We start from the raw sequence: 1,153,433 nt of genomic DNA on the forward strand, positions 1-1,153,433 counted from the left end.
AAGGAGAGAGGTGAAGAACGAGGCGGGTGATGCTCTGGGGACTGTATGTCGACGCGGAGCAGAAGGGGAGGGCGGTGGGAGAACTGGGGTGGGAGTTGGCAAGATGATGCTGATGGGAAAGAAAAGCTGCCGGTGAAGTCACTCAACACCTTTTCTAACTAACCCTTGTCTAAGAAGATGACTAATATGTTTGAGGGGAGTGAGTTGATAGCTCCCATCCTCTTACCTCCTTGCAGCGTGACGTTCATGAAATGTTCTTGCCCGTGCCCCAATCCACCGGTCCGTCCCTGCTCCACATGCAGCACGGTTTAATAGCGCTGTCACGTGTCCATTTAGGCCAGCCTTCAGCCTCAAAGGGCATCACTATATGTACAACTGGATGACAAGACCCATCTCGTCTGATTTTAGGTACCTACGAGGCAGCTCGCGCACAGCACAGGTACCGCGGGCACCACCCCTGGGAAGAGGGGAGGAATAAATCCTGCTCCAAATTCCTGCAGACATCTCCTCAACATCACAGGCTCCCAGCCCAGCTCGGTCCCAGCTCCCAGCACGTAACCTGTGTATCTTGTGCTCGGGGAGTTCTCCGCTGTGGGTGGGAAGCGGTTCTGCGTTTTCTACATTTATTGCACATTTACTGTACATTTATTTAGCTAAGGCACAGCGAGCTGGGTCTCAGGGAAGCCAGTGGGAATTTTGCCACCAGTTTGACGGCGAGTGGGACCAGGCCTTGTGCCTGCAGAGCAGTGTAAGTGTCCTAATGTGTTTAAAGTGTTTATAAAATTACTTAAGGCAGACACATTTTTCAGTCCAGCCCATTAGCCTTTCACACGTGTTTGTGTGGAGCGCAGCGCCCAGGCAGACTGGCGGCTTGTAAATGTTAAATCAGCATAAATATCACAGCCTCCACGAAGGCCGTTAGTGTGGCAACTTACAGCATGATTAACATAATGCAGGGAAAGAAAATATTGACATTTTATACCTCCGCATCTCCATAATGCCGCATGAAAAGCAATATCTGCAATGCTAATGGACACCTAATTGATGTTATTACAATGCTTACAGCTCACTGGGAAGCTGGTGAGCGAGCCTGTAAAAGAGATAAGATTAAAAGAGATAACAGTTGCAGTAATTCCAGCCATATTTCTGGCAGCAAACTCTAGCGCAGCACTTGCTGTAACTCCCGCTACAGTCACTGTGGTCACGTTTATTGCTTTGCAGCTTTCGGGGGTTGCTCCTCCGAGGATGCTGAGCGCCGGGCAGTAAAGAGGAGCAGAGGGTGTTGAGCAGGAAAAAGCAGATTTGGGAATGAATCTGAGAGATTTTGTGACGCTGTTTTGTGCAGCGCAAGGTTAGTGGCTGCTGCTCAGAGCTGCCTTGACGGAACAGGCGGAGATGGAGAGGAACTCGATGACAGCACGTGCCTGCGGCAGCGATGCAGGGAGACGCTCAAGAAGGAAAAGGCAGAGCCCCTTCCTGGCATGGTCCATGGCCACTGTGAGGTTCACGAGTTTTTGCAGGGTGTTTTCTAATTATGTTTCATACCTGGCTTCCCAGGCCTTGCCACTAAACTGGCAAATTTGCTTTAATCACAAGTACAACAAATAGTTATTGGCTTACCCTCATGCTGATCAAGGCACGGAAAACCTGAATAACATTTTAGGATGCATCCCTGTAAGTCGGAAGCTGGTGCTGCTCCCTGGCATGCCAAGGGGCTGGGCAGGGGCAGGTCCGCGGGCGAGGAAGTGTCTGGATGGGTGAATCCAGCCTCCCGGCAGGCAGAGGGACCACGGCTCTGCCCACGCTGCCCGGCGACGGGATGCTGGGGATGTACCAGCATCCAGAGCAGTTGCAGTGAACGAGGAACTCTGGAAAACCAGTATTAAGACCCATCCTTGGGCTAAACCTCTGGCAGTGAACAGAAAGTGAAAGCTCGGGGTAAGACTTTTCTTTAACAGGACTTGGGAATTTCTAGTGACATTGATTTGTCTTTGGGACATATAAACTTGCCTTTTTTTCTCTGCTATTCAAAGGACACAAAAGAGCGTGTCCAGAGAAGGGCAACAAAGCTGGTGAGGGGTCTGGAGAACAAGCTGAGGGAGCTGGGGTTGTTCAGCCTGGAGAAGGAGGCTGAGGGGAGACCTTCTCGCTCTCTACAGCTACCTGACAGGAGGCTGTAGGGAGGTGGGGGTCGGTCTCTTCTCCCAGGGAACAGGAGACAGGACAAGAGGAAACGGCCTCAAGTTGCACCAGGGGAGGTTTAGATTGGATATTAGGAAAAAATTTACACTGAAAGGGTTATGAAGCACTGGAACAGGCTGCCCAGGGAAGTGGTTGAGGCACCATCCCTGGAGGTATTTAAAAGACAGGTAGACACAGTGCCTAGAGATATGGTTTAGTGATGGTTTTTGTCAGAGTTAGGTTGATGGTTGGACTCGATGATCTGAAAGTTCCTTTCCAATTCTATGGTTCTGTGATTCTAAATCTCCTGGAATATCTCCTGGAAGCACAGCAGATACATTGATATTGGCTCTGTTCCAATGAGGGTCTCCTTCCTCCAGCCTCTGGCGGGCTGGGGCACTGGCTGAAATCCCAGCCTTGCTGGAAAGCTCAGTCCTCCCTCAGCAAGGCTTTCGCGCTGGGTGCTGGGTGCTTTTCTGCCTGCACATGCCAACCAGAGTGTCACCATCAAAAAGGTCTCTGCCCAGCTATTGCACGTGAATACAAATAATGCACAGGATGACTGGAACTGCATCACGTCGTTAACGGCAAATCCTCAAGCAAAGTTACCTTGAGTGCACCGGGAATTCTCGAGTTAAGATTTCAGGACCTATGTACGACTTGCCAGATACCGAAATGCCTACGGACACCATGGTCTCTCGCTGCCTGATCCTCTGCAGCTCCAGTGGTGTTGATTTTGCTTCTACCACATTTCAGCAATTGGTTTTAGTGGCTGGAACATAATTCGTGTGTTAAATAACCTAAACTCTTTAATCCAAGATTGCTGGCCCCCAGAGGGATTTAGATAACTTTGCTAAAAGATGGCAAAGAGCCAGTACGTTATCTTGAATCACAGTCTAGTTCCAGAACAATCAACTCTAAGTTGTTTAAGAAGACTGTGTACATTAAAGTGGCTGTAAATCAGCATAATGAAAGCAACAGCACATGCAGAAATTCATTACGCATCTGATACGCTGGGGTGTTATTTTATTATTTGGTGCATTTATGCTTTATGATTGTTTTGCAGCATAAAATTCAGCCGATGGATGTGAAATTACAAACTGCTGCCACTTCTCTTGCAGTAAACAGAATGCATTTTAAAAAATAAATAAATAAAATAAACACCTAAATGTTTTATTATAATAAAGTTACTCGAGGCCAAGAGTTCAATAAGGAGAATTTATAAACATATCATTTCAAATCTTGGAAGGATTTCAACATAATTTGCTTGTGGTATGGTAAGTGAGGTGAAATCCATCTACAAGTCTCTCCGGAGTAATAAATATATGGAAGTGTCTATTTATATTTGCTATGAATTTACTGTAGCACAAAAATGCTCTAGACTATCCAAATCAAATAGGCATGACTTTTGGGCAAGAAAGGAACTCTTTGCGCACTTTTTTCTCAAATAAGATCGATTTTATTTCTCTGCGAAACAAAGCCGCTATTCTCTCTTTCCTCACCTGACTCAAATGCTGCCACTCGGAGGGTAAAAACTACTAGTGCCGTTAAGGCTTTGAAGAATCAGGCCCCAGGGCCCCAGCTTTCAGCAATATTTTTGAATATGCTTTCATCTAAGTTGACAGTGTAAATAAATTATAATAATTGAGACTTCATTTTATGTCCATTTGTAAATGAACATAGATTTTTCAATTTATCTAAGTAATTAACCTTTATCAGAACTGCTGGCTGTATCGCAATGACAATTTTATACACAAATAGACGCCGGTGATTATCTGGAGGTATTTTGGGCTTGCTAACCACGTCTGCTCTTCAGCAAATTCTCCGTTGTGCAGGTGGAATATGGCTGAAGAGTCACCTACGGCAAAATTCCCCATCACGTTGTCAGCAGCCACCTCCGTAGGACGGTGGGAGATGGGGCCGCTGACGGGAGCAGCTTTGCAGGACAGCTTCACTTAGTGGCGCTGCTGAGATTTTCACCTTTGCTGCCATTCAGCACTGGAATTAAATGAATCTATTTAACTAAACACAGGACTTTGAAAGCTTGCACACAGAGCAGTAAAAAAGAATGGATTCTAAGCTTCTAGTGAAGTTTCGCTTAGGGGAGGCGTTAGTAGATCTTATAGATCACCTGTCCCACTCCAGTAGAAATACCGCCTCCTTTCTAAACAGGTGGGTTTAGGCTCACTTTCTAGGGCTCCTTTGTTCACTCTGAACACATTTCCTCACTTAGTTGGGGCTGACAGCCCTTCTAGCCAACGCGCCTCCAGTCTCCGCTACGTTACTTCTTTCTATCCCACCCATAAGAAAAAAGGGGTGAAGAAAGGTAGGAACAACTAAGGCCAGCCATTTTCTTAAACCCACAGTCAGAGCTTTGGTAGCTGCCCCCCAGGACGGGGATGTGGCCGCAGGCTCCCAGAACGGGAGCAAAGCAAGCCCCGTTTTCCACTGCAGTTTTGCAGCGACCTCGAGGCTTACCCAGGAGTTCAGAAATCACGTCTTTGAAAACTTTCTTAATTTGTTGCCTGTGCAGACTTTCAGATTGTACAAAACCATCTGTTCTGATAAAAAAAAAAAAAAGAAAAAGTTTAAAAAAAGCTTAAAAGTAGTTCTAGTCTTTATACCCCCAGAACCCTCCAGTACCGAAACAGAACCACAGGGGGAACACAACTACGTAGCATCAAATATACATATTTTTGGGTATTTCACTTTCACTAAAGGAAACAAAGTCTTAAGAATAAAGCTCCTACTCCAGGTATGCAGTAAAGTTGGAATTTAAGACGGTGGTGGATGGATTCAAAATCTGACCATGGACTGGGTTATATCAGGGAGGTCGATCTACCTGCGCAAGCGGCCTGTAAAGCACGAAGGAATATACAGAGAAGCAGGGGGTCTTGAAGTCGAATGCAGCAAAACCATTTTTAGTAGATTAGGCTAGTGAAAGATCAATCACAGATTACGTAAATATTTTTGATCGCACCCTGGGGCTGGATCAAGGGCTTCTCAAGGTCTCTGACGGCCTTATTTTCTGAGATCTGACAGCAGTTCCAGGCTGAACTGCTGAAAAGCTGCTATGTAATATAATTGATTTTAAAAAGTGCTATGAGTTATTCCGGCCAATCCAAGAGAGGGAAAATGTCCCTTCTGTCCTCCTGGCGTACAAATCATAAGATGGATAATAAAATACAGATCGTGACAGAATTGCTTTCCCCTCCGTTTTGGAAATGAATGACTTCAAAGCATTGGCAGTCTCCTCTTGCCTGGGTTTTGAACTCCCAAACCCATGGTTTAGCATGCGAGGTTCTTACCATTGCGAAAGGCAAGGTAAGCATTTAAACTTTTGGGTTTTGGCAAGCAGGGCAAAAAATCATCAAACCCTACAACTATTAAACTCTTGAGAAAACAAGCAAAAAGTCCGCAAAAAGCTGCAGCAAAAAGGAACCTCTCTTAATGAGGAGAAGCCGTGGCAGGAGGAGGAACATTGATGTTACTCTGGGACCACAGGGATGAAGAAGTTGACTGTCTGTCAACCCCTTGAAAAGGCAGAAGCTGAAGAAGGTCTGATGTCCCACTGGAACTTGAAATGGGAAGGGTGAAAAGAAAAAGAAGGAAATAGCTGGCAGTGACTGAAAGTATGCGCAAAAGAAAAAATTGCGAGAGCTTTGAAATCAAATCCCTGGAGAAGGATGTTTGCACACCCCTACTTATCAAGTGTAAAGAATTGAAGTGGAAAAGCTCCAGTTCAATCTGATTAACTGTGGCAGAGGAAGGGGAACCAGAGTCCACCTCTCCGGATCCTTGACCTCAACAACATAAGGAATTTTTAAAATTTTTTTTTCCTGGAAGGAGAATTTTTTTTCCGCATGTTTAGGAAATCCTTCCCAAATACAGACCTTTACATAGCCACCTCCCTAACACATCCCCCTCGACAAGCAAATGACATGCAAACAAACAGAAATCTGCTGGTTTTCTTAATGGAAAGTACTTCTGGAGCAGGGATGTAGTTTAAACAATGGTATGGAAGTCTTAAAAACAGTCAGAATTTAGAAACACATCATCCAGCGGTAGCTTAGGTTTGTTCAATCCCACCCCAGGCGCAGACCAGAGCCTCTCAACAGCCCTACAGTTGACTGTAACGGAACAACAGTTACAAACCCTCCTTCGATCTGCTCAGTGAATAAAGCTGTGGTTTCCTCTTGGACTTCAGGCAGCATTAGGTTATGCTGCTGCCGAAGGAGTGCATCCTCATCCTCATCCTCATCCAGGGGCTCCTGCCTTGTGTCAGCTCTAGCAATCATCCGATTGCAATTCATGTTCTTGGTTTGTCTGCAGACTAACCATTTTTGGGTTTAGGCTGAGTTTTTCAGCTGATAGATGGATTAACCCAACACACTGTGGCTTGCAAATTCACTCATAATCTCCCACTCTGTCCTTCTTTGCGTCTTCCAGCCATGTGGCTCCCATGCAGGCTACCTGCAAGACTCCTGGGGACAGCTTACCTGGGCCTGTCTGAGAGCTCCTCTTGTGAGATGCTAAGTGACCAAGTCTTGGGTATGAAGGATTCCTCATGCCCCCAGTGAGCCCTAACACACCAGTACTTGAAGATCTTCTCTTTACACAGAGAGAATCTGGCCAGGAAGGCTGCCTTTGGGTGGTCTTCAACAGGCAGGGTAGAAACACCCAGTCTTGGATGCGTACAGGCCATCTCACAGGAGCTCACACAGACTGACGAGTCCTATGTGAAACAGAGATGCTCCTTTCACTCCTGTCCCCAGTTAGAAAGCAAAACTAACAGCCATCGCGGAAGCTGTTTGGACACACCAGTGTATGGTAACCATCACGCAGATTCCCAGCAGCTGTTTGATTCAGGTGTGTCCTTGTCTCTTTTCATTTGCTCTTCAGGGCCAGGCCAGTGTATGGTTTGTGTCTGTGGAGCGAGTGTGTTTTCTGCCCTTGCTCTGGGTCACCACATGAATGTCAACCTTTGCCAATGGGAAACCTTATTTTCTTTACTGGGAATGGCCTTTACTGTGAATCATCACATTTCTCATGCTCAAAGTTTTCACCCTGCCCATCAATCAGCAGGAAGATCACCATGTGGCACATGTCAGAGAGAGAAAATACTCCATGAAAAATAACTTCGTAATTTGTAAACACGTGCCGGAACTGTTAACCCAACATCTTCGTGACTGCTTACAGCTCCCAGGGGATTTCTGAGTGATCTTGCGAAAGAATAAAATGGAAGAGTTAAATTTGTCCAGCAAGGAACTGCCTTCAAGTTCTTATTTCCCTTGTGCAGAAATACTCTCTGTCAGCATGGCGGATGTTACCCGTGACCTGTTCTGTAACAGGCAAATCTCACGGCTGCTCTGTGTCTCACTTTCCCTATCTGCGAATCAACAGTAACTTCATGCTTTGAAGTTACTTTGATTAACGAACCGTTCTTACATTTCAATGGGTTTGGATGGGATCCCGTGAACTTAGCATGCCTGATGGTCCTAATGCTACCTCAGGTGACATTGCAATTGCCTTAGCAGTTATTTATGAGCAGCAGTTGCCTCTGATACAAGGCATCAGAGAGCTTAAGTGGGTTCTGGGGTGGGATGAATGGGAAAGAGTGATGTTTGACGCTGCATGCAATGATGGTTTCCCACATCCATAGGTCTGGGTCCCCGGGATGCGGGTTCTTGTCACAAGAGCATGCCCAAAACAAGTTGGGGAAGGGATGTGCCAGGGCTGGGCAATGCTGCAGGCACTGTCAGAAGGTCCTCACATGGGCATGAAGGGAAGGGAGCAGGCTGGACTCTGTCAGTGGAAAGCACTGAGCCTTGCCCACAGACCTTGTTAAAAGTACCAAACCTGGTGGCTGTCTGCACTTGCTTGTGTAAGAGATGTGGTCCCTTTCCCCTGGAGGCAAGCCAGTCCTGAAATAATTTTTTTTATTCCTCTCTCTGGCCAGAAATTCCAACCAGGAGTGAGGAAACATTTTCTCCTAAACCAACGTGTTTCTGCCAAACACTTTGTTAATTGGAAAGGGTTTTGTTGAAAAGTTTCTGGTCGGCTCTGGTGCATGCCGACACCAAAACTCGCAGCAAGCACGGTGGGACGCAGACAGACCCAAACCAGGATGCTACAAACTGGTGCAGCCCCAATCAATATAATCAGGACTTAACATATGTTTCCCTTATATGTTATATCAGTTTACCTAGTTAAATCCAGTTAACTAAGTATAGCAAGAGGCAGGGGTTGTTCTTTCGTTCTGCGCACGCTGCCTGGAGTAAAGCAGCCCTTTAGGTTTCCTTACAGTGTTAGAAATTAATATAAAGTGAAGACATATGGATTCATTCTCCTCCCAACTATTCTCAAGCAACCTGGGAGCAATTTCACTAAAATCAGTTGTTACACTCTAAAGGTCAAAAGCGCAGGATTTTTGTAAAATTTGTTCTGACAAAGAAAATCTGCCTTCGTTTCTGGCTGCTGCTGATTTGCTGAGTTGTCTCTGTGGTGCCGACTCCAGTATCAGCGAACGGGTTTCTCTCCAGGCATTTTCTCCATGAATTTCAGAATATCCTCGTTGGTTTATATTTTTAATGTGAGCTGAACGTTTGGTGGCTGGAAGAGGGACAAGTGCAAGTCTCCACTACAGAAGAATGGCAAACGATTGCAATGGGAACATAAAAATGATACCTCGTGTACCCGCATTGAATGCTGGGAAATGTCATATCTGGCTCTCACTGAGTTTTAATAAAAATCAGTCAAAAGTGGTCACATCTGCATGTGACTGGTGACTTCCGTACCCCTGACGCAGTGCAGTTCATTACCTTTGTCTGTTAAAAGAAGATGGGGGCAACCATTGGACTTAGGAGTGTATTTGTGGATCCTAAAAGTTACAGGAGAAGAGACAGGGGGATTCTCAAGTGGGTGGTAGGACGGTGTGTAATTGTGGTCACTGCTGCTCCTGAAGAGAAGTTATCCGAGCCCTCCCACATTGAGGATTTGATTCAAAGCCCACTGAGGTGGAGTAGGAACATTTCTGTGGACTTCACTGGGCTCGGCCCAGAGCTCAGAGCAGGGAGTGTGTTCCCTTGCTTGGACGACATTTCCGAAATGCCCATACATGGGAATTTCATGGCACAGAACTGAAACAGGCCTTTCCAAATGTTACCTGACCCTCTTGCTTACGGCCTGGAGCCAGGCCCTGCGCTCACTGTGGGTGTTCCTACACAGTGGACTTCTGCCGGCTTAGGTGAGACAGCGGGAGATGTAGAGGAGCGTTCCCGATGAACATACCCTACTGTGGGTACCAGCCTTCGCTCCCTGTTGTTTCACCTGGAGATCCATTTACCTGTTGTTATAGCTGCCTACGCACAAGGACATTGCCTCCGCCCTGCTTCTCCTGTCCTGGTGAAGTGCTCACAGGGCCTTTGGAAAAGCTGTTTGACCTTCAATAGCCAATACTGAGGAGAAATACTTGTACTGGCCCAGCCTCATTCTTGTTTAATATCGAGCCCAAAACTCCCTAGAGGAGAGAGTCTGAGCTTGCTTGGTGCCTCAGCATTGGCCTGGCCATTTGGCTTGGAAGATTAAAAAATATTATAGCTTACTTGGCCAGCATATATTCCAGGCTTGATTCTTTCTGAATTCAGTAAAGATGGTTAAAGCCCAAGCCCTGGTGAACTGACAGCCAGCAAGGTGGAGAGAAATACCTTCAGTGCTCTCAGCCCTGGTCTTTATTCCAGAACACGGGCGTAGCTGTACTCCTGGGGACATGGTTCTGTGGAGTGTGGTTCAACCCTGTCATTAGGATGCCACAAAATTAAACCAATGTGGTATTTTGCCCTCCCCCTTCCAGTGTGATTTAGAGAAGTCAGGTGAACCTTGTTTCAACCTTGTTCTTGGGTTCTAAGTGGTTGTTTCATTTAGGACATTTGACTAAAAGCCCTTTTCATGGAACCAGCTCCTTCAGGAAACATGCCAGCAATTAATGAAAGATGATAAAATAATAAAAGAAGTAATACATTAACTATATTATCCTTGCACATTTGGGCAGTCCTTTTCATTATATCCTCTTTATGGACATCCTCCAGCAACAATTGAAGAGCTGCTTTATTGCTGTTCTGTGACTGTTTTGGTTTCCAGACATTAACAAGTTATTTAAATGCAAAAGCTCTCGTTCGCTCTTCCATTTCCTACTGGTAGATTTGATGCAAATAACAAAAAAATTTCAGTATGTTACATTTATACAGTTTCTCTGTGTGTGGATGAATATTCATATCAAGCAGAATTTGGACCTTTGACTTTGTTCTTTTTCTTTCTCCTTCCTGCATATATACCTTATGGATACTCTTCTGGCTGAGTACCACGGTACTATGCGGCCATAGTAGCCACAGCCTCTTGATGTAAATGATTTATCTAGTGATAAGATAGCATCTTCTGAGTAGAGAAACCAGAGTGAGTCCAGCAGCCCACAGCACAATGATTTCTCAGTGCCTTGGAAGCAATAATGTCCCTCCCTCCTGGGCTAGGTGGGAATCCCACTGGAATTTCGGGACAGATTGCTCTCTTACGCAAATTTCACGGCCGTGTAACTCCTTTGGTGCTAGTTCCTCTGGCACCAGCACAAACACTAGCCTGGAGCCACCATTCAAATCATAGAATCATAGGATGCGTTGGGTTGGAAGGGATGTTTAAAGGTCATCTAGTCCAACCCCCTGCAGTGAGCAGGGACATCTTCAACTAGATCAGGTTGCTCAGAGCCTCATCCAGCCTGGCCTTGAATGTCTCCAGGGATGGGGCCTCCACCACCTCTCTGGGCAACCTGTTCCAGTGTCTCACCACCCTCATTGCAAAGACCTTCATCCTAATGTCTAATCTAAACCTACCCTGCTCTAGTTTAAAACCATCCCCCCTCGTCCTATCGCTACATGCCCTTGCAAACAGCCCCTCCCCAGCTTTCTTGTAGGCCCCCTTCAGGTACTGGAAGGCCGCTATAGGGTCTCCCTGGAGCCTTCTCCTCCCCAGGCTGAACAACCCCAACTCTCTCAGCCTGTCAAAAGCTTGACTCCGTTTTTGCGCAAATCAGGAATAGCTCCCCAGGCAATTCTGACTGCTGGCACCAAAACAGGGCATCAAGTGGGAATGGTTATTTTTGGAGCCTAGATTTAACATGCAGGTTGGATTATTTTGCGGCAAGAAATGTAGGTATGGTCAAGCCCAATGAGAAAGCTAAAGGGGAATTGCCTGTTATGTTATTCATTCATTCCACTCCCCGCAAATGCCTTCAGAGAACTCATTAAGAAAGGCAGCAGCGGACCTAGGGCTGAGAGGAGGCGATTCCTAGGCTGCTTGGAGTATTTTTATGTATTGCGCAAAAATCAAATGCTGTATCTGATTTTTCATTCTGAAATAACCTTGTGGATACAGAGGTTGATGAAAACTGCCAAGGTTCTCACTGTTATTTTTATTTTGCCTTTATTTTCCCAGCTGGTTTTCGTCTGAAATAGCTGTTGTTCTAGCTCCATATATACAGTTGAAAATTCTCAACTATTACATTGTAGTTTGCCAGCCTGGAAGAAGAATGTCAATGAATTGTCAATTCTTTCTACTGGGTAATTGATTAATTGGCACAATGATAATCTCTAAATCAGCAGCAATAAATTCTATCATTTTTAATCTTGACCTAAAAGTACTAAAGCACTTCTAATTGCCACTGTTGCTGCTGTAAAATGACTGATTAAACTGCATTCATATCATAATCTTTGTTGCTCCTAAAATGTCTAATTGACAGTCACATCAGTGACTCGGTGCCAAGAAAGGAAAGGGATATCTTGCTTCTTGCTTTCTCTCAGGAATGCCTGAACGGGAAAACCTGATCATTTTCCCTGGCAGTACCGGACACGGGCCTCTAATTGTAATTATTGTTGCAATGTTCTTTTTTGTCCGTGTTGAGTCCCAATGTGCTGGGTGTTTTACAAACCCAAGACAGAAGAGTTCTGAGAGCTGAAGAATAGGGATAGGTAGGAAAGCACAAAACAATGATGAAAAACCACAGCAGACGCCAGTTCCAGTGTATCAGAACTATTGACAAGTTTTCATCAGGCATCAAAGCAATAATTTTATTTTCTACTTTATGAAATTATTTTCTAGCAATTCAACACTGCAAAGACCCTGGAAGTCAGCTTTACCCTGCCCCTTGTATGCATTCCTAGGGAAAGGGATATAGCCAAAATCCCACCGTTGTGGTGAACCATAAATCCTGGGGGCCACGGGCAGCCGGGATTAATGAAGAACAGCCCAGTGGTCCCAGGATTAGGATGCCTGTGTCCAGGTTTCCTTTGTCCTCGTGGCTTCTCTAGGCTGAACACAGCTCAGCCTGAGCAGAGAACCCAACCCTCTTGTACGATCATCATGTACAAACGGGATTTGTAAAGTGGTACTTTAACCTTGTGAAAAACAGCGTTTTCTGACAAAGAAGCAAAGCAGACCACGAGGATCCAGCCCTGCCTTCTTTGAAGTCGGGGGAATTGGGGATGTTTTCTGGCAGACAAAATACAGCTCACCCTTCCTGTGTGAGTTATCCAAACTGCCGAGAAACTTGACTGGCAGCTTCATGTTGTAAAAACCTAAAAAAAATGAAGTAAAAATAATAAAAGACCCAAATCCTGCTGGATTAAGCTGAGGCCCAACTTCTAAACTTTTGGGAACTAAGTATAAAAACTCAGCTAAGCAAGTCACAATGCTTTCCATCCCGGATCCTTGGATTCCGTTCTGGTTTATTCATTATCAGCCCAAGTTCTGTAGCTGCAACTTTATTATCGTTCTCATTCCACATGCAGTTTGCAGATGAAAAAATGCTGAAACTGTACCAGATGTGATCTGAAAGAAACCGAGAAAGAAATAAATCCAGACCACCATGACACTCTAACTATGATTTTAGATATTGTAAACTTTATCCTGCATTATTGCATTTGACAGTGTTACATTGTAAGTGGCTCTATTGCCTTAAAATAAGAGTCTGCAAAGCTGAAAACCTGCGGTTTAGCACAAAATTGGTTAAAGGAATCCAAAACATCTAGAAAACCATCATCAGAAGGATCAGAAAGCAGCACGAGCAACATCATTCCTTTCGCCTCCCTGCATCTTCCCGTGGCCCCAAGGATAACAGTGGGGGCAGCTGAGTTCTGTAGGATTTTGGAGAGAGGTACTGGCAAGGCAGAAGGAAATAAGGAGAGGAAGGCCATAGCTCTTAGCACAGGTTTCTCTCAGTCAATAAAGGTCAAACACCTGTGGGTGCAGATTTGCCATACGTGTTCTTAAACATACGTGTTGCCATCCTGGGGAGTGATACAAGTGACGGGGACAGACATGTCCCTAGAAGGGCAGGGGGTTTCTCATCTCGTGGACATCTGAGGGGCTGGAAAGGCAGAACGCCTCCTCCCCACGCTGGGAAGAGCCCCACGTTTTGCTGCTCCGTGGTGCACGTGCCGTGGGTGCGGATATCGACTGGAGCGCAAGTGCAGTGGTGCAGCGTAAACCTGCTCCCGCGGGTCAGCGCTAAGGCTGCCCGAGGGCTACGGATTCATACTGGTACCACACTGGCAGGTTTTTTTTACGTTTTTCAATCAGTGAGGAATACATTTAATGCTTTTAAAAAGTATTTTAATAAGTCTGTTTGGTTGGTAGGTTTTTTTGAGGAAAGGGTTTTGTGGGCTTTCTCATATGTCATTCTTGTTTGCTTTTGCGGGGCAGTTCCCAGCTCTAACGTTGGCAAGGGGTGGGCAGTGGCTGAGTGAATGGAGCAATGAGCTTAAGAGGAAATAGGGCTGTGAAGGCAGCCAATTTAATCTTCTCCATGTAAAATCTTGTAGGTGAGGAGGAGGAAACTCCGGCTGATGGCCATCTTTCATCAGACATTCGTGTCATTTCAAGTTTCCTCTATAAGGATTAGGAAGTATAAAAGTACGGAGTATTAATCATAACTGATTTGGTTGTTAAATTTGCCTCTATAATTTCCTTAGGGTTTTCCTTTCTTTCAGAACGCCCAATTGCTCCATCTTGTGCTTTAAAAGCAACATGAAAATGACTCTTAAGAACAGGTTGTGTTTTTCACTATAAGCTTTTATAAAGAACACCTGAAGAGTTTGTCTCATTTCTTAAAGAAAAGGTTTCTTCAACTTCATTATTGCCTTAAAATTAGCAGAGGTTTTGTATCCTGGTCATTTCTGTTTTTCCGAGGTGGGGTTGGGTAACGTGGAAGGCGCGTGCTGCGATTTCTCTGATCACAGGTGTCAGGGCGGGAGTATTCTATCTCCAAAAGAGAGAGCTGATGTCTTATATCCCAAATGTCAGCAATTGAAATGAAACCACCATTAAAACCAAACCCACCCGTAATTCCTGTGGAAGCCACCTGGCTGATCAGCTCCACCACTGTCAGTCTCTTGTCTCCTGTGATGTCTTGACTTACCAGCTGCAAGGCACCACGGATTTCTGGTCCAGCCAGGAGCTGGCTGAAGAAGCTTAAAAAAAGAAATAAAAGCACACCATAAAAGAATTTCTAGTGAAGCCCAGACTGCATAAATGCAACAGATTTTAGGCCTTCCTTGAATGTTATGAATAAGTGAAAATGGATACAAGCCCAGTTTAAACGAAAATTTTTCAGGTTGTCTTTCTTCTGTTACGGGGAAATTCCTGGCTGATATTCAGGCTGTCTCATCCCATTTCCTCTTTTTCTGTCTATGTGTGCATGGTAATACATGTTACCGTATTGCCGCGCAGAGATCGAATACATCCGAAATGGCTTAACTGGAAGAAGCCACCATGTAAGTGATCCTTCATGGGAAGGTGTGGGATCGCTTCCTTGGTTTTAGCTATGTGGGGTCAGAACCATTTCTCGTGGTTCTCTGGCCTTCAAATCTGTGGCTGAGCATCTTCACCACATTCCCAGAGCCGCTGTATCAGGTTGGTGCACTGAAGCAGCAATGATGGGGTTTAAGAGCTGTGGGAGAATCCTGCCCACACGGGAACGGAGGAAGACACCAAACTGGGTCACTCTGAAAGATCTCACGCAAGACCTTGTATGTCTTAAAAATTGTAACAAAATCCATAAATAGTTGAGTGCTTCTGATCGCCAGCTTATGACCACCCTCGGTTGATTTGCATTTCAAGCTTTTCTCTAGAGCCGTGGGAGCTGTAACTTTGAAAGCTGGGACTCCCACAGAGCCACTTGTTCTAGGAGCCCGCAGAGCAGTAGGGAGACAGGAAAAGGGCAAGTTTGGGACTCAGACTGTGGCGATGGGGCTCTAGAGAGGGGCTTCTTTGGCCAAGAGGCTCTCATCCTGCAGGAGATGTGTTTGTAACTCGGCAAAATGCTGACTCACTCAACTGGCACAGCTGAAGTTACTGCTCTGATAAAATATGTTAACTCTGCTGTTCTCTGTGTGACTTGTCCTGGAGAAACACAGTGCATAGCTTATTCTTCATCACAAGTAATTAATACAAAATCAATTGGCTGACGCAATATTTGCCATGAAAAAAACTTTATGACAAACTAATATGGAAAGTAATTTACAACAGATATATTTTGGGAAGAGTGTTATATGGCAAGCTCTGGAATGTGACACTGTGGTGACTCAATTAAAGCCAACATTTACACATTAGTAAACCTTAAAATAGCCCATGTCCTAGATTTTAAAATAATCTACAAATGGGTCATTTTTCAACCTACAGACTTCAGAAAGTATTGTCAGACAGATCCAAAGAAGAATTTTATTTGCCAATAAAATTTTCCAAAAGAACTGCTTTAAAAATGGTTAGAACATAATGTAATGGCTTTATCTAACATTTTCAGCTAATGGTTTTGGTTTCTTATGACTAAGAGTTTGGGACGGATACATCTTATTATTCATATATTAGAAAATAATTTCATTCCTATTTTAAATGCAGATGTCCATGCAAACCAAAGTGCTGGGCTGCCTTTTAAGTATTTGTCATCAAATCCATTAATCTTCCAAATTTTAAGTCCATTTGTGATTAGATCCATTTGTCACATTAGACAATGTTTCTTCTAAAATGATCATCAGTGGAACATTAAGTGACATGATCTGCAGATTGCAGAGGCAAGGCACAAAAAGATATTACTGAACCAACTTTTAATCTTTTCCCATATTTATAAGATTTTTAAACTGCCAAAATTTAAAAATAGTATACTGCTATTGCCATGAACATAATTAAAAAGAAAAAGGAAGAGTAAATCCAAGGGATAAGACATGCTACATTAGCAGATTCACACAACTGGAATGTACCTTCTGTCTTTGTTTTGCTGCAGTCCAGTGGCCCCATTTCAGAGCAGTAAATCTGTGAAATGTACTTTTTTACCTTTAACACTGCTTTTCATATGAAGGCCTCGGTACAGGGTAAACATGACCAAAACCTCATATTACTACTACTAGTAAAGAGAAAACCAGTGAAACCCCCAGAAGAACCATGTTGATTTTCTTACATTGTGTAAGCTGTTCGACATATGCATCTGTAAATTTTCAGAAAACTTACTGTAATCAACTACAACTTTCTATAGTATAAAAACATCTACATTCCTGCTTTAAGGGCATATCTCAATGAAACCTTCAATGGAGAGACATTTTGGTGGTTTCATGTTAAACGGTGCCTCCAAAACTGGATCCGTCATCTTGCCATAGAAATTAAATGCACAAGAGAAATAACATGACAAGACTTGGATTATTTTTCTTTTCTGTGCAAGATGACTGCTGATTGCAAAGGACTGATGCAAAATTTGTACAGCTAAATGACCTCAGCAGTTTTAATGTCAAACATTAAGCACGAATGTTCTATTTGTTGGGGGTGATGGAAAATTGCACCATTTGCCAGCTATGGTCTGATACTTGCAGGGGTCATGTCCATAATTGCTATGAATGAGTCTAGCGTTAGTAGTGTCATCACCACAGAGGTAACACAGTTTATTTTCCCTCAGGTTTCTTTTTCTGAGCTAGCTTCACTTCAGTTGAATGACACTGCAAACTAACTTTTGAATTGTGCCCATATTGTTCTGCATTTATTTGTCTGACAAAGCCAAGTTTTATAATTCCTGGCAGTGGTAGAAGCTGGCCTGCCCAGCAACTTCACTCCTAGTCAACATGGAAGAACATTTCTTTTTGGGCCCACAGAGGAATTGGGAGACGGCGTTGGATGAACAGAGCTGGTCTGGGTTCACACTACCTAGTGGCTGTGTAAGCACCAAGCATGGACCAGGCTGCTTCAGCATCTCTACCCTGGTGGCTTATCCAGCTTGAGTTCAACACTTTTTCTCACTCAGGCTAAAAGCTTCTGTCTGTGGACTGAACTAGAAATTACATTTTAATGATGACATCAGATAACTTTGCTGTAAGGCAGCCACAAGTCTATTTTCTTTTAATTCCAAAATCATTTGTCACTTGGTTGCTTGAACATCGATACCTGTTTTTGAAGGATCATGGATTAACAAAAAGAAGTAAAGTGTTGACAAATAGAAATAATGTGGGATTCAATAACTTTGGCATGATTGAACACAAACAATAGGTAACCTCACTGCAAAGCTACTGATAGCATTTTCTGCTTATAGGTTAAATTCCCATGCTGAAGTAAACCTTGGCAGACCAGCCTGCTTACAGGAAATAGGACAAAAAGTGATCCATGCCGAATTCTGCTGAGCTTTGCTAGTGCCTTCCTACCTGATCTTGGGCAACCCATGCAGTCTCTGCCTTGTCTCTTCAGGGTAACAAATACCTTCAGCCTTCCCTCACTCTCATGTCTATTAGACTCAAACTCTCAAAAGCAATGGCTGCTTTTTACTACTTTTTTAAAAACAATGAAACTCCAATTTCAGGAAGTCTCTAGATGATCTACCATGATCAAAATTACTTGAATTCTTGACATTTCTCCCTCTCACTTTGTTTTTCCTTGTCTGTCACACTGTATGTTTTTACAGCCATATTTCTTGTTTTCACGTTGCAGCATTCAATCACGTGCATCTGGCAGTGCTCGTTGGGGAGCGTTTCCCAATCATCTTTCGCACTCTGCTACAGTGATCTGTTCATCATATTTCATTACCAAATGCAAGGTTAAATACATTATATAGACATTTTAGGCATGTGACTTGCAAGGTTAATGCAAGTACAGCAATAACGGCTCTTTGAATATAATTATACTTTCTCTGTATTCACTCAGCTATTATTTTTTTTTCTAGATACCAGGGTTATGCTATGGAAAATTTTACTTTCCATCAGGCCTTGTTATTGGACTTCTTGAGATGAATGTTCTTAAAACCAAAATACAATCTACAAAAGATGTCATGTCTCAGGAAATTGTTACCAGAGATACTTTATTTAGTAAATTAATGATCGGCAATGACATATTGCTAGCATATTAAGTACAGCATGAGACTGCTCTGCAAAACTGTCATTCTTGCAGCAACAGTCTGAAACTAAGTAAACAGTTAAGTTCAAAAGTTAAACATATCTGTAAAGTTTGGTTCCCTTTTCAGTCTTGTGAACTCAATAGATAGTGGGCAGTATGGCGCCAACAAATACATTTCACAGGCTGTATATTTTTTTTCATCACAGGGTGTTTTGTTTGCTTGTGTGGCTCCTGAGGAGAGGACCTTTAACTAGGAAATACATCAGTTCAGTGCAGAGTCAGGAAGAAAGACCGAACGTTATCACGACAGTTTCTAAAAATAACTTAATTGCAAATAACAAAAAGCTATTATTCAAGATCTTGTTGTTCTGTCTCTATAGCCAGGTAATCTTCAAGTAACAGTAAAGTAATCTTTTATCTGCAGATTATCTGTGGTATGCTACCTGGTGACTCCCAACCACATAAAACATGCCACATCATTGTAATTTAAAAACAATGAAGGTGGAGGGAGGGGATTTAGTTAGCTGCAAAATAAATAACAATAAGCTTCCTAAAATCCTTTAGCATAGTCACTTGAAAATTATTAACACCAGTTGTAAGCAACAAGGAGATCAGATGCACGGATCAGTCTCATGAAACAAATTAATGACCTTCTATTCACTTAAAGGTAACTTTAAACTATACTATTTCCAGGAAGACTTCCAAAGGTAGTCTACCCTAGAAACAAAACCTGTTTAAAAAGCTTCATATGAACAAATGAAAATAAAAAGAGGAACACAGTAATTGATGATATTTAACCTGTACATCTTTTACTCTTTTCTCTTTTTTACATTTCTTCTTGTTTAAGCTTTACAGTACTTTGGACAGTGAGGAAAAAAATCAAGGTCTAATTGTCTGGCATAATCTGGCTGCTTTGCAACATTCCATCTTCCTTCAAATGACTGTAATCCAAATTTGGTGAAGAAAAACCTCAGTCAAGCAGACGTCTAAGCCGAAGGGTCATCAGCGATTTTCTCTAGTGCCTGTCCAGCCTTGGGCCCATCTTGTACAACATTTCTATCAGTGACTGTGACACACACATGAGGAATTTGCCAATAGTAAAGAGCTGAGAGGCACTGTCAATAATAAAGTGAATATGAATATCCATTAGAAAGAAAGTACTGAATAAATGAAAGTACTGGAATCCAAAACTGAGACCAAATTTCATTGTTCAAAAGCATCCTGCCTTAGGGGAACCATCAGAAGAAATTCTGCCATGAACTGAACTCATGAACTGAAAATGTCTGAGGAAAAAGTCTATACATATATAAAAAGTCTGAGGAAAAGGAAGGTCAGGATGTCCCAGTGAATACCAGAAGTATTAAGAGAGAACAACATTATGCAGAGATGAGAAAAGTAAATGGAAACGATGCATTTACAGAACTGCTTCAAAGAGTGAAAGGAAAGCTTCACTATGACAGGGAAGACCTGCTCTGCAACACAGCACCCAGCTCTGGTCAGACGTGTTGACAAGAAGCGTGAAGAAGATCTAAGAGGACAATGAAGGAATGGGGAGCCGATCTTACCAGAAGACACAGTCGGTGCAGTTCCTGGAGGTGGCCTGAACCAGCCTAGCTTTAACCACCAGACAAACTGACCCTGCTCACTAAACCAGCAGAAAACTCTTCATGTCTTCTGTTGCGTTATTTTTCTGCCAGTTTAATGGGCTAAATTGAAAGGTCAGACAAGAGCCAGAACCAGTTGCACAGGAAACATACACATGGCCAGGAGACAGAGGAGGAGGAGAAAATCAGGGATCATCCCTTTCAATGGCAAGAGGCTGATAGATTGACTCAACCTATTTCTGGCAACCTCACCTAGCTCAGCAGAGCACAGCTTACTCAGCCCAGCAAAACTCGACGGGGCAGAAAGAAGATTTTGTCTATCAACACTCAACCAGATAACACAGAGGCCAATGCTGTTGCAAGAACAAATGGATATAAACTGGATATACAGTTTATATCCATTGGACAGAAATGGATATAAACAGAGTTGGGCTAGAAATTGGAAGGGTTTTAGGCTCTGTATCAGTCATATTCTCCAACAGTTTCTAATGGGCTTAGTCAGGAAAATGGGAAAGGCATAAACACTGAGGGACAACCAATAAATACTCAAGCAAAAAACTTAAACAGAAGATGTTACTTTTTCACACACAGAGCATTTATAGGCATGCAGCAACAAGATTCTGCTCTTGGAGGATGTTACAGAGGTCAAAAGGATAAATGTAGTCAAACAGGGATTGGCCAAATTCCCAAAGGGGAAACCCATCAGTTTCTACTTCCAACAGGCCAAGTGTTCCCAGGATGCCGCTCCATACATTTGTGCAAAGGATTGCATGTATGGACCCTGTGGTAGCAGGGGACTGGAGTGCATGACGCAGGATGCATTTTCAAGTCCTACATCCAAAGTGTATGGATCACTGAGAGGCAAATGGATCAAATTGCATGTCCTGTATTCCACAAGAGATCAAACCAGTGTTCTTATCTGGCCAAAATATTTATTTGCTTAAGACTAGGGCACCAGATAGTGTAAAGCAAGCAAAGCTTGTAGGCAAGTTTCCATTTCTCAGTTAAAAGTATTTGTTTTGATTCTCTACTATTAATCACTGTTATTGACTTCAGTTGCTGTAAGGACTAATTGGTAAGCATAGAAAGTGGAACTGATACAAGTTAGTAAATAATTAATGCAAAACATAATTTAGATGCTATTTCTGTTATTTGATTTACATGATTTAATTTTTAAATTACAGGTTTGTGCTCCAGAGATGTATAATACACAAAATTTAGCAAATGGTCATACCAGTGTGTTACACAGTTCCACAAAATATTTTACTGCCAACCCTAAATATTCAAAAATGACGAATCAGACCCCAATAATCATGATACATCCTAAAAAATACACTCTTTTTAAAGGAGTCAAGAAAATCCTGGCTGCTTTAAAGTCAATGACAAACCTTTTGTCATGACGAAAAAAGTCAATGACGAAATCCATATGGGATTAATTTCAATTGCCTTTTGTTTTTTATGAGCCTTTAGGACTCACCTACTTGCCATTTCCAGTCTCTGTAACCAGAAAATTAATTTTCCTCTTTAACTGACTGCTGGAGTTTTCCTACAGACTAATAACTCCAGAAGTGGAGGCAATAAGAGTAGGACACATTATCATAAGGTTTGTGCTGTAATTATGAGGGACAGCTGGAGAACAAACATTTCTTTTAAACTCATCCTGCAAGGAAAGCGTAGAGTGTCTCACGGGGAGATTTGATGAACTGGGCAGGAGTGCCCTCGGGATGAAGGGCTGGGAGTGTGGTCCAGACAGCTCTGAGCAGGTGGAAGGACCAAGCTGGGAGGGAGAGTGGGATGCAGATCCCAGCTGAGCTGACCTTGCCACTGCTCCTCAGGGGATAGATGGGTTGGGCAATGCTGTCTACTTTTGGGACTGTCCACCCTATTCCTTGTTGCTCCCACTTTTTATACCCATTTCCTCCTGCAGAGGCAGGAGTTGCTGGCCTTGCTCTCCAGATGGCACAGTCAAGTGTGCAGTGAGAGCAGAGCTGCTGTCCTGCCCTTGACAGCTGGCTGCCCAAGGCAGCTATCGGCTTTATCTCTGCCTGGTGTCAACCCTGCTTGCTGGGCTGCATGTGGGATGGAGGGAAGAAGATGATGACCCACAGAAAATACTTGATTTTCAGGCCACTTACATTCAGACCAAGCTTGACGCAAACAATGTCAGTGGACTAGATGCCATTTTTACAGAAGATGGACTTATCTTCTGCTGATGTTAGCCGACTTTATTTTTCAGACTTCATTGCTGGTTGAACCTCCTGGGAGCTCCTTCACATAAGAACAGTGATAGTGGAGCAGTGAAGACCTCTCTCGAGGCTGGAAAAAAGCATGGAAAAAATAGCTGGAAATATCCACTTGGAAGATAAGAGCTCAGTCTAAGGACACAAAAAAAGAAATCTGCAAGAAACAGGAATGGCAGGAGGGGTCCAAGAGGGACAGAAGTATTTTAAACTAAAAATAAACCTCAGTTCTCAAACTTAAATATATAAAGCTGTCTATTAAAATAACAGTACCAGATTACATCTCTACAGTGCCAAATAATTAATGACTTTTAATAACCCTAATAAATTTGGATTTCATCAAAACCTTGTTGCATACCATTGACTGTTTCAAGCAAGGACTATGAGCTCTGAAGGGAGACTAGCATTTGTTTTAAAATGTACACTGCTGACATCTTTCCCAGGTACATCAATTATAATTAAAGAGTAATAAGAATGCCAGGATGGACTTCTCAGGCACTTTCATGCAGGAGCCCTAGCATTTAAAATTAAATCCATTAATTGTAACTACTGTACGTTTGTGATCTCTCAGATAACGTACAAACTAATTCATTGCTTTTGCAGTCATGCCAGTCTTTGTTAATTAAGGTTTGTGATTTATTTAATCTGAGCAGGGATGTATCAGAGTGCCCCAAAATGGACTGATAAAAGGTCATTAGTTCATACTGTTCAAGACAATTTGGAATCTGATAATGAAAAATGTTTCTAGGCGCCTGACAAAAATTGATTAGCAAAACGGGCTCTAATTGTTTAAAGGAAAGCTCCATATTTTCTTCAACCCAGACATCTGAAAGTTTGTATGTTAAGAAGCTCTTCTCACTCTGAAGTGGCTCTGAAATACGTTTGAAGATAAAAGGCTGTTTTAAAATTATTGTTGGCATTGCTTAGGAGAGGAGGGAGCCACAGTGCTGTCATCATCTGGAAGACTTTATTTCTTTTTTCTCTTTCCATATATAGCAGCCAACATCACAGTCTCTGAGTGAGGCTCAAATATTAACAAATGTGTTCCTCCAAAAAAATACTGAGGTAGGAGCTTTACAAATGTGAAAGAGAGGCAAAGAGTGTGGGACTGATACGACTAAGTCATTGTGGCTTAGAAGGGACTCCCCTCTGTCTCAGCAATTGAGCAACAATATTGAGCATGGACTGGTATGTCTCATCTTAAAGTCAATGTTGGATGAGTCACAACGCTGGTATGAAAGGGAACCCAGAGCAACCAGCTCAGATGTAAATGACCACACTATAGCTATTAGGTGAAATGAATCACAGAATCAGAGAACAGTTGAGGTTGGAAGGGACCTGTGGACCCCGTCCAAACCCCCTGTGCAAAGCAGGGCAACAGATTGCTCAGCACCTTGTGAAGGATTGGACATTTCACAAGGTATCTATCTGGATCCCATTCCAGTGTTTGACTACCTCCACCATGAAAATTTTCTTCCTAATAAACAGTTGAAAATACCCTAATTTCCTTCATTGTAACTTGAGTCCATTGCCTCTTGTCTTTTCACTGTGCAAGACACTCCAGGAGGAGTCTGGTTCCACCTTCTCTATACCCTCTCATTAGATAGTTATAAACAGCAATAAGGTCTTTCCTTCAGCTTCTTGTCTCAAGGCTGAACAAACCAAATTACTTCAGGGTTTTTTTGTACCATATGGTCCAGCTCCTCATCATTTTGTTAGTCGTCTGATGGATTTGCTCCAGTATTTCAATGGCTTGCTTTCCCTGAGGAATCCAAAATCGGGAAGACTCACTTCCATCAACCCTCTGTCTACGCTCTATTTCATATAACCTACTACGCAGTTGGCTTGCTTTGCTGTAATGGCACACTGCTAACACATGTTCAACTTCTTGCCTAGGTCCTTCTCTGCAAAGATGTCTTCTAGCTCACTTGGTTACACAGAAAGTTAGTGGGAGTGCTGGGCATTTAAACCACATGTCCCAAACCCAGGCTGTGGCATCTTAATTTCTTCCTGACGGTATTTTGAAAATCCAAATTTACTGGCAGAGGTCAAAAGACAAATGTCATTTCTATGTTTTTCCACAGCAGCAGATGTTAACTACAGCCTTCAGAATCAGCACCAAAGTAAAATGGGACTTATTCAACAGTTTCTGGCACTTTTCTCAACATCCTTCTGTGACACTAATAATAATCCTGAACAATTTTATTGCTCATTTGTCATTTAGGTCTTAAAGTCTGTTTAGAAGTGTCTAAGCATCATTGTTCCTTCTTTATGAATGAAGGATAAATTTCTTCTTTATTGTCTGGCTTGTCTTTAGTCACACGGAGGGTGAACCGCCCCCAGCTAACTTCAGCCACGCACATGGCAAGTGCCTAATCTCATCATGAACTTTCAGTCAATAAACACATCCAGTGAGCTGAGCCCATTATAAGAGAGGCGTTTCGAAGAGGAAGTGCCTCTCTGTGCTGAGAGGTCTAGATGGAGAGGCTAGACTAGATGTCTAATATTTAGACAGCTAAAATTAGATGACACTCATCTCACTCATAAAGAAATATAAGAGCAGGTAGGAGTAAAATTCATGAACTTCATTCTAAGGCAGCATAAACTGTCTTCACCCCCATTGAGTCCTGTGTAACCACGCTGATTTTTATCAACCACAAAGCTAAATTAATGGATCTGAGCCATGCAAAATCTATACAGCTCACACTAAGCTAATACACCCATGCAGAAAATTAATCTGGATAACTTGAATGATGCACAGAGGGAAGTCAGAACAATCTTCCAGGATTCCATGGCATTGCTGTAATAAATTCTTCTGAATAGTTTAAAATATCAGAATACTACTGTTTCCTCTCAGTTATCTGAAATGGTTTCTGGGACTTTTTTCTTGCTTTCTCTTAATTATTTTCCACAAGATCATAATTTGTGCCCCTTCAATATTTTTTGGATGAGTCTTCACAATATGAGTTTATCAGCTGCCTTTAATTTCCCGTTTCCAGTAGGTTTTGAAAGTCACTTCGGTCTCATAAGAGCTGGTCAGTGAAAACTTATCTTCTAAAACTTATCTTCTGAGTGGGCATGGTACTAGCATGTGTTTTCATTATTTTTTTTCACTATTACAAGAGCCAAAGCCCTGTACATCAAACAACTCAGATGAGTGTTCATACTTCATGAATGTAGGTTGGGATGTACTGGGATCTTCTTTTTCAGACATCCAAAACCTTTAACATCTTTAATTATGAGTAATTTGTTATGAAGGACCTCTTTAAATTCTTCTGAGAACTTCTGGAAGAAAACACTTCCATATATCCATATATCAACATACATATATCCACAAACACATACAAGTGTGCATGTACGTGTGTTTTTCTGGATCAGAAGGAAGTTCAGGTGACCTAACCCAAAGAAATAATATCTGGTCTGGTTTTCCTCAAACCACATGAAAGATATGACTTTGATAAGGTTCTTGTTTACATGGGCACCAAGGGAAGGTGAAAATACTCCAACCAATTTGAATAGGAAATGAAGTGGAACACGTTTTAACAACAGCTAGCTGTGTACTAGCCCATAGCACATATGTTTCTGTCAGCATAAAATCAGCATGTTGGAATTTGCTTGGAATGGCAATTTTTGTAATGCTTATATACAGGGAAAGCTTCCAGGTATATTAAAAGTGAGCCAAAGTTAACAAAGGTAAATATGAAGTTATATTTGTGCTCACATGAGGGCAATTATTCTTTGCAATTGGGCTTTCAAAGACATCTAAGGATCCTGAATGCTTCATTCCTATTAAAATAAATTGATACTTAAGTTTTTAGGCACACTTGGAAAAGAACATCCTAATCTTTATTATTTAGCTGAACATCTTTGTAGCACTAATGCTGGAATTAAATATATGTATAATTTTTAAACCCAGAAAACAAACTAGGATTTATGGTTAACTAATACTTGCCAAGTAACATAATAACGTCTCTCAATTATAGCTATAAAACTGTAATAAGCCCTTACCCCAACACTCCTCAGAAGACTGGATGTCTAAAATAAATATCTTGTTCAATCAGAAGCTGGGAATGAAATGTAGGGATCTCTGGGGGGATTTTTTTTCTATGTATATCTTATAAAGGAGCTAAGACCATAGGGTAATAACCTTTTCATTTTAGAAACTATGGCTATAAGGTTCCTCAGACTCTTCAGCTTGACATGCCTACAGAGGAACAAGGTATGAATGGTACAATATTATGAAAGGTACCAATTGTGTTTGACTGTTCTAGTGCCTTGGAAGCAAGGACTGCAGACAACCTATATTCACGGATTTCTGACGGAAACCCCCAAAATCTCACTGAACCAAGCCAACAGAACACGGAACAATCACCCCGGACTGGAATTCAAACGCACCACTGTAGTTCATTGATCTGATTAGCTCTGTAGTACAGGATGGATCCCGTCCATTTTTCAAAACTGGGCTGAAGCCTTGAACAGTTGTTTTGGTAATGTAGATGAGGCTTTAGGTCTTAATAGTTCCTACAATTACTGCTGAATCTGGCCTTGGCTCAGGAATAAACTCCTTGTATTGAAAAGATTTACTACTCTAACTATATCTGTATCTCAATTTAATGAAAATGTTAAGGATAATTTGATGGTCTCTTGCCAGTGTAATTTTAAATAAAATGTCTTCATTCCTTGGCAGTGTCTGTTGGCACTCAGGTTTAACTAAAGGAAGTGCTTAAGTGAAGTGCTTTTTACATTACAGTCTTGCCAGTACCTTCTGTAATAGAATAGATTTAATTTTCAGTGTTTTAACCAGAGTAAATAAATTAAAAAAAATAAATTACCTCCCACCATCAGTCCGTATGATAGCAAACCTTACTCAAGCATTACTAGAAATCAGATATTGGCCTATCACAGCCTTTGGACTAATCTCAAGGCTCATCTCCTGCAAATTAAAGTATTTCTAACTTATTTACTGTTCATTTATTATGCACTCTTGTAAAAAATGTTTCTGCATCTTGGGAAGAAATGTAGCACATAATGAGGCGCTGTCAGTGCATCTTAGATTTTCATCTCAGTTCAGCAAGTCAGCATAAAAGTTTAGGACACTTTATTATAATTGCACAGGGAATGGAAAGTAATGGTTAGATGGTGACAATTTGGCCATGATACCCTACAGTACTGAGCAATTGCCAAATATACTTTTGATTGCTTACCCTGTCTAAATAAGGAATATATGCACAGAGTGGGGCCAGAAGGACAATGCATCAGAAGTTAAATCGTCCGGGGATTAGTTTGACAATAGAAAAGATTGTAGATGTAAAATGGTGCTCATTCAAAGGGTAAAAACAGTGCGTACAATATTTATTTTCTTTTTAAATACAATTGATTTTTTTTTAATGTGTAGAGTGTTTACGAAAACTATAAAATCTGTCCCTGACAGAGGCAGTGTCTCAGTCAACTTATAGTAAGGTACCAGTACGTCCATAATTTTAAACATGCGTAAGTCACCTCAGTAATGTTATCCTTAGCACCTAGTACAACATGAACTCAAGATCTTTATCATTGTGGGGAGGGAATTGTTTTCTCTTTCCATTATTGCTCCCCAACAAATTTTCATTCCTGGTTTTCTTCTGCTCAGTACCAAGGTCTCAACAAGCCACATTTAGAAGACAGTTTTGCTCCTAGTCACTCATATTGAAAAGAAAAAAGAAGTTCAGGGAGCACCATCTTACAATAGTCAGATATGAACCACAAAATTTTTCCTGTCCTTTGGTACCATGAGGCATGCTCAGGAGAGAATCTATAAATAAGTTTCTCTGTAATGTGGATTGAATCACACTTTGCCCATATTTTCAACACATGTGACTATCTTTGTGTTGCTGTTCTAATTTCTATGGTGTGTATTTACAAGAAAAAGAAGGTATTTGCACACCCTCGGAAAACTTACCATCACTCTATACCAATGCCAGAGCTTAAGCGCACTTCTGCTCAGGCATAGCCTCCTCTGATGTCTCCATCTCTGTACCACATCTGCAAGCAAAAACCAATATAGACTATAAAACCTAAGGACATCTCAGAGAAGACGTAAAACATGTTGAGATTGGGTCACTTTACATATACATTATGATACAGATTTGACTTGCACAAAGGATGGAAACATAAATTGGATGCTAGGAGAAAATCCACGACTTTCTGTGGTGAGCAGATAGGCACATTGTTGAACTTCCCCGTTTGCAGTGGTTTACCTAAACTATACTCAGTACTGTGTGTAAAAACTGCTTAAGAGCAACATATACTTAGAGATATATGTATTTAGAGATAATTTATATGTACTATTGATTCTTTTCTTAGAGCATGGGGATAGACTAGAGGTTAGTCCTACACCTGTATTTCTAGAATTCTTTGTTTTTAATTCACCAGGACATCCATATCTACAGTCTTCTTAGTTAATTAACAAATACACGGAAAATAAAATAAATTCATTTTGTTGGAAATGGAATACTTGCTGTTGGTGATTCTCAGACATACAGATGAAATGGCCCTGAATACCTGACTTCAAATAAAAAGCAGGAGAGGTCGATATTGATTGCAGGGAGTGAAGAAAATGTTGAGTAATGACATCTTTTTAACGGACTGCAGTCTGATGAACAACTGGACTTCTGCAGTCTAGCTGTACCTGGAAGCAACATGTACATATGCATGCAGAGGGAAAAAGGAACAATCAAAAGGCACAGACTGTGATTAAGAGAAAGCAAAAAATCTCGTGGAATGCACAATAAGGAGATAAGAAAGATGGGAAACTGTGTATGGAGCTAAATTCATTGCAGTGGGTGAGGCAGGTGGGTGATAACACAGCATACATACAAGAGCAATATTCCTAGATCCTCAAGTATGTGTTTGTCAGGGCTCTGAATGCACTGACAGGGCTTAATTGCCCTGAACAGCTTCAGTTGGGACCCCCTCTCACTCACCCCAGTGCTCATTGGTCCATCTAAGCTCAGGCGTACCTGTCTCCAGCCCTGCCTCCTGGATGGACCTTGGACCTACATCGCAGCACTGTCTTCTGCTGCTTGTGACTGGACTCCCCTTGCACTGCCTGGAGCTGTCAGTGGACCCTGTGACCATTGCCAGGCTCTGCTCACTGTGTCTGTGGGATCATGTCCTGACTGGAGAGGGCACAGCCTGTGCTGGAGTCACACTCTGCGCTCATTCATCTTCGTTCATGGAGCAGCCCTGTTCTTGCTGCTCCCCAAGAACATTAAACCAGTCTCCGCTCAGACTTTTTGACTAATTGACACCGAGTTTTCTGACTTCTGTATATTTTCTCCACTGTGATATAGATGTATATTTTGTCCTAAAAAAATAAAAATAAAACACATTTACAGTTTCTTTTATGCTTCCATAAATTCACTATATTCAAGATACAAAGACTCAGTTTATTCTGTTATGTAAATTTTCATTTAATAAAATTACAAGTAGAGTGGCCTCTAGGGGCACATGCAAATCACTAAGACTTCTCAGACATTCATCCATCAGTTGGACCCATGTAATTTATCAACTACTTCTTCAGAAGGTAACAGCCAGGGTTAGCAGAGGAGCTTGTGTCCTTCTGACACTGGAGCGGGAACCTGTCAAACGCGTCTCAGTCCAAAAACTACTTCATAGAAACCCTGCTCTCTGCAGTTTCAAGTTTCTTTGGCTTCTCACATGAGGAGGGATTAAATCCCAAAATTGGCTTTGCTAATGATAAAAAATTTGGCACAAACTCATGACCTAACAGTTCGCTTCCGCCCTAATGAAAATCAATGAATTAACTGCTAGGGTCACCTAGACTAGTCCTTTTCTGTATAAGACTTACAAAGTTTATCAAGCCACTTGAAAAGAATGCTATCATGCTTGGGAAAAAAAAACTTGCTACCACTCCCACATAGAGTGGTGTGATCAGCAATGCAATGCACTGACACTATTAATGAGCATTTGACGTGGTATTTCACAATGCCCTAAACCTCAACTGAATTTGTAAACAGTACTTATAGGAGGCCAGGCTTCCTTATACTGAAACTATGTTATCTCAGGAAATGCAGGGTTAATATTGACTCTTGCCAAGCACCTGTTCCCTTATGAAAAGTCAGAAATTTTAAAATTCAGATTCTTCTGAATCATCCAAACCCAAAGAGATCTCAACAACTATTACATTTGTCACTCAGCTTGGCAACAGTTAAATGGCATTATTCTCTCTGTATGAAATAGCTCTGAAGCGCGTACATCATCTCCTGACATGGATCCTTGCCATTTGTTTGTTGTGATATGCCGATGCGAGAATTCATGAGTTAGGGCTCAATCAAATTTCCACTGAAGGAAATGAAAGCTGGATTTGGCCACATATATTTATTTAGCACCTCATAGCTGCAGACTGAATAACTGCTTTTTGTTATTGCTGTTGGGCATATCACCTCTCTATCTGGAAGGATGCAATCACAGCACTGAAAAATGGAGAACAGGCTGAGAAATATTAAAGGAGTCTCAGGTGCAGTTTCACCATTCAGGTCTGTTGCTTTTATATTACTGCCCTTTTCGCTCACCGCTCTTCACCAAGGCCCTGATCCTGTGCAGACCCCACCTGCGCCAGGGACTTTCTTGATGGATTTTCAGGTGTGTGTGAGCTCAAGAGCCTGTACTTGGGTGTCCAGCGTCCCGCCCTCAGACTGCTCGTGAAGTCTTTGCAAGGGGGTAACGTCTGTCATATGCTTATCCTATGAAAAGGACAAATTATACACATATAAAGATTTGTTACAAGCACAAATATTTAGTATTTTTGCCTCTGCTTGCTGTTCACGACACACAGGTGAGGCCCTTTCGGCGGCAGCAGTGTGGGTGTCCTCACCGAGGCTGAGGAAGGGGCCCCGCACCAGGCCCGAGCAAGACCCTCGGCTCGGCCCCGGCCCGGAGGCGTTCCGACGGCTGGAAGCCCAACTCCAAACACCCCCCTGCACCCACGGGAAAGAAGCTTTAGAAGTTTCGGGGCTGGCGATGAGGGCGGGCGGGGAAAGGCGGCTCCGACCTACCGCCGCCGCGGCCTGAGGCGCGGCCTCACGGAGCCCGGCGCGTCCCCGGCGGTTGCGGGCGGTGCGCGCGCCGCCGCGCCCGGTCGTCGTGAGCGCGCCGGGGAGGCTGCGGGCGGCGGCCATCTTCTCTCCACAGCCGGCTGCTCCCCCAGTGCAAGTGAAGCAGCCCCCTCCTCCGCTCCCTCCCTCCTCCTCCTTCCTTCTCCCTCCCACTACACTCAGCCGTCGCCGCCGGTCAGAGAAGGGGCGACCGGGGAAGCGAAGGCCGCGGGGCGGGGAAGGCGGGGGAGGGGGGGGTGGGAAGCCGGGCCGCCGTGAGGGGAGCAGCCCCGCGGGGGCGGGCGGGAGGGCCGCAGGCTGCCAGCCCGGGGAGGCGGGGGGGAGCGGTTTGTGCCTCCCCGGGGCCGGCGGCGGCCCCTCCGCTCGCCTTTACCGACCGGCCGGCGCCCCTACAGCGGGGTCAGCTCGGGGGCCGGACCCCGCTCTAGATGGGATAAGCTGTAAACATGTTTAGCTTTGAAGGGGATTTCAAAACAAGGCCCAAGGTGTCCCTCGGAGGAGCGAGTAGGAAGGTAAGAAGCGGCGCCTGTCTGTCTCCGCGTTCGTGTCTGTGTTCGGTTCCCTTGTATTATCGGTATTTTCACCATTGGGCCTTCAAAAATGGGAGCAGCTATGACTAAGGTTTAATAGAGGGGGGAAAAAATCCTCCCCTCCTGATGATGTGTTTATCTCAGATCTCTCTGGCTCTGTGCTTTTTTTTTTTTTTTATTATTTTTTAAATCAGACCACACACCCCCTCCCAGGCTGGCAGTGTAGTAAGAATTGTGGGAAGCGAGGAAATGTCTCTAGCTCGCCCCCCCACCTCGCACGGGATCCGGTGTGTTGTGGCTGGGGGCACCTCCCGGGGCTGTGGGTCTCCCGGGGAGGGGGAGTAGGGAAGGATGCGAGGACCCCCTGTCACCTCCCTCCCACGGGAGAGCCTGGGGTGAGCCCCCATGGAGGGTTGGGGACGGCCTGACACGACTGGAGATGAATGTGAATGGCGGGGGTGGGGGCTTCACCCACATGAGAGGGGGCTGCGCGTCACAGATTTCGCTTTTCTCTGTCAAGTTTGCGTTCGGTCAGTTTGTCGTGTGCAGGGTGAGTAGCAGCTAATTGTCTGCTCTACCAGCCTGTTCCATCTCCTTGGATTTATTGACGGAAAAGAAGCGACGTGGTTTATTTAGGTCTTGCTGATTGGACAGAGTAGTCAAATGTTTAGTCAGGCACTAAAGGGCATAGAACTACCGAAGAAGACAAAGTGTTTCTAGAAGTGGCCTCGTTTGTAAGGGTCACTCTAATTCAGTACTAAAATACTGATTCCCCACGTTGTCATTGGGCATGGTTGTGTGGAAATATTAATGACTGCTTTCATTAGTATTTTTGAATTTTAATAGGGGTAAAAGTAAGTCGTAAGCTTTTCTTATTGTGCACTGTAAGCAAGTTAGGCTCTCTGAAACTTTTAAGGTTTGGCGGTACAGTTAGGAAACTTGATCTAAAATACCGCAGCACGATATATTAAAATTACAGTGAGGTTTGCATTTTGGTGTATTGTCTTACATAATTTATTCAAGAGAATGCGTACCAGAACTGTATTTAGATTGTGCAGCTTTTCATCTGAATTGTCTTCTGTTTATCTTAAGACATTTCTGTTCATTGGACTACACAAAATAGCATTACACGAGTCAAAAATACCATAAATATTCCCCAGTTGAAGTAGGAATTGGCAGAACATACCCTGGTCCTTAGCTGTACACTTGAGGTACTTTGCAACTTTTGACACTGACTTGCTAATAGCGTTACTTGCAGAACTTGTTTCCTTCTACAGAAGTAAACAACTGTCATAACATCTTCTTTTACATCTACTGATTTTTTCATGAAAAAATCAGCAGAATTCTGTCTATTTTAATTATATGGGACAAATTTATTAATGTTACACAGGTAGAAGTTTTCAAGGGCAAATATTAAGAGGTGAAGGAAGTGGAGACTGAAATTGGTGCATAACCTTCACTCTGTCCAATGCAGAGGTTGTATTTCATGGTCAGATTGATACTGACCGGTCCACAGATTTCATGATTTTACACTACCACATTGAAGTGCTTGAGCTGCATCAATGCAAATCAGTTAGTCACAGCTTTGGACATAATGGTTATATGGACATAGTAAAATGCCCTTGAAATAGCTGCTTATTTTCAGAAACTATGTGCAGTACTAATGAAAGAATTTATTTAAACAGTACTAAGAATTACTTCTAAAACTTTTATGTAAGCATACTACAGCAAGGATTGGTGTGGCAAGTGCTTATATGGGTTCCATGAGCTTCTCATTATCTCATGTCACAGGCTCCTTGCGATGGTGTTTCCCATGCCTATGGGCTTCAGTTTTACAGAAGGCAGAATTGTAAAATATTTCCTTTCAGCTTTTTGTGCACATGGGAAAAAACCACAATTGTTCTTCTACAAAGAGAACCTTCCCTCCCCAAGATACAGTGTAGTTCCATCCCTGCACCTCTGCGATACTGTTAGCTGGATGCTTAGTACTGCCTGTTTTGATTCCTTTGGTGGAATAAAGCACAACTCAGAAATACTGGTAGAATCTGTATGCAGGCTGCTTAATGCTAAGAATAAGTCTCTACCCAATTTGGGGACGTTTCCCAAATGTTGTTGTACCTGTATAGCTACATTAGCAAGCCCCCCCTGCCCCCATATGAAAGCAGGGACTCCAATCTGAGGAGACAGTCAGTGCCAAAGATGCCAGCAGTCTTCCTGATGTGGATACAACTACACCAAAATAAACCATCAGCAAAACTGACTATTAAAAGAGTTGTTTTGATAATATAACTGCAAACAATAACCATGTTGGTCATGGGTTGGATATGTTGATACCCTGTCTGACATCACCATGTGTGTCTGTTGTGTTTCCTTAGGCCTCATGGATGTGCCACTTCAGGACATTGTTTAGTGGTGGACTTGGCAGTGGTAGGTTTACGGTTGGACTCAATGATCTTAAAGGTCTTTTCCAACCTAAATGGTTCTATGGTTCATTGTGGTGGTTAGAAAAGTACTGAATCTAGTGTGCTTTCTCACCACTAACTTTCATGGCATTTTTGAATAATAAAGCAGAGACCTTCAGGTGTGTTTTTACAGTGTTTGCCTCTTATGTTCACGTGTGTTACGATGGTCTGAATTACGGATGCTGTGGAGGGACACTTCAGTCCAGCCAAACCTTTTGCCAAAAAAGTAATCTTTAAGTATCACTTATTTTTGTTAAAATCCTGGGTCACAAAATTAGTGTTGTTGAAATGACTAGCCTTGTTGACCAGTCCTTTCAGAACATTATTTTAACATTAAGTGTAAAAATACAGGTAGTATTGTCAGTGTTTGGACTTTTCCCTCCGTATCTACTTTCAAAAATCTGCTGATTCATTTGGACTATTTGCATTAGTTGTATATTTGTTTGAGGGTATAGGTATTGTGTTTTATTTACAGTATGATAAGTTATTTTTTGTGGGCTGATTTTTATTTTTTTTTTTTATTTTTGGGGGTGCTTATTGTCACCTTTAAAACATGATTCCCTGCTTTATGAGGTTCTTCAAAAGTTAATTTCAGGTTATGTTTTAATTATAACTGGCAAAACACTTTTTTTTTTTAACTTCTGAAGTAAAATAGTGTCCAAAAATGAATACTGTTATTGGACTCCAGTACAGGAACATCTTGAATTACTCATGGACTTTCTGTACAGGATGGTAATTGTTGCCTGAAAGGCTGTGGCTGCAGAATTTCTGTGGTGTGTCAGGCAGGAAAAAAAGAGGTGCGCCTGAAGAGTTGGTTTGGGGTGAGGTTGAAATTGAGCTAGTCCAACCTAACTGTGCAGTGGACTGAAACAGATGGTCCTTCACCTGGGTGGTTCCCAACTTGTCCTTTGTGTCCCATACAGTGAACATATTTCTGCAGGGTGGAGTGTCACCATGCCTTCTGGTGGCAGCTGTCAGGTTTCACTGATTTTATGGTGAAGTTGGACTCTTGGTGGCATGATGCAGAATCTGTTTAACCACGTCATCTTGATTTGGTGCAGTCAGGCCTAGTGTTTCTTTGTTAATTTTATCAGCGTTAAGAAAAATATGAGGTACCAGTCCTTTAGTACATCCATGCAGGGGGATCCTCGTGCCTGTGCTGAGGTGTATGAGGAGCTCTGTAGCTGTACATTATTCGTTTAGGTTGTGAAATGTCTTGATGACATCCTAAACCTTTAACAGGAAAAATGGTTAAAATAATATTAAGTCAAATTTAGTTGAGATATTGAAACCATTCTATTATAAATCTCCAAACTGTTTAAAATGGAGTATTTTTAAATTATAATGCCAGTATGAGGTGGTTGTTAAAAAATCTTCCTTTCCAGGGATACAGATGACCTAGCACTGTCATGAAAGTGAAACCAACTTCACTGAGTTTCTTTTTCGGTTTGTTATTAATGAACAAATAGGGATGACTCATCTGTATTTTAAAAAGTCTCTTTAATTTCTTTTAACATGGATATTGTTAATAATTAAAAATCTTTAATTTACAAAGTTTGTTTTATTTTAGTAGTTACTGATACGTTTTCTTAAATTAACAGCATAACAGTAAGCATTAGATTCCTGCATATTTTTCCCCCTGCTCTCAGCTAAAGTGCAGAGATAGAACTGCAGAAGTACTTTGCTTTTTGTTTTCTGTATTCTATGCATGAAGTAACTTCTTGTGGAATAAAAATTAATGACTTAAAAACAGTAGGCTGTAAGATTACCAGTGTATGGAGAGGTCTGCAGAGGTTGGGATTGCTTATGGTGATAGATGTCTGTAGGATTTAAACAATGATGGGACAGATTTGAAAAATAGTTTTGTTTCTGTCTTACTGATTGATTGAGGAAAGATGTTAATAATTTCAGGAGGGAAGAATTAATGTTTTATTATATCTTACTTGAACCTACACCAGGTCACGATGGAAATGAAATGGTGCTTGGGATTTATAGTACAGGATTCTAGGTTACAATTACAAATTTACAAATTATTTGTAAATTGGTGGGAAAGAATTGCACTGCTTTGCTCCATAAGACCTTCATCCCATAAGGCACATGGCTTAGATCCTTATGCAAGTGCATACCTCCCTCTGAGTCAGAAGTGTGCTTTGTCCAGAACGTTGAAATGTCAAAGCCTAAGTCTTGAAATACTCTTTGAATTTCAGATCTGTGGTGTAGAAATATGATGAGACCATCAAGTAAAATAATGACTGTCAGCAGGAGACAATATAATAAACACATACTAGATTCTTGTGGATTTTTTCCCTCAGTGACATCTGAAATTCACCTTATTTGAAAGGAAGCTATGAATGATGGACTTGTATTTAGCTGACAGCAGTGATTACACTGTTATTTTCACTTATGTGATAATTTCTCAGATTCAAACAAAAAATTTCTGCTTTTATAGATTATGTTTTTTTCCCCTGCATGTTTCTGAGAAAATGAAAAGTCACTCAACTACAATGATGTGTACAATATACATCTTAAAAATCATAATACAGACAAACTTGAGAGTAAATTTAAGAGCAACTTGATTGCATTTCATTTGACCTCTAGAGCCTCCAGTCAAGTTCTGGTTCCACTGTGCGTGGCTTTGTAGTTACAGAGATACAGGGCTTTCCAGATACTCCCTACATCCTATGTTAAAATTTGAGCAAAAAATGCTGAGGTGTTTTCTAGCAAGTACTGTGACGTTGATTTCAGTGAGGCCAGGCTTTCCCTGGCCAAATGCCTTTTCCCGAGCATATTTTAAGTGCTTTAAAATACGTTCTTCGGGAAGATGGTGTTCTCTGTGTATAATTTTAACCATGATGTAAATAATCAGAGATATGAAGAGTCCCAAACTGTTCTAAAGCAGAATTTTTCAAGCTGCTGAACATGTTTTACTCAGGCTGGCTGAGCTGTCTCTCCAGTGAAATTTAAATTGATGAGGTTCAGTTTCAGACATTGTGAGTCTTTTAAAGTGCTAATTTCTTTTAGTATTCATAAAAGCCAATTGAAGTGGCATTTATTTTGTCTAACATAATGTTGGTAACTAGAAACACTGGTGAAAACCACTTTCGAGGGGGGATGTCTCCAAGTGTCCACATTTGTTCTCTACAAAGAGGTGCTACAAAATCTTCCTTTTATTTGATGGACATACTAAATATGAGCGGTGAAAGGAATTTTATTCTATACATTTCTTAGGTCACTTAATTTGCTTTGGGAGTTGTTACTGATGTTTATGTGGTTCAAGCTAAATTCAGCTGAAAAGTCATGTCCCTCATTTTAAGGAAAGAAAAAAGATGTCCTGGGTTTTGTAGACTAAAACCATACGCGATTTTATAATTGTCCCCAAAAGTTAAAAGATCAAGTGCTTATTTGTTTTTTCATGAAAATGTCCTAAAAGTCATGCCTTGTACTTTACGTGATCTGTTGTAACGTTAAATGGAATTGCATTCTCAACTAAAGAAAGACAATAAATCCTGGTGGTTTACAAATAAATCTCAAACATATACTAATAATATTTAAATTTTTGCATCAATGTATTTTTGTTATTTTTTTAAAATATGCTCACTGTTTAGGCAATACCTGAAAATAATTACTTGGTTTCACCTTTGCATCTAGCATATTTAGGTTTTAAATTTACTTGTGTGGATCTAAGATGGCTTGATTAACATGACAGTCCACGAGTGATCAATTTCAGATTTTAAAGAGTCAACAAATACTAGGAGTATTTGAAAAAAATTATTTATACTTTTTTTTTTCTGAACCTGAATTTTGAGCCAAGAGGGCTGAAAGTTTATTAACGCTCTCAATGCACAGTGTCAAAATGAAGGACAAAAAGAATCATAATTTGTGTATTTGTTTATGTTATTCAGTCTTTGTGTAGGATATGTAAAAGCTAGGAGTTGTGTAAACATACTTTTGCAGCAAAATAGTGTGTTTCATCAAAGTGAGGACAAGAAAGCAGTTTTCATTCAAGTTTTTTTTTTTTTTTTTCATTACGTATTTGAGTGGAGTTTTTGAAGCACCGACATTGACATTTTTACACTGTCGGATGCGGTTCTTCTCGTCAACTGGTCTGTTACAGCAGTGGTGCAACGTTGACCTTTGCTGTGGTGAATAATACGGTACATAACAGTTTTATCCTGATGTATAAAGTAACATTTTAAATATTACTTAACATTTCTTTGATGGTAGTCACAAGCTTTCCTTTCCGTACGCTGTCTTCCATCTGCTTCCTTGTTTTCACCTCTTTCCCCTTTCTGTCTTACTCTTTGAGTCATCATCCACGTCACATTGCGTTTTGCTGTCACATACTCTTTCTTTGCTTTCTTGTTTCTTTGTGTCATGCTTCACATATTTGGTGAAGAAATGTCTCAAACTGGGTTGTTCATGGTCCTGCAGCTGGCATGCTAGAGCCTGAGATTGGTTGTCTTTACCAAGATCTTCTGTTGGAGGAAGGAGCAGACAGGAAAGGGACTGTTAATAACATGAAAAACACAGTGTATTCCCTGCTCTGCACTTTGGAGGTCAAGCTGCTGCAGAAAGAAGACTACATCATAGAAGGTGTTGGGAATTTGGTTCACTAAATGGCTTTTCACTTCTTTTGAGTTAGGGTTGAAGGAATCAAGATAAGCTGGTGCTTAATTCCCCCTAACGTGTCTGACTGCCTACCGTGATAGGTAGCCGTGATACCTGGCATCTGCCTGTCTGGCAGGTGAAGAAACAAGGTAGCGTGATCATCACAGAAACTGGGCCAGGAAGGTGGGGAGTAGGAATGAACCAGGAGTAGGAATGAGCTAGGTGTGATCTTTGGAAGTCACTGTCGGATGGTCTCGTACTGTGAGTAGCTCTGGCTGTCAGTGGGCAGGGAGAGGTGGTGGAGCAGCGGCTGTAGCTGTCAGACTCACGTGACCATATAGGTGGGAGCTGTCAAATGTCCATCACTTATCATAATGCCATTGTCATTCACAACCAGTCGCAGAGCAACAGCTGCAGAGTTTAACTCCTTTTCACTGTTCTGATTATTAAGAGGCAAGGTGGGGAGGATTTCAGAGATGACTGTGCAGTTAGCTGTCTTAAAGAAATTTGTTAGAATGTCCTTTGTGGGCAGTGAAGTTTATTTCATAGTTATTTTCACCTCTTTCTCACAGCAGGTTTATTTTCTATTGCATATTTACTGTTGCTTTTTAATTTCTGAAGAGATGGTGTACTCCAGTTGGGTTGCATAACTCTGAAATAGGTATATTTTTTTTGCATTTAATTTAAATACATTCTTTAGTCATAGTTGTGATTCTGTTCCTTTATATTTCTGATCTATGTGTGTCTTGTGAACAAGAGCAACAGTATCATTTGACCTGCAATAATTTTTTAAAGTTGGGATATACTTACCTGGATATCTCATTCTTTGTTTTAAGACAGTTTCTCTGTTGTATTTAATTTACACTGTAACAAGTTGGTGTTTCTCTTTACAAATACTCAAAGCAAGTATGTGACATTGACTAGAAACTTAAGTTTTGTTATTTTTTTTAAAAGTGGTTTAGTTTAAAGAGTGCTTATTTCAAAGAGATCCGATTCCTGGTCAGTGCAAAGCTGGTGATACACTAAGTGAGGATACACTGCCCTCTTTTATCTCCCCCTCTCTCCAAATACTTAAGATTATTTGGCTCTGATAAGCCCTCTGGCCACTTATTTTCCTTTATTAACTAATCCATTGCATTTACTCTGGTTGTATTTTTTTCATACCATTCTCTTCTCTGCTCACATGTAGCAATTTGTCTTTCATTTGCTTTTTCTTTCAATCCGTTCTGAAGTGTAAGGACAAATTTAGCAACATTGCTTCTAAGCAGAAATTCTCTCTATATGGCACTGCCTCCAGAATGAAACTCCCCAAGCAGATTGAAGAGTTGTCACTGTGATCACTTCACTTTTTACTAACTTCTTTCTTTTTTGTAACTTTTTTCTTTTTTTACTAGCTTCTTTCTTTTCACTAACTTCTGTAATGCATTGGGTATTGGCTGTTGCAAAATAAGTGATCCATTAAAAAAAGTTCTGAAACTTTTAGCCATCTGTTGGTTATTTATAAATTTAGGACATTATTTTGTCTTTTTTGTATGTGTGAGGTCATAATCTCTTGCCTCACATTACCAACAGACCTGGAGCCTTTCCTATTGCTTGAGTGGAGATACATCATCTTATGTATAGATTTTGTTATGATTTGTTTATACTGTATTTAACACATGGAAAAAACCCTGTCTTTAGAGGACAGTAGTGGTAGTTAGTGGTGTCTTTGGACATAAATACTGTCTTTAGAGGAGAAGATGGTTAACCTTCTTGTGGCTTTTTTTTATGCTTGCGCCAGTAAATGATCTGAAATACAAACCCAATTTTAAATTCATTTTTTGCGTCTGTGTCTGTCTTTTTTATTTCTGTCTTGGTGGTCTGTGTTAAAATATTTTCTATACTAATGAAACTAGGAGAATCATGACCTTGCTTACTCTGTATCATCAAAAAAGAAATGCAGAAGAGTTTTGCCCTCAGATTTTGTATCTGCATATAGACATTGAAAATATTACAGCACAGTTGTTTTTGATGTGGTTAAATAGTTCATAAACACTTGTTTGCCAACTTCAAATTTATTTTTATGTATTTTGCTATAATACATTTTTACCTTGAATGTATTTTATTTCTTTACTTCTCTAGACTAATAGGGGCGTAGGGTGAAAATGGAAGTTCTTATATGTGTAGAAGAAGCAAAAAAAGAAAATAGTTTCCTTAAATCCATCGTCTGTTTTAGACTGGATTTGGGAAGGTGTCAGGGTACTTTCAACTCTCATTGTCTGCAGTGGGAGCTAAATACCTTGCATCAAAAAGGAATTATTTTGTATATTTCCTTGGAAACTACACAGAGCCATCCAGTAAGAGATACTTGCAAATAAAGCTTTGTTTATATTTTGTAATCTTTGTGTACTGATTTAAGATTCTGGTTTAAAGAGCTAATACACAGGTTTTCTATTGCAATGGTATTGTTTTTTAGAGACCTCATAAATACTTCAGTGTTCTTTACTTTTTCTCTATTGGAGAGATCACTGTCCCTGAAAGTTTCAGTTTGTAGCCTTAATTTGGGTGAAGGGTTCAAAATTTTAAAAGAAAAAATTCCTTTCATTTATGTTATATAGGTCTGTTTTGACATCTTTTCCAGACAAGTTTTGAGGAAAAGGATAAGTAAATATAAGAACTTAATGCCTTTTTGCAAGTTAGACAAAAGCACGGGGATTTGGAACAGTATGTGATTACTTTGAACGTGCCACAGCTTGTTGCATGCACCTGGGCCAATAACTTACGTATGCTCCAAGCAAGGAAAACACTTGATAAACATTTGGTACTACCTGGTAGGATTGGGACCCTGTTATGTTTCAGCTCCCCCATTTGTAAATCGATGATGTTTGCCTAGATTATTTGGATGCTGAGAACACAAACCTGGACAGGGTTCAGTACAGTTTGCTGCTGTTTGCCTGTCCCTTTTCTTCTTACATAGCTTCCCTCTGTCACTGTGCTTCCGACAGGGCTGCATAACATGTATTTGTAAGAGCAGAAAATGATTAACACTTAACTTTTCTCCAGTGTTTTACATATTACATATCATGAACAATCCCCAAAGTGAAGTCTAGATTAAATATCATTAACACATTTGAATCAAACGTTTGAATGAAAATGCAATTGTATTTTTTTTTTTCTTTATAGGAAGAAAAGGCTTCTCTCCTGCATCGTACTCAGGAAGAAAGGAGAAAACGAGAGGTAAAGTAGACTGTAAGCGTTTGCATGGACTTATCTTTGATGTAGTAACATTTACAGTCCAAAGTACTTCATTCTGCTGCAGTCGTACTTAGTTCAGGAATGTTTTGTTTCAGTTTGCAAGTTCTACATAGTCGTCCAGTATACTAGAATTGACAAACTGTTTGACTGCTTTTAAGGTGCTTCCCGGAAGTGATTTTCGTCTCAAAAGAAGGTAGTTAAGCATGCACGGGGTGCAAAGGGAATTTTTCCTTTTATTTTGTTTCTTATGTGATCTAGGCTTTGTTGAGAAAAGACAGATATTTGGATAGTAAATCGCATTTTTTTGGCCTTTTCCATAGTCTATTACTATGGGTTGGGCTCGGCAAACTGTTTTCTGCTCCTGGTTTTTCTATGGATTCTTGGGTGACCTTCAGCAGTTCACTTTCCCCAGTGCATGCCTCAGTTCTGTGGAGGTAGAATCAAAACAATCATACTTGAGTGCATCCTAAACTGCTTTGAAATCACCTGATAATTGAGGAGCAATGAGAAGCAGTTGTGAGGCTTTAGAAAATCTTAAAAGTGGTTTGAGAATGAAGTTTACTGCCATGGATAATTCAGTCTGGAATAATGCAAAGGAGGAATAGGCATTGAAAGGAAAAATAGCGGTTTTAAAACATTAATATATGTGTCAATATGAAATCAAAACTTAGTAATATGGAATTAAAAGTGAATATCTTCATTTTGTCATTTTTCCCCCTCTGATATGAGTAAAAACAGTTGTTGTCTTTAAAACGAGTTAAAAAGTGTAACTGTAGTTTTCATGCCAATCAAGAATAAAGAGCTGTTTGGCCCTTAAAGATGTGTTTGACCCTTGCTAGATTAAATACAAGTTCTGCCGTGGCTCCTCTGATTGCGAGGACGGTAACTGCTTTTTTTCTTTCCACCCTGGATGTATAATTATGGACCAAGTTAAAGTATGAAGTTACTAGGATTTCACCAGTTAGTTCAGAATGCTGTTTTATGAATTAAATTTATGATCAGTGAGTCCTTATCAACATACGCAAACGGAGTTTTTTGCACTTCATAAACTTTTGGCCGTTAAGTTGCTTAATTCTGTCTGCTGCACAGCTGATGCAGAGTCATATATCTGTATATGTACACACATACACACAACGATTTTCTGTGACATATATCGGATTCTCACAAAATGAATGACTCCTCTGAGAATGGAACCAGTTATGGCTTTTAAAAAAATGCCTGTATCAGAATCTTAGCAGTGACCTCAGACTTAAAACCTTTGCAATTACAGGTCGCTAATTGACAATTATGTATTCTAGGATAAAAACTGTATCTAGAGAAAAGGAGAAATACCTACTTTTCAGTCGAACATTACATTATGATTATGAAGAGACAGTGCCTCTTTGTAATTGAAACTCTCTCCTGCTTGCCCCTGTACTTTGCACTTTTACCGTTTTGATACTTTGGAGAGAAAAATACCCTTTGGTCTATCAAAATTTTGATTTTGATCTGTGCTCTAGAGGTAATTAGAGACTTTCAAGTATATGCTTATTCTGAGAAATTGCTTTGGGGGTTGGGGTTTCCAAGATAGGCATTGAATAGCAAATTCATCTGGTGTTTCTCTGGTCAGTTCAGGTTAAGTTCAAGTTTTCGAGAGTTGAAAGTTTATGTGAACTTTCCCAAATGTATTTTAATGAAATTTATAAAAACATGTTAGTGGTTTGTTTTGCTTGGTGGCCGACAGAATTATGGGCTCATTATAGTGCAAGGATTCATGAGGTTAAATAAAATTTCTCTTCTCAAAGCAGGCTTTTCTCTTTTTTTTTTTTTTTTTTTTTTTTGAACTCTTGATCTTCCTACTTTCCCTTCCTCAACCATTGCTTTGTAGCTCTAGGTTCATGAGAAACAACTTTATTTACTTCCCTCTTTCATCCCCTAAGAAACTATACGGACATTATTAGAAACCTAATTACAGTAGCCACTTCCCTTAGATATTTGTTGTGATGGAATATGCTGGGGCTGTTGTCAGTGGACTCACTGAGTCCTCTTTTCATAGTACCTGAAGCAAGTTGGCTTTCAGTTCCCCAGCAAGTGAGACCTTGTTAAAGGGATGATTTTAAATACTCTTTCTAGCTACTGAGGAAGACATCATAAAATGACTCAATTTACATGTCTGGTTTGAAGGAGAGAGCAAGAATTTTTACTAATTTCCTTATTGTGCTCCCGGGCTTAAAGCATTAAGCCTCTTTTCCTTTTGACAGCAGTATTGTCTCCAAATAACTGGGTTTTTTTGTTGGTTGGTTGGTTGGTTTTTTTGTGGTTTGTGTTTTGTCCCCCGTCCCCCCCCCCCCCCCTTCTAAACTGCACCAGCCTCATAATACTGATCTGTTATTTGAATGGAAACAAATAGGCAGGTCTTCAGTGTTAGCTGATCTATGCAGAAAGAGGAATGGTGTAATTGAATTTTATTAATTCTTTGATGTTTTAGTATTAAGACTTTGTCTAATAAAATACAAATGTGTTTATTTTGATTTCTGTAGTATTACATACTTATGAGTATTAAAAATTCTTTTGCAATATCTTTATGGTAAATTTAGAACTAAAAAAATAAAAACTTTCTCCCTGATTTTTGTGCATTGGATGCAAACCTTCAGTTTATTTTACTAATGATTAGTGCTTAATTTTAATTTAAAAAAATCTTTTTGAATACCACTTTAAATATAGTTGTATGAATTAGAGTCAGCGCCATAATACTGATTTTGATTTTCTCGCTTTGCTTTAAAGGAAGAAAGGCGGAGGCTGAAAAATGCAATAATAATCCAGTCGTTTGTAAGAGGGTACAGAGACAGGAAACATCAAGTAAGTATTTATTTATTTAGAAAGATGTAAAACAGTTTTGTTGAAAAATAGACTTTCTAGTAATAAGTAATTCCATTGGAACATCTTCACCTTTTTGAATATTGTGTGTGCTCACAAAGTGCAAGTTCCTTTTCCCTCTTGACATTTTTGTTTGAACCTCAATATTTTAGTAGATGAACGTTTATTCCACAAAGCATGTATGTGACAGTGGACTTCGGTATGATTACACACTGTTTTTTTGAGCTGACAAAGCATACAAAACCAGTTAGGTATTAGTAGCTTTCACACATCGGTGGAGCTTTTTATCCCCAGTATGTCTAAGGTGGTAGTTTGAGTCAAAAAGTTGTTCTTTCTAAGCTGCTGTTGGGTAGATTATTCTAAGAAAGGGTTGTATCTGTTTAAATTTACTAATATTTATTGAGTAAAATAGATGAAAATGTTTGATGTGATATTCTTTACTTGAAAAGCAACAAATTTGTTGCAATGTGTACTTTTTGAATTACAGAAAGCAGTTATGGCCTTAACTGTGTTATTGTGTATGTGTTTTGATCTTTTAACAAATATGTGCTGCATCCATTTTACTACTTTGCTAGCACTTTGGATGGGAAACTGCAATGAGGTTTTGAAAATTTTGCATCTCTATTTGAAATCATAACCATTATTGATATGTTGATGCATGTCTTATTTTTAAGCACTCTATCCAAAGAAGTGAATTTGATCGCTGTGCTAATTTGGCCCAATCTGGAGGAACCTTTTCCACTGCTAATGGAGCTAATTTGACTCTCTTAGTTCGTCAGTTACTCTTTTTCTATAGACAGAATGAGGATTCTAAGCGTTTGGTGAGTACTGTAACATACTTTGATCCATAGTACTTTTATTTCATGCACTTTTAAAGTACTCTTTCACTTGAAAGATTTTGAAGGGACGCAAAAAGGGCTTTGACCAGTTCAGTAAATTCTTTTAAGAATTCTGGCTTTTGCTGGCCTGCACTCTTGTCGTTTAGACAGAATAGCTTAAAATTAGATTTTATATGTGCACACACACAAAAAAAATCTGTGAAATAAAGCCTTGAAAAATCCTGTGTTTATTATTCACAGTAATTTATTAAAAATATTAAACTTCTATTAGAATTTAATTTATAAACAGTATTTTCCACTTAGCCATCTAGTCGTTCCTAAAGCGTTTAGGTTTTTTGTGGTTTTTTTTTCCCTTGTTGGTCAATAATGCTGGCATAGCAATTGCAAAGTCACTGCAAACTTCCCTAATGTACAAGTAAGTATAATTCATAGCGGATATTAATAATGGACATTTAAAGAATTACGGTTATTTAAAACAAAAAAAATCAGATAAATTTGTTGCAAGAGTAAAGTTATTTGCAAATGTAATTCAGTCTTAACTTTGAAAGTTTAGTTCTAGCAGTTGTGTAGTTTGTTGTGTAACAATTTTTTCTCAGCTGAACATGATTGTCTTAGTGTTTTTAAGTCCTCCAAAGGTATCCAAAACAGGATTGAAATATTACTATCTGTATTGCAATAAATAATATAACTTGTTGTTATAAAGAGTAAACTTTTGCATATCTTTTCCCAGGTATGGATGTGTCAGAATTTAATTAAACAGAGTTCTCAGTTTGTTAAGCAATTGGATGGTCCAGACAGACTTACTTGCTTATTCCAAATAAAAAGACTGTTGGGGCTGTGTTGCAGGTAAATTCTTTTTTCTGTATGCTATTGTCTAAAAAGTGTTCAGAAATTATGTTTGGCACTTCTTTTGTTTCTTTTTGCAGCAGGTGAAGTATTAAATGTAAATTTATCTTAGAGAGAGGACTGTTCATGTAAAATATATATGTAGGCTGTGGTATAGAATGCTTGTTCCTATGTAGGAACAATGGAATTGACTTTCAAGTTCAACATGTGCTTAAGGGATGCCCTGCCTAGGGATAAGCTTAAGTGTGTTCTTAAATGTTTGCTTATCACTATGTCATTAGCAATATTTGTGGAAACCAGAAGGTTTTATTGGGAACTGGTAGTGATTAGAAGGTATATCTGAGTTAGACAAATGTTCCAAGGATATGCTTTGGATATATTTTGTTTTAAAACAGTTAATCTATCAAGGTTACTTGAATAGCTGGCAGCTAAAGCCTAGTTTTAGAAAACAGTATATTTGCTCTTATTAATAATGGATACTAGTTATACTTTAAAGTAGCTTTAAAGTTAAAGCTTTAAAATAGCTTTAAAATAGTTTTTTTTTCCCTTTAATGTTCAGGCTTTTTTAGAAAACCGTTTCATTCAAGTCACTGGACCTTGTGTTCTGACAATGGTGTAGACTGTATGTATAAGAAACAGTGACAGCAGATACTAAAGACGACTTGAGTGGTGGGCTTCATAGTCCACATACAGTGAAATGCAGCTGTGGTCTCACTGGATTGAATTGTACATTTTCACTACAGTTGAAACTGAGGTTTTATAAATGCAGCTCTGTTTGTATTCCCATTCTCCCTTTCTGACTGGGTGATGTGGGAAAACAGGAGTGGAAGAGCTGTTCCTGCCTATACACATAGAGAGGATGGAGGAAGAAGCTCTTCCTGACTTCACCTTGCCAGCACGATGATGGGTGTCTATACTTACTTTCAGAGCTATTTTAATTTTCTGAAAAAGCCCAGACAGCGAGCAGTGGGACAGGTAGCCAAAAAAGTGTTTCCCTGGGATAAGCTCATATTAAATGAGAAGCTGTAGCTTTTGATGCTATGGAAAAAAAAGGTGAAAAAAAGGGTATTGTAGCAAAAAATGGCAGTGTGATTGCAGCTACATCTGCAAAAGAGATCTTGTTGCCAGAGTATCTTTTTTTTGGTTTAGTGAAGTGTCTTAGCTATGGTGTCAAAAGAAATTTTTCTGATAGGTCCTATCTTTCTGAATGGCTGGAAAAGCAGGCACATTGCTAGAGCAACTATGCTCATATACATCTCATACTAACAACTCCTTTTAATTCTAAACAGACTCTTAATCTTCACCATTTCTGTTGTTAATGGTGGTTGTTTCATAAGCAATTTGCTAGAAGGATGGGATGGTTGTATTTTTAGTATTTCAGTCTGTAATGAGGGACATATTGGTTTAGTTATACATAAGACGTTCCTCAGCGTTTGTTCCCAGCCCATGTTGCTCCGGGGCTTTCATGACTTCATTTTTAATATGGGTAGTAATACATGTTGGAAAAACATGTATTATTCTTTCCTTCTCTTCCAGTTCATGCAGTAGACCTTCAAACTGTCAAGTCATTGAAAACAAGAATTTAGTAGGATTTAAAGAGAGTGCTGTATTCATAGAAACTCTGAAATTGGGAATTATTATTATAAAGGTGCTAATAAAAAGATGTGGCTAAGCTACTAAGAACACTTGGAAAACAAATGGAAATAAATTATTTTAAGGTGAATGCGGAAAGGTTTTTTGGTAGTTTTATTTTTAAATCAGTGTGCATATGCCTGTCGTGAAATAAAAAATATCTTGTTAAATAATTTTGTTTACATTTTATTTATAGGCTATTGCAAAATTGCAATGACGACAGTCTGAATGTTGCACTTCCTATGAGAATGCTTGAGGTATTTTCATCTGAGAATACATATTTGCCTGTTTTACAAGATGTCAGCTATGTGACATCATTAATTGAACAAATTTTGCACTACATGATTCAAAAAGGTGAGTAGCTAGGAACTATAAGTTGTGAGAAATACTCAAAAATTAAACAGAACGTGTAATACCTGAAGACCGTGTTGTTTAGTCACATTTTGCCTTTACCACATGTTGAATGATGACTTGATGAATTAAGTGCTGCATACACTAACCTATAGATCTATAGTAGATGGATATTTTGCTTGCAATGAGATCATTGCTTGAGAAATTACTGTTTGACTTTTTTTGGAAATTCTGTTTATAAATTGAATATTCTACCAAGTTACTTATACAGACTTTTACCACAGATTTTGAGTAGGTGGATATTACCTAACAGAAGTTTTATTCCAGGAGCTGTTTATGCACACACACACGTGCACATGCGTGCATGGGCACACGTACACACACTGTGCCAGGTCTAAGCTTTAGTTGTGTAACAGTTGGGTGTTGTTTCGCAGTACGGTTCTCTATAACTGCTAGCGTTCGATATTATCATAAATTGGCATTGCCTTTTCATCCTGCTAACAGTAGAGACACCTTAGCAAAGAGATGGTAAACTAGCTTTTATTTCCCTTGTACCATCATCAGCAAAACTGTTTGTAACTGCAATCAGTTACACCTGTGCAAACATACTTGAAAGTTAATGAGTTGTGTAGTTATCACCAAAATTCTGTTTTGTCTTGATTTTGCAAGACTTGTGGATGGGGAGAAAAGACAAAACCATTATGAAATAAACATCTCGGATCCGTCTTCATTGGTGTGAAATGTAAAAAGAGCACATTCCAATTTGTTAGTTAATTGTTGGAATAATTCTATGTGTGTAGGTTTTAAAGTACGTTCAATGGACCAGGCTATCTTATCCTGTTATTAAGGATTTGGTTTTAACTACTACATGTTGAAGTCGCTATGAGGAAAAAAATGACTGTTATTGTAGCACACTTATTTTGCTTGCCAGGCATAACTAAAACTATAGAAGTATTTGTCTCATTGCTTACTATATAATATCTTCCAGAATACTTTAATACGTTATACTTCGTTCTTTTAGTATAATATTCAGTTCTCGTACCTGATGTGTGAAAGTTTATCAAGATGTTAGATCATAAATTTTAGTAAAAAAAAATAAGCTTTCTGAACGCTTACAGTCAAACCAAAAGAAGTGGTTGTGTGCAACTACAGATGTTCTGTCTCCTGTTCATTTATGATGGTTATTTTGTAAAGAATCTGTAATCAGCTTTTTTTAGTACACATTTTTCTATGTAATTTGTCTTGTCAGCATTGCTAAGGTATTCCTTTATAGTGATTTCCACTTGTTGCATTGTATGTCAAGTTCGGTAGTTGCTGATGAAGGGTCCTAGGGGTTTTAGACTGGGCCTCTCAATAATGCAACGCTATTTATGCATTTATAGTGGTTCCTGTAGTAGTGGAAATTGAGTTTAGGAGTTCCTTGAGCAAGAGGAAGTTGGTTTAAGAAGAATGAAATCATATGATTCCATTTGTACTTTAGTGAGACAAAAACAGATTACACTCTACACATCTCTTCATGGCTTGGGTGGTAGTGCATTTTATTACTGTCTGAGAGGTCCCTAGTTTGGGAACAGTAATTGTATTCTTCAGCCTCCTAAGGCAAGGTGGTTATAGAATTGAGACATTGTGCCAACAGGACTGTTACCTGTATGATGCAGTCATATTTTGGAGGAGAGGGGAAAATTCATCATTTCTGAAAGGGTGGAAGGGCAGCTGTCAAAAACATAACTAGAGTCACTCAGAGGAGAAAAGAAAGTCTTTTTCATAGGTTGTTGTTTAAAAAAAATCAAGTTATTCACTTCATCAGCAAGAGTGGTTGGTCTTTGAAAAATCAAACTGACTCTGAATGCAATTACCTATCTATGATTTTATAAAGTGGAGTTTCCAAAGAGGCTGTTGGTATATCCTGTTAGTTATGTGAATGTTACTTGGACTATTGTAAAATGTATTCCTTAGTAAAGCTTTGTGCAATGAATTGTAAAGTATTTTTCAAGTTAATAAGGTTAAGTATATAAGTTGTTTTGTATGGAAATGAAAAAAAATACTGTATTTTAAAAGTGGTATTTCTTAATTTGCAGGCTACTACAAGTCGCTTTATTTGTTAATTAACAATAAGCTTCCCTCGAGTATTGAGTATTCTGATGTTTCTCGAGTCCCTGTTGCAAAAATACTTCTGGAGAATGTTCTGAAGCCATTGCACTTTACATATAGCTCCTGTCCAGGAGGTGCAAGGTAAATAAAGCTAATATTAGATACTTGTGTACTTACTTGTTACTGTCAAAGGTGCACAGTTTGTTGTTGAGTGTCTGGTTATTCTTTCAGTGCAGTTTGCTGATTCATTTGTAATAGTACTGATTTTTGGTAATGTTTTTCATTGTTGAAACTATGTAGTTTCAGGTGTGTTTAAGAAAAAGGCAATGAAACGCTGAAGACGATAAATGAGAATAGACGAGAATAGTGGGTATCATAATATGTGGGAACACAGGTGTGGAAAAAATAGATGAGAGCAGAGATGCAGCTAAGGGCAGAAGAGAATTTTAGAGTTAAAAAGAACTTTGTGACAGAGGAACTGAGGTTTATGAAGAGAAATAACTAAGTCATAGCTATTTTTTTCAAGAGGGATGTCGGGTTTGTAGCAATCCGGTTGTATCACGTGATAGTGTTTTGTGTTAAAGTAGTATTTTGGGGGATAAATAGTTATTGTGGCTTTTTAATTTATTTTTTATGTCAAGAATGTAAACACCAAATTTAACTTCAGAATAGTTTTTTTTCTGAGTTCCTGAAAAGTTTAAAGGATAAGATGAAATGTAAGATCATCAGGAAAAGCACGTAGTGTGAGAAGTTAATTTTTGAGAAATCTGAGAAATTTGGTTTATTAGCACAGGATTAATGAAGTGCATCTTTGCAGTCTCGTTGATGGACGTGTTCAAACTTGCAAATTGATCTATTATTCCACGGATATAATTGTGGGAAATCTTGTCTATATTTTCTATAAAGACAATTTTTCTTCATTTCAGGCAGCAGATTTTTGCAGCCTTCACAGAGGAGTTTCTGGCAGCACCTTTTACGGATCAGATATTCCATTTCATCATTCCAGCGCTTGCTGATGTGCAGACCATTTTCCCTTATGAACTCTTTCTGAATGCACTATTACTAGCAGAAAGCAGATGTTCAAGAAGAAGTGATCAAGCCCCATGGCTTTTTTATTTCGTGTTAACAGTTGGAGAAACATATTTGGGTGAGAAAGCAGAATGGTCAATTCGTTGTTTTTTCATATTTGAGTTAATGCGTTATGTATTTCTACAACGTGGTTCATTGCCAAGCAAAAAGGACACTTTGTGGATAAAAGTGTTGGAGACATCTGTTTTATTAGCTATTCTTACCCTTTTCAGTAAAAAGTACACTTCATTTGATAAGATCTGGCATAATGTGTTTTGTTTGGGTACTTCTGGTAAAATACATTATAGTACAGTGTGATCTGACTAATGATCTTTTATTTCAATGTATGTGCTATAGGATCCCTTTCAGAGGAAGGACTTCTTGTGTATCTGAGGGTACTCCAGACTTTCCTCTCTCAGCTGCCTGTGTCTGCTGCTGGTACAAATTGTCAAGATGCAAACAGTGATTCTGAAGATGAGGATGAAGAGATCAGTAAAATGACAGCTACACCAGTAAGCAGTACAGAATTGCTTTGAATGAATTTGTATTATAGCAGCAGCAAATACAGGCAAAACCAGGAGCACCACGAAGTCCAGTGTTTTCCTAGCTGCATGTAGAAGGGAGCATGTTTACTTCTTAAAAATAGATGGCTGCTCGCTGCAAGCAAACAGAACTGGATGCTTACGTTAAAAACAAAACAGAACAAAAAATCAACAAACGAGGGAATACCTGCTTTCTGTAGTGTAATGTATAGAGACTGTAGTGTAAATAGAACTTTCGCTATAGTTTAAACTTCCACCAGTAAAATGAATCCACGCTAACTTTAACCTCCTAACACTCAGGTCAAGGCTTTGAACAACCGAAGTTGGAGAGATGTCAACAGGTTCTTACTGGCCTTTATATAATCTCTGAAAAGACACTACCATTCAAAGGACTTGTGCAATGTGCAGTCTTCCATTATGGAATATGTGAAATTTAACCATGTTTAGAGTTCATTAAAAAAAAAAATTGTCTCCTAGATTATTTTAGCTCCCCACACTGAGCTGGAAATTCCAAATTTCTGTGTCTCAGGTATTCTAGGGCTTCCTGGCATTTTCTTAAGTGTTGAAAGCAAAAGCGTACCAGCTCTATAATGCCTACTTACATTTCATGTAAGGTGATCTACATTTCTGAAAGATGCAGCTTTTTTAAGACCTAGATGTTGAGAGTAACCTCCTATAAAGAACCATACTGTTGGGGAATATGGGCAGCCTTTTACTTGTGCATTTTTAGATGCAGTGTGTTACTGTTACCCTGGAATCTTTACCAAGATAGTATGAATAAAATATTTAACTTACCAGCCACACACACACTGTATGTGATGTAAATATTGGCAGATTCTACTTGTGGCTTAGAGATATTGGTGATGTTTAAAAGGCGTTTAGGTAAAAACAAAGAATAAATTTCTATTCACAGGTAACTTACAATAATTTGTAAATTGGAGAAAATCTGCTCTGAGGAGGCTTTAATAGATAATACTATTTGTTGCAATACGTTTTTCTTGTGTTTCTCCTATGAGTTTTTTATGTATTCCAAATTCCCATGCATGCCTGTCTTACAAATTAAAAAAAAAAAAAAAAGGGGTGGATGGGTGGGGAACCCCTCTTTCTTAAAAATTAATAATTAGATAACTTGTATCCTTCAATGATCCAGACTGCTTTGCTCTGTTGGGGGCAAGATAAAGAGAGGAAATAAGGAAAAGAAAATGCTGAGCTCCACTCAGTTTATTCCTCTTCATGCGCTTCTGGTACTACCCAAACATGTGTGTTAGCCACCCTGAAGTGTTTTGTTGTTTGTTAACCCATGGGTTATGAATGAGAAAATACTGTTTGTAAAGGAACTTAGAGTAGACATCCATTTCTGGATTTCATGTCCAATGCTGACTGATGTCAGCGGGGAAGAGATGACTATTCACATGTTTTATGCCAGTAAGTGATGTTGCCTTATTGTATCCAACTGTTTCAGAACATGCCTGCTTTAAAGGCAGTCTTTCCCACTGGACTAAGTGAAAAGGTCGATACCACAACCCAACAGTTGCCTACCCAGGGATTTAAGTTGGCTTTTGGGTCTGATGTTTTTAATAATGCTACTGGGATATACATATGTGCTTGCATTTTACTTATTGTACAAGAAGACTTTATGTTCTAGTAGAATTCTGAGGTGTTATTTTTTTTAAAAAAAGGGGATACTTGATCATTAAAAAGACTTAAAGCGAACTTTTCTTTGATATGTTTGTAGGGCGATGGGAGAATATCAGTTCAGTATATAACTGAGGAGTGTCTAAAGAAATTGGATACAAAGCAGCAGACAAACACTCTGCTGAACATGGTTTGGAGAGATTCAGCTAGTGAAGAGGTCTTTACCTTGATGGCATCAATCTGCCACACGCTAATGGTGCAACACCGAATGATGGTGCCAAAAGTCAGGCAAGTATAAATAATAGTGATGTTGAACTGTAGTACATCTAAAATTGGTTTTATTAGATAGAGTTGTTTCAAAGTCTTGTGGTGTTTTTTTTTCCTGTGCTTTCCTCTGTGATCAGATGAAATAAATAAGAATTTCAGAATTTAAATAATAATTTCAGGCGAACCAAAGAATGGATTCATTCTGTTTCTTATTTTACTTCTTGTTTATTGTGCTCTCTCCGGAGTAATCACTGAATCCAGAAGTGTAAATAAGTTAGCCTTATTTACATCATCTTATTTACAGTCATCTTGCAAATAAGTTAGTCTTCTATCACCACACTGAGGACTGTGGAGCAGGTAGTATTTGTGATCAGAAAATCACACAAATAGGTATTGCAAAGATTCTGGAAAGGAGTTTATCCATCCACTTGCTCAGAGGCAGTATTAAGCATTTTTCTAGCAGAATTTTGTCTAGGTTGTTTTTAAAACTTTCAGTGATACGTATTCCACGGTCTCTCTAGCTGGCTGAGCACCGAAACCAAAGTGTTCTCTACCCCCTTTAATATATAGCCAAAATCTCTCTTGCTACAAATTAAAACGATTCCTAACTGCTGAAACCCACTGTTGTTGTTTGGGAAGAGCTTTGGCACCCGAGACGGAGATAAAAGACTTGTTCATTTGTACAGCATTCTCTTACAAAGGCTGCAAACCACAAATGTCAGTAACAATGGAAGAAGATTTGTGACCGTTTTATCATCAAGCTAAGACCCATGAGTATTAACACTATTCTGGTGCAAGTAGTTTTGAATAAGTATGTAGTTTCTGGTAGTAAAGTAAGTATTTAGGGAATGTTGTAAACATAATCAATTCAAACTGCATTGTAAACAGTGATACAGAAAACTAATTAGGTGCTATCTTAGCCCAATGGTGTTTATAGCTGTTAGAGGAAGTAAGATGTCAGTGAAACTGTGATTGCTCGATTAGGGTAATTAGTTCTTTGTAGACTAATTGCATTAGAGCAGGATGTGAGACCTGAAGATCATAGCAGCAGTTGAATTAGTATGCCGGCTTTATTGTTGCAAGTAGTACATTGCCTTGGATAGTAATTACTGAGTTTAAATGCATCACTGCTTTGACTTGAGGTTTGCTGGTGACTGTGTGGAACAGGGCGTTTAATGAATAAAGAAGTCACACAGAACTTTAATTGTACGAGTGTAGCATCTGTTTCCTCTGAGAAGCTGTATTGGGTCTTTGCAGTTCTCTGTGGTAACAGGCTAGTTACACATCGGATGAATTCAGGAGTTAGGAAAGCTCTACTCATCATCTTGTAATAGAAAGTGATTTACAAATTTTAACTTTCGAAAAGCTCCAAAATAGTTGAATTCACTAATTTTAGAAAGAGGTAGCAGAGATACTAAGATTTGTGTCGGTAATACCAATGGAATTACTTTCATAGTAAAAATGAAGTTAATTCATACAGGTATTTGGTAAATTAAAGTAGATATTTAATTACTAGTTCTGACTTCCAGTCAGTCATAACTCTTGGGTTTGCCAGGCATCATCGTGTCAGTTCTCAGTGTTTTGTCCTATTCTCGGTGCATTTTAGACCTGCCCTAAGTTACCAAGCAGCTATTCTAAACATTCTTTTTGGGTATTTTTTTAAAGAACATTTCATGTTGTTCTAAAGGTAGTAAACATGTGCCATTTCAAAAGACAATTGAAACATATATTTTTTTGTCATTAATTTTAACTTTTTTTCATTGCCTAATGATTTTTTAATTGCCCAAATGATTTTGTCAAATTTAATGATAATATTTTGAAAGATGCTTGACTTGAGACTAACTTTTAAATTATTTAATATTCAGAGTAAAGTGTATCTGTTTAATTAAACTGTGTAGAAATAGTTAAACAGAAATAATTTATTTAAAAATGCTCTCTTATTTTCTGTTCGGAAACATACTGGGTCAAATGGTTTAACAGATAGAAAAGGTTGTTACAAAAACATTGCTTATTTAACAGCATTTACAACTGTAATAGAAAATTATAATTAAAAACATAAAGGCTGCAAATCAAAGTGGGACATTAAAGAGAGTAGTAACTGAAAATAACTTTTCAATAACAGTAAAGAAAATTAGGCTGTTAACACAGACTTTGCAAGGGAGGAAACAACACATACCTCTGTATTGTTTTTATAGTTCCGAGGCGTTTTTCCTTATTGAAAAAAAGATAACGGTACAGACTTATGTCACTCCATTAAAGCTGAATGGTTTTTCTTCTTGTAGCACCTCAGTAATCTTATTACATATTATATGGTGTTAGGAACATCAGTGTTGCTGCATTAGCTCAGTAGTTTCTTTGGTTTTGCAAGAGACCAAGAGAGGACAGAACAAGATACCCAAAAATACAATGTAGTTCTGAACAGAAGGAGCAGGCCTCTAAAGTTCCTTTCTGATTCTCTGCAGAGAGTGGTGGGATCCAAAGGTGGATTACTGGAAAAGCACATTGCTTTGGATTAGAATTTTGATAAATTCTGAGTAAGTTCTGGAAAGCTGCAATCAAGCCCAATTAAAGAAAAAGGCCACGAGACTGTAAAAAATCTAGCTGTAGCTAGTATTCAGTAAGCCAGACGAGAGGTCTAGAATGTAATGAAGTCGTTGGGAATTGTACTTGTTTTCAGAGGGGCAGGGCTTTAATCTTTCTGCTGTAAAGTTGATGTATATTATTGAATACAGTTAATTAAAAAAAAAAGAGAGAAAACATGAGTCTTGGAATGTAGTTCTCATTATAAAGAGATTTGCAAGACTTCGTTCATCAAAACTGTACTTTAAATAACTAGTAAATTCTGTTTCTGCCAAATATTTAGGGGCTTAATTTAATACCATAGACTTCAGGTCATCACTATGGCTTAATATTAAACAGTGATGGGAACTGTTCTTGGACTGGGACTTCACTTGCTATCAGCCGTCTGATTAGTGCCCCAGAGTAATTGCTAATCTTGGTTTAACAGTTTCATAGTGACTGTATATTACTACTATTTAATGAATATAACATTGCTAATCTTAACCTGTGGTTGAAAATCGTTTGGAAAACTGACATTCTGGTGTAATAGTAGCAGCCTGTCTTCATCCGTGTGCTGAAGATAGTTAGGCTTTACATGAGGCTATTTAGTAATTGTTTAGGGAGTGTTCTTACACTGGTGTGTTTTTCTTAAAACCAGAATAATTTTATATGAATTTTTTACTTTTGTTTTTTCTTTTTTTAAGCTTCACTGTACATTCTTGGTCCAATAGAAAGAGAGGCGGAAGCATTAAGCAGCCTAAAGAGTGGTATAGTTCATTTAGGGATGGCTTTGCATGCTGTCTCCTACCTGTGACACCTTGCAGTTCTGAAGTGTCAAAATCCGCTGCCCCGCCAGCAGTGACCTTTCGCAGACTGTATGAGCTCCTCTCATTCTAGTGTATTCTCTTCATTAACTTAAATGGTCTCAGTGGGAAACTGGGCCCAATTTATGACCTAGACTGAAAATCTTGCCTTTAACTAATTAACTTGTAGTGGTGCCTCAGCTAAATTAAGCTTAATGGGTCATTTAATCTGTCCCATTGCGCAGAAGGAATTTGACACTTTTTTTAAACCAGAGGTGCCCAAAATACTACTCTGGTAAGTACACATAAATCATGTAGCCTTTGTGGACAATTAGATACCTATGGAGAGAAACAAGGTTCTAAATAAATGATCGTTATGTACTCACTTTTGGGAGCAGATAATTTAATTTGGTATGATTAAAATAGATACTTAACAGAAACCACTGGAGTGAATTTAACTCTATCATAGCCTGTGGCTGAAACAGTGTGCCTTTTCGCGCTTAAAAGGAGCTTATCCTTTCTGGTAGTAGAAAAATGGTTCTTCTCCCAAACCACAGTGCTAAATCTGCATATTGAACTTTACATAAAATTGTTAATTAATCCGTTCTATAAAACTATATATAATGATCTCATAATAAAGGAAGTTGGTGGTATACAGTGAGATTTTCAAGAAAATGTAGAACCACTAGATGGGAGGCGTAAAAATCCAGGGTTTAAACTTTAGCCACTTGGTTTGTTCTTAGAACAGTACGAATATTGAAAATGAAACCTCTGAGTTAGATTATAAAAATTTACAGAAAAAAAATAACATCTAATCTTTTTGATTTCTAGTGTTTGTGTGGGGGAGGGTTTTTTGGTGTGGGGTTTTTTTTTTCTTTCTTTAAAGGAAAAAGTGATTAAGATTGTATGGACACTCAAGCTTTACGTTAACTGATTTCTAAACTTTTTGAGTTAATAATGCTTTGTCTTCAGGGTATGTAAGCTATCCCTGTAATGTTCTGCAGTTTATCAGGAATTATTATTTTGCACAGTGTCATTTTAATGTAGTTCTATCTGGAAATGCTGTTTTTTAGCAGATGCACACCTTTTCTCTGCCAAAGAAAAAAAAACAAGGTAGATTTTGACCTATTTTAATTATAAAAGGTTTTAATATTTACTTTTTACTCTTTAAATTTAAATTTTTTTTAGGCTTTTTCATGTTTTTTTTTTTTTTTTCAATGTGAAACCAGAAATTTTGGAACTTTTTAGTACAGCCAATTTCTCAAACTTTTGCAGAGATTTCAAGGCCATCCTTGCATTGTGGGTGGGTTTTTTTTTTTTTTGGTTATAATTGTTATCTTCTACTTTGAAAGTCAATTTCTATACTTGGAGTGGGAGGGTAGTAGTTTGTTTCTGCTGTCATTCCTTCTGCAATGGATTATATTTCAGGTGAATCTAGTGATGTAAAATTTTTGTAACACAAGGCCTAATTCACCCTTCTATGTTTAGTTTGTAGTTTCGTGTTTATTTTCTGGTAACAGTATGGAAACTTGTGAATTGATGAATTCCTCTGCTTCGTATTTCGTAGGTATTTCATATTGACAAAACAGGCTGTATGATAACGTGTTCTACCAAATTTGCATTTTTGTATTTAACCAGATTTTCAGGGAAGGGAAATGTGAAAGTTGAATACATTCAGCATTTCTGGAATTGGGCCATGAAATATAGCAGTTGCTACAATTGACTGCCTGAATCACGGATATGGAATAAAAATGGCTAAAACTTAGACAAAGGTTATTATTATAAGCTCTTAAGGTTTGTCTTTTTTTTCCCTTCATTATTGCTGAATATTGCTAGAATGAAAAAATGAATTACATTATGATAGGTTCAGTGTCCATAATGTTTGTTCATTTCTGCTAAAACTATTACATAATTTCCAGGGATGATTGTAAAATTAATAAGTTTTTACTTGGAAGCCCTATGAGACCTAACGGCACTGTGCCAAATTACTTTTCATTTCAAATATGAGGCTGAAAACTGAAGGTCACTGAGGAAATTTCTCATTTCAGAAACCAAGACATCTGAGCTATCATTCACGTATTTAAACATTAAGATACAAATCCTTGTTCTAAATTAGCTAGATATAATAAGCCCTTCCTTACATGATAATGCATAATTTCCACCCAAATGTCAAAATAATGTGACTTTACAAGGAAGTAAAATTCCCATGTATCAAATTCAGGTTGGATTTTTTAAAAATTCCACATGTTTAAAGTAGAACTTAATTTTACAATAAAACTTATCTTAAACTGGCATTAGCTGCAGTTGCTTTAAATTCGAATCATTACTAATGATCACCAACATGCAACTTCTCTGGAATATGCAAAGCTCCTAACTCTTTTTCAAGGTACTAATCTATGTATTTAAAATTCAAAGTTTTTGAAACAAGAAGGGTGATATTTCAGCAAAGACGCACCGCAGACCAGCGGTTGCTTGTATTTCGTTTTCCCTTCCACATGCCCCCTTTCTGTTTCCAAAAATCCCTGTACCTGTGAAACTCTGTCCTTTCTGTTTGGTGAAGATTTCTGCCCTTCCTAATGTGCTTGATCCTCGCATAGTTCCTTGTCTGTGCACCTGGCTTTTGGTGAATACATGGCAGTTGAGAGCCTGAAGAAGGGACGAGCCGGGTGGGTGCATGAGAGAGGCTGTACTTCAGCCAAGGCAGCAAAAAGAGCCCGCAGGGCTTCAGCAGCCAGTAAGCAAGGACCCAGAGGCATGTGGCACTATGCAGGATTTGTGAGAGGGCGTGTAGGTTTTCTTGTGGGTTTTTTTGTTTGTTTTTGTCTTTGGTTTAAGTGGCAATTCATTTATTCTCAAATGTTTTTAAGAGTTTACTGATATTTTACTTTTTTCCCTTAGTGAAATGTGTGCTTCCTTTCCTTTTGCCATCTGGCAAATTTTAATTTATCCAGGTGGTCCGTAATAAATACTGTTTTTTTCAGACAGTCAGGCAGCAGCTAGTCCACCCTCCCTGCTCCCATTTCCCAGCCTCCTACTTGTTGTATGTGCGGTCAGAGGGAATTTTGGTATTAGGAGACTGTTGACCTCTGAGAGAAGATGTGGATCTGAGTATCTGTTTTAGCTTATTTATTCTAATAGTAATTAGAATGAGGGAAGTAGCATTTAGGATAACTAACTGAATATAGTTCTTCAATATCTGAAAAATGACAGTTTAGTCAAATCCTTTTTGGTTTCCTAGAAGACATTAATTGTTACAAATTGTTTGTGACGTATGTTGCTTCCTGTAGGGGAAAAAATAGGCTGGGGGAGACTTTTTAATTCCAGGAATCTTTTTATTTCTCATTTCTATAAAAAGTTTATTATGGTTCAGTCCTGTATATAACTGACTTGTGAACACATACATTTATTTTTACAGGTGTGTAAACCATTTTCTGTCTACAGATGGATTAGTGTAATGTGTATGGGTAGCTGTCCGGACAGACATTGTTCTGTTCATGTTGTTGTATCTGCCAGGCAGAATATAGCAGTAAAATCGCTACATAATTGTAAATCAATAGTTGCTTCTAGCATAAAGTATTCTAATCTACTTTTCACAAAAATTTCTACGTTTGTTAATGTCAGAAGAACCACAGAAGTGACCTGTTAACTAGTTGGTGTGATTTTCTATATTAGAATTTTAAAAAATCCCAAAGAATTAACGCGGAGCATATGTTATTTTTATTTAATGTGTGTTTAATTCTGTGGAATACTGCAAACTTGGGTCTATATCATGAGGTTTGTTGCTGCATTAATGAGAACTGTGTATTTTAGGTATAAGGATTTATGTGCTTGTTTTTCAGCTTTGAGGCTTTCACCAGATTTGGTTGGAATAAGAACCTCCATCTTGAAACAATAAATTTGAATAGTTAATGTTTGAGAAATGCTTGACAGAAAAGTTCTTATAGAAACATTGTGCTTTGCAAATACAGTATTTTGGAAGACATAATTTATTTGAACTTCCTCTTGCAGGCTTCTTTATAGTTTAGCCTTTAATGCCAGGTTCCTGAGGCATCTTTGGTATTTGATATCTTCAATGACTACACGAATGATTACAGGGTATGTATTATACCATTTTTGAAACTGAGTCTTTGTTAAAATAGAGTCTATCTAGTGAAAAGAGCATGAGGGAATTGGTGGTATAACTGCCTGTGGAAGACAATTGAAAACAAAACTGTAATGATTACTTGGCTCCTATGATTTCATAAAACTGAGCAAAATCTGGGGAATTGGACAGTTGTAGATAATTATATGTAAATAAACAAAATATTTATTTAAAATAAGATGGATGGGTTTTAGTTTTTGGAGTGCTTACTAGCATCAATATAACAGACATTGAAGCTCCAAATACTTCATCCCAAGCGCGTGAGTTTTATCTCATATACTTTGACTAGTCCAGAAATTGTTGCTAGCAGAAGCATGTTCCCAGGAACTGAGGCACTGGACCTCCAGATTTTTTCTGTGCTGATATGCAGATAAATTACTCTTTGCTTTGTGTCTCTGTTCTCAACCAGAAAGTACCTGCAGCTTGCAGTGAATGCCAAAGTTTATATATCATCAAGACACTGAGATCCTATAGTGACAACAAATTACAAAGAACAACCTTATTTTGCAAGAATGGGAAATAGTTATTTAATTGAGAGTGCCATCCTTATTTTGCTGTTGAAACCACTACTAAATATTTTTAATAAAATGCTGAAGTTAATTAGAGTATTTAATTAACCACCTCTTTAATTTACATTTTATATTTTAAGGTCAATGGTGCCACTCCTTCAAGTGATTTCAAGAGGCTCTCCAATGTCTTTAGAAGACTCTAGTCGAATTATCCCTCTCTTCTACCTTTTTAGTTCTTTATTTAGTCATTCACTTATTTCTATTCATGATAATGAATTCTTCGGTGATCCAATAGAAGGTGAGTTTCAAGTATGATAAATATCAGTGCTTTGCAAAGTGGTTTTTTTCGTAAGGCTACAGAGTTCTCTGGGCAATGATTTGCTGACATCTGTGGGGAAGGCTTTTCTGGGCTGACTTGCTGATAGTCCCCTGAGCACTCAGCTGTCAGCTGGCTCTTTCATGGTGATTACATTTAGAAAAAAGAGGAAAAAAATGATGGTCTGCACCTTGGGAACCCTAGCTTTACAGGGTCTGATATTGAAGTTCTTAATCATGATAATTTTTAATGAGTTAGTGAAGAGAGTGAAGTTCTTCTGGACTGAACCTGTAGTCTAATGTAAAAATTCTACATAGCAGGAATCAAAAAGGAGAATAAGAGAATATTGTAATTAAAGTTATTGTGACTGCAAACAATTATAAGACTTGATTGCCTTTACAAATGGATACTCGTTCTCTTTTTGGGTGATGTTTCTTTTCTCTGCCTTTAGATTTTGCGTGTGAATATTAAAGTTCCAATTTAATTGTTTTTAATAACAAAATGATTAATAAAGGAATTTAAAGAATCTTAAACTTGTGTTTTATGTAGTTGTAGGTCAAAGACAATCATCAATGATGCCTTTTACACTAGAAGAGCTTGTAATATTATCACGCTGCCTTCGAGATGCATGTTTAGGAATCATAAAGTTGGCTTACCCAGAAACAAAACCAGAGGTTCGTGAGGAATATATTGCAGCATTTAGAAGTGTTGGAGTAACAAAAAATACAGAAATGCAGCAATGTATACAGACGGAACAAAAAAAGTGGATTCAGTTATTCAAGGTAAATTGTGTCAATTTTCAGAACATATTTAAATAAAATTTTCAGGCTTCTGCTGACGATATGAAATTAGGTAATTTTCTTTTCCCTAATTATACTTTTAACACAGTTGTTACATGCTTTTTTTTAACACAGTTGTTATATGCTTTGTGGCATATATGCTAAACTTTGAGTAAGTAAATTCTGATAACTGTAACAATTTTTATTTTTTTTTGCTTCTAGCCACTTTTCATGCGTATTCAGTTTATAAAAAAAAAAATTGCTGTATAGAATTTAGGTTTTAACTTGAACTCCCATTCAGCAAGGTACTTAAGCGTGTCATTGTAACTTTATGCAGGTGTGAAGCTCTAACTGAATCATACAATTACTGAAGTACTTCTCTTTTGGAGGCTTCACTAAACTGATACTTTGCTGCATATTTTTTTTTTTTGTGTTCTACTGAAATACATTGGTATTACTTCTTTTGGGTTCGCTGGAATACTAATGGGATGGTGAATCTGGCTTAGCAAATGTAAACTTAATGTATGTTAATTCTGGTACATTATACCAATGTAATTCTGCTAGTTTTATCCATGGCATCCTACCTAAGACATGAGTTAAGGGAAGCTGAAAATGTTGGCAGGAAAAAACCTAATATAACTGTTGCCGAAAAAAAGGAGTGCTTGACTTGTCATGAAAATTCTGCAGCAAACACATCTAGTCAGCTAAAATTGCTCATTAAAGAAGTGGGAGCAGAAGAAATGCATTTTCCAAATTGAATGCTAGATTTACAGTCTGTTTAATACTGGCGACCTCTCGCACGCTAATGTTCAGTTCGAGTCATCAGCTGTCCCTTCAGGTCTTTTATCACTGCTTTTGTCAAGCTATCTATTTAATTGAAAGAAGTTAATTGAATGAAAATGATCAACTAAGCTTGTATTAATATTGCTAATGGAACTTTCTTCTTGGCCATGTTTGGAGAAAGATGTCATGCTAGACTTTAGGAAAGGCCCATTAAGGCTTGCACTTAACCTGATGGGCTAATTAAGGAATGCTTATTCATTCTACAAGTCTAAGATAGCCTCTATCCAGACTATTCTGCTTGATTTTACAACACATTTCACTTATGAGCATAAGCATTAATAGCAGTGAGAGTAACTGATAATGTTTTGATTGCATTGAATACAGTCCTAATGCACCACTGAATCTGTAATTTGCGCGGATTGATCTAATATATGTTTGCACAATTCAATTTAATTACTTGTCTTTAAATTGCCAAATAAACTTTCGATTTAAAGGTCACAAGTGAAAACCCCAATATGTCTATTTTTCTAAGAAGGAAGGCATACCAGGGGTATTTTTATATATGCAGTTTATATCATGCCATCTTCTATTTCTTCTCTTTCATTTGTTATATTTAATCAATCTTTTTATAAGCTTCTTACATTTCAGGTGAATTTGATAATATTTTGCTGTCGTTCAGGAAGTTGTAAAATCCCAAGTTACTCTGCCTCATTTTAGCAGTCAGGAATTCAGAATGGAACTGTCTAAACTCGGTGTGCTCTTGCTATTTTCAGGAGCCAGAGTTCTCTTCCATTAGCTGAATTACAAATGTAAATCTTGAGGGTATCTCCAAGGCCTTGTTTCTACCCAAAAGGAAGCTAAGCTTCCCATGTTTACTCCTTCAGAAATCTATTGTTACAGATAAAAATTCAACACATCTGAAGTTCATCTCATCGAGACTACCTGATGTACACAGCACTGAGTCTTTCATGAGAGTAGTTTTAAAATAGCTTCTTGCAGTAAGCAGGCAGCAATACCTTCTTCCAAATCATTAAAACAAAGCTAAAGTAGTTCATCATAGATTTAAGGTGCTGAAGTAGAAAATACTTTTACTTCTTTTACACTATGTCAAATATATGAGAGATTTATCTTTTCTAAAGCTTTTGCAAGCTGCCTGCAGAGAATAAGGCACGTTCCTTCCCTATCTATGCTTTTAATTTCTCATTTTTATTTTTCTCTTTTCTCACATTTATTTTGCATATTTTTCTATGCCACTGTTATCTAATGAAATACACTCGTTGGTGGCAAGATTTCCGTGTGAAAATGTCTTTATTCAGCGGAATCACCCTTTTTTGGCTTGGTATAATATTGAATAGTGTAGTCAACTGTTTTGGATTCCATAGAAGGACTTAAGTTATGAGTACATGAAAATGGGTTTTGTCAAATAAAAGAATTACTTCACTATCCTGAGTTAATCCTATGAAATTAAGTTGTTAATTCTGCTGAATTTTAGTTTCTAATCTTACTTACACTTGGTGCTTTATTGGAAGAAATACCCATTTTAATATTATTTATTGAAGGGTGTCTTTCTTTTCAATAAAACATACACTTACAAAAAATTTTACAAAGGAGTCCTGAGTTTAGAATGCTAGTGTTCTCAGTACCCATTTGATGTGCAGAAGGAACTCCATTCTCACCTACTTTGATTCATCTTCCTTTAAGGATTCTTTAACTACTTGTGAAATATTTTATTACCATTATCTTCACGTGAATAATTTTTTCTTATCCCCCCCCCCCTTTTTTTTTTTCTAAGTGTAGTGGTAATGGCACCACAGAGCTTCAGTGACTCATCTAACCTGCACTGAATTTTATAAGGGCAAGGTGATGAAAATTCCTGTGTAATCAGATAGTTCCCTTAATAGCATTCTTCTTTATTCTGTCTTTATTCAAGACCTTACTTTACAAACTGGATCTTGAAAGGTCTTTTGTATAGTATCTAGACACAGAATCCTTTAGAAGGTCCATTAAACTCTTTGTTATCTTGACACCTGCCCATTAAGACTGTCTTTTAGCAAGATTGCTTCAGCAAAGCTTTGTGTATGTTTTTTCCTATTCATTTTTCAAGTGCTATAGTTCTACCTTCAAAACAGATGGTTCATTGTAGCAGTGATAATGTCTGTTAGGCTAGTAATTTAATATTCTGGTCATTCCACTTAATTACGTTTTATGTAGTGTTGGGCTAAGTTGGTTCTGCTTTGGAGAGAAGGCATGCAACCCAGTGACAATTGTGCTTGAGATGTAGTAGTTGTTAGTTTGATATAGCTTGATATTTCTACTTTTTTTTTTTCTGCATTGGAGGAAACTGCCCAGAAAAATCTTAAAATTGCAAAGACACCCTGATGACCATGATAACCGTTCTTCTCAACCTCCCAATTTTGTTAGAAGATGTGCATAGACTGGTTATCTATACAGTTTTCTCATTTTCTCTGTGGTTGTAATAATGATGGAATTTCGTCATTTGAGTTCCTAGTGAATGTAGTGATTTAAGCGGATGTGATTTTGGGTGTGTGAAGTATGGGTGTATGCATCATCACCCACTGTCATTCAGCTGATAAGCAACAATAGTGGGTGATGATGACCACTCCTACTAGGTGGTTTTCAGGTATATGGTTATGCCTCTGTTGGAAAAGGGTTTACTGACTTAACACACTCAAGGGCTTTGACTTAACACAGTTTGTAAATAATATGACAATAACACAGTATATAGTGCATATTAAATGCAAATTACAACCAGCCACCCCACGCATGTATTTTTAGGACTGTAAGTGTTTTTTGTGCTGCTTATGGTGATCACCAGAAGAATATTTAGTAACCATGCTTTTTCTGGAAATGGTCGTTTTGTAATCTGCTTTCAGGCATGTGAGCTATAGCCCCTTCTTAGGAGTGGTTTTCCTTTCTGAATCTGGTGTGTTGTATCCTTCAATGACATTACAGTAGGTTTTACTGTACAGTATAAACAACTGAGCTGGTCAGGGTAGGATTTAAGAGACAAGAACTTTGAGGGTACATTTCATTTGACAAATTGGTAGCCACTTCTGGATGAGATGATATTTTTTTTTTTTTTTTTCTCTGTTAGCTTTGAAAATACTAACAAGATATGCAATGACAAGAAAAGAAGCCTGTAGTGTCTCTTCAGATGTAGACCTTTACCCTTGAAAATGTCAGCATTGGTGTTTTCACATACGGATAATCCCCTCAGTGTCTGAAGAGGTGATAGCATCAACAGATACTTATGAATTCTCTGAGGCAACTTTAGCTGGAAATGCTTTAGTTAATGAAGCAACCAGAAGTAGTCAGTCTTTCATGGACTTTAGAGATGTATTTTTTTGCTGTTATGTTTTGCTGGCCAATTTAGTGCTTCTGCCCTCTCCTCTACTTTCTGAAGTTGATGTTGGCTTTTATACAGTTTGGCCATTGAGAAACACATCCCACCATCTTGTGCTGACTAGTTAGTTCAGTTTATTGACTGTAGGCAGAAATACCTACTGTTTATTAGTTGCTCTCTCAGATTTGCTTAGCGTGGAAAGACACATGTGACCTTTGTTGCAAGATGGCAAGCAAAAGTTCCATTCTGTGGATCATTTTCCTTGAAAAACGATGCGTTTAAGAATCCTCCTCCTTGTGGGCAAAGAAAACCTACAAATCACCCAAATTGTTTGTAATCTCAGTTTTGGAATAAGAGGTAGTAAAGAATAGCTGTCTTCTCTCTTCTAAAACACACATCTATTCACATGTTTAATGGTTCTGAAAACCTATATAAACAAAAAAGAAAAAAAACTATATAGAAGGCCATTGTATAAATTACCTGGCTAGGTGTTACTTTCTTCAAATAAGTAATTTAATGCTGGTAATGATTCGTTGAGGCTTAGGTGTTGCAGGGTAGTCCTAGGATTACTTAGTCCTAGGTAGTCCTAGTTCTTAGGTTTTGGAATGAGACTTTAATAACCCAATTTTTTGATGACTTACAAGTGAACCACAATTACTTACTTGCAGTCTGAAGTATTTGAGTATAAGAGCAAGTTTTCTAAGTTACAAATAAGTAACAATTTCATACGTTACTGAAAGATTTTCTTAAATTATTGCTTGTGGGTTATACAGTTTCATTCATAGTGCTAAATCTATATTGAATGTATGTGTTTCTGTCACGTAGGTCATCACAAACTTAGTGAAAATGTTAAAATCTAGAGATACAAGGAGAAATTTCTGCCCACCAAATCACTGGCTCTCAGAACAAGAAAACATTAAAGCAGATAAGGTAAGAGTAATATCCCTTTTCCACATAGCCTTACAGGTGCCAAAGTTTCAATAGTGGTGTTTGATTCCTGACTATTAATGATGTTGACGTTGCACAAATTTAGCATGGTTCAAAACCTGGAGTAATACTGCTTTTCTCTAATGTAGAAGTCTTGCATCTCTTAAGAAACTTTTATGTTAAATGACATTTCCAATCCATCAGTGGGCAAATTTTTCAGTTCTCTTCTGCATTTATAGCAGAGGGGAATTGAAAATCTGATAGCATTTTGTAGCATTTTATTTTCTAGGTATTTTAAGTGCTTCTCATAATAATAAATGCTAAATAAAAGAATTGCTCTATAGTGAGGAAAAATCACTCTAGGTTCTCTTCCAAAATAAAAGAAAATTAAGTAGCATTTTCTGTACTTGTCTCATTTAGAATTTTGTTTTTGCAAGAGCTTTTGAAAAAAATTACATTGTTGGAGCTTAATAAGTATGTATGTGCATGAAAAGAAAACACTAATATGAATGTGCAAGTGCATCCTTTGAATCATTGAAAACTTGGATCTTAAGAAGTTATAATTACATCTCAGATCTAGTTACATCTCAGAGACTACTGTGCACTATTGGATGTCTTAACAATTGGAAGTTTTGCATGGAATAGTTGACAGTGAAATGTTCTGTTTATTTTTGATGATTGCACATTTGCTTGCTTTGTTCAAGATTTACATTTTGCTGCGTGACAGTTCTTTATAGTTCTTAGGAAGTAGTGCCTACACACCTTAGAGAAAGTAGCAGTAGTCTTAAAATGTGCTGCTAACCTGATTCTCAATGCAAAGTAAACAGAATTTATTTGATATCTCAAAATTCAAACTTAGCTTCTCTACTATCTTAAATACTAGAATTTAATGTAACATTGCATGGTATTTTTAAATAATGCATGCACTTTCTATTACGTTGGTTCTAATTTTGCAGCTCAGCTTTAAGGCACAAGTATGAGGAGAAGTGATTAGAAACGAAGATACTTAGTCATGCAGACACTCTTGGATGTGACAATTTTATGTATTTACTATGTTGTAGTAAATTGTAATATGTAATTAGATAATGTTTAACTGTAAAATACTGCTAATTTATTAGGTTACGCAGCTGTATGTGCCGTCTGCTAGACATGTCTGGAGAGTCAGAAGAATGGGGAGAATAGGACCATTGCAATCTACTTTGGATGGTAAGATACTGTCTATGCAATTTTTACTTTATTGAGCTCTGTTTAGTATTTTCTATAAAAGTCTTAATGATAGTGAAAAGCAGGGCAATCTTTCATAATTTTGTTTCAGCTATTTTAAAAAATGTGTTTGTATACACATGTGAGTGTATGTCTTTAGAGTATTTAATGTATAACAGCTTTCCCCAAGCTTCTACTGCGGAGGGGAAATGATGAGGTGGACAAATGATATGTGTTAAAAATATATGTATTAATGTGTATAAAAGGCAGTTGCATAAGATACAAAATTAGTAAAATTGCAGAAGATAGAAAGCATTGAGGTTTTGGTTTTACTATATACTATAAAGAAACTTCTTTATTATATATTAAACTGTAACAAACAAGCTTTAGGTACTATGATGAGTATTAATTGCTGTTTATAAATATTGCCTCTAATTAGAAAAGGCAGAAATGTAACCCCTTGAATTACTCAAAATATGGAATTCCCAAAGAGCAATGAGAGAACTGGACCAACTTAGCAATTAGGGCAAATTTACACTAGTTTAGTTGTGCCAGTATACTTTCTCAGGTAGGCAGTTTTTCTTTCCGTTTTTCATACCTTTATATCTTCACTATTCTAGAATTTTACCTGGCGATGCTCAGGTAAAATAATAATTAAATCACTAATATTTGTGAAGATTTAATAATGAATTAAAAATGGAGCCTTTAAACAGCAAATTGATTCATCTGTGAGAGTCCGTGTTCTCTTTCAAGATGGTGTAATCTGCTTGAATATCTTAGCCAGATCATTTAGAGAAGACCGTAGCCTTTGAATGCTGCCATAGAGTTGTACAGAATTAAGGGCTTTGTCCAAGGTTGAAATGTAAGGACTCCTTAAAATTATATTTTTTATTTGAATAGCTATGATGGTAGGAGTTTACATTGATTACCTTGTTACTCTAGTTCCCAGGAAACAACTAGTTGGTCCAGTGTAAGTACTCCTCAGAATTTTGAATTGAATATTTTTTCAATTTAGTTTCTTTCTTTGGAAATTGCCTATTCTAAGCAACTGATAATATGAAATCTTAAAAGCAGATGTTTTAGCAAAAATTGCCAGGCTTCAACGGGCCTGTATCCTCTAAGCCTTATGGATTCTACATCAGTAATCCCTCTTTTTTCCCTTGACCTACATGGCTCTTGACAGCTATGTTGTCGTGATGCTCTCCACTGTCAGACCTGTTCCACATTTACTACTCCCAGATTCTCCCCCATGCTACTAGTCTACTAGGCTCCTTCCCCTCACGCATAACAGTACCTTGTGCTCTCTCCTTTTTCTTCTTTCCTGTAATAGCACCAGTTCCCTCTGTTTCATTAGCTGCCTTGGTCTGGACAGTTGGTAGATAAGGAATTCACGTGCTGGGGCTGGTGCGGAGCAGCTACATACCCCCGTTTGGCTGGCTGGCTGTCAGACAAGCTGACATACTGAACAGAGCAGATAACTGAGCTGCTCTTGCTGTTTCTGGAATCAGGTCACTAAAGGAATTTCTCTTCTCTATCCAGTTGAAAATTTTCACAAAACTTAGTATTTTTGAATCTCCTATTTGTCACAGTTAAAATTCTGCTGGTTATCTCAAAAGGCGTGTTGGAGGCAAGATGGTGAGGAACGATGATGCAGTGTGTTCATGTAAACCTTGTTTTCATATGAAATTGGGATAAAAAAAGTGCAGTCAACACGAATGTGTGAAAACAAGCAGGTATCAATGTGCACCTGACTTGTTTAATCCCACTTGACTCCATATGGGTTAAAGCCAATTAGCATGAAAGTACTGCTGAATCACATATGGTCATGTTTATTTGTGCTTTTTCATTTACTTAAATGGCAGACTCGTGAATTCTAAATGCCCTCTGTATTGATGACTCCATCCCATATTTCTCTTTAAAGAAAGAAGCTGTGATGGAGAAATGCAGATAAAATTGACTAATTGACTGGAATAATTGAACTGTCGAAGTCATGTAGTAGTTTACCTTTGCTGTACATGCACTTTTTATTTAAAATGCTTTTAACCCTTAGCTTAATAGGCTGCATACATTGACTTTAATTAAAAATGTTTACTAAGTAAACTAAGTGTAGTCACAGATAAGCATTTTATCAGAAATTCCAAAGGCTTGAAATGTTGAAACCTGCCCCAGATGAACATACATCAAGTATAGTGATGTTTTGGATCACATCATGTTAAATTGGTGCTTAACATATCCCTACTTAAAGTGCTTTGAGGGGTAAAACCACCACCACCACCAACATTGAAGTGATGTCGAGTTGCAGAAAGGCAGCAAGATGCTAGTCACCACAGGTAGGAGCCAAAGGAAGAACTTGAAACAGTCATCATAAACTCCCAGATGGGTATTAACGTGAAGCATTTACTTCAGTTTTGTAATATGATCTATAAATAGTCTAGACTCTGGAGCCTTTTTTTGAGAAGATTATTAAACATGAAGATTAAACAACTAAGGAGTAGTGGGTTTTGTTTCCTCTGTAGACTGAAGCTAGGTGGACCTTTAACTACAGTGCCTAGTCAGTGAGCAAGACCATTTTTTTTTTTGCTGCAGTTAATTAACTTACAGTCAGATACATGCTCAGCAACTGAGTTTCTTCCCATGAAGTTAGAGCAGGATTGTCACCTGTACTGTGCATCACCCGAAGTTGAGTTGTTTCCTAAAAACATCCTCTGTGAGTGTAAGAAGGTTCAAAGGAGCTTCATGGTAGCTTGGGAACTGCACACGATTGAGTCTCTCTGCTCTGGCTTCCTGAATTAATTTCTTAAGATCTTTTTTCTGAAGCACATTATACAATTTCTTGATTTTTATTTTCACTATTTCTGCAGTGACTGGGATTTAATGTGATCACTGTGACCTTGCTGTTGGGAGAGAAAACCCATTGAAATAAATGTTATCTTTCTGTTGGTTTCATTAGATTTGCATTAATTCTTAGTTTTTATGCCTAAAATGATTTGATTGTAGGTGTTGTAGTTGAAAGCACAATACCTTTAAACTATTTTGATCACTGGGATGGGAATATTGTGTATTTAATTGAAAAATTAAAATGTCAATTATAAGAAAATAACTTTTTTTCCCTTCTGAATGAATTAAAAATACAGGAGTACTTATTTTTATACACGTTTTGTTTTCAATGTGTTTTCACTACTTGTATTTCAGTTTGCCTGTACAAACTAATGTTTAGAGAAAGGTAAGGCTTTGTGTGACTGTTAAAGCAAATAATCTATTTTAATGGATGTATGTTTATGCAAAATAAATTGAGTCACTTTATACAACTGCTTAAAAAAATGTTCTTTCAAAAATTTTTAAAATTATCATTTCTATTTTAAGTGGGTTTGGAACCAGCACCTCTTTCTGTATCTGAAGAACGGCAACTTGCAATTCTGACAGAGCTACCTTTTGTAGTTCCTTTTGAAGAAAGAGTAAAGGTACCTAATTTCTAATTTAATATGCATTTGGCTTTTTAGTTTTTATATTTTCAATAAGTGTAAAAAGAGGACTTAGCTAAGTAGAAACCGGATTGTTTCCCTACAGAAGGATGTGACAGGCTGTACTGTTCAGTACTCACGTGTCAGCTGAACATTTGAAGTTAATTACTTTTCTTTTCTTTTACTAGTTATATTAGCCTTTGTAATAATTGCATTAAAATTAGAAACATGTATTCCAAGATATGAGAGCAGTTGTATGTTTATAATGAACTGCAGTCCTGATTCAATGATTGATCTACATGATCGCACCCTCTTGTGGTAAGCAGAGCACTAACTAGTTGTGTATCTGTAATAAACAGATTGCAAGGTCAAGACTGGAGACTTTTGTGCAGTGGGTGGATTTACTCAGAATGAGATGATGGATGTCCATTTTGGGGAAAGTAACGCCTAGAGATTAAAATTCTGCATTCATAGCTGAGTAGCTGAACTTTATAATAGAGTATGTGGTTTAAAACTTGCAAGATTCTTATATTACTGTATTACATTGTATATACTGTATTACATTTTGAATGTTTTCTAAATTTTAAATATGTAATTGTTAGTTCTGTTCCCTATTCCAGTTTGCATCATATTTTTTTTAAAGCTATTACTCTGTTACACACAATTTCTTTTCTGAACTGCTTTTGTTGTCAACAGTATCAATTACTTAATGTTTCCAAGACAATTCAGGGAGCAGTTTTTAAGTTGCAAGACACCATCAGGGGAATGAAGAATAGTTCCACAGGGAAAGTAAATCAGTATTTGTCAAAAAACACAGTGACAGCTTTGGTAGAAAAGGAGTGTTTTTTTCCAAGCTTCTATGAAACATGCGTTCCAACAAAACATCTCAATACCGTATGGCAATATTGAACTAGGATTACAGGGAAACAATTGGAAGTGAGCTCAAGCAGGGGTCTCTATGTCATGATTTAGTCACTGTCTACAACATCTGGACTTCTTAAAGGTTTGTTGAGATGCATATATGTTAAGTTTCTGGAATTCATAAAGCCTTATTTGGTTTTACCACAAAAACTGAAATAACAATTGGATGAGAGCTTGGAAAGAAGGATAAAGCTATAGACTGAACTTTCCTACTTCAAAGAGGTGATCCTCTTATACTGCTTTTTGGACGAAGTATGATCCTTTTTATTTAATAGTGGGTCTCAACATCCTTTTGGAGTCTCCTGCTGCCCCTGTAAAACAACTTGAAGTAAGAGAGGCAGATATACCTTATTGTGATCATCTTGTTGGTTTTGGTTTGTGTTTGTTTTTTCTTTTTCTTCTTTCAATCAGTTGCCATCTATTATGCTGTAATTTAATGTGGTAATACAGCTCGGTGCTGTTTCCATGTGTCCTTTCATTTTCTGACTTCATGAGACTTTTTTACCTTGAATTACCGGGTACTAGATACTCTTAAGCAATTACTGAGTCCAGTTTCTTGGTAGGCTCTTCAGCCTTCTGACCCTGGGGGATGTTATCCTCTTTAGCCTTAAGGCACATTAGTGTGCACCTTTCAGTCTACTATTTGCCTGTGGGTGGTAATGAATCCAATTTTTATCAAGTGCCTTGATTCTCACTTACTTAAGCCATACTTTCATCAGCTTGCCTATGGTGATGTTAATTCCTATTGTGTGTACTTCCATCAGCATTGCTTACTTTTCTATGTGTTAGTCTGAAGTCATTTTAAGTGCTTCAGTTATGCGTTAGGGTTCTTATTTTCAGGAGTAACGTATGCATGAGCATTGGATTCTGTAGGAGTCCAGACTCTGTATCAAGAAGAATTTTGCTATGAGACATACCTCCAAACAATTATTTCCATCTACTGTTTTGTAGTAATAGTTAATACACTGTATTTAGCCATGCCTCAGGAAAGAGAATGGTGGTGAGCATGTTCTCATGCCCTGTACATGAAAAGAAGGCATCTGTGGCTATGCATCTTGATGTTGTAGAACTGTAGAAAAATTTAGGTCAGAAGGGACCTCTGGAGTCCACATCCTTCCTCATGCAGGGATAACTTCAGAGTTGGATCAGGATGTGCAAGGACTTGTCCAGATCAGATTTGACTATCTCCGAAGATGGAGATTTCGCAGACTCTTCGTGTAACCTCTTCCGATACTTAGTTGCTCTCATTATGGATATTTTTCTTTTGATTCATTCAGCATTTCTCTTTCTGCAGTTTATGACTGTTTTCTCTTGTCTTCCTCCTGTGTGCACTAGGGAAGAATCTGGCTTTGTCTACCCTATAGTCTTCCTCCTTGGAGACTATTTCCTCCACTAGCTACAGTTGTCCATAGAAACAGTAGATTTGAGACCTTACTCTAGCTTTGTCTGCTGTTGTCAGATTTTCCTCTTTCATGGTAAATTTGTTGTTTTTAAATGTCCCTGGAGACTCTTACTTAATCTTCCTGATTAAGAAAGCAGTCTGTGATATGGGGAGATTACATCCCTTGGAAAATGTGCTAGGCTGCTTACTGAATATGGGAAAGATGCAAGAGGATGCAGTAAACGGACAGTCGCTGGACTGAGGGTATATTGAACAGCGTTATACTTTAGGCAACCCCCTCCCATGCTACATCTTGGTGTAGAAACATGATTAGCTACAGTTACTCTTCAGGTGAACTGTAACAGGTTCCTGTTGGGAAGACTTGCAAAGGGACAATGTGTGAAGTTTGATTTGTACTTCAGCTGCATTCTTGTTTTGAATTGGTGTGATGCTGTGGTTGTTTAACGTGGTAGTGCTATCCACTGTTTTGCTTTGAATTATTTGTTTGCTGCTCCTGCGAGGAGAACTGATACCTAATTTCTTGTTACTGGGAATGTTCCTAAGTGTTATAAAAAATGACTTAGCAGTTTTGAGGATTGCCTCTGTGTGCGCAAAATACTCATGTGACCTTTTCCCTTTGTTTTTGAATACTTTGCGTTGCAGAACTGTGAAACCTAGGGAGGGGAAACTGGAATAACTGACACAATGTCTGTAGATGTGCCCCTCTATGTAAAAAGAACTGAGGATGATATCTTAGCACGGAAAATGTTTTTTGCATGTCTGTCCCCTCTCCTTCCCTCCCCTGGTATATGGCTCTGTATTATGTTCCTGCAGCTCAGTGAGAGAGAAGACAAATCACTTGAAAGTGAGTGCCCAGAAGCAGCTCAAAGGATAGTAATAGTAGTGAATAACCATCTCTCATTGAATATTTAGGTCTGCACAATGATATGATCTCTTTTTTTGCTCATTTTAACAGATTTTTCAAAGACTGATCTATGCTGATAAACAAGAAGTTCAAGGAGATGGGCCATTTTTGGATGGAATTAATGTGACTATCAGAAGAAATTATATTTATGAAGATGCTTATGATAAACTTTCTCCTGAAAATGGTAGGTTTACAATTAAGTTCTGATCCGCTTGTTTAAAGCATTCAGCCATTCTTACCACATAGTTACGTATTTCCTTACTTGACTAGGATGATAAAGTATATAATCTCTGAGGTGTGAAAGTTCTTACAAAGTTAAATTTCCTTGTTTTTACGTAAAGTAATGCTCATCCACATTCTTTCTGATTATTGCAGTCTTATTATCTTTAACACACCCTTCCTTAGTTTAAACCTACTTCTGTGGGGCTTTTCTTCCCATTTACTTGTCCAAATAACTCTACTTTGTATGTTTATCTATGTAGTTTATTATATATTACCTGCTTCGGTAATCTATGTCAACAAAAATATCCAGACTGCACAAGATTTACTAGGTACAGTGTGGCTGATAAAGATAATGCAGTGCACTTTGTAGTGATAGTACGTAGTAGTATATATTTGCCACGTTGATTTACATCATACCTTTAATGTGAATTTGTGTGAGAGTAGCTGCTCTAGAAGCCAAAGTTCCAATGTAGGTGAAACCTGGCAAAATAAAGTCCTTATTAGTTATAAGGTATTTTTGCACATGAAAAGAATATTTGCCAAATACTTGAGGTTTGCCATGTGAATCTTAACCTGCTGTGCCATGTAATTTCCCTCCTGGAGAACTGCTTAGTTTACAGAGGAAGAAGAGGTGTTGGTATTCTTGGGCAGTATGAAATTACTGGAGATCACTCCTTTTCTTAATTTCCTTTACTCTGGTAATGTTAAAGATACTATTCTATATATAAACAGGATTTTGTATTTCAATACCTGTGTTTAAAGCTGTAACTATCTAAAAGAGGTACATTCAGAATAATTTTAAATTAAGTACAAATTACGTTCTCCTGGTTTTGGAAGGTTTTAAAAGCTAATCAGGAGGTGTCACTGTATAATCATCTGGGTATTATATGTGCAATTGACTTGTTCAGCCTCTTTCCTAGTGGTTGGGAATAGTTTCATCGTACTGAGTTTCGTATGAGTCATTAACTGATTTCTTAAAAAGAGAAAGATGAAATGGAATTGGAATATAGAAAAAATTGAGTCTGTTGCATTCCCCCTCTCTCTCCCCCAAATGTATGAAAATACAATTCAGACACTGCAGTTTAAGCTTTGGAATAATGCAATGTCAAGTAACAGGCAAGTCAACTTATTTGTTTAATAAGAAGGTAGCTTTAAATGAGAAACACATTTTCTGTGAAGACTACATTTTGACTTACTGTAGTTTTATTAAACTACGAAAGCAGTTTTAGAATGCGTGTTTCCTAAACTTAATCTACAGTCTGACAGTCTGGGGTACTGGCATGTACACCACCTTTAGCGAGGTCACAGGCAATGTGAAATTGAGGAGAATAGTCAATATACTGAAAGGTCAGGTTACTGCTCAGACGGCCCTTAACAGGCTGAAGAAAAGGGCTTACTGAAACCTCATGAAGTTTATGAGAGACCAAAGCAAAATCCTTTACCTGGGCTGTAATTACTCCATCTGGCAGCACAGACTGAGCACTGACTGGCTAGAAAGCTGTTTTCAGTAAAGGACTCTGGGCTGCTTAGTGGACAACACATTGGACAAATAAAGAGTTCCCCTTGATGAAATGAAAGCTAACTGCATACTGGGCTGTATTAGCAAGAACGTAGCTCACAGTTTCAGCACCAATTAACTGTGTCCAGCTGTGGGCTTCCCAGTACAAAAAAAAAAGACATTAACATACAAGAATGTGTCCTCTAGAAGGCTGCCAAGATGATACAGGCGTCTGAAGCACATGGCATATGAGAAAAAGCTGTTATCACCACAGCTGGGAGGTTACAGAAGCCAGTTTGCATAAGGTGCAATGGTGACACGTGCAGCAGTGGTGACATGTCTTCCTTAGGAAGAAAATTACTCATAAAACAGTGACAAGGGAGTATCAAATAAGCTTATAGCAAGCAATGGACGTGGAGTAATCTCTAGGTGAAGATTTCTGTCTTGTTTACAGGTACAGAGAAGCCATAGTGGTAGTTGGCCATTGAAGTCCGAAAATCTGTTTTTCTGCATGTGTGCATGACACACCATGTATACATTCTCTGAGAAGTGAGCTGTTCAAAGTTAATGTTTCCATAGTACCTTAACTGGCATCATTAAGAAAACAAGCTTGGAATAGCAGAAATGTACTAGGTTGGTTCTTGTGGGTTTATATTTTTATTTGGTTGTCATATGCTTAATAATGTGCAAACATTTCTCAATTATTTTTTTTCCTGTGATTGGAATTTTCATATTCCATAATAGCCTCCACTGGACTCCAGTAACAGCTTAGTTTAATTCTTGCTGTTTGAGTTATAAAATTGAGCTCTTCTTTTCAGAGGTTGCACTAACTTGGGGTCCACCTCTACCTGGTCACCTATTTTGACATGGGAATTTGTTTTAGGACCATTTTTCCCTCCTTGCTATGAATCTGGTTGGCAGTACACAGAGGAAGATACAAATAACTGATTTTCTTCGTAAGGTTTCCAAAAGCATTAAAGCAACATTTTCCATATATAAAAGTTTTAACTCTAATGCTCAATATCTCGGGAATTTCCAGACAAAGCATGTTGGTATGCTTGAGAGTCTCTCTTGCCACTGGAAGTGTATTCTGTTTTCATGTTTTGAATGGTGACCTATTGCAGCACCTGTGGCTAAAAATGGCCATCCTGTATTTCCAGCCAGTAGAATTTTGGTGCAGAAGAGCATTTCACTTGAATGAATAACTAATAAGTAATTTTTTAAACTAGCTGACTGTGAATGGGAAGTTACTAGTAGATGTAGAGGCGTTTGCTAATGGGTGAGTGTGAGTAAGACACTCAGTGGTTCAGCAGAAATTATGTTTCTACAAAGTGCTGAAGATTCTTCCATGGACATCAGCTGTCCATCCATAATGTGTGCATTTGTAGCACATGGAAGCAGTAGAAGGTTTTATTGTTACTGGTTTATTACAGGTTGCTTTGCTGGGACGCAAGTGCAGTCAGTGCAAGGGTTCAGTTAAAAGCTGTGTATTTGGTTAGATCTTTGGAAGCCTTCAGTGAACTGAGGTAAAAGGTCCTCCTTCTCTGTTACGTATACATAGTTCAAGGACCAAATACTGCTTGCTGTCTCAGGTAGCAGCACTCTATGAAACAAGCAGAATACCTACTTTCAGAACGTGTCCATCTTTACCACACCTTGCACACTGGAATTACATGACATAGCAGTGAGTCCAAAGTGTCAAAAATACTGAGTTCATCTTCAAAGAGTATTATTTAATGGTGTAGCTTTAACAGTCAGCCCCTCTAAGGGAATGCAGTGCGTGTTGACGGTTCCTTCAGACAGGACAAAGCTGAACCTTGCATTCACAATATTTTCTATAAATAGAATTTTACAATTATTCTTGGGCCTCTTTAAAATATTTTGTAAGATTTCTTTTTCTTCCCCTATCCAATGTCTTTCCACTCGATTTTTTTGATGACTCTTAAAGCAAGATCCTTTGTATAAAGTGAGTTTAACATACTGAGTATTTCAAAATTCTAGTAACACATTTTTGCTACAGTCCTATTTACTAGTTCAATTTTTTATATATAGTTAGTGTGGGTATGTTTGTATGTGTAGTTACATGTGTTTTTATCCAAACAAAATTCAAGCAGATAGTTGTATTTGAGTTTGTCTCTCTCCTTTCTCTGCAGAACCTGACCTAAAAAAGCGCATTCGTGTTCACTTACTTAATGCGCATGGTCTTGATGAAGCTGGTATTGATGGTGGTGGAATTTTCAGAGAATTTCTGAACGAACTCCTTAAATCAGGATTTAACCCTAATCAGGGATTTTTTAAGACCACCAATGAGGGACTTCTTTACCCTAACCCTGCTGCACAGATGCTCGTTGGAGACTCTTACGCCCGACATTACTACTTTCTTGGAAGAATGCTTGGAAAGGTAAAAACAGTGTTGTATGATATAAAGCTTTAGCAGTACTGAAATTATTCAGTAACGTTTTTTTCTTTTTAGATTGGGGTAGGTGGGGAAAAATGATGATTTTTCTAGAATCGAGGTAAAATAACTTTCAGATGTTGAATTTGAACATTATTTCCTCAAATCACACAAATTTCTGGTTCATTTTAATAAGTTACATACTTGAGAAGTACAGAGAATTTGAGATAGCCTGACTTGCCAGTTAAGCAAAGCGCGCGTATGTCTACTTCTGTGTTTAACCTCTTGCTTGAAGTTAAGTTGATCGAAGCCGATAGAACTGCTCTGCTTATGGTGGTTTTTAACCTGGAGCTTTCTGGAATTTGACTGCAGTGATATTTTCATCATTTTCAGAAAAAAACAGTTTCTATTTGCATGAGGTATATAATACTTGCTAGCATTTAAAATTTGCTATGAGCATTTACCATACTTAAGAGCCATATGCAAATTAACTTTTACTTATTCTGCTTCGGTTTTCCTATATCTTGTATCTTTCTTGAGTTTTAGTGCTTGATATTTTTGGTGTTGTGAGTGAATGTTCAAAGACTAATACTTGTTGAGCTAGATGAAGAATGAAGGTAGGGCGGAGAAAAAAAAGAGGGAAAACATTACAAACATCCATTACATTCAGTTTTCTTTTATGGTCAGGTTTAGTACCGAGGCTATTTCCTTCTAACCCTTGAAATAATTTTTGCTAATAATTGTGAAACAAAGTTTGGAATACAAATTCCACTTCAGAAAAAATGTATTGATTGCTACTCAGCTGTCTAAAACAGAAGGTATTTAAGATGTAAAAGTCCCATTTTACTGCCTGAATTATTTTGGAGGCTAAAATCCTGCTGACTTGCAGTGAGATTTAACATCTAGTTGGATGTCCTTTTAGTGTAGTTGGAAGCGGTTTAAGAGGATGTTGTTGGCAAACTCGAGTTGTCAAAACAGAGTGCTGTTCTCTAGAGTTGATTTAGATTAAACTGCCACTTTGTAGGCAAATTCACTGCTAATGCATCCTAGCTATTGCAATATCCAGACTTAGTAAATAATGAAAATTTCAAATCAGCCATTTCAATAAAATAATCTTTGAAGGATGTTCCCGCTCTTAATGGGAGATGGATTCAGTACTAATACAATAGTGTGTAATTACGACCGATGTTACATATCCAAGGCTTCATTTTCTTTCTACATCTATATATTTTTGGAGTGGGGAAGCAAATACTGCTGTGGTATTGTGAGGAAGTTACTCCACAAATGTTTACCTAGGAATGAGGCAGGGCTCAATTGTCAAGGGGAAGTTTGAAACATTATTTAAAAAAAAATTGTAATTTTTTAATCTTTAATTTCCTCTGTCAGAACAACACATTGCCTTCTGTAATTGGATTTCAAATATTAGCATAAAGGCAGAAGTTGCAAAATGTGTTTAATCTCCCATAGTGTGCTACAAGTATAGTTTTGGTTTTGTCTTTTTAAAATCAGAGGATCTATTATTTAACATTTTGAAAGCATAAATTGTTTCTGTATTTGCAGTGTATTTACATAAGGTAAGAATTGACAGTGTTACTTAATAATTACCCCTGCCCAGGTGCACAGACACCTTTTTAGGAGTGTATTTAGAGACTTGATGAATTAAACAGAAAGATAAGGCACGACCATACTATTCAAAACCTGCCAGTATTGTGATCTTGGTTACGTTATTGAATACTCACTCATCCATTTTCAAAAATGTGTCCATTTTATGCTTTGCACAGGGTTATTTGAGAGCAATAGTGGATTATTAAAAGCCCCTTTGTAAACAAAATAGATATAATGCAAAGGAAGCAATCAGGCATCCACAGCAATTTCTTATTTGTGGAAACCAGTATGTAAAGAGTGCTGCTACCAAAAACTCTCACGTAAGAAGTTTCCATGTTATCAGAAAACAAATACATTAAAATATAATAATTTATAGAAATTCTCTGTCTCTTGGTAACCATTTCATACTAATATCCAAATACATTTAACTCTCAGTACCGTAGGATTTACACCTAATTCAGTTTTTCTTCTCGGGAAGTTTCTAACAGCTTGACATCTTCTGTGTTGATTACTCAGTTCAGAAGTAGAAACATCTGAAAATTTAAAGCTTAGATTTAAAAAAGGTGTATCTAAATTATTTTAACCCTAGATAAATAATTGACTGTTTGGGGTGTATTTTTGTAGTTAGTGAAGAAATTGAAATCTAAATGCTATGCAAACTGCGTGGCTGTCCATGCAACTCCTACTGATCACTGATGAGCAAAACATCTTGTAGAGATAATACCATGTCATCATGTAATTGCATATGTTGCCTGAAATCATGCTTTAAAAAAAGCAGAAGTGAGTTTGCTTAAACAACAGCTACTCAAACACTTCCAAGGTTTACATTTCTCAACTTTCAGTGACTTTACTCTGTAATGTAAATATTATTTTAACATTGGTAGCTTTTAGGCTTTTTCCTTTCTCTTCCTTAAAAGTAAAAGCTCGGTGCTTGGTTCAGTAAAAGCTGCACAGCTCTGGCAGCAGCCTCACACCGCTGCCGGGATTTGAAACCGGACCCTTGCTGTTTCCCCCACTGGAAGCACAGCAGTGACTTTCTGAGTCCCAGGCTTCCTTACCACATGCAGTAGTTCTCTCAGCGCTAACAATCTTTCCACGTGCGGACCTTCCTGCTGCAGCTTTGGCAGTGTTGTGGACTTGGCTCACAACACCACAAAGGTTGTCACCCTGGCAGGCCTCCAAAATGTTGAGCAATGTAGCCAGAGAAGGGAAGTTTGGAAGCAACACCTGAGAATCTCAAGTGAGGATTTTCTCTGTGCTGATTCTTGAATGGTCTGCTGTAAATCTGGAAAGAGGGAAACAATGGTTAACCATTTCAGCCAAAACAGCGATCGGTAGAAAAGTAGCAGATAGAGAATTAAAACCTGAACTTCACCATGTTGAGACCTTATCTCTGATTTTTGTACCATATTATCTGTCTCCATTTCCAGCTAACATTTGCATTTATTATTAATGTGACAGACATTGTGGAAAAAGATATTCTTTGCATTTGGAGTTATTTGACTTCAAGTAGATAATTCTTATGATAATGTACTTAGATTTCATGAAATATTAGCATTAGTTTAAGAATATGGCAGGAAGTCCATAGAAAGATTAGAGTGATAACTTTTATTATTTCCTCTTCTTCCTTTTTGATGTCAACCTGCTAGTTCTGGCATGTATTAAGTTTTGCAATGATTGTCTTTGCACCCTTAAAAAGTGGCTTTCTGACACTAGAGATTTTTGTCTAATACACTCAGCGTTTTTGATTATACGGAATTCAGCCATCTCCATTTCTCTTCTCTTATTCCAGCATATCGAAGAGCACTAGTGAGTCATGCGTTCATGTTGCTGAAGCACTTATACACTATCTTCGAAATACATTTTTAAGTCTCTTTTCTTAAGCAATAGAATCTGTAGTCCTTGGAAAACACTGAATATTATATTATATAATATTATTATGAATATTTTATTGATGACGGTTTAAGTTGTTTATTTTCATATGACTTTTTGTACGTTACTGTACTGATTTAAAATATAAGACTGCTCTGTGCACACATCTAAATGTTGTTAAACATACTTAATTGCAAAAAAAGTTGTAAAATGAAACATTAGCAAGGTAATAGTAGAACAAATACAAATTTTATTACCCTAGTAGTGAATATGTGACCGTTAATTATTGATTAGATTATTTTTCTATATCTTAGAGAGTGTGCCTTGTCATTCCAGTTTGTAACTTTGAATAGAGCTGTGATAGATCATTTGTTGTTTGAGATATTATTCCTGGCTGGAAGGTACAATTCTAAGATTACTGGTGTCTACAGTATCCATTTTGCAGAAAAACTAAAGTAGTTCTTAATCATCCTGGGGCCTTATCTAAAGTGGATTGAATTAGTGGGAGTCTTTTCACAGCAAGATCTGGATCAGTTCCTAAACTCTTAAATCATTAATAAACTGCACATACGGAGTTAAAACCTTCAAGCAAAATGTTTCTGATAACATATTTGTGTGCCCCTTTTGCACCAAAAGCTTATAGAGAGAAAACAAAGCAAGAAAACGCTACAACGAGAAGAACTGGGGTTTGTGTAGTCGACTATTCGATAGGCTGGTGCATCATGCATTGCGCTGCTGCTCTTCCTGGTTCTCTGACTGTTGAAGGGTTTTTTTGTTGGACTTTTTTTTTCCCCTTCTGATTTTTAGACTACCCTTTCCCTTTGCTTATTGTCCATTTAATTAAGATCCACTTTAGCTTGGCTAAATCAGTGCACTCTTAATTGATTTGTGCTGCAGCCGCAATTGATACTACTAGTACCTACAAAGGTAGGTATGGAATTACTGATGTTGATACAAAGAGCAGGTAATTTGTATAATTTTTTTTTGTTTTATTAATATCAGTTACCCTGCACATGATTTTGTAGACTCAGCGTTTTGCTTAAAAGCAAGTTAGCTGTTTGTCTCCGAAAATCCTGAATCATCTGAAATGGAATCAAAATGGAATTTACCATGTAACGTGGCGTGCTCTTTTAATTATGCACTTAGAGTGCAGAAACACAATCATAAGAGAGTGAAATTGATACCTTATGGAAGTTATTTCAAGATTTATGAATGTAGATGTAAACTAATCTGTATATATTTTCTGACACTGTTATTCAGCCTGACAATTCCTTTGTGTACTGGTTCATTTAACATAACCAATTATCTTTTGATTACAAATAGCTATGTTAGTACTAACCCTGTAAATATATGTCTACCACTAAAAGACTACTGAAATGTGGTATTTTAACTCTAAATCTTTAGGAAGGAAAAGTGTGTATTGATGGATTGCGATATTTATTGGGTCATAATGTATTTAAATTTTCTTTAATGCATATGTTAGTGATTGTTTACCGTGATAAAGTGCATAGAGGTCTCTGCAAGGAGTTCTGCATGGAAAGAATTACCTCATGTCAGTGGTCACTCCTCAATTAAAAGTTCCATTAGCAGATGATTCCTGCTTCTGGTTTGTGTACTGATTGCATTTTATTGCCTCTAAATCAGGTTCCTAGACAGGGAATAAATAAACAGTTAAGAGAGTGTGGTAATGGTATCCTGATCTTTTTTCACAGTTGGGAACACCTACGTCCATTTCCATCAATTAGGTTTGGAATATTTACTGAAATTCTTTATTCTATTTGAACTGTCTTCAAAAATGACTAATTTCGCAGCTATTAAAATACAGATTTATCTTAGAAGCATATCCAGAGGTTAGTTGTATAGTAGTAAATGTTTTGTTTTTTCAGAAGATTAGAATAAGGAGGAGATGTCCTCCTTTATCTTCAGTTCTCACTAAATTATGTTTAAATTTGAGACAAGAAAAATCTATTAAGCCTTTACTGGAGCTTCAGTAGTGCATGACAACTATCTGTTATCCTTTGCATCCACAGGTACCTCTAGTCCTTCCCTCTCTCCTGCCCCTCAAAACCTCCCAAATGACATTGACAGCGATTTATATCACTTATATGGTGTAAGTTACAGAGATAACTGTTCCTATTAAAACAGAAAGAAAGTACCAAGCAGATGGAATGGTGGTTTTCTGCAACATTTCTGAAGCACTCTGTTTTTGTAATAAAAATTCTTGTAACAAAATTCTGTATGTCCTGAGTTCTTAGAGTAAAAATACTAGCATGACTTTCCATTTTTAAATTTAACTCAAGGTCATTATACTTGATATGCTCCAATGGAGTCTTTGGAGATACATCCCTACATTTTTATGGTGATGTGTTCACAAGTCAGTCATGAGTTCGTTTTGTGCTTATCACACGCTTGCAGCCAGTTCAAGTATTTGCACTGACTGCGCCAGATTTGACAGGCGCAGGCCCTTCGCATCGGAGCCTTCCTACCCCAAATCTCCAAATTTCTATGAACTTGTACATACTGCCCTTCAAATTCCCAGTGAGTGGGAAATCAGAAGTAAAACCAATTTACAAAAGGCTTTCTTTTTTCTGAAAAGAAAAAAAAGAATAAAAAAAAAATTTAACTTGGAGGATACTAGCACTTCCACAAGGAGTATTAATAAAGCGCTCTCAGTAGTCTAATTGCAGGCATCTAGCTGTGGAATTTCGGATTCCTACTTTTTTAAAAGACAGAAATGGCATCCAGTATTTGAACAGAAAGCGCACCATGAATTTTTGCAGTCATATAGGGAAGCTGTTGTACGAGACTTCCCATTACTATGGTGATAGGAATGCATCTAGAGGTCTCTGCTTTTGTAGAACTGAGGGAACTGAGAAACAATGACTTAAAGCTAGCAGGTAGCAGACGTACTGCATTGCAACACCCACCTGATAGAATTAGTTTTATTTTATCATATTGGTATTAGGAACATTGTCAATTTGGTTTTCCTCACTTTAAAGCACATTATTAAGTATATCTGTAAGAAATTATTTTATCTTAAAATTACTAAATGCTAGATTAAAAAATGCCTCAAAAATACGAGTACATGTTAATTTTAATGTAACTTACATTTTTAGTTTTATCCTTTTCATTAGGGTAGAAAAGGCTTTGCTGGCTCCAAAAGCTTTGTGAGTGTGATGAGTTATTTCAAGGATATAAATAATAAGGTAGAAGGAAGTTCTAATGGTTTTGCTATTTTTCTATCATTTTTATTAATGGTTCTGTACAGCTTTGAAGATCTATTGCACTCTGTAAGTGCTAAGTATTATTTAATAGTAACTGTTTAAAATGACTGAAATAGAAAGGGTTATGGTCTTGGGGGCTGATTAGGGAAATAACTGAATTTAAACCCAGTCATTTACTGCCTTGGCCCATAAGCCATGTGTCTTTCTAGGGGTATGACTTTAGCATTGTTTAGGTTTTAAAATACAGTTCTGGGTTGTAAAGGATTAATGGAAAGTAGGAGCAATGGCTGATTAATTATTTTTCTTAAGAAAGATTTTAGTTGAAATAATAAATGAGATAATTAATTCTAGACCTGAAAGTGTAAGTAAAGGCACTAAAGCTGCCTCACAGTCAGGGAAGTTTAGTTGGTTCATCTGTGAATTTGTTTATACAATTTGAACCTTATTCAGCATGTTGTAATGCTCTTGTAACCTCTACTATATATAACTAATTTGTCCAAAATGACTAGACTAGCTTAAATTTTGTCCAGTTTTAAAACATGGCACAAAGCCTTTTTTTCCTGAAGAGCTCTTACCTAAGATATCTTGAGATAACTAGGAAAACACTATGGTGAAGAGTACCAAAAATAATCTGTTACTGAAAACCGGATCTGTTTGCTTTGTTTTGTTTAGTTGTTTCAGAAGTTTTAAACTTATTTTAATAGTTATCTAGAGATGTCACAACTTTCCCTAAAGAGTTTGAAATAGCGCTGGGAAACCCAGGGTGGCCCTTTCAGCAGAAATAACCTTTTAGCTACTGGGAACCTGTCACCCTTGTGATGCTTGTGTGACTGCCCTTGATGTAGACATCCCTGTCTCTGCTTCAGACCAACCTCTCACCCCAGGCTGCCATCTGCAAATTACACTTTGGTGAAAGTGGAATTCTAATACTCCCAGGCTTTCAAGGAGGCTCTGTTAAGGTGTTTGTTCTCCCCCATCTAAATGTTAGAAGCTAGAATTCTAATGTCATATTTGACCATCAGGTGCTCCTTTCATGACTTTGTGCATGGACTTTTTGCTTTATGTCAATTGCAGTTTATGGGACTTCAGGACAGAGGCAATATAGTCAAGTCAGGGGCTCGTTAGATAGCAAAGTTGGGAACGTGAACTCTCAGAATTCATCATAGAATGGCATCGGTCCCATAGGATGACCGTAAGAGTTAAAGGAAACTTGCCAAAGGGGGAGAGTACTTCAAGTTTGAAGGAGATTAGTTTTAAAAAAATATATTGGTTAAGCTTGCTGGCTTTGATCTCTTGAAGCAGTGTGTGAACAGGAACTTCTGACTTACAGTCAAACAGAAGTTACCTCCCTCCAAGGGCAAGCCAGTTTCTTCCATCAAAGTTGTTTGCTGTCTGCTGGAGCAAAAAAGAGGACCACCTCTGTGCAGAGAGCATGACCTTATATTGTATTAAAGTACATATATAAGTATATTCTAACGGTGCAGCTTCATATTGCAGCTAATTAATCTGACAGCTGGTTACCTCTGTAAGAGGGGGTCAGCATTCCCTTGCCTCTCAGTGGTGCTGGCTCCTGCCTCCTTTATGTTGCTGTTGCAGAAGGACAGTTCAGAGAGTTCAATGGGCAGAAAACTAAGCTTAAAATTGGGTTACTTATAGCTCCCCAAGACACTTCACTAAGGGAATAGAGAGGAGCGAATCTTCCCTTTTGGCCATTAGATTAGCTGCAGTAAGAAAAATACCCGTCAGGGTGGACTTCCATGGAAAACTCACTGCTCTAAGGCTGTGCTTCCATTGAAACAGATGGTCTTGCGGGTCCTACCTGGTTTCAGCCATAGCTGTGAGCTGCATCTGACTTGGATTTGAAAGCAAGCTCAACTTCAGTGTCCGTGCTATGTCCACCAGCACCCACTCCAACCCAACACCCCAAACTAAGCACAACACAAATAATCTGCAAATTTTGAACCTTATTCATCACGTTGCAGTGCTCGTGCAACCTCCGCTATACGACTCCTCTACTTGGCAAACAAACCCAGTTGAATGAGCAAGCTGATCTGTGTCGTTGCTCTGGCAGGAATGGGTGGCAGCAACAGGCAGCTTGTGCTGACTGAGAAGTTAGGGACAGGGCAGTTAGTTAGATGGAGACTGAAAAATAAAGTTTCAGTTTATTTAGTCATATTCAATTGTACACAGCGTTTCTCAGCATCTCTGCACAGTGCTGGAGCTGTAACGGTGTAATTCACATCTTTGAAACAAAAAGTTTATAATTATTTTATTCACCACAGTTTGAGTGCATTTTTTTCATTCATTAGGACAGCTTGACTTTCAAACTAATTAAACCACTACTGTTTGTCTGTTTCCAAAAATACTTTAATACTGCTATCACTTAGCTGAGAGAGGAAAGAATAATTAAAGTTATTCTCAAGTTGCACAATTTAGTTTATTTAAAAATGCTTTATATAGTTTTTAGATGAAGTTATAAATGTTCACTTTGGAACTACCTGAAGATTAATAGTGATGCATTTGAAATGCATTATTTTTTTATTGATTCTTAATGTAGTAAATTACTGAAGTTATTTGGCAGCAAACAGAAATAGCCAGTGATGTTGTTCACATTTATTTTCCTGATAGCGTCACAATTTGCATTAATTGCATTGCAGCTGCACTCACTTATATTAAAAAGCTTCTACTATAATTAATCCTTTTTATTTCAAATCATTTTGGCACAATTTCTAGCAATAAACACTCATAAAAGACAGACACTTGAAAAATAACATACAAGTTTCTTCAATATACCTATTGCTGTTTTTCCCTGACAAGGAATTATTGATAGGCTTCTGGGATCAAGTGTTGCAAGTGGCTAAGACTTAAGACCAGTTTGAAAAATGCTAAGTGGATTATTTTGCATAAAAAATAGACAGGTTTTGAATTTGTGTAATTAACCTGTGTTTAGAAAATACCTTGATTTATGTCTACATTTGTATTTCAGTTGCATACATTATGGAAATTTAATTTATAATCCATTTAGCTGATGTGATCATAGTTTTTAGTGCTATCATTTATTAGTCCTTGTATATTAAATGCTCTAAAGGCTTAAACCTGCCTTGTGTAAAAAATTACACCTCTACATTTACATTTTATGAGTCATAGATGGAATTCCATTTTAAATTCGGGTAGCTTTGATATATTTAAGGAATTACAATGGCTTTATTGTTACTAATGCAGGAACAGCAAACACTGACCTTATACATTGCAAATTAATGATTTATCCCTCTAGTTTGCTTTTAAAGTCAACTATACAAATGAGGATTTCGACTTCTACACCTTGAATAAATCATACAGCTCTAAATATAATGCACCCTTTGGCTTTGAACTCGTTATTCTCAATTCTTTCTGCAAGGTTTAACTCACTTCATAGAAATGGTCTTTCAGAAGTTTAAGGAATTGTGTATATTTTTCTTAGTGTCTTTGTTGGAATATCATTGAGTGATTACAGCTACGTTTCTTCCTTTTTTTTTCTTTTTTTTTTTCTTCTCATTGTGCTTCCTTTTCTAAGTTTGCAGCAGATTATGGAGGAATTAAGTAATGCCAAAACACTGCTCTTAAAGAGTAAAAAGAGAACAAACAATAACGTTATGTTGATGATGCCTTTTCTGATCAGCTTGGCAGTGATATTGATGATACCATAAAGACTTGGTTGTCATTGTTAGAGATGCTGATGTGGCAAACAAACAGCACGTTTTCTTTAAAAGCAACAGTCTTTTATTTTTCCTTTATTCATGTAGGCTTTCTCTAAATGATGTCATGCTTTCTAGTTCTGAAGTTTCCATCTCTCCTTTTGAGAGCCACCATAAGTAATTTTTTTTTTTCAATCAACAAGAAGTTGTTACTTATTGTATGAAAAATACACAAAGTTGCTTTGTGTTACATTGAAATGTGGTCGTACAGTAGATCAACTGAGAGTGGTATTGCTGGAGTTTTCCGCATTTTTTGAAAAATCTTGAGGGAACTCAGTAAAAATACTTTTTTTTTTTTTATGAGTGCTGTATATTCGGGTCAGGCTCATTTTTGGTTCAGTAATCTTTCGACAGGTGTGTAACAGTGTTAGGTATAGGAAAGACTGAACATATGATACAGTCATAGCTGGTAAGCTCTTGGCTTGGAAATTAGGATGGTCTGATGATTCATTAAACAGTAGAATTCACCAAAAGTATGCAATAATGAATCTGCATGACATGCAAGAGAAATAGTTTATTTGGATTAGTTTAAAAGGTACTGGTTTTACATAGTTATTTTTAAGGGGCAGACTGTTTTACATGTAGCAATTGATACGAATGGAGAAGTATTGCTTGTGGCGATGCTAATGGAGGTAGGGATGCTAACTTTTTTCTGGAAGACGTTCTTGATGCAGTTGCATTATCCTTTAGCAAACTTTGCTTTTCTTGCCAATCTATGCAATTGATGTACTTCCTCTTTGCTATCGTACTTCGGACAAGAAGATTAATGACAGATGACCAATGACCTTACCTTTTAAAATCACCAAGATTTTACTTAATTTGTAAAATTTGGGAGCTTGCTATTTAACAAGAATATCTGAATTTCAAACTTGATGAATATTTTTAAATTCATGCAATACGTGGGCTGTTGCTATATGAGAAGATCCTATTCAGGCACCAAATTAAAAAGAAATTACCAAAAAGTTGGGAAAAACACAATAGCCTTCAGAATTCCTGCATGTACAACAATAAAATCTAATGTGCTTTTAATTGCTTTGTTTTTCAGGCTCTCTATGAAAATATGCTGGTCGAGCTGCCATTTGCTAGTTTTTTCCTCTCAAAATTACTGGGGACAAGTGCTGATGTTGACATCCATCATTTAGCTTCACTGGATCCAGAAATGTACAAAAATCTGCTTTTTCTGAAGAGCTATGAAGGAGATGTGGAAGAACTTGGACTAAACTTCACTGTGGTAAATAATGACCTTGGGGAAGCACAGGTAAGAATGGCTTTTGCTTTTTTTTCTTTTATGTATGACTGATGAATCGTTACTACCCTTACTAACTCATTTTTTAATTTGAAAGTGATGGGAAACAACTGTTAAAGGTGCTGTGAGGCATCACAGGGATGCTGACTCAATATTTGAAGTAGACAATAACTAATTGCATACTTAAAAAAAATAACTTTTGATGATGACTTAAAGCTCTGATCTTTTAAGCAGTAAACTGTATTGATTATTTCTAAGAGTCATACATTAAAAGTTCTATTGCCCAAGATAATTTCTTGAACAAAATATTTTATGTTGTTTCTTTGATTGCACTTCAAATAATTGCAAAAGTTAGATGATATGTAAACTATAGAAGTACTGGCTGATTTTGGAATCAGAGTTAGAAATCAGAATGTTTTTAAATAATAATGACCCTTTATTGTGAGATAAGTGTTGTCTCCATTAGCTGTAATTTTCAAAGTAGAGGGCCTGAAGTTAGATCTTTTTTTTTTTTTTTTTTTTTCTTAAATCCCTCCTCCCCCCCCTTTTTTTTTTTTTGAGGGGCTGAGACACCAGGTGAGTCAGGTGGGAGAAATGGGTGTTCAGTGCTTCTAAAAAATTGTGACAGTTACGTCCTTAATACGAGTTTTTAACGTGATTGTACTTGTAATTAAATTATGGCTTTTATTTGCTCTGTTGTCAGTACTAAAGATCACTTGTGCTCTTTGTAGAAAATCAACATCGCCAGAGCTTCAAAAGTGTGCCTTTATTTGCTAATACAGTTAATCTCCTTAGTTGAAGTCTTGTCGTGCTTCCTCTTTCATTTTGGAGGATTTACAAGTGGGCACTACTCATGGCCTACTTATACTTGATTATGGTATTTGTTTAATAATTGGATCAAAAAGGTAGACCTGACAACATTGTGACATGCAGCAGCATCCTCATTCAGCCTTGTTTCTTGTGGAAGAAGCAGAGGCTATAAAAGCGGGTAAGCAGTTCTCTTGGCTGTGCGTGTTGGTCGGGGAAGCCTGGGACTGTGCACATCTCTCAGAAGCAGCAGCACCACTGAGATGCAGCAGCGAGTCCTGGAAACTGTTAGGTTGAGTTCTCTACTGCTGCTTAAATCATAGCAAATTTGATGTCCAAGACTTCCGCTTTAACAGCGTCAGGCTTGGACTTTATCGTTACTCCTCTGTCATCCATTTCCTGTCATTTTAGAAAATCCTAAAACCTGGATTGCATCACAGTTTTATAATAGTGTCCTCAGATTTGGGTTCCTGAATCATACTGAAGGGCAGAGTCAACAATTGCCTGATATAAGTAATGTTTCATATTAAACATACGCGGTATGCCATTTTTTTTCCCTTGGGTTACACTTCCTGTATGAAAACTTCTGACCTGCACTGTTAGAAAAACACTCAAAAAGTTGAAATAAAGGCATGTGGTGCAGATGTATCAGAAAGCATGTTCTTAGGGTGTCTACTCTGTTGTACAGTATTGTACAGTTGAGCACCAGCTCTGCTCTAGCATGTGCTGTTAAGTCACTGATACTGAATTGAGTTCTACGGTGTCCATTTATTTGGTTAGTGGGTTGCAAAACACACAAGACGACAGTTTCCAATATAACCTAGGATTTTCCTGGGGGGGGTGCGGGCGGAGGGGGGGAGTCTGTTGTTTGTATTCTAGAGCCACTCATTTAAATGAACTTAAAGTAATAGTTTTGTTGATTGTAGCTAATACAAATGCAGTTTAGTCTCTATTTAAAAATGAGAAGTAGCGAATATTTTCTGGAGAGCTTATGGTTTCCACACGTTATACATCTACTCTGTAGGTCCTCAAAAATAAGCCACACAAGTTAGAACCTACCTGATCATGTAAGGTAGAAGGACATAGAAAAGAGAAAAAGCTCAGAAATAGCATACAAGGGGATCCAAGTTAGAGATGTGTCCAGCTCTACCTACTGCAACAAAAGCTTGTAAAAAGTGCGTTCTTGCAGAGAAGCCTAATTTGTTCGTTAAAATTCTCTGAGGGCTATGGGTAGTATTATCAAGACTTGATTTTTAATTATTTGGCATAACTTTAAAAGGAAGATTAACTATAATAGTGAGTTTCTGAGTAACTAAATGAAATGTAAGTTAAATTCAATATTCTAATGCTGTATTGCTATGTTTATACTTAGAGAACACTATACGCGTGAAGTATTAACCATCTTTTAATGAGACTGCATGTTATTGTAGTTCAACAGAACTAATTGGTTCTTGTCACTGTCTTCTGTGTTTTAATGCAATAAGTTACTTTTTATATTTAATTTCATTATCTTAATAGACCTCATACGGATAAATACATTTTGTCTGGTATTTGACTCGTGTAACCATTGCATGCTAATTAATTGTGTCAAGGTAAGGCTAATTCACTTTGGGAAAGAGCTTAATTTGCACTCCTTATGTTGAATGTACATTATCACTAGTTTTCAGCTAAACAACCACTTTAGCCTCTAATAAATTAGTGCCCAAGAAATGCATCATAAATCTATCATTGTAAATAGCTATCCTCATGACAGTGTCCATCCAGCAATTGTGGCACAAAAGCATTATCTGCAATGAAAGACACATTCAAAAGGGGCTCTATTGCCTCTGTCAGTAATATAAGGTAGAAATTCTATTATCAGCGTATTGATCCCAATCCTGTAATGTGCTTTTAGATCCCATTAAACTATTGTCAAAGTGCATTCACCAGAAGTTGAAAAAGGTACTTAATAATTTGCACATTAGACCTGCTAATTAGGGGAGCTATGCCATCAACTTTTATCTTCCAACCCCAAATAGCTTTAGCTGTTGATAAAGAGCTATCTAACGCCGTGATGCCAGCCTAGGCTTCGACTGTTGTATCTGCTGCATAAAATGGTGGCCAGTAAAAAAGTCTCAAAAGAACATCAGCCTGTATTTACAGGTGCCTTCAGGTAGCTGTGTATATTGATTTTATTTTTCCTTTTATCTTTTAGATTAGATGATGATAAAATAGTTATAAAATGCTTATAATAAGTGTATGCTGGTCATACTTCAAGCAGGTGCTCTTAGAAGCACAGGAGAAGGCCATCCCCGTGTCCCGAAAGACGAGCCAACGGGGAAGAAGGCCAGCCTGGCTAAATAGAGAGCTTTGGCTGGACCTCAGGAAAAAAAGGAAGGCTTACATTGTCTGGAAAAGGGGCTTAGCAACTTATGAGGATTATCAAGATATAACAAAGCTATGCAGGGGGAAGATTAGAAGGGCCAAAGCTCAATCAGAACTCAGCTTGGCCACTGCAGTTAAAGACAACAAGAAGAGATTTTTCCAGTATATCAACAGAAAAAGGAAAACTAGGGAAAATATAGGTCCACTGATGAATGAGACGGGTGCCCTAGTGGTGGAAGACACAGAGAGGGCAGAGTTACTGAATGCCTTCTTTTCTTTGGTCTTCACTGATAAAGCCGTCCCTCACGAATCCCGTACCCTGGAGGCAAGGGGGAAGGTCTGGAGAGAGGAAGATTTTCCCTTAGTTGAGGAGGATGGGGTCAGAGACCACTTGGCCAAGCTGGACATTCATAAATCCATGGGCCCTGATGGGATGCACCCACCAGTGCTGAGAGAGCTGGCAGATGTTATCGCTAGACCACTCTCCATTGTCTTTGCAAGGTCATGGGGAACAGGAGAGGTGCCTGAGGACTGGAGGAAGGCTGACATCACTCCAATCTTCAAAAAAGGCAAGAAGGAGGACCCAGGGAACTACAGGCCGGTTAGTCTCACCTCTGTCCCTGGGAAGGGAATGGAGCGACTCATTCTGGATGTCGTCTCCAAACACATAGAGGAACAGGAAGTTATTGGAAGTGGTCAGCATGGATTTACCAAGGGCAAATCATGCCTGACCAATCTGATAGCTTTCTATGATGTTATAACGGGTTGGCTGGATGAGGGAAGAGCCGTAGATGTCATCTACCTTGACCTTAGCAAGGCTTTTGACACTGTCTCCCATAACATCCTCATTAGGAAGCTGAGGAAGTATGGGCTAGACGAGGTGACAGTGAGGTGGATTGAGAGCTGGCTGAGTGACAGAACTCAGAGGGTGTGATCAGCGGCACAGAGTCCAGTTGGAGGCCTGTAACGAGTGGTGTCCCTCAGGGGTCAATACTTGGACCAATTTTGTTCAATGTATTCATTAATGACCTAGATGAGGGGACAGAGTGTATCCTCAGCAAGTTTGCTGATGATACCAAGCTGGGAGGGGTGGCCGACACTCCAGAGGGCCGTGCTGCCATCCAGCGTGACCTGGACAGGCTGGAGAGCTGGGCAGAGAAGAACCTAATGAGGTTCAACAAAAGCAAGTGTAGGGTCCTGCACCTGGGAAGGAAGAATGCCAAACACCAGTATATGTTAGGGGTGGACATGCTGGGAAGCAGCTCTGAGGAGAAGGACCTGGGGGTCCTGGTAGACAGCAAATTATCCATGAGCCAGCAGTGTGCCCTTGTCGCCAAGAAGGCCAATGGCATCCTGGGCTGCATAGGGAAGACTGTGGCCAGTAGGTCGAGGGAGGTCATTCTCCCCCTCTACTCTGCACTGGTGAGGCCACAACTGGAGTACTGTGTCCAGTTTTGGGCTCCCCAGTTCAGGAGGGACAGGGAACTACTGGAGCGAGTCCAGCGTAGGGCAACCAAGATGATTATGGGACTGGAGCACCTCCCTTATGAGGAAAGGCTGAGAGAGCTGGGACTCTTTAGCCTGGAGAAGAGAAGGTTGAGGGGGGACCTGATTAATGTTTGCAAGTATCTAAAGGGTGGGTTTAAGGAGGACGGAGCCAGACTCTTTTCAATGGTTCCCAGTGACAGGACAAGGGGCAATGGGCACAAGCTGGAACATAGGAAGTTCCGTTCAAATACACGGAAAAACTTCTTTACAGTGAGGGTGACAGCGCACTGGAACAGGCTGCCCCAGGGAGGGTGTGGAGTCCCCTTCTCTGGGGATTTTCAAGACCCGCCTGGATGCAGCCCTGAGGGATGTGCTTTAGGCAATCCTGCTCTAGCAGGGGAGTTGGACTAGATGATCTCTAGGGGTCCCTTCCAACTCTGAAGATTCCGTGATTCTGTGATAATAAATTCAGGAAAATACCTCCTCTTTTCAGACCTCCCTCGCTTCCTCCCCCCTCTCTCTCAGTGAGGAGGGTGAGCTTTGTGGCTGCCCAAGGGAGGAGAGGACGATTCAGAAATGTTAGATTCTGTACTCAGTGAGTCGTCTTAAACACTGATTCTTGAGATTGCATGGATCAGAACGGTTGAATATGGGAAGAGTCCATAATCAGAAGACTCCATAAATGAAGTGTAGAAGCATAAATCCACAGAGAAGCACTACAGTATACGTGGCCGCAGTTTCTATTAAATCCATATAGTAGAGAAGTGGAGTGTCAGGACACCTTCTTTGGCTTTTTAAAACAGATGTGATGCCATTGTTGTTACTGAAAATATGTTGACTCACTAAAGGAGAGTACTTTGCCTTTAAATTTCCCTGAGAGAAAATTTTGAAGCCTTAAAAATAATTCTGAAAGTTTCTGTCATGGCAACTTCTTTACTAGAATACAGTGGCTTAGATGAATGATTTTGGAGGTTTTTCAGAAGGGAAACATTTAAGACTGATCCTTCTCAGGCAGATTTATAACACTTATGGCAAAGGCATTCTTAGACATTCAAATGCAATCTCCTACCTGGAACTCCTGCCTGAACATCTGGAAGGCAGATGACACAGAAAGAAAGCAAGCGTTTATCTACTTGTTTTCAGAATGGGGAAAAACTTTAGGGGTGATGTGAACAAAAGTGATCAGAGTCCAAGACAGAAGATAAAATATTTTAATCTGTCCTAAAAACAAGTTTGTAAGAATTCTTGACTTTAAGAGTGTTTTTTGAAATTGCACTGGAGATATGTCTTACCTCTTCATACACAAAATACCTAGATGACAGGTCCCTTATTCTTTCCTAAAATATTTCCCACTTTACCCTCGAAATGTTCCCTTTATCTCCATTAAGTTTGTCTACCAACAGAGACTTGTCGTCTCCCCATAATCACATTACAAAACAACTTTGTGTGACAAATTATAATTATCAGTAAGCCAGAAGATAATCCCCTGATCCCCTGAATTCTGCTTGACAAATACTGTGATATTCACTGTTTTCCTGATTTTTGGTGTGTATTTATTTCATTATTATGCTAACGTTAAAACAATAGATGTAATAATTGAAAATGATCATCTGAACCATTCACTCGGACTGCAACCACACATAAAATGGAGATTTCCTTTTTTCTTTTTTTTTTTTTTTCCCAAACTGTGGTGGTTTTCCTAAGTGAAATATAAATGTAAGTTGAGCACAGTTTTTTTAGTATTGTACCTGCACAAACATATAGTTGAATTTATAGCCAAGAAAACGGTAGGTGCAGGCAACCGTAGTTCACAGTGTGTCTAACCTTCAGTCAGAGGCCTAATGCAGTACTTCTGGCCACGTCACCAAAAAATGCAAAGCACCTTGTCTTGCAGATTTTTAAAAATATGGGACTTTTATATCCCATTTTGATATTTCCCCTTCATTTTGAAAACAGACATTGTGACTATGGAATCAAATTCATTTCTCTATGGTATTGTCTGAATGATCTGAATACTTGTCTAAACAATATGTGTGATTTGATTGCTTTTAAAATCTGTGATTTTGATAAAGAACCAAGTTAAAATGTTGTTGGTTTACTTTTTAAACTTAGATCTACAAACTAGAAAATAAGGTGATGACACAAGTTTGCACATTTTGGGAAGTTTTATATTCTCGCCCGTCCTGTGTAACTATCTTGCACCATCTAGTGGTGAAAATTGGGTGGATAAAAATAAAAATGTAAGCTGTTAAATCATTTTAGATTGTTGTTGTGGCCTTTTTGAAAAGGAACTCTTCAACAATCATTCCTGTCATTTTAGAAATGGGGGTTCTGCAATAGCCCCTTTAAAATGCCATGAAAATGAGGAATGAGTAAAAAGTGAACTATATCTATGTTTACTATACTTTTAAACGACAGCCCAAGTGTTACTGTTTTCTGTCTCTTTTTTACATCCTACTTAGCCTTTATGGCATAATATATTTCTTATTCCTGCTACATTAGTCCCTCTGTTTCAGACTGTGATGATACTTTCACAAAACGGTGGTAGAATTAATCTCACATTGACAAACTCTGAAAATGGGTAGTTAGATCACTGGAATTAATGCTGTAGGCTTACTTGTGGCAATGCAGGGTTGGGGGGAAGCAGGGGAGTGATGGAAGTGTTGCTGGATCAGAAATCAAGCTTTGCTACTTAAAACTATAAAAATAAAAACAAAAATAGGGTTTTTTCAGAAAGTATTTTTTCCTGTTTTCTGAAAATAGTGGTCAGAAAGAGTACAACAGTTTTTTGGTTTTTTTTTCTCTGATTTGCAGGAAAAACATTATAGGGAGAGAGAGTAACTTTCATTACACAATGAATACAGCTTTTCCAGCATCCTTAGACCATTGTGGAGAGCAAACATAAGCATAAATTAATCTGTATCGTGATCTCTATTTGCTGACCTGCAGGGAAGGGTAGACATTTTACTTCACCTAGTGCTGGGATGAATCTTAAAACACAGCAGTTTTCTAGAACACTCAGCCAGTAGTTCTCTTTTGCTATTTTAGGGAGGAAGTCAGTTCAAGCATCTTTTTGTGTAAATAGAAATTATTGTATGCAAATGGTATAATAACTATTGGTTGGTTTATTGTTGGTGTCTGTATTCTTGAGAGAAGCTCAATGAGTTGGGTGATACAAATACGCTTTAATATGGCCAAATTCAATGTGTCCATACTTCAAAGAGAGGAATTGTATTTAGTGCAGTACTGCCAAAAGAACAGATAATTATGCAGTTCTGCAAAACAAATATAGAAGATTTGTAAGAGGGCAGATAGCGAAGAATTACTAGTGTTGAGGTCTCAGCAATGATCTGTTCATATGGAACATCATTGGTAGCTCAGGCCCTATAACACTTAAGAGGACAGGAATTAAAGTAAGAAGTAAGCGAAAGATTTCTGATCTTGTTAGGCTTTGTAAAATGGTATTTTATAGGAGGAAATTAAAGGGACTTGACATATTTTAGTTCCATGAAAAAGTCTCGGGGAAGATTAATGAAGTTGCTGCTCGTAAGTAATACATCATGGATATAATTGAGGAGGAAAGTAAAGAGCTGGTTAAATTATAGGGCAATGTTGAAATAAGAACAATGGGTATGAACAAACTTTATCCATTGGACTCGAAGTGGAAATTAGAATTTTTCTAATCATTATATGAATCCAGTTATTGACTAACTTCTCAGTGACAACAGTAAAACCACTCCAGTGGTTGAAGCACAGTACATTTCTAGAGTGCGTTGTTGGCTGCAGTAGCAGGAGAAGGCTCAGTAGCACAGTGGTCCCTTCTCATCCGATATTTACACTGTGGTATGGAACATATCCTATACTTCTACTACTACTCCTTGTGGACTTTACCAGGAAAATATCCTCACCCTTAGGCCAGCCAGTGGCACCAGGTACTGGCCTGTACCCCCTCTACTGGCCGGCTGCATGGCATCCAAGGCTCCGGAAGGGAGCCTCTCTCCCCAGAAGAAGCTATCCTGCCTCTTGGGTCCACAGTTCTTGTTGAAGGGGACTCGCTCAGAAGGGAGCAAGCTCATGTGTGCAGGGAGTGAAAGAGTCAGCTAAACCGATACCTTTATTTTACTTAATTCTTCAGGGAGTAGGACTTAAACATAGTCACTACTACCTACACTCAGAGATGGTGGGGTATTGATGAGGTTTTTTACTGTAGGTGTAACAAAATCAAGAAGCTTGCAGCTGAAGTATTAAAGTGGGAAGACAGACACATTTTTAACACCTATTGTAATTCAGGTTGTTCTAGCTTATCAAGGAAAGTGGTAAATACTCCATCACATGGAGGCTTTACACCAGGATTGCCTGTCTCTCTAAAAAATGTGCTCTAACTCATCTGTGGATTTATTGAGTTAAATACAGGAATCTCTAGACAGAATCCTCTGGCCCGTGTTATTTGGGAGGTCAGATTCACAGATCTTAATGTTCTCTTTTTGCCGTAAAAATCTGAATGTTCAAAAGCACTGCAATTTTTTAATCTTACCACTTTGCATTTTGCTTAGTGCTGGAACAGCTGACGTTATTAGGTAGCATGTTACCAAAGAAGCTGTTCATGTGTTTAATTCTTTGTGCTCTAAAGATGTGATCATTACCACGAACTGAAATGCGTAGTTATTTAACAAAAAAAATATAATTAAAAAATTGCCGACTCCAAAGTGTAGAAAACCAGACTTTTTTCTGAAGGCTTCAGAAGGCGACAGTATCTCGGCTTTTCAGGTTTTTTTTTATTCTCCTCTTGGTACTCAAATAATCCCTTCAGATTTGGCTGCTACGCAACAAAATTATAATTTTGTAGTAAAAAGTAGAATATGTCAAGGTCAGTAGTGTTTTAGTAACAACTACCATCGATCCTCGCTTATATCTTAATGCGATTACAGTATCTTTGTTTTGTTTTGCTTTTTTTCATTAAAAATTCTTCCATGCCAAGGTGTCTTGATGTACTTGAAGGACAAAAGCTTCTCAGTAGAAAAACAAGGCGTATGCTTGATATTTTTTGTTTGTTTGTTTTGTATTTTTATTGAAAGTACTGAACATGTATAATTTGGATTTTCCACAGTAGGAATTGTGAATGCTTATCATCCTGTAAATTAGGCTTGTATCAGAATCTTAGTTTTGACTCAGCAGACATTGCTTTTACTATAAGGTGATCCTGCAGAATTCACAATCGCCAAACAGTCAGAGCAGAGCCTGGCCAGTTGAGCACAGCTTTCCTAATCCAAGTGGAAGGAGAGCGCTGTGTGTGAAGTCCATGCTTATACAGGCTACTCTCTCTTCCAGGGCAGCTACCAGCATGTGAAGCGAGGGGGGAGCTTGCCCGAGGGGAGGATTTTCATCTGACTTTGTGTGATTTGCAGTGGTAAATTTAGTATTAGCCACTTTCTCCTAGAAAAGAGCTCTGACTTTGCCAAATCTGCTTTCTGGCAATAAACCACGAGGCCACGCGATCAGCTGCATTAGCAGCTTGGAGGTGTAGGTCTAAGAACTGGATGACATAGAATGGGCTCTTACGAGTAAACAGCCCCCCCTACCTTTATAACTTGTTGTAGTCTTTTATCTTATTTTGAGGTGAATATTCTTGAGTATATTCTAGTAAACTTCAAATATATGCATCTCTTACTAGAATGTTTTGCATTTCAATTTTATGGTTACAGCACACAGAATTAAAGTTTACCAAGATGATGAGAATTATTCTGTTTATAGGTGGTTGAGCTGAAGCCCGGTGGAAAAGACATTCCTGTTACCAGCGCTAACCGAATCGCGTACATCCATCTGGTGGCAGACTACAGGTTAAACAAGCAAATTCGGCAGCATTGCCTTGCTTTCCGTCAGGGACTGGCCAATGTTGTGAATCTTGAATGGCTTCGAATGTTTGATCAACAGGAAATACAGGTAATTCTGCCTAAAACTGCAGAAAACAATTGCTTTAAACAGAAATAAATGCTAATTTTTGCCTGTAATATAATTGTCTAACTTCCTTCACTATTAGGTTTTGATTTCTGGTGCCCAGGTTCCTATTAGTTTGGATGACCTTAAATCTTTCACAAACTATTCAGGTTAGTATGTTTTACTTAAATAAAAAATGTATTATGACTTACTCGGGAATAAATAAACTTGCTTGTTATCCCAGCTTTTAAATAAAAGTTGTCAGGTCGTTCTTGTTAACTTTGGCCAAAATTCTATAGAGACTGGAATTTGAGAAGATTGGGTAAAATTACAACCTAATTCTATAAATGCTGGGAGATACAGGTATGCAGTTTATTTTATTTGTACACTTAAATGCAAGTTTATAGCCAGATAATTAGAGAACATGTAATTCTCTTTCTAAATGGATGTTAGTTGATGTTGTGTCTGGTTGCCCTGAAAGTAAGTCTGCAAATGACTTTGGGATGGTTGTTCCTACCACTGCATTCAGATACTTACCATTTCTCAGCCAGCCTGAAGAGAGAGCTCATATTTCTTTTCCTTGTGAGAAATGCAAGGTATCTTCATTTTTCCCTGCATTTATCATGAATGTGATCAAAAAGTAGCTACTATATAATCAGTTCACATCTGAGCTTACCTCAAGGTAAGTCGATTAATTAAAAAACCATCCTGAGTCTTGCAGGTTTTGCAAACTCTTGGAGTAAAAGGCAGTAATCCAAAGTTACTATGTAAATGCTAAACTAAATAAAGTTAATTTCAAGTAAAGAAATAGGATTCAGTGAAGAAAACTGTAGTTAAGAAGCTGAGGGAGACAGTAGCTGTAGGTAAGCAATGAATGAGAAACTCAGAAGGCAGTGATCAAAGAGATCTGTAGATACTGGAAGTCAGCAGTGTAAGCCTGCTGGTTTTAATATTTTCCCCAAGCTTTTCAAGATTGATACTTGTTTTCTGAATAATTTATTTCTTACATAAAACTATTCTACCTATGAATCATTTAAATCTCATTGTAGGTGGCTACACAGCAGACCATCCTGTCATTAAAATATTCTGGAGAGTTGTAGAAAGCTTCACTGATGAAGAGAAACGCAAACTACTGAAGTTTGTAACAAGCTGCTCTCGACCGCCTCTTCTGGGCTTTAAGGTACACGTCAAGTTTCTGTGAATACTACAGATTACGATACAAGCTTTTCTTGTCTACAGCCATTTACAATTTGAGAAGAATATTCCTCTGTGACTACAGGAACAGCTTCAATGTTTGCACTTGCATGTATTATGAGTATAGTTGTAAAATATTTCATGAAATGTTGTTCTGCTGTTTTCTATTTTAACTGCAAAATTTGATAAGCCTAAAACCACATCAGTTAGAGCGATTACTCTCGTCGTGGAAGATCCTTGCTACTGTTTCACGTTGCTGTACAGGAGCAGTGTTGCTACCAGTTTCAAGGAACAGGTTGAGTTAAGAATGGTGTCTTTTAAAACAGGCAAAAGAGGATTTAGGATATAAAAGCAGCTATTAAATTTAAACCTCTTAAATCAACCATTTGAAGTGGGAGATGTGTTGTTTCCTTCTAATTACCATTTATCTGCTTATAGGGTCACAGCTCATTAACTTTTGCATCTAAATATTTAGCTGCTATCTTTAGATTGCTGTTTACAGTAAAGCTTAAGTATGAAGAAAACTTCAGTGTACTGCTTATAAAATTTAAGAGAGGGTGAGGCAAGTTGAAGACATTTTGAAATTAAATTCTGGGGATGTTCTACCCATGAGTTTCAGTTGGGCTGCAAAATTCTGTCTAAGAACTGGCCATGGTCTTAATTTCCCCTAAAACGTAGGAACATTCAGTGCTTCTCTGTAAGAAAATAAAAGAATAAATTGCTCCATAGCAACACCATCACCTTCAGTACAGTGGTCAACAGCGTGTTTAATATTGTAAACAGGATGTGCTATTTAGTAAAATTAACACAAAGGTGGGTTTATGTGGAACATAAATACAGGCATTGCATCATCCAGTTGCTTACAAGTAAGAAAAAAATTTGTTACTAAACAAAATTTGGGTACCTGTACTTAGTAAATTTTCATGCTATAAGGTAATGTGATACAATATTTAATTAGTAGTGGATAGTAACTAATTTCCTACATTTATTACATAAAATAGGTAGATGAACCCATAAGAAATGAATGCAGGCATTGTGTGAGTCCTGAAGGTTTATTAGCTGTTTTGTAAAAGAAATGGTTTTCAATGAACATTTTCTCATTATAGAAGTCCTTCAGGGACAGATACTAACATTTTATATAGGAACAAGGAATTCAGATATACCTAATAGGCTGGAGACGGAAACAACATATTTGGAATTTTGCACAATTTTTTCTTGAATCATACTGTGAAAGTTCATTCTGGTGGGGTTTTTTTGGTTTTGGTTTTTTTTGGGGGGGGGCGGACAGGGGGAGCGTGTTTAATTGGCATTTAAAAAATTACTTGGAAGGCAAATTCTTAGAAGAATTTCTTCTCGGCTATAGGAATTGGGCCCTTTCCTGTAACGTGTCCTGCAGGTGACACATGATAAAGATGTCAGAAGTAAAAAATGAAACAACCCCCCCACCTTCCTCTTGCGCACACACAACTTAGATGTTTGTACTACTCACCACTGTTTTTCTTCTTCAAACTTTTGATGATCTATTTTTCTCATAAAAACAGTTTTCCTCTGGAAAACAGGCAAGACGACACTCTGATACTGAAATCACAGCGGTCTCCTTCGCACACCTTTGCCACTTGAATGATTTAAAACATATAAAAGCATATGTGGGCTGTCATACAGTAGTGTGTAGATCAGTTGTTACAGGTGAGGAAAGAATACTCTTGGTGGCTTAAACAGCTCTTCTTTTTAGGCTGCAGAGTGATTTTGAAGTGGAAAAGTCATTTCTAGTGCCACATTCTGCACGGGAGTGTGGCCCTTTTCCCTTGACCTCCATCCATCCCCTTATGCTGCAACTTCAGGCTCTCTTCCCTCGTCTATCCTTTTGTTTATTTTCCTGTTTCTTCCTAGGCTGATAGGGGTGTGCAGCGCTGCTGTTGCAGCGTGTCGTTATTTAAACCTCCCTTTGGTGCAGTTGCTCTGTAAACCTCATGCAGTCTTATGCTCCAGCTGCTGTAGCAAGTGCTGCGTGGTTGCTGGTAGCACGTGGATGGGCACCGTATCCTCCACCTTCAATATCTGCAGTCTGTAGCTCAGCTACACTCCTTTTATAGGCACCTAAGAGAGGAATGAGCGCTTTCAGTTGGTAATTTGTCTGACTGTTCTACGTGTCTGCTTTGGGATGAAATGAATCGTGTCTTAGATCCCACAACACATACTAGCTAGGTCCCCTTGAACAGTAGAGAGAGCCTGGGGTGACGAGATGTGGGTATGGAGACAGCGGAGATGGCTGGTTAATCACATGGATCCTATCTAGGGTATTCGTTGATTAGTTTATGCGATTGGTTATTTAAAAGCCTGCAAGCATTGCTCTTAAACTCTCCAAGTCTGTGTGAATATCACTGTACAGTACTCTGGCAACAAACAGGATTTTATAGGACAGTGGGAAGAACAATTAGGAAGCTGTGGGATGATAGCAAGAGAGAACAGCACACATCAGTCATGTCATGAGGGGAGAACTGGGAAACAATTGTGTGGAAACAAAGTAAAGAGGAGTCTCCATTTGTTGTCATCCTTTTTAATTACAAGGGGAGAGCAGGAAATGTAGATGTAGCTACCCAGCTTTGAGGTTGCCAGCCTGACATTTGAAGAGATGGAGGAAGTGAATCAAAAGTCTAAAAATATTAAGGCTGACAGTGACACATTAGCAACAGGATGTAGCGAAGCTGAATGTGGACAGTTGAAGTTTGTGTGGGTATTTGGGAGATAGGCCTCAACCTGACTTTAATGTACTTGGCTAGGAAAAAATGCAAGTAAAATAGTCATCACATTTTCAGCATGACAGCAATAAGTTAATAGATTAATTCACTGTACAACGGACTTGCAAGGTCAGCCACATGCAACGGTCTCGGCAACGGAAAGCAGAGTGGAAAGGCCTCACTGCTGCTTTGCTGGGCAGCGCTGGGCGGGAGTTAGGTCAGTACTCGCATGGTGCTTGCAGAAGCGTCTTGTTAACACAGATTTACCAACAAAGCAGGGGGTTGCCGTGAAATGTTTGCCAGAAAAGGAAGTGGGTAACTGGTATTGTCATCAGCAGTCACATCTCGGTAGCCTGTGACAGTGTGTGGTTTAGAGCTTTGAAAATGAAGAGTGCAAAGCCCCAGCAGTGCTGAGTATTACCAGCCAAATAACTGTCTGAACATATCGATGTTGATGGTAGACATTAATACAAGCAATCTTCAGAATTTGTTTACAGTTTTAGTATGGGTGCTATATTTTCCTGAGAGGAACACAATTTCTGGTTCTCACTCTGAAATCTTCTGTATGCTCTCTATTGTGGAACCTTCAGGTTTTCTAAAAGTTAGTGCATCTTAATTTAAGATAAGGAAATGTCTCGACATTCATAGCTTATGGAGAGCACAGTCTAGCTTTGCATCATTTCAAAATTTTAAACTCTTACTGCCAGATTCAGACTTAGAATAACATTTACTAAAGCTAATTAAAGTTTAATAAGTTTAATAAATGTGATTGTTACGGACAGAAAAAAAAAATCATTAAAGCATGGTTGAAAATTGTTAAGTTCCAATCAGGTCACATAATAAATTGATGATACTTTTCACTTCCAAACTATTGCAGTTTCCCGCTGCACAGTATTTAATTATGCAACAAATGGTGCCCTTGGCTTGACATTTCAATTTAGAACTTCATTTTTCCATTTTTAAAGCTAAAGTAGGGGAATTCAATTAGCATTTTGAAAGGAACACTAAAAACGCAGCATTTTAGCCATGAAATACTTTTTAAGGCCTCCATTTGAACAATAATTTAGCTTAGAATCTAATTGACCTTCTGCCTTTGGAGCTGGGATTTTTTTTTCCCAGTTTCTAAAATCAGAGCTCTTTTATCTCAGGCAAGCGTTTGATAAAATGAATGAATACTTTCCTGCCAGCAAAAGCAGTGCTTTAGAGGTAACAAATAAATATCTTTTTCACTATTTTTAACTTTAAAAAAAAAATAATCAGATTTTACTAAAACAATTAAGTACTACATACAAAATGTGTTAAAAATCTGTTCCTCAGATCAGTAGTTATCACATCAGAAGAATAATCAGGGTTTGACAAATTTATATCATTACAGAGTCGCTATGCACAACTCGTGTCTTGCGTATGTATCATCCCAGTAACAGCTGAGTGACTTTATAATCACTCAGTAAATAAACACTGAATATAATTGCTTTAAATAAAGTTAGGTCTTTATGTGGAGAATATAAAGTACCTCTTGATTCAGAGTTCTGGAACACGGTAGTGTAAATACTTGCTTAATCTCAGACGTGAACAGATCCACTGAAGTCATTAGTACCGTTTGTCTCGAAGTTCATAAATTGTAGGCTTGCAGAAAGATCAGTTTAGACAAAAATCCCTTTAGGGCAAGAAATGCCTTTAGTGTTTTATCAGGCAATTGATTTTAACAGAGAAATGATCATTGTATATTGTGGTGAGTAGAAGGGAAATGATGGCTTGATACTTAGCCTCTTGAAGAATTTCTTTTATATGTTGGGGTATGCTAACAAACTAAAGCTCTAGAAGGAAAACACTGAAAGGGTGTGTTTGATCATGGTTTCTTCATTTGTTTGGGGGTTTGGGTTTTTTTGGCTGTCACAAAGAAATTGATGTAGTACTATAATTTGTATTGGATCTGGTCATTCATCTTTTTTTTACATAGAGCATTGCTTTGACAACTAGAGAATCTGTACATAAAATTGGCATAGCACATCACTTCATTAGCTAGAGCAAAATTATCTCTGCTGGGATTTTTTGTGTATGCAGAAACAATGTCTTCCCTGCCGGGAAAGAAAAAAACCAGAAAGTATAATTCTCAGAAGAGGCCATGTCATTATACAATGACAAACATTATGTCATTCAAACACGACAAAACATCCTTTTCCATCCACCTCTGTTACTGCTAGTGGGCTGTAGTCCCCTGTGTTCAGCGTGTTTCACTGTCAGAGAACTGCAGTGTAGCAGGAGCCCAGCCTTTTCCTGTTCCTACAGAATGAAGAGCATCCACGGGCATTTGGGAGGCTTTGTAAGGGGAGTCCGAAGTTGTGAATCCCAGGTTGTTTCTCCCAAATACAACAAAAAAATTCTTGCACGCTTCTGTACTACTTTTTCCATTTCACGTTTCACTGTTTCGGTAGCATCCATAGACTTGCAGAATAGAGTGTATAAACAATGGCAAATTATTATTTTTCATTAGAACCAGATAAATTGCTTCGTGTTTTGCAGATTAATGGATCTTGATGGGGACAAGGTAGAGGAAGGCACTACACAGTTCAAGAGTGCTTTTGGGGCCATCAGGAACAAAAGAAAATGACATTTGAATATGTTATTGTGACAGATTTTAATCTAATGATTTATTTCTAGAAATTCGTGCCAGCTGTTACAGGGTAGGTTTTGGCTTGTATGTATTTTTTGATATGCGTTTCCCTGTTGCATTTTTCAGGAGTTGTATCCTGCATTTTGCATTCACAATGGAGGATCTGATTTAGACAGGCTACCTACTGCCAGTACCTGCATGAACTTGCTGAAGCTTCCTGAGTTTTATGACGAAAATCTTATGCGAAGCAAGCTTCTTTATGCCATTGAATGTGCTGCTGGATTTGAACTCAGCTGAGTCGAACTGACGCTTATTTGGATGATGTGCAGAGGAACTAACCAGTGCCTACTCTATAAGCAGCACCCACACCCAAGCAGTTTTAAGGGAATTGTGTCTAGATTTCTGCAGTTCTTGTGTCTTATCAAATGTCCTCCAATAGGTTTCATTTTTAAACACGATTTCTTAGTTAGCTTTCATTAATTAATATTACATTGACACTGCTTTATGATTCAAAACAATGAATGCCGTGTGCAGTGTGGCTGTTTTCTGTGTTTATGCGAAGAAAGAGGACATTTAAAGAACAGTGACATCTCAGTGAAATGAACCAAAGATGAAGCTTTGGCTTTGTGCTGTTCAAACATAAATAATTTCACAAACTGGCAATAAAGTTGTGTACCATGCAGCACATTGGGATGAGACGGGGCTAACATCCTGTAATTAATCTCTTAGATGGAAGTGAAGCAGATGTTTGCAGATATCCCAGAACTGGGAGGATGAAAATGCTCATTACCGATAACCTAACATCTTTACTTACGTTGTAGAATTGTTTACAAATCATAGTTTTGCAGAACTGATTTTGTTTTATACTACCTTCCCTCAAGATGGTAGGCACTGAGATAAAACATTTATAGTATTCCATTTGTGCTTTCTGAAATACCTTGGAGAAATTGGATTCGCATTATTTTAAGTTCAACCTTCGGCTGCGTCATTATCACTTGAACACTGTCATAAATGGATGTGACTATCCATGTTTCCTCTGTTCTGTTTCTGTCTTTTCTGCCTGTACAGATTTTTTTTTTTTCAGTGTATCAGACTCCTATTGCATAAGCAGTACATACAGAAGTCATCACTTTGGAAAAATATACATGTAACAACTATTAAAATTATTTGAACCAAAGTTATCAGGCTTTATCTTTTATATTTGAAGCCTGTGGTGTTCACATTCCTCTTCCCTATCATTTCTTTTCATCTTAAATACCATATCTGTGCCGTAGACACTAGTCAAATTCATTATTTTTTGTGATTAAACAGCTTCTATATCCATCTGCCTGCAGTATTTCTGCTAAGAAAAGTAGGTGGGGATATGCTGCTTAATAGAATTCGATAGATGGGGAAAAAATTGCTTTCATATGGAAGGAACTGATCCTCTCGTAGTAGGCACATCGTTGGGTATTCGTATGCAAACTGCAGTCAATTTAAAAGAGGAACTGTGGTTCAAACTGTTAAGGTTCGTAAGTGCATCCCTCTGAACTTTAGTTTTATATTTTAAATCATCAAAATTTACAATCAAATTTGTATTCATCTCTTATGCAAAAAACTATTTTGCTGTTACTGGAAACTGTTGGATCTCATATTTAATACGCAGTAACCAGCAATATCCTTTTAAAGGTAGGGAAGCTGAGTGATTTTGAGATGTTTACTAGTAACCGTATAAAAATGTATAATTTCTTAATTTGGGTAATAAATGAAGTGTTAAAATACTATTTGTAGTCTTGATGTACAGAAATAAAATGATTGGTTTTCTTTTTGGTTTTGCTTTAGGCTTTTTATTTATGTTAAATGTTACATACCCAACCTATTCTTTATCCCCAAATTCTTTTCTTGTATATTTTTCTACATAAATTATGGAACTTGTAAAGAAGCTGAAAAAGAGATCAGTAATAGTGGAACTGCCTCCTCCTAATTGCAAAACCTGAACACTTCTTTTAGATAGCATTATTTATTTTAGAACCTAATGCTTTAAATATTTCGAAATTATTTTTCAACTTCATTATTTTGCTATATTGGGTAGTGTTGTATCCGTATTTTGTAAAATTAAATTTAAATTTTCTATTGAATATTCGTATTTGGAAGATGGTGTTGGAGTCATGCCAACTAATTGTGACCAGTAAAGTACGCTTTCTGCTTTCGCAAAAGGAGACAGAGCTCAGTATTCCTGCCCGCCGCCGGGAACGCAAGTTCAGCAGAGAGGGGTAGGCTGGGGGGAAGCGCGAGTTGCAGAGAGGTGTAGTCACGTAGTTGCAAGAGTCACGCAGCTGCAGGAAACTTCGGAAGAGAACTTGAGTTTGCTGAAAATACTCTGACTCTTATTTCTTCAGTATGTAGTACTCGGTGATCTCGTTTTGTGTATTCTGTACATTAAGTGTGAAATGCTGCCGTACTGGAGCCAGTGGGGCTGCAGCCTAGATTTCACTCTGCGGGCGGCCAGTTGAAAATCTGCGCTGCAGCAGCTTTACGCCACCTCCAGTACCCAGACTGCAAGAAGAAGAGGGCAGGGCTTTCCTTTGGCAACCAGTGCTTTTAATTCTGACTGTCGGCTGTTTCCTTGCTGTAGGGATGAAGCACGAGTCCCTGCTTTTCAGTGATCTATTGCTGGATATTTTAAGGAGCAGGCGATAAAGGTATGACAAATACTATCGGTATAGTTAGTCATGTCCTGAGGAGCTAAGTGGTCTAAATGATCTCTCATAGCTCTTGTGTAGCAGGAATTGTTTATATATGAAAATGGATTTTCTGTTTTTTAAAAGCAGAGCAAACTCTCTCCCAGTTGTGATGCTCCCGGAGTTTCGGTAGGCAGAGCCAGGCAGCACTCTGCGTGCAAGTAACCTGAAATATTATTGTAGATTTTGATCATCAGAATTGTGGCACTAATAATTATGGGTTTGGAGTCTTTCTGTGCAAGACAACCCTTCCTTAAAGTCAGTTTCTGTACTTCAGTGTTTTATCCTCCTAATTCAGTATACTTACTTGCTTTTTGAAAAATGCCAGCATTTTCTGTTTGGTTTTTGTTTTCAAATACTTTTCTTTACAATTTTGTAACGTCTTTTAAAAGCATTTTTGTCAAGGTTTATCTTGATGATGGAAGAGGTCACAAATTCTTCATCTCTGCAAAGTTAAATGGCATAAAAGCAGAATAAAAAAAATAAAATTAGCACTTGGTCTGTTTATCCCAGTGACAGTTTTCCCGGCTGTGGGTTTAGTCCTACTAGCTGGATGAAAAAACAAACAACAACAAACCAAACCAGAAATGACTGTCTGCCTTCCTTAATCTCAGTTGTCTTCCATCATGGCCCGGAAAGCCAGACTTGCATAAATTTCACAAAACTCGTATTTTTTAGGGAGAATTTATGTCTACAAGAGAGGAAAGATTTGGCTCCAAGTTGCATGCGTAAATACTGAGCCGACAGAACTTTGATTTGAACAAAAAGGATATCTCAAGTTATTTTTGTGTGGGGTGCTCCATAATTAAAAAAAAAATGAGCTTCCTGATGCTATTAGTAGCAATGTGGACGGGGTTTTTTGGCATCACTTGAGTAATCTTGCACAAACATCCTAATTTGATCTATAAAGGGGTTTGGAATTCAAAGAAAACACTCGAAGGAGCGCAGTGAGCTCATGCTAAATTTCAGTTTAACCCAAAAGCTATTTGCTAAATGCCAGTGAGACAGCACATGCTCTTTTCACCACTGAAACAAACTTTTCAGCACAGAAACAAAAAGGAAAAAAACAAGAGAGCTGCTGTTCTTGGAATGTTTTGTTGGAGCTGTAATTTTATTTGTATTTATATGCAAAAACTTTAAAACATTTGCTCATATACATGAATCTGTGTTAATAATGGTTTGTGATGTAAATGCTTGTTACTATTTTTTTTTTCATGATGCTTTGCCTGTCAGTGAAGGAGAGAAGAAATGGTCTGTAAAACTGATCAGGATATCTATATTTTTATTGACTTCTGCTTTTGTGAATAAAATAATTTGAGTTTTCTTGAAACTTTGCAGAAACACTCTCTTCTTTCATTTTTTGCGGTAAATTTGACATTCTCCCGCTAAAGATTGATGGTGCTGAATAGGTCGTAAAAGGGAAGCTAATACCAACTGTTCGTTGGTGTCGAAGTTACCACTGCTCCTGGCTGATTTGTAACTTCAGTTTCCAAGCTCTGAAGTTCCCGCTCCGTCAGTCAAACTGCAGCTCAAAGCTTTAGCTTTGTTTCGGTGTGTCTTTCAAACAACGTAGCTGAGATCACTGATGCGCTTTGAAAAACTTCCACAGATTCCCTCCTTGGATAAAAATACGGGAAGTTATAATTCATACTGCAGAATGCCACTCTGTCAGCAAACACGTATAAACACATCTCTCAGCTTCTTGAATTCTAGCACATATGTGGGCTGCTGAAGGTGTATTTGTCAAAGGAGATAAAAAATAAATTACAATTATCTGCTTCCCTTTGCTTTTCTATTATTTTCACTGGTAAATACACTTTTGGTTCCATGATAGCATTTATAAAGTTAGTATTGTGCCTGTTTATTTTGGGATACTTCCAAATATATATGCTTCAGGTTATCTGCCAGTAAAAATGTCAACAGAAAATTGAAGAAAACTCCTCTTGTAGGAGGGTAATTCATAGCACGAATAGAACACAAACACCCAGATGTTTGGCCTGTGTTTCGATATGTATCTGGCAGTCTGGAAAGCTCACAAAATTTCTGATGTGTGTAGAGAGACAATGCAAGGCAAAAAGTGATGATGAAGTTGCACCATTTTAATCCATTTCAAAGAAAACAAAATAGTTGAGGTCAGCAGGAATGGCTGGAGATCACTTGGTCCAACCCTCAGCTCAAATCAGGGTCACTCAGAACCTCGTCCCGTGGAGTTTCGAATGTCTCTGTGGATGGAGACTTCACAACCTCTCTGGGCAACTTGTTCCAGTGTTCAATCACTTTTACAATAAAATATTATTAATAAGGTTTCAACACAATTTCTCATATTCCAGTTTGTGCCCATTGCCTCTTGTCCTGTAACTGGGCAGCAGAAAGAGGAATCTGAGCCTTCTCCAGGCTGATCCCAGATCTCAGCCTCTCCTCGCATGACTGCTGCTCCAAAACCTTAATCGTATTTGTGACCCTGCACTGGACTCTCCAGCACGTCCATCTCTCTCATACTGGGGAGCCCAGAACTGGACCCAGCACTCCAGATGTGCCCCACCAGTGCTGTACAAAGAAGGACCACCTCCCTCAGCCTGCCGGCAGTGCTCTTCCTCATGATGGCCAGGGTGCTGTTGGCCACCTTTGCTGCACGGGCACTTTTCTGGCTCATCTTCAACTCGCCCACCAAGAAACCCCAAGTCCTTCTCTGCTGAGCTGCTTTCAGCCAACTGGCCTCCAGCCTGCAACTGCTGCACGGTTTACTCCTGGCTGGGTAGAGAACTCCGGACAGAATGAGCTGAGTACTCGAGTCATATTTCTTAGTTTCATGACTTTCTTCTTTACTGGGCTGTTTGCTGTAGATGATGTTTGACTTCTCATTTTTGCTATCTTGAGACAGTACTTTTTTGAAAACGAAGTTCCTGGCTCAGCTTTACTCCATCCCACTGTCAGTGTCAGTGATTCATTCACAAGGGCTACTACACATCTTAGAAAAGCTGCGAGTTTTAAGGTATATGGAAATTCATTCCAAGAATAAGGCTGTCATGTCTTTGGAATAAAGAACAAAAGTCGAGAATTTCCCTAAGAAACAACAGAAGACATTCAGCTGCATTCTCTGTAGACAGGGCTTTGTTGTCCCCACGCAGGTGGCTGGGCAAGACCCAAGTAAACAACTCACAGCACCAACAACTGTTCTTACAGATTTTCCCCCACATTTAGCTACTTATAATACGTATCAAGTGTGCTCTTGTTTCCTGTGCAGATTATAAATAGAAACTGCTGTCTACAATGAAGTTTAATGTCCCTTGTAAGCACCCCATGTAACGCAGGAAGTTTATTTTTATTATAGTAAATGAGTAGGGAAAAGATGGGAAACAAGATGTACAGGTATGCAAAGAAAAATCTACACAGCACAAAACCACCTAGCACTTAGAAGGGTGTCTAATTTTTGGTAAAAGTACATTTTGAAGTTATTCTGACAAAGCAAGCTGACTTGAGGATTGGCTGACTTCAAAATGAAGTTCTGTTTTCTCTTGGATATTGCTTTGCACTGTCACGCTACCTTTGACTCCTATCAGGTGTAAATTCCTACAGCATTCGTTTCTCTCTGACTTACTTCTTCAGTGAACACAGTGGCATCTTCAAAGTACCTTTTGAGGAATGTTACGCGATTGGGGACCGAGTGTACTGCGCTACTTCTCTTCCTCGCCGCACGCCTGTAGATGTCTGTTAATAAACGGCACTTAACCAGGTAAAGGTTGGATTTAAGATTTTGTGGCTTTGCTTTTTCAACTTCCACTGCTGCTTTGTCTTTTCAAGGATTTTGCAAATCTGTTGTCAACCACAAAATAAGACTAAGTAAAAACTGAGGTCTCAATTATTTTCTCCACTTTTTATAGATGCTAAGCGTCGATACAAAAGCCATAGGACTAATGCTGAATGTTAAATCACCTCAGTGCGTACTCACGTCTTCCGAAGGCGCAATTTGTTGGACAGACTCCTGTAATTTGGCTGTCTTCTGCCGAGGCAGGGTAGCCCAGTGCTAGGTGCAAACCAGCAAAGCACGTCAGACAGGAGAAACACGGGAATTCTGACCGGCGCTCCAGGACCGCTTGTACATAAAGGCACGCAGAGGTGTCCTACAGGCTTGATCTCATGCCGTCAAGGGGTGAAGTTTTCTCACGTGATGGTTAAATCATTGCTACATTTTATTGCCGGAATAGCTGCTCTCCAGCCTGGACTAAGTTTACCTGTCCACAGCTCGGTAGAAAACATAGACTTTGCAGTGTTTGTTAATGTGTTTATAGGAACAGCTTGTTCAAATGTCCTACTATATTTAAGATCATTCTTTCCTGCATTCCCAGAGCAGCTGTTAGTTCATTCTGTGTAACATTTGACTGAAAAGCAGTTTTGCATTATTTCTATTTTATTCTCTGTTTATAGTTACACATAGCTCTTGATTTTTGAAGAAGGAAACAGGCATTCACCAGATGGTGTTATTCCAGATCATCTCGCTACTTCTGCTTACCCAAATGTTAGATCTAGGGAAAGCATCTCTCATCAGCTGCTGTGTAGTTTTGCTGCATGTTGTCAAACACATCTTCTGAAGAAATTAGTTCCTGCTAGCCTTTGTATCTTTAATTAAGAATAATTCTTTTAATTACAGCTCTGCTAACTGTTTTTCCCCGCTGCGCTTTCAGGCAAACAGCAGCAGAGCTCAAAGTTCTGTGGAGATATTTTAGGTCTAATTGTCTATTAGATCTATATGGCTGTTGATGAAAAATGACATAGAATTAACTAATATTTGGCACTATTTGGCACTGGCATATGGATAAGAAAGCATATCCCTGATCGAGTTAATGAACATAACTGCTGATCAAGCTGTCCTTGCAAAGAATTAGCACTTGCCGTAAGCTGTGAGATCTTCTGAGGGCCCCCAACAGCAGTTAGGTTGTTGCCTGCACACCCCAAATAATCAGTAGAATACATCTGATACTTCACGAGGAATTGCCAAACCCCCAGCAATGCTGAAATGCTTCAACCACTCCCAAAAGCATCCGCTCGGCTTGAGCTTTTGGTGACAGAGGAGTCCAGAAAAACTTGCAGCCTCTTGATTACCTGAGAAGCTTTGTACCGATGAAAACTGAGGTTGTGCTCGGCAGAAAAACCCTGGAGAATGCTAATGAAAATTGGTTATTTTGTGCTTTTAATGCTCCTACTTAGAGTTTTAAACATTAGGTGTATTGCCCATATTTCAAGTCTAATTGTTTCTGATAAGCTATCAGCAAAAAGTTAATGCTTATATTTAATTAAGTGGCACTTTCCAGAATTACTTTGCCAGTAGTACTATAATTAAATGATGTGAGAACAGTCTTTGATACATATGCTCATATTCTTTGCTAATACCAAAAATAGGATCTGTAAATCTGTAAATAGAAAAACTGGATGCATTAAGCAGCAGGCTAGAGCGGCAGGCCAGGAAGGCTGCAGCCATTACCACATCAAGGGGACTAATATTAATATCTCTCTAATGCAGCATTTTCAAGCATTTCTTGTGTTCTGATGGGCTTTTCATAATTGACCTCCATAAGTCATAAAAAATGGTTAAAAAAAAGAATCTGGGAACTATGTGAATTGCTAATACCTCCTGGAATGCTGCCACATTATTTCCATCATTAGGTTATAGCTACCCGTTAGGTCTGAATTCATCTCACTTAACTTCAGCCATCTGTAAGGTGGCTGTCGAGGCACTTCCGATGAAAGAGAGGCGACCCAGAGACGGAGCTCCAGAGGCTGCTTCTTTCTTTACTGAAATACATCTCCAAAGTGGGTGGAATAAATCATGCCCTGGAGGTGCCACCTCCTTCTCTCTCTCTTCATAGTCGGAGGCCTTAAACTGTATGCTTAACTTTTAGGCAGCTGAAGTTACCTGAAGTGAAACCAGACCTTTGCCTCCTGTTCCCAGGTGAGAGCTGACCATTCTTGAACAATGACGATCCTTCGATTACAGAGTTTATTCTGACTTATGACTCAGCACTTGGAGACCAGCCCACGTCTGCCTGGATCTTTGACACCTGTGGCAGGTCTGTGAGCAGAGGCCTGCGTACGGCCAAGGACACAGCGAGCAGAGCACACAGAAACAGGAACGCAGATATCGATACGGATGGAACGAAGAGGAACTGCTTCAATATAAACATGGAACATGAAAACAGCTTCGTGTGCTTATCTTGGTGGGAACTGAATAAGGTGACTGGGTTAGTGATCTGAAATATGTGTTTACTTGCCTAGCAGGTGCATGGAAAGTTTTAGAGGTCGGGTATAAAAGCTGAGGCTTGAGAAGCAATAAACGATTTCGTGTTCAACACAGCCAGAGTCTGTGCCTTCATACACCACAGACACCAGCTTTGACAGACCCACCAGCCTTTATCAGCTTCTGTTATTGGAATGTTGATCCTCTGCCAGCAACATCAGATCTAATGCTATTTAACGCAACATTCCAGGCTTTTGCTGCAAGCAGCTAGCCATAAAAACATGGGATGCTTTTACTTTGCACTTTTGCAAATTCCTTTGAAGAAGGTTTTTTGAATCTAAAAGCTTTTCTGTTTTATTAGTCCTATAAGTAGATCTAATTAAATATGTTACCTCTTTCTACGAGTCCTGCCTCTAAAATCCTTCCCATGACATTACCTCTGATGAGAAGGCAGGCGGTTTTGGCTCTTTGCGTTATGCAGTTCCTCCTCCTTTTGTTTATTGGTGTTAACTTTTTACACAGAGACTGCAAAATCCTTCTGTTGCATAGAAAACTCTGGAATGGGCAGTTCTCATTTAGGGACTTTCAAACTATTGTAAGACACCTAAATATGATTAACGCTGAAGCTTAAAAATAATTCTGAGAAATCCTAATGAAATGAGTGTGACTGAATATACAGATCAAATCCAACTATGGGTCAGAAGAATTTTAATGAATTCTTGGGGAACTAGTCAGTCCTGTCCTGTGGTACCTGGACTATGTAACTTGGATGAGAGAAAGGGGGGTAAAAAGGTGGTTCAGCAGTACGCGATTAGCATTACGAACATTGTTTATGAGAGTGCTACTGGTAAAAACAAAGTAATGATGTCCATGATGTCCATTTTCAGTGGCTCTTCCGGTGATCTGGGAGAAGCAGAGACCTTGCCTGGACACAAATAGATTAGATGACATTAGCCTAAAAAACCTTAGAGGCTTAAGTGACCCTCTGAAGACCCGACGGGGAAGAGGTGGGTGTGCTGCCAAACTGAGCTGAGGCAACAAGCACACTGGGCAGAGCGGCATGAAAGCGGCATTTCCTTCACTGCTCGCCAGCTAGCCACGTTCTGATCAGAAAACAAACAGAAGCCAGGAAAACAAGGCCGTGAATGTGTATGTTTTCAAAACTAGCTTTGAATTTATGTTTGTCTGTTTCTCTGATAAATTCTACGGGAAGCTGAGCAAAAGAGATAAAAAGCTGTCACTGTGCATGGTTTTGTCCTGTTAGTCTTGTGCTCCCAAAATGACTGTTCACACGTAACCCGCTTCCCTGCACGAAAAAATGTGGAGGCTTAAACCTTGTCAAGATGACTTCCAGTGGAGTGCTTGGTCATTGACCAACAAGGGGAGCTGGAATCACAGGTGGGAAGTAGAGACTTCTTCTATGGGAGGAGCTGAGCAGTCTGATGGACGCTGTGTTACAGACAACCTCGGCCTGGAGCCTCTGGAGTTATTTCTCTCAGCTCTTAAGACCTTGAGATAGAAATAGAACGCTGTAATTCCATACAGAATTATGCTGCTTTGCCACTGTTGTTCCACCTGCGTGGATAAATAGAAGATTTTATGGTCAGCATCCATCATGGCATAACTTTAATATAAAATCTTTTCTGTAAACAATTAAAGCAAAGTAACTGCCTCGTGCTACCTGCAGCATGTTTACCGCAGGTGAGATTTTTAAAAGAATTAAGACATTTCATAGTTTGTTCTCACCTGTCATCCGTTATGAAAGGTTGAGCAAAAAAACTCTTCACATCAAGAAATGCTTAAAGCGTTAAATAAAAATTTTATATGATCTCCCAAGCTACACAGTACTGACCCGCTGCTTGCCTTTGCACTTGCCAGGCTGGGAATCCTCTGAGGTTTGCAGCCATAAGTTTTACAAAGAGCCAGTCTAACCTAGTAGTCTTTTTTTTTTTTTTCCAAGCGGATCAACAACTCGGACTTCACAGCTCCTTGCTGATGAGAAACTAATAATGGTGCTAGGTGTCTCTCTGCTCTAATTTTAAAGACTTGTTTCCATGACCACAACGTAGCATCAAATCTCATGGAACAGTATTCCTTTTGAAGCTTGTATTTCCCCCAAAGCACCAAGCCTATACTTTTCTTAGGGCTGTCCTACTGCTTGCCTTGCTGGTTTGTATTAGGTTTTCCTCTGCCTTATTCCAAGCTTGCTTTTTTCTTTTTGAACTGATCCCACTCCCACGTAAACACCTCCAAATTAATGAGTAGCCTTTCAACTGACTTTGTTTGGGGAGCGCACACTTTAGGTGTGGAAAGCCTCTAATTTCACCTTGTGATCTATAAATCAATGCATCCTCCAACTTTTTAATAAAGGGCAAGAAATGTAATTTTACAGCAATTTAAATCATGGACAAAGTCCAAATTTTTAAAATAGAATAATAACTTGGCTGCTTACGCTTTACTCTCAGCCATGACACTCGGAAAACCACATACTCAAATATAACCCAAAGGATGCTTAAAATACACTGGAACAGCAGAAGGAATCTGTTCAGGTGCCAGCTGGAAAACGACGGCTCTGGCCTGAAGAGAATTATCCGTGAGGGTTGCCATTTTTGAGACTAAAATAAAGATGTAACGGGGGGGCGGGGGAGGGCAGCCAAACTCACCTATTCAAAGAGTGTTTGTAAAAATTATGATGATTTTTCTTCTCCTTTTCCCTCAGCAACCGCACCTGGACATCACTCCTTCCCCCCACCCGCCCCCCTCAGACAACCATGGCGGGGTTTTCCACCCAACTGCTCCCACCTGGGGGCTTAGAAACCCCGGGACAGTGGCAACGGCGGGCTGTGAGCGGGGAAGGCCGGACAGGGTCGGCTCCCACCCCTGCTGGGCCCCGCCGGGCCCGTAGCCCCCGCAGCGCCGCTGGCGGCCGGCAGGGGGCGCACTCCGCTTGCGGGCGGCCGGGCAGCGGCGGCGGCGCTGTTCGAGAAACTTCCGGAAACAGCCGGCCGGACGTGACGCCACGTCGCTGACGCAGCTTCCTGTTTGCGGCTGAGGTGAGCTGCCGCCGTTGCCGTCGTTCCGGGCTGCTGGCGGGGAGGGTGGCGGCCGCGCTGCGGAGGCACCGGGACGGGTGAGTGTCCCGGGACGGGCCTGGCCTCGCTCGGGGGAGGGGATGGGGGCAGCGGGAGGGGGAGGGAGCGGGCGCCGGTTTCTGGGCCAGGCCTGGGTTCGTAGCGGCGGTGTTGCTGGTAACGGGGCCTGGGCTGCCGCCGCCATGCTGCGCGCCGGGGGACCGGCAGTGGGGCCTCCCCCGCGGGGAGTCCGAAGCTCTGCCGGCCTCGGCGTCTCCTTCGCCTCGTGGAGGTGCGTGGCCTGGGCGGGCGGAGCGGGGCGTGCGTGGGCAGCGGGGCGGGCGGTGGGGATCTCCGGCGTTCGAGGGCGGGCGGGGAGGGAGCCGCCCCCCGGGCGCCGTGGTTGCCTTGGGCTTCCCCCGTACGTCGGAGCGGAGGAGATATATCTTGGGATTCCTGGGCCGTATGGTCCCCGGTCGGATTTGTCTTCTGTGTGCCGCCAGCAGAGAGGACCTAGGGGAAAAAAACCCCGCATTTGCATTTTCGCTTGCGGAGGTTTCAGTTACAAAAAGGTGAGGGAGAGCATCAGTTCACCGTCTTGTTTTGAGTGTTTTGAACAGAGCTTTTACTTAAATTCTTTTTTTTTTCACAACATACAGCTTGTAAACTGAAGGTACTTTCCCCCCCCTGATAGAAGTAGTTCAGTTAAATTCTGTTTTGTGTTTATTATCTCAGTGGGGTCAGCAGTAAGGATTGCTGTGGTTGAAGGCGGTAGTGGTCAGGTGTTTAGAACTCGCTGTTGCCAGGTTCCAAACTGAGTCGAAGACTGTTGCTGGCAGGTAAGGAACATAGTTTGTTGTCAGTATTTGCTAGACTTCTGAGGGGGCGAGAGCTGGGAAGTGAAGTTATTTATGAGCAGCATTGATGTTTGTAGCAACGCTTTATGCTGTGTTACGGTTTTATTGTTAGAGCTCTGCTTGGCTGCTGGAAACTTGTGCTGCAGGCTTGAGCCATTTTAATGAAGGCACTAGAAAAGGTTATTCAAAATACTGAGCAAATTTGTTTTGAATCCTGATAATAATCAACTGCTTGTTTGGTTCTCATTTGGAAACAGTAGCATCATAGATAGCAATGCTAACATGCAAATGGTCAAGCTTGTGACATTGCACAGTCAGTCAGTGATCAAGCCCTGAGATTTTAGGATGTAAAGTGTCAAAAAGTGATAAGAACAAGGTGTTGACACAGAGCAAACAGCTGGAATAAAACTAGGCTCTGTCTCTCTGGTCCTCTGAGGTTGCAGTTACTGCTGCTTGCTGACCTTAATTTTTGTTTACTCGTTGGAGAGATCCTTGTACTCTAGTTAGGAGGGATTTTATGTTCAGCTGATGATCAAGAGCCTAGTGGTTAAAGTACCATTTAGTTTGCTGGATTATGTTGTCAAAGAAGATTTGTTTGCACCAGTGAGTAAATGTATTTACAAATCTTGTCTCTGATTACTTTTCTATGTTTTTTTGGTTTTGTTTTTTTTTTCTTTTGTTTTAAACAGCCAAAATGGTAACTAGTGCTTTATTCTAGTCTAACTTTGTTTCCCCCTCTTGGCTGTCATGCTGCCTGTTCAGTGGAGAACAAGGAACTGATCAAAATGGAAGATAATCTGTGATTAAATTTTCTTAAATAATCTCAGAGAGTGGAGAAGAAATTTAAATTGTCACTTTTACTGGCAGTACTGTTTAATATAATAATAATTTCTCTATGTGTAAACTGCAAAGTTCCCCTTGTTCTCCATCAGATTTGTCTTTTTAGCACTTGTGCTATCTAACTATAGCACATTCTTACCAAAACAGATTTTCTTTCTGGTATTTTCTTCTGTCTTTACTAGATTGATGCAGTTTGCTGATTTATTTTGGCTGGACTTTGAGGTAAAGCACGCAAGGCTTCACTCTTGTGTGACACAGAATTTTTAGTTGGAGGGATAATATGTTTTGCTGTTTAGTTTTTTAATAGATATATAAACTTGTTGCTACCTACTGTATTGTTTCTTTCCTGCACTAGAAATTTTGGAATGTACATGGAGAAGCACAACAATTTACGTTAAATAATTACCTCAATAATAAAGATATATGAGTTCCTAATAGTATTTGGGCTGTTCTGAGGAAAGAAATACCTGTGTGTTTGGGTTTTTTTTTAACTGTAAAACTTTCAGGACTCCTACATCTGTACAGCTGTGCTTAACGCATTGGTGCAGTTAGATCTGTGAGCTGAGGTCGCACGGGCTGAGGGTCATGACTGTGTTTTATTGTGAGTCCAGAAGCATTGAAGTTCTAGGCTGGAATTGATTGAAACGTCACACCAGCTTGAACAGACCGAGTGCAGCCGCCCGTGTTAGTTGTGTTCAGCTCTTGTGCTGCTGGCTATAGAAGATAGTGCATCTCGATCATGTCGGTACACTAGACTTACAAACTTGAGCGGACTATCTGTTTCTTGCCATATAAATAGTGACGTTCTGAAGGCAATGTATTGCCTTAATTTTCAACTTAGTTGTGTGAGGTTTAATATTCTGGTATTTTGCTCCTTAAGTAGGAACTGTTCCATTTCTCTAATAGCATTTATAAAGAACCTCGTCAGCTCTGTCCTGAAAACGTTTTCTGACAACAGCTTTTCCTTTGTCTTGATTTATTCCAGGAATGGAAGGATTAGTGAGAAATTACGTAGCTTTGTCAAAACTTTTTTGATCTTATATATGATGATTGTTTATTTCAACATAGATTTAATGAAAATTTTAGTTGATGATATTAAACAAATTCTATTTTCTTGGTTGTTGAAGGAAATGCTACATTTGAATGGATGTTAGATTTTTCTTAAGTTTAGACTTAACAGAAGTATTATTCTGTTTCTGTTTATTTAGCTGCTAGGGAAGAAATAATTAATGCATATGAATTTCACTCCTGCTGTTATTAGTCATAGGTTTCATCTGTGTTTTCTATTTGTTCCGAGTAAGTACTGAAATTCCCCGATATTAGTGAGGACTCAGCACTTAACAAGGGTCTTAGAGCTTATGTAGTAATTCTGAAGCCGTTCATAGCTACATGGCAGCCAGTTTCTGTTAAAACTTTAATTCTTCTGATTAGAGTAAATTACTTTCTGTCTAAAAATCTAATCTGAATCTATGACAGCCTGTCATCATTGTTCTGAAAAAGAAATTTGCATTTACTTTAATGTAACATTTTTTTTTTCTGGTTGGCTTAAGTAAAATTATCATGACTCCAAAAACTACTTCAGGGGAAGTGTGTAGAAAGTTTAAACTGTTTTCTTTCCCCTGAAGGATCATCTGGTTGCATGTGATTGTTTGGCTGAAACTTTCTGGACCCGATCTTTGCCAGTTGAGGATTTCACTGTTTTTAATCACTTAATCAAACACAGATCATACATTTTTTAAAATGAGTTAGGAATATTTTTACTTTCTGTAAAAAAGCCTTTTATGGTTAGTTTTAGGAGGGTACCAGTGTTCCAGATAGTTGTATGACACAATTCCAAATTTGGACACCTGGGTAGTTGTGTTTTGGAAAAATGCCCCTTTGCTTTAAGGAGAGATTGTGAATAAGTACCCCTTGATTTAAGGCATGCTCACAGATCAGGTAGATAAGCAGTAGAGTATCAGCCAAGGGTGTGAAGGTAGCCTAGTCACTGACCTACTTCCTTTCCCAGTTTTTGTTAACTAGTTTACCTTTCTTTCACGGATGAAGATTTTCTATTTCTTCTGTTTCCATTTTTTGTAGGTTAATTGTTTTTTAGTGGTTTCTTACTTGTTGCCCTCTTCAGACTTTCCGCGTGCCAGACAGTAATATAGACCAGAAAGTCCTGTAGTTCTTCCCACAGTTGTGTCTTGCTGTTCTTGGGGAGGAGAGGAATGGACAGGGTGCTTTGTAACTTCTTGCCTTGAGGAAGTGAGTGACCCCTGTACAGGTGGCTCTTTTTTGGTTGTGTTTGGTTTTTTTGTTTGTTTTGTGGCTTTTTTTTTTATGGAACACAAACTGCAAGGTAAAGCAATCAGCTTGGCTACCTTTTCCCCTTTATGAACAGCATCCTTTCATATAATAATCACTGTAGTCAAATCCACTTTGTTTTCTAACATGGAAACAGGATGTTTAGTGTAAACAGGAGATTAAGCTAAGCTTTTTGGAATGTTCATTTTATTAGATTCATCTCATGGGGATGCTGTGGTAGTATTAATGTAATGAGTATAAACATTGCTATTTAAGTGCATTTTATTAACTTTAATTATATGGTAAATTTACATTTTTCCATGGAAGAATATGTTTCAGAACCTGTAAAGTTAAACTGTGACAGCTTTTCTAAGCTTAGGTTAGTAGAAGTAAAGAATACTGAGGTTTTTAATATCCTTTAGTCTGTACCACAGCGTGTATATATATCAGTGGGAAGAAAAGTTTAATGTTGGTGCATTATTTAAATGTATTGGTCAGATTAATTAATCACAAACTTTATACAGGGTTTCTTGCTCTGTATGATTGCACTCACCAGAATTAAGGTAATTTTCTTTTGGTTCCTTAGCATTCTTAAACTTCCTCTTATAAAGATCCTTCTGGTTTATAGTGCGGGCATTTTTATGTTAGCACTTTACAGTGCTTGCACAGTGGACCTTTGCTAGTTCAGCCAAGGGACTGCTCATGGTCTCAGCTCAGTTACGTACAGCACATCCCAGATATTGTTAGAACTGACAAAGATCTCTTCATTTTATTTGGGATTTGGCCAGGATTTTGGGACTTGTATGGCTTTCTGTGTTGCTGAGTTGTACTAGGTAAAATTGTTGCCTGAGTGATGTTCTGCTCTGAAGCCTTGTGGTATGAGATTTGTCTTTTTTTGGTTAGGACGTAGGATGACACCAGAAGGCAGTTTCTATAACCAGTGTGTGTGTGTTAAAGGCAGTGGCCTCTTCAAGCCAGTGAGCGCTCCTTGAGCCACTGGTACAAATGTGTCCTGGAAGCCTTGTCAAACAGTGCTTTATGGTTGATCCTTATTTACCCTTCTTTTAGATGGGTAACTTGGAGAGATATAGGCAAGTAGTTACAATTCATGGATTACATTGCAATCCACAGCTTGCGAGCAAATGAAGTGACTGAACTTCATCTGAAATCTGTTACTTTAAGACTGAAAATATTTGTGTATGTCTCTAAATTTATGGTACTGTAAATAATGAAAATCTTAGCAAAGGTGTCTTAGTTATATAAAAATCAAATGAGGAAATACTAGAAAACTTTGAAAGTGTGTGTGTTGCTTGGCATTCTTTGTGTGGCCCTGAATCCACAACGATATTAATGCTACTGTAGTCTGGTTCATATTTTGAAGTAGTGTAAAATTGTATCAGGTCCAGTTGACATACTACTTTTTAATAAAACTCCTTGAATGTGAAAAATTGTACTTTCTTTAGTCATAGGGTGCAATGCCCAAACATCCTCGAGTGTGTACGTAATCTATTAACATACCAGAGACATCTCTAAATCGCTCAGTTGCTGTTGAGCAGGTCAGGCGCAAGCTGGAGCCGAACTGGGATTCAGAACAGGGTATTCTTCCAGTGTCGCGAGCAGGATGCAATCTTTTAGCTACATTCTTAGAAAGTGGGCAGGTACTAGGAATTGGATGGCTGTGCAGTTTGCTTAGGATGTTGATGATTGGCTGCTTCTGTGAATTACATGAATCAGGAATTTGGAACTCCATCTCCCTCTACCCAGGTGACTGCACTAGTCACTAAGCTTGAGCTATTCTGGCATGTTTCAGGACACTCTGTGCTGCCCTGCTGCTTCATAGCCAGAAATAGATAACTTTTTCTGACTAGGCTGACTGCAAAGGTTGCGTGCCCCTTGCTGTCTGAATTCTGTCCTGACTGATTTAAGATTTTATTGTTCGGATACCCTCTTCCCTTCTGTATTTAGTTATGTGTGCTGCTTTGTCATCCCGGCAGGTTGTGCATCTGATAACTTTTTCTCTTTTCTTTGTCATCTGATCTTATAAAAGTTTATTGCTCTCTACGTATCTGTCTTCTGTAATTCTTCTCATGTCTTTTATGTAGCTGAGCACTTTGCTGTAAAGACAGTTTATGAGCTGGGTTTGAAGATAACTCTAAACTGACCTGACTTAGGGCTGTGCTGTAAGAGGGATGTCCCAGGCCTGGTCATGTACTCCTTTCAGTTGTCTTGTGTCGGTAGGAGCACTCAGGGCTTCTGCTCAGTAAGCCAGAATAAAGCTGACTTCTCCTGTGATGACTGAGAAATCTACAAGCTATGGAAACTTTTAGTTCACATGAACATTTGGGTGTTTGATTTGTTCATGCTCCAAAGAAGGAGTTAGAGTAGCTGATAGAATCCTATAAACATAGAGCAAGTAACTTTAGATTTTTGCAAGCAAACACAAAGGCTGTGTTTGCTCTTTCCTCTGGAGTTTTTTTGCTTGTTTTTTCTTCTGAGACTTTGAAGATTTTCTGTGGTTGGAGGCGAGAAATTAGCTAATGTGGTCTGGCTTCCTGTGGCTTTGGAAAAAACCCTCATGAGTGCCTAGTTAATGAGCCTTGCTTGTGAATTTAGAGACAATTTGTTTGACAGATTTGGGGTTGGAATAAGATTTTTGTCATGTCATTTTGGTTAGGACGGTTGAGTATTTCTGCCTTTCATTTTGCAGGAAGGTATATGGTTTGCTGCTTTGAATTATCTGGGTGCTTTGACCATGCAGATTCCTACTAGCCTTTAAAAAAAAATAAAATCAGTAGTTTTATCAGCTGTTTTCTGTTTTGTTACAAGTTGATGGTGTTGTTTTCTTGAGTGAATGTTTTTTTTTTCTTGGAAAGATTGGAGGCAGAGGTCTTCTCTAGTTTTTGAGTCGTTGTTGGGTTGTTTTGTTGGTGGGTTTTTTTTTTTTCATTACTGGATGTTGAGCAAAAGTCTAAGTATTTTTAAGGGGCTAAATGTTAGCTGATACTGTTTCATGTTTTTTGATGCTTTACTTAAGCTGGACAAAAAAAAAGCTGCAAATGAATTTTCTTAATGTAAACATTGCATGCAAGAACAAAGTTCCTATGATAACTTAAATTGTAGTGGTGCAGTTCATGCTTTATGGTAACTAGCAGATAGAAATAATGATTAATTGGAGATGAACTCTTCCTGTCACATGAATGTTTGATTAAGGGAAGGAGAATATAAACAGTTTCTTTTCTTTAGAGAGCTGTTGGCTTCTCTTAATTCCAGACTTTATATTAGTGGCAAGTAAAAGCTGAACAGTAACACACTTGCAGAAGAATAGAATATGCAACCTGCTGACACTTCTTTGAAACGAATAATTCCTCTGTTCTTAGAGAAGTTACTTTTTAGGGTCAGAGTAATCTAGTAAGTGCTAGTCATGTAGCCTCAGCATTCATTTTTGGCCCCACCTTCAGGCTTCTGTTATTTAGAGAAATACATGTCGAAATCAATATGAGTACCAGTGTGCACAAAGTTCTCTAGGAAAAGATGTGATTTACTTTTTTCATCTAAGTTGCTTTTCCTACCTGCTTCTTCCAGTTAGAAGCTTGAGTTTTGAATTTTACCTCTAAGATACCTGGCAAAATTGAGAGGAGTGCTAATGCAAGTCTTGAATTTAAGAAAAAAAGGAGAATATGGAAAAAAACTACTTAACAGTATGGTATGTGCTCTTAATGTGTTGTGGCTTCCTGCTGCTAGCTTACTGGTTTTAGGCTAGTAACTCTTGTTAGGAGGGGCTCTGACATCTAAGCCTAAGTCTGACTCATACTAGATTTCACACATATTTCCCCCCCCCCCGATTTCTTCCCGTAAACTATGTGTTCCATATATGCTATTACTCATAAGGATTGGCTACAGGATTTGATAACATACTTAACCCATCCTAACCGTACTCCTCACCTGTTTATTCATAGAGCTGTTCTCTTAATCAGTGTTTGGGAAACAGCAAAACTAGTGAGGCTGGTTGATAGCAAATATTCTGGGATATTTTTGGTAACTATATGTTTACATATTGTACCCTGCCATTACTCTATTAGTATTGGCATTCTTAATGGTCATTTTAATGCATGTCTCCCAACTTCCCTTGGTGTTGGTCACAATATTAACTATACCCTTACTATTTTTTTCAGTGTGAAGGTTTTTACTTTTTTTTTTTTCAGTGTGGAGGTTTCTTCAAAGGGCAGAGTCAATTAGAGGTCTGTTTACCTGCTACACTTTAATTTTGTAAGTGTTTGTGGAACCATATGATTAACTAGATTGCTAAAACCGCCTATTTTAAAAACATGTAGCTCCTCAAATACATTTTTTTTCTGTAAGTAGTTTGGAGGGGGGAGGTAGCATGGCAGGGTATCTCTTAAACTGGTTTTGTCATTTGAGGAAATGTGTGTGTAACCACATCCCTAATTAAAGTTAATTAAGCTTTAACCTACAACAGCAATGTATTTTGAAGATGTACCAATCTATTTTAAAAGGAAGTATCTCTTTAATGTTTGTATCCCAGGATGTTGAAAGATACATGTAATACTAGTACAATAAATTAATTTCATAATATTCCACTGGGCTATATCACACTTGATTCTTTCAGCATTTATGTGAAAGAACATGAAAATGAGACTTTGTCTGGGCTGAAATCAAAAACACTAAAAGGCTTGAGGGAGAGGGGGAAGTGATTTCAAAGAATTTTTGCTCTTGATGCACAGGATAAGAAAGTGTGACATACAGTGCTGTATTGTTATGTTCTAAGTATATTTGAGTGACTTTGCCTGCAATGAGTTGATAAGTCATTGAAAAGATCAGTGTTGCCTTGTTCATAAAACTTGAGATGAGCCAGCAGCAATGGCAGGATGGAAGGGTGGTTGGAAGTTTTGCCAGAATGGAGACCTGTTACAGTGGTGGGAAGAAGAAGCCTTTGCATGAAGAGATGAAATGTTCTTGAAATTGTTAGAAAGATTCTTTAAGCTTAGTGGTCATCTATTTGAAGTAGTGGTTAGTGTAACTGTTCCTTGTAACTATTCTCTAATATCAACAAGAAACTGTCTGTATTTAAATTGAGTAGGGCAAATGCTTTTTATTCTAATTTGTACATTTCTTAGGACTCTTGTGAAAACTTTATTTTCTTGTACTAAGAAACACAAGGTACTTCTGTACTTGAGTTGGTTGGTTAACCTTGCGGTGTGAGCAGTCTTGCCTGGCTATGTATTTTATGGTGGTAAATATAAATTTCTAAACATTTGAATTTTTAAAAACAAGCAGTTCTCTTGGATCAGGTTTGGTACTGGAAGATACTAGGCTCCTACCTGACTTTTATGAAGTAACATTACTGGACAAGCTTCATTTACAAGTTCTTGTTATTACAGGACTTGAAAGACTCAGCTGTTGTTAACAAAACTACTGAAACATGGTGGATTACTATGAAGTTTTGGGGGTGCAAAAGCATGCCTCAGCAGAAGATATTAGAAAAGCGTAAGTATCATTGGTCTGTGTGTGTGTATATATGTATATAAAAGTTATATATTTTAAGGAACAAATATAATCGCGTGGTTTCTGGATTCTCACTTTGTTGTCAATGTTAGGATGAGTAGTAGTCATCTGAGGTGATACCTTTGCTAACACAGAAATATTCAGTGTTCTGATGAAAAAGCATTTGTTCATTTTTATGAAATTGGGAAAAGAATCCTGAGTACTGCTAAAGTGAAAATGCTGTCAGTCACTGGTTTTTGATCACTGTTAAATACACTTCTGTACAAGTGTGTCTCCAAACTTGGTATGGTCCAGGCAGTGACAGCCCCTTCTTCTATGGCTGAATTGCAGTAACTAGTTTTCCTGTCCATTTGCAGAGGTGCTTTTTCAAAGTTCTTACAAGTATTTGGCATGTTGCTTTTTTGGATACTAGCTCTTTCTTAACATGAGGTCTGGTTTCTGTGCTTAGATTTTGATGGACTGAACATCTGTTACAATTTTTAAAAAAATGATACTTTAAATTAGAAGTGTTCAAAGGAATTAAATACAGTTCTTTGTTTAGATTTACTATTTATGTACTGTTTTAAGATGGGTGTTTGTAACATTTTCATAGGATAGCGTTTACTTTTCAAGAAACAACTGGGAGGAAGCATTCTTGTAGTACATGTTTATAGTATACCAAAACTGTCTGACAGAAATTGCAGTTTCAAGTGACCTGGAAATACAGTGTTTCTTTCTTGCCTTCTCCTAGGTGCCTGAGCTTGCTTAATCAAATTGCACTAGCGCATGGAAGTTTGATTTGTGTTTTTTTCCCCTCGTTCTTTTGCGCTTTCCTGCACATACTGCTTTGTCAACTCAAATGTTTGAACTGTGATCTTGTATAACTCGGTTATAGTTAAATAAAAAAGTTGTATAATAGTTATTTCTTCATTTCAGAGTAAAATGTCCTCTATTTTCCTTCCATTTAGGTACCATAAACTGGCATTAAAATGGCACCCTGATAAAAATCCAGATAATAAAGAAGAGGCAGAACGGCAATTTAAACAAGTAGCTGAGGCCTATGAAGTTTTGTCAGATGGTAGGTATTTTAAAAGGGCTCCTGAACTGCAGGTCTCTAGTCTAGATATCAGACTGAAAATGATGATGTATGATGCTTTAAAGGGATATTTTAACTTTGGTTTACAATCCAACTCGGCTACTTCCTTTTCAAAAGAAAGGAGAGAGAAAGAAGCTTGCAGATAAGACAGAATACACAGAAATTTTGAAACAAAAAATTCGGGACCTTTCTAGATGAGTAACCAAACCAGTTTCCTTCCAGAAATTGAAATCCTGCTTACCAGGCCCTCTTCAGAAACTTCTAGAGAGATATCTGTGAATACCAAGATTCATTTTATCTTGGGAGGTAAAGCCAATGTTACTGTCGCTATAGGGGAATTATTGTGTTTATGCAACAAAAATCAGGCTAGAAGACTCTGAAGTATCTGCTTCTGGGCCTGCTGCTTCTAGTTCTTGTAAGAGTAAACTAGTCTTGACAAAGCCCAAGCATACTGTAAACCTTGCTGAAAATTTGGATTGCATTTGGGTGAATTCCATAAATTCAGTCATCTGTGATACTGAGGCGAGTGTTTATATTTTGAACTGTTCTAAAACAGTTGCTTAGTCTGACCCATGTAGTGCAGGAGTTCAGCTTATAGTTCACCCATATCGTTTTCGTTCAAAAGTATCATTAACTTTTGCTAGTGTTCTGGCAAAAGCAGTCTGAATCATAACAAAGTGATTTAAGCTACTTTGATTATTTTCCCCTGTAATTGACTGCAGCTGTCTGTATGCTATTTCTGAAGTGTCCTTGATTTCACCTGAGACCAGTGAGCATGGGAAAGCTATATTTAAAGCACTAGCAGCATCTAGATTACCTTTCAGAATTTGGCCTGGTTTATCAAGCTGCAGTCTTGTACACCCTCTTTCTTTTGTTGGTTTTGATACTTAATTGACATGTGAGAAACAGAACTTAATTTATGGGCAGTTCGTTGTATGCTTGTCTTCCAATTTAACCATCTTAAGCAAATTTTTTGAGCAAGATAAAAATAGGATACTGGTCTGGTTGTTACACAGATCTTTAAGTTCTCTGGAAACAGTACACTGCTAGAATTTTAGAGTATCTTCTGAAAATGCTGTCTGTTTTTGAATCTAGACCAAATCCTAAGTTACTGGTATCTTAACAATCATTTGTGCAGCATGGGTATTTGAATCCTGAGTGTCTGAGAGGCAATCAGCTGTTCTGCAGACTTAATGAAATTTTCTGACACCATTACAGGCTTGAATGAAGAGAGTTTTTGTCAGAAGAATAGTTTTGTAAGGGGTTATATAAGCAAAGAATGTCGAAATTGGGTGATCACAGAACACGCTTCCCTTGTGGTTTCAAGAACGGTATATTTTTCAAGATGAACTTCGGGCTTTGTGAGCCTTCAGGTCTTCCTCGCTGTTTCCTGCTCCTTCTGACAATTTGTCTACCTTACTGCTTTGTTCATTTTTCACTGGTGGGTGGGGTAACTTTCTTTCTTTAAAAATTGTGTTCTATAAAGGCAGTACGGGTAACGTGGGGATGTGTGTATGTAAACCTGTTGCAAGTTTCCGTTATTTGTAGATGATGATCAGTATATAAAATTTTAATTCCCGTTAGTCGGAAGTGTTTTACTTTTCAGCAGCTGTTTGAGGTAACTGCACGTTCTTTCAGTGATGCTATTTAAATTTCAAAAACATCTTTCGCTGAAGAGATTCCAGTGGGAATAGCGTGTTAAGAGTCTAAAATCAGATGCCCTGACTGGGTTTTGGCTGATGCTTCCACAGCAGTGCATGCAAAATAAGCTGACTGTCTGCCTCTTTAAGCTCTTCAGGTCCCCTTCCAGTACCAACAGTGCAGTCTGATCTTAAGTAGTATTGCAGAATTAATTTTTCTCTCCTTTTTCATGGGTACTGGAAGGCTGGTCTGCAGTGAAATTAAGAGCGAGCCATTCCATGTCTTCTAAAATAATAGAGAGCTTGAGTTTGCAGTTTGAGCAAAATCCTTCAGTGGCATTTTTTTAATATCACTTCATTCCCATCTATTAAACTAGAAGTGATTATAATTAATTTGAGGGGTTCTGCAGTCACTTACGCAGACTCTGTCCTTCCTTTCTCATAACTGTCATGATGTGCTTGGTCTTGTGCAATAAAAGGAAAAGAGGCAATGGTCAAGGTTTGCAACAAGAGAAATTCTGGTTGGATAGAGGGAAGAAAATGCTTACAATGAGAATGCTTGAGCACTGGGACTGTTGTCCAGGGAGACTGTGGAATATTCTTTTCTTGGAGATTGATGAGATATCAGGGCTTTAACCAGGCAAGTTTTGACCAACTTTGAGATTAGACTTGTTTGAAGGAGAAGGTTGAATTCCAGAGGTCCTTTACAACCTAAAGCTTGTTATGGTGCCTATGTACAGGTAAAGATTGTAGTATTCTTTTTAAAGGCAAATTTCCTTGTGAAGTTTGTCCTTATACCAGAATTTTTTTCTGATACAGCAGGACCTGAGCTTCTACAACTAAATGGTAATAAGTCTAAAGTTTAGCACCTGTTTTTTCTGAACCTAAACTGCTTTGTCCATCCTCAAAAAAAACGTTCACCAGTTACATGCCAGAACTTTCTTAAATAAACTAGCCTTGAGAAAATGTATACCTGAGACTACCAGTTAAGTCTTCTTAGTTTTCTCAAAATTCAATGTGCCTATTTACTGACATGATGTACAATTTCTCCTTGTAGCTAAAAAACGTGACATCTATGACAGATATGGAAAAGAAGGCTTAATAAATGGAGGCGGAGGTATGTCGACAACTATCAATTCTTTGCTCTCTCTATTCTGGTGGAAAGCTGTTTTCTGCAGCTTTCTTTTTAAGGCAGGGATCTGTAAATGCCTATACTAAGACCTAAAATGTAATCTTCTGAAAATTGAAATTATAATTGTTTTTACAATTTTTTCTAGTTGTAAGAGCTATTACTGATATCTGGAAACAGAGAAAAGAGAATTAATTATAAAAAATATTGTGTGTACTTAACTTGAGTGATATCTGAAAGGGAAAGAGACATTTATAGATATGTTTATTTTTAAATGATTCAAATACTATATACCTGAACTTTCTTGGTAGTGAGAATGTGTGAGGGTAATTGAATTTTAACTTCTCTTTGTAGGTGGAAATCATCACGATAATCCATTTGAATTTGGATTTACATTCCGTAACCCAGATGATGTCTTTAGGGAGTTTTTTGGTGGAAGGGACCCCTTTTCGTTTGACTTCTTCGGTAAGTAATGCGTTAGTGTTACATGTATCTAAAGTGTGGCTAAAACTTTACTCTTACAAAACAAACATAGCTAATGCAGCTTTATTAGAAATAGCTGTGAAAATTGGAGGTAAACAATTAGTATTTTTGTATTATTTTAGAAATGTTTTGTTTCCTACCTCTTTGTTCTTGGTCGAATTGATAGTACAAAACAGGTGTGGCTTGACAGTTCATATTTTGTCGGAGGGCCTGGTTTAAAAAACCATAAAACTGTGGCTGCTATGTCTCTGTAGGTTAGAAGGAACTAACATTTAACAGAAATAGTATACACTGGAATTATCTCTCAAGAATTTGACCAGGAGAATTTAGTCTGTTGAATTTGCTCTCTATTGATTTTGTAAATATTTAATGTAGCTTCGAGAACTTCTGAACTGGACAGGTTAACAGTAACTGTTACAACATGCCTCTCGGTGTGAACTTGTTTCATAGCAGGAATGATTTTCTTGTATCAAAACAAGAACAGCTGCATATATAATCTAGACACTTTCCCAAATTCATGTCACATGTTTGCGTGGGGATTAAAACCCCTAAAGGCTCAGATAACATCAATAATTCTTGAAGCCCGGATGCTTCATTTAGTTAAAGGAAGCAATAAGTGATACATTTGTCAAAGTAATCTTTTTATCATAGTGTTGATGGTCTTTTGGCTTGTGATGTTGCTTGCTCTAGTATATTGAAGGCCTTTTCAGAGGTGCTGGAGTTCTTACTCGATCTTTATGTGTATGTTCTACTGCATAAAATGCTGACCTGTAAAGCAGAACAAACCCTGTGTTCAGTGTCTACTTATAGAAAGTAAAAGGTCCCGTATTGAAAACTGGAAGAAGCATCTCTCTTAGTGCCTTGATATTGATTAATCTCTATAATAATGTATATAGATATTTTAACATTTTTAAAGGTAATTTTTTATCTTTGCTGGCAGCATTAAGGGCCTAATCCAGCTCAGATGTTATTTGTATCTTTCTTTAGTTTGCTATTCAGAGATCATCAGTTGTTTGATGACTAATGAAGGATTAGAAAGGGGTTAAAGGGCTAGAGATTGAATTCAGTAGAAGGTTAGTTGGTGAATTAGATGAGTAGCTAGGGGAAGAATGTGGTTGAGGATAAACAGCAGAACTTGAGCAATTAGATCCAGTGAGAAATCAGCAGAAGTAGTAAAGGGCAAATTGGAGGAAGCGTCTAGCAAATACTGATGGATGAAACGGGCTGAACTAGGAAGATGCAATTTCTTCAGTGTTCCACCACCAGCAGCAGAATCTTAAGGAATAGTAGATGAGGATTTCAGTTTAGATGAGATAAGTGATCTCAGGACTGGTTAGGCCACATCTGGAGTACTGTGTCCAGTTCTGGTCTCCCCAGTCCAAGAGACAGAGCTACTGGATAGAATCCAGTGAAGGACCACTAAGACAAATAAGGGGCTGGAGCATCTTTCACATGAGGAAAAGGCTGAGAGTGCTGGAGTTGTTCAGTGTGGAGAAAGCTCGGAGTGGGATCTCATCAATATATATAAATATTGGGTGTAAAAGGTGTAGGAAGGGTTTAAAGAAGATGGAGCAAGGCTGATGTCAGTGGTGCCCAGTGGCAGGAAAAGAGGCAGTGGGCACACATGGAAGCACAGGGGGTTTTGCCTGAACTTAATGTAACACTTTTCTGCCCTGTGGGTGACTGAGCATTGGAGCAGATTGCCCAGAGATACTGTGGTCTCCACATTTGAAGATACTCAAAAGCCACCTGGACATGGTCCTGGGCAACCAGGATGGCCCTTCTTGAGCTGGAGATTGGACCAGATGACCTCCAGAGGTCCCTGCCAGCCTCAACCATTCTGTGAATGAGTGGTAGAAAACCTAGAAAAATTTGAGCAAGATGTTGAGTAGGAAGTTAGTGAGGAGGAGCTGGGAGGGGGTGTTTTAGCTCTTTTGTTTATTTTTGAATCTAAGATACTTAAAATAGGTGGTTCTCAATCAAGGATCATTAACTAGAGTAAATTGTATTGGTAAGGCATGTTCTAGCTTCTGGGAGACTGGCATAGGTTCTGCTTGATTTTGATTCTATTTACTTCATTACCAGCAAAAGATTTAACTTGCTGCCTAAAAATATCGGTGTTCGTGACTAACCTTAAAGCCGTGAAGTTACGTTCTTCATGTTAAATAGTCATGGGCTTAAAAAGAACCTACCTTTTGGATTCCCTAGAGAGAAGGCTGTACAACGTAGTACATAGAGCTATCTAGCTTATCAAGTGGAGGTACCGCTAACTGCCAAAGGTTTCCTGGGATATTGGAGCTACTTCAGCCTCTCCTGTAGAGGAATAGTGATGCGTCTTGCCCTGTGGAAACAGAGGACTTAAAAATGTACGTCTGCACTGGTGACATCGAGGCATGCTTCCAAAAACATTTCCCCCTGATTAATACCCCAGTTTATTTCTTTATTCAAAAGTAGGTTATCTGCTTCATGTATCAGTCACTGTCAGCTTTAAGATATGAGTAATGTGGCACAGGCTCCACTTCTTGCAGAGTAAGGTTCTGGCACTGTCAGCAGTGTTATGTATGCTCCAGGTGATGAGAACTAATGGTTTCAAAGCTGCCTCCGCTTTATGTGATAGTTGCAGTGTTAGGGACCAGAGTCCTAAAACCTATGCTGAGCTTTGGATTCTGAGTAAAAGCTCTTCTAATTTTTCTAGTCAGAAGGCTTCAAAGTGAGCATCTCTTATTTTTTTTTTTCCTTTTTTTTTTTGGCTTTTTCTCTAATATGGGAAGGTGTAACTCAAAATGGTTTTTCTGCAGCTTTCTATTAAAAGTGTTTGCAACAATCTCTGCAATATTTACATGAAAGTTTAAAGTGGTACAACATGCAGATATGAGTGCTTTCAATTGAATGTAGTGCATTTAATAATGCCAAAACTGAGCAGTAGAACTGTATGTATAACATGAATATTCGTATTGGTGAACTACAGCTCTTGTATAGTTTGCTTTGTTGATACACTGGTGGAACAGCTTCTGTCCTGAAGAATAAGGGAATTTATATTGTAAAAATGAGGACTTTTCAACTCGTTGATGACTTTTCTGTGGAATTAGTGGCTTTTTAAGGAGCTACTCAGGTTATAATTGGTTTTGTAAGGACTGAGGTCATGCTTTCTAAAAATGTATACTAGTGGAATCAAAGATGAAATTGAATTAATACTTTGAAATGTTTGCACCTTTTATACAGTTTGAAATAACCTGTAGTGAAGCCCACAGAATGCAGGTGGGACTCTATATTCTGATTGCTATTGAATATGTAGAGAGCAGCATTCAGATGCATAATCCCTGTAAATTTATGGAAGTGAAGAATTTCTAAAATTGTGCCATGAATTGAGTCTGTGAAACTCCAACGAGCTGTGTTGCACTGCTACTGAAGTTAGAGAAAGTTTTCTTTATAAACACTGTCATCTTTATTCATCTGTAGAAAAGAGGAGAATGTATGAAGACTTCTGCAGTGGTTTTTAACTGATGAGTCTTTTCAGACTTTTCAAATGAAAAATTATAATACTGTTGAAGACAGCTTTGAATGCTTCCAAATGGAGCAAAGTTAGTGTTATTTGCTGTGTATTGCACCAGAATTAGCTCAGCCACTCACAATTTCTCTTCACCAATTTACAGGCAAATTCTATGTGAAAATAAAGGTGCATGAAGGCTAGAACTTTTTAAACGTTGATCTGATAATATGACAGAAGGTTAAGTCTCTTAACTTTTGAGACATGGGCTTCCTTTCAGAGACACCTTGTTAGAGCAGAATCTGCTTTTTCCTAGTGAGCTGTTCCAGTTACAGTTTGCAGTCTCTTTGCAATATAAATGGACGGTAATCCTTAGAATGGGAAGAAAAGGTGGTGCTTCCTATGCAGTAGTACTCTTTGTATTGCAAAGTACTGCCGTGGAATATCAGTCTGGTTAACTAGTATTCAGCACTCCACACCGTATACCTCTTCTATTCTTTGACTGTCTTTTGACGTTAGAACTGTTTACTGTTAATGTAGGGATTGATTTCTCATTTCAGTAAGTTCGTTTCATACTTACGCTATATCCTACTCACTTTATATATGCTGCTTGCCTTGATTTGGTTTATTTGTATTCCATCTAGCGTTCTGTTTGTATCTTATTTGTAAACTTTTCAAGGACGTCCTTCTCCCGTATATTAACAGTTCATAGTGACAGATGGATCCCAGTATTACCACTGGTAATGGAGGTGTATTCATTAATTTAAACACCGCTGCTTCAAGCATTGTGAGGGACAGAAAGTGATGTGTTTTGGTGTAGGCAAAAATGTTCGACTGTGATTCAGGGCTGTTAAAGAATTGACTCTAGTTTTGGTTTAGAGGCTTTTCAGATTCACCCTTCAAGATCGGTTTATGTGTTGGAAGGGATTATCGGTGAGGAATGAATTGAAAGATGGAGTGGATATCACAAGAACATAACATTACCTAACAGGCAATTTAGTAGTTCAAACAACTCCTTAAGTAGTTAAGTCATCTTTCATGTACATTGAGCTTCAGATACACACCTGGTAACGTTTTAGGTGTTTTAAGGTTTCCGAGATGCTTGAGTAATTTGTCTATGGGCTGGAAGATACAACTCAGGACCTACAGCAGACCAGTATCCTCCAACAGCAGTAGCTAGAAACTAGACAGGATGTTTCAGAGCATTTCAAAGAGTTCAGATGCCTGTGTGTCTAGTCAAAGGAATCGCACACAGAACCATGTTTTTCTCGGTGGGAGAATGTATTAATAATGTGATGTGATAAGTTGCTCCAGGTGGATGCCCTCTCTAGACTTTGTTGTCCGAGAGAAGTCTGTTTGCATAGTCTCCTTCCACATAGATGATGATCTCAACAGTTCCTAAACACTTCAGTATTCTCAATGTACCTTCTGAGATGGTATTTAATAAATGTCTTAGATATTTTTTTTAGTTTGTGAAGTAGAATTCAGGATGTATTTTTATCTAAATTTAATACCAGGTGATGCGGGTAAAGACTTATATGTTCTGTGGAGTTTCCCTTGAGAATTCTGGTTATCTGGTTAATGTGGTACTATACTGTTGGAAACAGGAAACAAAGGTGAAGTTAAACTTAACATCTTTATATGACAACTTAGATATAAATACTTGTCACAGAGAATGTGAGCTGGCTAGTTATACGGGATGTAGTTTGGTTCCATGAAACAACAGAATTTCAGCAGATTGACTACTGTAATGTTGATTACATAAAATGAGGCATGAAGGTTCTTGAAAAGTATAGTGACTTACTTTAAGCATCCAGGCTAAAGAGTCTTCATCTGACAGGAACGAGGAAAATCTATGTGCAGTAATCATTGCAAACTGTATTATACATGATCTGTGTTTTAGGACGTTGTTTAGGAATGGAATAGCTTCATCAACCTTTTTGTCTCAAGAACAGAAAGTTGTCTTGTTGGTGCAAAATTTTGCATAAGAGTCAGATCATGGTTTTAATGCACATGTAATCCCATTTCTGATAATTACAATGTTTAGGTGTTCTAATGAAAAATGTATTTGTTAGTCAAATGGGTTCTTAAAATTGAAAATGGAAGAGGCTTTCAATTACAGCTGTCTTGCATAACATTGTCCTCTTTCTAATTAATCTTTTTGTTGACATTAATTTGCAGCTTTTGGTATTTATGAAGTGCTCGGGGATTTGCATGTGCATTCATTGCTTTGGTATGAATGTGCACAGTTGTATTTTGTGAGCACCAGTCTTGGATCATAATTATCCACTGAGTGGTCCGAATCTCACTACCATGATTTTTTTCAGAAATAACTTTGATAGGTTCAAAGAAAGTCTTTGAAACGCAGTAATTGTCTCGGTATCCAGATAGTATTATCAAATATATAGTTTCTGCTGCTGAAAGAGAGGAGGCCTTGGTCCAAATTCTCATGTCCGTCTTAAAACTTTAATCTTTGACTAATATCCCATTAGATGCATTGAGAAGCTGTTTGATGGCACATTGGCCAAAGAGGAAGTTTGTCTTGGGCACTCCAAGCCAGATCAAGTTGTTAGTCCTCAAGAAAATTTTTTGGATTTTTTTTTTTCCTTTCTTGGATGGCTATCTGGTTAAATTGTTCAGAGGACAAATGCTGCACATAGAACAAGGGGAGTGGGTCATACAATGGTAGTGGAAGATTCCTCCATTTTCAAGGTGTGCCTGAACATTTGGGCAGCAGTTTGATAACTGTGAGGTTCAAGAAGTTCAACAAGGCCAAGCACAAAGTCCTGTATGTGGGTCAGTACAGGCTGGGGGATGAAGGGGTTGAGAGCAGCCTTGCAGAGAAGGGGGTAATGAAAAGCTGGACATGAGCTGACCAATGTGCACTTGCAGCCCAGAAAGTCAACTGTTGTCTGGGCTGTATCAAAAGAAGCGTGGCCAGCAGGTTGAGGGAGGTGATTCTGCCCCTCTACTCTGGTGAGACCCCACCTGGAGTACTCCCTGCAGCACAGGAAAGACACGGATCTGTTGGAGCACGTCCAGAGGAGAGCCACAAAAATGATCAGAGCGATGTAACACCGCTCCTGTGAAGACAGGCTGAGAGAGTTGGGGTTCTTCAGCCTGGAGAAGAGAAGGCTCCGGGGAGACCTTGTTGTGGTCTTTCAATACTTAGAGGGGGCTTATAAGAAAGATGAAGACAAACGTTTTTTAGCAGGTCCTGTTGCAAAAGGACAAGGGGTAATGGCTTTAAACTAAAAAATGGAAGATTCATGCTAAGGAGAAGAAGAAGAAATTTTTTATGCTGAGGGTGTTGAGACACCAGCCCTGGTTGCCCAGAGGGGTGGTAGATGCCCCATCCCTGGAAACATTCAAGGTCAGGTTGGATGGGGCTCTGAGCAACCTGATCTAGTTGAAGATGTCCCTGCTTATTTCAGGGGGGTTGGACTAGATGACCTTTAAAGGTCCCTTCCAACCCAAACTATTCTATGAAATATGAAGTGCTGTTTAGAATTGGAGTTACTATACTGTAGCATCTCTGTAATTATGGTATAGATGGCATTCAAAGGTAAAGTTTTAAGTCTCCTTTTTCTAAGAAATTAGTAATCCCAGAATTTCTTATATATATCATCAGAAAGACTTTAAAATACGTCTACTGGTAAGCTTCCTTAAATATGTTGGGGAAACAGATGTTTGAGTTCTAATTTCTGGAAGGGAGCAATTATAAAAGACCATGATGAAACATTGTAGTCAGATGAATCAACAGTGCTTTCAACAGCATCTTAGTGTCTCTTCTGAGTAAGTGGCATCAACAGTATGCTCATTTTATAGTTAAGGAAGAAAATATTTCCATGCAAAGTGCTTATAGGTTTGTGTCCTGTCCAGTTCTGATGATATGCTTTATTGTGCCGGGGGTACACACGAGAGGTCCTGTGTGTATTTACTGCAAATCTGCATCTTTGAAACTTTTTCCAAATAGGAGACAAGATAGAAACACCTACTCCAAGAATTAAATTTTATTGTATGCATCATATATGTATATGCATAAACACATTTGTCAGATGTGCATTTCAGACTCTCTTCTGGCATGATCTATAAAGTCACTTACAGTATGCTTTTGATATAATGAAATGGTGGCAGGCAGGCAGCCCGTACTGCCTTTGCTTACTGAAACGCTGCAGACTCTAATACTCCGTGCTGTTGAGTTTGAGTGCTTCCTTAGCAGGGGCTGAGCAGCCTTTCAGCATTATTCTGCTCGGTACATTGCAGCTACTGTGTCATCCTCTTGCATCTGCAATACGGGCGTTCAGCTTTTCTTACGTGTCACATTTTGGCAGAGGCAATAGCGTGGCTGTGACTGCAAAGAATAAAGGAAGGAAAGTTGACTGGTTGGGGAAGTAGTCCAGCAAGTGGTGACTGAGCAGTGATCCTGTTTTTGCAGGGTAATATTCCTTTGCATACTGTCCCTATAAGATTATCGACATCTCTGTCTGCAGCAGTGCGTGCACGTGAGAACATTTGCTGACAGTGCACAGTTTATCTCAACTCTTGAATTTTTTTTTGGAGGTGAATGATGGCACTGCACTGGAGCATGCACACTTTGTATCAGGGATAGCGTCCTACTATGACGGCTGAAAGCGTCTGCCTGTGCTGCTTTTGACCCTTGGGCGCTGCTTCTTCCAGGCTTCCTTGTAACCAGCACAGTTGCTTTTATGGTCACACTGGGGACCCCAGTAAAGAATTGATGTGGATGGACTTCTTTCATATTGAGATGCCCTTTTCAGCTGATCAGTTCCTGATCTGGTTCCCCAAGCATCTGCCAGGGTACAGGTGTCCCGGTAGAAGTGGCAGCCATAGGAAATGTGGCACTTCAGCTTTATAGTGTATTGTGATGATTTCAGCTAGTGGCTTAGATTGTTTTCATGAATTTCATGACGTTTAACTGAATTTTGGACTGTGTCAAATGTAGATATTCTGATTTTTGCGGCGTTTCCTCCCTTCCCCTATTGTATAGTGGTTCCCTGCCCACTTTCTTTCAGATACACCAGTCTTGCCGCTATTGAGTCAGATTAGCTCATGGATGCAATAGAAAGCTAACAACACAAACACTCAGTGTTTTCTTCGGGTCAGTGAATTAATGCAACCTGCTACTATTCGGTTCCATGATCACAAGGCAGGAAAGAAGAGTGATCGCATCTTTTGAGTAGTATTCTGCAATTGGATTATGTTGCTGAAAGTGAGAAAATCCTGTTTCTGTATTGGAGCTGAGGACTCCTGAGGGGGGCAGGGATCATGACCTACCTCATTTTGAGCTGCAAAGAGATATGCAGTATAGTTGTTGTTATCTGACTTTTGAAATTAAATTCTTTCCTTGTGACTACAGAAAAATAAGGTAGGATTCCATGGTTCGCAGTGAGATGCTTTACCCAGAGGAAGTAGACGGTTGTTGCATTTGAATTAGCAAAGATTTTTCTAAATAAATTTTTTTTGAAAAATTACCTCTAATGTCATTATTTTCTGGTGGGTTTGTTAGTATACGTTGTCTTGTGTTGCTGGACACTTTGTGTTCGTACCTTCACATAAACTTTTTGGCTTCTGTAACTGCAGGCTTCCTACCTAGTAACAGCAAGAGTCCTGAAGTCCTTCATTGCATCTCTTTTTTGGTAACAGGTTACTGGGAGTTCTTTGCTTAAGCATTTGCTTTTTCCCCAAAAAGCTTCACGTCATCTTATGTTGTGGATAGACTAGAAGTCTGTCTCACTGGCTTCCTTGAAGTTTCTCACCTTTAGTTCTCTCTTGATCTTTGCTGTTCTGACAGCACCACAAGTTTTGTGTCAGAAGCGTGCTCGGACATTTCTGTTGAAACTGAATCTGATACTCTGTCCTCCCATAAGCTTCTGATAATACCCGGATTAGAATAAATTGTGGATTTATCTCTGAACAGGAGATAAATACTGATACTCTGAGGTAACACTGGTCTAGCATTTTGGTTTTCTGAAGCTTTAAAGTTATATAGTACTTACATAGTATTTTTCCCTTTTTAGAAAGGCCTTTGCTTGTGGGCGTTTTTTTTGTTGTGTAGTTTTGTTGATCTGATATGCTTCTAACATTCAATAAGAAAATTACATGGATTGTAAATTGCGCTAAAATGACTGTCATAAGAGGAATCATTAAAAAACTTCAACACTCTGACATCGTGATATTCACTGCATTTGAACTGTTCGGAAAAAGCTATCTATGTGGAAAGGTTATTGTGCATGGAAAGGTTCTGCTAAATTACAGAAATAGACCTACCAAGCTAAAATGTTATTATTTTGCTGAGTGGTACTATTAATCATCCTGATTTAGGGACTAAAAGCATAAACAGTGTCTGAGTAGTTGTGAGGTTGCTATATTAATGTGTGTTTGGTGGTGGATACAACAAATGATAATGCAGAAGTCTCCTGCTGCCTTGTCTCCTCAATGGTTTTGGCATTATTTGTTTTAAGCATGCTGTACCTGGATGGCTGTCAGGATAATAAGAAATATTCCCTAACGAAAGTCCTACCCATTTTCCTGTCTCTGCATAATCCATCTTGCTGAGCATCCTGCAGTCCACTGCAGAAGACTGGTTTGAGTATTTCATTTACTGGAGGGAATTACTGGAAGAGGACTGGAGGATTATTAGCAGGGCTGCTAACAGAAATCACCTGCGGCTAGAACACTTGCTAATGTGGAGTGCTGACCTCTTTCTTTGGTGTGTAGGGTTGCCAAAGGCTAATAAGGCAGGTCCAAGCCTGGGTTAGGTTTTTGTGGCTAGGAGTAGGGAATAATCCATATAGAAGCTGGGTTGATAGCAGGGATCTCTGGGAGACACTGTGATCCTCCCTTAAAAACCATTGTGTTTCTGCTGCTGCTGTGCCGAGGAGGAGAGATTCACTTGCAGATATACTGATGTATATACTGTGGAGGATGAAAAACTCAAAAGCTTACATAGTAGGTTGTTTTGTTTTTATTTGAACTCCAGGTAACAAGAAAAATTGGACTATAAATAGAAAGGTTAACAGTGGGAGTAATATAATATAGATCACTTGTACACGTGAGTGAATGACCTTCATAACTAACTTGTGAGTCACTGTAGCGAGAATAAATTGGACTACAAAACAATTAACTGCAGCGGTTTTACTTGCTAGCCGATACGCTAGTCTGAAAAAAGCTGCCTTTTTTTAAATGGGCGTAGTGCTTGTTTTGGAAATAGTCATTTTGGTGGTAGGTTCCCATATTTCCATGCCCAAGTATTGGTTTAATTTCCATTGTTTTAAGATAATAACAGGTCATCTTTGTACTGAAGAAAACTTGTTCTACATTGAAGAAAAAGCACAAAACAAAAAAATGCCTGAAGTAGGGAAAATAAAAAATCACTTGCTTGTCTAGTGTATGTAAGGTAAAAAGTTAGGTCGTGCCTTATTTTATTCAAAAACTGTGGAAGCTAGGGGAAAGATAGGGTTATTTTTTGTTGTTCTTGGCGTTTTATGTCTTTGCTGATGAGAGTATATGTCTGAACCTCAGCGGCTGCCTTTGTTCCACATAAATACAGTATGACGTTTCACTTTTGTTAAGTAACTGCACATAAACCAGATGGTAACTAATGTATTTCTGTTATCTTGCCGATTGCTTTAGTATTGTCGCTATTGCATTAACTGGGTGATTTATCATAAATCAGCTTGGATTTTTGTGGGGGTGCCAGAAGTGCAATAAATACTGCATTTCTGACCTTCAGTTTGTCCATTTGTAGTTCTGAACAGTCATGCAGTTATAAGAGTCTTTCCCTGCTTTCATACTTCTGTTGCTCCTATTGCCAGTATCTACATTTTTCAGTAAAAGCTTATTCTGAGCAGTGTTTCAAACTGTTATCTTTTAGCATTGAGTCCCCACTTGTCATTTTGTCAACTTTTACAACACTCGTACTGTGAGAGTTGTGATTGATGGAGAGCGTAGTTGAAGTTACAGACCTTTCTGATTTTAATGCAAGTGTTATGTTTATTGAGTATCTGTTATTTGATTGCAATTTTAAATGTTGCTCTTCGTTTTAACAGCACTAGTAAAAAGCATTTCTCAGATAATTCTAGTAATAACTATTTCTTAGGAAAATGTGGTAAAATAAATAAGGATAGCTTGTATAGGTGCTTTTTTTATTTTTGAAAGAAGCTATTGTTTTCCTGATGTGGATGGAGCAGCAGCCCTTCTGAATGACATTACAGTTGTACTTGAATTTGAAATAGCATTTTATCCATGACCCCCTTTCTCTATTTCTCCCCGCCTGCCACTGCTTGGTGGGGGGCCCCTTTGGGACACTGCGTGTAAACCTCCATACTTTGCTGCCTAAATGTGCATTAGAATGAAGTACCTAATGTGGAAAGTGCTAAAATAAACACTTTGAACACTTTATGAGTCATCAGTCCCTGGCTGCTGTTTTTATATTTCAATAATTGATATAACCTATCTGGAAGTTACTTTTAGAGCTCTCACCGTGGTGATCCACAATAAATCTTGAATAGAAATATGTTAGAAAGTTCAGGTACCTGTGTGCAATTTTATAAGATTTGTTAAACTCAGATTCTAGGAGTAATTTGTCTGTAGTGCTACTCTTTATTGTACACCTTGGAAAACCTTAGTCTTGACAACAGGGAGTTCTGTAGAACAGCTGAAGGATTTGCATGGTGGTGACTGGGTGTGTAGAGATCATGATTATGCATCTGAAGAGTGTTAAATCTGTCATACGCTAACTGGCTTGACATAGCTTCAAATAAATACTAATTTTTTATCATACCTCCAGTATATTATGCTGTATGAACGTGTGGTGGAAATAACACCATTTCTGTAGCTCTTGCCACTTCCATTATATTGAAAAATATAAGAACACTTTCTTTAGATTTATCAGTTTTTAATACTAAACAGCTAAAATAAGGAAATCAACTACTTTTATAATTATTTTTATGTCCAAAAGTGAGATAGAATTTAGTCCAGAAGGAGCATAGGAATTGCCTTTTTGGTGGAGAGTTTAGTTCAGTAGCATCAAATATTTCAAAGGAAAAATCTTATCTGTAACAGGAAATTTCTTTTTCTAATGAGGAATCCCTAATGATTAAATACAGAATCACTCAGTAATATTGGCCTTTTAAATGTTGTGTTCTGTTTTGTAGAAGATCCTTTTGAGGACTTCTTCGGGGGCAGGCGGGCTCCAAGGGGAAGCAGAAGCAGAGGCGGTGGATCATTTTTCTCTGCCTTCGGTGGATTCCCTGCTTTTGGAAGTGGTTTTTCTTCATTTGACACAGGTAACTATCACAACATTTAACAAGGAATGCAGTTTTGGTTCACAAAGGATCTCAATATAATAAGCAGATAAATACTCTTTTAAAAGTTGCCTACTTCATTCAAGAAATTCTGAGGCTGGCTTTTTTGTTGTTGTTTTTTTTTTTGTTTTGTTTGGTTGTTTGTTTTTTTTTTTTTTAAATTAAGCTGTTCTCTGTGAAGTCTGAGTGTAAATAAAACTATAGTTACAATATTTGGTCTACCTGAAAGTTCATGAAAAGTAAACAGAACTCTAAAAAGTAGAACTTTTTGTGTTCTTAATTTTGGTGCTACAGTTTCTTTGTAGCCTTAGAATTGTTTTAATTCTGTTTCCTTTTAGGTGTTGGGGGTTTGATGGCTTTTACTTAGGTCCTGAAAATATCCTGGAAAAATGTGTGCCTAAAATCCATGGTACTACTTAGTATCGCTTCTGTCTGGGGCAGTGGATTTGAATGCTGGTGTCTGTATCTCAGAGGCTGCCGAGAGCTGCTGGTAGTCAGCATCCTTTCAAGTGTTAAGATTCTGGGTATTAGTTGGATTGTTAGCGATACAAAACTTTTCTATCTGCTAACTCAGGGCATCCCAACACCTACATTAAAGCAAAACATCAGACTCATTAAAGTTATTAGCTTTACTTTGAGTGGAAAGAATGATATAATGGTTGAGTTCAGCAAATAGGCATGAACGCCTTTTCTTCATGGGAGGAGGTGACAAATATTTTTTTTGGACAATGATATGCATTTGTAATCTGAATTATGAGTCCATATGGGAGAAATTGATGGGAGCCATCTTTTATTCTCACACTGGTGTTTATTGCCATCGAGTCACTGATGCTGAGTGGCTCCTGAAGCTAGGATGTAGTCTGAGAGATGATAAATTTGGATATGGCAGTCATGCAAAACCACATTTTTAATCAAGTATCTTCTTTTCCAATAGGTTTTACTTCGTTTGGTTCGCTGGGACATGGAGGCCTTACTTCATTCTCCTCTACGTCATTTGGTGGCAGTGGGATGGGTAACTTCAAATCGGTATCAACCTCAACTAAAATAGTTAACGGCAGAAAAATTACTACAAAGAGGTAAGTGATATATTTGTATGAGACTATATGTAGAGACATATATAGCTATAAATACACACATATAAATATACAATATGTATGCACATAAATAGAATGATACGTATATGTATTTTTACTTTTGATGTTGTAGTCATCACATTACTTGGATTTCTCTGAATGCTTAAAAAAAAATTGAAAAGTGTTACTGGGTTCTCTGACTCCTCTTGGCATTGCTGAGTTTACATAAAGCTGCAGCATGTGAACGTGGGGAAGATGGTGTTTTTGTGTAAACTATTGATAGTTGAGGAGGGTTCAGATGTGTAAGACATGCTTTCAGAACTGCCCTGATGAAAAATGAGGGTTGCAAGTTGTTTGCTGTTTGGAAGGCACCTGTCAATGGAGCTCTTCGAGGCCTTCAGGACCTCCTGTGTAGTGATGCATCTTTTACTATGCTCCTTGAGTACTGTCTGCCAAGTCGGCTTGAGCTTCTGGAGGAGAAAAGTGCACTTGTTTTCTGTTGATCATGAAGCTTTTAATGTTATGAGTCATGAAATGATCTTCCCTAACATCTGCTCTAGTTTGCTTTCCTAGGCAGTATTTGAGAGAAGTTAAATGTTTGTATAAAAAGTTTCAAATACTGTACACAACATACCTTCTCACCATTTCATGCTTGTGATGGGGAAATTACTGCATTTGGGGAACCCAAATATTAGTTAGCTATAGAGTAATCTACATGGAACATCACCATCAATAAGTTACTGAACAAGTAGTTAAATGTAATTTCAATACTTTATAAAAATCTACATAAAAGCAAGGGAGACTCGATTTTTTTGTTTGGTAACTTGTGTCCCACACTTCAAAGTGCAAACGTTCTTCTGTGTCCTGTATACTGGAGAGATCCTGTCATCTTGACCACTTAAATGCAGCCTTTGTCATCACATGCTGGTGTGGTCATGACACTTTTCTGTGAGTGTGTTCCAGAAAAATCTGAGAACTGCCCACTTTTGAGGGAATTGTATCAGGTGAGAGAGACCAAAGAAATTATTTATGCAAAAGAAAATAAGGCACTATGTTTTAATATTAAAAGTAGGCTAAGTCAGGTATGTGGCTATCATATCTTTTGTTACCATATTTGGAAAGCGGATGGAGAAGCAAGAAATATGGTTAATCACATCTAGGAAGGCACATTTACTATCTCCGAGACGTCCTGTTACTTTTAGAATGTCTGCCCACGAGGTAGCTAAGTCTAAAGGAGAGTCATATCCTAGCATACCCGATGAAAATCATCTCCGAGTAATATTTTACGTCAGGCAAGAAGCCGTTCCCTCTGGTTTTAGTTTGGGTGTATTCTCCTTAATAAGTCTGATCTCCAGAAAAATTTATATTCATTCATGTAATTTCCTTATTTGAATCATGAGGGGAGAATTCCCAGGTAATTAAAACTTATGCCTAAATTTTAACTGTTCTAAAATTAATTTAAATATTCCTTATCTTCCCATTTCTAAAACAAGAAAAAAAACCCCAAAAAACCCAAAAAAAACCCAAACCCAACCCCAAACCCATAGAGCTCTTTAATAATCTCCCCTTCCAGTCAGGGATACTTAGATTTTGCAATGTATATGCTAGGCATAAACTTGGTGTACAGTAGGTCTCTAAACTAATTGCTCTGATCAAATTAAAAGTGCATTAAAGACGGTCTTGCATGCCTTACGTCATGAAATCTAGATCTAGAACGTTATGCATTTAACAAATGGGATAGGTGCTAAATACAACATCAAGATTGCACAGCCGATCTGTCAGAAGACATTTAGTTCTAGGTAATAGCTCATAGCGTCAGTACAGCTGTGACGGTGCATGAGGTGACAGCTCTAACTGTGCACTCCACAAACAGGAGGACTCAAACTTCCAGAAAGCAATTTTCCTGCTATAAATAAGCAATATCAGCTTCTACGCTGTTAAATACGAAAGCTTGCCAACTACAGTTGCATCAAGCAGGCAGTGCTCTGTTACAGGTTGTTATCTAAAAGCCTAGGTCTGATGTATATTTTCAAACTGTTTCCAGTGCTTTAAAACTGCTAACTCTGTCTTTTGTTCTACAGAATTGTTGAGAATGGACAAGAGAGAGTAGAAATCGAAGAAGATGGCCAGTTAAGGTCGCTAACAATAAATGGTAAGGAGCAGCTGCTACGCTTGGATAACAAGTAATTCAACGCACGCATTTAACAGAAATTTTAAGCTATAACAGCCACCATTTGAGGATTGACAGGAACATTTTTTGAAGATTTCAAACGAACTCAACTTTCTGTATATCCATACTTAATCTTAAGTAGTATAAATAGCTCACCGAAGCTCGTATTTGTCATAGACTTTTGAGTTTATTGTTGGGACCACATGAATTGGACCATTTTTGTCCTTAAAAATGTTGTAAATTTCTGTATGCACTTTTCTTTTTATTATATATGATCAAGGTGAACCATGATCCTTCAGTAGTGCTAGGGCGAGATGTACACTAACACTAGCATGAATCTTGCTTTTTCCAATCTGTTTGAAATGTGAGCCAATTAGTAGTTTTAAGTCTGCTGTGAAGTTAACATTTCCAGGATAACCTTTTTAATAATTTCAACTTTTTTTTAAATGTTTAGTAGTGAACAATGTTAATACATTTCTGGTAATGCATTTCTGGTTTAAATAAATTAAGGATGTTTTCTAGTTGTGCATGAATGCAGACAACTTAGTAAGTTTTGACAAATGTTTCAATGTGTAATGTAAGCAAAAGGTAAACAAAAGTGAAGCCAGTGAGCTGGGTCTTTTGTCACTTGCTAAAAAAAAATAATATTCAAAATGAATAAATGCTGATGTTTGTGGTGCATTCTTTCATGAATGGCATTTGTAACCTTCTTGTGTCTGTGTGTGATTTGGGCAACTTGGGAAAACAGTGCTAACAGTGCTTTTTTTTTTTTTTTTTCTCCTACCACCTTTTTCTTCATCTTAAGGATGAGGGCCTTTTTTCTTTCCATATGTTTTCTTCAGTGTTCCTGAAAACATGATATTTAATTTCTTTTCTAAACCTGTATCTGAAGCACCTATTTTTAAGAAGCATTCAGAGGCTGACTCTCTAACTCCATCTTTTGCCCTAATATATAATTTTTTTTATTATTTTTTGTCTAGTCCTAAAGTAACTCCCTCTGTTTAAAAATAAAAAAAATTTTCTAAAGCTCTAAGTTCCGAGATTGCTTCAAAAAATAATCTGTAGTGAACATAAATATACAGGAAAAATCTTTATAATTAAAAAGGCTTTCTGAACAATGAGATTTTTTTTTGCTTATTTTGAGAACAAACATAACTGCTTTGGAGAAAATTTGTACAAAATTATTAGGGTTAAAATCTTATTTTTACTCATCAACCAAAAATCTAAAGCTGGACGAATGCCTTCTGTTAAATTAATGGCGTGAAGCAAAGTGTTAATTTGTAGCTAAGACCAGATTTTCGAAGTTTAGTGACAGATGACTTGATTTCTGTATGTCACAGAGAAAGCATGCAAATAAGTATTGGCCTGTGTTAACACCTGCCAGGCTCTGAGTAATTCCATGCATAAATCACGGATGTGCAGTTTTTAGCTGTGCACCAGCTTTGAACATCTGGCCTTCACCAAATTCTTCAGGGTGGCTTCGTGGTTTAAAAAAAAAAAAAAAGCATGGTGTTTTCAAATAGTCACTTAATGCCTTCTTGCTGAACACCATCTGCTTTGTACTAACAAATGCGTTGATTATTAAATACATCGAAAAGCTTCGCTCTTGTTCATCATGCAGGAAAACCAAGTCAACTTAAGCCAAACCAACAGTCTAGCCAACTGCTCCAACAGAGTTCATCTTTGCAGCAAAGTCAGTGTATCTTATGTTTGTCCCTTTACCGTTAGTGCTAATTTCATAGAACCAAACAAAATAACAGGTAGAAGAAGAAACAAATACGTACAATAAGTATGTACCTAGGTTTTGGGACTGCAGAAGTTATGTACCTTTTCAAGTTCTTTGCAGATTTCTTGTTACTTCAGTGTTGTGTTTTTGGTGTAGAAGCACAAACTCAGTTTAGAACTAAACAGTGTTTTCTTGTCAATGCTGTTTTTTGCCTTCCCCATGTATGTTACTTCTTGATCCAGATAACTAAACAGACAATTTATTTCAAAATCTGGCTTTGTTGTGATGTTTTGAGTTATTAAAAATGTTAATTTATATTTATAGGACACAGTGTGCTCCTTTAAGTTATGTAAACTGTAAAAAGTGCTTCAAAATTGGTTAACCAACTCAAATAAAATTAGGACAATCTGGAGTTGAGTTTGAATTCCTTCCTGTGGATACCCATAGGTTTTATGTTAAGCTGCCAAACTTCACCTTCTATTTTAATCTCAGGTAATCTTCTTTAATGTTTAAATTACCTAGCTTGAGTTAAGAACACAATTATGATAGCTGCTAGTGGCAAATCTGTAGCCACATGCTTGCCTTAGATGGTCTTACCCAGAAAAGTGCGGTCCTTCTCACAGTATTATATACAAACCCTCCAGCGTTCTATCATGAAATCTGTTAACACTGTAAATGTGCTGAAGACCCAGTGTTTTGGGTAGTCTCTCTTCTGTCTTCAGATCCCTGAAGCTGGTTATTGTCAGAGCTGGAGAAAATGCAGCATTAAAGGGCAGCGCTGCACTTTCTTGGTAGAAAGAGAAACTGGCAAAACGCAAAAACGGACAAGAAGAAATGGGTCAGCAGAAGGCAGAATTCCTCAGTAAAGATTCTGTGGTAGTAAGCAGATACCCACACCCCAGCATTTGAATAGGCTGGTGGTTGAACTGGGTGGATACATGGACTTGGTCAAAGTATACAATTGGACTGGCAGTTCCAGATGTAAAAAATCATCACCTCCTTACACTTGACTAAGCCTAATAGTCTCCACCTGTTTCAATATGTAGAACATTTTTTTTAATAACACCGTTCCTTATTCTTACGTCTAACTTCATTTTTACACAAAATGAATGCTCATTCTATGTTTACTGTAGATCCAATTTAGTTTCTTCCTATTATGTATTATATATTTAGACATTCTTCATTGTGCTGCTGAAATGAGTTTCTTTTCTCTCAAACACACTTACTAGACTGCTCTGAGAACTTCCATGTCATTCCTTACTAATAAGTAATATGCATGTATGTACAAAACCCACTCACTAGAAGTAATGGATCGTCAAAGGCAGCAAGTTTCCTTAAACTTCAGTTTTGGCCAAAATTGCACAAAAAATAACAGAAAGAAAATCTTAATTCTAGCAAATTTTAGGCATAACATGCGCAGTGGCCTGAGGTAGCTTTCAGAAACAGGTGCTGTTTGGTTAAAAGTACCATTTCTTCATACAGGAGGGATTAATTTTGAATGTTTAGGGACATCATCCAGTTTAAATTTAGCTTCCTCCAGTGGTTTGGAAAAACGAAGATGGAGTTTTTGAACCTGCAAAGTCACTTACTCTTTCATGCTCTGCCTCAAAGTTCATTGGTAGAACACAATAACTTTGTAATGCTTTTTCTTGGTGCGAGCTCTTTTTGGTCTCTTGTGCATGGCGGTAATTTGAATGCAGTACACTGTAACACGAGTTTCTCTTTAGATTGCATGGCACCTACCCCTGTCACTTGGCTTTGCTGAAGAAGTTTGGGATTTTGCCTTAGAATGCTTCACACTGCAAAATTGCTGAAGCTGTTGTAGTTCTCGGTGCTTACGATGCCTCCTCTGTTGGGAATTGCAGGTGGTGGTTTGTGGTGTAAGTGACAAAGCCGCTCTGCAGGGCGAGCGTACGTAGCATTTGTGAGATGTATACTGTATCAGCTTGCGATTAATTGACGGACAGAGTCTTAGAATACTGAAAACAAGATTGGAAAAGACTTAGAAAAACCACCCACTATCATCTCTACAGAAGCCCAAGGGTTTTCTATCTCTGTTGGTGGCTGTGTCCAGCTGTCCCGGTTGCTTGCCTCCTGGGCGTTGGCGTGAGCTCTCAGTTTGTCTTTTGGATTTAGCTGTGCTTTTGTGTTTCAGACCATCTCTGGGATGGTCCGGTGATAAAGAAAATTAGATTTTATTTTTTATTTTTGGGAATGTGAATTCTAGTCCTGAATTTGCTTCTGTTTGAAAAGTGAGCTTGTTTCCTACTTTGCCTTAGTGTAATCGGTGACTGTAACAGGATAGTGTTCACCTCCGGGAGGGCTGCGTTGCAAAATGAACGCTCCAGCTGAACGACGCTGATGGTCGGAGAACTTTTCAAAAGCACTCGATGCTACTGCAATACTTTAACTTAGTATTAGAATTCTTGTTAAGTTTTTCGTGAAGCTTTTCAAAAGCGCTTTTGGAAAACCTGTCTCTTTGGTCGTGGTTTTTGGATGTCATGGTATTTAGGCTTATTTTTAAGTCATGGTGTTCTCCCGAGGCAGTTGCGGTGCAGACATCAGTAATCTGCCATTCAGCGTTAACCCGGACTTTGAAACTTTACTTTTTTTAACCTAAGAAAAAGCAGTTTGTTTGCACTGTCTGCTCCCTCTGCTCTTGTTTACTTTGGGACTGAATTGTGACTACGGGCTTGTTTTATGAAGTACTCAACATGGACGGTTTGGGTTTTCTTGTTGTTATTGCTTGTCTTCAAGTGGTTGTCTTAAGTAAAAAGCCATTTATCTTCCACCCGAAATGCTGAAATGGTCCTTATGTTGCAATAGCGTTGGAACGAACCAAATCTACTTTGTTAGTGTTACAAACTGTACCTTTTGAATTCATCTTTATAGTGGGTTTAATGCCTGATCTGCTTTGGTTTTGGAAAAAATGCCTTGAGTTGGTTGTTGAGCGAAGTGGCACTACTGAAAAGTTCAAGCAGTGGATGGTTGGTTTATACTCTGCCACGTAGGTCCTGCTTTCACAGAACAGTAAGCCTCACTTTTTAGATGCTGCTGTCAGATTAAAAAAAAAAAAAAAACACCAGAAAATTAAAATGCTGTGACCATCTGAGCTGTAACGCTGAACCTATGCAAGCTGACTGCTGATTCAAACTCATTGAAACTTCTCTGAAAACTGTGTTCTGGCAGACTTAGCGCTGGGTTAGGTGTTATCTTGCTTCTAACAGCTGGTAGAAAGTTAATTGAAAACCCACATGAGTACTATATCCCCTCTCACGCTTACTGTGTCTCAAATACGTGCAGTAGTTGGGATGAGATAGTACCCAAATCGAAAGCCATGAAGTCTTGGGGCGAGGTAAATTGCACTGGTGGCCTAAGTGCTAATTACCTTCCAAATAAATGAAGCTAAAGAATTCCTGCCTGAGATGATGTCGGCTTTGAAGTGTAATGGCGAGGATTAAAGTATATTTAATTTAGAAAGTAAAAAAGTTTTATTGAAAGGATGCTATTAAGTGGAATTGTCTCTTTAGTTCTCTGGCTTTTTCAATAATGCTGGCTTTTGCAGCGTAGTGAGTTCATTTTGAAATCACTAAAAATAGATCATTTTTCAGCATGACTTAAAATTGACAATCAAGAAAATAGATTTTTAGAGGCTTACGGTAATAACTCTTAAAACTTTACTTTGCTCTATAACTTATCCTCTCTTTCAGCTATTCCTTTCAATGCAGCCAACTTCGAATGAGCTTCCTAAAAATAGAAAAAGCCCCACCCCCGTAGCTGCCAGTTTACCAGAGGTCGGAATAAAGCTGAATCCTTTCATACAACGGAATGTTAATTCTGAGAGAGATTAAATATTAACACTTTGTTTGTAAAGACTGCAGGAAGGATGCTAGCTTTTATGTGGTATAACAAACGACATGGTACGCTGAGGCGGCTTCAATTCCTCCTTTTATTGACTGGTGAAAATCAATTATGAAATCTCCCGCATTGTTTCTTATTTGCAAATTTATTTGAATGAGTTCCTAGTATGGGAGAGGAATCCAGCCTGGGTGACTGGTCGTAGAACTCCAATTGTGGAACACACATTCCTGATGGCCAGAAGGGAGAATTACTTTGGCGATGTCTGTAATGGAGTTGCTTGAAGCTGTTGCCAAAACAGCTAAAGATTCAAAGCAGCAGCTCTGGAGTAGGATTATTCTGTCTCGGGTGCAGTCACAAACTTGATTGAAGTGTGGTCCAGGAGGGGAGTGTACCTGGAAAAAAAAAATCGTAAGCTCGCAGAGGCTTTGACACATCTGGTAGAGAAGCTGGGCGGATCCAGCAGCCTTTCGGTCTCTCTCCAGAAATACAGGCCGTGTCTATGTTAATCTTTGTAACTGATATATAGGGTAAGATTAACTCCTTTATTTATCACACATTTGCATAACTGTCACCAGAGCCGCATCTGGCAAACTTTTTCCCTAGGCGTGTGGTGGCTGCCTTTTGCTCCGAGCAGCACAAAACCCAGTACAGAAACTAAATCCGAATTGGTCATTCTGTTGCAGTATTTGTTTTACTCAGCAACGGAGCGCTGCGTCTCGCCTCTGTGAAGGGGCGTGTTGCGTGGTATCAGTCTCTGTCATTCTTCTGCCGAAGGGAGCTAGACTACGGATGTTGTAAAATTGCATTGGACTTCTGTATGGAAGTATTTTTGGAGGAAAATGGAGAAAACTCACATGGCCAAGGCTCAGCCTTTAGTCGCATCTCTCTTGGCCAGGGTGGGAGGACTGAGCCTTTTGTCTTCAGAGGACTTTGGACAGGCTTTTTGTAGCAATACTGCCTCGCATCAGAAGGTACTTTATTACTTTGGTTTATTTGGACTTGCCCTGCTAAGTAGTCACTCGGACACCTCCCACAATTAGTCTGCTAATCTTGACGTATCCATTTCTTACTACTGGGTGTTTACGGGAAATACGGTCAGGTCTTTATCACCAAGTGTACAGCACTTCAATAACGAAAGGGCGTTATTCAGCTCATCCGTACGAAGTGGGCACTGGATGTTCAGGAGAGCAGTAGAGAGCTAGAAGTTCACTTTAAGCTGTTGTGGACGCATCTGGCGTTGCCTGCAAGCATGAGTAATGTTCTTCATGAACCTTCTGCCCTCAGTCTTTGACTGAGTTCCTGAATGAGTGCAAAGAGGTGTAAGATTTTTCTCTGGCGGCGTTCACGTGCTGAGTTAGGACAACCACCAAAATGCTTCTTCCATTAAATACCCCTAGTCCTTCTTCCATCTCTTCTGGGCTTGGATGTTTTAGCCCCAAGAAGAAAGGCTAATCTTAACATCCTTGATAGGCGCGATGCTGCTTCTCAATGTAACTTGCAGGGCATGAAACCAGTAAGGGAGAAGCAGGAAACCAACTTGGCCTGTTTTGTGCTGTTGACATAAGTTTCGAGGACTATTTTCCTCATTTGGCCTTTGCCTTCCTCATTGGGAAAACCTGATGAGGAGTTACTGCAGTGAATACAGAAGCGATGGGCATTTGCCCCTTCCCTGCCGGCCCCAGCTCCCTGCTGCTGCGGGGGCTGGTTTCCCTGCCAGCCCAGGCAGGGGAGGTGCTTCTGCAGCCTGAGGGTGGTGTGCCAAATTCCAGTTTGATTCTAAAAAAAATGTGTACGCCACTAAGATAAAACCGTGCATATTAAAGGTCGCCTTGTTTGGAAGAAGGGTATAAACATTTGTATAAAGCTAGACAAATTCAAATGGGAAGATAAACATACATTTTTAACACATGGGTGACTAACTGTTGGAAGAACCTGCCAAGAGAAGTATTTTCTCCAGCTTTCAGTGTCTTAGAAGACTAGATTTCTGAAAAATATGTTTTAGTGAGAAGTAAGTGTTCGGGCTCTAGAGAGAAGTAGCGGAAACCCGGGAGCCAGGGGCACAGATCGAGATGCCACGCGGGGCGTAGTGTTCCTTCAGGCCTTCCTTCATCGTCTGCGTCTTAGCCTCTTCCCTCCCTTTCCTCCTGTGTTAACGTTAACGCCCACGCCATGCTCTCTTCCCATGGTTTTGAGACTGGGGGGTGCTTCTGTGGTGAAGGAGTCTGGGGGATGGTTGGGGCTGCGTGCGGGGGCCTGGCAGGAGGCGCAGGTGGCCGGGAAGAGAGGAGACACCCCGTGCACGTAGGGCACACATGGTGTTGCCTGATGACTGTTGCCCTAAAGCATCCAGTTTGGGATGTGTAGGTGCCGAGAGTGGACTTCATGTGGGAGAAGACATTCTGGATCTATTAAGGTAAGTAGTTGCTTTATTGTAGTGGACAAATTGGGTGTTTAGTGACGAGGAGGAACCAGGGCGAGGGCCGTGATGACTGTCCCAGGGCGTTTGGTTTGGAATTTGCATTGCAGTGAGCCCTTGTAGATCTCCTGTCTTCTCACCCACAACAGACTGTAGAGCTTGAGAGAGCCTAATTTCAGCTCCTGAGATGAAGATTAGGAGTCTCCTGTTAATGAATGTAATGTTATGACAAAGATTCATTTGGCAGAATGAACTATTCATTTTCTTAAACGTGGGCAATGTTTTAATGATGTAAAGTTTTTATTTTTAGCGTGTGTTAAATCTTACGTGGACAGCAGTATGCTTGTTTTGAATTTTGAGTGACTATGATGAAAAAAGCTGGCTTTTTCTTAATTGGATCGTCTTTGGTAGTGTGCTAAATGCCTAAGACTGCAATACGTCAGAAAAATATTTCTACAGGGAACAGCCAGAGAAGCGTCTCCTACAGGGTTTATGCGCGTGAAAAAACTGTCTGTAGATGCTTACTTGGGCTTTGTGTATACCCAGAGCTGCATTTGTTAATCAAGTTTATTTCTAAGAGAAGCCTGAGGAAAGGCAAATTCCTGGAATTACAACTCTGCAGCGTTTGGGTCATATAACCATCAAACATAGCTTGGAACGAAACCAAAACGTAAGCTCTTGTATGGCCAAGTCCTGGTATCTCTAAGGTCCTTCCTAATTTTCTGCGGAAGGCACCCGTCTTGGAGCGTGCTGGAACCCCAGAACCAAGCCTTAGTTCTTCTACGGTCACATTAACTGTGTTTTGAGATCTAAATATTCAGCCCTCAAAATAGCTTTTGTGCAGTCTCCTTGCTGTACAAATAATAAAAACGAAGCGAAAGCAGCACGGCTTCACCAGCACAGACGCAGCTCTGGTGGCGAGGAATCTTGTGAAGGGAAAAGCAAACAAGCGTACGTGCCCCACTGCTCTGCCCTTTCCTGCCGTAGAAGAAGTCTGGCACAGAAATCTTCCTCTAGTTGGCAAAGTGCATAGCCAGTGTACACCATGTACGCGTTGACTCTTCGTTAGCAGAAAACCACTTCAAAACTCGCTATTTTTAAATGTATCGGAGCTGTAACTTGGCAAAGCAAAAGAATTATATCTTTTTTTTTAATCCGTATTTTCCAAGGAGCTTCAAAGTCTTTGAGTTGCATCCCAACTCAAAAGCGGATCCTATTTCAGAGTTAGGAAATGCCATTCTGTTCTCTTGTACAGCTCAAGTCCCCACTTACATCGCTGGAAGAGACATCCCCAGGTGTTCTTAGGCGAAACGCAGCAGTTTCGCTAGAGAACCAGGTAGAAAATGGCAAAGTAAACGATCATTTTGACCACTGTTAAGTAAAAAGAAAATTATGCATCCTTTACTATGCCTGTTCGTATTTTTGAGCTGTTATATTGATGCCAGCTGCTGCTATAGGGTGTATAAGCTGCAGTGTCGGTTGCAAGGAGGCTGTCTAAGTAATTACTAAAGTATTTCTGAAACATTGGTATTGACTAACTCTTGATCCACCTTGAAAGTACTAGCCCGAAAGAATTGGAAGATAGTCCTGTTTGAAAGGTTAAAAGAAAGTTGAGTAATTTGTCCTGAATCCTTCCCATAGCAGTTTTGTAGCCATTAATAATATCTTTATTGACAAATACAACTCTGTCGTGAAAAGTGTCATAGAACAGAAGGGGAATTTTCAAGTACTTTCTAATGCAATGAATAATTGAGAAGATGCTTCTTGTAATCACTCCTTAAAACAAGAAGCTCGACCCAGGGAAATAAAACATTTTTCTGAGAAGACGCAGGTGCTTAAGCCTCCCTGCTCTTCTTGATGAACAAAATCAAGAACAAAAAGATTAATTGATTACTTTTACGTGGTTTACACTCTTCCCTCTCCTCTAGCGCGTGCTCTGAGATCACGCGTGCGCTTTGCTCCTGAAATGTTTCTAGGAGGAGATGACTGCATCCCTGCTAGCCCTTTTCGTAGAATAAATCAGGAAGCGGAGTGCCTGCCTGTCTGCGGGCTGCTGTCTCGCAGGGGGTGTGCTCCTCGTCCTGGACAGAACAGTTTCCAACTGTGGAAAGCCTTTTCTTTTACGAGAGCTGTTAGAGGGGGGGATTTTGTTTTTCGCCTCCCCAGCTTCTCCTGAAACAAAAAGCCAACCCTTCCTTCACGTGGGACTCCAGATTCAGCTAATTGTCCTGTTTTCTGGGTGTGGCGGTAAAATTCCCCAAATTACCAGTGTCTCCGGTGTTGAGTATGGACCTGTAAGTGGCACAGAGCCAAGCCAGCAACTTGAAGTGCAGCTTTAATGTAGGTTTAGGTGATAATAATGTGGGTTTAGATGATATATTGCTACAGAGGTCAAAGCCTCTCTAGTTTCCTATTTTTGTGACAGTTCTGGCTAATCTTCCCTTAAAATGTAGACCCACTACATTTTCAGTGGAAATTGGGATAGAGATGGACACTCTGAGGTCCTAGCTGAACTGTCATCAATGTCCCATATGTTAGTGTTACACCAGAGTGGTTTTATTTATCAATTTGTCTTCTCAATAGAAGTTCAACGCTTTGTCGGCTTCTGCTAACAGATTCCACCTCCTGGAAGGTGAACTGGCTGCGTCGTCTGCCGTAATTTTGTCCCCAGGCCACTACTCAGTCTTGAGTAAGCAACTTTTTCTTCAGAAAAACAATTGTTAATTCGTTTATTGAGTGTTTTTAAAAATTCCTGTAAAAGGAGATTGTTTCTGCAGAGATGCCAGGCTGTATCCAATATTGGGAGTTCAGGCGAGGTCGGAATTTTAATTGGAAAGGGATGAAATATTCTCAAAGGTGCAAAGTCTGGGACTTTTGTGAGAGTCGCTGACTTGCTTGACAATAAACATAGTTGAGCGTCAGTCTTACCTGTTGCGCATCTGTTCTAGGTTTCCTTTCGATATCACAGTGCTGGCTGCAGGCCTGTCGCCTAAATGAAGTTTCACATCTTCAAACTTAGTAAAACTCTTGGCAGGTGTTTCTGAGAAGATTTTGAGTTTGCTGGTGTTGAAGAAGGAGGTGGATTAGCTTTGCTGGGTCCTGCACTTCGGGCTGCTAGTAGTGCAAATAGGTCGTTATAGTTAAACAGTGTGAAGCTCTGCAGCTTTGATGAAGTGTTTTTAAGGATTTTTCAAATATTTATGCCATGGTAGAACGAGTCCACTGAACGCCTTCATTGCCATTACAGAATTACAGGAGACGCGGGTATGTCCGAACACCAGGTGATTTTGAGCAGAAGCTCATTACGGCAACGCCAGGTGTTGAGTTGTTGTCCTGTTGTGCAGTTTTGGTGGGCGCATCCCTTCCATGGGCGCATCCACCTCTCCACCGAGAGCCGGTGGGCATTTGGGTGCTCTTTGCTCCCTTCTGGAATGTGGCGTGTTCCAATTTTTCTGCCTTTGTGGTAACTGTTAAATCCTGGTCCCTCCCTTTTTCGCCTTGGCCTCAGAGATTTGTGGTTGGAAACGGTTGTTGTTGTCCTTGGTGCTTCATCCCGTGGATCTCAGAGGTGTGTTTGAAGAGGAGAAGGTGGGATGGTGCCGCTGCAGCAGCATAGGGTGGGAACAGGCATCATTCCAGGCGTGGGCAGCTCTGGGTGGCCTTCCCAGGAGATGTGTGGCCGCGTTGAGTGCACCAAGCAGGTGTTAGTGTTGCTGTTCACACTCCCTTCCGTTTCCAAAACTCACCAAGTTCTCTTGGTAAAACATTCCTTGTTCCCACTGGATCTCTGCAGATGGAGCTTATAAAGTGACTGATGATACCGGTGCCAGGCACAAAAGAGAATTGGAAGTATTGGGTTTTTTGGATCGTAATCATGTTTCTGGTTTGGTGTTCGTTGTTTTTCAATTGAGAAAATTTTAATTTCTGTGCTCTCCATTTATTGCTTATTTTGGTCAGAACGTCAGTTTGATCAGCGTACACGGAGCAATTTCTGTTTGTGTGTATACGTACGTATGTATTTGTGTGTGCGCGTTTCTGTGTATGAACATTTAGGTATTGATAGGTCTTGGATTTGAAAAATTACTTGTTGTATTCCTAAACTGTGGTGGATTCTAAGGCACAGGCTGAAGAGCTTGACTATGAGTGGGGGAAAAAAAGATTGTTTGGCAGCTTTGAGAGTTCCCTGATGGATTGGAGATGCTGAACAACAAAAAGTGGTACAGCTTGGGAGGTATAGGTTCTTAATTAAATACAATGTTTAGTCACAATTAGTACTGAACATCAGCTTGAAATGCTATTTCTTGCAAATTCAGACTCCTGATGTCAGTATTTCTGAACAGAACACCAACTAACGGTGTAGTGCTCTCGTTGTCAGGAAGGAGTCAAAAATAGGGTTGGGTTTTGTGGTGAAGGTTCATAAAAACCCATTGAGCTGTCAGAAGAGGCCTCCTTTTACTCTGTCATTTACACGTGTCATTTTCAGGGTCAGTTAAAAGATGGTGGTCTTTGTCCATGGAGCTCTGTAAATCAGGGGTATGTGCCGGCTTTGGGAGCCGGGATTTGCTTGCCCTAGTCCTAGTAATGTAGGAACGGATGAGGAATGAGTGATGTGTTGTGGGGTACAACTGGAGGGGGCAGATACCTCTTTCTTTTTTGTACTTTATATGTGAAAGCCCGTGTGTCATGTTTAAGGCCCAGGGTAGAAGGGAGAATATTTTTCAAATGATTAAGCTGAGAAGATGAGAGCTTACAACCTGAGCACGGGCAATGCGATATAAAACGTGGAGCTTGCTCTTACTGTCTTCGTGTCTGTGAGATTTCAACAGCGCTAATAGCCATTTGATGAAAATATATACTTGGTGATTTTGTGCTTTTGCCAAATTACTATGGAAGTGTTGACAAAACAGCTGGGGAAGTCATTCATCACATATTTCTGAAGTCACTCATGAGATTCTTTTCTTTTTAAATTTAACAGCGTGACTTTTTGCTTTATATATGATTTTTTTTTTTCTCTTATGGTAATCTGGATTTGCTGTACATAAAGGTTTTGAAGACTGGTTTCAAGCTGATAATCAATGGAAAAATATGTAACAAAATGGTGTAATTTGCAAACTAGGACTTGCTCAGAACTGCTCTGGAGATGCTCCTTTTTGTGAGGCCACGTGGAAATATAAGACGGTATCTTGATCCTGTAACTTGTTGGTTTTTAAGCATTATAAAGATCTGTTCATTGTGAAAGTAGTAGAGCACTTTTCCTCCGCTTGCTCTCTGAAGAGTTTTCTAATTAGAGGCCAGTTTTGATGGACCTGGTAGTGGTGACCCCTAGGAGGGCTGAAGGCAAGAAGCAGTTTTGTCCTTCCGGGCAGCAAAGGGGTGGTTTCCTCTGGCACTGGGAGATGCTGGAGCAGGAGAGGTGGGAAGGTCGCGGGGCTCTGCTGGGCACAAGGAGAGAGGAGATGCCGGTGGAAGGCGCCTCGTGTCTGGGTACGTGATGGAGGACCTGGCCGGGCTGCATGTAGTTGTGTCATGGGTTTTTTGGTTTATTTTCCTGTTTTCCTTTAGTAGTGAGTATTAATTTGCATGTAAGGGCCGGTTCTGTTGGGGTTTTTTTGGGTTTGTTTTTTTTTTGTTTTGTTTTTTTCTCAATAAGATTTTGTTTTGCGGTTCAACATCCAATTTCAAAGTGAAACATGAGCTGTGAGGCTTCCTCATGGTAGAGATGAAACCTGCAGGGATTTTGGCTTGAGGGTGAAATACAGGTGAGATGAAAATATTGAACCCAATCAAGTATTTTGCTGTTGGTGATACCAGTTCTGGAGGAAGAGGGGCTCTGTAAGAGAGGGAGACGGTTACAGTGATCTGTAATCCCCCGTCTTGCCTTCTCATTGCACAGGGAGAGTGTTGGGGAGAGAACCCCCAAGAGTAGGAGCCCTGGTGCAACTCTTTAGGGGGGTCTGGCAGCAGCATTGCAATATAGCGGTGTACAACGTGACTTGGAGGAAACCATGGTAGAGATCTGACATGACCCCAAAAAGTGGAGAAAGCGTCATCTCTTAAGCAATTTCAATTGCTGTTTAAAAAATCAGGTCCATTTGTTCAAACTCTGAGCTTGAAATCTTGCTAATTTGTATTTATATATGTCAAGCTGCGAAGCTCATTCCACGTTCTTTGCTTCCTTTCAAAATTCATGCAGAAAGGAATAAAAGACCCCTGTGTGATAAAGTCTTTTAAAATTAATAAAATTCACTTTGAGTAGCAGCATGCAAATGGGGTCATCTCGCTGCTTGCTGGAAACGCGGGGATTCGTGTTACCTCCTGCCATTTGCATTTCCCACATCCCAAATCTTTTAAGATGAGAGCAGTTGGCGTAATCCATACGGATGCCCTGGCGTGCTTCGACAGAAGCAAAATAACTGCAAAACCCTGGATGTGCTCAGCCTGCACTTCTCTCTGGCCTCAAATTTAGCGTAGGGTCATTTGTTGGGCTTTAAGAGATCACAGAATCATAGAATCAGAATTGCCTGGGTTGGAAGGGACCTTTGAGATCATCGAGTCCAACCATCAACCTAACTCTGGCAAAAACCATCACTAAACCATATCTCTAGGCACTGTGTCTACCCGTCTTTTAAATACCTCCTGGGATGGTGCCTTGACCACTTCCCTGGGCAGCCTGTTCCAACGCTTAATAACCCTTTCAGTGTCAAAATTTTTCCTAATATCTAATCTAAACCTCCCCTGGAGCAACTTGAGGCCGTTTCCTCTTGTCCTGTCTCCTGTTCCCTGGGAGAAGAGACCGACCCCCACCTCCCTACAGCCTCCTGTCAGGTAGCTGTAGAGAGCGAGAAGGTCTCCCCTCAGCCTCCTTCTCCAGGCTGAACAACCCCAGCTCCCTCAGCTTGTTCTCCAGACCCCTCACCAGCTTCACTGCCCTCCTCTGGACACGCTCCAGCACCTTCCGATGAGTAAGTTTTGGCAGCGAGGAGGTAAATCCAGGCTCTCTCAGCAGCTCCCTTGTCTATACGTCAGGCTGCAGAGCTTGGTGCCACGCGGTGCGGTCAAACAAACAGGAGTGGCTTTAGCCATCGATCCCCGTTAGCCGCTGAGGGGAACAGCACGATGACCTCTCCTTTCAAAGCACCCGTTTGCAGCGCCGCTGCAGTGTTGGCGTGTGGTGTACGCTCATTTAATTTTCCCAGTTTGTTGCAGATGTGGGGTATCTTCGTGGCGAAATGTCGTCGTCTCGAGTAGCTCGATGTGCTGGGAATGTGGGATTCGTGTTGGTACACGCCGGGCTGAATACAGGATCTAACGGGGTTCTCGGGCGTGTGCGGGGGTGGCAGGTAAAATCCAGATGGCTAAACAATAAAAAAGAAGAAAATCAAAAGGCTGAGGTTTCTAAAGGAGCTGCCATGGCCAGGGGGAGGGTGAGCGGACCCGGCGTGGGGCTTTCCCTGCCCTGCGCCACAGGGGTACAGGCTGGGTAGGAACAGCGGGAGCTGGCACCGGAGCAGCTGGATACGAGGGCAAAAATAAAAGGAGCAAGTGCCAGCTTTTAAAGCCAGAAGGGCAGAGGAGTGCTATGCGCGTTGAGCAGAAAGGATTGAGCCCTGCCCTTTCCCGGCTGCTGGACGTGCTGCAGCCATGTCTCTCCCGGGACCGAAATAGCGCTGCGAGAGTCACTCCATCAGTCTCGGTCCTTTTTCCCAAATCCCACCCTTTTTTTTTTTTTGTTTTTTTTTTTTTGTTCCCCATCACTTCCCAGGATTTCACCACCACCTCCCCTGCTGCCTCCCGCCGCTTGCGGACTCGTTTTCCCCCTCGCAGGAAAAGCCCGGCTCCCACGGCAGAGGCGACGGCAGTGCTATGGCAGTGCTGGTCCTGCCCTGGGGAAGCCCGGCCCAAATCCCCCCAGATACAAACTTAACACGAGGTTTTGAGTCGGAGCAGGGAGACGTAATGCACAACTGAGCGCGGCGCCGTCGGTGAGGGCAGAGCTGCGCAGCGGGCGAGGTGGGGAGAGGATGAGGAGGGACACGGGAGCAGATTTCTGCAGAGGATGTGGACTGAGAGCTGAGGACATCCTTAATTTCTAACCGGCCGAGCACCCCGGGCATCACTTTGGCTAAATATCTCCGCATTTTGCAGGAGGGGTGTCTCAAACTTCAGTTCGCTGCACCAGAGGAAACCCTGAATCTCCTCGTGCTCTCCTTAGCACTGAGGAACGCGCAATTGCTCCGCAAGGAAAATGATGGCCTGTAACTGCTCGAAGCCACTGATTTGTGTGAGACAACTCAAAACGTCACCCTTCTTCCTCTGCTTTAGCTGATAAAATAGAATGTTGAAAAACCCCTCCCTTTAGGGTTTGCAAAAGCTCTGCCCTTAGCAGCGGTGGTGCAGATGGGGCAGCTGCTCCGGCATTCCCCGGATAGTTTCTGAGTGATTTCAGGCTCTTTCGACTTTCGAGACTAGTTGCATATTTTTATCAGTAGATTTTAAAATGGCTGCTTTTTCTCATAAGCATCACATCAAATAGCAAGAGATATTTTTTTTCTTTTAAAGGCTGTCACTGTCAAACTCTGACAGTGACATTTTCCAAAGAGGGCCTGATGCAAATTTTAGTTCCTGCCACGTCTGACAAACTGGAGAGAGCACAGCCCGAAAGGGGGTTTTATAACTCCTGCTGTTACGTGTCGCAGAGTTAGTGTTTCCTGGCATTTAGAAACAAGTTTAAGAACGATTAATCAGAAGAACTTGCTCAACATAGCCTCCAGTAATGGTGAGGGAGTATTTTCGTGGCTGAGCGTGTTGCCTACGATTTCAGGAGCAGAGGGGGGTGTGTGCACATGTGATTTAGTAAAGTACCCTGGGCTTGGTATCTTATGAGCATGGTATCTTATCCCTCACACCCAACAGAAATTAAAAGAAACTGTGATGATTTGGCAACTTTCTGAAAACAACTTTCAAGTTTGGTCCCCCAAATGAGACCACTTCTCTGTTTTAGTAGAGTTACTTGATCTCCTGCTGCTTTCTCTGTGCCATAACATATTCGATATGGAGCATTTAAGAGAAGGAACAAAAGAACCAGTTAATCTCCAGGGTAATGCGGGCCCGTAGACAGGTAATTTCCATTAAGTAAGTTCTTGGTTACAACATGCTCCTCTAAAGTATGAGATTTCCCAGCAAATGTCGGGCTTGAGTCTCAGAAGAATGTTGGTATCTTCTGCTAAGTTAAATATTAATACTGGAGCTGCTGTAACAGGGGGAAAGTTTATCAGTACAAAAATCTTATCAACAGATTACAAAGATCGTAGTGCTGTCGGGTTCAGGTAAGTGTATTTAAATGGAGATTTTTGTTTTCTTTCTCTTTGGGTTGCTCCTTCCGCGGCAGCTCAGCTCTCGCCGGCAGCCGCGGATGCAGTTGAGTCATCAGAAACTCCAGTGCCCTCCGTAGGCGCAGGGTAAATTCCAAATCCTTGTAATAGCGGGGGGAAAAAAGTCAAGCAAAGCTGTTTTATTTCTCACTCTTGTTTTGTTGTCAGTCAGCATCAGCTCAGACTAAGATCAGACTTCCACCTGAGTCCTCTCTAGAAGCAGCAGTACGGTGTCCTGCTCTGAGCTTTGGAAAATACACCGCCTCTTAACTTTAAAGTCTTAAGGTATTAGAAAGACACTTTGCTGGCCATCATTCAAGAAAGATTTGAATGGAGGGAGTTTCTGGCAAGCCGTCCTTGCACAACCAGCTCTCTGGGAGCTTTAGCTTGGAGCCGTCTTGTGTCATTAGATGAAGCCAGGTGTCCCTCACCAGTTGCATCTCCTCCTGATGCTGGTTACAGGAAGGGCTGCGTGTTGTTCGCGGCCTCGGGGAGGTCTTCCTCTGGATTGAGCAAACTGGTGCGCCTACTTCGTATTTCTTAATACAAGGGAAAATCCTGATTATATATATATTTATTTTTTGGGGGGTCAGGTGTGTAAGATAATAGGATGCACGCGGTAGGGCTGCCATGCGGGAACCACGAAGGCTCGGCTTCCTCTTGCGCGGGGAGTGACATGGTAAATGTAAATAAGTGGTTCAATATCCTCAGGATGTTTACCCCGGTTTGTTCGACATGTTTCTGTTAATTACTGCCTTGCCGTTAATTACTGCTGATTCCTGGTTGGATTTCAGTTCAGTTCTAGGAGGTACATGGATGCTACTTAAATGTAACACAAAATAATAATGCTAGCTCCTGTGGGGCTGATCTTTTGAGAAGTGCTCCGTGACTTATCCCATCCCACCTCACCTGGAATATCCTCTGCTGGGGTGTTTTTATTCCTGTGCGTTATCTCCATTTTCCAGGAGCACACATGGACCCCTTTGGTGTCGCTGGTGGCTCCTCCGAAGCGCCCACCTCATCCAACAATTGTACTCAGGTCCTGCCTTAGACTTATAAAATCGATGTGTTACTGAATAAAGAGTTTGCAGTGACTTTTCTGATAACGTTGCCCCTCACGATAGGCAATATTGCCCTCTACTGGTTAATTACACGTTAAAGGATCCATATTTTCCCCTTTCACGCAGCAGCACTTTGCCGTGAGAAATTATTTTTCAGCCCTTCCTGCTTGGAGCAAAAGGCGGGTTTTGGTCCTGATGCAGTTTTTGAGGATGCTACAGCTCGTGTTTGGTTTCTTTTTCCCCCGCAGCTGCTTTTCATTTGGGAGGCCCCGGCACACCCCGACACCAAACTTTAATTATTGTTTTTAAATGTTAGTAGTAATGCTGAATCCCTTATTTTTAGAATTAACCCTAAGAAATGTAACTTCCCCAAGCTGGTTTTGCAAGTGAAATAACTGCAAGGTTTTTAATTATTGTTTGCGGTAGTAGAATAAGACCTTTTGCTTAATGCCGTAATCCGGACGCCGACTCCAGCAGCCCCCGACAATTGCCCCCTTCCCTGCCCCGGCTGGGGCGGCTGCACGGTGAGCTGGATCCAGGCACTGACCTGGGTTAAAAATAAGCTCGCAAAAAGCGTTATTTTTAACCTGGGTCAGTCCCCTGCTCGGGTTCACGGCGCAGCTGCCCGGGCTCTCACAAGAGTGTGCTGGCTCGGAGGCGCAGAGATGGCGAGAAGGAGCCATGGAGGGAACCGAGGGCCGTTTAAAGCCAGAGCACCCTGAAAGTTGCTTCTCAAGTAGGTGTTCCGGCTCTGAATTCGGCTACAGACCCCTCCTCCATACCAGCTGTCTTCCTAAAAGCCTTTTCCAGGACAAACATCACCGCTTGACAAAGCTCCAGTGATGTTTAAGCACTTTTTGGTGGTGATGCCCTGTGTGGCTGACCTTTCCCAGGGTAAATTTTTTCCAGTTTCGTTTTTGGAACCGGTACAGCTGGCTTTATTCAGAGTCTGGCTTGAATCTTTAGGTATGTAGGACAAGAGAAAATAGTAGGTGCACATTACACTTCTGTTTTGCTTTGCAAGGTGTGCTAAAGATCAATGATCAGAGGAAGGATCTGGTGGCTCGTACCGAGCGCAGCGCTGTTGTCCATCCAGTGTTTGAGTCACAGCCGATGGGATGTTAATGGCGTTTAACTAATCCGAGGTGCCATCCTGCTCTCCTGCAACTCGTGAAGGGGAAGAAGTGTGGAGAATTTTTTGGCATCTATTTGTTGAACTAAACCTTGTCTTTACTCTGGGGGAGATGGAAAACTGAATGACTCTGTCGGGTGATCGAGATGGATTTAATCCTTTCACTACTTAAAGGGGGCTTATAAGATGGAAACAGACTTTTTAGCAGGGACTGCAGAAATAGGACAAGGGATAATGGTTTTAAACTAAAAGAGGATAGATTCAGACTAGATACAAGGAAGAAATTTTTTACAATGAGGGTGGTGAGACACTGGCCCAGGTTGCCCAGAGAGGTGGTGGAGGCCCCATCCCTGGAAACACTCAAGGCCAGGCTGGATGGGGCTCTGAGCAACCTGATCTAGTTAGAGATGTCCCTGCTCACTGCAGGGGTTTGGACTAGATGACCTTTAAAGGACCCTTCCAACCCAAACCATTCTATAATTCTATGATTTAGATGCAAAATGTGCTGCCTGTATAGTGGCGGGGAGCTGCTCTGCACCCCCCCAGGGCTCCACTGTGGGGCGAAGGGGTCAGGTATAGGCGACCCAGAAATAGGAAGCACAAATTATTCTTCTGGAGGAAAACCAGGTAACCTTGTAGTCTAATCAAAGTTAATAAAGTATTTGCCTTCAGTTGCCATTGTATTCTGCTGTGGGGCGTGTGGATGCAGTTCCTCTGGTGTGCCGATGCTTTCACGGAGACCCCAAACAGCGGAATAATGTCAACGGCAGCTTAAGAGGGAATTTTCTTCCACTGTAACACAGGTCAGCTCAGCTTAGCAGAAGCGCTCATTACAAATCCTTGATGACAGCCTGTTAGGGAGCTTATGAGGAAAGGTTTAGCGCAAACTTCCGAAGGGACACCGGTTCCCTGAGTCCGATACTGAGGAGTTGTGCTCGAGGCTTTAGCAGAGATTGCCACCTCTTTTGGGGTCAGCGGCGGGTCTGAACAAGTTTGCGAACAGCCCCTTCACCACTTCTTCTCAGCGGGTGGTCTCGAAGCGTTTCACGCCGATTCCCACCCTCAGCCACATGCCCTTTCCGTGCGCTTCAGCCGGATAAACTCCGAGCAGGAGCAGCCCAGTCCTGCGTCTCAGCTTGATGCTGGCCGGGCAGGCAGCACCAAGCACAGCCAGGGCTCTCCTGGGTTCCTTGGGCTGGTGCAGCACATTCGGCCACGGTGATGGTGCAGTGCAAGGTCCAGCTTCGGGGATTAGTTTTGGATCATTTTTGAAGGAAATAGAAATTAATATACATTGCAAGAATTGTCTGTTTGTGGCGGGTTTTCTATTGGTGCATCATCTTTCAGGGAGCAATTGAACCATGAACCCCCCTGGAGGAGGGTGTGTGGATCTGAGGGGACAGTCCTTGCTCTGGGCTGTTGGCAGAAGGGCTGCAGAAGACACAGCAGGCAAAACCTTGGAGAGGCATATTGTGACTTTTCACAGACAAAAAGTGGCATAGCTGTGAGGACTTGCCCCAGAACTCACAGGAGCAGTGTAACAGGCAGGTACCATCATTTTCCAGAGTCGGAGCCGTGCTGAAGGCTAAAACCTGCCCTGGAGAGCAGCTCTTGTGGGATTTGATAAAGCAGGACAAGCTCTTCTGCCTCTTCTCTAGACTGCAGCTGATTTAATTGTAAAGTTTGCAGTATGGAATGTCTTCCAAGTTTTTACATTTTATTTTGAGTAGGACTCAAGCTGCGGGTGCTCGCTGGCAAATCTTTCTGCGCCTTCATTAGGTGCTCGGCGTGGTGGGGCTGGTGGCAGAGCTCAGCTCCCAGAGCCAGGGAGCTCTGCGGGAGCATCACTGCAAGCAGAGGATGGAGGAGGTGTCTGGGGACAAGGGGACCAGCAATGTGCCCTTGTGGCCAAGAAGGCCAATGGCATCCTGGGGTGCATCAAGAAGAGTGTGGCCAGCAGGTGGAGGGAGGTCATCCTCACCCTCTACTCTGCCTTGGTGAGGCTGCACCTGGAGTGCTGTGTCCAGTTCTGGGCTCCCCGGCTCAAGAAGGACAGGGAACCGCTGGAGAGGGTGCAGCAAAGGGCTACCAAGATGATTAGGGGACTGGAACACCTCTCTTATGAAGAAAGGCTGAGGGACTTGGGTTTCTTCAGTCTGGAAAAAAGACGGCTGAGGGGGGATCTTATCAACACTTATAAATACTGAAAGGGTGGGTGTCAGGAGGATGGGGCCAGGCTCTTTTCAGTGGTGCCCGGGGACAGGACAAGAGGCAATGGGCACAAACTTGAACATAGGAGGTTCCACCTAAACATGAGGAGGAACTTCTTTACCCTGAGGGTGGCAGAGCCCTGGCACAGGCTGCCCAGAGAGGTGGTGGAGTCTCCGTCTCCGGAGACATTCCAAACCCGCCTGGACGCGTTCCTGTGCAACCTGCTCTGGGTGACCCTGCTCTGGCAGGGGGTTGGATCAGAGGATCTCCAGAGGTCCCTTCCAACCCTACCATTCTGTGATTCTGTGACCAACATGCAACAATGCTGCAGGCACGTCACCAGGGAGGAGCAAGATTATTTTGAATTCTTCCAGTGGTCAGCTGTGCCTTTCACACCAGGTGAATTGGACTAAAGGTGTCGAGATGGATCTCTAGCGTAGTGAGGAGTAATTTATTGGGGTGTGTGGAGAGCATCTGGTCTAATACTTAACTGCGCTAAGTGTTAGTGTGTCCGATTGGGGCGTCTCTGCGATGCACACAGACAGAGCTTCGAGAATGGCCTCAGCATATTTCTCAGTCCTGCATCTGTTTGCCAATATAAATTTTAAACATGCGCGACTTTGCACATCAAAAAGAAAGCAATGCAGTTTGTGTTTCCATGGGAGGGATCGCCTATTTCTGGTGCACTGTAATTTGTTAGGAAGTAAACTCTCTTGACTGTTCTTTGGATGTTTCCTATGTTGTTTTTTTTTTTTTTTTTCACTCCTGGCATTTCATGCTTCATCGTCACAGCCCTGGTATGACGGGACTGATACATACTTCAGTGTTGTTGGTAGGGCTTGTAAAAATCCTGTAGCCTCTTATGGGAAATGCCGGCAATTCTGCATCTGGTGTTTTCTGAGCTTTTCCCAGTGCCTCTCGTAGCGGAAGCGCAGGGAAAACAGCCGTCCTTGGTGTTCTCATCACTTGTGTGTTCGTCTTGTTTGCTTGTGCTTTCAGAAGGGCAGGAGGCTCCAGGGTAAGAAGGCGTGAGTGTTGGGGGAGGGGGGGGAATGGGTGTCCAACAACCTGGGAAAACGGGTCCCCTGCGTAATATCCGCACACAGAAGGTGCTCAGACGCACGGCGGGGAGATGTGAGGCACTCCGCGGAGTCCTCTTCTCCTGCGAGGCCTCGGGTGCCGCACTGCACTGTGAAACGACTTTTTAAACATGCCTTGCCTCCTTTTCCTCGTGCCCTCAGAAGCATCTCCCCGCGTACGATTACAAGGTAAAGACAACGCAGCCTGTTTTGTTTGACAGTGTCGGTGGTTTGGTGCACACGACGAACCGGGTATTACTGCTCTTGTTCCTTACTGCATACGTGGTGCTTTTTTCCATCTTCAAAGCATTTTCCAGCCATGAACTAAGAGCGCAGGCATTAGCTGAGAGCACACACCCCTCCCGAAGCAGCTGATGCTGGGCACATCCCGGGAAAAACTTCCAGAATGTGACACACCACTTTTGATGCAAATAAAATGACGCCGTATTTCATCAGCTCTATTAAAAGTACTTAAGTAATTGAATTAATGAAACTTTAAAAAGCCTTTAAGAGACACACCTTTCTCCTCACTTTTTTTTTTTCTTATTTTCCCCGTTGAATGTCTTTGGTTGGCTTTTTTATTTGTCTTACTGCTTGCCTTTCAATGTGTGGTTTTACTGGTGTTTTTCTGTGTTACGGTAGCCGATTTCTCTACTTTGCAGCGTTGGTACTGTTACAGTTTCTGCAGCAAAGGAAAGTTTCATGTGCAAAACAGCATGAGTATGACTGGAATACCTCATCTTTCATATTAATTTTTGCAAACATTGGGTTTTTATGTCCATTGTGTTCATTCGCGTTTGCTGCGCGTGCCTGCCTTGCCCCCTGGACTGTGCTTACCTCTGACATATTCAACTCCATTTCCCATCTTCATGTGATCCTTCACACTTCTCTACCATCCTCCCAGCTGTGGATGTCCAACAACCAGCCCCTCTGAACCCACGTTGGCTTTGTTTCTCTCCCACCATCCCTGTAGCCAGGTTGGGTATTTATCCCTCCTTTCCCTATAGCTTTTCCTTAGGCAGGGCCAACCCTTCCTAGACAGACAGCCCAGGCGAGGTGGGATGAGATGACAAGCTCTGCACAAGACAGAAATGTCGTCCAGAGCCATGTGCTCGGCTCGCTCACCCTGCCTTTTGGGAAAAAGGCCTGGGTCTTTTGGCCTGGTCTAGTGGGAGGTGTTGCTGCCCATGGCAGGGGGGTTGGAACTGGATGATCTTTAAGGTCCCTTCCAACGCGAACTATTCTGTGATTCTTTGATTCTGTGAATAAAAAAAAGCAGTGGCCCCGGAGTTGTCACATCCAGCTGATGTTTTTGGGTGGTTCCAGTCTGGTGAGAGGCCACTGATGGAGCTTTCTGCTCCGGACACTCCCCGATCTGCAGATAGACAGGAGTATCTGTGAACCAACCACTGCCAAGGCAGTAGTTTAGTGACACCCAATTTCCAGCCCAGTTTGAGTTTTTTTTTTTTTCAGGCTAAATTTAAGCATTTTGGGTGCAGCTCACTTTTCTTGCTTTTTCAGGTGAGGCAGATGAAGAAGCCTTTGCCGAGGAGTGCAGACGGAGAGGACAACATGCCCTGCCTTTCCAGCCGACCAACCCTCGCCTGCTGAAGCCTCACAAGCCTGCCAGTTCCCCCAAATACGGCTTTCATTACAATAGCGATGAGGTGGAAGAACAAGATAGAAGCCGGGTTACGAGCAGCTTGGAGACCCCTTTTTATTTATCAGGTGTGCACAAGCATGTTGATGAGAAATGCGCAGAAAAGGATCCATCAGCTAGCCAAAAGCCAAAACCAAAAAGCCAAGCAAGAGGTTGTTGCTGTGTGTTGACTTAATGTTAGCTCCCCGGCAGATAATAAACGGCAGCTTGTGTGCCTTCATCCTGCATTAGCTCTGCTCTTCAATTTAGTCTAGATTCGCAAATGCCCCGGGATAGTCGAGGATCCAGGGCAAATATTGTCGTGCTGCTGAAGTGCCTATGCTCTTTGTTCTTAAAAGTGAAGGCCTTTTAGAGATTAACTAATCATAATATTTTGCACATTCATTTACTTAAATAGTGCTTCGCTTCCTTGCCAAAGGAGAAGTTCAGCAACTTGATATTATTTCTGGAAGCTGCAATTTTAGGCACCTAAATCCTAATAGAGAGGGCTGAGACCGTTCAGGTGAACGCTGAAGTGTGGTGATTGTCCTGGTTATTTTTGGAAGTAATTAGTCCTTTGATATATTTCCTGTCTGTAATGTTTCAGCAGTATAGTCCAGAGGCTATATCTTGGACAACAAAGTCCTCATAACTACTTGATTTAATTTGAACCTGTGGTCAGAGATGATCCAGGGCTGCCAGGACAGGTTTTCCTGAAACATGAAGATGTCTTTCCACTTGGATGCCCAAACCAAGGGCCCTTCTCGGTGGTGCTGCATTAGGTGAAGTGCTGGGAACCATGAGCCTACGAGGCTCCTCAGGCTGAACACAGCGCATGAAAAACATGTACTGTACCCCAAAACACGTGCTCGCCCACTCCTGGTGCTGTACCAGCTTCTGCTGCGTTTATGAGCCTTTAAATCTAACGCTGTCTTCTGTACGGAAGACTAAAGATATCATGTGGGATGACAGCTTGAAAAAATAGACACAGTCAGAAAGATGTCTTCCTGATCAGTTGCTGGAAGTTTTGTCTCTTTAGGGATGGCCAAGTTGAATCTTTCTTTTTTTTTTTTTTTTTTAAAAAAAAAAAAAAACAACTTAAAATTTCTCTCTACAGAAGCCTGAATGTAACCTCTGGGCTGATGTCCTGCAATCTCCCACACAAGGGTTACAGGTTTTGTCTCCTGTGTCTATAGCCGGCAAAACAAAACCTTGGCTCTGCCTTTGGAGACTCTGCAATCATAACAACACTTGGTTTCCAAAGAGCATCCGAGTTTGACATGCACCTCGCAATTTTCGGAGCAATTCTTAAGATTGCTTAGGACTTTTTGCTGTGAATCTATTTATGCTCCAGGGCGCACAAGTTTGCAATTAAAATGAATTTCCAGAAGTATTTGTGCAATCAAAAAACCCTCTTTTCTGCCAGTAGATTGTGAATTGCCATAAAAGATTCAGGCTGAAAACTTGATTGCAGTAAGACTAAGATTTTACCGTTGCTTTAAATACTTTGCCTGCTGTTCCTCTGACGGACAGGGCTGCTGAAGGAGTGGTCGAGTCAGTCATAAAAACCTACGTGAGTGTCTTAATCCCTCCCTGGGAAGTTTGTGCACGAGCCCTGGCCAATAATGCCGTTCTCCTTCATGGGTGTTCACCTCTGCCGACTGCCTTGCCCGGCAAGCAGGCTTCACCGGCGCAGCTCTGTCATTACATAGACCACTTACTTGGCTCCCGCTTGGCTTCTCCTTGATCACTGCAACAGCTGCCGTGCTCACACGGGCCAGCGTTGGGAAAGAACAGCATCTTTTTCTGCCTTGGTCCAAAGCCCACTCGCTTCGGTGGAAAATAGTTAAGTTCAATGGCCTCAAACCTGGCACCGTTCCACCTCCAGTCAGGCGTGTGGCCTCTGGCAGCGAGACGGCGTGGCGGTTTGAGATGTTGTCCCAGTTAGAGCACCTCGAGCAACCCCTCCGTCGTTAATGATTCACCTGCAGTGAAATGTTTTTCTGTTCCCAGCTCTAAGGAGTGGGGATGTTGGAGTTTTAATTTGTTAAGTCCCTAGCGAATCTAAATGAAGGCAAAGGGTTTCGTCTCGACTCCGTGGTGGGGATGGCTCTGGAAGTGGCCGCCTCTCTCCAGCGCCCCAGGAGAAAGGCTGGCCAACTCGGTCAGATCAGCAAGCGATACCCAGAGGTGAGACGAGGCCTCTCCTCACTCAGGATTTCTAGTCTTTACAATGGTTTTTTTTATAATTAAAAAAAAAAAAGAGTTAAATTTGATTCTTCATCTAACATTGACACTCTGCATTTTAATAGAAATTTCTTTGGGTTTCATACTGTTCCTGGTTTCGTAACAGCCTTTAGAATAAAACTTGGGCTCTGAAGTCACCGCGTATCTCAAACAGCTCCACCCAAGTAATTGTTTAAATAAGAATTCAGCTATTACAAGTAATGCACTGCCTGATTGTATGATGTATGGCTGACTGGTGATACCCGAGCCGTACCGAAGCGGTGGTAATGCCGGCAGAGACCTGGGGGTTACAGCCACTAATGGTGGGGGCGGTGGTAACTACCCCTAAAAAACTGCTGCTCTGGATTTGAGAGTTTTGATCTTTATCTAGCAAGAACGGTTGAAATGTTTAATTGTTAAAATACTGAAAAATACACGATATGAAAGATCATTATTTGCAAGATAATATTGCAAGGTTTGCTCTTCCTTTTGAATGAAATAGCTTGCATTAACCTCAGACTTACAACATTAATAATTCATTTTCGCTCCATTTTCACCCGCTGGCATCCCTGAAAAGGAAACCACTTTAGAAGAACTAGCTTAACTAATCTTGATCCTTTCCTGGCATGGATTCCTCTGCTGGAAAGTTGAGCTATTTGTACTTTATTACATCTTTAATGCAGTCTCCGTTCTTTTTACTGGCATATGGTTTCCTGAATTACACATTACTAACTAGTAAAACTGATGTGCTTGGTTATCCAACTAAGTACCTTATAATTCTCTCACATACTTGTATTTGGGCATGTCATGGAAAGAGAAAGGAAAGCAAAGCCACTGTTTTCCATGTAAATCTTAATACGGGAGGCATGCTGGAGATGCGGAGACGGGAGGGAGTTCCCTCTCCCTTTGCTCCACATCCCCTGGCTGTAACCGTGTGCGAGCGGGACGGGCAACAGCCATACTCTTCTGCGGGCAGAGGGTGGGAAGGTTGGCTGGTGCATTTGGAGGCTGGCTGGTCATTCCCTGGCTTAGCCAGAGCTGCCTTCACGCATGTTTTGTTCTCTGCTAGTACAAGAGCATCCCGTAGAAGGTGGCTGGGTTGCACATGGAAGGGCTTCCAAGGCTGCATAGCCTTGCAAGCTTTTGCTTGCCATGTGGGAGTAAAACCTTGGACTCTATTCAGTAATAGTATTACCTTAATTAATAGCAGGCAAGCAGGTTTTATCTGGCTTGGTATGTTCTTGTAGCAATTCTAGGCAGAATTGGTAATGAAAATAGTACGGTGAACAAGCATGAAGGAAGGCCCCGGTAAGTCGCTACAGCTTTTCAGTCCCCTAAAACATCAAAGTTGGAATTGCATCACTGGGTTGGCCAGTGAAACTGGAGAACTCACCCCTTGGATTTAACAGTGCGGATAATTAAACAGTGGAGCGGCATACCGAGACGGGGTGGGATGTTTTGTCACCTCAGGTCTTTACGCAGAGCTGGGTTCTCTCTCTGCGATGCTCCGTGGCAGGAGCAGGAGCTGCGGATGCGGTGAGAGAATTAGTAGGTCAAACTGTGGTGTGTGTTGGGCAGTGGCTCGGGCTGACAGGAGGGAACGTGAAAGTGTAGTGCAAAGCTGTAGTTGTAAATTGAGTCACACCTATGAAATTACACTGAAGCCGTGATCTGGGGTGGATTTTTGTAATGGCATATGCAAGCGCGGTCAGTCTGAAATAACAGATGGTGGCTGCGACTCAGAAGTAAGCTAGCTACCTTTGAAATAGCAATTTATTGTTTTGACTAGAGAGAGATTTCTAAGAGCAGAAAATTAGAAAGCACACCACTGAATGCAACGTGCAGGCAACCGGCTGCCCTGTTAAAGCTCCGTGTGCATGTTGGAGCCATGATTGCTTTCACGGTTTTAAGGAGGGCAAAAGAATGGCCGCAATCTTAGCAAAAAGTTAGTCGATTGTGAAAACCAGTTTCTCTGGGACTTAAAAGCATGAATCCTGCCCACCCCCAACCTCCATGCTTCAGAGCCTGGAAGTGGAAGGAGGCTCCTCCAAAGCCTTCATCTTTGCAGGAGATCTTCTCTAAAAACGAGGCCATGGCCTTTATCACTGAGTGATGCAGGTCGAGAAGCAGCAATGCTGCATGGTAGTCGTCGGTCGTGACTGAACAGCTTATTTCCTTCTGCTGACTCCTACGCTCTCCTGTGCTGGCGGGAGGAAGGTGGAGCAGCCCCGTGGCTGCTCTCTGCATCCTGGTAGGGCAGGCAGATGTCAGGCAGGGCAGGCAGAAGTAGGATACCACGAATGGGTTGGGTAGGAGTGTTTTCCCCAGGACACTTGTCCCTTTGGATCAATCACTCCACGTGCACGCCTCCCTTGCAGTTGCCACCCAAGAATGTGATGAGTTTCATAGTCAGTGACTGAACAAACCTGTGACTTCGGCAGGTGCAGATGGCAGGAAAATAGGAAGCCAGAAGGAAAGTCAATCTGGGACACAGCAGAGAGGCTTCCCAATTGGTTTGGGTCCTTGCTAAGTTCTTGCTACTAAGCTTTGTCGGAAGTTGGTTTCAGCTTTTAGCAGTGTTATGAAAGCTGGAATAGCTTCTGTGCTCTTTGTCGTTCTTCTGGAAGTAGAAGAGAAGGGGTGAAATGGAAAGAGCGGGTCATCAGATGCTGTTTGTTTTAGACAAGAATTATCCAGGTTGTAAACCAGGTGTAATTCCAAATGGTGTGGATTCTTGCTCCATCCATCTCTGCTCCTGGCAGCTGACAAGAGCAAGGACGTACCAAGTTAGGGTGATACCTATCTGCATCTGCGTGAATCTGTTTTCCAAATGTCAAAGCTCGGGGAAGGTCTCAGCAACCTGTTCTCCCTCCGCCCTGTAATGCATTTCTGGAGTTTAGATGGCTAACGATTGCTTGTAAGGGTGGAAATTTGAGAAGCCCTTATCCAAGGCCAGAACTGTTTGGCTGAAGCCGGCTCAGCCAGGCAGTAACTACGGGAAGTTTCTATGGCCACGTTGTGATGCTGGCGACTCACCAGGACACAGGTTCACTGCAAATTAATCAGATATTAATGGGACTGCTGCTTTCTAATTCAGATTTTGTTCTCTTATGATGCTGGGGCTAGACTTGTAACCAAGGCAGCTAAATATGCTTTTAATTAGTGCTGGTTGAAGTATTCGAGTGAAATTAGCACCAAAGGGTTGCACCTTTAGTGTGCAATCTTTATTTTTACTAGGAGATGCTTCACTTGTTTGGATCAGGTTTTTGGCCGTTATCACCCAGCGTAGCATCACTGACGCCAGCAGACTGGCAAAGTTCAGCCCATCCTTTCTTCCTCCACGGGGGTAAAAAAGGAAACGGTCGAGAGTGAAATTATTTATCACAGCAGGCTCGAAATAGAAAAGACCTGGCAGTTTTCTCTTGAGGAATACGCTGTATTTGTGCGTTATCTCCTACTTTGGCCAATCTGTTTCTGTGTGTCAGTGATAACACTTGAAAGATTTCCACTTTTCACCGTTATCATTCCGGAGGCTGGTAGAAGGCTGTGTTGTCAAATGCCTAAATATCTTCATACCACATTATTTTAACATTTGAGTTGTTTCATTTATAAGACAATGAATTATGTGGCATTCATTTCAAGTCATAATTTATATTGACTCACAGTATTTTTAAGGAAGAGTTGCTAGAATTGCTTTCAAGAATGCAAACATCTGAAGAAAATGGACTTGCAAAAAAAAAAAAAAAAGAAGCGTTATGATATGAAATAGCAGTATCAAAAGCAATGGTGTCTGTATGTGGAAGCCAGTTAGAAATACTGACAGTGTTTTGAGAATGAAAAATGAGAAAATTATGAAGCTGATTGATAACCTGTTAGGGTTTAATGATCCTTTCCCAAATATCTGTGCTAATGTTTCATAGTTACTACATGAACTAGTTCTGATCAGCTGATATGATGCTGTTTTTCCCTCCAGTAAAGGAAAGAATCTTTTGAATAACACCCTTCGGATGACTGATTCTCAAGAGTCAGCTCGTCTGTTCCGCCTCCGTTGGCCTCTGTGGGAAAGCAAAGAGATGCTTGAGCCCTTCTGGGATGTGTCCCTTGCAGCAGTCAGTGAATTGCCAAGGGATTCTATTTTTGACAATGTATAGGTGACCGAGGGGCTGACATTGAAGTCAACTTCACGGATGGAGTTCTTATTTAGGAGACGTTCATGCAGGGTCCCTGGGGACAGGATTGTAGCTCAGGAGGGTGGCAGGGTACGGGGAAAACACAGCGTCATCTGCAATTCTGCAAAGCACTGCCAGTTTTGCTCTTCCTTAAACAATAAAACTGGTTTCCACTCTAACTTTGCGCAGGCTAATCGCTCGTGGCACAATTTCTAAATAAATATCCTGCTTCTTGACTCAGATGATTGCAAAAGATGAAGTCATGCTGTTGATACAGCGTAGGAGCTAGAGTGATAACCTGGGAACAGCTTCCCTTTGCTACGAGGGAGCATATTTCCTCTAATGCACAAGCTTTTGATAACGTCTCAGGTGATTTTAGCCCAAAGACTATCTCGTGGCTCTCCCCAAGTCTTAAACTTAAACTGAAGAACTGCAGTTCTGCCGCGGGCACAACTCTAATTGCCCTTGGGAGGAGCTCTGGTTAGGAACAAACTTTAGCCACAGCGTGGCTTCATGTTCCCCTGACCTCCCACCGCTTCCTTTTCCCATCTTAATTGTGCTCTTGGTGCTACATTGATGGAGAACCGGGCGCAATGGTGACACGGCTTCCTCAGGGTCACATCTGCCTCCCTGCAGACGGAATGGGGGAAAGAAAGAGATTTCCGACAGGCAGAGCTGTGCCCTTCCCGGGCCGTTCCTCTGACTCCCAGCCCTGCCTCTGAGCTGGCTCCCAGGGGCTCCCCTGCTCGGCCCCGTTCACTGGACTCTGCTAATTCCCAGCGGCAGAGCACCGCTGAGCTAAAAGATCCCTCCAAGTATCTCAAAGCATCACAGAATAATGGTTATTTAAGGAAAATGTGTGCTACCTTCAAGTTTAGATTTAAGTGTGCTTGGGTAGGTGTGGTGTTGGTTCTGCACAGGTCACTGTCCATGCAGGTCTGCTGGCAAGCTGCATTTTACTGCAAGTTTGGAGGAAAGAACGAGATGCAGAGCAAGAACTGGTACTCACACATCTTTGGCGGGGAGTGGGGAAACATTGGGATGATGATCACATGGCTGGAAGCTTGTGCCTACTGAACCTGTAGCAAATAAGTGTTGCTTGAACTTAATACTTCTGTGCATTGTAGGAGTTGCGGCAGAATTATAAGCTATGGTGCACAGTTAAGCATGAGCAGGCTGATGACCTGCATATAAAATGCATATTGGTAAACACTGAGCACCTCCTTATTTACTCAGGATTCTCAGCACTCCCTCGTCTTAAAATGGAAATGCAAATATCGTGGCAACTCTGACTACTGTGAGCAGGAAGCGCCAGTACTTAAATAGCTCCTGCTGTATAAGTCTTACTTATTGCTTCCGTTTTGAAAATTATTCTGGTTTTGCATGTGCTCTAATTTTGAAGCTTTTCCTGAATGGCTTTGAAGTCTTTTGAAAGTTCTCTGGATCTTTTCAAACTTCAAAGATCGATAGTGTTTTCTTTCTATCCTATGTAAGGGATATAGTAGAACTGATCATTTAAAAAAAAAAAACAACCGCATTAGAAAGCCAGACCTTTTCTTTAAGATTCCTTAAACCATTCAGAGAACATGTGCTTTTGCTAGAGGGAAAAGTCCATGAATGCTGTGAATAGTGTTTTACAAGCCATGTTTCCTCAGGACACAAAGAAGGCAGCAAGAGGAGGAAGCAGAAGCAGAGAGAGGAACAGAAGAAGAAGAAGTCAACCAAAGGGAGTTACTAAAATGGACTTCTCTGCTATGCCAATACCTTTATAATAATGACAACTTAATGTTACATTTGAGCACACCTCTTTTGTGTATATTTTTTGATTGTTCACACTGCTAGCAAGGAAGTGACTCATGTTTAAAACTGTACTAAAATTGCACTATGTTATTCTTTTTAGTTTCACGGAGCGGCTCTCTTGCCGGTTCACGTTAGGGAATTCGAACGAGGCTGATCTTGGTTAGAAGTGTGTTATGTTCGAAGAAGTTGGAAGGCGTTACAGAATTTCTTACCTCTTCCTTCCCTGGGACTAAACCGACTCTAGTCTAGTGTTTGTTTATTTGTTTTGTAGGATGTAAAGGGTTGTGCAAATGCCTGGTTATTTGGTCGCTCCAGCATCACCATCAGGCCTGTTGAAAGAAGAGTCCTATTCACTCGTGTCATTGGGAATGGGATTGAGACATGAGCTCTTGTAGGGTAATTTATGCAAGCTTAATAAGTGACTTCTATGGTTATTTTTTTTTTCCCCAAGCTGGGCAGCAAAGGTTTGTCCCTGCTTTTAAAATCTTCCTTCATTTTAAATTGTATCATGAAGTTATATCCTCTGATTTTTAAGAAACTTAGTGTAATGATGGTCTCCTGTAAGCACTCCTACTGATTTCCTTAAGCATAGTTGACTCCCGATGAATCATTTAGTGAAATCATTCCTTATTTTAAAAGTTTATTTTCAGAACCTAGAGACAAATGATCTAAGCGCTACTTTAAAACTGCTCTTTGTTTCTGCTGAGTAGGTTTTAGATAACAAACATTTTTTCAGCATCCGTATAAGATTTTATCAAGTTGTTCCTGCAAAGAACTTACACCTTTATGTATGAGAGCATTTTGCATTGGGTTTATTGCAGGACTAATTTTTTTTTAGCTCAAAAAGTTGTCTTCAATTTAAAAGAAATACGTATTTTCTGGCAAGACGACTTCCTTGCTTCCCATACTTGTCTCATGTGCATGACACGTTGCTTCTCTTAACTTTTTAGTTTGTACAGAGCCCTTCTGTTGCCTTAAGCATTCACCTGCATGTTTCTTGTCAGTACGTTGCCTCCTCTTTTTAACCTCCAGGTAGGGAGTTATCAGCTTATGGTTGTGTTTTGTTTCTTTTGTCTTCTTCTTGCCAATACGTTGTTGATGTAACAGACTTAAACCTGGCAATATTGAAAGTCCACAGTTCCTGGAGAAACTCACTCATCCTAACGTTTAAAAGATGTAGGAATGCACATAATGGTGTAAGGAAGAAGCTAAACAGAAAAGTCAAGTCTGCATTCTAGCGTGGATTGATATAACAAATTCTGGTGTCTTCGGTATCTGAGCAGTTTAGCTTCGAATGCTTACATTACTCAATGTAACCCTACGCAAACATATAACCGTACATGAACTCTGTTAGGGTATTTAAATTATGGTTTATGTGAAATAAGACTGAGTACCGGTTTTCTGTCACTTAAGTACCACTTTTATTTTTTGTTTGTTTTGTGCAGTGTTACTAATATTTAAAAATAAAGAAAATTCTCCTTTATACTTTGTCCTCTTGCGCTGTACTGTCGGCATCAGTTGTTCATGTTTAGTTTCAATTAAAGCTTAGGCTGTAAGCACCAGGGGGAGAGTCTGCATTCACAAAACGCCCACAAGCATACCGAGTTATTCCTTTTGCTAAATCCGTGAGCAAGTTGATACAGTCCCTGTGTCAAATGGCTGAAAATGAGGGTTCGTTCTGGCTGGGAACACCACTGTAGGGAGGGTATACCTCAAACGGGGCCTGCACATTCGCTGTGCAAGGAACAGTCACGCTGAGTAATACCCAACGTTCGGAATTGCACCCCATTTAGTATGCTTTCCGTACTCTGGGAGAAGTCTCCCCCAGTTCATATGCCAGTTTTAAGCTATTAGTGTTCTTTATTTGTTGGGAAAATGGTGCACGGTCTGGAAAAGCCGGGGAGGTGGAGGGAGGGAGAGGTGCCACCAGCGTAGGGCTGTCCCTGTGCTGTGAGCAGCCCCACGTCACCAGGCAGAGTGGCCCTGGATCAAGAATGTGCCCTGGTGCCCTGAAGACTTAGAGGAGACCGGGATTTGGTACGTAAATACCTTCTTGACTCTGATCCCTGTGTTAGGCTTGTAGGAGGAGGATAGAGCATTAATTAGTTAGGAGACTGAAGGCAGGTGCTAAATTAGTCGGGAAGCCTGTCTTACCAAGAGCACCCTTATGGCACTGGAAAGGTGCTGGAAGCTTGCTGCCGGGCTCCCGCACCCTGTGCTTCCTGCAGGGAGAAGCTCCTGGGAAACACAGAGTCCCCGGAGGAGGGAACCATGGGCATAATCTTTCCTATAACTACCTAGAATCTGCCCAAGCTCGCCCAGAAATTAAGAAATGTGGGCCCGTGGCCATTGAGCCTAATTCCTTCCTTCAGCCCGGTAATTTCTGGATTTTAACTGAAAGGTGACTGCTTAACTAAGCACCGTGAAGCCTGGTGCTGTGCTGACGTGGCTTTGGTGTTTACAGGACAGCCTGGACGTGGTGCCACGTACGTATGAGCAGGCACATATGTGAGGTCTTCGTATCCCAGCGCATCCATCTGCCAAAGGTGAAGGCTGCATGATTATATGGTTACTTAAAGTATGCGTCGGGGCAGGAAAAATGCAGGTGGGTGTGAGACACCACAACTGATAACGGATGATGCTGGCCCAAGAGTGGCTGTGAATAAACGTGTTGTGAAAGTTGGAGAAAGATTCCTGACCATCCTGCAACACTTCTGTGGAAGAGCTGAGGACAGAAACAGAGCTACTTTAAATACACACCTGACGTGATTTACAAAACATGTTGCAAAATGATTCTTTACAGAGCAGATACCTGGGCTCAGAGACCCAAAGTGCTTTCAAGTCCTTTTAGTGTCCCGTAAGGAAATTAAATTATTAGGGTAGAGAACACTCAGTGAATTAAGTAACAGCATAATTAAAATGATACACTGAAAACAAAGCAGTTTTATCATAAGATAGTGGGACACAATCGCAAACACGGAAAATATGGACAGATAAGGGTTCCTGCTCCTCACTTGGAAGCTGCCACTATAAAAATAGTTCAAATTCAGTTGTTTTTCCACACCTTTTAGAGATGTGCACAGTCTGCTCTTTGAACTAAGGTTTGGCAAGACTTTGAGCTTAAATAAATGATCTCAGAGAGTGTAGGTGTCAAAATGATAAAAATGTATTTTTCAAGTTTTTGCCCGGCTTTCAGACCTGTAAATCCTACTTCTACAGGTAACAAAAAACTCATTTTTTACGTGTCAGCTCAGCTGCCTTTACAGACAATTGTTTTTTTTCACATGTTTCTGAAACATCTCATGACCCTTTTTGTACGTATGTATTTGTTGAAATAACACACCAAAGAGAGGCTTCTGCTGAAAAGAAGAGAGTCAGATACCTGGAAAATGTATAATAACCATTAGGGAAGCACTAAACTGCCTGTTTTCCCAACCACTTCTGAAAGGTATGACTCGTATCCGCGTGTTCTTCAGGCATGTTCCTAGACATGTGCCACCAAACCAGTGCCCATCAAGGGGTGGGATTAGCTGGTTGCTCCATTGACTGTCACTGTTTTATTCTGCCTATACAGAAATGTATTCATTCCGGCTTTTTTTCCCTTTGTTTTGTGTGCCAGTTGCAACAGGACTGGACATTCCTGGGATGCACAGGTTAGCCCTTCCGACATTTCAGATCTTGGTTATCTTCCTTCATGTGAAGTCCTGCTCCTTTATGCCCAGACTTAGCTCACGTTTTAGTGCTCTCTCCCGTCACCTTCCCTGGGGAGCACCTCTCTCCCCTGTAACTCACCGGTTGATGGGGGCAGGGTGGTACAATTGCCCATGATTAGGTATATTCTCCTCTTCCTGATGAGCAAGTTGGAATCTGGTCTTAAGAGACTTTTTATCGCTGTTCGCAAAACTTTGCTCGTTGCTGCCTGTAGCACTGAAAACTCCAGGTAAGGCAAGGCAATTTTCCTCTCTGCTGATGAGAATTAAAACAGGCCACTTAAAGCCACAGACGGATGCTCCATTTTAATAAACGTTCATATTTGAAACTATGCTCGATTCAGCTGCCCTGTGTCAGCACACTTGGACTTCTCACAAGTTTTCCTAGCCAAAAAGGACTAGGTGGGGTGTTGGGAAGTATCAGGTTTGTTCAGTACCTTGTCGGTGCCCTCTTAGCCATCAGCTGTTAACCAAAGTGGCTGAGCTGACCCAAGATGACATTTCCAGGCGTGGGGTAGGTTACGTTGCTGCTTGACTTACGTTGCTTGGATTTCAGGAGAATGCCTCCACATCTGCCTAGAAGTGATGGCGGATTTTCTAGGATGCCTCCAAGGAGGGAAGAGGACCCCACTGCCCTGGCTGGATGTTTAATGGCATCTCTTCAATGCCTGTTTCTGTTGGCGTGCACATACACCTTTCTACTTAAGCAGCGTACATAATTTTTTCCATCCCTTGTTTGGGAGATGCTCATCCTTTGGTCAATGCAGAGCGGCGGCTTGCTTGTTCTTTAGGCTGCCTGTAGTTGCAATTTAATGAAGTCTTACGATATGGCAGCTGTTATTTTTACATTATCTCAATAGTAGATAGTTACAGTTGGGAAAATGTCTTTAATTTGAAAAACAAAAGTTGCTTCCAGGTTTTTAAGAAGAAAGCTAGCGGTACAAAATGGTGGATCACTCCAAAGCCAGTAGGCAAACACAAATCTTAAACGATTTAGGTTAAAACTTATGAAATACATGTTTCTTCCTGATTTTTGGAGTCCCAATTTGTGACATCTTTGGATGCTTTCACATGTTAAGCTGAGCAGGGCTGGTGGCATATTGCTACGTGAGACCAAGAGGTGGGTTGGAGCTCCTTTAATAGACTGCCGGCGCGGAGCTGAGGAAGGGAAGGAGCTCTGAGGAGACATTAAGGAACACTAAGCTGACAATTCCCACGGCACCTGGCAGGGATGCTCGCCAAAGGTGCATGACTTGATCCCGGCAGCAGATGCAAGCCACGACCTGCCATGCTGGTAGTGTTGTGACAACATGGGCTTTACTGCTTCAGGATTCCAGGCGAGGAGGTAACCGGCACTAGAGCCTTCCCAGTGCCGTGAGTCACGCTTTATACCCATAAAAGTGATTTGTCAGCTACCTGGCCCACTGTCCTCTCCTCGATAGTGACTAATGGTGGATGCCTAGGGGAGAGCACAGGAACAGGCTAAGCGTGTAATTATACCGCACCAGACTGTTTTCCCAGCTGTGGCACTCTGGTTCAGAGGCTCCTGCATCCAGAAATGGTTTTTCTGTTGCCCAGTGTTTTTTTCCATTGACTCGTTCACTTGTCTCTTAACCCCAAAAACCGCTCAGTACCCAGTGTCCTGTGACCCTCCCCCAACTGCTGGGTCAAGAGATACCCCCTGTGTTTTAAACCTCTCTCTTGTCAGCTTCTTTAGGTTTTCTCCCCTCCTCCCTCCCAACATTGGAAGAGATGCTGAACACCATGTCCTCATTCACCTTTTCCATGCCACTCATGGTTTTACACATTTCGCTCATGCCAGCCTTTGGTTAACTCTTTTATGGCTCAGGAGGTCCAGCGTATCAAACCATTACTCACAGAAAAGCCGGTTCCCACCTCTGATCACTTTGATCAGTTATGTTGGGAACGCTTGTTAAGCAGCTGTTGCTCAGCTCCATAAATTGTGATGACTGCCCAGATGAGCATGACTAGCGTTTTAGCAACTTGCTAATACCCGGTTATCAGTCTGACAGAAAGAGAAAAAGGCCACGCAAAGCCCGGGACGCAGGAAGAGCAGACCAACTCTTTGAGACCCGTCTCTGATGCCTTCAGTCTCGCCAGGCTCTCACGGGCTCTGGAATGAGAACGCATGAGCTCATGGCAGTGATGGTATCTCCAGAGCGTGGTCCCACACACCTTCACCCTCCTTCCCACCCCCTCAGATGACATCGCGTCACGGGGCATTCCTGGGTGGCTGACGGGACGCGGCACCTCCTGACTCAGGCACAGCTCCTGCCGCCGCTCGCTGTTCTCAGACTGCAACGTTCACTGTCTCGAGCTCCGCTCTGCTGGCACCACATGGGCTGGGGAGTAGGTGCTTTATTGTAAGAAGCGCCTGGTGTTGCCAATGCCGGTTTGCTTGCTCCCACGGAAAACCGGTGTTGGCTGTTTGATCCCTGCCAACCAGGGGGACGGGTCCGGTAACCTTGGGAAGACACCTTGCACCTGGTGTGACACATCGCTGCAGGCAGCGCCTGGAGACGTGGGTGGTGCCACTCCATGCGTCCCTGATTTCTGCAGCGCTGCCCGTGGCAGCACAACAGCTTTTCCTATTCCAACCCCTTTTTGTCTATTATGCAGACGATATTTCTCACCTGTAGCAATCTGGGCTGTGACTTTCCCTATTCATAGAATCATAGAATGGTTTAGGTTGGAAGATCATCTAGTTCCAACCCCCTGCCATGGGCAGGGACACCTCCCACTAGACCAGGTTGCTCAAAGCCCCATCCAGCCTGGCCTTGGACACTTCCAGGGATGGGGCATCCACAGCCTCCCTGGGCAACCCATGCCAGTGCCTCACCACCCTCATAGTGAAAAATTTCTTCCAGTACCCAATCTAAATCTACCCTCTTCCAGTTGCCCCTCAGAATCTTCTGTGCAGGGACAGGTGTGCACAAGTGTTCGCTTACTGGGCTTTAGGGTCACCGACCTCATTTGGGAAATCTTAAATGGCTGGGGAGTTAGTTATGAGGAAACATCAGTGAAGGTAAGGAGGATCCAGGGAGATGGGAAGGTGCAGGACATCAAATGCCGATTCTTAAAGTGCAAAGTCAAAACTGGCCCATTGATCCAACCCCCCAAAAAGGTTGTGTCGGGATCTGTCAAAGCTCAGAGTGTGTCTAGCTCTGCAGTTCTGGTTCAGATCCAGCTCCACTTTAAATACGATTCTGCCCAATAGGTTTTCCACCTGTGTGCAGACACAGGCTCAAGTGACAGGGAACCTCTGCTCGCTGTGCCTCTGCTCCAGCAGATAGCCCTGCTGCCGTTTGCAGGCACACCTGAGCCCACGGCCTCTTCCTTCTCAGCAGGGTTCAGGTTTGGTGGTGGTGGTTTTTTTAATCAATCAGCAAAATGACTTCCCTTGGAACCACAGATTTTTCTCTCATGAATACTTAGGAAAATATTATTCAGCTCATGTGTAATGCAAGTCCCAGGTTGCATTAGGAGATGGGATGTGATAGAACACGATGGTAATGAGTCACCTTGTATCATGTTTTATTGTGATGTGTCAGCTGAGAAAGCTAGAGAGCTATAGGTGTTTCCACCAGCCCAATTATGAAACAACCGCTGGTTCATGCAGAGATTACTAAGTTTTTCCTGGGGTACTTAGCAGATTTAGGTCTGTGGTTTAGCAATGTTTTGTTAAAGCTGCTAACAATGAGCTGCTTCAGAATCTATTTTCCACCCAGAAAAGTCACCAGTCTTTTGTTACCAAGGGTTAACCTTGCTCAAAGACTCCAGTCCTCAGGACAACACTGTCTCTCCCAGCAGAGGGGAAAGTTCGTGAGTTGTCTTTATTTTAGGTCTACTTTCTGCTGGCATAGACTAGAAGAAGGTGATGATGCCATTGCTGGTTGCTGCTGTAGAACTGAGAACATAAAGGCATGATTTGGGAAGTCAGGAGGTTACAGGCTGGTCCTACACTTCTCAGTTTACTCCAGAGAGTGACAGATGCCCAGACACAGGCAGAAAAACTCAAAAGGTTTTCAAGGTAGGCTTTTAACTTCCATTACTGCTGGTTGCATTGCTGGTGGCCATTAAGAAGAAGCACGCAGGACCCTTCAGGACGTCACACCAGCCCTGGGTGTGAAATTGTGTCTATGGGACGCGGGTGACGGAGTTGCTGGAGGCCAATGGGTCTCAGTCCCTCTCCACCACTGGTGTGGTGAGACCTTCAGCCGACTGCTTTGCCTCCTGCCGAAATGCCCATGGATTTGCCAGGGCTGCCCAAGCAAACACCCACTTAGCTGGGCAGTCTGGAAGTATCTGGTGTACATGGTCTGCTACGGTGATGGTGGGTGAGGCTTTTTTTTATATGTTTAGGTGAATTTTGAGAATAAGGATTTATATGTTCAACTTCTCTTGTCGTACTGTTTATTTTGAACGTGAGTGACCTCAGTCGGGGGCTGTAGTTTCTAGCCCCTCACACAGGGGAGAGATTTGGGGCAGGTATACATGTCTCCTCTCCCACAGCTGTGTCTTCTCCTGGTTGCGACTCTTTGGCAGTCCCCATCCCTTCAGCCCTACGTCCCTCTGCAGCGGAAAAAGTCAATTCAGTGAAATGCTCCGGGGCTTTTGCTGTGTCAGTGAGCAGAGACCAGGGTAGGACCTTTCCCTTCATTTTTATACTCTGGCTTGAGCTCCCCTTCTCTAAAGGGTCGGTCTCGCACCATTAACCCCTTGCAGCCCTGGTTGGGGGAGAGGGTTTCCTAGTGGGGCTGTAAATGCTTCAGAGGAGGCATCTGGGGAGGGAAGCTGAATAATGGAAATGTTAACAGACTTTTCATTAGACACCCGATACATCATTACTTAATTTCTTTGCTTTTGTCTCCTGTTTTTATAGTTGCTTTTTTTCCCCCCCCTGATCAATAGCATTCATCCTACTCAGTGAACAGGCTTGATACTGTTTTTATGGTGTGAAAATTACTGTTGCTTTGACTGGCTCCTATTACCAGGTGACACTGCTTGGCAGAAAACAATGAATCTTCCTATTATTTGGAAAATAAATGTGATTTATGGGAGCAGCAATCGATAGCGGTCTGCGTCTTGCCATCAGAGTGCTTGCTTTCTTGAAATAAGGCTTTTACCTTTGGAGTGTGAAGGCTGTTTATCTAGTGCTGCGGAGCAATTTATAATATATATATTTTAATCTCAGCTTTTATTAAGAATTTTTTGAAAAGATGGTGATAAAGAAAGCATATGTTGTGTTTTTAAGGGTTTGATGCCCCTGTGGAAAGCGTTCAAGTAGGTGTGAAGTTCAGCACGTTGGCAGGGAAGGGCATGTGGATACTGGAGATGCTGGAGGGAGGAGGAGGAGGAAGGGGAAAGCCGACCATCGAGCACCTGCCATCGCTTCCCTTCACTCACTGGAGAGATGATGGTCAACACTGAGGATTTCTTATTAAAATCCCACAACGCTGATAACAAAAAATGGACCAATTTAGCTGCAGGGAAGCAGAACCGCTTCACCTGATAACTGTGCAAGGCATTACCTAGAGAGGTCTGGGGAGGCCTGTGAGGCTGTTCCTGGTTTTTCTGTTCATTCTTGCTCTTTCGTAGCAACCTCTCTGCTGCCCACTAGTTGGTAGTTGGCTTTCGCTACTGTGGGGCAAACTCTTCTCCCAGAGCGAGCAGGTGTGGGTCCTCTTCCTCCGATGCCGGTGCTGACAATGTCTTGCGCTTCTTGATGAAATGGTAAATAAAGAGCTTACCTATTTGGGGACACTTTTTGTGTCTCTGTTAGGATGAAGGAACTAAGGGAGCTCGACATCACTTTGTTTTTTGGGTTTCCTGGGGCTTTTTTGGTGTTTTTTTTTGTTTTTTTGTTTTTTTTTTTTTTTTAATAGGGGTGGTCTCCAAGTCCCCTCAGCTCTTTGGCGTATTGCAGGTAGCGCTGGACTAACAGTGATTTAAACTACAGTTCTGGTGTATTTATGTATAGAGAGGAGGTTGTGTGACTGCGTACATGTATCAGCACCGTCTGGAAGCAATTACAGTTGGGGCCAAACTCTGTGCTCTTCTCTGTAACTGTGTTTCCTGTGCCAAGGAAGAGTGGACACAGCCCCGGGGGCAGGAGAGCTGGGAGTCACCTCAGCCAGGTGCAGAGATCCCACGTCTCCAAGGATGGATGTCCTGGGAGAGCTGTGATGCCCCAAACCCCCAGATGCTGGAGAGCCACCCAAGTGATTCCAGTCCTGGGGTGGAAGTTTTCACCTCCTGAGGATCAAATGTAACCTCAGCAAATGATTCTGTCCTACAGTGGGCAGCCTAAGGGGCCACACTTTTTGTAAAATTACTGGTGGAAAGAGTCTTGCATTCAAAACACCTCTCTTATGAGGAAAGGCTGAGGGATTTGGGTCTCTTCAGTCTGGAAAAAAGACGGCTGAGGAGGGACCTCATCAACACATAAATACTGAAAGGGTGGGTGTCAGGAGGATGGGGCCAGGCTCTTTTCAGTGGTGCCTGGGGACAGGACAAGAGGTAACGGGCACAAACTTGAGCATAGGAAGTTCCACCTAAACATGAGGAGGAACTTCTTCACTTTGAGTGTAGCAGAGCCCTGGCACAGGCTGCCCAGAGAGGTGGTGGAGTCTCCGTCTCCGGAGACATTCCAAACCCGCCTGGACGCGTTCCTGTGCAACCTGCTCTGGGTGACCCTGCTCTGGCAGGGGGTTGGACCAGAGGATCTCCAGAGGGCCCTTCCAACCCTATGATTCTATGATTCTATGATTCTATGAAAGCAGGCACATGTGCATGTTTGCACAGGAAAGGATGGACACTGAGTATACACCTATTACTGCTGCACGAAGGGCCAAAGACGCAGCGCCCAAATTATTTCTCTGTATAGACCCAAGCTGCTCAGAAAAACAGTTAACCAAGAGATTTTTGTTAAGGTATTTTGACAAAAAGGAATGTTCCCTTAGGAAGCAAGTACATCAGACAGAAAGAGGTTGATCGTTAATTTTAAAAAGTCAATTTTCTGTCAGGTAAAGTTTTATTTTGGAGATCATAGAATCATAGTATCATTTAGGTTGGAAAATACCTTTAAAATCATCAAGTTCAACCATAAACCTAACACTGCCAAGTCCACCACTAAACCATGTTTTCCCATCCCTTCCTGCTAGCCTTCTTGCTCTGCTTTGGGGCTGATTTCTGGTCAAGCTGAAGTGACCACCTGGAAGTTGGGTTTTTTCACTGTAGAAATGAATATGCATGCAAACATATACACATTTATGTGTACCTTAAGTGCCCTTCTGGATATTTTCAACTTCCTTTCTTAGGCCAAGAGGATGGATACTGCACTAGTGGCTGGGAGAATGAAGTGAACTGGAATTGACTTTATCAGTCTTAAAACAGTAGAGTCAGCAGTTTTCTGAATATATTTGGGCAGAGCCTTTAATATTCAGGCCTCTGAGTTTATGTTCAGGTAGTGCCAAACACTGGGGTAATCCAACCCTGATTTGGGTCTCCTTAGTGGAACGCCTTTGTTTTATGGTCAAGAGGGGTTTATTATGAAAATCTGATCTACTACATTACATGCGGCTGTATAATGTCATTTAATGATGCCTGCATTGAAGTTATGATCTTACGACAAATCCAGAGTGTATCTCATAGAGAAACACCCAGCCACAACTGGAATAATCATCTCTTTTAGGCATCACCCCTTACAGAACCTACGTTGGTTTACTCGGTTCCTCAAACAGCAGCTTCTTCTGGCTGTAATGTCTTTACACAGGTAGGACTGTTTCTGGTCAGGATTAAACATAGGGTTTGTGCTGAATTAGCTACAAAGAATGGGTTTGAGTGGGTAAAATAGCATGAATACAGCTGCCACAGTAGCTATAATTATACAGACTTTGATAAATATAATTATACTGTTAAAAGAACTTTGGTGCAGTTTATTTCTTTGCCTTGCAAGAGTTGGATAGCGATAGAGAGTCGTCAAAGGGAGTCCATAGTTTTGTTTCCTTATCTGAAATTAGAGCCCCAGGACACAGCTGTATTCTTGTACTTGGAAGATTAATTCAAAATAAATACCGTACTTTTTATATCAGGCTCTTTCCTTCGGTTCGGGATTTTTGTCACACGGATGCGCTTGCTGCAGGTGCAGCTTGTCCTGCTGTCCCGCTTTGGAGAGGACCTGTTTGTGCGTGTTCACCTGGCTATTGGTGCAGGATTGAGGACTCTGTTTTAGCACTCTATTTCTAGTGATAAGTACCTTCACTGGGATAATGACACGTGAACTTGAAGAGGTGTTATGCATTAATTATACCAACACAGACAGACTGAGGTAAAATTCTGGACTTATTTAAGGCTTCACATATATAACATAAATAAGCTATTGCTCCGTGTATCATTACACTGAATCTCACTCTTAAAGGATACTTTATTTTGATCGGGAAACAGAATAGCCAAGTAACAGAAGTACCATGTTGTTACCTCAGAATCCGATCATAATTTGATGACTGGATGTCATCAAGGATGTGTCTTCTATAAAAGCTCCTGAAAAGGTCTTCATATTTAAATTAAACCTTGTGGTTTTGCTTTTCTTGCACAATGCTTTTCTGAATGCAACTGATCATTCCATAATGTAGACCCGTCAGTTGCTGTGCTATTTGCACTGATGCATACTGATATTCAGCGAGTTAAATCAGGGTGCATCCTTGCAAGTGCAGTGGTGAAGAAATCCCATCAACCCACATTACCTTAAATCAGCTTTTGCCAACTCATTTGTATCACTCCAAACACGGAGCACTTTGCTGTGACGAGTTAACTCCAACACTGACATAGTAACCCCCCAGATCCTGCTACCACTTATGAGCCCAGAAGGAGCTTTTCTCCACAAAGCTCAATGTACTCCCGTCAGGTTCCTGACTTCATAAATACGGCAGTGCTCTGCTTTCCCCCTAGGAAGAGGTTGTTCTGTTCTTGACTCTCTCGTCAAATTGAAACTGTTACTAAAACAGCTTTTTGGCATCAGCAAAGAGCTTTCTACTTTGTGAGCTACCCCATCCTCATTCTTGATACAGCTGAATTTCCTAGCACCTTAGCCTAATTTATCAGCTTTGTAAAAAATCTGTTATGATTTCTTCTTTAGATTCCTGGTCTTCTGCAATTCCGGAACATTTGGAGCTGCAAAGCGTATTAATCTGGAAGCCCAATTTTTGCTGGAGGAATCAGCCCTTACAGATATGAAGGGTGAGGCCTCACCTCGAGTGCTGTGTTCAGTTCTGGGCCCCTCTGTACAGGAGGGACATTGAGGTGCTGGAGCGTGTCCGGAGGAGAGCTACCAGGCTGGTGAGGGGTCTGGAGACCAGGTCACATGAGGAGAGGCTGAGGGAGCTGGGCTTGTTTTGCTTGGAGAAGAGGAGGCTGAGGAGAGACCTCACTGCCCTCTACAACTACCTGAAAGGAGGTTGGAGAGAGGTGGGTGTTGGCCTCTTCTCCCAGGTGAAGAATGACAGGACCAGAGGAAATGGTCTGAGGTTGCAGCAGGGGAGGTTTAGATTAGATATTAGGAAGAATTCCTTTACTGGAAGAGTGGTCAGGCACTGGAACAGCCTGCCCAGGGAGGTGGCTGAGTCACCATCCCTACAGGTGTTTAACAAGTGTGTAGATTTGGCACTTCAGGGCATGCCCTAGTGACAGAGATTGTAGGCTTTTTTTTTTTCGTGTGTGTATGGTTGGACTCGATGATCTCAAAGGTCCTTTCCAACCATGAAGATTCTATGATTCTATGAAGTTCAAAGTTGGAAATTTGCTGGAGTGAGGGTGGTCTGGAGGTGGAAAGTGGTTTGATGTATGATGTGTGGCCACGTTACAAACATAATGACCCTGCTCTGGCAGGGGGGTTTGACTAGATGAGGTCCCTTCCAACCCTGTGATTCTATGATTCTGTGATAATTCTGTACTTGAGAAGGTGGCTTTCACGGTTTAGAGAGTAGCCTGGGATTTAAAGGATCTGCATGCAGTTCTTGACTCTGCTCCTGCCTTCTTGAGTCAATCTTTAAAATGGTTACCAGTCAGCCTATCTCTCTGTTCCCTGTGTATAAAATAAGGTAATTTAATCCCTTTCTATTGCACTTCATTCAATCCATTTAGCTCATTAATTCTTCAGGCCAGGATCTCAATCATGCTGTTTCACAAGGCAAGCACACAGAGAAATAACGTGGAGCGATACAGATTAAACAGTCTTGTAGCGTATAAAAATGAAATTCAACCCTACAGAGTGCTCCCTCTTACTACCAATACTGAGACACCACATCTCTCCCTCTCCCTTAAATCTAGGCGCACCAGGGATGGAGGTGGGTGAGGTCTGCTCAGTGCCCCGCTCCACCCTTCTGCCGGCAGCTCTCGTTGCATCCCCTCTCATTCTGCCTAATTGTATTTGCAGTGCAAGTATTTGTACAACCACAGCCACATCCGAGGACCTTCCCAGAGATAAGGGGGGTTTATTTCACTTCCATCCAGAGCTATCTGCAAAATAATGTAATTAGTTGATCCCATGTTTGTCAAGAGAAAACAAAACCGAGCAGCTTAAATGGTATTTGGAGGAACAACGCATTCCTGCCCTTTGGCATAATTCAGCCCGTAACTCTTTCTCCATCTGTTCCTGTGCTATGATGTCCACCACTCCGGGATGTGACACAGAGCAGGGCTATAGGACGACAGCGACTTGATTTAGAGGAAAGTTTCAATACATCCATCACAGGAAAAGTTATCCAGCTCCTTCAACTATTTACCTTCTGCATTTGTAACATACGTTTTTGTAGGGACTCACATTTTCGGGATGCCGGTTAGTGCAGAAGCAAACACAACTGGTTCTCTTCTGGCTTTCCTCCAGCTCTACCCCCATCTCGCTGGACGTGAGTCCCACTGGCGTGGAACAGACGCTGTAATCGTTCTCCATGAGGGGTTTAAATACATTTTCCCCCTTGTTAGACAAACCTAATGTAACCCTAACTATCCAAGCCAACTAGTGTGGTAAAAAGATGCCGTAAGATCTCAAGAATCCAGAGCAAAAGGAGGAACATATAAAAAGGCCTCCAAAACAGTTACCTTTAATGGAATTAGATTGCTTAGCTAAATAAATAAGAATCTATTGCTCGTGGAAAAAAAAAGTCAGTGATTTCCCCTGAGGTAAAATCAGTAGAGCAAAAGGAAAAAAAAAGGTCTAAAAAAATATCCCTCACCATAAACCCAAAGGGACTTGTCAGCTGTACAGCAGAAATTGGAGAGACCACTCAAGCAGGAAGAGGATTAGGCTATCTCCTACCAAAGCACACATGCACTGGATTTTTACAGCAACTTAAACAGAAAGTGGTGGGGTTTGGGGTTTGTTTTTTTTCCATTTCCAGCTGTAGCAAAGGCTGGAAGAAAAAATATATACAGTCCAGTCCCTAAGGTAATGTCTTTCCAGTGGGACCAGTGCCTGCATCCTCCTTCTAGGTCCATCAGCTTTAACAATAATAAAACTGCTCCGCTTTGCACAGTGACCCCAAAGGCAGTGTGAAACTTTTACACCTTTGGTTAAATATATGAAGACCCATCTCCCCCGGGGCTGAACATGAGTGAGCTGGCCTGGCTGTGAGACGGAAAAGACATAGCTGGTGACGAAGGGTCCTGGATGCAGGAGAGCTGGAACAGCTACGCTACCACAAATCCTGCTTCCTAATCCCCTCTGACCTGGGCTTCTGATCCCAGACACATCAGCACTCAGCTATTTTGAATCTGCTCAGGCTTCCAAAAATACCAGGCATGCCCTGAGCATACTCACATTAGCACGGCCTCCGCCGTGAGAACGTGGTACGAGCTTGTTTGCTCCATGCGAGGAGCACCGCGCTCGCCCGCCGCGCCACCTCCCTGTCGCTGCAAGGCAAGGAGACTCTATCCACAAGTAGCAGAAATTGGGAAAATTATTACTGGACTGTGAATACATGATTCGTTACTAAAACTCAAAATTTTTTCACTGAGCCTTCAGCTTTTCAGACTGCGCAAGTGTGTAGTTGACTCGAAGCATTATGATTACATTGCTGCTGTACAGTCCTCAGCTCTGGCACAAGTCACCTCGTTGCTCTGGTCCTCTTCTTCTTTACGAGGCCCTTCCAAGTACCGTCTTCTCTAGGCTCAGTCCAGCTCCAACCCTATCTTCTTCATTCCTGCAACTTCTCAGGTTGGGCTGGGGGCAGCTTTCAGGGGCCACAAACAAGCTCACCTCCATTTGGTGTGTCCCTCGCCTCACCCATTATATGGCTCCTGCGGTCATTTTATAGTAAACTATGCCAGGGCAGCATAACCCGGCATCTTCACTTGCCCGTCTTCAGACCTGCTGGTGCACTGCGTGTTCGGTGACTGGTCCTTCACTGGCACACGTTTAGCCCTGTGCCCACCGTCTGCTTTGTGTCTTTAACCAGTTTTCACCTAAAGAGGGAACAAACATGGTTTTAATTTGGAGTCTCCTTCTGGGATTTCAGCTCACTCTTCTAAAAGTTATTCATTCCAGAACAGACACAATTTTCTCTCCCTTTTTCAGCCTTAGATTCTGGTGCTGTTGAGGTAATGTGTCTCTGTCTGTCTAGCTTTTAGTTATAAAGCCTTTGCCACTCTATAACTGTCTCCCTTTCTCTTTCTGTCTTTTTTTCCTTGTAACTCTATTGCCAGATGGAGAAAAACTGTTATCTCCCTCCTATGGGCAGGGCACTCAGCGATAAAAAAAGCAATTCCAATGCCAAAGCTCAAAGTCTACCTGCCCAGCCTTCAGCCGCCACTCTTCCTTGGATAAAGCTGACAGTGTCTGAAGCCTGGAACCTCCTCAATTCTCCCCGGAGATTTCCCTAAACATCCCCACATGTTCTGCATTCAGAGACACACAACCATCAAGTCCATGCAGCAACCTGCGTTCCTGCTGGTACTCACCAAAAACGTGCTCTGTGCCCATTTTCCTTTCTAGAGCCTACCCTGAAAAGAGCCACATGCCTAAAGGTGGTCTCCATTTATGCTCAGCAGATGAAACCTTCTGCTGGGATGGAGTAGTTGCAGGTTCACATCCCTCAGCCACCTGAAGGCTTCACAGCATTAACTTCCAACTACAAGGCTCTTCTCTTGGAGGCAGGAGAATAACTGGACGTCTTTGAAACAGCTATTCAAGGATGGCATACATCATGGAAATACTTCAGCACAAGAATATACCTAAAGACTCCTACAGCGCATGCGCACTGTGGCCACCATGCAATGGGCCCCATAGTTCTGCAGCAGTAACCTTGCCTCCGAGATGTCACATTTTGTAAAAAATGGTAGACTTGACCTCAATGTCTACCATCAGAAGAGTCCTCTCCATAGGAGACCTTCATATGGAAGTGGGTTTTCTTAGCCCCTTCACCTGCAACCCTTTGCAGGGTCAGTTTACCTTATCTTGCTGCCGTTCCCTCAGGTGTCTGACTTGCAGCAGTGCTCTTTTTAGCTATCAGAGTGCCCAAATTGTGCTTATAAATCTAATCCTAAGTAACTCACCCAAGTTAAAATAGAGAATTTATTCTGAAGGTAAGATATCAATCCAGTTTGAAATTACATCACCCTTTTTAACCTCAAGACTTCCAAATACAATTGCCTCAGCATATGAATATTATATTATCAAACAGTTTTCAAGGATGCTGTCGATCTACACATGGCTGAATCAAGGCTAGCTGTAGTAAAGAATTCATTGCTCAATATGTGGTTAAAATGGATTCCATATCTTTACAAATTTATACATTTAGCTTCAGGCATTTTATTATAACTGGTGCGAATGATAAGCTTTCAAAATAAACATACGTTTATTGCTCTATATTGTACGTACAGTGACCATAATCCCTACTCTGCCTAGTTCTCCTGTCTTAAAAATTCTTCTAACCACGACAGCAGGATTTTGTAGACCACTACTGCCTTCCTTGAATTATTTCAGATGAATAATCCTGATGCCAGGGGAATATTTTACTGGTACCTCCCTCACCCCCCTGGAAAATCCATTCATGCTTTAAAAACTCAGACGAAAACGAGAAATGTGGCAGTTCCCAACTGTCATTTGCTCCTTATAGCCTACTTTTGGAGCACTGCCAGACGCTCTCATCAGTCTGCTCGTGATGTATACACGGCTCTTTCAGCATAACGTATGGCTGCGGACAAGACGTAGGCACATGAAAATAACGGCTGCTGATTTCGCTATCAAAATGCTCTTTGACCTTGACCCTTGGCTGGAAACCACTATATTATTAATTTAAGTCTCATGTTGTCTCTCCTCTTTACTTGAAATCCATGTTCTGTGTAAGCTTGATTACTAAGTATGGGTTACAGATTTCACAAACTGGGAAAAAAAAATCCCACTGTTAGCATGCCACCCCCAAATACCAATCTGTCTGCTGGGTTTCTCATGGGAGCTAGTTACTCTTTGCACGCTCTCAGCACCTTCCTACTGACCCAGCACAGGAGCAGAACTAGTATTAGAAAGCTCTAAACTCACTGTTAGTGTAGAATAATTTTATTGAAAACCACTAGCCTAAATCCCAGTTGAATTTATTTGCCGAAACATGAGCCCTCTGTGTAGCACAGATACCATTTTTTTTTGTGCGAAGGCATAGATTCTTGCTTAGAAAGATTTATCCGATATTAATGACATAGCTGCATTTAGATTGCATGAATCAGTACGTGCCATAAACTGCTTGAACACTCGTTAAACCTGATGAATTAAATAACCCTCCTGGGCTGGAGAGAGATGTTGCTGTTACAGTTTATGATATATCATATATCACATCTGTTTGTTATTGTTCTACCCGTGTTATTTTACGTGTAAAACTGATAACGCCAGCAGGAGTAATTCCTGCTTATTTTGGAAGAAACAGATGCTCCGCAAACAGGAGACAGTGCAAAAAGCTGGGAAATCGGGAAATCTACTGGTAATCTCTCTGATAGCCTGAGAACGCGCTGGAGGACTTGTCTATATGGAGAAAGAGCCTGAAGAATATTATGTTATAGTTGTTATCGTGTGGGTTGGTTTTTTTCCCAGTAAAACAACTTGCATTCTGATTTTAATTCCTTTCGTTGTGAGTGCTCTCCCTTTGGAAGTGTTGCCCCAGGGGCTGCTTATCCTCCGCTTGGGTCTCTTAGGCTGGAGTCTGGTGCTCGATGATACTGATACGCGTCTCCTCTTCTGTTCCCAGGGAGCACTGGACTGGGGCCCAGACCTGCGTTTCAGTGGCTCTCTAAACCGTTTAAGGCTTGCGCGAAGGTAAATCCTCTTAAAATTGTAGGCCAAACATCATTCGCTTTGTGTTATCTATATAAGCTCTTTTTTTTTCTTTTTTTTTTTTTTTTTTTTTATTAGCTGCTAGCACAATTCCTCCAGTTCTCAGGTTTACACTTTCGGTCGGTCATGTATGTGTTGGCTGGCGTGGAGCAGCTCCTATCAGCCCGAGCCAATTCCCGATGGAGTCAACGGGTTCTGAGCCAGGCCAGCTGCCCTTGGCTGTGAACTGTAAAATAAACATTTCTCTTAAACACGGAGCATCTCGACTATTCCAAGAATGTCTCAAAAGCCGGTCTAGGCTATGTCAGCTCTTCTTCACAGGCAAAGGGGAAAAATCCTTTCAGGACTGAAGCATGGGAAGTATGTAACGCTGAGATGTGTCATTGTCTAAACTTTGGGCAGGGTGGGATGTTAGGGAGGGTTTCCAGGGAACCAGAAAAACTTTCACAAACTTATTGGCTGACATCCATGGCAAATGTCATTCCAGATATGGCAGAGAATTAAGCAGCTCTATAGCAAAGTAAAACCACATCCAAAAATAAAGATCGTAACACATATTTTAATGCTAAACGGTAAAAATTCCGGTACTGTAAAAGTCAGTGAGATGGGGGAAGAGACTTATGATCCCTGGTAGTATTTAAAGGAGTAATTTTCTGTGATTCTGGTTAAAAGCAAGTTAAGTGTTTAGACGCATTTAAGCGTGTGAATTGTTTCCCGGCTTTAGGAGGAACAAATCTTTAAGTTACATACAATGTGCTTTGCTAAACTGTGGATGAAATTTCTCTCACCTGGCCAGTGACGGGTCATGCTGTGATGAGAACACAGTGTCTCTGGCTTAAAGTGTCTGCTTTAAATCTAGTACACAGATAAACAAAGAAAAAAGCAGACCACCTGGGACTCCAAAAATCCTCCTTCAGGCTACATAAAATTATAAAAGTAAACAAATATTCAGTATTTCTAATAGCCAAAGCTCTGCTGACCTAGAGCCAAATATTTAAATATGAAATTGGTCCTGCTCCATGGAAGACATTGTCCTCTACTCTTTCTCCTCTTACATGTCCATTTGCTCCTTTCTCAGCTCTCTTTCCATCCCTCTCTGGGGCAACATTGGCCTTGGTCCCCAGGTCCAGTATTCTCTCAGTGCTGACAGGTCTCTGAATTACTGGATTCCTTGGGTGGCAAGCACCCGCAGGGACCTGTCTTCATGAACTCTGCTGTCTAAGCACCTACCGCAGTGAGTGGAGCTCTAGTCAGTGCAATCCATTGACTCTCAGGAATATTTGAGCTCATTCTAAAGTACTGACCTACCTTTGGCCACCTGACTTGCCCTCTGGGCCCCAGTGATCAGACTGACATTGCCTGTAACGGGGCCCTACACACCATCCCTTCTGGCAGACACCTCGACTTCTGTGTCCTAAGCAAGAGCTGAATCTCACCTTTGTTGTCCAGACTGAAATCCTGACACGTCTTTGTGAGTGCCCAGCCATTGGTTTTGGTTCAGTTTTTAATCTTTCCTTCTGATGTTTCATTCTTTCTACATCCTTTCCTAATCATGGCAGGTGATAACCCTATTCTGCCTGTCACTCAGGCTTGGCCATCATATTAGCTGGGATTTATCCGAGCTGTGATTGCTGCAATTTCAGTGGTTCTTGATTTCTGACTTCTCTAACAGCCAATCCTTCCTAGCAATGCACGCAGGTAAACCTCCCCCCGCCCCGTCACCCAGTGTTTCATACCTGGATCCCTGCAGTTCCTTTCCATCGCCCTTGAGAAATTCAATCCTACCCTGCTCCCGCCCATGGGCTATCAAAGGTCATTCTCTAGCCTGGATCACCTCTCACCTTTCTTTTTCCACACACACCTTTTTCTCAAATACACCAAACATAAGCTTCCTGCTTTGGCTCAGCGGGCGCAGCTTGGCCGGTTCCCTGCCTTCTGCATCAGCCTTCGTTGCCTGTCAAGGCGGTTACTCCCTGCTGGGGTGCCATCATCCCCTCTTTAAAGTTTCCAACAAGCACTATTATACTTTCTTCCATTGGGCCCTCGGGCTTGGGAGAGACGTCTTCCAAACAGCCGCAAAGCTACATCATTACCCGCCTTCAAAGCTCTTATTTAAATTCTCCTTTGCCATAAGGCTTAAGAAAAAAAACAGCTTTGACATTACACAGACTACAAGAGTATATTTTACTAAATAATATATTTGTTCATGATTTCCCATATTTCATGTATATTTTTTCTTACACTTTGGTTATAAACTCGTTGGGGTAAGAATTGCATTCAGGGGTTTGTTATTAGAGAAGACATAAGTACATCATAAGGATAAGAAGCGAGGAACGTGCCCAGATTTCCTGTCAGTCGGATGTTGTGAACTCCATTAGGAGCCATGACTCTTGACGCCAGTTTGCCTCCTTCGTTGCCATTTTCTCTAAGGTAACAAGGCATGTCGTCAGCTTTGGGAGACATGAGAGCACCTCATTTCAGTCAGCAGTATAAACCACCAGCTGCTTCTTCAGTGCTGCATTTTTTGGAGAAGCCACTGGAGGGACACCTCCACTACAAAACCAAACCCAGCCACAACCTGCTCCAGCGCTTCCAGCCCGTCCGCTCCTGCTCCGTCTTTCATGGAAGACTCCAAACGGAGCCGTTATTTTGCTGGTTACAAATTATTTCTGGTTCAAAATCAAAGACCTAACGTGACCTAAAGTTATGAGCTCTATAGAAATAGAAGGAAAAGAAAGAAAGGGAAAAAATGCTTTTGGGTCACTTTGGACTAGCGTTAAAGCTAGTCTTCACGGGGAATGTGAGAAGACCTGCTCCTGCACGGCCCGACTGCAGAACCCGACCGTCTCACACAGGCAAAGGCTGCAAGACCGGGCCACCAACACCCCTAGCACAAGTCTGCAGCCACCAGACACATTTAGGCAACCAAATCATCTCTGCTGGCCAGGCTGTTCCTCTGCCTGCTGCGGGTTTTTGGGAGTGACGGCCACAGCAAAGCTGAAATCGTCTCATACTGGGTCTCTGGGACCTGCAGAATTTCCCTTTTCCACATCAAATCTACTCCCATTATTGCAAGCTGACTCTTGCCAAACGACAATTGTTTCTAAGCTAAATAAACTAATATTTATGTCTATCCACTACCTTTCCGTAAAAAATAATAGTCACTGAGAAAGTAGCAATCTGGGGAAGACATGCCAAATGTGTCTAAAACATATCTCTGTGCAAAGACGATTCTATTTTTGTCTGAAACAGAAGGCAGGAAACATTTATGTTCCTGAGTACCTAAATTTAGCTTGAAAAGAATATTTATTAAAGTCACCATAGAAACAGAAATTTAGAAGTATTAGACTTATTCCAGTTGTTACAATTACTATTTCCTCCACAGCATGATCTGTTATATAGCAAATAACGAACAGCTCAAGATCTGTTATAATCTTATTCCAGAGATTTTTGCTCTTTGATGGAAAAAAACCCCAACTTTTGTGGCACGTAAAACTGGCCTCTCACGTCCCTGCTTTAATTTACTGAACAAAAAGAGTAAAAAACCCCAAACTCGTAATATTTACCTGGAAGTAAAAATGCAAAGAAGAAGTTTGAACTTGCAGTGCATAATTTTAGGGCAGTATCCAGGAGTGTCGGTCAGATTTAAAAATGCTTTTTTACTCCTTGATTAATAAGCCAGCTGCATGGCTAACTGTACAGAGCTAACGAAGAGTCTGCTCTACGCGGTGGTGCAGTGGTCTCTCTAAACTGTGTCAACAGTTGTGACAGCTACTGCTTGTAAAACCATTTTAAAAATGAATGCAAGGGTGATTTACAGGAGACCATTTTTATAGTGTGGCTTTTTTAACCACAGCATCCCCTGGTCGACCCGGCGACGAGCTGCCGCCCGCGTTCTCTCCTCGCCTGGGATGGTTCCCTCTGCTTTAGGAAAGGGATCACAATTCCTACCATGCGGATGCGCTCGATGTGGGAACTATTTTGGTTAGCGAGCTTTTCATAAACAAGCATCCTACAAATGCCAAACTCCGAAATAACTGGTTTTGTGTGCTAAAAAGCAACTTTTACCATGAAAAATGTTCTGTAAAGAGGCAAGTAGTCTATACTTCCAGCCTTTCAGGCTAGCTCTTTAGTACAGTAGCTACTTTGGATTAACAATAAGAGTTTCATCATTTACGATACGGTTGATATAAATGCCCTATCATGAAAGCTTCACCTTTTCTTATTGGATGCTTTTTCTAAAAGCGACAAAGTAATCCTGTATGCACAGGTTATATTTATCACAGCTGGCTTAGGCAGAGACAGAATTAATTAGGAAGTGTCTCAAATGTCAGATCATTAAATGAAATTGTAAAAAGGTAAACTGTAGTCTTCAGTGAGCAGATATCTCACAAAATGATCCTTGAAACAAATTGCAATCGCTGTAAAATATTCATTTCTTCTTTACAATCGCTTCTTGGGACAATGTATATGGTTCCACATAAACACTAAAACTTTGTAATTTGATGTGAAGGTCAGCGCAGAGGTCGTGATGAAGAATTTCTTTTAGTCTCTGCAGAATGACTAAACACTGAACAAATATTTAATTTGCATTTTACATTACTATTGAATAGACTTTTCTTCCTCAAAAGGTCCCCCTAGAGTTTATTTCAGTTCTTTTCTTGTCAAAAATTTATAGGAATAAAGTGGGAAAAACAAGGTAAACATAACAAACAGCTATCATTTAATAAATTCTTCCCTTTTACTGTTTAGTACCAAAAAAGGTACTGTAATAGTGAAAAAAAGGAAAAAGCAGCATATTTTTCTCTCAATTCATCCTAAAGTGCCAACTTTTCTAGCCTGAAATCAATATTTAGACCCAGCAGTAGAAATGCACTTTAGTTGCAGAAACTCTTGTAATATACTTTTAAAATCACAAACGCGAGGTCTGTTATTTTAGCGCAGTATTTGATTCCAGGGACTCACAGGAGATTCCTGGAGCAGGATGCTGTCACCCGCATTACAAAAGGTAACAAATTAAGACAGAACGCAGCACGTAGGGGATAGCATGGGATAGCATATTATTTGCCTCTCTTCTCCCTCTTTCCTCCACAAATCAATCTGTTTAGAATGACCCAGTTTTGGCTGCGGCGTCAAGGCAACACGTTATGAAAAGGGATGCTCTGAAGGGGCTCCCATCCACTTGCCAGGGTATTTTATAGGGCATTTTGGGGACATACGGACCCTTTTTGCTTACTGGCTTTGCAGTACTGACAAGATGCAGAAGCTGCCTGGGGACACGTGCAAACACGGGGGGGTAAACAAGTCCTTCTCGCTGCAAGAGCTGGTGTTACTGAGCTGCAGCGAGGAGGAAAGTCACATTAAACACAAGTGCACGCTTTCCTCCCGCTGCTTCTAGTGTATCAGATCCAGAGGCAAAGGACAGGCGTGGATAGCAGCAGAGGCAGTTACTATGTCAGCACAGTGTTGAGGTTGTATTATATTGATGTTAAACATAGCTTCTATAAAGCAGTGGTCCCAAACACGCCAGAATTTATTTCAGGGGCTTGTTTCTTTTTTAAGATCCCCCCAAATATGCAGTTTTTCTGTGGGTACCCAGCTACCTGGCCTCAATGTGTTAAAATCTGTGGGTCTTACACTTCCCGCACCGAAAACTGGTAGGAGGGGCTTGGGGTTGGCCACTCGCAGGGACCCTTCCCTGGGATTCTTCTCCAGTCCTGTGGTCATAGTTGTGTGGACTCTCCTCTGCAGAGCAGGTTGGAGAACCCATTCCTGGACTTATCGAGTGCTTGGAAAGCAAAGCCACCGATATGGAAGGCCTACAATATTTTGTCCCTATAAAACATTTTTGACAGAGCCATCACTGGTCCCTCCCACCGTCCCAGTAGACTTTGGAAGAAGGGAGTTCTCAGCAGAAGAGTGAACGTAGGTTCCTGTGCTGCTGTCTCTCTTCGTCTCCTTTGCAGAGTGCTGGAGAGGGGGGCTAGGCTCTGTTCCATCTGCTTTCCCAGTCCTAAATTCACTAAGCGAGACGTGATCATGGCTTGGAACGCAGATGTGGCTCTGCACTTGGGACATTGCTCCCTGGGTCTGGACCAGAGACGGGAAGGGACAAAAGCAGCCAGTGTACTGCAGGTGGCTCTGAACTGATGCCCAGGCACCACCGTGTGTAGGTATGAAGGTGGATAGCTTTGAAATTCAGTTTTCAACGCTGCCCTTGTGACTCACCTTTGTTAGACCGTGTCAGCACATATTGGTACCCACAGGCATATGTACGGTAGCTTCACCTAAGGTATGAGTTGATACTCGCTATGTTCATAACCTGCTGTAACCGAGAAAGTGTTTCCACCTAGAACTTGGCAATTCTCTACTACGCCGTCAGGCTCGCAGCACTCCGTGAGCCTGGCAGTACATGCCAGTAAAAATGTCTGTGTGCTTAAAGGAATCCAAAAGGGGCTGACCATCAGCCCCTAATTTTCCACCAGTCTTGCTGAATTGCTTTCATTCAATCTTGCTTTGTGTTCTTACCCGACATCACACTTATCCCTTCATGCACGTTCCTCCTGCTGAAAGCGCAAGCCTTAGTCATCTGTTAAGAGGGTACAGTGAGCGTTACAGGAATGTATTCTTGGATAGTTTTTTTCCTTTGTGAACTGTTAAAATTGCTTCTTGAGGACATGAATGCCTTTTCCGGCTGTCTTCTCTCCTCCGTCTTTGATGCTGAGGACATTTGAGAAGTGCAGGTCATGTTGCATGGGAGCACGGGAAGTAGGAAGCTTAATGCGCGAATCACAGACATTCTGTTTTATTCATAAAGAAGAAATAATTGGGGTTTTTGTTTTCTCTTAAACAAATCTTTTGATTAAGCCCAGGCTGATGCTGGGCATTTTTTTAAAAGGAGTATTTTTTTTTTGAGACAGCAGTAATAATAAAAAGGTCCGTCTGCTTTTTGTTTCATATTATACGATGATTAGCCTGAAAGATGTATCAATTATATTTGTAGAAGAACATTTTTCCTCACTGTTTTTAGCCCTGTGTGTTGCACTGATTAAGGGGAATTGATCTTTGCTGCCATACGAAAATGGGAAAACAAACATGAGCTCAGTGATTGTGTAAGATGTGCTCGAGGGCCATAATTTGAGCCAAGAGGAACGATTTGTGGCTTAGTCAGACCATGCAGACAAGTCTATCAAATGTACAACGTGTCATATACAGATTTCTGTTCAGTGGACCTTTCTGTCCCAGCCTCCACATTTATCACTGTCTCCCTGACAGGAGCTCTGCCCTGTTATCCTGACTTGTATGTCATTTATCAGTGTTAAGTACAACAAAAGAGTATCTCTTTAAACCCCCTTTACCCTTTCACATGCTTCTACCCTTGAATAATGATATCTGTCTCTGCAGCCACAAATATTCCATTTCATCCTTTCCTTTGTATTATGTTAGTTGCTCAATAAATGATTAAAATGGCATTAGTGCACTTTAAAATTAAAATTATTATATTATTGTTGAAGTCATGTGTAAGAGGAGAGATAAAAGCATTTGGGTCCTTTTGCCCCCTTTTTAGGCCTGTCAAACCGAAAGAATTTTGTATAAAAAATGCCATCCACAAAGTCAAAAAGTGGCAATGCCATCTCAGCCCAAACCACACAGCCCTGAGCCCAAACCTGAATTTTCAGCCGTGGCTATAAATCACTGACCCCAAAGCAAAAAGAGTGAATTATGACATAAACACAGGAATTAAAATAGCATTAGTGGTCTCCAAACGTTCTTTCACATATGACTACTCCATTTATTTTACTCAAGAAAGCTGGGGAGGGACTTTTTAGGATGTCGGGTAATGGTAGGACTAGAGGGAATGGATTCAAACTAGAGCTGGGACGATTCAGACTGGACATTAGGAAGAAGTTCTTCACCATGAGGGTGGTGAGACACTGGCACAGGTTGCCCAGAGAAGCTGTGGATGCCCCATCCCTGGAGGTGTTCAAGGCCAGGCTGGATGGGGCTTGGAGCAACCTGGTCTAGTGGGAGGTGTCCCTGCCCATGGCAGGGGGGTCGGAACTAGATGATCTTCAAGGTTCCTCCCAACCCAAACCATTCTATGACTCTATGACTCTAAGAACAAAAGAGAAGGTAGCGGAAATGGGCCACAGAAACCTTAAAAAGGTTACACAAAAAGTGAAAACAGTTGCTGGAAAAGATGTTTCCAAGCAGCATTTCATGGCCATCTCTGCTGCTGTGTTTTATAACAATGGACCGTCTTTCTATAAAGTTGGTAACATGCTGGAAATCATAAGCTTCACAGAATTTATGTGCAGCTACTGCCTTGCAAGACATTTTATAGAGATGTGTTAGCAACTCTGTACAACAGGTACAACCCAGGTTCAGGTTATTAATTACAGCTTGGAGTTTCAATTTATAATCAATAAACCCCAAACCAATTACCAGTTTGAAACTTTGCCTCTCATTCTCCCACGTGTACATACACATAAATCATCCGGTTCCCACACCTCTCTTCTTACACCTCCCACTCTATTTTCCAGACCTATTTCCCCGTTCTCTTTCTGAAAAGACGTAAACCACCTCGTCCTTCATGTTTTGCCCAGCCTGCTCCTGCTCTCCTAAGCACTGCCCTGGCCAGACCCGGTCCCTGGCACTCCTCGTCACTGTGCTGCATCCTTTCAGGTGTCGCTTAAAGGATGCTGAGACCTGCAGACTTGGGCACAGCAGTAAAGGAGGATCTGCAAGGGCAGGGTGCGCTGCATGGCACGGCTGCTGCAAAGCGATCACATGGGAAAGGATGAAAGGATACCTCTCGTTTCTCCAGATTTGGTTCCTGAGGGAGTCATCAAGATTGTTTACATTTGTGTAACATCTGCCAAAGTCCCTCTGACAAAGATGCTGGTCAGTGAAAGATTCTGATGCTGAAGGGATGCCCAGGAAGGGATTATTGGATGAAAACCAGGTCAGCAGCTCCTGAAGCTGGTACAACATCAGGAATACAAGTAGAAATGGAAATAGGGAGTCATCTAGGAGGCAGGGTTGTCTCCAGGAGCTCTTGATTCCCAGGTCTGGCAGCTGAAAAGGCTCTTGGGGAGTCTAGGTGCTGGAGGTGGGTTGCCATCCCTGAGTAGATTTGCCTTTTGCATTTGTTTCCTTTTGAGGATTTACTTTCAACATGGTAACCAAGAGCCTGACCAGTCTTGCTAATTGCCTCCTCTCTTGTTTTGCCATTGAGTTTACTTGATGCCCTGTGGACACTGATCTTAAATACACTTAGCTGAAAATCGGTAGATTTTTACCAAGTAGAGGAATCAGGTTCTGGCCCAGGTTTTTGAGTAAGGGAAAAAAACCAAACCCTAACAGCTTTACAAAAAGGACCATATGGTCCTTTGGTCCAATGGTGTTTGCAGCACTTGTGTGCTGGCATGCCAGACTCCTGGGAGTCTGAGACTTCCCTGGAGGTAGGGCACTGTCTGCTTCTTGTTGACGAGTTGCTATCATAGACTAGAGATCTACGAGTAAATTTCTCACAGAGGCTGTCACCTGGCAGTACACATTTTTCAACTGGCAAGCAAGTCCCAGCCTCTGACTTCCCCAGGAGCATCTCTGGAGGGCACTGAGGTGGTCTGAAAGCCCCTTCTCTGGCCGCTCTGCAAAGATACTACCAAATCATCCATCCCCGTGTGACCATCACAGTGTACGCAGTGCTTCAGGTGAGCTCCTAGTCAGACAAAGCCTTACTCAAAGACACTACAGCAGCAGTTTTCCCCAAATGGGATGCACTGACCTAACAGCCACTTCCCAGTAGAAGACCGACTACTACTTTCCCTCATCTCTGCTTTCCGCTACACACTCTTGTCATTTACCATGTGGCAGGTCTGGGTCTCTCTGAATCCCTCTGCAAATGGATGCAGCTCATTAACTCAGCAAAAAACATTTTTTTTTTCCCTTGGTTACCAAAAATTACAGGAGACTGGACTGACAGGCAGCAGAATACCACGAGAAGAGTCTGAGAAAACTAGAGATGGTGCACAGGAGATAGTGGGAGTATGCAGCTGAGTGTAAGGAAAGGGCACAAGACTCATGTCTCCATTTTTAAGGCAGTAGTGAGCCATTAGATCAGCCCAACAGATCACGGTACTTAGCTTAATATATCCTTAGCTCTCCTAGAGATACTACTCCTCGTATAACTGAAGACAGCCTCCTCCCAGGTGCCCCAGGCTGGTGGCTCACAGCTGCCCTACGATCAACTCACGACCTTTCATTCATTTCCCAGTGATGAGCTGCCACCATACAGGAGGTGTTTCGGGTGTTCCAGATGTATCAGTTAGTATACTGCAGCTTGAATAAATTTCACCCTATTTCCGTTATTCCAGTCCAAAGTGTCATGTAATTCCCTATGCTCAACATACCAATTCTTCTCTGTTTGGGGCCACCTCCCAGCTTTGTGCCATCAACACACATCATCAACGTGCTCCTTGACATTTGTGGCATTTGCATTTAGGCAACATTTTCAACAAATCACATGCTACTTCATATACCCCAACGGAGGATGACTTAACCCCACGTCGTCACTTAGTATCGCATTTGATGCTAAACACCCTCCCGGCAAGATTGTTATAATTCCCACTGAAATCAAAAGAGGTCTTTGCGCTGATATTAGTGGGCCAGGACGCCACACTAAACAAGCCGAAAAGTTTAAGATCAGTAAGTGGTAAGTGATGAAGAAAATCGTTTGAATATGCCAGTAGGTTTTTTTTAGGGTAGCTTTATATTGATCAATACAATGGGAAAAAAAACCACCCTGTGTTTAAACAAAATTACAGTGAATTGCTCAAAGGCAAAACAAAATTCTCTGCTCAGCTGTTTGGCTCACATTCATCTCCCTTTACTCCTATAGAAGTGACATTTTAATTAACTGTGTCAGGTGGATGTGTAACATCTCTGCTGAAAAGCCTGTATCTGCTCAGCTGTGTGTCATAGTTTCTATACCGCTAACATCTACAAGAGGTCACGCTTTTGTGGCAGGAGGATCCAAATTCTGAACAAATACTTTATAAGACATAATCTCTCTCAGCTTTTCTTCTACTTGCACAAATCTATGGAAAGTAGTGATTTCCTTGGATTATTTAAATACACAATTTTTGATACAACCAAGCAAAAAAACCTCTATGGCAGGATCCAAAATCAGCTCTTTGTGGGTAATAAACAGTTTTGCATGGGACTGGCGGGCTAAATGGTAGTGATTTTGTTCCTCGAGCGAGTGCTTTTAGCTATGAATACCGAAGTGTGCAAATGCAAACCGCTGCTTCTGCAAATACATGTGCAGCTCTGAGGTTCACTTTCTGTGAATGTTAATGGATACAGAATTCAATCGCATGAATATTCAAAGAAAGTGAACACAAAAGCCGCACAAGTGTGGTCGAAGCAAACAGATCTGAAAATGTAAGCCCAGAATCATGGCTTCCCCCTGCCCCACCAGCGCGAGCACCTTAAACTTTGAGAGCTTTACAGTATCCACTGGACTCTGAATTTCGCAGGTAAATATAATGCGATACAAGCCATGAGACTCCACAGAGCCTCAGGAGGAACGTATCGGTTGTGTCACAAAGTCTGATTTGGATCTGAAGCTTTTCCTAGGCAACTGTCAGCTTAGACCTAGATGGGAAGGCTGTGGTGCGGGAAATACTTCTGCTGGGATGACAAGGAGACGGTCAAAGAAGAGGATCACTAGCTTTGTGAGAGTCCCTTGTCAAACCAGGAATAAGGGTGAGCAAGCAGGCAAATAATGTGTGAAATTCTATGAAAGGTGAGGGGTGAAGGTGAACGATACTTTTATTTCTTCGAAATAACAATGCATGTTGGGGTTTAAATTGCAAGTGATTTTAACATCAGTGAGCGGGAGGGAGAAACAAAGGAGGAATGAAAAACTATATATACACTTATATACGTACTGGAACATATATTCTTAATCTGTCACCTTAAGACGTGCCCACTCAGCTGCAGCTGTGAGTGGGAACCTCTGAAAGAGTCAATGAAGCAGGGGTGGGCATACAAATATAATTAAACTCCAGGAGGCTGGAGTGCTGCATTTTGTTATTCAGGAACTTTCCTGATGCATTTTAATTTTACCGATAAAGAAATCACACACAGACACACTCTACAGGGAAGAATCTTGGAGGTTATGAACGAAACCAGCTAAAGACAGACAATTCAGACCTTTGGAAAAGCTAATGGCATTTTCCCAAGTGCATTATGAGCATACGATCAGTGGGAGCTCACCACGCAACCGTGATGTGATTAAAATGGCATCTCCCCCAGTGATAATGGGGAAACTGAGGCACGTAGGTGATTCTGCAAAGCACTTAAACACATGCTTCAAGCATGGACCGTTCTCACTGATGGCAAACACCACTTTCCTGAACTTAGAAACTGTTTGTCTCAAATCCTTCCTCCTGAAAACAGCGATAATGTGATGGCTGCGCTTAGAATTATTCTGTGATTAGAAATATGTCTATGCTCACTTTGCCGAGACAAAAGCTATGCATATGGATGAAGACCACAACATGAGATGGTCAGAAGTGGCCTTGGGATAGGAGTACTGTTGAGAATATCAGACTCATCTATCACTGGTTTGGTGGCAGTAGGAAATGAGGAAGTGCAGGGACTGAGGCTGGTAGGTGATGGCCGAGATACGAAGGTATGCAGGAAGCCTCAGAGAGATGCACCGTTCAATCTGTGTTGCTGTTTCAATGGAAAAGGTGTCTCTGCCCATGGCAGAGTTCCATGGGTTTGGAACTAGATGATCTTCAAGGTCCCCTCCAACTCTAACCATTCTATGATTCTATAAAATTAAATGTAGCAGGCTTACCATGCAGAATACACAGTAACAAGCCTGGGCCTTCCTAAATACTCTTATACTGCATCAACGTAAGTGGGGGCTACTGGGAAACAGCCCATTTCCTCCCCTCGTTCACTTTGCAAGATGGGCAAGACATGGCGGGGCAGAAATCATCCCATTTCTTTTCCATATATTCCTTTATAATCCTCTTCTTAAAACCCAAAGCAAAGCTGCAATGATTAGTGCAACCTCTACGGCCAGAATCTTCATTTCTTCGTGCCACCTTAATTTCTGCCACCCAGCACCTTGCATCTTCAATAGCTTCAACGGAATATGGATTACATTTATGTATTCAGCTAGCAGGAAGGGTTTGGATAATGTAGTCATTCTATTACGTCTTGATGCCTGTTCTAGTGGCTTAACAGCTGACGACAGACCCTCAATAACTAAATCTAAATGCATTTTCAAGGAAACGAAATACTACCTTTCATTACAGTATCTTATTGGCACTACATCAACTGCCGTTTTACTGATACTCCTCCAGAAAAGGGAGATCTGATAAAAATTTGCACTTCAGTCTACATTATTTATCAGAATTTGAATTTTACTATTCTGTGGCTGACTTCATAAATGTCTCGCACTGGTAATAACTACAGCTCTACGCACAGTTGCATTAAGACCTACCAAAACTCTAGCACACAAGGTCACTTGCTCTCTGCATGGTTCCAACACAGAGTCTCTCTCTATTCCACGCAGCGTTAGCATCTCCTGCCTCTTCTGGAAATGCTGCCAAATGACTTGGAGATGGTATAAACACATCACTGAAATCAATTCACTTAAAAGGACTGTGAACCTTGATATATGGGGAGATTAGCTTTGATAATTTAGGGAAAATCGCTGCAATGGCTGGTACTGCCTGGCTGCTTCTCCATTTTTCTTCAATGAGAGGATTTGGTGAAAAAGCAGAATTTGAGTAGGTTTTGTCTCCCCTGAGTCATTTAGGAAGCAGGCATATAGTCTACACCAACCACGTGGGGTCCCTCTACATTCAGTGAAGAGGAGAGACACCTTCATCCCTCTTATTGCGGGCTCTCGGAGCTCCTGCTGAGGGGCCACTCTATGATTTTTGACTGTCCCTCCCCAGGAAAACTTGCTTTTCCTTGGCTGCAGTTTGACAAAAATGTTGCCTTAAAAAAAAAAAAAAATCCTCACAAAAAGATTCTCTTTAAGTGCCTTTTTCATGAAAACCTGTGTTCTTTGAAAGTGTTCTGATCTTTCACTTTGACCAATAGCCAAACACTGAAATAAAAACTAAACAATGTCTGTTGCTAATTTTTTTTTTTTATATTCCAATGCTCCCTGCTTTCTCTCCATTTTTTCTCTTTATTTTCCTTTGCTTTTTCAACAGAGGGAAAACAGAACAGAAAATACAGAGAGAGAGGAAGATTAAGCCTATTCAGCTACACTGTTAAAGCGAGGGACCCACTCAGGACCCTCAGGGTGAGCGTGCCTTCACCAGAGGATGTTCTCTGCAGAGCTATATGGGATGAGGCGAGCAGAAGTACCTCTTCACTTTCTACTCAGCCATTAACCCTCAGCAATCCACCCGGAAGCCACCTGGGCTTCTCTGAGTTGAAGGGAGAAGACGGAATTTACAGTAATGGCTCCTTTCTGCCAGATCTGTGCCCCGGTAGCAGAGAGTCCACTCCTTTCATCAACCCGGTGACTCAAAGCAGGCAGGATGCTGCAAGTCAGGCAGAGCAGCCTGCTTGAGTATTATTCTGCAAATATTTTGCTCTTCCAGATTTGCTTACATATCTAAATATGGGTTTAGCTGATAAAAGCCATCAGCTCCATCAGAGTCCATTACAGTCTTTATCAGGCAAATGCTCAGTAATTTCCAAATTAGTCCACGGACTACAATACCTTCAAGTGATCTTTATAATCTCTCTTGTAAAAAATATCCACTGTTGTAAGAATTACCCAAACATGGATTTACCAGGTAGATAGCTTGCAATGTAAATGACTTGTGTTTGGATAGGTAGAATGCATATCAAAATGCACGCTCAAATGAGAGACCATATTGACTCTTTCCGAGCTGTTATGGTCTATTAGATAAATATTATCTCAGTTCAGGATTGTGGTAGTTTTCTATATGCACAGTTTCCTGATAAGCCATATGGACTCTCAGATAAAATTGTGTCTTCAGATTTAGAAAGTGATATGGCTGAATAGCTGTAATGAGTATGAGGAAGCTCCTGTTAACCAATTAATCAGAATGTGTCACCGAATGCCCCCTCCCCTTTTTGTGTTAGTATGTGCTATAGTATATATATATATACACCCAGCAGACATGCATTGCTTAGTGGTATTCCGACAAAAAACACATGCCAAGGGCACCGCAAGCAGTTCTTGTACAACAGTTGTGCTTGTATTTGTATCCCTACACTCCTGTGATTCCAGCCATCTTTCTGATTATTTTCCATCTTGTTCACACAAACGCATGTATACTTACAGCCAAGGTCACCGATATTAACAGAAAGAACTTCAGTGATTTCAGAGGCATGGATTTTGGTCACGCAGTGCCTTTTCCCACTTAATAATAATGCACTAAACACATTTTTCAGTTGTCAATGGCAAAACCTCAGTGGATTTACGTTTCACCTATGTGGCACATGAGCTGCAGGGATCCCTGTGTAACTTGTAAAAGGTTCACATGAACTGACCAAGGCTGGGACACAAACCAGGAGGAGAACCATCAGCTGAAGCCAGGTCCTAGCCGTGCAGATGACACACCAAGCAACTTCTCCATCCTTAATAACCATGGGGATCCGTCCAGTGCATTCGTATACCATGTTGATGTGAGAAATTAAGTGCTGAATTCCAGTCTGTTTAAAGTGACTGTGTATCTTAGAGATGAATATGTTTTTTCTTCTTTGTACACCTTGCAAAAGAGGTCTCGCTACTACCTAAACAACTGCCATCTGAAGAGGATAAAAAAAAGACATTATTTCTGGATAAATCAACTTTTGTCCAGCTTCTCCTCAGGGTTAAAGGAGTAAATCTTCTCCTGAAGAGCAAAACGAAGGTGTACCTATACAGCACGGTTCAGCATTATGCAGAGATAACCGAGGTACCTTAGGGTACCACGGGCTGTATAAATGACCCCTGGGGTGCGTTCCTGTAATTGTCACTCAGAACGGGCAGCATACCAATGCATATCTTGTAAAAAGTTTTTTGAAAGGATCTGAAGTTTTCTCCCAGCAGAAAAAGTGCCCTGCAGCTGCTGGGCAGGATGCTCTTGGATAGCTGGGGAGGGCGAGTCACACTTTGGGAAAGGGATGCTCCAGAGACAGGCAAGGCCACGAGTGCAGCTACGTTATTCCTCACAAATGGGTTAAGCAGCTTTATTTTACACCATTGCTTATTTTACCTCCGGACCTCAGAAGCTAAGGCAACAGATGGCATATTAAGAAAGTAATTTTAGCAGGTGAGGAATGTCACTTCATTTGGTCCTCTGTTCCACGACTTTCTTGTTATCTTAATATTATTTAAAAGTAGCTCTGCTTTGAATGGCTAAATTCGTTCTCTGAAGCACGCTGCTGAAATGTAAACATCATACAACTTTGATTTCCTATGAATAGAGAACACATGCTGCTACTGAAAAGAACATACAAGATTGCCACGCTTTTAGAAATCAAAAGTTAATTATGAGTTGGGATTGGAGGGCACAATAAGCTTTTGCCCATTCATTGTGACCAAAGATAATTTCCAAGCCTCTGCAAAAATCGTACTTTGCAGGTCTGTTGTATTTCACGAGGAGAGCAGCGTTTCCCGCTCCCAGGCCTTGCAGAGGAAGCTGTGGCTGCAGGCGTCGTCTAACGCTGCTGCCCTTTGCCAAGAGGACATCAGCACCTCGCCTGTGCTTATGTTCACAGCCATCCTCCGCCAATCCCTGTGAAAGTGTTCAGCTTTAAACAGCTTTGCCGCTTCGTCAACGCGCTGTTGATGCTTTTATAGGCCAAGTTACATGATAGTGATTTGTTTAGTTTCCTTTTTTTTTCATTAAAACATTAAAACATACCTCTTTCTGTGTATATTAGTCTGTATGTCAAGCTTGGAACGCGAAAATTACATAGTCATGAGCATGAAGCACCGAGAGGTGTCAAAGTAAAACCAACTGCAAACAGTTGCTTTATTCTCCCCAAAATTTCATCAGAGGCAAGTGAAGATGAGGCTTGGTTTTCATCAGCGACCGCATCTACTGAAACATATAACTTACCAAACTAAAGCTGCACACTTAGTAGAAGTTTTTGCTTCCCTTTGGTTTTCCAGGCTCTAATATTTTATGCAGTTTATTTTAAATAATTCAAAAAATGGTGAAGAGCTGAACATTGATAATATTTTTTCAAAGTTCTCATAAAAAAACCACTGTGGCTAAAAATGTTGACCTGCAAAACCCTAGGTGAGGGCACAGCCCCCCCGTTTCCAGGAGGAACCCTCCATACCAGGCAGGGCATAACTGGCAGGAAACAATGCCCACTTTATTCTTGCTGTCACGATGCAGGTTATTACAAGAACTCGGGTCACTCTGTTCAAATAACCATTTTGGAAATAGGTTATTTCCAAATAACAGCCCCTTGTATTCCTGCGCACCTTGGGCACTGTCAGACTCCAAAGCCAGCAGAGCCCTGCGGCCGGCTCTTCTGCGGCCGGCCACCCCTTCCACTCTCCAGGAAAGGGTTTCTCAGGAGATTTCCAGCACAGCCCATGCTCTGTTCAAAAGGCTCGGAGAGGCTTGAATAAACATCTGACCTTCTTGAGGAAGCAAATGTAAACCTCCCTCCCCTCCCACCCCAGCTGTGATTCTTTTGACATTCTTTTCTACTTATTTGTCTTTATTTATCAAGCCAAGACAATATGTTTGACCCTATAGAAGAACAGAAGACTTTCAAACTTTAGGAAGCTTTCTGCGATAATGGAAACAAGTGAAGAAGTTCAAAACTGTGAATAAATAAGAAGTTTGTAGGAAGGAAGTTTTTATTTTAAGTTTTTTACACTGTGAAGAATACACAGAATAAATAAAACCCCTCATGCTTCTAGGTACACAGCGTATGATGAGCCCCATCCTCAGCTCAGTGTGAGAACTGCTCCTACAATTATACTGCAGGTTTTGTGGAAGAAGTGCAGAACTGTGTGGCTTGATCAGCCAGGATTTGGAAGGTCTTTCATGTTGTTATTTTACTAAAGCATTGCTATTTTCAGCCAATTTTAATGTGTGCCATCAAAACCCAAAAGTAACTTAAATAGACGCGGGTTTTCTTTTTTATTAAACGCATGTCTTTTCACTTGCCTTTTTTCACCGAACATTTCATGTCCTCCTTCAAGTCGTTCCAGGTTCAGCCTCCAAGAGAGCAGCGAGGGAAAATCAGGCCATTTAAAAATAAAATAGATTACTTCTGCACAGCTTTCTTTAATCAAAACCATTATAACTGATGGCTCAGAGCCTTGATTACACCTCTTCAGAGGGCACCCCTTGATTTTGCACGACATCCCTGATTATTTTATTTACTTATTTATTTATTTATTAGCTTTTACTTTCTGCCTTGATTTCTAGGTCACTGAGTTGAGGCTCTTTCTTGCTTTAAATGGGCTTGCTTGTTTCTCAGTGGCAGGTTATTTTTCTTACAGGGGCTATGAAGTAAACATGCCCCTTTCTCAGAAGATGACAAAAATTCCCGTGATCGCATATTCCTGGAGTTCTTTCTCTTTTTTTACCCCTCTAGCCCCTGTGGAGAGCAAGATTGGACCAAGAGTCATTCCTCCCGACCTCTCTCGAGCTCCCGCGGAGCTAAGGGCCAAAAGGTCATTTTCTCAGGTCCCCTCTGGAGGGAGAATCCAAAGGTCATTCCTTCCCTCCCCAACTCACCCCAAGTGCATCTGAGAGACATTTAAAACTATTTGGAAGAGGGAGGGGAGAGACTGAGTCCATGTGCTTTACCTACTGCCCTTCAACGGCCAAGAGATGTGAACCAGGGCTGTGCATGAAATGTTTACCTTCTTGCTCAAACCTACTCAGGCCAGGCCTTGGGTTCAAGGTTTGGCACTTTGTGAACTTCAGCAGGGATGGGCAGAGATTGCTCCCAGAGCTATGAAACGGGCCCAACCATTTCTGCTCTCTTTTCTATTCCCCAAATCATCCTTTTTCCCACAGTCCTCAGGATCTCCCTTCTCTTCCCAAGTGTGGGTTTCACTAGGGATTAACCAGATGCCATCAGGGAGTGGTGCTGAACAGCTCTGCACCTCCCAATGTTCCTGGTTCTTAGGAACGGAGCTGGAGGGATCATTTTATAAGTCCCCTTAGACAACAAACCCAGACAGACTCACACAGCCTCACCCGGGGCTGCTGCTGCCCGCTGTGCTGTCACCCATGAACCCTGGGGACTGGTTTTGGAACCACTTTGTGTTTCCCAAGACAGAAGTAAATAGTCAAGGTTAGCACCTCTACACTTCCTCCTCATCCCTTTCAAGGAAAAAGTATCTTTTTTTCTTGTTCTCCGAATGACGAAGTAAAAGGCAGAGATTTCTCACCATTAATTTCTTTGACCTGCCCGAGGAAGGAAGGAAGAGAAGAGCAACAGTTATTTCACAAGGTCCCCCGCAGAAGGGGGCCACCAAGGGTCATTTCCTCTCAATCTGTCCCCTCTGAAGGAGAGCAGTTAGGCTGTGTCAATGCCACGGTCCCTTTGTGGTGGATAGGCAGCTGGAGGTCATCCCCTGCCCTGGCCCTGCTCTTGCTGCGGACGCACACACTCTCCCGCACGCCTGCTTTCTCTCGCACATGGAGGGCAGGGGAGATTAGTTCTTTCTTCCTCTCTCCGCTTTGTATAGAGGGAACTCACAAGTCACTACTTGGGCCCCTTTTGGAAAAAGACAATAACATAAGGGCAGTTGCTAGCGTTTTTTTTCTGGGGATTTTTCAGGCTGTATGGTAGAATTAGCTGAGCAAAAGTTTAAAATCCAAATAAAAGTGAAAAGCTGAAGTATAGGTTTTGAGCCACTTGGAGGTTTTGGTGACACCGCCCACCGCACCTGCAAATCCACAGCAAAATTCCTACTGACATCTGGGTACACATCAGCCCTAAATTTGGGGAAAACACTAAGCTCCTGTGAAGCACAGGAGGGAAGCAAGGATCATGTGAAATACACTGGAAAATTCAGGTTCTGCGTTATCAGTCAGGAAACAATAAACAAAAACACCTATCCTGCTTGTTGTTTGGGGTTTGAACCATTGCAGGTGACTCCTTTAGGGCCTGAACTGAATCCTCTGAAATAATGCAAGTGTTGTGTCTGAATTTCACATGCTTTGGGTCAGTCCATGACCAGGCTTCCATGTTTACATTAGTCTCTGGGAAGATCTTTAAGGAGCTAATGTGGAATTAAATGTCATTGTCAAGAGCTACCTTTTCACAGATGATGTTTTTTTCAAGTCTTCAGGCCAAATTTTGTTCAGAGATAGGGGTTTGCACTTCCCATTGAAGTCAATGAGTTAGTCTTTGACACCTCCAAAGAACAAAAAAGAGAAATAATCATTGGGTAGCCTGGAAACAGAATTTGTCCCTAAGATTAAAGTAGAAAGCACACTAGAAAACACATGCATCCTACAATTTCAGCCTTCACTATTTTAAATGATGGAACAGCAAGCTGCTCAAAAAAGAGGCGCAGACTTTCTATGTACTCGTAAGCCAGGCTGAGTAGAGAAACTCATTTCGCAGCATAAATTAATGTGTACCCAGAACCTCCATGTGAACTTCTTAGCAAGATTCAAAGCTCCTTTTGACACACTCCAATAGCATTTACAGAAGAACAAATTGTAGTCAAGACTTTTTTCTTCCTTTCTTTTCTCCTCCTCTACACTTCCTCTGCAAAGTCAGAATGACTTCTCTTAAGGCAGATGTTGACCCCTGGTACTGTGATCGCAGTCTGCACTTTTCAGCGCGCTGAAATAATTCAGGATTTTCCCATTCAGCTCTTGAGATAATGCATTGTTTCTACAGAAGCAGGAGCACTTAAATGTAGAACAACATAGTTTTTATGCCCTAGGTGAAATTATCTCCGCAACGCTGTGAGGCTTGGGCTGCAAATGGCTACAAAATGCTTTGAGGTCCTTGTGTAAGTGTGCAATACTGTTATTCTACAGCACCTCAGCACGGCGGAGTTCAGGACTGATGCTGTTCATCAGTGCACCAGATGACTCCCCTTACCAATGTGGGATTTAGCCTTTGTGAATAGAAGTGACATATTATTCTGTGTGCAGGGTTGCATGTAGGTGGGATGCTGGTCCTCCACGCAGCACTGAGCCTTTCTGTCCACACCCAGAGTCGTTCAAGGATGTGAGGGGGAACAGGATCTGCTCTCCTGCACGGATGCCCTGGACTCATTCAAGTGTGAGCTCTGATTTCCACCCATGCCCGTGGATCCATGGCTCTGCCTTGGAGCGTTACACACTTCAAACTGAGCACGCGAGGATTCTTTATTAATTGTGACGATGTCGTTATTGCCACACAGTGCTGCTTGTTAAGAAGAACACAATGAATTTCAGTCATTGTAGTATTCTTTCCTCCCCTCCCTTCCCAAATGCAAAGTACAAATCCACTTAAAAAGCAGAGATCTTTTGACTTCTAACAGAAACTTTTATCCGCATAAGAGGATAAGAAATTCATTAGCTTAAGTTGTGTGATTGTAACAGCTCATTAGAGAGCCTTTCAGAGTGAGCATGCCTCCAGCACTGCGTTGAATCTGTCAAAGTTAAGGATAAAGGTATGGGACAACTTAACCATCCTGGAAGGCAATTTCTCATTTTTAACTACGCAGACCACAGGCTTCATTAGATGATTTTAATGAACAGTCATAGGCCTGACGTTCAAATCTTCATTTGTGTCCAATTGCAAGCAAAATACAAAACTGCTAAAATGATCTTTATTTTCAAGAAAAAAATACAAATTTTAATTTACTGTCAGTAATTATGTTTTCAGAGTAATTTTGACTTTTTTTTTTTAAGGTGAAATAAACATTTTGATTTCAGGTTTAACTGCTGCAAAGTACTGCTGTAAAAATCTTAACGTGGCTTCTCTTCAAACAAGTGAAAAACTGCCACTTCTAAACAGAAAACATAATTAGTTCTACTAATTTGTTGAAAGAAATGAAAGATAAAGCAGAGTTCTCAGCCATTTGTCAGATCAAGAAAGTTAGTGATAGGGTATTTTTTCATCTGTGGAATTTCAGAAGGAACGGCCTTTACAAAGCAGGTCGTTTGCAACATTTTATAAAATATACGAGGGGAGATTGGAATGTATTTTTCAATCTTCCCCTGGCAGCCTTCACGGCTTTAGTCAATTTATGCATCATCTGTTAAAGTTCAATATGGGGCACTGGGTCCCAAAATGTACTTTGAAGCATCCATAGCAAATCTTCTAATCTCTGCTTTCACTATCTGAACAACATATGCATTAGAGTGGAGTTTGGGACCGGCTTTTAGGTTGAGGGGTGAAACGCTTACTTAGATAACCTGCAGTATCTCGGCTTCAAGTGTAATGCTCAGGTTCGGATAAATGATTGCTTTTCATTTTCCCCAAAGATAAATGATAAAAGATACAGTTTTATACTAGGATTTATAGACCTTTGTACCCGCACATACATGGACATCAAGTACTTCTTTTAAAATTTACATTAAATACAAATATTGCAAAAACAAGTATTTCCTTAAGCCATTCTGAGAAAAATAGTATTATTTTACAGAGCATGATGGTTGCGGTAAGCCACCATCACACGCCTTTAGTGATCAACGAGCTTTTCTGGCTTCAATGTTCTTAGTTAATCTAAAGAAAGCTTAATACCTTTCCTCCCCCTCAAAGAAAGGAAATTACGCATTTTTGTGCTTGTAGCAGTACCATGACTTTACACCAGGTAACAAAACTTCACGAAGGAATTCCATGCGAGAAGGCTCAACGCTTTCTGCACGTTTTTTTTTTCCAAACACAGCTTCTACTACAGCAGATTTTTTGGTTGTTTTCGCAACTATTCTGTTTCCACACTTCCTGCATTTTTGCTTTGTTCTCCCATATGTCATTTGAGAACAATGACTGTGTCGTAGGAGGTAAGACAAGCTATTGGCATGGAAGGGCAAAGTCACAGAACAGTAATTATTGTTTTAGGGTGTAACTGAGGGAGAAAATAATCTCATTTTTAAGCTGATTCTTTCAAAAGTAATCTGTCAGCTACAGAGTACTGCAGTGAGTTGTAGCAGAGCATTTCTGCTTCATAAAGATCAACAGAATACAAAATAATGTTTTTTGAATTACACAGCTACTTGCAGTTAAGAATCTTTATCAAGGAAAAAAAAAAGAGATTTACGTTGTTTTTATGCTAGGCAGGTGCACAGCATTTTTTTCTCAGAAAGGCCCTCAAGGTATTAGTGTTTTAAAATACATACTCTTGTCTTCCACAAAAAATAAATTACTCCACTGATCAAAAAAAAAAACCCCAAACCCACAGCGTCTTTTACCTCCAACGCACTTCTAACCGCATTGTTAAGGTTTGGCTGGACAGACTTTCAAAATTACCGTAATTCCCACTAAAACAACCTCAGCCGCCGCCACCTCCCGCCCTCCCGCCGCTGGCCCAGCCGTTAACGGCACCGCCTCGCGCACGCCCGCCCCGCCTCTGCCGCCCCGCCGGATTGGCTGAGCGGCGCCAGGAAGGTGGTCGCCGATTGGCTGGGGGCTGCTGCGGTTGCTATGACTCTGTTGCTAGGGCCTCGGCCGTCTCCAGGCCCTGCAGGAAACATGTAATGAATTATGGATGGTTGGTTTTCTCAAAGAGGCCTCATCTGTAATGCAGATGAGCTGCCAGGCCCCCCCTTTTCTTCTGGGTTCTTAAAAAAAATATATTAAAAAAATAAAAAAAAAATAAATCTGAGTTTTAAATCAGAATCTGGCATTTGCATCGTCCCCAGTCACAGCAGTGACTCCTGAATACTGATGTTAATTCTTATGCAAAGGCAGGGCCAGAGGTCACTATCTGTTATTTGTTCAGGAAAAGCTTGTAGGATTTTCACTGAACTCTGTGACCCGTTGGGGTATTATTTTTCCCCCCCTCTTTGGTTCAGAGACAAAATAGGATACAAACGCCAGAAGTGGTATTTTCTAACAGTTGGAGAGGAAATTGTCCCCTCAGAGCACGATGGTGCTGGAGGAATCCAGCAGCCAGGCCAGCCAGCGTCCTGGCTTTTCTTGCCTCGTAAAAGATGTCTTTGCCCAAGTACGACCTAAGACCTTCTGTCAGCGTAGTTTGTGCGGTTCAGGCCTTCATTAATGGTTTCAATAGCCTTTGGCTGAAGAGAGGTGCCACATCCAAGACGTGCCCGCTTCACGCAAGTGCAAAACTGGATGTTGTTACCCACAGATAACTCCCCAGCTGGAACCCCCCACGTCAACAAAGCCTCCGATGCTTCATACCTGAATAAACAGGTTGCTACAATTCATTTAATTTCCCTAATATTCATTTATTAAGAAGTACTGTGGATGTTATGCTACAGAAATTATAATATTTTCCTATAGCTAATGAATACTGATGTTAGAAGAGACACCTGCTCACGCAGAGTATAGTTTTGGTGCTTTTTTTTTTCACACTGGTGACAAATTACTTCAATCCTTTCTGTGTCAAGCCTCTGCGGACAAATGTGAATTGAAAAATAATTAATTTTAGAGACAATAATGAGCCTCATCCTTATTTTGAGTCAAATTTAAGCTTGTGTAATTTTGGCCAAATATTGACCGCAGTGGAGTGCTCTTGATGCCTGGAAGGTTCATGAACAATGTGGGGGATGAGGCAGCCCCGCTTCTCCTCAAACCCTGTCTTTAGGGCAACTGCACACTAAGCAAGGAAATGACTGAGCAATTAGACAAATTTCTACAGATTTTGTATCATGGGATTTATGCTTTTTACACCTCAAATGCTGCCTGGTTCATGGCTCATCCTCAGGGAGAAGTAAATGACTTAAGGAAGAGCTGTGAGATAAAGATGAAATATATCCGGCCCTCCCGTGATTCAGAGTAGAACGATACCTTATTTCTAGGATTATTAAACAAAATGTTCTGTTGTGTAAAAACCAATGATCACTGAAAAAAAAAGAACAAAGTCTGTGAAACACTGCATTCAGAAGTAGAAAACACGCTCAACTCTGGCCATCAGGCAGTCCCCAAGAGCTTCAGCAGCAATGGCCTTTATGTTTTATTATTTTCCATTATTAAAATGTTTTCTATTGAAGAAAATGGTTAGGGCGAAACTGTATCGCCTACCCCACCCATTCCTGACAGAACATTCATCAAACTCCATTAAAAAAAATATCCAGGCTATAGATGTGTCATTAGAGACCCAATGATGCTTAAAGCTCAGAAATGTCTGAGATGCAGTTTGCTGAAAACACAGTATTAACATTTGTGTATATGGATGTGTTAAATGTGGGGGTTTTTTTGTGACAGTGGTTCTGTGCAATATACATTAAAATGAAAAATATGTTACAGTTTCTACTTACAGAAAATGTAGGTCAGGTTTTTGTGAACCAAATAATTGTGTTTCAAACTTTTCATTTAGTGATCTTTATTTTTGTATATAATATGCCTAACCCATTGGAAGATGATTATTCCCACACCTATATAAATACAGCATGCACCATGAGATTTGGAATAGCTTAAATAGCCAGCAAAGAAGCAGCAAATAACTTCTTATTCACATATGCAATTTAAACAAATACATATTTCCAGTGCTATAAATGGCCTTAGTATCTCTCTGTGCTTTCTGATGAGGAGGGACAAGAAATTCAACCAGCAGCAGCCAGGCTCTTTCTGTGGCTGTGCTGTCAGGTTGCAGAAAAGTCTTAGTAGAGCTGGGCATGATAACGATGTCTGCAGCATAGCTTTTTCCTTCATGTGTTGGTCCGAACTTCACTAAAAGAGTGCTTGAACGTGCAGGGCAGAGAGACCTCAACTCCAGCGAGCCCTACGACTGCCCCAGGACATTTTGTAGCCATCTCCTCAGGAGGAACCTTGCTGAGTTTTCCTGATTCAGATTTTATAATTCCCTTTGCTGTGTTTGTGTGCTGAGGGGTGAGGAGGGGCTGGAGGCCTTTATGGTATGGACCTAACAACCTAACTCAAATGGATACAATATACTGGACTGTAGTTCAAGTGCGAGACGGTCCGGAGCCATCAACAGGGAGAAAAATGATGCAGGAAGCTTTCACAAAAGCAGCAGCTCTTAAGGAAAGAGCTGAATGAGGAAAGGGAACTTTTTGGTGCATGATGAGTGGGAGGTTGGTGTGTGGCCACGGTGGAGCGGGAGGCAATCTTCAGAAAGCAGGAGTGGTTATGAGAAAGCGAGGAAAGGAAGTAAATTGGTTTGGGTTTCTTTTTTTCTTTATATCTGTAGCATCTGATTGAAAAAAATCAAATCTATTTCCACGGAAAATATCAAACTTATATTTTTCTTTTTCCAAATTTTCAATGTTATTGTTTCTTTCTTTTAGAAACAAAGGACTTCTTTCAATTTACTTAAAAAGAATGAAAACTTTCCAAGGGTCCTTTTCTATTAAGGATGGAATAAAGAAAAATATTTTATTGTTCACAAAGATCCTTCTGTAACTTAAAATACTTTCTGCTGAAGTGATTTCAACCATTTTATGCTATCAGTAATCTTTATAGAGTTTACATTAATCCACAAACATTGGATAATGTGATGAAGCTGATGAGAATCAACAAAGGATAATGTAGAGTATCACAGCTCAGATAAAAAAAAACACTGTTTAATGCCAGCTGCTCAGGAAATGTCAAAAGTAAAGTGAGTTTCAGGTCAAAGACACTGGGAACACTCTGCAACCCCTAAGACAGGCAGCTCTTGTTGTTAGGATGAAGAAGGATATGGTGAGTCCTTTTTAATCTGTCTCTGGGCCTCTTTCTAGCTTCCCGGACATGAATCCGCCCCATTTGGGCTCACCTCTGTGGGATTGCTGGGAGATTTTCAAAACATACCCTTGTTGGTCTTTCTAATGTTCCCCCTCAGGTTCACTAAAGGCTGGGATTTCAGTGAAAATCCTGCTCCTAGGAGACATGTGGGCTCAGTGCCAGGCCTTGAAAGTGCAGAAAATAGTGGGCAACTGCTCTTTTTTTAACTTTCTGTGGCAGCAGGGATCTTTCACCACCCTTTGTTTTTCTGCCGTGGCATTTAATAGTACCTGTGTCAGGCCCATTTCCATCTTGCACGCCTTTGCCTTCGAGCACTTTGGTGTGCTGTTGTGGAGCATTTAGATGGTGAGTGGTGAGCGTACCTTGTTTATCACCAGTTAAGGGAGTTGTACCTCTTGCTGCAACACTAAATTGACAGGAGAAACTTCTGAAGAAATAGGACCAGAGTGTGGGCAGGTTAATAGCTTGATGAACCTTTCTATAGGTAGCCCTTTCATGGAGGATGGGGCACTATTTCATGTGACTAAGAAGCAGAGGATCTGTTTTGGGAGAACTAACATGTTATGTGCTGATACTGCTTGACAAAATGTCCCCGGCAAGGTGCTGCAAAATTAGAAGAGTGTTGACATCAACTCTGGAATGAACAGAAAAGCAGCTTGGCCCTGTAACTTCAGAGAACTTTCTGTATGTGCTTTTCCTGTAGATGTCCTGTAGATGTGAACCACGTCTGCTGTGAAATACAAGTGAATTGCAGTGAATGTTCAGAATTTTGCAGGTTAACAGCATGGTTTGACTCTTTCCTTACGTATGTTTTTACCATCTCTTTGAATTTTCAGGGATCTCCTAAATGCATATTTAGTCCTTGAACGCTATGTTTTCTACCAGAGAAAAAATCCTTATATAACACTGTGCAATGTATTTCCTAATAGGGCAACAAAGATGATGGAGGGATTGGAGCATCTCCCTTAGGAGGAAAGGCTGAGAGAGCTGGGACTCTTTAGCCTGGAGAAGAGAAGGCTGAGGGGAGACCTCATTAATGTTTACAAGTATCTAAAGGGTGGGTTTAAGGAGGATGGAGCCAGACTCTTTTCAGTGGTTCCCAGTGACAGGACGAGGGGTAACAGGCACAAGCTGGAACACAGGAAGTTCCAATCAAATATGAGAAAAAGCTTCTTTCCGCTCAGGGTGACAGAGCACTGGAACAGGCTGCCCAGGGAGGTTGTGGAGTCCCCTTCTCTGGAGACTTTCAAGACCCGCCTGGATGCGGTCCTGAGTAATGTGCTCTGGGCAATCCTGCTTTAGCAGGGGAGTTGGACTAGATGATCTCTAGAGGTCCCTTCCAACTCTGAAAATTTCGTGATTCCGTGATTCCGTAATGTGCATGCTGGTAACATGCAGTGGGATATAGCTTATACATTTTTATGATACAGCACTAAGAAATTTCTCTAGTACAAAGTCTGTAAGCTCAGCCAGGGCATTGGTCATGGTGATGATGCTTACTCATTAAAAAGCTGTCATAATATACAAGTATGTTGTCACAGTTTTATTGTTTGAATATTGGGTATTGTGAACTATAGATTGGGAAGAGGGAGCTGAGTGACTCAGACCCTCCTGGTGCCACAGAGCTTTTTGCTTCTTAGAGCAAGGCAGCGTTTCAGATTTGGTCCCATTTGCAGTGTAATCATCCTTCCAAATAAAGAAAGAGCAGAAAACACGATCTAGGGATCCAAACCTTCACCTTCACAGAGAAGGGATTTATCTTGTCATATGGTAGACATTTACAGAAGAGACATCTACAGCAGATCTAGTGAGCCCAAGCATTGGAGATAAACAGGCCCATTTTGCATGTAATTTATTTATCTATTTACTTCTGTCTTCCTTAGGTTGAGACAAATCCATGTCCTGGAAGTATGTGTATGGGGATCACAAGGCCCAAAACGATATGCCGCCACAATGGTATGTGGTGATCCAGGCTCTTCAGGAAACTCACTTTATGTCTGCTTCAAAAGAGCTCTGTAACATGTTGGAATGTCTCAGCCATGTTGGTCTTTGCTGTCTGCCGCACGATCCTCTTCCACACATACCTTGTTTCTGAGCCCGGAAAGACCCTTTTTCTGAATGAACAAAGAACAGTGGCTCCAAAGCAACTGGTTACTGGCCTTCCCTTCCCACTCCTCATGCGGTAGCTTTTGGTAGGATCACTGCAGGTGTAGCCACAGAAGCTGCTTTAAAAGCAGCTTGATAGCTGCTTCAGCTTCCCAAGTCAGCTGGCAGCTGACTTGGGAAGCTGAAGCCAGCCGGCAGTGAGATGTCTCATACATCTCCAGAAACCACGGTGTATTTGCAGCAATTACCATAGTGATACAGCACGCTGTTTTGTCCATGGTCTGTGGTCAATAGAATAGGTCAAAATGTTGCCGTTTATCCAAAACTGAGATGAAACAATGACATAAGAGGAATAATGGTCTTTGGATGTGGATTCCACATGCCATAATTCTACTGGATTTTAAGTATCTTCTATTATGTATGGCCTGTGGAGAAAAACCCATGATGGGTAGGATCTTTCTGGAGAAAGGACCATGATACCAGAATTATGGATGTTTCACAAGGAGTAAGTGTTCATGTTGATGAAACATTGATATAGTAGCTGGCTGTGTGAATAAAAGTTACATGGATAGCTAATATGTAATAGTTAACGTTACTCAGTTTATTTGCAAACAAAAGCTCCAATTCCCCTTCAGCAAATGCTATGTAACACAGTGGGCTGCTGCGTTGTGTGTTCTTTAAGCTTTTCAAGAAGGTCTTGAACTCACAGGTATTAGCAAAGTTGGCATGTTTGAATCTGCCTGTGCTAACTTTGTATTTATGGGAATTTTGTTGGCATTGGTATCAAAACTCATATTTTGATCAATGGAAAAACATCGAGTTTTGATTTCTTAAGAGTAGTTTCCTCTAAGGTAAGAAAGCACTTTAAGTTCATCTAGTATGATCTCCTGTATAACACAGTCTATTAAGTTTCACAGGATTCATGTATATTTTCAACATGATGATTTTAGTTAGATTAAAGAATTTATGTCTTCAGGGGTAACAGTTGCGTGCCACAGGCACAGAACAGAACGAATGAGCTATAGTGCCAAGTGTGTGTGAGGCCCTAGCAATGATGGAGAGTTTATTAAATGAGACATGCCTAATTGATCGCAATTAGTGAAAGTAATACCTTCTCCCATCTTTTAACTAATTTCTTTCTAATTTGACCTGAGAAATTCTTTCCATTCTTAAATCTGCCAATCGATATGATTCTGTGCATGTAAGCCAGAAATACAAATGTAGAATCTAGGAACGTTTTTCTCTATCTGTTCAGAGCACAGATACAGTTCATTTGACGCCTTCTTGTCATTTATGGCAGGTCTGGAATTTTGCAAAAAAACCCCACCCTCAAACAGGCAAATAAACAAAAAATCTCAATCCCCAAACCCCCAGTCATCTCCATCTGCCCAGCTGTGGATGAGAGGTAGAGGGAATCCTTCCTACCCTGCCTTGCTCTGAGGTTGAACTAAACCACATCTTTTTGGAAGGTGTGTGGCCTTGAAACCTCCAGCCAATAGTGAGGCCCCACCTTCACTGATAATCTTTTAGTGTTTAATTACCCTGTCTGCAAGAAAATTGCATCTTGTTTCAAGGTTGCATTTGTCTAACTTCAACTTTCAGCCATTCAATCTTTTTCAAGCTTTTGTCAACAAGATTGAAAGCCCTTTATTAGGTATCTTTTCCACCAGCAAATGCCTATATAAACTGATAAAGTCATTCTACAACTTACCTGAAGTTCTGCCTCTAAAAAGCACTTCCCAGCTCTTGCTCTCCCCACATTTCCTGACAGAGCTTCATTTTTTCTATATGCTGCATGGTCAGAAACCAACACTGTTTTCTAGCAAGGGATGGGGAAAGGGAAAGAAATTATTTTAGAAAGAAAGAGGAGAGGTTAAAAAGGAATTTCTTGATGATTGATCACTGTGTATTTGGAAGAGGCATTTTCTCTTGAAAAGCAAATCTCTGCTAAACATTCCCAGCCTACCCCTGAACAGTCTGTCAGCTCATTTCTACAATATCGATACTAAATGTTTGCAAAGCAATGCCCTGTCCTGGACCACACCTGACATAAATCATCCAGACTCCAGTGAGGTCAGTTCCTGCCTGTGGAGCTACCGCGCTTTATATCATTTGAGGATGTAGAAAGTGCTGTCAAAGAGGCATGTGGATGTTAAGGAACGTTGGCTAAAGCAGTGATAACCTGTAGCATCCTGTATGGTGCTCTGTGTCCTCAGTTCTCCTACCGTCAGTAACAACACAGGGCCCTCCAAACCTTGGGTGGGGACCAGAGTCATTGTGAAATCATGGAAAATCCCAACCGCTTAATTTAGCAATTCCATATTAAACATGAATGAACAGTAAAAAATTCACTACCAATCTTCTGTCGAGAAGTCTAGTTTCTCACCCTACCCATCCAGTTATCCATATATTTAATTAGCACTTCACTTTTACATTAGGAAAATATCAAGATACACCCGCCAGTCAAGGACGTCACTAGACTAGAACAAAAATGTAATGCAGTCCCCATCCCAGCAGGTTTGTGGGACTGTAACATAACCTATTTATAGCGGATCAAAGCATTCAGTGTAGAAGGAATAAGGGATCCAAAATAAGAAGGTGAGTATGGCTCTTCCCCAAGGAGGAGTGATGATCAGAATTCAACATTTGCCAGTGGTGTAGTTTCTGTGTGTACTCTACAGGGGTAAGTTCCACAGGAGTGATTTATTTCAAATGTCTTCATTTTTTTTTTCTCTCAGGATGAAGCAAATGTTTTAAATTACAGCTATAGCATGGAAGAGAGAATTTCACTAAAGCACAAATATGAGTCATGAAGATGTTCGTGCCTTATTTTCAGGGTAATAACTAAACACCTGCTAAATTACATTTTAAAAAATTACCCAGTGTTTCACAGTGGGCTTTATCCTTTTGTTTATTATTTTCTCTCTTAAGCCCCACTCTCAATCCTTGATCTGCGTGGGAAGATGGTCTCATCCATGCAGGGCTCCCAAAACTCAGCAGAGCTTTGCATGTACTGTTGCTCTGCCCATGTGGGGCTGATTACAGGGCAAGGACAGAGCCTTGTGCAACAGGGACAGCCCTTCACAGGGCATTTAGGCAGAGCCCTGGCATGGCACTGAGTGCACCAACACAACATGAGAGAAGAGATCATTACCCAGAAAAAGCATAGACTTTTTTTTGAGAGCTTGTGCAACAGAAATAAGAAATTAAAAGTGACTCATCCGTGTTGATTCTGTCTAACCTTTACTTTCCCACGTGTTGCTGTTTTCTTCTGTTTGCAACTTTAGTGTAGTAAAAGTGTCTTGCTGAGGAGGAGAATGCTGTAGATGGGCATTATCTCCCCTGAGATGTGGAGTGTATATTCAGTTACCAAGCCTCTTGGGAACACGGTGGAGGGCTCATGCTCAGTTGTCTGTTTTGCTTTTTATGTTTTCTTTAGTTGTTTTTCATTCTGGCACTGAGTGGGCAGACAAGACTCTTGAACAATCTGTAATTACATAGTGTCACAGTTGATGAGGTTACAAAGGAGTAAATATGTAGTTGGTATTAGAGAGGATATTTTTAACAATACTTGCTCTACATCTAATAGAGTGCATCTGTGTCCTCTGTGGGCACTCTGCCTCAGATAATATCAAAGGAGAGCAATGGGGAAGAGAGCAGCATAATAATATCTGCATAGTCTTCAGCGGAATCAGTTTCTGCAAATACACACTTGACATTTGAACTCTTTCATACCAGTGCTGCTCCTATTGATGCCAGTGGCATCTTTGCCCTTGAATAGGAATAGGATTGAATTCTGACTGTGGAATCTCTTATGACAAGAGAGGTGGAAGTTTCCCAGCGTGATCTGATTGCCATAGTCAAAGAGAAGAGTTTTATTAGACCATCGTGTCAGTAGTTCTTGATCTGGGGTCATGACTATGTCTCAGGGAGGCACAACAACTCTCCCTTCTTTTTGGCTCGCAAGGAAAGAACAACAAACTGATGTATTTTTTCTGTTGTAACATGGGTCACAGTGCAGAACCGCATAAAACAGTTTCATCAGCCTGCCTCTGCTGGGTTGTTACCTGCTGCGTTTCCACTTCTGCTAGCCAAATTTTGGCATCTTGTTGATACAGAACTGCCTGCTTTGGACAGTACCACATGTCTAAAGTCATGAAATCATGTTGTATTTATACCACTCAGAGCTGAAGGAAATAACCTTTTAAAAAGTCAAGGGCCAATTTTATTTTATGATGGCAACATGAAAAGATTTGTTTAAAAGGCTGTTGCATACTGATGCTTGATGTTTCTTGGCTGAAGAAGTTACCAAACACACTGTTGGTCATCTCTATTAATTATTTGTTCTCCAACAGCGCTTATGAATTTATGTATCTTGTCCAAAGTATGGAGTGACATTACTTGAAATTACATCCTTTCCAGCTTTTGGGGCAGGTGTGGGAACAGCAAGACCGACTTCCATGAATCGATGTCAGTACTCCTCAGCTGTTGCTCTGCTTGTGCAAGCTGAGGATGTGACACAGGCTGTTGGGAACATCCCCCCGCCTCTCAGCTTCAATATTCAAGGTATTGCAAGCACACTGATCTTCGGCAACGACATACCTCCCCATGCACCTTACCATGAAATGGCAGGACTCCCCTGTGTATGGGGATATTATTTCCCGGCTTATAATGCAGCAGTAAAGGAAAAAGCATTTTTAAAAAATGCTCATAGGAAAATAAGACAAAACTGAGAAAAAGCATCAGTACGCTCAGTTTGCCAAAACCTGCACAGAAGCGCAGACCTGCATTTTTTTCTAGAGTCCCTTGCTGAATTCCTGAAGAAATTACTAATTGTTTTTGTTTTCCTTGCCATGCTCTGTCTCTTTCTTCCTCAAATCCTGATGGTTTTCAGCATCTGACAATAGCACCACCTATGCAATACAGCAGAAATGATCAAGAAATAAGGGGAGTGGTTAGATGATCTGCTTCTTGAGCAGCCTGCTGAGAGCCATCTTCTGTATGAATGAAAGAAGTCAGATGCAGCGTAGGAGAAATCCAAGAGAGCTTGCTTGCTCTGTCCCCCCTCTTTCCTCTAGCCACAGGAGTGAACCGAAGCAATCTCAGTCCCTTGGGTTGGTTGTGGTGTGGAGGGATTGTCCCTTCCCCCAGCATGAAGGGTTATTTTTGACTTTTTGTCTGCCATTTACGTTTTCCGTCTTGAGGTTTCCTGTCTGTCATTTAAACAGTGTTGCTCTGGTTTTGGCAGCAAGGTGTGCAGGACACAGCAGAGCCAGGCCTGCCTTCATCTAAAAGGCAGAAAGGAAATAATCCTTTTCCCTTTGGCTTTATCGTATTTTGTGGGATCTCTGCCTGACCCACACCATTCCCTTTCTCCGCCTCTGCTCCTCCTTTGGTCTGCCCACTCAAACGTCCCTCTTGCTACTCTTTCCCCACCTTGTCATGTAAAACCTCAACATCCAGGTAATGAATGCCATCTCACCTCTTTCTCTTTATTCATATTTCCGTGAGGTGAATGAACCCGCTGACAACGGAAGGAGGAGATAAGAAATCCCCCCCGCCCCGGAAATATCACAGATACTTAAAATAATTTGGAGCAAAAATTCCTGCAGGTTTATTGAAAACACCCCCCCCTCAACACACACAGATTTATTTATCTGCTTTACTGCATTTTGCTTACGTCAAGAGCTGGATTGCTCCTGTACAGCCCCCTCGCCAGGCAGATAATTGCTACATATTCTTTTGTATTGCTGCCACCACCTCCACCATCGGGCGCTTTCTCAAACAATCGCCTGCGCAGCCTCGGAGCAATCCATCTCTCTGCAGACAGTAGGATAACAGTGCTTTGATATTAGGGGTCTCCCAGGAGCAGGTGAGAGTCTTGCCTCTTTTCTTGAAAATCAAATGAAGTAAATACTGTGCGTTTCTCCTTCCTTTTCCAGTTCATTAGCAAAGATGTTAAATAAAACCGGGCTAGCTCTGTGACAGCTCCAGCCTCTTCTCGATGGTATCTCGTTGGCCGTCACTTCCACGCAGACACGCCGACCTGATGCAGTGTCATTTATCATTACCTTTTGTTTACAGCCACTCAGCCAGTTGTCACTCTGTGTGACAATGCCTGTATTCAAGCCAATATGAATTTATTTCTCGAGAAAGACTTTCTGAGAGTGAAGCTTATGCCTCACTAAGGATCCAGCTATACTATTTTGCTGGCAAGACCTTTTCCTTCACCATCACCCATTATATTTCTGATTAAACAAATCATAGCACAGCCTGGCCTTTCTGTTCTTGTTATTTAGTGCTCAGGGTTTCTTCCACATGCTCATGCTTATCTTTTCAGCTGGATATTCATTAAATTCTATTGCTATGTGTTTAGGCAATAACAATTTTTAGGCTTTCTTTGATTTCCTCCACCTGTCTCCAGCTCCTGAAGGCTGGTTTCCTTCTCAGCTCCTTGGGCATGGGACTGTCAGACTCAGTCGGCTGCAGGCAGCTGGAGACCCCTGCAGTGCCAGGACTCCAGTTTTTGTCCTAGGAGAAGGATGCTTCTGACAGACATGACATCAGTATGTGTGAGGCAGGAGATAAACAGCTTTGTGTAGGTCACAGTAGCCACAGCAGTGGATCTTGATTTTGAGCTTCTTCCTTTTCTACCCTTCCCTTTTCCCCTTGCTGCTCAGTGAAGGTGGGAGGAGAAGAGCCAGATGAAGGGGCAGCATCCCAGGGAGAGCTGGGCCACATCTGGTTATCTCTGCCCACCCTGCACTGGCGTGGCAGCATGCAGGTAACAGCATCTTTGCCACGCTGTGGACAGAGGCAGGAGGACGTGCTCGCCTGCTGGGTTTGCCTAGTTGTCTTCTGGGCAAGGGCAAAGCTGGATGGAGAAAACCTGCAGGGACTTGTTGGTCCATGATGCATGTCAGAAGTATGTTCAGCAAAATAGTTTGCTATGCCGTGGACAAGTAACGACTCTCCTTTCACTTTTTCCTAATGTTAATACACTCGTTGCCAAAGTAAATATTTAATTTCCCAGTACTAATGCAGCCCAAGTACCATTTATTGCATATGTATTCCCTTCCTGATTGTCTCCTACCCCAACCCCAACCCCAGCACAAAATATATAATTGCACAAAAAAGACTAGGGGACTAGGGACCTATCTGAAACTTCTTCCAATCTGTCTACAACTTCAAAACTATGACAGGAACCAAATGCTGGGCCCCAAAGATGGAGTTGGAAGAACTATTTTATGTAAAATTTCTGGTGAAACAGGAAGATACCATGATACTAAATATTTACTTCAAAACAAATTTTATCTCACTGAGATTTTTTTTCCTAAATTCATAGAAAGTGTGCTTCTTTTTGATCCTGTCAGGGTGGTAAACTCTATTTTTTTATTGGAAAGTACATTTCAGATATAAATGGCATGAAAATTTATTTTAAAAAATTTTTAAATTCTTAACATCAAAAGGGAAGTCAATTATATTGGTATATGAAGCATTTTCTTTTACCGGATACAATGATTTTAAAAATATTTCTCTGTTTGCTGATAACTAACAAACCAGTTTGGAATGAGACACAGCTATTTCAACGACATTTTTCCAGAGCTACTGGTGAGATAAAAATCCATTATCTGCAAAGCTCAGAGTAGACAGTCTAAGTCATGAATGTTATGTTGAAAGCATCTTACAACCTTTAGATGGTAGATACTGTGCACTTTTTTTCATATATATATATATCATATATCATATTTCATCTATATATATCTATATCGTGTATATATATATGTACGTGTGTGTGTGTTTATATATATATACACATATGTATATAGGAACATATACATATATATATTCCTATATATATATATTCCTATATATATAGGAATGTGTGAGTGTGTATCTGTAAACAACAAGTACATTGTACTGTAGTAATTTGCCCCCAAAGGGTAGCTCAATATAGCTTATGGAGAGGCATGCAGTCTGCATTATTGCCGATATTATTTCTTTACAACTTTGGATCCAATCCAAGATTTAAGCACATACTTATGTTTGAGTATATCAGTAATTGCACTGAGCTTTGCTTGAAAGTTTTCCTTAAGTCTTTCCCAAAAGTCTTCCGTGAATGTACGGTAGGGGATTTTGTTACTAACCCTTTTAGTAGTCCTCAATACCCATAATTTTCTTCTGTTTTGGAAACCACCGCGATGTGGTGCGTGCGTATGCAGCTTAGACTTGTGGGCTGTACGTGTTCAGTATTTGGATCCCAGCTTTTCTTTGTTTCCCTCAAACAGGGCCACCTCTAAGAGGAGACAAAACAAGCAGGCCTGTAGCGTGCTGTAAGAGTCATGGTGCAGATGCCTTGGAGAGCAGATCTATCACTGCTGCCAACTGTGTTAAGGTGTCGAGGGCAGTAGCTACTGTTTGGGGTGAGAGAGAGGTGGCACTTAGAGAAGGTGTGCTTGATGCCATCTCTGGCAATATCATGAGTGGTAAATTCAGCTCCAAGCATTCTACGGTGGCCATGGATCCAGTAACCTGGCCGTGATCCTTTATCCTCAAGGCCAAATCTTAGTTGTGTCCGCCCCCTGAGTTCGAATGAGCCGCCTTTGCCTTTATGTATGGATAGCGTGCGTTGAGAAAGAGGTGCAGCAAGACTAGCCCAACCTGATAAGCGGTGCTTAACGTGAGAGCTCCGTTGGGGTGCAGGTGCCACCTGGTTCTGTAGGTGACTGGAAAGCAAGACAAAAGCAGCAGATCGGCCTTCGGCTGCACAGATCAGGTCCCCAGTGCCCAGCTCCCCACTGATGGACAGGAACGCGTTGCGGAGGCAGTGTAGCATAGCTTGTTTAATGCTGCATTATGTTAATGCATACCGGCGAGTCATTAACATGGGAATCTTAGATTTAAAATATAATGAACCACACAATTCAATGTTTGGTAGCACTGTGTACTCCGGAGTCATAAGCACATAATTTTTTTGATCAAGTTTCAGCCTAAAGCAAATTTTCTCAGCTAAGTAGCTCTCTAATCTATCTATCCACAAATATATATCTTTCTTTTTAATAAAATTTGTTAATATTTACCAGACACATAATGGCACTGTTATTTTTACCCAGGGTGCATGCTTTACCTATTAAATGTTATACAACCTTTCTAAAATCAAATTAAGCAAAAACATTAGCATCAATCCATTGAATGCAGGCGCTATTTAAAAAATGTAGATGTTTTCAAACACTAGAGTGAATGGGAAAATATTGCTGCCTTGACTGTCAGATTACATTTCTTTCCTATTGAAGATAAGTGGGTTAAATTAAGTGATTAATTAACTATGCATCTGCACAATTAGGTGGGCATTTTTATTCTGTTTAACTTATATATTTATTTCTAGCTTGGGAAGAAAGGAACCGTAACAAGACAAAGGGAAGAACATCTACCAGAATTAGAGATTCCCAATAGCACTATTGTAGTATGGATTTTACTATCATTTCCATTGTAGTATTGTGAATTCATTGGGTTTAGAACCCAGGCATGAAAATTTGCTCCACGGTGAAATTTCTCAGTTAGAGGAAATTTTGCTAGACTTTATTTACTGTTTTTTTTAGCCTAGAAAAGCTGTAACAGCGTCTAACAAAAATAACCGCCGTTGTCGCAGGTTTTCTGAGCTGCTTCTTGTCATGAGCTGACTTGGCCCAGTTTGTCATTGAGGTGCCATTTCCAAAAGCAGCTCCTCAGTGGCTTCTGGGATGTTTGTCTGCAGTGTGCGTGAGGGCGAGGAAAGGCAGATTTGCCAGCTAAGGAACTGCTCAGGTGCCCAAGCCAGTCTGGGACAAAAGCAGCAACCATAAGTTCGGTTTCCTCAGTTCCCCTTCCTAAATGCATGTGGATGTCCATAAATGTTCAGTGGAAGAAGGGCACCTAAGGCTTCTCCTCTCGGGGTAAAACTCTCTCCTACCTCCCCTTGCGCTGCCCCCCTCACTGCAGCTGGGTGCAGCCTTGTGCTGGATTTCTGTTCGAATTGCCCCTGCACGGTGAAAACAGAAGTGCTTTTCAGCCCTGCCGTTCGCCAAACCTCCTTTCCGAGATGGTTTTTATCTCGGTCCCTGCCAGAATCCTAGTAACTGGCTGGTACAAATGCTGTAAATGGACTAATGTGGGCCCAGCAAGGGCTGGACCTACTGCTTTGAGCTGCGCCTTTGAAAATAATGAGCTGGATTGTCAGAGCCCTCGGTCAGCAAGGCGAGAGAATGAGAACCCCGCTGCTCCCCTGCTCAGTTTGCAACTCCAGCTGCCGGCGGTGGCAACTATTCAACTGACATTCCCTCCAGTGAGAAAGGTCTTTGGCAACAGGGAAATGTTGGGATTTTTTTTTTCCCTCCCCTGTAACTTTTGTTTTTTGGCATCAGCTGCCTTGTGTCCTCATACAAAAGTTCCTTTCTTTTCTTTTTCTTTTTCTTTTTTAAGCTGACATTTTGATTCTGCTTTAATTAAACCACTTTGGAAGCAGCATGACTCTTTTCTGGAATGAGTTGCACTGGTACGGGTTTTGTGCGGAGGCATCTCTATTTCAGAGTGACTACATCCCTTCTGACAGTCCTCCCACAGCTAGCCCACCTTGCCTTGCTTCAGGCCTCCATCAGTCTGTGTTTTTTTTTACCTGCGTGAACCCTACTGCTCTACAAGCATCCTGACCAGATGTCACAGGGCAGTTTACGTGCCGAGAGGCAACCGCTTTTGTTCGGTCGCTTTTCTGCTTGCTTGACACCCCTCTTGCTCCTTTCCCCCATCCTCCCCTCTTCCACTCAATTACTGACCCAGTGAGGATGCTGTGCCCCAGGATTTCTCGGGGCTTTTTTCCTCTCCCAGAGGAAGAGCATGTCCAGCCCTCACCGAATTAGTCAATGCTTTGCCGTGACCTACCAGTGTCTGGGACAGAATGTGCGGGAGGAAAGAAATTGTAGGCACAAAGGCCGGCACCCTACAACATCCACGGGACATCGGTGGCATTACTGCAATACAAGGGTGCTCCTACTGCTCCCTCTACATAAAGTTCTGCACCTGATTTTGCAAAGTTATAAGTAGGTATAAATAGTGGTCGTTATAAGATCAGTGGTTCTTTTTTTCGCTGTTTCCCTTAGAACCCACCCCCATCCTGCCCTGCTCAGATGGTTCTCCTACAGCTTTATGCTTTTAACAGCTTTGTTTTGTTTAAAGTGCCTAATTTTGCAATAATTGGCCAAATATCCCACCTTTCCCACATGTCCATGTGCTTTAACTTTCTCTGTCTTGCCTGTTTAACCACTCTTCTCCTTTTCCCCTCTCTCCCCTGAGCACAGTAAGCATTAAAGTATCAGTGTTTTCCATGGCATGTTTACCAGGGAAGAAAAATCCTGGTTCAAAAAACCACGAGTGAACAGTCTCTTAGGATTTTTAACTACATTTATAGTAGAGGAGGTAAATTGCCAAAATTAAACGATGACAACATTACAGAAATACGTGGAGACGATAAGGCAGAAATTCCCAGACATCCTCTCTTGGAACTCCACTTCCAAGCCCATGAGCTCATCCCCACCAGCGTTTCCTGCTTGGGGTACATGCCTCAGCCTGGAAAGCACCATTAGAAGGAATTCTTGGCTATTTTTAGTCAGATCCTTGGAATTTTTAACAATTCAGACTCGAATCTATTATTATAAAGTCTAGTTACTTGGAAGCGCACTTTTATGATTGAAAAACATATGGGAGAGGATTTAACCACAGATAATTAGTGCTCGGTTTCAGTGCCTGGATTATAGAATAATACACAGCCTCCTCACGGCGCTGTGTTCATTCAGTGTTTCCTTCCTACCCCAGCAAGGCCTTGCCGAGCACTAGTCTGGTACATCAGCGTTGCTCCATTTCCAGCTCTTTTAGAGCCTTCTAAAGCAATATCCATTTCTATATTGCAGCCCAACATTTCAAGACAGCATCCACTTACAGAAAGGAAACCCACGGAGGTTAAGAAATAATTACCAATCTGAGCAGAACTATTATAATTACAAATATTTTACCCTCTGCTGTTGGTTAGTGGATTGAAAATTGAGCCCACTTGGACGAATTAAATGAAATGCAGGAGGAAGACTGTTGGGAAGTGATTAGCTGGTCCCTGTGTCCTGGAAGCCCTGTAGTGCACTATTAGGAAATCCATAGCATCCCCAAAGCCAAATGGCCAAATGCTGGATCACAGGATATCTTCCTAGGACACTGCACATCTATTTAGAAAAAATCTAACACTACAATGAACATGAAAATTTTCTTAAACTTGCATTAAAAATCTCACTGAGTCTGTTTAATAAAAATCTTCGATCAAATAAATTTTCTTAGGGATGGGACCGAGCTGGATAAGAAGATGGCAGGCAGAATTAAGTAATTCGTGGAGTTATGGCTCCATGGTCGCTCCCTTATAAGAGAGAGGGAAAAGAAGCAGTTTAATCCCAGGAAAAGAAGCACAGCAAATATTTCTTCTTTGAGCAAGCAAAGAGAGGAGGGAGGCTGTGGTCAGTCCCTGCCCTGCCCCTGCTGCAGGGCAGCTACAAGCCATTGCCTGTTCAGGGCAGACAGTGAAATCGCAACCCCAACAGCTATGTTTAGTGGTGGGTATTTTCAGAATCGGGATATTGTGTTGTGACCCACGTCACACAGCACCTGACTGGCAGATGTCTGGATACACAGTGAGGCTTGGAGGAATCAGTAGCTTGGAAGTGCTGGAGATTTTTTTTGACGTGCCTTATTTTGATCATATCGTCTTTATTCCGAAAGTGAATTTTTAACTACAGCCGCAGTTCTGGGTCAGCAAAAAGCCAGAACTCATATAAAAACAATCTAATTTTTAAAGTTGTCAGAATGGTAAGATCTTTAAAAGTTTGTCAGCTCATTAATATATAATAACCCCATGCCAGCTTGCCTTGAAATAATTTAGTAGATAAGATCTCATTTTGCTGATAACTAAATGAATTTTAGAACATTCAAAGTGGTTTGTTTTTTTAAAAAAATCTTGTTTTCATTTATGATTGCTTGTAACTGTTTATATCCATTTAATAACTAAAAAGGCATGTCCACGATCTGTCCCTGGCTGAATTCCTCGGAATAGTTCTCTCGTTCGGAGCAGTATTGACCTAGCTTGTTGGTTCGGTGATCAGCGTGATTTTCGAATCAATGTAGCACAGGAGAGGGTTTACATTACTGCTGCCACAAAATGTAATCAACTGCCTAGCATATTTGTCTGAAGAATTATTAAAGCATAGAATGCAAAGTGGCAGAAATAGAAGTGTAATTCTGGTAAAATCATCAAAGGATGCAATAACCGAGTTAGAAAATGCAGTGACAGATCTAATTAACGAACTAAATTACAATTCAGTCCAAAAATAATTGTCATTAGAAGTAAAATCACATTTCTGTCTGAAGCGTCTCAGCATGTTTGCCATAGTGATTGGTAAAACTAGAAAGAAGCTCACTCTCATTATTTTTTTTAATGCAATTATTACACACAAAAATCAGTCATGAAATCGAATATGCCAGTTTAGCAAACCGTTCTCCGCTAAGAGCCTTCCCTCTCACACCGCGCTGTAGAGGTTTAGGCCGGTGGGTGCTGGCTTACAACACTCTCCTTTTGTGCTCATGTTGGAGTCAACATTATTTTTGGACTGACTCCTTCCTTCCAAAGACCCCTTCATTTTCTGAATTAAAACAACGGACCATTTAATTTTAATATTGACCTAATTGCGCATCTGAATCAGTTGGAAGCTATCTAACAAAAGGGAAATCCTAATAGGACATGTGCCAACAGCAGTTTAAGTTGGGCTGCCTTTAATATAAGCTGAAGAGCTTTTGTATTAAGCTCTAACAATGGGTAATACAGCCGCCGAGCTGATTACTTAAGCAACTTCTGGATATATTCACACAACAAATTTGAATTCTAAGCATTTTGCATACTGTTTCCACCTATATAATTGTCCGCTGGCCCTTATCATTATTTATTATGCAAAACTGATTTTTTTTTGAAGCGTGAAGAATGAAGTAATTTAGTATGCAAACAGTTAAAACTCTCATGTGGATTCCGATTTCGTATGTGTTGATAAATTCACTTACGATGACTGACAGTGTGAGATTTTTTGGGGTCATATCGGTCACTCTTTCCATGACACTGATGAAAATGATAAACTAAATGCCAGAAGTGTCCCTGGCGCATCATAGGATGAAATGTATAAAATGTCAGTGTCTAGCCGGTGTCTATTAATAACTAAATATGATTGCGTGTAATGAGCAGAGATTTTCATGTTGATTGAAGTATGATTTCTTTTGATCTTCCAGATGTTGCTGCTTAGAAATTCATATTGCTCTTTTGCTGCTAAATGCATAATGACCTTTTAAAACCTTTTAACTGTTAAAACCCCTATTATTTTCAACAATGAAGTCAAGCTTCCAGATTTTTTATGTTGATTGGAAGTTCCTCTCCCTTCCCATCCTCACCTTCCCTTTTGCTTTCTCTGTTCTCTCTTGTTTTTCTACCTTTTTTTTTTTTATCCTCTAAGATATTTCTCTAGCAAAGCTCCTGACAACACACTGACTCCTGTGCTCAGAAGGACAGACGGTGTAAGATGGCTGGACCCTGTCCCCATTTGTGCCACTGTTACTCCGTTACAGTCTTGGGGAGTTTCCCAGCATCGCTGGGAAATTTGGCCCGAGCAAACATTTCATGCGAATACCCTGGTCACCTCACTTTCGAGGTAGAAAAGAAACAAAGGCAGGTGTCAGAAATAAAGAATCGTGTAGCCGATGTTGATAGTGGAGTGATCTGCTCTGAAGAAAGGAATTGCGGAGCATTGTAAGCTTTCTGCATGAATAATGCATTTGTGTCGCTCATTTTTGGGCTTAGTCACACCCTGCCTTCCGCATTTGGCCCCTTTATGGTTGCACCTGTGCATGAATGGTGACTGCCTGAGAGCGTGCAGGAATAAAACGAGTCCCGGAGTAAAGGCGGCAGCAGCAGCAGTGTAAGCTTCCATTCATTATTCAGCTTTTGTGCCAGTCCCGCGCTAGCGGAAGGCTGTCTCTGGCCTGTGTGACTCAGCCATATTAATGCAGGGAGCTGTTTCTGCACCACGAAGCTGTTTTAAGCTCTTAACCGATTTGGTTAGTGGTCATTGTATGAAGACGGCGAAGAAGGGCATCTCTACTCCTGGTACTTTTGGCAATATGAGCTCTAGGATGCTTCAAAGCCTCTGAACGGGCTTCACAGTGCCCAGGTTTCTTCCTCATCACTGCACCGCCCCAGCATCACTCGCACTGAAAAGGGCCTTGGGAGACCACCTAGTCCAAACCAGGGCCAGCACTGGCTTGAGACCTATTTTGCCCAGCCCGTTTAAAGTATTTTGGATGGGTCTAGAAGGAGAACTGCATCTGGCATGTTATGTTTGGTATGGTGTACGGTCAATTGGTTAAGGGCCAAATCCACTTCATAGTCTCATGCCGAACAAATGCATTGTCTTCAAGCAGTACTCCTGTAAATTAGCATGAGGTTGAATCTGCTTGGAACAGTTTGACCAATTCTCTGTAAAAGGCTGGTCCTATCTAATTACTTCCCAATCATCCTTTGAGCCCACTGCCATCCAGCCTAGGAATGGGTTCATCGTTCCTCATTGCTGGACGCAGGCCAACGATGGGAGGTTGCCAAGGGCAAGGCTGAAGTACAGGGCTTGAGTGTTGAGGTGTTCTGTGGTCTCTGAAATGGGGACGGGGCTCGTGGATCTGTTTTAGCTATTGTGTGACAGCGGGAAAATGTACCAGTTGTGCACAGGCAGTATGTAGATGGAAAAAACAATAATGCCAACAAAGCAAAGCAAAGCATCTAGCGAAATCAATCCCATTCCACTGAGTTTTTTTACACCCAGATCTGTTCCTGGAAATGTTCAACATAAAACAAGTTATTCTGTTTTTAATTACAGACTCTATGGCAAGCATGCCACACAAAGCCAAACTCAAGAAGATCCTAGACCCTCGGAAGACCAGGCCAAATCTACCACAGGAAAAGAGTGGCTCCAGGCGTTGCCGTACCAGATTTTTTGTGTTTGCAGGTGAAAAAATGCTGTCCACCGTATGGCATCTTTGCAATACCTCTGTGAAAATGGCTGCATCTTTTACTGACTTCCCTGTGGATCTCTGTCACTAATGCAATAGTGACAGTCCTGGGGCCCTATTGCTCTCAGCTACCTCTGGTTCCTGTGCAACGTACTGTGTCATTCATTATATATGCTGGCCCCATCTGGTCTGACAAGCCTTCTCCATCCTCACAAGAGATTAGAAATAATAATGATGACAAAACCCAGAGAATTTTTGCTTTATTTTGAAAATGATTGTTTTGTGTTGCATGAGGGCGCTTCCCGCCTATCTCCGGGGTCACCTGGCAACCATTTCCTAGTCTCCTGCTATCAGATCCATATCAAGCAAGGGCATCTGGAAGCTCATTTGGGATGGGAGCTGCTCCCTTTCACCATTCCTGCCGGCCTTCTATGGGCAGAGGTGAGGAGAGTGTGCTTGCGATGGATTCGTGACCATTACTCTGATAGAGGCTATTTAAACATATTGTAGCAGTTTCATTTGAGTGCTGCCAAAATATTAAAAGAAAAGCTGATGCTAATACAGTATCAACCACCAACACTGAATAATTAAGCATGTATTATTTGCAGTTGATGTTTGTCTGTTTAATAGAATTAAGGATAATTAAGAGAAAACAGTGAGAAGATATCTCTGCACAATATAACAATCTACCAAAGCACGTGAAACAGTGAAAGCAATGTCTCTGAATAGGAATGTTCACCCTGTGTGTTGTTTGCTCCTCTTTTTCTTTAACGGGTCACTTACTTAATAATAAAAATTATATATTTGTGTATGTACATACAAACATATATGCATGTGTATATATATATATGGATTAAGTGAAAAAGTGATAGATCGTGGCTGCGGCACATTAGGATTTTAAAAGCTCTGTTTAATGGCTACACTCAAATTTTGAGAGAGTAGAAGCATTTGCCACAGAGGGCTAAGATGGGCACATCCCAGCTTTCTCTCATCCAGCATCCTTTGCTTTTGTTTACACTGAAATGCCCCGTGACTCTTCCTGTCTGATCACATTCCCCACTCTCCTCACCCTGAAGCTAACATCTCTGGGTTGGCTGGAGTAAGTCCAAAGGATGTTAGACACTGCTTTGGCCACTGGGTTTTGCTACAGGAGTGAAAATGGATGAATGGCTTGTGCCAATCCATACCTTGGAAAAAGCATCTTTTGATGCTAAGTCTCCTCCCTGGCTGTGGGGTTTCAGTTGGAAATCACCTTTCTGTTGGTGGGTATCTCTTTGCTTTAAGGGTCTGTTCCTTTAATCAAAATCAGTAGGGACAGGGGAGGGAGTGTGGCTAAGGATGTATTTACTTGAAACATCCAGAGCTCTGAATATATCACAAACGTGGGCCAGAATGGCCCGGGGAACATCTGTGCTTCAGCTTTGCTCAACAAAGACAAATATGTCTCACTCAGTGCTTCGCTCTTATATAAAGTTTCCATATCGGTAGAAATAATTCAATGTATCTTGGTAATTCTGTTAAGGCAGGCTCACCGGTTCCCCCACCTCGGATTCAATAGTAATTGGGTTGGTATTACCTGCAGGTATCTTTGTAAGAAGATGTTGTTAACGTCACTACTCCAAAAGCTTTATCAATGCATTAATTGGTGCTAGAAAGTTGACAGCCTGCCCTTATGAGTGTCTGGCTTTGAGCAACCTCAAACTTAAATTATTATTTGAAATTATTTTTGTTTTGGAAGATAATGCACTACAGAGGGACAGTAAGATGCAGCATCCATAGATGGCCCCCGTGTTTGATGAATGGATACCTAATGCAATCACTATTTTTATTTGTTCCTGTAGTGAAGGCACACCCAGGGGCTTTGGTGAGGATTAGAGCCTCTGTGCTCAGTACCATGTGCGAACAGCTTGCAATCGAATGTGGATTCATATATAAGAAAATGAAACCAGCCATTCCCTTCCAGAAAAATTGAATTCCCTTCCCAACAGGTCGATAACATGAGCTCCGATGGTGGTGGTTGAAAAGGATAGCTGCCACCGTGCGCAGTGGAGCTTCCTTAGGAAGGTCCCAGATCTCCATAAGGCTCCAGGAAGATGAATATCTGCACCAACACAGAGCTTTTGGGGAAAATCAGGCTCCAAGACAGAAACTTGCCCCTCTGTCTTCATTCCTCCAGGGCTGCCTTTACAGACAGGCACAGTTGGTGGTTCCCTGCAGTAGCAGGCGCTGGCAGACTGCCTCACTTGGACAGGGTCCCCAGTCTGGCCAGTCTCTATCTGCACAGCTGCTGGCAGAGACTGCAGGAGACAATGACTACTATTCCGGGGGTCGGTTCCCTGCTTTCCTCCTCCTCGGCAACAACTAAAGAAGCAAGTCCAGTTCTCCTTCCCAGGCCTGTCCTTCCCTCTCTCTCACCTGATGCAGCATCTCCTGTTTCCCACTCATGAAGCATTCAAGCAGATGGTCCAGTAGCCCAGGGAGAACTTAGAAAAGCAATCTTCCCCAAAACTGATGTCTCCCAGCTTTTCCTACATCTTTCCTCTAAATCTTCTCTTTCTTTTGCAGAATTTAATTTTACCTGTACTAAGGATCGGCCTTGAGCTGGTGTTGTGCCCTTAAGCTCTGTTGAAAGCTGATCCAAAAGGCATCTTTCTGCCTGGATTTTGCAGAGTTCTCTGAGATCTGGTCCTCTCTGAGATCTGGTCCTCCTGGCACTGCGCAAAAAGACCTGACGGGTTACCACAAAGGGGTAAGGAGGACTACTGCCAGTGGCTTGAACGCAATTGGTCTAATTTGCATGCCTGGCTGAAATTTTAGGGGCCAGGGAAGAAGGAAAAAGAGATGGATACAGCTACCTAAATCTCTTTGTCGGTCAATGCAAAGGCATAAGGAACTATCAAGACTTGCAGAGGTTGCTCCTGCCTCCCTTACCTGTGAGGTGAAAGCAAAGTAGAGAGGAACCGCTGGAAATATTAGTTGTTGTCTTGCCTTTGAAATCTGCTTCACTGCCCTTTCCTAAAGGCAGGAATCTAGTACTGGATGGCGCCATTTCTTATGTTTTGAACTATGTGGCAGTAGTTGGAGCACTGACTTAGGATGGGGAATATCTAGCACTCAGCTTTTCTCTGATGGACGTAGAAATGGTCTCCCATTTCCCAGATCTCCAGAGTGCCCTGATCAGCAAACCACCCTGTATCCTGGATGAGAGCAGCCGCCAGCTCCTCTTTTCAAGCCAAGCCGTGGTACAGCCAGGCTGTCAAGAGTCCCATGGAAGAGACAGCAAGCAGGAGGGAACCGGGCAGCAGCCAGCAGCCGGGCGCTCATCGGGCGTCCAAGAGCAGTGCTGGGTTTTGCCTGGCTTTCTACTGGTTTTTGTCAGGGAAGCAGAGATGCCCCAGCGCGCAGCAGACATAACAGTAACAGGGAAATGACTGCACCACCTTGGTGCTATCAGAAGTCCTGACTCATCTCCTGGAAACTGAGGCAGGGCATAGGTGCCTGTTTGCCCATACTTGGACCGCTTTAGGATTGGTAGCCCCAACCATGCCACCTGCACCAGCAACTGCAGCAAAAAGCCTGGGCAACACTGAGGCTAAACCTGCATGGATTTAGCTGTCAATGTCCAAACATGCGATTGTTGAAAAGGAACAGTTTTGACGAATTAGACCAATGTCTGATATTTGTAAACCACAGTGCGTCTATGTTCACATTTATTCACACCATTCTCCAATGTTCCAGTTCCTAGATCGGTGTGAGGATAGCTCCTCGTAAATTAGGAACTGTTAGAGCTCTGTGGCTGAGTGAATTGTTTACTTCCTTACATCATTAATACTATCCTTGTAGGGAGAAGGAGTGTTCAAAATAATAAACACGCTTTCCTTCATTAATATTCTGAAGACCATGGGAGCAAAGGCGAGACATGACTGAGAGCTGCCACAGGGCCTCGAAATACGCAGCTTCCAACTGCTCCTTCGGGCCACGCTGGGATCTTTTCTGGTCACCATATTAAAAAAAGTGGTATCATTAAACAAGCCCAAGTTTGCCTCTTTTCTGGCACACCGACTCTTCTGTTGGCTGTCTCTCTCTCGGTATATGCATCGTATATACATCGCCTGGAGAACAGGCTGGATTTTACGGGCCGGGCGCGGGTATCGCTGCTGCGTCTGGCTGGGAGATCACCCCTGAGCACTGGTCGGTGGCGGGGCTGAGGGTTCAGTAGGTGGCACTATTTCCTCTCGATTTAGGACCAAACCCGGGTCCCAGCAGGGTGTGTGGGGAGCCGTGAGGCCGAGGTGCCCTGTTTTAGGTCCCTTATCGGGGCTGGTTGTTTCTGCTGCGTTTCTGGCCTCGGGTGGGAGGAGGACTGGCCTTGGCATCGCAGTTTAAATTCATTTGAGTAATTTCATTCTGATTGTATAAATCTCTTTTGCACATTCAACCGGTGCTGTATTGTTTTTCACTTTCCAGCCTGAAAACTGCCGTCTGGTATTCAATATGTAGTAGTAACTCTCTTAAAGCAGTTATTACTGTCTACCCCAGAGATGGCTGCATTCCTACAGTGGAAAAGAAATGTGTCCCTCTACATTCCTCCCCTCGCAATGTTGAATCTTAATTAATCGCCACTTATAAAATGCTTTGAGATCCCCAGAGGAAAAAAGAAAAAAAGTACGAAAGTGCAAAGTATTGTTAATTGTTATTTTAGCACTTTAAAAGCATGAACCTGGCCCTGAAAACTAGCCACAAAAATGCACTAATTCCGAATTCTGCATGAGAAAACTCGAGGCCACGAGGGAATTTGAAAGGTTCCTAATTAGGCAGAATTCACAAGGCAGACAAAAACTGGAAGACAAAGGTTAAACAAAAGAGGCAAGAATATATTTCATAGGAATCCGACAGACAAGAAGAGAAATGCAGTGACAGACAGATATTCGCTTTAGACCACCGAGCGGGTGCAGATCCACCCGGGGAGGTGCCTCAGCACATTCTGCACTGGTGAATGGACTGGGCAAACCCATGCCTGAGGTAGCTGGGGCAACTTCCTTGGAGTGACACCAGGGATCGGCTTGGCCCCTTTTGTTTAGCTGATATCACAAGAGCAGAGATGGGGAATTAGACTGACACTGATAACTGCCTGCCGTACAGTCAGGGCAGAGAGCGATCATTTGTGTGCTGCTGGCGCTGCCCCACGGGCCTTTGGATCTGGTGGTTTTTTCCCCCCGTATTATTATTCTTACTATCTTTAAAAGATCCTGGAGAAAAGGAGCAAGTGATGAAAAATACTAACTTGGAATCAAAAAAGAGCAACAGCCTTGGGGCTGGATTTACAAGGCCAGCTCAGGACACTAGCAACCATTTTATGTTCTAAGTCCAAATGTAAATTTTCTAACTCTGTCCTCTCTCCTCACATTTAATTCCCTAAAAACATTTAATTCCCTAAATACCAACGTTTACACTGGTAGAGTTTGCCAGGTGCCACGGCACTGGGTTCGTATAAATAGACCTTAACCAGAAATTTGATGACCCTGAGTTGCTTGACATCTGTTTCACCGGTGAGTTGTTGCTCTTTCCCGGAGCAGGGGATCCTGCAGCCACACTTGGATGCTGATTTCCACCCTCCTCCCTGCATCTTCTCACAGAACGCAGCCAAACATTCCTCCCTGCTACGCACCCTTTTACCGGGTCTTCTTCCGATAATCCTTGAGATCAAATCCCCCCGCTGCCTGTTTTGGGACAGAAACTCACAGCCAAGTCTCCCCTCTTTCTGGAGACTTTCTACCAGTGGGGCAGTGAGCGAGACAGGGTGAAGCTGGCTCAGTGAGCTGTAACAGTGATTTCCAATTTCATAGGAGCCCTTTGCATTTGCAATTCAGTTTTCACAGACTAAGGAACCCAGCCCTGCCTCCCCCCCAGTGCAGGTAAGGATCCAGCCCCCAGGGCTGCAGAATCAACCCTTTACGGCTCCTTGTTCCCTGTGACTTAATGAATATTTATGTCTTTATTGCAGCATGGAATAGCTCGGGTCCCATGAGCACAGCAAGCAGGGGAATGTTTGATTTGTGAGCCTGAGATAGGGAGCAGCAGTAGCTGAAATTCAGGTGCCATGGGGATTTCTGTAGCGGAGAGCCCTGGTATCTATGTAATTTAGGCACCAAGGAGGTCTGGAGGATAGTTAGTTTGGAAGTCAGCACACAGAACAGCAGTTAGACACCTCCAACAACCCAGAGAATCCAGCTCCAGAGGCTCCAGCACACTATGCAATCCATATTCACATATTTTGATGATTCAAAAAGGTTTCTACCTTCCCTGAAAATTAAGCACAAAGAGTCTAATTCTAGGTGCTGCAGTGATATAACTCTTGATAAGTATCCCCAAAGCTGATCAGCAAAACAGTGTTTCACATGTGCCTCTTTGAGAACGGGATTTGTCCCTTACCTCACCAGATAATAGTGTTGTCATCAGACTAATCCATATGCCTGCAGAAGAAAGTATCTCTCTCGTTTTACTGTTGCCATTTTCCTTTGTGGGCCCCCAATGAGTGACAGCTCAGGTACTTCTTAGGGTAGGGTTTTGTGAGACAGCTCATCCTTACAGCTCGTAGTCCGCAAAAATGTAGTCTCCTCACTACGGATCCTGTGCTCTACCCGTTCCCCTTGCATTCACTCAGCACTTTGGACCTCTTAGCAACTAATCTGTACCTTTAAAGAGGCAAAAGACCAATGTGGGGAGAGAAAAGAAGAGATGAAAGTTTAGATTAGTGAACTGATCTGTCTCATGTGTTCCTAGCTGAGCCAATGCAAGGGACACGGTGGGGCAGTGTCCCATCGCGGGGAGGTGCAGGGCTGGGGGCTGCCCCCAGAGCCGTGAGCTTGCCCCATCTGCCTGTGAAACTCCACCCTTAGGGGCGAGCAGGTGTTGTCCCTCTGTGTGACCCCCACCACAGCTCTTCCTGCAGAGCTCCCTATCCAGCATGGGTGCAGCAAACTAGACCCGAATACCTAATTTAGAGCGTGCTACCATTGCACATACCACAAACCAACCTGGGACAGAGGAGAGAAAGGACCTAAGAAGTGATGCTGTCTGCGTCAGGAGAAAATGGACTGCTTCCGTTCTGTGTTTGAGCCTAATTATTGTACCGAGAGTCTGTCTTCACTGGTGTCTTGGAGCTTTAGGGCTCCGTGCTGAAAGCAGGATAAATGCCAGTAGCAAAGGAACAGAGTACTCGGTACCAGAACAACAAAAACATCTTCATGAAGGCAGTGACCTGCAGGACTCTAATTAGCTCTGGTAGCAGCAGGACCCAGCTGTGATGCTGAACACAGATCTGAAGCTCGAAGAGACTCTGGCCAGCCACAAGCAGGCTCCGTAACTGTGCCAGAAAAGAAGGGAACAGAGGAAACTTCTGCCATGGTGACATGAAAGAGTGCTCAAAAGGTGTCTCAGGCTCTAGTGCCAGCTGGCTGGTTGGCTGCAGAGCCTAGGTATAGAGACTAATTTCTGGGAAACGTAAAGACATCTATGTTTAATATTACAGCTTGTGACTCATTTTCCCTATTTGCTACTCCGACTGCACAACCAAACACAGAGGCTCCAATCTTCTTTTCTACGACCTTCAATCATCTGTTGGAAAGTCACATCATTAGGATGAAATTGGAACAGGTTATTTCAGAAATTTCACTAACTGAGATGAAGAAACTTCTATGCTGCATTTGCTCATCTCTCCTTGAAGACCAAAGATGAGGTGGGTCACTGAAAAGGCAGATTCTTCCATCATTCTGACCTTACAGTACAGTGTCCATCTTTTCTTGAATGCAGGAAGCCCATAACCTTACCCTTGTCATGTTTTCACAGATCTGGGCCTTTTTTCATCATATTCCTCTAGGCAATTCCAGATCTATTTTCTACTTGACCCCATAGTTTTGATTTGCGTGGCAGGTTGCCTATTCCTTCGCTTTTGCACATTTCTTTTATTTAACAAAGAATCCCATCCTAATCCCTTGAATTTGCCCGTGATTCTGCCATTAATCCCTCAAAAAAAAAAATAAAAAATAGAGGGTACAAAATGTACAGACTCTCCCAGAACCCAGAGAAACGAATATCACGAGGAACATCAGTGCTAAGTACTGTTGTTTACCCGCGCACTCCAAATGCATTAATAGGTTACAAAATGGAGATGAGTTTAGGTTAAACAGACAGCTTTGTCACCTTGCAGATGACAGGCCTTTAGACTCACAAGATAAATAAGACAATTCAAGCGTGGCTTTACCACTCAACATACTTCTCCTTATGTTCTTACAAAAGCTTGAGCAATTGTGTATTAATGTAAAAGGCACTTTCCTTCCTGTGATTATTTATGTAATCAGTAGGAAAAAATTCATGATGAACTAGACTCTGCGGGTCAGCCTCTGATCACTCTAATTTGAATGTCGGATGAAGAAAAAATGTCACAGGCAGCCAATATCCTGAAAAAGAGGAGATCTGCAGGGACGCTGACAGGGGACTGGCAGTGAGTTTTCACAGTAGACCTCGCTGGTTATTTGCTGTCTTTCTCTCTGTTTATCATCTGGTCTTTTCCCCATGAATTACCAGCTTAGGCTCCCCCGCATGCAAGACAGATGCCTAATTTGCGGATACCAACAGGAATCATGTCCAAAATAGATGTTGAACTGCTCAGACCTGTTAAAACTGAGAAACTTCGGGACATGTCTAAAAATATAACATTATTTGCCTCAGGAACACCGGTGCTCGAGGCTGTGATCGCCACAGATTTTTAGGTGCCACCAGGTTTCATGAAGGAACGGTTTGGGGGTGCCACTTTTTTGGGTCTTAAGCCCTAGAAAGATTTAGTTGTGGTGTGGGACCATAAGTCCTTGACATTTCTGTGCAACTCACAAGGAATTGCCTCTACCTTGAGAGCTCCGCAGTTTTGCTGGTTCCCCGGTCGGGGTGGGTGGTGGGTTACGGGGATATGGGATTCAGGCTCCTGCTGCTCCCAGGTGTTGCATGAGGAGCAGAGCCATCTGGCTCGGGGGTGGCGATTGCGCTGCATGGCAAGGCTGCACCGGTGCCATACCCCCTTTCAGTTGAGGAAAACATAAATGCATTAATTACCTTTTGGTCAGCACAGAAGTAAGTGGTTCCAAAGCGGTCACAGCAGCCTATATACTCATCATTTGCCCAGTGATCATACACAAAACCTTTCCTAATACCACCCTCATGTTCTTCTATGATAAAGCTGACCTCAGTGTTGGTGCTCTCTGTTCTGAAGCTCTCCCCACCTAGAGCAAGAGGACTCGGGTATGACAGTGGCGGAGTTTCACGGGATCCTATTGCAGTTCAGGAAAACAGTTTTAACTCTTTTCAAAGAGGAGTAACTGATGGGTTGATGTCCAGCTGCTGGCCAGCAATAAGCAGAGTACTGGGCTCTGGTGAGATCCCATCCGTGATATCATGTCAGCCCCCAGATAAGGCAGGGGAGAAAGAAGAAGAAGAAACTGCAGTGGGTCTAATGGAGGGCTACCAAAATGGCAGGAGGCTGGGAGCACATGGCTCACAATGAGAGGCTGAGGGAGTTGGACTCGTTCTGCTTTTGTGGAGAGGAAGCTAAAGGGATGAACTTGTGACTGTAACGGTTTGATGGGCAGCTACAAAAATGGAAGACCAAAATCCTTGGTAGTGCCAGGCACTATAAGAACAGTGAAACCCACAAGATGAGATTTGGGATTTCAGTCTGGACATTAAGAAAACGTATTTCAGCAGGAGGGCACAGGAGTGGAAGAGCTCACCACCAAGGTTGTGGAATCTCCCTCTTTTGAGGCTTGCAAGTCTCAGCTACACAAAGCCACAGACCTGGTCCCATGTGGGTGATAGTCCAGCTGAGTAGGAAGATGGAGACTAGAGACCTCCAGATGTCTGTTCCAACCAACATTTCTGTGATTCCATGATCTAGACAATTTTGGATGTTTTTGTAGCTGTTATCTGTAGCACAAATGCAGTGCTGGGTTTCTGAAATGAGACCGAGCCAGACCAGGAGACTAGAAGAAAAAAAAATCTGAAAGCAAAAGTTTTGCTTTAAAACCCAATGTGCCAGAAGACTGGAAGAATTTTATCCATATGCTGGTATAAGACGAAGAGCTGCGTGTTTGCCATTACATATGAATGGACTGACTGCGAATCTCCTGTCATGGAACAAAGAGCCGGGGATAACTTCAGAAGGAACCTGCTGGAAGGAGACTTGGCATGCTAAGGTGGTGAAAAGCTGCCCCTCAGCTGACAGCAGAACAAAGTCTTTTTATGCTCTAAAATGATTCTTATATAGACCGAGGAGCTATTTTGTGTGTGGAGCCCCATCCAGCTCTTGACAGAGGTAGTGTTCTGGATTAAAACGTTAGGAAGAGAGAAGGAAATACCCTGAGGAAAGAAGTCAGCATTAATAATACTGGGATTTGGGAGTGAGTAATACCGAAGTCTCAGGCTTGCTGTCATCCATGTAGCAATAGCCTCCAATTTAGTTTGCAACAAAGAAGTCTGCTGTCAACGCACACGCACACATCTACACCATCTTCCAAATGCCTTCTAGCACTGCTCGCCAGTTACTTCCTATGTGATTAACACATTCCTGATGAGTGGGCAAAAGTAGCATTTCCAGTTTTCACTGCACGACGAGTCTTTGACCGTATGGGCTGAGCTGCTGCACGGGAAGCAAATAGTGCACTGCCATTTCACCTAATCCCGCGTGTCGAACCAAGGCAGCAGACTGAAGCGATGGCAGGCATACAGCAGTGTGCATGGATATGAAACCTAAAAAAGAAATGAACTTGTAGATCTCCATGGATCTATTTAAATACAATGTTTTATTCCGTTCCATGTAGCTTTTTATACAGTTCTCATCGCCATAGCAACAGAGGTCCGGCTCTTCAAAGGGTATTTAGGTATCCTTCAGCACCCAAATCTACCAGATATTGCAGTCACAAAAATATTAAGCTTCCACACACAAGGTGCCTGAATACAGATGCTGCCCATAGCTGAGAAGCTTCTAAGGGCTCCAGCTCAAGCCAAAACAGGACCTGAAGACAGATCCTCAAAGTGAGGATTTCCCCACTTAACTCTCCAGACCCTCAGAGACACCCTGGGAAGATGGTTAAACGAGCTGTGGCTCACCCGGTGCACAGCCCAGGCACAAGTGTGGCCATATATTCATTTCTATACCTGCCAGTCTTACCATCCTGGTGGCCCCATACAGCTTGGTGGTTAAAGCACTGATGTGTGATAGACAGGTTCAAACTTTACTCTGAGTCATTTGAAGCAGAGAAGTACACCTGCGTCTCCCACATCCTACCATAACCCTACTTCCAGTTCTCCCTGTGTGAACGAACAGGCCGAAACAAAAAGACTTCCTCTGCAGAACACCTTCGCCCCAGGGGGAAGTTTCAAATTTTGCCTCAAATGAAGCAAAAACAGGGAACTGAGCTCAAGTTTCCTGCAGCACAAGATCAACAATCCTCTGTCATGGTTTGGTTCCATTATCTTTTTGTAAAGGGAGATATGTGTGCAGGGGGATTTTTAAAATATACATATTTCTGTGCATATACATTGTGCACTTCTTTGCATGCTTCTACTTAGATGAATAGTGTGTGTATATTTAGCAGCGTTGTACATATCTTGCATGAATAAGGGTTGTTATGTACATTTTTTATTTCCACTCTCTAAATAACTCAATATATGTTGCATACAGCGATGTTTACGTTCAGACAGTGTGCAAGGCTGCGCATGCATTTGCCCTGTTTGATGGGGGAAGGGGATCTCCTTGGCACAATACTTATTAGTATCATCAATCATCGGGGGTGTCATTTCCAAATTCCCTTTCCCTTACCTAATTTGCTAAACCTAATTCTTTATCACACTAGAAAACCCAGCATGAGAGATGGAAGTGATAATGAGAGGTGGCTTGCTCATCCATGCTCTACTGTACAGAGGCGATGTCAGCCTGGCACCTTCTGGAGGGATTTCCCATTTTTTCTCTCTTTCCATGTAGGGTGGTCCGTATCTGCTCAATCCACAGCAATTAGCAGCCCATTGCACCCTTATTGCACTGTGGCTTTATTTACTTCTGGCTCCTCAGCATGCTCTGAAGTTGCTGGAGTCCCTAAGTCAAGCATCTTGCTCGGTTTGTCTGCTGGTGCTTTCTTGGCTTAGATACATTTGCTAATGCCTTCGGTTCAGGACACCTCCAAAAGGCACTTTGTTACTCTCAACAACCAAAGGCTGTGTATTTTTTTTTACGAGTCTGGTACTAAATTAGCAAAAGACCTTTCTTAAAAACTTGCCTCATTGAATTAACCAGTCCTGTTCTGCTTGTGCAAATAATTGCATGTCTTTAAAATTTGGAGGGAGGAAAACAACAAACCATGAGTGGAATCTAAACTACTGACTCAAAATTCCCATGCCTGACATGGACAGGGCCAGGATTTCATCCTGTATGTGCTGTCACTCCCTGCAAGTCCTGTTCTTGTCAATGAATTTAACTCACCAGAAGTCATTGATTTCCCTGAGTTTATTCACAGGTTTGTCCTACACACAGATTCCTAATGGAATTAATGGGTCCGCATCCTACCCACATAGACTGGGGTCCGATTATTCATGGACGTGACTTTGTTTCACCAGCAGGCCTTTAAAATATGCAGCTTCTTCTCTCAGCTGTTGTAAAGAGGATGCCATAGAAAGAAAACAGAAACATATGGAAACAGTAATAAGGCAGGTCAGGAGCCCTGGCAGGAAATAACCTTCAAAATCTCATGCACGTTAGGGAAAAAAAAATACAAGCTGTGTTTTTCATAAGACGGAGAAGGTATGTCCAGTCTGTAAAGCTTTTAACACCAACACAAAGAATCAGTGAAGCCTGACTCTTCTCTTTGATGAGGAATGAGTAAGACTCGGAATACAAAGATGTCACCAATTAGCAGCATCTCAGCTAGAAGTGTGAATATTTTTAGAAAACTGAAAGAATGGGAGACTTATTTTTAAAAAAAGAAGAGATTTTAATCAGATGAAGAAATAGATATTATGGGGGATGCTTTGCAGAAGTCCTTTGGGAATTTGGTTGCCTAGTGCCAGGAGGAATGGTATTTAACTCTTCTTTTATTTTTTTTTTTCCACTTTGGACATCTGTGATTCCCCCAGTGACAACACAGTCCCGTGAGCTAGACCACTGGGGACTCCCTGTTCAGATGCTGTCACGATGACATCGGTCTTTGTAGGAGCCCAGGAAATAGCACCATGCATCAAGGCACACAGTACTGAAGTTTCACTAAAACCACAATCTTCATACGAGTCCGGTAAAACAGACCACTTTGGGAAGGGCCTACTCAAAAGGCGAAAAGTCCCATCAGTAACTCAGGCCAACAGCAGTCAGGATTTATCAGAAAATTGGAAGAGAACGTTTCTGGCACAGAAGTTGCGATAACAGGAGATGTACAGTGAAGGGACTACTTTGATAACTGGATTCAGAGTGGTGCACCTCACCCACCCCGTGTGTCCCCCTGAGACAGGCAGGCAGATGTCATTTGGGTGCCCCATGTGCAGCAGCAAGAATCCCAACCACGAGCTCACCTATTTGCTCGGACACGCTGAGACCCCAAAGACTGCTGCTCCTTTACAGAGGAGGTACCTGTTTGCTCAGCTTCCTGAAAGCTCTGATCAGACAGCTACAGCTATAAATAAAGACTGAAACAATGGTATTTGTGATTATAAAAACTCTTCTGAGCAGGGATTGACTACTACACTGACACAATGCTCATTACTCTATTCTTGGCTGAGTTTTGGGCACCTCCATAAAATTTTTTCTCCAAGGAAAATATAAAAACCTTAAAGGCCAGAAAATTGCAATATTTCTATATGGCATAAGGGGGAACTTATGCTTGCTACGACCTAGACTTTTATGGTAAATTGTGCTCTAATCCGGTCATTTCACACCCAAAGGGATCATGCCAATGCCAATGTCCAAGGGAAGGTACCATCAGATTCCTTGTGTCCCATTGGATGGCCCATAAGTGAACTTGCCTTATCGAGTCCTCTTTTCTGGGAGCTGTAAGTGCTGATGGAAATGGCTTTTATCATAGGCAGGCTACAAAGAATGAAGACTTTGGCGCTGGAACTGCAAGTTGCTGGTCAATGGCTGTTTGCCTTCGACCAAACTACAACTCTTCCCCACAGTAAATGCTCCAATATTCAAGTTGTCTTAGAAGTATGAGTATTTTGTTGTCTTTTTTTAGCAGACCTTTAGAGAAAAAGAATCATGAAATAAATTGTAAGTATAATATGAAATGTGAATAGACACAGGCAGTAAGCCTCAGTTCCCTGAGACGTCCCGTTGACTGTGTCCAGCTGCACGTCTCACTGGCACACGTTGTACAGCTAATTCCTGGAGGAGCTGAAGGACTCGCAGCTTGCGCTCACAAGTTCTGGCAGTTGAACTTGCCTCCATGTGCGAGTCACACTATATTACCCTCCACACAAGAACAAGGTAGTGATTTCTCTGATGCAAAGTCAGCTGGTTGCTATGACAAAACCTGGGTTTTGTTTGAATGCTGTTTTGAGGCTAATGTGGATCTCTTGCAAGGACATCTAAGGAAGTATCAGTCGCGATTTGTTTTAGGCTCCATATCTGAAAGAACGTTCTGTAATGGGTTGGCCATTCCATCGCATCTAATATTACTATGGGTTCTATCAGTAAGGCACGTGAGTTAGCTCTCCTGAAGTCATCCTACCCACTGGCAACATCAGGAATAGCCATGCATATAATCTGCGATGAGAAAACATTTAACAACATTTTACTGAGTGATGTGGCCATTTTCTCTCACATGTCTGTCAGAGGGGAAGGACCAAACCCCCATACAGATGACCAACACAAGATCTACTTAACTTAGTTAGACCATAAAAACCAACTGCAAAGATGGGTGAAGCTCTTACCCCTGGTGCCTGGGTTTCCACTCCAACAAGGCAGGCAGAAGTTGGCCAGGTCTCTGTTTTTTTCAGCCCGTAGAATTTTAAAGAGGTCACCAAATCATTGTGGGGATAAAGCTTTCTTGCATACTTTGAAATTGAAAAATATTATACTTCGTGGCAGAGAATTTTTTGACAGGTAAGTACCTTAAGATTCACATTTTACTTTCATCAATCACAGTAAAAGTCAAGTAAGGGCAGTTATTACTGTGCCTGATAAATTTTCTCAACAAGTCTGCAAGGCTAAGTGTTTCTACTATTGTATCTAGATAACTGCCGCAGTCACCTACAATTGGATGGTCTGTACTAAGGAAAATATTATTACTTTTGCAAATCCACCAAGTTATGCAATTCAAACTAGGATGGTTATGAAGGCAGTTGTCACTGTCACCCTGATGCTTGAAGGTCTGTGTAACAATTTTGGCCCAGGAGCCAGCTGTACGCTGGGTTAAAACACCAGAGATTTTCACCTTGGGGTAAGATTTAGTGGAACTCATTGTTTTTAATTTGCAGCTTTGAGAAGTGTAACCATCTATGTTTTATAGATTTTTCTTTTCCTGTGAGGGAACTCATCAACTTTGATGTCTGTAACTATTGATTCTCTGTATTAAGGGATTGGTAAAACAGATTAACCACAATAGCATGTTAATTAAGACCATGTTTCAGCTTTCCAAAATTACTCTCTTTTTGCAGAAAGCTGATGAAGTGACTGGCATTAGAGACCGTCCAAGCCAAGGAACCAGAAGGTATAGATCAGAAGGGAAATCGTCTGCATACCCAAGAGAACGTTCGGAGACAACGCAATCCCATTTTCACAATGTCCTGTGTGGGGCTGTTATATCCAAATCTTTAGTGGTGCTAACAGGATACTTTGCATAGATAGAGCCCTGTCAGATCTTCAGCCAGGTTGAGACTGGATTTGCTGCGTGTGCAAATCCCAGGATGAGGAGTCAAGACTAGGAACAGAACCTTGTCCCACAGAAAGATATTCTGCCAAGCAAGCCCAGGCTATCAGCCAGGGAACGTACTCAGGTTTTCTGCATTGCTTTCAGCTAAAGCAGTCATTCAGCTCCTTCCATCCTTAACTTTCATCTGAGTTGTCCAGTTAGGCTTCAGGTCTTTGGAGCAGACCCTTGTGTTGGGTTTGTGCCTGGTGCAGAGGGTGCTAATCTGAGCTGGGGATGTTACGGCTGCCCTGGGGTAAATCACAGGTTTCAACTGAAAGGACAATGCAAATGTCTTGTGTGTTGTTCCCCCCACCTTGGTGCTCCCAGACTCCTGCTCTGGAGGAAGGACCCTCTGCCCGCCTTTCCCTCCGGCTTTGCTCAGCCTTTCCCAAGCCTCGTTTCTGGCTGCACTCTCATCAATTATTTTTTTTTCAGAGACTGTAAACCTCAGTGTCAGCTCAGCTCGCATTAGTGTCAGAGAAGTATCTCTTGGTGGTTTACAAAAGAGAAAATGGAAAGTCAAGCATTATTTAGTGTGAAATGTAGTAGAGTGCCTATGCTGAGCTTCTCTGAGAGGCCTGAGGCTCCAGATACCTGAAAAAGCTGATAAAAGCTGCCGTCATCCAGTGATTCAGCTCAGCTCTCTACCATGGCTCTGGCCCCACTCTGCGTGGGCGACTCACAACACACATGAACTCTGTTTCTGATGCAGACTAGAAGTTAGCGGGGCTATTCACCCATGTTTCACTTGTGCTGAAGGGTTTGTTGACTTTTCTCTTTTGAAAAGTTGACTTGCTCTTTTGAAGATGTATTTAGTCAGGAAAATGCTGTGAGTTTGCTTTTTATGCAATGATGTGGATTGCTTTTTAGCTACTCCAGCCGGGAGTGAGAAAAAGCGGATCGATGCCCAAGGGATGTCTGTGGTGCTAGGTCATGCTGGCCTGATCTGCTCTCAGAAAGGGACGGCACCACGTGGGCTGAGAGTCACCTCCTCCAGCAGGCAAAACCCCCGCTCCATCTCTCCGCTGCCCCTGTTACCCATTACTCTTGTTCTTTGTAGCATCGTGCAAGCTGGCACGTGGGTTGGATTTCCAGAAAGAAATTTTGTCAGTGCAACTCTTCAGGGTCATGTACATGCTTATATTCAATTAATTGCTTTTTAATTTGGGTGTTGAAAAATTGAGGAGCATGAGCTGTACAGCTTTGGAATACTGTTTAAAAATGCATCTTTCCTGTGTAGATGGGAGTACGTAAAATGTGGATACCTTTTAAAATAAGCCTCAATTTTATTTTTTGCTGTGATTTCCCACTTTCAACGTTCTCTGGAAGGGAGAGGGATATTTGGTTCAGAAGTTATTTTAGCTGGTTCTATCCGTTTTGCTGAACTGATTCCTTCCCCCTCCCCAAAAGGCTTTCTTTTTAATAACAGCTGTTATTTCTTTCCAAGTGCTGGAAGAGGAGTCCAATAAACCCCTCCTTGGGTTCCTTCCAGAAATAAAAAACATTTCAGCTGTCATTCAGGCCTGCCTTTTCATTAATTCTATTTCAATGTATTTTATAAGACCGCGTGTCTGCCTTTGCAACAGCAAGGAATCTCAGTGGGACGGAGCAGCTTAATCGATCAGCAATCCTGGTCACCCAGAAAGAGTGTTAATTGGCCTCGGTACTTGAAGCATGTGACACTGCCTGACCTAATCATCAGAACTGGAGAAGTCAATAAATTAGAGGAGAAATGCAAATGGTTAAAATAAGGACCCAATCCTATACAACACGCTGTGAACATTATTCCTGAAACCAGTAGCGCTATATGGGAAATCCAAGTCAAGCATTTTGCTGGATAAGGCCCGGGGGAGCTAAGAGCAAGAATAATTTTATGTTCCCAGAGTTTCACCTTTTAGTCTTCCGTCACGTACATTTGATATGTCTTAGCAATTTGTCTGAAAGCTCCTAACTGAATCTGTGAGAATTATTCGTTCTCCCACTCTAACAACCCAGCGGTGCAGCTTGCCTTGCCCCTGCGCTCCCCGGGGAGGGGCTGGGGACGGCGAAGCCAACGTGACCTGGTCAGGGGACTGGCAGGGATGTGCCAAGGCTCACCTCCCTCGGAGAGACGAGCGGCTTTCACACAAAATTCAGCGTCTCGGTCCCTCTGCGGCAGTGGGAGCAGGTTTGCTTAGCCACAGGGTCCAGACACTTTACCTCCAACGACTGATGAGCTAATACCTTCAGCCTACTAATTTTGGCCTGTAATTTAGACACATGAAGAGGCTGGTGCAAATACCTCCGTGGTGCCCGGAGTATCAGCCATCAGCAACGTCCGCGTGAGGGCTGAAGGAGAGTGGATTGCCTTCAGAGGCAGGGAAGTCTCCTTATTGAAAGCACTCCTTGTCCCTGTGCTGCAGATGAAGGACCGGAGCCATCAGGGGTGACTTTCCAAGCATTGACTGCAAAGGAATTAGTACGTGCAAGCACACGCTGTGCTGATGAGCCTGGGGAAGGATTACCCTACATACACCCGCAGGGCTCGAGCACGGGGGCTTTCGGCTGGCAGCTGGGTCAGGCAAAGGCTGGCGAGACAAAGGAGTCCAATATCCCAAACCTGCCTGGGGGCAGAGGCCAGCCCTCTTGTGAAGTATGGCGGGGTCGGAATAGGACACTTAACGTCCCTTCTGCTGGAGTAGGTGGTCTCAGGATGAGGAGTAATAAACCTCTTCAACCTGACTGCTCCAAAGGCAGCGAGTACTGTATGGAATCCTAAACCTTCTCTTAAACATTCAGAAAAAGAAGGAAACAAGCAGTAAATGCATCTGACAGGCAATGCGTTCAATGGAGGATGGTGTAAAGAGTATCCCCTGCTGCCTGCTGTGTCCATGGTGGAGCATGAGCACGCCAGCGGCCCCAGGGTTCACAAGCCCCTCCAGAGGGGGAGGTCTGGAGGGGCAGACAGAGCCCTGGCCGCGTCTGGCGGGGTTGTGTCTGCCCTGCTGTCTCTTGGCGGGGCTGTGTCTGCCCTGCTGTCTCTTGGCAGGGCCAACAACTCTGGGACCTTCCTGGAGAGGATGCCGTGAGAAAAACTCATGCAGGCCCTGCTCTGGGTATGCTCCTCCCGGCAGCCAGCTACAGACGTGAGCAACTCATTGGTGGGTTTAATGCCCACTGCTGGCCTGTCCTGTCCTTTCCTGTTGGGACATGGCAGGTGACACAAGATTCTCAGATGTGGGACAGGAAACTATGAGACATATGTCAAGCCCCAGGCATAGAACCCTTAGGACTGAAGCCCCAAGGATAAGGATGCTTAAAATGACATCTATCACAGGCTTTTGAACATTCATTTGGGTTCTGAATTACCTGCTAGTTTTTGTCTTTGAGGCTAATGGTAGGCAAAGTATTTGCGACTGTCTCTGCAGCCATGGAGCTCCTCAAAGGCTGAGGTGATTTTGTGATTAAACGTTTCTGCACATGGTAGGTGGTAATTTTTTTTTTCCCCTCAGAACCCAGCAGGTGGCAAACGCACAGAATCCAGCCTGAATTTTTGTGCAATGAAAAACAAAAATGGCGAGTTTCTTACTCAGACCAGCTGTGGGGACTGGGCTAAAGTCTCAGTCTGGGGTAGCCAAGCCTCAGGAAAGGGTCCTTTGAACAACAGGGTCTGGAAGAGCAAATTTTCAGTGAAAAATTTTCCATCAATTTTTTCACCAAATATTGTTTGTTTTGTTTTGTTTTTTTTTTTTCTATAGAAATATATCAGTTTTGTTGCCAGCTCTCAAGCTAGTTGGAAACGGGACACCTTCACTTTTTTTAAATTTTTATTCCAATTTAAATTTTTCCAAATGTTCTTAAATTAACTCCAGGAATCCTTACAGCAACTCAGGTATCTTGACTTCATATTTTGCACCCTGACCAACTCTGTATAGCCACACAAGGGAGAGAGAAGAATCAACTGCAGATTGTGCCACTCACCCCCCAGCAGTCAGAAAAAATGAGCGTCACCATCCCTATTTTGTATGTGTTGCAATGAAAGTATTTTTATCCTTGCAGTCCTATTAGGAAACCAAATTTACTGACTTTCTCTTTAGAACTTGGTCCCTAATCAACTCCTTTTTATTAATTTAAACACATCCAACCCCACAGCTGCAATGAAAGAGAGCTTACTGGGAGGCTATCGGCTTTGCGGTTTCCTACCAGTCAGGACCACCTTGTGTTAGTGGAGGGAACTGGTGGGAAAGGCACTCCTGCCAACCAGGTGTGGGGACACCAGCGCAGACAAAACAACTCCCAACTCCCAGCACAGCCAAGACGGTAGCGAAGGCGTGGACATCTCCTACACCAAAAGCTCTAGACGCCCGACCATGAGTAAGTGAGCATGTGCCTGGTAGGAGTGCTGTGACGCTGTTTTATCCAGCACAAATGTCTGGAGGTACACTTATCCATCTGTTGGCTATCCACATAGCTGTGCTTTTATATTTTCTTTTTTTTTTCCTGTTGTTGTTGTTTATGTATATATAGATCTGTCATATATATATATATGTCACAGCTCCAGAGATAGTTGCACAGATGAGCATCTGTAGGCAAGGTATTGTCCACAGTGGGGAAAACCCACTGCATTAGCAGAGAAGTTAACATACATTTGCAGTCGAAAGTCACAGGCACAGCCCTATTAGTTGCAAAAGTCCAATATAATGCATTTTCAAAAATAAGCAAAGCTTAAAAAAAATAAAATATCAGGAAGAAAGTTAAGAAGGCACTACAAATTCATTTTGTTGCCCTTCAAGTGCCAGAAGGTGTTCAGAGACAGCGGAGCTATTTATGTTAAGTCAAATAAGGAAGGAAAGTAGACCAGATTATAGTAGCCTGGTAGACAGAAAGGAGAAAAAGCAAAAGGAATAGGAATAATAAAGTCTCCAGACCAGCCAGGTGAAAAGTGCGAACTTTCTTGTCCCCTCCTTTCCATAACTCACTTTTTCTCAGAGCCAACAAAAGTGATCTGTACCACATCCTTTAGCTGCTGGCCTTTCAGTGGGGAAGACAGGGTTTTTAAATAACAATAATAAAGTTTTCCATTTGTATTTTAATAAGGAAACATTCCTTTTTATCGGATTACCAGGCCTGTCATGATTCACCTCTGAGCCCTTCATTTGGCTAATGAATTTATGCCCCTCTCTCCAGGGGCAGGAGATCTTGTCATTCACAAAATGATGCCGTTATCAGCGTATCTCACACTGAGGTGAGGTGGGGAAAGAAATCCCTGCTCAGCTTCGTTGGTGCCCGTCTCTCCTTCCTCCTGTGCTTGGTGCTGTAAGAGGGCAGGTCATCGCTTAGCTCGCTCTGCTCAAGGCTTCTGCCCTGTTTCAGAGACTTTGAGGTCAGGAGGGACCACGATGTGCTACGAAAAACCCCCACGCCTTTGTCCTTTCTCAGATGAGGAGCTGCTTACCCTGTTACAGTGCAAGAAGCTCCTTCGTTCATTCAACTTGGGCACAAACCAAGCAGAATAGGCTCCCTCATCTAAAGGGGGAACACCTAAAGGTTGAACAAGGGTGAATTTTTGGTCAAAACGTGGTCAAAAGAAGTTTGGACTTTGGTGGCAGTTGGGACAGGAGGTGATTCTGCATCTCCGGTGTGGAGAGGGTACTAGCCCATATGACTACAACATCACTCAGGTGGCTTCGACCTTTTGTAAAGGCAGGATGTCTTCCATCCCCATCTGTTTCTGAGCCATTTCACACCACGCCAGGGCAGCTTCTTAGCTCTGGTTCAGGACTCCAGAAGTACTGCCCGCCACCTGCACTCCCATCATGAATATCTGGCAAACTTAGTTTGCAGGTGGCAGAAAAGCAAACCTGTGTTTGTCACAGCACATGGGACAGCCCTAAGAGCTGGAACACCACGCTGGTATTGCTTTTATAATCTCTGGCTAAAAAAAGAAAAACAAAAGTCATGGCTTTTTTTCTATGCAACCTCAAAATGTCTATTATTCATAATCCTTGCACAAATTTAGCATATATATGGGTAATCCCTGCTCTCAGCTCTGTGCTGCCCTGCTCTTGGCACATCAGAGAGGGTTTGTGGGATCTGGGTCCAGCAGCTGCCTGTTGGCAGTGCCACGCTCCCCTAAGAGATGCCGTTTCCCTGTCCAGAGCCCCGGGCACGCTGGGGAACGGCAACTTCCCACCTAAAGCCCGTAGCCAGGTGGGAGTCCTTCCACATCTCATGACGCTTTCCTTCTGCGAGAGAGGCTATTTCAGTAATGCCCTGCCTACCTAACGCCCAGCCTGTATTTTCCACTGGGAACAGTATTTTTCCACTTTTAGCTCCCAAACAAGTCTGGGCTAAATAACTCACCACTGCTTACTTCTCTCTGCTGATTTGGGAGGAAGCCGAAAGGACTAGTGGAGACCACCACTTAATTTGTAAAAAGCTGGCTGGATTAGGGGAAGCGAATCCCACCCTCTATGCCTACCTTACAGACTGAAGGGTTGGGGAGCAGATGGGATGGGGAGAAAAGTGTTTGGGTAAGCGAATATTTATTAGAAGGCTTATAAAAATACCTGTTAGTGGTACACTGCTGTGCTGTTATCTGTCGTCTCCTGGAAGGTCTAACCTGCACAGAAGCACCGGGCATCCCCCGATCCTGGGTATGGGCAGAAGGCATTTATCAGGATCCTGGTGCTTCCTTTCCCTCTTGCCCAACCTTCTATATCTCACTGTACATTAAAGGGAAACTCAGGCAACTAATTAAATTACTTTTCCCTGACTTAAAAAACTTAATAATATTAAGTGAGCTTTCACAGATGCCAAAAGTAAAAGCTATAATGGCATTTTCAGCCAGCATTAAATCGTTAATTAATTGACATGCATTAGGAATAGTGTAACGCATGCAGCATCAGCCATCTATTCAGAACAAATCCTTAAAATATGGTGGTCTCGGTGACTCATGCCGGTCAGACCCAGCTAGACTTGCACATATAAGCGGCAGAAGTCTGCTCTAGGATGGGGGGAATACCATTGGTTATGTATGGCAGGGCTGTTTGTGCCTGCCAGTTACATAAATCCTGCTTTTACAGGACTGGAATTCACCAAGGTGTCGTGGTTTTGGCCGGCTTGGCCAATCGTAATGACAGATGCCTCCCCCCCCCACACCTCAGAGAGGAGCGGAAGAGATAAGGAGATTTACGAGTTTAGAAAAAGAACTAAACTACTTTAATGAAAATAATAATAAATAGGGAAATAAGAAATAATAATAAACTAAAAAAAAGCATACAATACATACAAAACCGCATCCATCTCCCAGGATGACGATCACGTCACCAGCAGACACAGGGAAAGTCCCAGACTGGAGTCGGCAACAGACAGGAGCTGAATTCCAGATCTGGAGTCAGGAATGCTCGGATCGGGATCAAAGGCAGACGAACAGACAGGGTCCTCCTCAGACATCGGCCACTGAAGAAAGAGCGAGCCAGAGCAGCCTTGCCCCTTTGATCCCTCAGCTTTTATACCGAGTGTGATGCAGATGGGATGGACCCTGTTGGTCAGTTGGGGGTCGCCTGTCCTGCCCGCTCCTCCCTGCAGTGTGGCCCCTCCACGCTTCTCCGCTTCCGACCCTCTAACGGGGCAAATAACGGAGTTACCTGACCTTGGCAATAAGTATATATACTTAGCAATAAGGATAAGCAAGAGCCTCTGTGCACACCATTCCTTGGTATAATCAGGTCTTATCACTCAGAGCGAACAGTTGCTGAACAACAGGCTGTTCATTTCAGACTTCAGTCAGTTAGAAGAGGCCCAGCTAAAAAGTAAAATTACAAGTCAGAAAATTGGTTCTGTTTTACCTCAAAGCAGGACACAAGGAAAACGGCAAAAGCTTTTACAAGCCAGTATTCTGCTTAAAAGAAGCTTTGTGGACATTTATGTGGTTTTGTGCACATTAGATGTTGTGTCGGCAACTTACAGAAAAGCAAGTTTGGGTGGATACAGAAAAAAGAAGAGCTGTGAAAGTCTCCCAGGGTAAATACCTACAACACTGACAAAAAAAGGTGTTCTATTTCTTACTGAGAGGAACAAGAGTACTAGAGACTGGAACATGGCCAGGCAGGGAGATGACAACACCGGCAGATCACTACAAAGCTGTCCATCCATCCCATTCCTTGGTGAATGTGACGATGTGGGGTTACTGCTGTAACCTCTCTGCTGTGGAGCAAAGACCCACATTTTTCCTGCAGAGAGCATGTTAACAGATGTCTTATCTTCAGGATTTCCGTTCTTATGCCTTACGCACTCATGTCAGAGGGGCACCAGCCTACAAACCATGTCCGTCTTTTTTGGCATCTCAGCCATGGAGGATAAGGGAGATGGAAGTCGAGCAGGGCAGGTATTTGGCACAACCGAGATTCCCAGCAAGATGTGGCATGAGAGTCAGGTTCAGCAAGCGCAGCTATAACAAAATCTTTCAGAAGGAAAAAGCTGAAAGTGTATGAGCCAGCAGTGCATCAAAAATGTTTTCTTTCCCAAGTCATCTCATTATTTCGTCAGGTTGTCATAGCGTCTCTACACCCTCAACCTCAGAGAAAAACAAAGAACGTGATTTACTACAATAGACATAACCTGAGGGTGTCTCCAAAAGGCTCAGCATTTAGTGCTAAAACTGGAAGGAAGGCCAAGTCCCACCTAACTGCTTAGGAACGCAGCTTGCCTTGGTTGCCTGTCTTGTGGGTCTTTGAAGTGGCAGTATATGGAATGGGCAGAACTGTAATTCACTTCAGATGGATTCTAATAGATCCCAATTTGTCACTTCTGCTTCTATAATATCTTATTTAAAAAACTAAAATAAAAACGTAGGTTTTACAGTAGAACAGATTAAAAAGTCAATGCTAAAGACCTTCTGTTCTGCAGGAAACGTCTCGGTGAGTCAGGTCACTTACCCAGCGCCTTCAGCCGTGCATGGCTAGACACACCAGATGTTAAATTAATCTCCCTTTTCAAAAAAGAGATGTGTATTCCTGCTCATGGAAACAAATCTATAAATAATCAAAAGGTAATTCTGGAAAAAGTGGTGGTTTGTTTTTCCCCTTCAGCTGCTCCTGAGAGCACTGGTTTCCTTTCGGCCTCGGCAATGCTTTTATCAGGATCGCAAACTGTGGGTCCACTTTGGCTTCTGCCCAACAGATTAAGTGTAACACCAGTGCCCTGCTAGAGCTGGTCTTGCTCATTCTCACTCTCTATCATAATATCTATATGCAGGAACAAACATTTCTAACTTGGACAACACAAATGAAATCTGATGGAAAATGGAGCAGATTTCCTGCGTGAAGGAAATGGATGCCACATTTAGAAACAAGTGCTACTAGAACACTGCTGTTCGCTATTTTTTTTTCACATGAGCTCAAAAGTCTAAAATACCATGGTTTTGGCCACTTTTCTCTTTTTTCCCCTCTTGTGCTGGAAAGCGCCAGTGCCTGTGCTCCCACACAACGCGGTCACCGGCTGTGGTGGACACAAAGACATTAAGTGCTACCCGGTGTAAAGGCTACGCACCAGTTGTGCCCTGCTGCGGTCACCGCAGCGCCGCGTGCCGGGGCTTGGCGTATGCTCAAGCAATGCTGTCTGCTGCCGAAGTCGTAGCCCTACCTTGAATCGGGTACTGATGGGTGTTCAAATCGGCATAATGAGGGTTTTCAAAAGCTGCTGCCAGTTTGGGAGTGGTGGGTTCTATCTGGGAAAGTACTGCCCTGTGAAATTCCCTCCAATACCTTTAATTTCGGTAGACACCTGTTGTGGGATTCAGTTCCCTGAATGCAGGCATCCAACGTCATTTGAGGCACCTCAGGAGTTTTAAGCCACCAGCACAGGGCCGGCAAACAAAACACAAGACTTCAGAGCCTCAGCTGGCATGAGCACTGGAGGGTAGGCAGGACACCCACACCATCCGCAGTCACATCACACACTTACAAACAAGCACTGAATCCTGCCCGGAGGGTGAGATTCAGCTCATGGATTAAGACACTTAAATATAAATGCCTCCATGCGCGCTACATGCCTGAGTGTCCACTACAGTAGATGACAGCCTTGTTGGTGGAGCCTAGAGAGGGATTTGGCTGTCCAAGTGTAGGCATCTCCTTTTGGGGAGCTGATTAACAATAATCTGCATCAAGGGAAATTTCAATTAGGTCTTTGTGAGAAATAAGTTCCGGTCCGAATGAAATAGGCTCAGGCAGAATCCTCTGTGAAGCACATTTTTATTCACGTTCTTGCAAGAGCGGGTGACCTAGCAAGTAGGCACACTTTCAGTTCTTGAAACACACCTTTTTATTTCCTAATCCCGGCCGAATTTTTCCCTCCCCTGTTTCCCACTGGTTAGGTACTCCAGAGTTCACAGTCTGTCCGAGGCGCCTAAAAATCTTCCCAGATGTCCTGCCGCTGTTTACTTCTATTTTTGCTACACCTAAAGGGATTATCTGACTAGTTTATTTCTTTCCTTTTTGGTAAAAAAATTGCTCAATGTCATTAGCCCTGGTTAAATGTTTGACTACCCTTCTAGACATTAATGCAGTATGAATCAGTTTGTCCTTTTGTCTGTGTGATAAGAGATGTTCTACAAGCCTTTGCTGGAGCCTCTTTGTCTTAGTCATTCCCTTATCATGTCACCTCTGATGGAAACGGCTTTTCTCCTCTGCAAAAGCAATACCTGCCTTTCTTACAATCTTGAAAAAATATTTTTTCACAAAGAGGACCCAGAGGAATCTGCACCTCTGGAGATGCTCAAAACTTGTCGGGAAATGGCCCTGAGCAATACGCTCCAAGTGCTGCGTTGAGTGGGGGGTTGCACTAGCTGAGCTGCAGAACTCCATTTTAAAGTCCATTCAGTAGCTCTCCACTGACTCCAAAAGGACACCAAAGCTATTTTAGTAGGTGTCTTCTACTCTCTAAGCCACATCCACCCCCTTGTGCCTGGATCCTACACAACTGATGGGATAAAAGTGAGGGAGAAGCGATATGGCTTTTGCAGGAGGAAGTCGTGTCTCAAAAGCCTACTAAGAGGCTCTGAAGGAATCAGTGAGAGCATTGAGGTGGGTGATTTACTTGATATTGTGTATTTGGCTTTCCTAAAAGCATTTGGCAAAGGCTGCCCCTTGAAAGGTTCTTGCAGAAACTAAGCTGCCATTGGATTAGGGTTAAGTTTTTTGTGGGTTAATGAGTGATTAAAAGACAAGAAACAGGTTGTGAAGAAAGGGACAGTTTTTGCAGTGATGGTGATTCCCCAGTATAAACAATGTGGAAAAGGAGGAGGCGATAGATAGTGAGATGGCAGAGTGTGAATGACACATGTTATCTAGGGTCATAAAAGCAAGAGTAACTGTGAAGTGTCATGGAGAGATCTTGTGATAATTCGGGACTGTGAAGATGGCAGATGAAAGCACTGAGGATAAACATAAAGTAATGCACATCATGAAATACGCGTCCCTAACAATAAAGACAGAATGATGCCCTCTGGGCGAGTTATTGTTTTCAAGAAAAGGATTTGGTATTGCTGCGAGAACGAAGGTGGTCTGTGAGCACCAGCTCAGTGCTCAGCTGTGGGAAAGGGAAACGAAGTGTTAGAAATTCCAAAGAAACGAAAAAAACATAAAAACTTCACTATGTGACAGTGGACCACAGCCTGGGCCCTGCGCACCTCAGAGCAAGCGTAGTAGAAACAGAAGCGGACAAAGGTGAGGGATGGCAGAGGTCATCAAAGGCATGAGATAACTTCTGCTAGGGGAGAAATGAGTCTGCAGTGTGGAACAGGAAAAACTGAGGAGGGATAGGACAAGGATCTATTTAAATTCATGGTCTACAAAACCAGAAATCACTTTCCTTTTTCTCACAAGTGATACAATGCAGTTATGAAGGAATAGGTTTCCGGTCTCAGAAGGAAATGCTTTTCTACCTAATGCATAGTTTAACTTTGGAAATCCCCGTGTGGGGATTGGGGTGAATATCATGATTCACTTTATGGTAAAGTAGACATCCAAACCAGATCAGATAAATCATGCCTTAGAAATGCTTATTTTCCTCCACTGACTACAAAGGAAGCTTAACATGAGTTGATTGACTGTATAAGTTAATGCAAAAGCTATTCAGAGATTGATTCAGATGAATCCCACCTCTAACCTCTGCTGGAAATGATGGAGTAACGCGCTTCTGTATATTTGAGAATTGTGGCCAAAGCTTCTTCAGGGAAAAATCTGTTGCAATGCAAATACACCAGTCATATATCCCAAAATGTGGTTTAAGTCTGTATCTCCCAGGATGGTCATCCATGTAGAGCCTTTTTTCTGTATTGCTGATTTACCTGCGTGTGGGGGATAACTGGGGCATTCTCAAGGGGAGAAATTAATTTTCGGCTTAACTCTACTGCAGTAAGATTTTCCCCATGGATTCAGTTGTTTCAAGCACACGATGTGCTGGTCCTATCACTAAACCAAGAATAAACGCGGCCTACCGGTTACCCCTCCCTGTGGGTGCGTAGTTCTTTGTATTTGCTCAGCACGCAAAACAGAAATACCAATCCCATCAGCACTGAAGTTTTACAACAAGTTCTAAAAATAAAACCCCGAGGAACTTTGGGCAACTTGAAAAGCTCCTGGTTTCTATATTGTATGAGGGGCTGCAGTAGTTCAGCTGGGAGGAGCAGCAGCTCTCTGGATGCTCCAGGCTGATGCTCAAACCCGGCCCTTTCTGAGCCCTACCAGCAGCCAATACCCAGTCTGCCGTACTGAGCTAGAGCCACAAATACGAAACCAAAAGAAAAGAAACAACCAAAGTAATGTCCCTTGGTGGCAGGTGGGACTGTCCTACAGTCCGAGCACCAGAGAGGGCCAGGCTGCCTGTATTTGTGTAGCACGAAGCAAAAGCAAATGCTGGCTGCATGAATCAATGTATGTACAACCGATGGCTTCCGTGTTTGCCTGGAAGATACATAACGCTCCAGTAGTTATATAGTTAAATGTATCTCTCTTTTTGTCCTCCATCTGATGTTACCAGAGGCTTCAGAAAGCTATCTTAGAGATGAAAGATCTCCTAAATTACACGACCAGGCAAATAGCTATAATGGTGCATATATTTTGCTTCCAAGATGAAAGTCACCTTCTTACACTGAGAAAGGCATAGATATTAAAACACGCAACTACATAAACAAGGTTAAAGAATGTAAGACGTGATTCTTCCGATGGGAAGGGAGTGAGCTGGACCAGCGTGGTTTACATTTTTCTAGTTATTTCCAGGTAAGCAGCAAACTATTTTAAGTCTTCTTCAAAACACAAGTGAAATTTTAACACACAGTACAGGACCATGAAAATTGCCATACCGGGGGTGTCTAATCCTAAAGACCGCCTCTGATAACAGCTAACAATAGATATTTCATGGAAAGAAACCTTCATATAATGGACAGTGCTTATGGAAAAATTACTTCCTGTCCCTCAAGGAAAACACTGGTTATTTTAGGCTGTGCTTATGTGGGAACCTTAGGCTTTAGTCCTCTTAACCTTATTTAATATAACAGTGAGTATTTTCCATTCAAATACTGCTGTATATCTCACTACTATTTTAAAACTATAAATCCTTGGGCAGCCTGGACCACCCATGATGTGACGCCATGATCCACCAGCCTTCCCTCCCCCCCAAAAAATTTTCCTGCTTTAAATATTCCTGCAAGAGGGTATCATTTATTCCGTTTGTTAACTTGTACACTCTGTGACACACAACAGGCCAAATTTTTTCACTTCATGGTTGTACCAGGAGGGTCCCTGTAATTTAGTAATTTTTTTTTTTTTCCTTCTTCCCAGGAGTCCGCTTCGATCGAAATGTCGGAAGCTGCAATGTTACAGGCCACACACTTGAGCCAGAGGTGGCTGCAATCTCTTCTGCTCAGAGCAGATTAAACGTGGACCTCCAAGGCGTCAGCAGGACGTTTCTGTCCCTCTTTGTCAGCCCCGTGTGCCCACCTCCGACATTCAGAATCCAACTTTCCAGCAAAGGATGGAGGTATCGCTCCCCCCCCAAATAAAAGCAAAGCACCAGCTGGTAATGCTGTATGCACGATACCGTACTCCACAGACAATGTGACTTTATTGGCAAACATGATTTTTACAGAGGTAGAACAAAATACTTTATATAATCTTTTTTTTTGTTGTTGTTTTTAAAACTATATACATATGAAGAATATAATAGAATGACAAGAAAGAAAAGGTTGTAAACAAAACAATATTATGCCATCAAATACAGTACAAACAGCATGCAAGAACAGCTTCAAATGAAATCTTGCTGGTGTAACTTTATTTTATTTCTAATGTGGTAAATGAAGAGTAGTAAAGAGTCATGCTCTAATTGGATTTAGTATGCCACAGCTCTGCAATTTTGTTTTAATTATTTTTTTTTGCTTTTACAATAAACCAACAGGATAGCTTTCTTTTCACTGTGGTGGGGAATGCTTTTGTAATGCCCAATGTAATCTTAACAGAAAAATATAATAATCAAATCTACAAAGTGTACCCTCATTTAAAAGGCAAAACCATAGAAACTGTACAGTTTTAAAAAGCGAATTATCTCAGCTGCTTCTTAAGAGAATTTTCTAAACAAAGAATAAAATATGCAGAATAAAAATTAGGAGAGCTATTGTTCTGTAACAAAGCTAATCAAATACTTGTTTTCTATTCCAATAAACAGCTTTTTTAATTAATGACTATTCTGGAAATTATGAAGTGGGCTGGGTTTTATTAATGTTCCACTTGACTAATAAAGCATGAACTCCTTACAGGTACTATAGCTGTCATTCCCCTGGGGATGGATGGAGATTGGTTCTGCATGCATGCTAGAGACAGGAACAAGGTTTAGTCATTGGTGTAGGTTTAAAAAATATTTTAAAATGTTTTAAACGTTTAGTAGCATCTATAAAAATAATCTTGCTTGTTTTGCTACTGGATTGAGATTTGGATATGGAGGATTTTCTGCTGAAACTCATTCTTGGCCCTCATGATTGCCAAGGACTTCCACCGCATGTTACCTGGGCTGCACCAGGTCCCACAGATGATGGTCGAGACCAACGGTTAGAGCTCACACCTGAAACATGTGAAGCCAACAGAAAACCCCACACTGTTTGCCTTGTGGCCAAGGCTGAACCTCAAGGATCTGGGCTTTAGGGAACGGTGCTCTCCTGCCCCTCCATCCCTCTGAATCCCAGCCCATGTCATGAGAAAGGTGAAGGCTGGAGAGAGCAACTGTGTTACTCCTATGAACCATCAACGCTGGTGACAACCACCTCTCTGTCCCTCTTATCTGCACACACTGTGACTACGTAAATGTAGGGTTGGTCAGGTCATTGCCCTGCTCAGTGCCAGCAGCTGTGTTCACTGCTGTGCCTGTGGGAAAACAGAGTTCTCTCCCTCTGCCGCAGGCTTTGACCAGCCAGGAAGGAAACCGTGAGCACTGGGGTGAAATCGCCCTCCTGCAGCACCCCCCCTTCCTTAAATGTCATTTAAAGAGTCAACCACACAAACAGCACCTGTAGATTCATTTATCGTTATCAAGAACACCAGGATGGTCAATATTAAACACATGCTGTTTATGGCTACGTGTCAGGCACCAGCCCATGCTTCAATTGTAATGAGTTTACTAAAGATCCAACAGAATATTGATGAGGGAAGGATGGTGGGTCTCATTTGACTCTGGGCTCTCAGATGATCATGGCTTCCAGGAAGAATCTCATCTCAACCTGCCAGTGAACACGGGGCAGGTCCCACATCCAGCACAAGTGGCCACGGGTGGCCTGAACAACATCCTTTGCCAAATCACAAGGGTTAAGTTAACTGTAGTGAAAAGGGTAAAAAAATATCTGCCCTGCACGAGAAATCAATCTCTGTGGCTTCATCCATGGCTTTGGCATCTTCCTGGGAAATGGATTGTCAAACCCCTGGTGTGGCTGAAACCTGCATTTCACTAATAGACCCTGCAGCAGATTATCACCCCCAGAAGCAGGGCATTTATTGAGAGGTGCGAGCAGTATGCCACCTGCACAGACAAAATACTCTGCGTGGTAGTTTACAGTCAACAGAATAAGCCTGGCACCTCTTTGTGGAAGAACTGTACAAAACACGGCTGAAATAACAGGATTGTCAATCACATTCAGTGGGAGATACTCTAACCCACTGAGTAAGACCGCATCTTTCTGTTGTGTAAATTGGTCTACAAGTATGAATAAAACAATACATCCCTGCCCCATTAGCCTTGGGAAAGATTAATGCCCTCTAATCTACGCTAAATAAACTCCAAAGCACGAAGAGCAATATTTAAGTCCCACACTCAGCTGCTTGTGAATTAATAGGGATCATCCTGAAATTGCTATTATGAAATGCAAATATTTGCAAAAGAACAATTAAAAAATATTCCTGAAGTGCAAACGAAAGGCTTGTCCGCCATGTTTGTGGTGTGCACAGGGACAGTCAGAAGGCGAACGCTAATGAATCCCAGGGCAGAAATCTGTGCTAAAAAACCATTAGCCCATTGGCAGTAGGTAATGGCACAGCATCCCATGCTGGGAAATAATTCTACCCGATAATCGGAGGGCTTGGCTTAGGATGCCCTAATTTTGATTCTTTGGACAGTTAGTTTGGCTATAACTACCTGTATTTTCAGAAAGCTGCAGTACATGGCTCACAGTAAATCTACTTCAAACACTTGCTGATACTGCTCAAACTGATCTCATCTGCCCTGATCTGCAATTTTGTGTTAGCTAAAGTAATAAAAGAATCCTGTTAAACTTAAATTATCAAATGAAAAAGGCAATTTTCTCATTCATACTCCATTAGTTTTTTTAGTTATTGCTAGGAAAGCTCTAAAATGCTGAGGCCATAAAATAAACATGTGGCTTAATGTACAGTATGTGTACTTAAGAGGATGATGGCATCTGCAGTAACTGCTCTGTACTGCTACAGTAATGGAATGCACAAATTAAGCAACAGCACATACCAAGTATAGCACACAAAAATGGCAAAAAGTAACAAGCCTTCTGCGTTTTTTTTTTTTTTAAATAACTCTTTAATTGCTGAAAAGAAGAAATCACCAATATCCACACCTACAACACAAAATTGCAACGTGGTTGATTTCGATAGATGCCTGTTACCTCTGTGCCAGCAACACTCTGTGATATTGTCCTCTTTAACATTCCACTGATTAGAAGTTTATAAAAGCTTCCCCTTCCCAAATTAAATTCAATGATATATTTTCCAGTGCTAAGTCAAACAATTAGCCTAATATGCTTTCAAGCACACAACACTGTTAAGATTTTGGAAGAAAAGCACCCCAGATTCTTAAATCACGGAGATGTAGGATAACATATGAAAAAGCACCCAAGAATTTACTTTTGAAAATGAAATTAAGAGCCTAGATCCCTTAGGTACCTTTGATATTTTTAATCTCAGGCCCTCCATTCAAACATATCGGAGTACTTTTTATCAATAGTTTAAATTCCTTCAGAAGAGTACCATAACTAAACCTGTGAATGCACATAAGCAAGATTGCATAACCAAACCATTTACGGACCTATTTTAGCATTACTTTGCAACAGTAGGCATTCGGATTTTGAGAACACAAGGATCTCGGAAATTCAACCTGTGTGCTTCTTTATCCCTTAATGGTTGGTTAAAATAGGTATCATTCAGAACAAGGAGCGAGCAGAGCCTCTGCAGAAAGGTGCAACGAACGTCTGGATCAGACAAACTCCATGAGAATCACAAAATGCAGATTGGAGGGTTCTCCTGCAGCCAGGCTTTTACAGAAATATATTTTCCTGGCTAAGAAGGATGGCACAGCACAGTTTTACAAAGGGAAATGCAAAAATATAAAGAGGAGAGTCCCATTTTTTTCCTCAGTAACCCCATAAAATCAACAATCTGTTTCCATAACAGCTCTGGACATTTACCTGACGGCCGACAGGGCCTTTCCCCATCACCCGAGGTGAGTCTACGCTCTCCTGTTCCGCGCTGTCAGTGGTAGGTACATGGTCAGAGTTATTGCGCTCGTTAGCCCCCAGCTTCCCATTAATGTGACCAACTTGTTCTCCCCAGTTGCAACAACTGTGCAGGCCTATTTACTTATAGTTCAGATTTTCTTCCATTCATGGCACAAAGCTGAAAAGTAAACAACAGTTAAGAAAACATTTGCTTGCCAAAGCCCAGCACGAGAAGGTGCAAGCTCTCTTTGGCAATGCCTGGACCCGTGTTTGCTCACACCCTCAGCGCTGTTTCATGCTCCAGCTCGGCATTGTATAGGAACAATCACCATCCTCTTCAGGCCCTCCCTCTCATTCAGCCTTTGAAAAGTTACAAAAATATAACAGAACACTGTTTTCTGAGACTATATTGACTGCACTAATTACCCACAATACTGTATATTTGCTATTAAGAACATGAATGTGTGCTTTCAAAGTGTGACATTCAGGGCTTCGAGGATGTGAAAGGAATTAGATGGATTGTTCTGTCACTTAATCCGAGGCTTCAATGTACTTTTAAAAATTTGTTTAAAACCCCAAAAAACAGAATACACATTTTAACTGTTGAACTTTTACCAGCTAAAGGAGTTTGTAAGGACCCTATCACTATGTGGTTACAACAGAAGATACACAGTTAAGGTCAGGTCACGGTTTCCAAGAACATTCACAGGGACTGAGGATGAGGAAAACGAGGGACGGATCCTGCGGGAACCTTCGGGAGACTGAGCCGCTCACTGGGGAAGCGCCTTGAGTATTGCATTCACTTCCTCGGCAACCGCTGTCAAAGCAAACTCAAACTGCTCCTGCGGAGAGAACAAACGCATACTCTGAATAATAAAACGAAACACTTTCCAAAAGCCTGGTGCGCTACTCTGCAGCTGAGCATCCTCAAGACATTGTTAAAAATATGAATATGCAGGATGAACTGTACACTGCAACAGAAAGGAACAAAATGTTCCGGGCTTATTGATGCCATATAACATGTTTGACAGCATCTTGAAGCCGGAGTCATTTTAATGGAGAAAAATGTTGGTAGCAGAAACTAAGCTATTGGGACACAATGATGTATTGCAATTGTGTGGTCAGAAGGGTTTGGGAGTAGTTGATCACCAGCCGTTTCCTTCTGACACAGAGATGGAAACTCGTTAACATAACAGAGATATGAAATAGGTGAGATGCTGCAAGACCGAGCCTTTGGCTTTTCTCAGGACTGTTTCTAGTTGAAATCAGCTAGAATCACCTTATATCTACTGTATAAAACACTATCTGCTTTTTGGCTTGCCTATTGCTGTTCTTTTTCAGCCTCCCGTTTTATCGGCCTTTCTGCACTCACAAATTACCTAACCATGTTTAGACCACTCCTATTTAAGAAACACTTGGGAAGGCTTTTCTCTGCTATTAATTAAACATAAAACCAAAATTACTAACAGGCCTCTGTGCTGGGTTGGCAGAGGTGTGAAGGACACAGCCATGAATGGCCATCTCATCTAAGTGCAACCCTAACATGCTCCTGAACTGTCTAGTCCTACAGAAGGACAAAGGAGCTTTACTTCATCAAGGTTAACAGGTGTTATATTTTCTAAGCAAGTGATTTTTCTCAGAAATTTAGCTTACTGAAATATCCGACAGGATGATTTGGTGTTTGCAACTTTTCAGATGAGAAAAAAGAAACGTGAGCAGTTTACTCAGAATATCGGCAAATCAAGGACACCAGAGAAGGACTGTGGAGAAGTTTCTGGATTTTCTAGACATACCCCAGCGATTTAAGCCAGCCAGGATCAAGAGCCATTGAAGAACCAACTTTGAGAATGGAGGTTTGAGATGCACCCTGCAAATCATCCTGAGATCACGGCTGGGATACTATCTGTGTCTCCAATTAAGAACTTGGTGGTCTGGTAGGTACCTCCAGCCTCTCGGTTTGCCCCACCAGGGGCTGTGCGGGATGGTTGCAGGTACGTATGCAGCAGTGGCAGATGGCTGCAGAACACAGACAGCCCTGAAAGGTGATTACTGGACTAATAGCATTCATTTTCCACAGTGTTTCACTTTACTGCAGAAATCTGCAGGAAGGATGAAAGAACAAACTACAGATGTGTGAGCTCATAGTTCAGAAAGGCAGCTGACTTCTGACTCCTGCAGCTCAGTGCCAGTCTTCTCTGCCTTGTCTTACCCCACTGCAGAGACATCTCCCATGCGGAGATGCCTCAGAGAGAAGCAATGATGGGCACAGTTCCTGAGCAGAAAAAGAAGAACAAAACTCGGAATAATTTCTCAGAGACACTGACATTCAAGAATTTTGCTGTCTGCTTGGTGCTGTCAAAGCGGCATCCTTGTACATTCGCTGGACTGCAGCCAACTGTTTTTAATCAGACATCAATTCACCCTAAAGAGTAGGACTTGTCCTCATTAGGCACAGAAAATGGTGTACATGCCTGCCTATGCCTCCCCGCACTTCCCAAGGTCTCTGCAATTAAAGAAAAGACTGGAAATGCTGGTGGCAGCCCAGGAGCAGCAGTTGTATTTTAACTGGAGCACACTGAATGCGTGAGTGGAGCTGGAGGGCAGCAGAGGCAGAGAGGGCCGTTCATCTGGACACGTTGTGCCAGAATCAAACCGGGTGCTTGCACCGGCTCAAAAAAGCTTCAGGAAATTTGGGCTGATGCAGGAGAAGCGCTCGCCTCCAGGAAAAAGAGCCTTGGCAGGAAGAGCCGTCAGCTGCTGGACCCCATCGATGGGGGTCCAGCCCATTGAGGTGAGCCGCCCGAGGAAGGGTGGGAGACACTTGAGTTGCGGCAGGACAGGGGCAAAACGGGTGCTCCCAGGATGTCGATGCTCAGCTGTGAGCGGGACAGCTGATCCCTGCCGCTGCCAGTCCTCGAACCACGGGGAGGACAACAACAGAAGAGGCTGATCTGAGCACGATGGGGTTGACACAGTGATGCAGCCAAGTTTCAGAGATGTGCAGATGTCTCTTCCAAGATGTGGGCGTCAGTTCGGGAGAAGGGAAGCTGCCCATGGTAATGAGGCTACCTAATGTGCTCTTCATCTCAGTATTTTATAGTCAGGAAAAGCTCATAAGATTGCGGACTACAATAATATTAGTCACATTGTGGAAAATAACTTATATTACTCTTAAGTTATTCATGGAGCAAATCTGCCCTTTAATTTTGTTGGTCTGAGATGTGTTCACCTTACTGAGAAGATCTGTCAGGCTGGAGACCACCTGGCCTGCCTTTACCCCTCCTGGAGGGGGCTCCTCACGTGAGCACAGGGCACCATTGCACCGCCTGAGGAAAAGTGTCTGTCTCGCCTAAGGACCGTGGACCGATCAACGTGACCTCCAAAGTTCAGTATGGATTTTGGAGACAGGTTGAGGGGAGACCACCAGCTAATATTAGGTGTGACCCTAAATTACTGAGGCAAAACAACTTACAAAGCATAATCTTTACAGCCAGAGCTCAAAACTGACTGTGAGACACTGCAGCAAATGGGAGAGCGGCGCGGGCACATGAGATGTGCGAGGACTCGGTCCTCCTGGAGTGGCACAGCTGAGCTCTTCCCCTGCCTTCCTCCTGCATAATACGCACAGGCGAAATGCAGATAGTGCAGCTTCCATTGATGTGTATCACCACCCTCCAAAGAAAAGCTTTTACACACCTCCCACATCTTCTCATGAGAACAACCAAAGTTAAACCAAATTTATCTCAGTAATTCTTAAAGGAGCTCAGTTTGTTGTTTTCTACAGCTACACTGTCATTCACATATGTTATTCGCAGATACAAGATTGACTGGAGAGGAGCTTAAACCTCTAGCTTTGCCTAGAAAGCAGAGCTAGACAGGCATTTTGTGGTGTTGGTCCACTTATAATGCAAAGGTGACAAGAATATATTTTATAAAAAATAATAAACTATGTTTCATTAAGTCTACAAACAAATATTCCCAGAAAAAGAGAGTACATGTAGCATATATGACACAATAAAGGACCTTAGCTAAATATTACAGATTGTGAGAGGAAAGATATAGAAGGAGAGAGGAAAAAAAGGAAACATATATTTTTCCCATCACAGAGAATACGCTTCCTCCTTCATTACTTTTTCCCCTCACATGTGGCATATCAATTCTATTTTATGATTCCCCTGCAAAAAAAAATAACAAAACCCACAAACCCTCTATTATGCTTCTCAGAAATGCAGAATGTCGTTATGATAATTTCATTACCATTTATTATATATAGTGCTTTTGAATTAAAGATCCCTTCCAGAAGACAAAATGTTGCAAACAAATCTTTCACATGCTTATTGGAAATGTGGAGCGCTGCCTGCTGGAAGCAAAATAACATTGCTGAAGTAAGTTGGTGTTTATTTTGCCTAGGGATATTCTGTAATTGGCATTTCTAACCTGACTTTTAATCCATTGTTTTAAATTACTCCAAGAGTCTAATATTCCTCATTTGTATTCAGTTGGGAAAGCAGAGGGGTTTGTTTAAATCCATCAGAAGAATTCTCTGGGGATCGTGCATTGCTAGCATGTAACCAGATATTTATAATTTGCAAGACATTAGCTTGAATAAGTGATTTGGGTGGTTTTGAGAAAATGACAATGATGGAAGAAGAAGCACAAGGAGAGATAAGCAATATCCTGAGAAAATTTTTCATCCTGGGTGAAAACACGGGATACATTTCTTTTCTGGAGCTCTTCCAGATAAATGTTTGGATGGGAAAAACACGTCTTGAGTGATATTTTCATGGGACTCGGATAACTATTTCTGTGCTAAGAGAAGTTGTTCACAAAACCTCATTCTTTGCTTCTGGAGCTATGTTTTTTTCTTTTGTTGAAGGCAACAAGCTGTAATTTCTCCACCCTGAGAGAGAAACTGGAATCTCAGCTCTAGATTTCTGCAGAGCTGCCATCTATTTTGCATGCATTTACAGAGTAGTTCAGGACTTGCATCTTCCCTCAGAGTAAATATATGTGACATTGGATACTGTGTGATATAATGCATTCTTCTTCCTGTCTGAATAATCAAAGTAGAAGAAAGATTTGTGCAATTTTGTGTCTTACATGCAGATAAAGAATAGTTAGCTTTGACTGGCTCATCTTAATTTTTCATGCACTTATTTAATTGGCAAAACAATAATTAATGTCCCCTCAACTGTTCTCCTGTACCACCTCTCTTAGTATTAGTGGGAAGATAAAATGATGAGGAAGAGATTAAAGAAAAGTTATGAAACAATGATTCATTCCTGCAAAACACATTTATTTCACCTTTGTCCCTCAGCAATTTCGACTCCCTAAATGCTGCAGACTTTCCTATCAGTTCCAGCGTGGCCAAGACAGACTGCTGTCACATTGCTCTTGTTACTCGGTTTGGGGCTGTAACACTCACTCGATATTTTACAATGTCATATACAGATCTATTTGGTCTCCACGCCACAAACGAGTTTCTTTATTGTCATATTTGCAGCTCTTAACTTGCAGCAAATACCCCCAAATATCATTCCATACATCACTGAAATGGTTAATAATAGACAGCTTCATATCTTATTTAAGGCACTGCAATGACACCATCAGCTATCTTTAAAAGTTTTACATTGTGGAAAAATGTCAAAACTATTACAACTGACAGGAATTATAGAGTAATACCTCACCAAAGGGTACAAATACAGTCACCATGCTACATCCATAAAGGACATGGCTTTAGGTACGATGCAAGCTCTTCCGTTCAAAGAGACTAAAAATGACTCGATTTCCTACAAAACTGTATTTCCTTTAATTCAAACCTTTTTTGTTTTCCAGACAAAAACCAAATGCAGCAGTTACATTCTGTCTAATGAGTTGAAGCTTTAAAAAAAAATTTAAAAATTACATGCACAGTTAAGCACAGATACTCTAAGAAAATAATCCATATTTCAGGATGAAAGCAAGAACATTCTTTCAAATGCACATTTTCTTTAGTAGGCTATAGATTGTTGTCTTGACTGCCCTTCATATATGGTAATCAAGACAGATGCTGGAGACGTTTACAAGAAAGAGCAGTAAACACCAAAGAAAGTAGCCTAGATAAATTTTCAGCATAAATAAACCTCAGTTGGTAGGGAGCCAAACAGAGTAATCAGCAAGCGACCTGCGTTAAATTAGGTCATACCCTCCCTCTTCTGTCATGAAAACAACTACTGTGAAAGACCTTTAATGTATTTAAAATCCCAGTGGATTTATTGACAGTACCTTTGTCTGGACCATGCCTGGTCTCTGGTCCCTCAAGTGCTCCAGGGTAGCAGCAATATCAATCTCTTTAGCACCTGCAACAAACCACAAATTGGGCTGAGTTCAGAGCACAAGATAATCCATGCTGCATCTGTCAATCTCTTGCTATCGGGATCCCTTTGGGCTAACAGTCCAATTGAAAATTATTACATCCATCTCTCAGCAGACTTGGCAGGCAGCTGCAATTTTTGTGTTCATATAGAAAAATAAGAGGTTGGGGCAGCTTTTATTAACATTAATTCAAGAAAAGCCAGAGAAAAACACATTCTTAAAAATGCCTCTATACCTAGAGCAGAATATATTTCACAAAACCTAGGGGTCTGTTGTGGCAATGCGACCCAGTGCCCTTTTGTCACTTCTAAGAGTATGCACTGAATTAAGAGCCCGAACTACATAAAGATTTACACTGTTAAAACAAGATTTAGGTGAACTTTTATCATCTGCAGCTGAGATGCAGAAAACCTGTCTGTGGCTTCCTGGTTCAGGACCTGCCAGACCATCTTGCTGCGTGATCACCGTTTCAGCCGGCAAATCTACGACATTTTCTTTAGGTTATACTCGGGGTGTCTGGACACCGCTGCTCTGTAGCAATCGGCAGTACCCGGATGCAGAAAATAGGCACAGGGAGCCTAACTGCTGTGGGGACTGGCTCCCTTCCTCAGTGCAAAGGGAGGCGCTTTCTTTTCAAACATGATCTATGGAGAGCAAAACAAGTCCTTTCTTATAATAACCCAGCATTTCTTATAATAACGCAGAACCTGGAGAACTAAAGGGGACAAGGAGATGCTGATTTCCTCCTCAGTTTCCTCAAGTTTAACGTGTTTCAAGACCACCTTTCCCATTCTCCATAGATGCCTAACCAGATACATGTTTTTTTGAGGGGACTGAGAGAAAATCAGGATTTTGGTCCTTCCAGTGTGAACTCCAAGAGTAGAAGCCTGGCTGGAAATCTTTCGAGCTGAGAAGTTCAAAAGTACTCAAAAGTACTCAAAAGAAGTACAGAACCTAGCTGTCTCGCATCTGTCCCCCTTCTGCATCTTGCAGGAACATCACACAATGCCAAAGCATCAGGCAGATGGGCAGAGGGTCACCCGAGCCCAAGTGTAACTGCCCCATCTCCTCTTCCCTGTCCCCTACAGCTCTGGACATTCATGCATTCTTCTAGGGCAGATGTGGGTCTGTAGCCTCCGAAGCTCAAGAATTTGCTGACCTCAGGTCTCTCCTCTTTGTACATACACTTTCATCATTAGATCAAGGACGGGGACCAGCTACGTTCGGAATTCTGCTCCATTTTGAAGGATACTCCATGGTGCGCTCTAAAGACTACCGTGGCCCTTCTATGTGCAATTTGGCAACCGTTTTCTGTTGCCTGTCCCTGTGAATCTCCTGGCCCAGGCTGTGCCCATTTGCGACTTCCTTCTGGAGGCATTTAAATCCCCCCAACTATTCACAGGGGTCTTGGTGCCTAACCTGGAGGTGATGCACCCAAAGCATTCCTGCTGCAATAGTTCACTTGTACGCATCTAGAACACATATTTGTTTAGTTCCCAGGACTGGATTTGCAGGATGGGGCCAATGCTTACCACTATTTCTACAACTCTTGCAATTTAAGGGCTTAAGTCTAACTGTAATTAGGGTAACATCAATGTAAACATTATGCACCTCCTCATTTACCCAACTCCACTTTATAATTCAATACCATCTTTTCAAAAGTTCCGAAAGGCAACTAAAAGTAAATGATTTAATTTGGTTTCCTTTGATAAAAGACATGAGAAGATATTTAAAAATAACATCAGGTCTAGAAGAATAATTGATTTGCATTACGTTCTTCATATCGATGAAAATATGTTCTTCAGCTGTATCAGAAATAGCATGGATTAATTCAGTAAATGTAACAGTGACAACTCAGAAAAGGTATCTGACAGATTTTTTTGCTAATTACCACAGGCTGGGGCACTGTATGGTTTTTGCTTTTTTTTCCCCTCTACACATTGTACAGGAATTTACAGGGATGAGCTTTGGAAAAAATAGAAAGGTTTATTTTAAAATAAAAAAACCCAAACCTCCTTACAATGGAGCAGAGCAATACATACTCACATATGCTGTAAAGTCTGATAACAGTGACAGTAATTATACCTTAAGTCTGTCGCAGGTTTTGCAGTGGCAATTAATCCGGAAAGCATCAGTAAAGGTACACTCTTTGTAGACCACAGCACTGGCGTAACACAGCAGCTCATTTCAGTGTTTACTCTCACGCGTGCACGTGCAATTAGGTGGGATTTTCCTGTTCCACCACAGATGTCCATGGGAGCAGAGTTGTGCGAGTACCGCACACATTTTACAGCCTTACTTGTGGCCTCATTAGATTACCAGGAATTAAAATGTCCTAGTAGCATCTTGGCTCAACGTAAGAGGAATTCTCTCTTTCAGAAATTAAGATAGGAGAAAAATTTAAGACACCGACATCCATGCATGAGGTTAACCAGAGGCCTGAGCTGGCCTCTGAGGTGTGCTGCAAGGATGAACCCAGAGATCCTCCCAGTGGAGGTGCCAGGTGGGCTTCCCCATGGCTGCAAACGTGTATGTGCCCCCTCCAGTAGGGGATCATCTTAATTTGAAAATACTCTAGCCCTGGGACAAAAAGGGAAAAGGTTCATGACAAGACCGAATAACACTCTTTAACTGCCAGACAGGCTTCTGAGCTTACCTTCAAAAGAGTTAATTCCTCCATTCCCGTGATGCAGATTGCAGGCATTTACTAGCGAACTGATGCTTGCTTTTTTATCATCGTTAACGGAATGACATGCCTAATAGTATGAACAACGCCTGATTATAAAATCCTGATTTAGCAAAACACCAAAGCATATGCTTGCACTGGAACATAAGAATAGTCCTAGTGGGCCAGTGTGCTTGATGGGAAGCTTGTTTTGAGGTGTTTTGTCGGTAGAAGGCCCTGAAACATCAGTTTTTACTGATTAGTGTCCCCCAGCCCATGGGTTGTGATCAGCATATCACCCACAAGCACTTCTGATGTCCTCAGCCACAGGCAATTAAAAGGAAAAGGTGAGAAAAATAAGATTTTGCCTAAAGCACGTGTCTTGTGGAAAGGCAAAGCAGAAGCAGAGATTGGTTTGCTACCCCATTTTTTCCATTTCTGAATGCCTCTGACACTATGGTGATGGGAACTACCTAAGTGCCTAGACAGGCTGATCAACAAAACTTAGTGTTGCAAAGATGGGAAGCTGTTTTGGAAGCAAAATATCTTGGAATAAGAAAATCCACAGGAAAATGGATGAAATCAATGGCACAGGATAAAGCCAACATGACTTGTTTTCCCTCTACTTGAATAAACCTCTTTTCCTCCCCCACATCCACTGCTACATGTTCTGCATCTAGTCTCTTATTGTGCCTAATATATATAAATATATATATAAATATATATTGCTAGTCCACTATTAAATCTCATTTTGTGATGAGGGCTTTTTTTCTATTCAAGCTTACACTAGATTGCTGTTACATTATGTAAATTCAGCTCACTTCCACTGATGCGTGCAACAATACTCTGCAGAAAGGTGAGACAGACGGACAAAGGAAGAGATTTTCAAGACACAAAGTGTGGTCTGAACCCAACCTGCCTTCACAGGTGAGAGCAGCTCAGTGCTTAACTGCAGTGTGAGCTTTCAACTCCCTTTGGAATGATTTTGTTGAAATATGACACAAATTCAACATCTTCGCCACGCTGAGGCTTTCTCTTTTATCTGAGAGTACAACAGTATGGCATAACACTCTTTAGTACCCCATAACACTTTATTTATGTGTTTGAGCCATTTCAGGTAACAAAAAATACAGCGTACGTTACATGACATTGGGAGAGAGGGATATTGCATCTAAGGGCATCGGGGTCAAATAATGGTCTTACTGAGATGGCTGCCAAATATGCACGCGCTGCTAAGGTATTTTAAACATTGCTTATCTGGGAAGCCCACATACAATCTAAATTTGATGCCGTGGTTTAGAGTAAAAGCTGGAAGAGCTTGATCCACCTATTCCAAGGATATCACGTTATTGGAATTGTTTTGCTCTGGCTGCTAAACTAAGTCCAGTAATAGATGGAGACGTCAATTTGTTGTCACACAACAAATAATCTAGAGGAAGGGTTAAAAATACTAGGCTGGAGAGCACTGACAATTAGAAAAGAGAACATAAAATATGTCAAAAAGGCAATATTTTCTATCTTTTCTCCACACCAATACATATCTGTCTGCTTAACAGTCTACTGGTTTCAGAAAATCAAGAGGGGGATAAAAGCGGAAGCGTTTAAAGAATAAAGAACTGCCTTTTCACCTTTTGACTGTATTTTACTCTGCAGGGAATAAATTTGGTTTCTGTTTGTGACAGGTTCCTTTTTCACAATGGATTTCATTGCTTGTTTTAAATGAACGTAAGAATCCAGCTTAGTGTGAGACTGAGCTAATGTTGTACCAGCAGTATTGTGAAAAATGACTGTGCAATGTGCAATGTGTTTTTTCTTTTTAAACAGAACATGCATTTGCAGTAATTCACTGTGAGCCAGATACTACTAGCCTTCCCCCTGCCCTTAGCAGCTCACTGAGCTAGCTGAGTAAATACCTCCGAAAGCACTTCCACACCAGCGCAAGGCAGATTTTTAACTTCAGTAATTAACTATCATCTTCCTAAAGGCTTGAAGCGCTCACAGCGAGTACACAACAACGCGCATCAGGAACATTAACTGGATAAGCTAAAAGAAAACAAGAGAAGATGCAAGCTGAATTATATTTTGCCCCCGAGGAGAGAAGCGGTTTCTGAAGTTTAGGGTCATATCCTTTGCAACCCTTTCTCTCCCCGCAGGCGCGGACGCAGGATGCATGCTGGCACTTAACAGCTGGTGCTCCTGATTAGCAGCTCTCAAGGGGTTAAAGTGTTTGCCCTTAGATAGTTGCATAAGTGGAGTATCCAGCATGTCATAACAACATGAGTGAAAGTTGAATTCTCTTTTCCTCCTGCAATAAATAACGAGCTAGCCAAATTCTCCTGCAATAGGCTCCATGAGGTGACCAGCAGCAGCTCGCAATATTTAAAATCGTGAATTACATAATGTTACTTTTATGACTATAATAATGAAATCTTCCCTCTCCTCTCCTCCCCCTAAACAGGGCAGGGGACCCATTCTGATAAGCACAAGACACATGAGAAACACTCTGTGGAGGATAATCCCTTCCACATTGCAGCAGCGTTGCTGTCACTGTGATGGTACAGGAGTATGACAGACAAAGTTTGCCGAGAGGGGTAACATCTTTTAATATATCAGCTGGAAAGAAAAAAAATTAAGGTATATCATTAAAAAGGGGTTTTCAGGTTTAGTACACTACAGAGCTTGTGCAACCGAAAATGTGCTGGGTTTATTTTTTTTTTCAGTTCTAAGAACAATCAGCATTTGTTACTTAAATGTATGGAAATTATGGCTTAATTAAGGCAAGCTTTGAGATTTTATTTTTATGTAATAGGCCTGAACGTACTTGCACTGAAAGTCAAAAGTTCTATTTTATTCATTACTAACGAAAAGTGCGGTGTAGATTCTGTGAGACTGATAGAATTTTATATTAAAGGACTGTATTAAAAGGAATATTTTAGATTCTAGATGCTCTGAATTTTCGGTGTATTTATAAAAATAAAATGATCCTTAAATACTTCATCAAAGCAGTTATTTGGGGGGGGTTTCTTTTTAAATAACCCAAACTCAAGAGTTTTCTTTGTGATGTTTCACAAATACATATCACTCATAAATATTAAATTAAAAAGGATTTTTCTAGCTGGGAACAACTTTCAGATCTACTGGCATATACCCTCAAAAAGATACCATTATAACCCTGCAGAACGGCTGTAAATTTGTTACTGTGAGTCCTAAAGCATGCCTTGGTCATTAGGTTGCTATGTTTAGATATATTTGAATTCTCTTCCAGACTGAGATTCTGACTTCCTGCACCACTTTGGTTAAATCATTAAAATCACCCTATGTTTCACGCCATCATTTATAAAATGAACCATCTTTTTCCTACCTAATAAGTTGTTATGAAGGCAAATCCATTAATGATTACAAGGTACTTGGACACTGGAGAGGTGAGGACCTAGATAGATACTCTGTTTTTTTTTCCAATATCCTTTGCACCTTTCTCAGCCCTCTTTCATTTCCCCTTCATCACAAAGTGATCACAAAGCTGAATATATGATGTAGGAGTCATGCTGAGAGGTTGTAAATGTGGGACTATTAGCACTGTTACTATATCTCCTTAAGGAGATGATGATGATCTGTGTGGGAATAAAAAACGGAGTACTGAGGGGAATACAGAAATGACCTGTCAAGTGCCTTTCTTTTTGCAGCAGTAAGTATTCCGTTTCATTCTAGTCAGATATTACCTGCTTAATGCATCTTTTTATATTTATTATATTGTATAGATTTTGAATTACGCCTTGAAGGGCAAAGGGACTTGTTAGGTCAGATTAAAAACTGGCTTGTTAAAATCTCGAAGGAAGAGTCCCTAATACAGTTCTTTCTGCTGCGGTTGCTAGAAGCTGAAAAAGACCCAATTAATATTTGCAAGATGCTGCTGATCGGCAGCCTTTTAGCCTCAGAGTCACGCGCGGCACAGTATTCGCAGGCACTTGGGAGCGCCGTGGAAGAATCACTTGTAAGAGTATGAAATAGCAAAAATACACGTGAGAAAGAAAATAAGGGGGAAAATCCAGTGTCAGCAAGGACAATCAGCTGTCTCATCACAGCGTGTCTGTGTTTAGGAAGAATACAAGTGTTTTGCATGTTTGGGTGATGACTGCGTGACTCATGCCTAAAAGTGATGCTTCATGGTCAAAGCAAACTCGTGCACGGCGGCTTTATGCTGCCTTTCTTCCCTCCCCATGCGAGGGCTCCGACATAGGCTTTCTTGGGTTTAGTAGTGTTTTCTGGCTGTTTTCTGCGCTCAGCTTTGCCTCAGGAAGGAGGCAGACAGTGAATTGTGGACACCCAAGGACAGAAACCTCCTAAAGAAGGACAGGCAGTAACTAGAGCCAGGTCTGCCAGGAGCCTAATACACAGAAAGGGCCCTTCTGTACTGCTGGCTGTGATAGTGTCTAGAAACAGAAGGGGGCTCTCTGGGGAGTCAGGAGGGTTTATCAGTACCCACGGACTATTACACTGTCACAGCTCGGCTGGTCTCAATGCCCAAGCTAGCTGGATGTAGCACAGATATGCTATAGATTTGCAGTGCCCCCAAAGCTCTAGATGCCTCCAGCTTCCCGCTGCCAACTTCTAAAGGACGGCTCGCGTAGCTGCTCCAGCAAGCGTTTGCCCCATTGAGTACTTAATGTTGCAGGGAAACATTTAATCACACCATATGAGGGGCAAACTCAATCTGATTAAAGAAGAAAGGGTCATAACTAGGGGGAGTGTAACACCACTTCTTCACTGACCATTAGTTTTAATGGCATACCGGTAATATTTACTAACCAGCTTAGTCTCAAAGGCCCAGCCTCATCTCATCTACTCCAGCCATCCCTGAAGTTTGAATCGGAGTTAGTCATCTCCTCTCCCAACAGCTAAGAGAGAGAGGGGAAGCTCTGATGGGTAATTCATTTGCTTGGGAATTATCCTCCAGAGGTGTGTATCATTCTCCATTGATGACTGGGTAGACCCAGACAACTAGGTTAGGTGAGACGCTTAACGCTGGATGCTTTATATGGCTAAAGTTATCTGGAATGAACCTGAGCTGGAAAGAGCTGAGCTTCTGCTCTGCAGTTTTGGGCTCACAAATGCCAGAATCTGTCAAATCTAACAGAGTTTGAGATCTGTGTTTTGTGTCTGTTGCCTTCCCCTCTTTCCTCACCTCCCCAGTTTGGCAATTTTAATGGACATGACAAAAGAAAAAGCAACATGGAACCACAATGAAAAGATAAAACACTTGCAGTATAGTGTAGGGAAGGCCATCAAAAACATGTTCTAAGCGTAAGTGTTGTTTGTATAGTGCTCTGCTGCAAAGAAACAAGAGTATTTTCTACTTTCAACTTGCATTGTCTGAGTGCCCATTAAATAAAAACACTTGTAAATATTAAAGTTAAAAAAAGGAGCTGAACAACGGCTAGAAACTACAAAAATACAAGCAATTTTCATTTGTAGTTATCCAGATGTCTGCTGCAGTAGCTGCTGGAGTTCTGCTATTGGCCGGGAGGATCATTTGATGCTTTTCATGGAAAGAGAAAAGCGTCAGCAAAAACCCAGCGAGGGACACAGTTTTAAAGATAACAAAAAAGATAAATGTATTCAGGCTGGCATTTTCATTAAAAGCTTATTCTCCCTCTGAGATGAACAAAATCTGTGTGCATGCGTGTATGTAGTTAGGGATGGACCCAACGTATACCTGAGTCTGTGAACTGTCTGTAATTTCACACAAAATACCTAAGTGCTTCTATACACCTAAAAATGACCCAAATAAAAATTTCACTACGTTTATTAAAAAACAAAACCAAGCCAAAAAGCACAACAACAACAAAAAACCCAGTGGGAAAAACAAGCATATGCATGGAGAGGGGAGTACTTAAAGTAATAAAAGCGAAGTAATGAAAATTATTGTGACAGTCATATACGCACACACTATAAATTACATAATGTGTTACTGTTTACACATTTTATATAAAAACTTGAAAACTGCATGTCATAAATATATAAATGTATGTGATACGGCTTTGTCAGTACGCTATCCAAAGGAAGGTGATACTGAAGATGGAACACCTGGGAACAGCCTAATATTTTAAAAACTGCTACAGGAAAATGCTGCTTCTAAGCTTACACTGATTCTGACAGTCTTGCAGAGACAGAATCTCACTACTGACATGTCAGTTTTTAAGCTAATATCCTTTGTCAATGCAGAAAAAACATGCAGAAACCACTCACTGTAACTGAATGCAAATGGATGCTAATTTGAGGCCCAGTCCTTCCTCCTTTCCACTGTGCATAAGAATATGTCGCATCCCACTCTATATCATATAGGGATTATTTCTCTTTTACATCTAGATTTCCCCCAGCCTCCTGAGAAGTTAAAAGCGGAATATGCCTAGATTACTACATGCAAGAAATACAAGTTAATGAATTGTATTCTATATGGGGTAAGATATCCCATAATCACCTATGGTGACTCTAGACTATACCAGTGCACACATCTAACTTCAACTTACACATGCACGCACACACACATAAATGAAGGTACAAAGCGTATGCATAGCAAGAATTGTGGATGTGCTGCTACTGCCTACTCATAGGTGTTCCGCAGTATCGGCTCCCATAGACTTCTGCACAATTTGCTTCTTTTAGCACCTCTTCTAGAAACCACCAGCGAATTACCTGAAAGGCAGTTCGTCTCCATGTGCTGAATCAAACATGAACAAAGTTCAGATGCTGATTGCAAAAATGACATTTCTGAAAACGTGTCTCAGTTGGCCCTAAAAAATCTTGGAGTTCCCTCTGGAAAATGTGAATTTTCTTTACAGGGGACACAGAATTGGGACAGAGCTGGGACACAGCTCACCCACATGAATCTATTAAACTGTTAGAACTGCATTTTACATTACTTTCATTTTACGTTGCACGTAGGTGGCAATGCTTTCACAAGACAGTACATGGAGTGACCGGAATAAAAGATGCAACTATTATGGATTCATTCTTTAACGAAGTTTATCCTTTAAAGTGACTAAACTGGTCCAGCTATAGAAGTTGTGGAATAATTACACTTTAGTTAGGTAATATACATTGTCCTCTTTACAGCCAGAAAACTACCATCTGGTCAATTAAACACTTCAAATCCTTCTATGGACTGCATGAGATTAGCCACAAAAAAAGTAGTTCTTCACTCTCTATATAAACGTCCTTTTCCAAACATTTGCCCAGCTGCTTCTCAAACTGATAGCACAGTACTTCTATGACCAGCTTTTTCACTTTTCCATATTCTAACCTACCCATTGTGTGAAAAAATGCTGCCCAAATTCCTTATCTGCTTGTCTCCTCCTTAGTTTCAGTCAATGACCTCTTGTTTTCAAATTAGTCACTATCTCAAGCTGCTTACTGACATCAATACATTCCTTTCAGGGTCTTCTAACGCTCTATGGGGACCCCCCTTCGTGCTCCCTTTCCCAAGGAATAGCCCATGTCTGATCAGTCTTTCTTCACAATTCATTTGCCCCAAACCCTGAATAATTAGAATTGCTTTCTACCACACTTTCCTAGTCCCTTTTCCAATAAAATCTCCAGAACAGCAAATAACTCAAGAAGTACGGCTCTTTTAGAGTAATCCCTGACCACGAAACTATATAAAAGAGGAAAAAGCCAAAGAAATTACATCGATAACTTGTTTGCTTTTTGTTTGGAATTTCTATATGCCATAAAGGAAACCATCTATAAACGCAGTCCAAACAACATAATACACTAGGAAACACCAACCAGCAACACCCTCCCCTTCGGTCACTAATTCATTTCACAATAGAAGCTTGCAGAACGTGCTACTTCTTAATCTTCATTTTATGAACTATTAATCGATGACTCTATAGCGTCAATAATGTCTCAAAAGCTTTAAAGCTTTATACCTCAAAAGGCGTTCTGCAGAGGAAATAAACACTGTTTTGAACAGCCTGTTCTAAACAGCGAGAGTTCCCTGAGCATCACAGGCTGGACCATAAAAAACTGCCCTATACATTCCCTATACACTTTTGCGTGTAGCTGGGGGCCCAGCTCTCATTGTGATTAATTATCTGCTGGGAAAGGCTGCAAGAATGAGCACTATTTGCCTAATTGTGTTTCCAGGGTAACTCATTACATAAAAGTTACAATACATAAATGCAGCTCGTTTGAAGAAACAGCCTTATAACATATGATATGTTTACATGGACCCTAAGAACTTCCTTCAGAAATTGAAATAGCAGCATTTCAGTTTTACATGGTTAGCGTTGTTGCTGCTGAGAACTGAGGCAGTCTTGTGGATAGCACAATGGCGCACAAAGCAAAATCTAATTTTTTGGCTTTACTGGCCTGCATCTTTTCCCTTTTTCCTAGAGATTACTAGTAATCTATCTCACCCAAATCTCAAAGACCAGCAATTTGATTGATTCAAACTTAGAATATGAAAACAATCACATTTGTCCTGAATTTTTCTGCTGTAAATTTTTCTCCAGAATACCACCTATTTCTAATCCCACTTCTTGCCCTTTTACCATTAAATACCACCTTAAAAAAAAAGTAATCTCTCTTTTACACTGTATATTCTCTCAAGCAGTGTATGACGCATAGTATGTTAAGTTTTATTTTCATGGGAGAAGCTGGGTCCTGGGCTGAAGAAATATTCTCGTGTTCACCAAGAGCATGTCAGAAATCGTCTCCTCTAGACTTGTATCAGCACAACCGAACAATAGAATTTTCTTAGACTTTGCATAAGGACTCAAAAATAAGCAGATTGAATCCATTTTAACATGAATATGGGCAAGCATTTTCTTTCATAAAATCCCTTCAGAGAGGAGCTAACCCCACAACTTCATTATGGTTGTTAAATCCACACAGCAGATAAGCAAAACCTCAGCAAGGGTTCAGATTAGCCAAAATCATTTGATCACGATGAGTCAGAAGGCGAATTAAGGAATCTTTTGTTTTGCCTTAAAATGTCACGGTATACACTGCATCTGCTCAGGAGCTGACTCACAAGACCCTCAGACAATAGGGTAGTGGGGGCAAGGAAAGGACTCGGGGAGATAACCTCCGCAGCCAGCCCAGGCCAGAGCGTGTGTGCTCATCAATTATAATCCAAGCTTTTGAATGCGAGAGAATAAACCGTTGGTTCGGCTTTGCTAAATCGAATCTTTTTGCTGGGCTTTAGAATTCGGAAATCAATACTTTAAAAGGATTTTAAAATTCATATTTGCCTTCCCTTTGACTCATCTCGTTCCAGCTAGTTCAAACACAAGAACATGGATGGTCAGCAAACCCTAAGCAGCTGCTGGCTGGATTAATATCTAAAAATCAAACTATTATCTACACTATCCAAGCCTCTCGCTTCAGAAAAATGAAAGTGGGAAGACACATAATTTCATTTTTTTTTCTTTTTCGTGCCAGAAACACTCAATAAAAATGTCTTGCAATATATCAAACTTTTAGTCACTACAATAAGCCTGCAGGAAAGACAAGAAATGAGAAAATTCTCAGCTTTTCTCTATATCACACAAAAAGAAAAAAGCCTGATCAGCTCAGAGTTACCATGAGTTTGGGGTGAGGAAGGAATATCAAGCAGACTAAACCTAATCAGTTTATCTTCCCTAGTAACAAAGGATAATACTTGTAAATACATCAAGAACGTTGAAATTCTCAGTAGAAATCAGGCCTCAGAAAAACAGTCTGTCAAAAATCCAGCAAGCTTTGTTATCTACAAAAACAATCCATTATCATTTTTCGTATTTATTTAAATCACGGAAGCACACATGGAGTTGAAATAAATCATTTCTCAACTTCTCACTCAAAACTAAAGCTTGTCCTAAGCTGCCTGTCAGGGAAATAAAAGGTGACTTGCTAACTGTCGTGAAATTGTAACCCCCATGGAAAAATAGTATCATCATGAAATAGTTGTCATAGTTAAAACACATTAAATAGTATTTAAATGTGCTACTGTAAGGTCAGACTCAACACTGTTTGGTTGTTATTACTTTGATGGGTACAGGATCAAGATCTTGTAACTGCTCTGCATATGAATATAGCAAGAAAAATAATTATAGTAATAAACTACATGATAAATGGCAGCACTAAGTTACTGGAACAACTAAACAAAAGGGTACACTTGCATTTAAAACTTTCCGCTGACATGACACAGGAATGATAGCACTGAATAGACACCGTTGTTCTCTGACTGTTCCAGTATCTAATAAGATTATTTAATGTGGCTGTTCGGAGTGAATGCACAGATGCAGTCATTACATTTACTGCACAGAGGACAGTGAAATTCATTAAAAACCTGATCCAAGAGGAGATCCTGCCCAGCTCTCAAGGCAGCTGGGGGCCGGGATGGCGTTTGCTAGGCAAGGGCTCCTGCGAGCCCCCTGCGAGCTCTCGCTTGCCCTCCCACCCGCCCAACCCCCCAGGTACGCCACGGGGCCATTTCCATCCTCGGTAACAACTTCTACCCCCCGTCAGTTGCACTAAGACAGGGCGCTTTGCCTTTCTTTTAAGTTTCATGCCTGCTCTCTTGAAGGGGTCGGGGCCGTCAGACCGACGTGGCGGAGGTCAAGCACAAAATCCTCCCCAGCTTGGTTCCCCTTCCCCTGCTTTAGGCTTTAGGCACAGGTCCCTCGCTGGTGGTTTTCAGCATCTAAAATAATATGAGGGACGGCAGCAGGCGAGATAGTCGAAGATATGAATTTATAACGCGTTTAATAGACTAAGTATTAGCACTAATTCAATGAGCAGTAGGAGAAGAAATTGTAAATGACAAAGGCATTTACAGTTAACTGTCTAAGAGAATGCAGGGAAGTAAATCATTACATGAAAAAGGAGCTCCTTTTCTCAACCTACCCTATTAAAAACCCCACTAAAGAGCCAAGGCATTTATTGATTGCTTTCTACTTTCCCACTGCCGAAACTAAGTACTCCTCTATTTACTTTGATTTAAAAATGCATTATTGTCTACTTTCTAATAAACCAGACAGTGGAACAAGAAACTCAAATTATTCTAAGTTTATTCTTAAAAGTCCGTTTTTTTTTTGTTTTTTTTTTTTTTTTGAAAGACTGAAGGCCTTAATCCTTAAAAGCCTTTTTGAAAGAAATGTTACTAGATGCTGGCCTTGCAGCTGGGCCCAGATTGAAAGTGCACTTACATTTTTATGTTTAGCGCTGAAGGACTCTGAAGTTAGCCCTCGCACTCCACATAAAAGCTTTGGAAAGGGCATTCTTTGCCACTCGTGCAATTCATTCTCTAAGAAAAGGAAATGGAAAGAAAGATTTCATGTCCAGGGCCTTCAGGCCTTTGATCATTTGATGAACATTGGATCCTCAACCTGGGCCTCCAGCTTCTCAGGCCAGACAAAGAGGGCCCCGGCCGCACAGGCTGGGCCTCGGCTCCCGCCCGAACAAAACCTTTGGCGGCCGCACAGTGTGACAGCCTGGGAAAGGCCCACCTCAGCAGGGCTGAGATGCCCGCTCTGCCCTTTGATCTTTCATTTTAAACCCCAGCCAAAGCACCAGGTCAGGGGATTTCGCGTCGCACACCCCCACGGGCAGAGGGGAGCAGGTCAAGAACAAAATGGGGGTGACCGATCTCCAAAAAGCCCTGTGACGCCTTTCTCTGGCCAGTTTCACATGACTTGTCTGGCATTGTGAAGCGCTAAGCCCACACTTAAAATGGAATTTGACATTACATGGTACAATGGAGTCAATAAATGGCATTCTTCAGTGCTTTTACAACAAAGTCAACCCTCCCTTAAGTGGCTGAAAGCCCCAAGCTAGAAAATACTTCTCATTTACTTCTTTATGAGAGTAAATTGCATATACTTTAAATCTAGTTTTCATTACAGCTTCTCATTGCCGATGACTGAAATGAGCCGAACAAATACCGAACAAAGGTCTACATTAATTTTACAACGTACCATTGCTTCTATTTTTAAAGACTAGGTTGTCACATGGCATGTAACAAAAATTGGAAATATCTCCATATTCTTTCACAGAGTAAAAACCTACTTTCCAATGAGCCTGAAAAACTAATCTCATCCCTCCCATTGAAAAATTTATTTTCAGTACGCTACTAAGGAGAAGGCAAACGCACAGCTTCTTTTAACACCAGCAGCAAGTTCCACATGATGCTCATGGGCAGAAAATTAAGTCCATGTTTGATGAGACATGTTAGCATAATATGGAGAGAAAAAATGCTAAACTCTTCTTTCTAAAGGGACAGGACACCACTATGTCCCACAGGACTGGGACACACAGAATGCAACAGATGACTGCAAAATACGGCGTGTATTTCTTAAATACATATAAAAATACATCTATGTTAGAAGATTTAAAAAAAACTGTAAGGTGGTTAGAACTCAAAGAACTAAATATTGTATCTCTACTTAAATTAATATATGCTTTTATAATTAATCCTTTTTCTTTAAATGCAAACACATGTGCATAATGCCAGGTCAAGATGGCTGAAGAACTCAGCTTAAGAAAGGCAAATAACTATTTTTGCTTTAGTTTGATTTATCTTCCTCTTAAAATGCAGTTCTATGAAACTGTGACACAAAGATGGCCAAAGGCATGGGGAGGGGGTACAATATATAAATAAAGTTGACTATTACGTCTTTTTAACATACGGTCAGGTTAACATGCCTACTTTTGCCCTCCTTCCTTTTGAAGACAGTATAACTATTAAAAATTTGGTTTAGTTCTAACATACTGAGATTATTTCAGGGCATCTCAAGTACTTTGCACCGTGAACCATTTACCGATCAACAAAAAGTTAAGGAATGATCCCGGGGTTCCAATCTCTAGAGAATCTATAGACTTCATTTTAAACAAATAAACAAACAACAGTATATATTTATGTTGACAGATGATTTCCCACTTCTTAAAATTACATCTCACAGAGAAGGAAACTAAGGAACAGAACAGTTAAATAAATTGTTCAATATTGAACAGACAGTGGCAGAGCTGGGAACAGAGCATTAGCTGATTTATTTTCAGTCCTCTGTCCTGTTCACTCCAGTATTTTTCCTCCTAAGAGATAAATTTGTGGACCACATGAGGCCCTGTCTGGTATCAGCTCTTCCAGGTGCTTTGGTGGCAAAAGGCAGCTACAAAAAGAAAAGTAATTGTGTTTGACCATCGTGGCTGGGTAGTTGACAGTGGACTGGGCAACAGTCATGAAGCAGCCCAGGACCTAACCCAGGTAACCATTGAATAAGGATTGTACATCTACAAGGCATCTTCTTCTAAAAACTGTAATAACTATTTTAAAAGTTAAATTTAAAAATTCAAATACTTCTCATCAGCATGAAGACACCTGCTCATTCACAAAGCATTTGCGTTCAGGTTTGTTGTTTGAAATCACTAAGAAAATAAAACTTAAGAACGTTCAGGAAAGAGTACAATTTGCCTCTAATTTATTCTCAAATTTTCTGTGAATATTGCTCCCCACGTTGTCATGGCAACACAAGCACATCTTTCAGTACCGAGGAAGTAACAAGCCTTTCGATTCTCACCTTTGGCCATTTTATTGAGAACCATGTCAATTAGAATGTAGGTTCCACTTCTTCCTGCACCATCGCTGCCAACAGAAAGGGAAAAAGAAAAAATAAAGCCTATCAATGTGCATCTAGACTCAACATGAAGGTACCTGCCCTTAATGTTATAGTTACACAGGAGGGGAGAGGACAGAACAAGGGGCTAAAGTAGGGTACTGAGAGGGGGAGAGAAAGCTTGCACTGAATTAACACAAGCTGTTCATGGAAGACTAACTACTAGCCTGCATGGGTAACAGGGCTTTGTTTTGATTTTTTTAAACCAAGTTGTGTTTAGGCAATAAAAACATTTTAAACAACAGTGGAAACGTCAGTAACCCTAAAACAGGATACCATTTCTGCTCCAAAAGTACATATAATGAGCTTATAGTCACTTGTATGAGATCAAGAACCACAAAATAAGCTAAACCACAACATCACCCAGACCGCTCCCCAAATGTTGCAGATTGCGTTTAAACAGCGGTCAGAGGGAATGCATAGAGAGACCTGTCCGAGAACCAAAATATTTGATTACTGAGGGACTGCAATCTCTCTTCACTATACATCACGAGTGGTTTGATTTTTCTTTTTACCTTTCCCTTTAAATCTTCCCTAGTTGCAACGACCAGAAAAAAATATTAACATGTAATTCCTAAGAAACAGCTTTAACTTTTGTGCATCATCAGCCCTTCCTCAGAGATGTGAGCCCAAGCCTTGGGAGCGGGAAAGCTCCCTAATCTGAATGCAGCTTGTGTCCCTTTCAGAGAGCAATGTGTAATTGCCAGCGTGATGCTCTTTTAGAGCTGCTGTTAGCAAACATAATTAAGACCTTAAGTAAAAGCCTTTTTTCTTTCCCTCCCCAAAATTTTTACAAAGGTGCATGTGTGACCAATTAGACTGGTATGTAGTTTTATTAATTAAGCCATTATTTTTATTGATAGCTCAATTTGTGTACAAGAATCAATGAAAGGAAAAATAATAGAACAGCATGAAGAGCGTTATTACGTTCTGTTTAGAGGCAGGCTATGAAACTTAATTTTTGTTAAGTCTCTGTAGACAGAGGTTTTTTTCTTTCGGTTGGTAGATCACTGCTTAGAGAAAAGTAGGTAAGAGTAATAATTTTTTTTTCTATGTCTATGAAGGGAACAAAGACACAATCTTATTAGTTAAGCTGAATAACGAGAGTGAGAGACAAGGCAGCGGTCAGGCCCAATAAAAACAAAAACTACTGAGTTGATGGTAGACATTTCCATCCATCACAGTAAGCAAAGAGCAAGAAACCTGAAGGCTCTTCATTGTGCATCAAATGTTTCTTTTCTCAGGCCTCCTGAAGGCAATGCAAACAAGCCTGCTCCAGAGCATCCACCTTTGCAGAGGGCCTCCTCGCATCCAGTGGAAGGTGATTCTGCTGAGCCACACGTGAGAGAACACGTCCCCTCCCTCCTCACCCCCACCCAAATTGCAATGCCAGAATGCCTCTTAGGAGGGCTGGTCTTCTATCTCCCTTATCTACATAAATATCTTTGATAAATAAGTGCAATAGTCTCCTTATAACTCAGAACCTCCAATGGCAAACCCTAACCTTAACCTTATTATAGTAAAGTTTTCCATTGACCTGCCCAATAGCTTTCATGTGCATCTATCAGACTGTCAGGTCTAAAGATAATCTGTGTTTAAAGGATTACTCAATCTCAGGGTTTCCACTCCCTGACATTGCCCGCTTCTTATCATGATCACTAAAAGCAAGCAAAAAAAAACCCAAACATAATTGAGTGTTAATAAAATAAAGAAGACCAAATTGGGAGGGAATGCAAGGAACCACTACCATTTTGAAGGAGATTTATGAAATTGAAGTGCTACTTATATTGGAAAAGGTGGCCATACATTGTTAAGTAATGGCACGACATCTGCGAAATCATAGGAAAGGATAATTTTATCATGAAAACAGATCCTCAGCATCAGTTAGCACTAAAAAACAGTTGAATTGTATTTAATACCTTCAGCCTACCTCACTATCTGTTTAGTGATTCATCTAAAACTTTAATTTTCCCATTTTGTTGGTATCTATATTAAATTCTTACACATACAAATCTCTCTAAAGCTATTTCAGAAATTGTACTTGCCTGCAATGAACAACTACTGGACAAGAACGACCCCTGTAGCACTTGTTTACTTTTCTGAAATAAAACAGACACAAAAAAATTAATTAAGCATATGACATACTGTTTCTTTAGCCAATTGTCAAAAATAAGCAATAAGGAAAAACAAATATTGCAGTCTTTAATGGAACAGTCAGGTTGATAATTTCCCAATATAACAAGTAGTTGTTACGTACATAATCTTGTTTAAAGTTTGCTTCTGCTTTGCTGCTGTAGAAATCCCAGAAAACATTCCATTATCACTCTTGGCTAGGCAAAATAAACGACCTCTTTTCTCAAAAGTCTCATGTCTTAACTCCAAAACTAAGATTATCTTGAGATGCTTTAATTTTAAAGGCAACTTTGAGTTCATGAGCTTGCTCAAAGAAATATCAAAGGGCATCAAATTGAATCCAAAATTAAAAATGGCTGTTTCAGTATACTTTGTGCAATGTGTGCTGATCTGTAAAACCAGTTCTCCTCAGAAAGGCAAAAACTGAATCTCCTTAAAAGCTTCTCACAAAATTCTGAAATGTAATCTATTATGGTAAAAATAACTTAAACCACCAGTAAGCTCTACTGCTTTGGTTCTACTGCAGAAGTCTTACATATTTCATATTTACTGTCTTCTCCACCTTTGTGGTTAAACACTCTCGGTGGCAAGAGAATATATGTGAAGTCAATCAATGAAAGTACAGCTATAGAACAAGTCCGCTGATATGTAAACTCAATGAAGGAATTAACCAGTGCTGAAGCAAACCAAGATACGCAGTCTAAGAACAGACCCCACAAAATTGGTTTAAGTCTATTTAAATTGCCTTACAAAAACCAAAATCCCAAATGGTCTCTTCTGCTCTAGGATATATTTTGCATGTCAAGTATGTTACAGGCCCCAAAAAACATAAAATATGCACACATATGGTAACAAGGCAAGCTGAATAAACGCTAAAATGGGAAGGCGCTGCTTCAAGAAATTAAAACCTTTCATTTAATTTCCTTGATGAGATGTTTGAGTTTACTGGAGCTAGAAGGTCTCCTATGAAACCATTTCACAGGGCAGCTTCCAAGGGGTGCCCAGACCCTCCAATAGTACCCAGTTTGGCGCAAGCGTTACCCTGGGTCCTGACTGCTAAACTGAACAGAGCTGCTGGAATTTGGCAACTGTGGTACGATGTTATTATGAATTTTAAAGCATAACTAACCTACTGAATCATTTAGTTCTTGGCTGTTCATCTATTCACTAACATCTGTGCTGTGAAAACATGCATATATCTTTAAACATTGCTTACAGTATAGCCTGAAGATGCCTAAACTTCTAAATCTGACAGGGAGCCGGGATACCTGGAACTCAACCCAAACAGACTACGGAGACGGTGGTGGTGTCCCATGAAACTGTGTTTTCACATTCTACTTTTTATTATTTAAGAATCTAACCAAACTTGATAACAACATTAAGTTCCTGTAATGATTCCCTTTACACATTAGAATTCAGGAATTTTTCACATTTCTTACTCATCTGCTTACTGATATAAATCATACTTGCAGAGACATTCTGTCTCTATTTATATTCCTTGGACGTAAGTAATTAATGCAGTAGAACAAGTTTCTATGAAATAAGTGGTAAGTCATTGAGAAGCACCTGACTTTAGAAGTCAAATGGACCATTTATATGTCCATAAATGCATGTATACACAGGCACTACCAACCAAAACTTCAATGACTTAAGCTGCAGTAGAGTTGACACAGGAATGAATCATTCAGTTTGTGATGGTCATAGCTGAGGATCAACTCCTTCTATACAACAAAAAGCCTGATATTTATTTTTTGTATTGTACAGTAATTTATTTGAAATGTCTGTAAAAACATGTGATACAGTCAGTCTGCATTTCCCTACGTGCAGCTGGTCATCCTCCTCCCACCCCCCATCATGTGCATTCGTAAAGAGTCATTCCTGCATTTAAAGTATTAAATAAAAGCTAATAGCTAGAGAGGGGTATTTACCATTTCTTTTTCTGCTTGTGTGGTTCCTTTGTTCCTTGTATGGCACCACTAATATGATATTTGCATGTTGTGACTACCCGTCTACCAGTGTCTTAATAGAATTTCAATGACAAACTCGATCTAAACCTATCAGTAAATCAGACCTCCCAGTAAATCAGACAGCCAGAGACACACGTTAGGGAAAGACATCTTATGTTTGTCAGTTTTATTGAAGGCGTTTCAAACATTTTCATTATCACACATTTCAGAACACACATTAAAACAAAGGGTTTCAATCCAGCTGGTTCATAGCTTTGTCTATATATAGTTTATGAAAATATTTAGAAGTGCAGCAACATCTCATTTCATTCTTAGTTCTGGCTAATGAGAGTGAGCTGAAAATTCATCAGTAAGCAAAGTTCTTGAATGTTGAAGAAAATATATATTTTATATATATATACATATACAGGAAGAATTAACTTAGAAAGAATGATTAGTAATACAAACCAACCCTTGGCTCATTGAGTGAAAAAGAAATCAACATGCAAACCATCAGCAAGCAAAGGTCAGAGGTCGTTAGAGGCTCAGAAAAGGGGTTTCCCACATTGTCCCTGCAGCAGAGTCACAGTTTCCAATGATCACTTTTGTGACTATGCAACTGGGCTCATATTACTAGCTGCAACATCACAAAAATGACACTGGCAACCGCTAATTAGCTGGCAAAATAAGAATTTGTCCGTTTTTAAAGTGAGCAGTGTTAGTAAATGCCATTGCACACAGCGAGAAGTGATAGCATAATAGATATATATTTTAAGCAAAGCCCTCACATGTGATGCTAATTATCTTTTAGCTTAGCAGTCCCTCTTTAAAGTGTAAATGTGCTCCCTCTGGGCTCAAGAAATATTTAATTACACATATCAGTGCATGACTAACAAGCTAGTCCAGAGCAATAATGATTGGTCTATTGTTCAAAATGAAATTAGGACTCCAGAAGCATGTAAAACTGACCAGTGGTTTCTACAGTAGCCTCACCTCTCAGGGACTGTCTTTTGCACAAATTTTTTAAATATATAGAATAATCTCTTTTTGGCAATTTATACCTACATTATGAAAGTATGATAGATTATTCCGCAAGGTTTAGTATATCTGCTAAATGCAAAATCATCTAAAACACTGTCTGATACATAGTAAGAAAAATGTAAGCTTTCAGTTTTCAAAGAGACTCGCAAAATTTACTTCAATAAAAATTTTAAGGTCCATATTTCCACAGACTCTGGGCAAGGTAATTTTGGGAATCCAATTTTTCTTGGTGATGAATTATAAAAAATAGAGGGTTGGTTATGTATATGCTTAATTTCATATATGTATGTGAATATATAAATATACACACATATCCATATATATATATATACAAACACACTGAATGCACATAAAAACAGATAGATTAAAAGAAATGAGAGCAGCCCCTTCCTAGCACTACCCTACTCCGAGTATGGTAGTGCTGTCAGACGTTTATTCTGGGGGCTTTATGACTCAGCTGTCGTAATCCAGCAGAGTTTGTACTTTAAATAGGAAGCTTCAGGTGCAAAACATGTATTGTATAAATGAATTCCAAATACATTATTTCAGCAACAGTGCATTAGTTGTTTTTTTTTTGGTCGTTAAAAAAGCAGCAACATCAGATGACCAAGAAAACTGAGATTCACAGACCAGCTATTGTGCATGCCAAAATTCCTTTTCAGGCGGAATTTTACTATGCATTCAGTATTATGAGTTCATTGTACAAAATCTGCACGTAGCAAATGATTACAGTACCCTACACTGGACTGTGAATACATATTAAATGAACACTCAGAATTCAATTAAATCTTAACAGGTTCATTCCCATACTGGCTTTAAATACAAAGAATGGCAGCTCCACTACTTTTCTCATCTAGTTATAATTTTTCTTTTTCGAAGTATCGCACAACACCTCTTCAACATGGCTATTTAACCCTTACACAATGTCCCTCTAAGCAGTGCTTTCTTGGCGATGTGAACTGCGACTTAGTGTAGACCTAATCCCGCGGTTCACGCAGGGACCTCAATTCTTACGGAAGCAAGTTGGAGTCGAGGTGCTCCCAATTTCAGATGGCCTGGCTGTACAGGCTCATTTATAGCCTAGTCAGAATTGCTAGCAGATTTCCCACTAACTTCAAAAAGAGCAAAATGGGGCGCTGTGTTGGCTCCGTGCTGCAGCCTCGCACAGCTTAATGGAACCAATTCAGAATTTTCACTACACAAATTCACTACAGGCAACTTCCACGGTACCACAAGCGAAGGGAAATCAACCTATGGAAATCACATTAAAGTTTGAACCCAGAGAAGAAAACCTTGAAAATTCAATTACAATTTCAACTCCGTCCTATAACCGTGCTTCCTTCCTCCGCTCCTTCATTTGCATTGCGGCTCTGTAGCATGTCCTGATTTTCTTACCTAGCCATCGCTCCTACAGCCTCAGTGCAGCTGCTCTCCGTTACTCGACCTGCACCGTGTGAGGTGACTCTCTGCTTTCAAAAGCCTTGCAATACACACAAGAATACTGGTGGATGAAGGGTGGCATTCAAGTCCTAAAATTTTAAGGGTAAAATGTTGCCAACTGGGCAACGAGCTCTCGGTGGATACACGCCAGCTTCTCCCCTCAGGTGCAGACGCATAACTCCGACTGGCATCAGCCAGAGCTTCCAGCATTTATAGAAAGAAGCAAATTTGGACCTTTTGAGCACCGAGCCCCTTATAATCGCTTTGGGGGGTTGTAGATAATGTTGCAGCACAGGGAGGGAAACACGCGATCCCACAGGCCGCTTGCGGATTGAGAACCAACTCCCCAAACCTCCCGGAGATTCTTTTCATTAGTCATAAGCGCATCGCTGTGGATTAGCTGATACACGCTAACACCTACACACGATGCACTGGGCACGGTTTGCAATCAAATGAAGATTATTTCGCTCCAGTATTTATCATGCATGGCTTTAATTTTCAAATTAAAATTTAGATAGACACAGCAAACATTAGAGAAGGTGGCAAGGACTTTCACAGGTTTTCCCTCTGTATATTTGTATTTTAAAGCCACGTTGACTTTCTTTAAAATTCCAGAGGGTATGCTTTGTCAATGTTTTCATCCGCTTTCTCAAATTTCCACCTTCCTGCAGCCAAGGAAAGTCTAGAGTCCTCACTGTTTGATCCGTACGAGCAAACGCTCCCATGGGAGTGCCATTATTGCCATATGACTCCATTGTGACTTTTTTCTTTTTTTTAAAGCGTGCTCATAGTACATAATTTATTTGTGAGATTCCTGCAATAAGTTTCACGGGGGGTGGGGTAGGGGCATCCAAAAAAGCCTGGAAGTTGCAGAATGGATAAATACTTGGAAAACAAAGAAATACAGAAGCACTGAAGGGCTGTACAAAGGGAAGAAAGGTGTTGATCTCTAAATGGGGAAGGGGTATGTCTTAAAACCAGGCAACATCTATGTGTGAGACAACACGAACCGTCAACCTACTGCAGATTTGTGTGTTAGCGTAGCATTGCGGCATCACAGGCTGAGGACCCCTCTTTCAAACCAGAAATATTTAAAGACAATTAAAAGGACTAGTTTAGTTCCTCAGATGTGTAGCGTCTTACATGAACTGTCATACGTTGTGCTTTACCTGCGGAAATCCAGAAGTGATCTTGTGGAAGCAGGAACCCTCTGATCGTTCCAGCTGAGGAAGTGGAACTGTGTCACTGTGCGGGTCTCGTTCGTCTGCAGGTTCTTCAGGTAGAAGCTCCTCACGAGGAAATCCTCGCACCAGATGTGCTCAGAGACAAGGTTTACCTACACCCCACAGGAAGGAACAAACGGAGATCAGCAATTTCGGTTGCAAGCCGCGTCTTCAGGATTGCAGGGGGGTAAGATGTCTGGGATGAAGGAACTGCACGGAAGTTTTGGTTTTATTAGCAAATTGGCCATTGCTGGGAAAATATTTTTTTTAATTTAGCAATCAGCGTAGTTGTCAGGAAGGGGTTAGCTGCCACTTCTATTTCACTGAAAACATAAAAAACCCGTTCTTGACAGTTTTAATGCAAAAGCAAAAAAAATCACTAAATTGAAACTTTGTATCATTACGTGAATACAAAAGACACTGCCTGAAAATATGTCAGATTGCCAGTCGCTTTCTACTCAGAAATGCCCACAATGCATTGCCCAGGCCGCTCTCAGCGGTCTTAAAAATCTGAGTTGAATTCACATGAGAAGCGAAAAGTCAGGTTCTTCAGCTAGGAGGAAACACAAGCATTAAAAAATGCAGCTTATTTGCAGAGTTCGTCTTTCCAAAAAATGAGTTTGTTCACATTTTAGTTTAAACAACCGTTATTTCTTCACATTTTTCTATTCTTCTTATTTGGCACTGTGGTATTATTTTCTTCCTCTAATCTGGACAACTGGAAAAAATCTGACAGACGTTGTCAATGGTACATTTCGACAAAACTGGTGATACGACATTTTGAGCTAGAAATGTAAAGCAGAAAATAAAAATATGTATTTCTTGTTGCGTCTGAAGTAAGAGGTAAAAATAGGTAGCATTAATTACTAAAGCTACATAGAGGCTTTTCTGCAATGACATACATAGGGCTTTCCTAAGGCAAAATTCACTGGTTCTAAAAATACTGTTTTCCTATAAAATATAAATACACAGTTTCACATTTTAACCACTTGCAAGGCCGTTTGAAAAACAAAATTGTTGTCCTTTTTTCACTGTAATACTTGGCTCATTATTGACCAGATTTTATGCAGCGGAAACTACCTTGCTATTAAAACTGCCTTCGAATTTTTCACAAATCTAAAGCTACTGGAAGGCACATGAAAAGTATTTAAGAGCCCTCGGCTCGACCTCCAGGTTAGATCGGCTTAAACACCGTTCTGCCCCATAGGAAATCAACCCGGACACTTACTGTCACGTTTACAACCAGATATGTTGTTTAGGTACCTCATAGATGTGGTAGAGGTTTGACCCTTCGTCTGGCCAATAGTGGTAGCACTGTTTGACTCCGTTTTCGGCGAGGGGTGTCAGCATGACAATAACGACACAGCCGTTCTCCCAGACCATCTGCAGACAAAGAAAGACACCGTGGCCACATTGTGACTGCCTAATTACTGCGTGACATGTATAATTACTGCACTCAGACACACAATCAAAATTTATTCCATTCACAGGAAATTTATTTCATTTTCATTAGACACTTTTACTCTGCAGCTGCTTTCAAATCCCTGAATAAACTGGCACCATATTTTGCAGGCGTCCATGAAATATTAAAGAATTTCCAGCGATTTCAATCTGGGTCTTCCACAAAATCTCTCCTCGTTCCTGGTACCATTTTCATCTGCTTTTCTGTCAAACTTTTAGATCCACAAAGGGAACACTGAACAATGCTTGCAGAACACACAACTATTTGGGATTTGATATTTGTTAGTAAACAGCATGGATCCACTGACGTCGCACGTACTGAAACCTGTTTGTGTCCTCAGCCCTGTGTCTTTTCACAGTTTGCCACGTAGCAAAAGCCATTAAAGTGCTGCGTTGCTGAAACAACCCTAAAAGTTGCATCTGAACGAGAGTAAGGAGGAAAAGGTAGGAAAAAACCAAACCAAATCCGTTCTTGAAGAAATACTTCAGATGGAGAAATCGTCTCTCCAAAAGCACATTTATAAAAGATTTATTCCAAATGTGCATTACTTTCTCTTTCTTCCTCCTTCCTTTCTTCCTTTTTTCTTTCTTTCCTTTCATTTTTCTTTCTTTATTCCCTCCTTTTTCTTTATTTTTACTCTTTTATTTTCCTTTATCTTTTTTCTTTTATTTTTCATTCCTTAATTTTTTTTGTCCCCTCCCCCCCTCCCCTGCCATTTTTCTGTCTCTCTTTTTTCACTTTCCTTTTTTTTTTTTTTTTTTTTTTTGAGGTGGAAGGAAAGCCCAACCCCTGCTGCAAACCATGCACTCGCAGAGCGCAGGTACAGCAGGAGCAGAGGGAAACGGTGCATCCTCCCTACCAGCACGACCGCTTTAGAATTTAGACCAGCTACAGAGCAGGATACAGGAATCCAGCGCATCCTCAACTAAAAGATTTGTGGATGTCTCCCACAAACCGCAGAACAAGCAGAGATGCTCTGGCCTGGCGTATCTCTGTTCCAAACACAGCCCACGGCTGAACAAAAAGGCTCCTATGAATTAATACCAAGCAGCATAATCACTAAAAACTGTTGTTATTATTATGCTGTACATTGATGTTATATTTGCATACAACTTTCATTGTCTTTTTGCTAGCATATAAAATTACTGAATGAAGAGTAAACTGCTCTTTTTGTGAAGGGTTATGTTTATTTCACAGAAATATTTATAAGCAACCGTATTGACATGTAAATTTCGTAAACAAAAAAGGCCTTTGTCTAAACTGTGCAAAGATGAGATGATACATTCAATTCAAGGATTATTTTTTTTAATTACATATCAAATAAAAAGGTTTCCCATTCATGGATAATGATGTTGTCTTCTCTTTCAAGAATAGCTTGCATATAGAAAACAAATAATGCTTTTCTTCCTTTTTTTTTTTCATTTTGCAACATAATTAAAACAACTTTTAAAACTAGGTTAGAATTATTTAGAGAAATGAACCTAGGGTTTGCACAGAATAGCATTATTTATACTTTTGAATAGAAGCAGGGGAAAAAAATTACAGTTGAATGTAATGAATAAAAATAATCTTTCTTATCTTTTTTTCCCTTAAAAAGATGTTTTAACTAAAAATATCTGTAATGCACTCATCCTCCTGTTAAAACTCACAATGCCACAAAACTAGCAAAAATACTTTAAATTGATAGATCATTTATTTTATAGACAGATGTAGATTTATCATTTGTACCTTTTTTGTATTGCATTTGTTTTAGGCCACAGCTGGGAACCTTCTTTGTATGTAAGGAAGAGGACGCAGATTTCATTCATTCTAACATTGTTTCACCTTTTTTCAGTCAACAATCAGACTAAGATAAGAATTCAAAACATGTATCTTACTTTAAAACTAGCCCCAGTAAATCAGTACTTTCATCACATAACGATTTAATGGGCCTCTAGAAGGTATAGAAGCTCATTGAAGCCATTACGAAAATGAGGAGAAACACAGTTTTTATGAGTGTAATAAAAATACAATGATCTAGACCATAAACTAATCATCTAGCACTCTGCTTGTGCCACCCAAGTGTAACATTATAAAAGCCCACTCGTTTAGAGAGGAATCCTTACAGTTTGGCAACCCTGTTCATTGGTTCAAAGATACAGCTTTTCATTAGAGAAGGGCTGTCTGCATCTCTGAAGATTTCATTAAGCATAAATCCAAATGAAAGTTAATTTAAACAAACAATTTCAAAGTTACTCTGGGGTATAATATTTCTTATAGGTCATTGTGCGAAAATGTAGGAGTCAAGTCTACTAAATCAAGAAGGCAATACAATCCAGGGCCGTCATCCCTGTTACAAGCAATTGTCACTGCATCTCCTGCGCTTACCATTGGGAGGGGATTTTCACTAAGACTCACAGCCTGTGACTGGAGGAATACAGCATTTTCTTTGTCTCCTTGATAACTTAAATATGAGACCATCAGGTTGTTACCTGGGTTTCTTTCCAAATAACACAGAAGGTTGAAAGGCAGTTCAGAGTTTCAGACTGTTGCCTGTTCACCGCCCCGTCTTTAACTTGGTGATGGGTTTTTCAGAAGCCACATCTCCCAACACCTAACACTTTGCTGTGCTCAGAGTGTCCAGACATGGCCACGTGCTAGAAAGTGTCCCCAAGGAGTGTGTCTTTGTAATTAATGAAGGAACAGGTAGCACAGACCCGGTCTGCACAATCCCAGTACAGCCTTCAGAGAAGGGCCTCTGATTACCAAAGACACATTTCAGCTGGGCTTGGTGAATAAAGGAGAAGGTTCAGTTGCAAATTCATAGCAATTAACGTAATTCTGAACTTCGTATGCTTGCACAATTGAAAGTAAGTCAATGCATGTGACATAAGAATAAAGAGAACGTAAGGTCCTCAGGACAGAGGTTTTTCTTTTTGGGTAGAGCCTAGCAAAATTTAGCCTGAGACTCTAAATGTCTATAAAAGCTAAATATATATAAAATTCTGTTTATATATATATATATATATACACACACACACACACATATATGCATATATATAAAAAAATATAATACATGTAACATATAAACCTAAACTTATTTAGATCACTGAGAACAGTCAGTTTCATGTTTGTAATTTATGGTAATACTTCCAGAAGAAGAAATGTTGAATGGAGTCTTCTGAATGGAAGTGATAAGGTCTGAGTTACGTATAGGGGCTCACCACGGAGCTCTGCGACGCTGCTTTGCCGAAAAGGGAAGACAGTGTATATAACGTTGTGTGACATGTCTACCTTCAGCCTATATGCCTAGAGAGTAACATGTTAATGATCTTTAATGAGGTTCTGCTGTATGCATCATTCTCAAAACATTTCTTAGACAAGAATAACACTCTCCCTTTCCATTTATTGCATATGAAAGGCTGAATCCTGCAACCCAAAGCCGAGCAGTGCATTCGACATCCGCAGGATTCCCTGTTGACGAAATCCACCACGTGTAGAGACCTCATGCTGTGGTTATCTAGTGTGCCAGTCCCGTACAAAGGACTTCTGCATTGGGAAGAATTATATTTAGTACGAATTACTTGCAAAGGAGCACAGAATTGGTTTTTCTAGTAAGGAGAAAAATAAAGTCACAAATAGGAGACTCAGTGCCACAAGACTGCCACGAATCCAATAAAACACCAGTTTTTGAAAACTTGTATTTTAAAATTTCCCTGTTTACCAGCTTGTAAACAAAATGGTTATATGAATCCCTTTAGTTTTTTTCAGACACTTGATTTTTAAGCTTCTTTTTATAACAAATGATCCACCCCAAACTCCTTTTTCAGTCATTTTTGTCTTTATTTTAGTGATGGGGAAATGACAAGACATGTGCTCCGACCAGACACTCTTCTTTTGACAGGGACTGATGGAGAAGTTTCTAAAATGTGATGATTTAGAAGTAGAAAATAGATGGGCTAATCAGTTAAATCCAGCCTGTTCACTAAAAATAACAGGCTAATCACACCAGCTGCATTCTGGAAGAGATCTCCAGTAAACTGAAGAATCCATCTTTTAGGCTTTCCAAATAGTTGGTAAATGCAACTATTTAGAACAGCAGACAAACAAGCAAACAAAACCTAAAGAATTTGTAACGATAATCAAAACTCTACATGAATAAACACAACTCCTAAACCAACAACAAAGCAAGGTACTAACCCTTGCTGGATCAGATAATGTTCATCCTATTACGTATCTGGAAAGTAATTAACTCAACTATGATTCCTTTCAAGTTCTCCATTGGAAATAGGAAACGCTGTATTGAATGGAGACAGTCAGAAAATGTCATTGTCTGGAATATTTTAAAACCAAACCCTAATGTTTTAATGGCTACAAGAAAGCCGGGGGGGGTGGGGGGGAGGCGGAACTTTTAACTGAAAAAACATAAATGGGAGGGAATTTAGATTTTTGTTATCAACTAGAACTTCGCAATTTTGCCAGGCAAAAAGCAACTTTTTTTTTTTGTGTGAAACGTTTTGGTTGAAAACGACTTAACCTTTTGATATGAAGTGGGTCAAATCTGGCAAAGTTAGAGTTGCCATCTGCAAAGTCATAGCTGTACCAGACAGCTAAACAAATCTGTAGGTTGAAGAATTAACGATCAACAATATATGTTTAATTAAAAAAAAATAAAAATCTCACTCTTGCAGTTGAAAAGACAGCTTCAGAGAGGACCATATATAAATACTTGGTAGTCAGGCTGCTCCGTGTGTTACGTCCCTGGTGTTACAGCAACACTTGTTTGGAAGTCAATGGGAAAGGCAAACTCAAGGTGACTGTATGTGTTGCAATAACTTCTGCCTTCTCAGAGAGACATAAACTGCTCTTATTCCTCTCAGTAGACTCCTAACTCAAGCCTTATTATTAAATAATTTAAATATGAGCACTATTTAGTCTTGAAGTGCTGACAAAACCACATTAAGGAGGGAAAGTCCACCAAAATCACCAGTAATTAGCTTTTCACTTTAATATTGGAAAGGTGGAGTCTAAACAATAAAGGGATAGAAATTTTAAAAGGACCACTTGTAAATGCCTTCTCCAACCAGAGCCATAATTAAAAGTGAGCATGGTGAACGCACACTCCTTTACCGAACGCCTACGGAATTCCAAACGCTATATTTATTTCACGTGGCTTGACAAGTTACTAGAGCTCTAGGGGCTACTGTTCTGTGCCTATCTCTCCCTTGCTGTTTTTCTTTTATTAAATTAAAATATGCATATTTTACACATTGAATTGCTTTGTGTCGCTTTTCATCTGCTCGTCTTTCTGAAGGTGAGAACTGATTAGACATGCAGGAAGTCCCATTCCAGGCAACGAAAATAAAACTTGGGAATCAAGACTGCTTGAAAGCGCTGTGTTCTGCACAGAAGAACAAAATGCAGAAAAATAATTTAGTCTGTAAATTAATTTCAGCACTCACAAAACATGCTGAACTGGGAGCACAGAAACCCACAACTAGAGCGGGGGAGGGTTTGGTACAGTTGTTCTTACACAGCCCTTGGGTTTGGAACGCTGGTTTTGCAGGGAGACTCATTCAGCTACAGGGACATCGTATCCTGCCCAATGGGATTTGCCCACTGCTGACTAATCCTTTTTACACAGGAAACAATCAACTGACAGTATTTTGTATTTCTTTTGTTGAATTCCAAAACTGGAAGAGAGAAGGGAACGTTGCCAAACAGACATGCAAAGATTTATCATGTCCTCATGACTGCACCCCAGGAATTGGGTTCTTACATGCCAGCGTGATCTAGGAGGAAAACAATAGTCAGTTTTTGAACTGACGCTGATAATATACTCCTGAATATGGGTAGAGAAAAATTATTCTAAAAATAGTTTTAGATTAAGAAATGCAGGACTGGAGGCAACGAAAAGCAAATGGCAATGGAACTCCCCAGCTCACATTAGGGCTCTGGTCTTCACTCTTGGGACTCCTTCTGCACTTTACATTTAATAGTCTTGCAATAATAATAGCAAATAATCAAAGGAGCAGAGATGAGGTCTCCCCACTCCCTCTAATCACAACAGTGTAAACGTCCACTCCAGTGAGCTTGCTTTTTGTTTGTTGCCAATAGATGCCCAGGTTTAACAAGAACGGTGAAGAGCATTCCCAGTTTCAAGACTGTTTCATATATTGGCGAACAGTGGAGGAAAGATGGGGTAATGAAAAGCATGGGTTTGATTCAGAACATGCAGGATGAAGCTCTTTCTCACTTTCTGGAGGAGCACCCTAACCACAAGGGGCCGCACCTGAAGTCTGCCTTCCCAGTCCCGTGTCTGACTCAGTGCTCTTTGTGAGCGGCACCTGCTCTGCCATCCTTGCCAGAATGGAGCCCTCCAGAGACTAAGGCACCTGGGGAACTATCTAGCCCGAGCTACTGATCTATTCAGGCAAAAGCCAGGGAATTTTCTGGTCCAAACTACAACTGGTGACTGTGTTTAATTCATGGCTTACTGTTGTAGGTGCTTTGAACCTTATTGAACATCTACAAAATGAGGAAAAACGTATTTCTTTGTTCCCTCCATAGAAGTTACATAGTGCTCGTGCACTTATTAATTACGTTGGTCATGGAGAGAGGACATCACAGAAAGACGGCAAATACCGACATAAACATATATCACATGCGATTTGATTTTCTAAGGCAACTAAGAAGCATATCCTCTTAAGCCACTTGGCAGGAACTACCTGATCTCTCCCTCTATTTCACTTACTGTAGTAAATAAAAAAAAACACATGAAAATGCACTTCCTTCCAAAAAGGGGGAGGGGAAAGAAAGGCAAATGTGGGTAGATTTATGAAAGTCAGGCGTAATGTGGGGTGTTTTCCAGAGGGAAAAATTATGGCCTCCTACAGAAATCTCCATTTGGAGACGAACCTTAGCAGACATGCAATTTATGAGACTGGCATAATTAAGAACAATTTTTCAGTGCAAAGACAGTTGGTTCTAAATATCTTAACTCCTAGGAATAGTTTCTTGCATATTATCGTCCCTTGCTTCTTAGAATACTTTGCAAGTTAAGACATGTACTTCATGTCAAATACTTCATGGAATTATAACCCAGCACATACGGAAAATAATAAAATTTTATGCCTCCAGAATTATTCACAACATGGAACTCCTGCTGAGAAAACTTGTTATAGATCAGAAATGTTCTACATCCTCTTTCTTTTGAATTATGTTCAAAGAGATGTTGAATTTTAATAGCGTTATGTGAAAGAGCTGAGTGAAATCTCACTGAAGCTGCTGGACAAAATCATCACCTTTCATTCAAGATAAATGTAAGAAACAAGCAAACTCTTTTATGGAGCCTGATAACTGAAATTACAGAAGTTATCATCAAAAACAAGAGAAACGTGAAGCATATGGACCCATGAGTTTCTCTAGAAATTGATATGCTTAATGCAGAGAGAGAGGCATTAATCAAGGCAAGATGATTAATCCAGATAAGCAGCAAAAATGTGTAAAAGGAATAAAGAAACCACCAGCACAGCTTGACAAACTAGCATTGTGATCCTGGTAGAAGAAAAGCTGAAAGAGAGGTTGGGGATAAAACACTGGGTGAGTGAGGTTTGGAAAAAAGAAGTTATTGCCTGTTATTTGATTCTGTCTTTGTTCAAGGAAATAAAACTCTGTACTTTCTTTGTAAATAAAATGGAACTATATCAAAGCAAAACCCTATCCTGAGGATGAATTCTCTTTCCAGCTGAGAAGAAAACAACCCACAAACCTGGCAAATTGTTTAACCACTCAGGTAAAAATGGATTAATACCATGCGAGCAGAGGCATCCAGTTTTCAAGGAAGGGAATTGTGAGGTGGAATTCCCACTGAACCAAAATAGAATCAATGAAGGAGGTATCTTTCAGAAATAGTAATTGGTAAAAAGAGATGAAAACAAGACCAGATGAAATTAAAAGAAGACTTAAATCAGCTGGAGGCTTTTCAAAATTAATTAAAGTAGTAGCTGGAAAATTTCCAGAGCGGCCTAGGAGATGACATGCAGGCAGAGATGAAATCTCTGCTTGAGCCACAAACACAGTACCCAGACAGATTAGGAAGCCCTGTGGCAAAACAGATCAATGAGATGACTGACAACACAACTCCTGCAGGCTAGAAAGTTTTCAAAGAAATAGGTAAGCCAGGAAAGTTGGAACTAACTTGGCACTTGCTGACTTAGGAGGGTTATGCCAAGAATATAAAGACCTGGAGAAGTAAATTGGAGGGACAAAGACAGTTGTGGAAAACTGATGTCTGGAAATGCCCTTACGCCTTTAGAAAAGCTGGAGTAAGACTCTTGCCTTTTTATCATTACTGTTTTTATAACATTTACAAAACTTGTTTGAATACCATTTGAAAATGACCCATATACAGGAGTTTGGACTATCTCCAGCTCAAAAACTGCATCTTTGAGAGAAAAGCTTCCAACAAGCTAATCTCTCTCAGGTCAAACCCAAATGAATAGGAAGGTGTACCGAAAATGATGAGACTATTGGCCAGCTCTAGTAGCCCAAGTTAGATGGTACTGAAGAACAATATCTGCCCATCTGCCTCACCTTACCAAAAAGGACATAATCTTCCAAGAAGTGGTCACTAGTGAGATGACTGAAACCCAGCTTTGGTCCCATAGTGGTACTAGGCACAGATCTGCTCACCAGTAGTAAGAATGCTAAACAAGATGAGTTTGGACAAAGCATCATCAACATTTTATGAAAAAGCTTTGCCCAGTTTGGGCAAGAGAAGACACTGAGCTGACCATGATCTTTGTTCAGAACCGGGCAACTTGAAAACAGTAAATGGGAATGTGATTGCTGAGTTTCTAATAGCAGTTGCACAAAAATACTGGGCACTGGATCAACATAACAGGTTTTAGAGGGGCCTGCCAACAGAACTAGGAAACAAGATTATCCAAAACTATATCATCTGTTTCATTTTAAACAGAGACAATGGATGTGACCACACGATCATGTAGATGACAGACATGAAGGGCAGCAGACACTGCAGAGCAGTGTTAGAGCTAAGGAACTGGGTTCCTTTTGGAAGAAGCTTCCTCTGGACTCACCCATAGCCTTCTCCACCGCCAACAGGCATTTTGGCCATTGGACCACTGAACAGTTGGTCTAAAGTAAAACCTACAAAATAAGTACTGTGACACTTTACAAATCCATTCTTAGTGGGCCATGCTGGTTGCTAATGTAGACATAGTCACTGATGGGTGGAAGAATATAATGCAAGTTTAAGGGAAACTAGGTTTAGAAGCTGTGTCTCTGTAGTCTGAGCATGAAATCTAGACAGTCAGGACAAACCTGGAGCAGTTTGTATTTCATTACGGATATCAGCTGTGTTGTAAATGCCAAGAAAGCTGTCTTACACTTTCAAGTAAAACAAATGCTTTGTAGGCAAGTGTCTTCTAGAAATCAGCTTGAAATGTCTATAGGAGTGGAAATAATTATAACAGTTTCTTCCTGGGGTAGCCTTTCAGCCAAGATAAAATGGAGTGGCTGATGCCCACCATGCAACTAGGCTTTTGGGAATCCTAGCAGCTAAGTCTCTGCAAAAAAAGGAAGCAATACATCGAGGAAATATTGCCATAGAAGGTGACGCCAAGCTCCAAGAGTTTCTGTTGGACTTGCTAAAGCATGACATTGTGCATTTAGACAAGGAACAGCAGAATAGTCCCAGGTCTCTCTGGAGTCAGTCACTCTTCTCACTATCAGTCAGAAAACTGCTTCACTGAGCACATAAAAGAGAAAAAAAGCAACAGAGCTCAGCAACAGCTGGTATTAAGCGGAGGAGGGAGAGGGAGGAGAGCCACTGAGAAGATGTTTCAGGAATGAATAATTGAATCTTTAAGCAATCCCTGGTGGCAGCACCGTGGTCCGTATAAACTACAGAAAACTGTATTCAAGTAAACATCAAAGGATGCTGTCCTGACAGGAGTTAATACTCTATTTTCCATAACAAGTTCAGCTTTCCCACGCTTTACTTTCAAATAGGTACTATTAGGTGAAAAATCCATATAAACCTTGCTCCTGCATCTGGGCATAAACCACAACAACCTCAAATCGTGGCTATTGACTTGTACCATGGATCTACTCTATTTCAGCAGTTATGGACGCAGTGTTCTGTAAGGAGTTAATCACTCTTGGCCCATTTACTAGACCTGGTTGAGAGCCATGGCCATATATAAAAGCTTGAGACAGGAACCAGCACGTTGATGTGTGACCTGTAGGAGGTTTAAATTTGAAAAAAGTGGGTGGTGGACCAATCTAACATAGGTAGATTGTTACGTTGAAGTAATAGGCATCATCAAAATAAATGCAAGAAAAAAACTTTTCCACGGAACCTATTAGAAGAAATAATAAAAGGATATCACATCAAAAATGGACACATAGCTGCACTTGAGCAGAAGCCGAACCACAGTTACCAAGTGGTTTCTGTGGAGATGTACAGAGGAAATCTGGTGGGGAGATGGAGTGGACTTTCACTGATGGATAACTGGGAGAAGAAATAGCTAAAAAGAGCAGAAGTAAAGTGAAGGAAAGCGAAGACTCTGCCCCTCACAAATAGCAGGAAGAAAGAGTCAAGAAAGAGAACTTTTGAGTACAAAGTTGGAATGAAGAAGACCAGATCACAGAACAAAAAACCAACATTTCAGTTCTACTCGCTCTGTGTCTGTGCAAACAGTTTGCCTAACTGTTCAAATTAGAAAGGGTGAAAACCAAAATATGTTGTTCATACTATGTTGGTATGATTAATTCTGACTTCTGCGTGAGCAGCAGGGCTTATAAAGTTTGTTCTTTAAATGACTCCTTTAAAAATGAGAACATACATTTTTTCAACATGTAAAGGTGCAGTTACAGGTAAAAATGTAAAAAATATAAATATACAAATATGCAAAAATATACAAATAAAAAGCCTGGGCCTTAGGAATCATAAAATATCATGACAGAATAGCTAGCGTGGTATTTGATTTTGCATGTTTAACTTAAGAAACACATTTTCAAGTATCATGCCTCATATAAGGAATCCACTCACCAAAAGAAAAAAAGGTACCGAAGACAAAAATCACAAGGTACTTGAAAATTTAAGCCAGAACAACACCTCCAGTGATGTCAAACAGGAAGAATTTGCTCTGTCCTTCTAAAAACCAGGCCCAAAATATCTCAGACTGAGCATTTAAATATCGAGGAGCCTAAAATCAAACGTTTTGAAAATGTCTCGGTTCCTCATCAGAGACAGTAGGAAATTGTGACGTGACAAGTGTCTTTACTAGGCATCAGTTAACACTTTCTAATCATAGACCAAGTGATGCAGATGAAGGGAGAAGACGGTTTCGACTGATGCAAGCTCCTAAAATACAATGGCACTTCTGAAATTTTTACCTAGATATTCTTTATCTTCAGAACAAAAGTTTCTAAATTTATAATGCAGAACAAAAAATAAAAACATATGTTCATGTTGATAGTAAGCCCCAGTTGATCTCCTCCCCAAACAGCTTCAGTAAGCTTTCAGGCACACTTTTACACTTACAAAGGAATATCTAATGCAGCATATCCATCACACAATCGCACGCACTGAGCCTGGTATGTCCAAATCAGAGAGCCGCAGGAGCATGTAAAAAAACTGCGTGCAAAGTAAGCTCATGTTTGTGCATCACTAACTACTGCCGTTAGCCCCAATCCTGCAAAAAGTATACACCTATTCAACTTCATGCAGCAGGGTCTTAACTCAGCCTTTAGCTCACTACCTGTGGTAGGGAAAATACATGAGAACTTAAGCATTTGGGGGAACTGGGACATGTGAGAAGTAGGTTTCAATGGAAACATTCACGGCACATAGTGTTAGGTCCTTTTTGATCTGGAAAGTGACAATGAATTCTGGCTACGCTCTTAAGAAGGTCAGGCCCTCTGAAAATCATCCAGTCCTTGGCAGTAGTTCAATTACGGAGACCTGGCACTAAAATATGAATACTTTGGCCTGAGGTTTTCCATATAATTTCCAGATCAACTATTCTTTAGCAGGGCTTGTCGCATACGTAAACGGCTTGAATATCCATGTACTAGATTTTAAAGCCATTTGAACGAAGGTTTTCCCACCTATTGTGACTCAAGCACAATATATTTTTATACACCTTACATTTCTAGAAGCACAGGAAAACATGTGACTTGTAACATAAATTCAGTTTTCAAAGGGATGTTTAACTTACCTGCCAGAAGTCAGCGACAGTGGCAGGGAGAGGGCCCTGGGTGGCAATATATGCTGGGTTTCGGGGGTCGTGGTCCATCTGGAACAAGGAAAGAGAACACAGACTGGATTTATTTAAAAGAAAATCCCTTTCTGTGATAGAGACAGAAAGTATGCGAGGGCAGAAACAAGGGACTTCCTAAAGGACTGTCATGTTCCTCCATCCTTTATTGGCAAGCAAAGAATTTTATTTCTATTTATAAGCTCAGAGGAGAACTTTTTCCACAAAAGACTGATGCTACCAGATGGATATCAGCACACATGATGAGCAATGTCCTATGTCCTCAATATGCAGCGTAACATCATTTATGGTGGTTGACAATGGCATTTATTTGAGATCAGTACTCGTGGTTTCATAGCAACCTTGGAGCCATTTGAAACATTTTTCGACACTGAGTGTTAAGAATGCTCCACACATCTAAATATGTTCTCCATTTCCACCGTGCCAGTCAAGGGCACATGTAACTAAAAACCAGCAAAAATGGGGAACAAATTCAGTTTCTGGCTTTTTCCGGTTAGCTGGTTTATCTAAATGCATGGATTTGGCCTCAATAGAGGAAGTTCTGCTTAAAGACCTTAATTATTACATTTAATTCAAGGAGCAGAAAATTCACTGAGCAGAAAAAATAAAGAATCTAAGAAACAAAGCCATCAAGAGTAAATAGGATTAGTGTGTTACAATGAATGTTTTCGAACTGATGGGTGGTTTTCTTGGTTCTAAATCTTAGGACCCATTCTACTGAAAAAGAAGATCTGCTGATAGGATTAAAACCCAAACAAACTCATTCTAACCCTGAACTGGGCAAGACAAAACTTTGACCATAAAGAAGAGAGACCCAGCTCAGCCCTCAGATGCGTGTGTGTGACTCAGTGACACTGAAGTCGGCGAGAGTTAACTTATACCCATGTAGCTGAAGGCAGAATTTGTCTCGATACACGATTCTGTTCTGTAAGTAAAGATCTGAATAAGAATGAATGTGAGTCATATTTGCATTAAGAGGCATCTACTGAATTTATTCATAGCCTATCAAAATTTTCAGTGATGGTACATGTCAGTGTAAAAGAAGGCACCTCATAATTATGTGCAACATAAAAGAGGGAAGAACCATAAAAGAACAGATGTAAGTTATTCTAACAGAACAACAATATGATGAATGTTGCAAAAAGGAAGAGAACACTTATGTTTCTAATTTTCTGACGTATAATTAAGCCGGACTCACTATTGAACTTCTCCATGACAACACAGCACAGGTAAAATGAAGTCACTGAATCCATTTAGAACAAAAGCTTACTTCTGATTCAACACCCATAGTTATAAAAAACCTTGACCAGGATGCCTATAATACCATCATTTTTTTCTGAGCTTCATTGAGATGCTTCTCTTATCAGCAAATAACTCTTCACAACAAGCAATTGCTCACAACAAATTTCAACCTTGCTTTCTTTGCCTTTTGACAAAAGCAATTCTGATAGCAGCACATTTACTACTGTGGGTATTTTGAGATCAGGGAAAAACTAGCTTTTTTCAGAAAGCTGTATTAGCAAAAAATCCTTAGGAACCATTTCAAAATGGGCAACTTTTTTGTTTTTCTAAGAATTGAGACACTGAACTAAACACAGCTGAAAACGGCAGTAAATGCCATTAAGCAAAGTCAGGCTTAAAGGGTTTTTTTGCTCCATTATGGTTGAAATAATTTCTGTTTTGTTTTGAATCCCACAGAGGTCTATCAGATTTAATCAAGTGCTTAAATGTTTTCATATGCTGGAACTAAAAGTCTTCGCTTAGAAAAATCATCCTGCACCGAGGAGGACTTGTTACTCCCCGTGGAAACTGTTGTATGCTGCATCCACTTGAAAATGATGTCACTTGTCTACCAGGCGAGAGCCTGACTTGGAAATGTAACCGACAGTGAATACACCAAACTTTAGAAAAATAATTTACTTTGAATTTCTTCTTGAAATAAATTCTTTTGTATGTAGACATGCCAGAAAACAAAGGCAGCAGAAATCAAGGATGATGCAAATGGTGCTGTCATGGAGGAAATACTTCTCAACATTCAGCTGATAAATCAGGAATAGGCCAATCTTGGCATTTCAGCATTAATCAACCTCTGTCACAAAGGTGCTGTTGGAACGTGGCAAACATTACAATAAGCACAGAGTAGTGAAGTGTATCAGCCGTTTAACAATAATTCAAAAGACAATTACAATTATTACATTCCAAGCACATTGTGCTGCACAGAAAACAATTATGAGCAGAAACTCTTCTTGCTTGGAGCAAATAGAAGATGTCAGAAAGCCCTATCACACTATTAAATGATCTTTAACTGAACAAAAATAAGAGCAAAGATTAAACTAATTAAATGAAATTCCTGGTTTCATCAATTTTCTATTATACGTACTGTTTTAAAGGACACATATTTCAGGAAAAGTGAGAAAAATCACTACTCTGGTCACATTCAATTTAACGTGAGTAGGTGACTGCAAGGGACGGTTCTTGAATGTTTTTGTTATGTTCTTTTTTATTGTCTCAAGGTCACCAAGAACACCAAGGCCATCTTAATCTATCAAAGTTAACAAAACTTTGAATAAAGAAATAAAGTCAGTAATGGGTTTTAAACTAACTAATCAAGGAACAAGTAAAAGGCTCTATTTTATGTCAGGAGTCATTATCTTCCTTCAAGGATCCCTCAGATTTCTCACTTCACGAAAATAAAACAGAAAATGTATTCTCCAGAGAAGAATAGAGAACAGCAGGCTCCATACTATCAAGTATTAAAACAAAAATCGACTGTTTGCTAGCATTTTACATCAGAACAACCTTCAGAAATCACCCTAATAGTAATTGTTCAAAAAGAACAAGATTTTTCCCTCTATGTCCCCATCAAAGCACAAAGTTCACAGGACTTACATCAGAACTGGATCGAACAGCCATTTTTGGGAAGAAAAAGCTGCAATTATTACAACTGTTCTGCTATGGTGGAATTCTCATTTTCTGCTGCAGTACAACAAAGGCAAGTCTGGTGATAATGTTTCAATCTATTTTTCCATGATTTTGTATTAGGAAAAGAAAGGGATCAAGGATTACTATAAGTGGCCACGCAATTGACTGTGGTGATTTCTGTCACTACCAATATCAAAAGCAAATGGAAACAAAAAGGAGGAGCATTCAGATTTCTTGTTGGAAAAGAAATCTACAGAAAACTTTAGTGGCACGACTTGTGTTTTTCTACAGGGCTTTGTAATGGAAGTTGACTTGCAGTATCTTAAAGTAGGAAAATATATAAAGAACACAGTATCACAATTAGTTGCACCTTTTTAAAATATCACACCACAATTCCACCTTGGCTTTACTAGAGAATAAAACCTACTCCTTTATTTTTTCCTTCAAGAGTCCTACTATCCAGTTGCCTTATCCTGGGACTTTGCAAGGATTGCCTGAAGAACTCTGAATTTTGTTGAGTTTTTAGATAGAGGTCACGCTGCTGCATGATTTCACTCATAATGCTGATGAAATACAGCAAAATCAATACTTCTGGGAGTAAATCCTCAAATTTATTGTATTTGGACTTAAGAGTAGTACATATAGATTCTTGTTAAGTAGTCTTCTAAAACTGTAAACTGAAGTAAAACCGTCAATAGGCATCAATGACCATTTTGAAATCTCATGTAAATGATACATCGATTCATTCCTGCCCTTTACCTTCCCTCTCAGCTTGTCAGATCCTGACTTTCCACGCAGGAAGATCTGGGAGAGATGTGGTCTCAGTCACACCTTATTTACCTTGATCTAAATCCCCTGAGTCCATCTGAAATACGCCTAAATGACGTGAGATCAGAATAAGATCCAGTGTAGACCAAATATGACAGAGAGAAAGTTGAACTCTGATAAACACCTTAAAAATACGTATGGATTGAAGCTACTGTGTAGTTTCTGGATTTAATGTGTTTATAATAGCAATAAAATCTACTTTCATGCATACACAGAGTATAGATAGTGTCTAAAAGTAAAAAAGTATGTTTGTTTTTGTAAAAGAAAGCATATCCAGCAAACGCAGATGAACTTTGTAATCACTTTCATCTCAGCATTAAAATTAAAAAGGTAGACTAGTCTTCATCTTCATGTTTGAATTAAAATTTAAAACAATTTTTAAATCCTTCCTTTAAAACCCCTAATGGAATGAAAGAAGTAAATCTGGTTGTGAATGCCATTATGAATTTCAGAGTCTATTCTTGGTGATGAAATTTGTATGCTGTGTTTGAACAAACTGTCATGCTAATGACATTCCTCAGTCTGGTGTCTTCAATAATAAGCAAACTGAGTTTTTAAATGTAGTTGATGGGATTTTTTTCTCTTTCAGACACCCTATGAGGAAAAACAGAATTCCCATTTACTTTCATGACCTCTGATTTAAAAGCAAAGATTGCACATTATTTACTACTGGATGATTTTCCCGAAATTTAATGAGGACTAAGTACAAATATGACAGATGTAATTATCACAGTTTTATTCTGCACAGTCAGGGTCTTCTTGTGCTGTAATTGCAAGCCTTTCATTCAGCTGCTGATAGCAGAGTTATTATCATAGTACTTTATGTTATTTCAGAGAGGAGGGAAACAGATTTCTACCTCACTTTTACTCCGCAAATTTATCCCAAGGACTCATTTTGCCTGGCCTCGCGCTAGAGTGAAATTAAAGACCTACGGGAGGAACTCGGACTAAATCTTTGCTGATTCTCCTCACCCGCTCCCAGCCGTGGTGAGGCCATCAATCCCACCCCAGTTTTCTCAACATATTGGAGGGAAAGGAGGTCTTGAGGGGGGCAGCATTTTTCAAAAGGAAGAAACATGTGGGCAGGTGGCCAGCTCATTGTCTGGCGCGGGGTTTTTTTCTGCGGTGTGCCGCTGCACTCATTTAGACTTAAGTTAAGGTTGAGTGAGCCCCAGCTGGAGACTGGACCACTGACCCAGAAGCTGGAGATACCCAGCGACATGTACACGACTGGAAGCCTCCCTTTCTGAAGCTCAAATATAATTACTTTATTTTACACTCTTCCCCCACCAGACAGCTCACACGCGCAGGGAGGAAAAAGCCTCTTCCAGTCACTTCAGACCGTACTGATCCTCTGCTATTAATGCCCATCTTGCAGCTCACTACAATGCTCACTCCTAGCCCGAGCGCTGCAAGGCGCACATGCACCAGGAACATCACCGCGTTGACATGATAATTACTGAGGTTATTTAAGTTGAAAGGCAGCAGTCTGAAGGAAAGAAATGGTAGGATTTTAGCAAGGGCGAATACTGGCCAACTTACTGGTACTCCACATCCTCTGTACACTTACAAAGACGCTGATTAAATGTGTGTCTGCTAACCAAAAATATCTCAAATAAACAGCATGTATGTCCAGCTCAGGCTGCGATGACTGTACAGCCACACTAAATATTGCAGAATCAAGTGCCCGATCTAATATTCCAGTAAGCTTCTGAAGTGGAAAGCAGGGCTGAAAGTCTCTGTCACTCCTATATTCTACCTCATTAGCCAAAAGTGATACCAGATTAACCAATACAATTACGCTAAGCTGAAGATACTTCATTTGTCTTGAAACGAAACAGTTTGCAGGGAATCTTTGCAAACTATGGGCTTGCAAAGTAGTGTTTTCCTCCTGTCAACCTCCCACTGCATCACCTTCAGGAAACACACATTTTATCTATTGCTTTCAAAATAGCAAAATGACTACTGACTTAATGAAACGAACTCACACTCTTTCCTTGGAATAACAGGTTGTCTCCAGAAATGTGGGCTGTGGCACTCCTTCCCACACGGTAGGGTCCCTATCCTACCATGACAAAGAGGAACTCAAGAGTTTCTCTTGCAGTTTTTCATGGCTATGCAAGATATTGGGTGCTTGTCCCTATCCAATAAATCACTTGTGCACCCACTTATCACTGAGCATAGAAATATTTCTGTAAGAGATATAGAGACAACCATAAGAATTTTTGCTTCATCAGCGTGGCTTGTTTTATCGAGTAAAACTCTGCAGTCTGGGAAAGCTACACAAAAGAAATACCTTCTACCCTTGCAGAAGAAAATACCCTTATTAAGTGCTGGATGGAAAAGCAAGATTACAACCCCTTGTAAAACCGTGAGAGTTAAAACTGTGGAAGCAGAGACCCTCCACCTGCATTAGCCTCAGGCACCCTGACAAAGCAAATCTCTTCCCAGTTATGTCAATGGGATATCTTTGTCCCGTCTCTCCACCCCCAACACTAAATCTAATACTTTTCTCTTTATTGTAATTAAAGGAATAGATATACTATAGTCCAGAATTACAATTACAAGAATTTACCCCTTCCCCAACCAAATTTGTGTACTAAAACCAGTTAAGCTGTGTCTGCACAGAATTTTGGGCAGGATGCAGAAGCCCATCTTGGTTATTCGGTAAAAACACAGCATCTGTACTGCTGCCAGCACTGAACTTGGCTTAGCATTGTCTACAGATGCTGTAATTCCACTTCTGCACCATGCTGTAGTCACGCGAATTACAACCAAGCTCTTACAAGAAGACGATATCTCGCTTCCAGTTAACACCTCCCACTCCCGTGCTTGCCACAAAACCTCTCAGCTTCTACTATCAAATTAAGGCTTGACCAAACATAAGTCACCAAATGGGCCCTGAAGACAGGCAAACAGAGCACTGAAGCCCTGGAGCTGGATCTCTGTGCGTGACTACAAGCAGGATACCTATTCCTTGGAGTGCCAAGTTACTCGGAACTCCTGATCCTGGGTCCAGCTAGAGCTTGGTCAGGTCAGAGACATACTGAAAAGTAGTCCAAAACCTGCTCTAATCTGCGCGCATCTACCCTGGTCCTCTAAAATGGTAGCTGGCAATTCCTGAAGCATGCAGGTGCTTTGGTTTCCCCTCTACCCTAAGTCGAAGGCAAAAACATCCCAAAGGTGTTTTTTGGGTTCTGTGTATTTTTTAACTCTCTGAATAAAGCATTTTTATATGTTCAAGGAAATGATGCTTTTGAACACTGCTGAAAGTAACAAAAACAAAGCTCAGAGAACATTTTCAATATAGTTGTTGGTTTTTTAAAGAAAAAAAGTATTGTCAACAACATTGGAAGGAAGCAGCCTGTAATTTCATGCTGTTGCAAATTGTCAGCTGCTTTGCCCACACAAAGTGATTTAACTGGGGGAGTGATACTCCCCAGGAAAATGAGCCAGTAATGGCATACACAGCCCACTGCAGTGCGATGTAATTCTCCATCCTAAGTTCTTTCTCATAGTTTCCCTGTAATAACTTTTCAGTGCCTAATTAATGTGAATAAGAACCACGAGCAAAAGAGACTCCAATACTAGCAGCCTCATGGACGTCAAGGACACAGTGCTTTTTCCCTCTTCAAATGGATATCATGACACTTCCATTGAGATGCTATGACAGGGCAATGCTACTGGCTCTATCGTACCTGTTTTGTATCTAAAAATAGAGAGCTTTTATCCCTATCACCTTTCACAGACAAGAAAGGATTCAAATTCAGCTTATGAAGGGTCAGAAAGGGCAGCTGGGCCACACTGGAGTATTCGGTGGCAAAAATTGGATTGACCTATTTTGCAGTTTGAATGAATACACAAGTGGTAAGGGATCTCGTTCTCGCTTTCAAAACAGCAAGCTCGGAGGAGAACCGGGCGAGCTACAGAAACACCAAGCTATGCATCAGTAGGGCAACGGAGGAAGAAAGGTAAGGGGAAGTGTCGCTTTCTGATGCAGAAGTTCAGAACCCTGTGGAGCTCAGCTCTCCACGCCTACAGAAACAATTCCTCCTACAACTGCAGCCAGTAGGACAAAGCGAAAAAGAACAAGCAAGTTTTACCTCCTCAGAGTAGGAAAAGCTCCGCTAAGGTTATATTGTTGCATTTTATAATCATAATATCAAGTACAGAGTAATTAATCTGTACTAAGTTAATAATATCAAGTACAGAAAACCTGACAGTATTACAAGGTAGAATGACAACTAGCTAGGGACTTTGTTTTCTTAGTACATAAACTTTAAGAGTATTGCATGCACGTGCAGAAGATTTATTTCTCTTCAGTTTGAAAGGACAGCCTGAGACACCAGAGTTGTGAGGCACTCGCAAACTGAGGTTGCACAATCTGCGTGGTGAGGTCCCTCAAGTTACCTTATTTTAACAACAAGGAAAGACAGGGACTGACTCTTTGGATTATTTCTTCTGGGTTACCATACTTACAATTGGGCTGGCATTGATGTAGTCTGAATTGTCATGGCTATTTTCACCTTTCAGACGTATCCTGGAATGATCATCTGCAAAGGAGAAAATAAGAGAAGAAAGTTTCTATACAAGTATTCGATCCATTTTAAGTTAAACAATTCAAAGTCAGATTAACGTGCGCTCCAAGACAGGCAAACGGTAAATATCAGAAAGGACGTTTCCTTCCAACTCCCAGCCTAGCATGGCCTTGATGCAGCCACAGCGTCACAGCCTGACCCAGGAATGAAGCACTAAGAAATTTCGGAGGCTGAGTCTCTGAAAGCGTGTCTGCATGAGATGCACCACAATGTCTTACAGTCTCTTGTAGGAAAAATGGGAATCTCTACAGCTTAGACAGCTTAAGATTTAAACGAGGCAAAACACTAGAAAAAACCAGTATTATAGAAGACATTTCTGTGTTTGCAGGGTCTTGGAAGAAGTAAGTTGATGGACTTTGTCCTTCTGGCTTCTCTATAAAATGAGCAGCAGGAACATCGAAGTACAGTTGAGAACTGGACAGTAAGTTAATCTGTCCTGATCAAAGACTAGTGCTGTGTGGTGCTACGCTAGTGACGTGGGAGACGATACGACTTGGAGGTGATCATGGGAGAGGCAAAATGCCAATAACAACTGCACCTAAAAGTATGACTGGAGTACATACAGATATCTTACACTGCCGGTAATATAGCTAGTGCAGATACCACCAGTAAAGAAAACAGCAGGCTGGAGATAGGAGACTTACTCATGATTTTTTCCCATCGTCAGCATTCTTTTGTTACTTTTTAACTTGTATTTTTACTGGTGCTAGCTCAGGTATGTTTAGATCTGGTACATCCCAAATTCTAGTAATTTTTTTTTTTTTAACTTTGGGACATATGGGTGTCCCCATAATGGATGGGTTTTATTTGTCTGTATTTAGACAGTGACAATGCAGATGTCTGCATCTGTTCCAGTCATCTAGACTCACTTTCTGCTAAGAGAAAAGAAATATTTCTATGTCATGAATCATCTCATCCTGATTTAGCTGTCTCAAAGAGGCCAAATTGCACTCAAGAAGTGCCGGCTTCTTTCCATTGACTAAAGAAAGAAAGACCAGACCACACACAGATAATTTATGCGAGAGATGTCTAAGCCCTTACATATGAATCTCAAACAACTTGTACCTGATACATAACCAGCACAATCTATACTTCTCAGCAAACCTGCCCTGCACAGTACATTGTGGTGAGAGGTCGTGGAGCTGCCCTTTCTGTAACCGTCTACAGCTGAACACGGATACGGATATTTTGAGAGGATCTTTCCATCAATTATTCGAATAGTCAAAACAAGAGTACAGGAATACACCCTGTCCGCCTTTCTATCTTCTCTAGTGGCCTGTGACACCATTCTTAACAGCAAAATTGCAAGTTGCCTTTTAAACTACTAAGTACCAATCATTATTTTAATAATGAGGAACAACAAATGAGTTATGAAACATTGTAAGTACCACACAGCAAAGTAGAATCAGAGGGTTTGGGCTCTGCTTAGGCTTATTCACCAGCAATGTCATGGCTGTTCAATATGTGAGCAAGACAAAGGTGTGCTTGTATGAGTGTTGTTTATAGTCACTCAATCTTATCAGCAATATTGAACCCACCAAATTCCTTCTCCTGGAATAGGACTAGAGGTGAACAAGTCATGTGAAATGAATGAAGAGTCATTCTCTACTATTCGCATAAAATTATTTCCTCTCGTAAGTTTCAACACAATAGGAGGATGAAGAAGATGAGAAAGGAAAGACGTTCATGCACATTATTCGCTTCCACCTTCCTTTGACACCTCTGCACAAAAAATCCAAAACTTACTTAAAAATGATCTCGTGACATCTGAGATCTTGGGGCTACCCAAGATTTTTTATAGGAAGCTTTACCATGAGCATCATCACAGAGTGCTTGAAGAACTACAGCTCTGAAACCTTTTGTCTATGCCTGAGATAGGCAGGTTATAGGCACTAAATGTGGTCTCTCATGCATCTTAAGGTGAGTAAGGGCTCAGGATAAGCCCCACTCATTGGATGGCAAAAGTGTTTGAACTAATCACCAAAGAAAATGCGTGAAATGTTTTTAAATGGATGAGGGAGAGAGAGCAGACAGTGATTCATCAGTATTTAGCAAACAGATGTCAGTGTGAGCCTCCAATAAAAGTCAAATGTCAGATCAGTAAGCTAATGATCTTTTTCTTGAAAACATAATGTTTTATCCAGACACTCTGATCTAGTGTGCTGTATCATTATACTGCTGTCTTGGAGGGTTTATCGGAGGGTGAAACACGTTAAGGCTTTGGTAGTGAAAAGGTGGTAAGTATTTGCGCTCAGAAAAAAAAAAAAGCATGCAAAAAAGGTCGTACATGTGTTTTCTGCATATATCAAGAGTTTGCACCCACGTGTGCTTCAGTTGCAGCATCAAGCGTTCATATTGACAATGAACAGATTGTGCTTGTCTATGCCTGTTATCACCTCAAAGCTTCTAGGAACCAGCACAATAGCTCTTCAGAAACAGGCAGAAAAAGAAGGGGGAAAAAAAAGAATACCGTGGACACCAGTTTGTTATGTTAACAATAAGCAACTATGGGGAAAATGCCGAATGTACAAGATTTTTTTTTTGTAAACTGCATATTGATTATGTTAGAGAAGGAGGAGAAGCAGGAAATAAAAGGAAGGAAAGAGATGACAGAAAAGGAAGATATATAAGATCAATCTAAAAAGCGAGAAAGAAAGATGAATGAAGAAATAGGAGAGGAAAGGGACCGTAATAAGGAAGTGAGAGAAAAGACAAATGCTGTTACTAGCTACTGCAATCTGGCCAAGCTACAACTAGTCATCATTTCAAATATCTACAATAGCTACTGCTGAATGCTGAACTACTTTGCATTTGCTATTGCTCCAGCCAAGGCACAGCTGAACGAAAAGCAAAATGTATACATGGTTATGTGTGGCAGAGAGTGGCTTTCAAAACAAGAAGGATAGTACTAGCCCATAGCTGAGGAGAAATATAGCACAATTTTGTATTTTATATACATATAAAATATAAAGTATAAAATATAAAGGATAAAGGATAAAATAAAAAGCAAACACACATGAGCTTGCGGTATATAAAACCACAATTTATAGACAGAGAAACCTAAGTTTTGGAGCCTACTTACAGATATCTCCATGTGGACAAGGTTAAGTTCATGGGCCTTGATCTAGTTGGCTAAATATGAACACGTCATACCATTTGAGAAACTGTAGATGAGACATTGCATAAGGATAATAGACATGACACAAGACCTAAAGACTTGTGTCCTATTGGCCCAGCATCTGAAGCTCACATGAGATAACCGAGGGCATCCTACAGCTATTCATTTCACTGTGAAGCAAAAACCTGCTTTTGGTCATTGCACAGCTCTCTCGATGCCACTGCCCGGACAAGCTGTTCACTGGCTGTAACGGCTGCTTTGGCACCTGGCTCACATGGAGACACTTAAATTTAGGCATCTTATTCTATGATTTCACAGAATCATGCCCAGAGATCTTGATTCAATGCCTCAGGGTAGGTTTCTAGTGATATCTGAGGTGCCCTAAGGAGACTCAGGCTAGCAGCAAGGAGGGCCCAGGTCTCCCATAGAGCCTAGGTTATACCTACTAGCTCTGCGTGGGTACCTTGAACACTTTAGGCACCTCAAATGGCACTAAATTCCCGTGTTTAAACAACTGAGCTGAGCATAAAATGTCGTATCTGTTTGCGTTACTTAAACAGTGACCAATACTGTTGTGGTATTGTAGTATGCCATCTCGCAGTCTTCTGTTTATCTCACAGGGGCCCCGCGATCTATTACTTTTGCTGTTTTTCAGATGACGATTGAAAAATAAAAAAAATCACACCTTACCTAATTTTGGAAAAATAAAACTCTCATCTCACCTAATTCCCTCTGTCTTCTGTTTTCTTTTAGTCGGACACTTCTAAAGGAACAGAACCAACAAACAAAGGCTGGACACAAGCAGTATGGGCGACTTTGGGTTGTTTAAATCCAGACATCTCCTAGCAGAGTGAATCTCACAACGATCAACCTAGCACATTCTGCCTGGATCATCATTCTCTTCCTTCTAAATTTAGACTTTTTCTTTTTTTTTTCCCGGTACAAAACACTATACAGAGCTACACTGGTAAGAAAGTGAACTACTGAGGAGCAAGTGGAGCAGTGTAAAGACTGTGAAGAATCATAATTCATTGATTATCATTATTTTGCTCATAGAATATTTGCACAAAACGGAACTCTTCCTGGGTGCACGCTCTGCCCCTAAATGCTTTGCTTTCCTTTGGAGGAAATTCAGAGCACAGAGGTTAGCGGGTTGCTCTAATATATACCATGACCCATGGACACTGTTACGGTAGACAGCTTTTGACAGATGTTCACTGCAAAAAGTTGCTTGCCAAATGTTTAATGGTTTTATTTCGCAGAGGTGCGAGAGGAGAAAATAAAGTCTGGAAAGATTTTTTTTTGGACATCAACCAACTGAGCTACTCATGTGTTCGCACAGAAAAAAAAGGTATCCCATTGCCCTAAATTATTGCAATCTGCTTGTTGGTTGGACAAAAGGATGCAGTTTTGTTAATCTAGAAGGTCCAAGTTACTGCAATTGGTAGAACTTTTTAACTAGCAGTTTTTTAAGTGTCTAGTGTCAAGGTGTTCTGCTACCAAGTATTTTAAAAGCTGTCTGTAAATAGAGAAGATAGGTATAATAGTAAACTATGCTAAAACTGTGAGATTAAAGATAACGTTAATCTAGAAATTGCATCAGTTATGTAATCAGTAAAAAATAATACCATATTATTTTACTTAAGAAAACACAAAGTAAATACAACATGATATTAAAGCTTCTTTGAAGCCTTCCTAAGATGAAATGTTTTATATGAATTGGCAATCTTGTTCTACCTTGTCAAGGTGATTATGAATATGAAAGAGGTAAGGAAATGCTAACAAGGCATTACTCCGTGAGAATACTTTGAATGTAGCATAACAACTTTGTAGCATATCAAAAGCATATCAGCTTTGCTTCTTAATTTATTATGAAGCAAATCCGTGACTTTTTGCTATAGTTTTAATGTCAAACATAGTCAAAAAGAAAAGTGCGAAAACTGGGCTCTTTCTCATCTCAGTCTAATCTTAGAGTACACAATAACCATCATCTTATCAAAAATCAATATTTTTTAAATTCTATACCACACTCTCCATCCATCACCAAAGTAGTTTTATGGATATAACATGACAGCTGTTCATCAGTGCACAGCAGCTTCAGAAAGTGAGGGCAGGTAATTTTTTGCAATTCAGTCAAAAAGGAAAGTTCCCCGTGCACTAAGAGCTATAATAGAAGTTTTCAAGTTGTAACCCCACCAAAAAAATAGCATTTTACTCTTGTGCAAAAATACTTCTAATTAAAGCTTCAGACACACCGCAGCCACCCTGTCCATATCCAAATCCCTTCCCGGGTAGCACTGGTTCAGCCTAGACTCAGCGATGGGAAGAACAGGCATAACAATATGCCACGGAAGAAGCAATGGCAGAGACCTGTCAACTGAAGGCTGATCCGTGTAGGCTGATTCATCCGCTTGGTACAATATGATGAAAAGAGACAGACTATCTTAGCCCTGAAAATAGTTCAGCGTTCTAGTGTGGCATGACACCCAAGGTAAAAACCCCCTGCTCTTTAGCACTGCCGCAGCTGTGTTACTTCTGGATTCAGAGCTAGAACAGTCTAGTCTGGAGGTCCCCATCTTATCGCTCGTTGTATCATGCAGACACATTTCCTACACCAGCTGAATAACCAGCACCGGTTTCTGGCAACACCTGTAGCTCCCGTTGTGTCTCCAAGGCAGCAACCAGAAACAATCTGGCTTAATTTATGAGCAGGGACTTGGAAGAGCTTACGATGGTCTGACTGTCAGTCCACATTGTAAAGAACACTTTAAGCAGGAAGATTAACTTGGATCGATACACATTATCATGGAGCAATTTTCACTTCCTATCATGTCGGTTAAATGCTATTTTTTCAGGATGGAGAAGAGCACAGAATTCTTGCACTCCTTTAACTTTCATGGTGACTTCTTTAGAACTTTTCAACAGACCTGATCCCAAAAAGCTTTCAACCAGCACCATATTTACTGAGGAGAATTCATATCGCCAAACTACCGCACTCCTCCCCTAAGCAGCAAAGGATTGCAAAAAGAGCCACTGCATAAACAAGAAAGCCAAACCCTGCTGAAGCAAATATGCAAGGACTGATGGGCTCAGTTAAATTATCATGTATGTCCAGAGAGTCTTCACTCTAAATCTGGCTCTGACATTTACTTAACGTGTTACCTGTCATTTCCTCATTTCTAAAGGAGGAATAGGCTCTCATAGGGAAAATTAATGTTTTCAGGGCACTTTAAAAATTAAAATAGCTATACATGTTTGCCAAGCTACCCAGCTGGATTGTGGGCACACTGATTGAGAGCATTTTTGTTGCTGTGGACTGTGCATACATTCTCAGTCTCAGTTTTGTTTCATTGGTTGCTTAATAAAATGTGTGGCCATAGATTACCAATGTAATCTATGAGACACATGTATTTGCATAGGAAAAATATGTTGCTTTTATTTCAAGCTCAGAAAGGTGGCTGCCTACAAGAAAGAGGAGATTCTAGGAATATAAACACTGGCTGGTTCTTTTTTTTTTTTCTTTTTCTCTTTTTATCCTATGCCTAGCAGGAAGAGAAGCCAGTGAGCAAGCTTATCCACTGAAGCCTAAAGGGGCTCATTCAGTACAGCTGAGTATCTGATAAACAGATCATCTAGCTCTGATTATAGACTGCTGGTATTACTGTTGGATGGACATGATACCAACTTGTCTAAACACAAGCCAAACTTCTTTCTGTTGAATGGCTACAGATGCCACTCTTGTACAGAAAGTATATTCCAGCATTGAAAAGCACTCCGGCTATTGAATTTCATGAGACAGCACAGCTGCAGCAGCAGTGCTATGTGACAGAGTGAGTTGTGCATTTTTGTAACATGCATGCAGCTTTTAAGGAGATAAACAGTGTCTGATATGACAACAGGACAAGCACCCAACCCATAGTTTTCTAGTACACACATAAGCTGCTTCCCATTCTGTCTGCCTGTCGTCTGTAGCTTTCAAACCACTGTGCAAAGGATATTGAGAAAAGTACCAAGAGCTTAAAATGCAATCATCCAAATTAAAGTGTACATACATGGCACTACAGCCTGCGAGCGATTCTTCTGGACATTTTCCTCCTGCTGTGCAACGGTGGTGGCATTGGGCTCAGCCTGATAAGCACACAGAGCTTCCCACTCTTTCTCCAGACGATTCTTGTTTTTCAGATGATCTTCCATGTAGGACTGGAATTAAAAGGATACTGTATTAAGCGTTGACTTAGCTAGGCTCAAAGCTAAGCTGAAAGGATGTATCTCGGTATGGAAAGCACGGGAATCCTGAGCTTTAGGGATGAAACGCACTCAGTCTTATGGGTAATTCGTTCACTTAAGAGAGTTAACTTCAAGCTTATTTGTGCTATACAAAATGTACCAATGCTAACAGAGAAGAGCCCCCAGCTACTGAGCTTCAGGAGAAAACTATTTCTTCTTCGGTACCTAGAAGAAATAAGCACAAATGCCTCTTTCATCGGGCAACGAAAAAGAAACAAAAGTGCATTGATAAAAAAGTACTTACTACAACAACAGCTCACGTCAAACCGAAGGCTTTTAAAACTAAAGATCAAGCACATATGCAAGTCACAACAGCAACGCAGTTCTTGAGGAGAATTAACAAATTGCCAGGCTGGAGTGTCCTGGCTCAAGTACCGGGTCATTAGGAACTCGTCCTGCACATGGACTGGCACTGAGAGAGCCTTGAACTGAGAAGGTGATGTTAATGAATATTAATATATGCTGTTAAAGATTGTACCTGGCATTCAGTACAGTCAACAGCATCAGGAGAAGCATCACCAAAGGAAAAATAACTGGCTGTGGCGGGGATGACGGCCCATCACAGTATATTGGTGCAGGTCTTAAGTTTTTGCAGATCTCCCAAGGCTAGAGATTCAGAACAGCACTGGATTGGGAATTCAGTTCCAAAGGTTTGCCAAAAATGAAATAAAACCCTATTCCTTCATCCCAAGGACCTGAAAATCGTCCAAGTGGGTGAGGGGAAGAGAGCAGAAAGGAGGAAGGGTGGGGAAAAACAGAAATCTTCCCCTCCCTTTAACATGAAAATTAAGAAAGTGATCACCTGGCACTGTAAGCCTACTTACACAGCCAAATTACCCTTCAGAGCCTGTCATCTTCTCCTAGAGTAAGTAGAAGAATAATCTCACATGACACCCAGTTCGCATTTGTAAACTAAACTCCATACTACCTTTACAAGGGAAGTTGAAGTTAACATCCTTAAACAGATTAAAAAAGGGACAGACTGGGTCTGGAGGGGGTCGGCAGCAGAGCTGTGGGTGCCTCTGCCCCGAACATCAGTCAAAGCAGTTCCTGCTGCAGCACCCGCTCCAGCACAGTCTGTAGCAATGCTTGCCAAGAAAAAGCTCCTGGAAAGGATTCACTGGAAAATATAATTGCTTAGAAAACCTTGCCCATAGACAGTCTCTGTTATGTCGAATAGTTCTTCCCAAACATGCGCTGAAGAAGAAAGGCTCGCGTGCCCTCTCAGCAGGTTTAACAGAAGGTGCAAAAAGCTTGCAGCTTGTCTCCTGCCGAACAGGAGCTCTGCTGAAGCTGTGGCTCCACTGCACTGCCCACCCCGCCAGCGAGGCAGGAGACTGCTCTCTCCTGCAGCTTGAAGGGGCTTTTTTTTGGTTACAAAAGAGCCCCCGACACACAGCTTTGTTTTGTGCGGGGTCTGGCGGGTGCGTTCGTCTTTACACGAGATTTGTAAATCAAACCTGTTACTGAAAAGCAATTCAAGAAGTGACACTTCCAGAAGGGATATCTTTAAGGACATAGAAATTATCGCATTAGAAAAAAGGTTTCTAAAGGAGGTAAAAAATAGTGGTGGCCTAGATACAATCAAAACACCTACTGTGTGATTGCTTCTTTTCTATAATGAAGGAAAAAGCATCGCAGTGGACGGAGCTGTGACCTGATGGATGGGGAGCCGGGAGAGCTGCGCGGCCCCGTGGTATGTTTGGGGAGCGGGTCAGCTAACATGTTCCCAGCCTTAACCTGCTAGCTAATGGGAGGAAACCATCCTCTGATAGTTTGCTTGTCCCTGTCGAAAGGCTGTTGCTACTGGGGAAAGGAGGGAGGCTAAAGACCCCTTTCTTTTCTCCTGGTAAAACTGTGCCTGCGTATGTATACTGAACATGGTGAAAAAAAAGATAATCCCTCCTGAGCAGAGACTAGTTGGTATTTAAGAATTTTTATGAGGCAAAGGGAAAAAAACAGCAAAATCTCACAAAACCAAGACCCCTGGCTTCAGAGAAGCTGTTTAGCATGCAGCAGGCAGAGACCAGGCAGTCAAGGACCAGCCTGTAGCATCTTCCCATTTTAAACCACAGTTTTATAATCTGATTCATTTTGACATGCCCATCACCAACGTCCCATAGACTTCAGGGACACTTTATGCAGATATACAGATCTGCCAACACTGAATCTCTCCAAAATACTCTAAGATACATGAAGCTGTAGGAAAAGAGCGAAGAGCATTTGATTCCTAAGGCAGGGCTGTACGTAGCCCTGGAGCTGGCTCCAACTCATCTATTTGATGATTTCAAGGATTGTATTTAAAAAAAAAAAAAAAATTATTTTTAAGTCGTCCAATGTGACACAATTAAGGTAATTTGATTGCTTCTAGTGCACATGAATTTTTAAATAACTCATCTCTCTTTAAAAAGGAATAGTCTTTTTACTTTTACCTTCCTTTTTCAGGGAATCCTGAGTGTAGAGAGAAATGAACGTTCAAATGAAAACACACCGAAATCTTTACTTTAACCAGATGACCACTTTTCATGTAGTCTCAACACCTGCATCGCATGGATCAGATTCACAGGGCGCTTCCTGACAGATCTTGAAAAGGTGTTTGACTGGTCGAACGGACCCGTGGAAGGCTCTGCACAATATGAACATCTGCTTTTCACAAGTTTAAAAAAGCTACCGAGAAAGAAGCTTGCTTTAAAACATTCAGCAGCCAGACAATTCCCTCAGAGTTAAGTAATCTTTCATTTACAGTCCTTCAGAGCCCCTTCGCTCATCCCCATTTTGCTAAACAGAAGCTTAGTGATTTTGAAACACCCTCTTGGGAGCTGCTGGATGTACATTAAATTGAGTGGAACTTCTGATATTTTAGAGATTGTATGTCTACTCAAATCCAGTCCTTAATTAGGATGTTTTCGTGAGACATTCTGCAGCGTTTGCCTGGTACAAAAGAAATTCATTACCAACATGTCAAACACGCACATGATTTTCCTTGTCCCAGAGCAGCAGGTAAAATAAATAGAGGTTGTCACCACTGTTACTGCAATGCTCCTCAAAGCCTGCTGAAAAAGGCAGGGGTCTGGTCTCACCAATACGTCCACATCAAGACAAGTCCTGTAATCCCAAGTATACGCTATTATTTAAACAAACACTGTCTGCTTGGCCAGATCTCCTGATGTACACTAAATTGCGTTAAGTCTTAATTTTCCTTCCACAGGGCCTCACCTGTAAGGGTGTTTGGTAGCCCAGTTCACACTTTCTCCTGTATACACAGATGAGACACTCTTGCTGCCAAACATGTTATGGGGATAAGGAGGATGCATTGACGTTACGTGGAGAGCGGGGATGTACTGTAAAATCTATTATTATTGTGTGAGACACACCAGTCGTAAGGCAAGAGACGAGCTTTCAGCCAGAGGATGAAACACGGCCCCAGGGACAATGAATCTCTGGCCGAGAGAACCAGCGCTGGTGGCAGATGAACACGGGCGCTAAGGCAGAGCACAGCAGCCTGGCTTGGCTTTGGTAAAGCTTCCCGAGTGCTTGGCTGATGTTGTAATACGGTGTCAAACCACTTTGTTTTCCTTCTTTACTCCAGGAGTGGCATCCAGTGCGTGCTCTGTGGCTAAATTAAGGTTACCAAATATAACAATTGAATTTTAATTGTCTGGTCAGTCTCCAAATACCTTCTTCAGAGATAGTATGGTTTGCATCTGTCAAGATATTTGTTTTTTAAAAACACCTGTTTTATTAGTTGATTCTCAGCTATTACAAAAAGCAATTATGTTTGACAACATACTTCCAATACCTGATTAGACACTCTTTCCACGGCTGAGAATGTCTCTTTTAATGAAAAGATGGGCAACTGTTAAATTGACAGACCTTGACAGGTCTAATTGACTCTCAAACGTCAGCTGAAGAAGTGGATGGGACATTATCTTAATCCTTGTGAGCGGTGACAACTCATATCCACACCTTTCACCTCCCAGCGTGAGAGCCCCTGCTTTCAAACCGCTGCCACTTTTTCCAGAGATGCAGGGGGCCAGGCAGTGCCGTGGTGCTTCACTGGGTTCCTCTGAAGGAATTTGGAAAGGAGAGAATTGGCCTTAGTTATGATACAGCAAATTGTGCACTAAACGACCATACTTGAAACGATTTGCTTTGTTATTCTCTCCAATTGACTTAAGGCTTTTTTTGCTTTTGTTCCTTGCTAACTTGTAGGCCACATTATTCTGGCACAGGACACCCCAGCATTTTTGCTATTCTGCTTCAACTTCTTTGTCTTCTTCAGTACATATCGCATTGACTACATTTAAGAAAAATACTTTTCTGCATAAATCCAATTTGCTTTCAATACAGCACATCATTTTCTCCTTCTTTTTTCTGGCTTAATACCTTATCATTAGTGGCTTTACAGTAAATTTCTCTGTTCCCACTCATATTACTTGCAATGCTATAGAAGTTAGAGTCAGAAGAAGCCTATCTGATTACCCATTTCCAGGCCTTCAAATAATGTCTTGTTTCTTGTACTTCACTAAGAAACTTTGCTAACATTTTGGTGCCCTGTATCTAACGAAGAAGCCTAAAACACAGTTCATGACTATTCCTTGGGACACAAACTGTTCTAAACTATACATTCTATTCCTGGAAATACTCAAATATTTTCAATGAGGAACAGTAGTCCTCATTTGAGATGAATGCCTGTAGTATTGCTTTTCTATTGCAAACTTAATTTGCTACCCATTGCAACCAATCCATTTATTTCAACCCTGGTCTGCTCGCACAGAATACTGCTGTTCTCTATAATTTCCACTCGTACGTATTTCAGTGTCTCCACAGATCATGAATTAATGGATCTATACAAACTACAGACGTCTTTTCTTGTGACTCTTTTCTTCAAAGATAATTTAACTTTATTTGTTGTATGTGTTTTCAGGTCTAAGATTTTTAGACTTTTGAATTACTCCTCTGTCATCGCTTCTGTGCAGAACTTTACACTGTGATACCACTTGTAAAAGTCATTAAGTCACTTCCATCCACTTCCAGATCATTACTTAAAAAGTTAACTATAATTGGATCTAACAGTAATTCCTGTACTCTGCCAGACACTCCCATACATAGCTTTTGATCGTTACTCTTTGTATATCATCCTTTAGCCACATTTCAATCCACGTAATTGTCTTCGAAAAAATTGACATTAATTTTTCAATTAACCATTCATGAGACACTTTCAAGGCTTTATTAAAATTTGGATATATTACGTCTGTTGTTTTCCCTTTATCTACTGGTTTTGTAATTTTAGTTAAATAAAAAGCAATCATCAAGTTTGTCCAGGCAAGATTCATTCTTTATAAAATCATGCACATTCTTACTCATTGTGCAGCTATCCAATGGAAAGGATGGAGGAGATTAGCAAACACACAAAAGAAAGGCTCCAGCCTTCCCCATCCTCTTAAATGAGACCCTCACACTTATCTCCCTTTTATGCCCTTGAAAAATCTCTTGCTAGATAATCAGCAATTTCTTTTTTAATATGTGTTCCATTATTTTCTAGGGCTGGAGTCTGGACTCAGGGAACAGCAATAGAAAGGTACATTTCTCTTCTCCTCTTTCCTTCTCCCTGCTCTTTTTTTCTAAAATTGTGATTACTTTATTCTTCTATTTTGGTGCACCCACACTTGTCCAGATCTGCTCAAATAAAGCTCCCTGAGATAAGTGTCACTATTAGAATCCCAAGCCATATTCAGACCACACGGAACACCACAATATTTCTTCACATTTTCTAAGCATTTCTCACACCTCCTAACTAACTTCAGTTTCACATTAATACTGAAGTTACTTTGGGCTCTTGTTTACAGAAGGTTGGTCCTTCTCTCTGAGCTGCCACGGTCTTCTTACAGAGACTAAGGCCTGGGAGCTCACCACATGTTTCCATGAGGAATGTTCTCGGTGTTGCCTCATGTAGAAGGAAGCACGGGGCCAGAAACTATGCTCGTACCTTTCCTAACTTTCTTCCTCAACAAAGTAGACCTTAAATGAAGAGAGGATGCACTACCTCAACTAAGGCAAGTCTTTCAATCAACTAACACAATAAGAAAATCACAGTTTTCTCCAAGAGTTACAGCTCTGTTGAAGCGCCGTAGATGTTTCTGACGCTCTGATCTGACCAACCCACAATAACACAGAGCCTACAGCTGTTACCAAGACCAGCTCCATCTCTGAAATGTCACTCCGTAACTGCTGTTAAAAGCACTAACTTCAGTCCTAATGTGGCAAATCAAGTTTTCAACCTGAACTGTAGAAAAGCGTGACTTTGTTGAGCTAGTTACATTGAGTATATTTATATGTATAAAAACAAAAATTCGTTTGTGGCAACTCATAGTCAGTATCTCACCAAACTTGTATCTGTGAGAACTCTCAGTAAATTAACATCTGGCTATAAAGTCTCACATACTTTAAATCCTGGGAAGCATTTTGCATCCACTACTGTCAATGGCAACACTTCTGACTTTACTGGAGCCAGGATTTCATCATCTGATTAGTCAGTTGTTTTAGGCTGGAGCCTCCTTTCTCTTTTCTGATTTGTCATAGATCCATCCTGGATTTCCTGATCTTATCAGCAAGAACTGTCTAAATGAAAAAATCTAGGAAATAAAAACCTGGAAATTTCTATTTTCTCTTTATAAAACACACTGAGAAATTATTTTTCCTCCTCAGTGTTTGGAGCCATATTACTACAAGAATGTGTTTTCATCTATTTTTTCTCCTATTTCTCAGTACCTGATTACCCCAAGAAAAGAATAGTTTTGAAGCCTTTTCAATTAAGTATTGGAAACTACTACAAAGCTTTACTAGTAATTTGGCATAAAACACTACTAATATCATACGGTAGGTGACCAAGGAAAACTACAAAAAAAAACCAACAGAGGGAGGCAATTCTCTGACAAAGCAACTGTTCAGCCTGGTTGAGAATAATATCCCCAGATTGTTTCAGATAGGTTGTATTATTAGGAAATAAATTAACTTCCACGGTGATATCAGCCAACAATAAGAAATGGCATTCCATAGTTTCCGTTTTATATTTTTAGATGTAAAGATTGTTGTAAACAACTAAGCATGGACACTGAGAGCGCAGTCGTGCTTTAAGCGTGCCATCTAAAATAATTTTAAATGATTGTCCTTGAGTTTCTAGAGAGGTATCATCTTTGCATGAGCCATGTATGGCATTATCTACCAGAGTAGATAATCATGCAACTTTTTCAAGAATGACTGTAATTCACAAGTACATTAAATGGAAACCTATGTTCTGTTTACCTAAATTAATATACCCTTGATGCAGTGTATATCACTGCCTCCCCCTCGCTTAATGCTCTGATAATAGAGTTTTGTAACTTGTAAAAGGATTACTTCAATCCAATCAGCAGGTGCTGGGATCAGTGTGTGTCAGACAAACACTCGCTAATCCCTTTTCTTACAGCTCCCAGCTGCCAAAGGTGCTCAATGAAATCCCAATGAAATGGCTGGATACAACCTGGTGTGGACTGACGCAGGTTTTCAGCTCTGGAGGAGATCTTGGAAAATACATGTGATGCTAAGCATTGCTTGAATGGGGAATGATGGAGGCAGGTATGCTTTTGAAAGGAAACGTAGTGAAGAAATTAAAGATTAAAAAAAATAGAATGCTTAATTATAAAATATTTACTCTATCTGGCTCTCTAAATATAGCAGAAGATAAAGAAATTCACTGTACAAAGAATCCCTTCTCAAGGATTATCAGCTACTTAATGGTGTCTTCTAGGTCTTAAAATACAACCACCCCCATCTCCTCCTCCTTACCCCCTTTCCTGAAATCTAAATTATGCCTATGAAGTTTCCCCCCTGCAATTACTTTGCTTTAAATAAACCTCAACAAAAAGGAGACGGTGATTACCATAAAAGGCAGATAATTTGCTCCCTTACAATCTCTGTATTTCTAAAGCTCCTCCTGTCCAAGTGTCTGAAAGTACTCACATTGCTTCTGCAGGGGAGGCAAGTATCATTGCCGTTTCACTCAGGGGAAACGAAGGGGCAGAACCATCGAAGTGAATTTCCCGGGGTCACAGAATATGCTCCTAAAACACTTATTTTGCAGGGAAATTCAGAACTTTTGACTACTGGTTTTTTTTCCTTTTCTCATGATCATGTTTATACACAGGGCTAAAGGTCGCGCAACCTTCATGAATCCATAACTGATAACATTTTTGTAATTAGAGCATACCAAATGTTCTGACTCTAATGGAATTAGAGCAGGTTTTGGTTTGGGGGTCTAGTTTAGAAGTACAGGGTTTAAGTGGCTGACGAGTAGAGGAATTTAATTTACGCATGTTAGATTCTGTTTATACAATGACTGGCCAAACCAAATAATAAAGATTTAAAAGATGAATGAGCCAAAATCAGTTTCCAGGCTTTCTGAACTTCTTATGGTAGGTTTCACGATAAAATTTTTAAATGGTAAATAGCCTTTAAATAAAGAAAGAATATTATTTCAAAAAATGAAGGGCTAAACCTCTTAGCCAAATACTGCTATTTCACAGCATGGAATACGTTGTGACATTTCTTAAAACCAAAAATAAATCCAAAATAAAGATCTCAAACCTCCCCATTAAAGACAACTCTGCAGCATAGGTACTGACGCCAAGGATAGTGTCAGTTAAATTCGTCAGCTGAGACATTTTGGGAAGCACTTCTGGTAGCTTTGTTAAAAAGTAAAAGTGCAAGCTACGTAGCTATATAAAAAGTAGCAGAAAAACTGCAAAAAATATATAAATCAAGTTCTTTGACTCTGTGATAAATATTGACATCCGATTGCATTCTCACAGGAAGCCGCTGTTTTCTTTTTACACATTAAAGTTTTCAGATTATCCCTTTCTTCTCACTTCACTTTTTTACTAATGGTTTGAACATCATACCACAATCCAAGACATATTTGTGACTCATTTATATGCCTGCTAATGATATTGCATGTCTGAAATGAAAACTTTAAAAATATATTACTACACACTAATTACCTAGCTGAAAACACAAAACCAAATTCCCTGCCTTCTTCCTCTCCAAGCCTTGCTAACTCAATTAAGCATCTAAATTTGTGTTCCCGGTTGGGTACTGTATTTGCAAATTTAGATTTTAATGAATTAAAGTCTGTGTCTCTTTTCAGAGCACTTGTACAGTCATCTTCATTTACTATATATAAAAGTTACCAAGAGATAAATGTAGAATTCTGAACGCGTCACGTTTAAAAATAATCGTCTCTTTAAGCATGGTCAAGTTCTTCAGAGACAATGAGACTAGGAAAACCCAGGCAACCATGACCAAGTACATCAAAGTGATACAGCACATGATGTGATTTATAGATAGTCTGGCAAATGATACCTCTGCGAGACAGTGGCCATCTTGAGGGTAGAAAGAAAATATTATTTCTGCAGAGAGAACATCTCTGCTAGAGCAAAGGGATAAGCGGTAATACTTTTACTACTCAAACATGCGAATAACAATGAAAAGACGCTTTTCCAGGAGCAAATTATGACTTATAAAGGAAAAGCCCTCTGCTTTTCAGTGGTTGTGGGGAGGGGGTGTATCTAAGTTGATAGAGTCTATACACAAACACACACACTGGTTTGTGTGTAAATCGAGAATATGCAATATGAAATCCAAGAAGTCTTGTAATCCACACTGTACCCACAGCCTAGCATAAGCAAAAGTGAACATATGGCCACCCGTGAGAAAAAGCAGGGCAAGAACAGACTGGATAATCAGCCTTTTCCTTAGAAAACTGCCATAACAGTGAGAGACAGGAAACTTCGAACTCCACAAACACTTCCAATGGTCAAATACTCAAGACCATTTTGGAGCCACGTCCCCGACCTAGGAAGTTCCATGTTTGCACACTGCAAACTGCAGAGAAGCAACACAACTAGAGTAACTGCCAGTGAGGACACTAAGCAGTGAAGAAACTCTTTTTCCACAGAAGTACTTTGAAAACTTAATGGAGACAACTGTGGGAGAAGACATGCCTGACTTCTACCCTATCCCTTCCGTGTCACACTCACAGCCACACTGAACCAACGTGCAGCAGGAGACTGAGCAATGCTGGTCATGAGAAAGATGCAGCTGGCATCTACCCAGCTCCCAAATTTAGCTGAAGTGCCCCATTTTTTATGTAACCTTTTATCTGTGCTCCATGGGATTTTCATCTGAGGTTGGCCTGGCTCAGGGATTCTCAACTTCTCAAATATTTTTCTCATGAAAGCATTCAAAAGGGATTGTGAAGTGATGGTAGAAAAGCTTTAGACGTGCGAAGCTGAAGACATTCTACCTACTCCTGGGACCCTTGGGTTTCCATGGAAGCCAGTAAGGGATAACACTTTAAAGAAGTTTGAGGAACACTGCTCTAATCCATAGACAAGAATATTTGAAGTGACAGAGGGCAAAATAAGAACAAGGGAAAGACAGTGTGAAAGAGGACAGGAAAAGACGCCAAGAACAGACTGTGGAGATCAACAAAGAAGCGAAATGCTGAAAGAAGACACTGTACTGCAAAGAAAAAAAATCAGAAAAACAAACACCAGAATGCAGCAAATTAAGAAAATGCTATGGGAAGGAGTGAATTTTGGTCATAACTAATAACTGTCAGCATTTCCTCGTGTGCTGTTTCTTTTCGTTGGAACACTTCCCTTCACATGCTGAACCAAATAAAGTTTTTTTAGTCTCTTCTGAATTATAGCTTACTGATAAATAGAAGGAAAAGCAAAATAAAACCCCTAAAATTCAGTGCATGTGTGCAGTGCATGCGCAGGTGTGTGATGGCTAAGGATGTAGCAGATTGGGAATATATTCTTGAAGAAAACTGTTACCAATTCAGAAGAGACTAAAAAAAATCAGTAGACGGCATCCTTTTCCATCACAGGGGTAACTGACTATACACTGCACATCCTCAGTTTGGTTTTCAAAAGCTTTTCCGATGTGTATTTAATATCTTTCAGCTAGGTCTCCAAATATGGAATAGTTTGCTCTTAGATAATGAGGCCAAAACTAAACTCGCAGAATCAAATCTGACAAACCCAGGTGCAGAACTCCTTTGTACTTTCATGTCATACTTTCATGTCTTAAAAAAGACTAATGAGGGACAAAAAAGGGCAAAAATATTACCCTTCGATATGATCCTTTTTCTATTAAAGCCAATATGATTAGTTGTGAGAGCAGAGCTCTGGGACACCAGAGAATGGAGGTCTACTCCTGGCTCTGCTTCTGACCTTAAGGTTAGTCTTGGTCAAGACAGTTCCTTGTCTGAGCCCGAGCTTCCTGGACTAAAAAGACAGGATAATGATATTGACCTTTAAAAAGAGCTTTGAACCTACTGATCAAAAGTGCTGTGTAAGGGTTGGCTTATTATTATTTTGGTTACTGAAGTGAGTTGAAAGGCTCCCGGTGACTTTAATCAAAATTTCTTATATCAGGCCCCAGAATCCAACCTGAAGGACAAAGTTTCTCAAAATTCACTTGTGAGGACACACGTATGGTAAGTCAAGGGCTGGTTTATATCCTCAGACACTGCAGAGTTTTCTTGACTCCAGCAGAACTTTAAATGACACAAAAGTGATTTCTGGACTTCCAGAAGAAATAACATATTAGGCACCATTAGTGCCTAGCGCCTTCGCTATGTTAAGAGCAATTAGACTCTACTATAATGCTTTCAGTCAGACCGGTCTAATGTAAACAAAGACACCGATAGGTGAAAGGAGGCAATGAGGAAAGAAGAAAGCACTTTTTCTCGGGCAGGTATCACTCATGCCCACCTTAGCAGCGCCAGGACATCCCTCCCGCTGTCAGCCAGCGCTGCCTCAGGGATTTCATGTTCCTGCTTCCCTGTGGTTGCTGTGGTAAATCAAACCAACTCTTCCGGGTGCCTTCCTACTAAAGCAGTAGATAAATATCTACATCAGAAATATCCCTGCATTTAGAAAAGCTTTAATTTTGGATTCTGCATTAGTTTCATCCTTGACCGATTCCACCTCTTAACTATACCCGCCTACCGCACTGGCATGGTGACTGACTCTTACGGTTGTCGTCTATACGGTTTGTTATGATTCTTACAGATTAAGAAGAACCTTTGATGTCTTTGATTTAACACATAATTATAATACGTACAAAACATGCTTTTACAATGAAACTGCTTCTTCGGGTATTGCTACTGCATACTATTTAACAACTGCTATGTTTAAGCTAAAAGCCCTTTGATTTTGTCTGATAAATGAAGCCTATGGCATTTTCTGCTACAATACCACTCTGTCTGCAAGACTGTTGCAAAGGGGCGTTCGTAGGGCCACAGATCTAAGGTTAGTTCTGTAACATGCAATTTCCGAAGTGAAGCCAACGAGGTTCCCACAAGTCCCCACAGAGGTAAAGCTCAGCGTAACCTCATGGTAGAGCAGGTGCACGGGGATCTGTTGTGTTGATATGGTATCTATGCGCAAAGTCCATCTACTCACGCAAATAATGTCTTAACCAAAGCATTTAAATGATCTTTATCTATTCTGCTGGTAAGATTTGTCACTGTCAAAGACATGACATCTCTCACATTAGCTTTTCTCTATAACGGGACACAGGCAAATTAATAGTGTTCTTTAATATACATCTCCTCCAGTACTTACGTGGCTGAGACCACTGCAAATTAAATTTTGTAAATTATCACTGCTTTGCTTTTCACCATTTATGTCACTGTATATTTGCAACTTCCTCATCCCAAGAAGAAAAAACAGTCTTGTCAACTTCATTTGTACACTCCTCTAAGAGATGAAAATTGCATATATTGCAAGGAAAAGTTTTAAAATTTAAAATGCCAAGTAGTTTTCCATTAACACTTAGAAGATGTGTATCTTATATCTTTGCTCACAAACATTTAGCTATACTTATATGAGGATACCGTTGCTGTGCATGGTATTTGTACACAAACATACATGTGGGTATAAAGCACCCGCCACTGAGTACTCATCTCCAGGGACGTGACGCTAATAAAAATACATAACAACTGAAAATATACCACCATTTAAAGGAGTAAGAATGCCCGGCTAAATATGAAGTGACTTTGGTACCAAGCATAATTATAGGCTTTTTCTGTGTCATAAAAATATCACCAAGATCTAGGGCCTGTTTCTGACCGGGCTCCCACCTGCTAATCAGGCGTGTGCAGATACAGCCCTGGGTGCAATTTCAGCCCTCAGATTTTTCTGCTGTAGCTTTTTCCCGTTGTTATCTCAGTAGACATCTTCACTTTGGTAAGATGGATATTGAACTACCATCCTGCTACACATTCCAGGAATATGCACACAGCAAGCAGCTCGGCATCAGCTCACACATGAACAGCCTTAGCTCCCATAAAATATACATTCATTTAAAAAATATTTGCACCCTGCTGTCAAACTTAGACAAATTCATACTGAGCTTCAGAAAATAGCTGTTTTAATGGTAAATGATGTTCCAGAAACCTCTTTCAGGCTAAACACTCTCGTCAAAATTATTTTAATAAGAAAGATTAACAATTTCAACATTAGCTGCTAATCCCCTTTCATTTGAAACTGTGCTGATAAAATTCTTTGCTTGTCATTCAAATAGTAAGTAATAATTATAGATTTGGGGCCTCCATCCCTTGCTTCATTAATAGTAAATTGCATGGAAGTCTGAAGCATAAAGTCAGCTTTGATACATCTCAAAATGCAATTTCCATAGCTTTCCTTAGCTATGTACAATTAATTACAGAGTTAATAAGGGGAATATGTTAATGAAAGGGAAATTATTCACTCAGACCACCTGGTCTTATCGAATTTCTTTAATATGTTTCCTACTTTCTGTGAATTTGGATGACAGCAAGAACACAAATCATGGTGTGTGCATTGCTACTCCTCTAGTATTTTTATTTGCAATCAGCTAAAGTCCACTTAAATTAAATACAAAAATAATGTAAGAACTAATGAGTACTAAATAACTGACTGTATTTGTTTTCTCAAGTTCAGCACCTTTTGAATTTTAAAACAAAAACACTTAAACAACTTTATAATTACCAGACTCTCTTAAATGCTCAGAATATAAATATAATGTATCCGGCAAGGAGACATTGTCATTTTTTCTTTATTTTCTTTAAAGAACAGTGTTGCATGTGCAGAAATTTAAGGAAAGAAGTACAGAAACGTGCTTCAATTCACTACACTCTGACAGCTACTACAGCTTAGTTGCTACGTGCAGTAGGGTTATTGGTTGTTCATGGGAATATTTCAGATAGTACAAACAGCCCAGTCAGAAGGAGGAAAACCTTCACATAAGTCATCTTAAAAATAACGCAGTTGTGATGCGTAGTCAGGGAAATATTTTTTAAAGACACGTCAAATCAAGAAACCGGCCATCTTCAACAGACATTAATGGATTTACTACTAACCAGACTGAGAACAGAAACAGTGTAGGGCCTGGACACCAGCCCTCATAGTCATTCCAAAAAGAAAAGGGCAGAGAGTAATTCCCAGAGTAGTATTGGGTCATGCTTGGAGGAGGTGATGCTTGTGAGCAGTTTTTCACCCCTCCTTTCTCTTCTTGGTCCAATGCAATGGTACAGCAAGCAGCCAGAAACAAGAGGCAACTCCTAATTCTCCCCTGCTAGAACGGGCTTTTCTTGGCCAGCTGGTCAACCTAACGCAGCATGGGCACACGAGTTTAGGACAAGAGGATGAGGGAGACACGACAGCACTGAGGGAGCGCTACCAACTGGAAAAATTGAGAAGATATTACTCCAGTCTGAAACAAAAGAGTTATATAAAGGAGACAAATTCATAGTAAAATGATGTATTTCATAAAGACACACTGGGGGCGGGATGTCATATTTGGGGGTAGTAGACGTCATCTGGTTCTGACCAAAAAGTAACATAGTCCTCCTTTATGGAACGGCAAATACTATGTCATCTACAAGCGAACTTCACAGATTATTTTAATGTTTATCTCCATATTTAAAAATGTTTCCACAGCTGCGTCGTGGGCGCATATGCAAAATTTGATCGTCACAGGAGCATTTTATCTGTGTCCTACACATTAAATTTTCCAAGTACCACCCAAATTCTGATACCTCACTCACAAAACACTGTCAAGTAAAGGCCTAATCCCAGAAAGATTTTATGCCTTGCAGAAAGAAAAGTATAATTTTTTTTATCTTGCCCTGAAGATGAGCACAAACAGACTTTGCCGAATCAATGGAGGGACTGAGTTGTCTTTGTTACCAACAGCATCTTAACCAGGCCACTTCCAATAACTTCTGCGGGCGTAGCCCACATGAAGAGCAGTAGCTCTCCAAAATACCACTGGAGTTCTCCTGGGTATCTTAAACTGCAACTGGTATAACAGTGCAAAAACACAGTGCCAGTATGACGTCCCCTCTTTGTAAGTACCATGAAGGAAGTCTCAGTTTCATCCTGAACTGCTATGTGTTTTCAGAACCTCTGAAGCTGTAGTCCCATCTACCACACGTCATTTGATCTTAGCAGTGCATCATGACTTGCAACCTGCACGAGCCATTTCTTTATCCTGCAATGAGTCAAAACTCACCTCCTTCTCACATCTGAACTCTGCCACCAGCTCAGAAATACTCTATAACATGTATTATCATCTTGGGCCTCCTGCCTGAGAAGTCTTCCTGAACCAACCTCTTTCTGTTATCCTTCTCCTTCTAAATAGGCATTTCCACCTGTTAGATCCAAAATATGATTAACTGCTACATCTGCTACAATGAGTTATCCATTAATTAATGCATGATATGAGCACACGCAACAGGACAAACACAGCAAAGAGCACTTTGTTACTGAGGATGCATTTGGAGACAAAAGACAAGACCAGTAGCCTCCTGGATGAGTGTTCATCCTTGGTTTCTGCCACTAATGAGACCCTCAGAAGCAGATGAGGACCCAGTAACATCCCCTGTCTTCAATCTGAAGGATCAAAACCCAGATCTTCTTCATTAAATGACCTCCTAACATCTCTTGCTACTTGCTACAACTGGTACTTATCTTGCCTTGACATTACCTGGATGTTGTCTAGAAATGGAAGGAAGCTGGGAGAAACAGAAAAAAGTTCAGATAGCCACCAAGTTTTGTTTCAGCCATGGCAATGATCCTTTCTTTTTACTTTGTGCACATAGTTGCATAAGCTAGTTTTTTGTCGTGTACTTCTCCGAATGTAACGCTTTTAAAATTAGTACTCTAGAATATTAATAGGAATGTTTTCTTCATCTTTCTACTAAAAGCCTTAGGGAATGATATAAGGTGGCTAAAAGTGTTCAACCAAAGCAGCTTAAACAAAGCTGTAATAAACACCTCACAGTCAAACGACAGACCAAGATGTAGTCACAGAAATTTGGCGAGTTATTTCTAATCATGTATACATTTTGAGAAAACAACCAACAGGGAAGAATTTAGGAAAAAAAAAAAAGATTTTGAAATTAATTTCATATCGTGTTCAAGAGGAATGTTCTTCTTGATTTAATACTGACTCCTGTAATTGTCATTATTTCCTAAGGACCATTCAACAAGATTAATATAGAAAAAGGGAGGCAACTGAACATGAAACAAATAAAAATGGAAGAATCAAAGGGTAACCTGTTCATGAATGTTTTTTCTGAGTTTTATTGATGAAATCTATGTAGTACATACATCCATTTATTAGATTTATGGCTCTATTAGTAGAGCTGTTTTCATATGCAATGAGATTTTTTGAACTTTTCTTTGCAGCTTTTTTTTGTTCCCATATCTCAAGTCTTGGCTTTAAACAAACAGACGTAAATGTTTCAAAATAACTCTGAACGCTTAGGGAGGAAAAAAACCCTAAAATGAAGAGATAAATGTCATTTCATCAGCACAAGATCTTTCAGGAGGCAACCAGCTCCACTTGTCCCTAAAAGCACGACAACTCAGGGAGAGAGGGGTAAAGATTTTCCCATCCACAGTATTTATGTCTTTTTGGGATATTGGCTATCTTGTCACTAAGTAAGGTGCTACACAGCTGCCTTTTCCCTTGTGACCCCTCTCCTCTGACTGTTTGTGATGAAATGGCCTTCAAGGCCAAAGTCTTCTTGGGACTTACATTTCGTGAGACTACTACAGCTATTTATACTGGCACAGATGAAAAATAAGTTGGGATTTAGATACACTTAGCACATGTGTAAAGAGTTTACGCCTTTAGCTAAACTTTGCCACTGATTTGTTTCTCTTCCCATGTGAGGGAGGATTTTTTTCTTCATTTTCTCAGTTGAAAGCTTTTTTTTCAAATGAGTATTTATATCCCTGAAATTCATAAAGGACTAAAGATAAATTACTGGGGGGAGAAGGAAATGTTGGAAAAAGAAAAAAATTTAAAGCCCACTAAGTAATCAAACCTACCATAATTGTGACAAAGACCTTGTTTTCCGTACCTGCGCTCCTCACCTTTGTCCCTGCTAGCGTTAATCAATCACCTTTGCGGCATGTGTCCCCGGGCAGTGCACTGCACGCCTACCATGCATCACGCTCCTTCGCTCAGGAAATGTTTTCTGTGTATATGGATTAAGCTCAAGGTGGAAAGTACGCCTGCATCTAGCACAGTGCTATCAGTCCTCACATGCTGGAGCTTCTCTCTTTATTTAGAAAAGTGCGTTTAGATGCCTTTTGCTCATGCTTTTATTGTAGCTTTAAGAATAAAATCAAGGAGTTTCAGCAAAATGTGGTGGAGGATTTAACAAATATTTTTTTCATGTTGGAATGTGTTTTCTATCGCTCAGTTCTACACTTTTCCATATTCAATTAAAAGAAAATCTATAGCAGCTACCCCATAGAGTCCATTTCAAACAGAGTTTATTTTTAAAAATGAGAGTGAGTGAAAATTGCTTAGAAACCATCAGAAAGTTACTACTACAGGATAACAATGTTATCAAAAAAAACCCAGGTTCAACCTTGGAGACCATTTCCTTGTTCCCTTTCTCAGTCCCACAGGAATCCTGCCACTGATTCAGCATCAAAACTAAAGTGGATGCAAAATTCAACCCCTTGGGTTTGACTGGTTTCCCAGCAGCAGGTCTCCGTCCCATGTCCCCCAGTTCAGGTTGTGTCACTTTCTGGAACACAACCTCTCCCAGAACTTTGTTTTGACACTAAGTTCTCATACGAGGCCATCTTTCAGTTCTCTACAGGGAAAGTCCTTTTGGTTTTGCAGGCACATTGCCAAAGACAAGTGGATCAGGTGGATTTACACCTCCTAGATGCGAGGCCCCAAATTTCAATCTCTAGTTCATTTGCTCCTACTGCCTCGTTCAGCCCAGTTACGAAACTTCCTTCTCCTTCTGAAAAGTACAGCATGCACAAACTATCCCAGACTATTATTATTTCCAATATATACAGCAGTTTCATACCCTCAGAGAGAAGACTCCTCAGACTTCCAGCTTAAACAAATACTGAAGAGGACCTTTTGTAAATTCACACTTTCTAAAATTCTAATTTATGTATAATGCTCCAAATTCTGAATGTCTGTCTTTACAAGGAAAAAAAACCCAAAACACAGAAAATCACTTCTGCGTCTGCAAATTCCCTCTCATATACGGTATTCAGATAACAACCTCAAAATGTTATCATCAAAAGCATACGCTCCCTTCTTGCAGTACTGTTCTTCATTTAAAAACTCATAAAAGATTATAATTATTTTAACCAAACAAGCGTGGTAATATACGGAGCAGATGTGGGATCCAATCTACCTAATTTACGTGCTGAACTTGTGCTTCAGCACGAACAAAAGAGACTCCTTCATCTAAGCTGCAGACGTCAATGGGATGGTGCAGGCACAACAGGAGGTCTTCCAAGAGAAATAATCCACTCTCTGCCTAAGTCTCTGGAGACCTTCATGACCATCCACTAACTCCACCAACTACAAAGGGGATTTATGGACTCAATTCAACACCACCACTTCATTAAGTGCCTCAAATGTTAGGAGCCCAAGTCAGGGAGACTAAATCTCTTCTGGACACCTTCAAATCCCCCTGGTTTTCTTGTTGGGCTTTTCTCGCACTTTAGTAGGCCTTCTCTTGGCACTTGAAATATAGATATGCACATACGAATAAAGTGGATGGAAATCTCATCCTAAGTTCCTACTCTTTCTGTTGCTGTGACCTTCTGAAAAACAATTGTTTTCTTGCAAAACCAACAGTGACCAAAATGAGGGCACTTCTTTCTTCTTGCTCGTGCTAAAACCAGACAGTCAGCACCACAAACATGACTGCATAAAACATGCTCCTCTAATTACACTTTCCAAAGTGCCTGGATCTTTTAGAAAGACAGAATCAAAAAGTGCCATATGGGCCATTCTCCTGCTATAAATGTGAGGAAAAAGAATGCGAAAGGAAAAAAAAAAAAAAAAAGCTCTGAGTGTTGTTAGCGTTGTCCTTCTGGGCCTCCCGAGTCCTCCCTGCTTCCTCCTGCCAACAGCACAAACTACCTCATGCTACTGTCAGCACTGCGGAGACGTTGCCTCTGCTGCACAAGGAAGTGGCAGAAATGCAGGATTTTTCTTTTCGAAAGACTGTTTTCAGTCTAAGTGAGGAGACCGCCCCACAGCCACAAGGGTTTGGAGGATTCCTGGTGTCTCCAGACCACGAGTACTATAAACAACGTGCTACCCACAAGCAGCGAGTTCTCCAAGAAAAAAGTGCCTGTGGCCAACCACAACCTCCAATAAAACCAAAGCTGTGGTGGCTTGGACATCACTCCAGGTAGGACACCCTAGCATTTTCCAGCAAATTAAACAGCTTTACGGAAATGTTCCTGACCAACGCTACCTCCGAGCAAGGTTACATGGAGTCATTCAGCAGCGGCAGACACAATTCTTCTAAGCTACTTTCATTAAAGATTTTTTTCTGTTTATACATCAAAATAAAATATTTTCCGCTGCCACTAAATACAGTAATCCTTTTTTTTTATTTTCTCTGGAGAGGTCCTGGCACCTATGAACAATAAAGACCGAGGAGCCCTAGCTCAGCTAACTGCTACTTCACTGCACACTGTGGAGCTGAAAAACACATTTACAGAGCTATAAGTGCATTTCGCCTGCAAAGCAGATGGTATTTGCCATTCTTACTAGGCCCCTTGCTAATATTTCTCATTGCTTTTTTTAGGCACTGAGATATTTTTCACTGAAAATATCTACAAAATTTCATAGAATCATAGAATGTGTTGGGTTGGGAGGGACCTTTAAAGGTCATCTCGTCCAACTCCCCTGCAGTAAGATCAGGTTGCTCAGAGCCTCATCCAGCCTGGCCTTGAATGTCTCCAGGGACAGGGCCTCCACCACTTCTCTGGGCAACCTGTTCCAGTGTCTCACCACCCTCACAAAAGATCAGAGGATTGTGGTAGCAGAAAATGGGAAGAACTGGAAAACTCGTATCAAAGGATATAAAGGTGACGAACTGGCCCCTCACTCTCCTCCACTTGTAGCTGCAGGGCGAGGGGAGGAAAAGCTCACCCCTGGCGAGACTCTTCTATTGCAGGATCACAGAATCATAGAATGGTCCAACAAGTCACAGCATCTCCAGAGGGAGAGAAATTCAGGCAAATAAGGTATTACAGATATGTGCATTTATTTTTTGAGCAAAACATAAATTGGGTCAGCTCTCCGGTTTCAGCGTGACCCTCAGTGACACAGAACACCAGCATTTCTGATCAAGTCTGATCATGTGCTTCAGCGCTGTAGCTGAGCGATGCTGATCTTCCCATGTAAACCTAGCCCTGCTTCACCTTCAGCAAATCTTGGATTTATGGTTTAACTACCTCCCTTAAGTAAACATCCCACTGCCTTGCCTGACCCTCCTATTAGGCTTGCCCTGACAGCCAGGCTAAATGCATCCTTTTGATTCTAACCCATGTTTTCTTCCTAATTGTATCATCTGTGTCTATTAAGAACAATTTTCCCTCATCCTGTATTTCAAAGCACATAGGCAGATTCCCCTGAATCACTGATTTTTGTTTATTCAGTTTAGACGAAACAAATCAACTATTCTTACTCTCTCTGTGTGGTTTGTACTCTCAAGACGTTACAGCATTTCTTTTACCCTTCTTTGAACCCTCACCGTCTAAGATATAACACATGCTGCTAGATTGCTAACATATGTATGGGTTCATTCAGGGTTAAACAGGATTGACTGACTTATGGACACTGAACACCATAACAGTGATCTTAACCAACCTGACCATTTTTTAAAGTTTATTGCCATGTGAAGACAATTCTTTCTCGCAATTTTGCAGAGATTCCCAGAGCCAGAATAAGTGGTTCCCACATGCAACTTTCCTTTAAGCTTGATTTTGTGATTTTTTTATTTTTCCCAATAATATAATTGAAAACAATTTTGCTCCATTTAAAGTAGTTTAAACTGTTTGCAAATATTAAATGCCTATTTCCATCTACATAGGAAATTTTGCTCTTATTTCCATACAAATATATTGCCTGAGAACCTTACCACAGGAATCGGTACTTATTTTGAGGCTGGGCAATTAAGTTGTTCTTTTTTCCCCAAGCATTTCAGTTAACCGTGAAAGGAAATCAAGTGAATCTTAATTCTGGTTAGGCAACAGTTGGACAGTAAAAACTATGACAAATGATTTTCTGTCACAGGAGCAACCCTTCCAAACTGCACTCATATACCAGATTTTACCATAATACTTAATTTACTCCTTTTTTGGGGGGAGGAATGGGCAGGGGAAGAAGTATTTACTCACACTGACATACTCTGATGAAGCATCTGGTTTACAAACTTGCCCTGCTTTTGCTCAGTTTTATAGCTGACCTGATGAAGGCTGACGGAGGTCAGTAACTTGGATGAGGTAAAATTAGCTCTATGGGTTTTGCCTGCCTCCACTCCATTCTCCAGTAGGTGAGGTGGCTCATAAGAACTTGAAAAATATCTGAGAAAATAGTACTTTCAAATATAAGTCCAGAAAAAGAGAGAAACAAGCTGAAAAATTATGACCCGAAAGTACGGCGCAGTGGAGAGAAGTTTTCTTCTGAGAAACCCCACTGGTGAGTCTTCTCAGCGGTGCATGAATAAATCAACAGGGAAGTTCCCAAAAGCGCGGCAATGCTACCAACTGGAAAGAGTGTTGTTTCCTTTAGATCAACCACAACAATAAACAGCAGAAATCAAATATAGAAATCAAAATAACACCTGACTCATCATCTTCACCGTCACCTAACTTCTTCTCAGCTAATTTCAACGCACTCTACCAAGACAGGAAATATTTAAAGGAGGAGAAAAATACAGCACAAAAAAAATGGGGGATTACTCTACAGTTGTCCCAACAGGACACTACCAGAGAGACAGAGAAACAACCTGCAGCGAGTCCCAGCCACTGGACTCTGTTTGTCTTGGGCTGCTAAAGCCATTTCTCACATACACACAGATCTTCACGTGTCCGTCTTCCACAGTGATACGGGTGGCAAGTCATGCTCGGAAGCAATCCAAGTTTTCCAGTGCAGACTCCATCAATATAATATATTTGCATCATTTCAAACACAGAAGAGATCCAGCTTGGAAGAAATCCAGCCAAGGGCAACAAAATTCAGGCCCGGCTCACAAGTCAGATCCCTTTTCTAAGGGTAATGGAAAAGACGTTGCTCCACATCACTAATATTCTGTTGCCTTCTCAGCTCAGATCCCTCCGCACACTAACCATACATGAGAAAAAGCAGCAAGCCGATGAGAAATTCAGCAGTTTTCTTCAGTTGTCCAAGCTGAGGTAAACATAAATTAACAGAACAAAAGGAGAGCGGAGGGCTTATCTTTTTTAAAGCAAGCATGCAAACAATTTGTATGTCCAAGATAAAAGCATGTTCCCCAGAGAGGAAAAAAACCCAATATAATGAAAAAGAAATGGAAATAAAAATCCCTTCAGCTTTAATTATACAAAGCTAAGATTACCAACAAAGCTCAGGAATATTTTTTACCTGTGAAAAGACAGCTTCCCTTTCTTTAAAAGTCATCTCTTTCCAAAAGCTGAGCAGGTACCTTAAATTCTGGTGACACCTCACGTGCCGTGACGACGAAAACGCCTTACCAAGATCATGTGACCGGTGGAGATGTCCATGTTGGACTGGACCGGCTCCTCGCACCAGGACGACGTGCTGCTCCGGGCCGAGGGGCTGGGAATGGGCCCATCGCTAAATTGTGAAGAAACACTATTTATTCGAGAAGCATGCAGGGGCTCCGGGCGATCAGATGTTTTCACTGCCATGCGCTGACGGCATAGCTCCTAGAGAGAGAAAAAGGAAGAAACAACCTACGGTTAAGAGTAATTACAGGATACAGTCTACTAAAGACATATGATTTACAATATGTTTCCAGGGCTGGAAGTGTTTTCCCCCTCACTGCAGTGATTTTTGGGAGGCTGTCTGTTCTGTTAGGCACATTTACAAAGAGATACTTAAGGAAATTACTACATGATGACTACCCTAACCTTTCTAAAGTGTAATTATGACTGTACGCACATCTCCTTTTAGATAACCAAAAATAATGTTTTGGAGCTTGACTTCTCTATCAGATAGCCTTTTTTCCCCCTCATACCGCCCCGCGTTCTGCGAAGCCACTTTTGAACTGCGCAACCTGCTGAAGTTAATGGGGTTGCACGGGAGTAATTGAGAGCGCTACTTGGCCCTGGATATGCAAACTCAGCAAGCTCAAGGCAACTGAATTGATGTGCTCTCCAGTATAAATCCTAGTTGATAGATGCCTCATTTCTCTTCATTAAAACAGCAAACTCACAACACTTCCTCCCTGATGTGGGGCAGAGAGGATGAAGAATGACATTAACGAAGAATAAAAGCAGAAATCTGTCATTGTATTGTTTAAGCAGCTTTGGCGAAGAAAGAAAATTCAAGCTATCACGCATGCTAATGCAAGCCATGTTAAAACACTGAAATAGATCGCACTGGGAATACGTATTTTCAGTTGCTCCCATGCATAGAATTCACATAAAAATACAGAATTCTGGTTAGGTAACAGAAAATCCTGCTGGTAAAACCAGCTCCTTGCAGTATAAAATTCTGACTCTAATGGGATAAAGAGACCCACAGTTACACCATCATTGTTATAATGCTTTTAGAATCGGTTACGTGTGGTGAAATCCCAGACAGCATAAGAAAATTATCATTTTTTAACATATGTCTATTGTCCATGAGAGATACTTGGCTGCCTGTGGCGCACAGCGAGACCAGCAAGTCCATAGTATCTGGACATATTGCACACGCGGTATGGCTACACATTTGTCTCAGATTACTCATTCTGCACAGACGAGTACTAAGAGCACAGTCTCTTGCCTGAGGCCAACAAAATAATACAGTCTGAAGAATTCATACTGTTGAAATGCCACGGCTTCTGTTTTCTTATTCATTGATAATATGGTTGCAGCCCAAGTGCCACCAGTAGGATGATCTGAAAACCTCCATATATCAAGTGCAATAAAATCTTCATTTCAGACAGGAGTTAGAAACAGAACTTTAAGACTATGGTGGTGGGTTTTTTTTTAACCTTGCAAACTTTAGGACACTGAAGAGGGATCCTAACCCATGCAGTAGCAAGCACTCAAACAAACCCACTGAACCATTATATTGAGTCTCCTCTTGGCACCACTTGGCAATGATTAAAGACCCCTCCAAACATTTTCTTCTCCCAAAACTTCTGTTTGACTTGCCATCGGAGATGCTTATGTGGAATTTCACTATTTTATGGTGTGTAATGCATACATAGATATATATGTATGCATGTAAAATTAAGATACACTAAGACAAAATTTGTATCACATATCAACAGGATATATTTTGTTGTTTATTACAAAAATACAGTCACCAGAGTTTTGGGAAGCACAGATTACTCCTTGTATGCGGTGTCAGTTGTTGGAATAACTGTACAGACTGTCCCAAATGAAACTGCTACCTGATTCCATCACTGCATTTTGTATATTTATTAATTTCATCCATGCCCTGTAAGATTTTTTTTTTAATTTTTACAAAAAGTAGGGTGTTTTCCGCGCTTGACTAGAATGTTTTCTGTCACTTGGTACCCTTGTTACTTCCTGCTAACCTTAACAGGAAAAATATTACAAAAAAAATTAAACTTCACAAATACTTTGAAATGGAGTCACACATATTAGTGTTAGATAGGTCAGTTAAACTATCAGTATTAAACCCAAGACTTTTTAATACAGGACAAAATGTTATTGTATTTCTTTTTTTAAATATAGGGACAAAGAAAAAAAACAAACCTCCTTCTCCTTTTCTCTGAAGGATCACACACGTCATAAGAAAAGATAGCAATAGTCCAAAATGGCTATTACTAACCTCGGAACGACCTTGTGGTAGTGTAATTTCAAATCCCAGCTTTTAGCAGATTTCGGGAAAAGTATAACAGCACAGAAACTTTTTAGACAGAAAAATAAATCTACAGAAAGCCAAAAGGCTGTTCAGATGTTTAGATATCAGCCGTTCTTAGGGAGAACGGTTTATTGGACTAGGCAAAAGAATAATAAGTAAAGGTATAAAAATATGTAGTCTATCGCGTAACTGCTAAAAGGATGTGTCTTCTGGCTAGCATGCCATATGGCGTAAATACGAATTTATTATATTCTAATAGACATCCTGCCACTTGACTCACCCCAACTCTGTGCTAACAATAGCATTTGTACTCAAACAGGATCTTTGTTTTTAAGTTGATCTGTTCCTGCTGCTCATATCCTGCCTCAAGTCATAATCCTCTGCTTTTACAAGTGGTTGCTGTGGAAGGGATTATAGGCGTCTGCTAACAAAAAAGAATCAGGATCAAGTGAACTCTAAGAAATTAATATACCATTTTTACGCAAATGATAATGGCAAAAGAAGCAATATTATAGCCAACTAGTTCTAGAGTAGATTAAGCTCCAACTAAAAAGAATGTTTTGGACATAAAGTATTTAATATGTTACTAAGAAATGTTTGTTTAAAATTAACATGGTCATGGTTCTCATGAAAGAAGGTAAGGTTGAGAAACAGAGCAAAAATAAATAAGTTTAAAAAAAAAAGGAACATGATCTCAAATATTAACATATTTCTTTCCTGACATATACAGAACCAAAACAATTATTCCCAGAACCGCTGTCAAATACCTTAAACAAAGCAACCACGTCACTGCACACCACCATAAAAATTTTTTAATGTAAACAGGAAGGTCAAATCATAGTTGCAGCAAAAACACCACTGAATTTCTTGATTGGTGTTTTAAATCTCCAAGACAATGGGTTTCCCCCCGACTGTAAACAGAAGTTTTTTGTTTGACTTTATTTCCAGATTGGTCTAAGGGCCCTTGACTGAGCCCCTAAGCTCTTCCTTCCCCCGCTCCCAGCCAGCCCAGCCCAGGCTGAGGAACCTGCCCCATCCCCACCTGCACGTCAGCAGTCTCAGGACACCTACAGCTTCTGCTTCTTCAAAGCCACCTCTGCGTTAGCCCAACCGTTTCAACTCCCAGCTGGGTTTTTAGCCTAGCACTGCAGGGGTAACGCAGTTAACACCACCACGTATAAAAGCTTTGATGTGTGGGGCGTTTTGGGGAGCCAAACGGGTTCCTCCAGGACTAGGGAGGTCCAGCTCAGAGCAGGGAAATGTCTCGATGCAAGATCTGGGTTTGCTTCATCCTTGAGATAGGCAGCTCTGTCCCATTCCTATGAAAGGCATTGGGAATAGCGGGGTCTCAACGTGTGGGGTGTTTCGCACGGGCTGCTCTCGGGGAAACACCATCCCTGGGCACTTATGGAGGTGGCATCACTTCAAAGACACACAAAGCCCTAGACAGTGAAGAGTCTCATTAATATGATAAATGTCACCTGTACTCTTCTCTGCACGCTCCAGTATGCTCTTCCTTGCTCTCCAAAATCTTTACTCCCATGAGCATTTAGCAAATCAGCCATCTACCAAACCAGAACTAGAATTTAAACTTGACTAAAATGTCAAAGCTGCAAACTGTGAGAATGACACGAGCCGTATTTCTGTATCGTCTCAGCACGTACACCATTAAAAACATTTTCTAAGAATGAATTCAATTTACTGCTGCACTTCTATATTTAGCCAAGTGGCTGAGGCTATTTCTGCCGTACTGCGACTCAGTAATGTCTAGCCGTTGTTTGTGTATAGTTCGAGTGCCATTCTTCATCTAAAAACATCATTTACACCTAAAAAAGCAATCATAATGCATACAGTGAAATATGAAGAAATGATCCTCCTGACCCTTCAGGCTATGATCTAATGGATGGGCTGGACGTAAACATTTATTTAAAAGGTAATTTGAAGTTTATGACATTATTTCCCATCACATGGGAATTGCTATCATACTGAGGCACTTACTCTGTTTTTTATTTCCCAGCATTTATTATCAAACTTATGTGGTGGTCACATGCAGTATATAATGGAAAAGTAATATTGCTGTGTGACAAAAACTGCCATAACCAAGATAAATATTCTGTAAATAATGTCCAGTTAAATGAGTTCAAAGTACAGCACAATGATCATCTGTAGAGAGCTTTTTTGTTCAAGACGTAATTGATAACCTTAAACAAACCATAAAGAGTATTCTCAGAAAACCCCTGGACCTCTTCCAAGGAGGTTTTAAAGTGCTCCTAACACTTGGTTGTCCTCACAGAGACAGGGAGAAGCACGAACCAACAAGTATTTCCTCAGGTACAAAAAATGGGTTTTCAAATCCGTACAGTCTACTCGTGAATGAATCACATCGCGGCACAAGTGTAGTTTATCCACATTTAAAGAAGGGCATTAGGAGACTTGTTGCACCTAATGGACACCACCACAGAGATGGAGAGCCAGCCTTACCACGCTGTATTGTTAGATGGGTCTTGAAAAGGTAAGAAACTCTCCTTTCAACCAAGCAGATGTTGAGCCTGTTCAGAAACGAAGCCCACAGATGCCTGTCCGGGTCTGGTTTAGAGATGCAACCTGCTTATCACCACAAGCATTAGACCACCTCTTCTGCACGTCCCCAGCCAGTGACAGCAGCGGCACTTGCTGCCGCTTGGCTTCGAGATGCACGCAGCCATCAGCGTCACAGAAGGGCAAGACAGCAAGTTATAGTTTTGAGAAATTTTCATCTTCCATCAAGTTCAACTAATACAGTAGGTATCTGGAAAAGCCATTAAGACCACATAGTTTACTAAAATGTTTGGTTTTGGAGAGAAACCTATGTATACACCCTGGTAAGGACTAAGAATATAGGCAAGCATGGAACTAAAACCAGCTGGAACCGAGGCTTGAATGGTAAATATTGAATCTTTTCCCTTGTTTTGTTTGCAAAAATGGAATTTGAAAACCTCAGGGTGGCACGTTACAGGCAGGAGACCTGACCTGGGCATCCCGGTTAAAAGATGGCCAACGTGCACCTTGGCTTTCCACTTATGTCTCTTAAAGATGAGCCACTTCACTTCAAAGCCGCCTGCAGTGACGACGCTGCTGTTTATTAAAATACACCTACTTAATGCAAATGCAGTTTGCAATATCTCCAGGTAGTCCGAGTCCAGCCACTGACCACGGCACGGGACTCGTTCTCATCTAGCTGGTACCAGGTGCGTTGTAAATGAAACGTCCAAAGTAAATGAAAACAGATTCCTATCGACAATACTGCTCCTCTTCCCCGCTCACGTTCAGCTCAGGTCTACTTAATAGGAACCTGGGATCTGAGGGAAATTCCAACTCTCCAATTTATTTAGAAAAAGAAATATAATTTCATTACTACATTTTAATGAAAATAATCTATTTTTGCAACTGATCCCCCAAAGTTACATAATTCCAAAAACAATGTCCAGGGAATAGGCCTGACATTTCCATGCTTTTAAAAGTCTTTTGCTTAACACATTCAAATGGAAATCACTTGAGCGAGTCCAGAAACAAGTGTGGCACAATTATTTTCAGAATTAACAAAATGTAAGAAAGAATATATCCTTCCATGGTATAATTATTACAAAAATGCAGAGACATTAGACATAGAAATCGATGTTTATTAAAAGTGATAGTTGAGTGTACACCAAGCCCTTTCAACCTGACCTGACTAATTTTCTTTCAGAAACAAATCTCCTTTAAGCAGGCACGATCACAATAACACTGTATCCATTCTACACGCGAAACAAAATTGTTTTGTAGAAATTCTAAATTAAAAACGCTGACTATTAATTCTAAAGGATTCAAGGCTATCCTTCATAATAAAATATATAATGAAAACTAAGAATATATGTAACCTTTTATATGCTAGGTATGGAAGAATAAGATCTTTAAAAAGGCTTTTCTTCTCAGCTTTAATACATTTAATTAAATAGTAGCCTCGCTTTCCTTTAAATTAAGGCGGCATTATTGACAGGATGAGCTGAGGTCTGCACGTGCAGCATGGATTTAACCGTTCCGCTATGGATGCAGTCATAACACGGTGAGATTGAAAAAATGGAAAAGTAAGGTAAGCTTATTTTTTTTAAACAAATGAATCTAGGACTACAAACACCATTATTCTCTAACTAAATTTGCTTAGTGTTACTACAGGGTGAAGCTAAAGTCATTTGGCTGCCTTTGTTTTGCTTTTGCATACTTAATATGCTTGCAGGTGTTATAAATTTAACTTTAACTTATTTACTGTGTTTGTAGCTTTGGGGATAATTACAGCTTTATTACCATTTATTTTTTGAGTTATTGAAACATACTTTCAAGCTTTAGTTTCATTTTAACAGACTTTTTGTCCAGGAGTAAAAGAGCTGTTTACATAGGTGGAATATTTGTACATATATTTTTCTATGCTTGCCAGAAAAGGCAACTGCTGAGATCAGCGCGCCTTCAGAAAAGGAACAAAGGCAGATATTGGAAAAATGTTTGAGGGTAATATTTTGAGAGACCTCATCTCTGCCACAGCATCAAACGTTATCATTGCATATTCATACTCTGTACAATTCGCATTTATCTGGACTTGTATGTGATAGATCTGGGGAGGGAAAAAAAGAAAAAGAAAAAAAAAGAAAGCAAAATGTATTTATTTGATTGTCGATATACCCTTAGTCTGTCCAGTTCAGTTTACTGTCTGCCCTCTCGTACTGCACCACCCCCTGTACCTCTGGCTATATCTCGGAGCCTCTGTGTAGGGGTTTTGCTTTGTTTGGCTTTTAAATAACGTAACAGGCAGGGCTGCTGTTTCGCTTTGAGAGCACTGCTGCCAAACACAGGCTTGAGACTCACTTTCCTAACAAAACCCCGATTTTGATTATGGTCTGTGAAATTAAAAACTTCAATTATTTTAGCATTCTGAGTGTTTCTTGCTGGTGACTCATGTAATTACAATTCCCCTTTCTTCATGTACACAAAGAAAGTAGAGACCACGCAGGAGGGGAAAGGCAAAGAAAATGTGGCAATCTTTATGACCTTTCTTTTATTTGTATTTATTTGTTTTATTCCCTCTCTTTAAGTTCAAGCATTGTCACGATCTTATCCTACCAAATCATACAAACAAAAAGCCATCACGGGCTTGTGGACATCTCCAGAAGTCCAGCAGATGTGAAAATTTCTGGCTTGCACAGAACCGAAGACACTGACTGTGCAAGGAAATACTTTTACTTTAGTTTCTTCTGTGCCCTCTCATCAATAAGGTAGACATCTAAATAGCCCAGGAGCTCCTGAAGGAGGGAGAAGCCTTTTACATGGCTCAAGTCACCAAGGAAGACACGACTGCACAGGTCTAATGATATTTCCCTGAAATAACGGTAGGGTGTCTCCCCTGCTATCCGCGCCAGGAAAGCACAGGCATCTTTGGGGATAATACTGCCTTCCAGAGGATCAATGAAAGTTGCAGATCATGTTTAGGTTACTGTACTGGGGATTTTTTTTCTATCCAAAACTACAAGATACCACTCCAACGGGGACTATGTAAGTGAGTACGACAATTTATATCCTTTATTTCTAAAAGAGGGAAGAGTGTTACGAAACAGATGCCTGACTCAACATGGCTGCAGTACACTGGACCTCAAAGACAGAAGAAAGTTCATGTTTCTTTAAAATTATTTTCTCTGCATAATGACATCATGGTCATAATGACATCATAGTCCTTTCTCTTGGGATTTAAAGAGACTCCCTGGATGCCTCCAAGGAAACCAGGGTCTATCTCTACTAGGAAAGATCTGCAAAACCACAGACCAGTGATCTACTGGCATAAAAACACCCTGGTTTTTCTCAGGGTGACCCTGTCAGCGTTTGAACATTCCTGGTCCTGCATTTCAGACAGCTGTAATTCGGGAAGCAGCAGCATATGAGGTTTACCTATCTGCCACACAAAAAAAAAAAAAAATATTTTTTGCTGGTTTTGAACAAATTTGGTTTCTAAACTGCATTTCCCACATTTCAGCTGTGATTGCATGTAGCATTTCACAAGTATATGGTAAGTATGGAGCTGGGAGAGGGAAGATTTCTTAAGGAGTAACTGGACAGGGAAGAAGAATGCGTAAAACAAACTTCACCTTTTCCATATTTTGTTCATCTTAACTAACTCAAATCCATGCTCACGAGGGCACAGCTGCTTCTTAATATGGATTTGCACATTAAATTCACCGCTAGCACAGTGAGAGCCGTACAGCACACTATGGGTTACAAACAAACCGTAGTAACGACTGAGTTCACCTGAAAGGCCACGCAGAACCACGTGCGAATTCATCACGCAGTTTGACTTGGTCTAAGCCACCCAAAGCCCAACCACCTTCCAGCAGATGCCAGCGCTCTAAACGGCAACTGCCACAAACGTTTCCTTTTCCTCTCCCAGCGTTTATAGTTGCCTGGGGCCCAAAGCAGGCGAAAAATGCGGTCCCAAGGCAGCTGTAGTTTCTCAAGATCCACACACATTAAGGCTGTGTGTGTAGTCCACTATTTTATTGCCCTGCAGGACTAAAAATGGGAGATCATTTCTGCTAGAAATAAGACTTCCCAGCTCACCAGCAGGACTCAGCGTGCACTTCTCAGTCCGAAAAGAACAAACATATAGCCAGAAGTTTGCGTCTAAAAATGTTATTTTACCCCATTCCAAAGAATATTATTGCTTCTCCTTAAGCCTGTGTAACTGCATTCATGGTAACGGAGGTAATAAAATCAGGCAGAGAAATACAAAAAGAATTCCTAAAAACTTCTGAAAACCTCAAACACTTTTTTTTCATAGAAGGTGGCTAGACACCTAAGACGTGATGCTGGGGTAAGGAAGTATTTATCAAGGATGGTCATCAGCAACAATTTTCTTTTTCATAACATCTTCTATCATGACAGTTGAAATCGCCAGTCCCTACCCTCTCTTGATTAGAAAACTAAAGTTATTGCTTTCCGCCCATTCCCGACTGAAAATAAAAAATGAAGTCACTCTTTTAACTCAGCTAGGAGCTACAAATGCAAATTTTGTGAAGGAGGAAACAGTGTAAAAAAAAAAAAAAAAAGATCTATAAATCACAAAGCTACTAGTAAGTCAGAGCAGGTTATTATGAGGAAAAAACTTGGTAATACAGAGAAACGTCCTAAACTATGGAAAAAAAATAAATGTGTATGAGTTCCATTGTGTCTCTGATAACAGACACACACAGAAAAGTCTTTGAGGATTAAAAATGTTGGTCAATATTTCTACACGTTCCTTTTATTAGTGTTACAGGAGATGCTGGAAAAACTGAGAGGGATTTTATACTGTTCTTAGTACTGATGGTCAGAGACACAGGGAGACTTCACATTTTGGAGAAAAGAGCAACAACAGCAAAAATGCACGTTTCTCCTTGCTGTCCCCTGCCTGTGCTCTCAACTGGATCACGGTCGTGCCGTGGCACTGCCTGCCGGAGGAGAGCTGCAGACCTCCCCACCATCCCTGGTCTGCCCCACGGCACCGCTCACAATAAACACCCTGCAGAGGCAGCAAGGAGTTCACGTGTGTGTTTGCTTCCAATGCAAAGAACTTCCTTGGCCATTACTGAAGCTCCTAGGTTTCCCTTTGCCAACTCATGCAAGCACAGGGGCTGTTACTCCACCTTGGACCTCTCCGCCAGGCACCAGTTTGCCCACAAGAAGCACCACGGGACCAGCACAGAAGACCACTTACGAGGTAGGCACATTCCTGAAACAGTCACATCTTAATTTTGGATGATTTTAAGACCTGGGGCAGGAAGATACAGACATCATCTAAAACATCAGCAGCTATTTTGTTACCAAGCGTATTTTTTTCCACTTGCTTCTTTGGTTTTTGAGGTTGCTGCTAACAACTCGTGCATCAACAACATTCTGCAGAAATAGTGTTGCATGTTGCAAGTTGTATTATGCAGACAGCTTTCCCTCTGTTAGTCTTTTATGTTATGTATTTAATATAACCGAATGTCTTTGCCCTGGTGCTGGGTAGAAGACGGAATAAGAGTTTCACTCTTCCTTCAGTTCCTCATTTCATGTACTTTTTTCCTTTTCTACACTGCCGCTTGTTACTGTTTTGGAAGAAATAATCTGTCTTTTCAATCTCTCTTCACATGAGTTTTCCATGCCCTTAAATCATTCTTGTCATCTTTTCCTCGACCCTTCCATTTCCATAGCGTTCCTTTGGCAATGGAATGACCAGAACTCACAGCAGCCTCAAGCACTGATTTATACTTAATTAACTTCTAAAGCCGTCAAACAAGCAAATAAAATTATTAGTCAACAATGCCTGGACAGCCATTGCGCTGACCCAGACCTCCAAAAAGAAGCTGAAATTTGGAACAGCTTGCTCAGCAGCCCTTCTATATATTTTAACTTCACACCCAAGAGCTTTCCAGCGAGGTTAATTAGGAACTGCAATTCTTTATTTCACTCTTGTGGGTGATGGTATATGGAATTTATATGTCCACGTTCCCATTTCCCCAGAGTACAGAGGGAGATGCTGTATGACATAATTTCACTATATAACATGAATTTACATATGGAGGTTGTTCTTACTCCCAAAACTACATTCAGCTGCATCACGTTTCTCCTCCTATCTTAGGTGGCCAGCCAGCCACTCGCACCTTTCACTGTGATCCACTGCAGCAAAACCTCTTCCACCAAATCACACCATTTCACTCCACACGAGGCATTTTTCTTTCTCAGGAAGCCAGGATGAACTCCAGTTGAGAGAAGCTGGAAAAAGGTAAAATCCCAGCTTCTTTTCCCCACGCTGTCAGAAAAGCAGCAGCATACTGAATTTTTCCTTTTCATCTTTCTCTCGTTCTTCTATTCATAGTTTTCGGGAAAGATCAATACTTCTCTGACATGTGAATATTCTGCCCAAAACATTTTTGAAGATTAGGGGATGGAAGATTGTTCAGACCAGCAGTACTAGAAAATGGGTAGGGTTGGTAGTTATGGCTCTGCTACAGCCCACTTCAAACCACGTACCTCTGCTGTTGTCAGACAGCACGACCAAGGAAAAGCCTTCCCGCCTGCACGAAATGCATAGATCTCCAGGTTGGGTAACATTTGATGAGGGGAAGTGGGGTGGCTTTAATCAGCCTAGGTAAGCATGTAAACCCAATACCAAAAGTGAGTTTTGTCATGATAATGATGAGCTGTTCCCACTATGGAGAGCAAGATCAGCCACTGCTGAGATCTCCGAGATGCTGCCAGAACACAGTTCTGCAAAGCAGCAGCAGCCCTATGTAGAAGGAAAAAGGAGGAATCCTCAAGAAGCCTGTAACTACGTTAGCTAGACAGGAAAACAGAAGACCACACCAAAAATGAATAGGTTTCTATCAGTCTGAAATATTAAAAATTTAACAAACTATTTCCCTGATCAAAATCTGTGCTTGTTCAGAATGCAGTCATCCCAAGCAAACATCAATAAAACATCACTCATTTGTCTTTGGCAAAAAAGACGTAGAAACTGGTCAGCAAAGCTTAGAGAAAACCTCATGCATTTTCCCCTTCCGATAAGCCACCTACATTTCTCCAATTCAAAAGCTATTCTCTCCCATTGCCCTCCAAATTAATTTTGGTTCTTAGAAGGATTTAACTTCTAGGAGTGTTCTTTTACAGTCCCCTTCTTCAGTCTTGGTTTAGTTGTTTTGTAAGAACACAAGTGATGAGAACTGGATCTGCACGCTGAAAGCTGAGGACCTGAACTGGAAGATGAAGAGCTGCGGGGATGCCCCAGCTGACTTACCCTGCAGTGCCATACGCTGGTGCCACGAGAGCTTAGAACCTGCACCAGCAAAAATCACGGCACAAAGAAATCAGATGAGGTGTCTCAGTCCTTCACCATACCGTGCTGGTAGGCATTGACTGAATCAAAGTTTGTTTTACAGTTCTTAAAACTGCTGGAAAGCACTTATATCTGTCGTGCACATAAATATATGAAGAGGAAAACATCTTGGATAGGAGGTCCTCATCCCTGGAGCTGTAGCTTTGTCCCTGTTGAGAGGAATGAAATGAGGCCTCTTGTCCAGTCAACACAAATTACATCCTTGACATCCAGCTCTTTGTAGTTCTGCACACAGGCCACCCACGGGTCCCCTTGCCTTCATGTGTCACACATGCTCCCAAGGCTGTTCGAGACACCATCTCGTGTGTGCCTTTGGGAAGGTTGGAGCAGTTGAGCAGCATGACCCCAGGAGCGCTCCAGTCTGCTCTGCTCCAACTTCTTCTCTTGTAGTTTATACCACAATAAAATGAGCGAAAACTTCACAGTCCACCCAGAATATTCAACTTTGCAACGTCCCTGCAAGAGCTGCACAACAGGACTACAGGCAGAGGCAAGTTGAGGATTCAAAACCTACTTTTGTTCATCTGTCCCTCAAAACAGCCAAGTTCACTGAGGCTGAGCACAAACACGCAATGCAGAAAGGACAAGAGATTCCTGGAGCTGGGATCTCGCTGGCTTTGGGCAGGACGTGGACCTGCTCTGCCAGCACACTGCTGAGCACAGCATGTCTCCCCTGCCCGCACGGAGATGGAGAAAGGAAGCGGCCCTGCAACCCCCACTCCTCTTCCCTTTCGCTGCCCACCGCGTGAGATTGGCGTGAGCGATGCGAGGTGTACCCAGAAGAAAGCAGTAAGAAGAACGCTTTTTTTGTACCTGACAGACTTCAGAGAATAAACTGCAACCTGTTCCTGCTCGCAGGCAACATGGTCCTACAAGACCCGACAAACATCATCTACAACAGTTCTTTATGTACACAAAATTAACTTCTACTCTCTTCCAGTGAGCACAACACTGATACAAGATTCATTCCACAAATAAAAAAATCTTACCAGTTAAAAACCTTAAAAAATATATTTTTTTCATCTAGAATATATTTTTTTTCTTTTCGTGCAGCACTCTGAGGGAATATGAAAGGCTCAGCAAGCCAGATCGCAGTGTTAGCTGCTGAGCATTCAGAGAATACACAGTAGAAGAACGTGTCAAACCTGAAACACGGTAACAGAGCTGCTCCAAAAGAAAAAGGAAAATCCTAAAACAGAAAAAAAGGGCAGAAGTGTGTAGGAAAGACAGGCCTGATTATCCTCTACATTACATCAGAAAAAAAAAAAAAAAAGGCGACTGAAGACAGTACAGCTATTCTAGAAAGAAATCGGGACACTTGAGATGATGTACTGCCTGGGACTGCAGATCAAATACTCTCCAGCCCATTAGGCAAGGCTGTGGTTATCTTTGGCTTCTTTATAACGTACAGGCACTGGGACGCAATCAATTTACCAGAGGGAGACAATCCATTGTACTTATCCAGAACCAGCCCACGCTCAGCTGGCAAACAGCCCGCCACGCGGCAGGGACGGCTGGAAGGGGCTCTGAAGCAGGAGCGGGATGCTCGGAGGCGGGATGCTTGGGAGAGGGAGCCCGGACCTCAGTGGTCCAGGATGGGGAGTTAAGGCAGGTAAAGCGACAGTAATTCTCACGCTCTAAAACAAGAAAACTGCCCGGTGAATCAACATATGTCTTTTTCTTGGCCTGTGCTAACTGTGCTGAGAAACTGTTTGGGAGAAAGTTGGGTGGCTTGGCCTGAAATGGTGCCAAAGCCATTTGAACAATTTACAGGTTTAATTTACCAGGCGAGATGCAGCCTGCAAGTCCAGAGCACCTCCAGCACATTTTCTAAGAAATGCCTGTTTGGGTAAGGACTCTGGATTTCCCAGTAATTAAAAATGAGTCACTAACTTAATTTCCCCTCCTACTATTTTTTTCTTGGCGTTTTCTTACATCTTAAATACACAGAAATTCTACTGCAAGGTGCTTGGAGCACGTTTGTCCTTGTTCCACAAAACACCAAGCTCAAACACCGTTTTCTTTAGACAGGGAAAAATAAACAGAGGCGGGTTAAGAGGAGAGGGTCGACATCACCTTCTCTCTGCCACTTTGCACCAGTCCTACGCAGATAAACATCCAACTGCTTGAAAAAGAGGGTTTATATTACTCAAACCTAAACCCACATGGCACCTTCTCATCCAAGCACTCCAGGAGCTGTGTGTATACTCATTTTCCTTCCATACCTGCAAAAAAACCTCTCTCTCCACCCGCCCGCTCCAATGTCAGGAGTGTTTTTACTCAAAAGCGTTGCTGCGCTGCCGCTGCTGCAGCAGCCCAGCACCCGGGCTGCCAAGGTAAGACCTGCTCTGCTCAGGGCAAGTCCATTTCTCCGAGTAATTTACAAAAGTTATTTTCTTCACTAGGAAAAGGTTGGAGGAGAGCCTTCCGTACCAAGCCCGATGAACCCCTCTGACACGGCCAGCGCGGCTCCCCTGGGGCAGGGCAGGGAGGAGGCGATGGGAGAGCCCCGCTCCTCCCAGACGGACACGACGAGCTCCAGTACAGATTTCCTGAAGTGCCCGCCGAGATCTGTGCCATGGAGCTTCACTTAAAATGGGCATTTCTCACTAAGCCGTATTTTGAAGTTGATTTTAAATGCTAGGGGCATGATGGATAACATACCCCTATTTATTTATTTATACTCCAATTTATCAAACAGGCATGTTTGATAAATTTCTGCTGATTTATAAATTCATACATAACATTACTACCATTTAACTCTATTTTACGGCTACCGCAGGAAGCAAGGTTAGGGCATTGAATAGTCCACTGCACCACAGGAATTGTGGTTTGTTCTGAACGCTAATCGGATAAAAAACAGATTAAAAGTTAAATCCATATTTGTACACCTCCTGTTTGGCCTCATTCTGCTCTGGCCATCCACTGACTTCAATGGAAGTGTTTAACATAAGGTAAGCTCTCTCCTAATCACCTTAAAACGCTCCCCACTTCTCCCTTCTCTCCCTTGATTGCTATGCATGGCCATTGTGTAGAATATCCATTTTGTACGTCGTGAAAACTGTCTCACCTTAAAGTACAGTGGTTTATGCAACAACATTACACACGATGTATTTGCAGGTTCCTGAGAATTCATTTTAAGACAAAATTCTAATTAAAGATAGAGAAAATTGTTCACATAATACACAATAAGCAGACTGGAATGGACAAGAACGACTCTTCTAAAACACATATCTCCCTGCGTATGCTTTATTACAAACAATTACAGTTTGTCCTGTTGCTTTGCATAGTCACATGAGATGATCTTTTTTTTTTCCCTCTTTTAATAAGGACACAGGAAAGGAAAAGATTAAAAATGCGTTATGTCCTTTGTTTTCCCAGAAGAAAACACAAGCAAGCCCTTCTTAGTATTCAGCCTTAAGGCAACATTTTCATCTACCCAAAATCCTTACTAAAGGTATTCCTTACTGAACTGTTTACTAAATACTCATGTACTGAATATACCTCATCCTCACTGACATCTTCTTTGCTTAAGTGCAGCGAGGGTCATTGAAAATGAAAGAGTTTTATATAGCTCTGAGGTAATACTTCATCGTACTGATTATCCCCAGTTTGCCAGCTTACTTTGGTCCCAATCCCGACGGTAATTTGAATATTACTGAGAACTTGATAAATAAGAACAGTAAAATTTTCCTTTTTTTTTTTTTTCCCCCATTTCACTTCACAAAAATCCATTTTCTAAGGAGCTGATCTGCAGTACTACTGTAACGTTAAGGTCTTATACTAGAATAACATGTTTGCTTGTGAAAGCCAGTCTAGACTGTAAAAGATGAAGCCGTATTAGAGGTAATGAATTAACTGTATTTAAACACACAAAACAGACAGGATAGTTAAGCAGAGAGTACTTTTCCTGCAGATTTTTTCACTTGGAGCCTTTTAAAACATTTGCAGCAGAAACATTTGTTGTAGTTGTTGTAAATACTGTGTTCTTAACATCTCAAATCAAAAATACCAGCAGGATGAAATCTGTAAAAGCACAGAGAAGTTCTTAGGGGCTTCGAATACAGAAGGATCATGTAATTAATAAGACTGTATTTTACAAAGGAATATATGATTTGTATATAACATAATACATGTAATAATGTAGAATTTAACATGTAATTTACAATTATGTGCCTGCCAAATCAAGTTATTTGATCAAGTTTAAAAAGCTGGTGATGTAATCCAGCAGCACTGACGCTGCACGGCTCATGTCGCCTTCAATACTTCAGGCAGTTTAAGAAGAAACTTCATTGTAAACTGTTTGGTCTTTGCCCCCTCATTTTTCAAAGGAAGTTCTTTGGGCTGAAGTGAAGGAAAATTAAAAAGAACATTACTGACATAAAATATTAAAAGGCAGGCTTTCTGTGAAACCAGCTTCAGCCCATTTTAACTTTTGCCTTTAAATTCCGTTATGGGCGATGTTTTGCAGCACATTGTCAGTGATGCAGAAGTCCACGCTCATGGAAAACTTCTGCAGCGCAAAGTATAAAATATGCTGATGATTTAACGTCTCGCACAACCCAGCGCTCCCCACACGGGGGTCAAAAGCCAGGGTTCAGCTGGACTTGCAAATACATCACCCTGACTCAAACAGAGCATCCCTAAATAGTAGCAGTCACTAACACACACTCATTACATTAATAAATTGCTTGCTAATGGGAGCGGTGACAAGTAAGATGTGCACTTAGTGGCCCTGCTTGCAGCCCGCCCCCGATGCCTGAATGCCCATTTTTTCTCTGGGTTACGTTCTAAAGGCTCGAAAGTGCATGAAGAAAATCTGCTCGGTGTTGTGAAATAAATCAAAGGGCGTCTGCTGAAAATTCCTAAAACGCTTTCGGCCCTAATCTCCCGGACCAGAGAGTGGGCTTGCAGAATGCTAAACTTGCTTTTCAAAGAAGATCAAAGCAAGGCGAGCAACAATTAAACACACGGGCGCAGGTGTGCGCATGCGCAGGGGCAGCGCCGAGGCAGCAAGAACCTCTTTTTAGTGATCCCTGAATGCAACCACCGACTTATCTAATCACTACACACGTGTGATTTGAAAGGACGGGAGAGGTGTTGAAAAGGGACGCAAAAAATCATCCGCCTTTATGTACAAAATGTGTTTTATACACACGCAACATTTTGAGGCACGCTATTTCTGCTCATTTTGAAAAGCTCCTTAGCCACTGGCTAATTAAACCAGCCTGTAACTTTGTTGTTTGGGGATTCAAAAGATAAATGAAGTTGCAATTGTGTATCTGCCCTTCCTAGCCTTACTTAGCCTGTCAACAGGGTTACTTTAACCCTTTGAAGGACAGCTACTTGCCTTACCCAACACCCCAAGAACCAGCCTCCCACCGCAGCCTCCTCAAGTGCCATCAGGCCCTTTGGCAGCTTATCGAGGGCCCCGCGGAGATTTTTTTATTTGCCCACTTCAGTTTTTAAACAGCATTGGCCGTTCTGCCCAAGCCTGGTCACTTCTACGTGCCCTTACAGGAGAAACACCCATGCTAGGAGGTAAGCGGGCTCAGACAAGAACTGCTGGTGCTGGCAGGTGAGTGCCCCAGGGACAGTGACGTTGCATGACAGGCGTGGGGCGGGGGGATGGACTTCACAGCCAACCTGCCATTTCCCTGACAATATGGTTTGTCTCTTTTCCCCTTCTCAAGCTAGTATTCCACGAGAAAGAAAAAAAACCAACAACACAAACAAAAAAACCCCAACACCCAAACCAAAAAAAAAACACCAACCAAAAACCTCAACGGCAGCTGTGGGAAAAAACTCTTCGAAGTTCACAGGGTGAGTAAGGAAGGAGTAAAACCCCGAATGAACCCTCCCGGCTGAACTGGGTTAGGATGAAAAATGCTTCTGCTAAACGATGAAAATTTAGGTCAGTCTTGTTTATGTGAAAATATAAACCACTGACATTTTGAGAAGCATGTGAATCAAAGTGGTATTTCGGTGTTCTCTCTGAATCACATCAGGCCACCAGGCCCTTTTATACCAACCAATTTCTCCCCCTTCAAATTAAAATAAAAGTAATCTGAATTGTCACTTAAGCTGTAAGCAGCAACATAATGGAGTATCGCGCTTTAAAGTCTAGTGGCAGCAGCTGCTGAAATATTTCATATTTTTAAAACACTGAGTTAACCGAGTAGATACTTGGGAAACATTCAGCAGATGAGAACAAAGTAGGGGTTTTTTTGAAAGCTATCTGCTTTTTTCTTCCCCCATATTAATACGGGTTACATTATTCCCCTATGAGTATCAGAGAAGATGAGGAAAAAGATAATTGATGCTTTTCTGAGACCTAATTGATGTTATCCAAAACATGCATCACACCAGCTATCCATTACATTTAACACAGCTCAACATAAGGCGATTTTGACGACGCGAATAGGGCTCAATCCTATTTCTCTTCAATCCACGTGAATAGTTTATTATATACAGAACCAGGCTCAGTGATTCATTTTGATAAAATGCTACTTAGCGGCAGCAAGACTGCCTGAGTATTTTGTCTGCCTATACTGGGGCCTCCTACTGCTGCCATTGAAACAAATGGCAAAATTCCCATTTACTTCCACGGGAGGAGAGCCAAGCCCTTAGAAACCTTTGTATTTAAGGAAAAACATTTTTCCTCCCACTCATGACTACAGTTCCCTTGAAAAACCAATGGAAATGTTTAAGAAGTCAGGTGGTTAGGACTGGGCTCAAAGGTCAGGAACAAAGAATATTAATACAGTCTTGCTATTGAAAAACTCAGCAGCATCCTCAAAGCGTCGTTGTTGTTTTTAAACAGAAAATGACACTCTCGGCTCTAACTAGGAAGATTTTAAAATATATATAAATCTGGGAAGAAGAAATGAAGCACACATTTCATTTAGTGTCTGGATTACAGATTCTTATTAAACAAACCAAAGCTCATTATAAAATCAATATCAACTTAACCACTATACTCCCAGGAGAAATGGCAAAAAAGGTCACTCCAAGAAATTCAAACAATTTTCCTGCTGGAAGGGCACGATTTTAATTACAGATACTATTAATTAGAGCTGTCAGTAGGAAGATTGTCCTGTTAATTATCACAAATTCAGTTTCAAGTGTGATTTTGGAACCTGGAGGGCTTTTTTTTTTTAAAAAAAAAAAAAGAATTCTCCTATTCACGTGTAATGGAAGAAAAAGACTACCTATCGCTTCTGCAGTTTAAATAAGCCAACCGCAAGTTCCCTATTAAAAAAAAACCAAAAATATTTATGGCCATGGTCTCTTTGGCCACCAAAACTGATTTGACAAACTGCTGTTTTGTTCAGACTTTATCCTGAAGGACACTCCTTTTTTCCACTGGAAATGCTCTTGCTCTCTTTTGCTTTTGAAGTCATTAAATTTAAAGATGCAAAGTAATTTAAAGATTATTTTTTTTTTTAGAAAACATTCAATTCAAACCAAAAAACAAAACCACTCCTGAAGATACTAATTGTTACAGAAACATACATATTTATCATTCTGTACTACAATCTCCCTGGACCCAGCCTATGGAGATGTACTAAATACGTTACATCTTTAACATGTAAGAGGTACAGCAGACCCAAACTTTGCGAGGAAATATGAGTTTATTCCCGTATGACTCCCAGCTGCCAATTTAAATCTATCTCAGCTCCAGAATACAGAAAGGCCATGATGTCTGATCCTAAGCAGAACAAGAAGGTAAAATAAAACTTGACAGAAGAGTGCCATTAGCGAGACCCTATGGGTGCACAGCAGACACGGATACTACAGCAACGATGTTTACACATTCTTGAATTCTTTTTCCTGGTCACACTCCAAATATTTTGGGATAGGAGACCAGGGCTGTGTGATATATGACTATAACACATGCATTACCACACCAATAACACGCGGAGAAATAAGTGCCATGATCTAAAACAAACTTCAGGCAGATGCAGAGTGTCTCCCCACCCAATACTTTTGAAACTGAAAGAGAAAGCCCGAGGTTTCTGATTTATTTCAGGAAATCTGACTGCAGTCCTCCCGTATTACTGGGTACACATCTGCTACCATTGTTCTCCCAGAACCAGTCCTAATTCACCTCCCCATCTATCAGCATTAGATTTCATTTTATCTGAATAATGGCAGAAGGTGGCAACAGATCGGGTCAAAGGCTCTTTTCATATCAGACCCTGAAGAAGTCGATTACTCAAAAAGAGAGACATCTTCAGATAACCGTGCAATCCATTCCTCATAAATGTTAAAGATTTTTTGTTATTAATAGTGGCAGGGGTGACAGATTATGGATATTAATGTTATTTTTCAGAGAATTTCAATGGCAAGGGCTTTTTTTTTCTTTCTTCTTTTTTTTTTTTAACGTTTCTAATTAGACACGAATTTACAGCAACTACCAGAATAGCCAAGATTAATACCCAGCGATAAAAAGCTGCTACAGTGAATCCGCGGGAATATGAATGGAGCGAGGGGAGGGCGGGGTGGGGGGGGGAAGCGTCGGGAACAAACCCACCCCCTCGGCTCCCAATACGAGCAGGGTGTCGCGTCCCCCCTTTCCCCGGGCTCCGCCGCGCACCCCGGGGGGAGCAGGGCCGGAGGAGGACAGCTCGGTCCTTACCTGGTAAGCAGCGGGGGCGTCGGAGCCGGCGTCGGCCCCCAGGGCCGAGAGCTTCTCCTTCAGGCGGTGGTGGGCGCGGTGGCGGAGGCAGTAGGCGACCCCCGACGCCGCCAGGACCCCGGCGATGCAGGCGAGGGAGAGGAGGGTGAGGAGGAGGAATTTGGCGGACTCTGCCTCTTCCCCGCGCTGCGGGAGCGGCGGGACGTTGTTTTTCTGCAGGGGAGGAGAGAGAGGCAGCGCCTGAGTTGCGCGGTCGCGGAGCAGCGCGGAGGGGGAAGGTGGGGTGGGGGCGGACCCCCGTCGGGGGAGAACAGCGCTAACTTTCAGCCAAGGATGGAGGCAAACGGACGGGCAGGGACAGCGCTGCTGACATGCCCCCCCCTCCCCTCCCGGCGGCTCGCATTTAACTACCGAAAGGCGTAGGCGGGCGCGTTGGCTGCGCGCAACCACCGCGGAGCGCCCCGCAGCTCCGCGCCGCCCCGCACGCCCCCCCGCAGCTCCGCATCCAGGGCCAGGGGCTGCGAGGGGGGCAGCAAGGGAAAATCCGGTATTTTTTTTTTTTTCTTGGAGTGAAAAATAAAACACGGAACAACAGAGAAATAATAACAATAAAAAAGTAGGTGTCGGTCCTTCCTGTTGTCTGTTGTAGACGGAAAAGGATAAAAAAGCCCGATAGTTCCAAACTCCTCCAGATTACTATTATTTTTGCAGCAATAGGAGAGAATCCTTCTAGTGCATTTCACTTGTCTCCATGTGCTAAAAAGTTGTACAATAATTTCCCCTCATTAGCTTCATTATAAGCTATATTAGCAACAATTAAAAACGCAACATGAAAATGAAAAGACCAGGCGCGCAAATTGCTGCAAGACTCATTTGGCCTGCATTCCCCCTTTCACAATTACCAGGGAAATGAATTGAAAAGCACGCCCCTGCCTCAGTCCTGGTTGCTACAAGATGAGAACAATTAGCAAACTCCTTTCCACCACCTAATTTCGCGTGGTAACAAAATGGATTTTTCCCCATGAATGCCTAGCCGGCCTATTCATTATCTCTCCTCTATTAGTAATTTTCTGCTCCGTATTCAGCTAGCCAGCTCTTAATTTCCTCCTGTCTTGCAGTGTACACAGTGGCTCTTATGTCAGGCCCGGTCCATTTTTATCTTGTAATCATAAAGGCCACCAAAGCAATTATCGCTGGTCTTGACTGTAAAAGCTTGTCATTAATTAGCCTCCTTGCCTTCAGTGCTGCGGATTAGCCGGGGCTGAGGCTGAGTTAATGGAAATGCAGGTTCAATAAGACTCCCGGATTTTCTTGCCTGGATGCGCCGAGCGGAGGAGGATTGCCGGGTTTGTAAACCCCGGGCGGCGGCGCGGGGGGGGCGGGCGCTGGGCTCGCCCAGAGCCAGCCATGGACCGCCCGCCTCCGCGCCCGCGCAGCCACCGCCGGACCCGCCGCCTCCCTCCCTCCCCTAAACCGCAACCGGCCCCTCCTCCAAATCCCAACAGCCACCAGGAGGACGGGGCTGTCCCCCCCACCACCGCTACTGCCGCCCCGGCCCCGAGAGGGGCTGCGGAGCCGCCTCCCCGCGTCCCCCCCCCTCCCCGCCCCCGGCGCGGCACCTGCCCCGGGGGGAGAGCGGCCCCCGCCCGCAGCACCGCCCGCCCTCCGCACCGGGCGGGACGGGGGGGGGCTTGCAAAGCAGACCCGGGAGGGGCAGCACCGACGGCAGCCGCCGCCTGCTCGCAGCTCGGCCCTGGGGCCCGGGGGGGTAAAGGGCTGCTGCGCTCTGCCATTAGCATCCCCCTGAAAGGCCGCCGTCCCCTCGGGGCCGGAGGTCGCAATCTGCATCTAAATAGGCAACTCCCGCCAAAGTGCCACCCCCCCACCCCCCCAGAGCTGCGCCCCGAGACCTTAATCCGCCTCGCCGCGGCGTTTGGCCTCCCATCAGCGAGGCGGGGACAAGCTCCCCCCGTCTGTCCCCCAGCCCCGGGACCCCCCGCGGGCCGGCCCCGCTCCCCGGGGCGCCCCGGGTCCCGGCTGCGCGCAGGGGCACCGCCGCCGCCGGCGGGAAGAAAGAGGCTGGCGGGCCGTTTCGGGCACTGCGCCTCAATCTCTGCTCTCTCTGCTTTCGCAACCGCCGTTTTAAACGGTTTTTCCTTCTCCGGTGGCCGTGTGAAAGAGCCGCACAAGCACCCGGGGAAAGGGCTATGCCAGAGAAACAATGAAAACGACGGGAGCAAAGCGCTGTCAAATGCCCCGAGTAAACACGGGGGAGGGAAAAGAGCGTGCTTTGCCTTTCTCCCCCGGTAGTTATAGTGATTTTAGATGTCGCTTCCAACTTTGCCGGGCAGTTTTCCCCGCAGAGCTGGGGTCGCCGTCCCCGGACCTGGCTGCCCTTAACAAAAGAAGTGCTCGCCGAGACACCCCGCACGGCTTTACCCGATAACGTGAAACACGGGGAAGAGTTTGGAACCTTCCGTGGGGTGTTCAGCATTGTTTACACCCCGGTAAGCATCTCCGGTGGGGAGCCCGTGTAGCCGTGTCCCTAGCGACGGGCTCCAGGCAGGCGAGGGTTTGCAAACCCCCTACGCGTCTCGGGGACCGGCCCCGGCCCCGACCCTCCGTGCCCTGGAAGGGGACGGCGACCCCGCAGCGGGAGGGAAGGGGCGAAGGGGCTCGGCCGCTGCCCGCCGCTCCCCGCCTGCGCGGCCGCCCGGCGGTGCCCCCCCGCGTCGGGGCGGCTGGCGGGGAAGGGAGAGGGGCTCTGCCGTGCGGCCGCCGGCCCTTCTCCCCGCTCCTTCCTCCCTCCCGCTTCACGGGGAGCAGCTCCGGAGCCGCTGCCGTCGGGGCCCGGAGGGTTCCCCTCTCCCCTCCCTGCCTCCGTGGGGGTGGGTGCTCAGGGCAACCTCGGCCAGCCCCCACGCCGCCCTCGGAATGGGGGACTGCTGCCGGCTGCGCGACCCCGCATAAACCGCCGGGTAAAGCCGACGGCGACGCCCCGCCGCCCGGCTCCGGGTCCCGCAGCGGCGGCTCTGCCGGGCCCCGGGCTGGGGACGCCCAGCGCCGCAAAGGGCAGCGGGGCCCGGCCCCCCCGGGCATGCCCCATCGGGAAACAGTCCCCACTGCCCCCAACTCACTTGGATAAACCCGCTGCCCTTCCGTCCTGCTTGATGTCTGACCAAACATCAAATTATGAAACGGGTAAAAATTAACCCGACGAGTTAGTTACCAGCTCCCTCCCTCTTCCCCCTCACTTCCCCCCCAGTCAGGAGCGCAGATTTCCCCACCACACCTAAACCCCCCATTCTTCCCTGCAATAAGGCCTCAGCCTGAAACGGAGCCCAGGGTTAATTAGAGGCGTCCTGTCAGACTTGACTTGAAATTGAAAGAAAAATGTTTAAATATTTATGAATTTGACATTTACAGGCGGATGTCTTTTAAAGCAGAACACCTCTCCCTGTGCTGGTTGGGGCTGCCATGGTGCGTGTGCCTGGGGTGGAAGGGGAACAATAGCTGTTGCATAACAAGAAAAACAAATCACCTTCTCCCCCCCGCCCCCCCAAGGCTTAACAAATAAATAGACCACATAAATTACACATAATTAAATATTAAACTCAGCTACATGTAACTATGCATTTTTTTAAACTTTATATAACAGAATATATTGACATTCCTCTGAATTATTTTCTCCTCCGAAAATTGTGTAGTATCACAGAGTCCCAGGGAAGGAAAAACAACCAATTCCTAAATGGATGGCTTAGGAAGTGACTCTAAGTACAGAGGCTTTGGAGATGTTCAGCCTGTCTTTCCTTGCTTTGAAACAGCTTGGCCTGAGCTTAAATGCTAGAAGGCAAAGATTCACCCTGTCTGAGAACAACATCACACCTAGCACTTACACTCAACAGTGTTTGCTTGAAGTACACCGCTTCTGTCAGGGTTTGTGGTAGTTTTGGGGTTTTTTAAGAATGAAGAAAAAATGCTTAGGATCTGATCTCATGTGGGCTTTCCCAGTCCCTCGACAGAACACATTTTATATACACCCAGAAGTGAGTCAGTAACTAGAGCAGCCATAACGCTGGAGTCACAAATCACTGTTCTAATCAAAAAGCAGTGTCCCGTTCCGTGGTGTCATCCCATGATGCAGCAGAACAGCCGACATTTCAAACGAATTCCAGGCAAATGTCAGTAAATATTTAATGTACGCTTTCATGTAAATAAGTTCTCACACCTGTGTTGGAAGTGTGGGAGAAAGTCTTTGTAAGAGCAGAGAGGAGCTCCCCACGCAGTGATGTGAAAGCTCACCTTCCAGATGCCTCAGCAGAATTACACTTCATTATTTGCTTTAGGACACAGGGCCTGATTCTGAAGCAAAACTAACTGAAGTTGAGGTTTTGTTTTGCTTCATAAACTTAAAAAGAAATTCCTGATTTAAAACCAGGTTTGCCAGTTACTGCAGCCGACCTCTCTTCCAGTTTGCAAAGGAAAAATCACTACGATTCATTTTAAACAACTTGACATTAGAATTTTTTTGCAATTTTTTCATGCCTTGATTCTTACATTTGTATTAGACAGTTTTGTTTCTGAGCAGTAATAAAAAAATGCAGATTTCTTAGTAAATATGGGCAAAAAGATGAACTTCAGAATATGATTTGTTTCAAAATATTAGAATGTTAAAAAAACTCCAAGAGGTGCTATTTTTAATTTGGAATTCACTATAGAATCTAATAAATGAGAGAAGTGAGGTGGAAATAATCATGTATTAATTCTGTGCATTACAAAATCTTTTCAGAAGCTATTATCAGAGCAAGAGGCATTGTGGTTTGGATTCAGGGTGGGAGAAATCCTTTGTGCAACTGAAAGCTATTGTTCCTCTGTGCAGATGAAATTGTACTTGCAAATCTGCCATTCAAGGAGGGAAGAAAGTGCCTAGGCAGAAGAAAAGAATTGTACAAGAAAATCATTATTCTTAAAAATAAACTTCACTAAAATAAGTTTTAGTTCATCAGGTTTTGGGTTGGTTTTTTTTTAAGAGGATCCTTTGCTAATAGTCGCAGTCACTGACATTAAAACAAACCATAAAGGATACGTGTATTATTTCCTTAATATAGAAAGCACAAAGAAAGGGATGTGTGTGGGTGTGTACGGAGATATATATATAAAATATGTATTCATATATATATACACACACATCTGTGTATGTCTGCTCGCTTAAATATATCTAAACTTCAGTTCACATCTAGTAATTTCCCTCTGTAAGGTTATCTGAGACATAGGTTGAGATACACTATGCTGGTTAAGTTTTGATAGATTGCTAGAAAACCAGAGAAACACTTTACATCAGGAGGAGCCTGGCTACCCTCATCTGTCCCCAGGAAACCTACGGGGGTTTTGGTTTTGTTTTGTTTTTTCCTTTAGTAAAATAAGAAAGCAAACAGAAGGGAAAGCGGCATCTCCCTCGGTTTTGATTCCTGCATCTCCTCCCCTACTTCATGCTTCCCAGTCAGGTGAGAGTGGGGCAGCAGGGCCTGGGGATGTTCACCTTCAGTGCATACAGTGTTTCTTGCGTTCAGCGCTGCGCTCCCCAGCTGTATGGTCCAGGCTACTTGTTGGTGTTTTAAGGTACTATCTTTAGAGTTAGTAAGAGGTTTCTGGGGCCACTGTCCTCTGCCTCCCTCTTCACAACCACCCCGGAAAGCTCGCCTGATGCCAGGCTCACTTTCAGCAGATGTCAGTTCATCACCTGAAATGAGGTCAATTTAACGCTTTTACTTGGGAGGATGAAATCGGATGGGAAGGTACTTTTTTGCTTCTTTTAGGGGTCGGAAAGATTAGACAAATCGACAAACACAAAAGGCAGATGGATTTCTGGGAACTGCAGCTTATTCAAATCACTGAGAAAGGTCACTGCAAGAGCCACAGATCTATTCATCTGTAGGGGTACAATGATCTTTCCACAACCTTCAACACCACAAAGCACTCTGGAGCGTCTCTATACCTTTTAGTAGGATTAATACCACGAACAATGACTGAATACAATCAAGAATTCAGCGAGTTCAAAGATCCCTTGATCAATGGTAGATATTTCCTTCTGGCTTCCTAAAGGCAAACAGAAGTGAAGTTTCTGGTTAGAGTTACGAGAAATTATAGCTATTATCCTGAATCCCACTACAAGGTGATGCCGAAATGCCAAAATGTCCAAGAACCCCAAAGAAGTTTGTGGCATGGAAGGAATAAGGATGCAAAAGAGGAAATTAGAGAGCTTCAAGATTTTCCTGAGGATCTGGGTATTTTTTTTAAGCCGACATTTAGTTAAAAAGCATGGCACAAAAGCCTACAGCATCAGTGAGACGCTGTAGGGATAACACACAACTCAGGAAACTGGACAGCCACATCCATGCCTGTGGAGGAGGTAGGCGAGCCGGAGATGGAGAAGCGTGGCCCGTTCCGCCCGAAGCCGCGCAGGGCGCCTCTGGGGTGGCAGCAAGAAGAGGAAGGTGCGGAGCCACCATGGTGAAGAAACTTCGATTCCCATCTCTAAAGGACTCAGGAGCTACTAGGGGGAAAGCAGCAGAATGGGAGCGCCGGGAAGCAGGTTTCCTCCTCAGCCCAGGCTTCGCAAGCCAGAGGGAAACAGATAAACAGAAGGACTCGGCAGGTCCAAGTCACAAAGTGTCAGAGCCCGAGCCAAAGAGGACAGTCAGCGACAGCCGAGCTTAATCAAATATCTTCGGCAAGCAAGAGAAACACAAGCCGTAGTGCCAGCGCTGATCTAATGCCGATGCTGAAGGCACATAATTTAGGGATTAGATAAAGCGCCCTTAAACTGCCAACAAGCGAGCCGTCCCTCGGTAACCCGCTGGCAGAGCCGGAGGCCCCGTCAGCGCCGCAGCCGCCCCGTCTCGCCGGGCCCCGCGGCTCCCGGTCCACCCCCGCCCGGGGACGGGACCCCGGCGGCCGCCTCTGCGCACCTTCCGCGGGGCACCGAGCCGAGGGGAGCGGGAAGGGCACGTCCTCGCCCCGCCGGGCCCGCTGCCCCCTTCCGCCCTCCTCCCCTTTGACGGTGCCGAGGTATCGCTCGGCCGGGGGCTCTGGGAGCCGCGGCCGCGGGGCCGGGGGGAGGAGAAGCGGCCCTTCCTCCGCCCAAGCTCCGTCGCGGAGACCCGGCCCGGCCCGGCCCGGCCCGACGGAGCGGACGGCGGCAGCGCTTGCCCCCCATCCCGCCCGCCCCCACAGCCCGCTCCCCCGCTGGCCCTGGCCGGGCCGCCTCGAAACACGGCGCTCCCCCCGCCCCGCATTCCGCCCCCACCCCCCCGGTCCTCCGCCGCATTTACCTGCTGCCATGGCGCCGCAGCCGGCGTGCCGGGACGGGCTCCTCCCCGGGAGGGCTCAGCGCACCTCGGCGGGCTCTAGCAATCCTCCTCCGGTGCCAAAACTTTCCCCTCCCCCCCCGCCCCCTCCGCTCCTTTCCCCCTTCCCCACTCCCCTCCTCGGCGCAGACAAAGGCGGCGGCAGCCACAAGCGCTGCTGGCAGCCCCGCGGCCGCCTCCCGGCGCGGCGCGGCGGGGCGGGGAGAGCCGGTGTCCCCGGGCGGTCCCCGCGGGGCGCGGGCGCGGGTGGAGGATGCCGGCGCGGCCCGGCTCTGCCCTCCTTATATCGGGCCGGTGGCAGCCCCTGCCGGCTGCCGCACATGGCCCATCCACCGGTTGCTATAGCGATGCCTCCCCTCCACATGTTGCTGGCAGCAATTGGCTAAGGAGGTCTGGGCTGTGCAGAAACCCTTCGCCGGAGTGAGGCGATGAATGGACACGGGCTGTGTCACTCATTTGGAAAAGCTGCTGGGGGTTTCTGTTGTGGATGATGTGGGGGGGGTGTTTTGCTTTTGCTTCGGTTTTTTTTTTTTTTGGTTGATTTTTTTTTATTCGTCCCCCCATCTTTTTTTTTTTTTCTTTTCCTTTCTTCATTTTTTTTTTTTTTGTTTTAGTGCCACCCTACAAGATGGAAGCGGAGGGCAGAACAATGACGGAAAGCCAAAATTAAAATCAAACAAGGGAAGCAAAGAAAACCTAAAGATCATTTGCATGACAATACAGCAAAGAAGCCCGCAACGTTTCTTCCTGAAAACACTTTCCTCCGTAAAAAAAAAAAACAAAACAACCCATCACACAGCGACAAGCAAAGGTGGTCCAAACTTTTCCCCCTCCCGTCCTGGTTCTCCAAATAACCACGAAATTAGGAAGCAGCAGTGTCCTGCGACCAGCCATGGGACGGTGGCGGAGCCCGGCTGTATAAATCACGGCAGGGACTGCTGAGAGCGTGTCCGCTGCGGGCGAACGGGGCCGGGCTGTGCCCGGCGCTGCACATCCACAACTCCGAGTTAGAGCCGCTTTTCCGCGCAAGTGCCCGGGGCAGCACCGACCCTCATAACGAAACCCCGCGGTCTTCCCCGTCTCCCCCAAACACGCTGCGGGGGCACCCCCGAAGCATCTGCCCGCGGAGTGCCCCGGCTGCGGGACAAGAGCGAGCGGGGACAGAGCGGGGCGCTGCCGGGTGCAGGTGACAGGTCCTTGGGAGGCCCCTTCAGACCACCCTTCCCCCGATGAAGCGCCCTCCCGCCTCCCTCTCCCCATTGTTTCCCATTGCCCCTGCGGCTGGGGATGACAAGCAGGGCAGAGCTGACCCCCCTCTGGCCGGTGGGGGGGCGGAAGGCACCCTCCCTTCCCTTTCCCCTTCCCTTTCCCCTTCCCTTTCCCTTTCCCCTTCCCTTTCCCCTTCCCCTTCCTCTCTGCAGCCCCCATCCAGCCCGCCCCCCCGCCGCCGCCGCCGAGCCCCAGCCTCCCCCGCCTCGGGCGGTGGCAGCCCCTGCGTGTCCGCCCCCCCCCCCCCCCCCCCCCGCTCCGGGCAAAACCCTCCTGAGCCGAGAAAACCGCAAATCAGGGAGGGGGAGCTGTTTCCCTCCCCCACCGCCTCCCCCGCCCACGAGGGGACCCCCCCGCCCCGCCTGTTCCCCAGCCGCGGGGCGGCCCCGGCGGCGGCGGGACAGTGCGGTGGGGGCGGCGTGCGGGGGTGGGATGAGATGGGGTGGGATGGGATGGACGGGGCGGACCGGGCCGCCCCCTTCCTCACTCCCCCCCGCCGCACCGGCAGCCGTCGGGGGCACGGCCCGCTGCCTTCCCGGAGGGAGAGGTCGGCTCGGGCTCCCCGCGGCTTTCCCGGTGACACTGCAGCAACCCCACGTAGCTTTTCCTTTTTTTTTTTCCCCTCTTCCCCTCGCCCTCCCCCCGTTAGTATTCCTCCGCCCAGCGCCCCTCCGAAGCCCGCGCCTTGGTAAGGACACGGCCTGTCCGGGAAGCCAAGGGGGGGCGGCGGCAGCCCGTATCCCCAGAGCATCCCCCGCCCCAGAGCGACACTGCACTGAAACCTACAGGACAGCGCCGAAAGTGTCACCACCAGCACCGCGCTCAGGGTCGCCCTGCCATATTCCGAAAGCGCAGAGTAGCTGTGCCGTAGGTCACCCCCCGCCACCCACCCCCCCGCACCGACCCTCCCCGTCGCCGGTGGAGGAAGATGCTGTTTACATCAACACCATTTTTTTGACAATAAGGTTCCTGGGGAGCAGGGAGAGGTCCTCACGCTCCTACCTGCCTTCTGCCCACGGAAATTCCTTCTCGTTCCCGCAGACGAACACAAACTTGGCTTCTCCAAACATTTAATCAGCTACAGTTTTACCGCGCGGTATCAACTTATTACTTTGTCGGTCTGATAGCACACTTCTGCCTCTAATATTACCCTGCTCCTGTAAGAGCCGTCGCACACGTAATTTGCTCACTAACCTGTATTACTTAAGTTGAAAGATAAATGAACCCGCCAAGAGATTTCATTAAAAGGACACGTGTGTTTGCATATTGATCCTTCTAATGAACTGTCTGAAACTGATAAATACTTCCATTAGCTGTGTAGTTTATATTTCTTATTTACAAATATATTAATTATGATTTCCTGAGCAAACATTGCATCTTTTCAGAACTGTCAGGGACTGAACTGGTTGAACGTTAAATTGACTGGCCAAAAGCGTCAGGAGACAGCAAAATGCTATTTAAAACACATTTTTTTAACTGTGAAATTTTGAGAAATTTTTAGTGAAACTTAGAATACTTTTATTTTTATGTAATTCATATTTTATCACGTGCTAAATACAACCTTTGAAGGGATGGTAAATATCTTTGTGAGTTATGTCACAGGAAGAAATTATTTTAACACAGTTCAGTTAATATCTATTCATTAAAAACTTAGGATGCGTGACCAGGCAGAAATAACGTTCAGTAGTTTACTAATTTAAAAGTTTTTAAATGTTTTTAAAGTTTTCATAGTGATGTTACAGCCTTTATTTGTGAATACTGGTACTTGATCAAACCTCGTTTTCAATTGAATAACTTACATGTAGGTGGTCTAAATAAATTTTCTCATATAATTTAATGCATTTGTAAACGGGAAAACAAAAAACACCCTGACATCAGCAGCATTTTGGTATAGAACTTCTAGAGAGTTTCATGTCTTTTTCTTGGAAAACACTTGAAATCGAAAGTAAAAATGACTTTGAGACAGTTTCTCTGGTTTCAGCGCATCTAAAATACCAGTATTTTGAAGACTTGCGTTAACATTCATCTAAATTTAAGAGCTGTCTTTGAACAATGCCTAAACTCAAAATATTCTGGATCTTGTGATTTCAACGAGAATGATGCTGGAAACATATTTGCAGTTTGCACAGAACAAACCTGTTTTCTGAGAAGCAGCAATGTTTGGTAGGATTCCCTAAAAATCTGTTCCTCGTAACCGGGTGCTGAAAACCACGCTGACCTTTTTGCCTTGATTTCTGACCAAAAATCTGTCTGCAATTGTAAGTTTAGTCACTTTTTTTCTGCAAATGCATGCACAATGTATAGCATGAAATAGATTTTCATTCTTTTAAAGGATGTATGATAAAGCTAAAATGCCATTTAATCTCATTTGTTGTTTTGCTTGAAAGTTTTATCTAACATCCTTTGGAGCCTTGCTCATTAAATACAAATCCGAGTATGCTGCAGAGGATTCTCCACAGATTTTCTGTCTGCGAGGATCTTAAGATCAAAGTTGAATTTCCTTCACTCCTATGAACAAAAAATCTCTGCCAATTACTAACTTCCTATACGCATTTTTTTCAAATTACCTCAACTTCAGGAATACATGGATTAAGAAAGAGACAGAGCCCCTGTGTCTTGAAAACACCACGGCTTGCTTATATATAAACCCAACACCTAGGACCGTAATTTGGAAATGGACTTAGCAGCATTTTACCCACTAAACTTCAGGGAGTTTGACGTCTTACCTTCTCATCGTGCTCATCTGTGAAGATCGACACCAGACACTTTCTACTTCCAAGCAAATTCTAGAGCTCTTAGCTTTATTAAGAAAATGATTTCATTCTGGCTAAGATTTGAATCTAATTAATCTGTCTTCCATTTTAAAAATGATAACTAAATTCAAGCTGCATACTATTCTTCAGAGACAGCTTAAAATATTAATTAACTAAAGAGTGCATTTTCCATTTATTTTAATTACATTAATACAGTTTCAATAAATAAAATAGTTCTATGCTTCATCAAATCAAACAAACTTGAATGCAAATCTTTCCGTTGATTAGTTCTCTGTTCACATTGGCCCTTTTGACTGTTTGTTTTTAAATGGGAAAGAGATGCAGAAGTGTTTGGGGGTTCCCGTTAATGAAATGAGGTACGACTGTCTGAAAAGGTCAGCTCAGCCTTCCAGGAGCCCTATAAAAGTGACATTCTGATAACATATTGCTTGTAAAGGTATTCAGTGATATAAAGCTGGATGCCTTTATAGACATTTTTAAACAAATGCAGATTTTTTTTATTTATTACATTTTTCCAGCTAAATTAAAAAAAACCTATTAGATCTCTCTGATCCCCTTCCCTATGATGCTTACTGATCCACAGACAAAATATTACAAAACAACCGGATGAACTGTGCTTTTAATATTCAATTTAATTAAAGCTGACATGTTCTAGATTTGCAGGTGAACCTCTTTCTTGAGATAAACCCCAGGACAAGGCAGAGGCAGTCTTGTTAGCAGTTATGTCAAAAAAAGTGTCATTCTACCTACTTCGGTAACAATTCTATCCTTCAAATATTTGAGCAGCAGCAGCAGCTCGAGGAAAACTAAATATTGAAGAAAAAGTTTCAAAATACCTCGGGAGTCACAGCAGGTGTTTTGAAACCTGTCCTTTGTGCATTTCAGGAAGAGTTTGAGTCCCTTTGTAATTCAGGGCCCAATCCCACCCACCTCAATCGGAGAAATTAATGATAAATCAACAAAACTAATAAAAATAGCAATCAGAACACTACAGTAAATGTTTTCAGGGTCAGGCTCTCTGTAAATCAATATTTCACAAACTATACTTGCAATATTGAAACATTAATTGCATTCTGATTACGTTTATATTCTCAGAATATAGATAAAATCTGAACGTAAGCTTTAACATGAGACTAAATACTGTTATGAAAACCCGATTAAGAAGCTTCTATAAAAACGGCAACTCAAAACCTGTTTAATGGTAAAACACTCCGAGAAATGCATGATTTTACACCGTGATCTTGTCCGAACAAAACGTGGCTGTCACTGAAATGCTGAACTTATTTTACGTGCCAAGAATTCAGAGAACTGTTAGGTATCAGTTTCCTCTACTGTAATATCAGCAGATTAGTTTTGTTAAAGGGCTATTTTAGTATTGTCATGAAAAGGATATGCATTTCTTCTTTCCTGAGAGGAAAACAAACTATTACAGCGAACAAGTATTTTCAGAATAGTTGCCAGTGCTGCAAATCCGTATGAGATCTGAAATCAAGATGTGTTTTTTCCTGCCTTTGACACAAATATTGCTCTTTCTATCTTATCTTCTAATACTGATAGCCTCAGGACAAACATAGATTATGTTAGAAAATTGTCCTTCATTATATTGATCGAAGTTCACTTCCAACCTACCTGTATCTAATGACAGAACATTTTTATTAGCTTTAAATTGTTTGCGTTATAAATTCAACATAACAAAATGCCTTTATAAATAGTTTAAAGTTCTAAACCAGATGGTTTATAAAGTTCTTATGTGCTTCACACAGTCCCATTGAGTTTCTTCTTACACCCACCTACCATTTCTGACTGCAGCTTTGGGGGAAACACAGCCATGCCTTTTATGAAAACACGTTAAGATGGCATTTTAATTGGTATATGAAGTTTTAACAATTGTCAGAATTACAGAGCACCTAAAGTTCATGCACCAGTAGCACTCCACCTTATTTAAGATTTCCAGTTGGTGCTGCCATTGCTTTCGAGTCCCCTAAAAAGGTCTTGCTTTTATGTTGTGACACATAGGAACGGTGGAAGTCTGACCAGCACCGACAATCTCACCACTAACATTGCTCCTGGAGCTGGGATTTAACTGATAATTTGGCAAAGATGCCAGACACCCAGGAAAATCCTTCTTATGCTTTCACTATATCTAATACAGACACCTGCCCTACTCCCACCCCAGTTCTGTATTTTTGAAAGTAATTTGCCAGGATTTTCCTCTTCCTTTTCTCCTCCTACTGAAGAAATGACAAAATGCCCCTTGATTTGAAGCAAGCCCTTGGTTGGTAAAGCAAGTAGGGACTCCGTGAGTGGCATTTTTAATAGAACTAGGTTCCTGAAAGTATGAGCACTTATCAAAAGGAGAAAGAGGGCCCTGACACATGTAGGAAGAAGGACAGAGACTAGGTAACTTTCAGAAAGTCCCTTTTCTTCTCTGAGTCACACAAGCATTGAAGAACATTGAAAAATTTGCCTTTTCTGGCTATAGAAACAGGAAGATGACTACATCGGTTTATGCAACCACGAGCTATAAACCCTAGATAAATAATTATGTGTGACAGTGTGCTAGAATGAATGTATCACACAGCCATTTTAAAAGTACGTGCTTTAAATTTATGCCTTCAGATTACATATGAAATCAGAAAGATTGCAGAAAAAGTACTTATCCTATGTTTTGCATGTAATGAGGCACACGCACACACACTCATTAGATTTTTTCAATTAATTTCCCAACAAAGTTCTAGAGATTTAAAATTCTAGACTTTAGAGTCACTGCTTTACCGACACAGGTATAATTTACTCTAAATGTAGGTGTGGTCCATAAAAGCTTTTACAAGCTTTTACCTGTACTCTTGGTGTACCTGACACTTGGTGTTTGAAGCAATTATCACTGAAGTCTCATTTTTTTTAAACAGAAGAAGAGGAGCAACAGTGCTGGTTTACACGAAGGGAAGCTTTCACCCTTGAACAGTGGTCTTACAAGTGGCACCGAGAGCTCCGTCCGCCTGCCTGTCACTGGATTCCCATAACTTGGTCAGAGTTTTGTAAGGGCAAAGAATGAAGGGGTCATGCCAGAGCTTGATAAGACGCGCACTGACAAGCCTCTCATGCAAAACTAATTGCAGAGGGAAAGTCAGTGCTTCTGAAAAGATCTTCTGTTTATCGCTTTTTTGTGTGACTTGCTCGGGCTTTTGAAAGAGTAGACCTTCTTGCCCGTTCCCTCCTTTTAATCACTCACTCTGTGTACGATAACTTTGGTCAAAAAGTTTTCCAATAAATCTCAAAGATTTCTCTTAGTTCAGTATCAAATTTTAAATTGTCAGCAATGCTAATGATACAGCCCTGCCAAACACAAAGGTCATTAAAATTAAGGGGTTAACCGTCCCAAATTAAGTATAGAATTTAGTTTTCCATAATGAATTAGCCACTCTCCAACATAGCAGCTCCTAACTTTTATGTGTTACATTTCCTCGTGAATACAAGGAAATTAATGAGAAGCATTACTTGCGGAAAAAATTCCGCTGGAATTCCTTCCATCCTCCCTCTGATCCTGTCCTCAGAGCTCCTGAAGGCACCGTGGAGATCTCAGGATGGACTTTAAGCACACCCAGAGAAGACCTGCAGGTTTGGCGCATGGATCGATCGCTTTGCGCGTAGAAGTGTAGGTCTCCCCCAGGAGCCACAGAGGCCAGGAAATGGGTGCCACGGTCACAGTTACACTTTTTCCTACTACCGAGCCCTCCTTGTAGGACAAACGCATGCTAGGGCCTGACTTCACAGGAAAAAAGAAACTATGCCTTAAAGTATTGACCATTTAAAATGTAAATGTACTGAAAGTTTAGAGTTATAACTATGATTAACAGAAACATTCTGCTGTTCAACTCTTTGAGCAAATGGAGAAGGTACTGTTGAGACAAGGACATGCGAAAGCATTCTTTAAGGCCTTTGTTTTCTTACGTCGTTATCTCTAACTCACTATCTTGGATAGTTTTTAGCTAAGTTAAGGCTTGGTATTGATTATCGTGTCTTCTGTTTCACTAAGCCAAACATTTGCCACAGCACTACTGGGGACTACTTTGCTGTAACCCCACTGCCTGTGTGCCCGGATACACGCTTGTGCCATTTACGCTGCCGCCTTGCTTCCAAACACTCAAGTCAAGTCTCGGAACCACAGAAAGTCCTTTAGGCCCCTAGTTAAGGGCTTAAGTGAGGTGCAATGGGCACCTTGGTCTCCTGTTGGTCTGAAGGGGCTCATAACAAATATAACTTGTTTTCTTTTATGTTCAATATATTCATTACTCTACTGTTGATCACAATTAAAAACCAACCGAAACAAATATCCTCTCTTTAGAAAAGTTACCATAGAAACAAGACCAGAGAATTCCCTTTAAAAATGTCAAGATTTCCCTCACATTTAAATACGGACTCCCAGGCATTACTCATGCACCATTAAAAACTGCAACATATCTAGTGAGTCATTAGTTTAAAAACATATCCATAAATATACACTCTTTCAAAAGATAGAGATGGTTTTGTCTCAGTAAATATGTATCACGACATGACCCAACTTTTGATTTTATCTTGTTCTGTTTTACATCCCCAGAGAAAACTTGAACGCTGCCGTCTTTTGTTCAAACACCTGATTGAGGAAAGGGAGAATAAAAATCAAGAGTGACAAAACACACAGAATGTGAGAAATAGCAGCAAAAGCTAGACAGAAAGGAAGAATAACTCTGAATACATATTTACATGGTAGTAGACAAGATGAATGGAACGAAAAATGCCAGAAATGAGGCACAGTGCAGACATTCTCCATGTGCAGAGAGAATTTTAATGTTGTATCTTAAAATAAGAATTTTCTAAAATGGAGAAATTTCCTAATTTAAACTAATTGAGGCTATAGTACTGTGCTACAGCAGTTAATTTCCATTTCTTTGCACCAATCTGTAGTATAATATTAATCTCAAATACTTTTCTACTCCATCCTTCTTCTGCGGGATCACTGGCAAACTCTGACAGACTTTGGCAGAGTAGAAGAAGGTCCATCTGCATAAGACACTTTGATCATACAGAAGCAGAAGAAAATAAGCTGGAGTCAAAGTAGAAGGTGCTCCGCAAGTAATAATAATGCAAATTTAAAGAAAATTCAGAATTGGTCACAAAGAAAGCTGACAAATAGTTTATTCATAAACTCTTGCATATTTAGAGGAGGTAATACAAAGGAATTGTGCCCTCCCTTTGCATTACTGGCTCTGCTGTAGGCAAATAGCAAGGCTGAATGGAACCAGATTAACGATAATAAAGACAGTTTTCTCATTTTCTTTGTAGCAGAGCCAACCTGAAAATGAGGAAAAACAACAAAATTGAACTAATTTTTGTTCTGCGGCTCTTATAGAAAGGTTTGATTTCTTTCATTTTCTTAATGCAAGGAATCTTAGAAATTTGCCTCTGAAATTTTAGTGGTAGAAGTCCCCCCATTCCTGCGTAGTCCTATTTCCTCCTTTTTTATCCTGCTTCCTCCGTTTTCCCCTCCTGTTTGTCACTTACGCAGGGAGAAATAAACATTGAAGGACAGATACAAGAAAAACAATAAATCCAGTTTAAAAAAATGCCAAGGAAAATTATTTTTCTTTCTTCCAATAATCAATTCCGGCTGATTATTTAAATTTTTCAAAAGTGCTGCAAACATTTCCCATATTATAGAGAAGTGTCAAATAAAATAAAAAATACATTTTTTAGGCACTTACTAATTTATATCATCACCATACTCTGACGGTTACAATATACTTTTATTTTCTTGCTGCCAGAATGGCTTCTTCTGTTCCCACTTCAACTGAGCGACATGGGAAAAGAAAAATAAATCCAAGGAATGAAACAGATTATCTGAAGGTGAGAAGAGGTGCAGCATCAGGATAGATGACACCAACAGAAAAACATATTCTGGGAGTGACACCAAATTTTAAATTAACTTTCAGATTATGATTAAAAATTTCTTGCCAATCAGAAAGATAAACACTGGTAGTATTTTTCCTCCTAAAACTAGGAAGGGTGGTGCATAGTACAGCTTTAGCTGAGGTGTCCTTGCTATCTTACTTCTGATTCAATTTCTAAAAAGAAAAAGCAGGTTCTGGAAATATTTAGATATCATTTTTCACCAGCAGTGATCTCATGAGGAGTCACATTCCCACATTTAGCCCCAGTCGTGCCCCAGCCGCAGTGACAAAAGGCTTTGCTCAATAGGCATCTAGCAAGAGGCAGAAGCATACCATTGCCAGCCAGGAGTGCGGGGAAAGGTTGGGATATGAAACACAGGCATATCGTGGCAAGTTTTCAGCTGGAAGTTCATTTTCAATCTTTGGTAATTGTATTCAGTGCCACAGAAGGAGTTTCACACAGGAACAGGTCTGCTTGTTTCAAAACCAAGTTGTTCAGCGTTGTCTGGATCAGCAAAACACATTTATCGGTTTATGGACTCAGTGCCGTAACATTACGTGGTGCCTGTGAGGGCTGGACTATGCATCTGGATACCAAAGGCAGATGATTAATGTGCTGGAGCTGCCCTGGCAGAGAGCTCCCTGCTGACCACACATCTGAGCATGGGCTATTTTTATGTGAAGTGTGAGATTTGCTAAAGGGAGGTGCTAGTTTCTTCAGTAGACTTCTTCACCTTGTGTCTTCAGTGGGATGTATTTACTTTCTCCATTGTGAGAATTTCTCCGTGTTCACCTCGTCATTCATCTGCCTTTAGATAGGAACAAATATGAAACAGGACCAACACAGAGGCCTGAGGTTCAGCCCTGAAGCCTCTTCTGCACCGTCCTGTAGCTTTGCCGCATATGAGTAACACAGCTTGCCCTAAAACCACGACAAAAATCTCTGTGTCACTTCTCTGGTCTTCTCTCGGAAAGACAAGTTGCTGGAGCTGTAACAGTTTACACTGGGGAAGGTCTGTCCTCATCTATTTTTATTCACACGTATGAATCACACTTCTATGCACCATAGCTAGAAATAAAACAGTAGTCCACCTCGAAGCTTTAAATTACTTAGGACTTAATCAAGAGTATGATAGAACAGATATGAAATTTAAGATGCAGTCAGTGAGTAAATTAAAGTAGACACAAGCTCATGTGTCTGTTCTATACTTCAGTCTGGTAGTTTGATGCAGAACAAATTTCCCACTCATTTTTCCCCCTAGACATAACATAGAGCGGTGTAATAACTATGATTAACATTATATGAAAATTAAACAATTTTGAAATTGCAGGGTTTGGAAACATGACTATCATATGTACGGCAAAGAAAAATGATATCTTTCTACATCAGTTTCTCTCGTACATGGATGAAGGTTGGATCTTGGCCCACTCCAGTCACCTCATGACACTCTGCAGTTTTCAGGCATCTGCAGGGCTGGGGTAGGCAGGTCCCCGAGCACGCTCCTGCACCACGGAGGCAGAAGAGTGGAGCTGCATGGATTCCTCTCAGCCTCCACAGAAAGGCCACTCCTTCAGGAGAGGAATGTGAGCGCGTTAAAACAAGACCATCAAGCTTCCTTTTAGAGGGTGATGCTGGGTGAGCATCTCTTCAAAAGGAGAAACGTCTCAGAAAGATGATGAAAGCTCTCCTGTCTTATCCATGTGGGACAGCCTATGAATCCTGCACGTTCTTCAAGAGTTTGAGCATTCGTCTGCTCATGATGTTGGAAATGACTTCCCATCCCAGTCATTTAATCTGCCACTTTTTTCAACAGGACTCCTGGTTAAAATTGGGCTATTTTACAAGAAATTTCCCCGTTACACTTGGTTTGCCTGCAATAAATGCACAGTTGGGCTAGAATGCAGCATCCAGTTTCCTCAGTAGCGCTTCGGTTCTGCCAGAGTGTTTACTCCGTAGCCCAGGTTCCTTCAGCTGATGGAATGGTGGAGGAGATGCTTAGGAACAAGCTCTGTCTCCTTGCCCTAATATCAGACCAGTGTCTAATTTCTCTTTGCAGTCCCCATTCTGTCTCACCACCCACATCTTTGAAACAACCTCTCCATACCCCTTTGGATTTTATAAGGCGATTCATCTGCCTGAAGGATAATGAGCAGAAAACCAAACAAACATATCATCAAGATCATTATTTTTAAGCTGCTTCCCTTCTGTGGGTTTCCCACAGAGCCCTGACGTTTGCTCCCTATTGCTGTGTGGAAGCAGAGTTTAAGGAGAAGACCATGGATCTGAGACTAAGGTGGCTTTGTTGCTTTCCACCCTGTTACAACACTAAAGGAAGAGAACCAAAAGTTTGGCTTTAGTCCTGGTTGTGTAAGTGTCACTGATGACATGTGGTAAGAAGGGGAAGAGAATCTCTCGAGTGTATTAAAAAAATACAGTTTTGATTGCAATTTGTTAACACATTTAACAAAATGGATGTTAAACAAAATAAACTCTACATTTGGCCAGGGAGCTGGACCTCATTGTAATCAAGAGCTAGAGAACAAGAATGCTATAAATTGCTTTCCAGTGACTGAGAAAGGGAATAAATCCAAAGTCCTTTTTATGGGAGAAGAAATCAGGCGACTGCACTATTTCACAGTTACAGTGTATGGTTTAGGGCTACAATTACAAATCATCATTTTCAAGGGTGAACTCCCTGAACGGAGAAAACGGGCTGAGCGACCGCGTCCCTCAGCTGCGTGCTAAGGGAACGTGCCCGGGCTGACAGCATCGGCACATCAGCTGCCGTCGCTCCCCTGCATCAGTGGGGCACTGCTAATGGCAGGTCTGAGGAGTGATGCTGCACCTCCCCTCCTGCGTGCTCACAGCTGGGGGCTCTCCTTCCTTCCTGCCCCCTTACGGGTGCCTGGCCAGGGGAGGGCTCCTTAGACATTCGAGCTGTGCCTTTTTGCAGGAGAGAGAGAAGGTTGCTGGAAGATCCTGTGATGCTGCTCAGAGAGAAGGGGGTCATGACTTCCAGGAACAGGCACACCTGAGATCAACACGACACGGAACATGGGAGGCGGCAGGACTGAAGGCAGGGTCCACAGCCTCCAGCCCACTCCTCCTCCCTGCACATCCAGGCACTTGGAGCAGAGAAGCAAAGGATCACCTTGGTGCCATCATTAATGCCTCTGAAAGAAGCTCTCAGCCCATGCTCAGACCGAGAATTGACTTTTTGTCACGTGCTGGAGCTCATGCATTACAGAAATGTGTAAGGGTGGAGTGGGGCGAGCTTGGGCCCGGCTGGTAGTTAGCCTGCGCCTTAGGACATCTCCAATCTCTCGCACAAAGAAGTGGCCATGCCTGAGCACTGGTCCTATCACCACCTCCTTGGAGAAACATTGCACGACCATCAAGGGGAAGCAGGCCAGCCAGGCTTACCTGCCAAGAGACCTGATGTGGATGACACAAATCATTGCAGCTGGCAGAGTTATAAAAGCTGATATTTTCTTATATGTGCACAGCGTCAGAGTGTGTGCTGTGCTCTCGGCTGCTGCAGACAAGCTTTCCCAAAGCATGGTGTGTCCTGGGGCAAGGCCCGCGTCCCAGGGTGCTGGCTGGAGCCAGGCACCTGGCTGCTCTCAGCAGGCTAGACCTCTGTGTCTGACCGCTGAAGAAACCAAAGCCAAATTCTAGGAGACCTTCATAATCACACTGAAATGTGAGGAACCACAGGCAATAACTGAGAGAGAGAGATGTGAGGGCAGTTGGATCGCAATTTTGCGTGCAGGCACTTCTCAGTGCGGGCTCCTAAATCCTGCACTGAGTTTAGCCCCAGATTTCAGGGGCAGCAGCTGCATTATGAATTTTTCCTCAGAGCGTCAGCTCTCTAAGCTTCTAAGAGCAGGGACATTCGTCATCTACAGAACTGATGGATTATTTATCATTGAAGAAAATCAAGCACTCTTACTTACATATTAGTTTAAAGTGTTAATATGAATCTATTTGTCAGCAAAACTCTCAATGCTTATGAAGTACGTGAGGTGCAGCAGATTTTACTTACAGGAAGACCAAACCATACCTTAAACATCTCTTTTGTCGGAATTCAGCTATAAACTCTGTGACTAAGATGTGCTTTGACTTTAACACCTCTCCGGTGGCTTGCTGCTTTTCTTTATTAAAAAGGATCCCAGCAGAGTATTTTTTCTTGTTATAGATCACTTTTTGCCCCTCGCAGTAGAAAATGTGTGCTCACACTAATTTCTATATACCAGATTATTATTATTATTTTTTGTGATGATCAGATCTGAACAACTTGTCCTGGCAGAATGATTTATGCATCTCATTTCAATAAGAATAGGCCTCAATTTGATTTTAAAAGAAAGACAGGATTTTTTTTTTTTTCAAACAACTGAAGTAAAAGAGGATTACAGAGACCTTTGGAAAAATAAAAAAAAACCATTTTATTTATTTCCTTACATTTGCCTTATAAGATATTCAGCACAACAACAATAACAAAAGGTTTATTTTAAAGCCTAGAGGATTTTTAACACAGTTGGTCTCATAGGCTTTTAATGGTAGGTATAGGCTAGAGCTGCTTGCTGGGAGGATTTGGGCAGATGGGAGGGGAATTGTGTATTTTATGGGTTGATTGGGTCACTGAGAGGAGAAATCAAGATGCCTGTCCAGGGGCAGGTCAAGACACCTTCATGGAAAGCCCTGTTCATCCTCTCATGGCCTGGCCACACAAGGAAAATCGTATCGGCATAAAACCATCTCACGAGCTGGACCAGTAAATCCATAATTGGCGTTGGCATCAGTGTACCTTCTCCAGGCAAGGGGGACAACCAAAAACTTCCTTAACAGCAGATTCCCAATGCTACCTACAGGAATTGTCAGCTGTCTCTGTATCCTCCGTGGCGCCCATCCCCAAATTAAACAATGTATTTTCAAGATATAATACTCTTCTTTTCAAACTACAGTATTTTGGGGGGTATATAAAAGGGCAGCCAGAGGTAAGAGGATGCATGGGAAGACAACAGGGTGATCCCCGTCTTCAGACTCACGGCAGATCTCATCAGAGCAGCGTACAAAGCCCTCCAGAGTTAACAATGACAGCAAAACGTTTTGCGCTACACATTTCCATACATTTTTGGGCCCTGGGAAGGTGAAGTGGTAAGTGGGCAGAAAGTTTCTACTTTTCTTCCTATGTCTGTCCATGGTGCTTACTATAATTTTTTGTAAGTCATTACATTTATCTGTTCCTGAGTTTTCTTATTTGTAAAACGGACACCGCAGAACTTTAGTCCCTCACAAGGCTGTTGTAGAGTTCGGTTCATTAAAATTTATAAGATGCAGTCAAGTTTTTAGCCAAAAGTTGCTGTATAAATTGCAAAGTCTGTAACCTCTGTTTCCCTACACAGCTGAATACAAACCAGAAGAAAAAAAAAAAATCAGGTACAGAGGTTTCCTTATGCTACCATAGCCATTTTCTATCGTTTTCTTTATTGCCCAAGCTGAAAAGTTATAGGTAGGTATTCACAGGTGGCACATACCTTTTGAATAAGGCGTGACTCCCCTTTGGGATCACCAAAAAATATCTGCCTCCAGATTGTGTGGATTTCTAGCTAACAGAAGTAGCATGAACTCACTGACTCATGAAGCTTGCTGGAAGGCTTTGATACAATACTGCTAACAAGAAGTTGAAAATCAGACCGAGCACTGAAAAAATAAAATTAAATTAAACAAGTCATCCAAGTATTTTTACCCCGGTTTAAAAATAAGCAAGAGGGGCACAATGCAGTTAATTTAAATATCACAGCTGACAGAGAGATGTTCAGACAGATTTCTGTAACGAGTGCCATAAACCAGGAATAAACAAAGGTTGCTTTGTGAAAAAAATGCCAAAATCAGAATGATACGGGACAAAAAAATATTCTAACTGGGCTTCAGAATGGCTCAAAGTTCAGTCATATCATTGTAGTAAAACACTGCAATTTCATGTTCTTCCTAGAATCTTACAATATGCCATGGATATGAGAATTCAGACAATCTGTCTCAGCTCCACCCATACGACATGAAACATATAGTGTTTAATGGGGTGGCTGCTAAGGGATAGTTAGTTTCATTAAACAACAACGACAAGAACAACCTCTTGTTTCAATGTAGTCTTGGGGAGAAAGAGGAAAAAGTAGAGAGATATGAATTAGTTGGCAAACCCCAAATATATGAATATCTGGACAGTGAATTTTTTACCTGCAGGTTGAACCGTTTGCTCTAGCTAGGAAAGCCTGCTATCTAATGAGACTCGTACAGTCCAGTATCAAGATAAAATCCCCCCCCCCCAAAAACAAAGGAGACATTGCATACAGTTGCTAGCAAATTTTGGTAGGGAGCAGAGCTCCAAGGCTCTATCGCTAGCTCTTGACTTCTCTTGGGCATGCAGTTTAACCTCCCTGTGAAAGATTTTTCGTAAGCACCGGAGGGATTCAGAAACACAAGCCTCATTAATTTTCATTAGACTTGTGCAACTCCACCCCTTGGGTCCTTTGAAAATCTCTCTTCCTGTGTTTTTTAGTTGACTTCCCCGTTAAGTAGGGATAATAATTACAACTGATCAACCTGTTTAAATAATACAGTTATAATATCACTATTATTTTCATAGATTATTTTCAGCACTGAAATAAATGCATCATGATAAATAATGCAGAACTTTAACATCTGTTCTGGTTAGTAAATAATTCACAAGTCAATAATTAATTTTCTAGCTGTTCATTCATAATTCATAAATATTTGCCAAATATTCAGAATCTGAAAAATTTTATCTGAACTATTATGTGAACTTTTCCTTTTAATTGTTACATATTTGCTGTCTGTGTCATTTAGTTTGGCATTTAATTAACACAGTATTATTTTCCTTATCCTGACTGAATGACTGAAATATTTCAAATGTTGGAAAGAAAGTCACTGCCAGCACTGAATCATGGATATCCACTTAGAATGACTTTTCAGTGCCCACAAAAATTCACAATGCTTCGAGGACTCACCATCATTTTCACAAACAGCATTGTTTACGGAGTCAATCTCAGTGCGTTTATTCATGTGACATACACTCGTACTATTTGACTTCATCTGCCAACTTCCCTAATTTCCAGTTGTTCCCTTAGCCAGTTCTCCAGTTTATTCCCAGTGCTTACATACTTCAACTAATTAATATCTGCACTATGATTTGGAATGTGATGCCTAAAATTTGGGTGGGAATATTTTTTAAACAATACCAGCATTTAGGGAAAAATATACCTTTAAAGTACTCATTCAATAATTCCCGAAGAAAAATTAAATGCCTTTTATAACAAACACTGTCACTTTAGAAAAAGCGACAAAGGCATCTTTGACACACCAGGCTGTGGCTGTCTTAACAAAAAAAAGACCCCAAAGCTCGATCACTGCTTTTTATTCTGCAAAACATGTATGTATTGCTAAATATTGCAAAAAATCATTACCGTCACTGTGCATTTGTAATGGAGCTTAGCAGCAAAAGACCTGAAAGACTGAGACTATCCAACCTGAGGCACCTTCCTAGGCTGATGAAATTGGGTAATTAGTTTCTGTAGGCTATTGGGGCTACAGAAAGTAACGAGCCTGCTCTACAGGGCAATTCTGGCTGTGGGCTGAAATGTTTTGAGGAGACACATCTTGTTCTTTCTCCGGTGACTACACGCAGGGCTGCAGCAGGTTTGCTCTTTAATCACTTCGTGGAGAAATCGAGCCCTTAACTGCTGACTGAAGATGTTCCTGTTGTTTTAAAAGCAGGACAAATAAATATTCACTTGCTACTTTCCCCTCGAAAGGGATCTCTGCATTCACCAAATGTTCCCGATTAAGCCTCTGAAACAGCGTAGAATCAAAATGGATAGTTTTAGTCTGGTTCTCCAGAGGACTCAAAATACGAAATGAATTTACATCTGGATTTAAATGCTTGTTCAGAATAACATTCTGCATGCAGACACATCCAAGTTCATGCCTGTGTGGGCGCATGGGTGAGGGTACAGGGGTTAAAAATGGGACGGGAAGACAGGCTCGGGGCATAGCCTTCTGTCTACAGCACCAGCGGCTGCACTTCTTTCACTAATTAGATCTTGATCAGATTAATCATGTATGCCGTCCTACTGAATGCAGTGGGACTACTGCGGGGGACAAAAATAAAAAGCAAGTTTAAGTGCTGCAGGTGGTTAGATCGTCGATAACTAGAGCCAGAACCTTTCATATAGCAACTCAAGTAGGGAGAAGCTGTCTTCTACCCAGCATTTCCATACCTATTACTTCACCAGAACCATTAGGATTGTTATACGGTGAATATCCCTGAAACAGCAAAGTATCATTATAATGGATTTTTTGTTAAGAGTTCATAGCATCCCTAAGCCTATTCACACAGCAATGGGCAGCCATAAAGCTTTGAAGAGTGGGGTTTAGAGAGTGGAAAGTAGCACAAAGGTAATTCAATAAGATGTTGGTCTCACAAACAGTATCAAAAGACTAACTTTTACATAGATCATGACATTTACTTTTATAGATAAGAAGATTTTTCTTGCTTACATTATTTTCATTAGGAAGCTACTCTTGTTATGGATTTTTTCCCACTCAGGCACAGATGAATGAGACAAAAAGCCAGATATTTAAAACATTAATATAATGGCCTGATACCCTGTAAATAAAGCTTTGTCGATTATCCATTTGCTTTAAGGGTCTCTTTTGTTAAGCCACCATTTTTAGGTCATCTCTGCAGTTTAATCCAAAATAGCTGTAACAAGTACTAGCCCTTGAATATAAACATCACCTACAGACGTAGGAAGCCGACGGCAGGTGTGTTCATTGTACTCTGCCGTGAGGATCTTTGCACCTTTTAAAAGGGATTCGGTGCAACCTAGGATAGGGTCTACATTGTCGTTAATGTTAAAATAAATTAAATTTGCCTTGAAACAACCTAAATACTCAGGGAGATCCCGCTATCAAGGCTGCCAAAGGCACTGCTGCCGGTTTCTATATACCTTATACTGGTCTAGGCATTTGTATACTTCTTTAGTAATGGAAACGTACAGACCAGGGGGCTGGAACACCTCTCCTATGAAGAAAGGCTGAGCAAGTTAGGTTTATTTAGCCTGGAGAATAGAAAACTTCGGGAAGACTTTATTGCGGCCTTTCAATACTTAAAGAGGGCATTTAAGAAAGACAGAGAAAGACTTTTTACCAGGGACTGTAGTAATAGGACAAGGGGTAATGGTTTTAAACAAAAAGAGGGTAGATTTAAAGGTAATTTTAAAGGTCCCTTCCAACCCAAACCATTCCATAATTCTATGATTTTATGATACCTGTTTAATTATTCCATGTATGATGCAACAACTTTAATAGGACAGCTTGAAAGAACACATCTGAGAATGCTCTGGTGAGTTACAACATCCATCAGGAGATTGTGCGTGTCAGTATAACTCTCAAAGCATGGAAATTGAATCTGGTTGTCCCATATCCTTGGTGATCTATAGGACGGAAGATAAGGCATCGGCCATTGTCATTGCCTCCAACCGCTGCTGTTTTCTTTTTCTTGAAAACAGGCTGGTGAATAAAAAGCTACTAGCAGAAGAAGGTTCAGGGTTTTAATTCCCACCCAGTTCTCTTGATTTTCTGTATTTCCTGAGAGATATGTGGCTTCAGCTCCTTTGCCCCCCTTTGGCAGTTCCCTGCCCAGCATGCTATTTTTATGGAGGATATATTATATACGCAAACACTCTTCACCGAATGGGTAACCCGCATGGGGAATTTTTCTGAGATAGTGGACACCCAAACAATACACCCAAACAATACAGGTGCTAACCCTGTCAGTCTGGGAGGCTTATGTCATTTTATAGGGTTAGCCTTCCCTCACTTCCCTGAGTCACTGCAACATTTGAATCTCAGCCTTATGACTACTGTGCTACTGTCATAACTAAAGGACTATCCCTCCTTGTCCTTTGGAAACTCCCTGCCAGCACCTATAGGCTTGGTTAATAAACTAGATGGTATAACAGTGAGGGTTTTAACTAATAATGAGTAAAGAAAGCTACTTTCAGAAATAGCGCTTATGAATCATGACCCCATTATTCTAACCACACCGGTGAGTTAAGGCTAAAACAGGATACACCTCATTAAATCCATGTTGTATCTAAAGGAATAATCTAAGTCACAAATAGGTAACCTACTCCAAGGCCCAAAGTATCGGGACTTTTGAAAAGAATTGATGATAAATTCTGAAAGTATGCAAACATTGACAAAGATGACTTTTTTGGGTAAAAGTATAGGCAGGCTGATGTTGTGAGCAAAGGAATTCATGACAATTTGCCCAACCTCTTCCTCTCATTTCTTAAATAATGCATGATTTGAAATGAGAGCAAGTCGACATCTCATTATCTGATGTACCCTCTCCTCACAAGTCATATCAGTATGCAGATTCCCAAAGCGCTGATTCCCAAAGATGCAGCAGACTTGTCCAAGCTGTTATGAGTACCAAGAAACATTTTATACAACATGCTATTGGCAATAATTTCACACACAATGTCAAGTTCATCCTAAGCATATCTGGTGGCAAAAGTTCCTAATAAATGATAAAGCCAGAGAACCCGAAGGAAAAGGAGGCTTTGCTGCAAAGGGACTAGCATTTTCTTTGTCTAAAGTTATGACATTTTGCCTTTGGATGATTTTCTTGGCAAATACTATAGACCAGTGTCAGAAGGGGAGGAGAAAAAGAGAGACTGTACAATACTCTCTATTATATGTATCACATGGTGTCTTTTGGTTCAGTAGACATAAACAGCTTTAAAGTTCAAGGCTAATTCAAATTGGATTTTAGAAACACAAAGTCTTAAAACATTTGCACCAAACTAAGGGATTACACTCTTATCTTATCCTTAGAAAAGCTTTTGAAAAAAATATGGTAGCTCAGATTTTAAATTGGGTCTTCAAAACGCTCTTGTCTGTAGCTGTGTCATCTGCTTGGTTGCCTATTGTCAAAAGGTAAAATGCCTTATAGAGAGAAGGATTTGCATAAATTGCTATCACCTGCTGGCCATCCCAGGTTAATGAGAGTGGGGAAAAAAATAAATGCATGAAGCCTTTGAGCCTAATCTTTCTTGACTGTTTCTGTGCCAAAAGAGATGAGCAAAATATTACTGTGGTTGTCCTCTTAACTTGCAGACCATTTACAACCTGGGCCCAGTCTTGGCCCCTTTGCTATCACTGAAATCTTTATCTCCACCTGCTGAAATCAGTCATCAGAGGGTGGAGAAACCTTTTCATATAGTACAGATGCTTTTAGCCTTCTGCTCCCCACATGCACCAGAAAAGATGTAGTACAGGAAACTGTGGGAACAAGCTGTACTAAAAGAAAATTACTCCTTAGTGGTTTGAGTAGAGCATACACAGCAATCGGACAGTCAGGTTAGAAATAATACATGAAAAAAAGCATATTAGGCAAATGCTTGTACTCTAAGTTAATTGTCCATCTGGTAAAGAGGAGTTAAAAGGGCAATCTATAGCAGTCTACAGCTACCTAAGGGTTGGTTACAAAGGTGTCAGAGTCAAAGTCTTTGCAGCGGTGTTAGATGACATACCAAGGACAATGATCATCAGCTGTGGCCTGGGAGATGAAGGTAGGCCAAAGAGGCTGTGGAATCTCCACCCTTGGTGTTTTTTCAAGACTCAGGAGGACCATACCATGACTGAGACCTGAGAGTGTGTTGGTGATAGCTGCAGTTTGAGCTGGAGGTTGGCCTAGACCTGCTCATTTCCCTTCAGATCACCATTTCTGTGATCCTATATAGTGCTAAGTATAAGTATGAAAGCTAACATGGTGAATATAGCTATTTACACAAAAGATAATAAAAAATATAACAATTCTGAAAGCAGTAATTTTGTTCAGAGGGACAAAGAATGGTTCTGACAATTTACTACAGCATAAGGTCTTCTACCAGTCATGGCAAATGAATTGGTTTTTATAGTGTCTGTTATTTCCTGTTTAGACAATTCACAGGAACCTACCATTAATATTCACGGAGATTTTATATTTACGTCAGAAGGACAGATCACAAAATACTAGACAACGCTCACCTACAGGTGAGCCTAATTTCAAAAGGAGTCTCCACACTATAGCCTACGGTCTAAGCAAGTTTCCCAAGTATTTGGGACTTTCCAAAGTTTATTCTCTTATGCAGGAGAAGAAAGGGGAAACTGCCTTATTGTTGAGGACTTTTAAACAGCTGTGAGAATGACCAAAACATTGCCTGGAAATCTCAGAGAAAAAGCCACTGCCGTGTGCCAGCCTATTCTCTTTTATGTGCTATAATGAGTATATTATCACGTATATTAAAACACATTGAACCATGAATTATTACGATAGCGAAACCCTAGATTATGCACTCGGTAGTTGATCTGTTCATGAAAAAGCTGTTAGATGCACATCTGGACTATTGCACATGGCCAGTTCAGCTATGCTGTGCTGACAGTACTGCCCAGTTCATCCCGAATGCACCCAGCTCACCGCACATGAAACGCAACGCAATGCATATGCGTCTTTCAGGGAAATCTCTGGTCGATCGGTAGCAGACTTACACCTGACTATACGAACAAGCATAAGGAGCTGTCTTGTTATACATGCAGTGCAAGGGATGCCCGCAGAAGGTTAATCCATTCTCAGAAGTTGCTAAGTAACAGTACCCCGAGCTCAGGATCACTAATTACTCAACAGCTCATCTCCAAAGACTTTGACTTGTGTTTTATTGGCTGAACGTCACTATTTCTTAATAGTCTCTTCGGGCAGCAGGGGTTGAGGGGGGAAGAGAAGGCACTGAGTTGGTTTAAATCAGAGGAGAATCTGACTTGTCTCACAATTCTGAAGTTTGAATTAACATCTCAGTAAAAACTCCCTAGTCATGAGAAAACTCATTGACTTCTGGACTGGTATGTACTAATAGGCCAAACGTTAATCACTCTAGCTACAATGGCACCATCTCTTTAGAAGGCACAAAATTCATCAGAAGGCAGGTGGAGTAAATTTGATTTTGTCAGGCTATCATATGAGTGTGGTATTACACAGAGAATGGAGTGTACTTATGTTTTGCATATCCTAGGTATATAATTTCTGTTTGCTGGAGGTTATTTTCTCTCTGCCAGGGATTCTTTTTCCCCCTTTTTAAGAAAGAATCAATCGAGTCTGCTCCCAGCACACAGGTAAATAAATTTGTACCAGCAACAGGATTAAGGTCAAAACCATAACCAACATTATTCTGTAAATACCTGAGATTAAGATAAATTTATTTTTATTAATGCTGTTTGAAATCTTTCCAACATTTGAATGCTGTGACATTTCAACAACAATAATCTTTCTGCCTCTCACTGACATGTGCATTTTTGACAGGAAATACTGTAATACACGGTTTTAAGATTCAAAATAAAGTTCTAGCAAACCTTTACATAAATTAAGAACAAGATCAAAGCCAAAGGACCTGCATGGGGTTCACAGACACCATTCTAATATTAGGGAGTAATGATCAAAAAAGAATTTTAGCTAAAGCTTATTTGATGTAAACAAAATAACTATTTCAAAAGCATTTAAAAACAATATAAAAGGTACCAATTCATGTGAAACATAATGAACATGCAGTTCCTTGCAGTGAAAAACATATTTTACAAGAGTTTGGCAGAGAACGCATCTGTAACTGAAATAAAAATGGCTAGAATTTCTTGCGTAACTTAGACATAGCTTTACCCTCTTCTATTCAAATTAATATATGGGTTAGCAATTTATATGCCAACTCTCAGCTCTCAGGGATTAGAAACAGCTGAGACATACTGCAACACTGAGGTTTATGATGTGAAAATGCTGACAGACTCAAATAAAATGGCACTGCTGCTACATCAGGTGGGAAACTTGATCCATGAACTGGCTGGGTGTAAGTGTCTGAATCCACAGCTTCAGGCTAAAGGGTTCAAGTTTGCCCAGGGAATGTTGCCTAGCCTATATCTCTTTGTGTACAGTATGCTTCAAAACAATATCGTACCCTAAGTGAGCTTCAAACCGGCTGCTCTTAGAAAAAGTAGGCTGTAGTGGATCCCCAGCACGAGGCTTGCATGACAGCTGAGCCTGCTTAACCCCTTCGAGAAGGGATTAACAGATGTATTTTCTCAAGCACTGCGCGTGAGCCTCCTTCCTTCTCCTTCACCTCTCCCTCAGGATTCCCAGCGCTGTGGTCCCTGCCTTGGTGTGATACCACCCGTGCCCACCATGCCTGGTTGTGGCAACCAGCTCTCCAATTCCGAGGCATCCCAATGGAAAAGGACGTGCTTTATAAATACGGATTTTTGCTGTGGCCTCTCCCCAAAGCTGAAACGCCTAGATTACGCAGACGGTCATGGCTAGACCCCAGGCTAATCCCTCTGGATGAGGGTGTTGTGGCTTTCACTTGGTAAAGCTTGTTGTCAAAGTCATTTTACAGTGCAGCGTGTTCCTCCCACCAAGGAGCTCTTTCTCAGCGAGTCCTGGCCATCCTGGGCAGTCGTGAAGAGAAAAACCAGCCACAGTCACTGCATTTGATCCCCACAGAGATCATTACGTTTTACCGTTTCCTCAGGTCATGGCTAAATAGGCCTTGTGGTGTCCTGGGACTATAAAGATGCATTTTTCTTTCATGGCACATCTCTGCTTCCTACAATACTTCCCCAAAGTACAAAAAAGTTGCAAAATAAAAACAAAATACAAGGAAGTAGCCTCCAAATGCTGTACTAAGCATGAAATTCCCCAAGGTGTGAGGTAATTGCAGCACCTAGCTGTCATGGTAACAGGCACGACTGCAATTAATAACATTTAAAGTGTGCTATATGTGGGAGATGTTAGGTAGAAACCTCCGCGAGCCTGTTTGTTTAAAGCCACTCCCGCCTTCCCACTTATCCTATCCGAAAACTCGCCTGATGCATCTCAGCCGGGCATCCGATTTTCTTCAGAGATTTCAAACCTTTATGCAAAGCCACTGCCAGACGTTCATAAACAGAATGATACTAAATTTCTCTGCCCTAAGGAATAATACCAAACACTTATAATTGGGAGAACGGAGCATTCAGTTTTCTATAATGTGTGCTCTTGAATACCAGGAACTAATCTAATATTGCGTAAACCTCCTTTCGCCGCTCGGCTTTACAGCTATCACATCAGCATGGTTTTCTAGCCAATGTCATGCTGCCCTGGAACTGAGAAAATCAATGAAGGTTAAAATCGCACACATGAAGGCATTGTGTTGATCTGCACTGCCATTAATTTAAACCATTTGGGGAGGCTAAAAAACAACCCAATTATTTTCTATTTGCAATTCTAGTGCAGGGCTAATACACAGAGCAATACCTAGCATATAAGGAAATGTAAACCTGTCAGTTTACTGCTAAGTGACCCAGCTTATACGGATGTAATTAGAAAGTTATTAAACCAGAGTCCCTTTAGCCATGGCTTCAGCTGAACAGCTCTGCTACTAATACTATCCATTAAACTGCATCCATTTATAGCTTGAGCACTATCACTTTTTAATAGCATTACTCCTAACAATCAACCAGCATATGCTGTTTTGAGCATTAATCCTTGCCTGCCGCTGACTACTTATAAACAAAATATAAATTAAAATTAAAAGAACCGTAGCACTATCCTTGCAGGTTGTAACCAGGAGGCACACCCTCTCTTTCAGGTGTGCAGGTGCCAAAGCCAGACCTGCTCTCTCCTCATCGGTGCACGGGAGGCCGGAGGGACCACATGGTGTGGCTGGATGTGGTACCTCACCCAGGGTAACCTCCCACCTGGGGCGCAGGATTGTGCCGTGTCACCTGCAAGTGAGCTGGTGAGCACCTTGCCAGCTTGGTGGTAACAGTGGTGCTTTCCCCAGATGGCTTTGCACCTCCCTTCAAGAGTCTGTGGCTAAGAGAGCTCAAAGTTTAGCAGAAATCGGCCAGGTAACCCTTATATCAAGGTGCAGCTCATTTTTTTCTGGGAGAATTTTTGCCCCATACCTATCCTTTCTGTGAACAGCCCATGGGATCACAGAGGGAAACTGGTTCAAAGCGCAAGTTAAACGTGGGGATTTGTGCCACATAACCAGATACCAACTCTCCTCTGTCTAGTTTTTGAGAAAGGTTGAATCCTGTCCCCAGATAAGATGTTCTCATTCCACTGACCTCTCCAGACGTTTCTGAAATTCACACTTATACACAGGTCCATACAACAGTTCATTAGATCCACAAAAAACCTTCAAAATAGGTTCAACTGGAATGCAAATGAAGGCCTGTGGCAAGAAGACAAATTCCCTCTTTTTTGAGTTGACCTTTTCTATTTTCACCCGTACTGACTGATCTGTATTAGCATGAGAAACAGTATTTCAGTGGCAGCTCTTTTTAAAATCAGATATTTTCCTAACTCCCTGCTCTATCTGTGGGAAGGTACGTTTACTAGACATTAAATCTGGAAGCATCCAGGCTTCTGAGATCGTACTGCATGGAATAGTTTAATTAGGTAATGGTACATCAGTATTTTTAGGACAACTTTCATTTATTACATGGAAGTGATCATAAAAGTTGAATGAGCTCTGGAAATAACTTGTTCTTTTCTGTGACTATTCAAAACCTCATCTTTATTTTTAGATTTAAAATCTATCTTAATTTTAAACTGTATAGATACGGTGTACTTAGAACATATATAATTAGAAATGAGAAGTCTAGATTGCTCTAGATCAGGAGCTGTAAAATTTTCCTTAAGACTGACAGTTACATTGAGTGTGGTTTACCGTTGGAGACAAAATATCTATAACAACATGGCTTGCTTCTCAAATTCTTTCAGGTACAATCATCCATCAACTGGGTCTGCTAGATCTAACCTGAATTCTATAGATATCAAGACAAACAGAAATGGAGGAATTCTCCTCATTTAGTAGCCTCTAGTCTTTTCTCGCATAGGGTGGGGTACTGAACTCTAAGCCCAAAGGTGACATCAACTACTCATGACCGTACCCATAGCTCCAATGCACTGACAGTCCCGCTCTTCCCGTACCTCTGCGGAACTTATTTCACTTCACTGGACGCTATAGAAACTGTGTTTCTGATCACGTAGCTTTCTATACTGATTTTATCTGAAAGCTTCCTCTTTTAGACCTAGGCATTTTTAAAATGAAAGTATTCAGCTCCTATACCCCAAAAGTATGAAACACTAAGATACAAAGAGAAAGTCTGTGTTTCTTAAAGCATTTCTAAGAAAAGACTGCAAGTTCCAGCAGGTAAGGCTCCCTGGCATTACGCAATGGAAGATCTTAGAAGTAACAAATCAAAGAAGTTAAAATACTAATAACACTAATACTAGTAATACAGTGTTAAAATATAAAGTTAAAACACTAATAACTACTAATACTAATATTAATAATACAGTGTTAAAATACTAATAACTGCATCAGAACCATAGATTTTGAAGGACTGAGAAGTATATGCGCACCTTCTCATCAGAAATATTTAAGTGTGCCCTGAAAATATTAATGCGGAAAGAATCAGTATAGAAAAACCTCAGCATATGGATGGCTTTTCTGGAGTAGGCTGTCTTTAACAGTGGAGAGAAGCAATCTTTAAACACAGAGGTGAGCAATCTTAATTGCACTGTCCCTTGAAATAACAGCAAAATTACAGCACAGACCACGATATAGCATGATTTTAACTAAGCTGCATAAAATTCTTGCACTGTTGGCTCACCATTATGTACTCTAGATGAGGCATGTATCAGAAAAGAAAATTTTCACAGGAGAAAAGTCTCTTTTTCAATTTCTATGTGTTGAATAGTGATTGCATTGGCACTGAAGATGCTAAGTGTCTTGCTGAGTTAGATGTTTTACGGTTACTCATTATAGCAGTTGACTATATATATCTAAATGTTTTATAAGAAAAGGACACAAAGGATCTTATCCAAAGAGAACTCCTGAGCCTGCATATTATCCCATTACAATCCGTATAACCAGGTCTGACCTGGTGTGGCAGCTTGCTGATATATTGCCGTAACAATTACGTATACACATTGTAATACAGTTCAGGCTATTACCAATAAAGGTCCGTTATCTGGCCTCTAACATTTATAGAAGTCATAAATATCCAGAAATAAGAAAACTAGATCCTGCTTTCCTAGTTCTTGTCTTCCTAATGATGCCATTTTTTTCAAACTTGTTAACAATCCTATGTCCAAGAACTGTTCAGCTCTATGCAGTCATTGTGCACATTTCCATTTGCCTAAAATAAATGCAAAACTCTAACTGAAGCTCTTTAACAGCAATTTTTCCTTTTGTGATTGTGACACCTCAGTTGTACTCTCTCTGTGTTGCAAAACGAAATTTCTTAGATGACCTGACACAAAATAGCCCAGTTTTGATGTTTGTATTGGGACCTGCTTCCCTCCCAGGAATCACTTAATATAAAGCCAAAGCTGGTATAGCAGAACAAAATTCTTCTTTTCATACTGCAGCTAAAATGTTGCAAAATAAAAAAATAAAGGTACAATAAAAATAATTTTTCTTAAATTTTACAAAGTAGAAATGTAAGGTGTTTTTTATACCTGCACAGGCATCCATGAAAATTTTAAATACTTCCATTCAGCCTTGGCACAGCAGCTCCTAATAGATGCATTTTGATGGTTTAATGTATTTACTAAGATGTTTTAAGTCACTAGGTTCAGATAAAATTAGTGTAAACAGACACAAGCCCCATGTGCCATACTTAAACTGTTCAATCTCAGCAGTCTGATCTCAGTACCAAAACTGACACAAAGGTGCCCAACTATCCTGATTTAAAGAGCTGGTAGGCACATGCAACTCATCCTAATTTGAGACATGGGGTGATGAGTACTTGCAGAATTATACCTATTTTAACACTTAAATACAAGCCTTGCTGCCTAACTTGTTGCACCATTTACAAATGTGAGCTCGTAGCTGGAAACCCCCTTGAAGCCACAGCCCTAAAGACATATCTGCACTCCAGGTCAATGGGGTTTACTTAAGCATAAAGGCTGTGTGTAAGGATGATGAGCAGCAACCCACTGCCCAGCTGGGGCTGACACACCTTTCCAGGAGGCCAGTCACTCTCTACCAAGTTAGGTAGAATGGATGTCACCCAAACACAATTTTAAACTAGCACACAAACATGAAACAACTGTCTATGTGGAGATCACCCTAGGAATTTGTGTCCTGCTTTGAAACCTGATGGTGCCTCAACTACTAGCTTCAGACCCTGAGATTTCCTCTTGCAGGTAGTCTTGTTCATCTGTCCTTGGATTCTACATCTTGTCCTGTCTTCCATGCCGCCATCCTCATGTTTGCTCCTGCACTGCCTGCATTTGTTCCCAGGCCTCATCCTATCTTGCTGGTATTCGAAATCCTCACCTTATACCAGGCTCCTGTCTTGCCCCTTCGGTTTGACTCTTTTGTGACTTCTCCAGGTCTTGGTCCTGTTTGTCAAGATTTGTCTTTACTACTTCTTTCACTCTGGTTCAACTGAGTTTAACCAATAGGCAGGACTACCCGTGTCCAAATCGTGACAAACGGAATCAGACTACAGCCTGCTGCATCTGCTTCCACCAAGTCTGAGAGCCCTGACTACTGTAAACATATAATAAAAGAAACTAGTTGAGACTGGGAGGCTCTACACTCTGTGCGGAGTCCGGTTGTTTTATTGAATGTAACATGATGAATTTTGGGAATGGCACATCTGCTCTCCTCTACAATTTCAAGGGGAATGTTGGAGGCAAGTTGAAGGAAGAAAAATGTATCAAAGGCTATTAAACACAAAGATACCATCTGTGGTTCAGGAAGTCCCTGGACTGCAAATCACTGAAAGCTAGGGAAATATATCAGCAAAGTGTCACTACACGCTGGCCCTACTCCATCCTGCTGTTGCCTGCAGTTGGATGCAGACTTACATGGTCCAAGCAAGGTGTTTTTATGTTCTCAGGTAGCCAGGGGAAAATCATCATCAACATTTAAAATCAACTGTATCTATTGAAGGGGGGGGATGTGGAAAACTGAAGGCAGGGCTCCTACCATCTGCTTAATAGAGCCACCGCTTCAAGTTCCTCTACAATTGCTTGAATGCCAAAGAACTGACTGATGGCACCAATGGACATATTCCAGAGTAGCAATATCCCTGTATGAGTGTCTCCCCATAAAGTTTAAGGTGGTGCCTTTCCAAATGACCTGCCTCCTAGTTAGAGAGAAGATGATGGCCATGGGAAGAGAGACGTAAGCCCAAGCACTTTGTGAGAGGGAAGGCAACAGGGGACCTGCAGAGCCCACTGGAGTGACTGAAGGGGCAAGAAAAGGGGACAGCCAGAGTGAAGCAACCCTCCCCCCTCAGCCAACAGCATATGTGTCTTTCATGTGGGTTAGAGACACCACAGAGCAAGCAGTGCCCCAGGCATGGAAGGAAGGCTGAGGTTTTAAGGCCTCCATAAAGAGAGGAGGCCTGAAAGAACAGTCCCTGAGTTGGGCATTGAGCTTGGATGACAGATGCTGCAACAGAGATGAACCTCCTGATAGATGGTGTATCTTCCCAATGTCAGATGTCACTCCTTGAAGCACCCCTAATGGGGGGTGCAGAATTAAATAACATGTTGTGGGGACTTGCTAAAAGGCTAAAGAAGATTGCTCCATTTCTTAACAACCGTACGGAGCTGGACTGGGCACTGATGGAGCAGTGGAGCCTATTTCAGCTTGTAGCAAAGGACAAGATCGGACACAGTTGGAGCTGGAGTAGCACCCTGAGACAAACCCTAATCTTGTCCTTTCTTTAAGCAGATGTGTTTATTATTTTATGCTTATTCTTCAGTTCCGGCCCCAAGTACCAAAGAAGGGAGCGTGCCAAGGACCCAGACAAGTGGCAGGAGTGAGGAGGCACCACGGCGCGGAGAACTGACACGTACCCCAGCCTGGAGCTGTCTTGGGGATAACCCAAGCATCTGGCAAATCTATCTGCATCAATGTTCTACACCGTTTGTCCAAGATATTCTCTTTTCTCCCTCCGCGTGACTCCGTGCAGCGACCTAGTGGACCCCTAGGAAGAGTTCGGCTCCAATGCAATTAGCGCGAACATCAGAAAATGTCTCCCCGTCACACAACTCCATATAGCCAGGGCACAGCTTGAACATGTTTATTCTGTGCAAAGCTTATGAAGAGTTTGCATTAGAAAACAGAGACAAATGGAAATTTTGGCTTTCGCTGCTGTTTTTAAAGCAAATGTCACCCAAAGAGCTATTTACCTATTATCTAGATTCTGTTGTTGATAATGCTAGCTTCACAATACGAATTTTTAAAATTTATTTTAAAGCAATATTAGGAAATGCATTTTGCACCATGTAATTATATTAATAAAGAAATTTGTTTGATGTTAAATATTTATTCTTCTCTCACTGTAATCATACTTTTGATGCTGCATACATTTACAGCGAAAAAATGCATTTTCAAATGTCTTCAACCTGGTTTTATGATTATTTGTTAATCACAATCCATTAAAACCTTAAGGTTTTGAGTGCAGGGTTTGGGGTGGGTTTTTTTTTTGTTTGGTTTTTTTTTTTGAATGGTCTGTTTTGCTGTGGTTGGCACAGTGAAAAGAAAAAAGTAATTTGGGTTTAGCATGTAGAATTTAACTAAGCTTTATTTATTTTATTGTCAGAAGTAATAATAGGGAGTAATTTAAGTACTTTGAAGATGTGCATTTAGTGGTCTTTGAAGCATAATCCCATTAAGATTAATAATGAATTACATCTGAGAAAGACTATGTCCCTTAATGCTAATGTCTTTTGCAAGGTGGATAAATCGCTCAATTTAACAGCAAAGATGAATGTGCAGAGGAGCTGTAGTTGCACTGGCTTATTTGATGTTGGGAGGTTCCAATTTTGGTGGGTTTTTTTCTGTTTTGTTTCCGTCTAGAAGACCCAGAGACTCATGGTCATTGAGGGATGAGCAGTTCCCTTGAATAATCACCATCCACTTCTCCCGCCTGCAAACCTCGCTGGTAATAGTTCCACCATTGCCAAAGAGTTCACTTTTCCCAGCAGGTCTTGGTCATGGTGTGGACAGCAAGCCTGAAGCAGCCAAGATGAAGGGCTGATGGGCTAAGGGATGAAGAGAATGTAGGTGGCCTATTTCTAATTTGGCTCAATAAGCTGTGCTCCTGGGTGTGGTATTTCACAGAAACCAGCGTTCAGGATACCAACTTCAAACTTCCCTCAGCAGTGCTGCAGTGCTCCAGAGGGGAGAGATTCTGCATCCTTACCTGGAATGGCAACATTTTTTGTGGCATCCATAGCTATGCAGTAAAAGGTAGATAGATGTGAAGCGTGGCCTTGCTCTTTTAAGAGCGAGAGGAATGCTCCGAAAGACTGAAACAGCCTGCAAAGTGAAGCGCTAAGTTACGGCTCACACTAGCCAGACTGCACCGAGAAAGAACCAATCTCCCTTCGACCTCCTTTCAGGTCCAGCCTTGTAGCAGAGACCTGGTGGGACAGATCTCTGTTCCCACTCAGGTAGGATAAACATCGCTGGCAGGACACCAGGCGGAACCTCCTCCTGTACCCTGCTATTACATGTGTGTCGGTCAGCTAAGTCTTCATCCTGCTTAATTTATAAGAGCTAAAGAGATCACATTACACACTGGTACAACAACAAAATCAGTGCTGCTTTGCCCAAGAAATAATGGTATATGTCCCTTCTGACTGAAATGAACAATCCATTCAAGGGGGCCACAAACCTCACAGTATGTGATGCCTTCAAAGCACCTATTAAAAATACATTTTTATGTTGTAATTTCTTACTAAGATAGATGCATTGATTTCTTTCCCTCACATCTGAGAAAGCGCATAATATACTTGAAAAACTAGGCATGAAGAATCAGTTTAGATTTCACTGAGTGTGAATTTGGGGAGAAAAATTATCCCTCCACCTTCTCACTGCTAATGCAATAGGGTTTATTTTTGAATGAAGGCAATATGAGCTTAAATTAAATGTCAAATATAATTTAACATTAAAGCATGAAGTGGCTGAGCGTGTGCGTGTCAAAACTAGCAGCTCTTCTGAGTGGTTAATTGCTATCTACAAAATAATAACCTATAAAAAGATCTCTCATTTCCAGCAGTGAGGCTTAAATTTACTGTACTGGAATAATTCTAACAAAATAGAGCTTAGAAGCCTTTTTAGTCACCCATGCCACATGAAGACACACAATGCCAAATAAAAACATCTGCAATCCGGCTGCCTACTTCTCTGGGAGATGTCTAGACTCCTTTTATAATCAGCAATGAGAAATAGACACTTCTAGGCTGCAGTTCAACTTGTCCTAAACTAGATATCTAAAATAGGCCAGAAGAATCACATCTGAAAAGTGCCTATTTCTCTCCACTGACTGTAAAGGAAGCCAGGAGCGATTAATTCAGAGGCAGAAAGCTACAAGGCAATGTGTAGTTTTGATCATTTTCTGCCAACAGGATCAACTGACCAATGCTGCAATTACATTTCTATTCTTTCACCGGCACCTAATAGGTAACTTCTATTAGTGTTAGAAAGCGGCTAGTTTATGCAACATGCTGCCCACTTTAGAAAGTAGTGAAATCCTTGCAAAAGAAAACTCCGCATCTGAGATGTCGGCTCTGGGACTGAAGTCTGGGAAGACATTACAACAATCAAAACACCTAAAACCGAGCAGAACTGTCTCAACGGACCCAATCTTCCAGGCATATGTACACCTGCTTAATTCTAGGCATACAAATAGCCCCATAGGACAGATCTGGACGACTTTTTAAATAAGTTGCTGGCTACCAGTGGGCACAGGTCTGTTTGCTGTAGTACAACGGGCTGGCCGGAAACCTCCACTAAAGCTGAGTTCTACTTGAAGGAAGAGGCAGCTTTAATAGGGGAAAACAAAACAGAGAGGGCAATATATGCTTTTTATATTGGTATACTTCCTTCTCAAGGTTAAGTTATGACTTAATCTCTGCCCCCCTCCTTTTTTTGGTGGTATTCCTAAATATAACAACATAAATAATACAGAAAATCTGACTCAAACGCATTAGGAAGAGCTAGACAAAATCCTGATATGCGTGGAGTTAACAGCAAAGCTATCACTGACTTAAATTGATTCACAACTTCAGTCCTTCAGCATTTATAGCAACGAAAAATCTGAGGTGGTTTCCAGAATATGAAATAACAATATGTCATTGTAATGTCTCTATACAACTACTTCTGCTAGAAGAAGGAAGCGATTTGAGATAAGAGAAAAGAAGAAATCAGTTTTGCAAAGGCATTAACTTTGGGGTCAATGAATACAAAACCAATAAACTATAATTTTCATCATGATTTCTTGCTTGTTTTCAAAGTTACATTTCAGAAGTGTAACACAGTCATCCAATACCTCTGGGGTGACAGGAGCTTGCCATGTTCATTTGGGCATATCCACCGATACAGAAGTTTTGATATCAAAGTTCACAAGGGTCATGTAAGTCATATGATGGAGAGTGTTGGAGAGTTAAATTAATAGACTAACCTGAACATTAAATACACCTTAAATAGTAAGAATTACTATATAATCAGAAAAGCCTTAAATAGTAAGAATTACTATATAATCCATTACTATATGGAGTGATACGGATGAAAGAAATGGAGGGTGAGCAGCCTGCAATCACAAGGGAAGGAGTAAGCAATTCCTGTCCAAACTTTGCTACCAAAACAGATATATCTAAGCCCCATGGAGCTGCCTTTTTACTTCAAGATGAAAACTGAAATGTAACCAAGGATTAAGTCTCATTGAAAGTTACTGCTATGTTTATTCTTCTGTGGCCAAAGTCAGCGCTGGGAGCAGGCAAGTGGCCCGATACAGGCCAAAGCCAGAGACAGCTTGTAGCCCTGGTAACATGGTCCCCTCTGCATGGCCATTGCCACATGGGCAAATCTACACAGCAGCACAAGTCTTGGGCATGGTGCTGATGTCCCAGACTGTCTCCCAGCTTGGTTACCGCTTGCCCTGCTGCGGATCGTTGGGTGCCAGCCATGAGCTGTTCTGAGTGGCTCTCAGCTCCTTCTGCCTGCTGTGTCTGAGATGAGGTGCTGCCACACCTCATCCTCTGCTGCCATCCCTCCCCTGGACAAACCATGGACAAGCACAGAGAAGCTTAGGTTTTCTTCATGCTGTTAACTGAGGCCTAAGGTACAAGATGTTGGTCTATTCCTGATTTCCAGTTTGGCTACTGGTAGGAGCTTGCTAATGCGGCTACTCCTCCACATATGAAACCTTTTACAACCTCAATGCCTTTCCCGTGCTGTGACTTCTGCCTACCCTCTTCTGTCCTGGCTCATGAAGGGACACTAGGACTATCTGCCCTGTTAATAAGCATGGGTCAACACCACAGAAAGCAGAAGCAGAAGGCCATGATAACCATATCTTCCACACTTCAGAGGTATCCCACACATTGATGTGCAACTATTCTTGCCAGCCCAAGACACAAAAAGCCAAAGAAAGATTGGCACTTTGCTGCATTAGCTGGAAAACACACCTATTCAGATTACTGAAAAAGATAGTGTAACATCTTCTCCTATGAGGACAGGCTGAGAGAGCTGCGGATGTTCGGCCTGGAGAAGAGAAGGCTCCAGGGAGACCTTATAGCAGCCTTACAGTATCTGAAGGGGGCCTACAGGAAAGATGGGGAGGGACTCTTCATCAGGGAGTGGAGCGGTAGAACGAGGGGTAATAGTTTTAAACTGAGAGAGGGGAGATTTAGATTGGATATTGGGAAGAAATTCTTTACTGTGAGGGTGGTGAGGCACTGGCCCAGGTTGCCCAGAGAAGCTGTGGATGCCCCATCCCTGGAAGTGTCCAAGGCCAGGCTGGATGGGGCTTTGAGCAGCCTGGTCTAGTGGGAGATGTCCCTGCCCATGGCAGGGGGTTGGAACTTTAAGGTCCTTTCCAACTCTAACTATTCTATGATTCTATGCTGTAGCACTATGTGGAGTGACTTGCATTGAACTTGCACTGAGAGAAGGGGAAGAACATCCTTGTGCAGTGACTCCAGTGATTACACTGTGAGAACAGAAAGTGGATCAGAAGAAAAGGCCTGTGCAGAAACTGCGGCAAATGCAGTAGAGCTCTGGCATGGGCAAATGTTACTTAATTTGGCATTAGGTCTGCCAGCATCAGTTCAGCCAGGAATATTATCTATCTACTTACTTGTGATTCTGAACTGGTGCAGTGTGGTGTAATGACTGATTTGTGTCACCTGGTTGCTCCTTTTTCAGCAAAGCACCAAGAGCCCTTTTGCTACTGTCCAGCCTTTTGTTCTTAGGCTACTGTAGACAACTAGAGGTCTCTACACCTCCGCCCATCAGTGCCATGATGCTTCATTAACATAATCCATTCACCAGCAACTCTGCCTTCTGTATATTTGAAGTCATAAGGAATGCTTTTAAACGAGTAACAGTGATTTTGCCCACCAAGAAAGGGTCCAAATACTTTATAATACTGGTTGTCATAATAAAAATCTACCTGCAGTGTTTGTTGTATAGTCTCCTATTCTTCTGCAAGCTAAAGTCCATCAAAAATAATTAAGAACTTTCTCTGAAACCTCAAGATTTGATGATTTAGCAGGAAAGATGGGTTATAACAGATGAACTCCAGCAAATTTTGCTGAGGTGGTTTAGATGTTACTGCTCTCAGTTATTTTTCCCGCCCTTCTGCCAAAGTTACTGTCCCTGGACAGAAGGGCAAACTAAAATGTGGGCCCATCTCTCACACAGCCCCCTCAAACTGCTGAGATATCAGTCTGCAAAGTGACGCCCTTGAAGTACAGGTGTCCAGTCTTTTTTTTTGTTGACCCTGATACAGGGCAGAGTTGAAAGAAATATCTCCATCAAAAGCCTCAAAAACAAAAGATGGTAAACCAAAAATGTATCAGAACTACCTACGTTTTCTCTCCCATTTGTTCTCCCAATGAATTCAAGTCACAGCCTTGCTTCTCTGCAGCTGTCCTGTCCCTGCGAGCTGCTAATTTTAGCCAGGGCCCTCCATTACAGGGCAAGATGAAAGGGAAGTTATGAAAGGATGTGAGCCATAGCTTTCCTAAACCTTTTATATTTTTTAAGTTCCTCGGTCAGCTCCCAAATACCTTTTTTGGTTCTGTCACAATTCCAGCACACAGAATGGAAACACAAAGTGCCAAACAGATGCAGCTGTTTGTAAGAAAAAGCCAAACCCTTCTGTCCTCTCTCAATGATCTCTGACTTTCAGAATCTTGCCTGAACATTCATCAAATATTCCCTTTGTCTGTTGTCATCCTTCTTAAATACATAAAGAACTCATTCATGAATGTATAAACTTTTGTCAGTCTCTAAAGTAAACGGAGTTTTCTTTTAAAATGCTTTACATCAAAATCACTCAGTGCATGGTGCTCTGTACTGTTATCCTCCTTTTTTCAGAGAGTGTGTCTGCTTTTGATCCTTTATTCCAGACTTCTCCCAAGTACCGATTTCTCTGTCAGTTTGGGAGCTGTGCCCTGTGCTAATGTTTAGACGGCATATTTTGATGTTTTTCCTGTCTTGCTTTTAAAAAATATCTCTCAAATTTGGTGCTGATAAAGGTTAAAGAGGCTCAAGGCTAATGTAATTGAGACTTTTGTTCTCCCTCTCCACTCGCACGCTGTTATGTGAAGAAATAGTCAAGTAACCTTTGATGGGCCAGAAATTCCACTGATTTGCATCAAGCTCTACATCTGCACAGGTAACAGACTTTGGTCCATCCTACTACAGAATAAGGGCCCAAACTAACCAAGGACTAAAGACCACAGCCCAGGAAAAAGTTCCTCTTCGGGAAGCATAAATCTACCTCTCCACTTCCCACTCGGACCCCGCCATCCCTCATAATGCATGCTAAGGGAATTATGACCTTGCTTTGATAAGCCATTTCTGTCATGCTGTGCAAGGAGACCACCACTTAGGATTCAGGAGTCATGTCATCTCTTCCCAAACAACATTCAATATTCTTTGGACACTGCTTCAAGTAGTATCTTTCTCTAATGGTTAAACTGTCTTTATTCATCTAGTGAGAAGAGTGGCAACAAGGCAGCAGAATGAGTCAAGTCTAAGACAGAACCTAGCTCAAAGAGCAAAGAAATCTCTCTCTGGTCTATGCGTATGCATATATATATATATATTTATAAAAACTTCTGTGTTACACTCAGTTTCAGACATAGCGAAGTCTCTGTTAAGAAGCAACGGAGAGCTCTGAGATAGAATAATTGGAAATGTGTCCTTCTGCAGCTCCTACTCACTGCTGGTGTTCAGCAATAAAAAGAGAATTGCAACCATGAATCACAAACACTACTGTGCTGTCTTAATACTGCCTTTCAAGAGCCGAAGAGACAAATACCACTTAGTCAAGGAGAAGCCCTCATATATCTGATGCACCTCCAAATGCTCTGTGATTAATCTTTTTTCTTAAAAACAAACAAAAGAAAACAAACAGTGGTTGAACAAAAAAACCCCACATCCGACAATCTAGATTTCTAAAGCTTTGATGGAATGAGGCCATTGGTGAGCAACAGTAGAACTTTACATAGAAAAACCCCCAAACACTTTACTAAACTATCAAAAGAGCTATTCTTTTAGGTAGTTTTGGAGTAAATAAAACAACACTTAGTCCTTTAAGTGATTTGTTTGCATTAAATGATTCATTTGCATTTATTTGTCTAATCCCAGAGAGGTTATTGTGCCGCAGCATACTCACACATTCAATCAGGCTATTCTTTAAAGCCAAGTACTGTGGCTTCTAAAGTGGGAGTGTGGACGCTGGATTTCCGCAGAGTTGGAATCCACTACATAAATTGAAAGAGTTTGCTATTCTGTATTGTCCGTATCACGCTTGCTTGTTGAAACAACATCAACCTTTCACCAGTGGGAAGCGGGTGGCCTGGGGAGCAGGAGGGATTCCTGACATGCCGCGTGGCCCTTTGGGAATCACTGCGAGATGTGTTTGCAAAAGCACTGGTGGCTGCCACTGTTCTCGCTGTGAGCACTTTTTGAACAGCTTCCATAAGCCTCTTCAGGATTACGGTCCCATAGTGCTTAACTGGAAGGCAGTCAGAGTTTCAAGTGCAGATTCCTCCCCAAAGTCACGCATGCCCTTCGTGGTTCAAGGTGGGACTTGAGTTTTTGGTTAGGCTAGCTTTCACTGCCATTTCTGCCTACGCGCTCTTGCTGCTTCTCTCGCCCCATCACCAGCCCTCACCTGGATCAGGGGGCTGAACTGGTAAAAGACTATAAAAAAATATGAAGTGAACAGATTTTTGCCCATTTGGCACCCTGAACTGGCTCACCATGATTGATCATGGGCTTAACGCAGGAAAGAAAATGGAAGAACATGGCTGGGGGAGGACAGAAGAAAGTTTTTACAGTTTTTACATTTTTAACAATATAAATAAATTGAGGGTGTGGTTTAACTATCTATCCATCCATAAATAAATCCTTTGCCACATGCAATGCTTTAGGAACTGTGGTTGAAAAAGACACTTACGTAAGCGCTAATGCAATCTGAATAAATGGCAGCATTTAGGCAGGGGCAATGGGGGGGTGAGACAGCCATTACATAATGTAATTGGAGATTTATCCACCAAAGCTTTACATTTTGAGAGGGACAAACTGGATGTCCCAGAAACCAGCAGTTAAACAAACACTGAATTTGTAAACCCATTCAGAATTTGTAAAAAGTATTGTTGTTTTATTACTGTTATTTATCTTGATCGCGTTTGTTCTGCTCAGAAGAAATAAAACACAAGCGCTCTTTGCTTTAATTGCTGGGCCTATTCTTTAGTAAACAATGAAAAGTGATTAGAGATGTTTTTTGGCATGCACAGTCCAAAACCACCTAGTGAGAGTTCAAAGAACAAAGCAAATGCTTATTGGAAGAAATTACTCAGCTAACTAAACTTGTATATCTTTGAGTCAGACATTTTTTCAGCATCTTTACCCCATTTATCAATGCACAATTACTGTCACTATTGTGTTGTGTCATTAGGCGTAAGGTTACAAGTGCCAGTCGGAATAAAAAAATTGCAGTAATGTTGGCATAATTTTTCATTATCATCTTCATTAACCACAGCTAGTGGGAGTAAGAGTTTATCCTTGCTGTTGTCATCGTCATGACAACGCTTCCAAAGCTTGTCTGCCGAGAGTTCACCAGATACAAAAAACTGAATGTCCTCATTATTCCGCTTCTCACACTCTCACCCATGCCAAGGGTGATCCGAGATGCACAGGGCCCTTGATTTATCCCCTGTGATTTCTCTTGACAGCCTGGTATGGTGTCTCAGCTTAAGGCAATCGGTCTGATTTCACAGTTTAATTACTGCTAATCTGAAGGAGCGTGGCCAATGCTAATGAGCCAGCAGCAATCAAAGCAATAATGGCTAAACTCGCCCTGTTTCATTCTTCTCTTTTTATTAAAACACCCCTGCCCTGAAATAAGCAAGTAATTTCTCCTTCTCTGCGCAACTGCATGAAACGAACAGACGAGCCTCATGTACAATTTGGTGTTATTTCAGAAGCGGACTGTAAGATTCCTTTATATTTTGCACTTAAACCCCTGCTTAATGTTAGTTTCCAAACAGCTTTGATTCAAGAAAAGAATCAATAGTTGGAAAAGACTCATTAGCGGATCACTAACTCGACTGCAGAACATCCACAGTGGCACACGGAGCCAAATTTGGGATGGAGGTCTCCTTGATTTTTGCAGCTGGGCTTCACCAAATTACGCAGTGAATTAAAATATCTATGACGGCACTGCGAAAGAGAACTTAGAATATTCAGAAAGGACTTTGTTGTAACAGAAATTAATCTCGAATTTGGATAACCATTTACCCTGCAAAATGATAAGTGCCCTCAAGTTGACACCACCCAACGGCAGCGACTTGCATGGTCTCCCTTTTCTCGAGCTTTTCTCCTATTGTTGAAATAAATGAAGAAAATCATATTAAAAAAAAAAAAATCTTCCAGACTGACTCCTCTCAATCACACTATCCCAAACATCAGGAGTAAATCCAGGAAAATAAATATAATCAGGCCCCCTGTCTGTCTTTCCATACATCCATCGGCTGCATTACAAGTTCCTTTAGATAAATTTTCATTGGCCTTTTTCGTCCTCAGAGCAGAACCGCTACCTAAAATATTTACCGAACTCTACTGTGATGATTTGATTGATGTACAAACCCTTTTACATTTTAATGTTTCTCCAAACAGAAAGTAACGTACTAGAAGCCAGGCCCCCGACATCAGTATAAATCCTAGCTATTTCAGCAATGTTATACAGCTATTTCATGCTTACTCTGGTGAGACATAAGCAGACTCTGGCCCATTTTGAATTAAGCAGAAAAACTGTGTTTCAGTGCTACTGTGTGTGATTTATGAGATATAAATAGAAGGTCAGGCAATATTTTGCTTGTTAAATGGCACGGGAGGAAGAATGATAGAGAAATCAGCCATAAATAATGTTTTAGAGCAAATTTTGAAGGATGTGAACTGTTGTGCTTGTCTCAAGTTTATCTGTCATTACTTCAAATTTGGTGTTGCTCAGTTAACCTGAAAGAAAATAGCTTTTTAAGAATTTTGTGAGCACCTAGGAATACCTGACCTTTCCACCTGACGTGGAAAATCATGTCTTCTTTGCATGTAAAGGTGTTTAATAAAACAGTAAATATTTAGAATGTACCATTTGCTTTTTACATCTGTGTCATTTAAATGTATACTATAGCAAGACAGCGACACTTTACAGGATTAAGTCTCTTATAAATCATTTTATCTCATCGATTCATTAAAGAGCTGTTCTATCAATGATTGTTTCACATTCACAATGCATATTTAAAAAATAGAAGAGTCCAGACTGTAATGCTACAGTGATTTGTTATTTTGCAGTGTTTTTAAACCTATTTTACCTGTTGGTTTTTTTTTTTTTTAACTCTGTCTCAGTACAAGAAAAATAATGCTATGGGTACTCACTCACAAAATATGGCTATTTCCATAAGATACATGAGAGAGAGAGTCACAAGAGGGGAACGTCATTCTCATAATATTTTGTACTTCATCATAGCACTGTCAGAAGATGCCAATGGAGACTCCAAGTCATTTTAAAGAACCACTTCATTTACAGGGAAGGAGTTCACTCCTAATTAAGTTGGAAAGCCTCTGGGGCTTTCTCCAGCCTTTGCAATTCTGATTTCCTCAGAGAACTGTTAAATCTAAGAGATCCAGAGATTTCAGCATGATTAAGGCCCTGTTGACACAGACATTAAAACGGCGCTAGTCAAACTATGCCATAAACCTCACACAAAAAAAATCCCGGTCCACAACAGCTCAGGTAAACTGAACTAGAAGTCTACCAGTAACATGGTGTACCTACGAGGCACAAGTGATAACACGGAAAAAAAGGAGAAAAACCTAGGTTCAAGATCTTGCTTGTCTCCATTAGTACACCCCCTCGATATTCATCTGCTTTATCTGGCTGAGGAACTGGGAAACCTTGGTGTAAAGTGAAAAAAACCCCAAAAGCGTAGAACAGGGAACTGCAAAATTCCAGCTGTGTATGAAAGAGTTACAATTCCCTTATCTTCTAACTTAGAATGTATCTATATGGCAAGAATGTAATCTGGTGCCACCAGACTGATGTGGTATCGCTACATGGAGGTTCTCAAGCCCTGTAAATAAAACTGACATTTCCACAGAAAGCTAAATTCCCTGATTTGGTCCACTGGAAAACTCCACAAACTGTATCAGTACAGCAGGCGGAAGAGAATGAAGGAAGATGGTACTTATTTACAGTGTTATAATAATAATAATAGTAATAATAGAACATGCATACAACTAGAAGATGAGACTCAAATTACTTGAATTCCACTTAAGCCCCTTTATTAGCTCGTTCTGAGCTAAGCTGATTATTACTAACATAAAAACATAGCAGTGGGTTGTTCGTATAGATGCATCCCAGCATAGAAGGCAAGGAAATATCCACCCTCAGTTGCGGTTCTGACTTGATTCTCCCCTTTTATTGAATACTCATCTGAAGGTCTAGGTTGATAAGAAGTTGTCAGTCAAGACAAAGCAGGAGACACAGGGACTCTGGCAAAATTGAGGTCTTGTAAATTTGGGTCAGAGAGAGCAAGCAGCACTGAAAAGCTGCAATAGAGCAGGGAACTAATTTTATGTCATTCTGAATAATGGGACGTATCACAGCCATTGAATTATCCTTCTCTTCCCATAAATGGGAATTGCTAGTACAAGTGTAAAGCCTTTTTGGCACTAAAGTGGTCCAGGCATCAAGTAAGAGATGTCATTAACAAATGTAGGGTATTTTAGTGAAGTGTGGTGTGATGGACCCTGTGACAAAAGACGAGCAAAGTCTTCTGAAATATAATGCAGGGACACATCGGTCACATGGAGGCAACGCAAACCAAAGAACAGACTGTCGAGAAATCCGAGTTGATTTCCTTCTGGATGTTGTGAATTTGGAGGTCATCAGTTTTGCCTAGCTGTGGATCTGGCATGCTGGTACTCTCCCCCGAAAAAAAAGGGTATTTCTCAGGTAATAATCTACCAAGTGGCCAGACCCAGTGCTGCTGAGGCTGCACTTCTTGTACAGTTTGAACTGGCTCAATTTTTAAGTCACACTAAAGCAACTGCCTTCTATTCTTCTAAAACAATGTTGCTGCTGAACTTTTTGCAAGACAGGACTGAGACTGCCATGGAAAGAAGGGATCTGAGGAGTCACACAGAAGAAGCAGAAGAGAGGGCATTTGAAGTGAACACAAAGAGAGAAACCCAAAATGAATAAAATTGGAAAGACCTTCAAACAGAAACAAACGTCAGAGGCAAAGGAAAATAAAAGAAAGCAAACTTGGTTTGTTTAGCAACCAAGACTAATTCCCCTTCCTGTTAGAAAAGACCTTCATAGATCAAAGTATTAGTGTGCTCTGAATTCCACTTGGGCAACCAGCGATATCCTGATTAGATTTGTATTTAAACAGAATTCTCATACATTTCAATTATCAGAATCATTGGAGCCAAGTGCTCTTTCAAGTTAGACCTAAATTATCCGTTCTCTAACAGAAAGTGAAACGGCATACAATATTGATATCAAATATTGTTCTGTAGAGCCATATATACTTTTAGCAGTCATGAGCATAAATGGCAGCATTCTGTATTCATACAGTTCCACTGGTAAGCTGAAAAGTTACTACAGCCAAAAAAAAAAAAAAAAAAAAAAAAAGGCAAGCACAGTCTTGGGTTTTAATTGCTTTAATATTCAAAGGATAATCTTTCAGCCTAGTTTTCAAAATTGTTCTTCAGAATAATTAATTCTGTGTACTCATAAAGAAAAAAAAAAAAGAAAAGATACTACAAAAGGTACTCATTTTCATATGTTGGGCTAGGCACCTTCTAAAAACAAGTGCCCTTGATGGCATGCCATTTCAGGGTGCAAAGCCAGATTTACCCCAAACCAGGAGTCTCCTTCAATAATCATTTGTGATCCCTAGTAGTGAACAGGAATCTAAACAGCTATTGAAACAGCCCTGGGAGATAAGCATATTCACTGCTACTGAAAAACAGCTTAGTGTGTAATACCACCCAAACACAACAGAGGGGCCCGGAAGGTACCTCTATAAGAGATCTGGGCATCAGAGGGAATTCTAGCTGTTACGTAAACACGCAAGAGCATATATAGGGACAGAACATTCATTGTTCACTTAAAACTCATCAACACATGAATTCTGTAAATAACTGCTTCTTAGCCCTAACACCTACATTTTACATCTAGGACTAAAAAAAATGACAAAGACCCTTATATTTTTTTTGTAACGTGGTTCCATTTTTAGGAGAATATCACCACTCCTTAAAAATTATGATTTTCTAATCTCCTGCCTCGGTTTTCTTACAGTACTGTATGAGGTTTAACATCTCAGCTTTTATTTGCTGCTATTCAGTAGACCCTAGGGGTCGTGCTGCCTGTAAAATCATGAAGTGCGTGCAGGATAACGGGGAGAATTCATCAACACAGGAGACTTTTCAGTGAATAATCTTCCAGAGTCAGAGAACCACTTCCCACCTCCCAAAATTTTACTGCTGAAAGAGAGGACTCCAAATCACAAGACAGCAAAACAAATTTCCTCAGTGCTTGTTCCTATCGTGGGCCTTTGACCGCTTGGTGACTGCTCCCATCCTCCCTACTCTGCCGCTGACAGCAGCCTCTTTGCCCTTGCTGTGTTTTCTCACAGGTTCCTTCCATGACATCTGCACGACATCTTACTTCTGCTCCCAGATATTTTCCTTATTATAGCAGTTTTCCCCAAAGGATGACACTGTCTATCTCATCTGCAAGAAACAACCGAAAGCAAAAATGTTTAAAAATGTCATGGTCATCTAGATATATCCTTCTCACTTATTTCTCTCAATATCCTCTGTGAGTCCCAGTTTCTGTGTTGTACTAAACGCAGTTGTCTGGGCAAGAGATCAGGTTTTTTTCTTATCTTACAAGAGAACTGATACATCTTTGAAACCCTAAAAATAATAATACACTATAATAATAATTAAAGAACAAAGACTGCTTGTAACTTTTCCCTTATCCCAATGAAATTACAAGTGAAACAAATCTAGTATTTCTCTCTAACACAACACCAACAATGTATCTGGATTATAGTTTTCTCTTGTTTGATAGTTTAAGTAATTTTAGAAAAATGTACACGTGCTGTTTCCACTGAATAATTACTCCAGAAGGTAGGATGACCCTAGTCACATTCGCACTTCTCTTTGACAGAAAAATAAACAAAAATTGTTGTACGAATTTACCAGCCAGGTTCAGGTCTTATTTTAAGTAAGTAAAATATCTGTGCTGGAAAATACAGAAGTAATTCATATGTACAGTGGACAAAAAAGCATTTGTCTGAAAAGCATATAGAAGTTTAAAAGTGGCATAAAAATGCCAGATCTTGCCAATCTGTCCTATTTTCTGTCTCCAGAAATTAGAGTTTTATTTTTTTTAAGGGCTAGTGCCTAAGTGACACTGGTTTTAGCTATCAGTTTAGATATTTATACCACACTGGACCGTGTGTCCCCTTGGGATCCTGTCAAAGCTGGTATAAGTGTCTGTTGCCCAGTTCTGCCTCACCAGGTAAAATTCCAGAGTCAGGGCCTCACTTTTGTTTTCATCACTGGGAAGGAGAAACACCAAAGGACCTTCCATTGCTAGAGAGAAATGGCGTCATCTTCATCATTAGCATGAATAACAGCTCAAGATGGATGTAGAGCACCTGCGCAGAAGCCCAGCCCTGACAAGCCCAGGTGCAAATTGTTTTGTATTATCCAAAGCCCCTGCGCACCGTACTTCTCCCTTCTAACCCTTCCGTACCAAACAGCAACTCTTTAAAGGGATGCCAGCGGTCTTCCCCCCATCCCTGTGGCAACATTCAGCCTTCACCCTGAGGCGCTTTCTGGGGTGTCAGTGGGTGCAGCCGTCCCTGTTTGCGTGGTCCTAAAACTCAGGTCTGCTTAAGGCTTCTACTGCTCATAAGCGCTGGTGGGTCTGCCAGCCTGCAGCCCCCGAATTCAGGAGATGGTCACGTTTAGCTAACGAGCTATGGGAACGACAAAGAGCAGGAACATTCTCTACCAAAACCATGAAGAAAGCAGTGAGACACTGTTCTAAGCAGGAGCTCTAGGATATTAATTTATTTTTTATAATATAAATATTTTTTATAATGTAAATATATAATGGGAAGATGAAAAAAAAACCCCAACAATTCCCCAATTCGAAACGTTTTAATCACTTCAGTAGAAATCACGGTCTAAGTCAAGCCGTTTTACCTGCCCCTGGTATTTAGTTCTCTCTCACATGACAGCTACTGTGCCATCCCCTACAATAATCTCTGTAGGACAGGAAGAAAAACAAACACCCACCTTCCATTTCAAATTATTTTTAGTAGGGTGTATGAATCATCTTTGTCAACATAACCCAGAGGACATTGAAAGCCTTTAGAAAAACTAACTCAGGTTACTCTTCCCATCACATCATTAAGCATGTCTAGAATTCTTTAAATCATGCTCTGTCAAATGTGGGTTATTTTGGGGGAAAACATTGTTAAGCTTCTTAACCATGTTCCTCAAATAAGAAGAGATCTGATTTTTCTCATATATGTTATTTACAGACAAGAAAAAGAAGAAATATGCACAAGAAATCTTTAGGCTCCCTGTTTGGTATCTTCATACAATTCAGTAAATAGCAACAGATGCAACACATATATGTTTTAAAATAGCTTTAGTGATGCCAGAGAATGATTTTTGTACGGATCTATGGGCTTTGCTTTTTCCCAGCTATGCTAAAACAACAGCAGTGGGTGGTAACAGGCAGATGTGCTGTATACATTATGTTATGCTATATGTATGAAATTTTATATATTAATATTATCTACTTCTCTCCTTTAAAGTCTTCCTTAGCAGTAAAAAGAAGCAATATCATCCTAACTGGACATCGAGTAACTCATCACTGCAATGAAGGCAGTCTGCTTCTCTCTTGCTTTAGACCATCTTCTGACTCAGACAGTCTCCTCTTGTTGGTTTACACTTAATTTGCCTCCTCATTATCTTTTCAACCATAAAAAGATGATAACTTGTTACTTAAATTAACACTCAGGACACAACCAAACACTCCCTGCAGACAAAAAACTCTATAGGTTAAGATATTTTTATTCTGTCTTTGCCTGTGGGGAAAAAAACAACAACAAAAAAAAAAAGACAGAAAAAGCCAGACCACACTGTACAGACATTTCTCCTTTGCCCCAGGGCAAAGGCACCTGGGCTACTGAACGAGTAAATCTTCCCTCACAGATGACCGACTCTTGAGTTTTCCCCCTTGGTGTTTGCCACTTGAGGTAGTTTAACTGCTCTTTAGCTCTTGCCTGAGGATATGCCTATTCCTGCCTCAAGTCATCTTCCAAGAAAGAGTCCAAGGGAGCTCGATAGAAAGAAAACTCAAGAGGAGAGGGGAAAATAAGCTTGAGTTTCTTGAGGTCTACCAGCAGAGCACGCATTGAAGCAGGGTGCAGGTGGAGGGAAGGCTACCAGGAGGGAACCTCTTCCCTTCAGAAAGCTGGGAAAGGTATTAAAATAATAAAAATACAGTTTTCCAAGCTTGAGTCTCAGCGGTTCATTCTCCAGAAAGAAAGCATGTAAAATATCCAGAATACTGAAGAAAGCCGAGAAATCCTTTCACTAATCTGTCTTCATTTAGCCCAAAGCTGTAAAATGATATTTCCCTAACATAATCTTCTAGTTTCTGTCAGTCGAAGATTTTGCATTTTCCTGAATTGGAAGTTGTATCCAGACCATTGCATTTAATAACCTTTGATGCATCGTTCTGTCTAGAATTTGTCTAATTATTTCTTAAACCTCTTTAAACATGCGGTATCCAAAACATCTTGTAGCAATGAAGCCCTCAATTTATTTTGCATTAGGAAGAAAAAGAGCTTTCCTGCTCCCTGGAAATCTCAGGATGCCCCTCCTTCTTGTTCTGTGGTAACAGGGGATGATCATCTTCTCTCTGCATCCTTTGGATCATTCGTAATTTTGTACACTTTTGTACATCTTTGTTGTTCCTAGTATTATGCGCACCATGAGACTCCTTTTCCCCCCAGGGTGGAGAGATTTGGTGCATTCAGTCTCTGCTTGTAGAGAAACTGTTCAGTTCCTCCACTCAGGCTGCCACCTTCTCTGCAGCTCTTCCAGTTCCATCACATCCCCCTGGAGACAGGGTAACGAGAGCCGCACATCGCATACGAAACACAGGAACATCACAAGTTAGAGCCAGGAAGGCATCTTCTCTTCTGTTCCATTCCTTTTCTGGTAACTCCTTTTCGTTTGATGAAGCTGCATTTTCACAAGCTTCTGGGCTGCGTGCCAGCGTGATGCAAGATGACTTGACGCTTTCAGTGTTATTTTTCTAAACCCCGACTTCTCCGCAGTCAGCCGTCCTGCGGGTTGGCTTCCCAGGAGACAAACGAATTGGCCATGACTGAAGAGTCCCCGTTACCTGTGTACAAGCCGCCCCGCTATAGATTTCATCTCAAAGCAAGTGTTGCTGTTCTGGAAAGCTCCCTCTGGGAGAAAGCAGGTCCACACCATGGCTGAGCGGTTGCAATATTCTAAGGTAATTAGAAAACAGCTGTGAAGGAACAGTCAATTGTTTTTTGGCAGTCACGGCCAATTTTGCACCAATGCAAATGATGAATCAAATCCTGCAAGTTTACAATATCTGCTGCGAGTGTAATGGCAGAAGCCACGCTAATGATTTTAAATCTTGTTTATACCACTTTTGGCTGATGGAGTAGTCCCTCGTCCCCCAGAAGCCTCCAGCATGAAGGAATTCCCACACACTGCACCATAACACCTATTGGGAAGGGGAGAGGAGAGCCAACGGGCTGGGTATGGAAATAGGGTAGCTACCTTTCAGCCACGGACTAAAGATAGTACATTCTTCTCCCTTTCCAAAGCAGAACCCATGTCGTTGAGCCATGCATTACTCAGCCTCACCAAATAAACATAAAACTGGCAAGAGAGAATAACACAAAGTACCCAGTGACTACCAGGCTGCTCCCGGTCTACCAAACCCGGCCACCCACTGTGTATTAACGCATCAGAAATATTCGCCCAGGAGAACAGTGTTATTCCTTTAAACGTGTTCCTCATACCAGTTTGTTTAACAAACATCTAGCTCAGTTAAGGCTACCAAATATCAGCCTGTGCCCTATCACCTACTCCTAAAATGTGTGCAACTTTACTGTCTGAATGATGATAATAGTCTCTAGGGCCACATTCTCTTGCTGAGGCCCCCCACAAGATCTTTCAAAATTATTGCATGCGTCAGCTGGGACTGGAAGTGCTTCTTAGGAGGATAACTGTTAAAAACATATTTTTGCATTTGTAGCAGTGCCTGTTAACATGAAAAAATGCAAACACAGTTGGCAATATGTTCGCATAAGCGCAAACTTTGAGATAAAGATGTTAGAAACAACATTTGAAAGTGGCCCTTTGCCCTTCTTGTTCTGGCCTGAAAATAGTTGCATGTCAGTCTTTAGAAGGCAGTATTTTCGGCCAGAGAGTCAATAATTTTAATAGAATTAGCATGGGACAGAAATGCCATCCAAAAATGGATTCATGTTTAATCTGGTAATCTGATCCCATATGGCACTTTAAAGAGTGGGAGGAATTAGTGTTTGCTGCTTAAAGAAATTACCCAGAAAATGACTGCTGAAGACAGACCAAATAGTACCTCATCAGCATTCAGAGTGAAAAAGACAAACAGCACAGGAACAAGAGAAGTTAAAAGGTGAGCCAGCAAAGAAAGCCAAAATTTGCTCCTGCATGGCTGGGGAAGGGATAACAATCAGGTGATAAAGGTAACCTCACAAAGTACTGGGTATAAATAAAGAGGAATTAGAATATATTGCACAGAAGGGCAGAAGGCAGTTTAAAAGCTGAACCTAACAATAAGGCAAGCTCCATCCTTAAATACCCATTCACCTTCTCTGCAGTTCTGAGAAGGCGTTAAGAATGTATCAGAAAGCACAGTTTGGTCCCATATTTATCTCTAATCATCCTGATGAGGGAAGCAAAGGTCTCCGACACGAGGCTCATAATGACTGTCTTGGTCCTGACACTTGGCTGTGCTTCAGGTCACAGTTTCAGGGAGGCAAAACAGGCCAACGTGGTTCGTTCTTCCTGCCCTCATCCCTCAGTCCTGTTTATCCAAGTCTGTGCAGCCTTGTGGTGAAATAGATTCAGAAACTCAACTCACAACTAATCCTGTTAAAGAACGAAAAGAAAGGGCCCAGCACATTTCCAATTCAGCTGAGGTCAACCAGTTCGTCTGCAGCTCTGCAAAAAGTGGCAACGGCACAACTGAGGAGCCACCCCTGGAGTGAACAGTTGGAGATAAATGCAATAAACAGATGGAGTTGAAGAGGAGAAGAGCGGGAACGGCTCACGCTGCCTTTGATGCCAAGAGCGATGTCCACAGAAACACAGAGCCTCAGATCTCCCAGTTTGTGCTGTCTCTGGAAGCATGTTAATATCTGCACAAACACACTAAATATGGCCTGTGTGCTAAAAAAAAAAATAATAATGACCAGAGAGAATAAAAATAGCTGAGGGATGAGATGTGACAAATATCTAAAGCACTTGAGCTTCTGGACAGGAAGCTCAATAATTTAATGATGCCTTTTCTATGTTGTTCTCCTTCTATCAGGATGTTCAGCTTCCCTGACCCACCCCACTCTGGAAAACCTCCTTTCGTCACATCAACCTTTCATTTGGCCCATCCCCCAAAATTCTACAGGTATGAGGAGCCCTTCTCTTTCAGTGAAATTATGGAAGCTGAAGGGCATCAAAACAACGGCCAGTGAAGCTGTAGCTGAACCAAAGCAGGGTTTGCGGGTTGCAAATCTATTTCGCAATCTTGTAACTTGACATAGACATGTAGCACAGGTTAAAAAACAAAGAAAAGCATTTTCCCCCTTCCGACCTCCCAGGAAAGGAAAGCATTTAGCAGAACAAAGCGCTCGTTGTAAAATGAAATAAGATGTGACTGTTCCCATATGGAGATTATACAAAATACACCCCTAAAGAATTATTCCGTTGCTTACTACTGGGGTAAGGATACAGGATTTATCTGTATCTGCAGCTCAGACCAGGGCAGTGCAGTGGCTAATGAAACCCATGCCAATATGTGTCCAAATCCTTTCCTTTGTGTCACCAGTTCAAGCACACCAATTTGTGACAGAGCTACGAAATGAAAAATCACAGCCCAGTGCACAGAGATAATATAGACAATAACCAAGCTTTTGCTGTGTGCTTATGCACACATGCAACACCCAGCATTCAGCTCAGGCAGAGCTTGGCTGGCTCACCAAAGCCAACAGCCCCGAGATAAAAAGTCCAAATTAGGGTGAGAAAAAAAAAGGCAAAAAAAAAATGCTTTCAGGTGCAGTCTACAAACACAACAAAACACAATGCTTTTTGACCGTTGTTCTGAACAGGTAGAAACCCTGTGTCCCGCACAAATATCCAATGGCAGAATTAGCGCTATGGTATTGATATTATGTCCTTAATGGGTATACGCTTTCCTCTTAATGCTGCCTTTACTGACACCCATCTCCTTTCCTTCCTTTAAAACTGCATAAGGATGTCCAAAACCTCTGGAGAATGTACTTTGAGAAACAAAATTGGAGTCACACACTTGCCGAGTAAAACATCTTTTGTTGTGTTTAGGTGGCAACTGAGGCAAAGGGAGGACAATATCCATTTTTCCTCTAAAAAAATTTAATTTTATGGAATCTCACAAGAATTTAAAATATAGCTTAAGCATCCATAGGAACATGCCTAAGGTAAAAAACAAACCACCTAAACTGTACTAATATCATAGCTCTTCTTAAGCTTATCCTCACTTACCAGCCTGGTTTCCACAGCCAGTGGCTAGTCTGGTTGTCAAAGCAGCAGTCACCAGCTCTCCACATTATGTTAGTATGGATTACCACTCTATTTAACATTTTTAAAACCTCTTTGATGATTAAAAAAAAGCCCCAAACGTTTATGAAAACAGAGCAGGATTTACTCACCAATGGTGTAGAGCATGTCAAGGGGACAAATACAATAAAGGTGTATACGCCTCTTTCTCCTTACCTAACCCTCCACACAGTTTTCTACCTGCAAGATGCAAAACAGCAGCACGCTCTCAGGGCCTCTTTCACCGAGGACTGGCCACTGCTGGCAGCTCCGTAATCTCTCAGCCTCATGCCATTACCCAGCCATTTATGTCGTTTAGGGTTTATGCAATTATAGGTTCAGATTGGAAAGATTACAATTTGCCAGGCTAGATAGAGCCAGGCTAGAGGGCTTCCCCAATTAATAGCAACCCCGTTGTTATCACCAGTGATCCCTTCCAGGCCCTGCCTGATTTCCCTTGTTCCATTTTCCCTTTCCCTCCTCTAAAGGCTTTGTTTAACTCTTTGCAGAAAAACATCAAATAGGTGAACTGAGGTGACATAAAAGCAATTTCCCTACATTCACCTTCTTTGTGCTCTGGTCAGCCAGGATTTCCTTCTTTCACCCAAGAGAAAGGTGAAGAACGTGTTCCTAAAACCAGCATTTTATTTGCCCAGCGTCGTAGCAGTTCATGCCACTATTAGCACGTCTAGCTCACTAACAGCACAGTGGCTGCTTCCCATCAGCTTTTACAAAAAAGTATTTATTGACAGGTCAGAAAGCAAAAATGGCAGATTCACTGTACTATAACAATCATACCTGTAATCCTTTACTAAACCTACCCCAGAAGTGCCCTTCAGATTCTGCAGTGTGATTAAGATGAGGGTGTCAGGAAATGATGCTTTTTTATTTCAGGATTTGGCTAAAATGCAGAAGATCCCTTGTCTTTTCGACTGCTATATTATTTTCTTTACAGTGTACCCCTTGTTTGTGTTGCTTCCAGATTCAGGAGTAACCAGATTTTCCTTATGGGCACGCACTACAGTGCATCCTGCAGCAGGTACAACAAAGAAGGGCTCTTGTTTCAGCTCAGTTACCTTAGCTAATTACTGACACTTCAGGATAGATGCTGGAGGAATCTCAGAAGAGGAATAACAACACTGAATTCAATACTGTCATCTAAGTGTGAAACAGGATGGGAATCAAGTCAGAGACTACCGGAGACTTCATTTGGCAAGGCAATGAGGACTCAGACCAGCCCTTCAAAGAGGTTAGGTATTGGCTTAAATTTAGCAGAAGTTCCAATGACTTTCAGCAAATGAGTAGAAATATCACCGCTTTGCATCCCTGAAGGGAATCACAGTTAAAAATCAAGAGGTCAAACTACATTATCTGGAAAGACCAAGTTCCCCTTGTATCTCTGCAAGTCAAGTGCTTTTACACAAGTTCAGACGATTACTTAATATGAAAAGCACAGACTGGAGATGCGGCAGGAGATGCGCAAGACGTGTGTCATGAAAAAAAGCTGGAATTAATGGATGGGTCTCATCAATCTCAGCTTGTATTTGTGATGAAGACAGTGCAAAGTGAATATACACCTTAAATAAGAAAGGGAATGTCAAAAACATGACAGTTATAAATCCAAGGTCAACAGTAGCCTTCAAAGAGTTTTCTTAAGCAGTTGTGATGGATTCCCAATTTGCTGAAAGTTTTACGTAAGACAGCTTGACACTTCATTGCCACAAGTTTCACACTATAAAAATTTCAAGGCTTTCAGCTAACAGCAGATACATCTGAAGGAGATTATAGAACTTTGACATCATTTTTGGTACCTATGGTAGTTAAGACATGAAGGGGTTCCCAGGACGTACAGGAGTGCTAAATTTTGCCAAGCAACGCCACTTACTTCCTTATTTTGACTACTTCTAAACAATAGCTTAGTCTAAGCCAAAGCCCACAGAGGTCTTAACGAATATTACCATTGACTTTCAGATAAAAACCCATAATATCCTTTTCGTCTTGAAGGCTGTGTCAGCATTCCACACACTCCCATGCTGTTGAAGTTCAGCACCTTTCAAATTGACATAGAGCAACCATTTAACTATTTAGGACAAACTTACACAATTCTTTGGAAGAAAATGTGAAGTCTACTTTGAAACAGTATTTCTAGGGTTATCTTAGGTAGGTACAATGTAATCATTTTTACAGTTTAACAGTTTAAGTTTTGCCTTCTGTCTCTGTGTAGTCCCTCTGAGAACGTAACCTTGTGTGACCTGTTTTTTTATTATTTTAAAGCTGATCCCTGAAGGGGCTTTGCCTTGATCTCCCACTACTCTTTCAGTCAATCCCAAAGTCTCCAAACTCCAGGTAAGGTCTCCAGTCTCCAGGGAATACCACAGCAGGTCAGGTCAGGCTTCCCAGGACAGACAGCACTTTCAGCCTGCTGTCAGGCAGCAATATTGTTTGCTTCAGTGCCTAGGGTCTTCCCAATTTCATCTTCCTACCCCAAACCTGCCATCACTATCCCAACATCACTAACACTGCAGCTCATTAGTTGCAGCAGTGGACAACCTAGCTCTGCATTTTCTTCCTTCCATTCGCATTCATTTTTTGAGACAAAAGCGGTTTATCTTTTCTTTGCCCTTATGTCTATTCATTTGTAGCTCTTCTACAGTAGTTCATTCATAACAGACTCAGAGGACAGACGTTAGATACCAGAGCAGATAGACAGACACACAGATGTACTTATATATGGGATTCCTTCCAATCTCCTTCATGGCTTGATCAAAACGAGGAATTATTTTTTCTTCAGCATATATTAGGAACTAAAGCAAAAATACAAACAAATTCTGCAGAATTACCAAAACAGAGAATTTACACTCATACTGTGCCTCATATTGGCATCGGTTATAAAACAGGACGTCCAAGAACTGCAAAATGTGTCATGGTCTCATTTCTAGCCAGAGATGCTAAATTTTATATCTAGTCTGAAAGACAATTTTCACGAGCAATCCACCTCCCACTTCAACTGAAGGAGCACGACTTTTGGTGTACGTCTGTTTTCCTGGATACCTCCCAGGGGACTTGATCCTTCACCGCCTTGCCTGGATATCGATACTTTTGCACAAAAGGTATAATGTGCGATAGTTCTTGTCGTAGCACTCACTCCCACTCTCCTCTCCAGCTGAGCAGGTGAAAATGAGCAAAGAAGCTACAAGGCTGCAGAGTATAAATCCTTACACCTGCACTTCCATTACAAAACCTTTGCGGTTGGAAACGTAGCATTTAAAATCTTAGCAGAAGAGAGATTCTTTTTAAAGGCAGCGAAATTAAAATTTTCTTTTACATTTGCATGAATGCAAAGGGCCCTATATATTTTGAATATTATTTTACATTTGATGAAAGTCTGAAAATAATCGTTACACCTTTGAAAGCAAACAATACTATTAACATTAATAAAGTTTGTCAGATGTTTGCTTTCTTAGAAACATAATTTAGAGTTTTGGGTGAAGAAGAAAAAAGAGGTATCCCTTCCCAGTTTGGCACCTCCCTTGAACGAATGTAATCCTCATCCCAGCCACTGTGTCTCTCCCAACTTCTTTGCTTCTCCTTGACCCTCATAAAGAAGCTCGGCAGTGATTTCGGGAACAGGCTTGCTAGGCAATGGCAGTCACAGGCAGCAGGGGGGGCTCACACACAGGGTTACTTTGTTGGCCCTGCATATTTTCGTGTTCATTTTCACTCTTTGCTGATGGTAATGGCAGCACAGAGAATTTCCACAGCAGTACTAAACTTTGGAACCTAAATTTTCTGATAATTTTCTTTGGAATTTCTGTACATGAATGCTTTTGATGATAATTTATATCTATTTCTCGCATCGAGACATTCATCAGTAAATCTCAAAGCACTTTAGAAAGGAGATCAATGTCATTATCATCATTTTGAAATTAGCTTACCAAGAGATTATTATTTCTGGTACAACGTGATTGCTATATAAAAGCAGTATAAGTGCAATGGCATTTGCCTTTGTGCCATAAGCTTAGCATCGCTATCAAACGATTTCTTTAACCAAATCAGAATAAGGCAGCCTTAGTCTTTTCTGCTATCTTGAAAAATAAACCAACCCAAACCACCAAAGGACGGATTGAAATACGAGTCTTTTTGGCCAAATTAAGAAATCCAAGTTAGCATTATTGTATGTTTTACGTCATTCCAAACATACAATTCAGAAAGACTGACACACAGAAGGAACACATACTAGGGGAAAGCTTTCCCGCTTGCAGCCCTGCCGAGTTGCGCGCCCTGTCCTCCACAGAAAGGGCTTCACCGATATTTTGCGGGAAACACTGCGCTTGCTCTCTCTTAACAGAGAAATAAGAGAGGCCTGGAGAGAATTTCATGCTAAAATACCATATTACTCTTACCGTACTCTTATCCATTTTGCTGCAATGCATCCTTGACAGGGCTTAGAAGCCGCCCTTACAATGCGATGCAGAACTCGGGCAAGCCGCGGTAACTCCTTGCCAGGGAGGGAAGATGGAAGGAACACATTATGAATAAGTAACAGCAGCCAAAGTATTTCTGAGGAGTATGTTCTTTCACAAACACCTTTAGTACAGTGCAGGTCTAAATTGGATTTTTGCATATTTTTGCAATAAGTGCATGAGAAAAACCATTAGTTCCTCTGAGAGAGAGGAACTGGTAATGGTTAGCCAAAAATAATAATTTTAGCCTGCCAAGAGAAAAAAACCAAATGTGTGTTTTGAAACAAAATTAAAGAGATTTGTATTTTAAACAGAACTGAAAGACGTAGGTTTTAATAACTTGTCTGTTTGTACCATTCAGGCATCAGCCTCAAGACAAAAAGCACATAAAGCAAGAGAAAGTTCTGTAACCTTTTCAATATTCTTCATTAGACTCCACCATCCACAGCCCCTAGAGTGAACTGCATCATCAAATCAATTGCACCAAAGCCTCCTCTGACTCATGAAAGGCCTCACCATGGAGTTTTCATATACTAGTTATTTAAGTACTGAAAAGTCTTACCTATAGATCCTCAAGTAATTACACACTGAGAAAGCTCATGCAGAGCAGATTTTCAGCAAAGGGAGGCCACTGTAGGAATAAAAGCCTTTTACAGCTGAAATCAGGCATGTATTACAGGTTTGTGTTTTTACGGGGCTGCATTAAGAACTGAGCCCTGAGACTAGCACAGAATGAGAGCAAGAGGACTTTCCCAGTGATAAATCTGAGGAGATATAAAAGCATTTCCAGGACCATCACTGCAATGAAAGCCAGGCACCGATTTTTCCCTTTTCAACTGCCTGATTAAGTAATCTTTTTTGGTGACCTGTGATGCAACACACACATGCATACGGTAGGTGCTACAAAAAATATCACCTCTCTACATTTGTTCGGTCTGGATTTTTATTTTTTTTAATTTTTTTTTAGTGATCTCCACACCTTTATTTTCTTATCTCCTACCAGCACAAAAAAAAAAAAAAAAAAAAAAAAGAGAGAGAGAGAGAGAACAGCCAAGTTGCTACTCGCATCTGCCGCACTCCTGCTTCTGGGATTTGGGCAGTGGATTTGCATGGGAGGCTCCCAGTCTCCACAGTGGTGGACCACTGTGTCACGGTGGTCTGGGTAAAAAGAACCCTGAGACATTTCCTCTGAAACCTGTCCTTCAAACACCACAGAAATGGGGCCGTTTAATGCATTTTGCAGTAGGAATCAATGTTGTCTTGATGTCTAGATTATTTCCAGCTACTTAAGTAATTCCCACTGTGTGATACAGTAAAAACAGCAAAAGCAGCATCAACATCCTCCTTTTCACCAGCCGAAACTATTTTCCTACTTCTCTTTCCCTTGTCCAAAATCTCTCTGAAAAATGAACTGGATAAGTGAGTCAGCCCTCACCCCTTCACAAAATGGAAAAAGACCACATTTATATGCTTTATCCTCTTTTAAGAGGATTTATATACACTTTATAAACATTTTTACATGTTTACACTCTTTTAGGAGGGAAGGCAAACAGAACTTTGCAGAGCCTTTGCACCAGACTCAAACAAACGTAACCCCTCTGCTCAGCTTCCATCAATTCAGTTGGCAGGCTGCGCGCTGACTGGTGTTTTGGGAAGATCGCTGCATGTTGTGCATGGATTTGTTCCGTACTTGTGCATATACAGACCACTGTCTTCTCCTGGATGCCCGAGCAGACACTCCGAATGCTTATGATCACATCATCTTTTGGAAGCTGAAACCTTACGTAGACTTAGGATAGGATTTTCAAAGGCCTGAAGCCCTAACTCCATTTAGGATCATTTCCATAAACCCTAATCCCAATTGCTCGATGGGACATTTCACTGGTTACTGGATCTTTATTGTTTTTAAAATATAAAGGCAGCAGAGCTGAGGTTTGGGTTTATCTAATAGAAATCAGAATAAATATATGGCATCTGGTCACAAAGATTTTGCTCTCAAAAGTGAGTGATGTTTCCGATTTGTCATTGATCAAAGTGCAATTTATCTTCCTTGGGGAAATAAGAATGACACACTGTTTTTCAACAGGTGTGACTCACTAACGGTTTTCTTCCAATGAACTTTTAGAAGCAAAATTATCATCAGATTTGGCAACGGGCGTACTGGCTTTCCTACAACTGCTATTCTTACAGTGCTAATGACTTGCACTTGCATTGGATCACACTGAACGACTGTGCCACGAGGCTCCCTGTATCCCGAGGGATGCTGTAGCTCCTTGGCAGCACATATATTACCTGATGTCAGACAGCACCGTCTCCAACGGCAGCATCCATCAGCTGCCATGAGCCAGGAAAGAAAGCAGCTGTTTCCAAATCTTTTTGAAATGATGTGTAATACACTCAAGCGAAACTCCCTTCCCCTCCCCTGGGATGTATTATAAATATTATGAATTTGTATTATTAATACTGTATGAGTGTTAGAATATTTATTGTAAGTGTGGGGCCTTAACATTTGTACAACTCAAGTGTGTCTAGGGAGTCTCTCACTAAGTGCTGATATGCAACTGCTTCTAGATAAGTGTAAATATCACAAGACAAGATTGCACAACAGTTTGAGACTGAAAGTAAAAAAAATGTCACGTTATCCTACAGGGCTGATGCTAGAAAGTATGCAGATGTATGACAGGCAGCCAAGTGTGAATTTTGACAGGGCATTAGGCAGCCAGTCTAGCAAAAGCGTAATAAGACTGTTAACGAATGAGAGATCAATAGCCTTTTAATTTCTCCACCTGAAGTACTACAAAATGCTCCCTGTAACATGAGGTTTTCCAGGAAAGGATGTCAACTACTCACTAATCAAAGCTACTTTCTGCAGCAGTGGTGGGCCCCACAAATCGCCCTTTAAGAAACTGTTCCTGATTTACTTCTTGCGAATCAAATTGCACTCGCAGTCCAATGTGGGATTGCTGTAATAGGAGAAAGCAACAAGGGAGGACACCCACTGATATATTACTTTTCTATTTTATTAGCAGGAACCGTGTTAAAGCCAATTAAATTTCATAGAACAGAGAACAGTTGTGCTCTTCTGGAGATTCCTGTGAAGGTTTAAAGCTAAAATTGAGAGTCTCCAACAGAAACTGTTAATTATAATTGTTCTTAATAAAGAGGGAGCACAAATGAAGCCAGAATTTGAAACTATTGCTGCTGATTTAGCAGGTCTTTTAATAAAGCTTTGTTTATACAAACTGTTCTCAAAACTCGTGCTAATATTCCAGCAACACCAGAACTGCTCATCACAAGCAGGGTTATTTTTTTAATTTTCAGAGCACAAAAATGCATGACATTTTTATTTAACTACACAATTTCTGTCAAAACTTGGTATTTCTTATCTTCAGCTGACATATGCATTAAGGGGATGGAAACGGCCGTTGAAATGTATTTTTCTTATTTTGATGCAAAGGACAGACAGTTCCGCTGGACCTTTCTGAAGGAGTTTCCTTCCATTTCTGAAAGAGGTACACTTTTTATTGCTCTCGGTTTTAAGTGTTCAAGAAACTGATATAACATAGCGAAAGTTTAACCTAAATTTCTGAATACGTAGCTCACTTTTTTAGAAATTACAACTCTCTTGTTTTTATTTTCAATTTAAAACCCCCCTCATTCTCTTTTAAGAATTTTTTTCCCCACAATGAAATACTGCATTTTCAATTTTTTAAAAGGCATTCTTAAGAAAATATGATCAGGTGTTGCTCCAGGAAAGGACAGTTTGTACAGTCATCCCCATAAAGCTGCAAGTGTTTCATGGCTGACTCAAAACATGCACTGAAGAAGAAGTCAGATTGCCCTGCTAAATAATCACCAAGCTGCCTGCAGCTGCAAAATTCTTCTTTCGGACCCCAGCAAGCCCCAGTTTTTCAGATTCTGGGAGCTGCCACCCACCTTCTCACATGTACTGTGTCATCACTTCAAACAATCTTTCCTTTTGTTTCAAGAGTCTCTCCAAAAAGACCTCTCATTCTAAAAATTTGTGCAGGAATTTGCATCCATCACCATCACAGGCTCCTGCTCTCCCCGCATTTATTTCCCAGTTTGTTCTGATGGTTTTGGATCACCAGGCATCTTTCAGCCCTCTGACACAAGTTCTAAGACCTTACACTGGACCTCTCAACCCAAACCTCACAGCCACGTCGGTGTCCTCTTTGGATTTCGGCCACCCAGACCTACCCCGCTCTACTTTGCCTTGGCTTCCATCTCTTCCCACTGCAGACACTTTTTCCTTCCTTCATGCACATTTATTTTTATACGTGTGTCTGTATTTATATATACACAAATTACATAAGATTAGAAAGATATCTTCCCCCCACCCCACTGTGGAAAAAGGTGTTCATACAATTAAAAGCGTTCACGACAACATTCTGATGCAACTCCCAGTTCATGCCTAATGCGAATGGTGTTGTGTGGAGGTGTAGTTCCCCCTTTCTGCTCTGTCATAATCTTATTTCCCTACACAAAGTGTTCACACAGGAGTAGTCTGAGTGTACTACGTAGTAGTATGAGCTCCCCAGCTGCCACCTTCTGGGAGAATACGTGTAACAACGCGCTTCAAAAGTGGGTTCTATTTATTCATGCATTTGGCACTTTAGAGCCGTGATATATAATTTAATACAAAAATAGAAAATCAATAATGATTTAGTTCCAACTATAAAGCCAGTCGAGCACAGATCAATTTTCATAACATGCTTATAATCATTTAAACACCAACTGATGCCTGATAAAAAACCCGGAGAAACATTTTGCTGGTTTCCGACTTTGGAAAGTAGATGAATTCTGAAAGATAAGGATTCAGCATTCAGTAAACCAGCCTTCACTCTAGAGCCTTCTTCCCCCGCCAACACTGCTCTGTTACGATCACTGTACAAGAAGCACTGGATTAGGACTTCACAAAGAGCCGTTATACTCTAGCATGCCACGCAAGATTAGCAATTTTCAGTCCCAGAAGCTTTCTTAGAGCAACGGCCCTAAAGTTAAGTAATCGCAAAAATGCAGCATTAGATGGACCATATGAACCTTGCCAATTAGCATAGCCAATACTATGGAAGTGACAATATGGGTCAACATTTTCAAGCGTTGCCAAGACTCAGTAACTGTGAGTCTTGTGCTGTTGAGTATGAATCAATAAAACAGAAAAAACTGGGCTGCTTTCTGGACAAACAGGACCAGTCTTCATGAGCTTCTCAGAATGTTGTTGTAAAATCAATAATCCCAGCACTGAATATGTATACGTTCCATCACACTTGAGAAAGCCTAGTGTAACGTTAACTTCAGAGTCAGCTCCAGTGTGGACCACCTGGGTCTCTAAGACAAGGCATCAACCTCTAACTTGCTGTATCTGCTGCTCCTGAACTAGAGTCCAGGACTTCTCAATCACTGTGCCCTTCTAGGCTTGGAGCCTCCCCCACGTAACCAGCCACACTATCAGTCCAACCTGGTACATGGAACCAGAAGTAAGGACAAGACAATATCTGAATGAGGCTTCCCAGAGCCAGCTTGTCCCCTTTCGCTCCAAAAAGAAGGAAGACTTTTGTGCCTCTGAACTAGGTAGTTTTGACTTACAACTTCACATTGAAGGTAAATGCGATGGGAGCCCCAAGCAGCCAGAGCCTTGTGAGACAAGCAACCACCTTTTCTGTAAGATGAGAAGACAGAGATACCAAAAGGTTCTCATTTTTCAAGACTTATTTCTATGACTGCAAAAAATACTAACCCTGAAAGCAATAACTACGCGTTGTGTAGTGAAAACCTAGCAATGGTGAAAGTAAGATTTTTGAAAAGGATGACTTGCAGTGCCTCACTGGGTCAAACCGACCCTGACACTCAGCTCTGGACACACGGGACAGTCTCTGTATGCTGACTGTCTCCGGGGCAGGCAGGCCGCCTGTCCTTCCCAAGCGTCTCTCCTTCTCTACCCTTGGGATGTAGGCTCCTATTTGCAGTCCCTGACACCTGCACGGTCCACCCAAAGGTTCTCCTAATCTCAGTGTCCTTAGTTCTGCCAGGGGGAAGGGGTGCAGCTTTCTTCCTTGGAGATACTGGAGCCAAGAGGAAGCCCTCCGGTTTGCAATTTGGCTCTTCTTAGTAAAGCATACAACAAAACACAAATAGCCTGCAAACAAATAAACTAGTTAATTATATCTTTGCTACAGCAAGACAAACTTCTTTGGAACCTGTCTTTAGAACATTATTTCAGTTTTAAGCTAATATAATAAAGATATAGTTGCCCGAGAAGTTGCTATTCAGTTTTGGATAAACTTGGACAAGTGACAGCTAACTAAAGTCAACCGCTGAAGTAGACATTATAATATACAATTAATCAGACGTTCTGATGATAAAGAGCCTTCCATTTCAGACCAAACTGACAAGCTCAGGTCAAGGAAAGACAAGCTTTTGCATAAATGAAGTCTTTGCTGGAAACCAGCGTTCCCCCATGGAGGAGCGTAAGCTGCATGAGACGGAGCAGCCTACGCTCCTCTCCTCCCACCGTGTCTTGAAGCTTTGCGTGTGACTCCCCATACTTTAATTAAAAAATTGGCAAAGCTCCCAGTACCCTCAAATCCATGATATTCCCCTTTCCTTCGCAAACTGTGTTTTGGTTTAATCTGGGGACTGAAACACAATCAACAGCAGTATTCATTTCTCTATTGCATTTTTTTTATTTTGATCTTATTTAAGTTTGAAAACTGGAACACCTTTTTAAACTGAGAATTTAAACAGAGAAATGTCACTTCTGCAGTGATATCTAGTGACATAGATGTTTCTTTACATAGACTTGTTTCTATAGAGCAAAAAACAATATCTCAGTAATACATAGCTGTCCTAAAGAGGCAGCTCAGCAAATTATTTTGTTAGTGCTGACAATTTACAAGTCTTTCTTATTAACACATGAAATTGTGTGGGATTGTGTGAAAGCATTTTTAGGCTCTATTATGCTTATCTGCATAATAAAACCCACTTTTATATATTTCCTGTCATCTAAAAGATCTCAAAGTCCCTCACAAGCTTAAACTAACGTGTAAACTAGAGAAACAAACACTAATTCCTCACTCAAAGTCAGCATTAGTTTAACAACACCCAACACTAGATGTGAAATCATTTTGTTCTCTCCTACCTACTTCTGCAAAAGGTAATAAACCACTAATGAATAGATAAATATTAGTTTCTTCAAGCACAAGGCAAATGCGTGAGAAAGTCTAGAAAAATATGAAATGAATTGAGACATCAATAGCAGCAAAAATAAAATAATCTAGTCATTGGTGCCTTACCAGAATTTACATCCCCTTGTAGGACTCAAATTCCTCTGACTTAGACGGAAAATAGATGAAACATCAGCCTTTTGTGGGAGGCACATGGAAGCTGTATTCTCCCACTGAGACTGGGATACCCCAAGGTATCCCTGTAACGAGTGGCACTTGGAAGAAGAGTGGCAGCCCTATAGACCCTTCCAAAGTGAAGCCAGCTGTGGCCAGAGAGGGTGAATCAAAGCAAGGATAAGCCTAGCCTGGCCTGGCAGAGGGACGTGGCTTATTTTTCTCTTTCAAAAATCAAAATGGGGATCGACCTTTCCTGGTGTTTACGAACAAAGGACAGCCCAGGACGCAGATTTGGATCTTGTGCCTCACACTCTGTGGGTTGCAGCTTGCCAGACCCAGAGTTTCCAGTATGCACCTTGACTGTTCCATCCTTTTGGAATTGTTTCTGAACTACATAATTCTTTTCTCCAAATTTAAACAGATCTGCAGTCTTTATTGTAAGTGCATTTAGATTGTTGTGGGTTTTTTAAAGTAGAATCATCAGTTTCACAGAGAGTATTTGCTACAGCAAGCTAGATAATTCCTTGTAACGCTTGCATATTTTAACAATTTGCATCCTGAAATAATTATTTAGAAATACGTTTTGTTCTTTATCAGCTTTGTTATTTTCAACTACATTCAACAATATTAAAATCAGAGGTTTCTTGCACTTTTGCAAAATTCAAATGTTGAAAAAGAAAGAAAAAGGAACCCCCACAAAAACTGTATTTTGATATATTAAATCCATACCAATCACATTGATGGTATTTTATTAATGCCATAATCATTCTCAGAATGTCTACGTTTCACTTAATGTGCACCGCACAGAATGTAAACATTTAAATGCAGAGCCAATATTGTCACATAATTTGACTTCCTGAGCATCAGTATGACATTTTTCACCTCTAAATAATAAAAATTAATCCAGGGGCAATCTGCTTATAAATAAGCATGAATCTCTGGAAGCATTGAATGTCGAGCTACTACTACAGGCAGTGGATATGTTTCCAGTCTCAACGCTAGGGGCCTGACCCAGACCCTTGATGAGCATCGTAATTCCCTGCGTACACAAAACAAAACAGAAGAAGGGGAGTTAGTGGCTGGAATCAAGCTCTGTGTCAGGGGTTGTCTTAGGAAATCATGTTTTTCCAGTTCCTTGTTCTCCTTTTGGGTGTTCAACCCACAACTCTCTTTTCTTGTTCCTTTTATCTCCCTCCTGAATTGTATTTCAGAATCAGAAATATTTTCCTTGGTGTGTCAAAAAATGAGTTGTTTCTTACTCTTCCACAGCTACAAAATCCACATTTGACCTTCACACTGCGTTTCAGTATAGCATCGCTTCGTTTTTCACACATAATCTGATTTCATTATACAGGTCAGAATTACTCATAATGAGAAGTTGAACTAATAACAAAGGGCACCATTGATGCCTCTTGTCTCCTCATTAAAGGACTAGACTTTAGTTTATTATAAATGGAACCGCAACCAAATATACATGCATAGGAATCATCACAGATTTAAGCTTTTTTCTTTTTTTTTCTTCTTTTTTTTTTCCTTTTCTCTTTGTATTCTTCTTTTCTAAATAGAAAGTAATCAAGTTGGTTGATTTAGTTTTATTTAGATTGGAAAGACTATCATTAATCTGTTTTGGTAAGATGTTCCGCTCACAATACAACAGCAGCAGCACATTTTTTAATGCACAGCTCTGCATGAAAACAGAACACAAATCCCCGGCTCTCCACCCACTGTGCAGTGGAATCTGTGGGTGACAAAGTGCAGTCAGAAAAGCACATTTTCAGCCTGTAACAAAACAAATGTTATGATGGAGAAGAGAGGAAAAAAGGAAGCAATTTTTAGAAAGGGTTTAAACCATCATTTACCCTAGCGGGAGGATGTGACTGACTTGCCACTTTAAGGCTTTATTGATTAATAAGATTTGAGGATACAGCATAGTAATAAAAGTTTTCTTTTGAAAAAACCCCACAAACCTTCAAAAGATGGTACACAGCTATTCAAAGTTGCTCATATTTACTTTGGGATTGAAATGAAGCCTTTGAGCATCAGGAATCCATTCCAGAGGGAATGAATGATGTATTTTGATTTTTAGACTTGCTATTGTACTTTTAACACATCTTTTGGCAACAATTCAAGTTTTTATTAGCTTAAAGTTGGAATGACTTGCTTATCTGTGGTTGAACAGACCAAAGCAGAGGAGCCAGTGTTCCTATATGCTGCTGTGGGAAATGGGATGCTTGCTGTTTTGAAAACACAAAACAAGGCTCCAGGTCTGCAACTGCCCCCAAGCATGGAGCCAGCGTACATTGCAAAGTCAATGGCGTCATCAGAGGTCACGTATTATTCAAAATACATGGTCTTTATTACCCTGAACATAAAAAATAATTGTAAATGTCTCTGGATAGTAAATTATTTTTACATGTAAACCCTGACCTTTACTGGATCCAGTCAGTGTATATCTGTGTCTGAGAGAAGGTTTGATCAGCAAATCTAGGACCTCAGTCTCTAAGAAATAGGTCTAGAAGAAAACAAATTTATAGGTGTAGAGGAAAATAGCGTAGTTTGATTCTATATTAGTTGAAGAAACAAGTGTTTTCATGAATGCATTTAGGAAAAGCTAATTGCAATGTGACTGCCATTGTCCAAGCTAGAGAGCTAAACTGATGGAAAACTGAAGCAAGAGAAAGCTAAGACCCAAAGAGTTTTTATTTCTTCCAGCTATTTTCAGTTTCGCTTATTATTTCTTTTATGTTACATACTAGAAAGGACTGTCTTTTTCCCCCCCCCAACACTTTCATTAAGAGAGAAATAAAAAAACCCAAACAACAGTAATTCAAAGCTCAGACAAAAAATAAAGGATGCCACATTTCAAGAATGAAAGAATTTTTTCCCCTCTTTCCTTCTTAAAATGTCCTGGTTAAGAGTTCAAAGCCCCTTTTTTCCTTATAGGCTAGGCTGGAAAAAATGCCATGCCCAAGATCTGAAGAAGTAGAATTTTTAAAGTACACGTAGAATTAAAATTGGCAACAGTAGGAGAAACTGGATACCTAAGGAAAATATCGTTTTTTTCAGAGTCCTTGGCATTTGCAAGTTTGTATTTTTTAAAGAACATGAATTCAAGACTAAACCACAATAACTACGCTGCATTTTCCACCTATTTAATTTAAAGGTACTGACCTAGACCTATTGCTTGCACCACAGATGCGGCCACCGTGCAGCTAACCTATAGTCATGAGCAGGCCAGTAACAGAGCTGGGAAGCGAAGGAAAATCCCTGTGCCCCAATAGAGCACCGCATTCATTGGGCAGGACGACATTCCCATTTGTAAGCAGAGCCTTTTAATGCTTCCAGTGTTGCATAAGAAATGGAGGCAACCAAAATATCTAGAAAGTTTGAAGACTCCCCCTGTACTGAAATTAAAAGGGAAGAAACAAAAAACTGTCAAAGAATAGCTACTGACATGCAGAATTTTCTTTGTATTAAACTGAAGTGACTTGACATAAAACCGTCATGATGGCTTTCTCTCTGCTATGCCGTATCACTTGCAAAACCTGGTCGCTTTATATAGAAGCCAGTATTTTCCCCGTGAAGTTTAAAACAGTGTCTTTATAGCGTCTTATTAAGGGTCTACACTAATTTTTGAACAATAATATTTACATGTGCCACAAGAAAAGGGGCTTCCAGAGGTAGCAATGTCTGAAGCAGTAAGTCCGTAGTAGCGAGGCTGTTCGCTGTGCTATGGACATTACAAGGGCCATTATTTGGAAAAGCCTCCTACGGCCAGCATTCACATTTCAGCGATTGGTCAGTATTGAGTCCTTAGGGAAACATCACGAACAGCAGAGTTAAATAGAGGTTTTTAAAAGCCTGAGATTTGGGTTATGCCCTCATTATGAAATTTGGATTTGTTTCTGTGTCTAACTGTGAAAACAAAGCCCCATGCAGGCTATACTATTACGATCCCCACCAGCAGCAGAATGAGCAATCTGCACATTTGCTGTGATTTTGCAAGTGTTGCATCACTTCATAAAGATCCCTGTCATTTCTCAAAAGATACAAGAGCATCCTACAAGAAACTGTCACTGCTCTAATTCAGATTTTTTTCTCCGCTGGAATTTACTAGAGCCTTATGTATTCCTGTGTACTGAAATGCTTTAGGTGACACGATACATTCAAGACTGGTTACTGACTGCATGCCCCATTGCCACTTCCATAAACAGCTGACCTGCAGCATGTGTATGCTTACAAAGGTGCAGCCTGATGCTTTGAAAATATCAAATCTGAAGTACATCTTCACTTTTCCCCTTATGCAGTTGTTTCCTATCAAATTATGGAAAAGCTTTTGCTTCAACTGTATTCAGTGGTGCCTGTGAATAGGGTGTTTAGGACTGCCTTGGAAAAAAACCCAACCAAACATAAAACCCCAAACAGTCTTGCATGTCCCCGTCCCCACTGTCCTTATTCCCCACCAACTTTGGGATCAGTGATTCAAAATCATTTGTAGGTTCAAAAAGATTTGCTTGCACTGTAGATGCTGGTGAGCAGCCCAGTATGTAGGACTGCTCTTGTTAAATATTTAAATATTTTCATAACCTCTCTCATTTGTTGGGTTCTTTTCACTCCTTTGGATATTTTGGTGGTTGTGCTATTAGATGTCTGTTAATACATTAAGTAAATTGCTGTTGTGCATTAAAGCAACCAAATTTGACTGAATGCTAAAATAACTAGCAGTTTCTGTTTATTTCATAGCTGATTAGAAATCTACCTTTAGCACTGAAGCAGTATTTACAGGGTATTCATGTAGCAGACACACAGTGTAATCTTCTTTCTCTGCAGCTGACAGCACACAGAGATGTTCAATGTAAAACTCAATGATGTACAAAGAATTTGACTGCTATGAGATAACTGGTCCTTTTCGTAACCCTCTCCTGATGGATTGTGGGAGGCAGACAAAATAAGGATCTGCTACCAGGCTGATAAGTCCTTTCTGTTCGCTAAAATAGGAAAGCAGGGCCATATTAAAGGTGAAACCATTTATAAATATAGCCCCGTGGAGAAGGAGATGGACAAAAGGTTATATGTGATGTTTGAGTACCTATTAAAAGAAGCAAGAACACAAAACCTAGGCAGATCAAAACATGTGTTTGCATATGCCTATTAATTCTGAGACAAACTTTTGAAGAATGCTAGCCAATATATTCCAGCATGAGTAACAGAAATTGGGCTAAGTTCACAGCAAAGCACTTAAATAAATCACTTGATTTTCAGAGGATATTTGAAACTGAAATACAAAATGTAATTGCCTACCTTTAGGCATCAAATAATGAAACTGCTGACAAAATTGCTAGCTCTCAGCAGCTATGAGTTCAAGGAAGCTCAAAGACAGACCAAATATTCATATCACCCTCTACAACTGCCTGAAAGGAGGTTGTAGAGAGGTGGGGGTCGGTCTCTTCTCCCAAGTAACAGGCGGTAGGACAAGAGGAAATGGCCTCAAGTTGTGCCAGAGGAGGTTTAGGATGGATATTAGGAAAAATTTCTTCACAGAAAGGTCGTCAAGCGTTGGAACAGGCAGTCCAGGGAAGTGGTTGAATCACCATCCCTGGAGGTATTTAAAAGACAGGTAGATGTGGTGCTGAGGGCCATGGTTTAGTGGTGGTTTGGCAGTGTTGGGTTAAATGGTTGGACTTGATGATAAAGGTCTTTTCCAACAAGTGATTATGTGTTTCTAAGAATTCTTTTTTTTTTCTTCATGTCTCTATATGATGTCATACATGTTACAAACTGTTACAAATGATACAATCGTCTTCTGGACAGCCATGGCTGATATTTAGTGAATCTGACAGAAAGGTTCACCTCTACTTCCATGGCTACTGCCCCTGATCTTAATCCTTTTCTTTGTAGAGCTTGGTACAATACTATCAATTGGCTCCTTTTAGTTAAATTTGTAACACTGGCATGTGCTCATCTCTCTAGGAATTAAGAGCATTAATGACATGCCGTCTTCCCAGAAGACTTTATATATGCACATGTGTAAGGGAAAGCCCTAATATACACCACAAGATAGTACCTTGAAATAGTCCTTGCTTAAAAACATTTAATCTACCGAAAAAGCCCTCGCAATAGTTATTTCGACATACTAACCCAATGATAGAACAGCAGCTTGGTGGTGGGTGCTCTGTTTGGAGGCTCTAGGAATTATTGAAAATTTTTCCTGAACCTATTTTCTGTCATCTTACAGTGGGATGGAGAAGTTGAAAAAGTGCTGTAACGAACAATCACAGAAACTAGGGCAGGCCCTGTTTCTAAGTAAGATGTAACAAAATAATTTCATTAAAAAATATTTTTATAAGAGTACTTTAAAAAGAATTATTTGGGTACATATTGTGTTTCTGCATTTCTTGTATCTTCAGTTAAGAAGTTAATCTAGCATATTTTTTATTTACTCAAATCTAAGCCATTTGTCTTCCTGGCTGATTTACTGCCCTGTCTAGGTTGGTAGCATTGAGAAAGAGTCCTCTAAAAACTTATTTTCCAATGTAAATTTTATTAAAAAAAGACAGAAACATTTCTCTTTTTTATAGAAGCCTGTTCTGACAAAACCTATATATTTTAGATCTAACACTTTATCTTAGGTGCTCTGATTAAAAAGGACAAACTTCCTCAACACATTTTCTTCTCCACAGGAGCCAGGGTTTGTTTCAGTTTCAAACTTCACTTGAAGCATGAGACATCAAACCTTTGCCCTAGAAATTACAGACTGCACAGACAGATTCTGAAGGACGTGCAGGAATTTTATTTGCATGTTTTCTGTTTCTAGTACTTTGTCTCTGCCTTTACTACAATTGAACTAACCATTGCCGAGAGAATACGCAAGCCTTAATAAAGGGAGTGGGGGCGATTAAGACCTGAGATGACTTTTATTGGATATGTAAAGCCATACAGTTTATTAATTAAAAGAAATCTGCCGACAGCCATCCTACATTTGTTTTTGAATGCTTTAGATAGTCCTTTCCAATTCTAATTTCTGAATTAGCATCACCTGTATCTGTAAGATAACTCTCATGCAAGCAGAAAGAGATCCAAACCTTTCTGTGAATTGGAACATGGGAAAAAAATCTTCCCTTCGCTTTTCATCAGGAGGGATAGTCCCCATGGACTGACTTCCCTGTTGGAGAGACAAAAGGGCACTTTTGGTTGTTACTTGGTGCCCAAAAGCCAGGGAAGCCTCTTGGAAGCGGCAGGTTTGAGAGTCAGTTGTGCCTTCTGTTGTCCACCCTGACTGACACGCTACACACTCAGAATAAATGCTTTAAATGTTAAGATTCAAGTGACAAAAAATAGGAAATACCAGAATCCATCTAGCTCATGAATATGTATTTTGCTACTGTCATTAATTACATGATCACAAACCTCTTTTTCACTAAGTCCTCAGCTGGTGCTCCCTGAATGAGCAACTACTGAATATTTTATCTTCGCTGTTTAGTTTTTGCCCTGAGTCTCGGGGCCACCGTGAGAGAAGGTAACCCGCATTATCCATGAATCAGAGTATTCATGGGAACAACTGCCATGAAGAAGCTGAACGTCCTTTTGGTTTGCTCAGTTGTGGTAACTTTTCTGTAATCTACCCAGTTAATTGCCTTGGAAAGTATCAGCCTGCCACGAGTGGGGTCCCCAGGGACTTGGGGTCCCCAAGGCGCTCAACATCTTCGTAAGTGATCTGGATGATGGGATTAAAAGCAGCCGCAACGAGTTTGCTGATGACACCAAATCAGGTGGTGACATGAACATGTCAGAAGGGTGGGCCATCTTACAGAGAGACCTGGGCAGGCTGGAAGAGCGGGCAAGCAAAAGCAATATGAAGTTTAACAAAGACAAGTGCAAAGTCTTGCACCGGGAATTAAATAACCAAACAGCCCAGCACAGACTAGGATCTGTGTGATGGGGGAACAGCCTTGCTGAAGGCGACTTGGAGGTCCTGGTGGACAACAAGCTGAGTGTGAGTCAGCAGGGCACCGCTGGAGCAACAAAGGCAAATCGGATCCTGGGCTGCATCCACCTGGACGTAACTAACAGACATAGAGTCGTGATCATCTCACTCTGCTCAGCATTGTCATGCAGCTCCTGGAGTACTGTGTCCAGTTGTGGTTCCCATAATTCAAGACAGATGTGGACAGACTGGACATGGTTCAAAGGAGGGCCACAAAGATCATGAAAGCTGGAAAACCTGCCCCGTGAGGGAAGACTGAAGGAGTAAGGTCCTTTCTCCCTGGAGAAGGCTCAGGGGAAACCTCATCACAGTATTACACTACTTAAAGGGAGGCTACAAAGGGGATGGAGGGTCTTTCTTCACAAGAGGCCACATGGAGAAGACAAGTTGCGGTGGGAAAGGCTTCATCTCAATATAAGACAGAAATTTTTTATAGTAAGAACAATCCTTCACCAGAACAACCTCCTCAGGGACATGGTGGAGTCCCCATCACTGGAGGTTTTCAATATGCGCTTGGACAGGGTGCCAGATAATCTCATCTAGGCTCCTTTTCCCACAAAAGGCTGGATTTTTCAAGGTCCCTTCCAACCTGGGCTACTCTATGGTTCTATGATCACCCAAATAAATTCACTAATTATTGATGAAATTCATCCTGAAAAATTCTTTGAAGGGAAGAGTTCAGGTTGAAGAAGTTATGGTTTGTTTATTTACAGAAAAATGCAAAAATGATCTTATTCTAGGAGTTTAGGCAACTGTAATGGTAGATGGTGCTGCTATTTCTCCCTATGCATTGAATGTCTTGAATCTTTTGTTTTTATTTATTCCCTACAATTAAATCCAAGTGGTACAATACAGGCAGAGACCTATATAGAGGCAGTTAGATGAAAATAATTTGGAGAAAAAACAGTAATTAATGGATCTATTTTCATTTCATCTAAGACTTTTCAAATGGAAACATATCGCTCTTCAATGTTCAATGAACACAAAAAAGAATTTTCATGGGGAGAGATAATTGTAAAAAAATAATTCAAAAGTAAAAGATAAAATTGAAATAACTTCAAACTAGTAAATACAGATTGCCTGATTTTGAAGGCTTAGAGCTGTCTTTATGGATACAAAAGAATTAGCCATATATAATTGAAATTATTATTGCTGAACTAAGCATAAGCTAGTGATTATGCCAATGCCTCGTTGGCCCAGTTAGTTCGGGTAAAACATTGCTCCCATTAAAGTGGTTAGAAAGGTACAGACTTCACTTTAGCATTATTGAATTTCTAAAGAAAATTTAGGAATAGGGGAACTTGCATGGAGTTCAGGCTTGATTTGCGGTGAAGGTGACATTGGTTAGAAAGCAGATAGCACCCTAAATTGCTTTAACTCTTTTCAGAGTTAAACTTGATTCTTTGCTATAGCACACGCAAAACAGCAGAGCTGAGCTGGAAACAGTTTTTCTTACATTGTGAAAAATTAAGTGTTTTAAAAAACTCAATTGTATTCATTGGATCAAACACAACAACGTGAATTTTGCCGTATAGCAGATTTTAATAAATTATTTGAATCATTGCAAACACTTTATTTAAATAATATACACTGATTCATTGCTGTTTTGGCAATTTTAAGTTCTAAAATAGACTCCTTTTAGAATTTCAGAAAAAAAAATGGTAATGCAGTTAGGAAAACATGCCTAAGTGCGCATCTCAACATTTCAAAGCTGATTTAAAAAAACCCACCTTGAATTCAAATAATTCTTTGAAACTACCTTCCATAATAAATCTTTTAAAAACATCTTTTAAAACAATTTAAAAGGAAAATTTTTGACTAGTCCCATGAAGTCTACCACACGTGGTGCTTAAACCTGAGTGTTAATTCTAAGTTTTTACTGAGCTTGGAAAGAAACTTTCTGACTGTTTTATTACTGCTTTTATTTTATTTTATTTTATTTTATTTTATTTTATTTTATTTTATTTTATTTTATTTTATTTTATTTTATTTTATATTTTATTTATTTTAATTATTATTTAATATTATTTTAAATGTTTTTATTTATTATTTATTATTTATTATTATTATTTATTTTTAATTATTAATTAAACATCCAGAAGTGCCTGGCTAGCCCCTCAGCTCACTTCCCAACATGCCAAGCTGCCATGGGCTTGTCCTGCAGTAAGTATCTCTGCATCCATGTCCTGCCTCCTGGCAAACAGGAAGTCACCTGAAGAAGCCACACCTGACTGTGCATCACCTCTACAAGAATCTTAATTACCAAAAAAGTACTCCTTTCAACAAGGATATTGCTCCTGGCAGTCATTTTTTTCACTGCTAAACTGGGTGATATAAAAAGTGAGGGAAATTTAGTTGAAGGGGTGAAGATGTAATGCTTTCCAGGGGTCTCCTCTGTCCTCCTGGCTATGACAGAAGTGGCAGAAAGGAATGTGTCTGGACCTCGGCTGCTCCAGTGCTAAATCCAAAGCTTTAATGCCCAGGAGCAGTGGTTCATATTAACCCTCGGCTTTGCACTGGAGAGATGTGGGTGCACATCTCCTCCTGCCAATTCCTCTGTGTGGGTCATACCCTGTGACAGAAGGAGGTAACGGGGACCTGGTGGTTTCCTAAGCTGCCCATCCCATCCCATCCCATCCCATCCCATCCCATCCCATCCCATCCCTTCCTGGTGCTCAGTTCTTGGGACTCGTGGTAAAATTAAGTCAAAAAACTTCTGCCGGTCATATCATTAAAGTGGTAAGACCTTCATTCTCTGTGTAGCCCTGCTATTAGTCCAACTGAAGTACAAAGCAATATATCCCATTTGGGAAAATTATTGAAATCCAGAGAAATTGTTCTCCCAGCATGAGTAAATGTTAGCAGATTTTGACTAATCTGAGTTTTCACTGATAAGGGTTAGCAGATTCAGGATCTATCATAACTCAGTATTTTGAACATTGCCCTATTTATTGCTGCTCTCTTTCTTCTTATTTTTAATTGCAATGCTACAGTTAATGTAATGAACAAGAGCATTAGCATACCAAAGACAATGATGGGGAAACTTCCCATGTCGCCGTGCCCCTGCAGCCTCAAGCTAATCTCCTGCCAGCACCCACCATCCAGATATCGCCATCTCTCTCTCACACACAAACACTTTGCAACTTGCTGATATTCAACATAGGAATTAGTGCAGACCATCTTCATTTGTGGCGGCATATTGAAGCTGGTGAAGCAATTAGGAGCGCCCTACAAGTCTGATTGAGTTAAGACCCCAGGAATACCCAAGAGCCAAAAAATCATCATGATTAACACAGATCTGCTCCAACGCAGCTCTCCAGCAAGTGGGGATTCATCAGCGCCTTTAGCAAGAAGACGTGCAAAAAAAAGCGTGGACTGCCATATACAGATGATTGCTTTTGTTTGCGGATAACCCTGTGTGTAAGATCTGAACTGTCCTCGCCCAGCGAGCATAACCTCCCAAAAACCAACAGAAATACTTTTGCACTGTAGCATTACAGCTTTGGATGCAGTCTCAGCTTAATTAATAATCAACCCTTGCACTTTTCTGGGCCCCGTCTCTTCACTGTCACACATTTCCTTCAGCACGCTTGCTTGCTTTTGGAGAAACAGCCACGAGACTGACAAGTGCATGAAACAAAATTACCCCCCTCAAACCAGAAAGAAGGTGTCCTCTGAAGGTCATGTTCAGACAAATGGCACGAGCTGTGTGCTAAATCTCCAGCAATTTACCTGGGCTCTGGCTGAACAGAATCCTTCACTATCCTCTGAAGCTCTAATGCCAACTCCTCCTCCTTTTCTTCCTCCATCTCCCGTATCAAATTCATTGCGAAGTTTCAAGGGGGAAAAGTACTCCCAAAGGTTATTCTAAAGCTCAAATCTAAACGCACTTTTAAACACCACTGAACTCACCGCAGATGCCGTGCACTAGACAAAGAGCTGCAGAGGGCCCACAATAATACGCTAATCCCATTTCTTAGAAGAAAGGGAGAAGACTTCAATCAATCTTGAAATTAATTTTGCATTTAAAAATGTAACAGCCTCTGCACTGCGTAGAGTGTCAATTCTTTTATCATGATTACTTGTTATGTGTCAAACCATTTAGTCTCACCTCCCATTGTGCCGTGATTGAGTTCATGGCAGCAAACATACTGGTCATAAAAACAATGAAAGCTTGAATGCTGCCTGAAATATTTGTTTCACCAAAGCTGAATAATCAAATGCACATTATGATTTTTTGTCAACAACTTTAATTTAGTTCTGTTTAACTGATTGCCTATGCCTTACCCATTTTTTGCTCCACAAAGGAGGCCTGTAGGACAAACAAGAAGTAAAATTGTGAGCTAAGGCTCATCTTCCTGTAAATAAAGGAATGGCTGAGAGCTTTTTTACATATTTGTTTCACAAATCCTCCCCTTTCCTTCCAGTATCCCTTTTTGACTTTTTTAAGTTTCTGGATCCAACTGGTGGCTCCAAACCTTTCAACCTGGATCCCTAAAACTTTTTTGGTGAACTACAAACCCTTTGAAGTTTCAAAGACTTGGATTGCTCATAGCATGTATGAACTTGCTCCTTTTAGACACGTTTGGGTGATCCCAAGTCTGAAAACCTCTGGACTTGTTGGACCTTACTGCTCGGTGAGTGTGCGGAGGGGCAAATGTGCTCCTCAAAGGGACTGCAGTAAAAAAAGGAGGCAAAAATTGAAGTCTTCTATGAAAAATTGTTAAAATTTCTATTTCTTTTTCAATCCACAGCCTCTCTAATAACTAAAGAAATGTTGTGTTCTAGAAATGTAGTATACTTCTATAAAATTCTAGTTTGATAAGAAATATTTTACTCCTTCTATGAAGTTCAGTATAAATTTTAACTTCCCCTGTTTATTACAAAGACATTTTCACCTAGAAAATGAAAATGACACTTTAGCCTTGTGGTCCCAGTCTGAATATTTGAATATGATCCCACAAATAGATGAAGAAATGCACCAAAGTGAATATGTATGGAGAAAAAAAAAAGAGAATGGGCTGTTTTGGCTGTGGTTAAGAGCAGAAAACAGGGGGCAACACAGAGTGTCACAAGGCGTGCATTGTTATTCACTGCAAATTTTGCAGATCGTTTTCTCTGCTTCACAACCTTTAAGGGCTGGTCCGCTTTTTAACCTGCTCCATAGATCTGAGGGCACTGTAGATCTGCCCACAATACTGCTTTATTAACTGCACATAATGGGGTATGCAACACTTCAAATAGCAATAGGTCAGTCAGCAGAACAGGATGCCAAAATGCATGGCTTGGTTTGGGTTGCTGTTCACCTCCACCCAACCAATTACAACGGCTTAAGGCTGAGACTGGAAAAATAAGAGAGATGGTGTCATTTATCTTTTTCTCTTTTTTCAAAGAAAACCTTTGTAAGAAACAAAGCTAATGTTATTTTTAAGTCAAGTTTATGGTTCTTATTTATTCTTTATGGGAGTATACATTATTGTCTTACATATAGGCAAAGCCAACAGTCAAACACTGCTAGAGGTAATAAAAGTCCTTTGGTTGCTCTGCCTACATTATTCATGCCAAAGCACTGACCATCCAGGCTGGCTGCCACTGCGGCTGTCCAGAGGGGAAAAATTTAGGATGTGACTCCTACTGGATGAAGGTTGGTGTACACCATTGCCACTGTGTCCATACCTGTCCCTCACATCTCAGCAGCAAGGGCTTCATCCCCTCTCTCCATCCCTCTGCTATGCCTTGCCCGTCCCCTGGACTCTGGAAGACCAAAATTTAATTTTTGACTTAAATGATTTAAAGTTTAGACTAAATGATGGTTCTGTTTTGTCCATATTAACAGGAAGTACAGGATGCAAGAAACCAGACCATCTAATTTTCACAGTTAGACAATCAGACCCCTAACTTGCTGTAAGAAAGTAAAAAGTGAGAAATAGTTAGTGGGCAGATGAGTATCAGAAGAGAGAACAACTACGTTAAACTTTTTTTCCTACTTTGAAAAAACAGAATGAAAAAATATTTTTGTGCGTTTACTGCTTCATTTTGGAAATAAAATATTGAATTACCCCAAGACCATCCGCAGTCATACTGTCCAAAACTGAAAATCTCACACAATAGCCATTCTAAAAACACAATACTAATTGTATACTCATATCTCTAAGCTCTTAGAAACAATGTAAACAATTAACTGTCCTTTAGATCATGCCATATTTCTGAAGAAGACAGAGAGTATGCTCACCAAAAAGCAAAGACAAATAGCTCTTTCAGAGTTCACTTATTCTGCTGTTGTCTGTCCATCTACATTTATAAATATTGTGGGCCAAATTCACACATGATATAAGCGAGGGGATTATTTTAATCCATTCACTGTTTAGCAACAAGAGTCACCTTAAATTGCATCACTGAAGAAAACCATCCCGTTCTCTAAAAGGGAAAATGAAAAAAAACAACAACCCACCTAGCCTATGGCAATAGTTTTCGCTGTTTTGGTCTGCAGTTTCTGTCTTTCTTACAATACCCAGGGTTAGTGAGAAAAGAATTCTCTGTTTTCCTGTAGTTTTCCATTCAGAAACCATGGCACGGTCTGAACTGTGTTTGCTTTATAAGCATGGGTGAGAATGGTTCCAAGACCTGGGACACTTTCAGGGGAAAAGCTGAGGGTAAGCTAGAAACGCTCGTTACACTTTGGGGAGTAGTTACAAAACTAGAGAGGTGTTCACCCACTAGGAAGATGCTGAAGACCAGCTGTGATCATATTCAACCACGGCCGGGCTGTAAGGGGGCAGCAGATTACTGTAGGTAACGGGGGACGCTGGTATGATCCTCACGTGGCAGGACCAATGCCTGAGTTGCTGGTCCCCTTTGTGACTATGGGACAAAGTCACAACAGTCTGGATGCAAAATCTTACAACTGGAAGGACAGAACTTCCCATGGCAGTGCCAGGGTGATGGGATTTCCTCTTTACAGCAGACATCACTTTGCAGCCATGTCTTGATATCAGAAATACTTAAATGAAAGCATCCCCAAAGTAGAAATCACAACAGTTACAAAAAATCATGGTACGGAAGTAGGAGCCCAACTTAACGTGCCGAGCCGACAGTGCTTCTACAAACAACCCACTTTATGAGCCGGACTAAGAGGCAGCAGCACATCTGAGAGCTGTCTGTTTGCCACCATATTCATATTATTCTAATACTTAATCAGTGGTCACTAGCTGAGCTTGACAGTTTTGTTACAGAGCTGTAGCTGTTTTAGCTTCCAAATCAATTTAAATGGCAACCACAGTAAGACTGTCTAGCAATGACGTACGGTTTATAGAAGCAAGGTTTGAGGCTAAAAATAATTACTTTCCTGCCTATATTGAAATGGAAAAATCCTTGTTGTATTGATATGGAAAACTCCTCTTGAGCACCTAAAAGCAGCGAGAGAGTGAACAATAACTGCAGATTGCAAACGCCAGCATCAATGGCAAATGAAAAGTATGCTAAAAGGGGATAGTTACAGTCTCCTTTTGAAATACGCTGAGCTTGGCCTAATTTCCACTGAGTGGACTACCTGAGGTCAGACTAGGAGATTGCAACTGTCCTTTTTGGCCTTCCCACCTCCCCTGTTTCAGTTCCACAGCCTAAGCTCAAACCCAGAGAGCAGCCCTCTGGCTCATAGGGCTGCTTCAGACCAAGCAAGGGGGTAGACAGATACCCACCTGACACTAACAATCCCTCCCTAGCAATGAACAGGCAAAATAATATCGCTTTTCCCAAAGGGTGGAAGTATATCATGGATATTTTGGACCTTAGAGATGTTTTGTGATTAAATACGGGATCTTTGATACCACTAGGGGAACTAATTTTGCATGGAACTTTGTTCCAGGTAACTTGAAGACTATGAGACTTAAGGGTCTCATAGGTGTACTTCCAAATGTGCGTATAAATTTAAGCACTTAAATAGTGATCTGATTTTTAGTTTCTGGATAGCTGTAATACTGATTGACCAACTGTTGCTGGCTAACTGTTGCTGTTTACTTAGGTGTTTTAACTTAAAACAAGTGAATTTGAAAATACTTGCCTAAGCACTTAGCAACGTTCAGACTCACAAATTTCTGTCCATAGAAAGGAGCATTCATTGTGAGTAAATAACAGTAAGAGGAAGGGCTAAGACCTGCATTCTTCCTAGAAATGCATTATTGTGTTGTGCTGCATCAACCCAGATGTTGGTGACATTCCCAATCAGCTGCCAAAAAACTCAAACTGATTACGGAGACAGAAAATAGCGACTAGGAAAAAGGACAGATAAGAAAGAAAGCACCGAGGTAAACTTCTCACAAAATCTGTGTTTTGCACCATCAAGACCTTTCTTGACAAGCTCCATCTCTGCTCTTTATATACATAGAAAATTAGCATATCATTTGATAATGACCTATCAAAACCTATGCTTTGATTACAAGCAGCTGCTTTTGATTACAATCAATGAATCACTAATTTGTGCTCAACCACAGAACAGTTGGACTCCATCTATTATTCATTCTTGAAGTGGAGATCCTATTTAGAACTGGATTCCGAATTTCACTAAAGCTTTAACCTCTTGGCTATTAATAATTTTGTTTTGAAGTTAGGTCTCTAAGGTTTCATGATGGTCTCTTTTGTTATGCTTAAACTCTCAAATAATATGCTCAGCTGTTGCCCAGATCTATGCATCTTTCTCCCTGACCGTATGTCTGGAACGGGCTAATTTAAGTCTTCTAACAACCACATGATACTCTCTGGATTTTCAAAAGCCCTAGCCTTTATGTCTGGTATAAACTGAACCATACTCACAAGGGACCGATATAATATGGTGTGTGATTGTGTGACGTGGGATTTGTAGGTCTATGAATTTCTTTATGGCATATATATATGATAAAAAGATACATGAATGTAAGATGCCTTCTCAATTCAAGGTATTTGAATTACATCCCACAACTTGAAGTTGTGGGATGTAATGGACCCCTGTAAAATTATGTGTGCATAAACACAACGATTCTTCAGATAAATCCAAACCTTTTGAATCTCAAGATCTCATGTTCTACAAGCTTTGATTAAATTATTGCTAGTTCAAGATAAAGGACCATATGTTTTTTCTTAGATTATCAATGAGATTGTTCATAAGAGTGGAAGAATGACTTCTACTGTGGAAAGAACTCTCTCCTGTGTAAGCTGCTTCCAGTGTAAGACTGTCTGGCTCACAAATCTGCACGACTCCATCGACCAACATACAAGCGACGCCTCATTTGATAAATAGATGATGACCAGACTCAAAAATGAAACTAACAGTTAATGTGTTCTGATTTTCTATCAACAAAAAAATAATAAATGTGCACTATCAAACAAATTAATTTACAAGCCAAAAATGTCAAAAATGTCCTGCCATTCCATTTGGGTGGTAGATCTGATAGATGGATGCCTATAATTTTAAAGGTCTACTCTAAACAAGTGTTAAACACTTTCAATGTACGTGGATACATTTTCAAAATGCATCTCACACCTCAGAGCCTGAATACTGTTCTCAGGCTAAATCGGAAGCAGATGCTCAGGCTTGGGGCTCACTCTTGTAGAGCATCACCAACGCTTGGTGGGGGGGTTCACAAGCTTGCTTTCCAGCCTTTGGTTCTCTCACTCCTCAGACCCCTGGGGAAATGTGGCAGAAACTGTGACCCCGAAAGGCAGTGGGAAACCAGTACTGAGTGCCCTGGGGTGCATTCCCCAAACTGTAAACCTGAGAGGAAGGAACACGTAGATATTTTTCTGATAGTGGGGGAGTCCGGAGAGAAAATCAGTTTTGACAACAGAATCTGCTTGGAAAACAATATTCTCTCTTAAATTTACTCTTAAATTGCATTCCAATTCTGTGAGTGAGATTTACCGCCCACAAGGAAAAGCTGAGAGAAAGAGGGATACCTTGTCAGTTGAAAACGGTGGGCACGATTCGTTGCAAGTGTAAAGTGGCACCCACAAATCCAAAGATGCAATTTAAAAATCACACCTCAGGCTCGACAAACACAGGCTCCGGGGACCCCAGTGCCGTCCACGTCTCTAATGAATGCTTCCTGCTCTCCTGTCTCTGCCCATTGACTTTAATATAAATCATGCCTCGTGATTTTTTAAATAGTCAACAGAATGCTGTAATCTGTAACTCTTCCTCACGTTAATAAGTACTTAATCATCTCAATAGGATCTAGATACACATTGGGACTGCTCCTGAGATTAAATTGCTTCCCATTGAACATAAGGACTCAGGCCCATTTTTATTTACGCATTGTATGTGAGATTCATAAAAAGACTGTGAAAATTCAGCCAGAGGTCTCATTACAAGAGTTGCCGGGAGCTAAGCGCCTTCGAATATTTGTCACATAGTACCAAACATCTGACAATCAACCAAGCTATGAGACAAATTTTGCCCTAAGATGTATGTTGCTCCCAGTGAAGTCAGCAAGTTACACATATTTCACCAGGGAATTTGACCACAATATAGTTGTTAAGGCAGACTGGCATTTTAGAGTTCATTTTTAAGTAAGGTAGTTCATTAGAAAAATAGCCGTGTAACTAAATGTTTAACCACCAACACATAGACTTGAAATGTCAGGGAGGAATAAGTGTTATGTTTGCAAGTCTTTTTATTTCCCAGGGAAAGCTACATAACTCACTAGGCCCTTTACAAACAAACAAACAAAAAGCGGAAAAGAAATGGCTTCGTGCTCTTGGAACACCTCTGGGAAACAGAATGGCTGAGCAGAGCCACATAGCAATTCAGCTGTAACGGCCAGTAGCTTCAAACAACAGAAAGCCTGCATAAATGTCAGATTTTCCAATACTGGCAGCCTGAAATCTTTGCAATAGAGTTGTACCTGTTAAGATTCGATGTCACCATATGCTCTAATTACTCTTAAAATACCGTTTATCGTGTCAGAAATCTTTCCATTTACAAACACATGCGGAGCCCAGGGCACAGGTAGGTACACAGTGGCAGTGTACGCTGAAACTGTTATTGATGGCTATCAGCAAAATAAATGAAGGAGGGAAAAAGACTCACCAAAGCGAAAAACCCAGGTTTGGTGCTCACTGGTCTCTGGGCTGAATCCTATGGGATGGCGGGATCAGGCCGCCGGCAGAGTCACAGGCTCTGCTTTAGAAGACTTCGCCTAGAAAATAACGTTGAACCTCCATGGCCTAATGCACAGACCTGGGCTGAGGGAACCAAGCTAACGGTATCTGTGTGTTGAACACCTTTACGCTCTTCTAAACCTTTTTTTTTGTGGTTTAGCTGAATTTGCCTGCATGCAAGTTGAAACAAACTTGAGGCCCTGTAAAATTGAACTCAAGGATCCTGAAAGGGCTCACGCTGTTTCAAACATATGGATGTAAAATATCGATGTGAATATAAAGCTACTTTCCTATAGAGAGAGAGCCTAAGGTAAGCTGAGTTTGTATTGATGTGAGAGAAGTACTATGAATTATCATTATTTGCTATATCACAGTAATATACAGAATGACAGAAAATGGGTGATCACATAAGACAGCAAGGATCAATTGAATTCACTTGAAACCAGGTTCCTTTTGCTTTGCGGGGGCACTGGGGACCTCTGGCAGTTTGCGTTAAGTGTGGAGTTCTACAATCAAAATGTGCTACCAAATGGTGCAATGTGCAATACACCGTTGCTGGAAGTAATGTATCTCATTACGGGGATTTTGGGTTACGATGGACCATACAATTGAATTTCTAGGAGCCTGCTGTTGGCTAGATGTGTCTGTCTCGTCACATTTTTCTTTTTGTTCATTTAGGATTCAATTTTTTATATGAAAGGCAGACACATAAAAACGCCTACACACAAGCTCCATGTGCTCTTTCATTCAATGTTTAATTTTTTTTTTTTCCTCTTAGTTTTCATGGGCATAAGCAAAGAAGTTAAAGATAATGAAGATAAAACAAAATCACGTAATTAAAAATTCAGTATTTGCTAAGTTTTGAGTGCTGCTTCAGAACATGAGTGGGGTGATATTTTAATGCAATTATTAATTAAAAAAAACACCTATTGGTAGGATGAACACAATATGTAGCACTGAAAGACTGGTATTTTCCAGTGTTAGCGATTATCTGATGTGAGATTTAAAAAACACCAGTGAAATGTATGTGACTTTACTTTTCCCTATAGTTCACTGTGAATTTATGATGTTCTGGTGTTTTCTTCTGAAAATCAAGTTCATCAAAGTAACACTATGAAAGGCCGAGCCTCTTTTAAATAGCTTTCCATTAACTATAATTTTTGTCATCTTAGTATAATCTTTTGTGATATATCTGACCATTTTGCCATGGGAATAAGGAATTGTGAATTGGGAGAGGCTACTGAGAGGAGCAAATAATTTCCAGGACCTACAGGTACCTCCATATCATATTCCCTGGTCTGCTGTGTGCCTGGTAACTTCATCTCTTTACCTCTAGTTACAGACTCTTTATAATACTGCTGGAGATCTAGGGATAAACCAAGCTGTATTTATCATCAGAAATTTGATAAGCATGAAAAAGACGACAGGATAAATGTTATGCACAACAAACTGCATAAAAGCACAAAGCAAAATGGCAGCTACCATCAGAAAACAATTATTCCCAGAAAAGGGCTTCCCTGCGTCTTAATCCACATTAATCTTTCTGCCACCCCTCAGTCTAGCGCAGGCTGGATTTTCTCCTTTTATATTTGTGTTTTCTGGAGGCTTTCAGAAGAAGAGGCAGTGCTATAGCACAAATAAGATACAATTATGATTTTAAAAGAAGAAAACTATTGTTCCCTGATATCCAGCAGGATTAGACTGATTGTGAGTGAATAGGATGCAAACTGAAGGTGAATTTTAAAATAGTAAGCTTGCAAAGATTTGAAAACCTGGGCAGCAGGTACAATCAAAATGGACAGACATGAAGTCTTTGTGGGTGCCGTTCCCAGGGGTGGCAAATTTACGTGTCTGGGAGCGTTTTCAGAACATGATTAAAAGTTCTTGCCCATCATTCCCCAAAATTCCTGGTTGAGCCCTTCCTTCTCCAAAATTCAGACCCACAAAGAAAGACAGTCGCCATTTTCTTTCAACTTTGAGGAAGCGTAGATCAGAGACAACCTTTCAAATACAGCTATGGTAAAAGTTTAATTAAAAGAATTTCAGCATTTCCTATTGACTTTCCTTTAAAATATAAGATGTACAAACTAGGAACCTTGAATAAACTGATGCATTTATTTAATTCAGCTTATATTCCGATGCTTGAACGGGTCTCAGAACCATCTTCCTTTTATTTTAATTTTCTTTTGGTGAGGCAAACGAAAAGCAGAAGGCATGATTTTTGAGAGAAAAACAAACAACAGCGATTAAACTTAGGTCTGTGTATTCCACTTGCGATGCTAAAACAAGCTATCAGATTACTGCACAAAGGGAACTAAAAACATGACCTATACATTTATTTTTGCTCATGCTTTTCGCTGTTCTGTTGGTTTTTATTGCAAGGCTTAATTAAAATTAATAGCAAATCAGGCTGGCTTCAGATTGTTTGGAAACGCTACAGAACAACTGGATTGTACCTCCACCTACTGTTAGCACTCAGTTAGCTTGAGAAGGGTACATCTACCGCATTTTAAAGCACTGACACATCTGATGCTCTGGGATACAAGCTGGACAGGTCATGAGCAAGAAAACAGGAGACCGAATTTATGGGAAAAGTTTAGTTTTGGCTAAAACCCGTACCTTATCATTACTATAAAAGGGCTGCGACTGAGAGCTTTGAACTGCTTCTGCCTACTGTTTCCTCTCTCGTGTCAAAGTCAGGTGCATTCATGCAAAAGGAGCAAACAGCCTTTCCTTTTATATAAATATATTACTTTGGAGACTTTCTCCTCCTTTGTATCTATGGGAAAGTTTCTTGTGAAGCCGGGCCTCACAGAAGCACCAGTGTGCTTTGAAGTGCATAGTTTAAACACACTTCAGAAAAGGTTTCTCAGGAGCAACCTTGTATTTTACATTAATGAAAAGCTTTCCTCTGAGATTATGCAGATTTCCCGGCAGATGCTACCTAACAACAGGTGGACTACATCTTGCCATCCCTAAATATCCCTTTTTTCCCCCCTGGGCTAGAGTAAGCCGAGGGAGTTTGGTAGTGTCACTGTAACAACTACCTCTCAGGCACCGTGCTGCTGAGGGCTTTTCCCAGCTCTGAATTAGGAATATTGGGGTAAGAAAAAAAAAAAAACAAACACGCCGAAGGGTTCACAGCAACCACCTCACTGGATCTGCCTAGCCTAACCAGGAGACGATGCCAAATACTTAGATAGGCGAAAACGGTACTTGGAATGATGCTTCAGCCCTGCATTGTTCAGGGACTCGCTTGCACAGAGGCACTTATTTGCATTTAGGGTTCACGTAGCTAAACCCTTGCTTTAGATAAGGAAAAGAGTTCTGGTCTTTTCAAAGGACGAGGGCAAGATGATAGTGCCCCTTTTCATCCAGTAGCTCAGTAATTAGAGCAGCTGCCTGTGTGATGTGGGCCCCTACCTTGATCAAACAGCTCTTCCACCTATGGGATCAGGACTCATCCCTTCTGACGGACGGCTAAAGCCACCAGAGCTGGGGTTTCCCACCGGGGCCCCTCTCAGTCCATTCTGTTGAAACTCTTCCTCTTTGCATGGCCCAATTAAATATTCATTGGGCCAGAGAGTACTGAGGATCACGCTGTAGCTTAGCAGTTGTGGCAGTCCCAGGGAGAGATTCCCATCTCTGCTCTGACGAATGTTGAAGTATTTTCTATGAAGTATTTACTGGAACAAAGACACGACAACATTCCGTTCAGCGCACAGCCCGCAGGGGCCCAGCACGTGGGTCAAGTGCTGCAATGGGGAGGAGGGACTTGACTTTGCATCCCGTGTCTGGGGTGCAGGTTAAGTCAACCTGTATTCAGCAAGGCAAGTGTTTTTTAGTGTCTCGTGGGACTTACCTGCTGCTCGCAGCGGGAGCAATGTGCTCTTGGGAAGCCTTTCTTAATTACCAGACCGAGGCTGGAAAATCAAGCACTCTAGGATGTCAGGAAAAGCCAGGATTAAGGTTGCCTACTCAACTCAATCTTGCCCTGTACATGTATTTTGAATTTGTGTTTTTCTAGAAGACTCCTCTTCACTCAGGGCACGGAGCGGCCGGTGGTTTTTTGTGTCTGTATTCGCATTTGGCCGTTGGCCTTATTTACCTCACATTACACAAAGCCTTCTGTGCTGACAGACGTCAGCTGTAAGGATAGATTAACAATTTTCAATATTTTCATTTCCTTCTTTGGTACTCATTATTCCAGTATACAAACACTCCAAAATTTTAATGCATTTCATATCCTGCCTAGGATATGAGTGGGTATTGTTCCCTCTGTAAAAAGCAGACTTAAGGCACAGAGAGATTTATGTCAAAAAGTGCTCATTAATTTTGGGTACCCAGTTTGAGCTGTCTCTGTACTTTGTAGTATTTCACATATTCACACACACAGTCCAGTTCACACATTTGGTGTGTAAGTGCTCACCAAACCTATGGGTCAAGCCCTACACAGAAGGTCTTGTTTATCTAGAAAATGAGAAAGAAACAGGAATCTCTGACAAAACTTGTATAAGAAAATTACCTGACTACATGTAAAGACTCCCTCATAAAAAAACAAAAGACATTTTGCTGTTTTAACCAAGAGACTATCCCGTCTCATTCGCTCTATACTTTCTGACTTACTTAACAAATGAGGTAGGGGTCTTTTAATCATTTGCTTTACTGCAAAGTCCTAGTGTGTTGACAGACCTGACCCTTTCTGCATACGAATGAAGCAGGATTCTGTAATTAAACGTTCTACTTGTACCTTAGTATACATGGAAAAAGGGGACAATTAGGGGTGCACAAACAATATAAGTCAGGCATTAACTTTGCAATTTTTTGCAAAGACAATATTTTTTTCAGAATTAAAAATGACATCCACAGGCTTTTCATTTTAAAAAAATATACCCTCCTCTCTGTAATTTGAATATGTGTCTTCATATTGACACCAACACAGCTCATCGCATAACTTAATATCCGTCACCCAGACCTCTACCATTTGGGTTTCTGGAATAACGTATGAGTAGTGAAAGAGAGTGGAATTGTTACCAGTGGTTCCACATCCCTGTGCTGATGCAGGGGGGGCTCTGAGATAAAAAACAGTGACTTCAGACCACACTGTGAAGGAAAGTACTCTACGCAAAGTTTTTGCGACTACTGTCTTCCAAATTTGAACCCATCTTTTTTTCCAGCCCCTTGTTCTTTGCCTACCCAGTCTCAGTATGGAAATTTCTCTCCATAGTTGTCTTGGCTGTAGCTTCCCCAGCCACCTTTTTCTGCAGGCCCAGGTGTGTCACCCCTGGTTGGCCCTGGAGACAGTACCTGTGCCAAGAAGCCATCCCTAAAGCCCTCCCAAAATCTTCTTGACTGGTGTGTCCCGTGGCAATACTGATGCAGCAAATGTCAAGGAGGTTAAAGTCCCCTCTGTTAACCAGGTCTGTGTTACAGACGCTCCCTAATTTGTTTAGAAAAGATCTCTTCTACTTCTCACCCTGATGATGCAGTTTGTAACAAACTCTCCGGATCGTGGTCCACAAGCTCTCAACAAGCTTTTTTTTCGTCCTATACATCCCCATGTGTCCATCCATGGGGACGGATTCCCTGGTGAATTCAGATACTAAAATGCTGCAAGTTTCTTCAGGGCATGTGCAAACCGCACCTATACACAGGTTTATAACTACTTTGGAAAAGATTTCCTGGATTTCCATAAAAGAGAGTAAAAGATAAATCCTTGCCACATGGCTCCCACCACCCACCAGCACTGAGCAAAGGTACCAGAGATGGATCACCGGGACATTGGAAAGGAAGAAGCACCATAACTTTTTGACACTGGTTTAAGGTTAATTTTCTACAGTGTGGTTTCAGAAATGATTGAGTTGTTTGTGTTGTAATTTTCCTGAGAAAATTCAGCCAGAGGCGGAGAGTAAATGCTAGAAGTTTTCAAATGACTAAAGCTTGCAGCCAAAATTTCTAACAGGAAGTGCCAAGAAACTTTAATGGTTGGTAATGCTGTCCAACCTGCCTCTAGGTATAAGCTATAAACAAAATACCTAAGAAAGAAATTTCAGTACGCTTATGTGGGACACCTTTTCACCATACCCTGAATGTTACCGTGAACGAAGACAGCCTGTACCTCCATCAAAAGTGCCTTTTATCTTCCAAAAAGAAAACACACAGCACACAAATGCATCCTCTGCTCTGCTTCCAAAAGCAGAAAAACTTAGAAAACGACTTAAAAAAAATAAGCAAATACTCAATATAAGTGCACAGGCTACAGTTTTGAGCTCATATGCTGCATTTTGTTTCAAATTCAAGTGAATTCATTTAGGAAGTGCAAGCTCTCAGGACTGGCAGAGACAGCAAGCTTAAAGGAAGGCTAGAGCATGTGTAAGCATCAACCTGCACTTCTGTCAGTCCCAAAGGAAAAAAATGAAACTTCAGGAGTTTTGTGGGGCCCTGATATCAGCCTGGTCTTTAGCATGAATATGATAATGGATTTATGATTTTTGCTTCAAAACGGGTGCAAACCTTGCTTTCTATTTATTGGTTTTGCTTTCTGGGTTATCTCTTAAATTAAGGCTGTGATTAACTTTGATGTGCCTATCAGCGCTAGATCATAGCCTTACTTATCCAGTACTGCTGGGAAGCTGAAATTTTTTAATGACAGTCTAGAAATGTGAAAAACATTAAAGAAAGATACTACTAAGGTCCCAATAAGATAGCGTTACATAAAAGCCTTCTTCTGAGATGCCCATGTACACCTCAAACGCCCATTCAAAGACAGAGAACCTTAAGCATCAGTGTTGCTAAGTAGTCTGTCAGCTATTGATTACGATTCATATCATGAAAATGATGTGAATTGAATGACTAATAGTCCAAAATTCTGGAAGATTGCTAGAAGATTACTAGATTACTAGAGAATGACTCGACTATGAAGATACAACCCAATTATCCCATCACTTAAATTTTTCAGATCTTATCCAAGCAACAATCTATAAATTTAAATAATTTTTGTGAGAAATTCAAAAAAAGTAGCATGGATCTATCAAAGTCTCCTGGAACAAGTATTCCTGACTGACTGCAGCAAAACTATATTCACAGAGGTCTATTAATAGCCCCAAGAGCCAGTTTTATCTGCAAAACACTTTTAAAAAAAGCTAAAAAAGCTTATACCAGTATGTAAAAAAGTATTTTGTGTCTCAAAAGTGATACAAAGATAATGATATAATCATTATTTAACGGATTTAAAAAAAAAGTAAATTGTAGTATATCTTGTAATTTTAGGCAGCCTCATGGTACCTCCCAATGTGGGAGGCAGGACTTCCTCCTTCTGCAGCCTTCCGCCCCAAAGCTGACTCAGAGGCATGTGCTGGAGCCAGGGGTCTGCTGGAAAGACAAGTCCTTAAGAAAATCAGCCTTCTTCTCAGAAAAAAAAAAAATCTGACCTAAAAACCCCCTCCCCCGATGTTGTATTTGTAATTTCAAATGGTTGTGGGATATCTCCTTTCATGTTCTCCACTGAGTGTGCTGATGTTAGCACAAGATGCAGAAGAATGTTGTGTTATTGCAAACAACTTTAATTTTGATGTATATAATTCATTTTTAATAAGGACAACTCCATATTTCCCCTTAGAAATGTATTTAAAAGAGCGTGTAATAAAATGCATTCTACAAAGCAAGGCTATTTATAGGTAAAAAACAAAAATCCAAGTATGCTGTTTTCAAAGAAATTGCTTAAGCAGGTGCATACTAAAAAGCTGAGTTTGTTTGTGCACAAAAGCCTATAGATTTTTACTGGTAATTCAGAAACTTGGTATGCATGTAGGTGTGCTTAAAAGCAGCAAGTATACAATATTTCCATATCAAACAAATTTTGATATGAAAGATTGCTCCTGAAAAATGTAAAAAAGCAACAACTTTCCCTATAAATAGGGATCCTGTCTTCAGAAACAAGTTTTCAAGATTACTTTGTTGAAAATAAGAGGTAGGAGACAAAGGATCTCAAATGAGATGCCCAACTAGAGCAGCTTAGTGCGGCATTTCAGTCCTGCCACTTTGAAAGCTGCCCCTGTATTTTCCAAACGTGAACCACTTGGCTTTCTGCTCCAGAGTACATGGTAGGAACTGGACTTGTCAGGTTCATAACTTCCACAGAGGCAGTAGGATACAGTGGTTTGTACCATGCAATTATGTCCTTCCATTCTGACCAATACCAGCAATGAAAACCGTCTTTATCTATTCTTGAACAACCAGGCATAGACCAGGGAGTTTAGCTTTGGATGTTGATGCAGATAGAACCAGGTGTTACTGTGTGTCTGCCTTAGATCCCGCTCATCCAACCCCGGCTCCTCAGCGCCGGTTAGGATCTCATCTTCTGAGGAGTACGAAAAATGGAGGAAAACCACTGAGGAAAACCAGCCCTTCCCGGCAAACCCATGCGACTCAGGCTGGGGTGACTTTGCTCAGCACTGGTGAGGCCACACCTTGAGTATTGTGTCCAGTTCTGGGCACCTCAGTACAAGAGAGACATCGAGGTGCTGGAGCGAGTGCAGAGGAGGGCAACGAAGCTGGTGAAGGGCCTGGAGAATAAATCCTATGAGGAGCGATTGATGGAGCTGGGACTGTTTAGCTTGAGGAAGAGGAGGCTGAGGGGAGACCTCATCACTCTCTACAACTACTTGAAAGGCCATTGTAGCGAGGTTGGTGCTGGTCTCTTCTCACAGGTAATTAGCGATAGAACAAGAGGGAATGGCTTCAAGCTGCAACAGGGTAGGTTTAGACTGGACCCATTTTTTTCCCAATGGAAAAAATTCTTCATAGAAAGAGTGGTCAGACACTGGAATAGGCTGCCCAGGGAGGTGTTGGAGTCACCATCCCTGAGTGTGTTTAAGAGTCGTTTAGATGTGGTGTCGGGGGATATGGCGTAGGGGAGAACTTTGTAGAGTGGGGTTGATGGTCGGACTCCATGATCCAAGGGTCTTTTCCAACCTGAATGATTCTATGATTCTATGACTTCCTCAGTGGTCCATCCCTTGCAACAAAAGAATGTTGCAGCAAAGCGAGAAAGGAGTATGTTCCAAGAGTAACCAAGCTGGCTAGTTTGCCCCTTCTCATGATCAAAGAAATGAGAAATGTCATGCTGGTATTCTATTTCTGACATCCCTCCTTATAACAATTGTTTAATACACTCCAGGATCACTTACTCTTTGGTTCCTGTCATTTGATGCCTGGACTTGGCCTGCTGCATGCCATGCTTGTGTGCAATTCATTGACAGGAGATGAGTACATGATTCACAAGGCCAGCAAAAACCCGTCCAGTTCCTTGGATGCTTCAAGGGAGAGAAATGGATCAGATGTCCACTGCAGCCTTCAGTATCCATTTAAATTGGGCTAGTATCAAGAATAGCAGAATAACAGAAATTTAATAGTGAATGATGACTCTTATGGGTTAAACTCCACTTTTAAAAAAGATGTACTTGACATAACTGGCCTGTAGCCTGCTGTGCATTTTTACATTGTGTTTTCAGAAGTAAGAGGATTTTTTTTTACATTGATCAGAGGCAGCTGTACTTTTTGAAATGGCTTATACTGTAGCTGTACTTTACAGTACACTAATGGACTTCTCTGATGCAGCAATCCTAATCCATTTGGGCTGTTATGGATGGCTACATTTCTGTAAACTGGAGATAGTTTTGTTCCCAATTTAAACATGGATTTGAATGAACATTGGTGATGGGCAAACTGAAATTCTGGAGGTGCAGTTCGGTTTGAAAAGGACCCACACATTTCTTATCCAAACCTCCTGGTCTTACACAATGTGCAGCTGCAAATGGTCTTAGGAAGAGAAAAGCCTCTCATGACACTTTCAGCACTTCATGCATCCAGTGAAAACTAAACCCACAGACGCAGAAATTGCAAGAGGATGAAAACACATGGTTCAAATGACTATTTGAATATTATTTAACTTTTGTGAAAGTTTTGGGTTACATCAGTCTGCAAGATGAATGAATATCTAGTATTGTTACTGGTTTATTAATACTTCTATTAAAATAAGACTGGAGGCTATCAGAGGGTGCGCTGACAGTATTTCAATGCCGTTTGTTTGTACTTTCTAGTTTCAAGGCTGTGCTGTATTGCTCTGAAAGTACCTTCTCTGATATACCAGTGAAACTTCTAAAACCCATGTCATTCTCTGCGGGCAGTAACTCATTTTCTCAGCACTGAACACTTTCAGCACAGTACTATTATAGTTGCTTAGCCTTTATCATCCTCCTGATACTGCCCACAAATACAGCTGGTTTACTGAAGAGGAGGTACTAGGCAACCTATCCAAGGGCACACATCGGGTCAGTGGTAAAGACGGAGGAATTTGCTCAGGAGGCTTGTAGGCATCTGTAAACCGGGCAATGGAGTGAACGAGGGAGAAAGGGGAGGCTGACGGGGTGGTAGTGGCTCTGAGCAGCAGCAGTGCAACGCAGACTCCTGTGTTGCCACAGCATCCCAGCCACGCCGTGGGGCAGCACTCCTCACTCCTGCGTTAAATCTGAGCTGCAAACAACTTCGTTTCTCACATGATAAGAACAGGAAATATGTGCATGCAGAGATGCTTCACAGGTTACAGGTCTTTGGGCAACCCTTTATGCCCATCATCACTCAGCTGACATCAGCACCATGCAGAATAATTTCCTTTTTTATTATTCTTCCTGAAATACACTGTTGCTCTGATTTTAAAACTGCTGGGGATAACGCCGGTAACCGGAAAGGATGTATATCATTTTTCTATATTAACCAAACTGGCTATTGATTTATTTTATTAATTATATTGATTTATTTATTGAGTTTTGGTATTTCTTTTTTTTTATTTGGAGATAGTCCTTGATGCCTAGGAACATACCTGCCTGCAGTGCTGTGAAGTTGTAAGAGGAATCACCATTTGATCCTATATTTGATGCAAACCATGAGATGCTATAAATAAAGTAGATCTATTGACTTCTAAACACTTTAATTTAGGAATGAAGGCACAATTTTTTCTCAGAGTGCCAGAAGAGAAGGAGGGATAGACGGTAGGCACTGTCTCCATACAGCGAAATCATGCATTTGTCATGGCCTCAGCCTTTGGAAAGATGAATGATGATTTTGACCCTTTTGGAAAGAAGAAATAGTTTTTTTTTAAAAAAAAGTTCTAAATATCTTTTGGGGAAAACTTTGACTGTGTCTTCAAGAGAATCCTGTTTGCCTTGTTGCCAATACAAGCTTTATACAAGAGCAAGCCACAGTTATGGCTTTTTTTTTTCCCCTCTGCCTTTCCTCCAAATCTCTCACAATTTTTTTTCTTCAAAAAGAGCAGCCAAGTAATTTTTGCCAAAGAGAAAGAAACAGGAAAATCTATGTTACTTCTTTTCTCCCTTTTTTCAAGTTAGCTGCAGCATTTTGTCTCACCTCGTTACCTCCTGTGTGTATAACTTTTTATGAATGGCTGAAAGCAGAAGACTGCAATTACAAACAAACGCAGGTATTAGAAGGAAATATTTCTGCTTTGATTAGAGTATTGAGTTTGACACACCTAGAAAGCAGAAAGAAGTGGCGTAAATATACACGGACCTTTTAGAGGGCTGGAAAAATATTTCAAACAACTCTTATTGGTTATTCAATATAAAAGATGAAATATGCAGATTATGCCTAAAAATACTTCTAAAGAGATCAAATATAAATGCACCTGGTTAGTGAATTATTTAAGTTACTATCAGTTGTAACTAAAGGCGATGGCAAGCTCTGGGCACTCCAGATCCATTCCTGACCTTGTCAGGCCAGTGACAACCAGCGCCTGTACTCCTGGAGTCTTCCTTTTTCTGGACTGACAGACTTTGCTGCTGCCTCATGTATTATTCAACACAAAGCAGGACCGAATGAAATAGATTTAAAAGATCTCTTAAAAAGAAAAACCACGGCAGAAAAATAAAGGTTAATCAGAGAACCTGATATTTTTTTTCCTATAATTTATAAAAAAAATTGCAGCTTTCGTAGAGCTGGAGGTGTCCTTACTTGTTATTACAGGAACACCTTCAATTTTGCACATTTCTTCATGCTGACTTGCTGTCCGCAGGGTGCTTGTAGAACAGCATATGGTACACCATGGACATTTTTTTTCCCTACTAGAGAACCATAGTACAGCTTTGGCAAGCAAGCATTTTAAAGCTCAACAGAAAACTTGGGAGTTTATTTTCTATGGTGGTCCAATTAGAGTTACACAGCAACTCCCAGAGTCTTTCTATTCTCTGGCCTGCCATAGCTGTCAGGAAAGCACGAACTCATTTAAATCGATACCAGATTGTCTTAAAACCACACACACAATATACTATAGACTGTATTATTCCCTCTAAGAAGGCCTATGAGTCATTTCCATGTCTCCTTTACGTAAGGGCCTTTCTCAATTAATTTCCACTTAGGCATCTTGTCTGGTGTTGATTATTAAATGGAATTGTTTTTACACTACAAAGAAGATACGGAATACGTATATGAATCCCACGCAAATATTTGATATACCAAGCATACAAATATGTTCACAAAAAGAAACACGTACCGAGATACACAGCCGTTGTCCACGTACATGCAATATGGAGAGTAAAGAACTTTTTTTGCATTGCTTTTGTATTTCTAATGTTTTGTGTAATATCCTCATCTGTAAGTCTCTAAACCGCGACCTGTGTGTAGGCATTAGCATATTGTCATTGCGGTTGATAGGAGTCCCATTTGCTGAAAGTCAACGTGTATTAAAAAAGTTGAGATTTCTCAGCCTCAGAAGGACACAGGCTACAAGATAACTGGGGTGCAGTTATACCGGGGATTTGGAAATTCAGTTCTATTCAAACTTGTAATGCCACTGATCATTTTTTTTTTCCGTGAATCTTTGAGAGCATTGTGAGTGTGTATTTGAGTTATGATATATGGGATGCTCCTTTTATATATATGCACAGACCCAGAGAACTCTATAGAAGAAATTACGCTAATAGAATCGAAGGCCAGCTGGCAATACATGTTGGGTAAAAAACAGAAGATGTGACAACTTCAGCTAAGCTAACAGACAGAATCACTTGATTTGGTCTCTGCACATCTTTAAAATCATGCTCTGTGAACATTGTTATGACAGGGAAAAACAAGATTTTTTTCCCTGTAAAATTAAATGTCACTCTTGATAGCATAATATCTGAAACATCATCCTTCCAAGTCCACAGCAATACTTTACACAGAAAATTAAACTCTCTCTCTGTTTATTGAGTGGATAATGCAGTCTTCGAATGTGTGAGAACCCCTGCTAGGTGAGAAATTAAAAAAGAAGCACTATAAAGTCTAATGGTATGTATGAAATACAAAAAAGAGAGAAAAAGGTAACTTAATTGGTAATCAGAAGAAATCATAAAACTAATCATGCAATTAATGTCTTAAAAAGCCAGCATATGAGGTGTGTATAATTACCAGAAAACAATGCAGTGATGGCTTCGAGGATTAATGAATTAATGATTGTTGGGGGGAGGAGGATTTGATCTGCAATTTTATATGTTAGCTTTAAATCCACGCTAAACTATTACTTTGCTTTGTTTACAGGAAATGCCCTCACCTTACGCATAGAGTTTATCTTTGAAATTAGTTGGTTTTTTTTAATATTATGTTTAAAACCTTTTCCTTGAGAGAGATGAAGATGTTTTCTTTTCCTTCGTATAGCTCCCCAACCTCCCCTCTTGCTCACAAAAATAGAAGACGACTCTTTGCAAGGGAAAGAGTTTGGACAGCACATACATCAAAATGACACAAAGCGTAGAGAAATTCACCAATTGCAGGTGCCGGAATAAATTAACAAATAAGTTAACATATATAAATATTTTTATTTTCTCTTCAAAATGTAAAGTGCTACACCACGTATTACCAATTGTCCTTTGTTTTGTACACACATTAAAAACTAAATTTGTGTTCTGGTGCTGATTGCTAATTTGCTGATGATCTTATATATCAAGATGTTAATTTGTTGATAAAAGGAGGTGATAGAAAATTACAAATGATTTAAGACTGCTGTACATCAAAACATAAGCGTTCCTTTGATTTAGTTGCCAACTAGAAAGATTTCAAACCATTCTATGGTAAACATTGGTCTTTGTTCCTTTTTTTTTTTCTCATATGGTTCAAATGTGTGCATCTGCTGCTAGATACGACAGCAATGCATGACAAATGGGAGGAGGGATGAAAGGATTGGATTTTTTTTATGACAGCAGAGTCCTACAACTCAACAACCTTCAAGGAAAGGCTGGCAGGATGGTCCAGTGGTGAGGGAGCTGGCTTAGGACTGGGCTACAAAATGCACCCTCAGGGCCAACACAGCCTTTCTGTGACTCAGTTCTCCATTTGTAATTGAAGGATATGAATTACTTCCCTACCTTGATGGACTCCCAGAAAAGCAGATGCCTTGAAGACTGCCAGGTAGCTGGATGCTATAGTAAGGGCAGACAGATGAGTAGCACGGGTAGAAGCCTTAAAATTGCATGACTTGCAAATTAGAGTTTTTTAAACTAAAAAATGAATGAGTCCTTGTAAAATGTGCCACTGTTAGAAATGTAAACCCTTTCTATGAGAAGTCTGGCACCACAAGATCTATGAAAGTTAGTGTGGTTCAGCTGTCAGTGCAACTCCTGCCTTAGCCCCCAGATAATGCTCTCAGCTGGGAAAAAGAGCAAAGTAAGGAAAAAGAACAAGACAGAAGAAAGAAAAGAAGGTACAGAAATGCGACTGAGAAGAAATGAAGCCAATTCTCAAGTCTGTTGCTGACTTTCCATGTGGGCTTAGAGATGCTCACAATTCATTTCTACGCTCCAGCTCCCAGCCGTAAGAGTGATTATAATACTTGGCTGTGCCTCAGAGGGGTTCCCAGCATCCCTTCGTTAATGGCTGGGAGCACTCACACCGTGGCAGTGATGGGGGCTGTAAGACGGGCAGAATTAGTATCACACGTGAAAATGATGTTTGCAGATATCTGTGTGTTAAGAACTGGAGTGTGGCTGGGTAACAATAGCCACTTCGTATCAAATAGCCACTTACATCTGATAAGCTCCGAAGTGCCTAAATCTGGCTGCCTCATTCTCAGGGCAGCACCAGGGTGAATGGGACCATCGCACCCAGGGGTCGAGGCCCCAAGAGAGGATCCGCTTGCCCCAGAGGGAAGTAAAAATTTTTTCAGAAAGGGAAGAACTTTGATTTTTTTGCAGTGCATTTTCTTCCTTCGGAGAGTTTGGGACAGGCTTCGATGGAAGCTAGAGAGCCTTACAGTAATTTGGATATGTCTAAATCACTTATTTTCTATTTTGCTGTTGCTGGAGGTCTGTGACCCACTGCGTGAGACAGCAACTGCCCTGTCATCCCAGTGAAGTCAGTGGCACAAGGCTGCTGGGAGGGCTGGACAGGTTCACATTTTGATTTGGCATAGTAACGACTTCACTGAACGTCACCACTGAGATCAAACATATGTCCTTGTCTGATTTTGCATAGAGTTGAACTTACGCAGTCCTTTGAAACCACAGTTTGGGTCAAGTAAATAAGATCTACTGTTGCTCTCCCTGCTGGACACAGACAGAGGTGTTATTTGGAGACAAAAAAGACATAGTTTAAATAATTTTTCAGGACAGAAAAAGCAGCTCAGACATCCAGGATTTTTCCTGGAAATATTTCAGCAGGATCCGCATCAAATTAGCATTAGCTATAAATGGAAAGTTTCCTTAATTCATTGTATCAACACAGAAATGGTTTTTGCATAATTTGAAGGGGAGAATAGCGTTATGTATTACTAGCGAGTGGGATAAGCAAAGATGACATTCCAATTTCTATCAAAACCAGCCGCACCTTTGTAAAAAATAATGCAGCTGAACACAAGATATAAACCTACTTGACTGGACAGGTCCAAATCAGCTGTCTTAAAAATGAAAAACTGACGCAGTGGAGCATGCACAGAGATATGATTTCTTGCACCATTTGCTATTGTTTGTAGTTATGAAAAATGAATGTTCAGTATCCCTACCCACAACTGGGATATTCCCACTCTCTAGTCCCACTTTGCATAAGTGTTAGCAACTATGTACAAAATATGGCACTGGAGTGACTAGCCATTGGAAGACGGCATGTCTGAGTTCTATTCCAAAAACCAGAATGAAATCAGCAGTTCAAAAGAGAAGCATTGTTCTGCAGCTGCTGGGGGTTGCCTCCTTTTGGAGGAGAGGGTTGGTTGGAAAGGGGGAAGCTCAGAGAGAAAGATCATCTTTGTATCTCTCATAGATAACTTTTAGGAAGAAATATTAAAATTTTTAGATCTGCTTGTAAGTTGAAGAAATCCAGAAATAGAGCACTACTGGGTAGTGCACCAGGATCATCAAAACCAGGGTTACGCCTGCTGTGATACCTGTATTGCTGGCTGTGACAAACAGCTTGGTAAAGATCATGTGGAAGCTGGTTTTCATTGAGACATCACTGGGAATCCTATTATCAGGATTTGTGGAAAGATACCCTGCCACTGAAATTCTGTTTTACTGGGGAAGCCAGTTCATGAGTTTCTGCCTCTCTCTCCAGCAGTTTTCTATTTTGCATTCTGCAGCATAAGTGTTGTCTTTTCCTGCATTTGCACAGATGATATAAACATCTATCTACAATAATGGGATCTGATCAGCAGTGGAAACTATTCTTTTCTTAATTCCCAAACTAACCTTGAGATGCGAATTCTCAGTCTTTAAAAACATAGGAGTGGCCATACTGAGTTAGACCAAAAATGCGTGGAATTCATCACTCTGCTTGTGGCAGCAGCCACTAGTGGGTACATGAAGGTGTAAGAATAGCTGGAGAAGCAAGTTGTGACACTTCCTCACATTGGCTGTGCGATGATTGCTCCCAGTCTCCATTCTGTAGCTCGTCGGGATTGAGGTTGGAGGATGAAACATCTTGAGCTCTTTTGCGGACACCACCTGATCTGAACCATGCTCTGGCACCCCATGTTGTGAGTGCATCTACTCATGCCATACTCAGCAGAGGGAGGATGCGTATTACTGCACCTCGCACTACAGAGCTATCCCTTCTAAACAGCCTTCATATATTGAAGGTAGTCTAGACAGAACCGGCTGTTTCCAAGCTGAAGGTGATAGGAAGATTTAAAGAAAGTTACAATGCATTGGCCTTGAACTTGCCTGGTAAAAGGTCCAGGAAGATCTGAAATTTTTAATGATGTCACGGATGGAGATTTGGTTGCTATGCTTTATCAAGGGGAGCTTGACTTCAATATTTAACTCCCAAGCATAACAATTGCGTATTCCCTTTAGATGAGAAAGTAGCGTAAGGAGAGGCTGAACCGACAAAGCAATTGCTTCTGCAGTTCTGCGGTAGTTGTCTGTCTCCTTATCCACATCCTGCAACATGACACAAAGGTATCCGGGAAATTTGATAGAGTTATCCTTTGCTCTGACCACCCATAAATTCAACAAAAGTTAACTCCTTCATCTTGATGAATGTGCCTTGCCAAACATGCAACATCAAGAAAATTCTCCTTTAGAATTAACAAGAAATTCCTCAGCACAAGTCTTTTCTAGGCATTAGAGCCATTGACAACATTTAGAGATAGTCAGACCAATTAATGTTCCTTTGCAGAAAATGTTTTGCAACATCAGAATTTCCAATTTGATGTTTTATAATCAGAAAAGTTACCGTTTCAGCTTGATGTAACTTTGTAAAAACAAAATTCTAATTAATTTAAGTGAATTCATTCTTAAATGATAAACATGGAAATTAATGTTTTGATTAATATAACTAGGTAATGCATGAGATGGAAAAATAGATTACTGAAATTTCTACCCTAAACCCACAGCTTGCTGTATACGGAAATCCTGAAAATCAGAGCCAGTAATTTATGCTGTAAAGTTCTAACAATAAAGGCTCATTTTCAAAAATGCTTGACATCCTGGGTCTCACCTGATTCAAATTGTAGCTTTGAGTGTTCACTACCTTTGAAAATCAAATCACAGTGACACATACTAAACACTGAGCCCCAAATCTAAATGATTCAAAATTAAAAAGAACTTTTGAAACTCCAGCTGTAAGAGCCTTCTTGAGAGATGAAAATAAAGATTTCAGCACAGCGCAAAAGAATTTCTGAGTCTCCTAACTGCAAATGCTTGACCATAGCTACAAGACTATTCTTACCTCCCTAAGTCATGGTCTGCTTTAGTGTATGATAATTTCTTTCATCTGAGTTGTTCCTTAAACCCATCTTTCCTGATTCTTTGTTTTTTTCAAAGCAATTCGGCATGATTTAATCTTAAATGACACTCAGACAGTGACTTAATAATTAATATGCCAAGTAAAGCAGGTAAACTAAATCACCTCTTAAATTAAGAAACCAGATCCTTTCTATTAGAGCATAAACATAATTTAAAACATTGGTCTTAATAACTCATGCTCTATTAAGGAAAGAGCAGGTGGCTTAGTGTTGCTAATGCTGAATTGATAGGACAGGAAAATATGAGAATGTTAGGTTGGTGTATAATGTACTTCAGTTGCTTTCTAGCTGTACCATCAGCATTTAAATCATGAAATTACATTCCTATTCATGAGCCACACTCTTCTGAATTTTAAGATGCATATTATAATTATTTTTAGAAATTAAGGGATAATGTTTATTCCCAGTGGATACTTTTTTTTTTGTGTGTGTGTGTGTGTTATTATTAAAATAGCATGTTTTTAAACATTAACTACCTAACTGCAGGAAGCAGGGCAAGCGTCTATTCTCTCAGTCAGTAATCAAACATGCTCTGCCCGTTAACAGGTTGGGTGAAAGCGGAGGCTGAGCTGGAGCCTGTGTACACTGAAGTGTCCCATCACCAGAAGTTCAGGAAGTGTCATTGCTGAGACTGCAGGCAGCTTTGTTTAACCCCGTTTTGCAACGGTCATTTAAAATTTTTTATTTTGATCTTTTGTGCTCACAGGCCTGCACCGTAAAGCCCTTGTGCATAGTTTGCCAGCTGCTCAGCGTCCCTTCCAGGCAGTTTATCTCCTACCTGCTCCGCAGACCAGAATTCAATCTTATTTTCTGCAGAGTAACTTTGTTGTGAGCCAGTAGCTTCCACTCTGTCACATTCATGGAGCGGAGAATAGAGACACCCCGCCGTTTGCCGGGCCATGCGCCAGTTTTGCACTGGTTTTTGCACTTTGATGGTGAAAATGTAGTATTTAAATACATACTGTAGAGCAAGGCTGAAAACAGATGCCTAAAAGATAGCACATAGAATCCACTGTCACTTCTTAATAAATTATGAAACTAAATTTATCGCAACAGCCATTTACTCATAGAATTTTCCTGATTTCCTAGTGTATATTTTGAGCTTTTAGATATTCATCCATTTTCCCTCTAGTCATACAAGACCTTTATTAAAACACCGGTAGTGTTTACATCGAGCTCCCTTTTTCACGTTGGGCATATGTAAATGGTGGATTTAGTTACACAACAACAGAATGAAACTATCAGGGAGAATAAATGCCACAGGAGGAAAAATCTTTGTACTGAGAACTGCAAAATAAGATTATTTATTTACGCAACCCTAGTTTAAAATGCCTTATTATAAGACCTGTAAGAATCCTGTAAGAAATAGACTCCAAACCTGGATGCAAACTTTCACTTCAATAGGAATACCAGCTTGGACCAGTCCTGAAGTTTACTCCTTTGGATCAAAAATAAAGGGAAAGCAAAAGTAAAAAACTCTACAGTTGGGGATGTCTCCTGTAGGAATTCTTTATTTGGTAAGTTAACTGTATGGTCCCAGTCTGTCTTCTGACTCCTCATCACCCATGCCAAGATGAGGTAGTTTCGGTACTCCAAGATTTTCATGAAACATCATTGCTGATATTGAGGGTTGACAGAAATTGGGAGGAAGCTGACACTAGGAAGGAGACAGAGTTAGTGATCTCACAGATAATTTAACTTGAGACAAGGCCTTTCACAGGGAATACAACGTTCAAAAGGGAGGCCGCAGAGAGCTCACCACTGAGCGTGAGATGTCGATGTCAGGGACAAGTGCTGCTCACGCCCACTAGACAGGCATTTGTGTCAGAGTGCGGAATACAGACTTCAGATAAACCAGTCGTTCTTTATCTATCGTTTGCATCTAGGATAGCTTGGGGTTTGGAGGGATTTGGATACCTAGGCTCTGTTCTCAAAATTATCCACTCAGGTGCTCAGGTTGGTAAAACAGGTGTCTAAAAGAAGGGCATGAAACCTGCCGTTACCCAATGCCAACAGATGCAGAGCCTCTTGGTTCAAAGCTTTTGTTGACTGTGAAATGTGACAATAAAAGAGAATCAAACGTGCAGTAAAATACTCCTACGGGAGCTAAAAAACCTTAATGCAGTCAGTGTTAAATAATATACTCACATCAAATTGAAAAATAATATGACCAGTGCCAAAAGAGCCATGCACGTGAAGTTGTCACTTAAAAACCAAGGCAGCGCTTCTCCAGCACACGGCCCAGGGTGGTGTGCACTCTCCTGAGGATGACAGGAAAGCTCCATTCAAAATGTCATTAGTAACTCCAAATCTGCCTGCTAGGATTTGAAAACCATTTATTAGGAAAGAATAAAAAAGGATATCTGAACACAGGAATGAGGGACAGGAGCCTTTGGTCTCAATTTTGCTCTCATTCTTATCAGCTTAATTTAACAAATAACTTCCCATAACTTCATGCTGCTGCTTGAAAGCGGCTTTTGATGAGACCAGAAGCAAACCACCTCCCTGTACTTTCAAGCAGGGCTCACATCCAATACAGCCAGTTAAAAAGCTAATGAGGCAAGGATGTAGCAACAGCTCCTTTCACTGGACTGATCAACCGCTTTACAAATGAACATGGTACTTCTTTAAGAGAGAACCAAGCATGCTAAAATGGTCCTTAAGTCAATCTCCAGCTACATTTCCCCCTCAAAACACAAAGGAAGAGACGAATGATTTAAAGTTGCTGTGGAGCTGACTGAGAGAAAGAGTCAGCCGCGTGAAAAATGCTGGTTTTGTGAAGAACAGCAGCTGCCACGGTGTAGCACCGTTCCGTGGTCTGGGGTTCCTGTTTAATAAATGACAGCACAAATCCTGCTGCAATCCTTTAGAAAAAACTTCTTCTGCAAGACAAAACATCTCGTATACGTGCAGTGATAACCACACATTACAGAATGAAGTATAAATGGATTGTATGGCAAAATCCATCTGTTGTACCTGCAGTTTATATTGAATACTGTACGATAAAGTATCTCGGAAGTCACATAAATCATTGTGACATTCTAATCCAACCTCTATGATCTCTATTCAGAAATCACAGCAGCTGTCTTTTAAAGTGTCCTTCCCAACAGTAACAAAATCTGACCCTATTAATGAGATCAAAGCTTAAAATGACTAGATACTAGTCAATGGTAATTTTTGCTCTGTTAAGATTACCAAAATTCAACCCTTGCAGCCATAAAGCACTTCAAATTTTACTAAACCATAAATGGATTGTTCTTCAACTATATCTGTCGATGTGAATAGGGCTTATGTGATGCACAGATACATGTAGTGCCGGGAATAGGAATTACAGTAGGAGCATAACATTTATATAAAACTTGTAATACATTTTTATCCTGAGTTCACAGTAGAAATAATTTATTTGGTACGTTTCTCTTTATGAATTTACATTGTCCTCATCACCATTAGTAGCAGAGCAAGTCCCACTAAAACATACAAACAGAACAAAGCTCTGCCTTCTCTTCCCTGTGCCTGTAAGAATAGCTTGTGGAGGTCCGTAAGGTACTAACTACAACTTGTTCTAGCTTTCAGAAAGTTCTGAATCTAAAGCAAGTTATACGAAACATAATCCATGCTTTTGAGACCAGCAAAGGCTACTCTGAGCCTTTGTGGGGGTATTTAAAAGTGGAGGGTATTTAAAAGTCAGACTAAGCTTGAGTCCATGCTAGAAACATCCCAGCGTGATCCCTGGAGCGACCATGGCAATACAAGGGACAGCTACGCCACCACCTTCCAAAGGGACCAGCTCTGCTGAGGAGCATGGTGGCAAGCAAGGCTGTGCTCTTCCTTTTGGGAAATTTGTCCAGTGGTGGTTTTGGCTTGGAATTAGGCCAGGAAAGTAAACCCAAGGGACTGGGAGCCTGTGGAAAAGCTCCTGATTTTCCTTGTCTTTCCCTTGTATGTAGGGACAGTTGGGTGTTAGTAGACTTTGTACTATCTATGTTTTAGCTTGCATCCTAATGATCCTAATGGACTCATGTGAGACCTATATCAAAGCAATTCTCCCATTGATTTCACTGCATTTTGAATCAGAACTATTGTAGGCACATGGCCCTGAGCTGCTTCAGAGCTGGAAGCAGACACAGGGGAATAAGCTCTGGTAGCGACTGTGTTCAGAACAATTCCAGTCAATTCTAAAAGTTTCTCTAGGGCCAAACAAGACTGCAGCACACTCATTCAAAGCCCCTGGTGATTCACAGAGGGAAAACAGCTGCAGGGAACTTTAAATTTGTTTGTCAAGCAAGCTCACACCAGTCAGTCCACAAGGTACAGAGAAAGCGATGAAAATGATGACATTCCTCACCCTGCACAGGGGTATGAGGCCCCTACCACGTTGGTCTGGTAGTAATAGAAAGGATGCTCTATGTGATCACTGGTGATCGTCACCCAAAAGACATCTGTGGCAGACACATTTATTACATGCAGAGCCTTTGATGTATGGCTTTGAGCATGGACGTTAAGCAGGTCAAGAAAGAGAAAGAGAACTCATTATTATTTATCATGTGCCAGGTGGCAGCAATGCCAGAATCAGGATGATTGTCCTAGGGACACACCAAGATCACCAGCAGTCAGGAAAAGACTCAGACTATAGAAAACAAGTCCTTGGAAAAGGCATGAGGTCAGGTTGTACAAGCAAGTTATTACTGGTAGCATCCAAAGGACAACATTTTCTTACAGGTAGGGCAGTACTTCCACCCTTCTCCTTATGCCTTCAAAAATTATTCCTGATTTTCTAATACCAGAGCTGGAACTGCCAGTACGGAAAGGAAATCTGCCTGATACAGTGCTGGCAACCACCCTGCTTTGAGCAAGAGATTGGACAGGGTGACTACAGGGTTCCTTCAGCCAACATTTTCATAATTTTGTGGTTGATTCTCCACATGCTTCCAGCAGCCAACAGCCATTGAAATATGACAGCAATATGAGGAAACTTGACTACACGTCTCAGAAACAACCTCAGAAACACCAGGGACGGGCATTACAGTCATGGTTATTTGGGACACAGGAAGAATAACAGATAGCTGACAGTTAACTCCTGTCCCTCTTTTGGGCTATGGGCTTCATACAGGACCAAATGCTACACATCTGATGGATGCCTGGTTCACCTGGGCAGTACAAACATCTGCTTTTCCTGCTAGGCTAGGGAATGCACCCTTCCAAATTTCATCAAGCCATCATACAGAAGAGAGGGAGGATTTGTTAGGTATTAGATGAAAATCTTATGCTCAAAGCTAACAGATCTTTGCAAACAAGAGCCCTTATTGTCATTAAAAAAAAAAACAACCCAAAAAATGAAAAGAAACATGAATGTTTTTAGTACAAAGTTATAAGGTTAAAAAAAGCTAACAAAATAGCCCGAGGAAAAATACTATGCGAAGGGTTGCATCAAAATACTCCAGTGAGCTAAGTGTCTAGCAATTGCCTCCCATTTATACCATGTTGTAAAACCTTCAGAAGTGGGTCATGAATGTGCCCCTGTGACACTACTGCATCTGAAAGGCCTTTCACTCTTGCCCGGTCCTAGTATGACATGGGAGATATGAACAGTCAGTTCTTTATGCAATTCCCAGGTAAAGTTTAAGATATAAACAAAGTTCCCCAAAATTGCACTGATCTCTTTTTGATGTTTCATAATTTTCTCTTGGTAACATGCTTAAGTTGTAGCAACCACCTGGAAGACATAAAATATGATGGGTAAGGTGGAGGAAAGGAAGCACTTACTGCTAACTATATACTGGAGAGAGAAGCGCCAGTCATGATCTGACCTGATATTAATTTCTGTATGAGAAGGCGTTTTCAGAAGAAATCAAATGCTAAATACTTGTATATAATTGTAAAAGTCATGGGCTATTAACTAATCACTATACTTCAACTAATGGCAGCATACAGTTGCTAGGTAACCCCTGATAAGATGTGTGCATTGGCTGCCTGGCAATTACTAGAGAAAAGTGATTCCCGCCGCCACCACCACCACCAAAACCATCTCTGAGTCAAACCGATGACATAGGAGTTCCTGTTTTGACTGACTTTATAGCAGAGAAATGCTGACTACATTGTGTTTAGACAGTTGAAAACTGTACACTAGTTGATAAAACCTAAAAAAATGCAATCACTAAAGTGCATTTGTTGCTTTTTCAATGGGTTCGTTTCCCCTCGAAATCATAACGTTGCATGCTGGAATCCGGAGTTCTCCGACTGATTTATTTTTATTTACTGCATTATATTTCATAAGATGTGAAGAGTCAGATGACTGGAAGCTGACTCTGAAAATCAATGAGGAACAGATACATACTGGCATATATGAACAGTGTTGCCCTTTTACAATTTTTTAATATTTTTTACTCTCTATTTCACGCTATCACCGTTCTGTGTTTGATAGAAACCTGAAAATCAATTCTATTTGAGCATTTTTTTTCTTTATTTTCACCAAGTTAGTATTAAATAAAAATGAATGCTAAACCAATTCAGTAAATACTTTCTGGGGAAATATTACACTGGCCTACTTGTTCTGAACAAAATAAAAAAACCAGCAAGATCAAAAACAAAACAAAGAAGAAAAAGGCACTGCCAGTATGAAGAACTACACGGAAACTGCTAACAAAAAATAACAGGTTTGATTTTTTTTTACCCAATTGTCTAGCATTCAGTATAGTATATACGCTGTGAAAACTATTTTATCAAAAAGACTTGCTATATCTCTAACAATGAGTCTTAATATTATTCCTTGCCCTGAAAAATCAGGCACTCTGAAGCAAACTCTCTAAAAGGACTTAAGATAAATTCAAAGCTATTTAACCCTTCTAAACTTACGATTTTTACAGCGCGTGTGAGTCGTCTCCCTCTTCTGGCTGATCCAGATAACCCAAATGACCTACAACTGCTCAACCACATGAGGCTCCACGTTGGATGTGGACACAGCCCAGTTGGCTTCTCTCCTGTGTGTGAGTTTATGGAGACTGCAGCATCTACCTATGGGTATAGACTTGCAACTGGACATTTTCTTCATGGTAAGCACTCTGTCCTCTACCATGAGACTACCTATCATCGCCTAGGAAGGGGTGAGCAAGCAATGAAGGAAAGAACCAAATAAGAGATGACAATATTATTATATTTTTCTTCTGAGTTAGCTTTGAGGTTAGGGAACACACCAGGGGTTTCTACACCACCAGAAGAGAAACACAATTGTTTGCATACACTCCAAGTGGCATGGCTATTTTTGTATCCCAATCACACATCTCCTCCGCTGGCATCAGCCAGGGCTCTTTCCATGGCATACATTGCTCACAGCTTGATGCAAAAAACTGCCCGACAACTATATTGAGAAACAGCTTGTTTTGTTTTTCTAATTTGGAAAACAAAGGCGTGCTGCAAGCTGCGCTGACTGGGAAGTCATACATCTTTAACACAAAGTAAAAAGGAAAAGAAAAGAAAAGAAGGAAACATCCTTTAGTTACAGCATACGCCTTCCTCTTTCCTTGCAAAGTGCCCTGTCAGCATGGCCACCCTCATGCCACTTTTCAACAATAACTGAAAAAGAATGAAATCTTCTGTGTTCAGAAGTTAATATTAGGGAATTCATTGTCTGTAAAGACAGAGCTTCAGGCTACTAGAAGAGACTCCTTCTCCAGTGAGATCAAGTATGAAACTCATGTAGACTACAGACTATTCACTGCATAGGCCAGTGGATCTCAAAGAGTGGCCCTGGAAGGCAAGTTACCCACTAGGCCATCAAGATTCAGCCTGGCCCAGAACAACATGGTCCAGCCTGATATGAGCTTTCATCTCCCCTCACTCTCAGTCTCACTTCATCTTTCCAGGGAAATTCTTACAACAACAGGATCCCTTGCAGCCCTATTTCAAGAAATCACCTCAACCTAGTCCTGGGGACACAGAGTGTAGGACAGGCCTAATAATGGCCTCATATGGCCTCAGAAGTGTACAAGGGCTGGAAGACCTGCTGGGCTTTTATTATCCAACTGCTCAAGCTCAGTGTGCTCACACGCTCCATGAACACAGCCTCAGTGCTCAGACAGTCAAGGATAGCCACAAATGGTTGAAGATTGTGAATCCCTAGGTCAGGCTTATCAGACCAATATGGAGTTCAATGAACATTATTTATACCATTCACATCTTCAGCCAACACTACAGATGGTGATATCCCAAATTTACCTAGTTATTTATCTGACAGAATCATCTTGACACCTCGGATCTAGTGGAGATCCAACCTATTCAATCTAAGCTTTTAAACTGAATCCCATTTAACTATGCAGCCGAAGCCTTTGGCTATCCCTGTAATCAGTGATGGGAAATAGGAGGCAATTCCAATCATAGCTGGACTCCGCTGATTATAGAGCTCCGTTGACTACACTCCTATCATAGATGAATCAGTGAAGTGTCTGTACAAATAAGTTAGGGGTGGATAACATTAGCTACTAATAGACTTTTATAACCAGTGGGCTCACATCTCACCGGAGCAGGTAAGGGTGCAGGGAAGTCTTGGAAACTGTGAGCCAGCCTTTCAAGGCTCTGGAAAAAGCCAGAGCCAGTCTTATGAAACTGCCTGCTCCTCCAGTGTCCCATGAAACAGAGCCGGTGTACAGTTTCTGTAAATGAACAGGATTGCACCAAAGAAATAACTTGCATATATCATTCAATTTCTCAGGAAAATGACCCAGGAAACCTCTGAATATTTGCTAATCTGTTTGGTATTTAGCATGAGGAAATCCAGCCTGATGGTTCCCTGAACCTGCTCCATTGTGGTAATTAATAATGAAGATATTGGATTTTGGGCATGAAGCAAGGAAGAGACTTTGCTCTGAAAACTTTACAGCCTGAATGGGGTAGGTAGGAATACTGAATTCCTTCCCTGCAAATAAATCATTTTACAACAGTGGAATTCTGTGATTCCACCTCTCCTGAGCCAGAAAAGCCACAGCCAATACAGTTTTTCAAAGCCTGCTCTCCTGACTTGTGGTCTCATGACAGGTTAGAAAGACCATGTTTTAAAGGGCAAGTGCCAATACAATGCATTGTTGTGCCACCATATATAATCAAGGTGGCTGCCTTCTTCCACTTCTTGGGGGTTATGTGCATTCCTAATCAGAGACAGAATTTGGCTGAGCAAATTTGGGATCCCCAGAATGAAGCAGAAATCTCAGCAGAAATTTAATTGCTTGAAATGTATCAAGTTACCATATTTTGTTTATTTCCCGAGATTCAATTACGAAAATTGCCAGTCTGTAACTCCAAATTGCATGACAACTGTTGAACTTACAGTCTCACAAGGATAATCACCCCAGAGCACAACAACACACACATCGCTCCACTACCATAAATTAATATAAGCTGCCAGCAATTGAAAAGGGCAGAATAAACTCCACACCTCCTTTATTCTCTGACTGGTATAATGAGGATGTCATTCCATTGTCTCCTGGGTGGGATCTTTTGCCACCTCAGCTGTTACAGGTTTTTTCTAGACACGTTGGGTACAAATACGGTTTCGCTTCACAAAATGTCTGTGCCCTCACCATTCTGTTCATCCTTGTCAAATCAGGATTTCACACATTGTTTTCTGCACATTTCCTAATCTTAGCGAAAGTTTCATTTCCCCAGCCCATTGCCATCGGCTATTAGTCTGGCACAGAACTCAAGCTCAAAATGAAAAAGGTAAACCAGAGAAAGGACAGCAGGCACAGCTACTATTGCTCTGCTCTCGTCACAGCTAACAAAACGTGCTTAATAGCACCATTGTGTTCTTGGTGAGCCAGAGAGACAACCAGGTGTACCTTGTCATGCCCTGTGGATATTACCTATTCCTGAAATACTCTGTATCCGCCCATTAGCGTTTCCAAAGTTCACGATGGCAATAGACAGAGGAACATTTCATTGCCCAACGTGTACAAAACAGCAATAACAACATGGTATTAGCCACTGTGGATATTACTGACCGACAAGGTCACAATCAACACCTGGATCTGCTCCAGGCTTCGACTGTTGAAACCAAAAGACCAAAGTCTTAAAATGACAATTCAAAATTTCACACATTACTAATCAATTGTTTTATATCCTCATAAGATCTTAGTTATCTGACAGACTTTTAGCATTTTTGCCTACTTGGTATCAGCAAAGTAAAGAAATTGAGCCTGTTTAGAAAAGAGAGGAAATTATTTTGCATGAAAAGACAAATATGTTTTAAAATGTAATGAAATCCTGTCAATTTGTTTTAAAGAAATTATTGGCAGAGTCTGGCTTCTATGGGTGAAAAACTCTCTTCTCTGGTTTAGAAAAGAATGATTTTCCTTTTAGCGTTCAAATTTGCAAGCCAATATACTTTGCATGTAATTTACATACCATACTGTATCACAAACACTTTGTCTCTTATTGTAAAATCCAAGATCAGCTCCTAGCATTTCATAGCTGGGATTATTAAAATATTTTCTTAAGTCAAGTCTGAAGATAAGCTTTCATCCTGATGCTCCTGGAATTGCATACTAATGGTCAGGAAAGGTGAGCATCTGGTTCAGGCACTGGATTGGGCTTTGAGTCTCCAGTCCCACATTTCTCACAGGCTTGTTTTCAAATTTGGACAATTTCACTTAATTTCTTTATAATTCATATCCTTATGTGTAAAATAAGAAAAATGACAGTTTTTATTGCCTTTCTTTTATAATCTTGTCTTTTTGAGTGATTATCTGCAATCACTCAAAGGCACAGTTTTCCTTTCACTCTATGTGTGGGCAGGTACCCAGTGAGATCCCAGTCCTGTCTAGAAAGCATTACTGTAATGCCCCTGCTAATCAAAACTACTCAGCCTTTTTTCAGTTAAGTGATTTATGCAAAGAAATATCAATTTGCTAGAGAACGATTTTTTTCATAGATCCACAAAAGTTTTAGGGAAACTTTGAATGGGGAATTTTTTTCATTTCAAAGACATGATTGTTTGGTTAAAGATAGGTGTCAGAAACCTTTACGACCACCTACAGTAGTCAGAGCACTGCCATGGGAAAACAAAGTTCAAGCTTTCACCTGCTTGACTCAGAACAAGAATCTTGGTATGAATCGGGAGCTACACTATCACCTACCTGTCCCAGGTTCTCGTAAAATATCTGGAATATTAAAATATCTACTTAAAATCAAAGAGTTCAGGAAGGTACTACCAGTGCAGCTGATGAGGTTTAGCACACACAGAAGAGCAGTGCAGAAAATCAGGGTCTTCCTCTTTCTGCGTGAGGACCTACGCTTCCACTCTGTTCTGGGTCTCTGTTATTGTGCTTCTATCACGAAAAACCAGGGCTTGATTTCATCCAAATGGGAAACCAGAAGTGCCCCACAATTTCAAAAAGCTCTGCAGGACACGGAACCGCATCCTGCTGAGCATTGCTAGGTGCACACATGGTACTTTTGCAGGGAAAATCGGAGCACACAGCCTGAAACTGGCTGCGATACTTCAATAGTGTGAAGCAGCAGCTCCCTGAAAGAGGAGATGACTGCAAATGGGACCCAAGACCACAGATGAAGGCCACGAAGCACCTGAAGTATCTTCCTCACCTGCATCAAGAACGCAAGGACATTACTTAATACAAAGTACCTTAAACAGCTAAAACAGGTTGCAGAGGTTAGTAGTGCGAGTACTCACACCGCATTGAATATATAGCTTACAAATACAACTGCATGGCTTATCTCCAGATGCTGCCTTGAGGTGTATTATGGCTTAATGCTTCTCTAATCAATAGATCGTCATCATCTCTCTACTTAAGACAAACTCAAATAATTTCAGTAACTGTAACTGATTTGATTTTTTCCCCAAATATGAATCTATCGTAGCCAAAGTTACTTGTTATATATGAAGAATTCCCAATGCTCTCCATGATGAAACAGTTATTATTTAGGCTAAAATTAATAGCAAAATGGTTAAGAAGGTGAAGTGAATAAAGAACTTGGATCGAGTAGTGTTGCCTAACCTCAGCACAGACTACTGCTGTTCTGCTGCAGAACACGATGAACTTCTCAGAGTCGATTTAGTGTCTTGGGAAAAGGCAAAGAGAAAAAAGGCAGCTCTGGTCTAAGCACCACTCTGACCAAATGGGTAACAGTTAAGAAGGGCCATTAATACTCTCAGGTGTACATCTTGCTAGAGCAGGTAGCACTAGAAGAACGGGCAACTCTTTCTTTTAAGAACAAATAATGGGATTTCCCAGAAAATACATAACTACCTGGCATTATCTGGCACCTGCATGCCAGACACCTGTACACTGCTGAACACCCATCTGCTATATATGCTACATGCATTCCTGTTCCTTTTTTTTTTTTTTTTTAAGCTTGGCAAAGGAGTTGATTAGGAAGATAAAGTCTCTGAAAAACATTTTGGACAAAGATGCCAGCACAGATTGTACAGTAAAAGATATCAGGTCTGCCAATACATGCACACCACACTCTGCAGGCTGCTTATATTTGCCTCTCAATGATTTATTGCACAAATTACTGGAATTATGAAATAGGACAAGCCGTATCTCCATATTTCCATTTGGTATAGATTTGATAACGAGAGGATGAAACCTCCACAACAAGCAATATTTGTATTCTAGCTGTTCTCTTTTCTTGGTCAGTAAGAACATCCTTTCTTTCAGAGCAGCCTCTGCTTATCTTTCCTTTCTCTCCTGCTACAGACAATATAGCTGAATGTTATATTTGTCCAGTGCCCAATCTAAAAAAGGTACTTTTTTGTACCACAGTTTCTCCAGGAATTAAATAAACTCATTGATGATATTTTGAGTTTCAAAATGACTGAGTCACCCATTGCTTGTGTGTGCACACAATCAGTAGTTAGATGAAACCGCCTACTGTCCAGTAGAGCTCAAAAGTCTGCTAGGTAGATCTCATAAAACACAACACTCTCCCACGAATGTATGTACTTATCTATCTATCTATCTATCTATCTATCTATCTATCTATCTATCTATCTATCTACCTACCTACCTATCTATCTATATGAGGTTATTTGTAAGTTCAGTACTTTCATGATATATATCATTAAAAAAAAGTCTTAAAACCCCTAAGAAGTACACGGATGGACAAGAGATTTTGTACAACTAGTGAGTTCAATAATAATAATACACAAAAAAAAAGTACGTCAAGGCAAACACTTCTTTTTGGATGCAATGTTAGAGGACCAGATTTTTGTACTGGTGTAGACAAAACCAGTATCAAGACTGTTTTAACAGATAAGTATATTAATTGAACATATTAACTGATACAGAAAACATACTACTCTCACTTTTTGGATAAACTATGAAACATTTAATTCATGTGATATATTTTTTATTGTAAAGAACCTATTTTGTTCTCCAGTTGGTAACTGCCTGGCTCTTCCATTCAGTGCACAGCACACAAAATAGAAGTTAGCTCTCCAGGTTGTGCATATGCACGCACAGATACGTAGATACACACACAAAACCCTAAAGCAACATACTGCACTTATCTTCTTCCCATTTTTAGATCATACATATTTCATTAAGCTTCATGCAGAGTGTCTTCTGATTTATGGTAATTGTCAACAAAAGCAAAAAATGCCGACAATTTTAACCCTGCAGTACTGAGGATTTAACTGGGATAAAATTAAAATGTTTAGGGGGGGGGAAAGCCACCACAACACCCTAAGCCCCTGGGAGCTTGACCCTTGAGATGTTGTCAATTTTTTATTTTATTTTATTGTGTTTGTTGTCTGTAGAAGCAGATGCCAGCAGCAACATCTGATGTACCGGACACCTCCAGTGTTATCCCAGCATGCTCATGGCCTGGAGGACTTGGAGTGAGACTAATTTCCATATCAAACCCAATTTAGATGAAACATCTTGGTTTAAAAAAAAAAAAAAAAAAAAGCCAGTGCATCAATAGCCCCTTGATTAGATTTTCATCTCCTGAGCAGACAAATATGAATATTTATTACCATGAATGCAGATTTCCCTCTTTCCATTGCTCTGATCTTGAATATTACCCACTGCTAATTTTTATGAAAATTTGGGCAACATAATGTTTTCACATAAACTGACAGTTCTTGAGATAATCCCGTTATTGTTTGGTGGGAAATGACAGTTTCCGCTTATTCATGTGTTAACGAGGGATTAAATATTGTTTTTCATCACCATAATCTAAGATGGACTGGAAATTAAAATTCGAACATTGTGCATTAGCAGAGCTTTGAGGACCAGAATTTGTTTGCATTCACTTAGTAAAGATCTGTAAATTAACAGTTTAACAATCAAGTGAAATCCGTATCATAAAACCAGCACTGACATTTGTAAAAGGAAGTCATTATTCTACCCGCTGAAGGTAAAGAGCCAGAGAGATAAATAGTTCGCAAAATGAAATCCCTTTGCAAGAGCAAAGTGCACAGTGAACCGTTGTCAGCGCAATGGTCCTTGGGCATTAATGGACCAGGCCATTTTCCCGTGGCAGAGAATCATCTCCCTTTTCTCTGTCACAGGTTCTGATACTCAAACACTTGATATGCCCGGATCACATTGAAAAACCGCTCCAAGACAGATCTATCCGTAGCGCTAAAAGCAGTCATACTGACCCAACGGGCTGTTTTCATGCGTGCCAAAGTGCTGTGCTCACGCCCTATCCAGGTCTTGGCACGCAGTTCATAGACACATATAATTCTTCACTGAAATGGGTATTTTGCTGGAGCTGCAATATACAGCTATAAAGGATCAGTTATCTCCTCGATGCTCGATGTGTAGGTATCACAGATACCTACATGTACCAAAGTGAAAATGGAGACCTATCAGTGACATTTTACAGTGCATGAGCCATTACATTGCTCTTTCTACCTAACTTTTGAACTACAAATTCAGTTAAGTAGGTTTGCAATTCTATTAAAAAACCCCAACTTTTCCCTTTGATACCAGTCAAAGTGCAAACAAAAACTAGAACTAATCTTACTCAAAGCAACTCAAACATCTGCCTAACTAAATCTTTAAACTATCTCATCAGGATAAATCTTGCTGATTCATGGAAAAAAGAAATAAAATGCTTAAATTTAGGACCTCGTTAAAAATATTCTGACTAAAATATGATTTTATAAGTAGAGCACATAAAGCCTTGCATTCTGGAGGATGCTGAAGCGATGGACGTGCAGCAGCGCTACAGCGATGTCACCTCTAAGGATGTAAACTTAGTGATGTACAGATGCGAAACTACTCTGGCCAGGATGAATGAAAATGTGCTACCAAACCTTCAGCCTTCCCAGAAAGCGGACCGGATCTTAAGGTTTGCAGCCTAGTACTAAAACCCCTACAATAAATGGCACATCTATCTTGTAACTAGGTAGAAAAAAAAAGTCGCTACCCTAGATGAAGCTTTTATTCTAAGGCAAATAGAACATTTGCCTTCCCACCCGTGCTCCAAAGCAGACCAAGATGAAGCTGCCTGGTATGGATGGTCGCTGGCCTGGATCTTGTTTAGACTTAGAAGCAAAACAGCCCAGAAGGGTACCAGTTGGTGCAGGACACCACGTGAGTGGCCATGCCAACATTTTAACAGTGCAGAAGACCGTGGGACCGTGAGAGGCTCTGTGCCCTGTTCTTGTTTTATTTTACTAACGCTGACATTACTATAAGGCCCCTGATGCCGGGGATTCATAAAGGTTGGATGTCTCACAGCTTGGATCTTAGACCAAGAGACTCACTCTCCTTTGCTTACAGAACAGGAGCAGAGGTCCTGGTGAGTGGCTTTCCATGTCGACCTGGAGGGGAACATTTGCTGCCCAGGGACTGCTAGAGAGAGGGCTGAGGGACTGGGATCTGCCACCTCTTCCTCTCCTCAAATAGTTAAATCTGTGTTTGAAATTGCTTGAAATCCACGTGTTCCTGCCAGGGTCAAGCTCTTGCCTCTGGAGGTGGAAGAATCTCCCTTCTCACAATTTCTGACCAGCTCTATCACTCAAACTTCAGGCAGTTAAACAGAATTTAATCTTAACCTACAGCTTCCCCAGCCAACCCATTACACCACTGAAGGTTTTGTTTTCCTTTGAGTCATAATGAACTGGCTGCTGGTAGAGGGAGGATCCTGAATTTCATGAATCAGTAAGATACCTAGCACAAACAATCACATTCTCCTACGTAAAGATCCTGCATATCTCCTTTATGAATATATAAAATGCAGGCTGCCAAATCATAGGGTAGATAATAACACTGATTTTTAAGCAGAATTACCCTGCAGTTTGCTTTATGTAGTCGGTGCTAGTATCTAAATCTCTTTTCTCTACAGATCTATAACGGTCTGTAAGGGAAACTGCTTGAAAAACAATGGCATGACACAGCCTAAAACCAAAACAAATCCTTAAAACAAACATATGCTACTTTTTTAACGGAACAATGTTTAAAAAAGACAAAAAGGAACAACACTGGTAGGATGCGTAAGTTCCTGAAGCCACAAGGCAAACCGTATCTTGTTTCATTTTACATGATACTGAATAAAAATTGAATTGCTGTAGTTGCCATGGCAACTGCCACATCACTTGGCACTTCTGCTCCTTTAAATCACACAGTGCTACTGTAAAGGAATTCATGAACCAACATGACACTTGAATACTTGTGCTTTTTATACTGTTTCGGGAGGAAAACATAAATCAATATACACTGATAGTTGTCTGTGAAAATCAGGTTTGTTGTATTTTTCTTAACATTATAATCTCCTCATTTCCTTGTCGTGTTCTTTAAAAATTTGTAAAGAAGGTGGAGGGCGTTGTCACAATCAGAGCACAAGAAAAGAAATTACTGCTGACACCTGATTTCCAAACTGAAGCTGTGACCTGTCATTCAGATGTCAAAATACCTCTGCTATGCAATATTCAAATCAAATACAGGGGATAAACATTGGAACTTTGCCCCTCCAGAGCCAGAGACAGTGTGATATGTGACAGAAGACAGTCTCAGTAGCATCCAGGCATCTCTTTAACTCTAAACTTATCGGTAGCTTAAAAGGAAAGTCTAAGTATATACTTAAAACTCAGCATATTCTAAACGTTTGCAGAGTTGGGACCATGATTTATATTGTTTTACTATGTTCTGTATATAACAGGCAGTCACAGAAGGTATATGACAAAATAATGTGGTAAAATAATATACATATTCATGCTGCATATTTTTTGTTTTTATTTTGCTGTTTATTAACACTCTGGATGCAATTTATATGAAAAGCAGCCCTCTAGTGGGCTATGTACCATAATGAATAGTTAATAAATAGCATTAACAGTATCTCTAAATATTAGCTAAAATGCATTTTGCAAAAACATACAAGATCTTAAATAAATGAGCCATAGAGTTCCATCGTTCTCTTTGGAGAAATTTAATGTTCTGTTTAGCTTTATTCCTTAAAGCTCTTGAAGCATTACTTCTAAATACTACTGTGTGACTAACTTCTGATTAGCATCACTTTACTATACATGTATACCCACAAAACTGTAAGAGTGAGATATTATTCACTGTCAGTAAAACCCCATGAAAGTAGGATATTACTAGTAGCGTTCTATGTAAAATATAATCTATGAATTGTTAAGCGTTACACAGCTTCAGAATCTGTGCATGGGAGATAAAGTAAATCTTTCCCGTTGTGCCTTCCCCAAGAATATTTCTAGGATTGCACTCCTTAAAGTTTTTCATTTAATGATTATTTTTCTTGTTTGTATATATAGCCTTAAAGTTACATGCCTTAAAGCAAGGCACCTGACGCGTGCCTTGTCCACAGCAATGTATTGCTCCAAAACACTCTCCTCCTGGCAGTCTCTGTTCAACTGCTAATCACCGCAGCCGCAGCGATCGGCAAACGCCAACAGCAAGAGCCGTCTGCAGGATCTCCGATCCCAGCTCTCACTTAACAGGAAAAAAAGAATGTGTTGATCTCCAAGCCATGGGTTTTGTAGGAAAAGATGTTGAAAGCAGAATCATGGAAAAAGCCCTCCCTCCCAGGGGTGTCCCCTAATCCAGGAATGCTTAACGCTGTAATGCAGGCGTGTATTCCCTCATAGGCTCCTGTGCTCGGCTTCAGCCTAATTACTTCTGGTAAGAGGAGGGTGGGTTTTAACACAAGTTGAAAAACTTACCTGTGACTTGGGCTAAAACTTGGGTATTTATGCACGCACAGCTGCTGCTCCCACACCACGGCCAGTATCAGAGCTACCGATACTGATCTAAGTACAAGATCTAAGTGATCTTGGGTAGAGCATCCCTTCCTATCCCAGTGTACCAGGTACTGGGATATGGAGCTTTTGCTGGTTGCCAAGATGTCACTGTAAGAAAGGGAGCTGGTGCAGATCCCAGGCTAATTTGGCCTGTACAAGCCAAAAGCCAACCCTTAGCAATCTGCCTAGCAGTCAGAGACGATCAGAAAAAAGCCGACACCTTATTCTTCAGGAATTGCAAATGATTTGTTAAGTTCTGCGCTCACTCCAATTCTTTATGGATTTCCAATATCATTCTCGGTAAAATCTAGGTACACAGACATTAATGACAAAATTTGTCAACATTAAGGAAGATGAGTTTGAAATCTGACTCCTGCCTCCAAGAGGTTTGCACATCACTGGAAAGTCTGTCTTAACATGTCCTCTGGCTTCACTAGAATTTTGAAATGCAGATTTCTTTATTGTAGTAATATCATTTTATGCAACATGAACATAATTCTACATCTATAAAAATATCTATAAATGAGAATATCCTGAAACATGTCAAAATATCACTGCTCTATTTCAGAATATCTAGAGATACAGCAAAGTGTTCATTTTGCATATATTTTGGGTTATTTCCATTTGGTTTAGAAAATTATTCTAACTCTTATGTCTGCTATATGAGAACCATGATTCAAAGCCTACAAACAAAGTTAAAATTCCAGTGATGAGCGTATTTTGTGCAGCCCTACTGGGAAATTGAAAGAGTTCATTTAAAATAATGTATTCCCGAGTGGGTGCTGTTTTACCAGTTCAAGACGGTAACAGTGCCATTGGCCTCGGTTTGTTTCAGGCCTTGACTCAGTTAATTTGTCATTCAAACCAAAACCTCTTAGCCTCCAAAACCTGATTTGAATCTTTACACTTCCTTGAGCCACTGGAAAGCCTGACCCTTTATTCTGAAATTGTTGTTGAAAACATATCTCAGCCAAAAGCTGGATAAACCGTTATTTTTCCATGCCACAGTAACTGCATTTGAACCATTACTTGAAATTTTCTTAAACTGGAGCTGGACTTGAAACACGCTCAGCGTGGAATTGAACTGAAAAATATTGCATTTTTATAACAATTCAAAAGCACTTACGTGAAGAGAAAGAAGTGGTTGAGTTCCTAAAGGACGTGGCAGGAATTCCAGGTTACTCAGTGACCTCTGCGTGGCCTGTGGTTCGTGGTGCCTGCTGAGCTCCCTTGGGCTGGAGAGCAGCTCCTGGCTACAAGTCCAGTTGGACAAACGTTTGCGTGGGACTGGGACCCCCAACTCCGCTGGACCCTGAAGTCAGCAGGAGTTGGGGGGGCCGTGCTGCCGCTAAGGAGGCTTTCCCTCTGTGTGAGACCAAATGCTGTACCCAAGATCTCGCAGGGGTGCTCAGCCATGCAGAGCAAAAAATTCATCTCTCATTTCTGCAAAAAGCAATGGTCCACATCAAGTTGGGAGGTAGGAGAATGGAGTTACGGGTCCTGCTTAAATGTTGTTTAGCTCGTCAGGTTTTTTACCAGTGCTCTGCCTCTTATGGTATTATGCAAATACACACATAGATAACACAACACTTACTTACATTCATACCCTCTCATACACTCAACTATAGGAGGTTCTTGAACTTCTGAAGATGACCTAGGACTTCAGAGATTTATTTCATGTGTGGGAGATCAAAAGAAAATACCTCAAAGACAACAGCAGCTTCATTGTGTATGAATAACCAAGAAGATGTGAAAAGCTCATGATGACTTTGTGTGGCACAAACATTATGCACGACAATGACTCAAAAAAATCTGAGGGCTACCATATAGGAGTTTTAGAGCTGTTATAGGTGCTGGAAAACTCCAAATAGAAAATAAACACCTTTGTAAATATAATTCCAGAGGCAGTCAGTACTACAGCAATGCACACGTCCTCAGGATTTCAGTGTCGCACTGGTTTGCTCTGCAGCAGAGTTATTCCTGGCTTCCTGGTATAATAGCCTTCTTACAACAGGATAGGTGCCAAAATAATTAGCACTTTAAGAGTGATATGCAGCACATTAAACTCCAATCCAGGTTTCTGGACCCCTGGACCATTGAATATTCTGCCGGTACATGTCAGATGAGGTGGACGTGTTGTGGAAGTACCAGTAAGGGTCTGTGGTTCCACAGTGACCTGATCTGCTTACCCACAGTCCAGACAACTCTTTGCATTGTATCATACAAACCTTCCCATGAAACATATAGAACTTTTAAGTCAACATCCTGAGACATTAGCAGCTTCTGACGTGGCAGTTTAGGAACTCATTTTTAATCCTGCTAAAGCAGAGCCTCCCCTGCGCTGACACAATGCAGCTAACCTCAGCTCTATCCCAAAAACTCACTGAAGCTGTGGAAATCTTTTACATGACATAAAGATGATGAACTGTATTGTAGCTGTGCTAGACTCCAGACCCGTGTTGTTAATGACTACATAGCACATGTTTATGCAGTGACATAAAAGCAATTCATCAGCCCTCCCCAGACTTGACTGAACGGCTCAGTAAGCTTGGTGTGAATTTTATAATCTGTTGTTGCTTTTGAAATGCTTTTCTTGAGACAGAGAGAGAAAGCGAGAGATTGAGGAGCTCTGAGAAGCATTTCTCTTCTCCACAGAGAAAGAGACGGTTTCCTTCTACCGCACCCAAGGCCTGGGCGGTCATTGGTGCCTACACATTTCTTACTGAGGCACAAATCCTGTTGTCATACATCAACACCTAAACCAGATTCCACTGTCCAGAGCCACACATGAATTATTGCTGAGCTTAGAACCGCTCCTGCTTTGTTTATACAGCTGCTCCATTTGCCACTAGTATCTCAGCTACGTTTCTCTTGAGCCTTTTCAGATATGAAACTTGCCATGCAAAATCAATCCTTTTTATTTTACAGTCCTGCAAGTGGAGATTATATATCCATTAACTTTGACACGAATCTGACCTACTGTCCAAACAAAAAGGCCATCCCTCATTCTGAAACTAAAGAGTTTTTTCTAAGTACTTGTGATTTGAGCGTCTCGACTTTGATTTACAGTTACCATTACATATAATTCCATTCCCACAGTGTGAAGAAAAAGAAATCCTTATTCAACAAAAGGCTTCTTCATCATGTCAAAATATGTACTTTCTACTATTTTAACACTGTTAAACACCAAGGTGAATCAAAAACAAACTGCAAACCTGGATTAACACAGATTTAACCTGAAATAGCCTGAATCTGATACCCTATCAACAAAGAAACAGCCTGGTTACAGAACTCCATTATTTTGCATGTAGGTGAGACTGCAGAAATGTATTCATTATGTACACAATCATGTCTGATAAGACTTAGAAAGGGAATGTACACAGCTGGAAGAATTCACATCCAACAAAATATATACGCAGCTGAATAAATGTTCTTCCATCACCTTAATGTTACAAACCACTTGGCTCTTTCGCTGCTGATCACCATATCTCAGAAGTAACCTGGAATGTATTTAGGCCAACATGCCTGCTTCCCTTCAGTTGATTAATTTTCACTTTTTGCTTTCTAAAAATATATATTTGGCAGAGTGTAAAGCACAACTTTCTGTCAAAGTCTTTATTAATCCAAATAGTATCACCAGTTTTTTTTAAAAGCGACGATAGCCTAAATATATGGGAGGTGAGCTCTGCAGTGACTTTTACTAACCCAAGCACAAGAACCAGACTGGGCAGATCTCTAGCCTAAGAACTTGTCCATTTTTTTCCAGTTCTATTAGCTGGTCTTAAAAAAGCTAGTAAGTCCTTGAGGCTGTATCTCCAGTATGTCCTTAGACTGCCATGGTTACAACAACCCTATTACTGCAATGTGATTTAAATGATGCATTTAACAGGTGACAACTTCTTGCATTTCGAATATCCAAAAGTGCTTTCTTTCTCCACTGATCACGTATAAGATGACAAGTCCTTCAACAGTAAGCATTTGAAGTGAAGTGGGCTTTCATTTTCCAGCTGACTTTGAAGCCAACTGCACACCATTCCATGACTGGAATGGGACAAAATACATGGAAGTATTTCACTAGCATGAGGAGTCCTGCTGGGTAAAATTTTACTGAGTGTGCCTTCCATAGTCTGTGCCGCAGTCCTGGTTCTCCTGTTATTTAGCAGAAACCAGGGCCTGCAGATAGCACAAACACAAGCTTCACTCTGGCTTGAAGTCAGGACACGGCCTGAGGTGCACAGCCATGCTCCAGGATACACTTCCCAGGTCTTGAGGCGATACCCCCTTGAGAACCTCAACTAGTTAAATCGGCTCCAGCTAAGGAGAGGTGCTGGCTTCCATTATCTGACGATTTCACCTGTGTTTGTTTCCAAATTCTAATTCTTACAGCTTTGGCCCTGAGCATCTCAACAGGTCTCAGTGTTGGTACCTCTTCAGGACCAAATCCTTTAACAGTGTGAAAAAAGTTACACAAAGAACCTCATAAATCCTGGCAAGTTAAGTTCTTAGGCATGAACTGATAACAATTAGAAATACAAAAAATGAAAATCAGTAAAAACAAGAAAAAAAAAGCAAATTCCTTCAGTATATTACAAGTTAGTAATTAATTATTCTTAATACTGAGAATAATGTAATCACAAGAAAAAGGCATTTGTCTAGCCCTGTGAGCATTCACCACTAGCAAAATTACTTAAATGAAAAGTAAAAAAAAGATAAATGTGTACACAAAATTAGCACTAGAATTAGCAATCAACTGTAGTTCATACAAGGTTCTTAACAGATAGCATCATCTTTATTAATAAATGATGAACTGCTTAGTGGAGTTTTTGCTTAGTGATATCACCATAATAACAGACACATGTTTTGTTTATGTTTCGAGTTACATCCAAAATAAGCAAGTCATTCACTGGCAGATTCGCTGTAACATCTGAAGACTCTTTACCCCAAATTTAAACTTTCATTGATCCAGATGAGATAGCACTCCATCAAAACCAAGGGGAATAATATGACGACTTCAGTTGTTGTGCTCATCTTTGGGGATTTTGTTTCTGTGATACAACAAAGCAAAAAACTGCATTTCTTAAAGCCGGCTGCACTTTTCTCATAAGGATGGTATTTCTTTCTCTGTGGGATACGGTGCTATTTATGCAGCAGATTGTATTTTGACAGATGCAACTGTATCATAAAAAGGCCCTTAGCACTATCAGACTGGTAGCTCACAAACATTCATGAGCTCCAGGATTTCTTAAAAAACCCCAACAATTAAAATGTTTTTGAGAGTGTAAAATGCCCCCAAGCCACTTACCTCCCCCACACCAGTCTGCAGAATTTTCAGTCCAGTTGTTTTTTCAAGCTTCTCTTTGTTTATGTCTGTAAGGAAAATCAAGATGGAAAGAGTTACAGGAAAGCTGGAATACGCATGATTTTGCACCATTTACAGTATAACCAACCTTCTTTCCTCCATCAATAAATTCATGACAGTTCCTACCGATTCCTTCTATGGAATACCTTTTCCTGATAGCAACTCCGCTAGTCAGTTTTTTGAATGCGTAGGTAAGCCATTAATTATTCATTATTACGTGAAAAAGAAAGCCAAACTCATTCTAGTTCCCTCGTACACACAGTATCACACACTTTTAACACATATACACAATACGTTTTGGAACTTCTCTTCAGTGGAAACCTCCCACTGTCTTCCCTGCAGCGGAGAGCAGGGCAGCACCTTACCATTCCAATAGCACTGTCGCAGTGTAGGACATTTCACAACAAATACAGGTGACTCTTACCCAGCAGGCAAGATAAATAGTTTATTTCACAACATCGGGATGCAATGCACTGTGTTGTCTTTTTTGAAATTTATTTTTTTTCCTATTTATCAGCTTCTATATCAGTAGAAGCATTCAAAACAAAAATAAAGTAATCCAGCATGAAAAAGCCAAATGCAAAATAAAGCTAGTAACCACTAAGACTACATCTATACTTACAACACAAACGTGCCCGGGGCATGAACTTGAGCACTTTCTTACCATTACTGTGGTCTTCACATTTTGGCTTTTGCCCACGAGTATTCTCACAAAACAACGCCTAACCACAGTTCTGGGGACAGCGCAAGGATGAGACTATTCCCAGCTGTGGGTATGGGTAAGGTCATCCCGTCTTGGATGGGAAGACTTTAACCTTCTAGATGCAAACTGTGACGGTTTTCCAAAACCCAGGCACCTGGCTTGATTTATGAGTCGAAATGAAGCCTTGCAGGCTTGTTAAACTCTCCTCCCTGTAGCTGTCTAGTCATTGACTATGTAATCCAAATGAGTCATCTAGGTTCTCTCTGCAGTCAACGGAAAGGGATGGACATTTAATACGATGAGTCATCCCACGTATCTTACACACATCTGCAGGCACCTAACTCTGTCCTTTGATTGCAGACACGATTTGGATTCAGATTCTCAATTTAAGTTGCCTAAAGGAAACATTCCTACCAGAAAGGACAAGAGGTGTGCTAGAACATATTGTAACTCTGTAAATTTACACTAAAATGCTGAAAGGAATTAATAGTTTTATCTTTCATTTGTGAAAAATACTCTTTAATTGTTGCAGTTCAAAACATATTCAAAACAGTTCAGACTGCAGCAGACAATTCTCAGAAGCAATATTGTTGTGAACTGATACTTTATTTAGTTTGTCCGAAGTGCAACAAAATGACTCACATTTATTTCAGAGGTGAGCCGTGTCGTTAGGGCTCAATCTCACCTCATCTATCCAAAATGTGGAAAGATTCTGGTAAGAGTTTGTAAGTGCAAAGACTCAAGAAGTGAAACCTCAAGCAATTCTAACACAGAGAAACTTTTCTGCCTGCCTTCAGCGAGGGATGAATATTGACGATGATTTAAATAGAGAGGAAATTTCTGTCCACCTGTTAGACCCACACAACTTTATTTTTGCTTCTTTTCAAGATGCCACCAAATAAGCAGATAGGAACATGAAGGCCCAAGCGATGAAAGCTTAAAATCATGTTTTGCTGAATGCAGCTTAAAAACTGCATACAATACTCACTTAATTAATACTTATGCCATACTTTACACATTCACAGACTTATTTATTCCACCCAGAGTCAGAGGGACCACATGAGAAGGAGGGTTGCCTGGACCATATGTTTTCACTGTGTTGTATATGTTGTGTAGTATGAATTTCCAAAAAATAAGTAAATCTTTGCCAACAAACTTGATTTTCAGCCTTGAGATGGACTCTGGACTATGTTGTTTCACTGATGGCTGATGACTTGCCACGTCACATTACACCATTCTCCCTTTTGGATGTGCCATTTTCTTGCAAAGGTGTGCCACGCTACCACACTGCCCCCCTCACACCAAGCATATACGTTAAAGGCAGATTTCCACCAAATGCAAAAATTTAGATTTATAAAACCAGAAAGCTCCACGGCCTCTTTCAAAGAAACTGAATGGTCCAACAAATAATTCTTTGGTAGCTTAGGATAAAGAAAATTGCACAGCAGAGTGGCTGCAAAATAAATGGGCGTAAGTAAACAACAAGCCCTAAATCCCAACATGTAATTTCCTACCACATGAACAGTTAATAGAAAATATTGGGTCTGCTGAATTGCTGAGTTTTATAATTACAATTACATATTTGACCTCCTTTTTATAGGTTTCCTGAAGACTTTAATTATTGAAGCTTTGATATTAAAAAACAGAAAAAAAAGTTTACTTAACACCCCCCCCCTTTTCCCCTTGATACTGGCTAAACACAAAGGACAGCTCTGACAGCCATGCTAACGCAAACCCTGCCAAAATTAGGAGGTATGAAGGCACAAGGTGTTATTGATTAAATCATAACCTGAAAATGCTCAAGCTCGGGCACTGTCAGATTGCGGAGAGAGACGCAGCAGACAGTCTCCGGCGCGCTCACTCCAGGCATGTACCGGAGCATATTTTAGCTAACCTTGAACTCCACGAGCAGTTCAGGAAGGTGAAGAAACTCTGTGAAAAAGAGTGGTGCTGGTGCTGAAGCACCAACTGCACATCAGGCAGCTGCTTCAAGCTGCCGAACAGTGAACATAACTTCTTAACTATAATTGAGGATTTTGAGACAATAAAACATGGTCGATAGCCTATAGATAGACGAGGAAGAAGTGGTGGGAAAATAAATTCAAATATTAAGAACAAGCCTCTAATCGTTTGAAAATTGGCCTAAATTTTTAAAAAGTATTTTAGTGTATTACCTTCTAGCTTTTATTCCAATACAAATACACAGCAGATGATGTTTCTGTTGCAAATTTTATGAACTGGAAATTATAATTCTGGGTAACATGGTATATTACACATTCCATCAAAGTTGATTTTTTACAGCCACAGTTTAAAAGTCCAGAAACGCTGGTGGGGAACTGACAAACTCATCAGCGAAGAGGCATAATAAAAACAGCTATTCAAAAAAAAGCAAAAAACCCCCAACCTTACCCAGTTAGCAACATATAAATCCCTTTTTTAATCTTCCACTGAAACAAAAAGGGCTTCCAAACACACAAAAAAGGAGGCCTTTAAATTAAATTCACTAGATGAAGGATATGCAAATTACCTGAAGAAGCGGAGCCCTATAATGTTCTCAAAATTCTGCAATAGCCTATTTAATTAGTATTTTAATTTATCAGAATAATTCTTTGCACTTGACAATTTATGCAGTATTCCATATAATTAAGCACGTAGCTACAGTGGAATAATTTTGCCTACTCTCTGTATACCAGTTATTTTAACCTGAAAGTATCTGTGGAAGTCTCTTCTGTGATCTAAATTACAATGGGGACATCTTAATGGCTTTGCTCTATTAGAGAGCACGCTGAGGGTGTTACTGAGTGTTTAAGGGTAGGGATTGTCACTGTTCATAGTCTTCACTAACCTGAGGGAGGTCTGATGTGTTTTCTGAGGGCTAACATTTCTTTCCTTCAGCAGAGTTACCTGTCAGTGGCAGAGTCAGGAATTTGAGTGTCTAGTTTTGTAGTCGGCAGGTTTAACCTTAGAGTCCGTGGGTTATTAGGAGGAACAAGTTACACAGGGCTTCGAGCAGACCTCCAGTCTCATTATAACAATTCTGGAAGAAGGAAGCCCTGAGAAATGAGTGGTTTACACATGTTTGTTATAAAGCAGGTTGCCAAGCGCAACTGCACCCTCCGGCTCACTCACAGGGGCACACACTGGCACAAGCGCGACCAGGGAAGGGTTTCTGCAGGAGACCTCCTGGGTCTGCCTCCCGCGCTGCTGCAGGATTTACCTGCTCCAGAGAAGAAACCATCCTTATATATGAAACTTATTTGTGGGAAGATGGTGCCACTCACAAAGAAACCTTATTTTTCTGCTGTGAATCTGACTTTGAGGGTGTGCTGCATTTAATTAAATGTAGAAAAGAAAAAGTACTTACAGACATATGATTCCCCTGACCTCTATTACATGCCCGTTTTAGAATGAGACAATTCATGCCCTAGACTCACTAACTGCATTGACTAGACCTCCAGTCAATAAAGTGATGGAGGGCAATTAATTCAGATTTACTGTAGGCTGTCAGATGAATTCTACAACAACCGTCTTCTTCCCATCAGCTTGTTGCAAAGCTCCTTTCATAGAACCACATTGAGAAGAATTTCAATGATTTTCCCCTCTTTGAGGAAAGGAAAGGAAAAAGAAGGAAGGGAAATCCAAAGAGATGGTAAGTGTTTATTACCATTTTTAACTTTTTAACAAGTTTCCCAAATCTAAGACAAGCAGATGTTGCATTCATTTACATCAAGTCAGTCTTCGCTTTCTTCTCCCCTACAAAGAACCCCCCGATTATATGGAAAGCTTTTTCATAGGTTGGACCAGAAAGACTGCCTTTATGTTTGGCAGACCCATGCACTATGCAATGCGAACACACAGCGGATACTAAAACCTTTGTCCCTTGCCATTGCATGAAAATGGGTTCCCATGATATTTGGTCTCTCTCCCTGTTGAGAAGAACACAGACCCAGAGTAAACCTGCACCTCCTGAAACCACTGAGGCACTCACACCACTAAATGAGAACGGGACAGACGAAAATCAAAACCACACTGTTGGTTCAGCGCCCTCTAAGTCTTCTCCCTACCCAACAACGCAATGTTACGTAGGTTTTTCCCACCTCATTCACTTTCCTTTGTTGGAAGTAATGAAAAAGTACTTTAATGAACTTTGAATTAGATACTTGGGTATGACCACGTTCAGAAGAATAGACCTTCTGGAATATAAATAAACCCTCCCTGATGTTGGCGCACGTCTACAGGGTGGTGCGTGGCCACCCTGTGCCCAGCCCTGGGCACTTCTTCCAGGGGCTCCAGCCTGTGCATCTGTAATTCCTCTCGCTGGGCAGGAGTAGCATCAGACTGCAAGTAAATTAGTCAAAAACACAACGTGAGCATTCAAAATGCTCCAGCTTGAAACAAAAATTACTAACTCAAATGGACAAACACAAGGAGAAGAAGGGTTCCTTTGCTAAATTTTGCAATTCAATTAGTGAGGGACAAGTACACGGGCTGCAGGCAAAAGGTACTTTGTCTTCCAATCTTTACTGGGTGATGGCATGAGATAGTTGCTTCATGTGTAATTTCTAGTTAACTGGCAGCCAGGCCTGGAATGAAAATGGTTGCAAAAAAGTCAAAGCTGCATAGCTGTACCAGCGACAGCCTGCTAAATATTATGTCATATTCAATTTTCAAGTCATTTTTCAAATGATTTTAATTAGATATTGTTTCAATCTCACATGCATTAATTTAATTTCTGATATCAACATTTCAGCTTTCAATCTGTTCAGATGCAGTACCTTGCTGCCTGGAGTAATTTAAAATATTGTTTGCATCTCCAGCAATTTTGTGGGCACACATCCTTCACAACCTGCCCTAGCCAATAAAACCAGCAGATGGAAATTCAGGTCGTGCTCTCCGCTCCCAATGCACCTTTGCATTCTCATAGTTTTTGGTACAAGACAGCCAAATCTCCACACACACAATCAAGGAATTTTCCACCTCTGTTTGTCTTTAATTCTGTTCAAAAAGTACATTTCTCAGGCAAATAGCAGAACTGCATGTTGCCATAAGAGAAAAACTGGCCCATACTTGAGAAGCTGGCAAGAGCTCTTATATTTTTTCACACTCATTCACTAAAACAGCATCACTTTCCCCTCTCTAAACCATCTTCCTGCCATGTCCCTAATGTCCCGTGGTCAGATAATGTTCAAGGATAAAGCAGCAAAGACCTGATACAGCAGGACCTCACGTAGCTGTTAGTTTGCATAGATTAGGTATGCATTTTCAACGCAATCTTTCTGCCTGACTGCTTGCATTGATTTATTTTTACTTATTTAATAAATAGCTGCTCAATTGTACGTTTTCCCTTAAATGTCCTTTAAAATGAGCACACTGCTGTTCTAAAATGTGATACTTAAATTGTAGTAAAGGAGTTTGGGATATAGGCGATAACGCTTTTGTATTTCTCTGGAGCTTTTTTGTTGATGGTGGGATCCATCTCTACTAACTTTTCTGTCTCAACTAAGAAATCAGTCAAGGTTCCCTCACTAGTCAAGAGAAGTAAATAGGCATCACCAGAGATTGACTTATCCCATCCCAAGACAGCTATCATTTATTCATCACATGTAAATACAGGCCTGGAGAGGCCTGTTGGGTCAACAATCAATTTTATTTTTTCTTTCCACAGCCACACCTTTGTAAGAAACACATGTATACAAGCTTCAAAATACTTCAGCATTAAACCAGTCCTACTGACAATGCCATGGCTACAGAGAGAAATTTTCAAAGTGTGGTGTCAACGTAATGGTTCTGTTCTTGAAGTATGAACAAAACCAGTTTATATGAATTAAAACTGTAGAAATCGAAAACATTTATCTACTGTAAATGTTTCCTTGCAAAGCTTGAGAAACCCATTGTCAAAAATATTCTCCTAAATAATATAGAGAAGTTGATGTGCATCGATAGAGGAGTTTTAAGTACTAATAACAAAAATAACCACGCTTTACCTATGTATGTTTCACGAATACAGAATATATTTCAATTATTTTTTTAACAGTGACAATTTTTAACACTATTGACCATTTTAACAGTGACAATTCAATGTTGCACATTACTTGATGGAGTGCAGCACAGGTACGTGTAACAATTTGCTTGCATACTTAAAACACTTATCCATTATTTATAGCTAAAGATGTACAGATTCAGCCAGTGTTAGCAGAAAATGAAAAAAGAAGTGTCATTCCACCTTTCACATCAAAATTTGTTCACATAAATATTCTTTGACAAGTTTCAGCTCTGCACGGAAAAGTCAGATAAAAGAACCTGCAGTATGTAGAGCTGAAGCTGGAGCAGAATACATTCAAGTAGCCCAAAGTGGTGCGACTACCCGTGCAAGTGCAGACAATTTTGTCTCAGCAAGCTTCTTTCTCGGCTGATTGCTAATGTCTAGATCAACTTTTAATTGTACTTTTTAAAGTCCCAGTTAGCTTAACATTAAAGTTCGCCATCATATGTTCAGTCTGAACATTTACAAATTAGAAGGCAAGATTCGTGGTCCCAGGGGATGGGTGGGTAAGAGGGACCATCTGGATCTCTCAGCTCTTCTTAGTGCAAGGAAATCTTTGCCTCCTCACCTTGACAACACTGTGGAAAATAACTCTCTATAAAATAAGTTTAAGGCCACAGCTTCTTTTCTTGCCTTTTAAATAGACCGGGTTTTGGAATAGCATTATAAAAGAACAGGTTTGCTGCATTCTTTTATTTATAGTCAAGAATTCAACAGATTGCTTTAATTTTCTCCTGATTAAAATGCTACCAAAAAAATCAAACAGATAATAGCAGTTACTCAGCTTTTCAAGGGTAGCTATGTATTCTAGTTTTGTATCTGCTTTTGCTTCTATTTGAATATTCTCGCCTTCCATATACTTCATTTGGATCCCTCAGGATACCCACTGCATCTCCTTTTTGTGTTTTATTATTTTTAAATAAGAACCATCTGTCCTTTTTAAAAACATAAACTTTTATGTAAGATCCGTTCCTTGTCCTTTTAATGCTTTAGAAAAAATACAAAAATGATAAGCTTCTATGGTCATCTCCATCTAATAGGAACAAAAACGTTGACCTACCTAATGTCCAGGAATAGTAGTATCTAAAATACAATTTTCTCTCCTGTTGTCACTTTTCTAGCAATATTGAGTGGGGTGGTTTATAAGCAGAAAGGACCACTGAAGTGACGAGGAAGTTGCTACTTATGGTTGTAGCTTTGTAGAAATTGAGGAAAGCCAGTTATCTGGAATTTAACTGACCTTGTGTCGTTTCTCTGGAGTAGGTGATGTATTATTGGGGCAAGGGAAAGTACAAAACCTTCTCTCCAGAAGCCCATCAGCTACTTTTTCTACAGCTTCTGTTATTTTTTAACATAAAGCAAACCAAAGAGCTCAGGAAAAGAAAACCAAGTAACAGTTGTTGCACCTTTAAAGAAGCGATCCACTCCTCCCGAGGGTCTCCCTGGAAAATACACTGTCCCTCTTTGTTATTATAATATATAATTAAAAATACACATATTGACCTCTAATTATTAATTCCCTTCTTTGTTATACTGTACTTTTTTACCATTCTCCTGCTTGCACCACTTTGAGTCTTCTCATATAAACAGCCTGAAATATATGAATTATTCTTAATCTTATTTAAAATCTGTCAGAATCTTTGGATGGACGCTGTAGTGTGTTTGCGCCGGTATATGAAAAATTTAAAGGGCACTACCACTAATTCTCAGCATGCCAAATGTTGTTATTTTTAATAAATACACATTCAAGAACCGTCATTCTTTTCAGTCATTTCCTCAGTTAATAAAACTGTACCCTGTAGGTTCATTTCTTTAATGATCCAAAACACAACTTCAAGCCATGTTATTTGTTATTCATCTACAACTACACTTAATGTCATCCGTGTGGCACAAATGTAACAAGACCGAGTTGGGAAAACATTAGCAATATTTCAGCGGACTGGCTCACTAAATCATGAATAACAGTTAATGCACAAGGTCATTCCCTAACAAAATCTATTTGCCTCAGAATAAAACGAAAATATTTATTACCAAGGATGCCACCAGTTACCAGAGTCACAATAAAGCTTTCAGGTAGGAGTGAATAGGGATGACGTTAACTTGCCCATCGTTTCTCACAATAAGTTTTCTCTGATTCTGCCTTAATGATAACTTTGGAGGCTACTTTGCCACCTTTGAAAAAATTTATTTAAAATCAGTAAAAAGTGGAAGAATCAGTGAAGCCTGCTTCAGAAATATAGGCCATATATTTTTTAAAGAGTATAAACTTTAATTATGTTATATAAAAAAATCATGTTTATTCTTGGATGGGTCAAGCGCAAAATAAGGAAGATAAATACTTGTCTACAGAGATAACTGGGTCCTAAATGCATTTACAGAGTTTGCATGTAGATGCGTGTGTGGGTATGCACATTTGGTGGGAATGAGGAGAAGTATTTGACAGGAAAGATCTAAGTGTGTGAAGAACGACTACTTTGCAGATCCTGGGGATACTCAAAATGTTAGGATTATTCCTACATCACCTGCAAAGCAAATTCTTCCCATTGCCCGAAGCGTCATGGGAAAGGGACTCTGCAAACACACAACTAAAAGGTGGTTCCCATGACAGAACTTCTATCTACCCAACAACTGGAGACAGCAGATGGCTACAGAGAGGAGTCCAGATAGCAAGGAACTGATATTAAGCAAGACAACAGCAGAATACCAAAGCAGCATCCATCCACACAACAGTCTTTCTCTTCTTTTTTGGCACAGGAAGTGATGTGATCAGCTAAGCCTTACAAATCCTTTAAAAGCTGCAGCGCTTTCACCGTTTCGCTGTTTAGAGGAGCAGAAGAGACTTATTGGCAGGGTTTAAAATAAGGAGAAATGGCAGGAAAGGGCACTCTGATCAGCTCTCCCAGAAGTGCTGGAAGCAAAGGCAAAGCTTTCCTGTTCTCTAATTGGTGTGACGGAGAGGTCTCTCTTTTGCAGGAGGCTTAACCCAGTACTTACTGGCATGAGGTTCTGCTGGCACCATCTCTCCTCTAACAATGCTATGAAAACAGTTTTTTAAGACATCCCTAAAAAGTGCAATAAATGTTACCTGGACTGTCCCACTCCCTGTGGTGCCAATTCACCCCAGTGGATTATAAATCAGATTATAAACCTCCCGCTGGGCAAAATGCCGTCGCGTATCTCAGATCTCTGTGCTCTTTGTGGGAGGATCCTACATCCAGAAAGAAAAGCATTTCTGTCATGCTGTTGGGGTTTTGGTTTGGTTTGGTTTGGTTTTTGTTTGTTTGTTTTTGAGAAATCATAAACGACTACAGAAATATTAGAACTAAAGAAGATAGATGAATCGACAGAGTGTGAGGTTGTGGACTAATACGGTGCATCAGGAGCCAGCCCTGCCAGTAGAAGAGTTTACTGGCCCTCAGAATGCCAGCTATGCGTTCTTGTGAGTAGCTCCTTACCCTTTTTTCTGGCTAAAAGTGCATCATTAGGAAAAAAATCTGCTATTTAAACTATTTGAGTTTGCCTGGTACATTTTGACTGACACTGTTTAGGCAGCGATCACCGGAGCAGTCCCCCCCCAGCAGATACAAGCCAGCGGTAACCTCTGTCAAGGGTACGATAACCTCCTTCATTGGCACTGATGCATTCAAAAGAGAACATCGGCCCACAGCCGTTATGAGACTGTCAGACTTGTATGGATTATGCAATTTAACACATAGAAATCATTACTGCATACGATTTACAATAAATGTAAATGAAATGCCTATCCGCTTTATGCATACGTGGGCATAGGTCACTATTTGAGTGCCAGCAATTTCAAGCAATTTCTGCATGCTATTTTCTGCAAAAATTAGCACAATAGCTTCCTTATGGGGTGAAAATCTATAGGAGAGTTAAAAGCTCGGTGAAACGTTTTCTGACTTCTCCCTGACTGCTCCATTTGGCAGGCAGACTTTTCCCCTACCAAGACAGGCCGTAAAGTACACCTGAAGCTGGGCACGAAGCCATCCTCCCAGCGCTCTCCCCTCCCTGACAGCGTGGCCATAGCCCAGGCTGGTTTCCAGAGCTTCCCCTTGAAGCAAATTTATGGAAACCAGCCTGAAAAGAAATATTTGCTACTGAAAAAGAAAGGTGGCTGTTACAAGGGCAGTACAGATAATGACTTCCTCAGGAAAGAATTTTGTGAGAAAGAGGTTTGCATATTTCCTGACCCCCTTCCTTTTGTAGACTGCTGGATCCGTGACTGATTTCTAAAGGAGAGGATACTCTTGCTGAAAGCATTTTAAAATTCCTTTTTATATATATATCTCATACGCCAGAACCCTTTACTTTATAAATACCTACAATAATCTACACATACACACACAACATGTACGTCTCAATGTAAGACACATACATATGGCTTATTCCACCCACTACTCCTCAAAAATGAATACAGAACAGTAGTATAAACATAAATTAAGTATGAGGTATACATCTCCGCCAATCAAGATTAATGTATATTATTATCCCTTGACCCCTTCTTAATGTTCCATTTTACCATGTTTCTAAAATATTTATACCATACAGGGTGTTAAATTATAGCAATTAAGACCATAGTATGGTTTTATTAATATTTCATCAAGAATGTTTCATAATTTGAATTTCCCTGGTGCCCTTCTGTTGCTTTGCTGTACACTATGGGGATGGAGGGCATTTCTGTCTTGTTCTTCTTCATCTTTGCAGAACTTTACCAGCATTTTGCTTTATTTAGCCAGAGGCAGTGTTTTTCAGCTACTGATTTTTTACCTGGTGGCTGACTCATGTAATAGTTTCAGGTTCTTCATGTCCAGTTTTGGGTCTCCAGCACAACAAAGACATCAGCAAACTGGAGAGAGACAAGAGAAGGGCCACCAAAGGGACTGGAGCATGAATCCAAGGATAAGCAGAGACCGATGGCTTTGTTCAGCCTGGGGAAGAGAAGTCTAAACAGTGATTCAGCTGCTGCTGACTGCTGCTTGGGCAGGACTACAAAAAAGATGGAGCCAGACTTTTGCAGAGACTCGTACCAAAAGGACTCGAGGCAAATTGCCACAAAGGAAATTCTGGTTGGACAGAAGGAAAAAAACTATTTTCATAGTGAGTGATGGCTGAGCATGCGGACAGGCTGCCCTGAGAGGCCGTAGAATCTTTATTTGTTGAGTTTTCCGTAATTCAGGTAGAGCAGGGCCTCAAGAAGCCAAATTTCAGATTTGGCACTGCTTTACACTGGTTCTTGAACCCAATGACCTCCAGTGGTCCCTTCCAATTTAAATTTTTCTATGATTATAAATATATATATATAACGTCTTTAAAGACAGCAGTTCTTCTCAAGAGACTGTATAATTCCATCCTAACGTTTCTGAAATACTGATAAAACCTTCCTTGAAATAGGTACCGCGTGTTTTTATGGGGAAAGGCTGCTGTCCTCAAGAGTACCATCATCTCTCAGACCTGGGTTCAGCAAAGCGGTTTTATTTCTGTTCGTTCTTATGCAGCAAAGCACTCTAAGACATGTCCAGCTGACGAATCATAGCCCAAAAGCACTGGAGTGCGGTGAAGAAGAGAAACACAGAAGTTTGGAAAAATTCAAAACAAACTAACATTTGGTCTTTATTGCTTAGTTTTTGCGGCACACGGCCATCACAACAGAGCTGAACTAGATTATGACAGTAAAACTGGAGAGCTTGAAAAGATTAAAAAATGGAATATTATGGGAATAGTGAAAAAATAAAAGGAAATAATAACATTAGAACAGGCAAAAAATAAATAGAAGAAAAGGAATAATATGCAATGTTGTTCAAGCATGAGAAAAGGTCTCTTCCTGAAGCAGCGTGATGTCACTGCAGAAATTGCGGGTGATTAAAGGACAAAACTGAGTTTTACAGCTGCCAAAGCATGAGGCAGACAGACACAAAGGCAGAGGAGCAAGAGAGATAGACCCCTGGAAACAAAGAGGGATGTGGGCGATGGAAAAACTACCCAGGACTTCAGACTAGGTTTGGCTGCTCCCAATATTTTACAATCTGTATTCCAAAGGTGGTTTCATAATGCAGTTTCAGACATCTGAAAATTAGTCCTTTAGTAAAAGCTTCTTGCCTGCTTTCCCTATAGCTGATAGAGAGAGAGCACTTCATCCTCTCAGAAAGACATCATTCACGTGTAAATAAAACGTCAGCATCCATTTGATGCGCAGCCATGGTACCCCAAAAGCAGTTGGGGGTTTGCAGTGAAGATTTAAGGAACGGATTTGCGTGACACAGAAATAAGTAGGTGATCTCACAAGGATGATGGTCACCAAATCAATGGGTGAAAAGTCAAGAGGGAAAGAAAGGGGTGTCTGCTAACCACTGTTTTAGTCACCCAGACTATAACATGAAGAGTAAAATTCTACAGCAGTGTTTTCCCATAACTCTGAGGCTGTAGTTTCAAAATCAAAATGAATTTTGGGTTTTCTCCTAAAAAAAAAGCAGTATTTTTTCTCCATTCATATTATTTTATATAATCTAGGATATGACGTACTAGTGAGTAATAGTGACATAGAGTCATAAGATTGACTTAATCTAGCAAGAAAAGGCAAGAGTTAAAATGACAGTTGTAAAATATTTCATTAATTTTAAAACATCAAGGACAGTTTTTACTAGGTACAGACTACAATATCTTTTTTTTTTTCTGAATCATTAAATTGCTTTTTTGTGCTGCAATGGTGTTATATTCAATATTTTAAGATATGAACTGTTTCATTCAGTAGTCAGCAGCCTGTTTTCAAAATAATGGAATGTTACAGTTTTTATATTTTCATTTGAAAAAAAAAGAGCAGAATTTTGTGTATTATAAGAATCAATTTTGATTAATTTCTGATAAGATCTACAAAAAAACTTCCTCCCCTCAAAAAGTTTGCTGAACAGAAAAAGTTGAAAAATTATCAGGAGGAACAAAGGCCTCCAGGGTTATCCAGAAAGGATTTGGTTGATGTGGGAATTCATATAAATGGAGGCGGCAGCAAAAGAGCACAGCTCTCTATATTACATTGTCACATAGCAGGAAGAGTTGATGCTCCTTCAGGTAATGTTGTGCCACATATAAAAAATGAGCAATTTCGAGCAATTAGTTTCACCAAAATGTTGAATGAGAATCTGAACGTCCTGCTGTTCTGCGAGTGAAGCTATGAAGGGGAAAAGCGTGTTTTTCACGTGTAGGATGGGTGAGGAGATGAATACAAGATAATTAACAGGTTGCTGCATCTCTTGTTTTTGATAGCCAACTTGATTAGAAGTTCTGTAATTTTTGTATCTGGGCAATTCCTTGGGTCAAGTTAGGAATGCAATTCCTACAAAACCTCATCCATAACGGCTAAAAGCACCAAAGTCTTGTAAAATAGATATATGTAGGATGTAATTATATGTAAAGTGTATGTGTTTTGTGTGTGTGATGTATGGTGCTGGAATAGTATTTGCATATATTTGAATATTCATTAGATCTTCAATATCTTGTGAAACCAAATGCAATAAAGGAAGGAATAGAAACAGAGATAACAGGGAGAAGATGCATCTCTTTCATTTTCCTAATTTCACACTGTATAATGATCTACCCATCTATTTTCTTATTTAAAAATATCAACAAGATGTTTGATATTATAAATAACACTAAATAATAGACATTAATAATGCATTATAACCTTGCATTCAATTACAATCTTTAAATTAAATCCAAAGATATTAATACTTAAATAATAATTAATATAAAATTAAGTTTTAAATATAGCACTGTATTACTTTGTGGAAATTATATTACTAGTTAGACTACTTTAAGGACATAAGCCTATCTAAATCAAACTGCAGGCACTGTTGACAATTCATTAAAAGGAATCAAAATACACCACTTATTTTGTAATTACAACGTATAAATCCAATTCCATTATCATATCGATCATAGTGCTGCATCTACCTCATTCCTTTAAGTTACCATATTATTACTTGTGCAATTTTACTATGTACTGAAAATACACTATGCCACATTTTAAAATTATTATTTCAGCAGCAGTAGTGTTAAAGGAAAACGGCGTTTTCGTAAAGCCTAATACATCTGAAGGGAAAAGCACTCAGAGTATCTAAATATGTTTTCTATGCACAGTTTGAACTCCAGTTGTTCAAAGTGAAGTGTCGCCTTTGGTGTGGAACATGAAGTACTTGGGATAGAAGAGCGGAGCAGCATCAAAGGGGGACCAACCACCTGATGCCACAAAATGCATGTATGGATTTCATATTTTGAAAGGTTTCCTTTACTTTGAATATTTGGCAGATCCAATGAAAGTTTGAACTGACCCCAATGAGTTTAAATCCTGCTTTACCAAAAATGTAATATTTGAGAAGGACATACAAGTTATTCTATTATTACGCTTGTTATCAGCAAACAGGGTAGTAATTCGGAGACAGATAGATGACACATTGGGCTTTTGGACCAGAGAGGTTACAAAAACTACAAATATTACTTGTATTTACAATCCTCAGTAGACTATGAAAAAAAAAATACTTTGAAATATGTTTTATACAGTAGGCAGAGGTTTCTTTTTTAACAACTTAAGTTAAAATAATTAAATAACATATTTTTTCCACTGGTTAATATTATGTAACCTGTTTTCAGCCTTAGACAAGCTACAAAGCAATTAAATTGACTATTGGATTTCACTTTGGCATTAGGTCTTTTTTTCCACACTCGTAGCTTTTAATTTTGTTCACCTTTTTATCTTAATTACTAATTTATATTGACTTTCAAAAGGACCATGTCCATTATTTTGCTAGTCATAAAATCAAGAGTTTCTTGTCATATTCAAGATGCTGATCCCATTTTAAACTTAGGTGCTGGATAAAAACAAACGTGAAGATGGCAAAAAGGAAAACCAAGAATATTTTCTGGGGGATTTGAGGTATTCGCATTTTTTCTTCAAACGACACCCGAACACGTGGCCTTTAGGGCAGTACTTTCCACATAAATGTGTATTTCTGATGTTATACCTAGTTAGGACAAAACCAAGCACGAGCCAACAAATCTAAAACCACGAAGTCTGGAGAAATGAAGTGGGGTTAGACATATCTGGCTACATAAATAGTTTAAAAACATTTTCCACTAACAATTTCTCTTGGATCATAACTGATCCAAAGGAGAAGGAAAGCTGATCAACTGGGACAGTGACTAAACTATCATCCTGTAGTGACCTACGCTTCTACACAAGCCCAGCATTAGTTATGTCTCTGAGCCCTCTTAGAGCTGGGTTAAGTTTTCTAAATTAGGTCCAGCTAGCATAAACATAACATTAAACATAATGAGAAAACATCCCCCAAAAGATCCAAACCAAAATGTATTATTTGACATGAAAACATTTTACATTTTCACTTTATCATTTGTTTTGAATTTTTCTAGAACTAATTGCTGAAAAGGCCAGAACAGAGATTAAGGCACAATTGAAACGAAATACTTAGTTTAAATAGAATTAATGCAAGGAGATGTAGGAAAATGAAAAAAATGTTCTTTATGTATTCACCTAAAGCAAATTAAAGTTTGTTTCGGTTTGGCTTGGTTATCAAAAAACCCACCCCACAACACAATCCCTCCCCCCACAAAGTTTTCCAAACTCCTTCCAAATATCCAAAGAATGTTCGGGATTATAATCAAGGAAGTATAATGTGATTTTGTGATTTTACTCGATCTGTTTGGAGTAGTCTTTCTCTGGAATTGAGGCACTGTAAAAAATTGTCTTCCTTTGCATGAACCGAATATGCACCAGTATGGGAGGGAACACTGCACGTATGTTCAACAAATTTTTTTGGAGAACCAGAGAAAGTGTTTTTATAGAAACTGAGAACAAAAAAAGCAGACAACTATCTTTTTCTTCCATTATTAGCTTTTGCTTCAAACGTATTTTAAAATACCTTTTTCTAATCAATACAAGTCTTGCCACTGTTCATATAATTAACATCTGATCTACAGACAGGCAAGCTGCCTGGCAAACTCTAGTGCGCATACTTGGGGGAACCGAAGGTGTTGCTAATAATAGTTGCAGCTGGTACTCCTTTCACAGAAATTACTACTGTGGAGCAGAATATGTGTTTGTGTCTGAGCTGCCAAGGTGAAATGCTGCATCTTGGCACGCTTTGCCCTCCCTGGGCCTGGCAGCGACAGGGGATGGCTGGACACATGCCCCAATCTGCTGATCTGCCATGGCAATGATAGCCCTTGGCAGAACAAATGAGTAGGAGCCATACACAACAGTTCACATTTTGCAGCAAGAGCTATCGGAGCATGTCTACCTGAGGCCCATAGCTGAAGCCATCCTGGTGCATCCCTGCATCTAAATACAGCCCAATTAATCTCACTTTGTTAAGAATTCAACTCTGAAGAAAGGATATTTTCCCTACTGAGCTTGCATTTTTTCCCGTTTTGCGGTTTTGTTTGAGCCCTTGCTAACTATGCACAGCGTTGGTTACCTGACTGACGAGAGCAAAGGTGTCTGAATAATTTGAGGTTATAATACTAATATACGAATATTAATATCATTTTATATGAAATTATTTCATATGTTTCTGAGTTCTCTGCAAACAGCTTGGTGTTATGCCTTTGTTAGACCTAATTTGAAGAATAGCTTTCTGTGCAGAATTCTTAGGTCATAATTCAGAATTTGATTCAGGGCTGAATTTTGGTGTGAGGTCATAAGTGCTTTGTGCCTCACCGATTTCACCGTTGTGCTCCATATGGGCGCTGTCAGATGGTGATCTTACCCTGTTGATTTTATAGGGTCACATTTTCATAGGCATTCAGTTCATTTCACTCAAAATATAATTGCTGTGCATCAATTTCAGTGAGACATAAAACTCACACCGAGCTGCTTCTGTTTTGTGATTGAAAACAGATTGCGTAATGTAGACATATCCCCTTTATACAGTAATACCTGCGTGAGCAGAAATCTTTGTCTTCACTACGAGATGAGAAAGTTGTGAAACAGTGAGATAAAAGTAACTGGCTGCGAGAAATGGAAATTCCTCACTGTCCTGAAGCCAAACTCAGTGACACAACATTTCATCCCATGGTTCAGCAGGGAAAAGTAGAATATTTCTATGAACACTGATAGTTTAACATGTTCTTCCCAGCCCAGGAATTTGTAATCAAACACTACCATGTTTGGGGGGGGGGCGGGGTTCAGGATAGAAAGAAATAAGTAAAAGTAAGACAAAATTATAGAGCTAAAGAAATCAGCTGGACTAAATAACCCAACTTTTTTCTACTCTCAGCTAACTGCCTTTTTCTGAAGAAAGGTGAAGGAAATTTTTCCGGGAAAAAAAGAAGCCACCTTTGAGAAAACAGCAACAATCAGTGCACGACAATAAAATCACAGGTTAACTGAAGGGTTCTTTATTATAAATACATCTAACAATTCATTTTACTTGGTACTTTGGCCCATTTGAAAATGAGCTGATAAAGCAACATTTTTTCTTAGACTGATAACCAGCTCACTGGATTTCAGAGAGGTCAGAGGCTTCCTTGTTTATTTAGCTGAAGTAGCCTTTTAGCTCTCTGATCTTCTCAGTCTATCGTTATTATTAGTCTTCCTGGAGTTCTGCTTTTCAAATACCTTGTCTCCTGCTCACTTTGCATTTCCTATTCAGCAATTTAACCCTACAGACAGTTTATAAAACAAGATAAAAATCCATAAATTAGGTGTCCATGGGTGCTTGTGCCCTATATCTTTGTCAAGGATGATCACAATCAAATGCTTGTTTCTCGAGACAGCCTGTCAGCGAGCACAATTACAGGTTCTCAACTTGCCCTGCCATAGCACAAGGCAGAAGTGAGACTCTTGTAGAAAGGGAAATAGCTTCACACTCATTCTTCATCTGCCTCTTTTCTGTCTGTTCTCTTAGTTCTATTTATTTTCTTTACAGATTGCCATCAATACTCTCTTGAGAAAGCAAAGCTTTATTAAATATGCAGTATTTATGTTGCTTTACGGGTACGATTACCTCAGAGATGGTGTAAAAAACTGGAGTGTGGTGCAAACATTGCTGACCCAGGGGTAACTCGGGAGCCTGGCAGCTCTGCCGTGTCACCACAACAGTGTGAAGGCCAACGGGAGGCACTGGTCCTGGGTGCCACAGCTAAACTGCTAGCAGCACCCCCAGTAGTTTAAACCCTTCAAAACACAGACATTCTCAGGATCTTTTATTTCTAGATCTGAAGGCAAAATCCTGCCATTGTTATGCAGAGCAGAAATTTTGCTACGGACTTCACTGAGGTCAAAATTTAACTGTGGTTTTGTTTGGTTTTTTTTTTACGTTTGAGGAAGACATGACAAGGTCTGAGAACGTGACCTACAGCTGTGACTCCTGGCCCATGGACAGTAGGAACATTGTATTCAGAGGCACCTTTCCTGTAAGGAGTGACAGGTTTTGGATGAATGTGGTGGACCATTCATCATCTGAAACAGGACTTATTACAACAAACTCCAAATTGTGCTCTGTTGAGCAAGAAAAGATGATAATGCTATAATAAAAGCCTATGTACTAGAGGACATTATGATGGACTTGAGTGGTGGGAGAAAAATTTTGGATTTCTGAGAGGAAATTGGTATATATTTAAAAGATTCATCCTAAAGTGAGCCTTAGTACATCACCAAAAGGAAAAAAATAGGATGATGCTGCATTGGTTTAGTGTCTTTTCCTTTTAAAGTCCTCTAGGAACTGTGAAATAATAGGAAATTCTGCCGTGGTCTGAGGGCTTTTCTATGCCTCAGAGCCTCCTCCAGGATGGCTCTGTCTCAGAGCACTACCTGGAGTCCCCACATCACCTCATACTTCGCTCATATCCCTGACATACCTCCCTCGTCATCCTCACCCTAATACGCTCCCTAAGGAATCCTCACAGGACAGACTTGAAGTCCCCCGTCAGAGTCGCTATGCCAAGAGTCTCTAGGTACACCTGCATATTTAAGACCTCTTTACTTCTCTCTCTGCATGCTGCAAAGAATTCAACATTGCAGTAAGTCTCCCACCTTCATTTCCTATTTCTTTCTTAAAGGAAGCAGATTTACTATTTCAAATATGAGCAAGCACCCAGACAAACAGGCAATGCGCTGACACAGGGGTACATCTTGGTCATGAATTCCAACACTGTCTCTTGCCTGCCACATTTTCTGCTTTTCTAGCAAATATTGCCAGTTGCACAATATTATTCCACTCATAACAGGCCTCCAGGCAGAGTACAAACCATTAATTAGTTCCCTTTGATTCCATCAATTCAGGCAGTTTTTCACCCTTGTGCTAATCCACTCATTGAGACTAAAATGTCTGAACTTGAATTCATGGATGCTACAGGAGATCATGTCAAAAGTCTTGTTTAGGTCAAAGTAGATAACAACCACTGTTCTCTGCTTATCCACAGAGCTTGTCATTTCATTGTAGAAGGCAATAAGGTTGGTCAGGCATGATTAGCCCCTGATTAATCCATGCAGGCTAGTCCCAGTCATCATCTTGTCCTTCATGTGCCCAGTAATAGCTTCCAAGAGAACACACTCCATAATTTTCTCAGGGATCAAAGTGAAGCTGACCAGCCTCTAGTTCCCTGGAGGATTCCTTCTTGCCCTTTCTGAAGATGGGTGCAACACTGGCTTTTCTCTAGCCTTAACCCTCAATCTTCACAACTTTTAAACAGTGAGTGGCCTTTCTGTGATATCAGCTACCTTTCTGAGTATCTTTGTATGCATCCATCTTGACCCATGGACTTTCCTGTGTCAAGATTTCTTAAGAGATCTTTGACTCAATTGTCGTCTTCTATCGCAGATCGTAGTTTCTCTCCTTGAAAAAGATCTCTGCATATATAGGCTTGGGAGGCTTTTTTTGCTGCAGGTCACAAAGACAATACTAAGCAATTCTGCCTGTCTGTATTTTCTGTCACTAAATCCCTTGCCCCATTCAGAAGTGGACCCGTGTTTTCCTCTTTTTTTTCCCCATTACTTCTAATGCAGTGGTAGAAGCTCTTCTTGTTGCCCTTGATGTCCCTTGCCAGTTTGAACTCTAGTGTGCATTGTCTTTCCTAGCACCCTTCGAGGTTCTATATATATTCTATACTCTTCCTTTGTGGCCTGTCCTTCCTGCATACACTCTTTTTGCACTGGAACCCAGTCCTGACTTACCAAGCCTGTTTCCTCATACATCTCCTTTTCCTGAGAACAAGGAAAGAGCGTTCTTGCACTTTCTGTTACAGAATCACAGAATGGTCGGGGTTGGAAGGCACCTCTGGAGATCCTCTGGTCCCACCCCCCTGCCAGAGCAGGGTCGCCCAGAGCAGGTTGCACAGGAACGCGTCCAGGCGGGTTTGGAATGTCTCCAGAGACGGAGACTCCACCACCTCTCTGGGCAGCCTGTGCCGGTTCCTGTCCCTAGAGACCTGCCAACTCTCCTGAGTCATATTTGTCTTCAGAGTTGCCTCTCACAGGGTCTTGCCTACCAGTTTCCTGAAAAGCCAAAGTCTGATCTCCTGAAGTCTGGGGCCTGGTACATGTCTTCCTCTGTCCCCTCAAAATCTTGAACTCCCTTATCAGCATATGTTTAGTAAAATTGCATATGTTGATATCAGTACAGAAACATGGTTTAACTCATTCTATCCAGATTTCCACTTTTCCTTCTAGATTCAAAATAAGTGTGTTTGGACTGCATTCAGAGAATCCTCGTTCTAGGAAGAACCATCAGGATGTGGTGGCAGGTTACCCCAGTATTGCACAAGCATACTGGCCTGGGATAGTCTCCTTTTGCATTAAAAACACCCTCCTTGTTAATATATTCCTTAATTCTGACTGCAGTCCCTCTTTGGTTCAATGTTCTGGCTCATAAATTGCAATAGTCCATAGCTTGGCACCATATGGTGTTATTTACAGTTTCTACAAGGTATCTGCTTCTAAATCATACCAGCTGCACAGCTATAAATTAGATGTGAGGCAGGAGAGAATCAAATCAATGAAACACAGTGCTATCGTGACTGGTGTTGTCTAAATTTTGGAAAATCTGCTTTATCCTGGTGAGTCTGAGTCCACCCAGAATTACACTCTACGTTTCACTGCTTCATGGCATTTTTCCGTCTTGCCTTTCTGAAGGGCTTTAAATAAATTTTTGTAATTCATCATATTTTGGGCATCATGGACTATATTCTTCCTAACTTAAAGATATTTCTCAGGAGGATTTTAAGACTTTTTTTAGTGCAACACACTATACTCTAAATTAATCCAGGCAAATGACCCAAAAAAGCAAAGGCAACGATATCTGAGGCCTCAGAGCTCTTGTGGTTTTACAGCATTATCTCATCTCATAGCATTTCAAAGTCTTCAAACAAGTATTCAGTCCATCTAAAAAATCTTTCGGTCTTCAGGAGCCCAAGCTCCAGGGTTTTTGATCTCAACTCTTTAAGTCTTTCCTTAATCTTAAAGGCTTTGTATTTGGTAACTCCTTCTCTGCTGATAGACCTGATTACTAGAATATGCAGGGTCAGAATCTGAGATGATTTTTCTCATTTTGAATAGCTCTCTCTGCTTATTTATTTATTACAACTACTAATTCAACTACTTTTCCTCTTTTGAGGACATCAAGTAACTGCAAAAGTATTGCTCCTTTGGTCTTTTTTTTTTTTTTACTTGAAGTTTGTGAAGAGGTCATTAAAGCATTTCTGAGAAATGAATGTATCATTAATGTTATCAGCATGTGACCCTTGATGTTCTAGTGGTTCCCACAGCCTTTTCATTAGACAGTCAGGACTGAACACTTTGAGAACTGTTGTATAAGGAGCTGCTCAAAAAGGACAGGTAAATATCCTGTAAGACAAGATAATTTTTTTTTTTTTTTTAAAGCTTGTAAAATAAACAGTTGGGAATTCTGTTTATCTCCAGAATGCAAAGCATTTCTGGTTCTAGAGGAAACTACATGGAGCCCTCCTTATGGACCAAGCAGGAATTTGTTCCATGCTGATCTTCTGGTTTGTCTTTACTTTGTAAACACCAGTCCCCTCCAGACCTTTCGTCCACTCCATAGTCCTCCTGACTGCTGAATCTGTGCCTGAATGGGTGAGCCAGAGGGGGAAGAGGCAAAAGGTCCTATCTCAAGCAGCAAATGAAGGTAACGTGAGGTAGGGTTGGGAAAGGAGAACCTTTGTTAGTGATTTGAGGGATATAAATCACTAAGAAAAGGAATTATCTCAGGAACTCCACAGAGATTTCTACACAGTAGTGGGGTGGAATTCAGATAAGAAGCATTAAGATAAGTTCGAGAAAAAAATAATTCATAAAGGTGAGATCTATTAGATTGTGGAACAGTCTCCTGCTGGAAGTAGTGAGAGCAGAATGGTTTGGGTTATATCATTCAAATGCTTCACATGGAAGTATATTTACACTGTCAACAGCAAACATTTCCATTTAAAAAAATTGCTGCTATACATGCGTGTCAAGCAGTCTGTGTTTAGAGAAGCAAAAGATAATATTCGCTTTACCACCCGTCCTGTGTTTCTTGTTATTATTTTGCTTACCGGTGGGAACAATTTTATTGCCTTTTTTTTTTTTTTTACAGATGGCAAGGAGAAGAACTGGAAAATGCATAGTGTTTATAATGTTACAGCGGCTTGGAGGTTTTTTCTTCCTTCAGAGAGTAAAGATCAGAATGAAATTGTCTTCAGCAATTTGAATGTTTTATTTTTCCTGAATGGAAGAACACCTGAAGTGCTGAGGTGTAATTTGGTGCAGAATATGCAATGTTACATTGCAGGGAATGTATTTCTCAGGGAACTATTCTCCTCTTACGGCAGATATGTAACTGCCACTAATGACAACAGAAATTACACATTTGCCGCAGGAAACTGACTGCGGTGTCTTGCCCTGATACGGCTGTTTTGCTACGTTAGTATTTCAAACACTTCTTATCCTTTACTAACCAGAAGGGTATCCTATAAACACGACTTATTCAACAAAAATATACATATATAGAAATACAGATATTCATCATTGTTGCATACTTATGCCTACACATTAGTAGCATAATTTCTAAAGGCACAAATGTCTGTATGCATATACAAAAGGACACTTCATATAAAACTGGGCTGAAAATCAGCAGGTGTTTTAAAGCACATATCTATTTGAGCAGGGAGTGTAATATTACCCAGTATGCAACCCCCTGGCAGCTGAGAGGTTTTTGGTCAACCGTAAGCGCGCTATAGCCAAGCATCTCAGCCTTGCTCAGCTCCCTCTGCGAGCCTGGCTCTCAGGCTCTCCATGGCCGCTCAAGGGCCCCAGCAGGACTTTGTTGGTAGCTGGTAGCCCAGATGACTTCTCGCAGCGAATTTGGCAGCAAGCAGAGATACGTGAGGTATCTTTTAACAGGCTACACTGGGTAGCAGAACCATTTAACCTGGCACTTTGCCTGGGCCAATTAGCCCTGCAGAGGAGATGGGTAAATCAGTTCAAAACACCATAACGTAACCAACCTGCTTCTTGTACCTGAGCCGGCTCACTAAATGCTGCCTTAGGTACCTGTTCAGGGTGATGCAATTGTGGGATACTACTTAGTGATGTATCCCAAATAATTGGCACACAGATCAGGGGTCAAAGGAAGCCAGCTAATGGGAATGCACAGAAAGAAGGAAAAAACTAATTTTCTGTGGTGTTTAGTCTCTCAAAAATATCATTCTCTTTGAATAGATAGCGAGGACAAACCTCTTGACAGGACAAACCTATTTTCAAATCTTAGGGTTTTATGAAGGCAAAGTAGCGCAAGAAGCTCTATGAATACATTTCATGGGCATGTAAATTATTTATCCCAGGAAATCACTAGAGCTATTTCTAAAATATCCATAGGACTTATATTTTCAGGTACATGACTCTGGCCTTAGCAGCATTACTGGTTTATCTTGACTTATGATTCTGCAGTTTTCAAATTTACACAGAAAGCTGGCCAACAAATGGAGAAAAATATTGTAGAAATGAAATAAAAAAATCTCAAATCTCTTTTAGTTAGTTCACCTTCTAGAAATGTGATTTAATTGCATTATGAGAGAACAGACTGGATGTAAATGATTTTGAAGTCAGAGTGAGGTAAATGATGAACATATATGAGAAAAGATATCACTAGCTGTGAATAATTCCATGTTAGACTTAAAAAGTATAGTTAATAAAGTAAATACTATCTCTAGTTCTAAAAATACAGAAGAAAGGAAGAGGCATTAAAAGTGCCCTTGTAGGACATAACCTTAGCCATCTAAAATGTAACCATCCTGGCCGATACTGCTGGGAGCGAAACACAAGGTATTGGAGATAGCTGGGAATGGTAAAGTTGTCCTGTCCTGATCTCGTGTTCAATTACCCCAGGAATTCTTTGCTTTGCTTCTGCATTTGCCAAAATTACTATTAATTCCTTCAAAAAAGTGTTGGAGCTTGTAAGATTCTATTATTTAAATTAACGTTAACTACTTTTGCAGTCACAGAAAATCATTAACTCACAACAATGGGTTGCTGAGCACTTTGTCACAATAAGGTGACTTGCCACATGACAAAATTTGGCCTTATTTCTAATTGGTTATTTTGGCATCTGCTCATTATTTTAGAAATCCCACTAGCCTGCTTACTTGTCCATGTTTTTCAGTTATGTGGATGAAATATATCTCACACAGACCGTCTAACACTTCCTAAATGCTTTTATAATTTTACTGCTACTACTTCAACTCCAAGGGCAATGTTGCTTGGAACAGCATTTAAACTGTATCTGTCACAATATTTAATTCTTTGCTTCAAAGAATATTCTAGTATCAAAATATAAATGCTATGGATTTCTAAGTGATTCCTCAAAGATCAAGCTTTACACCTCAAGCGGTAAGGTTGCATGCTTTCGCATATTAGTATTAGCACGCATGCACACTTATTAGTACCAATGTATTGTGCTTTCCAAACTCAGAAGAAGATGCAAAGAAAACTTTGAATCGTCAGAGCTTAGGGCCCTGTCTCTTTTCTTTCCATGGATCATCTTTGATCCAAGCTTTTGCCTGAGTTTTAAGTATGTTTGGCACTACCCCGACACCGAACAGAGGATGTGTGGAGAGGCAGAAGGATCAAGGCAAGCACATTTATGTGCACATTGCAAGTTTCATGCCAAGAAGTAGGACATAAAGAGACCACATGTGAAGACTGGCCCTAACTAATAATTACCTGGCTGACATTTTAAACTCAGATGTTTTCTACTGTTTCGTTTCTTTCTTGGAGAAAAGATATTGCAACCACCCTCTATTTCTATTACATTCAGATTCAACACCCTGTTGTGCTAAGTGATGCAAAGACAAAAAAAAAAAAATAAAAATCCCTAACTAGAAAAGCTGGATTATGGATTCATGATAAATCACTCTTCAAAAGTTAGATGTTCAAACCCACACTTCGTCATTTGTGTAAAAATATAGGTAGCTCTAGAAGGAAAACCTCTGACATATCCTGGATATCTATCTGAAAATAACGCAAACAGAGGTGTCCACCCCTCTGCACTGACTTCAAGGGAATATAAAGTGACTAAGTCAGACTTACATGTCTAACTTTTCATGTTTAGATTAGGGCAGATAAATGTGCTCCATACTGTGAAAGAAAAAAGTGACTTAGAAGGATGGATCAGAGTACAATCAAATATACGCATCATTATTTTTTATTATTATAAAAGAAGAATTGTAAACACCATCTATATTCATCTGTCCCCAACCTGCCCACTAGTAAGTGATTTATGTTGACACATATTATGAGACAAGATTTGTAAAAGAAGGCAAGAGCTTTTATTCAATGGATTATACAGTTTACTTGCTTTTTCCAGCTACAACAGTGGGTCCAAAAAAAGTATTTTCATCATTAGAGTCCTTACTTCTCTCACATCCTTAAGTGTGAGAACTATAAGAACATTACCGTATAGAGAAGATGTGTGGTGGCAAAGACAGGTTATAAAAAGTCATTTGAAGAAGAAAATACTGGCTGTTAGGTCAGTTCTAGGAGGTCAAGTCTCAATTTAGCTAAGGAAAAGAGCTATTATTTTCATAAAAATTAGAAAATTATAAAATCAGACTCATTACATAATGTACTTATTCAAATAACAGATCAGGATAAACACTGATTATACAACCCTATGAGAGTGATTTGCATTCTAGTACATGCACACAATAAATTAGAGATTGGGGTGCTATCAAACACAAACTCCTAAGAGGAATCATTGAGTTTGCTGGTCCTCATCAAGTGATTCAATCAGTGCAGAGTTCAAACTCAGCCAAGTATTAGCACAAGAGTATATTGTAAGCCCATTACAGGAACAGCTCAAGTGAAGGCTGACCTTCTGGGAGTTGCACCTCTAGTCATCATGGCAATCTCAGCTGGCATCAGAGTTAACCAGACAAATCATAACATCCACTCCGAATAGTCATGCACCACTTCCCTATCTCTGCTATCAACTGAGCAATCCCTTCTGTATTTCTTCCTATGGGACACATGAAAAAATGCGCTTCTGCATGCCCTTGTAACAGCCTGCATTTGTCAGAACTGCAGAGTCCAATAAGCTTCAGTGCAGATGAAAAAGCCAATCAAAATACTGATTAAAGTGAAAGAAATGGCTTTGCCAGTAAAGCACACTGGAGAACCAGCACTTCAGTTCTTGCGCACTGATTGCCACATGTCTGATAGGATCGTGCTTCATTATCAGCTTCTTTATTGTTAAACCATAGCAAGGCTAAGAGAAAACAGCTGGGACTTTGGTGAGAAATCTAATATGTAGGAAAAACAGGAGCACAAAACCAAAAATAGTGACATTCAGAACAAACTCTCCAATCCTGCTTTAAATGGAAGATAGTGGGTTGTGGGTTTTTTTGGCTCCCAGTGGAAACTGAAGAAAAGATAGAGAATAAATTGATCTGTTTGAGAAGAGAAAGACATTTGTGGAAACTGTAGAGGACAACAAAAAGATTCTTCAGCCTTTCCTGGACAGGGAACCTGGAAGAGCAGTGATCGGTGATGAATGGGGTGGGAATCGCTTCCAGGAACCACAAGCAGCAGTGATGGCTGTGCCCTGCTGGTTGCTGGTGGCCCATGGGACACCCCCATCACCAACACCGGGCTGCCATCTACCTCTCTTTCAGTGGCTTGCAGAGAGTGGTGCTGAGGAGCGGCACTTTCTGCGCACTCCAACAGGGTATACTTTTTCATGCTTCATCCCCTGACCTCACATCCTAGGGACCACATCCCCCACAGAACACAAAAGCAGATAAATGTGGAAAAAGTTATTATATGAGGTTTGGGGGAAGCGTTTTTTCCCCCCAGTGTCAAGTTAAAAGAGGTTCCAGGTGAGAGGAAGCCAGCTGCAGCTGCCAGGATAAAAAGGCAGCTATTTGAACCTAATTTGATATTTTATTTCCAGCAGCCTAAAAAGCCTTCAGTTAACTAAAGGCCAAGTGATACTCAGCAGAAGAAAATTAAAAAAAACTGTACAGAGAGAAGGACGCTTTTTAGTCCCTCTAAAGTGAAATGCTGTGAACCATACAATTCCAATTTCAACCTCCCACTTAAGTATTCATGTGGATATCCTTTGCACTGCAGTGGGAGTAAAGGCGCTCCCAAAGTCACAGTAATATAGCTCTTTCTCATGGCAATAGACTTCAAAGGAATAGGTTTACAGATCTACTTACCGGTGCTTAGGATCGATTTGAAAATGTGTGAGGCATCGAGGCTGAGCTGACCTCACAGATTAAACATGATATGTCATTTCTACAATAACTTGCAAAACCTTCCCAGGGATGCCCTCCTCCCCATAAATCTTGGGTTTAGTTAACCAAACAGTGAACAGGAACTTCTGGCTCTATAAAATATTTGATCATCAGAGGACTCAGTCAGTCTACAAAGCATGCCACAAAACCAGAAGTTACAAATATTATAGCAACAGCCAGCAAGGCAAAAGAAGAAGGAAATAAACAAATCTGGAAACCTGAACTGGGGAAGCTTTTTTTTTTTTTTTCAATTTTATGCAATAAGATCAATTAAAAAATAAATTTGTGATCTGACAAAATGAGGTTGGGAAAGATGGAGAGAATAGGAAAGAAAGGTTCAGACTCAGCAATGTCAGAGTGATATTTTTTATGGTATAGGACACTATTTCTCACAGGTAAGTATAATGTAAAAATATTTATGCAGACTTTTGAAGTTCAAAATGCTCCAAATATTTCTATTAACTAAAAGGGAGTTAGTCTTCCAGTATGAAAAGTATTGCACTGTAATAGTCCTCTTGAAACAGATTTTCAGGCACATGGAGGAGAAGGTGGTAACTGGGAACAGTCACGAGGAATTCACCAAAGGTAAAACATGCCTGACCAACCTCGCTGCCTTCTACAATAAAATAAATGGATTTTTGGGTGTGCAGAAACGTGTTTCTGCCTTTTAAGTGCAGTATCACCAGTAAAGAGAACGTGCTTAGAAATAATAGGTATATTCAAATAGTTGGTAATGATATTCCTTCACTGTAGCAAGAAGCCCTGCTCCATGGCATCAGTGTGGCAAAAAACACATCAAAAACTTGAACATAAGTTAGTAGCATGATGTATTGCACAAAAGCACATTTTCTTCTGAAACACTAAATCCTATTTCTAATTTTCCTTTCATGAGCACAAGTATTGGGGAACTCTGACAATATGTCAAGTTAAACAGTGCAAAGCAGGATTCCAGTGCTCCTAATAAAGCCTTTGACGAGGTTAGATTCGAGATACTTCCACATATAACTGTTAATGGCACAAAACTGCAGCGGCTCCAATTGTTCCTTTCCACTGGAATTGAAAGAGCTCTCCAGGACTGCTTTTCCTTTGCCAAAAGTCTTCATCTGTAGAAGCCAGACTTTTGTCTCTTCTTCTCCGACCGTAGGAAATACTTACAGTGAATAACTAGCCGGTGCTGCTATCAATTGTAAATTTTGTTCTTCGCTATCACCATAATAATACCAGAATGCCAACAAACATGAACAATAAAAATCGTGTTATGGATAAAGAGCACTTCTGAAGAGCTAGGGATGTGTTTGGCTCTACCCTCCATAAAGGCAGACCCTCCATTTCCTCGGGCTACGCAAAACTTTGGGTGTTACCTCATCACGCTCCGAAATGAAATTTTAGACTGCGTGAAACATATTTTTAAATCATTTATAGCCTTCAAGGACTGTCACTTCATCCTAGACAAGGTATTAGTCATATATACGAGCCATTTGTGTTAGCCACCTCTAGGCTTGGCTATTTTGATTTTCTAGGTCTGAAACAGAATGTGAAGATACTACACTGCTCTTTGAGAATTAGAAAGGCATTCAATCACAGATTGGCTTCTGTAATATTATTTCAAATAGAGAGGAATTATGGGACAAAAAGCACCAATTGGAGTAATAGGATGGAATCACCAAGAAATGCTGATTACTTTGCACTGTGAGGGTGAAGCAGAGCACCCGTTGGTGCCATTTAAGCCACAAGGTAAACTGAGTTTGCCTTTGCCTTCTACAGAACAATATGGCGCAGCAGCCCTGACAGAAACACAAACGGTTATTTTACATAAATGCTGATTTACAAAGTGTAGATGGCGTTCATTCTTTTTTAAAGATACACGAGATGACAACACAAATTAGGCAAAACAATATTTTTTTCTATATTTGTCAAAATTCCCCACAATTATTGGAGAACGAGCTGACCTCGTAAAGACTGAAAAATATGAAGAGTTGCTTTGATGAAGTAACAAGAGCTACAACATTATGAAAATGTAGTAAATGGAAGGTAAAAAAAAAAGCCTCAAACTATCACCATAAGAAAACACTCTTTCTGGTCCTAAGGAAGATAAAATTTAAAAGAACAAATAACTCTGACTTCCTGTCACTATTAATGAAATTTCATTTACCTTTTCTATTTAGCAGCTATCAGTCTTCATATATCAAATTTAATTTTGCACAGTTATACATTATTTTTCACTTGTATCAATAAATTAACCTCATGGATTGTAAAGCCAGATGGGACCACTATGATCATCTAATCTGACCTCATAAAGCAAAGAACATTTTTCTTTATTAAGTTCAAGCTGAGAGTGTGTGTGTGTGCGTGCGCACACATGTATGTATATATGCATATTTTTTAAATTGGGTGTCTACAATTATAAACACTCAAGTTCTGATCTAAACCCAGGTCTGCCCATTGGATTATGGATTAGAACCTTAAGGTTGAGACTTCCAAAAAATAGAAATGCATTTTCCTATTTTTTGATTATTTAACTGCCAAATTGGAAAGGTGGTGGCACCTGTCTTTTAGCATACAGCAAACATATTTCAGTATGGGAAAAGAATCAACATTTTAAAATTAAAATTCATCATTACCTTTTACTTACAGCACCTGAATAATTGTTAAAAACAACTAATTACCTGCATACCAGAACGCACATTTAATTAGCTGCTCATAAACAGAGTACATTTCGAAAGCCCTCCAGGGGGGATAGGTGCAGAAATTCCATTAACCGAAGTTGTGCGTGAATTTGAGCGCTTCTTCCAAAATATACTCGGGAGACCACTTTTATGCATATTAGTTTTTCTCTTCAAAGTACTTTCCCCTCTGCCACGTGTACATGAATGAAAAGATCTGTCCACCTGCAGGGGTACAGGATTTTATGAATGGAGGACCGGTGAGGGGGTTTGCCTTTCGTAACTGAGGTAAACGACAAGGTAGTTGAGCATTTTTCTTTTATAGGTTCAGGGAGAAGTTACAGAGATTACATCATCGGGATGGGATAGGAAATGGCAAATTTATATGCAAGAGATCGGCTTCCTTCAGAGACGGGCTCAGTTTGCCCGTCAGAAATCAAACCTAGATTTCTGGGTTTGGCAGGCAGCTGTGGCTCTGAGCACGAGTCATTCAAAACCTTCACCCCTGTTTTGTTACAATATTAAGACAACAGCACCACAGTGGAAAAACACACAACCCCCCTCTTGCCCTAACAATATTATGATGACCGAGAGACACACACAGAGACACGTATACACCTCCCCCCCCCACCCCGGCTCTCACATGCATTCACTCAATCCAATTTTCTCTTCTCTCCAGCCCAAAATGAAGCTGCAGCCAACTTATTGAAGCAAACAAATGTATGGTCTCTTTCTCTTTTAAAAGGAAGAAGTTATCTGGATTCCCTCTTGACGAAGGAACGTCAATCCTTGTCTACCTTATTCCTTTACTGCAGAAATTGTCACCTTCAAAATTAATGGTCCTTTTCAGAGAAGAGTGCCTATCTGAAAGCATTTATCTGATAGAGCTGGTAACATTTTTCCAAAGAACCATCCTCCATCAGGAAATACTGTTTCATTGAAATTGAAAGTTTTAAGTGAACATGTTGATTTTTATAGTATTTGACAGAAAAAAATTTAAATGCTTGAAATAAAAATGGAATATTGGGCTTTCTTACTTGATTTTGTCCTGATGGTACAAACTTGTTCTATTTCCATTTGCACTTAAGACTTGATTTCTAAATAATGCGATATTGTTTCCTATAATTCAATATTACATTCTAATGTACTGAGATTGTCAGGCTGAACAGTTTTGACATTGCTGAAATGAAATTTTTAGTAACAGCGGTCTAGATCTTTAGAAATACATTCACTTCAAAATTTGTTGGAATTTCTTCTTTATGTTGCATTTTTTTAATTCAATGCAGATTGAAAGGAAGTTAAAATATTTCCCTGAAGAAGAAATTTTATTTTTTGATCAAATGTCCAATAACTCTATAAGTAGACTAGTTCATGTAGACAGTTTTATGTATAGTGGGTTTTTTTTCTTTCTCGGTACAAGCAGTTCAATGTCTTCTGGAATGCTTACAACACACGGAAAACTTCCACGTACACACGTTCAGATATGAATTACCTGCAGCCTACACACATTACTGGTTTTCTTGCTTAAAGAAGGAATTTTTAATGAAACTATTGGTATCTGGTTGTAGTAAATTTTTTAAAGCTATAACACATATATTTATGTTTGTGTATACAACTCTCTACATATATTCACATCCATCCCAAGCGCTACTGTTAAGAGTTTTTCACTATACATTTACTTGCTAGAGTAAATGTTTCCCTCGCAGTTTTACACCTCATGTAGTAAGCTGTGAACTGTGATGACTTAAGCAAACTTTAGTTAAATCCCTTGTCGAAAGCCTCCCAGTTTGACTCTCTGAGGGATATTTTAGAAGCTGAAGCCAAATTTCTTCCAGTATTATTGATCTGCTATAGCCAAAGCAGCTGCATTTGCTGAATCACAAAGGTAGTTTGTCTCTTGTGATTTCTGCATTAATATGCAATTTTATGGTAGTCCTAGGCACTGCTTATATTGCAATAACAGTGTCAAATAGCCTAATTAGAACATGATTGATTCCCTGGTCAGAAGAGGTGAAAAATTGTCGAGTAGGAAAGATGATGAATGGATGAGACCTCTGCCTGGAAATACTAAATCCCTCAGCAGACTCTAGTTTTACCTCTACGTAGCAAACAGTGATAATGTTTGGAGAAAGCTACACATTTCACACATGCTTTTGGCAAGTTTCAGACACCCACCAACCATGCTGTGACCCAGTCTCCTGGCTCAGTGGTTTCAACATAAACAGAGACATCTTTGTCGCCTCCTTTTCTTTGCCTTTGAAACATAAAACTCCACACATATAAAGCCAAACCCTCCCATCCTTCAGAGGGACAATTTTTCTTCCGCCTGTTTTCAGCCAAAATTCGTCTTGCTTATCCTTAGAAATTAAATTAAAAAGAAAAAAAAAAGAACAACAAAACAGGAAGGATCGGTCAGCCCCAACATGTCTGCAGAATTTTATCTTTCTGATGCTTCTCAGATAAAGTTGGTGACCATTCACACTCTCCAAACTGAGCAGAAATTTAATTTGAAAAGCTTCACTGTTTCTTTCGCGTAAAAGACAAAATGATGCAGAACATAGAACAAACGTTTGTCGATATTTTTAAGCTTATATAGTAAGGAATAGCGATTTATTTTTTAGTTTTTATATTGCTTTGAAGTTATGAAAATCATTATTAGCTCTCTGGAATTTCTCATGATAGCATTAGTCATGATGAAATAATTTATGGTAAACGAGTTCCTTATGAGCACCTCCATAGTATTTCCACCATAATTCAGCACTGACCGTAAAGTACCAGAATTTTTAGCACCAGCTGAGAGACGGTACATTTCACATCTGCATTAAGACACAACCCCCAAGTGAATTTAAAAGAAAAAAGTGTTGCATTGTTGTGTGAAAGTCTATGTTGAAACAGCAAGGCTTTTCTTGCCTCAGGCTACAATAGCTACTAGTTTAACTCAATGGTCAGAGGACTCCCTGGGGAAACAAGAAGCCTTAATTCTACTGCTGGCAGTAACTTTCCCTTTGTTAGCACCACATGTACAAAATTATTTTTAAAATAACACCACATGTATTAAACACTCACTCCAAGATGACTTATAAAAACAATGTTCCGTATGTGCAAATGAGATTTTGGCAAACACAAAATTATATGCAGAAATTACATTTGGGTATGGAAAAAGACTCTTGTCACTAACCCAGATAGATATTTAATTTCTATGGGATAAATTGCATGCTACCTATTCACTAACATAATTTTCCCACTGATGATTGACATTTAGATATCAAAGAGGAAAAAAGATAGCATAACATTAGATTGCACATCTCGGAGGAGTAAAAGGTATTCATTAGACTAGGTATTCCAGCAAATGGCATGCTAAAGTCTTGACAAAAATCATGTCAAAAGTCGTGTCAATCTTTTTTTTTGCTGCCTCAAAAGCACATCTGTCTGTGGATGACAATCACTCATACTGGCACCTGAAATATAACAAATAATACCCGCACTCGAAAAGATGAAAGCCGGAATCAATGTGCGCTACGCTGCATTGCTGACCGGTATTCAAGGACATGAAAATGCAAATAAACAGGGCTTGAGTATTCCCACAGGGACGGCGTGCAGCTGAGGGGCAGTATGGAAAGAAGGAAACCATGGCAAAGGAACTCTCAGGCCCTTGCAGGGTGTTTAACCCTCCAGAAAGGGTGTGATGCACAAACAGCAGCAAAGCCCTGGAGCACGGGGCAATTGCCGCACGTCCCTCCGCAGGGCTTCTTTCAGCCAGTTCAGAAATAGTATATCCTGGCTCCAGAGAGAATCCAGGCCAGCGCCTGTAGCTGAAAAGGAGATGGTGTCTTTGATTAAACCTTATCAATCTTTGTGCAAGGGTTAAATCAGAGGGGGAAATGAGAAGTAATTTTTTAGACCTTTAACAAGGATGGAAAAAAAATTCAGAATTCTCCCCCTGGGAGAAAGCCAGGACCTACGTAAAAAAAATAGAGAGAGCTGCATTGCAGAGTAACTGGACGAAAATGACTTCCTCACACCAGAGTGAACTATTCAGAGGAGATGCACTGCATATGGGAACACGTAGCCTGCCGTTAGCGTCTAGTTATGCTTCCCTCAAAATGAATAATGCTAACAATATAACAATAGCAAAATAATAAAGGAAAGGAGGAAGATTTGCATTATCTGTGTTCATTAACCCAGACTGTAATGCTTCCCTTAAATATTAAATACCTTTCTATCATTAGAAATACAATGCGAAAGGCTAAAGAAATATATTATGTGGCGGATTTTTTTAAAGAATTTTTTTCTTAAGAGACAATGAGAAAAGCAACACAGCTCCTTTAATCCTGTAATCTCTCTGGTAGCAATCAGCTTGGGGTACATTTCAGTTTGTTCACTTGTCATCTACATTAAGAGTCCTTCAATGAGCTTTTCTTTTAAAGTAAATACAGAACGACACATTTATAATTAGATCTCTCTGGCCATTCCTTTTTAGGTTTGAAGGGTATGAGATGTGGACATGTCATGCAGCCCCTGCTCCTGATCAGTGTGCTAAGGAGCTTAGACTTTCACTGTTGATTAGTGAATTGTAAAACAACCAACAAAATATACTACGGGTGCTGCTGGTTCAGATTATTGTGGCCTCAGTTATTCCTTGCATGCAGGAACAGTCAGAAACTCAAGAAATGTTTTGAGCCACACTGAAAAATAAAAGAGTTCAAACCAATCCTGAATTTCAAGCAAAGATTATTCAAACATTTAAGAACAATATAAGCCCCTGCGAACACAGCAGCAAGCAAAACTGTTATTTCTGTTGACCTTAAGAGCAGTACGTTTTAAGATCATTAGGAATACAGTATAGTATTATATGTTACTGTTTGTAATTCCACTTGATATTCAAATAATTTCTTAACATTAATTGCTGTTCAAACTGTCCATAACATTATTTCTCACTAAGGGATAAAATGAGTTTTTTTTTTTTTCCCTCTAGTTCAGATTTGGTTTTAATCATTCATGCCTTTGGTATCTATGAGCGAATTTCTCAACAAATGTATCATATAATTTTCTTTTATAGTCTAGAAATAGCCTAATGATCCTGAATTTTCATGAGCTTTTCAAAATAAGAACTGTATTCCAATAGAGGGATCTATGCTTGCCTGCTTTCTTTCTCAATATATAGGGCAAAAATGTTTCTTTTTCACTGCCTTAGAACAAAAATCAGAGATGATTGCCCCACGTATGTTCCTTGGTTGTATTCATTGATCAGGGGAAAATATAAAAATTATTCAGTACTTCAGCTATGAGAATATAAGTTTACTAAGGGAAGTCAACTTTGGGGATTTAGTGAATCAGCAATGTTCTTTAGCTTTCTGATTTTTACTGGGCCTATTCAGCACTAACATGGACCTCCTGGGACCCCAACTCTTCCACTTCTATCAAGACTATAATGTAAAACCAGCCAACATTTGCTACTGTTCTGACCTCACTCACTGCACCAGGAAAATAGTCGATAAGTTCCCACCTTTTTCTTCACAAAGTAAAGTTTTCTATCCCAATCTTCTGCAGTCAACAAAATCTCACTCGCCTGTTTTTATTTTGTCCTGCATTCTACACTTCATCAAATTTTCGCATTAAGTGGCTCACTTTACCAACTCCCCACCCAGTACCATCTAGCATTTTAATATCAATGCTCTGTTTGTAACTCAAACTCACTATTTGCCACCTCTTGTCCACCAAATCTCTTTTCAAACAATAACACTCTTACAAATCCCAAGAATCCTAATCCTTCAGTTCTTATAACTATGGCTACTCCAATAGTGCTAAATAAAACACGGCCAGTGACGGAGCTCCAGTCCTGCAGCCCTTTCCACTCTACCCCACAGTTGGCCATGGGCCTCCTCTGGGCCCTCGCACAACTTTGTGACCATAAGGCAGAATTATTTGATGTTTGCAGGGAGGGGTTCAAGATGTCTGAAATAAGGGCTTTGTTGTAGCTCACCAGAGAAATATTTCAATTGCATGAAAATCGTGTATGCTGATTTCCCTGGAGTACACTATGAGGGCATTTATGGGGTATTTGATGCCACAAAGCCTTCGGGGAAAGTGCTGGAGGATTATAAAGAAAGCAAAATCTGATGCAGTCTTGTTACCTACAGTTAATGGATCTTGGAGTGCACCATTCCTTGAGCCATGCTCAGGGACTGGGGAAAAATCCTACTTGGGATGGGCCAGTACTATGTTCTGGATCATGTTAACAGATACGCAATATAGTGACTCCAACAGTCAGTGACCCACTGGCCAAGACTGCTCTCTGTCCATGGCTTATTTAGCAGTATAAAAAATGTGTACCTGACAGTACAGACAAACATATTTGTTTCCTGTGTGGTAAATGCAGTTAGAAAATTAGATAATCTATAGGACAAGTAAACTCATAATGAAATACTTAATTCTTCAGATAACTAAACATAAAAGATGGAATCTAAGAGTTTACTTCCACCATGGGGGTCAACTTTCCGATTAAGATAACCAGAAATAGGTGTCTATCTGTGACCAGTCAACAAGGCCAAGGGAGTCAAAAGAGTTACTGCATTTATATAAGGTAGATGCCTAAATTAAGTTCAGCTAATACAAGTGACTGTATTGACTGTAGCAGGAATGCAAATAATAGTCTCACATGTAGGAATGTCTAGGGTGAGCCCCATCTCCAGCCTAAACTATAGTTTAGACTGCTTACTTATTGATACCTAGTGCTACCTGAGATGCCCTTGGGTACCTTGTCTGGCCTCCTGGAGTCACTGCAGAAAGGCACAGATTTTCTGTATGTCCTGTGTCATATCTGACAATTCACGCGCGAGTATCAAGTACCATTTCAAAAGGCATCAGGCACCTATGGGAGGGCAGAGGAATTAAGCCTGAGCTGTCTGGACTCTGTCCGTGAGGGAGACACCTTCAGAGGGCAGTTTAGTCCTTCCTGCAATAGTAGGAACACAGTGAGCATTTAAATCAGATGTTTAATATTTGAGGGGAGTAGGATGGCATGAGTCCCAAAATAAAGAGCCTACATAACCTACATAAACTACTTATGTTACTTCCATTCCACAAATCTTTCTGCAAGGGGTGGAGGATCTTCCAAAAGATATGCTCAATATATAATTAGAGAACTGAAAATATCTGAACTAAAGGATGCAGTCTGAAATCCAGCTTAATATCACTGAAGTTAAAGATATTCTGGTGATGATTTCAAGAGCTTTAGCTGAAATTTCTTAGTTGGCACCAGTTCTCTCTCACACAAACTAGGCCCTGGAAAGAACGATTAGACCATCATAATGTAGATTATACGGTATATAATGTTTGGGATTCTGAGAATGCTGCGGTTGAATCACTGTTTACAGATCATATCGCCAACAGTTCTTAATCTAGCATTATGCTGCAAAATTAACTCTCAAGAAAGTAAATTTTACCACAATGAAATATTTTATTTCTAACTAGCAAGAAGTGAGAGAAAATTGTTCACTGGTTGTCTGTAGTCTTGATTTCCTTGGGCATTAGAGATACACAGCTCTTCAGAAGAAAAAGGGTTTTTTAGTTGTGGACCTAAATGTGGATTTGGAAGCTTAATTTTAGGCATTTAGCTTTACAGTTAGAAGACTAGAAATCTTACTCATAAGATTATTAAAGTAAAGATGTAAGAAGTATGACTGCATATAGTCCTGAGAAAGCCAGGTCAGGAAGGAGGTACATATACATGTTGTGAGGAATACAACATAACATTACTACATGAGAGAAAAAAGAGTACAATCGGGTAAATAGGGAAGACAAGATCAAGAATTATAAATCTGTAATGGAAAAAGGAAGCTGTAGAGATTCTTAGACAGGAGTGAAATGGTCAGATGACAAGCTACAATAATGGACTTAACAGCTACACTTGGTATCTGTTGGAGTTCTGTTTGAGCCGGCCAGGACTGAGAGCAGATACAATGAGAAAATGTTGGAGAGTCAGCAAAACTTATGCATTATATGCCTATAGATGAAAAAAAGAAGAAGGGAAAATACCTGAAAATGACACCAAAGTTGATGGGGAAGATGTTATCATCAGCAGTATGCCTTAGCTACATATGCCTACTCTTCAGAAGTTACAGGTCAACATCCAAGAGAAGGAGAAGCTCAAAGCATTTTTAATCTTGCTGTTCCATTTTTAACTCGACTCTGGGATACTATTTGTGTAAATTAAATACAATGATTGAGTCACAAGTTTTCCAGCAAATATTGAGGGGTCATCCCTTGGAAAAAATGTATAAAATAGTTCAAGTGAAATCTAAGGCTATACCAACTGTCAGCAGGACACTGTTTATACCAGGCGAGGCTCTGAGTTAATAGATTTGACAGATCTTTCCAAACCAAAGCAGTGATTGACATTAAAATACAAGATTCAGAAAACAGACAATGAAAGAGTACAGTGACAATGTATGGCATGTAAAAAAAAAGCATCTCTTTTCCCTTCAATGTCTTATTACTAGTAAAACCAATAACAAATTTCAAAGAACACTGGTTTTCTGAATTAATGGAATTACAGATGAGAAAACACTGGACTTGATTTTACCTTCATAGCATTTAATATGAGATCAGAACATCTCGTACTGGTATAGCTCCATTGATTTCAATTAATTTAACCTACTGACTAACTATAAATCAGAGAGCAGAATCAGGACCAATTAGCCTCAATGAGCATGAGCCAGCAAAACTCTCAGGATTAGTTGTCAGGAAAAAGCTTTCAATCTAGGGAATATTTTATAACTCTCTGTGGAAGACACTAAGCAGACAGTGTAAGCTTTGCATGGATTTTTATAAGGCCGTGTTCTAGAAAAAACACCTTAATTGAGCTAATTTAGAAATGTTCTTTCTGATCAATGTATTGATTTAGTTATAATTTGATTCCTGGCCTGGTGATCATCTTTACGTAGCTCTGTAAGTGTATTGTGAATTTGAAATGCACACGAATATGTAATGTAATCCATTAACTAATAAAACAATGATCAGTCAATTCATGAGAAATGGTGCGGATTTGTAAGATAAATGGCTGTTTTTCTGGTGGGGATTCTTGCACAAACATTACATAGTCTGTTACTTCGGTACCATCTTATTTAAGAGAACACTGGAATTGTAAAGGACAGGAGTTTGCTATTTATCACTACCTCTGGAAGAAAATATGGTTGCAGGGAATTCCTGTCAAAGCCAAACGGAGAGCTGAAATTGTTCTTTTGTACTGGATTCGAAGCACACACCAAAATACTCTATTGACAAGAAAAAATATTTTCAAATACACGTTTTCTCTTCATTGGACCTTTGCTCAATAAAGTGCTATTTTGAAGCACTGAATTCATATTCCTGCCCACTCATGACTCCTTACGTTACTGTGAATCTAGTTTAAAAAAACTTAATTAAAGCCTGATCTTGTGCACAGGAGAGTATCTTTATGAGTAGTCGCAGAGAAATCCTGTTCTAAAGGTGAATAAAATTACTCAGCTGATGTTTATAGGATGAAAACTAGTGCATACCCAGCAGTCGTATTCTGACCTCCTTTACATCACTGTAATTCAAATCCCGTGTAGTCTTTGGAATTAATTCAATCTAAATTAGATGATATTGCTGTCCAAGTATTCCTGATTTTCTTCTGCGTGGTGGACAAAAGAATGATGTCCTGAGACCACCATCATCTCTGCAGATTTGACAGCAGTTCTTTCCTCTCTGTTGGGAATGCTGAGCAAAATTTCTAAACCACCACTTTTCTGTGACGCACTAGAAGCAGAAATACTTTTTTTTCTTTTTTTTTTTTTTTAATGGGCTTCATATTGTATTGTAGCAAACAGTGGAATTTTTCTATAATTAGAGAAGTTCTAACTTGACTCTTGCTATTTCTCAGTCTCTCAGGATCATTACTTTCCTGCACTATTTCCCAAAATCTCAGTTCAACTTGAGCTGGAGGCAAAGTTAGGTTTTTGACTTTAGATTTTCATTCGGGCTCATCTTTCAAACACTTATTATTTTCCTTGCTGGCATATGTTTGCCCATCATCAGTTAGAATCTGCATGATTTTACATTTATAAAGAAAAGTTAAGCAATTCAACCAAACCCATAAACTTTTTTTCTAGGGACCAAAGTGGCAGCTTTCTCATTACATATCAATTTACAGCTCAAAATCAGGAATAGATCAATGCAAACCATCTGCACCTTGCAAGTTTTAACATATCTCCCTTTCGTCACTCTCAGTAAAGCAGAGGAAGTTATGCAGAGCATGTGGTCTGCTTTCACAAATAATTTCTATGGAAAACAGCAGTCAGACAGTAATACAGGCCCAAGGTGACCTCATTACTGAAATTTGTTCTAGTTGTCATTAGACATATCACACTGTGTCACTCAAATCGGGAAAGGAATAAGAGATACTGACACGCAGCACCAGTGATTAGAGATGAAAAATACTGTTACGCCATAAGAATCCCTTGGTGGAAAAGAAATATGTATAGTGTTTAAGATTCATTCGCCCCCCTGATCTGTCACTACTGCCTTTATGGCTTTATTCTTTTTCTACTTGTTAATTCTCCTTCACAAGGGACAACACCTTTTCTTGAAGAATATTTCAGAGGCCGATGCTCGCTGGCCAGCTACCTTGGACAAAATGGTGCTGAATTTTTGGTAGTGATGCCCTCATGTTGTGTAAAGATATTTACTGCAGTTGCAGCAGTCCAACTTGGACAATCGCTTTTTTGTGTGTTTATCAGTGCAGAGTCCTGTCACTGCCTAACTGTAGACACAGCTTCATTCTTCACAATTGTTAGTTATGGTTAGATCAGGCCAAGTTTTGGTCTGATCTTCTTTAGGTCCATAAGCTGCAAGGAATGATACCAGCAATTCAGAAGATGGCATCTTCTTAGCCAGAAGCAAAGCACGGTTGGCAAAGATCCTAGTGAGAGGAATTGAACTGTTCAGCCAACTGTCAGTTCCCACTCCCAGCTTTTCCCACCTCGGTAACCAAAGATCTGGGTCAATGTGGTCTTTGGGACTTCCTGCCCAAAGGGTGCACTTCCACCCTTGAGAAATATTCTCCTGCCGTGGGTCCCCACAGAGTCAACATCCCTCAGTAGTTTTGGGACACACCTCCTCAAGCATGATAATTTCAACGAGATCTAGTGCCAGATGCTGAGGCTTAGCTGATTTACCTTGACTGAAGAAAAAGGTCCTTAAAGCCAAGTGCTCACCATTTATCATTATCAAAGATCTCAAGATGCTTTTTGCAACAGTGTCCCAGAATAAGGGCAAAATTATTAGGCACCATCCCAAATGTTATGGCCAAATTCCAGTTTGACTAATTACATTCTGCTTACCAAAATTCTCACTTCTGAGCAAAAGGAAGGGGATTTGCTTTCTATTTCTGGCCTGGACTTTTGGACAGTTGTTACTATGGGCTTTAACCCTGTAGCTTTCCACCTGAGAGCTGGTGAGTCAAAGGACATCTTAGAATCATAGAATCACAAAATAGTTTGTCTTAACATAAAAAGATCTGGGGGAATCCACAGGATGAAAGGCGTTACATGAAAGCAGGAAGTTATTGTTCCTTTTTTCTTTACTGACTTTTGCAGCTGTTTTGCTGCAGAAAATGATCCATTTTTACACTGACCTAGATCAGGGAGGAGGCAGAAGGGATCTTAAAAGAATTTTGTGAAATGGTTAAAACATAGATGAGACCAACTAGGAAACAAAAAAAAATAATTTTCACCTCAATTACTCAAATACAAAGCTCACTTTTAAAAGTCTGATCTTTCATGCCCCAAATCTGTATTTAATTATTTTCTATTATGCTGCCCATTTATGTCCTGTGCAATGTTGAATTCTTAATTTCTTTCCAACACGCTTTGCACTTTGCTAATTCTATGGTGAAGCAGGACTCTGGTCTGAGTTACCTATCTCCTTACAGGGATTAAAATATTCACTTCATCATTCTCTCTTGCAAGTATTTTAGTTCTTTTTGCTATTCAGACATCCGTCCCAGTTGCATGTTTTCATGAAACAAATGTATTTATGGTTAACTCCTTCTCTCTGAAGTCTAAGACAACAGGTTTGATCACTGCCTACAGAAGGACCACTATTTGATTTTCAGTAAAATCTAAATACAATCTCTCTTAAGATTCTTATATTTCGGAAATTTCCCCATTCACTAAAATTCCTTTCAGTTCTAACAGTACTGCAGAATGTGAAAATATGTATATTCCATTCAACTAGAATGTTGATAGGTTAATTTTCTCTCGAGATGTATACTTTTTATCTGTATATTTTCAGATTGGCATGTACTACATTTATTAGTCCTATCTGTAATAGTGGCAGTCCTATTCTACTATTAACTTTGCCAATAAAAAAAATAGAACAATCTAAAAATGAGAAGTCCAGCCTGTGACAGCTCATCATACATTATAAAGCAGCCCCAGCACATCTGTGGGTAAATTGTCTCTTGTGAACTGTTCTACAGCTGTTAGGGTTCATGTTGTTCCCTCATAAACTAGAAATAGGAATTTTTATTACCTCTGGCCATAATTTAAATTACATGAACCCAACTCCATGCTGTAGATTAGTGTACTGCCACGCAGTTCGGCTTTTATTTTGGCATACTACAACGCAGCCCACATGAACTCTACCATCAGTAGGCATGTGATAGGAAAAGAAAGGATAAACACACACAGTATTAAAAATGCTAGAGCAAAACCTTAGGTCTATAAAGAATTATTACTGTACTTGCACCTATTCTCATAGGTTATATTCTTGGCAGCTTTACATCACTAGAGTGAATGGTTCAAGCACTTCGCTCGTACTCGACAAACACTCTAAAGGTCAGTGCTGTCACCCTTTCACTAAACATCACCAAAAATAGCTACATAGCTGTTCTGGGAGTTCTTGCTTGATTTATTAAATAAAATTTGTGCTATAAGGTTTTTTCCAAGTCCTACATTGCAAAAAACTAAACTAGATATTTTTAACAATGTTCAAAAGTTCAAATTTTTGAGTAATCTGTGCAAATAAAAAAATCCATTCCACTTCAATATTTTAAAAAATAAATTTACTTTCAAAAATTTAAAATGTATCACACCAGGACTAAGAACTGGGTTGCTCTCCCCCTCCTCCCTACATGTATTTCTTTAACTAGCAAAAGAGGTAATTCAAGAAATATGGAGAGGTCACCAGAGAAATTAAAAAAAGTACACCCCAACATGCAGAGCTAGCTGAAATAAAAAATAAAACTATTTCATAAATGCCTGCAATAAGCTGAAGCTGTCCCTGCATACATTTAGCCACAAATCTGTCCTTTCCCACTCAATTACAAGCAAAAAAAAATTATTTTGCACATGTATATTTAACAGAAGAAATACATACGTTATAATCTGAATTTTTCTTTAGCAAATTATATTCATTACATTCTTCTGTGAAGTCTTACACTTTGATATACCTTACAGTAAGCTGCAATTTATAAACTGCCAGGACACAAAAGAACTTGAATGTTACCCTACGCTCGTTCCACCAACTTGCTTTAGAAAGTCATAAACATTATGGCTAATTAACAACCTAATGGAACGCTGAGAATGAAGGTCTTGCTTCTCTGTGCACTTCTGGGCTCGCCTTTAATTGGTAAGAAATTTCCAGAGCTATATACAGAGCACCACATCTAAGCAACATTCAAAATTTACTTCTGGCTTTTCATCCCAAATAAATAAAATAATTATCATTAGCTTTCTGATTAATTTTCATAACCTGTCATGGCTTGAATAAAGAGTTCCTCATACCCAAGATCTGGATTAAGGATTACTGCATGTCTCCTCTTTGATTTCATCCAGTTGTCATTGTAGGAAACAGTCTCTAAATGAGTAATTATTCCTTCATTTTGATTGCAGGACAAAATGTATCAGGCACAATCAGGGTATCATAACAAGGAGCTGTGGTGGTTAAAATGTGGACCTGGATTTAGAAGCTCTCAGGAGTCTCATTCCCTGCTCTGCCCCAGATTGAACCACATAACCTTGAGCTAACAGCTCAGTATCTCTACCTGCAATGTTGAATAATAATCATTCCCATCCTTAGTCTCTTGACACCACAAGCTCAAAAAAAGTGGTGGTGGCATCAGGCCTTGATTTGCATAGAGTCTTGGACAGCCCAGCATATTACTAATTTTACTAAACCATTTCTTACTCACATCCTCATTATGAATATTGAATTACTTCAAAAACATAGTCCATGAGAAATGTTTCCCACAGTTTTTTAATGGCATATAAAACATCTCAGGAAATCTTTCAAAAGCTGTGGCATACATCAGGGAACAGCTATGATTACTGAGTAAATAGGAATATAGCTCCCAACAACCAAAGGATTTCTTCCAAAGTTTGAAAACAAAACGACCGATTTTTATTTTTATTTATTTTTTTCACAAAGAGTAACATAACTAGCTATTCCAGATGTGAGCTTCACCAATACTTGTTTATTAAGTGTGAGGCCTTGCTCCAGCAATTAAATCCTTTGGGAGTGTATGCAAACCAGAACATTTGCATTTGGCCTTGAGCAATGTACCTTCTGCATGACAGTGTGGTCCCCACAGTTTTGAACGTGCTGACAGACTAAACTAACCAAACCTCCAGAGAACCAATGACTAGAACCTGCAATAATCCAACAGGAAGGATTACAGGCTTTATAAATAATAGCATGGTAAACTAGCACAAAGTTTATGGAAGAACCAGGCTCTGAGGTGACCATTACTGTAAGGGTGGAAATGTTTTACCATGGATACCAGCCAGACAAAAGTGGAATAATAAAACCAGGGGAAGACTCATTATTTTGGAGCTGATGAATGCGATTTCTGTTGCTGACCTTTCAGGGCCAAATTCTGATCTCGAGGGACGGGGCCGACTGTACGGCTTCTGTTGTCAACTGCATGGGCTCATGCAGATCTAATGATAACATGCCTCCATGACCTGTCTGGCCAACTGCTGTCCCTAGTCCTGTATTTCGTAACTTTTTGAAATTAAAATACACTTAAATAACTTTAGAAATTATTCAAGCAATCTCTAAATAAAGTACCTTGTTTCACTCTGTACAGAATCATCATAATGGCTTTCATTTAAAAACAAATAAAAAATAGGCAAAACTTTGAATCTGGAATTATTCCAACTTTTTATTTACTTACATGTTAGAAAAAGTGTGTTTTCCTTCTTTTTTACAATATGTGGACCTCAAATTGATAAACCCTACTCCTAGACATTCCTGAAAAATCAGCCAGAACGTCATCTACCTCTTTTCACAGCATCTTCAAAATAGGACTTGAGTGGACACAAGCGCTGGGGGCTCGGCCAGGGGCTTATTCTCATATCCATGATACCTCTTCCCCGGGGACAGAATTAATTTCTATGCAAACTACTCATTTTCCTCATGCTTTATAATCAATTTATAGTACATATCCTAAAGTGAAATAATAATAATAATAAAAAAATCTAATTAGACCAGAACCAAGCCTTAAAATAGGCTTGAAGCTATGGTATTTTTTTAAACTAAAGTTTAAAATAAATTTTTGCTAATTTTATTTTACATTCTAAAAATTTACGTGGGTGGATTACAACCAAAGAAACAGGTGTCAGAAGCACAGCAGAAATCCAGACCAACGCAGTTTTGATCCTTGAGCATAGATCAGGAGAAACTGCTTAAAAAAGCCAATAAGGTTATTAAGTTACCAGAAAATGTAAAAGAAATCCTCTTTGCATGTGAGCTACAGCTGCAGTAATCAAACTGAGAAATCTGTGTGAGTTTGAAGGAAAATATGCAATATGCAAACAAGCCATAGCTTCTTTTGCGATCTGACATGCACTAATAGCTAACAAACGAGAGGCTCTTTCAAATGAGCTGGTCCTGCACAGCTGAATTATGATAGGCAAATGGGATGGGAATGAATTATAGAGCAACGCTCCCTGTCACAATACGCCTCTGCAAAAGCTACTTCCCTTCAGAAGTTATCGGCACCTGCCAAAGCCACAGGGATTACCCTTCCCCCTGTGGCAGCATGTAACAGCAGGGGAAATTTTGGCTTCTGACCAAGAAACCAGAAACTGAAAAATGTACTAACAAGCGAAGTGAGAAGCCTAAGCCAAAATTTTTTAGGAAAGTAACAGACTTATCCGTGCCCAAGCCTGACTCCTCATTGACTTTTAGCCTCCGCTCTGCAGCATTAAAACGGCTAATAGAGCACTGCGGAAAATGGCAGACAAATCTGAGTCTAAAAGGGTATGCTTCGTCACCCAGCCATGATTTGCTTAAGAACAACAAATTCACAGAGAAATTTGATGCACCAGTATACTCTGTCCCACTGGTAAAAAATTGTCAATGTGTCTGTCATCGGACCCCAGAAAGCCAAGAGCCAAAGCGTGGAAGGAAGCCCTGTGCCACAGGGAGTACATGCTTGCACCGGGCCGATGAGTATTTCACCTGGAACTACTGCCTTGAGTTGAACTTCAAAAGGCACTGAGGTAGCCTAGGACGTTTGCCCAATCAGTGGGTATCCCTGATTCTCTGGGCAAGAAATAGAGAGCCTCGATCCCTTTGGCAAGAACAACAGTGGGAACCCCCACCTGATTGTCCAATTCCATCTACTGTCTGCATTCCATCCTTCTGAAGGTCCTCAATGACCTAAAAGTAATTCAGCCCAATTCAGAGCTCTTCCTATTCCCCAAACATGGTTAACAGTTGTAGTGTTTAGATAGGGCACTCCTTTTACCATCTCTACTTTTAACAGTTCTTTCAACCTGCTAACCAAGAAATACATCCAGCCACAGAAAAATATTCTCTTCTGAAGTGTGTGATGGCAAAAAATCAGTGGAGAAGGGGTAGAACACATGAAGGGTGAAGGAACAAACGGGTAGACAAGGAGAGAAAGAGAGCCTAGACATACAGGAATTGTTAGGTGTTCCCTATATAAACCGAAGTCCCCTCTAGACATCTATGTGAAGGTAGAGATTTAGTACTCTATGGGTTTTTTCTGAAAAGAAGGTGAACTTTATTTTCACTCTAGTGATTGATTCTCATAAAATTTAAGTAGCCATCTATGAATAACGTTTACTTTAAGATCTCAGGTGCTAGTTGTCTCTACTATAAAGATGAAGATATAAATTCTGATCATCTAAGCTCAAGGTCAGTATTGTTCAACAGAGCAGAAATTCTGTTTTACTATTTCTTTACAAGGTATCAGAAATAATTACTAAGGACGCCATTCAAATTCAAGTATTCAAAAGGTAAGAAATGCCAGCCTAAAATTGCTTATGCAACTCAATTTGGACCTCTTGAACATAGCTTCTATGAAACCATCTTCAATTATGTGATCACAGACTATTTTTCCATGGCATAGCTGCAGCTCTTTTTGTGTGCGCTGTGGATAGTATTCTGAGAAATGGTATTCTGGGAATGAATCAGGTTTATGTAGTGAATGAGGCTTTCATTTCTCTCTGGCTCATTTGTTTCAGGAACTGGAAGGTATATAATGAACCAGCAAGGGACTACAGAACGAGAAAATAAGATTTAATGGTTAAGGCAGCTGCCACTGAAGAACTGAATTCCATTTCTGGATCTGCCACAGAGTTCCTATGTGATGTTGGACAAATCACTTCACATTTCCCAGAGATGACCATTAATTTGATGTTCCTCATTTTCTGGCCTCTATACAAGACAATTGAGCTGAGGTATTGAACACTTACAGCTGCAATTGATGTAGATCAGAACTGTATTTATATACACATAAAGATTGATTAAAATTATAGAGACTAATGTATGACTTCTATTAATTTAGAAATTAGCTGATATATTGTCAACTATTTTGTTCTTCCTCTCTCTGTTCCTCTGTCCGTCACCTGTGAAGTAGGGATAACAAACCCATGAATGGCCGGTGTATTACGCAGGTAATTTCATTACTGTGTGTGAAGCATTCAGGTATGAGAGCCGTGAGAACAATGAAGCAAAATGAAGCAACCAATAATTTTGTATTCAGGGCAGGTTTGGAATGATGTGTGGTAAGGAAGGCCCTGGGGCCCCAGGCTACATGAAGAGGATGGAAAGAAACACAAGCTAACTGCCGATGAAGCAGGGTCATGTGTAAAATACAGTATCCATTTTTGAAAGAATGTCAGAATGCCTGCATTCAAAGGGGCCAAATTGAGTTTTGCAGAAGCAGCCTTAGTCCTGGCATAACTGACTTTCTGTGTGGGCTTGATTTTGTTCTTTTCATGCAGATTCGGAGTTGTACTGTCTGCTTCTAAGAAGCATTTGAATGTCTGTTGGAGGTTTTATGTGAAGAAGAGAAGAATCCAGGCACCTATCATCTCCCCAATTTCTAACTAGGCCACAGACAAAAGGCAGTTCGAATCTAAACCCATGTTTCATACAGATGTAGAAAAGGTGTAATCTGACAAAGGTTAACCCCTCGGATTTGGGAATGAATGCCCAGATAGATGTGGCATGGAATGAACATCCAGGTAGAGGTGGCTCCATTCTTTGAAAAGGCTGCATCCATTGTCCTCAGAAACAGGCCTGCCTCGCCTAGATCTACAAAACCTAGATGTTCCTGTGGGCAGAAAGTACCCACTTTGTATCTGGAGAGGACCTCATTTTCTCAGTTGTTCATTCAAGAAGAGCATGGCTGAGCAACCAATGCCTGAGTTGGCCAATGCCCGAGTGGACATCCACTTCTCAGTTCATGAGCTCAGAGGATGTTAAACCTTAGCTGGTCCATGAGATGGGCTGAGCAGGCTAAATTCTGCCCTGGAGCTTGGCTTTTACCTCACTGCTTATCTGAGATGGGGAACTCCACCACCACGTCTGCCAAATGCAGGACAGGACGTGTGACCAGGTGAACCAGAGGTATAACCTGGCTGACTGTTTAACCTGCACTGAGGCCGCCCACCTCTCCTCACACGTATTGAAAAATAGCTCTTTCCTGTTAATACAAAACAGATTCAGCTGGAGGAAGAAAGTAACCAGGGATACTTAACAATTCACTAAAGCTTGGAGTTATGATAAGGAAATCACAGTGCAGGGAAGTCCTATTTTGTTACTAACTTCCCTATTATAAGAAAGCCATGAAAGAAATGAATATTGTGACGGGGTCATGACTTCACTTATAAAACCTGCATATTAAGTTGTGGGCAAGATTACTGCTGAATGCCTTGTTTTACTCTTCACCGTGGTTTGCAGCCTTCTATTTTGTGATATCTGCTGTGGCTGACGTGAGCTTTGCCAAAATATATTACAGGCCACACAGAAGATCATATATCAGCAAATAATGGAATCAAGTTAAAATGCAAGTTTCCTATAATGAACTGAGCCGGCCCATTTCAGCATTAAGTTCAGGTGTTACACTGGGAGAGAAGATAGGCTTTAAGGTACGTTTTAAATTTGATTGCCTGCGAGAATGCAAATATGTAACTTCAAAATTTCAGGCCAGCATGCTTGCTTTCTAAAGCTTAAAGCAGTTTCATTCATGAGGTTTATAATTTGTCAAAGTATTTTCACTAGATTTGCATGCAAATTATGAAATACAAAACCAATTTAGTACAGCAAAGAAAATGATTTCAATCACTAAGGGAAATAAAAGTAACTTTTACTTAGAGCATGAGAAGAAAAGCAAAGCAAACAAGAGATTAAAAGTATCCTCTCTTGATGAATTCCAGTGTTTGGCCTAGAGAAGATTAGCCAGAAGAGGAAAAAATATTTAAGAATTTATTCATAAAAATTACCAACCCTAAGTCTACATGCTGAATAAATTAAACATTCCTAATCTTTCACATTTTCATTCTAAGCTTTCCTGATCAGAGCAGAATAAAAAATGTAACTTGTACCTTAGGACCAAGCCGGGGTGCAAACTGCTCATTCCAAACTCCAGATGGCATAAACTGTCACAGACTCACTGAAGTCGTTCGAGTTGTGGTAGTTTATACCATGGGGAGATTCAGCCCCACATTACTTGTCTCTCTACAGTAGTTTATGACTGCGCCTATTTTGGATCACAACAAGACAAAGATATATGCTAAGTAAGCAGTGAGGAAACATAGACATGATACTCATAGATGAACAGGAGGACATCACATAAAGGAACTCAACATTTATAGATTTTAAATATTATTGATATGTTGTGGGGTTAAAACATGGCAACTTATTCAAAACCTTTTTTGCTTTCTGTTACCTGTTTGTGACTCCAGTCCCCAACGAGCATTATGGTTATGTTTTGGAATATAGAAAAACTCAAGATTTTTTTTGCACAATACTATCAGGATTCTTCCTGATGCACCTGATAGAGTAGAAGAGGAATCATGATGATGGTGATGATGACGATGATGATTTGGCAAACACCTTACAAAACACGTGACACAACAAGGAGATTTTAAGAAAATGCAAGGGCGAAAAGGATAAAAGCAGAGAAAACTATCTGAGAAAACGACACAATTAATTATGGCAGTAAATGCACAGCAAAAGCAGCTTTAATGCACACAAGTAGTTTTGTACGGGTCCACCACAGATCAGTAGGTTAAAATGTCATGAAAAATAATTTTCTTCTACCACCAAAGGCTTTTAACAGGAGCTACTTTTTCTTGTGAATTAAGGAGGGGAAATTGTGGTTCCCCCCCAGGTAAGCAGGCTGAAGGGCCTCACACCTGCCTCTGACTTCAGTCACCACCAGCAGGACAGAGGGCATTTGGGAAACTTCCATTCCAGCCAAAAAGGAACGAGGTAGTATTTGCAATGAGTAAATATAAAAATCCAGCATATGGACATCAGTCTTAAGAAAGACATACTGTGAACTGTTCCTTTAGGCAACTTCTTGACTTGTGAAACCACGCAGAGGTACTCACAGACACAGCAAATCATCAACCTATCTCAGTAAAGCAATTAATTTTTGGTTTTGCTAATGCAATTTCTTAAGGTATGTTTCCTAGAACAGTGCTACAATCTGATAAATGTCTGGAGCGATATATAGAAAGTCCTGATGTGCAAGTGCCCAAGCTCCTTAACACAAGCCGTCACATGATTTTAGATATGTGTGAAGGGAAAACACCGCACGGGGGAGATTTGACTCCATTTGATAAAATGAGCCATGGGCATTCATCAGCGCACAAGGATGCCTTGGTTTCCAAGGGAAGGAAACCCACAAAATTGGCGCAGAAAAGAGCTATCACGTATTCAGACGACAACTCAAATCTGAAAAACTGTGGGACAGGAGCAGCCTGCACTACTTTGATGTCTAGACACAGCCTCTGCATAGCTCTGCTTCCTATCAGCATAGTGAGGACATTTATGTGTTTGTTTCTCCTTGTTTCTCCTTTCTAGTTAGACAAAAAAGCTGCTGAATTCCAGGACTACCAGCACCTCATGTACCTGCACCTCGTGGCCCCACCATGGCTGCAGCCCTGGTCCGCTGGAGTACAAAAAGCAGTGTTGAGGATCAGGGTGCAGGTGGAGGATCTCAATACGGATATAGTCCTGCAATACCAGCAAGCACAGTCATTTCATGCGTGAATTAAGCCTGCATGACAATCAGAAAGTTCAGCTCTTCACATCTTTTAATACTAAAGCTGATACTCAGTGCAAAATGACAGCAGATTTCCTTTTTTATGTGAAGTTTACATAGAAACATTAAGCAGCAATTATTAATGTGGAAGATGGTGTGAATGTATTAAAATATTTTTAAAAGCTCAGCATTACAAAGTGGAGTTGAAGGGAGAATTTTTTCTTCACTGTTTTCTAATAACTTTTGTGTACTTTTCATCATTAATATTTAACCAAACTCTTTGAAAATAGGGCTATACTTTACTGAGATGCATTAGGCCAAGCCATTTACCTGCAATTAAAGTGGTAAAGTATTTGGAAAAAATAGCAATACCTACTATGGAACTTTAATATAACTGCAGAATGATTTAATTTGCAATTTATCTTAAATGTACAATAACTTTTAGAACTATGAAATTAACACCAAAGTGGGCAGCTTACTTCCCTATAAAAAGAACCTGAAAATAGATTTCTTCAGATAAGGAGGTGCTGAAGTGGAGGCGCTTGAGCGGTATAGCTTCAACAAAAACTTAAAATGTCGCCAAAAATAACAGGTAACTGTCCCTGAAGCCAATGCCTCAGGAAGATGCTAATGAAGGGTACATCAGTGGAAGTGCCATCTTTCATACAAGGTATGAAAGCTCCTGATCGTTGTGATAAATAACCCTGGCTATTTTTTTGCTGTTACTGGAGACCTTGGCCCCTGAATTTCTGCTGAACCAATTTGGTTTAATTGCATTCTGCACACCTAATTCCTTCCCTAAACTGCTAAACTGTTCTGAAGGGCTAACTGTATCTTCCTAAATACCTATTACCCTCCACTGTAGGAAACTTTGAAATTCTCTGCCTACATTTCTGCGTTTGATTAAGTATATTTCCTATATTTTGGGGAGGAAGGGTTCTTTTGAAACAAAAGCTATTCGAAATGTAAGCTTTTCATTTAAGTAAAAGAACTGTGAGACTATCAAGCTGAATATGAACAGAGTAGTCTCACACGACAATATGTGTGCAAGGATTTTTAATTCTGGAATTTGTTTAACATTCTCCTTTTGTGTTGGCTGTTTCTTAAAAAGTAAACGGTACCATCTGTATAGACCATCTGAACTGAACTGACCCTGAACAGGAACATGAACAGAATGAACCTACGGATAATCCACAGCACTTTGTCAAGCCTGATGGTAGCTAATTTACTTCCAGATAATATGGGCAGGCAATTATTACCAGAAAACTTTAATGAACAAAAATTGAGAAGAATTATCTTGATTTTGCAAGCATTACTTTCCGCAAGAGTTTGTTCTGTGGCGGAGTTTTCAGCAACACGAAATGATAAAGAAACGAGTTGTAGGGGCTGGTTCTGAGACCAGCATCTGTTTTCCCACTCCTGTCAAAATCATTTACCATTATTTAGCGTGAAGTTTGGCTTGCCCATTAGCAGAGCCTATGATACAGGGTATCAGTATATGCCTATGAGAACTGTATACGCTGCACAGCTATCTCTGGTGTCCCACATACGCTGCCGGTTCCACATATGCTACCAATAGTGGCAAATAACAATCAAAGAGTGGCAGATGAAGAATAATTAAGTCTAAGGAACAGGGCAAGAGATTGAAGAAAATCATAACACATGGAGACATCCTTGAGGAGATCTTGGCTTCCCTACTTTGCTTTCACGCCTGCTTGGTCCTCAAAAGCTCCGTCCCCACCTCCCCTCTTCCAGCATCCTGCCTTTGGGCACTCTCCCCACCAGGGCTGGCGGCATGATGGGAAGTCACTGGTACGACTCGACATCCTAATTTGCTCCAAGTGCTCAGCTGCCGCTGCAAGACCAGCCTGTGCGGTTCTGGAGCTTGTCTCCCCCGCAGGGAAGTCAGGATAACTCGATTTGCTCCTGTCAAGGAGAAGGGTGCCAAGCCAAGAGATCTGCTTCTGCTGAGCCCTTGGCACTGAAATCAAGCCTGCGGTTCTGTCATGCCCTTTTTTGTTGCTTGGATTCACGAGGAAAGGCTACAGGACCGCTTCCTCTCCCTGCACGGCTAAACTGTACCACCGTGGGAAGCTTGAACTGTGTTTTTAAACAGGCTCCCTGCTGCTCTGTGTCACTTTCTTTCTTCTTCTCCTTCCACAGCAATCTCATATATATATTACGTTCTGAAACAGAGGGCAAACTCCAAAAATGAGCATCCTGCACACAATTTTCCAATGTTCACGGCCAATTTGCTGCGTTCTGCTCTGAATTTCATGACAAGGAATTCAGAAAGTATTAATATTGCATTGATGCCTCTTCTTGTTTTCCCTTGCACCCACCAATGCTTGTGTACTAACAGGATGTGAAACAAAGCGGGGTGTGTGTGTGTGTGTCTTCAAATTCCAAAATATTGCTACTTATGCATTTTTACATAAATTAAATTGACTGTGATTTCATGAAAATGCTGACTTCAAGAAAAAGAATACACAATTTTAGGAGGATAACTGATTTAACCACAACAGAAACACCAATTAATACACTTAGTCACGTCGAGGGATTGATCTAATGCAGAATCTAGATTTATTTATGTTTCATCCCCATTTTTACTTTTCAGTCTTTTTGGTAATGTAAAATATGTTAGATTAGCTTCTTAGCTTACACTGCGTATTGCCATGTATTTTCTTAGAGTGAGGTGCTCTGCATGAGAGCATTAATGATAATCATTAAATATAGGAAAAAGTTAAAATTCAAAGGAATCTCTTTGTCTTTTAGTTCCTCATTCTTTGCCAAATACATACATACCCTTATATATATATACACACACACATAAATCGTAGGCAGTGAAATAAAGAATTTCTTTGATTTAATTTCAAGAAAAAATGTCAAATGCAGAGACGCATCCACTATCCTTTCCCAGACATCAAAGATATTTTCAACAGAAGGGTCTCTGCTCAGCCAAAAATATAGTCTGTTTCCATACTGCAGCTGAAGTCTGCAAAAGCTCAGAGAGAAAGAGGGAAAAAAAACCCCAGTTTTCATGGCCATGTACCAATTTCTACAGGATGAAAGATGAAAGCATTTTTGGTTGAATCAGCCAGTATCTTTTAATTAGGAGAAGCATTTCCAAAAGTGTCTAGCTGTCTCTAGGAACACAAGTCTCGGTCACTGACTTCAATTTTGCAACAAAAATTATACTATGACTTGGTGACATCTTTCACAAAAATGGGTCAATTTTTCTTTCATAAAAAATGCAAGAAAACCTGACTTTCAAGTCATTTGGCCTTTTATTATAATATATTACATCCCATGCACTGTCTTGATGACATTTAGTGTTTCCTATGCAGGATCCCACAGTATGTATGAGTTGTCCGAAGTTCAAAGAGGGCAATCATTAAAATTTGACATTTATGTCGATGTGTACACAGGGAGTTTACCTTTTCATTCGATGCATTTATTTTTTTTTCTGGTGGAAAAGCTGAATATGAAGTCATGAAAGACTTGGAGTGATTTTGTGTGATCCAATTGAGACTAATGGGTAATTCTATATTATTGCAACTGGGTAAAGGAATTGATTAAAGATAATTTTTTTTGTTTTTATTTGCTGAGTTGTCAGGGGGTGTTGAGTCATGCTGTGAGAAGTTCGAGTGCTGAATCTTCTGCTGTCATATACAGAAATGTCATGTTATATTACACAGCACGCAGGAGCAAGTTAAAAAAAATTCTTTGTACATAACACAGTAGTTTGGTAAACAAAACCTATCAACTTCACAAATCTGGTTTTCCTTCCAATTGTGTGTTATTTTTCATGCCTGATAAGCTCAGATTTTCTCAGTGCACAAGTCCTAACAGATGTCTTTCTCCAGATGAAGAAACTGATTTGAATACTGTAAGGATATGAGTGTTGTCAGTCAAGCTTTAATAGGTCTTCCTTTTGGTTCAGAAGTGTTCCTTAAACTCCTCTTGAAACCAAATTGCGTGTGTTGCACCATTTCCTTGTTTGGCCAGGGTAAAACAGTCCAGAAACCTTCTGCCTCTCGACTCAACCCAAAATACTTCTAGTAATTGCATTGGGATTTATTCAGGAAACAGAAAGACTGATGCTGATGTGATACCCAGAATCAGCTTACAGACTCGAGGGGACAGTTTTTATGCCTGGCCGTGGTATGAAGTCAGCATGAAGAGGAATGCATGAATTTTTTTTAACCATCTTAGCTGAGTTGCAAAGAGTGGATCCAAAACCCCACACAGGTGCGTCTTGGCTGGTATAAAGCTGAGTTCCTGAGCACTTGGGAGGCAAAAGGAGAGTCACTCCAAGAAAAAAAGTTGCCTGTGGTTCATAGGGCTGTGAAGGTTTACGATAACTCTAATGTAAGCTATGTGGAGCCATCGTCTCCTGGAAGAAAAGTATCCTGACCACCTCCCATCCAAAGCTCAGCTCAAAGGAGATTGGGGACAGATGAGGACAAGGTCATCCACGTTCCACTTAGAAACTCTTCCTGCAGGGGTCCAGAGGGAATGGAGGGTGAGGAGGTCACCCAGCAGCATCAAGTTGGATGTCCATTTACGAGGAGCAGGACAGTCAATGATCTCAGTGTGTGTGTTCAGGACCCTGCACTCAGTAGCTCTTATTCAGCCTCATTTAAGAAGTTGAATTTGCCTTATACAAGTGAACCTATAATCAGCAATCAAATAAATGATGTTATATAGCCAGTAATCCATGTCTGCGGCCTTAGTTAGCTGAGAATTAACACTGGGGGCCAAAACCTCCCTCCAGGAATAGTTCTAGAAGTAGAAGCTATTTCAGGATGATTTCTTAAGCAGCAAAATACTACATAATGTCAACAAGACTGGAAGGAACTGGCTGAATCAGACCATTAGGTGAAACCTACAAAATGACAGGTGTTTTATTTTAGATCTTTATCCATATTCTTATTATCTTTATTTAAGAAAGAAAAAAAAATCTAAATTTCTGAGCTTTCTGCTTTTATTATATTTGAAATATAATAAAAGACTGTACAAATTACAGAATTTAAAAGACTTTTAAGACTGTCACAGAATTTAAGACTGTTACAGAATTTAAAGACTTTTAAAAGACTGTACAAATTACAGCTTTAAACCAGAAAAATAGAAGATATAACACAAATAAGACTTCAATACATTAATTTTCATCTTTGCAGAAAACATAAGAAGTAAAACTATACTCAGTCAAGATAAGAGGAAATTCCTGCCTTCTAAAATCTTTCAAAAAAAGCTGATTTTCCCCAATTAGATCTCTACAAGTATCTTTTACATTTCCATTCTGAATTTCCATACTTTCTAATAATTTGGATGTTTAATTAAAAAAAAAATATCTTTTTTTCTCTACTTTCTTATTAATCTGATTCACCTCAGGAGTGAGAGGCCCTCGATAAGACTATTTCGCCCCACAATGCAATTCCATGAAGGCATAATTTGGGTGAGCATATCGTGCCCTTACATGTTTTCCCATCTGTCTCTTTAGAAATATATAATCTAATTTTAGTTATCATATTTGCCTAAAGACCTCTGCTGCATCTCTGTTGGAACATCTCTTCTGAAAGTACTTTTACATTAGTATGTATTAATAATTATTGCAGTAAATGCTTTAAAAGCTGCCCAAAACAGAGGAGGAGTTTTAAAAGGTTTGCGGCTGCAGATAAAGGTTTGAAGCTTCTAATGCTCTGCTGACAGTCACCTTTCAGATTTCTATACATCTCTTAAAGACAATTACCAAATTTACCGAATGAGCTAGACTAGGAGCATCCTAATAGGAGTGTGAAAGGCTAACAAGCTGGAAGCCTTTGAGGTGGCATCAGTGTCTCACATCTCTTGAAGTCAGTGAGGTGATAAAATTGTTACTAGTTCAAGAAGGCACGCACCCACGGTTTCTCCTTTCAGGCATTCCCTTCAACTAAGGCTAGATAGTTAAGGTCTTGTATCTCAGATGCGGTAAGTGGGCTGAAATGTCAGAATTCACTCCCCAGGAACTTCACAAACAAGGGGGTTTGTGTCGCAAGGAGGACTGAGCCGTGAGCAGGGGGAGGAATTGTCTTGTTCCCAACTCACCTATTTAGTGTTATTTTTTTTATAAAGGGAATGCCATCTCCAGCCTCTTTCTACCCATAATCTGAGTAAGGTGTTGATGAAAAGACATGACTTCTTTTAAAGATTATTCTTTCTTGGAAACACCAAGCACGATGCAGCTGTTACTCTGTCATGTATGGTCTGACAATGTTCACTTGTGAGGAAAGACATCCCACTCCTTGTTCAGCCCGAGAAACTGCCCAAGTCTGTGAAAACAGTCCGAGATTTAGCTTCTCAGAGCTGATGGCCTCCTAGCACTCAGCGCAGTCAGCTGTCCTCACTCCCACCAGGCTGAACCATCCTTTCTGAGTAACCTCACTGACATCAACGGGGTTCTTTCAGCTACAGGTACCACTCGGTGTGAGCCAAAATAGCAGAACTCAACCCAGAGTTCTTGTTAATAATCATAAAACCAGTAATAATTAATCCACCAATTCTTATGTTCAGTAAAACTGTGTGTCTACCCATTATCGCAGAAGAAATAATGCAGTAATGAATATCACCACCACCACGAGCCCATTCAGAGTTTAGAAGCACACAGCAATACAATGTGATTATCTAGGACAGCAAGTAGAGACTATGTAGTTGTCTCTAAAAGTATCATTTGCATAGAGTCTGCCTTCTGAAATTGGATGTAAACAAAGATACTGATCCTGGTATCTTGTGTAGAAAACAACTAGCACTGTATAAAGGCCGGGATTGAAGACTGATGCAGAGCAAAGAGTGCCACCTACAGAATTACTAGGAATATTTACTTCAACACATTAGATCCCCTTTCCATTTACAGACCATTTATGATGATGCTTAGTTAGCACCGTCTGGTGAGATCAAATCCAAGCTGCAGTTCTCTCTGAGCCAATAAATTAACTGTGAAGCAAAGTAATGTAAGAGCAAAACTGCTAAACAAAAGAGATGTTTGAAAAATTTGCTAATACTACAGCTATAAGAAATAATCTTACCAGCTCAGAACAAGCCTGCTTTGGATATACAGTCTTGCCAGGTGCTTGACATCGTAACACGGCACATTTAATACTTGCACAGAATCCGCAATGCACGGCACCACGAGCAAACCTCGGAAGTACCGCTGCTGCGATTTGACTTTCATGAGGGCACTCCAGACTACAAGCTCTCAATGAAACGGAGCACAGAAGTTAAAATCTATGCATTTCTTCTTATTCTGCCTCCATTAGTCGAAGTCCAGAAATACGCGGCTCGGTAAGGTTAACTGGATGGCAGCTTCCTCGGTAACTAGAGGCTAGTCAGCAGTTCAGAAACAGATGGTAGGTTAAATAGTCTCAGCCGGTAGGAGTTTTTGTTTTGGCCTTTTCCACTTCCCTTTAGACTAATACACGACCATATTGTGACAGGAAGATTTTAAGTAGTGGTCAAAAAGTACTACAGGCATTCCTTACTCACTTGCAAATATTTCCCTATCCAGCCCATAAACTGCTGTCATCCATTTAGCGATGACCAGAGACATAACTATAATAATGTGGCTGGAGTTTGAATTCCAAATTCTATTTAACAAAATGCTTGTTCAGGGGGTGGTAATATCAGGTATTTGCTCTACAATGAATAAGGAGAGAAGGGTGCTGTGGTGGGCGGAAGAGCAAAAAAAGATCTTTCCTTTTGTATCCAATATTTGTAAAAAGTTTTAAAACTCTTGGGTGTTGTGTGTTATCTGGCTTGCGTATCCTGAAAAAAATCAGACTATTTGGGGCTGAACCTGATCAGTCTGCTCAGCTACTGTGTGTCTGCCAAGGTTTGAGCCAATAACATATTGCAAGAGCCAGTGCAGTAATTATACAATCTGATCTCTGCACGCTACCAAAATAAACTCGTAGCTAATGATGGCAGTGCTACCACCATTTAGCAGGTTGAAGATGTGTGCCATATTTAATGCCTCCTCATGAGATCGGTTTCCTAATCTGAAAGAGATTTAAGACACTCAGAGAGAAACGCGCAGCTACTCCTTTCTGCTGTTTTCAAACCGCTCCTGGCCATACTGGGCCTCTCTGCTCTGTCCCTCAAATAAACAGAAAAGCTGCTTTCACAGCTCATCTCCAGATATGAAATTACTTTCATGGTGGCTGAGCGCTCTCTGCTATCCAAATTTCTCACAAAAAAACATTGCTTTCATTTTCTTGTGCTACTGAGCTGAACAAAGATAAAAGGAGTCAAATAAAGATTATTGATTTAATGTTATCATTTCTCATTCTTTCTCCTCCTTAGGAGCATTGCTGTGTTTTGGTTTTTTTTATACCGACATATGCAGCAGCAGCAATGCCGCGAACGAGTCAGCTTTGTGACTCTTTGCAGGCTTGAGTTATCAGCAGCCACCTGTGCTGTACGCTGTACTGAGGAATTAGTGATTTGGAAAATTATCCAATCCATACTATCAAATCAAGGGAAAGATCTACTGTTTGCAATTGCTTTCTCAGAGCTTGCTGCTGCTCCTCCTTGCATTTGATAAAATTCAGCGAGCGGAACTACAGCACTGGCCCTTTTCAGTGAGAGTTCATCGGGCTCTATAAGTATATTCTCAACGCCACAAAATAGGACAGAATTATTACTAGGGGGTAATTACAATGATTTTTTTCCTCTCAAATGGCAGCTAGGTTGTATAACTGAGAAGTTACAGTTACATTCCTATTCGCACCACGCATACGAACCCAAACGAAAGGAAACTTTGAAATTCAATGTAGCAAAAGCTAACATCCTCCGTGATGGCAATGATAACAAGAAAATAGCAGTTTTCTCACATCTTGTGTAGACGTAGCATGAAGCGACTGCTCAAGAACCAGAACAAGAGCAGTCATGAGGCCTTACAGATGCCTTTCTAAAAGTGCCGTTAACATGCATTCATTAAACGTTTTTATGAAGGGCAGAAATACGAGACCCAGTCCCCAGCTAGAAATTTTAGTTTTATCCTTTCTAAACCCAGAACCTTGAAACAAAACCCTGGCATGGCTGATGGCTCAGCATCTAAAATCTATGCAATGCAAAACGCTGTAAGCGTTTATTTGCAGGAAACCTCAATAACTGGAGACATTTTTCCTGAAAAAAAAAACCCTGAACTTATCACACAGTCACAAGATTTCAAGAGAGAAACCCCAAAACCAGTGAAAGCCACCAGCTGTACTTTATGAATGCAGAACACTTATCAACATTTTGGAAACAAGTGGATGCATTAAAGTTTTCAGAATGACAGAGTTTACATTAATATAACTAACTGCACAGCTTATGCTTTTGCATGTATTTTATGGCAGACTGGGAATCGAAACAGGCTCACAAAATGCCCCGGTTGGGACAGACACCTCAGGCTGTGGTGAAACATGACCTTTATAGATACCTAGCAAAAAACATTTAAGAAACAGATATAACATCATGACCTTTTTAGATATATAGCATAAAATATCTAAGGGAAAAATCCAGCCCCTTTTCCCGTCTGCCACAGAAGCCATGGACACAGCAGGAACTGCCCAAGGGGCCAGTGGTGGGACCAGGGATTGCAGGATTTACTGAATCCCAAGATGATGGTAACAGCGGGACTGATTACGCCCAACTTTGCCACCTACGTGTCTGGTATTTCGGCTCTCCCTACAGTTGCTGGAGGCAGGCGAACAGCTCCAGTAGTGATGTTTAAAATAAATGTCTAAAGCAGAACACATGCAAGGTAAAACAGAATTTATGAATTGTTCTTTGGAGGTACTTCCATTGCTTTCACTACAGAGGAAATAATACTAATACTAATACTAATACTAATACTAATACTAATACTAATGCTAATGCTAATGCTAATGCTAATGCTAATACTAACTAGAGTTCACTCAGACGAATCTCAAGGGATGACACTATTTTCACACTCTCTGGTGACGAGCGGCTGTTTATATTGCTCCAGTATGCAGAATAGATTGCGTTTTAGTGGAATTGGTGTAGGACACAGGATTTCCTCGATCAAACAGAAGCCAAGGCTTAGCATTGTTGCTCTGGACTTTTGCTTCTTAATGGAAAATAATCTTGTAAAACTGGAATTACTTCTCTGATGGATTTTTGTTTTCTTTTCTCCCATCAGAAAACACAAAAAGCAAAGGAGAGTTTATTTCATTAAGTCTGAGAAATTAAAGATGTAGCATTGCTAGTAATAGTGTTTTGCTGCTCCTGCGGTCCTACCACAGACAATCCCATTCCAGATACACTCTGTAGGGTATTTTTAGCAAAAAAGCGCCGTTAGTGTTACCAAACTTTCAAAGGAGAAATTTTGGAGGAATGATAGCCCAAAGGCTAATAAGAATTTGAAAAACAGAAATGAAATAAAATCCCCAGGAAGGAAAGGTGCTACTCAGAGGAAAATTTAGAGGCTATCAAAATGCATGATGAAGAAAGCAGGAAGACAAGAAAAAAGAATAAATGGCAAGATCCAAGAGGCCAGTTAAGTCAGATGAAAATTAATTAAAATTTGGAACTAAAGTGTTTGGTGGAGCCCCAATGGAAGTATAAGCCACAGTCAACACTCTGAAAGAGGAAAATCTGAGAGTCTAAAACTATTCTGAATTGAAAAACAAATAAGAGATACTTTGAGGACATCAGAATAAGGACAATGAGAAAAATTTGCTCAAGACCATCAAAGGTTAATGAAGCAGTTAAGGAAGAGAAAGGTCCATCTGAGAAGCAAAATCATCCTTTGCCTCAGTGAAACAGGAGACCCTTGCTCATCCTTGCTCCTTTCTGCTAATTAAGATGAAACACTATCAAAACAGAGGTTCCATGCATTCTGGAACAAACACCAAGCATCCAAAGCTTCTGAAAAAGCTCATGTATAAGTTATCTGACATGCTTATAAAATAGACTCTCTCTGCTGCTTCTGATGTGTGCAGCACACTGCAGCTATATTTAAAATCAATCCAGAGCTATAGAATGACTCTAGGGAATTACTGGCCAATGGACTTAAGTGGCAGTTCAAATCAGAAAAACAAAGCACTTGGAATATGGTGATAATAAAGGGGCCAATCAGTTCTGTTTCTGTGAAGAAGCACATTGTCTTGTCTCTTAAGACTATAGCTCTATGTGTTATTTTCTAGAAAAGCCATCTTCAGTGCACCCCCCCCAGTTTTCACTCCCCTCACATGTTCTGTAATGCCCTTACAACAACTGTGCCACCAAAATTGCTTGAGAATTAGTCTCTAAATTAGATTACAAGTAAAATAAATTTTCTTAAAAATATTATTATATTATACATTTAAAAACCAGATTGTACAACCCAGCTCCCACAGTGCTTACTATGGAGGAGGCAGACATAGCGGTGTAACAGAAAAACCCAGCAAAATCTTCTTTAGTTTGGCTTAGTGCTGAAGAAAACATGTCTTAGAGCTACAATCTTAGAAACCTTGTGATATGTTGATAAAAGACAGAATAAAGAAGAACCTTTTGACATACTTTATTCAGATTGCCAAAATGATTTTCCAAGGTCCCTTATAAGAGATGAGTATAGGTAAAGAGTTATAAAGAGGAAAACAGTGCCCCAGAGCAAAAAGTGGCTAGAAAAATAAAAACAAAGAGTATAATTAAATGGTACGTATTTAGCATGGTGAAAGGTTAATGACAGGGCATCTCGTGGTTACTTTCGAGGTCCCTGGCTATTTAATAGATTCATTAATAATCTAGAAAGGGATGGTGTGTAGGTAGGCAGCAGAACAGGCACATAGTAATTTTTCAGGTTACTCGGGACAGAGAGGACATTGAGTTCAGAGTCTTGCCAGAATATGAGTTTGTCTTTTTTGACAATTTTGGCTTAAGTTATCACCATCTAATATATTATTAAAAGCACGGTGCTGCTCAATATAGAATACAATAGTTTTATCATCACTTAATTCTGTATGAAATAGAAATTATTTTCATTTCACCAGGTAAGCCCACAAGCTACAGATATTAATTTTTATTTTCTACTCTCCTTTTTTTCTTTCAGAAAATCTCCCAGAAAACAATGTGGTGTTTAGCAGCAAGTCTAATTAAGCTATCAAGATCAAATATCAAGGGACTCCAGAAATCAAGCTTAATCCAATAATGTAGGTTCACCAATGCTGAGTTTACACATACTTTCTATTTTTCCTTTGCCCCTATAATACCAATACTCCTCATTTGGCCTATTCTCCTCTCCACAGCGGAGAAAGAAAAGAATATTTTTTAAAGTAATTTTCATTCTCTCAAAAATGAAATACAAATAAAAATAAGCCCATTTTTAAATAAATCAAAACCAATAATGAAAATGATCCTGTTCTTAACAGATTTCTAAGACACCTTTAAATTTTTATACTTAATATCACCTAGAAGTTCATTTCTGAAGAAATATTCACAAAAGGTTGCACTTACAATACAAGCTTTGGGAGATTCACCTGTCATTCCATCCTGTGCAAATTCACAGGTGTTATCATATACCTAATTTCTTTGTCCCTCACAGCCCTAAGAAGAGAAGAACTGTCACGTTCTTGAAGTCAGCACGGCAGCCGTACCCTGTATACAAGTGTGGAATCATAAGACTGCTTCTTAAGGTCAGTGCAGCTTATGGTAATGAATATGGAAAGGTTACTATTGTTGTCTTTTGTTGATTTCTCCCCCAAAAATGCAAAGAACAAAAAGGTCACTAAGCAATGTTTCTAAGCTACTTTGGAATTTACTAATCTATCACTGAAGAAAATAAAAAAGGGTTAATAAAATATACTCTAGACATAGAAAATCAGATTAGAAGTGGCATTTCACTGTGAAACCTTCTTTAGACAGGGGAAAAATAACCCCAAAATCAGAAAGGAAAGCTACTTTCAGACTTTGATCACTAAATAAATATTTACAAACTGAATAAAGCTTTTTAAAGTACAAGGCTGGAGCACCATAACACGTCACTGAGGAATACATCTGTGACAGTGGAGCTGACATCTAGCATTGTAATGAATGCTAGGTGCAAGAATTTTATGAAAATTGTACTTCTCCAGATCAGTGAAAGAAGTTACCATATATTGAGTTTTGTAGACCAAGCCTATACTGGAAGTGATTGAAAAAGCAAGGAGGGCGACATGCAATGGCAAGAAGAGACTCTAGCGTGATGTACTACATTACCAACGCAGAGATATCCAAGGATACAAACTTGCATTTTCCAGCTCGGCTAGCGAAGTGTTCGAATTAGAGGAACTTTGAGATGAGTGGTGAAGCCCTGTCAAAGGCAATGTGGCTTGGCAAGTTGGCAAAGGGACCAGGTCTCTGCAAAGCAAGTCTGAAGGCACTGCTCATTCTTGGGTCCAGGTTGAGGAAAACTTAGATGCAGTCTAAGTTTAAAAACACGTCTCTCTCCTCTGACATGCTTTTGCCCCAAACAAATTATAAATACGGCTTTCAAGTCATTATTTGGTTGCTGCAAATAAGTCAGATCTACTGCGGAAACCCCTGGTGATATCTAGCAGCTGTAGGGTCAGGAGATGATCTGAGAGAAGGATAAACTTGTATTTCCATCTCGATACACAGGGTTGGGGATAGAGAACCGGAAATGTACTCTGAGGTACACTTCAGGGGCTATCTGAAATAGCATGAATAAAAGGTAAAATTTTACTAAGAAAAATTAGTAAGAAATTAATTGTGTTTCTATATGGATATTTCCATATATATGTGAACAGAATATGCATGTCATAGATTCTGAATTATTGCATATATTTATATTTCTGTGGTTTTCTCGTGTTGTGTGGCCCTTTAGCTTTGCAGTACCTTGTCTATAGTATTTGTGTAGTGTGATGACAGAGAGGAAGAAGCAGCATAATCTTGACATTTTGGCATTACTCTTCATCTATCTTGCCTTTTGTGGAGGTTACTATATTATTTAAAATGCCAAATGTTCAGAACCATAAAGATAAGCCAAATTCAATGAATTTTAATGGGAATATTTTATACTTTAAATTCAAAATAGGCTTCTTGTTTGAGTGGAGGATCAGCTTTGAAGATAACTGTGCAAACAGTGACATCGTTGAATTGAGCTGTTTGGTAGAATAAGTTTTGAATGAGGGAGAACACGTAAGTATTTTCATGAAACAGCCCTTTCACTGTTAGGGGACAGGTTAATCCATTTCAGAAATTCTGAAGTCATAAGGCAATGGAAGTTTTCTATGTAATGGCTGGTGCTTCTAGACTTATGTGATCGTTTGTTCAAATTTTTAAAAATAGAGATTACAGAATTAAGGGACAAAATTACCCATGTTGCACTGGAAATAAGCACCACTAATTTATCCATTTTCTATTACAGAGAATGACATCTTTAACAAAAGGAAATTTAAACAGCATTTTTAAATGGTAGGACCATTTTTCCATGCTGAGCTTATTCTTTTGTGTATGTATATATAGGTAAAGGTTTGAGTCTGAGCTTGCTTCTCAAGCAAATTTTATGTTGAAACCACACATGATGTCACGTCCAGATGGAGTGTAGTGAGAAGAAAAGAATTTCAGATCTCATCTGCATTTTCATTTCAGTATATATGTCAAATGCTTTGCCTTGTTTAGCTAAAGGTCAAGAAAACACAAAGATTTTCTTTTTATCTTACGTGTTTTTGTAAAACAAGGAAAATGGAGGTGGAATGATTTGGAAATGAGTTCCTTTTGAAATTCTCTACAGCAGTCAATTCAAGTTCTGAAAATACAGTTTAATTGTTGGAAGATGTATCCTACATTGATGTAGCCTTACCTACTCTTTGTATTGCAAAAAGGAATCAAGCTGGAGAACACAACACAGTCTGAAACAAACCATTACAGAGTAATGGAGAAGGTACTGAGCATAGCAGTGCTACATGAGGAGAAAAGTGAAATACGAGAATTAGTTGTCCTTTTGTTCCATAACAGGATTGTCCAAAAGTCCATGTTTATTTAGCAGTGTATATGCACTATTTACTTCAATATTCTGAAGTTAAGCACATGCTCAAGAATGAGATTTTGGGGAAATTTAGCCCTCCATATCATTAAATAGTATCCTAAAATACTGGAATCAGATGAGCATTATTTACTTATTTATTATTTCACAAGCCATTATTTTTGGCAAGGTATTTGCAAAAATTTGGGTAGGTAAGTAGAAGACTAAACAGCTGCGTTGGGACATAGCTGGGAGGTCAGACGCTTTCTTAAGACAGATTCTCTTCAGTTTAACTTCTGCATCTCTCAGATTACAGGGCATCTCACTTTTCCTGAAACAATTGTGAGATTGGTACCTGTGGTATTTACGTACTCTGAGGGTGTAGGAATGATCAGCTAACTCACTCTTGCACAGAAAGGCAGCAGAAAACCTGCGCATTAGTTGGACAAAATCAGTAAAGCACTCTATAACTGATGATGATAATGACTCAACAGCGATTCACGACCACAGAAGTAGTTATCAAGGTAGCGGGGGATGAAGAAAGTACTCAAGTACTCCTGGAAGGAAGCAGTCATAATGTCTTTTGACTCAATATGGGTAAAATAAAAAAGATATGTTATTTTGGGTCCTCTGCGTGAAAAAAAAACCCAGTGCATAAAATATGAAAAAAGACCTAATGCCCTTTTACAGATTATTTTTTTGTCCCTATAGATAAACTGCGTTGAAAGTTAGATATAGAAAGGTTATACTAATTAAATTTCTGGAAATAATTACCATCACTAACCAAAGCGAATGACAGATCAAGCAGATGACTCAGTTTCAATAATAGCTATCAATCTACAAACATAAGCAAAAATAGATCAAATTCTTTATATACCTTTAAGATGACAGGCATTATCCAGCACGGACTATTCAGGCAGACTACAAAAATATTTTTTCTTTCCCGCCCCAGATATTACAGAATTCTATAAAAAACCTGAACTGTTGGAAGAGTGAAATCAGTTGTGTCAATACATAAATGCACAAGAATAAGAATAAATGACAAATCTGACATAAATTCTTCCACAGAATTTTTTCTTTATTTTTGTATATCAGACATGAAAAAGGAAAAAAAAAAAGAATTCCAAAATTTGAAATGTGGCTTCTTTTTTTTTTCCCTAGTCAGGCTGAAAACGGAAAGTGGTTGAAATGCTCTGTAAAAGCGACTTCAATAAAATATTTTGTATCACTCTGATCTACTTTGTTTACCTTCTGTAAAAATATAAGTCTGGAACTTCATATATGTTTTCACTGCATTTTGATGCAAGCATCCTTACATTTAAAAAGTGGCTCAACTGTGGTCCATTCAATTAACATTAGCATAAATATGTACAGTCATGGTACACACATATTTTAGAGTCAGATACTAAGGAGGGATTTTGTTACTGAGACAGAATATACACTTTTGCAAACTGTAAAAAGCAGTAATACCGACATACAAACTTTTCTAGCTCAGGGGACAAAAAACTCATCTTCCCATTTATGCTACCCTACTTTTAAAGTGCAAATAATACACTTCCTCTAAACATGCTTTTCAAGCAGAAAACTGGACTGTTTTTTAAAACAGGAGCCTTTTCAGATCGAACCATAACTAAGAGAAACGGGACAATTTAGAACTTTGTCCTTCTCACTGACGATTTTCAAATGACTTTACTTGCATTGGGATTGGGGCCCTAAAGGAGATGTAGAAATGAGCTTTGAACAGCCTGCTAAGTACACATACCTATCTGCACTCCTTACTTAGATACAAAGCTGATCATTAATAACCTGGTAATTTAGGGGAAAAGATCAGGGTTCTCAAGCCCCTTTCAGAACCAGACCGGAGGACCGCATTCAAGGAATAATGACAGAAAGAAAGAATAAAATTGCAACTGCCTTTCTTCCCATTAAAAAAAAAAAAAAAAAAAACAGAAAGAAAAGAAAATCAATTTCTGGATAAACCAAGGGTCTCAGGTACTCTTCACACAGGAGAAGAGGAAGCATTGTCATTGTTTTTGAAATATGTATGAAGATAAATGCCTTAATTGGTGAAAGAGAAGTACCTGACAGTGATTTGAAGACTTTTGTTTTTGTGAATGTAAGTCAACTCTTGTAAAGAAGGTCAGCAGAACTTCAAAAGGATATCCCCCCCCCCCAGTCTAGCCTTTATTTTATGCATTTTTCTATCTCATTGAGAGAAGCATCAAAGTCCTGCATGAAAATGCCTGTTTTGTTCCAATAACACATAGCAGGGTCTCTTCCTGAAGCCCTTCCACAAATAAACAGCTTTGAATTGCATCCACTGCTAGGTTAGCACACCGCTCTCTTAGGCTGAAGCAGCTGCAGCCAACGCTTTAAATCAAATTCATAAAATGCAGGGATTGATATTTTCAAAAGAAAATAACAGCTAATAAGATGAAAATAAAAGAAGGGTTTATATTAATCTCCAATTTATTTCATTTTAAAGACTGAAGCTTGGAACGGGGAGAGGGTCAAGCCTAGAAACGAAGCGTTCTGAGGATAAGGTGTTTTGATACCATACCAAATGACCAAATTTTGGCAAGGGAGAATAGGAGAGGAATGACAAGGAGGGACTGAGAGCTCATTCCTGGAAAGGTTTAAAAATAAATTCTGTGCACTAACTCAGCTTGAAGATCTGACATAAACATGTCTGCAGCTCGGCTAAGGAAACACCTGATATCTTAGAGACAGGTTTCACCCCTTTTCCCCAGGAAGCTGGTGGTGCAGCCCCGTGGGAGAGGTGCAGCGGGAGACGAGTGCCCGCAGCACTGCAGGTTTAGGCTGCTTGGTGCTGCTTGGTCAGATTTGCGGATTTCAAGACCACTAGGAAGGTTTGCAGGTCTGTGGTGTTTCTGATGCGTCCTAAGCTCTGACAATAATAATAAAAGAATAGAGAGGATCATGATAACAGGGACATAGCCCCCAGTATGCTAATTATCTTATTTCCTCATTAATGACAAGGATTAAAACTCTGAAATTAAAGATTTCAAAGTGAGGAAATCAAACTTCGAACATCCTGGTAGAAAAAATAATTCAGATAATTCCCTTATTTAATAATAGTTCCCTTTTACTTTCTCCTATACTTTCTCCTTTGTTTCAAGGTCTTTCCTTCATTCTTTTTGGTGGCCTTCACCATTCACACTCACTTGAGTTGTGGAGGTGGATGTAGGTAAATAAATCACTTCTGAATTATCTCAGACTAATTTTTTGTTTCCTAGCTCAGCTTCTTTTCTTTGCCTGTTTTCATCTTCTCTTCTGTCCCTTACCTCACACTCTTTATCGTGTCTTTACTCCTCAGGTGTTTCTCTGTGGGTCTCTCTACCTTTGGACCCCCCATCTCTCCCCACGGGAAGCCTGGGAGTGGGCAGGGAGCCGCTCTGAGCAGCTCCTGCCCATGTACCGCTCACAGGGCAGGAGGACAAGGGCGACAGCAGCATTCCCACTTCTCCTCTAGGCAAAAAGCAACAAACCTCAAGGACAAGGAACAGCCCAAGGCAGCTGCCAGCCCCTCTCCTGCATCTCACACCCTGCAGCCGTCGCACCAGGAAGGCAGGAGATGCACCACCTTGGTGATGCCCATGCAGCACGTTCCCATTTAGCATACCTCAAAGCCAAAGATTTTTAGTTAACACTTAACATGTAGAAGCCAAAATTATACCTGGTGGAGGTTGATGTGAACAATCTGTGCAAGGCTGAGGTGCCATTTGGTCTGTAGGATTTGAAAACAAACCCACAATCCTTCTCTGTATGAGCCTGACAGTCCCTGTATTAATTGGCTATCGTACGGCATCCATGCATGCAGTGCTGGTAATTAAAGCAGAGTCAACACTCATACACCCCCAGATTTAAAGAAAGATTGCTTGGTTAATTAGGATACAATTTGTTTTTGTATGCTTCTAGAAATTGTTCCAATAATAAGTTTCTGTACTATTATTACAAAATTAAAAACTGTCAGCAAAGCAGCTATAATTAATGTTTCTGACTTAAAGGCATAACACCTGAATTTTGAGGATTACTTTTTCTAATGGTATGAGAAACAACACTGTTCAGGTTTAAAAGACTGAGTCTAAATGGGTTCTTTCATCGAGAAGAGGAATATTGGATTTCCCCCTATTTTTCCAGGATAACACATCACGTTAATTTTCTCTTTTTTTTTTGTTTTTTTTTGGAATCCCAGCTATTTTGATTTAACCTATTATTAGAGACGGAAAAGTGACAAATTCCCTCAGCTCAGCAATACAAGAATTTGCAGTTTAAAGACTTCACTGTAAAAACTTTACATACTGTATCTGACACACTGTATCCATTACCAAAGATATGCATCTAAGTGCTGTGAATTGTCATTTTTGGGGCAATGCATAGCAGGGAACAACAATAACGAAGGGGAAAAAAAAAACCCCACAACAGTATAAGCTACAATAATAGAGTTTAGGATGTAATCACTTAGCTGCTGTCTCTGACCACAGTGGTAGAATACTACTTTCCAGCTGAGTTTAGTCTCTGAAGGTCATTAGAGATGTGTACCAATAAACATACACTCTGCTATCAGATTAGCAGACAAAACAGTTTCCATGGCAACCATTGGACAAGAGAGCTCGCCTGCATTCAGCATTAATTAAAAATATTTTTTTTTCCTCTCTCAGTCTCCTTGGAGTCAGTACTGTGAAACACAAGTGCTTGCAAGCTCTCTAATCTGCGGCTGCCTTTGAAAACCCATCCAATGTGTGTTGAAGCTGAGCCAATTAACGTTACGAGAATTGGGTGAATTGCAGAGAATCTGGCAAGGCTGTGTTTACCAATTAGGGTTTTTTTTATGATGCAAATGTTGCACACCATGCAGCAGGAATAAAAGCCAGCTATGCTGAATATGAAACTGTTAATTGCATTTTTCAGAGACACGGCTACAAGGTGAAACTAATCATACAAATGATAACTGGGTTTTACCACCTACAGTGCTTTGGTATTGCACTTTCACTAATCTGTATTAAAATAGCCCATAAATTTTTAGAGCGAAAGAAAATGCAGACCTTAGTACACCCTTCTGAATTTTGGGGGACATAAGGCACCGGGAAATTAGATATAGGTAACAAGGAAAGCAATCCAATTATGGTTAATAAAAACCAAGCAGTGACCTTTTTTTTAAAAAAAAAAAAAAAAAAGAAAATATGTGTTTGCTACATAACAAAGAGAACTATAATCTATTCAGCTCAAATGAAAATCCTCCTGGTAAAAGAGACTGGTCAAGATGTCATTGAGTGGGAAGTTTTCTGAGTGAATCAGTCCAAAGGAAAATCTCGGATGAGGATGGAAAATGCTTGGACCGAAAGTCCAAAAGAAAATTGGATAATGTGTATTTATGGAGAAGTTTACTCGATACTTTACAAACAGTAGGAAAGTCCAATATATAAGCCCCCAGATTGCTGACAGGATTTGGGAATACTTTAGGCTGAAGAGGGGCTTATGAAGAGGACTTTACGTCTAACTGGTCCAAGTGTGTAGTATCTTTTTCTAAAAAGAATTAAAATATTATTGATTTTCAAGTATTAAAATTCAGTATAGGAAAGGGCAGGCAAATGGATTTTGTATCTAGACCTCCCCATAATTTAAGCCTTATTTCTCCAAGGACAAAACTCACCTCAGTTAGGGGAGCCCTTAAGAAGAAATATTTGGAAAAAGTAGTTAAATGAAATCCTTCAATAAAGTTTTTGGTGGTACGGCGGTACCTACAAACAGTAAAACTTTATTTGAATTTTATTTTTTCCTCAAAGATTTCTCAGTATGGAAAAAGACAAAAAAAAATGAATTTTCTGCCTTTTTCTCCTGTAAATGAGGCATTGAAATTTAATCATCAGATAAAACTGAGATTACTTTTCTGATATGCACCTGGTGAATTTTTAGACAGAAAGAACACTTAAAAATGTTGCCAAAAACTCTACCACTATCTCATCCACTGGGAAGTATGAAGTACACAGCATAGACTTAGCGAATTGTTTCCTGTGACAAATTAAATTAAACAGTGATGACAAATAAACCCAGGTCCTAAAGACATTTGAGTAAGTAGGTTCAGCTGTCTTCAGGTGTGATAAAGACCGCAGTACTTTGGGGACCCAGAGTCCCAAAGTGCTCTAGAAACTATAATCAATTCTTCATTGAATCTTTATGAGAAAAAGAAGTATGATATTTCCCATTCTGTAGATAATTTCAGTGCCTCTCTTTCCTTAATTGTGTCAGTCACATAGAATTAGAAACAGATACAAAATCTCCTGTCATCAATTAATTTGTCATAAAACTATCTCTATGCCTGTACCTTTGTCTTTTAGAAGACAAAGCATGCAGCATGACAAACATTTGGAGAGCGCAAATATTTGCTAAACTAATGTATTTTGTGGTCAGCAATCACATGTACATGACACTTGGAAAAAGAAGAAAAACATCAGGCAGAGAGGGTTTTCAAATGTTGCATTTAGAGAAGAGGATCAAAGTAAATGCGGCAAAGAATAACCACAACTAGAGTCATACACTAGACAACTTCAATTGAAAGTGGCATGGCTTAAAGTAACAAGATAATAGGGTTGAATAATGCAAATGACCATATCCCATGTGGGTTTGCACTACAAGAGATCCTAAAACCACAGAAAATTAGGAAAAGGCATTGAAGAGCAGATTCTTGAAGAGATTTTCCTAAAAGAATAGAGAAAATGAGGACAGCTGGGAACCTTGAATGCACAGCAGGATGAGGGGCAAGGGAATGATTTGCTCTATAATAAGAACTGAGGGAAACAGTGACAATTGTAGAAAGTGCATGAAGAAAACTAGCCAGGAATGAATGGCCCATGTGTTTCTGAACTGCACTGGCAATCAATCATCTATTTTCCAGCAAAAGACAAAATACAAATTTGAATCGCAACTGCTGCCAGAGTGTGCTTAGCCCAGATTGGTACAGCATTAAGACGGCAAGAGAAACTCTGTCAGACTTAATAAAATGGTTATTAGAAGGGACGAGTTTTTATGCACTTTGGAAGACAGATGGGTCATGTCAGAAATGAACTGTGTCTAAATGACATGCTTCTCTCCGTTCTTTTGTGTATTTATTTACTTGAGCTTTTCGTATTCTTGGGTTGATTCATAGGATGCTAAAGACATCCAATACCACCGGCGTATACACCTCTGATAGCTAAAGATTTGAATTCCGTTCAGGGCTTTCTTCTAATCAGGAATTTACTGCAGGTCCGTTCACTTCCATTGTCCATAATGTTAAAAGATACAGATTTGCAAAATTTGTTTTGCAAGAACTTAGCAGCTATTCAAAAGCCTCCAGAAATCATTTCGATTTCAATTGTTGCAATGTATAAATATGAAGACCTTGGATCTTGGGCTTAAGGAGAAAAAGAAAAATTAAAGTAATCGAGATAATGATCAAAGGATAACAAAACACAATTGTTACTGAAGATTACAAAGCACTGAAAAATCTGACTGATTATCTCTGCAAACAAGCTATCAGATTGCTGGAAATTGTTGGAATTGTGGAGGCTATTAGGAAAAAAGATAGCTTTGCAATGAATGACAAAATTATGATCTGCCTTGTATCCCTGAACTTGTAGATAGATGAGCGACAAATCCTCTGCTTCTTGAGAAAGAAACATCACTTTAAAATTATTTCATGAACAGTAGTCCGGTATCATAGTATAAGGAAACTCACCACTTTTGAATAAGACTACTTGGCAACAAAAGGTAAATACGAAGGTAAAAAATAAAGCAAGTATGACAAATTATTAGTTTACTGTTATAATAACCCAAGGTTTAATTGACCAGCTGGGAAGAATTGATATGTTCAGGGTAATAAACTCAAGGAAGAAATTTAGTCCAGAAGATCACTGAGATTAAAACCGGAATCTTTCAAACAGATTCTTTTTTTCAGACATGTTTTTTCTTGCTTTTTGCTTTTGTTTTTTTGCAAACATGAAAATGATGTTTTGCACACCACAGAAAACCCACAGAAATCCAGCCATTTAAAATTGTAATCTAGAAATAGAGTTTCCACCACATTCAGAAGATACTTGTGCTCAACAAACACACGGAAGGATGGACGATCTCTTCCTTGGAAACTGTTTGATGTTAAAAAGACAAGAAAAAAGGAAAAGGGAGAGAATGAAAACATGAAAATGGTTAAAATGAAAACTGGGCCAGTTTTGTGATTGATACTGTTGATTATCCTTGAACACACCTGGCTTTTTCACATGACTAGGGATATACAGCTCCTAGTTCCTGATATGAGTTCTGAGGACTCTTACAGGTGTCATAGAAAGGATTCAAACCCAGAAAATAATTCACCTTAGTGAACCAACTTAGGAAGAGGCATCTCATCCTCCTAAAGAAGTCTGAGAAAGGTGTGGCTGCAATAATATCTAGGGCATGGATTAATAAAATATTCTTTTCTATTGCAGGAACTCTGATGCTTCTTCATCTTGCTTCAGTTTGCAATCCCATCATAATAAAGTAGGTTTATACACATCTGCTAGTAGAAATGCATTCTGAGTACACTGGAAATTTGGACTGTTGATTTTTTATTATTTTCTACTCAGTGTTGCTACTTTTAAGATATGATATCACAGATTATAATCTTTACTATGTTAACAGGGAACTTCTCCAAGATATTATTGTACAGAAATGTTTTCTCCCTCCCAGGCACCATGGCGACTGCAGCACTAAAAATAAGCACTATCTACAGAGAGATGAATGAAGATACGGATGTGGCATTCTGCAAGCCACAGCCAATAAAATCACTGAAACTTGGACGGAAACGGTATGGAAAGAAAACTCACTGTCATTTTGCCAACAAGCTCTTGAAATGCAAGTATCACAGAGCTGGAGCCACACCAGCGTGAGTCAGTAGTATCCTACCTGTCCTTCTACTAACTGAGGCAGTTCCAACAGACTTCGATACACAGTTGGCATAGTTGCACTTGACTCAAAGTCCAGATAATATGGTAGCTCTAGGGGTTGTAGTCTCTTAAAGTTACAAAATATAGCACAATATAATCACGATAAACCTGGTAAGTAAAATACCTAGACACTCTGCTGGCCCAAGATGAATCCCATTGCCATGTTGGCTCTGCTCCTCCCAGATTCTGATTTACATGGGGTAAAATCTGCATTTTCTGAATTATAAGATTATGTCCAGTATGTGTCTGAGTAATTCATTTGATAAGTTATGTAACTCCTTCAAAAAACTACTGGACATCAAATTGTAAAGAAGAGGCAAAGACTGAATACCTCGAGATATCATTTTTGAATCAGGAGGTGTTTGGAATTTTACTCTGACCCATGTTATTGTGTATATGCGTGTACTACTTGTATCTCTAAAATGTTCTCATAATCCTAGTGTGGAAAGCAACGGTTCTTTCTTTATGGGTCACAGAGACTCTCTGGGTCACGGTTGTCTACTCTCCACAGAGAGTAAAATGAAAGTCCAGGATGAGTCGGAACAATATAATTTACAACACAAAGCAGTAAAGTATTCCTTAGATTTCCAAAATAATCTTCTATACTGATTTAAGGTAATACAGGAAAATAAAGCCCTGGTTTATTCTTGCAAGGCTTCCACAAGTAGAGTTTGTAGCATTCACCCACTGGGTACAAAAGCTTTATTTCTCTCAGAAACGAGAGAAAAAGAACATTTTCACTTGTGGATTAAAAGTAAATGAAAAGAAAGGATGCAAGAACATCCCTTAATCTTTGTTCCTAGACCTTTGTTTCTATTATGCCTTTCATTACTTTAAATGGTATGGTGACTGAGTCAAAAGTAAACTGATATGCACATGATACATGAAAACCATGTCATTTATCAAGAGACTGAAAGGCAGAAACATTTTAGAGTGTGACATTAATTTCCCTCCTTGGTCTATAAAACTGCGTACAAAGTGATACAGCGCCAACCTGCAGTTACGGGATGATTGAGGGGAGAGGGGTAGCCAACTCTGAATTCCCTGTGAACATGCAGATTTAGGAGCAACCAAGCTTTGAGCAGGAGGGGACACACCAAGACCTACCTGAGGGTCACTACAGGGGTCTGCCAGCACGTGTGATAAGCTTGGTGATTTGATTGTGTGGATTCACCGTGAATACATGAATTCACTGGGCTGAAGCAATCAGGTAAGATAACGAAGGCAAAATAAATCACGCTTTGCAACAGAGACCATAGATAAACTCAATAATTAAGTTGGAAATGTATTTGTTCCGGTGCTAGTATTGCAGGTTTACATTTGCATTGAAAAGCTCTGACCTAATTTTAGAAGGTATCTTTAGATATTTTAATTTACTTTATGATAGATTCAGTTAAATATATTGGTTAAATATAATTCTAGCTATTGAATCTGCACATATCTTATATCACATCACATAATACCTTTTGGACTTAGAAGAGCGAAATGCATGGTGTATAAACTGGGAATTCTTAGTGTTGACTGAGAACTACTCTAGCTAGCAAGCTGTAATGTTAATTATACAAAAAGCTAATATATTTTCATTCTAATCTTCCCAAAGCTATCAATGAAAGATTAGCAATGTCATTGGAATGAAAGAATGGAAATGCATAATGTTTAAATAGCATACTAAAAACAGATGTAGTAACTAAAAAGCAAGCCAAAAGGACAAACAATTCCCTTTCACCACTTTCTTTCCTTTTTCTCATTCTTTTTAAAGATACCTTCTCAAACTACAGCACAGTGTACAATAATGATTGCTAGAGTGGTTGCTCAAGAGTTGCAAATATGTTTTCTAACACTGGTCCTGAGATTCTGAAAGTAGAAACAAAAGAGATGTATGGTACATTTAGTGTATTGATTGATCTTTGTATACGACAAATAAATACTGTCACTTCGTAAGCACAAACTACAAGAAGAAAGTATAAGAGAACATTTCTACCTTTGGACTCATAGACCTCAATTTTATTTTCAAGACTATAATAAAGACTAACCTGCAGTTCCACTACCCTAGTATAAGCACAAATTGGCTGAAGTTTGATGTTTCCTAGGGCTTCCCAGAATTTGGGAAGAAATGCATACTGACAAAAGTGTTATCACCTCCCATATGTTCCACTATATCCCAGCCCTGGTAGAAGTGGGGATCACAGCCCTCCCGAGGGAAATCAGAGAAGAAGAAAACTGTGTGTTCCCAGAGCACCGGAGCTGCACATCAGCTGCGGCCAGGGTTGAAAGAAGAAACTTGTTCTCTTTGAGACGTAGTCAGGACAGGCTACTTTTGAATAGCCAGGACAGGTTATTCAAAGTCTGGAACACAGAAAACAAGTTGTTCTAATGCACAAGTTTGTACCTGGAACCTGAAGTTATATATATTAAAAAATGTCCTGTAAATGTAAAGAAATATCATAAGAGTTGAGTCATTATTTGAGAAATACTCTGAGATTTAATAGCTACCTGTTAATCCAACCCAGCAAGACTTAAAAGGGAGGAAACAAACCTGTTTCACTGTTTACAAAGCTGCTACCCATGAAGCATTTCATCTCCCAGTGATATGATACAACTATCATATTTTGCCAGAGGGGCCATTTTCAGGCTTGTTCTGTTTCCCATACATTTTCAGACCTGGCTGAAATAAACATAACCATGTATCGATTAGGTATCGATCCCCAAATTTCAGACACTGGCTAATATTTGTGTTACAGCATCTTATAAGACATGTCACCAGTTATTACATTTCATTTCACTGTTTTCATTTCTAGTACTGAACAGAATAATTCAAATTTTCTCACTTATATTTCTAGGAGTGATCCAGTGTTGGATAAAGGAATAGATCTGTAAGTATACCTTTAATGATGGCTCAAAAGTAAATTGCTGCTCTGGATATGCAGAGTTCTCCGATACATTAGCAAAAAAGGAAAAACAAAAACAAAAGCCATGGACTAAAATAATTCAGCAGACCAGATTCATTATTTCTAGAAGCGATGCAGTATGTTGCCAAAAAAAATTCCGATAATAACAGAGATAAAGACCAGAAAGAAATACAAATAAAGAAAGAGAAGCATATATTACCAAAGTTAAGCTTTCTGGATTAGTGACACAGAAAACCCTCCTATGGATCCAGACAAAAAATTTCGTTTCAGTTTATTTTCTGTTGTATGCGTTACTTTTCCATTTCAGTGACTTCTGTAATGGAGGCAATCGGTCGTTATTGACCATTTGTAGCGGGCTTCATTGGCAGTAGCATTTTGAGGGGAAAAGTGCCTTTCCAAAAGATCCTATGTTGCTTTAAAGCATGTAACAGTTCCAGTATGCCAAATGCACGTCGTGCTGTGAGCCATCACAGCAGTACACAGATATTGATTTAGATAGAAACCAGAGGGCTGGGGAAGATAGAAAGGGCACAGTGTGCTTTCTGATGCGTATGCATTATTTAGCTTTCATAGTTTCATCTGAAGTTAGTGCCTATTTAGATAAAATTATAGAATCGGTATCACTGTGTTCAATACAGGTACATCAAATTACTTCTTATCCAAAGAGATACAGACGATACGACTCATTTATTCTTGTAGCTACCAAGAAAATAGTTTTTAGGGATGATCTATTTTTTTCTACTTGAAAAATATACCTGGAAAAAGTACCATATTGTGAAAAACAAAGAAAAATAGAGCTTTGCCTGCTTGGTTCCCAAACAGGTACGCTAGAGCAATCTCTCATGCAAATTCCACTGATTCTAGTACCTAGGAATGGCAAATGATTTGAGACAACTAACTGGGAATTTCTCTAATATTGCAGCATACTAAAATTCACAAAGCAAGGGAGGCAAAGGCAAAAGAAGAATGCAAGGAAGATGTATTCAACTAACAAAGGTAGGGAAGAATGGAAATGTCACAAGAGATCATAACATTCACATTAGTGGCTTGGATTAAAGTCCCAATGTTTCATTTTTATTTCCACATTTTCCTAACACATCTTTAGAGGAGACAGACAAAGAGTAGTTCCTAGACTCAAAACTTAACAACTGAAATAAACGTATTTCTCCTTTATCACCCTACTTCCTTAGAAACTACCATAAATCATGAAGATAATGGTTTTTTTGCACCAGATCTTGTACCTCAGACTGAAATCACAATAATTTAGGCAATAGTTTATGAGTGACTGTCCATGTGCAGAAATGAACATGAGACAAAGCTGAGACCCTCAGATACCACTGAAAAATATTTTGAATACATTTTGCTATTTAGAGTACCGTATTTTGCAATCCTTACCGTAGTTGCGTACTATTATAAGCAGATGTGGAAATGACTGACGAATGCAAAAGTTTCAGAAGATAGCTATTATCCTTATATTCATCTGTCCATTCTGATTCTGATCTACCAGCCGTTTGTACAGGAACATTCTTAATTAACAGTATTAGTATCAAAAGGATTATTGTGTGAATAAGAGCTTGCAGACCAAACTGAAACACTGCACAACCTCTGATAACAAGCTGGCAAATGAATGTATTCACACGGAAACACTTATTTGACTTCGTAGCACAGAAACATCGACTTCCAGTCAAACACACACACAAGCAGATGATTCTTACACAAGCCTATGAGAGCTGAAACCTTCTAACAACAACGAGCCCATTTCAAACAAACAAATGAAATGCTTCCTCTTGTATATTTCTAGCAAACCGTTAGATAAAGATTTAGTAGACTTTAAAAGTTATGTTAAGGTTCACCTGACAAGTAAGTTCCTCTTTTAGGGAAAAATAACCCAACTACACTTGTCACAAGCATCATCACCAACTGTATAACATATATTCATATAAAAATGTAAAGATAATATAAAATTAGTGGAATGTTAAAAAAAGCCCCATACCAATTCCACCAAAAAATGTAATGGCAGGTGTCTTTTTTCACTGACAATTATTTGTTTGTAAACATGATAACAATAAGAATTGTTATTTTTTTTCTACTGGATACTGTACCCCAATTACATATGGCATACGGATAAGTGTAATTTAATCAAAAAGAAAAGTTTGCAGTTATAATTAATAGTAGCCATTGCATTTTATAATGCTGATGATACCTTAGAAACATGATATCCTTCTGGGCACATTTAAATGTGTAACTTTAAAATTAGCATTCTCTATTTATTAGATATGTTCTTATTTATAACCTAACATCTAAGTGCACAAATAGACAGAAAGCAGACATTTTGCTGTGGAATTGCGTACAAAAAATGTGGCTACAATGGCTTCTTTTTATTATCCATTTTTTTAATTCAGAAATCCCTTGAAGGCCTTAGCTAAATTAATGAATTCATATCAAGCAAAACTTCAAAATGGCATTTAAAATTTGAAAGAAGCTACATCTTAGTATTTAAATATGTTTTCAATCACATTTTGTCTAAAAAGACAACAAACAAACCTCCCCCCATGCCACACACATAAATAACTCCAGCCCAGATCTTTGCAAAAATTTACTGGGAGAATATTTCTGATGGCAAGATGAAGTCCTGAACGTAGTGCTCTAAATAGCAGTTAGGGAGACAAGCAAGTCCGGACTGGAAGAACTTCCCTTCCCATCCTTAGACCTTAGAGAAACAACTACAAGGGACAGTTCACCAGCAATATAATTTGGGGCCCAGGTCCAGCCGGTCTTTTCTGTGCACTTTTCCTGCTGAAAACATCACAAGAACAGCTGCTTTCACAGGGTTTTTCATGGAGTCTCAGGGGATCTTCTTGTCATGTTATTGCAGTATTTTGAATGACAGTCAGCCAGCAAAAACAACAAGAACAAGAACCAAAGAGAGGAAAGAGTGGGGATAGGGGATGTAAAGAGACAGGGAAGTAGAAAGACTGATAAGGAAAAATGGATTACAAAAAAAAAGGACAGATCAGAAAATAAAACAAAAATTGGGAGTTGGGGAACCAGAAAATAAGGCAAAAAATGAAATAAGGTGAAAAAGATTTACAGGAAAAAAGGTTTTAAGATAAGAGAAAGGAAAAAGAAAAATAGGGCATCCATCACAAATACAGAATATATTCAACAACAACAAAAAGAAATAAAAATAAATTTAATTTAGAAGAATTAAAATGGAAGGACTGAACAGGGTCTGCAAGAAACTTGCAGTAAGATGCAAGAGATGAATACAAAACAGATGCTGTGCAAGTAGAAAGACTGAATAATCAGATTGTAAATAAATGACATTCACAAAGCTAGCCCAGCTTAGAATACATGTGTTATTGCATTTTCCATTAGTAATAGAAACATGTGTTGAGTTTGTAGTATCCATTTATATCTTCCCTAAAACATTGCAGAAGCAGGTAGGACTAATAAGAGCTTGCCTGACACAAGTCTGGTAAACGATGATTGATTTTTGTATGTTTATACATTACATTTTTGCTACGTGTTTCTTCCATTCTTTGCAGTAATGTTGACATAAAGTTAAAATTCACTGTCTACACACACGTACAAACACAGACAGTCAAGATGCAAAAGCCCTTGGTTTTTTGCACAACGCAACTCCCCTCCCAAGTTTACAAATATTAATATCATATAAATTATTGCCACAGGAAGACAACAGTCAGCCTGTATCAGGAATGGGACTGCTACTGTCCCTTAAACTGCATTTAAAATTTGATAGGGCTCCTTTCCAGGCACCAGGGAACCTCCCATTTACATGCGTTGGGACAAGATTAAGCCATAATGGTGGATATTCAGATAGGAGAGGGAAGAGATGAGCCATGATTTGAAAAGGGGACTTAAAAATGAATTAAAGGTAGCAGCAATCATTGTGTGCTTTAAGCCTGAACTGAGGGCCAGGGATGTCAAAAGGAAAGCTTTCATTAGCTTCAGTGCCCTCTGACTCGAGTTCTTTTACATTCTGGAGGGCAGGAAGGATTATGTTTTGGAAAGCTGAGAGATTGAAATCATGCTACACAGGCATTAAAAATGCCTCTTCTCTGCCTCAAGTGTGGCATCATCTCAATCGTGTGACTGGGGGCAGGAATAACATTGGAAACTGAGACCCCCCGTCACGAGAACACAATTGCAGTCACATCACTTACCAGAGATGAAAAATATTTTCATGTTGTTCCTCAAGTTACCTCGCTAGTTATTTTTCCCTCTCCTTTCTATTGTTAGTGGACATAGCATAGAAAAAAATATTAAAATACCTAGTATTGTGATATTTCTATAAAACAATCAGTTCATTTAGACTCATACAACTAAGTAATGTCAACTGCAAGACGCAATGTCGACTAATCGATGAAATCATATTTCCTCAATATTACGTTCTATCTTTTCTCATCAATGAATGTTTTAAAGAAAGAACTAAAAAGATATTGCAAGGGAAGAAAGATTTGATTTACCAGGTAAATCTTCTCAAGTCTCCACTGGCAAAAATCGCTTAATGTTGTGTTTTTAACACAAAATGTTATACTTTCTCTAGTCTACCTCTCTCCTCTTTCTCCCCATCTCCAAATCGCCAAACTACATGTGAAAAAATTTAATGACAGCATGAATAAAAAAGTAAGACTCCAAGTATGCAGATGTGTAATTTTCGCACGTTTTTTTTTTCCTCATGCAGTTGTCTACAATTAGATTTCTAAAGGGAAAAAAAAAAGATACATTATAACTTCTAAATCTCTCTTTTCCATCTTAAAATATTAAATACATGAACTGAGAGGGTTATGTCTATTTTTACTTTAGAGAATGTAGATAAAAGGCAGGCAAAGCAATTTTTTTTTTCCCTGGACTGCTTCACATGCACATACACCCCTTTCCAGTGCTGTTTTAATCTCAACTGGAGGTGACTACTCATTTGTAAAAGAAAAGAGGTTAAGAGGCACTAAATAAAGATGACAGATAGCTTCATAAAATAATTTAAATTACTCTGAAAAAGAACTGGGTAGAAAACAAAGATGACGCTGTTTACAGTAACAATATTTAAAATGTATTAATTAAACCCAGAGCAGAACTACAAAAGAGAGAGGTGCTTTGAAGATGGAAAGCTCTGAATGCCACAGGAAGCTTTGAAGTTTCTCAGTTTCCTTTGTTTCTCACTCATAATACATGAGGACACTCGGCAGTAGCTAAGCTTTAACTTTCAAGGGACCTTTTTCTGTTTGTTCCACCATTAATGAGAAAAAAAAAAAAAGTCATACCCTTCTTTTCCTATTCGACTTTAGAATTCATGGCAGAGAGATTCACTGCTGCCTGTGAGAGTTTCTGGTTCCTATTTGGGAAGGCTGATTTAATCTATTGAAGATTACTCTGCAGTCAGTTGTGCCAAATATATGCCAGACTTTAGCATCAATTAATCAAAGCAGTCACCCAGTACGGCTTCCGTTGTACTACAGAGGCAAAGGTAGCAATGCTACAGCCAGGGCTGGTTTCAAACCTGCTCTTGAAACTGAAACAAAAAAATTCAGTTTCATATTCGATTACTTGATTTTCTCTCCAAGTATCCTCTGGCAATCATTTTAGCAGAAAGTTATATCAATAGTAGGAAAAGTTTTCTAGTGGCACCTTCTTCATGTGTGTGGACAGAGGAATCCAGAGGAAAGGAAGAGTTTGAGGAGTTTTTTACTTCCTGATGGTGCCCCTGGAAGACGACGTTGAGTTCAGTAATTGAAAATATTGAATCAAAAGGTGAACGCACACACATTTATAGGTTTCTTGACCTTCCAATTCATCCAAGGGGAAAAAATAACTTCATTTGTTATACGTGATTCCTGCAGCAACAGAGGTGATCCCCCTCCCCTTCTTCCATCCCACTGTATAGATTTGTGTAGAGCAGTTCCACTATGTATACTATGTGCATTATCTCCAGAGATAACACGATCACATTGTCATGCAAACATGCAAATCACCACTTCTAGTTGCTATGGTTTCAAATTGAAATGCTGGCATCCTTTTATCATGGTCCAGCATAACTTACTGTAAAAAAAAAGAAAAAGAAGGCAGCAAGGCAGAAACCACAGGACTAGCCGGCATTACACTATTTAAATGACTAAATCCTAGGTATATTTTTTTAAATTCCACTAGAACTTCTGATGCTGGATCTGGGTCCTGTTAATTAAAACATTTTTACATAAACTGGCTCACATTGCCTCTAATTCCCAGCCACAACGCAATACCACTGGGAACGTGCAGCCTTCCAGTTTTAGCACTCAGGAAACACTGCATTAATGCGGTCAGAGTAGCATTACTTTAAAAAGGAAGAAAAAAAAAAAAGTTTTACAAATCTATTCATTGATTGCTATTACAAAGACTTAGGAATGAAATACCATAGAAGAGGTGAAGTCCAGGCATGGGCAGCACAAAATTCTTTGTGTTGCCGAGGTGGGTGCGCCTATAACCCTCCCGTATGGACCAGAAAGAGCACGCTCAGGTTAACGGCTCGGACTTTGCTGGCAGTGCCAGCATTGTATTAATGTTTGGAGGGATGAGGACGTGTCTGGTGGAAGTATTATGAAGACCTCAAGTTTTCTTGTACAAAATTATCCAACAGATGCTAACAGTTTTGAGTGTCCATTAGCAAAAAACAGGTTCAAAAGAGGAAAGTAACTGCTGTCTCATGTCTCACCAACCTGCATTTCACCGCTGGAGAACTGATTAATTTTAGGCACCTAACTTGCGGTGCCTATACGAGAGGCTAATTTTCCAAAGACCTCTGTAAGAGAACAGCAAGAAAGAACCTCCTACACAGAGTGATTCAGAGCCACATCTTAACTTAGATGCTCCAAATTGTCCCCTGGGGAAGCTTCCCTCAGTCCGAGTTCTACATAAGGAGTCTCGCCTCCTAATTTAGCTATCTGAACAAGGTGGCCTGAATTCTGGGGATTGAATGCCCTCGCAAGAGCCCACTAATCCATGTGTGGACAGGAACCAACATACACAATGAACCAACAGAACAATTAAAGGTATAACCCAGGTTAGAAAGGAAAATTTTGCTTGCGGTAAGCCTTAAGAACGAATCTTGAAAGACCTGGCTTGCCCCTTTGCAGAACAAGGGAGCCTGGGCATGCTCCTCTGCATTAGTTGCCACCGAGGAGCTGCTGATTCTTGTACGGATGTGACTCTGCGGGGATGATGCCTTGTTCCTGCTGTTTTTCCCAGTTCAATGTTTTCTACAGGTGTGTGCCTCAGACACCAAAAATGGGTATTTTTGTTTGTATTTCACCCAAGATAAGCAAAAATAAAATCAGTTATATGAAAGTTAATAAAACCCAAATGTTCTACATCTAAAAACAAAAACTGAACTAAGATTTAAAGTATTTACTATACAACAAGTTCACTGTTATCTTCTCTCCCCCAAATTAATATTTATCATACTTAATTAAATTCTCTCTTACATCCATGTATACTCCACTTCAAGCCTGAATACTAAATATTATTAATAATTATGGCTAGTACACTGATTCATGCAAACACAAATCACATATCTCTAGAGTCTAAAGAGGTAGTCAGATTTCATTAGGGGGAGTCCCAAGACATGAGCTCTGGCACTCCTGATTTTATGGAAGATTTTCTGAGGGTTTGTGGCTTCTTTCAGTAAGTTAAAATAGCACGTAACTTCACATTACCTTGAAGCCTCTTGTGGCTTTTCTTCAGCAGTTTTAAGGTAACCTTTCCACTGCCTGTGGCGACTGTGTTATGCACCCTTATGTCAGTGCCAAAGAACAGAAATTTTTTGTAACTTGCAATTTTTAGTGTCAAGGAGAGATGTGATCTCTTTGTCCACCACTCAGACAACAGAGCATAGTCCAGAAGTGAGTATCCCATCAATGATTTCAGGACAAATATTTCATTTCCAATGTAAAAGGACCTTCAGTGGTCTTTCTATAATTTTTAAATTATGAAAAATCTTAGAAAAATTCTTTTAATCTATACTCTCTCATTTGTCGTAGCTATATGCATCAAACAAGAACAACTCTGACACTTTTACGGCAGACTAGATCAAGTGTTATCCTTAACAAAAGAATAGTTTACAGCTCAAGAAATTATAAATCTATTATAAATATAAACATTATTTTTAAATATAATTGCAGCAAAACTCACAGTTTTGGAGCCACAGAACACTAGCTACACCCTGGGGCTTTTTATTACTCTGTTTGACTAGCATCCGTTTGCTTTCATTGTTCTCCCTCCTCTCTCAGAATACCTTGGTTGATGGTCCAATTAAACTAAATGCTTCATATGGCCCAAAAGAAGGGTAAATGAAATTTTCACACCCAAGAAACACACATATAGAAAACACATATCCAAATACTAATGTATTCTACTTGTTCTTCAACATATGATACTTTCCCTGGAAAAAAAAAGGTAGCATATGATTTATCTTAAGTAGGAAAAGCAGCATAATTTTAATGCCTATTTTTGTATTAAGTCTCCTAAGACAAACGTTCTGCCCCATCTGCCAGCAGAAACCGAATTCCTTCCTCTCCTTTTCTCGCTGGTGTTTATTCTCCAATGAGTTCTCTGCATATACTCGTTCTCTGCCACATGTGCCTGTCAGATGATTTGGAAATATATAACTGCCTTGTGGCTACTTTGTTTGATGTAGCTTTGACATTCACATCTCTGTAGATCTTAGCCTTTGAAACCAATAGAGGAAAAAACATCCTAAAGCAGACTTTATTACCATTGTTACTTCATTGATTTCAGATAGATTCAAGCAGAAATAAATCTGTACCAACAGTATTCAAGATAGCATTATTCTGTTAGGAGCACTTAAGAACTTAGTAATTAGTCTAAATTGTTATTATGCTATCAAGCTACAAATGCAAACATCCCTTAAATACAGAGCCCCAAATGCAATAATATGGTGGTAAAAAGATAAAAAAAGGCAGAATACAGTAAGTCTGCCACCTGATGATACAACTGATGGCACAAATAATTTGCTTAAAATCCTGTCTCTAAAAATGACTAATCCCAAACACTTAGGGAAGCCTCTGCAGAAAGGGAGACTGGTAGAAATATTTTTAAGAATAGTGCTGCAAAGTAAGTCAGCGCATTTCTGAGCCAGAGGTGGTGGTTTGTGTTTTAGAAATTAATGTTCTTTTTTCTTACACTAATTTGAGCATCAGGTTTTTTTAATCTACACAAACTTCAGTATTCACAACAAACTTCAGCAAGGACTTTGTCAGCTTGATACTACGTTGTTTGCAAAGCCACTTCTTTCTGCTTGTTGTCAGCTTGTTGCCCAATAGTCAGCAATGAGGACTTTGTATATACAGTGTTAGAAGGACTGTTTGTTATATAAAACATAACAAAATTGATGACCCCCTAGTTCCTGTTCCTAAGGCAGAAGAAATAGTCAAATCCTACACAACTTCTCCATGCCAGTCATGATTTTACAGACCTCTATCATATCTTTCCATCAGTCATATCACTTTAAACAGACTCCTATTCTATTTAATCTTTCCCTGTACACCAGATGCTCCCTACCTTTGATCTTCCTTGTCACACCTCTCTATATCTTTGCCCATAATAATATACCTTTTGGAGAGGAGGGGAGCAGAGCTTCATGCGTTTAGGGACGCAGGCACTACATGGTTTTGTAACAATGACTTAATGAAGTTTTCTGGTTTTTTTTTTTTTTCTTTCTCTTTGCTTCCCTAGCATCTAATTTGCTTTCATTGCTGCTATTGAGCACTGAACTGGCATTTTCATAAAACTATATATTGTAACCTCAAATGTCATTCCTGAGTACTTACAGTTAGCTCAGTGTCCATCACTGTATAAGTTACATTAGGACTGAGGTTTTATTCACCCCAAAGAATCACATAACGTTTATAAAAATTGAATTTCATCTACTAATTTATTGCCCAGTCACTCATACGTCCTTCTTCAATGTTACACAGTCAGCCCTTGTCTTGAATATCTTGGATATCTCAAAATCCTCAGCAAGCTATTCTGTCCTTTTTTACAGATCATTTATGAATCTGTTGAAGAGCACAAACCTCTGTGGAATTCAGCTGGTGACATCTCTGCATTGTGAAAATGGAACATTTATTATTACCCTCTGCTGCCTCTCTTTTTACTGACTACTTATCCATGTGAAGACCTCCCTGTTATCCCAGAGCAACTTAGCTGCTTTGTTGAGAGATATTGTTGAAAGTCATTCGGAATTCCATGGGAACCATATCTATGGTATCTCTTACGCACACTTGTTACTGAATTCAAGGGGCTGAAGTTGGGAGGCAGGACTTTCCTATTCAAAAGTTGAGCCATTGCTAATATGCCATACACACCCATGTGTCCACTGATTCAGTACTTAGAATAATTTGTACTAATCTTTCCAATACAGACATCGGGTTTAGTGATTTGCCATTTCTGTCAATCTTCTCTGTGGCCTTTTCTACAAACCAGTATTATATTTACCAGCTTCCAGTCTGTTAGGATGAGGCTTTCCCATCACACCTACTGCCTCAGCTCTTTCATTCTGGAGAGCTGTTTGAATGATTTTGAGCAAGTATCACCTGGCCATGGTGACTTATTGCTCTTCAGTTTGTCTATTTGTTCCATAAATTCAATTTCAGACATCGTCTGATGAGTTTCCCATGAAGAAGGATTCTTTCACATTCTGTGAAATAAATACTTGAATAGTGAGCATAGCTTTATAATTTTTTTTTTTTTTTTCACTAATGGTATCCTTTTCTCAAAGCTGTTTTTCAACGCCTTTGATCCTATGGACTCTGTGAAAGGCTTCCTGACACCAATCAATTTGAAAATGACTTATTATTAGTTTTTAAGAATTGTGCAAGTTGCTTGTCCGATCTTTTTTGCCTACTTTACTTCATTTTTATACTTCACTTGCCAGTACCATCCTTTTTATCTTTCTCTTTTGAACATACCTCAGATTTCTTGACATACCTTCTAGTAACTTCCATTTTCATTCTGTTTTACCGTGTTGGCTTGATTTTGGTCTTCCTCAACCTTTTTTGCTACGTGGCATGAATTTGCCTGGAGTTCCTAATATGATGTCTGTAAATAATCTCCATAGAACTTGAACATATAACATTTTTCATAGCCCCGTTAGTATATTTTTAGCTATATGTCTTCACACTTAATGTATTTTTCTCTTTTTTTTTAATTAAGCACAGGAACAGTGGATTTTTGTGTGTTTGCTGGCCTGTTGTATCTAAGTAAAGCACGGTTTCTGGTACACAGCAGTTCATTGAGAGAAACATTTTCAATCAAGTCTTTCACCAGTGCTCAGGACCAAGCTGCTACTTCTCACAGGTTCCCTGACTGCCTGGTTCCATCAAACAGTCATTAATGGGGTGAAAAAACATAGATGCGGCAATTCATCCAGACAGGACACGGCCTTTCTAATCTCACTCAGCACCTCACTGTATCCATTGTAAGTCTATTGTATTTCCCCTACTGTATTGCATATTTTATTACTTGTTTCTTGATATGGCTTTCCTTCCAAATATTTATGGATATCATAATAATCGATTTACAGAATAATAAGAAAATCAAACATCATTAAAAGATTATTTTACATATCAATGCCATTTATCTAGACACAATCCACCACTGGAAACATTTAAAACACTATTTACAGCTCAGAAAACTACAGCATAATACATATAGATATTTTAATAAGATTGCAGGCAGGCCACAAATATCCAGAAGCCAAAGCAGGAGTGATGAATACGAAGAAGTCTGAGCAATCTTGTGCTATTACCACGCTGTGCAAATCTCAGTAAGATCCAAATGGTAAAGTATATTTTCCATACATTATGCATGCACACGTGATGTGCAATTTTCCATACCTTAAGCATCCTCACATTTCAAGGGAAAAAATGCACACATGGTCTGCCGTCGCCTATGCTGAAGGAGACCCAGAATCTTCACCACAAAATATTAAATTGTGCCGTAGACCTTCCCCGCACCCTGCGGCATTCAGAAGAAGCACGTACTTTCCTGCCTCCTAAGAAGGCTGGTACACAGGGTACAGGAGCACCACGCAGACTACTGTGGTTAGAGAAACGTAACTATTTACTAATGTTGCTCATAGACAGTGAGGAATATGAAATAAGAGCTGATTACTGGTGGATATTAAGCAGCTGTGCAACTGGAGATGTGTTTTTCATCACCCCACGTGTTACGCAGTCTCCGCTTCAGAACTCTCCTCTGAGGATCTCACAGATCTTTGCAAACTTTATCAAGGCTCAGAAAACTTTCTTTCTGGATTAGGCCTTCTGCTATTTTTCCTACTTAAAGGAAGATCTAAGGGACTTCACTAAGGTCACACAAATGGCACTGGTTAAATTAAAGGTGTGTGTCAAACTGATTGAGTTTAATATGTGGAAGATTGTGAGACCACAGTATACTTATTGTCCTCTCAGTTCCTCTGGCCTCAGCCAAAAAAAAAGCAAACAAGTGAGCTACTGTAAACAAAATAATAGCGTCTACAGCAAAATTCGCATCACTAGGTAACTTAAAATTCTTTATCTTAACCAATTAAACTGATTTCTTCCCTATTTTATATTTCAAACAGGCTTTTATTTGCCTAACACATGTCTGGATAAAGAGTAAATTAAGGGAACAAGAAGAAAATTAAAATTTTATGATGAACAATTACAACATACGCATAAATATTTATTCTTGTATCAGCACAAGATATTAGTGTTACTGCCAGAAAGCAGTAAGCGCGGTTCCCTGAACCACAAAAGCATGGATATAGCAACTCTCTTCCTTCTTCACTCTTAGTGGTATATAAGGCAGTGCTCTTCCTAAGGTCCCTCTAATTGTAACGGTGTCATTACTACAAAGGTAGCATATACGTTCACCTGAACCGAAATACATATTAAAGGCTGATCCAGCATACACATACATAAATTACTTGCAAGATGAATGTAAGGCCGGATGTGGGAGGAACCACAAGTACATTCGAATCTCCTGTTCCTTCCCAGTTTAGTAGTTAGGGCGTCCAACAGCAGAGAAAAAAGATCCCTTCCTCCCAGAGCGTCTATATATTGTTATGCTCCATCATCACTGAAAGATGCTAAACCAGTACCTACAATAATCAAATTTCTGAAGTCTTTCCTATTCTACCCTCAGACCCCCAGACCCCAGGCCAGTGTCTGGCTGTTGTCAGGCTGCTCACTGATGGAGCCGGCGCTGCTCAGCTCTCCGATGCATGCAGGGCAGGTTTCTACAACAGGGATAGGAAAGACCTTCTCCTTTCCCCTTCTTTTCACCTGTAAATGCCCAGTAGCCTGCTCTTCAGAATCAGCTTCAAGGCTGGGAAAATTGTGCTTTCCAATCTCCCCAAGGTATGATGTGTGTGGACTCTGAGAAACCCCCTCCTTGGGGAAGAATCATTATGGTGTCTTCCTTCTGCCCTTCTGTTTACCCTTGAAAGAGCTTGCCAGGATCCTCAGTAAACCTGATTTCCAGCTCAATCCAGTTAGCTAAACTCTAACGAGGCAAGAAGCTGATATACTCTATTTGTCCATTTTTCCCCATTGGCTGGCTAGAGGTGGCTTCCAGCTCATCATTTAGATGTTTTGCATCATTTTCACTGCTTCCCCACTCCCTGCTTTGAGAGAAAAGTCTTACTTTTCCCTTCAGAGGTAAATCTCTCAACGTGGACAGACTATGGCCTTACCTATGTTTGTAACTGTCTCTTTCTTCTGCAGTCAAAATCTAAGTAAAATAATAGAAACTAATATTATTTTCAGTAAAGCACTGAAAGGAGTAGTGAATCAGCCAGGGAATCTAACAGATCCCAGAGCACACACACACACAAAAAAAAAGGGATTAAGACTATCGGTTTAAAACTTTTATTACCAGGGAAATTCAGGCATCAGTGGTAAATGACCATAACAGGAACGGAAGAGTGTTGTAGGTTTATGCATACGCATACGTTGCAGCTAGTTTACGCTGGCATGGTTTGCTTTTGCTTGAGAGTGAACCACTTGCACCTGAACAACTTAGAGATTTGCTTATAAAAATATATATTTTTTTAAAAAAACTATATTCAAAATACTTGAGCAAATCCCCAGGGCAGACGGAGCTAAAGTCTAAATGTCACTGCTCTTTTGGAGACAAGATCAACCTATAACCTTATCAGAACACAAATTATGTCAGTGAACAACATCCAAAACCTGCAGAGGCATTTCAGAGATTTTTGGCATTCTAATTTATGGATTTCAGTTGCTGTTTCCTAACTTTCAGACGACTCCTTTGGAGAAAGACTTTTTTTCTAGTTCACGTTTTCTTTAGTTCATGTTTTCTTTATTGGTTACAAAAGTCCTGAAAATCTATCACTTTTATCTTTGTGCATTCTGATGACGCACAATACTGATTAGAAAGTGTCTCAGCTGGTAATAAGTTCCCATCATAATTTTTTTTCAAATGCTGTTTTTATGCAGTTCATACAGGAATCCAATTAGCATATCATTGTGACTGATTAAATATGCCTCACGTAAATTTACATGTCAAAATACATACTGTACTTAAACAAACAGACAAGGATGCCAGTCTTCTGTAAACAGCTTTGCATGCATAAGCTAACTCAGAAACACAAAAGCTTATATTTAAATTCTCAGTGACTACCTGAATAAAGATAGAGTGAAAGGGAGACAGAAAGGTAATGTTACTCATGCATGAAGTGAGAGAATGAATATAGACATTTGTCTCTCTTTGTCTCTGAAGAAAACTATTGACAAGAGATTCCCCATCTGCATATGAGGCTGTCACGTCAGATTAGCTCATCAGGTAATGGAAATTTGGCCTCTGATCCAGAAAGGGTCCCTATGCACTAAGAATCGAGACTGTTTCAAAGAGATTGTATTATCTTAGACAGCAGGATTAAATTAATATGGGAATGACTTCTACTGGAGGAAATTTTTTGTTAAACATGCGCTAATGTTTATTATGCAGAGCATCCACTTCTCATAAGTGATCTTTCTTGACATTTATTCATACTTTCTGACCTTCCTTGCAACTGAAAAACAAACAAGCGAAGTGCACCCCCTATGAAGCATGGATGATATGATTCCAACCAAATCTTCCTCTAAGGGCGCATATAGGCTAACACACATTATGAAACAGTGGAAGAAATTACACTGTGTTCAGACAGATCACATTAACACCCCAAAAGTGGAAAAATTATTGAGGTCAATCACAAAGGGCTGGATTCACAAAGCAGATGTTGTTGATCTTAACCAGCAAAGGGAAGATTCCACTTCCAATTCTTTCTCCAATGAGTAGTTCACTAAATTATATTAAATATGCAATGAAGAAAGGACTTGGAGGCGAGCCACCAAACTCCTGAGGAGTGCCCACATACTAGGCTGCAGTGCAGTGTTCCCTTCTGCTCTCGTGCACTCCAGATCAGTGAATTTATTCCATGCAAAAGTTCAATTATTCCATCCAGATGCAGATGTAACAGCGTCTAGAGAAAAGTCTGAGAAACTCCTCCCAATACTTTACTCACATCATGATTAAGGAGAGGGGTACAAAATCTCCGAGGCAGAGGAAGACCGTGAATTCATCCTGACCAAGTGCATTTCTGAGAGGAGACTGAGCTTTCATCTATAGAAATTAATCAGCAAGACTGATTATACCGATCTGCGTTGTGGTTTGCAGTACAAGCCAGAGGGAATCAACACGTCAGGAAAGTAGCAAGCAGTTGTAGAGCAAAAGACAAAAATCCCTGTATATGACTAGATATATTTGACATTTGCAAACAATTCCAGGTGAACTCAAGTCTTTTCTATGACTTCAACAGAAAATTGGATTAGGCTACCACTGAGCATGGCAGAAGAACAAGAGGCCACCTCAGCCTTGACTTCAATGATGTCCCACATGTAAATAAACGTGTAGTTAATTTGATCCATATAATCCGCTTCTGATTGCACACAAACCAGAAGAGCGATGGGAGGAACAATACAAAATGTGGAGATATTTTCTGCAGAGCAGTGGTATGTTTCCTAAGTTTGAGATAATCTATCAAATTGCACGTGTTTATTACCATTGCAGTGCCCCAACCTTCTGCATATTCTAGTATAGAAAGATGAACCACGTAACTCAAGTAAGAGTCTGAAATAAGAAAGGTGATTAAAGGGCATTTCAACATAAATTTAGGGTGTTGAAATAGTGAAATAATAGAAATATCAGGATGATGAAATGACATCTTGTTATTGACATTACGAAAAGCACAGGTCTCATTTAATCTAAAATAAGCGATATGTATCAATGGCTGTTATTAAATCCATATACTGTTTCTGTTACTTCATTTAATATATAAAAAACTTAGAACAGATTTCTGCATTTTCCAGTATCTAAAATCAGCAATTTAGAATGTTTCTTTGCCAGATTTAATACTGGCAGCATCAAACGCATTTTAAGTTCTATCCCAAAAGTGAATAAATTTTTTTAACAAGTTTGAATCCACATCACAACCTTCAGTCTGTATTAATAGCAATCTGAATTGTGAATGTTCTAAAAGAAATTGAAAACAGGAATTTATTGTTATAGCTCTAATTGCTGTCAAAGGGATGATGTTTTAATACTGACAGTGATAAGTGATGTAAAATTTTCTAATGCTCTAGCAGGGAGAAAACTGTTATTTTAGTTAGTCCAAATCAACTGCTTACCCATTCATTTTATCTTTGCTGGAAGCCAGGTACGGATGCTTAAAAAAAGTATAAAAACTTCTTACTGGACAATCACAGAAAAAAAAAAAAATCACCTTTAGGAAACTTTTTACTTCTTTGTAATTCCTAAAAATGAAGCATATATCTTTATGAAAATTCATCACTAGTAACAGCAAGCAACTACTGATGTTTTAATTATTAATAGAAATCTATAGATAAGTTCTTATTTTAACAAAAATAATTACTTTGTTTCCCCAAGTTTTGTTTAAGACTAACTTGCAGTCTGAAGGGTGTTTCACACGGTTTCAGCAGAAAAGTCAAGCAAGACCTACACTTAATAAAAACTGCCAGCTCTTTTTGTGCTTAGCGTTGAGAAGTATGAAGAGTGCCAGGCTATCGAATTCAATGGGAGCTATGGGTGGAATTCAGCTCTCAAATTAAGACATCTAAACCTAAGTGCCTGCGCAGACAGGCCTACATACCAGTTGGTTGCCTAAGCTCCCAAAGTAGTTAATAAAGATGGAAGCTAATACAGTTAGGAGGGCTACTCACGTCTCCCTGAATCAGCCACCTACTCTTCTCCAGCTAAATAGCTCGCTCAGCTCTACTGACTGCAGATTGATAAGAAACCTGGAGCAAGGCTTAGATACCTGCGTCTAGTGCCCTTGTAAGTGATGGTGATCCTGCCTGGCCTCCAGAAAGATGTGGACCACCCCCATAAGTGAAGTCCCAGGCAAGTCTCTTAGACAGCTACAGCATCTCTGGTGGCCCCAGATGTCTCCATCAGGCAAATGAATCCCACCACCCCTATGATGAGTGCTCACACATGTAGGTCAAACGTAGGCTTTTATATGTATCCATCCACATCTAAGCATGCATCTCTCTGAGCCAAGTACCACATGAAATGCCCTCTCCTCTCCTCCCATAAGGTACTTCAGGATCAAGCCCATTGAAAAAAGAGACAGAAGTCTAAAGACTTCTGAACATTCTCAAATCATTAGCATTTTGGTTGACAGTTGCTCTGAGTACAACTAATTATTCAGATTATATAATACAGCAAAAAAATTTTTACATCTAAACACTTCCTTCATCTATGGATGAACAGTGCTCCAGAGACCATTCATGTACATTATAAACTAGAAAAGATGTGATTAAATCGAAAATTCAGGGAAAATAAAGTAACCTGTCCACACAAGTTGATAGAGAGAAAGTTGGTATTTGGTCTTCTCTTAGATTGTATCATCAGGTATTGTAAAAATGGTGGAACAGATCAGTAATTACACTTCATGAAAAAAGATTTCGCTTTGGTTTGCTGAGGGAAAAAAATCACTGTTATACATACTAAAAGAATACACATATATGCTGTGAAAAAGAAGCATACGTGGACAATTTTCTAGAGGGGATTTTTTTTTTTTTCAAAACCATGTGAAATCACATATCTTGTGGCTTTAAAATGTATCATTTCACTTTAACAACAATCAAGATTTAACTTACTGTATATAAAAAAGAATGTCCAAGAAAAAAAACTTAATTAGAGAAAAACATCTTTCACTTGTTAATAGAACTGTATAATTTTTTTCTCTTAACAATTGGTGCCATAAAAGTCATACCATGTACTTTTCAGAGAATGTATAAATTTTTCAGCCAGTGGCTTTCAGACTGCCTTTAATAGGGAAATGATTCAGTCACAATTCAACCAACAATGCATGTAATATTCTCCCTATTAAAGCTGGGAAAAATCACAAGAAAATACTGAAAAATCAAAATCAAAAATCACATTGAGCAAAAGTGATAAAACACACATCTGTGATTTAGGAGTATATGGCTTTTTCCTTATTTTCTAAAGGCAATGACATTTAAAGCTGCTAAGATATGTCCAAAATGGGATTTCTTGACGTTTTTATTCATAACACAACTAAAATTTAAATTAATCTTAAAATAATGAAAAAGATTGTTTAATAACATAGAAGATTATTTGATTAGGAAGTGGCACAAATAAAAGGGAGAAGACATTGATTGCATGCTTGAGGATGCTAGCAGGGTATGTTTAACAGCTGGTAGAATTATGTATGCTGAAATATTCTCTTCCAAGTAGAACATTACTTTCCTTCGTTACCAGAATTCGATGATGTTTTTTCTCTCTCTCTCTTTTTCTTTTTTTTTTACCAAGTCCAAACTCCAGTGAGGTAATGATTTCAACAAAAGGCAAGACAAGGCTAAAACTTGTTGGTAACCCTCTAGTGGAGATGAACATGTAAGGGATATACACTTCCCAAGGAAGAAATGAATTCATTCGTTTCAAGGGAATAAATATGATTGTTTCAAGCAGCTCTACAGCTACAAACACCAACTATATCTTGCAATAGCAAGACTAGAAATCTGTTAATAGCTGTGCTGGAACTTTCCCCATTGACTAAGCAAATTGTTCCCCTCATTTTGTGCAAAAATATATTTGACCATATATCTAATGATACAAGGTGAAATGGACCAGGCTGTGTACAGGAAATGTTGAAGCGATTATACCTGCGAGGGATTCGTAGCCATCACGTGCCTACATGAGACCTCCAGAAGGTCTCCCTAACACAGGCTGGCCTGGGAACACTCCTCCAGCAGGTTCATAATAAAGTAAGAACAGTTTTCTTTGGCAGCATGCCTTATGCCCAAATTTTCTTCAATTTCCAGGGAAGATGATAGGTAAACCAAAGTTTGTCCAAACAAACATGATAGGAAGGCTACGGTGTGATGACAAGCAGAGCCTCAAATTACAGTCTAGTTAATCTCTGAAAGGATCTCCTTGCCTTATTGCTATAAATATTGTCAGGAAAGGACAACATAAGGACTGTTGCTGTTTGAAAACCACAGGAGCCTTTACCAGCAATTAGAAGCAGGTTGAGAGGAGAATTTTAGGAATGTATGTGTTTTGGTTTTCAAGTTTCACTGTTGTGTTTTGGTGTTCTTGTCAGCAAGTTAGACAGATTTAGTTATATACGGGCAATGTGTGAAGGGAACAGCATTATTTGTCGGTATTAGAAACCAGTGGCTTCTAGAAGAACACTCAGAGACTCAGAGATGCTCCAGGCCACAATAATGCAAAGAGCTTCTGCAGAGGTGGAGAGGAAGATGGGAGGGAAGGAAGGGGAGTAAAAAGAAGTCACAGTTTACATTAGAACTAAAACTAGTCTTTAAAATATATAAATTTCAATATCAATTGCAACCTACCAGAAAACATGTTTCAAAAAGTCCTGCTGTTCTCATGCATTGATGTGAAAACTGGGGACTTTTATCACATACTGCCCCTTCTTGCCAAAAAATGGCAGCCTCCTTGGAGTGGAGTCAAAGTCAATGACTGCAACAGAAGCGCTGAAACTGCAACAGTCATTTCTGTAAGGGTAGCTCGATTTTTGTTTGGGTTTTTCTTAGAATTTGAAAGGAAGAATGTTATTAAGTGTACAACTTAATTATTTTTAAGTGGATGGTGTTTGCTCTTAGCAGAAGCTAGGTGTGCACTGAAGTAGAATAAACCATTACAAAATGACTTGCATCTCCTACTGAACACCCAGGGTGCTCAGAATTAAAAAGCCATTCAAACTAAGGAATACTGTAATGATGTAACATAAAAGCAAACGTATGCAGGTGAACACTATAACCTATTTAACCACTAACAGTCATCTCCAGGTATGTATTTGTGTCTGTTATTTCTGCCCTCAGACTGTTTTATTTATTTTTTAAAGGACTGGAAGAATACCACGGTTCCTTAATAAAGAGGATGGGCTTCCATAAATAAAAACTAAGTTTAAAATTCAAAACATATGTCACTGTTGTGGTGCTTAGAAGGTCAATATCTTCCAGGGAATTTGCAATTATGAACTTCGTTAACAATTTAAGAATATCCTGGTTGAAGAGTGAGTCACGGGTCAACTACATATGGCTGGAAGTCTAAGATTCAAGCCAGCTGAGATCAAGCCTTTTCATATGTTAAGAAATTTTACATCATAAATAGGGCCACAGAGCTATTGAAGAACATTTTCACTGTGTTATAGACATCTTCAAGCTTATGTCATGTGCATAGACAGAAATACAGGTGAAGCAGGTATAACTTTAAAAATCCATGGCCAACAAAATGTTACCCTTTTCCTCAACTTCTTTATTCTGTTGACTAAATACAGCACTACATGCCGTTTGAGATGACCCAAGCACCTAACATATCAATATGGGGCTGGCAGAGGTGACACAGGGCCACGAGAAACCAGCACTTTCCCCAAGCAGCATTTGGCAGCCACACAGGGTATTGCTCAGTGCCCAAACTGCAACCAGAGCGCACTATTTAGTGAGCTGCATCCCGTCGTCTTTGCACAAGGGAAGACAGAAATACCTTGCTCCAAAAAATGCTGCCCATCCCTCAGCAACAGATTTCTCTGCCCGCATTAATTCTGAAATGTGCTTTAAAGGCACTTGAGAGAGATCTAAGGGATTTGCTTTCATTGGGAGATCTTGGTTGGCCCTAAATTTAAGCAAGACTCCCGTTGTAGTTAATGGAGAATAACAGGATCCTCAAGGGAATGACATATACTCGACCTATCTTAGACACCAATCATAAGTGTGATAGACATGCATGAGATAGATGAGATATAGGAGATACAGATGAGACAGACATCTCTCATGGGATGAAATGAATTACCCTCTGGAAGCACTTATTACATTCAACTGATTGTAAAGGGAGCCGAGGTTGACTAGCTTACACTTAAAGTATCTAAAAGACAAGACACCCGAATTAGAGGAGATGAAATCCACTCTTACGTTTAAATTTGATTACAAAGAATTGAGTTAGCTGACACAATACTGACCATGACTGATTGGGTCTGCGCACAGAAGGACAACTCCAATTCAACACTGAGCTGCAAGGTAGCTACTGTAATTAGTTGACACGACGCTAAACAACTTTTTTTCTAAGGCATTCAGTCAATTCATTTTTAACACGAGCAGAATTGTTTACCAGTCAAGGGATGCAGTCTCAGAAACAGGGGACAGTTAAGAATGATGCATCTGATGGATTTATGGGAAAAAAAGACATTGCAATTCTATTCTGGACACTTTAAAATATTAATTAATATAAACTATTAATTCCCATTTTAAAATGGGAAATTACATGTGTTCTGATGAACACATGAATTAGTGTTGAAACAAAAATTAGAATCCTGCATTGCTAAACTGAATGCCTTTTTAAAAAGCACCACTGAATGAATTAAAAAATTGACACATTTTGCCCATGTAAACTGACAATATTTGAAAGGCTTTCCTTTAAAATAAAATGTGAAATTACACTGTACACTGTCATAAGTTGGGTGAAGCTATCTTGATTTAAAACAGCAAAATTTCTGTTGCCACAAGGACAGACAGGGGAGTTAATACACGTACCGAAACTTTTAAATTCCAGTACAGCTTATACATATGAAGATATTTATGTAAAACAACAGGCACAGAATTATAAAGAGAAACAAGTGACAGCATTAGTGCATGACTGGCATTTTATGTTTTGCTAAAGATGACTAATGAACTGAACTCCTATGGAAATATAGTGTGCATGGCATTCTCATACCTACCCAATGAGTTCATAATGATTACTGCTATTACAATGAATACAAAATTAATGAATAATAAATTAAATCCTTACACTAAATTGATATTAGGAGGCTCTTTAAGTCATTAATTTTTTGTAACAGCCAAGTCACAATCCATAATAACCTTCTGAGAATAACAAGTTATGGATTTAATTACAGATAAAAAGAAATGTCTTCTATTAAAATGTGGGAAATTATGCCCTAAAAAATTAAAAATGGAGCAGATGTTGGAAAGCAGCAAAGAATGTTCAGAAACTAAAATAGTAATGTTAATAAAAAAGGAAGTTAGAACATCATGGTTTTACTTGCAATGTTTTCAAAAGAAATATTCCAGGGTTAGGATAGAAGATGAGCTAGCCAAGCATACTTCTGAAAAGTTTGATTGGTTTGTGACGTGTCAAGTGCAGAGAAACTTTTTCATTTCTATACACAAAAATCCTGTCATAGGAATTAAGCTAACAAAATTAACGTCATATCTAAATTTGGCAATCCTCACTCAGGATTCATCAGAAATCTAAAATATTAAAGTGAATTTTTGTCCATATCATTTTACCAGAAATCTTCCTAGATAAAAAAATAACTGTCACCCCCATAGATATATTTTGAAAGTTTAAACACCTTTGGAAATAAAACATGGAAGCTATTTTAAGCAGGCATGATCTACCTCTGTGTGCTACCACATTTACTGTTAGAGATTCAAAAAATGTTTCTGAGTAGATTAGTGAAGAATGGAAATCTAATAGAATTCCTTGTATTTGCTTATGACTGAAATTCAGACATGAGAAAAAGAATTTGAGAGCTATACAGAGAAAGACATAGTAGATTTTAAAATCTACAAAAAGTTATGTTTTCTTGGAGTTGGTTTCTATATGAATGGCCGTATCTAGTTCCTTTAGCCATGTATTGTATCTCCAGCAATGTTCAAAGGAAAAAGACTATGGAAATCAGATATAACTAGTTTCACCATTTGTTTTTTTTTTTTAATATGTACATTGCCTTTTAGGTATTACCTCTTTAATGAGCTAAAGGTGTCGAAAGAGTGCAGAGTACCTTTAGATATAAACCGTATAAATGTACTATCTAACTGAGCGTGTGAAGGTACCAACACAGACAACCTCTCCTCTGTAATTGCCTGGATGAGGGTAGGACTTAGAATCACAGAATTGCCTGGGTTGGAGGGGACCTTTCTGATCATCAAGTCCAACCATCAACCTAACTCTTGACAAAAACCATCACTAAACCGTATCTCTAAGCACTATGTCTACCTGTCTTTTAAATACCTCCTGGGATGGTGCCTCAACCACTTCCCTGGGCAGCCTGTTCCAACGCTTAATAACCCTTTCAGTGTCAAAATTATTTCTAATATCCAGTCTAAACCTCCCCTGGCACAACTTGAGACCATTTCCTCTTGTCCTATCTCCCGTTCCTTGGGAGAAGAGACCAACCCCCACTTCTGTATGACCTCCTGTCAGGTAGTTGTAGAGAGTGATAAGGTCTCCCCTCAGCCTCCTTCTCCAGGCTGAACAACCCCAGCTCCCTCAGCTGCTCCTCATAAGACTTCTTCTCCAGACCCCTCACCAGCTTCGTTGCCCTTCTCTGGACCCCCTCCAGCACCTCAATGTCTGTTTTGTGGTGATAGGCCCAAAACTGGACACAGTACTCGAGGTGGGGCCTCACCAGTGCCCAATACAGGTGGATGATCACTGCCCTAGTCCTGCTCACCACACTGTTCCTGATACAGGCCAGGCCTTCTTGGCCACCTGGGCACACTACTGGCTCATATTCACCAAGCAGTCGACCAACACCCCCAGGTCCTTTTCTGCCAGGCAGGTCTCCAGCCTCATCCCCAAGCTTGTAATGCTGCATGGGGTTGTTGTGACACAAAAACAGTTGGTTAAGCTATTGCTTGACCAGCAATAGCTTTCACATCTCTACAGGGATCAACCCCAAACTCAGTTTTACCTCTTGTGCTACCAACCACTAAGAGTGGTTTAATGAACATGTGTGAATTGCATGAGTTCATACAGAAGAGGAACAAGAGGGATGAAGGATGCTCACCAGCAGTAACAGGACATTCTGTGAAAAGCTGATAGACATTACTAGATACACACGAAGAACAAAATTGAACTTATTCCTAGGGGTACCAGAATTTGAACTTGAAAGTACACATCTGATAGTGAAAACATGCTGCGGACTGTCTGCTGTGTTACTAACCGTTCTGTCTTGATAGCTTTCCATTTACACTTTTTGCTTTTTCTTAGCTAAGAAATCCGAGATGAAAACATCTTTTGGAATGAGAAGCCTTAGATACTTATTGCCTTCTGTCTAAAGCAAAGATTTATTTAACTGTATGGCAATATTCCACTAAGTTTGTTTAAAACTCTTAAGGGAAGGTTATAATTCATTTTGATACATATGCCTCTACACATAAATATATGCCAATTCTAACATTTATGATTGCTTGCAGTATAAAAGATATCAGTATAAACCAGATATGAGTTTAACAGTGTAACAGAAGACAACAAATTAGAGTTCTTAAGTTCTCTGATACTCTTTGCCTACAAGCAACACACCAAGAAACCAACATAATGTGAAACATCGATGTATTTATTCACACCGCCAAAGAGTATCAGAGAAACTGAAACAATATGTAGAAAAAAATGTGATAAATATGCAAACTCTGCCTCATCACCAGTTTGATAACAACAGAAGAGAATCAGCTTCCTTGTCCTTCTGGAAGTGGACACATACCGTCACTTCTGGAAACAGCTACCTCTACCTCCAGTATTCTAGGCTTCCCACATCTCCCAGCTTTCAGCTCCTTTTTGTCCACTCTGCTGATTTCAGATGTGTAGTTATCCTGTGAGAGCTCTGCTGCCAGGAGGGAAACATATGGGTAGAATATGAGAGGAAAAGGGACCAGAATGGAAAAGCAGAATTGCGGCAGGACTGAGAAAACCATTGCAAACGTTTGAATTTACCCACCTTTAAATCAGAAAACCTGAGAGGGGCATCTGATTCTTCACAGTTAAGTTAACAAAACAGTAACTTCCCATCGAATAATAATTGTTAACATATTTTCCTAACGCTTATAGAAAGCAGAGTACTGGGAGCTGCTGAGTGAAAGATAACTTACTTGCTTAAAATGCCACCTAACTTTGCAAACATTATGTTGTAACATAAAATAACAGGTTCTACAGTAGGTGGGGTTCTCAATTTGAAACACATTAAAAAATTAATGTTAAAATACTTCTAATTTAACACAAAATAATGTAAAAATCTGGTTGAATTCTCAGTTCTTAAGTGGAAATAAAATATGTTTGAACATACCAATCCATTTTACTGCCAAGGGTAGTAACTACACCCAGCGTGGCTGATTTTAGCTGCACACTTCCCATTAACGTTAATGTAAGTTTCACAGCTATATCGCTGCACATGGGTAGAGAATATACCCTCCGGTTGCTAAATGGCAATGAAAGAAGAGAATGAATACATGGTGATTCCCCTGAAGAGGAAAAATGCCAAGGAAAGAAATGTCAGAAAGAATAATACAATACACAGAATCCATTCAGAGAAGGCAGGACATTGTGGGGGGGAAGGAGGCACTTTCTGGTCTCTTTCCAAAAATCAGTTGTGTTCTGCGTTCCCTGCAACGACGTAATGCTTGAAAAAGACTTAATAGCCTCTTATAAAAGGCGAGTCATGAAATCCAAAAGAAAAAAGCATCTTTTTCTCAATTCAAGTCTATGTTTCAGGTGGACCTACTACTTCTTTAGACCTAGATCTAAAGCTTTATCTCTTTTTTTTTTTTTCCTATTTTTTTTCTATTTACATCTTCTGGATTACATGTAAAGTCAAAAAGAATTAGAGGAACATTTTCATCAGTGCTGCATCCCTGGGGCTCTTTGCTGGTGACAGTTCAACAGTTTGTCTGGCAGAGCTGATCAAGGTTAAAAACGACTTCGCAAAAAAATGGTCCTTTTTAACTGCTACTACTATGAGGTTCCAGCCCAGCTCCAACTGCAGCCACCGAAACGCTGCAAGTTTATCTTATTAGGTGAAGGTCTAGGATTAGGCTGTTAAATCCTGACCTGCATTTCCATGGTACCTACCACTATGCCCAAAACCATTACTTTTTGAAGGTAATGTTTCTTTCTCTGTTCTAAGAACATTACATAAGGTAATGTTCTTACCTTAAAGAAGGTAACCATTCTTTCTCTGTGCATGGTAATAATTTCATGGTGACCATATACCTATGTGAAGTATTTCAATTCAAGAATAAAAATCAGAGGGAACGAACTGTTAAATATGGGTGAAATCACTGCAGACTTGAGGTCCTAGCTGGGGTTTGGAAGCAAAGCTGAACACCTTGACTTCTTCTGAAAAGTTTCCTATTTATCTCTTTCTGTCTTTTATATATATACACAAGTGCACAGACTGTAGCACAAAGAATATCACGATAAGGGAGAAAAGTCTTTTTTAGTTTAGATACAACCATGGAATACAACGACATGAAGAGGCAGTCAACATTATAAAACAAATGATACTTTTTATAAAAATATTTATTGTTTTCAGAATTGTTTTAATATATTAATTTGGGGGGAGTTGCTTATTTTCTTATATTTTGCTAAAGTACTTTATCAGTTTAAAATCCATTACAGGAATCCATTTGTACAGCATTGCTGGATGAAGTGGTAATCATAACTCCCACAAGAAAAATGGGAGGTTTTCGCATGCATTGAATTTTTGCAAACGAAATTTCCAGCAAAATTTTGCCGCATTATCAAGCAAAATAAATACATTTTTTCTTTTCGTTTTCTTTGATTTTCTTTTTATGATTAATATTTTTTCAATGTAAATTAAAAGTATTAACATTATTCATCTGCTGTATATGTATAGTCAAATATACACATATGTAACATACACAGATAACGTATCTGTGTGAATATATAACACGTACACAGATGCATATAAATATATATTTAATTTCTACAACAATATAATTTTTCCCATATTTCTCCAATTTCACATCATATGCTTACTCCTAAGCATCCATTTAGCCAATTTTGTAAACTGTGATAAATCAAATTACTCTGTATTATTAGTTCACTTACTCTGTATTATTAGTTCACTTTTGCTCAGCACAAAACTACAGTGAAAACTGGTTTCCACAACTTCTAATTACAAAACATTAGCTACCTGAGTCTTCTCCAGCTGAGCAGATTAGCATAGATCTTCTCTGCTGACAGCTTTGACCTTCACTCCAGCAAACACTTGTCAAAATGCCAAAAGTAATTACCTGGCTGTTTAGGAAGGAGTAATGGGGTGTAGCTACCTACCTTTTCTTGTTACTGATCTAAAATGTCTATAAAACTTTGCCAAGAGGCACCCTCTGGATTTTGGCATACACATTTTTTTCTCATCTGTCTTTCTTTTCTTTTTCAACAGCGTATCAAATATTAGCTATATCTTCTCCTGCCAGCCAATCCCATCGCTGTTCTGGGGCGCAGGCTAAATAACCCACTAGGCGGATCTTTCAACCAAAATGATTTTATGATTGCTGTCATCCTGATCTTGTTGCACTGATGCAACCAGGAAAAAAAATATACAAAAAAGCAGTAGAAGCACCACAGGAACAAATGATCATAATTATACTATAGAAGACCATCCTGTTTATCCTCTGAATTATCTTAAAAGGACAATTATGTTATAGCTTTTTTTTTTCTTTTCATATAAAGCCTTTTTCCTATTCATATTTCAGGTTTACAATTAAGAAAACAGAGGCACAGAGAATTTACAGGTACTTCTCAAAAATCTATGACTAGATTAAATCTAGCTCATCTTTTGGCTTCAGCAGCATAAAGCTGTACAATTTCTCTTAATCTGGAATGTTCAAATTTATAGAAAATATTTTCCAAGGAGAACAAAGCGATTTAACATATTTTCTTGATGACTACAGGATACTAGACAGATTAAGTATTTGCAGATTATTGCAGTGGTCATTAATCTCTAAAGCCCACATACAGTTTTTGTCAGACAATGGAAAACAGCATCTCCAAATAAGAACAAGATCAAAGATCTATAAATCTGACTCCATCTTAACTTACATGTCAGAATTGATACGTGGAGTTCAGGAAAGCTCAGGAAAACAACCCCAACTTTCTTTGACCACAGATAGTCCAGAAAACAAAATTAATGAACATCAAATCGCTTGCCTCATAGTCACAACATGCTCTAACATTTGTGCAGGCAACCAGGTAGCAGCAGCAGCTGCTGAAGTAGCCTTCAATCCGTAGGAGAAAGACTGCTCCAAATGAAGGCAATGTTAACATACAGGACTGCGTACTGCTGACATGTGTGCCCTTGTGACTACTGCCAACAAACTCCCCTTATCTTCAAAAACTCTCCCAAAGCTCTCAAGTTATTCCTTGTCCCACCGTCAAGAGCTCATTATTTCCCCCCTCAGATACATTCCTCCACAAGCTACCAGCAGCAGAAGGTCAGGCAAACGGCTATTTTCAAGACAGATGATAAGTGAATCCTCCGGACTTCCTAACTAAGCCTTTGTCAGCCAAAAACTCTCCACCTGCCCTTTCATCCCAGGTCATGCTTATGCCTTCTTCCCAAGATGTCATCCCATAAATCGTGTTCTACCAAGAGAACAGATTGTAGCCAGGTTCGCGTCAGCTGCCCCTACACGCTGCTACCGAAACACCCTGCTTCTGGAGAAGTGCCTTTTCATGTTATTACTTTTCTCCAGCAAAAAGGGATGACAGCCTTATTCTAAGATTATTCTGTGTGTAATTGATTTTGTGTTTTTTTCTTGTGCTTTAAATAACAGCTGTTTTTCATAGAGCCCTGAAGTAGCACCTCTCTCCCTCGCAATTTTTTATTATTTGGCTGATATGAAAGCTATCACTTACAATCACAAGACTGCTAATCATCCAACTTCATATATTGAAAATAGAATATTTAGTTACATCAGATAAAGGGCATTTTCCTGTTTGTACCAACTAAAATAGAACATTATCCCCTGTTCCACATGGTGCCTAGTGTTTATTTGCATGCATAGTTTAAAATTGTTAGGTTTATTTTGTTGTTCCACATTTTGAAAAGTTATACTCAATCTGTCTAATGGCTGGAAAAAGATGTACTGACTGTTCTTTTTCAGGTAAAGGCTAGGTTACAATACGATCTAACCTAAATTAGGGTTTCTTTAATCCTTTTAGTTATGCTCACCTAAAAAGTTACATATTCACCAAAAAATATTAGATCAGCCTTACCTAGTCTTTACAGAAAAACTGCCTTTTTTGTACCCGCCTTGCCATATTTTTTCTTACTGTAGCATTCCTAAATGATTTGTTGCAATATGCTTAGGATTTGGTATAAACAGTCTCTTAAGTGTACTGCACAAAAATATATAACAATTATGAAAGTATATATATAACTATAACATTTAAGGATGTCTGGAATTGTAAGCATTGTTATATGTCATATTGCTTATATATCTCCTTTTTCCTGGAAAATGCTTATCATAAAAATGCTAAATAGAAGCATTTTTGCTAAATAATATAACGAAATATGACATTAAGCAGGTTGTCTTGGGTTTGGGGACTTCTGCTTGCTTCGCTTTAAATTAGAATGAAATTTAGTTCTCAAATATTTTAGTATAGGGACTTTTTGATACCATGTTCACAGTGGGACCCCATAGTACTGCTGTTATACAAAAATTAATACCTCTTAATTTCAATCACACATCATCAGTGCTACGGGCTTCAGTGCAGCTACCCATTGCTTTACATCAGCTGAAAACAGTCCTTTTAAAATGCACAGGTCAGTTTGAAATATCTACATAAGGAAACATGCAGCAAATTTAATATGGAAAAAGACTTTTCACTTCTATAGTCAAAAATGTATTGGGAGATTTCTTGGACTTGAACGAAAACCACTTTTCACTTCAACTACATGGCAGTTTCATCTTGCGTAAGCAGCTGTAGGTGTGAACAAGCTGACTGCAGGAATTTGATTGTTTAATAATGTTAAACGTGGTAATATTTATCAAACTTGAAATCTTTGCAAGTTTACTCAGTCTTAAATTAATTTTGAATTCCTAAAGAGCTTTGAACATGTTACCAAAGGAAAATGTGAATGAAGGAGGCTTGAGTAGAAGAAATCAGGATTTGCACCAGAAGATTTTAAGCACGATAAAAAACATTTTTGAATATGTTACGAAGCAGGGACTACTGGAAGATCCTGAAAGCTGTACTAAATTCTACAGTCCTGACTGCAAGCAATCTCTAACCTCCACAATATCTATATATTTCTGTGGATATTAGTGATGACTTTCTCTCACCTACCTTTAGCCACCTGTGATAAGTGCCAGTGCATACAATCTATCTTTTCATTTTGAATTTAGAGGCAATCTAGGCAACTAGTTTTGACTAAATGCCTAACATTGTTAGATGTCATATTACCAGAGGCTGTTTAAAAAAGTAAACTTTAAAATCACTATTAACCTTTAAATCATGACGTAAATTACTTTAATAGAGGACTTGTTTTTACCTGTCTTCAGTGGCCTGCCTACAGATTTCAGAAAAAGCAACTAACAGAAACACATGAGTAGCTGCAAATCAACCTTTGCAGCTATATATTTTTCTAAGCTTCAATTCTGGTCTTTTCATTGAACCTTTGATAGAACCGTCTGGTTCAGGTATCAGCTGTTGTATTCTAAAACGTTAATATATATCTATATATAAAATACATCAGTGGTGTGTTTCTCTTTATTTTAGTTTAATCCCAATCTGATGGTTTTCTATGAATGGGTGCTTAATAAGAGGCATCAGAACATAATGACATGAACCATTGTTGCTTTAATTAAAGAACACTGGCTACATAATGCTACTTAGCTCTTGTTTTTCTCCTCAGTTCTATAAAATGATTAACTAGCTTTAGAGTTCCCAATAGTTAAAAAGCATGATTTAGGGGTTTATGCTGGAATAGATTACATCACTTTATAAGGTGAACAGAAGGAAGTTCTGAAGTTTTCTGTTACAACAGAAAGCGGTTTTAAAGTAAAAAGATTTCTTTCTAAAATTAGATACCTCACAGTTATTCTTAGAGGACACAAGTGTATGTTAAAAAAACCCCCATCCTTACATATCACAGCGATGAATACCACAAATAGAAGGAAGTCACTGGAGAAGAGCCATAATCAAAGGCACTTCTTGTTCCTCAGGATTGAGGCACGTTTACTGCAGGCTAGCACCCATCACAATTGCTAAAACTCATTCCGTTTTCTAACAGAAGAACAAGATGGGAAGGAAATCCCGTCTCAAAATGCCATTAATTATTGTATCAGACATTTGGTAGTGCAGGAAACAGTTTAGATTCTGAATAATATTTCAAAAATATGTCATCCTTTATTCAGCAATGGAAAGGTTTGAGGAAAATATTCAGATAGATATAGAAAATACAGCGGGTGAAAGGGAATTGATCCACTCGGAGGGGCAAAAAGGACAATGTGAACTAAGGAAGCTTGAGTTGAAGAAATCAGGATTTGCATCAAAAGACTTAAGAGAGCTAGCACGGAAGAAGAGCTGTCAAACTTTTACGTTTCACATTACAGACCAAAGGATTGTAATCCTCCTTAAACCAGGGCAACAGCAAGTGAAATCAGATGGACCTCACAGCCTCCTGGCTACGTTGTTCAAAGTTTCTGACACAGAAGCTGTCAGTTCACTTCAAAGATGAACTTCGAATTATTCATAGACACACTCTTTGTTACTGTCTCAGAGAGAAAGACACCTAGTTGCATAGTCTACAAAAATCTAGACAGAGGGAAGGAATTCAGCCATAGACTTTCATCTTGTTCTGTTCACTTCATCACAGCTGAACTATGAATCTGACAATGACTGGCCAATGAATACTTTCAAAACAACCATTATTGCTCACGGTTGTGGGCTAGAAAATGAAACGAAGACAGTGTGCCAGCATGGACATGTTTGTGACTGAAGCAACAGAGTTAATCTTTCTGAGACTTCTCACAAGATGTGCAATGCCTGTGCCAAAAATCAACAGGACTGGTTATGGCCATTTAGGAAGAACAAGGACTTCTTAGAGAAGAGGAAGCCTTTTTACCCAGAAATTAAAATTTCCTGCTTCTGATGATATAGAATTCATATCTCCTGCACCAATGGTCACCGTGAAAAAGAAGATGGATGTTGCCATCACCAAAACTACACAACGGACATTGCCAAGTTTCATTATGCCAGCAACAGGAGCAGTACAAAGAATAATAAATTCCTAGATTACACGTAGCCAAGTGAAATACATTCTGCAAGGACCTTCTAGCAATTAACCAACAATGGTCTAAAAAACATCAAAGGCCAGACAGTGTTTAATCACAAACTGAAATAAGCAGAGAGAGAAAATCACAGTATTCTGAACTCAGTGTATTAAATGTCATTTCCCAGGTTTTGTTCAAAATCCTCTGTGAGACCATGATGTTTTTAAGACGTAAATCAGCAACTCTATTCTAAACATGCTTTCAACTAAATACATGGATAGCTTAATAAAACTTTGCATAATCTTACTCTTGCAGTTGACGATTTATTCCTCATTGTTCTCTTGTTCCTTCTGCTAGTCTCCCTTCTCTACATTTATACGTTCTTTACATACACACATTACATGTAGCTTTACTATGTGAAGATATAGAGTTATGTTATATGAAGATAAATTGAAGACAGTTCTTTCTCTTTTGTTCTCCTGAGAACCTCCTATAACAATTTTCTTGCTAATAATGGATAATAATATAGAGTTATCATGTTTCTGTCAACAATGCTGGTAGGGTCAATACCTACTGGCTAGAGAGCGAGTGAGCCTCTGCAGCGATCCTAGAAATGAACAGCCAATTTAAGTTGCATACTAGATCCTCATCAATTGATTCTCTAATGTTGAGTAAACTATCTTCCCTCTGTGCCTTGTTTTGATAAATTTCAGACCATGAAATTAAGAGTTGTGCAAGCTTTATAGAGGTATTCCATAAATGTGCTTTTTATTATACGTATTTCTATTATGCAGCAAACTGGAAAGATAACCCCCTATGACCAATAAATAGAGGATGACATTTCATGACCAGAATGAACACAAGAGGACAGGCATATAAATCAATGCTTTAGACTTACATCAGATTTGCTAAAATTTGAACTGTATATTTCAATTGTACTGAAGGCTAATACAACCAACTGCTGGAAACAGCTAAAAAATGCACCTAAGCATTATGGCTTTGACCGATCATTTCTACTTTCATAGTTAAGTCATTTAAAATACACTTATAATGGATATTTGCAGCACTGAATTTATAAAGAAATCAAAATATATTCATGTCAGAGTCTCAGCCCTTTTTAACAGGGCACAAATTTGATGTCTGACATAACCTATTCTGCTGAAGAATCTCTTAAGAAATGGGAGCAATAAACAGATTTCTGCAGTGACTGTGTAAGGCAGGTTCCTCAGCAATATTTCCAAGTTGAAGAAGAAACTGGGATCATTTTTTTTAATGCACGTGGAGCACGCGCTCTCTGACATGGCTTTGAAATTTAAATTTCTTGGTCATTCTTCAGAAAATTCTGTATTTCAAGCCTGCTAACTATCCAAGGTCATTAAAGGGTTTTATGGTGTGATGGGAACTAAGAGCCTTTGAAACTAGACCACTGATTTAGATACTTAAGCCTACACATTTCGAAGAGGAATTTTTGACACCTATAAATACAGCTCAGAGTTGCCTAGTAAAAGGAACATATCAGAGGCAGAATAAGGCATAAACACCAACTGAAACCAGGGTCACTAATATGACAGGCCATTTAGCCATCCTAATTTAGATAAAATCTACGACATCTTGGACCACTCCAAACCAATAAGACACCATCAGCCTAAATCACTAGACAAGGTGAGTTAACTCTAAGGGTTTTGAAGTGCCCTTTTCATCTCAAAAGACTGTTTAATGCTAAAAGCTAAGGATCATGTTTTGCCTGTTTAGAGCTGCCAATTTTAGCAAAAATATTCAGTTTTAATGTCAAAAAGTTCTATTGCAATATTTGTTGCCATGGATATTTCCCCACAGCTGGGACATGACCAAAATTTGTAGGTGTCAAATCTCAAAATCTGTAAGTCTACAAATTTAATCATTTGCAGTTGTTTAAAACTGCAAGGTAATTCTATATGCATTTTTTTTGTATGTTCCAATACTTTTGAGGTGATATCTTTATTACAAGTAGCCTATTATACAGTTAAATTTTAATGATAATATAGTATTTTTTGCATTTGTGGGGGTTCTTTTTGAGTGGAATTAATTTTGCAAGGCATTTTTTGCAGAATTAGCAAGCTGGCAGAGAAAGAATTTTTGGACAAGAAGGTTATATGACTCGATACCCTACTCTCTAAGTCATGATTACTGGTCTCTGTCAAACCATGCACATTGTGAAAATGTAGGTGTCACCCGTCGGGAAACAGAAAAGTAAAAAAAAACCCGATGAACAAAAATCAAAACCCAAAACCAAGCCAAACCAATAGCTCAGTCAAGTTGGGGGAATTAAAAAAAAAAATTTTGTAAAGTTTTCTTGATAGTCTGATATACCTTCAAAAACCATATTTTGAAGAAAATGAAATCAAGATTTCTGACTTGCTACAAGGGTGTGTATCACAACACATCTTAGACAAAAGAACCTGCAGACAAGACCTATCAACTCCCCAACATCTGGTTATGCATTGCCTTTTGCTGTGCTATCTGTCCCCTATCACTAATATGCCTACTCTATGCGTACATTCCTTTGCTCTTCAGTCTCCATTTTTCATAACACCTACAATGTTGCATTTTAATACATATCAAAAAAATTGTAAGCATGATTCCAACCAGTAAAAGGCTGCAGCTACACAAATAAATGCTTTTATTTCACCTTGGCAATGCTGAGCACAAGACTTCTCTCCTACATCTCTTTTTCATGTGTGCAGTGTGTATATGATCGTTACAGCCAGATGATGCTAAAATTCTATGGTTGGAAACTTCAGAAGTTTCCTTTTTTCTAATTATCACTGTTAATATACATGTCTTTGCATAAATAGTGGGATTCTGGAGTACCTATAAAGCAAACTCCTCGCTCATTAGTATACTGACTATATTGCAATTTTATATAAACAGAGTTATCTTACTGACAATTGTTCTCTGCTAGATTTTTCCTAACCTTTAAACTGAAGAGAAATGAAATCCACATTCATTTGTCTAAATGATGTCATGTGCCAAGTATAATTACTTCTAGAGCAGGTCATCTATGTCTAGAGAAAGTTTATTTCTTCAAAATGTTGCGATGAAATTACACTGCACCATTGAGCTTGACTTACTGGAGAGAAACAGGGCAGAGGACAGCTGCTTGATGCAAGATATGTTCTATGTTATGAACGTCAAAGTATGTGACACTGGCAAAACATTGCCTGTCCTTCTGCTCTGTAGTCAAAGAGCAAATGAAGGTACTGTTAATGTGAGAAAGCAAGCTATTCACAATTTTAAATTACTCTGTTGTCAGCTTTCCTGTACAATTATGTAGCCCTAGAAACTCCAAAAAAAAGTAAGCAAAACATTTATGCAGAATTGGAACCGTAGATCACTGGGAAAAAAATTTATCAGCAAGAAGGCAGCTGAAGGATTTGAGAGAGCTTTATCTCTCCTCAAGCCTGGTCTCATGTACACCAAAAAGAACGTCTCTCAAACTCCAAGAAAACATAGGAAACCATTTTTATTATCATACTTCCATATCGCTATTTTTTAGTAGATATTCTAAGTCATTCACCTGTTTACGTAGTTGCTAAAGAATCCCATGCCTTCTCTAACCTGCCTATTTGTCAAGCTCCACAGGTGAGGATGCAAAACTTTAAATATAGTCCCCTATAATTAAACCTAAATAATGCAAGGAAAATATGCAGTTTATCCATTTTGGTTACAAAAATATATACTACATGAATAATAACATCAAACTGCTGCACAGAAACTGTTCTTTTGGATATCAGTGAGATGTGCATGCACACAACATCCGCACAAATAAATTATTTTTTGCAAATCGTGATAATTTACATTCCCATAATTACTATGGCATCTGATTACTTATATTTCTAAATTCTTTTACTTTCTAAGGATGTGATGGACAGTGAAATTCTTCTGTCAGTTTGGTGTATTCATTCTCTGTAAACAAGATCTGCTTGCAGAGTTCCTGGATGGATGTCAAGTTACCTAATAGCAACACACCACGGAGTAATGCATTGACCTGTGCCTGCCCTGGAAGTATGCACTGATTTATTCTGCTTTGGTTTCCTTTGGGAAAATTAAGTTTTTGGAATGCTTTTCTTCAAGACACTGTTGACTTTTTAGATTTCTAATTACAACTAAAGCCTGAAAAAACTTCTTATGTAAGTATATACCGCTGCTCATTTTTTAACTGAATTTATATTTCGCTTTAGAGATCTGCAAGTAAGAAGTTTGCTCAAAATAAATGAACTGATTACCGAGTACATTGACAAGCTACTGCAACCTTATTTATGGGATAGAAAAGAAAAATGAGATACTTTTTTAATTTAAAATGTTTGACAGCTGGTAGAATTGTGAGCGTTTTTTTGGTAAAAGGCAAACACAGGGTTTAGCTATAACAACACTATGGCCATGGTGACACACTGAGAGGAGCTGATATAAGACTCCTGTAAACCTCTTTCTGCAGCCATCAAAACCTAAAAATCTTAATGTACTAAACAAATAGAAGTTAGGAAATGACTGGGATATGGATATATAGAGTAGATAAAATTACAATATAAAAGATTAGTTTAAACTGGTTAATCCGTAGAACTTCCTCTGGGGTGACTTTTTTTTGTCCCCAGAACCTCCCTACTTTGTCAGCAATATTTAAGTTAAGGAAGTTGAAAACAACTACTTTGATCCCAGTGGTAAGAAAAAACCCCAACATTACTTCTTAGTTTTGCTGAAATAAACTAGTCACAGCACTTACACATTTCAGAGTAACTTGGTAAGAACAGGCCAAGGCGCACCAGGAACCTCCTGAACTTGACCAGGTTTCTACGGACTTGCAAAGTTTCAGGGGATGTCTTTTCCATGTACTTGTAAATTTTTTAACGCATGTAAACTTCATAATCTACAACAGGCATAACTACATACTGCATTCCTATTTATTTTGAACCTGCCTTCTGCCAGTTTCATCTGTTCTGCCATTGTTAGAGCCACTGCGCAATCCCATGCACACTCGCTGTGCCACTCCGGTCTTGACAAACCTTTCTCATACCATACTCATCTTTTTTTCCCAAATAAAGATTCCTGCCTGATTTCACCATTTGTTATACGGAAGATATTCCATACTTAAGAGTCATGCATTCTGCCTTTCTCTGAATCTTTCCATTTCAACCTGAGTTCCCAACCCCTCTGAGCTATGAGAAGCAGAACTGTGTGTCGTATTTAAATAAAGGCAAGGGATAGACTTATGCAATGATCAATTATACCATTCTGTTCTCTATTCCTTTCTGAATAATTCTTAAAAACACCTTCTTTGTTGAACTGGTAATGGAAACTGAATTGTTATTTTCATTACATTACCTATTACTACACTAAGTTCTTACGCCAGAGCAGTAATGGTCTATTTAGACCTATAACTTCGTATGTAAAGCTATTTTTTTCTCCATATGCTTTTTTTTTAATGCTAATTCACAGTGAATTTCATCTGCCATTTTGATTCCAGTCACTCGGTTTGTTAAAGTTTTTATACATTTATAAGTCCAACTTTCACTTTTAATACTGTAAATAATTTAATACAATTAACAGACTTTCTCACCACACTGTTTACCCTCTTTTCCAGCTTGTTTCTAAGTACGTTGGATGCCACATTCCCAGCAGAGATCCTTGCACTTTTCTGCTATCTTTAGCCTTTGAAAAAACTAATAATCTATTCGTAATCTGTTTCTTGTATCTTAACCAATTACTGATCCACCATTTTCATGTTCCATATTCCACATTCCAAGAAACAATTAGTTTCTTTAGAAATTTCTAGTGGAAGACCTTGGCAAAAGTCTTTCCCAACCCAGGCAGGCTCTACTGGCTGCATCATGTTTGTTGATCCCTTCAGAGAGATTCAAAAGATTTACAAGGCAAGGCACTGCTATAGAAAAAACATATTATTTTTTCCCCAGGTAAATCATACACATTGAGGTGTCCCATAATTCAATAATTACTTTGTTGTAATTTCCTAATTTTGACCGTGTGCCTCTAGGGCGTTATGGCATGTTAAACCCTTTTAAGAAAAATGGTATCCCATTGGCTACTCTCTAATCATCAGTTAACAAGACCCATCTCCAACGGGTTCCACAAAGGAAAGCTCCGGTATGGGAACTACCCCAGTTCTTTCTATCACTAAATTCATCCGTAGTGAAGCAAAAGGAGAAGTTAATGGACAGTTTGGGGCTCCCGGTGTTTTATTTACATGGATTTTTTTTTTGTTTCTACTTTCAAGAAACATTGCAACTTGTTTACTCATAATTTTTAAAACCTATGAACTGGGTAATTTGGAAACAAATCACTTACCAATTCAGTTACTTTGACAAAATTATTTATTGCAGTCAGCAACTCCATAATAGTTATTAGCCAAGTTGACAAGAAGCCAACAGGTTTCTTGGAACAGTGGTACTTATTCAGAAGTAGCTTAGCTCCAGAAATGCAATGTTTATTACCAAGATTAACTTGTCATTGAAATTGCCTAAACAACACACCAACAGAGCTACAGTTCTACAACCTATTGATCCAGAAACTAAGGCTAACATGTAATAACATTTTTGTTCCCTGAAAAAAAGTATCAGAAAAGCAAAGGTATTACATCCTCATTTAGAAATAACCAGTCTGTTTTTATGAGTTCATGACAACACTGAAGAGTTTTTCACATGCTGGGCCTTGACTACAAGTCTCTATTTAATCCATTTCATCGACAAACAAGGAAGTCTCAGGCAGTTTTAATTGACTCAGAGGCACTACACTTCTATTTCCCATATGTGCCACTCACCTCTTGACTGTCTCTTTCCTTAAATGTCAATCTTCTGGGAGAATGGGATGTCTCTGTGCTGTTTGCAGTGCTACTGCCTGCTAAAAGGGCGCGTGGGAGGTCACAGTTTGGGAACGAAGGACAAGGACTCTTACCTGCTGCTTTGGCAACATCTGCAGTTGAAATGTTTTGGAGGTTTGAGTGCACTCTGAAGGTCACAGCTGGTCCCAGCACGCTGGAAGAGATTATTAAAAAACATAAGATTCATAATCAGGAGACATGGCGTAATATTGCTTATCAAAATAGGTTTTTAAGGAGATACTATTAAGACACCATTTAGCTCTCTTCCTTTTGCTTCATTAGCTACATTTGCATACATTTTTATACCTCTTGTGGTTTCTTCTGTGTATCTTGTGCCTGTCTGAAAGAATTTCAACGACATTAACTAAACTTCAGAACACTCCTGTAAATACTATTCCTATTAGGAAAATGGCAAAATGGAGGCACTGAAATTGTTATTCTCCCAAGTACAGAATAAACCGTCACTGGAAATCAGCACCCAAAGAAGATTACAGGTAGTTTCAAATTTAATATGCCTAACATCAACACAAGGTTTGTCTTCTTGTCACGACTGTAAGTCAGAGGGACAACAAAATAAAAATAGAATATTTATCTTGATCAGGTTCTGCAAGAACATGTGTGGGGAAAAGATTTTGGACAGATCCGATCCAATAAGTGATTTTGACCAGAAAGATACCACAAAGTATTTATTTTTTAACAACAGAGGTAATCACCTCTTTGAATAACTTACGAAGGGAAATAATTGACTCTGGTGACCCTTTTGGGTGCAGTCTGATAGTCCTTTACGGCATTAAAATCCATGAGGCATTTACAGAGGAAGGTACTGATTAGCCAGATGAAGAACGAAAAAGTATTCATGATTTCAGAAAAAAAAATCATTTTAAAGGAAAATAAATCCATATATGCCATTCTGCATTCATTCTCCACCCATCCCAATAATAACCAACTTACAGGCACGTCTGATGAAAAGAATAAAGAAATTTCAGTTCGGGTATCCTTAAAAGTATGCTGAAGTACATATACATATGGAAAACAAAGACAAAAACTGACACCATTATAAAAGTTTGCTTACATACTATGTATTATGTGAGTTCCTAAGTTTTTATTCTTCATATAATCAGGGAAAAGAATTACACTTATACTATGAATAACAACCCTGCTTAAATGGTGAAGTATGATGGCTGGAACCATACGTGTTTTGACCTCCTATAGCTGTGGCTTATGAGAAAATGAAGTCTGAAAAATTGCTGCATAAAAGAAATAACTTGAAAAATATTTTTGTTGCAGGGCTTGAAATGAGGTATTAAATTATTCTTTTACCAACATGTTAATATTTTGCATTCATACAATGGAGAGTACTTAATGAAGTGTGCTTAACTGCATCACATATATCCTAGACAGAAATACCTTTAAACTTTTTCCATTTCAGGAAGAATAAAACCTATTATTAACCACAGGACTGTGTTTCGAGGTCGCAAAGGGAATTGGAGTAAGACTAAGAAGCATCCTTTCTATCTTTTACTAGCAAAGCATGCACTGTGCACATTTAATTCTGGAGTTAATAAGAACTGTCATTAATCAATCATTTTTCTCTAAATACTGTTGCGGGGGGGGGGGAGAGAAAGAAAACAGAGAGATTTTATTGCTAAAGGACACTCCAGATGTCAAATCATTAATGAGCAAGAAATGTATTTTAATAATGTTAGGTAATTATAAAGCATTTCTCATCATCATTTAAATAATATTTCAGGTTATAATACTCTGCAATAATATATACTGCAAAGTATATGTTATTTGAGATAACTACTATACAAAAATTCAGACCATTCCCTGATTCTGTCAGTGAGACTGAGACAATCAACCGTAAAAAGCACCTGGGAGGTTCATGATATCATCCATACACTGAATACAACTGCCTTGCACAGTCCTTCCTTCTGCATTGGCAGCCTGAGACACGATGATTCCGCCGTGGCGGCTCAGACAGTTACAGCGTAATTAGCACTCTGCTTTAAATAAAAGCAGGCACCAGTGCAGTACGCAGCTGTTCCGTGACAAGGACAGGGTGAAAAAGCCCAACTGTAGATATTCCTCCCAAATCGACACTGCACACCGTTATAGCTGAGAGCCTGGAACCAATGCAAACTTTCAAACACAGTGTAGTTACGCTTCGGCTTTATCAGCAAAGACATAGAAAGTTTGTTCCCCTCCTTCCCTTGCCTGAGTTTTTTGCTGCTGTCTCTGGCACAGAGCTCTCTGCCTCCCCCGTCTCCCCCAGTCCTGCCCCTCTCACTGCAGCTAAGCACTTCGTGGCATCATTAAAATCATATATATTAAAACTGGATCATTTCAGTGATCCAGCCCAGGCAGGGAGAGGCAGGGATTTCAGAGTGAAGCCCGGCAGGGACCATGGCGCTATTCTCTAGTGACTCCACCTGGATAACCCGGGAACAGGACAGGATCCCAGTCGTGCCCATGCAGGCATTGCCACAAGCACCGTCATTCCTCCTCGCCGCTGATGAGAAAATGCGGGGAAAAAAAAACAACCCGGAGAAAAAAAACAGGGTGGGGAAAAAAAAATCCTTATGCAAGTGGGATGGTATCTGGTTAACACCGTTCATTTGCAGGAAAGAAGAAATCTCAGAATTGTTTAAAATACCCATTCATATATTACTACGTGGGATATTGTTTTTCTTTACTTTAGCAATTGAATGCTTGAACATAAGGAATCACCTGAGCACCACATAAGCACAGCTTCACTAGGAATATTTACAAAACGAGGAAAATAAAGCAGTTCTTGTCACAACTTTTTGCGCATTGGTATTCTGCTGTTTATTTAAAAGCAAACAAAAGACCTTGAGATTACTTGGTCAAAATTACATTTCTGCTCAATGTTTTGGGAACTGACTGCTCCAGGAGCTCATAAAATGAGATTTTTCTCATGGGGGGCTTCTGGCAAAAGCACTCAATAAATAAACATTTCAATAACAATAGATGCCCTTTGGGGAATTCCTCGCTGTTCATTATGTGTTGGACAAAAACATTTAAACAAAACCAGTAATTATTTGGCTACAAAATATTTTTTAAAAGACTTTTTAACAAGAGGGCAACCAGCCCGAGAAAAGGTTCTAAGATGTATAAAACGCACCCCTGATCCTTCCTAACCAGGAACTTGAAATTAGATAGATGAGACTGCTTTTTCGTGTGGCTGTCAAAGCCTCTGAAGCCTAGCTAGTATTAATGGCAATTGTCTTTACCTCACTCTAAATACGGAGGCTCACTGGAGTGCACATGATTGTTTATGACCTGATGAATTGCAAACAAACCCTTCCCACGGATGCGGGAGGGTGCTGCCGGTTAGCGGAGGCATCCCTCCTGCCTGGCGGGTCGCATCACGCCAGCGCTCTGGAGGCGAAAGCAATCAGAAACGTAAACCACAATGCCCAGGCTGAAACGTAACCTACATCTAAGACACGCGCCTGCTGCGACCGAGATGAAACACGTATGGTAGTAGCACGTTTAATCTAGAAAGACAGTATTTTATGTCAGATTTTTTGTCTGTTTTTTCCCTCCAATCTTCATCTTACCGCAATTACACCTATGTAAATTTGTAGTTAACTCTTCTGACACAAGTGAACTTACACCCGCCTAAATAAGAGAAGCCTGTGAGTTTTAGAAGGCCTCTGGACTATACTATTATAATTGCACTTATCATTTTTTTCTAATACTTTGTTATGATGTTTTTTTCAATAAAGGTAAGCAGGTCTGGCTTCAAGGCTAATAAACAGTGACCTCTCCCCACGCAAAATGTAATGTCTGTTGCAATGACCTGCTAAATTTATTACTTGAAATTTACTGACTAATTACCCTCTCTGTTGGCTGTCACAACTTCTGCTTTTTTTTTAATTTCAATAATATTGCCTTCAGCCATAATAGTTGGGTTTTTTTTAACAAAGACATTCAAAGCATATTGCAAATTGTCACCCTTATGTGCTGTTGTCTTATATTCTGTTTACTAGAGATGAAATAATTACAGTGTTTATACCAAAATGACTTGAAGGTTGATTGCTGATTTAATAATATCCCCTCCCCTTGGGTTGATATTTGCCATCTGAAGGTGGGAGGGTGCACATGTACAGAAACAAACAATATTCTTTGTGTAAAATAGAAGTATTTCCTTTCATTAATTGTTTTACTGACTAACAACATTCTCATATTTTGCCTGTCAACAAATGAATGATCTGAATAAACCGAGCTGGAGCATGATCAATATGGCAAGGTCCATATCACTTTCAAGCCGTAGGTTATAATTATATTTATGAATGACAGGATTTAAATCTCCATAAATTATGCAGCAATCTTTGCATGCCTGTTCTTCTCCCTCATGTGTGTATACTTTAGCATTACAATATCATACAGGAGGTTTACTGTGAAATACAGCCACAGTCTATCATACCCCCTAGTGGAAAAGGATTTGAGAAACAAGTGCCAACATGGTTATGTGTATTCTTGAAGATGAGACTTAGAGCTGATGCTGTATGGAAATGAGTTGAGGTGGCACTGCATTTTTAAAAATTACAGGCAGAGTGCAATTTCTCAAGACTGGAGGAAGATGAGGAGATTAGGATTGGATATTTCCGACATTAAACATTCTCTTAATGACCCTATTTCGTAAAACAGAGCTTGCCTTAATAAAGCTTAGATTTGAAATTAGAGTCACTACTTGTCTATATGTTCATTTCAAAATCCTTTAATCTCTGGAGGTTAAGAAAAGCAATTAGTAATGCTCCAGAGGATTGCGCAAAGCAAATTTTACAGCAGCGAAGGTAATTGTCTCAGGAAATGTTTGGTGGGCTTGAACTAATGACTTGCAATGTGTACACATTTCTTTGCTTACTGTGTTTAGGAATTCGAAGCTTATGTCCATTGTTTACATTGCACTGAAGCCTTCTTTTCACCTTTTCAATTTTGGAAAAATTAAAATGTTCACACTTATGTCAATGTGTTATATATTATATATATTGGTATATAAACACGTCAAATCAAATTGATGGAAAAACGCACATGGCTAAAAGAGGTATTTTTGCAATACAGTACATTTGTACGACACGATTTACAGAGCAAAGCAAAGGCAGAAAATTGCATCTGGTCGTCATCATATAATACATACATGGATTAAGAAGTGGCTGTGTACGCTGGCTATTGTGTGCTCCTTCTGTTATCCAAACCAGCCGTAAATCCATTGGATACTTGATTCAGGTTTCAGCAACATTTTTGACCAGAAATTTTGACCAAAATTTATTTTGTGGAGCATCGTGTCACACTCTATTTGTATTACATTAGCAGGTACCTGACTAAACTTCAAAGATTCAGGAAATCTGTGAAGGATGTATTGTGTTGACCTACGACAAAATAACTTCCCTGAACTGTTGAGTAGAGAATATTGATCATCACCCAGACTTAATACTAAAAAGGCACACATCTATCACTCTTTAATATCTTTACTGTTCAAAGGTTTGCTTCATTTTGCACCTGGACTGAAAAAATATCAATGTACAGCTGTATGTATTCTCACATTTCTATTGACATGTACGTATTTACAGCCAGTGATCAATTAAAAAATCTTTTTCTGTTTTAGCAAATTGATCTTCTTGAGCCCTTCTCTGGAAACTCTTAACGTGCTCCTTAAACTGCAGAATGACACACAGTGTTGCACAACATGCTGCCATACAGCCAAAAATATATTGTCTATTCTGATTTATATCCTTTATATACACTTAACATGAACTGTTTATTTGCAACATTGTCTACAGAAATGTGGTCCTGTAATAATGATACAGCAAGCATGGAGAGAGAAAGTTAAAGATTTGTTGTATCACACCTTATGTCTGACAATGACCGAGTACTAAAGATGAAAAAGCAAAACCCCTGCTAAGGGAAAGACATTAATTGCGGCGCTCACCAGTTAGTGCTTGATTTTCTATCACCACTTGCATTTCATTAGAGAGGTTTACACCGTGCAGCTGGGTGAGGCGTAGCAGATTAGACCACAAAGATTAGATAGACTGGCTGTTTCAGAGCAATCCCGTCTTGCAAATGTAACTACATGGAAACAAAACTTCGGTCTGGATTTGATGGTTGTAGCTCAGACGTACCTCTGCAAGCTGCATCTGCAGCCTCCACAAACCCAGTCATTATTTGGACACTTTGTAGTGCCCCATTCTCTCCCCTCAAAAGGATCAGTGCTGCAGGGTGACTTCATGGAGCATCGTTTCAAGGGGAGGGCAAAGGGCACTACAAGGTGTCCCCATAAGGGAATGTATCCTGACTGACACACTACAGTCAGAATCGTTGCAAGAGTAAAGTCACAGAAAAGGGGTGTCGGGTCCAGACCAGGATGCCTTCCAACAACAGCAGCCCGTGTTTGGTGGGGTTCTGATGCCAACCGATGCTAAACGATGGACTTGTAATTATTTTACGTTAGTCATTAATTTTGTGTTAATCATTTAATCTATATGCATCAAAACTGTGCTAAGCACACTGATACTAATTTACAGTGCACGAGGCAATGAAAGAGTATTTTAAAGATTTTACAACTCACTTCATCTCAGGTGAAGATTATTTTGCTAAGCCTACAATTTAAATGATTTAAAAAACAGACAACGCTCAATTTAGAGATTGATGCTACACTCTGTCCTATTTTTATTCTTCACAAAATGCAACTTCTGATGATTACTCAATATCTATGAATAATTTGCAGAGTTTTAAAATAATTTTTCTATTAATCTGTCACAGGCCATGAAACTTGACATTTTCACCATGCTGAGTACATGAAAGTTGCCAGCTTTGCCTGCCATGCAAATAAGGTTCTTAATTACAGTATTTGAAAGAACAAACCATACAAGTGCTGTAATTTTTTACAGCAAAAGTGTTTGGACCCTGAGAGAGTGGGAAAATGGTCTCAAAATGCTGCTTAAATGTACAGCGATTTTTCTTTCACTCCCCAAAGATTAAACTAAAGGATGAAAAAGTTAGGTAATTAAAAAAAAAAAAAAAGATTATTGTATTCTATTTATATTTCCATTCTTCTTCTTTATAACTTTCAGTAGTCTGCCTGGTACACAAACAGCAGACAATTTTTAGCCAGTAAGCATTCAACGCTTTTTACTGACTTCAGGCTTACTTACCCTCTGCACACCTGTGTTGTTAATGGAGTCTGTTGAAACCACGTGTAAAATTTGTCTACTGGGCTGATAGTCACCTTACGCTCGGCTTGCACAAGTGGCTTCTAATAATTAATGAAGAGCATGACTCACGTGTTTGGACTTTTGCAGAGGTAAAGGTTGAGCATGCTCATAGCTTTGGTAGGAGCCAGACAGGACACAATTTCTTTGATCAGGATTAGGCAGCACAACCAAAGACCTAAAAACCCAAACTTTGCTACAGCCTCAACTTATAAAGCTCCAAAACTCTGAATGCTACAATCAGAGCCCTTCCTCTTGCCATCTTAAGAACCTGTTGGCTTCTCCTTTAGCTCTGAGGAGAACAACTAGAAGATTTGTTCTTGAGCTTCCCCTGACAGCTATGAGGGAGACAAGAGGCATTGCAAGCGGAATTTATTGGGCTCTTTCGGTCGCACCTACAGATGTGTATTTGCTCTGGCTGCCTTTATGGCTCCTAATACAAACCCTTGCCCAGGCAACTTGTGGTGCAGCTCAGGCTTGGATATGCAATATTTACTGGCTAAGGTGTAAAAAAAAAATGTGAAGAAGAATTATTTATCTTTTGCAGCTGGGTCAGCAGGTCTGCAATATTCATGCAATCCATCCATCCGTCCATCCAGGGGACAAAGAAAGAAAAAAAGTGTGAGTTTGTTTAACTAGGAGAATCAGTTAAGCAAGGGCTGGAGGATCAAGAAAGACATAGACATAGGATTAATTTTGTATATTTCTTATAAGGGACTATTCTTTTATACTGATCTCTACATTATAATCTTTTTACATTTCTAATATTTGTTATTCTATTTGTGGACCAAGCTTTAGTTCAAGAGTGAGAATCACAGTTCTCTGTTTCTATTCTCATATCTGTCACCAAGTTCTGTACCATCATAGGGAAAATCAGGCAAACTGTCTGGAGTTTCAATTTACCCATCCGTAGAATGGAAATGATTACCTGGTAATAATATGTGAAATGTTACATAAATAAAATGCAATGGTGCATGTTCAGTGACTTGCTTGAAACAAAGGGGTGTATCCTGCCTACCCTATAATGTTATGAACTTTAATTTTATTAAAAAATGAATGTGATGGCCTTCTCAGAAACACAGAGGCATGAGTAGTAGGGAAGTATGAAGTTAAAAATAGATGAACTTCAGAAGCTCACTTATCTGTAAAACCCTTCTCTGGAGTAGGGACCTATGAGTACACGGAAATGCATCTATAACACTGGATTTCATTCTGCCTTTGACTACAAAGGTGAAAATCCTCTGATTTAATGAGATGAAATGTTGTAATGGAAAGACAAACTTCGTACATTTTTATTTATAAAAGTCTCCCTAGATTTTTACGGTCTTTCTGTTTTGTCACCTAGAATTCATAAAACGCTGCAGGCCAAAATCCTTCTTGTTATTTTAATGTATTTTTATATTTTTCTAGCAGGAAAGTTACAGTGGAGAAGGCAAAATGATCTTGGTTATATGCACATTTATTAAAGAAAAGCACAAAAAATATATTGTACCTCAGGGGAAAAAGCCACAAGACTAATGTAATGCTAAGGTTGAGAAATCACTCATTTTTAAGTAAAGGAATGCATAGTTGAAACTCCCACCTTATTTTTGTTTCCTTATCCTGATTCCTTTAAAAATTGATGTATCTTTATATTATAAATTAGTTGTCAAATAAGACAATATGTACCAGAAAACACAATGTAATTTCGTATAAAAGCTTGCATGCAATGAGTTACAGCAGTGCATTTTTCAAACAATTTGTTTTCCAGATTCATTAAATCTGTGGAAGGAGTCAAGTTTGAATAAAAGTGGTTCCATTATTTCTGAGTTATGCTTTTATAACATTTTAAACAAGATTATGCCAAATAGCTTTAGTCTGTTGGTTTGCTATTTAAAATCAAAGAACGGATGACAAATATTGCTCAACTTTTTTGAAAGTTATGTCTTTTTTATTGGGACCAAGCATGGCACAGTTCAAATTGAAATAAAAATGTTGCTTAATTTCTGGACAATAAACGGAATGGAAATAAAAATTGAAATTATTGATAGTTTATAAGACAGCACCTTAAGGGGAGAAGGATGGACTACATGTTTTTTCATAAGCACAATATTAGAACATTCCTCTCAGTAAACCTAAATAGCATAGATGGCAGAATCCAGAACCTGCCAATCTAGAAAAAAATTTTGGAAGAATATTCATCCACTGGTGTCCAACATAAAACACAAGAGAAGATTAACCACACTGAGTCAAGGAGAAAGGAATCATGGAGAACCTGTACAGTAGAGGGAAGCTTGCAGATACAAACCTAACAAGACACTGTGCTACCTGTCCCACTAGTGCTGTGATTAAATAATCCTCCCTCACACTATCCTGCCTCTCAAGCTACCAATAATTTCCTGAGATGTTCACATTTAGAGCATACATATACCACATGTCATAATCCATCAGCATGATGAAGTGAAAATACCAAGTACTGTTCCAGTGTTTAGGTTCTGGATGACTGAATATGATTAACTGGCTGATTGAGTTTTTCAAGTGTTAGAAAAATAACACGACAAACAATGAACAAAACCTATATAGCATGATTAGGACACTACAGCCAATGCACATGTTCATAATAGGTGAGGCTGGGAGCTCCACTCATCGCTCTGCCTGCCCAACACTTCCGATTTGAACACATTTAAAGCTTCTCCAAACTTTCACCACTTGGTTTGATTTTCAGACATCTTCAGTTCAAGCTCTTTTCACTGGGATGGTTGGCTGGCTTTTCAAATTGCATTTATTCCAGCCCAACCATTTCAGCCCTTCCTAAGACTAAGGATAATGATAGGTATTGTTTGGTCGTGTAAGGACTTTTCTTTGAAAAGGATGTGGAAAGTGTCTCTAACCCCACTACTTGAAAACAGAGATTTGAAGTATGGCAAGAATGTGCTTGTAGCTGTCCTCATTATAAAATTCCAAATCCAAGCTTTTGTTAGATCACTGTTTACATAAAAATATGTAAAAAACATAGTTGACACTAAGGACATACTACAGTATAATAGGAAAAATCAATCTTGATTTACTTCGTATCTAGCTAGACAGTCTTTCTTTGCAAAGTGTTTTTCAATAGGATCCCTGACATCCACAGATGAACAGTGGTCAAGTGGTAGAAAAGACCAATATTTTCAAGGGCCTCGACTTATTTTTGTCAGACTGCAGGAAGTATGTTGCAAATAAGGCATGGAACTATGAAGATGTAAAGGTCCTACCATTACTTTGAGTTCTTCTGGTACCATCCGGTTCTGCCTCAGATTCAGATTCAGACTCAGTTCATTTGAAGCCAAGTCATTTCAGGTAATTTTTCTTACAGACCAAGTGTCACTGTCTAAACTGAAAGCTGACTTCTAGGGCTGCTGAGCACTCAGAATGGCAACTGAAAGCAGTGGGATCGCTGTCTCAATAAGTGAAGATCTTTACAGCAAAGGCTGAATAAGCTATAGTCTGAGACATCAGACTGGACACCTCACATTAGCGAGTGCTTTGATGTTAATCTCTTCATGCATAGCTCCAGCTCTGAGTGGTCCTAATAATACCGCAGTCTCATGTGACTTCAATATATCAATTCATGTTCATCAAGAATTTTGATAGTGTAGTGAAAAGCACCATAGGGAAAAAACAAAACAAAACAAAACAAAAAAACCCAAACCAAAACAAACCAAAACAAGAGGAAATGGGTTTTCTGACCTCAAAGCAGGATTTGAATAATGTGTTATAAATAAATCCTGAAGCCATACATTGAACAATGAGAATAAAATGAAACATTGAAGAGCTGCTCATTAACTGAGCGTTTTATTTCCTGCATATGGAATAAGACAGAAGGCTGTAGAAAAATACATAGATACGATCAAGTATGTCAAGACTACATCATAATTAGTCTTTATAGAATGACTGATACTTTTTGGTCAGCTGAACAACAAAACAAAATAATGAAAATAATGGCTTAAGTTCAGTCCAAAATCAATTTTTTGTTTATTCTTATCACCAAAATAGAAGCATTTGCTTTACAAGCCAGTTATAAGATAAATTTTGAAACTGGTCATTACTTTGAATTTAAAAATTATAGTACTCTAATTTCAAAATAACAAACCACACTGCTGTGGCTGCCACAAATTTTGACAGGAATTTTCAGTTGAAGCTGCCATACAGTTTCTGTACATACCTTCAGTTAACCTGAATTTTCATTTTTCGTATAATAAACTATTCAAGTAAAACATGGAATTCACCTCTAATCTTAGTGTGGGTATAGAGAATGGTCAGGTGAAAGCTGAACAGCAAACCCAAGGCCTGGCAGTTTGAGTTTTAGACTCTGAAACATCAGTGATTTGGTCTTTTAAGTTAGCTTTGGATGTACAATATAGATGCAACCAACTTTAGATGACAGGGGAATACTGGTTAAGTTTTATGGCTTTGCAATCCAGGACATTATATTCAATAACCAGAATCAGCTTTTTCAACCTGAAAAATCTATTTTTATTAGCATTTGAAATTTAGCATAAGTATCCTGTTCATCCCCAACATTATATGTATATATATTGATTATGTGCTTATATAGGCAATTACACAAGCATCAAAGAGAGGCTAATGTTATTGTATGGAATATAGAGTGCTCTGCTATGGGTTTTCCACTGAAAAACTAGATATGTAAATGGGCATGCTTGTTGGTCAAGTAATCATGTCTCCTGAAAGGACATTTCTTTGAGTACTGAGTTTAGGTATGTTAGACGGCAAAAATGACAAAGATGCCCACTAAGATGAATGGGTGGAGGGAGCCAAAGAGGTAGAAAAAAAACAGGGGAAAAAGAAACACCTAGAGCGAGGGATCTTCAATGGCAACAGGGAAAATCATATAAGACTAAAGAGAGGAATAAGAAGGAAAAGAAATAAAATCAGTGCTACTGCAGCATCCATCAGAGAATATAATGTTCAGTTGAAAATCTCACTCTGAACTGGAGTCCTAGTATGGTAGGATATGCGGTCTGGAATACTATGAAATCAAACTAATTCATTTTCTCTCCACGGAAAGATATTCAGCTAAGCTTAGAGTTGAAAACCTCCCTTAGCAATGTTCTCAGTAGATACCCCAGGTATGAGAACATTAAATAAAAATTCAGAAATAATTCATATTCTCATCAGAAACTAAAGAAGTTATGTATGTTCTAATTCCGTCGCTTTGACTATAGGTTCTGAGTGTCCTTTCCACTACCTTCACGGTTGAGCTTACAGATTTTAGTATTCTTATTATATTTGGATGTTTCTTGATAACCTCTCTCATTTATAAGTTTACTCTATAACGTGTGAAGAACTGTAATTACATGAAGAAGGCCAATGTTGTAGATTGTAGAGTGGTAAAGTTATTATTTTTTTTAAATAAATACAAACCCTCCTAACACTACTACCCATCTGACTTCAATCCATGATACTAGCCCAACAATCAATCACCAGGGGCATTGGACACCCATAATTAGATTATAAAATCATAACTATAGTCATTTTACGTCTGCTTGCATAATTACATCAGCATGCTAATATCCTTTTAATGGTCTCTAATGATGTAATAAGAAATAATGGAATTTATTTGACAGCTACATAATCATTAACAAAACATATTAAGCATAACTATTACTTCCATAAAGACTCAGGCTGTATCCAAAAGTGACAGCTAACATGTTGGATCGTTTCTTCAACGCTGAAATATTTCTAATTATGAATTCCCCAAATCTATTCCCACTTATCTGCTTCACAGGGCGAGCAAAGTTTATGTCAATGCAAACTTGACAACAAACCAACTGTAGAAGTGGACTGAACGCTCCGGGAGCCAGGCCTGAGGCTATACTGTGAATTGAAGCCATCGGTTAAAGTTGGCAGGATTGTGAACAAGAGAAGAAAAGATAAGCTGATTACTACCATGCATCAACTAATCAAGAACTAGCACAGAAATTGGTAGGAATCCACGGCAAAAGCAACTGTACACTTACCAAAGCACAGGAAAAATCCTAAAAATATAGGGAAGAACGAAAGACATTCGCAGACAAAACTAACTAAAGGTAGTAACGTATTTGTGAAGCAGTCCCTTTAAAAGTGGGGGTTTTTTTTGAGAGAAAAGGACAAGAAACTCTAAATTGAGAATTTAAAGAACTTTAGAAGAACTCATCACTCACCCTGTCTCCTCAGTTCTTCTTACACGATTCCTATTGAATGTGATGGCTTTGTCTATACTCCCAAATTAACCCCGTGATTCTCATTAAGATGTCTTTACCCTGAAATCTTTGCAATAGTCCAAAAAATTCAGGTCTACACTGTTATTTTCTTACCAATCAGAGTTCTTGGGGGGAAAAGAAAGACTTGAGAATTTTACACCAACATAACACTCAGGTCAGACTTCAAAGTAGACTTTTTAAAAAAATGAATCCCTAAGAAAAAGAGTACTTTTAGTTGCCAGTAAACTAAAATAATTTAAACCCCCCATAGTGCCTTAGGCCAAGTAAAAAGCATATTTCCCGAGAGGACTCATTCTCACTCTTTGGTATGGCAAAGGTGGATTGGGAATAACCATGATATCAAATCCTTCCTGAAACCCCTCTCCATGATGCCACTCAGAAGATAACCAGAGCCTTCAAATTCATCATTTTCCAGCGATGGCTATGCAGTGATGACAAAAGAACAAATCCAAAAAGCGTTAATTCTCTGCTTGGAGAGGCCTTGTTCTAAAGCCTCTACTACTGCTACATCTACTGGCCAGCCCGCACTTCTTCAGCATTTCATGGGTTTAACGCGAGTCAAAGCATCTCATTTTCTTGAGTAAAGAGAAATTATTATGGATGAATTCTTCACTAACTTGAGATAATCTTTCCCAGATTTATGGACATTTTAGAAAGGAAAAGACTGTGTGTGTGTTGATAGACAGAATACTTGGTCCTGTTTGGAGTTACCGTCATTCAAACCACACTTACAAACCACACTGACCATACAATACAAGTACTTTCAGTACAGTCGTATGACTGCATATTAATGGACACAAAATAACCAGCTTCCCTAATGTCACACATTAAAAAAAAAAAAAAAAGGTTGTTCATAGCTAGCTATATCACTGGAGGCATATTTTTCACTAGAGAATGAATCTACAGCCTGCCAATAGCAACTTTGTTGTGATTTATCAAATGATAAAAAATAACCAAAAGGGTTTATGCTAACAATTAGAAAGGTAGGTGAAAGTGCTCTTGTACTGTAAATGCATGAAGTTAATGAAGCAGAACCCGTTGATTCCAGCAGAGAAATTGTTCCATGGGATTACCCCTTTAAATATGCATCAGACTTTATCTGCTAGTATTCAAAGTCAAGGTTGCAAGTTCTCTTTGCAAGGAAGACCACATAATACTGTCATTTTTTGTAATTTCAAAACTAAGTTTTCATATGAACTACATTTCATAAAATACAAGTAAAAAGACTTGCAGCAAGGCAAAGAATTGTTCTAGCAAACAAAACAGGGGAATATTCTCCTTATAAACAACTAAAGCCAATATGTCTGGTATTTATCAGATTTCTAAAAAGATTTTCTCACCAGTAGTGTATTTCTCCCTACATATACAGCAATAAAAGGGGTACCATTTTTTTTCCAAATAATATAAACACTTCCACTGGAGGTGAAACATCTTCAGACTATGGCTTAAAACACAGTATTAAATGATGAATTACATTCACTGGAATGGAAGGTAAAAGAAAAGCTGACGGCGGTACAAGTGAGGCTGAGAAAGATGCTGCACTTCAGCAACCTGACTCGTGGGCCAAAACAAGCATCCCCAAACCCTCTGAAACATAGGCAGGAACTGGATGCTACCCAGACATCAGTTATTTTCTGCACACCACGATGTGACTTCTTTCCAGCAAGCTGTCAAAACCCTCCCACAGCTGACCCTTCTTTTCCATTACTTTTCTATCAAACTATTTTTATTCTGTTTTATGAAATAGTTAAGTTTTGTGAAGGAAATGATCCTGCCAAAGTGACTTCAGAAAATCCTCAATCTAAAAATTTTTACTGGACTTGGCAAATCATAACCACCTAGTTCAGGAGATTAACATGCAGAGCAGTCATCAGTATGAATCATATGAAGAAAACCAGTAGCTCAACATAGCTGAACTCCCTGTGACTTGTTAAATGAGTAGTTGACCAAGCAGCATGACCTAGTGTGCCATGTGCCAGACTCAAAGCCAGGGACCCAAGTTCTTATCCATCTCTGATGTCATTTTCCCCCTCAGCAATGCTGGGTATAATGACCCTTAACAAGACTTTCCTTACCTAGAAACTGTTAAACAAGGTTGATAATATTTTTACAGCACTTTGAACAGGCTACCTTTCTGTACAGAAGCATAGCAAACTTCCAGTCTTTATAATTTTTTTCAAAATAATTTGTTCGTGTGCGGAGGGAACGTTATAAAGATCACCACGATATTCTTTTTTTTTTGCCTCCCGCACGCTCTCATTAATGTTGGCATTAAAGAGTAGATATTTCCTTGTAAGACAAACTATTCAAAAATAATGAGAAATCCAATAAAATAAAAAGGGGCGAATTCCATGTACGTACTTGACATCGTCGAAGGCACTCATCTGCAGCTTCAGGAGATCTGCCACTTCCTTTATTAACTCCAAGCCCTTTTCCACACTCAGGGGGCTGTTGAAAGGGAGCAAGAAAACAGAGCATTACGAAAATGGAACTCATCAATACTTGAGAGGCTAAAAGTCCCAAAAGAGTTATCACCTTGGCCTCTTAGAGTCTGAAAGCCACCACTAACTGTATTCCTGTCACATAGTGATCGTGATATCAAGGGAATTGGGATCAGGTGCTTCTTCAGGCATGATGAATCACCTGAATTTTCCAGCAATAAGACAAACAATAAGGTGTAAATGGAATTGTTAGGAAGTGTAATGGGCCCATGATGCAGCAACCAGTTCATCTCGGTCCTCAATAAAAAATGTAATAAAGTAAAAGGACAGAAAGAGAGAAAAGGATTGACGAGACAAGGAGGGAAACAAACAATGAAAGTCAAATTGCAGGCTCAGTATCAAATGGACAAGGGAAAAGCATATTTTTAAATTCATTAGTTTTTAAAATGAATCTTCGCCCAGTGAAAGGATACAAAATTATTATGGATTTGAGGGTAAACAATGGGGTAAGGCACACAGTCCAGAGGACACTGATTAGATACATAGGATTTAGTTTGGTGTCTGTATGCACTGCTGACAGAACCCGCTTTAAATCTTTTTAACCTTTGTCAATGCCACATTTACATTTTTTAATTTAGAAAACAGGTTGCAGTCAAGCCTAACACAAGAGGACTGCTAACATTTAAAAAAGCACTTATCTAGATGCAAAATTTGTATTTGCAAAAAATTCGGGTTATTAGAGTTGTTATGACTCTAAAGATGCATTAAGAACATTCTGTCCCTAATATACAGATCATACCTCGTTTAGTTGTTGTTCAGTACTGTGGAACCAAATACAAAAGTATTAAGAAAGCAAAAAGATAAGGAAATGATATAGAAATGTCCAGTGAGAACAACAGACACAACATTCTCTGTCTAAATTGCAATTATAGAATTATTCTCAACTTTGTTAAAGCCCCAAAGATCATACAACTAAACCTTACGAGCTTGATACTTATCTAACTTATGCCATGGTAAAAAAGAAACAACTTTGATGAGACTAACCCGGTGGAAAAAGGTTCTGTATTTTTTCCTTCGAGGATTTAGAACAAGTAGGAGAAGGAGGTGTCAAAAAAAGAGCGTACTGTTAGACATGATCTTTTCAACCGGACTAAGGGGGAAAAAGATTTTTCTAACATCTGTACCTAGGTTATTACTTCTGGTTCACAGTGAAAGTTTTTGAATCTAATTTTATATCATGGTAATCATCGCCACAATTTTATTTATTGTCTACAATGAGCACTGTTTATTTATTTATTTATTGTACTGGGTTCTGCATACACTGCCCTAAGGGCACCTCTATTTAAATAATGGGATGTCTCATGTGGATGTTGGTTAGGATGGAATTGCTCAGCCTCCCTTCATGCTACTAACCCAAAATGCTCAAGAGAACTCCTGTCACACAAGCAGAGGTACCCCCTCAAGGCACCAGATAAATTTAGAGTTTTTCTAGATGTCTAAGACAGAAATGTTCTTGTGTGAAAGTAACAAAAGAATCTGACTGTTTCTGTAAGGAAAAAAAATGTACTATAGATTATTCATAAAACCCCTATATTTCAAGGACTGACAGCGGGTAGAAACATGATTATTCCCATCACTATGAAAGCAGATTGTCATAGTGACTCAGGGACTTATGTGTTAATTAAATCTTTTCTCCCAAAGATGTTGGCTTAAATTTTATGGAGATGATCGGTGTCAGCAAGTGGGCTTTTACTGTAATAGCAAGTCTATGCAGTGGCGCAGGCAAAGTCTGCTGCATACATTGGTGTCATTTTTTTAACCAAGGGAGTCTCATTTGTAAAAGCTCAACCTCCTACTCCCTGCTTACCCCTCCTCCCCTCAAAAAAGCATTCCCCAACTTCAAAAACAAGGTATGCCGCTACAAGCCAATGTAGTAACTGCAGTGGGTGATGTAATCGGAGCATTTGAATGATGGAGAGAAAATGGGAGAGAAAATGGTCTCTAAGGCCATTCTTTTGCAAGCCTGAACATCCAAGAATAGTCTTAATAACTCTCATCCAATACCAAATTAAAACACATAGGTTCCCAAACTCACATGCAGTTTGTTAGGCTAAGAAATCGTCACTCATAACAGCTCAGGAAAGGGGCAGAAGCAGTACTCTGGTGCCAGTACTATCATTGATCACACTATCACATTTGAGGATTCACATTAAGAATGATTAATTTATATCGCGGTATTATCCAATATAAATTTCCCAACTTCTTAACATTGATACATACTAGTAGTGTTTATAAGAGTTCTGTGACTGTTGTACTGTAGGAGAGTTGAATATTCAAAACCTTTCTCTAAAAATGCCAGAATGTCATTTTCCACGCTCTACTTCTGCTTTGCTTTTGTTTAGCATTGCTCATTGTTGCATCATTTGCACTTGTACAGTGATTGCCTTTAGCTTTGTTTACACAGAGAGAGCACACCCTTCCCACCAGCACAGTGTTAAACAAACTAGCCTACATCGCAACGGTGCCGCGCACCCACATCACCCATCTCATTTCAGGTTTATACAAGGACTGTTACCAGAAGACAACTTGCAAACATCGCCTATCCTCCTGCCCGTGGTCCTCCCACACGTCCCGGGTACGAGCACACAGTACTCGTGGAACAGCCGCTATCTGTGGTCTTTGATGTACTATGCTGGGTTTTCAGCGTGCTTGATTCAGCCCTACATGGGAAGAAGCTTCTGTATTATGGAGTGATTTTTTTTTTTATGAATATGATTCATCTATTGATTGTGAGGGTTCAACAACTATGGAATTAGTTCAAAGGAAAGTGTTACATAAACCAACAAAGAAGGACAAAAATAGTTGTTCAGATAAGGAACAAACAACAGAAATTGCAGTAGTAGAAAGAAGACTCTTTAGACAGCCCTGATGATGAAACTACTTTATCAAGGCCAAAGACTTGGAGGAAAGCTAAGGGTGGGGGTAGGGTTCACACTACTTTGTCTGAACTGTCAAGATGGTCATTTCAGTTCCCTATACTGGGGGTGGAGAGTGGGGCCACCCTTTTTGGTGACAGTTCTTGCCGGCTCCAATTCACTCGGAGCAGCACGGCACAGAGGGAGTCTCTGGGCTATGGCCTTTCAGTTTCCAGACATGCTACAGCACAGGTCCAACCCATATGAGCTTTCTTTTGGGAGCCTGTGATAAGACATTTCGGTACAATAGTAATGGTTAGCCCTTAAAGAGAAATCACAACTTAGGCCTCAAAGATACAAAACATGTACTGGGAAAAACAAAAGGCACCCATGGGTGCTATTTATGCTTTGGAGGTTCTCTTGAGGCTGGCCAACCCTTTTTCTGCCAAAGAAAATTAATGGTTCCTGCAGTGTCTTTAACAGTCCTTCTTGATTTTACCACTCCATTTTATGATTGCTATGAAGGTTTCCGATCATCGTTGATCTAGTGTTTGGCTTTAGGAAGAATAAACTGTTGGATGGCACAGCACTTTTTGCAGATGACATAGCTAGCTGTTGCCAGCTATGAGATAGTGCTTGCTTTGGGTTTCCTACTTTTGCTCTCATTTCACTTGTTGTAGATTTCTCTTTTGCATCTTCCTTCAAGTTAACTGTGCTAAGATATGATAATAGTAGCTAAAACAAAATGTGATACATTTCACAGTTTACCATAATTCTCTTGGGGTCTTTTTTAGCTTTCCGGCTCCAGTTCTCTGCAACTTGGAAGATGAAAAGAGAGTCAGAACGTATAGAAAATTCATGTATAACTAACTTTTTTCCATTGCTTTTTCTTCTAATGCCATCTCATATCTGTGAGTGCTAGCCTAAATATAATTTTTCAGCTGACAGATTCAGACCCTACTGAACCAGTAGCAGAACTCTGTCTTACTCATAGGCTCATATTATTTGTAGAATATACTTTGTTTGACAGGTTAATGACAATGAAGAAATAAATGGGGAATGAAATATAAATATTTCCTTTGGGGTTTATGTAGATATATATAGCTTTAAAGTCTGGCAGAGTATCATCTGCAAAATAGTTCACTGTTGCTTTTGTTTAATCTCACTTTTCAGGGCACAGCTCTTGCACTGAACTAGTTATACCTGCTGGAGCATATGGCTTATATCTCTGCTAAAAACAGCCAATGTTATATGGTAGTACTACATTATCCCTTCAGATGAATTGACTCCCCAGTTCAGTGTAAGTCTCTGATGTCATGATTTAACATCATGACATAAACATGAAAACTTCCCTATCCATTTTAACCATGTGAAAAATAAACCGTTTAATCCATACCTACTTGTGAGCTAAAATAATCGCGTGCCAATCAGCTCCCTGTAACTTCATCAGGAGTTTTGTCTAACAAAAAAAGAAAGCAGATCTAGGCTATAAAGCTATTTTATTTAGAGACAAATTTGAAATGAAAGTACAGGAATAAGTATCTCTTAATTTTAATGTAAACTGCTAAGCACTTCTGAAAATTAGTGTAATCCGTTTAAATGCTCAGAAGGGGATTTGGGAACCCAACTTTATGTAATTCTTAAAACTTTTCCACAAAGTGTACTGGATATTGGTGAAAATAATATTTGGTATCTTCCAATATCTAAATCCCTCCAAGTGAGGGAGCTGAAAACAGAAATATTTTAAGGAATAATCCATTTACAGAGGCCATCTAAATAATAGAACATTGCATTAATATCTTTCTCTGCTATTGCCTATTGAAGATTTCACTTTTCATTTGCTCAATTTACAAGAAAAATACAGCAATGAGGAATCATTTCTAAAATCTAGTTCCAGAAAGTTGGCACAACTTAGAACAATCCCATTAAGTCATTTTCTTCTCAGTCCCTGCTACAAAATATATAGAATTTGCTACCCATTTTTTCAATCTGTCTATACAATCCCACTGTTATCAGTGGGTTTATACCTAAATCAGGGAATATCTGTTGCTGAATGAATTATGAATGAGGAACAGAATATGCCTTCATCTGGAAGAGGCCTATCATGACCCTCAATTTCACCATCTGTAAAATGAATACAAAGATACCAACTTTCTCTGTCAGATGCCTACTATTGTTATATAAAAGACGATTATTATTTGACTTGCATCCCTTTTGGATCCAAGAATAGAAGAGCAGCACTATTGGCTGTCTCTAAAGGCTATGTATATTTCTCCCTCCCGAGTACAGAGAATATGTTGTAGTAGTAAAGACCATGTACACGAAAATTAACTTTTAGGTATAATAATAAATTCCCTCACTCCCCTATGAAAAATTTTCCTCCAAACTTTTCCAGCAGAGGGGATCTGACTGGTTTTAGAGAACATCTGACTGATTTTAGAGCATATTTAGAGCCCCTGGATCCAGGTGAAGATAACTTCTCCCTCACTGATGAGTCAGTAGCATTGCTAAACACTTGCTGGGGCAAATGGAGCCTTATGAACAAGACATGCCTCACGAATGGCCAATTAGATCCTTCCAACTAAAGAGTAGTGCTGAATATTGGATGCTGATCTCAAGACCAGTTCAGCTTCATGCTGCAATTATCTGAACAATGCTACAAATGGATGCCATGTTTCCAAGAAATTCCCAAGATGAACTACAAATCTGATGACTGAGAACAACCACTTTGATTAATGGATTATCTACTTTTGACCTGGACCTAATGATTATGCATTCAAGGCTCAAAGCTTCCCCTTCTGGTTAAAGAGCAAGAAGGAAACATGTAAATGAAGGAACAGGAGGAGTTCTGCGGGGAGGGACACCGGCAGCACGGCCAGTTCCGCGTGCTGAACTAAATGGAGCTCAAACTCTAATAAAAGCCAGTGGGCAATGTCAAAGGGAACAAGAGGAAAAACAGAAGTAAACAATGATGAAAACTGTATGTTCTCTGTTTCCCAACATGCCTGTCAAAACAATCCCGCAAATTGATCCATTTTGGTAGGAAAAATCTGATCCAGTTATACAGATGGCTTGATTGCTAGCATTTGCCAAGCCTGCTCCCAGCCCAAGGAGAGCAACATGTAGCTCAATGTTACGCTGAGGTTATGTCAGTCTCACAAGCAGTTGCTCTCATTTGCTTTTCCTCCTCCCAATTGCCAAGTGTCTTCAGAAACCCACTTACCGAACTCTGAAATGCTCCCTTAGTGCCATCATTCAAATTATGTATTGCCTTTACCAGACTGTACATAGTGCCCTTCCAATACTCTGTTTAGCAATTGTAATGCTGCACTATAATGGACATCCAGTCAGCCCTGTCAGATTAGTTCAATTGAATCATTTTCTGCAAAAATGAAGAATAATCTACAGTACAGAAATAGGTCTGACATTGGGAATTGCACTCCTTAAACCTAAATGTCAGTCTAATCCCCAGTGAAATCTTAAGTAAGGTAGGGTTCAATCCACCTAAAATTTGCTTAAATGGGGACACAGGCAATGAAGGCCACTTCGACCATTTTTAAGAGCGCTGAGCACTGCACTAAAATTGCAAGGCGTTTCTCTACAGCCTGAAAGTTGCCTGAGTGCTTAACTACAGTCCTCCTGGCAATATCAGAAAGCACATTTTCTGAGCAGATAAGTGTCACGTTCACATCAAGCCTCTCTTTTGCTATTCAAAGTCACGCACAATGGCATCCCCACTCCACCTATTTCCCCTGGAGAGGGTTCAAAATTTTGGCTATACCTGTGTTCAGCTGGGATAGTATTGAATACACATCTCAGCCAGAGGAAAGTAGAACCTGAATCCAGCATCAAGGACTTTTGGGGGGGAGACATTTTTTCTTTAGACTAAGGTTTACTTTAAAAACACTTTCAATGTTTACTAATGTAAAATGCATACATGCTTGAAAACTAAGTTTGGACCATCAGTCTTCCTTCCTCCTGAGTGCTGCAAGTTAAGAGTCATGTTCTCTCTTGCATGTTGTCTGTCTTCCTCTGTTGCTTTTATGTCTGAACATGAATCACTGGGCCATCAAGAGGACAGTTCTTCTGCTCAGGGCTGGTACTCTCCTATGATGCTACTCAGCACTCTCCTATGATGTGGGAATTAAAACTGCTCAATCCAACTTCAGTAAATTCTCTTCCATCTCCTGCTTCACTTTCTAACCCCCACAGTAATATGCAGAAGACAGGCAGAAGACACTACGCAAAGTGCCTTTCAGCAGAGGAGCACTAGACACACTGGATCCCAGAATATCCTACTTGTTCGGCGTGTTTCAGTGGAACAGGGACTGGGCTGACTTCTGCAGTCTCCCGAAGTCCCTTATAATCTGTGGAAGAAAGGAGGTGCCTGAATCTCTGTGTGTGGGTATGTCTCCACTTGTCTCTCAGGGAGCTCAACGATGTCAAGTGAAGTGGATGACATCCCCATCCTTGGGGAAGATGTGCAGCATTCAGCAGCTCGAAGTTTGGCACCTAAATGAGGCAGTTGGGTTTTCACCCTAAATTCTGAAATAACTGCTTTTCAGATTAAAACCTAGAAATGTGCCTTAAAGGGAAAAAGTATTAACCACATGGATAACAAGATAGATTTCTAGAAGGACTAGTTTTCTCTTGTTCCTAAAACCATTTGGCAGCAGCGTGGGCATTGACCAGGCTGCAGGCAAAAATCCCCCTTGACGGGAAGCTGGGAGAAGCAACCCAGCCAGCCCCAGCACAAGATGCCGTCCGCCCTCCAGGCCTGGAAAAGGGCAGGTACATTGGTCACAAGGCTGAGGCGTACAGTATTTCAGAGCTTCTTTAAAATGACTTACAGATACGCTAGGAACTGTCCGTTTGCTTATTATGTGCTCTAACGAATAAAAATTATTAAATCCAGTCGAAGGGGTCTATTTGAACAGGTGACAGTAGCTTCAGCACTTTTAATCACCCACCTTCACGAGCTTGATTCCTTTCACACCGTATGCCCGCTCTCAGTGCGTTGCTTGGCAAGGAGGAGCCAGAATGCCAGGACTTGAGCGCTGCCCCTCCATGGGCAAGGGGCTGGTGCACACCAGCTATGACTGCTTTGCCTGCTAAAAGCAGTCAGGAGAAAAGGGTAAAGAGGGGGAAAGCAATTTCCAGTTCCTGCTGCTGGGATCAAGAAGGAGTGCGAAGAGCAATTGCTGAAGGGAGCACGTCCCCAGCAGTCCGTACAAACCCCAGACCTTGAGTCAGTTCTCAGCATCAGCTGCCAGCACAAGACTGGAGATTATTTTAAACCACCTTGGACATGTTACTGCCTGATTTTCTTAGGCCAGCAGTAAATACAGGAGAGTCCAAAAATAAGACCTAAAAATTAAAATAAAGCCCAAGATAATTCTGGAAAAGTTCTGAAGGAGGGTGAGAGAAGTGGTCAGCTGATATAGATCTCTGTAAGGACTACCTAAGGAGCAGTCTACCCTGAGAAAAACAACGCTGTGACAGACAGAAACCATTAATTCTTTAATTATTTTTTTTTCTCTTGGGCCCTGTTGTGTTCACACTGATAAAAAACAAGAAAGACAGGTGTTAAAAAAGTTGTCCAGTAACAATATTCAACATTGACCTCAATTCCCTGAGGAAAAACTTAAAAGGTGTGAGGATTGCTGTGAAATTGCCAGTTTTCAGGCAGTTGTCCAAAACCCGGTCGAAAAGTAGCAGAACACCGAAATTCTATGCCAGGAATACTAGGGACACTTGACCAAATAAATGAGAATATTATACACGAAAAGACCAGATTCCATCTGACTCAGTACCTGATGCCAGTGGTCAGATACAAGAATGGTGCCATTTTATCTTTACATGAACCTCATGAAATTTATGAACCTCATGTTTCTAGGTTGGGATGATAATCTCAGCCGTGCGCTCTGTTGCCATGCACACTCGCTGCACTACAGCCTAGGCAAAGGACAGACAGAGATCAGAAAGCAGTCCCTCATGCCTTACACACCGCAGCAAGAGTATTCCTTCTAAAAATAAATATATGAGAATATGGTATAATTCTACAAACAATTAGTTAATGTGATTATGTATATGCCTATTACTTATAAAAATATCTCTCTTTATAAAAAATATCCTGCTGAACTCTTGACTTCGGTGATATGTATTAGACTAGTTTGTATTTTAGAAATACATGGCAGGAAAACAGGCCACCTACTTCAAGACTTCCATGCCTTCTTTTAGATTTTCAAGTCTGAAAATACGTGCCGCTATAACAAGGGTAGGATTCATGTATCTAAATACAGCAAATCTTTTCTTCAAAATTTTCCACAGCCTCAGAGCTCAGACTATGAGGAGTTTTAAGAATACCTTTTCTTTTTTTTTTTTTCTAAAAAGGACTATTTTTGTTAATGTCTATTATTCTGTCACACTTATTGCAGCTGAATTTCATCTACCATTGTGCTCGTTAATCCCTCAATGTATTTAAATCCATCTGGAATTTTTCTAAATCCTCCATAGTTCTTCCTAACAGAGACAATTTGCCCATGGGGTACCACTAATCTCTCTACACGCTGAGAAGCAGCAGTTCATGACGAATCTTTCTCTCCTATCTCATACCCAGGTCTTAATCCACAGTGACGCCCTGGCCCTTGCTCTGTGACTCACTCTCCTTAAAGTCGGCATGAAGAGCATCCCATTTATCTCCTGTTGATCTGAAGGGTAGGTAACAACTCGCGGTTTTGCTGCAACAGCAGCTTTTCTCCCGAGCGAGTCAGATGTATGTCATCAGAAGGTGCTTCACTCCTGAGGGTCTTCCACGCACAGTGCTGCCACGAAGGAGAAGAGAGGGTCCCTGGCACTGCCTTCTGGAGGCCAAGGCTCAGTGGCCTTCACATATAAGTAGCCAAGTTTTAAAATGTGAATAGTAGCTTATCATCGACATGGTCTCAGAGTCAGTGATCACAGCATTTCTTCAGCTCAGAGAAGCTGAAAACTATACTAGGAAAGCTTTTATTTTAAGGACACAGTTAAATTTGTTTCCTTTTCTCTTTTTTTTTCTTCTTTTTTTTTCTGCTAAGATTAGTAAATATTTTAACAAGCAACATGATGGGAAATTCAGTTACTGAAGTATGAAATAGAAGGAATTTGAACTTCTTTGTGTGCAAATTTCAGTAGTAACTGAACTATGGAAGTGCTGCTGATGCCATCATTAAACAGATGTAGCTTTACCAAGGTTCTTCAAGAGATTTTCACTCCCTTCTTCCCACTGACTCCTACCTCCTGGGAATTTACAGGCTTGAGCGGTGGGTCCATGCAAACCTCATGAAGTTCAACTAGGCCAAGTGCAAGGTCCTGCACCTGGGTCACAGCAATCCCAAGCACAAATACAGGCTGGGTGGAGAATGGCTTGAGACCAGCCCTGAGGAGAAGGACTTGGAGGTGTTGGTGGATGAGAAGCTCAACATGAGCAGGCAATGTGCACTTCCAGCCTAGAAAGCCAAACTGCATCCTGGGCTGCATCAAAAGAAGTGTGGCCAGCAGGTTGAGGGAGGTGATTCTGCCCCTCTACTCTGCTCTGGTGAGACCCCACCTGGAGTACTGCACCCAGCTCTGGAGTCCTCAGCACAAGAAGGAACATGGATCTTTTGGAGCTTGTCCAGAGGAGGGCCACAAAGACGATCAGAGGGCTGGAGCACCTCTCCTAGGAGGACAGGCTGAGAGAGTTGGGGCTGTGCAGCCTGGAGAAGAGAAGGCTCCAGGGAGACCTTATAGTGGCCTTCCAGTACCTAAAGGGGACCTACAGGAAGGATGGGGAGGGACTTTTCATCAGGGAGTGGAGCAATAGGATGAGGGAAGATGGTTTTAAACTGAAAGAGGGGAGATTTAGATTGGATATTGGGAAGAAATTCTTTACTGTGAGGGTGGTGAGGCACTGCAACAGGTTGCCAGGGAAGCTGTGGATGCCCCATCCCTGGAAGTGTTCAAGGCCAGGCTGGATGGGGCTTTGAGCAGCCTGGTCTAGTGGGAGGTGTCCCTGCCCATGGCAGGGGGGTTGGAACTAGATGATCTTTAAGGTCCCTTCCAACCCAAACCATTGTATGATTCAATGAACTGGATTCACGGCACTTATCTACTACACCACCACCGCTCTTCTCTGACCTGAAAGGTCATTTACCCAACCTGGCTGAATTAGCTCCTAGCTACCAGCATCTGAGCCACGCGCACTGCAATCCAGAGGAAAGATGTTGCATTTGCCTAAGGAGGGAGAAAATAGTGCATGGTGTCCACTATACACACCCCATGGAAGAAGTCAGTGCTCCTGCCACCTTAGGTAGCACAGGGCATGTCAGAGAATACATGGCAACATGACTCCCATTCTCAACAGGTTGGCAACCACTAGCATAAAGCTATGGAAGCCAGCCTTCCTCAACTGCTCTACTTCTTTTTCTAGATACAAAGGAAATTTCACTCATCACAAGAAAGATGCATATTATCCATACAATGGAGAAGAGACTGAGACATTAGAGTGGTTTTCTCCAGGTCACAAAGGAGGTAAGTGGGAGGCAAGGACTACTGGGAACACTTTAACATCAAAATAATTTATAGTATTACCATTAAATACTTTCTGAGCCTAACAAACCTAAAAAACCCAACATTTAGACAGCAAAACAGTAGTTATTTCGCGTGTCTGGAAGCGCCCCTGAGATCAACTCATCTGATAACCTATTATGAAAGTCCTGGGCACTGATTCTTCAAGTCCATGGCGTTACAACAGCCTGCCTTGTCTGTCTGAGTTTCAGTCTTTTGTCTGTGTTTCAGTGCAGTTTCATATATCTTGGAGCACATATCCCCACTAAAGACTTAGAGGAGGAATGCATTTCAGCACTAAACGGATTTAATTTCATTGGAACATGGCATGTGCCTTAAATGTAGTTAAATAACGATTAATTTTGTAAATGGTTCACATTTATTCAGGATTCATGAAAGCAACCAAATAACTTCTCAGCACAGAGCTACTCACGGGATTGTTTGAGAGCTGCCTGACTTCACAGCACTGTCATCCTAATCATTTTAAGGACGCTGCAATTTTATTGCAGTTTTGTCTTTCTATGTTTGTTTCCTCAAAGGCTTTATTAGCCATAAAACCTTTTTAAGCTTACTTCTGTTTTGACAGCTCAGCAAATTCCCACTTTCCGTAATTTTTTCCCCTCTTTTCCCACCACCAGTAAGTGTGAATTTAAACCTCTTAATACAGACAGATTCAAGTCCGGACCAATTTGTAACACAGATGACACTTCGTAAAAATCAATGGCAGTGGTCAGGCTATGAAGGTCAGAGGAGATAACGGCATCATGGAAACACGAGAGTGACAGAGAAGTCGAGAAGGAGCAGCTCTCCAGAGTTATAATGGAAGTGTGACACCGTGCCAGCCTGTACTTGCATTACTTCAAACACGCACTACCTCCAGCTGTGTTAATAGCAACAAATTCGTACAGATGCTTTGTCGCTAGCAGAAGCATGGAAATAATGGCAATAATCTGTGCCATAATTGTGATGTCTTCCTTTCCGAGACTGAAAAGGACCCCACCAAAGTACTCCCTAATGCATTTTAAGCTCAATGTTAGAAACAGCTCTGGAGTCCACCTGCCATGAACCCTGAATCTCTGATGCAAAAAAACCTTGAAAATGCAAAATCTTTCTTTCGTATCAAATTACTCTTTCATACAAGTAATTAATAAATGAGATTGAGGACAATAAGCATTTTAATGCACTTCAAACTTTTCATCCTTTCCTTTCTTTCATATCTTCCTTCTTCCTTCAAGGCAGCTAAAAGCCCGGACCAGTTTATAATGCAAATGGTTTAAATTAAAAATGACAAAGAATATCCAACAATCTACTATTAAAAGAAAGAAGTTAAAGAAACAAAAACATTTCTTTAAGAGATCCAAAGTTTAAAGATTTTAAAACTGATGTTTTATAAAAATCATTCTCCACACTATTAAGAAATTTACTCTAAATTTATTTCTATAGCAGATATAACTAATCTTTAGATTGTGATATACCTTCTTCAAACAAGTGCCAGTGGAAAGCCAGAATATATACTTCAAAGAAAAATCAAAATATCTTCTCTGTTCTGATTTATTCTCTGTGTTCTGAATGAGTCCTCGCTGATTTTCTACTTATGACATTTCATTTGCGTGAAATACAAATGATTTAGAGTGAGATTAAAATTGCTTCATTCTAATTGTTAGTGGTCAGGCATTTACATTGTGTAGATGCTGAGTTAAGAAATTCCAAAAAATTTTCAGGTGTGAAAATTAAATGATGGCATTTTTATATCTGAGCTTCCCAGGACTGGGCAGAACAGCACTGATGAAAAAGTCCTGGCAGATAATATACTGCATTATGATTCAGTTTTCTGCATTCCCAGGAATCCTGATCTTTGGTTTTCCCCTTCTCACTCATTTCAAAAGCTTAAATTTCATCACTCTTTGTAATGAACTACATGTTAATTACCCGAAAAAAACTGTGATACACTAAAAGTATTGACCATATGGTATGGTGAGATATTGCAGCATCTGAGGGTTTTAATGACTACCACTGTTTATAAAAACAAAGCACAGCTCCCAGCCACATCCCTAATTTGGGAATATATAATGTGCAGCCTCGGTGACTAAAGGCCTATAGCCTTGGGACAGCGGAATAACCTGAACCTGCCCACAGAGAGGTTGTGGAGCACCTGCACCGGCTGCTCTCCTGAAAGAGCTGGCATCTGATACTCAAACAAGGGACGCTAACATGGCACAGAAGGCACAGAAAGACAGAAATGGGAACGTCTGGGAATGTCTGTTCTCAGAAATGAGGCCAACAGCCATCTCTGTTCAGCTACACGGAGAGTTACAAATGTGAGCTAATCCTTGTGGCACTACTGGGGACTTCAGACATGGTCCTACAATCACCTGTTGCCTTTCATTGTTCAAGGGACTCAAGTGATTCCTTGCCATTACTGTTGCTGGTGTGACAGATCGCCTGGTCACCAGCTAAACCAATTCAAAATTTTGCTCTGGATGTTCCTCTAGAGGTAAAAATGAAGAGCTGGTCATGACAGAAAGTAGAGGAAAACATCTGGGGAAGTGAAGCCCTAAGGGGAGGGAAAGATGGACCCCTGGAAGGACTCTTCTCTTGCAAAGTGATCTACATCAGCAGGTGAGAATCTTATTGCAGGATAATATATTTCAACAGATTTTGGAAGCACAAAAGCTGAGGACAACAGAAGTAGAACAGACTATCATCTTATCTCTGCACATACAACGGATAACAAGTTCAAAATATTCAAAGCTGAACTCTTGTATTGAAAAAAATACAGTAAATATTGCTCTCTGGCAAAGCTACAGTAACTACTGTTTTTCTCTTATTTTCTTGTGCAAGAATAAGAGGCATGAAACATCATTGTCCTATGGGAATATATAATATCAGAATTAAGGCACTGAAGTAATAATGTGGGGGATATGATCTCTGTCACTTTCTTGGTATCACAAAGAATCTGGCGGATTAAGAGGGGAAAATGGTTTTATGCCTAGAAAACTCTAGGGAGGGTGAATAATTACATGGGAAGAGTTACCCAACGAAGATTCTGGATTTGGGTCTCTCCACCAGTTATGGTGCTGAGACACAATGACAGGATTTTCTCTACTGGATAAATTCATAGGCAAGTATTTTCCTATGTATTATTTAGGTAGGGGCTCAAGCCGTGTTATCAGAAGTAAAACTTTTGGCTTTAAAATTAATGATGGATATTTATGGAACTTATTTATACAAGGGCAGAGACTGCTAGGGAAAGTGACAAAGTGAGGGATAAAAATTTTACATTTAACCTCCTATTTAATGTGAGCAATGCTGTCCCTTGCTGATTTTAACGGACTTTAGTAGCAAGAGCTTTTCTGTTTTATGTATGTTTATAATTTCTCTTAGTTTTTTAAGCTAGTTGTTGAAGTTAAGCGAAGAATATGCACAAATCTTTTTCACTTGATAAATTTCACTTGCAGGTAGAATAACAATTTCAACACTGAGATATGCAAAGAAGGTCAAATCAGTGTTTCTGTTTATATATATGTATTAAGGGACAAGAACATTTTGTTATTTTCTGTAAAAGAGCTGAAAAGCCTCATGGAATGCAAACTCTCAGCTTCTAAGAAAATCAAGACCTTCCAGTACCAAAGAACAATAAAACCTATCAGCCCTGTTTCCTTGCTGTAAACATTGTAATTCATTTTCTCTTATTTATTTTAAATTTCATTTTTAAATGCAATTAAAATGCACTAAATATTTTAACCTGGTAGGGGAAACAAATAACGAAAAATCATAAAAATACAATGCTTTAATGACTTGCCTAGGAAAACAGAAAACTTGGGGAATAAACCAAGAGTTCTGTACAACCCAGCTTCAGGGTCCTAACCTGTACGCCATCCTGTGGAAATTAATCATTATATACAAAGCAGTATCATTTATCACCTTTGCAAAGGTGGAGAAATAATATCAAGCAATTGGAATTAACCTAACCTTTCAGCACGTTAAATGGGCCAGACTAATCATATTCCGTAGCAATTTTATACTATGAACACAAGATCCATTTTCAGCTTTTTCACAGCATCTAAGCAGAATACCAGCTACCTCAAATTAAATGCATAGAATGGCATGTATGCTCCAATTAAGTTAACAAGTTGTGAACAGATTTACAGCCTATATAATCTTACATAGACTGTCTGGAATTGAGAGTTAACATATGACAAAACATGAAAAATCCAGGAATTGACTAATACAAGAATGCCAGAAGTTGGCTCACAAGGGCTGCCATGAGCTGTCTGTGATCTTGTGTTGATATGAAAAGATTCAAGCACACGCATCATGATAAATCACAAAACAGGACAAGTTCCTCTGCATTGGGTGTCCAAGCAGGACTTCAGAAAATCATGATGACTTTAAAGCTTGAAAAACTATGATAAGCAGTGAAAAGAGATGAAATTTCTACCCTCAAACTAGGATTTTTGTTAGTGCATTTAAGTCTAACTACCCAATCTCACATTTAAGAAATTGCACACCAGCTTGACTGTTTAAGCTGCTGAGCATGCAGCAGCTTGCATTTAGTTTTATTGGAGGTGGCAAGAACTACATGTTCTGGAAAGTCAGGCTTTGGGTTTCCTCATGAGGGACTCAGGAGGCTAAACATTCTTTAAATGTTTTGGCTGTGGGATCTTGGCCCTCAGCTTAGAGCATATTCTGCCAGACAAATGGGACTGCTGGCATTATTTCCAACTACAAAATAGTTTTCCATACTTGAAGAAGAAGAAGTTCAGAGAATAGGAAGAGTTCTTTGGTCCTAGGTGAAGACTCCTCTGATTTGAGAGCTCACTTTGATGTATCCCCACTACAATGGAGATGTGTTTTATAACAACTGCCAAAGTAGCATACAAACGAAAACAACATCCTGTAGATAACTTCGTTCTGTAAGATTGCTTTAGAATTTCAGAGCTAAAATTAGTAGAAACAGTTCAAAGCAGTTATACTGAGAAAGAAACAAGCCTCTTTCACACAAATCCTACAGTGGTAGAATACCAATTTTTTGAAGGAGAAAAGAGTAAACAAAGTAAATCACCCAATTTGATTGGTTTCTCAGCATAATAAAGTGCTGAAGCAGCACAGTGGAGGATTTGCTGGACAATTTTCTACACTGAAACTGTCAATTCATTCCAAAGCTTAGCGCTGATGGATATTATGGATTGGTATGGATTGCACTGCTCCAACCATCTGAAAGGTCACTTGACAAACACAGCAGGAGTGACCTATTGTTCTTGCCATTGACAATCAGCCTGCCATTTTGACAAGTCTTTAAACTATCACAAATCTTTTCTTCAAGTATTACATGGAAATGTTTATCTTTGCTTTGTGGCACAATTAAAAGCTGGCATCTTAGGAGTTCACTGAAGCAGTCTTAATATCTCCTTGGGTCAGACTTGCAAAGCCATAGAAGCCTGAGAATCTAATAGTGAATGGATCACCCCTGACATCTGTCAACTATACCACCGAGCATAATCTTTTCAGTTCCATTTTCAGATCAGAAGGTGAAAAGAACTCAAGCTATTATCCCCAGTGTACAAATATGTTGCACTACTTCCTTTCTCACCAAAAGACCACTGTTTCAGATGTAAAAATGAAGCTTCGTTGCTCCAAAAAATCATGGCAAATAAAAATTGATGGATTGAAACCATGTCCTGTTGCTTTATGGAGGAAGAAGTAAAACATACAAAGACAGTAGTATTGGAAAATAAATACCTTTCATATTGGCTTGATAAATAAGCACCGTTCACATTTTGGCATTTCATTTTGTGTGCACAAGTTAAGAGTGGATTAAAAAAACCCACCTAAATCGTGTTTTTAAGTTTATAATCTTAAATGTGCTAATTGCTGCAAGAAAGATACTTCACATATGAATTTGTCTAACACCCAGGCTGTTAGAAAGATATATTTTATGACTACCTTGAGCTCCATCTTCTTCTCTATTCAAAATAGAGAACTTTAAAGAAGCGTAAAGATCTAAACACAAAATATCAAAGATCAGTTGTGAAACCAATTTCCTGAGTACTGACAGACTACAATCACCTCCCAACCAGGAGTGATTTTAGACTGACTTAGATTAAAGATCTGACTGGGGATAGATCTGCCCCTTTACTTCACTGTATGAATGTAACACGCATGTAAAGTTATATATAAATGTGTAGCATACACCTAAGCCATTTATTAATATTATTTATTTACTGCAAACAGTCAGTTTTTCAGTACAAAAACTTAGTGATGCAGGAAGCTTACTAAAGAAATGTTCCTTAAATGGACAGTAAAATTTCTCTTCTGTGCAGTGATAGTTAAAAAACATCCCTTTATCCTCTCTCTCCCAAGTAAAAACACAATTACAGCAACATTCATAAAACCAAGTCCTTACTGGAACTCTCGGCTACACTGATCCAATTGCTCTCTAAGGCCACTTTATGTACTAAAGAAATGGTTGTGGGAAACACTAGTACATAACAGATCCTTCAACTGCTGTAGAAAGTATTTCACTGTTCCTATAAAGTGGACAAGTCCATTTTTAGCATGTGGAATTTCCTGAGCAAGTTTTGTTATTCTTATAAAATTCCGGAATATATACGTTGGGGTTTTTTTGCAAAATATGGGATTTTCATTTTACTCTTACATTTCAGATAGACCTATTCAAACCAAACAAGTTTAACAACAACAACAACAAATAAACCGGTATATTTTGGAGTATGAAATTCTGAGGAGGGTCAAATCTCTGAAGAGTTATAAGTCACTGGCTAAGAACCCTGAACCAAAATCTGTTTGCTGCAGATCAAATACAACATAATCCTGGTACAAAAGGAATTTTTCTTTAGTTCAACTGAATCAGCTAATTCTCATTAAAAATTAACTCATTCCAGATTAGGAATGGAAAACAAGCATGAAAGCTTACTCTTGTCTCTACAGTGACTTTGGAGAAGATGCTAGTTGTACTCAAAGTGTTAAAAATGTAGTGAGGACTTATCATCATAGTACGTGCTTTGCGTAATGAGCATCACACAAAACCAAACACCATTAAAAACTAAAACTGTTTTGATAAACATATTTTTTAATTGAAACCATTTGAAGTCATTTCATCTAACTCATTGCAAATGTTTTCTCATCATTTCTGAGCATTTTTAACAACAACCCAATGTTTATTTAAAAGCATATTGCCCAAAAGTTACTAAAATTGTGATAATCTAATATATAAGAAAAGTACTTTTTTGTCTCTCTGGTAGTGAAAATAATAAAGAAGCTGAACAAAACTATGCTAAATTGTATTTGTGTATATGGAGTCATCTAGGATCAAGAACCTTTGGACAAATTACCCTCATCAGCAAGTTTCATTGAATAATAATAGACACAATTTGGGGAAAACCCATCAGCAAGGAACTAGCTAGAGAGAAAACCAGGTAAGATGACACAGTGAAGAATCTACATGCTGTGAAGACGGAAAGTCAGAGCGTCTCCCATTCCATAGAGCTGTGAAAGCTCTAAGCTTTTAGAGAATTTATGAGCCAAATAAGTCTGGATGGTCAAGGGAGATGGTGTCGTTAAGACACTGTTGAATATAAAGCTGCCTGCCAGACTGATGTGAGTTAAAAGGCCCTGGGGAAGCAGCACTGAGCTGGGTTAAAACTGGCTTCTACTGCTTCACAACAGCATTCATAGGCAGGAACCAGGAGGTGTGGTTAAACCAGGGAATACCATCAATTTCTGGTAGACTGTTTTCAAAAACACAGAATGAGACTTCTGCATGTCCGCTTGACAAAAAGCAAACAGAAATGTAACCTACCTGAAGGACTAAGGTATGACCTAGACAAAAAAATGGTAGAATACTCTGTAATAACTAGCTCTCTCCTGGAGCAGGTTCTTGAGAATAGTGAGCCTGCCACAGGAACCAGTCAACAAAAATAAATGTTACAGGAAAACAACTGAAAAGTGTAATCGCAGAAGCGGTTTAAAACTGGTTAATTAAATCCAAAGCACTTGGTCATTAAATAATGATTAACAGTGGTTATTGACACACAGACATGTTAACAGAAGCATAAGGACCTCAAATCATTTGTGACTTTCCTTAAAGCAAGTACTCCAAAACTCCCAAAAGGTCTTTTCTAAACACTAGAGATGGGTTTCTTTAGAAAGTGAAATAAATTTAATACTATGATGGTAAAAATAAAACTCAGAATGAGACATGATAGCAATGCAAGGATATGTTAACATAACTCTCATCCCCAGTATGTCCTCACGAGGTGAGCCCTTTCCTTCAACATCTTTGATTCCGGTAACTAACTTCTATTTTCTGCAGGGTAACCTCTGAGTCCTTACGAAATATATTCCTTCCATTATCTCTGAGGAGCAAGTGTTTGCTCCCTACTTTTTGAGAGGCCTCTGTCTGTCTGTCTCTGATGTTTGCAGGCTTCTGAGCCTCAGCTTCCACTCTCCTCTCTTCTGTCTGTCCCTCCATGCACTGTATAAATCTCTTCCCCCCAAAATGGCATCCTTTCTTCGTGATCCCATCTTTCTCAAGTGGGATCACCCCTGGGAGAAGGTGAACAAGAAGCTGGCATCTGATACCCAGCCACATGCATTTCAAAGCAACACAGTAAAACCAAGAATCCACCACAATCCTATTGCTTTCAATCCCATTAATAAGTTTGAGAGGGTCAAAAGAATCAATCCATGCTACAGAAGTGTCTGTCTCAGTTTCTCTATAATGCTGGGCAGAGATTTGTAAACTCATCCCAAAAATTCCTAATTTCTCACAGAAGATGAGTCAGGATTACTAACCAAATATAACATTGTTCTCACAGAGTACGGGGGGAGGATGTAAAAGTGCCCAGATTGTTCTAAACTCTGAAATGTTCCTATAATAAACTGTGTATCACCAGGGGAAGAAAAGCTGTCTTTTGCAAGTATAGTATTAAATGTCAAATTCATTAGTGACATGACCTGAAATCATTAGGTCTTCCTTTCTAAACTAGCTGCATATGTGATGTTTGGATTCCTATACATGTTATTTTCAGATCAAAATGAAACCACAGAGAAAACATTTTGCTTTATTATTGTGTGTCATTTTTTGAAAGAATGACTCGGGCATTGATATTTAGGCTACTTTCAAGTCAAATATTTAAAGCCCACATCCTAACCATAAGCACACTTACTGACATATTGGAAGGTCACTGGAACATGAGAAGATAGAGAGAGGTCTAAGCAAAAGACCTGCAAACTAAATATCTTCCGCATTGGAGGAAAGGCAACTGTAAGAAAATGGAACTGTTTTCTTATATTTTCATCAAAGTACTGAACAGGTTCCAAACAGTTTCAGATCTATTAAAAATCATGCCTGTGGCATTTTCCTCTTGTACATTCATATTTCATTAGGTGCAATGACTTTATCTTTTCTCCAGTTAAAAATGCCATTCAAATTGGCTGCCGTACTTACTCTTTCACTGTGACAATATAGCCGTATCCTTTCTCCTCAGAAGATTTCACTTCAAGCTGTAAGCCTTGTCCCATATTTTTCTGAGGCAGTTCATAGGAGTTTCCATCCTGCATTAAAACATTCTTAATCCCGTAGCGGGTCTCACTCTGGTCTTTGGAGTCGGATTCACTGTTCTTTGCAGCTGTCAGTTCCCTTGAGAAAGTCTCACTCTTTACATTTTCCACACCAGCATTTATTTCTTCTGAGGAAGAGTCAGTGTCTTCAGATTTCTTCATTTCTGTCTTAGTAGATTCTGCAGGTATAAGGTCTTTAGGCATACTTTCAGGTAATGCATTTTCATTCAAGAAGTTGAGTAGTTTTGCAGTGTTCTCCTGTATTAAAAGAATATTATTATTTTTAAAACTAAACTAAAAACAGGGATGTTATACTGAACCAAACCTGGATATAATCTTTCAAACTCTTATTGATATGGCAGAGTCTATTCATACAAATATCGCGTGGTCATTTTCTTGATTTCTGTATGCTGCCAGACTATGTAAGAACATAACGTTTATTCAGTAATAATAAAAAGAGCATTAAATTATGCCACTGTATTTCTCAATAGTTTTAATAAGGGCAAAAAAATTCTATAGTTAACAGTTCTTCAAATATTATGGAATCTAGATAGCCTTTCCTCTGACTTGAACAGCTAGAAGAAAATGCTGATGGTATTTTCATAGTGTTCATTTTCATGTGTCTGTGTGTTTAAGTATCGATGAGAATAAAATATTTTATCAAATAAGTTAATGAAAAGGAGAAATAATAGAAGTATTCATCAGTATGCCTAAGTGTTGGGACTGGAAACGTGTTCAGCCTGGGTCTCACAAGTCGTACTGCAGGAGAGGGAACAGATATTATATGACAAATTATGTTTCACTTATTCATCTCTAGAAATTGTGACAAACTGTTTGCAAGTGATCCACTAAGCTAAACATTCGATCACAGAAAAAAAATCTGCCTAATAAATCGAAACAATAAACAAATGAGCAAAAGTCAAAACACAAACCTGGAACAATTTGTTAGCTAGTTTCATTATATAAGTTTATTGCAGCCAAGCATTTGGGAGGAAATGATGGCTAATGGGCACTTTGTGCTCTGTGTCACAATATATTCTTTTGTATCACATCCCCTATTCAAGCTGTCACTAAGAAATCTGTACATGGGATCCTCTGTAAGTCTATTGTCAACGCAGCGCTTCATTCCTTGAAGTATTTCATGTGGATGGTTAAAGCTCCTGCCAAATTGTCCGCTTGTGTGTTTTCCTTGCTTGGTAGAAGTGCAGCTACTAAAGAGACTTTACTGGGAACATGAAAGGGTTTGCCCGTTTATGAGTCTTGCAGTGTTAGCTTCTGACAGAGTATATAGTAGGAGAAGTTTCACGGCAGTTTTTAAAAAAAATTTCTTTGAGATTTTGCTGTTCCATGCAACCCGGAAAAAGAACGACGAATATACCTCAAAAATGGCTGAATATTGGATAGAACTCTAGAGGATATGATTCAAAGCTCATGAGGGTACGAGATGTAATGCCTACAGCTTTTGAAATACCTCTGGTATTCAACGATTTGGAAGAATATAAGGTAAAGTGAAAAAGAGAATGACAGATCTCATGAAAGGAGAGGGAATTTTGAACCCTCCCACAAACACATGCCCTCAGAGGGAATATGTTTATTCATCTGCTTGTGAAAACCAGAAAGATTATCTGAGCAAGGATGCTTACACTCCCCAGAAGGAAGAGCCATAGGACACACCTCAATCGTCAAAATTTACTGAACTGAGGAAAACCCTGAATTTGAACTTTGGGATCTGTTATGAATTCTGTCTATTTACAGAGGAAGGAAAGGTGAAATAGGACTTGATTTTGGTTCTTTGAACTGCAAAACTCATTTTGGTTAAGCTTTAAATAAATGTTGATTTAATATTTCAATGCATCAACATCAATACGCCTATGCTGTGATATTGAATTGTATCTACACAAGACACAAACCAAGTCTTATATTTCGTAAGTGTGTTTTTGCACATAAACCTGATATTCTGAGATGGAATGCTTATTTTGTTAAAATACTGGTACTCTACCTCTTTATCAGTTCTCGCACTGGTTTCACGCGCTCCGTCGTCTGTAAAATATGAAAAGCACAAATACATAGTTATAAAGGAAAAAAATCATATATGAAACAAGCACCACTTATAGTGGTGGCCTTTTCATGCAATTTAAACATTAAGACATCAAAGCTGAAAGAGCAGGGTAAAGAGCACTGTATAATACAGTATTGTTATTCTAACCCCACTTCGATAGCAAATTAATGCAAGATCAATAGACAGAGTACCTCAAGAGCCAATGTAATAGTGTTATTTTGCTAATTAAGTGTCCAATCTTCATATCAGTTTATCAATATCTACAAAAAACCCCAATAAAATAGTTCTAACTGGCTGAATGGACATTCACATTAAAAAGAAAGGAAATATATACATCCCTCATACACATTGTGGTGGAAGAAAAAGACATTTCTATAGATATCATCTAGCAAAACCATGTTACAGTTTAACTACAGTGATGATACGCAGTCACACCATTAACCTCAGTCAAATAACATTGGCTTTTTGGTTTATGAACTGAGTCTTATTCATCTCTCCCAGCATGATTCAAGACAAACTCTCTCAAGTCTGCTCATTTTAATCTACACGAAGAATTGGCAATTAAAATAGCCAGAATATCCCTAATGAGTAAGGATTTCAATATATCACCATGAAAAACAAAAAAAGACAGTAAGTTAAAATCACTGTTCGTCACTTATACCATATATCATTTTTTTGGTGTCTTAGATATCATAACATTCCTAAAATAAAGAATAGGTAAGTGGCAACTTATGTCCCACTGTAGTATTGACTCATTAATGGCAATTACTGTAGATCCTGAATCTACATCACCAGGAAAATATGTGTCCAGACAGAAGCAAATAACCATAACAACTCTTTTATTTCCCTAAGCAGGAAAGGGAATGAGTAGTTTTCTACCTGTGCCCATCTAAGACTTTCTTCTGCATGTAATTGTGGTACATTAAAGAATGATAATCTGTAAAACAAAATTTTTTCACCACATATTTCAAAATACATTACTGAAATATAATACTTTTTCATTATAATTTTGCTTACATATCTTATTTTCAAGAAAGGGAAATTAGACCACACAGTATAAAGCAATTTGTATTTCAATATAATTGGGTGCGTAGGTTTATCTTGTTTGTGAAGCTGTAAAAAGAAAACAGCAAAACTAAAATTCTGCGGCCTTTAGGGAAAAATACAGAAACTTTCCCTCCTGTCCTCTTTAAAACTGATTTTAAAAAGTCTAGCACTATTATAACACAGTAAAGGGAAATTAGGGTAGCTATCTTTTGCTGTATTTAACTCTTAGAATTAATACCTGGTTTGTTAACACTGTTTTCCATTAATCCAGTCTGAATCTCTGCCCTTCCTTGAGCACCTCCTTTCTTCATTTGCCCTTCTGTTTGGTCTTTAATTTTTCCAGCACCCTCCTCCATTTCTTCCTGAATGCCAACAGTTTGAATTGCATTGGCGATAGTGTCAGCGATCTCATCCAGTTCTGTTGAGCTGAGATTCTCCACATTCACCTGGTGTTTCTCTAGGTCCTTCAATACATCTTTAATAAGTGTCTCTGGATCACAAAACAACATAAACACAAGATTTAGCTGCATACATGAAGCTCATCTGCTTGGATCAGTATGTATCTTTCACGTTTCCTAAAAGACAACTTTTCCTTCATGGAGAGCATCTTCTTTTCCAAAAGAGCACATACACATTCTTGCTGCCATCTTTACAAAACACAGTCTTATAAAGGGATGTTAGAGTTTATGACAAGATGAACCCATGCCAGGCACTGGGGAATGTATGTCACTACAACCCAGCAAGCTGTCCTAGAGAGAGAGGTATAAAATTGTCACTTTTTCTTTACAAGAAAAGCATTGTTCCCTAGCCTAAACCGATTCAAAATACTCAAGACAAGTGTTAAGGTAGCTTAACTTTTTTTTAGCTGCGTTAAGATAGTGCAAACAACACTACTTCTTATTAGAGATCAGTTTCTTTGGTGATTTGCTTTTGCAAGGTAAGTAGCTATATAGAGTTCTGGAAAAAAACCCAAACAGATATTTTGCCTCTCAATCAAAAAGCTCCTCTTCAATTAGAAGCGGATATGGATATATCTCCATTACATACATGGATACGTAATGGACAAACCTTGTAAATTGTATCTATTTCTCTTGGAATATATATATTTTGTCAAAATAACTTGACAGAAAAACCTAAATTATTGAAGCAGAGCTAATAAAGTCAGCAAAGAAAAGACAGAATATATGTCAGCTTCAAATCAAAACTAAATCTTTTCAACTAAATATATAAAGACACATTGCAAGGCACAACTCAGTAGGAAAAAGTGTGCTTGCAAAACTGTTTGATTACCTGACACCAGTGCATCTACAAAAGAATGAAAACTGTGATGACTTCAGTGATTTTCTTTTTCAAGAGTTTTTGCCATTTATCCATTGATAAGGAGAACCCATGACATGCAGTAGCTAACAATCTATGAATGAGGTGTTAAAGGTTTTTGCAATCATCTGGAATAATATTCACAAATGTTCATAATAACTTTTAGAACAGATCAAGAATCCACCTCGCATTTTTAAGCCCCTTGGAAATGTGGAATGGCCTTAGAAAACATCTATGTAAAGAATTAAAGGCTTCTAAGTCAGACAAACATCATTCATTAACACTTAGTTTTAGGCAAAAGAAGAGAGAACATGAGCAAAACAGCCATCTGATTAGAGCCTTGAACGTGAGATTCTCACAATCCAGATGACTTTCCTAACTATTAAATGATACTGACTGCTTTAGGATCACTTGTTCACTTTCCTACAATATTTTTGAAACATTTTTGAATTATTCAACTTCGGAACAGAAACTACATTTCTTTTTCCCCAGCTTTCTAGCCATAACAAGTCAAGAAGAATGTCATTCAGTTACTGTGATTTTCAAGGTGATAAGAAACATCTTACCAAGAAATTGGATTCATGAAAAAAATTCAAACACACTTACATGCCTAGTAGCACTATTTTTTCAAAATTTGAACTCTCAGATTCTTAAGTTGACTCTGTGCTAATGTTACGTAGAACCCTGAAAGTTTATCTATTTTCTGAAAATAGGAACAAGATTCTTAAAATAATTCAAAAGAATGGTTAGAAATGTTATGAAGTTTTTAACAAAATGCATAGAGAGGAGTTTCAAGCAAATTCCAGCAAGTGGAACAGCATAAAAGCAATTTTGTCGTTGAGTAAAAGTTGTTCAACATTGATCATTCATTTATGACAAAAAAGCTAGGTCAATTTCATGAATTCAGCAGCAGATTCAAAACAAACTACCCCAAAATTCTGATTTGAAAAATCAGCAACCTTAGGCTTCCAATCTGAAAGCAGGTTTTGAGCCCCAGAAAAATAATTTGCATCTGCATTCGCCCGTTAAATTTTATTTAAGTTAGTTACTGGCCACTACAACAATATTTGAAGAAAAATGTTCAAAGATAATTGTATTTCAGGACATATATAATTAAAAGAGCTCTATTAATGTAGCACTATTTGATTTTTGTTTTTTTCAGTTGTTTCACAGCCAGCTGTCAAGACCAACTACTGACCTACTCAACAACACGCAGTCAATATACCCTTGTCATTTCCATTCCATTTCATTTTTTCCAAACTAACTTTTCTCTGTACCTATTATCTTAGCCAAGTCTTATCTCCCCAGTCCACTTCCACATGTTCATAGCAATAACAAAGCACTCTCAATCTCAAACAAAATGGAAATTGGGTGGTGGCGTAGGAAATTACACAAGAAAATGAATGGCCACAGGCCCTACTCCAGGTAATGCTAACAGCCTCACTGCAGGTCCTCCTGGTTCATTAAACAAGGCTGTTCTAGACGAGCCTCCTGCTCCTCTGATGCTGCTATTCCTGCCCTTGATAATGCCACCTGGGCACCATTGAGCAAACAAACTCCTAAATACTTGCATCAACGTGAGTAAAACAGGTATTATATACTACCCTTAGTAAAGAACTACAAGTGTGACTTAGAATGTCAAGGAACAAAGGCGATAATCAAAGGCAGTAAGTTTGAGGAACATCATGTTTTCAGTATACTAGGAAGAATAGTCACCAGAATGCCTGTAACAGCCTGGTGAAATGGAGGTCTACATAAGGAGTCTTGATAACTTCATGAGGTTCCTGATATGATGTTAACACACGTCCATGTGAAATATGGATGTTTCCACTTCTCATCATGGCACTTGTCCGTGTTTGTATATCATTTCATATTATTGGATGAGGCTGATACAGAAATAAATATCAGTGCAACTGTTTACAAACACCTTTGGGTAATTTAAGGAAATTATGATGAATTTATTAAAACCAGAAAGTACGGCTGGAGAATAACCAAAAAGAAGATGGATACTGCAATGGCGCACCGCTTAAGCAGCACATGTACTCAAAACATGCATGTACCTGAGCACAGCTCATACTCTCCCACTGACCCCTTCTAAATAGAATCGGCAACACTCAGCCATGTTTCACAGGGCTTGAATGGCACAAAAGCTTTCTCCATTAGCTCCAGCTTCCAAACTGAAGAAGACAAGTTGCCTTTCATAGTTGCCTTAGAACCAGAGTGAGAGTAAAGACACATATATCTTAGATAATGTGATTTTTAACATCAGCTTCACCAGCAGAATTTCCTTAGTAGGTAACAAGAGCAGCTTAGCAAGGGAAAACAGCTTTTCATTGTACCGCGCACAAATTAAGCTCCATACTCTGTTGACACAACTGCCAAAGCCAACTTGCCTGACAACTGAATGGTATGGCAGCAGTAACTTTGCCAGCAGTCCCACAAGGGGGTCTGTTCTCTTCTACCCCATCACCCAGTTGACCATGTATTAGCTGTCCTCAGCAGCTGAGTGCCGCACAGACTGGTGACCACAGCCTTGCAAGGCAGTGGACGTACAAAAATATCTTTGCTCTATAAGCACGGAAGCTTGTTATTTTTTGAAAAAAATTACATCTGAATTACTAATTCTGTGACCTTTACCAAGCAATGGAGAAATGTATTCTGTAATATTTAACACACCAAAAATGCGTACACTAGAACAAATCACTTAAAACTGAGCCAAATTCTAAATACAGCTAGTGCAGAAGACAGATTAATGATTCCACTATTGCACAGTGACTACAAAGGCAGTACCCACGCACATCAGCTACTCCTAGAGGTAACAGTTTCCAAATCTGATAGCAAAAGGCCTCCACATTTCCTTCTCTTGTATTTCTCCCTCAGGGTGCCTTGTTAGATAATTTACCTGCCACTGTTTTGCAGCAATTCTTAGCGCTAATCTGGTCAGTACCTTCTGGATTGTCCTCTCAGTCAAGTTCCTTTGTCTAATCCTGTGCCAGATGCAGCAGAGAACCGAGCCCATCCGACTGCCCCACGCGCTTTCCAGTTTTTGAACAGTTCTGTGGTTTAGAGAGTGCAAGAGAGAAACCCCCCACAAGTGTACAAAAGTCCTGAAGCATCAGAGAGATTGGAGAAAGGTTAAAAGCAGAAAGAGATGGGGCGGTCAGCTGGCAAATCTGAATCCGAACCATCATCATGGCAATGGAGAGCACTTTAAACAACAAATACACTGGGGTCTGTCCTCGCTACTTCCTTATGAGACTACTAACTGGCTCACAAATACAAAGGAAACCATGTTATTTCCTACTCAAATGTTTAATAATTTTATGTTTATGCAACATTTAAAAGCTAATGCAATGGTAGAAGTTCCTACTGGGCACATTATGTATGTGAAGTCAAAGCAGTACAACGCAATGAATTGTGAAACATGTTATTCCCTCTAAGTGTTAAGCATTTTTTTCCCGGTTGGCTCCTACCAGGAAAGGTGAAGTGGAACAGCTGGAGGATAATGAAACCAGCATGTGCCTAGTTTGTTTTGAGTCTAGCAACAAAATTGTCTAACCTGTGCAAGAGACTTACAGTGCCACCTGGACTTGATTTTACATTATAGTTCGTTCCTTGAAACCTATTATCTCTGGGCACCATACCAAGAATGCTTTCACTTCTGAGCATCCTTTAGATTGCAAGCATTATCTTTCCTCTGCTGCAACTTTGACATTTTTGTGTGTTCTATTTTGTTCTATCCAACAAAACAAATCAAAGAACGTTAAACTTTATGGATGACAATAACTACAGAAGGGATTCAAAGGAACCCTCTTACATATTACCAAAACCCATTGGGGTAGTGGTGACTACAGTGTAACAGATGTAACTGCCTGGCAATGGCTGAGGATCAATTATTTCATTTTTCAGGCATTCTAAACCACTGGAATAACATCAATAGCTAGGTTAGTTTAGAGAAAAAACAAAGTGAATGAGAATTATTTTCTAAACTCTACCTGATCCCCGGCCGTGACGAGAAGACCCATCTTGTCTTACAAAGCAGCACTTAAAATATATCACAGTATCCCATGAGATGTTACACTCCAACTTCATTTAAATATTTGTCAAATTACCACACACAAAAGAAATCAGGATCTGGTCATAGTTAAGCAGCATCAGCAATAAATATGAAAAAACAGCAAATGGGTTGTTTCATATAGAATGCCTATCTGCAACCTCACCTTCTTGTATTACTCTGTGTCCATCTGTCCCCATAACTGACAGACTCCTCCCCTCTCTGTGTTCTGTGCCAGAATTTGTTTCAGTGTTAATTTTTGTGTTTAACTTTGATTTTACTTGAAACTGTAGTTGGTCTTTGAATTTCTAGTTAAATACAGAGAAATGGAATAAAACCAGGCATTTCTGTATTACCTATACATGGTGTGGGATGCATGCATAAAAGCAGATTTGACAGCAAAGATATGCCCATAATTACGTGTTGTTTGTAAAGTGCTTTGCAAATATAACAAGTTACATAAATGCTACGTCTTACTGAGTGCCATATATTTCTACATGCATATGGAAGGTGGGTTGAAGAATGTGGGTAGATATTTGCAGGGAAAGAGTAGTTAGAACAGTGAACATTGTTATTGTGAGTATTATGGTAGATATAAATATGCCAATAGAAGGAGATTTATCAGAATGTCTATTTTTTTCTTTTTTTTCTCAAAAATGCTCAGTGAACATGAGGGAAACTTCAGGTAAGTTAAAATAAGTAATTATTGACTTTACCATCCACTACACTCAGTGGGTCCTTGGGATCATCCTGGGAAGCAGATTTATGATTCAGATTCAGCATTTCAGGGGTTGGGCCCAGCACTGCAGATGCAGGTTTTGCCTGGAACAGCTTCTTCATTTTAAAATCTTCTCCTTTTCCTTTGGTAAAAGTTCCATCAAAAGGACTGACTTGCGAAGAGTAGAATCTATTGGCGTAAATGTGAGACCCTTTAGTCCTGCTGTGAGAGCTTTTATCATTGCTTTGTGCTGACAAGTTCGGGGTGATGTACGTATGCAGAGCAGCCATCAGAGTTTGTTGGTCAAGCCCCATTTCTGACTCTGGCGAGAATTTGTCTGGCTGAGGCTGGATGAAGGTCCTCCCACGGAGATTTTCAGCATGCTGTTGGTGGGATGTTGACGCATGGGCCAAAGGAGGTGCTTTTTCTTTGGGTTTTTGCATCACATAGTACCTGATGGGATCATTGTAGATGTAGCTCTAGAGAGAACAGAGGGTGGAAAAATGACTGGGTCATTATTGCTTTGTAATGATAATTGTTATGCAGGAACCACAGGCATAACCCTTAGCATTTTACCAACCAGGAAAACAGTATTTAGAATCCATAATGCGCATGAAGATTACGAACCTCAAACTGGTATGTTTGCTTTAGCGGCACTATCGCTTTGGTACAAATTTTGTAAAATTGCTTATTAAATTATTAAAAAGCAAGATAAAGAGATTAGAGAATGATAAAACTAAAACTTGATGTTAACTCTGCATGCACTACTTGTATTCACTTAGACAAAGAAAATTCAGTAGAGCCTCTTTCCCTTTGGTTTTTACCAGACTTGTGACAATAACTTATTTTTCAGATTACTTACCAAAAACTAACAGGTCAAATAAAAAATGTCATTTTTTAAAGAATATAAAAAAGTGAAACAATTTGTTTGTATATATAAAATAGTTTGTTCTACTTTAAATTAAATTTTTTTTTTCACTAAATTAAATCGCTAAACAATATGTCCTCTGACAGTATAAAGAAATATAAAACCCGCCTTTAAATTGGTTTTTAATTCGTTTATTTCAGCTAAAAGAACTCAGCAAATTAAACAAGAATGTAAAACATGTTTCAGTCAAGCTAAAACCATGATTTCGTTGAAAAAGTGCAGGAAAGTGGAAAGGTGAGCTGGCACTAGAGTGCTCTATTTTCAGTTTCAGATTTTTAAGGATGCACCCGATAGGAACCTAGCATTGCAAGACAACATCTATTGTTTACATTGCCCTTTTTTGTTGTTGAAAGTGATGATGAAATTTAGTTTTCAGGACAAATTCTAAATTCCCTTTAAGCATTTTAAGCCTCTATCCAGCACATGAAACAATAAACTCATTAATTAGTATTACATAGAATCATAGAATCATAGAATTGCTGAGGTTGGAAGGGACCTTTAAGATCATCAAGTCCAACCTTTAACCTACCCTGACAAAAGCCACTTCTAAACCATGTCCCTAAGTGCCCCATCTACCCTTTTTTTAAACACCTCCAGGGATGGTGAATCCACCACCTCCCTGGGCAGCCTGTTCCAATGTTTAATAACCCTTTCAGTGAAAAAATGTTTCCTCATATCCAATCTAAACCTCCCCTGACATAACTTGAACCCGTTTCCTCTCGTCCTATCACTTGTCACCAGGGAGAAGAGGTCAGCCCCCATCTCTCTACAACCTCCTTTCAGGTAGTTGTAGAGGGTGATAAGGTCTCCCCTCAGCCTCCTCTTCTCCAGGCTAAACAACCCCAGCTCCCTCAGTCGTTCTTCATAAGGTTTGTCCTCCAGACCCCTCCCCAGCTTTGTAGCCCTTCTCTGGACACGCTCCAACACCTCAATGTCCCTCTTGTAGCGAGGGGCCCAAAACTGAACGCAGTACTCGAGGTGGGGCCTCACCAGTGCCGAGTACAGGGGGATGATCACTTCCCTAGTCCGGCTCACCACACTATTCCTGATACAGGCCAGGATGCTGTTGGCCTTCTTGGCCACCTGGGCACACTGCTGGCTCATATTCAGCCGGCTGTCAACCAACACCCCCAGGTCCTTTTCTGCCGGGCTGCTTTCGAGCCACTCTGCCCCAATCCTGTAGCGCTGCACGGGGTTGTTGTGACCCAAGTGCAGGACCCGGCACTTGGCCTTGTTGAACCTCAGTACATGTACTATAGTTTCATCCTAGAGATGTTTTTGTTACGATCACAACCTGAGGGCAGGAATTTTTGTTTTTAATAAAGCCCTTCTGCCCTCCTAAATAATTTTCCTTCACTCCTTGCAAAATATAAATATGAACTGGGAGAATTGTTTATATTCAGAATTATTCCAATTAGATTCTTTGTTTATAATTCCTTCAGGACACTTTGCTGAAGTTGCATCCCATCCTGTATGCATGTTGAAGAATGGCTCCGGCTTCTCAGCTGTGGTTTCTTGGTTAAATTGGCATAGGAACTACATTACAACATGGGAAACTTAGGACGGGGATTATTTCAGCTCTCACTGTTGTGTCTTGTAGTGTATCACTGGTGTCCCTGTGCACTGATAGTATAATAGCTTAGGACAGAAAGAGCTGCAAAATATAGAGCTCAGAGACTCTACAACCCAGAGGAGAGCAATTAGTAGAATTTGGCCAGAAAAATAATTATTTATATATTTCCTAATGGACTTTGTAAAGGCAAAATAAGTAAAGTTGATAAACCATTCCAGAGATGAATAAAAACTTTTAGATTTTATCTAGTTCTTTATTTATGGACAATAATTTTGCTCTCCGTCTGAACAATTTTATTTGTTCTGATAGCAGTCAGTTGACTTTATAATATATATTCATAACCCTTGTTTTCCAAGAGGGTTATCCTCCCCCTGAGGAAAGACTGAAGGGTTTCATTCCGTGATTTCATATCATGATTTGTAGATTTATGGCTTATGCAACTTTATTACAGAAAAAAGGCACTTTGGGGTCTTTGGCTTGTGATCCACCAACGCAAGGCTTTTCACTTCTGCAGGTGGTCTTTAACATAGAAACGTGTTTTGTTAATGTCAAGAAATTGGGCTAGAGTAAGACAGTGTCAAAGAATATAGAGCTAGAGATCAAGCAGCTTTGTGTATGAAATATTTTAATGTCCCCTGGGAACTGTATCAAACAACAGCCACGTAGCTCCGGTTCAGTGCACCAGCTGCAGGGTATGCATTGCTCTGATCAACACCAAGAGGGAAGCCAGTTGTCAAAATGCAAGTTGAATGCTGTTTACATACTTAATAGCAAATCCTAGATGTGAAAAACTACTACTTGTACGTATTTATCTCTCAATTTCAACCGGTCTTTGCATGGGGTAATTAACCCTTTGATGATGCTCATTCCCTAGAAGGAACTGCAGAGGATGACACAAAGCGGACCCAGACACACCAAGTAGTTTGCAGAGAATTCACATACACTGCCAGCTCCCTTTCCCACCCACATACCTTGCTACCTTTCCTACCTGCTCCCTACCTTACCACCTTTTGGAGGACTTCTGGGGACAAGGGAAGGAAGAACAGGGAGCTGGGAAAGGGAGAAACATGACGGGAGGGAAGAGGACATTCCCTGTTCAGCCATGGAAAGATACTAAATTAGCTCAATCCAGTTTGTGCAACGATACCCTAATTTGGGTCTTTGTCCTATATCCAGCTGCCTCTTTTGCCTCTAAAGCTTTACTAATAAATCAAATCTTAGGGGGAGCAAAACTGCTAGACACTCTCAAACCACTTGTGAAAGAATAGGGTCAGGAGATGTGGGCTGGCTTTTGATGAGCTATTTAACAAGTCCAAATATCCTTTAACATTAACAGATGTGTCATTTCCTGCTCTTGCGGACAACAAGTACACAAAGAAAGAAAATACACCAAAATTACCAAGTGACTGTACACAAATGGGACATAAGCAAGCGTCAGTCCCGGGCTCAGAGCTGCACCTCTATCAAGAAGGGGCAGCCTCTCAGCAGCTTGACAGGTCACACTTCAGGTACTAAAGGATGAAATATTAAAAGTTCTAATTAAAGTACGGCACCGACAGCTCAGCTGTCTTCACAGTGCACTCAGATACCAGCCCATCTGATGTAGCTTAGTCCGACTTAATTAAAGGGCTCTCGCAGCTGTACGGCATGGCAATCCTCGACTTGGCAGAGAAAAATCCCCTTCCTCAGCCCTCCTGCCTCATCTCAAACAAAACACAGCACCAAAAATGTATGCGCCAACCGAAATATGCAAGGTGAAATCCAAGTAAAATTGCAGCACGGATAAATACAGCCCTAGACTATGGGTTTGTGCTAAGCGGCATGAGAAAAAAAAAACCCAGATATTTTTTACAGAAAAAGATGGGAGAAAAATATCTGTTATACGTAGTTTAGAATCCAGTGACAATTTACATCTTAAGTTATGAATAACAATTGCAGAGCACTGCGATAATCTTATTTGAAGTGTTTTTGCAATCTAACCTCCTGAACATTGTTAGTTTGACTTACTTCCAAGTTAAATGGCAGAATCCATGGTCAGTGAAAAAGAATCTGTAAATTCCCTTGTTAACGCCTTTGGGAGAAGCTGTTAACATCATGAAGAAGCAGAGGGAAACAGGAAGCAGTAAAATTTTAGAAAGAAAATTAATTTCTAGATTGATTAAGCTGGATTTATACAAAGTCCTACCAGTAACTGCAAAGAAACTCAAAATGAAATGTGCGGAAATAAGAAAGGATACTCTAGTTAATATATAACTGGGTTATACTGGTTTGGGTTAGAATACAGGTCCCTATTACTATCAGGAATAATTTTATTTTGAATAGATAAGATACTGTTCAATTACCTCATGTCACTGATACAGCATCTTTAAAAAGTATTCAAATTGCTAAAGAACTGAGTTTAAAAAAAATCTTATTTCTCCGTGTGCACAAGATTTTGCTCTTCTTCACCACCTTTCAAATAAGCCATCTCAATAATTCACACATTATCAAAAAAAACCCCACACTAACCTTTCTGAAGATGGAATCGTTAGGGCAATGGCTCGTATGGTTTATGTATGTAAGTAACTGACATTTTCTGTGTGGAAGTTCACAGAAGAGCACATCAAATTACACCCTACAGATGCTCTGTGCAATAGTCTATGGACTACACATTTTCTTCAAAGAATTAAAAAAGGGGGCAGGATTAGATACATACAACCGAAGCCGCAGATAAATGCTGTTCACTTTACCCACTAAGGGGTAGATGGATTTGAATATTTCGCCCAAGTGCAGAAAGAATGGAATTAAATTTATGACAAAATACTTCCTTTCTTGAGGACACATTTGCTAAATCTTGAAGGCAATAAATATAAAGAGCTAATAAAAATCCCTTAGGAATGCATAAAGAAGAAATCTTCCTCCATCAATTTAATTTAGCTTTTTTCTGTTTGATGCATTTTCAGATATTAATTCATGTTTGCTACCACCTAAATCTGGTTGGACCATGATTCCACCTACAATACTTAATTTACTATGCCTGTTTGAGACGGTGGCAGCACGCTCTCTAAAATTAGAAAAGAAAAACACAACAAACACTGGAACCAGGCCCTCCCTTACCAATGGTGAGATAAAATAAAAGTTTCTAAATGCTAGCAAAAATTAAATGATCTCATACTTTATCTCACTGTGTGGAGTGAAATAAGTTTAGTTTTTTCTGCCAGAAGCAGTCTAGATACTTTGTGAGCCACACACGCTTGCCTCGTGTAAACTCGCTGCATGGGAAATACACATACCCGTGCGCTGCCCTCACCAAACAGGAGCACAGGTGGCACTGCCTGGTTGCTAGATCGGAGTGCGGGCTGTGAATCTGTACACCTCGATTTACCTTTACCTCGAGAGGAATCCAGCCAATAATGTGAACCTGAGGGCCAAACAGGTGTCGTGGAGTGGATTACAGTGCAAAATCCCCGGGATGGAGCTGAGTAAGCAGTAGAGCTGGGGCCTTGGAGCATCACAGCTGAAGCAGCCAGACCTATGCTAACAAAGCTTGAATTCTTTCGGCTGGTGATCTGCTGTTCCCGCACAGTGCTGCGCTGTCAGGAGGATAGCCTTGCAGGCTTCCAGCTAGCTTCAAGCTAGCCAAAGGGGGCAATCCTGCTTTACGCGCCTCCGTGTGCCGTTGACATGATGTTACACACTCTGCACCAAATTCAGTGTTAGGTTTGTCTGAAAATAATAGGTAAAGTCAATGAAAAAATACACAATTGTCTGAGCAACAGTGGAGCAGAAGAGTTTTCTACCAACTGATAATAACCTTTTCACTTACTATGGACAAGGATATTATACCATGAAAGAAATCACTGCATTAAAAACAAGAACTTGGAAGATTAATTCAGAATCCAGAAACTGGTAAAGAGGCCAAACCAGTGACTCCTGCAGCGATGGGATATCATCAGGACACAGTCTTTTGACAGATTCACAGGCCTAAGGCAACAGGCACCATGACAGTCATCTCATCTGACCTACTATTTCACTAATAATTTTCTGTAACTATCTCCTATTTTCTTTCTGAGAATTACACCATCTTTGAAACCATTTAAGAACTACACCAGAGAAGTAAAGATGGCAAAGATTGTTAATGAACACCCTGTAGCTCGCAGTGTCAAAAGCTTGATCAAGCAAAAGGGATCCTCAGAGTCTCCTTCGATCAAAACCAGTCATGACTTTGCTTCCTAATTCCAGTTGTGAATCTGCAGTGTAACAGGATTGTCTGGGATCTGACTGTATACCATTCAATAATCTACAGTGCTGGAATTTCAGTTGACAGAGATTTGATTGCGAGCAGTAAACAAAACAACCCTCCAAAACAAAAGAAAAAAGAGAGAGGATAAATACATAGGTTTCTTTCATGTATAAGTTACTATTTAAGAAATTAACTGTGAAATTTCAAATGTTCCCATCGATTCTTAGTTTCCTTTGGGATGCTGTTAGCTGCATGCCTACCCTTCAACCTTCTCCAACAGACTGTCCTGCATGAATAATTTTTATCGTTAGCTGCCATTTCTTGTACTGCTGAGGAGCTCAATAGCTTTAGTCTTCATAGCTGACTGCTGGGTGTTCTCTCTGTTTCTGACAAATCTCCATCCTATGGGCTAAAACAAAGTTTCTAAAGCATTTCCTTTGGCGTACAGGGAGTGCCGGATTGCCTTTCCTCAGCATTCATCATTAGCTCATCACAAACAAATGGTACATATTTACATATCGGGTTACACAATAACCTGGCTTGTCTCCACACATAAAGGAGCAGAGAAAAATGACAGGTGGATCAACCCCAATAACCTCATGAATGCCAAGGGGCCCCTGCCCCAAGTCCTCTCTGGGCTGTCACAGCGAGCCCTCAGCCAGGAGTGCCACGCACCAGATGGGTCAGTGGGAGAAGCTCTCTGGATCACCCTGCAGATTGAAGGGGTTACTGCCTACAAGAGTGCCGCACTCATTATGGGATGCCAAGAAGAGCAACTTATCATTGTGCAAGGCATATTATGGGATTTTTAGAGAGAGGACCAGAGAGGGAATGATCAAGGTGGATTGGGGAGCAACTGTGGTAAAACAGGGGGGAAAGGGAGTAAAAGAGACCAGTAAAGGCCAGTATGCTTGTCTGACCATGCCTTGTGTCTCATCACCACAGTCTGTCCCGACTTCTCAATAAACTCCATCTCTAACTATTATTTTGGGTGAGGAGGTCTCTATTCTGCACGCACGTGTGTGTGTGGTGGTCTGAGTGCCAACCACCAGAGTCCAACCATGGGTCCCATGGTGCCTCTTGGCACCACCTGCTCCACCTGGCTACTGGCTACACACGAGGACGTAGAGCTGGACCAGCTTCACTTCTGTCAGGGTTCAGCAGCTCCCTAACATTACTAATAGGAACCAAGAAGTGACAGCCAGCCCCCAGTGGATGGTAGGAATCGTGCAGCATGGTGATCAGTGCTGATAAATATACCAGGGTTTACCAGCTTCCCATGCCTGAGAACAGTTTGCTCATATGTCAATAAGTCTGTTACTTAAGGTTTCAGTGAATGATGTTTAAACACATTTTCTGTAGGCATATGCTGGTATATTGAGCTAACTCATTATCTAAAGATGATTTACATAGAAACACGAAGATCTTCATCTGCCAAAAGTTGAGCACATTATCACCAATTCAATATATTTATAACTCTAACATATGAATCTAGAGACTACTTTTACCCAAAGAAATGCAAGTGAACAGAAATCTGCAGGATCCATGTCTATAACTTTGCTTTACAACCCCATTGAAAGCATCTAACCATTCCCTGGACAACGGCGAGAGGTAAGGCGAGGATTTTTCCCCTCATGAAAAACACCAGTTGTTTTACTGTCCTGAAATGTATACACCAGCACGCTCACACAAAGGTTAGGTAAAATAAGTTTAATTTTTTGTGAACTCTACCCTCTCATCTGATAAGTATGATCTAAAAATAAATATGTAATATTCTTTAAAATTTGTACCAGCTCCACCATCTTCTATTTACTGAGCCCAGTGTAGTGAAGTACAGTGTGTAAATATTTGCAAGACAAATAGCAAACTTGCAGGAGAAATGGCAGAAACAAAAGCTCCCAATACATGGTATTTGGCAAAGAAAGAGTTGATTTTGAAAGGGCGGGGAGGGATGTGAAAAAGAAGCAAATCTTATTGTCCAGTCAGTATTTGAGATTTGAAAACTGTCAACCTATGTTTGGAATTTACCAGAAATTAATGAATTGGTCTTCTAAATAAGCCTCCAGGCCTACGCACATCATTTATAATATCATTTCTACAGCAATTATGTCTTCAAATCGTTGTACAAATAATTAATATTTACAAGATTACAAATCTTTACAAGCTGTGTGATAAGGGAAATCATGGTTTCTCTGTTAAGATATGAAAATTCTGTCACTACATCGTACATAAACTGATAGGTTGTAGGTAAAGGCAGGTGTTAGGTCTAAGACTTGAAGAGCACAATACTGGCACTAGAACCTTCACTTGCCAAAATATTAAGCTCAAAAATAAAATCATGGATCACATTAGACTGACAAACTGTGTGTTTATGCCACAAACAACCTCACTGTAATTGTACTAGGATTTGTAGCCATGATTCTGTTAGATCTTCAAATGTATGAGTACCAGTCCTCCCAGAAAAATATTGCTGTCCAGACCAGATTCACGCAGGATGGCAAACAGGACAGAATTTACCACGTCTAATTTTATATATTTAAGTTAGCATGGGTGGATATCAACTTGGAAATTCCTTTTTTCTCTCCACTGATCATAAAAGGAGTTTATGCTGACTTGCACCAATGTAAACATCTGGTTTTGGTCAAAAGTGAATTCTGCTCCGTGCAAATGGGGTTTTGCTTTTTCTTTGTTTTTTGGGTTGGAGTTATTTTGTTGTTGTTGTGTTTTCATTTTTTGTAAGAGGACTTTAATGTTTCTATTTTACTGAAGAGAGCCATGGAGGGGAGAACGATCCCAAATACTAAATACTTGTCTGGGATTTGAGGCTTAACTTCTAGTCTACCGAAAAATTCTTGTACGACCTCGGGAAAGCTGTCTGTGAAACTGGGGTCCTAGTTCTTCCTTACTTTGTAATAGCTTTAGCTAAATAAATACATCAACGTTTGTAAGACGTCCAGATTTACTCTAATCATTGTTGTATAGATATGTCAATAGATGGGCAACTCTAGCTTCAAGGAGACACTCCTTTATCAGTTATTCCTAATATTATTATGAAAGTACTTATACACAGGGCAAATTACATTTTTCTTACTTATACATAATCCCACATATATGACATATTAAATTTTACATTTATATAAGCAGACTTTAAATGTATACATTGCAGAAAGGTTTTTTGCTTTTTAGCAGTCAGCCATCAAATCAATTTTGGATGATCTTCGTTCAGTACTGTATTTTAATCAGTTTTAGATAAATAAGGGTACCGCTTTTTTGAATTAAAGCTCCAGATTAAAATAAGCAATGTCTGCGTAATTTCTTACTAGTTAATCACAGTAACAATTATTTGCAGATAAGTTCAGAGTACATCTTCGAGCCCTTGTGCACTCAGATTTTCTAAAATAAATAATAATCCTTTGAATAATTATCACCCATCCTAGTTCCTTCAGGAGATCAATTACAAAGCATCAAACAATTGATTTTCAACCCAGCAAAACTGAGTGCTCTTCCCGGAATGTGAAAGGGGAAAATAGGTGGAAGGTTCCCTCTTGTACTGAGGACAGAAATATAGGCTTTACCAAGTGCTTTGTCTAACCTTCGTACCCTTCTAGATTCCAGCAAACTGACTCTGCCGCAACAGTTTTTACTTGCACTTTCTCCCCTTTCGGCTCCATTGTACTGCTGATCTAACAACCAGCCGTACCCCTCTGCCACTAACCACTCACTTTGTCTGTTTCTTTTTCCCTTCATGATTCTGGAAAGACCTTTAACTTCATTAGTGACTTCTTTCATGTAAAGATTCTGCTTTTTTTTTTCCAAAGTCTGCTTTAAAACTTATAAGAATACCTGAGACCCAGAGATTTCTGCAATCACAATATTTATACATAAAGTTTACCTAGAAAAGCAATGTAAGTAATGAAAACCCAAAGAAACTGAAACAGCAGAAAATGGATGAAACTCCCGGCGGACTCTGAGATAATTTTCTCTTCCTCCCTACAGTGCGTACAAGGGCCAGAATGGCACGCCAGCCTGCAGAAGACCTTAGCAGCAAGCAGGCCCCATGTCTGAACACCTGAGAGGTCACATCAGGAGGAAGGAATAAAAGCAATCCCATGATTCTTCTAGCCATAAAAACCTAAACCATAAACCAGAGACCCCTGCAACAAGAAATGCAGCAGTAGCACAAGTGCAGCAGGCAACTCCCATACTCCTACAGCCCTAGAAGTGTCCGGTCCCAGAGTGGAGCAGCACACTTTTGCCAGCCTCAGGTATTAAAAACATTAATCACTCGGGCTACTAGAAGGCATGAGAATGTGTGAAAATGATAGCTAGTTCAAGAAATAAACACATAGTTTCAGCTGAGTTATTTTCATTTTCTTTATGATTTTGGGACTTTTAAGTATATTTGGATCAAATTTCGAATCTTTTATCTTTCTGTGATTATCAAAAAATTATTCTCGGTGAGATGAAAGCAGTATAATTGAAATCTCCTGTAACTATTCAAATGCAGGCATTTGGACTTTTAAAAAAACCTCTAATGTAAGATCATTCCTCACTGCCTTGGTGAAAAGTAGACAACAGGAGTATTCGTTTCCACACTGATCATTTTTGCTGCCTCTCTTTTTTGCTCTGTTGTAAAGGCCGCTGTGGACATAGCTATTTTTTTCTTTTTCCATCTACTTTATTTAAAGATTTCCCACATGCCCTGCTATGCAAACGCTTACACAGAGCCCACCGGCAGGGCTGCCATCAGCAGCAAAGCAAGCAAGCTCTCCTTCTACAGCTGACTGGCTTTACTAATATCAGCTCTCTGCTGGCCCTTCGAAGCCAACAAAACTCTGCCGTTCTGTTTCTGTAGGAACATCAACGGTGTACTGTTTTTTTCAGGGTTTTGGTCGGTTGTTTCTTTTTTCTGTAAGAGAGGGGTTTGCTCTAACTGGAGGGGAGAAGAGTGGGGGGATTCATACATGATTTGAAGCCTCAGTATGTAAGATAAACCGAGCTTTCTCGTTATGTGTATGCGCCTGGCTATATGTTATTATCCATACTAAGTCCAGGTTTGGTAGAAAGGAATAAAAAATACTGATAATGCATTTTGTGAATGGTAAAACCTTCGTTAAGGCCAAGTGGGGGAAAAAAAACCCAAACCAAAACCCCACTAGCTAATGCTTAAGTAACAAATGCCACCAAGTGCCCATTTTCTGAACAACTCTTTTCAACTGAACTAAAGCGAAACGTTCTTTACAACTGTAATCCTCAGGAAACAGCCCCACCAAATCTTCTGATTTACTGCTATTTATCCACTGTCAAAGTCATTATCAACTGGTTAGATTATAGCCTGCAGTAGATACTCTCTAAATACTGAGAAAAAATTCTAAGTTAGCGATGAAGTTCAAGCACTTCAAAAATCACTCAGAGAGGCTCTTGTAATAAATGGTAGACATTAGAGAAATTTTGGTCCATTGCATGATTTAAGTTTAATACTGTTATTTCTGTCACTATTCTATCAAGCCTCAAGCTGACTGTTGTTTGAACAAGGGAAAAAGGAAAAGAGTTACCTGTCTTAGGTTTTGCTGTGCCTTATTTTACAACTTCACGCATAACTGTATGTCTGCTCTCTCCCCAACAATGCTGAAGCTCTGAATTTTTATTTTGACAATACACACGGAGGGTAGTACCAAAACTGAAGACCAAAAGTTTGTAAACCAGTTTGATTAAAAATATGTAAGTTTACATAGTAAATAACACTTTTGGAATGTAACAAATATTTTAAATCCCCTTTGTCTTTTTTCTTCCTCCCTTTTATTCTTGGCCAGAGTCCTCTGATGACAGTTTTGGAACAAACCAGACTTCATTCAGGAAGTCTGCCTAGAAGCACTAAATTTCTGCAAGATTCAGCTATACTTCATAGCAGGTAAGGTATCAAAGCAACCAGAGTAGTGTTACATCTCCTGCTCCCCGACAGCAAGAAAGAAGTGACAGAGGTAAATATATACTTGAAAGAAGATTATTTTTACGAAGGGCAAAGGCCCAAAAGCTGCAATTCTAAGTCTAAGTAGGGTAAAGTATCTCTTTCTTATGGTTATTTTTAATCAGAAAATTACAAGGAAGTTAAAAAGATAAAATTGTTGCTACAATTATTTAATGTACATTATAATTTATCCATATATGAACACAAGGTAACACGATTTTGTTGAAGCATGCAATTAAACTGCGTAAGATAGCCATTTTCAATTCCAAGTGGTATGACAATATCAAATGCAGCTCCTGCAGTTACTTTCCTTCCTATTCTTTTCAAAACACTAAATTCTATGTTTTTCCTGCTTCCTGGATTAGCAAAAATCCTGCTTTCTCTTTTGCTAAAATGTTATTCCATTAATGACCCGATGAATCAAGATACAAACACAGTGTCCCTCTTCTTTCTTTTTAAATAATAGCAGGTGCATTTGATTTGCAGAGAACCGGGAAACGTCTCCAGGATCATTTAAAATTTACGATTGATTCTTAATTGTTAAGATAATTTTCTTTTTTTATTTTCTAACATTAAATTATAGGTAACCTGTCTGTCTCGCTGTCTGTTGTTTTAAAATGCTCCTTAGTAAATAGAAGTGTACAGTTTGCTCCTATACGTGCTTCATTTCCAGATTTTCTCCTCTTTATCCCACTCCCCCAGGCTTCAGAGTACCCATCTCCATGGCAACACTCGATAAGGTTGGTGGGTGGTGTTATCACAGCAGGCTTCCCCACAGAAGGTCTCAGCCATATGGATTATTTATGAACTTGCATGACAGGACCAGACCCACTGCAATACTTTGCGAGCAAGTTTTCTTGTCTCTGAAAGGCAGTGATTCAAAGCAGGGCATCCTCACTGCAGTCAGTGCCCGTGTTAGAGAGTGGAGGAAAAGTACCACGGAGGTGGTCACTCATCCATCCCCAAAGCTGCCTGGCTGCTGCCTGCAAGTTTCTCTTGCCTCAGACAAACACCTAATGACATATGCCACAAATCGTAAGTGTTATACACGCCAATCAGTGAAATTGGAAATTTGCGGCTCCTGACAAGAATAATAACATTTCAGTTATACCATGACTAAATAGTAGATACCGCTGATACTGTTGTTGGGAGTTGCTGTTGCAGATACACTGCAGTAGTGCCGTGTCTCTGAGTTAGTTCCTGGGAAAAAAACATCAGTTTGGCTTTGACACTATATTTTCTTTGCCTGATTTTTTTCCTAAAACGTCAGTATATTTTTTAGGTAAGGTTGTTGCATTTTCACTGTATTCATGCAAATAGCACATACCAGTTTTTTGAGATGATCACTGTAATAGCAGCCTATTTCTTTAAAATAATAGATTTCTTTGGATAAACATTTTTTTTGAGGAAAAGATGCAGGGCTATGAGATATGTAACCCCATCATCAAATCATTTTTATAAATTTATCAAGCTCCATCTTAGAGCGAGACAGATTTTCTCTAGGAAAGAAAAAAGAGTTTTAGTTCTCAGATAGGCATTTGTGTGTTTTTTTAACAGAGATGATACTCAAGATTTAATGGGTGTGATTTATCTTCCTAGCCATATGTATACTTATAATGCATACATATGAACCTTAATTGGTCATGATAGGCTTACTTTATGATCAGTAAGAATTAGGAAAAGTTGAGGCACAATTCATCAGATCTGTTATCAAAATCTGCTGAAAGATTACATTAATTGTACTGTAAGCACCATAAACATCAGCAAGAATTCCCTGGGTAGTTCAGCCAGCTTTTTGGAGAGAAGCCATTCAGACGCTGTAAGAAGTGTTTCAGATCAGCCAGTGAAGATGTTGCAACCATTATCCCACTTTTCCTCCTTGCACATATATAATCTGTCTCATGTTAAGGTAAAACACTCTGGGTTAGAAGAGCTATATCGTTTACAATGCTGAAGCTGACCCAACTCTTTTGGAGAGGACTTGGGTAGTGCAGTTATGATAATCAGCTGGAGGAAGCAGTAAGAAACAATCTCTGGTCTTGGGACAGAAGAGAAAATTGAAAAATTAGGAGAATTCAAAGAAGAAGGAAGCCAAAATCACAGAATGCAGGAACCACGTTAAAAATACTACCTTGACAGAAGCTTTGTCGTTTGTCTTCCTTGGATACAAATTTGTAGCTGCAGACTGGGAGAGAACACCGAGATATTTAAGATATTGCTGAAGAGACTTGGCCAAGTTCACGGCGTTTTCCAGATCGTATTTTCTTTCATTATCTGCATCCTGTTCCAAAATCCTGCACAGCAAAAGCAAGGAAAAGAAAGTCACCAGTCTGTACAATGTACAAAGTGCCCAACTAAAAAGCCACTGGTTTATACTGCAAACCACTGAAGTTCGTTCCATACATAACAAAAAAGTTACCCAGAAGCTTAAAAGCCACAAAAGTATAGAAAATTCAATGTTTCAGCAAAAGCAGACAAAAAGTCTTGAACTATTAACAATTTATTGCATGAATCAAAGTTAATGATCCAACAGTAAATCAAATAAAATGCCTACATCAAGGCAAAGCCATATTCTGAAGAAAAGAAAATGCTTATAAAAAGAAAATACGCCTGATTAAATTGCATCCCAAATAAATATGAGTTGGTTGTAAGATTTTTAAAAATTGCTGGATGATGATGAGATTCAACATCAATTTGGCCCTGCACCAATTTACAGAATACAGTGAGACTACTGCATGTGCAGAAATAACTGAGCAAGCCAGCTCCAGCAAAAGGCTTAAAAAAGGAATAATTAGATGGGAAATGTATCTCTTCTAGTCTTCTTATGTGCCTGGGATTCACAGAATAGCCGTGTTTCCTGACTGATTTAGACAGATCTTGGTGACGTTTGCAAAGAAAAGCTAAAAATGTGATTAAACAACAGCAGTGTAGAGGTGTTTATATGGGATTCAAAGCGCTGTGTGCAATGAATTTGAATTATTACCAGCTCTCCTCATCTATCTCAACAACATGTCAATGATGATGATAATTTAAATGTCAGCACCAGTAACTATTTCATTCCTTGTGTAAAAGAGCAAAGAGAGGGTTCCCAGTCTGCTTCCTTGCCTGTGAGAGACACATTTTTTTGAGGGAAATCACCTTTTTTGTGTCACCATTTCCTACCCAAATGCCCACGCACTTCTTCAGTGAAGAACAATTCCAGGTGGGAAAGCTTTTGAGCCCAAGGAGATCAGGCATCATTTGATTTTCAACGTCTCCACGCTACTGTAAGCAAAATTTTATTCTACCAGCCCACATCATGGTGCTTATGTGGGGGCACAGCTTGAGGGAGTACCATTATCTCATTTTCCAAATCTTGGGTTTAATTACGTTACTTTAGGCACAAAATAACAGTCTTCCTTCCATGCTCACAGTTGTACCAAATGCGTGTCCTCACTAATTTAATGCCAATAAATGTAATTAATAATCTAATTTGCTGTGGTGGCATTGCAACCAATAGTGCTCACAGGGTTGCTCACTTTGAAGTACCAGAACCGCCCCTCCCCCCTCTCCCCAGTGTAAAACAACCAGCACAAACAACCAGGCACACAAACGCCAGGAAAATGAAGGTTTACTGCACAGAGCACTGTAGCAATCTTGACATAATTTACCATAAGTCTTTCTTCCTTCTCATGCTGTTCATATTTTCCTCTGATTCCAGAGCTCTAAATTCTGCCTTGCGATGGGGGTTGGACATGTAGTTAACATTATCCACCTCCTTTTCAACTTCAAGCCTGACTAAAACTGTTCTGCAGTTTTAGAAAGAGCTAGGCAATAGGCTTTCCGCTTCAATAGAGATGAATTAATCAGAGGAATCATAGAATACCAGGTTGGAAGGGACCTCAAGGATCATCTGGTCCAACCTTTCTTGGCAGAAGCATGGTCTAGACAAGATGGCCCAGCACCCTGTCCAGCTGAATCTTAAAAGTCTTCAATGTCGGGGAATCAACCACTTCCCTGCAGAGATTATTACAATGGCCAATGATTATTATCCAAAGAGGCTCTCATCATAGAAGGTATCCCACTTCCAAACACTCATCTTTCATTCGTCAATTAATTCCAACACCTATCCTCTCCTTTCTTCGCTAACTTTGAAAAGAAAGGGAAAACGGAAACACCAGACCAAATTCTGCCCTGAGGATTTCCACTGGAGCTAATGGGAACTGAGTGCACAGACAAAAGACAGTATTTAGGATAGGCTTTCAAGCCATTATTTACAGTATATAATCACTCACACTGGTGATAGAAGCAAAATCTGAGGTGTAAGATTTCTCATTTTTCTTATAGAGACAGTAATTATGCTCAAATTGTGTTTAAATTCCACATTGGATGTAATATTTTATGGTATAAACTTTTAAACACTTAAAATGTAAAAGTCTAACAAAGCATTACATTTCATTTGATGACAACTTTAATAAAACCCTATGAACACGTCTGAAAGATTTTTAAGAATTTCTGCAGTTCACCAGTATACCACTGTTGTTCACCTTGTTAAGACAGAAAGAAAAATGCATTAAACGAGCTATTATTGCAACTGAATTAAAATATTTCTTTTAAATTTGACAAAGTGATATTGAAAAATGGATGAAAGACAAATATATAAAAGCACCTGGTGAGTAGGAGACATGACTGTCAGCTGAGCTCTTGTGCACTTATTTGGAAGTATTTTCAGTTTTAATTTCTTCTGAAAAAGGCTTTGCATACAATGAACTTCAGGGTATAAAGACAATAACATAGATAATTATTTATCCATGGAAATAATTCTATATTTCCTACAAGAACCAGTGCTTTAGAAACTTTTTTGTGCAAATGTCTAAATCACTGTACTTCAGATATTACACTTTTCTAGAATGTTCTCAATTAATAGACAACACACGTGTTAGAATAAAGTTTCTCCCTTTTAAATGCTGTGAGAATCTTATTACTGAGTTAATGATGGTTTTATTATAGAAATAATGCTATACCCCATTTCATACATTGAAGTTGGCTGGAAACGTTTGCGGTTTTGCCTAATTGCACCGATGAACACAACTGACATTTATTCCCTGTGTGCAGAATGGACTTTTTTCCTTCATCTTGGATCCTCTTTCAAGAGTAGGGATTTTTGAAATTTAATAAGGGCCCCAGAAATACCACATACACTCCAGTTAGCCACCAAAGAAAGAACTTTCATCTTGAAATCAAGCTCCCAGTTTCAGCATTTTTTTTAAGATGAAATCCATGTCTTCTGTTCCGTCACATTTCATACGCACTAATTTAGCCTAAGTCAATTTACCTTTCAAGTGCCTGAGTCTATTTTCCTGCTCTCACTAGCTCTGTGGGGATTAATGACTCATTAGTATGACTTCATATTGTCTTATTACACGTTACCCTTAATAAAAGCTCTTCCTGCCATAATGTTTCTTTGATAATTAAATACCTACACTAAGTTGCGCTTTTAATTATTTACTATTATCTGATAAGATTTTAGCAAGCGCGTACTGAGCACATAGCAAACTTTATCAGAATCTACAAGACGCCAGAGAAAAAGTTCCTACTGTTCTCTGACCTACAGAATATATTGCAAATGGACAACCAGAGAAATCAATTAATGCTTTAAACTGTTGGCACATAAGATAATGCTTTCAGAAGCACAGCTTGGTAACTTCAGAAAATCTATCCACAATAGGAACTGCTATAAGTGGAACACATTTGAAATTCTGATGTTCCTAAAGTGTCAATATACTTTTTGGTTTTTTAACATGTAGTTCTAGTTAAAAATGCAAAACAGCTCACACCTGATCACAACGGGAACTCCTAAAAGTGATCATCTGTTCTCAGTCTATAAACTAAATTATTTTTTATATCTTCTACATTTTATTTTTATATAACTATGAATCTGGAACACTGCAGAATAGAGTTTTGATCTCGCGGAAATCTGGCCTATTTTATCTTACTCTCATGAATAAAAGTTTTAGATGCGCTCATTCTATAAAAAAAAAAAAAATCCCCCAGAAGATATTCAAAATGATTTCTGATACCACGTATAGAGGTTAATCTGTACAGTAATGGCTTTTTGCGTACCTAAGCAGTGAAAACATGTTTATCGATTCAACCATGTAGCACCTTTATGATAATCTATAGATCAAAATCTTCTTTAGAAGTTAAGCTTCTACCTTACTGCACTCCTGTAATGTATGGTGCTGTGATCTTAAGGAATCAGCAAATATCTGAAATACAGGGTCAAATTCTATGAATCAAATCAAAACAAACTGAGGCAAACACAGCTGAAGCCACTGGGCAGTATCAATTACACGGCATTTTTATTTCCATAAAAGAGCAACCTAAATAATAAATGATTTTGCAGTATAGGTAAAACACACACTGTGGTATATGAAGATCTGAAGTCCAACTTTCAATATGTTGCCCGTCAAGGCTAGGAGCTCAAGCTTTGTCCCACTATGAAGAAAGTTTTCTAACAAAAAGCACTTTCTTTCAATTTCACTAATTTGGAGATTGCATTTCTTAAAACCACGTAGGGGAAAGCAAAATTTACCATTTTTAACATTCCTATAATTTCATGCATTTTAAAATTTCCTTCTGGGTTTTTTTGTGGTTGGGTTGCACTTAATAGCCTATAGGACAGGATAGACCAAGTAAAAGTGTATATTTATATGTGTATCTGTATACAAAGATGATATAATTGCAGGTCCTACAAGCATATAACTTTACAGAATTATAGATACTGTATCTTTTGTCACCAATAACCACTAAGTCACTCCTCAGTATCTTTCAAGCCACGAGGAAAATGGCTTCTGTAATGCAAAGAAGAGATAGAAATGTGCCCACATTGTTTTCTGTCATTGTAACTTGCATGAATCTCTCCTACCTGGACAAATTTTGCAACTAAAGCTGAGAATCTATGGAATTAAAGTCAATTACAGCTATGCTTTAGAAGAATATGAGTTTGAAAATACAATTAGTTGCTCAGCATATCATTCAATACTTCTTTTTGTTTCTTTTTGTTCACTTATTCCAGAATAAAATATCTTCTGTGGATGAGCCCCTGTGTAATTCTCCTTTTTTAAGCTACTCATAAGTAAAGCGGGTTGAACTGAGACTAGGCACCGCATAACTGGCTAAAAGACCTGATCTTTTGAGTTCTGACACCTAAATTAACAATAGAAGGCATATTTTTTTAACTTGATGATACTCAGAAGAAAAGGGTGGAGAATTTTATTTCATTCTGTCTGCTGTTTTCCTACTGGAGTTTTCAGTGCTGTTCTACGACTGGTTTCCCTTTAACTTATAGATAGTGGTTTTGGTGATGTGTTTAATTCAGCTTCAGTGCCAGTCTATTTCTCATCATTTGCAAACCCTCCTCAAAACCTACCAGGCTAAAACACCATTGAAGACTTACCTTCCCGGGTCAGATCCATCAGGTGCAAATATATCAGGGCGCCTGTTGTGGATTTTGCGAATGGTTGAGAGTTCCTGACCAATAACATGCTGCGTATAATCATCTCGCCAGGTGAAACCTGATAAATTATGAAACAAACAAACAAAAAAAACCAAACCAACAAACAAACAAAAAAAAGAAAAATCACTATTTAGTAATCTGAAAGTTTGGCCAAAATGTGTCCTATATAAGCAATATTTTAAAAAAGAAAAAAGAAGCTTTGCTCTATTGGAACCAGGAATGAACTACAGATTCCTCTCTTCTGTATGGAATTTTGTTAATCAAACTTTCCTTGCAATGGAAGGAAGACAATAGATGATGTGAGGAGATTTTGAAAGACTACTCTTAGTGGAATTTTAGCTAGCTACAAACTAGCTTTAATAGATAAAAAAAAAAGTTTACTTCGGACAGCTACAGAAAGTTATCTCACTAGCTGGTATCTATTGAAAAGTTGCTTCACTTCTTCCCCATTTGCAGAACCATCCCTTCTCTTTTTTCTCCATGGAACTGTGCTTTTAGAACATTAAGGAACTAGTACTGCAGTGGAAATAAGCATTTTGAGTTTTAGTATAATACACGCGGAAGTCAATTTACGTTATCTATATACTTAAATGTTGTGACAAAGAAAAGGGGGAAGTGCAACTATGAAGGCAAATTCCAGTGATTACCCATTAATTACATGCACAGCCAATCTCATGGTAATTATACTTGAAATAATGATATAACTCCAAACATAATTGTTACCCGATTTGTAGATTTTAGATGTTACAGTTACACTTTAGTTCATAGAACTTGCCCATGCAATTATCTGTAATTATCTAATAACTAAACATTACATAATTGAAGAGAATTTCTGCTTTTACACCATGCACAGTGAAACACCACAAAACCCTCAAATGAGTACTGATGAAAGTTACAGATATGGTTATCCTGCTCATATCTTCCTGTAAGAAACCACCTAAAGAAAAATCCTCTCCAGCGCCAGATGGAAGGGGATGTGTCTGGTTGTCAGAATCAGGCTGGGAAGGGGGATTTCTGGTTCAGTCCCTATTTCATACACACGTTATAAACTTCATCACCATTTGCAGTCAACATCAGATTGTTTTGCTATAGACTGTCTCTTAGGATGCAGCTAAAGCATTGTCAGACTCAGCAGATGCTTTGGCAGAATGGACAAATGTCCTATTTAGACTTCTTTTTTAATTCTGGCCTTAAGTAAACAGACAACACCAAGACAGTGGAAAAATTTGAAGAATACCACCCTTTTTTTAATAGCCCACTGGATAAAGTACTCATCCAAAGAGTGAGGTGGCCAAGTCCTGGGTTCTACTGAGTCTGATAATGCTTTAGCTGCATCCTAAGAGACAGTCTATAGCAAAACAATCTGATGTTGACTGAGCTCTGAGCATGAGGAAGTAAAAATTACTTTAATATTTACCAAATTTTCAGCCTAAGGAGATAATTAAAGAAGTCAGGTATAAGATTAGACAGAACTAGGAAGTACTCAGACTGTGCTGTTGTCTGAGATTTAGACAAGTTTTAGGAAATAAAGTCCCGGTTTAGTCCAGATTTAGCTGGACTGCATCCCAAACTTCTTTTTTTTTCATTAATGAAAATAATAATAAACAATCTATAACCACTGTAGGTACGCACGAAGGCTTTAACAAACAAAAAAGCTCTTTGACACCTCATGGTTCCACTCTGCTTTTACTCCCTCTTTCTCCTTTTCTTAAATAAAAGTGTTATTCAAGTTTATTTAGGAAATAAATGTTAGATGTTAGTGTCTACAGTAAATTACTCTAGACCCTTGTGAGGTGGAAGAATCTCCAATATATTTTTAGTTCTAACTCATCCTTTTCAAATACAAATTTTAACTTTTTCAAATGTGCCGTAGAAGTAGATGAATTCAAACCATTCCACAAATCTCGATGTAAGGCCGTTCTTATGTGAATACAATGTGAATGAACACGTTTTTATGTCACTACACAAAAATGAGTCACCATGCACCTATGATTATTTTGGTGTAGTGTTATTAAAATGATTTTTACATGAAAGCATATATATATGTTCAAGTTTACTTCTCTGTTGCCTAGCACTACACATTTGTATTTAATTTATAAATTCATGCAGGAGAAAAACCTAAGATACCATTCCAGTTTAGAAGAATGTGCAACAAAATAGTCCAGCTAAAATATATATATTAATTATATATATATTATATATATAAAATATGTATATTAAAATCATTAGCATAGATATAAACCGACTAATTTATGAACTAAGTATCCAAAATCACAACAGTTTCACTTTGTAACTCTAAGACAATACTAGCCCTGCTAAAGGCTAAGATTACACTTTGAAGAAAAATACACAGAATTACACTCAAGATGCCTGTTCAAATTAAAGCAAGAAGCGTTCATCTGTGGTATCTGCATACAGACAGGAAATTCATCTCCCTTAATCCTGAGGACTACATATGGGGGTCAATAGTTAGGTATGGTTTTATGCCTCCACAAAACTTTTTCCGGAAAGAGAGCATAAGAAACCATGGCAATCTCAGTCCTCACTGGGCATAATAATGGTGCAACTTTGGTATATTTTCTTTCTCCTGCAGCACTATTTTAACATTTTCTCATAATGTATTTCAAACCGCTACAAGTATATAATCCTAAATACTGTAAAAGAACACAACTGTGGCATTAAAGGAGAGCAAACAGATGAAAGGAAACTAGAATACTTGTTATAGACCTTAAGAAACTGGAGTTAAGCGTATATACCCTCTCCGATGCATTTCAGGAACTCTAACTCAGATAAGAGTTAGAACAAGACATGGATGAGAACTGTAAATTTTAACTAATTCAAAAATCCCCTGGTCAATGAGTTAATATTGCTGTTTCTCGTGCAACTATCTCGGGAACTGCAACATGTCCAAAGCTAACCTTATGCCAATCATTTTCCAACATTGTTTCACTTTCCAAAAAATCTCTTCCCCCACACTGAGCTCAATGAAACAGCACATTCAAGGACCACAATGCGACGCTGACAGCTGCAATCAGAATTAAGGTTGAGAAGGAGCATATGACGCCGTATGGTGATTTCCTGTTCCCTTTGTCTCTGCCGTCACACCTAGCGCCAGCTCCTGCCTCACCACCCAATTACTGCAATTTATCTCCACTGGCTGAGCAGGATCACAGCCGTGCTCTTGTACACACATTATTTCCATGTCACTAACGGGGAGCGGTACGGGCAGACGCCCAACCCCTGATTAACCATCCCCCCTGCTGCAGGTCTGCCCAGGATCTGCGTCTCCCAACCGCGAATTCCCACAGACGGACAATGCCAAGAGAGAAGGAGTCCGGCAGGCACTGAAGTGACGCAAATATGATGACAACAACAACAGCAGCAGCAGATATAACATTGCTCTCAGCTGAAGAGCACTGATGATACTGAGCCCCCATAAAAAAAAAACATTGGTACAAACTTTCCCCACAAAAAGTAGCAGTTTTCATTCGTGAGGGAGCCCAAGGTTTAATTCTTTCTTTTTTTTTTTTAATTGAAGCTCTATAACCTAAACGTCTGAAAAAAAGAATGCTAGAGACAGTAAAGACAAGACATTATACCTTTAGTAAACCCAATCTCCACATCAAAACCAACAGAGGTGCTCCAGATACAACCTGGTCTTTCCTTATTATCATCAGGTATCTCCCTAGGCCTTTCCTTTCTAGAGAACGATTAATTATTATTATTACCCACAACCACAAAAATAATAATGACATTATCATTGTCTAGGTCTCCATTATGTTCAACACTTAGCAATAACTATGTCAACAGAGAGTATACGCCTAAGAATTATTTTATTAATTGAAATAAAATCAAAAGCAAGCAGTGCAAATAGTGAAAAAAATAGTTCTCACAGATTCACACTGGTGAAGAAAATATTAACTTCTGTCTCCAAAAGTAAAGTCAAAGTTGTTTTCAAATTTATCATATAATTTCACTTTACACCAGCTTAATTGGCTTTACAGCTATACCTATATTACACAGAATTATTGAAAAAAAATAAAAAATCAAATATGTATTTTCTTCTCTCCCCTGTTCAATTTTTCTAAATAATGGCATTCTTTCCTGTGGGTTTGACTCTGTTTTTCATCTTAGGGAAACTTGATGCCTCTCCAAATATGCCTGACCACAACTTTAATTATATTAGTAATTATATTAGCAACCGTTGAAAACATTCATCTGCTACTTCTCTGCCTCAACTTATTCTAGTTCAGAATTATTCACACAAATAATCTTTACCCCCTCTGAAGGCCTAGGCAAGAAAAGCAACATCTTTTTAACTCGTGTTCTGATGTAAATCAGCAAAATCCCATTTAAGTTCTTCAAAGCACCGCGAGTTCTCGCTACCTGAAGGTCTGGCTGTGCAAATCTTCCTGCTCCTATTCCTGACCCTTTTCCTGACCAGCCCAGCAAAGGTTGCGTGGGGCTTTGCAGGCAAGTCCAGCAAAACCCGTGTCTGGCAGAGACTCTTCCAGCTCTTGTGCTAATCAAAATCCAAAATGATTAGTTCTGCCTCAATATATTGGCAACAAGATTATTTTTACGTACCAAGTTCACTCAAAATGAGATTATTATATATTGGCAGAAACCTATATACTGAAGCCCGATCCCTCTTTGTCAGGAAAATCCCTGCATGAAGGCCAAAAAACCTCAGAAGTATTCAGACTTGAAGCCAGAACACGTTACTATTTTTGAGTTGTGACATTATTTTTTCCCCAGTTTTTCGTAACGTTTTCCATTTTGTCCCTACACGGTGTATGATAAAATAGGTTTCTCTCTGAGCTACCTTCAACTGCTACTTCGTTTCAGCCAGGAAACTCTCAGTTGTAGAGCTCAGAGACTTTCATCCCCCATGCCATGTGTTGCAAATTGTTAATGCCTACTTTAGCTGTCAGAACGTCTGCAGAATTGGGAATGATTGGCTTTCTTCCCTATTTTCACAACAGATAGGTCAACGTATAGACGTGCCTTTCTGCAGGCTGCCTTTCCACATTCTCTAGAGGAGCTGCACTTGTTCTCTTCCCAGACCTCCATTTTCTGAGCTCAAGGACATACCCAATCACGCTCACATCTTTCAGTACTGGCTAAGTCAAAATTACAGCTTTAATGCTGAGGTTGCTGTGTGTATAAAAAAAATCATTCTTCCAATTGCTATATGTTCTACCTAAGAATGCAGCCAAAAGATAAAATCCTGGTGTTTCCTGTTACAATAAAAGAAAATCAGAACTTCTTCTGAAAGCAATTTTGCAATACAACTCGTAATGGCAGGTTAATGGCAAAATTAGTATTAGAGAAGTTAAACCCACCTCCACACAGTTAAGCTCACTACCAGCTTTTCCTATAAATTGGTGCACCACAACATTTTAATTCCTCTGTATCTTTGGCTTGGAATATTCATTTGCTGTGAAAACTGTGACTAAAGATGGTTTCTACAAAATTGTAACAAAATCTGAAGCAGCAGTTTTGAGCTACATTTCGATGAAAACGTACTCTAATTATTTCTTTTTTTCTCTGGTCAAACATTGTATTGTCTTCTAGATGGAAAAGAAATCTGGTACAGACTGTATCTGAAGAAATGACTGGGAGTTATAAGCTCCCAGTGGTTATCACCACTCTTGTTCAACCCATTTCAGCAGGAATGGTGGTCATCCTCTCCTGGAAGTCCTCAGGAGCTTTTGTTGTTTCCTTCCCTTTTCCACTGCATTCCCGGGCAGCAGTGGGGAGTACCGGATCTGCATGGGTGAGTTTGCTGCCCTCTTTTGGAGATTCTAGTAGGATCTTCTCTATAATACGCAACAATTTCAGTCGCTGCATTCAGCAGCAATTCACTCACACTCGCAGGCAAAGACCTTCCATTCAAATGAGCAGATGAAAGGGCTGCCTAAGGATTATGGTTTCAAATTTTCATATATTGTTTTATTATACATAAAAGTGATAATCTCCATAGAATTAAATTACCAGCATGATCTTCTTACAGCCCTGATTTTAATTTACCCTAAGTAACTATCCCAGAAGGTGGAGGGAAGGCTTTTCTTTTCGTATTTTTGGAATTTCTATTATTTCAAAAAGCCAAATGAGCGCGTCATCTGCCAAGGAGATTATAAAATACTCTCACAGGACTCAGTATGCAATGTTTCCTTACCTTTATTTCAGCTCTTGTAGCCAGCTACAAATAATTGGTTTATGCAAGAGAAAGTTCTAAGCGTTACATAAGATTTTTCTGCCACTGGAGCTGATAGTAGTAAAAGAATAATAAGATAATGCAAAATATATCATCTAACTTCCAATTAAAATAGGCTACTTTCCAAAGGCTAGAACGGAATGGATACATGAAAAAGACTTCCCAAATCCTTGAGATAAATCCTCTGCTATTCACCATATAATACTTTTCACAAATTGATGACCCTCAACCTTGAAAGCAGATGGTTCTGCTCACAGAAATGCTTTTTAGGAAGGAAGATATGCAAAAGGGGGCTTATATTAATGTTCAATTGCAAATTAACTCATGGACAGTTACATCTTTAACTTGAATGGCTCTCTGTGGTGTCGAGGCTGTGACGTGAGAGAAATGTCTAGGCTGTGGGGAGTAAAGGTGCACCTTCCATTCCTCCATTTCCTTCCGCCCCTGCACTGCGCACAGACATGTCCTCAGCACTGTCAGCCCAAGGAGTTTTCATGAATATGAGGAAATATTCCCATGCACCCAAAATAGGGATACTAAAATAAAGATGAGACTGCTTTGCTTGTTTCACCGAGCTTTGAACCCACCTGTGTTAGCTGACAATCACATCAAAGTGCATGTGACTATTCCAGATTTAACCCCAAAAGCCTGACATTAGTTCTACACTGCAAACCATCTCTCTTTACTACATTAATCCTCTGCAATGTCCTTTTAGAGTAAGTGGTGATCTTTCGTTTTCTGTCAAAATATCTTTCATTTTTCTGTTCCCTTCTCCTTCCTTTTCTATCTTATTACTCTTTTCCGAGATGTCTTACACCACTCTAAACTTTCATTCATTCATCTCATAATGCAGGATCTCTTTAGTATGCAGAAACTGGTTGTAATGTTAGACTGTACAATGCTAAGAACGGAGATATTGTCCAAATAGTAGTTAACAATGCACATAAAATCAGCAGGTCTTCCTTCTCATTTTATTTTATCCATTTCATTTCATGCTAACAGTAGGATGACAGCCTTATTGTCACAAAAAATATAGTTCCTGGGAAAGGACTTTTGAAGTGCCTTCAGTCTGGGAATTAAAACATCACCTGTAACAAGGCAGAATTGGTCAGAAATGTCCTGGCACTTGAATAAGTATAGAAAATTAAGTGGATATACAGCTTACAGAGATTCTAGCAAATTCATCTCAGATCCACAGTTCTTCATGTATTTTTAAATGCCTACGAGCAGAACTGTTCTTTCAGCTCCGCACAGTGGCTCTCACCCTCATTTTATGTAACTGCTGAACTCTCATTGATGTTTGTGAAAAATCAATTTTCGGCTGTCAGAGGAGTGCTTCCAATTGCACATGCAAAGTCAATATACAGGAGTGCCGACCCGGGCAGTACAGCAAAGGCTGAAGATGCAAATGTGTCTCCTCATTTGGTTCCCAACATAAGTCTTTAAGACTGAGGTACAGACCACTGTGCCGCGGTATGGAAGGAATGTTGGAATGAGTCGGAGCAAAGGCGTCTGCAGGATATTCACAGTGAGCACACAGGGAAATCCGACATACTTGAAACGTTTTCTCTAGCAAGGACCTTTGGTCTCCTGCTCACCATGCTCTGTCCTGCGTCGAGACCAATGCAAATTAAAGCAGGAAAAAAAAAAAGCTAATTTTTTCTTTTTAAATGACAGGTAAAAAGTGCATATATAGTTTGTGTGCAACCATATCCTCCATTTTCCACTTTTAAGACGTTTTTCTTGGACTGTATATTTCTCCAGGAAGAGGCCATGGAACGCATGCATTTGTAAAGCCTCTTTCTACAGCAATAACAACAATAATTGTTATTGTTGTTATTATTATTAATAAAAGCACAGCAGTTGCAGAAGGTAGCACTCCCTTAGGAACCTTGTAAAGATCTTGGTGGCCGAAACCTATGAGTTTTCCAGGGAAGTGTGTTAGCCAAGTCAGCTTGCCTGAAGCAAAGATGAACAACCTGCAGGTCACACTGCTCCCCCAAAAACCTGATTAGTTTCATGTTGAATTCACCCCGTGTGCAGAAAATACACACGGTGAATTTGGGCAACCCTGAAAGGCAACGCGACATTTTCAGCCAGAGGAGTATTTGAATTATCTTTTTTTTTCTATTTTCTTGTTCACCTAAACTTTTTTGGTTTTGACCTTCTAACAATTGCAACGGCGGATGCAATGCACTTCACTGTACATTGCACGACAGATAACTTTTTCATTTAAGCATTTTTAGTCTTTGCATCTCAGGGCTCTGATTTACAAGTCAATTTCAATCAAAAAAATGAGTAAAAATGGGTAACAATGAGATTATTTCACTTATTTTAGCCAACAATTAAAAGGATTTAGTGAGAGAAGCTCTGACTGACATGATTGCCCACCTAGTGTCCATTTTCCTCCCTCATTTCATGGGGTTAATACCTCAGTGAGCTTTAATAACATTTTTGGACAATTCATGTAATGCTGATTCACAGATTCACATTGATGCTTTGTCAGCTGTACGCACTCTGATTTTTAGTTCTTTCTAGCTTCTTTACTGCCTTCTGGGGTTGTTCTTTCTGAATACTTAAAATATGCCACGCTATTTTACTACAATATATCGCAATGCTACTAAAAAGCAGATTTATTTTTTTTTAATCTCTGAATTACTTTTTGAGCAAGATTGTCAATGAACTAAAATATTTACACTGAAAGAACTGGAACAATTAGATATGAGCTGCAAGCCCCTAAAATTTGAGTGTTTGTGAGCACAGTTTGAGCTGATGTCTATTCATAATACACCACTTTATAAAAAAGCTCCTTTATTTCTCGCTCATAACCACCAAGAGATGCTAGGTTTAAATGTCATTTACTGAAAACTCTGACATTAACGAAATACCTCAAAACATTTCATGATGACATAACAGTGAAATAAAACATACAGGGGGAATATAAAATGCATATCATTCTTGGGAGCAATTTTTACCTTTGCATGATCTGTGCTCAGCTAAGGTCTGAATATGCTGAAATAGCTCCAATAACTTCATGCCACCAAGGTGTAAGATTAGCTGCGCAGACCTGCTATACCCACTGTGCTCAAAATGAAGCAGAGAGATCGTCCTCTGGGCAAAGATCGTGGTTTGAGATGTAGCCTGGACCTGCAGGCTGAGCCACAGAGGGGCGAGCACTGGCAGAGGGGACCAAAAGCACATTTGCCTTCTTTTGAACCTGCCCTTCAACTTGTAATGCAACACAAATTCATTAATTCACTTCTCTATCTGCAAGACGGATATAATAAAACACAATTTCAGGGGTTAAAGTTCCACTGCATTTTGTGAGGCGTTGAAATATTGTAGAACTGGGCTGGCACAACCAAGAAATAGCGACAAAAACAGAGTCCACCAGGAGCTACTGCAACGTGTCCTTATCTAAGTGGCAGGTAGTTGCTTTTTTTTTTTTTTCCTTAACTTCAATGTATTTCTATTATTTAAGGAGTAGCAACTAGTATCAAGGAAGTGAACGTATTTTCAAAAATACCATTCATTCCAGAAATTTGTCCATCAGCAGTTCTGAATGGCATACAAAAAGCAAACCTGCTTTAGAGAGAGCACTGAAGTGAACCAGCAATAATGTTAAAGCACTTCAAAAACATTGGTGGTGTAGCTCATATTTGTCTCTTTCACTTAGTATTGTTACAGAAGATAAGTCTTCTGATCAGTGGCTGCCAGCTTTAAGAAATAGTGATATATTTCTAGATAATCGACTGCTACCTATTACCATACTTTTGATGTGGTGGAACATTCATGTGCCTTATTTTCCGCTTCCTCGGGGTATTCTGGTTAAATGTCACATGCATTTTTCTCCTATGTTAAGAAAACAAAACCTGCATATTAATTCTTTCTGAGAGAGGCATAAATGTAATAAGGAGGGAACATTGATTATTCTATTCATCTATAAACTGCTCCAATAGAGATATAAATAACACTGGAAAAAGTAAAGCAGCCTTAATTATCAGCAGTGTTACCCCCCTGTTTATAACAGTCGTGATAGATGAAACCTGCAGCAATCAATCTGATTGCTCTGATAGCAGTTTAAGCTAATTCACACCAAGAGACACAATGGTAGAAAGCCAGATTATCGCATGTATTTTACAAGTATATTGGTATTTAATGTAAGATCGCTATTTCATTGACAAGATTTCTGCTCCTTAGTAAAGAAACTATGAGAAAATGTCCTTGTAAATGTATCCGAGAGCTAAGGTGCTCAAGCGCTTCATACATTCCTTCTTATGTGTTCCTAATATATGAATAAAAACACAGAATTGCCCTTTTCTTGCTCCAAAATGCTCACGGTTCAGTTCCCCAAATCTGTAGCCCAGTAAGGCAATCTATCAAGAAAATGTTTGCTATTAGGGCCCCAAAAGACACAAATTTTGGAAAGGAAAGAGCAGAGTGAATAAACTACTGAAAATGTTCTGCTTCACCCATTTACATGCTACAAATCTGGCCTTCATTTGGTATTCCTTATTCACAGTACCTCACACAGTGTTAGCACTTTCAAACAGAAAAAAATATTCTCCTTTTTCTAGGCAAACAATCATTTTATTTTTATACTTTAGGACTATTTTTTGCAAAGAGTAAACTAGAACTTGGGATTAACTTGTTTTATTTCCTACAACAAATAAAACGGAAACATGGCGCATTCCAAAGTCAACGATTTATTGTTAATTTGCTATTCCTACTCACTATTGACTTCTATGTCTATATACAAGGTAAACTATATTTATATAGATTTCAATTTACTTACATTGTATGATATATGAAAGAAAATACTTCCCTTTATTAATTACTTCTTAACTAAATGACAAAGGTTCAAATGTAAAAAGTGAAGAAGTCTGTCCCGACAGCCACATAAGACTGTGCTTTTGTGCATTACATTATATTTAGCAGCTGGTCATGTTTGATTCATTTCGCTATACAGAGGACCAAGGTATGCCCTTGAATATTTTCTGTTTTTAAAAGCTAAATGTATTCAATACTTCTCAGAAAGATAACTTTTGATCAACCTATTTGCTTGAAAGTACATTAAAATGGGTCAAGATTTCCAAGGTTATAGCAAAGATATTCCCATGCCACATTGATCTGTCATCAATAAAGCTTTCTCTCCATCAGTACTGGTGAAGTTTAGCCAGCCAGTTGCCCAGCACAGGTTTTGCCCCAATTCTTTGTGTAGCTTTTGGTGGCGTGGGAATTTGCAGGACATGGTTGGATGAACGGGTGCAAGAAAACACACCTGTATGGGAACTCACGTAACTATTGCATTGAAAAAGCCAAAATAGACCCTTTCCCACTCTCCCCACGCTACCTGGCCTTGCATTGCGGACAGGAATAGGAAGCAGTATGTAATTTTTTTATTACTGCCGCTATCGTTCACGTTACTGCCTTGTCACACAAATCTGGTATTCCAAATGAGCACCCTAATGGCTGTAAATGCTATTTACTTTTAGTATGAGTTCTTCAAATGCCACCTGAGCAAAGCAAAGCACTTTTGCTAAAAGAGAAGTCGGACCCACGAAAGAATAGCTTCTAGTCAGGGATTATGATTCAGTTACCCCTAGCAATTATAGCAAACACCTTCAGGTATACAGCCGAGATATAGCCCTTCTCCTATTAGTCTTTGCATTATTTTCCTTAGCCAAGGAAAGTTTCCCTGACATAGTTTTGACAATTCCACAATTAATTTGTCTTCATTTCATTGTGTCCTTAATAACACTATGTAGGCAACAGATGTCAAGTCTTTCCAAGTGGAATGAAGCAGAAGTGAACTCACATCCCTAATAAATTGTTTATTGAATATTTATTTTTACTTGGATGACAAAGTGCTAGTGAATCCACTGGTGGTAAAACCCATGCTTACATGCTGCAGCACAACATTTATTGAAGCAGCTATTCTTGCCAAATCTATATTGCATTTATAAATCTTCAAAACAAGCCCTGGTAAATGTCACTTCTTCTTAAATGCTCGGCAGAATCAATGACAAGTGATGCTGCCTTTGCCCTTGAAGAATTCACGTGCTTGGATCCGAGTCCAAATTCTAAAAACCTGTTCAGAAACACAGGCAGTGTAAATACACATGCAATGTACCAGAAACACTGAGGAAAGAAAGGAAAAGTTACTCTAAATACAAAAGTTAAATACAAACAGAAAAGCTTGCCTATTGTTTTCCCAGGCTTTCATAGTAAGCTGTGTGAAAAGCGCTACTACAAAGCCCATTAGCTTACTTCCATTCGGCATTGGAATGTTTTGCAGTGGTCTTCCATATGCTACCTAAAAGCAATCAGTTGCTTTTGATGTGTTTTTAGTGTCACATTAAGCATCTTTTGAAATAATTATCAATATAAAATTGAGTAAAAATATAGAGTTACGATACCATATTCTATCTAACGAAATTTTGAAACTATTCTGGCATAACATCAGGCAATATCATGTGCTATATATTTATTCGTGTTTCTTAGGTACGTATCCTTCATTTACCGGACAATAACTCTGAATTTTTATTATACCTTCAAGTGGAAAGGGAAATGAAATACAAAAACTGAGCAGCACAGGGAACAATTTCCTATCTCCGCTAATGTCTTGAACGCCGTCAGTGGATTCTACGCTGTGGAAGAGTCTGCTCAGCGTCAGTGGGGTGCCCGTGTCCAAAGAGCAGAGCTGCTCTGCTGAGCAGCACAGCCCAGATTTGCTGCCACGCCTGACACGGTGCAACTCAAATGCTTTTCCAAGGAAAGCATTGCAGCATCCTCATTTTCCAGCTGGTTTTGTAACATCTGGGGTTTAAAAGAGTGTGGGGTAGTCTATTCAGGGCTCTGAATTACACAGCAAATAGTATTTTTCAAGAGCATGTCGATGGCTTAGTATAATGACACGTTTCTATGGCAGAGCTGCAGCTATATCATCTTTTTGCCCATGGTGGATTTCTCAGAGTTAGGGGAATTTCCTCAAGGGGAAATGCTGTCAGCACAGTGCAAGGAAAGAGACCAGATAAAGAGAATCCATGGAGATCCAGCAATGGAGAGTCCCTCTCCTTCGGAGTTATAATCCCCACAGCACCTTGTACCCTCCCAGTCACAAATGCAGCAGCCCTGGCTCACTGCTTTTATAAAGATCTTTTCTTCAAGGAAGAAACTGGAAGCGTGGTTCTCCTGACTTGACCCACGCCTATCTTCTGTGCACCTCCCTCACTAACCAGAACCAGCGTTTCTTTTCTTTTTAGCAAAACCTACACTTGTTTTACTCCCAAATGGCGATGAACATGTTAATTAAACAGAAAATAGTTGGCAGAGCTTGTCACAGAAACGACATTTTAGTGGGAGATGAAATCTTGGGGCGATATTCATTGATAAAATATAAAGTGAAATGGAAAAAAACATTGATTCAAATCAAGGCCTTCCATTTATTGCTTGAAGAAGTCATCACAGTGAAAAACACCAACAAACCAGTCTCCATCTATTGACGGCTGCCAGGCTGCTAATTGCCTCAGAATAGAAAACTGGCTTTGAAATGGGAATAGTTCAAAAGCAAAAAAAAACCCCACAGCCTGGATGGTGATGATGAACAAAAAATGACTTCTCAAGCACACATCCAGGAAAACAGAGGACAAAAAGATTATGAGATACTTTGTTACTTTTTATTTCTGAGCAAAACAAAACACTTCACAAAAAAATAAAAAAAAAAAAAAGAAAAAGAAATGTGGTACTAATCCCGTCCCACTCTTTATAGTACTGTTTGATAGACACAGAGGTAGGATGAATAACCTAAGTCAGCAATTTTTCTCTATTTAGTAAAATCCCTTGGGACAGTATTTTGTAGTTGGTATGAAGAGGTTTATTGTGCTCTATGAGACTTTAGAAAATGTGATTATTACATTACTGCATTGTTTTATTCTAAATAAAACATAAACCCCCTGCTCTTACAATTTAGATTTGGGTTTGATGTCTACATGCAGTGATTTGTAAAGCTTATAAAAATGCTTAATTAAGCACATGCCACTTCTTTTTCTCTAATTCCTGTATTCTTTGCTAAGTAGTTATTTTAATGCAACAATAGCTGGATATTTTAGATCTTTGCAGAAGAGGTGGATTACGTGGCAGCCACTAAATATTGGCACAAGCATCACAGATCATACGAAGTTTCCGAATGTGTAATGCAAAGAGTCTTTCATTTCATCCACCAACCCTGAAGATATCTCAATTGATAAAAGGAAAGATTCCAGACCCACTGTTCGAACCCCCCCGAAAGGCAGGTGTCAGGCTGGAAAGCTGCCCTTTCGCTAACTCATGCTGGCTACATGATGATGAAATGAAACCTGTTGGAGGCAACAAATGATTCTCCGTATCTTCTCAGTCTTTGTGGCTCTAATCCCATACAACTGAGAGCCTTGATTTTGAATAATTTGGGGGAATTTTTCATGTTCCCTAAATGCAATGAAGTAAGGGGTTAGAATAAGGCTTGAGGGAAGAAACACAACCTGTTTGTGGTATGGATTGCAATGAAATCTAAATAAGATACAATTTCCTATTACATAAGAACGTGTTTAGTCATCTCACGTTCTTCACTCTCCTCCCCGTATCTCCCTACAAAATGTTTAGGGTTGTATGACAGAGATGAAGTGTGACAGGTTCCTAATCTGCAAAACAATTGAAAAACGTTATTTTTTGCAGAGGCAATCCCACATTCATCTGCTGCCTGATTTAGAGTTTCCATCTGGACAGTTGGCAGTCACTCACTACAGTTCAGACTACCTCGAAATGTAGCACAGAGGCTTTGGCAAACTCTGATTTAGATACCTGGTAAGAGAAGAACAGGTTCTCACTAAAATCACTTCCATTTTCAGATATGTCAATCAAATGAACAGTAGTTTCATTTCCATTCCTCCAAAAACAGAAAGGTAGAAAACCACTTGAAAGCTGAAATTATCATCATGGGAAGTTTGTTGTGCCCTGAATCTCTAGATATAGCTTGAAATAGACCTGACAGGTTTAGTTCATTCATTTGTCTTCTATCCCTTCTCCTTCTAAAAACACATCTAATTTTTAAAAAATATAAAAAATTCATGTAATGAAGAGAAATAGCCAGTATTTCCAGAAACATCATTATTTCATTAGGGACATTCCCTAAACATCACTGTTCCCTGCTTTACACACAAAAGAAATGGAAGTGCAGTCGCCTTCTCCTCTTTCTGTTACCATGTTGTTAATTCCAACTGCGAAGCCACTGACCCTTGAAATTATTTTCGCATGCCTGGAAAACACATGTGGCTTTTCCTTACCTTTATCTTTCTAGAATTGTTCTTTCAAAATTCTTTGTGCCCCTTGGACAATATTAATTCACACAGGATTCTGTTAACAAATATCAAAACTTAGCCTTAGTTTTAGCCTTAGAGACTCAAAGCCCTAATGAGGGAATTCAGAGTTCAGCTCGCATTATTCCTCACTAGTAACATAAAAACAGGTTCAGCATATGTAACGCTGCTGCAGCTTAAGCACAGCAAGACATACCCTGAACTTCCAAATCCCTGCCTCTTATTTGTACAAGCCAGGCTATGAAAACAGACACTTCTAATGAATTCACTGAGAAATCCTCAGTAGAAGTAGCAACAGCAGACTTAGAGCTATAATATTTAAAGCAACTGCAAAATTGTGCTTTCATCAGGAAAGGAACAAAAGCTTTGTTAGTTTTGAAGCTTACATTTATATTCAGCATAACAATTCAAAGTATCATTGCCTGCCACTATTAGGAGACAGAGGTCAAACATGGCAAGTAAAAAAAAAAAAATTACATTCACAAGCTGTACAAAAGAGAAAATAGGCTCAAATTGTATGAAGTGCAGTGACATTATTTAAATGTCTTTGTTAATCAGGGTCCTGACATAAGAGATGGTGCTGAGAAGAATTTGCTCTTCAGACTCTTCTCAGCATGGGTCAAATCTGCTTAATATTCCAAACGCTGAGTCTAGCTGAACCGCGTTACCCCTTTATGATCTCTCATCTATTTTTTTTCTCCTTTGAATTCAAGATGCACTGGTATTTTCAGTTTTCATCACTGCTAAAGGGCAGGGAAGCTATAGTATAAACAGTGAAGTTCCTTTCAAGCCTTGTTTATAATGATTTATACATTATACAGCTGTTAGACCTGCAGAATTTTTTGCAGAAAGTCAGAGCACAAAAAAGAAGTTTGCAAATATCTGCTTTCAGCCTTATTTATTTTTTTCCGGTTGTTCAATGAGAGACAAAAAAATAGGACTATCTGCTGATTCATACATGAGAAAATAATAGCAGTCTAATTTCCACCCCACAAAGCCACAATGGTGTGAAGCTCGTGCAAAGCAAAGAACGGTAGGGACCACAGAGTATTTAATCTACAGATACTGCTGCTTACTTATCGGCACCAACATCCCATCTGAAGCACGCCCATGAGGACTATGCAGGATGCTTTCAGATGGTCAATTGTCACTCTTTCAGGGATAAACAAAAGATAAATAAAAAGACGAAAGCCAGGTCAAAATCTTATCCTGTACATTGGTCTCCCCATTCTCCAGTGATGATTGTGGAGAGCAAAAAGTGTTCCTTAAAACAAAAGGTAGCTCTGGCCCTCCTGTTGGCACCACGCTGTAGAGGATGCGCTGTGCAATCACAAGATCAAGAACTCATGTTCCTCCATGCTTCTTTCTTCCCCCAGCACTCATGTAGCTGCCCCAGCCATCCACAAGTTTAATCCCTGCCAGCTGCTTTCCCGTCACCTAGACTTGCTACCTGAGGGGTCTGGAGGCTATTTTTGTTTCCCTGCCAAAATACTCAGTCCATAAAAGACCTTCTCCCATTTCAAAGAAGATATACAGCGCAATGAGAGGACACGACGAAGCAGCTGGCCAGTTTATTTTGATTTATTTGAAACATTATGGGATTGCCCAAAGGCCTTGATCAGAGTCCAGTTGCGCTCAGAGCTGTTCCACCGTGTCGGCAGCAGTGCAAAGCAGTAAGATAGATGAGGTTGCTCCAGACAAGATGGGATCCAGCCCGCCCGAGGACAACTGTTTTTGCAGTGGGGATTTAGGAAGGGCATACTACTGTAAAGACCAACTGCATAGTTTTTGAAGATTTTGGTAGCCTGATGTAACTGTAAGATTTGAGAAACTGCAACGACACAAATCAGACCGTCTGATGTGACTCCCTTTCTGGCATTCAGATAAACGTAATACATTTTCACGCTACTGACCAGCATTGGTTAAAAGCTAGTTTTCAAAATGTTCCTGTTCAGAATCAAAACCAATCCAGTCCTAACTACTCATTTCATAGAATGTCGTATCCTGTATTTATACTTAATGGATATTTTTTTTAATTGCAGGCCGAGCGGGGAATGCCCCACTTAATTCAGAAGGGACAAAGCTATTGAATTAAGTTTTGAGACATACACTAAGCCAGTGTATGTCACAAGGATTTTCATCCATCATGTTGAAATAGGTGGCATACTGATCAGGTAGCTAGGGTTATACTACAGAATATTTTCTGTATTTTCGATCAGTTTAATATACATTTCATTATTTCTTGTCCGTTCACCCTCCTGTAGGCCCCCAACCCCAGCGAGAGCTTAAGGGCTATAATTAGAGCCTTGCAAGTTAGGAGGAGACGGCAAAAGTGTTGGAAAGGCTGGAAATGTTTTCGTATCTTCTTCTGCGATCAGAACAGGCAGCAACAACCAGGTGCTACGTCTGAGCCACTTCTGGGAAGGGAGGAGCACTACACACTGTATATACAACATAGGATAAATGCCCTGTGTTTTATTGCAGATGGGATACTTGCACTTCATCATTAAAAAAAAACCCTCAGAAGAACAAAGTGATATAACAAAGAATAAATCACAAGGACAAGTACAAGACAACAGGACGAAGGATTTGGAGGGGGGGGCGGAAGGCAGAAAGAAGGTTTAAATGTATTTGTTCCTCTCCTTCTTACCATTTTCTTTACAGTATTTTTCTCTTTTTCAGGACCGGCTTCAGAAGAGGAGTATTTAAGCATTAAAAGAGAACTCTTCCCTTCAGAGAACCAGTTTCACCAAATGTAATGTTGACAGGCACTGTACAGCTACGGTGTGTATTTGGGAAGACATAATAAATACGAGCTGAAAAGGTCACATCTCACACAGGCACCTTTGACGACTCATGCAGACTCTCTCTCAAAATACAGCTCAGAAGTAGATACAGTAACACGTTCCTTCCCTCCAGCATTCACAGCAACTGGTGTTTCAAAACCACTTAAATTTCCTATTAAAAATCTCAATACAGGAATATAACCTGTTTTGATTTAACACGTTCCCAGAAAGGCAGCTGTGCTCCTGTATTCCATGTGGCAGTCCAAGTTCGACTTGGAATTCTTTCTTTTTGATAACAATAAATAAAAACTAGAGTTTTCAAAGGAAAGAAAATAGACAGCAATCCATTTATGACGACACCTCACTCATTCCTGCTCACACCCTTCTGCCAATGAATATCTAATAGAGTAATGAGACTCCGAATTGCAGAAAAGCAGTAAATACCTGCAATGCTTTTAAAAATTACGTGTGACTTGATTTCTCTTCTTTTTCATGGTTAGCTCTTGGGATTGAACGGGTTAATCTATTTCCTGAGAAAGAAGGCCTTAGATAAGCTTGGTGGTTATGTAGGCATGTCTGGGTTGCTAGGAGTTTAAACTATCAGCTTGCAAATGGAGCTATTTCAGATCCCAGGTGATCCAAAGAATAGGTTCTCCTCGTGCACTAAACGATGCAGGCATTATGTGGCAAAAAATAGTATGCGATCATATCATCAGACACTGCACCGTAACACACAGGCACAAAGATGCTGAATTAAGGCAGTGCAGGGAATGCCAGAATTACATTTGTCTACCTTCTGAACATTTGATTTGCAGTCCTCAGAAGGTTTTTTTTTTTATTTATTATTATTTTTATTAATCATAACTATTGTGTATAACACACTCAGAGAATATGATACAGTACCGGGTAATAATGAAACCTCTTGTGTGCAGCTCCTCCTCATTAACCGTCCTGGTATTTTTCTTACTTGGACATGGATATTCCAGTGGTAAATGATATTATATCTTCTGCCTATCAGCTCGCTCATGCATATGACCACTCGATTGCCTCACATACCCACTGTTTAACCTAATTAACATAAACACTGATGTCTCAAGAATTTTCTGTGGCTCCCAGATCTGTGCTATTGAAAATAGGCATAACTCTCTAAGCAATTTCTGAGCTTGGTCACAACACAATAAACCTGCGCCGCTTCGCTAAGTCTGATGCATCATTGATAAACACTCCTGAACCCGTTTCAACAGTACCCTCTACCTTATGCTATTGCTTGTGTTAAAGCAAAGGCTAAAACACCTATAGAGTAAGGACAGGAGCACTGGGGGAAAGGGAATTGCTTTTGTGTTTTTTTCCTAATAGTTTATGTAAACATAAGAAACACCCCAAAGTACTCAGTAAGGGGGGAAAAAAAAAAAAAGCAGGCCTCAGTTTATCCGACAATGAAAGTAATCGGAACCTGTCACACCGTATATAAAATACATTCAAACACATACTTGACTTTAATTTATTGGTGCCAAAGCTCCCACTGAATTAAACTGGAGTTCAGGGTGCTAAGCACCCCTGTAAATCAGAGGCTTCATGCACACGCGAGTGCAGTCCCAGGCTGCCTCTGTAACAGGAAATCACTTTTATCATCACAGCGCGTCGAGGAGAGAAGCCCATGACCAGAATGCTATTTTTATCTACCGAATCTGTGACTCCGTGTAAACTATTTCTACAGGAAATAAATATGTAAAAGTGGCATCAATTATTACAGTTTCAATTAAGGTACTGAATGGCAGGAGATGCCATGCATAGCAAAAATGACTAATTTGAAAAGGGAATAAAGTACATTTTTCAGATAAAGCTGAAGTAATTTTTTTTTTTTTTTTAAGAATTTAGGCAGGATATTTATTCTCTTTTCAACAAAGGAGATGACAGTATCCACGCCTGATAAAAATCTTCTCACTTCCTCTTCCAGACAAAGGTGGAGACACAAGGCTAGTTTTCATATTCAAGCCCCACAATTATTAGCTTTGCCACCTTCCCAGCCCTTGCCAGAAGTCTCAGCTTTCCTTTTTTTCTTAAAGATCAAAGTAAAAATCCTGAATACGTAACCCTGAACTGAGAAACAACACTGAGATTAAATACATAAGTGTCTGTGCTCATGGGTGTTTACATCACCAGAAATTCACAGCTCCTGTATCATCATGCTCAAACATCTTCATGATTGCCTAGGTGATACAAGATTGTTTATTTTTACATGGAGCACGATGACAGAGAATCTGATTTGTAATGTTTTGGGTTAGGTTCAAGCGTTTGAGGAAAAAAAAAATGCCAACAAAATGAATTTGCAGAAATTACACCGGAACTGATCCTGTTGCCGCTGAATTTAGTGAAACTGCTCCACGTGCTATATGCGCTTCATTTAACCCACCTCCTAAAATTATCAGCAAAGTGGTCAGGAATAGGAGGGCAATCCCTGCAAATGAGTAATAAAGTGATATTGCTGCTAATAACACAGGACCCTCCATTTAGATAGTGCCTGCCGGCCCCGCGGGTGGTAAAGCATCTAACGCTCCTGCGTAAGGAGTAGAAGTCATAGAAACAGGGTGAAGCCCAGGCTGCCAAACAGCCTCTCTGGCCCTGACTTTTGTCCAGGACAGCAGATCGTTTCTCTCCAAAACCCGCATGAAATTTTCCACTCAGACAAAAAAGGGAATCTCTCTAATCTCTCGAGATACAAAAGAGCAGCCCACGTTTAACTTCACACAACTCGGACTCCTCTCATGCCCGAGTCGTTTCCCTGCCCATATTTCTCTGCTTTAACTTTTCCTTCCCCCCAGTCAACCGCGAACATATATACGAAGATTTGATTTTTGGGAAGCACCTTCAACTTGATTCACTTCAGCTGAATCTTCAAACGCTCAGCCTCTCTGACTATCAGGCCATAAATATAAGAGAAGTAAATATCCGTACCCTGCAACCTCTCCCGTTCTCTCTTTGTGACAGTGCTGCTCACAGCTTCCCCAGGGACTGGTTTATCCACAAGACTGGCATTTTAAATTCAACAACGTGCAATTCATTTTTGCAGTCCTCAAAGATAACAAATACTCAGTTTTAAATTACTGAATCATTCATTTCACTTAGGATGCCTGAAAATTATCATTTTTATGGAAAGTAATAAATTGTAATTGAAAGTAATAAAAATATAAGTAAAGAGAACACCCGGACGTGCCACAAAGAAAATACCTCGTTCTGTAAATGAGTGTGTTTAATTAATGATGATTTCTAATTGTAACACATTCCTTAAGTTTTAAAATTAGGGTTAGCAGACAGATACAAAAAGTGTTAATTCTGTTATTTCAGCTGCGAATGATTCATGACTTTTTTTTTTTTTTTGTAAATAATATTTACTCTGAGTTCAGGCTTCCCAGAAGCGGCGGGAAGCGACGATAGGCATTGGCTGCTTAAGCCCCTGGACGGAGCATTTTCAAGCGGGCACATAACCGGCTGCCGGGACTCGTGCAAAGGTTCACGGTCAGACCTGCTGACTGGGACCTGATGTAGGGACTCCTGAACACTACATGTTAAGAAAATGTTTCTATTAAATTGGCTGTCCAAGATATGCTATGGTAATTTTCGGTGCAGTACCTTGCAGGTATTGCAGTAACCGTTACTTTCCTGTTTATTTAGATGAAGCTGTAGGAAACAAGCTGGAGCATTATCCCCATTGCAAAAATACAGGCGCCTTTCCTGGACAATATAAGCCTTCCCAAAGAGCCCCAAGTGGTTAAATCCATCTCCTGCTTAAGAGAACAGCAGAGCTGCAATAATGTGGAGTAAGCTCTTCACTCTGGTTGTTATAATATTGCTTGTACAAAACAATAAAGTATCAAATTTACCAGTGCTAGAGGCCACTAGTCTGGTCTTGTGACTGATTACCACAAGATTCAAAATTTGAGTCTAGATCTGCAGATCAAAATTTACTGGTGGTGATATTCTGTCAGCACAGAATAATCCTTTGCATGTTCTTCATTTATTTAGAAAGTTTGGCAATAGCGATAGTATGCTGAGGGCTGCCTTATTGGAGCTGGAAAAAATCAGTATCTTGACTTTACTTTTCATGAAGTATTACTCCGTGATTAAGGCTGTTTCTTTTGTTGTTTATTTATTTCTACTTTCCCATTTGAATTCATCTGGATTCAGCTTCTGGCCTACTTCAGCCAAAACTTGTCTTTCTCTGCTAGATTATAGAGGCTTCTGGTAACTAATATTTTCGACACACTAAGGCCCTTCTGCACTGTAAACAAATCATCTCTGTTTCTTCGAGAAAAGCAGAACAGATGGAGCTCTAAGTTTCCCACTATAAGGCATTCTCTCAAAATTGTTTTTCTGGCCCATTCGTTTACCTTCTTCCATTTGCCAACATAATTTAAACAAATGCAGAGACAAAACCAAACAAGATATTCCAGTAGCTGCCTGACTAATGCAATATATAGACAGAAAATCACTTCGCTCTCCCTGTCACTACTGTAATCGGTATATCCAAGATCCACATTAGCCTTCTTTGCCCCAGCTTTCACAGAAAGTCCTGATGAGCTGCTTGTCTGGTATGACCCCAACACCTTTCTCAAGCCCAAGCCCTCAACAGAACAGATATTGTCATTGCAACCCCCAGCCTACATTCTCCTTATACTTTTTTTTTTTGAATGGCTCATGTTGGCAATCCTCCTAAATTCTCTGGTAGGACTTAATTACTATCCACAATGCCAATTGTCTATACGTCATCTGGAAGTTTTTTTACTGGCAGCTAGTACATACGCATCTCCAACTTACTGACAAAGTTGTGGGTGAGAATTGAGCCAGCACCTATGCCTAAGGAATTTCACTAAAAGCAATCTTACTTAAGTCTCGTTATTATATCGGGAGTGGAAAGCATCCTTCTATCCAAACAAGGAGCGATATTCATATATTAAAAAATATGCAAAGCCAGACTTGCCAAGGCATGGAAAATGATGGGCTCCATTATGTAGAAATGTAAAGGCCATGTATGAAAATAACATGCACGTATCAAAAACAGTGGTCCTTAAAATTCAATAACTTTTGAGCAAAAATTCTTAGATCTTTTGTTTTGCACACTTCAATGTGCATTAGAAAGTGTCAAAATAATACTGTACAAAATAAGAATGCATACGTTTATACACATTTGGACCACAAAGACAAGAATTAACAAAAAATTTCAAATAACTGTAGTACAGTATGGAAAGTACACTAGAAGGAAGCACATCAATGCTTCCATAACGGTGATATTTTTTTCATCAAAGGTTCTGTCAAGGATATAAATCCTTTTTGCCTGTCCACAGAGACCCCAGGCCCAAAATAACACAAGATTAACTTTCATGACAGACTTTTTTAATTTGGGTAGGGAGGGCTGGCAGAGGGAAAAATGTTTTCTCGGTGTGAAGGAAGAAGTTTGAAAACAGATACAAGTTCATAACAGAAAAAAAAAAAAGTCATCTTCATTATTTTTCAAATTACCAGAGCCCCAGAATTCAGGAAAGCCCATTCATTCCTCTGGAAGCAGCACATGCAACTTACAGCAATGCTAAAATATTTCTTGAATAGGAAAGCTTTAAGGGGCGTCTGCATTACTACTCCTGACTCCTCCTCAGTTCCTCCTCCTTTGCTCTCCGCTCGCCAAGAGACATGGCCGAGGCTGCACATCTCAGAGTGAAATCTGTAATGTAATCAATAAGACGCCACAAAGCTGAATATTTGATGCTAGCTTATTATTCTCATTGTGCTTCCACAGGTTCAGTCTCCCTCCCCCCACCCCACTCTCCTCCCTCTCTTCTGCAAGCCCCCTCCAGAGGCACCAACAATTCTAGCTCAAAAGCCACATTACCTCTCATTTTATGAAATTTCTGCAAGGAATAACCTTTAACCCGTACTTTGCCTCCTCCCCTTCCCTGCCAAAAGCTTTATTCATTCAATTCTTTTTCAACCTCAATTACTTCCCATTTAACAAATGGTTGGTATAGCAGTGAAGCACTACAGTAAGAACAAAGGTTGGTGCTCCATTGCAATCTCTTCAGGGTAGAATTAAAGGCAAATTCTCTATCAGAGAAAGCCACCTCTCCTCGATTTTTCTGTCACCGCATTATTATTATACAGCTTGTCTCTGAAAGGAAGGCTCTCAGGGTGTCATGAACTCTCGGAGAATTTCTAGTCTACAATGCCTTTCAGTAAAAAAGGGAATGCTCCAGAGAGAAAATAACCTTTGTGTAAGGAAAGGTTTGTTCTGCAATATTGTCTGAGCATTGGCTTTACAGGGAAGAAATGAATCTTTGCATTTGCATCACCAGAGCGTAGAAACTGGTCCAAAAGAATATCACTCTGCACAGCCCGAGCCATACTGCTCTGCTCCCTCCGACTGAGAGACTTGGGCAGGATTAGGCAGTATATACAATCCCTCCTCTATTGATACGTGTCCACAGCAGAACACACACAATTGAATTCAGAAAACGTGAATCCTGTTCATCTCAAATGCTATTCTTGAATTGAAAAAAAAAAGAAGCCATGTCACTTATGACATCTCTTTTCTGATCTCACTTGAAAGATAAGGGAAGAATGTATTCCTAATTGCCTTTTCCCCTCATTCCTCAATCATTCTCTTTTATTTCTTTCCCCAATTTTAAATACTTTAAATGCAGGCATAAATTCCTGCCTTTTGCTGGCATGTCTACAGCAGCAGTTCATGTCAGCAAAAGGACAGCAACATCCTCATGGAGACAAATTAGTGATACTCCAGAAGAATCCTAAACTGTCTTGTCTAGAAAAAATAAAGACTGCTTATAGCAAGTATCATTCACACATATATAAACACACACACAAGCACACATGCTCTGGCACAGGAAAGAACGGAGGACAGACAAAAATGACAGATATCTTATCTTATAGGGAGGAAATGAGGAGGCAGATTCCAAGCTGTGTGAATTCTTAAATGCCCATCGAAATAAATGGAATTCTGATAATTAGTTCCAGCTAAGGATCTGCCCCTGAGACATGAAAAGTGCCTCTCAACCTGCTCACATCCTGCCTCCCTGAATTATTTTAATTATGCAAAAAGTTAGGGGGTTTATTATTTTTAATTTGTATAATTTTACGTATTCCACTGGTTATACTAAAGAATTAATTCTTTTCTATTTTGTGTTAAAGTGGAACGTTTTCTTAATCCAAAGGAGACTAGAGAAACAGAATGTTAAAATGTAAAAGGAAGGTTAAATGGTTAATGGAAGAAATGACTTATAAATACATAGAAAAAAATAAGGAACAGGAAAAGAAAAGTAAATTTTGTAGTATTCAGATTCAGGTTCAAGCTCAACAAGAGGCATGATCAAAATGTATCCTCCCTTGAGAGTTACATATTATTGAAGACAGTGGCACTTCATATGCTTTTCTTAATACTGTTTATAAACTACATCCTTCTGGGAGTTGAAGAAAAAAAAATTGTACTTTAAAGGCATGCATGTGGGTTATTAGCTAAGCTAATAGCCACCATTCCCACATATCTGAAAGATGGTTCTTTTTTTCCCCTGAAAGAAAACTAAACCTAAGAAAAATGGTATCATACTTGATGTTCTGCAAACATTTTAATAATACATAAAGTCTGAGTTAAAAAGGAAAGCAACTCAAAACCAAATCAATAAAGTCTGTAATACTAAAAAATTTCAATTTTGCCTCCAGTTACTCTATGTCAATGTTTACTGCATGTCATACAGGCTACTTCACATACCTGCGTGCCTAGGATATTCTTAGTGCTGTGAATCCTTTAGATGCATCCCAAATGCTGAGATAACGCTATTTAATTCTCTGGAATAATAAACAAATAGAAAAAAAAACCACTACTGCTGTCATTCAGTTAGACTTTAAAAATAGCACAGCTAAGCAGGTGGTGAGTAGAGATTACTGCGCTTGCTGTCACCGATTGACTGCAGATTGTGCACATAGCAAATCTATGCCAAGATATCTAGTTATTTTTGTTACTCATCTTCTCCCTTCCTACTCATCAACTTTACCTAAATGTGTTTTTCAGCTGTAACGTGCTGAGTTTGAAACTTCAGACTCGGGGATTATCACTCTAAACTTGGTTACTACCTGTAGAATAGGTCTTAGACTGCAAACTAAATTTTCAGCCCAAGACTTTGGCAATCACTCAATGGCATCTTTGGAGATAGACTTGACCCCAGAAGGGTAAATATGAGCAATAAAGGGTTAAGTAAGCCCTTTGGTTCCTGAAGACTTTTTGACAGTGTTATACACTGAAAAAACATAAGGAACCCAGGATTCGGAACGCTAGTGCAAGATGCAAGCTGCAGGTTGTAAAATTTTAGGTTACCCATTTGTTAAATTACCATCTATTTGTAAAATTATTTCAAGTTTGAATGATATGAAAGATGAAGATAGATGTAAATTAAGTATGCTGCAGTTACCTGCAGCATTTAACAGTTCATTTCCAGAATATTTTGGGTCTTGTACGCTATGGTTCTTTTGTATAAATGGTTAGTACACCTGGCCAGCTCATCATGACAGTACTTCTCCAGTATGATGCAGGAGAAATCATAAGAGGCTTTTAAAAAGGGAAAAAAAAAAGAAAAGGTTTTCAAAACCATTGTCAAAATGAGGGTCCAGAAATCAATTTGTAATTATCTGCCAACACAAATCTAAAGGCTTTTCTGTGATAAGGGTGGTAATACGTAGGGCTGTAACGTGAATTATTTCAAAGAATAAAAGACTGATTGTCTTCATGACCTATATAGCTTTTAGTGAGCTTTAAAACAAAATTACATTTTATACTTCTCATGAATGGCTTTCTCCCCCTTCCTTCCCCCTTTAAAAATGCAGGGTTTTTGTCCCATCTAGCAGGCTTTCAGCTTTAAATGGGACTCGGTTTCTTCCAATGTTGATACATTTAATTCCACTGAAAGTGAAGGCTCTGGCTTTGCAAAAGAGCTGAAGCTTCCCCTGTATAAAGGCAACTTTTTCCAATACGTATAAAAGTAAACTACAAACCATCTGATCGTGTTATTTTTACACAGAAGCTCAGCACTAGAATTCTTTTTTTTTTTTTCCCTTATCCTGGAAAACTTTAGCATAGAAGTATGATAAATAAAATAAATATTTCAAAAGGTACAAAAATATCTAGGAATAGCTTATCAGAGATTAAAATAAAGTTAAAGGAATACGTGGAAAAAAAATACAGGGTTTAGTATTGTCAACAAATAGAAATAAAGACATAGTGCAACATTTTCTAAGATGTGAGAGCCATATTCACATCGCTGTACGTAATCACCTCAGCTGCTGTGGCCTCATGCCAACAGAGTGATTCTGGACGTCCCAGTAGGTGACTCCAGGCCTGGCTTTTGATCCGTCGGTGGTACTGGACATATACTGTAGCCTTGCAGATGCAAATCCATGAAATGTTCTGTGTGGGATACCAGCTGCAACTTTCTTAAGCAAAGTTGCCTCCACATGATTTTCTTATGGTCGTTCCCTGCTTGAAAATTGCTTGGTGATTATGCACCAAGCTTGGTGATGATATCAACTTGATGATATGTTGGTTTCAGGGAACTATTATCTTAAAAATATTAAATGTATTATACCATTAAGATTGTAGAGAGTATATGGCTACAGAAGCATTTAATTTTTGGAAAGAATATTTGGTTTTGTTCAGTTGTCTTTATCCAGAGATTCAGAAGAATCAAGTATTACTGAAGTGTATTAGTCTGAAAGTATTTTGGATCTTGGTAAGTAAGAGCTCCCTGGGATAAAATGTGTACATCCTACTCTTGTTAACAATAAGCTGGATGCTTAACTGAAGTACCTGCTATCATTTATGTTTGTATTTCTTTGCACTTGCAGCTAGATCATACTTTGGAAATCCACGTGATGGATTTCTTTACCTAAGTTTCTTCAAACCATTCCAAAATTAACCTAATCATTCTGGATTTTCAGAATCATAGAACCGAATCATAGAATCGTGGTGGTTGGAAAAGACCTTTAAAATCATCAAGTCCAACCATTAACATAACACTGCCAAAACCACCACTAAACCATGTCCCTCAGCATTACATCTACGTGTCTTTTAAATACCTCCAGGGATGGTGATTCCACCACTTCCCTGGGCAGCCTGTCCCAATGCTTGACAACCCTTCCAGTGAAGAAATTTTTCCTAATATTCAATCCAAAGCTCCCCTGGCGTAACTTGAGGCCGTTTCCTCTTGTCCTATCAGCTATCACTTCGGAGAAGAGACCAACCCCGACCTCGCTACAGTCTCCTCTCAAGTAGTTGCAGAGAGCGAGAAGGTCTCCCCTCAGCCTCCTTTTCTCCAGGCTGAACAACCCCAGCTCCCTCAGCTGCTCCTCGTAAGACTTGTTCTCCAGACCCCTCAAAAGCTCCGTTGCCCTTCTCTGGACCCCCTCCAGCACCTCAGTGCCTGTCTTGTAGTGAGGGGCCAAAAACTGAACACAGCACTCGAGGTGGGGCCTTGCTGGTGCTGAGTACAGGGGGACGATCACTGCCCTAGTCCTGCTGGCCACACTATTGTTACAGGACAACTTTTCCTGAGAAAATAAAAAAAATCAATTGCCTGTTTGTTTGGGATTTTTCCTGTTAATCAACCAACTTTATACAATAACTACCATGAAGAATAAGGAATGATCTCTGCTTTGAATGCAGAAAAGGTTAGACAAGTAGTTCTTTCCTTGTACACAGTTTTATTTTTTAAAAAAGGGTTTTCTTATCTATTAAGGTGATATCTTTGCATTACTATATCTACTGATTTTTCTGAGAGGTTTTTTGTAGTATCATATTCTTCCTGCTCATAACACAATACATAATTTGCGCATTGACCCTGTATGTTCTTACACTGCCTAGCATTTTAAGTTCATATTCAGAAGTCCTGCATGAGGCCTTTTAAATAATAAATAAAAAAAATACTGTGCCAATATATCCCTGCCAACTTTTTTGCAATTGGCAGGCACTGCTCATTTAATAACTTTACTTTTCACTAGAGAGTAAACCTGTCCCCATAAGCCATATGTCTTTTTCCAACATTTGTTTCACTTGAACTTAATTTCTGAAGGGACAGTAAAGCACATAATGTCACAACAACTTGCTAATATATTTGCTACTGCTGCAAGCAAGGTTATCCAGTCTGTTCTCAAACTCCAAATGGTCTCTCTTGGGTCAAAAAGGTTGAAAAGAAGCCAGGTGGAGATCAAAACTGTTCGGTTCCTTCTTATTTCCCAGATTAGATAGTAAATTAACGGTAGGTTAACACGATAATACAAGCACAGACCGGATGGTTCATCCAGTCTGATGCAAAACTACCTAAGACTCTCTGACAAATCCTCTTTTGTGTTATGACTCCTTTTGGTCGGCAGAAATTTCTCAGATAGCACACATTAAGGAAAAAAGATACAAAATCAGTACCGGGACTTAGCCGACACCCAGTCCCTGGGGAAATGTCATCTCCTTAACAGAAACAGGGGCAGCTCTGAGGCTACTCTTAAGCTACATCATGGACAAAGGAAGATGCAAATACTCAGCCTACACAAACACAGGGACACAGAATTACCTTCAGCACTTTATGCTTCTGCCTGTTGTTCAATCTGAACATGGCACCTGGCCTTTGAACCAGCCAAAAGTGCCTGAAGAGAAGAGGCAAGTCCATAAAACTTTCAGAACAAACTTTGGTAAGAAGACAGAAGTAAAACCCACTGCACTGTTAATCAACTCTTATCTTTTCGGGGAAAAAAAATGCAAATGTAAAATCATTAAAAAAATGAAAACTTTTAATGAAAACAAGAATTACTCATACTGCTCCACAGAGGATAAAAGATGTCTCTTTGGATTCTACTCTAATCTAGTTTCAGGGTAATTGTTAAAGTGTTTGAAATATCTTATCTCTCCCTCCTCCCCTGTTTATATTCTTGACTTCTTTAACATACAGATTGCCTTTAATTTAGTTGGTTGGGATGTCGGTTCTGTATAAGGTGCTCATTTAGCTCCCAGTTAAATGAGCATTTCCCAAGAAATAACCTTCTGTCCACTCCCTTCTCCAACACCTTCAGCCCCAAATGCCCATTTGCAGTTCTCATTTCAAAGGAAATTTTACTGTCGTCTTCTCATCGCATCTTGCAGGTTCCTTCCCATAGATGTGCAAGAGTGCTGTTCTCAGACCCTGCTTTCTGCTTTGCTCATGGTGGTACCCTGCTCAAGAGAGCCATCCTGCTCCAAATCATAGTGTTACAACTTTTAGATCCTGTTTTGTTTCTCCATTTCCCTGATTCTCAATGGCTTTTCTGCACTAAGTAGCCCAGATTTCGTCTTGATAAACAACACGTACCCTGCAGAGTAAATCTTATGGCCTTTATGTAACTGTCTAGTATGCACGCACTGTGCTGCGTATACTATAAGGACTTACCACGATGAAATCTAGACTATAGTCTTGTTCACTTCAGTTACTTTTCTGAAGCTTTCACCTGTCTGTGCCTTTGAATAGCCCTATATTTTTGCATTATTTTTCTGCCTGCCTTGAACCAGAGAGATCAGGGGAACTGAACCTTACGTGTCCCAGCAAGAGACCAGGAAAAGTTTCTCAACTTATCAACAGTTTCCTCCAAGCAGTCACCTCAATGCAGAGAAGAAGCAATAAAGGCTGTGTAACATATTTGAAAACATTTGTTCTTTTCTCTGGCTGTATCTGCCTCAGTAGGAAATGATCCCAACAATAAAGAACAGAAAAGCCTGGTAGGTCTGAAAATGTATCTTACAGTTTGGGGTCAAAGCCTTTTTGACTTTCTTTTCCTTCACCAAGGTAATGGACAGTGTGTGGTAGCTCAGCATGCTTGTCACTAACTTCTCACCTCCAACTCTCCAGTTCATAGTAAGGATCAAAGCAGAGGAAACACAAAGGAGGATTCTATCATGTGGAGAAAGACCTATTTTTCATCCCCTTTGTATACAACAACCCTTCTGATTACTGGCATTATGTTCAGTTCCTCTTCCCTTTTTTTAAGTCGTGGCAGTATTGATTGGTACAATGGCTACAAAGAAGTTCATTCAAAAAGAAAGCAGACAACAGAAGAAAACTAATGATAATCAGAAGAGGAGCTGTAATAATTACCGATGTTTTGACTGAAACTCAAGTATGTAGTGACACTTGAAGAGTCCATTGATCCCAGAGTGATTGCAAAAAGGTAAACTATCCAACACCACCTAGCCGGCCTCAGGTTCAGCAGCATCTGCCGCACATTGACAGTACGAAGCAATCCACCTCAGCCACGTGAATGGTAAACTCACAACAATTCAACCCACTGTGATCCTGATTCTTTCCACTGAAAAATCCAAATACAGTGTTTCTCTCCAAGTCCCATTTGCAAGTAGGAAGCTTTGTCTCCCTACATTTTTACTATTCTTGACCCAAACCAAGTAGTTCCCTCTAAGTCAAGTTACTCACAGTAATCCAGCCTGGCTCTCCACTGCACTCAAGTCACCAACAGCAACAGCTGAGAGGAGTTACAAGATCAGAGCTCATTATGTGCTAAGATGATTCACAGCATCCTTAGAAAGGAGCATATAGCAAACCGCCTTACTCAAGTGTCCTGTCTTAGTCTTCTCCTTCATCATCTCTCACCTTCTGCACTAAAACAGAACGTATCTTTACCAGCTTCACCTAGTGATTATTCAAAGCTTTATATTCTTCCTCCAACAATCCTAATAATACGTTTTGACATCTTGAACTCTATGACAATTATCCTTTGGGGAATCAAAAGAACATACTATTATTAGCTGGTAACATAACCTTGCAGAAAGTACAAAACCAGGATTGCCATCAGGCTATTTTTTTTGTGAAACATCTGATTAAAATGTCAAATAGGGACTAAAAGGAGGGACACTGCTGTTCACTGAACAGGTATTGCTGACCTGGGTAGTGCATCTGATACCACCACTGACTATCTGGAGGCTTTGGAACAGCACTGTTATGACTTCTACCATTATTTGTTACATAGTTTTCTTAGATTCAGTCAATGAGGGAGGAACAATCTCTCATTATGTGTTTGTACCATGCTTAGCACAAGGGGATCTCATCCTCATGTAAAAATTATCACTATTTGCAGTAGCAGCTAAATCACCGATGGAAAAGAACCTACTGCTTCCTTCATCATCTAATAAGCTTATTTTGTCTTATTCTTTGCAAAGTTATGAATATTATCCTATCCATCTCAGTAGGAAAGTAGATAAGACTGGTAAGAATCACTGTAAATTGAAGGAGGATTTTAATCTTATTTAGCCTTGTTGTTCTCTTGACTTTCAAAAAAACTAATAAATTCACAATCACATATTTTCCATTGATGTACCTGCATGACAACTTTACATAATGAATAATGACAGCTGATTTTTCACTTTTTCATTTTAAGTCTCTTCTGTTCTGAAACAAAACTTTGGCATCAGTATCATTTCAATGGGGATTATGAAATCTTTTTAATGGTGAAATATATCAATGTAAGATGCTAAATTTCAGGTAGATATCTGAATATTGGATGCCTGCTAATCACAGTAGCCCACAGCACTGGTTTCATTGTTGTCAAATACTGACATGTAATAGTAACTCCGACTGCAAATAACCACAGACAGGACCCACACCCAGGTCTCTGGAAATCTAATTGCACTGCATCAAATTCACCAGAAAATCACAAGGGCAATCACCAGATGATCACTGGCCATACTAGAGTATGATCATTCTTTCTAATGACGTCCCCAAGCCATACAGGATGTTATCTGTTTTCCTCAATTTCCAGACAAAATAGTTTAACCAATATTAATGCAATTTAGAGTTTAATGCTCCCTCATCCAACAACCAACAATCTCTTCTGTCCATCTCATTTGAAGCAGTGATTTTCTATCAGGGTGGTATAACATACCCGGGGTGATTCCTCCAGTGCTATTGGAGAATATTTCAGCTTTAGGTCTGTAAGATGCCTAATGAGGCAATTCCACATACCGAGGAAAAAAAGTTGCAAAAATAAAGCCCATAGCTTTATTGTAGTGCTGTTAGTTGTGAGTAGACAGCAGTGACTACTCAAAAGGAGGCGTGATTTGAATCTTGTATTAGCTTAGAACTTTTCAGACAGGGGCTCTTTGGAAAACATTCTGGAAAATATTTCACAGCATCCTGCTTTGTTGCCTTCCATTTGCCTAGGAAGAAAACCTATATGAGAAGCCCTGAGAGCTCCAGCCTTCCAGCAGAGCACCAGGCAATCCTGGCAATTCTTCTCTCCATGGGAGCTGAACCTCTGAGGACTTCAAGTAGATGTTGTTTATCAAGCCTCTGGGAGTTCTAAAATAATGAATTATATGCAATTTATTTAGGAATGATCAAAATTTACCTCCATACATCAATCCATATCCCCCAAAACAATGTATTTCAAATGTTAGAATTTCTCACAGATCAGAAATTCTGATAGTTGATTACTTCTACTATTAATTCATTGTCCTGCAATTTCCTCTGGCTCAATACTGATATTATCATGGAATCACGGAATTTTCAGAGTTGGAAGGGACCTCTAGAGATCACCTAGTCCAACTCCCCTGCTAAAGCAGGATTGCCCAGAGCACATTACTCAGGACCTCATCCAGGCGGGTCTTGAATGTCTCCGGAGAAGAGGACTCCACACCCTCCCTGGGCAGCCTGTTCCAGTGCTCTGTCACCCTGAGCGGAAAGAAGCTTTTTCTCATATTTGATTGGAACTTCCTATGTTCCAGCTTGTGCCTGTTACCCCTCGTCCTGTTACTGGGAACCACTGAAAAGAGTCTGGCTCCATCCTCCTTCAACCCAAACCCACCTTTAGATACTTGTAAACATTAATCAGGTCCCCCCTCAGCCTTCTCTTCTCCAGGCTAAAGAGTCCCAGCTCTCTCAGCCTTTCCTCCTAAGGGAGATGCTCCAATCCCTCAACCATCTTTGTTGCCCTGTGCTGGACTCTCTCCAGTAGTTCCCTGTCTCTCTTGAACTGGGGAGGCCAGAGCTGGACACAGTACTCCAGTTGTGGCCTCACCAGTGCAGAGGAGAGGGGGAGAATGACCTCCCTTGACCTGCTGGCCACAGTCTTCCCTACGCAGCCCAGAATTCCATTGGCTGCTTGGCAGCAAGGGCACATTTCTTGCTCATGGGTAATTTACTGTCTGCCAAGACCCCCAGATCCTTTTCTTCAGAGCTGCTTTCTAGCAGGTCCATCCCTAACATTCTTCCTCCCCAGGTGCAGGACCCTCACTTGTCCTTGTTGAACCTCATTAGGTTCTTCTCTGCCCAGCTCTCCAGCCTGTCTAGGTCATGCTGGATGGCAGCACGGCCCTCTGGGGTGTCAGCCACCCCTCCCAGTTTGGTATCATCAGCGAACTTGCTGAGCATACACTCTGTCCTCTCGTCCAGGTCATTGATGAATACGTTAAACGATACTGGTCCAAGTATTGACCCCTGAGGGACACCACTGGCTACAGGCTTCCAACTTGACCCTGCTCCATTAATCACAACCCTCTGTCCTGTCACACAGCCAGCTCTCAATCCACCTCACTGTCCCCTCGTCTAGTCCACACTTCCTCAGCTTCCTAAGGAGGATGTTAGGAGAGACAGTGTCAAAAGCCCTGCTGAAGTTAAGGTAGATGACATCTGCTGCTCTGCCCTCATCCAGCCAACCAGTTATAACATCATAGAAGGCTATGAGATTGGTCAAGCATGATTTACCCTTGGTAAATCCATGTTGACTACTTCCAATATCTTCCTGCTCTTGAACTCCTCTTATGACGCTCCTTAACTAATTTATTCCAAGTTAAAAGGCGGCACATGTTACCACATTACTCAAAATTTAAGAAAACACACAAATGTATTAATGGAATCATATCTGCCTTTCCAGTGAATCACAATGTAAATGCACAAGGTACTCAAATACGAGTCACACAATACATTTCAGGGAAAATACTTTCATAGATAATTTTACACAATGACCAGTGTGAGGCTTAAATTCCTAGCAGACTCTTATGTTTCTTTGGATTTCTTCTCTTCCTTGCCATGTGCTTGGACCTCAAAAATTTGCCTCAGTTAAAAAAAGCCAGTAGGAAAAAGAACAACATACACTCATTTCCATAATAATTTCTATTCTGGGCTGTTACCCTATCCCCATTTCACAAGATACCAACTCCTTTTAGAATAATGCTTTCTGTGTTTGGGATTCTGAGATTGTTCTCTGTTTCTTTCTTAAAAAGAATTTCGGTACCTTAATCGTCATTTCAAGAGAGAGTAAAAATCCCACCTTTCCTCTTATATGCATGCTTCGCTCTTTGGAACAGTACTAAAGCTGAAAAATTGAGGTCTGAAAATAGAAAATAAGCTAGAAAATGATCCATCACACTATCTTGTACTGAAAGCAATTTGGTTTTGGATTTGATCTTACTAGTAAATCTTTGAAAAAAAACTGGCATTGAGCAGTTCTTTCATCTAACAATGTATGATCTTGCAGAAAAGTCTGTGGAATGTTTCAAAGAACTTGTTTAGATATATTTACTTTATTGCCATGCCACGGGAGAAGAGAGCCTTTTTTCCTGACAGAGATTTCTATAATTCAGTGTAAGGCGTTGAGGCTCCCTCCTGCAAAACGACAAGCTGCTTCTGAAGGGAGCTGGCGTTCTTCACCCTGGCTGGAGTTACCCCACGCCTTCCACAGACGAGGTCTTGCTCAGTCCCAGTCACCTGAATCAGCCATAACTTCTCAGCTGAGGAAACAAATGCCTAGTTCTGAATGAAGACTGTAAAATACTAAAATTTTATATGTGCGCATGCAGTTAGAGACATTATCATCCATGCATTTAGACACGTATGGGTGTAGAAGTAAAATTTGAACGTTGGCAGTGCCTGATTGCTTGCACAGCCGTTGAATGAATGCGATGTTTTGCAGCTAATGCAATGTCCCCTTGTTACTTCTTATGAAGCCAATCGGTTTTCCCACAGTACTTTTTTCCCTCAAATGTACTTATAAATAGCTGTGGAGAAATAATGTATATTGTACAATCATTTGTCTGAGAGTACCTTGACAAAATTCACTTGTGTCCCTTAAGGCAGATTAGATGAACTACCATTTAATGGTATCTATGATGGATGCAGTAAACAGCTTCAGGCCTGGGAATATAATCTATGACTCCTAGAAACTGTTAGTGTAGCAAGCAGCTCATTTGCAGCATTTAGACAGCACTAACTATCAGTCTATGCCATGTAAATGATAGGAAAGAGGTTGTGTTTTGGGATGCAGAATGCTCTATGGAAAGTAAAAGGGCTATGCCTCTAATCAGAGCATCTCCCTGGTGAGCACTTCAGATCCACTATGGGCAGTGCAAAGGCTTGGATCAATTATCTAGTAATAACATTATAATCCTTGGAGATATGGACAGAAGAACACTTATCAGTGGCAAAACTTCTTTTTCATCACTCTTCTGAAAAAAACAAAAAACTTTATCTTTTTCGCTCAGTTTAATTCCTCCCAAATCTACTAGGTAAAATTCCTCCTTGTGCACAGGATAACACAGGACTAATTTCCCCCTCATTTCCCATCTAAAGGGCATTCATGGGGAAGCACCCTGTGCTACCCTGTTCATTTATAGTTGGGAGTGGCAAGAAGAGGTGTTTTAAAGGGCATCTAAACCTTGAATTATCTACTCACCAGAGATGGAGAAGGAGGATTATGTACTTCAACCAAAATACAAAAGCACTGATTCACTAATTTGGGAAACACTGAACTCAACTGTTCATCATTCAGTAGATGCCACTGATCACCATTCAGTAGATGCCAGAAGCCACTGCTTCTCTACTGAAATCAGCTGCAAAGGCAGAGATTTTGGTGGGCAGGTTTTTTAAACTGGACAGTCCATATAGAAATGGATCGCAAATCGCAAGGCCTAGAAAGCTGCTAGTAAATGAAAGACAAATAAAGCTCTTACATGTAAACTCACTATCACACCAAACAAAAAAAATCCTCAGTGAGAAGTACCAGACAACTGATGCTTATGGTGAATTTGAAGCTATTGGCCTTGTAAGGGTTTCCTTGCATAAAAACTAGATTTTATCGTAAGTGGTAAAATTCCCATGGTAAGTTATCAATAAACTCGAAATATTTCCTTTGTGAAAAGAGAAGAAAAACAGGAAACTCGATAAGCCTTTCACTTTGTAAGGTAGTTTATAGCAGGAAGCCCGTACACCTAGGACTTGGTTAGAAATCTATTTAAGCCTTAACGCACAACCCGCTAGCCGCCTAATGATGAAAATGACAAAATCATTAAAACTAAGCAAAACTTAAGTAAATATAATAAACAGGGTAAGAGCAAAGCTGATAACTAAAAAAAATCTGTTAGGAGTTTAAGGTAAGGGTTTGGCTTTACCAAAAAAAAAAGCCGAAAAAGTGAGATTCTAAAATTGACCATAAGTAGTATATCTACACAGCAAATGGACTAACATGAAGAGGTACTTAAGTTGGCACTGGCAAAGCTATAATGTGTACAAAACAAAGCGCTGTAGAGCTTAGCAGGGCTAATTAACACAGGAAGAGCACTATGCCGACACAGTGGTATTGAATCCTATCCAAGCTATCTTGTTCAGTGCTAACCAGGATGCAAAGACATAAAAGCGTACTCTACTTCTCTCACAAAGACAAAAACATCTTGGAAATTTTAACTAATTATTTTAACATTACAATTTCTACCTGGATTCGCTCACTTGAAGTGGCTGAGCACGCTGAAAGCTGAACCTGCTGACCTGTTAATAAAAATATTTGCGTGTATTCATCTCTGCGGCAGTAAGGGGAAGGAAAATTGTGGACCAGATGTAGGAGGAGAATAAAGACTTGATTTAGAGTGTTCTGAGCACTGTTTTTCCTTGAATGGTATTTACAGTTTATAGCAAGCACAAGTGGGTGCTGGATTTTCTCTTTCCTGCATTAATCTCACCTTTTCCAAAACCCAGATAAACAGCAGAAGGAAAAGGGAATAGATTAAAACTCTGAACTGGGTCTTTCTTCAATAAGAGCAATGAAAAAGGGAAGGTAAATTGGAATACGCTTAATGAGGGCTATATACTTTATTGTGCTGTTTTATTTGGTATTTATGCTGTCAGGTAATTTCTTATTCTGCCGACTCTACTTGCCATAGCACGGTTTGATCTCTGACCGGCTCTAAACGGAGGCCATTGTGCAGGTCAGTTTTCCATGAAGCCCCCCAGGTTTAAGCAAGCACCCTAATCTGCTTTGAGCAGGATAACCAGGAGTAAGTGCAACGGCAGAATTCATCCCATAAAGCTTGCAGCCCAATTGCCTATCGCAATCACGGTGAGATTTCATACAGCCCCCCAACTCCTTCTCACCTGGCCCTTCCTAGTCACCACTGCTCCAGCCAGAGCATCCTCTCCAGGAGAGCCTGCCTCCACCTAAGGTTTAATTAAGAAGGGGATCAGGTCCTTCCAGCTCTCGTGGTTCAGTTTATCATATTTCCCTTCCCTTGTTAAAAGCAGAGTACGACACTTTCTCCCCTTCATGTATCTCTGTCCCCATTCAGCCAGCACCAGCTCCTAAAGAACGTGAGCCGTGCTAGAACTGCAATGCGATTTTGTTGTAAAAGCAACCAGGATGCCAGTGAGGCCTTGGGAAGAAGCTTTTGTTCATTACCTCTGTTAACAATTACAACTTCTTTGTAGAGCTACATGATTACCTCTTTGCCTGCAGTAACGAGGTTAGTGCCCTGGGTGCCGAATCCCTGGGCCCCATCTCACCTGACAGCTGACGTGCCTGTACAACGCCGGCATCTTTCCGTACACAAGACAGGTTTTGTTCTCTCTTTAATACTCGATTTCTGTAACAGGGTGGGGAGGGACTTCTAAAAGCAAAATCCAGGTTGGGAGTTTTCTGTAACAACCATTGCCATAGCATTAATTTTATTTCTAAGCACTTTTCTATATTCAAAATAAAATTCACAAAGGCATTTAAGAATTATATAGACTTACGTTTTTCCACCTCCCCACCTATTTTTCCGTGCAGGAGCTCTTATAGTCTTTAGCACAGATAGGTTTCTTTCAAAGCAGCATAATGTTCTTCAGCTCTTCCCTCTCGCAATGACAGGTCATTTTGAACGCTTGCCCATCCCTGCCTGTATCTGATGCTCCCGACACCAGACACACACATTTTTACAGAATTTCTAAAAGGGCCGTTTGAAAGAAAGGGTAACCTGACAGAAAGAAAATGTTACTAAAAATCTTTCGAAGTACTTATCGTGGGAAAATCTGTTGTGTAGCCACACTGAATCTCCACGTACTGTTACAGCTTCCAGTAAAAATGAAAAACAGAGGAGAAAAAAAATGAGAAATCACTCAGGGTGGGAGAGTTTACAGAAGCCTGGAAGATAATATAACATTTATCTAAGAAAGTAATTGCATTCTCTGTTATTAAATATGTTATTGCACATCATGGAAAATAGTTTACAGGGAAAATATTTTGAAATAACAAATATGCTATTTGGTTTCACTTTCGTATATATTTAGTGTTAAGAAAATGAAAGGAATAAAGCAATTTCTATGGATTATGTAGGAATGAAAAGTAAGCTGTTAGCTGTATTTTCAAAATATTACTAAATCAAAATGTATTAAGCATACAATAATTTTTATTACTGTTACAAACAACTTTTAGTATGAAAGCACTGGAAAATTACAGCTTTTTTTTTTTTCAGATGAGATTAATATGTTGCCCTATGTGGGCTGGAGTACAGTGCCTGTCTGATAGTATAAAGCATAACTGAACAGCTGATAAGGACAACGATTAAATAAGTATAATGGATTTTATACGGGTGTGGGAGGAATTTAGGAAAGAAAATTGTCCAAATTAAGTTTGTGTCAGTCACTGAAACTTATATTATTCTTCTTGCAAAAGGTGTCTATCATCTTTAAAATCCAGAGGGGATCAAAGCATTATACTCCACAGTGGCATCTGTGCCTGAAACAGCACACTCCTCTTTAGAGCCATGCTGGATTATTGGTTTAATGTATAAACAGACGCAGAAAGAAGAAAAAAGATAAAAAGGAACAACAACAAAACGACTGCTTTGTATAGCATCTTCAGTTTATCGCTGGTGGTCTCCCATTCAAGGTTTGACTGAACTCAGCTTCAATAATTAACTCTTACATTTCTATTGGTCAGGATTATATCAAAACTCCAACCCAGCAGAGCAATTATATTGCCTTTTCCATATTGAAAAAAAATAACCAATGCTGTTGAATCTCTTCCTATTGGTGCAGGCAATTTTTAATGTTCCATACCATTTTGGGATTTCTTCTTTTTCCCCCTTTAAGAAATTACGACACTTTTTGGTTTTGACATATTGCTCAATACTTAACGAGAATCTCACCAGAAAATAAATCCATAGTTGTTTTCATGACAGCAAATTACATGCCAAAGTGTGACATTTAAATGTTGAATTTTAATGGCTTGTCAGCAGAAGTGAAATGCATTTAAAAAAATTAATATGTGAGAGAACAATGTGTCTGTCTATAAAATAATTCTGTTCATAGTAGACATGAATGGTAAATACAGTGTCAAATGTATTCTATTTCTCAAAGCACATCTTCATTTAGTAGGAAAGGAGCTATATGAACAGGGGTTAAATTCTCCTCTCCCACTGGCACAGCAGGTCTCTGCTGCAGTTGTTCTGGTCAGGAAACTCCTACCAATATCCATTTCCAGGCCATTTCCACATGCAGGACAACTTTAGCAAAGGCAATAAAAGATGAACTGGACAGCCTGGGGAGAAGGAGGAGCGTCCAGCACCTCTTACAAGCACTCAGTTATGACTGTCACACGCTTGCTACCTTTCTTTTTCCTTGCACCGCAGGTGGTGACGACTGATTTTCAGAGGGTAAATTCAAGACACGACTGGCCAAAAATATTCTAATCGCATTTAGTCACATGCAAGCATTTCCTCTTTGCTGTTTATCTTAAACATTTCCATCAATTCATTTTTCACTTCCTACCAATAAACATTTGTGTTGTGTAAAATGTTGATATTTAAGTTAAAAATAGCAGTGAGCAGAATTCCCTTTTCCTCCTGCAATTATAAGGATACAAATTTCAGTGTTCTTGCTTACATGTGAGGTCCCTTGGGATCTTTGGATTATTTAATAAGGGTCTATAAAGGAGGTTTGACAGGCGGTATGAGTGTATGCACAGGCCAATATCCTCAGATTAAGTAAAATGGGAGATCGTTGTCATGAATTACGTTCTTGACAATGTGTGGAGATGTGAGAAAACAGAAAGTTAACTGCTGAAAAATGCAAATTTGTATACATTGAAAAAAATAATCCATGTCTATATTTTCCTGGGAACTAACTTAATTCTGTTCTTTTAGCGGGAGAAACAAAAGGAAAGGTTCTCAATGTGCAACTTACAGACAATAAAAAAGTGCTGAGGAGCACAGGAAGGCTGTTACTACTCCTAAAACATTAAAATGTCTGAACGCCCCACTAAAATAGTCTGAGCAGTTTTGCACTGCTTGTCTAAAAACAAAGGAAGAACAGGCTCAACACCAGACCACAAGAATGATTAAAGAATTAGAAAGCATCTTTATGGAGAGAGATTGGAATGGCTCTTCTGAGCCTGGGGGAGAGGAAGGGGTAAGAGGAAACGTTATAAAACGGTGACAGTTACAAAGGGAAATAAACTGTCTCAGAATGTACGATGAACATTTGTTTAACAGCTTATTTTACAAGTTACTCTTCAAGCAAGAATAAAGACTAATGAAACCTTTATTTCTTCAGGTACCTGTCCCACCTCCGCAGAAATACCAGCTCCCTTTAAGTATTCTCTGCTGCTTTCTTCTACAATTCCATCCTGTTCTCCTCATGTCACCACAGCTCCTCCCCCAGTATCCTATTTCCCATCTTTATTTACTCCTCTCGTTCTTCTAAAATGTTCATTCTCTTTCAGGTGCCTCCCTGCATCCTGTGGCTGGTTTCAAAATATCTGCGTGTTGCCCAGCAAAACACTTCACCCGAGCCGTTGAATGGTCTCTCTGTCTGTAGGGGTATTAATTTCAGAGTCTCCTTGACCCAGCTACCAACTTCCACAAAGCTCATAGATACTGAATGTATTTGAGACCTTGCCTTTCTGTCAAACTGGCTAAGAAGCTGAAAAATTGTTGAAGGATTGAGATGAACTAATGCAATGAGCAGGTAGGGCCCACCCTTATAATACTATGTTAAAAAAGAAAGAGAAAACAAAATCACATCAGGTAAACAAATAATTGTGAGGTACTCGCTGATACCTGACACACAGACACATTCTTTCTCTCCCAGAAAGACTCATGTGACTTCTAACGCATTGTCAACATCAGAGGCTAAAATCTCAGCCACAAAACAATCAGTGCATGGGAAATAGCAAGCATAATTCCTTAAATGTCTTGACAATATGCCTCCATCCAGGGGCACGTGAGTTCAGTTCAGCTCCTATGCCTGCCCTGCGCCTGCCCTTCATACGTTAGAAGAAAGGCTGACACATCAGGAACGCGTCCATTTTTTTTCAAGTATATCAGATATTATGAAAATCATGTTACCTCTTCCTCCAAAGCATACATTACTCAAACTGATATTAACTTTAACTTCTTTCATACTGCCCAAATCATATGACAATAAGTGACTTCAGGTCACCTGCAGTAAAGCTAAGCTGGTTAGTCCAGAGATGAGAGTTGCATCCTTAACCATCATCACTCTAAAACATTTTTTCTTCTGATAGATGTTATCTTGATGCTCACGCTTATGATAATGATAACTTTTACTTATTTAGTTTCAAGGCGTATTTTGAAAAGAGGCGAGGCGGTAAGCTGCCTTATTCTTCATATTTTTTGATTCGTATTTTTGGATGAGACACTAAAGTTTTATACTCAGACAACTATTTAACTCTCTGTCTCCTTTCAGGACTACAGGCTTCACTTCCACTGCTGGCCTTGAAAAGCCAGCTAAAAAAAAAGTGGCACTAAGATCACATCCATTGCATGGCAATGAAATGAAATGCCTTTAATCAGTCAAGCTTCTGTAGAACAGATGAAATTAGATTTAAATTAGATTTAGGATTCACAGTTAAAAATATTTTGGTCTGTCAATCAAGCCTCAGCCAATTAGCAACATATAAATTTTATTCCTAGAAATATGTGCAAACATGTTACAAAATTAGGCAAACCAAAACTCTTCTTTATACTGCCAGTTTTCTAACTGAAAAGGAGACTTTTGAAATCATTCTGAATACCTATACACTGAATTTTTAGAAACACTCAGACTGGAGACCATGTTCCACAAGTCATAACGTAGACAAGTCACTGGTAAAGCCTGTTATTTAAAGAGTACAACTATTCGGCAGAATTGTTGAAAGCAACATTGTCTAATTAAGCAGCAGCGACCTGACAGAAATGTCTTCGCTACCCCTTCAGCCTCAAACATTCAGAGAACCTCCCGTTGAACGGTAAGATAAATACAGGCAGTTCAGCGGCGAGGATGAAGGGTTGTCAATACAGTGACATTAGCATGCACTTTTGATTTTCTCCAACTAAACATTACTAAACACTTAGTTTAATAAACTGAAACAATTTTACTGCTGTAAGTGGTAATATCAAGGTATCGGATGAAGGGAATCCATAACAGACCAGTAATGAGGCTGCGCTATTGAATTTTCACCATTAAAATCCACAGATTAGTTCTCGGTTTACTCCTGGACTTTCAATGGAAGAAAAAATCAGCCAGAAACCCCAGGTATAACCTATTGATTTCCTTTCACCAGTCATTTGGAAAGTACGGAAGTGATTAAACTGGGAAAAATGCCTTTGAATGTATCGGACTCGAGGTATCTAATATTCTTGCCTAAAGCTGTACGTTCCAGTCTTGACAGAGTGAATTGCTCATGCAAAGACATATCACCCTTTCCTCCTATCCATAGGGGTCCTGCAAAGACATACCACCCTTTCCCATCTCCACAGGGCTCCTGCCATAGCAAAATTACTGTCTCTATACTGACCCATATTGTTTTTTATTTTCCCCATGCTGTGCTGGTGGTCTTCAAGGGTTCCTCTGTTGCCTCTTACCTTGTAGGTTCTCCAGAAGCCGTCTGTACTGATTCTGTACTGCAGTAACCACAAAAAAAGTCCACAAGTAGAGCTTTTAATCACTATGATAATACTGCAGAGCTTGGTTAAAAGAATCACAGTTCTATGTTTTGGAATTCATTTATTTAATTTTGTGCTTAAAAAAAAAAAGCCAGAATCTGCCTAATCTGCATGTACACAAGCAAAGTCTGCTTCACTTTTCACAATTCCGTTCACCACAGAAGTGGAAGTACTATAAAGATAAAGATACTGAATAAGTAATTAACTTTATCCTTCAAGATAAAATGGACTAAAAAAATGCTGTTCTGAGGAGCAAGCCAATGTCAACCTAAATCAGTGGCCCTGCATCATGTATTAACTTCCTGCACTCAGAGACCATATAGTTGATGTCAGGCAGCTTTTTAAATTTTTTTAAAGGGCATTTTTTTCTATGTTGTTTTTTGAACAGCCTTTCCTTTATTCTTTCTTTTTATATTTAACACAGAAAAGGCTACATTTTTTCATGCAGGGGAAGAAAATACCCTTACTGTAACGATCAATATCATTATCCTGTTATCCTACATTTTGGTATTTACATTCCTCTCCAGAATTAATTCAAGTAACCTCTGTTACTGTATCAACGGCCCTTACATCAAAGTGGAAGCAAGAAACCTCATTTATTTATTTTAAAATCAGATCTGTGTTCCCAGTTGGTGAAACTGAAGAATAGCGTAACAGTTCTTCATCACATTTTGGAAGGTGTTTTGACCTGCATGTTATTGCCAATACTGTGAGTGTCAGCGCACAAGTGACGAAAATAGCAGCAATATCTTTTTATTGATACTGTATTCACTTTATCCCCCAGTGTTAAATTTATAGTTTTCCCTAGAGAACTGATATCATATTCACATCCCCATCATTACAGCTGTATGAGGATATGAGGACCGCTCTTTAGAGACAATATCAGTCACACCATATGTTGTCCTGAAAAGCAGACAGCGCAAACAGGTCACCTTACCCTCTGACCTGGAGAATTCGAGTTTAATTATGAACACAGGCTCCGCCTCCTTTGTTTTCAATTGTGCAATAGCACAAAAGAGGTTATAAATATTCAGAAATTATCACTTTTACCAACTTTGTGCTTTCCCCTCACCCCTCGCTCCAATTCTTCTGATACTGATTCTTTTAACAGTACAGAGAGATTTTACTTCTGTCCTGAAGCTCTGTCTCCTCCAGCTTTTGATCCAACAGCAGTGGCCATCTCCCAGCAAGCACTAGGTCACTTGTAAATGCCTTTTTAAAGTCAATTCTGTCTGATAATGCCCAAAGCAAACAGCTATCAAAGCAGCTTTCACCACCTCTGTCCCATTATGCTAAAACCAGCTTGGTGAGAATGGAAGGCTTAGACTTCACGTAATCCCAGCAAGCACACAACAAAACAGATGAACTCAAAGAACACTAAAGGGTTCAGATCCCTGTGCCATTACTGTTTTCCTGTAAAATCTCAGCTAATCACTAAGGTCCATGACCAAAAACGTATTTAAGCATCTTATATAGGTAGGAGACTTGCCACTGAAATCAATGGAAATATAAACATTTACATATCTCTGTGAACCCGACCCTTTAGTCCTTCTATGTCCCATCTGTAAAACGAGGATAACATTAATTCGTTATCTATCAGAGATAGAGAACACAAATCCTGAAAATTAGAAGGTGCTCAGATTTCACTGTAATAGAAAAACAAAAAAACCCCCACGTTAAATGGGAGAAAGCCTTAAAATCGGGGCGGGGGGGAGAAAACCTAGATAGACTCAGTGACGTGTTAGTTTTAAGCGTAAACTGTCTCATGAACAAAGAAAGGATTCTAACTTCAATAGTGCCTTCATCTTATTGCTGCCTGTCTGGAATATGCTGACCTGAATCCCCCCACAGAGGCAGGCAGTGTGTGACACAGCAGATGCTGAACCTTTTAAGTCTTTGACAGTTACGATTTTTTGCATAAATTGTAAGATTAAGCCCAACCACTCTGTTTCATGTTTATGCTGCATCATTTAGATGAACCTTCTTCATCAACAGCAAGCAAAATAGCCAAACTAATTCAGTTTCTCGTTATTTGCCTGGCAATGTGTTTTTAGGGGATCCTGGAACATTTTTGATGTCTCTGAGAATAGGGGAGAGAGACCCTTAAGACTCCTCCTTAGCCCAAAGAGATACCCAGGCGTCTTCCATCAAGATGCGCATGCTCTGCTGTGGATGCCATCAAGTGAAGTGATGTCACCTTCTCTATCACTTCTTGTAGCAGAGTTGAGGCAGAGTAAGCCAGCTGTGAGTCCTGTTCTTCAGTGAGCACAGCTTCTTCAAAAATTGATAGGGCAAAAATATGATAAAAATATTTTTAGAAAAGCACCTGTTAATAATTTGTGCTCACTACAGGTAGCCAGCTTTCTAGAGAGTTAGAAAATAACCCAAAAGTGCCTTAAAAAGGCATCCTGTCCAAAATAACACCCCACAGCAATGATTGCAAACAGAATACAGGTAAGGGAGACAGAGCAAACCCAGAGCCTGCTGAACTGTTTCAGGGAAGCATCTAGAGTACACTGGCATGCTTTTCCTGGCAGGATCACAACACTGCTTTTCTGCTAATATTAGACTTCCAACAAAATTTTCCCTAAGCGCCAGCCTTGACACTGCTTCTATTAAAAAAAAAAAAATTAATAGTAAAAAAAAACTTTTTTTTTTTCTATTCTAATGAAAATTCACTATAGAACATTAAAAATGAAACTTGATCCCAGCGACAGCAATGGGAGGTGGGGCCAACAGCAGTGTTTCAATGCAGCCAGCATTTGATACTAATTAACACCAATGTAAGAAATTAAAGGGTAAATGGACCTATTAGATTATCTACTAAGTATACCGTCCGTAAAGAAACAGCTTGTCTAACAGTCAAATGATGTATCATATGGCATAGTCACTCTGAATCCCAAAGCTGTCCATCTTTAGAGGCTGTAGCGTTTCTTAGTGAAAAATAAGCCAACACACAGATTTCAAGGCAGATGGAACGCAGCTTCCAGGAACTCAGTTTGCAAAAGATTAAGGGGCAAACAATTGGGTCCTTTCCACAGCTGGATCACAGTTAATCTTGGGGTGCCAAAACAGGATTTGAGATGGATCCATGGCAGTTTCATTTTTACTCTTAAGCTTTCCTGTACTTTTCCACAACGTCATCATTTCAGCAAAATCAGTCCATCTGTTTCACCACCCAAACCAGAAGGTGCTGATGTTTTCCTTGTCCATTAAAAGCACAAGCACATGATGTATGAAAAATTCATAATGAGAATCAGCGGTGATACAGCCAAAGAAAGAAAACAGAAGATACCGTGGACATGTCTACGTGATATCAGGAAAAGCAAGGGTGGGACAGTGGTCCAATGGCCTGTTACTGTGAAAACCTAAAGCAAGCCTCCTATGAAATGGATCACTAGCGTGATTTCATCACTCACAAATGTGACTTCAAGAAACCAGTTCATTTCATTTATTAAGAAAATCAACCTGTACTCCTGATGGGCCAAAAGATCATTAGGACAAAATATTAGATCCAAGTTTCATATACACTATATCGCAGTAATTAGAATTCAGGAGAAAGTGTCCTCTGGTGGAGCGGGCAGGGGAGTAGCATGCTCTCCCTGGGCTCTGACACCAGTGCAATGTTTGTCCTTGGAAACGTAGAACGTTTTCCAACTGTGGCTCTGCTTCAGAATAACTCAGGCTCCTTTGAGGGATGCCAAGGGGTGTTCACAAAAAGCTTTGGAAGCCCTGGGTGAAAGAAGAAACTATTAACTATTGTAGAAGTTATTTTAATGAAAAACAGGACAGCTATCCCAGGAACGTGCTATATCATTTTCTTGCGAGAACTCAAGAATCATTATGAATAATAAGAATTTTTTGCTTGAGGAAAGGCAGTATTAAAAAAAAAATGTTTCTAATATTCATGGACTAAATTTGAGTGAGAGACTGAATCTCACTGGTCTACAAAGGACTTTTTAGGGAACGCTGTCTGTGCTGACTGCTGTAATTATTGCTCATCTTTCCTTCTGTGTCATCATAGGTCACGGCTTCTTTGCTGTAACATTAGTATTTTAGTAATTCTACATATTATAAGCAGGTTTTCCTTAGTAATGCATAAGAATTGTGAAGTCCTTAAACCACTGAGTGTCAGAAGTCATACTAAGGGAAAAGCTCATTCTATACTTGCTCTGGATCTTACTCTCTCTTTCCCTAAATATCTGCTACCGATCACTGTCAGAGGAGGATGTTCAGCTAGATGAATCATCTGAGTGAGCTCATACTGCACTTCATCATTTACCAGCCCAGAGCAACGGATTTTTATGCCTATCCAGACTTGCTAGGTGGTTAAAACAGACAACCGCTTCTGGATTTGTTCTTTCCGTCTGCAGAAATGCCTTAGCAGACCTAATGGCTTAAAGGGGAGGGGGCAGGAACAAAAGTAAAAATTCAAAACAGTGTTTTGCTGCCAAAAGATAATAAAAATAAAAGCTTGTTTCAGACAAAGCTCAGCTGTAATCAAACACGCCAGCTACAAGATGGGACTGTGCTTTTTGCGTCTTCCGGGTATCTTCTGACAAAGTTTTCACCCTGCTTTGCCAATACGTGAAAACAAGTTGGATTCTATTCTGCACGCCATGCGAAGTAGGGAAGCAAACCAGAAATGAGTCATTTGAGCAGCTCCAAGACTCTCTTTGAATACTCCTACTGTAGGTCAAGAAGCACTGGACGTAATGGTGGACAATTGAAGCAAATAGCCAAAGTCCCAATGGCCCTTCATCTTTAACTTGTAAACAAAGCAAATAGATACAAAGGTTAATGAAAACGGTTACTGAGGTTGATAATGTAATTTTCACAATTCTAAAGCTATGAGTTACAAAATAATTACTGGCACAAAGAGCATGTAGCCGTAACTGGTGTAGTATAATTCCAATTCTGATGGAATGGATACATGTAGCGCTCTCACTGTATGTGGTCCAACAGTAAGCCCACTAATAAAAATTAGCTTCCTTCCAACACCGCAGCCTACAACCATACGCACACTCTGCAACGAGTGACATTTTACTGCCTAACTAACTCAGAGAAAGCAAGCTGAGCAACTCTGCAGTCGGGAGATGAAGGACCCACCTTCATTTGATCTAAAGTTCTTTAAATCTCTCATTTATAGGAGCTGTAGTATGCATTTCACAAATCTCAAAGAATGTAAGCATTACTTCTGCAACAACCGACTTGAGCTAAACCTTGAAATACTGAACTTAAATCTATTAATCGGAGTCCTAGCAAAGCAGGTAAGGAGACTGACTGTTGATTATTCTCTATATATCTGTGATTCAACTCCAGATTGATAATTTTTTCTTTGAAAAGTAGACACAGACACCTGATGAAGCCTCCAAAAATTGAAAGAGCACATGGAAAATATACAATTCATTATTCAAAGGGTTAAGTAATACCAGGACCACCAGGAAGAAAATTCTAAGTCCACACTACCATTTATAACAGGGATAATAGCCTTAGGATGTTTTCTCCCATCTCAGGACTGGTGACACAAGTCTCAGGGTTCCTGCATTTTGTTTAAATTCTGCTTTGTGGGATTCAATGTCCTGCAGTGCACAAATCAATATGCATGCTCCACCCGCTGCTTGCTCTTTATTGCACCACTAAAGTTGCAGCATCTACACAGGGTGATGTTGGATGTTTTGGAAACTCTTATAAAAGGTTATAAACGCTCTGACTCTTACAAAAGGTCTCACCTTGCTTCTGACATCATGCCTGATTTTCGTACCTAGAGTTACCTGTAAAAGCAACTCATCAATTCACCTAAATACATTGTCAGAGGACAGAGAGTCAGCTAATCAGACCTTTCTGTAGATGCATTTCTGAAATTATTTATGTAGGTGGAAAACTTAAAAGAGAAATCAGGTTTAAAAAAAAATCTTAAAAAATAGATAAAATAGTATCAGTGAAAAGAAAAGCTATTACATTTATACATTGTTCTTAACGCAAACACTGTCTATGCCATTAGTCATTGGTAGCATAATAACAAAAAGTCATATTGATTTAATAATATGCTGGTTCCCAGAATGAATACTGTTACACTTCTGCAAGAACTTTCATTTTAAAGGAAGAGCTTGTTGGCCTATTGCTCAGACATCCCTGTGGGAAACCAAGAGACTCCTAATTCTTGCCCTTTGATCTCTCAAGCCCTAGATGGTTGTACCATTATAAAGCTGTCTGGAAAAGCTCGTTCACCCAGCTTTTCAATGTATCAGCACAAATCCTCCAGAACAATAAGTACATTTGGGGTTTTTTTCAGGCATGCTTTGATTTCACAGTCTTGGACTTGTACTACTAAGTATTTTTCTTCTATTTTTTGAATCCTTGAAAAAAAAAAAGGAAAATAAAGAGAATCATCCCAAAATACTCCTGTATGACAAAATGTAGAAAATCAATGCCATTTCCTTTCAGCATCACCCACCCTCAGCTACAGCTTGCTCAGTAAAACAGCAGGGAGGTGAAAGCCTCTAAAATGGCAGGGTTTATTACAAAAATTGATGCTTTCAGTAGCCTTAGCAAAGAGTGACTAACGTAGAAATGGAGATGGGTGCTGTATTTTGAAATTAATTAAATAGTATCAAATAAGGACATTCCAGACCTATTTTCTTTGTAAGAGGGAAAATGTTGCAGTTTGACCATTCCAACAGTTCTGTTACCACCGTATTTGTGAAACTTAAAAAAATACAATAGCTTTTTTTCCCCCACAAAAGACAAATATTCTGAAAGAGTCAAGTCAATCTGCTGCATAATTTTGAAGAGTTACTTTACAGAAAATGGAAAATACTACTAGGTGACATAGTCACTAGAAAACAAGAGAGATGTAAATACTTTTACCTTGTCCCTAGTTTAAAGAAAACCGTTGAAGTATGGAATAACAGAAATGTTAAGATCACAAGAGCATTCTCAAGGCTAAAAACTGAACCACCTTCCAATGAAGATAAGTTCATACCATCAGTTGTCAGGAAAGGGCCTGTACCACGACCTGTCAAACTGAAGTTCAAGATAAATCCAGGATCTATTCTAGCATGAGTTGCACAAAAAAGTTTACATCAAAAAAACCACAGCAGGATTAGAAATTGCCCGAGCGCTTGCTATTCAGCAAAGGTCAGAATTTGAGCACTGATTAGTTTATGCTGCCACACAGATAACCGATGGGTACTCAAAGGATTTCAGAAAAATAATTAAAATGTTGCAAGAGTATAGGCCAGGGCAAACTGCAGCAAAGTTGATTTTTTTTTTTAAGTGACCCTAGCACTGGGAATTTGAAATTGTTTCTCAGGTTCTGTTCAGGCTGTACAAGACTATTAAACCTGTACCAGAAGCTACTTATCCTTAAAGTACAACTTAATTCCTCTAAACACCTCTCCCCAGGGCCTGAAACATGGCTGAACTTAGATAATGCATTCAGTGAGACACGAAAGACAAACTTCATGTGACTAAACAAAACAGCAGAAGTAATAGCCATGGACTCCCTAGTCAATGGAGAGCTAAGCAATATGGTCAGTGAAATTTAGGATATGATTCACTTCATCCTACAGTTGTCTAAAATTACACAGATGAATCACATCCTAAAAGTGCCTGTTTCTCTACTGTTTATAAAGAGAGCCCCAGCAGACAGGGACTGTAGCCTCGCAGCTGTGTGCGATGGATGCCATCCACACAACCGGAGCACGTTTGCAGTTCAGCAGCAGCAGAGTCAGCCCAGGGTGGCAGAGTGTTTGAAGCAACATCTTGGGACTCACTGTCATTAAGGACGGGACGGGACGGGACGGAATGGGACGGGGAGCAAGCGAAGGGGGTGGAGGAGTAACAGTTTTGCAAATTTGCAACTCCCTAAATATTTTTTAGAGTTGAGATGGACCCCTGTAGAGCAAATATAAGGCTACTATCAACAGAGTTGCCAAGAGCACTTCAAATAACATCTCCATCCATACAACATGTGCTGGCATTGCCAGAACATGGATCACCTTCCCCTGTACACATTGAGGCCAAGTGGCATAAGGAAAAAGATCTACTTCTGTACGAGGAGGCAGTAGACTTGTGCTAGAGCTTTCTGTGATGATTAGCTGCTAGCATAAGAATAAGACATGAGTGTCATCTCTTCCCAAAGTTCAAAGCAGAAAAATTAGACACAAGGAACCTGGGATGCGGTGAAGGGCAGAGTCCTAGACAGAAGAAAACTGAAGAACAGGCCAAAAGGGAGAAGGGCAAAGCCACATGTGTGAAAAAACAAATTGATATTTGCTCATGTTGTTAGGTCACCACTCCATAGGGAGAAAAATAGAGTAGGTTTAATAAACAATGATCCACTAATTTTAGAGCCAATGTTTGTACGTTCACATAGTTTTATATACTCATTTTGATATTGAAGGTATGCCTTTAAGACAACCCAGTTCGATGTCAGTAATGCTTTACTATCAATGCTTGGCTGAGCCTTCAAATAAATTTTTTAGCATAATGCTGGAAAGAAATCTGTTGGTTCCTAAAGCAGACAAATGCAGTAGTAAAGATGAAACAGTAAAATTATTGAGAAAGATTTCATCGGAACAGGCAAGTGACCAAGTTTATCTAAAATCTTACAGAAACATTAAGTGGGATTTCTTATATACTAAGTGTTAGAGTTGAGCACTTAATTAGACTGTCAAATCTAGGAGGACCAAAGTAGATTAAACTTTGGATACTTATACATAGTGATCAGACACTGCAGTGCAAAGGAAAGATTAGATGATCATAACTAATCTAAGTTTTAATTAAAATTTAAAAGCAGACAGGTTTTGCGCTGCCCACAAGGGACAAAAAGCTGAGTTCCACTGAGATGGGTTCTCATTTCTGAATTCAATTTGGTATCCAGTCTTTCTAATGTTATTCTCAGCTTAAAGAAAATTCTCCCATTTTAAGCAACTCACACTGAGGGCCACATTCCATTTTTATTTATTGACTGGTGGAATTATCTCACAGGTTAATAAGATGGTATCAAGAAGTTTTCAGTGTCAATGAACATTTTCATTTTAAATTTTAAATCAGTGTACTCCTCTCCAAGCGTTCACTGCCCTCTGCTCAAGCCTATGGCCAGTGTCCGAACAAAGTTCACTTCGATGAAAGGAATGGGAAGAATATTTTATCATTTTATCATTGTCTGTCCTGCGTATACGCAAACGCATGCTAATGCATAATCTTGCAGAGATTTTCAAATGAAGATGCCAGAGCTATAACTCAAAACATAAGATAATGCATTTTCCTTCCTATGTAGGGCTGATTGACTTATTCATTATGATTTCATTAGCTTGTGGGTTTAACCCTTCTTATATTCATAAATTGTTTCCAATTCAATTCTGACTTCTCTAAAAGTATTCATTATTCATAAATATTTTATAAAGTATTTAGGTGAACAATTTTAAACCTAATGAATTTTTTAATCTCTCTTTCTTTTTCCACTGGGAGTGACCGGCCCAAGTCACATAGAACTGACCTTAGCAAATACTTTCAGCGCACGGTGATACTTATTGAAGTTAGTATATATAGAGTTCTTTCTGAAATGAGGATAAATATGATAAGCCTATGAGGTTAGAAATTTATGGATGGTGAATATCAAATATTGTTTGAAGAGTCTAAGTATTATTCCTTAAAAAGGAAAAGTCCAAACCTTTAAAACTCTGCCTTTTTTAGAAGATAAACTACAGGAGATACCAGGAGGAGATTGAGGGGAAGGGCTCCACGGGGTCACTTAGAACAAGCATATTGCACCACCCCTCCTCCTACATAAGAAGAGCGTGCTGGCACTCCGTGAACGTGCTGTATGGAAAAAGAGCTTGTAGGAGCAGCAAGCAACCTGGAGGAGGTGGAGGGGTTGGGAGTGTGACAGTGGGGATGCTGTCGAGCAACTACCCCAGAAAAAAGTGAAGAAAAGATTGAGGAAGTCTCCATATGCTGAGTGACCAGCTCAGGTCTCTGCACAGGAACAAACTGCCTGTGTGCTGCTTCTGTGCGGGGGCGAGAGCAAGTGGGTAACAGCAGGGATACCCCACGGAGGCAGGGAAGTGATGAGCTTCCAGCTAACATTTGGGGGGCAGAAGAAGTAGGAGATGAAAGAAGGTGTCTTTTTGTTTTGGAATTATATCTTGCCTGTATATTTACACTGCTGCTCAATGGGAAAGCTGGAATTTTATAGATAACAGACCTATCTCATGAAGAGTCCAAAGAGAAAAGGTATGTGACTAAACAAAATAATCGACCTTTTGATCACGTAGAGTTTTGATTTAGGAGGGGATTTTTTACACTGTTTTGCGGTATTGGCTAATATTAAATCCCTCTAACATCTTGAATGTGACTATTAGCTGGATGCCTTTTAAATCCTTATAACTATAAATGGAATGGAAAGCTTGATGTTTGACACTATACTGAATGTCACTAACTATAACGCTATCAGAAATGAGCATTGTGCTGTACCTCGAAAGACGTGAAACTCATCAAACTATTTGAAAAAGCTGAGCTGGAGTGCTAAAGGCTTTTCACTTGCCTACTCTCCTGCGAGGGGTAGAAAGGGGAAGAGAGCATCTGTACCAAATGCATAAGCAACTCAGACCACTGGAGAAAAATAGTGCTGCCTAACTTGGTACTTACTTAAATTCATAGAATAGTTTATGAAAGAGATAACGTGGCCCAAGGAGTGCTTCTCGGCTTGCTCTCCTGGCATACTAACAAAATAATAAAATAGAAATTATTCTAATAGTCAGTATTGGGCTACATTAGTAGAACAGGCAGCAGTTCAAAGGAGGGTACTACCCCCCTCTAGTCAGCAGCAGTGTGGCCACATCTATACGATGTGTCCATTTTTGATCCAATTACTTGAACTGGAGTTCAGTAAGGAAATAGAGACACCGGGAAAAGTCCAACAGATTGAGTCATATAACCAGTAAGAAGAGGTGCTTTTGTATTGTGAAGAAGTGGCTAAGGGTGGACCTCAGCCACCACCAATGCAGCCTACAGCAGCACGCAGAGTAGCTGAAAAGACAACATGGTCAAATTCTTTGCTTTTGGCTGATGGTACAACAAGGGACAAAAGCCACAAGTGGAACTTTGGGCTCTTTCTGAGTCAGAGGTTTTGCATCATTGGATAGCTCACAGGTAAATTAGGGAAAAGAAAATCAATTATCTGACCATGCTAAAGAAATGTGAAAATACTGTATTCAAAAAGCCCAACAAAACCCCCAAAAAGAAGTAAAGAAAAAAAAAAAGTTTAATAGCTATATGTTTGCCATAGGCTAAGTCAAACAGAGGAAGAATATTCTACACTTTGACAAAAGATTGGAGACACTTTAGTAAAATATGCAGTGCGGGTCTGTGCAATGCTTAATTAGAAACCAGATGTCAATAGAAATAAGACTAAAAATGGGGGGAAAGTCATTTTTGCAATTTTAAGCCTATGGGAAGGTGCAAAAGAGAAACTGAGCAATGGACAACTGTTGGAGGGAAAGTACGATTCTTAATGTCATGAACTGCACTGTCTATCCATGACCATACACGTATGTACAGGCAAAACAAAACAGGAGAAACTTGGGAAATACAGTGAGTATATACTAAGAGTCAGCATGAGAGAAAACACAAGTGGAATTAAAAAAGAGATTTACTACCTCCCAGCCTTTGCAGGAAACTGCTACATTTGTCAGAAGCATTCTGCCAAAGCCATAAGACAAAGAATGAAAACATCTTAAGCGAAAAAGGTATTTTTTTTCTAGATAGCAAAGGGAAAAAAACTTTTGTGAGAATTCATACTGATTACTAAAACAAGGTAAAGCTTCAGTCATGCCATGGTGTACTGTGACGGACATGATCTACCTGTTGAGGTTTTGTATGAATTAGACTAAAATCATGATTTTGAAAAAGTAAGCCTAAACGTGTCAGAACTTAGAGTACCTATTATAAAGCTAAAAATGTCAAATACAAGGTGTCATGAAGAGTTGATATCTTAAAAGAACGTGAGGCAATGTAGAGATAAATAGGTAGAGATAAAATCTGTAGATAAAGAAATGCAATGAATATAGAAATAGAAAAGGAAAACAAATTCCCTAGTAATAAACAAACAAGGAAGAAAACACTGGTAGTGCAATGATAAAAAACAGTCTTATGTTGAATATGTAAATGTGCTATAATTATAGATTAATGGTACAAAATGGCATAATTGGTTTGGATATGCTGTATTGTTATTCACAGTTTCTAAAAGTAACACTATTAGAGAATACAGCAGCTAAAGAGGTAATCTCATGCTTGAATTGATATTTGCTCACATTCCAAGTGTGGGAACTGATAATGAACTGCAATTTGATTTCTGTGTTTTCAAGTGCGTCTTAAAAATTTGTTATGTACCCATATCACTTCAAGCCCAGTGTATGCCCAGTCCAGTGGTCCTGTGGAAGGCATTCATTTTTTTAAAAAATGATCTGAGAATAAGAATGAAGTTCAGAGCCACATGTGACATCATTAAGAGGGAAGCATGTTAATGAGTAATTAACATAGACTTTCTGCTGTCAGCTGTTGCTCATTCTAATGCCATCCAAGGCCAACCAGAGGAGGCCTGGCGAGCTTCATCAGTGAATTCCAACTGGAACAAGAAGAGGCGTCTTTACTTTCTTCCACAGGAAGAAGAAGCAGAGACAGTTTCCAAATTTCAAAGATCAGAAAGAGAACAAACTGTGTACGAGCCGGCACAAAACGCTTCATGGAAAAGACTAAGCATTGATGCAGAGGTTAAAATTCATAAGGTGCCGCAGAGATCTTCAAAACAAAGGTGGCAAGGCAGGAATTGAACGACAGCCTTTGGTATTTGCATTATATTACCGCTAATTTCTATGTTTCCTTCGGAAAAAGAGCTGTAAAGCTATCTGGACCACAAAGAATTTCATGCATTCTGGTCCCAGTCAGCAATTGTCACTGCTGGTTGACAGAAACATGACACAAAGGAGACATGCAGACCTTTTCTCCTTTCTGTCAAAGATATTAGTTAATGTGTTATCAAAAACACAAGTAAACTCTCTGATTGATCATTCTTTTTAAACAAAAGCAATGTGATGCTATTGGGTTGACATACTTATCTTCCAAAAAAGCAATATTCAAATGATGCAAAATCAAAAAGCTTTATAAAAGAGTGTTACGAACACAGATAAAACTAAATATATATTAAAAAGTTTTCTTCTGCACTTTCAAATACCTTTCCCTCAATACCTAGAATCTGCTTTACCCCGATAATCAATTTCTGTAATGCAAATACATTCTTCACAAATACCAATTTCCTGTAATGAACATTTTTCATAAATGTCTAATATGGCAAAGAGCAAGTCAATGACATACCAGATTATGTCTGGTAAGCAGATTTCAAAGTGTATTCTTTCTGCCGTTCCATAAAATAAAACTTCTTGCTTTTTCTGAAACTCATTCTTAGTTTTCTGAAGTTCTATTTAGGTTTTGAAGACCAAAAGATATCAGTGGTGCTTTAGCACTTAACAAAGGCAGGAATTTTTTGCAACCTTTTCAGTATGTTATTGTCCATTGAGCCAAAAAGTTAAGACAGCGTGACAGTGATACCAGGAGAAGGTAAATACGTCCAGTCCCGGCTGAGTTCCTCCAGTGTAGCATGTCATGGGGTTTATGCTTCAATTCCTGGCTTCAGCAGCCATCTAGGAGAAGAATTTGTTAAGTGCACAGATGTCTGGAGCAAGCTGATGCCTGGGAAATTTGATGTAAACTCACTGCTTTATTCAAGTAAAAACAGATTTATTTTTTTTCCTGGAGGCCAAAAGAAGAGTTTGCCTTCCTTTATATCGACATTTGAATTTAAACAAAAAACTGTTTTCTCCTGCCTCACTTGTTTTCAGCTTTCCATATACCTCCGTAATGATGTGATAATCACCTTGCAAATATGTGCAAGAACTGCATTATTCCTTTTAAGTTTATTTCAAAACTGAGCTTATAAAGGTTTACTTTCAAGTCCGTTACCTTCGTTGCAGTATGATACTTTGCCTTGAAAAATAGTCCTGACTGAAATATTTAGCAACCCTTTCGTACTTCACAAGCTGCATGTGACAAGTCACATTCATTTCAATTTTCAAGTTAACTGATTGTAAATCATTTTAGTTTTTAAAACAAATTTGCTGTAAGAGTGTAAAATTATTTCTAGCAAAGTTATATTAATCACCTTACACTTAACTGGTTAAAATTAATTTAGAACAGGTTGGGTTTTTTTCTCCCTGTCAAGAGCTTTCTGGGTTGCAAAGAAGACAAATGAGGAAAAAAGTGTTATTTTTTTTTCAAATAGTCTGTAAATTTGTTGCCTATTTCCACAGCCCATGAGCCTCTCAAGAATATCTTGCTGAGTTAAGCTAAATGAATTTAAAAGTGTATCCTACTCTTTTTGGTTCTCCTAATGACACTGTTGATATTTGAATAACTTAAGCAGGATTTTCTTCACAAAAGTAAAAGAAATTTCTTTGCTTGAAAGTATAGTTTAGAACAAAAAGGTGTTATAGAAAAAATTAAGCAGCAACAAGCATACTCAAGAATCATTTAATAATGACTCCAAAACATATATAAACAAAAAAAACCCCACTTATCTGACTATTTTTTTCCAAATAGTCATGCTGCACAGTTTCTGCAATGAAGTGACAACAGCTGTAATTTAGTTAAAATTTAAGTAAAATAGAAGACAGAAGCTACACTACCGATTATTAGTCTAAAATGCCTTGTTTCTAGTACACAGTATCCTATTGAACTGTGCTGGAAACAGTATCTACCAGGCATACAGCCAACACAAAAAGATGACTTCCAGCTCAGGAGAGCCGTACGCCACCAAGCACACAACGCTGAGAAGGTACAACCACTGTGAAACGCTTTTGTGTGCTTGAACTTTCCTTACAGTTTTTCCCTAAACATGCACAGTGGCCACTCCCAGAGGCAGAATCAGATGGACACTTGTTGTGACCCCGAGCAAATATCCTTGTTCTGATGTCTCTAAGGAAGTGTATCCTCCAGGCTCCAGCTCTGAGCTCCTTCTTCTAGTAATGCTCATTGCTACGGCAGCTGCACTTTCACAGAGTTCGTACCATGTTATCAGCTCGTCTGAATCACAGGTTAGAAACTATTCTATGAAACAAATGTAAATCCCTCTTTGAGTAAGCAACTTGAGAAATACTACTGTTCTCTTTTATTATTGCGTATGCTGATATTTCAAGTACTCTTTGTGCATTCCTGCTTGAATTATAATGTACCGTGATTAGTCCTCCTATCTCATTTTCCATGCTTCTAGTCTTATAGGTCAACCATCAGCGTGAAACTATGTTTCCACTGTCTTGCTAAGAATCGTAGTGATGCGATCACTTTGCCTTCACGATAATATTGTTGGGATAAGAAGAAAACAAAACATTTTATAATCTATTTAATCCATTTAAGCTAAAAAACTATTTCATGCATTTTAGCTCAAACCGGGAAGTGTATAGTTGATTTATCATCCTTGGTATATTCCAAGAAGTATCTTCTCTAAAGTTGTACAAAAGGACGCAGAAGATCAACCACAGGGATAAATATTTCCATTTCCTTCAGGCACTACTCATTCACCCCTTTGTGCTGATACTTCCTTCATTCCCCTTTTCCAATGATTTAGTCCTATCTAAACAGTATCGTTTTGGCTGTTCTGTTTATCAGACAATGAGAAATGTTTTAACTCCTCATAAATTATAAATTATAGCGCTACCAATTTCAGAAAGTGATTCATCATGTTTCAGCAACTGTGAGAAGGGCTTTTCCCATATAGATAGTCACATTTATAAAAACTGAATCTTCAGAAAATATTCTTCCTGAAGGGTATTTTGAAAGATTTGACCAACTCAAGGACAGCGAGTGAAAATGCCATGAACAGGAGCATTTGAATGCTAACAGATCATTTCTTTGTAGCAAACTCTAATATTCCAAGGCATTCATTTCTATCATCAATCTACTAGTAGATAGTGTGGACAAAGATAGGCTCAATGTGTAAAGAAGACATAAAAACTATATCATTATGAAACCTGAATTCAATTTTAGTCAAAGTCCTTTATTAAACAGATTATCATCAAGCGTGTCACTCATCCAAGCCTCTGTAGTATGCTTCCTATTGTAGTAAACACTTTGAGCTGGCAGAATCACAAATGATATTTACTATTCATATCATGTTGTCCTTTGTTTTATAGCACCTGACCATACAATCTTCCATTTGGACCTTGATTCAAATACAGGCAAATATGACTTAGAAGTGATCAGCAAATAGGAAAGCGAGAGGACATAAATTTTACAAGGCTTTCTAGGGATTATTATTTTTAATCCTATGGCAATAGATATCAACAGACTGTTGCTACAAAATAATAGGAAATCAGTAATACTACAAGAAGGCATCAGGAAGGAAACAAAAAAGAAAAACCGAGTCATGTTAGAAAAATAAATAAATAGATAAATAAATAAATAAATAAAAACCTAGAAAACCACTCAAGTTAATAACTTCCAAAGTATCTGGTCCTTAACGGTATATCTGTCTAATAAAAACAGAAAGTGCTCAATATAGAGATTATTAAAAATTTTACTTATTGTGGGACCTACTATACAGTCTTCCAAGAGAAGTTTGTCCCGCCCTTTACAGAAAGGAGAGAAGAGATGCTGTTCCCTGCCCCTCCTATGGAAGCCGGGCATCAGCAAGCAGAACTAGCCAGTACTCTTTGGAAAGGACACGAACTGGGTATTATGTACATAAAAGAAATAAGACCTCTGAAAAAGTGAAGTTCTTTCTTGAGGTTACCTGGAACACTTTTGTTTGCCAATGCTTGCTTATCTATACTGCAGAAACGGTCATAATGTTTTGCCCACAATTTGCAGAAGAGCATTAACTGTGCAAGTGACCATCACAGCCAGCAAACATGACCTAAGGGCTGGATGTATTACATCTGATAGCACCAGCAAACTGTAGAGTGTTCTTTCCGAGCCACCTGATGTCAGTAATCCATTAATCTGATAGCCTGTATTGATTCTACTCCTTCCATATTTCTGTCCTCACTAAACATTTCAGAATTTGCCAAGGATACTGAGAGTGAAAAAAAAAAGAAAAAAGTGATTTTATCACATCAATCATTTGAACAAGGGCATTCTAGCATTCTATTATCTTTTACAGATATGTTTAAGATTCTCATCACTGGGATACCCACAGGCCACAAAAACTGCCCGCAAAAGTTTTACATCAGTTCAAAGCATATACACATTTGTGTATGTACCTCTAAATGTCATAAGTAAGGAAGGATAAAAGCAAAAGTACTTTCATTCTCCACCACGTTTTCAATCTGTGTGTTCCTTGTTATTCTCTTGCTATGAAAAAATATGAGACAAGTCCAAATTTCAATGCCCAAGTTTCCTTAAAAGAAGCATACTGCAGTTTACTGCAACTGATACATGCAGGGAGGGGGGCTGCTGATAACAGAGATCCTAGGGAAGGTCTGTTTATTCATCAGAGAAGCACTTAGTAGGGGGAGGTCACATGAATTCAGCTGAATTAACCAAAATCTTACTGTAGTCAGGGAGGTGGAGACAGGTAAGTAAGATTTGAGATGGCCTGAGCTATCCCACCAGCCCCTATATGTGCCCCTCCACAAGGGCATGGGTCTCCTGCAGGTCTCACCTCTGACATCCCTGTGGAGGAATCTTTACATAGGACTCACCACCAATATTGGAGCAGCGTGAGTGAGTGCTGACTGTCCATGCAACCATGATCAATGTAGACATCAATGTAAGTGCCTTAGTGAGATGAATTTTGCCCCCCTTCTTCACTATATCCAGCGAGCAGGTACTACCTTTTCAACTCATGCAATGTTGCCCTGATTAAACAGTATTTTCATAAATTTTCCTGCATAACTTGGCCTTTAGAAAATGACAAGTGAAAGAGCCACAAGTACAATTCACATGTAACCATTAATCAGCCAGGAGTTACTACAATCAAATTTTGTCAAGTTCGCTTCATTTGGATGGGCTGCTGGACAGGAAATAAATCCCCTGAAATTTTTTTGAATCCTCTAAATGAGTGGTTTCCAAACTAGAAGTCCAGTCTCTAAGTATAGGCATGAACTTCCAAGAAATAATTTTTTTCTCATAATTAAATTAGCATCATGCTAATACAATATTACTAGTTTGTAACTGAGACTGTAACTAGAAAAATATTTAGGAACAAACACCCACACAGATGATACAAGTGCAAAATTAACTGTAATTAACTATTCCAACAATCCTTTTGGAACAATTTGGATCACAAAGATTTCTTCGTCCTGCAGCTGCTTACAACAGAGGTATATTTCATGTATTGGTACCTAAAGTTTGTTCACCCTGTTGGCTTTTGCTTATCCAAATTTTGATTTGTTAGTTCAGGTTATGCCATTCAGAAGCTAGAACATCCTTTTCGTCTTCGGAAAGAGCACAGAGATTAACTTCAGAAAGCTGAATAAAAATTAAAAGGAACACAGTAGATGCTGCTTTAATGAAATCAGAGCAGTTCTACTTATATGAATTAATTGGAAAGTCAAGAACTGTTTCTACCTTGCTGGAAGTTGCATGTTTTCTACTCACGCACCCTGCAAAAGTATACACGGCAAATTATTTTCCTTTCCTGCTGATTTATTTATATGACACCAGTATTCATAGATGCTGCAATTTTATTGTATGGAGCATCAGCCACAGATATGCACTGCACAAAAAGAAAGCACCTCTCCTGAAATTGCTTCACCAAGTCCTTGTTGCAGAGTCAGTGAGTCATAAAGCTTTTTACTTTTATAAAGTCTGCCCTACTGGGCCTGAAACACACTGTGTTTGAAAACTTCTGAAGACGTCACCTCAGAGGGAGCACCAAATAATTGTAACCCCCAGTGCAACTAACCCTACTCCAGAGTTTTTATTGTACCTCTGTGTGAGAGCTTCTCCAGGATGATCCTTAGGCGCTGAAGAACAGGGGGTGAAATGTCATATTTATAGATGTCTATTACTGGCACTCGCTGACATCTCCCAAATATTCCATCTGCAGGAGAGAGAAAAAGAAAAGGAAAAATATACATTTCGTTTTCTGAGAGGAAGAAATGTGTGATGAGATGCGCATTTCCAATGTATCCTAATTATATACTGAAGGAACCTTTTAAAAGACACTTTAAAAAGCTATCAAAGGACTACTGAAGTCACGGGACTGGGTATTTTCTACCAAAATAAATAAATACCTGAAAGAATATTAGTTGGAGGAAGATTCTATTGTACAAGTTATGCATACAGTTTATTTTATAAAGTAATCTCAGACTTCTGCTCCCAAATCTTTTAATGTAAGACTTCTTTACTCAGTGGGAGCTTATTCAGTGGGGAAAAAAAATTAATGCTCAGTGCCTACTATGTTGCAGATGAAAAGTGCAGCATCCAGAAATATAAATATTAATTTGCAGAAACGATGAGGATTTGCTGAAACATTTTTAATGCAGGAGCTGTGTGTTAGGCATTGGTAAATGAGAACTGAATCCGTAATGGCTAGTAAAGGCTCATTTCAAGAAGTACCCTCTAATGAATGCAATAAAAGAAAGCTGCTCACAGAACAATGAGATATTAATGTGGCCTAATTTATTTAGCTCCATTCCATTTGTCTAAAATGACAGACTCTTCTCATCAATGTCTTTTCAAATCACACCTTCTAATTAATTTAGCTTCTTATTAGTCTTTATTTAGAGAATTGTTCATTTTGAGACAAGCTTCCTGTGTATGTGTGGGAGGAACAGGGAGTTCAAACATTCAAATTACCTTTCTCCCTTTCATACAAAAGACTAATTCAGAGCCTAGGTGCTTCACATACAATCTGACCATCTGCAATTCCAGGCCTCAGAAAAAGAAAGTGGTTTCATTTATTGTTCAAAACCCTTCTCTTCTATATAGTGATCCAAAGGAAGCAATTTAAATGCAACAAGTTTAATTAGCAAAATCTTCTACTGCAGTACTAGTTTTAACACAGTAATTACTTCTGCTCTGATATTACATCTATGCTCAAAAAGGATAGTTACAACAGATTAGCAGAAAATAACGGTAAGTATTAATTTGCAACCGTCCATTACTTTCTCTGCTGCTTCACAGAGCTAAAAGACTACAAATGGGAACTATTGGCCCAGCTGTTCACGAAACACAAATAATGGCATAAAAGAAAATAAAACAATCCAGGATGCAGAAAAAGGGCATTATTAGCCTTCACTGTTAAACACAAATACCTCATTGAAATTAGCCAACTTTTGCTTTCTTTGCCTTTCCAATCCTCCTGTCACTTACAACTGCCAAATTAAGTTAATCCAAATTAAAAACTTACCTCTGAGTCTAATTTTGTTATTGGAAGCTAGGTTTATTTTAGAAACCGCATACACAGATCTGGTTTGTTTTTCTGCCGTATGATGTATAAAGCAGCCTAACAGCAGATTAAAATATTCACCTCCGTTGGAAATAAGCATAGTATATAAATATCAGTCACTTGTAAATGGATGGATAGCAGGAATAAAGAAGGTCTTGATTCAGACAGGAACAGAAGAACATTTTAAGGTCTACGAACAAGATTGTTCAAAATGAAACATGACTTCAAATAGCCAGTTCCATTTTGGAATACCACCACTACTGGCCACAAATAATTAGGACAGTATCTATGTTTATATAAACTACTTACATTCCATGATTTTTTAAAGATAACATACCCTAAAAACAATTATGACCTTATTTTAGAGTCCAGGAACGCATACATACGCAGAATGAATTACAGTTTTTCATATTAAGTATCATTTAAAGATAATTCAAAAGTTAATTCACTCACAAACTCTAAAAGAGACTTAACCTGTTCTTCTAAAAACCGAATTTTCAGAAACATTGAACCTACCGCCTTTGAATAGAACAAAACCTATTTAAATTCTAAAATCAACAATTAGCACGAGTCTGAGCTGCATTATACAATCTACCCCAAAACACTAGGACTGCTTAGGGAGGAACTGCAAGTTATTTTGGCTTTTGTACTTGAAATATGGGCATAATAAGCTTTGAAGAGGCTGCAATCACAAATAGGGCTCTGCTCTGCTAAACGCGGTACTAGGAGAGCTGAGAGGGAGCAGCATGCCCCAAGGGGCGCTTGGCAAATACCATCTCTAAAATGCAGAGGGTCTTTATAGTGGGGATTACAGTTGGGCTGGAGTTGTGCAAATAGTAGATTTTAGTTCAGGTCAGTAGTTTTTTTTTAAAAAGTAGGAATTTGCACAGGTTTTTCTATTTGGGGTTGGTTTATTTGTGTTTGTTTTGGTTTGGGGTTGTTTTTTTTTTAATTTTTATTTTTTGATTGCAAGGCTTCTGTGGCACGATTTAAAACCTAAAAAATTAAATTGAGGTTGAGAGTTCAATTTTCAGGGTACCTTTAAATTAAACCTTCTTAAAATTACATAGATTGTGGGGAACGAGTGGCAGGGGAGAGCAACTTTGGAAAAAAATATTTGTAAAAGATCCCTCTCTTTTTCTTTCTAAGAAATCTATTTGGCAGATGTGGCCCAAATTCAATAATGGCTTTGGTCCAGCACAAACTTCATTTTCGCTTAAATTACAGCTAATATTTAAAAACTGTCCATTCTAGTCTGCTATGGACTATCCAAAACCACCGGGATCTTTACAGAGAGTAAACACGTGTTGTGTCATTCCAGACCAGCTGCCCCCAACGCTGGAGCAGGGTGATGTTGCAGTACCTTGGTGTCCGAGCACCCTTTCATGCACCCGTTTGACTTCCAGCAGCCTCTAACGAGGGCTGCTAGAAGCAAATTGCCCAAAGTTGTCATGAAGCAAAAAGGAAAATGGACAAGCTCCCAGATTTTACAGTAAATGTCATACAGCAGAGGAAGTTCAAAGTATGAATGATGCTTTAATAACCACCATCCACTGTATGCCTATAGCCATGAAGAGTGTGTTCATACTGAACTTTGATTAAAATTGTATTCTAAGAAGGAATGTAATATGCAAAAGACATCTGCTCTTTACACATGCCCAGAATGAGGAAAGGTTGAGACAACCGATCAACATACACATATGGTTGCTATTAAAGTGCTATCATTTGCTAACCGTTACCAAATAGTATCTGAAATTTCCATAGTAATATCTTATAAGTTATACTTAGACCTGGAAACATCTGCGTTAACAGCATGGTAATGTTGACTTTTAGACGGCTTCTACATTTGTTTCCAAAGAAGTGACTAAAACAGAAGAATAATATACCCAAGGAGACAGTGGGATGCTTCTTTCTGTATTTGGCTATTTACTAATAGGTTTAATGTTTGAGAAAAAAAAAATGCAAGCATAAATTTTTACAAGCTGCTATTTAAAATCTTGAATTTTGACAAATATATATTACAAAGTTATATGCCAACATCAAAAGACACAAATTTAACGTAACCCAGGTGCCCAAAAAGATCTCAAATAGTGACAGATTTAGTGGAGACGATACCCTGGAGCATGATACATGTATTTACACTGAATATTTACCATCATCTAGTGAAAAAAATGCAACTGATGGATTAAACAGTGAACAAGTCAAAACATAAGTTCTGGAAGGATGATTTTTGAGGAAGGGATACAAACAAATGGAAAACTCCCATCTTAATTCATTATTATTGCCCATTTGCGATGAATTAGTGGACATTTATGATCTCTATTACTTACTGAGGAAGGAAGCACCACGTTACATTCGTGACTGACGTCTATGTACTGAATCATATGAAGGGAGAGCATGAAAAGCTATAGTCTGAAACACAGTTTTGAAGAGTTGATTATGTGAACAGGTTCAGTTGGTTCAGACAGACAGGCATCATGTGCTTAACAGCTACTAAAAAGTCTTTGGAAACTTGCACTGAGTGACCACCTTCACCTTGAAGGCAAGACTGGTCATGGGCAGCTGGTTCATTCAATTCATTTTAAGTAGTGTTTCCTACAAAAGAAACCCAGTGTATAATAAGCTGTCCTTAGCTAGAGAAACATATCCCGTCCTGGAAGCACCAAGTATGGCTAATCTGACAATTGAAACTGAGATGTATACGAGACTTGGCACAGTTTTGAATAATACCAGCAAAAAAAGCATGAGTTCTTGCTGAGTGTATTTTGCTACTGAGCAAAGCTACGAGGACTGGTAGAGACACTGGAGTTTGTCTGCAGGCTAATGAAAGCTTGATAGATGTAAATTAAAAGATTGTCTTTTGCAGCAATTAATTATTTAGATCTACATGCAGTGAAATTTTCACATGGTGCTGACAGGTGACCTTTGGAAAGGAGCCTTTAAGCAGATGCTTTGAAGCACCCAGTTCTTCTGCTCTTCAAACTTCCTGCAGCAGCCAGAAAGGAAGCGGTGGCTCTCCAGAACGTGACAGGATTCGCATACGTGGGTCGACCAACACTTCAGCTTCCTTATCCTAGTTACCTGACTATTGTTAAAAAATTGTAAAGTAGAGCTTTGTATAAAACATAAGGTTTTCCCCATATTGTAGGCATCATGCCTTGTTCCTGTGTCGTAACTTAAACAAGAAAGTCCACAGAGCCAGCAGTGTGTGAAATGGCACCTGCTGCCACCTTTGACTGTATCATTTATGCTTTTGCATAAACAAACTTCCTCTAATGTTTCTCTAATGTTTCTGCAGAGTTTTCAGGGGGCATCGTTCTTCAGCAACTTAACCTTCTGTAAAAAAAGGATTGTTTCTTCTCACTCAATATGGACATTACTTCACAGTCCTTCCCCCAGCTATTGGTTTAAGGTGTTGTAAGGTCCAAGAGTAGTCCAGGACTAATGAAAAGGCCAGTGCTTGGTGTTTTATAACCCGAGTTGCCTACTGGAAAGATTAAATCATTTTCCAATGGGAACCATATTTGCATCTCAAAAGTCTCATGATACTGCACTTCAAGGTCACAGACGTTAAATGTTTTAGGAAGTATGAAGGAGATTGTGAAGGTATTTTACTCTTCTCTCCCTACTATTTCTCTCCAGTATGGTGTTTGTTTTCAAAATCCTTTTCCAAAAGAAATAAAAAATAAAAAATGTTACAGTTCCATGAAGAGGACATAAGTTGCATACCAGGAGGCTTCTTTCAGAAGATATAGTCCACAAAGCCACATTCAACATTTACAAGTAAGCTCTTCAGCAAACGGCATATTTTTAATATTCCATTTATTAAAAAAGATTTGTTCATAATTTATACCTCTACTTTTAAATTCTCTTTACAAGTGAGGTGGAGATCACACAGATAGAGCAACAGTGGCTTCTACAGTGTCATTTCTCATGCAATGTTTTGAAGATATTACTCCAATGCTTTCAAACAGCCAATGCTTACAAGCCTCACTGCAGCAGTCCGGCAGAAAAGCTGCTGCTTGCAATCACGGTTAACTGCATCCCAAACCTGCAGCGCTCCACGGAGAACGCAGCCTTCCTAGGAGGCAATCTCCCCGTCTTAAACTTTTAAAACCTTTTTACCATTTTATTTTGCTTATCTCTGTGCAGCCTCGGTAGTCCTTGGTTATTTCCATTTCGGAGCAGTAAGAGTGGCATCTAGTGGCCAGTTTGGTGCTCAGAGGTCGGTCCCGGAGCACACGCTTTTCGCCACCGAAATTTATTGCTTTCGGATCCATTTGACATCATCTGGAATACACAGCTCTGCAGCCACAGCCACCCTCAGCCTCCCTTATCCATATGGCTGATAGGCATGTGGAAGTTTTTAAGGCAGTTATTTAGAATTAAGAAATGCAATACAAAAAAAAAAAAAAAAGGCTAAGCTACTTTTTCTAGAAGTAATGCATTATTAAGACAAATAAGCAAAGTGCATACAGATTGTTTTAAAAAGCGTATGTGGCGGCGTTCTGCTTTTGCTAGTGTGTAAGGCACGAAAAATTGTGCAATAAAAGTAAATCCTCAACTGTAAATAAAACACAAAGCACATTTTTTGTAGATTCATGTGATATATTTAAGAGAAGCACCACAGGAAACAGAAAACAACATTATAAGATGTTCTAAAATTAAAAAAAAAAAAAACCAAATTAACCAATAAGAAAATGCAGTGGATACTCTTACTAACAGTCCAGTAAATACACTTTTCCTCAGCTACTTAATAAACCACTGCCTGGAAGGCAAAGGTAACTTGGTAAATTTTGCTCAAAGCCAGACCACCTAACAGTCCTGTAAAAGGACTGTAACAAGATTTAACGCCTTTCCTCGCATCTTTGGACACAGATATTAAAGGAAAAATGTGGATGGCCCGTCTGCTTTTGACCGAAAAAAACCCCAAAACCTAAACCCCAAAATACGTTTTTGCTGATTGGAAGACTTGGATGGGATGTTAGTGATTATGACAGTGCCAGCATTAAAAGATAAAAGCTCCCATTAACAGCAGTATTCGTTAGCTGTTGTGCAAACATTGTGATAGGGATGGGATTTGCGAAGATCCAAATCATCCCGAGGCACGTCTGAGAGCAAAGAGCTCCTCTGGGATTTACAGTCCCCTTGTCTCAAGGAGTAATTCTGAGAGCAAGTTCTGGAGGACTCTGTTCTTCCTTCATCAAAAAAAGATATAACCTTCAACAGACGGGAAATATCATTTCAGGAACTATTTCTGTGCTAGCCTGCCAATTTAAGTGGTGGATTGTACGATCCCGAAATATTATGCACGCTTTCACTTGCGAGGTTTTCTTAAGTTACAACAGAAATATGTAAATTGTAGAGAAAGTAACTAAAAAATCCTGCTCTCTCTTGAGTACAGCGAAAGGAGGGAAGGAAAGGACGGTGAAAAAGCTAGCTACATTTTAACAAAGCAAGAGGATAGCAGGCTCGCGATGAAAAGAGGTGCTCCCTGCTTCCAAAAAGCCCCTAAGTTCGGTTATTCAGCTAAGAGAATGAGAGGTGCAGATTTCAATGCCTACTTTCTGCCATTCAGAGCACAGAAACGAACCTCAGTCCTACCAGGTCGCACGCAGGCCTCCCAGCCACAGCAATAATGGCCGTGCCTTGGGAGGAAAGGGCAGGGGGGAGTTGGAGGGAAGGAAAAAGTAGAGATGAAAAGAAAGGAAGTCTTAAATTTTTGCTGCTAGAGCTGATGTTCCAGTTGAGTAATGCTTAAATAGCACGCTACTTCTTAGAGAACCAAACATGAATTTTCCACAGCCTAGGTAACTATGTGGAATGAAAGCTGTGGGGTTTGGCTCCATGATGAGAACAAAAAAGGATTATAAAGCAGTGACTGAATCAACATCTTCCGCATCCAGATGACCACTACAGTTTGTAAGCCACAGAAGCCATCTGCCTCTGCTTTTGATCTCAGAGACAAACCCAGACTTGAGAAAACCTTTGACAAAAACCCAAGAAGCTCTAACTGTAATACATTAATAGGAATTTTCTAAGCAAAACGACATATTCAATATTAGCGATGATATCTCTAAGAAAAAAGAACTTGCAATCAAAATCATCTGAACAGTAATTCCTTTTTTTTGTTGTTGTCAATATTGGTATGAAAGAAAAGAGAGGAAAGACTTAAACCCAAATATCCTCCTCCAAGAGGGAAAATACTTTAAATTCAAGTATAAGTCAAGTATTAGTAGGCTTACAATAAAGCTATCTCTTTTTCTGCAGCATATTTAGTCACCGGACTGCAAGACTAACACGTAAGTTTACACTTTACATTGCTATCTCATTAGTGAGAAATCTGAGCCCTGTTCCATCCCCCATCTAGAAAAAGCTATTTTTTTCCAGAAGAAAGACAGAATATTGCACCAAATTCTGACCACATCACCACCAGAAAGATAGGAATAGACCAGAAAGGTTCCAAGAAAAAGCAAAGAAAGGAGGTAACCACATAGATCCTTAAGCCTTGAACTATCCGATTATGGGAAAAGCCTAAAAGTTTATGCAACCTGGTTGATTAATTATTTATGGCATTATTGGGAGAAATGGAGTGAAAAGACAAAAATGAACACTCTGAATCAGAACAAGTTTCAAGCAGAGAGAAACTGTTCTGAAGCTGTTCAACTGCCTCTTGGAAGAGTAATGGAGCTCCTCTTGCTTGCACTGGTTAAAATTAAGCCAGAGCAATAGGCAATGATGAAACATGAACAATTCTGGTTTTACTTAATGTGCATTTATGAACAGAGGTTACTGAAGGGACTAGGAATTTATTTATGAAAGCAATGAGATGCAAATATACTAATGCTTATTTATGCACACTAATTTTCCAAGTATCACTGAGATGTACTTCAGTCACTTCAAGGATCCCCATTACATTTTCGGTTGGTGCCAAGAACCACTTTGGTGCTGGCAATGTCTTCACTGTGTGATCAGACGGTAGCTGCTCTTGCATCTGTATTCCCAAGGCAAAAATAACTCTGCAAGGAAACATGTTCAGCAAAATGGATTTCTGCATTAATTTTCATTTTGTATTAAAAACAAAGTAGTGAAAGTTTTAACTCGTGCTGTCTAAGTGCCAAGAACTTATATTTTAAGAGTTAGTTATTACGGGTTTGCAGGAGACAGCGTTCTTGTGAAAACATGACTAATGACCATTCCATTCATATTCATCAGATGCAGCATCTAAGAGTTAGAGCAAACTTGGTTTATTTCTGACCTTTGCCAAACCTGACGCTTTCTAGATCTTTGCAGGACAATATTTTTTGGGACAGCAGATTATTTCTGTAATCTGAGCTACTGAATTTATTCCTAAATGGAATTGACTTCAGACATGCATGAAATTATAGCAATAAAGATCTCCCTCTTGTTCCCTAGCTGCAAAGTATTACAAAAGTTATGGAAAATTATGTTATGCTAACCTGAGCGCATCAGCAGAGATTTCAAATGCATTCCTTTATGAAGGGGAGGGGAAACTCGTATAAAAAAGGGTAACTTCACAGAGTGCTGCACCCTGTGGACTGATTAAAACTGTTTGGTGCTATCTCAGAAATCTCTGCACCTTGCTGGAGTATGAAATATCAGCACGCCTAGAGAAGCCACAGCACATCGAGGTGTCTCTGGCAGCTTATCCACGGGCACTGGAAGAGCCGAGAACCTCACCTCAAACTTTGACAGAGGGATGCTAACAGTTTCTGCTGAACAGTCTGGAGAGCGTGAAAAACCTGACAGTCTTCAAGCAAGCTGTGCTTTAAAATAGGCTAATTATGATGTTACATACCCAGGACCACCTTATCAGAAGCTGCAATGAGAAAAGTCTTTTCTTTCACAATGAATTAGAGGCCCAGCCACAGCTGTCCCCCCACCGTGTGACGGAGCCTGAGCACCGCCCACAGCTTCACTAACGTCAATAAGTGAAGGCCGTGAGACGTTACAGTCCTCCTTGCTTGGTTCAGACCCCAGTGTCCAGTCTGAGACAATATCAGGGCAAAAGCACTAATAGTCCTGGAGGATATACGATCCTAACAGCGAAAAGCTGGAACAAGGAGATGATGTCATTCGGTATGCAGCATTGATGAGGTCAGCGCGGGAATACAGAGTTCTGGTGTCCAAATTTTAAAAAGAGCGATAAATTTTGGGAAGGACATTAAGAGAAGCAAAAGAGATTATCTACGGGCTGGAAAAAGCCCTACGGTGAAATGCCTTTTCCAGCGCAGAAATCTTCAGAGCAGAGGATGATCTTTTGTCTCTATAAACCCGCAGACAGATTAAATGATATGGGAACAGAGATCTGGAACAGGACTGGGAGCAGTTTCAGAAGTCTTTAATTGTCCTCAGTTTTGTGTGCTACTCTTCATAACAACTTTTAAGACTTGCAATGTCTGAAATTATGACAAAAATGGCCCTGAAAAGCAAGATTTTTCTGCTTTTGCAACAGGCGCAGAGACCCCTCCGTGCATGTGAAATGCGCAACCCCAAATTACTTGCTATTTTATTCACAGAATACATAAAACTTACAGGAAATATTTAACATTTGAGCATAATTCTAAATTGTAATGTGCTTTTTAAAATACTTTATACAATTAAAAGCCATTATTTAACTGGAGTTTGGGGGCAGAATTTAAGCTGCTCACAGCTTTAGATTCCCCGGCAATTTGAATGGTTTAGTACAGAAGTTGTATACTCAGCATATATACTTCTTAAAAGAAGAGAGAATAAATAAGAATAATTTTGAACAAAGTATTCATGCTACAAAAGGAGGAAATAACGGTTCATCAAAGATGCAAAATAAAAAAAAAAACCAAAAAAAAACAAAAAAAAAAAAAAACAAAACAAAAAAAACCCACCAACTTGAAAGCCAGGACTACAGGATCAGCAAAAATACCCACTGAAATAATATTTTACTAATGAGCTCCATACTGTACGTTTCTAAATTTCTCTCTCATACTATATTGCTTATGAAGAGCCAGATTCTTGCTTGGGATAATGAAACTACACAGAAAATAGAATATCTGGTTTTTATCTCTTCTTATAATCCAGCTGAATGCTCTTCCAGGCAGAAATCGTCACTTTTTTTTTTTTAGCATGTTTTGATAGAGCTAACAAAATAGACTGCAATCCTAAATGAAGGAAAATGCCTCTACCCAAAATCTGTTATGCTGAAGCTTCTCTTGGATTACTGAAAATAGTAACACACATTTAAATAATATTGCTGCACTTATGACACCTGTTAGAGGGATAACTATTCACCTGGATCTCTGCACAAAGACCACTTTCCTAAGCGTGTCACCTCGGAGTTTCAGGCTTCTGCCGGTGCTTCTCCATTCCCCGGTTACCAGCCGGGCAAGCCCACGCTCCCGTTCTGGCCAGCAGAAAGGTTTGCAAAGGGACAGCAGCTCCAGGGTGGTCGTATGGACATCACCAAAGGCATCTCCAAAGGCAAGAATGTAAACAGAACTGCACACTCACTAATGAAAGCATAGGGAGAAACCAACATTTTAAACGTGTGAGAGGAAAAAGAAAGGTGAATCCTAAGGAAGGAAAAAGCCACCAGCTTCTATCGCTAGCCATATTTCAGCACTAATTTTCCAGTCCAAAAAATGCTTCTATGATGACGCGTAATTTGGGTATACCGAATCTAGAAAGATTCCCAAACCATGTACAGATATAAACAGTTTTTGATGCATCCATGTTTAATCTACAATAGCATTTTCTCCCAAAGGCATCAAACAAAATAGTAAAATTTTTGTCTTTCAATCCGGCTTCAGCATATCTAGTAACTGCAGTAATTTTACAGTGTATATCATTTATTTCTTCACTGTCACTAAGAGCAGGAGCCAGAGACAACTGTTAAAAATAATTGCTACTATTTTCAGTGTTTATGAATGGACAATGTAGGAACAAGACAACTCATTTCTCTCACCTCTGGAGGATCACCCTTTCAAATAAAAATGTCCCCCCCCCAAAGGGCAATCCAGAAAACAACCTGCAAATTTCAATAAATTCAAGATCTTAAAGTCAGCACCCCAAGTCTTTTGCACAAACTTCATTTGCCACAAAGTTCATATTCTGCCACTGACTGCTGTCATATTTGGTGCAACTTGTTATGGGTGGAAAGATAAGCAGCAGGGCAGCAAAAAGAGGAGGTTTATCTATGGCAGCTAATCTCCTCAATCAACAGCACTCAGCTCTGCTTAACAGCCGTTGCCAAGTAACGGGGACCAGCTTTTCTTATCGGCTTCATAATGTTTCATTGACTATTCAGACTAGAATAGAAAGCTATGACACTCAGGGTTATAAGCAGCACAAAATGAAAATGGCATATTATGTGGTATGAAGAAGAGAAATCTTTTAGCCCTCACCTTATCTGGACAGTGACTGTTATGCAAAAAAAAAAAAAAAAAATCATTTTCTGCTCTGCTTATTTTAATATCACAAAACAAACAGAAAAATATATCTACATGAACAAGATATTTTTTTTTAACATTGTTGGCAGGTCCTTGGCAATTCACTGACATTACTGATACCTCTTATACAGAGAGACAAGGGTTGCGCAGATCCCTATTACATTACCGAAAAGCAAGCCTTTGCTGCTTATTCTAAAGCTATTGCAGCAGCTTTAATGCAGTGAGGGATGTCTTCTCACAGTAGGTGGGATATTCCTCAAGCCTTGATAACCATGACCAGAATAAGACAATCTATGCAAAACCGACAACATTACATTTCTTTAACGGTATTACTACTTCTCTCTCCTGTCTTCATCTGCGCACAGATTCCGATTTTCTGTTCAAATATTGATACTCTTCGTGTAGCGGAGCAGCAATAGCAAAGCCTTATTGCGTCTCTTCTGATTGTGATTTTTTTAGAGTAATCACCTTTTCTGAATATCTGGCTACCAAAATTTAAATCTGGAGCCATCCAGAATTATGATGAATTGTAACTGCCATTGTGTTTTCATGTTATAATCAACACATACAGATTTATATCATTACCCACAACAGGAAAAAGTGGTAAATAAATAAGAGAATATGCTTAGACATATTCGCTGTGTCAGAGAAACTAATGATATACTCCCCAAATTAGAAAATAAATTTGTTTACCTTTGTTCCACCCCAAAGAATGATTAACCATCCCAAAGTCACCATATCCAGAGATCTACGACCTCTCAAAATTTTGTCTTTGACATATTTTCCCATGCCCAGAAAAGGGATGGAATATCCTGCAACAAATTTTACACTCATGGAATTCTTTGTCTTTCACACAAAGTTCAGCTTTGGATTTGAGGCAAATATTTATAGGCATCTCAGGTTGCAAGTACTTCTGAAGGATGTCGTGTTATCCAGTCTCTTTCTGCACAAACTCTGATGCATTCAGTTACTGTTAAGCACGTGCCTAAATTGAAATTAATTGCAAGTCTCCCAGATGCTACTGGGAATATTTCCATGCTTAAAAATAACTATTTGCTTAAGCAATTGTCTCTACTGCAGCCTCAGTGTTCCATGGCCTTCTTGCTTTTCCAAAATTTTAGAAAAACCTGAAAAAATTAAAAGCAGTTGCAAAACACTGCAAGTATCATATCATATCCTTCAGGAAATTTTAAAGCCTTGTTGTATTATGGAGCCCATAGGATGAATATCATGTATTGAAGCAGAAACGCACCTTTCTTTGGCACTGAAGTTTCCTATGCAGATATGATTTCAAAGTACTGATTGTGCTTAGGTTGAAATGTCTCATGTGATCATGACACAGTGTGATATGGCTACGGGCTCTCTTGCATTTAGGATGGGGTTGATGAATTCATTTCACAAAGGCATCGTTTTTGTGGTCTTCTTTTGCTGAAAAATAACTTCTGAGATATACTCACCACACTCTCACTAGTAAACCTGCAGTTTTATCTAGACAATGCATTTAGGTGACCGAGAGCAGGGTTATCGACTACTCCACATAGTCACCTCCTTCCATTTTTCATCATTAATGAGAACAGACAAATTTCAAATAAGAGAACATATTATTTCTAACAACAAATAAAAGGAACATTTCTTTCTGTACTAAATGGTGTGAGTTTTAGGGAAAAGTGTTTTTGAACCAAGGCTTGCGTATGAGATCAGAGAGGTAAGTTAGAATTGTAGTTGCTGCAGGTTTCCTCCAGAACCAACAAAGAGAGAGGGGCACATGCTGAAGGTGATTTGGCTAAACTATAATCTAAATCATTAAATTGAACAGATATGTGTCTTAATAGGAATAAAATCACAAGGCCTTGATGAATGGATTAGCCATAACAAAAGAACAAGTTATAAAACACTCTGTGGATTCAACCTTAGCTGAGGTACTGCTATCAGTTTTCACCCAGTTTGGCTTTTCAGCTAACGAACACTACGAGGAGGTGCTACACGCACTTCAACTTGAGTTGCTTGAGTACAACAATAAAGTAAGAGCGTGTTCAAATACAGAGGTGTTGAGTTTTCTTCTATCACTCAAATAAGTAAAGTTATACATTTATTACTAATGTGAAACTATCGATTTATCATAAATTGAATCTATCTATTTGAAATCATTACTATTTGAATCATTTATGGAGCATTATTTTAACCAGTGTGATAACACACACACACAAAACCCATATTTTCAAATATATTCCCTTCACTACACTTCCACGTAGATATATAAACTGTAACAAGAAACTTGAACATCAGTAATTTTGGTTCTTAAGGCTTTTGCTTTTTGCTCTGAGCCAGGTAGAGGGTGTTAAGTTCTCAGTCATGGAGAGGTGACAAGGTTCATTAAAAGCCAATGATGGCTTAGACAGAAAGAGGCAGAAAGTATTTCACCTTTTCATCTCAGAAGCAAATGCACCCTGACATAAATAAGAGGCCTCTTCAGCCATGACCACACAGTGCAACGTAGAAGCACTGCAAGCAACTGCAGGACTGAAGATTTCAGTCCCATCAAGAAGACTCCACCAACTCCTGGGACCAAGCGCTGCTATTTTAGGACGTGTCCATCACCTGAAGTGGCTTCTTAAAATTTTAGTTCAAGAAAAACAACTAATATATCAAAAATCTATTTAAATTTCTTTTTTAATATTTTACAGTTGTCCCTTTACTTCTGTGCCGTATCAGTGGTGACATTACTTTTGAACATACACATCAGGATCCCTAAGGGACAGATATTCAAGCTGAGCATACACACTTAAGAAGCAAATGAATAACAATATCAGATGAGCATATATATGGAGAACTACAGTTTTGTGTGCATAAAATCAGTCATACAGGCTGCGTCACAGGCAAGCAAATACTAATCGCAAGTGCAGATACACATTGTGATGTACCACCTAGGGAAGATGGGTAGGCCAAAATCAGGGCAGAGGTTACCGCTGTTTTGACTTCTGTCCCACAGGGGTTCTGTCCTCAAACTGTAATTTTAAAATACCTGTCATGTTGTTTCAGTACCTTCATGTATTTGGTATCTGGAGTGGAAAAAGGGGCGAAGGAATTAGCTTAATAGAAGCTAACAATGCTAAATAGACTTTGGAATAAAAATTTTGCAGAGCAATATGAGAAGATTCTTACTTTATATGTTGAGAATAAAAATCTTATACTCAAAACAACAGGCCTGTCAGTAATTACAGAGAAATACAGTCTCCACACAGATCCATCATTAGACATCATTCTAGTAGAACCATTAGAAGTGCCCTCGTTTTACCTACAGGCAAAACACTTATGCTAAGCTGCTTCCATACATTTAAGGAACTGATTTCAACAGCACTCTGGTTTGGATTTCCTTTTCTTTTTTTTTTTTTTTTCCTAAGAAGGCTTCAGAATAATTTCTACAAAACCAACATGGATCATCTTTAATTACTGCATTGCAACCATGGCTATTTAAAAACCCAGTCTCAGCAAAGTAGATGACAAACATTAATGAGCAGTAATGCACACACGGTATTGTAAATGAAAGGATAATGAAAGCAATTTATTTGAAAATTAAAATATGATTAAGAATGGCAGTCTGTACTAGGACCCAGATGCCAACAGAAAGCAACCAATGTGCAAGCAGACTGTCATTAATTTGGGAACTGTATGAAATTGCTTTCCTTTCTTTGACAGTTTTTAATATAAAGTATCTTAACTAATAGACAGCATGAATACACTGGAAGCCACAAGACCTATGGAGATTTTTAGAAGAAATAAAGAACACTACAGGGAAAGTATCCAAGAGGAGACTCGCCGAGAGAGAAGGAAGTACATCTAGAAGATATCTCCAATTTTAGGTAGGAGGAATTACACTCTGCAAAAGTGCCTCTCCACATTGACTCTGGAGGGACTGTCAGTTCTTAACTCAGACTCAGCAGAGTGCCTAATCTGAGGTCAGGTGAACCTCAAGCGTATCTCCAACAGCAGGTGCTCACACCAGCACCTAATTAGGAGCAGGACACTTTGGGAAAGCCCAAAAAGCAGGTGCACCAGAGTTAGCTAAATGCATGCAGAGGAAGTCTAGAAGCAATTTAACTACAACTGTGTTCTCCTTCATGTGTGTTAATAAGAAGCCTTTCTGAGACCATGCAAATATGTTTAGGATCTAAACTGGTTCCATCTGTACAGTGTGGGCTGCTAGTTCAAGTCTCCATCACTTCAAGGACCTCTGACCTTTGCTCCAAATCAGAGTATAGCACACCTTGCTGAGCTCTTCTCACTGGGTTCCAGTGACAGGACACGTGAGAGTCGTTCAAAGCTTCACCAGGGGAGGTTTAGACTGGACATCAGGAAGCATTTCTTTACTGACATGGTGGTCAAACACTGAAACAGGCTTCCTAGAGAGGTGGTTGATGCCCCAATCCTGTCGCTCTTTGAGAGACATTTGGACAATACCCTAAACAACACGCTTTAACTTTTGGTCGGCCCTGAAGTGGTCAGGCAGTTGGACTGGATGATCGTTGTAGGTCCCTTCCAACTGAAATAGTCTGTTCTAAGGTTCAGCTTCCAAGCAAAACAGAATACTGGGCTACTATGAATGGGATTTTGTTGTATATTTACTAGAACGTTTATACAGTGTTTACAAGATAAGTAGACCAAGGAAAATCAAGGTAATCAATAAATGGCTTTTTCACCTTACTTTCTTGAACGAATTTATATTTTATGTGTATAAATCACTTATCTTCCTATCAAAAGACACCCCAGAAAAATAAATTTCATCAATATGGCTCCCAACAACCGGTATTTTCCACTGTACGTAAGGTCTGTGGAGAGCTTCTCACTCAGTATTGGGCTGTGCAGTAAACACAAATCCTCCTAGCCAGGCTGTACGCTACTGAACCCTGCAGACATCTTCCATCCATTTTTGTCTTGGATAAATTATTATATGTAATATGTATATATTATCACTGTATGAGTAAATAACTAAATATCTAAAACAAAATAACAAGTTTTTAGGGGTAACAGCTGTACCCCAGCTGAGCTGAACCGGTACCTTATCACCACTAACAGCACAGGAAAGACAAAGAAAACAGTTTTATCTGTAGAACTCCATGCCTTAACAAAAGGCTATTCCCTGACCAGAATACATTCTTCCCCCACCCCTTTTTTTTCCCCTACTGTTGCATTGCTTTATCTATTACTAAATTTTACAAAGATTCTTAGACTTTTCAGCTTCTAATTATTTCTTTTCTGTCAGTCAAGTCAATCATTCAACACATCTTCTTAAAAACTGCTTCGATCTCTGTTTGAACAATGCGACTTTTTGGGTAGGTGACAAGGGCTAATCATCAATGGAAAAATATAAATAGAACCAATGGCTGCTTAAAAATATATTTTAATCCTTAAGAAATCCACTGGGATATTAACAAAAGGTGGTTTTGTCTGCAAAAAGGCATTAACATAGCCATTTATAAAACTAATAGGAAAGCGAGCACTGCTCCAGTAATAATGAAAGTACACTGCAGAATAACATTATGGAAATAGGATACCAAATTGAAGAATTGACCTTGGGGCCCTGGCTTATCCTGGATGAAGATGACTTGTGAAATGAAAATTTGGCTGTAATTTGCTCTTGCTTTCCCTAAAAGGTTGAAGGCATTTCTATTCCAAATGAATAAAACGACTGTTAATTTCATAGCATTAAGCGGGGTGTTCTTAAATATAGTTATTTAAGTGTATTCAAACACATTTTCAAGTCTTATTTTTATTCTTAGAAAAATAGAACGGGTTTTCTGTGATTTTTATCATAGTCAGTTCTAACAGTTAATTTTTAAATCACTTCAGAGAGAAGTACTTGCTACAGCCAAATCAGCTGGATGCACTATGCTTATGTATCAAGTGTTTATTCTTGATTTAACAAGATCCATTGGTCTGAGCATTTGATACTATAAGTGAACGTGAAACACAGAACATGAGGACGTTCCTTCAAATAATCGTATCACTTTCAAGTAATGGTAAAAAATTATAATCTGTTATAGAAAAAAAAATAATGGCTAAAAGTATGACCATCATAGTTTTGTTTAACATGAGACTTATTTAATAATGGCCATCAGTGCATCCATTTCAGGGAATAAGTGTCACAACATGGTGGTTAAAGTCAGAATTAAATAAATCAAAACAAAGCAGAAGTCACAGGTGGATCGTATCATATGCTACAAGTCTTCCAGCATGTCTTTTACACCAGTAGTTTTAATTATTGGTATCATAGTAGTGCCTAGCAGCCTCAATAATTGTTCAGAGAATATGTATGAAATGCAAACATATAAAAAAAATTACATCCATATATATATATACTTACACGTAACTATATTTTATATGTGCATATAATGTTTTAATATTACATATATGTATAAAATAAAATAGTAATTTTAAAAACTCTTCCCCAGGCAGATTACATTCATAAATTAGTGTTTATGGCATTCAGATATGGATACACAAGTAAGAGCTTGTCAATACCAGCCAGAATGACAGGCAACACTAAGCACGGCCCAGTTCCCTGACTATACTTCGTATGCTTCACGGAGGAGAATTTCAGGAAGGAATCTGAAGGACAGCTTTAAGTTGGCTTATGAATGGTTACAAACAGCTTCTGTCAAACATGGGGGTAGAAGGGAAAAGGTGCTTATTTGAAAATGAATACAAAGAAGATAAAAGCCTGACGTAACTGGTAAAACAGAAAAAGGAATTAAAACCTGTATTATTTATAAGAAATAAGCCTAATACGTTCTAAGCCTGTATTCAAGATGAGAAAAATTCTCAAATTACATGTCTAAACACAGAGACTCTAATACATTGCTATGTATTTTACCGAATTTCAAATAAAAACACCCATATTTTTCAAATTAACAACCTCTTACAAAATCTTACTCTTCAGTATATTATTGATTTTTCTTTCGTTTAGTAAAGTGGAATCAAGCACTAACAGTGAAAACCTTTGAGATCCATTATTTCAAAGAAAATATTATTCAGTAGCGGTTTACCAAGCTAGCAACTAAGTTTAAAGCCAAATATAGGATAAGAATGAAAGGAACTCCCTCTAATACATGTTGCACATCAAAATTACTCTGAAAAAAAAAAAAAATCAAACTTCACTTTCAAGGCATTTCTCACTTTATCCTTCGAAGTTTCTACCTGAAAGGTCTGAAAGGTGGGCTCCAGAGCCCAAAGTCTTGGAAGGATCCTCTAAATTTGAACCTACCGATGAGTCACTAGTGCCTATCATGCTAATACTGGCCTTTAGCTTAAATAGCTCTTTTCTCTCCCTAGTATTTTGTCAATAGCATACTTACAGAGATCAGCTGCATCATCAGCTGTCATCTGCATATCAGGTATCATCTCTCCAGCTTAATCTGCAAGGCTAAATAGGATGTCCTCCTCTAGTTTCCTCACTGAGGAGAGACTTCATTCTCTAATCTCATTACCAGCCTCTTTTTCTATGCACGCACTCCAGTTTCAACTAAATCTTCTTCAATACATTTGAAAGAAAAAGTCCATATGAGTATTCCAGGGGATCTCTTGTTGAGGTTATATACACTGCTACTTGTTTATCTCTGCCTCCATGTGCCTAGATAGAGGAGTACTAAAATTGTCCATGGTCTTTCATGGCAACATCATAATATGGATGTGTGCAACCTTTCACTTTGTACCGTTCGTCTGACTCTCTATCATTCTACTTCTCAGAGTTATGCGTTCTTTTCAGTGCAATATTCCTCTTCTCATTTTATCCAGAAAGCAGCTGAGTTTTCTTTCAGCCCTTTCTTAATATTTGTCCTAACGTCACTAATAAAAATACTGAGTGAGATCTTTTACAAAATCAATTCTTCAGAAATTCTATTAAAAAGCTCAGTCCGAGCACTTCTCTCATCAATGCTACCCATTGCCATATTCTAGTAAGACACAGTATTCACTTTATCATTCCTTTCATAGTGTCTGCACTTGGAAATTTAAATAACAGTTTCCCATACAGACCAAGCAAGGGCTTTACTGAAGTCCAGTTGATGCCATTACCACCATTTCCTGTCTAGAAAGTTCTTCAAAAACACAACCGGTCAAAACAAAGAAAACCTTTTCAGGCCACTGGTACAATCACCTTGGGTAGATTTATACTGTCTGCTTCCCATTCAGCTCGGAACGGATTTACAGGCTTGCATTTGCCTGACTCATACTCTCTGCCTTTTAAATATAAGCAATATTATCTTTTCTCCGCTCTCTGTTGCTGTGTTTACAATACTTGCTGCCAGACCCACCGTTTTGTGTGTCAGTTCATTCAGGAAACTGTGATGGAGATTATTCAGCATCAAGTCCTTTAAGTGGGTTTTATTTTAGTTATAGTAATTCTGTTTTTCTAATGATTACTCACCTCGGTTAATATCAATCTTATAAAAATCAAGGGAAAACATAAACAGAGCCATAGGATTGTCTCCTTTGAAAACTTTGATCGGCATGAACGTGGTTTGGCTGGTAAATCTGTTGCTACTTTATTACCTGCAATATTAACTGAGGGGTGAGGGGTAATTTTATGAACTGAAGCTTTGTTTGTTTATCTCCTGTCCATTTACAAAGCCATATTTTGAATAACTACTTCCAGACAGATATTTTAGTAACATGCGGTGTGAGCAGCCACAGCCATTAAGTAGGCAAAAGAAAAAAAAACTAAAAAAAATTCTGATAATCTTATTAAGTTTCTTGGCTCTTATTTAGAAGATTAATCAGGAAAACATGAAGGGAGAAGAATCGGAAAAGGTCTGATGCAATAATAACGGTGTCCCTCAACAGATTTACCAGGCTAAAAGAAAAGTCTGATATATAGATGCTCCCAAGAGTACTCCGTGCTTCTAACACAGGCACTCCTTCCGACTCAACTCAGCAATCACCTCTCCATCTTTTCCAAAATACAGCGACCGAGCTGTCGGAAAGACACACGTGAGCCTGCAGCTCTGCACGCTCACAAGTAGGCATCTCCGTTCCAGTACTTGCACACCCACTAGCTTTTCGGGAAACCGCAATAGCAAAGGTACTTACAGTAGTTAGCGTGATTTCCGTGCCTTTCCTATATGGTTGCACTTAACAGTAGTTCAATACTTTCTTTAGAAAACAGATGTAGCGATCACAAAGCAAGAGAACACTTGTAGAGAGATATAAACACAGGTATTTCTCACATCAGTGTCTATAATTCACTACCAAATAATGGTATTATGTCGAAGAGTTCATAAAGAAACGTTTCGTATTTGATTCATGCAAGTACAGAACATGGAAATTCCTAAATAGGATTAAAATAGATGAAGTCTATCAATCACGTTTCATGGTAAAGACCAGTAATGTGGTCAGGAAGAAAGTTCTGCACTGAAATTTGCATGTGGACTGAAAATCGCATTGTTTGTTGATCCTCAAACTGTTCCTTTTTTGTTCTAGCAGGAAGAGAATTGTTAATGATAAAAGCTTACATTCATTCTTTGCTGGTTTGTTACTTCAAAGATAACAAGCAAATACAGAAAAAGTCCTACAGTTTGTTAAAAATCTGAGATATAGAATATGTCCTCTCTATTTCAATTTAATGGCATTTTTATTACTAGACTTAAGCTGTAAGTCTAACTAAAACAACAAAAAAACCCATGAAAAACAGAACTGACAAAAATAAATGACACAAAAAGCTCTCAACTCTCTTCAGTGTTCAGAAAAGTGAATTAACATATTTATTGAATTACATTGGCAATGAAGACAGCAATATATTGAAATTCATTGATTTTTTTTTTCTTGACTTAAAAGCAACACAGATGCTTATTACAAAACAGCGGTTCCTCTTCTCATTTTTATCAACCCTTTTTTAACAGCCACTGACATTGACAGTTTCAAGCTTAATTGTACATTCAGCATGTACTGTTAATGACATTAGATAAATGGATCACATCAGAATGCAGTATCGTCAAAAGAGACCACGTGCCAATCTTACAAATTTTAAATCAAACAAGCTACTCCGTAGACCCTGACTCTTCAAGTTGTTTATCAACTGAGTACTAGAGAATATTTTGAATGTCATTATACATCAAAAGATGAAAGATGTGCCTACCACAGCCCATGTTCCATTTATACAATGAAATTTAATTACATGTTATAACTATGCTGTCTTAGAACTATGGTAATTAAAGGGGTACAGTACATTGGTGTTTTATTCATTGTAAGCCCTTATTTTCAGAGGGCTTAACTCAGCCATGCAAATTTACTCCCTTATCAAAGGGTGGAGACTGTCACAAACACAGCAACGCTTGCTGCAACTATGCTAAAATAGAGTTGAAACTTATTTGCAGCATTGCTGCGGATGTTGTTAGAATGAACCTAAAAAGTCTTCTCCATTACGATATATAAGGACTCAGAATAATAGCTCTTTAAAATATCAGTTTGTGTTTACAGGAATGTTTTGTTTCCACATATCTCTAATCAGATTTCTGAGCAAAATACTCTCAACCTCATGCAAAATGTCTTTCTGCAAGCCCATTATTAGCACAAGTAGTGAGCCTCCCAAATAATTAAGAACCTTTTTGGAAGGATGAAATCTAGGTCCTTAAGCAGCAGGGTGTTTGGATAGAATTTTCACCTGTATAGGCAGTTGCAAATTACAATCCTGTGCATCTACATGGGCGTCCGAGCAAGACCCGGTGGCTGAGTGGAGGCAGTTTAATTGGCTGGCCGTACTCCACAGGAGCAGAGAAGACTAGCTTGGAGAGGTGCCGAATTAACACATCTCACAGATTTCCAAGTCGTCACTCATCCTCTGCTGTATAAACCCAGCCCTGCCCCCACAAGTCTCCCAGACACCCAAGATTATACACCCAAGATATACCGTCTTCATATACGTGCAGTAGCACAGAATATCAAGATCTGTCTTCCAAGACGTATGCAGATACACAGTGAAATAAGCACCGCGTTTCCTTCCCAGATAATCTCTCCACTCATGGTCTCATGCATTCTTGGATTTCCAGTAAAAAGGAAAACAAATCCATACTATCAATTCCCCATAAACTATTCAAGATTCACGTTACCTTCATTAGCCAAAACTGGTATTTTACCTGTTTTGAATACAAGGCTACTTAAAAAGTGAAAAAGTGTTGGTGACAAGTTTTCAGTGAGTCTAATCTCACTGGATGTATTGCTTCCACTCAAGATACACAGCGTAAAGTATGTGGCATTTCTTTGGGTAGGATGTTGGGCAAATACTTTCCCCAAACATATATAAAAAATACAGCTGCGCAAAGCATCAATAAAAATAACTTTATCTTCAATTCACTGAACGAGGCATATGATTTCTAATAAGCAGTCATCCAGTGTAGCAAAATCCTGTGACAACCAACAAAAGGGGCAATTTAAGGACGGAGCATCGCCTTGCTTCTGCAGATCTAAGTCTTATTTTAAGCTTTTTTTGTGTGTGTGATCAAATCAGCATCAACCCAATTATGCCTAAGGTCTATCTTCTTGTTAGATGGCAGGGTCAGTCACAAATGAGCAGCCTCTTGCAATTTTCCATCGAATCAGCTCTGTAATTTGAGAGCTAATGCAGACATCTCATGAAAACAAATCATCAGACAGTGTCGGTTCTCCCCCTCCTTCCCAAAATGAAGCGTTCAGAGGGATTTGGGTTTCTCTTTTAAAAGCCAATTTTCGTCTCTGTGAAAGCCAATGCAATCTATAGTAAACAAAAGTCAGTAGTCATTTTTAGACCTACATGAATATTTCAAACCTCTGTGCACCTTTTTTCCAACAGCATTCTCGCTTTGTTCGGTAAAAGACAGATTATGAATTTTAAGTACAAAATACACCCCGTAAGTAAAGGTATTTTGCAAGAAATAAGACATTTGCACGAAACTGCAAAATGCAAATCTATAGTCATAAATTTGCTTGGCTGAGAGCTCAGCACCATTACAATAAACACATTCAGGAAAAAAAACCCTTTATGTTAAGTGCCCTTCATAATTCATAAATACCCAAAATCTTCGGGAAAAGGTGGTTATTTCCAACAGGGGGAGAAAGAGGTTGTGCATAACGAACTACAGACAAAACCAAACTCGAGTTGTTTCATTCACCCAACCTCTGCCTTCTTTCCGACAAACTAAGCCACTGAATCTGTACATCTAAACTGCCAACGAAAACAGTAGGATGATAAGGAAGATCCCTAAATTATTCAAAGTGGTTTCTGGGCTTCAAAAGACTCCTTCACTTTGTTCCTTTATATATCTACAGCTATTTAAGTTTGCCTGCGGCTCTGACACAGGCAGCATTGTGCCTGTGATGTTGAAAGAGAGGAGCGATTCTGTAAGTTTGGGTAGAGACTTCTCCGGCTGGAGCCCACTAAGAACAAGACGGCCACTTTGGCAGGTCTTGGGATGCAAGGATTGCAACTCTAAAGAAGTCATTCCCTTCCCCCTGCCTTTCTATTTCCAATTTCTCCCACACTATAGCACTCCTGCGTATGCCGGATAGAACTTGTCAATCTCTCTGAGGATCAAAAAGTAAGATGCTATTAACATATGCTTTTACTGCTTAACAGCATATAGACAGCACTCCCAAAGGGGGCCCGAGGCTCCGAAAGAGGAAAAATAAAAAGATACCAGAGTCAACATCATGCCCTAATTTACAGGTCTACTGCTGGTAGAGCCCACAAGTGTTACATTCCCCTTTTTGCTTCTCTAATGCCAGCCACCTCATTCTTGTCAGCAGACAATAAGCTGACAGAGACGCCGAGCTTAGGAAGGTGTAAAGGTTTCTAGTGCCTTGCTTCTTGGATACAGATACATTTTTTTCCCCTATATGCAGAAAAGACTGGAGGAAATACCCTTCTAAGTTCTACCATCCGCTGGCAAAAGGCTCCTGAGCGCACAGCCTTTCATACAGACTCCCACTGAAGTTAACGGGATCACTCACATGAATGCAAAGTTGCTAAATCAGGCACACCAGAGGAATTGAAAAGCCATCTGCTAATTAACTTTAAAATCTATTTTCATCAGATATGCGAATATACTGTATGCGCTTCTCTGTGTGCTTCTCAGATTTAGATCCCAAAATGCAGAAAAAGACTGGGACCTGAAAACTGTCAGTCAGGGTGAGGACAGAGACCTCATACCAAGAAAGGAAAATATTAAAGCAAGAGCTCATAAAGTATTTTTTCTTCAGCTAACTTCTCATAATGCAATGCAACCAGTGTAGTCTAGTTTAATAAGGACTTTGTAATTTTACGCTAAATTCATTATGTGCACAGCATTGCTGCCAAGGGGACAGCAAAAGCGGAACGGCAGTGATGTGGAGAATTCAAACTTGGTTGCCCTTGGAAAGAAAAGGTCTCGGAATAGCGTCTGTGACTCAAGGCTAAATCACAGGTACGGTCAAGCAAAGGATATGGTGCCTTAAACACCAAGACACACACTGTCACCTCAGCTACCACCGATCCCCCAAAAAATTCCATACCTACAAACAAAATGGAAGGAGCAACAGAAAAAGAGAAAGATCCAACACCACCCTGGAAGATAGAGCATTTTGTTTTCTTCCCATTAGAGTCCTTTAAATCTGTTTTTCAACAGCTGTCCAGCTCCGTCTCTGCTTCCACTTGCAGTAACACCAGTGAGCTAAGACTTATAAGAAGTGAAGGTTGTTTTCTCAGCTAAAAGGGATTTTCTAATGTCTGGCCTTCTGGATGTTTCTTGTGTAGTAGCTGTTTGGCATTCAGAAATACTGGCCAGTTATTTCAGCTCCAGAAATCTCAAGAAGCAATTTTATACTTTAGCAAGGATACTGCCATGCTCCACATATTCATTAGATCCCTGTACGCTCCCCTTTGACACTGTGGTAGATTCAGTATCAAAATATTTAAAAGTAAGCCTTATAAGCAGGCTGAAGCTTCCCAATGCATCTGCCACAGTAATGTTCACATACAATATTCTATGTGTGCATTAATGAGATGTGATATTGCCTATACAAACATACATTATGTATTGCATATATACAGAATAGCACACCTACAAATACTATGTATCCTTACCATAATGCAGGATAACATTCAAGTGACAGCAGTTTCAGAAATATCAGTTCAGCATCAGCAACTATTTTCTACATGTTAAAATGAAAAGCTTGTAAATCAGCCTCTTGGTGGGCCTGCTAAAGCTGGACACTGCAGATATCCACCATCCAAAAGAGATACTGACCCATACAGATGCCAGATCTTCATGCCGTAATATTTTTAAACATAGATTTGAGGCACTTTTGAAGATTTTAATGATCCTGAGCCCTTGACTGTAAAATATAGAGTAACTAAATATTTATCATTAGATTTCCAATAGCTTCAAGGCCCACAATGAAAGTGAGTTCTTTACTAACATTTTCCAATGAACATTTTCTGAGCGTGTGGTGTAACACATACGTTAGCAACGTTCATTTGGGGTGAGCTTTCTGCCTGCATCCCAGAATTACTCAGTAGCAGCCAAAAGATGAAAAATCACCCAAGTGAAGATGTAGCTATGGCACAATTTCCATCATGACTCTATTCATGGGGAAGAGGGGCAGGGGGAGAAAAAAAGCAGCAGGAGTTGATATAGTCTTTATGGCCAGGGGCTGTGCCTGCGCCTGCATTAAAAGTCATGTCTCTATTTCTAGCGCCCTGGATTAAAACAGATACCATCTGACTTGCCATTTATTTATTCACACTAGGTTTCAATCTACAGGGTGCAATAAGAACACAGTACTGGAGGGTTATTTAATGTGGAAGCTGACAAGGCTGCCAGCCAAAAAAAAAAAAAAAAAAAAAGAAAAAAAAAGAAAAGTTTTCTTTTCTGCAACTAAACCAATAAGAAATGTGTTTAAAATTGACCCAATCATAGTTCCTTTTCTTGAGTGTGTCCTTTCTATATCAGACATCTAACTTTTCTTCTTACACCTTAAATCTTCTAATCAGATTGTGCTGATAAACCCCTGAATTTGTGCAAAGGCCCTTTAAAACCAAGAAAACATCATACAGATTCCCACTTGCGATTGCTGAATCAAGGCTTTCGATGAGGCACTGACTAATTCCAAATTGGTGAGCAGCAAACCGTAACTAAGGGCTGACAATAAGGAATATTGCTACATACGGCAAGAAATGCCAAGGTCCTGCCACAAAATCCATTTATTGTACATCTCTCGTGGTAACAGCTGAACTTCAGGAAAATACATCGTTTGACCGCATTGTTCTCAGATTGCAAACCATTAAGTAATTATCATCAAAACAATCTGTGGATTTTATTACACATATGCATGAGTTCTTAGCACACAAAGATTTAGAATGGGAAATAATCTGCATTGACCAAACGACAAATGTGCAGGAGTGAGCCCTTTTGATATAACATTTTAAATGGGGATAAATATTCTCATGAAAATTCAAAGTTCTCACCTAATTGAATAAGGGGTGAATGATTCTTCTCCTGCATGGCCTTTATCTGTCTTCTAGGGACATGGTGATAGCAAATCTCTAAATATAACAAATATCCATATATGGGATCTAGAATCTACTCAGGTGGTAGGGTGAGGAAATTCAAAATAACAGCAATTACATGCAATATAAAAATATATTTCCAGTTGCTCTGGGAGTACCTTGTAAAAAAATTGCAAAGATATGCAATTTATAGCCTGTAACAACTGAAAGAAAAATAACGTTCATCTAGGAAAAAAACAACCCTACCATTGTCAGAGCCACAATACAACTGTAATTCCAGCAGGTTAGGATAAAGATATAATACAAAGAAAAGTACTAATATTATTTACTTTCTCTCAGATTCTTTTTTCTTCTCAGTGGCTTCTGCCACTACAGTTGCAAGATCCGTTATTTTCCAATCTTTTGCAAATGGAAAAGGGGGAAGGGAAAACAAAACATCTCTTATTTGCTCATGTTTGGATTTTCAATATTTTTTCCTTTGATAGCTTCTCCTTTGAGCAGTAGCGGTGTCAATTCCCCGAGGGCAGAAGTCAGGTCTCAGAAATATGTACACAGCATACAAATCTTCCATAATACTCTTTCTAATAGTTTGTTAAACTCTGAGAAATGTTATCTGTGGAAATACATATATGCATTTCATAAGTCCAAAACCAGCTACTGATGCCATCTGCATTGAGCTACAACAACCATTTATTAGCCTTGTAGAAAATGCTCATAGTTTATACAAATAACTAAGTTTTAATAGCTCCCGCCAAGATGAATACATCATCTCTCAACACAGACTTCGGTGCGCAGTCCCCAGAAACCGTCTTCCAGGGCCTCATGGCAACTTTGTGGAGTGTTTCAGAAATTATTGGGCAGACCTGGCTACAAACTTCTAGCTTTCTACAGAGCTCTCTTCTTTGTACAACTATCCACCAGCCTGCCTCAAGCCTAAATTTATTTCCAGTGCCACACAAGAGCAGTTCTGCTTCCATAACCTGTGAACCTCTGGATCATTTTGCCAATTAGTATAAAAGTTGTGCTGAATTTGTGATGTGGGGTGTAAGAATGAAGCAGTCACCACACTGGACACAAAACACCCAATAATGGAAAGAACCTCTAAGCGCTCCTGATTGTAGGTTAATCTGCTGATGAACAAGAAATAGCCTGTTGAGGCGATAAAATTAAACACAGCAGATTTTTTCTTAGTACATGCCAACGTTACACCAGCCAGGGTAAAGCTGATTTTTTGGGCAGACTGCTATTAAATCAGTCTGAAGGTTTGCAGTAGTAAAAGCACCATGCTGACAAAAATTTCACCTGCATGTATTGTTCTCAATTTCCAAAATAACCTGCAACTTTTTAGGGAGATAGCTTCCGCTAGCTGAAATGCAAACGTTAAGCAAAATGACAGCACCTGCATTGGTACAATTCCAGCTTACCTCTGAATAACATTAACTGTTGTGTTCTACAAAACTGTTTCAACAACCATCCCAGTATCTTCTGCGTATCTCCTTTTTTTTTCATATATACTTCTAAAAAGCATCAAACTCTGCCTCTCCTTCTAGACCTTGCCCCTCTAATTCATTAGTTTAGTTTGAAGTCACAGCCCGCAGATGAGCAACATGAGCCTTTTATAAACCAAAAATCATTCCAGTATTTTCCAAGAGGTTTTACGTAAGTTGAAACACTTTATTGAAATTATCTAATGGGTATAATTTATCACTAGCAATGAATGTTAGAATTCCCCTATTCTCATCCTTTACAAGTCATTAGCTAGAGACAGCAAAACACGCACATGCCAATGCCTTTAGCTTCGCTCACCTGCAGAAATGGTCCTCAAGAGCTATGTATCTAAAAGCATTTTCTTTCCTAGACAGGAATTCATTTTCAGGACACTCATTTAGAGCCAGAACTGACAACTTTAATGAAGCAGTTCTCTACGCAACACTGTCTCAGAGGGATCTCTGAACATCACCCCACCGGTGAAAAAGTTCACAGTCATGAATGAAACTAAGATAGCTGCAACACAAAGTAAAACGCCACTAACAGTAGTAAAAGTTCAAAAGAGCCATTAATTCTGTAATTCTAGGGACTGGGTGTTTGAAAATAGCATGTATACTCAGAGAATAAATACTTTTCAAATGTCTTCCTGGTTCTTTCGCCTTTATATATAAACTTGACTGACAAAACACTTTTCAATGTTATTAATGCATGATACGCAAACTAGATACAGACACGATGGGTGTGGAGCACTGTGATTCATCTGGTAAAAGCACAAAGTCTATCATCAGGTACTTTAAATACCAATAGGATTATTTTTTTAATTTGTTTTTAAATCAGCCACTTTCAGGCAAAACATAGACGGTGATTGCCAGAGCTATGGCTTAGAGTGAGATGTTGCAGAAAGTGCTTATGGCTATCAACTTAGAGCGATCAGAATAGCATGTTCCCAGGCGTGCTTTCCAATTCAAAGAGGCCCTTGAAGTTTTAATGGAAATTTGGTTGAAGGACAAGACAACAAATGGTAAAATACTATGAAAGGTCATACTTTTGATTAAAGATCAAAACTTCTAAATAGAAAGAAAGATTATGGCTGTTTTATATTGGTTTTATGAAAACATCTACACTGAGGGAATTATCGGAGAGGATCAGCTGAGGACCAAGCCCACGTTACTTTAACAACATGCTAGTCCTGAGCCACCATGCTAAAAAAAACACATGACCTAAACTGATGCGCTAAATGAAGTAGGCATTCATTATGTATTTTCTGGCGATATTAGCTGCCTTTACCTCAATTTTACATACAGTGTTGTCGCAGGAAAAAAACTGGCCAAGTCACGTGGTTTAAATGAAATCAGGGTTGAAGTGGTTTATTGATTTATTAATGGCACGTAATTAACTGGCAAACAGTGAGCTATACATTCAGGATCAATATCAGCGAAAGAACAAATAAACCACAACACCAGGCACTTACGAAAGTAGAGCAAATGCGTACAATTTTCTAAAAACCCTCCCACCGCTAGCCCCCAAATTTTCTAATCCCCATGGGCCACGTTCACACAGTTGCCTGCACGCACAGAGCCTACTGACAGACAGGCAGCAGACGATGTTCTCCCCCCATGCGCCTGGGGTGCAGGATCCCATTTACCAGCACCTCCTCTGGGGGATGCGGGGGCTCCAGCTCTGTGCGCACCTGCCCTGCTTTCTTCAGCTGAATAATTTGCAGGCAGTGAACGAGATCTCTCAGAGCCAGGTATAAATACCCGAGGTCACAGCCTCTGGCAGGAAGGATGCACCCTCCTGGATGCAGGCTGTGAGGGTGGTGGTGCCAACAGTGGCAAACCCCATTTTGATGCTGCTCTGTTCCCATTTCTCTCTCCCCGCTGAAGCAAGTTCTCATGCTGCTTTTACGCTTTTCAAGATACCTTTTTTATTTCTTTTTGTTTGTTTTTGAAGGTCCCGAAAGTCTCTGCGTAACTCCACGGTTACCATTCAAACCAGATGATAGTCCTGTTAAGCAAACTTTGTTCTTTTTAATTTCTGCTTCAGCACTACCAGGTTTTGGGCAAACATCATCTGGGGTAGTTTGGGGTATTCCATTCACACATGCTGTTTACTCTTGCATTCCTCTCTGTGGTTATCCAGGCCATGTTACTAAGAGGAGGAGCCACGCTGACTTCCCCATAAGTGTTACCAATAGGTGATTATACATAACAAAACTATTTTTACTGGACATAGAACAGGAGATGGGACAAATAAGCCAAAGTTTAATGGGAACTAGCTGATCTTTAAGGTCCCTTCCAATTCTAACCATTCTATGATTCTATGGTTGGGTTCAACTAGATTGCAGCAATGTTTATGGCTAGACATATAACCGTTAGCCCTCAAAAACAAATTAGTAAGAACTAATATCACAATGAGAAAGCTTTTAGAGCTGGGCACTAGTTCATAATAACGTTGTTAAGTTATAACACATGAATTAAGCATGGATTCACCACCCAGTGACATTTTATTCAGCCACAAAAAATGAGAAAGAATGCTTGCAGTAACACTGGTGTCAGAAGAACCAGAAAAACTAAGATGTATAAGACAACACGGAAGGAAAAATAATGCTTTCAGGATCTAGGAATTATCAAAACATCAAGAAACTGAGACGTGTAATATGTGTAATAAAAATAAAACAGTCATTTGCCACAGATGACTTTCTAAGAGGATGCCCTTTGGTCCTGCAATGTTAGTATACTTTATGAATACATACAAGCTTTGGAGCAAATATTGCCTATTCTTCAGGATAAAAGACATTGAGTCTGTAATTTTGTCTGAAAACACCTCAGATAAGTATCAATAATAAGATAAGAAAGATGAAAGTGATGAAGTACATCAGTGCAAATGGATAAACGAACTCCTGATACTTCAAAGTTAGCTCAAAAAGCAATCGACAGGGCAAAGAAAGGACCCTAACGTAACTACAAAGCTCAGTCAAAAGGTCAGTTAAATCCATTTCAAATTTTCTGTTATCTATTTTGTCATAAGTATGTATGGTTCAAACTGAAAAGTTTAGTAGTAAGGAAGAAATGTGGAATTTTTTTTTCAAAATTCTCATATAACACAGAGGTCCAGGTTATATAGAGAGAGGGAGTGAACAGAGACACTGAATGAAGCAAATCTATCACGGGACCTGCCCAAGGATGATTCTTGACCATACCTTTTCTGTTTGCTAAAGCAGCGTTTCTTCTCTAACAACACGATCCTCACCAGCAAGGCAGGAGCAAGCAGGTGAGGTTTCGAACCTGACACACTATCAGCCCCCTGCAGGCTCTGTGCACAGCCTGTGGGGTGTCCGAGCGCCACACTCACCGAATCACCCTGTGAGGATCCTAGAGATGACAAGAAGGGATTCATTTCCTATTGGCGCTTTTAAGCGTTTCAGGCTCAGCTGATGTCTCCCCAGAGGAAACTGGTTCCCCTTTACCTGTTACGTTGGCCCTATATCTATTCTGTAAGGGTACCTCTGCAAATAGATAAAGAGCCTGCCTCACTCCTGGAAATCACAAGCTTCCAACCTCCCTCATCTTAGGTACCTCCAGCCTCCACCCATGAAGGTGTAGCCATCCCTCCTTCCAAGCAATGTAGGGTTTTGCCTTTTGCCCTGCATGGTCTCTACAAAACCTCCGCACATCTCCATATGTTGTACAGTCTCCTACAGCACCTTTGCGTGGTGGCTACATGCCTCCGTGTCTCAACTAGAGCACATCTCTCACCAGGAAGGTCAACATCATTCCCAGCCCCAGCAAAGGCACCAGGCGCACTATACAACCTGAGACCTGTATGGACGAATCCTTCATCCAGAGGTCCCTTCTGATGTGACAGGCTGGCTGGTCCAGCAGGTGCTGGGGAATGTGCCCTGGGGCACGTCACTGTCATCACTGTGCAAGTCCACTATCATCTTCAGCAGTCCCGCTGGGTTCATTTGCTGCCCCTTACAGGGAAACTCTCATGTGAGCAGCTGATTATACAATTCCGTTCCCTATGCATGCTCATGTGTAAATACTTTTACAAAAATAACTAAAACAAATACAATAATTCTACAGTTTGGGGAGAGATTAGAAAATGGTAGGTGACGGTTCTCAACTCCAAGAGTGCTTTCTGTGGAAACCCAGCTCTCATGTAATGTAACTGTAAGTCTCAGAGATTGAAAAAAAAATTGTTTGTACATGCTCAGTGTTGACAGTTTCAGCCTTGTTCTCCCTGGTCTCCAATTTCCCAATTGGTGAAACACCACTTTTCACCATTGAGTAAACTCATTAATCTTGATGAAAAATGTAAATAGTACAGTGGCGATTGACATTGAAATACTTAAGAGTAAATTAACAATTATGTATTCATTCAGCATAGCGTGTGGATATGGTGTGCAATATACACAGACTAATGAAAATAAAAATAAATATGGAATAGGTACTATTAATTGCGCACAAAGAGACACCCTCAGATGCTTGCGTTCAAATAGCTGTTTAAATGTGGACTTGCATAAGCACAGGTCTGATCACATGAATAAGTGCTTTTGGGGATCTGGTCCACCGATTCTCAACCTCTTTCAGGTATGAAGCCACAGGGCAGAAAACTGCAATTCTATCTCCCACTCATGCCCAAAATAAGTCACTTCTCAATGTTAGATAATAAATATCACTTGTGACATCATCCTAAAGGGTAAGAAGCGATTTATATATATATGAATAGACACGGAGACAAATATGACCTATGGGAATATGTTAAATGTCTTCTTGTGAAAACCAGAACTCTAATATTAACAGAAAAATTGTCTCAAAGATATTTTCTGGCAGCCCAACCGGTATCAACATCCACATCTGCTAGCATTTGTGTTGGGTAACTAGATTTACACACCTGATCATCTTTCAAAAGGGCAAATGCCTTGGTTTCATCAACAATATACAAATACTTGAAAGCAAAAACAAAGTAGTTTTTAAGTTTTAGATTATAGATCTTCTAAACTGGTTTGGAAGCCAACAATATAAAAATCCAATTGCTAAAACTCTCTGTGGCTTTGAAACAAAGAAATATCATTATCGTTGCCTCTTTAATTTAAATAGACTTTGCAGCTTTATTTATGTTGGCAGGAAAATGGATTCGGATCGTGGTGTGTGCCTAGTAAGTAAACATCTCCAAGGAAAAGAGCAGGTCACCAATGCATAAAGTGGATTTGGGAACTGTTTAACTATGTTTCTTCTCGATATTCATTATAGCGAAGCACCCAGGGCATCTATTAGACTTTACATTGTTTATTGCAATTTCCTCTCCCGAGAATTTTAGACCTTGACAACTAGAAGTTATAGTAGCAGCCCTCGAACCAAACGCGCTCGCCAAAGGGTAGTGTTCATATTCGATGCGACTGTGGGATCTGAGCGAGAGTCTCACAATACTCAGTGCTGAAACACGTCTAAGTTTGGGTCTTGACACCAAACAGCCACAGTAGCACAGCATCCAAAAAGATCACTTTGATAGAGACTGGCTTTCTCGTTAGTTTAATGGAGAAATTGTTCTGTTTGCCCCAAACTATATCAGAAGAGAAAAAAGACAGTGGACTTGTGGTTGACTTCCATGACACTGCATATGGGGATGAAATAGAAGACTTTTTGGAAATTCAAAATTTTGGAATTTAAGCAGCAGAGCATTCAGTTGCATTTTTTCTTTTTTTATTCAGAGGGGGTTTTTTTTGTTAATGGGTTTGACCTCAATTATCAGAATTAAGCTCTGGTAATTAGGAGACCTCTGACAATCAAGATAATTCTCCTAAATTTAAACCGCTCTCAATGAAAGTCATGGTAGCTAGGAGAAAAGTGTCAGTATTGTAACTGAATGGAAATGAATCCAAACACTACTGAAACCCTTCTTTTCCTGTATATTCTTCATCTTGTTCGGGAAGGATTTACTACATTGTCAGTGAATTAATGGCTTCCCTTTCCAATAGGCAACGTATGGCAACTGTACATTTCTAATGATCAAATAATTTCATAAGCTAGAAAATAAACAAGTGCACAGGGTTTTGTAATCGCTGTTTTTCCTCAATGAGCACTGAGGGCCAGAAAAAGGAAAAGGAAGACAAACAGAACAAATAATAAGAGTAAGGAATGGTATGCACAGAGACGGTAAAATTAATATGCACAACAGAAATTAAATATTTCCAACCAGAAGCAGCACTTCTCATCACACCAGCCAAACAACCTCGAGAAAAGCCAGCTCAGGAATCAAGAAAAAAGATAGAAGAAATAGCTTCTGTGATCTGAAAACTTTTCTAAGTTAAGAAAGAAAATGAAAGTGGTAAGATAAAAGATCTGAGCATAAGTTTTATATTTTGCCCTTGACTTTTCTTGCCCATGAACTTACTTCTTGCTTTTGATTTTTCTTTACTGATAGTAAACTGGTCTGGCACTACTGAGATTCCCCCCTCGCCCCTGCCATCCCTCCCCTTCCTTCAAAGAACACTGTGTTTTCTGCAATCCTAGATATGAATGTTCACCTGAATTAATCCTCCTGCTCCCCTCTGACTATTCTTTAAATTGCTACTTGGAAAGTGCATTCAGGTTAAAGGTTTCTTAGCTGTTAACGGTTTCATGAAGCATATGGGAAAACACATCTGTATTTCTTCAGCCACTCAGAGCAGACAACGTGGTGAAGACAACCCTACGCTGTCTTTTACTCACCAAGTATTTCCAAAGATGGAAGAGAGAGGGAATGGGGGCAGGACTGAGCAGGATATGCTCCCCAAACTCTAAATCTGTACTAAGATTCAGGATGAAAATCAGGATGCTATAACTCATTCCTCTATAGACACTTAATAAAATGTTCAGGAAAAATCCTAGCTTTTTGAAAACAAGTACAGCTCTACAGCTATGGACTTCCACTATCAAGAATTCACCAAGAATTTAGCATACACCTAAATAGTGTAGATTTCTTCCATCACTTTTCTTTCATCCTCCTCCATCCCAAATAAAAAACTACACTCAGCATAATTTTAAGGCATTTCATATAATGCCTTAAACAAAAACCTCTAAGGACACAAGCGTAAAATCTAATGTGTCTACTTTACTTCTTGCACAAATTAAATTTGCCATTTCACTACTTGAATTGAAGTGGGGATATAGCTTCCAGTAGATTTGAAGACAGCAGCAGTGAGACAACATAATTTTTGAATCATAAGTGGATTTTTTTGACTGTTGGCATTAAAAGGACTTTGGCATAAAAGTGCCATATTTTATATTTAAAAAGCAGTAATTAATTCCATACAAAGCCAACAGCTCACTAGTGATACAGTTATCTTTCTCTATTTTCCACAAAATCCTTATGGTAAGAAAATAAGCTGGTTTCATTCAGTAGCTGCAAACATTTTCATATAACTACATAGTGTTAGTCAAACTGATGACAACTGACTCAAGTACGGCCAGTAATTTATGACATCTACTATTCACAGAAAAGAAGAAAAAAAACCCCGCTGATTATGTCTTCTGCCAGGGATGCTTTATTTCAAAACATGTCTGAACTTTACAGGTAAAAATGCTGGGATCACCACGTTCTGAGGGGGGAAAAAAGATTTAAAAAAAAAAAAAAAAGAAAAAAAATCCAAGATTGACTATTTGTTGTGAGTGTATGTAAAATACCATTAGCAGAAGAAAATAAATTAATTCTTGTTGGAATTCTACTAGCCAACCATTCTGCTAAAGATTTGCTCTACCACCTTGCATTTTTTATGTACTCCTGTACAGAGCACAAAGATTGGCACGGCACAGTTAGCCTTGTGATCTATACGTATATAAGATGCAAAATATCAAGTTTAAAAGAAGTGGCTGCAGCAGAATACTAGTGAATTCATTGCCAAGACGAAGTCAAACCTAACTTGTATTAAAACTGCCTATAGTTCCTTAAGCTTCAGACGTGTAGGTTCATTAGAAAAAGATTTATAATGCTTTCCTCATACCTTGTCAGTTCAATTAATTCTCTGGTTGAAAAATGGAGAACACCAGACTATGGAACTTTTTAAATTTTTAAGATATTAAGTAATGCCACAGGTCACAAAATTTGAGCTGAAATATAAGACATTCTTTCATCCGACCATGAGACCACCCTTCTGGCTACATACTTTATAAAATTATCTAATTTTATATCTATGTAATACATATACTATTTATAAAAGTATTCCTGTGGATCAAATCGAAATAAGAATATACAATGCTAAACGTGTTTCTGACAGGAACTATGCTAGTTTTCTTCAAGTTCTTTAGCTGAGGTTTAAGACCAAAACTACTGAAGATCTGAAAGATTGATTTAGATTACCATTTAGAATTTCCTTATTAAAGAATTGCAACATACACTGACTGACATGAAGAATGGGCTTTCACAATATGATTACTTTTCTGTGTTTACTACTTATTTATAAAAATTTCCTGTGTAAAAAGAAGTGAGACATACATTGGAAAAATCATTAACTCAGTTCAAAAACCAAAGGCTAACCACCGGACAAGACTCAAAAGAAGTCGCTGGTAGTTGGGTTTTTTTTCTAGCTTTCTGAAGTTTTGTTACTATGTCCAGAACAGAAGTAGTTTAAAACGTTTGGCAAGATGCAAGTTCTGGGGAACTACTTCCCCTCAGCTGCCTGAGATACTCCAGACCGGCGTTGCCATGAGTTTGACACATTTCCTTTGAGTCCGCTCCAAAAGCAAAAAGCATAAGCAAAATGTGAAAAGACAAAGGAGAAAGCAGGGGAGATCAAACTAGAATAATTTAGTTGAGTTTCAAAGTTGATCACTGTAGTTCTTAATCTAGTTCCATGATTCCCATATCCTGTCTGATTACTTTTCCTCTTCCAATTGCCAAATTGGTATGTGATTTTTGAAGTAGAACTTTCATCGTAGGGCTAATCTTAGAGCTACACCCAGTTTATTCTTAGCTTGGTCAAAGTACCCCCAATGCAAATCTACACTCAGCTCATACCCGCACCAGTTCTACACTCAACTGCCCAATATGCAAAGGCTTCTGTGAATTATCCTGAGGCTACATAACACCACATACACGGCACCAGCTATGTAACTCAGTCAACTACTGGAAATCTTGTTTTGTCTTCTTCACTGCAGTTCAAAAGTTTTCCCCACCAATTCAGTTAAGAACCTCCACCTTAAAATGGTCTACAAACAGTCTCTGGCTGCTGTGTTTCTCTGAGCTGAATTTTAGCTTGTCGCTTTTGCAGAAAGTTATGTTAATGCAAGCATCCCTTTGAGAGGAGGCCACCCTAGGGCTGGAGGCACAAGGAGCACGTGGCAACAGCACACCTTCATTCCCTCTCTGAGAACAGGAGAGTGTATTCTGCTAAGGATAACCCATGCTGATTTGACAGAATGGTCCTGTAGAAGAATAACGTCCTGTACAGCCTGGAGGTTTTGGGGCACAACCACCAATGCCCAATGCCTGCCATGTATTGAGAACTTCTGTGTGAGCAACGTGACCTACAAGTATTTGTATGAGGAGCCTGTCCCTGCTTCTTGGTGATGGTGTAACAGATGAGTGCAATCAGGTCATCCGCAATTTGTTATTATTATATTTTTATCCGGAACTTTCCTACCGTGGCTTTCTACAGCTCAGTAGATCCTTGTTTTAGTAAAGACAGTTCTTTGCATGGCGCTCTGCTGGGTAAATTTCTTCTCCCAGTTCACTGATACACACCCATGTCATTCCAGTTACTGTTCTCACTGAGTTCTGGCGGAAACCCAGCATCAAACCTTTCATCACCTGGTAGGATATCAAGACGATTTGCAATATAACATTTCTGTTCAGGTGCTGGGAGATATATAGCAGGGATGCGGTTATGTGCAAACTCACTAAATATTGTACTCTGCAACCTAGTCCATTTACCTGCCACGTGCACGCTAGCCTGCACCCCCCAGCAAGACTAAACTTTACATTTTAAAAACTGTCAAACTCAATATAGAGGTTTTAGTACCTGGACAAGGAACTTGCTGGGGCACTCTGTGAATAAAAATCCACATTAACCTTGCAACGCAGTTGCAGTGACACTGTGGATCAATTAAGTTGCTTTTATTTAAAAAGTACGTGTGTTCGTTCCATAGGACAGGTGTCAGTCCAGCCATAGTCTCCGGTTACGTGTTCTGCTTAGAAATAGAAATGTTTGGGGGGTTGTTTTGTTTCTGTTAAAAGTTGAGGCATCCACAACACCAGAAACAACCAAAACACTGTGACAAAAATGTCTGAAGCCTTTGAAACAGATCAAAAGTACAGTCATTTGTTTGATATAATTTGCTTTAAAAGTGAATATTGAAATACTTAACATGCTTAGCTCCCACATAAGAAAATTACCATGCAATTCCCCTCTTTCTCCCAACCCCGCAATCTCTCTCAGATAACATTTTTCCTGTAAAAAGCTTCCTTCTAGATCTAAATACAGTAATCAACAGGAAGAAACAAAACTACAATCGTGGAGCAATATTCCATTCTGCAGTAAGCTGAATTCGCCTATCCTCGTGATCAAAATGTACAGTACATTTCACTATTTGCACTCATGTTTGTAGGAAATTAATATTCCGGGAAGGTGCACTCAGTGTGTGACTGAATTCACAAACAAGACTATCAACAATAAAATAAATAAATCATGTTTCATACTAAGACACCATGGCTTTTTTTAGATGAAAATTATCCTTGAAAACAGACATAAAACATAATCAAATAGACCAAGAAAAGACTAAAAGAAAATCTCTGAAGGGTTTAAGTATTTGAGATAAAAGACATACAGAACAACTTTGGATGCGGGGGAAAAAAACACACTTGAATAAGAACAGAGAGGAAATATTGAACAGGAGCAATACTTTTGTGCTTCAGAGTCCACGTTTCTTCCTTTCAGTGATCCCCAGTGAAATCAGTAAGAATTTATACAAACATGCACTGGAAGAGCAACACCATAATGTGCCATAAATGTAACAGAGAAACCCAAAGATTGCAACTGTGCTCACCATGTGATAAGGTATTTCATACCTTATCATTATATCTAGACACAAATTTTTTATACTGGTATTTTATAAAATTCCTTCCACAATAAGCATGAATTACAGTGGAGAACATAGAATCATTTTTTCTTACGAATAGCTTAATAGTAGGTAAACATTTTCATAAACCACCAAAGAGACCATATCATTCAGCATAAGTAGGACTGTATATTGGATTACTATATTTTTTAAAAACCATTCTCACAGCGTAAGTCTGCCTTCAGTATTTGTATCTCAGTCATGGAATATGCAGTCACATTGAGTTTCCATTTCACTGTCTAAAATTTTAATTTATAAAATACTCAGATGACCTTGTATAAAATTATTCAGGGAAAAAATATTCCACTTGACAAACTACTGCATTCCTAATTGATAAACTCAGAATTCCTAAGCTGAGTCACAAAGTCAGGACAAGACTTATTTCACAATCGCTTCCACTTTGTGCTTCACTTTCCCATCGTTCATCAATTCTTCATTGCAAACACTGTAATTCTACTTGCAGTGCCTGATATAACAAAAAAATCAGCCCTACATCTCAGATGCTGCCATGTTAAGGCATTGCCACACTCTTTTCTTAATGGCCCTAGCTGCCCTCTTCACATCAAATCCAAGTGCATTCTTTAAACAACACCAGCTTTTGTAGGGGTGCAACTACTTTGTGCACACGTGAAAGGTGATATTTTTTACAAGGGTCAAGAAAGACCCCTGGTTCCCCTAGCGCTGGAACCAGCAGCAGTGTCACTTCCACACTGGTGGGAGAAGGTGACTGGACAGGTCCGATGCAACCAGCACTTCCGTGGAACTCACAAGTTTTATGATATTGCCCATGAAGTGGATTCAGAGCTTGAAAAAGGTCCGGAAAAGTATTACCTTCCCCCCTACCCTTCTGAAATCATTTTGCTGGCGTTATTCTCAGAGTCCATTATCTGAGTGGCAATCACCAGACAGCTTGGTGGGAAGCTGAGCACCCGCAACCTGGACGGTGCCCAGGGCTCAGGCTGGTGCCGTGCCTGTGCCGTGTGCTGTGCGGGAAGCTTTCAGCCTTAGGGCATAGCAGTGTTCCAGTACCAAATGTCTCACTTTGCCCAATTACAGCTTTAGAAATTCACAAGGGAAATATCTGGGGATTACTTGGGCCGTCACGTCTTTCAGGGCACTTCATTTCACATGCTTCAGGACTAGCTTTAAATATTTTAGACGTGTATTAGCAACAGAGGGGAAAAAATTCCAAAACCAAACTTGAAACCCAATCAGTCTGGACAATGCTGAAAAAGAAGCACAAATTAATCCCATAATCAATAGGTACTTAGACGTAATTTCTACAAGTCTGTGCCAGAAAGTTACAGAGAACAGGAGGACTCTACAGGACTAAAAAATGAAAACAATGATGAAAGATATGCTGCACCGAGAATAGGTCAGCAGCAATACTTCTCAACTTGGCACAAGAAAAATTAACAGAAGTTTCTTAATTGGCTAAACCACATCTGTCTAACATTTTGACAGAATTAACAAAGAAAAGTCAAGTCTGTTGCTGCCACTGAGGCACGTTAATACAGATCTGATAACTTGCATGACTACAAGTCAGTCATTTTTATAAATACTTCTATGAGAAGTAACATATTTATAAGTCTAAAACTCTAAGATCTTGAATAACACAGCTCTTCTCAGAGTGAATTATAAGCAAAGGGCTCTACTGATTGCAATAGGATGCTCCAAGTTTGCAAGGATGACAGAATAGTGCCCCACAGATACATACAATACCCTTGCAAATGATAAACAAAAAAAAAAACAAACCCAAAGAAAAAAAAAGATTCTTTCTGGACCCCCGTTTACCCTTTCAAATGCGTATTTACCCAGTGCAATGTAACACCATGTCAGAGCCAGCCAAACTAGCACATTTATACAGCACCATGCAGGGATATTAGCTGAGGTCTCAGAGAGAATATAACCTCGTTAGAGCAACATTGTGCATGGGCTAATTAGGCCTGTCTCTCAAGCAAGGCTAATTATTCCCAGTACAGCACCATACTGATATCGCTCTGTGGCTTCTGGGTTCTGGAGCTAGATTATTCAGCAGTAGCTCAGGGATCTCTGCCCCACGCTGTATTCAAAATTGTAAACAAAATCATGAGAAATGGCTGTATTATTCTGAGATAGCGGCATGATGCACTGCACTGTCTCGCTTCATCTATCAAGGACATCAAAATGAAGGATTAACGTGTCTATGCGCTGAGATCATCTTTCGAATGGGAAATTCCACCACTAGACCAACAGTTGTGCTAGAGAGAAAAGTTGGACTGAAGGGAACAAATATCCCAGGGCTGGAGTCCAGGGTGGCTACAATCATCTCATTAGACACATGCCACACTCGGTAAGCCCTCAGAAACCAAAAAAAAAGGCAAGGAAAGGCTAGAGAGAAGATCAAGATTTCTGCTGTTTTTCTTAAAGACCAGCTTTGAGTAAAAGCTAGTGCAAAACAAAAGGTTCCATAGACTGTTGGCAAGGCAGGTCCCAAACTCTTCAAGGGTAAATCAGAGTTCCTGTACCGCGATGGAGTATTGGGTTAACTGAGAAACCTTGGGATGTCTCTACCAGAAGTTTCAAGGCTCGGGGACAGTTTGCCTTTATTGTTTCAGGTGCAAAAGCCAATAGCAAACCGGTGTCAAGAGAGGCCTTACAGAGCCCAGAGGAGACAGGCCTGGTGAGCTGGGACGGGAGCCAGCTGCCCTGGAAGCACGCGAGGGCCCGCCTCTGGGTGCAGCTGCAGACAGGACTTGCGCAGCAGGTGGATTCAACCAGGTAATAGAGTAGTCTGCATCGGATAGGGAAAAAGGAATCATTTGACATTCAGTATAAAAGGAAACCTAGTGCTTTTATATAAAATATACAAAATTGTCGTGCGTGAGGCAGTCAGGAAGCTTCCTATTTATTCAGTGGAGAAGGTTTCTTTGTACCTTTAATTCAGCTATCTTCTTACGAAGAAGAATCTTTGACATAAAAAGGCAAGGTGAGGTCTCTCACATCACTGCAGAACTGAATGCATCTTGTTTCAACACACCTCTAACAAGCAGCCTAACATACAAGAATGGAAACTTAATAAACTCCGCCAGGATTTGAGCCCTGCGCTGCTGACACACGCTTCTGTGATGAGACTGAATTGCCAAGAGCCTTCCGTTAAGGACAGTGTTTTTGTCCAGTTCCTGTTATGATGCCAGGTAACAATATATCTAGTTTTCAAAAGAAACTCTAATAGGAAATGTGAAATAAAAGAAATGTGAGCTAACATTTTAAAGCCATTAGCATATTGTATCCACTTTCTTTTCTAACTGGCAGTGACTACCAGTATAAAGATTTGAACGTACAAATAATAGCTCCTAAGGAAAAAGAAAAAAAAAAAAAAGAAAAAGAAAAAGCAACAGAGCTGTGATGACAGCTTGTTCTCTAGAATTCCAATAGAATTAAACAATCAGTTTTGATGAGGGGAGCACAGGGACAAGGCAGAAAGACATCATCAATTTAAAGCCAATTTACCTTTGTGGTTACAAGGTTGTAAATTAACACCTCTTCTGTAATAGCATAAGCAAAGAGTTCTTTTGGTGTTTTACTTAATACCTACCATGAACAAAAGATACTGGTCCAAAATTTGAAATCCTGGGCAAGACAGTAATAAAATAAATCACAAGAATATAGGAATCAATTTGGTCCCACTCCTTCCTGCTGCTCAACCTGTCCATTGCAAACCTCTTTTTATTTCTTTTAAACTGTGAATAGAAGAACATTCAGAGCATTGCCCACATCTTCTCTCATCACACAGTTGAGAACCCCTACCAATGCCCAAAATACAGCGTTGTAACTCCAGCGGAAGAGTGGCAAATGCCATGAAGTCCACTAGGTATTGGACTACTGCAACATTTACACACACGGGCATAAAAGTCATAAAGAGCATAAAACCTTAGACACTGGGAAGTACTGATTTAGGGAACAGAAGGAGAAATTTTGTTCAAAACTAATTAATTCATAAAGAAAATTTAAAAATCCCAGTCTGCAGAAAAGAGAAATACTGATAGCAACTGAGCATTTCATCTTTAACATGCATATACATTTTCCACTCCATTTTCAGCAATATTGATAAGTATTCTGTACAACCTGACGAAATGAAAGGTTTTAGTAACACAAAGCTTATCCCATCCAACCTCTGCACTTGTATGCAGCAGTTAACATGCTAGTGCCTGATTGTTTCTGATAAAAAGATATACTATATCTTGCTAAAGCTGGTGATGTGCCAAATACTCAGTGACGCAGTGACAAATAGCCTTCTCGATTCCTGACAAAATACTCCCTCTGCTGTACAATATACACTGTTACATAAAGCCCAACGCACATAAATACATATTTAAACTATGAAAAGGTCACGGTTTTCATAAACCAGTGAATTCACTCTTTCAGATTTTTTTCTGAATGACCTTGCTGAAAATAGAAATATTATTTGTACCCACCAAATCCTGCAGTTCAAACAAACAGGATGAATATACAAAGGTATAAACTTATATAGGTGCCCAGGCCCCAAAGACAGTAACACCCCTAAATTATTTAGTTCATTTTATAGCGAATGTGAGAAAATAAAGATTCGAATTCCCAGTTAAGACACAGACAGATATGTCAAAATACAAATATCTAAATATAAGGAATACAGAATGAAGGAATTAATTCAGCCATAGTTTTGTTTCGTTTGTGTTTTACTGCTTTTATTATATACCCAGAATTTGCCTTCATTCAAAATTGCTCTGTCTCTATAATTTCATCATGCCTCTACAGTAAATATTAAGGTGATTAACAAGACTGAAAAGTTTAACATTTCTGATGGGCTGGAAAAATATTTCTGGATAAATTTTCCATTTAGAAGTTATGTAGGCCAAATGACATAAAAAGACTTAGAAAACCAAAGGCATTCAGGAGCAAACTGAAATGGTTGTGCCGAGTATTCCAGAATGAAGACCTCTCCATCCCATGCGAAACCAACCCACAGTACATGAACCCCTGGAATGGCATCCACGTGCCATCCAAGTGCCATGTGTCGCCGAGTCTCTGTGCCAAAGACGACGGAATGACGTCTCCAAGTTTATACCATAAATCTGTTTAAATATTTAGTGTGCACGACTTCTCCCTCTCCCGAGAAAGCTGAATACTTCTCCTAGGAGAACACCAAAGCATGTGCATAGCCACAGAATAACACACTATTATCCATAAACAGAGGTATAATTTTCAGCTTTCAAAAAAGTTAAAATTAGGTTTTATGGATGGACATTAGGTTTTTTGCATTCAGACAGTTCACTAATCTACTTCAATTTACATCAGTAGCCCCTGATGCAAACACTTCCTCCCTGCCCCAGGCTCTTCCACTCACACAATGTCAACTTATACACACGTGTTTAAGAAAACAGTAATTGAGGAATAAAATCATCTGCATTTCATGCTTTCATTATATAAATTTTGGGTTTATTCCACAGAGGTGTTAAGAAATTCAAATTCTAATTCAAGGCGTGTTGTCATTATGCACTGAATTTCATTAGAAATTAAAATTTTATCTAGCTGTCGTAAAGTTCATTTATAGAAATTAGTGATTCCAGGACAGAAAGATGAAAACACTGTAATAACAATAATGCTGGTTTATCTGGGAATACAAAACCAAAGATAATTTCTTTCCAGAAATTCCATTAAAATTATTCTTTTTAAAGTAAAAGCTAAAGACAAATTACTTCTTAGTGTATTAAGTAGTAAACAGGGTGGGGTGTTTTTTAATTTTAACATTAATAGTTAATATAACTCCTTTTTATTTCAAAAACATGCCACAAATACATAATTATCCAAAGATCAATATTCAGAAGAAATTCCCTTTGCCTTTTTCTCATAGGAAGCACAAGAAACATCATTGTTTTCTTTCTAACAAATAACAATTGCAGCTAGCTGCAGTGTATGCTAAATTGCATATACAGGGGGAAAAAAAAAAAAATCCATATTGTTCATAACACACCTTTGAGTACACGTGCCATAAGGATATACACCAGGAATAACAACGCCATTCAAAACAGGGATCAGGACATGATCGATTACGGTCCCAGCATCCACCCATAGACCGAGTTTAAGCAAAATTTGACAAGATCAGCCCTTTGCAGTATATCAATACTGCCACAGGATGGCAGAAAGAACACCTGATAGTTTCACTGGCTTTGCAAATTCCCAAGATGCTGGTGAAAGCCTATAACCAGCTGAACCCTCCTCTGCCCGCGTTCTGTTGCGTTTGCAGAACAAATGCCAACCGCACGCAGGGTCTCACTGACAGAAGCTTACATTGCCTTGTGGAAAGCCTTAAACACTATCAAAATTATGAGTAGTTTTAGTGCTACTCATTTCCACATTATAATCTCTTGAAAGCTACAAAAAATGATTGTAGCTTATGCCTTGTTGGAAAAATAGAATTAGTTGAATTTTTAAACTGTATTATCAGTCAAGTTTATGGCAGGTGGGACACCCCTTTGTGCCAGTCTCACAGCAAAATTACAGTGTGATGCACGTCCAAACACACAATCACAGAATCATAGAATGGTTTGGGTTGGAAGGGACCTTTAAAGGTCATTTAGTCCAACCCCCCTGCCATGGGCAGGGACACCTCCCACTAGAGCTCCAAAGCCCCGTTCAACCTGACTTTGAATGTTTCCAGGGATGGGGCATCTACCACCTTCCTGGGCAACCTGGGCCAGTGTCTCACCACCTTCAGCATAAAAAAAATTTCTTCCTTATATCCAGTCTGAATCTACCCTCTTTTAGTTTAAAGCCACTACCCCTTGTCCTATTGCTACAGGCCCTGCTAAAAACTTTGTCCTCATCTTTCCTGTAGGCCCCGTTTAAGTACTGAAAGGCCAAAATAAGGTCTCAAAACCTTCTTTTCTCCAGGCTGAACAACCCCAACTCCCCCAGCCTGTCCTCACAGGAGAGGTGCTCCAGCTCTCTGATCATTTTTGTGGCCCGCCTCTGGACCTGCTCCAACAGGTCCATGTTTTTGCAACGCTGGGGGTTCCAGAGCTGGACACAGTACTCCAGGTGGGGTCTCACCAGAGCAGAGTAGAGGGGCTGAATCATCTCCCTCAACCTGCTGGCCACACTGCTTTAGAAGCAGCCCAGGACACAGTTATCTTTCTGGACTGCGAGCACACCAAGTCCTTCTCAGTGGGGTTACCTTCTATTCCTTCATCCCTCAGCCTGTATTGATACCACGGGGTTGCCCCAACCACAGATGGAAAGCTCCATCAGACAAATCTTTAGGCCTTCTCTTCACGGAACGTGTCGTCTGTACAAAATGCAAAGGAAAAGCAGGATGCAACTGAGAAAGAACCAGCAGTGTACTGGCATCAAAGGGCTCTTCTTGCCCTCAGGCAGAAAGTCATCTCAGGAGGTATTTTATTTTCCTTTTCTTTTCGAGCTACTTACTAACAGGTATTCAAGAAATGCAGAGTAACATGGAGACAGTCACTCGATAAATAATTGAACTAAGGCCACACGTGTCCTAAAAGAAGAACTTGCTTCTGTGGGACATTGGCCACCTTTGGTCCCATAGCCTTGTGTGTGGATGTTATTCCTGCAGTCACAGATTAGCAAGAGAATGAGCAGAAATGGCTGCTCATCTGTTTACCGAGCTCTTTAATTATAGCACACTTCTGCTTACTTCCAGCCCTGTGGTGGGGAGACTCCAGGGTGCTGCAAAGCTTGTGGCTCCACCTCTCTCCTTTTGCTCCTGCCAGAGCAACCTGATGTTCCACAGACGGGGTGGGGGAAATCTGGGAAGGAAGTCTGTGGGAAAATTCTGAACTTCTGTAGTTCCACTTCAGTGGAACTTCAGTTACTTCAGAAAAGTAACCACATCTTTGTTTCTTTAACCAAAGATTACTGGATCGTACTTAAATCTTTCCGGTGCAGCAAGCTGAGGGAAGACAGTCTTAATCACAGACCCTATGGGAGACTTTAGACGCATTTTTCCCCCTAGCAAAGGAATATTACAAGATATCATCTCAATGCTTTTGATCCCCACTGAAATCATGAAGCCTACCCCTTTTATTAGGCCAGGTAATTTTAGCATGTCTGTTGATACAACAGTTGAGAGAGACACACCTCACTTTCCTGCTGCTTCGAGTAATAGCCTGAATTAGGTTGAATTTCTACATTTTTCCCTTGTCCTCTACCTACAAAATTGAAGACTTTTCACATTAAAATGGCTATATCTCTTTCCTGCTGAAAGAAAAAAGATGAAGAAGTAACTGATATTGAAGACAAGATCTCTTTGCTTTGGCTGAGAAAAAAAACACTACTCACTGAAAGAAAGAATTTATATTAGTTTCAGAATAATGATACATACAAAGAATAGCTTTTTTTTCCTAGGTTTTGGACAAGGATAAGGATTCAGCGAGTTCAGTCAGTTGAAAAAAGAACTGAAAGTGCTGTTTCTACTACTGAACTTGAGAAAAACGTTACCCGTGCCCCTCGTCCAGTCCTTTCTCCGGTACTGTAATGTAACATATTTCCAGTCATTTAGTGACAGACTTGCTAGATACGTTTGGCTGGTAGTAAGAATCTTTTTTTCCAGCAGAAAATCCATTTCTGGATTTACCCAAATGGAATTAATGGAAGCCAATAGCCTCTAGAGCAGCTTTTATTTTTCCAGACTACTGCTCATATCCTCTTGTTTCTTCCCTGGGAAGCACCACGCACTGCTCTCTCCTTTAATAAGGCACTGGCTTCACCAATTTGAAGCAGCCCAGTAGTAGTCTTAAATTAATTACAATGCCATCCATCCCTTCCCCTGACATCTGAAGATGACACCTTGTGGCAGCTTCTCCTTTAGCATTGTCTTTAAGAGTGATACATGACTGCAATTTTGTTCCATCTGCTAGGACTGCCAGCGTAACAGCAAGCCTGGGGACTTTTAGTTGTTGCTGCTGGTACTTTTGGTGATAACAGAGTTGCACCTTTAATCATACAGCAATATTTGGAGGTGCACAGTAGGAAAGTACCAGATTTCAACCTCTTTACGTTTGTACCTACAGTTGCGTCTTCATTTTACACAGCAGCATTGACAAGCGACTGATTTTTTTCAGCACTGTGAGCCCTAGTTTTCTTATCTAAACTAGGCTTGAAAGTTGTTATGTTTGGATAAACAAACGCATCCTGGATTTCAGCTGTCCCTTTAGGATCTGCAGCTACACAGGAACGGACAAGACCTTCGATGGTGGAGTCAGTTCTAGAATAGAAACCACGCAGGATGTTCATTCCCCTGGTTGTTTTTTTGTTTGTTTGTTTTTTGTTTTGGTTTTTTTGTTTTTTTTTCCTCTAAATCAGTGATAGCGCATTTTACTTGACTTTCTCAAAAAAGTCTGTTTTGCCTCGCTGGATTATGGATGTGCACAAATTGGCACTGTGAAGTGTTTTCTTCTTCTTTCCTTCAGTGAACAATTGTACAGGTTATCCTAAAAGCAACTTTAAAGTCTATATACTAGCCCTAGAAACAGTATCTTTTCTAGCTGCTTTTCAGTTATGTTTTATTCATAATTCAGTGATCGGTTTAAATTTGCATTCGAGCAGCCTCACATGCTTCCTAATGGTTTCACAATTGAAATGCCTTCCTTTTCTCTTACCTGCCCTTGATTGCTTCAAGCGGGTTTAATTTATTTAATGATGGAGAATACAGTCCATAATACTAAATATGTTTTCATGTTCATCCCAGTGTAAATTTGTGCTAAAAATAAACATGAAAGGCTTTACATAATAAGCAAAGTGTCATAAGAGTACATCATCCACTGGAGCAGCTATATTAAAATTATAACTCTATCGTGAGCACGGATGAATAAAAGAACAATTGCAACACCTCTTCACTGAGTGTATCACATATACTTTCTTTTTTCCTCATACATGAATCAAAAATAATTCAGAGTCATTACAACTTGACGGGCGGGGAAAATATCACTTTGAAGTGAATTTCCAAATATCACTTTGAATTTCATTTCAGCAGGATAGGCAGTAGATATTTCAGCAAAGTTCTGCTTAACTCACTCTGTAAAGAAGTTGGGAAAAAATAGTACTGTTATAAAGAAGTGCAATGCCGATCAATTCTGATGTCTGCAAAAAACCAAAACCTCCCTTTTCGCACCAGCTTTCAGAAGTCCAGCACCAGCTTTCATTTTTGCATATACGAGACATTGAAACTCACGTAAACATTTTCCCTGATGTTAAACTTGTTCTGAATGTAAGTCACTTCATGCTATAAATTAAAGAAGATTCCTCGACACCTTTACCACTAAATGGCAGAAGATACAAGTCTACTTCATTCTTAACATCTGGGGACTCATTATGGGTCCACCCTGACTCCGAAAGCTTTGAAAGATCCTAATTTGATCCTACTAGTAAACATGAGATAACCTTTGCATTTGCTCATTCATCTTTTCACACAAGAAGATATTGCACAAGACAAAATCAGCCTAAAACTAGAAGCAAGTGTAAAACAATAAAATAGAATAAAATAGAAGAACCTTAATGAAATTTGAATCTGCATTTGAATTTTTACTTTTAATTTAAACATTTTTAAAGACAAATTCACGGAGCAAGTTAGAAGAAGTAGCCTGAAAATGTGTTCTTTAATATCAAATCATGTATACCTCACTCCTAACTTAACTCCAAGTAAGAACTTTACAAGAAAAATATTGCTATCAATCTCACGTAAAATCTACAAGAAAATGATCTTTTGGTGTAAAATCCAAGAGTCTACTGCAAATCACTTTTTTAAGACAAAAGAATGACTATATGTGAGTATATCTATCTACCTGTTAGGATAAATACTGCAGCATTTATCTGCATTGTGTTCACAATTTAAAAGCCATTTTCATAACTAGAGTGGCAAGTGAGAGAGATAATGGTAATGAAAATTTTGACTTCAGAACACAAGATGGCAGCCTCCAAAAGGGAATAGGAAGTTGTCCCAAATCACTTCCAACAGTTATAGACCTTTTTTTGATATTAGGTCTTGGACTGCAGGAGTCCAAACTTTACCATCCTTTTCATAAGGATTAATCACAGAAATCATGAATAAAAGCCAAAGAATAAATATGAAGCTAAGATGTATTTCATTAAGAGAAAAGCATATTAAAAGTAGCTTATGGGAAATATTTTGCATATTTCCATCAATGACTTCTCAACAGGATTTACTTCCGAAGACAAAAATGCAGATTATTATTCCACAACCAAAATTTACAAGTAAAATTTACTAACGCATATATATAAGATCATCCAAGAACCACTCACATCTTTACCCTGCAAAAATGAATGAAATAAATGCATCTTCCCAGAAACAGACAAATTTTATACATGCACAGCGATACTGCGATTTACAGGGGAGCAGCTAAGCTCCAGGTTTTGGTTACAAAACTGGATCATGCTAAACCCCATTAAACTTCACGGACATTGCTGGGTACCTGAGACTAAGGTACACTAGCTAAGTACACTATACACTATGTGAAGAAGTAAAAGCGTAGCACGGTTTACTTTCCTCCTTAAATAATATGCAAACTGTTTGCATGCGAATCAAAACATAACACCATGAATGGGCTTCATCTTCTGTAACTTTACCTGCAGAAATCAGACAAGCTCTTCCAGACTCTCATGTAGCAGGGAAAAAGATTGAACTACAGATGTCATAAGGAGACCCGGGGGAAAGAGAACATAAAAAGCTATTTTTTGACATTGCTTTAACCTCCATCCAGCTTATTTGCACAGCAATGAACTCAGTCATAGGTTGTATACATGATCCCACAACATAATACCAGTAACTACTCCATTCAATGCAGTTCCATCTGCACTCACATTACAGTAATGATGACTTAATAAGTCATAATATCTTTAAAATATACGTATAAGTCGAAACAAAGTTATATTAAAAAAGCTCCTCAGTTGTTTTCTGTCTTTTTAAGTAAAACATATTTCAAACCTAACAAACCAATACACGACAAAATTTATTACCTTAAAGGCTAATTAATCAGAAATAGACACTTTCCACATCAAAGTCAAGTTATACTTTCCCCTTCTTTTCTAACTAAATTTTTTACTTCCTTTTCTTTCCAGCTGCAAATCGTTTCCTTCGACTTCACCCACTAAACTCCTTGTCTGAAGGCACCTATTGCCACCCACTGCCTGGAGAAGAAACCCGGACTCGTTTAGGCTACATACTTAAACCTCCAAGTTGCTAAAATTCAGCAAAATTAATCCATATTCAAAACAGGAGCATCCAACTGTGGTGACAACAGTGAATAAAAATATCAGTGACTAGAAATTTAGATTTACAGTACTTACTTAGGACACCAGGTCAAAATGGACAAGGAAGACACTGCAACAGCAGGCATACTACAAGAAGCATTTTATCTGGAAGGTTTCTATACCAACCACTTCCCCACAAGCCATATGATAACCACAAAATGATTTGCAATATAGAAGACCAAAGTGACAAAAAAACTTTTCATGTCTCATAAAGTTTAAAGACAATTTAAAGCTTGAGGCTGGCATACAAGACGAGTGTGTAGGCAGGCAAAATGCTTTGCAAGAGCAAGGCCTGAAGGATGCTGCAATGAGAATCGTAACTAATATAACAGATGGTAGAGCACAGCATACCCTTGTATTCTGGCACATTTCAGTTACTGCCTATCATTTGGTTGCACCTGTGTCTTCCTCTACTCAAAGATTAAAGTCCTGGGAAGCTGAACAGATTTTGCTTCCATTTTTTGTCCCTTCCACACGGTTCCTCTGGCTCTTGATTCTCTGAGCTCTCCACCCAGGCAAGCTGGCACCTCAGGAAAAGTGGGATGTACTTTCAGACCTCATGAGATCAGAGAGCCCATCACCCACCTCCAGGCAGCAGCAAAACCCCTAAACCATTCCTGTAGGCTGCATCTCCCTAGGAATCTATTTCTGTACTCATTGTCTGGAGGGTTTGGAAATTTTTCCTCATGCTGTCTCTTGATATCCACATGATGTGGCTTAAACTGGAAGGCATTCTCAGTACAGGGAGACCTTTTTTCTTCCCTCTCAGGTTTTTCTTTTTCAGAACATTGATTCTTTCATTGGTCTTTCTTCACATCGCTCCTACATTGCTCCAAAAGGAACCCTTCCAGCACAAAAACTGGGCACTTCTCCAGAATAAGCTTCACAAAAGTGCTGACCGGTGTAAAAGTCTTACCTCCCATACATTTGACATAACATTCCCCCTTAAACATACCAGGAGGATGCTTGATATTTGCATGATATGATGATGGAACCGACTCAAGCGAAGCTTGCAATGCATTTTATATCTCAGAGCTTTTTGTTTCTTCACCAGCCTTCCACATGTGGTACACTACTAATAAGTGCAGTACTTTACTGGATTGCACTGCATTTATTCCAAGCCATTTCTCCAATTTTTTTCTAAGTCATTATGGGTTTCAAGCCTGTCCTTGAACATGTTGACAGGCCCTCCCGGCTTGTATATCACCAGCAGATTTCATAAGCACACTCTGAGCTGTATCATGTAAATCATTATGAAAACATTGAAAAGCATCAGAGAAGAAGTGTCTCCAAACAAGCAGATGCTTAAGGCCAGCAAGCGCCCCCATGGAAGCATTTATTGGAGTCACAAGGTAAAAGAATTAAGCACAGGCAAAACCAGCTGATCTGCCCGTGGGGTCTCCCCAGTACCAGGTCCCATCTTGGAGTGGGTTTTGCTCTGTTAGTGATGCCCGCACCAGGTTAGGGACTTTCATATAGACAGGATCTGTACAACTTGCTTGTGAAAATCTAAGTGCCAAAAAACCTCCTTAAAGTCATGATTTAAACATGTTTACTGTATATGCTTAGCCCTGTGGCTTGTTACCCTGTCAAAAGATGAAATTTGTCACGTGAAATCCTTTGGAGCTTTTTTTTTTGTTACTACTTCTTTTTTTTTTTTTTAAATCAGGTAGTTGTTTATAAACACGCAGGCGAATTATGCATACTCCAGCCTTCTCCCAGAATTTTAAGTTAAACTGAGAATGCATCCTCCCCCTGCCTTGCATCCCCCTTTTTTGAGGATGTTACCCTTTATTTTTCCCAGAACACCAGGATCCTCTCTATGACTTCTCTAAGATTGCTGGTCTAAAACTGGATCAAATAAATCTCACTGCAAAGCACCTGGAAATAGAGGGACGCAATCTCAAATCATCTCACTTAAACGGTTTCTGGCTTTTGCTTCTTTCCTGTTCCAGCAGAGTTGTCAATCCTCTGCTGCTTTTTTCAACTATGCAGAGCTAATCCTTCTTGCAGACATAGTACTGAAGAAGGGAGAACAAAACACAAAACACTTCCGTCTTCCCAGTAATCTTCCGTTGTTATCTTTCCATTGGGTAGGGAGACAGCTTTGTCATTAGTCCATGCAGCAATGGACAGAGTAAGAACATAAAGTCAACACTCTAACTTCATGTCATTTTTCTCAGATCATTCATAATTTTATTGCGTTGGAAGGGGTTTTTTGTTTGTTTCATTTTTATTCCTAGTGAGGAATGAAGAAGTTGGAAAATAAATAAATAAATAAAGCTCTGGATGATCTACCAGAATCTCAGGTCCCTGCTGTTGCAGTGCCCGCACAGGCTGCTCACAAGAGAAGATAAAGGTTAAAGTGAAATCAGGCTGTTCATGCACAAACCTGCAGGGGGAAAAAAAGCAGGCAGAATCAGAAGCTGAAGACAGCGTTGTGGAAAGCAGTGCAGCTCTGATTGCAGGCAGCAATCAATAATCCTGAGAAGGAAGCCTACTGCTGAAAAATATACCAGTAGAGCAACAAAAAAACCCCAGGAACTGAAGAATGTGGTGACCATCAACAACAGGTTGGTTTTGAGAGCACCTCTGCAGATGAATGGGTAGATAGGACTGCTCTGTTTTAGGGGAGACTGTCAATGTTGCTCCCTACATAAGCATCATTAAAAAAAAATACCCAAACAAACAAACTAGACTCCATCTTTTCTGCCCCTCTTTTCTACAAAATTGTCTTACGTTAATTTGTGTATTTCAGAGTTTGGAAAGCATTTCAGTGATGGGAAATGGTGTTAATACAGCACTATCAGCTTATTGCTTTTCTCTCTAGGAAAATCCTTTGATTTCATACCAGGAAACACATTTCAGACAGCACCCGAGTTCAGGCAGGGTTTCCATATGAAATTTCACATGTCAAACAATTTTTGGCATAAAGACTTACAAAAAGGGAAGGAGGAAGGTGTGTTTACAGCAATGTTTTATTTCACAAGTCATATGTTTTTGCAGCAAATCTCAGCTTCGCCCTCACTGAAGACGCTTTAGCTGCCATAGCAGAGCACACGCATTCACCCTTTTGAAGGAAATGAGCACTCGTTCAAGTCCCTGGACCGGACCAGAGATCTTCCAAGGGAAAGCACCTCCTGAAATCTGTGCCAGCCTGCATGTCAGGTTTGCAAATCAAGTGTTTTGCTTGGTAGGTCTGCTCCAATTGCACCACATTATGTGCGAACATAAACACAGCCAGAATCTAGCTGAGAAACATTTTGCCTTCCTTCAAAATCTATAATCACATTTACACAGTCTCTTTCTCTCTCCTTTACAAGAAAACATTCTGTCATACCAAATGTTCCCACGCTATTGATATTTACTCGTTCTGTGAGTTTCGTTCCCTCAGGAATGGTAAAGTTGCTTGCTAATTAGGGTCTCCTCATACCAGATGCTTTTCTCCTTTGATTCGATCATATTTTATGTCTCCCTCTTGTGGGAGAAGGACTGAGATTATACAAGAGAGTGCAAGATAATATTTGAACCTAATACACCTTTTCACAACGTATGATTTGAGACATATGCAATACATACATACATACATGACTGCAGAGAACGATAAACTCAGTGTTATAGTAATTTTTTTTGTCTGTTCACAATTCATCAAAGGAACCAACTGGCAGTACTGCCACTAAGATGTTACATACCCAGCACTGTTTCACATCAGGCGCCCCAGGCTTACAGTCAAGGAACAGGTAGGATACACGGAGGAACAACCCGGCACGACTGTTCCGAACACGCTGTTTCCACAACAGTCACTCCAGTCTGCACAGGCGTATCCTCAGGGGTAGTGGCACGGACCAGATGGCTTTCCATTCACATTTTCTACTGTTATTATAAGGCTATCCTCACAAGGATTTCATGTAGAGTAACAAACATGCCTATTTTCCTGAATAAACTCCCAAAGAAACAAATTCTAACATTCCTGCTAAACCCAGCCTTACTTTAGAAATTTAAGACTTTGTTGTTTGCAAAGAAACAGGGAGCAAGAGGTGAAAGTGAGAATAACAAGGTATTAGAGAGATGCTAAGAGATTTCCTTCCATCAGTGCGAACAACAGGGATGTACCTACTCTTGACCTACTTTTGTCAGAAAATAAGAATGAAATTCTGTCACATACTTTAGCGTACAGAGAAGAGGTGCTGGAATAAACATACAGGATGGGAAGAAATAAGCCATCCACCTGGTCACATTATCATCAGAACCAGGGTTCAAAAAGACAACGACACTTGAGGTCTGATAGCCAAGCATGACAGGCTCTAGGGTAAGGGAACAGGCGAAGGCAGCAGGCGAAATTTTGAATTCGTTGAAAACAGCAGGATTTATGCATTGATTTGATTCAAGGTGCTGTGTTCCGGCATTTCCACAGAGTAATTCTCATGGACTAAAATGTATTGTTTGTGATTTTATGACAGATCACCAACTCAACTTAGTATGGGAGACTTTTAAAAACTTTGTATTATAAAGCTTCTGTGGTAGTATTCGAAAAATTATTTTGCAAATAAATTGAGGTCAAGCCCACAAGAACCATAAAATGTTGTACATGTTAAAGCCTGAATATCATAGCATCTCTTACGTGATATATATATACCCTGTAAAGTGAATTACAAATATTTGCAGAAATTACACATCTGCTCTAAAAATGTCATATCTTGCTGACACTAGGAAAAACGCAGGAAGAGTTATGAGAGCAGTATACTATAGATGAAAATTCTCCAATGAGTACATTTTGATTAATGTTGCTGCATTTACTAACGAATGACAGGCAAGGCCACAAGTAATTTCAGTAGTCCTCCGTACTACAACTTCCATGGCTGTATAAAGAAAGCCCCATATTTTACAGCAGCACTTCCCTGAGACAAACTAAAATGCTTTGGAAACAGTAATAATATACATCAAGTGGTGAAATTCACATCAGCTATTCAGATATGTAAAGTCATAAAAAAATTATACCTCATATTTTCTTATGAAAGATCAAGGTATCTTAAAAATCTTAAAGTTATTATATTCATTTTTCTCTCTATAGTACGGTGTCTTACTTGTAAAACCTTAAGAGCTAAAAGGCAATCTACAACTTCAACCCAATGAAGCAAAAGGGTCTGAGGATACGGCAAAGCTGGAACATTATACGACTTTGCCTACGGAGACAAACTTAATTAAAGCATGTCTGCAAAAACACTGTACTACTTTTTATTTGAGAACTAAGTTATAAAACACCAGAAACCCATATGTTACCTATACCTACCCGACATTCAGATATGACCTATTTATACAAGGCTTAATTCTGGATATTAGATAAGATGATCAGCGAGGAGTTAGTAGTTTTATACGCATTTCACAAGGTTTTTAAGTCAGCATAAGAGAATAACAGTTTCTTACTGTAGCCTTACCATGTCAAGCCCAAAACAGCATGGTTAAATATTTTAACTCCCTACGTGTTCTTCACTGTTGTGCTGAAACTCACCTCAACCCATTAACAGTTGAGAGTGACTTCTATCACGCAAACTATCACGCTGACTTTGACCCACCGCAGCTCGTTTGTAACGGATGTTATTACCAACTAAAGAAGAGCTCTTCCGCCAAAATCCCCTCTCCCAGCATGAAACATACAACGACTAAGTAGTCTCTTCAGCCAACAATTTTATTTAACATTATTCTAAGCAGCTTAAGAATTCTAAAAGTTGGTTACTTTTCAAACATAGTCAATGTCACCTGATTTTATTGGGGTTTATATCAGCTGCAACTCCTGCTTTTAATTTCAACCACTCCTGTTTGCATAGCTAAACAGAAACAGACTGCTGCAGAGGAGGGAAGGAGGAAATAATGCACTTCATGCATTTAATACCTGGCCATCTGGTACCTCAGAAATGAGTTCAACTTCAAAACAGCAAGAAAATAAAATGAAAGAGCCAAAAGAGGCTTTGCTGCAGCAAAAATGCGTTTATTCTATGCAAACAGGGCAACTGGCATCTGATGCAGAGGATACACACGTAAATCCAAATGCTACTCCACAGTGCTTATAAGAATAGGAATACCATAGGTAAGCAGCAGCAATGGAAACTGGAATAAAGACTCTGTCCCTGACACCCTAATTTAAATGAATTTTTTTTTTTTTTAATTTTCTCTTCTGCATATCGCTAAAAGAGTGAGATGAAAACTGAATAGTTAAGGCATTTCCCTTCACATAGAGAAGAAAAAACAAGAAATGCAGTTACGTTTAGCAGCTTCAGCATCCTCAAAAACAGTTGCTAGATGCCTTGGGAGAAACACATAGATAATAGGTGGAATTTCTCATTAGCTCACTACACAACTGCAGTACTGAAGACAGAGGCAGTCATTCTACTTTGAAGAAAGACCTTAAGACAGGTACAGATAAATGGGTTTATCTGTAGAGAAAGGTGGTGATCCCACTGCAGGAAGAAAATCAAATTGGAGAAGGCCTATTACTGCTTCCAGGAATCTTCTGAGCTTCTCTTAATCCCTCTCTTTTTGCCACCTGAAGGCCACATGGGAAAAAAAGTACTGAGCTGTGTTTGCTGTGAAGCCACAGGATCTTCTGGCAAAAATCTGTCTAAAAAATCAAATTACTTAAGGACAAGCTCTCCATCACTACTAGATGGTAAATGCTAATTCCCCTATTAATAAAAGGTCTGTGTGCACACAACTGATTTGCTCACTTGCCTTGCTGCTGTATGCAATTTTGAGGCACAAAAAAAAAAAAAAAACCAAAACCAAAACACCCCCACATCTATTCAAGTGGAAGGTCATACAATTTCTGGGAAAAAAAAAAAAAAAAAAAAAAAGAAAATCTTCCCTAAAAATAATTTTGTTTAGACAGCAGTTTATAGGTTTCTAAAATGTTTTATAAACTACAGGAAAAAAAAAAAAAAAAAAAAAAAACAAACAGAAAAAACCCCAAGAATACTAAATACAAAGTAGAAGAGTAAAACTACCAAACGCTCACTGGACTCAGAACGCAGCAGGACACTGGGAAATTTATTCACATACAAGCACGTGAAAGCAATAGAGGAAGACCCTCAGCAGCTTGTTCTGTCAGAAAAGAAGGGCTTTTCAAGACCTGTCAAAGGAACTACGGGTGCAAAAGGCGGTGAAATGGCAAAGGTCGTAAATTCTTCATAAGAGAAGGATGAAGTGAAGACAGGACTCTGGAAAGACCAATTTCACTGTGCCTAGAGATCTGATAGGTAGACAAATTGCAAGGTCTTCAAAATAAATCACTTTGGAAGTCAAATTAGTAAGTAGGAATACAAAAATAGCAAGAGCACAGTGGGACAAGAGTCAGAAAGATCCAAGTATAGTATGTAACATAGGGGAACAGGTAAAAAGAACATGCTCTAGAGACACAGAAATAGTATGAAAACAGTCAGAAAATAGATGGTTCAATCCTCCGCAGTTTCTCTGTCTATGGTTGGTAGATCACCTGCAGTCCCACAGAACATTGCTTATGTATAATAGTAGAGAAAGGTGACAAAAAGAGACCCCCATACACTTTGAGAATATTTGTAAAATTTTCTGCAGGATTTAGCAGGAAAAAAAAAAAAAAAGGAGGAAAGAAAAGGTAGTAAAATCTTGCAGCTGGTTCCCAAATAAAAGCCAGTACAGTTCCATTGTATGAAAAATACTGGGATTGCTTTAAAATTATTAGGTAATACATGGGGTTTTCTGTTTTGTTTTTTTTTTTTTCCCCCCACAAATGTAAGTATACTGAAAATAACAACTGCATGTGAGTCAGGAGAATTATTAATAGATGACCATGAGAAAAATATTTAAATTACTTTGGCTTCATTTTTCATCAGAAAGAGAACTGCGATCAGGCAATTAATCACAACAAACCAGGAAAAACAAGAAAATGGAAGGTAGAATTAGGCAGATGAGCATTTGACCAAATTCTACATTTTCAAAGATCACAGACTTGATGAAACTCATTCTTAGAAAGCACACTAGAGGAAATTTAGAGTACTAAGTACTTATTTAAGAGGACTCACGGGAAAGAAGTGTGGCTCAAGAAGGTTGGAAAAAGTAAACTAAAATACCTATCTTCAGAATGAGAGAAAATTGAGAAGTTTGGGAAATGTGGACTACTCAGTTTAAAATGAAGCCCCAGAAAAACACTGGAGCAAATAAAAAACACCCAGAAGACAGGACAGATTACATAAGTATTGTCAACATGGGTTTTTAAAGAACAGACTGCTGAATCAGGTTGATTTTCTCCATGACAGGATAAAAACCCTTGTGTGAAGGGAAAAGTCAGTAGATGTCTCACGTTCACCTTAGCAGGGCGTTTGGTACTGTCTCACATGACATTTTCATTAGCAAGTTCCAGATGAACCCTCTTTAAAATAGGTGAAACTGTTTTGAAAACCATATTTAGATCTATCAATGGATAACTGTTAAAACAGGATGTCAGAAGAGGATGTATTGTAGGATTCTGAAGAGGGTCTGCCCTGGGTCTAGTAGTATTTATTCAGTGATTTTATTAATCATTTAGATGATGGAATGGAGTGAATGCTTATTAAATGCGACATTTGACTGCACACAACACAGGGCCTGTAGCTTCTTTCAAGCCCCTAGAGAACAAAATTGAAATAAAAATAATCTTGAGAAATTGGAAAATGGCATAAAAAAAGGACACGATTCAGTAGGGAGAACTGTGAGATACTACACCTATAGCCAGGTAGAAGTAATAGCTGTACAGTACATGATACAGAATAGTTGGCTTGGATTACATTTCCTGAGGAGAAATTTTGGGATTATAATGGGTTATCTACATGAATCAGCATTATCATACCCTTACAACACATGAGTTTTAGTAAAATTATATATATTGTTTTTAAAGCTCCATAGAGTCTAAATGCAAGCTCACATTCCAGTTCAAAGGACAGCAGGTGGAGTTGAAATCTGGGTGATTTTTATTCTCCACCGGTTCCAGCATTAAATTCCTGAAGCCCCTCAGTCACATGTTATTAGACTGGGAGACAGCTCGCAGACTTACAGCCCACAGGAGATAGTCTCTTCGGGAATAACGGAGGACTTAGAAGAGCAGTTTTTCTCATCTGGGAATCCTTTTCAGCAAAGGGAACAACTATATTCTTTCTAAGAATTCTTATTTCTTGTCTTGAAGCTAACCACACCTCTGGGACGGGTCAAATAAGCGAAGACAGCAACTTAATTTCATTTGGAGTTATGTCGAAAATTAAGAGCAAAGTAAGGAATTTAAATAACTTAGTAGGCTTCCGAATATGTTTACACATAACTGTCTACAAAAGTTGGGTGACTTCAATAAATTTTGCATCAAAATCAGAGCTTGTCTTTAGTGAAAAGATAATAGGCTTTATAACACTAAAGTCATACAAATGGTTTTGAATTCTTTTACCACAAAACGGTCATTTAAAAAAATAAATTATTCTATATTTGGAGAAACAAAGAAGTTGCATAAGGGAATGCTGGCGCACTCTATTATCTCAAGATCCTTAGAAGAAAAGTCTCCTATGAGCCCCATGGCATCACACTTACACAAGCAACGGAACAAACAAACGAGGTAAACAGGAAAGTCAAAATGGGCAGGATTAAAAGTTTGTTCCCATTACGAGGCAGGATTGAACACTTCAAGTGAAGCCCCAAACTGCAGGAGACTATTGAGTTTCCACAAGAGGGATCTGAACTCTAGAATACTTAGTACAAGCTCCATTTGTTTCAATTTGAGCAAATTGAGGATTTCACTCTAGATTTACTGCTGTGCTACATTTAAGATTTGGTAGGTTTTGCATAATACACATTCCTTAGAGGCAGCTTTATCGTGGTGTGTCTTTTGTGAAGGGTAGGGTGGAAGAGAAACAGTAAACGTCAACAAATACCTGGACTGTGTTTGCATTATGGTGACTCTTTCAGAATAACTCAGAACTTGATATCTTGCAATTAAAACAACTTTATGCACAACATATGTTATCTCCAGAAAATCCCCCCCCCCCCAAAAAAAAAAAACAACAACGAAACACATTTTATTGCATGTCACCACCGTGCGAAATGGCTAAGGAGCACTGAACAGCGAGAATCCTGTTCTGCTTCGACATTGCTTAAATGGGAATCTCAGGTTATTTCAACAAGAGCCATCCCAATGCCAGCCTTTAGGGCATCGAGTCAGTGGAACTCAGATAGGTCCCCTTACAGGGTTAAGGCTGTATTGATGCAAGAAAGAATCTATGCCTCTCTAACGACAGGCAAACACATTTTTAACCCTTTTTTTATATACATAAAACTGACCATTAGAAGTGACAGTTCTATAAATTCACTTCATAGCAGGTTTATTTTGCCCGCTAGTTTTCTGGGTTTTTTCGTTTTTGTGTTTTTAATGCTACTTTTTCTGTGAAGTGCTGTACAACTACACATCAGGAATCAACAAGTTTTCAAGGTTGATTCAGATTCTTGCTAGCCTTAGATGTCTTATCTAAGGTCTATTTTTTTTTTTTCTTAAAAGAGATATTGTTACAAGTCCTAATGTATTTAAGTTTGTAAAACATTTGGAAATCCTTGGATGGAAATTAAAGTGCAAGTTTATAAGAACTATATTTTTTTTCATGAAAGATATGTTTATTCCACAACACAAAAATATCAGATTCATGTTAGGCAGAGAATCATATAATTATGTAAAACCATCAGTCAGGGATGAATCATCACTAAAACAAGGTCTGACAATCTCTTTTCACAAGTAGATGGAGAAGGAGCTACTGGCCATCTGGATGCAGCAATTTCAGATACTCAGTTGATAAGTTTTGCATTTGGTTTGAGTTAAGTTTCCCACCTTCATAGAAGCAATGCCATCCTCATATCCACAATACAAACACAACATGAGCATACTTCTCACAGGAAGCTTTTTAAATGACAAGAAATGCTTCCAGTCAATTAGTTATTATTTTAAAAATCTGAACAAAACCCCATAGATCAAAGATTTAAATAACCTTCCGTATGACAAGCAAGTCAAAATGGATCCCTCTTGTTACAATTATCATGCTTATAAATACATTTCTATGACTTCCATGAAATGTCCCTTCCCTGAATTATTTTCTAATTTCTGTAAAGCAGCTAATGATCACAATTTTATGTATAGACCTGTGAAGTAACAGTCTAATTTTCACCTATTATAGACCAAGGGGAGTGGCAAAAGTGATAAAAGTAGTCAAAGAATTATAGAATTGCCTGGGTTGGAAGGGACCTTTCAGATCATCTAGTCCAACCATCAACCTAACTCTGACAAAAACCATCACTAAACCATATCTCTAAGCACTGTGTCTACCCGTCTTTTAAATACCTCCAGGGATGGTGCCTCGACCACTTCCCTGGGCAGCCTGTTCCAATGCTTAACAACCCTTTCAGTGTAAAAATGTTTTCCTAATATCGAGTCTAAACCGCCCCTGGCACAACTTGAGGCCATTTCTTCTTGTCCTATCACCTGTTGCTTGGGAGAAGAGACTGATCCCCACCTCTCTACACCCTCCTGTCAGGTAGTTATAGAAAGCGATAAGGTCTCCCCCTCAGCCTCCTTTTCTCCAGGCTGAACAACCCCAGCTCCCTCAGCCGCTCCTCATAAGACTTGTTCCTCCTCCTAAGATTAAGTCCTCCTCATATCAGTAGTTTCCACAACCAATATTCCTTCCAGCATTCTACCTATAAAATTATAATGCACAGGAATCTTTACGAGAGTAAGGCTTTTGTGGGGAATATTTCAGTCCGTTATTACATCTGGGGATATAAGATGACAAAAGCTTTATAAATGTGCTAAAATTCCTATTACAGCAAAATATCAAATTCAAGCATATATTTAGACTTTGAAAAGCAGCTTTTTATTATTTAATGACCATACATATAGAGGAAATCTCTATACCTTTTATAACTTCTGGCCTTTGGCGACTTTTAATCATACATACACACATATATACATTAACCCCCACGCGCACACAGAGAGCAGTCTGAAGCAAAGACAAATGACAGATGAACCATGAGGTCATATTGATTCCCTCTGCTGTAATGCAACTCATTATTAGAGATGCTGTCCATTAATTTTTCCTTTCTCTACAAGTCCTTAATTATAACATATTACAAGTGCATGCCTGAGTGAGCACTACTCTAATTTGAAACTGAAACAATGCTTGTGTCCCACCGTGAGCAATATTAATTAAAATCTCTCTTCTGTTTTCCCTGAACTCTCCTCCCGACATTTCCAGGTAGAGTTACATAAAAATGTATGTCAATATGTAAAAGCTAGCTATCAGCAAATACACGATGTAATTGAAGTACTGGATGTTAAACAACAATTTAAGTGGTTTCCCTTTGGAAACTGTGTGTTTGTCCATGCAATTTCATATTATGGTCTTTATTAATAACAGTAATCACATCGGGCAGTCTCTGCACATGTGACAAGTTGATAATATCACAAAAGATATATGCATGCTTTCTGGGATATTAAGTGTAATACCAAGTAATAATTCATTTATACATTTATTGATATCCAAGCTAAGGCAAATAAAATTTAAAAGTGAAAAAATAAAAATCAAAGTTTTAAGAAAAATTAAAACATAAAATGAAAGCTTGATATACGAGATAAAATAAAACATACATCAGAAAAGTAGTAATAAACAAAATAATCGTTGTGCAAAAATTCAGTATCTGAAAAAAGTTCAATATATCCAGTTTAGGTCCTTCAAGCCAAGTTAGTTGCTGGCTGATATCAGGTTGTTTAGCTAGTTACAAAGAAGCATACAGAGTTTATAAAAGCTCTTCGGGTAAAGCGTACTTCACATACTCTGCTGTGCAACTAGCCCTTTTCTCAGGGAAATAACTTGGTCAGCAATGTTTGCACAATTACGTTTAATGCCATTCATTCTCAAGATGAAATATGTAACAAAAAATATACATGATATTCATCAGTATACAAGTATTTTTCTCCAACAGAATTTTAAAGATATCTGATGTATACACAAACCTACGTTCAAATTACTGCTGTTCAGATTATTTGGTACCTGAATAGTACTGCCCATGATATCCATTCCTGATGAAAAGGACTTCCTCACGTGAAACGCTGGCTGTGCTGACCACAGGAAATGTTATCCCAACAGAAAATCTCAGCTTGCTGTGCATAACGGAATGACAGCATAAAATGCTCTTAACAAAGCTCCTACTGTTGCAGCCAGGAAGCATCCAAATTGCAGTGGTCCAGTACTGTTCTGACGAGAACTGGATTAAGCAAAGTCTGACTGCAAGATGCTAAATTCAAATGATGCTTAATGAAAGTTTTTCTAGAAACGCCCCATCTAAGATAACACATCATTTGGCCTTAAAAGGTTTTCATTCCTTCTTCTGGATCACCTTTTTTTCAACTAGCTGGAAGAGGGTAGATTTAGATTGGATATCAGGAAGAAATTTTTTCACTATGAGGGTGGTGAGACACTGGAACAGGCTGCCCAGAGAAGCTGTGGATGCCCCATCCTTGGAAGTGTTCAAAGACCAGGCTGGATGGGGCTTTGAACAATCTGGTCTGGTGGGAGGTATCCCTGCCCATGGCAGGGGGTTAGAACTAGATGATCTTTAAGGTCTCTTCCAACCTAAAGCATTTTATGATTCTGTGATGCTATAAAAGTTCTCATAAACATAAACAGACCAGACTGAATCAACTTCTGACTACATTTTTTCCATCAGAAGTATCGAGCTCTGGAGCCCTCAGCACAGGAAAGACATGGCCTGTTGGAGCAAGTCCACAGGAGGGCCACAGAAACGATCAGAGGGCTAGAGCACCTCTCCTATGAAGACAGGCTGAGGGAGTTGGGGTTGTCCAGTCTGGAGAGGAGAAGGCTCTGGGGAGGCCTTTTTGTAGCCTTCCAGTACCTAAAGGGGGTCTACAGGAAAGACAGGGACAAACGTTTCACCAGGGCCTGTTACAATAGGACAAGGGGTAATAGCTTTAAACTAAAAGAGGGAAGATTTAGACTACATAGAAGGAAGAAATTCTTTACACTGAGGGTGGTGAGACACCAGCACAGGTTGCCCAGAGGGGTGGTAGATGCCCCGTCCCTGGAAACATTCAAGGTCAGGTTGGACGGGGCTCTGAGCAACCTGATCTAGTTGAAGATGTTCCTGCTCATTGCAGGGCAGGGGTGGACTAGATGACCTTTAAAGGTCCCTTCCAACCCAAACTATTTTATGATTCTTGTGTATCACATTCGAAATGCAAGCATATCAATAGCAGCAGCATAAATTGAAAAACTGAAACCCTATTTCTGGGCTTTTTTTTTTTTTTTTTTTTAAACTAAAACCTACTCTATTGTCAAACAACCCATCCAGCTGTTTTTGGAATGGAGCGCCCTTCTGTAGAAAACAGGTTAATTGCAATATAACTAATCTAGTTGAAAATACAGTGGAGGGGGGTTGTCAGAAAAGATGTTCTGATCACTTTTACCAAGAGGAACTCAACTTGTAATTTAACTGCCCCCAGTGTAACTTAATATAACTTGGCAATACATTTTCAATTAACTTGTAAGTACATTAAGCTCATGTAAAATTTAAAGAGCAAGAAATTGAATTAATATATAAATATAGTTCAAGATCTGAAAGGCATTCCCATGGTTTGTAGAAAGAGCCCTGTGTGTTACCTGCTATTGAGCACATACTTTAATTTCCTAGTATAATTTAGTAAACTAAAAGATCTCCCTCATTTCTTGCGTAAAATATGTCCAAGAGGATGCAGATTTATTGCATCCAGCCACACACACTGTCTCATCAATCCTAGCTGCAGGGTGGCACACAACCAGCTCCCAGTTCTAGTGCTGGCTAAGATGACAACTGTCATCTAACTGCAGGTGGTTGAGCTCCCACCTATCTTCTATTAGGAGATGAATATAACCTAAGACTACTTATACTCACCTTCCTAAGGGGTGGAGGTATATGGTCACCTGCAATCCCTGAGATACCAGGCTAAGATTGGGCCAGCTCTTGTACAATTCTGGCTCTGGTGGCCTCACCTGGCCTTGCAGTCAAGTCCCAAGTGCAAGATTGTGGTTTTGTGTTCAGTGGCTTCAAAGCAGCAACATCCTCAGGTGGTTTGCAAGCCAAAGCATTACCAAACACAGCAAACGTAGGAAATGCAAAGCCTAAACACTGACTGGAAGTGGTTAAACATACAGGGTTTTTTAAAGCATGATCTGGTGCAGGTTTCTGAACAGATCCCTGTACAGTGCCAACCAAGTTTTAATGGAACTGTTCCAGTTATAGAGTTTAGGTTTTTCTCATCGTGAAAGCTATTTTTTGCTTTACTTCTCTATTTCTTAGGCAAGAAAATACCGGTGTCTCCGTCTCTGGACACATTCAAAACCCACCTGGACGCGTTCCTGTGCAACCTGCTCTAGGTCACCCTGCTCTGGCAGAGGGTTGGACTAGATGATCTCCAGAGGTCCCTTCCAACCCCGACCATTCTGTGAAAGCTTGCCGAACTTCTAGGGGAGTGGCCAGCAATGAACTGGACCGTCACGTAAATACAGTTTCTTAAGTGTTTTCAGATCACTGATGGAAGAGTACTATTAATGCACAGTGTTGTGAAAGAATCAAGCTGAAACTAAAGTCACACCTTAAAATACAAAGTAGATCTCATTAATTTAAATCAATAAACCCAGAACTTAATGGAGTCTGACATTCTATTAATTACTGCTGGTGAGGCAAAGGGAAATGTTTTATAAAATAGCATTTTATGAACCGTGGCAAGCGTACTAGAAATAGTACTTTATAGTCTTTGAAAAAGGGTGGGAGATTGTAGTTGAGGGCACGAAAATATCAAGAATAAACAGTAGCTTTGATCAATGCTGTGGTAAACACCTATGGAGAATTATGACAGTAAGTTCTGCAGATAACTGTTGCAGTACTTAAGGTTAAATCCATCCATTTTCAAAATATGAAATGATTTAGGTTAGCCAGAAATACCAGCTTTCCATAAAACACTTCAGTATTTGCACAACAAATTTTCAACAAACCCACTGACAAGTAGCTGCAATTTCCACAATACTGATGCCAGCGTATTTAGTGACAATAAAGCCCAAGGGTTCGTAAACAAATGCGCTAATAGGTGTCTTAGTTCCTGCCCTTTAACTAAAACTAAACGAAGGACTAAAGGAAGACTTTTGAATCAGCTCTATGCATGCACCAATATCCAAATGGGTCTGCTGAGCAATCCCAAAATAAGGCACTGCTCTGCTCAGGAATAAATTTTAGCATGGTATGTGGAACACAGCTCCTTGCTCCAGCATCAGACTTAATCACTTTAGATCAATAACAGTCACCTGGGAACAAGTGAACACTCCATCACAGAAGCATTGTGTGTTGTCACTAAAGGGAAAATATATTCCTTTTTCTAGATTGACATAGTTCATTTAAAGTTCATTGCGTATTTGCACATGAGGCAGGACAGAGTAGCAGGAAAAAAATGTAGTTGTAGTTATGCTAAAACATAAATGCATTGCAAAACATATTGATTACCTTCGGTTAAAAAAAAAAAGCCTACCATCACAAAGTCTAAGCCCTTCCTTCTTAGGAGGACTATTTAATTGGTTTTATATTTATGTTGTTCTTAACTTGCATTTGGTACAAAAATCAGTATTACACCTCAGACTATCACTCTATTTACAATATTCTCACTACACGTGTGAAATCATGCACTCCAGTCCAATTCTGGGATACAAACCCAAACCTTTCAAAAGGCTGCAGAATGCTTAAGATCCCAAGATACAATAGTGACTCGCGGTGTACCAGCAGTGCTCAAACCAAACAGATATATCCCATAGGCAGGCTTAGAAAAAAAAAAAAGGCACAAAGCTTCTTTTCTATATCTTGGCAGGGAGGGGAATCTCAGCATTCCCCACTAGGGATAATAACATCATCAAAATCACAACAAGCATCCTTATGTAGATGGAGGGCCCTGACTGACCTAAAGACTACAAGTGCTTGCAGTTCTGCTTCTGTATGCTACCATAAATCCTCAATACTAAGTCACCAGGAGCCAGATTGCAATTGAAAGTCCAGACAATGCCCTGAAAATACCAGTACAAGCCCTGTATTTTTCTGCTTTGAAAAATATGATCCTCACTCCCATTGTCCTTAGTAATAAACTGGAGCTACCTCTGAACAAGCCAGGAGCCCAGTGTATTAAGCGCTCTGAGAGCACCAACTGGATCCAAATACTCCAGGGGAGGGTATATGCGGTATCTTTCTAAAAAGCAGCTCTTGGCTAGTAGGAACCATGTGAGAGAGTCACCCTTATGCGCATATATACATATATATACACACACACATATAGAGCTTACTGACTAGCACTTCTGCTCCGGAAATGGGAAATCAAAGTTCTTCAGCCTGAAGTGGGTTCACTCCTGTATCTGCCATATCACAGGACAGTCCCTAGCTATTAGGCTTTAAGAAGGGCTGGGACAACTCTCCTTTTCACTGAAGTGATGCCAGTGAATAGAAAAGCTACATGGAGCCAGAAAGAGAGCAAAAGGAAAAGTATGACTCTGCAGCCTAATAGGATAGTCAACTGGAGAGTGTGCAATTATCATTTCTAGCTTCTGCTCCCAAGATTGTTAATGCATTGTACATTAAGTAGCTATTCAGTGAAAATTTGACATAATCTTGGGAACAGGACTCAATCACAGTATAACCATAAGGGTAAAATCCTGTTCCCTCTTGTCCTCTTTTTCCAGCTCTGCAAATCTTCTCTATACAATGCTTTTAGCAAAAGGGAAAGTCTGTCTTTGCTCCCCTCAGTCTGTAGATTAGTAATTATTGTGCTGCCCCTAGGAGTTAATAAGATCTTAGGCTGTACTTGTGGGTGCTCCTGCTGAAACTTTTTAAAGTGTTGACGTGTCTTATCAACCATGGTTTGCGAAGGGGGGAAGGGTGCAAGGCGACAGCTGCTACTGCCAGCAAAGGTCTATCCTCCTTGGCTTCTTGTGCCATCAGATTCCTTGGCCAAGGCTACACCGGGTTTTGCTCTTGACCTACCCAACATGACTGGTACTTGCTTTACCTAATTAGAGCAAATTTCCTTCACAGTAGGTAGGTTTTCAATTTCACTTTCAGAAAATCAAAGGAAGGGGACAGCGGTTATCTCCAGACTCCAGTGGTTATCCTGGGGGGTGCTGACTGCATTTAGGTACTTTGTACCTGCCAGTTCTGTTGTTTTGCCTGGAAGTACCAGAAACCAGCCGTTATCCAAGACAGCATGGATGAGATTCACATGGTTAAAATTAGGTCTCGTGTACAGAGCAGACATAGTCATCCTATCCACTTCTTCTGCAGAGATGCAGTCGAGGGAACAATTTATCTCCTCTTACAGAAAAGATCTAAAGCATGTTGGATCAGTTATTGAGAGTAAAATGCCCATTTTACTCTCAACTATATGGCAAACATTGGGCAGCCAGCTCAGAGACTGACATCCAAACTGCAAATATTTAAGGTTAAGCCTGATGACTCCCCCCACTCCACATGTCTCTGAAGCAGAGGTTTCTCTGGACTTCACCCTTTGGCCTCCCATATGCTGTCATGAACATACTGACCACAATCCTGCTTTGGGCCAAAGGAGAAGAAAAGCCAATACCAAACCCACACTGTTTCATAGTGCTTTGGACAGGCATTGGATCAAACCTTATAAACTTAGAGGTTCTCTTTCTGTATCTCACTCTCTATTCAACTCTCACTAATTTAAACAGTAAATTGAAGTAACTGTCATCATCAGAACAGTCCAAATACTTATCACAAATTTGCAGTATAACCATAAACTTAAATCCATATATAGTACCCAAAGGAAAAAAAAGAGAGCACAGTTCACCCATTAGATCTAATGAAAAATTTCAAAATCCAATCACTAGTTTCGCAAAGGAAATTAAACACACAGACACCTACTTTGTTAACGGTTAAAGAAGTTCTTTTTCAAATTCGAATGACAGATTACACGTTGCTGATATCATCGATATTCTGGAAGAAAATTCTCTTCAGGGCCAATTTCTTTTCAAAAAGAAGTGTAATTGGATGGACTAGTCTAGGAATGGCTATCATAGATAACATACATGGTAAAAGGTCTAAGAAAGCTGAAATAAACCCATAAATTACTCCAAGACAAAATTAAAGCAGAAAAGATTAATTAAGAAACCTGACCAGAATGCCTCCAAAAGTGAGGCACTAGGTTGTTGGCCGTGAAAGAAACATTCCCTACAAAGCAAGTAATGAACTCAGGATTAATTTAGAAACAGACCCAGGATCAAATTTTCTCACTCCCAAACCTTCTCTGCTCAGAACATTTTAATGAAAATGCCCTCTCCCATCCGCCTCCATTGTTATAAGGCGCAGCTCTGCTAGTAATGGCAAAGTTATGATTAATACAACAGTTCCTGCCCTAGGAATTGGGTTGTTCAGATCTGAGGTGGTAAGATCTGATTAAGACCACGTTAAAAATCTTAACGATGGCTCCAATTCCATCATGACAAGCTGTGTCCCCACAGTAGCACGCAGTCCAGAAACAGGGCAAAGCATGATTTGTCTGATTCCCACATTACACTCCAAATGTCCTTTAGTGCATTTACAGAAACGTTTATTCCTGAATTGCAGTCTGTGTGCTCCTGTGCACTGACAGCAAGTGACCCAAACTGCTCCATCGCTTTATAGAAATTGAAGAGCCAGAGTTCAGGCCAGCAGAGATGATTTGGCCATTTAACCAAACTGTTCATGCCTCTCAGCCTTCAGCTTCGTTCCTCTGCTCATATCAACTACCCAGTGCTGCAGAAAAACACATTCAATTAGAACTACATTTAAAACAAAAAAGATAATCAGGCTTATTTGAAGACAATTCACAATCACATTGTTTTCTTGCTTTGAAGAGGTTCTAGCACATGGTATTTGCTGAGCATTAAAATACTATCGTGCTGTAGTCGTGCAATCTCACAATATTTTTTGAGAAATTGAAGAAATTGAGTCTCATGTGCCTTAACCTTTTCTCAAACCTAAAATTATTTCAGCTATTCACTTCTGCCTCCATTCCAATTTTTGACGATAATTTTAAACACTAGCATGACAGTTCTGTGCAACATTCTCATGGTGGCCTTACCACTAGATTTGATGAAACTTAAATCAAAGACAATACCCCACATCCCCAAGTTACTCTTTCTTCTTTCATTGTAAATTATACTAACCTTTTTTTGCCACGATAGCAGAGTAAAAAAAACCCGTATCAAGTTGTTTTCCACCCACCTTCGTGACCGAGAAGTAGGGAGGTGATTGTCCCCCTGTACTCAGCACTGGTGAGGCCACACTTTGAGTATTGTGTCCAGTTCTGGGCACCTCAATACGAGAGAAACATCGAGGTGCTGGAAAAAATTATATATTTTTTCCTAGTCATTTGTAAAACTGAACAAAGCTGACCATTGTTTTAAAATCCAGTTCATGACCAGTTTGACATGGGTCAGCTCTGGCTGAGAACAAGGTCCAATCAACCAAGACATATTCTGACTTTCTTTGCTATGTCTATTTCAAAGTCTTTTGGCTTTATGCTGTTATTAAAAAAATAGATGTACGTATCCTTCTGTTACATGAACTTATACCATGGCTAGGTTTTTTCCAATAATTATACCAGATTCATGCCCTTAAATCTCTTAAGGAATTCTTATTCCCTTAATAACCACAGTGACATTACAGATGGGTGGGGCTTTTTTCCTTCACAAAAGATCTTAGAAGGCAAGAAATAGCACAGAGAATGAGAGGATAATTACTTTCTGCACAACCGGAAAAATACATTTAACTTCATTGATCTATTTAAGTAATGTAATTATTATTTTAGTTTAAACTAATTTGATTAACATATTTAATTTAAATATATTAAAGAAGCAGAAATTAAGAAAAATTAACAACACCTATATAGACCCACATTCTGTTCCTAACAATTGTATATTCACATCAGTATGTTCGGTACCCTGGGTATTAGATTATTACTGTTTAGTTTTGTTTATATGTTCCACACCCTCGCAGTTCCTGTCTGTCTCCTTTTGTTTTCTACGTCCGTTGGAAGCGGGCAAGGGTGCTCATTTCTCTTCTGCTTGTATTGCACCTACTACATGACTAGAGCTCCTTGCTGCTGTAGCTGTATAAATAGTGAAAACATGCAAGCGTGCAAGATGGGCAAAACACGTTGATTATTCGTTTACATAAACATATACCATACCTGCAAATTGTCATGTTTACAATTGCTTACTATTGATAAAAAACCAAATGAATTCAAGTCCAGCTTTGTGTTCGTTACAATCTCTGTTAGAATTACAGATCTAGTTAGCTTCCTAATTTACTTTCTGAGAACTTAAACTAGTGCTTAACTTCAATTTAGGTGACAATTCCATTGCAGATGTTCAGCGTGCTGCTTGGTTAAAGGATTTGCAATTACCTTCTGAAGATTTGTTCTTAACTGTCAGCTCTATTATCAATAAAGCAGAACTAAGCTCTGGCTCAGTGTCATCCCTGCCCTCTTGAGTTATGCATGAGCCTGAGGTTTTTGCTGTATGTTTGGGAAGAAAAAAAAAAAGTTACAATATGGGAGCTTAAATCATTGAAAAAGGAAGGACAAATCAAGAAGTTAAGGAGGATTTTTCTTTCTGTTGCCAGGAGGAATATCCACCCCCCCATAAAAAAAAAAAAAAAAGAAAAAAAGAAAAAAAATCAAGGAAAGAAAAAACTGACCCTTTACTCCAGAAGGGTTTGCAATTACATTGCCGGCCCCTGCATTACTGGCAAGATTTGTATTATTTATTTATTAGATCAGGTTCGAAACCATTTGAGGAACCTGAAGGCGCACAAGTGCATGGAACCTGATAAGATGCACCTGTGGGTCCTGAAGGAAACAGCAGATCAAGTTGCTAAACCACTATCCATCATATTTGAGAACCTCCTAGCAATAGGATGAGGGGTAACACTTCTAAACTGAAAGAGGGTAGAGTTAGATTGGACATCAGGAAGAAATTTTTTCACTATGGCGTGGTGAGACACTGGCACAGGTTGCCCAGGGAAGTTGTGGATGCCCCATCCCTGGAAGCGTTAAAGGCCAGGTTGGATGTGGTTTTGAGCAACCTGGTCTAGTGGGAGGTGTCCCTGACCACGGCAGGGGTGTTGGAACTAGATGATCTTTAAAGGTCCCTTCTGACCCAAACCACCCTATGATTCTATTTATTAAATTACGACAAGGTTAATTTCAGAGAAATACAAGTAATTCCAAAGAAGCCTCATGACTATAGACCTGTAAATACTTGTCAAGATTTATCATTTATTTTTTGGCAATGGTGTCTTATACTATCATGAAGAGATCCAGAGTCTACTGAAAGCACCAAGGGTTTGAGACATTGCACAGATGGGCACTTTCCAAATGGAGGCACCTGGACTTGGAGTTTTTCATCTTATGATTGTATTGGAGCTTAAAGACCTTTGCCATACACTGGAAGCGTTAGTGTGAAAGTGAGCTGATGAGCCCTGTCCAACCCTGGCAACCACGTATCAGGCCCAGTCAGCATGGGCTCATGAAAGGCAGGTCCTGCTTGACAAACCTGATCTCCTTCTATGACAAAGTGACCCGCTTGGTGGATGAGGGAAAGGCTGTGGTTGTTGTTTACCTGGACTTTAGTAAGGCTTTTGATACAGTTTCCCACAGCATCCTCCTGGAGAAACTGGAATGGTGTGGTGAATAGGATTAGGGGAGTGATCGTCCCCCTGTACTCAGCACCGGAGAGGCCCCACCTTGAATGTGTCCAGTTTTGGGCCCCTCACTACAAAAAAAGTCACTGAGGTGCTGGAGGGGGTCCAGAGAAGGGCAACGAAGCTGGTGAGGGGTCTGGAGAATAAGTCTTATGAGGAGCAGCTGAGGGAGCTGTGGGCGTTCAGCCTGGAGAAAAGGAGGCTGAGGGGAGACCTTATCGCTCTGTACAACTCCCTGAAAGGAGGTTGTAGCGAGGTGGGTGTCAGTCTCTTCTCCCAAGCAACAGGCGATAGGACAAGAAGAAATGGCCTCAAGTTGTGCCAGGGGAGGTTTAGACTCGATATTAGGAAAACATTTTTACACTGAAAGGGTTGTTAAGCATTGGAACAGGCTGCCCAGGGAAGTGGTTGAGGCACCATCCCAGGAGGTTTTTTAAAAGACGGGTAGACATAGTGCTTAGAAATATGGTTTAGTGATGGTTTTTGTCAAGAGTTACGTTGATGGTTGGACTAGATGATCTGAAAGGTCCCTTCCAAGCTAGGCAATTCTATGATTCTATGTGGCATACGAAAACCGCAACTAGAATACAGTTGTGTGTAGCAGCAAGATCAGCAAAGGCCTGGAGAGACTGGTGCCTGGAGTTGGCTCTCACTGAACCCAACTCTATAAAGTAGCCTGAACCTGTTCTGATCAGCTGCCCCAGAAACCTTCTTATGAATCCAAATGAAAACTTAAAATCCCGTTTAAAATTACACATTTACCCACTATTCCAAAACTACCCAAGTTTCACTTGAGGATTAGCTGAAGTTACAGGGCCATTTCTTTGCCCGAACTCCAGCTGAGCTGAGTTTCCTACAAGTTTCAGTTCAGAACCTGAACTTGCACCTTTACTTTACAAGCCAATTAATTACAAAATAAAACTATTCAGCTAGGTAGCTGCATACCTCCTACACAGCGCATCTTACAGTGAGTCAACCACACCAAAATGGTTGTGTAATTTAATTACACTTTTGGATAATGTTTTTAAAAATCAGGATGTGCTTTTATAGATTGGAAGACCCATAAAGCCTTCAAAAGTAGCTCCACGAGTCCAACACTTGTTACATGGGTAGCACACATTGTTTTGTCTTCTAGGACTGGGAAGACTTATGAGGTACAGAATTTCAAAAGAATTTCAGGTATCTTCCATTTTGGGTACCTAAATCCAAATCTTAAAAAATAAAAAAAAAAAATGTATTTTTAGGAAATATTAAGTATCCACAATCTCTCAAAATAGGTAGTTTAATCCAATACCTTGTTTGTAAACAAAAAGCCCAACCCTTGTACAACAGAGCTTAGTTTTATGCATTCTTTCTGTTTGAATTTATAAAATCAGTTTTAGAAAAATGCATCTTTTATTGGAAATAGATAGATTTGGGTTTTAATAGTACAACTGTTTATTCCCTAATGCTATCATTAAATGGACAAGCTTACTCTCTGAAGAATCTGCAATCCAGTTAAAATAAGTCATTACTACAAATAAGGGTGCGCTTTTCCACATGTTCACAACTAAAACTCTTTCAGGTTACTGACTCAAACCCATTTAATAAAAGATGGTAAAAACTTGAGTTATTCCTCAAGTCTCTCAATTACAACCGCTGAAAAACACAGAATTAAATTAATTTGATTTTGACCCTCTATTCATTTACATTCTCTAGTTTCTAAATGCAAAACACAGACCACTTCAAAAAAACCACACTTCTCTTGGCAACATGTGAACCACAACACAGATGACAAGTCAGTTCGTTAAATTCCATTATTTAGAATGAGGTTGCAGAATCGTAGGAGCAGAAGCTACGGCACAGAGTGAGGGCCAGACAAACTGAAGTGCCCACAAAGTGTGGAAAAATAATTCTAGTTCTGGAACTGAGCTACTAAGGAAGCTGCTTTGCATCATGGTTAAGACAAAATTGCTGACAGAAAACGCATTAGATCCCTCTCCCGCAGCAGTCTGCTATGGATGCCCGTCTCCCTCCCTCACATAATTGTGCAGGCATGTTACTTTATCCACCAGGAAGATTTATCGAAACCCAAAGCAGATCTGAAACAAGGGCTGTGAAACCAGAGAACAACCCAGATCTGGCACAAGGAAAGCAGCAGGTGCTTGTGGCTGCGGAGGGAGAAGATGGGGGAAATCACCCCAGTGCTGATCTGGTTGGCTTAACCATAACAAACTGCACCCTAAAATTCACCCCTGAGAAGACCTACTTAGGTCAAGTTCAACACTATGTCTCTATGCACGCCCAGGTTCCAGTTTCAAGACCTGTATGGTCAGCTTCATTCTACTATAAAACAAAACAAAATGTTTTGCATTGCAGAAATAACTTGGTGTGTTCACTTCGCAAAGTTAAGTAGTAAATTTAAAGGAAAGTCTGAATTAGTGGATGTGGCACAGTATTCCCAGAACTCTGGCAAATTGCTTAATCTGAGTCTTTGCTGAAATTTTTTTCACAAATGAATTTTCCCCTCAGAGGTGCACTGTGTATTATTTTCTCAGGTCAACTTTTTTGACACTTATTTATTAAATAAGTTGGACAGGAAGTTAATGGTTTACATGCTTCTACGGAAATCGTTACTCTAACTTTCCTGTTAAAAAAAAAGAAATCTAAATTTTTCATGAAAGCAGCTGTGTCCTTAGCACAATTCATTTCTTTATTTTAAATTAAAATGAATGGATTCAGATGGATTGATCTCAGATACTTATTTGAGTTAATGTGTTTACCAGACTTCATAAAGGTATATTATTCACACTAAAAGTGTGACTTGCCTCCTCACTTCTGTTCTACCATTTTCTTCTCCATACGTAATACAATAATCCCATGCCACATCAGCTTCCAAAACTGTCCACTATTTGTCTTCAAAAATTTACAACAGGACATGTTTTTGAAGTTGTTTTTGCTTCACACTATGAGCCTCTCTGAACATTCAGAGAAGCCTTCAGCAATGATTAGTACTGTACTTCTCATTAAGGTCTAAATGCTAGAACAATGAGAAGAGAAACATTGCCAAATCACCACGGAAGAGGACTAATTTTTTACAATTACTACTGCAGATTTGTTCCAAATCAGAACTGCCATTATACTGTCAAGGAGATTCAAGTTTCAGAAAGGAAATTGCATCACTAGCTGAATACCGAAAGTCCAAATAAAATTAAGGAGAAGCATTTAATGTATATAAAACTATGTTCACCTGTTAGAGTCTGTGCCACATCCAACAGGTTGTGTCATATTTCTGTGCCTACGCACGTGTGCATGCGTACGCATCTGTGCACACGAATCCATTTCATTTCATTACGTGAGATCATCTGAAAGATATTTGCATAGAAATCTTTCAAACTATATAATCAATATCATTGGATAGTACAAATCTACTCTGTAATACACATAAAAGGCTCATTTCAACAGCTCCTGTATCCCTTTTTTCATTGTGAACCTGTAACAGCTACAAGCCAAACTAATATTTAAAACATCTCCAGTTTTAAACACACCGTGCAGCTGTCACAATTGCCTTTCCAACAGGTGCTTTCAGCAGCAACTCAAGGCATTTTGAGATCTTCACAGCTCTATTTTCATTTATCAATATGCCCCTTCCTATCCTCTCCAGTAAACAGAAACCACATATTTAGGCGATTAACTGACTTACAGTCCTCAGAGGTGGGGTCATTTATGAAGCAAGTCAGGAACTAAGAAGGAAACAACACCTGTGATGCATTTACATTTAGTTCAAAAGTGTTATTCTGCTAAAAAAGCAAGCATTGGAAATTAAAGCATTTACTATATAGGTGGTAACACAGCATCGCACCTGAAAAGTCTATGTTCAAGGTCAAGCACCCAAAAAAGAATAAAACTTACATAGGTTACACTCCTTAACCCAGTCCTTTGTACCTATACGTTATGACACAGAATATTTTATCCCTCTACAACTCTTTCCCCGTTCCTATTATAGTCAAAGGCTCATCACTAGGCATGTCGATCTGTAGCTGTAGAGGGTGTCAACTGATTTCTTGGTCAATAAAAACTTTTGTGAATTCAAAAGCATTATTTCCTTGTGGATCTCTGCTATAGCATTGAAGATAAAGAGCAAGATACAGCCACAGAAGAGCATGTATAAGCAGGGGTTACAATTCACATTGCTGTAGCAGTAAATATTCTCCTGCAGTTCCGTATGTGATTGAGTTGGGCCTCTAATGCTTATGACACACTATATTTCTGCTGATTTATATGACACATACCTGGTATAACTTTGCCATGACGTATGGCTGAACAATTTTTTTATAAACATATACAGACACCCCAGAAACCTGTCCCATTACACACTTGTGCTAGTATGAATTAAATTACTCATTTCTGTATTATATTTGTGCTCTCCTAGCAAATGGCTGCTAGTCAGAGAACCACATTTTGATCTCTAGCACTGCACGCTGCTAACAAAAAAGCGCCAGTTTACCCCAAAACCTGAAAACCCAATTACCACACCAGGGCATCAAGATGGACAAACCTCTTCCCCTCAGCAGCACATTCCCTGGCTTTCGAAAATCCAAATGTATGCAGACAAAGGAAAAACAGTGGTAAAAAAAAAAATGGGCAAGCCCAAAAAGAGCTGTAACCACCCAGAATCCATTCCTTTTGCTCTTGTGACTGACTGACGAGGAGGTCATTAACTGCCTCCTCACACTGTTACATACCAGTCACAGCTCACCACCGGTTTTTCCAACTCTTTTGGCAAGGCAGTGCTTGCCCGTAAGCTTGTGCCTTCTGCAGGATTTGCTGCTCCCGAGGAAAGGTGCTGCATGGTCACAATGCTCCGGCTGCTCCCCAGCCAACTCATCCCGAGCTCTTAACCGTGAGCTCATCATGCCCAAGACTTTCAGCCTCAGGTTTACTTTTCAGTCTCGTAGCCTTCCTCTGGCATAAGTACAAGATGTTTTCCATACCATCTGCCCATCTACAATATAAGCAGGGTCAGCACAATGTTACATCAAAGTAATTTACACCTATTCATGCCGACTTACCAATAAATAACACATCAGTACTCAGATGAATCTATCTGCCGACCTCCTAAGGTGTACAGCCATTACTGAGAGGCTTCTCTAGCTACACAGCACGTGTAGCTGCCAATCCCATCACGTAATAAAGTGGTTTAACAGCTACCATTTGCTCCAGCTACCGTAGAAGCACAACACTTAAGGCTAGTTACACTGCTGTTATGCTGTAGCATTCCCAGTTTTAAGAACTCAGCTCCACAGCCTTCTAACAGGTTGTCTGCCTATGAATAAAATAAAAAAAAAAAAAAAAAAGAGAAATCAAGAAGTTGTCAGTCTTCCCCTGAATAACTTAACTAGGATGCTGCATTAGTTGTGATGAGAAGGGGCTGGTTTGTTGCGTTTCGAAAACTTGGGTTTCAAAATTCCCTTTCCTTGTGAAGTTTCAGGATTTACCCCAGCGCCCAGGCTATGAATTCTGCTTTCTGATCAGCCCTACCTGCCACCACCCTTCAGTGATGTTCACAGGGCACATTTGGATGCTCAGCTGTGCCTTCTGTGTGTTCCGCTCTTCCCTCGCGTCTGAGGGATGCCTGCCTCAGCAGGGTACGAGAGGGAGAGGCTGACGAGGAGTCAAGAGACAGAGCTGCTTTAATGCAGGAAAATGAAAGGTCAGAACTCAAGGAGGGACTAATGAAAAGGAACAGGAGAAGAGAGCAATTCATTCTGGGGGAGAACAGACTGCTATTTTAAATTTCATGGGAAGTTAGGTATTTTCTCTCAAAATTAAACCTTTTGTTCCAATACAACAGTACTGCTACACCAATTCCCTTTCAACAAAAGCAGTCCTATTACAACAAAAAAACATGAAATAAGCCCCCACTACTACTACCAAGAAAAATATCATAAACTGTAAAACGATGCATAATTGAAAAATTCAATGTTAATTATGGAGAGAATTGATGTATTTTAGCATTTTTAGGTTTTCCCTACTTTTATTTGCCACTTTCTCATAAAAAATTGCAAATAAAACATAACATATTGATTATATAAGGCTGTATTCTGCCTATTACTGATCAAGGATAAGCAGTTTCCGTATATTCATATAACATTTAGAACAAAAGTGCTCACAGACCCTTAAAAACATCAGTCCCTCTAAACACCTGTCTCATAAATTCACCCATTTAATAAGAATTTCATCTAATAAGCAGGTCAGCAGAGAACTGCAAAGCAAACAGGGTGGCTCTGCTGCTGCAACTACTCCCCGGACAATACTCTCATCACACACAAGATAACCATTACGCTGTATATATGTTTATTACAGAATAAGTCATTTTAGCTGTACGTTTTCCACATAGCAAGTGCTGCTATAATTTCCTCTTTAAAAATAAATTAGTTTGTTAAAGCCATACTCTCGAACATGATCACTGCATACCCCTGGAGTGTCTAAAAATGGAGCCTTCCTTATTTCCGCATCTGTGATTATTACAGCAAAATAAACCTGTGCGTGTATGGGAGAAGGGAAGAAGGATCCAAGCTGGCCAGAAGGGACAGAATGATTGACTCACTAGTTAGAGTTTGGGTCCAAATTATGTTCCCAAAGCACATTCAGCAAAAGATTTTTTTTTTTTTTGGAAGTTTTCAGTTTCAGGTTTAATAAAAAAGTATGAAAGATGCCACTTCTGCCCTGTTCTTAACTGAAAGGGCCTGGGAAAATATCCGTGCATCTACAAAGGCCTCATGCTGTGGGCACATCTCCAGCCAGGGGGATTTCACAAAGCGACATCACCAGCCCGGCAGGGAATATCCGTGGCTGGGAGACACCTGCCACCAGCAGCACAGCCACAGCTACAACCCAGGGGAACTTCACTACCCAGTTTCACGCCTCCAGCCACAAGACCCTCAACACATTACCTGACCCCCCAGCAATCAGAGTACCATACTCAGTAGTGGGTTGCAAGTCTGAGCCTCTGCCAGGTCAGGAAGAGAAAAGGACCTTCCCTGGAGCAGGAGCAAAAATGGGGATTGTGCTTCTGCTTATGGATTTTCTGATCACCAGGGAAGAGATCCTTAGTGGGATACGGAGCTGTGTCAAGCACAGGACACGCTCCTTAAGCTGGGTTTGACTCCCAGTGTCACCTCAGCTCTGTGCTCATGGATTTTTGAGGTTAGCATATATAAGGTTAGCAACTATACAAGATATTACAACATGGCCTCTGGCATACCACTTCCTATTTGCACAAAGGTCCCATGCAGACTATGTCTGGCCAACATTAACATGCCTCTGGCCAAGCAGAATAATCAATCTTATTCCACCTTCCTTCCATGTAAACCAAAGGCTGAAAGCCTGGGGGAACAGCTTGCTCCCTCCTGTCACCTGTTTAGAGTGGCAGAGGGGACACTGTTTCTGGCATATACCCACGTCTTCCCAAACGCAACAAGAAGATTACTTCAGCTGGACCCAGGGTATTCCTGGGATGAAAGCAAGAGGCACACAGCCAGACAGGTTTTCATAAGGTGCCTAGCCCAACTCCATCCCAACAGGCAACCCTCTCCATCCCAATGCCTGCTGGGCTGCACAGATGATCCAGCCACAACAGTCAGGGAACCGAAAAGAGCAAGTGCTTTCTTCGCATTAGCAATATTCTGACCAGAGAATGGAAAGGAACAGGCAGAGACTCATGAGAACAGTCAGGCTGCCTGGTTTTGCTCATGAATACACCAGGGAAGAGGGGGAGAAAGAGCATCTGGAAACTGGAGAGAACAGCCAAGAGTCTCAAACAAGGCTTGGGATTTGAAAAGGGCATCCTGGCCACAACAGCACAAATAAGGTGGACTTGAGAAAGCTGTATCTGCTGAGGCCATGCCCAAGACCACAATTTCTTATTATTGTTCAGGTAACAGCTTATTTTAAGCACATGAGTTTTCAAAACCTGTAGAAACTATACCACAGGTATGGATAACGCAAACATAAGTTTTTCTTTCGTATAGCACGAGAACACCTCAATACCAATTTTCTTTAAGACTTTTTGCACATCACATTTGACCATGTTTACGTTGCTTACAGGTACACAGGAACATTGTCGTAAGACAAGTGGCATGCTGCAAAGAAAAAATAATTGCATTTCAACAACTTATTTCTAAGATGTTAGAAAATTTATAAACTTATTCCTGACATAACAGTGGCCTTACTAAGAGAACCCAAACGCTTTTCTAAAAAAACCACTAAATTATCAGTCACTGCTGCCACTTGCAGTTGATGCTGAATCATTCTAAACATCAAAGATTTGCAAAGTTGCAAGTGTTCACATAAATACGGCAAAACTTTGACATCTTTAATGACTTCTGTAAGTCTTGATATTTTTGTTCTTTCTTCTCTTTGGTACCTGCCAGCTCTATCAAATTCTCTGAATCTTCTGCAGCTATTAAATTCTTTGCTACCTCTATTGCCTGCTACGAAAACCAGCCCTGATTCCATCAGCTTTCCACATCCCATTATGTTATTACTCCTTGTTATTGCACACCAATTTCACTAATTCTTCTCCATTCTCTGAGAACTAATTTTAACAGGAAAAGGTACGTGGCTGACTATATGGCAAATTTACTAGCATTTCTAGCTCTCTCAGACAAGGCAATTTATTTGGATTTCCTTTCTGTCATACATAATGCCACTACATCTGACAATTAAATTATCTCCCAGGAACAAAAAGAGAAAATTTATCAAGTATTTGAAATCCAATACTAAAAACTATTTTCTAAGCCACATTATTGTTACTCAAGCTCACCTCAGAGTAAGGGAGCATTTTTAAGAGACTAAAACTTGTCAGAGTAGTGAATTTACCCCTGTAATGTTCTTGCTTACCAGTTTCACGTTGTCTACCACTGAAATAACGATAGACTCACAGAGAAGGCTATTACGTAATTCTAGAATAGAACTTGTCATCTGACTTTATCCATTCATCCAGAATTTCCTGTAATATTGATGGAGCTGCCATTATGGCACCCACCCACAAGTCCACAAACCACATTGGCACCAACCCCTGACTGATCATCTTTCTACTTAACTAACGGTATTTTCTGCAGGATCACAGATTACGTTGCTCCAATTATGCTTCTCTTTGCAGCAGTTTCAATCATGACCCTGACATCATGGGGCTGTCGATCACGCCTGCCTGGGTTACAGCTCTACGCTGCTATCACCTCTCATCCTACATTCGCAACCTAGAAAATGCATCAGGCAAAACAAAGAGTAATGGGATTTAGAGATTAACTAATTCATCCAGTTACTGTTGAACCACTGCTGGTTCAGGCAAGACAACAATAACAGACTAAACCTGTTAAAACAGGCATAGCGATTAATAGAGATAGCCAGGCATCTTAACCCACTATGCCTGCCTACTGGCTTTACTCAGCACTGGTGACAAATATACTCTCAACTGCTCACAAATACCAGGTGAGAGTTGTTAACATACAAACAAGCACATCAGCCCATCACAGAATTGTTGCTTTTTTTTGCCTGACTGGGGAAAAAACAATTAAATAAAAAAAAGAACTCTCGCAATACCTACAGAATAAGAGAGACGTCAACACAATTGCTGCGTCTTATGGCCTTTTCTGACATGTTCTTTCATAAGCCCTCACTTTAGACAAATCATTTAATTTACTGGTTTTTTTCATACTTCATATTCTCTGATAATAAGGTTATCAGGCCTCAAAAGAATACGGAGGGTTCAGGAAAAGAAACTTTCTTCTTTCTTCCCCTTATGTGTCTCCATGTTTCATATGATTTTCCAGACTTCAGGCACTGAAGCTAACTCACTCCTCAAGTAAACCAAGACTTTTACCCTTTTCCTCACACAAACACTCTTGATGCAAATGAGCAAACAATGACTCATGGAATAAAATTAGGGACCAACTCTATAAATTATTTTTCCCCAGAAGCGTTGTACTTCTCCCCCATAAACGTCAGTTTTCCCATTTTAAAAGTAAATATTCCTTTAAAAAGATGAAAATATTATTTACTATATTTTTAAACTAGACTAAATTATACATTGATTCAAATCTAAAATAAAAATCAAAGCATGCCTACAGAAAATAGTATTTATTTATATATTTATAGAGTGTATATATATATATTTATTTACTTTTCTCTTTGAAATTGCTGGTGAGATGCAACTTAACCAAAAGTTAAATGTCATATAAGCTTTTAGAAACCCCTAAGCTACTAGTATATCCCAACACTTGACTTGGAAGTCCAGACCTAGCACAGTAAGATGTGTGGAGGGCTCCTATGAATCTAAAGAACAAATATGTCAGATCAATATTAAGTTTGGGTTAGTAACAGATTTGAGGATGGAAGTAGAGGTATAATGGGGTGGCAATGGAAATGATGGCCAAGGCTGCAGGATCTGGTAGGCTAAACATTTTCCGTGCTTTTGACCCAAGTGGCTGCTGCAAAAGACAATACACCAGTTAATTTGAGAGCCTGGCCCAACAGAAATGGCTACTTTACCCCAGTCTTGATGAAGCAAAAATAAAAGTTATTGGCTGTGGCTCCACACCTCTCCACCATCATGCTTTCTCCTTAGGTGTCCTTTCCAGAAGAATAACCAGAGTCATGTCTTCTCCTCACCCAACTCTGAGGCCCCTGTTATTGCCTAGGAGATCCCTCAACCCTTAGAGGCAAAACTGAATTTCACTTTTGGTGACACCCTGGGAAGGAAGGATGCGGGTGCAAGTGGGAAGGAGGGCTGGGGCAAGCCAAGGTGTCCCCAGCCTTTTATCACCTTCGGGATTCCCTCACTCCTTCCTCCCTCTCTTACATGCATCCAGGCATCTCTCTTCTCCCCCATTCAGCATCCTTGCAGCATCCCCACACACGATTTGCAAAAAAGAAAAAAAAGAAATCTGCATCCTTTCCCACAAGCAGCAAAATCTGCTCACACAGGGCATCCGAGGCTATGGCAAGGAGAAAAAGTGTCAGGTCACAGCCAGACTCTGCTCTGATACAGTGAGGACAGAGGGGCCAGACACGAAAAAACAACAGTGAGCTGAGGAGATCCAGAGAACGGAGCTTACTGCGGCTCAGCTGAAAGAAGAGCAAACCACTACTTTTGCTGATCCTGTCTCCCACACCAAAGTTGCTCCAAGGAGCAGCTCAGGTCCGAATATTTCATCACCATCATCATTCTAAGCATTGCCAGAAAGAGCTGCATTCTTCAATTGAGTCTGAAGTTGATTCAGATATTGTTAACAGCAAAAGAAGCCATAAGCTGTTACAGCCCCACTTGCATTCTCTTCCACCTTCCATAAAAATGGCCACTAATCAATACTATTCACAGTTTATTCAAGTGCAATTGTGTAAGATGTTTCCGAGAAGCCGTTCACGGGGGCAGAGTCTGCCGCTCGGCACAGAGCGCTCACAGACCTCCGCAGAGCACGGATCCAGCCAGCACGGCTCACGGGCACAGACGGTAAACAAGGAGAAATAAATCAATCTGTTCCCACATAAAATTGTTGCCACTTGAACTGCAGCATCTCCCACACTGATGTTGTGGATAATTCTGTTTCATCTTGATTACGACCAGTATTAACACCCAAAGCAATGAAATTTTTCACATTCTCATTTTATTCAAGCCAAAGGACAACCCTGTTGCAGTGACATATGGCTCTGCTCCTCTGCGAGTATGTTAGACTGCCTACAAAATCTCCTTGTCTAGCAAAGGATAATGCTTTGTAAAATCAATGACCTGCATTAATTTGTATTTTCCACCAAGAAAACCTCACATATCATCATAATCATCTTTCTATACAAGAGATAGATGAGTTTCCTCACATTGTTTGCATTTTTCCTCCTTTAATGAAATGGTTGTAGACTATGTCATTGATTACATAGCCAGAATGTGCTACTTTTTTTCCAACAAGAAAGTCAGCTTGGGGTTAACAGACTGCAGACAATTCTCACGTAGTTGAAACAACACTAGGGGACATGAACTGAGGATGGGACTAAGTTTTGCACCACTTTGAAAACAAGGGGCAGTTCATAGCCATTTACTTCTATAGGAATTTAAACCTCAGGGGATTTGATGTGTCTCTGGATTTTTTTATTTATTTTTTTTTTTAAATCCAAAAGATTTTTCTGTAGTATATGTACTGACATCTAAGTGAGCATCCCAAACTCCATGCAATAGGATTAAATGCCCTCCGGCTTTTCTGGCTGATGATTCCTCCCCATTTGACTGCAAGACGACCAGCTGCCATGGAGAGGGCAGAGATTACCTTGCTCTTCTGGGAGCAAGAACTAATATTTCCAGTGTTGTGAGACAGGGACCTGAAACCATGGTCTACCCTGTCCTGAAGGAGACCTTTATAAATGGCTCCTTGTAAGACTTCCTTGTGAGGGTGGAACAGAGTTTTATTTTTACATGGTTAGGAAGCATTTCTCTGCTTGATGATGCAGGTTCATGTAATAAGGAGAGCTGCAGCTCCATAAAATCATAACAGCTGATGTACCAGCACCGGCTCATAAAAAAGGACTAGGCATGAACAAGTAGGAAAAGAAAATATATTTATGCCTCCTGGTCTTTTTCCATCTAAACCTACACTTTCAAAAACAGCTGATTTCAGACCAAGAAAATTCTGTTTGTATTTTTTTAACAAAATGTCTTCTGCCTCTGCCAACAACTCCTTAATAGTAAACAGGATGCAAACTGCATGACATACAGGAGCAGGTTTTGTTTAGCAAATGCTTAATGTCATTGTCATGGTTTCTAAAAAGGCAGCTTGTAATGCCACTGAAATTTGCACTTACTGCAGCTTAATTAACAAACGTCCATTTCCCGTTTATATCTAATGCAGAGACTTTCAGATTAAAAAAGGGAAATATTTACCCATGTACTACTGCATGAGAATAAAATGTACAATGAAAACCCCTTAGCCCTAGAATTCTGAGCTGTCATTTGCCTTTTGAAGCTGCAGACATCTTCCATTCTAAAATACGCTGTTAACCTCTATTCCGGTCATAATTTATTTTCAATTACCATGCCAACAAAACACACTGAAACCTGTAAATCTTTTTTTAGCATCATTTGTGGAGGGTAATATTTAATGAAATAACAAAATAATTTTACCCAGTGACCTAACTCATTAGGAACAACCACACCCGCTTTAGGGGGCTACTATAAATCTCTTTTTAGATAACTTGAAATAAAGCCCAACAAGAAGGAGTGACTTCAATTGGCGACACATTAGCTCTAGGGACATGAAATGGGCACTGACCGGTTGATTACCTTTTTAGTGAGCATGGATTTATAATCTGTATTGCAGCGTTAAACATGCCCATCGTCCCTTTACCACTGAGCACTCCACCCTCCCGTGAAACGGTGTTGAAACAGGGAAACTCTTCTGGCCAGACTTCTTCCAGAGGTTTTCATTTCTTCCATTATAATAATAATAACTAAAGTGTTTGTGTGGGTGAGCCCTAACTGGAGGGGAAGAAAGACTACCCCTTGGGCTTTTTTATAGTGGTGACTATTTAAAAGTGTCTGAACTACCAAAAGTAAAGGAAATTTTAGTATTAGACTCCATTTCAAACATTTTTAACAAAGCCACTGAGTGGAACTTTGGCATCTAACATACGTGTTGTGTTTACCATAACAAAACTGAAGAGAATAAAAAGAATTTGAGACATAGAATAAGGCTGATGTTTCTTAACTGTGTATCAGCTCTACAGTATCTTATGTTTTGTTGAACATATTGGCCCATTTTATCCAACAATTTTTCACAGAAATTTTTGAACTTACAAAAAAATAAGTGGTAGGGTAAAAAAAAAAAGCTGTTACTTCATTTAAAAAACCCCAAATATTTATAACACAGTCATTCACCAAACACATGTAAGCAATCAGACTTATTGACACGAATTCAAGAGGAAACTTTTCTAATAGCTACAGCCAGTGAAAGAACAGTTTGTTCCATGAAATTACCCAGCATAAGCCATCAGCAAAATGAAGACAGGCTGTCAGTAAAGAGAAGTAGGAACTCTTAATTATTCTAGAAGTCTAGTAAATCTTTACATCTCAAACTTGGAATTTAAACATTGAAGAGAAATAAAACAACATCCTAGAAAGAGAGATGAAATCAGGACACTAACAAGACAATATTATAATTTGAAAAGGTTTGGGATTTCTTTATGTCACAAACACAAGAAACAGCCAAGTTTATTACTTAAAGTTAGAAAATTAATTAAAATTTTAAATCAAAACAAACAGTACCACCCCACCCATCCCCGAAAACCATTCCGCCTCCAAAGGCAACAAATTGATTTAATTTTGGAAACCCACAATCCATTTAAACTGCTTTGACTGTGGCTGGGTATTGCAGGTTGTCTTCTGTAAGTGTCCAACAAGCTATGAAACTACCAGCAAGCATAGCATCCAAATGGCCATCCACCTAACTGTTAATCTACTCTAATACCTTTTTTATCTGTATTTCACAGGAATACAGATAGAGCAGCATGATGTAGAGTCAAACGAGAGGACTACAAGACAAAGAAAAAAATCTGAATGAAGGTCTCATTAGTTTTCAACTCCACCCTCAATCCCACCCCCCCAACCAGCACATTATATAGGTTCTGCTTAGATAATACACCTCTTCCTCATCTCTTACAGAGCTCACCATAGAGAAAGAATCAATAACAGATAGAGAAAACTAACAGAATATATTCTTACCGTTGAACAATTGCATAATACGCAACTGCTCACAAACATACCTGTCTTCTTACTTCCAGGAAAAAACTACAATGGCACACTCTAATCTCTGAAAGAGTCAGTGAGATAATGCAGTTGAAAGACTAAATACAGTCTTAAAAGGGCCAAGATTAAAGAGAATAAATTAGGTACGCATTTTCAACCTTATCATACTATTGCCAATTCAATATTAACACAAATGTTTGCTGCATTAAAAACCAAAACATTTTCCTTTTGGCAGAAGCGTTTCCTTGAAGAGCTTAGAGTCCAAACGTTAAACATTGTATTCCCCCACGCTCCCTCAACATCCACTGCTGTTACCAACCCTCTTAAATCACACTGATCCTACCTTAGAGCCAATAGAGGAACACGCTGACACAGCAGTAAAAGCAACCAAATATTTCTCAACTTATGCAGAGCAGCAGCCAAAGCTATTTAAATAAAGGACTAAATTACAATAAATGGTTTGGGACCATAAAATGTATTTATTGTTCTGCCTACCTCTAGAGCAACTTTTGTTGCTGTTGCCATGGAGGTTGTAGGGCATGAAAGAAAACTCTGTTTAAATTAAAGGCTTCGTTGGAATGGCTTATAATGGAGAATGACTTTTCATTAACAGGTCTTTACCTGTTAATCAGCAGCACTATGATTAGTTCGCTTTCAGATTGTTCTTATTTATTAAATGAGGACATAGAACAAAAAAATCCTGTCACTTTTCTTATTACAGAGCATTTATTCTAAGCATTAGAATAAAGAGAAGATATAGATTTTTCTAGCTCCCTTTGGATGAACGTTCTATTTTGAACCCGATCCAGTACAAAATAAGGACATCCAGTAATAGGTACACAACTTGGGATAGAACTTCTACATTTTTTATATAAAAACAAAAAAAAAAGGAAAGCAAATGATGTATCTAGTTACTTCATCTGTTCAGAACACTCAGTCATTGAAAGTTATTTTCATATAAGTTAAATATTTAATTTTTTTTGCGCATACAAACTTGCATCTCATATTTAGAATGTTATAAAGTAATTCCTTCTTTCTTAACTTCTTACATGAAATGTCATAGATGTTATTTATTATTGAATATATTTTCAGATACTAGCTATCTTCAGACAAAAAAAGTCACCACGTCTTGCAGAAACCGTAATCAGAGTTTTGCTCTGCTGAGGCAGATACACTTTCAGTTGACCCAAATAAAGTTTTTCTACTCTGTTTTCTCATATTCTTTGAGAAGTTACTAGCCAGGACCACAACGTTGCCCCCTGCAAACCATAAATAACGTTTCTTTTCCCCTATTATGTTCACTGTCCAAAGGCAGATTGAGAGTCAAAAAAAAGAAAAAGTCTATTAGTGCTTGTCAAATGCTTTGAAGTCTGCAACAAAAAGATGCTCATTAAATGATTATTGTAATGCAACAACAGTCAACCGATGTGCAGTCTGGCCAGCAAACAAGGAGAAGGGTTTTTGACAGAACATTTGAAAGAATAAATAAATAATAGAGGAATTATATCTTAAGCACAGAGACTCTTATAACTGTAAAGAAACATCCAAGAGAGTCTTATTCAGGAGACGTTTAAGAAATCTACAGCTTTACCTCCCACGCACACAAGAAAACAGAGAGGGAATAGTCGAGAGTCATTCATTAATGGCCTTGTAGAATTGGTACATTTTCTAAATATATGGTCTTATTCATTATCTCATATTTTAAGCATATGTACTATTAGACAGAATTACTGAAGCCGGCAGCATGATTATTAAAAAAGCATACCATTTTCTCAGGCAGGGAACACATTCCAAGTTTTCTAGTCTGTCTTCTTTTAGACACTCCTGTCAATGCCTCTCTTAGTTACCAAAGTACCTTGATAATTAATGCAAATAATTAATCTGATTGACCCAGTTAACCACTGCTGTGCCAATACAGTATTCACTTACTGATATTCAGGGGTACAAAGGCAAATATCACAGTTTCACATCTAACAGAGATTAGGTGAAGCCCAAAATAAGCAAGTAGATCCAAAGTTACGCACTTCATTTTCGGAATTACGCATTCCTAAGCAAACAGCATGCTAAGTAGAAGATATCCCTTCTAATCCGAACCATGTCCTTGTAGCACTAGGAAAAAGATAATTAATCTCTCATTCAAATCTGGAGTTGCCCAATAATCACAATACAACTTTGTGGCCATCACTGCCAAACTCACCAGTTTCATATGTCCTTTGTTTTGACAACCTTTATTATTATTCTTTGCTCATAAATATGTTTATGCAGGTATTTGGAGGTTTTTTGGGTTTTACTTTTTTTCAGTAGAGGTGAACAAATACAGAAAAAAACTCATCTATTATTTTTAAAAAGCCACAACGCAAACATCTTAACAATGAAGTAAACCATAACACTTACAAATGCCCCTTTACACCAGGAAAGGGGAAAGTATGATGGATTTTCAGCAGTGGAACACTGCCGCAGTGTCACGCCAAACCAGGACTCGTTTGCTTTCCACCTCGTTGCCAGAACATTGTCCTTTGGTGTTCTCTTCTTCTCTACAGACCATGCTGTCCTTTTCAGGCTCTTGTGTTTCATGATTCATCAGGCACAAATTTTACTGAGACTCCCTAAAGCCTTTTGTCAAACAGGCTGTACTTTTCCATGGTCTCCCAAATGTTACAATTGCCTTTTTTTTTTTTTTTGGAGTATAATAAAGTAATGAAAGAGGGAACATTTCTGAACACTTTCAACAAATGTGCCAACAGCTGCTACGTAGCTTACCCAAAAAGAGTTAATGAAGTGGTCCACCACGCACCAATGAGATCGGATTCAAACATTATCTCAAACACCCAAATATATTTTCATGAAAGTTGTAATATGCTAGTGTAACATACGTTTTCTAAGTTACCCTAAATTGTATGTATCCTGCCAAGTACAAGTTCCAAAACACAGCACACAAAGAGGATTTGTCTTTTTTTTGTAATAAAAGCACACACACATACAGTAAGAGTGAAGACTTCATATCAACTCAAATACCGAATGGAGAAATACTGAATACTTTCCCCAAAAAATAGCAAATCCCAAAGTTCCAGAACCTCAATCCTGCTTAAAATCAGATCATTACATTAGATTTTAAATAATCATCCACATTATCACTACAAATATATGATTCCGGTAACAGAGGAAGAGATACTAGATAAATGTAACTCTTCAGTGATCTACGTCTCACCCCAGCCCTGCCTCTCCAATCTATGGGTGGGGAGGTGGAGTCTTGTAACCAAACGTCTTGAATTGAACACCAAAATCCCCCCAGAGTCACTCAAACATACACTGATGAAGCAATTTTACTTGCAGTGCCTGCCCTGGTTCTGTGAAACCCAATGCTGATATTTGGAGTGAGAAAATGCTCTAATACAAGTCACAACACTAAGGTAGAAATAAAAGTTTCTGTACGACAACACAGCAGTGTCGCCTGAGCTGGAAGAAAAAGGTCTGTCTACATGAAATAACGCTGTGCAACACTCAGCAGCTCCAAGACTTTTTTACTGGCACAGGACACAGGAATACAAAGGCTCACCGATGGCTGGCGGTAGATTTATGGTTGTGCGTACTGGCCTCTCACTTGCCGCCGGACAGCAGGCTGTCAGGGAAGCCTGAGCGATGGTTTTGTGCCCTGCAGGAGCTACAGCTTGAGATTCTCCACACACAAAAAAAATCACAGTAAAGCTTTTTAGTGACAGCTAGGATGGTGGATAACCACAGTTGCATTATCACACTAAGTGACTTTTCCTAAGGAGAAGATTGTAACTTTAGCTCTGATTGCTACTCCAGTTTTAATGCCTGTTGTGCTAGACAGTTCTACCCCACTAGCACACAGGTAGCTATTTTAACACCATACTGGGACAAAAAAGCAAGACACAAATAAACAGTTTGGAAGATAGATGGGCCTTTTCTTCAAAGAGGAAAAAACGCACCACACTCTATTGCAAGGTAAAGCAGAGGAAGTCATCACTACCCTGGCATTTTTAACCTCAAATAGCTCAGAAACTTTCAGCATGAAAATGTTGCTGTTGGTGAACACTGGGCTGAGTATAGTCGGTAGCATACCAGACCCGTCTTGGTCAGAAACTGAGATAGTACAACTTATTTGCAAAGCAGTAGCATGGTTGGGTGGAGTAGAGCTGAGAAACTCTGTAGTTTGTGCAGTCACCATCTCCCCTACTACCTACTCCCCTTCACTGTTATCACCATTCATACTGCTAGTTACCTGTTGGAATTTTTCTTCCACACAATCCTGAAGAGGTCTGACACCGTCATTAATACACACAGAGCTCCATAAGACAAGGGGAAGTGAGAGCCAGCGCCAGGGGAGAGGGAGTGCACAGGCTGACGGGGAACCAGAGGCTCCCTCCCAAACAAACTCTGTATCATTGACTTGCTCCTCTTATATGACTCTGTCACATAACCTAATGGGGAACAAGTGTGGAGCTGGGGGGGGAAAAGCGCAAATTTCAATCTTGGCATTTATTTCCACAGATGCAAACACAGAATTGTTTCAAAAGGTGCGTATGAACTCTTCTTAACTGAGGCACCCATCCTCTCACCCACAGATTCTCAAGAACATTCGCTGGTAACTTACCCTTGATTTCAGTTGAACAAACCGCATAAATACTTCTGAAGATGTGGGCTCTCATGTTACCATGATACAATGGTAGATTTTAAAGTTATCTCCTTCTTGAGTATCATACCAGATTCTGACATGCTTATTCAAAGCATTTTTTTTTTTTTTTTTAAAAAAGCCTCTGACAAAAAATTTGATCAATAGAAGAACCATTGAAAGTAAATCCTTGTATTTAAGTATTTGGTCAGGATTTTACTCCAAACATATGTATATTCCATTTACTTCATAATTCAAGTTACAAATTACAATATCAGGTTTACCTCATAGGGTGGTATTAAGACTTCAGTTACTTGCAAAGAACTCCCACATCCTTGGAAAGCAAAGAAATTCTCTGCACATACAGTAAAGCAGTAGTATGCAGAGGTTCTACTTGGCGTTATCCACCAAAGTCTGAATTTAGTTATAACAAGCGCTGATTCCTACTGAAAAGCTTAGGCACAGATTCATAGTGTCATTTGACAAAGTTCCGATAGCTTTCGTAAGAGCAATGCCTTGCAAATGCAGATGTAGCTGCAGACATCTGTTAGCTAAACAATGCCGAGGTGCATCTCCCTCTGTAATTCCATCCTACTAGGCAACGATCTGGAAAAAACCTCAAAGTGTAACACATTAAGTTCAAGAAAACATTTCAGGGATCCTGACTCCTCTCCCTTATCATCTGTAGCACATGTTTACCATTTATGGCTCATCACCAGCATGTGCAAGCACTTATATTCCAAATGTTCAAGGAGCTCTGTAGCTAAGGAAGAAAAGTACATTAATATTCTGAACTATCTGGAGACAACCAAACTTGCAAAGGCTCACGACTTCGTACTGCAACGCTTGGACACCTTCGACACACCGTGCTAACCTAAGTCCCTCCTAACAAGCGCAGCTTGCATACATAAAGCAATATTGATTCAGCTGTGCAGAGCTGTTTATACAGCCTTTCAGAAGCACAGCATCTTCAAACACTACTGCAGACATCAGACCGTGTCTTCCTAGGAGAGGTTTAGTGGTTGTCACTGAGGCTTGACTTAATGACGCACACTGCGCCAACGACTGTAATTAACTTTTTTGGTTGGCCTCACAGAGCTGTTTTCTACAATCTGATCTTGTCTGCATGAACCCTGTTATGATTTCATGCGGGAAGGAGGCCTGCAGCCACTACAGCTTTCATAAATAAAACTGCCCCGATTTCTAAAAGCTCTGTTGATAAGGAGCAAAGATATCATGGTATCCACGCATGGCTAAAACAGAGCACAAAGCTTCTTTCTGAAGCAAAATATCTGGAGATTAAACCTAAAGGAAAGAATGCCATCCTTCTAAATGAGCAGTTCAAACAGTTTAATAAAGGGAGGAACGAGGACAATAAGGGATGGTTATTTTGAAATGAATGCTTTTATCTATACCGCATGGTGTCTTTCCCAGTAGCACTACCAGAATTCAATAGCGTGATTTCATAAGAAAGGATAAGAACTAGTCTTTGCTTTGCTGCGTTCAGGACCCAGTTTGTTTAAACCTTCCAAGAAGGAAGCTACGTGAGCTGATGTTTCACATGAACTGCTTTACTTATCACTTAAAATGCAAAATAGAACATGACATATTCCCACTTATCCAACTGTACTAGGTTTAATATATAAATACAAGTGTTCAAGGATAAGTGAAGGATCTCTGTCTCAGAGATTATCTAAAAATTCCTTCTTCATGCATTTTTTTTTTCTTTCCTTTTCATACAAACACATTTTGGCCATAATGGTTAAGAAAATAAAAATCCACACACAGGCAAACTCATTTGCTTAAACTTCTAACCCAGACAGGAAAACGCATGTGAATGCCAAATCCCTCTATACCCACAGCTGTGTCACTACACGTACCTCATTTCAAATCCTACTCTTTGTATTATTATTTTCCCTTCTATATATCTTGTTTAATTAAAACATTGTTAACTGTTTCCTTTGGTGTCTGTAGAAGCTTATCAGCACTTATGCGGGAGCAAGCGTTTCCAAGCTTATAGAATGCTAAATTATTTTCTATTAGGGTCTGCAGCTCATAAGAATATCCACCTTTCACATCAAGTTTCTTAGCTGCAAGCTTTCACGCTTCAAGCATTTTCAATGGGTGAAAGTATCAGTTCCTCCAACTGTAAGAGAGAGGTAATGATTTACCAGAAGTGAAATAAATGACATCTACGCCACTTTACCCCACAAAGTTCTAGCTTTGCAAAGGAAGAGTCCAGGAAAACTAACTCAGTATTTTTGCCTGGCTTATCCTTACGCCATTAAAATAAACATGAAACAATATGTTCCTTTTTAACCACTTGATGAGTCAGTGCAGCTCAGGAAACTGATAAAAGGTTTATGGAAATAAATTAATATTGCATGAATGCTGCTGGAGCTATTAAACAAACATAAGCGTGAACCCATCACTGAAGCCAAAAGAGACCTTTATACGATGAGGGAAAGCGGCAGAAAAGTCAACAATCATTATTACAGCAGGTTCTTTGCCCTGCAAAAGGGACATATGACCTAAACAGATGGAGGCGATGCAACTGATACAGTTATGCTGTTTATATCAGAACTTACAACTGGATTACATTGCTTTTAACAGTAAAAGAAGTTGCTTTTAACATTTTTTTTTTATTCATACAAATGAACATTTACCAAGGTCTTTCAGGCACTTAATCTCTTCTCCAAAATAAATGAGAAGGAAAGAACTTTAAAGTTATGAAACAGCTGAGTTATTGGTGTTTTGGTTACGCTTTTACAAGTCTGATGCATGACAAGTACTTGAAGTTGATGACATGATGCGACATAACAAACACTGTGACCTCTCTCTTCAATAGGCAAACCCAGTTTCATTTTGATAATGCAGTCAGTTCAGTTACTTTCGCTGGTGACCGAAAGATCAAAATTATCATCCTTCCTGCAGGAGTCAGACTCAGATCTGCAGATCACAGGTGCTTCAAAGATGCTACCCAAAAGTAGCTGCTGTTTTTTACCCGCGTTCACACTGTACTTCAGAAATATGCACAAAGGAGGCAAACCTTTCCACGACCTTGCAATACACAAAGTAATCTCTGCTCCTGAGCATAGTGACCTCCACAGACTGAAGTTTCTGAGCTTTCAAACCAGCTAAGCACTCGCATTTAAATATATCAGGATTTCTGCAGAATTTCAGAGATACACTTGAACCAGAAGCAGTTTGGTCAGGAATAATGGGAAGGACTGCTTGGAAGCAAGCGGCCCTCTTCTTTTCTGGTCCATATAAAACGTGAATTCTGATGGTATTTTAATACTCCAAAGTATGATCTTCCAAAGATTCTGTTAATTTCTCAAGAATGGTGTATTTTTACTTGCATCAATTACAGCATTTAAAATCCACTCTAGACAACACTTGCCCAGTTAGGGCAAAAAAAAAAAAAAAAAACAACCCAAAAACCACCACTTTGCAGTGACCTTAAACACATTGACAAAATCCCTGCATGTATTTTTTTTAATTAAGACCAGCCATTAGGAAATATCATTGATCAACTGGCTTATTCATTACTGACCTTTCTATAAGCTACAGTTATGCCAAAATAAGAGCAGATCTACAGAAGAGGTCCTTTCTGAATTCAAAGGTACTATTTCCATAGTTTAATGTTGCACTTTAATGAAAGGCATGTCGAATTTTTAAAAACTTTGTCTCCAGTTAATAAAACAGTTAAAGCAAGAAGATGTGAAGTAACCTTTACAGGAACATCTTTATTGAAGACTTTGCAGTCAGTGAAAGTACATTTATTGCTTTACTATCATCTGTTGCATAAACTCCCATTATACACTGTCTGCCAGATATAAGGGTGGCCTGTCGTACAAGCTGATTAAATACGCTCGCGCTGGGGAAGACTGCAGCACAGCCACTGGCGATCATCGGCAGTCAGCAAAACGCACCACTGTAGAAAACTGCCACTACCCTTCCTGGTGTCAATCATGGGAAGTGTCAAAGCAGAATTTTTGCATATTATTGGAATAACTTCAAATGACACTTCTACACAAGAATGACCTTTGAAGATGTTAATAAATGTATGTTTCTAGCCTTCTACCTATTTTAATTCCTCCCAACTCCTCAACCCTATTTGCTGTCTTCTGTTCCCTCTCCTGCCTGCATTTGTCTGACATTCAACAACACTGGAAATGTAATCTCATTTCATCTTAAGTGTTTGATAAATTAGCATGTTAATAAAGTTTATTTATTAAAGAACTATATTATTGCCTCCCAGGTTTGATGGGAAACAAAACTACTTCTTTATGCCATATGTGCACAAAGAGAAGTTTAATATGCAATAATTAATTAAAAAAAAAATCCCTAATCACAGCTCTATGTATTTTAAATCAGTAATTGTTTCAATAGATCTCTCTAAACATGGTCCACCCTTCATCCAGACTTAAATGATTTCACATAGCGTATTGACAATCTTCAACTATTGTCAGAAAAAGTCTTTCCTACTATTTCATTAGACTTATTCATACATTTGTATTGGCTTTTTGACTTACTGAAAAAAAATTGTGAAGGAGAGCACAAGAAAGCTCCTTCTGCATAGTTCAAGTAAAATCACAGAAAAAAGGAAGCACGATAATCAAGAACAATGGTAATCTTCCTTTTAGGCCTTCTTTCTTATTATAATAAGTAACCTTTTGAAGAAAAGACGACTGGTAATTACTCAACATCATCCCCTAAAAAGACAAACAACCTGGAGATAACAAAACAGTTATTTCCACCCTGTATGAAGATAAATTAAATGTTAGGATGTTTCAGTGTGCTTTATTTAATTATGGTCTGTTCCTCATAAAAGGAGATGATGTTGTTCAAGGTTGAGAAAATGTTTATATATTTTTTAACTCAGTTAAATTTCCTCTAACTGCTGACCAGAATAGTCATACCTGGTACTACTTTTTTTTTTTTCCTCCTTTCCTCTCCTTCTCATTCATACAGAGATTTGGCTTATTGAATCGACCACATAGCAATTACACAGCAGAGGACAGAGTAGTCAGCAAACAAAACATCGAAGACTTACCATTTACACAGATTTCAAAAGATTTGCAAAGGTCATCCTCAAACAGGCAGCCTAAAAACACAATAGAAAGGTAAAAATTAATACAGGTTTCAAACTGTGGATAATTAGTGCAGACTGAAGATCTCTCAGGCTATTAACTGCTCAGCAAGAGTCAGACATTCAGCGGGTCTTAGGGCTAAATTGGGCAGTACGGAAAGTCGAGAACATGGGAACAGGCCTGGTTAGACAGCACATCTTACTAACTGGTGACATCCAGAAAAACCTTGGATGTTTTTCTTCCCCCTCATACCTCTACTGAGGGTTCAGTTTTCTCTGTCTGTGTATCTCTCATTTAGTAATATAGGGAACTCGGCATTGTCTCAATTTTGAATACTTTATACCACAGCAGAGTAATGCTGCAAGACACTACAAAAACACACACCAAGAAATCAGCAGGGCAGTGGGCAGGATACACCTCTGCTCTTGTCACTCCACACTGGGGGACAGGGACAAGGGCCAAGTACAGAAGCAGCATGAAATACTGTGCTGTGGTTAAGGGCACGTACGCTGTTAACCCAACCAGTAGTTTCTTTAATGTGTTTTCTGAAAATGATAAAGAGCTAGGACTGGATAAACTCCAAGGAATGAGGATTTATTTTGAATACATAAACTGCGATATTGTCACAATTAAGCCTCTCTGGGAAGTATCTTGAATTTACAAATGGACACAGAGCATTAGCAAAATTAAGTAGTCTTGAGTAGTTTCACACTATGCATCAAAAAACAGTCAGGAACTTCACCACATTGAAACGCAGGAGCAAATTCTCTCTCCCCAGCCATGCCTATCCCCGCAGAAGCAAAAAGTACAAGCTTCTCTGTTCATCAGAGTCAAATGGATTAAGTAGCCTATTCTTATTTAAAAAAAAAAAAAAAAAAAAAAAAAAAACACACACACAAACCAAAACCAACCAAACCCCACACATCACAAAAAAACAAGAGCAACTAAAAGGCTCAAGACTATGTCATGAATTACCTGATTCCTAACCCTGCTGAAAGAAAAGTTCAAGGGAATAGAGTGACTTATGTGTGCCCGCAAAGCCTTTCAGCGGGTAACTGTATTAGCACACCATTAAGCCTGAACCAATATACCATGTCTCTCAGCAGGATTTACTAGCACAGGGCTAGGTCTGAGCTAGGCAAGCACATTTACATGAATTCGAGTCATTTGGAACACCAGCAGAGCCCCAGCTATCGATCCCACACCTGCCTCAACAAACCCACATACATAACCTTAGGCAAATAATGAAAGCCCACAATATGCACACCAATGAAAGTGTTCTCTCTGCCTTTAACCTATGCATCAATAAACTGTGGATACACATTTGGTAGCTTTTGAAAGCTAAAGCAAGTTTCCGACCAGGAAAGGCTTCTTCAAGCAGAGTACGGCAGAACAGCATGTGCCTACACAGTCCACAAATTCTGGTTTGTGACATATTTGATACATGTGATTTTGCTCCAGACAAGTCTACTGTAACAGCCAATTGACCTGAACCAGTGTCTGGCCCAAAAAAAAAAAAAAAAAAAAAAAAAAATCACTAAAGATACCTGATTGCAGCTTTGGTACCAAACCAGCAAAGCAGAAGGATGCCTTAACCCTTAACTATACATTGACTCATAAAGAACTTAAGGCAAGAATGAGGAAATAGCGACCAAAACACAACAGCACAGGGTACACAGCACAAGAGGAGCTCTAATTAAAAGCATAGCAATGATCACTGGGAAAAAAAAAATAAAGAAGGTAAAAAGACTTCAAGTACTAATACAAGCTAGGCAAACGAAATGTATACTTCAGTATTGCTGTTTTCAAAAAAATTGCAGTTGCCTTTTCTAAAAGAAAGGGTGTATGGTTAGAAGAAATCCTTGGTTAAATGTGTCTGCCCTGTTTTCCTGGGAGATCACAAAAGGATTAAAACCAGAAGCCTGAAACATCCATGCCCAATGAAGGGCTGCCAAAGGTGTCCTCTGACAGAGGGAAAACAAGCAGTTTTGTAGCTGATTTCCCATCCTGCAGTGGCTGTGCTATAGATCCAAAAAGTATCAGATGAGAAGCTTCAACCAGGAACACCTCTAGTAGAGTCACACATTAGAACAGCAACCGGTTCACCTCGACCCTACTGATTTTGAAACACCTGGGAGCCGGGATCCCAGCCACCAGCTGCCCATGGCCACCTACCAGAGGGAGGCCATCCTATAATATACTGATATCCTCAGAAACAGAAAAATCCAGAATCAAGATAGACAAAATGAGTATGTTCTGGCAGAAAGAAATAAACAGCCAGGCTACCTCCATACAGAGCTACGACTCAAATGCACTCCAATTTTGCTTGATATGTTTTGCGTTATCACTTAATATATTTTCCATGAAAAGCACAAAAGAAAACTGATTTTATCATGTTTTAGCTTCTCTTTTAATAATAGTTGGTTATTTGATGCTTACCACACAAGATGTCTGACACAATTAGCCTTGGAAGTGTATGTTTTGGAGAGCAAATTAATAAAAATCAATGCATGACAAAATATGCCCGTCTATGATTACTCTAAAATAGGAAAGGACCTCTAAAACTCCTTGAAAAATATTTTATTTCAAGTTATTTATTGCTAGAATTTATTGTTATGCATATTTCACCCAGCCAGTAAATATGTTAATTTAACTACCAATTTATCTTTTGTTGTTATTTGCTGTGACATTAAGAAGCATCATATTTCATTCTAAATGTCATCTACTTACTAATAGTAATGGTGGAAATAAGTCACCACTAAAGAGTGAAGTAGCATTGTCTCCAAAAATCACTTAATTCTGTTCGTGCCTTATGAGATCAAAATTACATTTTGTTTTCTATCAAACAATCCTCCTACCAGCAATCATCTCCCAAAACACAAACTGCTGATGAAATACCTTCAAAGCCCACAAAAAACCAAAACAAATCACAAAAACAAAACAAAAAAACACCAACACACACACACACACACCTGAAACCCAAAGCCCCAATCTTACTTCAGTTCAGCAGCCCTGAAATAACAAATTCTCTTAACTATTCAATCAGCTGACAGAGTGAAACTGAACAGGTACACATACATTGCTTTACTTACTCTAGAATTTAAACACGGGTTTCTTACTTGCGTTAAAGATTCAGTTCTTCACTACCACTAGTATAGTCCCCGCATCTCAATAGTGGCAAAGAAGGTTGGGGCGATGACTCAGTTGTGCACAGGTGCGCCAGCAGCCGCAAGAAGCTCAGCTGATCATCCTCCCCCCACGTAACCAAGGCACACAAATGTATGCTGTGCGTCTCGTTAATACAGGGAGAGTGGTTCCCTGACACTTATTGGGGCTATTTAAAATCCAGTCAGCACGGCGCTAAGGATTATCCCATATGCTTGGATAACTATATGGTTTTTCACATTCTTAAATAAAAGGGTTTGCATAAGTGTGGTTTATGTCCATTAACTTCTACTAACATAAGTAGTGCACTTATAAACTTCTTCTTGATGATTTACCACAGTGAATTCCAGAAGAGTTTACATGAGTAAAGCTCCCTAGAGGTCAGAAAAGCCCGGGCTGACTGTGTAACATAAACCAATGTAGTGAGCTTCCATACACCAAGGTAAGCAGGTCTTTCAGAGAGAAGTCAAGAAAAGTGAAGAAATACCTAACTTTATCCTTGCATCCAAACACAGACTTCAGTAGCCTGCAATTCTACTAAATTGTGTCAGGTATGAGGACCATTGGTATTGAACCCACTCATATATACACACATTTTCTCAATGTTTTTTAACTTCATGACTTCATAAAATAATGGCAGGTTTCTATGCTACATTTTACAATACACTTACATCACGCATTCTTCACCTAGCCAGGAAAAGAGATTCCATGGAGCCTCACAAAGTTTTCTGCCTCCCTTCCCTCTCCCTCTACCCTACATCTCCAGTACTGTTTCTCAGACACACAAGGTAATCCCAAAATACTTTTGCAAGTACAGCACCTAAAAGTTTAAATCTCTTTGTCAAGATATTCTTCTCTTGAGATACTAATCAAAGTATTCCCTTCCTCCTTTCATCAGGTATGCAGAAGTTCTGCATTCCTAAAGACAAACTAGGAAGGTTTAAACCGCACTGGAATATACTGTTTGTTTGGATTTGTAAGAGGTGCCTCTGAAGGTTACAACAGTCAAGGCACCAGCTGAAATCACTTAGACTTCATCTAGAAAAAGCTATAATAATTCACTTATCAGGAAAATAATTTTTAAAAGTCCACTGATTAAATAGATTATATTAATGTTTATTTCTTGTTTCTTTCCCCCAGTTAACCAACCCATGATGACTTTACATTAAACGTATCTTCCAAGAACACCCAAAGTCTGTAAGCATTTTTATTAAGATAAAAAACATACCATAACCTTTCTTCATAAAAAATTGCCTTATAATCATCAAAACAAGAAAACAAACAGTAGCCAAGAACAGCTAAGTTTCTTTTCTACTTATCAATCAGAAATTGGGAAAATACAAACCTTAATCCTTTCTGTTGTTGAGAGTTCTCTGCCTCTTCCCTTCATTCAACTGCCACATGAGCATCTAATAGCTCATCACGTTTGCAGACCATACCAACCTCACCTCATCACAAAGTTTTAGCCAGCATGTGTTTCTTTAATCAAAATATGCCAATGTTCATTAGCATTTTTAATAGCCTACAAAGAAAGCTCACTCTGCATTTATCTGCTTCTTTCAGATTTACTTGCTATCTGGTAAGAAGAGCTTGAAGGGTAGGTTCTGCTAAACATTACTAACGAGAGAAACGAAAAAGGAAACACCTGGGTAAGCCAACACTGGGCACGTCTGATGGGCCTTGTTGGGTCTTTAGCACCAGCTGTGAATGACTCTAAATAGAGAGCACATGTTTATTTTCCTATAGTAAGGATAAGAAATATGGTCTAAGAATGACATTATAGAAGTGCTCAGCTCACACAGCTGGGATAGCCCTGACTGAGAAAAATCAAGGTAGTGCACAATAATGATTAGGAATGATAACATGAACTGATTGGTAGGAAGAGTCAAAAATTGGTTTTGTGCAGAAAACTGAATGGAGAAGTCATCTGATTGAGAGAGACGTATTCCTCTCACTAATAGAAGTGAGAGAAAATTTTGCTCAGTCTGGTAAAGCTGTGATCTATCCAACACATCCTCATCTGCCTGCCACACGTGTATGCCTAACAAGTCTAAAATTACACAAAAGTGCAAAAATGACTGGGAAAAATGTAATTTAAGCTGATCACAGGTTATAAGCAGAGCTTCTCTTGGTTTTCCGAACCCTGTGGTTACATAGGTGCCATAGGTGTACATACATGTGTAATGTAAGCATTATTTATTCTCAAAACCTATCAATTGCATATGAAAAATCAGCTACTGTTTCTTTACTTTAGTTTTATTTTGGCATTCACTTTGATAATAAATTTGGATATTCCCTGGCCCTGTTTTTTAAATTTTCATTTTCATCCCCTTTTTTCTTTGCTTTTTATTCTGTTCCAAACTCCTCCGTTCTCTTTCTGAGAACTATTTTTTTTTCTAACTCCTACCCATTCTCTTCTACTCTCCAAGAAACCATTGCTCCAGCACCAGAATGCAGTCACCCCTTTCTGTCCCTCCCAAGCACGTGGATGCTGTACTTGGGCACTGCCCTTCCTACCCAGGCCCTCGCCTTTCACTCATGCAGGTAAACAGCTTGTCTGTCACCTTTGTATCATTATTGGTTGCTGGCAATTTCCGGATCTCTGGTCTCACCCTTTACCACGGGTGTCCTCCACTTCCCTTCTTGTAGCACACTCAACCATTTCTCATCTACCCCGCTTCTGGTGTGATGGCTAGGAGAGAGGTAAAGAGACAGGAGGGAAGAACGAGGTAGAATTTGCTCCATCGTGCTCACTCTGTTCAGAGCTTTTCAGGAGTGGAGTAGGTTCAGCCACATTCTTTCTTTCTCCTTGGGCATTCAGGATATCCAGAATAGCCTTCACTGAGAAAGGCATTTTAGCAAGACATCAGAACTTGTGATGCTTTATCAACAACTACTCAGAATAGTAGTTTAGCTAGGCAAGAAAAGTAAATCAATGTAGTCAAAAACAATATTAAAGGAGTACATAACACTAAGAGGGTTCTCTCTCCCAAGAGAGAAAATGAGAAAAATATATGACAGCACAATAATTACTGTGCTTTCATCTTCTTCCTTTACTCCACCTTTTATGTTTTTTTGAATGTAATAGGTGCCTGATGTTTTTGTAATACTGTAAACTCTTGAGAGCAGATTATTTATTTTTTTTAATTGTGTGCATGTACAAAGCCTAGTACAATGAGGCACTGATCCCTGGTGAGGAATCCAGGCCTTACTGTAATCCAAATTAACAGTCATAAAGATGACAAAAGAAATCCCTGCAGTGGTTAACTGGAGGACTGTGCAATCTCTTACATGAAAAGTTTCCAAAGTAAAGTAAGGAAAGATTTCCCATAAGTGTTACCATATGGTGCTAACGCTGCCACATCTCAGAATTACTCCTTCTTTCAATCATTTTTCATACGCATTGATTTTGTATATTGAAAAATGACCCTAGCCAGAATAATTCACCATGGAATAATTTTCATTTTAAGAAGGAAAATGTTAGTACTAAACTTATAGCCAAGATTTGCCCCTGAAGCCTCAATCACAGTACACATTAGTCCTTCAATTACCTTCTGTATATCACTTGCTCTTCAACATGTACTGATTGACACACTAAATAGGCAAAATAGTAGAAAAATGCTGTGATGTATGATACTATTTCGTACTATGTAAGGGGGGTACATCGTCCTTTCTGCATTTAGAAAAAAAAGTAATGATTAAATCTTTTCTTTTGCATGTAATTAGTCGTGAGCCTGTCCACCACTAAAGAAAGGAATTGCTTTGTGGTGAAAATACTATTAACTTCTCTGATTACTAATGTCATGACTGCAATGATGTAGGGCTTTTCTTCTGGGGAGTGCTGAGGAAAGGTCACTACTAGGAATAACTGAAGACGTGAGCAGTAGTAATAGTTCATGAGGCGAAGAGACAGGGAAAGGCCATCACTGGAAAAGCTCCAAGCATTTCCATTTGCCCAGGGCTCAGAAAGAACATGGCATTTCATGGGCGGATACAGCCAATATGTGTTTTGGTGGGCCTTTTTGTCATTTTTTCACAGTGACTATTAAAAGAACTTGCATTGTCTCCCCTGAAAAATTACAATTCTCCCAATGCTACATTTCCCAACTCTGTTTCTTTAGCAGAGACTGCCACTATCTCAGGTAATTTCTGAAAATGGGGACCACAGATATAATACTTCTGACAAACAAGTAGCTCCACTAATACTTAGTTACATGCTCTCCATTTAAATAAAAAATTTATTTAAAGCCAGATAAACCCATTATTGGAGAAAAAATAGAAGACCACTTAAAAACTAACATTAAAATTATTACTTCTTAGGATCAAGACTGAAATCTGTTACCCACACCATTAACTGTGGCAGGAAGGGTCAAATGTGATTTTGCTCAAGTAACTCAGCCCCAAACAAAAGATTTTTGACATGCTGGTAACCCATATTGGGACAAAATTAGGATCTCTACAATATAAAATGTGTGATCTGTTCCTTCAAAATTTGTAAATGTGAATTGAAGTCCTCACAAGTTGAATAAAAAATATCATAAAGATCCAGACCAGGCCTTTAATAACTTCAATTCAATACCTTCTACTGGTCACCGGTTGCTAAAACTAATTTCCTTATTGGGTAGTAAACTGAAATCACCCAACACCCACAAAAATTACAACTGTGACCTAAGCAAAACCTTTTTTGCACTTGGCAGAGAATTTGAGAATTTGAACACCATTGACTCTAAATGAATAATTGCACTTTGCTGCTTAAATACTTCAACAAGGAGCCTAATTTTTTTCCCCTGCTATTGCCTGTGCAGTATCCTTCCCCACAAAATCTATGGGCAGCAAGGCCTTCTAGTATTTCTCATAGCCGTAAGATACTAAAAACTGAGGCTTACATACAGCAGAGTATGATGTTACGAGCAAAGCCTTCCTCAGTATTCTTGCACATAGACCAGCAAACTTTGCAGTTCAGTGGCCTCTCTCATATTTATTCTGTGGAAGAAGTACTGTCATCATTATGTCTGTCAACCCCGTTTTACCCATCAGTAACTGTCAGCCTATTCCTGTATAGTTGTTTTACAAAACGGCAGAATGGAGCGAATTCTAAGTCCTAATTATAACATAACTCTAGCCTTCTTCCACAGTCAGAGTTAAGACAAGCTGGGTCAAAGAAGTAACGAACCATTAGCTAGCAGGAATAGGAACTATCTGTCTCGGGGTTATGTGCTTTGGAAGACAGTTCTTTCAGATAAAATTTTCCAAAACACTTGGGTGATAAAGAAGCTTATGTCCCATCATCTGAAGCTAATCAGTCTCTAAGATGCACTGAAGTGACAGTTCTTTTAAAAAATAGTTCTTTAAAGTTGCGTCTCATGTTTTGGGAAAACTACAGTTATTCATATAATCAAAGAAAGGAAAAGAGATATGTTTATCATTTTCCTCTAACAGGCACCAAAATTTTGTCTTCGGTATTTGACAGAAAATTTTAATGAGTATCTGTTTGGTGCTTGAAAAAACATAACCAGAATTCACAGCAATTCTCATCCATTTACACTGCATCCAAAAGTAAGTAATTACCCAATATTCTGCAATAATGCGCCTCTCCCAACACTGTCTTGAGCAGAATTCAAAGGCAGAAACAATTTTTTGCAGAAGACCTCTTTGGAATGATTGGCTTTTCTGTTTTGTTTTATTTAGAAAATAGTACAGCACCTTTTAAGCAATGATGCCTGTGCCCACAGCTGCAGTACAGCCAGTACCTGTCACATACGATCCCTTCTTTTTCCCCTTCCTCATTCTTCTTAGAAAATCACTCTCCTTTTTGTTACATCTCTCTTTCACAGTTAATTTGAGCTGAGTAAATTATCATGTGGACTTGGCAAAAACAACTTGGGAAGGAAATAAAGAACCATATAACTCAGTGGAGTCTGAAGAGCAAGGGGATAGTCCACAGTCATTTATTGCAGAAAAGTAATTCTAATTTAGACAACAGCACACGTGGGTTTGGGAGCTACACTTAACAGATGAGCTCCAAACAGGGAGACAGGACCCAACCAGTACTCTAAATCTGTCTGTTTCCATGTATCTATATTGAGGCCTGCTAGATATTGAAAACACTTTAAATTCCTATTATTGCTGTTAGCGGGTGTTTGGAAAAGAAGCTTTATAGATTTATCAGGCAATTTTGAAACACATTATAAGGTGTATTTAGAGTGCCGAAATCACCTAAGTTCATGTCATGAAAGAGACACTATTATATACACTTGGTAATTTCTCTAATAAAGAGTTTAAACAGTCCAGAGTAATCCACATTAATCATTAATGTGTTGGAGAAAAGTAATGAAAGTCAATGCAGAAAGTCATCGTCTCTTAAAGTTCTTGAAGGAAAAAGAATAATATTAGGTAAAATTCAATGGACTGTGGCACCAAGATTTATCTATATACTTTACCCAGGGAATTTGAATTGCAAATGAAGCTGCAGCATTCTCTAGTATGGGATAGAGTTATGAGAAATAGGTCATACAAGGATATTAGTAGCACATCAAAGTTAACAGTTCTTAGTGAAGATGCCTAAAACTTTTCACCTTCCACAGAAAAATGAAAGAATTTTATAAATGTTTATGTACTAGAAATTTTTTTCAAGCTACCGAGAACTCAGCTGTTCCAATCAATACAAATTATCTCCCGACATATAATCAATGTGCAGCACCTTATGGCTTTGCTCAAGTCCTGTGGGACTTGTAGCGTATGTAACTGCATACATGGGCATCACTCTACTTTCTTGTCTGGGACTGATGATAAGGGGCAGACTTAGGACAATACCGTGTTAATGCTGAAAAAGAATTAAACCTTATCTTGTATTGAGTCGAGACTCATTCCAGAGAGTAGTTTAAATTCATTACGGAGTAAAAGGATCTGCTTCTACTTACTTTTGTGAAATTACACCGATTTCAAAGCAAATCTGGAACTCAGAGTGAATGGTCCTGATTTTGACCAGTAAATGTGCTCTAATTACTCCTGACTCACCCTGATGTATCTGAGGCTGGCATTAGAGCCAGCTGTCCCAGAATACATTATGCCATTGTCTCCGTGAAGTAGCTCTGCCTACCCTGTGATACCAGTAAGATGTTTTTTTTTCCCTAGGCTAGCTCTTGAGAAGCAGGCATCATAATGACACCTATCAGAGAAGTAGTTAAGAAAAAGACTAATGATTAAAGCAATTTGGGGAGGAAGCCAAGAAAATTACAGATATTCTGAAACATGACAAATATGATGCATGCAGAGTAGCACTAGAATTCATATTCTGGCTCCTTCCTAAAAAAGTACACAAAAAACCGCTTTTCTCTCTCTAGAAAAAAAGACTATTAGAAGGCTAAACCTCCCAGATTCTAGAAGTTCATCTGACTGTTAAACTCCTTGAAACAGAAAGGAAAAACTGCCCTTGAGAAAATTAATTTATTTAGGAAAAAAAATCTGAAGCCTGGATGCCTTCAGGAGTTTATACAGGTGTCTTTCACCATTAAGAGCAGCCAAAAGTCATTACTATATTATAGCCATATAGTCACCAGCTCTCATTAACTTAGCATCTAACACCTATTGATTTTGATGGAATTGAAGTGTCTGAGCAGCTCTGTGGCCCAAATGCCTACTTTTTTGGTTCATGTTTATTATCTTTGTTATTTTTCCCTGTGCAGTAGGAAGAAAAATCTTAGAACTTTTATTGAACAGGTAAGAAAAAGATGTTGATGTCGCATGTCCGCTGAATATCTGAATATCACGAAGAGGAGATACCAAGTTACTTATAAGCCAGACCAACTAGCAAGGTTACCAGGCTACAGTCCAGCAGAGTGGAATTCTAGACTTGCTCCTGATTTTTGCTGCTGGCCTGGGCAGAAATGTTTTGAACCTTAAAGAAAAGGAAGTAGCTGCATAAAGGTACTGGGAAGCATTCAGTGCAATGCAAACAAGCATTTTCTGAAGAGTGTGTTTTTTAATGTCTATTTAAGTAAAGCCAATGCGCTCTACCTCTTCTCAAAAAGTGCAGAGATTTCAAGAATGTGAAACAACTCCTTGCCTGCCTCTACAGTCCATGAGCTTTTGAGTTTGTGTCCCCTGAGAAGTGGGGCGGGGTGGTGTCAGGGGACAAGAATTCTAGTTAGGGACCTGAAGTGACCAAGTATCAGACAGACAAGGAGACCTCCAGGCCCCACGTGACAAGTTGTAGAAATTTCTGAATGGCTTCAGGAGCACTATCTGTCATTCTTTCTTGATGTGTTATACGGATACTTCTAACGAAGTAATAGATTGTTCTTCAAGTCTCAGTTCAGATTGCATCTTTCTACTGTGAGTTTGACTTATCTATCGGTTTGATTTTAATGAAAAGGAAAATAAGGCATAGATAAAGTGAGGAAAAAATATGTCTGAATCTTGTGCCCTTCCTCTATCGTATTCCTTTTGGATGAGCAGGAACTGCAGTCAGCGTGATTACACTGCAGTTACAATTCACAAAACCTGTACTATGCACATTGTATGTAGCACACCGGAGTTGTACAGTGTTATGATCCACCTGAGGATAACAATCTACTTCTGAGAACAAGTGAATGCTAGTGTTGCATATTTTTCATATTCCCATCTAAACTTAAGCCAAAGACTGAAGTCAAGGACATTTGAATTTCTTTAGCATCACTCAAAATCTCCCAATCATGTTTGCTGAAAATAAATGCCACCCAGAAGGCAACATATCCCACAAAAATATGCTGAATTATGACTGAATTTCTACACATCTCATCATAACAGTAGGCCCTATAAAAAGCCAAATACCTTTTATTGTTTGCATTCATGCAGCAATCTTTATTCCCATCATTAGAGCGTCCTCTGTGCTCATTCCCTATCCCATCATGAATGTTACCTTTGCTCCTGAGAGTGATGAGGTTGAAGGGACACAATGGAAAAGAGAAGGGAATGGGGATTTTCGCACCAGTATTCGCCAATGGGAAACTACCTCCCAGCTTCCTCCACTGCCCCGCAAAGCTGCTCTGAACTCCAGAGCTGGCTGTGCCTGCTGAGTCCGGCCTCTCACTAGTAACGATAATTAGCCCAGAGCCTACACAGTGAAAAAAGAATGGGGCATATTATTAACTTCACAAAGGGATTACCAAAATTTACTGTAGAGAATGAAGATGGATGAGGACATTTAGAAACTTGGAAACAGTAAGAGGTAGAAATTTAGAAGAAAACACCAGAGAGTGAACCACGGGAATACAGAGGATATAGTAAGCATTTCACTATGGAATAAGTGAAAAAAGAGAATGTACAAGAAAAGAGGAAACCGGAGAAAATAAGAGTGTCTGAGAAAGGAAGTGAAGGAGAATAACCTTCACAGAAATGTCTGTAATGCATGAGGAGTTAAAAGTGATACAAAGTCCAAAGTACAGAGATAAGCCAGTGGCAGAGATAAGAACAGACCTGAGTTTTCCTCATAGCACTTTACATGACTTTAGAGGAGTGCTGCCTGGGGATTTCACAGAGTTTAGAAGGGGGCTCTCTCATTTCTTGCAGGCATCCTAAGAATAGCAGTTATTTTACAATAATCCCATTGATAGTTTACAAGCCTATTCCAAAGTTTCATTAATTCAAGAATGGATTTTATTTTTTTTCCTGCAAAAATTCCTGGTGATAATATTTCACAAAGTTCCAGACATGAGTCTTCAGTCTACAGTTGACTGTAGGATGACTGGCATTTGCATAATTCTGTGAGACATGATATTCAATGAGGTTTAGAATCAGTCTGGCACCTCATATGGGAGCCTTCTTAAGAATTCTTAAATTATTTTAATGAACCAGTATTATTCAAAAAACTATTTTTTCCCCTCAGGATTTGAACTCCAGCCAAATCACTAAACCACAATCTTTAAAAGTGTTCCTGGAGACTTTCTATTTGATGCATATCTTACAAATCTAATCTTATGTTGTTTCTGAATTTAATACTCTGCAGACAGCAAAGAACAATGTGTATGCAAGGTTTTGTACATCAATATAGTGTTTACAAAAAATCCTACTTATAAGACTCCTAAAATAATAGCACCAAAAAAAATGAAAAAATCATCAAAAAAACCCAAAGCTTTGTGACCTTTATCCTCTGTTCTACAAACAATACATCATGCATCAGAAGTACAGGAACAAGAATATTAAAATTATGCCCAAATGAGTAATTTTATTTTTTTTTTTACAGTGAAACCTCATTTGAATTGTTCTTTCAAGGCAACATGAGAGAGCAACAAGAATGTCTGAAAGCTCTGAAATTGTTTCATAAAAGGTACGTCAAAAATGCAAAACATGAAAGAGTGGCATGTTATTATTACACCCTAGTCTGTACAAGGAAACACTACACAGCTACTTCTCTTCATTTAGATTTGCTGAGAATAAAGTTTAAATATCAAATTCACATCAAGTAGTAGCCTTTTTGAGAAGGTGGCTTCAGTTTCCTGCAGACAGTTGAAGAGTATCAGGTCAAGGACCAGAACAACAATCACTGTATCTACAGTTTTCTCCCTTTTGTATAATTGTCTGGAACATTTTCATTAAGGGGCACATTGAAAAAAAATTGGAGTTCACAGAATATGAGCGGTATTGTTATCCTGCTGTTGAAAAACGCGCACTGGCAGACTCTTGGCTGGAGCTTGGTTCAGAATAGCCTCAAGATCTCTACTGCTAAGAGGTTTTGTCTATCAATTCAACTTCCCTTTAGCTATTAATGTAATGTCAGAGCAACTAAAACAAAAAATACTTTGCACCACTTTCTGTGCAATCACCACAAACAGTTTTAACAATTTCACATAGCTAAAAACATGAAGTTAACGTGTGTAGGTTCAATGAAAAAACAGTCCTCAGAGTGGCCCAGGTCTGCTGGAGCATTACATCAGTGTAACCCAGCCCGTCATCTCCCAATTTAAACAGAGCATGAGGACAGGGCGCAACTGTGATGGGATGGGAGAGGGCTGCCCATGGCTGGCAGTATGTGAACGTATCTGCATCCTCCCTGCCTCCCAGAAAATCCTTACTTTGATTATACTCAGCAGCTCTGTCCTTTGACATCTGACGATATAATACCATGCAATTTATGTAATTCTGGGTTAAAGATAGAACACACATATAAAAATAATTATTCTTGTTTTTAGTTGTAATGCTTTATTTACAAAGAGATATGAAAGTGTCTGCACACTTTCAAAACAACCGGGTATTAGCGCTTTTTATCACTCCAGAACTCCCAAGCCTTTACCTTCACTGTCAATAAAAGTTCTCTAGGGATGTGATTCCCTTGTTGTTTTTTGACAATCATCTGTTCTATTCTGAGATCTCCACCACACCTCCACAGCCTGCCTAATCTTATAGACCACACAGTTTACCAATCTTACGAGCAGGACAGTGAGTTTAGGCCATGGATTATCCCCCCCTGCCACTACCTCTCCAGATGTGTGATCACCTTTATTGCTACTGCTAGTCTGGTAGTACAGAATGCTAACAGCCCGCCCCAGAAAAGATTAGCCAGTCTTCTTTCCTTTTACAGTTCACTCACTTCACAACATTTACATTCCCAGATGGATAACTGATTCTATACCCTGAAGAAGCTGGGTTTTTTAAAAAATTTGAAATACATCAGAAGGAAAAACTTACTAGTTCATTACTTCATAGAAGCTTTTTTAGTGTAATTTTTACTAAAATATCCTAAGAGATTTAAGATGACTCACAAATGCCTAAAAATATGGAAGCTATTTTCCTCCTGTGTGTTTTTTCCTTTATGATGAAAGGAAGGTAAAAGTACATTGCTTTTGTTTCTTGTTATTTTCTGCTTAGTTTCTACCTTCCCTTTTTGTAAGAATAATAACGTACATTATGTTTTTACTTGAGAAGCTCCTGAATGCGTACCACCTGTATCAGCAGGAGGCATGGCAGGTAAAAAGCACTAACCACACAGCTGCAATTACAGCTCGAAGATGACTGCTAATCTGACTAGCTGCTACATTTTAGTTATCCCTCTTTCAGCCAGTGTCATCCACTTTGCAAAACAGAATCAACGTTTGTCTTTAAAAACACTTGCATATATCTGTATTACGCATATATGAAAATACATATATTAAACATGTATCTATAATACATGTATTATACACGTAGGACATTTTTTATTATTATTATTATTATACCAAAATAGGTATGAAATCTGTTGCCAAAACATTGGTATCCAGTGCCATCTGAGCTACCACAGACTAAGACACCCACACAGCACTGAGAGACATGGTACAGGACTTGTGGGAGATTCAGCTCTTTCTGGAGTGTCATGGAGGTTAGGCACAATACCCACAGCACCTGAAACAACACAAGCTACCCTTCTTTAGGCAACGGAATACAGCCTTGTTTTCTAAAATAATTGAGGTGAGCCATGCCATAAAAGTCCTATTTCTGCCAATTGGTCTTCCAGGTTTCTCTGTAGTTATCTTAGAGGTAAATGTCAACTGTCTAAGCACTACAATTACCTGAGATGAGACTCCTCTACTATCTTCTTTGAGATGCCAACAAACAAAAGTCTATTTCTTCAAAGCTGGTAATTTTGTTGATACTCAATCGTCTGAATACCTTTAAAAAATACAGATTTAGAAGATATGAGGACTCAACAGGAAGAAAGAACTAAAAAGGAGGCACTGTACATTGTATTTAACTTCTTCATGAGGTTTTAAGGCTTGTTGAATGTCTCTACTTGATACTATTTTTGTTGGCATTGTAACCTTGGCTTGCCTGCTCTTATATCCCTCATTTTCAGTGCTGCAGGTGGTCATATTTCCACAATATAGAATGCAGCGGTCACCAAGGGAATATCTTGCTCCTGGTATAGACATTGGCAAGCCTTCACTGATTTTCAAAATAACAGGTCTGGATCCTAAATGTTCAGGACAGGAATAGGAGTTAAAGCAGACTAGAAAAGTGCTTTTGCTGCATTATGGAAGAGATACTGTTCCTCAACTAGACTAGGAACAGAAAAGTGAATTAACCTTTCTTTCTGCTTGAAAAAGGACAAATAGGCTTTCCCTTCCCTATATTTTGCTTTAGTCCCACAGAATGCCTTGTGTTATTTATAAGAAACTCTATGAATTGGAAATAACTCCACACAATTTTACCTGGAAGTCTTATGGAAGAGATGGAGGCCTAGCAGAAGAGAAAGTAGGACCACCTTGGCTTTTAAAGAAGGTAGGAAACAGCTAAATAACATTGCATTATATTTTTAGGATCTATTCCTAAAAATACTTAACTTTATCTAAATATTGTAGAATATTCATAGAAAAAGAAGTCTAAAACACGAAGATTTTCCATGGACACCTAAGGCTCAGAGATGCAGTTGCCACGCCAGGTCACTGGCAGAGTCAAAGACAAGGTTGTGTGATGAAAACAAATCTAATGGGTTTATTTTTAAATACAAGCATTTCATAATGAATATTCAGCAAGACAGCTGCAGCCCAAAAATCATCCACTGAACATAGCCAAGAATGGTTGCAAATAATCATTGCATACATGAAAAAATCCAGAACATTCCTCACAGATCTGCCTCTAGCCTATGTATTTGGGATTATATTTTTTCATTGTGTGTGTTAGATATACCTAAACAGTATTTAAAAGGTAGTTTAAAACTAACAAAACACTAATTAACAGCACCTCTGGAAACATTAAGATTTTTGATTCTAGACATGTTCATCTGCCAACTTAAAAATGTTCGTCTGTGGAAGGATTTAGGGACTTTAGCTTGCTTTTTTTCTTCTTTCAACTCAATGGGAAAGTAGAATCTCATTCTGTACTTCTGCAGTCACTATTAGAGTTGAAATTGTTTGGATGGGTTTCACCCTACTTTATGCTGGCTGCCTAAAGAACAGTAGGATAAAGGAAATTAACACTTCAGTCCTCCTCGCAGTACTATTTAATCACTCTAAAATCATAGGGTAATAAATCAGTCTGTAGAGAAGACTGTCATCAAACACTCACACATATACACACAAAAGATAAAATAATTAAAGAACAAAATTCAAGCAGGACAGCACCCACCACCCTCCAGCAAAGATGGATGGCTTCACAATTGTTTATGGTAAGGCATTGCTATTCAGTATTTCTCCCATCTCTAAAGTTGTTTTAACTGTACACATAGCAGTGAAATTTTGCCACCTTAAAATTAATGGCAAACTCCAACTTGTTGCAACTAGCTCCAAGAATGTTATTTTCCAGATTTATACTACCGATCGGATAATAATTTCATTGCCATTCATGCCATTCATTCTGGCAATAAAATTTCATTGCCAGACACATGGAATAGGTATGATAGAATAACAAAAAGCATATTTTCAGACAATCGTCTATCCTGGTAATAATCAAGCTTAAAAAAATGATGAGATATCAGTCATACAAAATTTCTAGACATTTCTCTTTTCAAAAGATAAACTTGGGTATCACTTACTGAATTATGCATTCTGCACAGAACAATAAGAAGCTCTAATACTGTGCAACATAGAAAGTAGGCATGAAACTAAAGATTCTAGTTAGCTAAAACTTAGTTTAGAAGGTTAATTTTTAATTTGACAAGTGAGAGATCCATTCTCTATTTCTGTGCCCCACTACATCTGAATCCCTGAATGATCTCTACAGAAAAAGTGTGAAGGAGCAAAAATGTAAGGCTATTTCAGGTCTATTTCAAGTACTGTAGGAGTTTGACAGTATTTCATTTTTCAACATATGCTAAAACACCGTGGGATGACTTTATAGCTTCTGCAGCTTCATGCAGATAAATATGGCTAGATAGGATCTGGATGTTTCATGCAGTTAGAAAGATGTAAGGAACAGCACCAGCAGGTTACTTTCCGCAGTAAGGTCCTTGTAGAGAACAGCAACGTAGGAGCCCTCCATAACTAGTTACAGCAGCTGGAACCCAAGCACAAAGAAACAGAAACCGCATCCAAGCTCATTTGCCCAGTTCACAAAGAAAGGCTACACAGCGTCTGAATTGTACTTTACTGTAGTAGGCTAGTTCACTTGGGGCCAATACCTCAAACATCAGTGAATGACTAATTTATGATGAAAAAGTTTCATTTTTAATGGAAATGATTCAAAGCCGGGAGAAATAATGAGAAAGGAAAAAAGAATAAATTCCTATTATGTGACCCAGTTCAAGCTGAACCCTCTATATGCTATTGCTGCACAGTGAACGTTTTGCTCCCATTTTGTTTCCTGTTCTTCTGCTCTGTAGAAGGCAGCACTATTGACCAATTCCGGCTGAGACCTTTTCAATTTCTGTACTCCAAGGGCTCTTTTCTATCTCCTCAGCTCATTAGAAGGAAACACAGGCAACAGAAGATGGCATGTTTTTCTTCCCCTTTTATGACAGCTGCCATTTGGTCAACTGAGGTGGCACCGCTAGCACAATAAAATCACCAGCGTGAAACTTAATGCATCCCAGAATAGCATGTAAATTTTAAGAACATCAGGCTGGCCATTTGCATCAGGGGAGCCCTGTCCGGACCTGGATTCTGGCTCTGAAAGTGGTCATCAGCAGATGTTCAGGGAAAGAGCACCAGAAAACCTTTCCAGTGTAAAGCAACACACTGTTTAAAAACCTGGAGTAAGAGGCTGTATCTCGACTGCGGTGTCTGAGAAGTATCAATTCCCTTTCACAGCTCATTGATTCTTTTGGCTTCCATGAGACTTTTCAAAGCCCTAGTGACAGGCAGGTAAATAAATATTATCTGCTTTTAACAGGCAGAAGAAAATGTGTTCTATAATGTGTGCCAGATGTTGTGAAAAGTAAGCAATTAACAGTCCTAGCAGTGGTCTATGTGCCACTTGTGGATCTCTTTTTGCCTTAAAGATCTTACAGTCTAGACAGATGGCATAAAATTCTCCAGCAGAACAGAAAAAGCGTCCAGCCTGACACTTGGTAAAGTTATTTTTTATTATTATTATTTTTTTAAATATAGGAGTGTGTGACTGGCTTTTTCTTCTTCTCTTTTAATGCATTAGGCCTTCTGGTTCCTAATATCTGATATAACACTATTACACCAAAATGCTTCCCTGTTTTTCTCTTACTTTCTCAGTACATTACCTTTCCCACATATAATAGTTAAACAATTTTTTTTTTTCGGGCTAACAGCAGAAGATAAACTACTTTACAGGCCAGAAAGCATTATCATCTTCATTACGGTCCAATTAGATCATCAGTAAAGTGAAGATAACATTATTTTACTATTATTTAGTCATAAAATAAGTTCTAAGGTATAAAATATTCAAATACTACAATTTAGGCTAGACTGGAAATCAGGTTTCAGTATATTTAATCTTTCTACCTTTGAACAGCAATTTTTACTTTCAATAAATTCAGAGGTAGAGTTCTGGGATCTAAATGCCAAGGAGATTTAGGTAGGGCCGGGTATTTTATGTTCATATGAGGAAAGTTATGCAAACATGCACAGATTATATTCAACTAACAGCATTTTTCATGCTAATGACATTTCTTCCTTTATGCACCAAACAATATTTTCAACTTGAGCATTTAAAAAAAAAAGTTTTATTATTTCATTTATCCCAGCAGTAATGTGTATCCAAAGGAAAACACAAAATCTATGGTGCTTTTTTTTTCACTGCTCTTTGACTTACTGTAAAATTTCTGACTTTTCCTTTCCAATGAGCAAATACATGAACATATACATCTAATTAAAACATTTGAAAGGACTTGCCAGTTTTCCCAAGCACATGAATCTTCTGTGAAGAATAAAACTTGCAAAGTTTAAGCTCTAGAGATGAAACTTTTGGGAATGTATTAGCATGTGATAAAAGGAGGCAAGAACAGAAAGTTTTTATATTCACTATGTAACCTGTGCCACCTGCTCCGCTATGAAAGTGCTCAGTTTTCTTCTCCATTGCTGCACAAGTTTTATGTCATTAGAATCTTTTCAAAACATCTGAGGATTAATGAATGCTGCTAGTTTTATGTCTAAAGCATAACATGTAATATTTATAATTGTGCACTAGAGGTCTATCACTTTTTAGAAAGACAATTTATGCCACAAAACAGCAGAGTGCACCTAACTGTAGTAGTACTGAAGAATAATGCCAAGGGGTGTGATAGCTTCCTGCAGTTGCTTATATTCGGCTTGCCACATGATAGTTAATGACAACCATAACTGTAAACATCATTGCAAGAATAATTACAACTTACTTATGGATTTAGAAAAAACATAAATAAGTATCAGAATGTATATTTCCAGCTAAGCAACAACAAAAAAAATTACTATTGTCTTCATTACACATACGTTTGCTTGATAGAATTCAGAATTGCAAATGAAACCAAAACTCATTATATGTCACTAGAAAAGCAAGCAAGTCTCCCACTTTGGAAAGGGATAAAAGATGTTCGCAACTGGTGCTCCTCACAACATCTACAACAGCCGCCCTCAGCAGCAGCCTCTCACCGATGGCAGAAAACTAACAGTAGATAACATTTAAACTGATTAACATGTTTGTGCCTTTCCTGTTACACACGCAAGAAATTTTCATTCTGCAGAGGATGACTTTAATAAAATGCTACAATGATTCATTCATTTTTGTGAGTATTAGTGGTCATTTTGTCACCTGATTAGAATTACATTTGAGAACGCTGGATAAAAGGCATAAAAATTCATTATTAGCAAATGCAGCCTACTGGATCTCCACCTATTTTTAGCTACTTGTGCCATTAATCAGCAGCACAGATCCCCACTAGGGTAACAAGACCAAGTTCCTGACACTCGACAAACAAGAAATGGAACAGAAAACACAGCATGAGCAAACTAAAGGTGACAGCCATAATACAGAAAAAACAGACCGTGAGAGAACCTTGCTTTACAGAAAGAGAACACAAACTTTCGATGTTTAACTTCCCCGTAATAACATTGTACAAGTGATCAGAAGCCAATGCAGAAAATATTGTACTAAAGCAAGAATTAGCAAATCAAAAAAAAAGAGTCTGGAAGAAAGCATAAGCACCCAGAAATTTGAAACCAGGAATCAAACCGTCAATGTGTAAGAAGCCTAAGTCCTACAGCAGATTATTTTATGATTTTTAAGAAATGTTTACAAAGTGAATTTGCTTTTACTTCTTAGTGAATGAAAACATAAATAGACAAAACTCAGCTAAAATCCTGTACTGAAGATCTTGCCTCCATCATACAGCTATATTGCATTCAGACTTTCCTGCACACTGGTTGCATTTCATGGCACACACCATCTATGCAAACAGAGGTAAACACAAGACAGAAAAATAGAAGATTTTACCTCAACTTGTATTTTTAGTAATTCTATTTTTCATAAATACATAGCCAAAATGCAAGCAATTTTGTATTGGGCATTCCTTGCACCTTACAATGTCTCTCGTGCAAAGGTTGATTTCTAAACTGAAAATTAAAAGAGGTTTTGATTTCCTTGTACACTGTGCTCCTAAGTACTCCTACCAGACATACTACCTTGAATGAAATAAAGCCACACGCTAAGTGTAGCAGAAACAAAACATTGAGGATGATAAAGAATACACATACTTTGAGCACAAGTCACAAAGTCTCTTACCATAGGCTTCTATGTTTAAACTGAATTTGCACTATACATTTTGCCAAGAGCAAAAATTAATATATAAATAAATAGAGAGATAAGTTCTCTGCTCTGCTAGAGAAAGAAACGCTTAATGAATCCAAGGTTACTTAAAATATTCACACCCTAAATAAACCTTCACCAAAACCTTCACACCCTAGGTGGCAATGCATCTGGCTGCACACGTCATTTCCTCTAGAAAAAAGGATGTAGAGGGCATGTTTGCCATATGCCATTTAACACCACCATCTTAATTTGCTAGGAATATCTTTACAGGTTCTTTGGTGCCAGATTGTGTACTGGAACCCTGAAAAATTACCCAAACCAGCACACTTTGTTAGCATGTACGTGCACTGCTCCCAAATCCCGAGCTGGTCAATAACATCTGCATTTGATTATAGCACTCTTTATCCATAAAGAGGAGGGTCAACATGTCATCTGAAAGAGGTAACAGGATATCCAAGAGTCTGAGAGGCCTTCTGAGTCCTCAGCTGCTATATGCTTAAACTGAATTTCCTGTTTCTACTCTGCTCGCTGCAAGGAGTGGAGAACAATATTCAAAATATTTAAATTACTACAGGAGGTTAACTCCCCAAAAGACAGAGCACAAGGGAAATGGGGTAGGTATGGACTGACTACATTATAGAGTCTGGTTGCCTTAGGGAGGAAATTTTGTCTACCAGCAAGCCCCAGAGTTGTCATAGCACCATTCAAAAGAACCAGAACGATCACCTGCAACTCCTACACTCGCATTTCTTGGACAATAACATGATGGGAGACTATAGCTATGTCTTCTGCAAAGACTGTCCACTCCTCTTTTAGGAGAGAAAACATCTACACTTGTATAAATATGTACAAGTCAGCAGTAAGAACAATTTTCTTCAATAATAAAGACCTCATGAACAGCAGTTTTTTTACAAAAGAGTAATTAAGACATTAACAAAAAAAGCACTGTCTCCCAGTCAGCTGCCGCACTTGTGTAACCACCAGGCTTCAGTCCAGGGCAGTTTTGAAACAGCATCCATCGCTCTGACAAATAACCTCCTCTGCTCCACTAACAAGGAAACTGCACCTGGGCTCATCCCATTGGGCTGCTCTGCAGGACAGGGAAGGGTGGTCTGCTCAGATGTTCATGGTTACAGGGGTAAATAGACGGACCTGAAATGCTGCTGCTTCTCAGAATGAACCCAAAGGTTCATCATCACAGGCCCTACAGAGCCCACAGGTCTCAGCCCTCAGCATTATGCTACTGAACACCAATCTGGGAAGCCAGAGAGGTAAATTGCACTGAATCATCAGCAATGCAGGTAACTGCAACTGTTTCAGTTCGGACAGGAATGGCATATTCTCCTACTGTTCTCACAGCCTGGCTGAAGTCAGCGTCTGACTGAAGACCAGATGGCTAATCCCAAAGCCAGAAAAAAGTGAGGAAGCCTTTTGAAGAACATGTTATTATTTCTATTAAAGTAATATTTAGGAGTTCCAATACAGGGAAGAACCCAGTAACAGTGAGCCCCTTCCAAGCATGCCTCAGAGATTATATGGAATTATACATTAGCATATCTGTAAATTTAAGTTCCAGATATTCATTAAATCAGTTCTGAAAGCTAAAGAGTGGTAGATGTGACCACGTAACCTTAAATATAGACTTATTCGCTGAAGAGCGATTGATTGAGAGAAAGATCTGTGGGAAAATTGTCTCTGACTACATAATTAAAACGTTATATGTATGCAAAGAAAGCAATTTAAAAGAGGTGTTTTCCAGCTTAAAGCGACAAATGCTACAGCCAACAATTTGTCCATATGTGATAACCTTGCCACAAAGAAGGCTAATGGTATCCTGCGCTACATTTGAGGAGTTTTGCCAGAAGGTTCAAGGGGGAACCCTTCCCATCTGCCACAGCGCTGGTAAGGCCACACCTGGAGTACTGGGTCCAGTTCTAGGCTCCTCCGTACATGGACATACTGGAGAGAGTGCAACAAAGGGTCACAAAGATGATTATGGGACTGGAGCATCTCTCCTATAAGGAAAGCTGAGAGAGTCGGGACTGTTTAACCCAGAGGAGAAGGCTCCGGGGAGATCTCATTAATATGTACAAACATCTGAAGGGAGAGTGCAAAGAAGACGGAGTTGGGCTCTTCTCAAACGTGCCCAGTGACAGGACCAGAGGCAATGGGCACAAACTGAAACACAGGAAGTCCCCGCGGAACATCAGGAAACACTTTTTTACTGTGAGGATGACAGCACTGACACAGGTTGCCCAGAGAGGTTGTGGCGTCTCCCTCTCTTAGCCATCTGGTCCTGGGCTCTGGGTGGCCCTGCTTGAGCAGGTAGGTTGGACCAGATGACCTACAGAGGTCTCTGTGAACCTCAACCATTCTGTGATTCTGTGAAAAAAGCTAACTCACCAGTTAAGCTGAAGGCAAAGAAAATCACTTTACTTCTCTGTGCCCACGCAGAGTGGGTGTGTAACAAATGTGGCACAACAAATCCCCTTTAAATTCACGCTTTTAATAATTCAGGTTATCTTTATGTGCGTACATGCAGAAAAACTCCAAGAAGCAATATTTTTGTATTTTGGGGATGTGTTTTCTTTAGTCTTTTGTTTTAAATAAAAAAAAATAAATCTAATTATCTGCAACTGCAGCAAACCCTGTGCACCAGCAGCTGCCTGCTCTGTAGAAGAGGCCTTTACCGCTTAACCTGTAGGACTATACCCTTTGCTAAAAGCAGTAGAAGATTGCGAGGCTGGCACCGCTTCAAGCTGACCTTGAGCTGGGAATTCATTTCCAGGAGTCCATTCCTTCCCCTCATACTACTTTAACAGATTTCAGGCTTTCCGTCTGCAAGGACGGTTATCTCTGCAAAGGTGGTGTGCAGTTACACTTGGGTGGTTCATCGTGTTATTCCATTTGGGAGATAAAAGTGCAAAGAAACTTTCAGATCAAAACATAACAAAACATGTCCTTCTATCTAAAAGTTTAACCAGATTTCTAACTACTTCAGAATATTTATTCCACAAATTGTGGTAGCAGAGCATTTTAGTACTTTCATTTTAAAAATACGGAGTACCAGATGATCGCATGTATTTCTTAAAAAAAATTTCTACCTGAAGTTATAAATTACATGCAAGAATTTAAACTAAAGCGTCATGAAAGGCAGCTGCCAGGAAGTGCAACAAATCATCAGCAAAGGCATTAATCTGGTTTGTGACAAAATGTTGCAACAAGAACAAAATGAAATCAAAGTAAGTACTCCTTATTTTCTATCCTCTTTTATTTTAAATGGGTACATATGTAAATAAAATATTTTCATTATTTTAAAATGGAAACAGAATTTTCAAGTTGAAAGTATTCCTTCCGCTTTTTCTTATGTAAGTTAATAAAAATTTTCCTAACTTATTTTCAGTAACGGTAAGGCAAATGCACATAACTAAAAGCATATCACTATTTCAGTTTTAAGACTATGCAAGGAGAAGGGACATCACACTTAAGGGGATTCCAAGTTGTCAACAGGGCTTTATTTTTCACAGCTAGGTCTTTGCCAAACCATTTAAAAGCAAGCTTGCTATTTTGCACATCACTAACGCCTACCCATCCTTCACATTTCACTCCACCAGTGCCCTTTTGTATTATACATCAAAGCACAGACCTCTTAAATAGAATGTTGGAAAAAAGAGAGACGCTCTAATGTTACTTACATTCCATCACACTGTTACTCCTTGCTTTTACTTGTCGTTCTCTTTGAATCCCCTATTGATGTGACACATCGGGACGTGGATATACTACAGATGCAGCGTGATTCATCAGGAGTATGTGGCTCCACTTTCAACGCAAAAAAATGCTTTTAGAAGATATCCAAGTTCATTGACTCAATGTTTCTCACTAGGAGGCTGGTTTAACACTGGTTTTCTTAGTTTTCTCATGCCAGAGTGGTGTTGCCATTTTCCCTGCGTCCCTGCTTCTGAAGTCAAGTAGCATGTTATTAAAGCCCCTTTAGGTGTAGGCACTGGGCTAAAGTAAAATAAGCTTCTGATAAAATCTTAGTGCTGCTTGCTAGATTGTTCTCTTCATTGTAGACAAAACAGTATTCGATTTAGTTTTATGAATTTTATGTTTAATTTTAACAAATCCTGACAATTTTTTGAGCTGACAAATAACTGAAAACAGCATCCTAATCAGGATAAAGCAGTAAAAAGAGATAAAAAGACAGAGAGCAAAATAAAAATAATCCTGATAGTTTTAGGCAATAAGAATATGTAATTAAGGATTTTAGAAACACAGGATTGTCAGAAAATTCTCATAGCTGGTAGAAATTTCACTGTGACTAGATCTGACGACCATCTTGAACTCCTGACACCTGACAAGTTAATTGAGTCATTTGCAACCCATTACCTGCTCCAGCTACTTTCATTTTCTAAGAAAAAATACCTGTCTTGGAGCAAATCTTTCTATGACACTAGAATATAGCAGCTCGTTGTTGATGATGAGTAGCCTTGAGGAGATTTTACTGTGGCTCTGTCTCGGGAAGAAGAGGACATAATTATCTGCGGAGACATAGAGAAGGAAAGAAACTCTGGAAAATAATAATTCCATGAGCACTTAATACCGGCATAGAGTGGCATGATCACAGTCCTGAGTATTCATTCCTGCTTCTTTCACCTCCGGCAGAGGAAAGGGGCAGCACGAGGGCAGCAGAGTAGAAGGCAGATGAGCAGGACAGCTTATTTGGCAGCAGGGTAACTTTGTGCTAGCTTAAAATGTGCATGGAACTGCACTGTTAATACTTACTAGATTGTTGCCAAAACTCAAAAGTACCATTTTGTTTGGTAGTCCACTTCCTTGGAATTCTGCAGGAAGAGTATTCAGATGTACTATTCCAAGTCCTTGACTGGAGGTTGTGGCCAAACCTAAACTAAGACCCAACTCAGCACCTGTGTTCCTTCCAAATTACTTTATCTCTACCGACAGCCCTGTGCCTTCTTGCTGCTCGTCACAGGCTGATCTTAGCTTCCATGGAAAGATCCCTTATTCCAGACCAGTTCATTTGCTTAATTATTGCTAGCAAGCAATGCTGAATGAATTTCGATTTCCAAATCAAGTTCATTCTTGGCAGCAGATATATTCGTCTGGAACAAATTTAGCTGCCATTGTTACCCTTTCAAGACAGTTGGAGTCCAAAAGGATGATCAAACCACCCTAATCCCGTGCATTTTCATTTCTCTGGGTAGTTTTGTCAAGTTTGCTACTACGTATAAAGCACATAGGCATTCACGTTAAAGCCAACATACATATACTCTGTAAAGTAACATAAATTTTGCTGTTTCAAATAACTGAGGAAAAATCTGGCTTCCAGTTTCTTAAAAAGATTGTCTAGCATTCCCTGCGCACTCCCTGGCTCAAAAAGTAACTTGTCAAAACTTTCACAACTGAAAACGTTTTGAGAGATACAAATCTTCTAAATTACACTAACTTGTAGCCCTCAGGTGTGCATGCACAAATTTTATGTAAACCAGGCATCTGTTCCAAAATATTAAAACCTTTCTCTCCATTTTTTTTTTCCTTAAGTTGTAGAATGTGATCTACGCCTTCTTTCAGTTTCCGGAAACACCTCTATAGATGGTAGAAATCAGGCAAAAATCACAGTTATCTAAGGGGGTATAGGATGAATTATGACAAAAAAGTTATAATAAATAAAGTAAGTTTTTGACAATAAACTTCCACCACTCAAGATTATGGAAGAAAGTTGTAAAACATGATCTAGAGCACATAAAAAATGGATCCTGATTTTAAGAAGTGTCTCATAATTTTTTCAATTTTTGCAATACTGAGTTGTTATGACTATTCAAATCTTTAAGACGTTACATCATTTCTACTTTTTTATTTATTAGAATAAAATTTCTAAATGTCAAACATATAAGGTATGTCCTTATCCCCATTTCCATTTTGAAATTGTTATTAAAAATTATTTCACAGAAAAGTAGATAACTTTTCACAAACTGCATTTGAATGACATTCTAGAATGTAAACACTAAAAGATGTATGAGCAACGGGAAAAGTAACTGGGCATGAGAAAACTACAGCAACATAAAAAGAATTCAAGATTAGAGGAACATGGATTGTATGAAATTGAATGACAGAAATACTTACAACCTAGGCCTCAAATTTGACTAAAATTCTAAATTAAATTTTAAAATGGTCACATAGTTTCTGTCAAACATTATTCCAAATGTAGAAACCTGAGTAATCAAGTTAGAGTGACAGTGTTAGCACATTTATAAATCTCTAAAATTCCGGGCTGTAGATAGAAGAAATTACTTTTGCTCCCCTCTGATTCAAATCAGTGAAGAGTCCAGAGCAGTTTGCTTTAGAAGCAGTTCAGTAACCTAACCAAATGTGACATTCACAAAACTGTAAGATGAATGATAACTGCTTGCTGCAGGAGGTCAGTGGTTTAACTCATCTCTGGGTTTCCATTAAATTCAACAACTAAATTTAACACATCCACAGGACATATTTAAAAGGAAACAGAAACATGTCACCTTATTTGTGATATAGCTGAAGAGGAGAGAGATGTCTTAAAGCTGGGGATCCTGGGAGATGCTAAATAACAATGTGTCATAATAGCTGTACTAAGTGATAATACAAGACACAGAAAATATGTACAGAGAATGAAGAATACATTTTTCTCCTGGGCTGCTTGTAAATATTTAAAGTGAGGGAAAAGACACGGTAATTTATTGGTGATTGTCAGACGAACAGAGGAGGAATTTTTCTCACCAGTAAATCACTGCGCTGTCTGCCAATAAGTAATCAGTTATTCCACACTACTACATCTCAGCTGCTCTTACTTGTCCCTGTGATGTATCTCCACTTTGAAAAAAAGTCTCTAAATATAAAATTTGTAATTAATGCAGTTTTTTCCTTAAACTCTATTGCAGTTACTATTGTAGCTCAGTGGAAACAAATATTATTCACCAAATTCTATCACAATATACTTTATGCAGAATGAAAATCAAAGTAATCACTCAGGCCCTGTGATGTTGAAAGGTAGCAGTGCAGAGGCAGAAAGCTGAATCCTTTGGGATGGGACACATAAGGAGGACATCTGGTATCCTGCCATAGCGATGCTCTCTGGGGTGATCGAACTTCATCCAGAGCTCAAAATGACGGGTAAAAAATCCCAGATGACCTCACTTCAGAAGCAACTGGTATATATCAGCATAGTTAAACCTTTTATTTTCAAAGCTGCAGGCCCTGCTCCAGGCTGTGTGCAAAATTAGCTACTTAGGCAAAAAGAAAAAAGATGAATTAAGCCTAACATACAGTGGAAAAAGAAGTAAAAAATTCTGGCAAGTCAATCCGAAAAGGAAAGGATTGGTATTTTTAGTCTAAAACTTTTCTAGATTTTGTCACACTTTTTTAAATCTAAACATAAAATTAGTATCAAGTTTCAATTAATATTATTGACAATTTATTATTCATATCAATAACTACAGTCATAAGCATAATGGAACAAAGAAAATTAGCATCTCCAAAGCAAAATATAACTTTCGTGCTGATTTTGTTTCTTTACACTTAAAAAGCTAGCTTATTTATGATCAAAATTTTGCCAGAGTTATATTCCCATTCACTTCCACCCAAAAGCCTCACAAGTTATAAGAGCTTTTTTACCTCAACCGTTCTGTCTGTGTCAGGCTTTTCCAAGCTACAGCAAATTATATCATTCTACTCAAATAGCACACACTTACTGTTTCCCAATTTTTCCAGTTATCAGCCTAATTTGGAGATTTAGAACCACACTAGTTCAGGCAACAGCATCTTCTCATTTCATTAATTTCTAATTTAATTTTTCAAAGTATATCCCATTCATCGCTTTTTAGGTAGGATTAGTATCTATGTGTAACCTCATGAATGACTGCTCTTTTTGTTATTTTGTTATAGAGTAATTTTGTTATTACTCTAATAGAGCAATTAAGCAAAAAACCAAAAATAAACCATAGAGTAACACGCTCAATTTGTATTAACAGTCTTTAAAAGGAAAATACGTAGTGGAGGATATATTGCGATAGGACAAATAAACTGCAGGTTTCTTGCTACTATTGAAACAAGTTGAAATTTTCAACTCCTCTTGATGCCTATAAAATTGCACTTGGGTAGAACAGCCCTCCAGACTCAGGAAGATCATCAATATCCTCTGCCCCACAGTACTCTATTTCAGAGCTGATTTACTTTAACACTATGAACAAAATAGTAAAGAAGGTGAAGGACAGAGTTTTCTGGGGAACCACATCTGCTTCCTATTGATTTAGAAAACCTTTGTTATCCTTAAATTTCTTCCCCCTTGAAAAAGTATGGTTACAAAATATTTATCAATTTTAGCAAAATCCAAAAGGTAGAACCACAATTATTGTGAAAAAATGCTTTTATTAACCTGCTTCCTATGAAGTTTATTTGACATTATTGCAAACTAAGATGAGATTAACAACACTTAGGATGTAAATGGTGTTTGCCAACATAGAGGTTAGATGAATAGGAACTCATTTTTCCTTCTAACTAACTCTCATGACTAGGGAACAAGATCTTAGACTTATGATACAAGGTTCCATGAAAACATCATCTCTGTCCTCAGTTATGGTCAAATAAATAAATCCAGAAAAAACAGTGAAAGGATTCATCTTGGTCCACAGCTGAGGGAGAGGGTAAGACAGAAGGCTTAAAAATTCATAAGTAGGTTGGAAAAAAGTAAATAGGGAGAACTAAGTTCACCATCCCTTCAACAACAATAAGCACATTTTTAAAAAAAATCACTGTTATAAAGCTCTAGAAATTAGTGCCCAAGAATGTAAGATAATCATTGATTTAGGACTCACTGAGCTGAGGATTTCTGAAGGTTGGCAAAGTATACCAGAGAAATGTGACTATCTGCTTGCCCTGGTCTCTTGTACTCTTTTAGGTAAATGCTATAGGCAACAGGCAAAGAGAGTATATGGGGCTGTATGGATCCTGAGTGTGGCCTAGAAGAGCTCTTATCAGATTCACTGGTAGGTACCGATGTTCCACAGATGAAAACAGGACCAAGGTTACACAGAAGTAAACAGAATCCAAAACTAGATACAGAAGTTCCACATGATATTCAGTTCCAGGTATTATTTCTCTGTAGCGTACGGTTATGGATGTTCAGTTGGATACAGATATTGCACTGAAGGGATATATATTTTAATTTTAAGATATAGTCAATAGGGTCACCAAGATATTTTGAAAATAATCCTAAATTCTTTTATAATGCAAACATTGCAGAAGTTTCCTGTGATGAATGACTAAAGACATATTCTTCACAGAGAATGAAGCAGCTGTGATAGGTAACCAGTAGACACAAAAGCCAACAGCTATTCAGTTCCCTCTACCTTAACTACCCGCATTTGATCAGTTGAAAAGCTCTCTAGACTTGACAGATTATATTGGCTATAATGGGATTTTAGAGAACTAATTCTTGTACAGACACCTACATGGACACCTCTAAACATAGGTGTCTTAATCTGTAGCTGAATCCTGCCACACATAATTCAAATGCGCCTTGACTATTCACATTTAAGTAATGCATATTATAATGCTTTTATGATTTTATTATCTTCCAGCCAGGCTTTGATTGCTAACCCCATTTAGCTTTCCAGATAATAGCTGTTTGATGATTTGCCAAAACCGAAATCATATGTACAGATTGTTCTTTGCTGAATTGATTGATTCAGGACTTATTTTCAAGATCATGTCTGCCGCATTTGCAGATGTTCTGTTCTTCTTAATAAGGACAGGAAAACTGACAAGTCTTGTTAGAAAATTTGTATCACTTCTCCTCTGTTATTCCAGTCTGCAGCTTGTCTGAAAACTTGCTGCTACTATTCATTCTTTTAGTCAGAACCAATAAATCCCACTCTTCATCCAATTTTTATTTTCAGATAGGATTTTCAAAGAGACCTAAAGGATTAGACTTCTCAGTTCTCATTAGCAGTCACTAGGAACTGGGCTTTTAACTGTCTGAAACTCCTTATCTTATTCCTATAAGCTTTCACATCCTGCAACTCTGACTCAATACAGGCAGCAGGTAATCACTGACACGAAGCATGGTTTAAAGGACTGTTTTTAAATCAGGGAGCTGCTTACCTGACCACAACCAAAGCTGATGCCTGTACCATTACAAGCTTGCAAGCCACTCTTACGATTCCTTCACACATAACTTCAAATGTCAAGATATCTCAGGGATGCTGGTACGTATTCTTTCAGGCTGCTTCTAAAAATAAATGAAATGGGCCAGCAACAGATCTCTGCCCCTGGTATTGATTAGCACAGCATGGCTCACATCCATTTGGCTGACTTCTCTCACTCTACTTCCCTCCTTGCCCTCCAAAATAGAACAGCTGCATCCTACCTGCCTTTTCACAGTAGTCTTTGCCCATAATATATCCCCATTTCTTGCCTGGGGATTGTCTGGAAAAGTGCTTATTTAACACTCCAAACTCGGCTATGGACATGACCATGCCAGCAATTCAGCAGTAGGGATGATCATAAATCTGTGCTCAGGCTCATATTCTGCTCATGATTAGTTTATTAACAAAGACATAACCTCATGCTCCAAGAGTACGATGCATTTTGGGTGATAGCTGGATTTTTTTAGACTGAAACTGTAAGAAGTAGACCTCTTCGTGGGTACGTTTCACCATAGATTTTTTTTTCCTAAAGCAATTATATTCTTCCCTGGGGATGTAGCTTTCTCTGCCCTTCCTTAACCTGAAGACGTAATGACATTCTCTGAAAATGGAGAAATCACTCAAAAATCACTTAGTCATCTCTTCAGTGTGGCAGGCTCTCTCTGCTGAGGGTTGGCAGTGTGAGTTTCAGAAGACAGCCTCAACAAACCCCTTGGCAAAAATATTTGGAGAGGTGTCTATTTAATGCACCTTCACAGTATAAATGTCAAAGTAAAAAGGTGAAGGCCTACAGTCTCAACTACATGGAAGTTTAACTACAACTTTGAGACAGGTGCCCCAAATCCAGACAAGAGAGAGAGGTTAGACTGTTGCTTCTTCTCCACTCCAAATTACTGCTGTGTATTTCCAGTCTTGGTTCCTTGCATGCTCTTAGGAGACTTGTGTTCAGAAAACTCTGTTGCCTAAACCAAAATTGCTTAGCCAAACACTTAATTTATATGCATTGCCAGCACGGGTGACCTTGGTCCTAACAGGGACCGAGTTCTTCTTTGGATGTGGAATTCAACAGTTTTGCTGCCTTTTCTTGCCTGGTTTCTTCTCTGGTTTCGGTTGTCTCATTTTGAAAACACAAATTGGTCCTTAAACAACATGCTGCTTTATGTCCTCCCATTCACCTCTTCTCTTTCTTCTGTAACTTTTCTGGGGGAATGGTCTTCCTTGTCTTAGGTCTGTTATCTGTCTCTTCTGCCACACATTAAAAAAAAATCACCTGTTGCCTTATTATATTGTGATTCTATCCCAACCACCAAATTCTCTTCTAGACACTCAAATCATGTATTTTACATGCGAGTTCTTCCTTGTGCAAACCACCATTTCTCTGTGATGCTCTCAGGGCTCTGAGTTCTCTCCTCTCCTCCTAGAAGCAAGGCAGCTCAAGGCCAGCTCACTGACAGGAGCTGTTATGAAAAACGCGCTGGAAGTGGGGGCTCCCCACTTTGTCTCTAGTGGGCTGCTGTTAAGCTGAGACGCTGGGCCCCAGCCTGAACTGCACTGCAGCTCTGTTGCCACCATATCGATGCCTAGGCACGCACCCTATTGATCCAGACCCTGACCCAGACCTTCAGACTTAACACCCCAGCCTGATCTCAGACCATTTTCATCACTGTGGGCTTGCTCAGTGACCTGGACTCTCAGCTAAAACTGGCCAGAGTCACCAGATCTGCCCTGCTTGCCTTGCTCAGGTGCAGTGGGACCGGGCCCTTGTCGGTGAGGCTACTGCCTCTGCCAGCCTTGTTACCATCCTTAGCTCCTGGCTCACTTTCCTTTCCGGAGCAGACTGCCTTCGCTGTTCCCTGGCAGATTCTTGCTGAGCCATTTTTCATTCAGACTTTTACTTCTGCTGAAATAGCACTTGGCTTTTATCATCTGCGAGACAAATGCATTCAAACATCTCTTGCTTCTTTCATTATTGTCCTTAACTACTTTATTTAGATGGTGTGTATCAATCTTACCGTTTATGATAGAAGTAGGTTTTGTTTTTGTAATCATACAATCAAATACTTTTCTCTCTTTTCTCTCTTAGCAATCTTTAAGGAAATATGATGATTGTAATCGCTTTCCTTTATTAATAGGCATCTCCCAAGAGTCTAGAAATTTCCTTTTTAGCACTTTCTAGTGCTTTCCTTCTTTCTTCCTTCTTTCATGTGCCTTTTCTAAAAAGGCTTTCTTCTTCAAAGCTACAGTTTCTATTCTTAAATTGAAAACGCGCCTTTCCAGGGTTTCTCCAGTTTCTTTACTACTTCTTGGTTTACTTCTATTGACTCCATGGAGACAAATAATTGGACACAAATATAAACTAGGAAAATCCTAGTCTGCCTCGGTTGTCACCTTTCTTTATTACTACTTAAAAGTTATTTTCTATCCACGTGCACTCTTATGATTAAAATGTGAAGATGTACTGTGAGATCTGGACTTGCTAAGAACCGTTCAGTCTTTTGATACTTCTAGAAATACTGTTTTGTCTCTTACTTTCTACATTTTTCCATATTTTCACCATTTCAGTTGTTTCCACATCTCCTATTTCTTTTTCACACCCCTTCAAACAACTGAATGGTCACTAACTTGTTTTGTTGCAAAAGCTATTTTATTGCCATGGTCTTCTGTTATTCTCATCTAATTTTTTATCAAAGAAAGACATTTGGAAATGTTTCCAAAAAAATGGAAACATTTGATGCAAGCATCTAATTGTTTTCTTCGCCCGAAAGCTTCAATCGTTCTCTAAAGCCCATCCTGTCCTTTCATGTACAGTAATAGATTATTCTTCTCCATAAGTTTATTATGGAGAAAGCAGAATACTTATGCAAAAATGAGATTAAATTAGAAAGTACACGTAACTTTATTTTTAATACAATTTCTTTCTTTCACAAAACAAAAGGTTGCATTGAAAAAACCCTGTTAATTAGGCCCTTGGAATATGTCTTTATTGAGAACATTTACTATCAATGATTCAATCTTTTTATGAAAGAATTTATAGTTATGATCTGCATTTGTGTGGAACCCTTTGGTCTGAGTCATTCAGCTGATGGCTACTTTCCAAAATACTGGAATTACTCACCACAAATCTACTGCAGTGACAGAAATGTAAGTTTTGAATAATGGATTTAAGGACCCTATATTATATTTTGGCTCATAAGATGCATTGCCATAAAATAGACATTAAAGATATATGCGCAGTGCAGCAAACTTCCAGAACTCAACAACAGGGTGACACATGACATGAGAAATTTAAGGTTTTCTGGAGTTTCGGAAGCCAGCTGGGATGCAGTTTGGAAAAAGTTAGTCTTATGACCACAGAAATCTAATCTTTAACTTCAGAATTATTATTACATTCAAAGGGGATGTTAATTGAAAGCCTTAACCTGTTTTTCCTAGCAATGAACAAACCTGGTGATAAATTAGAGGTTTTCTTGATGAGCAAAAGAAACAGAGGATGCAGTATGTTCTTTTCATCTTCTACCCTTCTTCTTCCTCCTTATTCTGATATTTCAACTTTGTACCAACTTCTGCATGTTAAATACAGACCAAAGGAAGGGGAGGAGGGCAACCCTTAATATCCCCATCCAAATGGTTTCCTCATCTTTCTCAGCTCCAAGCAGAAATTATATATTATTTTCTGAATACAATAAGGGGAGAAGGAAGTGTGAGAAATTTTCATAGACCGGCAGCAAAATTTTGAGGGTCTCATCAGCAGGAGCAGGCCTGGGGGAGTGGAACAGGGTTACTGTTAATATTCTTGTTGCTTTTTGTGTTCTTCAGAATTCAGCAGGGCAGAACTAGGCAACATTCCTAAATTCCCCTAATTTTGTCAATAATTCACAGCAAAGCACAGAGCCAAGCTCATCATGAGAATTAGTGGCATTATCGCTATGATGAGTTAGCTTCTCAAAGTTTTTAATATGGGAGAATTGTATTGATTCTGGGGGGGGGGTAGAGCAAAGAATAGAAGACAGACAGTAATTAATTTTTTTCCAAGGGCAGTGAAAAAATATAAAATGTATTGCTAAAATGATCATATTTTCAGTAAGTCTTAAATAAATAGCCATGGATATCACCTGCAAACCATATAATGACAATTATGTAGCAAATTATGGCTCATGCTGCCATCTTCACACAGTTTTATTTCATTAGCGTGATGGCAGATGTGCATTTCTGGCAACATGACTGGTGAAATATATTCTGAATCAGAACTGGACTGCTAACCAGACAATTAGTATTATGTCCTTTTTTCATTATGCTCTTTGTATTTGGGCAGTAAGGTAACTAGAAAGCTATGATCTAGCTAGACTCCCCATTCTAGAATGAGATCTACATATCATAGATTTAGTGGGAGAAGGAGATACCTCTGCTTATATTGGGGGGTTTGTGAGGACTTGGTAAAGTTTTCATTTTACCAAAATACGCTTTCATTCAGTCTTTTTCAATCTACGTATGCCAATAACAGTACGAAACCACCTGGAATATGACTGGTCTTTGTCAAGCATTATGGTAAATCAGGAAAAAAAATCACAAGCATGTTGTAAAAAAGATAGAGATTCAGCAATTTTGTATTTTAGAAAGTCATTTCTGGGATTTCAAGTCATGAATAGTCTCTCTCTATACACTGAAGAACCTGTCCACAATGCAGCAATAAGACAAATATAAACTCATTGCTTTTCTCTGGCCTTCAGAGGACTTTTATATTTGAGGATTTTTTTAATATAGGATTACAAGCACTGTCATAAATTATTCAGACTTTGATTTTATATTGGATTTGTTCCACAAAGCAGTGATCAATCTGTGCTACTTTCAAAAATGAGAATGGCAGTTTGTGTGAATTACAAAAGTTAATAAATTCTGGTTTAATTGTTTCTAGTCTGTCACTGTGGGTCAGACAATGGGGCAGACATTTGGTTTATTAGTGCAGACTGTAATCACTATGTTTTGCCGCATATTCAAGAACCAGTTTCTCGGTTCCTTTTTAGTTTTTTATTTAATGAGCTACAGAAGACCTTTCGTATGTATTGATGATTCTGTAAGTCCATTTGCTTGCAGGTTTTGCACAGGGTTTCATCACTAGCAGATAATTACTGCTAACCCTTATTTTCTGCCGTATTGCTCCTCTGTTCTTACTGCAGTCATAGAAAGGCACTTCTTTTGACACCTTCTTCACTGCCACAACTGTTTTAATATTAAATACCTTCCTAATTTTTAGTGGATTGAGAATAGTCTATTTTGCTCAGGAGATAGCTTGCATATAGAGAGTATGGTCAAAGAAAATAAATGACTATGCCCTCCAGCTAAGAATAAATGGCATCTCATGTAGCTGAAGTAAATGTGTCAGTAATACTATCACTGTTAAAAAAGAAAAAGGAAAATTTTTTTCAGGAAGTTAACACATAGGCAAAAATATTCCTTATCAATTTTAATGAGATGTGATAATATACATCAACATTTCTCTTCTCTTCTTAATACCGTTACAATCTTTTCATTTTTTACTGGATTCTTTTCAATCCTACTATTCTCCCTCTACCTTCACACTCGTCATTGTACAGTGCCATTCTGAGCTTGCCTTCTCTCTAAATTTTCTGACCAGTCCTTCCAAAATTTGCGTTACTTGAAGTTGATTTTCTGGAAATAGATATTTGGCAGTCAATAAGAATAGAATAGAATAGAATAGAATAGAATAGAATAGAATAGAATAGAATAGAATAGAATAGAATAGAATAATTACCATTAGAAGGGACTAACAATGATCAGCTAGTCCAACTGCCAGTAGTATGCAACTATATCATGCAACTTAGCAGAAAGTTGCCAGTTGACCTTCTAATATCTCTAAATATGTAGAATACTCTACATCACAGCTAATATCCACATTAAAAACTGCAGGTAAAAGCTTCTTTTTTCCTTTAGTATAAATTAAACTTTTAAAGGAAATAGAGCAACATATAAGAACGATATTCCTTTCAGCTTCAGGAACAAATACAGCCTATCCGAACGAAAAAGCTGCATATCGGTACACGTGTATTGGGTTTGCATGGCAAGGTTTTGGTAGTGGAGGGGGCTACAGAGGGCTTCTGTAAGAAGCTGCTAGAAGCTTCCCCTATGTCAAATAGAGCCAATGCCAGCGGCTCCAAGACAGACCTGCCGCTGGTCAAGGCTGAGCCTATCAGCAACAGTGGTAGTGCCTCTGGGATAACGTATTTAAGAAGTGGGAGAAAAAAATTCACAATATTAACTGTAGCCAAAGACAGGAGTAAGAATACGTGAGAGCAGCCACTCTGCAGACACCAAAGGTAGTGAAGAAGGAGGGGAAGAGGTGCTCCAGGCACCGGAGCAGAGATTCCCATTCAGCCCGTGGTAAAGACCATGGTGAGGCAGGCTGTCCACCTGCAGCCCATGGAGGACCCCATGCCAGAGCAGGTGGATGCCCAAAGGAGGCTGTGACCCCATAGGAAGCCCATGCTGGAGCAGGCTCCTGGCAGGGCCTGTGGGCCTGTGGAGAGGAGCCCATGCTGGAGCAGGTATGCTGACAGGACTTGTGACTCAATGGAGGACCCACGCTGGAGCAGTCTGTTCCTGAAGGACTGTACCCTGTAGAAAGGACGCACACTGGAGCAATCCATGAAGAACTGCTGCCCCTGGGAAGGACTCATGTTGGAGAAGTTTGTGGAGAACTGTCTCCCATGGAAGGGACCCCACGCTGGAGCAGAGGAAGAGTGTAAAGAGGAAAGAGCAGCAGAAACACTGTGTGATGAACTGACCGCAACCCCCATTCCCTGTCTCCCTTCACTGCTCAAGGGGAGGAGGTAGAGAATTCAGGAGTCAAGTTAAGCCTGGGAAGAAAGAAGGGATGGGGGGAGCTGTTTTTAGATTTGGTTTTATTTCTCATTACCCTACTCTGATTTGATTGGTAATGAATTAAACTAATTTCCCCAAGTCAAGTCTGTTTTGCCCGTGACAGTAACTGGCGAATGATCTCTTCCTGTCCTTATCTCAACCCACAAGCCTTTCGTTATGTTTTCTTTCCCCTGTCCAGCTGGGACAGCTGAGGGGAGTGATGGAGTGGCTTTGGTGGGCACTTGGCATCCAGCCAGGGTCATTCCACCGCAACAGGTTGTATCACATAGAAGGTATCACAAGGAAGTGGCTAGATTTAGTAGAGGGTATAGACCCCTTCATCCCTTCAAGTAAATCTATACCTGATAGCATTGCCAAAATCCTGAACAGAAAAAGAAATGCAATATAATAGAAACAACAGAATGACAGCATCTGGAAAGCAAGCAAAAATGTTCTTAAAAATAATAGAGCATGACGAAAGTTCCTTTGGGAATTTGTAGCGTAGGTGTTACTGTGTTCTTACTAGCATAATCCTCACACACTGTTATTTTGTAAAGATCTCAGAATTTACCATGTAGCATTTATTGGTTTTGAACTCCTGTAAGCTAAAGAAATTTTACAGAGCTCAGTTTACTGAAGTGAATGGCAACTAATTTAAACAGAATATAAATATATTTGAGCGATTTCTGTGACAGCTGGGTAAAACCAAATGAACCTTTAAACCAGTCCAGTTTTACTGGAGGGATGGGGCTCATTTCATCCACCTCAAACCATCTGTAAGTTAAATTAGTGGTATATGATCTCCCTGTGGTACAGAAGCACTTCAGAGTCATATCCATCAAGAGAACTAGCAACAAAATTGTTTTCCTGAGCTGCCTTCCATCCAGCATTCACACATAAACGTTTTGCACAAGTCATTTAAATGCCCTGTGCATCGTTAGGACATATAAAAGCTATACATCTTATCTTTTCCCTCAAAGTCTCTAAGCATTCCAGGCTGCCCAGAAAAGGTATGAGATTCCTAAGATTTTCACATGAGTTTTGGTCACTAACTTGATTACTTCTGCATTTGGTTGTGGGTTATTTTGTGGTTTTTTTTAAGTGGAAAATTACTGACAAAACCTTCCAGCCACTCACATTTTATTACTTATACAACTTTTACCTGCCTTTCATCAAGTCTTATTTACCTCAAACTATAATAAAAATGTTGACCAAGTTGGGGATGTGTCCGTAATATATCTGTCTTTTAGGTACATTTCAAACTGATTTTTATATAACCATTCAAACATACGTAAAAGTTCCCATCCCTTTTTAAAGTATAAAAATATAGGTATGGGCCCGATCCTATGCTGTCTTATTCCTAAAGAAGTCAGAACCTCTCAGAAAAAAAAAACACCTCTCAAAAAAGCTGTTGAACTTCTATCTGATGCTCTAGCCTTTTGCTCAAGTCCTGGTATATAAGATAAGTAGCCTTTTCATTAACCTTCCTATTTTCCAGTAAGCTTCCTTATATCTGGGCCAATTGGACTCCTGTCTTCTGCCTTGGATATCATCCAAAGCATTAACAATGATTGCTCAAGTTTGCTTAATACCTCAGTAAATAAAACAGTTTTACTTTCTACTTCATATTGGCTGTCAGCCATCTTCTGTGTTCCCAGGCAACACTGGACCGATATATCAGCAATAATACACTTCGGAAGAGCTGAAACTGTGAATATCTCTTCAGAAAAACAGTTAATCAGGGTGTCTTTACTCACATGACAGTCTTAGCACTGTTTTTACTCTGGTGTTTCACTGTGAGCTATTTCCTGAGCAAAATAAACAATATTCATTCTAATAAATTATTTTTACTGTCTTCTGTTCTCTTACTATACCACATAAATGAACTCACACGCATATTTTTTTCCTATTAGCAGCAGTGGGTAAGAAAGACAAACTGTTTTGGATTCCAAAGGAGAACCACAGGATGATTTGTTCACATTGATGAAATAAAAACCTGAATCTTGAGTGTCTCTTTTACCATTAGCTATGTGATTTTTCCAGATCGGTCTATCAGGTTCTTTATTTTTACTGTATATGCTTTTTTTACATGTATACACTTTAGGTCCAACACAACATGTGCACATTTTAACTGATCAGATATACCAAATGGCTCTTTGTGGTTTAGTTTTTCTCTTTCATTTTAAATTGTTTGGGTTTTTCACAGTTGCTATGTGATGTTTTAAAATTAATTCATTAAAATGTACATTTTCTCATGCAACTGCTTTATATTTGACTGGACTTATTTGAAGGCTTTTTTCAGCTGAACAGTATTGTGCTTGCACAGCAAGGAGGCTAGAAATGGTTTCCAGTTTGGAATCACAGACACATCACGTTGTAAGTCTGTTTGGAATCACAGACATATTTCTAATAAAGCCTGAAAAGAAAAAACCTGTAAAGATAAGAGATGGAAAAACACACATATGTGGAAAAAATAAACCTTTTCTACCTGTCCAGCCATATCTACATTTTCATTACTGCTGCGTCACTGAGAACAGACTTTAAATCATAAATTGGCTTTAATAAGATGCTCGGCACTTTCTGTCCAAAGATGAATGTAATTTCCCAGTAATTTTAGAAAGGGTGGAAACTGTGAGAGTACTGTGGTCTAGTTGGATGAGGAGAAACAGAGAAGGCTGAAGCAGAGCCAGTAGACTTGATATTTTTAAAATACTCACTGAAGACACATTTTTCATTAAAATCCCCAATAAGGATGGGCATCTAACTCTTTTAGCTTCCTAAGAGAAGCAGTGCAGTCTTACTATTCTCCTAATCCATTTTACAGGTAATAAAGACTGACAAATCCCCTATTACAGAGATTATAAACAGTCAGTCTGCTACATATTTACTATGGAACAGCAACAAAGACACTTGCTGAGATCATTCAACATCTGCCAACTAGTTAAAACTGAATCACAGGAGACTTTTTTGGGATTTTAGCCAGTCAAGTAAGAATCTAAAATCTATGCATAACAGTCTGTCTCATATTGCTTTTGTATTAGGTCTCACACCTCAACAGACTGTATTTTGCATTTTTTTCTATTCCTAAAAAAAAAAAAACAAACCCACAAACAAAACAAAACCAAAAAAAACCCCTAAACAACAAAAAAGACAAAACCAAACCCAACATAAGTCTGTATCAAAATCCATCTAATAAAGCCCTTCCCTGAGCAAAACAAGTAGAACAGATAGTCTGAACTGTTAATTATGGCTTTCTACATTTTATCACTGTCCTTCACTCCAAGAAGACAGAAAATATTCAAATTAAGAGCATGTTTACTGTAGGAAGAGGAAAGCAGAGGAAACCACATTGCACATGGATACTTACATTTTACCCAAATCAGAATAATTGACATGTACACACCATCTGAACAAAGATATGCAGCAGAAGGAAAACATAGCCTGTGGTTGACATTTATAACAACACTTTCAGATGGCCAGAAACACTACATTCAGTTCTCAGCTAGCAAGGTGTTTCTGGCTACATCTGTCATCTCTTACAAATCACTGGTTCAGACTGCCACATATGAAATTATTTCAGTATATGTTTGTGGATCATTCAATGTGATACAACTCCTCCAACCAGACACTGTACATCTATTTGCCTCCCTCATTTGTATCTCTTTCTGTGCTGTTTACACTTGGAAAACTGACATCTAAACCACTATTAGCATTGCAACTAAGCATGAGTGTAAATCTGCAATAGTAGCAAAATCTCGCTGGAAAGCTAAAAGAGCCGTAGTTACTGGGGAAAAAAACCCACATGTGCTATTTTCATACAATTAAATTCACGTTCTTTAATATAAAGCAAATCGACTTAAACATCAGACTTGGACATCACACTCAAATTGATATGTCCATGCTACCAGGTCATCAGCAAACTGTGTATCTGCAGAAGATGCAATTTTTTCTGTAAGGGCCACCTCAAATAATCCATTATTGGGTTTCTGACTTTATCATATAAACCTTTGGAAAAAGGAAAAAAAAAAAAAAGCCCAAAACCTTAGACATTTACTATTCCAGCCTGTATAATCACTAGATACAGATTTTTCAGCTAAGTGTATAAAAAAACTCATTCAGCTTTTGTCTTGCTGTCCTAGAGTTCAGCCAGTGGAACTCAATGTCTCTTTTAATCTTCTCTTTCTTCATCCTGTTCTGCAGGTAGGTTCCACCTCCTTATATAAACTCAACAAGAGCCTGTGAAAAACTGTATTTGACAGCTCATTCCAATCTATGCCTCTAGGACTGCGTAAAGCAGCAGCTCTCAAACTTTTTGGAAATGTAACCCTACTTTGGTCATCTGTCTTGGGTATGAGATCTTCCCTTCCTGACAGTTACTTAGGTTTAACCTAATATGCAGCACAAGCCAGGAGCGCCAGATTTTGTAATTGTTGGCAGGGGCTAGAATCCTCCAGGGCTGAAGAATGAGAAAAGACTGTAATTACTGGCTATAGGTGTTTCCATTTTGCAGAGAATTGTTAACTGTCAGCAATTAAAAATAGTTACTACTACTGTGACCAATGGAAAATTTGCCTCTAGTAATGATAGCTGCTTGGAATTCTTCCTCCTGGACAAAACGAACTGTTACTCTTATCTGAGTAGTACTCCTAGGCCATACTCATCCTAGTGCTCTATGGCAGAAAGACTGTCTGTATGAAAAGCCTGGATTTCTTACTCAATTTAAAAGTGAAAAAAAAAAAAAAAACAACAAAAAAACACCCCAAAATAAACTTGTTCTTAAACACTAGATCTAGTGATTTGTTTCACTGAAGATTAATTCACCAAAGATATAATTTCCAGGCAATCTCAGCTTCATAAATGCAACTCTAATTCAGTAATTTGAGCTGAATTTTGCTAATAGTTCTGATGGAGAAAGTACAATGTGGTTGGTGCTTTCTGCTATGCTGCACCTTAGCAGTGAGGTCTATCAAAGACAGCATGAGGAATTTGAGCAAAAAGGCCCTCATTGAGACAAAAGACCTGCACCCCAGTTTCCATGGATAACCCAAACCACCAACTGCTCCTATGACCTGGTTAATACCTAATTACTTTTATACAGACTGGGACAGCTTCAACAGGACCAACTCACCTTTGAGTATCTTTAGAGCTCAGAATATAATGGACCAGCTGAGTAGCCTGGTGAGAGAGGCAGAAGGCATCATCTCTACCATTTTGGAAATTATGCCTAAATATCCCCTTGGTAATCCAGCTCTTCATCTCTTTTCTTTTGTTCATATGAAATGTTTGCATTTGTTCCTAAAAATGAATCTAACAAAGAGTCTTTAAAAATCAAAAAATTTCATTTCAAGTCGACATAAATTTGTCACAATTCAGCCACCAATAATTTACATCGTTGTAGCGACACTGACTTTTATTATGATTCAGTTAAAGCAGTTTTATATCTCAGATGTATGTAGAGGATTCTAGTCTAACAATGTCCTGCCTTCAAATTTTAGTTTTGCGTCTCCATAAAGTGGTATAACCTTGAATGATGTTAAATTACTCATATTCTTAATTACTAGAACAAGAAACCACTCCTCTAGAAATGATTGGACCCCCTGTCAAAAACATGGGCTTTCCATCACAGATAGATACATCACCAGGGTAGTTCTATTCTGGATATAGGTAAGCACTTCTTGTAAGAAATCGGATTTCATTCACTAGTGTTGACTAGATAGGGAAAGTTTTCAAATGTCCATAATTACATAGGTAGAAGCATACACATATGGTCTATAACTTAGGTTTTACATAACTCACATTTAAAAAAACATTCTCATTTTCTCTGTTTTACCACACTAATGTGCCATACATCATGTTTCTAGCCTTCATTTGTTGAATTGTGACAGTACTCTATGTCAGAAAAAAATTCAGTAAAACTACCCCATGATTCTGAGGGGAAATCTCCCAACTCTTGAATCATCTCACTCCTAGCAAGGCAATTCTCTCAGTATTTCAGTAATTTCTCAGATCTAGAATCAACACAGGGTTGCCGGTGAAGCTGGCTTCATAATTCTGTATTGCACAAAGCACTCTGAGATGTGTAACACACTGAGGTGTGTCCCTCAGGTCTCTAAAACATAAGACCTTCTAAAAGGCATGCAATCATTTCTAAATGTTGATATTTCTTACATTGCTGGTAAAATTTAATAAAAGAAATATTTAAAAAGAAAGAAGCAGTCTTACTAGCTGACATTAAAAAATCATTCCCAGAAAACAACAAGCAAGATGTCTGACCCAGAGTAATGGGGGTTGGTCACTATTTGGATGACAGTTACAAAGTGGGTCATCACCAACAGCTACACTATATGTCACCAGGCGTATAATAGCATTCTCTGTAGCTTCAGTCATGCCCTTATAGATACCAGCTAGCAGCCTTATTTAGTGATCAACGAATATACTCTTTCTTTGCTGCTTTCACTGTCTAAACATTTTCTGGCTCACTTTCAACATTTCTTGTCATTTATCAAAACAGCTGTGACACTTATGCACCATTATCTCAAAGAAGCTGAAGCTGGACATACATTAAGACTCTTAGTCTATAAGGATGTGCCTTTCTTTAGGACAAAGTGTTAGAACCGCACACTGTTTTGAAGTACCCTCTAACAATCACAGCTCTCTCTTAACAATTTTGAAAGGACAGAAATATTTCAGTAGCTTCATTACTTCAACAGCTAGAAAAAGAATTTTAACATTTCAATAGCTAGAAAAAATATGTGCTGGAATATGGAATAAAAGAAACCTCTGCTGCTTCAAAAATATCTGTTCTTGTCTACTTTTTCAGATACCTGCTGTATCTTTTGCCATGAGAAAATCATACTATTATTTTTTCACTGTGAAAGCCAGTAATTTATCTCCTTATTGACATTTTCAGTTACACAAATTCCTTCATTGTAAAATGGAAGCAAAATACGGTGAAATTATTTTATATTGCCAGTTTTATTATGAAAACCACAATTGCTCCTGCTGTCAACAAGAAAAGTTTAGTGCTACTGAAAAGCATTTAATCTATTCTTGAAAAACATGACATGAGATGCATGTAAATGAGGCCACACCTCCTAACGACTCATGTCCCATTTGCCTTGACAGCACAGATATTTTCAAGGAAAAAGGCTTTAAAAACACACTTTTTTTCTAGGTATATTTTTGTTGTATATGATTCTAACTCAAACAAACACAGGGCAGGTGCGATCCTATCATGTTTCTATGGTCACGGATGGTTTTTTTACTATTACTGTACTGTCTGCCAGTTATTTTTCCTGTCATTTGTACAAAACTTAAACACAACAACAGGGGGCAAGCGATTAGGAGCTGTTTCTAAAAATAAGACAATTCTACTGTCTAAATACAAAAAATAGTCTAGGGGTAAGTAGTGTCTGAATAAACTTTGTGTTCATTTTTGAATGATGACTGCATTTCAGCCTTTCCTTGTTCCCTAAAAATCTCTGCAGCAGATGCAAAATGCTAAAAGACAGAACTCAAATACATTTCTCTCTGTGCTATATGTGGAACACCTGCTGGCTTCCTTTCCTTTGATGTAGATTTTGGCACTAAATAAGACTAAAGAGTCTATATGAGCCAGTGATACAGTGCCCACTGGGGCATGATCCTGTACTGACCTGAAGTCACAGGACTCATTCTATTTCTTCACTGAGAAATACACCAGAAAAAGCTGCAGAAGAAGGCATAGAAAGCTGCACTGCAGCAAAATGCCAGGCCAAAAAGAATAATGATCCCTTTTCCATCAAAAGAATAAAAATTCAGTCAGTTTTTTGAGGTCCAAAGCTCTTATTGCTATATTTTAAATTCAGATTAGTCAGATTTTTCTATGCATAACTTCATTCCCAGTTACCATAAAATCAGCCAGCCATATTTGGATTGTCTGACCACAAGCACTGCGGAGGGAACTAAACAGGCAAGCGCAGAAGAATCCAGTGGTGGCTCTAATGCTTTCTAGCACTGGTGGTGAATCACAAGAGAACCCTGAAGAAGATTTCAGTGTGTATGGCCTTGTAACGCAGTGAGTATTTAAGAAAACAGTGAGTTGCTGTGAGCACTACTGAATCAGTACCTGAATGCATGAGAGCCCGGGACTGGATTTCAGTATTAACAACATATATGTATATATATATACACATACATGTACATGGAAAATTATTACATGTTGAGGATTTCACTTGTAGCAACTTACACTGAGCACTAGGAGTGACATCTAAGAGTACACTACACGGTAATGCTCATTCTGTTTTTCAACATAAAACAACTAGATGCACTCATCCTAGTACTATCTTGATAATAAATAACTCACTGTGTTTTTGAAACTCCACTTGAAATGCTGCTACATTACTGAGACAGAACAACAATGAAAGACTTTAGTAAAGTTTATATAGCTCTGGAGGAGATTAAAACCACTGTCCTCAAGAGAAAAGCTGTCCTTGAAAGAATCCACTCTTCTCCAAGACTTGTCCAGATGAAAAGCAAGAACTAGGAAGAAGTCTAATGACGATTTAAGAAATTATTTCTCTGGTTTACTACTTCAGGATTTGATCTTGTTCCTATTGACATGAGTGTTTTAGGAGCAAGTCCTCAAACATCAATTTAAAAATAGTACAAAGGGGGAAAAAAGGAAAACTATTTTCTGTTTAGCACTCATAGAATGAGGACATCCATCCTTTTCTTCTGCAATTTGTATGGAAATAGTAAATAACATAAGATATGCTAACTTATATGACTACAAGCAATCAATGTAAAAATGCTGAATACAAAATAGTCATCCATACCAACTTCCTACAGGTCAACTCATTACAAAATACAGTAAAAGAAAACAACATTTTGCCATCGAATAGATTTCAACTGAAGCTGATAAGCATTTTTGTCTTTGTATGCTGGTAAAATTGGGCAGATTTTCTTAGACTCCATCATTTGGAATAAGTAAAAATTGCTTTGTTTTAATCATTAAACCACCATAAAATTATTTTACTGAGGAATTAATAGGTACCACCATTCGCATTGCATGAACAGTACAGGAACAGTGAAGAAGCAAAGATCTATACAGAATGCATTTCACAATAATGTAATGCACTCTAATGTATGAGATAAACACAAATGTGATTGACAGATTTCAAGGTCAGAAGAGACCATGAAATTCTACATTAAAAACATCAGAGAATGTCATCAAGTATCATCAGGTGGGTGCTGCAATCAGTCCACAATTTCTGTTTGAGTGAAAGTATTGCATTATATGCTCCATTCAAATTGGTTTGATGGCCTAACATCCCAGTGATTAAAAACTACTCATCTCTTAGCATTAATTTATTCAGCTTCAGCCATTTTCCACCACTAATTATGGCTTTTTTCTTGAAAAATTTAGCAACTTCCTTCTTTTACTAGAACTACAAAACTCTCCAAGTTCTCCTCAATCCAAACCTCCATGTTTCAAAATCCACTTTTCCAGAGGTATAGAGAGGACTTTTATTGCATTGGATCTTATAAATAGGTTTGGGGTCATAATCAATAGTAAGTATAATTTTAGCAAAAATACCAGGAATATTAACAGCAAGTAGTTTACTACAGGTGAGAGAAAAGGCAAAATACAAACAGAAAGAAAAATTATTTTTGTTTTAATTTATCTAAGCCACCAACATTCCCACAAATTGATTCATTCAGACATAGGTATTCCCCAGATCTCTCACTCATCTTGCATAAAACATTATATTAAGAAAAGATAAAGTAAGTTATTTTCAAATGTCAATAAACTTATTGCCATCTTCAAACATGAGTTCCGTCCTACTTTATGAAGAACTTTTTATCATTACGCGCTTTTGGATTGCCATCACGTCCAACAGTTTTCCAGTGCTTGTCAAGTGACATGACTGATATGTAACTTTTGGAAATAGTTTTCTCCCTATTTCTCCCTTTCTTTGTGAACTTCTCCTGGTCTTGCTCATTCAGTGCCAGTGGTATTTGTTTTGGAGAAGGGTTGCTGCTTACTTGTCTTTTACAAATTATGAGCATATGTACTGTGTATTACTGGACAGAATACAAATTGAATCTACATAATGAGTATATGTGAGACAGCTCTCAGACAGTTCTCACTCTTGCTTCAGGTTTTTTGTATAAGCCTCAAACTACCCAAAAGCCCCTCTCCACTGTGTAGATAAGATTTGTCTTTGAGGAGGAGAGATTTTATCAGCAGTCCTCATCCTACATCTCTGGTGGAGCCATTAGATATCTTAGACTATTAGAGGATCAGGAATCTGGCTAGTGAGTCTCTTGTAAACAAGGATAAAGGCTTTGAGCTTGATCCGTAGGAGACCAGTGTTCAGAGCAGAGAACAACTAAAATGTTCTTACCTCTGACTGTGCTGCTGAACACATACAGTGCTATGTTCTATATTACCCACTCTTTATTAAGAAACAATAACTTTAAACCACTGTGTGTTACCCCACGGAAATCCAGATGGGAGGCAGTGAAAGTGTATAAAATCCAGGTCTGGTCATCATCTACCAGCATGAGACATATTACTTTAGCCAGCTCGACATGGTAAACATGAATCCTTAGAGACAGTACTGTGGGAAATCATCAGGGACCTCACAACCATTCTTGAACTTCAAACAGATTTAATTATTTGCTATTTTTCACCTTCAACAAAAGCAACAGCAATCTTTTGCTGAAACTCCTAAATGCACTTTCAATTTATGGGCTCTATCTGTGGTACAAATTAGAATTTCATGTAACTGTGAGCATATCTTCCAAATAAATTCAGGAAGTGTACCTAAGAGCACTGCAAAATGGCATATGAGAAACAGGTAAGAAGGGCATCAGTAGAATTCATTGTTTTCCTAAACCATTTGAATATTTTCCTTTTTCAATGCTGTATTCTGGAGGTTGACCAACCACACGTGAAATATTATTTTTATTCAATTTATCAAGAGTGTAGTTGATTTCTTCCTGCCTTTAGCAAACCTGAATCATTACAAATTCATCATTTGGCATAAAAGTGGTCTACTTAAAACCAAGTGTTCCCTCCAGAATACTGTAGTTTCTCTGCTGTGCTGTATTTTTTTTACAAAATGTACCACTATATCCTATGTGCCAAGATCTTATTTGGAAAATAAAACCAATATATCAATTAATGCAAGGATTGCTCCTGCAACTGACAATACTATTTCACATGTTCCTCTTATGTAATGAATAGGGACACTAAATTTAACAGTTAGTGATACAGCATAATCTCCTATCTACATATTTTAAGAAAAAGCTTAGGATCATTAAGTCCAAAAAAGAAGCACTTTTCCTCATTAACTATTCAATATGGTTACAGATTAGAAAGAAAAGCACCTTGCAGAAACTTGCTTTCCAGAAATGAAAAGCTTTGTAGAAAGAAATTAAGCTCTGCAGAAATCTTGATTGCAGCAAAATATGTTAATGGGTACTACTAAAAAATATAGTGCAAGGTCAAGGAAACTGTAAACCTAATGGTTTTACATCACCATGATCATTCAAGAATTTTTAAAATTAGTATAAATACCTCACTTACATTGCACCAAGACCAGAGTTGTCACCACAGTTCCCTACTTGGTATGCAAGCGTTATCCACATTTTCCGCTCATAAAAAATAGAGAAATGTCATGATTTGCTTAATGTCACATAGCAGGAAACAGAAACAAAATCCTGTTCTATGACCACTTGACATTCAAAGCCCTTCATAATCTGCTTCCTAATATTCCTCTCCTCTCCTGTCGGCCCCTCCTCTTTCAACACTCAAACAACTTGAGTCCTCCAGCTTCTTGCATTCTTGTTCACTGTTTGATTCATGCTGTTAATACATTTGGAGTCCCCTTTCTGAACTAAGATACAGCTTTTCCTTTATTTATTAATGCTTAGCTTAAAACACAGTCCTTCATGACTGTCATGGACCACTAGAGAAGATGTCCCTGTGTGTAACTAATTGTCAGTCCTTACCCATACCTACAGACAGCTTTTCAGCCCCTCTGGCCTAGTGCAATTGGGTTGCCAGCACACAATAACTACATATTTCTCTTACTCCAATGAGCTAAACAATTTTTTCTTCTTACTACAGAAAAGCATTCACTGACAAAATAAGTTAATGTAAAGAGCATATCATTAACTATCTTTATATTACTATTCATTTATGCAACTTCTAAAACCTTGTTATTTATAATATTGTCTACCTAATTCATCAACCCCTTCAGGCTGTAAGTGCATCTTTTCAAAGGTCTTTAAAATTCCCAACACACTTGGTGGCAACAAAAAATACATAAGCACTATACAGTTCTTTATTGAAATTTAAAAAAAAATCAGTATTTCTCTATATAAAGTAGTCTACATCAGATGTAAAGACAAGGTTTGTTTTCTAATGAACACGGGTGAAAGAAAAATCCCTAAAAAGTATCTCTGCACTTTTCACAGTATCAAGACAAGTTAGTACTCTGAGAAAATAAAAGGCTATGCTGAATACGAGAAAGCATCATGAAGCAAATAATCATCAAAATCATGAAGTCTGTTATACTGTAGGACAAGAAGGAAGGAATGTATTTTCAGTCAAGGGTGTCTGTGCTGGTACTTGGGAAACTCTTATATTGTAATTGCTTATTTCAAGCAAAGAATTAATCTACAAACAAGAGATTACTCTAAAAAATTCAAAAGAATTGATTTTTCAAAAATATCATTTAATCCAAAATTATAATATGCTTCATTGCTGTAGAGGTAAAGTTTACTTCAAGAGAATAAATATCATGCTATCATTCTACAGAGTTCCTGTTACTCTGGTTCTCTAAGTTTTAGAAACTTTGCAAGAGAATACATTTGCCTTCTGTGCAATATGTTTTTTAGGTACTACAAAAGCATTGCTAAGGATGATAAACTTAACATTAAATAGTACTCTTAAGAGAGAGGATTTGAAAACTATCCCATTTGAAGTTAAGATGCAGATCTCAAGTTTTGAAGGTTCATGGAGATAGATATATTAGAGAGTTTAGATGAGAGTTTATACTCCTCTACATTTCCCTGTCTATAACACAGCCTCTGCTCACACCATGCTGCTTCTGCAGTTGATGGAAATCTAGTCATTTCAGCCAAATGTTCCTGGAGTACCACTCGTCTCATCCTGAAGCAGACACGTAAAATAGGTCAGATCAATTATGTCCCATAAGTGCCTCTTTCTCTTCAATGACTATAAATGGACCACAGAGTGACTGACTCAACTACAGACACCTGAAATGAGATGAATCCCAGACCCCACAACGAACTGCAAAAGTTTTCTCTAATAAAATGATGTTGAAATGTTTCTTTTAGGATATTTAAACAAAAGAAAATAAAGTCAAATTTTAAATATCTAATCTAATGCAGTCTAATTTCTGAGAAAGTACTAAATTGCTAGATCTGAAAAAGAATTTGTTGTATGTTATTATTTCTCCTGGTGTTTGTCAATAGGTATAATTTCCAGTCTGTCTGGGATTAGGAAATAATTGAAAAATTGAGCAGAATGCATTTTTGTTGTGATTCCCTCTAGAGGACAGATATCTACGCATTTTGTGGTCTTTTGAATAAGCTGGAGCTTTTGAAAGTATATAAAAACACACCAATTTTCTTGAAACCAGCATATTCTTTGAAGACAGTTGGAAAACAGCCTTTTTTTTTCCCGCTATAAAAAACCAGACCATCCAGCTGATACCTCAAGAAGGAGAACTAAAAGCTTAGAAATACCACTTTCATGACATTCCACTCACATTCTGCTCTTATGTAAGCAAAATTAAGATTGCTTTATTTTGGTGTTTGTTTTTTTTTAAAACAAAACCAACTAACTTCTCTGAACATTCTGATCTGTATATAAATGAAAACTGTTTGGAGACCATCAACATGTCTTTCAATTAAAAATGTAGTTTTCAGAAAATTGAGGTTCTACAGGATACTTCTAATAAGACACTTCGTTGGATAAACTGTAAAAAATTATTCCAGTTAATTGAATAAAAATATTTAATTTGGGGTCAATTTAACACTGCAGTGCATCAGGGGTTTCAAATCCCCCTTCTAAAGTGATGAGTTGAACAAGGAAACCTGACTCAGTAACAAGACTGAGGCCTCTGATGTGCAGCGGTAGCTCAGCAATTTCCCTCCTGCCCATCATGGGTATACGAGGATCTGAAGATACAATTTATAGCATCAGGAGCAGCAAAACCTTCTCCCTGCTCTCAGGTTGACAAACCTGGCAGTTCAGGCTGACAAAGTTCAGTGGTACCTTAGAAAAAATTTTTTTAATGTTTCAGTACTTTGCCTCCTCCAAAAATAATCTATTTTTAAAGTTTTATTCCATTAAAACATCCTCATTTTTCATTTTTGTCCTGATACGGAGCAAAAGCAAATGTTGAAATACAAGAACTCCCATAAGAAAAAAATTCCGAAGGTTGAACAGATAAAATTAAAACCTCTTCAAGGAACAGTCTGTGCTGCAATTAAAGAGTGAAAGAAAAAGAAAGCATAGAGGCAGAACCATCCAAAAGTATTATTTTGTTGTTCTGTTTGCTCCTGTAAAACATAACTTCAGTATCTGTACTGCACTTAGAGTTTTAATCCAATAATCACACAAAACCGATGGCTCGAGAAGTTAAAAATAGCAGCTATACAGTATCTGGTAGCCATATTGCACTTGGGAGCAATTTGAGCTTTTTTGCTAGTCAAGCAAAAGCTCACAATCATTGCTCAAATAACCTATATACAACAGCCAAAGAGGAGAGAAACAACAGCCACTTTCTGTCACTGTAGTAATTTTTGGTGAAGAGTTAAATGTATTTATTCTCCTACATGATCTTTATTTTAAAGAAAGTGATAAATATACATTTATAGGCTTATTTTAGAAGAACAAACCTGTTCTGATAGCTAGAAGATTCAAGGAACTCTTCTCTTTTAAACTGCATATTCAGATAACCAGAAGTACTATTACAAGGAACAAAGTTGCTTCATTTTAGTTAAAATGTATCACCTTCTTCCTTTAAAGAAGCCTTCTAAAGTCACGCTTCTTTAAACCGAGTGACTTCAAGGTTACAAAATATTAATGGATCTTCCTGAAGCTGTATTGCCTTTCTCATCAATATTATCATCCTTTGTTTGCTTGTTTCCACACCAGACTATTTTTAAAGACTTTGTTCATTTGTGAAAATAAACCAAGGCAATGAAAAAATGGGCTCAGTTGAGGTTACAATATCCACCAATCTGGTATAAGATGATGATACATGAGTAAAATACATGCCTACTGCGCCTCTTTCTGCTTTGTTCAATTACATGTTTTCTGAGTGCACTATAGAGCTATTTTCCCTTTAAATTCAGCTTGCTTGCAATTTTATCTTCCCTCTTACACAGATGTCATGCATGATGGTGCACTTTTATTATTTGACACCCATTTGAGGAAAAAAAACCAGCATTTTCTTCTGTTAATTATATATATAGTTCTCTGCGTGCAAAATACAGTACCCCAGATTAGTAGCTCAACAATTCTCATAAACTGAATAGCGATGCATCTCACCAGTGCTCATGTAAAATCTCCACATTACACAAGTGTTGCAGAAACCACAATTTTAGGAATGGCACATGTCCTTCTAGAACAGTACTGGACCATTGTTCTGAAATGATGCAGAAGGGTAACTGGTTATTGAAAAACAAGTCTTTAAAGCAAGAAATAAAACAAATCCTTGTCCTGTTCTTTCCCAATGCCGAGACAAGAGATCAGCCGCAGGGCATACCCAAATCCCACTTACATTCACAGAATCATGAATCATTCATGAATTATGGAATCATGTTGGTTGGAAGAGACCTTTTAAGATCATCAAGTCCAATCATTAACAAACTGCTGCCAAGTTACCACCAAACCATGTCCCTCAGCACTACATCTACACGTCTTTTAAATACCTCCAGGGAAGGCAACACAATCACTTCCCTGGGCAGCCTGTTCCGATGCTTCACAACACTTCCAGTAAAGAAATATTCCTTATATCCAATCTAAACACCACCTGGCACTACTTGAAGCCACTTCGTCTTGTCCTATTGCCTGTTACTTGGGAGAAAATACCAACCCCCTCCTTTCAGGTAGTTGTAGAGAGCAATAAGGTCTCCCCTGAGCCTCCATTTCTCCAGGCTAAACAACACCGGTTCCCTCAGCCACTCCTCAAAAGACTTGTTCTCTAGACCCCTCACCACTTACTCAAAAGTCCATGTAACTTTATTTCAATAGCTTTCACGTGCCACCATACAGAGTGGCTATGACTGCTATGCAGTCTTAAATTGCTGCCTTCTGCAACAGGCAGAAGTAATGGTATTACTTAGGTGGGTAGAATGATCCGGCTCAAAAGTCTATAATACTTGAAATGTGCTTTCTGTATGGATGTAATATCTTTCCATTCACACTTTCTGTACTGAAATTGAAAGTATAATGCAAAGACATGGGGGTTTTTCCTGCTACCAAAGTTAGTTATATACTTTCCATGGCTATGGGAACCCAGCGGGAGCACTTTAATATAGACTACAGACTTCTGGCTGGAACACAAGTCTAAAAAAAACCATTTAACCTAGTGTATTTTCTGCCCACAGTGGCAAGAAATACTTGGCACTGTATTAGCAGTTTACTAGCAAAAATCCACTTCATTTTGTTTCTTATAAAATATTAGTGCTTCAGGGCCTAATGAGCAAATACTAGCATAATTTTTGATTCACAAATACTGTGCCTATACATTTTTTTAATTTTGAGGAAAGTTTGTGTACATCTTCATCTAGAATATTTGTCTGCTTCAGAATTTTTCTGTCATTAGTCAGAATATCCTCAGGGCTGCGAGTCTCCTGTCCACATTGGTCTATAGGGGGACACCGGCATTATTCAGGGGGATGCTATTTGTGTTTGCTCAGCTTCCTCTAGTCAAAAGTTTGCTGGGAGCAAGCTGTACAAGTGCCACATCACATTAGACCAAAATCTGTCTCTGACAGTGATCAGCAGCAGTTCCTGAGGGAAAGAAGGTAACAATGGGGAAATACGCCACGACACTCACCTTGGTACGATCTTCCCATTTGCCAGCCATCCACCACTGTCAGACAACCCTCAGATCTATCAGGCCTCATACCAGTCTGGAGATCTGATCCACCAACAGATGTGTCACTCAGCAGATGCACAGAAAAAGGGAATCATGACTCCACTAGTATTTTAAAGCCTCATATAATGGAATGGCAAAATAATACTGTAGCAAGATTCTTAAAAACAAAAGTCACTATCTGAAATCATGCTTTTCCTTGTTGCACCACTTGACTATTTTTTGATAATTCATTCCACAAATACCATATATGACATTGCAAAAAATTCTTACTGCGAAATCTGGAAAAGGTTAATTCAAGAAGGACACTAAAGCTTTTTATCAAATCTGAAAAATATTACTTCACTGTTGCTAACACCTTCCTAATAAGCCCTTTAAATTTATACACTGTCTTAAGAGAGTTCTAGGTCAAGTTAAAAAGCACAGACAACTCTTCAGAGGAATCAAGTTTATATTCAGCATGGGTAAGAATGTAATGGAAAAGGTGAACTAAAGTTTTTAGCTATTTCCATAATGACTTCTCACTTGCTGTGGTCTGTCCTACTTTCCTTCCCCTTAGCCACCCAGTAGTTTCTCTTCTGAGGAGAGAATTCTCAATTGCCTCTAAGGGAAAATTCCTAATAATTTTTTATCCTATAGCAACATACCATCTTCATGAAAAAAAAAAACTTAGATTTGCAAAAAGATATATTTGCAGATATAAGTTTGCACCTCCTGAGATGAGACCAAGAATAAAAAGCTATTTCCAGTTTCTCACATATGGAGAATAACTACACATAGCTAATATATGAACTGAGAAATTGCAGAGTGAATACAAAAATCATTCATGAAGCACCTGGGGATTATAACAGGGATTTATGTTTATTTGCTCTATAACTACATGATACCTGGTGTTCTCTTGCTGATCTCTAAGGTCCAGAGTTGAAGTCATTCTTCTGGGGGAGAGCTGGCAGTGTGCATACTGGGGACCATCTTGGGAAAAGGAGGAACAACCTCTTTCAGTTTTCATGCAGTTGTAAAGCATCAGTTAGTGGATTTTTGGCACCAATCTGGTTTCAGAGAAATGTTCAGTTCATTTGCATCTTCTCAAATGTAGGTTTTTACAGTCCTTCCCAGATGTCACCAGATACCTACTCATTTGAGAAGAATGAAAACCAAAGCTTCTAACTCATCTGAAAGTGGTGTACCGTATCAATTTTTAAAAAGGAAATGAAACACACAAAGTATTATTATTGCAGAAAGCACTCCAAACAGCAGATTCGAGGTAATTTGAGGAATTCCTATCTAGTTTCATTTTTAAAACCCTGTTCCAATTATCTTATTTGGAAATGCAACAAATTCTTTAAGTACCCCTAAAAATATACACAGGTGACAGCACCATGCACTTTTTATTACAGACTTTTCTAGTGTGTGACATTTTGATGTCATTAAAGTGCTCAATTACCAAAGAAATGAGTGAAATAAAAATCCTGCTTATACAAAAATTCAAGGTACGATCAAAACTGCTGTGACCTATTTTTTCCCATGCTGAAAGCAAAAAGGATGAACAGTCCTGTTTACTAAGTAAGTGACAACAGCACTTGCCTATAGTTAGGCACATGCCTAAGTATTTGCATTGGTAATCAGAACCAAAATTAAACAGACACACTTAATCATAGCTTTCAGGTAATAAACAATTATAGAAACAGTTCTCCTGTGATTTATGATGTGTGAAAAAATCATCATAATACCTGACATATGTTATTCACGAATGAAATGTGAATAAAAATAGATTATGAATAAATATAATGTAAAATACTGAGGAATGGACTAGAGTTAAGAAACTACATAATGAGGTTACCGTGTTTCCAGCAGATCTGCCAGATTGCTAACTTTTTTACTTACAAAGAGTAGGAAAAAGATGTTGTGTACTGACTCCAACATAACAGATATTATTATAGTACACTAACTTCCAGCTTGCCACATTTAAAGGCTATTTATTCCTAACCCTCTCTCTCCCCTTTTTCTCTGTTTTTGTGTTTGCCACCATATCTGGTCTCTATCAGCATTCATTGCTTTCATTTATACACATCTGTATAAATAATTTCTGAAGCTTTACTTTATAAGAAAGTTACGTATTTTCTCTAACATGTTCAGGAAGTGTCGTATTTGCAGTCTGTAAATGGTTTGTTTGCTGGGTCTTTTTTACAAACTGGTATTTAGTTGACATCTGCACAACTGGAAGGACTTTCCAAAGGTTACATGGCAATGGTGAAGCTGGTCAAACAGAGTTCTGTTAGCACAGCTGATAGGAGCTGAAGGGACTGGAAGGTGGAAAAAAATCCCAGGTATGCATGAGTCTTCACTTGATAGAAACCACAGTAGAAAGGTAGATTCTTCACCTTAATTCAGTACCCACTCTGGAGGATGAAAGCTGACCAACAATAATCTGTTTCTGGGAAATTTCATTAAGCATTCTGATAATTAGGTTAACCTGACAGTCTGATGAAGCCAAAGCTGGATTACAGGTGTAAGACTTCTATGCGATCTTTTTCTGCACCTATTTCTTTATATAATAGTTGCTTTACTGAATGCTGTCTAGAATAGAACACTTACTTTCTTTTCATTTGTACATGAACATTGCCTAATACTGAGGAACGACTCAGGTGTGGCTGGCAAACTACAGAACACTACACCCTCTGTTTTCCAGGGAGTGACAATCCCAAATAAAGTAACGCTCACACCCCATTTTAGAGAATCAGGGTTGCATGACATTATGCTACCAAAACACCAAAGCCCATCCTTTGGCAAGAAGAATTCTCTCCAATGAGAAGAGTTAAGCAGAGTATCTTTGTCAGAGAGCAGGAAAACATGGGCACTCCCGAGCCAAGGCCATCTTCCAGACTGCAACAGAGACAATGGAAATTTAACTAGAAAGACAATGTTCAAATATTTATTTGCTAATACTCCATCTTAAATAGAGCTAAACATATTGTATAAAACCATCTCTAAGTAAGCCCTATTCAAATATTTGTTGCCTTAAATCACCTTAAATCCAGGAACCTTGGACCTGCAACCATTCTTATTTACACCAAACATAAAAACAACTCCAGGAAAACTGGTGAAGCTATCCATAAAAGGCTGCATTTTATATACTTCTGTTGATAACAGAGTGTCTTTGTGCAGTGATGAGTAGTTAGTACTATTCTAATACTCAATGGACAAAAAGAAAAATGATGAATGACAGGAAGCCCACCCTGTTCAAGGAGCATTAGGTGGCCAAACTCAGATTCTAGCAGCTTCATGCAGAGAGTTAGGTGAGGCTCATCCCCCCCTTCACAGGGACTGCTATTTAATTTAGTCTCTCTGGCATGAACCTCCCTAAACTGCAAGTTAAGAGAAAGGTGCACAACTGTGCTCCTTTTAACAACCTGAGTAGCCACCCCATCACCAGGTAGCTGATCATTTCAGAGTTCTTCACTATCTGCTAAACTATGAAAGTAGTTCCATAATCTGAAGATGGTAAAGTACTGTTCGAAAATTCTCACAAGTAATTGTTTAATTAGGAAAGTTTGACAACTGGGTGTGATCAGCTCCTTCATTCAAGCTGAATCAGATCCTTCATAAAAGCTGTGTGTTCTGCTTTCTAAAATGTCAGCCATTTGACAGCTGTTTGTTCTCAAGCCTGTGTGCTGTGTCCATTTCCTCCTCCCTTCTCAGTTATTTACTTTCAGATTATAAACTCATTAGAGCAGGTGTTACTCAGAGAAACAAAAGCAAATGGACAGAAAAAAAAAAATCTTTGTCTTGTTGGGTGGCATAAAACCAACCAGATACAGTACTAAAACATCCTTCCCATTCCGCTTTTTAAATCCTATTGGGTTATAGCATTATAAATTTTATACTATTTTAAAATGTGAGTGATTGCTCCCAAAGAACATGGTTGGTTTCTTTTTCTGCATCTCTTAAGATGGAAATTCATCAGATAGCATCAGTTAACTTTGGGTTTTCCTTCAAAATTTCTGTTTTCACTATTATTACATTTATTTTGAATATGCAATTTTTATAACTGCCTTTCATCCTTGGAAATCATCCCCTACATGTAATGTATGTTGGTAAATTGTTATTATGAGCTGACCTAGTTGACCAAAATAAACTTCCTGATAGGTAGTCCTAACAGGAATACTTTAACAATTGAAATTTCACTTTATCATTGAGGAAAAAGAAAATTGCAAAATCTGATCCAAGATTTCAAGGGTAAAAAAAATCCCAGACATTTCTTAAATATAGATCAAACAAAAATCAAAAATCTAAAAGTAATACCCTGTGCTGAAGAATTTTGGGGGGGCGTTATCTCTGCCAACTATGTCACTAACTCCAAGATGTGTTCACCTACCTAAATGCTTGATGATATTTACCTTGGTATGTTGTCTTCATTGATATGCAGCTGTTTCCAGAAAGTCATGACAGATGCATAGTTCCCAAATTTCCCTTCTCCTCTCCTTCTGTTCTTCTGTTGGGACATAAGTATCAACTGGGATAATCACCGGTGACTACAGCCTTCCCCAGCAAATGGAAGGAGTTGCTGTAATCCACAGGGTCATACCATGAAAATAAGAAACAGTGTTTAGCTGAGAAGCTGGGATGAGAGGTGAGGCCAGGTCACAGAAAAAGTTGTGTATAATATTTTACTAGGGTAAGTAAGGCATTGCATGGACTACATACTGAGAATACTGAGCTGTGCTAAAATCTAGAAAAGGAAAGAAGATTTTATGAGAAAGAGCTCACTGAAGATATTTGATAGCCTAATATCTATCATATCAGATATCAAATAAAGCTGAAATATAAACAGCAAGTATATGAAGTGTTCCACACTCTATAACAAATCATTTTGCCAAGAGAAATACACCATAATGTATACATGCTTTAAAAAATAGAATAGACATTTACATTCTTTGGTGGTGAATTATATGCATTAATCAAGAGTTATAATGCTTGATGCCACATTTTTAATTCAGGGCTGAAGAGTAAATAGAATTTAATGGGCAATAGTGGCATAAACTAATCCTACCCCCAAACCCGGTTCCCTGTTGCCATTTCGTGGATACCAGCACTAATACCAACTCTGTTTTCACTGCCTGGGAGCAAGGCTGGTCCATTTTTTTTTGTCTCAGCCAAACTGACACCCTTTACAAAGGCAAGATCAAGCAGTCACTGGCAGGAATACCATAAACTTTTGTTATTGCCAAACATTCTGTACCGCAAAGCTGCAGCCTGATAATAATTGAAAAAACACAGGCAATTTCTTAACATACAAACTCCTCCTCAGGCATGAAGATGAGGCATGACCTTCCAGGTGAAGTAAAGTAGTTGTCTGAAACAGCTGCTCTGAGTTTAACTGAATTGTATTAACCAACTAAAAAAGTTGTAGAGAAAAAAAAACCTTTCCTGGTGCAGCGCAGAATATTAACAAGAGAAGAGGTTATAATATCTTTAGCTCTTTTAGGACAGCAACAGACAGACACGTAATTATCTCCTGCAGAATAATGAGAGCAGAAGATTTCTGTGTGCCAGAAATCCAAAATATCCATCAGTTTTTCAGCATCCAAGATAGATTGATTTCTGTAAGGTATTTTGCAGAATTTGTTGAGGTTCAAACTTGAGAGATCAACAATTAATTAGGCAGGGAGGAAGTAAAAATGGGGGGTTTACATGTACCTGGATATTTCCTGACTTTTGTTGAACCTCGTAAGTTTATTATAATATGTAGCGTGTGTTTGGTCTCAGTTGCATTGTTTTCTATGAGGACATCTGGAAGTATATTACATTTTGGGAGGCACATATATCTGTGTGCATTACCTTGTTGGCTGTGATTTCAAGCTTATGTAACTGTCATTGCATGCTGTTAAGCTATGACTGAAAGAAAAGACCTTACACCCACTACAACCAGCTGTACTTCCCATAAAACTTCTAGTTACTGATTTTTACACATTAAAATAGCTTGTTTTATCAACATATGAGTTTGAAGCAAAATAGGTGCGCAACATTAAGTGCTAACTGTCCGTTCAGAGAGACTGTGCATCAATAAACTCTGTTTAGTATTTAAGAATGTTCACTGAAAGAAACTATAGTAAAAAACACAGTAAGACACAGCAATTTACTAAGCTACTTTACTTCTCAAAAGAAATAAATTCTATAAAGTTAAGCCCCTCTAATCTTTTCAGAAAAAAGTTTCCTAATTTTTTGATGAGCACAGCTGTTCTGAATGGTATACAGTTAGTGGGAATGCTATGGTGTATTGAGGCTATGAAATAGTTGAGATAAAAATAGAGCCCTTCCATCCCCCTCACAAGTAAAGCCCCTAAAACTCACTTAAGAAAACTCAGTAATCCTATGTAACATTAACCTCCATGCCCTTCATGCTCTCTCTTGACTATCCCAAACTAGTAAGCATTCATGGTCCCCTTCTTCAGCTCTCCAATACCAGACTCCCCCACCATTTGTCTCTCTTACCTATAGACCTCCTGTTCATTTACCTGCTTTTTTCCCTTCTCTTGCTCATTCCATTATATCTCATTCAAAGGTCACCTTCATTTGTTTGCAATTACCAGAGGGTGATTTTTATTAGAATCATTTAAAAGATGGGTAGACATAGTGCTTAGAGATATAGTTTAGATTACTGATGGTTTTTGTTAGGTTGATGGTTGGACTAGATGATCTTAAAGGTCCCTTCCAACCTAGGCAATTCTATGATTCTATGATTTTCTCAGAGACATTTTTTCCAGAACTACTACTATCCTCCATTCATCTCCCTGGTTCCAGTCCCTTACATGCCTGACTACTCACATGTAGGAGCTTCCTAAACAACTTGCAAAATCTATATATCTCAAAGTCATGCCTGTGGTTTTGAAGTAATGTAGTAGGTCATCCTCAACAAACCTAACTTTAGTTTAAGCTACTTCATTTGTCTCACCTCAATGGGGAGAGACCAGTGAATCCCTCTCCAAATGTGCTTACCTCTCCCCAACTTTACCTGAGCTTCTGATTTTTGAATAGCTAAATTGCAGTGCATAGATATTTACAGCCAGATACCCACCCTAGCCTGGGAAACAGACTGAGACAATACTAAGTGGAAAGCAATACCTGCACTCAGGGAGACACTTATCTGACCTGTGTTAGATATGTACAGTTGAGTAGAATTAATTGAAATTTATAAACTAGATACAGGTTAAAAGGAGCCTAGAATGATTAGCTCAAATAATTACATTTAGTTAGATGAATCCCACCCCTTACATTAAGAGAAATAAATCCTTTCTATTCCCAGAGCAGTTTCTCATAGTCTACACACATTTCCTGACTCGATTTTTTGCCACAGCTTTGGCCTAAATGAATGAATTAATATTCCTAATTTGTGAATCCCTTTTCCTTCTGGTCACCTCGCCTCATTTTCTCATGCCTCAAACTGGTCCATTGAACATCTCAGTTTTGCTGCTGCATTTGACTGTCTCTTCCATGAGAAAAAGTAACTCCACTCTATCTTAAAAAAAAAAAAAAGTTATAGTTTAAGTTTTAAAGTTTAAACATCTTAAAGTTTACATCTTTACAGATCATATACAACTCACTAATCCTGATCTCCAATTCCAATAATTTTACTTCTACTAAACATTTAATTTCTCATTCCCTCAATCCCAACGTGCCTCTGTTCCTTGGCTTCTCTTCCAATTGTTTCCCTGCAAACATGCTCTTCACCCACTTATTCTTCATTTGCAAACATAAAACTTCAACAATATTACTTACTGCCTTCCTAGATTTATTAATAATGACCATGATGAGCCTAAATAAATATACATCCAGCTCAGCATCCTGACTTTGATGGAGACTAGCAGGGCACTTTCCCTGTGGTATACTTTCCCTCCTTTCCCAATTTTATCACCAAAACCAGGCTTATCTTTCCTCCAATCTTTATTTAATGCCCTCCTAAAACTGCTTGTAAACACCAGCACAGATTTTAGCAAGACCTTATGTATGCTGATTTTGTAAGAATAACTTCAGAGATTTATCTAAATTTTAGACTACAGTGTAAGTGGGATAAGGTCAAAATATATAGTGTTTCCAGGAAGCTGGAATATACACTGCCTTTTGGCTTCCACAGGAAGGAATACTTCTTATGGATTTGGATATGGGAATCAGCTACATCTGAGCTCATGTTCTTATGCTCTTTTTCCAGCCAATGGAAATCTGATCAACGCAGGAGACCTCAACTGCCTGCTCATCAGTGGGCTCCGCTGCCTTCAGGGACTGCAATTGCCCTTTTCTCACTAAGGGCAGTCTCTCCACACTGAAGTTTGTATGCGTTGCTGTTCACTGTAACAAAGTACAAAGACAACTGCCTATTTATCATTAGTGTGTCAGTATTAACCACCTTTTGCTATTTTAGCAGAACTGCCCAAATATTCCAGGATCTAACAACTAGGAGTAACCTAATTTAGATTACTGATGGCATGGTATGATGACAGTGTGGTATGATGAAGATTTTGGAACTAGTATTACTCCTTGATAGCAAAAAGAGAAGGAAGACAAGTAGAAATACTCTCTTTTATTTCACCAAATACAGAGAAATGTTGGGGTACACTCACATAGAAAGCAGGAATGAGCTCATATTTCCAAAAACTTGTCTGTTTTCTCTCAATCAGTAAAGCAAACAGAAAGAAAAAAAATCTGCCTAGAAAACCCATCCTATGAAGAACCTTTAGAGCACCCTACAATGACTTCCTTTTACTGATAGAGAAATAATTCACTTCCTGTCCATTTGAAACTTTCAACAAAACCAAGTTAGATAATAAAAAGATATTGTAGAACGGTCATGGCATGATGTAAAAAATATTAATCCATATTCTTACCTTTAATTCAATGGAACTAACATATAGACATGCCTTGATATCAAGCTACTTTCAAATTGCTTTCTAACATAATTGATTACTTAGAAACATTTCTTCTAGAATATACAAAAATACTTTTGAGGAAGGGAAGCATACAACTTCCTACATTGAATCCTTCAAGTTCTGAGCCCATAGCATTGTCTTAATTAAATTATTTTATTGATATTTTTATTTGCTAACATTATATCATAAATTGCACTCCATCATCAATAATTACATCAAATCAATGTGATATCAAAATACCTGAGTGCCTATGAGAAGTTCCAAATAAATATAACTGGAAAGTCAGGCAATTTTATCTACTGAACAGATGGTAACACTGTAATTCCCCTACTTTCTCAGCCAGTCTGCTACAAGCCTCAACCAGCATTTTGACCCAAATGCTACTGAAGACAATGGGAAGGTTGACATTGACTTCAGTGAGCTTCATCTCAGCTCAGAATTGCTGCAAGAAGCAAAATTTCAGTCTTCATGGATCTCCAAGACAGTTGACAACTATGTCTGAGAACAAGTTATGTTAATTTTGTTATGGTAACATCTATGCAACAAGAACTAAAAGAAGATATACTTTTTTGCTGTTTCCCATGAAACACCCATAGACAAAAACGCTCCAGCCCTTCTTCTGTTGGATCAGCACTGACCGAAAAGCCAAAGAAAAGATGTATTTTTTCATCTGCCCTCCTCTTTATTTCATTCTCTTGTAATTTATGAATCAACACTGGATAAATGCTTTCTACTAATGGTAAATGAAGTCCCTGCTCTTGTAATTTCTTACTTCTGATCAACTTTAATCACTTTAAACTCCTAACCCATGTCTAAAATATTTTTCAACTGTTAAACACGCACTCTGTACTTTGTGAAAATCCTACAAGCAACATGCAACATTTTAAAAAAAGTCTTTGAGTAGTTTCTATCCTCAATTACATTTAAACTCTAGTGAAATGTAAGACACAGTTTTGCTCGCTGTATGTGTCAGGAACTCACAGCTACAGGTTTAGAAGAATATTTCATGTTTCTAAGTTGAAATGCGACCAACTTGTCTTTTTGCTAGTTAGTTAAAAACTAAATTTGCAGGTATTTGACTGACTTAAAAAAATTTTGCATATGATGATTTGAATATGACTTTGAAGGAACTTTTACATTGTGAATGGAATAACTGTTTCCAGAAAATTCCACAGCATATTCATTTAAGAAGAAAATGCAGATGGAAAAATGGGATTGCACACAGCACAAAAGATCAAATTATATTGCAAAATTATACTCATATTCACTGAAGGTTATAAGCTTCATTTTACACATTAGAGGTCAATGTGAAGGCACTGCAGCAAGCACACACTTTCTCTCTTTTCTAATACATATGAGGATGACTTCTGCTGTAAAGTATCAGTATTTTAGGACTAATGAAATAATGTGATTAGAATGTTCACAGTTTACTTTGTTCTCAAGTTCTCTACCTCACCAAGCTGATGTAATATAAAAATAAAATACCACTGCAACTTTCTGAATAGATTAGTCTACTTTAAAAGCCGTACAACTGCATGAAAAACTCTGTTAGAGCTGCAATTTTTACTGAAGTAACTGTTTAGTGTTTATTGGAAAGCATTTTAAGTTTAACTGCTTCCTCAGCATAATTATTTTCTAATAAGAAAACGTCTCATTGAAAAAAAAAATCCATAAAACCATCACTACGGGAACAGAATAACCCAAATCTGTGGAATTTAGCAAACATGATCAGGATATATTGTTCACAGATTATTATTTTGTAAAACATTCAAAAAGAAGTTCCATAATCTTAAGTGGACTGTCGCTTATAAACAATTAAAGATTTATTTAGAATATTAAACTCCGAGCCCCAGTGTTTCATCAAAGACTAATGAACAATACTATGACCTCACCTGATTTTTTTCTGCGAAAAAGATAAGAATCTCTCTCCTGGGCTAAACCTGGGCAAGAGACAGAGAGAGGGGAAGGGCTATACTTTTCCTCATTTTTTCATATTTCAAATGCTACTATAAATGTCAAGAAATGGAATAATATGTGCTTTTGTTGATAATAGCATCTTATAAAACCACCTTCCCACAGGAACAATCTACAAAACCTCATGAATTACATAGGCAGAAGAAGCACAAATCCAAATCTTTAATCTTATTTAAATGTAACTTTAAAACTTCCAATTTCTTAAACAAGTTTGTAAGTATGTTACAAAAGAAATAGGTCACCATTTGGAGATGATTGGAAAAGCATAGACAAAAGTTGACCAAAAAGAGAGAAAAATAATGAAATTGGATTAAAACATCCTATGAAATGGTAAAGGTCATGAACTTCTACTTCTGAACCAGCTTTTAGGAAGACTTTCTGAAACACTAAATAGGAATAAATTAATAAAAAGCTGTTTCTATAATTACATGGCTTTTAAGGCTGTTTCCAGTACATATTATAGAGGTTTCATAATGCACCTGTGTTCAATTTTTAATTAAAGAGGATAGGACTGTGCACAAGAAGAAACCAAATTAGTGTCTTCCACTTATAACCACAAATAATCCCAAAGCTCAGATACCTTGTAAAATTCCAGTTGCATCTTCTGCTCATGTCTAAAAATTGTAGTCTAAAATTGAACATAATCCATCATAATAGTTTGGAGTCAAGATTAATGAGATCTGAAATACTGGTCAATAAAAGAAATAAAGGAAGTCTAAGGGAAGAGACAGCTAAAACTGTTTCACTTCCAGCAATGCAAACATTTTCCTGCATCTTGTCAAACAATAAATCCTCTCCCTTCTTTCACAGAGATCTGTGAGATATCAGTTAGTTCCCTATCCCAGCAAGAAGCGGAAAGCCTTAACTTGTTGTACTGCTCTTGAAATGTCTCTGAATTATATCTCCCAGACCACTGCATTCACTGTGTAAGATCCAGCCTGCTCTTCCCCATTCCCTTCCAGGCAAGGACAGCCTTAACTGTCAGGCAGGTACCCTTGCCAAGGCAGAAGCACAGAGAAGCTACAGGGAAGTGACACACACAAACATTGTTTTGTAGCTACAACACACTGGAAAATATTTTGTGACCCAGACTGATTTGCATTTTATATTTAGGGAGAGAGAATCAAAATCTGACTAGTTTGAAAGCACAATGTATAGCCTATTGCATTAGTAAAGGTAAAAATTACAGCTATTACTTTCAATATTTTTATGCAAGCTTTCTCCTCAGCAGATTAGGAGAAACAGTCTATATCTATAGCAACCAGGAGAGAGGAGGGAGGGATATATCCAGCCCAAACCATTTGTCCTCAAAACCCTGCATCACTACCTTCACTATAGCAAGCATCTAATAGCTCATTTTTATTGCCACTTGACTGAAGTCTCATTAAAAATATGGTCAGCTGATTTTAATTCCTTCTTAATAAACAGAATGTGCATGAGGAAGACTGCAGTGATACTTTTGTGGGAGGCTTCCTTTGTTTCTTAAAGTCATTCTATTTTTTGTCAGAAAAAGATTTCTTAGGGACAGCTAGTTTAGCTTTCCCTCTCTGATCTCCATAACCACTCTGGGTAGGTATTAAACTGGGAAAAAATACAAAATTTTCCAAGTCATGACCTTCTTGACTTAAAGTGAGTTTCGGAAAGATACTGTAAATGAAAGGAGACTGACTTTATTAGTAGATCTCATTGGAGAAAATTCTGGTGAGCATACACTCGTAAGTGTCTCAGTGCAAGTAGAGGTCTGCCCGGGAGAGTGGCACAAGACAATAACATCTTAAAGGCACAGAGTTTGCTTTCAGGATCCCTTCATGTTCGTGTGGGTCATTTTAGCAGGTGGGGATGTTTACTGCAGACGGTATCTTCTAAAAGAGGAAGGGGTTGTTCAAGGAAGTCTTGACAGAAGGAGACTGCTTAATGGTCTTCACTGGGCAGCAGTGGGTATTTTTAGACACCTCTAAACAGCCTTAGCCAGCAGCCAGTGCTGCCTTCCACCTTCAGCAGCATGAGTAAAGGGTGGACACCAGCGAAGGCTGGGCTCCACCTGGGGGTTTGTGGCCTGGGGGTTTCCCGTGGCTTCCAAAAGGGAGGGCACTTTCGTGGGCTGAATCCACTAAGCGGGGAGGAGGGTTAAATATGTGGAGGCTGGAAGCATTTTTGGTGACTCCCCACTGGTGGGCCTCGACTTTAGGGGCCTCGTGATTGTCTCAGCGTAAGTTTTCAGCATGTGGGGAGACTTGGTGAGGCCGGGTCCTTGGAGGTGCCCCCAGAGATCCCACCCGGGACACGCCGCTGGGGCAGCTGGGGCCCTGGGCCGGCCTGGGGGTGACCAGGGACCGGCAGGGAGAGGCGGGATCCGGGAGGTGTGAGGGGCTGGGAGCCCGTCGCGACTGGCCGGAGGACAGGGACTCTCAGCGGGAGCCGGTCGTGAGGGGCCGAAGGAGGGTCCCCTCAGCGGGGGCCGGTCGTGAGGGGCCGGAGGAGGGTCCCCTCAGCGGGGGCCGGTTGTGAAGGAGCTAAGGACGGGTCCCCTCAGCGGGGGCCGGTTGTGAAGGAGCTAAGGACGGGTCCCCTCAGCGGGAGCCGGTGGTGAAGGACCGGAGGTCGGAGCCCCTCAGCGACAGCAGTGCGGGCGCGGCCGCCGGGGGCCTGTCGAGCTGCCTCTGAGGCAGCTGTCGGGCAGCAGCGGAGAGAGCGAGGGGACGGCGCGGCCCCGCTCCCCGTCAGCCCCCATGCCTCCCGCCCCTCGCCCCACTCACCGATCCGCGCCTCGGCGGCGGCTCCGGCGGAGGGCGGTTGGCCTCGCGGGGCGGCGGCGAGGACCTGCAGCAGCAGCGGCGGCAGCAGCAGCGGGAGGACGGAGCCGAGCGCCCCCATCATGCCTGGCCCATCGCAGGCGGCTGTCCCGCTCCCCTGCCCGCCGCCGCCAGCCCTCACTCCATGCCGCCCGGCCCGCCCGCCCTTTTGCCTCCCGCAGCAGCTCCCCGGCTCCGGCGAGAGGCAGCCGCAGCAGATTCAACACCCAGGACAGCGACCAGCGCCGCCTGCCCGCCCCACAGCCGGCACCGCCCCGGCCCGGCCCGGCCCGCCCGCCCGGCCGCGGCACCGCCTCCCCGCTCCCCGCCCGGCCGCGAGGGAGGGCCCTGCCCTCCCTGCCGGGATGGCGCTGTACCGGCCCCCACCTCCGGCGGGGTGAGAGCAAGGGCCGATCCCCGGCCCCCGAACCGTCACTGGCCCTGAGGGAGGCTCCGCCTCAGGCGGGCCGGGAGCGTGCCCGAGGGGCAGCGGGGATCCCTCCCGCCAGAGCGGCAGTTCTCTTGAGTCTCCCGTAAAGATGGCTGAGAAGGGGAAGGGAGTTATTAAATGCGCTTGTTACACACACCTGTGTGTAAAACCAGTTCAGCCACTGTCAAAGTTTTGTCCTAAAAAACGCACCAGCTGGGTGGGTTCTCCCTGTGGCCTCCTCAGCGGTGGTTTATTTACCGCCCTTTTTTCCTCATAAAATTACTTGCCATCCTGATGGATTTTTATGATCCCTCAGGTGAACCCCTCCCACAGCTGAGGTGTGTGCGTTTGCCTGGGAGACGTCCATGTTCATCCTCCACCTCCTGTCCCCGATTCACTCCACTGAGCAGGCTGCGGGGAGGGAGCAGGGTGCTCTGGCACAAACCCTCCTCCTGCACCGGCTCCCATTTTCTCACAAGCTCGGTGTAATCATATTTAGCCTTTAACACGGCAGTCACGGCCACCGAGGTGAAACAGCACAGCTGCCATGCCTCCTGGCAGGGGACGCTTTTTTGACTAGGACAGCCAGCTCCATGCCACGGCAAGGGACGGCTGCTGCCAGCCACCTCCGCCACCCCGACATCTGCTTTACTCCTCCCTGAAGTTTCATATTCTCCCGACCTTTTTCATATTGGAGGTAAATAGCTCTAACTGTACTCCCTGACATGCTTCATCCCTGGCTTTTACCAGGTACAGTCACAACAGACTCACACTCAAGGTTTTTAAACCTGTAATACATGAAGTGGCTTTGCCATAGCCAGAAAAATAAATAACCGAAGCTCACAGAACAAACTAACCCTGGAAGAGCACAGCTATTCCACCTTGCTCCCCTCAAAACTGGCAGAGAATACAATGCCAACATGTCCAGACCAGGGTGGACGCTGGGCCTGAGCACCACGCTGGGACCAGCTGGGACCTGCCATGGGGTGGTCAGCCAGGCCTGGGGGCCCAGGTCAGTGCTTTAGCCCAGCCTCTGGGAGCTTGGGGAGGGCACACAAGGCACTTATGGCTCCTGGTGCCCTGACAGACACTTGTCGACTTCTCTTATTCCCTCAGTTATGTTCTGTGGCAGAAGTGTGAGCCTCTGTGCTGAGGAAAAGGAGTCATGGCTTCTAGAATTGGTGCAAAGTCACCTCCTTTCCTTTGTGGTTATGGTTGGTGACTCATAGAAACATAGATTGGTTTGGGTCAGAAAGGACCTTAAAGATCATCTAGTTCCAACCCCCTGCCATGGTCAGGGACACCTCCCACTAGACCAGGCTGCTCAAAGCCCCATCCAGCCTGGCCTTGAACACCTCCAGGGATGGGGCATCCACAGCTTCCCTGGGCAACCTGTTGCAGTGCCTCACCACCCTCACAGTAAAGAATTTCTTCCCAATATCCAATCTAAATCTCCCCTCTTTCAGTTTAAAACCATTACCCCTCATCCTATTGCTCCACTCCCTGATGAAGAGTCCCTCCCCATCCTTCCTGTAGGCCCCCTTTAGGTACTGGAAGGCCGCTATAAGGTCTCCCTGGAGCCTTCTCTTCTAAAAGATGAACAACCCCAACTCTCTGCCTGTCCTCATAGCAGAGGTGCTCCAGCCCTCAGATGCCAAAGACTCAGATACAAATAAGGGCAATATTTGATTCAGAAAACAGAAATTTCAAAAAAATATATTGATATTGGATGGTGTTCGCTAGCCCAGAGTTTGCAAAAGGGTTGGATGGTCTTTTTGAGCATTTCTGTCCTTGAGGTCTGTTACATGGTTGCTTACATCTTGCAGGGGAGTGATTTCACTAACCCAAAAGGTCCCTTTACCTCAGGAAAATCGATTTTGACGACTCTGACAGAAACCTGAGCGCTGGAAAGGGAGAAACAAAAAAGGAGGGAAAAGCATTCTATGGAAAGGACAAGATGAGAAATGAAAGTGCTGGAACATAAATTAGTATATTCTCATGGGTTATGCAAACCATCTGGCTTTAAAAGCTAGTAGTAGGAACAAGGAAAAAGGTCATCTGAATTAGCAGAGAACTGCAAAACAACTGAAGGTAAGAAAGGAGCAAATGGCACACACAGCAAGAGAACAAGTTGTTCATCAAAATACAAAATAGAGGTGGTATTACTGGAAGTCATTGCAGCTCTGCAACGAAGGATTTGCATAGCTCCTGTGAATTTATGATCAAATACTATGCAGATTTTAAAAGGAAATTAAAATTCTCATAGCTGCTCCGTGCAGAGGATTAGCAAAATGACATTTGTTCAAATGCATGTGAAGCAATGTGTAAAATCAAGAGAGAAAGGGCATTCATCGAAGACAGAAATAAATCCTTGAGTACACAAGGTTAGTAAAAGCAGGAGCAAGGTGTCAAGGAAAAAGCAAAGAGTCAATCGGTAGGTGAATCGGGCATTTGGAAATAACTCAAGTAGCCATTCTCAGGACTGGAAAGTGTAAAGCATTCCCTATCTGGTTGTATTTTACAGTTGTATGGTAGGCTGCACCTAGCTAAAATACACAGATCTGTCTTAAAGCCCAGGAACAGACGGATTGAAGTCAGTGGCAGTAGGTATAATGAATTTTGTTAATGACATGTAAGAACTGCAAGACTTGAGTCTGTGTGTAAATTAGATGAATAACAGTATCACAGTGTAAATAACATGTTGTGACACATGCAGGTTACTTGCTGGTTCACAGTCATTTTCTCAAGACATTGCTCAGTGCCAAGGTTTTAAATACTTTGTATAATAAATTAAGCATCTACGTTTAGGTCTACCAACCTTGTGAGTTTATTTTCATTGTCGTTTTCATTATCATGTTTTCAATAAGTTTCTGAACTGCGGAAAAAGAAAGCCTAAAGGGTATAAGTAATTTGTGACAATTAATAGAAAGACTACAAAAATTACTCCATTATTGAAGTCAGGGATGTTGTGGGGCTCAAACAAAACTGTAGGACTTGATAGTTTTGAAAAAGGAATAGAAGAGGGTATCAGTAAGTTATTTCTGTTAGGGCATTTTAAATCTTTTTGGTGAGGGATTCTAGACTAGTAAAGATACTGAATGGTGGCTGAGAGGGTAGAGTATCAGCTCTCCGTTGATAGCGTGTCTGGAGGTGAATGTGAAGCCATATGAAAGAATGACATTGGAAATTATAGATCTGAAAATTTCAGCACAGTGAATAACATATTGAAGTTTAGCATGTCCTTAATTGCTGGAGCTGAGTCTTTTTATGATACCCATATTGGTGAGAAAAACATGCTAGGCAAAGTGAAAGAAGAGCTGGATAATCTATATGATTTTATACGTATGAAAGATTTACATCCTTATCCATGGTAACCACAGCTGAACCGGAGTTTTTCAAGGAAACACTTTTCTGTTTGAAAATGCGTGTTGTCTGACTAAGGTTTTTCATGATAAACATATTTTAATCAAAAATCCATTAGTAAGGGCCAGAAAAAGATCCAGAAAGGGCCAGAAATAATCCCAGAATGGCTAATTGTCTAGTAGCCAGGACACCTGCGTGGGCTGAGATTCTAAAGGTTCAAATTTTTGCTCTGATTCAAAGACTTGATCTAGCCATTGAACAAGAAGGTCAGCCTCTCTCTCTCTCTATTTCACTGGACCATTCGAGATTATATTAAAAGCAAACAGCCCTGCTAGAAAAGACATCGGTAGGCAGAAGTAGTTTAGCATGGAAGAGGCAAGAAGATAAGTATAGGATTTATTTTGTTGATTTAATACTGTTTAGCAATAAATACTAGGAATAATGAATTAGTAAGCTGGGAATTGAGTTAATGATAGAAATTTGAGGGATGTAAGAAGAAAAGGTGCCAAAATTACATGAACCAAAAACTGGGTGGGGGTAAAAAAGAAGATAAACACATGATAAACACAGGATTCAGAACATTGCCAGAGAATAACTTAGGCATAAAACTATACAAAGGAAAAATACTCTTACTAGTTATATACTTAGAAGTAATTAAGTGATATGAGTAAAATGTTGTAAACAGGATTAAAATAATATGTGATAGTTAAAGGCTAAGTATAAGGACTATAAAAGACAAACGTATCAGCTGAGTTTTACTGTGGACTTAGTTACTGAGGTCATGTTTGTGAACCTTTGCAGGTCTTTTTTTTAATTACAAATGGGAATTATATATACAAGCATAGGTGCACCGGCATGATCGTAGAAATTGTAGGTGTATATTTGTACAGGGTAGAACTGCGTGTTTCGTCTAAGGATCACAGAGCTATCTGTCAGTTTAGCCAAGTATAAAGAAGAGCCTGAACAAAAGGTCAGTTCCAGCTATGCTAAATACAGTCTACCTGCATCGGCAAACACGCCCTTAAAAAAAAAAAAAAGGCATTAAAATCCCGTTCTTCATTTTCTTTCTTCCTCTCCTTCCCCGGTCCCCCCCCGTCCTCCCCTCCCCAAATCAAGGCTTCCAAGCACATTAATTGCAGATCATTTGTCCTGTTAATGGGTCCAAAATCCACAGGGAACAATATCTATCAGGCAGTTTATCTAAGATTCAGTAACCTAGATATCTTGGCAGAGCTTTAAGATGTATTGGGGGGCGTAGGGGCGAAAGAGGAGAGAAAGAGATAAGAGAGGTTTGTGCTATATCCATGCCCAGACAAGAAAGAATTTAGACTATTTTATTATTTCTATTTTCTGGTTCTAGAGGACATAGGTAAAATATTCGAAGCCTGTAGACATATATACAGACGCAAAGGGAGCCTTTTGGAGCTCAGTGCTGCACATGTAACCTTCCCCATGCTTGTTTGAGGGCAGAAAGAGCTGGTTGGGCAGCAGCAATCCTCCTGCACCTTGCTTACGATTTGAGGACTTCTTTCACAAGACTGTGAAAAATATGGCTAAAAATCTCATCTTTAGAGTCACATTTTGGAGTACCATGGTTACAAGAGGAACAGTAGCAATTGCATATTGTTGGTGCGAGCAGTCACAAACTGTGTTTTAGGAGGGTGATGAGCACTGGACCCTCTTCAGGATGATCTGGCAAAGACATTCTTTGAACTGCGGCTGCAGAACTGTTCACACATTCATATCCTGGAATATTTTGATTATATTTATTCACTATTGTTGTTGGAAAGTTTAAAGTGACAAGATTTCTTTTTAAATTACAGGGGTGGGTTATTGCAACTGTATTGTAGAGGCTGTAATAGCTCTTGGGATTAAAAACTATCAAAATAGTTACCAGAAATTCTGCACTATGAACTTACAAGTAGTTTAGTTTATTTCTGTTTGTTGAAAAAGTATATGCATGGTTATATAGCTCTGTATATTCGATCCTTTCATTAAAAGAAAACATATAACTGATTCCATATATGCATTTTTAAAAATACTAAATTACAATAGTTAATATTGTAAAGCAGTTAAGAATGAAGGACTTTATCCTGCAATAGTGACAGGCAATATGTCTAAAAAGCCATCCAGTGCCTGAGACACTAAGAGTGTTGAGAGGATGAGAAGCTATACAGAAGCCTGGATTACTGAGAGCTAAAGTCATATAACTCTCTTCACAGCAGTACAAATGCTCACTTAAATTTCGATTTGGTGGTTGTATTCGACATTCAGGGACTAAGTTTATTAAATGAATAGAAAGTTCCTAAAGGGAGAAATCTTTAACTGGTGTAAAAAGGTGTAGCCCCGGGTCATATCAGCAGTGGCTGCCGTCTTTCTCAATTGTTGATCATTTCATAGTATAACTAAAGTACTTGAAAGGATTTTAGCATTCAATACAGAAATTACTGGTTTTCAGTATCAGTTATTTCATATCTATAAAAGTAGCAGAGCCTTTAGGATTTTAAAACGAATTCATACTGAATTCAGTTTAGCATGAAAATATTTGCAGGGTTTAGAAGACGTCAGATTGCTTGGTGGAAGAGTGTGGTAGGACTCATTTTATGAATATCACAGCAATTCAGTTGCATCTAGGAATAATATTTTAATGTACAGTTGATTTCAGCTATTTTAAAGCTTTTCTTCTTGTTTGCAAAATTGTATTAGAAAATGTCTTTACTCTGGAGCATGCTAAAAGTTTTATTCTGGATATTTTTGCATCACTGAGGAACAGGAGTTCAACACGGAGCCAGAAGGAAATATCCTTGAGAACTGTGCAACCGTGTGACTGATAGAGTTTAAAAAAGGAAAAGAAAAAAAGTAGGTTGATTTTAGTTATGACTGGTAAGCTGTGAGCTGGGCTTTTATTCCCTGTGCTGTAACGGAATGATAATGGGTTTTATGCGTTGCTGGAAAGAACTGTTGGAAAGGAGCCTAAAACGGAGTGTTCGGGGCCTAAGAGATGAAACGCAGCTAGAGAAAATTACCAGTGAGAATAGCAGGAGATGTGACTTACATTAACTGAAAACTATAAATGTGACTTACATTAACCGAAGACCTAAACATCTGTGTGTATGAGCGCTTAGGGTGGCGTGTTTTGAGCTGACTTCTAAGGCTGTAGGAGCCCGTGGTACCAGATCAGCCACTTCAGTGTGCCTGGTAGTTAGGGCTTGTGAGGAAAATTTCCATAATGTCTTCTGCTGGTTTGCCAGGGATGCTGGAGAGAGCAGCTTCTGTAAATGTAGGCATTCACAGGTCTGGATTGAACCCAAATTTATTAGACATTCATTTAAAATTCTAGCTGACCTGTTCAAATACCTCTTATGGCGATACCTTCACTAAACAGGGTGCTGAAGCTGTGTTTGATATAAAACTGGTTGAAAAGAAGGAAAAGGCAGCACGAAGCAACCTGCGAGTAACAAAGTACAGGTGTTCAGAACCCATGAAGAGCAGACCCTCGGTGTCTCAAGACAGGGATACAATAACTGATGACTCTGAGGCCACTTCTGAAATCTTTATATCTAGTGCCAGGCTATGAAAGGGAATTTGGGCTTCACTGGGGGAGGGATGGCCTCTATGAGAAGCAGCACAGGTCACTGATGTGCACAAGAGCTGGCCCCTTTTCACTGAGAAAGGCTTGATTTCTCGCTAATGCCCACCGTCAGCTCAGATCAATGTAGAGGCTAAACTGCGACTTGCCTATCTTGAAGTCTCGGGAGGCAGATTTCGAAATCAAACCCCCCTGAATTCCTATTGATTTTCATGGGTGTTATTGTCTGAGCACATCGAGATGGTATATCCAGATTAAATGATTAGACATTAGTAAATGTTTTTTGCGAATGGGTTCTTGTTCTTTGAAAACCAGGTTGAAACACTTAGTTGTGCAATCAATAGTTAGATTTGGTTGCCATTGATCAAAATTGATTTAAAATGTCAATAGGGAGCCAAACTTTTAAATTAATTAGGTGCTTTTAATGGGAGGAAGGCCAGAAACAGTTAAAGAATTCAATTTTTATCCATTTTTGCTAATCTGTAAAATTTGATACCCGGTGAATGGGTTTTACAACTGATAACTAATCCCCTGAGATATCCACTCCCCCTGTGCTAAATTAAAGGATGAATGAGGTTAACACACTTTGTCGTTGTGAAAGAATAGGCCTGTAGTTGATTAAAGCCGCTGGGGAGCTCTGGTTACGTGTCCCTCACTTTCTGCGTCTGACTTGAGAACCTGAAGTCTGATTCAGAGGGTGCTTAGCACCCACAACAGGTGCTTTGAGGTGACAAGTGCCATGCAATGTGACATCTCATACCCAGTTCCCAAAATTCGTAGAAATTTTTTATCATAGTCTCACTGCACTTTTGTAAAATGGCAATAAGAAAACCTACAGGGAGTTGGAAAGATACATGAATCATTGTGAAATTCTGGGACTGCAGTGAATAGTGCCATAGTAACGCCACTGTGGAAGTTAACAGTTTTGTCCTCAGAGCTGGGTATGAGTAGCATGCGGCAGATTAAGTGCAGAGCTATATGTTGAACCACGAGTGGAGCAAAAGCCCTGATATTTGCTGTGTCGACAACAGCGAGGGTTTTGGATTACCCACAGAGCAGATACAGACTGAGCACTGAGGAGGGAACAGCTTGTGTGGAATAACTGACTTGTCTTAATAGAATTAAAGATAGCATGCCATTTGACACATAATCAAAAGTGAGGTGAAAGCTGTGCACATCTTCGTTTTGCTACTTCCTGACTTTTGAGTGCCTGACTTTCCAGCTGTGGTAGTGTTCTTAAACCATGCTTTCATGTGCTCCACACGAGGGAGGAGCCGGTTTCACAAAGCACAAAGTGTGGACGTGTGCATTATCCAGCCCTTGCTGTCGTGGTGAGAGGAAGTGTGGGGCAGCAAACAGTCGAGAAGCGGCTTGTGCTTCTCTCCATCTTTTTCTCCAGCATGTATCTCTCACTTTGGCTGCTTATTGCTGAAGACATAACACACTTTTGGATTAAGTTTATCCTCTGTGTTCTCTCTGGAAAACATTCATAGAATTGTCTAAGTTGGAAGGGACCTTTAACATCATCTAGCCCAACCATCAACCCAACACAGCCAAAACCACCGACTAAGCCATGTCCCTAAGCACCACATCTGCCCGTCTTTTAAATATCTCCAGGGATGGTGCCTCAACCACTTCCCTGGGCAGCCTGTTCCAATGCTTGACAACACTTTCAGTGTAAATTTTTTTCCAAATATCCAATCTAAACCTCCCCTGGTGCAATTTGAGGCCATTTCTTCTTGTCCTATTGCCTGTTCCTTGGGAGAAGAGACCGACCCCCACCTCTCTGCAACCTCCTTTCAGGGAGCTGTAGAGAGCGATAAGGTCTCCCCTCAGCCTCCTTCTCCAGGCTGAACGCCCACAGCTCCCTCAGCTGCCCCTCATAAGACAGACTTATTCTCCAGACCCCTCACCAGTTTTGTTGCTTTTCTCTGGACACGCTCCAGCACCTCAGTGACTTTTTTGTGGTGAGGGGCCCAAAACTGAACACAGCACTCAAGGTGAATACCGTTGTCCTGTCTGTTACAGTACTAGACACAGGCAAACCCGGCAGGGACCTAGAGGCTGCAATATTTGCTATAGCTGTTGTACGACTATAAACTTGGAGTATCATTGAGAAATATACTGGAGGAACTCCAGAAATGAACAATATATTTGATAGCAACCCAAAATGGAGCAAGAACAACTGAGCTCAGATCATTTCCACTTCAGTTTTGTAGCTTAATGCTTATTGACATGGCTTATTTTGAAGAGCAAAAACATTTTAAAAATTAAGTACATAGTTTCTAGAGTAAAAAAAAATTAGAAAACCTTGCTCAAGGCATTCTGATATCTCAGAGCGCAAGATTGCTTGAACCATTGCCCATGATGTGTTCCTTTTCAAGGAAGGTTACCGGGGATATACTGTGACCAGGGGGAAAAAAAAAAAAAAAAAGTAGGGAAAGTTCATGGTAATGACAGCTGGGGAAAGGAACATTGTTTGGACTACACTGAAATTACATTATGTGTCTTTGTAAGTACAAGATTATATTAAGAATAGTCATAGGCTTTGGTGAAACTATTAAAAGTTGAATAATAGAAGAGACAGGATGCTCTTTTTCTCTTGTGAATCACTACTTTAAAAAGCCTTCCCTTTGCTCTCTGTTGTAGTTCAGAGAGTTCCAATAGAGCATCAAAGACCAAACAAAAACCCTTACATGACTTCTCAGGGGAATCATCCTGTTAGGCTGGGCATTTTCCTTGAACTTTTCTGCTCCGTATAATAGAGCTTCTACCGTATATGACTAAGTGGGTTGAGTCATACAGAATTATTTTCCTACGCAACAGCGTTGATAAACGTGGAAGCACTGCTCTTGGTAAAGCCAAGGAATCACTACCAAGTTTGAAAAAGCAGGCCACTACTGCAAAAATCTCACTATTTAAAAATTCTTATCTCCTTATGCCATCCTAACCTACACTTAGCCTCTGTGGTGAGAGAAAATTCTGAGGAGGTTGGCAGCCCATAGCCTATAAAAAATGGAAAAAAAAGGGAAAGGGGGGAAAGCAAAGATACTCTGCTGGGGTCCCACCCACTGAGTGAGGGGATGAGGGTGGGTGAGCAACAGCAGCCACCCAGAAGCAGCCCAGCCGGGAGCAGGGAGGGCGGCGGGAGCAGGGAGTGTCAGGGTGAGCTCCTGCCCTCGCAGGCCTGTGGGCTTCCCGAGGAACCCTCTAGAGCCAGCGCCTGGCCTGGGCCTCACCGTGCTCTAGAGAGCCACCGACAGGAGGGCATGTCCCACCTGGGGAAAGGGGAATTTCTCCAGATGGTTCATAAGACAGAGGAACAAGGTTCCTGCTTTGAGGTTTATGGTGGTTATTTAGTATTCTACCATTAAATCTCCTGTGTCAGCAATGAAAAAAGGAATATCTCAGTGAAAAAGTGGCAAAGGTACAAAATTCTACTGGCAAGAATTACATTAAGCAAATGTAGAAAAAATACTAAGACAAAAATAAAGTTGTACCTGGCATTTTCTTTCATTAGCGGTTGAATAAAATTAGAGGTAAAAGAGCTGTCCTAAACTGCAAAAGGAAGGTAGAGAGCTAAAGGGATGAAGATGGTCTTCAAAACAGGTTTGTGAAAAATGAATTCTCCTCTTCCCTCTCACCACAATTTTAAAAAAAATTAAATTCTTTCCATATTATAAGTTTTTCCACAAAGTCAACATATTTCCAGAGCCAAAAGCATCACACCTGTTCAGATGCGCTAATTGCACAGCAGAGTCTTTCATCAGACAGCACAGAGTGCTTTCTGATATCAGATCGCACAGAAACAAGTCTGCTTTTAAGCATTCAGTCAATGGATCATGATACACTGATAAACTAAAAACTGCAAGCTGGATTCCCTGCTCTCTGTGTGCTGCTCAGGCCGTTTAAGGCTCTGTGATCTTAACTGGGAAGACAAGAATTCCCCCGAGGCTGGCTGACCCGTCCTGGATGGCGCAGGAGCCAGATACTGCTGTGGATCCCAGCGGAGATCAGACCGGGGAATCAGGAGGCTGCGATCAGATCCTTTGATAAGTTCTCTCATTTTCTTGCATCAAACAGTTCTCAGTTTCATTGCAGATGGACTAGTTTTATGTTTCTTCTTTTTTAGTCTTAACGTAACCTTAACTTTTTAAATTCTGACAATAGCAGACATCTGAAAAAGTAAAAAAAAAAAAATAAAATCTGATAAACATTGAAAGTTAGTAACTCCAGCTTCTTTTTTTTTTTTCATTTCCAAATCAGATTGTTGGGTGATAGAGGTACAGTACACATGCAGTGTAAGTCTCTGACGTTTTTGCTACTGTCCTTGAGTTTGACTATTGTTGCAGGAATCCAGTGGGGATTGAAACGTCTGAAGGAGACAGGCTGTCGTGGTCACCAAACGGTGCCTTCCCCCAGAAGCCCTGGACATGGGCAAATCCACCTGCTCAGCCCAGGGACTGGCAGAGGCTCTTGATAGAAACAGCTCTCACTGTAAAACAAGCATTTTACACGTCGTGGGTGGACAGGCACATGGGAAGAGCCGTCCTGCAGGTCAGGAGCAGCGGTCTGCGAAGGGGAATCTGGGGACGGAGGATGAGAGAGAGGATTTTTGTCATGAAAGATGGTCCCTTTTAATAAAGGACAATAAAGGCTTTTAAATAAAGGGCAAGCCTTAGAACTTCTTTGTGTGGAACTGAGAAAATACTGAAAGCAAAATCTTTTTCTTTATACTGTGTATTAGTAGTGTCCAATCTTAGAGACCGGCGTAAGAAAGGATACAGCTTTTGCCATTAGGATCAATAAAATGAGCTCCCTCAGGAAAAGGAGCTTTTCCTTCAATGGAGCCCTGGGAGAGCTTCAGCCATGCTGCCGTTAAGTAGCCTGGAGCAGGAACGAGATTCACCTTTTTGTTTTGTTTTTTTGTGTGTTTTTTAAATACTCTCTTAGATTGTTCTAATTGGATTCATAGCCTCTTACAGATGCATATATTTTTCCTTTAGGTGCTATTCAGAGAAAATAAAGTCGGTTAATACTTGCCTTTTTTTATTAAGCACGGCAAGATTTCGGAAAGGTCAGTGCACGAAGCCTGCATTTCTTGCTGTTCAGCTGGTACTCAGGTACCATTTTAGGTAATTAGCCAGTAAGGATTGCTACATTAAGGAAAAAAAAAAAAGAAATAAAAAGCCAAATTAATATTCTTTATTGACATGAAAGTTGAGCTAGCATGAACAGTTCATATCCGTGTTTAATAATGATGGCAAAAGGCAGGAAGCAGCGGCATTACACACTGCAAAGAGCCCAGGAGAGGCTGGGCTGGCTCTGGCCTGGCTGTGCTTTGCTGCGTTCACACGGCAGCGCGGGGCTCGCCTGCCTTTCCTGCAAGGACGGCGAAAACGTACCTACTTCAAATGTACGGCTCTACAGCAAAGCATCTGCTACTGCAGCGTATAAAAAAATTATTAAACCGAGACAAGGATTATTATAGGAATAGTAAGACGGGTAAGGAACTAATCGAACGGAAGAGAGAAATAGATTAGGCTGAAAAGGAATTACTAACGATGTTTTGGAACGCAACCTTATTTAATATTTTCATTAATGACAGCACAAAAATAAGCATAAGCAAATGAAATTTGAACATACATTTGAAACTGGGGCAAAGTTGACAGCGATATCAAACAAAGGACTGGAATTTTACATAGGAAGAATTTAGGGATGTGAAGTCTGATGTAATATAAACACCATGAAATAAAGAAGTGTAACATCATGTGCTTGAGAACCAAGTTATTTTGCTGAAAACAAGGCAGTTCCTCTGGTTAAAAAAAAAATGACAAAGGAGAAAAAGGTTGGCAACACCTTCTACTTCCTGGGGTCATAAGCAGTTAGAAAATCAGAGCAACAGAACTCTGGCTGCGATACAGTTCTCAAAAAATGCTAACAGATAGAACAGAAAGTGAATTTCCGCTGCTGGTTTTCTCAGCATTGACATATATAGTGTCTGCAGCTTTTCTAGAGCCACGATGTGGAACCCGACAGAGAGAAGTGACCCCCCGTCGTTAGAGAAGACTAAGGACACATCTATGCAACCTCACCAGTGAAAAAATGCCAATGATTGCTGAGTAAATTAAAGCAAAATTACATAGCTTTTGGGAGCCTCGGGCTGTGCCTGGGGTCGCGCTCAGACAAGCGGCGATACAGCTACACACAGCCCGGGACTAACAAGTCTTATCTGAAGTAGATTAGACATGATTTGTGCCTTGCAAGAGCTTAATGAAACTAAGAACCGCTGGCTGCCCGGGGAAGGTTTTGCAGCTGTTCCTGAAAGCTGCCCTTGAGCAGCCGATCGTCACGACGTAAGCGCTGAGCCGCGCTCTTCGGTCTGGAAGGGGCAGGTCCCGCTGCAGGCGCCCCTAGAACAGAGGTGGCAGGGCACCCTACAGCCCTCTCCCGCCACAGCAGGTGGAGCAGAGCAGCGAACAATGCCACGCGGTAGCTGGCGTGCCTGCTGGTTTCACAGTGCAGTCATTATCCCAAGTATTCTCCACTAAGCATTTATCAAGTGAGGTGAAAGATTTTATCAAAATTAATCTCTCTCATTTCCTTCTGTAAGTCAGGAGGCCTCAAAGCGCTTGACAGCAGCAGCGCACCTGAGCTGAAATGCAGAGCGGGTCGCAGCTCTCATGGAAGCAAACAGCAGGTGCAAGGTGGATTTTTTTCGTTCCCTTGGCAAGTCTGAACGTTTGTGTGCTTGGATCTGTACCTGAAGACGTTTATTTGCTAAGGAAGAAGCTTGAGAGTTTCTCCTTGTCTTTTTTAGCTCATAATTTGAAGCTGTGATGGATGAAAGACTTTTTTTCCCAGCCAGAGAACAGAGCAAATGAATGTTGTCATCAAAAAAGGGACCAAGTCCCTACAAATAAAATTAAAACATAGATTACTACAAATAGTTTAAAGCTATTACTTTCTTCCCTAATATTTATACTGAATATATATGCACGAAAGGGAGAGCCGTAGGGATGTCACTTACAGGTGCTACTGGGACTAGAAAAGTTATTCTTCAGGCAGTTGTACATTAGCAGTGACCGCCAATGAAATTGCTCGAAGGAGTATTTTAGAATGGTGTTATCTTCTTCCTACTTCAAGCAATTTCATTAATCAAAGTCAAGTTCAACCCTTGAAAAAGCTGAGCAGATCTCAAAGGGGAAGTTCTCAGACATGCAGCTAGGACAGTGCTTCTGGCCGAATACCAAGATTATTCCATAAAAACCACCAGAGACCAACCCCTCTCCTCCAGTAACACCATTTCAACAACACTTTCAATTAATAAAATGAAACAAATTTGTTTTACAGGTTTCCAAACAATAACTCAGCTTAAGGAACATACTATTTATTTGTATCTTCAAAACAGAAGGAAAAGGAAAGGATTTAACAGTTTGGCAAGACTTAGTTTGCAACGAGAACAGCAAGTAAAACCTAGAACTCTTAACAAGATTTTTTGTGAAATTTGACCCGAAGCCCCAAGGAGAAGAGTCCTGGCAGACCTCGGCTCAAGGAATTGTTAAGACCATCATTATTTGTGTTGCAGAAAGACAATATTTTTTCATCTGTCAGAGCAGTTCTAGTAGAGCTGGACTAGAAATTGATCTGAAATCCATACACCGGCTGCACAACCAACGCAAAATGATTTCAACAGTCTTGAGAGGCACTTGAGTACCAGCCACCAGGAGGACAAAGGTTTATCTTTAAATTTTCCTACCCTTCCCAGCAATAGCACCTGTGAGTTCTTCAGAAGAAATCCGTGTGTTTCTGACGTTGGCATTACTTTTATTTCTTTCAGGCTCAGGGATATTACCTCTGGACCAAGTATTACATGAAATGGGAAAACTGCAAAAGCAATACTATACACTGAGGAAAAACAAGGCAGTAAATTTGGATTCTCTTCTAATCTAATAACATGAGAAAATGCTGAACGAAGGAGAAGCAGAAAAAAAGAAACTGTAATTTACATATTCATTAAGTAATTTGTATAATCAGAAGATTTAAAAGGTCATTATTGGAACACCTGCCTGTTAACAGATGTAGAAGAATGAAGGCCAAAGAACACAGTTTTTATAAAGATGTTGATAGATAAACAGTTGGCAGATCCACAGGTACCTGCTGGGGCAGCGTTAGTCTTTTTGGCTCAGGCTACCGTTGTGGATAAGGTAAATCTTCCGGAATTCCTGCATCCATACACATACTGGCTTTCCTGTTGCAAAGCCTGACAGTTGTTTATTAAAAATGTGGTTGCTTTTAAATAACAACATTCCAGCTAAATAAGCTTTTATCCAGTAGGGAAGTTTTACACACTCAGGTCAAGTATGAATTTGATGTAAATCAGGATGAAGGTGATTCGTTGCACTAGATGGAGCAGATACTAGAAAAAAAGGCTTACTCTTACCACCGAAAGAAAACCAGCACAGTAGATGCCTGCTCAGGTAGACGGGGGTACAGCACTGTGCACAAATCTTAATCAAGAATGAGGAGTCTTGATTAATTTCCTGTCTTAATTTCCTAAATTTGTTAATTTCCATTGCAGTGCCACACAGGAACACTGGAGACCTCAAGAAGCCGTTTGCATCGACACGTAACTGCAGATAACCAAGTGTTAGATACCCAGCTCTAAGCTGGTCACTGTGTGGTACTTTTAGCCCGTGGCTGAATCATTTTCTGGGGATTCCTGTTAGATCTCCTTCTGAAACAGACAAAAATACAGCATTAGGAGCTGTGCTGGCTTCGGATTTATCTTCCTGTCCCTCTGTTAATTTTTTCTCTCTTTTCCTTACACTTTTGTTTTACAATTATTGTTATTTCTTTTTAACTTTTAAACTGTTTCTATCTCAACACATGAGTTTCTTTCTGACTTTTACCCTTACAATTCCTTCCCGTCCCACTGCAGGGCAGGGAGGGAGGGAGGAGCTGTGTGGGGTAAAACCCCCCCGTGAGCTTAGACATCTAATTTACAGATATCTCAGTTAAGGCAAAATAACATTCTGCAATCAGCATTCTATTATAGTCTTAGGAGAGCATCTAGTTGCATTAGCAAAATTAAATAAGTGGTTCACATCTGCATTATCTGCATCATTAGTATTAATTTATAAAAATAGCTAAATATAAAATAATTTAACTTATGTATTAATCAAGTATATATTTAATAGCTAGGGCATTTCCCCTTCAGTACACTTGTCACTGGGTCACACGAATAGTCAGGTTGGGAGGGAGCTCGGGAGATAATCTGGTCCAGTCCCCGGCTGGAGCAGGGCTAACTTCAAAATGATGAGATGATGGTCAGGGCCTTGTCAGTCAGGTTCTGCACGTCTCCAAGGATGGATGTTCCACAGCCTTTCTGAGCAACCTGTGCCTGTTCTGCTTCCAGTTTCAATTCACTTTCATAAAGAAATTTTTTTTTCTTATGTCCAACAAGAATTTCTCGTGCTGTAAGTTGTTTCTGTTGCCTCACATTGTCTTCACGTGTACCTCTAATAAAAGTCTTTTCTTAACCCTCATCCAGGTAGTTGAAGACAGCAATGAGACCACCCTTCTGCACTGGCCATGCTGGTACAGAGGATTAGTCCGTTGCAGGTAGAAACGTGTCTTTGTTGAGCATAACAAGATTCATTGATCCTTAAATGCAGCTTGTCAGGACCCCACTGAATGGGGCCACCCCACCCCTCAAAGTATCAACCATTGCTCCCAAGTCAGTGTCATCTGCCAACAGACTGAGGTTGCATTTCATCCCATTGCCCAAGCTTTTAATAAAAATGTTAAATAATATTCGCAGCAGTAGCTGCACTGGGGAATGCCGCAAGTAGCCGGCTTTCAATCTGACAGTGTAGCATCATTCTTCTTCAAGTCTGATGGTCCAGTCCCTTTCCCACCCACCTTCTAAGTTCAGCTCTCTCCCCCTTGGCTCTAGGGACGCTACAAGCCCGTGTACAAGTCTTTGCCAAGGACAGGAAAGATGGTGTTCTCTGCTCTCCCTTCTTCCACAAAATGGAGGGAAAGGAGGTTGGTTAGGCAGAGCTTGCCCTGGTGAATTCATGATGGCTATTCTCAATCACCATTTTGTCCTTCATGTGTCTTGAAACTAAATTAATTTCCATAACCTTAAAGAATACGCTGCATAGCCTTCCCAGGGAGTGAGGGTACATGCTACCTCAGTCTCCAAGTATATAAGATACAATTACTTATTTATAAAAAAAAGATATTGATTTTACACCCCCCCAAATAATACATTTTTATACAGAATAACCTCTTTACAGCTGTTTGAAAAATCTTTACTATTACATGATTTCTGTACACACTTATATACATTTTTCCTGCTTTATATATGTACAGAATAACAGAAAACAAACTTTAACAATTGATAAGTTTACAAGATAATCTTTTTAAAAAAGCAATACATCTTTCTTCCTTTAATTTTCATGACAAAAGCTTCCGTGTGGTCAAAGATTCAAAAAGTCATCCAAAATTTTCAAAGATGATTCATACAGGATTCTGAAAAGGCATAAAACAATGCATAACAGGATTAGATATGCCAAATGCTAAATCAATCCTCGACTATTTGATTCCCAGAATATAGCTACCCCATGATTTCTGTGACAAGTTACTCCCTATTAGTTTAAGTATTAAATATGCCTTTACAAATTATGTTTAAAATAGCCGGGGTTTTTTTTTTTCTTTCAACTTTTCCATTTTTCTGGCATTCAGCTCTAGCTATAGCGTGATCTACAGCAAGACAGTTTAAATTACTGTGTCAATTCAGGCACATTTTCTAATATTTCATCATCTATTTAAAGAACCCACTCGTTTTCTTCACAGCATTTTTACTCTTTTTTTTCCAAACATAAATAGTCAAATCCTTTACCGCAAATTCATACTAAGGCCATTTTCATTTATTTCCTTCCTTTCTCCCTCATTCTTCAGTCTTCACCACTTTTCTCCCCCCGCTCTGGCATTGTTTTTTTTACAAGCCTGAGCTTTCCGGCTTGTCCTTCGCAGCAGCCTGCGTCAGCTGCACGTACACCCACTTCAGCCCCTTTCTGCCTCTCTCTTGTCTCACATCACTCCAGAAACAGTCTCAGAGCTCAGCTCTGAACTTTCCGTTTGGCAGGCCCTTTTTATTTTCTTGCGTTCCCTGACACAGTCACTCATGTAGCCTTTGTAGTTGCATTGTCACGCAACTTCTTTTAACACTGCTGTAAAATATCCTCAAAACACAAAAATGGGCACTTTGATCTCCTGCCAAAATATTATTTTACTGTTAACCACCATAAACTTCATCCTTCATGTTACTTTTGTAAGATTCTGTCACTCGTATTTCTCAAGCATTTTTTTCTCTATATTTTTATTATTGTAGTCCCAGACTGCTGCCCCCAATAAGCAAGGTCAGTCGTTAATCATGACGAATTAGAGCTTTCACCATGAGACACCAAGACCTGACATACAAGAGGCAGCTCTGGATCTCCCCAGCAGCGCATTGGGTGTTAGGGCTCCCCGAACTCAGGCCGCCACCGCTCTGTCTCATGCTCCTCTCTATAATGCCGTATCCTTTAAGCCATGATGGAATCCCACTGTCAAAGTTATTATTACAGTGTACTATAAAATCAGTATAATTACTTGAGAACTGTGGTTTTAGGCACAGTGCTACATTGTATAAATTTTATTCCGTTAGCATTTAAGGCTAATAAAACAATGGATGTGCAATGTGGGACCACGCACCTGCCGCCCATTGGGCAGGAAGGCGCCGTTCAGAACAACTGTACGCCTCCCCAGAGACATCTCAGTCAGCTTTACCCGGGACCTTTCTTGTCAACTTGTAGATAAGTGGCAGACAAATCATACACAAAGTCCTATCCCAAAACAATTCAAGAACCATTATTTACAGATTCAACGAGAGCGCAGTGAAGAGTTTGGGAAGCTAGCTAAATGATAATACTCAAGAAATATCTTTCACTAGCTAAATTTAAATTCTAACACCCCTATATCAAAATGCTAATTAAAGTGAATACAAAATATTAAGTAAGAGGTATTATTCCATAGCACATTTCATCTTATAGAACATGGAACATTTTTGTCTAGCCTCCAAATCACTGCATTGACAGCTTTATCCATGTTTTTTTGCCAGGCGTAAATATTTGCGTTTTATAAACTAAACAAATGTGTGTGCCATTACTCTTGAGGAAATTCTCTCAATATACAATATGTTGCCCAGAATTTTTAAGTGCACTGAACAGCATTTTAAAAATAATAGACCCACAGGGCCACCTTAAACTGCTCACTCAGCTGAAGAGGGAAGAGTAAATTACAATGAAAACTTTTGCTTCTGAATTAAGTGCAGCAATTCCTTGTTTAAGGGCAGCACTTTAATTACTACACCAGACAGCATTTTTACTTGTTTCTTTCTTTGCTAATATGTAGCAGATAACTTCTAAGTCTAAATTTAAGATGCTGGCACAGAATGCCAAGTCTCTTAGGAAATTAAAGAATGTCACTATTTCCTGGTATACCTGGGTATTAAATAAAATAATCCCTCAAGGAGTTATGATGAGTAATGCATCCAGAAGCAAAAAGTAATACTACTATTAAGTATGAGTTAAGAAACGAGGAATATATTTTAGAATGCATCAGTGCAGCACTGTGTGTTACAAGACTGTGCTCAGAGTAATGATCAGAGATCTAGCTTGCTGCATACCATAACTAAAATTTTGGAGTTTGGCAAGTGGAGTAGGATGATAAAATCATTTACAAACAACAGAGCACATTTCAGACTGTATATAACCACATTTTAGTTATACATTTGCACACGAGTAGTAGTATAGTACTAGTCCTATGCTAGAGCATGACAAAGGGCATGTCGGAAGACACTAGGGGCCCAGCCCAGTCCAACGTTCTGTCTGTCTGAGAAAGTGCAAACACGCTGTAAATTAGTGAAGCAAAACCTGGTCATTAAAGAACTTCCCCCTAACCTTTTTTCAGAATAAATTCTTTTAGCCTTCAGGAGAGAGAAAAAAAACCCAACACACCTGTACAAATATGAATCCTCTCCAATTCTGCAAAGCCCTGTGACAGCATCTAAATTTTGTTATCATATTGCAGTTCTGATTCTTGTGAAAAATACTTCCGTTCATGATGTTTGTACTCCTAATCTTTTAATTTTATCTGCAACTGTCCCTTGGGTTTGTGTTATACAAAGGCAGCCATTCATATATCATGAAATTAAAACGCTGTGTAACATCTTACGCTCTCCATCCATCCCAGCTTCTAGGTTGATTTGTCCCAGTTCCCTGGGCAGAGATGATCACATAGATTCATAAACAATTACCTGTGTTCTTACAGAAATTTATAGTCAGTAGTGCACTCAAGTGGCAGTAATTGCACATTTTAATAGGCCTATTTATTTAATCGTGTTAAGATTTGCTTTAATTTCTCAGCCTTTTCTACTGTCTTGATTAAAACATGTGCACAACTGGATCGTGATACTCTGCTGCTCACCTTTCTTTTACAGATCATTATTATTTTTAAAAATATTCTACTAGAGTACTTGGCAGCCCAACGTTAAATGATTTCATGGCAAATAAAAAAAATTGGGTTTTGTTTATTTTTATTTGATTTTGTTTCTAAGCTAGGTGCCAACCAAAAGAAATTTGTCACAGCTGAGCAACTAATTAAAAATATCCACCCAGGAAGCAGAGTCACTCTGAGTTTTAGAAGTCCAATTATGTAGTGATTTTTTTTTTTAATAAGATATTTTTTGGTTCTTTATCAATTTTATGTGACATGAGCACAATGTCCTCTGTGGAAACCACTCAAAGTCTTGACAGCAAAATTTCTGTTTTCTATTTTCTTATGTCAGACAGGAAATGGGAGTGAAGGCTTTGATATTTTTTTTCCCTTTTGCTTTTTAAATAAATCTCTTATTTGACAGTACTTAACTGAAATGGCTCCTATGTCTTTCTGGTCTAGTTCTTAAGTTTATATATCTCTCTAAAGAGAGTTATGTAATACCCTTTTGGCTCTGATATAACAACAGATTTAAATGAATGAGTGCATATTCTGTTAGCAACAACACAGCTACTCTATCATATTGTCCTGAATATCAGGCTTTTCTTTTTCCTGGAAAAATCCAATTTACCTTCTGCGCTTCTGAGCCAAGTGGATATTTAGTGTACAGCCCTCAAAGTCCTACCACTGCCAGAACACTTCGTGTAGCTGTTGGGCTTCTTGACACAAGTGGAAACTCTAAGAATTTGAAGGAGGGAAGGAATACAGCTCATGTGGCCTCCTTGATAAAGTCTTATTTTTCACAGTGGCATGTCATAACTTTAGTATTGGCTTTAAATCAGTGACACCAATTCAGTCACAGCACGGCCACCAAAGGTCTGTGTCTAGTCATTACAACGCCAGAGAACAACACACCTCAGGCTAGTGATCCACCAGAAGAGCGTGCTGCGGAAGTGTCCTTAGGTCTGAGGGGCCAGGCAATGACCTCAAATGAAGCAGGGTATTTTTTTGTGCTTCGTTTTTTTAATTTAAAAATCTTTCTATTCTACATCCATTGTTTGACTGAATAGTAAGGATCAGTTTGAGGAATTAAAGACTGCAAGGGCCTCTGCATGTTCAGGCCACTGTGGTGCATTAATAACTTTCTCAGTACTTTTGGATGAATGTCCATAACCATCGTTTGTTTTCTTCATATTCTATGTTTGTGCTTTTTAATGTCTACTTTGCATGTTTTCTAATTTCATGGTGAGTTCAATAACTAGGCAGAAATCAAATGTTACCAAATTTTTAGACTTAAGCAAGTTTGAAACACTTAAGGCTAAAGCATTTACCGTGATTGTCTATCTTAGGCAGGTCTGAAATAAATGATTGCAAATACAGTGTAACCAATCACTTCCAAGAAACTTATGCCCCAAAAATCTGAAAGTCAACCAAATACGACACTGAAATTGCAAAGAAAAGCAAAATAAAGTCGCCTGTGGAAAGGTCTTAAAGCTATTGTCATATTCAGTTAAATTTTTACCATCTGCATAGCTATGGATTCATATGTCTAATACCAAAATATGGGAGAATAATGCTTTGTTCTACATCTGCTGCTAACGGAACTGAATTTCAGAACTGAATCCTGCAATATTCAGGATCAAGTCCTAACACATTCAAATTAAATGCAAAAACCTAAGCTATAAAGATCGCAATCACAGCAAGCGTACGGGCAGGAAATCTAATACTACCCTGGGCTCAATACCTCATCATTCTTTTACCCACTATTTTAAACCTTGCAATCTTTCAGAGCGCTCTAACCGTATTATGCAAGTACAAAACGCAGCGAATTATTGCAGAGAGGGTACAGGAGAGGTTAGTGTTCATTTTCCACAGCACACTTACCTTTCAGTGCTGCTAGATTCTCCTGCAGCAGCATCCTTGCATGTTAGCAGGGACCTCTGAATGGCAGGTGCAATATCCTTTAGAAGTGAAGTTTTGTGCTTACCTATTTGAAATAAGATTATGTTGAAGAGTTGGAAGAAAATAATGATTTATCAAAAAAAAAAAAAAGCCCTGCATATTTTAAATTTTTTTTTAACATAAAAGATTGTTTAATGAAAGATCAGATATTAAATTCAATTTTCACTGTTCTGGATTAATTACTGTGTGTTTCAGCCAATCATAATATAGGGATGGACCCTACGAGTTAGCACAGTTGTCTTTTTAAATTCATTACACAAAGATTGAAAGTCCAAAGCTTAACAATGTGATTTACAAGTGATATAACCTTAAATCCTGTAGAAAAATGGTAACTTAACAGGATAAGGAAAAGTACCCATTGAACTGTATAAGAGCTCCTTTCAAAATGTAGCACAAAAGAAAAAAAAAAATAGACAAAAATGGTTTGACTGACCTTTAATTATAATCACAATGCAGACACTAGCTGTTAGACTAAAAATCCCTTCAATTTCTTCAGAGAGAATGCATTCCATTAATTCATTTAAAAATGACCTAAGGAAAAAATAAAGCAAAGATACATTGTAAATCATGTTTCTTTCAAAATAGAACTGAAGACAACAAGTTTATGATTATGCTACCCTGCTACCTCAGCTTCTGAGATACCACGCAGGACAAAGCAGTGGTTATTGGGTAACTGAAGACTACGTGCTGCTTCTGGAACTGAGAATATCTGAGTTTGCAGAACGGTAAATTGCTTAGGAAGAAAATTAAAAAGTTTGTACACAGAATACGTAGCGGTTAAGAGAAATGAAGCGCTCGTGTAATTTGTGTTGAAGTTTCTAACTTCAATTTCTACTGAAGTTTAAAAGAACATCTTATGTGACTCCAATGGTTTGTTAGTAACTACTCATGCCCTTAAAACTATTACTACTTGCAGACTGATTAGAAACTGGAGTTTAATTAACACTTTGGTCTAAAATATTTATCTCATAAAAATTGAAATAGATGGGTTTCCAACTACAAAACAGTGAAGAACATTTATAACTAAATATAGCCCCAAAACACTTCCAAACTGCATTTTAGATATTCAAGTATGGACAGACCAACAGAATCAAAACAACTGTTCATTTTAAAGTCTGAGATAAATACTAACTCTATAAGTATCTTAAGAGACTCACTTTTAGCAAGCAATGATAGTATTACCAGCAAACGTTAGAGGTGTTCTGGGACATACATTAAGAAAAAAGAAGCAAGGGAGTCAAGGAAGATGTCTACCAACGAAACTAAACTGCAATATGGAATAAGGCAATGTTACGGAATGAAACCACTAATTGGTCATTATAGTGTTTACGGTAAAAATAACAAATTTAACTCAGAAGCAATTCACAAAACCAGAGAAAAGTAAAAGAACAACAGGGATAAAGCAGAAGCCGGACAAGATTTGTAATCCTTATACTCCTCAAGGCACAAACCTAAATGCTCTGTGACGAACTAAAGGGGAAACTGAGAGCAGTAGACATTTCAATAACTTTCCCTAAAATATTTCAAAATACCTTTGGCGATATTATTATCTGTTACCAAAACTGAGCATCGTAAATACCCAGTTCCGACTTTAATTGTTCTTTTGGCTTTTATTGTGCTAAGGTATGAAAATGAAAGATGCAATTAAGAAAAGAACCAACCTCCACTAGTGATTCAGTAAGTAAGCCTCGTAGAAGCTCAAATATTGCTTCAAAGAGAACAACAAAACCTCTTTAGGTTCTGAAATACATGTTATGAAGTCACTCCTGCATTGCATTGATTTTAGTATATCATTGGGGATTAATTTGACCAAGTATCGATTCCATTTCATATTGCTTTTAAATTTTTAACTGATAGTATTCCAATCAGAGTCTTGACTTTATTGTTATCACTGTTAAGATCAGTAGGCACAATCTTTAGTTCCATAAAGGAAGACTGTAGTTTTATTGCCCTGTAATAAGGCTCCCTGCAGACCCAATGCAGGTGTCTTTCCCCACCTCCCTCTCAAGAAGGGTCCCATGAGCCTGCAGGCAGAGATAAAATAGAATGGAACAATTCGCTATTTACAAATACATGGAAGTTAAAGAGATAAGTAATTGGTTCCTGTACAGATCATTCCCTACTAAAGGAAAGGATACTCACACCATTGGTCAGATATTGCCAAGTCACTCAGTACTATCACTGCTACATGGACTGAAATTCAGTGCTAGAGAATGACTAATTAGTAACTGAAAACATAATAGACGCTACAGAACCTGGTGCAAGATGACTGTGTGTTCACTGAACAGATTCTGCAGTGTCAAAAGCTCTGACATTCATGTTGGTGTGGAAAGATGTTAATTCCTGAGATATTGAATGATTTACTATTGGACTCCAATTATGACCTATCAATACAGATTAATAAAAGAAAACAGTGTTAACAGTCTAGATGCACCAGTGGAACCAGATATAAATTATCTCCTGACTTAAATCTTCTTCGCACCAAAAGACAAATACTAGATATATGTTTATCAAAGTACTCATAGAAACAATGTGGTCCAAACTAGCAGCTTTCTCCATCAAGAATAGACAAGATTCTCCTTGACCGCTATAAGGAAAAGTTTCAGAGGAATAAATTGAATTTCTGCATCTCTTTTCAGTAGAGGTGTGTAAAATAATTGTGTTTCCCTAAAATAGAGTACCTTGATGGACAGCTGCTGCCTCACAGAAGAACAAGATTTGGATTAGGAAACCTATTGCTGGACTCTCTGAAGTCCTTTGTTTGGCAAGTTCAACTAGAACTAGAGATGGATTGAGAAGTGAAAAATCTCATGACAGCAGAGACAGGAATATGCCTGTCAGATGAGGAAGTTAAGAATAGGAGTTAGTTGTCATAAGTCATGGAGAATGATAAGACTTCCAAGGACTTCACATTAACCCCTTGATCATGCAGAATAACGCTGGTGTGTATAGTCACATTTATATAGTAAATAAAAATTGAATAGGAGCAAACTAAGCACTGAACGATAACAAAATTAACTTGTGACAATTTTAGAAGATATCCAGGGTACCCACTAAACATAGCAAATAAAAAAAATGGTTTATGTCTTACAAAAATTAGGTAACCCTACTTTTGGGGGCTTTTAAGACTCAGATACTTTAAAACTATTTTAAATTTTGTGATTTTAATACAGCTATAGTACATTTGTCACCTCATTGCAATTAAAGGATTAATGCTATTTCTGGTAAATATTTTACATAATCTAAATACCTCTATATTGAGGGGACTAATATTTATAACTATCTTATGAAAGACACAAGCCAAGATGTATGATTAAAGAATTCATTTCAATTAACAGTTTTGTAAATAAGAAGCACTCTTAGAAGCAGTTAAAAAATGGAACCAACCCCCCCCAGTCAACACCTACAAGCAACATGTCAAGAGAAAGGGATTTTGAAGTAGCACAGGTAAATTTAATAAGCATCTAGTTCCTCAAAACTTATTTGAATTTAGAAATTAAAACTTTATTGATGACATATAAGCTCTTCTATAGTAGCAACAACCTTGGAAAAATAAATGTAGAAACATTTACCTGACAACATTAACTGACTTCATAATTATGGCCATTAAACTGCTTGAAAGAGGAGGAAGGTCTGAAACCGTCTTTGGTATCGTTAAGTCTTTTTCACTGGAAGCCTAAAAAAAGAAAAAAGTCAACAACTGCTGGAGATCAAGAAGTGCATGTATACAGAAAACATCAAAGCAAATCTGTATTTCAATAATTACACTAACCAAGATCTATTCTTAAATAATTAGAAGAAACATTCCTGTGTGTTCTTTGAATAGCCTTAATCCAATTGTGTGTGTCCAAATAAACAAAACAAATTTAAATTAGAAAGGCTAAAACTAAACCAAATAAACAGTATTTGTACCAAGGCATATATTCTCCACAGTTCTGAACAGAAGTTTCATTTAACTACATTGTTGGCCACTATTTATAAAGGCACAGCCTACTAAACTCAAATGAGTATCCTCTGTGTCTCCATGTTTAATGTGCAGCCATAATTTCTAAAAATAACTTAAGTGACAGCAATTCCCGATTCGGTGTCTCAGCTTTTTTTGGTACGAAGTTCTGGGGCCCCTCTGTCCAAGAGGGACATTGAAGCGCTGGAGCGTGTCCAGAGGAGAGCTACCAGGCTGGTGAGGGGTCTGGAGACCAGGTCATATGAGCAGAGGCTGAGGGAGCTGGGCATGTTTAGCTTGGGGAAGAGGAGGCTGAGGGGAGACCTCATTGCCCTCTACAACTCCCTGAAAGGAGGTTGGAGAGAGGTGGGTGTTGGCCTCTTCTCCCAGGTGCAGAATGACAGGACCAGAGGAAATGGTCTGAGGTTGCAGCAGGGGAGGTTTAGATTAGATATTAGGAAGAATTCCTTTACTGGAAGAGTGGTCAGGCACTGGAACAGCCTGCCCAGGGAGGTGGCTGAGTCACCATCCCTAGAGGTATTTAAGCAACGCCTACATTTGACACTTCAGGGCATGCTCTAGTGGCAGAGATTGTAAGTTGTTTGGTTGGACTCGATGATCTCAAAGGTCCTTTCCAACCATGAAGATTCTACGATTCTGGCAAGTATTTAGTTAGAACTGAATTTTGATTTACTAGTACAATAACCTGGGGGCAGGGAAAACCCCAGCTCAGATGACTCACTGCAATGAACGTTCATAGTACGTGAATATGAATTTGCAGTATCATTCAAGACTATAAACTTTTATTCTGCTGCATGAATAAAGAGCATGTTCTCATCCCACAGCTGATACATTCATATTTGCAGGTAAAGCTCTGGTATTGTTTCAGTTCCTTCTGTAATGCTGAATCTTAGAAGCAGCTCTGTTGTACCCTGTACTTTCTGGCAATCTTTTATTGCTCTGTTTCTGACTTATCTAGCAACCAGAGTAAGAGCCTCTTCTAGAGAACCTCTGCTCTTCCTTGTTAGTTCTCAAAGCTTCCTATCTTACTAGCCATATTTTCTCCTAACACTACATGCATTAGTAACATACATTGGGAGTGTTACCCTTCTCCTTCAAGGACAGTAATGGTTCCTTGAACTTTTAGTACATACGATAACCTCTGTCTATATATTTTTTTCAGTATTAGAGCTTCTTTCTTTATATTACAGAGAAACTCAGATGAGATATTTGGAAATCCTCTAGACAAAACCACTGAGGAACAAAAACCAGATATGGTATGAGAAATGGATCTGTATTGAAGCAGAGAATGCAGAAGTGACCAGTGCCAAGCAAGACATCAGCCTGCTTTGGAACAGGATTACAGAACCTTATGGGACAGTTCCAAGAATAGGGAACAGGAATCTTTCAGACATCAGTGGTTCACTAACGCTGGGTGCGACGAAGTGAGGTGCATTTAGAACAATCACTCTTCCTCCTCCTTTCCCTGAGCTTTTATAGCTGAACGCAACACCGTATGGTATGGAATATGCCTTTGGTCAGTTTGGGTCAATGGTCTCGGCTGTTGCCCACATGCTTACTTTTTTTTAGGGCAGGGGTGAAGGGAAGAGAGAAAGCCTTGACACTCTGAAAGCCCTGTTCAGCAACAGCCAAAATGAACTGCTGTGCCCTCAACTGTGTTTTAGCCACAATATGAAACCACAGCACAGTAGAGACCAATGGGAAGAAAGTTAACTCCTTCCCAGCCAGACCCAGTACAAATACACAGAGAGAACATCTCAAAAAACATGTGATTAATTTCTAACACTGCCTAATTTCTAAATTCTTCTGTGAGAGGCAGATAGTGAACTAGGTATCAGGACAACTCAGTTCTTACACTGCTGTATTTGTAAGTTATGGAAAATAAAATTTCCTGTTTGTTCCATGCCAACACACAAAGTCTTTATCTGCAGTACTAAGATCATCCTTTCTGAACACAACTGTATTGTTCCAACAAAACATTTACAAGGCAGTAGGTGTAAAAAAAGCGAGCATTAACTTTACCTTCTGTAGCACATAATTTATCTCTGCTACTATTGCAGCCAGGAGAGTAGAGAATACACCTTGGTGAACTGCCGGGCAATATGAATGCCAGCGCTGGACTGTACGTATGAATTCTCCAAGAGGGATTTCAATAGAGTGGATCAACTAAAACCAAAGAAAAACAGATCATTTTTTTCAGATTGCCTGAGTACAATTGAAATATTTCAGCAAACTTCTCTGTGAAGAAGTGCAGATCACACTTTGAAAGCTATTGAGGTATTCTAGTCACCTGGGATGGGAAAAAGAATCACTAACACGGTTGGGAAGCCTACTCATAAATTTGGGAAAAACATACAAACCAATGGCTGTAACAAAAAAGAACTGCAATGTTTTTCAGAAGTCCATAAAAGCAGACCATCACATTTTCCCGATCCACCCATCTCAGTACTATCTATACAAGAAGCTAACTTTTCTGTGAAGGTAGGAAGTTTTAAAGAACTTTAGGACATCATACATATTTTGAAGCTGGTATAATTCAGGCTGAAATAAATAAATACAAGAATGACAATTTCTCCTCCCTCCCAAGATTATAATATGTATGTAATCAAATCCTTTGCTCTGTAATGAGCAAGTTCGTTTAATTGCAGATAAGTTTAATAACCTATGAGTACTAGGGTAGTTCAGGATCATTGATAACAGGGTTAACATTGTTCTCCATTTTACTGTTTTTTCTGTCATGATGAAACCAACAACGGATTAAAAAAAACCCCATCAGTAACAAGGAAATTTAGAAAATTCAACTGAAAATTTAATCAGATGTCGACTCGAATAATAACCTCAAAATATCTAACACAGTTGCATAAAAAACATGCATACATCTACACATTAGGTAGCAATTTCAAGTGTAATGGGATACCTGAATCCCTTCTTCCTGCTGTTTCTTGAGTCTACGTGCCACGCATTCTAAAACTTTCTGGAAGACCGTCTGTACAGCATAGAGAAGATTTGCCACTTCATCTGTCTCAGTATTCTGAGTTAAAGAAGCTTCAGTAATTTCTTTTAGAGAATACAGTAATACTGGAGCACAAAAGCCACCTCTCTCTAGCAAAAGAGATAAACACCACCATATAAAAATTGTAATGAGATATTCTTCAGGTACAAGCTTAAAATGAAACTCAGTTATATACCATAAATAGCTATAGTTTACAAGTGTAGACGATATATTCAGATTCTGAGAATCCTCATCTGAAGTATTCATACAGTTCAATCAATATTTTAAGTATAAATCCAGCGTTCCTTCCAATTCTTGAAGTATAGGGATTAAAATTGTAGATTCTTCATGAACTGAGCTCTAATTTTGTCTGTACTGTAGATGTAACTTTCCAAATGTGAGCCAACTTTAAATAGTGCTATATTGTTTTTTCCTAAAGCATAATGATGTATATTTACCAATATACATATATCACTTTATATATATTAAAAACTGCTTTATGTATACATAAAAAACCTTATATAGTAATAACTGGAATCTAAGAGCAAGGAAGAGACATCAGTTATCAACAGTAATATGGTTCTGGGTTGGTTCTCTGTTCATTATCACTTTTCTGAAAAGCTGCTGCGACTTTTAACCATAGAATCATAGAAAAGTTTGGGTTGAAAGGGACCTTTAAAGGTCATCTAGTATTGTGAGTATATATATACACACACACATAAATACACATGTATATATATATACATATATACACACACATACACAAATATGTATATATACATATACAGATATACACACACACATACCCCATATTATTGGTACTAGCTAGCATAAGCTGTAAACACTATTTTTTGAGAAACAGACTCCAAAATGCTAAAAGCAATAGTTCTGTTAATATAAGAAGAGTCAGCTAAGTGTATATGGAGATGTTGATGTTAGTGCGAAATATCGTACCTGTTTGTATAACTGAAAGAGCCATATCTAAAAGCTGTGCTTGAAACGCGATATCGCCAAGGCCAACCATTATGACATCTTTACATACTGTCAGATAGGCCTAGAAAAGAGATGCAAAAGTATATGAGAAACAAAATTTATATAGAGTAACTGTTCAGTAAAACCTAAAAATAATAAAACTGCAAAATTTTAGCCAAGTTCCCCAGAAAGCTGGTGCATCTACTTGGAGTTACTCAGTTCTCAACCTTTGAAAAGCATAAGTTTCCAAACAGTTTTCCAAATGCTTCCATTGCCCTTTCCTCCAGTAAACACAGTTTCTCAAAAGGCAATAAATCCTCTCTCTTTTTGCTCAGGCTCAGATCAGAAGCATTGATACTTAACATTTACCAAGGCAGAATATGACATCTCTACCTATCTTGAATAGCAAACTTAAAAACAGAATACAAAAAGAGCTTTTCCCTACAAACACACACACACGTTACATACTAAGCAGATTATAATACTATGTACCAACAGAGTAGAGTAGAGAATTTTTAACCAGTCTATGTATGCGTGAGCTGGGTACTTCATGGAAACTGACTGCAACTAAAGTTAGTCCTAATCTTACCCTTGACCAAAATCTGAAAGGACTCATAGCTCAATGCTAAAATCCATCTTGGGTTAAGTAATATGCCATGGGAACGTAACAGAAAACAATTCAAAACTAGCTAAAAAATGCTCACATTATATAAACAAATGCTTTCTATGAAGGGCAAAAGAAGATAAGGGACAAGGGACACTGTCAGTGACAATGCCAGGGTTTGTGTCAAAGCGCCTATCAGCCTCACTCAACAAATCAGTGGCCCAGAGTGAACGGTCCCCCAGTGAATCCCTGCCCATAACAGCAAGTGCAAAACAGAGTAACAGACCAAGCAGAGAAGGAAGCATGAAATGGGAAAGAATGGGATACTTTCATGGGGAAAGTGATAGAGAAATGTAAGTGGAAAAACAAGAGGCATCCCAGTCCCCTCTGAAATGCAACAGCATTAAAGAAGCAACTGTAATTATGGTATATGATATGGATATTTTAAGACTAGGTTTGCTTTTAATGCCAGTGTTGCTACCAAATATACACTCCAAACAATTAAAAAGCACAATCAATACCTCATTCCAATAAAAAACAGTATACAAGGTGAGAAGCAAATAGGAGCTGCTTAACAAGCATGTGGCTTATTACAGGAGATGCAAGAGGCCTGGATTCTCTTCTTGACTTCCAGACAAGTCACATCAGTCTTTACACCTCACTTTCTTCTCTGGAAATAACGATGCAAACAGACTTTAAGATCTACTACTAAAGATCATTGTGTGTCATTACCGGCTAGTCAAGTAATATGTCAGATGGGTTTAAAGGTGACAACTGCCTATCTTATTGCTTATCAATAAAGTTGCATTTCCATTCTGTATTTAAACCTAGGAAATTGATCGTAAACATTCTGGTAATGTTGGTAAAGATTTTGTTTCTTGTCTTTCTATAAGGTTGAGTTCCGTGGCTCCAAACTTTTGAAAAATCACCATAAAAGAGTTATGACATGCATACTAAATTTTCCATTCAGAGAGAAAAGACAATAGCATATAAAACACACAAGAAACCTGTACCAGGAACAACTACAACACTTGTGTGAGTTTACTATCTCTTTATACTTTTCAAAAAGCAATTTGGCTGTAGCAGCAGGATTTAGTACAAGACTGATCTCCTCATTAAATTCCCAGATAACTCACACCCTTCCTCTCTGCTGAATTCCAAAGATATGTTCTATGGGACTTAGCACTAGAATGAAGCATACTGAATTCCTCAAGGTATAATTTTACCTCTTTCTTTTGGGAAAGCAGGAAGGAAAGAAAGGAAGGAAGGAAGCAAGAAAACATGATTAGATTTGAATCCTCTCTCATAATCACACAACCTTCCTGGCCCTCTAAGTCATCTATTGTGCTATCCAACACAACGAATGCACCTCAGTGATTCTACGTCATTTCCAGGACCTTCTATGCTACGGAAGAACAGGCTATTAAGTGCTAGCAAACCACGTAACTATGCCCTTGTTTCCAGCAACTAATTTTCTTCTTTTCAGAACTGAGATTCACCGACAATCTTAACTTTATGTTAATGCACTTTTAATAAAACAGTATAAACGTTACCTTTATTCAATATGGGGGATGAGAGACTGAGGGCAAGAATTACTTTTTAGAAACCTAAAATTTGGGAGACCCAGGTTACATCACCTGCTGTGCTAGAAGTTTCTTGAGTGGGCATTTTCACAAGCGTGAAACGTAAAACATGTCAACAGATATGATGAGAATATATATTAGGCACTGCTAGGTGAAAAAAGTTTAGATAAGAAAAAAGTATTATTGCCTCCAACTACTTGATTTAAGTGCTAGGGTATGCACAATTACATTTCTATATTCCTATGTTTATAAAATATAAAGGTTATAACTAAACTCAAAGCAATTTAAAAAAAATAATTGTGTGATTTTAAGCAATCAAAACTGTAGCCTCAGAACAATCAAGACTGTATTTCATTAGGTCATTCACTTGCTGGACTCCAAACACTCCAGTGCACTGTGTTCGTCAATATACGGTTGCTACATATATGGCTTTTCATATTGGCAGCAGTTTGATGTACGTTATAAGAGACCTCTAACCTGGATAATTAATTCAGAAACGTTACTGTGGTTTGGAATGCCATCCTCTTGATCACTTGCTAGTATAAAAGGTACAACTTGACTTTCTATCCAAGCACCTGTCTCCTTCAGAAGAGAGAGGTACTCTTTTCCTTCTTCAGAAAACTGGAAAAAAAAAATTACAAGTTGTTTACCAATGGTCTTCCCAATTCTTCTGGAATTTCCTTATGCTGTCAGCTGTAATTCCAGCTTACACTGAAAAGGTATACCTTGTTCTGAAGATGAATACTCAACCTGCAAAAGAGGCTGAAGGCTCTTAGGCTAGTTGCTTGATTGCAGCTACCAGAACCTGCATCAGTTGCTTTCAGAACTGAGCCAAGAACCTCCTGAAATATCAAGGTTTACATTTATATTTTCCAGGAAATCTTTTCAAATGTGTCTTTTCTCAGCAGCTCTAAACAAAAAACTTAAAAAAACCCCAAACAAACCACCAAACCACTCAAAAACACAAACCTGGAAAAAACCCGAAAATCAAAAAGCCAACAGGTATGTTTTCAATTTCTCTAACTTGCAATTGATTTTCAAGCTATTCCTTAAGTGTACATTCCAAAGCTCAGGTGTCCCTTAAAAATGCTCGCCACTAGACCACAAAAATTTTGAGACACCTAAAAATGACAAGCTGGTTAAAATCTGCCATCTACAAACAATTCTGAACTATTATACTTCTAGTTTAGAATATTTGTTTGAAGTACAAATCAAAAGGAAAATCTTTTAATAAAGGGGATCATGAATCTTATTTTTTTATTCTTGCAGGCCTTTAGTTTGACTCAGGCGATGTATGATACTAAGCACTCTTTTAAAAGCACTGTTTATGGTAAGGAGAATACTACCTTTGCAGCACTGAGAATTTTCAAAAGCTTCATCAGTTTCTTTTTAGGAACAGAGAGTAGGCAACCACGATTAAAAGGATGAGTCAATAAATATTCAATGTAATCAATTGCTAATTCTGGCTTAGATTCTTGTGTAACATGGAGACGTACTCGTCGTTCAGTTGTTTTAATACTCTAAACGAGAAGAAAGCACAAAGACAGTACAACACTGTTAGTATCTTACTTTACAACTAATTTCAAAGCAGAAAAATAAGGCATTAAAGTGGCTTCTTCTATTAAAAAAAAAAAGCACAATGCCTTTATGAAATCTAGCAATTCCTTAATTCTTTGACATATGCGTATGCACACCTTTCTTGGGGTTAGTTTGTCAGACAGCCAATCACAGGCTAATTCCATAATATGTCCCACTTGACCCCAGCGACACATGCAGTCTATCAGGGTTGAATATTTGCTTTGGTCAGCTCCATTGTCAATATTTCTGAGTCTGGCGATCACACCACAGCTTAAAAGAACACAAACAGACAGAGACACATTAGCTTTACATCCATTAGCGTAGAAATCATTCAAAGAAAATCAACCAGTACAATATCAAAAAAGATGCACCAATGTCTCAAAGGCATATTTGCACCTCACAGATTTTACTAACGTACTGAATTTGTTTAGTGGATCCATTTATCCAAATGGGTATTTAATATGTTGAGTTGTGAAAAATTAAAAAAAATATAGTCAACAAGAGATTTCTTGTCATTCATATTTTGGATTTAAAAATAGTACCTGAATGTAGGAATAGCAGCAGGGGGCATAAAGGATGCCAGAATAACCAATGGAGTCACGCAACGCTCATCCTAAGATAAAAAAAGTAAACTATATGATGTACACATACAGATGCACACAAAGCTAAAGAGAGTACTGAAAAATTATGACTAAATTATCTCAAATTAAGGATTTCCCTTTTTCACTAGAAGTGGAACTGAAAGAAGCTCATAACATGTGGCTTGCAATCTGAAACTTCTGATTCCTATTCTCAGAGGTCAATTATCAATTATCTTATCATTCAGCTTTCTGACGAACCGTCAGAACAACCACCATGAATAATTATGGCTCCATTAGCTTAATAACCATTGCAAAAGAAATAACAGTTCTAGCTTACATTTGCTCTAGCAGAGGCTAATACCTAATTGCACAATCACGACACCATCTAATTCCTCTCAAGTAACTAGTGCCTTAAATGAATATTCATTTCTACCAGAAATGTGTAAGACAGACTGTAAAGGAAAGGGTGCTTATCTAACAATGTTAATGTAAAATGCATTACAAGTTGTTATAACACACAAGGTCTAGACCATGACACCGTTTCACTCAGATTATATAGAAAACAATCTATGTGAAAGGCTCTTCAAAAATTGTATACTGTATGTCCAAGCTTCATGAATACAATCAAATGAAATTATTACCTACTTAGACATTTGGAGAGCTAAAGCCTTTTAAAGATGATTTTTCAAAGTACATTTAAAAGCATATTTGTAGCTTTTCAGGAAAGAGACAAGCTGCTTCAATCTGTAGTCTTTTAGAAACTAAGCCTCTGATGACAGGTCTTTTTAGATCCAAGCTGCTTACTCACTGTAAGAACACCAAAGTCAAAGAGGTTGCTTGCTAAAGCTGGTTATCTTGTCTGCTCACCAGAACCTTTCAGGAGGGATGGTACATCCTCTACCAAAAAAGATTTGGAATGTCTTTGAAAACTTCCAAATGCTTTCAGGGTAGAGAGAGCATTTGGTATATTTGTGCTGCAGAATATTATGTAGCAATTAATTGCTTTCCACTCCCTGCATATCTAAAGCAAACTCGAATGTTGTTAAGTATAACAGCCAGCACAACTCAGTGTACTTCAACATAAAAGCCATAAATAAAAAAAAAAAAGAAGATGTCCAGTAGATAATCCTTCTAAATGCACTACAGGGTGCAGCAGATACTATTAGCCACTACCAAAAGATCAAGCAGACTGAAAATGACTGATTTTAATTAATTGTTATATCAAACCCAAACAATAAATAAATGCATCAAAAGATCATTACAGAGTAGAATCAAATTAACAGAAACCAAACATAAGAAAGTGAAAAAAGGAGCCTCAGCTGCTTCAGCTGCCTGTTCCAGCAGCTGGATCACAATAAGAAGTGGTGGTAGTAGAGGGGTTTGAGGGGGGGAACAAAAAAAAAAAAAAAAAAAATGTGGACTCTCATCTACACTGAGTAGTTTTTCTGCAATGGCATATTTTCAGTTACTGATTTCCAAAAATTCCAAAAACATTCACAAGAATAGAAAAGTATAAAAACATTACAAGGAGAGCAATTTATTGCACAAGTATTTGTGTGTTGACTATTTAGCTAATGGTTCGTCAGTCAGACCTTGCAATTGGAGAATAGCTTCTACCCATTTGTGGAATTCCAAGAAACTTGCTATTGTTATGGTTTGTGGCAACAATGAAAAAGAATACTTAATGCCATGAAAATAAATAAAAGACATAACACATGAAAGCATCTGAAGAAAATGCTAAGCACTTACAGGAACACCTCGGCTTTCTTTACCTTAAATACTTTAAAATATTCAGGAAGTACAGAAGCAAATTTTCTGATAGCATAATCTTTGGCCTCTTCATTGTGATCTAGTGCTTTCTGAATACTTCTCCAGAGAATTACAGCAATCTCCAATAAACTTGCCATGCTGGCCACATCGTTTATTGACAACACATTATTCAAGACCTGAAATACAAACACGTGGATGATATTGCCTATTATATTCTCAAATATAAATTTAGGTTAAAATAAGGTTTCAAAAAAAACCTGAAAATCCTTCCGTCCTTTCACAGAGGCATTGAGTTTGTCATAGAACATGAACTCCACGATTCATTCTTACTCTCTCTATATAACTTGAGTCATCTTGCGACATTAATTTTTTTGAATAATTTAATTGCAGAATTAAATCAATTTTAATTAGTACTTGAATTAGGGAAGTATTCATTTAAAATATGCTTCATATTCCTTCTATCTTATTCTAGCTACTTCACCAAATTTCTGCTATTGCAGGCCATGAAAACACCATAGTGGCAGTTCTCCCCTTCTGATTCCATGGATGCCCAAGTGCTTTCCTTCAGATTTCTGTCGTATCATTAACTGCCCACGTCTTAGATTAAGCACCACAGAAAAAAAGTTACCAGAACTTATCATAAAGTGGACTTCCTTACACTTGTATTCTCCTTTTCACTTTCTTCTTCATCATCATCATCATCATCATCATCATCATCATCATCATCGCTATCATCGCTATCATGAAGACTCTCTTTCATTGCTTTCTGGATGCAGGCATTCAAGCAGCGCCGAATAGTAAGCATCAATTTAGCTACATTTGAATATAATAAGAATAAATTAGACATTTACTATTTGTTAAGAACGTTGCTAATAAATGCTTTTAAGTGTAACGCTGGAAAGCCAGCATGAAAAGTAGGCAACAGAACCAGAAATAACTAGTAAAAAAGGTACCAAATTTCCTGGTAAAAGGAAATGGAAAAAATGTGAAAATGCTTTATATCCTCAAGTACGAAGAAGAAATGGTAACATTATCACCAGGTTCTATAATTTTATTTTGTTAAAAAAAAGTCTACTCAAAAAAACCCCAAACCCAACTACCAGCTTATCAAATCAGGATTAGAGGAAGCTCCCACAACTCCTACATTCAGCTGGCATAGCTATTAACGACCTATGTTCGTTCAATAATACATTCCCTCCAATGCCAATTCCAATGATTTATAAAAGATGTAGTAGCCTAACTGTTGCATTCCTTAATAAGAAGCTCATCTCTAGATAAAAGTGAAAGGATTATGTCCACTCTGGTGAAAGTACGACTAGCTAAAATATACCAGTGCATATTATTTCAAAAGTACCCTAACAAGGTGATACAATCTGTCAAGGGGCAACAGTTTGGGCATTCTACCCAAGTCTCTCCATGCTGGCTACTTTGTTTTTAGACGATCAGAACTCCTCTGAAACAAAATTTTCCTGATTTTACTTGGTTCAGTAGCACTTTTATAAAAAAAAGCTATATTCTGTGCAGTACATATCCTCTTCACTGAATATTTCTGAAGCTTTTAATGGGAAGGAAAGCTTTTTAGATTTTGTTTGAGCAACTTGAAATACTACTGATCCACAAATCTCAGATAATCAGATTATCGGACATAAATATTTTTCACCTTCTATATAATCTTCCACATAAAGATATCAAATCATTTGAGACACCAGGGTATTTTATTTCACTATTTTTGCATGATAAATAAGTATCAACTTAGATATTAGATAGTCTTAAGGTCCACGTGAGGAGAAAGAATAAAAGAGAGACCAGATAACAACACCTGCTAGGGAGTATAGTACTGCACTCAAGAGAGGAAACAAAAAGCTTTGGTCTTCTCATTGCTGCAAAGGGTTATGACTGTTGTCACCAGGGTTCATTGCTGGTGCCAAGAACTGAAAAAACCTACAAAGTAGTATCATACTAACAACAAAAGAGCTAGCAACAACATACCACTGTTAGAGAAAAAAATTAAAAAGCAATTACAGGATGTGATATTAGTATTTCCAAAGACTCATAAGGTTTTGTACTTTACCTATATTGGTAGGGGCAGTATATTCATAAGCATATTGGTAGAACTTCCTAGCTGCTGCTGAATTCATCTGGATGAGTGTAACACAGCGCTCACACCACACATCCTCAGGTTGGTTAGTGGGAAAGAAAGAGTTGAATAAGAGGTTCACTATGCGTCGTGACACAGGCCGTGAATCAACTTCAAGACGAGCCAGAAGATGCTCCATGGGACAGATTTTCCAGAACTTTTTAAAGAGAGAAAAATATATTACAGCAGTTAAAAAAATAAAGAGGAAAAAACAATCACCTTTTAAGTGTTGTCCATATGAGAAGTCTCAACAAATATAAATAGCATTTTCCAGAAAAGCATGAGCTTTTTTAATTTTTACCAAAATACCAGCATTTTCTTGAGGTCACATATTGCTGCAACAATGCTACTTTACTGTTCTGACACACCTCTAAACCTCCTGGTATCTCTGACAGAGCGGTAAAATTCTGGTTTGAGCGATTCCAGCTCAATATACCTGCAATACTAATGCAATTCCATAGGTATAGGGAAGAATTGTTTACTCCACAAGGGTATCAACACAAAATATAATTATTTCTCATTATGTGCCATGTTTCATATTCTCCTCATAGGACAAAGTAGGACCAAATTACCTACACATCCTAAAAATGTGCATAGAACAGGACCCTTTCCAAAACCATCCTAAATCATATGTGCATCCCATTGTCAGCAGAGCTCTAGCTTATTTTTAACACAGTAACTGAAGGTTATGAAATTCAGAAATAAACAGCGCATTATGCCAGCAGTGATATCACTCACATTTGTAACTTCTGTGAGAAAATCTTGAATTAGGCTGTGCACTTCCGGATTAAAAAAAAAAAAAAAACAACAACCCAAAAAAACCTCAAAACACACCCCAAAAAAACAAACCCACCCAAAAAATAGAGTTTCTTGGCACTGAAAAATATTGTTTTATTCTTGAGTAGAAATATTTGCAGCAGCTAATTCTACTGTGGTTTCAAACTATGAGCAGCCCTTCTAGAATTACCATAAAAGGTCAGTTCTTGGAACAAGCATCAAAGTTATCCCAGAACTTACCAGAGATACATAATACATTTTTTTAAATAAATAGGAAGTTACTGCAAAACATCTAACGCTTACTAGGAATTTTTTTCTTTTATGTAAACCTGATCTTTTCTTTAGAAGATAAGAGTCTTCTAATACATAAATATAAAGCACAGGCTCGATGGAAGATACCCATTATGCCTAAAGAATGAACTAATACCTAAAAAAGCCATCCCTGAAATTGAGAATTATCTTTTTCCTCTGCCTTTAATGGCAGCAAATTCAGAATAATTCAGGAAAGCCAAAAAAATTGTTTGCTTGAACTTTCATACTGAATGACAAATAACTTTCAAACAAGATTTTTTTATACATTTAAGAGCAGCATGAATAACTTGTTTTTAAAAGACTGTACACAAAGAAAAACGATTGAAAGCATTGTTGATGTTGAATACAAGTTAAAAATGCTTGTTTGTATTTTACTATACAGATAACTGACACTAACAGAACAATTCATGACCATAGGTGTCAGTCCTCTAAATCATACTTCTATATCATATCTTCTGAAGAGTTAAAACTCAGGACAAGAAGTACTAAGTGTCTGGGAGGTTACAGAGTATTGTAGAAATTAATATTAAAAAAGACATTAAAAGATTAGAAAAATTACATGTAAACAGATTATTAGGGGAATATGCTTACTGAGTATTTTTAAAATAATAAATAATAACACAAGAATACAATAGAAATGGTGATTAAGATTTCAGAGGCCAGCAAGTTCAGAACAACAGTTCTGTGATCTGTTGTTTCTGCTGATTCTGTGAACCAAGTGATGTATCTCCTAACACAGAGGCACCATCAGTGTGAGGTCCAGTGTCACAGCGATACTTCTGCCACTCTACCTCAGATTCACCTGGTAAAACCTGGCTTTAGAAACCACTGAAGGAGAAACTTCCAGACAAAAACCCCTATCTTTTAGAGTACTAACGCTTATTTATAAGTCTGAATTGCCTCCTCCAGTTATCTCCAATAATCTTAACAACCAGAACCAATTGTCTAAGTAAAGGCACAGCTGCACACTGTAATTCAAGAAGATCTGCAAACGTTATTAGAACCCTGAAGCAAACCTTTTGTGCTGACAGTCTGAATGATAATACCTTGTACTTGCAGTGGTTGTCTCCATTTCACATTTTCTGTGGACTTGCCTAATCAATGTATTGACATATGTATTACGGAAGTACCAAACTTGCTGTTGCATTATTGTAATCCTTATCCTGAATTTGTGTGCAAAAAGCTGAAAGCCCTCAATTCTGAAATCACCTCCCACTTGTCTTCTGAGCATATTTTGGGGAATTTGGAAGGTACTGAGGTGGTCTAATCTCAATAAAATCTCTTTGAGGTCCTGTCACCAAAGCTGCAATGCATACATTTGGCAAGTAGGTAATTCTCATGTTAGGGACAGGTATGTTCCTTGAGCACTGAAGCCTTAGAAGTCTAACAAACCAAGCATTTATTTAATTCTCTCCTGAACAATAGAGACACATACCTCTGACTTCATACAGTCTATGTGCCCAGCACAAGATAAGCATGTCCTAATAGTTAGGCTTAGCAAGAGACAAAATATAAAACTGAAAATAGGAAAACATTAACAGCAGATAGTGGAGAAAGAGCTCAAAGATGCTATAATGCTTAAGGCTGGACAGTATCACCCTAAATAAGAATGCAAAGTTTGTTCAAAATCACTATAAAAAGATACCAAAATCCCAAAGGGCATGCCCACAAAAGACAAATAGAAGTTATAAGAATAGGTAAATAAATCTAAATAAGCAATTCGGTAAAGGCATTAAACATTTAGAAGGTGAAGGAGTCCTGACTTGGGCTAGCCCGCTGGAAGGAAGCGTGGTGGGACCGACTGCTCTGCCCTGGCACGGCCAGGAGAGGGCAGGGAAGAGAGGAACGCGCCAAGAAAAAGGTCTGCTGAGTGCTTGGGATGCCAGCTGCCACCAAAAAAAGCAGTAGAGCACAGAAAGGCCGCTGGACCTAGTAATCATCCCAAACTACTCAAAAATCGTGGCAAGAGGGAAAGGAGAAAAGCGTACTTGGTTCAACTAAAAAGCAAACTTTCTAGCATGTCTATAAAAATCTCTGTCACAGCACTATCTCACATACTTAATTTTTCTGTGAAGCACAGCTACAGAAAGGCTGAAAGTGCACCAGGACTAGTTGCAATTTCTTTTTTTATTTTAGAAGATTTTTCAAGGATTTCATTAGAATTCACAAAATTACTGGAAAGAAGTACTTCTATACTACTACCTAACATTTGGATCAAAACCTTTCAAATGGACAGAAGTGACTACCAGCAACAGAATCCACAACTCTTGGAAATAAATCAATTATATACTTAAATATATGAAGAGGAGAAAAACTGAAGTTAACAGTATTACTACATTAAACACATTTTTTTTTTCCTTTTAGGAATACTGAAGTAGTCTCAAAAGGCACTTTTATTATTTTTTTTAAATAAACATCTTACCTCCTTGATACTTATGAAGTGTCAGTTATCCTACCTTAGCAGCCTTGGTAGCCTTAATTTTCAGCAGCATATCAACAAAAGCCACTCGCACTTTCTCTGAATTGTCATGAAGACTGTGTTTGACTGCTGGCAAGAGCTGTTCCAGTAATGGGTGACTTAGTTTGTTGTCCAAAATGAATGGTAGGCACTGCAATAAAAGAAGATTATGCTAAATAACTAAATAAATTTAATGAGTAGATTTGCAAAAAGATGTAGCTAGAAATTGTTGAACCGGACCATGACACTTCTAAAGTTATATTAAGTAGGGACAGACACTGTCCCTATGTATTTTTCCCATAATACTCTTTAGTAAAAATTGCTATGGTTATTTCATATTTCCAGTGAACTCATTTCAGACAAAGCAGCTTCAGATCTATACTGAGGCCACCGTCTTGCCTTCTACCTGAGGACACAGTGCCAAGTATTTCTTGTGGTAGCAATACCAGCTCCCTAAACTACGCTGATTTCAGATGAAAAATACATCCTTTTTTTGCCAAGTTATTTTTAAATCAGCACTTTCTGCTTATCCAGTACAGACCCCCATGCAGCTGTAGTGGAGCAAGTGAGGATTAACATGACGATAGCTCCAAATGAATGCTGAATTTACACATACACAATTTTTTTAAGTGAAAATACTGCTTAGGGAGTTCATTTTTCATTCCAAGCTATTAGTTATTTACCAGATGCCACAAAGATGTAGATGAACTAATCTTAACATACTGAGCAATGCACAGGAGGCCAGCATTCCCAGAGGAACAGTACGCAATTACATTCATCCAAACCTCAGAATCACCAAGTGGGATACAAAATCCTAACATCATTGTGCATGTTTAGGGATGGGTTAAAACCATTGACACAGAAACATACTGGAATCCGCCTGAATATATTTTCAAGTCTAAGCTTAACTTCTAATAGCTAAAATAACTAAATGATCAAGTCCAACCAACACATATAAGACTAGAAATGCAAAGAGAAACAAAGCCAAACAGTCACTATTTTAGAAGGCATTTGTTCATCCCAAATGTGTGGCTTTTATAAAACGTGTACAACACTCGCATGTATTAGGAACTTTACTGCATAAGTCATTTTGCAAAATAAGTAATTTCCTTAAGTGGCCTATACTAGAAAATAGTGCATCAAGTAAAATATAAAAATGACAATCATGATTTTAAATTTAGAAAAAAAGATTTACTTTAAAAACAGAGCATCGAACATCAGCAGATGTTACATCGTATGCCAACTCTTCAGTTACTTTTTTTAACAGATCAGCAAGAATTGTTGGAGGAATCATCTCCCAGTATTTGGATGTTATCTGAGTAACTCCGAGTATCCCTGTAGAGCGGACAACTGGATGAGGATCTTCCAAAAGACTCTAAAACAAACATAAGAATAATGTGAGTATGTGCATTTTTGTGACTCTACTGCTGTTTGACATTGACCTATCATAAACAAATAGCATTCCGTTACCTTTTAATCATTATACAAATTGTCATACTATGAAAGAAATGTAATATTAACATTCCCTCAAGGCATTTTATTACGAAGCAAACTAGGACATTTAAATCAGAAGCAAAATTAAGACAAATATTGGCCATTTTTTTTAATTGGAGTTTTGAAATAGTTTTTTTAAAAAGAGCTCACATTAAGTCTTACATCTGTGATGTAATTAAGAATATTTAGATTTCTATTTATATATGAGCTTACACCGGCCACTGTTCCTATGCAACAATATAAAAACTTTGAAATTCATTAAAAATGTAAACATCAGATAATTGAAAGACAACACTCAGGATTTTCCAAACATTTTTCTTAATGAAATACTATGCCCATTCTCACCCATCTAGACTGGTGAAGAGTTTTTTAGGTTGTTATCTGCATTATACTTAATTTCAAAAGTATTTAGTAATACAGTACCAAACTTCCATTGAATGCCTACATATTAAATGTAAAGCTCTCCACCAATACTAGGTTAAGTAAGATTCAAGATCATTACTCATGCATCTAGTCTTTCAAAAGCATCTTTCATTCACAGAATAATGTATAACAATCCCAAACACTTCCTTTTCAGAGTTGAAAATGATGCATGTCATTTGTTGTCAACATACTACAGAAATATAAAATATTATTTTTGCGTTTTCTGCATCACAAGACTGTGTTTCCCTGTAAATACTATCCTAAAGTTTCATAAATTTTAATTGCATCACCATCTTATTTTTGAGTTAGTTTTGATGAAAGTTTCATTTCAAACATTTTAATTTCATTAAAACTCACAAAGAGTTCTTCAAACTGTTTCTGAATTTCATTGTCCATTTCTTCAGCATTAAAACTGGGATCACGAACAGGAAAAGCATCAACAAACAAAAATGCTGCATTTGATCGAACTTCTGAGTTTCTGGCCTGTTACAATGAAGGAAAAAATATTTTTTCAGTAAGTAAGGACAGACTTTTAATATCAAATGGCATATCCTGTCAAATACTGCTCTCCAAAACACTTTAGCAAGTTAGTATTTTAAATTAAGTAGACAGAAGAGATGAATTTTTAAATTTATGGAAGAACCTATAGTAACATATGATTTTTTTTTCTTTTATCTTACATTTTTGCCCATTCAGTAAAACCTCAGTTATTAGTACAATCAGCTTTCAAGGCATATCAGCTTCAATGACCCTGAAGAGTCACAGTCAGAGCCCTTCTGCTCTCTGTAATGCTGAATAAATTAAAAGCAATTGGTTTTCACTTGGTCACCTCAGAGCTCCTCTTCAGAACACAAGAATCTTGAATTCAAGCAGATTTAATTAATTAAATTGCCTGTCAAGAGACAGGCGATTTAATTGAAAAGCTCAAGCTTATTTCTTCAAGAAAACAGTATTTAGAAACTAAGTACCAGCAAGCCTGGAGAGTAACGTATCCAGCATAAGCATATTCAGTTCTGCATCTATGCACGTAAGTAATAGGACCATGTTCTGAGCTCCAGGCAGTTCCTCAAAAATCTAAGGCAAGCCTCATAACCCTCAGACATTTTACCATTTGTAATAGTTTTCAGTGTATTACACTATATATTTTGCTGTAAAATGTAAAGAAAAATTCTATGTTTAGACAGTCAGCGAAAAATAATTAGCTCTGTGGACTTCTAAAGGACAGAAAAAGATAGCAGGCAATGAAATGAGAAAAGACGAAATCCAAGGTATCTCAGAGAGAAACCTGAAATCTAAACATCAGACTACATTTTATTGATCAAAGACAGCAGTGCAATGCTACGAGCCTCTGCTCACTTCCTCTTGGAAGGAAGAATTTTGTTGAAATTTTTAGTCCAAGTTAAAACAAACAAATGTGTGTGTATATATATGAGATTATATATATGCAGTCTAATAAACCATGCAAAGTAGGCTTAATTTTAGCAGGAAGATAAGAGACAGTTCAGGGAACCTTCTGACTACTCTAATCATCCAATTTTTTTTCCTCCCTTGTCATAAGGGACATTGAGATCAAAGGCAGGAAAAAGAAAAATAAGGACAACCATGTAATAATTTAGAACTAAATAAACTAATAGCAAATAAAAACAGAAAAACACAAAAGAAATGAGCAACAATTACTTAATGTACAATTTATTTTGTATTTCCCGTCTGGACCAATCTTCCTACGGTGGGTCACATCTCTGGGTAGAGCCAAAAAAAAAAAAAAAATCCAAATTCTTTGAGCCAACAAAATTAACAGCAATTCGAAATTTAATACTACGAAGGCAAATAAAGCTCACATATACATTCTTTATTTAGAGACTTGTGCTTTACTTTATTTATCATGGATAATACATACAGTCCAAAACTAAAAAGATTATAAGTCTTCAATCCTATAAAGCTGTACAAAATCCTTTAACTTTGATGTTGTCTATATTGAAGTAGTAATGCATAACAAGCTAATATGTGAATTCAGGGTGAAATAGCTCTTCTGTACTAATATTTCATGTGAAAATTAATTCAAATATGTTTTTGTGCAATAACCTAGACCTTGTCTACCACAGCCATTCCAGAAAGTTAATTTTCATAAACTTCCTAAGCACATTACACTGAATTCCATTAAGCTCACTTTAATTCTGAACTGAGTACCCACAGTTTAAACTCCTGCCTTAATTAATTGGAATTTATCCCAAATGTATTTGCATATTCAAGCTCATAACAGAGTAAATGTCTTCACAGAGGTAGAACCTAGGACTTTACATTCATATTCTATTTTATTCCACACTGACTTTTCCAGGCAGAGGAGCCTGCAGTTATTTCAATGACTAATGTTTCTTTACCTTTATGCTTGTACTATTCTGAGGAACTTTCAGAGACCTTTTAAACAATATTTTAATTTTTTTGTTCAATTAATTTTCAGAGCTTTCTTTCAAGTTTCATCTGGTGTTACAGGTCCTGAAATTCACTTCCAATTATTTAAAATGCTGGTTTTCCCTAGTAAAAGTTAGTTTAAAGGTGTGTGATGATAAAAAAAACCCAACCAAACACGATACTTTAAAGGAATCACTTCCTTCAACAGCTTGAATTCCTGGAGGAGTGGTTCTTGACTTTTCGAGCTTGAAATAGCTTAATCACTACTTATCTCACAATAAATATCCGTATTTTTAGATTTCTATAGCTTCTTATACTAATAACCAATCACTGCACAACTGTCTCTGCTATGCTTGCATGAGACTTACTTTTCATAATAAAGTAATGAAAAAAGATGAAGTTACATAAGGGCTTATATTATAAAAACTTAAAGTTGCATAAAGGCTATAAAATATGCGTAGGTAAAAGCCACAGAGAAACTTGTGCAATCTAAGTATTTGCAAAACAAGCAATTTAGAGAAGATACAGAAAATTATGCATTACAAATATGCATTCTCAGTTTAAAGATTTCAGAGATGAAATCAAATAGTTTCAACACAAACAGTTCTGGAATCATTTGTATTCTTACAACTGAGTTTTTTCCCCTTTCTGCGAGAAGCAGCGATAAAGAGGTCCTTCTAAGAGTTCCCTTTCTGCTTTATAACCAGTGTTCTAGAACAAGATTTATTCTTCACTATATTAGATTAGGGATTTGCACACTGGCTAAAATAGGAGCATCAAACTAGTTATTTAAAATTAAACTGACATTTCAAGCTTTGGATGAGAATCCATATCAGTAAGGACAACTATAATCTTCCCTTCAGAGTTCTGTATCTTAAAGCTACTGGTGATTCTGAATGACAGCAAGTTATCGTAAAAATGCCAGATACTTCAGGAGTACTGTATGAAAAACAAAATTTAACCATACAAAAGTCACACAGCAAGACAGTGGCCTATACGAAAATAAAGTGCCAAATTTTGACGGTAAGTCACATATTTCCTTTCACTAATCACAAATATGGTACTGAATCATTTGGAATTCAGAATCTTTCTTTGCACTGAATCATTATATGATTCATATAATTGCGGCATTCAATTTTTCACAATCCTCCCTTTACCATTCTGAAATCTACATTCACAACAGTTGGACTATTTTTCTGTATTAAAACATATTCTCTGTGACCTATTTGATAAGTCTAAGCTTTAAGTGCTTAATTACATAGGTAGAAGCTGTCAAGATAAAAATGAAACAAAAAAAACCCCCAATAAACGCCCACACACAAACAAACAAAAAACCACCCAAAAAATCTTTCTAAAATTCAGATTTGTTCTAGCAACGGAACCATTAGTGATGTGAACCTTATGAATAGCAACTGTTAAAAATCTGAACCACTTCTGGAATCAGGAATTTCTCCCACTGTCTTGCTGCAAATCAATAGTTAACTTTTTTCCCCTCAAACCATACCTTTCTGTTACATTTCTTCAAATAAATCTATGCAGATTTAATAAAGTTTGACAGAATGTTGATCTGAAGTACTCTGGTCTTATATCTGATTTAAGTCCTGGGCTTTGGAAAGTGAACTATTCGCCTCCATTTACAGAGAGCAACTCCCTTAACAACAGAATACTATGTTTTGCTAACCACTCCAGAGTTGGTTTTGAGCTACTAGTCAGGAACTTTGCTATGCTATCAAAAATCAATTAAAAACCCTATTCATTTTAGAGACAGAAATGTAGAAATTAAAGCAAGCCATATTTTGTGGCTATTATTCTCTTACACTGAGAACATATGTTTCATCCAGAAGGATCCTTGTTTATATATTAATTCTAAAGGGACAGGATCTGACCCTTAATGTCAGGCCAAACAAGATACTGGTCTAGCAATGATGGACTAGATGGACTGGTCTGTCCATCTTCCTACTCCTACCATGGCGTTCTATTGAAAACAAATAGCTCTCTATTCCTTCCTGTAACTCATAAAATCCATTTTAAACATAATTGTTTTGAATACTTTCAACTGTAATGGTTTTTAAATACTTCTCTCATGGCTAGAGAAGATGCTATATTATCAATCAGTAAATGAAACTTCAGTAAATGTTTAGCAGCACTTAATTTGGCTGTAACAAGTGGTATGCGTATGCTCTCACTTCAGTGAGGAATTTCATAACCTCCGACAAAATAAAAGCTGTTCACAAAGAAGGAAGCTTGGTTCGTCTTAATCATAGAGTGTAAATGAGTTGGTAAACTGCAGTAGGTACCCTTTAGCCTGTGCATGCAATCCACAGGAAGACACACACACCTTAAAAGTATGAGAAGTTAGAAATTTCATTCTGAATGCTTGATACAAGCACACCCACAGCATGAATGTCTGTATATAGAGTCAAACTAGAATAATACTTAAATTAATAATACTTTTAATAATTAATAATAATACTTAAATAAATTAATTGAGCTGTATTCTAAGGCTGATAATTAATCAGAAGGTGAGACTAAATCATCCTCTGAACATTTCTGGCTCTGATTAATAAAACACTAATCATTCCATAAAGATCTTGGAAAATAGAATACAAAGTTATGCAAAATTCCTGAATTGAGAAGATGAGAATACCAAACTAAAGTGTTAGTCCCACTGTCTACTGCAATCCTGGAAGGCACTGCATGTACCTGTAAATAAAACTGAATTATAGAAGTAAATTATGTTAACAAATTAGAATATTGTTGTGCAAATTATGCCTAATTACAAATTTACTCTGCTGCATCTGAGATGCTAAACACACTGATTGTTTTCTGTAGACATTTTGTTTTAAAAACAATTATTAAAAATAGAACATGTGGGAGGGACCAAAAATTTAGTAGTTGGAGAAAGACAATCCTATTTTCTGAAAAGGATAATTACCTTCAGTGATCTCCAAAGGATAGGTTGATACAATCTGTATAGCAATTCTTCAACTCCTTGACGAACTTTACTTTGTTTATGAAAATAACTCAGCATCTGAGAAAAACAAACAAACCAATCCCCAAAAAAATTTTTAAGAGTGCTTTCTACATTCAAGACATGTGCAGGAGTTGTCTCATTTCATCATTTATATAAGACCAAAGAGTTTTCCATACTATGAAAAATGATAAAACTAGATATATTAATTGACCCTATATTTTATTTAAGTCTCAAAAATCATAAAAGAGAAATAGATCTAATGAATATAATATTTTATAACTTTATGGATTCAATAAATCTGTATAAAGATCTACAACTGAGAAATAAAATCATAGCTAGAGTGTCAGTTTCACACCAACCACTCATTTTTTGTTGCAGTAAAAAACTCCCATTTTTAAAGTAGCTGGCAGAAATACTTTAAAAACATGTAATTATCAACTACAGATAAATAAGCCATTTCTTTGTTAAGAACAAAGGAACATTATTTGGTAACTAGGGTTATCCAAATACAAATCTACAAACATAATATGGTTTTTTATGCATTGATGAAAAGCAAGTATCAGCACTCCTTGTGACTCAGAACTGTGCTTAGGTAGCTAAAGCCCCTTTTATTTTTGTATCTGAATTATACAGACAAAAAGGGAAAGTAGAAGACAAGAGCAGAATATAAGGAAGGACATCATGTAATTCCTCCACCCGAAACACTGGACAGTTTGAAAAGAAGTTGATCCTCTAGTGGTCAATACCTTCAGATATTCACAGCTACAGCTAAACAGGGAAGCCTGTGAATACCATCTACAAAAACCATACCTATAGTGGAAGAATCTCTTTTCTCTAGTTTTGAAATATACTGAAGTAAAGACATGGTATAATTTATAAGAGACTACGTAGCTCTTATTTATACATGAGAACGATGGATCTAACGCAGGATTAATAGTCAGTCAGTACTGTTTTGTAACAGTTTTCATTAGTACAGTGAGTATCAGATATTTCCGAAATGGACATGGGTTCTATAATCAGAACTTTGAATTCAGAAGGGAGAGTTGTACGTGTTGCTTCTCCCCTACCCTGACCCTACTTTTTCAATAAAATAGCCCAAACTTTGCTCAAGTGAATGACTGTTGTTGGTTACTCTCCTAATTGCTACAGGAACTTCTGGATTCTAAAGGACTATTTTAAATCAAATTCTTTCATACTGAAAAAGAGTGCATCATTCAAATTTATTCCAAGACCCACTTCTTTCACAACTCAAAGACAGATTTATTTACATCACAGTCGTCTTTCCAGATCATTAGCTTCTGAATCTGAAAAAACATGAAATGCCCTGTCAAGCCTACTCTATCAACCGGGAACCAGTGGAAAAGGGAATCCACTACAGATACGAGAATCTACTTCTTTTTGATTAAAAACAAAACAAACCCAAACCAAATAAAAAAAATCAATATAGGATCATATACTGATATATCAAGCTGTGTAGTTCACATACTATACACTCTAGCTTCTATATATTTGGGGGAAAGCATGGAAGGTGAAAGGGCATAGATCAAATGCAAATGCCTTGACTTGAAAAGCTTAGTGCACTTCTCATTCTGCTTCAAAGGTTTTGCTCATGAATAAAAGCCACAGATGACAGACGATAAGAATCTGTAAATGAATCAAGGCTTGTCCCTATAAACATATATACAATGCCTTCACATATAACAAAAAGAAAAAACAAGTTTAATATCAGACCCATCTACTAAATTTGCCTCAAGGAGCTTATGACTTTTTATCCTTGTGATCAGCTACGGAAAGGTCAGTTCTCTAGGTAAAGAAAAGCTTAGACAACAGACGGCAAAAACTATTTTTGGCAGTCTGGAAAATCCCCTTATATTTCTATTTTCGAGCACCAAAAACAGATCTGGTGCAAAACTATAAGCAGGTTCCTCTTAAAATTTGGTTTAATATTATTTCTCAGAATATGCTATTTGTTAAGTAAGTATTTGTGGCGGGTTTCGCCCAAGCACAACACAGCCACTCACTCACTCCCCTACTGTTGGGGTAGGGGAAGAGAAAAGCAAGAAAACTCATGGGTCGAGACAAAGATGGTTTAATAAGTGAAGGAAAGAGGACAAAAAAAACCCACAAGTGATGGAAATGCAATCACCACCTCCCACAAGTGGTCCAGTGCCCAGACAGTCTCCAAGCAGTGGCTACCTCCCCAAAATCCACTTTCCCTTAGTTTTTATTGCTAAGCACGATGTTATATGGCCTGTAATATCCCTTTGGTCAGTTTGGGTCAGCTGTCACAGCTCTGCCCCCTCCCAACTTCTTGCTCATCCCCAGCCTACTCACTAGGGAAACAGAGTGGGGAAAAGAAAGTCTTGACACCATGCAAGCACTGCTCAACAACAGCCAAAACACTGGTGTGTTATCAACACAGTTTTAGTTGGCAAATCCAAAATGGCACCATATGGGCTACTGTGAAGAAAAGTAATTCCATTCCAGCCAGACCTAGTATACTATTTTAGTATGAAATAGAAATTTTCCACTTTATAGTAACTGATCTGATTTTGACGCTACTAGTTCATGTCATGCTTTACAGGAACTTACCTCTCTAACTTTAGAATGAACAGAAGAACTTCTGGGAAGATGAATTCCATGATGCATGAAGTCCTGAATGCAGTTATGTTCAAGTATCTACAGTAAAATCACATACATGCTGCTATTAACAAACAATAAAGCAATAAGTACTGTAGACTGTGCAGCAACTTATATTTTCTCTAAAACAAACAACTGAAAATAGTCTTTGATATTATTTCTTCTGTTTGGCCCTTAAAGCCAAGTTAGAAATTCAAAAGGACCTCCACATAAGAATTATTTGGTATCTGAAATTTTGCTGTAGCATTGTTCTGATGCTGTAACTGTACTTTTGATCATCTCATGGAAATCCACAAAAACTAGATAAATATTTAAGCTATCAAATAAATAGACTTGCACATACTGAATAAAAGCTTCAATAACTTGGATAACTAATGCGTTTATGAAAAAAGTGTGTATATGCATAGTTGTGTGAACCAATATTTCAGCAGCAGAATTAAAAGTGTTTAAATGCAACCAAGCTGATCGCACTGGGCAAACATTCAAAGCATGATATGCTGTTTTTCCTTGACAATGCTGAAGAGGCCCTTTCCTTAGGGAAATAATTCCTTAAAGCTTGCTTAGGAATCTTTCTGAGGCTGAAAAGTCACGTATCTTCTCCACCTTGAAATTCAAAACTATCCAAATGAAATGTCAAGCATAGTATTACCTCTAGGAATTCTCCTGACACCTTCTTCCAGGCCCTGAAGTAAACTTCTGAAATGTATTCCACCAAGGATCTGTATTAACACATGGGAAACACTGTCAAGCAAGTATCCTAACCATACCTATGTACAATTCATAAAGGTAACAACATGAAGTTTTTGATAAGTACCAACATTATTCTTAATTCTGTGCATCAACGTTATTTCTAGAAGAGATTATCTTGAAAGTCTACACTGGTAATTACAGAAAAATAAAGTTAATTGTTAATTAGTGAACCAGAGCACTATTAAAAAACACAGGAAATATCTCTTATAGTGGGAAAGTCAAAACATTAGCACAGACATTTTAGCATTTATCTTACAATTATCATCTTAAATTCTTTATAAAGATGGACAAGTATACATTATTCTAACTGAAAGCATTAGAAAGCCTCTGATTTTAATATGAAGAATTACTTCTGTACTATTTCTCTGAATAATCAAAGGAAAAAAAAAAATCCACATTTTTCATTCATCATTCAAGTTCTCAGGCTATGATCCTGCAAGTTACTTATTAGAATGCCTCTATATAGAGTCTTACCAACTTAAAGTAGAGGTTGCTCATAGGAAAAAACAAAAAACACCTTACAGAAGCAGAAATGGACCTGCAATTCTTACACAAACACTGCAAGTAATGCAGCACAATTTATGTGGAAGTCATTAACTTTACCTAATGCTAAATAAGCATTTTCCTACATCTATAATTGTAGACATAGGTATGTGCAGAGCAACTATTAAATTAAGTTGCTAAAACAATATGGTAATTACATTGAGAGATGTGAAGGTGTCTGGATTCTGATATATTTTATCAATATACTAGGTATTTGAGAGTATGAAACAAACAAGATTTTAGCCAAGCTCTTAACGATCATTAAGAACTCTAACTGTGATGCGTACCTCGGAAAGAATTGTAATTGGTTTTTAACAGTTCCATGGATCATTTTAATGAAGTTTATATTCCAGCTGAACAAAAAGCTCAAGAATCTTCTTCCCTGTTGGGAGGGGGGAAAAGAAAAAAAAAAAGGGAAGTCAAACCCCAGAGGAATACACAATTTAAGAGCCACCTCAAAAATCAATAAATACAAAGCTTAAAGATCAAAAGAAATGACACCTTTAATTTTAAAAAGCGTAGATGAGATTGTTGCAGGAAAAAAAATATTAAGATTCTTAATTTTTAAACAGAATTCAAGCATTACTCTTATTTATACTGTAGAGAAAACGCAAAACAAGTGAACATGTGGATACATATCTGCCTGCATTTTTTTCAATGTCCATTCTGTTCTGGTGTGACTTCAAGTAGTATTCCGTAACGGTAAGGGACTGTGCAACTCCAGACCCTCATCAAGGCTGCATCATCAGAACTCTTTCAAGTGCAATGTCATTCCAGGATGACACTGTAATGACGGTGAAGGTACAAATAAAATAGCATGACAACTCTGCCAGCACTGGATACAGAAACATTTTTTGGACAAAGCCACAGAGAACAGCTGGGCCACTGAGGAAAATAAATGTCCCGATTAGTAAGGACAATTCCTTTCTTATTGCCTCATGAAAAATAATATTGCAAGCCTCCTGGAGCTGCTTTAATTCATGAAAACAGAAAAAAAACAAAACAAAACAAAAAAAAACAAAAACAACCCACTATTCAGTTTTTTTCCTGAATTAGTTTTCTTCCATTTTAGCAAGTTAGAAATGATGATGACAAGTTTGATGAGCAACACGATTTTTGCAAGAAAAGGCAGTGCAAGGCTGTGGATGGAGGAAATAAGCCCTTGCTCTTCCAGAAATAAAGAATTAGAGCCTTACACGCTATCTGTGCGGACAACCTTACTCTGGCGCATCTTACAGATGAAGCGAAGGCATCCAGCTTCTGAGACTTTGAAAAGTTTAATCACACATAAGGGTGAGTTGGACAGTTGTAAGGATCATTTGCACGTGTCAGCTTTCTAGTCACAAATAATTCAGGAAAATTAATAAGGAGATGCAATAGTAAAGAGCACATTGGCGGAAGTTTAAAAGGCGCACTGAAGAGTTAGCAGAGCTTCAAAGGCAATTCTGTTCAGAGGTGGACCAACAGTTATGTTCTGACCTAATAGAGAAAATATGGCTGATAATGCCAGACACGCTTTGAGCTGAAATATCATGGAGTAGGGAAGAGAGAAGGAAGCATATGGGCAGAAACTGCCCTTTAGTGGAACTGGTAGCTTAAATGCCTTCAGGCCAAGAAGCAGTTTAGGAGACCGTGAAAATCAAAGCTGAATATAATGTCAAGACCCTTGTCTACAGGTCTGATAAAATCCTTCCTGTTGTCAATAAGAGCTTCTTCTACCAAAAAAGGAAAAAAAAATTAATGAAAAAAAGCCACTTATCTCCAACTTTGGTGGTATAATATGTATATTGAGTCCCAGTGGTGCACTCTTCCATCAACATCCCTGGCAAACCAAAAGGTCAAGGGAGTTTTGACCTACAGATCCTGCCTCAACAAGGCAAAGATGAGTCCAAATTCAAACTCATCTCACCTTCTACAATCCCAGCAGCAAGACAGATGAAGAATAGTCACAAAGTAGCTTTCAGCAGTTCAACCAATTCTTTTTTGCCTTAGATTTCAACAGATTGACCCCGATCCTGAAAATGATAGTAAGTGCATCTAATTTAATCTACTGCTTCTGATCAATGGATCTGAAACAATTACTGTTATCAAGATTCTTAGTATCATGAGATGTAAACTGGTGACAGGTGAATAAGATTGCAAACTTGTCATCTTTGGGGTTAATGCATTAAAAGAGTGTTGAGCGTCTTGCACTGCTGTGCCTGTGAATATAGTACATGTGACTTTGTCAGGTGTATACACACACAGAAGGTTAGCAAGGAAGAAGAGGGTAGAATAGGCCTACTTCTAAAACACAGTAATATATGCTCTGCATGGCCCTCCAGTTGTTTGATTGGAAACCCCACATGAAAAAGAATGTTTTCATAAATCACACAGAGATATAAATTCAGAGCATGACTCCACTAATGCAGCCTGAAAATAAGCCTTTGAGAAATATTACTGTGCATTGAATAGCACAGTCTGGGAAGACAGAAAAACTGAACTCCCTGATCTTGCAATGAGGCATAAATGTGCAATTCCACATCAGCTTAATCTGATCTAGAACCAGGATATCGCATTCCTGACCCTCCCCTTCTCTTCATCCTTGCATATGACGAACAAGTCCAGGCAGTTAATCTGGCTGAAAAAATCTTACTAGAAGAAAAACTGATCAGCTACCTACTTCAATCAACCCATGACATCGCTGCTTGAGCATTCGTACTGTGGAGAGGAAAACAGGAATTCTAGCCAATTGCAACACAGGATCATCGCAACCTGGAGTTACAGCAGCTTAAGCTGCTATGGTGCTATGCTCTGGGAAGTGTACTCTAAAAAGAATTAGGTATACTTTTCTCAGAAACTGTAGAACAAGCCTGCAGGCACTAAAGGGAATATTGTCACTGATATATAGGAGTTCAGTTTCATCACAAGGCAATTCATACGTCATGTTGATATTTGGTTAAGACTATTAGCATTTTAGAAATAGACAGAATGTAAGAAAAAGGTCCAGCAGAGCTACTGTGGGTGTGTTAGACATGGTGCTACAATAAATATACCATTAGCAAAATGAGCCAGGCAGGGAAATTAGAGAATGCACATGAGGTGGGCTGTCATTAAAACTAAACTCCCTCAGCAGGTCAAGGGACACTATCTTTTCCCTCTGCACAGCACTGGTGAGGCACATCTGGAGTGCTGGGGCCAGTGCTGGGCTCCCCCGTACAACAGAGATATGGACAAGCTGGAGTGAGTCCAGCAAAGGGCTACAAAAACAATTAAGGGACTGGAGCATCTCTCATAGGAGAGGAGACTGCAAGAGCTGGGCTTGGTAAGTCCAAAAAGATAAGGCACAGGGGAATCTTATCAATGGATATAAATACCTGACAGGATGTAAGGATGATGGTAACAGCCTCTTCTCAGTGGTGCCCGATGATAGGACAAAAGGCAATGGGCACAAATTGAAATACAAGAAACGCCCCTTGAATATAAGGAATTTTTTTTTTAAATTTTTTAATTTGTTTTCACTATAAGGGTGATTGAACACTGGAGCAGCTTGCCCAGAGTGGCTGTGGAGTCTCCATCCTTGGAAACATTCAAAACCCAGGTGGACACAGCCCTGAGCGACCTGCTCTGGCTGACTTTGCTTTGTGCAAGAGTGTTGGACTAGAGGTGGACCACTACTGTTGGACCTCTAGTGTCTCCAGAGGTCCTTTGCAACCTCAAACTCTGTAATTCTAACATTAATGTTCATCAACATAACTTACTTGGGAATAATCAGAAGAATTAGGAGAAGCAACTACTATTTCCTCCCCCTCCCATGTTAAACTCTTCAGAGAGGGCGGCGGGGGGGACCAAAACAAACAAACAAAAAAAAAAACAACTCAAAACCAAACCTAGAGAGTTCTTAAATAGACAGATTAAAAGATTAAAATTAACAAAAAGTCTGAGAATGGACAAAGCATCCTTGATTACATGCAAGAGCTTATCAGGCTTGAAGATGAAGAGCCTGAAGCTCTTTCAGGTCCTGGAAGCCCTGAAAAGAGAGATACCCTACCAAGTGCTACCCACTATCATAATCTAATAAGTAGGTCAGGTCCAGAACTGAATCTGGCAACAGACTATTGACCTCTCAGCTCTACTGACAGCCTTTGTAGCTTTTTGTAAAGAGGTTTAGGCTAATAAACAGACCTCAAGTTTTGTATTATTAAAAAGGTATTTTCTGAAATTAAGAATGCTCCCCAAGCCCACTCAAAGTTTTCAGCACTCAGAATTGATGCCTGTCAGGCAGTACTAGTACTTCAATGGAAAGAACTGCTGAGAAGATTGGACATAATCAATATGAGTCCGTATTTGTGAACAGTTGTTTACATCATTCACCTTTATCATAAAGGAATGCTTGGACTAACAGAATGTAAATTCAGCTCCCAGCTGGGAGCTGCTACTTTCAGTCAATCCTTCTAGCCATAAAGCTAAGGACTCCGGATTAAGGATTTAAACCGCTAACGATCATAGGCCAGAGCAAAAAGTGCAATAAGGCATTCTCTAAATCTACCTAGAAAGAGATAGGCATATGAAAAAAGAAAACATGACAAAATCTAGAGAGAACAGAAATCATGAGGAGAGGGGAAGAACAAAATCTTGGGCAGAAAAGTATATGTGCAAAGTATGACCAAATTTGCATATTCTGGTGAAGCAAAGGGAATGTGTTTTGATATGCTAGGAAAAAGATTCAGTACCAAGTCTGATATTACTGCTTTTTTTCCCTGCAAAATGTAAGAAGTTTCATACTGAAGGCTGTTTCACCCAAAGATTCTTTAGAAAAAACTTACATGTAGTAATTAACATATGTTCTACTAAAAATCTCACAAGATGAGGAAGAAAAAAAACAAATAACTGGAATAAATTGTTTCTGAAGCCTAGATAGCAGTTTCATTTTAAATATATAATTCCCAATTATTTACTGTGCCTATACAAATATGAAATATTAGAAGTGATGCAGTAGGTTCAAATAAAACAGAATAAAATTATTGATACAGAATCAAACACAGCTAAGGCACTTTAAATACTGTGACAAAGGATGCATACATAAAACATACTTTTTCAAGAGGACAAAAAATGATCTAAAATGAAATTTTACATTTAGGACATGAAACCAAATACAAAAATCAGTCAATAAAGTCTTATTCGTCTTTCCTCTTTCCACGCGTGTTTCCTCTTCTTCCTTTCACACCTCTCACATTGCCTTAGTACATCACAATTTTAATCAAAACATCTTAAAATACAATAAGTAACCAAAAAAAATAATTTTAGTGGCTGTTATCCAAAACCTGGTCTGTCAAACATTTCATCTAATTCACTCCCTACCATCATTTTTAAAACCCCATATGCCCATAATGCCACAATCACACAGCAGCCTCAGAGCTCATTTTATGACAGAAGTTCATATATTCCATGAAAGGGAAAATATGTATTTTAAACAGGCAAGGAGGAGTTAGAACTTCAGAGCCAATGTCAGGTTGTCTTGTCACCTAACCAGAAAGAAAGCTTGGGTACTATTATCTTGATGCACACTAAAAACTACAAATACAGTAATTCTTCACCGAGAGAAATACAGGTAGACAAATAAAATAATTCTCATTTTGCTGTAAAGTTGGGTTCTCCTTATACTACTTTTAAAACAGACTATGGCAATGCAATCTTCTAAATGCAATCATTTAGAAGGGAAATTATTTTGCTAAAGTTATCTATCTCCAATAAATGAAAAACTGCTATAAAGAAGAGAATTATACCAGGGAATGGTTTTTAAGTAGTGAGGGACATGCACTGGAAGCAAAGCACTTGGTTGTTATTACTTCAGGATACGCAAACATGAGTGATAACTTAGACATATACTTTTATATTTATGTCAGAAATAGGAATAAGGGTTTCCAAATGAAACACAAAGATCAGCCGTTGATACCTTGGAGTCAGAGCTGATTTATCTTGCATTGCTGCCTACTGTACTGTAAAAAAAGGCTTAATGCAAAACCATTAAAAGTAACGAAAGCCCACACACATAAAATCACAGTAAGACAAAAGTTTGCTTACCTCTTCTTTTTTGATGTGTTTTACACTCATAAAACACTGGAGCAACAAGTCCTTGACTTCATTACTCTCCTCTGAATCGTAATCAAAACAAAGTAATGTCTGATGTAGATTCCATAGACGAACAATATCTGCACCCTGACAGGGGAAAAAGCCCCCATATTAAAGTGAATTAGGTACAGCTTTAATGTGAAGAAGTATTCAAAGGATTTTAGATATTGAATTTGAAATGCATTGTTGCAGATAGAAGATTTTCAGATTGTAAAATTATGAACATTAATTGACTTTCACTGCATCATTAGGAAAAATTACAAAAATACGCGTAACTGCATAAATACTGACTTCCAACAACTGAAGACATGCTTAAGTACAGAAAGCAAGCTGCTATTTCATGCAAGACAGATGAAAGCTGTATTATTCCACTTTTGAAACTTTATACAATTAAAGCAGTTAACAGGAAAAAATAAAAGATAAACGTAAGAAAGGGAGATATTTATTGGGTTAGTGCAAAATCTGTATGCCACAATACTGTAAATAACTCACACATTTAAAAAAATAATTTCAGTCCATTAACTGAACAATAAGAGAAGTTATTTGTAGAGATACAAAGTAACAGAATGAACCTTCCCACATAAGAAGTCTCTATGAGTAGCTGAATATAGTACTTAAAACCTGAATTAACTGAGTTAATTGCTATTTAAACCTTAGTCACTGGACTTCATAAATGAGTGCAGAAATAAATAAAAAAAGAATGTAAAAAAAGAAAGTAAAAAAAACCCAGTTCACTTGTGAAATCGGTGCCAAAAATCTTTAAAGTTTGTTATAAACAAGGCAACATTTTAACATGTTTCTTATGCAAGCAACACCATAAAGACACTTTGGAACCAACATGCATCCTAGGTTTCATTAGTTAAGAAGAACTATGACATGAAAAACAAGTAACTTGACATAAAAGGTATTTTGGAGGGATAATCTTTCTTGGAATATTCAGTAATAACCTAAAAGTCAATATAACTTCAGTATACCGTAGCAGCTTTAGCCAGGCTTTTTCTTAGCAGAATAATAAACAGAGTCTTCCCTAGCTGCTCCTTCCCTTCCAGTCCTTTCTCCCACCACATTTCACATATATGTTGGATAGCACGCTGTAGGATTTTTTCAGATTCAGGTGATGCAGGAAGAATACCTACAACAGTAATAAAGTAATTATTTACTGCAATGAAGCAAGTTATTCCTGTGAAACTTTATTCTGTTAGTACACTAACTATACCTCACAAAATCAACTAGTTCGTGACACATTTATACATCTTAATGGCTTATTCTTACTGTGAGCATTTAGGCAGCTATATTAATTCTTAAGGTTTTGGCCAAGTTTTTGGATCAGTGAGAACGAACTGAAGTTAGCAACAATCTTACATTTTGCCTTAAAACCACTATAAGCTACAGAATAAGGAAAGTTATCTATCATTGGGTAAACAGCTGGGAGAAAGAAAACTACTTAAGTTCCAAATTTTAAATTGTGTAACTGATTTTTAAGTAAACGTTCCCTTAATTTTTTCTCAAATAAGAACTCACATCAGTACCAACTTTTCTCCTGTAAATTTTGTTCCATAGGCCAGTCAGGTCAAACAAAAAGCCTAGTATAGTCATCTGCTAAAAAAACAGTATAATGCTGTATTCTGTAACAGATAAGTACGCACCATTTAATATAAAAACACACTCTAGAAGAGCTTTGTAGTTTACAGTTTCATCCACTGCAGGTATGGAAGCAGTAACTACAGCTGCCACTCCTTGGATCACAGCTAGAGTTTGTTTCTGAAAGAAAGCAATGTTGAGGAAACAATTCTGCAGTTTACTTTATACTCAGAAGAGAATGATGACAAGCAATAAACCTTAGCAACGCAGAGCAAAGCTGAATTGCTATTATACTTCCATTTTGAACAAAGAGTATACTGGCACCCAAAACCTATCAAATAAAAATAGGCAAAAGCATAGATTTTGAAAGTACATCCATTTCAAGAAGTTTGAAAATGGCTTTCAGGTCCAGCTAGCAGATAACTCGGTGACTGTACACATGTATTCATTCCTCCCATAAAAACTTCATCTGCAACAAAACCACCCAAACACACATCCGTTTCAGAGCTAAAAAGACACTACCTAGCAGGGTCTTGTGCAACTCAAAAACGTGTAGATCTGGTGACTTTACATCCAGACACACGATTTTACAGGCCTGTCTACGTATGATGGATTTCCTACAAGCCTCTAGGTCTCCCTAATGATTTCCTCACTGCATTTGTCTTTTTCTTCCAAAATTAAATAACCTTTTTCCCCCAGTATTCTCAAGACCAAGGGGACTGCAGTGCAGAACGCAGTATATGAGGGTCTGAGTCAGAGAAATTCTATATAAGCTAAATTTGTCAATCTAGATTTCACGATATTCATTCCACAGAATGACAGAATAAAATAGGTAATGAATTTCTTATAGTATGTGCCAGATACTTAAGGAACATCTGAGAGATCATTTGTTTACTGAAATAAGACATACAAAAAGCCCACTCGACTCCAGTGAAAAAACTAAGTCTCCCCTTTGATAATTAAAATTATCAGCAGATCTAATCTTTTATAGCATAGAACAAACATAAGCTCAGCTTAACCTGAGCATGATAGTTAAGAAGTCAGTTAAGAATGAGACAATGTTTGATAACCCTTGCATGTTTTCAGATGCTATGCAAATATTCCATTTTCTTTCCCAGAAAATATGAAATATCATATTTTTATTTTACAAGATTTTTACCATTTGTGGAACTCTCTCTGCTTCCACGTTATCATTATTTTCATCATCTTCAACCCTCTGCCACGTTTCCACAGGGTTGTCCATCAAAGTCTCTGTCAATAGCTGCATCAGCCTCTCCCATAGTACTTCTTTCTGCTTTCTTGGCAATTCTTGAAGTAGTTCAGTCAAGTCGAAAGGATCAAATGTATTTTGCTGTGAATGGTCAGAAGATATCATAGAATTCTACACCAGCAAAATGGCTTCTATTTCATCATCATATTTCCTAAAATTAATGCTTTTTTTACATTAAGGATTAATTTCCATTCCTCTGCAGTTAGAGAGATAACATACCTTCTAGATGTTGAATTTATTTAAAAAATAGCATGAGAAATTCATGCTGTTTAACTCTTTATTGTGAAACAAGAGTGCTGCTTTTAAGACTAAAATCTTTAGCCCTTAATAGCAAAACTACCAAACATAAATCACATCCCTGTAACATGAAATTCTGTCTCTCATGTGTTCTAAATACTTCATTCCCAATGGAGACAATTCCATACCCTTAGTTAAGAAGCTCACAACTGCACAGAATTAAAGTCCCTGATCATGTCTTTGCTATCTTCAACATAGATTGATGATGGCTGTTGAAAGAAAATCCTTACACAAGGACTAGAAATTGAACAGTCAGTACAGCCATATGGACAGCACTACAGGGTTTGGAGTACAATCTGCATAGAACAGTGCGCTATATACGGCACTGTTTTAAAGCCCCCCCAGTCAAACCTAACTCCTGAGCACATTAACCCTATACTTGCCTCTTAAGCTCTATTGAGCAGGAAGCCACTATTAGTGAAGTCTTTAATAGACACTAAGAGACAGATCTGAACTATTTTCTCAGAAGAACCTTGCTAGAAGAATTTACCTCAGAGATGCAAAGAGCCAGTTGGCATCAAAGAAGGGTAAGGCAACCTGCTAGGAAAGGGTATATGCAGACAAAACATGAGAAGAAAAAAACAGGCACAGCCAAGAGCAGTACAGATAATTTTTGAGATTTAATTTGCAATACTGAAGTGAAGGTCCACCAGATCAAAAACACTTCCTAGGAAAGAGAGAGAACAGAGAATGTCCGTGATCTTGAAATAAAAATATTTTTAGTTTGCAGATACACTAAAAACTAGGAATCAAAAAGAAAAAAAAAATGTTGAAGGGAAAAAGAAAAACAGAAAATAATGAAAGAAGTGGCAGTACGTATTAGAAGGTTCCCAGAAAAGTATGAGAAGAAAGATCCTGTTACATATTTATAACAGAATTTCTATCCTACTCTACAGCTGGAAACAAATACAATAAACCAAAGGCCTCACAAGGAGTTCTGCAGCCCTCTACTTCAAACTAACCCAAAAGACAGGTTATTAAGACTGTACTGTTTTGAACAAAAAGAATGAATTCATAATAAGACTAAAGCCTTATGATCTTTCTTTGGGATGATATGAGACAGAATTATTCCAAGACCTGTGAGAGAAAAGGATATCATTCAGTGGTAGTCATATCCGTGATTCTTATTTTCCTGTCTAAGAAATAATGCATTTTCTTGAACTAGAACAGGATTTAGTGGAAAAATTTAACAGTGCCTGATAAAGACCTCAATGAACAGAAGCACAATATGGTAATATTTTAAAAAGATGGCAAACAAAGGTGAAAAGCCCAAGGCAAACCTTGAAGGAAAACTAGCAAGCCCCTGGAATTCTAGAAGATCTGAATGAAACAAAACATTGAGAGGAAGGAAAAGGAAAATTAAAGGGACCTGGAGGGTATAGAAATGAGAGACACTGAAAGAAGTAATAATGCTAAGAACAGAACTTGAAAAATAAGTTAAAAAGGCAACTTCTGACGCTAGAACACAAAATAGTTAGAAAAAACAGGGCATAAATATAGTACAAAAACTAAGAAAAGCAGTGAGGCTCTAAGCACACTTTCCTCTTCTTTCTGTGGCTATATATCTGCTTCGAAAGGACAGAATATGGTACCACAGCCTCCTCTAGAAAATCAGTCAAGAATTATTCAAGGGAGATTCTAAAACGAGGATCATCATCCTAAGATAAGATACGGTCAAACACCCTCCATCACTGAAAGTTTCAAAAGGAAATGTATAAAATAACTCAGGTCTCTTAGACAATTCAAAACGTAATCTGGATATTTGTGTTCCCTTACGCTATGAAGGCATGAAGACAGTTTTAATCAATATGCTCATTATAGTTGGTGACATTCTACCAGCTATTTCCAGAGATATTGGAAACAACTGAAAACTGTTGCAAGACAACTCTTGTGAATTGGTGATTAAAAATAAAAGGATGAAAAAACAATATTTAATCCAAATAGACCAAGATATGACAAGAAAGATTACTGGATGGAGATGGCAGAAAAAACACAACCAAATTAATTGAAAAGTAAATGCTGCAAGTACTATGTGTTATCCTAAACAGCACAGTTTCTTCTTAAAGTATTCAGTTTTGGGGAAAAATGGGAAGGAGACTTCAACGAAGGGCAATATGGTAATAAAGTTGTCATCTATAATCACATACAGGAGTGCAAATGACAAAAATAGCAAATCTATTGGAAAAAGATTCAATGATGCTTGGAGATAAATATTTCTAAACTTGTTACATAGAACATGATCCCCATCATAGAAAACGTAGGCTTAATACATCTGCTACATTAGTAAATTAGTTCATGCCTCTGTGGACATAGAGGTCAACTGAGACACTTACTTTATTCTGATACAGGTAATATTAGGAAAATACTGATTAGAAGCCTTAAGAAACTAATCTGACAATACCATTTATTAAGGCTATCAAAAGATGATTAGGAGAAATCATGTACATCTTAATACCAGACATTGAAGCTTAGTGGAAAACATCACAATGCAAATTATTCTTTCTGATTGCTATGCAACATCATATACACAACTTGAGAACGAACTTTTAATTAGCAGATTTCAGTGGATTTGTTCTGTTATTCCTCACGCTTCTCTCCACACTGCATTTAGAGACAGCCATCTATCCCATCTCCAAAACATTAAGTAATAAAAAGAACTATCAAGTACAATTACACACGGACTAAAGAAAGTGGACAGCCTAAACTATCAAAAGAATGAACAAATACTAGTGAAACATGTATAATGGCTTACTTACAGGAGTCTGAGTATAACGCAAGAAGTCTTCAATAGACTCTTTAGACACCACTTGTAGAAATGCTTCGCGTTTCATTGTGGTCTTGTTTTTCCTCGCTTTATAAACAAAACAGAACAAAATGTCACAGAAAGTATTGTATCTCAAAATAGTATCATTTTGGTTCTCGGCGAAGAACGTATGAACTCACATTCTTCATCTACATAGTTATAAATAAAAGATGTTTCCTCCTCCAAAATACAGTTCTCTGAATCAGCATTTAGATTCATAACAGCACGACATTGCAGTATTTGCATGATTTCTTTTTAGTTCTTGTTTTTACTAGACAAGTCTTAAAACAGAAGAACTTTTTAATGGATACTTTTATCTTTAAGAAGAACAGTGTATCCAGCACATACCCCCTATTTAGCTAGCCCTCATTCCCAATAACAGCATTTACTTATATTAAATGTACTGATGGGCAGCAAAACGTTCTCTTTTTCTCTCTTGTCTGGTGAAGACTATGGAAAATGGGCAAGGCCACTTTCTATGACCACGAGATGAATTTTCGCACCTAAGCATTCCTCCCACCCTAGGCGATTCCTGAGGTGCTTTTCCCACCCCCACCAGCTGGGAGGCTGCCTTAAATCGCCTTTACTGTGCGGAAAGCCATACCCCGGAATGAAGCGGGGGCCGACCCGGGGCACTGTCCCGGAGCAGCCAGGGGCTGGCCGGGCTGCCGTCAGGCCCGCGGCACGGCCCCACAGGCCGCCGTACGCCCCCGGTAGAAGCGGAAAGACAGACGGGCACTTACCTGCCGCTCCCTCAGAACGGGAGCCCCGCAGATCGGGGGGTTACGCTTCTAACAACGCGGCGCTGCCAGCACAGGAAGGAAACAGAACCGGAGACGGCCCGGTGTGACGGGCAGGAGAAGAGCCCGGGCACCACCGCTCCGTTGCCGGAAGAGGGGCCAGTCCCGGCTGCGGCTCAGGGAGGGGACGGCGGAGGGGACGGCGGAGGGGACGGCGGAGGGGACGGCGCGCCCCTCAGCCGGCTCCTGGCGCTGCCCGCCTGCCCTCCCTCCCTCCCTCCCTCACACGGCCCCGAGACCCGGCCCCGGCCCTGCCACCGCCGCGCGCGCTGCCACCCCTTTCGAATTCTCCCGCGGCGGCCGTTGAGCGCGCGCGGGCGGGCGGGCGGACGCCGCGGAGCTCCCGTCTCGCGAGAGCTCGGTTCCTCCCCCGCCCTCCCCACGCGCGGCAGTGGCCGTTGGGGCGGGCTGAGGGAGGCGGGGTGTTGCGTTCCCCCCAGCCCCGCACACCGACACGGGACTGGGCTCAAAATCCACGTTTTCGGTTTTTTGCTTGTTTTCAGTTAGGTGCCGCCTGGGTGACTTGTGGTTCTGCGGCTGCTACTGCCAGCCGAGGCTACCGCTGTCTCCGATCCCCACTCCCGCGCCGCCACCTTTCATGGGGGAGGCGCTGAGGGCGGGGCGGCTGTTGCCGGGTCGCAGGAGGGCCGGAGGAGCGGGGGGTGCATATATCCCTGGAGAGGACAGGCCCGGTAATGGGCACGTCTGGGCAGCTGCAGCCCATTAGCGGCTGGCATTAGTGAGGAGTTCGGTGCCGGCCATGCTGCTTGCTTTTAAACTGGGCTACACGGAAATCATTCTCTTCTGTTTTCACTTTATCGTAACAGCTGGCTTGCCTACACACCTTCCCCTGGAGGAGCATCCAGTCAATTACCCAGACAGGCAGTAAATCTACATACCAGTTTACTGTTACCTTTCTGTAGCTGTCTCGTAGAAGTCTCACCACCTTCAAAGGTGTAAGAGGTGTTTAGTTAAATTTTTGTATAGGCTTAAGAAACAGTATCCCTTTGTCATGGTTTCAGCTGGGATGGAGTTAACTTTCTTGGTAGCATAGAGTCATAGAATTGATAGGGTTGGAAGGGACCTTCAAGATCATCTAGTTCCAAGCCCCCTGCCATGGGCAGGGACACCTCCCACTAGACCAGGTTGCTCAGAGCCCCGTCCAGCCTGGCCTTAAAAACTTCCAGGGATGGGGCTTCTACCACCTCTCTGGGCAACCTGTGCCAGTGTCTCACGACCCTCATGGTGAAGAACTTCTTCCTAACGTCCAGTCTGAATTGTCCCATCTCTAGTTTTAATCCATTCCCTCTAGTCCTGCCATTACCCAACATCCTAAAAAGTCCCTCCCCAACTTTCTTGTAGGCCCCCTTAAGATACTGGTAGGCCACTGTAAGGTCTCCTCGGAGCCTTCTTTTCTCCAGACTGAACAACCCCAACTCTCTCAGTCTGTCCTCATAGGAGAGGTGCTGCAGCCCTCTGATCATCCTTGTGGCCCTTCTCTGGACACATTGCAGCACATCCGTATCTTTCTTGTAGTAGGGGCTCTGGAACTCGATGCAGTACTCCAGGTGGGGTCTCACGAGAGTGGAGTAGAGGGGGAGAATCACCTCCCTTGACCTGCTGTCCACGCTTCTCCTGATGCAGCCCAGGATACGATTTGCTTTCTAGGCTGCTAGTGCACACTGATGGCTCATGTTGAGCCTCTCGTCCACCAGCACCACCAAGTCCTTTTCTTCAGGGCTGCTCTCAAGCCAGTCACTGCCCAGCCTATATTGCTGCTTGGGATTGCCCCAACCCAGATGGAGGACCTTGCACTTGGTCTTGTTGAACTTCATGAGGTTGGCATGGGCCCACCTCTCCAGCCTGTCAAGGTCCCTCTGGATGGCATCCCTTCCCTCCAGCATGTCAGACGCCCCACACAGCTTGGTGACATTGGCAAACTTGCTGAGGGTGCACTCTACGCCACTGTCCATGTTGCTGACGAAGATGTTAAACAAGACCGGTCCCAGTACTGATCCTTGAGGGACTCCACTTGTCACTGGCCTCCACTTGGACATGGACCCATTGACAGCCACTCTTTGGGTGCACCCGTCAAGCCAGTTCTTTATCCACTGAATTGTCAGTCCATCAAACCCATATTTTATCAGCTTGGAGACCAGGATGTCATGCGGGACAGTGTCAAAGGCTTTGCTCAGGTCCGGGTAAATGACATCAGTTGCTCTCCCCTTGTCTACTGATGTTGTGACCTTCTCATAGAAGGCCACCAGGTTTGTCAGGCATGATTTGCCCTTGGTGAAGCCGTGTTGATTGCACCCAATCACCTCTTCATTATTCTTCTGCCTCAGCAGTGCCTCCAGGAGGACCTGCTCCATACTCTTACAGAGGTGAGAGTGACTGGCCTATAGTTCCCTGGTTCCTCCTTCTTTCCCTTTTTGAAAATGGGGATTATGTTTCCCCTTTTCCAGCCAGTGGGGACTTCACCAGACTGCCATGACTTTTGGAATATAATAGAGAGCGGTTTAGTTTAGCAACCTCATCTGCCAGTTCCTTCAGTACCTGTGGGTGTATCCCATCGGGTCCCATGGACTTGTTCACTTCCAGGTTCATCAGATGGTCACGAACCTGATCTTCACTTACGATGGGCAGTTCTGTCCAACCCCTGCCATTGTCTTCTGTGACTCCGGGAGTGTGGCTGGAGCCCTCGCCAGTGAAGACTGAGGAAAAGAAGTTGTTGAGAACCTCGGCCTTCTCCATATCACTTGTCACCAGCTCCCCCATTTCCTTTCTGAGGGGGCCCACACCCTCCCTAGTTTTCTTCTTACCATTAATGCACCTATAGAAATTTTTGCTGTTTCCCTTGATCTCCTTGGCTAGATTTAATTCTAACTGAGCTTTAGCTTTTCTCACCAGGTCTCTTGCTGTTCGGACACCTTCCTTATATGCCCCCCATTCTAGCTGTCCTTTCTTCCACTCCTTATAAAGTTTCTTTTTGTGTGACAGTGTGTCCAGGAGCTCCCTGTTCATCCAGGCAGGTGTCCTAGCATTCTTTCCTGCCTTCCTCTTTGTCGGTATAGTTTGCTCCTGGACACGGAGAAGGTGATCCTTGAATACTGACCAGCTGTCCTGGGCCCGCCTTCCCTCTAGAGCTTTCTCCCACGGCACTTTGGCAGGTGTAGTGCTTCGGTTTGGATTTGGGATGAGTGTTTTGGATTAGGTTGTTGCTGAGCACTCAAGGCCTTTTCTGCACTGCCTTTTCTGCAGCTCATGCTGCTCTGCCAGGGAGCAGGCTGGGGGGCACAAGAGGTTGGGAGGGGACAGAGGTGGGACAGCTGACCCCAACTGACCAAAAGGACTATTCCATACCATATGACATCGTGCTCAGTATGTAAAGCTGGGGGAAGGATGATATTTGGAGTTACGGCATTTGTTTTCCCAAGCCACCGTTATGCGTGATGGGGCCCTGCTTTCCTGGAGATGGCTGAACACCTGCCTGCTGATGGAAGCAGTGAATGAATTCCTTGTTTTGCTTTGCTTGTGTGTGCAGCTTTTGCTGTACCCATTAAACTGTCTTTACCTCAACCTACCATTTTTTTCTCAATTTTACTCTTCTGATTCTCTCCCCCATCCAAACTGGGGTAGGGGGGAGCGAGTGGCTGCGTGGTCCTAGTTGCTAGCTGGACTTAAACCACAACAGCCGCCTTCCATGGATCTCGGGTAATGTGGATGTACTATTACTACAATAACCAATTCTGCTAGCTCACAAAGCTTGCGTCATCCATTTGATTACACTGGTGACTTTTTTCTCCAATAATGTTTTTGTTGCTGTTGTTGACAGCTACACATTTAACCTTAGTTGTGGTGAACAGTACATGTATTATGCACTCTTTATCCAAAGTGATGAAGAGCTAAACAGGCTATTCACCAGAATTTATAGGAGACTATGTAGGCCAGATGATATTTACACTTTGATAACTAAGTATTTTTTTAATATATCAGGAAATGCTGCTTTCTGTTTCTTCTCAAACTTAATTTGCAGTGTTCAGAAATAGTTGGACTCAGTTCCTTGAGTTAAGCATAATCAGCTTTCAAATTCTGTAATATTCCCTGTTCCATTTGTTTGAGCTCTTCTGCAAACCAGGAACAGTCAATATGTCTTGTTAAGAACTTAATTTATATCTTCCAATTTTGCATTTGCAGTAGCGTATTATTTCACAGGATGTGTTGCTCAGAAGAGGTGGGTGCTTGACCGAAATGGTTTACTTTTCAGTCTGTGATAGCAGTACAGCATATGCTGCTTTACTGTGTAAACAAACAGAAAACCAACAGTAAGTTCTATCAAAGTTCTCACATCTGATTGGACTTTTCTGGATTGTAATTTTTAAAAACATGATGTAATTCAGATTTTAGTTATACTTAAAAAATCACTACTTTTTAAAGTAGTATTTATGTCTTCTGCTATTATTTTATTTTTTAACATAGGATCTTCTTTAATCATCCTACCTCTCATAATATCAGTTTATATTCAAAATTAAGACTTGTCACATTTTCTGCCATATATATTTGGCTTACAGACTTTTCCTGGTTTATTTTTTAAAGTTTTTGAGTAAACTATTTACCTGGTTTTTATACAGTTTGAGGACTATAGGATGAAAAATTGTTATGTGCTTATCCCATATAAATAATGCTATTCTGTATTGCTTAAAAAATGTATGTAACAGATGACTAATGTTACTGAAAACAAAGATAAAAACTGTTTCAATTCCTGAATCATCATCTGAGTCCACGTGAAACTTCTGAAATAACTGGATTTTAAAACAAGTATGTGCCACATAGAAAGTACTGTTGGCTCTGCAGGAGAATGGGTTACATTATTTACAAGCTGGATTTGAGGTGGTCGCGTACCCAAGGCAGGGACAACGTGGCAGAAGGAGTTAGCTGTCAAAAACTCATCTTCGTGAGCAATGTAATTGTGCACTGGCAGTTCAGTGCCACTCCTTGTCTCCTCCCGAAGCCAAACACACACACACCTCCCCACATCGCATTTCCATCGAGACAAAGGCCTGTCTCCTCAAAAGTGTGGAAAAGGCGATCTGGCACTATACCGACATCTACCTACTGGCAACCACAGAGGAAGGTCCCAGGAGAGGCAGGTCCCTGGACAATCACTTGAAATCGCATCGGTCCTCCAGCCCTTATCCCTGCACTGCGACGGCTGGGAGGTGTTGGCTTCCAGAAAATGACTACCAAAAGAAGGGACCATTTTGAGCTCTACAGCAAAGAAGGATCAAGATTCGGGGTGGGTTCAGATCCTGTGGGCTTGACTTCATTTCTTAACCTAGGTATTCAGCTAAGTGCAAGAAGCCTGTGAAACAGTTTGCTTGAAATAGGTTGTATGAGCAATCATCATACTTGTAGAACAGTAAAAGCAAATAAAAAAAGTATGAAAACTGACACTTATACATTGTGCTAATGTCTGTCCTTTCTGCATATATCAAAAATCTTTGCCATTTTAGGTCCAAACTGATGGTTTTATTTGTCATGTCTTGTGAGGACTGAATATGTCATTAATACCTTGATTAGTCTTTTAATTAGATGCTACGTTAGTCACCTGGTTACTGTTTATTTAGTCGGGCACATATCCATTTAGCAAACGAACTAAAACATATTTTAGCTTATCATTTCTGTTGCATAGCAACCACAGAATGATTTTTTCATAGTATTGAAACTGGAAGTTGACACAGATAACAGACTGAATAACACCAAATGATTCATTTTAAGGGACCATACAGAGAAAAGCGAGAGGGAGAGTAGCGTTTTGTAGGTTTTTTCAAGAATTGCACAGGAACTGCAAGCTATTAATGAAGCTACAACTCTATTTTCAGTTTCTCTAATGTTCTGCCTTTCGAGAGTACTGAATTACATGCCTTTTTTTGACATATCTGTTCATCTGTTCAAAATAATCTATACCCTGTGATAATAATCTCATATTTATTATCATTTTCCTGTCAAGTCAAGTTAAGGCAAAGATGAAAAATGGGCCTTCCACACATGGTTGCTGAGCAACGGCAAATAAAGATTTGCTTTTGTGCTACCGCTTCATAAACTAGTCTTTATTCTTGTTGGTGGCCTGTATAAGAGATCTCAATTACAAATGTCTCTCACAAGAACATCGTGGTTTGGACTATAGCGAGTATTCTATTTCAACCTATATGATTCAATGTTATAAATACTTGTAAAAAATAAACAAGTAATTCCCTGAATGTCAGATGCTTTCTTGACATTTATGTTTTGTTCATATTTACAATGTTATTTTCTAGATAATAGTTTCTGATGAGATTATTGTATGCATTATCTCCTAACGTGTTAGAATTGCTACTCCTATTTCTTTTCATTTGAATATATAATAAAATTTGTTACAGTCAATACAGTATCCACGAAATCTGCTCCTCCTCTGAGGCAGGCTGTTAATAATTTACATGCGTTCATTTCCCTTGATTTTTTTTTTTTTTTTGATCTTCACATACTTTGATAGTCGGAACAGCATGGGAGAGAGCTGAAGTTTCACACTCTTCCACTTCTCCAGATCTCCCCTTGCCTGAAGGTAATACTGCCAATCACGCCAGCCTTTAGTCGGGGGCAACTGTCGCTTCCCAATGGCGGTGTGATTAGACTGTGAAACTGCTTATTTCCATTAAATTATTAATATTAACAGAAACAACTTTAGACTTTAAGAGATTAAGTAGAAAAAAAAGCAAACAATAAACACATTCACTACAGAAGAAAAAAACCGATCCTTGTTAACTGGGAAAAAAATCAGGAAATAAAATGGGCAGCGGGAAGGCGCAGCTTTTCCCAAGAGCTTTTCCCCGGAGATCCCCAGCAGATGCTGCTGAAGCCCTGAACTGCCGCCCTGTGGAAGCTCGCCCATACGGCTGGGTCTCTCACAGGTTAGTCACAAGGCATGAAAACAGTGCAACTTTAGTTATTTTCCTTTATTACTATGCTTTATTCTAAAATATTTATTTTTATTTGCTTTATTATTACGCTCTTGTCGTTATCCCTCGTTCCTTATAGGCAGCGTTATAAATCACAGTCATTTTACTCTGCTAACTATTAGCACCGTGAAAATGGAAAGATTTCTGAAGGGCTATAAAATGCGCACAAAAAGAAATTACAATAACAATATTTGCATAGATAAATCCTTCCCACTGTAAATATACAGGGTATCACTTTCTGTGATAACTACAGCAAACATTTTCTAGTATAAAGTCATTAACATCTTTCAGAATGTTATATATCAATGAGCAAATGTATAATAGTAGTTTGTCAGTTAATTTGTTTCAGATGTAAAACACTCCAGTTACATCTGCCATGTCTACATTACTTTAACCCTATTAAATTTAACGTTCTGAATTATTAGAGATTTACAGGTCTTGTAAGTATTCTGTCTCCTTTCAGCTCTCATTCTATTTTGGCCTTTACGGATAAAGAGAAGAATTGTTTCCAATGTACAAAAATACTGTTATTATTAATTTTACAAGGGCTCTTAGAGGTTTCACTGTGATAGACATGCATCATCTAGACACCATCTCTGTTCCATCTGTTAGTATGAAACATGAAAATACTGTATAAATATCAGAATGGACATGATTTGTTCATCTATATTAGGTTTTATGTATATATATGTGTATGTACATGCAGGCACACACACGACAAACTACTTCATGTTGGCTGGAGAATGTACCGGCATTTTCTTGTCTCTTGTATCAACGTTGGCTTTGCCAAGGCTGAGACACGGGTGTTCCCCGTGCTCCTGATCCAGACCAGGACTCTAACCAAAGCCTGCCGCGCGTTTCTTACAGCTGCATGTCCAGCTGCCTTCCCACAAAGCAGGCAGATGGGGAACTGAATAGTGTGGTGCTTGCTGAGAGCAGTACCCGCCTGGGGGGTACGTCTGGAGTCAGGCCCTTGGGAGCGCTCACACGTTCACTAGTTCAGACGTACCTGACAATTAGTCCTGGTCTGTGCAGCAGTTTTAGTATTAGACCTTGTGACAATGCGATTTGGCAAATGTTTCCTGATCATCTCCGTAAACAATGGACAACTGTTTTGTAAGATATTTTTTTCTAGCAGAATTTGATCTTTGCCCCCTTCCCCCCGCTATGTTTCTTGTACTGCTGCATGATGGTTTCCACTGGCGTTAGATACCCTGAGTTTCAGCCTTAGGCTTGAAGCAACAATAGACATAAAGACTTAAAGCATAATGATGTTTCAAATGTGCTGGTCAAGGCCCTTCTCTGTGTCTTAAATTGTAATTTCACTTCTGCCTGCCTCTGATTAATTTCAAGTTTTTGCACTTAATCTTGTTAAAGTTCTGTCAGCTCCTCGAGGGAGCTCTATAATCAACTCTAATTGTCTGGGCTAGGTATCTCAGGCACAAAACACCTTTGCAAATTACTGCCAGAGGCAATTATGGTGAACTTAGAACCTTCATCTTCCAGGAGAAGTTTCATGTTTCCTCAAGTCATGGAGCAGTTGTTTTATTTCCCAGTTCCTCATGACTAAATGCTTTTACAAAAATATTTTGGCAAATTGAATGCAGATATTATTAACCCCCGTTACGAAACTCAACTCTTTTAATATCACCTGTGCCGCAGAGCAAAGGGGGAGAGCAGAGCGCTGTGGGGACCATGCCTGTTTTGTGCTGCTTTTAAGGTTTTTTACGATGACTTCAGGCTCCAGTGCCTAGATGCCTAGAATCCAGACCCCTTCGTTATTGTACAAGAAAGGAAGTGCACGGGCAGCAAAAAAGGCTTTTCAGAATAGGGCCTGCACTACCATCTAGTGGAATATAGTGGTGTCTTCAGAAAACAAAAATTGTCCAGGAATGACTATAAATCCAAAAACTTTAAAGTCTCATTGTGAATTGCAAGATGAGCAAAACTAAAATGTCTTATAAAAAATGTTAAAAATGAAGCATTTTTTACATTTCCAATAATCTGAACTTGAAAAAGTTTATTATATAATAAAAAAGAACAAAGTTACCTAAAACTCTAAGTTCTACACTTCTTTTCAGAAAGCTCATCTTAGTATTTTAAACCTTCAATTCCAACTTATTTTACATGCACATTAATTAATGATTTACTTAATAAAACATAAAGAACCAGCATTGCTACAAATACCATTCTGTGAGTCACGAGCAGCCATTTCCATTAACTCATTTTCCGTACCTTTCATTTTATTTTCATCACCTGTGCGACAGACGGGTCGAGAGACAATCCGAGTTCTTCGTTTGGATGCCGTTGCCACAGTTCCTCAAATTTATCCAGCCGGGCTCTGAGCTGAAAGTTACAATAGAGCACCCGTTCAGTGGTTGTTATATTTACTATAGCCGAGAGAACATTCCATGATTCAGGTAAAGGGTCTTATCAATTCTAGGTTGAAAACGTTGCAACATGATAGCTTCAGCTAAACTTCCAGACAGCAAAGAAAATCCATGCAAAACACGTCAGGGACTTCAGCCTGTTTCTCCCATGTTGAAGTCTGCATGGAACTGTCTTGCAGACTATTCTTTATTAATCTTTGCGAAATGCTTGGTAAGCTCCAGTTGTCAGTCTCTGAGAATTTGTAGAATAACACACTGGCCTGGAAACCCAGCCAAAGAACAAAAAACCTTATTTGAAATTCTGTGCTGGAAACAACCACCGTTAAACGCATGCACCATTTTTTGTTTTAGGGATTTCATCCCAGTTATCCACTAAAATTAATGACCTTCATTCAGTACCTACCGACAATTATCACTTTGCTAGCATTATCTATGTTGCAACTCAAGTTGTATTTTTAATTACCACACAATTTTTGCACCCTGACTTAACAAAGCTTGCAACTTCTGCTACATGCCCGCTTTGTTCGCCCAGCCAGAGCTGCTCCATGCCCATCTCACAGAGCCTGGGGTCAGGCAGCAGAATGCCAGAAATACCTACGGCACAGATCGCACAAGAGCTCCAGTACATTTACCAATCTTATTTTAACATTAAATAAAATGTACCTGAGAGTCTTAGAAGAATTCAGGTTGGAAGGGACCTTAGCAGGTCATTGAGTTCAACCTCCTGCTGAAAGGAACTACCGTGCTTAGAAAATACATAAATAAATTTGATCGTCAGTTACGCATCAGATTCTTGCTACGCACCTGATGAATGAAATCACAGGACCTTATCACTTTCTTCTGTGTGTCATTTCTTGCCGAGGCGCTACATGCCTAGCTCTGAGGGCAGTTGGATTATCAAGTCCCGGCAGGAATGGACCCCACCGTTCCCGAGCCAGGAACCGCCTACCACAGCCCGGTGTGAAAGGTTGGAATCCTGACTAGCTTTGTCTGCCTTGAACCTGTTTCTGTGTGGATCTCAAAGGGAAGAATGGTCACTATTAGCCCTTAATTCCTTTGCAATAAAGTTTACGGCTACTGAGGATGCAAAGAAAGACCGGGGAAGAGAGGCTGCCTTCCCTTCGGTAGCATCTGAGGAAATAGCTTTGCAGTGCTCTGCTCAAACTGGATTCCACTGCAGGTGACTGGCAAGGAATATTCCCTGCAGACGGGGAGAACAGAGAGCGTCACCTCTACCACATGAATACAGATTAGAGAGCTTTTCTCCCCGAGCTGCCGTCTAATCTGGCAGTTAAATTCACCGCGTAACACAGAGAAATACAAGTGGATTTTTTTACTTTAGCTGCTTTGCATTTTTCAAAAAACACATTTCAGAAGGTTGCTGAGAATATTGTCGAGCGCCTGACAGTTAGCCTTAGAAATTAGTAGGAGAGCATAAAATGATGAAGTTAGATACCTTGTTAAGATGTATTAAAACACCATTTGTGATTAAATAGTCAGACTCCTTCAACAATCAGCTACAGCCACAAATAGATCTTGGTTTTCGTTCTTTCTACCAAATATCAAAGGTACCATCCAACATTCACAGTTTGTTTCGGGGAGAACATAAATAATTAAACTGATTAAAACAGAAACCTCATAGGAAACCAATTTTGTATTCAGCTCTTAGTTGGGAAACAACTATATAACTAATATATAACTATATAACCAATATATAACTATATAACCAAAATAACCAAAAATAACTATATTGGTAACTGTATTGGCAAATACTGCTCTTGGATGGAGACTGGATGAACTAAATGATGGCCCAAACCAGTTTAAACAGCACAGAAAATCGTAAGAAAACATCTAGGCTTGGCTGAGCCCATCAAATTAATACCAAACCCATCTGGAGGAGTGTCTTGCACAATTATTTCTGTTCTCTAACAAGATCTTGTGAACACACAGGCAGCATTCTTGCGCAGGCGCTGATCCAGTTACCACCTGCCTTGCAGGACTGAATGGAAGGTTTGATTTTGATCCCAGCCTGGAAAACGCAGACACCTGATCAGTACTGGCCTTGCCAGGAAGCGTGACACCCAGGAACACCTTGCATGAGGGACTGAGGAAGACGGGCACGCTTTTACTTGGCTTTAGCTGCCTTCCCATTGATTAGCAGAAGCCCTTTATTCTGCTAAAAAAGGAAGATATCTCCCTTAGGGGGAAAAAAAAAACCATCCAAAAAAACCCCTAACAAACCTGAAGATAATTTTGTAGTTAGTATCAATAAAGATTATCCAGTGGAGTCCCTTCTAAATGCGATAGTGACTGGGTGATGGACTTCTGCAGCTTTTAGTCTGACCGACTATTAGGAATTCAGACAAGTTGTAGCTGTTTAAGGGAAGAGGTATCATAATTAATTATGGTATTATAATTAATTAAAAATTAATGTTTAATGCAAACAACATAATATCTATGGTTGTTTTTCTGTAATAGATAGAGGAACCGATACCGCTTTTCTTATTTATGCAGCACAATGTTGTATTTTCTACCTGTAGCTGCCTTAACGTGCAGGTGGAAGGACAGGAAAGGTTGCCACATGTAGAAATCTGCTGGGTCTAAATCCAAGGCAATTACATGCAGTTCTAGGTCCTTTTGAAGACATAATTCTTGATAATTAATAAGTGACAACCGTGACAATTTGTCCAATTGATCATTTTAAGAGAAAAAATTTTAGACACTTAAGTTGAACAAAGGACATTCTAATTCTTAGGTGTGAATCTGTTCCAGACCAACAAGCATGGAGTTCCCCGGTGAAGCACCCTGTACTTCTCACTCCACTTTCTCTCATGCAAAACCCAAAAATCTGCCTACACACCTTACAGCAAGGCTACCTAGGTTAGAGCAGTCAGCATACTTTACATATCTTACATACATACATATTTTAAAAATTCACCTCACTGTATTACTAATTAATAGGACAGGGATATGCAAAAGAGGGGAAAAGGGAGTATGTGTCTAGAGGGAAACAACACACCGACTTCCATATGAACCATTTATTGAATAAATACATGCATCATAATGTAGAATTACATGAGCAAAAAAGGCAATCTGTACAAAATCGATTACCCTTTGTTCTCATTTCAACTCTCACCATTTGCTGCAGCTCTGATAAAGGATTCAAGACAGAAAATAAGATTCTTTTAAACCAAATCCAAGTGATATGCATGCTGATTTGAGTTCGGGTTATAACACCGCTATAATTAAGAAAGCTGGTTTTCTTGTCAGTGAAGCAGAGTAATTCTAAAAACAGTTTTGATAGTAGAGAACATGTGTTGGTACATACAGGTAACAAAGCTTATTTTTAGCCATATCTTAAACATCTTCATATGTTCATATTTTAAGGCACAGGATAAACGAGAACTACATGAAAAGCTATCAGTTGATATTGAATACATTGACTTGATAACAAGCTGCAACTTTTGTCCAGAGGAACGATGAAGTTTGTCCTTCCTACTTCCATATAAACGGAACAATCAGAATTTGGTAACTATACAGAGGTCTGTTTCCACTATCAAAAGAATCAGTCTCATCTAGGCAGTCATATTCTGATCCAAATTCACTCAGGAGAACATTTCTAAAGAGTCTGGCATCCAGGACTGATGACAGTCAATGGGAATTACTGTTACTGAATTACAATGACAATTCAACCTCTTAATTTTACATTCCTAAATGGGAACTGAGCTCTTTTAAGAACCTATCCCTAATTTCAGGTTGTGAGCTATTTTGGAAACCTGTCCTATATACTTTATTCAGTTACTCACATTGTGCTATCATCTCACATTTACCCAACGGGTCTAACAGCCCGTTTGTTGGCTGTGGATCAAACCCTGGGCAGTCACCGGCCAAGATGTACAGCAAAAGTCCTTCTACCTCGGGCCGCACCAAGGCAAAAGGCAATTAGGCTCAACCGCTGCACTTAGACCTCCTTTATTTAGATCAGCTTTCACTTTGTGCATTTTCATTGCATTAACAATAATTCTCTGTCTTTCCATTCTTAACATTTTAATGGAGAACTAGCAAAGAAAATACATATTTCATAATATATTACATTTGATATGAACAGATGAGTGTGTGTATATATATAGATAGATAGATAGATACTCATACATTCCAATATAGAGTGAAGCCTTCAAACGGAAATGTTTTCTTACAAAGAACCTCTCTCTATTGCCCAGTCCATCGGAAAGTAACAGCAGCAAAATTTACAATGTAAGTTTGTTTGCTAAAATTGTCTTGTATAAAATGTGGCGATAAGAAGGCCAGCACTGTATAGAGGTGTATGTGTGCGTGTCACACACATCCGTGACAAATGTTCATGTTAAACTGAATTTAAACAAACTGAAATGAGTCAATTCTTAAATTTGAAAAAGACAAAAAGCTACATCTATGGTAGGCACTTTGGTACATCTAGTGATGTAGGCATATTCTACATCTGGAGTTAAGGTTCTGTCAGTATTCTTACAATAAAGCTAATTTCAGGAGTTTATTATTCTGCTTTAAAAATTCTTTCTTGGCTGAGAGATCATTCTAGAATCTTAGCTAAATAATATACTTTGTCTGTCTAATTGCATACTTATCCAAGAATGAGGGCATTGGCTCTGAAAGAGCTGAGCTGTTCTCTTGGATTCTTAATGCACATTTTTATAACAGTCTGAGAAAACTTACCGGAAAAAGGAAAATCGGTTCCGAATACAAAAAAAAGTTCCCCGTAATTCATAAAGTTAGAGGTATGAGCTCAGCTGTTTAAACTGATACTCTCCCTTCAACTCTCAACTGTCTACTTTTATCAGTTTGTGCTAATTGTATCGCTGCTGGTCTTGCAGCAGACGACGGCAATGCTCTAGCAGAATGCCGTTATATCTCAAGACACCTGGGTGGACCACTGCAGTGCATTTTTTCCATGCACCAAACACACTAAGTAACAATAAAGCAATTGTCAAGACAGTCAGTTTTAACTCAGTTTCACACTTTCTTACCTATTGGTGTTCAATTTTAGTACTACAGAAGGTGTAGCATAATATACTATTTAGCATAGTATTGTGTAATAAAAATAACGTATGCCTTGTGTGTATGCCTACTATATGAACTTACATTGCAAGCTGATCTTTATGCCTTATAAATCAGTGAAACATGGCAGTTAGGACAGTTCTAAGTGGTTAGAGAGTTTGTTTATAATACAGAAAAATCCATGTCCTCATACCTTCAAAAGGTCACATGTCTGGTACTAGAGAGTACAGGAATAAATAACAAAATCCAAGTGAACCTGCATAATAAAACCATACTGTTTGTTTTGTTTACTCCATGGAATGAAAACCCAGATTTAGAAACTGTGATTCATGGACCTCATCCTCTATTTATACAATATTTATAGAATTCTCAATTTTGTTTATAATATTCTATAGCATGATTTCCCAATAATACATTTATATATAAATATTAAAATGTTAATGTTCTGTATATTTTAAGCTAGCCACACTGGGCCAGAAACACAATAAAGTAAAAATGTTTTTCTGCAGTTTGTTTTTGAAGAATATCACAAAATGATTAAGATCATTGTGCTGCAAAGACAAAAGAGATTCATCTGAAGAAATTAACATGCATTTAGAAGAAAATATCTATATCCTTTATCTAATTTTCATCTGAATTCAAACCAGCATGAAAGAATTATAAAAAAATAGTATATATTTACATGGTACAGTATACCTTGGTGAGATATAAAACAAGGCAGGTAAACAGCAGAACATAATCTTTTCACTTTCTAATAGGTACAGCCGTCATAATGATCAATTTAAACACAAAAGGTTACTTTACTGTACTATTGCACATTACAGTAACACATAAAATTGTTTAGCAAATTAAAATACAAAGTTTAACGATGAGAAAGGCTATGTCTACATAAAATGACCAAGTGTTACAAAATTATTGGGGATGTGTCTAAGAACTAAATCGGTAAAGCTATAAAAATAATATTGGTACATCTGTGAGAAGAACGCTTTAAAAATATATATAAAGGTTGGCAAAATTACGCATGGGGAATTCCCAGTATCCATGGGTCTAACTTGCACCATGTGGCCTTGTACCATCTTCTGTTAAATCATACCTGAAAATGAAAAGAACAAAGGAAATTTTTTTTTGTTTAGCATGTATTATTAAAACTATCACTAATACACCACTTATTAGTACGCAGTTTTATTAGTAATAAAGGAAATATTATACTTACCACTGGGTCCAGCCTTTAGCAAGTTCTTCAGACGCCAGAGGTATTAATAACTGTGGAAAGTTAAATTAGCAATCAATGCATTATGTGTGCCTTCCATTCTATGTCTTTTAAAGTTCAAATCTGACAATCCTGAGAACTACAGTATAAGTAATGCCATTAATAAACCACATATTTTACGTCCTTGTCATCATAGCTATCTGCACAAGGTGTATTAAAGTTTCAAGCTGCTGGTTTTGACCTAAAAATCTATACCCTTTAGTGATACGGTCCCAGGGCACCTCACAGGCTCAAATTCTGAAGATGGCGTATCTTGGCAATGGCAGTCGGTGGACGTGTTTATGCTAACAGCCGTCCTGGCAAACAGGAAAATGAACAACACCGTTCACCATGAACTGGCCACGACTCTGATAAGTTTCATTCTCTTTTTAGAGCTCATACATGGCAATTTGCAAGGGTGTAGGAATTTACTATTCCTTTTTGCATGCTCCAAAGCACATGTGTAGGAAATAGAGTGATTTAATGAGTGCCTATCGAACAGTGAAGTTGTAAATGCAATAGCTGGTTTTGGCATTGGGAACATCTCCAGTAGCAGTTCTTTCTTGTGAATTTTACAATCTTTAATTTTAATTACTAAACATACATTTGTTCTGCATGCTTCTCTAAGTACTCTTGCTTGTCTTTCCGGTTTTGTCTGAACGCTTTCTGAGATACCACCTTTTTTCTACTGGTTATTTTTCCTTTCTCTGACTGTATGATTAATAAGTCTGACATGCAGATTTCCTTTGTTACAGTGAGCCTCAGAATTTTCCATTCTCTGGAAGAGATTACTGCCTCATCTTTTGATGTCTATCTCTGCAATTTGTTCCTTCCCTTACTGAAGCTTGACATCTAAGCCATCTATAATTTTTAAAAGCTTCGTATATGAATCAGGTGCTTCATTCAATGCTAACAAGGTCATATCACAAGAGGATTTTAGTCTTATATAATGACATGCTGTATTAGCAGAATTTTCTTGTCAACTTACTTTGCCAAGCAGCCCTTTATCTTTGGACAAGAAACCACCACTGTTCTTCACTGCTACATCTAGTGTTCTTCTCTGTACTTCAGGCAGGGAAACACTGAAATCAAATCTGAAAGACAAAGTGATGTTTTAGAGAGAATTTTGTACCTGAAATGCAAGTTCAGTTCCTACAGCTAACCAACAACTCAAATCAGAACCAAATCATTCCCCTCCCCAGACAAAAAATGATGTCTGAGATAAATGAAGAAAAAAATCCCTATGTTTTGCCTAAATTTTTTCTTCAATACTATGATCAATATCTAATGTTTGAGACTTCTGTTACCTTTGGTCTCTAAAAGCCACTGGTAAAACAAAATGAACCAAACCCAAACAAAACAAGCAAAAGGTCAACCACTGGGTCAACAGAGAAGAGAATGAGGAATCCTACTGTCTTGACAACTCAGTATCATTATTCTCCAAAAGGGAAAGACTGGTCAGTCTTACTGATCCTCAGTCCTCTAGAACCAGAGCTGCTTTTCTTTCCTGGCACACCAAGAAAACCTATCCACTTTTAAGGAAGAACACATTTTGTTTGCTAGATCTGAAATTTACAGAAAACGAGGGCAAGATTATACCACAATTTACATTTATTTATCACTACAGTTCTTAAACAGTTTAATTGCTTTGCAATACATTTTACTTGGAAAGGCACAGTAAAACAAACCTATTACCTGGAATGAACAGGAGAGAGCTGCAGTACCAGGGAAACCTACCAGAGCCTCTAACTAATGATTTACAGATTTCCCTTAGACAGAATGGACTGAAGTGGTGGTTTTCCCCAAATAAAGTTTCTGTCTGTAGAGAAAGGTCGTCTTTATCAATAAGCGATGGGTGGGGGAGGATGGGGTACACATGTGAGGGAAGCTACCATCAAAAAGCTGAGTGCAAAGCTAAGGATTTTTATGCAATATACCATTGCACAAGCTTGCACAACTTCCAACCTATGGGCCAGGATATAACCCACGAGGAAATCTGCAGACTCACTGGATGCTGAGAAGTGCCACCAAGTAGATTGACCGAGCAATTTGATCATGCATAGACACTGGCTGGCCAGGCCTACCGAGGAGGCAGCATTTATCTATCAGCCAGGCAATGGGCCACTCAGAATTAACACGCCTCCTGGAAGGAAGGGATGCCAATGGCACTGCCCAGCTAAAAGGTACTCATGTTCTGGCCATCTGCCAGAAGACGGCATGCTACTTCTTAGCTACCAGCACAAAGGGGATGTAACTAGCATCGGATAAGGCAGAAGAGAAGAGAGAAGTGCCTGGTAACAGAGTAAGAAGAGCTATAGTGATGACAGGGAATAGACAGATGGGAAGAGCTATTACAGCAGAAGAGAAAGGTACAACCAACTCTGGTGGTGACAACTAAGAATTTCAACAGCTCATCCAGTCAGGTAACCTGAGAAACCTCAATTTGACAGTTTTGTAATTACGTGATATAAAACTACTATACATAGTTTAGAACATACATTTGATCAAACACCGGGTTTAAGGTCTTCTTTGATACATGTGTTTTTCTTCTTCCTGATCGTCTCTTATCAGGCAATAAATACATTCGCACATATGGATCGGATCCTTCTTCTGAAAACGCTATTAGATTTCTGTGACCAGTGAAAAACAAGGAAAAACACTTAGAAAATAAATGACACATTGCTGAATGTGAGTGTCTACACTACTATCACTTAATTTAGCACAGGAATCAGTTGTGGGATATCCTGCACAAAGTATGATGTGCAGGATACAGCACATAGCTAATAGCAGTGGTAAAGAAAAACTAAAAAAATGCTAAGCAGTAACTTGTACAAGATCAAAGAAACGGTGAGCAGACAGCAGGGGTGGAAAAACGGTGTTTCTTAAGTGCCATTACGAAGTTTAGATATGGCTTTCCAAAAATTAGGCGTTTTTGTCATTCCATGAAAAATGCAGTCTATTAGAGATAGCTTCCAGACACTGCTGATACAAGTCTACACACCATTTTCATTTAAAATCTGAAGACGCATAATAGACAAATACAAAATCACAGCAAAATCTTCAGCAAAGTTTTTACTGATTCTGAGTATAGCTCTGTATGTTCTTGTATTTACACATAATTACAATTGGTATGTTATTTTAAAAATCAAAAAGATCATCCAGACAACCAATTTGAGAGGATATGTCAAGATATGACAAAGTTTATACAGACATATGCACAGAAATGAAATTTGGTATTTTATGCTCACCTGCAGGAATGCACTACCACAATCAGTTTGTTTCTTTGCGAACTATGACGAATTGTTAGCTGAATCTGTCCTAATGGAGACTGCCCCAGAGTTGTTCCACTGCAGGAAAAAAGTAGAACACTATGCTTAGCTTTTAAAACACATATTTAAAGTAAGACCTAACTGAAATATACGCTGAGTATTTTTCCCAGAAATTGTATGTTATCTATTTAACTTTTCAGTAGCCCAAAAGGAGAGCACGCGTTAGCACATGAGCATATCTTCATCAGTTTCTTGTACCTCAGTTGTCCAACAGCTCTAGTCTCCAAAATAAGCTGGCTATTCTTATCACGTTAGAGGTCAACTGCTCTTCAGTACTTTGAAAACCATGATCAGTAAAGAACTTGCTCACTCTAAAACAAACATTAAAGCAGCGTCTAGGAAATTGGAAAGAATAACAGTGCAAACTGCAATGAAAACCTCCGTGATGGGCCACTCTTACCTATGGTCAGGAACCAATTAGAAGACCAGCTTGCTTTTTTCTAAATTCTCTAACATAGAAATATAAGTATTCTGGGCTTAAAATAGTGACACTTAAACCCACTTACTGTCTTAAAAGCTCAAATCACAGTATTAACAGCCATTTTACTTTTCCGTAGCTCATGCCGCATTGAAAATAAGATTAGAATCAATTTACACTTAAAAATACAAGTCACGCTTAAATAAAAAGCAAGCACCATGATTAAGAACTTCTGTTTTAAAGAATGGCAAATATTTGCAGAGTTCCCTCATCCTATAAAACGCTTATTTTAGTTTGTGTAACCTGACTATGAGTGGTTTCTGTTTCACACGGGACAGTATATGGCATGCCTGGCATTTTTCAACAACCCAAAGGATATCTTAACCTCAAAGGAGAGGTGTACCTCCTTTGTGCATAGCTGCTACAAAGTGCTTGCAGACTGTTCCATTAAGATTCCCAAGTCATTCACTTCAAAAAAATAGAATGAAGCATTTCAGTTCAGTATTTTCTTAGTTAAAATAAAAAAAAAAAACAAAAACACAAAAAAAACCCCCAAAATCAGAATGCCTAAAATACATGGGGCCTGCAATAAAGGACCTCCTTAGCCGTAGCTTTAACACTCTTATCAAATGAGAAAGTATGAAATCTATGTATTCAATAAGGAGTAGTATTTCAACATTTATCATAATTAACAAAGTCTAAGCCGGTTTTGGGCCAGAAGAGACTGACAAATAGAAGACAAGACAGCAGAGGACCGTAGAGATAAATGGGGGACTGCAGAACATAAGTGGATGCTGAAGGAAATGGGTTCATACAAACGAAAGAGGGGGCCAACAGCAGTTTGACAACATTTTTTATAAATCAACTTAGATGTATTGCAAAAATAAGTAATTAACACCGTACTTTTCAAGCTGTCGTAGCCTTTGCCGTAGCTCCTGTGTGGCGATAGGCAGAGAGATGTCTGAGGCTATGCTAGGAGTGGGTTCTTTGACTGAGAGGTGGCTGGGAGAATAAGAGAAGTTAGAGGCATGAAGACTGGAGGAACTTCGGCTGAGATCCGTTGGCCACTGAGGGCTGGCATTGGGAGGCTGACTTTTTTCAGCTGTATCAGTCTTTTTGTCGCTATCAGTCACTGGGGAAGCTGGAACAGGTTTGTTTGAATCAGGTGGTGGCGAGACAGGAACCTGAGGCTTAAAAGATGATTTTCTTGCATCTTTGGAAAGGGATGGCCTTTTCACTTGGGCTGAGTGTTGGTGATCTGGAGATCTCGTTTGCTTTTCAAGAGAAAGGACCTAGATACAGTAAAAATACATATAATATTACTACTTTGCAGTGTAAAAAACAGCAACAAATTTGTTCCTACAAGAGTATTGGTTGGTGACAAGTTCTTAAGTTCAGACACTAATGCATGACCACAAACATTCACACTTATACTCATTCACTCTAAAATAGGAAACCTTTTCCACAGCAGCCGTGTTCTTCTTTGTGGCAACTGCAGTAACTATAAAACAATGTGAAATTCTTCATTCATTTAGAATTCTCCTTGTTATTCCCTTCCCATTCTCTACACAGTTCTGGTGCAAGAGCTATTTACTTTGCAGCTCTAGCCACCTAGAAAAAGCTATTCTTTAATTCTTTTTCTTCTAATCTTTTGAAATTTAATCCTACATCACAAGTTCTTCTCACTCATTGCCCTTACTTTCTCTTTTATAGGTTATTTTCACTTATTAATGATAAGTAAGAAAGCGCTTTAGAAATAAACAAATAACCGAAGTTAACAGAAGCTTGACAGTGTTTGCAAGGGGATACTACTTTATTAAACCAAATTATTTAGCTGGGAAAAAAGACAAACCAACTTACTTTCAGGTGTGCAAGTTTCATCTTCAAAACTCCAATGTGACTGAAAGTTGGTCTGAATTTTTCTAGCACTATGAAGGTATCTCCTTTCCCTATAAACTTTATTCTTTTTAAACCATCATAACCTCAGTTCCGTTTCTATAAGAGAAGGCAATTTCACTGATTTGCAGCCTACTGAGTCATAAGAGACTTGAATGAATTCAGATTCTAAACACGATTTTCGAACCAAAACCCCTCAAACCACGGGGAACCTCAGTCTTAATTAACACAGCCAATAACTGTTTTGTTCAGAGAATTTTCTGGTTATGAAATAGAATGTATTTAAATTAGAGGTTATCTTTGTGTACTTAATGGCACTGCCACAACTAAGGACACCTGGCATTGTGACACCCAAGGAAATGTACTATCTTCTTCACAAATCCAGAAGACCAGAAGTCAAGATAGTCTTAAATATGCTTTCAGATATTTACAATCGGAAAAGCTTTAGCGTACCCTGAGTGCAATCTTCATGTTTATAGTGCTGTTTGGACCGGAGTTGCTCAGGTGGAACCGCTGATGCATAGTTAAATCTTCACTCTCCAGCAACTGGCTTAGAGGCAGTTTGAAGTTCCCCAAAGAACACTGGTGCTGTTCGTCCCTCACCTGAAGGAACACAGAAGCTAAGTCATTTTGTATCATCTGCTTTGTAAGAATTCAGAGAAAGACAAGGAAATGAGAGTTTTATTTAAAAACAAAAAATCCAAACAATATTGAATGTAGTTTTTTGTTAAACTAAATTTCCCTGATCATAAGATTACTTTAAATTGGAGAAGGAAATTGCAAATATACTCAATGCCTAGTTTCCTCATCCCTATCTTCTCAGCAAAAGCAAGACAGAAAACTGTCCATCTCCATGTCCATCTCCATCTACCTGACCCTTGAACAAATAACTACTTGGTTTCCAAAGGTCTGTGTGGAAAAGAATTCCCACAACTATTAGAGGAATAGTAACGAGGACAGTACTCATTTACACTTTGGTCTCTTCGAACCTTGTAAATGATATGTCAGCAGTGTAAAGGGATACAGTATTTGGATAAAGCAAAGACTTCCTTGGGACAAGAGAGGAAACAAATCAGCCATACGTAACAGCAACTTCTGCTAGCAGTTAAGACTGTTAAGGTTCAAAACAGGTATCAAAAATTACCTTTTTTCCTTTTCTTTTGTTAAGACAGACGACTATCAAGTATGTTCTTCTGGTGAGAGACTGACTACTATTTCTTCCTTTTAGTAGTAAATGCAAATAAACATTTCATAGTGTTGTCTTAAAAAACACTTTAAGTATCATTTTAATGGTGTTCACAACATATTCAATCTCTTTTCATAACAGCCTGTAACATCTGAATGACTACTGAAATGTCTTAGAAAAGAAAGGTAACTAGAGAGAGTGAGACAACGCACCTCAACTTCAAGATCTTGTCTTTTGGGATTGTGTACAAAGAAAGTAAAGTTTTCCTCCCATACTGGTTCATTGGTCTTGTATCGAATCTAAAGTTAGGGAACAAGAAGCATATAAATTATGAAACATTTTTGTCTAATAAAGCTGGTGTGAAGAGTTGAGTACATTTTTCATTTTGGCTTTGCAAAATTAATGTCTGAAACCTGACATATTTAAACAAAGGCCAAGTGGGATCTACCCAAGACATATATAATACCACATATAAAATTATACCCATGACATGTGTCCTGGTTTGAGGTAAAACAGAACCAATTTTCTGATTTGTAATTTTACTTTTTAGCTGGGCCTCTTCTAACTGACTGAAGTCTGAAATGAACAGTCTGTTGTTCAGCAACTGTTCACTCTCAGAGTGATAAGACCTGATTATACCAAGGAATGGTGTGCACAGAGGCTCTTGCTTATCCTTATTGCTATGACAACCACGGTCAGGTAACTCCGTTATTTGCCCCGTTAGAGGGTCGGAAGCGGAGAAGCGTGGAGGGGCCACACTGCAGGGAGGAGTGGGCAGGACAGGCGACCCCAAACTGACCAACAGGGTCCATCCCATCTGCATCACACTCGGTATAAAAGCTGAGGGATCAAAGGGGCAAGGCTGCTCTGGCTCGCTCTTTCTTCAGTGGCCGATGTCTGAGGAGGACCCTGTCTGTTCGTCTGCCTTTGATCCCAATCCGAGCATTCCTGACTCCAGATCCAGAATTCAGCTCCTGTCCGTCGCTGACTCCAGTCTGGGACTTTCCCTGTGTCTGCTGGTGATGCGATCATCATCCTGGGAGCTGGATACGGTTTTGTATGTATTGTATACTTTTTTTCTCTTTAATTTTTATTATTCTATTATTATTTCTTATTTCCTTATTTATTATTATTTTCATTAAAGTAGTTTATTTCTTTTTTCTAAACTCGTAAATCTCCTTATCTCTTCCTCTCCTCTGAGGAGAGACGGCGGGGAGGGCCATCTGTCGTTCTGATCGGCCAATCCAGCCAAAACCACGCCAACATGTAATAGGATATGTTTTGCAATAAAGTTGCTGTACGTAAACTCCTGCTAAAGAACTTTTACTTCACACCAGTCTATGAACAAATGCAAGGTCTTCAGACTGACACGTTCCCTACTAGTATTTTTCCTTCTAATCTCTGAGTAGCCATGTGGAAGATTTCATTGCCAAATCTCACTACTTTCAGCAACCCATTATTGGGATGGCGGTGGGTGGCAAATGTGGGCCCAATCAAGAAGGAAGCAGGAGACCTGGTGACCCAGGATACAGAGAAGGCTAAGGTAGTCAATGACTTTTTTGCCTCTGTCTTCACCAGCAAGGGCTCTAGCCACACTGCTCAAGTCACAGAAAGCAAGGGAAGGTACTGTGAGAATGAGGAACCACCCACTGTAGAAGACCAGGTTCGAGACCATCTAAGGAACCTGAAGGTGCACAAGTCCATGGGACCTGCTCAGATGCATCCATGGGTCCTGAGGGAACCGATGGGTGAAGTTGTTAAGCCACTATCCATGATATTTGAGAAGTCGTGGCAGACCAATGAAGTTCCCACTGACTGGAAAAGGGGAAACATAACCCCCATTTTTAAAAAGGGAAAAAGGGAAGACCCTGGGAACTACAGGCCAGTCAGTCTCATCTCTGTGCCCGGCAAGATCATGGAGCAGAGCCTCCTGGAAGCTATGCTAAGGCACATGGAAAATAAGGAGGTGATTGGTGACAGCCAACATGGCTTCACTAAGGGCAAATTGAGCCTGACAAATTTGGTGGCCTTCTATGACAGTGTTACAGTGTTGGTGGATAAGGGAAGAGCAACGGACATAATCTACCTGGAATTGTGCAAAGCTTTTGACACTGTCCTACGTGACATCCTTGTCTCTAAATTGGAGAGACATGTATTTGACGGATGGACCACTCAGTGGATAAAGAAGCGTCTGGATGGCCGTACTCAAAGAGTTGCAGTCAACAGCTCAATGTCCAAGTGGCAACCAGTGACAAGTGGCATTCCTCAGATGTTGGTACAGGGACTGGTGCTATTTAACCTCTTTGTTCATGACATGGTCAGGGGGATTGACTGCACATGTGAACCCCATGAACTTCAACAAACAAGGCCACGTGCAAGGTCCTGCACATGGGTCAGGGGAATCCCAAGCACAGATACAGGTTGGGCAGAGAATGGATTAGGAGCAGCCCTGAAGAGAAGGACTTGGGGGTGTTGGTTGATGAGAAGCTCAACATGTGCAATGCGGCAATGTGCACTTGCAGCCCAGAAAGTTTCCTGGGCCGCATCAAAAGAAGTGTGGCCAGCAGGTCAAGGGAGGTGATTCTGCCCCTCTAGTCTGCTCTTATGAGACCCCACCTGGAGTACTGCATCCAGCTCTGGAGCCCTCAGCACAGGAAGGACATGGACCTGTTGGAGTGGGTCCAGAGAAGGGCCACAAAAATGATCAGAGGGCTGGATCTCCTCTCCTATAAAGACAGACGGAGAGAGTTGGGGTTGTTCAGCGTAGAGAAGGCTCCGGGGAGACCTTATTGTGGCCTTCCAGTACCCAGAGGGAGCCTACAGGAAAGATGGGGAGGGACTCTTCATTGGGGAGTACAGTGATAGGACAAGGACAAGGGGTAAGTTTTAAACTGAAAATTAGATATTAGGAAGAAATTCTTTACTGTGAGGGTGGTGAGGCACTGGCACAGGTTGCCCAGAGAAGCTGTGGATGCCCCATCCCTGGAGGTGTTCAAGGCCAGGCTGGATGGGGCTTTGAGCAGCCTGGTCTAGTGGGAGGTGTCCCTGCCCATGGCAGGGGGGTTGGCACTAGATGATCTTTAAGGTCACTTCCAACTCTGACCATTCTATGATTCTATAATAAAACCCTCACACTTCAGAAACACAGATTTCCACTTGCTTTCCACTGTTAGAAGGGATTCCGTGAGCGGAGGCCAAAGGAGCTTAGGAGTGCTAGAGGACAGCCTTCTCAAAGCACAGAAGTGGTCCATCCCTCAAAGCGGAAAAAGCAGAAGGCATAACAAGAGTAGCCTAGCAAAACTACAAGCTCCTGAGAGCTACACAGCACTGTGGCTAATCTAAGGCCCTACTTTAAACAGAAGGTTCAAGTGGTCTTGATGGGAAGATCAAGACCACAGATCTTCAGTGGTCCCTTTCGACGGAGGCATTTCTATAACTGATTCTGTAAATTTTCAAATCTTGATTGGCATTTTGAAGCCTGCTGTTTGCCCACACTGTTATTTATATAATTACTACTGTAGGAATCCCAGTTGCAGATCAGGACGTACTGGGGAAGGGCATCTACAAAGAGTTAAAAATCTAGTCTCTACTCACAGACAGTTTAAATTGAGTAAGGTCATTCAATCCTTTGCTTCTTTTGGCAATTTCAGTTCTGGTGGTAACTTTTAGTTAGTAACTTTTTAGTTAGTAACTTTTCTAGTGGTAACTTTTAGTGGGTACACTCAATGGCTTGATAGCCAATGCCAAACACACAGAGCCGCCAAATGTTTGTAGACAGAGCCAAGTATAAAGAATAAGAACTTACCTTACTTTCCTGTGCCTTGTGTCCAACTGACAGCAAAACAAGTGGGTTGGGATTGCTGTTTATTTTCTTTCCTGACTGGTAAAGAAAAAGCAAAAACTTTGCCTTCAGAACAAAGCAAAACCTCTCTCCTCTGAAACTTAAATTTTTGCATCTTAAAAATACAGATGATATGCATTCTACTATTTGCTTATCTGTTATTCTCAGTATTTTATTCAACAGGCTTGAATGGCAGACTGGCTAGTAACTCATAGACACGTTAACATGAAGGCATCCAACTACCCTATATACATTGAAGCAAAACGCTACAAATAAGCAGGAGTTTTAGGCTCCTTTCTGTTTTCTTCAAATGAAATTCATTAGGTGAAAATGCTTATCCTTTAATGAGCATTAAAACCCCCAAAGCTAATGAAGCATAGTTAAGGCTGCAAAATTAACATTGCATGCAGATGGGAGATATGGAGAAAGAACAAACTCAGGAAGCTTACTTTATTTACATTGCAGTAGTATTATTAAATTGGATGTAGTATCAGAACGTTGATATTTCCCCCTTTTCAGTTTTGGGAGAAAGAAGATGCACTATAATGTACCTGATGTATATTTCTACAGTTTACCAAATACTCTTTATTAGAGAATCAACCATCTGCCATATCTGAGCCTTGCTCACCAGGTGTATAGCATTACATCAAACTGTGAAAATAAACACCAGTTTAGAAACAAATGATATACACAAAGGAACATTCCCAACTGTATGTTTCTTTCATAAATTTTAAATTAACCTAACAAAAATTTAAGTCAGAAACAAAAGTTAGACATGAAAGTTAATCATCTCAAGCAGGTATTAACACAGTTTAAAAGCCTAGAAAATATACTATACATGATTAATAATATACTTTGAATTCTACCATGTAGGAAATTGTACAGATAGGTATGCAAACAGAAAGTTAGTTCAAATCTACTTAATGCATGTAAGGTCACAATTACAACCAAGGGATTAAAATAGTTTATATTTTTAAATTAAGAACGTGCATATTTTCGGTATTTTTGGATCTGCACTTACAGTTTGTACATCAATATTTCCACTAATATTACTCGACTTTAATGTGACACACTGCTTATAACCATACTTTCCTTTAGAAAAAAAGCTGCTAAGAAAGCACTCCTTTCTTGGATGAATGCTGCATTTCTTTTTTTCATGATTCCTAATAAAAAATATTTAGCTCTCAAAGACAACAGAATACAAAGGTTTAAGGAACAGAAAGTCAGATTATACTCCAGTTGATGGTGTTTAAAAATGGTAGGTGCAATTTGTTTTATTTTTCCTTTGTTCATAAAAAGATGCCCGAAACTCCCTTTTCTTCATAAAATGATGAAACTACAGAAGTTGACAAAAAGACCCTTGTTGCTTATGCTGATATGTAAATATAAATAATTTTAATCAATGCTAAATGGGCAGAAATACGTACACACACTTATAACGTACCTCTGACACCTGCCACTGTGAGATTTGTCATTGAGAGTCTATTAGAGACTGCCTCTTGTCCAAGTTTCTGCAGCTGAGAACTTGGCTTAAGCCTTCCAAGTTTCCCTCTCAACTCTATGTCTTCCATATCAAAAAGCTGGGCTAAAGTTATTTATTACTTATATAAAAGACGTAAAGCCTTCTAAAAACATCTAGCAGAAACAAGATCACTTCACAACATGTCAGAGACTGATTTTATTGGCTAGTCACTCAGCTGACCAATAAAGTATCACTCAGTAGGTAAAAGATGTGTTAGCTTTCATGTCAGCCTTGTTCTTTAGTTACTACTTCAAATCAGCTCTCAGGACTATTTTTTCCCCAGTCTTCTAAAGCAGTCTATACTCCCCTCAACTGATCTAAAATTCAGATTACCACAGACCATAGTATTTTACCAATGTCTTCACCGCTTCTTGAAACCAAATTTAAGTAAAACGGAATTGCACTAAATATATATCTTGGCAACAGAAATTCCGCCCACTGTTGGAAGCGAAGCGTTGCAGGCATTTGTGCATTTCCAATTACGTCTGTGACCTTAAATGGACAACTATATTAATTTTACCTTTAGGGCTTTCTGAACAGCAGCCTTCTTCAAGCCATCAGGGTTAAATTCTAACGGATTATGCTTTTAAGTCAGGAGAGAATGAACATAGGAAGGGTTAGTAAGTCATGCAATGAAGCAATTTCACTAGGTTAATTAATTATGACATGACAACAAAGGACAAAGCGGGAAAAAAAAATCAACCTAAAAACCCCACAAAAATCTTTCAAACAGAACAATGAAGGAGCCACAACAACAACAGAAGTCTGACAAAACTTTTTTTTTCCCTTTTGTCCTCTCTGAATGTTTGTATTCTGCTTTAAAACTAATATAGTTACTTTCATCCCACTTACATTTCCCTTACCAGGTTTTACTATAATAAAGAGACTTCACAAAACAGGTTTTATTGAATACCTGATGTCCTATGGACTGCCTTCTGAATGAATCTCTTTAAAATTTGGTTAAGTATATTTTCACAACATAGAAGCTTCTCTGATGAGAATCACAGAATGGTTCGAGTTGGAAGGGACCTTAAAGACCATCTAGTTCCAACCCCCCTGCCCTGGGCAGGGACACCCAAGTCAAGTAATTATGTGAAGGAGTCCTTTTATGGGAGAAATTGCTATGCTAAAAGTATTGATAGGACTTAGATCATTATAAAAATCTGTCGTTTGAGCCTCTTCAGCAGATGAATAATACAAATACTGCATGCTCACTAGGATGACGGTCTACTACTTTACTCAGTTGAATGAAGACATGCAGATAAACTAACAACAGGAATTTGAACTGATTTAGCAGGACAAAACCTCTGACTACTTTCCATTCATTATGCAAATTTTTAAGTTTATTATAAGAATAATATATGGTTCTTGAAGTGACACATGTACAAAAATATCGCAGAAAATTTGCATTCAGGTCATAAGAAATAATTTCAGAAAATACTATTTTGAAATAAAACAGATTTCAAGTTACTATACTTTTGTCTGTTTTTTTCTTCAAGCACAAATTTTTGTTTCAAGGGAGAATTCTGCTTTAACAGCTGTAGTGTGGGGCAACAAAAAAATTGCATAACGGCCTTTTTAAACATGCTGGTTTATGAACAAGAATTGATATTAATGCTCTGGCAAACGAAATGCCTTCCTGAAATTCAAATCCAAAAGTCACTAAAATATGAAGAGAGATTTAGCCTTTGTGCTGAAATACATTTTTACATTTTCTTTTGGAATGTCACATCCTGAGGTTGGCCAATATATACGATGAGATTCCTGGCATTCAGCTTTAACATTTCTATTTCAGAATAAACACCCCATATGATGAAACTGGAGAAAACTAGGAATAAGGTTGGGCTGGTTTTGTGGGATCTTTTTTATTCATTATTTTTCTTAAAATAAAATCAAGGAATCTTCCACAGCTATTTATCTGATATGTTTGGGACTTATTGTACTTAAAGACCCTCAAAGATGGAGACTGCACAATATCCCTAGACATATCAATCCTAATGTTTAACTATCCTTTTCATTAGAAAATTTGTTAATGCCCAACAGGTATGTTCCTTGCTGGAGTTTAAACGTTGTTTCTTGATTTCTGACCAGACATTAAAAAGTCACTTTGTTTGCAGCAGCCTTCTATCATTTCCATCCCCACCTTTACTTCCTAAGGGTAAACTCATCCTAGTTACTCTTCCTCTGCTAGTCACATTTATTGGCTTTCTCGTCATCATCACTGCTGTCTTCCAGATCTTAAATTGCTGCGGCCAAACTCAGGGCCTTAATAATGGCTCAGTAGACCATAAGGATTAGTACATACATCCTACAGGCTACGCTCCTCTCTCTATGTACGGTATGGTGTTTTTCTGTCATAACAGCACGATACAGCACAACTACAGATCTGTTTCTGTAGAGCTATCCATCAGACAACTATTTCCATCCTATAACTATATGGGTACAATGATCGTCCTCGATGGAAAAGTACCTTATTTTTCCAGATCATATCTTCAATTCATGAAGATCATTTTGAATCCTAAGCTACCTCCCAACTTACTGGCCATCCTTCCTTCGGATTTGCACCTGCATGTTCAGTACACATCTTTTTGCCCCCCTATATTATTATTTCAAAGGCTTTTAAAAGTCAAAAACAAACCTATGTGATCAATTATAAAGGCAGGCAACCAATGATTCCTGGATATTGAACATGTCTGACCATGTTCAATGAACATGTCCTCCGGAATCATAGCAAGGATAGGCCAAGGAGGACATCCGCTGGGACAAATATGTTTAAGCCAGACTTCAGGTTCCAAAGGAAGGAGCTGCAGGTCCAAGAGGATGATGGCTGAAAGGCTAGGCAGGAGGAGACGAGGAGAAGAAAAGGGAGTGTTCAATATAAAAAGCCAAGAAAAGGTCTTGCCTTGGGTGACAAAATTGTCTTGTTATGGTTCTGAGTGTCTGCAGTTATAGAAAAGGGGACAGGTATCCAAGAACTAAACTGATAACTGAGTGGAATAAATCAAATATCTGTAACAGCCAGTGACATTTGCAGTAAATTCTAATAAGAAACCCATAAGTTACACCGCAGCTAACAAGTTGTTTTATTATTAAGCCAGATCCTAATTCAATACGCTTTGGAGTACGACTCATTAGTTCTTTTGACTCACTAAGTCTTGCTTTGGGTTAAAATGGGGATTTAGAAGTTTCTAAATCTGTGAGTGTATCCTCAGTTGATGACCAGATCTGTAAAAGCTGATTTAAAATACAGATAATTTATATATTACATAGACAGCAAATTTAAAAAAAAAATTGTTATGAGCTAATGATAATGTATCATAAAACTAGTGCTATTCACCTTTGGAAATTACACTAAGAACTCTTTCATACTCCTTAACTTCAGATAAATCAGATTTAAATGGGTAAATGTCTGAATTAGGTGTCATGAATCTAGGTTCCCAGCAGCTGATAAACTGTCCAGAAAGGAACAGAGAGCACTCAGGGCACTGGATTTTCCTCTCCCTATATAAAGTGAGTCCTCTTTTTACCAATCCCCCAGCCCCCGCCTCCCCAGCTAACTCATGTTACATGTCAATTAGGTATCTGAACTTGCAGGTGTGAATGTGTGCATCATGCCTCGTGTTTAAAGATGCCCTGAAAACAAGGTGCAGTTTTATGACTGCTGAAGCTCTTATTACCTCTGGGCTACTACAGTCCTCTCCTCTCTCCTGGCCTCCAGCCATAAATGTCATCCGCTTGCTTTCTGCAAGACTAGCACCTGTGCAACTGCGGAACAAGGCAGTTAACGCTACCGTTGAAGGAAATCCAGCCCTGGCTATTGTAAATTGGTTGCTCTTCTACTCTGACTCACAAATTGCTTTGGGGATTTGGTAAGTTTCGTCCAATGTCTAAATAGATGCTGTCATAAGTAGACGACGTGTCCTAATGCAAAGATCCTAAGATCCACAAAAACGTCAGGGCTACACTCTTTAGCAAGCATTTTGATTTTCTAAAAAAATTATTATTATTTTTAGGTTCTATCTATTATTTTTATAATTAAAAGAAACAGCAACTACTTCTTATTTTTAATACCAAGATAACTGAACCATAGCTTATGAACTGCACTTCTTATTCATTAAGTTTTAAAAAGATTTGGTAATAGATCTAATTTATTTTTTTATACTTTAAAATGAACTTCTACACAGAAACTAACTGAAAGGACTCCAGAAAAAGGGTTTTGGTGCGGGGTGTGTGGTGTAAGGTGTTTTTAAATCAATGTTTATGATACAAGCCACAAGTAGCCAGCCAGCAATAAATTTATCTGCACAATCTACAATGGCATATTCACCTCTCCCGGGCAAGAGAGTTCTTATTCTGAACAGATTCTCATTCTTTTTGAAGATACCAAGGTTGTGTTTACAGATTTAAGTGTAAGATATTCAGAGGCTCATTAGTTTGTAATAATCTTGCAACATTAAATTCAAGCAGAAGAAATTACCTGGTTGTTCTCCCTAGTCTGGAGTTTCCTGACTACAGACTAATTAGACTAATTTGGCGGAGGGGGCGGGGTGGGGGGGTGGGGAGGGAGCTTGGGAATTTGCAAAACAAGGAGCATCATGAAGTGAAATAGAATTTACAAGGGAATTTATATTTTGGGGCGCACAAAGAACCACACCCATTTTTAAAGCAATACTTGAACCAGCGTGGAGAGGTTGCAAGTTCTTACAAACATTGAGTGCATCACCTTTTAAAGAAACTACAAGGATGTTGGTTGTAATATTTATTAGTTTAATTTCTTTGCAATAAAAGCCAACAATTCACCAGCACACAGTGTGCGAGTATAGTATGCATTTTATTTCTCAACGAATCAGCAATTTAAGTTAAATGTAAGAGCTTTAATAACAAACTTATCTTGGGTTTTTATCATAAAAAGTTAATTACTTACCCAATGATATGCTGATCAATGAAATTTAAGTAGCCTTTAAAATGCAATAAAAATAGCACAAAAACAATGCACACTTGTTGAAACCATGCAGCAAAACAAATTGCATGCTCTCATTCCACTAGAGTGAGTGGCTTTAGTAGCACTAATCCACACTCTGGCAGATAAAAGGTACAATACAAATAATACCAGAGAACTCACAAATAGTGCTCTATAGAGTGAGGTAGTGTTTTCACAAAAGACTAGTCCCGATGCTCTCCTCTCTTTTAAGTATCCACACCCAAAGTTTCCCTCGTAGATACTCTTAGGAAGATGGAAATGGAAGGAGAAAGCAGAGTGATGGGATTGTGGCAGAATGAATGCATAAGCAGCTTTACTACACAAAAAAAGTTAAGGAAAATAGTCAAAGGATTCCAGAGAAAACAGCAGATAACAAGAAGTAAGTAAATATTTGTCATTACAAATAGTTTCATCTGTTAGATGATTTTCTGTAGTGCAACAAGGTGAAAAGTCTTTTGATTTTTATTCAAATATATTAACCCACTTTCCAAGTTAACTATTGGTAGTTCAGATTTATATGCCAGATCCAACTAAGTAAATTTAGAGACCAACCTTCTACACTGTTCCTGTTTCACTTGAAACATATTTCAGATAAATAATACAAGCGCCTCAGAAACCCACAACTATGAAAAAAATGCCTGTGCGGGGAATTATCCACTACAGCTCAAACAAAACAAGGCTGATGAGAAGATCTAAAATGTACCCCACAATAAGCATTAACTTAAGAAATCCATTTTGAAGGTAATAAGAAGTACTTATTCATCTGGAAAATATTTCATCTGTAACATTAAAGTTGTGGACAAAAGTCTTCAAAACTATTAATAAGGGTCTGTGTAATTTTAACACTTCATTATCTTTGAACGTTTTCTTTACCATAAATACAAGAAATCCAAAAGACCAATTACGTTTGCTATTACACTACATGACACCTATCAGTGTATATAAACACAACATGAGAAGCCAGCGGACTTTCATGTTTAGTCTTGTAAATGTTGTAAATGTAAAGATATTAGAATCAAATGGACATAAAAAAGCTGTATTCACTACATTTCACTGCAGTTTGTCTAGCAGCTCCATGGTATTATCTAAGCATTGTCTTTATAGCATCCATAGGAAACTTTTGAGTTCTCCTGCATGAAGTAGTCTTCTCATGATATTTTTAACCAACAAAACTATCAAGCCTTTTTATATCTGGTTTTGGACAACTTGAATTTAACACAGTATTGTATTATTTTATTCTTGTACATGGAATTTTCAGGTGTTCAATATTATGTTCTATTATATTCTTTATAACATATTTCTGGAAAGAAAATTACTTGAAGTTAAATACTGAGTCATTTGTAGATTTGTAGCAACTGCTTTTCTGGGCTGGTAGAGCAAGGAAAAAAAAAAAAAAAAGAGGGTTAAACAGGTCCCACACTACGACCATCCTTATACTCAATCCACCCAGCCAATTTTGTACTGTAGACAGAACATCAGACACATCAATAAGAAGTTTGGGATCCAGTTCCCAAACTTCCAAACTGTCAGCTTTATGCAAAGAACTTCCCCTTTCTGTGCCCTACAGCTTAGCAATCTACTGATTAGAAGTCCTGATTAAGACATTTAGATTCAATTGCTCTTCCCCTAAGTAGGTAGAACTGAAGACTTGCAGCCTGACTTTTCCAAAGGAGGGAAAAAATGTTAGAGAATGTTTGTTTAAAACAGGAAGGGAAAAAATTAAACTTAAGACAAAGCCTCTGAGTATTTGCTGGAGAAGCTAATCTAATACAGAGAAGCGGAGCTGTATGGAAAAAAATTGGAAACTGCGGATGTGAGAACTTTATTCAGTTTAAGTAAGAGGCTTTAGTGTTTTTTACAAATATATTAAACTTGCAACAGTTTGAGTAAAATCCAGTAGTTGAACAAGAAAATACAGAAATGGGTTTGATCTATATCTACTGCACAAAAGAGATGGCAGATAGACTTTTTCTGTGATAAAGAAGGGCTCTATTCCAAATAAGCTATATCTTTTTAGCTTTTAAAATAACCTATAAATACTGCTTCCAAACACTGTTCTATACACCCTGGAACAGACATGAAATCACTAGTCAGTGATATCAATTGTTTAGGCTACTAAGCTTTCGTTTGTCACCACTCTGTTTGATGCAGCATTTTAACTTAAATTTGAGTGGGCAAATTTTAAAATGCATGCAAAAAAAATCTGAGGCTTGAAAACTTTATTCTCTGATTAGGATTTTAGCCATCACTTCCAGAATTTCTCATCTAACAGCAACGCTGAAAAGCAGCAAAACTCAGTGCTGTGTTTCCCATATCTATTTATGGTAGGGTTTACTTTATTACTGCTATAATTTACTTTACTACTTGAAGCTTTACTTTACTAATCTGAAATAAACTACCAAACGGCCTGCACTTGTCATAAACAAGCTATTTCACAGTCCCATGGTATAATCCATACAATGACAGAACCATTAATTTTTTTGGTTTTGTTTTGCACAAACAAATAAACAATACTCCAAATGACAACCTGACAGAAACCATATACAAGTATTCTGCCACTGTAACATCAACTGCACAGTAATAATTTCATGATGAGGACTTCGGTATCTTCAAATCTACCACAGTTACCCTAAAACAAATAAACCAAAGCAAGCAGATTTACCCGAACTCAAGGAAGCGGGCCTTTTCCCAGTTAGTTCCTTAAAATTCTTCATGCTAATCTCACACTATTTATGGAAAACACTGTGTAATAAAAACATGCAGCCTTTCAAGTCCAGGAAAGGAGCATTCCTTAAAGAAAAATCACACTGATTAAAGAGTAATGTTTTATTAAATATATATCTATAATACTATACTAGTAGAAATGTGGACCTTACATTACACCTTTTGAAACAAGAGAAAGTATTGAAAATATGGCATAATGTGTGTTAGTAAAGCAGTGTGCCATACTACCAAGCAAGACATGCTGGAAGTACACAAGGGATACCCGTGACAAAAGGGTATCCATCAGAATATAACTTACGGGCAGGTTTCTTGCTGAGTCCAAATACAGAATAAGCAATGCAGAAGAAAGCCCATCGTTGGCTTGGTCTTTATCAGCTCTAATGCTTGTTAGCACCTAAACCAAAAACATACTGTAAGCCTTTCTGAAAATCAAATAATATTATTCCCTGCTTACTGCAGGGGGGTTGGACTAGATGACCTTTAAAGGTCCCTTCCAACCCAACACATTCTATGATTATATGATTCTATTATTTCTGTCCCATTCCTGAAAAATATTTTAAAACCACCTCCCAAAATGCAAACATTCACAAATGCACACTATGTAGCATAAGAAGTAAGTTTTTAAGACTTGTATAGATACTTCAAACCCATTTTTATGGAAACTTCCATCCCATTTCCTTATTTTTTTTTTTAGACTGGACAGATTACAATATCATATCCAACTTTATCTCGCAGGCTAATGAAATGTTAGCTGATATCCTCAAACCATAACATTAAGAGAAAATAAGAGGACAACAAAAGCATTTTAAAATCCCATGCCACAAGGGTACGTTGACAGTTATGGCTCATTTGAGATTTTTAAAGACAAACATCTTGGAATAAAGTTGCAGGTTTATCCAAATTCACAACAGCTAGAGAATTAAATTTCTAATATACTTAACAAAAAACCCCCACAAACAAAAAAATACCCAAACAAGAACAACCCAACAAACTCCACAACACCCACAACAAAAAACATCCCACAACAATTAAGATTAGGATAAAAGTAATGCGTTCATTTCATACCTTGTCTAGATTTTCAGCTGTTGGCATCAATGTGAGCCATTCCAGTTTTAAATGCAATTTCCCTTTGGACACTTCATCCAAAGTAAACCACTAAAAGTTAAGCAAAGTAATGTGAAATAATCTGACGCCAAATACATGATTGCAATTGCCTCTTTAGGACATTTAGGAAATGCTAAACTCTACTAGAAATCTCATAGAGCTGAAGTCTGCATAACCGGAAAAGATCTAATTCATTGTTTAAAATTTCCTATTTCACATTTAATATTACAACACAGAATAACAAAAACAGCCACGCAAACCTCTATGTTATACAGTAAAAGCATTTTTAAAATATTAAGAGAATTCTTTAAGTTCTGTAAAGATGGCCTGGAAATACAAACCCTGTGTAACATACTTCTTTAATAATACGTAAAATCTAATAACAATCTCTCTTACATATAGGGCAAAAATTAGTCTGCTAAGTATAACAATAGTTAAACTGGGTAATTAACTATTCTCCTGCAAGAAAAAGCTCTCACCAAATATATGTTACTGCTTTTTGCATTCACATACTAGTAATCTTAAAGCCCCAAGAAGAAGAATGGCATTATTCTTCAGATTTCACCAATTCAGATATCCCTTAAACCAGTGTACCGGTCATCAAAGAATCTATTTCTATAGTATTAAGGTTATTCAAGCACATACAGGAACTATCCCCAAGAAAAAAAATAATAATACAAGAACACTTACCTCATCTAGAAGACGCTCCTTTTCAACTTCAATTAAATCTATCATCAAACTAGAAAAAAGAAAAGGAAAAAAAAAAATCAGTATTTTAGCCAAGAAGAAAAAAATTTAATACAGAACTCAAATCCCACCCTGTGCTTGCTGAGCATCCAGGCTTCCATTGACATCACAAGAGCAGAATACTATTTTTTTATCCCCTAAGAGAGGAAGAAGTAGGGAATGCAATGGCTGAACGATGATGAATACAGGATAACAGAAAATATACCTATACTAGAGCCCATTTTGTAGCTACAAGGGCAACTGGCGCACAATATGGGTCACATATGTACGACCAAACTCTCAGAGCAGTGACTACATCCAAACTACCCACTGGAAATAGCCCCTGGACATATGCTATGACCAAATTCATGCTTTGGCGTTGTCTGGAAGAGCGCTAGTTCACACAAGCTAAAAAGGTACCAGGGAACCTACTAAAAATTAAACAGGGCAGACAACTACATGCCAGTGCATGAACATTTGTCATGGCTTTTTATTTTATTAGTACTGATGTACACATTATGCCACTTTCCCCCCCCACCACTTCAGTGTAAGATTAGGGAAGTGCAAAGAAAAGAAGCCTTTGTACTACCTACTTCTTTATTTTAATGAGAAGAGAAGTAGGTACTGTTGCTCCTGTTAAGAGAGAAGGAGCTGGAAAGATAAGGGAGTTCTACTCTGTATGGAAAGCAACAATGGGAAGCTCCAAAACTCTGCAAGAAATAAAGGTGACAAATTACTGGAGAAAGAAGCTGACTAAAACCCTGAAATGTTTCTGGGTAAACACTAAAGGTAGGCCTATGGAATCTACGAGTGAGTAATGTTCATGAAAGCATTACAGCAATTTTTTTTTTAATCAAATAGTTAAGATAAGCTCTCAGAGAAAAATAAACTGTGAGATAGACATTTAAAAACTATGAAGATGAAGAAGATACACAGCTATAAAGCTATATTAACTTTTTATGAAGAAATAATTAAGAGTTAGTGCTGCTTATGAAAGCAGGTAGGGTACAATTACTAAAAAAACCCACCTTTTTTTTTTCTGGGTACCCACAATACTTACCTTTTTTTAAAAAAAAATATATAAACATATAGATGTGTATATACACACGAGCACATTTTTATATACATATATTTACAGATACGAAGTAACTAGGGAACTACTTACTACCACCATTTTGAAAAGATCATGAATTTATAAATGTAGTAATATAGCAGAACTACAACAGCAACAAAATGCAAAAAGAAAAAAAACAAACACAATTATATCAAAAGATTTCACCTCTTTTCAATACCAATAAGCATATTCTCCGTAACATTTACCTTCCCAGGAAGTCATCTTTATCTGGATCTTCATCAAAGAGCTCAATCTCTAGCTCCTGTCCTGGATGTTCATATACTAAGGCCTGGAAGTACAGTAAGAGAGCGCTGTCAATGGTAAAACTAACTACCTTTGTTAAATGGCATAGTCGCAGTAAAACATTGAACTACAGTCCCTTTGTGTATTAAAATATATCAATAAGGAAATGCTTTAAAAAAGATGCAATTTATTGAGTAGAGCAAGTGTAAGTGCTTTTGAGCTGCGATTTGCTAATGTTGGCTTTAAGAGACAAGACTGCTTTTCAGAACTACTGATGCTTAGTTTAAGACAAAAGAAGTATATACATCAATGGAGAATTTCTGTTTTGTTACACAACTTTGGGCTTTTAAAGGGAGACACACGAAGCTCCTCAAGGAAGTCCCCAGAGTTACCTTCTTTAACAAAAGAAGCTTTAGAAGACAACACACAGCAACGTATTTTTATTGATTATACCTCATAAACTTCATTCCATTTTGGATTGAGATTTTCTTTGATGACCTTGCTTTGGAAAATCTGGTTGCCCACACGGATAATTCCATAAGGATCCGACTTTCCTTTGACAATCCCTTTTAGGTAAGTATCTTTCCCCTCCAGGTCCTGAGCTTCAATAAAGTGTATCCTTAGAACACCCTGAAAAAGGAAAAAATGAGTTTATGTAGTCATCTGAAAGTCTCTGTGCCATCACAGTTTATGCAATATGTGTTCTATAACTTCCACTGCGATTTCCTTAACATGAAACTTAGCTTGGACACACTGTAAATGGAGGGATATCAATGATGACCCACATACACAGCAGACCTAGCACTAAAGAGATTCCTGAAAAGAAAAGCTGTTATCAACAATCAGAAACTTGCCAGTTATATCAAGAAATGCCATGCCACTGTAGCATCAGTAGCAATAAGTAGTAACAACTTTCAAGGGAAGAGCCCTAACAATACTTTGCAGTGATAACACAAAACATGTGCTACTTAACTTTTTAGTCTTCTCCAGTTGAATTATATTTTAACAAGTAATATGGTTAAGATTCTAGACAAACAAAAAAATCCTTCTTGGCATTATTATGAAACTTTAACTCCACAGAAATTATTTATAAATTAAATCAATCATTTCAAGTGATTGGATTCACAATAATTTGTACTACTGCAATAACTATATTTAGAAATTCACACAGATGTGCAAATCTAACAGTTATTACTACTACAGAAAAAACTAAATACCAAACCATTAGTATTAACAGAAACACACTTACCTTCGGTATAGGAAACCGCAACTGAGCAATCTGCACTTCACTGACAAGGGGGACTGTAATTCTATTTGGAAGGACCAGGTAGTTGGATATTATATCCAATATTATTGTATCTGATAAGCCACTGTTGGGGAAAATAATCCTTAGTTACTTTGTGACAATTAAACACATGTTATGTCACACTAATATACTCCTTTTGCTGCTTAACAACCTAAATGGAGAAAACATTTGCCTTTTGGGGAAGGTAGAAGACATCTGTTTTTTAAAATAAAGGATTCTTGTGAAAATGGCCACCAGGTGGAAGCAGCTGACACTGAATAGCAGTAACCACAGAGATGAATAAAAAATTCTCATTTCCCTGTCACCACCAAGTTCCCCCCTTACGCCCCCCGCCCCGGGTAAAAGGCTGTTGCATAAGTTTTCTTGCCTGCGTTGCATATAACCCAGCAGATGTTAACTGTTAATCTACTTTTGTATTTCAATAATGATTTAACTGTCCCTGAAAGTTTGGCTAACCATGCCCGTACTGTTATGAAACAAGTTGCCCTCTTGATCTGGGAGGACCATCATTTAAAACAGAAACAAAGACGACATGCTTGCGGCTGAGCAAAATATAGCCTAGGGAAGCAAAACAGGTTTTGTTCTGGCAAAAAGGGAGTGGCACTACGATCACATTGGTAATGAATCATTTAAAAAACCCAACCCCATACTTCCTCACAAACACAGAAAAGAAAAAGATTTCCTAAGCTACGAGTTCACCCAGTTTGGGTCTGAACCAACAACAAATCTGTGCTTTGTCAGACCAACACCACTGGTTACACACATTGCCTACACTGGCAAAAAGGCAGAACTGGAGTGGTACAGTTCACCAGGGAAGACAAGTATCCAGGAGGATTTTAGGGGGTTGTACAAAGGTTCAGAGAGAAAATTATAAAAATACTTGAGATATTCTGAACTTCAGGTGCACTCTCACTAACGCTGGTGGGAGCTGCTTCAGGGATGAATGATTTCTCCCAAAATACACTATGATTTTCCTTTTACAGTCTTTATGATATTAAGATGCTGATAATGTCTGATTACTTAGAACTTTTTTCAGATTAAGCACTTGTGTGTAACCACCTTGTGAAGTTTTTCTAAGACTCAGTCTCCAGTTGGGAGGTAGCTCTCACTCAACAGCTCGCGTACAAACACAAAAGCTGCGGTGAAAGGTAATATATATCACATTTCAATTTGGGAAGAAAATTTCATGGTGAGCAATAAAAAATGGTAGAGATGGGTAACAGATTAACCCATTAAATACAATCTGGCCCATTTCAAATTCACACTGATCTTTCATGCCAGAGATTTGCAATCTGCATCCCCTTGGCTGCCCACTTCCATTGTAAATCCAGGTGAACTATGATACATGATAGAATATGGCTGACTTTTTAATGGCATCCAGTACAATAGGAATAGAAGAAACTTAAGACTGTATCAAGATCAACAGACCTCTGTTCATTCTCCAAAAGAAGCAACACTGGACAATGTTAAGATATTGCTCAGAGGAAAAGTTTCCTCTCAACTTTTGTAAGTTAACATGCATCTTCCTTTCTTGCAGGGCTTATCCAAACATATTTACAAAGACTTTCATTCTACATGAACGCTAAACCCTATAAATTTATAGTCTCAGTAATTCTTAAGACAACTAACGACTACAAGAAGATAATTACGTTATTCGAAAATAAGTAGCTCCCTTTAGTCATGGTAACATACGTTGCTTTTCAAATTTCTCAGTTCAGTTTTGCTAAACATCAAATTTTCAACTTATGTATGTTAGAATTTCCCTAAAATGAGCCAAGAAAATAGAACACTTTTTTTTTTTTTGAGTTGACTTAAATTTTTAAGATAATCATCTCAAACAGTCTTAACATGAAAAGGAAAACAAAAAATGCTGAGGTGAGGGTAACTACACAAGCAATAATCACTCTTTTCAAAATACAAGTCTGATGATGAATCTCCAGCAGAGAGATCAGATACGTTTGTTTTGTTCATGCTTTTGTCAGTGTCCCTACCTGGCAAGAAGGGAAAGCTCTGCCTTTATGCTCAGAAAAGCACGTGCCTTAAGAACAGATGATTAATGTAGAAAACTAACTGACCTAGGTCAGAGAAAGCAAATGAGCAGTGCAAGAGGCGCAATGGTACCTGAGCTGCCTTGACAGAAAGGTTATCGTGCTCTTCTCCAGTGCTAAGATCACACACATTATGAAATAAGCTATAGGCATAACTAAACCTATCCTAGACTAGCAAAAGGTTCAGCGATTGATTAGTGTTCAAACGAACTACAGGAGATGTCCTTAAATTAGAGAAAGAAACAGCCTGAAGCACAACAGAGCCCCGTCGTTTGGAGGATTCACAATCCTTTACACTAGGACCAAACGCCAACTCTGTGATTCCGAAGGTCAGTCTCACAATTTTACCCCAACATAGATGCCTGAAGTTCATGAAAACATCTGAGAAATTAATGTGAAAAATGAACCAGCTTTAATGGAAGTTCACAGAATTTTAAACAGAGAAACTGGACTCAAAGGAGGTAGCGGATATTCCATCTTTAAAAACAGGGAGCTGAAAAAGAATACCAAAGATCATAACTAACTAATGAATTAAATGAATTCTAAAACAACATGAGACTTTCAAGCTGTATAAAACTTATCTAACCAAATATTAGCCAACTGGGATGTTCCCAGCTGGGAAGTATTCTTCATGAATACAACACAAAAATCACAATCTTTTTTATTGTTTTATTACTTAAACTGAGAGCTCTGATCCATGGAAAAGAGACAAATCACTGATCAAGGAACAGAGAAAGATATATCAATTTAAACCCTTATGTTGTTGCATCGTCGATAAAGACCTTCTTAAGATCATAAAATTAAGTCATTGATTCTAAGTACAATTATTTTTTCAGTTCACAACGCTTAGAAAAGTGTGAAATGCTTCAGATAGTTTATTATAGTAAATACCTTCAAAAGCTCAATTTCTTCACAGAAAAATAACAGGTAGTTACCCACTCTGTTGTATTGCTCTCTGTTTAGCTCTACTTAATTTTTAGTGACAGAATAAGCAGCTATCTACTTTTCCTAAGTGGTCTTTATTCACCACTGCAGAGACATTGCATCTCTGACTGCACAGAGTATTTTTACTACAGCTCAAGGAACTATAACAGAATTCATCTTCCCATCATCCGCCTTCCCTCCTGACCGCACTTGAGTATTCTCCCAGCCTGGCTCCTCCTCACAGAGATTTTAATTCTACTCCTCCGTAAGCTATACTAATGATGAAATACGAATTACTTTTCTGTCTTGCTCCTTGTGGAGTCATATACGAAGAGCGATGGAAGTTGTCAACAGCTAACAGGGAAGCTTCCAGCAGCAAATGCAGAAATTCATTTAGCTGAAGACATTTGCATACAGAGTACAAATAAGTAGTTTCATGTGCAGCCAACAGCTGCAGGATGGAAAAGGTACCCGGAGTGGCAGCAATCTCTTGTTCATCACTGTTTATAACAACTACAATAACGTCAAGCCGTCCTACCAAAATATACAATCTATCTATACAGATAAGAAAAACAAATACAGCACTGAAGAAATCTCTTGGAAAGGCAGAGCATGAGTCACCTCAGTTACAGTTACTATAGAAACTATACCACATGTAGATGGCACCATTATATGCATCTGTGGCCAAGCTCGGTTGCTCTGGAAACCATAAACTTGAGATATTTAGCGAGACTTTGTTTACATCTGAGGTTTTGTGTTCGTAGTCAGGAAAATAAGTACCGTGATATGAATCTCAGAAGCCTAGTAAGCTTAAGTACTAAACGTAATTTATTAGTGTTATGTCAAATAGCAAATTGTTACTCAGGAGCTGTATTTTGAAAGCCATTTTCTCACTCATCAAGAAAAGCCCTTTCCTGGGAGGCGGTCTTCAGCCGGCTTGAAACATAAGCAATTCTTGCAGCCATTAACCTACTTAACGCAAGTTCTAATTTCAAACGGTTCAACTGGGATTCCATGCAATGGCTTCACATGTCTAAGTAAAGCAAAAACTGTTTCAGGCATGCAACTGAGCACTAAAGGATTAATTTAATACCTAAATTCAAACTCTTGTTTTTAAACAATAAAAAAATAATTCCGTAGTCAGCCAACTCTTGAGAGTATAGGATCCAATAAGAGAACTAGACACAAAATTCAAGCGTGTATCAGATCTGCCATTATCCCCTTAGCCATTGTCTCAATATTAAAAAGCCCCTGGGTAACTATTACAACTTGATAATTATGAATATATTCATGGGGATTTAACGTTATTAGGATCGCAATGATTCAAAGAAGCTTGGTTTCCACCTCTGCTCCTGCTTTTTTCTTTAGGGTTTTATCATGTACTATTTTGAAAAGCTCTGAATAAGCCAAGCATATTTTCTAGTTATATTTTTGCTACTGTATTTGATCTTCATATAATAAACTGAAAGCTTCAAAGATAAGTACTTGAAGGGATTAGAAAGTTTATTTAATTTGATTACAGTCTTAAGGTATTTCTAACTACCTTTACACAAGCAACTAAAGATGTATGTCATACAAAGCCATAAACCAAGACGTTGTCAGCCCACTGGTGTGAAAAATAAGGCTCTTTGTCTTTCTGTTGTCCTAGGAGATGGAAGATAGGAAATGCACAAGATTCTGGGAATGTGAAAAGGGTGAGAACACTAAAAAAGCACAATAAAATTTATCTTTGCAAAATGTTTTTAGTAAGACCTATTAGATATACTTTTAACGTACTTACACTTGTAGCGAAATCACTACCTTCTGTGTATTGAGCCATTTTATATACTTCCTAATTAGATATAACTGCTCAGAGTAATTGAACATAAATTATTTAGCTGGTGGTCTTTAGATTTTCTGGGGTTTATTAGGATGAAGAAATATCAAACACTGCTTTACATATACTCACTTCAGTCCTGGAACATCCAGAAGATTGGTCAGTCCAGTCCAGTTAATTTCCAAAAGCTGTGAAGTACAGAGAAAAGAAGGGGAAGGAAAAAGAAAAAAAAAAAGGAAAGAAAAAAGAAAAGCAACTTAGAATTCACAAAACTGAAGAAATAAACCTGATCGCTATAGATTCTGATCAGTTGAGAGTTAATAATCAGTTTCCAGGATTTTCTTAAACAGAAACCCAAAACCTCTTCCATCCTAAATAATTTTTAGCCATCGTTTTTAAAAGTTATAAGAACAACTCTCTATCCTCTTATCTACCCTTTCACACAAACATGTAAATACACACGTACACACCCCCAACATACATGTGTACATAGTATCTACTACATACAACCAATATCAAATAACAAAATATGGTCCTATTTTCTGGAGAAATCTTTTCATATTCACCATAGACCTGTTACAGATGAACAGTCACCAAAATGAATTTACAAAGTATAATAAGCTGATGAATAAACCCATTTGAGATCAGGAAGATAAGAGATCTAGAAGACATAACGAATGGAAAGAATGAGGATTGGGATTAAAAAAGTGGAAGGACATCATAACAGTTTGCAAACACAAAGGAGGCTGTTTTCAATGACAAAGAGACAAATTCATTTTACCACTGATGCACTAAAGAAGCAAGGTATCAACAGGATTAAGTATTGAAGTGAGAAAAATCGTCAGAAATAATTAATAGGGATAACTCATTGCTAGATCATACATACTTCCTTCACTGAAAATCTTTACAGAATATTAGACCTACAAATGCTATAAAGGTACTTACTGTGTTTCAGGGCCGCTAGCATTAACAATTAAGTTCTAATTTCCTTTTCGATCCTATAATCTTCTAATTCCAGATAACAAAACTCATTGAACTGAGTTTCCTTATCTCCCTTCTCACTGAAAACTCTCTATTAACTGCATAGAAGTTAATTGAATATAAGCAACAAGCAAATCTGAACCCACCCAACTACCACCACGCTTCCAAATACAAATAATCCAATCTAAGAACAACTGCACAAAAAGTTAAAAGGATTTTGAGATTCCCCGGTTAAGAAACTAATTGTGGTTGTTCAGCTAAATGCTGAAAAAAACTAGAAATCTCTACAAGAACATGCGTTGCATCATACAACAAACAGGTACATTAATTTTCCCTTACAAAAAAAAGCACATGCTATTCTATTATAAAGGATCTATCAGTAGTTTATTTAGTGATTTCCTTTGTGAATACTTCGACTAAAGACAACACCTAATACATTTACTTACATCAGGAGCACTGTTAATATACTTTTATAATGGTGGCACAATACTTCAACAATGTTATCTATGAAGCACCTACGAGCCACCAACACGCCCTTGCCACAAAGGCGGCTGACGCCACCCTGGGCTGCATTAGGAGAGCCATTGCCAGCAGGCTGAGGGAGGTGATCCTTCCCCTCTGCTCAGCACTGGCGAGGCCACACCTGGAATGCTTTGCCCAGTTCTGGGCTCCTCACTGCGTGGACATACTGGAGAGAGTCCAACAAAGGGCCTTGAGGGTGATTAAGGGACTGGAGCATCTGTCCTGTGAGGAAAGACCGAGAGAGCTGGGACTGTTTAGCCCAGAGAAGAGAAGGCTCAGGCAGATCTTACTAGTGCCTACAAATACCTGAAGGGAGGGTGCAAAGAATATGGAGCCAGGCTCTTCTCAGTGGAGCCCAGTGACAGGACCGAAGGCAGTGGGTACAAACTGAAACACAGGAGGTTCTCTCTGAACATCAGGAAACACTTTTATACTGTGACTGAGCACTGGCACAGTTTGCCCAGAGAGGCTGTAAACTCTGCTTTTGGAGATACTCAAAAGCCATCTGGACACAGTCCTGGCCAACCTGCTCTAGGTGGCCCTGCCTGAGCAAGGGACCCGGGTTGGACTAGTTGATTTCCAGAGGTCCCTGTCAACCTCAATTATTCTGAATCTGTGAACATATTACAACAGAACACAAACATTTGGCCCCACACAGGGAATAAGACTAGTGTCATTCCTAACACTGCCATTCAGAAGGGTGAATAAACCTACAGACTTTAATAGAATGCTTAAAATTTAGCACTTTCCCTGCTGACATCCATTCAGAAAATTGCTGCAAGGTTTTTCTTAGCCTCCTTTTAATGTATTACAATCCCGTGTCTCTGTATAGGCAGGGAAAAAAAAAGAAACAGAGCCTCCTCTAATATTGGCATCTAACTTAAACTCCAGTGGATGACTGAAAGAAGCTTTCTCTCTGCCTCCATCAGCAAAAGGAGTCCAGTGGAGATCTGCTATATTTCAACATTCAGAAACCAAGGCACCAAAACCAAAAGAATAATAATTTTATACAGATCATTACAGTTTATCTGTTTGCTTCTTTTAAATGCAATTTTCTAAACCCTTCAGGATATTCGTGTTTCCCAGACTCTAAAAGAATGAATGAAACTCAAAACAACTTTTCACTCTGTCATTACAGCATCAGACAGAAGTTAAGAGCTCTCGGAATGACAGCTTAACTTCATGGTTTAGTTCTATTCAATTCATTTTCTTACTTCAGGTTATTTTATATTGCATCGTTAAAATGCAGTAAACAATAAGTTTCTGACAGTTGTATGTATTTCATTATATTTAATTACGACTTCGCATCTGCCCTTTTCCCCTTGCCAATTACAGAGTATTTCCTTTATCCATCCATTTTATATACTGTTTTTTCCCAGGAATCATATTCAATATCTCAACAGATACAATAATGATGAAGTTATGATAGCAGAAAAAAAAAAAAAAATCAACATTGTTCCACTCTGACCCTTAAAAAACACTTTCCCAAAGTATCCACAATAACACAGCAGCAGGACAGAGAACTGAAATGTAAAGCTTTAGACACTTCACTGAACTACAAGTAACATGTTTCCTATAAGCTTAATTCTCTGGCTTTCAAAATAACAGGAGCTTCCTAATAAGATACTACAGAATGATGCTACTGTGAAAACCTAGGTTGATTTTTAAGAGATTTCTAAAACCATATTTTGCAAGTTTCATCAGAAAGTTAATTTTTCCTTTTGATTTACTTTTCAACACAATATCCCAAACAGACACTGAAAATAGTATGTCAGAGAAGGAAAACACATAACAGAATTTTGAACATTTTACTCAATAGCAATAATTTCTTTTTGTAGTTTAGGGCATAGAGAAACAAAAATAAAATACTTCTTGTATTAGTTACTGGTATCACTTATCTTTTAGCCTTTACATCACTGGTGAAATGCACCACTGGCTACATTGAAAATAAAAAAAAAAAGTTTGTCTGCTGGCAATTACATTTCACAATTAAGGTATTTTGTCTTTATAACTAGAATGTTCCAAAGACACCCTCTTACTTAGTCTTTTATTTACTTGATTCTGTGTATTAGAATTCTCTTGCAGGACAAAGTGAAACAAATTATCTTGCATCAAATACTATTTAATATAAATCTGAATTTCCAAGTTCTGTTTCCAGATGTACACAACATTGGATGTAAATGAAATAACCTTATTAAGAAAGATATTCTCCAAATGTAATAGTAGCTCTAGTGGCCAAATTGCATGAACGGGTGGAAATAAATAGCTTTCAAAAAATAAGTTCTGTGATAAAATAACTTATTTTTGGACTCTAGAAATTTTAATGACAAGTATCCTTAGCTAAAGGCTGGAATACCTCTAAGATCCTAACTTTTATAAATACAAGGTAAACAGTTATGGTCTCTTTGCTCTTTTACATGATGTAAACAATGTTAGATGGCTACTCTGCAATTATTCATATCTCTGAAGTTGATATTTGTTCTCATTATAAAATAAAGGGCTTTTAAACACTCAAAAGTGTTACATGAACAACATGGTAGAAATTAATAATTAAAGCACATTTCGTAATAATGAAGCAGATCATATTCTTGCTGCTTGTAAGAACAGTCATTCTAAAATATGCAATAAATATTGACAGCCTTGGATTTAGTTTTCTACTTAAAGTGATACAAACCCTGGCTGAATATGCAATAAATTAGCTAAAAAATTTGTATACACCACCAACTAAATGATGAATGCAATGGTAAAATGTGAGACAATGCTACAGACACAAGCATCTTCAGAAAACTTTTCAAATTGAGTTTGCTTTTCCCTTAATGTGATGCACAGCACACTTGATTTCTGCATAAGTGGGGAGTTCCCTCGACTGGGAAACTGAAAACTTTACAGCCAGGTTTTGGTTTCCATTGCACAAAATATCCCAGAACACTTTTTATCTTCTAACCAAGTGTCACATTTTAAATATAGTTTTGACATTTGCCCATCAGAGCCCCTCCAAGGACTTTCACTGAGACAGTTTCACAAAGTTGAAAATAGATGATTTATTGAATCATCTAACAGAGCTAACAGGTTCAGAATTGCCATTAATAAATGCACTAGCTGCAATAGCACTAATATATGATTTTAAAATTATTTTTCTTTAATTTTTGAATTGTTTATTGATTTTATTATTAATTTTTCTGATATTTTTAAGTCAAAAGAATTGGGATGAATGCTGGGAGTAAAAATCATAATCTTGGAGTAAAAATAGTGGTTTAACTAACCATACACAGGCACCTAGTTCCATTTGAGATCCATTAGGATATAGAAACAGAATAGCTGGTGTTGGAAAACATCTCAAGATGATTCAGTCTAATGCTCCTTCTCAAAGTGGAATCAGCTAGTGCAGATTGCTCAGAGCCATGTCCAGTTGGGTTTGGAATATCTCCACGGATGGAGACACCACAACCTCTCTGGGTAACCTGCTCCAGTGTTCAATCACCCCTACAGTTAAAAAATAAAAAAATAATAACAATTCTTTATGTTTAAAAGGAATTTATTGTACTTCAGTTTGTGCCCATTGCCTCTTATCCTGTCACCAGAAACCATTGAGAAGAGTCTGTCTCCATTGTCTTTACTTCCACCATCAGGTATTTATATACACTGACAACATCCCCCTGAACTTTCTCTTCTCCAGACTAAACAAGCCCAGCTCTTGCAGCCTCTCCTTGTATGAGAAATGCTCCACTCTCTTACTTGTATTTGTAGCCCTCTGTTAGGCTCACTCCAGTAGGTCCATCTTGCTCTTGTACTGGGGAGCCCAGAATTGGACTCAGCACCCCAGATGTGCCTCACCAGTGCTGTGCAGAGAGGAAAAATCACCATCCTCAACCAGCTGGCAATGCTCTTCCCAACGCAGCCCAGGGTGCTGTTGGCTGCCTTTGCCATAAGGCCATATTGCTGACTTGTCTTCACCTTTTTGTCTACCAGGACACCCCAGATCTTTTTCTGCAAAGCTGCTCTCCAGCCGGTCAGTCCCCAGCCTGTCCTGGTACATGGGGCTATTCCTTCCCAGGCACAGGAATTTGCATTTCACTTTGTTGAACTTCATAAGATTCCTTTTGGTGCATTTCTCCAGCTTGTCACGGTCCCTCTGAAGAGCAGCAAAACTATCTGGTGCACCAACCACTCTTTCTAGTTTTAAGCAAGAAAACTTGCTGAGGGTGCACTCTGTCCCGCCACCCAGAACAGCCATGAAGAAGTATTGGCTCCCAAATTTACTCCAGGCCATACCACTACTGACCATCCTCTAGCTAGACTTCACGTCATTGACCACAACATATTGAGCCCAAAAGTTCAGCCAATCAAGCTCATTGCCCACTTATCTAGTCTGTACTTCATCAGTTTACCTATGAGGATGTTGCAGAAGATGGCATCAAAAGCTTTACTTATGTCAAGATATCCAGCAGCCATTGCCCTCCCCTCATCTACTAAGCCAGCCTTCTTATCATAGAGGGCTATTGGCTTGGTTAACTGTGATTTCCTGTTCATAAACCCATCCTGACTACTCCCAGTCACTTTCTTGTCCCTTCTTCCTTACCAGCATGATTGAGATCACTGTGCCCTTGAATCGTGTCCCTGTGCCCTTGAATCGCCCCCAGAGGCATGCAGTCACACTTGATGTTTTCTAGACTTCCCCTGGAAGTGGTGTTGGTGCCCAAATGGAAGAGCAGCAGTGGACAATAGTCTGAAGTCCAGACAAGCTTTAACAGCTGACAACATCCTGAATCTGAGACCCAGGCAAACAGCAAACCTCACAAGACAATACATCAAGATGGCAGACGGGGGCTTCTGTCCCCTAAGGCAGGGAGTTGCTCAGTGCTGTCACTTGCTACTTCCTCCTGGTGCTTCAGTGTGCCTCAGGCTCTGCTGGCTCAGATGCTCCCAAGCCGTCCTCTGCTACACTGGTCCTGAATCTCTTCAATAGTTGCAAATCTGCAGGTGGGGTAGGAGTCATCTTCCTTGCGCCAGAAATTTTCCAGCTTTCCCCATCATGGAAGAATCCCAATAGTAGTAGCATAATAGTGTCTCCAGAAGGTCAGAGGTCATGTTTCAGGTGTCCCTCCCTCTACAGAGAATCACACTAGATGCATGTGTGAGGATAACTAAATTCAGCCTAAGCCATCTACTTGTTCATACACATTTGTCATATCTGAAATCAGACTGTCAGAACCTAAAGTGAAAAATACTATTGTTAGTAGTTGTACAGAGACTGTACAGAGCCCAGCACAGAGACTGCTGACTTCCATCAGTCTTCAGGTGAAAGCATGAAGATACCATTGGCCCCAGTACCATTTTGTATTCAATGTCTTTTTAAAGATATCTCATTAAACACTAGTTTTGCCCACTTTCCATTAGAGTACTAGCAGGATTATTTTTAGCGAGAAAAGGCTAACCTACCTTATACAAGACTCAGTACATGCTTGAGCACATAATATGGAGGAACTGATGTGCTGTGGAATTCACATCACCACTTACTACAGTGTTATTTGACTATGTATCCATCCTCTAATAAACATACTGAAAGTTTGACAAGTACATGTGAAAGTTTCCTATACTTCTGAAAACACTGATTTTTAGAAAATGCTTTTGAGACACTTAGGTTATCAGGCTCATTTTCAAACAGACAAGAAGGCAGCTAAAATCACTTGTCCAGTTCGCTTAAGAGCCAGTGTTTACACAAAACCTCTGCCTTTCTTCCGTCAAATTTATCTGCTATTAGCATATAATGCCTCTACCAATTATAGGTCAGGATGTCAGCCAAGCACTTACAAGAAATTGTGCATGAGAGATGAACACAACCATTAGGAAAACAGTTTTGTAATTAACATCTTCAACAAGGGAATGCACCACTGTTAACTGGATTGGGAAAGATCCTCTTCAGGAAGGTGGGATGCTCAGGCATTTGCTAAGGCACATCTAGTTATGCAATGCTAGCAAGGCCAAGTGGCAGTAATACCTTCAGGAGTGGATGAGATCTTACCTAAAACTCATACAGTACACTGAACACTCCTGGGTTTGTTGTTTTTGTGGGTTTTTTTAAGGTGTTACGATTTCTTTTCTACATGAATATCAATTTAAAGTTATCAGAAATAATTTGTTGTAACATAGGTTATTTTATATTGGTATGTAAGTTTACTTGTACAGTTCTACAAAAACTATGAGCTAGGACACACGGAACATTTACATTCAAGAAAACTGACAGCAAATTCGGTGTATTCGTCTTTGAAAATTAATGGCGTAAATTATTAGTATTTGTTTTCAAATGTTATGTTCACCTTAACTCTGAAAAAAGTTAAGAAATAAATAATTGAACCAGGATGAGAAGTCCAACTTAGCATGAATAACTTTGGTCTTGCACAACTTCCTCAATCCTGCAAATTAACAAATGTTTAAGTAATACAACATACAAGTAGCTTGGTAGTAGCTGATAAGACTAACCGCAACTTGTGTTTGCAGAGTATCTCACGTTCTAATAACAAGTTTTGACATTACATTATGTTACACTTTAAATATCTACAGAGGCTACCAAGGCTCTGGAAAAAGTAATTTTATCCTCTTTTGAGACAAAGAACCCAGTTTATTACACGATTTCTTCCCTTTTTCGTAGGCAAATGAGAAGGCAAATACAGACCATAAATACCTCAAAAAAGCAGTCCCTATCCTAAAGTGTTCATAGCTGCATCCCATGTTTAACAGTTTTGCATACTGATGTTTTCAGAATAGAAATGAGAAAATATTTGCATTTCCTTTTGATTTTTTCATGCTTTGTTTAGTATATTCCATACAGAAGTTAACAAGGCAAACTCCTGTCCTGTCTCCTAAATAGACTTAACCAAATTAAATGAGTTGAGCAACATAATGGATGTTGAAATTCAGCATTGAGAAACATCTCCTACACTAAACTGAAACGTATATCATTGTGGTTTTTATATTAACTGCCACAACCCAAAACAAAGAATAACCTATGAGATACCATTAAGAACTGAAAGATTTTCATCTTATGTGACCAAAAAGCATTTCAAAATGTTGCAACACAGCATATGAAACACATACAGTGCTTATGGTACAATTTCACTATCAATACTTATTATTACACACTTCTCAAAAACACGGCTACCGATTCATTCTGTCATCAGTCCTTAGGATCTGAAGCATGTCAAAAAAAATAATTACAGAAAAAATTGAAAAAATAGTGCTACTAAGTGTGGCCATTTAGACAAGAAATGCAATTAGTCCCTCTATTATCAGAAACTTCTATTCATCCCCTTATTGTACAGGAATAAATAGAAAGACAGAGGTCAGTTTCAGAAATGTTAAAGACAAATCCTTTTCCATTCAAAGTTGGAGGTAAGAAGTTAAAAAACACTCCTAAGGCTAAGCACTTTACAGGATTATTAGAAGAGATTTGCAAATAAATCTTAAGCCATGAAACGTTTTGGAAGAAATACAAGCCTTCAGACTCCTGGCATAAATCAAGCTTTAACTATTTGGGCTTTGAAGGTAAGCCAAGATTTGTTATGTTTGTTCACCACAGTTGCTTCCTTTCCAGTTCAACCAGAGGAGCCCAGGAGCAATGAAGCACACTGATACCACTGCAGTAACACACGCTCTCTAATCTCAGTCCACCGATATTAGTGACAGATGCTTTTTTCTTTTCATGTTTCTTTGGTTTTGGTGTTCTCCCCACCGCCACCACCTCCCACATTCCTCTCAAAGTTTTTTCCAGTCTGCACTTTTGGCTTCCAAACTTAATCAGACTTCAGCATAAGATACACCTTTTGTAACATAAGAAAAGAAGAGTTTTCCATAAAGCAACAAGTTCAGGCAAAAAACGCTTATACCTGCAGTTCTATGGAAATAGCACTGACAGCAGACAAGCTCTCAGTAGAAAGAGAAGAAAGTAGTCAAAGGATTGCTTGATACACAAGAGGGAGCCCTTCCAGCCACAGTCCAGACAAACAACAAGGATTTTCATTCCATATTTTGGGCATTACCATGCCATGACTCGCTGGAGAGGAAAAAGGACTCACTGACTTGTGGTTCTGACAGTAAGGTAAAGCAATGCCACCACCCCATCAAACTGACGAACCCTATGGAGAAAAAGGGAGCAAGCAAAAGACTTCTAGCTGATGAATCATTTTTTGAAACACTGGATATAAAAAATTCCACACTTAAAAAAAGGCTTTGGCCTATAAGTCTCCAAAGTAGCTCAACAATATCATTTCCTTCTCTGTCACCACTTTGAGCAACGCATAATTCTCTTAGTTTAGCTAAATTCGGGGAACGCCAGCTGGTTCTCTGCAGCAGGACTAACAGGGCACTGGAAAGACTGTGTTCAGGATTTGTCACCGAGTGAAACTCTGCCAGGAGCCAGGAATGATGCGGTGCCTTTCCACAACACACTGCAACCGAGAGAGGAGATATGCCTTGCAGAGCCTGCTACCAGCCAGCGCTCTGGCCTAGAGGGATGTTTCAGACACCAGTTACACTTTCCGATGAAGCAGTCAGTACGTGTGTCATGTTACTCAAAGCTCTTTCAGTTGTTCCCCTGCTCAGAACAGTGAAAACAAATTTTGTTTCCTCCCTGGAAACCAAGAAATTTGTGTCTTATCAAGGCTCTGTACTGAGAACTAATGCAACACACGCTAAAGCGTACTGGTACCAAGACACGAATTCTTGTTACTCCTGAAAATATTTTGTTACCGAAGTTGGAGAGAAGGGAAAGGAACACAAAATCTTTATGTGGGGAACCAGTGATCGTCCAACATTGTTAACAGCTAAAATTGATTAGACATCTTCGTACTCCTAGGGTACAGTGACTCTGTTATTGGACCTGCTAATATTCCACTAACAAAACATGTCTACATTTAAATATGGACTTTGTCCAAAGCTCATGTTCATGGGCTGTCCTAGGCTTACTGGCTTTGGCCCTGAGCTGGTGGTAGAGGTAGCCAGACTATTGCTATTCCCTTTCTTCCTTACATCTTTTATTCACAGTATTTGAGATTTTCAAGTATGCTTAAAAAAAAAAAAAAAGAGCCCTAAAATCCACAGACACTGGAATTGGGCTACACAACATAGTGGCAGAAGCATCAGGAAAAGTGGCAATTTTCCAAAGCTTATTCCAGAGAGAGCTTGCAAAAAACAGAAATGGAATACCTCCATATATTCTTTACATGTAAGAGATGGAGAAAGTTGGTTACGTGTAATGCTTATTAATCATCTGGAAAAGTGATGGTAAAGAGAACTGTAAAACAAAACAAAAGAATTTGATAATTGCCATGCTGCTGCTTCTATTTCAAGAGACTATGAAAAAGATCAAGAGCATCTAATGTGCAAGGTGTGTATTTTAATGTTGATAAAGCAAAATAATGCAAATGAATAAACACACATTATTCAAATTCACCATTGGGGAAATAGCCATGCAGATGTCACAGTAAACACATCAAGCTCTACTTCAATCTGTTACTACATGAATGAGTTTAATAAATCCCTGAATAAGTTAGACACAACAGAGAAAAAGTGTCAGGATGCATAAGTAGTAGAGACAAGAAATTCTGGTGTTCATGTGTGTTTAAACAAACAGTAATAGAACAATATTCATAAAACTCTGTGAAGTTGGGGTTTTAACTAAGAGGGAAAATAAGGAATACAAGTTAGAATTGAAAGGACAAACTTATTCACCTTTTGTTAAAATGCAAAAAAACAGAATATTGTGAAGATGTGACTTACACTTCCATTTATTACGTGCAACAGAAAAAAAAACCAAACAAGTCCAGCAAGCAGTGATCCTTTCAAACTTCCTGGTAAAACTCACCACTGAAGATAATACATAAGTAGAAGCCATTTTTAAAAGCTAATCATGTAACAGTTTTTACTCTTCTGAACAGAGAAAGTAACAGCTCAGTTCATTTTTTCTATTCTGTTCAGTCACAGACTTATACTGGTTGTATGGCATGCAAGCGGGATGGACGACTGCCTCCAGTTCTGCACCAAAATTCATTTCTTTTATGATATTCACAATTATTTTGTGATTTCTTCTGTGTTACATAGAAAGGGTTTTAAAAAGCATATCTATCCCTGCAGCCTATAAGAAAAGGCAGGCTAAAATTTTGTGAGCATTTTTACATGTTTGGTATTCTCCATAACATAGATGCCTTTACAAAGAGAAAAGAATGTACTGGAAGGTAGAATATATAGGGCCATTACTGAAGTTCACACCAGCACAAAAAGCAGCCTCTAAACACTGCCAACCTTGTGGCTTGGTTTGGCTGCCATAAGCATTAATAATTCTCAGAAGAGAAGCCACAAAGTATTTTAAAATCCTGATGAACAACTTCCTGCTAATCAACTTACGGAAGTGTAAGATTTCTGCAGGACGAATTTAAAGTCTGCTACAGGGTACGATGATATGATTCCATGGGACGAGTTGTGTTTCTTCTCAGAAATTTATTATAAGAAGGGGACTAACATGCCGCCCTCTGTTACTTGTGAATGTTCATGCAGAAACACAGTACAATTTGTCTGATCGTAGAGCACAGCCCATTAGCACTACAATGCCAAAGTGCTAACATCACTGTAATAATTTAATAAGTAACATTATCCAGTGTATTTCCCCAGTAATAATAATAATAAATTCAGCCACTCAAACAAAGCCTGACTACAGATTACCACAGAAAGTGGAAATCACACCAGTTTTCATCATTGCTATAGGAAACAGAGCATATCTCTGCACAGTAACTGTGTTTAACAGTGGTTTTTTCAGTGGTAACTGTCTAAAGATTTAAGTGAGACAATTGCTACAGAGATAAAAATGTATAGTTATGGGGGTAAGAGACAGAGCAGGCAAGTTCTTGAGTTAAAGGTGACCAGAAGGATCACAGCTGGTCTTACAAAATCCAGTGCACCCCGCTATTCTCCATAATGTTAAATACTTAAAACTACCATTCAAGCTGGTTCCCTCTACTTTCTACTGCTTTCTACCCTTCTACTAGTCCTGCATTTCAGTTCATGCCGTCACAGTAGTACTGACACGCTCCTGACTCCCTAGGGAGCCAGCTCAAGATGCTCAAATACACCTGAAGGACAGGAAACTAGTCACTTCTTGTGTGTTCAATATTCTGCCAGCTGACGTCCTTTGACCAGCTTCCTTCAGGAGCAGAAGTTTCAAGACCAGTATAAGAGAGACAGTAACATTGAATGGGAAGGCACAGGGAGAGAAGAATATGGTATTATGTAAGTACCAACTGTGGTGGCCCTTAAAACATTCCATAAGCCATCAAAATAAAAATTAACAAAATTTAAGTTATAGCAAATAATAAGTATACAAAGTAACAGTGCAAATCACTTTGATTTTATAAGCAACTGGACTAATTATTAACAAATATGATTATAGCAGTAGCTATGCTTCAGAATGTATCCAGGTGTTCCACAAACCCCTTTAAAAGAGGTTAAAAAGTTTTGAAGCAACAATACTGACAGTCTCACTTGGTATGAAGGCATTTTTGATCAACTAAAAACAAACCAAACCAACATTCTTCTGCATTTTACACAACCACTTTGTGGGGTTTTTTTCCAGCCATTGCACTAGGGCCCATTTTTGGTGCAAGCGCTCCTTTTGAGTCTCACTTTCATCAGTATTGATAATTTTGAAAGACACATCCAACACTGAGTTTTCCAAAGGTAGCCAATATTAAATGAAATTAAACCAAGATTAAATAAATCAAAACTACAGGACAGACCCAATCTGTAAAGTGAGTAGAGGGAGAGCAGTGCTCAAGTCAGCAAGTGGAGGGCAAGAGTTTGAATATAAAAATGAGAGCTTTGGAATAGTTGCCCACTTTTCCTGAAAGGCATCCTGTTTTCCAGCCATTGTTTTTTCAGAACAGTAATACTGGTATTTTCATGTGTCTTTTTTTTTGTTTGGTTGTTTTTTTGTTTTGTCGGGGTTTTCTTTTGTTTGCTTTGTTGCTGTTTTTTTTAAAAAGAGAAAAGGGTTAGATTAAGACACACCTTCAATATTAAGTATGTTACTAAACAAGCTTTTGAAAATTAACAATTTGCAGCACATCTGTAAACCATATACACTTCTAAAATGGAACCAAAAAAAATCAAAATAATTAACTATGTGATATTTTGTTCTAAAAGTAAAAAACCTACACACAAAAAGCAGAATTTATGGCAAATACGTATAATGTTAACATAATGAGAAGTAACGTGAAAAACCTTACAAATCCTGACTGTTTACACAGTGCTAACTTCTCTCTAGCATTGAAGCTCAGAGATTTAAAAGACTACTTCAAAACATCAGAATGCACATATTTCTCTTTCTTGAAATCTCTTACATATTTAGACATAATTTGTAAGCTGATGAAACTCTTAGTACCTCGTTCACAATAATAACAACAAAATAGAGTATTTAAAAAGTTTCATATAAAGTAAGAACTCTTGCAGCATCAAAAACTTCATGCATTACTCAGAAATTTGAGACTGGTAAACTCATTAAACAAGTATGTTCAGAACTATTAATTTAGGCAGCGTTGCCTTATATAGTCATTAAGGCCAGCAAACAGATGATACAGAGCAAGAGGATTTGTTGCCAGTTACTTTAGACTGGAAAATATGAGAACAAAATCTAATGCTAGCTGCCAACTAATTCCTCTTCTAACAAAAATACTGAAGAAAAGCTTTCCTTGGCTGCAGCCACTTGCTCTCTAGTAAGAGAGCAGAATTTGGTTATTGCTATAATAAACATTATTTTACATTTTTCTGCAGAAGTTAAAAAAAATAAACACCAAGATGACACACTCCAGTGAGGAGAGACGTCTGCTTGGAAAAAACTAATCGTTCATGTAAAACTGTCAAAATTATGGAGTAATTTGATTCAAAGATACATTTTTTGAACAATCCACCCTTAAGTTTGCTCAGACCTTGACCACTAGTTTAGTTTTTAAATGAATGGAGGGTGAAAAGTCCTTTTAATATTTTTGAAACTGAATACTTTTGGGGAGGGGTTGACTCTTTAATCTTTGTACTCCAGGCTACTTGCCATCCTTTTTTGTCCCACTAAGTCAACCAGGCCCCTAATAAAGTGCCACGGGGGTAGGAATAAAGGCAACGTCTTTCTTTGGACTCTGGACAAAGTCTTTCACAAAGTGACACATTCAGAAAGCTACTGACCACAAACGATAGGTGTTTCATTTGATGTATTTTCAGTTTACCGTCTCAGGTGCAAGTTGTGCGAGTTAAGCACTTTGCAAACGCATGGCACTTGGAGTGGATCAGGGACAGAAAGGACTGGGCACAGGTACCGGAGCTAAAAGTGGACTGCAGAGGTATCTGTCAGCACCAGAAATTAAGGGTTCCGGCAAATGCTACCAGAGTAAAATGCCGGGAGTGGGAAACAGAGGAAGTGTCAGGAACTGCTGCAGATCTCTCCCACCCCATCCCTTGGCCAACAACGCAGCAGTGGCTGCAAGAGGTACTCCAGGAAAGCAGCCCAGACACTGCATCAGGTACCCAGTGAGCCAGGAGAATGGTGTCTGCAGAAGGAGGGCACACTGGTTTCTCTCTCGGTGAGCACAAGACAACTTAGAGAGACTACACAAACTACATTTACAACATGAAGAAAGGTCATTCCAAATCCTGTAGGAAAAAAAATTTAAAGTCTGTGTCCACACAGCTAATCCTTCTCCCTGCTCCTCAAAAATACAGTGTTTGCATTTAACTTGTTTATTCGATGGTCCCTGTGATGAGTGGGGCACTGTACTAAGTCTGGAAATTGTTTGGGAGAGCAGTAAATAGCAAAACAATATCAGAGAGTATGCTAACAATTATGCAGTGCAGACGACCATACGGCAGTGTTCCATCCTTGTCATGGCCCTGCTTAGTTTGTTTATATTAAACATGAACATTAACAGATGCCCTACACTCATACTGCTCAGCCTGAGGATAGAAATGAGGCAAACCTTCAGCAGACATCTTCTAGTGTTTAGGCTCACTTCAAAGAAATCTGTGGAAAATCCAGATTTGGTTCATCCCGATGTACTTCCCCAACACTTTCCAAATAAGAGCAATGATGTTTCATCATTGCATGAACTATTTCACTTTTACAAAAAAAGCTCACTAAATTATCCACAAAACATTTCCAAATTCTTACACGTTTTACTAAGATTTCTGTCCACATTCCCTTACCCAAGCTCAAACAGTTTCTCTAGACAGATGAAACAAGCTACGTGAACGACATGAGTGACACTAGAGGTTCTCCTGAGGCCACACATAAACACCCATCCAAACCTATCTTTTCAATAAGTTAGCAAAAAGTTATCATAGGACGTTTGTTCAAAAGAATTGCGTTACAAGAACGTGTTTTCATTGAATAAGATTATAACATACCTTCTAAAGCTGTTCAAGTAAAGAATATACTCCCACCCTCCAAAACTAGATCAAAGTTTTAGAGTTGCAGACTGCTGAAGAAACCAAGGTGATCAACCTGAGACTGTTTCAAAGTGCCTAAACCCATATACTTGTAATTTACAACCTGGCATAGTCTGAAACTGTTGAATCTTGACATCATAAGTTTGACTGCTTAATTAGAACGTATCCAAGAAACAACAGCTTCCAATGGAAAATGTACTTCTGAGTAAGAGATGGAAACAATTAATTTCCTTAAAGAAGTCTGTGTAGCGTAAGGATTTCCACAGTGTTCACATTTTCTATTAAGCCCTATTACTGGTACTTATTAAAAGCAGTATCAAACTTCAGATTGCTAAAACTGCCTTACACACCCATATACAGCAAAGAATTTTCCACCAGCAAATGCGCTATATGAATTATGTTCTCCTTGATATTCTTCTAAAATAAGATTGTTGCACGGACTTTGCAACATCTGTGAACTTTTCTTGATGCGTTTGTAGATTAAAAATGAAATTTCCTGGAAGTAGTAAAACCTAGACTAGAATCACTGTCAGGTTTTATAAGATTTAATTCAATTTAAAAGGTAGGTATTTGTTCCTCATTTTCAGACACTGAAAATTACATCTGCCATCTGTCCTCTGTTCTTCTACCGATGCTGCATCAAGTTATCAACAGAGATACTGGTACTTGTCAGCCAATCTTACCCGTGAGATTCAGGCTCCAGCTTTTGAAGTGAAATAATCATTCCAAGGTGCAACAATCCACTATCTCTAGTGCCTTATTACAGTGCAAACTTCAAAGATGTATATCTATCATTTTAACACAGAGTTAAATATTGAACTGAAATTGTATGACTATACCAGCCAGGTTCCCAGCTTTCAAAAACTGTATTAGATTCAAACTTCATGCTTACTGTATGTTTAAAAGAACATATTTAAGTTCAGCATAAAAAGACAAGACGTCCATCTAAACAAACTTCTCATGAAAATTATCTGTGTCCGGTAATTTGTGATAGGCCAGAATTCAGAAACTTTTGTGGCCTCAGAAAATTTTCCTTAACTCATTTTCTTTGAATTACTTAGATGACAAAGTTTTCTTCCTCTTCAGTGAGCTAAGAATCATTTTCTTTAATTCTCTTAATTCAAGGGAATTTAAATATATCTGCAATGACTACGAGGTTATTGAACCCTGCAAGAACACACATCATTTTGGTGCCAGACTCCGTGATACAAATTTATATTGGCTGAGCCAAAAAATCCCTACCCACTTTCATTGTTATTTAGGTAGTAAAGAACAGGGAATCCCAGGAAAGATTTCTAAAGTATATCACAGTTGAAATTAAATAAAGAAATCAGGTACTTCTACAAAAAAGGTGGTAAAACACAGTAGAATCCTGTACAAATGCTATAATACCTTGAAAGTCATTTCAGTTTGTCCATAATTATATTATTTAAAATTAAAACCTTTTTTAACTACTAAGAAGTATTTTGACTCCTATTAAGTCATAGTGAACCCTTCTAGGTAATGCTAGTTAGAATGCCCAGGATCTCACCTTCCACAAGACTCTGTAGGTTGGATACAACCTCAAGAGCCCATTTGTGTGAATGGTTCTGGAAGAGCTATACTTATTGTCAATCCTAATGGATGCAGGTCCCATCTGTTCTTAAGAGACATCAGTGACAGAGATTCACAGTGTCTCCAGGCAGCCTAGTGCAGCGCTTTACTATCACTATTATTAAGGCCTTCCCTCATCCGTCTTGTTCAGCCTGAATCAATTATTTGCTAGTCTATTTGCCATGGATTTGCAGAATAGATTGTGCGTTTCTTTTCTGCAAAAGCCTTTCGCGTTTTTGAAGAACATGTTCACCCCAATCTTCTCCAAAGTAAACAATTCCCATTCTTTTGGTCTGTCCTTGAGGGCCAAGTTTATTCTCATCTCCATACTTTGGACACTCTCCAACTGGTCAGCATCTTTGCTGAAGTGCTGTGCCTATAACTGAAAGCATCTTGAGGGTTACCCTCTTGTTTACACATGCCAGTCTAGCTGTATCATTTTCATACCAGCGAGACCTTGTTGGCTCACTTCTGCTTCGCTATTATTCCTGTCCAAACATGCACTTTGGCCTACCAGATATTCCAATTGAATTACGTGATACCCTCTCCCCCTCCAACTTCTGCTGTTTTTGAATTCCATCATTTTGAATTCCAATTCTATCTCACTCAGTGCTTCAACCATTCTCACAACTGGGTGATCAGTAAACGTAATGGAAATTGCCCACCTGCTATCTAGGATAAAAATTTCAGTCATTGTAGTGGGTAATCTCAATACCCCCATTCTGTTTTTAATTTGTGGTAACACCAGCGTGGTTTTCAAAACAATCTTGCACAGATCTTGTGGAATTTTAACTTAGACCATGCTCTCCTGCAGACTGTCATGAAAAACATCAACAAAAGCTTTTTTACAAACAACCTAGATGGTATCTCTTGATCTTCCCTTATCCAGAAGACATGTAAGGAAAATTTGACGGCTTTGACAAAACACACTTTATAATTCCAAAGTAACTATTATTCAACTTGGATTTTTTAAATTCATAAAATTCGTCCACTATTTTTCTGGGAAAATTCAACCAAATGGTAATGAATGCCCAAATTCTTTCCTTTTGCTGCTTAATTCTTGCTCCATCGTTTCCTGACTACTGTCATCAGCACTCTAAAAAGAGCAGAAATATAGATAAAAGAACTTACAGGTTTCCTAAGGAAAAAAAGGGATAGTGCTCCAATTAGGGGCATGTCTCCAATTAGTGGTTCCAGGATAACCCTCATAGTGCCATGGATCTGTAGAAGGGGAGGGGAAAAGAGGCAACAAAGTTGACTTTAGTTCAAGTTTGAAATAAAATTTATTCACTGGCAATGCTCACACTTCTCATTCATTAAATTGACTATGAAGAATTTTATATATATAAGCTTTACCTGTCATCAAACCCCAAAAAATTTAACACAGACACTAAAAATAGTTGGGCTTACAAATTCATTACAGTCATCTGTGTTGGTTTCGGGTTTTTTTTGTTTGTTTGGTGGTGGTTTTTTTTTTTTTTTTTTTTTTTTTTTTTTTTTTTTTTTTTTACACATTTTTTGTGTGTGTATGGTTGGACTTGATGATCTCAAAGGTCCCTTTCCAACCATGAAGAGTCTATGATTCTACGACTCTATGATCTACATGACACTGTGTCATGTTAGTGGTAATTTTGCTAAAAATATGAAGTAGATTATTTATACAGCTCAATGTAAACAAATGTGGTACAACCCAATATAATGGCATCCACAGATACTAGAACAAATGGAGGTAAATGCTTACAGGTATGTCAAGACACACATACACACAAAAAAACATACTATTTTTTGTCATTAGAGAGAGAGATCTGTTATCAGAAAGTTAAGAACATTTCAGAAACAGTATCAGAAGGCAAGGCTACTACTAATAATTGCATCTAAACTAATAATTGCATCTAACACTGAAATATTAAATAAAACAAAATTTTAAGCTCCATGTTCCCTGTACAAACTGACACATCACATGAACATTGGCTTGATGTGAGATTATCTCCATCTTTTCCAGTAGAAAATGTTACATATTTAAAACAGTTCTACATCTGAAAGGAATTTACCCTTCCAGCTAAGTCATGTTACTGAAATTACTATGCAATATCAATATTGTACAACTGAGAAAAAAAACAGTAAGCAACAAAACTACATAATAACTGGTTCCTTCTTATAAACTATTTCGTCAGAAAAATAATGATTCAGTGATGACTCTATATCAAAATCAAAAGAAAAACATTGAATTTCACCTGTATACTTTTCACACCAGCTCGGCAGAAGTACCTCTTGATCTCCAAATCAATTTCACAGTTTCCAACAAAACTAAAACAAAAAAGAAAGCATACATTTAATTTTTAAGGACTAAATTGCAATACTCTGTTAGTTCTGTTTTGCACTGTCATGACAATATATTTTGTATCTCAGTCTATACACAAAAAATGCATGTTAAAACATTCCAACATATAACAAAGTTGATATTGTTAAAAAAATTACATCTCCTCCAAAACATCACCACTGCACTCAAAATCACTCACATTAATACGGAGGTACGTTAACATCTCCAGAAGCATACATAAGAGAAAACACGCAAGTAGCCTTACTTTTGGGAAATAACGGATACAGAATTCACACTCCATTTCAGGAAGGCCCTACATAGGTCTCATTGATAGCACATGTACCCAAATCCACTCTCATCTAATATAATCATGAGAAGCACTAGACAGAGGCGGTTATTTTGCTAAAAATCAAAGTTGTCTGATTTTGTCAAGAGACTTACAAAACCAGTCATGTTTAGAACTTCAATAAACTGGGCATGCTGAGCTAGATGATCCACTAAGCAAGGTTTAATCCAAAAACAGTTGAGCCCTTTTCTGAGGGGAGGGAGGAGACAGGAAGCAAATTAGAAAATAATATATTAAAAACTATGCAGCTCTTCCCAGAACTGCTCTTGGTTCCCATTTTTGGGGATGCAAGGTCAAGGGCTTAAAATTCTGCAGATGTTGCCTTGTATCTCAGGGATAGACTTGTAGAAGATGGTTAAAAAAAGACTCATCTATTTGCTCACGCTACAAGGCTAAAAGATTATTTGCACACAACTTGGACTCAGATTTTAACAGCTGCTTTTCCCAAAGCTCCATGCAGGTCAAGCATGTACCAGCAGAGCTGAGCAGATCTTTTCCCAAAACTGCTGCTGCTGCGAGCCACATTGGGTCTGAAAGAAAACTTATTCTGAGACTTAACAAAGGATTTGGGAAGAAAGCTTGAGATGCTGACTTAGCAAGGGAATCAGTCAATGACTCTACAGAATGAGAGCTGAAACCAAAAACCAATGGATTGAACACCAAGCTACAATTAGGGAGAGACTGGATAGACAAGGAGACTAAGAAGATACAGGCTATAACAAAAGGACAAATGAAATTTGAAGAGCTTTCTGAACAGACTGCCCAGGTAAAGAAAATGGAAGAAGGAACTAAGTGGGAAGGAGACAAGGCAGCCTAAACAAAGCCAGGCACTGCTGGGACGGGAGGAAAATCTGTTTCCTCCACAGGGCATCCTCTTCTAGATTCTGCAGCAGACCCCAGGCTTCCTCCCATTAGGTTCCTCAGACCTAGCCTGTACAGTGAAAAACTGTTCAGCCATGTTCACGAATCTGATGGAATCTTATCACAGAAATGTCTGGGAAATTATGAAGAAAGTGGAGTTGTGCTCCTTCGTGGGGCCATTTTAGGATCAAGTCAAGATAAAATAAATTACTCCCACAGTAAGAGCAGGAGAGCAGGACCCCTGCCTGCTCCCCCCTGACAACTGGTGGCCACAAGGTACCATCAAAAGAAAACAAAGGTGAGAGCTGCTGCATTCAGGATATCCATTATTCAAATCATTTGTGGCCTCCTGTGCTCTGTGTGTGCTGGTGCCGTCTATGGCATTTCAAGCAAATGCAAATCTTATCAATACCTTAAACAGAAATAAACAACAGTACCAAGACATTCTTGTAAGCATCCAACATTGGAATTTATTTTGGACTATACAAAAGATAACACTATGCAGAATCATTTTGGTACAATGATCAGTTTGGGGAGCTGGAAGACAACAACATGACAGGAGTCTATGTGGAAGGAAGGTGACCATTGCTTTCCCTGGAAAGAATGTAATGTGACTGTACAGTTTAAAAATAGGTATACAATTTTTAATACACAATTTAAAACCATGTAATTTCTATTTTTACACTGTCTAGCTATATATAGAGATAGCGGATATATATATAAATACACATACACATATATAATTGCATAACAACATGACACAGAGAAGCAAGGTCAATTAAACCTGCAACTGAAACCTCAGTCTTGGCACTTTGTAGCATGAGAACTATTTGTGTTATGAAGACTGGGAAGTAATCTGCTCATTTGAAAATCCATAACAACATGATGACAAATTGAAGTAAAAATAGTAACAAACTGCATTTGAGGGTAATAAGTCAACAACTTTTAACCTTATAATAAAGTTAAACATGGTCTTATCCCCTAGGATATTTGGCTGCATTCATTAATAGTCAATGCCGCACAGAATTCCACTGTAATTTAACATACAACTTGAAGGCTCATTTAGTAATCGAATTCTATACGTTCAGATCATAATATCCCAGAAATATTTATGACCCCTGTAATGTATGGATCACTGAGATAGATTACAGTTTAATGAGGACAGTCTTGTAAGAATATAACAGCAGCTGTACTGAATCAGATGAGAAGCACGGTCTACTCTATGTGGTCCTTGTAGCCAGTAGAAGATACCCAGAAGAAAAATAAACAAGAAAATGAATAGGAAAGCGTATTTCCCATATTACAATGATCTGTGGTTCTGCACTTTGGACTACCTTCATTGTTTTTTAGGTTTTCATAAGGTCTTTTGACCCCATTTTTACATATGTCTTCTGCCAGTACAATGGTAGCGAGTTTCTCCATTCATGTATGCCACATGAAAAAAAAAAGTTTAAATATTTCCACATGTTCAAATCTGCAACCTAAACCCTTTCTTTTAGTGCCTCTATTTTTTGTGTCATGCGAAAAAATTCAATTATACACTATTAACAAGCATTTCCTCAATCTCAGTCTTTCTTGGCTTTTTTACTGCAGTTCATATTTGATTTGACAGAGTTTATCTTGTTTTCTATTGATCCATAACCTTTAATTTTCCCCAAGTGTTTGCTATTAGTGTCATGCCCTTTAGAAAACATAATTCTTCTATTTATTAACAATTTATTTAGATTTTATCTTCATTTGCTCAAGTAGTTAAAACTTTTCCCTCGCACATCTTTGTCACCAGAAACTGGACTCTTCATTATAATAAGAATTTTGACAACTTTTTTTAACATAAAGCTCACAGTAAGTAAAAGAAAGGTAAAGCATCCCCTTTCCAAACATGGTACTGAAATTGAATCTTTAAATACATTTTCCAATGACTGCTTCATGGATTAGCTAGTCAAGCTGCTTACAAGAGTAAAGTTCTTAATTGGATCCTGAGCAATGCATAGGACCAGTTTCAAAAGGTTCTGAAAAAACACTCTGAAGCGATGATCATAATGCACTCAATATCCTTGCAGAAACAACAGAAACTAAACCAAAACACACTCCTTTTGCAATTAAACTTAAAAGCAAAAATCAAAAAAACTCAAGGAAGCTGCAAAAAAATACTAAAGAAGTGTTTTGGAGACACATTGAAACAACTTAAAGGTACTCACTCTATGGAAGGTCCAAACCCCAACACAAACAACTGACAGTAGTAAGGTCTAAAGGAAGTCACAGTGGTGAAACAGCAGGATAAAAGATTACTAAAAGGATTAATGTACTTAAAAAAAAAATATCTTTCCTTCCCTCCTTCCTGACACACCCCCCACAGGGCTCGGCTTCATACAGCTATTCTTATGAATGCTTAGAGAGACTGTTTTCCTTCTCAAGCGTATTTAGGGAATGAAGGGTTTATAGAAAGCTCCTAACTTTAACCTTAAAAATAATTTAAAATTAGAACAAACTAATTTAACTGGAGATTAAAATCTACAGGGATAAATACTCCAAAGGGCAGACTTTTCTCCAGCAGTAAGACTGCTCTTTATAATCTTGCAAAACTGAACTAAAGTTGATTCCCTAAGAAATAGTTTAGGGTTGGTATCTGTACATAACTCTGTATCTAAACATGCCAAGAACATTTAATACAGAGACTCTTATTCTTCCTTCCCCTTACTGCTGACACAATCCCAGTGATGGACACTTAGAGAACATACAATAACAACAAAAATCAAAGAGTAACACTTGACACTGGGGTGCCATCTGTCTTAAACTTGCATAAGACTTTGACACCTTCTCATTGGGAAGGGGCCCTTTTTCAAAGGCAAGTCTTAAATATGAAACGGGACTTCCTTTGATGGTGGATTTGTCTAAGCCTTAGTTGCTAGAAGTGCTGACAGTCACTCCATAGCTCTCCTGTTTCCATTTTCTTCCTGGAAGACTATGCCACCAGGAGCAGTGGGTAAATGCGCACCTAGCTGACTCAGCACTATTGCTGTTATTTAAACTACTTCAAGGAATTTATTTCAGCCTTTGGACTGTATTCTAGTCCAGTTGTTACCACTTCTCTAAGTAGGTTGCAATGTAATGCAATGAGACACAAGGGTAAAGATTTCCTTCAGGTCTAGATAACAGGACATTGTTCCTGAAAATTTTGTACAAACCTATCATCCTTTTTACATTTATCTGTCCCAACCTGATTCATGAAGGTGAGCAGGAGAAGAAAAAAGAAACACCGAATTTACCCTCTCCTCCTGTGGGAATAATTCTGCTTTAAAGGGAAGAAGCGATCTGGGGAGACTTGGCACCTCAAATGACTCAAAAATAGCTTCTCAAAAACAATGTCTTTGCACTGTGTCCATAGCAGTCTGACAAATTTGTTTTCCTGAGGGCTTAAGTCTGAAAAGGTGAGGCTGTTCTCGCAGCTTCTATCAAAAGTGGCAACAAAGGGAAAAGTAAAGGAAGTTTTTCCATTAGGGCTAACAGTATCCATCTAGTGAAACAAGCTCTCAAGAGACAATCCCTGCTGTATTATGTCCAGCAACACCAACCCCTGATTTGGATAGCTGTCTTTTTGCTACAGAAAAAGTGATTCAATTCAATAAAGAGTGGCCCCTGCTCACAGATGTAGCCCTCACCTCCCTCTGAAACCCAGGAAAGGATGAAGCAGCGTCTTCTCTTAGCGCTCTGCATCCCAGCTTTGACAAAGCAGCAGTCTTCAACATAGCTGAGATTTAGATAAATAATTCAAAATTAAGAATAACCAAGTTCAAACTTTGGAAGTGACTCTGAAAAAGAAAAGCTGAGAGGCCCAATTACCCTTCTGGTTAATTCCGGGGAAGCAGGAAGAAACTCAGGAGGCTGCTCTTTACTGGATGGTCAGTGACTGACAGATCTGGCCTTTCCACAAGCTATAAACAGGCAGAAGTAGTCACTGTAACACATCTATGATGGTCAAATATAAAAACATTGCTGGATTCACTGACTGAACTTTCAAAAAAACCTCCGTAACTGCAGATTGTGTTGAGAAAGACTTTGGCAAACGTTGGCTAGATCTATTTATAAACCTATATAAAAGGGTCATGATGAAAGGGCAAAGAAACCTGAAACAGCAGAGCACAGTCACTCTGGCATTATATAATATATAGATTTACTTCTGTTAGTGGTATGAGCGCAAGTATTTCAGTAGCTATCACTCTCATTCTCTTTCTCTAATACTGTGTTCATAAAAAAAATATCTACATAACAGAGAAGAGTAACAAAAGAAAAAAAAACAAACATCTTATATCCCAAATTTTAGACCAGACTAAACTTCATGGCAAAGTTTTAAAACATTAGGGGAAAAAAAATAAAATCAAAGATAGTGCTTTAGCTCTAGAAAGCATTTTTTTTATTTACTAACATTACCTTAATGGTGCAGTCACACTGAGTTGATATACTGTTTCCCTCAGATAAATGCTATTTACAACATGCAGTTCCTTCCTCCATTTATACACAATTAGAACTAACTACATTTGCGTAATGGAGCAATTCTTCTCCTTTTAGGCCAACATAACTGCTAAATCAAAGCAAGCACATATTATAAAGCATGGCCACCATCGTAATACAATAATTAAGTTTACCTGATTTGAAGATCCAAAATGATCTGCCTTTTGTCCACATTTTCAGTGTATACTTTTACACCATTTATCCGCAGAGGCTGAAACAATGAAGCAAGTAAAAATTGGATCCGTCTACTGAACTATACCATATCGAACTCTTAGCTTCTAAATAAAGGTGAATATAGGCACATTCATGCCTGAAGTTAAGAATTGACTATAAGTATTATTAAAAGGTGTGAAGCAAAGCTATCAATTTAGCTCAAAATGTTATTTCAAGGGTAAAAATTACCTTGCTAGGAACTACTCAACCATAACCCTTCTGGTAATTATCCTGGGTTTAGACCAGTAGATTTCAAGATTTACCACAGATTTAATATCAAGCTTTCCCTCTCCACCCAATAAACATCTCATTTCTCTGTACTGTTATATGTCCAACACCCCCAGACAAAGCTTTCTTTTCTGTGCAGCTAAAACAACATACCAAATTTAATTCACAAAAATGTAGCTGCCGTAAGTGAAATTTAGTCAGAATGGATGGAAGATAATCTATAATCCCCACAAAAAGTTGTGTTAACCACTCTGTGTTCTCTTGCTCTAAACCACTGTGCTTGCACGCTCCCTCTCTCTCTCTCATACAGAAACTACAAACATTCCCAAGTCTCAAACATTCATCAAGTACTAGGTGGGAGAGATGACCAATGACCTTACTTAGCACCACTGCCTGTCATGTTTTGTTCTTCCTTTCTGGAAAAAACACCATATTTCTATTTAGACCTTTTTAGTAATTTAAGTAAAATGGAAATCTCACTGCCGTCAGATTCCCACTGTCTCCAGGGCTGTGCAGCTCACAGGATGCAACTCAAATCAAGGCTGCAATTACAAAGTAAAAACAGCTGTTTCATGTTTGAGATAACTCAGTCCAGCTGCAGAAGCATACAGAGGTGCAGAAGCTAATTTAAACCCCACTCAGAATGAGTACTGCTTAAAAGGAATGCCATTCTACAGTCTGTAATACAGGTGTATATAGGGCAGCCCTGTGTAAAAGGATTTACAACTTAAAAAAACAACAAAAAACCCACACAAAAGGTGCAGTAAAGTATAAGGAACTGTGATATACATGAAATAGAGTTACAAAGAGAGAAGAATAATTCCCCTCCAACACACTCGAAACCTAACTTCAGTTTGCCTAACCCTAGGGAGGGAGGAGGGAAGATTTGAATTTTTTTTTTTAAATCTTTACTTAAAATTCCATTTACGATAAGAGGAACACAAAAGGCAACTTCATGAAAAAGCTGTTAAGCTACATCTCAACAGAAGTAGAGCTCTGGTTGGTGCAGGCAAGAGTAAGTAGTGCCAAACCTATTGCAAGCAGAGGTAATTTTCTCTTAGCTTGCACTGGTTAAACAGGCTCTTCTGCATCTCCTTCTGCAGGCACGACCCCTTCTTTCCTGGGACTGAACAGAAGGTAAACACCTATCTGCTCCTTGATACTATGTTACATGCAGTTCTTTAGAAAGCTCAGCCAGCAGTCTTGTCATTGGACTGGGTACATAAGATAATTAAAAGTTTGTCTGTTACAAGAAAGGTAATTGCACTTGGGTCATCTCACAAGAAAAGGATAATGGTCCCTGCTCACTGAATGTAAAGCATCACATGAACAGTATTAAAATCGTGTTGCTATGAGCTCTTCACATGACTAGGAGTTACTCTACTTCTCCCAACCCTCAGGCAAATTTCTGAAGGAGAGACCACAGGAAAGGAAAAAAAATAAATAATGAAGCCTCTACTAAAAAAGCCACACGCATTTTTATTTTAATGTTACAGGAGAAATCAGAATCAGGCTCACCACCAAGCGTCACCGAGAAATATTTTTGTATAGATTTAAACAGGTTACATAAAAACAGTATGTAAAACAGAGCCTCTTAGAAAAACTTCAGACACTGACCTGATGACCAATATCAATCTTTGTAAAACTGAAGGTACTGAGGTGGTTGTTCGCTCCTCTTACTGCTGGTTCTATGGTCTCCCGGAAGAGCTTCTCAATAAATTGGCAAATAAAAGGCCACATCTGTTTTACAGTCTAAGGGAAAAAAAAAAAAAATCTACATGGAACACAACTTCACACAACTAAAAATATTCTTTAAAGCATACATAAGAAATTTTGTACAAAGTTTTAAACATACAAGTTTTCTATACAGCTCATTACAGAACTAAGAACTGGTTCCTTTTTACACACAGGAAAGCTTTCTGGAATTCTCAGTTTGTGCGTTTTATACATTTGCACAAATCTGAAGCACTGAAGGAGAAGAAAAACAATATTAATCATTTTCTTCTTTTACCCCACGAATGTATATGCAGTCAGCACTGATGCTGAGTGTTGGGGAGAAGGATGAAGAGGGTTAAGTTTATGTGCATGTAAAGAGAAGAATACAAAAAAACGGGTCAAGTGCATTTCTTAAATACATGCATAATGTTTATAAATGTAAAATTACAGTATTTTACTGTCATGTCTGAAAATCCTTTATTGTTTATTTTTTCCTCACTATTTTCTAATTAACTCATGGTTCTTCTATGCTCTTTGAATGAAAGATATTTTTAGAAAACCCAAGCCACATAGATCTGTATCTTAGATTATCACACATATAAATCAAAACTGCAAAATCGATTTATTTTTAGATTGTAGGTCGGGAACCTACAGTAACTGGAAAGAATCCCAGACAAGTAGAACATAAAAGTCTGTGTTTACAGCTGCTATGACTTCCACACAGTTATAGCTGTCATTATTTTAATGCCACCTAAAGTCATTCTCCAAACCTCACTATTTCAAGATCATGAAAATCTTTCTTGTGATTAAATGGATCAACAATCAGAAGCTTGAAGCATAAAAAGAGCACAGAAAGTTAAAATTACTCTGTTCTCAGATTCTTGCCTCACTGTTTTGTTTTTTTAATTTCAGATTTCCCTCCTCCCCCATCCCATTTGGAAGAGACGCTAATGACTAGCCTTACCTTGTTGAGCCATTCTGCCCTCTCTGTGTCTGGAAAATGGACCTAAAAACAAACAAAAAAAACCCACCAATCAAGAAAATTAATACAAATACAAAACCCTTTTTAGGTAATCATGTCATTTACAATACAGCAAAGCTTAGGGATCTCCCCATGAGCAACGTATAGAGTGAACAACATACTAAGCAGTTAACACGCTTGACAAGAATATTGGAATTCAATCAGATAAAATATGAACTCATTTTGAACTACACAGATAGAAGTCCAAGCATATATTTAACAGTGGAATCTGGAATTAAACAAAATAATAAAAAAGAGTAAGTATAGTTAACACAGCCTGTGTCAACCAAATTTACCTCTTATGTGTCAGGGGGTTTTAACCTGACACACACAACTGCCAGAGTCCTGACCACACTTCTACTTCTATTCACTCATGCCAGATCTTTTGCAGCATCAATAAATCATGGCTAGAAATATTTAAACAGTTAAGCGCCATCTCAGGAATACGGATTTAAGCTCCGCCAAGAGCCCTTCAAAAGACATTTTTAGTGACTTCTTTTCTTAAACAACTGCAGAAATCACTAAGAGGCAGAAGTATGACGGTATATACACAGGATGGAAAGTATCCATCACAACAGGAAAACACCAACTAAACGCTGGAAGAACAGACGCAGTTTTCCAGACACAGAAGGAGAACACGGGTAGTAGCTTTATATCTTACATACACATGCTAAATTAATAAAAAAAAATTTAAAAAAAAAGAGAGATAAAAACCTGAAGTATTTCAGTAGAAGCAGAGTTAACAGACATTTCTTTAAAAACAAACAGCTTCTACAATGAGATGCAGATCACACTTCTGAAACACAAAGAGCCTTTGAACACACTAAAAAACTGTGACCTACATATACTGACTTTCATGAAGCAATGGAGCAATGTCTCTACTTAACTGAATTGCGAAGTCTTAATCTCTTCATAGCATAACAGATTGTACCACTGGTTTTAACAGCAGTGCCTACTGGTTATTTTTATTATGCATACATCCCAAATGTGAACAGCCAGTTAAACACAGACTTTAACTGTCTTCAACAAGTTGGATTTGAAGGCAAGTCCTGTTAATGATTTCTTTGTTCAGTTTTTATTAAACTCTCGCATTAACAATCAGCACTTTCATATTCTTGAACGTACTCAAGCTACCTTCAGAAAAGTCCTTAATTTCATTTAAGTATCCATGTTTTAGCTATGCTGGAGCATTGGCCCCTACAGCGTAATCAATATTGTCAGTTATTTCTCCAGTCTGTGTAATTCTGAATATTCACATTCGACCTGCGAATATTGGTAAGCCATACTTTTTTTTTTTTAAAGATTCTTAAAGAATGTCAAATATTGCTTTCTTCCACTGTCAAAAGAGAGGCTCTTGCATCTTTTTCAAATTATTTTTTTCCAAGTATGTCACATATCTATCAAAACCATCACAAGCGCCACAAGAATGACCAATGATCTGCTTGACTAACAAATACAACAAATAAGATTTATTTTACTTAGTGAGTTCAAAGAATTGAATTATTAACAACAGATAGAGGAGTTTGGGAACTACATTATTGTATTTTATTTATTTAGAATTAATTTCCTAGAAAATTACGGCGAGCAGAATGTCAGAAGTCTGTAGTTAGAGCGTTAGGCAGGGTTTTTTTGCTTTCTTAAAAACAAAAAATACTTAACTTTTTTGCATTTGCAACAAAACGAGCAGTTTCTGCATGTACATGAATTTATAGCTGAACAGAGCTTATACTCAATTTTTGTCTTGCAGGGTTCTCAAGTAGTTTCCAGTGATCATAAACTTAAAGGAACAAAAAGAATAATCACTATGTTAACCCTAATGTTAATAAGTAACATTTTGAACCCTTCTCCTAAAATATTTGCCTTCTGAATCTGCAGATGGAAAACAGCCAATCCTCAATAATTACTTATCTCTTAAGCGTGATGTTGGATCAACATGAATATGTCATTCTGATTTGCTTAGGAAAGCGACCAGTGATGTTCACGGGGTGGGAAATCAAGAGCTGTCCCATACAGGGAAGAACATGAACAGCAACAAAACAAATTAAAAAGAAACAACAAATTAAACACACAGATGAGGAAAGGAAAAGAAAATTCATGGAAATACCAAAAGCAAACCTGTCTGCAGTGAGTAAGGAAGACATAACAGAGTTACCATTTCCACAATTCATTTTTAGTCTTTTGTACAAGTATCCAGTTGACATCAAGAGGAGACCCACACTAGGCCAAGAAAGACTTCCCGTCCTAAATATAATCTCAGCCCAGATGAAACTCATCTTTCACCATAGAGTGATCCAACTTCCCAGATTTAGGGTATAGCCTCCCCAAGGCACAGGCCACATTCCCTGAGCTATGCACATGGCTGACATCCAATACGCTGAATGGAATAAAACATGTAGCATCTCCCTCTGGCACCCATCAAACACCCTTCACATTCAGTCCCAAATTATGCAGAATCACTTGAGACAGATTGGGAAACAAACAAGAGGCCTCATGCACTAATGTCTAGCCATATATGCTAATTCATTAATTTTGAATTTTACCGACTGTGCAGTCTTTGTTGAGACCTTGCTTAAAAAGCCAAGGTTCTTAATTTTTTCCACAGATTTAATAATTATTTGACCTTTAGTGTGCCACACCTATCACACTACTACCATTATCTGAGGTAGTACCAGGTCAATTCCTTAATTATATAAGCCCAGTTTACTTCAAGTGCACATGTTAATAGGAAACAAACAATACAATTAATGACATCTTCCATTCCTTTTTCTCATCCCTTTTCCATCCTTGCTTTTCCACTCACTCAACTTAGAACAGAATACTGAATTATGTTAACAGAGAAGAGAATACAATCTTACATCTTCAAGACTCTGCAACTTTTATTCCAGCCACCCTTGAATCAAAAGTTGAGCTTTATTTAATCTTCAGATGCGCCACAACCAGTTAGTCTGAAAACAAGGCATAAACACTTATAGAATCATAGAATGTGTTGGGTTGGAAGGGACCTTTAAAGGTCATCTAGCCCAAACCCCCTGCAGTGAGCAGGGACATCTTCAACTAGATCAGGTTGCTCAGAGCCTCATCAAGCCTGGCCTTGAATGTCTCCAGGGATGGGGCCTCCACCACCTCTCTGGGCAACCTCTTCCAGATTGTTTATCATTCTACTAATTCCATGCATTTTTAGCCTGCTATATGAGACTGCAATATTTAAGGCAAAATATAATGTTGCCATTAGAGTTTTTGATATCAAACACAATCTTATGCCAAGACAACTGGGGAAACCTTCAGGGGTGGAAGTTGGTACCCCCGATCGGTCAGGACTGACACAAGAGCATCAAAGGAACTGCACAAACATTTTTATGGCCAGAAACAGAAGCAGGCATCAGGCTAACTGAGGTGCAAAATCTGTTAACTCCTGTACAAAATCTACTAGACAAGCATGACAGAAGGAGACAGAAGTCAAGATTTCAGCAGACAGTCACAGACTAAAAGCATTTTCCACTTGGTTTCTGTTACTAAATTGCTCATGCAGGTTTGGTAAGTACTGTCTCATTTCAACCACTTGGCATAGTTATTTATTATTGTATAACTAGAGAGAACTATTCCAAGAAATACCCTAATGACCACGTTCAACACCAAAACATTATATGATTTCCCATGTACCAGGAATGTTGTAATATTAAAAGTTATATTGCAATATACTTGGAAGTGCTCAAAAGATGTGTTTCTACACATTAACAAATACATGATTTAGCTTCTTCACACAACTGCTTGTGCTCAGCTCTAAGCAACTCTCATACTTACTTCCTATTTCTGATGCACTCGTATCCTGCGCTACCAAAAACTCAATTCAGAACACTTTTTTTTGTAATGATCACTAAAATACCAGAAATAGCCCAAGGAATGTAATTCCTTGTTCTGTCCTGGAAGATAATAAAACAAAAACAGGGACAAAAGAAAACCACTAACAAGCTCCTATTTCTGTAGTAACAGCAGAAACATTTCTTACCCACAATTATTTTATTATTCAAACTGTATATATGCTCTTCATATTGCCTAAATTAACTCAGTTTTCTGCCCAGATGATCATCTGCATCTTTCTAAGGAAACAAGGCCAGACAGAGAACAATGACCATTAAACTCAAACCTCATGGACTAAGGGCTGGTGGGAAATTTTGAAGAGTCAAACAATAATCAGCAAATGATATCAAATGAGTTTCAAAGTGCAAATAAAAATAATATTACTGCCTTAAATATAATTCTTCATTCGCATAAGGGAGGTTTCACATATCTACATAAATGTCACTAAAAGTAAGCACCGACAAGAAAACCAGAAAGAATGAAGTTACAACACCCTTTCGCAAGTAATTGTGAATTGATCTCAGCACAAGTTACAGGTACTAATAATCTACTTTAAAACATAAATTGCACAGTAGTTCTTATTAACCCCTCACTGTAAAACACTTTTCTTTTTAAAATTATCTTTGTAGGCTTCTCCATCCTTAAAGCTATTTATCAGCCAACTCTTGTTATGTTTAACTTCTATTTAATGGTTATGATTAATACAGTACATCGGTCCTACGTACTAATTACACCAACTGAAACAACAAAAATGGCACCTGCTTTGAAAGTACAAAACTACTGCTATTGACCAGGGTATTCCAGAAAGTGAAAGCTTTTTTTTGCTACAAACCAATCACTTTCTCATTAATTGTGAATTACAGCAAAGTAAGAAAAGCAAGCAATAAAAGCAGTTTAGATTAGGAAAAAACAAAACAAAACCAAATCAAACTAAACAAAGCCCCCACACCACTGTATATTGGCATTTTTTTCCCCTTCTATTCCCCCCAAGGATTTAAAGTAAAAATTCAATTTTAGACTACATTAAAAATAATGTGTTATAATAGCTATGTTAAAAAGACACTTATTAGAGACAGCACTACTTAGCTTATACTAGTTCCATTTGCACTAATGCCTTGTTGCTCCAGATTAAACTGTTAAAGAAACTGTAACACTAACTTTTTGAGTAATTGTAAGGTCACACAGTTGCTTGATATAGTTACAATGTAACTAAGTATTCACCAACAGTTTTCCGGTTATTTCACAAATATAACTTACAGCAAATATCAATGCTTTTTGTTTACTTTGGAAAGCTAAAATTACATACAAAAATCTCCCCCTCTATCAAAACATTTGTCTAGCTTAAATGTAAAAATACAAAAGGGTCTCAATTAATCTTCATAGTTTCTTCATACATCATCAGTAGAGAGGGAAAGCATCCCCCAAAAGGAAATTCAGAACATAACCCCAATTTATGTCCTCTAAATCACCTTCTGAACACACAGCATAAGCAGTTATTTAACTACTAAGCCTAAAGCTAGGCGGTGTGGCAAAAGAGAAACACACTAAAATTAAATTATCCTTTAAATTCTAACTGCCAGATTAATTTGTCGAAATTTACTGTACTCATTAAATCAAAAAGGCCAGAGAAATTTAGTAAAAGCATTAAGAAGAATCCCAGCACGAACAGAATAAAGAGTGTCATACAGTGATATTCAAGCTCAATTTAACAGCTATCTGCTCCAGTGTTTTCCAGGCGGTGAAGCAGGCTGGCCTAAGGACATTTTAGGTAAACCAGAGCTGAGCAGGGCTAATGGCTTATTCCCACATATTTGAGCCAGAATCCCTCCTCTCTCTCTCTGGAGAAAGGAGGCGCAGCAGTAGGTCAAGTATTTGAGTCTTCTGCTACACAACACAACCTGGGGGGGGCTGGGGGGCAGCCGCTCCTTCCTCATGGGAGGTAAGAAAAGGTGGGGCAGGAAGGGAAAGCAGAGACCCCAGGCTGTCTCCTGTTACTCCAGGAATCCATCCTCCAGGGTTATCCTAGCAATTTTTCTAACTTCTTCAACCCCAGAAAATACTGTAGCTCCCTTATCTTCTGAATTATAAGGAAAAATACACTAAATATTTACTGTTGCAGAACTGCAGGACTCAGTACTCCTGAAAGTTAAATTGTTAATAATTAGGGTTCCTCAAAAATGCTGCAACTACAGGCATTTGCTACTAAATTGACAAAAAAACTGCTATTTCCATTATTTCTGGTAATCTGAGTGCGTTTAGCATGCTTTGGCATGGATTTTGTGTTTGCAGTCTTAATATATTAAAATTATTAGCCTTTGCACAGCAAAATTCATATTCAGTATTACACATGCTGTATGTTTTCAGTACAGAGATTAAGAAAGAACTCTTGGAACAATTTCACTGAGAGTATTTGGGGTGCGTTGCATATGTAACGTCTTTCAACAGAAACATCTGGAAGATCCAGACGCAGGGCGAATATACAAAATCAGTTTTGCCAAATACACTATCATAGCCCAAAAGGCACTTCACAAAACAGTAGTTAGAAACATCTGTGTAAATCAGTATGTCTAACCTAGAATTAAACATATATAAAATGAACAGTACAGGTTTTGATAGTAATTGCCCAGAAACAAACAAACAAAAAATAAAACTCAAGCATCAGAAAAATTAAGAGGGGAAAAAAACATATTAAGAAAAAACACACAGAGAGTAAGTAAGATACAGAGATAAAGGAGGTGGGGAAGGGCCCTGGAGTCGTTGCCATGGCTCTCTGATCACTACAAAACCTGAAAGTAAAATGGAAATACTAGAAGTGGAAACATATCTAAATGGAAGAAAGAGTTGTAATGCCAAGCAAGGTTAAGGATTGTATTTATTTATAAACTGGAACGTAAGCCATTTAAGTGCTTGGACAACTCATTGGAAAACAAAATAAACCTTTAAAAAAAAAAAAAGGAATTACATGCCCTTTGAGTCAGATTTGCACCTATGAGACGAGAGTGGTATTAGAAACACATACTTGGTGTCCCACCAAATGTTCCTAAAACATTCTACCAGCACAAACACTGCCATCCCACGTGAACTGCCACTATCAGTTCAGCAAGTCCTAAGAACTGCCACAACAAGTTACAGACAGCTATTCAGCACAAGTTTTCCAGTGTGATCTCTACCGTATTCTCTGCCCTGCCTCACAAGCTATTGGCTTCAGAGTCAGCATGAGCATCAAGGTGAAAAATAATGCTTTTAACAACACGGCAATTAAACACAAAACAAGTTGGCGCTTGTAGAAAGTCTGAAACAAACAGCTTTTTAACACCTCCGGGTTTTAATACTAACACAGGAAAGCTACTATAATAGAATTAACATACCTCAAGTAGTAAAGCTGAGATTCTTTATGTCGTATAGGAACTTTTATTTCATCACAACCTTTGTTACTTCTGTACCTCTTACCTTCTTTTTAAGGCCTAAAGAAAGGCCCAATTTACTGACCAGTTCAAACCTTGAATAAAGAGCAGCTCACATACACGGGATCCTGGTATGCCCTGAAGGACATATTTCCTAATGTACATTTGTAGATATCATATGTGGGAGACAAGGAAAATGACTAGCAGCACGCAGGCTGTTTTTTGTAAAGTCAGACTAAACTAGCATAAAGCAGGTCTTCATAAAATGCTGCACATGGTCACAGCACTGTAAGAAGAGTCACCGCTACCCGTACACACACGGTTGAACTTAACTAAAGCCCAAACTACACAGAGGGATCTCACATCCAACCTCTCTGCTGTTCTACAATTAAAACATGAAATTAAGAATACTTTGTGCTTGTTTAAATTTTACCAATGACCATAAATGTACCCATGTTTCTCATTTAAATAATACAAAAGATGCTACTTTGCTTAGATTAAAAAAATGTATTATATAAAAATACATCTAAGACTGTAGTTGAGGAAGTTGTCCCTCTGTTTTCCTTCTCATTACAGAACTCACTGGAACAGTATTTAGAAAATTAATGATCCTCCAATTTTTGCTTGCCACCTAGCAAAAATCTGATCACCTTAAAGTTGTGGCAGCTGTGGATTCAGAATCCATCCCTCCACAGCCCTGCAATACCACCAGAATATTCTCACCTGGACATTGCCCTGAACTTCTACTGCAAACAATGTCTTTGGCAATGCAAAATAATGCTGCATTTGCAAAAGAACAGTCCTGCTTAAAAGAGCTCCAGAGCTCTGATAAACTGAACCAGCAGCCCAGAAGCCAGGCATGCAATTCAGAACTGAAGGATGCCGAGACATTACAAAGCACAACAGTTTAATTTTCTTCATGTGTATCTTTCACTTCAAAATCTATTAAATATGCTTCACTCATACTGGCAGCAAGGCTTGTCAAGAACTGCATTACTGTTCAGCAATTTGACTCACCAGCACAAAAACTAGGTAAAATTTGCCTAAGTGCTGCTATTTTTGCAAAGATGGAACAAGTACGCTACAATACAAAATCACCCAGAAACCTCCTACTTAGCAGCAACTTGCCATAACAAAATCCTCTGGAGTAGGCATCATAAGCAGGCGCTCTAGAAAAATGACAGAACAGTAGTCTACTAGTAAGTCAGGGACCTGGGAAGTGCTACTTCTAGCCTGACACTCAGCTTTTGCAACCGCAACTCAAGGAAAGTTGTTCAGCCTAGAAATTAAAAACTGAATGCCATTTAACTTCCAGAAGCATCCTGACTTAATCACCTGAGGAGCAACACACAGAACGAAAATCCCTTGCTTTACCACTAACGATTACACAATTTCCTTTCAAACATCTGGAAATGCACTGGCTTGGGTTTCTGTCCTATCTGGATGCAGAATCTACCCTAAACACAGCATACCAGGTCTGCTAGAGTGAATCATGCAGCTTTCCTTTGCTCATCTGTTATCTCTCTAAACAAAAACCTTTAAGCCTTCAGTCCCCTACCACAGATTCATCTAGTACAGCCCAATTTCAGATTTATCTTCAAGTACTAGTACACTAGCACTACATATCACAACTCACACTTCAATACAGAGATTAAGTCAATTCTGTAACCAAACTGCTTTATTGTCACTGCAGTTAAAGAAGATCGTGTAATTTTTCCTGAATTGTTGCGTTCACACTTCTTTTCTACCTTCCATCTGGAAAAGGATTGTAAGTTTTCAGTGATCAGTTTGAACTGGGACAGGACATTTAAAGAAAAAAAGAAAAGAAAAAAGAAGAAGCAGAAGTTGCAGGAACCTTAACAGTTTTAAAAATTTTATAAAGGCATTAGCACCTTATTTCCAATTTGTCACATTTCAAAAACATGACATCCTTTGTATTTTTAAGCCTGTATAACAAATTCCTTTTCAGTTCCCTTGAGAATCCAGGCATGTTCCCACTCCACCATACACGAGAGTGTCTAGCGCTCTCAATGGTCAACAGAAGAAAAATTCTCCTCTCTGGACTGCTAAACATTAGCTTTCAAAATAGCTTATACAACCAGCGTCACAGCACAACTTACTATCCTTTGAATCGTCTATGGCTATGGCAAGAAGTGCCGGGCTCTGCACCAAACTGTCAGCCATCCTTGTTGCTGCTGTCTAGACTAAAACATGGAAGGTTTCTTCTCCTTTCACTTCACTGACCCACGCTACCTGCTTTACTAACCCCTGTAGTCAGGGGCTCTGATTCACTAGAACTAAGGTTCATGCACCAGGGAGATCTTATTCCTGTTAACACTTGCGAGATTACATAGCTTATCTCTATGGGAACCCTGCATGCGTTCTGTGTAGACTAAAATGGACATGAATTGTCAAGGTAAGTGTTCAAGAAGTTCTGACCAACTTCTGCAGGACTGCCTGTCCCCTTGCTCAGACAGATTAACTGTCCTTTCCTGTCTTTAACTGGCTTACCAGCAGCTAATTACTGAAGAGTAAGATGACCTCCTGTGACTCAATGTACACATTTTAGCATGAAACACCTCCACGTACTGAACCCTGAATTTTATAGGTTAACGTTTTTCTTCCTTTTTAAATGTAATCTATAATCGCAATATGTTTGAAGCAAATCTATGTGAACTCCAACAAGACAAACACCATTCATTAATTTTTTATTGGTTTGGGGGTGAGCAAATTGCAAATTTGTGTTTGAAAATACAAAAGAGCAAAAAGGGAGAATTTGATTTTTTTTTGTGGTATTCAAGCTAAAATACAGAATCAGAGCATGCAAATTCACGCTGGGTTAACCTGCATCCTAAGAAGCCAAACAAGTCTGTAGCATATGCTCATTATGTGCTTATTATTTAGTTCTTACACTAAAAGACAATATACACACACTCCAGTTTCGACTGATTCTGATTCCTAACACCAGCGAAAGTGGTATAACTTCTACATACTGCACTGCAACCAGTACTATCCAGCCAGAGTTTATTTTTAGTATTAAAACATTTTTTAAACATAATAAGAAATCATTCACAGTATAACAGGTGTTTTAAAATCCCCCTGTATCATTTCTAGCTGACTATATAAAAAACAGAAAGTAAAAAGAGCACAGACAGACTGTCTGGCAGTTTTGTTGAACCTGTAAGTATTCAGCAATAAACTCTCTCTGAAACTATAAAACTCTCCTGAGGAAAGTAACAGAAAGCAGAACCTTCTAATAATGTGAAACCAAAAAGAATGGTAGTGTTTAGTTTGGGTCTCAGTTAATACAGTGATAACAAATGGTGGGGAGGAAAGCCCTAGTTAACCCGACAGCAGAGGACAAATAGCTTACATGTGTAACTCTTTCAGGCATTTAACCAGATTCTTACAAAGCTCAATATTTCTAAAAATCAGGTGCACACTAAAGTTTCTAAGATTCTTGACCTTTGTTCTCTACCTTCTCGAAACCAATTTTGACTCCTTAATTGACTGTATTTCAGCACAGAACACAGTATGATGTTATTTGTTAGAAAAAGATAGTCAAAATATATCACACATTTCATTGGCAGTGTGTAATATAGAAACTTCTGCACTAGAGATCAGAGGTCCAGCTAACACAGCAACCAGAAGCGATGCCTAAGGAAAAAGGAAAAACAAAGTAGTACTATGGAGTTATCCTTCCCTGAATATCGTCTCAGCTTCTGCAAAGGCTGGCTGTAAACCTAGCAGTTGTTGTCATCCTCCTTCACCCCTTCTATCCTCCCAGAAAACCAAAAAAACCAACGAAAAAAGAAAAATATATTTATTCCATTTTACTAATTCCCTTGTATCAGATAAGTTTACTTGAGGCAAAACTGATGCTCTAGATTTTTAGGGCAGCCTTTATCCTCACACAGGCAGGATCATGCTGAAAATACGAGACCAATGAAATACATAACTGGAAAACACTGACCACTGAATTCCAATCCTCTGCAATTGCAGGCATCATTTTCCTATTTCTGTTTATAAACTCCACCTTAAAACCACGGAGTTTGCTACCACTCCTCAGTACAGACCAGGAAGGGCAGCTCTTGTGTGTTTTTGGTAGGCTGGGCTGCCAAGGAAAGACACTGAAGCACTCCCAGTTAAACCAAATTTCTAAACTTAGGTTTGCTACATCATATGGTGGAGTTACAAGGTGGAACCAAAACCCAGACCGCCTCCCAACTAAATTAACTATTATCCTCATCCTTAAATATCAGTCTTACTATTTTGACTCTATGTGTTAGCAAGGAAAGATACTTTAGAGGAAAAAATCTTCATTAAATGACAGAAGATAATGTTCAACACAAATAAAAATCCCCACCCAGAAATATCACCTGTTTTTGAAGTAGAAAATGTATTTTCAATTATATATTGAAAAGGTTTAACACGCATGTTTTCAATCTGCGCCCATAGCTTGCAATTCCTGTATACATCCAATTCATGGATCTGTTTCAATGGCTTATCTTCTTGCAGCTGGAATATCTGTCCCATGACTGAGCTTATCACCTCTTATCAAAGAAGCTATTTTAGAAAAAGCAGACTAAGTATACTTAAATCAAACCTGCAGAAGGAAAGGATACTATTGAAACCGCATCCTCTGAGGAAAACACGTAGGCTTATGCTACTGTATTGACACATACAGCATCTGTGCAGTACAACATCCAGCAAGCTGCAAATCTCCTGAAAGACTTTCTGTCAGCCACACACTCACCAACAGAAAAATACTGTGGGAAGGCCAGAAGCAGTAGGCTTTCATTTATACGTGCAAAATTTTTGTTGTTGTTGTGTGTTTTTTTTTTTTAATTCTGAAATTAGAAAAGCGGGTAAAATCCTGCTCCAAGTGAAGTCAGCCACTAAGCTCCTGTAAATAGAGTAGGCTCAGAGGAAGAATCCTTCAGCAGGCGGAGGCAACATACACAATTTTACCCTGGAATGTGGATACAGTGCTTAAGACAAATACAACGTTAAAAATAGATTGACATCCCAGCACTGAGACTTAAAATTGACATTGATTAATTAAATTTTCATTAAAAATAGTAAAAAATTGAAATAGAATTTCACACTTACAGAAGTTGCTGTTCTAGACTACACACAGAAAAAGTAGGAGGACAAAGTGTGCTTGGAGTGTCTCTCTATAACTGTACAATAATTTTTATCAGAAAGTGAGTTCAATACCAAAATACATCATTCACAGCACTACAATATTTATCATCATCCACAAACAGATGAACACTGCCTGGCAGGCACCTCTCAGTTTGCAACATAACAGTCCACACTTTGCAAAAAGGAAGAGGAAGCCCCTCAAGCAGAATTGAAGCAAATGAGTAAGTGAGTACCAAAGGGCACTCAGTACCTTTTCTCCAACACACCAATACATGTTGCAATATTTTAGTTAAAACACACCTAGATATTTGACAGTCCTGTTTATCCTTTGACTTGTGTACACAGCAACATTTGTTCAGTCACTTGTCCTCCCATGCAAGTCTTTACGAATCAAGAAAGCCAAGGGAAAAATAAAAATACTGCTATAAGTAGGAAACCCGAGGTTTAAAACCAACATTTGACTTATTTTTGTCTGTTTGTTAAATTAGTAACCAGGTTCCAAGAAGATAATGTCTTTTAAGAGATCAGTAGCAAATATAAAAACACAAATGACTAAATAGGAATAAAAAGTCCAGTTGTCAGCTTGCAATGCTCCACTTCACCCTACCAAAACTCCTGCAGTCCCTGGTTCCAGGAAACATCCCCTGAGACTCCAGCTTCCTGCAGACACAGGCACTTTCTCTCATGTTATGACTGCAAACCATCACTGATGCCATCTTTCAAAACTGTTGTCTTACAATGCTCTGCATCAAAACATTCTCCAGCCTCTGTTAAAGAGTTTTTCCATTCTAAAAAACAGGGAAATAAAGTGATCATAAGCCCTAAAAACCATAAATCCTCTTTCCAAGCTAGGCTATTTTTAAAACAATACTGGAAACTAAAGAATCTGCCTTCCCCTGATGTTTGGGAAGTTTAATGTTTGGCAATTTCAATGTTTGGCAATGTATGTCTTAAATGATACTCCATTAATTTCTCTGCTTTTTGTGTAAACTCTCTAAACATAACTAAATAAAATATGTGAAGAGTTCCTATATTTTTTGAAGGAATATACTGTATTTTTTACATAAGCAGTTACAAAACCAGCCCTTCAGTGGAAAAGAAACTGTAGAAAACCCACCATCTTAAGTATGTACCAAAGATTTTCAATAATACCATCAATTTACTTCCAGGTAGCACGCCCAATCAAGTGTGCATAGTTGCCGACCTGAACCACAAAAACTTGTTTCTATGCACACAACATTGCTTATGCTCAGCAAGTGCGTGCATGAAGGCAGTTACTGCTCTTCAAACAAATAATGGGCAGCAAGTAACCGAGTGACTAAGATTCAGTATCTTCTTGAACACAGAGAAGGAACGTTCCAGCATTAGATTGCTGGAATTGTTGGGTGTTTGAAAGCCAGGATGGAGAGGAAGCAAGAGTGAAGAAGAACGATACATTTTTCCTTATATGCAGCACAGAGCTGCTACCTCTTCTCTCATATTACTGATTATCATCAATGTTGAAGATAACCAAAGCATTCGGGGATCTCTTGAATATTCTTTACCCCAAACTCAACCGTTACAAATGGTCTAAATTCTTCCACTTCCCAATTTAGCAGTAAAAATATCCATCATAAATCAATACTACTTTAATTAATGACAGCAGTAGTAAGTCACTTTATAACCGCCTACAATTAAATCATAACATTAAACACACAATAGACTCTAAAGAATGAGTTGCTTATAACTGATACTTAAGCTCACCATTTCTGCATTTAAATCCACACCTACTGTCCCACTTTGGATACTTGCACAGTGTATAGCTGGAACAGAGATAATCCTACTAGATCCTGGTTGCAGTTTACAACAACAGGAAGACTCTTTTTACATCTCAGCAATGCTTTTTACCTATATAAGGCTTCACAGCAATTTCAAATGTTTCCATTTTAAAGATTCGAATACTGGTGAACAGTGGGCAACTGCAATTACTGAATTATTCTGATTTTCAAAATTTTATCTTTTACATGTGCAAGAATAATCTAGTCACTCTACACCTGCTGTATCACTAATAGAGAAAAATAAGGACCTTTGGAGAGGCATCTGACATCTTGAAATATTTCTCCCGTGATCAGATAGAGTCTTCTGGAGATGCCTGTATTGCTTATAAAGAAAATCTCAAGTGAATTTGGACTCATATGTCTGAGTTTAGGTTAAGCAAATTCTAGCTCTAAGTGGACACCAAACATCTTGTGCCTAGACAGAAACTGAATATTAATTCTATGAGTGGAAAGAAATTTCTGTCAAATAAAGACAACTGCCTGAACTGCAAATCATCAACCAGCTAGCTGATCAGCTCTCTAACATTTAGCTTCAAGAAATCTTGTCCATGGCGATGCCAGAGTAACTATGTCACTTTATTTGATTGCTCCTAAGCAGAACATTCCTTAGCCTGCACTTCTCTTGAAGGAGAACTTAGTTTGTGCACATGCAGGGAGTAGTATACGTAGTCAAGTCACTGCTAGCTCCTAAACTCTCAGCAGATTTTACAACAGATGCACAGTGCTAATAATTTATTTTAGAAGTTCTACAACAGCATATTTACTACACATATTAATTAAAATCTAACAGCTGTGGCCCACATCATTCCTTGCTAAATTTAGGCATGTAAAAAGTAGCAGTGAAGTTGTGACCTCATTACTCTAGGTTCTTATTATACAGAGAAAAGGGACCTCGTGCAAAACATTCAGCTCATCCCTTCCCACTAACTAAAGACAGATGGCAGAAAGAGACATCTCTGAAATGAGGTGCCCAAGTTCAGAAGGATGGATCTACATTTCAGTTTGCTACAGCAAACTTCATTGAGTGCACTAATTGGCAATAGATTTTTTATGGCTTTTACTGTTGATTGTGTTGTTTTAGGCCTGAATCCCAGCTCAGTACAGCTAACATATTTTCAGCAGTCTAAGATCTGTACGCAGCTCTTAATCACATGTAATAGCTTTCTTGCAAAAGACATCACTTGAGTTTAGAAGAATGCAGTGATGACAGTTAAAATGAAATCAAACCCCCTTGAGCAAAATGCCACAGTTATTTCAGAGATCTGCATAAAGAGCAGTTAATTTGCAGCTATATTCCAGCTGAAAAAAAAAAAGTATTTTCAAGAATTTGATAAAGGCTTTTCCATATACAACTGGCTTCTGAGGAAAAAAGCAAGGATTTTATTTCTTTTCAGTACCAAAAGGATGTTGAAATCTAGTCCACCGTTCTCATTGCCACATATGATTTGCTGCATGTGATACAGTCCTGACTCTGCTCAATGTACTTGAAAAATTGTTAGGATATCAAGTAGTCAGCAAGCTTAACATGCATCTATGACACTTTTTAAAAAAAACTAAATAAATTGAAGACTTTTGTTTTAACTAAATAGGTAAAGATCTATTCGCCTATGGAGATGTCTGCAATTAAAAGTAACTTGTAAACCATGTTGGAAAAATTCAAAACCGTCTTTGGGATATGTATTTCAGTGTCTCATACTCGGTGTTTTCTTTTATCCTCAGGAGCTCATAGTTACTTTCTGCTAAAATAGTGACATCTCAAATCCCACATCATTGACTAATCTGAGCTGCTCCAAATCAGAGGTTTTTTCCACTTCACTTACTCAGCAGGAGATCACAATGTAACAGCTTTACTTATACATTGCGTTCTTCACTAGATTATGACAGACAGGAATGTTATTTCCATGTGTCTGGCAATGCAAACAATCACAGCAGCAGAAAGCAGAGCTGGAGTTCATCACTTTGATTGTTGGAAAAAGAAACGAGAACAAATGAAAACATGCAAAACGACCAGGGTGGACAAAAAGAAAAAACATTTCCCCAAGCACACAAGCCTCAAGTAAATTGACTGACTCAAGCAAATGACCTGTAAGTTCTTGTAGGTTACACCTAAACTAGAAGATTAAGTGTTACATGGGAATCAAGAATCATAACTTTACAGTAGAGGAAATTCCAAAGTGATTTGTGAGAGCTTAAAGCCCATTAATTTTAGGAACACTGATGAACTAATCTCTTCTCTCTGGCAAATGGACACACTTCTATTGCTTTTCAATAAATTGAAGCTTAAATGATATTCTACAGCTTTTTCAGCTCGCACCCTGAGGACACGGAAGTGAGTCAGCGTTATTACAGTCAAGGATAAATGCTTTAAAGCAACTGTAAGTAAAAACTACAATCACTTCCAACCCTTTAGCAGTTTCACTCCAAGCACAAATGCCTCCACTTCTTACTCTAAAAAAAGTTTTAGAAAATATCTGCCAAATATTCTACATTCCAAATACCAAACTCACTTGAAGTGAAGATGAAAGTTAGGATGTCTTCAGCCACAACCAACACAGACTGTCCCACAGCATCCCATAGAGTCTTCCTATTACCCATTTCCCAGGTAAATGTTCGAACATCTTTAAAAAATTGTCAGGCCTTAATGGTCCTGCCTACACTTATCCCCAAATAAGAACTGCCAACTACAATTGCCTACCGTTCCTGTGTAATATCCAGAACAACATGGTGCTGACACTCTACCCAAACGCAACAGAGGTTTAAGAACCAGCAAAAAAAAAAAAATTAAAAGAGGAAAAATATACCTACTTTCAGGTATATACACTTGTACTTCCATTGACAGCTTTGTCAGAATAATGGTGTTACTAGTACGGCAGATTTCCTTCCTAGCTGTGCCAGAAAACCAAAAAATTCAGTATAACGGAAGCAGGTACACCAGTAGCAACATGTGTGTGTTGGAACAAGTCACTTAACCCTAAATTGTTTTAAAAGAACACTTTTGTAGCTCCTCATTTCTCATATAGCAAAATTAAAGTTTGTATTCTTGTACGAGAAACTGATTTGTAAAAAAAGTGATTTCCAAATCAAACCTACTTTCAGGCTGTCAGTATGGCTCTCTGTGTAATGGATTAATCTAATGAACCAAAAAGTTTAAAAAAGCCCCAAACTTCAGACTATAATTGCAAAACTTTCAAAGCACAAAGGAACCGAAAGAAAAAAAACAATTGTTGGCAAATACGTTTTCTGTTATCACACATCTATGTTAAGACCTGAAAGCAACACAAGCACTTATTATACACAAATTTTTAAAAGCTTTATACATAGCCAAATTTAGTAGAAAACTAATTCTCATAATAAAGACTTACATGAACAAGCTAGAAATAAGAAAACTGATTTTATCACAGGAACATGGACAGTTTAGGCACATTCACATCAACACAGTACTCATACCTAACACACCCTAAAAAAAGACAGCACCAACCACTTTCAAAAGCCCAAATATTTTCCCTAAAATATAAACCAAAATAAAGACTACCATGAACAAACAGAGAACAAGAAGTTACTACAAATTAAACTAATATATCAATCACTATTGAATATTTTTATAATACATACAAGTCAAATGACTAAACACTGGTTTTTTTTGTTCTCCCCATGAAACACCCTCTTATCATTTCCTGGCTGCTATTTGACATTTAACTGGCAGTGGGTGGGTGGATGGAAAAGCATTCTTTTTCTAGTTCAAGTATTTTAGGAAAAAGTCACTGGGTAAGAAACACAGCATTTCAAAATATGAATTTAGTCTGTATCATAAAACTGATTACTAGACTAAGACAACTTCCTAACCACACATACAAGAGAATTTAGCATTGTAGTTCAACAATTAACAAGATGAATCAACAGACTGGGGGAGGAGGGAAGAGACTTGCCTCAACACAAGTTACAATTTTTCAAAATTCTGGACCAGCAAGCTTACTGTACTAGGAAATATTAACAAATTAAGAAAAGACATTTCCTTATTTGAAGTATCATACATTCATTACATTAACAGTCTGCTTGAAACATACAGACAGATCCAACTTGTTAATAATGCTTAAATATAAAGCAAACTATGAGCTTCCTGAGCTGATAAGTTCCATTTTAATTCGCCCACACAATGTTTTCCTCCCCACAACCCTTTTCTTTTTTTTTAGTACGCTATTTTAAAAATGAACACTCACAAACTTTAGGAGCAGAAGTGTGGATCATAACAGTGCACAACTAATTCAAATCAGAACAATTAAGGCTTTATAGCTACCTTCGTGATTCAACATACCTTGTTGTTACTTTTAAAAATTAAATAGGAAGACATAGCATTTTTAGAGACTCATCTTCTTTCTTCCCACCTTCCTTTTAAGGTATGCAGTGATGGAATACAAGACAATGGATTGTCAATATATTTAATTTTGCATTCGGTGTTACATCTTTCAAAATCTTCCTGAAGGAAACTATCTCAGTCAGTTTGGATAATTCATGTGAGCCAGTATCTAACCGAAGGAATGCAAACAAAGGTTATGAAAAAAATCAGTGCTAGAGTCTGTGCTCAATTAAAGTCTTCATTAAAACAGATGTAAAGAGGTATGCAATTTACATTGCAAATATAAATCTCTTAGGTGAAAGCACTTGCAATTGAACTAATGTAAACTTGACCCATGCTGCTATATGATAAGGACAGCCAAATGACAATGTAGTGCTTGTCTGTCATATGACAGTTATTTTCAGCCAAGTAAAACTAGTTTCATATTTCTAGTAACAACTTCATGGTACTTCATTCTAGACTGCTTCAGCTGAAAACTGTTAGCCTATTTCAAATTTTCAACTCCTTAGGAGAATTTTGTAGTCACCTCAGGGTGTAGCAGACAAAATTTTGTGCAATGACTCATTATATGGCAACATTCATCTTCCAAAGGTTATTTATATAACAGGAGTTCCATTTGAAAAATTGTATGTTTTAGCAATTTGCTGCACAGAATTTTAATATTAGCTATTTAGTTGACAGGCCTCTGAATGACTTAAAAAGCCTCACTACTCCTCACAAAACACCTCTCTAAAGATAGCCATCAATTTTTTTTTCTAGTATACTTAATAGTTAAGCAAATACCAGTATTTTATGCAGAAAAAGTTTCTTACAATATGCAAGACACAAATGGAGACTGATAGCTAAATTAAATGACAGCTTAAAACAAAAACGATAGAATAATTCAGGTTGAAAGGAACCTCTGGACCACGCACTAAAAACAGAGTCAACTTTTAAGTTGGATCAAAGTACTGAGAGTTTATATGTGAAGACTAAGTACGTTAACAGGTCCACTGAAAATTTATAAAAACTTGGATGTGCAACTTGGCATTATAAATTGTTCAGTTTCAAACTTTGCTTCCTGACAAAGACACCTCAGGAGTGTTATTTGCCACTTCTTTCTAAGAAGGTCCTCTTCATGCAGGCTATTGTTCCATTTCACTTTAAACTTGACCACAGGCTTCCACAACCTCCTTTTTGTAGGCACCAGCACTTGTGTGGCTGCACAGTAAACTGACTCAAGGAACTGATCCAGCTGAACCTGGCAAAAAGCTTAGAATTAGGCAGCCAAGTAAATCCTAATGCTGGCACAAAAGGCAGTGGGAAAACGCAACTGGATGCAGAAAACCCTTTTTGTCAGGAGTGCACATTTACTTTGTTTTGAAACTGCAGAATCATTAACTATTAAACTCCCTGATTCTCTCTGCAATAAGCATATTCGATTGCAGTGAAAAGCCTACAAATAGAATTCAGGGATGCTGTTTATACATATTCTCATGAATAAGGAACTGATAGTAGGAAGAAGCTTAAATTTAATTTTCACTGCTCCTCTGACTTGTGACAATATCACAAGCACATAGAGAGAACAAAACAAAACAAGAGGCTGCACCATTTAAATGGCAAAGAAAATAAGAACTCCACCAGTCTAACAAAGACTGGTACATGAAGCTTGGTAGAAGTTACTGGGGATGGGGACGAACTGACTCTGCAAGCAGGCTGAGGAGCACCTCTCTTCCTCCCCCTCTCAGACACCATATCAGTGGGATTCAAGAGGACATGGGACACCGCTCCTCACCTAAACCCTGACATAAAGACGAAGACTCACGAGACATACAGGACTATGTTAAGGAACACAGCATCAAAACAAAGCATCTTGAGAAGTTGAGATAAATGGAATGGACTTAGCAAGGCCAGCGTACTTGCTGAACACATGCCCCCAAAGTCAGCGTTCTTGAACTTCACTTTTCTAATGAAGCTTCCTTACAAAACTAGTTTAATCTGGACTAATTCTAGTCAATGGAGAAGAAATCTACTACTGCTGTCAGTTACTCCATTACCTGATGTGGCAAGTTTGTACAACCTCACCTTTCAGGCCTGACAATGATCCATTTTGTGATTTATTCTTTCACTGCTAGCTAAGAAAAATAATAAAATTCACATTAAAAACATAATAAAAGGAACAACATGTGTGAAATCAAATCACGGAGAACGTGGCAAGTACCAGAAAATAAACAAATTTAAGTTGTCTCTTTATTTTCAAAAACTACACACACACACCCCTTTGATACACTAACATATTTCCCTACTTGCCCCAACAGAACTAGCTTCATCCAGTGAGAAGCCAAGGCTTCCTCAAAAAAAGGTATTAACTGCCATCCAGATCCTCTCTTTCTTTTGCTGCAGAATGAGAAAAGCATTTAGTACATGGCAGATGGGACTGAAGAAGGGTCCTGGGTCAGTTCATGCCATCTTGGACAACTACAAACTCTGTCAAACATATAAAGCTAGGAACTGCCTTCCACTATTTCACACATGGTCACTTTTAGCAATTTCTCTATCTGATTCTTCCCTCTTATTCCCCATCCAATGTTTTCTTTCTAAACTTTACAGAACTCTCTCCTCATTCAACTGAAACAGAACTTACTCACAAAGTGCCATATGATCCATAAGTTATACAAATGATAAAATGCCAGACCTCCCTAAGTAGTTCATTTTCATAATTTACTTAATTCAAACAGTTGTTTAAAATAAAAACACTCCCCTCTTCTTACCAAAATACAGTTTTCCCATTGTTCTTATTCACATTCAATTCTATGTTGAATAATCCATCTCTGTATATCCTTCATTTTCATTAAGTGTTCACAAACACCACCCAAAGATAAGGATTTAATTTTCTTCTTTGAAGCATTGCTGTATTTCCCCTGAACACGCAAAAGCAGCTCTACATGTACTACATCTGAAATTCTGCTGGCCTGTCAAGCTTGATACATAAAACTTAGAAGCTGTCCCCTGCTAGGCTACAGAAAAGCTCCAAAGCTGCTGGTGGGGTGTCCCTTCTAAACTTCCTTAAGGAAGGGTAGTATCAGATTTAGTTTATGTTATCCAACAACAAGGAACAATAAAGAGAAAGATGAGACTTCGCAGGTCAAAAAAACACTGTATCTAAATGGCCAGTGTCTCATACAAAATCTCTTATTTCTGTAATCCTTCCAGAAGAACCATACTCTTTTATTGATTCCCTTGCATCTACATGTTGAAACATACCAAATCAACAGCATCAGTTAAATTATAATTATGAACTGCTGCTTTCAGAATCTGATATACTACTACAAGGCTCAGACAAACTGGTTTCAGACACTACAGGGGCTATTTAAAAATTATCACTCTTAAAACTTCCCATTTTAAAATAAGTTTTAAAACCAGCTTCCACAAACCCACACCTCAGATTCAACACAGACGTATGGTCAGCACAAAACCGTTGCAAAGCTCAAAAGAAGTTATGCTAAAGGCAATTTCAGCAACTGAATAACCTTTTCAGTGCTATAATTAGTGATGATTTGATAAACAGGAGATAAAATGCAATATAAATCATATTATTTAAGTCAAAGATTTTTATCTTACCAGAAAGAAAATGCTGCCTCTGCTTTCATTTAAAAAAAAAAAAAAAAAAAAAAAAAAAGAACAGGACACCAAAGAATTGTTTTGGATACCTAAAGTTTCTAGAACGGGCTTTCACTACTAAAAGCTACAATGAAAATGTTCTGACAATAACCCTGATTCATCTTCCTATTTCCCTGCAGGCTCTCATGTGCAAAAAAAAAAATAAATTAAAAAAATCTTAGAATACATATCCAACCACACTCTGTGATGTGCCAACAATCTCAAAAAGCAGTAGTAATTTAAAATGAGGAGAATCTTGCAGAAGATGCAGAAAAGGTCAACTGCTACTCTAGACTTTTTTCTTCCCGCCCCCCCCCCCCCCCCCCCAAAACCTCAGTCTTTACTGACAAGATCTTTAGGACTCCCACATTCTCAAATATGGCTAAAACTGGGCCAGCCTTTATATGCAGAACTATTTAGGCATGGAAACAACACCAGCAGACTAAAACGCAAATAAAAAAAAACCAAACCACAACTAAAGAGACTGGTACACATCTTAACTATTCAGAGAAAGAGCACATTTAAAGAACACATTAGCAATAGTCCCAAAAATCAGTAATAACTGTTATGCAATATCAATTTGTTATACGAAAAAAGAATGTATTGTATATACATATTTAGAAGGCCTATGGCACGTAAAAACAGTTCAAGAAGCTCACTAATACTGTCAAATTAGTATTTTTCTTTAGTAGTTTGATATCATATTCATAACGTCAGTTCATCACATGGCTTTCTACCATAAATATTCTGGAAAAGAGTCTTTACATATGAATCATATAGTGACGCTTACCACATTACTACGTGAGAGAATGTGTTATGTGACAGACATCATCTCAGCATAGTTTTAACACATTAAATTTGAAGATTTTATTTGAGAAACAGGAAGATACGAACAATTGTCCAACATAAATGCCTTTTTTTCTCTGCTTCTCCATTCCCAAAACCATCATTCACTTGTCTTTTAACTATGGGATACTCTTAGAAAGTCACCTAGGTGACCTTCTTAACTACAAGTAGTAATACTGAAAGCAAAAACCTAACCACACAAAAAAAAAAAAAATAAAAAAATCACACAACCCACAACACAGGTATGTGTGTATACATACACTATGAGGCACCTAGAATAGAGACAGTTTTGCAAGAAAATAATCAGGCAGAAGGACATAGACTTCAGTTGTTAAGTACTCACAAATTATTATTCTATTCTTACTCACACTCCTTCATACTTTCCAGATGCAGGCTGGCAGCCTAGGGTATATGGCCATCTGCAGTACTAACCACACAAACTGATTAGATCCAGCTTAGCATTAAGTAGCTATACATGGAAATAATTTTTCTTATAAATCACACCTCGGTAAATTCAATCTAACATGCTCAACTAACATTTGGAAAAAGGATCAGAAGATTGTGTCATAATTCCTCACAGTCTTCCTTTTCATAATACTTTGTATAAAAACCCACCTACGATTCCTACAGCTACAGTAATAACACCACTAGCCAAAGGTATAATTAGAAGTTAAGACGAAGATCTTTTTGTTCTATGGCAATTAAAAACACACATTGTATTGCAGAAGTCCACTTGTTTATCATGTTTACTTAGTACATCTTTAGCCATTAGCAAGGATTCTTTGGAGACTCCTGTCCTGAGCTATCAGTTTAAGATCCAGTTAGCAAGTTTGACACTACATCATTAAGAAATCTTCACATCAAATACACCTAAGAGGGTAACCACCTCAACCTTCTCTGCAGGTGTCACTCAGTACAGGATATGACCCTGCAGTTAGAGCTACCTAACCATTTTTCTTCCACAAACACTGGGTCTGCCTTCCCAATATCAGCAAAAACCAAAGTCTTTGTTGCTTTAACCGTGTAATTGGAATATTTGACAAGAATATGCATGCATATCTTATTCTAACACATGAGACTAAATACAAATAATTTCATAGTTATAAATCACAATTTCCTTTTTCAGACATGCGTTCTAAAGTCTGCTTTTACTCAGAATGGTTCCTCATCCCTTAAACAGCAGTTTGCTCAACATTCAACACAACATTCAACTAAGAGATATGCAACTGCCATTAAGTCATACTTTACTGAACATTACCATTGCAAAAAACACTCAACAAAACATGGATCGATAATAATTTTATTATTACTGTAGCTATACATCAGCATCTAATGAAAAGGGAACATGCTAACGTTATCTCCTCCCTAAAGGTGTAGCAGTGGTATAGCAGTTCAATGGTAATTCACAATACCCACAGCCTGCCAGAATTTCATACAGCTTCCCAAGATAAAGAAGATCTACCAGATTTCTTTACAATAGCACTGTAAATCAGTACAGTTAAAAAGGTGATGACACCTATTTAGGTGTAGGCAGATTGTTCCTTTTACCTGAAGCAGATGAGGAAACAAAACAACAAAAACAAAACCATAAAAATTACTCCAAACTAGAGCAGAAACTCAAGTGAGTCTGTAGGACCCAAAATGCTATATCAGACTTGTAACTGATGTTTTAATATGGCATTACTTTTGCTACAATGATGTGTAGTATTTCAGTTTCTGTACAATACATGGTTAGGGATACAAAGAAAACTGTCTAAACCTGTTTTCACTATCAATTATTTAAAAACATTAAGATTTGTTCCTATTTTGGTCTCCTGCTGATTGCTGACAGACTGCACACAGATACAGCTCCTGGTACGAGGCCAAATTTACAATTAATCTGGGGGGCGGGGGGTAAATCAGCATGGCTTTTTATCTGTATGTTGAAGGAAACAGGAGTCAAAGTTTCACTTATCCAAAAAGATGTCAAACATAATATGTTGGCATGTTATATGAGTCACATTAAGCAACCAAAACCCTCTACAATGGCAAAATTAATTAACTTTTTCAGTTGCTCTGAGAAAGAGCAAAGTAAATTCATTATACCACTTAGATTATTAATTCCATTACTGTTTTAAAAATAAAAGGCAACAGGATACCTGGCCTTTAAAAAGTGAGAGTCCTGTCTTCCTACCTTCTATCCTCTAAGTAGTGATACTTAAATTGCCACTTTCCTTCTATATGTTTGCATCTTAGTTACATTCATTCCAGTATAAAATACATCTAGTGTATAAAAATGTTGCTAAGAAAGGGAAAATGTCTATTTAAAGACTGTTTTGATCTCCAGTCCTTTCTCATTGTAAATTCTGCTGCCTAGCTTTAAGTAACTTGGAAAGCACCCACCTCGGCTCCCTCCCACCCCATATGATCAGTGACATCTTCAGAGCTGTAACTACATGTTAGCAAGTCTACGAGTACAGATCTTATTCTTTGAAGACAGTAATCGAAATATTTTTTAACACATAGATACTTCTTTAAATAATTCAGTGTTGACATTTAAAATAACATAACTTGTATTCATGTTGAATTAATTCATTTTACATTCACAGTAAAGAGTATTCCTATTGTATAACCACCTGGTTATGGAAGAAGTAAAATCTAATTTAGAAAACTAATAATTAACGTTACGAACTCTAGCGTAACAGCACAACAGCATCACTTTCAAATCGTAACTGAGCATATTGCCAGCAGAAAAGTCTTCTCCTGCAATAACCACTTATTTAAAAATAAACAACTCAATGTGGTATTACTGAATACTTAACATGAATCACTAAAGCAGTGATCAATCCCAGGGTAGGTGGGGGTGGGGAGGAAACCACACCTTACATACACAGCTAGAGTTCTTTTCCAATCTAGAGCCCAGAAAGACACCACATGTCAAGTAAACGTTTGGGATGTTACATAATTTTAGTTGAAAAATGGTTTATTACATCTCAGTTTCAGTCCCAGAAGAGTAAAAAAATTTCTTATATTTAAAACACAGCACTGTCCTATTCAAGGAATTTAAAGCTTATTTCCTTGACCAGAAACCAAGGGAACATACACCAGTTTGGAGTTCATATTAAGATGGATAAACTCTATACCTATTAAAAAGATGTCAGGCTCCATATACCATCCAGTAGCTCTTACTTGAAATGATTGAAATCCATGAATCTCCAAGACAACACACATAAAGCAGAAGGAAGGAGAACAGCAGTTTTCCAAGACACGTTACAGACAGCAAAAAGACTCATCTAAAGCCTAATGACTATGACAGCAGACATTGAAGACCACTTTTGATTTAAGTGGGCCTTCAGGTCCCAGAAGACTTCTGTTTTACAGATTGCATTTCATCTGGAAGCTACATTTGGAAGCATGTTACAGAATACAGCGTATATGTCAGCGGAAAGGAAAGAACCAAGACCTTTAAAATTTAAGAACACGATTACAGAGAGGGGAGGAAAAAAAAAAAGAAAGAAAACCACAAAAAAGGCAACAGCAATTTACAATACGTCTGCCAACTGCTGTATCAGAAGGTCACACTTATGGGGAAACCCTGCATATTGATCAGTTGCTTTCTCATAATGCCATAGGATATGCAGGCTTTTGCAGCAAGCAATCATTCCTCTCTATAATTTATTTTTGTTTTTTGAGTCTGACTTCAGTCTGACCCTTTCTAAATCCTTAGTTATTTGGACAACACCACACAGGAGTTAATTGCCATTTTATCAAATGTAACAAATTGTTACTTAAAATAAAATTTACACACAGCGCTAAGCTTGAATATCTACTGCTTAGTTACCAGCAGATAGTTACTATATACAACCCTCCACAACAAATCTAGCTTCAACTAATTCATTTTAAATGCATCAAATCAGAACACTTCCATTATAGGGCTATATGATTAGAGGCGAAAAAAAACAACACAGAGCTAACATAAAAGCTGTTCACCACACTATTTGAGACTCACACCTCAGCTTCAAGCAGTAAAACCACCTCATCTCTTTTAAACACCACCCCCATTTTTAACCATGATCTTTCACTAGAACTTGGGCAAAAGATATGAAGAAACAGGAGTGAAAGAGCCTCCCATTTCATACCTACACACTATTTTCCCTCCAGATGTCTGGAACTCCTCTAACTTCCTTAGCAGAGCTGGGACAGGTCACGTAGAATCATAAAATGGTTTGGGCTGGAAGGCGTATCATCAGGTAGAGCAATTTGATTACATGAAAACAGTGACTTGGACACTTATCGCAACACTGCTCAATGCATGGTCACCGCAAAGAGCGCCTAGCGGAGATGCGGATGGCTATTACTGAGGAGTGGAGTGGTGCCAACACAGAAATCACACGGAAAGACTTAGCATAAACCCGCAAGACTTCAGATATGGAGGCCAAGAGAGCCACAAGCTCTGCACAGCAGATCACCGGGGCAGAGCAGGACACAGGGAGGCCTGGATGAGCACTGAAGCTGTGGGCTGTCTGGCTGTCAGACAGATTTAGAAAATTGTTAAACCTCCAAAGTAAAAATTACAAAGAAAAAACATTCAACTTTGAAGCTCAGTTTCAGCTAAAAAAATAAAAATAGAAGTGATAGTTCTGACGACTTATTAGAGAGCCTGAAACTTTCAAGGGAAGACTCCACTTTCAAAGAAAGCCTTTTAAAGCCAACCACGGTGATGCACAAACACGGCCAAAGCCCCTTTACCTTAGTCCCCACGTCACAACCCTGAAACCAGCCAGAAACACCACCTCATTTGTCTGTCACTTCCTACTAAGTAACGCTTTACTAAACACCATAAAACCGTTAAGATACCGACTTTGCCTGCCTCTACTCTCGACTTTTTAAGAAAAGGCTCCTGCCCGAGTGGTAAAATCTGCGCTGTGGGGACCTCGCTACATCCAAGACGTGCGTGTCACTGGCACCTGAGGGGAAAAAAAAACCCAACCCTGAGGTAAAGTTTATTTCTGTGAGGGAAACCTCGGCCATGACGGGTTCGGCGCTGCCGGGCAGCGCCACGGGGCTGTCACCACACGGCCGCGGCGGCCGCCGCCGCTAACGGGACCGGGTGGCCGCGGCGGGGACAGGCCACCCCGGCGGAGGGAGGGTCCCTCTGCCCGCCCGCCTTCGGCCACGCCGCTCCCGCCGCCGGACGCCGAGTCTCCACAGGGGCTGGCAAAGCGGGACGAGTCGCCCAGGGGCACGGGAGATGCCGCCTCCTCACCCCTCTCCCTGCCGCCGGGCCGGCTCCGGCGCTCCGGCCTGCAGCCAACCTCGTCCCCCGCAGCTCGTGGAGAGGGGTGGGCGACAGGCAGGTCCCGGGGAGGTGACGGGCCGCTGCCCGCCGGGCGCGGGTGCTCGCTCGGAAGCGCCGAAGGGTGTTGGCCACTCACCCAGGCAGGCAGATCGGCGGAGGAGACGCTGAGCCGCACCGCCTCCTCCTCGTCCTCCAGGAAGGCGAGCGCCCGGCCCAGGCGGGAGGTCTTGCCGCCGCGGTGCCGACGGATCCAGAAGAGCCCGCACAGGGCGATGAGAACCCAGCTGAAGCTCAGTCCCAGGTAGCCCAGCACATACACGGGGAAGATCAGCACGAAGCTCCTCGCAAACTGCGACACCAAACCCGTCACGTCCACGCTCAGCAGCGACGGCGGCGGCTCCGGCACCGACTCCCCAGCCGCAGTCTTCTCGGCGGCGGCGGGATCGGTGGCGGACCCCGCGCCGGGGGACTGCTTAGCCGCGGCCCCGCTCATGCTACCGCGGCGGCGGCGGTTCCTACTGCTGCTGCCGCTCCTCCCGCTGCTCCTCCTCCTCCTCGGGCGCTGGCTGCGAGCGGGCAGGGGGGCAGGGCGGCGGCGGCGCCTCGCATCCTGCGCCCGGCCCCGCTCGCCGCGCACCGACACCAACCGCCGCCCGCTTCCGGGTTCGGGGCGGCACGGCCCAAACGGCCGCGGCGGCGGGCCGGGTTGGGCCGTGCCCGGGAGGCGCCTCCTCCCCGGCCGTCGCGATGGGCGCCCGGCCCGCCGCTCTGCCCGGCCGGTCCGCCCGTCCCGGGCAGCCGGGCCTCCCGCGGCCCCCTCCCCTCTACGGGGCCCGAGCCGGCGTGACTCTCATCCTTCCCCTCCAGGCCTGCTCTAGGAAGCGCGGGCTCGCCCTGCGCAACGGGATCCAGGCCAGGAGGAGATCGTCGCCTCGGACCCACCCGTCCGCCTTCGCTTGGGAGCAGCCGGCCCAACCGCCCGCCTGTGACGGGCACCGGCCGTGGCTGCCGGGCCTTGCCGGAGCGAGGGGAGCGCGGTGCGGGGAGCAGGACCCGCTGGCAGGGGTGTTAGGGACTGCGGGCATGTCGGTGTGTGCTCCCTCATGGGCACAACACGCTGCCTCCCCCCTCTCTCAGCCACATACGCGGTTCGGTGGTTCCTGCCCCTTACACCCCTCCGTAACAAGCTTGGTGTATGTCTTTGTTCTTTATCGAGGGATGTTATTTAAGGACCGACTGAGGGGAGGAAGCTGAGGCCGGTCCCTCCGCTCCTTAGTGGCAGCAGGTGTGTCTCGAAGCTTTGCTCGCACATTCTCAGGTAACGCTGGCTTCTCCCCCATCTTGTCAATGCACAGCAGTGCTCAGGCTGGCACCCACCATCCTGGAGATTACACCAGCCCCGATCTCTGGAACTAAACTGATTTTTTTACAGGCTTGTGTCCTGTATCCCTTTATCACAGTCACACCTGGTTCCCATATCATTCCTCCCGCCATTCCTTTATCTTTTCAATAATTTTAATGTAAACACCTCTGTCATAAGGGGCAGCTGTTGCTTGTCCTTAGCTGTGTTGCCCATCAGTTTGCTGGGAAGCACTTGCTGATTAAACTCAGCATTTACCAGAAGGTTTTCTGCCTTTAAATAGACAACCTTTCACTTAGTGGGAATGAGGGTCCTTTCTCCTCTCTTCAGCTGTCAGTTTTCACAAAATTTTTAGGACTTCATGAGACTAGTATTTGCAGGCAGGGGCAAAGGGAGAATAAATTTAGCCAACAGGCTGAGAAGGTATGAAAACACATACAAACGGTCAAATAGAAAGCTGCATAAGGTTCATTCCTCAAACAGTGAAAGCGACCTCATCTCAATTATCCAAAGAAATGGAAATTCAGAAAGGCAGGGACGCAAAAGGAAAAGTTGTTTTCTCAGTGCTGCACAGCAGAATTGGAAAAATAATCCATATCTTGGCAACTGAATGTGCTGTTCTGTTGTATCATCTTTCCAAATTCCCTCTATGCCTGCAATTGGACACAATGGACCACTCTAAGCAAAACCACATTCTGGCCATAGACTCATGCTGCTCTTTTTTACTCCCTCTTTACCACTGACAGTGTATGTTCTCCACCTGTCTAATGAGGCTAGTCAGGATGAAAATTCAAAATGATCAAATGATACCAGAAGGAATAACAAAATCAAAGATTTACAGCTGTTTGGTAATCCAAGCTTTGAAATGACAATTACTTACTTTGGGACTTGACTTCTAGAGAACCCAAAACCTACAGGCTGTAACAGCGAGGGGACTGAAGGGCAGCACAAGACCCTATAAAGGCTCATTACCTAAAACCGGGGGTATTAAGTATGACTCTGTGATCCCTTTGGCTACCAATATCAAACTACAGTAAATGTGAGTGATTTTTTGCATTTATTGCATTCCTCTTCTAATTACTTAGTTTGCTTATATAGACTTTCATGTGAACTCCTTACTCACGAGTTTCAGTAACACCTAGTACAAATGGCCATATTGTGTGTTGGCTCCCTCCATTACAACCAATACTATTAATATTTTCTCATTTTTTCAATCCCTTTGTTCTCAGTCTTGGATTCCGTTGCTCCATTTTACTTCCCAATCTGGCTTCAGAGTATCTGAAGCAGAATACAACTGTATCACAAACCAAAATGAAAATTCAAAACGAGAAAAAAAGTTATTGAATTAACATGATGTTTGCCAACTAACATATGCTGCATCTTATTCTGCTCTCCTGCATGTCTCTGAGCATATTCTACAAATGAGCTGGATATAGAATTGTAGAGGAGTACCCTGTACAGCCAGTATTAATACACTGGAGAAGGACAGCAGAAAAAAAACAATCTTGTAGTAGCATTTAGGATGACAAACATAATTGTAGGCCTGAAAGCCTGGCATTGATTAGTTGATATGGAAGTTTGATTAACCAGAACTAAATGTGGGTGATACTGTGCCAATCAAACAGGGAAACAGAAGCCAAGATCTGGTAGCATTAATTTGATAGCATTTATCTGTAACATCAATAGAAAGTTCTGATAAAGAGGTAACCACTGACTTCTTAGAACTTCTGTAGATAACTGACTTGGCCCCACACAGTATTTTGATGGAGAACTGGGTGGTATGAAATTAGCATACCCATTATTATAATAGGGACAAAAGAGTCGTGGTAAAATCAAGATAGAAACTCTGCTGCTAGGGGATAAATTAGGGTCAGTTACTCTGTTACAAAGTTTTTCATAAAGTGTTCTGGATAAACACAAGTTATTTGTTTATTCTAATCTTTCTGGTGCTTATAAATTGTTTAATAATTTGCTTGAGAATCTTGTCATTGTTAATTCACGTATTTCTTGATCCTATTTTTTTAATACTTACAATAGCAGTCTTCAGTGTATCACGAACTCTTGAAGATACTCAGGGCACAGAGATCACTGACTTTTCCTTAAGTATCCTATAATGAATTGTATCAGTTACAGAGCTGATTATATTTATCTCATTTAGATAATATTTATTCTTTTTATATCCTGCTTTGTAGGTCTGTTGCCTTTTTAGAATTTTAATTAATACTTTTTGCTTGCAATATTGCTTTTAGCATTCTTAGCCATATGTGTTTGTTCCTCCTTTTTATTGGATTCCTTTTTTGCTTTTCCAAACTCAAGAGCTTCCACTGGAGTCAAAGCATCATCATCCTATGTTTATCTTGACTTTGCATCACATCAGTTTGCCATGATGCTTTTTTACAGTAAGTACCAGCACTATTCTTCAGAATAACTTCTCAAAAGTTCTTATTCATACAGCTGGGTCTTTGAGGATGGGAAAAATTGGAAAAAAACAGTTTATATGGTGAAAAAGAAGGTCTGTTTGCCCGACTTCTTTTAAGTGTTGCTTCTTGACCATTTTCAGTAACAGTTAACCTTCCTGAAGGACAATATTTGATATTATACCCTATTTTACCCAACAGCATTCTTGCAGTCTAATGCTTCTGTTTACAGGTTTTTAACTATTGAATACAAATTTTTATTGAATAGAAATCTGAGAATGTTTATTCAGGAGTTTTTCTCCTAAAAATTTTGCAATTATGAATGGAAACATAGTTTACATGCAGTTTCATCCTAGTAAATTCTCATGATGGATTACTCACTACTTCTGTGTTTGATTTTATCCAGCTGTCTCAACCTGCTTCAGATTATCTAGTATATAGCACAAATATTTTCTGCCTGCTGCAAATTATCTAATACATAGCACAAAGAAAAGTCAGAAGACCTACCATACCTGTTTAGTGTGCAGAGTTTCTGTTGTTTGGAACAAAACCATACATGTCTGATCCCTGGTATCACCCAGTCTGGCTTCAGTTTCACTGAATGCGTAAATTGTACTCTCATTATAAGATCCTCAGATATTTATTTTTCCTGAAGACAGAAATACTTTCAACTGCAATGTGTTTCTTAATAAGTTTTCACAATAATCACAATTTCCTAATTTCCTTTTTTTTTTTCTTCCCCTGATGGGATTCTTACAAGTTACAGTTCAAAACTAAAGGTGCTTCAGAGATCCACATTTTTGCTGTTTCAATTTATGAACCCAGAGGACTGACTAACACACAATTCTAACACCTGTTTTTATAAAAACAGTAAAACTACTGATATATTCATTTTTTTCAACTACATTGGTGAGAAACTGTAGTTTATTTTAATATATGGTGGAAACACTTAAACGTGCACAAATTTCAGTTCTGTTATTCCAAAGGGGTTATTCCAGCTTGTGTTCTTGTGTAGCAGTTAAACCTCAGTTTGATCCCTGGCTTTAAGGCTTGAAAAGATCTTTCCAAACCCTCTAGTGGTGCCTTCCCACATCTGTAATTTTTCTCATGCTATAAAGCTGCTTGACTAGTATACTCTAATAGGGGTAAGAAAAAGGTATTGGCAGCCAAAACAGAGGGGATTTTTTTGGTAACAAATACATACGCATATTCCAAGAGTAGATGGTAGGACCAGAACCTGAAAAAAAGCTTTTTCTTCTGTCCAGTCTTTGGTATCACTGTCACAGTTGCTAGTTTTAGTGATATGTATTTGCTATATTGTTGTTAAAAACAAAATTAAATTCGAGTACTTGGAGGTAGTTTTTGTCCTTCAGGCTCTATACATAGGACAGCATTTTGGTAGGGTATCCTTTATCAAGCAGATACCTAGTTCCATGTCTTTATAACAGTCACCACTTTGGCTACAGAGCTCTTTGAGTTAATCCAAGATGGCTTGTAAGTGCTTTTTTATTTGTTCAAGGAAGAAGATATAAAATGCTCATAGATTATTATTACTCTGCCAAAGACAGCTAAATAATTCATAATGATGTTTATAAATAGTTTAGTATCCATAGATGCTTATATTTAGTGGATGTAATTTAGCCCTTAAAGGTCATACTTACGGTTAATGGTGTTTTGTTGTGTTTGTTGTCTTTTTTTTAAAATAAAATATCAAGGTTTCCCCCCCCCCCAGTTGCTTGCTTAATTTCCCTTTGGTTTTCTGCTACATGATAAAGGAAAATATTTCATAGTCCGGACAGTGAGGCAATTTTTACAGCATTTTTAAATTATTCTGGAAGCATGAATAGGAGGCAACTATATCAAGGCCTTGTACGTATTTGTCAACTGACTATTTAAGGCCAAGTATAACGGGTTAAATTTTATGTCTTTGAAGTCAGTGTGACTGACTTGCTGTTGAACTACAAAAAGAATGTTTCTCACATACAAAAATCCCTCTTTGATTGTATTTTTTTTCTCAGTAGTCAAGTTTTCTACAACCCTTAGTAACGAGTATTAGCGGTAAGTTACATATTAACTTTTTTTTTTTACTCCTAAAAAGGAAAAAACGGGCAATAAAGTTAAAAGTGCCTAGAGGAATTTTCACCTGGTCTTTCAAATGGCACAGCATGTTAATAGGTTGTAAATATTTGCTGTGAAAATAGCACACGCCTTTCCTGCAGGCAGTCATTGCTTATGACAACATTCGTTTCACGTGTTGGGTAAGCAGCCGCTTGCTCTTTGTTGCAGAAATCAGCTCCGGTATTTGCTACTGTAGAAATATTATTTTGATTTCTACAGGAGTTCTTCATACCTGCATCTACCTAACATCTGGGTAAACGTCAGATTAAGTTAAGACTTACTCTAACATATTTTTTTTCCACGGCAGTCGTGTATGACTTTACTAAAAGTAGATCAGCTACGATTAGGAATGCTTTCACGGTATCCTTAACCTATAAAAGCCGGGTAGTGGAGAGCGACGGTGCTTTGGGGGCCGCCAAGTGAGCGCCCCGTCCCCTCCTCACGGGATGGAGCGGGGCGAGGCCGAGCCCTCCCCGGGCCGCCCCCGCCACCTGAGGGAATCCAGCTGGGCACCGGCTCCAGGAGGAAAACCTTCCCGCAGCCAGGCAGGCATCCCAGACCGCCGCTTCTCCCTAAGAAAGGGCTGGAGGTGCCCAGCCACCATCCTGCAGCACAGTGAGCTACGCCACGAGAGGCTCCTTCCACCGCCTTCCCGCTGGGCGGCCTCTCCCTTTCCCACAATCCCCTGCGGCACAGCATCCGCCCGTCCTGGCGGCGGGCCGCGGCGCGCATCCATGGCTCGGCCCATCGGCTGCCTCCCCCTGGCCGCCTGTTGCTAGGCAGGCCCGGACGCAGCGGCCGCTGTTTCCTGCCCGCTCGGAGGCGGCCGGTGGCGGCGGCGGGACGCGGCGCCCGCCTCACCCCCGCCATGGAGGGTGACAAGGTGAGAGGCCGCTGGGGAGCGGTCGGGGCTCTGGGCAGCCGTGCGAACCTGCCGGAGCCGCCCAGGCCCGGCTGCTGCGGGCGCCGCGCGAGGGGCCGCGCCGCCTCGCCCCTTCCCCCGCTCCAGGAAGACCCTGAGGGGGCGGCGGGGAACGGCCGCCGCCCCGCCCGGCCTGGCTTGTTCTTCTGCTCGGCCTGCCCCTGCTCCCGGCGCTTTGTGCCTTAGGTGCCTTGGTGCCTGCCAGAGCCATCCCCTCACCCCGCCGCGTCTCGCTGCCGCAGCTCGTGTCCCCTGGCGAGGAACGAGCCGGGGAATCTGAGGGGAAAAGGCAGAAAACAGCCCTGGTGTTTCTTCTGCTGGCGCTGAGAACCCCCGTGGCCCTCCTGGGACCATTCAAGTCTCCTTGCTTTGTCAGCACGCCAGTGTAGCTCTCACCCAAGTAGCGGTAGTAACCAAGTCCTTATTCCTCTAGCAGAAGGATGAGGCTGTATCAGCCATCGACCTTTCTGCAGAAGAGGATGGGTGGTTTATGAAAATATCCAAAGCTGTAAATGTTTCAGATTGTAGACAAAGTATATTTAATAATTGATACTCCTGTAACTTACAATTTTTGTGTTTTAGTTCTTTAGGAACTGACATAACTTTTGCATGATAGCGTTAAAGTACGAAAAGTGTCTAGAGTTCCAAAATAAAGGAAACAAAAACACGTGGACATGCTAGCATCAATTATTCGTGTTACATATTCACTTGAAAAAGCAGAAGTATCAAATAATTTTTATTACTGTTGTATGAATTGGGATTTTACAGCTAATTGATTTGTGGTGGTCATGTTGAACAGAAAATAGAGTAGGAGAGAGAGTGGCAGGGCAGTGTATGTGAAATAGTAGGACCACTCTAAAAACCTTAGTTCAGATATTTCGGTAACTGTGGTACATCAGTAACCTCTTTACTGAAAAGAGGCGAGTTAGTGAATTGTGATAGGAAGTTAAACTTGGATCAAAAAATTGTGTTGGTATAAGACTGCCAAAGACCCTGAGGCAGATTTACCAACAGCCACACTGTATGAGAAAGCCTCATTTTGCTGTTTCTTTGCTGTCAAATCAAGTCTATCACTTGTGCTGCTTACTTGTTTGAGGGCTCTTCAATAGGCAACTCATATTGGAAATAAGAAAGATAAATATTTACATGTAAAAAATAAAGTACTTTTCTCTGGCTTAAAGACTACAGACATTTTACTGTTTTTCTGATTCTTTTTCTTTAGAATCATAGTTAACTGAGTTCTTCGCTTAGTTAACTTAATAATGTTAAGTTCTGAAAAATTCCAATCTTTCTGCATTGTGAGTGAAGAAACCCCTCTTGATCTGTCTTGAAGAGTTTATCTAAAGTAGCAAGGTATCTTGTTCTGCTAACTTCATGAGCTCTGCTAACTTTGTTTAGTTTAAAGGACAGATTCTTACATGTTAAAAATTTTCATAGTGCTTTTTGAGTTCAGTAAATCTGTGCCATTTTTTGTCAGCTGATGAGCTCCCCATGCTCTCATGTGGAAGAATTAAGTTAAACCCCAGTGTGGTTTAAATAACTAATCTTAATCTGGATTTAAGTTAGTATATAAGGACTTCTAAATTAGCAGACAGGTGAGAAACTTCAATAAATCCTTTTCAAGTTTGTTTTAAACATTTCTTTTTGTGTGCACAATGATTCTTCTAGTTACAGAGGGGCAGTGGCCTCAAAGGTATTAAGTTTCTTTAAGCTTTATAAAAGATCTCTCTTTTTCTATTTGTTTGTTAGTCTCCTGCAAAAGCAGAAAATTAAGTGGAAAATCGCCATATATTCTTGTGATGGTAGGGACATGAAAACTGCAGACCCCAGAAAAGTGGCAGACATGCCTTTTTGGGCTCCAGAGAATCATCTCTAAATGTTTGCTGCACGCTTTTTGCCTCAGCTTTGAAATAAATCTCAAACTACCTTATCTGATATTGTCTATTGGTTATGTTGTTTTTAGGCTATTAACATCATTAGCATTCTTTCTTTGTTTGCTGATATGTACCTAAATACTGTCTAAAGCCAAAACATACTAATATTGATTTGGGATTTTAAATAGGTTACTGTTTGAGACTGTAATACGGCCCACTGTTCTCCCCCCATCCATATCTTTCCTTCCAGCTTGCCCTCACGCAAGTTCAGTTGGGTTTCATAGGTTTTGTTAAAAACTTCACTCAAGAAAATGATCCATTTTGGTTTTACTTTCTCATCTGACTTTCTGCAGGAGTAAATATTTGTTATTTTTTCTTTGCCTTTTTTAAGGATCAGAAGAAAATAAAACTTAAAGGATACTTTCATTTGGTTACAAAGGCTTCTTTCTTCGTACTTCTCATTGACTTTAGATGAAGTTTACCAGTCCACTACAATCTTCTATCAAATCTGAGTTTGAAAACAAAAGAATCTTTTCATGTAGAATAATTAAAAAATTAAAATATACTACTAAAATGCTGCTTCAGTATAATGAATTAGCAAAAATTGGGTTCTGTATGTTTATTTTCTTCCACCAGTGCATCTCATCATTCAGATATTTATCAGCAGTTATTTTGTTAAACTTCAGTAACTTTTACCAAGTCTAAATTTGAGAATAAATGTAGCCTGGCCATGTCATTTTGAATATAGTCCTCATCCTTCCATGAACTAGTTAAAAATATTCAATAGATTAGTGATCTCAAACAATATGATTTTTTTAGTTTAGCCAAGTAGTTAAGGGCAGTAACTCTGCAAATGAGGACAGAAGAAACACAACCTATTTAACTAGGGAGAAGTCTAGTGAAACAGTGTCCATATGTACTCTGATTATTTGCATGATCCTTTACTTTTTTCTTCAGTGCTACATACAAATATTTCATATGGCAGTCACCTTACACAGGTAGTCTGAACCATTTTAAAATATTAAGTGACAGTTGATTGAAAAATAGAGCCAACATTTTTTGAGATGCGTGCAATTACTAAACCAGAAGCTTCCTTGGTTCACTTGAAATGAGCTTCAGGCTTCCAGGCCCAGTCACATCAGGTAAACTGTAAGTATACGCGTTAAGGCTAAATCAAATCAATGTTTACATGACAAAACTCAGTAGTACTTGCCACACATGCCGTGATCCTTTCCTTTGAAAACTATTCTTTAAGTGAGCCGTTTGATTGCTCAGTCTTTTGCTGTCTTTTCTGTTCTAGAGAAGAACCAGAGAAGATACTTGGAAATCAGAAGAACTTAGGAAACATCTTAGGGTAATTTTATTTTATTTCTATTATTTTTGATGTTAAGTTACTTTACAGCAAGGGAATTTATTAGCAGTCTAAACATAGAGGCTTGGCTGCTTGTTCTACTAGCCAGTCTGCCTTGTAGACCTATAATAGCTCTTCAAGGCTTTTTGGTAGCATTACTGAATACAAACAGTATGGATCTTTAATGTGTAGCTGTTAAATTTCTTGCTACAACTGACTGTTCTGGAATCTGTCTAGTCCCAAGTGTGTCCGGAGGCTGGCCCACTCAACTGTTTCTAGCTACACAAGTCATATATAATTACTATACAGATTTCTTCATGAGGTAAAATGGAAAAAATACCATTGTTGTGGTAATGACACAGCACACAATGGGGTCTGCTTTGCTGCCCACCCAAATCCAAGTTACGGCTCTGCTTTATGTATACTTAGTAAGTTTCCTATGTGTATATTATGATTGCATTTGTTATCACCATCTATCATGTTTGTCATGCACTTTTAAACTGGTTAACTACATTATTCACTGGTCAAATAGGCATTCAGGCTCCAGTCAGTAACACCACTGATATTCATACTAGTTTTGCGGTATATTTTTTTAAAAGCTGTTTTCCAATATGTGTCTTCTTTTCTATGTTTTGTGCAGATCTTCATTAGTCCTTTGATAAACTAAAGCATCCTACTGTTCACCTGTTACCTAGCTTTCTATTACCTAGCTCCCAATTACATCAGAGCTATGGTATAAGTGCTTTGTATTTTTTAGACATTCAGTAACATTTCCACTACTTCCATGTGGGCTAAAGCTAACAAATTTGAGTTGAAATGCTTTAATTCCAACAGAAGTGGTGTGGTTGGACTTTCTTTTCTGTGAAACAGATGGATAAAGTTTAATTCACTTTACTCATTGACTATAATAAAAGCAAGTTCTGTTTGTTCTGCATTGAGTAAATAGCTGAAAGGGTGGATATAGTGAAATCAGTGGGAGTTGTGCCACTTGTTTCAGGAAGGTTAAAATATAGTCTCTTATGACTTTAGAAAAATGTATGAGTAGTTGCATCCTCAAGGGATCTAGGCCAAAAACTTTCTTTCAGTCTTTACATGCTGTTTTCCGTTCAAGTAAAAGCTAAGCTTCTATTCCAATGGCAGCTGCAGGATGCCCAGTTATCTATTATTATTTTTTATATCTGTCACATTTTACAAGGTGGCACAGTTTCTGTCTCCATGAGCTAACAGCTTTAAGATGCTTAGTTAATTTTGCAACCTAGCTCTAAACAGAATGCACAGTTCCACTGTAAATTTTCTTTTTTTACCAAATTTTTTTCAAATACATTGAAAATGCAGCTTATTGTTATTTTATTTGTTGGTTCTTTTTACAATAAGTACAGACATAATGTTAGCAATTTTACAAAGTAAGCTGAGAAATATATCTGCATTTTAATACAGTTTGGGCAATTAAATTCATAGTTAGCAATCCAATTTTATTTTTCTACATTAATATACTATATCTAAATAGATTGCTGAATTATAATAATAAAATTTTAATGTTTTTTTATCATTTCAGGCATCACAGCCAGATAGTCAAAATGAAGACGAAAAGCACAGAGAAAAGAAACTGCAGAAAGAAAAGTCTCTTCATGACACAGACTTTCATAAACATGAACGGAAAGACAGAGGGAAGAGCAAGGAAAGAACGAGAGAGAGAGAGAGATTTAAATCTGGTGAAAGAGACAGGGATAAAATGAGAGAGAGAGAAAGGGAAAAAGAGCACCAGAGAGAAGGACACCGAGAGAGATACAAAGATAAGCTTCGAGAGTCAAGTTTGGAGAAGGAAAGATACCGTGTACCAAAAGATAAAGACAGGGAGAGCAGTAGAGAACGAGACAAAAAGCATAAAAGGCATGAGATAAAGCAACTAGATAGACAAAATAATCTGAAGTCATCTGAAGGAAGAGATAAAGAACATCACAGAAGAAGAGAAAGCAGGCATCGTTTGGGTAAGTTGTTTTGGGTTGCTGTTGTACTTTGAAATATTTAGATGGAAATACTCTGAAACCATACCCTATATGTGCAGAGAGGATAAAGACAGGCAGGTGTGAGTACGTATTGAAACATGTATCTTTGCAGAATCTTGTCGTAATCTAGTTTTATTTTGGTGCTTTCAAAAATTTTGTTGCTCATTTCCATTCCACTGAAGAGAGGGTGAATGTCACTGTTTGTTTCTTTTTGGTCACTTGACTTGAAGAGAATAAGTACCTTCCTGCCTAGACATTCTGTATTGAGTGATCCATTTAAATCCCCGAGTTGCAGGGTGTTTGCTGAAGTTAGCATGTGTCATTACTCTTGCCATCATACAAGACAATCAAGAAGAGCGATTCATAGAATCATAGAATCTTCATGGTTGGAAAGGACCTTTGAGATCATAGAGTCCAACACACAAAAAGGAGTAACCAGCTTTGGAGAGAGAATTTAACCAGAACGTTTTATCTAGAAAGCTTTTATATTTTAGAAAACCCACATCACTGAAATACTATTTTCTATGTGCTAGAGTTAATTATGTACAGAGTTTGAATATAATAATTTTTTTCATTAATTTATACATATATTTTCTAGAGGAGGAGAAAACAAGAAGTGAAGAGCGAGAAAGAAGACATACAGAAAAGAAGGTAAAGGAAGGGAAAGGAATGAAGTGTTTCATAATGGAATAAGATAAAATTATAGAATAATGAAGAAACTGGATCAGACTCCAGTTCCCAAAAAATCCAAGAGATGCATAGATAGTAAGGTCCTCACAAGTGTACAAAACACATGAGAACAAAATATATCCAAGCCTTTCTATTTTAAGGACATACTTCATTCTTCTTTTAAAGTAAAAGTAAAATAGCGTAGCAAACGTTGATTTATTTTTGTACAACTACATCTGCTTTATGACAAGGATTTTGGTAAATACACATCCCATTTTATGTTAGACCACCTAGTAAACAAAGAATTAAATTTTTGTGTGAAGAATCCATAATCCATAGAATTTTCTGTAGCAATGTACGCCATGTCCCAGAAGAAATATCAGAATCTCAAGTGATATGATAACTTGAAACCTGCCATCATAAGGAATTTAAAAAAAAATGGCTGGAAGATACACATGACAGAAGGAGATTAGGTACTTACAAATCCATCATTCTAATGGTGAAAATTGGATAGATTTGTGAAGATAAAATGGTCTTGGAGAGCCTTCCAGCTCTTTAATGTTATTTTTCCTCTTTCCAGGATATCGATCCTAAAAAGAGCATTGACAAATATTTAGCCTACAAAGTTGAAGAAGGTGAACGTGTACACAAGTTACAGAAAGATCAAGAGTTGGATAAAGAGGGAGAAAGAAGACACAGAGAAAAAAAAGAATATTCTGTTGGGCCAGGAAAAGAGAGGCTCTCAAAAGAGAGAAGTCATAAACGTTATGAAAAGGAAGAGGAAGAAAAACATAAATCAAAGAGATGTAAAGAGGGATCTTCCCATGGAGACAGAGAAGAGCAACGAGCAGAAGCTACTGAGAGACGAAAAAGTAGAGAAAATGAAAGGAAGAAGCGTGATCTAAGGGTTAGTTTTGTTAACACTTTAAAACATTACCTTATAGCTTGCTTTAATTGTTGATATATCATCATTGATAAGGTAAATAATAAAAATAATAGGATCGTAAGTCAACATTTTCTGAAATTTGAGGCTGAAGTGGTAGATTAAAATACTACATCTGCATTTAAGTATCCTAACCCAGAGCTGATTTCTTCCATGAAATTTAAAGTAGAAACTTGTCTATATGTTAGAAATGCCTTTTATTCATAAAATTCTTTATTGCTATGACTTTTGAAATTTTTGCTAACACTTTGAAGTAGATGTAAGTTTAGGCTAGAGGTCCATTAAAATGTATTGGTTGCCTTTATAGAAAAAAAAAAAAAATGATTTTAATAACAGCTATTTTCCATGTTGCCTGTAAAGGGAGCATGGTTATCTAACTCACAAGAAGGCACATGAGTATAGATCGCTTATATTTATTTTTTTTGCCTCTACTTCTGAAGCCATCTTTTGTGTTTGTAATACAGAGCATGATGTTATATCCTAGACACTTAATCAAAACTTTGGCATTTTTTACTGGTTTTTATAATACTCATTCTACAAGAAGCAGTGAAGAAATATATAGTAACTCTTAAAATCAGTTAAGTTTTATGGAACATGGAACCATTCAGATGGTCTAGGATAGTTTCTTCTGCTGCATAAAGAGTGAAGATGTACAAGCTTCTCAAAGAAAAGTTCAGAAATATATTTGCTAGTGAAAATACTAGCCATCTTCAGTGTAGGGGTCCACCACAAGTGATTCCTGTAACTGACTTTCTGCAATTCAGAAGTCTTTCAGGAGCTTGCTCAAGGTTTGACTTCCTTGGAAATTTACTTAAGTAGCTGATACAGAATATACACACTGATGCTGATGCTTCTGTCTCAGAGTTACGGGGTTTTTTTTCTGATGTTCATGGATAGAGAAAAGCACCTTTATCTTAAACAACCTATTGAATGCATTTCCAAACTTAGGCAACCTTCATAATACAGAATTTACAAGTCAAGTCCCTGTACTGGGGATTAAAAGTGCCAGAGACTGTTCTCTGTCTCCGGGTCCAAGTGGTGTGAATTGTTACAGTTCTTACTGTTAAAATCTCATCCTTCAAAACCTGCTGGCCACAGCCTACTGAGGTCAGCCCCTAGTCCCTAACAGTTTTTCAGGCATGCCAGAGAGTTGTTTAGGAAAGTGCTCTGGGCTCACACTTTAAGGAGTATACACTGGGCCCAGAGTAACATAGTAATGTGAAGCTTTCCTATGAAAAAACCAGAATTTACTCTGGTAAAGCATTATAAGGTTTGGTTAAGCAAAGGAGTAGACTCAAGATCCCTTATTCTTTCCTTTCTGAAATGCATTGCAGAAGGGGATGTAGCCAAATTTCACTCCTGAGTATTTAATATTATCAGGAGAAGCTCATATTGTGTGTATAGCATATCTTTTATGGGTGTTTATTTTCTTTGCTTACCATATCTGTAAGGAGGAGATTATTCTGATGTTACTTCATACACAGAACTTCCTACAAACAATTACTCATTAAAAAATAGTATGTATAATTGAAATAATTCATTAGAAACCTTTCTTATTGTTTAATATTACTACTACTAATACAGGTTCATATGCATATTTTATCCCAGCATTTCTGAGACATGAATGTTGTGACTTCTTTTACAGAACAGTGAACACAAAAAAGAAGAGAGGATTCAAGAAGAAATGAGCCATCAACGTGCAAGGTAAACTCAGAGATTTAAAGTTCATGTATACGGTGTGTTATCTACTAAGATTCAGTCACCACCAAAACAATAAGCATGAATTCTTGATGTCAAACATCTAGGGTGAATATAATTTTTTTTCATAGGTCCTTTGTAGGATACTATAGCAATTAAAAAAAAAAGTCTGTTTTGCCTCTAAGAGGATTCATATAAAAATGTATGTATTTGTATTCCATTTATTATGCAAGACATATTCTGCAGTCTTTGCAAACTACATGTATATTAATCTGAGCACGTAATTTGAGAAACAGAAATGCTGTACTGTACCACCTGGAAATTCACTATGCAGGCACGTGGACACATGTGAGGTTCATGATGAACTATATAGGACTCCCTTATATGGTATATTTTACTTTGAATATCTCTACTTAGTTCCTACTCTGGATGGTATCTAAAGCATTAGATATATATAGCGAGTTTACCATTGTATGTGAAATGGAAAGATCCAGGTCATCCTCAGTAGGATCAGTAAAATTTCAGGATGATATTTCTAAGTTTTATTACTAGCAAATATAAAATCTTACAGAAGTTCTCTCTATGTATTTTAGTTCTCTTTTCATTCTTTAATGCTTCAGCCATGTGAAATTCCTATACAACTTTCTGAAGTATGGCTGTCCAAATATATTGTCAGCCACAATTCTCATTCGTAAACCCTAGTTTAGCTGCCTAGCTAAATAGAAGACTGGCATGTTGCCTTCTGGGGACACTGACAGACTCAGTGAAGTCACTACCATTATTGGTCAAGTGTTACTACTGTTTCTTAAGCACGGGACAGATCACTGTCCCAAACCCCTAGTTCAGGCTTAAGCACTGTCAACATTGAATCATTCTGATTTGTTATGAGAGGATCAAACCAAATTTTTATTTATATTGTTGCTTTTTCTTATGTTTGTCAGTCCCAGCAGCAGTATATATGAACACCCTCTTACTTAAGAAGTCAGAACATTCTTTTCTTGAAGTCTGATAGTCTACTTATAAAATAATCAAATAGGTTGTAAAGGAGTAGAGCTGGTTGGTGATTTTCTCCTGCTCTCTGACCCTGATTGTATTGTCCTCATAAATAAAATCCCTGAATGAAAGACCCGGTTTGAATGTCAATCCACAATTCAGATAGCTTTAGAGCACACTTCACCAATCTGATGTTGATCTCCAGTTAGCTGCAGACATTAATCCAACTAATGGATGTGTGGGTTTAATACACTTTTTCCTCCTTACTTTTTCTTTCATTTTGATCAATTATAGGCATTAAATTTGGACAAGGTTTTTGCAGGTTTTAGTTGATTAATCACTTGTCTGTCTCATTGTTATTTTGTATCATAAATAGAGATCTATCAAAGTATTTGTATAAATATTTCAATTTGTTGCAAATTTTCAACTATTTTTTCCTTTTCAGGAAAAAAGACCTATTTTTTCTAAAACAACAACACGAAAAACAAACAGAAAAGAAAACCAAAACAGAAATAGTGCTTTCTTCTGAGTTAATCAATAGAAATTATGTTATTTTTTTCAGAAAGATTGTAAGTGATAAAGAAAGACTCATTGAAAAAGAGGAAAGAGACACAAGACAAGAGGTAAAACTATTTTGGTTTTGGAACTTAGAATGTTGCGTTTTTCTTGGGATTAATAACAATTACAATACATATTTTAATATAATGCCATTCTAAGATAAGATAAGATTTATGTATATTGGTCTTCAGGTATCTCCCAACCTCTCTTTCTGGATACAGCATTAGAAAACTGATTTGTTCTGTATAAATTTTCTAAGCATTGAAGGTAGCCATCTATTGACCTGTATTTCAGTATGTTCTATGCTTAAAAAAATAACTCTCAGTAAGTGGGAAGAGCTTAGATATGTAATACAAATCATCTACAAATCGTATACACATACCTAAAGGATATTATTTCTTTCTATAAACAGCTGACATAGGCAAATAATATGTACTGTAAAACAAGTACAATGCAGTTAGCAATGAAATTCATATATGTTTCTTAAAACAGTTGCCATAAGAAAGAGGAAAGTGTTTTTATATGTTTAAGTGGACAGGTGCAGACAGAACCAAGTTTTCAGCAAGTCTGAACCGCAAGCCGTAAAGACCTGGGTTTGTTTGGACCGGTCTGTGCAGATACAGCCTAACTTTACCATAAAAAGTTCTAAAATATTTTGTCATATTTTCAATTGTTTGTAACGATCCCCCAAAATCTAAATTCTGTCTTAGAATGTTGTAGGATTATGGTCCTAATCTAGGAAAAAGTAGTAGTACCTAATGAAGACATCGTTTTCCATATTCTCATGTTATGGGCAGCCATATATCGTTCATATATATATATTTCAGCCACATATCGTTCAAAACCATACTAACTTGTATTAAAACCTGGCTGTTTTCATGCCAGAAACACTTCTCTTTCAAAGATGTTCTAAGACCTCTATTACTCTTTTCTTCTGATTTCCAATACATTTCCATTATTCTTGCTTTAGCACAAGCATTTAGCTCAAGTACTTTTTTAGGGTGCCTAGGTGGCCAAGAAGGCCAACAGCATCCTGGCCTGTATCAGGAACAGTGTGGTGAGTAGGGCTAGGGCAGTGGTCGTTCTCCTGTACTCGGCACTGGTGAGGTCCCACCTTGAGTACTGTGTCCAGTTTTGGGGCCCTCACTACAGGAGAGACATTGAGGTGCTGGAGGGCGTCCAGAGAAGGTCAACGAAGCTGGTGAGGGATCTGGAGAATAAGTCTTATGAGGAGCAGCTGAGGGAGCTGGGGTTGTTCAGCCTGGAGAAAAGGAGGCTGAGGGGAGACCTTCTCGCTCTCTGCAACTACTTGAGAGGAGACTGTAGCGAGGTCGGGGTTGGTCTCTTCTCCCAAGTGATAGGTGATAGGACAAGAGGAAACGTCCCCAAGTTGTGGTAGGGCGGGTTTAGACTGGATATTTGGAAAAATCTTTACACTGAAAGGGTTGTTAAGCATTGGAACAGGCTGCCCAGGGAGGTGGTTGAGGCACCATCCCAGGAGGTATTTAAAAGACGGGTAGATGTAGTGCTTAGAAATCCGGTTTAGTGATGGTTTTTGTCAGAGTTAGGTTGATGGTTGGACTAGGTGATCGGAAAGGTCCCTTCCAACCCAGGCAATTCTATAATTCTATGATTCGTCCACTAATGAGCTTATAGAAAGTGTGTTTATCTCTTCTCTGACTTAATTTTGCTGACCTATGCAAGCCAAATTCATCGTTCCTCTCATCATTCTAGCAGCTGTCTCTTTCTTTCAATATGCATTAATTTTTCTTGAATACGAGTGACCAGAGTTGAACACAGCACTGAATGTGAATTTTCATCAGTGCCTTGTGTAATACTGTACATGACATAAATACTTATCTGTTCCTGAAAGAAGCAGCTTTCTGACATATTCTTACTTTTAATCTGCACAGCTCTTACTGCTGTGGCCAACAGTCATCCTGGATCAACTAATGTGTTCAAACGGTTCTCTTCCTCTAATGTTTCCAGCAGCTGAGGTTCTAGGTGGCATCCATTCTAATCTTTAAGGTCCAGATTCAGCTCACCTTTAGGGGCATGAATTGTCCATGGTGAGGACGTGAATTTCCTTAAATTTCCTTTGTAGTTTGTGGAGAGAAATAGGCACTTCACTCCTTTTATATTTGGTCTGCTTTTCCATAATCTTCTCTGTCTTCATTAGCAATAGGAGGCGATCTAGGAGGGTGAGATCTCTACTTAAGACCTGACTCAACAGGGATAATCAAATCAAATTCCATGGGTTTGAACTTTATGCTATTGAATTTCTTCATATATTTGTTATTCCAAATACCACAGTCATCCAGGTATTCCAGCATGATTCCCTAATCCTGCTTTGTATTGACAATGTATTCTTCATGTACTGTTTAAAGTAGGGACCTAGCTGTGATAGGATGATTCTGATTTCCTATGGGAATGTAGGAGGTTCCTATGAGGACGGTAAGATTTGACAGCTACTGACAGGTGGAGGTTTTTAGTGTGTAAAAGCTAAATGTGTAACAGATGCAATATTATAAACATCTATGTGTTATTAATCTATAGGCATATTCAGAGATTATTATAGTAAGGTACTAAAGACTATAACAATCTTTATGGGTGTATTATTACATGTGTCTTTGACTAAGTGGAATAAGGACTTAAAAAAACCACTTGTATGCATTAGTTACTGCTGGGTACCTGCAACCTTGCAGGCAGAACAAATTGGGGAAATTTTGGCTGATTTTGTCCAGTTCTGCCCAAATGGACAACCTGACTAATACAACATGTTCTGGATCCAAAGATGGATCTGAGAAATGACAAAAGGCCACAACCAGAAAAACTGAAGTACTGTAGTCCTAGTTCTAGGAGTCTGATGACTCTGAAAAGTAAGGTATCCAGAGAAGCTGTTTACTGTGGTATAATGTCCTTAATACTTTTCCAAGTACTACATTCTGTGAAAACTAGGTGGCTCTATCTCTTCAAGAGTTGTGAAAGGATCAAAAGTGTGCCTAATTTGGAGTTTGACAGCCAGCTGCTATCCTTTGGTTGTAAATATGGAAGTAGGTAATAGGTGTGCTGTTATGCTAGATAATTTTCATAAAACCTCGCTTTTATTTCCATTTTGAAATCTGTTAAAATCCCTTACATGTGGATAATTTAGTCTGTGACTTTGAAGAGGCTATTGAAGGCAAAGGCTAACTAACGATTGGGTAGATCTGTGTGTGTTCTTTTAAGTTTTATGTTTGTTTGGGGTACGCGTTGGCGTAATTAAATGGCATTATTTTAATCAAGTTCAATAAGCTAGAGAAAGGCAATTTTTTCAAATTATTTCAGGGATGCCATCAATATTATTCCATGTAAATACACTAGAGGATTCAAAGTTAACAAAATTATTTATGCATAAAAATATCTTATTTTCCTGTTGTATCCATGTATCTGCTTTCCTGGTTCCAACATCTGCACTATTTTATTAACAGATTGAGTCCTCCAGTATAACTTAGGTATAGGGATAATTTTCTGTAATTCTCAAAAAAGTAGAACAGTCTTATGTTGTTACACCATCATAAGAGCTACTGTACACTATTGAAATTGTAGGCAACATAGCAGTTTTTATGTATTTCCTAGTAAAAATACTGCTGAGAAAACAGTTGGTTTTCCCAAAATAGGGTTGAGTTTTGTTTTGTCTTCCTGTATTACTATTTTAAGTCAATAATTATCACTTGTTAATACACTTATTCATATTTCTAAACAGAATTTGTTGTACATTTCCTTGAAAATGTAGAAATACCTGAGAAGAACATTCATCTATATTTATGTTAAGATTTGGCAGATAAAGATTTAAATTTTTTGTAAGATTATTTAACAATTTAATTTATTTTTCTTGTTTAGGAAATGACAGATACACATATCTATAATTCAGACACGGGATTTGATAACTTTTCAGCAAATTATGAAGATGATTTTGAAGTAAGTGTAAGCATACAATTGTCCTTTTGAAGTAATTCTCATGTAGCAAAACAGTGATTAACTTTATTTGCAGAAATAAAAATTACAGAATATTACATGGCTTTTACTTATTCTTTTCTGGTGACAGTGACCTTAACTTGGCTAACAGTAGATAATAGTAATTAAAATGTTATGTAGAAACTCTCTGCTATGTATTTACTTAGTTTTCATCAGGGGTTGGGAACAAACCTTTACTTTTCAGTTGAAGTCTTCACAAGATGCTCTTTCTGTCTTCCTGAATTTCATTTATTGACATTGAAATTATTTTGAAATTATTTTCTGTGAAAAATGCTGAATTTTTTAAATAATGGGAGCAAATAATCAATTTCAGGAGGAAAAAAAAGCCTCATAGTTTTTCATTGCAAAAATATCATGAAAAAAGTATTGACACACATCAGTCCACTAATTTGTTTAATTGAACACTTTTACTTTTAGCTCTCTTGTGCCAGAGCTGTTTGCTCTCAGCAAGAGAGTGTTGAATGTACTTTCATTGGTGGCTGAACCAGCTTCGTCTTTGTTCAGCGTAACTAGAATTCATCTCCACTTACATTAGAAGCTGTTGAGCTGTTTACTGTAGTAGCCCTTTGCAATTCAGTGGAGAGAAATGAGCACATTTAAGACTTGTTCATATGATTTGTGTTAGGTGATTATTTCTATATCTAATGATATAGATCATTATAAGATGAATTGTCTTAATTAAGATAATTATTAACGTATGAGCCTTGTGCATGGACTTGCAAACAGATAGTGTGGTAGTTAGGTAAATTTGAGCCTGCCATTGAAGGGCAGCTTGAATTAAAGCTATCAAATAAACAACTTTATACATCTATGAAGTATTTATGCTACTGAATCTGTCATTTTCTTTCTTTAAAGAGAACATAATTCACTAAACATATAGTTCCTACTTTAGGATATTTAGAAAAACCAAAAAGGAATCTATTTTGAGCACTGAAGAAAAACACTGTGGAATTATCTTCTCTTGATTAAAATTACCACACAATCAAGACGTGCCACTTTCTTTCTATCAAAGAGTTATTTTAAAATGTTTTTCAGTCAGAGGATTTATAGCCATCTGTATGAGAATTTTATTTTTATTTTGACAGTATTTTATAGTTTCTTAAAAAAGATCTTGAAAAATACATCTGTAATCCATGTTTATTTGTTATTGAAAGTCCTTTTACTTTTAAAGGATTATGAAGATGATTTTGATGATGATGAAGACAAAAGTGGTGAAGAAAAAGATGCAGAAGAAAACCTAAGGGAGATTCCGTTTTCCAGAACATCAGAAATTGAAGAAATTCAAAGAGCAATTAGTGCAGAAAATGATAGAATTTGTACTTTGTTGCCAAAGAAAATTGAAAATGTAAAAAAGGAGTCAATCATTGGTATGTGACTAGATACCAGTCTTTTTTTATTAAATGTATGAGTAGCACGTACAACTTCAGAGTAAACAGGCCACTTTTTCTAGAAGTCTGCCTTGAGGCAGAAATCTGGTCCTCTGTGGATGAGTCACTTAGGTTTGTGGTTAAGTACTGTAACTTTCGCATTGCTGAAGAATGATTCAGAGGCATTACTAATCATTTAAAATGTGAAGTATAAAAATTTACAGACTGACATTTAATATGTCTTATTTTGGGTAAGAGAAGGATATGAGAGTCTGGATTTTGAAAACTGGAGGAGTGTTAGAACAGCATGGGGCTTCCGGTGACATTAATTTGCCTTTTTCTTTTAGGCAAAGTTGAAGGCACTGGTCTGGGTGGGAAGGCAAGAGAAATACAGATACTAGTTAAATATATAGTTCTACATCACTTTTAAAATGCAGAGTTTTTTTTCTGAAATGTGACTATAGAATTACTATCTTGTATTCAGTTGATCTGATAGCTGTGAGTGCCAGATCTACTTATTTAACTGACTACAGCTGTGGTTCCCCTTTGCACTTTCCACTCATGTGAATGTCAGTATAGAATCATTGTGCAAAAGAATCTTAAACAGCTTTTTACTCTAGTTCATACAAAGTTAGTAGAGTCATGGAAGAATAGCATGGAGTTTTTGTAAGTCTTTATGGTATCAATAGATTTTCAGTTAAGTAGTCATTGCAAGTCAGAACCAGTATACTGTAATACGAATTTATTCTTGTAGAAGATTTATGCAATTATTGTTTTGTTTCTAATAAACAATATCAAATCAGTAAAATAATTCCATTTATGTTATAGATCTAATGAACAGGATGGAATTCTAATATAGAATTGGATTTTTAAATTCTGAATCGTAGCACTTACTGCTTTATTGTAAATTACACAACACTCTTTTTTGATAAAATATTTATCTCATTTGGTTAAAATGATTGTTGATCATTCTGGTGATGATTTTTAGAAGTATTATCTAAAAAGGCAGTCTTCCTCTGAGGAAGTGAAATGCCATTCGTCCTGACTGGAAGTTGGATATTAAGGTCAGTTAGCTACCACCGAGCCAGGAAAGGGAGTAAAATCAACATGACATCAGATGTTGTAGCTGTTCCATTAACCGTGGCTTTTAAAGCAACAAGTTTCAGTGTTTTGCGTATTCATCCAAGGGCATCAGTTAAGCTTGTGTTGATGAGTTTCTCCACAAGCTGTAGGCATTTAATTCTCATTTAGAGGTGTAGCATGCACATGGTGTAGTCTGTGTGAATTTGATATGATTTTAAATTCGTGATAGAGCATTTTACTGTACACAGGGGAACAAAGGACCTGCTAATGGCAGGAGAAAGAGAGAGACACGTTCTTCTGAAATAAAAATTACAATGGCCAGTCATTTTGAATTGATTGATAAAGGACCATAATAAGGGAAAAATGCTGGCCCATTACTGAAGTTGAGCAACTTCTTGTACTAATAACTGTGCTAGAGCACTTTGTGTAAAGTGCAAACTATTAACTTTTAGTAGCTGTGTCATAATACATCTGTTGCTTTTTAGACTTACTGCTTTACATTTTAATGCACTGTAAAGTGTGAATTATAACAATAATAATGTTTTGTAATATCACAGAAAGGCAATACCCTTCTGTCAGAAACTCTTTTTGTGGAATATTCATGGATTTTCAAATGGCAAACCAACGACAAAGTAGCCGAAGTATGGCTAGTAAGCAGAAGTAAGTGTATTTTAAATAATCCACACAAAACGGCACCACACTATGTATGTGAGATGTAACTTTTTTATTATATGTGAAATATGTGAAGTTTATAATCTTGAGACTTTTAGAGTCAAATATTATTTTGTAAGCTAACAGTATTTAGTTCTTAAGTAAATATAATTTACAGGCTTTGCTATGTGCTATTTTATAACAGAAAGTTAGCTATATATCAGTTTATGTGTATCACTTTATGACAGAATGATTTGCCAGGATTGTAATTTCTTTGTATTATTCTTCAGTCACTTAATTGGATATTGGCTTATAATTTCAAAGAGCAAGCCTTTTAGCTGCTCTCAGGGCTCTGCAGAACTGTAATTTCTTGAAATAATCAAGACTCTATATGGTACATACTGTTGCCAAAATAGCATGTTCCCTTTTAGGGATAACACCGGTTGGTGTAAAAACATGTTATTACTGATCTAAAATTGGTCTAGATTTGAGACATCTGAAACAGCTCTGTATTAAAGAAAAAAAATGATGCCTGTTTCTTGTGGAACTTGCCAGGAGCTCCAGATTTATCTGAAACACTGTATGTAACTCCAATTTTGGGTTACATCAATTGGACGCATAAAGCAAGAATATTAAATTTTATTGATAATACTGGATTCCTCTGCATCTTGGCTGCATGTCAGTGGCTAACCTTCACGTAAGGGAGATTTTATTGTCCAGGCTGTCTAAGTCACCTTGCCTAAATTTATATGCCCAAATTTTACATGAGTTCATTGTCTAGGCTTCTTCTCTAGACAGTGGAGACAGATTAGGAAATTCAGAAAGGCATCGCTTTGAAGGTTTGCCTTCTGAAATGATTGTCAGCCTCTACTAATTACGTGCTATGGCTGATTATGACTATGTATATAACTTTGTGTACATGCCAACAATGTATATAGCCTGTGAAGATAACTAGCGTTTTCATGGAAAGAGAAAGGGTTTGTGGAATTTAATGCTGTGACAGTACATTGCTACCAGTGAATAGACTGGAAGCATCCCATAAATGACCTGTGGCACTTTGGAGTTGTAAGTATTAATAAAAGAGGCTTATTAGTTTATTTTAAGGATTTGTCTACGCATATCATGAAGATTTGTAACTAGGAAGCAACTTTCATACGTTTGAATTAGATCTCGGCAATCTGTGCCCACAATATTTGTGAAGAACTGGTGTACTAGGAAGTAGAAGTAAAAATAAAATGTGGGTAAGAAAATGCAATAGATATCATCAAGTAGCAAAAAGGAGATGTGAAAATTGTCCTTATGCATAAAGAAAAATCCAGCCTAAAATATCAGAGGACAAATTTCAGTTCATGTTGCTCTAGTCTTTTCCCTTTTCAAAGACTACCTTACTGAGAAGAAACTGCAACTAGAATATGCATCTGTGAGACTGTTTAGATATGGAATTGCTACAGACCCATAATTGTATCTGGGTTGTATTTATATTAAGTATGTTAAAAAAACCTGAAAGTGCAAGAGAGAGAAAGGGAGACAACAGAAACTTTCTCATTGTCAAGTAATCTGTACTATAGTAAGAGCATGGAATTAAGTTGTAAATATACATCTGTAACAAGCAGTTAACTCTCAAAATATTTTAACAGTTTTATGACATTAAAGTAGATAGGTAGTTGTGTGAATTGTGACGAAGATTGACTGTCTTTTCATTATCCACACATACGTGGTAGGATGATAATGTCACATAAATGTTTTAATATCACATAAAGTCAGGGAAAGATAGAGTATATTACGGTAGACTTGTTTTCCAATTAAGAATCAAAATACGGTTTTATTTGTGAGCAAAGATGAAAAAATTAAGAATTGAGGCAGGCAGAAAGTAAAAGGATTGAGGGGAGCTGGATAAGGCAGTTGAGTTATTTTTTTATCGTTCCAGCAAGGGAATTTAGGAAGATGGAAAGATGTGGTATTTCATAGGACGAAGCGATTCAAGGATCTCAAATACTGTACAATGTGCTAATCTTGTTCAAAACAAAAAATATGAGTGGAAAAATGTGTAGTCTTCCTCAATCTCGAGTACTCCCTTTCATACCATTTAGTTTAAGACCAGTGGTCCAATAACTGATGGTTTTTGGAGGCCTGCTTTATGGGGAAGAGGTCAGTATTATGTCCACAGGTTATGAATCAACACTAAATTCATTTCATGTATATGTTTAAAATATATTTCAGGATTGCTGCTTTTGTTATCTGTCCTTAGTGATGTAAGTCTAACAAAACCAGGACATTATAGATGATCTTTATAAAACATGCACACATATAGGTGATGTAAGTTAATAAAATGAGTTTAGGAGACTTAGCCACCATCCTAACTCTAGGAAGAAAGATACGTTCTTCTGTTACCTCGCAGAACAGCTTTTGAATACTTAGGCAAGATGATCATGCTAGGCTTTGACAGTTTGGGTTTAATAATAAACCACATAAGTTTGCCATTTGCAACCGGTATTACATTTTCAAATATGATAATTATCTCAGCATAACATTAAATGATAACTCGTAACAATATTATATGTACTTCTGTTGATATACTTTTATCTGTCAATTAATTTTGGTACAGCTTCAATTCGCATAGATCAATGGATTGCTAGATCTCTGGTACCGTACAAAATCATGTTGTTTTTCTTTTGGAATACCAAATACTTGGTCTTAACCATTTTTGTGTTTCTCTCTTGTGATTCGTTCTAAAGAAAACGGAGTTCAGAACTTCTCCCACTAATTGATCTGGACTTCTCAGTTAGTTTTTCCTTATTGGATTTGCCTCCTGTAAATGAGTATGATATGTATATCAGGAATTTTGGTAAAATGAACACTAAGCAGGTGGGTAACAAATATGTAGTAATATTTAAATCCTGAAAGTGCTGATTCTTGTTCTAGAAAATAATTTTCCTTACCAAAGAAAGTTATTAAAGCTAATGGGACAGTAAAGTAATAAATTAATCATTTTAATCTCTAAGCCTTAATTACCATAAAGCAATGATATCAAAACTTTTGGCCAGACAGGCCATTTCCTTTCTGTATTGGAAGAGGACTCTCATGTTCCTTCCCATTTTCTGAAGGACTTCCTGTATGTCTGTGGCTTGCTGTCCCAAGTATGCTGGGTTTAGTGTTTATGCATCGTGTAAGACATTCTGTATTTTTGCAGTAAGTCTAGCACTCTTGTGTGAAATGTGGTAAAACGTGCATGCACAAACTAGTGACACTCTGTCAGCATGCTTAGGTCTGAATTTACAAACAGAAGAGCTTGAACACATCGGTTTTTTTAAAATGAGTATTTAAGTTCTGTTCAGTTATATGCTGTCCTTCTCTGTGTCAACCATATATTGATCACTTCATCTTTCTACTTTAGGCGTATGTTCAGTGTAACGAGGACAATCTTGAGAGAGACATTCAGACTGAGGAAGTTGAGACATTGGAGAAATGGACACAGCATCCAGGAGAAAGTGCCCTTGTATCTGGAGGTGAAGAACATTTTAATCTTATTCATTTATAGATGTATGCATGTAAACTTTCTTTTTTGTATCCGTTAATTGTCAGAATTTGTAATGTGGCAGGGTGTGTTGATAGCAAACTGCTATAGGCATTCTGAATCCCCTTGTGGAGGGGGTGGAGAATAACTGGCAGAAATAGTTTCTTCCCTCTGGATCGCTGTTCCTCTTGGCAGCAGATATGATTCCCCAACAGATCTTGTTCTTCAGTACTGTTATTTCTGATGAAGAGAAGTTGATTCCTGACACTCTCCTCTTGCTTAAAAATTACATTGTTCTTATGGTTTTCTTAATTGATTCCCTTTTGAAACTTCCAGTTTGGTTTTGGTTTTGGTTTTTCCTTAGGTCCCACAAACAGCCAGGATATGTCAGTGAATGGAGCTCTAACACCTAAAATTGATTCACAAAGATTGGCAAATTTCCTCCGGTCTGCTTGCCAGGTACACTTATGTACTTAATATCCCTTATGAGTTGTGTGCATAAGTATACAGTGTGATAGATCACTTACAGTACTTGTTCTAAGTAATTTAAATAAATTACTTAAATAATACTCATTATCAGTGAGATTCATCTCTCTGCAAAGGAATTGAACCAGAGCTGTGATTCTATGATTCTATGTCTGTAAAGCTGTATTTGCAAAGATGGCAATTAACAAGAGAGTTGATAAAGGTTTATTAAATTAATCCACATACTTTATAAAGCTACAAATAGCAAAGCTGAAAGATGAGACGACCCTTTTATTTCTATAAATGTAATTATGTTTGAAAGGTGATTGCTGTTTTGCTAGAGGAAGATCAAGTTGCAACACAACCCAGGTGGAAACTAAGATCTCGACAAACCAGTCTGTCTATTAGTGATAGCTGTTTCCAGTTAAATACTAACCAGCCATTCCTCCATGGTAAGGGAACTTTATTCTACACCTTTTAGTATGCAGTGTGAACTCTTCTTCCTTATGCAAAATGCTCTTTGTCATGACTGAAGTGCAAACAGCACATATCAGGTTATGTAGATGATGTAAAGCCCGCTTTTCCTTTAATTGTGCTCATCTTGCTGTAGCTCTGTGCAGATTGCTTTCACATAGGGAACATCAGAGCGTTGTAGCTGCCAGCGATTAGCATGATACAGGGGTGCCCCGGATGTAATTTCTTGCACCTGCTGTTAGAGGGCTATGGCAAGGGGTGTAATTTTGTTTGGACTCCTTATGCTGACGGTAGGGCCAAAGTTGCAAATAAAGCAAGGTTATTGAACAGGGAGAATATAGCCTGATATATTTGAACTGCAGTTATATTTTCCCCATATAAATAGTAGATGTTCATATGAAAAGAAAAATGAAAAATAAAGCATCTGTAATTATGTTAGGAAGACCTATTAGAATACGTGCGGTTTTGTGTTATAACAAGAACACATGAGATGAACAAGCCTGGCTTGTGCTGTTTCCTGTTTGAGACTTAGCTTAATTTTCAGTATATATACTGACATCAGATCAGATTGGCTTGCTTATGCACAGAATAATTATGCTATTAACTTGCTGGCTCTCTTCCTTTTTGCTTTCTATTCTAATTTTTCGTATTCCTTCTCTAGTCCCTCCTTTTTTCTTGTATAGCATCAAAAACAACCTACTGTTAATAGAAATATTCTTCATAATTACGTCGTAGCTCCTTTGGTTGTTGCTATAGCAGCTAAATATGCTTTTTCATCTGCAGTGAGTCTACTTTTTTATTTATTGCTTTTCTTTCTTGATTTTTTTTTTAATGGTTTAGACAGAAAAATATCCTGCCTATATGTCTCTCAAGTTCAGAGGCAGACACTACTTTCTGTTCATGGATTACCTGAAAAGGCAGGTGTTGGTTTACTGGACAGAAAGAGCATCATATGTGTTTGGAACATCTGGCAGCCCTCCAGTCCTCAGAAAGTTTTAATATGTGACTCAGAGGTATGTTTTAATAACATTGTGTACTTGCTTATTGAATAAAAGGCTTTATATGTGTATTTTGTTTTCTTGTCTTGCTGCAAGATATGTCATCTTTTGAGAAACACATTTGAGCCCGGTGAGCAGTATTCTCATTCCATTTTGTGCTCCAGTACTAGAATGTAGTGATGGTCACAGTACTTTTGGGGATTTTTTTGTTTGTTTGTTTTTTAAATTTTGAATCCATTTCATGGTTGAAGAGTGAACGGAAGTAAAACAGCTGGTTCAGGTGTTGTCAGGACTTCTCTCTACCCATCACTATCATACAGTTGATCACCCCCTTCAGTTTTTTGGCAGTAGATGCAGATTAAACAACACAATTGTCTTGACAAGGGAAGGCCTACTAAAAGTCTTGTATCCTACTTCCTTTTTAAATAAATTGTACTTCTGCCACAAACACCTATAATCTGTCTTTTTTGAATTTGCATGCCCAGGAAGAACAAACATATTTCAGGCTTATCAAATCATTGTCCTTTACCATAATATCAACCATGCATATTTTACATATTTTAACAGGTGATATGTTGCTGCTTTAGTCCCAATAAAACAACATTAGTTTTTGCTGGAACAGTAGATGGTTCATTGTTGATGTGGGATCTTCGAGAAGACTCAAGAATGCACCGCCATATGGTGATCAGCGAAACCGACTGGACATTTAGAGTTCCAACATTTTCCACTGGTTAGTGTCTATGCATTCTGATTAGTCATGTTGTAGGCAGTGAAACAATCCCGCTACTAATTCTTCTAAGAACAGTCTTTCTTAGTAGCCTAGTTTAGCCCATTCAGAATTATATTTAGTCTAGTAAAAATTGCCAATCAGTAATAGCTGTAAAGAAATGTAAGCCAGCTCAATACGCACCAAGAGAGGTGGACCAGATGTAGAACCCAAGGAGTGTTGTAATATTAATTCATTAATATTACAATGGATTAATTAATTTTAAGTAATATTAAAATGGACTACTTGACTCCTACCTCATTTGAAATTATTACCTTAGTCAATTTTCATCATATTATTTCCCTTAATATAACCTGCATTTCTTTTTCATCTATGTCTAAACATGCATATTAAGATGTTTTTTAAAATACACCAGAGTAATTCAGACTGTAAAACATAACTTTTCAGTCATCATTTGAAAGTCGCAATCTGTACAAATTGTCATCTAAATCTTGATGTTTCTGTAAGGTTGCATGCAAGATCCAAGTGTATACATGCATAACCTTTGTTAGAATCAGTGCAGTGCTACTATGTGGGATCTAGAGAACATCTCATCCTAATGTAGATATCTGTATATGGTTAGCTGGATTGATTGTGTCGATTAGATTTAGTTCACTTACGGATACTACACAGCTGTCTTCTATGTAGGTACCATTTTAAGTGTCTTAATTTTTGGTCTGAATCTCACTCTTACGCATTTCTGAAGTTCCACTTACGTAACTTTCGCTTCTGGACTCTATCTAGATACACTAAAAGTTGAGTCAGTATTGTGGTTTTTTATTGCCAATTTATCAATTATTGTAGCAGTGTAAGATCTAGGAATTTCTCATTTTCATTACATATACAACTGTCTTTTTATGATACTATTGGTTCAGCCTATATGGGGATCACATCATTGGAAACAAGTAGTCTACGAAGGCTAAATGTCAGGTGTGATCTGTATAATGGAGTAAGCTGAATTCTAACTTGCATAGTCAGCAGTCAGTTACTTTTAGTCTTTTATTGAAGAGAATCTGAAGTGGTGACTAAACTTCAGGGCCCCAAAGCTCTCTGGTTCAATATCTCAAGAAATGGACCAATTGCATGTTGGAGTAAACCTAGACATACGTTTTTCTGTCATCCAGCTTGTCACATGAGCAAAATCTCTAGCGCTGGGGCCTGTCAGGAGTTATAGCATGCTCTTTCGAGGTTCTTAATGGCAGAGAAGCACAGCAACAAAAAATAATGTGGAATTCATTTGTTGCATTGTTTACCTATAGACTAAATTAGTGTTGCATACATATTGGGAAGCCTGAAGAAGGTTTACTTTTCAAAAGTGCTTTTGGGTGACCTCCTTTCATCCTTTGACATTTTCTTGTCATTGAATTTCTCTTTTTTTCCCACACCTCTGATCCCTTAATGTGTGATCAAAAATTCAAAAGTTGCAGAAGTTTATATAGGGCATATGACTGACATATTAGAAGATGCAGTCCAAAGCTCTGCGTTTGAATTAGTGTATGAAATCCTTAAATTTTTATGAATCTGATGGAATTGAATGGATCTTTATGCCTATTACAAGTGTTTGTTATTGCAAATTTAAACAGAGGAGCAAGTCATTAATCTTATTGACGTTTTCATTGTATGTAGTTGTATGGTGTTGAGAGATTGGGAATGAGGTGTACATACCACCATTTGTCTCAATCTTAATTATAAATTGGTGCCATTTTTCTCGGCACTGTATTGTACCCTGGAGTGAAAAATAACACATAGCAATATTTTTGTAAATAATTTTATTATTGCTAGAGAAGTCCTTCTGTATGTATTTTTCCTTTTTTTTTGTGTGTGTGTGCAGGTGCTACCATTTAACTAACACTGGGGTATTAATACTTTTCTAAAAACCCACCACACACATGCACAAAATCCTCTTCTGTTCACAAGTGTGTCTAATTGCAGTAGCCACGTAAAAATAAACATTAGTTGGTTGATAGACTTTTAAATTTTTTAGTAGATCAAAGATGACTGCTCTGCTGTTTCACAACAGACAAATGTATGTATATGGTTTCATGTAGTTGCTTATATAAGCAAGCAGGTTTTAATGCTGTATTCTTAGGAAGATTTATGCCTTTAGTCTTAAATGAGATTAAGTTCAGTGCACAGGGCAAGTCCAGAAATCAAGAGTATCTGGCAAAGAATGCATATTGAAATTGCTTTAAATATACATTTATTTCAAAATGTTATTAAAGGGTAAATACATACTTTCTTGTGAATTGTTTCGGGGTAGTTATTTTCTATTAAGAGTAATTTTTCTTCAATCTTGTCTTTCCTGTAGTAAGCAGTGATTTATTTCTACCTCTGTTGTTTATGGAGCTTGAAATGAATGTAATTCTTTTCATGGTAACCTGAAATGGCAGATTTTAATGAAATGTCTGGTACAGTGGCATAAATGGTGCAGCAGTCATTTGGAAAATGAAAAGTAAATACAAATGGTGAAACATTGATTTATCTAGTAATATTTTTTTAATTTAGGAAACAGTTTGCAGAATTATATTTGAGACTTTAACAAAGTAATCCTTTACAAAGTTCATTATTTGCCAGTCTTTCTATGTAATCGTCATTCTTCCATAAGCTGAAAAGCGATTAGGGTTTTGTTGTTGTTTGTGTTGAGAATAATACAGTTTTTAACTTTCGTTATCCTTAATTACAGATGGCATTCTAAATTCAGTAAACCACGCCTCTCCTATACTAGCAGTGGAACCTGTCTCAACCTCTCTCTACACCGATCAGAATTGTGGGCTCTCAAGCCTGTCTTATCAGGAGGGTATGTAAACTGCTCTTCAAAGCATCAATGCGTCTGAGTCTTTAAAGTCTAGTAAAACATTCAGTGCAGCTTCACATCAGACGTGGCTGCATGCTTGTTCTAATGTCTGTTTTCAAACATTATTTCTTTCTTCCATGATAAAACAAGTTATTCAAAAACTGCCTTCAGAGAAGTCTCATTCATTCTATAATGTCTGAAAAAACCCTATCTGAATTAGTAGAGCAACTTGCTTATATACGAAAGCGCTTAAAATGTGTGATTGTACTTGGTGGTTTTACCTGTGCCTTTTGCCTAATTTTTTTGTGACCAACCTTTGCAAAGAAACTTTAATCCTTATGCCCCCAAATTCTCAGGCAATGTGCTAGAGGAGATATTATTACTTCCATTGCAGATTTTTGCTTTGAAATCCATAGTAGTCCAAAGAAACGTGCTGCATATTGCAGGTTTTACAAGATTCCATCTCTTGCACTTTATGTTCTGTTCCAAAGTCCATGCAGAATCCAGGCATTTTAAAAGATGCAGACAGAGATCATCTGCCTTGCTGGTAGGACAAACTGAACTTATTAAAATAGAGATATAAAAAGGACTATTTCAGTCGAAAGGGACCTACGATTGTCTTGTCTAACTGCCTGACCAGTTCAGAGCTGACCAAGTTAAAGCATGTTGTTAAGGGCATTGTCCAAATGCCTCTTAAACACTGACAGGCTTGGGGCATCGACCACCTCTCTAAGAAGCCTGTTCCAGTGTTTGACCACCCTCAGAGAATGTATTAATCTAGGAAATATTTCAAATCCTTTGATATGAAGGATGCAAATATAGATTGTTACTATTCCTTCCATAGAAATGTCAGGCCCTCCATTTCAGATAGCTTCAATGGATGAAAATGGAATCCTCAACATGTGGGTGAGTAATATATGTATGAAAAGAGAAAGTATAATGGGTGGGAGTAACAAAATACTTCTTCAAATATAGGAACCCAAATCTGGATTTCTGATGAGGATTTCCCCCCTGAAAAGCACAGCAACACTAGCCATTCTTTTGGAATTCTCAAAAATTTTGACCTGACTCCCTAATGCCATGATGTTATCCGTAGGCAAAACTATTAATAGATACATGAATTCATGAAAATAGGCAATCGGCATTTCTGCTTCATGTTCACATATTTCTATTAATTGAGTAAGAGACCTCGGTCCTCTTTCACCCACATACTTTATTTTATTTGAATCACAGTGGTGTCAGAGACTGCACTGAATGTACATGAGAAATGACATTCATAATTTATATAAAATAAATGTTCAAGAGGCAAAACGTGAAAATCTGTGGATAAGATTACGCTGCCTAAAATATGATGGTCAGGTAAGCACTGGGGCCGTTGCTCTTAATTGCTGTCCCGACAGCTCTTCTTTCTGTCGGATGCTTTCAGTCTTTTCTGGTGCAGCTTTGGCCCAGCTGCTGAACCTGTTGTTTGCATCTGAATTGATCTTGCTTGAGGAGCTGAATGGCTCAATGAATAATAAGGGGATAAAAGTATTTCCCTTCTGTATCGCTAGTTAAGTGCCTTAAAGCTCTAAGTAACTTTAGTAGCAACAGATTCAGGCCAAATGATCTACCCTTTTTATTTCATGAATACTGACAAGCACAGGAAACATGTTACAATTTCTTATTTTGGGGGTTTAGGGTGAGTTTTTTGTGACCCACCAAACTAACAGGATTCCAACTAGTGATTAAGTGTTGAACCTAACTTTTCCTATTCCGCTTTCCAGCGGGGAACATCCAGCAGGCATGTGAAGCTGGTTTTAGAATTGCAGACATTGACAGGGGGTAGAGAATCTACCTGTAATCATTGTAATGTTAGACCTACCTATCTAAATGTTCCTTTAGGGTTATGTCATACGCTATTACTACTAGTAAAAAAATTTTACAGTCTGATAAGTATTTATTGCTTATTGATGTTAAATATTGAATTTTCAGGTAGTTGTTGAATTACAAAAAGTGGATTTAGCTGGTTCACAAACTGATTTAGGTGAGTACTGTACATTAGAAGTAGAATAAAGTGCTTGAGTTTTGAGATTATGAAGTTAGAAGAGAAGAGTCAGTGGTGACAAAAAATAGTTTAGAAGAAGGCAAAATTACTGAGGAAAAGATTCATTCTGAATAGGACATATATCTGATATTTGGGGTTATTGGTTAGGTATCATGAGAGTTATCTGTACTGCCATCTGAATCTCATCTGCTAATTCTACTATTGGTAATTGCCACCACAGACAACCACGTTTCTTATAATGTCAAAGCAGATTTCTGTGTTTTCAACACTTTTTTTTTTCAAAGAATATGAGATTTTTAGGTCCTTCTCAGTCCTCCTGATCTTTCTTTAGTTTTAACCAAATCTGTTCTAATGCTTTTGTTGTTGCCAATATCTCCATTTTGATAATTACCCTGAAAGTTCTCTTTTGGGAAAGGTACTTAATTTAGTGTGAGAAAAAAGTTTCCAAGTTTCCACGAAAAAAGTAAAGAACTAAGTCCATTCAGCCCTTTTTGAATTATGTGAATGAAGAAAATTAAGGTTTTTGTTCTTTGGACAAATTTAGACTTACATACTTACAAAAGTGGAAAAGGCTGTGATTAAAATCCAGCTGCATTTTAAGATACATGTATAAACAGTAGAGTAATGCTAAAAAACTAGAAGTTTTTATCAGTTTTCTAATTTACAGGCTCATGTGCAATGTCTGGCTGTATTAAGCTGCTAAAGCTGGGCATCATGTCTGTGGAGAGGGACATTTTAAAGCTATGGTCGTGTGTTGACACAGTTTTAGCGCCACCAGCATTCATTTTTTTCATCTTCCAAAAATTCTTGTGTTTGAAGGATTTGAATTATTTATGTTATTCTGCATTATTACAGTCTCGCATTACTATAATTCATTGCAAAAGATGCAGGTGACATAAATGCGCATTTTCACCATTGACAGAACTGGGTTTTATAGAGTGATACTACAGGATGTTATATGCATACTGTAAACACAAAAATAAACATGTAATCATGTTTTCTTTCTCTGCCCTCTTTCTTTGATTTCTGACAAAGATAACAACTCTTCAGATTTGAATTCTGAAGTAAACAGTTCTAAATGAGGCAAGATTCTTACATATCAAAAGCTGTATGTACAATAAACAATTTAATTATGAAGTATCCTTTTACTTATTAGCTTAGGTTTTTATCTGATGATAGCAGTTTCTTAATGCAAAGTGCTTAAATCAGTTTAAATAATTATTTTATATAATTTTAGGTTTAATTCCTGGAGGGAAAGTGAAGTTAGTACATAGCTCTACTGTGGAATTGAATAACAGGTAAGAAAGGAGGAGTATTTAGATTTTACACATGTATGTCTCAAAGCTTATTTTTCCTATACTTTATTCATGTGCTGTTATGTAAGATATATTTAACAATATTTTCATTAGTTGTTTGGGTTTCTTTTAATATACAGTTATTCCTACAGCTAGTCATAGACATTTTAGATTAAGAGTTTCTGTATGTACTTGCATAGCTTTAGGAGACAACTTCCTGTATTTATGTCATCTTTCATCTTTGTTTTTCCTAGCCTTTTCCCAAAGGATGTGCGCCAGAGAATGCCCCAGACACTGACAATTAAATTTCTGCCTTCTAATCCTAATCATTTCATTGTTGGAACAAACATTGTGAGTAATGTGCTGAAATTCATCTCATTGTTATTTTTTGTTTTGCAAGCTGCCCCACTTGGAATTTTACCAGTAGACTGTATGTAAAATTAAGATTTTGAAACTATTATTAAAATCTGTTAGCTGTTAAAATTTGTTAGCTCTTAAGGATCTTTTAGGGTAGCAGCTCTGTGAATTATTTAACTTTTTCTTGTAATACTGATAATGCAAATTTTGTTTTGTTTTGTTTAATTCATTTTCTTTATATTGTTCATAGGGGCTGGTAGGCCATAGCACAAGACATGATTTAAAAGTTTTTCCAAAGCTATTCAGACCTCAGGAGGGCGGACTGAGATCAATCAGCATCAACGCAATTGATTTCTTCCCTTTTGGAAAGCCACTATTTCTGGTATGAAAACATTTTAATATAATGCAAGTTTCATTTTTTAATTACTTGCTGAGGGAGGATTTCTAATTTGATGTGTTTAACTAGATGTGATAGTTGATTTACCTCACTAATTCCAATCTGCCATGAAGAGTGACAACAAATCTTGTGTCCTGGCATTTGAACTTTGCTTATGTAGAAGGTGGACCATCTGGCTCACAGAAACAAATGGCAATCTCGCTTCAGCCTTGTAACTTATTCTTTGTTTTTACTGAAATCCAGCATTGCAAGCAGGTCTTCTGCTGTTAATGAAGCCTCAGCTGTTTCTCACTCTTACCATACATCTCTTAATGACATAATAATTTTGGAGACAAAAATACCTTTATTGCTGTGAAATAAAGGTCTGTGGTGCAGCTCTGGGCATTCCCTGCTTTCCTTTATTCTCCACATCAGGCGCACCCTGGGGTCTGCCTGGCAGTGTACACCTGTACACCGTGGTCAGGTGTGTTCAAACCTGCCCTCAGCCATTCCTATTGGCACACCCACTGCTTTTATTTGTCTCCCTTGTGAAAGTTTATTCACTGCAAGTTGAATCCAACTTTGGATTTTCCATCTGCTTATCCTTGCATATATTTGTACTTGATCCTCTCTTACAAATGCTTTCTTTCTAAATTTGCCATGATTTATGTGACTTCATTGGGATCGCCCAAGGTATAAAATGAATGGTTTTGGCTACAGCGTACGTATTCGGAGTCACCACTGTGCAGTCAGAACTTTCTTTTACCAGCATGGGTGTTCTTACCTTTTTCCCAAATGCATTTATTTAGAGCGATCCTGACTTCTACAAGTTTGTATCTGCAGAGTCCTTTTAAATATAAGCACAATTTACAGAGTCAGTGTAAAAAGTTGTCATAATTTGAAAATTCTAGGAAGTCTTCCTGATGTAGAGATGGCGCAGGGTAGTAAGAATAAGTTCTTTTCTGTTTTCTTAGAATGGTTGCTTTTGTACCTGGATCAGAGCAAACTTGTAAATGTTATACTAGGCAAGACAACGGTTATAACAAAATACCTGGAAGCCGTGACATCTGCCTATCTTTGGATTTAGCGGTTCATTATGAATCAGTTTAGTATCATTATACTGTTAAGCACAGCCTGTCCTACTGAAAGCTATTCTTGGTTTTACAGATTACATGTGTCGCTAAGTAGCCGCCTGAATTGGTCTCCAGGCCCTGACCTCGCCCCAGTTCAAACTACTGTCAAGTTGTGGTGGATCATAGTATTAGTGAAGTTGATAGTTTGAGAACTTTTTTGGAAACAGGAAATTGGGACTTCATCTCAGGATTAGTGGATTAGATTACTCTAGCATGCACAGTACAGAAGTACTGCTTTTGAACTAAAATTTACGTTAAAATCTAAATCGTCCTTGAGAGAGGTGTGCCACTCGAGTCAGATAACTAATTTTATTTATATGCTTGATATTCACAAGAATTGAATTGCAATTTTTATCCTGCTTAGTTTGTTTTGTTCCCAGAAAGTATTTTCTTTGTGACTATGATACAGGTTGGCTGTTCAAATGGAAGTATTAGATTACACCAAATGACATCAGAGTATCCCCTCATGCAGTGGAACGACAGCACAAATGGCCAGCCAGTTATTGCCCTGCAGTGGGCTTTAACAAGACCCGCTGTGTTTTTTGTCCTGGATGCATCGTCTAATATTTACATTTGGGATCTTCTGGAAAACGATTTGCTGCCTGTGGCAAAGCAGACCGTTCCATCAGAGAAGTAAGTACATTACATTATTTTTAACAAAATATTAGTATTATTGTCAGCTACGTTTTTATTAGAGTTTGGATGGGGTTTTTTTGCTTGACTTGAAATCTTCATTAGAGTTTGCTTTTCTAGCTATATTTTTTTTAAACTGTTGGAGGTGTGGAAGGAGTCTATATCGAGCTAAATTTTAGCTTATCCTTATTTACTTATTATTTTATATAGTCTGATGAAGGAAAAATAATGTTAGTGTAAATCAAAATCAGATCTAGTGTTACCAGTTGTGACAGATGTCTTTACATGGAGCTGTTGGTGTTTATATGAAGAGAAAACTTTTGTTCCCACTAAAAATCACTGGACTGCTTAAGTTCAAAGGTAGCTTTGCTGGATCAGGATCAACCCCTGAAATAGGCAAGATACGTTGGACAACATTTTAAAATGCCTATGTACAGTATGGTTACCAGTATAAAGAAATACAGTGTTCATTGTCACAAAGCAAACAAGAATATTTTTGGCTCACACATATTCACCAAGACTCACAGTACTGTTCCTGTCAGTAGAGATCTGGGTATCCTGTAGATTGATGCAGAAAAGGAGTTTAATTTAGCCTTTATGAATTACAGTCTTTCCTCACTGGTGAGAGCCCTCCTGGGAGACTCTGTCTTCCCTAGGTTTAAGTTAGTCGTGGTGAATATCCCTCTAAGTAAAAGTTTTCCTTGTGGCCTTGTAAACTGTAGCAAAGTGCTGTGAGTTTTGGGAGAAAATAATATAATTTTTAAAGTTGCTACACTGTACTGGAAAATACCATAAAAATAGTTCGTTTTTACAAGCTTGAAATAATTTTTAAGTCATGATGAGAAATCTGGGACCAGGGGAAGAATTGCCTGTTATGTTCACGTTAAATGATTGCAACTGGTAAAAAGCTAAAGAACATGCTGGGACTTGAACTAGCGAGGACTATTACACTGTAATGAGCAGAAAAAAGGAATCATTTATTTAACTATAACTAACTTCCTGCTAAAAACACGTTTGAAAACACCAGTTTCTATTAATTTTGCCTCAATTGAAAACACTTCCCCGTTCTTTTGATTTCAGTGTTGTGACTATGACTCTGCTGGGAGAACCAGAAAAAACCAATGGATTGTTAGGCATTGCACTGGCCAAAGAATCTGGGCAGATAGACATTCAGTATGTAAAGAAGAAGTGGGCATTACCTCAGCCTGAGGAATCGGAAAAACTACATTTGCTTTTATTGCAGTCTTTTTAGAAATGGTACACTGCTCCGAGTGTACAAATCATTGCAAAATATTTAGATTATTTTTGACTGTAATTAGCAGGTTTATAATGTAATTTTGTATTTGTATATAACTTGTATATATTTTAAAGAGTATCAGTACAGTATTTCATCTTGAACTGTGTATTTTATCACAAAAATGGCAGAACCAAATTTAGCATTATTGTACTCAAAAAGATGATGAACTATATTTCACTATTGAATACTCTAGATGTATATATTTTCACAAAAATACTGAAAATATATTGTTATAAATTAAGCTGCTGTTTCTCATTATTCTGCTCTGAAGTAAATGATAGCAGTCCTTTGGTGAGCATAAAGCTCTGTAAGCAACCTGGAGGTATGGAGACTTCGACCTCTGAGCATTTTACACACTATTGGTTGGTAAAACTTTCTTATATCCATCTAAAAACATTATGCAAACATATCAGAATACAAATTTATATCACATGGTATCTTACTCCTGATTTTGACCCTGAAACTTTGCAAAAGGAATACCTGACTGACTCGAGTTGTCCTGATACGTACACTACCTGTTCGCATCACACTATGAAAACACTATGCTTGTGAGATTTACTGAAATTCTAAATCCTTTGGGATTTCTGATGTAAAACAGAAAATACTGGCCTGTCTAATCCTGCAAGTCATTCCCAAAGCTCTTGTAGTGGGGAAAAGGATAGTTGCATATAACGTTATTCTAATTTTTTTACACTATTGGTAAAGTTTAGGCCAAGGCTAATCACAGAAAATGTCTTTAGCTTTTGTAGCCTAACAGTTTCTGATTTAAAGATCACGAGAAAACCATGATTAAATCAGCACAGACTCAGGGAACAAAAGGACAATTGGAATACAATGTGTTCAGAATTTAGTGAACATGCATTTATGATATGTACTATCTCCTTTTGAAGTAGACTGAAACGATTTGTAAATTCTAATTAATTTGTTGCAGACATTTTTCTGTGTAAATTGTTACTTAAATCGAGCAAACTCAAAGTGGCCACATGATGGTGCCAAGTCACAGCAGTTAAAAATGAGTGCCTTATATAAACAACATGCGCCACTTTGGGAATGAACTTGTTGTAGTCTGTTGCACGTTCCCCTTGCCTCAAAAGCAGCGGCTGCAATCCAGAGAGCCCGATGAGCTGTCGGAGGGATGCGTGTTTCAGAGACCATTTTCGCTATCCTAGTACACTGGTCAGCTATGGATTGTTTTATGGGCATAAACACAAATGACTGTCCTCATCCTCATTGTTGGATTTATAAGGTAATAATATACACTACAAGTTAAATTAGAATGGCTCTAGTAATTCAGATAGAGAACAAATGGCAAGTGGTTTTTTTGCAATAAGGTAGCAGAGCATCACTACTGAGAGCCACAGTAAAAAACCAAACCCAGATCTCTCTCTCTCCCTCTCAGAGGGAGACACGCACACACACCACCACTCCCTCCCTCCCCAATGTAAGATCAAAATTAAGCTTTGCAATTATACTGGTCTTCTGAAAGAAATCTCTTACTTGTTATGTTTCATCACTTTCAGAACTTACCATCCTGAATTTTCTTACTGCAGCCACTTCTGCACATGGAAACTGTAAACAAAGGGTGGGGTTTTTTCCTGCCTTGTGCTGTGGTGGTGGGTTTTTTTCCAATATGCAAAAAGAAAAAAATAGTGTAGACCTTCACACAGAAGTACCTGTTGCTACTTTTGAGCTGCTGTTGGTAGGTATGCATGAATCCAAAGATCCAAATGTTTTAGGCCTCTTATGCTTGTACCACCTGGAGAGCCGAGTGAGAATCAGTTCCCACTTTGGGCCTGTGTTTCTTACCTAAAAAATGAGTTTTCTGTCTTGAACTGCAAACTAATGTAATAATATAAGTGTATCTGGTGCTGACAGTGGCTGTTATGAGAATGTGAGGAAAAAAATGTGTAGAAGTTGCTGCTCTTTTGTGTGTTCTCTCACTGGGTAAATGCAGACCGTTAGAGTGGTGCTTCATGTAATCTTAGCAGTTGTAACCATTTTTGAGCATGCATCTGATCAGAAAAGTAGGAATTATTGGTAAGCTGCAGTACAAGAAAAGTATTCCATGCGTAAGGACTTACAAAATTGTTTCAAACCAGAAAATATTGAATTTTCCATTACCTACTTCTAATGATTGTCAAGGTTGTATTGTTCACATAAGGTATTGGATTTTGCTCGTGTTTCCTAAGCAAGCAGCAATATGACCCTGTATATGAAAGAAAAAAGTTTACTGTTAATTCCAAATTATTTTCATATCCATATAATTTTTACTTGTAGCTCTGGTATGTGTGCATACGCACACATATTCTACTGATTGATCTTTATATAGGAGGTAAACACTTACATTGTGAAGCATTTAAAATAGCACCAGTAATATTTTTTTTCCTACCTGTGGGCAGTTTTGGAATCCGTATTCTAAACAGAATGAACTGTAGTTAAAATTAACTGACCCATATAATAGAAACTTACCATTCAAATGATATAAAAGTTGAATCACCATCCACCCACGTTAATAACTTTTGTAAAATATAACCTCTTGCTCTCAAGCCAACAAATCCTGGCAGCAAGGCTGAAAATTTTTAAATGTGCAAAATGCCAGAAAGTTTTGGATAAACTTCTGCTTTTATTTTCCACTTTATGAACGTGCTTTGAAAACCTTTTCTATTTAGAACATAAATATGAATACTGTTTTCATTGGATTTTGCCATCTCACAGATGGGAAAATGAAGTTTTCAGTAGCTGAATAATAAGTTAACTGAGGAACAGAATTCTTGAATCAGATGGCTGATTTCTTACAACTGTTTAGAAATGCTTTTATTAACCTGTCGGCCTCTGGTTGCAGTAGAGCTTGGGAGAGCAGGAATGGCATGATTCTTCTTTTGTATCAGAACATTTCTTTTTAATTGTACTGAAGGTGACCATCCTACCCAATGCAATTTTGTCTTAATTAGTCACAGCTGTCATTTAGTGAGGATGTGTTGAAGGATACAGGAACATTGTAGCTTCTGTAGCAATGAGAGAACATACTACAAGGTGGAATAATTTTAGCAGAACACAAATCATAAGAATAGTTATTCTTTTTAAAGAAAGACAGATGTTTTTTTCTTGATGGAGTTAGAAAGTCCATCTAGGTTTGTTCTAGGTGGAGATATTGGCTGGGCTAAAGCAAACACTAAAGTGTCATTGGATTACAGAGACTGTTGGAATAGGCCCGTCTGTAAAATTCACGGGGGAAGTAACCAGAATTTAGCCATCAGTGGCATGCTTGGTGGCATGCAAGCCAGGGAAAGTTTGGAGATAATGGGGCAGGAAAATGGCTAATGAGCCACATTTTCATGGCTAGCTTAATTTCTAGTCAGGTTTATCAGGAGGCTCTAGGCAAATGCTGGTTTGTCAGTGTCTTTCTGAGCCTGCTCAGCTGTGAGAAGGCAGACAGCAATTCCTTTTCCAGCTACCCGTAAAAAAATCAGCTAACTTCTCTTTTACTAGCAGTTCCTGACGGTTTCAGAAAGTGTATCAATAGAAAATCTTTTACCCTAACTCCTGGTGTAGGCTTCTTCTTGCATTATTCAAACTGCTGTAGGAGGGCCTATGTCTTGGTGGTACAACATACGAAGTGGTGATTTAGGTGGTGCTCTGTGAAAACTGAGCAGCATGTGGAATTATTTATCCTTTTCTTTTTTAATGCTACATGAAATATCCCACTGGAGCTATTTGAGTACGGATTGTATTTCAGGCTATTTTTTTACTCAGAGCCTCTTAGCATGACTGCAGAGTTTTTCTGCTCACCTCTCACGTGATAATCATCGGCATGAAAGGTGGAGGAGAGGCATGGGCTGCCCAGGCCTGGAAGCTGGACGTTCCTCAGACTGTGCGGAAATTGAATAAATAGGATCCCTGGTGCTGCTGTGGGGACATACTGAAGGCATCCTCGCCCAAGCCTTCCAGTTGCCAACCACGTCCGCTTTACGAAGGGAAAGAAAAATACACTGTCAGTGTCTGATGCCTCAGGAATTGCAGTGTAGTTGGCGGCATTTGCCATTCTTTAAGCTCTTAAAACCCAAGTTCACTTGACACGGTAATGGTTACATCCCACAGGATTTTACAGGTGGAAACAGAGTGACAACAAACCAATCCAAGCAAAAGACAATCATATCAATTATTGAAATTACACTTCTGATTATGTTTTGCAAAACCGTAGCATGAAGGGGGAGGTCTTTACAAATACTCTTAGTGGTAAAAATAATATTTTTTTATTTAGATCAGCCATGCCCAGCGTTATCTATTTTTAAAGAAGTCAGCAAATGCAATTATGCAAATAGCTGTTGACTGTGCCTGGGAGGAAGGAGATGCTTCCTTCCCTCCTTGCAGCATTTTCCACAGCCTTTCCCTACAAATGCTGTGGTTCGTTCAGCCCTTCCTTTTTATGTTCTGCAGCCCACTGTACTGGGGATGAAAAGATGTCCCTTAATCAGGTCACCTGAGATTTTGAATGGTTTCAAGTGTTTTTGTAGCTGGCACTGGAAGCTGGAGTTTTTTTACCTCCACAGCAGATGCTGTTGGCAGTAGCAACGTAGACTTTCTCTGTGTCTGACAGCGTGCAATTGTCAACCAGTTAAAATAATTTCTTTATACCTCACGGACCAAATTGCAGCCAACAAAAATCAATGCAGATGTTTTCATGTATATCTTACGTTTCTCCTATCTCTGTGAAACGTAACAGAAAGTAAATTTCTCGCTGCAGGTCTTTATTTTTCTTATATTTATATACAGGTATTTATAGACACTGATCATCCACCTGCTGTCCTTCCCCCGACACACACTCTTTTCTCTTGGATGGTCAACATTAATATTGGTTCGATACCAACAACTGCCACTTACCAGAGAGGTAAAAGCACTCAATCTTTTTTCAATAGTTTAAGGTGGTTTAGGTAGAAAAAATTCTCTGAATAAATGTTGAAGAAAGGAATTAGTAAATCCAGTAAAAGTCTCAGAATGAATTGAATGGCACAAAATGAGGAGAAATCAGGTGTGCATGCGATTTCCAACTGCTAACAGCAGCCAGACCTGGACACCCTGACTCCTTACTGAGGTGCCGGCTCCGCACTCTGGAGATCCGTCTCTCTGCTGGACAGAAGGGTGGTTTATGCTAAATCCTGAAATCTCTCACAAACCTGTGTTGCTAGGGCGCCTACCTGAGTGTGAGGCACGAGGAAGTCTAGTGGTCTACGAGATCTGGATTCAATTTCCATCCCTCTCAAAATTCCCCGTGTTTGGGGAGCACTGGCCGTTCCTGGCCAGGCAGGGGAGAGGTGTTCCACGGCTGCTCCTGCCTGGCTGCCCGTCGCTGTGACCTTGGTGCCCCTGAGCATTTGCAGCAGGACGACACCAGCTGGGAGGGTCCTGCTTTCCGTCAACATCTGCTTTTGGGACAAGAAGAGTCCGTGTGCAATGCAGGTTTAATGCTGGCACCTTGTCCTCTGTGATGATGCTAATTCAGACGCTCCAGGAGCTGTGTTGTTTACACATCTACCGTTTGTAATCAGAAACATATTTTCTTTACAAAATATGGTTCATCAATCTCAGTGGCTTAGTGCAACATGGTCCTGAGTTAAACTGGCCTTAGGCGGACATGAACGCATCAGACCAGATTTAGGGAGGTAGACTAGAGCCCAATTGTTTGATAGCATTGATGGGCTCCGTTTTGAGCACAAGGAAATCTGTGCTTTTTGCTTCATTGACATAATGTCAAATACAGACTCAAATAAAAGCACTAACACTTGTACATAATTATAAAAATCTATATTTTTCATGAATGTAGCTTAAACTTTTTGACGTTATGCCATTAAACTGATGGAATTTCAGCTCCAAATAATTTATATCCTATTATAAATTAAAGCAGCCTAAGCGCTCTGTGTTGCAGTTTTACACTGGTGCAACCCAATTGAAAACAGCGATGCTACCCTAGTAAAAGCAGAAGTAAAGTAATGTAGTAATAGCCTATGCTACCCATTGACATTTATAACATGATTATTTTTCACCTTTAGTTGAACCCTTGCTTCTATTGAATTCATTAAATTGTGTAATATATTTGTTGCCCTTTTCTCCCAGATGTCAAGTGGTTTTTTGGTTTTAGGAGTCTGATATATAACAGCTTCATTGGAAACTAATCCCATGCACAGGTCAGACAATCTGTTGCTGCTGAGTAGGTTTAATACAATAAATGAAAAGCAGTTAGACCATATTCTTAGTCGTTTTTGTCAAGCCTTGGGGTGGCTCCGATGTTCTTTAAGAGGTCTTTCCTTTTAGCCAAAAGTTCAGCTTCACCAACAGATAATTTCACTGCTATTCCTCTTTTATCTCGTCTGTCTTGTGACCAGGCAAAACCATGCAACTCGTCTAGACCACAGTTGTTGAACATCAGGGATTTCATAACCTGCCTCTAACTCAAATTGCAATGTTTTTTCTCTCTATTACAGAAAAAAAAAGAAATAACACAGCATCTGGTTAGACACATATTTTAAAAATAACATTTTTAATCCACTTGGTTCCTCTTGGAGACAGTTGTTTAGAGACATGGAGAAACCCTTTTTAAATAGCAGAGTCAAACAGTGAACCCCTACAATGAGTTACATATAGGGATGTGAATTACCATGACTGTACTCAATATTGTGGATTTCAAATGCCATATCTTAAGGGCAAAGAATTAAGAGAAAAAAAAATAATAAACTTTCCTCATCTAGAATAATTTTTGACAAGTATTTGTGAGTCAAGTTCTCTCGCGCTGTTGAAATAAGTGACCAAGAAAAGAGTCTTTGTCTCACAGAGCTCATACGATGTAGGTAAAAAAGATACATTTTTTTTGATTGCTGCATTTATTTTCAATGGTAACATGATACTCTTCATGCCCATGCAGTTGAGCCAAAGGACAGGCTGATTAATACCAGAAAAGTAGGATAAAGGAAAAAACGGATCTGAAACTGCCCTTCTCACCTTCATTTAGAAAACTAATGATTCCTGAGGTTACTTTAGGTATCCAACTATTTTTCACGTTATAAGACAGTGTCAAAGGGCCTCATTTAAAGATTAATTCATCCAAAATGATGACATTCACATTGAGTATAATGAAATTCCGTCACTGGGGTTGTTGGGG

The 1,153,433-nt window shown here is 39.4% G+C and overlaps 6 protein-coding genes across 11 annotated transcripts; 3 read left to right on the plus strand and 3 right to left on the minus strand.

Moving 5' to 3' along the window:
• Positions 1 to 31,586: 31,586 nt before the first annotated feature.
• Positions 31,587 to 113,566, plus strand: UBE3C (ubiquitin protein ligase E3C). The gene is made up of 23 exons (XM_063324420.1): positions 31,587 to 32,060; positions 42,311 to 42,364; positions 45,146 to 45,220; positions 45,913 to 46,059; positions 46,808 to 46,923; positions 48,752 to 48,909; positions 50,985 to 51,138; positions 51,924 to 52,144; positions 52,423 to 52,577; positions 54,343 to 54,530; positions 61,880 to 61,966; positions 62,662 to 62,819; positions 63,387 to 63,619; positions 68,589 to 68,693; positions 69,809 to 69,896; positions 73,257 to 73,354; positions 76,633 to 76,765; positions 80,455 to 80,702; positions 92,177 to 92,389; positions 102,788 to 102,976; positions 103,074 to 103,140; positions 104,020 to 104,150; positions 109,643 to 113,566. Exons 1-23 carry the CDS (start codon positions 31,995 to 31,997, stop codon positions 109,811 to 109,813), a joined length of 3,255 nt encoding a protein of 1,084 aa, XP_063180490.1. The 5' UTR covers positions 31,587 to 31,994; the 3' UTR covers positions 109,814 to 113,566.
• Positions 113,567 to 121,469: 7,903 nt separating this feature from the next.
• On the plus strand, positions 121,470 to 185,605 carry DNAJB6 (DnaJ heat shock protein family (Hsp40) member B6). 3 transcript variants are annotated; one of them, XM_063324423.1, is made up of 10 exons: positions 121,470 to 121,598; positions 130,922 to 131,027; positions 131,993 to 132,102; positions 134,818 to 134,877; positions 135,244 to 135,354; positions 148,039 to 148,170; positions 149,123 to 149,264; positions 151,343 to 151,413; positions 175,810 to 176,016; positions 183,978 to 185,605. In XM_063324423.1, exons 2-10 carry the CDS (start codon positions 130,963 to 130,965, stop codon positions 184,058 to 184,060), a joined length of 981 nt encoding a protein of 326 aa, XP_063180493.1. In that variant the 5' UTR covers positions 121,470 to 121,598; positions 130,922 to 130,962; the 3' UTR covers positions 184,061 to 185,605. The 3 variants fall into 3 exon arrangements, with proteins under 3 accessions (XP_063180493.1, XP_063180491.1, XP_063180492.1); XM_063324421.1 differs by lacking the exon at positions 183,978 to 185,605 and having other exon boundaries at positions 175,810 to 177,024; XM_063324422.1 differs by lacking the exons at positions 121,470 to 121,598; positions 183,978 to 185,605 and adding an exon at positions 121,980 to 122,111 and having other exon boundaries at positions 175,810 to 177,024.
• A 92,645-nt stretch (positions 185,606 to 278,250) lies between these two features.
• Positions 278,251 to 937,689, minus strand: PTPRN2 (protein tyrosine phosphatase receptor type N2). The gene is made up of 23 exons (XM_063324424.1): positions 937,361 to 937,689; positions 867,662 to 867,712; positions 768,060 to 768,173; positions 704,381 to 704,498; positions 699,074 to 699,236; positions 684,250 to 684,730; positions 678,401 to 678,652; positions 677,056 to 677,096; positions 674,944 to 675,314; positions 653,894 to 653,980; positions 638,124 to 638,203; positions 518,829 to 518,893; positions 386,116 to 386,328; positions 365,254 to 365,448; positions 341,896 to 342,043; positions 334,607 to 334,680; positions 326,318 to 326,395; positions 313,892 to 314,011; positions 312,575 to 312,741; positions 306,891 to 306,944; positions 304,750 to 304,814; positions 288,436 to 288,509; positions 278,251 to 283,013 (listed from the first exon to the last, which is right to left on the minus strand). Exons 1-23 carry the CDS (start codon positions 937,479 to 937,481, stop codon positions 282,942 to 282,944), a joined length of 3,204 nt encoding a protein of 1,067 aa, XP_063180494.1. The 5' UTR covers positions 937,482 to 937,689; the 3' UTR covers positions 278,251 to 282,941.
• Positions 937,690 to 954,064: 16,375 nt separating this feature from the next.
• On the minus strand, positions 954,065 to 1,004,247 carry NCAPG2 (non-SMC condensin II complex subunit G2). Its single transcript, XM_063323860.1, has 28 exons — positions 1,004,052 to 1,004,247; positions 1,003,262 to 1,003,356; positions 1,000,098 to 1,000,289; positions 999,004 to 999,118; positions 998,332 to 998,489; positions 997,310 to 997,444; positions 991,534 to 991,628; positions 990,603 to 990,672; positions 989,906 to 989,992; positions 987,275 to 987,370; positions 982,288 to 982,413; positions 981,209 to 981,388; positions 980,012 to 980,164; positions 976,401 to 976,623; positions 974,988 to 975,142; positions 974,332 to 974,505; positions 972,521 to 972,591; positions 972,095 to 972,248; positions 971,747 to 971,920; positions 971,126 to 971,242; positions 970,878 to 971,021; positions 968,196 to 968,295; positions 967,167 to 967,351; positions 966,272 to 966,415; positions 963,858 to 963,961; positions 960,719 to 960,816; positions 960,208 to 960,310; positions 954,065 to 955,317 (listed from the first exon to the last, which is right to left on the minus strand). The coding sequence occupies exons 2-28, from the start codon at positions 1,003,334 to 1,003,336 to the stop codon at positions 955,266 to 955,268; spliced, it is 3,480 nt and encodes a 1,159-aa protein (XP_063179930.1). The 5' UTR covers positions 1,003,337 to 1,003,356; positions 1,004,052 to 1,004,247; the 3' UTR covers positions 954,065 to 955,265.
• A 12,274-nt stretch (positions 1,004,248 to 1,016,521) lies between these two features.
• Positions 1,016,522 to 1,106,752, minus strand: ESYT2 (extended synaptotagmin 2). Of its 4 annotated transcripts, XM_063324426.1 has the most exons (24): positions 1,106,241 to 1,106,752; positions 1,077,704 to 1,077,745; positions 1,076,641 to 1,076,775; positions 1,074,717 to 1,074,793; positions 1,068,781 to 1,068,853; positions 1,067,678 to 1,067,767; positions 1,049,105 to 1,049,160; positions 1,044,128 to 1,044,248; positions 1,043,332 to 1,043,508; positions 1,042,842 to 1,042,924; positions 1,041,486 to 1,041,534; positions 1,040,757 to 1,040,846; positions 1,039,990 to 1,040,085; positions 1,037,109 to 1,037,210; positions 1,032,507 to 1,032,569; positions 1,030,429 to 1,030,503; positions 1,026,836 to 1,026,922; positions 1,025,891 to 1,026,040; positions 1,024,445 to 1,024,833; positions 1,023,043 to 1,023,141; positions 1,022,293 to 1,022,424; positions 1,020,783 to 1,020,888; positions 1,019,759 to 1,019,808; positions 1,016,522 to 1,019,638 (listed from the first exon to the last, which is right to left on the minus strand). In XM_063324426.1, the coding sequence occupies exons 1-24, from the start codon at positions 1,106,595 to 1,106,597 to the stop codon at positions 1,019,593 to 1,019,595; spliced, it is 2,745 nt and encodes a 914-aa protein (XP_063180496.1). In that variant the 5' UTR covers positions 1,106,598 to 1,106,752; the 3' UTR covers positions 1,016,522 to 1,019,592. The 4 variants fall into 4 exon arrangements, with proteins under 4 accessions (XP_063180496.1, XP_063180498.1, XP_063180497.1 ...); XM_063324428.1 differs by lacking the exon at positions 1,037,109 to 1,037,210; XM_063324427.1 differs by lacking the exon at positions 1,032,507 to 1,032,569.
• Positions 1,106,753 to 1,112,445: 5,693 nt separating this feature from the next.
• Positions 1,112,446 to 1,146,415, plus strand: DYNC2I1 (dynein 2 intermediate chain 1). The gene is given in 25 exon segments (XM_063324425.1): positions 1,112,446 to 1,112,689; positions 1,112,692 to 1,112,882; positions 1,116,096 to 1,116,149; positions 1,117,702 to 1,118,134; positions 1,118,751 to 1,118,803; positions 1,119,402 to 1,119,728; positions 1,121,410 to 1,121,468; positions 1,123,018 to 1,123,078; positions 1,126,896 to 1,126,973; positions 1,128,202 to 1,128,397; positions 1,130,038 to 1,130,140; positions 1,132,867 to 1,132,996; positions 1,133,526 to 1,133,637; positions 1,134,010 to 1,134,104; positions 1,134,433 to 1,134,562; positions 1,135,425 to 1,135,597; positions 1,136,150 to 1,136,312; positions 1,139,032 to 1,139,145; positions 1,139,987 to 1,140,048; positions 1,141,117 to 1,141,168; positions 1,142,427 to 1,142,487; positions 1,142,739 to 1,142,835; positions 1,143,092 to 1,143,223; positions 1,144,760 to 1,144,983; positions 1,146,064 to 1,146,415. Coding segments are annotated over 25 exon segments (3,516 nt in total). The 3' UTR covers positions 1,146,236 to 1,146,415.
• The last annotated feature ends 7,018 nt before the right edge of the window (positions 1,146,416 to 1,153,433 follow it).

Source organism: Chroicocephalus ridibundus, chromosome 2 (assembly GCF_963924245.1).
Source record: "Chroicocephalus ridibundus chromosome 2, bChrRid1.1, whole genome shotgun sequence".
Classification (NCBI taxonomy): domain Eukaryota; kingdom Metazoa; phylum Chordata; class Aves; order Charadriiformes; family Laridae; genus Chroicocephalus; species Chroicocephalus ridibundus.

Coding starts and splice junctions, on each gene's coding strand:
- ESYT2 (XM_063324426.1), bottom strand. CDS start 1,106,597: ATGAGCGGGGCCGCGGCTAAGCAGTCCCCCGGCGCGGGGTCCGCCACC. Junction 1,041,535..1,042,841: donor AAAGATGACTTCCTGGGAAG/GTAAATGTTACG, acceptor TCTTTTTTCTAG/TTTGATGATAGATTTAATTG. Junction 1,037,211..1,039,989: donor ACTCAGCAAGAAACCTGCCC/GTAAGTTATATT, acceptor CATCTTCCTAAG/AGTATCTACGAGGGAAACTT.
- DNAJB6 (XM_063324421.1), top strand. CDS start 130,963: ATGGTGGATTACTATGAAGTTTTGGGGGTGCAAAAGCATGCCTCAGCA. Junction 134,878..135,243: donor CTTAATAAATGGAGGCGGAG/GTATGTCGACAA, acceptor TTCTCTTTGTAG/GTGGAAATCATCACGATAAT. Junction 151,414..175,809: donor AAGGTCGCTAACAATAAATG/GTAAGGAGCAGC, acceptor TTGCTTTTTCAG/GTGAGGCAGATGAAGAAGCC.
- PTPRN2 (XM_063324424.1), bottom strand. CDS start 937,481: ATGATGGGGGCGCTCGGCTCCGTCCTCCCGCTGCTGCTGCCGCCGCTG. Junction 867,713..937,360: donor CGCCGCCGAGGCGCGGATCG/GTGAGTGGGGCG, acceptor TTGTGTTTTTAG/GCTGCCTGTTTGAGGATGAC. Junction 653,981..674,943: donor TATATTGTCACAGTGAAAGA/GTAAGTACGGCA, acceptor CCCTTTCAACAG/CCCCCTGAGTGTGGAAAAGG.
- NCAPG2 (XM_063323860.1), bottom strand. CDS start 1,003,336: ATGAAACGCGAAGCATTTCTACAAGTGGTGTCTAAAGAGTCTATTGAA. Junction 1,000,290..1,003,261: donor TGCGTTATACTCAGACTCCT/GTAAGTAAGCCA, acceptor GACCATTCACAG/CAAAATACATTTGATCCTTT. Junction 982,414..987,274: donor TCCTTTGGAGATCACTGAAG/GTAATTATCCTT, acceptor TCATTGTAACAG/GCCAGAAACTCAGAAGTTCG.
- UBE3C (XM_063324420.1), top strand. CDS start 31,995: ATGTTTAGCTTTGAAGGGGATTTCAAAACAAGGCCCAAGGTGTCCCTC. Junction 32,061..42,310: donor TCGGAGGAGCGAGTAGGAAG/GTAAGAAGCGGC, acceptor TTTTCTTTATAG/GAAGAAAAGGCTTCTCTCCT. Junction 52,578..54,342: donor GTAAAATGACAGCTACACCA/GTAAGCAGTACA, acceptor ATATGTTTGTAG/GGCGATGGGAGAATATCAGT.